The sequence below is a fragment of the Aotus nancymaae genome, unplaced genomic scaffold (assembly GCF_030222135.1).
Source record: "Aotus nancymaae isolate 86718 unplaced genomic scaffold, 86718_ANA_hifiasm-v0.15.2.pri h1tg000036l, whole genome shotgun sequence".
NCBI lineage: Eukaryota > Metazoa > Chordata > Mammalia > Primates > Aotidae > Aotus > Aotus nancymaae.
The window spans coordinates 35,728,758-36,882,190 of record NW_026988450.1 but is presented as its reverse complement, the minus strand read 5'-3'; the positions used below and the strand labels follow the sequence as shown (position 1 = coordinate 36,882,190).

Sequence of the window (1,153,433 nt, the reverse complement as noted above, 5' to 3'; positions counted from 1 at the left end):
ACTGTTTCCTTGCTTTTGCCAGCTTCTAAAGGCCACCTTCATTCTTTGGCTCAGGGCCCCTTCCTCTGTGTTCAAAGCTAGCAGCCTATGTTTCAGCATGAAACATAATGAAAAGTCACCATCCTGGAGAGTATACCCAGAGGAAAAATTAATCCTCCCCTCTCAACTGAGGCTTCTACTACTAGTCCTGACTTGGCTGCTTAGCAGTAGAGTGATATTAGATAAGCTACACAATTCCCTGAACCTCAGTGTTCCTATTTCTAAGATGGACACCACAATCTTTACCTTATGGAGTTTTATGGGCTTTAAGAGAGTTATGCAGGAAGATAAACTGGCACATATTTAATAGTGGTTTATTTAATACGTGAAGTTTTTAAAGTAAAAAAGACAACTGAATCCAAAACCCTTGGTGTCCATTCCTCTCAAGAAACTTCCCAAATTCTGTTTTAAGCAAATACATTTAGGCTGCTCAGCCTGACAACGTGAGCAGCATATGACAACAGAACGGTCATGTGTAAAGAAATAAAGATTTTCTCCCTTAATAAATAACCATAAATTGAGATCCTCCAGGTACTATGGTAGGCACAGTTCTAAAGGTGCGCAATGTTTTGGAGAAGTGAAGTCATTACAACATAACCCATGGAAAGTGCTATGATAGATTTATGAATAAACTGGTAATAGAACCATAGAAAAGACACCTCCTCCGTCTCTACCTTCTTTCTCTCTGTGCAATAAAGTGGTGGAAATGAATTGTGCTTCCACACAAATGATATCAATAGGCAAGTAAATATATATGATAAAGAACTTGCATCCTTTGTTTTTAAGGCCCTGGGCAGATAAGAAGGTGTTGTTTATCAGGCAAGACTAGAGAAACTACAGGTAAAATCTCAGTCCACAACATCAGCACAAAACCCTTCTCATGCAGCCAAATGACAGCTACATCCTGGCTGATGGCCGATGAAAACAGCAGCATTTTATTAAACTAATTACATTGTTTTCTTGCAAAGAATAGTCTGGGTGTTATCTGCTTTTCTTTCTAAATGATAGTCCCTGTTCTTACCAAATTGCTTCATTCAGTAGTTTACTGCATAGTGGAAAGTATAGGGATACTGGTCTCTTGCAGTTAAGCCCTTTGTTCTTAATTTCCTCTGCAACCTCCACCCAGTTCCTTTCCACCATATTCCACCAACCTAAACTGTAAATATCCCATTAGTCTAAACTCTAAGCAGTCTACATGACTCCCAAAATATCAGTAAAGAAAGCAAAAATCAGAGGAAAAAGGAAAGTATAGTGTGTGTGTGTGTTGGACGCTTGCTTTCTTGTTCCAAGTATGAATTCACTATAGAGAGACTGGCCCCTACTCACTTCTATATTCTAAGAATGCAGACTAGAATGCGATTTATAGACTTGTATTACTTTAGTAAAATTCCACTAACATGGAACAACTCAGGTGTTCTCTAGAGTTGTTTATAATAGGATTTTATCTTTATTAGAAAGAAAATAGTGCCAGTTCCAGCTGCTCTTGCTTTGGAGGTTAAACTACAAAAACTCACTTTTCATCTGTAGAATATGTAAAGTTTAGTATGACGGCTGGTCTCATATAGTTAAATGCCATTTCGTGTTATTTAGTTTAAAATTTCTCTCATAAGCCTAGGTCCAGATAAGAAGGGACCCAGGTGCTGAATGGCATATTTTCAGTTCTGATGGAATGGATTTTGTCAACAAAGTTGGAAAGTGAAAGAAGAAATGAAGAACAACTAAGAAAACTTATTTGAATGAAATCTAAAGAATATAGTCTGGTGTTTTCATGAGCTTTGCCAAAAGTATCGATGAAAATAATAAAAATTGATTCTGTCAGCAGAACTATTTTTATGCTATACAAAATAAAACAGCAATGAAAGGAAAATGACAACAAAATGAAAATGCAATATTTGTGCTTTTACCGAGTTTCCTTTGCTATGGCTATCTCTCAAAATGAAAACGAAAAAAACACAGCCTTAGGTGCTGATCAACATTCTTGACTTCTGGCGACATAACCTGAGAGGTTTTGCCTTAGATTCATTGAATCTTAGGTAGCTGTCCATGTAGTTGTCAACATATTTCTTGTGATAAATCATACATCTCATTCTAGGACTCCTCATTTGTGAACTAGACCATTATTTCAATGCTTTATGCAAGCAGAGGTACTAAAGTTGCATATTTAACATCAGGTCGAACCATCTCCCACAAAAGTCATACAGTGATGTGTATTATCATTAAACAAGGGAAATGGTGTGCAGCAAGTGCACTGAGATTACAAAGTGTAGAATTGGGAATTTGTTAGCTCAGCTGGGCAAGGCCATTGGCTATCAAGAAGGCAGGATACAGGCAGGCATCACTCAAAGCCAGGAACACCTTCAGCTGGTTCACAGCCTTATAATATATTTATCAGGCAATACTTTTAAGTTCTAACATTTTCATTATTTTTCCTGGCATGGTTAATTTCAAACCTCATCTATTTTCTTACCACTTCATACGGCATGCTGAAAGTTGCCAAAATCTCTGTCCCTAATATAGACATCCTGGAATAGGAGGTAACTAGACACTGCATCATGTTTGGAAGCTCTCAGCTAACCAAAGAAAGCAGGCTTTCACTATTCCTCTACAGTAGTAATTGCACATTTAGTATAAAGAGTGATATGTACAAAGTGTACATATGTGTGTATATGTGTGTGTGTGAAAAAGGCCATCTCTTTTAGTCTGATACTAGGGCCATCAATACTGAAGTATATTAGATAATGGAAGAAATTATCCAGAAACAATCAAAATCATATCAGCAAATTAAATACTTAGGTAATCAACAAATGATAATTTATGATCATTTTAACTTATGATAATAGCATTTACTGTGTTCAAAGCTCTATAAAAGGCTGTGGAAAACAGCAAAATAACTGAAGTATCTGATTTCAAAGATTTTTTTTTCTTTTGAGACAGAATTTTCCTCTTGTTACCCAGACTGGAGTGCAGTGGCTCAATCTCAGCTCACCGCAGCCTCCACATCCCGGGTTCAAGAGATTCTCCTGGCTCAGCCTCCCAAGTAGCTGGGGTTACAGGCATGCACCATCATGCCTGACTAATTTTGTATTTTTAGTAGAGTTGGAGTTTCTCCATGCTGGTCAGGCTGGTCTCGAACTCCCAACCTCAGGTGGTCTGCCTGCCTTAGCCTCCCATCAGTTGCATTTATTCTTCTTGTTGAATATGTATATTACTTTGAAGATTTTACTACTATAAATATTAACTTCATGGCTACCCTTGCACCTACATTGTAGGCTTCTCTGATTATTTATGTAGGATAAATTTATATGTGCTAAATTTCTGGGAAATGTATACCTAAAATGAAATTTGCTTTCTAGAAAGCTCATTGAACTCATTCTTCTACTAGCCTTGTGAGTGCCAGTGCATGACAATCTTTTAAATGTACATTGTTATTTAGCATATATATATATATATAATTTTATGAATGGAAATATCAATATTTTTATAATTTATAATTGGGAGATTGACCTTTCATTGAAAAACATTTCTAAATCCAGAAACTTCTAGATCCAGATAATAGATGAGACTCTAGCTTGTCTGTTGTCTAGAAAGCAGGTTGGTTACAGAGGCTGTTTTCAAATCCTGATCTGTAGGAAAATTAAAGGTAGAACTCATTTTGGGTTTATTTCTGTCCATTTGTTTACTTACTTATTGCAAAATATTTATTTAGTGCTTACCACGTGACAAGCAGTATTCTAAGCTTTAATGATCAGCATTGGACAATTCACTGCTCTCATACAGCTTTCTTCCTTCAGGGAGAAAAATCAATAATAATTTTTTAAAATAGCAAAAACACCAACAGGTAGATATAGTTTGTCACATGTAATACTGTTATACAAAATTTAAGATCCACCAGCATATAGATTCCATGAGAACAGAGCTTTTGACTATTTTTGTTGACTGCTTTGGATCTAATACATAGAATGATGCCTGAAACATGTTAAGTCTCTAGTGAGTGTTTGGTGAATGACGTAAGAAGTATATAAAAAGCAGGTTAAGGAGATGGAGAATGTTTGCTAGGGGTGGGAGTGTCACTTCCTGTAGGGGTGGTTAGAGAGAGGGTCTGTGCCAACTAACCTAAGTAAGCAGACACCTTGGCCTCTAAGAGAACTGGTAAAGGGTCATGTGGGTGCTGTGGAGCCAATGAGAAAAAGAGGAGTAGAGGCTGCATTGTAGGTGGTTGGGGGAGGGGTGGAAGATGGGACCACGTAAAGTCTCTGGCATTTGGTCTAAAAGGATCTAACTTGTGTATTGAGAGGATCACTCCTAATCTTTCAAATTCTAGAGGCAGAGGACCAACGCAAGGGAATCACTTAAAAAAGACTGTTGCAATAATCCATGCAGAGGTGATGAAGGCTTAGAACAGAGTTTTAGCAGCCAGGTGCGGTGGCTCACGCCTGTAATCCCAGCACTTTGGGAGGCCGAGGCGGGGGGATCACGAGGTCAAGAGATTGAGACCATCCTGGTCAACATGGTGAAACACCGTCTCTACTAAAAATACAAAATTAGCTGGGGATGGTGGTGCGTGCCTGTAATCCCAGCTACTCAGGAGGCTGAGGCAGGAGAATTACCTGAACCCAGGAGGCGGAGGTTGCGGTGAGCCGAGATCGCGCCATTGCACTCCAGCCTGGGTAACAAGAGCGAAACTCCGTCTCAAAAAAAAAAAAAAAAAAAAAAAGAACAGAGTTTTAGCAATGGAGATAGCAAAAAGTGGTCAAATTCTGGATAGTTTAAGGATAGAGCTAACAAAATTTGCTGCTTTGTAGAATCTGGTATAAGAGAGAATGAAGTCAAGTGTGATTTCAAGGATTTTGGCTTAAACGACTAGAAAAATGGAATTGTCTTTCATTGGAAAAAATTATGAAAAGGAAAAAGATAAACAGAGATTTAGAATTTTTTTGAACATGCTTAACTTAGTTTTAATAACTTTGTTAAGAAATAAGTAGTATTTAGTGTTATTGAAAATGTTTTAGACAAGCCACCTGAAGTTCTCCATTTTAAGATAATGGATAATGTTTAAAAAAACAAAATGAATTTATTTCGAATTATTCACTGTCACTCATACCATATATAAAAACCTACTTCACCAAAATTAAGAGTAAGAAGCAGCACTACCTTTAGAGCCCTCAAAGTTAGTATCACAGAAGGGGTAAAGGGACAGTCTTTACCTTGCAATAGAAAATGGAGTGGCTTTGGCAGCTTAAAGACCCTAGGGTTAAAAGTTTGGCAGGTGTCTTAGTCTGTTCAGGCCACTATACAAAAATACCAAAAACCAAATGGCTTATACACAACAGAAATGTACTTTTCACAGTTCTGGAGGCCAAGAAACCTGAAATCAAGGCAGATTCATTGTCTGGTGAGGAGGACCTACTTTTTAGCTTGCAAGTAGTGCCGTCTCACTGTGTCCGCATGTGGTGGAACAAGGGATCTCTCTGGGGGTCTCTCTTATAAGGGCACTAATTGTATTCATAAGGGACACAAATGTTCTGATCACAGCAGCAAGTGTGCCTGCTACACATGTCAATATCTTAAGGATACTCAGTTGTTCACTGTCAGCATCGAACAAGAGGGCTCTTTGTGAGCTCAGGTAAAACAATGTGTTGAGTTATTACTGCTAATCTAACTTTGTTTTTGATCCACAGACTGGTAAGTGCTTGGAGATACCAGTTATACAGTTTTTCAGTGCTGAAATTTATACATGAATAACTTCAATTCTAATTCTAAATTAGTGCAGTCAATAGAAATTGAGCATATGAATAGCTTTAGACTGTGCAATAATTTCACTTTGCATTTCATGGATAAATTTAATCCTTAACACATAATTTATAACTATTATGCAAAATATTCAAAACAACCTTCAATGTTTTCTTGTAATGATGAAGATGTGGGGTTAATTACCCAGGGAGGAGGTCCTATATCTTAACAACCTTAGGCACCTATGTTATGATATTAGGGATCTTTCTCTATGTTTCCTGTACCACCAACAACTCTTTTAAGTAAAAGAGGCAGAATGAAAAGACACGGTGAATGAAGGGTATTGGAAATCACTGTAGGGTAATATTTTGTGGAAACATGGAAGAAAAATGTACTACAGTGTATGTAGCTTCCTCCAATGCTAAGGATGCTGGTTAAACTCAATAAACAAAAGGTATTAATGACAATGTTGGTTACAAACACCCCTGCACCCAGCAACACACACACTTTTCAGGATTTACTTGTAGTAAATTACTAACTGAATCATTGAAGCATTCTCCAAAAAAGCAATAGTAAATTTGATTTTGAGAAAATGTACCCCAAATTAATTCTAAAGCTCACAGAGTCATCCTATTTTGTGACTCACAATAAAGGCTTTTCCCTCTGATTTTTCTCTATTAATTCAGAATCCCTCAGGGACCTAAAGTCAGGAAGCCTTCTGCATGCATCATAAATTTTCTAGTGACATATTTAACCCAACTTCCTCTGCTGGAACCTAGTGCATTAACAAACAACCGTGACTTCCTAAAACACACACCTTTATTGAGTTTCAAAATGACCGTTTTCAGGCCGATTGGAACACAAAACAAAGCTCTCCTTTTACCAAGGGCCCATTGAAGGCCACTTTGATTCTTCCATCAACATTGGGAACTGCCAGAAAAATTTCATTTTTTCCTGTGCCTGTTGGCAGTAGGAGAGAGGTTCTAATGAATCCATTGTCAGCAAACATGACTTTCTTGGATTGCAGAACACGACATGACGAATCCGTTGCACTTTCAGTCTATGGATGTGAATGTGTCAGTGTTCTTCCTCTCCTGAAACTTTGCCAATTAGGAAGCAGATTCTCCTATTCTGTATTTCAAAGCTTTAATCACACACTGACATTAGTGTTACAATTTCAGTAATGGACCCTAAAAAAGCATTACAGTGAAATAGTTCTAATTTCAATTATGAACAACATTGTATAGTAATGAATGCTCAGACAGATGCTTCAGACTCCAACTAAATGCACTGTGTCCTCATTGCTTTGCAATCTTTTGATTCAAGTCAAATGAACACTTCAGTCCTGTTGCTTCACTCCCTCTGAGAAGGTAAACACCGGGTTTTAATGGGCTGTGCTAATAATAACCACTCAAAGCAGTTAAACAAAACTCCAATTCTTTTCAAGACTGGTAATGAAAAAAAAACTTCTAAAAGGAAGGACTGTTAAGTATATGAAATTAATGCTAAACTTAAAAAAAGTTTTAAGAACCTTTAATAAACCTGCTAAAAGATAGGTCAAAAAATTCTAGTGAAATGTGTTTTAATATAAGGAAAAAATATTATAAATATATATAAATTCCAGTGCCAGCCAATATTTGGTGAAAAATGAAATTCTATGTAGACGAGAAAGACTTGCTTTTTATTTCTTCTCATTCTTAGATCCTTATCAATGAATGGTCATAACAAGTTCAGAACATTTCTTTAAAATTCTGTTTTATATAAATGGTTATATATTTTAATCTCACAGAACATAATATAAAAAATACTTTTCCACACCTCTATCTAGTCTCCCATTTCTAAATATAAATCAAAAATAGGTTTGTCAGAAGCAGTTGGCAGCAGAAAGCGGGATGCAGCATGTGGCTAGCTGTGCAGCAATAATTCCTTGCTTTCTGAGAATTCTAAAGGAGAATAATTGAGGCATGAGGCCAGAGTAGAGATTAGGACAATAATTTCAGAGTTAGAGAAAACATTCGATAAATACTCAGTGATTCCTATCCTCTCTGAAATGTTTAATTTGACATGCAAATGAAATATATTCCTGGCCATAAAACATTTAAGCACTCAATAAATGTTTGCTGAATACATTTATGAAGTGAAAATGAAAACTGCAGAATTAATTACTTTATAATTATACAGTCATAAGTCAATGTATGTTTACCAAGTGCTTCTCAGTTTTAGTCTTCATTGTAGAGCAAAAGAAATAGAATTGAATTAGCATTAGCCGTAATGACTCTCAACTGAACAGCACTTTACAACTTTTCCGCATATTATTTCACTGGGAGGTGTTAAATGCCTTGTACACCACCACTCCACAGCCTGCCGAAAGCAGTGCTCTTTCTGTGCATATGCCGAATGTGATGAGTTCACCGTGTAATTTTGCCTCGTCCTCAGTGCCTGCATAATTATCAAGAGGAAGCCCCCTAAAAGAGCAAGTTGAGTGCACCCATTTATGGGATCCTACCAAGTAGTATGATGTGGAGTCTTTATTCATTTACTGTAACAAGATTTTAGGATGTTCTAATTTTCCAACTTTTACCACTTCAAAATTCCTATAGAAAATTCCAAATTACAGCTCTCAGAAACACAAAATAAGTTGAAAAATTCATATCCAAAAAGCTTCTGTCCCCATTTGGTTCAAGAAACTCTAATTCCCTTTGCCTTCAATTTGTCCAATTTATAGGAGTAGGCTAAGCATTTCTTTTTTTTCTAAATATTTAAAGCTATCTCATTTTCTTAAAGAATATGAAATTGCTTTAAATCATTTTTTATGTGCCCTAAGAAATGTGATAAGGTAGAAGAAATCTGAAGCAATATGTTCTCAATGAATAAAATTCATTGCCATTATATAGTGATTGGCATTAAGAAAACATGAAGCAGAAGGGATATACTCTATGTGTAACAATAATAGCAAAACTATGATTAGACTGGATATTGAGAAATATGAGTTCACTATTTCTGAGAATTTGAGTTCAGTATTTCCAGGTACTTTCACATATGTGCTAATTTCATTTTTACAAACAAGCTCTAAAGTTATATACTATAGCATTTGGGAAAATTGCGACTCAAAGAAGAAAAAGGACAGAATAGGGTAGCACATGATAAAACAGCCTTTAGTGTCAAACTAACATGATTTTAGTATTAAAACTTGCCAAGCCTCATTTCCCCTTTTCTACATTGGCGATAATAATAGTACCTACCTCATAAAGTTGTGAGAATTAAGAGTATTTGTATAAGGTGGTTAGCACAGTGCTTGACACATGATAAGTATACAATGAATGTTGTGAATAATTTTAATAATGTATCTGGGGATGCTGGCCAAGAAGTGTCAGAGCGGATTCAATGTTAGTTTTGTCTGAGTCGAAAAATCTGTGCTCCTAGCCATTACAGTCTGTTGCCTTCTACCATCTGTAAGATGAAAGTGTCCAGAATGGATCACATGATCTTATTCTGAAATATTGTGATTCAGAGGTATAAATATGTCTGTTATTTCCTTATATTAATTAATCCATTTAAAGGTGAATTACTCTTATCATAGCATAAAGATCACTATTATAATAAGAAACTCAGTCTTTTAATAATAATAATCATTTCTCACAGAGTTTCCTAATGTTAAAAATTTGCCTTAAAATGAGGAACACATCTGTTTAGCTCAGGGTACTTCATTTATAACAATGTAAGTTTTAAATAGAAAAGAAATTTTAAGTTCTTTGAATTCTATAAACATTAAAATAATGAAACATCATCTCGAATAACTGCACGTAAAGGTCAAAATTTGGTTCCTCCCACAGTGGAGTTATTTTTTTAGAAAAATTATAACTTTGAACCACCAGTCATAAGCAATTAGTAGGTTAACATTTCTTTCTTTTTTTGTGTGAAAGAAATTAGGAGAATTCAACAAAGGAATTTATTTACTTTGAGTTTGAAAGTCATAAAATAATTCAAAAACCTCAGTTAGGCTGGCTCAAGTGAAACTATGCTGATTTTGAGGAATCATTTTGCATCATCTATTTCAAGTGTGCAATTTTATGTGGAGGTACAGAACATCAAAGGGAAGACTATGTAAAGGTTGTGGCTACATGTGGCTAGCGCCCTAAATAGATGCTTCACATAAAGAAGTTGGCTCAGCTCATAGCAGGTTATTTAAGAATAACTAAATTTTACCTCTGGAAAAAGGAGATTGGAAAACATTGTTCATGTTTTGGGAAAAATAAGATTTCTTCTACTTCACTAAGTTCTCATTAGTATATATTCATGACATACTTTACTTTCCTATTAAATACACACGAGATATTCACAGCCGTGGGTAGATCTTCAGAGAGTGCTTAGTAACACACCTATGGACAAATAATTGTTTGTTATGTTCAAATGTGTGATTACATTTACATACATGTATATGTATGTATGTATACATATTTAGAATGTTTCAACATCAAACCTTGATAGACACATATCAATCATTTACTAAAAAAAGAGACCATACTCTAAAGCTAACTGAACATCTATCACATTTGAAAAACCACTGTAAAAGACGCACATGATTACCTTACATAAATTGGTCTTGACAAATAAATGTCTTACAAAATGGCTGTCATTTCATTTGTAGATAACACTCTCAGGAAGTGAGGTCATCTCTTTGTCTGGTCTTCTTTGCAAATTTTTAGGCTTTACATCAGTTGTGCTTTTCCCCAAGAGTTATTGTTTGTTTGTCTTTGTTATCCTTTAGAAAAAGAAGGGAAAGCAAATATTTTCTTTCATGATCGATTTACAGAGATGAGGAAGAATGTCTAAAGCGGCTCTGAGTCTCATTTATAGTCTAATGACTATCTGTGAGGAGAAACCAGTATCGGTGCTGTATCCAAGTAAAACTGAGAAGAAAGTTTTAGTCAAAGAAATAATAAATATAAAGAGTTTGCAAGATATCAAGTTCATCTTTCTTTGTCAAAACAAGACAGAAATTGGCTGGGCATGGCTCATGTTTGTATCCCAGCACTTTGGGAGACCAAGGCAGTGGATCACCTGAGGTCAGAAGTTTGACATCAGCCTGGCCAACAAGGTGAAACCCCTTTCTACTAAAAATACAGAAATTAGCCAGGCAGGGTGGTGCGCACCTCTAATCCCAGCTACTTGGAAGGCTGAGGCAGGAGAATCACCTGAACCCAGGAGGCGAAGGTCACAGTGAGCCCAGATTGCACCATTGCACTCTAGCCTGGGTGACAAGAGCGAAACTCCCTCCTCCTCCCCCTCCAAAACATAAGGCAGAAATCAAAATATTTCCAACTATAATAAATGAAATTCCATTCCTTGCCACCTCCATCTCATGGCCACTCCATATGTCAATTATCCTGGGATAAAAAGAAACCTTTCAACGAGAGCCTGATCCAGTGGGAACATTTCATCTACATCCTAGTCATCAAAGACATAGGGATCACCTGCTCCTCCTCTTGGCCATGCTAAGTAAATGCTCTTCTTGGAAGATCAGATGTTGCATTCTCTATTGGATGTCTGATCATCAGGGAGAAACATATGAATAAAGGTCAATGTGGTCCAGCAGCAGGCACATACTGACCGTCACCCAGAGAAAGATGGCTCTTTCTGGATTGCTAGAGGAAAGAATAGAAAGGAGTTGATTTTGTGCTTCTACCTAATCTGCTATGGCTCCTGACTACACTCTTCCTATTCATAATGTGAGCTAAACAGAACTTCAGGTAGTTCTATACACTGTATTTCTTGCTTTGTTATAAAATCATGTGCTATTGATTATGAATCTATTTTTCTATCTTTTGATCTCTAAAACTGTCATGGCATTAAGATGCATCAATAAATCCCACGTTAAATTCACAAAATATTTTCATAGCACATAAAGTTTTACAATATTAACAATGAAACAATTTAAATATAGGACAAGACCACAATTATAGAATACCTACCCCAAGTAAGGTGTCTGTACACTGGTCTAAAGAGGCATTAGAGGGAACAAGACACTGAGCATTATTATCTGGAAAAACATTGTTATTCTCCCCTAAGTGTCATGTACAATCTCAACTTTCTACAAGGTTTTCTTATATACCTCAGCTGACAGAAAAATAAACACAGGCAACACAATATATATCTTAGCTCTGGCTAACAGAAAAATAAACACAGGGAACACAACATTTAAATTATAAAGACATATTGCTCCTACTATGCATTCATTGTGATCTTAAGCTTACTTGTCTCAAAAACTCGTCCTGCTCACGCTGCTATTTTTGGCTGGGTAATTCATTCCTCTCCCACTCTCTTGTGACTTCTATCCTGGTATGAGCCAGTTAGCATCAACAAAGACTTCATTAGATGGTCTTTGTGTAAAGTCATAATCATAGTCATGGACACATTTTTCCACTTCTGAGAAAAGAATGATACTATACTATGATCCATGAGATTAAACAAGAATATATGTTATTTTTTTTTAAGGAACATGCAAGCTATGAAAGGAAAAAATCCAGATTAATGATTAGTTAATCCAATTAAATTTATCTATATCCACTGGATTTTCTTTTTTCTTTAATTTTTATTTTCCTGAAGGACTACATGATTGTTGATGGACTTTTTTTTTTTTTTTTTTTTTTTTGAGAGGGAGAATCGCTCTGTCACCCAGTCCAGGCTGGAGTGCAATAGCACAATCTCGACTCACTGCAACCTCTGCCTCCTGGGTTCCAGTGATTCTCCCTGCCTCAGCCTCCTGGGTAGCTGGGACTATAGGCACCCGCCAACAAGTCATCTAATTTTGTATTTTTAGTAGAGACACAGTTTCACCACTTTTGCCAGGCTGGTCTTGAACTCCTGACCTAAGGTGATCCACCTGCCTTGGCCTCCCAAAATGCAGAGATTACAGTTGTGAGCCACCACTCCCGGCTGGACTTTCATTATTTTAGTCATACTCTTTTGTCCAATATATTTTTAATTTACAACATACTCCAAATCTCATTAAGAGTGGCCAGCTGGGGAAAGTTTGCTGGCCCAAATAAGGCTTCAAAATATGACCATGATTTTATATGCATTGTGATGAAATGAACTGATACAATCAGTTACAGACAGTAGTAATACCAACTAATTAGGGGATTTTAAATAAGAAATCACAGATTGAAGCTTCTTCACTTGGGTTCTTGAACTGTCTAAATGATGAGAGGTGGTGTGGTAGAGGTATTTGTGGGTCACTATCATCAAACTCTACTTACATGGATTTTTTTATGGAGGTGACTTTTAAGCAGAATCATTGAAGATACAAGCAGTTTTTATAATATAGAAGGATTACTTCTTAAGTAAGCTAAGTTGAATAGATTAAAAAAAAAAAACACAGGAAATTAGAGAAAGGGGCCATCATGAGGCTCCCCAAGGCCTGTGCCTGAACCCTTAGTCAGGCAGTGAAGCTTTGAGCTAAGGCTCAGTGGTCAATTTTAAATAGGCCTTAGAAAGACATGATCTCCCCAGAGAGTTTCTCTCAACTAGGCTCTTTAATTTCAGAACATCTCAGAAAAAGTGAAGATTGAAGACCTCTCTTATCAGATTCAATGGAGAAATTGATATCCTAGAGTTTAAGAAAACCCTAAAAATGATTTCTAGAAGCTATTATAGAGGCTTAAGGCTCTGACTAGGTCCCCAGGACTTACCCTTGTGAATTATGAAAGAATGGGTTTTCTTTAGGTTTCAGAAAACTTGCTGTGAGCTCAGGGATAGTTTTTCAATCCTTGTAGTTACTGAGATGTTTTAGAGGATCAATGATTACCAGACAGATAGTAGAGAAAAGTAAGAGAAAAGGATTTGGTTGCATGGAAGATACAATTCCATGAGCTACAGTGAAGGAATATATATAAATTTGCCACATTTGAATGCAAGAATGAGGGCAAGCTGCAAAATTCTAAGTTTTTAGGTCTAATCCTGATGGAAAAGAAAGCTGAAGAAGAATTTAGGGAAGACTGTGCTTTTAGATTCCCTTGGAAAAATTAACATATTTTTATAATGAACTCAAGTGGACCCTTACTTTTGGGAAATTTTAGTGAATTTCTTAGAATTGTGTGCATCTGATCATAAGCAAAATATTTTAATACTTGATTTTATTTATTTGAAGGAACAAGGGAAAAACCTCTCACTTAAGATAGCTTTTTAAAAAATAGTTTGATTTAGATATTAGATATAAAAGTTTTTGAAATAATAGAGAATTTATTTACTTTAATATGTATGTTTTGTCCTGTGAGTCTGAGAGGAGGATCATGTTGGTAAGTGAGCAAGTGATCTGACTATAGAAATCTCTTGCAATTTTTTTATTAGTATATTTTTCAAGATAGAATATTGTATAAAAGAGATATTGCCTACAATTCTCCTGTGTTTTTAAAAGTATGTAACATATTCAAGACTACATGGAATAAATGCACATTGTAAGAACATGCAAAATGGTACTAAATTTTGCACATGGTATTTGCAATATGGAAGGCTAGATGTCAGTAACTGTTTTTTAAACAATACTTTTTAAATTTTTTGACACTTAAAATGAAAATGTTAAAAGAAAAAACATAGCCACTGTTCTACCATTGTAATATAGTCACTGCTTTTATTGTTTCAGAGTAATTTTTAATTATCTTTCTTATCCAGATACGTATTTTACTTTATTTTATTATTATTAATTATTATTATTATTTTGAGTGGGAGTTTTGCTCTTGTTGCCCAGGCTGGAGTGCAGTGGCATGATCTTGGCTCACTGCAACCTCTGCCTCCTGGGTTCAAGCGATTCTCCTGCTTCAGTCTCCCAAGTAGCTGGGGTTACCGGCACCTGCCAACATGCCCATCTAATTTTTGTATTTTTAGTAGAGACGGGGTTTCACTATGATGGCCAGGCTGATCTCAAACTCCTGGCCTCAGGTGATCTGCCCACCTCAGCCTTCCAAAGTACTGGGATTACAGGTGTGAGCCACTACACCTGGCCCCAGATACATATTTTAAACAGTACCTTATATTTTTAAAGTCTTTACATCTTCAGTAAGTCAGTGGAGATGTACTTGCCTGATCAATTTTTTGTTGCTAAATCATTTATCTCTTTCCTCACCCTTGACATGACAAAAGAAAAAAAGGAGAAGGAGGAGGAAGAGGAAGAGGAGGGGGAGATGGAGGAGGAAGAGGAGAAAAAAACTTACAGTTTATGACTTAAATTTTTTTCTTCTTTTGAATAAGTCTTCCTTTGAATTAATGACTTGGAATTAAGTTACTGGTCAAAAAATTTTAGATTTGTTTGTTTCTTGCCATGTCTGCCCAGGGAGATATTATATACTTAGTGTCCAGTATATTTTGTTCATATACAGGTATTTTGGACTATTTTAGTTCAAAGTATGCCACATGTTTAAATGGAAATATTCACAGCAAGTCTCAGTAGCTGTCATTCTGAACATAAACTGAAAGTAACCTTCATTGATTAAGTTAGTATATTTAGAAGAGTGACTACGTAAGATAAATTAGAGCAATATCTCCCACCCTCCAAACCAGTAACAGAGTCAAGAGTAGGCTTTGGAATTAGACAAACTAGGGTCAAATCCAGATGTGTGCACCTATGTGATTTTCCTCTTCCTCATTAAGAACAAAAGGATAACAGTATGTATGTCCTATGGCTGTGGTTAGAATGCCATGAAATCAGGGCAAAATAATTGAGAGCAGAGCCTGACATGGAGCAGGCGCTTAATAAATGGAAGACCTTTGTGCTCTTCCTAGAGATCATGGAAATTTATTTAGGGTCAACCTTAAATACAGTATGCATTGAATTCTGAGGTTATAAAGTATTTAGTTGCCCTGTATTATATAGATAACAAGCATGTTCAAGAGAATTACGTTTCTCTGATTATCCGGTGGTTTGTTACCAATTCCTGATTTACTTTTGTAGAAGAGATGAGACAATGTGTGCAGTTAAGAACTAATGAGTGCAGGCATGAGTTTAATCATATTGTTTCTTTGTATCTGACACTTACCCATACTTTTGTGCACTGGTGGGTGTCTAAGGCCCTGTAAAACTATGTGCATTTTCTGGACAAATAGATAAAATTGTCTTATTACTCAAATTGAAGAAAAAAGAACTCCAAATATTTGCAGTTTTATGTTTGACAAAAGAAGCCAAAAATGTTTGCCAGTTTGAAGAATGTGCTGTGCTTTGAGTGGAAAGTGCTAATTGGAAAACTGTTAGATTATTTGAATGTGGAAAAACACAGACTGACCCCTCCGAAAGGGCACAGTTTGAAAAGGACTTGCATGATTTGCCTTTGAAGAAAGCACATTTATTTCTCTGGTACCTAGAGTCACGGAAGCAGGCCTAGGAAGAAAGAAAAAACTAGTAATGGAAAAGGATATCAGACATCAAACAAACATACACATTTGTACTAGAGTATAGAGTTTTCCCTGTTCTCAAAATAGCTGAAATAGGATCATTAGGAACTTAATCTCTCCTAGGTAGAACACTGGCATCTCCTCACAAGATCATTTCCTGAAAGTCTGAAGAAAGTTCAAGCTTTACAATGTCATGGGCAGTTGAGGAGACCATTGACTCTTTTCTAGCACAAAAATCATCATTTGAAAATGTTTTAAATTTTTGTTAAATCAAAGATGAGCTCTATGCACATCCCAGTCACAAAGACAACTGTTAAAATTGTCAGAAATTCTAGATGTTTCATGCTGCTCAGCCATTGTACAGCATTTATGCTTGTCTCCTTTTTTACCTTGTTGCCTTCACATTTCTTGCCCTATCATTATGTGTGTTAAAACTTTTTTTAAAGACAGAAAAATCATATAAACTTCACATTTCCTCAAAGATTGGAAAGAGGAAACACTAACCAAATAGCAGTATTTAAATATTAAATTACATCAAGAACCTCCACTATAAAACAACGGTTTTAGCTGCCGAGATCTTTAATTTATGTGAAGGCAAAGAAGACAATTAAGTACCTAGTAACACGTTTTGTTCAGGCAAAGTATCCATGATTTACACACACCTGACTTTTCATCTGGACAACTGAGGGCACCCACAGAGTTTCATGGCTCATCAAGAGAGCAATCAGAAGGATGCAAATAAACCAAAGTTGAAAGAATGGAACTCAGAATTGTATTTTTCTCCATTGCCTACATATTTCTTTAATGTTTTCATAGAATTCACAGGAAGCACCATTCTTACCTGGACAAGGGTTAAGAATGGATGCACTGGAATATGTAGTGACATACTTGAAGACATCTTTTAGCCTCCCATTTTGATGCCCTTCAACTATCAATGTGACAAAAGTAGGAAGTGCGTATCTGAGAAACCCAGAAAAAGAAATAAAACTGTGAAAACAGTTTATACATGAGCTCTCATTGAAACATAACTGTGTTACCATAAAGCCTTTTTGAAAGCTAACAGTGCTTCAGTGAAAGTAATAAAGCATCTAAATACTTAAATTAAATCATAACCCCTATCATGGTGAGAATTCTACTAGACAGGGCTAGTGCGGGATTTCTCCGGCACACCCCACCAAACCCCGCTGTCGGAGGCATTCAAACCTGAGCAACTTCATTTTGAGTGAGAGCTAGGAATAATGAGACTGAGAGTTACCAGGCTGCATTCTCAAAGAGTTAGGTCTTCCTAGCCTCTAGATGTTTATAGTTAAGGGAATGATTAATAATGTTTATCAAACAGACCCAGACTTGGGAGTGTGCAGATATCCCAATATCTGAAGAACAAAGGCACGCCTAATTTTGCTGTAGAGATAATAATATTGATCCTTGCAAAATATAGTAATTAAGAAAATTAATCCTTTATCACAAGCCTGTGTAGCAGAACACATCTCCCCATACATACAAGCATCGTGTGTAGGGTGGATGAGTTCCTCCTCTTACTTTTGGGAACATCCTATTCTGTCAATGGAGTAGCTGTACTTTCATTCACCACTTTATTTTCTTAATAAACTTGCTTTAACTTTGCACAGCAGACTCGCCCTGAATTCTTTCTTGCATGAGATCCAAGAACCCTCTCTTGGTGTCTGGATCGGGATCCCTTTCCTGTAACACTGCCTGTGTCACAGTCTCTGACACCTGTAAGTAACACAGATGTGGGCTGGGCATGGTGACTTATGCCTGTAATCCCAGCACTTTGCCGGGCCGAGGTGGGTGGATCACCTGAGGTCAGGCGTTCGAAACCAACATAGCCAACATGGTGAAACTCCCTCTCTACTAAAAATACAAAGAATTAGCTGGGCATGGTGGTACACCCCTGTAGTTCCAGCTACTCGGGAGGCTGAGGCAGGAGAATCGCTTGAACTTGGGAAGGGGAGGTTGCAGTGAGCCGAGATGGCACTATTGGATTCCAGTATGGGAGACAAGAGCAAAACTCGGTCTCAAAAAAACCAAAATCAAAAACAAACAAACAAACAAAAAAGCAAAGCAAAACAAAACCCAAAGATGTAACAAATTTGTCACAGCCAGAATGTGATCAGGACTTGACTTACCTCTGCAAAACTGCTCAAGCTCAGGGGATTTTCCTTCAGCACTGTTTGTTTTCTAATCTCATCCTTCTTGAAGCCTCAAAGTAAGTTCAACAATCCTGCTCCAATATATTTTTCAGTTCCTTCGTTCCATGTACTGACACATCATCAACTGCCCCTGAGAGTCCACATGACTTCAGAGCATTTAAATGTACTAAAGGACTCTTCTTTCATTTCCAAAATTACCATATTTTTTATGTCATGTTAATGAACTATCCCAAAGCAGCTTTCCAAAGAGGAAAATATGCTTTCAGAGAGTAGTCGATGCACTGAGCAGAATCTATTTAAAATCCACTCACAGAAGACTTTGAAAACATTAATCAGCTACATGATGATCTGGGTTTTTATATTTTAAACTTCAGAGCATCTGGGATGTAGCCACTCTTTAGTCATTTTTCAAAAGGCAGCCTGTTCTAGTGGAAAATGCAAGGGCCAGGGAAGGAAAACGGGTTTTAAGTTGCAGGCTATGCCAATCGATTGGTAATGGCTTTTGAAGTACTGGGTGGAAAAGGATTCTGGGACCATGTGGAAGCTTGGAGCACAAAAGTATTGAAATTGCTTAGCAATGTCTGTCATGTATTCAGGAGAAGGCCATGGCAGTGTGTGTGCCACAGATATGCAGTCTCTTTATGCACAGTGGAGATGGAAAACCCTTCAGATTCTAACCATGGAGCTCTCATTTCAGAGTTTTAGGCCATTCAGTCTCTTTGTCACTAAATAAGGGAAGGATAATACCTGCAGCTCAGTTTTATTATGAAGACTAGAGAACAAGTTTATGTTGAGAACTCCAACTTATTTTTAAGGAAGTGTTCAGCGATTTTTTAACTAATTTTATTTTGAGAAGATCCTTTAAAGTACAACCAAATATAGCCTTTTGTATATCCTTTCTGGTATGGAAAAAAGTTCTTTTTAATAATTAGGAAAGTTCTTTTTAATAACTAGGAACACAGAAAACAAATTAAATTATCATTTTAAAATATTTTAAGCACACAAAACCTGCTTAAAATTGCGCCACTAAACATATATTTCATAATAATGTCCCCATTATTTCAATTAGACCAAGAACTCAATTTATGAAGTGTAAGAAGCTTTTAAGATAACTTGACTAAATTAAATGCATCATTTTTACTACTATTTGTTAATTATATATAATATTCCTAAATATCCTGCTAAACATGTTCATGAAATATTAGAAAATGTAAAATAACACTGAAATGTTTCTGGGATCCAAATTGCTTCACATCCTGATGAGCAATATAATTTAGGATTGTTATATTTTTAAGTAGTATTTTCATTATTATGTATGTACAGGACAAGCAGAATTCAGAATTTAAAATCCAGACTTCCCTTCAGATTTTAAAATTAGTTCTTTAGTTGATATGTCTTCATGAATGACTATTGGCCCTACACTTTTGTTTCTAAATATTTGAACTGCATACTTGAGTTAGGCAAGATGATATCTTTCCTCAGTTTGCCGCCTCTGCATTCTGAGGACATCTTGCTAAATTCTCTCTTAAGTATCTTATAAGATTGATTTGTTTATTCATTGTAGTGACAGCAGCTGGTAGATCCGAAAAGAGAGCGGGGTCATTAACAGTAGCAGAGGAAAGAAAATGACCACATTGCTTTTTCGCTAACAGGCAAATGAGCCTATCAGAGAAAAGACTGTGGTTCCAGAAGTTGGTGTAAGAAACCCAGAGGATATCAACTAGCAATATAATTAGTTATAGGCACTGTCTATGCAAAGCTGGAATGATCAGTGGAAAGTGAAAAATCCTTATCAGTAACTCAGCCAGCTATTTTGTCTACATAATAAGAGGGAGAAAAAGGGGTTGAGAATTTTTTCACACTGCTCAATTGATTCATGTTTGAAACATAATATTTATTATTATTTTGTTCCTTGGGGCAAAGAATTAGAAAACCTCTACAGCAACTTTATAGGGGCAACCACATTGTAAATTCACTCACTGTGTTGTTTGTTGATTGGTTAATTGATTTAACATCAGGCAGGTTAACTTAAACCTCAGGAGAAATATTTTTACAACTAAATGATAAAGACTTTCTTTGAGAGTTCATCAATTTTTAAATCAAGCATTTCTTGTTTCTGCATGGCATAGAATTCCAAATACTGAAGGCAAATTACAAAATGTAAATTGAACTCATAGGTAAAATAGAATTTCTTTTCAATTGAAGGCATAAGTCTGCTTGACATACTATCTCTTTAGTTATCTGCTATCTTCCACATGACTAAGTCACATTTTCTTTATTTCTGCCTTCGCTTAACTGCTTTATTAAGAAGAATACTTTTATGTAGAGCTCCCTAAAATTTTCCACCATAATATCAGCTGGGGAAATCTAGAGACACCAAAAAGCAGCCGCCTAGAAGGCTTGAAAATTTATCATGCTTTTTAATTTTATAAAATGATACAAAGTTTGCATTCTTCTCCATGAAAACTCATATTTATCTAGTAGAAATATTTTTTCAGTGATTTTCTGGGGAGGTTGGGATACACATCCAGAATTTCCTAGCTGGTGGCAGACCAATGTAAATGATGCTCACTCCCTCTAGATGCAGGGTGCTTTGGTTCAAATCTTGCTCCCTTTTGGGCTAGTGTTCCCGGTCAAGTTTCTTAGTTTCTCCTTGCCTTCATTTCATTATCTCAAAAATGGGGGAGATACTTCTCATATATTCAATGTGAGAATTAAAAAGCAAAAATGTAGGTAAACTCCTTAGACAAGTGACTGAGCACATCATAAATACTTGGTAAAATTTAGCTATTATTTTTACTGATTCTTATATGGAAGACATTTAGCTGAATTGCAGAGTTAACTTCATACTGGGTTTAGGATCCTTCTGTGTTTTCTTTTCTGTCTTATAAACTCTAATAAATATTAGCATGTAACCATCTTTCAAAAGTCAACACATTTACCAAATATTCTGTTAAATAGCATGGATAAGATAACTAGAATTCCTCCAAAGAGAGAGTAGAACACAGTCTTTTCTGGTTACTATTGACATTTTAATAATTGTAAAGTCCATACATTTTATATTAGTTCAAATTTTGCTAGTTCAAAATAATTCAGTATAAAGCAATAATAAAATCTTATTTTATGAATCAAATTTTCAAAAAATAACGTGAATGCTTTTTTTTACTTTTTCTTAGAGGAAGTAAGTTTTAAATAATATGAAGTCTTCAAGAATACATACTTTACATAAATATCTTATTGCCCTACTACTTTTTTTGTATTCCTTTTGCCAAGAAGTCAGGTTACTTGTTTTAAATAACACACTGAAAAAATTTCTAGTCTGTAGTTATTCTCTTTTGTTTAAAGAATTTAAAAAATTTTTATTGACTGATGTATGGCATACAGATAAAAAATTAACACACAGATCACAAGGCTATAGCTTGATGCATTTTTACAAATGTAACATGCCTTTTAAAATCAGCACATACACCCAAAATTAGAACATTAACATAACATTAGAAGCCTTCCTTATGCTCCCTGCCAATCACTGCCCACTGCAAGGATAATTTCTACATTAACTTCTAACATCAGTGATTGATTAGCTTTGCTTATTTTTGGACTATATAGAAGAGTTACTCAATATGTATTACTCTGCCTTCAGCTTATATCATGTAGTATTTTACTAGAAATATTTTTCCATAGGAATATGTAGAGGTCTACCCATTGGTATTAAAACTAAGTACAGGCATATCTCATTTTATTGCACTTAATTTACTGTGCTTCACTTTATTGCACTTGGCAAATACTGCATTTTTTTTTTTTTTTACAAATGGAAAGTTTGGGCAACAGTCTTGAGCAAATCTGTTGGCATCATTTTTTCCAACAGTATGTGTTCACTTTTATGTTTCTGTCACATTTTGGTTAATTCTTGCAATATTTCAAGCTTTAGTAATATTATTATATCTATTGTGATTGTTTGTGATCAGTGATCTCTGATTAGACTCAGTGAGGAAGGAAGGCATGTTGAAAGCCAAGAGAGGTCAAAAGTTAGGCTTCCTGTATCAGTTAGCCAAGTTGTGAATACAAAGAAAAAGTTCTTGAAAGAAATTAAAAGTGCTACTACAGTGAACACATGAATGATAAGAATGTGAAATAGCCTTATTGCTGATATGGAGAGAGTTTGAGTGGTCTGGATAGAAGATCAAGCCCACCACAACATTCCCTTAAGTCAAAGCATAGTCCAGAGCGAGGCCTTAATTATCTTCAGTACTATGAAGGCTGCTGAGGAAGCTACAGAAGAAAAGTTGGAAGATAGCAGGGGTTGGTTTACAAGGTTTAAAGAAAGAAGTCAACTCCATGCCATAAAAATACAAGATGATGTAGTAAGTGCTGATGTAGAAGCTATAACAAGTTATCCAGAAAATCCAACAGAGATTATTGATGAAGGTGGCTTCACTAAGCAATAGATTTTCAATGTAGATGAGACAGCCTTCTATTGGTAGAAGATGCTATCTAGGACTTTCATAGCTAGAGAGAAGTCAATGCCTGCTTTTAGAACTTCAAAGTAAAGGTTGGCTTTCTTGTTAGGGGTTAATGCAGCTAGTGACTTTAAGTTGAATCCAATGCTTATAGATTCAAATAGATTGACATATCATTTCAACAGTCCTAGGGCCCTTAAGAATTAAGGTAAATCTACACTGTAAATGGAACAACAAAGTCTGGGTGACAGTACATCTGTTTACAGCATGGTTTACTGAATATTTTAAGCCCACTGTTGAGAACTACTGCTAAAAATAAGAAAAAGATTCCTTTCAAAATATTACTGCTTATTGACAATGTATCTGGCTACTTAAGTGTTCTAATGGAGAGACAGAAAAAGGTTAAAGTTGTTTTCATCTCTTTAGCACAACACCCATTTGCAACCTATGGATCAAGAAGTAATTTTGACTTTTGTCATGTTATTTAAGCAATACATTTTGTAAGGCTATAAACAGCATAGACAGTGATTCCTCTCATGAATCTAAGCAAAGTAAATTAAAAAACTTTTGGAAAAGATTTACCATTCTAGATGACATTAAGAACAGTCATGATTCATGTGAGGAGGTCGCAATATTCATATTAACAGGAATTTGAAGTTTGTTCCAACTGTCATGAATGACTTTGAGGGGTTCAGAACTTCAGTGGACTGCAGATGTGGTAGAAATAGCAAGAAAACTAGAATTAGAAGTGGAGCTTGAAGATGTGACTGAATTGCTGCAATCTCATGATAAAGTCTAAAGAAATGAGAAGTTGCTTCTTATGCATGAGCAACATCCAGTCTATTCCTGGTAAAGATCCTGTTAACATTGTTGAAATGCCAACAAAGCCATTGAAATATTTCATAAACTTAGTTTATAAAGCAGCAGCAGGGTTTGAGAGTATTAGCTCGAATTCAAAAGAAGTTCTACTGTGGGTAATATGTTAGCAAACAGCATTACATGCTACAGAGAAATCTTTCATGAAAAGAATAGCCAATCCACATGACAAACTTCATTGTCATCTTATTTTAAGAAATTGTAACAGCTTCCCCAGCCTTCAGCAACCACCACCCAGATCAGTCAGCAGCCATGGACATCAAGGAAAGACCCTCCACAATTGAAAAGATTAGAATTTTTAGAAGGTTCACATGATTATTTGCATTTTTTTAACATTAAGTATTTTTAATTAAGGTAAATAATTGTTTTTTAGACATAATGCTATTTTATACTTAATAGAGTACAATATAGTGTAAGCATAATTTTTATATGCACTGGGAAACAAACAAACAAAAAAACTTGTGTGACTTGCTTTATTGTGATGTTTGCTTTATTGCAGTAGTCTGGAACCAAAACTGCAGTATCTCCAAGGTATGCCTATGTTACATACTTACCATGTGCTATAGGCTATCTAAATACATTTTATGGATAATATCATTTAAACTTTATATTAATCTGAACAGCAAGTAGTGCTGCAGAATATTCAGGAGACCAGAGAGACCAATGAGTGAAACAGGAGGATTTTATTAAGGTGGCTACTGGCTCAGCGGATTAGCATCCCAAGGCTGAGCAAAGGACAAAGAAAAGGGGGTACTTTTTATACATCCAAGATGAAGTAGCAGCTAACAGGTTTACAGAAGCCAGAACAAGGAACTGTTAATTTGTAATATGTACCTTACATTTGAAAAATAGTTTTTTGAGAAACACATTTTACATTCTTTGAAGTTATCTTGCCCTGTGAACTTGCAGCTGGTCAGCAAGAGAAACAGGATTCTTGAGATGCCTGGGAACTTTGCTAGAATGTGGGGAAAATAGATAAGGTAGGTTTTACAGGGAGTTAGTTAATTTTAAGCTGAGCTGGGGGGTTAGGTTTTATTTGAACACAACACAGTAAACTTTATTTTATTATGAAGCAATTACAGACTACTATTGTTATTATTTAATTGCCCTCTTCAGTAGTACTATTACATGAATTTTATTGTTGTGAACCAGAAGGCTTAGAGTGGTATATAATTTTCCTAGGATGTGTAAATGTAACTGGTGGACTGGGAGTCTAAAGTCAAGTCTTTAACTTCAAAGCCTGAACCCTCAGACGTGGCTATACTTCCCTATATTAGACATACTGAGAGCTCACCAAGACCTGGCTGATCTGTAAGAGATATACCTGACTCTTGGGTGGAGTCAAGTATTATATTAATGAAAAGCATTAATAGTATAACGTGTATTTTATAATTCAGTTAAAAAGCTCCATTTTCTGCAGTTAAATAGACTGTTAATTCCCACATTCTGGATAATTGAATTTTTCAGATATGAAAATCAGAAGTTATGCAAATATGTCAAATATTCAGGAAAACTTGTTCACTGCAGCTCTCTCCTCAGCTTCCCCAATAGTACTATAATTTGTATACCAAACAAGTTTTAGAAAAAGTCAATATATAATAGCAGCTTTCTGTGTGTTTTGAAAACCTAACAAACCTTCAACTTTCATTAAGATAAAGATTAATTAAAAATTTGGTAGTAAGAATTAAAAATATATCAATATTAGAAAGCCATAAAAAAGAGGACCAGTTTCAAAGGATGATTCACATAGCTTAAGCTTCTAACAAACATATATTAAGAAATCTTAAGGCTGGGCACAGTGGATCAGTCCTGTAATCCTAGCACTTTGGGAGGCCAAGGTGGGTGGATCATCTGAGGTCAGGAGTTCTAGACCAGCTTAGCCAACATGGCAAAATTCCATATGTACTAAAAAATAAAAATAAAAATTAGCTAGGTGTGGTGGTGGGCACCTGTAATTCCAGCTACTTGGCAGGCTGAGGCAGGAGAATTGCTTGAACCCAGGAGGCAGAGGTTGTAGTAAACCAAGATCACTCTACTGCACTCCAACCTGGGTGACAGAACAAGACTCCATCTCAAAAAAAAAAGAAAGAAAGAAAGAAAGAAAGAAAGAAAGAAATCTTAAGCAGAACAAAGACTATCATCTGGAACTTCTCTCAATTTTATTTTTCTATTTTCAGAAATTCCATTTCTAAATGTCATGAATCCTCCAAGTAAATAGTAGCTTTTTTTAGCTAAAAGAAACAAAACTAACTCTTATTAAATAAGGCATTCTTAAAATACAAAGGAACTTGTGAAGGAGATGGACACAGTCCCTCCAAATCAAATTCTTCTCTTCTTCCTTAGTAATAGAATTCCAAGGTGAGCATATGACTTCTTAGCAAAAACTACATTTCCCAGGATGCCATGTAGCCAATTCTGTCTTTGTTACTAATTCTCGGCCAGTCATGTCTATGAAAGGAAGATGTTTTAACTATTTCTTAGTTGTGATCATAAAAGGGCACACCTTCTTTTTCTCCTTTCTCTATTCTGGCTCCAGTGGTGAGCCAGCTTATGCTATGTGGATGAGGATAGCCCACTGAGAAAGGTGGGGCAACACTCTGGAAAGACCCTGGGTCTCTAATATTATAAAGTAGCCCTGGGCAGCCTATCTCCTAACTTGTATTAAGAAAGAAATAATAAAATTCTGTCTTATTTGAGTACTTTTATTTTGGATCTTTGTTATGAACAGATGACCTATATCTTAATTACTATAAAATATGGCACCTGAAAATAATGTCTTCACATAACACAGGTTGAAATAGGTAACATTTATTATCTATTATCTAACCTGTCCAGAGGTGGGCAGCAAAAACAGAAATATTTCTGACTGGAAAGCTGGAATGCTCTTGCAAAGTATTTGGCATAATTGTTGCTAGTGATATCTTGGAAATCAGACTGACTATAACTCTAGGAAAAATAGTTGAAAAAACGTCTTGAATGCCATGACACTGGCTTGTAGTGATTTTCTTTAACAAATCCTACAAAGGAAAAATGAACTCAGGCTTTCGCTAACCAGCTTGCAAGCATAAACTCAAATATGCATGGCTAGGACAAGGGCCACTCTCTCTGCCTGCACTCAGTGATCCAAATTGGCTGCATGGCTGGTGCATGGGTGCCCTAAAAGGTAAAATGCTAAAGTTGATTTTGTACTTTAAACTAAACATTTATACGAGGTGGCTCGGAAGCTACCATGAGATAACCTCAAACTATTTCTCAAACACCTCCTGTTAAAGATTTTCAGGCCAGAGAAAGGCAGTTATCTTGAGGACAGAAATCATATTAAGGGAATTGTCCTTCTCATGTAAACCTATATCCGGATTGCTTTAAGACAGCTTCTATTAAGTCAGGAAAGATAAGCAGAGAGACTAGTGAATAAAAAAAGATAAAGTCTTTGGATTACACATATATATATATGAAATCTTCAGTGCTGGCTGCATGCCCATGGAATTTGTTGGAAACAAATATACTAGAAGCCTATTAAGTTTCTAGAGTCCTGTATTGCCAAAGAAACTTCAATCCTGGATACCAAAGGATGAGTGACCTAAGCAATGCCTGCGTCCTCTGAAGTGCAACAGCAGACACATGACTATAAAAGGTGTTTGGCCACCAAGAAGGGCAAACTCTCTCCATTGTTCACTTCAAATGTGGTCATTGAGGAAAATTCACAGGAAGGACCTTCCAGGGGAAAATGCAGGGACCTGTGGACAATGTAGAAGGTATTCCTCCAAGAAAACAAAACCAGGGGGTCCGGAGATGAAACAGATAGAAAATTTACTCAGTTGTTAAGGCAAAAACATATTTGCAATTTCCTGCTAGTAGGAGTTGATCATCATAATGAAAACAGAACTGCTATGTATTTCCCGTTCCTTCCTTCTCTGAATATAATCTTTTAGAAAAATTATCTTGTTCTGACTCTACAGTTGTATACAAGTTATTCCATGTGTGTTTGTGAGGAGGAGGAGATTTGCGTAACTTGTTTTTTGATTTAGAGGTCACCAGACCCCCCAAATGGCTCTCTGGACCTCATGGAGGTGGCTGTATATCACCAAGATCCTATGATTTGAGCTAAATCCAATAATTTAATGGAAATATTGAGTTTTACCTTTTGGACTAAAGATGAGTATGATCTATGTGTACCAAAGTTTGCTCCTTTGATCATAAGTATGTGTACACTTAGCCATATATAGGTGATCAAAGGGGCAGACAGCAGAAAGACTACTAGTCTCTCAATATTCTTACTCTTCCATAATGTCATTTTTATAAAAATCAAACTTCTTTTTCGCTAAAGATTATATTTTGCAGTTTCCGCTACAATTAAGCATGGCTAGTTCACTAAATTTACTGATGGTATGTGAGAAAGTAATTTGTGTTACTTTTAGGTAATAGTCTCAAAAAAAAAAAGGGAGGGTATACTTTCCTTCTCCTGACCCCTCATTCTGCTTCCTGAAATGTGAAGTGGGTGGTGACCCACCTTGGATTACGTAGACAAGGAAACTGCTCTGGGGATACTGAAACTATGAGCTAGAACTGGCCTCAGTTACTGGCTGCCATATAATCTCAGGACCACCATCTTGTCTGTAAGGAAAATAAACTAGTATCTTGTTTAATTCATTTTAATTTGGTGGTGCACCGGAAAATACTGATGTGTTGCAAATGAATTTCTAGGGTGCCAAGATATTGATTTCCTTAGCCTTTGGAGTAGCTGGGTCAAGCCTTAAGCTGCTAGAGCCCCTAGGCTAGTCCCTATCTTCTCAAAGAGTTGCTTCTGCTTTCTCCTTTTGATGTGGGTCACAACATTGGAAAACACTGCCCTAATTTATAGAGTCCTGTTGTTTTAGGCCACAATAGACTGCTGCACTAAAACACTGAGGCTGTGCAATGAGTGGCAAGCAGAATTTGCTTTCGTAGTAATTCGATACGGCCTCTCATCCCTAGGCAGCTTGCAGCTTCAGCCTCCATTCAACTGGTGCCTTCCTCCATTCATTTCGCTTATGAAAAGGATCCAGCAAGAGTGTGCCTAAGTGGAAAACAAGGAGGCACGAGGGATCTACGTGAGTTGGTATCATTTTGTATGATTTATTGCCTGTGTTCTCAGCCTGGCTTTTTAGCCAAAGCAATAGATCTACCAAGGGAAAGTAATCCCAGCAAATTCCAAATTGCCATTTTTGTCTGTCTAAAACATGGGCACTAGCCTTGGTGGTCTGACCTAGCTACCCCTATTATTCTTTAAAGCAATTCTATAGTGGCTTAATCTTAAAGAAACAAGTCCTCAGGGCAAATATATCATGCTATTAACATCATCAAGAATTATAGATATGAAATCTGTTGTAAAAATGTTTAATATAACTTTTTGGACCAAGCACATGAGAAAATTTCTAGTTGCCTTTTGAATTTATACAGGATCAGAGATTTCTGGATCAATCATAAACAAAACTGATTTAATGACTCCTTGCTTGGAACACTGAACTATTCACAGATGTTAAGAAGTATATGAAAAATGGGTTGGCAGACCAGATGATGAGGCCCTAGAGCCTCTACCCATCCAGTCATCCCCTCAGGGGAATGATAACTCAGAGTGTTACTTTCCTGACCACCCCAGACTTACTAAGTCTAAGATGTCCAAATGCATCTATGACTAATGGTTTCTTTTCTGTTTGGAGTTTAACGTGAAACAGTTTGAAGAGAACCACACCTTTCCTCCAGTCCCTTATTAAACATGAGAAAAAAATTAGAGTTCCTTCCAACTGGGTCAAGTGGAAAGCAGAGCAGACAAGTAAGTTATCTTGTAACACATTAATTAATGTTATAGGAGAGGGAGCCAGAATGCTCCTTCTCTAGAGCTGTCCATCTGATGATCCTACCAATACTGTATATACCTTCTCTTCTAAATGAAACCTCGACTGTGGCTTTTGCTGTACAGATTTGGTATAAGAGAAGCCAGACATAGGCTAGCTATGGACCCAGGGTCTATGGCCTGGATTGGAAAGGATAAGATGGGTCAATTAGATCTCCTATCTTAAAAATCTGAGGGAAGAAATAAGAAGCAAATGAATGAATTACTAGCAGGAATTAAATAAAGTCCTCACATAAAGAGAAAGGCCACTTCTTTGCCTAGCAAACTCTTTCTTGCCATGCAAATTTCAGCATAAGCATGAATTTTTCAGGAAGATTTTTCTTCATCATTTAGACTGAATTTAATCTCCTTGCCTGGAGTGTAATGGATTTCTCATTCCACTCATCATAATGACATTTTTAAGATCTGTTTTCTCTTCCACACTGCAAATATGCAAGCCAGAAACTGGGATGGGTGTCATTCATGAATCCTCCTTCTCCCTCACCCTCATGACCATACTATCGGCAAGCCCCATAAATCTTACTTTCAAAATACCCTTCAGATCACAGTACTTTTTTTCCATCTCTATTGCCAGCCTTTACCCAAATTCTCATCTTCTCTCTGCTGGACAAGAAAAGCTTCCAACAACTTAAGTGGTTTCCAATTTCTACTTTTACCTGCTCTCCATCCATTTTCCACAAAGTTAACAGAATGATCTCTATAAAATTTAATTTATCTCAAGCCAATTACTTGCCTAAAACGGTTCAGAGGCTTTCTATTGTGCTTAGAATAAAATCCAAACTCTGATATAGCCTATAAAATATGCAAGATCTCCTGCCCACCCACCCCTGAAACCTCATCTCATGCCCCACCCCCTCACTCACGTTCATTCACTTTCATGGCCTAGTTTTCAGTTCTTCAAATATACTAAGCTCTATTTCACTTTAGGGCCATTCCCAGAGAATTCTCTCACCCAGCCCCACTTTAGTTTGCAAAGACATTTCTTTAAAGACTCCTTCCTTCACTGCCCAGTCTATGTTAGCTTTTCCTGTTACATTCTCTTAGAGGAACTTTCATGTGTTTGCCACATTTTGATAATATGTGTTTCCTTTTATAATGTCCTGTCTCCTCTAGTGAACCATACAGCGTATGTGGGCAGGGATCAGATCTACTTGGTTTAGCACATAGTGTACTTTTGCACATAATAGCTACCCAATAAATATATGGTGGATTAATTCAGATGTACACAAAGAAAATTGTTTTTTTGAATGAGGGCAGATGTATGAAGAGCAGAGATAGATAATGTTCCCAAAAGGGGCGGAGAAAGCAGATGATTCTCCAAGTTGCAATAATTTGCAGAAATTTCAGTTTTGTTCCACTTGTATCCTTTCAGAAGGAAGAAAACAAATACAACAAACAAGCAAACAACCTCTTTGAGTAATGAGACAATACATGCTCCTTGAAATTAAAAAAAAACAACTATCAAGTAAGATACCATTCTGGTGAAGTGAGTGTTATTAACAGTGCTGAAAAGGGAAAGAATGTATATGTTGAAATATAATAGTTTGGCATTCTAAGGGAAAAAGGAACACCACTGTTTTAAATTAGATTTTTTAAGATTGTTTTTATTCATTTGTTAGTAGCTAGCTTATTATCTGCCTCTCCCAGCTGAATGTGATCTTCCTGAAGGCAAGGCCTTTTTCTATGCTATTCATAGCTGTACTTCCAGCACCCTTAAAAAAATAATGTTTTTGAAGAATATATAAAGAAAATGTGGATTTAAAAATTACCATTGCAGAGGATGATGCATATGCAGAGAAATACAAATAACATTTAGGAATTCATCATGTTAAATTAGAAAGTATTTCCTCTTGGCATTAGTTCTTTGCTTCTGGATAAACTTTTCTTACAATGATGTATAGAAATCTGTATAGTAGGTGAAACATGTAGACATCAACCTTGGGGAAGAGAAAGAATTGAACATCTACTATCCTAAATAGCAATTCTGCTGGAGCTATTGCAATGGAAACCTTGTATTTTGGGAAGGATGATGTAATCAAGGCTTTTTACCAAAAAGATTACAGGATTGAGAAGGCAATTTCCTGGAATAGTACAACTTGCATTCATTCCTGTTTTTGACTTATACATGGAAAAGAACATATCAGAAAAGTCTGAGAATATTAGTTATCTAATTCAAATGACCTGAATTTTTGGCTGTCTTAAATCTGCACAGAGAATACCATTTTATCTGTGCAGCCAATTTAAGAAGGCTGCCATATGTTAAATATTTCTGAAATAAATAGTTCTTCAAGGAATGCCTTTATTCACTTGTTCATTCAACACATATCAGTCACCAATATTTGATTGAGAAATTTCACACGAATGACTATCTTTTTATTTTATATATGTTTTTTTGAGATGGAGTTTTTTTGCTCTGTTGCTCAGGTTGGAGTGCAGTGATGCAATCTCGGCTCACTGCAACCTCCACCTCCCAGGTTCAAGCAATTCTTTACCTCAGCCTCTTGAGTAGCTGGAATTATAGGCACATGCCACCACACCTGGCTAAGTTTTTGTATTTTCAGTAGAGACGGGGTTTCGCCATGTTGGCCAGGCTGGTCTGGATCTCCTGACCTCAGGTCATCTGCCCGCCTTGACATCTCAAAGTGCTGGGATTACAGGTGTGATCCACTGCACCTGGACACAAATGACTATCTACTAGTTGAAACAATTATTAACAGGTCCTGTATAGAGGCCCAGTGAATAGACTAGATCTTTAGTTCTCAAGCTTAGCTGCACATTAGATCTCCTGGGAGTAGCTATAAGATTATCTATATCTAGTTCCCACCAAAGGAGGGTCCATTCCAATTAAATGTGACTTTCTGGGAGATGACTGAATAGCTCAGGTTGCTGGATGAATTTCTGTTATTGTTAATGAGGCAGCCCCCCAGTGCCCCCATTTTGTTTTTAAGAGTCAGTCTTGCTCTGTCACACAGCCTGGAACGCAGTGGCGTTGTAATAACCTACCCTGGGCTAGCATAACTGACTCCATTTTAGCTGTAAACTCCAACCTGGCTTCGCCCTCCTTACCACAACCCCTTTGGGTGCATAACTGGGTCGTGCTGCACTTAGAAGCATTGAAGAATACTGTTCTTAACACTTGTAACCATTGTTACCGCATCCTGCTTGGCATACCTCCCCCCTGCTATTGTAAGAAAAAAGTTTCCCTTTTATCATTGTGTAGAAGGAGCCTGATTGCCTCCCTTCTTGGTAATTGTATGGAAACCACCTGTGCCCGCAGCCCCTTCCTCTAACCTGCTTTTCTGCTTCTGTCAACAGTCCGCTTCAGCTGGGTACTCTCCTCCCCTACCTAGATCAAGGTATAAAAGATAATCAGGCCCCTTTCTCGGGGCCAGGGAATTTTGAGCATTAGCCGTCTCGGTCGGCAAATCAATAAAGACTCTTAATGTGGAACTCAGAGCACGGCGTTCCTTCTAACTCGCTCTGGAGGCCCCAGTGAGAAATTCGCCACCAGGTGCAGACCGGGCTCATTCCGGGCTCCCTGCGGGGAGGAGGCGGACCATAGGGGAGGCGCCCCCTGAGACGTTCAAGAGCCCCATAGACCACCCCTTGCTGGAGGAGAGCGGATAGACTTCTGGCACGCTCCACCAAATTATTCTTCAGAGTCCCTGGTCCTGCTCCGCTGAGAAGGTAAGTCAGGCCTCATCTGGTTATTCCTGGAAGTTACAGGGATCATCCAATTACTGGGACGCTGGAATTGACTACGGTGATTCCTGTGACCTTGGGCTCTGGGTGCCCCATAGTCCCTGGTCCTGGTTCTGGTTTTGGACTCTGGAAGAGTCCTGGTTCAGTCTTGGTTCTGGTTTTGGACTCACTCTGGAAGAGTCCTGGTTCTAGTCTCTGGACTCTGGGCGCCTGGGAGTCCCTGGTCCTGGTTCTGGTTTTAGACTCTGGAAGAGTTCTGGTTCTGGTTTTTCTGTCTTTAAATTCTAGGGATCTAGAGTTCCTGGTTCTGTCGACTTTTGGCTGTCAGTTTCTGGACTCCGGGTGTCCGGGGTCCCTGGCCCTGTCCTTCTGCCTGATCTAGAGGGGCTCAGCCCTGACGAGGGCACCCTCCTACCCAGGCTCCATCGCTACTCCAGGACGCTGGAGGACGGAGTCCCTGGTTTCTGTCTAATTTGAAATATTTACACATAAGATAAAAAAATTTTCAGGGTTTAAACGGTTTACAGAGTGCAAAAACACTGTAATAACCTCTGAACAAATGTGTGCATGCATGTGTTAGCACATGGGAACCTTAGAGGCTTGGCGTCTAAGGATCCAGTCTTTTGTTTGTCCTTAAAACTGCCATGATTGTTTATCTATCTCAGTGCCTGATCTACCTCAGTGACTGCTGTCCTGTTTTGTTCCTAATCTCTGGATTTGTATGTCTCGTGTCTGTTGTCCTGTTTGTCTATAGCATTTGAATTTGTATGTCCCGTTGTCCTCATTGCTCGAGACGATTGGGTGAAAACTTTTTCAAGGTCCAAAGTGCAGACTGCCTATCTCAGGAAGTCAAATCCATCATTAGCCGTTTGGGCTGGCCATCTCAGTCCTGTCTTTTCGGAAACTTCTGATCATTGTGTAGAAGGAGCCTGATCGCCCCCCTTCTTGGTAATTGTATGGAAACCACTTGTGCCCGCAGCCCCTTCCTCTAACCTGCTTTTCTGCTTCTGTAAAATTCCACTTCAGCTAGATACTCCCCTCCCCTACCTAAATCAAGATATAAAAGATAATCAGGCCCCTTCCTTGGGGCCTAGAGAATTTTGAGCATTAGCCGTCTCTCGATACCCGGCAAATCAATAAAGGACTCTTAATTTGGAACTCAGAGCATGGCGAGTTCTTTCTAACTCGCGTGGTTACAACAGCGTGATCATGACTCACTGCCACATCTAACTCCTGGGCTTAAGCAATCCTCTTGCCACAGCCTCCTGACTCGCTGGGACCATGGATGCACACCACTGTGCCTGACTCTGGCCCTTCTTTTTTTAAACTCTCATCTGAGCTAAGCTAACATTCACTGAGCCAAAAATTTACCCAACATCACCATCTGCCATTTTCTCCACTTGAGGACATGATCACTAAGAGATTTTGTCTTTCTTACTTCTTTTCAATTAGCTGTATTATCAGCTTTGTGTTTAATTTGTAATACACTTTTTAGTAGAGAATCGATAACAAAGTGTTTGACACATCTCCACGTGCTTCTGTTTCCTGTGATAGTGATAACTTGTAAGCCAATGGTCACCTGAACAGTCAGTATAGGCTATTCCTATAGATAATCATGAATAATTTCTAGTCAAACGCCACAATCACTTGCCTTTCTGATAACATTTCACCTGTGTTTCCACGGGTTAAAATAGTCTAATGAATGTTGTATTCCTTTGATTAAAAGACTACTCTGTCAAATTAAGAATCTAACATTTTATAGAATTATACAGTGACTATTTGGGGCCACGATAAATAGACTTCTGAGGATATTTCTCCCCATATTATTGTTAAATTCCCTCTCAGGTCCATCATGTCAGGATTTATTTATTATATATCTCAAAAGTGATGAAACTTTCAGCAACTGTACGATTTTCAGGTGAAGTGTTGCATGAAGACAGAAAGAGAGACCTTTTTTCCCCTGTGGTGTGAGCAGTGATATTAGAATAGGAAGTGAGTGGAGTGTGTTAGAGAAAAGACAAGACAGGGGCTGCCAGGAAAGCTGTCTCAGATCACAGTATTAATCTTGTTCTAAACGGCATTGAGCATGTGCCAGCATCGCTGGAACAAGCAACTTATATGGAAGCCAAGGAGAGGAAGAGCAGGTGGCCGGCAGAGGAGTCTAGGCGCTCACAAAGCTCCCCTGTTTAGTGCCCACCCTTGAAAAACTGCCTTGCTCCTGGAACTGATGAATGAATCCCAATGTGACTGACACACTGTATCAGAGGCTGTTCCTGAGTCACTATTAACATGCACATGGAACCAGGATATTTAAATCAATTGCTGTAATCTATCCACCTTTATATACCAGCTCAAAATGCCAGTGTAAGTTATCTGTTTTTTTACCAGTTGATTATTTTTGGATTAGATGGTTGAGGGTGCACATTTGGCCAAGCAAATTAATGGGGCGTCAACCATTCACTGGTATAGTTGCTCTTCAGAGACAAAATTATTAAGAAAGCAACTGTTACACTGTAGTCATATTCAATCCTGGCATTTCCCCCTTTTAGTGGAGACTCTTCCCCCAAGATTACTACTTTTATTACATCTATAAACATTTTGTTTTTTGTTTTTTTAATCCAGAGGTAGTTCCTTTTTATATTTTTACAAAGACTAGTAGGAGTTCTTTCCATGAAGCAGAATTCTCTTGAAAGTAGAACTGTATGTCACTGTGATAGTACAGGGCCCAAAGTGAAAGTCAGTCAGACAGTGTCAACCAGATCTTAATAATTAAACAGAATTTTAAATTTTAAACATGACACGGCCTATTAAATCAGTTCCCTTCTTGAAATAGAAACTAATATGTACTCTCCAAAAGTCTTGCTGGGAATCATACATAAACACCTCCATCAGATACAAAGTATCTTCCCCAGTGAGCTATCCAGGAAAAAAATAATGCTAGGAAAACAGTGCTACAAAAGAACATGGTTGATTAGCATGTTTGGTAGCAGTGACCATGAAATAACTCTCTTAAGCAGATAGTACACAGGAAAACAAAAATGTGAAAAAGATGTGCTTTTGATAATTCAAGATATTTAGATAATTAAATAAAAAATTAGAACCCTTTTAAAATAAGGGTGATAAGAAGTGAGTATTTAAGGAACAATTCTTCAGTATTTATTCTTTTCCTTCAAGCTTGGGATACTTCTAAATCTTTTACACCAGAAATGAGTTAAAGATTTGGTTTCACATATTTATGCAACTTTAATGTGGTTAATGCAAATCAATAATGTTGCTATATTAAGATAATTGCATTTTTATCTAGATAGTTTTCTGGGTATGAAAACTGTACGTAATTATGTTATAATTATAATGAAGTGTTTATGGATCTCTGGGTGGAATTTATGTTGCTACAAGGTAACCTTATGATCATTATTTCTATCACATCTATAAACATTTTCTCTATGTTAGCAATGAAAACCTTTTCCTTAAGTAATGAGAAATGGAAAAAACCAGAATACACAATACTCCTTACACAATAAAGTATTTGAGCATCATAAAATGAATACAGAAAAACCTCAAAATATAGACTCCTAATTTATTTAAATAAAGTAAAATCTATTTTGTTTCAGTGGCCAGTAATGAACATTAAAACCAATGAACAAAAATCCTCTGTGACGATTCAAGTGAAGGCAAATCAACAATTAAGGATGCAGAGTTGCAAAGTACATTTGAGACTGCCTTATTAATATTAATCTTAAAATGCATGGAAGTATCAGCACATTGTAAGAAACAGCATATGACATAAGTATTCAAGAAGAAGAAAAAATAATTGGGCTATATTTTTCTGCAAAACATTTTATAAGTATAGATTTTAGTGAAGTGTAGTTTACAGAAATTTTGAATTATTCAGATATTTTAAAATGGATTTTAGAGTAGGCACAGAAATGCAGTTATACAAAAAGTGTGTATATATAAATATGGATTGAATTCAAGATTAATAATACTGAATATTTAATGAATTAGTAATATTGAATAATATTTAATGTTAATATTGAGTGTATTAATACTGCATATGGAATATTAAAATATAATGGATTGAATTCAAGATAAATAATATTGAATGTTTTGAGTATACATATATACTATACATAGGTATGTGAATATATATACAGATAGAGACAGAGTTTGTTTTTGCTTTTGTTTTTCAGAGATTGCCAATACATTTTAATCTCAATCTGGTCTTGTTTGCTTGGAGAGTCATTCATGGTTAGATTCTAGTTCCCTGAATTAGTGGTGGAAGAGAACTGAGTTATTCCAAATTATCAGCAGCATATCTATGCAGGTCCATAGCATCTTCAGTCCTTGCCTCCTCAGAAAAGAGAATTCAACTGAGGGGCATAAAGCAAAAAAAAAAAACAGACCAAGGCAAGCTTCAGAGCAGGAGTGGAAATTTATTTAAAAAGCTTTAAAACAGGCAAAAAAGGAAAATTCACTTGGAACAAACCCAAGTGGGTGCCTGAAGGTCCAAGAGAGAGGAGAAGACGGCCAAACTTTATAGGCTAACCTCTTTCCCATGTTTTCTCCCTTAGGTTGGGCATCCCACACAGGCCGTGCTTTCCTTACCCTTGGGAAGTGAGCGCACACGGTGTGTTTGTGGAGTTATACACATGCCCATCTAAGGCTTTTTTTCCTTTTCCCTGTGGCATGTACCCAAAGATTATCACCATTTTTGCCTCTTAATGTGCTTGCCCAGGAAGTTTTTCCTCACTGGGGTCTGCCTTTAATTAACTCTTTAATGTTAACAGGTGTGGACCATCAGGAAATGGCTTCTCCCTGGCACTGGCTACCAATTTATCACTTTTAGAGAAGAAATGCAATAATTGCTGAACCATCACCTGATCTTCTTGTGGGCTGAGGGGAGAGCCCTCTTCTGCCCCACTCATACCTGTAACACCTGGACTCACTAGATTTCAAATTCTAGCAAGTCACTTAACTCCTATGATCTTGAATTTCTTCATCTGTAAAATAAGTCTCAGCTTATTAGGCTGTTGTGTTGATCCATCGAGCCAATGTTCATGAGTACTCTAGATAGAAAGCAGAAATAAGACACATTTATTTAAGTCCATTTAATATAATTCCATCTAATATATATTGAATCCTGTAAAAAGCTGCAAATCCTATTGTTAGAGATTTACAGTTTTTTTTTTTTTTTTTAAATATTTCTAGCTCTCCCTATGAAGTATGCATGGGATATTTTAAAAAACAGAAACAAAAAGCATTAAGTTCAGTTAGACCCATCTGAAATACCCTAGTCAGAAAGTGGTAGGTTTGAGTAGATCTGACTACAAAGCCTGTGTTGACCCCAACAACACAATGCAATGTCATGTTTATGTAGTATGATTCAAATAAAAGTATCTTTTTCATAGAGACATTCAATTTCAAATAGGCCCATTGGATTCTCTCAATAAGGTACTTGTTTTTAAACACCAAAGGAACCTTGCTGAAGGATAATTTCAGTAGTGGTGGTGTTAGATATTATAATAGTGCTAGCAAAAGCAGTATCATCAGATTACATAGCCTATCTATGGTGCAGAAAAATGGCCTAAAATAAATTAGAATGGAATTGCTTTGGAAAGTTCTTGAGGGGTTGGGTGAAGAGGCAGAAACAATTATTTGAAATGTTGAAAAGGTGAGAAAAAAATTACAATGTAATCATGCTGGAAGATAATGCTCAAATTGACTCTATTAGGATATTCATGGAGTAGCATGAGCAATTTTTACCTCGGGATGTTTATTACGATAAGCCAAGTGGTATATATAGCAAGTGGACATGAGGCTCTCGAGTCAACTGCCTGAGGTTATATTTTCACTTCTGTGGGACTAATTGTGTTACATAGGGCAAATCACTCAACTTCTCTGTTTTTCAGTGTTATTTTCTCATCTGTAAGTTAAAGAAAGTGATATTTATCTACAGTTTTATTGTGATGGTTAAATCACTTTTTAGATGTAAAATGGTTGGAATAATATCTGACACACAGAAACAGTTTCCAGAAAATAGTTAAGCATTCAACCAGTGTTTGCTGCCCTTAGTTTTTATTGAAATTATTTTATTATGAGATTCTTGTGACAGTTACCTTTCTATATTGTTTCTCTTTGTCGTTTCACTCCTAAACCTGCTGCAGCCAGCCTTTTGTTAGCAGCTCTCCAAGCATTCTTAAGTTTACTAATAAACTTCCAATCACAAAATTCAATAAAACCTTTCTGGTCATTTTCTTATTATTTTTTTCTTTTTTTTTGAGACGGAGTTTCTCTCTTGTTACCTAGGCTGGATGCAACCTCCACCTCCTGGGTTCAGGCAATTCTCCTGCCTCAGCCTCCTGAGTAGCTGGGATTACAGGCACGCACCACCATGCCCAGCTAATTTTTTGTATTTTTTAGTAGAGACAGGTTTTCACCATGTTGACCAGGATGGTCTCTATCTCTTGACCTTGTGATCCACCTGCCTCGGCCTCCCAAAGTGCTGGGATTACAGGCGTGAGCCACCGCGCCCGGCCCTTTTTTGACCTCTCAGTGGTATTTGTCATGTTGATTTTGTTTCTTCTGTTTGAAACCTTTTTCCTTGAAGATCTATGAATAGATGTTATGAGTTTTCAGAATGTCATGTAATTGAATGAAACATTGTGTTCATGTCAAGCCCTTGACAATATGTCTGGCACATCTACTATACCTTAGTGTTATAAATGTTGTTGTATTCATTGCTTTGTTATTATTATTATGGCTATCTTTATGTAGAGTTTCCATACTTCTCATTATCTTCTTAAAGGTCATACTGATGTAATAGTAGATATCACATGTGTTCCAGTAGGTACTATAGTGCTTGCCAGAAAGTAGCAGCTCATTATGTACATATTGAATCAAAATAATAATCTACAAAAAATGTACACAGGATATCCCAGCTTTATTTTTAATTGCCAAATTTTGGAAGCAACCAAGGTGTCCTCAAGTAGTGCATAGATAGATAAACCGTAGTGTATGTAGACAATGGAATATTATTCAGCGCTAAAAAGAAATTAGCCATCAGACCATGAAAGATATGGAGGAACATTAAATGCATATTATCAAGTGAAAGAAGCCAATCTGAAAGACTACCTACTCGATGATTCCAATTATATGACAATCTGACAAAGGAGAAACTATGGAGAAAGTAAAAGATCAGTGGTTGGCAAGGTTAGCCAGTTAGCAGGAGGGGAGAAATGAACAGAGAGAACATAGAAGATTTTTAGGGTAGTGAAACTATTCTGTATGATACTATAGGGATTGATATATTATTATGATTATTATGACTTGTCAACACACAAAGAATGTATGCCACCAAGAGTGAATCCTGATATAAACTATGGACTTGGGATGATGATATGTCAATGTAGGTTCCTCAAGTGTAAATAAATGTACCCTCTGGTGCTGGATGTCAGTAGTCGGGGAGGTGAGGTTGTGCATGTGTGAGGGTAGGAATTATAAGGGAACTTTCTGTACTTTGCACTCAATTTTACTATGAATCTAAAACTGCTCTAAAAATCAAAAGTTTATTATATTTAAATAAATAAAGAATCAACCCTTAAGAGGGGAAGCGTTGATCAGTGAAGATGTTTTGGAGTGAGTGACATATGAACCAGGGTTTGAAGCATGAATAAATAATGTCCGAGAGACAGCAGATAAAAATGCATCTCATGTAGCGGGAAACAGCTCATATAAATGTTTGGAGGTCTGTACAAGCATTTTGACTTCAGAAGGGAAATAGCATAGGCAGATTAGTACTGCTAAAATATGCCTAATTTTTAAAAGTCTCTGTAATTTGTACATCTCTAATTTAATCTCCTTAAATCTGCATATTTTGATGATTTTTTTCTTATCATCTGAATATAGTCACCAACTATAACGTAAGGTAAAAATACTTTGACAGACTGACCTACTGACTGATTAACCTAAATGCTTCCGGCCTTGTTTGAGGAAAAGAGTCCTTTGGATGTGTTCATGAAAAAACAAGGATTCTCTTACTCAGACAGCTTCTTTTGTGTATCTGAAGAATACGGTTAAATAGTGTATAATCCGCTGAAAGGGATACTGTAGTTCACTACAATGATATCCTGTGGCCTCAAAAGGAGATTTTGATTCAGTTCCTATAGGACATAAAGTGTTTTCACAGGCTTTACAGGAAAGCACTGTTCGAGTTCCAACACTATTTCTTTCATCCCATAGAGGATAACACTTTTCAGCAAAAGAGTAGTTTACCTATCTTCTCTCACAATGGTTAGAAGCCAGGGCACTGAGAGATAGTATTTTAGATGCCTTGGTTGTAAGTGGAACTAACTGTGAATAAGCTCCTTTCTAGAGTAAGGGTACTGAAGCACAACATAATGAATCATTTTTTCCTACAGATTACTTTCTGGTTATTCAGCTTTGTGAATGCAGCCATTGATGCTATCTTTGAGTTAGAGACACATTTGAAAACATGAAATAGTATGGAAAATTTGTAATCCAGAGTTTGTGTGTGTGGTTGTGTTTTTAATGGTAAAAATCAAACCTTGAATATTCATTCCTGTTTATTCATTGCTTCCTTCTTTCATAAAATGATTATTGAAAGACTCCTATGTGTAAAGAATTAGGGAGGGGAGGTGCCTGAAGACCCCTTATATGGAATCTTCTCTCGAATGCTAATAATTTAGAGGGAGCTTAAGTATTATGACTTTATTGTTGTTTTGTACATATGTGCATGCATAGTTACTGCATATCACATATATTATGTATACATATTGACAACACATTAATTACATATTACGAAGTGCATCAAGTTCATTTTTAAATTGCCAGACATGTCATTTCTTGCACATATAAAGAAAAAATTGTTCAGAGATTGGATGTTTTGGAATGCTCACAATCATTTGGAAACTACTAATAATGTAATTGATTCACTACTTTTTGTCAACAGCTTTATTTTTTGAAAACAAATCACATATACAAATAATTAAGATTTTCCATTTTTCATTGTTCTTTATCTTTCAAATAGTTGTTGAATAAGAGTTGATAGAGTGTCATACAAATGAGAACAGATTTAGGGCCAGGTGCAGTGGCTTACATGTATAATCTGAGCACGTTGGGAGGCAGAGGTAGGCAGATCGCTTGAGCTCATGAGTTCAAGAGCAGCCTGGGCAACATGGTGAGAGCTCATCTCTACAAAAAATTTAAAAATAAGCTGATTGTGGTGGCATAAGCTTGTAGCCCCAGCTACTTGGGAGGCTGAGGAAGGAGGATCACTTGAGCCTGGGAAGTCAAGGCTGCAGTGAACTGTAATCACACCACTGCACGCCAGCCTGGGTGACAGAGCAAGATCCTGTCTCAAAAAACAAACAAAAAATGAAATAAGAGAAAGAAATTAAAAAGAAATAAAAGAACAGATCTGGCTGAAAGTCTAAATGTTAGATGGCAAATTTGTTTATATTCGTTGCTGTATACCTTATTATGCTTTGTGGTCTCCCAGTTTCAGTAAGATTTCTCCAGTTTCAAAAATTCTTCCACATTCTTCTTCATCAAGATTTTCTTTCTTTCTTTTTTTTTCTTTTCTTTTTTTTTTTTTAACTGAGAATGAGTTTTCACTCTTGTTGCCCAGGCTAGAGTGCAATGGTGCAATCTCTGCTCACTGCAACCGCAGCCTCCCAGGTTCCAGTGATTCTCCTGCCTCAGCCTCCCAAGTAGCTGGGATTGCAGGCATGCACCACCATGCCCTGCTAATTTTGTATTTTTTGTAGAGGTGGGGTTTCTCCATGTTGGTCAGGCTGGTCCCAAACTCCTGACCTCAGGTGATCCACCCACCTTGGCCTCCCAAAGTGCTGGGATTACAGGCGTGAGCCACTGCACCCAGCCAATAATTTATTTCTTGTTAGACGGAAAAATAAATAAGAAATAAAGAGTGGTAAAAGGTGAACACTAAAATAGAGAATTTTTTCACTGTGATTATAGCAATCATTTTTTTCTTTATAGCTTCAGAACCCAGATCGAGTGGTTATTTTTGTGAAAACTATGTAATAGTTTACATAAATAATGCATTAGAGATCTTGATGAGGTCTTTTATGTTTTGTTTGTCCTAGACATCTATACTTACATATTACATCTTTTTTTAAAAGAAAAAGTATACTATTTCAGTACTAATAAACTTTTAATCTATTATAAAATAAATCATCTATTATAGAAAATAATTTACTCTTTTTCCTTTCAAGTAATGTCTGGAATAAATTGTAATAATCAGTGAATTGAAGAACATCTAAAAATGGTATCAACTTTGGGTATGCAAACATCATTTAATTTTAAATACTGTAATATTTTACACTGTCCTTCTCATAGAAACTATTAAGTAGCAATTTTCCATCTGCATATGGTGACAGGTCATCCAGATGGTACTGCTGTTTACTCCAAAGCTGTCTTTGAACATCTGTTGCATGGAGCATTAAAATGTTTTTCTTTTGATGAAAAATTGTTTTTCGCCTTTGTCACAGTGTGGAAAATCCCATGAAATTCATACTTAAAAGCCAAAAAGGTACTAGCTTTTTCTGATGAGGGGCAAAGAGAACAAATTGTGAATACAAAAGTAAAGAAAAATGAAATCTAAATTGGCATCTATGAATTTTATACAATTGTGAAAATATGACCCAAGATCAAGTTCATGCCTACTTTTTTAAATGCTGGAATTGAATGCTTTGGTTGTAGTTAGGAATGTGCTGGTAAAATGTCTTGCTGAAAACAAAAGATGAAACATCACCACCACCACAAAAAGAACAAAAAAAAGAAGCTCTGATTTTCCAATTACCTTAGTATATATATTCCCACTGTGGCTGATTTGAAGTCACCAGTGCCTCAGCAGCTTGTCACATAATTCCTCATTGTCAACAATTGGCTTTTGTGAGTCAGTAAAAACAACTTCAGGGCATCATGACTATATTCACAATAGATATGGTACATATCCTTTTCTTATGATTTTTTTCACAATAGATATGATACATAGCCTTTTTTTGTCATGGTTGTTATGAAGTCCAGTTTGTTTTACTATGTAAACACAGATGTCTTGGTTTACTGACATTTTGAGTGTACTTTTTTAATTGCTGGGGAATCTGCTGTATGTAGGCAACACACACATTTGAGCATTGAAATTACCAGTGTTCCTTCTCCCCATAAAGAAGATCTATTTTCTTCTAATACATTTTGTTACTTGTTTTGTTACATGAACATTGGAATGCTTGAAGTGAGGTTGAATCTGAAGAACATTATTTTAAAAATCGGCAAAATAAAGGGAGCAGTTGGTTTACATAATTTGTATTTTAATAGCGTTTTTGAACTATTAGTAAAATGTGATATCATTAGCTGAGCATGGTGGCTCACATTTGTAATCACAGCCTTTAAGAGGCCAAAGCAGGAGAATTGCTTGAAGCCAGGAGTTTGAGAGCAGGCTGGGCAATAAAGTGAGACCCTGTATCTACAAAAAAATTAGCCGTACAGTGGCATGTGCCTGTAGTCTCAGCTACTTGGGAGGCTGCAACAGAAGGATCACTTAATTAAGCCCAGTAGTTCAAAGCTGTAGTGAGCTACGATGGTGCCACTGCACTTCATCCTGGGTGACAGAGCAAGCCTCTGTCTTAAAAACGAGAAAAAAAAGGATGTCATTAAACTTATGATGCATCCATTATAAAGCCAGTAAAACATGTTATTATTCTGCATTTCAAACTAGTAAGATTTAACATTTTTGTCAGTAGCTTTATACATGAGAATTTCCATTGTGTTGACTACCCCTTGTTATTGGTGAATAAAATTACTTTGGTTGCATCCAATTTTGGATTTGGCCTCAGTATTCTGCTATCTGCTTTATGGCCAAAATCTGCTTTTCAGGTGCAATTTCAGTTTTTGGAAAGTCAAAAGTAACCAAATACCAACTTCAATAATATTTTCCTGGTAACCTTGAATTTGTGCATAATGAATATTAATGTGATGACATAGGCTAACAACATATCTAAAAGCACAGTAGCACTGATATTAAGATTACTATGTGTCATATACATTAATTTTAATATCTGAATATTCACATTTAATGATTAATATTCTAAATGTAATGTGGAGTGAAATTTTCTTTTGTGCTTTATATGGTAAAATTTTATCAGTCATATAAAATGTAAATTGTACCTAATATTTCAAGATGGTGAAAAATTCTAACTCTGTGTATAGAAACAGTTGTGAAGAAACTTCAAAATAGTTAAGAAGAAAAATCATTGACAATTAATATAATTATCACATGAGGATTATTAGCTCAATACTTTTATTAAGAACATTTTCAACCAGCACATTTCTAAATATTAAATATTAATTTGAGGTAAAAAATACAGATAAGGTTACAATATAACATTAATATTTATGGGATTGTTTGTATATTTATAACTTACATATCATCTAAATGTTAAGCAATTGCTAGCATTCATGATAAAAATAAAATTTATCACATACTTTAATTTTTAACTATATAATTCCATTTAGGCCATGAGTCTTTCTGGAAGAAAAGTTCTGTTTGACAATTCATCAAGTATTATGAAAATGAATTAAAAGTTACTTAAAAATTACATGAAGAATAAAAACTTCAAAATCATGAGTGACTATACCAATGATAAATCATCTTAAGACAGAATGATGTACATGAGTATAAACAAAATAAAAAGTATTAAAGAAAAAGAATACTCCCTAAAGCATATTTCTTCTTATAATTTTTTAAAAAATAGACTTTAAAGAAAGCTCTAGGAGAGAAATATCTTAGAAATTTAAATTTATGAAGGTTAGAAATTCAAACAAAATTTTGTTGAAATAATTGCTATTGACTACCAACTCTTTTCAGTAGTCAAAAGTGGAGGATTGGCTAGGCACAGTGGCTAAACCCTATAATCCCAGCACTTTGGGAGGCTGAGGTAGGAGGATCATTTGAGCCCAGGAGTTAAGAGACCAGCCTGGGAAAGATGATGAGACCCCGTCTCTACAAAAAATAATAATTTTAAAAAATTAGCTGAAGGTGGTGGTGTGTGCCTGTAGTCCCAGATACTCAGGAGGCTGAGGTTGGAAGATCACTTGAGCTCAGAAGGTTGACAGTGCAGTGAGCCCTGTTCAGGCAATTCCACTCCAGGAAAAAAATAAAAAGTGGGGGATTGTTGAGATTTGTCAAGGTGATTTTGTACATTTATTTCACCAGTGTAGCTCTAAGAAAACTGGTGGATTATATTTGATATCTTGGTTATTTAAAAGATAAAAAAGCATATTATTTTGAAATGAAGTAATTATAACAACATAGATTGAACATTTCAGTGAGAGTCCAATCTCATCCCTGCATTGCAAGGAAGCTTGCTGTCTTTACATGAGAAAACGGGCTGAGAATCAGGATGTACTTGCAATTGTAACAGGAATCTTTAGTGGAGAATATGACTGAAATATATACTTTAAGGTCATTTAAGGGATGAATTTTAAAATCACTGGAAATGGGAATGGATCTTATTTAAAGATGTACTTCATTCTTCAGCCAGCATCTGCTTGTTTGGCATATTTCCTAAAATTTGTAACTTAAATTTTATGGATTTCAACACTTCCCTCAGGAGATCATTTCACGTGCCAGTTCATATATATTTTTTTCTAATATTCAAAACTAAATCCTCTTTTTAAAAACTTTATCCAAGCAATACTAAGTACTATTCAGGATTTAATGAGCCTGGTTTTCTCCCCCGTGGGGTGGAAATGCTCGCCTGAATAAACACTCTGGAGCAGCCAGGATTTATGCAGGGGAGGGAGTAAGGAAAGGAAGAAGCACAGCTTCTTTCTTGTGTTCACACACAGCAGGATTGCACTTGGCCCCAGGAAGTAACTGTGCCTCATCCCTGAAGGGGCAGTGGGAGCTGGAGGAAAGTTAAACAGGAGGGAGAAGGAGCATGCACTATATTCAGCAAATAGAGCGATACTTTGACCAAGCCTTAGGAAACTAGAAAAAAAGATCTGATGAACAAATTCTACATAAATATCATGTTCTAAATCAATAGGAAAGAATGCAATGTCAAAGAAATACGGTGTCAAAAACAACATAATAACTACTCTACATCCAGTTTTACTACTTAGTCCCTAAATAGTGTTGGACAAATTACCTAATTTTCTGATATGTAAAAATTCAAATAACTCTTCTGAAAGGTTGTTTTGAAGGTGAAATAAAGACAGGCTCCCCAATAACTGTTTTCTGCCCTTCAATCTTGCTCTCCACTTATTTTTTTTTAGTAAAGTATAAAAATGAAAAATCAAAACACAGTGTCTACAGCATTTTTCAAATGCTCTTATCTTTCAGCTTATTTATTTCTTTACTGATTCAGTTTAATACTTATGTAATGTACCTGGCCCTAGGGAACAGTTTTTAACACAAAAATAACTTTTAGTCCAGAACACAGACACACAAATAAACACAATTTTAGTAAATGTAGCAAGGTTTACAGTAGAGTATGTAGACTATGGAGTTGGTTCCAAATAAATACAGAGGAGAGCAAAGCTCCCTTTGAGGAAATCAGAATTCCTGTGGTAGATATATATTTTGCTTCACAAAGGCAAGAAGTGTCACACTTTAAATTAAGTTAAATGCTTCTCCAGCCTTCCTCCCTCTGGACTGAAGGAAAACCCTATCTCACTTGTTATTAGGTGGCCAGTTTCTTTCATTAGGATTACAGAAAACTTCAATAGTCTCCTTTGCTACCTGTAAAAGGGTGACAGGTATCATCTATCATTGTCCAAACCTACATAATACTTTATTAGGCAATTTGGTGCTTTGAGGTAAGCCGAAAAAGGGCCCTTTGAAAGATATACACATCCCAGTCCCTGGAACTGTGTCACCTAATGTGACAAAAGGAACTTGTAGATGTGATTAAGTTATGGATTTGTAGATGGGACTTTATCCTATTATCCAGATGGGCTGTCAGTGTAATCACAAGGATATGTATAAGAAAGTGACAAGCAAGTCAAAGAAGAAAGTAGCAGATGCAATGATGGAAGAAAGAACTTGGAGTGACTCCAGGGAGGGGTCATGAGCAAAGAAATGCAGGCAGCCTCCAGAAGCTAGACAAGACAGGGAAACACATTCTCTCCCAGAGACTCCAGAAAGAACTAGTGCAGCAAACCCTTAACTCTAACCTAGTGTAACTGATTTCAGACCTCTGGCAGCCAGAATGATAAGAGAATCAGTTTGTGTTGTTTTAAGCACCAAGATTGTGGTAATTTTTACAGTAGCCATAGAAAATTAATTTTGCCAAGAGCTGGGGCCCTGGCACTCCTAATTACCACTCCTAATTACCTAATTTTCTGAGAAAGGCATGAAGATCTCAGCTACTGGATAATCCATCCACATTTTCCTCCCAGTTTACCTCTCAGGTAAATTTTTCCTCTGTGATTGCCACTAGCCATGGCCAGTCATTTCAGCATAATACTCTGATAGGCATTTAGGAAAAAGGTTCTAAACTGGTGGATTGTGAGCTGAAATTAGCATATAGGTTTGGTTTTGATCAGCATGCATTTGAATTTCTGTTTAAAATTCAGGAGATTTGCCATTAAACACAGATTTTTACCTTCTTTTGAAAAATCTGAAAATGTGGTATGCCCATGTGACCACCATTATTTGGAGTTGTGTTCTTTAATTAGGGTGTATGCTTGCCAGTTGGAAGTTACACTAATACTCCTTCATCCTGGTTATTTGCATGGCTCATGTAGATATCTGAGTTTGTGATCAACACTTAATTCCTTAAAATCCAAGAAAGATAGTATTTTTGGTTAAGTACTGCTTGGGGCCTGGCAACTTAATTCTCCCTGAGGAAAGAAAGCATAAAGAATCTGGAGAGTTTGGAATGGAATGGGAGTAAACACACTATGAAAAAAAATCGACCAAGAAAAATAAATAAATGAATTTCCTAAAAGCTTTGAAGAAGCAGTAGCATTTCACTTGGTCTTGAAAGATTAAAAAATAAGAGTTAGTGACAGGATGGACTATGGCTTCTTCCACCGACTCAAACCCCGAGATTTCGTAGAAATAAGACAGATATTTGGAGCCAAAGAACAGAGAAAAGCCAGTCTGGAGGTCCTGAGAGGAGCAAGATCTATGATCTGGTGGTGGGACAGAAACAACAGCTTAGATGGTGGAGGACTAGTGGTAAAAGGATGAGTTGTGAAATAGGGACAGGGGTAAGAATCTTAGTTGTACTTGTGTTAATTCCTTCTCACACTGCTATAAAGAACTGCCTGGGGCTAGGTGCGGTGGCTCAAGCCTGTAATCCCAGCACTTTGGGAGGCCGAGGCAGGTGGATCACGAGGTCAAGAGATTGAGACCATCCTGGTCAACATGGTGAAACCCTGTCTCTACTAAAAAATACAAAAAATTAGCTGAGCATGGTGGCAAGTGCCTGTAATCCCAGCTACTCAGGAGACTGAGGCAGGAGAATTGCTTGAACCCAGGAGGTGGAGGTTGTGGTGAGCTGAGATTGTACCATTGTACTCCAGCCTGGATAACAAGAGCGAAACTCCGTCTCAAAAAAAAAACTACCTGATATTGTTTGGCTGTGTCCCTACCCAAATCTTATCTTGAATTCCCACGCTTTGTGGGAAGAACCTGGTGGAAGGTAATTGAATCATGGGGACAAGTCTTTCCCATGCGGTTTTCATGATAGTGAATAAGTTTCATGAGATCTGATGGTTTTAGAAAGAGGGGTTCTCCTGAACAAGCTCTCTCTCTGTCTTTGCCTGCTGCCATCCATTTAAGACATGACTTGCTCCTCCTTGACCTCTGCCATGATTGTAAGGTTTCTCCAGCCATGTGGAACTATAAGTCTAATTAAACTTTTCTTTTGTGAATTGCCCAGTCTTGGGTAGGTCTTTATCAGCCACAAGAAAATAAACTAATTCAGTAAGTTGGTACCTGTAGAGTGTGGTGTTGGTTAAAAGATAACAAAAAATATGGATGCGACTTTGGAACTGGGTAACAGGCAGAGGTTGGATCAGTTTGGAGGGCTTAGAAGACAGGAAAATGTGGGAAAATTTGGAACTCCCTAGATACTTGATAAATGACTTTGGCCAAAAGGCTGATAGCAATATAGACAATAAAAGTCCAGGATGAGGTGCTCTCAGATGGAAATGAGGAACTTTTTGGGAACTAGAGCAAAGGTGACTCTTTTTATGTTTTAGCAAAGAGACTGGTGGCATTTTGCCCCTGCCCTAGAGATATGTGGAACTTTGAACTTGAGAGAGATGATTTAGGGTATCTGCCAGAGAAATTTCTAAGCAGCAAAGCATTGAAGATGTGACTTGGGTACTGTTAAAGGCATTCAATTTTGTAAAGGAAACAGAGCATAAAAGTTTAGAAAATTTGCAGCCTGACAATGCGATAGAAAAGAAAATCCCATTTTCTGAGAAGAAATTTAAGCCAGCTGCAGAAATTTGCATAAGTAACGAGGAGCTGAATGTTAATCCCCAAGACAATGGGGAAAATGTCTCCAGGGCATGTCAGAGGTCTGCACAGCAGCCAGGAAGCCTAGGAGGAAAAAGTGGTTTTGTGGGCCAGGCCCAGGGTTCCCATTCTGTGTGCAGCCTAGGAACTTGGTGCCCTGGGTGCCAGATATGTGGCCATGGCTGAAAGGGGGAAATGTACAGCTTGAGCCATGGCTTCAGATAGTGCAACTCCCAAGCCTTGGCAGCTTCTACATAATGTTGAGCCTGTGGGTACACAGAAGTCAAGTATTGTGGTTTGTGAACCTCTGCCTAGATTTCAGTAGATGTATGGAAACGCTGGATACCTAGGCAGAAGTTAGCTGCAGGGGCAGGGCCTTCATGGAGAACCTCTGCTAGTGCAGTGTGGAAGGAAAATAGGGGTCAGAGCCCTCACACAGAGTCCTTACAGGGTAGCCACCTAGTGGCACTGTGAGAAAAGGGCCACTGTCCTCCAGAACCAAGAATGGTAGAGCCAGTGACACCTTGTACCATGTGCCTGGAAAAGCCACAGACATTCAATGCCAGCCCATGAAAGCAGCCAGGAGGGAGGCTGTACCCTGAAAAGCTGCAGGGCTGGAGCTTCCCAAGACCATGGGAACCCACCTTTTGCATCAGCATGACCTGGATGTGAGATCTGGAGTCAAATGAGATCATTTTGGAGCTTTAAGATTTGACTGCCCCACTGGATTGTGGACTTGCATTGTAGCCCCTTCATTTTGGCCAATTTCTCCCATTTGGAATGACTATTTACCCGATGCCTGTACCCTCATTGTATAGGAAGTAACTAACTTGCTTTTGATTTTACAGACTCATAGGTGGAAGGGACTTGCCTTATCTCAAATAAGACTTTGGACTGTAAACTTTTGAGTTAATGCTGAAGTGAATTAAGACTTTAGGGGACTATTGGGAAGGCATAATTGGTTTTGAAATGTGAGGACACGAGATTTAGGAGGGGCCAGGGGCAGAATGATATGGTTTGGCTGTGTCCCCACCCAAATTTCTTCTTGAATTCCCACATATTGTGGGAGAGATCCAAAAATGGTTTTAAAAAGAGGAGTTCTGGCTGGGCACAGTGGCTCATGCCTGTAATCTCAGCACTTTGAGAGGCCGAGGTGGGCAGATCACAAGATCAGGAGTTTAAAACTACCCTGGCCAACATGGTGAAACCCCATTTCTACTAAAAACACAAAAATTAGCTGGGCATGGTGGCAGGTGCCTGTAATCCCAGCTACTTGGGAAGCTGAGTCAGGAGAATCATTTGAACCCAGGAGGTGGAGTTTGTAGTGAACCAAGATTGTACCATTGCACTACAGCCTGGGCAACAGAGCAAGACTCCGTCTCAAAAAAAAAAAAAAAAAAAAAAAAAAAAAAAAAAACTCTCTTTCTCTCTCTTTCTTTCTCTCTTTCTCTCTCTCTCTCCGTATCTCTCTCTCTCTGTGTCTCTCTTGCCTACCGCCATCCATATAAGATGTGACTTGCTCCTCCTTGCCTTTTGCCATAATTGTGAGGCTTCCCTGGACATGTGGAACTGTAAGTCCGATTAAACCTCTTTCTTTCGTAAATTGCCCAGTCTCAGATACATCTTTATTAACAGTGAGAAATGAACTAATACACTGCCTGAGGCTGAGTAATTTATAAAGGAAAGAAATTTAATTGGCTCACAGTTCAGCATGGCTGGGAAAGCCTCAGGATACTTACAATCATGACGGAAGGCAGAGGGGAAACAAGACAACTTCTTCACAAGGTGGCAGGAGGGATAATGAATGCAAAAGGAACTACCAAACACTTAGAAAACCATCAGACATCAGATCTCGTGAGAAGTAACTCACTATCATGAGAACGGCATGGGGGAACCACCCCCATAATCCAATTACCTCTACTTGGTATCTCCTTTGACATGTGGGGATTCTGAAGATTATAATTCAAGATGATATTTGAGTGGGAACACAAAGCCTAACCATGTGCTTTTTAAATTTCTATTGCCTATTGCCTGTCTTAGCAGTAGGAGATGGAATCTGATAAGGGGGATTAAGTTGGGAATTCATTTAGATAGGATTGACTAGAACATATGTGTTTTTGGTTTGTAGCCACTTCTCTGTACACTTAAGTTTTTTCTGGCTGTCTTGATATAAGAATGGCTAAATTAAAAAGCTAAGAATTGTTTCTAGATTATCTGTAATGTGCTGTAGGACACTTCTCATAGCTATAACTTTGCATTATCCCAGCTTTCTGAACTGGTGGGAAGAGCCACAAGGTTCAAGGAGTTGTATAAAAAAGTGTTATTGGTTAATCTTTTATGATACTAACCTGTATGACTACAACACTCTACAAGAATGGATATAGTAAATACCAGAAGAGAGAAATCAACACATATTGTACAATCTATTAAGGAGGATCAGATAACATACCTGCTGGGTAGCTTTACAGCTAGGTCTGGAATGGTTCATACAGTTTCATAATAGTTAAAAATGCATTTACTCTAATGAAGTTAAACTTTAGAACTTCTCACCTGTATGGACCCCTTATAAATACATAATTACTGTTGTACCTAATTTTATATACATTTTCTTAAAAAGGGACTGCTTTAACTGATCCCCCATCAATTCCATGAACTTCAAACTCAAATACCTAAATCTTCCCATGTAAAGGTGGAAGGCCAATCTATAGGAAGGAATGTACAAACACAAAGAGGTGGGAACATTTAGGATCTGTTCAGGAAAATGAATTTAGTTGGGTTTAGCTGGATTGTGGAATATATGAGGATTAGTAGTGGAAGATAAACTTGGGAAGGCAGGTCATTGCCAATCACAGATGACCTTGAATGACATGCTTTGTAATAAAACTTTATTAAACAATTATACACTAAAGCAATGATGCCTGACAGGATGCAGAAGGAAGGAGTAATTAAAATCACGAGGAATGCTTTTCCAAATGACATGTCTCTCGGTCTCAACTGAGATTTATTAATCCTGAATGGTGCTGAAAGCAGCAGGTTGGGTGTGGTGTCTAGAAGTGAGGGTGACTGGAAAAGGGCTTTCAGTTTCTATAATGCCCCAGCCTTGTTCTTCCTTACGCCTCATCCTTACTTTTATGTTCTATAGTTGAATGGTGTCTAAATCTGGTTAATATTCAAAATCTTCAAGTATGTTTTCAAAAATATGAATTTTTTGGTCTCATTACAGCCCTACTAAATTAGAATTGAAATCTCTGAGGGGTAAGATAGAGATACTTACCATCCCTTGGTAATTATCCTTGTCAGCCAAGCTCAGTTTGCATGCAACTGGGAGCCATTGAAGGCTTTTTGAGCAGTGGACTCTCAAAAACATAGCCGTATTTTATAAAAGGTATTCAGAAAATCTTTTTCTAATAATAATCCTGTGAATGGCCAGAAAGCATATATTTTTCTCTCATTTCAAAGTTGGGGAAACTAAGGCTTAGAGGCGCGAGTGATTTGTACACGATCACAAGGCAAGCAACTAGTGTTTGGATTTCTATTTCCTAGTCCAATGAGCTGTCTAATATTTTACAACTATTTTTTGAACTACAAGTTGCAAATTCCTTTATTAACACAGAAATTCAATTGGTAGAGAGAAAAAAAAAACATGAAACCAAATTAACAAATGCTTAGTGACCTAATTGATTATTTCTGTTTGTTTCTACACATACAATTTGGTTAGAAATTGAATTTTTGAAAAATAGTCACTGGAAAACAAACAGAAACTCACGAATTAGCGTTCATATTCACAGAGCTGCAGCTAGTCTATGTAGTAAGTTGGACAAGGGCATCTGTTCATGGGGGAATGGTAGATTGCATGGTTGTGAGCATTTAAGGGGTTGGATTCTATCTCTCCCACTGCCTGGTCAGCCAGATTCCACAATGTGACAACCACAGGCAGCAACCCTGTAGCAAACAAACTGTGTGAGAGTAAAAGCGGGGAAAGAACTGAAAATGGGAAGACTTAAACATGTAGGTGTAGTATTCTCTAAAATCTGAAATAAAATTTAGTCATGTTTTTGTGACTTTTTCCTCACTGTAAATCAGAACTATCTGGGAAACTAGGATAGGGAAATAAAATCCATGTTTGGGCCCTATCCCTGGAATTCAGATTTAAATGGTGTTGGATGGTTCTGCTGGAAGAAGTATATCTTACAAGTTCTCAAGTGATGTTACTATTTGGCCTGGATAGAGAATCACTAATGTAAAGCATAACGATGCCATCCATTGTACTCTTTTGTTAATCAAAACTTAAATTCGGGAAAGAATTCCTCAAACAAGATTCCCTACTAAAGTGTGGTATGGATATGCTCTAAGAAAAGAAATACAAAAGCTGCAATATTTTATCTCAAGTGATAAGAGACAAAATACAAAAAGTAACTATGGATTTACCTTTTGTGGGCCATTCTGGTCATATAAAAAGTTTTGTGAATGATTTAAAACATAAGAAAGCATAATGTGTATGTTTAGGGCTAGAATTTCATCATTTTTATAGATTCTAATTTAATTTGTAGAAATGGAGTTTATGTTTTTGAGAAAAGTTTTCTGGTAAAAAAATATAAACATTTCAAAAAATAGTACGGAAGGAGCACAGAAACGAAATTTGCAACAAACAAAGCTTTGGCATAATAACTACTTTTGAAATGCTTCTATATACGCCCTTTGTACTGTGTCAAAGCTGGTAACTGGAACTGGTAACTGGTAACTGGAACTCCATCAGTAATGACCTAGGCTCAGAAGACACATTCATATTAAACAAAATACCTGTGCACTGGTACCATGGTTCTGTAGACAATGTCTGTGGAGTCATCTGTAAGTCACTTTAGTTAAATAAATATTCAAAAATTTATCAGATAGGATTCTACAAATTGATATGATTTTGAAAAAATCATGTATATTAACTTCAGATCTAAAAAAAGTAGCATTGATTGAGCATCTGTTATATCTCAATAAAGCATGTTTTTAAATCTTTGCAGTAACCTTGTGAAATTGATATTGCTCCACATATTCTACTAATGAAAAGACTAGGCTATCATGGTCCAAAGCCTGTATTTCTAATCACTTCACTAATTTGTTGTTACTGTTTTCATTGTTTTTTGCTTTTACTTTAGGTTCAGAGGGTACATGTGCACGTATGCTACATAGATAAATTGCACGTTGCTGAGGTTTGGTGTGGGGATACTTCTGTCACCCAGGTAGTGAGCATAGTACCAGATAGTTTTTCAGCTCTTGCCTCTTTCCCACCCTCCCCTATCTGGTAGTTCCCAGTACTTACTGTTCTCATCTTTGTGTCTGTGTGTACCCAGTGTTTAGCTCCCACTTACAAGTAGAAACATGAAGTCTCTGGTTTTCAGTTTCTGAGTCAATTTGCTTTGGATAATGGCCTCCAGCTGTATTCATGTTGCTGCAAAGAAGATGATTTTATTCTTTCTTATGCCTGCATAGTATTCCATGGTATACATGTACCACATTGTATTTATGGAATCCACGGTTGATGGGCATCTAGGTTGCTTCCTTGTCTTTCCTATTGTGAATTGTGTTACAATTTTCATTCAAGTGCATGTGTCTTTTGGTAGAATGATTTATTTTCTATTGGGTATATGCCCAGTAATGGGATTCCTGGGTCGAATGACAGTTTTAAGTTCTTTAAGAAATCTCTAAATGGCTTTCCATAGTGGCTGAACTAATTTACATTCCCACCAACAGTGGATAACTGTTCCCTTTTCTCTGCAACCACACCAACATCTGTTATTTTTTGACATTTTAATATTAGCCATTTTGACTGGCAGGAGATAGTATCTCACTGTGGTTTTCATTTGCATTTCTCTAATGATCAGTGATGTTGAGCACTTTTTAGTATCTTTGTTGGCTGCATATGTGTCTTCTTTTAAGTAGTGTCTTTTCATGTCCTTTGTCATTTTGTAATAGAATAATTTGCTTTTTGCTTGTTGAATTAGGTTCCTTATAGGTTCTGGATATTAGACCTTTGTCAATTACAGTTTGTGAATATTTTCTCTTACTCTATAGGTTGCCTGCTTATGCTGTTAATCGTTTCCTTTGCTGTGCAGAAGATCTTTAGTTTAATGAGGTCCCATGTGTCAGTTTTTGTTTTTGTTGCAATTGCTTTTTGGTACTCAGTCATAAATGATTTGTCAAGGCCAGTGTCTGGAATGGTATTTCCTAGATTTTCTTCTAGGATTTTCTTTATAGTTCTCTGTCAAGTTTTATATATGGAGAAGGTGGGGGTCCAGTTTTAATCTTCTGCATATGTGGCAGCTCTGACCCCAGCACCATTTATTGAATAGGGAGTCCTTTCCCCATTGCTTGTTATTGCCAACTTCATTGAAGATCAGATGGTTGTTGGTACGCAGCTTTATTTCTGGGTTCTCTATCCTGTTCCATTGGTCTATGTGTCTGTTTTTGTACCAGTACCATACTGTTTTGTTACTGTAGCCTCACAGTATACTTCGAAGTCAGATATTGTGATGTCTCTGGCTTTGTTCTTTTTTCTCAGGATTGCTTTGCTATTTGGGCTCTTTTTTGGTTCCATATAAATTTTAGGACAGTTTTTTTTTTCCTGCCTTGCTAATTATTTTAAGGCTTGAATAAATCAAGCTAACCTTTTAGAGTGACACAAATTTTTAACTTTTCATATTCCCACAGTTTGGAACTTATAAATGTTTTGCTTATTAATATCCTTATATTAAAATTTTTTTTAACACAGTATGCTTTATGGACACACATGTAAGAATATCTGTGTTATAATATGCTTATTTTCGCAAGGGTTTTACATTGACTGTAAGTTAAATTAAACTTCCTTCATAATAGATTATATTCAGATCAAGCAAATCACTGAAGGCTTTGTTCCACTTCTTTTCGCATATCACAAGTTTCATAAATACCCTGCTAGTTAAGTATTTCTTTTAACACATCTCAGAGGTGTGGAACACTAAGGCCCAACAAAAATTCATAGCCTCATTACCTGATACACAGCATCTAGAAGAGAAGTTATTCCAAATTTAACCTCGGTGTTCTTTTTCATGACAGCAGAGAGGCAGTGGCAGAGAAAGAGGCAAAGCAAACCTGAGAATGAACCAGGAGATGTCTAAAACCCTGAATCAACATGATTCACTTAGTCTATAAAGATTTTCTTGTTAGTTTCCTTCTCTTCACCTCACTACCACCAATCCAGGTCAGGCCTTTTTCATCTCTCATATACTCTCTTATTTCTTCTTTCAAGCTTTCTCTGTGCTATCGATTTATTATTTCAAATTGAAAACACTGTCTGTTAAGCACAGGGTTTAAGAGGGTGATCAACTTACTGGTCAATGCATTCTTGTAGCTAAACCTATATATAATCATATGTAGGAAGCATAATTACATATTGCAAGTCCACCGCTTAAAATCCCTGGATAACCCTGAAACTCTCTTTGAATGAAATGTCCTTATGTGTTCAAGAGTTTTTTACAACTTGATTCTGACCAAGCATTACAATTTAATTTCTGGCCCCATATTTCTCCTGTACTTTTGGGATACTAAAAACTCCTTCTGCTCAAGACGCTAAAGTTTTTTTTCCCCTTTTCTTTTTTTCTTAAGGCTTCTATTCAAAAACACAAACTTTGACGTAATCTACAGTTAAGGGCAGAAAAAATCTGAACAATGGTCAAAGCTCCATATTGGTTGAAAATACATGTTCAGTTAAAACATATATTTACCTACATGAAAAATTGATGTGCATAACAAAAGTAGTATTTTGAAAAAAATTTAGATCTAAGTTTAAAAGTGATCATTTTCTGTTTCTCAGGGTTCACTGAAATTGACTTTGAGCAATCTCCTTTAAAACTTTCCCTCTTGCCACAATAAGGCAGTCATGGCCTTTCAAAACAGCTGTCCTTCCACTGAAGAATAGTGAAACAGGGAGGCAGTTTTTGGCATACTGGTTAAGTACACAGTTAAAGTTAGATTCAAACTATGGTTCTTCTACTTGCTGAAAGATCATGAGGACATTCCTTAAGCCTCTAAGTCTCTACTGTAAAATGGAGATAATAATGGTATCTTCCTGATATTTAGGTTGGTGCAAAAGTCATTGCAGTTTTTGCCATTGAAAGTAATGTCAAAAAACAACTACCTTTGTACCAATCTAAATATTGCTCAAAGAATTAAATGAATAAATGTATACAGGTAATCTTAGGGCATGTCTGAGGCCAGAGTAAAGTGTTAACTCTCATTTTCATTCTCTCTCTCTCTCTCTCTCACACACACACACACACACACACTTGAGAATCACTAGGAGAGAGAATTAGTTCCTCTTTTTTTTTTTTTCTAAGACGGGATCTTGCTCTATTGCCAAGGCTGGAGTGCAGCGGCACAATCTTTGCTCACTGTAACTTCTATCACCCAGGTTCAAGCAATTCTCCTGCCTCAACCTCCATAGTATCTGAGTTTGCAGGCACAGACCACTTTGCCAGTCTAATTTTTTGTATTTTTAGTAGACATGGGGTTTCACCATGTTGGCCAGGCTGGTCTTGAACTCCTGGCCTCAAGTGATCCACCCACCTTGGCCTCTCAAAGTACTGAGATTACAGGCATGAGCCACCAGGCCCGGCCAAACTCTTCCTTTTAGAGCAGATTTCAATTGATCAGATAATTGTACTTAGTGGTCTGAAAAGTTAAGAAGAGGCAAACAAACTTTTTCTATTTGGAGGGGAAGGAGGCACTAAGTTTCTGATCCTTTCTCCTGTGGTGAGCTGCTCCCCTTCTACCCACTACCCACACTCATATCCAGACTTGCAGCTCACAGAAGATTCCGCCTAATTACCCAGGGACGTGTCTTCATTCCTCATTACTGCTGCAACTTGACTTCTGTCAATCCACAATAGGTTCATATGCCTTGGAAAACAGAATGGAATTAATTTATTTATATGATAATTTTGGATTATATTTTTAGCTCTCCTACACTCTTCTTCCGCAAACTTTCTTTATCTAATAAAAGATGATCATACATTTGTTTTGTTGTGTTTTCCTTTTTTGTTGGCATAGTGAGAGCTAGTACACAAATTCAGTAGGAGTTCCTGACAAGTCTGGAAAATGTGATCTCTTAATTAAGGAATGACCACTTACCTAGATTTATGGAGGCTCAGGACATTAATTACAGTTCAACTGTTAAAATGGAAAAATGTATATATTTGACTTTTAAGGAGCAGAGAGTTTAGTAGGCAAAGAGCAAGAAGGAAGGGAGAAGGAAGAAGCTCCCTTGTACAGAGACAGAGGGAGGGAGGCTCCAAAGCTCAGAGAAAGGGAACCCCACCTGCCACAGATACCAGCCAGCTTTATAGAGGCTGGAGGAGGTGGTGTCTGATTTGCATAGGGCTCATGCGATTGGTTTCACTAGGCATGTGTAAAAGCTGGCCCTCCCACCCCAGCCTTTTAATATGCAAATGCAGGGCACCATGATGTTCTACACACATTGGGACATGTTGGAGTGGCCACTGTTGCCGGGAACATGTGGGGAAAAGGCAAGAAAGCCATGGAATCGCCATGTTTAGGTGGACACAATTTCTAAGGGCTTGTATTTGCATATCAAAAGTTGCTGGTCTGGCTCTGTGAGCCGGGGCTTTACAAGAAACTTTTCTGGAGATGCTTTAAAAAATGAAAACTTCCCATGGACCCCTTTTCCTCACTATCTGCGTAAAATAATTTCGTAAAAACTTCTACAACATTCCTGGCTGTGGAGATGCCACACTAACTGCTGTTAGCGGGTTTTAGGTGATGAATTCTTCTGGCTACTTCCTGCTGAAAAGGGGTGTCCAATGGGAAACAGCAGCTAGGCTCCTCCTGGTGTCAATCTAAGAGTCCTTGGAAGAATGGCATGTCCGTGTGTGGTTCAGTTTACAGCATCAGTTGGAGTTTGATTGCTTCTAGGCAAGAAGAAACAATTTGAGTTACAGTATTGTGTATACAGGGTCCAAATATCAATACAAGACATATAAGCAAGAGAGGGCTTAATAAAGGGGTTAACCAATTCTATAAAGAAGACTGGAATTTGTTAAAGAGGGATTGTAGTCACTCAGGCTGAAGCCGGCATTTTCCCTGAGCCTGTTGATAATTTTGATTTGATTTTTAAGTACCTGTAGATTTTCCTTTACTTTACTAGAGGTGTTAATACAAAAGCATGTTTCATTTAAAACTGTGTCACTAAACCCAATAAAAAGTCCTGGCAGATTCAGCGATAGTAAAACTTTCATGCTTCCTTTTTGTTCATAGCTATTATCCTTGCTATAAGAATAATAATTAAGCAAAATATAGCAGCAATGGAAACTCTCCGTTTAATATTTCAGTTAGAAGGTGCCACCGTGTATAACCCTATTGCAAATAATAGAGTGAGCATAGCAATTTCCTAAGTGTGTTGTGGTAGATAATTTCCATCTACAATTTTACTTGTCAAGATACAGAATTCCCCTTTGGGGGTCCTTGGGGAATTCTGGTTTTAAGCTCTGGCTTGTAAATAAATCACATTTCCCTTCTCTAATTGTTCCTTGGTTTTATTTTCCTAAACAAAGAAACCTCCAGGTTATGGGCACCCTACTCACTTTTATTACCTGGGAAAATTTGCAGGAAAATTGCCCAGAACTAGTATATTGATCCAGATTTTTACGTTACCCATCCCTTACTTTTTCTTCAAAGCTACAGGAAATCACTACTTGATTCACAGGAATAAGCAGGGTTAGTCTAAAATGTAGGCAAAAAGCTTGAAAACAGTGAATCAGACTAGGACTTAATGACAAATGTATGATAAGCTTTGGAGCACAATTTTTCTCTCTAGTCCTCATTTTTGGTAAAAACACATTATGAATAAACTGTAGTCTTATAGTTGGCCTGATTATTTGCATAAAGTGCAGCAAGAAGGGTTATTTCTACATCTGCCTTTTGTATTGGCTTTGATGAAACTCTGTTTCACGAGGAATTTCAAATAAGACTATTAAAGCCGAGCCCAGCCATGCCTTTGTATCCTCCAATGTGAGTTGGGTGATTCTCTCCTCTTGAGGTCCCAATATAAACTCAGAGCTCCCAGACAGTTTCCAAATTCTAGAGGAACCAGGCAGAGAAATAAACATGCTCCAAATTTTGTTCATAGGAGTACACCTTACTAAATTACTAAAGTCCATAAATAGTTTAAAATAAGTTTCCATGACTCAGTCTGATGAATGAATTTCCCTTCCCGGCCAACGCACCAAAATGACATGGCTCCAATGAATGCAGGAACACCAGGATTCTTAGTCCTCATGCCAGTTTAGATAAAGATGACATGGACACACCCAGGAAAATATTTTTAAGTCAGAAGGTCTGTGGAATCGATTCAAATAAATTCCCCTTTTAATGGATAAAGTATAAAAAAGAGAAACATTTCATTAAAAAAATGCAAAGCTTATTGCTGGTGTACAAAGGGGCAGAGCAACACATTCTCATTTAGGAGACTTTATTTTGCACACATTGCATTAAACAAGTTTGCCCCATATGACCAGAAAGGTATAAATATAGGAATAAACAGAAGTGTAGCAACCAATGATTGTTAAAATGCCTGATACGTATACAATTATATAAAAATAAACATCACAGTAATCATTATCTCTGACCATAGCTTTTACTCTTTGGTGTCAGCATCTAAAGCAAATGAAAGAGTTCAAATGATTCTTAGGAAGGTGTTCCATTTCTTGGGAAACTTATTTTAAGATATCTGTCTACATGAACAATATTCCATGCCTGTGTTATATTCCAAGCTAAACTGCAAAAGTATTTTTTAAAAATTATAAAAACAAATGCTCCAAGTTTCTTCTATGTTTCCAGCGCAGTTCAGATTCCTATTTGGAGACTGCATTAATTGTGCAGCAAAGCTAAGGGACAGTTAGGTGGAATGTGGAAATGATTTTTCAATGTATTTCCTAAATTAGTTTCTATAGAACAAGTTTGTGAGACTTTATATAGAATTTCAAAGATAGATGTGGTCATCAGTATATTCAAGCAAAAGCAAAATCTGCCAAAAGCATCAATAAGCACAAAAAATAAAAATGAAAAAAGATAAAAAAGAATAATTCTGAAAACATATTTGAACTTTTAAAAAAGCTTCTTAAAGATGACAATTATCTGAAAATTTCTATACCTATACTTTAAAAATCACAAAATATTTTATGTTATTATTATATGATTCTGTTCAGATTTTATAGAGGAATACAAGGTATAAGTTTCCTTTCAAAAAAGACACCCATATGGGTGATATCTAACCTTTAAATATTGCACACTTGAAGATACCTATATGACTGTTGTCCTGCTGTTTGCTTATTTAGATCAAGAACAGCTCCTTAATTTGAATGTGACCCTGTCTGGTGTGTCTGATGAGCTAGAGATTGTGGCGACAATAACTGAGGCGTGGATGGTAACAGCAGATGCACCTCCCCAAATAGTCAGGGCTGAAGGACTCTCGTAAATACCAACAGCGTCCAATACAAAATTGGTTGAGAGACACCTTGCATATCTTGTTTGCAGTGTTTAAAAGGACTTGAGTCCTCAAACACTGGGATATTTTAGGAGAGTTCACTAAGACTTCTTTATACATTGGCAAGATTGGGCTTTTCTGACCAACATTCATAAGACGTGATAGGAAGTCTCTGATGGCAAAGTTTCTAGCATTTAAACAACCCATTTTCTCTGTAGCTATGATGGTTTCAAGGGTGTGTGGTGGCACTCGTACAGGGAAACTCCTTGTGCGAAACAAGAAGCCATTATAACGCTCCTGTTCTGGATGAGCACGGGAACATCATTAGGGCAAGTTTCCATCAGCTGTTTTATTCTCTAAGTTACTGAGTGTGCCCATAAAGGCTAGTCAAGAAAGTACGAAAGAATTAGAAAACTTGACATTTACCTTCAAGGATAAGGGGGAGACAAAGTGTCGTTTACCACACACTTTTGCCTAGACTCAAGTGTCCAGAGCCCTTCTCCCACTCTCCTGAGTCAGACAGTTACTCACGCTGCAATCTTCAAGTCAAATGCCACCTCCCACATGATCACTCCACTATCTCAGGGAGGAATTCAGCCAGAATCTGTGGCTCCTCCTGCTTCCCTTCCATAGTGCGATGTACACTTCTAACTTCATTTTACCTCGTATATCCCCTGACATTTTATGAGCTCCCTGAGGACAGGAAACATATTATGTGGCACTGCTGAATGTTTTAAATGCTGAAAGGGTTGGTGACTGGTGCTAGGGGAAAAATTCTTTCTTAATTTCCAATTTTGCCTCTTGCCTGTCCCACGGAAGAAGAATACAAACAAATAGGAACATAAAAGGAATTTTTATCTCTATTCACTCTACAGATTTCCTAGGGGGAAAATCTCCAAACTCTCTTCCTTTCCAAACTTTCTCACTTTCTCCCAGAATACCTCCTGGACACACATATAAAGTTCTTTCTTGAGGGCATTCAGACATCAGCTTATCTCCTATCTCCAGGCTTTCTTAAATTAGTGAAAATTAGCCTCCATCAAGTATCCTTTAACCTTGACACCACGCCCATACCCAGACTGCAGCTGAGGAAGAAATCACCATCCAAGGCTCGAAGATGTGAAGATGCAAGCCAATTGTAAACATCGATCTGCATTTCCCTACAGCTGCGATCCAGAGCCCATCCCCTTCTCCCGAGGCTCTACTTTATCTTGGCTACTGAAGTCACTGACACTTTCTGTCAGCTCTCAAATCTTCCTAAGTTTTCCTGATGAAGTTCCAATGATGGTGAATATATGGATCTGTGTGAAAATAATATTGTCCGTGCTTTAAAAACTCTTCATAAATATATGTTAATATTGCTGAGTGGTGACTATGTATGTTTTCAAATAATGGTAGCAGAAACACAAACACACACACTCACACATGTTTTGGAGGAGGTTAAGGATACTCTCCAGGGTAAGAAGGCTATATGGGAAACACTGGGAATTGTGATCTTATTCGATGATTGAATGTGGGTGATGAATTCAAGGTTCCTGGGGAAAGTAAGTCTTGAGCACACTTTGAAGACAATTAGAGAAGGGAAATGTGATTTATTTATAAGCCAGAGTGCAACCTATTGATACAGGTATGCTGATATATTAAATGTCTGTGATCTGATATCATATCAGTCCCGTGTGCTTGCTAAAGGCTATGATTGAGATCAACACTTGCACAAACTGCTCATGTTGCTTAGAGAAGCCAGAAGCCCTAAAATCTGAACCCTGATTTTGTCAAATAGAGGAAAGACATCTAGGAGAACTAAGAAGTCCACCCTCCAGAGCTTATCACAAGTTATTTTTCTGCCAAAAACAGTGAGAATATGTGGAGAGCATATTTACCTGCAGATATTCTCAGAGAAAACTGCTGCAGAAGGTTTTTTTTTTTTGAGATGGGATCTTCCTCTGTCACCCAGGCTGGAGTGCAGTGGCATGATCTCAGCTCACTGCAACCTCCAATTCCCGGATTCAGCCTCCTGAGTAGTTGGGATTATAGGCATGAGCCACCATACCTGGCTAATTTTTGTATATATATATTTTTTAAGTAGAGACGGGGTTTTGCCATGTTGGCCAGGATGGTCTCAAACTCCTGACCTCAGATGATCCACCTGCCTTGGTCTCCCTAAGTGCTGGAATTCCAGGCAGGAGCCATCGCACCCAGCCAGAAGGTAAATTTTGATATAGGCCGCTAAATGAGTTTAGCAGGGGCCTCATGAATGCATGATAGGCGGGTGTAATTCCTGTATTTTGCCAGGGAGGATTCAGAAACCATTTCCTCTTGTGACCAAAGGGATTTCTGCCTGTCTTGACTGAGAATTAAAAAGATCTTAAATTGTGCAGGGGCTCTGGTAAGGGCAGAATAGTTTTCCTGTTATTGAACTGTCTTCTGTATTATTAAATTAGCATTGCTTTGGAGTTTAAAAAGCAAAGACCAACTGCCAAATAAAACAAATTATATGTGTTCAGATGTTAATGGCTGACTGGAAAATGTCTTTATCTTTCTCAATGGCTGGTCATTTTTTCTGTAACCATATGGAAATATAAATTCAGCTGGATGGCCCCTTAGGAGTTATGAACTTCAAGTGTAAGAAAAAAAACACACTCTACCTATATAATATACTGTGCTTCACTGACAAAGAAATCTGTTTTGTTTCACAAATGAGAGAACTGGGTGAAAAAAATGCCACAAAAAGTAGAAAGAAAAAGTTTAATATATTCAGATGGTGGTCAGCATTAGATGTAACAGATTTTCTCAGAAATAATGATCGAAATGATTTGTTTTTATTCCCATTAAATGAGACAAGAAATGTTTGAACAGTTGCTAGGAAAATTTCTTTATTAAAGGCACTTTGGAACATTCTGTTAAAACTTAGCTTTAGCCACAGCTTTCTCACACTTTTCCCAGCCAATATCAAAGTCTCCCTCTGTTGCCTTAGTTTAAGACTTTTTTTTTTTAATTTTTTTTGCCGAGACTGGTGAAAAAACTTTCTCGTTGCTTTAACCCACTCTTAAACCAGACCATAATTCACCAATCTTTTGCCTACTTTTTATTTTTGAGTCATATATAGGATCTCACATGATTCAGTCCATGGCAAAATTGCCATTTCAAATCCTTCCACTGTCTGTCTCCGACAGTGCATTTAATCTACATGATTATTTATTCAACATCTAATCATGGGGACCTACTAAGTGTAGCATTCTATTGTAGGCTGTGGAGCGAAACAGACCCAATCTCTGCTCCTGTTGAGCTGATACTCCAGTGTCCATTTTTTTCTCCGAATTTATCCTGCTTTTCTTTGAATGTATGTCTTTTATTATGATACACCCTTTGCCTTTCCACCTTTGCTTGGCTAAGTCCTCATTTGTTAAAGATTCAATTCAAATAATATGTCTTCCAGAAAGTCTTCAATAGTAGCTCTGTATTCTACCAACTTAGCTGAGCTGCCTTTCCTAGAATTCGCTTCCCTGGGTTGGTCCAAGACAGTGTTGAGCACAAGGGAAATTTGTGTGAGATTTGGAAGGCGAAAAGAAGCAGCAGCAGCTCTGGAGGTCAGTGTAGGTACCAGGCACTGTGGCAGCTCCTCCCTACCAATGATTTGCTGGCTCACCTGTTGGTGTGGGTAGCACCTGGGCCTTTAGTTCTATCAGCTTTCACCTACTCTGCTTCTTCATCTGCTCTCAGTCCTATGCCAGATGCATGTGCATCTCTATGGCAAAAGCTATCGACTGCATCTACACATCCCCTGCATCTTTCCAGCTTCTTCACAAGGATTTGAGCTTGTTTTCATAGATTCTATTTTGCCTGGTGGGTTTTAGTTTGTCACTGCTCTGTTCCATCTTATGTCCATCTTTCTTTCCTGAATCTTGGCCTAGCTGATCTTCAGCCTTGTCAGACTCAACACTAAATATGAGACAAAAGTCTTGCAAGGACTTTTCTGCCAGCAAGCTGAATGTTTACGTTTTAATTCTAATACTGGATCTCTCATTTAATGTCACTCACACTGATTTTACTTTTCTCATTGAAACCTCGTTGATGCAGAAATGAGTATCAGAAATGGAATGTCGCTGAAACAAAAGAACTTAATAAACTTAGTGGCAGTAGCTTTCAGAGTAGGCAAATGAGAAGGACCTGAAGGCTACAAAAGAAATAGATAGCAGAAGCCTGACAGGGGGAGCCTGCTGGTGAGGCTTAGAGGCAAGTAGAAAATGTCATTGAAAATTGGAGGAAAGGAGAACTCTGTTGAACAGTAGGGAGAAATTGAGTAAAAGTGTTACCTGCTATGATGTGGAAAATAGAAAATATACCTAAGGAACTAATGGAGGTGATTAAGGAAATTTCCTGGCAGAATATTTATAGTGTCAACTAGCTCCTTTTAGCTGCATATCATCAGTTACAGATAGAGAAAGAAGAGCTAAGGTAAGGAAGAAAATAATTCAGGTTTCAAACAGAAGTTAAGATATATAAGGACCCAAGACTTACTGAATTTGATATTAAAACTGCTTCATATTCTCCCCATCCCATACAATATATCTTCATCTTAAAAAAAAAAAGTCTTTGTGGCAAAGATCAAATCCAGGGTGCAGTCAAGAAAACATGGCCTCTGGGCAGGTCAGAGATGAGGTCAAGGGTGTGACTATAAAACCCTTTGTTAGGACTTTAAAAAAAATTAAGTTGGTGACTTATAGATCCCTTGAGATAGATAAAAGGCAAAAGACTTTCTAAGGGTTTTTTGGATGTGCCTTGCAGATCCTGTCCCTTAAATATTAAGACTTTTAAGAATCTTAAGGGCATTATCTCACAGCAGCCTTCTGGGTATCCAAAGCAGAGAAAGGCTTATGTAAAAATATTTGTAGGTCTGACTTTTGTCTAATGGAATATACTATAACTTCATACATTTTTAAAAATCTGCAAAATTTTAAAAGAATTCTTCTATCTCAGACTGTTATATAGAAACAAAACAAAACAAAAAGACCTTAGGAATCTCAAATGTCTGCCAATAGAAGTTAAACGGAGAGAATTACTTAACTGAGAAACTAAGCAGACTGAGAAAGCTACTCAAACAAGGGCTATGTATATGGAAAAGGAAGAATGACTCAGAATGTACAGTTAGAATACCAGAGGGCAGGGCTTGGTTAGAGCCCTGGAGAACAGCTCCCAGATAGTCTTCTGAGTGCAAGACCAGGAAATAGCAACATGGATTCAGCTGGGTGTCAGAATTCCTATAGACCAGTGACTGCTCTTTCTTTCATCTTTTCCTACTTTCTGCACGGAAGGAGGGCTGGTCTCATGAGTGTGTGAACTGTGCAATTGCTCAGGGGCCCATCCTAAGAAGGGCCATGGGCTTAGCTTAATTCTCTGCTGTCACTGTCTTGAAATTCTTAATAATATTTGAAGAAAGGACCCCGCCTGTTAATTTTGCACTGGGTCCCACAAATGCAGGACTTGCCCACCATTGTTGATTTGATGCATGATTAGTAGGTAACTTGTCTTTTAGTCACTAGTCTTCAGACTTAAAAAAAAAACCTGTGAGTGACTTCCAAAGAGCCTCATTGACACCTATACCTGATGATGAGATCCTGGACCTTGAGCCTGAGCTGAATGCTGTTTTATATGGGATCAAACATTTAGCAGGCCTTAAAGGGGTCAACATATTTTATGTAGTGGAAGAATAGAAGTAATTTGTTGCCAGAGGGCAGACTGTGGCAGCTTTAAAACTTCTTTGACATGTCTATTTAGAGTGTTGATCTGAAAGGAAGAAGCTAAGGCAAAATTAATGTAAGTAAAGAGTTTATTTAGACCAGGCTTGAGGATTGCAAGCTGGAAGCATAGGTTCCAATAGCCTCGAATATAGACCTCAATTAAAAGCAGTTACAAGTGGATTCTTAATGGGAAAGAAGAGGTAGTTCCTGAGATGTTTATCGAGAACTTACATTAAAATAACGTAAGCTACTGATTGACTCTACGGTATTCTTTGTGTCATGAATTCCAAGAACTTGAAGATAGCAGGGAGAGAGTTAGTCAGGAACAAATACTTTTAAATAATTGCTCTCAGGAATCAGAAACAGCATGACTGAAACCCCATTACTCACATTTCTCTTGGCCTGTAAACCTCACATGACTCAGACTCCTCTGAGCTTTTTTTTTTTTTTTTTTTTTTTTGAGACAAAGTTCTACTCTGTCACCCAGGCTGGAGTGCAACGGTATGATCTCAGCTCACCGCAGACTCTACCTCCCGGGTTCAAGTGATTCTCTAGCCTCAACCTCCCCAGTAGCTGGGATTACAGGCGTGCTACCACACCCAGCTAATGTGTTTGTATTTTTAGTAGAAACGGGGTTTCACAATTTTGGCCAGGCTGATTTCAAACTCCTGATCTGAAATTATCCGCCCACCTCAGTGAGCTATTTTTCTTTTCTGAAGAGATGGGATACACATCCTTCCCTGTGAATCCACATGGGCTTGCTAATGGTGGAAGATACCTGAGTTACTGGTGGTGAATCCATATGGATCTGCAGCAACCTCAATTCTTGCCTCCGCAGAAAAAAAAATTTAACTGAAGGGCATAAGGCAGAAGGAAAGACTGAGGCAAGTTTTAGAGCAGGAGTGAAAGTTCATTAAAAAGCTTTAAGCAGGAATGAACAGAAGGAAAGTACACTTGGAAGAGGGCCAAGTGGGCGACTTAAAGTGCATGGTTTGACCTTGACTTAGGGTTTTATATGTTGGCATGCTTCCGGGGTCTTGCATCCCTTCTCCCCTGATTCTTCCCTTGGGGTGGGCTGTTTGCATGTGCAGTGACCTCCTAGTGCTTGGGAGGGCAGCATGGGCAGTGTGTTTATTGGAGTTGTACGCATGCTCACTTGAGGCACTCTTCCATTACCAGCCAAACACTCCTAGAAGGTCATTTACCAGTTAAACTCTGCCATTTGCCTCTTAATGCACGTGCTTGAGCTCACTCACCCAGCTCTTGAAATTTTATCAAGAAGCTACTGATCACCAGTTTCAGGTTTTTTCTATCTATAGAAACCAATGATTGTTTTAGAAAGACAGGTAACAACTGCCTAACCATCACTTGTTGGTCATCTGACATTCTTGGTCAGGCAGAGCCCTCTCCTGCCCTGCTTATGCCTGACTAGCTACCTACTGTGACAGCTTATGATTGCTTCAGTAGTGAGTGGTGGAATGATAGCATGACACCTCACTTTTGAAATGAGGTCGTAAAAAGTCCAAGCAGCTTCTTCTTGGACCTCTTGAGTTGCTCTTTCTTGAGAGGTTCTTTATAGAAACACAGAAAGAATTCTGTGAAAAGTTTAGGCCAAATACAGGTGCTCCAATCAACAGTCACAACTGAGCCCATCCTTCAAGTAATCTCAAGCTAGGTTCTAGATATGCAAGGGAAAAAGCCTCAGGATGATTCTAATTCTCAATCTTTCAAACCTTCCTAGACCATGCAAAAGATACTAATATAAGAGTGGGGCAGAGAAGAGCTGGGAAGGGAAAGGCGTAGTCCCTGGCTAGGGCTCCACCCCCAGGGTCTGTGCCCATGGACCTAGGTGAACACAGGCATTTCTGTATTCATGCCCAAATGTTGCATTTCCCAAGACTACCCTGGCATGCCATGCCCCTATCCTGTGCCTAATAAATCCTGTAAAATCCCTGAGACCCTAAGGGCAGAGACACAAGCAGCTGGATGTGACAGGAACACATTGGTGGCAGAAGACGCAAGTGACTGGACGTCCAGAGGAATGCACTGGTGTAAGAGCATACCAACAGACTCCAGCAGGCCAGTAGGCCATCAACTGGCAGAACAACATGGAGTTTGTCTGGGGCAGCTGGGGGGAGCCCAGCCCTGAGAGGCCTGACTCCAGGGGAAAATCACCTTCCTACTCCATCTCCCTTCTGGCTCCCCCTCATTTGCTGAGAGCTACTTCCACTCAATAAAATCTTGCACTCATTCTCCAAGCCCACGTGTAATCTGATTCTTCGAATACACCAAGGCAAGAAACCCCAGGTTTCTGTCTTTGTGATAAAGCCATCTGTCTTTGTGATAAGGCAGGGGGTCTAATTGAGCAAACACAAGTGGCCTACAAATGGCTAAACTGAAAGAGCACACTGTAAGACACGCCCTCTGGGGCTTCAACTGTAATCATTCACCCCTAGACACTGCTGTGGGGTCAGAGCCCCACAACCTGCCTGTTTGCATGCTCCTGCTAGAGGTTTGAACAGCGGGGCACTGAAGAAGCAAGCCACAGTCCCTGTGAGGAGGATAAGGGACCTTTTCCTGTTTCAATACCATGAAACAAAAATCAAGAAATTCCTACTACGCACTGTCCAAATTCCTGCAAAAGCCATGAGTATAATTCAGTGGTTCTGTGTTTAATGCCACTGAGTTGGTGATCGTTCGTTACACAGCAATAATAGCTGGAATTTCTTTTTTCTTTTTGAGAGAGAGTTTTGCTCTCGTTGCCCAGGTTGGAGTGCAATGGCAACGTCTTGGCTCACCGCAACCTCTGCCTCCTGGGTTCAAGTGAGTCTCCTGCTTCAGCCTCCCGAGTAGCTGGGATTACAGGCATGCGCCACCACGCCCAACTAATTTTGTATTTTTAGTAGAGACAGGGTTTCTCCACGTTGGTCAGGCTGGTCTCGAACTCCTGACCTCAGGTCATCCACCTGCCTCAGCCTCCCAAAGTGCTGGGATTATAGGTGTGAGCTACAGTGCCCGGCCCCACCCTAGAGCCCTGCACATAGGAGTTGCTCAAATACTGTTTGATGAAAAATTCAATATAACTGCAAATAGAGTTCCTCCTTCAACTACCAGCAACTGCACTTTACGCCTCAAAGACTCAGCCCAGGTATAACATTCAACTTCAATTTCTTGCCTTCAATGAACTGAATTTATGTCTCCCCCCACAAATTTATATGCTAAAATTCTAACCCCAAGGTGTTAGGATGAGGAGGGAAAGCCTTTGGGAAGTAATAAGTTCCACCCTGATGAATGAGATGAGTACTCTTTTAAAAAAGGGAGATCCTTCACCCTTTTTCCACGTGAGGTTGAAGTGAGAAGATGGCCATCTATGAGGAAATGGGCTCTCACCAGACACCTAATCTGCCAGCACCTTAATCGTGGACTTCTTAGCCTGAGAACTGTGAGAAATAAATTTCTGATTTTTTGTAAACTACCCAGTTAATTATTATTATTATTATTTTTTGAGACAGTCTCACTCTGTCTCCCAGTCTGGACTGCATGGTGCGATCTCAGGTCACTGCAAACTTCGCTTCCTGGGTTCAAGTGATTCTCATGCTTCAGCCTCCCATGTACCTGGGACCACAGGTGTGAGCCACCACACCTGGCTAATTTTTGTATATTTTTTAGTAGAGAGGGGGTTTTGCCATGATGTCCAGGCTGGTCTTGAGCTCCTGGCATCAAGTGATCTGTCCACCTTGGCTTCCCAAAGTGCTGGGATTATAGGCCTGAGCCACTGCACCTGGCCAGGAATTTTGTTATAGCAACCCAAAATGAATAAGACGTTGCTTCAACAGGAATTCATAGATCTTTGAACCAGACAAGCTAAGTATCTAACTAAATATTGGGCTGACATGATTCTGTTCTGATTACTTCTGCCTTGACAAGACTTATGAATCCACTACGTACTTCCTTGATGTGTGGATTATTTCTCTTAGGACACAGGCTTAGAATTCTAAGTTTATGAGAGATGAGAAACAGGCTAAGCTAATTCTGAAACCCCGTCTTCTGTGTCTACCCGACAGATAAAGCCATGTGTTACCTTACTTTCATTTTTCTATCAGGACCCAACCCCCTCAAAAAAAATTTCTGCCTGCGGAAGAAGATTTTGGGGACGTATAGCTTAGTGGTTAAGGGGATAGGCTTTGGAGTCAGAAAGACTGTAGTCCCAACTTGCTATATCCCCTCTTATAAGCTTTTTGACTTTGAACAAAGTACCTGAAACACTGTGGGCTTCATTTAATCATCTCTTCATAGGTATAGTAATGTATCTAATGCGTAGGATTCTGATGAGAAATGAGCTAATGTACATATAGTATTTAGCATAAAGTAAATGTCTAATTAATACTAGCTATTATCCTCTCCAAACCCATAGTCATTGGCACACCGTCAATCTCTACTATAGCCTCTTTTTGCTGCTCCTTCCCCAAGCCTTAATTCTCTCTTTTATCCCTGTTGTTTATTTTTACTTCTTTTTTTTTTTTAAACAAAATATTGCCTTTTTTCCTTAATCCCTCTTTTGTCATGAAGTTGTTTTCCTTCCTAAAAATTATGTTTCTTTTTGCTGGTAACTACACACCCACTGCTGCCCCTTCCCAGCACTGTGACTTGGATGTATGCTCATCTTTCTCCCACCAAGGCTTTGGAATTCTGTTCTACATCACAGTTTTGATGATGGGGCTGTCACCTGGTGCTCAGCCTCCCTGATTTGGAGTCTTTGAGCTATATGTATTTTATTTATTTATTTATTTTTATTTTATTTATTTTATTTTAAATTAATTAATTAATTAATTTTTTTATTGCATTTTAGGTTTTGGGGTACATGTGAAAAACATGCAAGATTGTTGCATAGGTGCATATATGGCAGTGTGATTTGCTGCCTTCCTCCCCTTCACCTGTATGTGGCATTTCTCCCCATGCTATCTCTCCCCAACTCCCCAGCCCCCGCTGTCCCCCCTACTCCCCCCAAACAGACCCCAGTGTATAGTGCTCCCTCCCTGTGTCCATGTGTTCCCATTGTTCAACACCTGTCTATGAGTGAGAACATGCAATGTTTGATTTTGTGATCTTGTGTCAGTTTGCTGAGAATGATGGTTTCCAGGTTCATCCATGTCCCTACAAAGGACGCGAACTCACCATTTTTGATGGCTGCATAATATTCCATGGTGTATACGTGCCACATTTTTCCTGCCCAGTCTATCATCGATGGGCATTTGGGTTGGTTCCAGGTCTTTGCTATTGTAAACTGTGCTGCAATGAACATTGGTGTGCATGTGTCCTTATAGTAGAACGATTTATAATCCTTTGGATATATACCCAGTAATGGGATTGCTGGATCAAATGGAATTTCTATTTCTAGGTCCTTGAGGAATCGCCATACTGTCTTCCACAATGGTTGAACTAATTTACACTCCCACCAACAGTGTAAAAGTGTTCCTATTTTTCCACATCCTCTCCAGCATCTGTTGTCTCCAGATTTTTTAATGATTGCCGTTCTAACTGGCATGAAATGGTATCTCAATGTAGTTTTGATTTGCATTTCTCTAATAACCAGTGATGATGAGCATTTTTTCATATGCTTGTTGGTCTCATGTATGTCTTCTTTTGTAAAGTATCTGTTCATATCCTTCGCCCATTTTTGAATGGGCTTGTTTGTTTTTTTCCTGTAAATCTGTTTTAGTTCGTTGTAAATTCTGGATATCAGCCCTTTGTCAGATGGGTAGGCTGCAAAAATTTTTTCCCATTCTGTTGGTTGCCAATTCACTCTATTTACAGTTTCTTTCGCCGTGCAGAAGCTGTGGAGTTTGATTAGGTCCCATTTGTCTATTTTGGCCTTTGTTGCCAATGCTTTTGGTGTTTTGGTCATGAAGTCCTTGCCTACGCCTATGTCCTGAATGGTTTTGCCTAGGTTTTCTTCTAGGGTTTTTATGGTGTTAGGTCTTATGTTTAAGTCTTTAATCCATCTGGAGTTAATTTTAGTATAAGGTGTCAGGAAGGGGTACAGTTTCTGCTTTCTGCATATGGCTAGCCAGTTTTCCCAACACCACTTATTAAACAGGGAATCCTTTCCCCATTGCTTGTTTTTATCAGGTTTTTCAAAGATCGGATGGTTGTAGATATGTTGTGTCGCCTCTGACGCCTCTGTTCTGTTCCATTGGTCTATATCTCTGTTTTGGTACCAGTACCATGCTGTTTTGATTACTGTAGCCTTGTAGTATAGTTTGATGTCCGGTAGTGTGATGCCTCCCGCTTTGTTCTTTTTGCTTAGAATTGACTTGGCTATGCGGGCTCTCTTTTGGTTCCATAAGAAGTTTAAGGTGTTTTTTTCCAGTTCTGTGAAGAAGGTCATTGGTAGCTTGATGGGGATAGCATTGAATCTGTAAATTACTTTGGGCAGTATGGCCATTTTCACGATATCGATTCTTCCTAACCATGAACATGGAATGTTTCTCCATCTGTTTGTGTCCTCTCTTATTTCGTTGAGCAGTGGTTTGTAGTTCTCCTTGAAGAGGTCCTTTACATTCCTTGTTAGTTGTATTCCTAGGTATTTTATTCTCTTTGTAGCAATTGTGAATGGCAGTTCGTTCTTGATTTGGCTCTAAGTCTGTTATTGGTGTATAGGAATGCTTGTGATTTTTGCACATTTATTTTGTATCCTGAGACTTTGCTGAAGTTGCTTATCAGTTTCAGGAGATTTTGGGCTGAGATGATGGGGTCTTCTAGATATACAATCATGTCATCTGCAAATAGAGACAATTTGACTTCCTCCTTTCCTAATGGAATACCCTTTACTTCTTTTTCTTGCCTGATTGCTCTGGCTAGAACTTCCAGTACTATATTGAATAGGAGTGGTGAGAGAGGGCATCCTTGTCTAGTGCCAGATTTCAAAGGGAATGCTTCCAGTTTTTGCCCGTTCAGTATGATATTGGCTGTCGGTTTGTCATAAATAGCTTTTATTATTTTGAGATATGTTCCGTCGATACCTAGTTTATTGAGAGTTTTTAGCATAAAGGGCTGTTGAATTTTGTCGAAGGCCTTCTCTGCATCAATTGAGATAATCATGTGGTTTTTGTTTTTGGTTCTGTTTATGTGGTGAATTACATTTATAGACTTGCGTATATTGAACCAGCCTTGCATCCCCGGGATGATTCCTACTTGATCATGGTGGATAAGCTTTTTGATGTGCTATTGTAATCGGCTTGCCAGTATTTTATTGAAGATTTTTGCATCTATGTTCATCATGGATATTGGTCTATAGTTTTCTTGTTGAGTCTCTGCTGGGTTTTGGTATCAGGATGATGTTGGTCTCATAAAATGATTTGGGAAGGATTCCCTCCTTTTGGATTCTTTGGAATAGTTTCAGAAGGAATGGTACCAGTTCCTCTTTGTATGTCTGGTAGAATTCGGCTGTGAACCAATATGGACCTGGGCTTTTTTTGGGTCATAGGCTCTTAATTGCCGCCTCGACCTCAGACCTTGTTATTGGTCTATTCATTCGACTTCTTCTAGGTTTAGGCTTGGGAGGAGGCAACTGTCCAGGAATTTATCCATTTCTTCCAGGTTTTCTAGTTTATGTGCATAGAGTTGTTTGTAATAATCTCTGATGATGGTTTGAATTTCTGTGGAATCTGTAGTGATATCACCTTTATCATTTTTTATTGCATCTATTTGGTTATTCTCTCTTTTCTTGTTTATTAATCTGTCTAGTCGTCTGTCTATTTTGTTGATCTTTTCAAAAAACCAGCTCCTGGATTTATTGATTTTTTGAAGGGTTTTTCGTGTCTCTATCTCCTTCAATTCTGCTTTGATCTTAGTTATTGCTTGTCTTCTGCTAGGTTTTGAGTTTTTTTGATCTTGCTCCTCTAGCTCTTTCAATTTAGATGATAGGGTGTCAATTTTAGATCTCTCTGTTCTTCTCATGTGGGCACTTATTGCTATATATTTTCCTCTAGAGACTGCTTTAAATGTGTCCCAGAGATTCTAGTATGTGGTGTCTTCATTCTCGTTGGTTTCGAAGAACATCTTTATTTCTGCCTTCATTTCAGTGTTTATCCAGTCAACATTCAGAAGAAAGTTGTTCAGTTTCCATGAAGCTGTGCGGTTCTGGGTTGATTTCTGAATTCTGAGTTCTAACTTGATTGCACTGTGGTCTGACAGACTGTTTCTTATGGTTTCCGTTCTTTTGCATTTGCTGAGGAGTGATTTACTTCCAATTATGTGGTCAATTTTAGAGTAGGTGTGATGTGGTGCTGAGAAGAATGTATATTCTGTGGATTTGGGGTGGCGAGTTCTGTAAATGTCTATTAGGTTTGCTTGGTCCAGGTCTGAGTTCAAGTCCTGGATATCCTTGTTAATTTTCTGTCTTGTTGATCTGTCTAATATTGACAATGGTGTGTTGAAGTCTCCCACTATTATTGTGTGGAAGTCTAAGTCTCTTTGTAAGTCATTAAGAACTTGCCTTATGTATCTAGGTGCTCCTGTATTAGGTGCATATATATTTAGGATCGTTAGCTCTTCTTGTTGCATTGATCCTTTTACCATTATGTAATGTCCTTCTTTGTCTCTTTTGATCTTTGTTGCTTTAAAGTCTATTTTATCAGAGATGAGAATTGCAACTCCTGCTTTTTTTTGCTCTCCATTTGCTTGGTAAATCTTCCTCCATCCCTTTATTTTGAGCCTTTGTGTATCCTTGCATGTCAGATGGGTTTCCTGGATATGGCACACTGATGGGTTTTGGCTTTTTATCCAATTTGCCAGTCTGTGTCTTTTGATTGGGGCATTTAGTCCATTTACGTTTAGGGTTAATATTGTTATGTGTGAATTTGATCCTGCCATTTTGATGCTAGCCGGCTGTTTTGCCCATTGGTTGATGCAGATTCTTCATTGTGTTGATGCTCTTTGCCATTTTGTGTGGTTTTGGAGTAGCTGGTACTGGTTGTTCTTTTCTATGTGTAGTGCCTCTTTCAGGAGCTCTTGTAAAGCCGTTCTGGTGGTGATGAAATCTGTGAGTACTTGCTTGTTCACAAAGGATTTTATTTTTCCTTCACTTATGAAGCTTAGTTTGGCTGGATATGAAATTCTGGGTTGAAAGTTGTTTTCTTTAAGGATGTTGAATATTTGCCCCCACTCTCTTCTGGCTTGTAGGGTTTCTGCTGAGAGATCTGCTGTGAGTCTGATGGGCTTCCCTTTACCCAACCTTTCTCTCTGCCTGCCCTTAGTATTTTCTCCTTCATTTCAACCCTGGTGAATCTGACGATTATGTGCCTTGGGGTTGCTCTTCTAGAGGAATATCTTTGTGGTGTTCTCTGTATTTCCTGGACTTGAATATTGGCCTGCCTTGCTAGGTTGGGGAAGTTTTCCTGAATAATATCCTGAAGAGTATTTTCCAGCTTGGATGCATTCTCTTCGTCACATTCAGGTACACCTATCAAACGTAGATTACGTCTTTTCACATAGTCCCATATTTCTTGTTGACTTTGTTCATTCCTTTTTACCCTGTTTTCTCTAATCTTGCCTTCTCGTTTTATTTCATTGAGTTGATCTTCAACCTCTGATATCCTTTCTTCTGCTTGGTCAATTCAGCTGTTGAAACTTGTGCATGCTTCGCGAAGTTCTCGTGTTGTGTTTTTCAGCTCCATCAATTCACTCATATTCCTCTCTACATTGTCCATTCTCGTTAGCATTTCATCAAGTATTTTTTCAAGGTTCTTAGTTTCTTTGCATTGGGTTACAACATGTTCTTTTAGCTCACGGAAGTTTCTTATTATCCACTTTCTGAAGGCTGATTCTGTCATTTCATCACACTTATTCTCCATCCAGTCTTGTTCCCTTGCTGGTGAGGAGTTGTGCTCCCTTGTAGGAGGAGAGGTGTTCTGGTTTTGGGTGTTTTCATCCTTTTTGTGCTGGTTTCTTCCCATGTTTGTGGATTTATCCACCTGTCAACTTTGTAGTTGTTGACTTTCTGATTTTGGTAAGTTTAAGTCTGCAGCAGCAGAACTCATAAACCCCTTTTTTTTTACCCAGGTGTTCTGTCCCAGGGAGTTAGGGCTTTATGAGTTTTTGCTGTGCTGCTGCCATTTTCCCTGCCCACAAGGAGGCAGCCTAGTCACTCTCAGCCTGCAGAGGCTTTGCTGAGCTGCTGTGGGCTCCGCCCAGCTGCTGTGTGAACTTCCCTGCAGTCCTGTTTATATGGGTGTAGTTAGAGCTGCTTCCGCAATGTTGGCCCACCTCTGTAATCATGGACTTTCTCTGTAACGGCGGGTTGCCGCAGCAACAGCAGGCTGCCTCAGTAATGGCAGACGCCCCTCCCCCACAGAGCTGGACCGTCCCGAAACTCTCAACCCAGAGCGTTTCCAAATGCTGTTTTTTTGTTTTTGTTTTTGTTTTTGTTTTGTTTTTGTAGGGGTGGGACCAGCCGGGCCTGATCTCCTGGCTCCCTGCCTCAGAGCCTTTTGTTTTTTTGTTGAACGGTCGTCTCTGTACCAGGTGACCTGGTCGCCTGTTTAATAGGCGCCGGTATCTGTGTGATTTCCCATGCAGAGACCTACTGCGCCGCTGAAACCATGTCTCTGAGATTCGTGGCACTTTTTTTGCCTGGGAATCTCCTGGCCTGGCTCCCTGTTTCAGCTCCCCTTGCTGGCTAAGTGGGACCACAGTCCCATTTACTCTGCACCTGGAGCGGCTGCGCCGGGGCACAGGCAAAACAGCCGCCCCGGCCAAAACAGCCGCGCTGGCGACCATTGGGGCTCCTCCACCTGCGAATCTCCTGATCTATGGGCAATAAAAATCCATCTGGAAATGCGGTGTCCACTCACCCTCTGCACTTTCACTCGGAGCTGCAATCCTGAGCTGGATCTAACTGACCATCTTGGAACTTTCCTGCTATATGTATTTTATCTTATCCCTGACATTCTCCTTTTATATTGCCCATGCCCAACCCTCTGATCCACTGCCTGTCTAATACTGGAGTGTGCCATACATTTTAAATGCCATCTCAACAGTCATATTGAATCTCCTCCATCAGCATTATCCTCCCTGATCTGAATCTAAGTCATCAACCATGCACAGTTGTGTCCTAAGATAATGCAATATATATAATCTCTAAGTAGAGTTTAGTTAGGGCCTTAGATATCTTCTGTCTCAGACCAGGACTGATTTTTAAAAACATAAAGTGGGACCTGTAGAAAAGGAAGAAATTCTCTTAGCTGTGCAATGGAAAGTAAACACAGAGCCTTTGCTAGGCAGCAATGGCCTCAATAAGATTGCAGGAGTGGGAAATGGAGAGGAAGAGAAATATTCAAGAGGCTAAGTACAAAAAGTTGTCACAAAGTCTGAGACAAAAACTATTCTGGTTGTTGCTGAATGATTGGTAGTTCCCCTGTTAGGAAAGGAAATTGAAAAAAAAAGAACTGATTTGATTAATGATTAGTTGAGGGTAGGTAAAATTTGAGGTTATGGAAGACTAACCTGGTAGAATTTTTTAGTAAGAGGTTGAAAATACATGATTAAAACTTATGTGGTGGGCCAGGTGTGGTGGCTTATGCCTGTAATCCCAGCACTTTGGGAGGCCAAGGCAGGTGAATCACCTAAGGTTAGTAGCTCAAGAACAGCCTGGCCAATATAGCAAAACCCCATCCCCACTAAAAATACAAAAATTAGCTGGGAGTGGTGGTAGCACCTGTAATCCCAGCTACTAGGGAAGCTAAGGTAGAGTGAATCCCTGGAACCTGGGAGGTGGAGGTTACAGTGAGCCGATATTGTGCCACTGCACTCCAGTCTGAGGATAGAGCGAGACTCTGTCTCTATGCCCCCACCCTTGGCCCCCAAAAACTCATATGGTGAAATAGGATAGGGCTCAAAGTTTTAAAATTCAACAGTCCATCAGCACAGTAGAAATTTTGTGAATGAATGAGAAAAAGATTTAACATAAGGTAAGCACATGGGTAGGCTATACCACCTGAGAGCAGCATAAGAAGATGAAACAGTGAAGGAAATCTGGAAGGAATCATTAAAGACTGAAGTATAAAAAGGACAGTATATTGATTGGGATGTCTAGGCAGGTGGGTTTCAAGAAGAATGGATGATCAGTAGTAACCAACACAGCAGAAAGGTCAAGGAGGATGGAGCAGAGAAATAATTACTGAATTTTAAACAAAACCTTAGGTGTCAGTCAAAAGAGCAGTTTCAGTATACCTAAATGGATGAAAGCCAGCGTTCATGTGATTAAGAGTGGTGGTGAAAAATTAAACAGTAAAAATTGTATTTCTAGTATCCTGAATCATTAATCTTAATGTACTCCCACAGTCATCAACTCTTGGAGTTGCTGGAGACCTTAAAGATCTCATAGTTCAATATCTCAGTGTAAAATGTCTGGGACATTGGTAATAAAATCTCCACACTTTAACTTCCAGGGACTTTTGGAGAACTCACTTCTCGGGAAATAATTTATTCATTTGTTAAAATGTCTTTCTGACTAAGTTGATGACATATTAATTTGAGTAGATATATAGTTCCCTTGGTGTTGTCTTACTCACATGCGTGCTCTGAGTATCTATATAGTTTGTGGTTCTTTATGTTGAGGCATTGACATTTTAAAAGTTGCATGAAAGAGGCTTTATCAGTGCTATTTTTCAAAATAAATGTTCAAAATATTGTGGTGATAGGCCTTGCAGTCGCTTACATTCCACCTTCATAAAAGTTAGCAGTGGCATTTGCCTACTCTACTAATAGAAAAACAAACAAAATGGATGATGTAAAAGGAGTTGATAAAACATTATAGGCCAACAAATATCACATTTCATTTTCCCATAAATATCCAATTTTAAAGAGTAAGTAAAATTCATATAACCCTTGATCACGTTGCTTTTGAAGTACTTTGTGATTGCATATGTATGTTTTCCCTTGTTTCAGTCATTTGGAAAACATTATAAGGGGTTTAGTTTTATAAATAGCAGAGGTGAATTGAATTCAAAATTTTTATGAGTTAAATTTCAAAGAGAGTTTTGATATGCTGTGTTTATTGTTTATAGTCACATTGCCATCTATCTAGAAAAGCAGCTTTCAAAATAAATGGAATAAAAAGTTGTTTCCATGCTAAAAGACTAACTTTCACACTTTTTAGCAAGATGAGATTTTAGTTGACTTGGGAGAGTACTTGACATTTTCAAATTCACATTCTTTACTTGAATTCACTGGAGAGAGTAGAAATAGCCAAGTCCCTGGTAACGTCCCAGAATTGTTTCAGAGAGGACTTACTGGTAAAAAAAAAAAATGTTGCTATTCTCTTATATATTCTAGGTACATACCATCATGAGAATGGATGCAGAAATAGGTTATCTCTAAACATCTTTCAGCTATGGAAAGCCCTAAGAAAAATATGAGGAAGGTGAAAACTGCTGACTCAGCACTATCAACTTCCCTAAAGGTCCTTCTTGTAATGCCTTCTTCACTCTAACCTTCCAGTTTAATAATACTGTGTTTCCAACCAAAGGGAAAGGTGAATAGGGAGCCTCTTATTTCAGGGAATCATGGACCACTTAGTTTAGAGGGTGTGAAAGGCTTAAAGGGGATATTGAGTATTGCATATGCCTAAAGCATATTGAATGTTCCCTGAAAAGTATCCTGAAATACCAAAGAGGCCATTTTGAGAGGTAGACATAAGTGTAGAAGATGATGGAAGCATTCAACAGATTTTGTTTTATAGATAGAGTTATCATCAATGTCATAATGAATAAAATTGCCAAATTTCTTATATAGTCTAATTGGAAAATAGCACTTCACATATTTTATATGGCTTCTTGACCCATGTGGCATAATGCCAATGTTTCTTTCCAAGTGCAATAGGTCATCTCTTTTATAGCTACACATCTTTTCAAATGCAACCTTCACCCCAATCAATTCTTTTATGGGATTATTGTGTGAGGTTGGAAATAGGGTCTACATAAAGCTATTACTACAAAGAATTAATAGGATATATAACATTCTTTCTATGATACGTGAATCCAGCTCCTAAGAAGGTTCCTAATACACTGAAACCTGTACAGGTAAGAGGACTTATCGTAGGTCAGGATCTTGGCAGCAGCCTGAATGTAGAATTGTTCGGCTGCTATGAACTAAGCTAAAAGTTCACTTTGGCAGTATCAAGCAAGATTATTTTTCCACTTGATGTTTTTTATCACTTGTATTTCTGAATCTGAAATTCTCACCCTTTTACCTCTATGGCAATTTTTGCTGATCTAATTTCATGTTTTCTATTCCCCCGTGATGGCAAGGGCATGGAGGATGATGGCGCTCAACATGTCACACACACAAAAAAAAACTTTGAAATCCAAGCTGTAGAACATGATGAAGGCAACCACTGAGATGTATAACACTGATTAATTTCAAACCTCTTCTCAAGGAATGATCTTGAAAGGCAACACCAACTTTGGGAATTAGTTTTATTTTTATACTCTAGTATTCAGCAGGACGGAAGCATTCCCTTTAATTAAATCATTTCTACATTTCACCATTATGCCTGGGTGTGAAAAAACATCACAAACCACTCTTAGTAGATAATTGTGAAGGTTGGAGAAATATACTCTGGAATCGTCTCATGTTCATTCACAAATAATATCATTTCTTTTTAAAAAATATTCAACTATTCTAAGAAAGAACAAATATCAATATGTGCAGAAATATTTTAGATTGCTTTTGACATGACCAACAAAAACCAGCTCTCTATAAGTTTATTTCTTAAGTATACATTATTGATTTCAAACAGCAAAAAAAAAGTGTTTAGAATTTAAGACAAAACAAATGGTGAAGTAGGAAGATACTGGAATCCTTGTACATTTCTGATGGGAAGGTAGGATTGTTTGGCTGCTGTGAAAAACAGTTTGGCAGTTTCTCAAAAAGTAAAACACAGGATTACCAAATGACCTAGCAGTTCCACAGCTAAGCATATACCCCATAAGAATTGAAAACCACTACTCAAACAAAAGCTTGTACGCAAATCTTCACAACACCACCATTCACAATAGCTAGAAAGCAGATGTCCATTGACAGACGAATGGATCAACAAATTGTGTTATATACATAGAACAAAATATTATTCAGCCATAAAAAGAAACAAAGTACTGACACTTGCTACAACATGGATGAACCTGGAAAACTATATTCCAAATGAAAGAAGACAGATACAAAAGGTCACACATTCTATGATTCTCTTTATATGAAATACCCAGAATAGGTAAATCCATAGAAAAAGAAAGCAGATTGGTGGTTGCCAGGTGCTGGCAGGGAAGAAGAAATTGGGGAGTAACTGCTAAATGGGTATGAGATTTTATTTTGAAGTGATGGAAATATTTTGGGACTACATAGATGAGGTTGTACATCATTGTAAATGTACTAAATATTGCTAAATTCTTCACTTTAAAATGGCTAATATGTGAATTTTACTGCAATAAAAAGCTTGTGTAAGATTTAGGCAATTTTCTCAGCATATTATATTGCATGCAGTTTTATTTATACCTCATAGTGTCAATCAAATTTCTAAGCCAAAAAGGGAAGTGACAATTAGGAGATGAGATTTCTAATTCCTACTTTCGAAATTTCCATCATAGGTGTGTCCTGCTTTAAACCATATTATTTAATTCAAACAAAAGTTGGAAAACAGATTATTGGGGTCTTACCTTCCAACATATTTTTTAAACTTTAAATTGTACTTTCTTCTGAATAATTTGAAATATTGGATTGCTGCATTATTTCAAGTTGGAAGTTATTTTCTAAAATGTGATTTACAGACATTTCTACAGACATTTCAGGAATATATCATTGCCAGAAAAATTTCACAGTGATCTTCCAAAAATTTAATTGCTTCTTTATCATCCAACTAGAGGAGTAGTTTCCCTGACTTGCTTGGCTTCATCAAGCATTGCAAGAAGACACTTGGGCATCATTCACTGGCAATTTGTGGCTAAGTGGAATATTATGACAATAAGCACAACAGAATCCTTATGTGCACCCCATACCTGGTTGCTCTTTTCTTAGCAGAAATTGTCATGAGTAAGCCCCTGCACCAGTGCATGCTGTTATAGCTGGTTCCTACTAAATGCATTAATTTAGGGTTTCTCTTTTGGGATATTTTTTGCTGAAGCTAAAATACTGGTAATGAGGTTTAACTGGAACGAAGGAACACATATAGATTGTTTTTCTCAAGTATCTGTTTGTAACACAAGCAATGATTGAATCCTTTTTGTTACATTTCAACTCTTCCTTTGGTATATATTACGTTTGATAGAATACGAATAGTAGCTATTGATGGCTGCATTGAATGAAATTTAATTGGTCAGAGAAAAAAAATTTCCTTTCACTCATGATTTTAAATTCTGGGCCATAGATAACCTTAATTAAATATTTCAGGATGCCTTAAAAGATTGAAAGAGTGGTTACATATATTTTGTGTTTATGTCATTTTCCTCATCAAAATAAATTCACTTTACACACTAATGAAATAGGGTGTGTGCCTGAGGGCTACTAGAAAAAGCTTTCCAAACTTGCTACTACAGATGGGTACATCATTTGAATTATAAGGCCATGTTTTCTTGACGATAATTATGAATTTACACATTTTCATTCAGAAAATAAATCACTTGATAGATTTTATTTGACAAATATATATATTCAGCAAAAGACTCATTTTTCCATCTACTTCATTTAATTGTTCAATTCCTTAATAAAATACTGTTCAATAGGACAATATGTTAATTCTGAGGTAAAAAATGCACTCACTACAACTTTCAAATAGTAGCAGCAAATTATACATAAATTAAAAGTGCAAAATCTGTTTAACACTTGGATAGCAGATATTGCACTAGAGAACCAATTAACAAAATGGAAATACATTTAACAAGTCCACATTTTTTCTTTTTTTGCATTTGGATGTTTTCTATTTTTCTGTCTCCAGTTCGCATACTCTTTCCCATCCCATCCACTCAGCTATTCGGCTCATTCATGAAGCTTTTAAAATTTCATATTTTTCAGTTCTGAAATTTCCTTTCGGTTCTTTTGTATATCATCTGTTTCTTTGCTGAGACTTCCTATTGCTTTACTTGTTTTAATTAGGTATGTATTTGCTTGTTTAAGAATTTTTAAAAATTATACTTAATTTTATGGGTACATAGTAGGTATATGTATTTATGGCATACATGAGATATTTTGATATGAGCATACAATGCATAATAATCACATGATGGTAAATGGAGTGTCCATCATCTCCAGCATTTATCCTTTATTTGTGTTACAGAAAATCCAATTATACTTTTAGTTATTTTAAAATGTACAGTAAATTATTGTTGATGCAGTCACCCTGTTGTGCTATCAAATATTAGATTTTACTCATTTTATCTAACTATAAGTTTGAACCTATTTAAGCATTTTATGATGCTACTTTGAAATCCTTTTCAAGCCAGGCCTGGTGGCTCACGCCTATAATCCCAGCACTTTGGGAGGCCAAGGCAGGCAGACCAGTTGAGGTCAAGAGTTCAAAACCATCCTGGCTAACATGGCAAAACCCCATTTCTACTAAAAATACCAAAATTAGCCAGGCATAGTGGTGGGTGCCTCTAATCCCAGCTACTTGGAGGCTGAGGCAGGAGAATCGCTTGAACTTGGGAGGTGGAGGTTGCAGTGAGCCGGGATTGCACCACTGCACTCCAGTCTGGGCAACAGAGAGAGACTCCATCTCCAAAAAAATAAAAAACAAAAATAAATAAATAAATAATAAACTCATTTTTAGTAGACTTGTCATCTCTGTGATTTGGATGTTGGTATGTGTTGACTTCCTTTCTTTTCATTCTGTTCGATGTTTTCCTGATTCTTGGTGTGATACGTGTTTTTGAATGAAAACTAGATATTTGGGGTTTTATGTTATGAGACCCTAGATCTTATTTAAACTTCCTCTTTGACTTGCTTCTTCAGACACCCCTCCAGCAGAGGAAGAAAGTCCCTGCTTCCTTTCTGCCAGGTTGGGTAGAAATCCAGGTTCCACACTTGGCATCTATTAAGACCTGACGTAGTGTGCTTCTCATTACTGGTGGGCAGAGAGGGAAGTTTTGGCTCCTCAGTAAGCTTCCACTTATTCCCACTGGCTGGAAAGGGTTTAGTAACTCATTAATGCTTCATTTCCATTCTCACATGGCCCCTTGTGACACCACAGCAACACAGTCATAATCCTAGGTCTCCACTAGGCCTTAGGCCTTATCTGACCCACTTCATCAGGGATTCTAGGGGATCCTCATCAGTGTCTGGTGGGGACAAAAGGCCTTTTTTTCTAAGTGCCCATTCTTGACCACCTCTGTTCAGGTTTTAGACTACCTTGTTATAGCCTTGTAAGGGTGAAAGTCCAGGCTCTCAAATCAGACTTTACTGATGTGGATGTGGGTGAGGTAGTTTTTTTTTTTTTTTTTTTTTGTATGTGTGTGTGTGTGTGTGTGTGGAGTTTGGCTTGAATGGAGCAGTTGTCTTGCAGAGCTGCACCTTTTCTGGCCATTTGGCTAGAGACAGCTGATTTTTGTTGCTATTTTACTGTTTTTGTTTCTGCACATTGATGTTTCCAGGTTACTGGCTTCTTCGGTTCTAAGTCTGAGATACATGAGTCAAAAAGAAAACTCAGGAAACTCCCTACCGTGTTGTTCTTCAGGTCTCAAATTTCCTATCTGGTCCTGCCTTCTTTCTACTGTTCAGCCATCTTTTTATGTTTGTTTTATATATAATTCAAGATTTCTCATTTCATTTAGTGGAAGGAATAGAGAAAGGTACATCTGTTCTATCTTCCTGGAGGTGAAAACCTACAATATTTTTTTTAAAGTATTATGTACAATAAATTGCACATATTTAAAGTATACTGTTTGATAAGTTTGTATTTACATTAGCACTCATTAAATTAGCAAGCCAATCCTGAAATTTACATGGACAGAGAAAGAAATTAAAATAGTTCAAACAATTTTGAAAAATAACAGTTGGTGGACTTCTTGTCTTCACTGAATATAAAGATTTAGTAGTCAAAATTTAGTAGTTGTCAACACTTTGTGCTACTGAAATAAGAATCATCAAGTAGTTTGATGGAAGAGGGGAGAGAATGTAAAAATAGACAGGATTATATAGTCATTCCATTTCATTACAATGATAACACAACAATACAATGGAGAAAGAAAAGCTTTTTCAGTAAATTGTGCTGGACTAACTGATAGCCCTATATAAAACAGTAAACCTCTGCTACCACTTTATGCTAGCCCTAAAACTTAATTCCAGACAGTTCATAGAACTCTATGAATTAATTAAAATCAAGTGAAACTAGAAAAAACTACTTCATGTGAGTATTTATAGAAGGATTTTTCAGTAGTTCAGGTGAAAGGTAATAAGGAATTGAAGAGAGGGAACACATCTGAGCATCTGTAGAGAGTGGGTGGACTGAGAGATTTGCCAGACTGGCTGTGGGAATTAAGGAAGTGAAAGTCATTCCATGTTGCCCACTGGGTAGGGAAGGAATTGTAAATTCCTCTAAAAAGAAAAAGAAAAAGAAAAAAGAAAATTAACACAAACAGAAATAGAGTAATAGAGACCATGTGTCCCCATTTGGGCAGTTTATAAACACCTGAAATGTTCAGAAGCACTGGGACCAATTCTCTTTTTTTTAGTGCTGAAGAAGAATGCACAAATGTTACAATTGGAGCAAGGGCCATGAAGCGTGTGAAGGGTTTGCCTCCATGGAGAGCTGCTTGACTTGTTAATGAATAGCTGAGGGGTTGTGGGATTCTCTTCTTTCGTCAGTGAGATAAGATGTGGATTGAGAATGAGTGATTGCCAACATCTGGCGAATTTTAGTTAAAACGTTTTTCAGTGACCCAAATTTATTGTTGTGTGTCCATTTGGTATGGGTCATCAGGTAGACAAATCAGTGAGGCGACTGAATTAATATAAAGACATTTTCATTGTCTAAGCCACAATCCTTATATTGGGTTGATGTAGTTTTTCAGTCAGACTGCCTCTGCTCAAGTTTTTGAGGTCTGTAATCTATAAAATTTCACATCCATTGTTAAAAGGTGAACCTTACATAGACAGTGTATACATTAGCAATATACAAGTATTTATTAGGGTGTGCAGATTACAGGAAAACATGTTTCTATCACAAACCCTTCTAAATAAAACATCAAAATGAAAATAGAGGATTGGAAATGTTAATTTTACATGATTTGAATTTATATATTCCAAAAGGAAATATGGGTTTATTTTATACAAACATCTAAAACCATTGTCTGAAATAGACATTTGTAATTTTAACAATTAAAGTTTGTTTGCAAATTTATTTCCTCTATAGAAGAGATAACTTTTTTTTTAATGAGTTAAGGCCATTTTCTTTCCCTTTTTTTTTTTTTTTTGTTGTTGTTGTTTTGAGACAGATTTTCGCTCTGTCACCCAGGCTGGGGTGCAATGGCGTGATCTCAGCTCACTGTAACCTCCACCTCCTGGGTTCAACTGATTCTCCTGCCTCAGCCTCCTGAGTAGCTGAGATTACAGATGTGCACCACCATATCCAGCTAATTTTTGTATTTTAGTAGAGATGGGGTTTTGCCATGTTGGCCAGGCTGATCTTGAACTCCTGAACTCATGTGATCTGCCTGCCTTGGTCTCTCAAAGTGCTGGGAGTGCCGCACCTGGCCAAGGTCATTTTACTTTCATTAATTTGGAACTACAGGTTCTTACTAGATATTTTTAAACTCAACTTTATTACTTTTGAATTCTGAAAGCTATATTTTATCTTTAGATTTTTTTAATATTTTTCTCCTTTTGAGTTAATTCCCCTTTTTCATTTGGTATAGTACTTACTAATAGATTGAAAATCCCTGAGATAATTTGTTTTAATAAGTGTAATATCTCAACATGGCATAACACAATGTCTTCTTATAACAAACAAACAAATGATGTTTGAAACCCATATCAAACATTTCTGGTTTCACAATAGTCTTTTTGTGATAACACATTAACAATGTTATTATGTTATTTTAAGCAAATATTCTGCTATCTTATTTCATCAATGTGGAACATAGGAAACAATGTGTGTGAGAAAATAAAGCTCTTTAATAATACATTATTTTATGTGTGACTACTGCTTTCGATTATTTAATGCAATTTTCCTTTGGACAAAATAGAAATTTGCTCATACAAAGCACAAAATGTACTGAAGCCCTTTTGCTCTAATTTCAAGGCATTTCATCCAAGGTTTTTCTTATACTTACACATAAAATCACCTACTGAGTTCTAATAATTCCCTAATAATTTTCCATTTATAAATTCTTATATTTTCAATTTCTGTTAGATATTTTCCTATTTGTAGAGGGTGGGTGGGTTGAGTCCTTAATAAGACTCTCAGTTATCTGGAATTTAACATACCTTATCTAAATTTATTGTTTTCTGTCTCAAGAAGTTATCATATTACAACTTCTCCAATTGCTTGATTTTCAACTATGACGTTAATATCTCAGCTAAAACATAAAAATCATCATGCATCTTTCCTTAAGAAGAAAGGATTTTATATATCTGCATATGGTTTTTCACTTCCTCCTACAATTCTGCTGATATACTCTAAGACCTAATAGTACCAGTAGATTCAGATTCAATTTGATACCCAAATCTCAAATATCAAATCTTCTAAGCTTTATTTTTCATGTATTCTCTATATCCAATCAGTTTCAACATTATGACAGCCAACCCCCTCCAATTTTTCTGTGCATAACACTAATAACTGCCAAATCGCAGATGTATTAAGCACTATGTATTAACCACTTTGCTCAGCACTCAGCATTAACCATCACATTTATTCTCCATACCTGCTTGGATACAGATCTAGTCATTGGGACTGACTGCCAATATCACTTCTGACTATTAACAGCTCTGGCATATAAAACCCTGTACCAACCTTGAAGTAGGTTAGCTTTATTAATCCCATTTTAAGAAGAATCCTGAGATGTAGGGAATTCGAGACTTAATACCATAGAGCTTGTAATCATGGAAGTAAGAACTAAACTCAGGCACGTTCAACTCCAAAGCATCAATAAAATTATTTGTATAAGCACAACTCTATTTTACCCTTTATCATTTTTCTTACCTCTGGTCTATCTTGGATATCCTACACAGAGTAGCCAGACAAATATTCTTTATTTTTAACTCCCTGTCCAAGTATGAAAAGTGATTTCTTATTACTTGTGAGATAATATCCAAATTCCTTCTCTCCATTGTGGGGTTAACTTGAGAAGTTTCCAGTGACAAGAAGAGACAAATAATTATTGTCCTTAAACCCAAAGAAAAGGCATATGGAAAAAGACTTAGATTTAAAAGGCTAAATTTGTACTGGGTATTTGGATTATATTTTTCCTTTTGAAAGTTGAAATTTGAAAAAAAAATACATATATCTGAGTGTGTGTGTGTGTGTGTGTGCATATATTTGTGTGTGTGCTTCTGTGTTTGTAATTATGTTTTAGTTCTCCCAGGCTGCCATAGAGTAGGTGACTTAAACAATAGGAATTTATTTATCACATTTTTGGAGGCTGGGAAGTTCCAGATCAAGGTAGCAGAGGCCTTTCTTCCTGGGTTGCAGATGGTCACCTTCTGACTGTGTCCTCACAGGGTGGGGCAGGAGGTGGTGGGAAGAAGAGGGAGTTCTTGATTCTCTTCCTTTTCTTATAAAGACACTAATCCCATCATAGGGTTCCTACCCTCATGATGTCATCTAAACCTAATTACCTCCCAAAGACCCATCTCCAAATACCGACACATTGGTGGTTAGGGCTTCAACATATGAATTTAGGAAGACACAAACATTCAGTCCATAACACACATACATACATGTACATATCTTAATAGATGTAATGCAAAGACACCAGTGGAGATTCTGGTGTGGCATTTGTAGGTATTGCTTTGATAAGTGGAATGCATAAATTCAAGAACATAAAAAGTATATTACTAGTGAGAAAATAGTTTTATAAAAGGAAACCTTATCAAGCAGGGTTCTCTTGAGAGGCAGAATCAATAGTATAGGTAGATGAGAGGGATTTACTAAGGGAATTAGCTCACATAATTATAAAAGCTGAGAAGTGCAATGATATGCTTTCTGCAAGCTGAAGAACCAGGGAAGACTAGAGCCTGCATGGTTCAGTTCAAGTACGAAGGCCTCAGAACCAGGGAAGCCAATGGTGTACCTCTCAGTCAGAGGTCAAAGGCCTGAGAATCTGGGGTGGGCCCCTGGTTCAAGTCCTAGAGTCCAAAGGCTAAAGAACCTGGAGTTCTTATGTCCAAGGGCAAGAGAAGATGTGTGCCACAGCTCCAGAAGAGAGAGACAGAATTCATCCTTCCTCTTTTTTTTCTATCTGGGCCCTCAGCTGATTGGGTGGTGCCTGACTACATCGGTGAGGATGGATCTTCCTTATTCAGCTCACTGATTAAAATGTCAGTCTCTTCTGGAAACACCCTCACAGACATACTCAGAAATAATACTTTACCAGCAGTCTGGGTATCCCTTAATTCAGTCAAGTTGACACCTAAAATTAACCATCACAGCAACTATCATTTTGAATCTATTCTTTATGGCATGGATTGTTCTAGATGTATGCAAGCATGATAAAATCTCCATTTTTTTATATTGCAAAACAACTAGAGGGCCAGAAATGCAAGTGAGTTGGCCAAAGTTATACGGCTAGAAGACTCAAAGTTGACCAGTGGAACACAACTAACTCTGAAGAGTGTTTTGTACATCTGGGATTCTCTCTCTCTCTCTCTCTCTCTCTCTCTCTCTGTCTTTCCTTTCATTCTTTCGAGATGGAGTCTCTGTCACCCAGGCTGCAGTGCAGTGTCGCGATCTCAGCTCAGGCAACCTCTGCCTCCCAGATTGAAGCAAAACTCCTGCCTCAGCCACCTGAGTAGCTGGGATTACAGGCACATGCCACCACACCTGTCTAATCCTTGTATTTTTTTTTTAGTAGAGACAGGGATTCACCATGTTTTGCAGGCTGGTCTCAAACTCCTGACCTTGTGATCCGTCCACCTCAGCGTCCCAAAATTCAGGGATTACAGGTGTGAGCCACTCCTCCAGGCCACATCTGGGATTTTTTTATTAGTGTCCTGACTCCATATCCTGCATTTATTCTACTACACCACACTGGATGATCACTAGACTGCAGCATGAAGATAATAATATTTAGAGTGGTAGTTTTCTTACTTGGAGACTAGACCAAACTTCAGTTTGATGTCCACTTTGAAAATGAAACTCTAAACCATTAAAAACTGGAGGAGATTTTGACAGCTAGATTTCTATTGGCTAAATCAGATCCAATTTGGTTGGACTTTTGTTTACAGATTATACCAAAGTCGTGCTTGCTAACGAATCAGGAACTCCTTCAATCACCCCAAAAATATAAACAAGGGTGGAAAAAATTTTAAATATGATTTTTAAGGATAATATACATTCAACGTGTCAGGATTTTGACACATTCAGTAACACACAAGGATAATAAAATATACTCTATCACCGTTTTTGAATCAATTTTTTAAATCCTATGTAGATAAATACTTAAAATTCAATTAATTTGAAGAGGATATCTTATGTCTTCTATATACAAATGATGATAAAATAGTGATATTAATAATGATATAATATCTTGCATTATGCAAGCAAGAAAATTCCTAGTGTTCATCATAAATTGTTTGTACATATCATCATCGATAATATTTGGCATGACCTAATCCATTTCAGTGTTTAATTTTTCTTCAAATGTCTGAATTTCTCTGTTCCATTAGCAAGAATATTTTTGGTAGGCAAAGGATTCTTTTACTTCTGAGTGGTGTTTTTGGTTAATATTCCTTAAAGAAATATGACACAGTATCATAAGCCATAGGTTCTCAATCACATAGTCCATCCTCTGTACGTAAGTGCATGTGCATTTTCTGTATATATGAATATGCATGGTTAGATTGTTAATGCTGTAATCAACCATGATCATGTTATGACTGAGTACAATTCAGTCTCATTGAACTGAACTACGTATGTTAGACTATATATGTCTGTCTCCACTTATGCTTTGTTATCTTCTTACTGTCAAATCTGAAAGAGAAGTAATTTATTTCATGCTTACCATATAGACCAATGCAATGACCTTGAAATTCAGATAACAAATGAGTCACTTTCTCTGCTGAGACTTTTTTACTGCTGCCTGTACTCCTCAAGGCATTTCAATACATAGCACTCTGTTTCATTCACATAAAACTTAGACACTGACATTCACTTCTATATCCTCCTGGCTTTTCTGCAGAGTATTTTATCCCTTTAGATGAACATGATAATTTATACTGTTACCCCAAACACTTGAACATTTAAAAACTTAAAATAAGAGACAATTTTTATATAAATTTTAATTGTAGGAAATTTAGGTGCCTCAGCACCTGAAGTTTCAAGTCTTACTACTTTTTGCAGGCTCTGCAGAGTTGAGATCAACCATCATGATTACAAAGAATTTACTTTAGAATAAATATTTAAGTAATAAAAATTATTGACAGGATTTTGATTACGTTAATATCTTAATGATTATACTCTGAGTCTGAAGCAGAGATTTTCCTCAAACTAAGTTTGTGCAGATATTATAACTAGTTGATTGTATATAAAAAACATAAAAATGTAAAATAAGTAACCAAATCAAATAAGATTTTTTGGCAATGCATCAGAAAATAATTGGCTGAATATTTTACACTTAACTGGAAATTTTTGGAGACATGGCCTCAGGCACATATAGAAGGCACAGCTTGCTTTATTTTTGTTTTAACTCATAACTCTGGTCTAAGATTTCCACAGCCTTTGTCTTGAATAGTCATACTGGATCATTTCTCAGAGACACTCGAAACTTTGACTATATCTAAACCACACCATTTAATTTTTTTTTGAGAAAATTCTGACCTTTGTGAGGCATAGTCATAAAGTAGTGTGATATCCCTCATATTACATGTAAATGGATATTGAAGGTAATTCCAAAACACAATGTTCAAAGCATTGTTCCCAGTTTTAATAATGGGAACTTTATTAGAGAAAGCACTCAATATCTAGATATGACCATCTTGAAGGACAATGCTCATATTATTAGAGAAGTTCTGACATCCTGTTATAAATCCAAATAGAACAGTGCAGAATGAATCGGGTCTTTTTAGTTTCCCGATTGGAGTTATAGGAAACTGAAGATAATGTGTTTTCTCCAAATAGTTTTGCTTAGTGTTCTGGGAAACTTGACTGTTAATTCTAACTTGGGAGAGTTGTAAGATAAAGCTTCTGTAAACCAAAGAGACAATGAAATAAGTTGGTTGAAGAGGCTGAGCAAATGATGAGTAGTCTTGATTGTAGTCTTGGGAAAGAGCCAACAGGACCTAATTCCTCAGGTCTGACTATAATTTATGGGAGAAGGTTAAAATATGAGTCCTCAAGTGATCTGTGTGGCTTAGCACAGCTTCTGAGAATAGGAAAGAAGAGACCTGTTGTGAACTTCTGAGAAATAAAAGCAGTGCATGTCGCAATGATCATGGTTAACATGTCAAGTTCATTTCAAATGATGCCCTGTTTGTTTTTCTTTAAATAAAATAAAAAGGAAAAAAAATAGAAAAGAATAGCTGATTTTTTTTAACCTAGTGCTCAGTGTGGAAGTATTATGGATAGGAAAGAAAAGCATCAACAATATCAGTTGGACATTTCCCAGCACTCTTATTAGAATCAGTTCAATCTTTGTATTTGAAAGGAGGGATCCTATACTAAATCAGAGGGTTTGACTATTTTTTCCAATTTTTTTTATTCCAGAACACCCCCTAGTTGGAAAAGCTCAGGAATTTAATCAACTATTGAGGTCTTCTAGTTCTTCCTTCCTTGCTTCTGTTGCCTTTTTGCTGTGTGTTTTGAGTTTACAGAAAAGGTTATGAAATTAAGGGAAAAGTCGTGATTCAAAGGTAGCTGAAAGGCTTTTTTCATGCGATTCATATGAGTTCCATTCTTCCTAGAATTTCCCTTTGTGTACTAATTAGAAAATTTCTTTGTGAATCTGCATGCATATCCCAGTGGACATGAGATGAGAAGAGGCTATTTTAGACACTGGGACTCATCTCTGTAGGAAACAGTCACGTTCACTTTGATGTCTTAGCAAACAGTTATTCTTCAAACCTCATATATTTTCATTTTTTTTTTTTTTTTTAGCAAGTGGTCCAGGTGATACATAAGCTAGAAGTTGAGATTTCTCTTGGAAATGGCACTAAACTTCTTGTCGTGATGGCTGTGATTCCCCTTTCTCCTGGGATTATATAGTTGCAACATAAGGCTACACTGCCTTAGGCCTTCCTGAGTTCCTAGATGAGTGTGACAGAGGAATTGGGCAAGAGATGAAACACTTGGCACACAGCAGATCAAAGGCTGAGGGGCTGTCAGAGGAAGGCACTGGGGGACCACGAGAAGTGGCCAAAGGATAGGTTAAAGAAACCAAATCAAACAGATTACTCAATGCAATTAACGTGAGGTGTGGGATTTGAATCATCTCTTTTACATCATCCATAAAATCTTTTGTGAATTCAAAATTCACAAGCTGCTGAGTAAATCTGACTTCCTGTAGACGACAGTCAAATGGTCCCCATACACATATTAATTGACCCAAACTGAGAAAGATTCAGCCTGCTCAGATAAGGAAACAGCTGACTACCTTAATGCAACAGATTTCTCTCATTCAAATTCTACTGCAAATTCTTGTCCTGTCATGGAAAGTACAGGAAAATTTGAACCTAAACATTAGGGGAGAATCCACAACATTGAGGTTCTATGGAAATGAATTTATCATGCATTACTCTCGTTTTATCATTTTGCCATGACCTTTGTTTGAAATTCAATTTTAAATAAATTGATACTATTGAAAGTATTTGAACTCTAGAAGCTAAACAGGGGTCTGATAACCAAGGACACACTCTTTTACTGTTATTAAATTTAGTTGGACGTTATTGACCTAATCTTTTGAAACTTGTTTTTTGTTGCTAGGGAACTCAGTTGTTTAACAGCCAAGTAACACGTTCACTTCCCTTTTTCTCTCTTCATAGAAAGTGGAAGTAGGGTGGGGCTAAAGATTCCATAGATGGTTATTCATTTAGTTTGAAAGAAAACTAGAAAATGATATCATTATAGATTCACCTTGATAATATAGCACCTCCTTTTGAAGCATAATTAAAATATTTAGAACCCACATGGACATACATGACACCAGTTTTACCTGAAAATTTTGTTCCTTTACCACGTTTTTGTGTTCACTAATTGTCAGAAGTTGAGGAAATGTTTGCAGCAAAAACTGAGTGAAACATAGCCTAAAGTTAAACTGTTAAAGAATGGACCTAAAGTATCCAACAATTATCACCTAACAGGCTTAGTACTGTTAAATTTAACATGGCTAGTTATATGCAACACAGACTTGTAGGACATTATGTGTCAAGTTGAGAAATATATTATATTCCAATTTATAAAAGGATTTACCTCTCCAACAATATATTGAGAAAAGGAAAATAAAGTGCTAAAAGGTCCCAATGGTATCCTAGCAACTTACTTAGGGTCTTGGAAACAAGGACATGTGCATTGAATCAATTCCAGGAATTTGTGGCAGTAGGCTGTGTTACGATGGGGAAATTGCCAGGCCAGGGAAGAAGGTTCATAATTATTATATGCCAGGTGGTAGTCTTCCATTTTGTTTTCCTCAGTGAACATAAGATCACCAGAGTTTTGGTCTGTGCCTTTTCTCCACAAAAAACGTCTGCTTCCACCCAAAATTAATGAATCATTAACAAATTCTATAGTGTATATTCACTACAAAGCCCCAACAGTCACATATTATATTGTTGAAACCTGTCCTAGTCTTTGAACAACAGTTTTACCCACATTTTAAAGCTGAGAAAAACTGATGGCAATGAAGACTAAGCGATTTACCTGAAATGGCCTATCCGGGCACTAGCCCGGACTCAGGTCACTGGTTATGCATCAGAGCAACACAGCTGCCCTGCTGGCCTATTGCTGATAAAAAGAAAAGATAAATATGCTGTATGTAATGTAAATCAGTTTCGTTCACCTCTGGGTTGGCAGGTCAACACAGAGCTCCCCTCAACCAAAATTCTGGGACTATTAATACATGATTCTTCCTCCAGTCTAAAGGATGCATGCACTTTGGTCAAAACAATTTAATGAAGTTCTCAAGGAAAGCTTTTACTGTTGCTACCACGTTTCAGTCTTTATCTCTCTCTCTTTTTCTTTATTCTGAGTGTGTGAGTTTAATTAATATTGCAACCTCTCAACATAGTTTCTCTAGCTCATCTCTGTTTTTCAGGCACTTTGAACCCACCCAAACAGTTACAAAATTTCTGGGTAGAAATAATGTCTCTTGGGCTTTTATGGTTTCAGACTGTAATCTTTGAAAACAACGGTCAGTTGACATGATTTCATATTTGTTTATTTAAATGCACAGACTTTTTCTGTCTTGTAAAATCTGTTCTAGGTCAGCGTGTACTGATAACCTACAAATCAAACCCCAGGATCCTGCATAGGAATAGCTCTCTCTTTACTTGTCTTCCAATTAGAGTTTCTCCACAACATCAGGTTTCTAATGGATTCACCCCAAGTTTTTGGCCAGAGAGATTTAAATTCTTGCCTGACAGACCTCCACTCAGCATCTCTTAAATTAGTAGAAGATGCTCAGTGACAATAACTTATAACCTAAAAATTTAGTTGGGTGCTTTCAAGATTGATTTTGAAAGCACTATATATTTAGGAGAATTTAGCTAAAAGTGTAACTTGCAGTCAATATATTTCAAAGAACTAAATAGCTTTGAAGAATGGTGCTTCTACATGATACAACCAACAAGGAAAGTTACCAGCTCTTTTCCTCATGGTTTATATCTGTCACAAACCGATATAAACTGTTTATAAAAGCAGATATGCAATATATTTTATTTCCCCATATTCCCTTTCCTAGAGTTTGCTCTTTTGAAAAACAGTAAATTGGACATGCAGCATGGATACTTTTCCAGAATGCATCTTTAATGTTTTTCCCCCAACATGAGATTATCAGAAAGAAGAGCAAAAAGCCACAAATTATGCAAACCTTCCCACTGCGATTGAAAAATTTGGCTGCATATAAAAATTGTCACCAGTAATTGCAGAGTTGAAATGAATTGTGGCCTTAAGGCACTTGAACAGAAGGTCTAATGAACCTGTGTCTCACAAAATGGCATAACGTGTGGCCATTAAGTTAAAAACAAAGACTGTACAGCTTGCTACCGTGGAGCCACCAGAATGGTTGGATTATGGTTGGAACGTGACCTTGTAGGTTACATATGTTACCTCATGTCATTACCACATTGAATTTAGAAGGAAAAGCTGTTTATATAGAGAAGCTAAGGTCTGTTGTAGACCTTTGTGTACATACCTAACTGAAGATCACACATGAGTTTTTGCCTTGCTTATTTTAAATTTAAACGATGCTTTTTTTCAGATTATTATCAGACTTTGACTTCAACTTAACACCTTGTTTATCCAACATGTCACTGAGTTGCTGGTGAGATTCTGATACATAAATATTGAAAAATTGCAAACACCAGACATAAACCCACAAAGTAGTTTCATCCCACACCCTGAAGTTCAGGACCTTTAGAGCCATTGAGTCAATGTTTATGTTCATATGAGAAAGTTAGTTTTGGATGTACCAAACCTTGTGGAAATTTCTTCCTTATTTAACAAGATTAAGCACCAAGCAAAATAACATTTACTGACTGAACAGAATCGAAATGTAAAATTCCAGGGAACTTGCCATGTAGGATTTTAGTTTCATTATGCTGGGATCATCATGAGAATGAGCACAATATAGACCTGACTCATAACTCCCTTTGCTGTGTCCTGCTTTTTGGCAAAGTGGCTGCTATGCACATTTCTGTTGATTTTTATCTTTTCTATGCAGAAATAGGTGATAAAGACAAATCCTGAAAAAGTATTGTTTTTGAACTATAGAAGGAAGAGATGTATAAATATGCATGCTATTTTTCATTGGGTAGATGCCAGGTCTCAAAAGGTAATAATCTCAACTGTAAAACCCAAGTTAAAAATAACATGAACACTGAATAGTATTTGAACACCCACATTAAAACTATTGTGGCAGATAGAAATAGCATAGCCTTAAAAAAGGCGTGGGTACAGATATGAAGAAAGGCTAGGTGTGGTTGATTAATGCCATTGACTGAGAAACCAACTTATTTATATTTTCAGTATATTTTTAGGCTTGATTTGGTATGTTGAAAATAATTTTGACAATGTATTATAATATCAGCTATAGTTTCTATATATTCTCAGCAATTGAAACCAACAGAGAAAATAAACAAGAGATTAATGTTCATTATTATAGAATATAAAAGTTAGCAACAATTGCTAAGAACTGAGATCTTAGTGGCTACAGAAACAATTATAATAGCCTCTTGATTATTAGTACTAGAGATCAAGAAGTAATTGATTGAGGGGAGGTTAAGCTGTGGGTGGTGCTGATTGCAGTTTGAGGAAAACTTCTAGCATAACTCACATCTAGGCAAAGAAATATTAAAGTATTGATTAAATATGAATCTCAGCTGGAATAGCTATGCTATGCTTAAATCCATTCAAATCATATCCTTTCAGAGATTTAAATTCAATATTATTTTGAAGTATCAATTTACCAAGGCTTTTTGAAATGATGATTTGTTGTGATTCTGGGTCTTATTTTATTTTATAAATTTATTTTGCTGAAGGAGCTTAAGTAAACTTGCAATATAGATGTTGCCTGGATAAGACTGTCTATACATTAGTAGACTGTAGTCAGGTTTTCATGGAAGCGGGTACATAATGTGTAGGAAGATACCATACGTTTTAAAGAGATAATGTCAGAAAGTGTCCTATGCTTCTTTTTTTAAAAAAGTTCAAGATCGCGCCATTGCACTCCAGCCTGGGTAACGAGTGAAACTCCGTCTCAAAAAAAAAAAAAAAAAAAAGTTCAGATTAGGAGAGGAAAAGCAGAAATATGCAGAATCTGTCAGCCTGGAGAAAACAGGAAAGCAAGAACAAAAATTGAAATGCAACCTTTCTGTAATTTTCACTATCATCATTCTTAGATATATCTGTTTTTCGATGTCCATGTTCCCTTTATATTTTCTTTTCTTTTTTTTTTTTTTTCTTTAGATGGAGAATTGCTCTCACCTAGGCTGGAGTGGAGTGGCACAATCTTAGCTCACTGCAACTTCTGCCTCCCAGGTTCAAGTGATTCACCTGCTTCAGCCTCCCAAGTAGCTGAGACTACAGGCACATGCCCCCACAGCCAGCTATTTTTTGTATTTTTAGCAGAGACAAGGTTTTACCATATTGGTCAGGCTGGTCTCAAACTCCTGACCTCAGGTGATCCACCCACCTCGGCCTTCCAAAGTGCTGGGATTACAGGCGTGACCGACTGCACTTGGCCCATGTTCCTTTAAGCTGGAAATTAACGTATCCTCTTAAGAGTTGAAAGGATCATTTCAGTGAAAGGACTATGAGCCATGATGATATATTTAGTGCTGCAAATCTTCCCAACTGCAGGGAACTCACTGCTGCATCAGGCTTCTAACTCATCACCCAGTTGGTCCCAGTGTACCGTCCCTTTCCAATTCAGCCTCTACATAGGCTGTGCTCTTTCTGAAACATAAACAAGATCATGTTATTTTCATCTTTTCTACTAAAAATAAGTCAGTAAGAACACCCTAAGAAAGTATTGTTTTTGGAGTATGGGAGGAAAAGATGTCTAACATGAATGTTATTTTTTATTGTGTAGACTTGCCAGGTCTAAAAATGTCACAATCACAGACTATAAAAACCCAAGTACAAGAGAAAATGGAATGAACACTGAATAACAGTCTAAGGATCCATATTAAAAATACTGTTGCACTGACTGACACCCTGAAAACTTCTTTGATAGGTCCCTGTTGCCTATAGAAATGTATCAAACTTAGTATGGTGCAAAAAGTTGATGTGAACGTGGTACCTATCAATTTCTGCAGCTTGTTGTTTTTGTCACTCTCCTTGGGATATTCAATATTCCAGCAAGAGATAATTAATTAAGAATCACAATGTAATTTAGGCAGGGTTTGAATCTCTGTGCTTTCGTGACTACACACTTCTGTCTGGAAAACCTACATTTATCTGGTAAACTTGTATTTAGCTTTCAACATCCAGCTCAAATTAGACTATGGTTTATAATGGGCTGGTGACATTTCATTTAACAATTTTTGAGGCAACATGGGGTTGCTAAAGTTTTATTTTGCAAAGTAAAGATATTAACATAAAACATAAAACAAGCCACCCGCTACAACCACATCATTTCATGAACAAGAATATTTAACATCAAAATGGAAAAATGTAAATAATCTCACAAAAAGAATAAATTAGCCTTTTGAAAATATCTCTCTGCTTCTTATTTTTCTCATTTTATTTTGGAGTAGCAAAAATTTCGTCAAACAGCCACTATTCCATAGAGCAGTGTTTTAGAACATTTTCCCTAGCAAAGTCAAATAGGGCCAATTGCTTTCTACTTCAGGCAATTGTTACAGTTATTGTTCTGTACTGTAAGTATTTCTCTGTTTTTGCATGCTGTTTTTCCTTCTAGAAAGTAAATTATTAATGGCATAAACCAAATCTTAATAGTCTTAATATCATCTGCACCTCGTGGAATGCCTAGCATAAAATGTAAATACAATGTTAGTTGAATGAATGGAAGCTTTAATAAATGAAGACAATACATCTCACTGTTGGATAGCTTCAGTTATTAGAAAATTTCTTAGGTTCAACTGAAATTCTTCCTTAGATCTCCCACTCTGCTGCAAAGAACAGTGTTATTCCTACTCCCAAATAGCAAGCCTTCAAATACTTCAAGCTGATCTTCTTCAGGTCATATAACTCCAGTTCCTTAAAATACTTCCAGTAGGAAAATGTTTGGACACTTTGCAATTCTCTGTTTCTTTTTCTTGAATTCAGTCGAGTTTGTTTTTAACCTTCTAAAATTATGACAAGACATCAGAGGCATTGTTTACATAGATTTGGATTTTAAAAGACCTGGGTTCCAGTCCTTGTTTGGTTATTAACAAATTAGGGGACCAATCTGAGATGATTGACTAGAATTTCTGGAGATTTGGTTTCATCATGTGTGAAATTAGGATGATGATGATTGCAAATAATGTATGCAGAATCTCAACAGATGATCTGGAGTAGAGTAAGTGTTCAATTAATTGTAATAACAGTCCTAAAGTGCAATATAATTACACAAAACAAAAGAAATACATGTGTCATTCATGTAACTGTCTAGGGCAGTTACAGATAAATGGGTGGCTTAGCAGGTTAAGCTCCAGTAGCCTTCTGGAGACTCAGATTCTGCTATTACTAACACAGGCTTCTAGGGGGCACCCTGGATGACCTCCTCCTTAGCCAGCAGGAGGACGGAACATAACAGAGGATCATGAAACGGAGGCTTTTATGTGCCAGATCTAGCACATACGCAGTGGCATATGTTACTTTGAATACTATTGTACAAACTAGGACTCATAGGATCATGTAAAAGTTCCAGAGAGATTGATCAATATGGTTAAGACAAGTGAACTAAAAGAAAGGGGAAATGGCATTTGATAAACATACTAAACTATCCAGTTCAGTGCAAGAAAGACTATTAGACTGTTAGATTAAGATAGCTAATGTTATTTTGTGGTCTCATTTAAAACATTAGATCATATTGGATTGTGGCCATGTTCACAGTTTGTGTTGAGAAAGAAAAGAAATTTTTACATGAGAAATATGAGGTCCTTTAAATGATCAGGCCCAGAGAGGCATTTACATGGGAACATCTCACTTCTCCTTGAGTTAACTAATCACCTCCTGAAGCCACTTGCTATGTAGGCTTTAGATAGACTGACATCAAGTAGCCATAAATTGACCTAACAATGCTGCACAGCATAACTCCTACCCTGTTATAGTTCAGTAGTGTACAGCTAATCACTGTTCAATGTTCTTTCTGAAAACCAATGAGAATTCCAACTTAGTTCAGCCTTGTTTCCTTTTGTCTTTAGAAACCTCCTTTAGAAATAAAGGCTGAACTGAACATTCCCCAAGGCAACTTGGAAGTGTTTATCGGGCAGCTAATATTGTCCTCATATTAGCTCAAGAAAACACTTAAAAATTGTATTTTGTACGTCATCTTCTTCCTTTAGGTTGTCCTAAATGTAAATTGCTCTCTACTCTTCCATAAATTTGGAAAATATTTTTTAATCAAAATATATTTTATTTATTCATATCTAAATACAAAATTTACTTTTCTTTGTAAACCTGACAAAGGTTTTCATGTATTTTACTTGTGTTTTAGAACATTGTTTCATGTATTTTACATGAAAACCTTTGTCAGGTTTACATGTATTTTCAAAATTTAATAGAACAAATATGTTTTAGAAAGAAAGATTTGATCTATTAAATTTTGAAAATACATGAAAACATGACAAAGAAAAATAACAGTCACCTGATTCATTATGTAAACCCAAAAGTATGATAGGCAGGTATCAATCAATACAAAGTTTATTTTGCAATGATAAAGATCATAATCCATGACACAGCCTTTGGAGGCCCTGAGAACATGTGCCCTAACTGCTTGATTTTTTGTTTTAGGGAGAAATAAGACATCAATCAATACCTGTGAGGTATACATCGGTTTGGTCCAGAAAGGCAGAGCATTTTGAAGGGGGAGTTGGGAGTGTCCGGGTCTTTGGTGGATTCAAAGATTTTCTGATTGGCCATTGGTCGAAAGAGTCAAGTTATTATCTAAAGACCTGGAATCAATAGAAAGGAGTATCTGGATTAAGATAAGAAGTTAGAGACCACAGTTCATATTATGCAAGTAAAGTCTCATAGGTGGCTGGCCTAGAGGCAATAGGTGACAAATATTTCCTATTCAGACCTTTAAAATGTGCCAGACTCTAAGCTAATCTCTTTAGAATCAGAAAAAGGTCTGGAAAGGGAAGGGGATTCTCTACAGAATGTAAATGTTCTCCACAAGTGACAGCTTTGCAGGGCCATTTCAAAATATGTCAAATAAATATATTTTGGGGTAAAATACTTTGTTTCTTTCAGAGTCTGCTGTCTGTCATGTTATGCTATACTAGAGGCAGTTCAGAATTTGGTATCTTATTGCTATAAAGACTGTTAGTCTTAAGATCTCTGTTTTAATGTTAATGCTGATCAGCTGTGTCTAAACTTCAAAAGAGAGACGTATAATGAGATATGTCTGAACCCTCACTTCCCATCATGGCCTGAACTACTTTTTCAGGTTTCTTTGGAATCCCCTTGGCCAAGAAGGGGGTCTATTCAGTCAGTTGGGGAGCTAGAATTTTATTTTTGGTTTATAATAATTACATGATGATAAATATAATCATTGAAGATATTATGAAGACAAGATTTTGTATATATGATAGCATATATTGGACAAAGTGGCTTCCAGTGTTAACCATAATTGTTATCATTTGACTGGGTGTAGTGTTATGAAATATATATTTTGTCTTCATCCCCATATCCTTGAATTCAACTCCTAACATCCTTGCAATCTCCAAAGTGATGTCTTTTTTGTATGTCAATGATGATGTCTTTTTTGATGTCATGACTGATGGCTGGCAGCTTCATTGTAGCTTCAGGATAGGGACTGGTCATTACAAAGACTAAAGCATGATTAGAGGGTTGGGACTTTCAGTCTCACTTTGGCCCCCAAACTTCGGGGAGGAGAGAGGGGCTGAAGGGTAAGTGGATCACCAATGCCTAATGGTTTAATCAACCGTGTTATGTAATAAAGTCTCTATAAAAACCTGAAAGGACAGAGTTTAGAAAGCTTCTGGACAGCTGAATATGCAGAGGTTCCTAGAGGGGGCATATGTGGGGAAAGCATGGAAGCTCCAGATCCCTTTCCACATGTCTTGCCCTATTCATTGCTTCATCTGTGTCTTTTACAATATTCTTTATAATAAACCGGTAAACATAAGTAAGTGTTTCCTGGGTTCTAAGAGCTGCTGTAGCAAATTATTTGAAACAGAAGAGGCCGTGGAATCCAGATTTACAGCCAGTCAGTCAGAAGCCTAGGTAAAACAACTTAAGGCTTGAAGTTGACATCATATGTGAGGGGTAGTCTTGTGAGACTGAGCCCTCACCCTGTGGGGTCTGATGCTGTCTCTAGTTAAATAGTGTTGGAACTGAATTAGAGGACACCCAGCAGCATCTATGGTAGAATCAATTGCTTGCTTGGTGTATGTGGGAAAATCCCATACACACTTGGTCACAGAAGTCTTTAGTGTTGATTTGATTGTTTATGAAGTGACAGCAGAGGAAAAATAGTTTGTAATTTTTTCTACTCAGAACTGTATAAACATCACAATTATTTTTCTAGGCAAATATACAATTTGCTTTTTTAAAAGCAAAATTGAATCATCATTGTCTTTTGTATTTTGTGTGGTTGGCTTTTAAAACATCATATATTATGAGCTTGTTCTTTTGTAATTATATTCATTTTCTATGCAGCACTACAAATTCCAACAAGCGAATGTTTTTTGTTGTTGTTTTGTTTTGTTTTCGAGACAGTCTCCCTCTGTTGCCCAGGCTGGAGTGCAGTGGCATGATCTCGGCTTACCACAACTTCTGCCTCCTGGGTTCAAGCAATTCTCCTGCCTCATCCTCCCAAGTAGCTGTGACTACAGGTATGCGCCACCATGCCAGGCTAATTTTTGTATTTTTAGTAGAGATGAGGTTTTACTATGTTGGCCAGGCTGGTCTCGAACTCCTGACCTTGTGATCCGCCCACCTTGGTCTTCCAAAGTGCTGGGATTACAGGTGTGAGCCACCGTGCCCAGCCTAGCTAATGTCTTAAGACTACATGCAATTTCATCATCTCATAGTTTCTCTGGATCAATAGCCTGGACTTGAAACTAGGTTCTCTTCTCAGGAACTCAGACTGAAATCAACATATTAGCTGGGCTGTGTTCTCATTGAGAGCTTATTTTCGCCTTCCAAGCTCATTCAGGTTGTTAAACAATTTGATTTCTTTCAGTTATAGGACTGAGGTCTCAATTTTCTTTATTGTTGTTGGCTGGGAGAGTCATTCTCAGCTCCAAAAGGCTGCCCCAATGTCTTCAGCTGTCTCTGATGGCAACTAACTTCTTAAAAGTGAGCATAATAATACTTCTCATGCTTTGAATCACTATTTTTCAGGATCCTTTTCTTTCTAAGGGCTCAATTGATTAGCTTAGGTCTAGCCAGGATAATCTCCATTTTGATTATTTCAAAATCAATTAATTTAAAGCCTTAATTACAAAGGAAAAATATGCAAAGTTTTCCAACCTTGGTCATAAAAAAAAATTTAGTCACGGGGTAATATCCATTGTACCACACAGGTCCAGGCAACATTCAAAGGGAAGAGATTTCACAGGGTGTATCCCTGGGGGAGAGGGTAGGATTCAGAAAACTTGAGAACCATTTGAGAATTCTGCTTACTACAGTCATTAATTTTTGTTGTTGTTCATGCAGTTTACAATAGGTGTTAGTACTGGTGGCCACATATTTGTGATTATCCACCTGTTGAGCACAGATATAATGGTACTTCTCTGCTGCCTTGCAATTAGATGTGGCTCAATGACATTCTTTGGCTAATGGATTGTGGGAGGAAACTATATGTATAACTTCTGGATGGCAATCTTAAGAAGCAACGAGGCATTTAGCAAACTTTTCTTTCTTTCTGGCACAGTAACCAGCAATGACTGAGAAGAGGGCTGCGTTGCTCTTAAATTTCAGTGACTCTGATGCATAGAGCCCTGTTGCCCACTCATGACAGGCATGTGGCATGAGAAAGAAATAACCTTTGTTGCTTGAAATCATTAAGTTTCATGTCTGCTATAACAGGAAAATTTCTCCCTTCAACTAAGACACACTGAACTTTTGTTTTTTTTCCTTTTCAACTAGTGGTAGAATTTTTTATATATTCCTCTTTAATTTCACTGTATTGGTTTTAGTCTAACTTTCCAAGTCATCAAAATAATTTTGAATCCTGATTCTGTCATCATCTTAGCAGTGTCTTTTAGCTTGGGGTCAGTTGAACATTTTGTTAAGTAGACTTAGATGTCTTAATCCAAATAATGCACACAATTATTGATTATGCAATAACTGAGCCCTCTGACATGTCCCTACAGTTCCTCAATATGACAATTAGCCATTTATCACTGTTTTCTGGCATTATTATTGAAACAAAGTCATGTAAAAGGTGTGTCCATTATTTAATTTTTATAACAATAATATGGTTACTGAAATCTAAAATGCCATGATGAAATAAAAGCAAAATTTTATGTCATAAATTTTAAAATTTTTTTCTTGACAGCTTTATTAGGTTATAATTTACATGCTATGAAATTCAACTATTGTAAATCTCCAATTCAATGATGCTCATTTTCCCTTCCTGTTTACTTCTCTAGACTTCTTTCAAATGCTTATATAAGCTTCCAGCATTATCAAAGGCTCTCTGTGTCCTTCTCACTGCCTGTTCCATGGACTTCCTTTACCTTTTTCCAGCAGGTTTTCACATAATGGCTGTTTTCCAAAATTTATGCTTCTCAAGACCTTCTTGAACTTGAGGCTTAGCTAGCCTGTTTATGTGATAATTTCCTTCTGTTCTCCAATATCAACTACCTAGGGTCAATATGGATTTGCTTCTTAAATTCATATTGTATTTTTCCTCCAGCCTCTGAAAATGGTCGATCAAATCAAGGTTGATACAATATTAATGGAATTAGAAAAACACATTTGTTCCCCTCCCTCTCTATACAGGAATTTTACATTTATGGTAATCAGCAATATAAGATTCCACTAAACAAGTGATTATAAACGTAATAACCTTGTTTTCACATACAGATTGCACCATTGTTATGCATAGGGTATCTTATGTTCTAATTTGTCCTAGAAAGTCTTAGTTTACTCCTTTTGTCTCAATATATGAATTGTTCCCTTTCAGTCTGAAATGTGGGTTATTTTAGATGACACATTATATGATCACCATAATTATAGGGCTTATATTTCAAAAATTCCACTAATTCCATTAGAAAGGTGTGTAATGATTAATTTTAAGTCTTTCAACTTGACTGGGATAAGAGTACCAAGATAGCTAGTGAAACTTTATTTCCAGATGTATCTGTAAGGCTGTCACCAGAAGAAATAGCATTTGAATCAGTATGCCAAGTAAAGATTGCTCTTCCCATTGTGGATGGGCATCATGTAATCCACCAAGGGCCCAAATAAACAAAAAGCTACAGAATGGAGAAATCACGATCTTCTCTTTGAGCTAGGACAGCCGCCTTTTCCTGTCCTCAGATATCAGTGTTCTTGGTTCTTGGGCCTTCAAATTTGGAGGGGCACTTACACCATCAGCTGCTCTGGTTCTCAGACCTTGGGACAAATACTGAATTGCACTATTGGCTTTCTTAGGTCTCCAGCTTGTAGATGGCAGATGGTGGAACTTCTCAGTCTCCATAATCCCATGAGCCAATTTATATACTAAATCTCCATACAAATATAATATAATATACAGTATAATAATATCATATACAATAATCTTATTGATTCTATTTCTCTGGAGAACCTTGACTAATAGAAATACCAAAAAATAAAAGACAGCAGAAACTAAAGATCTGAAAAACTCTAACCTGTTCATATTGAAAGAAATGAGAACCTTATTTGGAAGAAGACAGGAAGAGTGTGGCCAAAGACCATCTGATGAAATTAATCAGCCATCTAAGCAGCAGCCATGGCCTACTGAGTGACAAAATAAAAGAATGACCATGATGGCAATTTAGAAATCATCAGGGCTGCCAACCCCATCACAGGCCTAGAGTGCAAGAGCCTGGGAAGCAGAGCAGCTTCAAATGCCAACAAGGGGCTACTGTGCCTGAGAGACCCTAGCATGTCTTGCCTAGCACTGCCTCACATCTCAGGCTATGCTCCCTGAACTGCAGTGTAGCCATGCTCTTTGGTAGCCCCAGTTGCAGTTATGGCAGTCTCCAGCATGGCTCAGGCTGAGGGCACAGATAGCAAATATTGATGGAGTCTGGCTGCATCATGTCAACCAGTGCATGGAGTGCTACAGCCCAGGGCTGTGGCTACCTCCAATCAGATTTCAACGTATGGATCCCTCCAGAGTCTCCATAAGCTATGAGGCAGAGAACAACCATGAAAGTGGAGCCACCCTGGAGATCCCAGACCGGTAGAGCCACTGGCATGCAATTCTAGCCCAGGAGAGCCACAGGCATGCAAATTCAATCATGATACCTGTTGTGTGGGCTGTGCCCAACAAACCTGTATAGACAGGGACGCCTGGAGCCTTGGGGACCCAACTCCTGCATGGCAAAGCTCAGGGGGCAGGACATCTGCCTCAGTGGGTCTAGAAGTTGGGATTCACTCCAGTGGGCCTGGAGGGCCAGACCTCAAGCCAAAGATGATTCTTCATCCTTAAGGTTTAATGTTGTTTGCCCTATTGGGTTTCAGACTTGCTTGGGACCTATCATTCCTTTCTTCTTGACTATTTCTCATTTTTTGAATGGGTGTATCTATTCTATTAGCCTGCTCCACCATGGTCTTTTAAAAATATGTAATAGATATGATTTCACAGGTTCACAGAGCAATTTGCCTCAGAATGACTCCTACCTTGAGTCTTACCCATATCTGATTTAGATTTGAATAGGACTTTGAACTTGACTTTGTGGTAGTGACTTAAGACTTTTGGTGCTGTCGGGATGAAATGAATGTATTTTGCATGTGAGAAGAATATAATTGAGGGAGGTGGTGTGGGGATGGAATGCTAGTGGTCTGAATGTTTCTGTCCCCATGAAAAATTCATAGTTTGAAATCCCAACACCCTAGAGATGGATAGTATTTTCCTCCTGCAGATACCAGGTGACTATAATGTTCATCATAAGTTTTTTGTGTTTGAGTTTTCATACTGAAATAGAAAAAAAATGATGGGACATAAGCTGATAGTCCTTGCCTGTGTTATTTCAGAATCAACATGTTCAAATTTGACCTACTTGAGTAATAGAAAAAGACATTGTTTTTAACATATCAGTAACTGATTTTTTAAAAATGGATTATTCTTGTTGACTGAGAATGGGAAAAAGCCATTGGCAAAATTATGAGGTAGGCATTGTTTGTCCTTGGCATTCTCCACCTGTTTTCAGTCTCCTCCCCAACCACAATCCCTGTTCTGTTTATGAGCTTCTTCCAGTCCCCTAAGCCAATCCCCAGCCTCAGTGCTTTCATTATATAACTTAGTCATTTTCTAGTGAAAGTTTCAATATGCGTTATTGTCCCAATAATCTACCTTTCTTGCCTCATCCCCAGGACTAGTTGACTTTAACATTTATATGTAGGGGGTAAAAATAAATGGATCTCAAGTAAGGAGTGTAAAGCATGGTGGTTACCATGGTCTGGCAAAAGGGTATGGGGGATGAAGGAGGAAGAGAGGTAGGTTAATGGATTCAAAAATGTTAGCTAGAAGGAATAAGTTCTAGTGTTTGATAGCAGAGTAGAGTAACTATAGTCAATGATAATTTATTGTATATTTCACAGTAGCTAGAAGAGAAGATTTGGAACGTTCTCAACACAAGAAATGATACATCTTTGAGGTGATGGGCGGTCCAGTTACCTCGATTTGATCATCATACATTGTATGCATGTATCAAAATACCACTTGTACCCCATAAATATGTACAATTATTATGTATCAATTAAAAAAGACAAGAAAGTTAAATCCAAGAAATAGTGAGAGACTTTTAAGCTTACTGTAAATTTGTCTAGGAGAGACAATTTTCTATATGTGCTACTGAAGCGAGCACAGGAGAGACAATTTTGGCAAAGAAGACTTTATGTTATCACACAAAATATTTATATACATACAGACCATTTATATATATGGTGTGTAATCATGATAAGCAATTACCTACATAATTGCAATAGTGTGTAATAAGAAAAAATTATATATAATCATTTATATTATATACATATTATATATTATAATTTATAATATACAATATAAACATATATAATGTACAATTATATATTATATAAAATAATTGTCTAATGCAACATAAGTAATTATATCACATATAATTGCTTATGATTACATTATATAAAATTATTTATATTATATATAACATATATAATTGCCTATTATGATTACAATACTATGTATAATCTTTTCAACTTAGTATTTAAAGACATCTATAATTGGCTTCACTTTAACCATCCTTCCTTATCTTTTATCACTTTCGAAACTGAAGCTCTTCCTCCAAGAACTTTATGTTTAGCTTATTCTTTCTTATGACTATTATTTCATGAATTTCTTCTGTCTCCAATGACCTTTCTTCTCTATTCCATCTATTTAAATCCTTCTCATCCTTTAATATTCAGATTGAGCTCTATTTTTTTACAACAATCAAGCATTCAATGAACCTCTCACTAGGAGTGAAATACTGATACTGATAGTGAATTATATTAATGGAGCCAAAGGCAACATAAAATAATAAAAATGAAGACTAAAAATGAAATATAGGATTCATTGGTGTGGCTGACAGAATAAAGGCTCTCTGAGAATGTCCACATTGTAATTCTTGGAAGTTGTGAATATGTTAGGTTATATAGCAATGGGAAATTAAGTTGCAGATTGAATTAAAATTGCTGATTAAGGTAGGGAGAATATCTGGGTTTATCTGGTTGGGTTGAGTATAATACAATGTCCCTTAAATGACTGAAGATGTAGGTGGAAGGATCAGAAAGGAAATATATAGGATTGTGAAAAAGACTTCAAAAGCCATCGCTGACTTTGAAGATGGAAGAAAAACATGAGCTAAGGAATATAGGGAGCTTATAGAAGCTGAAAAAGACAATAAAATGGTTTCTGTCCTATAGTCTCCAGAAAGAAACATAGCCATGCCTCCAACTTGATTTTAGATGAGTGACTCATTTCATGCTTCTTATCTACAAATCTCTAAGATAATATATTTGTATTGCTTCAAGCCACTGAATTTGTGGTGATTTGTTACTTCAGGGACAGGAAGCTAATACAAGCATGATGAAACAATCAGGATTCCAATAAGATATTGACAGATCAGTATAAGAGGTTGAAAGTATGCCGTATTACAAAGAGTTGAAAAAACTAAGAACATTTATTTTGAAAAGGGTAAATTGAGTTGAATTTATAATAATTGCAATGATATATTTCACAGATATGAAAAATAATAATTTAGTTGCTTATACTTTTATACTATATGCTAGGCTTTTTTATAAGATCTTACTCCTCATTTAATCTTCAATATAATCATAAGAGCTAGATACTCTTATTATTTTCCATATAAAATAAATAGAAACAAAGAGAAGGTAAATAATTTCTTTCAAAGTCTTATGTCTGCTGAGGAGAGATGATATTTGAACAGATAGTCTGATTCCAAACGTTTACTCTTCCTAGTAAGCTATTCTAAAAAACATCAATTTATTCTATGTGACTTCAAAAGGAAAAACTGGAATCTGAGAGGTAAAAGTTACATTAATTTACACTAGTTCTGATGAGGGAAAAAATTTTAAAGTGCAAAGCTGTCAATAGTTAATTTGGTTGAGATACTAGATTCATTTGGTTGAGCAATAGTAGAGACATGGTTGAACAAAGGCAGATTTTTTTTTTCCTAGAGAAGGAATCAACTATGTTCTGAATGAGGAAAACAGGTGAAAGTAAAGGAGGTAAGCAGTGAAAATGTTCAATTCTCTTGAAGCAGAAAAAAGTAGACAGGAAATGATCTGGGTGATTCCATTTCTGGTGTTGGCTGTGAAACAGCACAGTATGATTGAGAGAACTTGACCACTGCCAGGAAAAAAGAAAGGAAAAAATCTGTCAAGAACTCTTACTAGTATAAACGTATATTTATTATTTATATGTGATAACTCAAGGAATCATTTCATCATATATCTTAAGTTGAAACATGAAAGTTAATAAAGATGCATTTGCATATAGAACAAAAACTTGGTTTACACTAAAACTTCAGCCTGAAAGCAGCTGTAGGTCAAAGAAGCTGATTTTATGTTGAATACTCAATACTGACCTTGTAATTTACAGTGTTTATGCCTGAAAACATAGCTGTAAATAAAGAATAAGGAACAGTCTTTTAAACAACAAAATCAATTAAAATTACTTCTATCCCATAGCATTTATAGGCTACATGAAACACAGGTAAACTTTATTGACACTGCTGATTTACATCTTCCTGTATTTGGAGCCAAATAAATGTCTTTTCCATTTTAGCATCTTCCTTTTATTTTGGCTAGAATGTCCACTAAGGTCCTTTCCTTCCTCTTTATTTGAAAATCCTACATTCGTTAAGTATTAGGCAAGAGTAATTTTTATGTTAATTAAGATACAGTCCAAATATTATATTGACTATGTTTACAAGATTTAATTTTTTGTTCTTATACAAAATAATAAACTTACCCAATGTATATTCACAGTAGATGTCTGAATATTTTGGTTGACAAATTATTTTTACTTATAGAAATATCTATACATCTTAAAGTATTTACAACTAAAACTGAATACCTAGATTCAAAACCTATGGAACAGGGAAGATAGATCTATTTCTTGAAAACAAAGCATTCTTGTGGCAAAATGTGAAACTAATTTTACATGTGGCTTCAAATGATCTGAGATTTCCAACTTATTTTTAAGAACTTGGATTTTTTTAAAAAATCAGTCTTTCAAAAGTCATAAAACAGATTAGCACCACTTCATTTATCACATCCTTGCAGATTATGATACACAGTATGTGTATAAGTAATACAGAAGGTGTACAAGATGTGGGAGATTTGTTCTGTGGAAAGATAAGTAATAAATCAATTTATCTAAAATTTGTTCCAGGGTTTTAAGGTCCTAAAGTTTATTGAATATGGATCTAAGAATTAGCACGGAACCATCTAAGATCTTTACCTATGTGTAAATCAGACTTCCGAAGGGTTATCCTCTCTGTTTCTCTCAGGATTAGTTCAGTGCCTTCAAGGTTAAATGAAAAAGAAAGTCTGCCATGTGTTTTATTTGCCTGGTCTCCTCTATGAAGACGTTGTGAGATGGTCCAGTCTTCACCTTGTCACAGCTCCACAAATTGGTGTCCCTCTTTGCTCTAAACCTTTGCATTTTCTGCTATAATGTACTCAAAATCTTTGGTAAGTGGATGAAGACCTATAAACCCAACATGTAATTATTTCTGAAATGTGAAAGGCACCCAGTAAATGCTGATTGAATGAAGATGAAAACAATGATTTTTATAAGCTAGATTGCAATTTGCTTTTTTTTTTTTTTTTTTTTTTGAGATGGAGTTTCGCTCTTGTTACCCAGGCTAGAGTGCAATGGCGCAATCTCGGCTCACCGCAACCTCCGCCTCCTGGGTTCAGGCAATTCTCCTGTCTCAGCCTCCTAAGTAGCTGGGATTACAGGCACGCGCCACCATGCCCAGCTAATTTTTTGTATTTTTAGTAGAGACAGGGTTTCACCATGTTGACCAGGATGGTCTCGATCTCTTGACCTCGTGATCCACCCACCTCGACCTCCCAAAGTGCTAGGATTACAGGCGTGAGCCACCACGCCCGGCCTGCAGTTTCCTTTTACAGAAATTAAATTATTTGATAAAACAAGAGAACTGGATCATCTTTGTAATATGGATGACCCTAAATGGGACATCCTAAGGGTATTTCCAATGACATTATCTGTTGTATTAGTTAGAGTTCTCCATAGGGACAAAAATTAATATGATATATGTATATATGAAAGGGAGTTTACTAGGGAGAATTGGCTCACGTGATCACATGTTGAAGTCCCACAGTGGACTATCTGCAAGCTGGGGAAGAAAGAAATCAGTAGTGGCTCAGTCTCAGCCTAGAAGCCTCAAAAGCAAGGATACCAACAGTGAAGCCTTCAGTCCATGGCCAAAGGCCCAAGAGCCCCTGGCAAACTACTGGTGTAAGTCCAAGTTTCCAAAGGCTGAAGAACCTAGAGTCTGATGTCCAAGGGCAGGAGGCATGGAAGGAAGCTTCCAGCACTGGAGAAAGATGAAAGCCAGAAGACTCAGCAAGCCAGCTTATCCTATCCTCTTCCATATGCAATGTTCTAGTTGCGCTGGCAGCCAGTTAGATGGTACCCACTCACATAGAACGTGGGTCTTCCTTTCCCAGTCCACTGACTCAAATGTCATCTCCTCTGGCAACATCCTCACAGACACACCCAGAAACAATACTTTTACCAGCTATCTAGGCATCCTTCAATCCAATCAATTTGCCATCTAATATTAACCATCACATCTATCAAGCAATGCTTTTTGGTAGAATTTTTTATTTTAGTTTTATTAATAAATTAATTGTGATTTTCTATCCTGTTTCTATTATTTTTGGTATATAGATACTATTTTTGCTATAATAGTCTCCAAAGATGGCCCCTAACAAGTTTTCTCCTTGCTTTATGCACATATTTCTACATGCATCAAAAGGTGGTGGCATTTATCTTTTCTTACTTCCCCTAAACTTTGAGCGTCTGGAATGGTCTTGTGACTGGTTTTAACCAAAGAAGGTGGCAGAAGTGATGTTCTGAGAGTTCTGAACCAAAGCCTTAAGACAACTAGCAGATTTACCTTCCTGTCCCTTGCACCAAGCCTTGATCTGGAGAGAAGCCCAAGCACATGGAGAGGAATGTGGTAGGTACTGTCTCTGATCAACAGCCCCTGCTGAGCTACCAGCTAAAAGCCAGAGACGACTGCCAGACATTTAAGTGAATCATCTTGACATACCAGCAGAGTTGAGTCCCCACTGACTGCAGCCACAGCTAACATCACATGGTACAGAACTGCCCAGGAGAGTTCAGACCACTTATAATATTATAAGAGATAATAAAACTGTGTTATTTAAAGTTGCTAAATTTGGGAATTGTTTGCTATTTATGAAAAAAGATAATTGAAACAATAGGCCACGATCTTCTAGCACATAAAGACAGTTTAATTTCCTAATAATGTATGACTTACAGCCCTTGAATAGATACCTGAGTTCAAGTGTTGCTCTACAGAAATGATAATATTAATCTCTCTTATTAACATAATATGCAATGGCTGTCTTATCAAAATGGTATGTGAAAGAAAAATTGTTTCCATTCTTGGTGCCAAATGGTCACAGGTTTTGTTTATGTTGTCCTATACTTGCATGCTATACCTTGGCTTGTAGTAGAAACTGCCCTTTGTCCTCCAGTATATATTTGTTCTCCTCTTCTTTCATGGTAATAGAGCCATGATTTTTGGTTGGACATATAGCTGCTCAGGATGGAGACTGAATTTCTTAACCTGTCAAGCTGCTGTAATTTCTGATCAAGGAGATACAAATGGAAATCACTCATGCAAGCTTGTGGAGACTGCTTGCTTCTTCTTTGCTTCCTTTGAATGGAAGATAGACAATATATTTAGAACACATCTTAGACCAGGGAGACAAGATCGTTTAGGTAGAAAGGGGCATGGGCCTTGCACTGTGGTGCACCATGCTCACCTTGGAATGCCTGCTAGGAGTTTCACATGCGAGAGCAAAAGATTTTGTTTATCTAACACTACTATCAGGATTCCCCAATTACTTGTTGGCCAACTTAATCCTCAGTAATACAGCAAGTATACCAGAAGTATACCAGATTCTAGGCTGAAACCTTTGCTAGTAGTCAACATATGTAAATCCACCTTTCAAAGCAAGATTGCTAGGGCACATTTTTTTCCCCTCAATGACAGTTTCCTTTATATGAACTAGAAATAATAATAACCAGCTTCAACTAATTTTCTTAAGATGCCATTATGAAGTATGAAGTAAATATCTGATATTGGCATCAAGGTAAACCAGAATCTTTCATATGAAAATATTTTATTTTAATAGTCTTTTATTTCTAATGATGTGCTCGAATGCTAAGCAGAGAGTATAAAGGAAAAGAATAAACACATTTTGGGAAAGAAGATGTACACTGATGTAAATGACACAAAAATGAAGCTTTCGAGGTTTTATATGCACACATGAATGAAAATATAACATATATACACACATACTGAAAAGATTTTAAAAGAAGAACATAATAAAGCATCACTGGATTGACAATTAATTGTAAAGGCACTTAGTTTAACATTTGGGTGCCTCTGAAGGACATTACTTCCAGGCATTATGGTAACATCTGAATATATAATTAAAGCAGCATGCTGATTGAGCTACTGTCTGATAGTGTCTAACTGTCTAGCAACACATGACTGAGGCACAGGAGAGAATCAGGGTTAGTCTTATTATCTTAATTTAGTGAAAATAATGTTATTATACACTCTGCTCCAAAATAGACACAATATGAAAAAGCAGGTATGCTTTGATATGAATGCTTCAACAGCCAAAGTCATTGCCGCCTCCTCACTCCCCTTACCTACATCTTCATTAGGAAATAATCCCCTTCTCCATTAGGATGGTAAACCTTCCATATGCCATCCAATAACCAATTACCATCATCTGCTGTGAAGCTTAGTGTGAGTGATGAATGATAAATTTTGTTTTCTGGATTGTTAACTTTCCCAATGACAAGATAATATGCACAAAGGAGAAGATAAAGAAAGGTACATTTTAAATTATTTTTCAATATCAAAGGTTTTTCTTTAACCACAATATTCACGTTTGTTTTTTTTTTAATTACCACAATATACCCCTACACACACAAGGGCATATACACACCATATAGTCTCTGGATTCTCTTCCATATAATATTAAGCAATGTTTTCATAAAACAAAGAAGGATGTCCTCATCTGTCACATATTAAATATTTTTCATAAAGCACAAGTATATATAATTTGTGTCACTTTTTGTCTATTTAATGTTATGACAAATGCCAGTTTTATTTATGTTCATGTTAAATTTTTTCTTAATCCTTCAAAAATATCATATTGATTTCCTGTAGAAATGAATTTCAAGGTTCAATTGTATCCAAGTAACTCTTAAAATTTATATTTCTGATTTATTGAGGCAGCTCAGCTATTTCCTAGTTAAGCCATATTTTTGAAGCTAAACTATATCTTGGGAATCTACATAGTATAAAAACACAGATTAGAAATATGTGAAAATGTGCTTGACTATCCGTCTCTTCTTAAAAATGGAAATGATTCACACAAAGCAGCAAACGAGAAATTTATGATTCAGTAGCAGCAACATGCAGACCGTTATAGATTGTTTCTGTCACTAAAGTCTTCTCAGATATGGAATGATGCAGTTTGGGATTCCCCTTTTATAATGTAATTTCCAGGATGTTACTTGCTTCCTAATGCCCAAATAGATATTAACTGATGTCCAAATTCCTTTACAAGTTGGCAAAGTAATGAGACTCTCATCATGTCTCCACTATTCTTTATTCTTTGACAAAATCATAAACGTTATCTCTAAGAAAATTTTGTGTGTGGAAAGGAGTCTATTAAAAGTTTTCTATGCGAGGGCAGAAGTGTCCAAAGGTTTACAACTCCACTGGCATCCTGACTGAAATCTGAACTTGGTTCCATGTTCCTGTCTTGCTTTCATGAGCTCACAGCTTGTTCAATTTCTCTGCTAGTTTACAAAAGAGAGCCTACAAAGTGAGAAATTGTAGATTTAGAACAAAGCAAATGAGGTAATTTTAGTATAGTTAATTGTCTTTGCAGTGGCAGGTTTTTCAGCAATCTCTGTGGTTTCAGTACTGGATCTCTATATAAAAATAATATAAGCAAGACTTGTCATTCACAACAAAAATGGTTCTAATAATTATGTCAGACTCATCGCATAGTACTTGCTGATACCCTATGAGGTAAAGAAGAAAGCTGTGAAGAAAAGATGTCCACTCCCTTGTTTAACAATGACAAAATTGTTGTCTCTTGGGAACATTCATTTCTGGGCTGGAATTTTTCTTTTCTTTTTTTTTGAGATGGAGTTTCAATCTTGTTGCCCAGCCTGGAGTGCAATGGTGAGATCTCGGCTCACTGCAACCTCTGTCTCCTGGGTTTAAGCAATTCTCCTGCCTCAGCCTCCCTCCCAAGCAGCATGAATTACAGGCATGCACCACCACACCAGGCTAATTTTGTATGTTTAATAGAGACAGGGTTTCTCCATGTTGGTCAGGCTGGTCTCGATCTCATGATCTCAGGTGATCTGCCTGCTTTGGCATCCCAAAATGCTCAGATTATCGGGTGAGCCACCGTGCCCAGCTGATGGCTGGAATTTTTCAATAGCACCTCTGTTTGCTGGCAGGTATTGGACTCAACAGTGCCAACTTCTGGAGGATTCATTATTCTCCAGTGCATTACTATTTCTAGAGGCAGGCAAAAATGCCACAAATCTCTTGAGCAAAAACAGTCTTATATATTGTTTTCCATGAGGTTTACAGACCCTGGAGATTTGGATAAATGACGAGATTTTGAAGATTTTTCCTCTAAATTGAGCCCAATTTGAACTCTGAAACTTTAGAAATAAGCATGAAAATAGCGATTATTTTTCTTGTTTTATGTATTTTACCTGCTTTTATGTAATTTAAAAGTATTGCTTATTTTATTCCTTAAGATTTGTTTCTATTCAAATAAGAATAAGATATGAGACCAGCCTAGGCAACATGATGAAATCCTCTCTCTACAAAAATACGAAAGTTACCCAGGTGTGGTGGTGTATGCCTGTAGTCCTAGCTACTCTGGAGGCTGAGAGGTGGGAGGAACACTTGAGCCTGGGAAGTCCGGGTTGCAGAAAGCAAAGATTGCAACACTGCACTTCAGCCTGGATGACAGAGCAACACCTGTCTCAAAAAAAAAGAAAAAAAATGAAAGAAAGAAATGAGGGCCAGGGATGGTGGCTCATGCCAGTAATTGTAGCACCTTGGGAAGCCAAGATGGGCAGATCACTTGAGTACAGGAGTTCAAGACTAGCCTGGGTGATATTGTGAAACTCCATCTCTTAAAAAAAATGCAAAAGCTAGCCAGGCGTGGTAGCATGTACCTGTAGTTCCAGCTACTTGGAAGGCTGAGGTTGGGTGGATTGCTTGAACCTGGGAGGCAGAGGTTGCAGTGAGCAGAGATCATGCCACTGCACTCCAGCCTGGGTGACAGAGCAAGACCCTGTCTCAGAAAAAAGAGAGAGAGAGAGAGAGAAATGAAATGATATTTGGGCAATCACCTGTTTTATTTAATGAACTACATTGATTAAAGTAGGTAACAGGTTAAAAAGTACACTTTTGGATATCAGGTAGAATACAATGACAAAATATGAGTATGTGTATATGAGTTGGTTACAGATGTTCACCTAGGCAGCTAATATGTCTTCTTTTTACATACAGTGGCATTCCAGAAGGGATGGCAAACAGGGCAGAAAGGGAAGGTTTTGACTGTAACAGAGTCCTTAGGCTAGTCCTATTTATAGTAAAGAAACAAAATGTATTTGCTGTCCTGTTGAAAGGGCATTCCTTCTTTGATAATTAGTGTGCATACTTTAAGCGTATTCTTAATTGTGGTTATGTGTTTGCTTTTAACATTTGGATTCACAATGACCATCACCAATTAAGCTACACTGGAAATCTGCAGTGATCAAGTGCATCAAATATACTTTTTCTGTGAAGCTGTGCAGGGGAAAACAGCCCTGTTCTCCCTGAAACTGATAGAACTTTGAAAGGTAATGAGCTATACAAGAAGCAGATAGTGAATACAGGCTTTATTTTGTGAACTTGGACTGGTTTGCTGTTATATTATTTTAAAAATATACTGTTGTAAATTCTACATTGCAAAAGAACAATTGATTTCTGATGAGTAAAAGGAATAAATTCAGACTATTATAGCAAAAACTTAATAAACAATCGCTGATTTGTACACTACTATCCTTCTTTCCTAGAAACACCAAAATCTACTTTCTATTACTTGTATTTTGTCATTTTCCTGCCTCAGTGAACTTTATGTAGATCTTAACTTTGGACTAAAGATTTTGTAGAGAATATATATGTTCTTTTTCTAAAGTTGGAGTCATTTATCTGGACAGATGGTCATGCCAGTTTAACACATTGTGCATAAATGCTATGTAGCATGGCCAGAGTATAGAATGTTCTCTTTTGTGAAATAGTTTTATTTTAAAAAGTTACTATATTACGAAAAAAAACATACTTTGCCCATGTGTGTTACTAATTTTTCAAGAACTATATTGAACATAAAGATCAGTGTGATCATCATTTTTCTTTGATTCAAAGGCTTTCATCATTAGGTATAGCTGAGTTGAAGTTCCACTTAATGTTTTATCTTAGTTGTTTTTTGTACACTTTTGCAAGTAGGAAACAAACTTAATTGAATCTGTGCTTATGCTAGGATCTGACATATGCTAAATCATTTTGACCTTGTCTCTGTCATAAAATTTTTATGATTAATATTTCAGGTTTACAGTTGAGGAAACATACTCAGAGGCATTAGGTAACACGCATAAAGATGGTAAGTGTGAAGGCTGTTGCAGGAATCATACTTCAGGCAGTGCTTCCTCGGTGGTGTTCTGCTCAGAACCTTTTTTTTTTTTTTTGAGTGGAGTCTCTGTCACCCAGGCTTGAGTGCAGTGGCACGATCCACTTCCTAGGTTCAAGAGATTCTCCTGCTTCAGCCTTCTGAGTAGCTGGGATTACAGGCACGTACCACCACATCAGGCTAATTTTTGTATTTTTTAATAGAGACGGAGTTTCACCATGTTGCCCAGGCTTGTTTTGAACTCCTGACCTCAAGTGATCTGCCTGCTTCAGCCTCCCAAAGTTCTGGGATTACGTGTGTAAGCCACCATGACCGGCTTGCTCAGAACCTTGAGGGTATCCCAGTATACATCAAAAACATTGCACACCTCTAGCAGACATCTCCATAAATGAATTTCAATCTACATTTCCTTTACTTTCCATCCACTAAATTTTGTGCTTTAGCTGCGAATTGGATAACTTAGAATTCTTTGGAAATGTCCTGAGCTTTCCATTGTACCTGCTCCATGGTTTTCCCCCTTATGAAATGCTCCTTTTCATCATCTCTGCCAATGAATATCCTAGTAGTCCTTCATAACGTGGATCAACTTCCAGCTTTCCATATGTGTCCCTCAATTCCTTCAGGTGGAATTAATTATCCCCTCTTCTAAGATTGCAAAATTATATTCTTTTACTTCCAAATATCCTCTGTTCTGTTGTGCATTTGTCTATTTCCTTGCTTCTGATTTCCATTGTTGCTTAATTAGTGATAGCCATTATGAACCCCAAAGTAAAAAGAAAACATAAAACCACAATCAAAAATACACTTAAGGTGTGCACATTTTAATTATTAAAGAAGAAATTTCCATTGATAAAGGAATATGCCTTTCAGCAGGACAGCAAATAAATTTTGTTTCTTTAACAGGAGTAGCCTAAGGACTCTGCTAAAATCAAAGCCTTTCCTCCTTTCTGTTCTCCCTGTTTGAACCCCTCCTGAAATGCCCTTGTATGTAAAAAGGAGACATAGCAGCTGCTTAAAGTATATATATATATAAAAATATATATATATACTTTAAAAAAATACACAAAAGATATATTAAATGCCACTATAATGGTGGCATTTTATATATCTTTTGCTTCACCCATAATTATAGATAATTATAACATATACTTTGCTTCCCCCATACTAATATCTTGAATATAGTAGGCATTCAATAAATAGTTTTGAGTTGGCTTTCCAGTTGATAGAATATTTTATAAATTAGCTTTTTGGGTATCCAGAAATGTTGGAAATGACAAAGGACTGGTTCATTTTGGAATACCATGGTGATATACAATGTACACATTTTATTTTAAAGATGTTCCTTCAGTATTCGGCATACAAATAGTTGATAATTTTCTATTATATTGTTATTACAAATTTAATTTTGTTATCAAATTGTGGAAAAGATCTTCAAATTCTATATTGATTATAAATATTAAAAATTGAAAATTGCAATGGAAGAAATTCTAGTTATACCTGATACATCTTTAGCTCTTTACACTGTTCTTGCAAAACAAGATATATTATTTATATTTATCATCCAAGACATGCAGTTGATCATTTTTAATCTAATCTTCAGTGATTTAATCATAGTGACAATTTCTGGTTTAGAAATAATTTTCGTTAGCATTAGTGGATTGATTTAATATTTCAAGGACTTATTAGGACAGATCTAAATGTTAGATCATATTACCTTAAGGATAATCTAGTTAAGGGCTTCTTAGTACTAGGATTATAGATTTAGAGATGCTGATGATCCCTCTCAATTTACATACAAAATGTTTGTATTTGTGTTCCTTCTTCTGCCTGTAGAGCTTTTTGTGTATTCTTCTCATATAGTTCTATAGTCACGTAAGGTGTCAATAACCACTGAAATCATCTCCCTACATTTACAAATGAGTACTAGAGAAATGAAAAGATACTTTTTCATCTCTTCATGTCATTGCCTTACTGAAACCAGAACCCAGCTCTTCTAATCCATACCCAGTGACTTTCATGAACATTATGTTAACTGGTGCCATACTGTGAATTCATAACACATCTATATACTCTTCATCAACCTTAAAGAGGAAACACAGGAGCTGATACGTTTAATGATAACAGTAAAAGTGAAGCTTACTGCTAATTTTGTTTGTCCTTCAATTCCTAGATTAATTCTGGGAATAGAATGTAGCCCTAAACATAGAGTCACAACATGACCTATTCTTAGCATTCTTTATTTCGGTTTATTTCTTTCATCTTAAAAGATTTTTTTGAACAAGTAGAAGCTCTACATTTTGTAAGAAGTCTCTGAAATACTGAGGGAAATGAATATGTTTCAAACACCCTTGATAAAGTAAGCAAGCATCTGAATTATTTTTCTGTTTAGGCAAAAGATAAATCACTATAATTTGACTTTGAAAACATTCACCATTTATTTTATTGACATACTTTCTGACATTGCATTTTTTTAACAATACAACAAACGGAAAAAACCACACGTACAACAAAACCAAAACAAAGAAGCAAGTAAACCAAAAGTGATATGGCAAATATCAACAACTTATTTTCTAAGAAACTTGCTTATTTTTCTGGATAAAAGGAGATGGTGTCAATGATTGACACATAGTAATGTACAAAATGCTCTCTATATTTTATTAATTAAAATACTAATCCAACTGCTACTTCATCCTATCAGTATTACAGTAAACTAGAACTAGCTTTAGATTGGAGATCCAGTTTCTTCTAAAGGCCTATTTATAGTCCCTTTGGTGACTTTGTCTCACACAAATTTATTGGTATAATCATATATTTTAAGAAGCAATACATTTTTAAATCAATGCTTCATATTCAAAAGTGATCTTTTCTGCTTATAGATATCCCCTGTGTTACTGATTCATTGATGAATTTTCATTTGTATCCTTTCCAAAACAGGAATTAAGGTAGCTCAGTGCCTAAGTTGTTTCTCTGCGAAGGGATTATTAGATTTTTTTGTACCTGGCAATAAATTATAAATTTTCTGGCTATAGCCAAGTACCTATCTATGGCCCCAAACATTATATAGTTCCTCTTTACCTCTCTACTTTTATTCTTTTTTTCATTCCTTTCCCCTCTCTCTCTACCTGTGCCAAGATAACTAGATTACTCAAAGGCTGAATTATTTGTTTAGCATAATACACTAGCCTAAATTGTTTTTAGAAGTATATATACATTCCAACAAGTCCATACCTAAGACTTAGATTGTCTCAATTGTGTCTCTAAAAAATCTGAGATTTTATCCTAATTGCAAGCTAACAAGTTAGCCTGCCACAGTTTCGTGGATGTTGACAGAAGATACAAGACTCTTGAAACAGAGACAAAAGGCTTTATTGCTCACAGCAGAGGAGACATCATAAACTTCATGTTCGCATTAGCTCCTTTTGCCACCTATGTTCAGTAGGGACAACGTGAAGGAGGGCCAAGAGGATGCTGTGCATTGCAAGTGGGTTTGTGTTACAGCTGAGGAAACTCCAGGTTAGGAAACCCCCTTCTTTTAAAACAGCTACTAGCCAACTTAGACAACCTTTACCACAAAAGAAAACATATATTTCTTACTCTGGATGGCTGCTAAGTGTTCCCTGTTCCCCAGAAAGAGACTTATCTTTAACTAATTGTTGTTTCCTATACAAGTGTCTTTGAAAAGATAGTCCAGAACAAAAGGATGGCAAGACATGCAGCAATGAGAGGGAACTTTGTAAAACAGTCTCCCATCAAATAGTGGTAAACTTGATCCTTACTTACTGTGGTAAAAAGTGGTCAACTTGATCCTTTATGCTTTTAATGGTAGAGAGTGTATAGATAAAGAGTTACTAACAGTATATGTAGAGGAAATAATTTTTGTCCTCTGCTATATGATTACATGCTATTTTCATCTTAAGCAAAAAACTGATACACAGAAAATAATCTAAACTTGCTATGATAAAATTGACAGTGATGAAAGAGATGAAATAGTAAGGCCCATGGAGGAATAGGAACTCTCAGATACTGCTGGTGTTAGTATAGTTTGGCAGAATTTTTAACAGGTGAATTTGTTTTTATGTATCAAAAGTCTTAAAATGTGTGTGACATATACTCTAGATATTTTCCCGAAGACATCAATACAGATGTAGACAAAGACAGAAATAGTTATTAGCTGTGTGTTTTTTTAAAATAAGGAAATAAAAGATACCTACATCATGAATAAAAAATGATTTAAGAAAATTAATAGTTTACTCATGCAACAGACAACCCTATATAAAATGAAACCCATGTTATGAAAGAATTCTAATACCATTGTAAAATATTCACAGCATTGAGCTGGAGTCTACAAAACAGAGTGTACACCATAAAACAATATTTTTTAAAAAGAAAGTACTTACGTTCATGTGAGTATATAAATATAGAATTACTGAAAATTGTATACTCAAATGTTTATGTTAATGATGAGGTTACCGTGTATCTTTTAATAAATTTTCCTTAAACTTTTCTGCTTTTCTAAGTTTTTAATGTTTTTCTAATAATTTGCATGTGCTACTTTATGATTAGAATATATGTGCTTTTTAACTTTTTTTTTTTTTTTTTTTTTTTTGAGACGGAGTCTCGCTCTTGTTACCCAGGCTGGAGTGCAATGGCGCGATCTCGGCTCACCGCAACCTCCGCCTCCTGGGTTCAGGCAATTCTCCTGCCTCAGCCTCCTGAGTAGCTGGGATTACAGGCACGCGCCACCGTGTCCAGCTAATTTTTTTGTATTAATAGAGACGGGGTTTCACAATGTTGACCAGGATGGTCTCGATCTCTCGACCTCGTGATCCACCCGCCTCGGCCTCCCAAAGTGCTGGGATTACAGGCTTGAGCCACCACGCCCAGCCGCTTTTTAACTTTTAATTCAGACTCTTTGATGTGAAGTAGAACATTATTCTATGACATAAAGTATATAAAACTGCTAATTTATCCTGGAGTTTGAAGTGACGACATATAATATGTACAGAAGAAGTCAGACATTGCCTTTAGTTCCACTGAAATAGCCACCTTTGTCATAAAACTGATGTTAAAAAGTAAGGTAAGAGTAAACATAAAAATGAAAATATATTAAGTATTTCACAAATAATATTTTCTTTATCAGGAACATAATTGATATGCCTCTGATCAAAACTGTTGATTGACATATCAAAATGTCTGGTATTTCAAATACCAATATTAAGAAAAAGCTTAGAAACAATTATATACAGTTTTGATTTTCATATTATTCCAATATGAAATATCCATATTCCAATATGAAAATCAAAACTGTATATAATTATTACTAAATGTTTTTATTGGAAAGTATTTTGTGGAAAGCAATTATAAATGGCTGATTGGAATGTTCTACCTCAGCTCATCATTTAAAATCAAATCACAAAAATTGTAAAATCAGACAGTTTATATTTTAAACTATAAAATATATAAATTTTATGTTAACAGGTTATGTTCATGCTTGTAAAATTAACTAAAAATTGAAATAGTGTTCACCATTTGTAAAATGAGCTACATTAAAATTTCTCATATACCACAAATTTTACATATTAATTTTAAAATATAATTTAAGTAAAAAATTAATTTAAATGCTTTTTTAACCTTAGAGAACACTGTCAAATGCCATACAAAAATGACAAAATTATTTAAATTCCTTATGTGTTCAAAAATTGTATATGACTCAATAGGAAAGACCTTAGCATATATACAAGATTGAAAGAAGGCAAGTATGATTTTTAAGTTTATTTATTTATTTGAGATGGAATCTCACTCTGTCATCCAGGATGGAGCATAGTGGCGTGATCTTGGCTCAATGCAACCTTAGCCTCCCGGCTCAAGTGATTCTCATGCCTCAGCTTCCTGAGTAGCTGAGGGTACAGGTGTGTGTCACCGTGCCTGGCTAATTTTTATATTTTTAGTAGAGAGGGGTTTCTCCATGTTGGACAGGCTGAACTTGAACTCCTGACCTCAAGTGATCCACCTGCCTCAGCTGGGATTACAGATGTGAGCCACCACACCCCAGGCAAGTATGCTTGGATCATAGTAATCGAATATGAATATTTTTAAACAAAATCACATGTTCCAACACAAAAACTTCAACTACTAAATCTCTTTAACTCATAAATTGATTGTTTCATATATAGGCAGGTGTCTTTTATTTGCCCCTCCAGATGTGCAATCCACCTTTTTTTCTTTACTTTCTGCCCTAGAACCTGTTCTCTGTGGACAACATCCCAACTGCACATTCAATGATGTTAGTGATATTGTTAGGCCATGGTGGGAGTATTTACTCCAGGAAAATCCTAACAGGTGACAAATTAGTTTTGTTCCTCTTCCTCCTCTAAGAGCCAGTGACTTAAACATTTACCAGCATGAGACCCTAATTCACACATATAATCAATATCTACTAATTACAGAAATTATCTAATAGTTTACATGGAGAATCACCGTTTTAAATGTGTGTGTGTATGAATGTGTGTAAAATTACAAGGGAATCATAGGAATTGCCTGCTAATGAGAAACTCCATCACCTTCTTATGGGTAGAGGGAAAACAGTTTGGGTGAAGTTTAGGATGAAGTACAATGAAACAGAATTCCCTAACAAATAAAACAACTATTATTTGGCAAAGTATAGTCACCTACATGAACTATAGAGACAACTGAGATACATTAAAGGAAAGGGACTCCCCTTAATTTTTAACACAGAACCTATAATATGGTCTTCATATCAGCTTTATTTCTTCATCAACATTTACTAAATCAAATCTAGTTTTTTTTTTCTCCTCTAGAAACAGCAATATTATAGTATCAACCATTTACAGGACTATGTACAGTTATTAAGCTGTTGGAAAGAACAGGAAAACAAATTTTAATCAGAACTCTTACTGTTAATGCCTATGGGCCAAAACATGTATGCCTACAACAAAAAGGGTAGATGATCCCTTGTTTTACCATAACATCAAAGCATTTAAAATATTAATATTCCTGAACATATAATGTACAGTAATTTCAAGGTCTCTTGAAGTTATAATAATGTGCTTATCAAAGAAAGAAATAACTCCAGTTAAATACTTTCCTCCTGGTAGCAAATGCTGTAGTGAAGATATACCACAAACAGATGGTGCAGAGGATGTGAAATGGCTTGGTGATGAGAGGATAATATCACTAAACCAGAATAAATTTGTGCTTGAGCCTGAGGACGGAACAGCTCAGAGAAATAGATAAGAAGCCAACAGTTTGGAGTTGGGATTACAGAGATAACTGCTTAATATCCAAATTATGTTTCTCAAAGTATCAGAAGAGGTTGAGGATGCAACAGAGTTGTAAAATATATCAAAGAATGGGAATCACATTTTTATTGCAAGAATAATGCAAGGGCAGCTCAAGGAACTTTGTAGAGCCTTGTGAGCTTGCAAAGTTTAAATAAATGCACATCTATGAATTCCACCAAGTACTCCACAGTCTCTGCAAGCCAGGATTGCTTAGCATATGGCATGTGGGCATGCAGACCCTTTTATATGTGTAGATCTATATGCAAAAATGAGGAGGAATGTGGAACTAAAATGTGATAATTGTCCTTTTGTGCTTGTTCTTTTGGGAGTGCCTGTGTGTGTTGAGGAGTGATGTGGGAGAGAACGGAAGTGAGAAGAAGGCAGGAGGTCTGGTTCATCCTACTCATCTATTTGCTGACTCCAATAATGTAGAATGAGCTGTTTTTGTGTATTGGTCTCTCCCTTACTGAAGTATGAGGCTAATGAAAAGCAAATATGGTCAGCTGTGCACACGCTTGTACAACACAACACCAACTGAGTTTTAGATGGGTTAAGTTAGGGAGATGTACATATTTGCATATTTGGCATACAATTGAATTTTCTGAACTAAACATGTACTGAAGGGGGATTTGAAATTTATTTCAGGATAAATCAGCAATTGAAAATAACTTAAAATATGTTTTATTTAAATTATTTTGAATTCAAAGCATTGAGCAATGTCATTTAATTTAAAAACATGAGGCTATTATTGCCTCATTTAGATTATTTATTCACCTATTGACAGCTCTATCTTAAATAATGATGATTTTATTCATCAAAATACCTGATTTTAAAAAAAGCCAACCTCTTGACGGACATCAATCTGTTTCATAACTCTTCAATGGATTTTTGATGATTAAGGATATTGTTAAGTTAGTAATGAAAAAATTAGAGGAAAAAAGTTCAAGAGGCAGAGTCTGAGAAAATGAATCATGAAAACAATGTTTTTTTAAAATCAAGATAATTTAAAAAGCCTAAAGAATGGTAAGCAGTGCCATGCAAAAGTGTTAATTGACTACAGTAAATATTATGTGTAAGGCACAGAACAGTTGATGGTGGGAGTGTCAGGAACATTTTTTAAAATAATATTTTTATTGAAGTACAGCTTACATATAAAAAGTACTTAAATAATAATTATACAGCTTGATGAATTTTTGAAAATTGAAGAAACCTACATAACCAGCACTTGGATCAAGAAATATATTTCTAGACTTCTAAATTTCCATATTATGCACTATTCTGTCACTATATTCACTCTCCGGGTAGCCTGTATTCTGAGTTGTGACAATGTAGGTTACTTTTGCCTGAAATATGTTCTTTTTTAAAAAAATAGTTTTGCCTGAAATATATTCTGTTTTTAAAAAATCTCTCTTCTCATTCCATCTTTCTCTTCCCTGTTGTGCTCTTCATCACAGTAGCATTTATACAACACTTACCACTTGCCAAGAACTATATCTGTATTATTTTACTCCTTAAAACAACTATTTAATGTATATATTATTATTGTTTACCTTTTATAGATTAGAGAAATGAGTTATTAAATTATTTAAATAACATGTTCAGTAGTAAAGTTACTACTGAACAAGTTAAATGGGGAATTTAAACCCAGACTTGTCAGACAACATCATGAAAGCCTTAAGACATTACATTAAAAGATATCCTCCTTGATTTTTATTGATTTCCACATGAGTATTTTTGCTTCTATAAAGCTTTAATTTCCTTGGACAAATATTTCTCAACTAATTTTATAAGGAAGGCAAAAAAGTTAAAATATTGGTTGTCACATCATCTGCCATCAAAAAAAACCATATATATAAATTTCATCACAGAGTGTATATTTGGCGATATAAGGGAAGACATTGTTGAAGTAAGAGCCACATGAGTTTTCTGTTGAGAATCGTTACTGTGATGAGTCATGCTTTTTGCTGGGACTGTATATATGTATACTGAGACAAAAAAAAAAAAAAAAGCTTGAGAACAACTGAACTATCAGAAGAGAATAACACATTACAGCCACAGATATAAGGAGCCAACTCTGCACCTTATGATTAAGGTGACAAGTGAATGCTAAAGAATATCCAACTAAAGACTTCTAAGTTTTGACTGATGGAAAGAGTGACACTTTCCCCCTAGATATCTGGATTTTATCTAAGCCTTGTATTAAATAGGACCTATATAATATGAAATTTAATATTAAAAACATAAATACAAAGACATCAAGAAAAATAGTTTCAAGGGAAAAGGATGTTTTCTAAAAAACAGTATTTATCGACTTTGATTACACAGAAAACAGAAATGAGGCTGAAGGCAAAGCCACTGAGTTAATACTTGAGTAAAAACAAAGTATCTTACATCTTTCCCACATTAAATTATGAAGACTTTTAAAAGTCTGGTGCTTTCTAAGAGATGTCGGAGGAAGCATTACTCTAAAATAAAAACTTCCCAATATTATGAAATCATTATCAATTATAGTAAGATTTTAAAATCTAATTTGACAGGCTTATGTATGGAGTATAAGTTTTCATGTATGTGTGAGTGTGTGCACTGTGATTACTAGGACTTAAAAATACCTACTTTAATTTAGCTTAATAGTTCTATAGTTTTAAAAATACAGCCTTTTCATTTCCCTGTTTCACCAAAGCAAGTATGCTATTTTACAGCATACCTTTAGCAAATAGGATGTAAGATTTATTAAAGAGATTATCTTGGCAAAATCAGAGTTGGGGCATTTCCAAGTTCCCACATGGAATATAATAAATCCCCAAGAGAGGTGACCTTTTCATCTGGAGTAAGCTATTTGGTTAATATGAGAAGTCAGTGGGTGAAGAATTACATCAAAAACACATGAAGATTCATAGGTAACACTCTACTAATCCATTATGAAATGCCAGTGAATTACTTTGTACCTTAGATTCATTATTGTAAAAAAAAGAAAAGGACCTACTTTTATTTGCTTCAAAAAGGGTATGCTTTAGAGCCGAAATTGTAACAGTTCATATAAAAGGATAATAGTTTTTATAAATATGACTATTCATGATATTTGCAATGTGCTGAGACTAGTGCTCAGTACTTTGCATACATTTATGCTAATCTTTTTAGCTAACAATTTAGTGAGATATTATAATCCCAATTTTCAAGATGAGAAAAGCAAGCAAGGCATATAGAAATTTACTTGTGTTATGTCTTACCAATACTAAATGACAGACATAGAATTCAAAAGTGAATCTCTTGATTCAAAATTAAATCTCTTTCTCTGGCTGGGTGCAGTGGCTCGCATCTGCAATCCCAGCATTTTGGGAGGCCGAAGCAGAAAGATCACCTGAAGTCAGGAGTTCAAGACCAGCCTGGCCAACATGGTGAAACCCCATCTCTACTAAAAATACAAAAATTAGCCGGGCATGGTGACAGGTGCCTGTAATCCCAGATACTCCAAAGGCGCCACAGGAGAATCACTTGAACCCAGGAGGCAGAGGTTACAGTGAGCTGAGATACTGCCACTGAACTCCAGCCTGGGCAACAGAGAAATCTCTTTCTTTTATGTCACAGTGATTCATGTTTTTACCAAAAATCAAGAATAGACAATAAGAGCAATTTTAGTATACTCAAGATGAGAAAAAGAATTCTAGATTGAGTAAAATAGTTAAGGATTATTTAGCCAATATACAAAATGTATACATACTGTTGCATATATTTACTGCTACTAAAATATTATCTCAATCTAAACTTTCCATATATTCAACTGTTCATGTTATGTTTTTTGGCAAAATGGAGGCAGTCACTCACACGGACTGAATTTTATACTTGTTTTATGAATTACCTTTCTTCTTTTGGGCTTTAGGTATATGCTATATAAATTTTTATTTATGTGTTTTTATGAACATACTCATTGATATTACTATAACAGAAAATGCTATCCATCTGCTAGAATTATATTAAAAGAAAGTACATTATGTGACAAAGAGAACAATGAAATATAAGTTTGCACTTAAGTTTTATTAGAAAAGGACATTTCTTCAAAGACAGTTCAAACTCTATCTTGGGATAAAGGACATAGCTGAAAGCTAATATATCTATGTTATAATAGGACAGCCCGTTTAAAGCAATTTGATGCTTATTGAGTACATTCAAATGAGTTTTTAAGCTTATGAAGCCTGCCTTGTCTTGCCAAGGATAAATGAATAGCCTGTTACTCAAACAACTGTGTTGTTTCGTATAAGAATTACCACCTATCCTCCTAAATTATTAGCTTATAAAACTGAAGACAGTGTTTTGGCAGAAATTAAGTGAGGTTCCAGGTTTTTTTTCCCCTGCATCCTGACAGATAATACAATTAAAACCACCTTTAATAATCAGAACATCCTATTAAAAAATAAACATGATAGGTAAATAGCTAGATTTTAAAAGATCTATGCATTTCTGGTTTCGGTATTAAGTAGAAAAAATTTATAAAGGTAATCTGATGCTCCTCAGTGATATTTTCAAATATTAATGACTGCTATCCATAATTCTTCAGAAAATAGTCAGTCTCCTCATACCTATAAACATTTTCTATTTGTGCTTTATATCCAGATAAGAAAAATATTCTTCTCTTAATACCCAGATAAGAAAAATATTCTTCTCTTACATGCCGTCTAATTGTTAGCAATCACTGACTTTTTTACTGCCTCCATAGTTTCTCCATTTACAGAATGTCATTTAGTTGGACTCTTACAGCATTTAGCCTTTTCAGATTGACTTCTTTCACTTGGTAATATGGATTTAACTTTTCTCCATGTTTTTTCATGGTTAGATAGCTCATTTATTTTTAGTGCTGAATAATATTCTATTGCCTGGATGTACTATAGTTATTTATCCTTCTATGTACTGAAGGACATCTTGTTTGCTTCTAAGTTTTGGCAATTATGAATAAAGTTGCTGTAAACATCCGTGTGGATGTTTTTGTGTGAACATAAATTTTCAATTCCTTTGGATAAATATGAAGGAGCATGATTGCTGGATCATATGGTGAGAATATGTTTAGTTTTCTAAGAAACTGCCAAACTGTCTTCCAAGGTGGCTGTACTATTTTATATCCATCCTTACCAGCAATGAATGAGTTTATGTTGCTCCATATTATCACCACTTTTTTTTTTGTCCATTCCAAAAGGTATGTGGGTGTGTCTCAGTTTGGTTTTTAAAAATCTCCATTTCTTCTTCAAATATTTCCACACCAAAAATCTGTTTTTTGGAACGACAAAATATATAGTAAATCAAAATCAGAGGTGGCGAGGAATAAAAGACTACACACTGGGTACAGTGTATACTGCTCGGGTGATGGGTGCATTAAAATTCCAGAAGTCACCATTGAAGAACTTATTCATGTAACCAAATACCACCTGGTATTTGGTTTCCCAAAAACCTATTGAAATGAAAAAAAAAATTTAAAAGAAAATATTTGTTTAATGGTTAAAGCTTTTACTTCCACTTCTTGGGAGTCTACAAATCCGAAGAATATATGGTAGTTCTCAGATACTATTAATAAAAATCGTTACCAGTAGAAAAACTCTCCATTTCTTCTTCAAATATTTCAACACCCAAAGTCTATTTTTTAGAATGACACAATATATAGCACATCAAAATCAAGCTGTAAGAAAAACATTATAATTTTTTATCACATATTTAAGTCTAAGATAAGGGCTCTGGTGTCAAGTAGTCTCAAGCTTGTAGAGTACAGTTAACAATTGTCCAGTAAAACAGAAATTTAAAACAGTTGTATCTGTTTCCAGTAAAACAGAAACGAACTGTATGTGGAGCCATACAGTCTAAGTTTGTATACCATATCCACTATGTGTAGTCATGTGATCTTAGATAATCATGGGAGCCCTAAGGGCCCTCAATGGCCAAAGCTAAAACAATATTAGCAAATAAATAAATGAAGTATAAAATAAATACTCAAGAGGCCACACTATATAAATAAATGAATACATTAATAAAGAAACACCTACAAAAATCTCCCTCATAGAACAATTCCTAATAATTGATGTGGATGCTCTGTCCTCAAGAAACTAGAGCATAAATCCTGAAGTGAAAGATATGCAAAGCTACTTCCTTTCAAACGGTACAGTATAAAAACAGAGGGAGAGATGTTTATAGCATACAGTGGAGAAACTCAAGCAACATTACCTCAGTCAGGTGACCATTAACATCAATGATGATAAGTCATGTCCATAGTCTGTACTCTTAATGGGATGGCATTTTCCTCTGTTGTCTTCCTCCAAAAACATAAAGCACCAGTGTTAGCATGGGAAAAACATCAGACAACTCTCTATTGACAGACATTTATAAGATATGTGACCAATACTACTTAAGCTGTCATGTACATGAGAAGCAAAAAAAGTCTAAGAAAAGGTCACAGCCAAGAGAAGCATAAGGAAACATGATTAATATTGTATCATGGATGGGATCCTCAAACCCCAACAGGTCATTGGATAAAAACTAAGAAAATATAAATAAAATATGGACTTTAGTTAATAATTAAGTACCAGTATTGGTTAATTAACATAATGAATTTATCATTCTAATGTAAAATGTTAGTAATATGGAAACTGGGTGCAGAGTATGCAGGAATTCTCTATGCTATCTTTGTAAGTTTTCTGTAAATCTGAGACTGTTCCAGAATTTTTAAAGGTGCTATTTAAAAAATTAAATTGCCTAGACACTCACATTCAAAGGTAAAAATTATTTATTGGATAAAAACTTACCAGCAATATGTTGGTTATATGAACCCATTTGCATAATAGAACAAATTTAAATTGAAAGTAAAAGGTGAGAAAAGATACAGCAAACACTATCAATCAGAAATCTTGGTTGCATGTATAAATATTGGGCAAAGAAGAGTTTAAGGATAAGGATACTTTAATATGAGAACATAGATTTAAAAAAAGTTGAAAAGGAATGTTTCATAATAATAATGGCAATCACTCAACAGGAAGAAAAAACAATTACACATTTGTATGTACCTAATATCAACTGAAAATATATAAAGCAAAAACTCTGACAAATTTAATAGAATAAATATGTAGCTCCTCAAACTTAACTAGATTTTGAAATGTCATTGAGAAACTGATAGAAGAGATAAACAAAATACGTATAACTATAAAAAATTTGAAAAATGTATTAACCAACTATATCTCTCTCCCTCTCTGCTTATATATCTGTCAATATTTATACTTCTACTCATATCTACACCAAGTACCTGAAGACTGCATTCTTTTCAAGCGAACATGGAAATATAAATCAAGCCTTAAGAAATTCCAAAGGTCTTAACTTATACAATGTATGTTCTCTGATCATAGTTGAATTAAGCTAATTATTTACAACAGAAAGGTAACTTGAAAAATTCCAAATATCTGAAAATTAAAGAATACAATACCTGAACAGGAACCTCAAAAAAGAGGATGTCCAAATAACCAATAAGCACATAAAAAAGTGTTAACCCATACTCCTGTGGAAAGTCCACATGAAAACCACATGATCTAACGTACGCCTACCCATATTTCTTTTTTTTTTTTTTTCTGGGAGACAGTCTTGCTCTGTCATCAGGCGCCAGGCTGGAGTGCAGTGGCGCAATCTCGGCTCACAGCAACTTCCGCCTCCCGGGTTCGAGCAATTCTTCTGCCTCAGCCTCCCGAGTACCTGGGACTACAGGCGCACGCCACCACGCCCTGCAATTGTATTTTTAGTAGAGACGGGGTTTCACCATATTGGCCAGGCTGGTCTTAAACTCCTGACCTCGTGATCAGCCCACCTTGTCCTCCTAACGTGCTGGAATTATAGGTGTGAGCTACCACTCCTGGCTCAATTTCACTTCTTAGTAAATAAAAGCAATGTACGCATAAAGCTATTATGACATGTGTAAGAGGAGCCGGAAAGGATTCTTCAAACAGGAATAGAAATGAATACAAGTAGCTGGCAGAGTAGGAGAAAACTTGAGAGAAGAAGCGGAACCCTTGTTTCAGACAGCGTGATTCTTTTTTTTTTTTTTTTTTTTTTCCTGAGACGGAGTCTTGCTCTGTCACCAGGCTGGAGCACAGTGGCGCAGTCTCCACTCACTGTAACCTCTGCCTCTCGGGTTCAAGTGATTCTTCCACCTCAGCCTCCCAAGTAGCTGGGACTACAGGCGCGTGCCACTACGCCCGGCTAATTTTTGTATTTTTAGTAGAGATGGGGTTTCACCATGTTGGCCAGGATGGTCTCGATCTCTTGACCTCATGATTCGCCCGCCTTGGCCTCCCAAAGTGGTGGGAATACAGTTGCATAGCCACCGTGCCCGGCCCAGATCGCGTGATTCTAATGAGAGTTGTGTCAGGGAACCTCAGAGCATTTGTGATTTCGGCAGGGTGACGAGGAATTTCATCCGGGTCGACCTCATATGACGCAGGCGCAGTCATAACGGAAAGTTCTTCCGGGCCAGGTCGTGCCTGGTAAGAAGACGTACTTCCGCTTGCTCCCGGTACGGAACTTCCTTTTAGGAAGGAGATCATCGATCGAAATGGAGAGCAAAAGACCACGACTGCTCCAGGAAGAGGACAAGCAGAAAAGAATAGCCAGAGTGGCACTCAGTGCACCTTCCATGCTACGAAAGAACCAGCTAGGTTTCCTCAGATTCACCAATTATTGCCGTTTAGCTCGTGAGCTGCGTGTGAGCTGCATGCAGGGGAAGAAGGTCCAGATTTATAGCTGTGATCCATCCTCTTTGATAGGCGTCCGATTTAACTCAATACTGGCGAATACCAACACTGACCAGGTCTTCACAGTGAACCAAGTCGAAGCTGGCGGCTTCAGGTATGGCATCATCACCATCGAAGGTCTGAGGACCCCTGAGCTCGACGTATACTCGCACAAAATCCTGTACGTCCCTAACCGGAAGGTGAATTCTTCGTGCTGGGCCTCACTGAATCATTTGGATTCCCACCTTCTGCTGTGCTTCGTGGGATTTGGAGATACTCCGAGCTGTGCCGTGCTGCTCCCAGCGTCGCTGTTCCTAGGTAGCTACCCAGAAAACTGTCAGCCTGGCGTGCTCTGCACTTTCCAGATCCCGGATGCATGGTCCTGTGCCTGGTCCATGAGCGTCCACGCATATCACTGCTTCAGTACAGGTTTGTCTCAGCAGGTCCTGTTGACCAACGTGGCGACTGGACACCAGCAGTCATTTGGGACTAACAGTGATGTCTTGGCCCAGCAGTTTGCAACTATGACTCCTTTGCTGTTCAATGGCTGTCGCTCTGGGGAGCTTTTTGGCATCGATCTGCGTTGTGGAAATCAAGGCAGGGGATGGAAGGCCATTTGCCTGTCCCATGACTCAGCAGTGACCTCTCTGCAGATCCTCCAAGACGGGCATTGCCTGGTGGCGTCAGACATGACTGGAACGATCAAGCTGTGGGACATGAGGGCCACTAAATGTGTAACACAGTATGAAGGTCATGTGAATAAGTCCGCCTACCTGCCCCTGCATGTGAACGAGGAAGAAGGTGTCGTGGCGGCCGTGGGCCAGGACTGCTACACGAGAATCTGGAGCCTCCGTCATGGCCATCTGCTCACAACCATACCCTCCCCATACCCTGCCTCGGAGAACGACATTCCCAGTGTGGCCTTCTCTTCTCGGCTTGGCGGCTTCCGAGGAGCACCAGGGCTGCTCATGGCTGTCCGGGAGGACCTTTATTGTTTCTCCTACAGTTAATTCTTCAGGGTGCAGCCCAGAGAAACGTGGATTGGACTTGAAGAAGTAAAGAGTATGGTATTACCGTTTCTATGAGCGCATTTTAAGAGTTTTTCCATGTTTGTAGATTCCATTCATCTGGCTGCTGGGGGTAAGGTGCTGTTTTATGTGAAGATAGTTTTGTAAAGTTATTTCAGTTAAACTGTGGGCTTAGAGAGTTTGAAAGTCCTTTTCATAAAAGGTTACTACTTCCTTTTTTTTTTTTTTTTTTGAGACGGAGTTTTGCTCTTGTTACCCAGACTGGAGTGCAATGGCGCGATCTCGGCTCACCGCAACCTCCGCCTCCTGGGTTCAGGCAATTCTCCTGCCTCAGCCTCCTGAGTAGCTGGGATTACAGGCACGCACCACCGTGCCCAGCTAATTTTTTTGTATTTTTAGTAGAGACGGGGTTTCACCATGTTGACCAGGATGGTCTCGATCTCTTGATCTCGTGATCCACCCGCCTCGGCCTCCCAAAATGCTGGGATTACAGGCGTGAGCCACCGCGCCGGGCCTACTTCCTTTTCTTACTGAATACCTTAGAATAGTTATCCCCCCCACCCTTTTTTTAAACAAAAAATACTCTAAGGACCGAAGATTGGCAAAAACTAAAATTAAAACTGCTTTTTTTCACCAGAAGCCCTTTAGAGAAGCATGATAATGCACTGATGAAACTATCTGACTAGTCCTATCTGGGTTCTGGAAATATATACATCTGTGCTTGAGAAGTCCAGAGGGAGAAGAGAGGAGGGGGAGGTCATTTCTCTCAGTCTCTACAGAAGTTTTTGAGGCTACATTTTGTAATCATTAAACTTGGCCTTCTCAATCTCAATAGCAGATCTTTGAGATTCTTCTTTTATTATTTTCCATAGGCAATAGAAGGAAAAGTGGATCCTTTTAAATAATAGCAGTTTTAAACTGTCCTTAACGTGCCTTTGTTGAGGCACCTTCCAAAAGCTCCGGTTTCTATAACGATGACTTGAATGTCAGAGTCAAGGGCTCACTGTCAAAGGTAATTGGCCTTGACTTTTTGTAATTTAGGAGCAGCAGTTTGTGAGATGTTTATTCAAAGTGTTAAAGAGCTTGTTTTCTACCAAACAAACTAGAAAAGACAAAAAACAAAAAGAAAACAAAAAACTTGTGTAATATAGTTAGTGCTACTTCTTAGTAGTCAAATCCTGGAAGTGATCTGACTTTGCAAAATGCTAAAATTGATAAATAATTTGTGCTGTAATCATACAATTGGATGAAGCATATTATGAAATAAGGCACAATTGCTATATGAAACAGCGTGGATTAATCTCAACATGTTGATTGTAAATGTAGGTAGAAATGATTACAAAGTGATCCAGTTCTAAAATTCAAAAGCAGTAAAAACTTACCTATGAATACAGGGTAACTCTGTGGAGGGAAGAACAGATATTGTTTGGTTTTTTCTTCTTTTTCTTTTTAGGATATTGTTTGGGAAGTAACATGGGGAAACTTTAAAAATGCTGGTTTTTTTTTCTTGATCCTTGATACATACATATTTTGTATGTCTATACACGTCACACTTCATAGTTTATATAATACCTCAAAAATAAAAATATGAAAGCAGAACACTCTTGTAATTGGTCAAGCAAGGGAATGATGATAGCTTGGACCTGAATATGAGAAGTAAAAATAGTAAGAAAAATAAGAAATAATTTCATTGGAAGATGATTTGAAGGTAGTATTAGTAAGACTTGCTGATGAGAGTAATCTAGAAAGTGAAAGAATAAAGATTGCAGCTTTTTTGTTAACTTTAGGACTGGTGGATGGTGTTGTCATTTACTAAAATGGGGAGGATTTGAAGTGAAAAAGTTTTAGGTGAAGGGAATTATGCCGAGTTTTAGGCAACTATTAAACATCTATTTCTGTAGAGTGGAGGTGATGTCAGGACATAGATGAGGTTAATGTAGTAATTACATATTGATAGAGGAATAGATCAGTAGAGAAGATGCAGAAGAGTGGTTAGGTGCATAGATTTTTGAAATCAGTTAAATTAGTTTTTGATACTCACTTGATGTGTGACAGGACAAATTGTGTAAGCTTTACTTGTTACCATTTCTTCATTGTAAAATGTCTTAGATAATAAAACTAACTCATAAAGTAGATACTGTTTTAAAGGATGTATATATTGTCCCTTTTACATTGTAAGCATTCAGTAAGAACTAGCTGCAGGTGTTATTTTTTAAAAGAAGTCCAAAAGCAGCTATAGGCAGTTGACAAAATGTAATGACTACTAACTGTTTACCCTCACTTGCAAATAAAATAAATGCGAATAAAGCAATGATTATGTATTGTTTTCATTCATTATTCTAGTACAATTTTTGTTTGTTTGTAGCAGCTTTATTTAAAATTGCCAAAAACTAGAAGCAAACCAAGATGTTCCTCAAAAAGCGATGGTTAAACAAACTAGTACACATACTTATATGATGGAATATTACTTAGCACTAAAAATAAATGAGCTATTAAGCCACAAAAGGACATGGGTGAATCATAAATAATTGTTTTGAAGAAGCCAATTTCAAAAGCTTTATTTGTAAAATTCCAACTATATGGAAGTATGGAAAAGACAAAACTATAGAGATGGTTAAAAGTATCAGTGGTTTCCCAGAGTTCAGCAGGAGGGGAAAGAGATCAATAGGTGCACAGTGCAGGGATTTTTTTTTTTCTTTCTTTCTTTTTTATTTTGAGACAGAATCTCCCCTGTCACCCAGGCTGGAATGCAATGGTGTGATCTTGGCTCACTGCACCTTTGCCTCCCAGATTCAAGTGATTCTCCTGCCTCAGCCTACCAAGTAGCTGAGATTACAGGCGTGCGCCACCACGCCCAGTGAATTTTTTATATCTTTACTAGAGACGGGGTTTCACCATGTTGGACAGGCTGGTCTCAAACTACTGACTTTATGATCCACCCGCCTCAGCCTCCCAAAGTGCCACCACGCCTGGCCAGGGATTTTTAGGGTAGTGAAATCATTCTGCATGATACTATAATGATGGATGTATGACATTATGCATTTGTCAAAACTCAGAGCTGTATAACACAAAGAATATACCCTAAGGTAAGTTATAGATTTCAGTTAATTATAATGATCAATATTGGTTCATTAGTTGTAACAAATGTGCTATACTAATGCAAGATGTTAATAATAGGGTAAGTTGTAGAGTAGAGAAGTGGTAAATGCTCAGTTTTTATACTGTTTATACTACTTGTTCAATTTCATGTTAACCTAACACTTCCCTAAAAATCTAATAATTATTATTTTAAAAAATTAGTTATGATCACAGAAACCAGAACAATGTGGAGCAGGTTGTTCTTGGGAAGTATCACTAAGACAACAATGTCCATGAAGAAGACAAAACTTCCCTTCAAGCTGCAAGTAGAATCATGTTCAAGTCCTGTTAGCTAATGCTGTGATGTAAGACTTATAATTAAGGCATTAAGGCCAATTTTTTTTTCTTTTTTTTTTTGGAGATAGTGTCTTGGTCTGTCACTCGGGCTGGTGTGTAGTGGCACAATTTCAGCTTGGCTCACTGTAACCTCTGCCCCCTCAGTTCAAGCGATTCTCCTGCCTCAGCCTCCTGAGTAGCTGGTATTAGAGGTAGGCCATGCCCAGCTAATTTTTAAATTTTTTATTTTTATTAAAGATGGAGTTTCACCATGTTGGCCAGGTTGGTCTCAAACTCCTGACCTCAAGTGATCCACTCACGTAGGCCTCCCAAAATGCTGGGATTACAAGTATAAGCCAGGGGGCTCAGCCATTAAGGTCTATGATTATGCAATGCCTTGACATCTGGTGCAGTCAAGAGGAACTCTGATGCCCTAATGAATATTTTTCTTTCCCACTCTGCTCCCACAGATAAGTTCCTTAGCCTATTAACCCTTTTTATCAAGGAGACTAAGCACAGTGCCTGCTTATTTCTGACAAGCAGGTTTAAGGTCCTGCAGACCTATGGAATTACTAAAACAAGCCAATCCCATTCTCCCAAGGCAAACAAGAGTCACCTTACCATCTTACAACTACAATGCCTATCCCCCTGATTGTTCACTTTGTTCTCAAATGCAAACCTGTGTGACCCTGTGCAATGTGCAGCGTCCTCCTCCCTCAGGCTGTGAGTATATGTGACTAATAAACTGCTATCAATTTCATCTGTCCAGGGGCCACCTATCTCCATAACCCTAGAGTTAGAAATCCTTCCTCACCAATAGGATGACTAAGAAGAAATTAAAATAGATGAGTCTTATCTATCAGTAAAACAAGAAAAAATTAAAACAGATGGGTCTTACCTATCAGTAAAACTTTGGTTCTAGAAACTGGAACCCCTAATGGGCTTAGGCTACTCAAAATTTCTTCCAGGAATTGGAGAGAGGGTACAGAAATCTGCTGATGCATACCATGAACACTTGCCAGCTGATAGAGTTGAAATTGATTTTGTCACAGATAGTAGTGGCTACATAACTCTGGTAAAGTCCTTGGACAGGTGAGGACATGAAACTTAGCTCCAGAAAGTGTTCAGTATATCCAACAGTCATAGGTATCTCCCCAGTGTGCATATGTGTATGAATGGGATTCAGTTATAAAGGCTGCTTGCAGAGCATCTATCTGGTATGTGTCAGGTTTTGTTTCATTCCTTTCATTCCTGAAGTCTTTCTCCAGTGTTAACTTTCTGGTTCCAAATGAAGTTAAGTCTTTGGCTGAAGACTTTCTCCAAATTTATTTTATTTATAATGCCTATCTGGATTGTGAATTTTCTGCTGCTGAATCAAAGCAGACATTTGGTTGAAGCTTTTCCCACATAAGGCTTTTCTCTCTAGTAAACTTTTTGGTGTCAAATGAGGTTGGTCTTTTTACTAAATCATTTCCAATATCTGCTTTACTCATAAGACTTTGCTGCATTCCCTGTTATTGAAAGAGGCTTAGAGATATGATTAGAGAATTCCTCATATCCACTTCATTAATTAAGCTTTTCTTCATTATGGATACTTTGATGTTTAATGAGGCTGGAGATATGAAAAAAAAATTTCCACATTTGCTGTATTCCAAATGCCCTTTCAAATTCTTCAGTGTGAACTCTCTAGTGCTTAGTAGGTGTGGGGTTGTAGATAACTGATTTCTCCTGTTTGATACACTCAAAAGGCCTTTCTTTAATATGAACTGTTTTGTGTTGAGTGGAGTTGAAGCACTGGCTAAGGAAATTCCCATAGTGGTTGTGCATATAAGGTGTTTCTCCAGTGTGAACTCCCGCGTGTATAATCAAGTTGTATTTATGGGTAAGTAATTTTCTGCCTCTGCTGTTTTCATAAGAATTTTATTCAGTATGTATTATCTTGTGCTTAACAAGTATTTATTGTGATTGAGGACTTTCCAATACTCAGGACTTCTGTAGTGCCTTTGTCCAATGTGAATGGCCTCCTCCCACCTGGTGCTCCAGTGGGTCACCCCTTTCACACTGTGAGGGACCTGATGCTTGAGAAGACCTAAGCTGGTCAGAAAATCCTTCTTACCCTTTCTACATATGAAGGGCTTTTATGACAGGTGGACTCTGGAGTTCTTCAAAACTCAGTCCCTGCCCTCTTTTTTTATTGTTCACCATGCAGCTTCTGGTGTTGGTAAAGGTTTGCTCTGAACCAGAAGCCTCTCTCATGTATACAATGTCTTCCAAACTGGACTACATATTGCATTGGAGTGGGCCTTCTGGGTAGACATTCCTGTCTTGGAAGCCTTGACATGTGACACCCCATGTACACAATCACCACATTCAAAAGGTGCTTCCTTAGGCTTTAATCTGCAAACAACCACACCAGTTTCTCTCCAAGCGCTTCTCGCCATGGCGGAAATTCTGTCCACATAATCAGGCACTATATTAGGCTTATAAAGCTTCCATGACAAAATACCACAGACTTGGTGGCTTAAAAAATAGACATTTATTTTTTCACAGTTTTATAGGCTGGAAATCCAAGATTGACTTGTCAGCAAGTTTGGTTTCTTCTGAAACATGTCTCATTGGCTTACAGACAACTCCCTTCTTTCTGTGTGCTCATGTGGCTTTTCTGTGTGTACAATCCTGGTATCTCTTCCCCTTTATATAAGGATACCAGTCCTATTGAATTAGGACCCCACCCTTATGGCCTCATTTAACCTTAATTAACTCTTTAAAGGTTCTGTTTCCAAATACAGTCACATGGGGGTTAGGGCTTCAATATATGAATTTGTTGGGGACACAATTCTGTCCATAATATACACCTAGGACTCTCCTTACCACTGCAGTTGGATAACTTCATGGACCAGGAAGATGCTAATATGCATGGTTCCTAAGTGCTCCTGCATTTATATGAACCTAAGTTACATGAGCCAGAATGATTGCCACCACACTTTTTTTTTAAGGTAGAATTTGGTTGTAAATGGGAAAGGGAAAAAGAGCCCGCATACACAGTTGTGAGGAATGTAAAATTTAGATACTTCTAGAGGTTAACTTTGCAAAATGTAGCAAAATTTTAGAACTTTGCATAATTTTAAAATCAAAGTAATTTCATTTTAGGAATTTGTCCCCTTCCTCTAAATTAATAGACATACAAAGATATTTGTTTATTTTTTACTATTTTCCTATATACAACATGCAATTTGATACACAAACTATATAGAAGAATACATTTTGATAGGAAAATATACATTTTATATATACCATTCTGACATACAATCATTTGAAATTTATCAATATTATATTATAAGAGCTTGAGGGGAAAGAAAGAACTAGTATGTTAAATGTAAGAATTGTAATATGACCTAAGATGTCTTCACATGAAAAGAATGCATTTTAGAGAGGAAAAAGTTACGTATGTATATGTAGTGAAAGAGGGACTTTTATTTAAGCAAGGGAACTTGTAATTTTGGCCATATCAAGTGAAATAGCTATCCTTTGATTTGGAAAATATTATCAAGATAGTTACAAGAAAGTAAAATAACTAGCTACCTAATTTAAGAATGATAATTTTGAATGTAGGTACATTCTACATGTTTGGCTGAAGATACACCCTATTTATATTACATTTTTCATCTAATATAAATTGACATTTTTCATCTAATATAAATTGAAGTAAGATAAAAAACATAATATAAATTGGGTGTATCTTCAACCAAACCTTTTTTATTTATTTATTTTTTTTTGGGAATTAGAGAAAATATTCTCCTAAAGATTTAGACTGTAGAGCTGCTTTTCCCCACATGGTTTTATTTATACAGAACAACATTGATTTCAGAAATTACATCAAAAACTATTGGAATTGCCTTGTCCATACCAAAAAACAAACCAAGAAAAAAACAAAACCCAAAACAATCCCTCTCTAAATGTCTGACCGCATCCTGTGAGGGAGGGAGGGGGCTTTCCCTAGAGGAAATGGCCCTTCCCACTGTCCTTCCTGCTGTGGAGAGAATGGTGATTTCAGAAAAATAAAGAGGAAAAAAAACTTTCCACATTTTGGGGCCAAAAGGTTGAGAGACTCTGTGGTGAAGTATCTGGAGATTTTCCTTAGCTATGTGTGGGAGTAATAACTAGTTCTCTGACACATGGAAATAATCAAGATATTTGCAAGACCTTCAGACTAGGTCAAGGTTTTTTGAGTCCAAAGAGATACCACTGCTATTGCCAGTGAAATACCTTCTCTTCCTGATTTTAAGGTCAATTACTCCTGTGTGACGGAGACTCATTTCTTTACCTGCTGTCAATGGTGTGCTGGTAAATGTTTAACAGCCAACTCTGGGGGTGTGGGTGGGGAGCCCTGATTTGTAGTATTTACAATTTTCATGGTGTAAGTATTCCCACTTCGGACAATTTCAAGCTGTTAATGTGATGCTACATGTTGAGAAGACATGTACATCATTGGCTTTGCAGCCAGTAGTAAACTGTCTCTTGGCATGAGACTCCTGAAGTGACAGAGCAGTGCTACACCTCAACATTGAATGGGAAAATACTGCAGGTGTATTTTCTTTTGAAGAATTATAATAATTAAATCATGATTTCCCACAGAATTAAATTTGCAAGGATAAGAATCACAGATCTCTAAATGAGTCACAGGGAGTGATGGTAAGTTAAGCATCTCCTACTGCTACCCTTTGGTTCCTGAGCCTAGATATTCTAACTATTGGGTAGAATACCATATGATATTTATTGATTTAGGATATATACTGCATTCTGGAAGATGGTTCTCTATTCTTTCAGTGTTATATCTCTAAGCCAATTTTTTAAGCTTCTTATCAAAAGGTCATTCCATTGGTCTATCATGCCATCAGTTTGTTAGAATAAACTACTAACATTAAACATTAAGCTACTAAACATTAGACAGCCTGTAGGCCAAGCTTGTCCAACCTGTGGCCTGTGGGCTGCATGTGACCCAGGATGGCTTTGATTGCAGCCCAATACAAATTTGTAAACTTTTAAAAACATTATGAAATTTTTTTTAGCTCATCATCTATCTTTAGTGTTATGTTATGTGTGACCCAAGACAATTCTTCTTCCAGTGTGGCCCAGGGAAGCCAAAAGATTGGACACCCCTGCTCTAGGGCCTGACCTCCCATTTCTTAAAACACTTACTTTATAAAACTTATAAAAGTATTTCTATCTCTTCCCTTTGAGCTATAAATGTTTCAAAAAAGCCTCTTGCCACTTTACATCCCATAATGTCTTAAGAACTGGGAGCCATCCCTCTGAAATAAAATCATCAAGGAATAGAGTATCCCTATCTCCCAGTCTAGGTGGGAGGGTAAGAGCCTACCTTTAATAAGCACCACTTAGCAAATAGAGGGGCCCTAATCACAGAGAAAAAAACACTTGGAAACTCAGGAATAACTCAATGTTTTTGATGTATTTCAAGATTAACCTCCCCTCTAACATCCTCCCATATTTTTCAATGTACTCACACCAGTGATCAGAAAGCATCACTCACTTAGACTGAGCTCTGTCTTCTCTCCCCAATTGTAAATGCTTTGACAAAAGTTTTCTTGACTGATTAACTTTGTGCAGTGTAATTTTTGCATTGTCAATGGATCACTTTGTTCAAGTTGTCATTTTGTGAAATGTTGTGCAGGTGAATCTGACACTGTAAACTTTTGACTACTAGTGTTAGCTGAGGCCCTAGAGGCAGCAAAGGCAAACTATACACGGGATAGATGTGTTTTTCCAGTCAAGATAGATCCTTGCTCCTTCCACAGTAGAATGAATCCAGTGTAAGTCAACTTGCCACCAACACCAGTCTGGTACTTGCTTCCAAAGTAATGGTTCTGTATTGGTAAATTTTAACTTTTTTTCTCTGTGATTAGCACATTAGATGTTCAGTAGTTGTAGGATCTGGATTGGCCTTATGATTATGACACTATGTTGCTGAGCCCAGGCATCGCCTTCCCTGACATCATAGTTACATGAGCACATGGAGCCAACACCGGAATGGTTCACAGAAAAGACAAGCCATGTTAAGCTACTTAAGTCATTTTGTACACTTTGTTTATTAGTGCTCCTTAATAATGGATGCACTCTGTTGGAAAATAACACATTGATACAAGGATCCTCACACTTTGGTCCCACTGAGATATGTTCACAGATCTCCGTTACACAACCCTAATATCTAACCACCAATGAATCCCTTTGTCACTGTTAATTGAATCCATGCATATTCTTACCTTGGGACACTTCTCTTTCCAACAAAGTATATAACCAAATGTATTACCCAAAACTCTGGCCATTGGATAGACTTCTCCTCACCACCCTCTTTCAGTACCCTCTCTTAAGTGAGTTGACAGGTGTATTAGTCTCTTTTTTCTTTGTTATAAATAAATACCTGAGATGGGTAATTTATAAAGAAAAGAGGTTTAATTGACTCACATTTCTGCAGGCTGTACAGGAAGCATTATGACATCTAGAGAGGCTTCTGGAAGCTTAAAATCATGGTGAAGCGGGTAGCAGCCATGTCACATGGAGAGGTGCTATACACTTTTAAACAACCAGATCTCACAGGATTAACTCCATCTTGTGAGGATGATACTAGGAGGGATGGTGTTTCCCCATGATCCAATCATCTCCCACCAGGCCCCACCACCAACACTGGGGATTACATTTCAATAGGAAACTTGGGAAACTATAGCAACAGGAAACTGTATCAACAGGAAACTGTATCAACAGGAAACTGTAATGTATTTTTGGTTTGGACCCACACATTGAGCCAATCTACCCATAAACCAGACTCTGCCTTTTTTCTCCTCTTTCAGCTAGTTATAAGGATTCCTCATATCTCTCTAAATGTGGGCTGAAGGAGAGACTCTGGTGTAGTGGTGCTAGATAACATGGACATCTGGGCATCCTGCTGTAGGTCTTACTATGTCTTCAGCTTTTCCTGCCTTCTGGTTGCAAGATATAGAAGCCACTTTATATGCTACCAAAGAGGTATTCTGGCTTTTATATGCTACCAAGGGGGTCCTCTGGCTTTTGGGTACTGCCAAAGAGGTCTTTAATTGGTGACTAATTACCCTCAACCTTCATTTGCCAACACAATGTCAATAACTCCCATCAAGAACTATCTTATTTCATATTTCTGTAAGATTTGTTAGAGTTACAGTTCCTCTCTCGTTTCCCAAGCCTGACGTATGCATCAGCCAGCACCTTAACTTCTGCCAGTATCCCATTCTCATTCACCATGGGTGAAAATGTAACAATTTTACACTTATGGCATGTTTGGGGATGTTATTGTTTTTATTTTCTGGGACCACTTCTGGTGTCCACTGTTTTGAGTCATGTGTCTCAGCATGAGACTCAGATAGACTTACATGCAAGATTTTTCTTGGGGAGTGATATTAGTTTCTTAAGGTTGTTATAACAAGTTATTGGCTTAAAGCAACAGCAATTTATTCTGTTACAATTCTGGAGGCTGCACATATGAAATCACATGTCAGCTGGGTCACGCTCCATCTGAAGGCTCTAGAAGATTCTTCCTTGCCTCTTTCAGCTTCTAGTGGTTTCTTGCATTCTTTGGCTTGTGGTATTACCTTCACTTTAACTCACCATTGGGAACAAGATGCCTAGAGTAACTTGGGCACTGCATGTTAATACCTTTTGGCTTACTACAGTTACCAGAAAGGGACTTAGTTGTGACTTACCAGCAGCAAACAACAGGATATACATACACTCATATATATCTATATATGTATATATATACAGATATACATACCTATTACTATACATATATAAATATGTCATATATATCATCTACATTATCTATACATATGTATCATATAAATGATATTTATTCATATGTATTTATTTGTTCATTTGTATATAATAATGTATAATATTTATTCTAAAGAATTGGCTTATGTGATTTTTGGGGCTGGCAAGTCTGAGATCCATAGGATAAAACAGCAAGCTGAAAACTCAGGCGAAAGTTAAACTTGCAGTCTTGAGTTTGAATTTTATAGGTTAGGCCAGCAGGCTGAAAACAGGCAGATTATCTGTTTTATAGTCTTGAGACCAAGTCCCTCCTTCTTTGAAAAAAACGGTTTTTACTATTAAGGTCTTCATCTGATTGGATAAGGCCTATCCATATTATGCAGGTAATCTGCCTTATTAAAGTCTAGTGAAATATAAAATACCTTACAGCAACATCTAAGAAATGTTGGTACCCAAACAACTGGGAACCCATAGACTAGCCAAATTGATATGCGAAATTAACTAATTACAGTATTTATCTCTTGGTGGTAAGAGATAGGATTCTATTTATTTTTTTAAAAAGTTTTCATACTTTAATTTTTTTGTTTTCCAGAGTTTTAAAAATGTGCACACAATAATTTCTAATTTTTAAATGTCAATAAACTTTATATTATTAAAATATGAATGTATGTGCCATAATGTCTTAAAGTAAAAGAAAATAATATTGTAGACATGATTTTCGGTATCTGCAGAAAAACAAGCATACCAAGTATCAACTGATTTTTAAATTGAAGAAGTATTTTCATGTAGACCAGAAACTAGGTTTGTTCCCACGATTTTCAGTAATAAATCAGGTATCATGTGATGTTCTTTGAGTTCCTGCTGGCCTTCTGAAGAATATTTCTCTCTTTTTTAAAATGGGGATAAAACTTGTATTGCCTTCTCTTAATAGAAAGCAGCATAAGTTAGCTAATGATTCCAAGTGGTGCAGGTTATTATTAGACTGTTTCCATAATCTGTTCCATTTTTTGTCCATTGTAAAATGATGTGCTGCTTTTCCCTCAAAAGAGTTGTTAAAAATCAGAAACAGATTAAAGCCTGGGAAGCTCTTATTCCCACCAACTCACTTCCCATCAGTTATATTATGGAGAAAATTAGCCTTTGTCCGTTGTGTACACTGTTTCATGGAAGAACTCTGAAATCTAGTAAGGTCATTATATTGCCATTCTCAGAGTTACAAAAATATGACTTATAATAAGAGGAAACTTTAGGGCTCTCCTCTCAGGGAAGAATGACATTCTTAGGCACTTTATAATGAGGAGCCTCATCACAAGCTTACTGTCATCTTTAAGGCCTATATAAGCGTTTAGTTAGTAGTACTAGCATGTGCTTTTAGCTATTTGACCAACTAATAAATTTTTATGCTGTCCTTCCACACCATTATGTTACCTTCAGGTAGAATCTTCTCTGATTGCTCTTGGAGTACAGTCTTCATGCTTTTGAGAAACTCAGTCCTAACAACTTGATGCTCTTCTTCACATTGACTGGCAAATTCCTCACATGGAACAGCAATCATTCCAAATAAGAATTTTCTGCTAGGAACGGTGGCTCATTCCTGTAATCCCAGCTCTTTGGAAGATCCTGGAGGGCAGATTGATTGAGCCCAGTGTTTCTAGCCTAGCTGGGCAACATCATAAACATTAGCTAGGCATGGTGGTATGCCCCTGTAGTCCCAGCTACTCGGAAGGCTGAGGTGAGAGGATCACCTGAGCCCAGGAGGTGGAGGTTGCAGTGAGCTGAGATGGTGTCACTGCACTCTAGCCTGGGTGACAGAATGAAACTGTGTCTCAAATAATAATAATAAATAAATAAAAAGGAAAAGAAATAATTTTCCATAAGTCCTTTAATCCTTTCATGTTACCTCTTTTTTCTTTTCTCCAGCCTCCTTAGGCAATAGAGTCTCTGGGATAGGTCAAGTTGAAAAGAAAATTGCAAACACTGGCTCTTAATCCTATAATGGAGAGGCTTTCCATTGAAAAAAATAAATGATAGGCTTTCTTTTTTCTTTAAAAAATTTTTAAGACAGAGTCTTGCTCTGTCACCAGGCTGGAGTGCAGTGGCGCAATCTCGGCTCACTGCAACCTCCGCCTCCCTGGTTGGTTCAAGCCATTCTCCTCCTTCAGCCTCCTGAGTAGCTGGGATTACAGGCACCCGCCACCACACCTGACTAATTTTGGTATTTTTAGTGGAAATGGGATTTTGCCATGTTGGCCAGGCTGGTCTTGAACTCCTGACCTCAAGTGATTCATCTGCCTCAGACTCCCAAAGATTCTAGGATTACAGGCATGAGCCACTGTGTCCAGCCAGAAATGAGTAGACTTTCTTGGAAATTCTTTTTAGATAATTTAGCTGAACACAAAAAGTTCTCTTGACATTGCTGATGTTATAGTCACAGTTGCCCTCGTGATTTATATTAAATCTATTTATTCAGATAAAATTTATTTGTTCTGCCTGTCTGTTTTATTTAAAATGTCATTTACACTCACTGCAATCACAGTTTTTGGAAAACTTACTTTTGATGAAAAAGAAAAAGAATTTTTAGGTTGTTTTAGTAATATGCTAATATGTGTTATTTTTTTATTTGTCTGCCCTGGAGTAGACTCGTTCGAAGTATAAACTCTTAGTATACAGAAACCATGATTGTAGGAAATTTCACCCAAGGTCATAGTGGCCCTGCACAATTCTTAGTAATGCAAGAAGACTAAGATGCTAATAATGGACTTAAGTACAAATTAGCTGCAGTGATAGTAAAACCTCCTTAGATAGAAGACTGTTACCATTTGAAGCCAAGATAGTTTTTGTGATACTGCAGGAAGATATAGCAAAATCGACTTGCTGTTATAATTCTCCCTTGCCCTGTCTCTCAACAACTTGTCATGTGCCCTGTTAACTACAGGACCCACATCTTTGCATGCTACTTGGAGTGTGCTTCTGTGGGTCATATATTGCATTTGACACGTTATGTTATAAACATTTTAATACATAAATCCGCAGGCCCTGTGGATTTCACAGGCCTTAGAAATAATTTAAGAAATAGTTTAATCCTTTGGCTCTTAACCATGATATGGCATCCTCATGTGTCATAGACCTTAATAATGCTTGTCACAATAAATTAGTACTTCTGGAACAATTTACTTCCTATGTACTAAATTCAAAGTTAACTTTGAAATGGTGATACTATTACTCATTATGCTGTCTTTGAGTAGAAAAGAAAAATATGCAATGACAGCATTTCAGCAGTTAAAAATCTTGTATAAACTATATTCAAGGAATTATTCTAAGGAAGGACAAATTATTTGTTACATATACCCTGCTGGATACAGTTTGGAAAACTCAGATCTTGTCTGATCTCCTCCCTTATGGGACAATGAAGAGAGGCTTAAAATAGTTTTAAAAAAATCAACAAGTTGCAGCTAAGAAAAATTAGAACCTATGCCTACTGATTCCCCATTACCATCATGAAAGCCTAGACAAATTCTTCTGAAAACAGAAGAATGGAGATAAATATGCAGCATATTTGATGATCCACTTCCTCTGTGAAACTCCTCATATTCTTTTTTTTAAAAAATTTATTTATTTTACTTTAGGTGCATACTAAACTCCTCATATTCTTAAAAAGAAATGATAGAAAAGAATCCTATGTGGAAAGCTGTTTTGAATAGTAACTGTTAGGCCGGACATGGTAGCTCACACCTTAATCCCATCACTTTGGGAGGCAGGCAGATCATTTGAGGTCAGGAGTTTGAGACCAGCCTGACCAACAGAGTGAAATCCCATCTCTACTAAAAATATAAAAAAATTAGCTGGGCATCGTGGTGCATGCCTGTAGTTCCAGCTACTTGGGAGGCTGAGGCAGTAGACTCGCTTGAATCCAGAAGGCAGAGGTTGCAGTGAGCCAAGATGGTGCCACTGCACCCCAGCCTGGGTGACAGAGCAAGACTCTGTCAAAAAAAAAAAAAAAAAAATGCAATTGCTATTGTTATCTATTTGCAATCTTAAATATAGAAAGAACTTGATGTGTAGGAGTTACCCAGAATGTATAATAATATCAGGTATTCACAGGTGACTCCTATTCCTTCTATGGGTTTAAGAAATAAAAACTCTTGTTCCTGAAGTATTACTCAGGGAGCAAAGATTAAAACCTGAGCTTAGACTTTAAGTGTAACTAAATTAGTCTTCTGTGGAAAATTTCATCAAAGGAAATTCTCATTTGCTTTTGTAAGTGTTTCTTTTGATTTTAGATATCACTTATAATTGCTTAATAACATATCAATACTTTAATATTAAGCATTTAGTTAGTTCCATCAAATAACATCTCATTATATTGATTGAAGAACAGCTGCTTTCAGAGGTTTTTGATAGAGGAACTTGATGATTTATTATGTAGGCCATTGTTGAATTATTCTGACTAGAAAAATTCATTGTGTTTATAATGGAGATTATAAACACAATGATTAAGTCAAGATAAATGTTTCAATCCAATTGATGAAGTCTTAAAAGAAATTCAACATGTATCAAAGTTATTTTACGCATTATTAAGGATAACATTTTTTGATGGTGACATTTTCAGTTAATAAAAAAAGGAACATCAAAATATTTTCTTTTTAATTATTTTTAATTTATACGTAATTTAAAATATGTCTTTATTGATTATATACTGTGAACAAGATGCTAAGTGTGGTAGGACATTCAAAACTTATTGGACAAAAAATCCTTATCCCACCCCTAAAAGGGAAATTTAAAACACTGAAATATAAATTGAAAAGTTGATGCTACCATAGTATTTTAAAAAATATATGAAAAGAGAATTGTGATCAGTCCTATTTCCACTGCAATAATGTACCTTAAACAAGAATTCACATCTTCGTAATAAATACCCCAGTTTTGACTTTTCCTCACTGAGATGTTCTGTTAAGGTAGTGTTCTTTCTAATTGTGCTATAAATAAACAACTTTGTATTATCAACATATTTTTTGCTAACATTTTGGAGAGTTAGCGTTCCTCAAAAAATAGTTTTATGAGGATTTTAATAAGGTTAAAATAGTGATAGAAATAAACCAATTAAAGATATTTCAACGCAAAATTTTAAAAAATGTTATATATTTTAAACAGTCAGTGTAATGACACTCCCCACCCCACAAGGGCATCTCTGAGATATCATTAAAAAATATGTGGACAATTTTCTGTTTTAAGTTGAGAATTAAGATTTTGTCTATGCTTTGTAGAGTCCTGTTTGCTAATTATCACATGAACCTATTTTTATGCACACATGATTACTAAGTAACATATCTAGTTTAAAATGCCAGGCAAGGCAAATTTTTGCAGTAGTACAAAGGTCAGCAATGGGATTAACATTTTAGCTTTTATTTTGTCAGTCAAAGCCTGCAAATTCCTGAATCTGTTTAGTAAGTAGAACCTTGCATATGTATCCTGAGAATAAAAATCAATTCCACAAGCCTAGGATATAAACCACGAACTTTGGATGCAAAACACATCAAGTGAAGGCTTCAAAAGGTGTAATTTAAAGAGCATTTTTAGCTTCCTAATTACTTTATTGAACTTTTTACTTCCTTAAGTAAAGATTGTTTCTAGTTACAAATGGCTTTCATTAGGAGATGTGTCCTTTTTACCTCTGTTCTTGGGGAAAACAGGCTATTCTGAGTAGATTGGCAGGAAAGAGAACATGGAAAACTGTTGTATTGGTTAGTGAGTCAAGACCTTGGCTTTATGTATTTGATTTACATTAATACTTCAAAACAGTACAAGAACCTTTAATACTGTGTTTAGGTTATCATTAATTACACAAATTCTTCTTTAGCACAGCTGTTTTTGATAGTTCATAATTACTGCATTCCAGTGTATTTTTCCTTCTGGTTTATTGCTAATTTAAACTTTTCATACATTCTTAATAGAGGAAGAATTCACTTGTTCACATATTCTCAAGGCAACATTTCATACACTACAGAGGAGCAAAAGATTGTTATTAAGAAATACGGTTGTTGATTTGTGTAATACTGAGTCTCTCATTAGATCAGAAAATTTGTCCAAAGTACACTTACTGGAATATGATAGGACCAAGCTGATTTTAAAAGATATTTTGGAATCGTAAGGTACTTGCAAGAGGGGTATGAACAAAATTTAGAAGTTAGGCAGCTTCTTTTGCCTGGACACCAACCGTAATGATCCTTTATCCATTCTTTATTCCTCTTTGCCTTCAATCACATACACTACTGGTGCAAACATACTACAATTACTCAGTGGTCTTCTGTAACTCCCAGAGAGTCTCAAAGCCTTTGAGGAAACTATGTTTTCATGGCAGCAGCTCTTGGTGGATTGTACCCTTCTTCCATCAGCAGGATCACTCTACTTGTAAAAGAAAATGATCTTCCCTGGGTCAAGTTGTTTTCTCCTAACTTCATCAACAAATAATATGCTATTTGAAATATTTATTGTTCTTTCTTAAAATATTCCAGTGATTTCCCTTTTTACTTAAAATTTTAAAAACCCTTCTAGGCCTACTTGAACTGGCTCTTGATCTCCTTTTTAAATTTACTTTGTATTTCTCATGTCCTCATGATTTTATTGAGGTATAATTGACATATAATAAATACACATATTTAAATCTTACAATGTGATAAGTTTTCACATAGACATAACACTGTGAAACTATCATCACTATCAAGATAATACACTTCCACCTCACTCACTAGAGCTTCCTGATTTTCTCCTGTAATTCCTCCCTGCCAACCTTCTTCTTTCCCTTCCCTGGGCAACCATTGATAAATCTTCTGTTACTCTAGTTCAGTCTGTACCTTGTAGAGTTTAATAAAAATTAAATAAAACAGTTTGTACTCTTCTTTTTTTTTTCCTTCTGGAAATCTTGCCTCTGCAGAATCTCTTTATTTTATCTAACTTTCATAGCATAATTATTTTTGAGATCCATCTACGCTAACTGTTTAGTTAATTTGTCATTGTTGAGTAGGAGTCCATTGTATTAATATGCCACAGTTTGGTTATCCATTCACCTGCTGATGATATTTTTTTGTGTTCAGTGTTTGACTATTTCAAATAAAATTTCCATGAATATTTGTGCACAAGTTTTTATGGAGACATCACTTTCTTCTTGGGAGAATACTTAGAAGTAACATAGCAAGATAATCTGGTAGTTGTATGCTTGACATTTTAAGAATCTGCCAAACTGTTTTTGTAGTGGCTATAGCATTTCATATTTCTACCAGTTGGGAAAGAAGCCCTATTTCCTTCATATCCTAACCAACAATTGGTATAATCAGTTTTTTAAAGTTAGGTATGTAATGGTATGTCACTGTAGTTTAAATTTGCTTTACTCTAATCACTAATGATGTGAAGCATCTTTTCATGTGTTTATTTGAAATCTAACATATCCTTTTGTTGAAGTGTCTGTTCAAATTGTTGGACTTATTTTTAGGGTTTTCTGTGTGTTCATTGTTTGTTTTTGAATGTTCTCCATATATTCTGGGTATGAGCTCTTAATTATATCTATGCTTTGCAAATACTTCTTCCCAGTTTGTGGCTAAACTTTTAATTCTCCTACCAGTGTCTTTCAGAAAGCAGATGTTTTTTAACTTTAATGAAGCCCAATTTATTTTCTTTTATGGATTTTGTTTTGTTTAAATTGCTTAATGTCAATCAGCGATTTGTTCATAGCCTATTTGTTTTGTTTGTTTTCTTCTTAAAACATTTTTTAAATGGACACAGACTAATTATACTTATTTATGGGGTACATAGTGATTTTGCAATACAAGTAATGTATAGTGATCAGATCAGGGTTATTAGCATATGCATTATCTCAAATATTTATCATTTCCTTTGTGTTGGGAACATTCAATATCCTCCTTTTAGCTATAAGAAAATACATATTATTGATAACATTTGTTATCCTATAGTATTATAAAACACTGGAATGTATTCCTCCTGCAGTATTTTGTTTCATATATATCATATATTTTTTTAAATTCTTGCTTAACATAAGGTCACAAAGATTTTCTCTTATGCGTTCTTCTGCAGGTTTTTTAGGTTTAGGTTTTATATTTAGGTCTATGATCAAGTTTGACTTTGTGTGCTTGTGCAAGGTATTGATCAAAGTTCACTTTTTGCATAAGAGTATTCCATTATTTCAATATCATTTGTTGAAAAGGCTACCCTTTCTCCATTGATTTGCCTTTTTGCTTTGTCAGGGATCATTTTTCTATATATGTGGGCATAGTCTGGACTCTGTTTAATGTCATTGATCTATTTAACTGTCTCAATGCAAATACCATGCTGTATCAATTGCTATAGTTTGATAGTTTTCAAATTAGGTAGTGTTAGCCTTCAGAATATATTTTTCTTCAAAGTTGTTTTGGCTAGTCTGGGTCCTTTGCACTTCATTATGGATTTTAGAATCAGCTTGTAAACTACTAAAAAAATTGTTGACATTTTTAACAGCATAATTGAGGTATAATTTACATAACACAAAATTCATACATTTTATGTATACAAGTAAATGACTTTTAAATTTATAGAGTTGTGCAACCATTAAATTTCAGTTTTAGAACATGTTATCCCTCTAAAATATTCCTCTTATTTGTTGGCAATTTTCTTTTTCAACCCCAGCCCCAGGCAGTCACTAATAAGTTTTTTTCCTCTAGATTTTCTTATTCTAAACATTTCATATAATTGGAATCATACAATGTGTGGCATTGCACCTAAATTCTTTTACTTAGCATGATGTTTTTGAGGTTTGCTCGTGTTGTAGCATGCATCAGTCTTTCACTTCCTCTTGTTACTGAATAATGTTCCATTCTTTTTTTTTTTTTTTTTTTTGAGACGGAGTTTCGCTCTTATTACCCAGGCTGGAGTGCAATGGCGCGATCTTGGCTCACCGCAACCTCCGCCTCCTGGGTTCAGGCAATTCTCCTGCCTTAGCTTCCTGAGTAGCTGGGATTATAGGCGCGCGCCACCATGCCCAGCTAATTTTTTGTATTTTTAGTAGAGACGGGGTTTCAGCTCGTTGATAATTATTTTGGTTTATTTCCAATTTTTGATATCAATGATTGATGTTGCTATGAACATGTGCAGATAAATCTTTGTGTGGATGTATATTTTCATCTCTCTTAAGTACATTTCTATGAATAGAATTTTTGGGTCATAAGCTAAGTATGTGTTTAACTTTTTTAACAAAATAGACTTTATTTTCTATAGCAGATTTAGGTCCACAGTAAAACTGAGCAGGAAATATAGAACATTCCTGTATACATACCTCCCTATACATATATAACCTCTCCCTCTTCAGAATCTCTCACTGCAGTGGTATATTGGTTACCACCTATGAACCCACATTGACACATCATTGTCACTCAAAACCCATAGTTAACAATAACGTTCACTCTTGGTGTTTTTTATGAATTTAGCAAATGTGTAATGACATATTTCCACTATTATAGTGACATACTGATTAGTTCCACTGCTTTAAAAATCCCATTTTCCACATGTTCATTCCACTTTTCCCCATAACCCATGGCAACAACTGATGTTTTACTCTCTCCATAGTTTTGCCTTTCCCAAATGTCACATATATTATTATGTAGTATATATAGCATTTTCAGATTGGCTTCTTTCACTCAGTAACATATATTTAAAGTTTCTCCATGTATATTCATGGCTTGATAGTTCATTTCATTTTAATGCTAATTTATATTCCATTTTCTAGATGTACCAGAGTTTATCCATTTACCTACAGAAGGACATCTTGTTTGTTTCCAGGTTTTGGCTATTATGAGTATAACTTCTATAAACATCTGTGTGCAGGTTTTTATGTGGACATAAGTTTTCAACTTCTTTGGCTAAATGCCAAAGAGTGTGATTGCTGGATTACATTGTAAGATTATGTTTACTTTAGTAAGAAATTGCCAACCTGTCTTACAAAGTGGTTGTACATTTTGCATTCCCACCAAAAATTAGCAAGAGTTTTTTCTGCTCCACATCCTAGCTAGCATTTGGTGTTATCAGTGTTTTAAATTTTAGCCATTCCAACATGTAAGTGAAGGTATCTCTGTTTTAATTGGCAGTTCCCTAATGACAAATGATGTGAGCATTTTTTCATCTTCTTATGCTATGTAAATATCTTCTTTGATGACGTTCCTGTTGAGGTTTATTTCTTTTCTGTGTATGTTAATAGAATTCTGTGATTTTTCTTTTCTATTTTGTTGATATGATAGATTGTATTGATTTTCGAATGTTGAAAATCAACTTTTTTTTTTATAACTAGGGTAAACCTACTTGGTCATGATGTTTAATTGTTTTTATACATTGTTGAAATGATTTGATAATAATTTATTGGGTATTCTTGCATCTATGTTCATAAAGGATATTGGCCTTTAGTTTTCTTGTGGTTTCTCTGTGTGGTTTTATGTTACGATAATGCTGGTCTCGTAGAATGAATTAGGAAATATCTCCTCTGCATCTGTCTTCTGGAAGAGAGTGCAGAGAATTGGTGTAATTTCTTCCTTAAGGACTTCTTAGAATTTACTGCTGAATTAATCTGAACCTCATGTTTTCTGCCTTGGAAGATTTTTAATTATTGATTCAGTTTCTTTAGTAGACATAGGCCCATTAAAGACATAGGCCCATTCACATGTCTGTTATTGTGTGAATTTTGACAGATGTGTCTTTTAAGGAATTGGTCCATTTTATGTAAGTTATCAAATTTGTGACCATGATTTTGTTTATAATATTTCTTTATTACTTTTTTAATGTCCATGAGATCTGTAGTAATGTCCTCTATTTTTTTTTGTTCTATTAGCAATTTGTGTCTTCTCTATGTTTTTCTTAGTTAGACTGGATAGAGTCTTACTGATTTTATTGATCTTTTCAAAGAACAAGCTTTTGTTTTCTTAATTTTTTTCTATTGAATTCTTATTTTTTATTTCATTGATTTCTGCTTTAATTTTGTTTTATTTCTCTTTTGCTTACTTGGAATAAATTTGCGTTTCTTTTCCTATTTTCCTAAGATGGAATCTTTCTTTTTCTATTTTAGATCTCTTGTCTGTTATTGCATATGTATACAATGCTATAACTTTTCTTCTAAGAACTGCTTTTGCTCTAGCTTACAAATTTTTTAAGTTGTATTTTAATTTCATTTAAAATATTTTTAAATTTCTCTTGAGATTTTTTTTGACCCATGTGTTGAGGTCTTAACCCTTAATATGTTCTAGTATATTATGGAATGTAGAAATTATAAGTGATCAACTTTGATATTAGTTGAGGATATTTCCAAGCAAAGTCTTAAAGGAGTGGTTTAGCTTTTCCTAACTGCTCATAATACAATGCAATAGGAAAGAGATGAATTGAAGAAAGAATTGTTAGACAAAAAAGGAACCAGAACTTGGATATTTTAAAAGGTTGTAGCCTATCTATATTGCAAAAACTGAGAAAGTGTGTTCTTGAGAGAATATTGCATGTGACTGAACAATCATTTGAAAAAGAGGTCATGAGTGTGAACTTTGTATTTAATTATCAGTCTCTGCAGAAGCCAGGAATAGGGATAGGATCATACAAGCAAAAACAATTCTTGTTTGAACTGAAGGAAATGGAGATGGGATGAAATGAAATGGAGCCGTTGACCTTCATGGATTATACAGGACAGGACTATAGAGCTGTTCTTCCATTGACATGTGTTATTCTTCAAGAGAAGAATGACCCCAAAGGTGATTTACATATCACTAGGTCTGCCATGCTAAACATAGGCCTAGGGAAAAAGGCTGTTTTCTCCTCGGTTTTAGAGGGTGCGGCCCTCAGAGGCAGCAATAAGACCTACGCGCTACCTAAAGGGTCAGAGCAGCTCCACAGAGCTCTGGGGGTGATGCTACCACTCCAGCGGGTCTGGAGGGCAGATAATCAGACCAAAAGCATTATTCCAGAGCCTTACAAATCTAAAAGAATTTTCCTATGTTTTGACTTACTTGAGCTTCCATCACCTCTTCCTGTTTCCATTTATCCCTTTTGGAATGGAAATGTCTATTCTATGCTTGTCCAGCATGGTATTTTGGAAGCACATAACTTGTCTGGCTTCACAGGTTCATAGCTGAGGAGGCAATTTTTCCTCAGGATGAATTGTACCTCATGTCTCACTCAACTGGTTTGGAGCTATTTAGATAAGACCTTGGACTTTAGATTTGAGAGTTGACTCTGAAAGGAGTTAAGACTTTTAGGGCTTTTGGGTTGGAATGAATGAATTGTGCATGTGAGAAGAGTATAAATTTTGCAGAGCTATTGGTGGAATGGTATGAATGAAATTGTGTCCCCTAAAATTTATATATGGGAGCCCTAATACCCAATATAATGGAATTTGGAGACAGGGCTTGCATTTGTCAAAGTTCTCCAGAAAAACAGAACCAATAATATACATAGAATAAGAAATTGGCCCATGTGATTATGATAGCTGAGAAGCCCCACAAGCTACTGTCTGCAAGCTGGAGTCCCAGGAGAGCTGATAGTATAGTTCAAGGGCAACTCCATTCCAAGTCTGAAGGTCTGAGATCCAGGAGAGACAATCATGTAAGTTCAGCTTAAGTGCAAGAGAAGACTGATGTTCAGCTTCCAGGAGTCAGGCAGAGAGAACAGATTCCACCTTGTTCAACTTTTTCTTCTTTTCAGGCCCCCAACAGATTGGATGATGCCAACCTACATGAGGGAGAGTATACCCATACTCTCTACCACAACCTGTTTTAATCAGTCTAGCCAATTCAAATGCTAATCTCACATGGAAACACTGTAAGAAACACACTGTAAGAAATAATGTTTAACCAACTACCTGGGCACCACATGGCCAAGACTAGTTGAAACACAAAATTAACCATCTCTGGACCTTTGAGAGATAATTAAGGTTAATTCATGAAGGTGGCACCATTATAATATAATTAGTGCCCTTATAAGAAGATACATAACAGAACTTGCTGTCTCTCCTTCTTCTGACACACATGCATAGAAGAAAGGCCATGTGTGTACACAATGAGATGTCAGCTGTCTATAAGTCAGGAAGCTGGCCCTCATCAAAATTCAACCATACTGACATCCTGATCTCAAACTTCTAGGACTTCAGAACTGTGCAAAAAATAAATTTCTGTTGTCTTAGCTACCAAGTCTATGGCTTTTTGTTTTAGCAGCTCTAGCTAACAAAGACAGCATTTATTTGTTAGGCACTATCTTCCCATACTCAAAGGAAGAAGATATTAAATTCATAGTCCACTACACTGTTCTGTTTCTGTTTGCATTATTTGGGACTCTCTTGGTTTTTACAGACAGAAACTCAACACATGCATAACAACTAATGAAATAAAAGGGCCAACTGGTATATATCACTTGGTAATCTGAGAGGTGGCTGAGTCACAAGGCTGAAAAATATTATTAGAATTCACTGTCTCAGCTCTGTATGACTCTAATGACATACAGTTGCAGACAGGCTTCATCTACAGGGAAGCTAGATGGGTATGGACCAAGTCTGTGTAGCAGATTTCCTGTTGCTACAGCGGCATCATTTCTGTTGGTTCCCATACTCTCTACCACATTATAAGGATGATGTCTGAAAACTACATTTCCTTAGCTTCTTCTCAGCAAATTTTCCTATTAGAGTCCAGTTAGTAGCACATTTTCAGAAAGGTTGGAAAGACTAAGAAAAATAAAAGCTATTATTCTCCAGCTGTGATCAGGTGTGTGAGGAGAGACCGTCTAAGACATGAGTTTTAACTTCCTGGCATTCTGTTAGAATCATCCATATTATTGCTGCCAGGATTTGAAATCACTGGAATGCTTGCTTGTAAATCCTGCACTTCTTATTTTACTAAGACCTAGGAATGACCTCTTTACTTCAGGGTATTCCAAAGGCTGTGTAAAACCTCTAATAACCTGTCCTTGACCCAGTTTTGCTTAAAAAAATGAGGATAGTTACGGTTCTCCTGAAAGGATACTGATGGATACAATATATACAATGCATTCCTTATAGCTGTTCTCAAAGAATTGGTAAAGCACCTTCTTTCAGTGTTCATATGAATTTCGTGAAATAAACATCAATTTTTCATAAATTATTTGCCAATGTCTGAAAAAAAATCACTATGTTTAGGCTCAGCCTTAGGTAGTTCCCCACATTTGCTGTAAATGTGACTCTTTTGACTGTCAGACAACATAGTCACAAATAATGGAAACATGGACATTTCCAAAAGAAAGATAAAGAAGTAATATTAGAGGAACAAGACATACACATAACTTCTTTTTTGGACTAACATGGGAAAAGGAACGTTGCTAAGTATTCTTCTTTTTACTGTGTTATAAAAGGTAGAATACATTGCATTGTTCAATAAAAATACATGCAGCTAATTGGAAGCAGTAATTTCTAAAGTCTGTTAGCATTTATTTTTAACAAAGAGCAATTATATTCAGTTTAATTTACAAAATTATATCTACCCTTTCACTGGGAGATTAATGGAGAGAAATGTCAGATAGAACTAAGTTATATTTCATATCTCTGTTAGGTTTTAAAATTTGTTTTCACCTTCACAGCTAAGTAATAAATAATTTTAATCATTTATATACTTTTATTTGTAGAAATTCTGTACATATCACAAACAAAATTGTTTTATTATTATTTTTATACATTTTGGATTTTTAAAGCTTAATGAATTAAATCACTTAAGACATTGAGAACAGAATAGCGGATGTCCTAAGCTCTTTCTCATATTATAGAGTATTTTAGAAATAAAATTCATTATTAATATTAGCTAAAGCTAAACAGTTGCAATGAATAGACACAAAAATAGATGACATAAACAAGGGAGAAATTTGTTTCATCATCTTGTGTTACTACTAATATTACTGGTACTGTTGCAAAGCAGCTATTGTAAAATAATAGACTTCTCCCTGCAGTCATTCATAGGTCTTCAAATTCCCTAATTTTGTGTCTCCACTATCTCCATCTAAAGATTGGTATTGAAGTTGGTTTAATATCACATGTTGGTTAAATCCCACTGGAAAAAGAAAGGAGATGAGGAATGTGTGAACATATCGGCATTCTTAATGCTTAGGCCAGAAACGGATACACATCATTCTATTGACTATGCCTGAGTTATATGTCTACACCTCACTGCAAGGAATTGTCTACTGTGCCATATGACTAGCTTAAATTCTACTCTGTGGAAGAAGAGGATATTGGAATTTTGTGGAAAGCAGCATCCTCAAAACATATAGTATTATAAACACTTGGAAACCAAAGATAGAACTCAAGCTGCTCTCTACTTCATTTTTTGTCTTAACCTTTGTTTTCTTCCTTCTCCCCTGTATAGGTAATCACTTCAGTGAACTTATTATCATCTTGCATTCTTTACACTTTTGCTGCATATAATTGTATTAATATATGCTATAGAGACAGACTTTCATGTGCATCTTATATATGTTCATCTTATACAAAGTGGCATACTCTCTGTATCCATTTTATAAGTTGCTAATATTCCTCAAAGATAAATTTGTAAGATTATTTATATGATCACATATAGCTCTAGTTCATATATTTTTATTACCCTATATCATGCCATTTTCTCATATATACCAATAATTATTTACCTATTTGAGCATTACTATTATTGTTAGGAATACTTTACTATCATCAGACTTTTTATATCATTGGCCAATCTATGTGTGAGAAATGACATTTCTCTGTGTCTTGTGACTGCATTTCCCAAAATATTAGGAGGCCAAGCATCTTTTCCATAGTAAAGGATATAATGTTTCTTTTCCTATGACACTTTCCCATTTCCATTACCCGTTTTGTTTTTCCATTGTTCATCTTTCTTATTTTTGTCCTTTATGAAAGTTTCTTCTTAAAATATTTTATGGATACTAATCCCATGTTAGTATATTCATGACAGATATCATCTCCCATTATGTAGCTTGTCTCTTCTTTTTATAGATGTCTGTTGCTGTATGGAAAATTTTAATTTGAGTACTGTGTATTTTATCACTCATTCCTATGGAATTGAGTTTTTAAATGTTTTGTTTAAGAAATCTTTTCCAATGCAAAAAAGATAGTTATTTTCTCACGTTTTCTTTTTAAGTTTGTGTAACTACTCTTTTTCATATTTGTCTTTAATAGGTGACTTACTTTTAGTAACTCATGATCTATGATTCCATATTCATGTATTTTCTATTTAGACAATGTTACATCAGCATCACATCAAATATTGATTCACTAAAAACCACCAACCTTTTGAGATGATTAGAATTTCATTAAATTCTAAAATTAATTTGGAAAAATTGACCTCTTTTGTCATTTTATTCTGAATATGGCTTATGTAGACCTTCTTTAGTGTTTTTCAAATAAATTTTATATTTTGATTTAATACCTTAGATACCCTCTTTTTAGAAAACTAAATACTATGTGCTTTTAAATTTTGATGTATTATAGACAGTATATTTTTAATGAATACGTTATAAATATATCTAGGTATTGCTAATACCTAGATACATGTAAGCACAATTATTTGTTAAATATTGGCCTTTCTAAAATATAATAAGATGTTTTAGATTCTGGGGGGTGCAAATACACAATAAAAATAATGTAAGTAGTGTCTCTTTTATCTTTCCATTCATTTTACATTTGTATTTATATTTTTTGCCATACTTATTGAGAGACTTATCTCAAATATATAGACAATTATTATTACTGTTCTCTAAGTTGTAAGTTAGAATGCTTAACACTTTATTATTTGGTTAATTCTTGTCCAAAATAAGCATTTCCCTTCAAATGCTGCTTTTGTTTCATCCCATGAATTTTGCTATGTGGTATTTTAATTATTGTTTATATAAATTTTTTTCTCAAATGTTATTATAAATTCTTTGTCACTTATGCACATATAGGAATGTATTTTTTAAAATTTGAAAGGTGTGTTTTGTTTTAAAAATTTAGTCATGAATTTTGTTTTATTGTATTCATATAAGGTATTTTTGTTATTATGATTACCTTATTACCTTTTTATGTCACTGTTTATTTTTTCTCATTTTAAAGAAATTGATCTTATATTCTTTATGACTTTGTAAGATAATGGAATTTCTGAGAAATGTTTTTCTCATTTTGTGTTTTAGTTTTGTATTATGAGCTTCATTCTACCATGAACTCTAAGATCAAAATCTCATCTGTTACCTAAATCAAATATAAGTGAGACTTGTGGTATGGTTTGTTCTGGGGCAAAATTTCTCTCTACTTTGTGAACCTGTGAAACCTGACAAATTATCTGCTTCCAAAATATGATGGTGGAACAGGTGTAGGACAGACATTCCCATTTGAAATAGCAAGGAATAGAGGAGTTATGAGTCCCAAGCAAGTCTCAAATGTAACAGGGCAAATTCCAGGAGATTTCAAGGTTTGAGAATAATTTGTGACTGATGCTGTATCTTCTGAGTCCACTGGGAGACGGCCCCCACAGTTAGTCCTGGACAGTGAACCTGCCCTCTGGAAGGAGGAGGTAAGCCCAGCCTCTGGGACCAAGGACATGGCAGCCCTGATCCCTGAGTTTGTGCTTTCTGGGCCTATGGTGAAAGCAGTAATCCTCCTGGCACATTCATTCTTTTTCTTGAAGGATAACACTTGTTCAGAGCTAAGTAATTCTGTTGGCCCATTTCCTACTTGTAGAATACCAGATGACACAGAAGTCTGCCCTTCTTTTCCTCCTTATCCTCCTCCTTCCTCTTCCTCTTCCTCCTTTCTTTAAAAAGTTGTTTCCTATTTTTTTAATTGTGGTAAAATATACATAACATAAAATGTATCATCTTAATTATTTTTAAATGTACAGTTCAGTGGTGTGAAGTATCTTCATATTGTACAACCATTGACACCATCCATCTCCATAATGCTTTTGATCTTACAAACTGAAACTCTGTACTTAAGTACTAAGCCTCCAATCCTCCCTCTCTCAACCCCTGACAACCACCATTCTACTGTCTTTATTGTTTTGACCACTCTAGGTATCTCATTTAAAGTAGAATAGTGTAGTATTTGTGTTTTTGTAACAGGCTTATTTCACTTAACATAAGATCCTCAAGATTTATCCATGTTTCAGCATGTGTCAAAATTTCTTTTTTTTTTTAAGGCCAACTAATATTCCATTCTATATATATAACACATTTTGCTTACCCATTCATCTGATGGACACTTCAATTGCTTCCACATTTTAGCGATTGTGAATAATGCTGCTCTGAATAGAGATATACAAATATCTTTTTGAGATCCTGCTGTCAGTTCTCCTGGGTATGTATGCAGAACTGGAATTGCTGGATCAAATGGTAATCCTATGTATATGTTTCCTTTTTATTAATATATAATAACTGTGTATATTTATGGGTGCATGTGATCTTTGATACATGCATATAATATGTAATGACAAAATCAGAGAAACTGGGATATTCATTACCTCAAACATTTATTATTTCTTTCTGTTGGGAATATCTCAAGTATTCATTTTTTGCTATTTTGAAATATATAATACACTATTGATAGCTACATTTATCCTATTGTACTATTAGACACTAGAACATATTCCTTCCATCCTATCATATTTCTGTGCCCATTAACTAACCTCTCCTTATCCCATTTTTCCCCTATTCTCTCTAGCCCAGACAACTGTCTTTCCAGCCTCCATCTCCTTGAGACCAACTTTTTTCAGCTCCCACATCTGTCTTTCTGGGCTTGGCTTATTTTTCTTAACATAAAGTCCCCTGGGCTTATCCATGTTTATTTCTTTCTTTTGCTTAATTGCTGTACCTAAGATTACCAATATTGTGTTGAATAAAGGTGACAAAAGTCAGCATCCTTGTTTTGGTCTATATCTTAGAGGAAAGGTTTTCAATTTTTTTCCCATTCAGTTTGATGTTAGTTGTGGGTTTGTTATATATGTTTTGATGCATATTCCTTCTTTACCTGTTAGTTGAGAATTTTCATTATGAAGAGATGGTGAATTTAACCAGATGCTCTTTTTGCATCTATTGAGATAATCATGTTTTTGTCCTTCATTCTGTTGATGTGATCTGTTATTTTTATTAGTTTATTCATATTGTATCATCCTTGCACCCCTGAAATAAATCCCACTTAATCATGATGCATTATCTTTTTAATATGTTGTTGCATTAGGTTGCTAGTATTTTATTGAGGATTTTTGCATCTATTTTCATCAAGGATTTCAGCCGATGGTTTTCTATTTTTGTTGTATCTTTGCCTGGATTTTGCTGGGCCCATTGGTTTTGCTGGGCCTATGTTGTCTTTCCATTTTATTTGTTTCAAAATTTTTTTCTTAATTTTTCATTTACTCAATGGTCATTCAGAAAAATGTTATTTAATTTTGATGGATTTATACAGTTTCCAAAGTTCCTCTTGTTATTGGCTTCTAGGTATTGTGGTACAGTCTTTATATAATTTTGACATTTTAAAAATAGTTTTTGAGACTTGTTTTATAGTGTCATATATTGTCTATCCTGGAGACTGTCTCATGTGCTGATAAAAAGAATGTGTATGCTGTAGCTGTTGGATGAAATGTTCTCCAAACGTCTGTTAGACACATTTGGTTTGTAGTGTAGTTGAAATCTGATGTTTCTTTGCTTAGATAATCTGTCCAATGCTGCGCATGAGGCATTGAAATCACTAACTATTATTGCATTAGGGTCTATCTTTCTGTTTAGCTCTAATAATATTTGCTCTATATATTTGGGTGCTACAGGGTTGGGTGCATATATATTTACAATTGTTACATCCTCTTACTGAATTGATCATGTTATCATTATATAATGACCTTCTTTGTGTCTTTTTATGTTTTTTGACTTAAAATCTATTTTGTCTGATATAAGTATATCAACTCCTGCACACTTTTGGCTTCCAGTTGTGTGGAATATCTTTTTTGTTCCTTCACTTTCCATCTATGTGTGCCTTCACAGGTGAAATAAATAAGTTTCTTATAGACAGTACACAGTTGGGTCTTACCAAATAGTCTTCTTTTATCTGGTCCTAGCTCAGCTGTTGTAGTTTAAGCAAGTAACATTTCTGCTAATCTGGTTCATTGGATCCATAAGTCAAATGACTAATCTCTTTATCAAATGCTTGTGCAGCTCTCCATAGCATACTTTCTTATTTTTTCCAATATGAATGACCTGAGAATATTCAAAATACTCATATTCTGGTTCCTTTTGCTTAGTAATTCATTATTTAATTTATCTTATTTTTCTGTCATTTTCTTGTTAGTGGCAAGGAACAACCTAGCTCCATCTTCCACTTTGCTTAAAAATCTCAACTAAATATTCTAGTTTGTCACTCCCCACAATCAAAGATGATTCAGCCAAGTTCTCTGTCATTTTATAACAAGTATTTTCCTTTCTCCATTTTCTAATAGGATGTCTCTCATTTTCACTTGATGCCTCATCAAAAGCACCTGTAACTTTCATATTTGTGGCAATATTCTCTTATTGATATATTTGTTCTTTAAAATGATAATAACTGTCTCTAAAGTTTCCTTTTTTTTCCTTCAGCACTCACTAGAATTACATTTAATATCCATATTTTTTGCCAATAGTCTCTTTGAAGCAATATAAGCTTTATCTACCACGTGACTTAAAACTCCTCTAGCCTCTTCCTATTATCTAATTCCACTGCAACATTGTGGAAAAAAACTTACATTTGTAGATATCTTTTTCATAGCACCTCACCTTCAGGTACCAAAATCTGTGTCAGTCTCCTAGCACTGCTGTAGTAAAGTGACACAAACTTGAAAGCAGCTTAAAACAACATAAATTTATTCTCTCACAATTCTGGAAGTTAGAAGTCCTAAATCAAGGTGTTAGCAGGGACATGCTTTTTCTTTAAGGAATCCTTCTTTGCTTCTTCTTAGCTTTCTGTGGTTTTCTGTCGATATTTGGAATTCCTTGGCTTGCAATTGCATGCTTCTGTTCACCCCCTTTGTCATCATGGATTCTACCTGAGTATCTGTGTCTTTGTACGGCCATTTTCTTATCAGAGCACCAAAGGCCAGTAAGCAGAGATGCTTACTGATTATCACCACTAGAAAAGATATTCACCATCCTTAGTTATTAAAAAATGAAAATAAAAACCTCAATAAGATAGCACTACATGTCCAGTATAATAACCATAATAATTAAATAACACAATCATATGTTTTGATGAGAATGCAGCATCCTTATACATTGCTGGTGGGAGTGTAAAATTGTTAGTCACTTTGGCAAACTGTTGTAGTTCCTCAAAATGTTAAACAGAATTACCATATGACCAAGAAATCCCACTCCTAGTTATATAGAGCTAAGAGAGAGGAAAATACATGTTCATACAAAAACTTTGTTCTATTAACTAATAAACAGATAAATAAAATATAGTACATCCATACAAGGGAATATTATTTAGCCATAAAAATGAATGAAATTCTGATACATGCTATAACATGGATGGACTTGGAAAACATCATGCTAAGTGAAAGAAGCCAGTCCTAAAACACTACATGTTTTATAACTTAATTTATACAAATGTTCAGAACAGATAAGCCTTCCTTTAGAGAAAGTAGATAGTGGTTTCCTGGAGTTGACATGTGGGTGGAAATGGGAGATGACTGCCTATCTTTTTAGAGTGATGAAGATATTATAAAAATAGGTTATAGTGATGGTTGGAACATACTCCATAGACATATTTTTAAAAATCACTAAAATATGTACTTTACATGAGTGAATTTTATTAAATATAAATTCCATTACAACAAAGTTGTAAAAAATTGAATGCAAATAAAAAATTCTGTTTTTAAATCTTAAAGATGTTTTTATTTAATTTTCAAAACATATTTTCAAAACATTTAAGAATTATAGGGTAAATATACCACAATTCTTTTCCTTTCATAAAAATGAATTTAAGAAATCATAATAGAACCCCAAACTTAGAAACAAAGAGCTATTCTAGAAAATTAGCTTGAATTTCACCTACATAAAGTTTTAAATGAAAGCTTGCAAACTTGGATTTAGAACTGATTGTCTCCATCACAAATGTCTTCTGATTCTTAATTGACGTGGACAACCTCATTAACTTATATGCCATATTTATATGTCAGAATATGCCCTCTTCCTCTACTTCTTAGAGGGTAAAATTGAAATAAAGGTAATGAAAAGACTCATTGGTAATATAATTAAAGGCAGAGAAGTCTTGATTTCCTTTTCGATAATCTACCCTGAGGGGGTCAAACTGTTTTTTGTTTTTTTTTTCCCTTGACACATAGAGATTTTACCTGACATCTTTACCCTCGTGACCACACAACCCCTTTCCCAAGGTGAAATTTAGCAGCACTCCTTTTTGGTACTTTGGGAAGGTAGTGGTGGAGTGGAGTGAATCATTTAATGGATTAATAGCACCAAAGTGCTTGAGAGTGGACTGTAGAAAAATGCAAGAGGATGTTAAAAGATAAATTTATTCAAAAGTAAATAATATAAATAATAATAAAGGTTATAATCTAATATACATATATAATTAACATATGTCAGAAGTCTTATTTAATTTATTAATGAAAGAACTAGTAAGAAGGTAAAACTGAAGGTAGAATTTAAAGACGACACATATTTAGACAATAAAGAATATTGATATGAATTTACATTCAAATGCAAATCTAGCCTATCTACAGGCACAGGCAATCATCAGTTGCACTCCCTCAAACATTGTTGTTTTGCATTTCTAAAGATGATAATTATTTACATTATAAGTTTTCTGTGACTTGCAGAGTTGAAAATTAGCTCAAAAACAATGACGTTTTGAGATAACCTGAAAGAGTGAGCTATACAGGACTTCCAGTAGTACTTCTCCCCATTTCAAAGAAATTTTTCACAATAACAGACGTCTCTAATTAAGATGCCTTTTGCTTATTATGGAAGTTGAGAATGTTGAAGAAAGTGAGAGAGTTGGGGTATTCAAAACATAAGATCAAGTTCCAGAAAACAAAGAAATTACTTCCAGAAACCTATCTTCCTACATTATATGGGATTGCTTAAATCTAAAGTAAAGGTATATTGAAGATATGCAGAAGGATCTTCTTAAATGACTCTTCATTACAGTTTTTGCTAAAATAAAATGCCTCATTCATTCATTCATTCATTCATTTAGAAATTTCTTTACATGGATGATAAGAGGCCTTATTGCAGGGATTATCCTCAAGCATTACTCCTTACTTGTATCTGGTCTGAATGTAATCAAAAAAATAAAAATTGTATGTGCTGGTTGTATTGGAATCTGTAGAGTCATTTTTCTTAGAATTAGCAGAAGAACACATACCTCTCCACCTAGAGCAACTATAAGTTGCAGTTCGCTGGGGTGAAATAAAGGGAGTTCTTTTGGATTACTCTTTAGTCTGGTATGGATTTTGCTATTGATGTTACACAGAGGTTTAATAATCTCTATGTCACATTTGAAAGGCCTGCTGCAGCACATTCTGAGAACATTTTCACTGCTGGTCAGATTTCAGATTGGCTTCATTCAGCTCACCTGAACACAGGCACAAATTGAATGTCCTATTATTTACTCACACTTAGCTTTAAAACAAACATGCATTGCTTCAGTGTAGGGGGCTCCATAAGGTTGTAGGTTGATGCTTTTTATATTATGGGTCAATCTCATATAATTATTATATAAATATAAATAAAATATTATATTTTTATAATATTTTTCAAATTAAATACTGTCTTTTTTATATAATGTGAGGTCCCACATAATTGTTTTGACAACTCCAGGGAATCCAGAAGAAAGATTTGGTAAGAAGTAAATTTTATAGCCATGTAGGAAGTGAGACTTCATTATTTCTCTTTTCATCTTTAAGCTTGGTTTAGAACTTAATGCTTGGGAACCCCTTAAGAAAGCATGTAGTTAATGATTTTATTCTAAAACTGTTGAATATGTTTCCTTGCCCTTAAATACCTCATTCATTAGTGTCTGAAATGTCCATCATAGTCATTTTTTTTGCATTAGGCAATTCACCAAATTAAAATTTTTATGCCAATAGGAAAATAATTATTTTAGCTATTAACACCTGGGTAAAAATAGCATATCCAATTAGTGAGGTCCTAATAGAATGGCACATGGAGCAGATAGGATTTGAATGAGAGCAAAGAAAGGAAAAAAAGTGAAAGAAAAATCAAGAGGGAAACTACAAAAACTGACAGAATAAAAAATTTTTTTGCAGTAAGAAAAAGAAAAAACTTTTAGTAAGGAAACATCTTAGTCCACTCTGGCTGCTATTACAAATACCACATACTGGGTGGCTTATAAACAACAGAAATGTATTTATCACATTTCTGGAAGCCGGAAAGTCAAAGATCAAGGTGCCAACAGATTTAGTTTCTGGTGAAGGCCCTCTTTTTCATAAATGACACCTTCTCACTAGGTACTCACATGGTGTAAAAGGCATGGCAGCTTTGTCTGAGACCTCTTTTATAGGGCAGTGATCCCATTCATGAGGGCTTTGTGGTAAGACATAACCACCTCCCCAAATGCTGTGCTTCCTAATATCATCATCTCGAGGATTAGGATTTTAACATATGAATTCTAAGGGCACAAACATTCAGACCATAACAGGAGAAATGTCAAAATGGAGAAGGAACAAAACTGCAAAACTTTATATCCTTCCTAATTTTCTTTACTGTTTATTGTATTGGCGTCAATTTCTCTTTTTCTTCTATGCTTTCAAATAATCAAAGCCGCTTTGGAAATATTTCTTTAAACACTACAACTCAGTACATTTTAATCAATGATGAAAATGGTCAGTTTTGAGTCATGTGTTTTAAATAAACACAAGGAAAGTATTTGTATCACTTTTCAATTTATTGCCTCTGAGGTTCAAATTTGTGTTTTAATATATGCTCTGCAATAATTCTCAAAAAATTTTAAGCAGGACATGTTAAGCAGGCAAAGAAGACTTCATTCAAGATTATTGCTATAGGATACAGAAGTTGAACTCTGTAGACACAAAAACTGGGAGAGTTTAAGTGCTGGAATGAGCTAGTGGAAAAGTTCTGGAGGAAAAGTTAGGGGGAAACTTGTCAATATGATTACACCACACATGTATGCTAATTTACACTTATAGCACTTACAGAAGTTAGGATCCTCCCTGCCCATAAGGACTGAGAATTATGGGTGCTGTGCTATTTCTCCTGATGAGTACATATCAAAGGAATGGTGCCCAGGTCCCTGAGAAAGACAGTCCTGTGTTGTGAAACTGGCAAGAGCCCAGAGAATATTTACATCTCAAAGGAGCAGAAAAAGAATTTACAATGGCAAGTTTTCTAAAGGAAATGCTCTAAAAAGAGGACAGTCAGGTGTCTAGAGTCTAGAAGAAATCTATGGAAAGTTTAATCAAACTGAGGGGAATGTTAAGGCCTTCTTGGTCTTAATAGATTGTGTAATTCCTTTATACATTTCTTCTTAAAAGTAAGCAGGATGTTAAGCTTCCTTAGCAAAAGGTGCTGGAGGGACATTGGATGAAAAAAGGCTTTGCCTGTGGTATCTTGATGCAATATGGTTGGTTGGTGGTATGGGTGTGGGGACATCTAGTGGAATTCTGCCTTGGCCACATGCCCAGAATACACATTGACCTTGCAGCCTGATTATCTTAGGGATCTCCCTTTTCAGCCCTCCCCATATGGACATCCTGTGCTGTAGGTTTCCAGCCATGATGGAGCCTCCACTCCTGTTATACAGTGACACTTCAATCACCAGCTGTGACTCATCTATCCTTCCTGCTTCCTGGAGGGTTGCTTGCTTTATGTCCCTTAACCACAGATCAGCTGTAGATTAGTGTATTAGTCTGTTCTCACATTGCTATAAAAAATTACCTGAAACTGGGTAATTTATAAAGAAAAGAGGTTTAATTGATTCACAGTTCTGCAGGCTATACAGGAAACATGGCTAATGAGGCCTCAGGAAACTTACAATTATGGTGGTAGGTGAAGGGGAAGCAGGCACATCTTATGTGGCTGGAGAAGGAGGAAGAGAACAAAAGGGGAGGTGTTACATACTCGTAAACAAGCAAATCTTGTGAGCACTCACTCACTATCATGAGAACAGCAAGGGGGAAGTTCACCCTTACCCCCATGATCCAGTCACCTCCTACCAGACCTCTCCTTCAACACCTGGAATTAAAATTCAACATGAGATTTGGCTGGGGACACAAATCCAAACCGTATCATCTGACAAACTAGTGAACTGCTGCTATCCAATGGGTTCAACCTTATCCTTGAGGTCTGTACCCTAGTCTTAAGGTGGGATCCTCTTTCCATGTTCATCCTTCCTTATGTACTATCTCTCAGCCCTAGGATACCATGCAGAGTTTCATTCTCTCTCCAATTACTCTTTTATCACTTTAGTTATTATTCATATTAACCTTCCCCTATTTAAATCACTGAACAGTTCCAGAGCTGATTGGATCCAGACTGCTATAATATTTTGTTATCATTTTATTTGTCCACTAAAATATAGATTCTCACTGGGAGACTTGGGCATATGCTGAATTCTTTTAAAAGCATCATTGGATACGGTTTAAGAGGGGGAGAGACCCATAGTCTCCGTGGCTTTAAGGTATGATTTGGGAGGATGCTGAAGGATAGATCTCAGTAATCAAGGAAAAAATGGAGAATAATTTTTTTAGTCTAGAAAGTGAGTATCAAACCTGGTTGCATTTTAGATTTACTACGGAGATTTTAAGTATACCACTGCCTGGATCCCACCCCAGACTACATAAATCAAAATGTCTAGGAGTGAGACACAGGCTCAAAATACATTGGTATTTTTCAACGTGCCCCAGGTGATTCTGATGTGCAGCTAGAGTTGAGAACCATTGCTTAAGAGGCTTACTGCCATTTTGGTTTCTTGTGTTTTTCATGCCCTCTTTATCATTGCTTTATTACTCTTGCTTATAAAAGAAGATTATAGAAGAGCATTGAATGGAAAGTAGAGATCAAAAGTGCTCTTCCAGCAATTTCATATACAATTTTTAACTCACTTTCCACATAAAATGACCTTACATTAACAGTGTCACTTAGGAAGAGTAGCACCTGTGAGTTATGACCAAGAAATTAAATTTGCCCAATTCTTTTTGGTGGAAGTCAAAAAGCCCTAGGGCAGGTAGATAGTGCACTCACAAGCATAACAGAAAAATTCACAAGATAAAATGACCTTTCAAGTGGTAGAAAATGTTCTTTTAGAGAAAATTTCTTCAATACTGTTTAGAAGGCTCATTTAGAAAATGCCATCTAACCACTGAGTAAAGGCATGTTCTGAACAAAACGATTTTATATTTAGTTTGAACTTTATACAAGCAATTTGCTGTTCCTTATATAGCATGCAGTGACAAGAAAAGAGAGATTAACACCATTCTTTCTAAGCATTGAAGTAAAAACTGACTAAATATGCCAAATCTAAGTGTCAATTTATTTTTTCGAATAGTGTCATATTTTTTTTATTTCTACTGCAAAGAGATTAAAATGTGTTTTTATAGAAAACCTTAAACATGATGCAGCACAAATGTCAAATAAAGGAACAAATAAAATATATTGTTTTATGTATCCTATATTCTTTCTTGGTTTTCTATAGATTTTCTTAACAAAGTCTTGTAAGTGATATGTGGATTTACTGGGCTTCTGTATATTTGTATTGCTAATCTTAATAAGTAAAGAAGTCAGGTTCTTGACTTCCAGCTAATTCCCTCATCTTGTCTGACAAAATCTTGGTTAAACAAATGGTTTTTCTGTTATGGATCTGAAGGTCAGCAGTATATTCAGTCAGACCAAACTAGGAAATTATTCAAACTGTATGATTGATCGTGGAAGATCTTTTGTCACCTGTACTCTGAACTTAATGCTGATGTCTAAAATCTGCAAAGTTTGGCTGATGAGAAATGAATTGGGATCAAGAGTGGAGGTTATGTTGATATAAATGAAATCTGAACTCGATGAATTCTTCCTGATTAATGACAATTATTTTCCTTTGTGGACTATGAAGTCTATATCTTAAGAAAACTTATTAATAGGATTTGGAAGCCAGTAATGGAGTAATAAAATTAAAGGGAATATTAGAAAATGTAACTTGTGATTGGCTTTACTGATTAAACTGGACTTAGCATACATAATATACAACACACACACACAAACATACTCTGAAATTTGGATTATCTGATGTATATAAATGAGAAAAACTTTAAGGAGCTAAGATAAAACAAATTCTTTAAGAGTATCTATGAAAAATCACAATGGGCATTTTTTGTAAAAAAAATAAATTTGCTCAGTTTTGAAGTATGTAAAAATTGGTTAGTACAATTTTGCTGAAAATTAAATATGAGATCTTGAGATTACATATCAGGAAGCTTTTTTGGCAATATTGCCTATTAGTTTGTTTCCTAGGCTACCATAACAAAGTACCACAAACCGGGGAGCTTAAAACAATAAAAAATTATTTACCCACAATTCCAGAGGTTAGAAATCCAAGATCAAAGTGTTAGCAAATTTGGTTCCTTTTTGGTGCTCTAAGGGAGAATATGTTCCATGCCCTTCTCCAAGCTACTGGTGGTTGCAAGCAATCCTTCATATTCCTTTGCTCATAGTTGTATCACACTCCTATCTCTGCCTCGATCATCATATGGCATTCTTATGTGTCTCTGCGTCCAAATTTCTCTATTCTTTTAAGGATACTGGTCATTAAATTGGGTCCTACCTTAAACTAATATGACTTCTTCTTAACTTGGTTACATTTGTAAAGACCCTATTTCCAAATGCGGTCACAATCACAGGTACCAGCTGTTAGGGCTTGAACGTATCTTTTTGGAGGATTCAATTCAACTGAATACACATAGTATTTCAAGAATGTTTTGAATATTCTTTTGGAGATTTTTGGTTATGCAAAGATCTTAAAGCTTTTTAACTTTTTAAACTCTCAAATTATGATTTTTACTGTGTATTAATTACTCAATGTATATTTTAAGTCCCATAAGACATTCTTATTTGTACAGACGGTATTCATCTAAATTCATTCATTTAACAATCTTTTTCTTTCCTCTTGATTATTTCCTGACTCTTCCATGTATATTTGTATGTGTGTGGATTGGCAGGAATAATGAAGGAGAGCATGTGTGGATGCTTATGGGTAACTTACATGTAATCTTTCTTGTCAAAGAGATAATAAAATGGACCAAGTGCCCTTTTATTATCTCCTCAAAGAACATGGTTCTATGATAAATTCATTGAATGACTTCAAATATTTAGAGGTCCTTTTACCCAAGGCAATGTTTTTCAAGCTTTCCGCTTGCAAAATGTTGCAACTTTAATTTTGCTCTGATGCATAAAATACGTCTTTCATCATTGTTGAAGTGAAATGAAAATTTGGAGATTAAAAAGTCAGATAATCTAATATCTACTGTCTTTATATGTGTATAAAAATAGGCACAGCCTCAATTTTGGGAGTTGATTTATAACCTTGTTGGGAGTCATTTGGTAGTATGTATCTGTAATTCAAGAAACAGAATTTTTATTTTATAATTAATAAATACATGATATATATATATAAACTATTTACTGGAGACTATTTATAATAACAAAAACTGGAAACAATTTAAAGATCTGTAGGGGAACATCTGTGGTCCATGGAAAACCATGTATTTTTGTGTAGCCTCCAACATTATAGTATTCCAGAAGTATTTTCAACTCTGTAAATTGTAGATAATTCATAGTGATGCAAAATAATTATTGTCTATAGATGTGTAAATTTTTACCTCTGGAGGTTCAATTGACTCCCCTCCTATACCATGAAAAAGACTAGTTTTGTTCCTATTTGCACACTTATTTTTATTTATTGGTTTCTAAATCTCTCTCTTTCATTCTCTCTTGGTTTTGATTCTTTTTTGAAGATGTTTGAATACCTCACCAGTTTCTTCCTTCATGGATTAAATAAATTTTATCACAAGTTTATTTTTAAAACTGTTTGAGTCATGATTTTATCTTATTTTGAAAACTATTGCTTAACATGCCTTATAATAAAGGAACAGTTCAAATATCTATACCAGGTAATGCTGCATTCACTCATTAAAATAATCTTGCCAGTGAATTTGATAACGTGGATGTGGCCTTGCACATTACTTAAGAATGTGGTCAGATCACAGTTCCACCACTAAGCAGCAATGAGAACATGTACCTCAATTATCTTTTATAAAATGAGCATAATAATAATATCTACTTGATAATTGCATTGTGCAAGGTATTGTGTAAGACACTTAGAAGAGTGACTGTATACAATATTATTACATTTTATAAAAATAGCATGGACTAATTTTATAACTATTTGATTATCTACTTTTGTATTTTAATCTATCCTGAAAGGAAATATACCAATATTTTATTTTTGAGCATAGAAATACACTAGTCTTTTTATTTTCCTTTTGTTTACTTTAAATTTTTAAAATGTCACTGATTTTGTGAGCCATTTAACAAATATAATAGAGAACAGACAGAAAAATCTCCCTGGGGTGAAAATGTAATGTCTAGATCCATTTTTTTCAAATGCTTTCTTTTGTGTACCAGCTTCACTGTGTGTCCCGGAATTAGTCTGTGTAAGCTTCTCACCAGTCATGCATATGAATGAAAAAAAAGGGAAAATGATAGCAAAGTCACTGCTCTCTTTATGAAAAGCAGAAGAAGCCGGTGCATGGGCAGATGGTGCTTTATCCCTAATTTGCAGGGCATGTATATCTGGCGATTCTGTCCATATTTTAAAACCTGTGTTTGGGATGAGGAAGAGCTGCATGTGACCTGGGTAACAGACTGCTTCCTGTAAGTTGTCAGGAAGCAGCCTGAGACAGGCAGAGATAAACCAAATGGTGCTTTTTCATCTTTAAAAGATAAATCTGCATCAGTAATGGAATATGTGCTCTCCTTCATTATTCCTGTCAAAAATGGGAAGATAAGAGCTCATATTGGAAAATAGGAGTTCAAACTGATAGATGGGCACATACAAGAGTCAGTAACAGTGCTGCTAGCCCCAGGACTAAATAGCACAACCTTCTCAGTCACTAAGGATCCAGACTCAGCTAATGAATTTAGATCTGCTTCCACAAAGTAACTTACTTACCATGATGGTGTTTTCTTAGGTATGGTCAGCAACTACAAAGAGGGATTTTTGGCATGATTGTCCCTAGATGGCTGCTGGTTCTGCCAACCACACTCTCTGGTTACCCACCCATTCCACCCACGTGTTCTCCAAAGAATCTAGAGAAGTGCAGACATATTAACTGGAGGTACATTGCAAAAACTCATTATATAATATGGTCACCTTAGCAAGGGAGACTTAGGCCAGTCAGAAGACAGGGGTCTTTAAGTTATGGGCTAGAAAAGACCAGTTCTGATGAGAATTACACTTACTACAAGGGACAAGGCTTTTCAATTTGAATTGTGGAGGTCAAGAGACGATTTCTGGTTGTTGGCACATTCAACCAAAGAGGGAAACACAATTAAAGCAAAATCTACACCCTGCAGTCAGTCACTAAAATAGAGCTTCCTAGCTTAATATTGTGCCTAGGTTTGTATAATTGTGGAGGAAGAAACAGTTTGGTAAATATTTTGTATACAAGAATCTTTTCTGATCTCTCCACTAGATGTTTGTACCTTATGGGAAAATAATCTAACCTAATCTAATGCCTAGCCTTATAACCTACAGAGTTGAATGTGGTGTACGTAACTGTGAATCTCTCGTTCCTGGGCCACCTTCTCTACACCCAGTGAGTATAAACAGATGTCTTATGTTTTACGTAGATACCCTGTATACTTCTGGAAGTCAGTATTTATTAGGCCAGTTTGGTGATTGGTATAAAATAATTACTTTTTTGGGAGGCCGAGGCGGTGGATCACGAGGTCAAGAGATCGAGACCATCCTGGTCAATATGGTGAAACCCCATCTCTACTAAAAAAATACAAAAAATTAGCTGGGCATGGTGGTGCGTGCCTGTAATCCCAGCTACTCAGGAGGCTGAGGCAGGAGAATTGCCTGAACCCAGCAGGCGGAGGTTGCGGTGAGCCGAGATCGTGCCATTGCACTCCAGCCTGGGCAACAAGAGCGAAACTCCGTCTCAAAAAAAAAAAAAAATTACTTTTGTAGAAAGAATTTATGTTTCCATGGAAAACTACATATAATTCATAATGTACCCTTCTAGATTTGTCAGATTCTGTCTCTGGCCATTGCCTTTGAGGTATTTTTCAAGTTTTAGGTAAATTCTGTCCTGTCTAGTAGTGATTTTAATTGACTTCCTCTCCTCCATGATAAAAATTCTCTTTCACACTTGCAATTTACCTCAACATCCTTTTACTCCATATAAATTTGTGCTATTTGATTTATTCTTTGAAGTGGCTATCATATCTGTCTGTTCCCTTATATGACTTGAGTAAATTCTTTAACAAATATCCATGTTCTTATTTGTGTGCAGGAAATGATTTTAACTTTATTATTATTATTATTCACTGATAAATTGAATACATTTATGGAGTACAATGTGACGTTTGTATAAATGTACACAATGTGGAATGATTACATCAAACTAATTAGCATATCATATTTTGTGGTGAGACATTTGAATTTACTTTCTTAGCTATTTTGAAATATGCAATACATTATTATTAACTATTGTCAACATGCTGTGCAATAGATCTCAAAAACTTAACTTTTATGAAAAATACCTTTCAACGGTTTTAGAGGATTTTCACTGAGTTCACCCATCAGAGTCTGGCAAACTTCACTGAGACAAGTGTACTTCATGGATAGTTCAATTTGCTGGAGGTGAATCCAAAGCAGTTGTTGAACTGGCCAGGCGCAGTGGCTCATGCTTGTAATCCCAGTGCTTTGGGAAACTGAGGCCATATGAATCCTTGAGGACAAGAGTTAGAGACAAGCCTGGGCAACATAGCAAGACCCTGTCTCTACAAAAAAATACATAAATACATCAAAATTAGCTGGGCATCGCAGTGCACATCTGTAGTCCTAGCTACTCAGGAGGTTGAGGCAGGCGGATCACATGAGTCCAGGAGTTTCAGGCTGCAGTGAACTATGATCATGCCACTGTTGAGCCTGGGTGAGAGAGAGAGAGATCTTGTCTACATAAAAAAATTAAAAATAATATGAGCCATGAATATGAAAAGGGAATAATTATTTGATATTAACCATTTAACTTTGTAATTCTGTATTTATTCTTGACCCATGGCTACAACTTGAAAATTGAAGTTATAAATTCAATGTGTCCTTGCCTCTGGCTACGTCTGAAATTCAGAATGGCCTTTATGTCTTATTGTATAAGGTCATAATATTTTCCTAAATCCAATGGTGTTAATAAATTTGATTATAAAACTTCTTAAACAAAAAAGCTCTATTCTGATTGGCTTAAATAAACAATGGGTGCTTTCATAAAAAGGATATTCTTAAATTTCCAGAAAATAAGAAAATTGAACTTATAATATTTCTCATGTGCTATGGTTAAAAAGTACTCTTCACCAGGTGTGGTGGCTCACGCCTGTAATGCCAGTACTTTGGGAGGCCAAGGTGAGTGGATCACAAGGTCAGGAGTTCAAGACCAGCCTGGCCGATGGTAAAACCCCGTCTCTACTAAAAACATATAAATTAGCCAGGCAGGCATGATGGCAGATGCCTGTAATCCCAGCTACTCAGTAGGCTGAGGCAGAGAGTTGCTTGAACCCAGAGGCTGAGGTTGCAGTGAGCTGAGATTGCACCACTGAACTCCAACCTGGGCAACAGAGTGAGACTCTATCTCAAAAAAATTAAATAAATAAATAAATAAAAACAAAGGTATTCTTACTGAAACTAACTTGGAAATGTTTTCAGAATTCAAGTTTACATAATTTAGGTAAATCAGGGCAATGAGACTGGTTTAATAATTTTGTTTTAATAAAGGTAGCTATATCAATCCTGATTTATTAATGTTAAATACAAAGGTAAATCTTAATTCTACTTGAGTATGTTCTTCTTTAGGCTATATAAGCTTACTTATCAAGCAAGCTAACGCTACTTCTGATTCATGTTTAAGGTTGTGAAATACATAAATTTGTGTTTTACTAAATTAATTTGTTCTGACAATGTTATTTCAGCAGTAATTATATTTTGTAAAATGTCAATTTGAAGATAATTTCTAAGACCTTCAGATAGTTTAAAACTTTGGAAAGACACTAAATTAAATTAACTAGTGTTTGTACGTTCATTCATTACACAACTAGATAAAACACTGAAACATTGATTACTAAGCATAATTTTAGTTTTTTTTTGCTTTTTTAGTTTTATATTTATATGCTACAGAGAGACTATATCTTCAGGTCTGTTAATGAACGCGTTCATTTTGCCCTTTTGAGGAGTTTAGTATAAAGAGTGGCTGTGTTCATCAGCTATGCTGGACTGCAAGGATGCAGGTGTATAACACTCATGGAGGTCCATCCCCTAATTTTCTCTGAAATAGAGCTTACTTTGGTTAAAAGACATAATTGATATATTGGAATGAGAATGCCTATAAACAACAGTTTCAGAGAAATGTATCTATGTACATACTTCTATTTTTCAAGGAAAATACTAGTTTTCTCTTAAAGGAGTGGATTTTTGGTCTCTGAATTCCTTTGCACCCTTTAGGCTTATTGAGGATTCCAAAAAGAGTTTGTGGGTGATAATTATTGTTATTTACTGTGTAAAAATTTGAAAGAGAAATTTAAAATACTTACTGATTCATCTGAAGATAGCAGTGATGAATACATTCATGTTAATAACACTCTAGTAATATCATAAAACTAATTCTGACCTTGTGGATTCCCTGAGATTTGTCCTAAACTGTCAGTTTGTTCCAGAATAGGAAACTCTATAATAGAAGACAATATTTGGAAATTAATTTTATTTGTCTACATGTTTAATATCTGAGTTTGAAAAACTGTGAAATGTTTTAAACTCATGGCAAAATGTGCTCGTTTTTCATGGTCTTGCGTTCTTGGCTTACTTTTTGTTGCCATAATACAAATAATTAGTCTTATATTTTCCTGTGTAATATGCCTAGATAATAAAGATATTGTGTCTTACTGGAATAACCTTTGATATTTGTATCAACTTTCTGATGTCCTTGCTAAAGAAAATAAAAGTTTATCACTTAGGTTTTTAACATTCATGTTAACTTCTTATGTTTAATTTTTAAATGTTTTATTTTTACTTTAAAATGAGTGACAGTCTGGGTGTGTTGGTTTATGCCTGTAATCTCAGCACTTTTGGAGGACATAGCAGGAGGATTGCTTGAGCTCAGGAGTTTGAGGCCAGCCTGAGCAATATAGTGAGACCTTGTCTCTACAAAAAATTTTAAAAAATAATTAGCCAGCATTGGTGGAGTGTGCCTGTAGTCTCAGCTACTCAGGAGGCTAAAGGGGGAGGACTGCTTACGTCCATCAGGGGAAGGCCTCAATGAGCTGTGATCATGCCACTGCACTCTGGCCTGAGTGACAGAGTAAGACTGTCTCAAAAAAAGAAAAAAAGAAAAATTAAATGAATGGCAATATTGTTTCTCAGGCACCCTGATCTGATTTTTACTTAAGTATTAAAATCTCTTGACAACTTTTGATTTTTGCTTTTTTCTGAAAGCAAACTCTAAATATAAAATAAAAATTTTTTAGGGTATCTTAAATCTAAAATTATCTTTGAGATTTATGAGAGGGCATCTGGAAGATCAAAGTGTTCTGTTCTTCAAAGGAAAAATGCTTGATGTGATGGATATCCCATTTACCCTGATGTGATTATTAGTTGTTGCATTTTTGGATCAAAATATCTCATGTACCCTACAAACATATGCACTTACTAGTACCCCCAATAAATAAAAATAAAGAATTGAAAAAAGTTCTTTCTGTTCATTTATCTTACAAAAAAAAGAAGTAGAAATTATGAGGCTTATTCGATATGTTACTATTGATGAATTGTGAGAGTTATAAAATGAGAAGAGATACCCAAGTTGACTTAGGTAAATGTTATTAGTATAAGTATTTCAGAAATGGAATGTAATATGGGAAGTTCCTGGAGATTTTTTAGTGTCCTTGCTGTCCAAGGATGTTTCTATTTATCAGTCTGCTTTGCCTGATGTTAGTTGAAAAGGGTGCATTTTAAGTCTTAATTTCAGTTATATTTTAAAATCTTAATGTGGTTGCATCATTAATTCTTTAATTTGGAACTTGTATGTCAGTAGTTTTCAACTGGAAATTCATAATAATTTAATATGGAGTTTGATTAATACCAGGATATTTAAGGACTACTAAAAAATTAATATACTTGCTTTATTCTTAGTATATCTTATATACTTAGTTTATTCATGATATGTCAGGTTTATTTTTTTAAAGTGACTGTAATGTGTTCTATGATATGGCCTTTTTTATATCAAGATTTTTTCTCTATAACTATTATAATCATCTATTTTTCGTAATTGATTATATTGTTTTGCATACCATAGATAATCAAATTTTATTGTCAATTGCATTATTCTTGTTAGAAATTTTTAATAGATCTTTTACTATTGAAAATTATCACTAATAAGTTAACCACAGTCATATTAAGTATTTTGTCCTCTATGGGCAATTTTTTGTTTTTATTTTACTCTGATGCTTTTCTGAAAGCTCTGAAATAAATAATAGGCCGGATACTTTTTCTTCAGCAAAGAACTACTTGAGAGCCCTATGGAAAAGGGCATTTCCAGTTACTTCTGGATATGAGCTTCTGATGACATCACTGAAATAAGCTTTTTAGGCTATAACACTGGAACTGAGTCAGGAATTTCAGAATTTTAGTCATTTTAGAGAAGAGTTTATGAAATTCCTAACAAAAGATACAGTGGAACGAAAATTACCTAGAATTGAATGAACTAATGAATGATGATTAAGTTTTATTTGGACTCCATATTGTTTTAATGTTCTATTTACTGATATATAAGAAAAGCTTCTTTCTATCTTCTTAAGCTATCTATAACTTATAGCAATTTTTAATAGACTCCACTTTTGTAAACTGAAATAAAACATTTGTAAATTATCTTATTCTTTCTACTCGTGCCCTCCAGAATTTGGAAACTCTTATTGAATATTCTTATTTTTGTAGTAATATAGTTATTTGCATGAATCCAACAATAATCTGTTTTTCCTTATACTAAGACATAATTAGAAACTTTGGTTATACAACTAAAGTCTTGCCTGGATTGTCCTATTTGAGAATGATGCTCATTTAATCAGGTATGACCAGATACTTTTAAGGAACAAAGATTGACTTCATGGAAGCAATGTTTTCAAAGCCCTCTTAAGAAAACTGGTATGGCAGGTAGCTTACAGGGTTCCCAGACTCACAAGTGAGCAATGAAGGTCACTTCCTGGCAGGCCCAGGAACTTTAGGATATTTTGGGGACCTCGAGAAGAAAGAAATTCACCCAAATAAATAGGTACTATAGACAAAATCTTGTGGTGCATTATTAGCTTGAGTGCCAAGCCTCAAGGGGCTTTTAAAGATCCAATTTGAGATTCCTTAGAAAAACTTTTAGCAAAGCAAACTTACAAAGGCCCATATAGAAAATTAACACTGTTGCTGCACCTATATAAATAAACAGATCAAAGCTAATTAGAGCAATTTCTATTTTGTGATCAGGGATAATCTTTCTTTGAGATTATTTTTAATCACTGAGGGAATATTGTGGAAAACTTTCAACAGAAAACTATGCATCTTCTACAGCATATCCTTCCAGATTTATCATATTCTAGTCCTGTTGTCTTTGAGCTATTTTGCAACTCTTTTTAAGTTGTAAATGACTGACATGTAAAGTCTCTCCTATAAGTCAATGATTTTAATTAATTTCCTTCCAATGTGGAAATGCAATTTTGTACCCATTTGCAATTCATCTCAATATTCCCTTACTTCATACTAATTTGTGCTGTTTTGACTGTTTCCTTAAACCAGATATATCTGTAATTAAATCCATAATATCTGCTTTTCTCCTTCATATCATATTAGTAAAATAAATTCTTTAACAAGTGTTTGTTTTCATATATATTTTTGAGTCATTATTTTACCATTCTTTCTAAAAATTATATTTAACACTTTTTTCCCAATGATATTGACAATGGGTTGTAAACTATGAGATTTAAATGTTACATTAACCACTATATGGACTATAATATTGTCAACAAAGTAAGGGCATTTTCTTCCCAATAGAGTGTTATGTACTTAAAATAGTTGTAAAATACGTATCTATTAGTGGACTAGAGAAACAAGCAGAATAATGAGTATAGTTTGCCATATTCTAATACAGAAGTAAAAGATAAGGCCATTTTTACCTGTTTACAGCAACGAGCAGATATGCCTTAACTTTATTCTAGGTCAATAAAATTATAAACTAGAGCTTAAAAGTAAACAAAGATGCCTTGGATTGGTCTAGTTTTTATGTGAGTAGTCAGGGAGATCATTGTTTTATAATCCTCCTAAACTTCTGTGTGCAGATTATTTTAGATTATCATTTTCTATTGATATCTTGGCTTGCTTTTCATGCCAAAGGCATATTGATGTGATAAACTAAATAATGCTTCATTTAATCCAGAGTTTCAACCTTATCTAGGATAAAATCATTAAATTTTTATTTCTCTTAAGAATGACCATAGAAACAATTATTTAATTCTTACTCTCTGCCTTCCTTTTAAAAATCACTGTAATTAGAAGACATACAAATTTAGAATCTCACTGACATGACTTATGCCATGGCACTTGAAAGGCCAAGTGGCTAGTTTGAAGGCAAAAGTAATTGTTAAGTTTCAAACAATAATTTTGTTTACATTTTATACTATGATTACATTACTAATGAAGTTATTACCCTTTAATATTTTATAGCTTGATAGGCATAACAGACACATCTTACAGAAGGTCTCCTGATCAAAGTCCACCCAATAGAATGGCTCTTGGTTTTTAAGAACCAAACTTTGTAGAACAAAATATTTTTGGAATTTTCCCTTACATGTTAACATGAGCTTGTTATTTATGAATAGTTTTAGTTGAGGGTTTGGGGTTGACATTTATCATTTCAAATAATGAGATATACACTCCTGCTGTATTTTAGGATATATCTGTAATTAAATCCTGTACTGGGAACTACTATCCAGCAGCCTCTATCAGTTTAGAAATTGACTCCTAGAAATAGTAAGTGGGATTTTCCCATAACTTTTAATTATCATGAGTCAGTAAAACTATTGCATTATATGAATTTAAATAACTGTTTTTTTCAGATATTACCAAAACATTTTAAAATTAGATGAAATATTTTTGATATTGTTGTTGTTGGTCTCTTGAGATTCAAAGATTTATCATGAGTTTTCTAGATGTATTCATTCTATTTTGAATAAAAAATTACATAATTAAGTTATTAGATAAGGCAGAGGTTCCTGAAATTAAACAGTTAATTGAATTTGAGAGGGAAAAAGAATAGCAGAAGCCCCTGACCTGCATTTCAGAATTAGTGACATAGGACCAAAACAAATTCCATGGCAACACTCATTGTGTGTGGTAAATGCAGTACAGATAAAGATAAACCACTGGGAACACATCATAAAATGATGATCACTTAAAATTGAAATAATGAAATAAATCTTTGTTCCCTTTGGCAATAATTTCTACTAATAGCAGTTCACCCATGTGGCAATTTCCTGATTCAACGTCTACCTATAAATAAACCCTGAGACTCTTATGGTAGTAATGACTTTTTTATTCTGTGTTAATTTTTTGAGGCTATTTATTTAAAAAAACTTCTTTGCCATTGCCATCTTTCCTCCTCAACTAATTCCACTGGGACGTCAATATACCTATTTGTTAATTTTTGAGATGGGGTCTCCCTTCCGTGCCCAGGCTACAGTGCAGTGCCATGACCACAGCTCACCACAGCCTCAACCTCCTGGGCTCAAGTGATCCTCCCACCTCAACCTCCAGAGTAACTGGGACCACAGGGTTGGGCCACCATGCTTTACTGGTGTTTTTTGTATTGTTTGTAGAGACAGGGTTTCACCATGTTGCCCTGGCTGGTCTTGAACTCCAGGCTCAAGCAATCCGCTTGCCTTGGCCTCCCAAAGTGCTGGGATTACAGGTATGAGCCACTGTGCCAGCCAATATAAAATTTTGAACAGACAAAATGGAAGGAAGCTACTTTCTAATTAGCTGAACAGGAATCAGAAACACAACTCTATTGTTTAGCAAAATGAACAAGAAATTGGTTTGTATGAATTGAAATATATCTCATTAGAATAGCCAAAAGAAGGTAGCTAAACTCAGAACAGGTAAGATTGTTATTGGAAAGCATGCACTGGCTTTAGCCCTTTAAATAATGTATAATAAACCTAGAGAAGTTTCAGAAGAAAGTAAAGCATCTTACATTTTTGAAAGAAGGATAAGAAACAATGTGAACTAATGACTTTCAGAAGAATGAAGTTTAGGAGTACAGAAAAAACTGAACTTTTCATGTTTTTCTTAAGACAAAATGAGGTTTTTATAGCTATTTTTATAGTTTTGGACAATAAGGATGCATAACAAGAGGAATAAATTTAAAATTAATTTAACTAAAGTTTCCAATAGTGTGCATAGTTAGGCAAGATTCATTCAATTAATAGTTATCTGTATACTATCTTTCACTGGCTGTGTTTCAATCTTGTTTGTTTTAACTCATGCTAAACATTTGTTTCTGAGATTATGGTTATTTCCTTCCTGTAATGCTTTTAAGTCATATGTAAATAACAATGATTGCAAAATTTATTTTCTGTTAGTTTTTTTTAAGTTCTCATCTTAGCTTGTTTTCCCCTACTTTTCATCATCTGGATTTCTATGAAGAATAGATCTTAAAACAAACACATCATTAAACAACTCAATGAAGTGACAAATAAAATCTAAAATATTTAGTGCAGTACTTCAAAAATGCAGCTAAATTATTAGTCAAGATTTCAGGTCAGAATGGCATATTTATTAAACATCTTGTTTAAAGACCAAAATAGCATGCATGTAGGATTCAGTGTTTGATATGTATGAAAATAAATGTCAATGTTAGCAATGATTATGTGGCTGTACTCAGCTGTTTATTGAATTGATCAATTAAGCAGAAGACCACACAACAGCAAAAGTGAGGTAACATTTTTCATTCTCTCTCCTTTGGATATATTGGAAGTTCTAGCAAGATGTTGAAACAGTCATAGCTGCACTATTTTAATGCCATGCCTGTATGTGTGTTTTTTACTTTCTTCTTAAAATAGTTTGGAACGTTTCTCAGCATTATGAAATGTCATCCAACACATCTACAAAGTGTGACAAACATCTGTGATTCCTCGTGTCTCATACATGCTAAGACTATATTTCCTATTTGGAGAAAGTGGTTCTCTGCGAAGCACTGAGATATTATAACATTACTGTTACATTATTTAAAATGGTTCATATCCTGCTTTGTTCATGAGGGAACTGGAAACTTCAGTAATTAGACAAATATACCATGGATATGTTATCCTAGAACTGCGTGTAAATAGCAGCCTGTTAATTTCATAAGGGGCTGAGGGGTATTCAGTTACTGGTTGATCATAAAGACATTAAAGTTATGTGAACTCAGATGCAAATAATAGCCTCCCCATGGCCTCATTTGGTTCTAATGTGGTATAGTGAAACACATTAATCAAATCCATTTAAAACATGTTAACTGAAGTGAAGGGAAAATTAAAAAAAAAAAAAAAAGGAATGTACTTTAAGTGGCCTACTTAACAATCTTACTCTAGTAAAATATATGTTTAGTGTGAAATGACAGTCAATTAGGATAAAAACTACTTCTTGAACTAGATGTGAATGACCCAAGTTATAAAATACCTGAATTCATATCTCCTTTCTGGATTCCCTCCAAAACACTGACAAATAAATGGCTGACCCATCATTTTGAACAGATATGTACATTACTCTTTAATTGACAAAACTGAAATGTAAAACAAATTGAAGACAATACCTAAAAATATGAAATACTGAAAAGCTGAAATATTGGTTATAGGAAGTTTTTTAGTGAGAAATCAATTCACCACTAAAATAATAATAAATCTTTGTATAGACTGCAGAAATTTTCCTTTGAAGCTATTGACTGATATTTAAAACTATGATCTGCATGGCCTCCAGACAAAGAGTATCGAAGAAATCCTTAAATTATATTGACCATGATTGTTCCTTGCTGCCAAACCTGACAGCCATTGATAGCTTCTCTGATTTCAAGGCTGTCAAACTCATTAAACAGCAACATGGCTGAATGCTTTTCCAATGATCATACCACCATCTGTTTAAATTATGACCTATGGTCCTTCCAAAAAATTTAGAACTTGAATATTAAATATGATGAAAGTAGTTTACCTCTGATACACACAGTTTCTTTGTAACCATTTTGAGTTATATGACAGTTTCATAATATTAGCCAAGGAAAATTAATTTAATATTTACAGATGAAAATGTTCAATATATACACTAGTGTTTTAATTATTTTTTATTTTTTGAGACAGAGTCTCGTTCTGTCACCCAGGCTGGAGTGCAATGGTGTGATCACTGCTCACTGCAGCTTCAGCTTGCCAGGCTGAAGCAATCCTCCCACCTGATCCTCCTGAGTAGTTGGGACTATAGGCATGGGACAACATACCTGGCTAATTTAAAAAATTTTTGTAGAGACAGGTTCTTTCCATTTTCCCAAGCTGGTCTTGAACTCCTGTGCTCAAGCGATCTCCTGCCTCAGCCTTCCAAAGTTTAAAATTTTAACCACTAATGTGTATGTGTGTGTGTATATATATATTTATATAATATATATACTATTGTGTGTGTATATATATATACACACATACTTGTTTATGTAATTCTAACATATTTTTCATATATTCCATTAAGTTATTTATTAACTTTTAAAGTAGATTGCTTGCAAAAATCTCCTTAATAACAAAGTTATGCCTAGCTGACTGGAAATTTGGCTACAAAAAGCAAATATCAAGTCTCTAGCGAAGATTATTAGTTTCACTTAAATATCGACTTTTCAAATTTACTACAATATCTAAAATAGCCTTTACAATGGATGCTTAGACTTAAAATAAAAATAACCATATTATATGTGGGAATTTTTACATGATTAAATAGGCAATTATGGCACAAAAATACTTTGATCACTACTGAGCCATTATAACAAATATAAAAGTTGATACTAGAAATTCTGCTATTGCTATAGCTTTATTTCAGGGCTATACAAGTCTTATCAAATAGAGCATTTCTTATGTTTTAAGATATCCATCTTCTGCCACATTTTAACACCTGTGAAATGAGGTTTGATACAGTTAGGCTTTCTGTTCTCACCCAAATCTCATCTTGAATTGTAATCCCCAGGTGTTGAGGGAGAGTCCGCGTGGGAGGTAATTGAATCAAGAGGGCGGCTTCCCCATGCTTTTCTCATAATAGTGAGTGAATTCTCACGAGATCTGATGGTTTTATAAGCATCTGGCATTTTTTCCCAGCTTGCACTTCTCGCTTGCCGTCACGTAAGACGTGCCTGTTTCCCCTTCTGCCGTGATTGTGCATTTTCTGAGGCCTCCTCGGCCATGTGAAATGGTGAGTCAACTACACCTTTTTATAAATTACCCAGGCTTGGGCAGTTTTTTATAGTAGTGTGAAAACAGACTAATACAATGCTACGTCTTCCAATTGACAGAGTATCATTGTTTAATTGGAAATAGGTGTTTTTTTTTTGTTTTTAAGTAGCACTTAAAAAATGTTGAAAATAGTCTGGGTGAGGTGGCTCATGTCTGTAATCCCAGTACTTTGGGAGACCGAGGCGGGCGTATCACCTGAGGTCAGGAGCTCAAGACCAGACTGGCCAAGAAATCCTGTCTCTACTAAAAACACAAAAATTAGCAGGGCTTAGTGGCACACACCTGTAATCCCAGCTAATTGGGAGGCTAAGGCAGGAGAATAGCTTGAACCTGGCAGGCAGGGGTTGCAGTGAGTGGAGATTACACCACTGAACTCCAGCCTGGGTGACAGAGCGAGACTCCATCTCAAAAGAAAAAATAAGGTTGAAAATGATGCTCCCTTATCTATAATTTCACTTTTTCTAGTTTAGTTACTCTTAGTGAACTGATGTCCAAAAAATAAGCAAGTATCATACAATAAGCTATTTAGAGAGAAAGAGACCACATTCATATACCGTTTATTAAAGTGTTTATTATAATTGTTCTTTTTTTTACTGGCAATACTTGCTACTCTCTTACTGTGCCTAATTTTTGTAAATTTAACTTTATCAAAGATATGTCGTTATAAGAAAAATTCTATATAAAAGGTTGTGTATTATCTGTGGATTCAAGTATCCACTGGGGGTCTTGGAATGTATCCTCCTTGGCAAAAGGGGAACTGCTGTATCTTAAATTGGCTGTTCTTACACTCTAAGAAATATAGTTGTGCATTACTAAGGGCAAAGTAAGTTCAGAATATGATGTAAGATATCAAAGAGGGAACTTATAAAATTACCTCTGTGTAGTTTGTTAGTTTGCCTAGAATTGGTGTTCCATATTCAAATACTTCTGAGTCAGGTATGAATAAGCATTGGTTCCTGATTAAAGTAAATATATTTGCATTCTTGATGTTAGATTACCAACCAATAGCTTACAGTTGAAGTTTAAATTTGGGCTATTTTTTTCTCCTTGTGGGTTTTAAAAATATATTTTCAGAAAATAATCATTAGTAAAATGTATTTAGGAACCAGCTTAGGAATGTTAAAGATTTTTAAAAGTTCCAAAATAAAGCTACTCTATTTTAAAATACAGGTAGAACATGAAATGCAAAATAAAGGAGCAATCTTCAGATTATATATACATGCATATACATAAAACATGTATATACATATGTATGTATAAACATAAAATATAAAATTTTCCCTAGATGTTAAGAAAGTAAAAATTGGCTCAAGATAGTTTTGCTGAGATTTGAAACTATAAAATTAGTTTTCTAAGTCTATACCCTGACTTGAGCAAGTTTTTAAAGGCATATCTTTCAGTGAATGAGTGAATAGGTTTCCACATCTTGACAAAGTAAATGTCTATTTCATTTCATTTTTTAAATCGGAAAACAAGCAGGGGATAGAACTTAAAAGACAGGTTTTTGTTTGTTGGAAATCTTTGTGAGATAAGACTGTGTCCTTAATACTAGTGGGTATAAGACAGCCCAGACAACTAAGTGTATGTGTCAGAGGGTTAAGAGGCTAGCAACATTGAGGCATAAAATGGTAAAGAACAGCAAAAATGACATTTAAAATAGAAAAATTACCCCAGTATGGTGCCTTTGATTAACCAAATGAGTGAAATAAGGGAGAGAATAATTATTTCATATTCTGCAATTGAATATTCCATGCTAATCCTATGTAAATTATAAGAAAGCCTTAACTCTCAGGTCCTGTTGAGTTTTTCTTGTTGTTGACATGTATTTGATCTGCAATTAAAATGTTCATGTGTTTGCATGCCCTTCCATCTATATTTTGTTTATATGTGAGGATCCTAGAGAGTAGATACTACATTTACCTAAGTTAATTTTATTTCATTTCATGCTGCACTGCATTGTTATAACATATTGATAATATTAATGGGAATGCTGTAAATTCAGTGAGGAATCCAAAATGAAAGACATAATCAGGTAAAGCATTGTGGTGTCAGTTTTTCCTAATATGTTTATAGTCTTTAATTTTCTCAGGCTATTGTGATAGACAACAGAATATTGTTACAGTGCAATTTTAAATCCCTTTGCAAAGTAATTCTGTCCTGGTTGCTTTTTCTGCCTCTGTTCCACACTCCACTTGCTTTTCCAGTATGTGTGTATTTTTTTTAATAGATGACTTTATTTTTTAGAGCATTTAGGTTCACAGCAAATTTGCATGGAAGGCATAAAGATTTCCCATATATCACCTGCCAACACTCATGTATAGCTTCCCTCATTATCAGCATACTTCACTACGGTGATTTCTTTTCACAATTGAGAAATGTATATTGATACATCATTATTGCCCAGATTCCATAGCTTATGTTAGAGTTCACCTTAGGGTTATACATTCTGTGGGTTTGGACAAATGTTAAATGTCATCCATTCACTGTTATAGTATTATACAGAATAATTTCAATGGCCTTAAATACTCTGTGCTCCTTGTAATTCATGTCAAATTCTGATTTTCTTTTTTTTTTTTACGGTGCTCATAGTTTAACTTTTTCCATACTGTCATAGGGTTTGAATCACAATATATAGCCTTTTCTGATTGGCGTCTTTCACTTAATAACCTGCATTTTAGTTATTCCGTGTTTTTTCATAGCTTGATAGCTTATTTCTTTTTAGCGCAGAGTAAAATTTGTTTGAATGTACCAGAGTTTATTTATCCATTCACCCTCTGAAGGATATCTTGGTTACTTCCAAGATTTGGCAATTATAAATAAAACTGCTATAAAAACTCCTGTACAGACTTTTGTGTAGACATAGTTTTTGACTCCTTTGGGTAAATATTAAGTGCAATTGCTAGATTTTATGGTAAGAGTGTTGAGTTTTGTTAGAAATCACCAGAGTCTTCCAAAGACACTATACCAATCAGCAATGAATGAGATTTGTGATTGCTTTACATCCTCATCAGAATTTGTCACCAAATTTGTTGTTGTTTGAATTTTGGCCATTGTGGTGGGTGTATAGGTTTTTTTTTTTTTTTTAATGTACCTATTTGCTATCTGTATATCTTTGTGTAATATCTTTTAAGATCTTTGGCCAATTTATTTTTATTTCAATAGTTTTTGGGAAACAGATGGTTTTTGGTTACATGAATAAGTTCTTTAGTGGTGGTTTCTGAGATGTTGGTGCACTTGTTACCCCAGCAGTGTACACTTATCCCTCACACACCCCTACTACCCTTTCCCCCAAGTCCTCAAAGTCCATTGTATCATTCTTAGGCCTTTGCATCCTCATAGCTTAGCTCCTACCTTTAAGTGAGAATATATGATATTTGGTTTTCAATTCTTGAGTTACTTCATTTAGAATAATGGTCTCCAACTCCATGAAAGTTGCTGCAAATGCCATTATTTCATTCTGTTTTATAGCTCAGTCGTATTCTGTGGCATATGTATGTCACATTTTCTTTATCTAGTCATTGGTTGATAGGCATTTAGGTTGGTTCCATATTTTTGCAGTTGAGAATTGTGCTGTTATAAACGTGAGTGTGCATGTGTCTTTTTCATATAATGACTTCTTTTCCTTTGTGTAGATATCCAGTATTAGAATTGCTGGATTGAATGGTAGTTCTACTTTTAGTTCTTTAAGTAATCTCCACACTGTTTTCAATAGAGGTTGTATTAGTTTACATTCCTACTAGCAGTATAGATGTGTTCCCTTTTCACCACATACATGCCAACATTTTTTTGTTTGTTTTTAAATTATGGTCATTCTTGCAGGAGTAAGGTGGTATCTCATTGTGGCTTTAAGTTGCATTTCCCTGATAATTAGCGATGTTGAGGGTTTTTTTTTTTTTTTTTCATATGTCTGTTGGCTATTTGTATATCTTCTTTTGAGAATTGTTTATTCATGTCATTTGCTCACTTTTTCATGGGATTCTTTGGTTCTTTCTTGCTGATTTGTTTGAGCTCCTCATAGATTCTGGATATTAGTCCTTTATTGGATGCATAGTTTGTGAATATTTTCTCCTACTCTGTGGGTTGTATGTTTACTCTGCTGGTTATTTCTTTTGCTATGCAGAAGCTTTTTAGTTTAATAGGTCCTATTTATTTATTGTTCTTTTTTTTTGATGCATTTGCTTTTAGGTTCTTGGGTATGAATTTTTTGCCAAGCCAATGTCTAGAAGAGTTTTTCTGATGTTATCTTCAAGATTTTTTATGGTTTCAGGTCTTAGATTTAAGGCTTTGATCCATCTTTAGCTCATGGATGGGTAGAATCAATATTGCAAAAATGACCATACTGCCAAAAGGAATCTACAGATTCAGTGCAATTCCTACCAAAATACCATCAATGTTCTTCACAGACCTAGAAAAAACAATCCTAAAATTTTATGGAACCTAAAAACAGCCCACATAGCCAAAGTAATACTAAACAAAAAAGAACAAATCAGGAGGCATCACATTACTCAGCTTCAAACTATACTTACAAGGCTATCATTGCCAAAACAGCATGGTACTGGTATAAGAATAGACACATAGACCAATGGAACACAATAGAGAACACAAAAATAAAGTCAAATCCTCACAGGCAACTGATCTTCAACAAAGCATATAAAAACAAAGTGGGGAAAGCATACCCTATTTAACAAATGTTGCAGCAATAATTGGCAAGCCACATGTAAAAGAATGAAACTGGATCCTCGTCTCTCACCTCATACAAAAATCAACTCAAAATGGCCCATTTTTAAATCAAGTTGTTTATTTACTATATATATAGTACACATACTGTAGTATGTATATAGCATGTATACTATATATGTACTATATACAACTATATATATAGTTGTTGAGTTTAAACTATAGTAAGTATATATAGTAATAGTTGTAATATAGCAAATATATATATATATAGTTGTTGAGTTTAAACTATATATATAGTTATATAGGCTATATATATATAGACACACATATATAGTATACACACATATATAGTTGTTGAGTTTAAACTATATATATAAATATATATAGTTATATAGGATATATACACACCCACACACACATATGGTAATAGTTTGTTATCAGATGTGTCTTTTGCAAATATTTTCTTCCAGTCTGTGGCTTATCTTCTCAGTCTCTTAACATTATCTTTTGCAGAGCAAAAGTTTTTAATTTTTTTGAAGTCCAGATTACCAATTATATATTTCATGGATGTGTCTTTGATATCTAATGAGTCATTGCGATACCTGAGGTCATGTAGGTTTTCTCATGTTATCTTTTGGGAGATTTTATAGTTTTGTGTTTTTCGTTTAGGTCTATGTTCCACTTTGAGTTAATTCTTGTGAAGGGTGTAAGGTCTGTGTCTAGATTCGATTTTTCTGTTGTAGATGGGTATCAAGTTGTTCCAGTACCATATGTTGAAAAGACCATTTTTGCCCCGTTGTATGGACTTTGTTCCTTTGTCAAAAGATCTTGCCAAAGACTGATCTTGTGAATGATCAGTTGACTATATTTTATGGATCTGTCTGGGCTATTTTGTTCCATTGATATGTTTGTCTGTTCTTTTATCAATACTGCACTGCCTTGATTATTGTAGCTTTATTTGAGTCAGATATTATGATTCTTTTTCCTCTCCATATACACTTTACAATCAGTTTGACAAATTCCACTAAATAACGTGCTTAGATTTTAACTGGAATTGTACCTGTGCTATGACATCAGAATCATATTTACCAGAAACCCATCTACAGATATCTTGAGCTCCTGAATCCATGAACTTTGAGAATGTGGACATTCCTTTCCTTAAATTTCAGAATATTTTATAAAAATAGAATACCTCTTCTACTTGCTGTACGTGAGCACAAAACACCTATTTTATAAATTGAAAATCTTCACATAAATGTAACGAAGTATAACTGTTATCCCCATCATCCTGGATCGTTTCTTCCACAGTGTAATTTGAGCTAATTCTATTACATTCCACCCATTACAGGGCAGTAAGATCATATTCTCAGAGTGCTACTTATACATAGAGAAGCAGCCTAGGATCATCTACTAGTTAGACATGTAATCGTCTGAAATTTAATGTATAAATTGATTACTTATTGCTTATTAGGGCTATCACTATGCCTGGTGATGAAGTTTCTAGATAGATGACAAAAAGATTCCTATAATGCAGCTGAACTATTGTGTCAGTATCTTTGTTGCTAAGTGGAAAAATCTAGGTTTCTAATTTGTGGAAGGGAAAAGAGACCTATCGACTTGTTCTGCAGTGAGTTTTGGACTCTCTGTTTCTTACTTTTCTTTCATGGTAAGAGAGTAAAATCTTTCATGGTAAGAGGGTAAAAAGACTTACGGACTTTCCTTTATGTCCTTGGCTATCACTTTTAATTGCAATCACTTTTTGTTTTAAGGCTTTGTAACTTCACAACCTCTTCATTGTGTTGTTTTCCTGGAAGTAATTCTAGAAACTTTAATCGTAATAAAGGGCAACCATAGGAAAATCATGGAAACTTGCTTATATGATTAAGCTATTCTTTTCTTTTTCCAAATATTTTATTGTGATAAAATATACAGAACACAAAATTTACTATCTTCATTCTTTTATTTTTATTTTTATTTATTTTTTTGAGATGGAGTTTCACTCTTGTTACCCAGGCTGGAGTGCAATGGTGCTATCTCGGCTCACTGCAACCTCCGCCTGCTGGGTTCAGGCAATTCTCCTGCCTCAGCCTCCTGAGTAGCTGGGATTACAGGCACGCACCACCATCCCCAGCTAATTTTGTATTTTTAGTAGAGACGGGGTTTCACCATGTTGACCAGGATGGTCTCGATCTCTTGACCTCGTGATCCACCCACCTCGGCCTCCCAAAGTGCTGGGATTACAGGCCTGAGCCACCGCGCCTGGCCTATCTTCATTATTTTTAAGAATACAGTACTTAAATAGTACTTAAGTAGTATTACATAGTAGAATATACTTAATACTCAGTACTAGTTAGTACTCAGTAGCATTAAGCACATTCATATTGCTATGCAACCAATCACCACTATCCATCTACAGAACTCTTTTTCTCTTGTAAAAGTGGAACACCATACAATAAATCCCCATTCACTTTTGCTTCCACCCTCTGACAACACAACTCTATGCTCTATCTCTATGATTCTGACTACCCCAAGTGCCTCATGTAAGAGGAATCTTACAGTACTTGCCTTTTAGTGATAGGTTTATTTCATTTAGTATAATGTCCTCAAGGTTCCTTCCTTTTTTTTTTTTTTTTTTTTTTTTGAGACAGAGTTTCACTCTTGTTGCCCAGGCTATAGTGCAATGGCACGATCTCTGCTCATTGCAACCTCCAACTCCCATGTTCAAGTGCTTCTCCTGCCTCAGCCTCCTGAATAGCTGGGATTACAGGTGCCCACCACCATGCCTGGCTAATTTTTATATTTTTAGTAGAGACAGAGTTTAACCATATTGGCCAGGCTTGTCACGAGAGTTTGCTTCATTTTTAAAGATATATACTATTCCATTTTATGTATCTATCATATTTTGCTTATTTATCTGTTGATGAACATTTGAATTGCTCTCATCTTTTAGCTATTGTATATAATGCTACTTATGAACATGGGTATACAAATATCTCTTTGAGATCCTTATTTCAATTAACTGGAGTGTATAACCAGAAGTAAAATTGCTGGGTTTTATGGTAATTCTATTTTTAATTTTTTTTTGAAAAGTATTTTCTACAGAAGCTGTTTTTACATTCCCAACACTGGTGTACAAGGGTTCTAATTTCTCCATATCCTCACCAGTATTTGTTACTTTCTGTTTTTTTCTAATTGATTTTTAAAAATTATACTTTAAGTTCTGCGGTACATGTGCAGAACTTGCAGGATTGTTGCATAGGTTCACACATGCCATGGTGGTTTGCTGCCTCCATACCCCCATCTCCTACATCAGGCATTTCTCCCAGTGTTATTCCTCCCCAACCTCCCTACCTCCCACTGTCCCTCCCCTTGCTCCCCAACCCTCAACAGACCCCATTGTGTGATGTTTCCCTTCCTGTGTCCATGTGTTCTCATCGTTCAACACCCACCTATGAGTGAGAACATTTGGTGTTTGGTTTTCTGTTCTTGTGTCAGTTTGCTGAGAATGATGGTTTCCAGATTCATCCATGTCCATACAAAGGACATGAACTCATTCTTTTTTATGGCTGCACAGTATTCCATCATGTATATGTGCCACATTTTTTTTGTCCAGTCTGCCTTGATGGGCATTTGTGTTGATTCCAAGTCTTTGCTATTGTAAACAGTGCCACAATGAACATACATGTGCATGTGTCTTTATAATTTATAATCCTTTGGATATAAACCCAATCATGGGATTGCTAGGTCAAATGGTATTTCTGTTTATAGATCCTTGAGGAATCGCCACACTGTCTTCCAGAATGGTTGAACTAATTTATACTCCCACCAACAGTGCTAAAGTGTTCCTATTTCTCCACATCCTCTCCAGCATCTGTCTCCACATTTTTTAATGATCACCATTCTAACTGGCATGAGATGGTATCTCATTGTGGTTTTGATTTGCATTTCTCTAATGACCAGTGATGATGAGCATTTTTTCATATGTTTGTTGGCCACATAAGTGTCTTCTTTTGAAAAGTGTATGTTCATATCCTTTGCCTACTTTTTGATGGGGTTGTTTGCTTTTTGCTTGCAAATCTGCTTTAGTTCCTTGTAGATTCTGGATATTAGACCTTGGTCAGATGGGCAGTTTGCGAAAATTTTTTCCCATTCTTTTGATTGCCAGTTCACTCTAATGATTGTTTCTTTTGCTGTACAGAAGCTCTGGAGTTTAATTAGATCTTGTTTGTCTATTATGGCTTTTGTTGCCATTGCTTTTAGTGTTTTAGTCATGAAGTCCTTGCCTATGCCTATGTCCTGAATGGTGTTGCCTAGGTTTTCTTCTAGGATTTTTATGGTTGTAGGTCTTATGTTTAAATCTTCAATCTATCTGGAGATAATTTTTGTGTAAGGTATCAGGAAGGGGTACAGTTTCTGCTTTCTGCACATGGCTAGCCAGTTTTCCCAAAACCATTTATTAAACAGGAAATCCTTTCCCCATTGCTTGTTTTTGCCTGGTTTGTCAAAGATCAGATGGTTGTACATGTTTGGTGTTACTTTCAAGACCTCTGTTCTGTTCCATTGGTCTATATTTTTGTTTTGGTACAGTACCATAATGTTTTGATTACTATAGCTTTGTAGTACAGTTTGAAGTCAGGTAGTGTGATGTCTTTAGCTTTGTTCCTTTTGCTTAAGATTGTCCTGACTATGTGGGCTTTTTTTTTTTTTTTTTTTTTGGCTCCACATGAAGTTTAAGGTGTATTTTTCCAGTTCTGTGAAGAAGGTCAATGGTAGCTTTATGGGGATAGTGTTGAATCTATAAATTACTTTGGGCAGTATGGCCATTTTCACAATATTGATTCTTCCTAACCATGAGCATGGAATGTTTTTCCATCTGTTTGTGTCCTCTCTTATTTCCTTGAGCAGTGGTTTGTAGTTCTCCTTGAAGAGGTCCTTCACGTTCTTTGTTAGTTTATTCCTAGGTATTTTATTCTCTTTGTGGCAATTGTGAATGGGAGTTTGCTCATGATTTGGCTCTCTGTTTTTCTGTTATTTGTGTATAAGAATGCTGGTGGGTTTTGCACATTGATTTTGTATCCTGAGACTTTGCTGAAGTTGCTTATCAGTTTCAGGAGATTTTGGGCTGAGATGACGGGGTCTTCTAAATACACAATCATGTCGTCTGCAAATAGAGACAATTTGACTTCCTCTTTTCCTAATTGAATATCCTTTATGTCTTTTTTTTGAGGAATTGTTCTGGCTAGAACTTCCAATACTATGTTGAATAGGAATGGTATGAGAGGGAACCCTTGTCTGTTGCCAGTTTTTAAAGAGAAAGCTTCCAGTTTTTGCCCATTCAATATGATATTGGCTGTGGTATTGTTGTAAATAGCTTTTATTATTTTGAGATACATTCCATTCATACCTAGTTTATTGAGAGTTTTTAGCATAAAGGGCTGTTGACTTTTGTCAGAGACCTTCTCTGCATCTATTGAGATGATCATGTGGTTTTTGTCTTTGGTTCTGTTTATGTGGTGGATTACATTTATAGATTTGCATATGTTGAACCAGCCTTGCATCACTGGGATGAAGTCTACATTCTTCCCAGCACCACTTTTCACTTACTCTAAAATTGACCACATAATTGGAAGTAAATCTCTCCTCAGCAAATGCAAAAGAACAGAATTCATAACAACCAGTCTCTCAGACCACAGTACAATCAAATTAGAACTCAGGATTAAGAAACTCACTCAAAACCACACAACTACATGGAAACTTAACAACCTGCTCCTGAATGATGACTGGATAAACAATGAAATGAAGACAGAAATAAAGATGTTCTTCCAAACCAATTAGAAAAAAGACACAACATACCAGAATCTCTGGGACACATATAAAGCAGTGTCTAGAGGGAAATTTATAGCACTAAATGCCCATATGAGAAGTGAGGAAAGATCTGAAATCGATACCCTATCATCAAAATTGAAACAGCTAGAGGAACAAGATCAAACAAATTCAAAAGCTAGCAGAAGATAAGGAATAATTAAAATTAGAGCAGAACTGAAGGAGACAGAGACACAAATACCCTTCAAAAAAAATCAATAAATCCAGGAGCTGGTTTTTTGAAAAGATCAACAAAATAGACCACTAGCCAGACTAATAAAAAGAAGAGAGAAGAATTGAATAGATGCAATAAAAAATGATAAAGTTCTGTTGACTTTTGTCAAAGACCTTCTCTGCATCTATTGAGATGATCATGTGTTTTTTGTCTTTGGTTCTGTTTATGTGACGGATTACATTTATAGGTTTGCATATGTTGAACCAGCCTTGCATCACCAGGATGAAGCCTACATTCTTACAGCACCACTTTTCACTTACTCTAAAATGCAAACTACCATCAGAGATTACTACAAACAACTCTATGCACATAAACCAGTAAATCTAGAAGAAATGGATAAATTCCTGGACACTTACACACTCCCAAGACTAAACCAGGAAGAAGTTGAATCCCTGAATAGACCAATAACAAGATCTGAAGTTGAGGCAGCAATTAATAGCCTACCAACCAAAAAAAGTCCAGGTCCAGATGGGCTCATAGCCGAATTCTACCAGACGTACAAAGAAGAGCTGGTACCGTTCCTTCTGAAACTATTCCAAACAATACAAAAAGAGGCCGTCCTCTCTAACTCATTTTATGAGACCAATATCATTCTGATACCAGAGACACAACTAAAAAAGAAAACTTTAGGCCAATATCCATGATGAACATGATGTAAATATCTTCAATTAAATACTGGCAAACCAAGTGCAACAGCACATCAAAAAGCTTATCCTTGGGAGGCTGAGGCGGGTGGATCACAAGGTCAAGAAATCGAGACCATCCTGCTCAACATGGTGAAGCCCCGTCTCTACTAAAAATACAAAAAATTAGCTGGGCATGGTGCTGTGTGCCTGTAATCCCAGCTACTCAGGAGGCTGAGGCAGGAGAATTGCCTGAACCCAGCAGGCGGAGGTTGCGGTGAGCCAAGATAGCGCCATTGCACTCCAGCCTGGGTAAGGAGTGAAACTCCATCTAAAAAAAAAAAAAAAAAAAAAAAAGCTTATCCATCAGGATCAAGTAGGCTTTGTTTTCTATTTTTTTTTATAGTAACCATCCTAATACGTGTGAGATGATACCTCTTCATAATTTGATTTTGCATTTTCCTAAAGATTAGTGAAGTTGAGCATCTTTTCATGTGCTTACTGGCCATTTATATATCTTCTTTGGAGAAATGTCTATTTAAATCCTCTGTACATATTTGAAATGAGTTTTCTTTGCTGTTGAGTTTTAAGAGTTCTCTATGTATTCTAGATATTAATCCCTTATCATGTATATTATTTGCAAATATCTTTCTCTAATCTGTGGGTTGCCTTTTACTCTGTTCATGAGTCTTTTGTTGCACATGTTTTAAAAATTTTAAAGTCTGAATTGTCCATTGTTTCCTTTTTTTTTCTTGCCTGTGCCTCTGGTGCCATATTGAAGAAATCCTCTAAGTATAAATGGAAAGGTTTATTTCTGGACTGCCTATTCCATTTCATTGGTCCATATGTCTGTCATTATACCAGTAGCACATTGTTTTGATAACTGTAGCTTTGTAGTAAGTTTTGAAATGAAATAGTGTGAGTCCTCCAACTTTGTTCTTCTTCAGGATTGTTTTGGTTATTTGGGGTCCTTTGAGATTTTATCTAAATTTTAGGATAGGTTTTACATTGGGATTTTGACAAGGATTGCATTGAGTTGTAGATTGCTTTCAGTAGTATTTACAGCTTAACAATATTAAGTCTTCCTGTTCCCAAATGTGGGTGCTTTTCCATTTATTTGCATCTTCTTTAATTTCTTTCATCAATGTTTTACAGTTTTCATTGTATACATTATTCCACTCTTTGGTTAAATTTTATTCCTAAATACAGTCATGTGTTGTTCAATGATGGGGACGTGTTCTGATAAATTCATTATTAGTTGATTTTGTTGTGTGAAGATCAGAGCGTACTCACCAAAACCAAGATGGAATAGCTTACTACATACCTACACTATAGCTTATTGCTCCTAGGCTACAAATCTGTACGGCACATTTTACTGTACTGAATACTAAATGCAATTGTACCACAATGGTAAGTGTTTGTGAATCTAAGCATATGGAAACATAAAAATTAGAATAAAATGTGATATTAAATTCTTACTGGACCGCTATTATGAGGTCTGTCACTGACTAAAACATTATGTGGTGCATAACTGCATTTGTTCTTTGTGATGCTATTATATATTGAATTGTTTTTTTCAGTTTCCTTTTTGGATGGTTCATTGTTAGTGTGTAGAAATGCAATTTATTTTTGTGTGTTTATTTTATATTCTGCTATTGTACTTTGCTTAATTTGTTTATGATAGTAGCCCTCATTTCTCTATGATTTTCTTTTCATAGTTTTAGTTACTTAGAGTCAACTGTAGTTCAAAAATGTTAAATGGAATATTCTAGAAATAAATGCACAAATTTTAAATTGCATGTCTTTCGGAGTAGGCTGATGAAATCTTGTGCCATCCTACTCCATCCTCCATCCTACCTAGGATAAGAATCCTTTTGTCCAGGATATTTACACTGTGTGTGTTATCCACTTATTAGTCACAAGTAGCATCACGGTTATCAGACCAACAGTCACAGTATTGCAGTGTTTGTGTTCCAGTAGTCCTTATTATATTTAATAATGGTTCCTGAGGCAGGTGGATCACTTGAGGCCAGGAGTTTGAGACCAGCATGGTAACTCCTTGGTTTCAGACCAACATACTGAAACACTGACTTTACTAAAAATATAAAAATTAGTGGGGCATGATTGAGGATGCCTGTAGTTCCAGCTACTTGGGAGACTGAGGCAGGAGAATTGCTTGAACCTGAGAGGTGTAGGTTGCAGTTAGCCAAGATTTCATCACTACACTCCAGTCTGGGTGACAGAGCGAGACTCCACCTAAAGAAAAAAAAAGGTCCCTCAGTGAAAGGTAGTGATGTTGGCATATTACTATAATGGTTCTATTTATTATTTCTTATGGCTGGTAGTCTCTTACTGTGCCTAATTTATAAATTAAATTTTATCATAGGTATGTATGTATTGGGAACAATATAGTATAACAATATAGTATATGTAGAATTAGGTACTATCCACCGTTTCAGGCATCCACTGGGGGCACTGGAATGTATCTCTCATAAATAAAGGAGCACGTTACTTCTGTAGTTGTGTGTGTGTGTGTGTGTGTGTGTGTCATCTTTGGGGTTTTCTACATATATCTTTTTATTTTGAAAAGAGATATTTCTATTACATATTTTTCATGACTAATTTCTCTTGCTAGGACTTTCAGTTCTATGTTGAATAGAAGTGGTGAAAGCAGGTACCCTTGCCTTGTTCCTGATCTTGGAAGAAAAGTTTTAAGCGTTTCACTATGGAGTATGGTATTTTTTATACTCCATAGTGTATAAGTGTATTTTATAAGTTTTATGTATATGTCTTTTATTTCTTTCCTGGTTTGTTGAGTGTTTATATTATGTAAAAGTATTGAATTTGTCAAACGCTTTTTCTGCATCAACTAAGATGACTTGTTCGTGTTTTTTCCCTTATATTGATGTGGTATATAACATGGATTAATTTTTGTATTAATCCATGAGCCATCCTTTCATTCCAGGAATAAATATCTTGCTCATGAGATGTATAATCCTTTTATGTGCTCTCAAATGTAGTTTACAAGTATGTTTTTGAAAATTTTTATATCAATGTTCATAAAGGATATCTGTCATTGGTACCAGGGTAATACTGATCTCATAGAATGAGTTAGGGAGTGTTTTTCTCTTTAATATATTTGGAAGTGTTGTAGATGAATTGGTATTAGTTCTTTAAATGTTTCCGAGAATTCATGGGTGAAGAGTCAGGTTTAAGTTTTTTCTTTGTTAGAAGATTTTTGAGATTTTTGAATATGGATTCAATCTCCTTATCAGTTATATTTTCTTCAGATTCTCTATTTCTTCATGATTAAGTATTGATACGTTTTTCTAAGAATTTGTTCATTCATCTAGGTTATTCAATGTGTTGGCATATGATTTGTTCATAGTACTCTCTTAAAATCCTTTTTATTTCTGTAGAATCAGTAGTAATGCCTTCAGTTTTTGATATTAGTAATTTTAGTCTTCTCTCATTTTTCTTAGTCTGCTAAAGGTTTGTCCATTTTATTGATGTTTTCAAAGAACCAATTTTTGTTTTCCTAGATTTTTCTCTGTTACATTTAATTATTTATCTCTGATCTAATCTTTACAGTTTCCTTTCTTTTGCTAGTTTTGGGTTTAGTTTGTTCTTTTTCTAGTTACTTAAGTTAAAAGTTAGGTTATCAACTTGATATTTTTCCTTGTATTTTAATTTAATCATTCATATTTATAAATAATTTCATTAGCACTACTTTTGCTATGTCCCATAATTTTTTTTTTTTTTTTTTTTTTTTTGAGATGGAGTTTCGCTCTTGTTACCCAGTCTGGAGTGCAATGGCGCAATCTTGGCTCACTGCAACCTCTGCCTGCTGGGTTCAGGCAATTCTCCTGCCTCAGCCTCCTGAGTAGCTGGGATTACAGGCACGCGCCACCATGCCCAGCTAATTTTTTGTATTTTTAGTAGAGACGGGGTTTCACCATGTTGAGCAGGATGGTCTCGATCTCTTGACCTCGTGATCCACCTGCCTTGGCCTCCCAAAGTGCTGGGATTACAGGCGTCCATAAGTTTTAATATACTGTGTTTTCATTTGTAGTTTCTCCATTTATCCTAGATTGTTTAATAGTATGTTATTTAATTTTCACAAATTTATAAATTTTTCATTTCTCCTTCTGTTGTTGATTTATAACTTTATGCCATTGTGGTGAAGAAGATATGTTGTATGATACTACTATTTTATTGATTGAGAACTAATTTGTGACCTAACCTATGGTCTATCATGGAAAATCTCCCATATGCACTTCAGAAGATGTGTATTCTGTGGCTGTTGCATAGTGTTCTGTGTATGTCTGTTAGATATGGTTTAATTGTGTTGCTCAAGCCCTCTATATCCTTATTTTCTGTCTAGTTCTACCCATTTCTGACAGTGAAGTATTCATGTCTCTAAATATTATTACAGAACTGTTAACTTTTTGCATCATATATTTTGATGGTCTTATTAAGCATGTAAATATTTATAACATATCTTCTTGCAGTATCGAACCTTTTATTAATATATAATGTCTTTCTGTGTCTCTTGCAAACTTTTATTTAAAGTCTACTTTGTGTGATATCAATATAGCCACCCTTGCACTCTTTTGGTTACTATTTGCAAGAAATGTCCTTTTGTATTTTTTTCACTTTTAACTTATTTGTGTCTTTGGATCGAAGTAAGTGTCTTATAGATAGTATATATTTGGATATTGTTTAAAATATCTTTTTTTCCAATCCCAATTTTTGATGGGAAAGGCCAGTTTAATCTATTAACATTTAAAGTAATTACCAATAAGGAATGAGTTCTATAATTTTTCTATATGTTTTCCACATGCCTAATATCTGCTTCCCCACCTCATTTCCTGCATTACTATCTTCTTTTTTGTTCAGTTGATTTTGATAGTGAAAGGTTTAAATTTCTTTCTCATTTTCTGTTATTTAGCTATTTTCTTTATAGTGTTCTTGGGGATTGCATTTAAAATTCTAAAGTTATAAGTCTAATTTAAATGTAAACCAACTTAACATCAATAACATACATAAACTTCGCTCCATTAACAGCCCCACCCCCACTACTTTCAATTGGTGATGTCACAAAATTATGTCTTTATACATTGTGTGTCTACAAACATAAATTCATGTTAAAAGGATATTGGTCTCATGTTATATACAAAATAAAATGCAGAGTTATAAACCAAAGTAACAATAATACTAGCATTTGGACTAATAATTTTTGAAATATCCTAGTTTGTTAAATCAAAACTGTGTTTTAAGTTTGAAAACAAAAAGTGAGTTACATATCATTTTTACAGTAATTATAGCTATTTTTAATTGCCTACACATTTCCTGAGATCTTTATTTCTTTACATGGCTTAAAGTTACTCTCTAGTGTCATTTTATTTCAACCTGCAGGACTCCTTTTAGCCTTTTGCAGGACAGGTCTAGCGGTAATGAACTTTCTCAGGTTTTGCTTATCTAGGAATGCCTTCATTTCTTTTTATTTTTTTAAAGGGCGGTTTTACCAGATATTGGATTCTTGGTTGAAACTCTTTTTCTTTTGGCATTTTGAATATGTCAGCCCATTGTCTTCTTCCCGGTCTTAGTTAGCTTGGCCTGCCATATCAAAAAAGGCCACAAACTGGATAGCTTAAAAAACAGTCATTTATTTCTCACTAGTCTAACATCAGAGTGTTAGCATAGCTGTGTTCTAGTGATATCCCTCTTTCTTGCCTGAAGATAGTTGCCTTCTTGAGGTATGCTCACATGGCAGAGAGAGATGGTCTCACTTACGTCTCTTCTTGTAAGGGCATTAATCCCATTCATGAGGGTACCACCTTCATGATTTAATTACCTCCCAAAGACCCCACTTCAACATTCCATCACCTTGGGGATTAGGGCTTCAACACATATGTTTTGGAAGGACACAAACATTTTATCTACAGCATGGCTTTCAAAGTTTATAATGAGAAATATGCCAGTAATCTGATTGAGGATAACTTGTATGTGATGATACACTTCTCTTTTGTTGCTTTCAAAATTATTTCTGTCATTCAATAATTTGATTATAATGTATCTCAATGTGGGCCTCTTTGAGGTCATCCTACTTGGGGTTTTTTGAGCTTATTATATATTTATAGTTATGTCTTTCATTGAATTTAGAAAGTTTTTGGTCATTATTTCTTAAAAGAGTCTCTCTATCCCTATTTCTTTCTCTTCTTCTTCTTCTGGCATTCCCTCAATGTATATGTTTGTCTGTTTTATCATGTTCCACAAGTTTCTTAGGCTCTATTTGCTTTTCTTCAATTTCTTTGTGTGTTCCTCAAACTTGTTAATTTCCATTATCCTACACTCAAGTTTGGTGATTCTTTCACTTGCTACTCTAATCTACTTTTGAATTTCTCTAGTGAATTTTTCATGTCAGTTGTACTTTTCAGTTTGGGGATTTCTTTTTGGTTTCTCTTTATGTTTTCTGTCTTACTGATACTCATTTGTTTATATATATTTTTCATTCTCCACATATTCATTAAATTCTTTGAGCATCATTAAGACAGTTAATATAGTTGTTTTAAATCCTTTGTCTAGTAGATCTGCCATTAGGTCTTTTTTTAAGAAAAAATATCTGTTTGTTTTTCTTCCTCTTTGAATGGGTTATATTTTTCTGTATCTTTGTATGCCTTGTGATTTTTGTGTTATTGCAAACTGGAAATTTGCATCTACTAATAGCTAACTCTGGAGATCAAATTCTCTCCCTTTCTCTGGATTTGCTGTTTTGTTTTGACTTGATTATGTAAAAGTTTTTGATTTCTTAGTTGTTGTAAAAATGTGTCTCTGTTGTGAGAATCAGCCTGAGGTATAAAATGGAGACCTCAGGGTTTTTTTGTTTTTTTTTTTTTTTTCCGGAGCCTGAACCTTCCCCAGAGCATGTGAAATGACTCTAGAGTTCCAAAAATGTTACATCAGGCAGATACTGCCAATATAGTTGTTGTACAGGTGAAGAGACAGATTTCTGGTGTTTGCTACTCCACCATCTTCTCAAAATCTTCTTCTCAGTTTTCTTATCTTTTTAACCTAATATTTATTGACAACAGAAGAAGGGAGAGGAGAATACAAAGGAAATTTCTCATGATAGAAGTGGGTTAGTTCTTCTTAAATATGCACGGTTTACCTGGCCATTGTATTCCTTTCTTCTTTTTTTCTTTCCTAACTTCTTCCTTTATACATTTATTCAACACATTTCTACTGGGCACCTATTATGTGAAATATGATAATAATGAGAACTTACAAAGACAAAAGAGCCTTCAAAGTACTTATCAAAGTAGGAGGGGAACTACTGTAGATACACATATGCATAACACTTAACCCAAGTATATATGTATTGCAGTGTTCATATGTTTTAACTATATGTAATATATTTAGCTCACAAGTATTACAAGAGTTGGAAAGAAGTTTTATATGTGTTCAAAGGCAAAATAAATTATTCCCAAATCAGGGCAACATGATTATCTTCATAAAAAACGTAGATTTTAAATATTTGCATTGAGGCTTTTTTTAAGATGGGTTCAAATATTAACAGATTGTAGTAAATATGGAATGCCAAGTCACAAGTCAAAAAGTTCAAGGGTTATTTAAGAAACAGTAAATAATTCAATTTGACCGAATCACAGATTGTTTGAGAAATATTTTATAAATAGATATTCCATTGGTTTGGTTCCATTACTTTCTCTAAGCATATTCTTGAACTTAAATGTCCAGAGACTATATGAAAAGCTACAACACATACCTGATATTCTAGTGAGATATGTCTCTAGCTCTTCCCTTTCTTCCTGGTTCAAAACTCCTCTGAATTCAATTCTTTCTCTTAATTTTGTCAGTATTTGGATTCTTATCATGGGTTTCCCATGTATTATATTTATTCTACTAGGATTTGGCAAAGCAGGTCTGAACTCTACCTTAGGATATATTCAGCTATTCCATGAAATAATGCCACCAGTAAGCTTAATTTTACTCATCAGTAAGCTTTATCACCAAATCTTCCTAGAATTTTGTTGTCCTGTTCTTCAGCCTCCTACCCATTTGAATAAAGAGAAACTCATCAAAATATTTATGTGGGGCTAAATTTGAAGGGCAAATCAAAGAAAACTTTATGGTTTAGATTTTATCCAGCATGACTGGGCAAACTATGTTAACAATGAAAACAAAATGGCACAGCATAGGAGTAAAAGATTTGCAAAGCAATTTTGAAATGAGTTAAGGGCATAATAGATTTGAGAAACAGGTTAAAAATGAGTCACAATAATGCCTTATATTCAGCCAGATTTTAGTAAACAAATGAGTAAATGGTAGGCAATCCCAGGTTAAAACAATTTGTGAGATTTCCATGTTTCAAAATTTATTAAAGAACTAGGAAACATAATGTATTATTGTCTTCAAAAGCATTTTTCATGTCCTCATCTTATGGTTAGTACCTTCCATCTCCTGCCTAGTACCTGTTTATATGAGGCAATAGGGATTTTGTGATGTATTATGGCTATACTTTCCATCGCTCTCTAGTATTATTCACACTGAGAAGGGATATTCTAAATTAAGGTTCTATGAAACAGTTATATTGGCATGAATTAAGTTTGATTTTATATCTCAGAGATATGTTACTTTCAGACTAGACAGGTAGTTTGTGATATGAATGAGCTTGCAAAAAATGATGAATTTAGCATCAACCAGTCTGTCTTATTGATAGTCTCAATTTTATTTGTTTAAGGAAATAGAAGCAAAGTCCTATACTAATTTTTTTTTTTTTTTTTTTTTTTTTTTTTGCTGAATCTAGTAGGGGGAAAAAATCCCTTATTCTTTCCTTCTCTTTTTATTGTGGGATATCTCTTACTATCCTCTAACACTTATAAGAAAAATGGTTATGTATCCTGGTTCACATGCCTATGGATTATATTATAACATAACAATACATGAATATAAAGTTACAAGGGCAGGCACCAAACTGACTACATTTGGTTGCTTCAGTCTGAGATTGGATGTATATTTCCATTTTCTAGATGAAAATAAGTTGATAAAGATTACTTTTGATTATTAAAAATATTCTCCAAAGCATATCAGTAATTTCAAAAATGTTCACTGAGAATTTCATTAAGTTTTTTCAAGATAAATCTTTGTAATATTATACCTTTATCAGCTTTGAATCCTGTTCTGTTGGTTTCCCAGAGCAAATTGCAATTTTTGCATGTATAATGAGATTCATTTTATCCTAGTAATTAATACACCAACTAGCTGGTGAATGTTTCCTAGACTCTAATAGAGAATTGTTTATTTTTAAAATAAGTCATGCAGATGTATCTTGAAAGCCCTAGGGGTGGGAATGAAGTTGAGAATGAAGGTATTCTTGGAGTTATTCTAAACATAAGGGAAGTTACATTAATAATGATAAGAAAAAAGGATCACTTTGCATAACCTCTCCAATTTAAGCAGAAGGCAAAAGAAGTAATTAAATTCTGTTTTCTGTTTCAGTGCTATCCCATAGTTGCCAAAAGGTTTCTCCATCTATAGTAAATTTATTAATGAGCTCATTCTTGGAACATGTCTTTGTCACTAGATCCTTTCTGTTATTTAATGCTGTATGTTATCTTACTTATATTTTTATAATTTTTCTTTTGCATAAAATATTTCCTCTGTGTTTGCTCTTTACTTGGCAAATTTCTATTGTAATGTGATAATTCAACTCCAAGGGTTCCTCCTTTGTTAGGCCCAAACTAACATCTCCAGAAAGAATTGGTGGCAACTTCCTCCAGTTATTGTGATCCTATTTACTGCACTGTACTGTTACCTACAACAAGATAATTGGTCTAATACAGTAGTTATCCTGTTGTATTATAATTTGCCTATTTGCATGTTCTTCTCTACTTCTCTATATCTTTATTAGGTGACACTCATCTGGACTGCAGAATAATTTGTTCATTTCAGTATCAGTGACACATTTCAGTATAGTGCCTGGCAGTTAAAAGTAATTTAGAGATGGCTTAAATTAAATTGATGTATAATCAACTTACCATAGGGGAAATACTATACAGATCTGTTTAGAGGGACAAAATCAAAAAGAAGAGAATAAAAGCTGCTATAAAAATCATTTTTGGCTGGGCATGGTGGCTCATGCCTGTAATCCCAGCATTTTGAGAGGCCGAGGCAGGCAGATCACAAGGTCAGGAGCTCGATACCACCCTGGCTAACATAGTGAAACCCCGCCTCTACTAAAAATACAAAAAATTAGCTGGGTGGTGGCATGCACCTATAATGCCAGATACTCAGGAGACTGAGGCAGGAGAATTGCTTGAACCTGGGAGGTGGAGGTTGCAGTGAGCTAAAATCATGCCACTGCACTCCAGCCTGGGTAACAGAGGGAGACTCCATCTCAAAAAAAAAAAAATGTCATTTTCAAGATTGAAGTTTTATTAATTCTTTAAAAAGTTCAAATTCTTTTTATAAAATAACTATGTTTATATCTTTTTAAAATGGAATACTGCCGAGGAAGAAATATGTGTAAGGGTTTGTGTGTGTTTGTCTGTATTAAGCCACAGTGAGGTTGAGACAGAGGTGGAGGAAAAGAATCTTAAAGATTAGATCTAGGGTTATAAGGACATGAGAGAAAGAGACAATGAGTAGAAGCTGAGGCTGCTTTTTCTAACATTAAAATGGATAACATCTTTTTGTCTACCCCACAATTCCATCCATTCCAAAAATAAATAAATAATTAAAAGTCATTTTTCTAGAGGAAAAACATACCAACCAAAAATAAGTTGCCAGTACTCTTTTGGAGCCATGCTCTTTTACAAAGGTATATTTGCCCTGTGTTTAATATATTTGTCCTTTGAAATAAAAATTATTTAATTTAAATTTTTTAAAACAGGCAAAAGGGTCTGTTTCTCTGTCATTTTTGTGCCTTTCTCATTGGTTATTTCATTCCACCCATTCTCAACCAAAATTTAATATGATGTATGAAAAACATAGATGGTGGCTTTAACTTGCCTCAACTCATACATCACAAGAACTCCAGGTACTTGCATTCTATGAGAAACACATTAAGTCTATAATGTGTTTTGTATAATTCTAAGAGTTTTTTAAAAATTATTTTTAAAGAAATGCTTTTCAAACACATATGAACTTTGATATGGTTTGACTGTGTCCCCACCCAAATCTCATCTTGAATTTTCATGTCTTGTGGGAGTATCCTGGTGGGAGGTAATTGAATCACAGGGCCAGGTCTTTCCTTTGCTGTCTTGTGATACTGAATAAGTCTCAAGAGATCTGATGGTTTTAATAACTGGAGTTTCCCTGCACAAACTCTTTTTGCCTGCTGCCATCCATGTAAGATGTGACTTGCTCTTCCTTGACTTCTGCCATGATTGTGAGGCCTCCCCCATCATGTGGAACTGTCAGTCCATTAAAATTCTTTCTTTTGTAAATTTCCCAGTCTCAGGTATGTCTTTAGCAGCTGCGTGAAAATGGACTAATACAGTAAATCGGTATTAGGAGTGGGATGTTGCTGAAAAGATACCCAAAAATGTGGAAGCAACTTTGGAACTGGGTAATAGGCAGAGGTTGGAACAGTTTGGAGGGCTTAGAAAAAGACAGAAAAATGTGGGAAAATTTGGAACTTCCTAGAGACTTGTTGAATAGCTTTGACAAAAATGCTGATAGTGATATGAACAATAAGGTCCAAGCTGAGGTGGTCTCAGATGGAGATGAAGAACTTGTTGGGAACTGGAGCAAAGCTGTCACTTGTTATGTTTTAGCAAAGAGACTGGTGGCATTTTTCCCCTGGCCTAGAGATTTGTGGAACTTTGAACTTGAGAGAGATGATTTAGGGCATCTGGCAGAAAAAATTTCTAAGCAACAAAACACTCAAGAGGTGACTTGGGTACCATTAAAGGCATTCAGTTTTAAAAGGGAAACAGAGCATAAAAGGTTACAAAATTTGCAGCCTGACGATGTAATAGAAAAGAAAATCCCATTTTCTGAGAATAAATTCAAGCTGGCTGTGGAAATTTGCATAAATAACCAGGAGCTAAATGTTAATCCCAATATAATGAAAAAAATGTCTCCAGGGCATGCCAGAGGTTGTCATGGCAGCCCCTCTTATCATAGGGCTGAGGCCTAGGAGGAAATAATGGTTTTGTTGGCCAGGCTGAGGGTCCCCGTGCTATGAGCAGTCTAAGCACTTGGTGCCTTGCATCCCAGCCACTTCAGCTGTGACTAAAAGGGGCCAAGGTACAGGGGTCTATGGCTTCAAAGGGTATAAGCCCCAAGCCTTGGCAGTGTCTATGTGGTATTGAGCCTGCAGGTGTACAGAAGTCAAGAAATGAGGTTTGGGAATCTCCACATAGATATCAGAGGATGTACGGAAACACCTGGATGTCCAGGCAGAAGTTTGCTTCAGGGGCTTTCCTGGAGAATATCTGCTAGGGCAGTGTGAAAGGGAAATGTGGGTTGGAGCCTCTACACAGATTTCCTTTGGGGGCACTGCCTAGTGGAGCTGTGAGAAGAAGGACACCATCCTTCAGACCCCGGAATGGTAGATCCACTGACAGCTTGCACCATGTACCTAGAAAAGCTGGAGACACTCAACACCAGCTTGTGAAATCTCATGTATTCACATTTCAAATCTAGGAGGGAGGCTGTATCCTCCTGCAAAGTCACAGGGCAGATCTGTCCAAGATCATGGGAACTCACCTCTTGAATCATTGTGACCTGGATGTGACACATGGCATCAAAGGGGATCATTTTGGAGCTTTAAGATTTGACTGCACTGCTGGATTTTGGACTTGCATGAGGCCTGTAGTCCCTTTGTTTTGGCCAATTTCTCCCCTTTGTAATGGTTGTATTTACCCAATGCCTGTACCCCATTGTATCTAGGAAGTAACTAACTTGCTTTTGATTTTACAGGCTCATAGGCTGAAGGGACTTGCCTTGTTTCAGATGAGACTTTGGACTGTGGACTTTTGAGTTAATGCTGTAATGAGTTAAAACTTTGGGAGACTGTTGGGAAGGCATGATTGGCTTTGAAATGTGAGGACATGAGATTTGGAAGGGGTGAGGGGCAGAATTATATGGTTTGGCTATCCCCACCCAAATCTCATCTTGAATTCCCATGTGTTGTGGAAGGAACTTGGTGGGAGGTAATTGAATCATCGGGGCAGGTCTTTCCTGTGCTGTTCTCATGATGGTGAATAAGTCTCATGAGATCTGATGGTTTTAAAATGGGAGTTTCTGTGCACAAGCTCTCTTTTTGCCTGTTGCTATCCATGTATGATGCAGTTTACTCCTCCTTACCTTCCACCATATTGTGAGGCCTCCCCAGTCAGGTGGAATGTAAGTTCATTAAACCTCTTTCTTTTGTAAATTGCCCAGTTTCGGGTATGTCTTTATCAGCAGCATGAAAATGGAGTAATACACACTTATATGACTAAGAGACCAAGATTTAATATTCTGACTTCCAATGTCTCATCTTACTATGTTCATCAAAATTTTGTTCACAACATTTTCTGCTTTAATTGTATATTCAGTTCAATGAAGCATGGTATATAACATGGAAAAGTTTGTCTGATGTAGTTGTAATCTAAACCTCTTTTCTTCCTCTTTTATAACAGTTGAATTAACTACAAAAATGTATTTCTGAAGTTGCAAATCATATTGACTAACCATGTATGATCTTTCATTACACTGCCTATTACCATTTTTCTCTATTTTTAAGTTTAAAATTGACACTCAATCTTGGCAGAGATTTGTTACTTTAGATAATGTTTTAATTGTAATATTAAAGCATATATAGATTAAATGCTATGAATAAACTATTTCTTTGGTCTATGTCTATAATATATATATTTCTGATAGATTTTCTAATTTTTTAATTTTAATTTATACATAATTTTACATATTTAGGGGTACACATGATATTTTATTATAAGCATAGCATATGTAATAATCAAGATAGGGTGTTTGGGGTATTTATCACCTTGCAACTTAAGCATTTATTTCTATCTGTATATAAGCCCTGTCTTCTATCTATTTTGAAATTCACAATATATTATTGTTAACCTAGTTACCCTACTTTGCTATTGATCATTAGAACTTATTCCTTCTATCTAACTGTATATTTGTAACCATTAACTAACCTCTGTTCATTCCCTTCATTCTTATTCCTCCCAGTGTCAGGTATCTATCATTCTACTCTCTACTTCCAGGAAATCAACTTTTTAAGATCACACATAAGTGAGAACATGTAATATGTATATTTTTGTGCTTCTCTTATTTCACTTAACATAATGATCTCCAATTCCATCCATGTTGCTGCATATGATATGACATTATTTTTTATGGCAAAATAGCCTTCCTTTATATATATACCACATTTTCTTTTTCTATTCAATTGTTGTTGGACACTTAGGTTAATTCCATCTATTGGCTATTGGGACTAGCACTGCAGTAAACATGGGGTTCAGTTATTTCTTTGATATACTGATTTCTTTTCCTTTGGATTATTATCCAGTAATTAGATTACTATACTGTATTAGTGTTGTTGTTTTTTTTTTTTTGAAGAATCCTCATACTGTTCTTTTAATAGCTGTACTGATTTACATTTTCACTAACAGTGTATCAAAGTTCATTTTCTCATATCCTCACCAGCATTTGTAACTTTCTTTTTTTTAAACTTTTATTTTAGGTTCAGGGGTACACATACAGGTTTGTTATATAAAGTGCATGTTGTAGAGATTTGGTGCACAGATTATTTTGCTATCCATGTAATAAGCATAGTGCCGATAGGTAGTTTTTCCTAATGGCCATTCTTACTAGGGTAATATGATATCTTATTGTGATTTCAATCTGCATTTCTCTAATTATCAGTTTTGAGCATTTTTTCCTTATACCTGTTGGCCATTTGTATGTCTTCTTTTGAGAAGTATCTATTCATGTTCTTTGCCTAGTTTTTAATGGAATTATTATTATTATTTTACTGTTTAGTTGTTTGAGTTACTTGTGTATTCTGGATATCAGACCCTTGATATCCAGATACCCATTCTCCAGAATAGACAACATTAGGACACAAAACAACCTTGGCATTTAAAAATATTGAAATCTATCAAGTGTCTTCTCAGACCAAAATGGCATCAAACTAGAAAATGATAATAAAAGAAACATGGAAAACTGTACATATAATAGAAATTAAGCAACATGCTCCTGAGTGACCATTGGGTCAAGAAAGAAATGAAGGTGGAATTTTAAAAATTTGGAAAGAAATGAAAATCATAACACAACACAGTAAAACCTATGTGATACAGCAAAATCAGTGCTAAAAGGAAAGTTTATAGCAGTAAACAACTACATCCAAAAAGTAAGAAGATTTCAAATAAACAGTCTAATCATACACCTCAAGAAACTAGAAAAGCAAGAAAAAAAAACAAGCTCAAAATTAGAAGGAAAGAAATAATAAAAATCAGAGCAGAATTAAATGCAAAAGAGACTTTAAAAATACAAAGATTAACGAAATGAAACATTGATTAAAAAAAAAAAAGCAATATACCGCCAGCTAGACTCACCAAGAAGAGAGAAGACCCCAATTAATAAATTTTGAAAAGAAGGAGACATAACACTTATACCACAGAAATACAAAATATCATCAGAGACAATTATGAGCAACTATACACTGACAAACTGGAAAACCTAGAGGAAATAATACATTCCTGGACAAATACAATATACCAAGATTAAATAAGAAATAAACTGAAAACCTGAGCAGACCTATAACAAGTAATACCACTGAATCCATAATAAGCCTCCAAAAAAGCAAAGCTCAGAACCGGATGGCCTCACTGTCAAATTCCACCAAACTTACAGTGTAGAACTAATACCAAATCTTCTAAACTATTCTGAAAAAATTTAAAACAAAGTCTCCCTAACTCATTTTTATCAGACTAGCATTACTGTTATACCATGTACTGATTAGAAAAATGCATATTCTCTACGTGTTAGAGGAAATATTTTCTAATTGTTAGGTTCAAGCCCATGTTTTTTTTGTTAATTTTATGCTTAGTTGATCTATCTAATGCCAAAATTTGGCTCGTTGAACTTCCCAACTTTTTTTATTGGAGTCCATCTCTTCCTTTAGATCTAGTAACATTTGCTTTCTATATGTGGATATTTCATTGTTGGGTGAATATGTTTTTAGAATTATTATATCCTCTTCCTGTACTGCTCTCTTTATCATTATATAATAACTTTCTTTTCTCTTTTTACTATTTCTGACTTAAGTCTGCTTTATCTGTTATAACTATAGCTATTTCTGCTTGCTTTTGTTTTCTCTTTGCATGGAAAATCCTTTTTCATCCCTTGACTTTCAGTTTATATGTCTTTACTGATGAGATTAATTTCTTGTGGGTAGCATATAGTTGTTCATTTTTGTTTAATCCATTCAGCTAGTCCATATATTTTAAGTGGAAAATTTAATCCATTTAAATTTAAGTTTATTATTGATATATGAGAGCTTATTCATGTTATTTTATTAGTTGATTTCTGTTTGTTTTGTATATCCTTTGTTCCTTTCTCTCTTTTTAATTGTAGTTTGGTTGTTCTCTGTGGTGGTAACATTTGAGTTCTTTCATTTCCTCATTTATGTGTTTGTTCTACCAATGAGTATCATACTTCCACGCATTTTCTTAGTACTAGGTTTTGTTTTTCCACTTCCAGGATTAGGACTCTCTTAAGCATTTCTTGTAGGAGCAGTCTAAAGATAATGAATTCCCTCAGGTTTTGCTTGTCTGAGAAAGACTTTATTTCTCATTAATTTATGAAGGATAACTTTGCTGGGTATACTATCCTCGAAGGGCGGGGTTTTTATTGCTGTTGTTGTTTTCCCCCTTTTAGCACTTTGAATATATCTTCCAGTTTCTCCCTGACTAGTAAGGTTTCTGCTGAGAAATCTACTGTTAGTCTGCTGAAGATTCCCTTATATATGTCTAGATGCTTTTCTCTTGCTGTTTTTAGAATTCTTTTTCTTTGACTTTTAACAGCTTGACTAAAATGTCCCTTAAAGAAGACCTTTTGAATTGAATATTTTCAGGGATCTCTGATCTTCCTGTATCCAGATACTGGACTTGTAAAGTTTTTGGCTATTATTTTAAAAATGTTTTCTATCCCTTTGATTTTCACTTTTCCTTCTGGGACATGGAAAATTAAAATGTTTGGTCACTTTATTGTGTCCCGTATGTCTTATAGGCTTTGTTCATTCTTATTTTATTTTTCAAAATTTGTGTTAGACTACATTATGTCAAAAGACCTATTTGCATTTATGAAATTCTTCTGCTTGATTTACTCTATTATTGAATCTCTTGAGTGCATTTCTTATTTCATTCCATAAATTATTGAGTTACAGAATTTCTGTTTGGATCTTTTTCATTATTTCTATCTCTCTGATGAATTTCTCATTCATATCCTGAATTGCTGTTCTGACTTCTTTGTATTGTTTGTGTGCTTTTGCATCCCATTGAGCTTTTTAAAAATCATTGTTTTGAATTCTTTTTCTGAGATTTTATGAAGTTCTATTTCACTGGACTCTTTTGATGGAGAATTATTGTGTTCCTTTGGAAGTGTCACATCTTCTTGTTTTTTCATATCTTGATTGATATCTGCACATGTAGTATAATAGTCACTTCCTTTCTTTTGAATTTGTTTTAATAGGAGAGGACTTTTTCTTGAAGATGTATCTATGGTGTTGGCTGTGTAGGGCACTTCGGATTTGAGTCTGATTATGTACAGTAGTGTAGTCTGTGTACATTTTCTTTGGCTATAAACAGTATCAGTCGTATCTGTGATTTCTTCAAGGGCTTAGGGTGTGTTGGTTAGTGGAGGTTGTGGTGAGATTTTGCTAGTGATGAAGATGCTGGGTGGCCCAGTCCTCAAGTCCCAGTGGTGGTAGTGTAAACTAAGCATGACTGTCCTTAGGCCCCAGAGTGGTGTATACTGGCATCAGTGTTAGCAAGTCCAGGCAGGCCTATTCTTGGGCTTCTAGACTTCCTGCTTAGGTGCCATTAGTGGTAGCAGTAAGTCAGTTAAGTGAGTGTGTTCTTGAGTTCCTGCAGGCAGGTATGGCTTAGGCAGTGGCAATAGCAGTGGCAGGGCAACCTTCTGGCTCCCAAGGTGTATGCACTGGTGTTGTTAGTGGTTGCAGTGGGCTGGTCAGGCCCCTCACCAGGCCAGCAGATGATATGTGCTGCTGAGTGCCAGTTGTAGCGGTAGTGGCAGAGTGGGTGGGCCTGACCTCACTTCCCCAGCAAGAGTTCTTAGGTGCCAATGGTAGTGGATGGGGCTGGGTGACACTCATGTCTCTGATGGCATGCTTGGGCACTGAGAGAGGCAGAGCTGGACTGGGCAGACCCTGTCCTCAGGGTACCTGGTGGTGTGTGCAGTCACTAGCTATGGTAGTAAGGGGCAGGGTGATCCCAGAACCCAGCTGGAATACTTGAGTGGGGACAGCAGCAGCTGCACTGCAGACTTGTCACTGGGGAGAGCAGGGTTACATTTAGTGGCAGCAGCTATAAGTACTTGACTGGAGAGCATGTACTTTAGCCTCAGGTGACAGCTGTTGGCAATGCAGCCTATCCTCAGGGTGCTTATAGCTGTTAAGTGGTTCTGATACTGGGGGCAGCAAGGTCATTGCCAGTGATTTGCACTTTGGTCCTGGTGATGACAGCCATCAATGCTAGTGACTGTGAACTAATAAGTTGCCTGAGCTTTCTTTCTAAAGCAATTCTGTTGTGTAGTCTCCAGGAAGCTCCTTATGTTAATCTCAGAGCCCATGAGGGTTGGCTAGGATTGAAGGAGTCCATTGTGGGATGTGGACTGCTGGGGTTCTCTTACATATTCTTTTTCTGCACTGGGGAACCTCTCTGTGTTCCTAGTGGATCCAGGCCAGCAGGCTGCCTTGCTTTCCCCTCCTTCCTTGCTTTAGGTGTTTCCTGTCACTTTTCTGTTGAATTGCCAATGTTTTCTCTTAGATGATCTTTTCAAAGATCATTTCAAAGATCATTTCCTCGCTATTTTTGTTTGTCTTTGTGGAGGAAGTGAGTACCAGATTCTTCTAGTCAACCATCTTGAAGCCTCTCTAATTTTCTGATTTTAGATTCAGTTGAGGTGTAGTACTTTTAAGTATTGTATTTAGGATGTATTTAAAATTTGCATATTTAATTTTAGAAAATTTATGTAATGCTTTTCTTGTGTTTTAGGACAACATCTAAATAATGTCTAATATTCAGTAGTTAATATCTAATACATACACACTCTTTTTGAGGGCCATGTAACAAAGATTATATACAAAATGAATTATGGAGAATATAATAGTTACATTATAAAGGAATGAAAATGGGGCACGTATTAAATAATATAGCTAAGAAAGTATGGAATAGTTGGTTAGTTACATGGAGGAAATGAAAAGAACAGGAAAAGATGCTGCCAGGAAGTAGAAATTCTGTCAAATATGCTCTCCATTCTATTCTCAAGTCCAACAGAGGGAGTTATTTTCAAGAGGAAATACATTTTGATAAAAATTAATGAAAACCTTAGACATTGATGTACTCATCTCTCAAAAAATGGAATTATCTATATTTTTATTTATCTAATTGTTTTACTTCCCTGATGTGAAACCATATTTAGAAAATATATGTCCCATTGCACTGGTAATCTCTCCAGTGTATTACTATCTCTTAGGCTGATCAGTCCTGGAGTCATGAGCATGTAAATCTTGAACAATCGTTGCTGACAACCTCTTCCTGCAAGTTTGCATAATTTTCAAATGGAAAAAAATTAAACATTCACTTTTTTGAGAATGTTGAAAATATAAACTTCTTTATTAACTAACATGGAAATATATTCATTGTCTAAATGGATCAGAGAAAAAGATGATTTTTAATCATTTTTGTTTGCTTTCAATTCTTTATGTTAAATGACCTGTTGGATACCATTAAATCTTGATCTCTGTGCTAGTTTTTTTTTTTGAAAACTAACATTAGTTACCATTAATTAATTCATTCAACAACTTTGTAAAAAATCACTTGATTTGGACTGATTATACATAGATCAATCATCCATTGTCACAATTTTATTTGAATCTAGACCCCACAAGTTTAGACAAACACCGAAACAAATAATTATGAAATAGAATGAACAGCTCCAGAGAACATAGGCAGAGCATGGAAGGTACTAATTGAGCTCAGGAAGCCGTTACTCCATCTGCTCCTGGATAATTGAAAAGAGCTTCACAGAGGAGTAGAAACTGAAGCTGAGAATGAAATAATACATATTTTTCAGATGTGCTTTTAGTGAGGTGAGCTCCAGTACTTTAGATTTATTTTCATACTAAAGGTGTCATTTTGATTTTCTCTTGTCATTTTACTAGTACAGACAGCACAATTGACTCCCTGAGCAGTGAACTTGAATAAAATCTCTTACAGAAGGTGAAGGAGGAAAGTCTATGGTATGTGCAATGAAGACTTCCGGTTGATCAGACCCTTTTCAGTGTATTAATTACAGTTTCAGGTTTCCCTGTGTTGGAAAACAGATGAATTTTTTCATCTCAATTCTGTTTTAAATATATAATCATGAACAAGTTAGTGATGTTACACTGTTTCTGTCATACGCCTTCTCCTATTTCTATTTGAGATATGTACTAGATAAGTGAGATTTATTGAGCAAGTAGTTCAGGCACTAAGTGTTCAACCAATTATTTGAGCCACCTGCCATTAATTTGATGGACAATATCGGGACATGAGGGTAACAGAGAAAATGTTAGTGTTCTCCTGAAAATATGACAGTGTCACTACCATCTGCAGGAAAAGAGGGAAAAATTCAGCTTATATTTCAGGGAAGAAAAGGTTTCTAATACTAGGCTTCAAAGTTTCACTTTCTTTTGTCAGATCATAGAGAAAATCAGGATCTCCTAGGAAAATTGGAGCTCAGAAATTGAAGGAAAATTGGAGCTCAGAAATTGATCAAAGATCAGATCAGAGATACAGAGAGACAGAATTCTGTCAACCAGAGCCACTTCTTTGTACACTGTAATGGAGAAAACCAAAGCTTACTGTAGGTATAAGTCAATTCTTAAAGACATATCAGCATAAACAAAAATGATAAAGAATCTACAGTTAAGAACATTCCCTTGATTTTCCTAAATTCTTACATTGGAAAGACTCTTATGGTCTGTAACTCTATAATTACTTTTTAAGTATCTTCTGTGCATTTTTCAGTGATTAGTGACACCATAAATGTATTCCTGTTTTTCTTCAAATTTTCACCAAAATATTCAAAATTAGTATTTTATCATAGCATGTACTGAAAAATGTGCACAAATCACAAATGAAGAGTTCAATGAACTTTCACAAAATGAACATACCTTTGTAACTTGCATCTAGGTCAAGAAATAGAACATTAACAGTACCTTGGAAACCTCTCTTACGTGCCTTTCAAATCACTACCCTCTTTCCCAAGGTTAACTGTTATAATGATTCCAACATCATAGATTAGTTTTGCATGTATATTAATGTGATATAAATGAAATCATATGGTGAATATGCTTTTGCATCTCACTTCATTTGCTAAATGCTATGTTTGTGAGATTCATCCATGTTTTGATATGTATAACTTTGCATTGTCTTTTTAGCTTCATTAAATTCCTGAAAATTATGCCTATCCCTTTTAGAACTGACCTGAAGTAAAGAATAGGAACCTCTCTTTCTTCGCATTTTATAATGTCATCAGTTTAAAAATAAAAATAAAAAGAGAGAAGAAAAGTCTTGAGATGTCAGATTGTCTTGAAGATAAAATACTACTACTATTATTAATAATGTGTTGATCCCTGGAGGCGGAGGTTGCAGTGAGCTGAGATTGTGCCACTGCACTCCAGCCTGGCTCCTGGCGACAGAGCAAGACTCTGTCTCAAAAAAAAAAAAAAAAGGGTTCATCAATATTTAAAAAGAATTCTGTTTCCCTGTTTTTCTACTTTGAATACATTAAGCCTTTTTATACATACCAATTTTCTCTGTTTTGTAGGCATTCTTATATGTGAGACAGTCATCACGTAAGCTAATCCTTCATCAATTACTTTATTTTAGCTTTAACTAACAATAGCTGTTATGCTATGAAAGAGTAAAATGTTAGGTAGTTTTAATCTCTGTGACAGTTTTAAGAGTAAGATCTCTAACTTAATCTGGAACAGTTTTGAGTTTAATCTCTGGGACAGGTTTGAGACCCATTATAAACTTGCATTAGTTTTCATGTCCCTAGCGCAGGAAAAGAACCACTCTTACTGCAACTGAGTAAAATGGCAAGCTCTGTACCAAATTGATGAAAAACTTACCACATCCTCAAGAAAGCAATAAAATTTCTCAATGCTAATAATTTAAAGGTCATCAAAGCACTTAAATGCTCAGAAATGTAGTTCTATCTCCAAACCCACTAGAATTTGATGGCCCATATAAATAAAACTAATTGAACAATATTCTTTGTCACCATAGGCTCTATTGGGCCATAGGATAGAAAATGATGGAAATTTGCATGCTTAAAAGAATGTGAGGATACTTCTTAGAAACCAAATCACAAATTTAATAAACAATATTTGGAAATAATATTATTGATGGTATTGGAAGTAGTGTTAGTATTTAAAATAGTAAGTTGCATATAATTTTCATGACGTTATCAAAATATAATTTTTTTGCAAGGCGGAAGTCATAAAACACTAAGAAAAATATGAAAAGCAATTTCATTATAGAAATCGATTGCCCGATTATTAACTACAGAGAATTGTTTTTCTTTTGTGATAATATTAAAAAAGGAAAATCCTAAAGTTACAGTAAACTTAGTAAATACTAAGTAATGGTGTGGAGAAACTAGTGTACATGCGTATTTGTACTGCTTTTCTAGATGCAAATTGTATTGACAGTGTTTCAAATAAGAGATGGAAAGGAAACTTTTTTTCTTTAGGTCACTTACACAGATTTTAAGCATAGTCACATTTTGCAATAGAATCTAATTATTAAAGTCCTTGTCAGTCTTAAATAAATTTTTACAGATTGGAGGCATGAAGCTGGAGTTGTGGAATAGAGTTGTGGTGGGTGAATGTTTACTATGAGAGCATTTTACCGATCCTATAAATATCTCATCAAGAGATGAGATATTGTTAATGCAGTATGATTTCTAAGCATTCTTCCTCAATAAGATAAACTATACAGAAGCTATAAAATAATTATATTAAAAAGGAATTTCTTTTCTGAACTTTAAATATTGAACATAAATCCTCATAAAATTAAGTAGAGATTAGAGAGTGTTTCAATAAGGAATGACAAGCATTATAACTGCCTTTAAACAAATAAAATATAAACACAAGAGGCTATTCAAGAGGAGGCTACTTCAATTCCTGAATCTCTAGCTAATTAAAGAAAGAAAAACCTTACAAACACAAGGTTGAGGTTTGCCTAAGGAGTGATTGATAACTTTCAAAATTCACTAAAGAAGTATTTGTAAAATGAATTTATTTTATTTTATTTATTTATTTATTTTGGAGATGGAGTTTCACTCTTGTTGCCCAGGCTGGAGTGCAATGGCACCATCTCGGCTTGCTGCAATCTCCACCTCCCAGGTTCAAGCAATTCTTTTGCCTCAGCCTTCCAAGTAGCTGGGATTATAGGCATGTGCCACCACGTCCGGCTAATTAGTGTAGTTTTTTAGTAGAGATGGGCTTTCACCATGTTGGCCAGGCTGGTCTCCATCTCCTAATCTCATGATCCGCCCACCTTATCCTCCCAAAGTGCTGGGATTACAGGTGTGAACCACCACGCCCAGCCTCTAGAAGTATTTGTAAAATGAATTTATTAAATGTAGTTAAATCTAAGCTGAATTATATATATATTTACTTGTCTATTTAATTTATTGATATATTCATTTAATTTTCTTTCAAAAAATTGTATACCCACTATGTGCTAGACACTGCTTTCAGTACTGAAGAAGCTCTTGTTCTAGTTTAAAAGCAACTAAAAGAGAGAATAAATGTAAAATGTAATTTTATATAGTTATTATAATATCTATAATCTTAAAAAGCGGGAATGGACAGGATAACATTATGTGTGTATGTGCTTGTTTCAGCCTCAACTCTAGGAGCAGATAGTTGCTGAAACTGAAAAATTACATTTTGGAAATTGTCAGAAAGGCAGAAAGACCAACTGTAGAGGCAATTACTAACAGGTTTGTTAATAATATCTTCAGAAACACTTCACATTTGGTAATGACTATGATGGATTTTTACTGATGGGCTCTTCTCAATGAAATTGGATAGTCAAAATGTATGGATTGGCTAAAATATTTTAGACACACACATACATTGATATATTTTGGATATAGCCTTGTGATATACAAATCCAAGAATCATAGATATATAAGGAATCTTTAAGAAAGATTAAATTACTTACTGACTTTATGGTATCTCTTCTCCATATTACTAGGAATTTTGTAGTACTGAAACTTAGCAGAGGAGAACCTCAAAGTTCCTCTTCATCCCTTGCTATTTCCCTAGTGTTCTCCACTCCCAAAGAATAACGGTGGATTGGTAAGATTTAAAGTCATTATTGCCTACTCTGCTAATGATTGCAGGTTGCTGAGGGAGTTTCAACATTATAAACGGTCCTTATGGGGTTTCTCATTTTTCCTAAGTAAGTTCTGCTGAAGGAGAACTGTCCATTCCTTTCTCTTTGTCTTACTGGCCTTTGACAAGTCGAGGTTAGACAGCCTGATGGAACTCCTCTCTAGGCACTGGAGAAATAGTCGTCCTGTATTTAGTGCTTCCCTTTGCTTTAGTTCTTTCCCCAGGTGGCTGCTCTTCGATGTCCACAGAGATCTAAGACTAGTTTCACATTTAGGATTGGGTGTGAAAACAAAGATAGAGTCATTTGCTCTGTTTTGAGTCTTGCCCTTTCAGGCCTACCTAGAAGGAATACATGGGATTTGGCTTTTTGAAACCAACACCTTTACTAGTTAATAAAGAGTATTTTGCCTTATTACCTGTTAATATATTTTTCTCTGACACTCTGAGAGGGGGAATCACTTGAGCAAGGGATTCAGATGTTTCTGTTTCCTTGGAATAATTTTATCTTAAACAATCATCACCCTTTAATTGTAGTCCCATATGTTCAAGAGTAATTAGACATAAAAAATTATTTCCTTTCTCTACAGAAATGTGTAGTTTAGTTGTGTTATTAAAGAAATAAACAGACTGAGTACAGTAGCTCACACCTGTAATCCCAGTGCTTTGAGAGACCAAGGTAGGAGGAATGATTGAGGCTAGGTATTTGAGACCAGCTTGGGCAACATAGCAAGACCTAGTCTCTACAAAAAATAAGAAAATTAGCCATGTGTGATGGCTTGCTCCTGTGGTCCTAAGCTACTTTGTAGGCTGAGGTGAAACAGTTGCTTGAGCCTGGAGGTCAAGGTTCCAGTGAGCTTATGATCATGCCACTGTACTCCACAAGAGACAGAGTGAGACCCCGTCTTAAAAAAAATAAAATAGAAAAAAAAGGACAGATGTTGAGACACATAAGCAATTGTGAGACAATAAATGTGTGTGTGTGTGTGTGTGTGTGTGTGTGTGTACTAAGTATGGGGTGCATACAGTAGCACTTGCCACATGATAAGCTTTAACAAATATTTCTGTGATAAAAGCATGAATTCATAATCTGTGTGTTATAAGGTATTCTCTTAAAATACCAAAATATAATTAAAAACAAAAATCCCAAAGTGTAAAGGATCAAAAAGATTTGCTGTTACTGTCCCCAGAATCAATGAGCATGAGGAAAATGCAAAAGGAGACAGTGTATTAATTCATCTCCAAACATTTTTTTCTTGTTTTCTAGGTTTTGAGAATCTGTTTTATCAATCTTGTATATGTGTCACTATTTTCTAATCAATTATCTTACCATGCTAGTGAATAGAGCACAATAGAAATCAAAGATTTTATAGTACTTAAATATTTCCCCTACTTGGGTTACCTCTTAATTAAGAACGCATTTGTAATTGCTTGTCTCCAGATTTAGGATTAGTCAAAGAGTGAATGACAAGAAATATTTTCAATAAAGTGTTGTTATCCATAAATAGCTAAATGGCCTTTTGATAACTTTTGTAGTGAGTATACTATTAGATCTTAAATTTGAATAGTAAAACATCAAGGATCTTTTCCTGTAAATTTTTTTTTTAGTGTGCAAGGTTATTTCATTTATTTTTACTTAATTTAATTTTATTCTGAGATGGAGTTTCGCTCTTTTTGCCCAGGCTGGAGTGCAATGGTGCAATCTTGGCTCACTGCAACCTCTGCCTTATGGGTTCAAGCAATTCTCCTGCGTCAGCCTCCCAAGTAGTTGGGATAGCAGGCATGCACCACCACGCCTGGCTAATTTTGTATTTTTAGTGGAGTCAGGATTTCGCCTTTTTGGTCAGGCTGGTCCTGAACTCCTGACCTCAGGTGATCCGTCTGCCTTGGCTTCCCAAAGTGCTGAGATTACAGGCAAGAACTACCTCGCCTGGCCGGTTATGTCACTTATTTGTTGATTTATAACTGAAGTACTCTAATACAATGTTAATTTCAATGCATTAGTTACTTCATGATTTTCTGCTTTGGGAGATGGTTTAAAGATCAACAATTATTAGGTGAGGTATTTTGGCTTGCACTTGTAGTACCAGTTACTTGAGAGGCTGAAGTGGGAGGATTGCTTGAGCCCAGGAGTTTGAATCCAGCTGGGTAACATAGTGAGACCCCCCCATCTCCAAAATATGTTTTAAATAAACCAAACCAGAAATTATTAATGTTTTTTTACTGTGTATATCAGACTATGTAAATTAAAAGGGAAATCTAAATGAATGATCTTAAAATTTATTTTTTAACACAGCCTTGGAGAAAAATTAACAAACATTGAACATTCTCCATATTACAGATAGCCCTGCTATAATCTAGGAATTCAGAAAGAAAAGGACTGTCCTCTGTGCTTCAGGAACATTCACACAAGTAAGTTAAATATTTTTCTAGATTTAAAAATATTATGTTAAAATAAGCTTGAATTATATTTGTTTGGTTTTGTGGGGACCAAAGGCCAAAAGCTTGTTTTGAAACCACACTTAAAAGGGATGAATGATTGTATCAACTTTTAGAAATTCTGTTTGCTATGTTGAAATAAGTTGCACTTTTTTGTCTCAAAAAATTTCTTTGTTTCAAAATCCTCATGTGCTTTTTAAATAAGCCGTTCTTTACTGAAACAAAAAAAAGAATAAAAAAGAAGACTTACATGAAACTATTGTACAGCATTGTGCAAATAGATAACTTATTACAGTGAATTATTTAGATATAGCTCAGGCCATATTATGTGTAATTTGAAACATTAAGTAACTGTAATAGGCATATCTCAAATGTTTATAAGTAAAAATTACTGTATGAGATAATAATGAATAAATTGAAATGTAAGCAAACCATGATCTTTGCCTTGGAAATGTTTTTTCTTGACAATGTCACATACTCAGATTTTAGATTCTAACTCAAATTGCATTTTCATTTCTGGCTAACATCCTCTTACCACCTTGTAGCAATTACAGGGTAGATCGTCCAGAGTAAAAGCAAAAAGCAGAGATGAAGTTAGAGGGCTTCCTGCTACATTTACTTGGGATGAAATTTCATATCAACCCTCAGAGGTAGATGTGAGCACTAACCTCTTCATTTTAGGGACTTTTCCTCAGCTTCTCAGAAACTGAATGTGTTAAGCATATAGCACAACAGGGACAGCTCCATGCTGGCTCACTTGTTCATTCACTAATAAACAGAAACATCATTTTCTTATGTATTGGTCACACTACTTCTAGGAGAATTTATATGATTCTGTGAGCATTGCCTTTATTTGTGGTTTCTAGGGGATCTTGTGAAATTATAATCCCATTGTACTTAATTTCCCTATTGGTGATCTGTATGAAAGTGTGTCCTGTCTTGACCTTGGGAATTTCCCCCTAAGATTTTAAACATACAGACAGACAATGAATTCTGTATTTCAGAGAAGACACAATAAAGTACATTTGTATTCTCCACATTGCAGGATAGTAATCTGGTATATGCTGAGCCAGATTATTTCAAGGCCTATGTTATCAATAAGTGGGCATCTTTATTCTTTCAAGGCCTTGTTTTAAAGAGGTACCTTGACCCTGTTTTGATTTTCAGTATGAAGGATCAATTGAATATTGCCCAAATTAAATGTAAAAAAGAAGAGAAGGGGACAAACATTGTTTGACTATCTGCTACTGTTAGTTCATTAGTTCCATTCTCAAAACAACTTTTTAAAAATTTTGTTTATTATTTTAATGTTTATGAGGTGAGGTCTTGCTATGTTGTTCAAGCTGGTCTTGAACTCCTATAAACAATTTTTTCAAGTATAAACAATTATTGATAAGGAAATTAAAAATTAGGTCATCTATAGGTCGAGCTTATAGCTAACATTGCCTGGAGATAGCATTGAAATCCAGTACTCTATCATTTTATATCTCTTGACCTGAGTTAAGTATTAATTGGAAAATGCATTGGATATGTAGAATATCTCTGTGTTTATTGGAATAATTTTTTCACAGAAAAACAGCTTCTGAGGCTACGTATCAAAGCAGATTTTAAAATGACTTAATTACATTGTCTAGTTGCAATCACAGAGAAGTGGCTGGTGGTGCTTTCTGCCTTTAAGTAATCATGTCTGTTAATATTGCAAAGAGGGTTTGTCTGTTTCTGTAAACTAGGTTTAGGAATAACATCTGATAGATTTTCAAACCAAATCATGTTTTTCACTGGAAAGGTACTACCTTACCTCCTACCAAAGATACTATGCTACTTACCCTTTGCCAGTAGTTAGGATAGTACCTTTTCAATGAACCTATACCACCTGTTATATCCCATACTTCAGAATGTCTGTGTTTGGACATAGAGTCTTTAAAGAGGTAGTTAAGTTAAAATAAGGTCATGGAGGTGAGCCCAAATCCAATATGGCTGGTGTTCCTTATAAGAAGAAAAAATTAGGACAGGGACACGTGCAGAGGGAAGACCATGTAAAGACACAGTAGGAAGGTGGCCATTTGCAAGTCAAGGAGAGAGGCTCCGAAGAAACCTACCCTGCCAATTCCTTGATTTCTGACATCTACCCTCCAGAATTTTAAGACAGTAAATTTCTATTGTGCAAGCCACCTTGTCTGTGGTACTTTGTTATCTTTATTAGGGGAGCCCTACCAAATTAATATATCATTTTATGTGATACTGTAGAAACTGAGGTTTTCTGGCTCACATTTTCAAGTAGTCCTGCTTGGGAATCATTTATAAGATTTAGAAATCATCCATATTAAGATGTGGAAAGAGAAATATAATTAGTCACTCAACACATGAAATTATTATAAGTAGTTGTATTTCTAATGGGGTATTAACTAACCACCCTGAATGTGATATGAATATTTAGAATCTCTCTATCATTAAGTTGCATGGATGATAACCAATCTGTGTATTATGTGTTTTTTATTTATTTATTTATTTTTTTGAGATGGAGTCTTGTTCTGTCACCTGGGCTAAAGTGCACTGGCGTGATCTCGGCTCACTGTAGCCTCTGCCTCCCAAGTTCGAATGATTCTTCTGCCTCACCCTCCTGAGTAGCTGGGATACAGGCATGTACCACCATGCCTGGCTAATTTTTGTATTTTTAATAGAGACGGAGTTTCATCATATTGGCCAGGCTGGTCTCAAACTCCTGAGCTCCTGATCTGCCCGCTTCAGCTTTTCAAAGTGCTGGGATTTTAGGTATGAGCTACAGTGCCCAGCCCTGTGTACTATGTTGTTAATAGTATAAAGTAATAATTGTAAGCCTGACATTATTTGACTATTGTTTGTCAAGTATCTATAAGATTTTATTTGAAGATAGTGAAGAAAATGCTTTCACTTTAAGATACATCACCACCTGGCCAATCAACATGTTTAACATTATTGGACTTATCACTTCTTTGCTACAGACTACTAAAGAGTTTTGTTAATATGCAAATTTTTCATCAAAGTAAAGCAACAAATTAGGTTTGAATTATTCATTAATATTATTATACAAATTAGTTTAGTAGAAGACATAGGGCTAATCACTTAGCCTGTCCTTGAAGCAAGTAGACATATATATATATATTTAATTTTATTTTTATTGATAAGTAATAATTGTATATATTTATGAGGTACAATGTAATACTGTAATACAGTATACATTATGGACTATGTAAATTATGCTAGTTAGTATATTAATCACCTCACATATTTACCATTTATTTGTAGTGAAAACATTTAAAATACACCCTTTTAGCAATTTTGAAATATACAATATATTATAATTAACTATAGTCATTGTGCTGTGCAGTTGATCACCAGCATGCATTCCTGATCTCTAACTGAAACTTTATACCCTCTGATCGGCATTTCCCTTACCCTGCTCACCCTTCACAACCACCATTCTACTCTCTACTTTTATGAGTTCAAATTTTTAGAATCCACATATAAGTGAGATTATGTGATATTTGTGTTTCTCTTTCTGGTTTATTTTACTTACCATAACATCCTCCAGATTCATCCATATTGTCAGAAATTAGAGAATTTTATTCTTTCGAAAGGCTAAGTAGTATTCCATTGTGTATATATAAAACACATTTTTAAAAATTCACTCATCTCTTGGGCACTTAAGTTTGTTCCCAAATCTTGGCTATTGTGAATATGTTATAATAAACATGGGAGTGCAGATATCTCTTCCACATACTGATTTCAAAGAAGATATACAAAAGGCCAACATCTCTTATGGAATTACAAGTTAAAACCACAATGAGATATCACCTCTAAATTATTAGAATGGTTACTATAAAAAAGATGAAAGATCACAACTGTTGGCGAGGGTGTGGAGAAAAGGGAACACTTGCACACTCTTGGTGGGGATGTAAATTAATACAGCCATTATTTAAAAAAGAAAACAGGAAGGAGGTTTCCTAGATAGCTAAAATAGAATGACAGTATCATCCAGCAATTCCACTTCTGAACATGTATATTTTAATAGAGAATAGTTGAAGGCTGAGCCAGGCATAGCATACTGTGGGAGGGTATAGGCAGAAGGAAGAGAAACATTAAAAGAAGAAATAGGTGTGGAAAGGCAGATACAGGCCACAAGCAAAGAAAGTGTATTTGCTTTAAGCTGGAACTGATTCCACATAAAAATATGACAGGAAGTGTGGATAAGTTCACCATTTATAAATGAAAAGTAAACATGGAGAAGTGCTGAATATGGAATAGACATCTCTCATATGGGCACAGAGTGGGCAGTTCATTCACAACACCAAGCCTCATATGATTGGTACCTTAAAGAAGCCATACCATGCTTCATGAATTAAAACAGTTCTAGAAGGAAAAGTAAGGTATGTACATATCCTAATTTGCTCGGGGTGTTCTTTATTTTCTCCCTTTGTGCCCTAGTAAATATAGGTTGACTATGTGACATCAACAGCATTAAATCAATTTAGTCTATAAATACAGCAATTTTCATGTAGTTTAATACTACTAGTATCTCCTTTTGCTCTCGAGTGTCTGAATTTGATAAAGAGTTATATGTATGTATAGTTACCTTAATAAAATAGCTGTGCTATTAGTGTTTTCCCAGGATGTCTGTTAATAATTTTCCTTATTTCTTTTTAATTGGTGACTTTAGTTAGGTATATTTAGAAATGTTTTCCTTGCTGAAACATATACATACAGAGAATTGTACTGAGAGTAGGTAATAAGAATTAGACAAATTATTCCCCCATAAAATATGAGTTTTAAGACCAGTAACAGTAAAATATTTTTAATTGATGCATTTAAAAGATGTGCAGTTTATAAATAATTTTTAATTATTATCTTTCTATAGGGTTAAAATGGAAATATCTTAAATGAAAAGATAAATTTTACTATGTCTATAGGGAAATCAATCATATTTCTTGCATAAAGGAGGCATAAAGATTTCATTCTCCCTCCTACTACATGATAGAGTTGCTTCAAACTAGATTTCAGTAGATATTGGAGCCTCTCCTAGGACCACAACACAGGCAAGAAATAATTAACTGTCAGATGGCTAGCAGCCGAAACCAATTAGGTAGCAATGCAGACATATACTACCTCTCGTAAAGTGAATGGAAAAGTGCCTAATAAAATAAATAAAATAATTTTTACAATCATGATAAATAACTGTTACTGCTTCATGGTGTTTTTTATTTTAGTTATTTACTCTTTATGGATGAAAATAATCAATAATCTAAACCCCAGTGACTGAAATTGAATTACTAAGTCCCAATAAATACTGAATCTGTCTTTTACTTCTAGTATTGTTATTTCTGTCACTATGTGATTATTTTTTACATTTGTTTCTCTTTGTGCTTTATTTATCATCAAATATGTTAACAAAGCCTGGGAACTGCTTTTGAGTTAAAGCTAATGTCAACATTTCTCTGCTTAACTAGTATTATTGGTTTTCCAAGGGCAGTTTTGCCTTACTTTTTCCACTAAGCATTGTACTGCTGAAAGGCAAAGAATAGTGAGAGGATGTATTGCCAATTGTCTACTGCAAGAGAAATTAATATACTTAACAATGTAATAATATAGACCTCTGCAAAGATATTGCTCAATGACAATCCCCTGTTGTGTATGTGTGTGTGGGGCGGGGGGGGGGGGTTGGGTGGGGGGGAGTTTAATTATGTATTTTTGAAGCCCAACCAAGCTTACTTCTTATTAGAGGGTAGGTTGAAAATCCCCTGGGGCTAGCTATTCTATTTAAATTTGAGAGTCACTGGACTAATTAGATTTATTTGGTTTAACTTTGTTTTTTATTGACTTATGAAATTATTCTTTGTTAACATGCCTGTAAATCCTAAATGCAGAAATTAATGCCCTCTTCATTTCTCAGTTACCGAAAGATAATTGATATCATACCTACACACCCACATCTGTCTACCCCCCCAGAACACTGAAAGTTAAATATTAGACCTTGGATTGGACTGTATTCCATATGGTCAGGACTAGACTTTGAGTGACAGGGTTGGGTAATAAAAAGTTATTTGTATTTCCATGGTCAGATGACATTATTTCTTTCTAAAGCAAAGCTGCCATTAGGACCCATCCTTAAGCTATACAGTCACAAGTTCATATAAAGTCCATAGGGAATTTCACAATTATTATTAAGGACAGATTATAACATGAAGAGAAGCAAAACTCATCATGTAATTTTAAAATGTATAACTTAACAGTTTTATATAGGAAAAAAGGCTAAACTACTATAGTATAAGACATTGTTACTATGAAAGAAGGGAAACAAATACAGTTGAAAATGTGGCACAGATTTGAGTGCTCAATCTCTCATTTAGGTTTTCACAATCAATTCTCACACCTTTTAATGTCTTCGCCATCATCAAAATATAGTTTACCCACACTGCACTCAGGTTGCAGTGGGCTCTCAAAGCCCATCTTACATTGCTCCTAATGTCTTTTTTTGGGGTAAAGGGGATCTTTATTAATTGATCCATTCATTTATTATATACTTTTTTGAGTGTCCTGTTTGTTCCGTGTAGGTGCTAAAAGATGTCGAGGAAAAAAAAGACACTGAGATTCCTCCATGCTAAGAGCCCATAGTCTAATAGTGGATGCTGCCATATAACCAAATAATAGGAAACACATGAATTATAGATATATCGGCAGTATAACATGAGGGTACAATTGTTTGGGAGTTAGTGTGTGATGATGAAGGTGACAGACTTGATAGGGAACAAAACCAGATTGAGGTCAAACTTGCTTACCTTCTAGCTTTTGAATTTTGTCTAGCCCTCAGACCTGTTTGATTCTCTATTTCCTACTTGTAAAATTGGTGCCTGTCCTGCGGTATTGTTCTAAGGATTAGAGAAAATACATGCAAAGCACCAAGAATTTAGCAGATTCCTGGTCTGCTGTGTCAGCAAGCAGTTGTGAATTTTTCTTGTATTCATTAGAAATATTTTAAATATTTCTAAGCAGCAGAATGACAGGGTCAGAAGGACACCTTAGAAAGATTAGTCTGGCAACAGTGAACAAGAGAGATGCGAGGGGGAAGAACCTGGAGATCAGAGACAAGTTAAGAGACTATTGAAATAGTTCAGGCATGAAATTAAAAGGACCTGCACATAGAGGATAGAAGGCATCCCAGGAGACTAGATTGAGAAAATGAAAAGGATTCTGCAAGGGAGATGAATGGCATTTCCTTTTTAGAAGAATGGGCACTGGTATCCTTCAGGGAGAGGAGAACTAACATTATCGTACACCCAACAGTTGCTCACTATAAATTAGACATTTTGGACACTTTAAGACACTGAATATTCCAACAATGAGGTATACACTGTTTCCTCATTTTTTAGACAAGAAAGCAATCGAAAGCTTAATTGACTTGCCCAAGGCTGCACAGGTAGAAAGTGCTTGAGTAAGATTTAAACCCTGTCCTTCTGTTGCTAGAATATATGAGCCACCCATTGTTAAATTAACTTGCCTTCAGGAGCAATAGCAACTTCCCAATGCTGGGAAGTGACAGTAATAAAGTCAATAATAGAAATAAAGCAGGGAAAAGGTATTGGGGATGGAAAAGGCAAAAGCTTACATTTCCCTCACCAAACTCACTGTAATACTCACCAGCAGAAAACATACAGCTCAGCTGGTGTCAGGCTCTGTCCCCTGCTTTTTCCCACTGGGCTTCTCACCAGCACCTGGTGCACACACTGGCCTATGTTCTCAGTTCATCGTCACTATTTGAGGAGTATGGTTAAGGGGCATGCATAGTATATTCTACAGAGTTGAAAAATTAATCAACATTCCTTTTGATTTTCATTCATTTCTAAATTCTTAAGATGCTTGTTTATATTGAGGAGTTGGTCTCGTGCACTAGTTAGCCTCAATATCATTGTCTTTTTTTTTTTTTTGCACAATGGAATGCTTTGTGCATATTTGCTTTTTTATTCCATAGATCTTAAATCATATTTGGGTTAAAGTGTGAACACCTCAAAACTTTGACAAACAACTGAATCTAAACGAAAGCTGAAGCAATCCCATTTTTGTCTGTAATACACAGGTCAATCATCCATCATCTGGATTACCTCTTTGAATTACTTGCTAACTCACCCTGCTTTAGGAAAGGTTTAGTGAAAGCAGTTAGAGATGTGAAACGCAGAGCATTTGAGCAAAGTCCATGTTTATAAATAACAAATAGGAGAACTAGTAGACCATAATGAGAAGATAGGAAAGAAAAGGTTACATATTAAATTGAAAAATATTTAACATTTAATGCAGCAACAGTAAAGCCTGCTTCTCCATAGAATATTTGTCATAGACACAACACAGTCTCAATTTTTGCTTGACATTTGTATAATTCTCTCGACTGCTATAAAAAAGTCACCTAAATAGAGAATCTGGATATTTTATCAAGTAATGGAATGAATAGAATAAAGCATTGCCCTCACTTTCACATAATGCTTCACCAGTTGAGTTTCTTAACAAAACTGTGTTTTTTGTTTTGAAGGAGAGCCTAAATTAACAGCTACTACATTAAAAATGGCATTTTGACTGACTGGAGTGATAAGAAGTCATTTGTTTAGTTGTTTGTTATGCTTTTAGGTAGGACCATATCTATACCCTCCTAGATATGTAGAAATGTTTCCTAGATGTATTGACTATAAGGAAGTGCATTTTATAGCCTTTCTATATTAATAGAACTTCTCAAGGGGGCAGTGAGAAGAAATTTTTATAGCCTGTCTAAATCACTGTAACTTGGGTTTACTTCTTTCATGCTCTCCTGGCCATTATTTTGATGTAATAACTTTCACCTACTTAGACAGGTGACCTTTACTGTAATATATTATGAGTTATCTGTTAGTATGGTTAAAAGCTCACAGGCCAGGAAAAATGCCAGTGTGGATAGACTTAAACAATAAGGGAGAAATACATATATTTTGGACTATTGTTAAACTATTTTCTGTTTCTTTCTGCATCTCCTTAAACAATTTCATTTTACAGGTACTATGTCACATTCTTTACAGTGAAGCAATTTTTCTGGTTCTTTGACTTTACAAGGTATGTGAGACAAGCTTATTCTCCCATAGTAGCTCTGGTCCTAGCACAAGGAGAAGTTTGTAAGGGGAGTTTCACCAACAACAGTTATTGTTTATTCCTGAGCCATAGCTGAGTACTTATGTGGGAAACCAGCATTGGCAGGTAAAGGTGAGTAAGAAGACTGATAGGGAGTCAATTTTGCAATGTTCAGAAGCAATTCTCAGGGGCTTTCTTAACAAAATTAGATACATTCTTATAGAGGAGTAAAGCCTGAAGACTGACTGTAAATCTCCAGAAAGAGAAAGCAATACCTGAAAGTTCTCACAGTCCAGATGCAGACCCAAGAATATGACAGATACGTCATAGTAGCCTTATACTGCTGTATAATTTGGAATGCCTTGATGTTTCCACTTTTTCTTTTTGCATTCATATTATATGGCAGTATAGGAGGTTCTTGGTTTTTCAAATTCGTACCCTGAGCTCTGGTCTTGCCTCATACAGTGTACCCTCACCCTTGCTACCTCTCACCCATGCTAGTACATTCATGTAACTACAATGGGAATATTTAAAACAACAAGTGATTAGCAATATAGCTTAACAAATAATGTCAGTTCTCTATAAATCATTCTGTGGTTGAAACACTGGTTTCGAAGACTGTTTTATCAATAGTAAGACATGTTCATTGCATGCATGTTGGTGGTGGGGTGGGGCTAAGAACAAGTGGTTGGAGTTATGCTGTAACTCCTGTTTAACTCCTTAAACATAGTGGATATAAGAAAAATGACTTCCCCAGATGATAATAAAAATTGCCTCAAGGTGGTAGGTTAATTAAAGCCTATTTATTTACTCTCTTCTTTTTTTTCAAATATGCTGTAACATGGTCATGTTGCTTTTATAATTTTATAATGTAAATCATTTTAATAAGAATTACTTCTCAGTCACTTATCCACATGAGGAGAAAACAGAGGAGGAGACAATTGATACTGCCAGAATAAATCAGATTGAAAATGAGCCTCTGAGTGAGTTATTCAAACATGGAAAGAATATGAGGAGAAAAGAGAAACAAGAGGGGAAATGCCAAGACTGGAAGTGCCATTGTCCAGGGTGGAGTCAGCTGTGGTACCGGAGGCCGTGCTGAGTAGTGTCAGGGCTCAGCTGAGCTAGGAGAAAGAGCTGGGTTGCCAGATCTCAGATTAGCTGATTGAAGCTGAAAGGGAAATAAATGGTGAAGTTTTTAATGACTTACTGCCATGGTATAAGCAAGAGTGGATATTGGAGGAAGTCCCGACTCCTCCTGTCCACTCTTCCCCACGGTGCTGCACATGGGCAGGGGCTCCGGTGTTATGGCAGTTGTCTCATTGTTGAAGGAACCCAGGACAAAAGGGCCAGAGGTGTTATGGCCCCACTGGGGAAAAATGTCTTCAAGATTTCTCCTTCCTACCTATCCCATGAGGAGGCCTACACAGAGGTGCCTGAAGATGACCTCTGCCAAGGCCTCTGATAAAAACATCTAGAAATGAAACACACGGGCCAGGAATGCAAATATGCAGAGCAGTATGGGCCAGAAGGGCCTGAGTCCTTGACTGCAATTTTACTTGGGAACTGTGGAGCCCTGGCTGTATACCATATCTAATGTAGGGAGAGTACCTTTTCCCCATGAGGCCTGCCAGGTAAGGATTTTTTAATAATATATGGTTAAGACTGAAAGATAAAACATTTTCCAGGAGTTGAACTTCTTAAGTTGAGCTCAAACCCTGAAGGCTATCTTTGGAATCTGGGGTCTCTGAGATTTTTTAATCAGGGGAGTGATAAATAAAAGTATGTCTTAGATAACTGTTGTGTATTGTGGAGAATAGACAGGAGAGAGTTAAGGGTAGACACAGGAACACTACTTCTGTGTTCAGATTTGGGCATGATGAACTTATTTCCAAAAGCATAAGGTAGTGTGTAAAGAAACTAAGAGAAAATGAATGACTTGATGAGAATTAAAATGTCTCTTTCTTCTGCATCTCACAACTAATTTAAATTTATTTTAAAGTTTTTCTTATAATCACTGATATGCCATTAGTACAGTTAAATCTTTCCAGCTGTCTATAAAATATTTTACTCATTAAGGAAAGTATAGATGAAGTTGAATTTATACTATCTTAATTATGAATCATGTTATTCATTTTTAAAACTAGGTTCCATGGACTAATTTTATAAAAAAAGAAACACATGAAAAATTGCTTAAAGGCTTTCTTGACTAAGTTTGCATTTCTCAAGACATTTCTCAAGAGCAAGCTCAATAATTTGAAAGCCATCTGTTCTATAGACTAAAATAATACAGTCAAAGCAAGGAATTGAGAAAAAAAAAAAACTAGTATTCTAGTATTCTCCCCATAGAGAAGAGAAAAGCGAAAAAGTGGAATTCCACTGGAGATACTGAGAACTCTTACTTATGACAAAGAATCCAATTGGAAAGACATTTACAACACACATGTCTACAATGACAGGCGTTAATCAATATATCATTTCCAGATTGTGTTTAATATAAGAAGTAACTTGCACTCTCTTTGACCTAATATGTTTATTTCACCAATGTCAAGAAGCATTGAGTTTAAAATACACTCTTTAGCAAAAACTTTTATCACGTGAGTCAAATAATTGTGAAAACTATATGTAAAGTTAAAGGGTACCTTTATTTGCAAACTTTACAATTTAATTATTTTCCTATTGTTAATGAGAAATTACTTTTTAGAATAAAATAGGCCTAAAACAATGAAAACCTTTAAGAAAAATAATGATCATATGTTATAAAAGAATGGGTGGCTTTCAAGAATAAAGTCCAAAAGATTGTTAGAGAAACAGAGACTTCTTAGAAGATTCAAACATCTTTCATCACCCTAACTTTGTTTGCACAGTGAGCCATTAATCATTAATTTCTTAGCCATATTGCAGCTAAGAAAGTCCAGTTATTTAAGAGAATGCTTCTCAATTCAGTGAAAGAAGATTGTAAATGCAGCTGTAAGATCAATAACAAAATTCTTCTTGCATCAAAAGGGCTGCACAGACACACTAAATGTTTTGCTCTTTAAATAACAAGTTGCCTAAAATGAGACATTCTCTTTTCACTAAACATCTGTGTGGACACAGAAAATTCATTCATTCATTTAACAAGTTATTTATTCAGTTGCTCTCATGTAGTATTCTAGGCCTCACAAATGTAGCGATGAGCTAGATAAACCTGCTTGGAGCCTGTACTATCATGTAGGGGTAGAGATTAATCACTGATATATAAGTATATAAATATAATAAATTCCAAATTAATAAGTACGAGGAAGACATTAGATAGAGTGGAAGGAAAATAAAATACAATCTCAGGACCCCAAACTCACTATGCAGAAGAGAAAAGTTAGGCTTGGAAACTGAGTCATACAAGAAACTGCCTTTCCTTTTGTTACTAAACAGTCAGCTGCAAGATAGTCTTTCAGGGGGCTTCTCTTACCCTAACAATGAAAACAGTTGATCTTCATGAGTACAAGACAAAAACAAGACTGGAAATTATCTTTCTGCCCACCCTGAGACAAATGCAGATTGAGTAAGAAATGAATGCGTAATTGACTATTTTCCTACTACTCCCTTTCACATGTAACATATGAATTCAGCGATTGCTAATGAAAGCATGACAGGAATGTGATCATTCATAGCACTACCTTCCCTCTTTTTTTTCCCATTCCCCTCCTGCCTGCTTTTTTGTCCCCTTTAAACACTGAAGCCTCAAAATCCTCTTTGGAAAAAGTATGGGACACAGATCCTGTACCTGAACTCAGGTCCAGCTGCTCATCGATTGAAAAGCTGAATACATAAGGGATGAGGTATTGTAGAAGGAAAGGAGCTTTATTCAAATGCCAGCAGTTGAGGAGATGGTCAGTCTCATGCATACAAAAACCATCTCAAATGACTGAGGGGTGTTTAAAAAGGGAAAATGGTTTGGGAAACATGGGAGTGGTGCAGGGTGCAGGTCTGCATGTTTTGTTTTGAGAGCTATCTTGAATTATTGTCCACCTGGAGTGCAGGATGGTGCCATCTTCGTTGTGGCCAAGTAGATTAATGATCTTGAGGTAATCTCCAGGTTGGGGAGAGTTCTGAAGCTTGGTATCCATGGCTGATTTATGTCAAAATTAGCTTCTGAAATTTTAAGCAAGCATATAGTTAGATACAAATGCATGGTATAAGGGAGTGTCTGGTAGGAAAGCAAAGGAAACAGAACATTTCAAAGTATATTTCATGGTTATATTCTAGAACTAGAAAAACTAGGTTAAAATGCATTTTAAAGCTAAAATACTTGGTTACAACTCTACTGTGGCTTGTGTCTCCTTTTCCTGGGTGTATTCCCAACTTTGACAAAAAAATAAAATGGCAAAACAGAAACAAAAATCTCTACATTGATTAAGACCTCTTTCAGTTACTGTTTTTGGTTTACAATAGAAATAGTGTGTTGCTGAACGGAAGGGTGGAAGAGGCTGCTTTGCAGCGGCTGGCCCAGAAAGATTTCTGAGGAAATGACAAATTCTAAAGATATTTTAAAAATTGAAGGGGCACAGGAAATTTCACCACAAAATGTGGCCCCCTAATATAATAAGAACTTTGAATTAAAAACTTGAGAGATCAAATAAACTGGAAGAGACTCTTCATCTGTCTACATAAAGATGGTGTAACCAGGTCATGGGGCCAGACGGGGCTCAGCTCCCTCCCTGATTGGACGTACCCCCAGTTCTTGGGTTCCCTTTTCCCCAAGAATGAGGAAGGGGACTTGGAGGCATGGTGAGCTTACTGTTCAAGTCAATATCAGACCCAAGGAGTTTGGCAGAGAGCAATTTATTAGGCTGAGAAAAAGAGAGAAGTAGAGAGAGTTCCCATGCTGCCATGGGAGGGGAATCTGGAGGGGATATCCATACAGGTAGAGAGGAAGAGACAGCGTCCACGTTGCCATGGGAGGGGATCCTGAGATGGAGTCTACACAGGTAAGGGGCAGTGGGACTTTAATATTGGAGTTATTCCCACCCCATTCATGTTCTTGTCCAATGGGAGGAGTTCTTTTAAACTTCCTCTGGAGTGATTGATCTTCGACTTTGATTTTGGATTGGCTCTCCTTCCGGTCCACAACAGAGCCCCTTCCTCCCAGAGCTTTCGGCAGGCTTTTTAAACAAAGGAGCACACCTGGAATTTTACCTAGCCAGTGTGCAGGAAAGTCAAAGAACTCTAGGTTCCCAGACGGGGAGGTGAATGGAGGCATGGAGCTGGGAAGCTCTTGCCTTTGAAACCATGCCCCTTGTGGACTCAGTTTCCCTTAGTACAGTCCCTCAATAGGACTGACCCACCAAGGAGAATAATTGTCCTTGTTCTCCTCCCTGTTATCTTATTACCCATTACTGGAAAGAAGACCAAGAATGTAAGTGCACCAGAATGGACCTGATATGGTTTGGCTGTGTCCCCACCCAAATCTCATCTTGAATTATAGTTCCCACAATTCCCATATGTCATGGGAGGGACCCAGTGGGAGGTAATTGAATCATGGGGTGGATCTTTCCCATGCTGTTGTGATAGTGAATACGTCTCACAAGATCTGATGGTTTTATAAAGAGGAGTTCCCCTGCACAAGCTCTCTCTTCTCTGCTGCCATGTAAGATGTGATTTGCTCCTCCTGGCCTTCTGCCATGATTGTGAGGCCTCCCCAGCCACATGGAACTGAGTGCATTAAACCTCTTTTTCCTTATAAATCACCCAATCTCCACTATGTCTTTATTAGCAGCATGAAAAACGACTACTACAGGGGCCCTTTGTTTTTCTTTTTTTTTTTTTTATAAAATGTGAAATGTCTCCAAGGATCATTTAAATTCCAAAGAGAACTATTTACAAGTTCATTTGTGGTCCCCAATCCAACCATTCTCCCTAGTAACCATTTATTGCCCCTCAACAGAATTCCTCTTCAGGTCCCATAACCTATTTTGCTGGGTTCCAAGCCCTCAGTCTTTCTGTAAATTCAATATGTATATAAGCTTCTAGACACTATTGGGATATGGAAAAAACCCCATGATTCTCCCTGTGCACACAGTTAAATAAATTTATATGTCTTTTCATATTAATCTGCTTCATTGTGAGCTGATATTTCAGCAAAACTTAAGATGGCCAAGGGCTTTGTCCCCCACAAAATAGACTTCATAATCAAAAGAAAATATTTGTTGAATAGATTTTAGAGGTGAAGAAGAATTAGAGTGACATGTAGGTTTCTGGCTTCAGTAATTGGGTAGAGGGTTGAGTAATATATTGAAAAATTTATGAAGCAAAGTAGATTTAAAAGAAGATATTAAGTTGGGTTGTGGACACAGAATTTGAAAAGTCCTATACTTAACATTTGCAGAGCCTGTGGCAAGAGTATAAATGGAAACTCACATGCCACATTTCTAAATATCTAAAAGTCAAATGTTAAGCTAAAAAAAAAAAAAAAAAAACTTGTTTAAAAAGTCCTATAATGCTATCTTAAAAAACATGTCTTATTCAGAGAAAATTTCTATTTCTTGCTTTTTTAATCTTTTTCCTTTCCTGTGCTATACTTTTGTACTTGTTAGTTACTGGCACAGTGTTGAATGGTACTCACTGAATTATGTAAATGATTGAAAATAAAATATAATTCTCTTCAATGTGTGTGCAACTTGAATGTACCTTTATCAAAAATGTAAATTAACAGGAATGGAAAAATATTAATTTTTAAAGTTAATTCTCTAAAACAGTCAAAATTGTTAAAATTAAAATTATATAAAGCACACTAAATAAACATACAATTTTATAATAAAATTACAAAAATAAAAGTTTTAAGAAATGTATTTAGATATTATTAGACATTTTTATAAAAAGCAAACTTTTGCATTTATATGACACTATATTCATCTAGTTCTCAGTAAAAATTGGTATCCTGTTTCATGCAAATTGTTTTTATCTACATATTGATAATTCCTTAAGTGTTGCAAATACTACACTAATTCCTTAGAACCTTCAGAAAGGTATTTGAAGGTTCTGAGGAATTAGTGTAGTATTCCTCAGAAAAAAGAAAAAAGATACTTGGTAATACAGGGAAATGCTATTCTTTTAGATATTCTGAGATGGGATTTTACGAGATAATTATATCATTTTTTTCTTTCAGCTAACTGCTTTTGCAGCTCATTTTTTTTTTGGCCAAAGCAGTCTCTGTCTCTCACTATAACAGAAGAATATTCCTACACAGTTGCCTTTTGTTTTGAAGATACAGAACAGGATAGGGGGAGATGAAATTACCCTGGAACTTTACAGTGTTAGGAATGCAGATGTTTAACGTTATAGGTTGTGCTATACAGCACTAAGCAGCCAATCTCAAATGACAGAGGCACTATTGCATTTTTCGGTACTGTGTGTGTGTTGGTGCAGGTCGGGGGGAAGGAGAGAGAAGAGGGAGTAGGAGAGATGTGGGATGTTTTAAAGGCTAAGGAAAAAGGGTTTTCTGGTCTGGATATAAATATTGTATTAAGTTTTTAATATCTATAGAATATCTGACTAGAACTTTCTAGAAGGAATTAGCCCTTAGACAGAGCTCTAGATTAAGGACACATACTTAGGAGCCATCAATGTACAGGCAACAACTGAGGATTTATGTAAAAATAAAATCACTGAGAACTTACAGAATAACAATAGAAGGACAGAAGGGTATGAAGAAACATAAGGAAACTCCAAAATTTTAGAGGACCAGAGAATTAAGAACTGACAAAAGAGTAGTGAAAGACTTAATAGAGAGATACCAGCAAAATCTACAGAAAAGTTGATGAGAATGAGAGCTGCAAGAAGAAAACAATTAGAATGCATCTGTTATTTAAATCTTGTATCTATGAGTTTACCTTTGATACTGGGGTACAACATTTTAAATAATTTTAGGCATGGGGAAATCTGTTGTAAGAGTCATGCAGGAAAGAATAAATTATTAATCAAAAAGATTTCTGATGAATGTGTCAGGATGAGTGGAAGAAGATTAAATCCTTATTTTTTCCTTATTTCAATCAAAAAATCTAGTAACATAAAGAAATAATTGGACCTGATGACATAAAGAATATATAACCACATTATAGCAATCTAGTGCATCCTAAGAAGAGAAGAATTTATTCCCATTTTAAGTGAAAACAAGATGATGGTATTAACTTGCAGCCAGTTAGGCAACTCATGCTATCAAAATATTGTTAACTGGAGAATGACAAGGTTTAGACATTTGGAAAGGAGAACTTTAGTTCTCATAAAGGGTTGCAGCCTGCAATGTGGCCATTCAGACCAGAGTGGGAATAGCATAGCCTCTGGCCAGAATATGAAAACAATCACTTTGAGGGAACAGCAAAGGGAACAGAAATTTATGTTGAGTGGGGTGGCCAAATATGCTATTTAATAAGCCACAGGAAGAGTCATGAATATTTATGAAAGGAGAAATCTCACATGCACAGGTGATCTTCATGCTTCTTTGCATGTTGCATGTACATAAAATAGTATCATTAGCATGACCCCAGGGTAGAGTGTTTGGCTCTCTGATGTCAAAAGGTGAAACAGAGGACATGAAAATCCTCACTACATCCTCTAGAGACTGGCCAGAACCGCTCCATGGTAGGTAGTCTCTTATCAGGAAGGAATATGGAATAATTGTTGCTCTGAAACCACAAAAGGAAGAGGCAGTCACAAGGTTGCTTGAAATCAGGGAGTCTTTTGAAAGAACTGGTTTCTGTTCAGCCCTTAGGGAAGAAGGCTTAATGGCTAGTGAGAGAGTATAAGGAGGTGTGTTCAACCTCCCATCCTGTCATGTCCAGCAGCTCAGCTTCCAAGGTTTCTCTGGGGTTCCCTTGGCCAAGAGACTGCTCAGTCAGTTGGGGAGGGGCGGGGCTGAGAATTTTATTTTTATTAATAAAAGCCAAAAGATTACTTTTATCTAAATCACTTAGATTATTACATTCTCCATTACCTATTCTCAATGAAAGTGCCATTACATCTATCGACCTCACATTATCTAAAAAAAGATGGTATAATTACTGTATGACTAAATAAAATAGATTGTTAGTTTCATATATTAAACCACATCATTTTGGGTTCAGATTTGGCTTTAAACTGGTCAGGTATAAAGACACAACTAGCAAAATTAAAGTCTGTTGTATTATTTTGCAGAATTGGTTGGAAGTTACTGTGATAGCAAATATGTTCTTAAGACTCGGATGTTCAAAACTCCAATTCTTTTTAATAGAGCTCATACCAAAATTAATGTTGCAAATGACATTCAAAATTTTATTAATATTAAAATATAAAAATTAATATTCCAAAGATACATAAGTATCTTTTACATATATGCATATTTTATATATATATATATATACACACACACACACACATACAATATTAATGTTAGATTCCTAACCTTAAGTAAATTTAATCAATATCTGGCAAAATTAGACACATTCTTTAATTCTGTTTTTTTTTTTAAATTCTGGAAATAATTGGCTTTGCTATACCTCAATTTTCTACACTCTATGCAAAAAAATTTACAATCATGGATAGAGTGATTTTCAGAACTAAATTTATGATGCATCTTATATAAAATTTTCAGAATCAAAGTTTATTCTTCAAGAATACAGTTTCTAATGTTGGTAAATGTAATAGTCATCATGAGTATGGTTGAATTTTGCCATGCAACATTGGTCACTTGTATAAGCACAAAAATGGAATGACCAGACCCTCAAAATTTCCTATATATACAAAATTGGCTAAAAAAAAAAAATCCACACTCCTTAGGTAGGATATTTTCTCACAAAATGACATTTCCTATTTGTGTTTTAGCTAAAAATAGAGAAAGAATTATCTTAGTAGTTTCATAAAAAGGTTTTTGTTTCTTATACTGTCATAGAAATCAAATGGGAATCAAAAGAAAACAAAATCCATGTTCATATCTTGCTGCATTTGAAATTTCAACATTTATCTTTTATCTGTTGTTTCCACTTTTATTCATCAAACCTGCCTATAACTTCACCATTAAGTTGATTTCTGATAGCAACAAGTGCTGATTGCTCACCTTGTCAACTTCCAGTTTTAATATGTTTAAAATACGTAAGATTCCACTTGAAATATATTAGTCTCTCAATAAATAATAGCTTTGGTTATCAATAGTCCCATCTATTTGTTAAGAATCCCTCTCTCCTTATTCCCTCTCCTCCAGCAACTATTGTTTATGTAAACGTTTACTTATGTATTCAGTGTATGTTAATTTAATGGAACATATGTTTATACAAAAATCGGAGAACATTAACTCATAGGTATAAAAATGATCCCCAAAGGATTGAAAGTACCTTTGCAAGATCAGAATCTTTATGCAGAATTCAGTGATAGAAGTCTCAATCTTTAATCCACATTTGTTTGTTCAGTTAGTCATTCATTCAACAAACAGAAAACCTACATCTTCTATGATATCAAACAGGTATACAATACTCAAGGTGAAATTGTTTGAAGGATGGAGAATACTTGCCGAAAACATCTTTTCTCAAATTCAGATAATGTAAACATACTTGGCTATGGAGGTATCCAAGAATCAGACACAACCTTTATTTTTTTAAATGAAAATACAGGAGTCAAGGTAGAATTTCAGTTTTGTCTATGTCAAAAAAGGAATGTGCTTTTATCAGTGAAATTTTAACATTTTAAAACACTTGATCTCTCCAAATAATTAGACTTGTAATAACAAAGAAATTGTATGCCTCTTTATTGTTAGACAAAACAAAATTACAGAAAGACTGGCTTATTCTAATTTAATTAAATTTTATGTTAATATTGGCCTATATCCTTATTTTTCTAGGACAATCCGTGAGTTTTCCATTTCAACTTATTTAATTTCACCAAGAAGGTAGTGTCACAAGCCCTTCAAATTATTTTGACTGAAATGTATCTTCTTTGACTATATTTTAGATGAAATATTTGTTAGAAAATTGAGAATTTATTTTTTATTTCACATTAATTAAAAGACTGTATAATGGAAATGTAACACTGAATAAAATAAATGGATGTATAAAGAAATTGAACCTATATAAGTTATAGTTATTAAAACATATCATAATTTCAACAAAGATAATGAGAATAGGCCTACAGGTGACAGTTGTTGACAGGTGTCTACAAATTCTGCAAGCCAGAATGTTTGTAATACAATTCCATTATTGGGTATGTACAAAGACAATGAAATCTCTATGTCAAAGAAATATCTTTACTCCCGTGTTCATACATTACATCATGCTATACATGGTAAATATATACAATTTGTATTTGTCAAAATTAATTATTTGTTTTTGTAATAAAGCTTATAGCCAAATTGCATCTGAATTAGCCAGAGGAGAGAAAAGCTAAATGTAAAACACTAAGGGGCATGTAAGTTCACCTCTGTAGATTCATTCTAAACTTCAGAAATTGAAGTTTGGAAGAAATTCTGAAGATCTGAATTGAGAGTGAAGATCAGAATTTGGGAGTAAATTAGTGATAGCTGCATAGTAAATTTAGTAAGCAAACAAAAATAGTTAAACAACTTCAGTAAAAAAATGTAAAACAAATAAAATACAGTCATTTGGTTTGTTTTAAAAACTATAACCAGTTGATACTCGTGTGGATGCTGATAATTGATTCAACAAAACATTGTAACATAGTTATATTGGGAGGATATAAGGAAGGAAGTATGTTTGCCTTTGTTTGGGGTTAGTGATAAAGAATGAGATATCAATAAACAGCAGTCAAAACGAGTCATTTTAAAATGTAAGAGTAGACTTCTAGTAGGAATGTCACTGAGTAAATCAACAACAGTCTCTCTTCCTCCTCCTGGAAGTTATTCAAAACCAAAACCTATCACAACTTCACATTCAGCAAAATGAGGAGACACTATAATCCCCAGGTTTTGTATTAGAGGTAAAGGCTGCCAGCAGAGCTCAAATTAGACAGAAGCTGTGCAGGAGGAAATGGAGCTGAGAAGCCATGGAGAGAAATCACAGCATTGAGAGGGACCAGAAACAGTGCATCCCAGAAGTAGTACTAACGCAAAGAAAGCATGTGGAAAACGAAGGACTCTCTGGGAGGTACAAAATCTGTCTGTACTTTGTTTTCTAACATAAAGATGAAAACTGGGGTGAACTGAGCTGTCACAAGATACTTCTCAGGAAACATGATTTTGAGAGCTTGCGGATGTGAGTGTATAATAAAATCATCCTGTCAAATTATCGTTTGGCAAATGTAAGGAAAAGAAAAAGAAATGAAGAAACAGGAAGAAGCATTTATGAGAACAGATATTGTAGAAACCCCAAGAAGGAATATAGAACAGGGAAATAAGGTACTTGAACAAAATAAAATAGCATATGTAAAGTATTACAATTTTTAATGAAGAAAATAATAGCTAAAAAGAAATTCACCAGATTTATAATCCCCTTTTTTTTTCAGAATGGATTAGTTCTGGTAGAGATAACTCTGTTTTGGATCATCAATTGTTTATGTTACGGCATGAACCAAGTCTCCTCATCTAAACCATAAGGTTTTTGAGGGCACGAATTGTTTTTCATAAATCACCCTAGTGCTCTGAGATAGAATTATGTATGTAAGTATGTATATGTGTGTACATATGTATCTATATATGCATGTGTGTACATATGTATGCATATACACGTGTGTGCATATATATACACACATACGCAGACACACACGTATATATAAATGCATATGTGTCAGGGAAGTCTCATATTAATTTACAAATTGAATTCATAGACCAAAAGATAAATCAGAATTCTGAACTGATACGTTTTTCTTCCCCTTTAAGCAGTTTAAAGATGGTATTCCACTGTTTTCGGCCTCCATAGTTTGTGATACCAAGTTAGTTTGTAATTGTATATTTTTGAGACAGTAAAATAAGCTCCTTGGTTTCGTGTTTCTTCTTTGCCAACATGAAGGCTGGTAAAATAGCATTCTTATCAAAGTGCTAAGGTCTTAATAAATCTAAATTTAAAATGATTCCCAGATTGTGTTTAAGTTTTTAGAAGAATAATGCAAAAAATGTTGGTGTTAACTAGCAAAAGTGACTCTAATTCTTATTCCTTGTACATTTTTCTCAGGCTGCTTTCAATAATTTCTCTTTATCTTGCATTTTAAGCAGTTCGACTATAATGTGCCTGGACATGGGCTTCTTCATCACATCTTTCTAAATTCTGTGAATTTATGTCATTCACCAAATTTGATACATTTTATACATTTCAAAAATATTGTTCTATATTCTCACTCTTTCTGGAAGATCAATTATATATATTTTAGGTATTTTGATAGGCTGATTTTTAAAAATTGTTTGTTCTTCCTGGTTTTCAGATTAGATCATTTATATGGATCTATCTTCATTTTCACTGTCTCTTTCTCTCATCTCCATTCTGCTATTGAGCTTGTCCAGTGAATTTTTTGTCTAAAATGTTATATATGTTAGTTCTAGGATTTTCATTAGGTTTTAAAAATTTCTACCTCTCTGCTCTGGTTTTTATATTTTTATTTATTTTATATATTTGAATATATTTATAATAGCTGCTTCAAATCCTTAGATGCTCACATTTCAATGTCTGGGTTATCATGAGATTGATCCTTATTTTTTGTCTCTTCTCTTGAGAATCAAACATGTATTTTTGGTTCTTCATATATCAGGTAATTTTGTATTATTGCAATGTGGAGATGACTTAGTTTTATTGTTATAAAGAGTGTTGTTGCTGTTATGGCTGCAGTAATTATTGTGTCTTAAGTTATTTGGGCTCAAATGCAAACTTTGTCTATGGCAAATTATGTTTCAGTGCAATCTCTGGTTATTTAATATGTAGTAGGAGAAAGCTTAATGTTAATCATTAACTTATATCAGAAGTTAAAACACTGAAATCAATCCAGGAAAATTAACTTTCTTAAAGAGTTTATTTATAAATGATTAATGTATTTTAGCCACATTTTGATTTTGAAAAAATAAAGACATATATTTGAGAACATATATGCAGGAAAGCTTTTTACTCAAAGACTTGGTTTGAATTACTCTACCACAGAACTTCTTTTGCTGTTCATTGAACAACTTTAGTATCAATGACAAAAATGTTTTTCATGCATTTTCAAAATTCAATTAATGTTGGATGAATATATATATGTTCTCTGAGTTTAACAGATAGTAATCCTTTATCTTCTCTTGTTCTTGAGTCCAGTTGCTAGCAAAATCAACTTAAAAAATTTTAGTAACAGTTTTATGCACAATAATGTAGAAATTCTTTTCACTTGTTGAATCAACTAGTGACATTTAAATGAGCCAAGGCCGATAATTACAACTCTTTGGTTTTAAATATGTGTATAGACAGGGTCTTGCTCTGTCACCTAGGCTAGAGTGCAGTGGTGCAATCACACCTCACGTCAGTCTTGGAGTTCATGGGCTCAATGACCTTCCTGCCTCCACCTCCCAAATAGGTAGAACTGCAAGGTTGAGCCACTGCACTCAGTTTTGTATGAATTATCTTTAGACATAAATTTCTTGGGAAAAGAATTATTGACTGAATTTATAATATGTAAGATTAATCAGGCAGATAACCTGTTGTTTCACTTTTGATTATCTTAAACCTCCCAAAAAGTACATCAGAATACTCAATGTGCCAGACACAATATGGACTCGAAAATATAACCAAAGTAACAAAAGTTTTATTAACTTAAAAATTATATCTGATTCTGAAGGAATGGAATAGTGTTGAAATGAAATTGCCAATACAATTTTTTAAACCAATCATATTTCTACAACTAGACCTAGTATAGTTTTGACAGATGAGACAATTTACTTTAGGTTTTGATTGTGCTTTCATGAACATGAACCATAATTAAGCAGAGTTCAAGTTTTCCTAAACAGTTAACAGCCAGAATGTTCCCTAGAATCATAGAGAAGAGTTAGAAAGCAATTTCAAGATTCTGGCAGAGTAAATGTGATACAAGACTCAGGGAGGCAGCCGTGCAAATTGAAAATGGTTGGCAATAGGTTACTTTTCTGCCTTCAGAGTGCGGATTGTCTGTATCTAGGCAGTCATATATATTTGTGTGTGTGTGTTTGTGTATGTTATATATTTTTATATACATACACATGTGTACATATGCACACATACATAAATGTATAACATATATGTACATATATATACACACACATGCACATACTCTTAACAGTGTTTCCTTTTATAGATTAAAAAATCAAAGATTGTTTTAATTTTAAATTGTTTATGGTTATCTTTTGCCTGTTCACTTTTTCCCCCTACCCTTTGCCTACTGTTTCATTCTTATTTAACATCAGAAGTTATTAATATAGAAAAAATATTTAAAAACATGTTACACAGTCAGAAATCATAGCGCATCAAAAGAAAATAGAGCAATAAAGATTCTAAAAACAAAAGCTAAAAATGAGATAAAACAACTGAGAAGTCTAGTGTTAATTATTTAATATAATTTTATTACCACGAAGAAAAAATAGCAAAAGCCAATATAATTCTTTAAACTGGTAAAATCATAAATTATTAACTTCAAAGAAGAATACTAAAGCTGGTAAAGCAATAAACTCATAACTAGTGAGAGATGTTTATAAACCTACAAGAGCAATATAAAATTCAGAATGAAAGTAAATTTAATTAATGAAACAGTCAAATGGTCTTCAAAACTAAGAATAAGGGAAAAGTGTGTGTGTGTGTGTGTGTGTGTGTGTGTATGTGTGTATGTGTGCATGAGCTAAAACTGCTTCATAATGCGAAGAGTTAATGCTTAGAGTTGAATTTGCAGTTAGTAGGGTCTTCAAGAAGCTGGGCTGGTAAGAAGGCTGAATTTTTCATGAGTGTGTGACAAGAATGCTTCCAATGTTTATAGATGATGCCAAACAAATTATGTCAGCATAAACTGTCAAGTATTTCAATCTCAACCCTAAACAATCAAAGGCAAAAAAGAATAAATTTTAGTAGGTATAAATTATATAAAGCCAAGTCTATTATTTCTCTTTCTGCTAAGTCACTGTAAAAAATGATTAGGATGTCTAAAGCAAAAAAGCCAAAATGTTTATTTAGATTAATAGATAATGATATTTTTCCTTCATGATCTTCAATTCTCTAGGAGGTCATGAATTAACTTCCCTAGTATTTCTCAGTTACTATTACATCTGCAGCATGTAATAGTGTTAAAATCATCTGGGAGTTGTCAGCAGGCCATAGGACAAATACCTAGTAGTCCATTAGTAAGCCCTCTGTTTTGTCCATTGAGACCCTGGGCCCTGCTTATATTATATAGTTTTTCATTGCATAGTATGTTTCTTGTGCATTGGAAACTGCCTACCTCTTAAAATTTCAACTAGTTGACTGACTTGTAACTATTAAGTAAAGTTATTCAAATTATTCTTAGAAACATTCTAAAAATATTTATCTTTTTCTCAAAAGGTGTTAAATCACAGTCCCAAGTTTACAATAATTATGAAATCCTGCTGCTATTGCTGGTTCTTCTGAAATGGATTATGCCTGATATAATCCTTAGACTGTAACTTCCATGAGTAGAAGCAACAAGGCTGCTTGGCTTGCCACTGTATTCTTAGCACTAAGCATAGTTCCTTAGCACGTGGTTCCAAATTTATCTCAGGAACTAATAAATAAGCAATTAGAAAAAAAAAGCCGCATTTAAAAATCTTAACTTATATAGTTAATGGTGATTGCAAGTCAATACATATTTTACATATTTTTACTAGTAATGTTATATATTTAGAAATACAATAGCATTTTCATTTAAAAATACTATGTTTGTATTATTCCTACAAAAACTATTGTACTGAAGATTTATCTCTTAATGCTTTAATCCTTGGGCTATGAGCGCTTGTTCTTTCTAATCCAATTCTCTGCTATTAACAGGTATGCAGGGCAGGGGGACTGATACCAGGATTGGTTTGAACTTCTTTCCTCCCATAATACAGTATGTTGAACATGGGAAGAAGAATTCAGTATTTTTATATTTGGAATTGAAAATAAGTCACAGCCTTTGGGTTGAGTGACCAACCTGGGAAAATAAGGCATGTAGAATATAGAAGAGAGGCTTAATCTGTCAAATAGGAACGTTGGATCCATGATCTAATATGTGGTTATGTGTTTTTGAGCCAGTAGGATAAGCTCTTTAGTTTCATATTTCTTCTTTGCCAACATGAAGTCTGGTAAAATAGCATCCTTGTCAAAGTGCTAAGGTCTTAATAAATGTAAATTACAAATGATTGGCAGATTCTTTTAATGTTTTAATTCTTTTAAAGCTTTAAGAAGAATAAATGCAAGAAATGTTAGTGTTAACAATAGTGACTATAAGGCAAGTCCTTTGCTTGGCCTCACAGGTTCCATACTCAAAATACCCGAGCCTATCAGCTCTGTGGGAAAAATGGAAGGATTTAGAAAACTAGATGCGATAAAAAGAATTGTTAAATGAATTGTTAAACAGATTTTATATATGATTTATAAAAGTCTCTTCTAAATTTCTTGATGTACATCATTAGGTTGTATTTTTCCTTCTCTATCTTTCTCACTTTCTGTGACAATGTTCTGTCAAAACTTTTCAGAAGAACATAATGTGTTCCCTGTCAATTTCATTTTCCTCACGTTTAAATATTTCATAGTGAAAATCCTTCTGTTTTGTCATATCCATGAGACTTAATAAAATAATGTTTACCATGGTATAATGTTAAACCAACCTACTTTTCTTTTTCTTTTCACTTACTAATGCTTTAATCCTTGATAAACATGTGCCAAACACTCGTGTGTCTGCACATTATTTTATAATACTTGGAGATGTTTCTTCCTTTGCTGAGTAAACAAGTCCCTTTAGACTTTTAAAAGGGATTTGGAGGCTCCTCATGATTCCTATCCTTAGGTGGATATTCATTTTGTTTAAGAAACAAACACAGGATAAAATATGTTTATAAATACTTTGAGTTTCAGCAGCTGGCATCAGGGGTTGTGGGATAAAAGTTAGAGTACTTTGGCGTGTTTCATGAAGTTTTTAAGCCTGGGTTCCCTAAATAACAGATTGAAACAATGCTTACTTATTAATACTTTATGGTGGATTATAATTCTGGTAGGTAAGAGAGGTGGGAAAGGAAAAAATGAGAAAAAATAGAACACCAATTTAAGGTTGTATGTTTCCGAACAGGGCATATTCTCACAAAAACACCCAGGTAGTTAATCAGTCACATGATTTAAGTTCAGGCTGAATAAATGAAATCCCTGTTGTCAGAATGGGGACGAATAAGTGAGTAGTTGGTATGTAGATTCCTTCCTGTCTCATTTCTCCCTAGTCAAAATTTTCCGTATAGACTGTTAACTTCCACCACTTCCAGATTCTGTTACTTTGGTTCTTTTAGGAAGTCTCTGGGGATGGTAGAGCTATAATAACTCTTTTGGTTGGACCTGTATACTGGAGCTGAAGTGGTTTTTAATGGAGGTATTGCTGGAGTTTAGTCCATGTCCCTGGGAAAGGCTAAGATAATTCATATTAAAAGATGAGGTGAAATGTATCACAGAACTTAATGTATAATTTTTTAAAAAATGAAGTGAAAGCAGTGGTGGTCAGGGATTATGACTTGACTTTATATCTCTCCTGTTGGATAGATCTGAAGGGGAAGCCAAGATCCAGGGAGCAGGTTGCCCTGACTAGATCTGGTGATCCTTGGAAACTGGATCTGGTACAGTATACACCCTCAACCTTTCAGATGAGCTTTTACCCTCTTACAATAACTGTATCACAAGTGAAAACTGAATGTTCCTTCTCTGAGAAGGGCAATGTAAGTCCCATTCTTCAGAATGGCGGCCATTGAAATGACCTAAAAAAGACTTTAAAGAGGTTAGTTGGCAAATGAACAGAGATTCAGTCCCCACTGCTGCATCTGGTCTTGGAACTTCTTTTTACTCACATTTGTCCTGCATTTCAAGCTGTCTGGTATGATGGCCTGAACCTATATTTAAGTCTTTGGTCCCATAAGTTCCTTGTCCTTGTCAGGTTATAGTTACTTGGGTTATCCAATTACAATTATTACTAGGCATGGAAACAGCAAGTGATGCCAACTGAGCCCTCATTATTCTAGACACACTTCTCCCTGTAGCAGTTCCATGCTGATAAGGTCATTTATTCTAGCCATTCTAGTTATATTGTCTAGTCATTCTACTGTTTTCTTGTGGGTACACTGGAATGTGACTCCAGCATGGCCAGGCGGTAGTCAAGTGTTCAGTTCACTAAAGCTCTTATTGTGTCACCTCAATGATTTTTATCCCATGTATCAGAGTCTGTAATTTAGAAGATTCTAATGTTGAATGGATTGGAAGAATAAATTCTGCAAATGAGTCTCTAAGAGTGATGGTGAGAGGGGCCAATCCTGCTTTTAACCTTGGTGACAGAGTTCTTGTATTTCAACTATTGCAGACACATGACCATATACCGGCCTTTGGTTCACAACAGTGACACATTCTGGCAGGGTGCTCCAGCTCCTCAAAGTTTTGTCCCTGAGTTGACATCTTAGTTGACTCTTCAGTATGCCATCCCACTATTCAATTGGTAGAACAGGCCAGGTGCTTCTGGATTCTAGAACATGGCACTACAAGTGGATTTCATGTTTATGATCCCATTAACACACTCCTTTTTCCACAAAATGGCAAGACGTGTGTGTATGTATGCACATGCATAAAAGAAAAAAGAGAGCTATATTTTGAAAATGCCATTTCTGAATGTAGTCAGAATATGTAGGCAAATTTGAGAAATATTTATGGAGTAAAATAAAGTCACCACCATCTCGGGATGAATCAGAAACAGAGCTGAGAGAGAAGCTAACGTTGGGGAGGACTCAAAGTACTGGTCTTGAGATAGGAGATGGATAGTTGACCTATTCACTGGGATTCAAAAAAAGACTACTCTGGGTGGCAGTACGTGTAAAGTTATCTTTTGTTGCTTCTAGATGTGGATAGGCTGAGTTTGAAATAGAAAAAAAAAAGATGTCAAAGTAGTAATTGTGCATAGGTGTTTGGAGCTCAGAGAAGCATCTGCACTCGAAATGTCAAATTCTGTATCATTTGCATGCAGGTAAGCCTCGGCATGCATAGATGAGCAAAAATGTACATATGAGAAGAAAACCTTTCACTGAAGCCAGTGAAATTGCAACAATTGGTTTCCTCTTAGAAGAATATGAGCCTGTAGAAAACACAGTGGTGGTAAAAATGATCAGAGGCAGGTAGAAAACCAGGTTATAAATGGAAAAAGAATGAAAAGGAAGAAGATATCTCAAGAAGGTAGGACTAGTTATCTATGTTGAATGCTGAGATGTTAAGTAAGATTGAAACCTTTCCATTGGATGGAAAAGAGAAGTCATTAAAAAGTTTAGGAGATTGTTCAGAGTAGAAATCAAATTGTAGTGAGTCAAAGAATGAATGTTCCTGGCACATACTAAGTGTTCAGTACATGATTATTTCCTCTCAGTTTTTTAAAATAAAAGATTACTTGACAATTTTTTGTTGTAAGTATTTTACATTTAAGTCATTTGATTTTAAAATTTAACTCCTGTGGAGTCTAGGATCTCATAATGACAGTGCAGATGATGAGACATTTTTAATGGCAGAAATAGATGTTAAATTTTAAAAATTAATCTGTGATATGATTTCCCATTTAGACATTCTGGGAGAACATTAAACAGAATTTACTAAATATTTAGTAAATACTATTAGCATTACTACTAATATTAATACTAATGTTAGCATTACTACTAATATTAATACTACTAATAGTATTACTACTAATAGTAATACTATTAGTGTTACTAAATGCTAAACATTTACTGTGTTCTAAGCATGGAGACAGAGCCTCTCCAAATTCACCTTTAATAACTCATCAGGAAAGTAGAAATTTAAAATGCTACGCGGTGGCTCACGCCTGTAATCCCAGCACTTTGGGAGGCCGAGGTGGGTGGATCACAAGGTCAAGAGATTGAGACCATCCTGGTCAACATGGTGAAACCCCGTCTCTACTAAAAATACAAAAATTAGCTGGGCATGGTGGCGCGTGCCTGTAGTCCTAGCTACTCAGGAGGCTGAGGCAGGAGAATTGCCTGAACCCAGGAGGCGGAGGTTGCGGTGAGCCGAGATCGCGCCAGTGCACTCCAGCCTGGGTAGCAAGAGCGAAACTCTGTCTCCAAAAAAAAAATAATAATAAATAAAAATAAAAAATATAATGCTAGCCAGTCATTAATATTGACCAGTCATTAATACTGACCAACTGGTCCCTGCTATGGCAGAGTTCGAGTTCAATGGGAAGGGCACATTTTAGGCAAATGATGATGAATAAGCAAATAATTGCAACTATATAAAAGATAAAGTAGGAGCTGTGGGCATGTACCATAGGATCTATCTACTTTTAAGGATCACAGAAATGAGTTACAATAGAAAATCCAAAATACTGTTAGAGAAAAGCAGTGGTAAAATTGCTAACCCAAAGGTCTAAATCTGGCCTGCTGATCTTGTCTGGGTCAGGATATATGGCATTACTTACAAGCTAGGAAGAGTGTGCACAGTTTAATTTTTGAGTTCAGTCTTCCTTTAGGTTAAATCAGAAGGCATTGGGAGCTTTACTTCATAGTTACTTTCACCTTCTGTGGAAAAGTTTTCAGAAGAAGAAAACATATGTAACATTAAACTCTCATGCTTTGTAATTAGAAATCATCATCATATGAAAGAATGTGTCAAGTTTTGATGCTATATCCCCACCTGCAGTGAAAACAATAGCAAACAAAATTTTTTTTAAAAAAAGAAGGTTACCATTTACTCTGTTCTATGTGCCGCATTGCTTACGGATGTGATTATCTTTGGGATATTATTATATTATACTTTGTATTACAAAGGTCATATCATAGTTTACAGCCATACAGATATCTCAAAAAATAAAAGGATCATGTACATTGAATCATTGAACTATTAAATCAAATTATGTTTAGGCTGATTTTATGAATAGATAAATGCTATGATAGTGGAATGGGAAAAACTTAAAAATAGTTTTTAAGGTTCTTAGTCATGAATCGTGACAGTTTTATTTAAAATTGTAAACAGTTATATTTAAAAGTAAGCAAACTGGCAACAGTTGTTTTTGCCGTAGGTACCAATGAGGATAAATAATTTTTTTGTTACTAACATTCAAATAATATTTTGAAACCCTCATTAATCTTTTTCACTCATTAAATTCAATTCTGGAGAATATGTAAAACAATATAACAAAAGCAATTGCTTTACTTTCACATTTTTTGTGAACATGTTTTTGTACCCTCATTAATAAGGTAACAACTTAGCATTTCTTCATGAAGAAGATATGGACAATGAGTAAATATTGGTATTATACATTTCACATTGTATTAGGTAACTTTAATATAATTACTCTCATGGAAGACTGAATTCACTCAGAAAATTCCAGTGCAAATACTTCACAATGTTAACATGAAAAATAAACTTTTTAATTGATACATTATAATATGTATAACATATATTTTAAAGTTTAAAGAAGAAATAGTAGTATTTTATGTTAATTATTTTTATCTAAGAGTCAGTGAATTTTGAGAGTATTTTGTTTCTTGCTTTATGGTCTTAATTTGTTATACTATATTTTAAAAAGTGTTTTTTAAAAGACAAGTCTTCCTGTATGTGAAAAGTAAATCTAGCTATATCAAAGGTATTACTTATGTATCCTGATTTATATCATAGAAGAGTATCACAGTGCCTTGTTAAGTTATACAGAATAAGGCAGTATCACTAGATGTGATGTACGTGGTTAAATATTTTATAGTATCTGATTAACTGTATGTATCAATTCCATCAACAAAATGATTCAATAAAAATTCTAGGCTACTTTGTTTGGTTAATTTCCAGCATTTGCTTATGAAGAGTTTATTACTAAGATTCTGTTTCCAGGTAAAAAATGAATTGGAAAATATTATATAAATATTTTTTATTATTTTGTCTACCTTTCTATTTTTTGAATCATGTACAGTTATGGCACATACTAGGATTTCAATTAATTTTTGTTAAATGGTCAGTGTCCAGATAATTGAAGGAAACGTGTTCCTTTTGTGTTTACTTAAATATTTGCCTAAGAACATATTTTCATGTCATGGGAGGAATGTAATCAAGTAAGAAACAAAACAGTCACTCAAAGTTGAGGCATTTGCAAAGCTGTCCCAGGGAAGGAGCTTACATTAGAAATTATAATAATAATTAAGCTTTTACTACGTGCTACACATTCTTGTAAACACCTGTATATACATGTATGATCTGATTTAATACTTATAATAGCTTTATGAGTTGAGAATTATTCATAATCTCCATTTTGTAAATAAAAAACTAAGGTGGAGTTTCAGTACAGAAATGACAGAATTACTTATGTCATTAACTGTCCTGTAGATAGCAGTGTTAAATTCTGAACAAAATTTAAAAAGAGCTGCTGAAGAGCTCCTAGCTAATTCCTAACTGGCCAAAAACTAGAGGAAGTTTGACTCTTGAAGGGAGGAATTTGAATAAAACTGAATGAGATTCATGTTCATCAAGATTTTGACCTGAGGTCACTCTGCAGTTCATACCATGTCAGGTAGCTGGCACTCAAGTACAGAATTGCATTCTCCTTCCCTTGACATATCAAAGGATGGAGCTCAGGACTGGCAGAGAATAGAAATTGAGGAAATAAATAAATAAAAGGAGCCACAGGAGAAGTATCCTATCATCTGCTTAAACTCCTTCCAAATTCTTGCATAACTTCTGAAGAAACACATGAACGGACTCTAAGGATCCTAGCAAAAAGCAATAGCTTGAAAAACAGAAGAAGAACTAAGGAATATTTTCAGTTTGCTGTTTCCAAGGAGAGACAGTATTTTGAGTTACAAGACCTGCTAAGTCAGAAGGGATTCGTAAATACCTCAAGCTCTACCAAATATTCAAGAAAGCATGAAATGGGCCTGGTGTGGTGGCTCATGCCTGTAATTTCAGCACTTTGGGAGGCTGAGGTGGGAAGATCATCTGAACTCAGGAGTTCAAGACCAGCCTAGGCAATTGGCAAAAACCCTGTCTCTACAAAAAATACAAAAAAGTTAGCCAGACATGATGGCATGCACCTGTTGTCCCAGCTGGTGCTGGGCAGCTGAGGTGGGAGAACTGCTTAAACCCGAGAGGCAGAGGTTGCAGTGAGCTGAAAGTGCACCACTGCACTCCAGCCTGGGTGACAGGAGTGAAACCTTGTCTCAAAAAAAAAAAAAAAAAACAGAAAAAGAAAAAGAAACCATGAAACAAAGCCCTACTCAAGGTACTCATGTAGTAAGTTAACTGTGTGCCAGCAAATAAGTAAACACAGAAACCAGAATTCCTGCTATTTATCATCTGCATGACCAGTTTACAAGCAAAAATTACTAGATATATGCTGGTTTGGTTTCCACTTAGATTATACAAAGCTTTATGAGTTCACTATCATGCCCCAACAGTGAAAAAATCCAGATAATCTACAAAATCATCATTTTTTCAGTCTATTAGAGAGATTAGATCTCACATGAAGTTAATTCCAAAGAGTAAAAACCATGTCTGAGGAGCATCCATAAAAGCAGATAAGAAGAAAAGAAATGATATTTTAATAAATTTTTGCTATGGTTTGAATGTGTCCCCACGAAAGTGTGTGTTGGAAATATAATTCCCAATGCAATAGTGTTGGGACATGGGGCCTAATGAGAGCTGTTTATATCATGAGGGCTCTATCCTCCTGAATGGATTAATGTTGATCATAAAAGAGCTTGAGGTTACAAGTTCAATTTCTTGTTCTCTCTCACCCTTCTTGTCCTTCTGCTATAGATGTCTCAGCAAGAATGCCCTCGTCAGAAAAGGCCCTTTGATCCCAACCTCCACAACTGTAAGTCAAAAAAATTTCTGTTTATTATAAATTACTCAGTCTGGGCTGTTTTGTTATACAGTCCAAAACAGACTAAGACAATTCTTAAAATACGAATTATGGATTAGTGTGACAGTTTAGAGTCCTTGGAAACTGTAGGCACAATGGCTTTCTGCCTCAATGGCCTGCTCACTGGAAAGATTGAAGAAAAGGAGTATGCTAGTGAGAGTACCTTTTGATGTTGTACAGGCATAAAACCTTGCTCACTTGATTTTTTCCTTCATAGAAAGCAAGAATCCCTGGGCAGCTTATGGGGAAAGTTGCTTCTCATTACTTACATAGAGTCCCCTCACCTATACATGCCCTAGAATATGCAGATTAGATCCAGCTTTGCTTACTCAAAGAATGTATGTGAATAAAAGGAGGGTGCAGTCACTCATTCCTGTAATATTAGAACTTTGGGAAGCTGATGCTGACAACATAAAAAGACCCTGCCTCTACTAAAATAAATAAATAAAATAAAAATACAAATTTACTGGGTGTCATGACAAATGCCTGTAGTTTTAGCTAGTCTGGAAGGTGAGGGTGGAGAACTGCTTGAGCCAGGAGTTCCAGACTGTGGTGAGTTCCAGTGGCCACTGAACTCCAGCCTAGGTAACAAAGCAAAACCCTGTTTCTGAAGAAAAAAAAGGAATAAAAAAGGAATAACAGCAACTATCAAAGTAAGCACTAAACTAGTACCTATATCCTGTAACAATTTTGCAATATTTCCTGTTGTAAAGTTTATTTCTTAAAAGCTTTTATTTGGCCGTAGTTCTGCTAAAACATTTTCCTCTTCAATTGTAGCTATAAAAATCTGCAGATGCGACAAATAGGATGATTTTAATTTATAAAATCAAATTTTAATAAGTAATAATTAAATGTCACCCTAATACTTTGTTTTTTGGATGGCTCACATTTTATGTGTCAATGTGTTATACACCTGTCATGAAAAAATGTGATTTATATATGTATGATCATTGCATTCTTATACTCCTATAGAAATATGCTCATTTTTCCTTTTACTTGTTACTGTAATACGAACTTAGACCTTCTTTCAATGCACATACAATATACATTTATTAAATCAATATCTTTGGTGTTTTCTTTTGTAAAGAAAAATCATGTTTTACTAGAGAAGGAAATGTATAATGTATGCCGTGGGTTAGTATCAAACTTAAGTAATTATTGAACCCAGAATAGGAGAATGAAATTTCAGTGGATTGACTTTTTCTAGATTATTAAATTTGCTAATATGCAATTTACACATACTGTCTAGCTTCACCAGTGTTTCAGAGCTTATCATGCTGAATTATACTTACTTAGATGCACTGTAAAAGAGATTATAAGATATATTTTATATTTTGAAAAGACACTCAAAATCTCTCCTTCTCCCTCCACAAAGTATTATTTTGGTAAGTCAGTCACTTAAATTAATACTTTGACCTGTGCATATAAAATATATTATCTTGCAAGGGATAAATGTTGTGCAGTGTAATATACATGAGCATAGTAAGTATGATTCCTCATTTAAATATCAGCAGATAAATTCTCTGACTGTAAAACATCTTATAATTTAGGGATGGTTTAAACATGGATTTTTGATGAGAACAGCCAAAGGCCAATTAGGGATGTTATGATTTATTTGAGTAATATCTGAAAATCTCTTGTTGTCATTAATAATGTGTCCTGCAGGTGTTTTAGAACATGAATATGCTAAAAGGATTTTATAAAATTATTTCTCTTACATCTGCTTCATCAGTAATCTTAGTCATTCTCAATAGAAATTGGCTTTATGAACTTCCTTGGGCAATGGGTTTAATATATTTTTGCCACATATCTAAAGGCATGGTTGATGATAGTCTCAGTGTATTGACTCTGTTCATGCCTGAATGAATATCTAGCATTTATGCCTTTTTGTATATTTAGTATCTGTATGATGAATGTGACATGAAATATGAAAAAAATTAACTTCACTTGAAAACATTGTTTATATACTTTTTAAAAGCATTTAATTTAACAATGTATTGAAAAAGATTGAAAATAATGATAATGGTTATCATTTTCCATAAAATAGGGTAATTATGTTGAAACTTCTTTCAGTTTTTACCAGATTCAATAAGATATTTTGATAAATTACAATAAAACACTGCTCTTTGGGGATTACATAATTTACTGTCTAGTGATACATTTAAAACTCCAGTTGAAATTTTAGTGAGCATTTTGTTTCTGGTAGTATAAGAAGCACAACAGAAAGAAAGTGAAATGATTTAAAAAAATTCAAAAAAATGCAAGAAAGAAGACTCAAGGAATCATAAAAATGTAGGACAAATTGAAAGCACAAACTATGGTGATAAATGTAACTGCAAACATAAGTATTTACTATAGAGATAAATGGACTAAATGAGGACAAATGATGTGTTTAAAAGACTGTCATAGTGTATTAAAGATAATTCTGTCACATGCTTTTTTTATAAGAGAAAACTTACAAACTTAAGAAAAAAGTAAAGGTTGAAAGGAAACAAATGAACACGCATACCCTGTAAATACTAAGCAAAGCAAGCTAAAGGAACTATACTAATCTTAGTTAAGATGGTCTTTAAGGTATAAAATACTACTAACTTGAACAGTCTCTTTATAATGATAAAATATACAGTTCATTAAAATGACATAATAGTTTGAATGCATTTTCTAACATGGCCTCAATGGCCTCAAATGCCCAAAGGGGTACAGGGTGGGAAAGAGAACTACAAGAAACAATATATCAAGAAATAAACATATTGGAAAATTTTGGCACACCTCCCTGATCTTGAATAGCATGATTAATAAATTTATCCTAATGAACACATGTGGAACACATTACCCAAATGCTTCAAAATACATATTTTTTCTAAGCACATATATGGATAAAGTATAATGACCAATTTCATAATATTTTTTTAAATTGATCTTATATTGGTCCATAAATACAAATGCCTACATCTCTGACAATAATATCATTAACCTCTAAAGAAATGATAGAAGAAAACTATTAGAAGTCATAGATTTAGAAATTAAGGGTGGGTGTTGTGGCTCTTGCCTGTAATCCCAGCACTTTGGGAGGCTGAGGCAGGTGGATTACGAGATCAGGAGATCAAGACCATCCTGGCTAACATGGTGAAACCCCATCTCTACTAAAAATACAAAAAAAATTAACCGGGCATGGTGGCAGGCATCTGTAGTCCAGCTACATGGGAGGCTGAGGCAGGAGAATCACTTGGACTTGGGAGGCAGAGGTTTCAGTGAGCCAAGCTTGCACCACTGCACTCCAGCCTGGGTGACAGAGTGAGACTTCATCTCAAACCAAAAAAGAAATTAATGAACACTGAATAAATAAGAAAATGTAACAAAACTTGTGGAACACAGGTAATGTGATTCAGAGACAAATTAATTGTTCAAAATGTATATATTAAGGAAAAAATTTGAATATAAATGAGCTAAACACTTATTTAGCAACAAAAAGAAGAATAATCGTAAAGAAAAATGAGGAAAGAAAATAGTAGAGTTGAAATTAATGAAAGAGAAGACAAGTATCAGGAAAAAAACTCAAGAAATTATAGAATCTACATACTCTATGAAGTAATTGGATGGCATAATGAACTGTTAAAGTTTGAAGATGTATATAAGGTGAACCAATTCTTAAATAACAAATGACTTTATGAAAATTGACACAAAAACAGAACACATAAAGACTATGATTTAAAATCTTCCCATGAAGAAAACTGTAGATTCTGGTGGCTTCATCAGTAAAACATTTCAGATATTTAAGGAAAATTAATGTAGTCTTATACTAAATCTTTCTGAAAGAAGCAAAAGAATCAATATTCTCCACCTTATTATAGGTAGCTGGCATAACTTGATTACCAAACCTGGCAAGAACTGGGAAGCTATAAGGAAATTCTTTCCTGTACATAGATGCAAAAGTTCCAGATAAGAATTTGTATTTCAAGTTCACATCATGTAAAATGGGTAAAGCGTAATGACCAATTTCAGTGTATTCCCAGATTCATTTAAACTATAAAATTCATTAATAAAATGTGGCACAGATTCCATGATTACTCAAGGAATCACAAAAATGTAGGACAAATTGAAGCACAAACTATGGTGATAAATGTAAATGCAAACATAAATATTTACTATAGAGATAAATGGACTAAATGATGTGTTTAAAAGACTGTCATAGTGTATTAAAGATATTTCTGCCACATGCTTTTTATAAGAGAAAACTTTTAACCTTCAGAAAAAAGTAAAGGTAGAAAGGAAACAAATGAGGTGGACAAATTCGTGGATTGGTTCATGATACAAGAGATATTCATGTATCATGAAAAGGATACATTGAACATGTATCAAAATCACCTGGTGAACTTGTTAAAATATGGATTACTTCCCTCCAAGTAATCAGACTTTCTGATTCAGTAAGTCTTGGGTGAAGACCAATAATTTACATTTCTAATAAGTTATCAGATGATGTTGATACTGCTGGTCTTGGGAAGACATCTTGAGAAGTAGAAGTATTTTGTTACATCTTGAGAAGTAGGAAAAGTATTTTATTAGAAAAATCAAAGACAGTAATGTCTAATAGGGGCAGTTAAGATATTTAATAAAAATTCGCTATCCATTTATTATATTAACTATTAAATAAAACACCTTGTTACCCAAAGAAGGATGAAATTATGTTTCCCTGATTTAGGGAATGTAATATATTAATATATCATTATATTTAATAGAGCACCATATTGAAAACACTTATTTGAGGCCAGGTACAAGACAAAAGTGCTTATTTTTACCACTTACATTCATCTGTGCAGTTTATTAAAGGGCCCAGCTAATGAGATGCTACATTTTTTTTAATGGTATAAAAAATAAAAGAAGAAATACTCTACAGATGGTTTGAGTACGTGGGTAGGAAATTTAAAAAAAGTAAATTCTGAAAGTTAACAAGACAGTTAAACAATATTCCCGGCGATCAAATCAATATGCAAAAATCAATTATAGCTCTAAACACTTTGAACAAACAGAAAAGTTCAACAATATAAGATTGGTAACAATCATGTGTTGAATTCAAGCTTCCAGCCCTTTATTGCCTTTCACTGCCCACTGTAAACATCTACTGAGTTATGATTTCAAAGGTAATTTTATTTTTTAATAAACTTTATAGAATTGTTTTAGATTTACAGAAAAATTCAAAGATAGTACAGAGTTCTCATATACTCTACACTTGTTTCCTCATTGTTAACATTTTATATTCATATGGTATATTTGTTACCATTAACAAAAAATGTTTTTTTTATTAAATAAATTCATACTTTATTCACATTTGCCTTGCTTTTAGTTGGCAAACTAAAACCATTTTCTGTTCCAGGACCCCACACACGATAGATACCACATTAAATCAAGTTTTCCTGTCTTCTTAAGCTCATCTTGACTATGACAGTATTTTATACTTTCCTTGTTCTTAATGACCTCAAACATTTTGAAAACTTCTTGTCAGTTATTTTGTAGAATGTCTTTCTATTTGTACTTGGCTGGTGTTTCTTTTATGGCTAGACAGGGATTATGGGGTTGTAGTAGTGTCATTCTTGTCATATCATATCAAGGGTAAATACTATCAAGACTTATCACTCAGCTAAGGTGGTGTTCATCAGGTTTCTCCACTATAAAGTACTTTTTCCTTCCCTTTTATATTATATTCTTTGAAGAAAGTCATTATGTACAGGAGTCATGGCCCACTTCCTTGAGGCTGGAGTATCTGATTTTTCTGCACAGAGGAGTTGTCTATTCTACCCCACGTATTTATTTATCCAGTTATTTATTTGTATCAATATGAACTTAAGAATCTTTTAAATATATATTTTAGACTATAATCCAATGCTACTTTTTCTTTCCCTCAAATAATTGCAGTGTTGGCCAGTGGAAACTTTTCCAGTTGGCTTCTGTGTCCTTTTCATAAGCCCCTTTATCATGCGTGTGTGTTTGTGTGTGTGCATACGTGCAGGTATCTGTGTGATCTAACCACCTCCTTACTTTTAAGAAGTAAGGAAGGGCCAGGCGCGGTGGCTCACGCCTGTAATCCCAGCACTTTGGGAGGCCGAGGCAGGTGGATCACGAGGTCAAGAGATCGAGACCATCCCGGTCAACATGGTGAAACCCCGTCTCTACTAAAAATACAAAAAATTAGCTGGGCACAGTGGCGCGTGCCTGTAATCCCAGCTACTCAGGAGGCTGAGGCAGGAGAATTGCCTGAACCCAGGAGGCGGAGGTTGCGGTGAGTCGAGATCGCGCCATTGCACTCCAGCCTGGGTAACAAGAGCGAAACTCCGTCTCATTAAAAAAAAAAAAAAAAAAAAAGAAGTAAGGAAGATACTCCAGTATCATCTTGTTATAATTTCTGCCATTGCCAGAGAATCAGCCTTTCTCCAAAATCCCTAGTTCTTTTGATTGGAAAATAGTATTAGAAACCAAAATTTGAACTTGAAATGCACTTGTTGCTACTGGGGTGCCCTTTTTTTGTAAGAACTCTCAGCAGAAGGAGCAAGGAAAAACATGTATGTATACTAACACATACGAGTATATATATACATATCAATAAATACTTCTGTTGATAATTTGTACCTATTCATATTTCCAACTCAAATCCATTATCACACAGATAATTTTAGCCTATTCCCTTTGCTTATCTGTAAACTTCCACTCTGGCAGTGAAAAACCTGACTCCCATGCTCTACATTCCACTTAATTATTCTATTTCAGTATAGGTGTATCATTTTTAAATGAATTGTTAATCCACGTGGTAACTGTTTTTAAAGTTGCATGTACGTGACTAAAATGTTAATATCATTTTGGGTTCTGTTATCAATAGGAGAGGAACAAAGAGACACTGGTAGTGTGAATAAATATTTTATGCTGTGGATAGAAAATTGTTTCTTCTTACATAAGAGTTGTTCTTCCTTTGTGTGAGATTCTTTTGCATTTTGTGAGCTATGCAGCTTCAAAGACAGCACGATTTTGGTTTAAGTTAGGTGTAGCTCTAGAAGAAGATAGGATGGAATAAGGGATAGAGAGATACACAGATCATAGCTTCAGATGCGATTACTCTTTCCAGGATTGTCCAAGGTAAAATATCTTTTAGGAAATGGCTTCGATGATATCCAGTGATTCTTGGGGAGAGATAATGAAAATAATTCAAGAAGGGAAAGATTAAGTTGATCATATATATCTTCATTAAAATATTTAACATACTTCAATATAGGCTAGATTTAAAGTACTACGTGACTCCACAGGTTTAATGCATCACAGAATTTATAGAAACCAACTAAGATAATTTTTCACGTTCTAATCTCATTTCTGGCACAATCTCATTTTTATAATGCAACTTGTAAGTCTTGATAGAAACATACAATATGTAGCTGTCAGTTTTATTTTTGGTCAGATTTTCATCTTGTTCTATTTCTCAGTGAAATGTTACCTTCTTTTTTAGTAAGTGGTTTATTTGCCTTACTTCTAAGTGGCCAGAGAGCCCCTAGGATAAATGTTGTAAATTATTGGCCTTCTGTATTAAACATTTCTTTCAGTAAGCATTTATTAAGTATTGTCTGTGCTTCAGGCAATATGGCTGGCCGTTATACTCAGGCAGCTTACAGGTTAGAGGAAAAAATATGTGACTACATTACTGTGATAACATAATAAGGGCTATTATAGAAGTATGGACAACATACTACAAACAGCAAGAGCTCCTAACCCAGAGTGTGTTAGGAAAGTTTCCTGGTTGTTTTAAGATAAGACCTAAAGTTTTCTTTCTTATTTTTATACCTAGGGAGAGACTTTAGTATATAGAGGGTGTGCAATAAATATTTGTTGAATGAACTGATGAATGAAGTAATATATGAACTATCTCTTTTGGTTGGAGTGATCTACAAACTTCAGTCATACAGACCTCTATTCTCTTATTCATTAGTAACTTTATAGAACTTGATCCACTCTATTTCACTCTTATCTTCATCCTTGTTTATTTCAATATCCATCTGAGTGATCCATTTAATACCTTATACCGTCAGTTTCTTGACTTATTACCCATTCACATGCCTGTAACCTAAAAGTTGCTGTTACTTTTGAACATATTCTCAGCATCTCAGTTTCAAATTCTCACTCTCTTATCATCACCATCTATATTTCCAGTTCTTTTCCCCTCTGGCGATGATAAACCCTGTAATCTCCATCCCATTAAATTCCACTGACCATTCCCAAGTTTTCCAGTCTGCCCTTGTGATTTTACTAGGCTTCTTTCTGGGCTTAAATTCCATAGTTCATCATTAAAATTATTCTCACGAATACAACTTTAATATTCTTTTCTTGTTTCTCTCCATTGACTTACCTTAAACGCTACAGCCTTGGTAAAATTATTTTTCCTTTTGACATAGGCCTGTGCAGCCACAGAGGAAAGTGGTTATTTACACAAAAGTAAGCATACTTACTTGTTCCAATGAGGTTCTCAACTTCCTGGTAATTCTGTTACATTTCCTTATTTCATTTATTTTTCTGCTCTCTAAAGTTTTTATTTTGTGTCTTTTCATCTCAAAACTTCAGCTGACACTTCCCTTTCCCTTATCTTAGTAAATGATTTTATCTCATTTCACTGGAAAAATGGAAGAAATGCAGAAATTTTGTCCTATTGTTAAATTCACCCAATTACATGTCTACAATACACACTTCTTTCCCTTCAACTAAAATGAATGAATTATCTGCGCCCTGTTCCTATGATAAACAAATCTTCCGTTTTTATATTGGCTTATTTTCTCTCACCAATGCAGGTGTTTCAGACTATCCTGTGTCATCAGCTCCCCTGCCTACAGAATTATTTCATCATTCCATAGTCTATCTCCCATTTAAAAAGTGGCTCTTCGTTTTTACATCCTTTCCAAATGTAATTGTATATGATAGTATTTGAAAGTTATGTATTCCTGAGGTGAGTTTGATTTTAAAAAAGAAAGCCTTAGTTAAATATTTAGACATGTTGTCTACATTAAAGCTAAGTGTACATAAATTTGCCAGAACTTTTCACTTGTCAACTGGATGTTTATTTTATATTTGATGTCATAAGAAAATACATGGAGTGTGGGTAGATATTTAGGAAGAAAAACTACCAATAGGATTTAAAAACTTCCAATTAGAATTGGATCTAAATTAATTACCTTTTCTTTTTCTTTCTTTTATCACATAAATATCTCTTCTCCACGAAATGAAACTCACAAAACAGGCAGTTGAGTTCCCTACAACTCACTTTGTCCTTTCGAAATGAAAAATAATACTAATCACTTTTCTTTCCTTACAGAACATTCTAAAGAATTGATTATTTTGTTTCTGAACTTTAAGCTGTTGCACTTTATCTGGAAACCCATCAGAAACTTTTTACTGAATTCCCAAGTAGTTAGATAATTGCTATTACTTAATCTTCTGAAACACCCCTAGCTATTTTTCTTTTCATAATAAATAGCCAGCAATTTACCTGAACATAAATCTTTGATTGCAAGTATAGACTTACACTGGACCCAATAATTCACTGCTGAACTTTTGAAAAAGCATATAGGTTTCTGTTTGTGTAGCAAAGCCAATTTATTAGCATATTATATATACTAAAGATTAAAGTACTCATTAATACTGACTAAATGGATTGAATGTGAGTGTGAAAAATGTACAAATAACATGTCATATTCACATTAAAGCAATTCAGGTTATTGAAGGCAGTTTTTAAATCAAGCCATGGGACTTGTATTAAGTCTTTTTTTCTTTTAAAAAAACACAAAACAAGCACATAGAGAAACCTGGCTCAATGACTTTCCATAATCTAGACAACTTTAATGTCTAAGTTCTGCAAAATGTACACAAATGTTAAAATGCAGAATTAAAGCTATAGTAGTTATGATAATTCTGTGCCATAACACAAAACAATATAAAAAAATTTTCTCCCAGAGCTAAATAGTTCAGGAAAGTGTGTCTTTATATGAAACAAGCTGTTACAAAGGCATGATCTTTAATTTAGAATCAGATAGGCTGGAAGTTGGATCTAGGATTCTATTATAGACTACCTGAAGGCAAATCATTCAGTCTCTACTCCTCATCTAAAAGAAAAGAAGGCTGTGTGCGGTGGCTCAAGCCTGTAATCCCAGCACTTTGGGAGGCCAAGTTGAGTGGATCACCTGAGGTCAGGAGTTTGAGACCAGTCTCTCTACTATGGTGAAACCTCGTCTCTACTAAAAGTACAAAAAATTAGCTGGGTGCAGCAGTGGGCGCCTGTAGTCCCAGCTATTAGGGAGGCTGAGGCAGGAGAAACACTTGAACCTGGGAGGCAGAGGTTGCAGTAAGCTAAGATCAGGCCACTGCACTCCAGCCTGGGCAACAGAGTTAGACCCAGTCTCAAAAATAAAAATAAAAAATACAAATAAATAAAAGAAATTAGAGGATAATTATAAAGCATAAATGGACTATTGTAAAAAAAGTGATATAGTCACTTTTCTTTCCTAAGAGATATTTGTTTTTGATATTCTTCAAACCACCACATTTTTCTTCAGATTTATGTAAAATTTACTGTAGAATTAAAAATGCAACATTTTGAACAAACATACTACTTATATTTAGTTCTTACAGTTGCAGATCCAGTTACTCAACATATGATGAATTCCAAATTCATGAATATTGCTCTATCTGTTATATCCAGAAGCTCTATATTCATTTCAGACATATATTAGTTGAGGCTCAGAGATTAATCATCTCCAGCAGTACCCCGAGGTGCACTGATTGAGTTTTCCTTTATTACAAAGATGAGAATGAATAGCTAATTCTTCACATGGTCATGCCTAATGAAAATGTTCCTCAATGTCTGGCACATGTAGCCCCTTGTCAGAGCCATGGGATTGTTGTGATTCATATTAAAAAACAGATTCCTCTGCCCTATTCCAAACCTACTGAAAGAGAATCTCTGGGACCGGTGCAGATAATTTGAATTGATTAAGAAGTTCCCTGGGTTATTTTTCTGTGGACACTAAAATTAGATACCCTTAAGAAAAGTAGAAAACACACCAAGCACAATATAGGTTAATGTAGTCAGTAATGGTAAAAGATAAAGAAGGTTTACTGGAGCCATATTTATGTATATATTGTTGATAAATGCTTTAGGTCAATTGGATCCCAAATTTCAGTCACCATGATGGGAGAGTTTAGTGTCTTTATGGATGCTAGCGATCTAGTATACCAGTCCCATAATTACTTTCCTGCTGTATTTCAAAGTAACTATCATTACATTTTTGGAACCTTCTCTAAACATCATGCCCTGAGTCTTGATATCTCTCAGAACTGAAACACCTGAAACGTTTTAGACTTTAAGACACTAATTCCTCACTATAGCTCCTTGTACCTACCAGTCTTCTTCTCATCTTCAAACCACATCTGGTTCTCAAGCTCATTTACAGCTTAGCCCATTGCTTGTTTTCTTCTACTCCTTAAGCCCTATATGGCTTTACCCCTTTCTCTAGCCATAGAAGCCCACGGTACATGACTTAAATTGTTCTGCTTTTCCACCTCTACAATTCCTTTCTTCCTTTAGATTTTCACCTCATTTGATTAGAACACTCTTCCTAATCCTGGGCAGTCCAAAATGCTATTAATTTCCTTTTAGCATATGTATTATTTTAGGTTGGTACAAAAGTAATTGCTGTTTTTGCCATTACTTTCAATGGGAAAACAGCAGGTACTTTTGCACCAACTCAGTTTATTTTCACACTGCTATACAGAACTTCCCTGAGACTGGGTAATTTACAAAGGAAAGAGGTGAAATGGACTCACAGTTCCACATAGTAGGGGAGGCCTCAAGAAACTTAACAATCATGGCCTAAGGGGAAGCAGGCACCTTCTTCACAAGGTGGCAGGAGAGAGAAGAATGAAGAAGAAACTTTCAGAAACTTATAAAACCATCAGATATGAAAACTCATTCACTATCATGAGAATGAGATGGAGAAAACCACCCCTATAATCCAATCACCTCCCTCCCTCCACATTTGGAAATTACAATACAGATGAGATTTGGGTGGGGACACACAGCCAAACCATATCAACATATTTTTTGAAAAGTTATGTGCCAGACACTATAGTAAGGATTTTTCTAATCTGCAGTATTATTTTATAAAATAGATTTTATTTATATAATTTTACAGAGGAGGAAATTAGGCCTGTAAGAAGTCAAATAATTTGCTTTTTACAACATAGCTGCAAATGAGTCAGAAATCCAAATCCGGGATTATTTCTTTTCAAAACTGCTCCTTCTACTCCATGAAAATGTTACTTTCTAGAACCTCACTGCTCTTGAGTGCTGAAAAAGAAAAAAATTGCATAATTCTATATCGGAACCCTAATTTGTAATTTAGTGGTTGTGTTTTTAAAAACGATCATTTATAAACTTATTGGCATAATTTCTATCAAATTCTCTGCAGCAGGTATGCCATACCTCTGCCTTGTTCATGTTCCTAATTCAATAGATGTTTGTTAATTAATTTATTTAAATGTCTAGAAAACTTTCGATTAAACAAAGCATTCATCTCTGCTACCTCCAGCAGCCTTTCTAAAATTTGGATGAAAGTATAAACATGACATGAAAACCATACAGATAAAAATAACAGAGGAGGTGTCGATGAATGAAATATGACATCAAAAAGTTTAAGGTAGAATGTAGAAGTGAGAGTAGTCATTGACTTAGCAGACTGGCAACAGCTACGTGACAAATTGAAAAAGAAAGAAGGCGAATAAAGAGTAAACACAAAAGCAAGTGTTACAAGCAGATTCACACAGCAGAAACTCAGTATTCAGAAGTAGAATCACAAAGGAGGGATTTGAGTATGGCTGAAATAGGAAGGGTAGATGATAGTCTGTACAAGGAGCAACTGAGGTTGTACACACTGTTCCTCCACATAATTAGGGAACCTTACTCTGGCAGGATGTGGACATTTACATTCTGGAAAGGTAGAATGAGAAGAAGACTGAATCTGTCATCACCAGACTCATGGAATGTCTGACCATAATGAAATCAGAGTAATTCTCTCCATCTCACACAATACCAATGATCCCTTCACCCACTCTGAGCTTTCTCTACCCAGAATGCAGACAATTAGCCCTATCTATGCTGACTGGGGAGTAGGGATAGAGATTGCAGAAACAGCTTTCTGGGAAACTGATGATCTGAAAGACAGCACTTACAGATACTGATATTTGGTAACTCCCAAGAAAAGGGCCAAGCATTTGATCAGGAATCCTGCTAGTAAGGCCCACGGATTTATTATCCATACCTCCACACAACAAGCTTTTAATGTATTTTGCAGTGCTTCTACATTAATATGCAAGAGCATCCATTGATCACCAGGATTTGAGAAAAATCACCAGATAACATGGAAAATATAAATAAATGAAAAAATATCAATATATAGTAAGACAAAAACTTCTTTAGATATATAAAGATAGTAGAAGAAACTTCTCAAAGATTTGAAAATTGATGCTTCTGGGTAGAAAGATTTAGGTTTGGGGAATGGTGTGTCAGGACCCTGCACGGCTGTTTCTTGTTATATAGGACACAGACTAGGATATGCTTTGGTTTTGTGTCCCTGCGTAAATCTTATGTCAAATTGGAGGAGGGCCTGGTGGGAAGTGATTGGATCATAGGGGCAGATTTTCCACTTGCAGTATCGCCCTTCTTGTGACAGTGAGTTCTAATGAGACCTCACCACAGTTGAAATAAAGGAAAAAAATGTTAAGGGCAGTAAGAGAGAAAGTTCGGGTTACCCACAAAGTGAAGCCTATCAGACTAATAGCAGATCTCTCTGAAGAAATCCTACAAGCCCAGAAGACAGTGGACGCCAATATTCAACATCCTTAAGAAAGGAATTTTCAACCCAGAATTTGATATCCAGCCAAACTAAACTTCATAAGTGAAGGAGAAATAAAATTCTTTACAGACAAGCAAACCCTGAGGGATTTTGTCACCATCAGGGCTGCCATACAAGAGCTCCTAAAGGAAGCATTAAATGTAGAAAGGAAAAACTGGTACCAGCCACTGCAAAACATACCAAAATGTAAAGACAGTTGACACTATGAAGAAACTGCATCAATTAATGGGCAAAATAACCAGCTAGCATCATAATGACAGGATCAGATTCACACATAACGATATTAATTTAAATGTAAAGGGGCTAAATGCCCCAATTAAAAGGCTCAGACTGGCAAATTGGATAGAGTTAGGATAAACATCAATGTGCTGTATTCAGGAGACCCATCTCACGTGCAAGACACATAGGCTCAAAATAAAGGGATGGAGGAATATTTATTAAGCAATGGAAAAAAAAAAGCAGGAGTTGTAATCCTAGTCTCTTATAAAATAGACTTTAAACCAACAAAGATAAAAAAAGACAAAGACATTACATAATGGTAAAGGGATCAATACAACAAGAAGAGCTAACTGTCCTATATGTATATGCATCAAATACAGGAGTACCCAGATTCATAAAGCAAGTTCTTAGAGACCTATAAAGAGACTTAGACTCCCACACAATAATAGTGGGAGATCGTAACACCCCACTGTCAATATTAGAGAGATCAATGAGACAGAAAATTAACAAAGGATATTTGGGACTTGAACTCAGCTCTGGACAAAGTGGACCTAATAGACATCTACAGAATTCTCCACCCCAAATCAACATAATATACATTCTTCTCAGCACCACATAGCACTTATTCTAAAATTGACCACATAATTGGAAGTAAAAAGCAAATGCAAAAGAACAGAAGTTGTAACAGTCTCACAGACCACAGTGCAAGCAAATTAAAACTCAGGATTAAGAAACTCACTCAAAGCTGCACAACTACATGGAAACTGAACAGCCTGGTCCTTAATGAGTAGTGAGTAAATAACGAAATCAAGGCAGAAATAAGTAAGTTCTTTGAAACCAATGAGAACAAAGACACAACATACCAGAATCTCTGGGACACAGCTAAAGCAGTGGTTAGAGGGAAATTTATATCACTAAATGCTCACAGGAGAAAGGGGAAAAGATCTAAAATCGATGCTCTAAAATCACAATTAAAGAACTAGAGAGCAAACAAATTCAAAAGCTAGCAGAAGACAAGAAATAACTAAGATCAGAACTGAAGGAGATTGAGACATGAAAAACCCTTAAAAAAATCAATGAATCTAGGAGCTTTTTTTTTTTTGAAAAGATTAACAAAATAGACTGGCCATACTTCCCAAAGTAATTTATAGATTTTAATGCTATGCCCATCAAGCTATGACTGACTTGCTTCACAGATGTGAAAAAAACTACTTTAAATTTCATGTGGAACCAAAAAAGAGCCTGTATTTCCAAGATAATCCTAAGGAAAAAGTTGGAGGTATTATGCTACCTGACTTCAAACTATACTACAAGGCTACAGTAACCAAAACAACATGACACTGGTACCAAAACAGATATATAGACCAGAACAATGGCATCAGAAATAACACCACACATTTTCAATAAGTAATGAGGAAAGGATTATTTAATAAATGGTGTTGGGAATACTGGCTAGCCATATGCAGAAAACTGAAACTGGACCCCTTCCTTGCATCTTATGCAAAAATTAACTCAAGATGGATTAAAGGCTTAAACATAAGACCTAAAACCATAAAATCCCTAGGAAAAAAAAACTTACGTGATACAATTCAGGACACAGATATGGGCAAAGACTTAATGACTGAAACACCAAAAGCAATTGCAACAAAAGCCAAAATTGACAAATGGAATCTGATTAAAGAGCTTTTGCCCAGCAAAAGAAACTGTCAGAGTGAGCAGGCAGCCTACAGAATGGGTGAAAATATTGCACTCTATCCATCTGACAAAGGGCTAATATCCAGAATCTATAAGGAACTTAAACAAATTTATAAGAAAAAAACCCCACCAAAAAGTGGGAGAAGGATATAAACAGACATTTTTCAAAAGAAGACATTTATGTGGCTAAGAAACATGAAAAATTGCTCATTATCACTGGTCATTAGAAAAATGCAAATCAAAACCACAATGAGATACCATTTCATGCCAATTAGAATGGCAATCATGAAAAAGGCAGGAAACAACAGATGCCAATATGTGGAGAAATAAGAACTCTTTTACACTGTTGGTGGAAGTATAAATTAGTTCAACCATTGTGGAAGACAGTGTGGCAATTCCTCAAGAATCTAGAACCAGAAATATTATTTGACCTAGCAATCCCACTACTGGATACATAGCCAAAGGATTACAAATCATTCTACTATAAAGACACATGCACACATATGTTTACTGCAGCACTAGTCACAATAGCAAATACTTGGAACCAATCCAAATGCCCATCTAGAATAGGCTGGATAAAGGAATGTGACACATATCCACCATGGAATACTATGCAGCCATAAAAAAGGATGAGTTCATGTCCTTTGCAGGGATATGGATGAAGCTGGAAACCATCATTTTCAGCAAACTAACAGAATAGAAAACCAAACACCACATATTCTCACTCATAAGTGGGAGTTCAACAGTGAGAATGTGTGGGTACAGAGAGGGGAACATCACACACCGGAGCCTATTGGGGGATCAGGGTCAATGGGAGGGATAGCATTAGGAGAAATACCTAATGTAGATGATGGGTTGATTGGTGCAGCAAACCACCATGGCACATGTATACCCATATAACAAACCTGAACGTTCTGCACATGTATGCTAGAAGTTAAAGTATAATTTAAAAAAATTATGATTTTTAATGTACTTTAATTTTTGTATTCTCCCAATCCCACTATATTTCACTTGGAGAAAGAGATGGCCTATGCTGTGTGGAGCAGAAATGCAAGAACTGCTGAAGAAAGCAAAGAAAGAAGCAAAAGGCTTAAAATAGTGAATGTTATAGGATTTCTATTGTAGACAAGATGAGAAAACCTATCTGACTATGTTTCATGAGACATTGCAGAAGACATTACATTTACCAAAACAATACAATGAAAGGGGTGCTACTTTTTCTGGAATGTTGACCATTGCTGACTGCATGATTTAAGCTCCTGTATTCTCTAGATTCTAGTTGACTTTGGCCAACAACAGGAGATCAGAAGGCAGGGTATTTATCTTCTGCTCCTGAGCACTCCTGCTGGCTTCCTTGTTATGCCATTTCTATATAAACATGGCTACTATTGCTGAGTGTTAAACCTGTCAATTGAAAATGTCAACGGGGTGTCCAATCATCACTTTCCAGGAAGGTACCAAAAAGTTACCTAATGGCAGATTGATGAGAGGCAGAAAATTGTCCTTTTAAGAATAAATGCATATTTCAAAGTAAAGCTTCCTTCTCTGCATACATTGCTTCTACCAGAATGACCATTTATGGGCTTGCCTTATCTATTTTCACTACAGAGGAAATATACTTTATGAGGTTATTTGTTTTCCTCACAAATATGACCCATTTTTGAAACATTATATTTAACCAATATACAGTGTTATTTTTCTAAAGAGCAAAATACGAAGTTCTGAAAATCAAGGGGAGGAGGTGTGAGTGAACCTCCATTATTATATAAAACAACTCATTAGCAGAATTTTTACTTCCCTTCTCTTTGGCCAAAAGCCATATACATTTGGATGCCATGGTGTTGAGGAAAGTACACTTCTTCTAGTGAACAGAATAAGATTTTCATTAAATTAGAAATTGAGCTTGCTTTTGGATTCTTCATACCAAAGAGCTAACAGGAAAATATAAGGAACTATACTAGAAAGTGATGGATCACAACTTGCTTAAAGAAATTGGGTTGCTGTTACTCAATGGGGAACAGATTTTACTGGATTATTTCTTACTACTTCCACTTTCAATAGTAATAGTCAATTGGAATCTGTAGCAATATGATAAAGAATGGATAAGTCTTAGGTGATTCTGTGGGAGTAAAGATTTGATTCAACCATCAGTTTAAACAATGATGAAAAAACACCTAGCTGACATGCTGGAAGAAGATAAGGAAAATATGGAATCTATGGTGGAAAAAAGATACTGTGATGTCAGTTTATCTATCATGATCATCAACAGATGTGGAAACTGTTGCAACTGTGTCTTATGTTATTTAATTGTGTTAAATAGTAGAAATCTACTGGTAATAGCTAACATTACAGTTTCTGTTCCAGACAGGAACATGGCTGAATTGAGATTACACTGCCACGAAAAATTGTCTGATAACACTTCATGTGTTTCCTGAGTTGGGAACAGAAATCACACTGCCACAATACATTATTTGATGGCTCCTTATGTCTTCCATAAGTTAGGAAAGGAGAGTCTATATACATATATGCACAAGTGCATGCACACACACACCAAGTGCTAGATCGAATGTTGAATGACATAAAGAAAGGAGAGTTCCATCTCTCTATTCCCTACCCCCTGCTTCTATCCCTTCATATTTTTCTGCCCTCACTGTGTTCTGAGCCCTTCATAGATTCTTCTCTACAATCTTGCCTCTGATCTTTGGTTTCAGCCAATGGAAAGCACTTAGAAAGACTCCAAGGTAGGAGGAGAGTGAAGGCAATTATTTGTTCCTCCTGCTACCTTTCTGCCTGGCTTTTGAAGGCAATGGCTGAAATTCTTTCTGGTCCGAGAAGTTTCTGTAATACCAATTGTTCTTTAAGACTAAGAGTGGTGGTAATTTCCTTCATTGGCTAGTCCAGTTTTGTTGTTTGGTTCTCTTATTCCTGCTCACTGCTTTTTAAATAAGTTTTTTCATTTTTTTTTTCAAATAGGCCCATTTGAGTATGTCATCTGGCTGATAAAATTATAAAGTAATATCTTGATGCAGCTTAGTATTATTTGTGTATTGCAGTCTTTTTACTGACATTAATATATTCAATGCTATCTCTTTTTTGAATGTTTATTTTAACATAAAATATAAAAGCAAACACATAAATGAAAATGTTATGTATTACTTATTTTAATTGTATTCCTTCAAAGCAATATTTAGATAATTGCTTTTAACCTCCAAAAATATTTCTTTAAAGAATAATTTAAACCATTTACATTTGTTTTCCAACTATTTTCAAAGAAGCCATCTCTTTATGCTTTAGCTTATTTTTGTATTTATCTGTTCTTTTTTTAACAAACTTTCATTGAATGTCTTTTTTAACTTCTTTTCCAAATTATGTTTACTTTAATATCTCTGATGCTTTGAATAAAAAACACAACCTGGTTTAAATAGAAATAATGAATACATTTATTCTTTCAAACACTCTGTATACATTAGTTATTAAAGTTAAAAATTAAACTAAATTGTCCCTCTTGATTTCTATTTGGCAAATTTGAAATTCCCTCTCACTGTTTCTTAGTGTTTTAAAAATAATTTGAGATGTTAACATAGGTTTGCTTTTAACTTTTTAATCATGTAACTTCCCCTTTGAGAATAATTTTAAACATTTATGTATAGTTTTAAATTTCAATATCCAAGAGTGACTTAAATTTAATTCTGCTTTCTACAAGATCTTTTGATTTCCTCTAGGCTTTCTTCTTTTTTTGAGATGGAATTTCACTCTTGTTGCCCAGGCTCGGCTCACCACAACCTCCACCTCCCGGGTTCAAGCTCTTCTCCTGCCTCAGCCTCCCCAGTAGCTGGGATTACAGGTGCACACCACCACACCTGGCTATTTTTATTGTATTTTTAGTAGAGACGGAGTTTCTCCATGTTGGTTAAGCTAGTCTTGAACTCCTGTCTTCAGGTGATCTGTCCGCCTTGGCCTCCCGAAGTGCTGGGATTCCAGGCGTGAGCCACCAAGGCCGATTTCCCCTAGGCTTTCTATGCAATGGCTTCTGTACCTTGATCTTTATATGGGAGCTAAAATTTGTGAGTTTTTTTCCTACATAAATCTATTTTAAGACAAATTATTTACTATAGAAACTGATGCTACATAAGAAATACTAAAACAAAACTAAAAACTTCTGGGCCAAAATTAATTGATGATGATATAATACCTGTCATACAATTAGTTAATCTATGAAGTAACAAAGTTGTATTGGTTAGAAAATAGTTGTCTTGAGCAGGGAATGTGATAGATGTCTTCAGTTATTTAAATAACTGCCGTGTAAAAATGATTTCCACATTATATTGGTGATGTATCAAGTTTCAAATCTATCAAAAACCAACAAATACTATTAAGTAAAACTATGTAGAGCAGCAGTCCCCAAACTTTTGGAGCCAGGGACTGGTTTCATGAAAGACAAATTTTCCATGGCTGAGGGTTGGCAGAGGGTGGTTTCAGGATGATTGAAGTGCGTTACATTTATTGTGCACTTTTTTTCTATTGTTGTTACATTGTAACATATAATAAAATAATTATACAACTCACCATAATGTAGACTCAGTGGGAGCCCTGAGCTTGTTTTCATGCAACTAGATGGTCCCATCTAGGGGTGAGAGAGACAGTGACCCAATCACTGGCATTAGATTCTCATAAGGTATATGCAGCCTAGACCCCTCACATGCACAGTTCATAATAGTGTTCGAGCTCCTATAAGAATCGAATGCTACCACTTATCTGACAGGAGGCAGAACTCAGGTGGTAATGCCAGTAATGGGAAGTGTCTGGAAATACAGATGTAGCTGCACTTGCTCACCACTTACCTTCTGCTCTGTGGCTTGGTTCCAAACAGGCCAAGGACAGTTACTGGTTTGTGGCCTGGAAATTGGGGACCCTCGATGCAGAGGAAGGGTTTTGCTCAACAAAGGAAGAACTTTCTATTACTTCTGATCTAAGATCAAAAAGTGCTCTTGGATTCTCTGAGCCCCTGAGGAGGAAATTGAGCTATGTATTTACAGGAGTGTTATAGACGTAGAACAAACATCGGATGATTATATTACATGCCTTATTCTACATGTTTTAGCTCAGGTAGTTTTGATTGATCAATGATATCATAATTTTGAAGGTAAAATTTAAGTTTAAAGTCTAACAACTGATAGATAGAACTGGAAATTTACATCAAAATGTACACTTTTGGTAATTGCTTATTAGTAACTGTCGATTTATCTTCATAAGAAGTTGAACTTTTATTTTTGTCTCATCATAGGGGCTTTCTTTAGTCATACTGAGGAAAGCATTTATTAGGCAATATGGGATCAGGGAGGGGTGACCTGGTATTTCCACGACCCTTTTCCTTAATTTTGGAATCTCTGTAATGTATTGGAGTGACTATGAGTTTATATCTGCAATTTCACCTTTTGTTCTTAAAAATTCTAGAAGAGCTTAGCTGGTTTATACTGTTCTGATAAGGCAACGATCAATTCTTCCAGTCCATTCGTATTTGCAGTCTTCCTTAGAAGTTGGCTTGCGTAGTTCAGATCATTCAGAGTGAAGCAAATTTTCTCTTGCTGATTACTATTTTTCTCAGTGTATGTTATGCTAAAAGAACCCCCTTCCATAAGGATTCAGAAGAGGGAGGAAAGAAAATGGCTGAGCACATAATATGTCTCCATTTTGTAAACATTGCCTTGTACATAGTAAAAACATCTTATTTTTCAATGTGATTAATTCTAAATTTAGGAATTGTTGTGAAATGAGTCATTAATAATCAAATATAAAATGAAATTTGACCAGCATGGAGACCTGAATATATCCAAACATCTTTTGTAAAACATCTTTCACAATAATTCTTCCTAAAATTCACAGAGAAATAATACAATTAAAAACCAGTTATTCAGTGTACATCTAAAGTTAGCATAATACGATACAATGTTTTCATTGTATTAATATTATGTGTTAATCAAATGCCAATTTCTCCAGATTCAGATGAATCAAATCAGGCCATATCACCCAGAATCAAGCAGTAATGTCTTATGCATGAGAAGATAAGAGCTAGTCTAAGAAGCAATGATTTATCTCCAGTCACTTTGGACCAACATTACAATCTCCTTTGATCTCTATCTGCAGAGGTTTGCAAGAACGTGCACATTGCAAAGTTCCATTGTAGACACAGAATACAATGCTCATGGCAGGATCAGCTAAATTCTCATCTATAAGCTGGCAAAATATGCCTTTAGCTCATTCCTCTTCCTGCTCTGTTTCCCCTTATTAATCACACTCCTTTGTTCCTGGGTGTCCAAATTTTATCTTAAATCACTCTGTGTTATTAACTCCAAAACCTCAACTTCCATTTATATATCACCAACTATTTTAACGTATCTTTAGATTAGATCTTTCTTCTGCTTTTCTCACCTTTGAAACCCATCTAACTTCTTACATGGATGTCCTTAAGAAACCTGGACTTGACATATGGTGTGACAAACTGATTATCCTTCTAACCTGTTCCTTTTTCTGTTTTCTGTTTCCTTATATTGGGGGATATACTTAGCTTTCATGACCTGCTCTGTGACTTTTCTCTCACCTGTTTGTTTCTGCTTCCTTCTTACTCACTGTGCTCCAGTCAAACTGCTCCATTGGGTGTGTCTAGAAAGACAAAACACTTTTCTCCCCTGGCCAAAAGCTCATGCAAGCTATTGTCTTTGGAATGTCTTATTGGTACTTACCCCCAACACATTTAATCATTTGTGATTCAGATGAGGTGTCACACCTTATAAAAAGCTTTCCTCTAGCTTCACACTCTGTGGCTAAGTGCTGTCGTTATCACCCTGTGCTAAACTTTGTCACAACAATTATTACATTACTTTGGGATTTTTGCTTTCTCCATTGACTGTCTCTCCCTGAATTGGAGATTTGATTCTTACCATTGAATCCCTAGCAACTAGCATAGTATCTAGTGTATGACATGTACACAACAACTATTTTATGTGTAAGCAAATCAGTAAAAAAAAATGCAAATATGATCTCAGGAAACCACCTATAAAACTTACAACGTTGAGTAAAATAGAAAGAAAAACTGACTCCAAACTTTGTAACTTTGGGCAAATTATTTAGGAGAAGCCTCAGTGGCCACATGTATGATGGTGGCATTAATGATAATTTTTATAGTAGGGAAATTATTTTAAATTATAGAATACTGGAATACTAAAGCAATAACAAATAATACAGTTGTGCTTAGTATATGAATGACTATATTATTCCACCCAGAACAGTTTGCTTAATATTTTTAATAAATTTTTTAAATGAAACGTTTAAACAAGTAGGAAAAATAGGTAATAAAAATTCTTGTAGCAGTCAGCCTGTTCAAGAAAAATCAATCCAAGACCAATCATTTTTTTTAATTTTTGATTTTTATGGATGCATAATATTTTTACATATTTATGGTATACATGTGATATTTTGATATAAACATATGTGCATGATCAAATCTGTGTACATGGGATATCAATGTGATATTCAATGTTTAAATTTGTTAATTAGTATAGCAAAATGATATTTGATCAGCCCTTCATTTCTTAACTATAATATTTCTGTGAAACTTTCCATTCTTTTGCTCAATAATGCAGTTAAGACAGCAAGGCATAAAAACTGCTTGTCTTTTCCCCTTCATTTACCAGTTTTAAAACCAAATGCTAGTTTATTCGTGTTCATAGTTCCCCTGTCTTAACATCATCTGAATGTAAATTTCGTTTTCTCCATATTCAATCCATCGAGTTTCTACTGTGTCACAACCACCATCTTCAGAAGATCTGCTCATTGTAAAATTAGAAATATATAATTCTGGAAAACTAAGCCCAGAAAGTATCATCCTGGGCATTGTTTGTTATGGTGGGTTTGAAAACTGGAATATTTTCAATATTCTGAAATCATATCTGTTTAATTTTTTAGCCAGTATTTAAGAATAATATAGAGATATTTAGCATGAAAATTTGACTAGCCTAGATTATTTAAAGTTACTGTATAGTCCTAGTTTTAACAAATCTTAGGTTAAATAAGTTAAAAATTCAACCCTACATTTGGATCAAATTATATTTTAACCGTCCTTTCATATAATAATAACATATTTAAAGGCCTGAACATAGGTTTTGTGACTTCATAGATTAGTCATGGGAAGAAGTCTTGCATTTCTGAATTTTAAGCAAGTTGTGGACCCTTAGAGAGGATATATTAGTCTATGTTAAGCAGAAGCTCTCAAGGAATAACCAAGGGTAAATGCTGTGTTGACATTGTGATTGATCCTCCATTTATAAACGTAGGTGGGTGGAAAATGGGAGTGGATGGGTAGTGTTAATTATACAACTAGCTCTAGATGCTTTTGTTCCTGGCACAAGAACAGGATTCTAGCTGGGAGAATGGGGTTTGAAAAGGAGAGAGGAAGCAATAAGCTGGTATAACTCTTAACATGAGTGAAAAGAATAATTTGGGCAATGATTGATAGGGGTGATTTATACATTTCAAACACCACTAAAGAAACTTCCTTATTTACATTTGCAAAGTACTTGAGAATTTCATGCTAACCACTATTACTATGTAGGAAACTAACTTCCCTGTGATGTCCTTATTTTGTTCTTAGCCATAAACAAACAAAAACAAAACTGAAAACAAAGAAATCCTTCAGCTTTGTGGCTGCTATGAAACTATTCTGGAACAACAGTGTGGTCCTTTCCCTTATCTTTCCCATCCTTCTTCTCCTCATCCTGTCCTCCTCCATCATTTCATAGGCAGCATGTGCCTACAATTAAGATAAAGTGAAGAAGCAAAAGGAAAAAATAGAGTTCAAAACATCCCACTGATAGTGAACAATGGCACTCCCAAGATATTATATAGAGCTTTCTTGTTATCTAATGAGACTTAATTTTAGGCCAGTAATAGAGAATAGTACAAATCTGTGACATTTTCACAACACTTTGATTTAAAAATTTGAATATTCTTTAGTCATTTCCTGTTAAATAAGATTGATATGATTTGAGTTCTTCAGACTTTTTTTTTTTCCTAGAGGAAAAGCCCTGATGTGTCATGTATAAGTTAGGTGGTATCTTCTTACAATTAAATTTCTTCCCTCCCTGTTACATGTATATCGCCTGAAAGTCTTGAGCAGATGAGACCTCAAGGAGACCACAGATGCTGCGGCATTAAATCAGGAACCTATCTTGTCATGTGGATAATTGTAGGATTTAATGAGTCTTAAAAAAAATAGATCAAGGAGCTCTTATACCAAAACACCTTACGGCATTTGAGGTCTATTTAATATTTTTATTGCAGGTCACTTGGGTTATTGGGTTAATATTGCTCTTTCAGATTTGTAGAAAATACTGTAAATGATACACAGTACTACGAGTCAATGGTCTCTAATTTTAATCTCACGGTACAGTCTTCTGGGGCACTTAAGTATGCCAATGCCCACTCTAGACCAATTAAGTCTGAATCTCTGAAGGTAAGTCTTGAAAATTGTTACTTAAAATGAATTCCCAGGTGATTCAAATATGTAATTAAAGTTAGAAGGTACTGCCTTAAGGGAAAAAAATACCGGAAATAAGTATAATCCATGAAAGCACAAACCAATGTTCCATAGTTTTAGAAATTTCTGGCTTTTTCTTTAACAGCATTTTTCCCCATTCTATTCTGTTTATAGCCTACTTGTGGATAGTTCTTTATTCCTTTCTGTAGTAAAAAAACGATTGGTTTTTCAATGTCTTTCAGAATTCTGTTTTTAAATAGCTCCAATAACTTAAGTTTTTGAATAATAAAAAATGGCTTATGTTCATTGAAGTGCATCAGTACAAAATTGGAAGTAACATAAACTTCCAGTAATGGTTCGGCTTTTCCTGTTACATAATCACCCTGGTCAATCTAAATTTATGGAACATTTTTATCTAGTAGGTGACAAATGATTGCTTTTTCCGTTTTTGAAAAAGCAATGGATACGAATTGTGCAGCCCTGGGTAGCTTGAAGCTCATTTATATTTTAGAGTTAGTGTATGCCTCAACATACCTGTAGAACTGAATCCCTATGAAATTGAAGCAGTAACTCCTAAAACTTAAAAAGTTCATTTTCCTTTTAAAAACTCACTTGATATACAGAATTACAGAGAGTTTTTCTGAAGGCTTTTTGAGTATTCATTTTCATTTGATAGGAACATCTTAAAAAAAATTAACATTTGTGGGTACACAGTAGGTGATACTTGCATTTTAAAATAGGGTATTAATGCTGTGGAAAATTCCAGTTGTAAAGATATTATGAACCAACAGTTCAACTAATAGTGTTGATTTCTGGATTCCACTGATAGTAATCGATTGACTGATCGCATCAATGATGGCCATATGTTGGTATTATTGGCCAAAATTAAGTTTTAACACAGTTTTTCTCTCTGATATCCCTGGCTGATTTTGGTTTTGGATAATGGCTGCTGCTGGAGGTATTTCTCTTATGTTTTCTATAATCCCTTATTTACCAGAGTTCCAGATTCCTGGTGGGATATAATTATTACAGCTAATAAAGTATCTGTAACACATTTGAGAAGTAGTATTTCATTGCATTCTCCTATCGTTTTTATTTTAAACAAAAGTTAAAATTTCATTGTATATGATCAATGTGATCAGCTTCAGAAATTTATTTTTCCTCAGAAGTATTCAGTTATATGTAGTATTAAGAGTAAAAAACCAATGACAGCCATCTGACAAGGATTTCCTCAACATTTACCCCTTCTGAGTTGACATTTAGATATTGTGACATAGGTCTTTATGGTGCTTTCTTAAACAATCTCAGTAGCAGTTCATTCTGTTAAAGATGTATATAGCATTTACATTTGACGTTGCAAATACATAGGTGGGCCATTAACAATAGCAAATTTTATGGATTCATATGCATCTTTTCAGCATTAAAGTAGTTTGTTTAATGTTACAGTAGAGCAACAGCATCATTACTGTTGTTAGAAATCTTAAAAGTATTTTATTAAAAATTTATTTAAAATATATTAATTATACAACTTTTCTCAAAGTCCTAACTAGTGAAAGTCTGACATGGCTACTGAACTCAGTTCTCGTGACTCAGGTCTCTGTACCCATTTCTTTTGAGTACACTATAGGACTGGTTCTCAGTTCTGGCTATACTTTCAGAACACTGGAACACATTTTAGAAGATATGCATACCTGTGTCACAGGTTCAACCAACTGAAATGGAATCATAGGAGTATAGTTTGGGAATATATATTTTCTTAAAAATTTCTCCACTTGATTCTAATAGACGGTGGTGATTGAGACCTTTGTATTTTTCACTCTTCACACCAGATTGTCTCTTCAATATAAGACCAATGTCTCACCTGAATGGTGTTTCTTATTTTATACATTTGATTCTCTAAACTGGCCTATTTCTAAGTTGACTAATGCCATCAATAAAAATCTTAAATGAAATTGAAGCTTACGTGGTAAGGAAATGGATGATGAAATTTGTTTGCATCCCACAGATGGCCAGCTCAACATCTTTCTTTGTGGAGTCTTCTATTTGGTTTGCTTCAACAGAGTGAAGCATTTTAGCAAATGAATCTCACAGGAAACGGAATGTCTGATTTCAAATTTGTCAATATGCTGCAAAACGTCATTTTAATGTTAGGGTCTATTTTTTTTCCAGGATATAGAATGTGTCAGTTTCTTAGTCATTTGCTTTAAGAGAGCTATTGAAAAGCTTTCTCTTTTTTTCAACAATGTCACTTACCCATTGCCAGAGGATGTTGGAGATGAGTAGAGCTTTCTAATGCAGTACTTTCATTGCTTCAGAATCTATGATTTGATACAACCATCATAAATCACTGAAGCACGTAATTACAGGAATGAATAGAGAAGAAAAGACAGGAGCACAAAGGGAAAACCAACACAACCATTGCATCATGTTGAATCACAGCATCTCAGAATGCATGGAATAAACATTATTCTGTGCAGAAATTGCTCCTCATCTCTATAGTTCCATTAGATTATTTTTCCCAAGCAGGATTAGCTAATTATAACCTCTGAGAATTTAGATACTATAAAAATGACATGTCTGACATATTATTTCTTCATATTTTAAGAAGATCTTAAAACGCTGTCTTAAGAAAAATATTGCATCTGTTTCTTAAGTATGAAAAATTAATATTAGGTATTAGTTTTATAAATGATGACTAATAATATAAATGAATAAGTACTCCATGATTTAAAGCATTTTTAAAAAATGCTTTAAAGTTTATTTTGCTCATTCAAATTCCGTACTAGGATGATCATTTAGCTAGAGATCATTCCAAATATTCAACAAATGATTTCTAGATTCTAAAATTAATGATACTTTCATTTCTGATAAATTTTAAAATAATGTATTGCCTCTAATACCATTAAAACACTAAGTTCAGAGAATATTTATTGAATACATACTAAGTATAAAACATTATGATAATTTCTAGAAGGCACGTGAGAGTACATTTGGAAGCTCCCCGTCTACTGGTGATAATGGACATATACAGAGCAACATGCAATATAATACAAACCGTAGTAAGTACTAGAATAGAGGTTGTCATGAAGTACTATGGAATGTGGATGTCCTTTGAGAACAGTATATTAGGTCCCAATAAGTAAGATACTAACTATTGACAGATTGGGAAATGATCAGTAATTGCGTCAAAAATATTTGCATGTTTATTATTCATTTAACAAACATTTGTGTCAGCGTTGTGTTAGAAATATAAAGATTGTGTTATAGAGATATATAAGTTTCCTATTCTGAAATAGCTTAGAGTTTTCTGTGAGGTGCAGACAGTATGAAGATGTCTATTATGTGATGTGACGTTAATGGCAATCACAGAATTAGACATGAAAGCGGGGGAAAGAACAGTTAATTGTTATAACCATGTGGGACAAAGCACCCTTCTTGGTTCTTGTGTAATTGAACAGCATGTTCAAGTTGTTAAAAAGTATATGCAAACATCTCATAAAAATAAATCATCATGATTCACTTATGTTTGGTGAAAAGGTGTGTTGAAAGAGAGACTACATTTTAATGTGTAAATGTGATCTTATTTCCCAATCTTCACAACCTTGATTCCTTTGTGAATGTTTGCAATCTTTAAATGTTGACTGAACAAAGTATGATTAGGCAAAATAGCAAGGGCTAAGTGATGCCATCTTCTGTTTTATCCTCTGGTTCTTTGAGAGAATAATGTTTTCTCTCTCTCTCACACACACACACACACACACACACACACACACACACCCCAGATAAAAACCTAAGACCTATCAAAGGGTCATGAAAATTTAGGAGTTCTAGAACATTGTCCTGTGTTCTAGACAGGATAAACAAACTCAGAGAGGAAGGAGTGTTACAAGGAAAACAGTAACTTTTTTTTTTCTCTCTCTCTGGTGTTTTCATTTTTCGGGCTCTACCATGTTCCAGCTTATGAACCTCAATCATATAGGCACTTTCAATTTATTTGCAATATATGCTTTAAAACCTTGTATGCTACAAAATCACATACTAAAAATGATTCAACTTAAAGGAAAGAAAGGCTAAGAACAGATAACTCAGAACCTGTGTAGTGTTGTAAACAGAGCCCCAATGAACAATACTAACCCCAATAAAAACACTAGCATGGTTAAGACATTTTTAATTACTTAAAAATAAATAATTGTAACAATAAAGGCAGGACAGTTTCTTGAAAAAAAGTGACAGTAGCTCATTGGAATGAAGGGTAAGGAAGATTTGAAGCTGCTGAGTTACAGAAACAGAAAAAAAAATCTTCCTAATTGGAGAATACCATACAATAAAAATTCACTGGACAGAGCACCTGACTGAATTGAACCAAGAAGACTGGACATCAGCCAGACATGGTGGCTCATGCCTGTAATCCCAGCACTTGGAGGAGGCCGAGGCTGTGGATCACGAGGTTAGGAGTTCAAGACCAGCCTAGCCAATATGGTGAAACCTAATCTCTACTAAAATTACCAAAATTAGCCTGGTGTAGTGGCACATGCCTGTAGTCCCAGCTACTTGGGATGCTGAGGCAGAAGAATCACTGGAACCCGGGAGGTGGAGGTTGCAGTGAGCCAAGATCGGGCCACTGCACTCCAGCCTGGGAGGAGACAGAGTGAGGCTCCATTTCAAAAAAAAAAAAAAGAAGATAGGACGTGACATCTGGGGACATATTATACATTCATGACTTGTTATGTTCAGTTTGATTTGAATACTTTCTGTTCAATTGCTGTTATTTAGTGGGACAAAACCCTATCTGGAAAGATAATATATGTGAACGAATGCAACTTCAGCCTTAATTAAGATTAATTTGATTATTCATCTCAGATTTATCAGGGCATGTTAGTTGATTTGCATATCAAAAACTGTTGTACTGGAAAGTGTACTTTTGCAGTATTTCTCTTGAGTGGACATTTAAGTTACACAGACCCTTTCACTTTGATTTTTACAGGTCTTGATAGATAGATCTTGAATATTTCCTAGCAATCTGATCATGCCCACTTCTTGTTCACTTCCGTTTTGGAGAGATTGACTTTTGTAAGTGAGTGTGATCTGTGTTTCAAACAGATGAACTCTTTAGAAACTGGGTTGTAAGCCTTTTCTTAATGCTGGTAATTCTATTTCACTTAAGTCAAAAAATGACAGATGCTGGTAAGGTTGTAGAGAAGAAGGAACACTTATTCACTGTTGGTGGGAGTGTAAATTAGTTCAGCCATTGTGAAAGACAGTGTGACAATTCCTCAAAGACCTGAAGACGGAGGGAAGGAACCAGGGAAGATAACTAATTGATACTAGGCTTAATAACTGGGTAATGAAATAATCTGTACAACAAACCTCCATGACACAAGTTTGCTTATGTAACAAAACTACACTTGTACTTCTGAGCTTAATAAAATAAAAAATAAAAGAAAGAAAATTAAGGGGAGATTTCTTTCCTCTTCCTCCACATGTAATGAAAACTAGTATTTAACATTTTTCATAGCATAAAACATCAGAGTATTAACAAGCCTACAGAGTCATCAAAATTATGCTTTCTCCCGATTTTAGCTTTCAATTTGCCAGGAAAACTTTCTGATTTTGGAGTCAATATTTGCCATTAAGTAAACACAATATGTTTTGGTTCTGTTATACCCATGGTCCCATGCCTAACTTAGTGTCAGGAACTTTTATAGTCAAAGGGTCAGGAAATTGGGTTATGGAGGAATAATTTTGGAAAATATTAAGGACCATGGCAACTATCAACTAAATGATTGCAAGAGATAAAGAAATGTAGTTTAACTCAATGACCTAGATATTTTTGGACATAATGGAGTGTTTGGGGTTTTTGAAGTACTGAAATATTTTCTTTCATGATCTTCTTCAATTTGCAGATGTTGAGAAGGTATTGTCAGCATTCTGTGCTGCCGTGCTTACAGGTGTTCATAGAAAATCGAGCTGCATCATGATTGTTGAATACACTTAATCGGAGCTTATCTATATTGTCATTGTAAGTCCTTGCAGCTCCACAATGCTTCAGTCCTGGGAATAATTCTGATTATTATTTTTTCTTCTTTGGCCTTGATAACCATAGACAAGTATTGTTTTACTAATCCAAGATACTATAAAAAATTCAGGCTAAGTTGTTTGTACTATTATCTTATTATAATATTAGATTTTACTTTAATATTTTAATTATATCTTTGAAAATATAAAGCAATTTGGATTTACAATAAAAATCTTGATTCCCTTTCACCTTCCACTCTGCTAAAATGATGCTTTGTCAAAGAAGGATCCCATATGGTGCTTAATGATCTCTCCACTTACATAGCTAATGTTTAAAAGCTGTAAACTCTATAGTCAAAAAGCTTAAATCATTTTCATTGTGTTCATAGTTAAGGATTTTATTGCTTTCTTCCATAGCCTGTTCCACACACTAATAGTCTGCCATCTAAGGAAAGATTTTCTTACTTCCCAGGTCTTAGTCTTACCTTAGTCAATAGTAAGATTTTTATATTTCACTATCTAATTTTGTGACATTCATTTTTGTGAATTTTCAAATACTCTCATCATCTACATTTATTTTAAGGCAATAGATATTAAATCTCATCTTTCTGAAATTGTTGCAATCTTATATTAGCTTAGAGGCTCTTTATAAGATTTGATTTTTAAAGAATTAATCATGTAAGATTTAGAGTGCCAAGTATACCCTAAAGTCTTCTCTTTCCATTATGTCTCTTCAGTTATAAAATGTTACAAAATATCACATGAATTAAGACTTAGCCAGGATGTAATGAAGACTATTGTAAAACACCAAGAACATTCACTAAGGGACACCTAAAAATTTTATTCTCCAAAATCTTTTTTGTCAAATGTCTGAATTCATTTGTTTCAGAAGTCTACTATTTGAAAGCTGAAAAGAGTAACACACTTTGTTCTCTTGCCGCAGTAATTTCTCCGTATAGCAGATCATTCTCATCAACGTGAAATTCTGCCTTAACATTGTTCATCTTTAAATTTAAAAACACTAAACCTTCCCTTGACCTTACATTTTATGGCAATCACTGCTCCATTTCTCTGTTCCCCTTCAGAGAAACTCCTTGAAGGAATTGCCTTTACACATTTCTTCACATCTCGTTTTTTCTCGACCTATTTAAATCAGGCTGTCCTTCCCTCCTCTTCCATTGAAAGTTCTCACAGGTGACCAGCATCTTGCCAAAAGGAATTGCCAATCACTTGTCCTCTTCTTATCTGGCCTTTTTATAGTTTTGACAGTTTGACCATCCTTTACTTCCTGAATCTTTCATTTCTAGGCTCACCTGGTCTGCTTTCTACTTTGCTGGTGCTTTCACTGGCTACTTTTCTGTCAGAATTTTAAATTTTGGAATTTTCCAGGGCTTTGTTCTTGGTCCTTTATTTTATGTATTTATGTTGTCTCCTTAGGTGATTCACTGAGTTTTATGACATCAAATAGTATCTATCTTCCAATGTACTTCATATTTGTATCTTATGCTTGAGTATTGCCTTTTTATCTTAACGTCTTTGTTTGGATGTTGAACTGAACCTCAAATATTATATTTCCAAAATGGAACACATAATTTCCAACACCCAAATCTGCTTTCTCCCATGTAACCTCATTTCCGTATTCCAATTCTGTTCCTCAGGAGAAAAAAGATATATATTTAGGAATTAGTCTACCTTCCTGATTCTTCCTTATAACTCATATCCAGTTCATCAGGCAAGCCCTTTTATATTCTGTCACAATATAGAGTTCAAATGTGACCATATATCTTAATACTCGTTGTTATAGTGCAGAGATAAGCGCCATTATCTGTGACACAGGCTATTGCAATAGCCTCCTACTTGGGACCCTGCCTCCATCCTTAATTTCTAAAATCTCTTCTCAATTCAGCAGCCAGAGTTATATTTCTAGAACATAAATCACTCATCTACTTGAAACACCTTGCTAGTATCCTGATATTCTTAGAATAAAATTCAAATATCTTGCCTGAACCTGAAATACTCAAAGTGATATATATTTGTAGAACTCTGAATAGAACAGGCATTCTGTTCCAAGGTGCCTTTTATTCTGTTGTCTTGTTTCTCTGGAGCATCCTTTCTTTCTTCCTGTCCTTAAGCCTGGGATAAGAATACAGAGATATCCGATCATGTGTTCATTTTTGTATAGGTAGTACACTTTTACCTCTCTTGTCTGCTTTGCTTCTTCCACTCCACATACGCACCCCATTCATGAAACCAGGCTGTTATGTTTTCAGTGGTGAACGGAAATAATAGGAGTAAGCAAAAATGAAAGAAACCCCTACCACCACCAGCCTAGAAAATATTCCTCTGAGCAGCACAGGGAGGGGAGATGAAGAAAATAGGTGAGCATATAAGCATGGAGATTCTTGGGACTTAGATGGGAAGGCTTGGATGGCAGTCACTATTTCATTTGGTCATAAATGAAGACTTTGTCCCTGGACTAACTTGAGATTTCATTAGTCCCTACCTTTCTTACTTCATATACACAATGGCTTCTGCAAAGACAAGAGAGCAGGCCCTGAATAACAAGTGGGCTGGTGGTGGTGGTAGAGGAGGATGGTGAAGACCATCTATGGCATTTGCACTTGGTGGGGAGTTAAATAAAACAAACACTGAATCTCCCTTAGGGGATGATATATGCTCACTTCTGTAATACATGGATGCTTGTCCAGAATGCTGTTAACTTGTAAATGTGAGTGCAATCTAGGCACCATTATTTAACATAGTAACCATAGTAACCCCTCCTTACTAGAGTTAGAAATATTTCTTTACAATTTAGTACCATTCAAAAATGCCAATAAATTTCTAGAAAACAAACAAAGGAACAAAATACTGTCAAGCCGATAGAGTTTGAGCCATCTCACATGGTGTGGGTAGGAGAAATACCTGCCAACAGCAGACTGCCTCATACATAATCTATGTAAGTTGGCTGAGGAATTGACCCAAATAGGATTTCTCAAACAAAGAGGAAGGATCATGGAAAGTAAGCTACAATCTAGCCCCAATCTAATCTCCTTTCCATAGATTTAAGTTTTTCCAAAAATGCCCTTATAACTTGACAGAGAACTCCTGGGCTTGGCTTACTTTACATTTTTCATGGAAGGGAAGGGTGACTGTTCAATGTCTTCCAGAGAGAGGCCCTCAGGACTAGGATTTTCTCTTGAAAAAATTCGTTCTGCATCTCTAGGGCATACCCAGAAAGCAAGTATGTATCCTATACTGGAATTAACATTAAGTACTTCCCTGGCATCAGGTAAAAGGCTTTTGAATCACAACTAGGTTATACAGCTAATATGATGCAAATGTCAGACTGAGAAAAGTTGAATGTTGAGAGAAAGTTTGAAATGTCAACTGTTTGAAGTATTTGTAAATTTCAAGGATGCTTGGAAATCTGAGAGAAAGAGGACAAGGTAAGGTACCCAAATGTGCCTGGATCATGTCTTAGCTTAAGCTGCCATTACAAAATGCCACAGATTGGGTGACTTAGACAACCAGAATGCTGACACCCTAATCTCAGTTGAAAATCTGTTCTAAGTCTGGAAACTGTTTAGAGTTCTCTTCTTGGGTTGCAGATGGTCACCTTCCTGCTGTACTCACATGACCTCTTCTTTCTGCAAGCATGCAGAGAGCAAGACAGAGACAGACAGAGGAAGAAGGAGAGAAAGGGAGAGAGAGAGTATTCAGGTATTCTGTTCTTATAACGGTTCTTATTCCATCATGAGTGCCCCATCCTCATGATGTCATCCAGCTCTAATTACCACACCTGGTTCCACCTTTAAATACCATCACCTTGGGGGTTAGGGCTTCAACACATGAATTTTGGAAAGACATAAACATTTATCTATAACAGATGACTAGTTGGATCATGAGAGCAGAAACAGGGAAGGGCAGTAGGGCATAGGTTGATGGAACCAATTCGGGAGGACACACATACTGAGGCACACTTGCTTGGAGAGTTTCAGTGCATCATTTAAGACAGGAGTCCCCAACCCCTGGGCTGTGGACTGGTACTGGTCTTTGGCCTGTTAGGAACTGGGCTGCATAACAAGACATGAGCAGTGGGCGAGAGAACATGACAACCTGAGCTCTGCCTCCTGTCAGTTCAGCTGAGGCACTAGATTCTCACAGGAGCTTGAACCCTATTGTGAACTATGCATGCAAGAGATCTAGGTTGCATGCTCCTTATGAGGATCTAATTAATGCTTAATATTATGAAGTGGAACAGATTCAACCCCAAGCCATCCCCTCACCCCGATCTGTGGAAAAGGTTGGGGACCACTGATTTGAGAGAAGATACACTATGTTCTACAAGGGTCCCAGAGAGCTTTAAGCATATCTCAATGTTGGCCCTTGCTTTAGTATGTGGGAGTTTGTGCATTTGTTACCACTACTATCTATAAATTGCTTTTAGGGAAAGATAATATCTATTTATTTTTTTGCCTCTGCTAAATCCTGTCCCCTGAATATATTAGTCATATATTATTTGAACTAAATTGAATGGGTCGTACATGGTCAGGACTCTACCAAGCTGTACTGAATTACCGTTGGCCCTGTATTTGGGATGGCTTCTTAGTTTTATATTACATTCTGTTTCTCTTTTTACTGCTCTTTATCCTGAGCTATATTTGTAAGATATGGAAAATCTCAAATCAAGAATATAATTTCAAATCCTCAGGTGAATATGATTAGAAACTTTTTGATAGTTCAAGAGGAATATAATATGATAATTATCTTTGTCTATAGCAAAAGAATATGTAAAAAATAGGTTTTTTTGGCAGCATTTGTCACTAAAATTACTATAATTCAGAAGTAATCTTTGATGCACTACATTCTCAGTGAATTAAATTATAATTAGTGGATTTTGACTTGAAATCCTTCAACTTTTTGAAACATGATTCTAAATTATTAATAATTTCATATACTGAATGACAATTTCACACTCAACATTTGCATTATATATTTTTCTATATTAAGAGCATACATATTGACATGTACACACACATACTTGCATTAAACTTATTCATAGAAACATGTCTCTTAAGCTTGTGGCAATGTAGACATGCAAATAAATTTTTAACCTTATTTATCTCAGTTTTTTGGAAGTGTTTTGAGGTTAACAGGGAGTACAAACATTGCTGACACTGGCACTTAGGATGGTATTTTTTTCCTTTTTGCTTTTAAAAAGAAGTTTTTATCTACTGTTTATAAGATACAAAGCCACTCCTGGACCAAGTAGATTGTATTGCATTTAAGCGTGTAATGCCAGCTCCCTCCCTGAGCCATACTCAGAGTCAGGAATTCCTAATGTCCTACCAGCCATGTATTCCCAACTGGGTTCTGAGTATGACACACAAACAACCCTCCAGGCAAACTTCACACTGTTAAAAATGGAGTTTTGGCAGCACGTCTCTGTGAGGACTTCTGCCTGATGAGATAAGCTGAACTGTGTGTGTGCAGTGAAGATATTTTTTGTCTCTTGCATGTCAGACTGAAATTAGAGGGAGGGCTCAACGTAATGCTTCTTGTCTCCTCATTTAGTGTTGCCTTCGGTACTTTAATCCTCTAATTGTGAAAGGCAAAAGCAGTAGTCGGTTTGAAATTCAGTTTATAAATTCAATCATGAAGAAATCATACATTTATTTTACTATATCTAAACTTACATTTGATCATGTGCCCTCAATTCCTGGATGTTGAAAACCCAATCTTACTGACAATGTTGTATCACCTAGGTGGCATCTAAAGTTCTGAATAATCTGATAAATGCACGCATCCTCCCCCCTCTGTCTCAGCTAACTAAAAGTAGTGCTACCATTTGATCCAGCAGTCCTACTACTGGGTATCTACTCATTATACAAAAAAGATACTTTCATATGCATGTTTATAGCAGCACAATTCGCAATTGCAAAAATGTGGAAGCAACTCAAATGCCCATCAATCAATAAGTAAAGAAACTGTGTTATATATGTGTACACATCAATCAATGAATACCTGTCAATCAATGAATGAGTAAAGAAACTGTGATACATATGTGTACACACACACACATACATATATGTACACAAAGGAATATACTGTCATAAAAAGGAATGAATTAATGGCACCCGGATGAGATTGGAGACTACTATTCTAAGTGAAGTAACTCAGGAATGGAAAACCAAACATTCTACGTTCTCACTTGTAAGTGGGAGCTAAGCTATGAGTATGCAAAGACATAAGAATGACACAGTAGACTTCGGGGACTCAGGAAGAAAGGGTGCAAAGGGGGTGAGGTATTAAAGACTACAAGTAGGGTACAGTATATACTGCTTGGGTGATAGGTGCACCAAGATCTCACAAGTCCCCATTAAAGAACTTATGTAAGTTACCAAACATCACCTGTGCCCCAATAACCTATGGAAATTTATAAAAAAAAAAACCCATAAATGAAGAAATCTATTCCAAGGAAAAATAAATAAATAAAGTTCCAAGGAACTTATATAATGCCAAGTCATGGAATGAGGTAATTTATCCTTAAGAGCATAATATACCTTTGTAGATTGAGCCTAGTCTCTGGCTGATTCTCTCTGGTCATGGCTGACTGCATAGGACTTTCAGATCCATGGATTTATTCTCAGTTTCCACTTCATGCCACTTTAGTGTACATAGGCGATATCCCTCTCTTGGTCTACTGCAGCAGTTGTATGAAGGACGCTGGCTGCTAATGCCCAAAACCTCTTGCCTCTTTCATGCTCCTCACGTGTGTCATTCTATTGTTTCTGCAACACAGGACACATGGGGAAGAGGGGCCACATGGGACAGAGGAGGCCCATGGCACAGAGTTGTGTCTGTGTTCTTATCTACGTAGATGTCATAGTGAGGTCATTTCTCCTTTAGATTCTTTATTTCAAGCCCTGAACAGGTAAGGGATGTGTGCACAAGTTTCTCTCACTCTTCCTAAGCTTTTTAGGGTTTTATTTTTTTCTGCTCCTTACCCCTGGGATTTCATTCCTTGAAGAAGACAGAGCACAGGCCTTCTTGACAAAGATCCTTCAGTAGAAAGAAGGAGATTTTCTACTCTTCATCCTCAGTTCTGTCCACTATTTTGAAGTGTAGCTTTTTGAAACTCAACATGACAGTTATTGATTCATTTCTCCTTTGCATTATATGTTACTTGAAACAGTAAGCACTGAATGTCTTCATCATGTTGCAGAAGGTCAAAGGTAATATATGAGAAACTTTAGTTAATACTACAAAATATAATAACATAAAATGAACAAAACAAAGAGAGCACAGGATAAGAAAGCTTAAAGAAAAATAGTTGAATAATCTCACAAAAAGATGTATCAGAATAGCAAAGTAAAATAGAATATTGATATGCTTAATCCAGAATACTCTGTAAATACAGTGAACTGTTTGGGTTTCAGATGACTTCTTAGACAAATAAGCCAGCTTTTAAGGATTGATGACTGGTGGTTTCTTGGATCCCATAGAATTCCCTAGTTAGGACATGTTTATTTTATTAATTTATTAATATATTCCTGGCTTGGTGGAGGTTATTCATAATTATTTTCCATTTTCCTTATCCTTTTGCCTTTAAGTTATTTCCCCCAGAATTATTCAACTATATTAGGTAAAAGTCCTACGCAAGTCTCAGTTGATTTTTTCGAATATATCTGTCGGTAGATACTTGATGAAAGGGAGTCAATATATTTGATGAATGCATACATTTATTGTGTTGAGAACACTTTTCTTCCAATGACATCATTTTCTTCTGAAGTCACTGCTTATCTAAACTTAACCTGAGCCCATCAGAAGGGCTGGATTGAAATGTTAGAGTTGTATGTATGCAGCAACTGCACAGACTGAAAGTCACCTTGAAATGACAACTAATGAAAGAAGTTGCAGTCCTGGTCAGAAATAAAGAAAGATATTTGATCAACGGTTTTATGAAAGTCTGAGATCAAAGCATTTTTTAAAAGGTATAAAAAGGCATTGTAAGGATTTAATTTTTTCATTTCTTTGTTTTTGGAATTATCAATTTTCCACCAAGGCTCTGTGACTAAATTATGTTAATGACGGTTCACTGCTCTTGCTGGGCCCTCTGTGAATACTGACTGCACTAAGGTAGACTTCATTAAAAGTGCTGTCAACCTTTTTTCCCTAATCTTAATAGTAATACAGAGTTCAGGAAGATGCAGTTAAGTGACACTAAGCCATATTCTAGCAGCTTGCAATTTCATTGTCAAAAATTCACCAACATCTCAGTGAAATAATTCTGAAAATAAGGTAACAGCCACCACCTGCAAATCTGGAAACTGTCAATATTAAATTGAAAAAAAAAAAAAGGGGAGAAAATGGTTTTAAACCTTACTACTATCCTTTCTTCTTCTATGATTTCCTCTCTCTGCTTAGTGATTTGGAAAAGAATCTTTAAAAAATAACATATACTAAAAAAAAAGATGTTCCTTACTGAGGAGTCTTTGGTCATTCCCAATAAATTTTGGGGATCCTTCAATTTTATTAAGATTTATTAGAAAAACATGATCAATTATGGCATATTTCAAAAAATTTAAAAGTCAGCTATGGCAACTTTATAGCAGTTATCTTTCTGTTAGGACAGCAAAGTATAAGAAACCACATTGCTCCATTTAATACACAGTAAAGCCATGGTAATTTAGTTACAGTGGTTCCCCTTATCTATAGTTTTGTTTTCCTTGGTTTTAGTTACCTGTGGTACAGTACAATAAGATATTTTGAGAGAGAGAGGGAGGATATGCATATTCATGTAACATTTATTACAACATATTGTTATAATTGTTTTATTTGTTATTGTTAATCTTTTACTGTGCCTTGTTTATCAGTTAAATTTTAACATAGGTATGTACATATAGGAAAGAACAATATATGTAGGATTTAGTATTATCCATGATTTTAAGCGTCCACTTGGGGTCTTGGAACAAATCCACTGTGGATAAGGGAAGATAATCATACATTTTGTACCCTGTTAGAGCTTTGCACAAATTAGACAAAGAATCATATATGTGACTCTATTCTATATGCAATGATTGGACAATTAGCCTTAAAATAATTGCTAGATATGTGCCTTTCTTTTTGTTAAAATGTAATTTAATTTCAATTTTGGGGATACATGTGCAAAATGTATAGGTTTGTTACATTGGTAAACATATGCCATAGTGGTTTGCTACACCTATTAACCCATCACCTAAGTATTAAGCACTGCATGCATTAGCTATTTATCCTGATGCTTTCCCTCCCCATGACCCCCTGACAGGCCCCAGTGTGTGTCCATGTGTTCTCATTGTTCAGCTCCCACTTATAAGTGAGAACATGTGGTGTTTGGTTTTCTGTTCCTGTGTTAGTTCGCTGAGGATAATGGCTTCCACCTCTATTCATGTTCCTGCAAAGGACAAGATAATATGCTTTTCATAGTATTGAGAACGGGCAGAGGTGGAAGGCTCCATTAACTCTTTTATTGCTACTGGATTCCAAGAAATCAACATAAATATGTGACAAAACTACGAATCACATTGGAATTAGTTTTCAATGGTTATATAGAAAATTATTGCAAACAGAGGCTTAAAACAAGGGAGGCCGAGGCGGGTGGATCACGAGGTCAAGAGATCAAGACCATCCTGGTCAACATGGCGAAACCCCGTCTCTACTAAAAATACAAAAAATTAGCTGGGCATGGTGGTACATGCCTGTAATCCCAGCTACTCAGGAGGCTGAGGCAGGAGAATTGCCTGAACCTAGGAGGCGGAGGTTGCAGTGAGCCGAGATCGCGCCATTGCACTCCAGCCTGGGTAACAAGAGCAAAACTCCATCTCAAAAAAAAAAAAAAAAAAAACATTTATTTCATAGGTCAGATGTCTGGGTACAGCTCAATTGTATCCTCTGCTCAGTATCCCACAGGTTACCCTCAAAGTGGAAGCCAGGCTGGGGTTTTCCCCTGGAGACTTAACTAGGGATAGACCTTTTACAAGCTCATTCAGGTGGTTGGCAAAATCCATTTTGTGTGTTTTCTGTGATTGCTATAACAAGTTACCATGAACTGGGTGTCTTAAAACAACAGAAATTTATTTTCTCACAATTCTGGAGGCTAGAGGTCTGAAGCCAAGGTGTCCCCAGGATTGTACTTCCTCTACAGGGTCCGAGGGAGGATCCTTCCTAGCCTCTTCTGGTTTTGGTGGTGGTTAGCCTTCCTTTGCTTCCTCTGCTCATGGTCACATGACTCTAATCTCTGCCATCATTGTCCCATCGATCACAGCCACCTCTGTCTTCTGAGGTATTGGCTTTTTTCTGAATTTCTGCTGGAGGCTGCTCATGTCCTAGAGGCCAGCTACAATTCATTTCTGTATGAACTTCCTCAGTATAAATGCTTACTTCATCAAGCCAGTAAAGAGAATATTTAACATCACCAAAGACCCAATTCCTTTTAAGGCCATTCATCTGATAAGGTCAGACACATTCAGGATTAAGTGAAAGTCAACTGAAGTGGACTAATGATGGAGTATTAACCTGAAAAATTACGTCACCTCTGTCATATTTTATGGGTTAGGTGCAAGTCATCATTTCTATCCATGCTCAAAGGAAGGAGATTACATAAAGCGTGAACGCACAGGGTGGAGAAAATAGTGATGACCCTAGAGTCTGTCTGTCACAGTATTCCCAATAATTCTACATGCTTTTTTACAGTAAAATTTCTTACAAAGAGCGAAAGAACTACACTTTTACTTTTTAAATTTCACTTGCCCATCTTATTCATCTTTACATTTCATAGAATCTCAGCTGAATATTTGAAAGGTGAAATCTACTTCACTAGGCTCATGAAAGACCTAATATAGTTCTACTTCTCCCATAATGTCGAGTTCAGGAATTCATCCCTACATGTTAAAGACTCTTTTAGGAATTTCATCTTACGTTTGAATCGACTCCATGACTGGAAGCTCACTGGTTCATGAGGTGCTCCAACTGGATTAGAGTGGGTCATAAATCCAGTGATTTGCATTCTTACAAGAAGGCCAGGTGGGCCGATCACAGTGGCTCACACTTGTAATCCCAGCACTTTGTGAGGCTGAGGCAGCAGATCATCTAGGTCAGGAGTTCCAGACCAGCCTGGCCAACATGGTGAAACCCCGTTTCTACTAAAAATACAGAAATTAGTGGGGCGTGGTGGTGTGCGCCTATAATCCCAGCTTCTCAAGAGACTGAGGCAGGAGAATCACTTGAACCTTGGAAGGGGAGGTTGCAGTGAGCCAAGATCGTGCCGCTGCACTCCAGGCTGGGCAACAGAGCAAGATTCTGTCTCAAAAAAAAAAAAAAAAAAAAAAAAAAGTAAATAAATAAAGAAGGCCATGTGAAGACACATTGAGAGGAGAATGCCATGTGACATTGAGGCAGAAATCAGAGAGATGCTACTGCAAGCTAATGAATGTCAAAGATTTCTGGCAACTACCACAAACTAGGAAGAGTCAAGAAGGCATTCTTTCCCAGAGCCTTCAGAGGGAGCATGGCCTACTCACAACTCAGTTTTGGACTTCCAACATCCAGAACTGTAAGAGAATATATTTCTGTTGCTTTAAGTCATCCAGCTTGTGATAATTTGTTATGGCAGCCCTAGGTGACTAATATACGAGCATACAAACACCTTCTTTATCATTTACTCTGAAGCGTCACAGTACAAGTTCATTCCCTTTTACTTATGACAGCCTATCCAATACCAATATTAATGTTTTAGTCTGGCCTTCCCAAGCTAAAATAAACAATTCCTTCAAACATTTTTTGATGTAGCACAATTACATCCTGGTTTCTATACCTCAAAGATTTGTAGTTTGTCAACCCCTTATTAAAATATCACATCCAAGGCTGAATATACTACAGATGTGAGACTTCCTAGGCAAAGTAAAATATGCCTGAATTTAATCACTGAACAGGAAAAGTATGTTATTTCTATTTAGCATTATGTGAGGCTTTCAAACAGCATCATCACAGTATTAAAACATGTTAGAATTATAACCTACAAAGATTTCTAAATATTTTTCCTATAAACTTTATCAGTGTCTGACCATATCCAGCATATGCTTGTGCCAGGGATTTATTGGACCAATAAATAGATTAATATATGTTCCTGTGAAATTGATCTCAGTTTGAGGCTATACTTTTAGCTACGGTAATCTTTTCTAATTTGGATTTTGAGTACCAGTCTGTAAGCTCTTTCCTGTAATTTTGTGTTGCTTGAGAATTTGATAAGCCTGCTATCTATATTTTCATTTATGTTGCTGATAGAAATAGCAAACAGGTAGAATAAAGTTCATAAAAACAAAATCAAGGCAGAGTTCATTGGCATATAAATATAGTATTTCCTCTAAGTAAACATCAACATATTATCAATATTATTTAGGAAACTATTTTACCAGAGAGGAATCATAAAATAATGTTAATACCAGTCAATATTTTATCATATAATTCACTGGAAGATCATAAACTGCCTAGTATAGCTTGCGTTCAACAAAACTTTAGCAATGCATATATAATATAAATCTGCCAATAAAATAATAATTTAAAAATAAAATCAAGTTATTTTGTAATGATTAATAAGCGGCAGAATTGTAATGTTTTTAATGTTTACCAAATGTTTACAAACCATCTATTTGATATGATATTACAGATTTTTCTCTCAACAGATTGCTTCCAAATTTGTGATTTCTAAAATGAAACTTTTGTCTCTTCTTCTTCAAAATTTACTGACAAAAGTTTTTATTTATCAGCAATTTTAACTGTGGTACCAATAACTAGTAGATCTATTAAATCTATTCTCACCTGTCTTGGTATTCCAATTTTTCTATGTGTGTTGTTTATTCTAAACTTTTTGGTATAATGACACTCCTTTTGAAGGAAAAACACAACAGACATTGATTAGATTTTACTGACTTGTTAACTTTACTCTGTTTTCCTGGAGCAAGAATCCCATTTCATTCTCGTTTGTTTTTCTTAAAATACAGCAAACAGTAGTCTTCTTTCCATGGCCTCAAAGGATATCCTTAAGGATCACTTTTAACACTGGCTTTCATGGCACTTAGATTCGCAGCATTTATGTGAATAATCTTCCTGTGTGAAGACTTTCTGTTTTCAGGCGGTGTACAGTGGTTCATGCCTGTAATCCCAGCACTTTGGGAGGCCCAAGCGGGAGCATCACTTGAGGTGCTGTTGCACTCTAGTCTGGGCAAGAGAGTGAGACCATGACTCTATAAAAGAAAAAAGAAAGACTTCTGTTTTCAGCAATCTCCTGAGAAATGCAAATTTTATATTTTTTGTAACCTGTGTACCATAAGAAAATTTCCTAAAGTTGTACAGTGTATGTTATTAATGTTTTAAAGATATTAAATTTATTTTTAGGAGAGAATTAAGGCTTCTGCATATAAATACATTTGGGGAATGTCCACTCTAGCTTTTCTCTTGGTGTCTCATTGTATAGTAGCTAACATGTTAAAATTAACGATAACTCCTACAGCAAAGGAACCCCGTTAACTTTGTGTGAGACAGTGTTTCATAAAATTTCTTGGACACAGAATAACTTTTCCTCAGAGTACCTCTTAACATCTGTTCAAATGAATACATCTGAGAAAGCACTGAATTAAATTATTAACACTCAAGACTATGGTATGATCTACTTGATCACATGAGTCAGAATGACGCAGAGATGCTCTGTCTAGATCCACCCTCAAAGGAGAATTTCTGCCCAGCTGTGGGAAATGCAGTCAGCACATTGCTTCCAGCTGACAGGCCAGAGAGCAGCTGTCCCAGAGTTCACAACACTTAGGGGAGCTGTCATGTGGCAACTGAGCAACAGGGGGTATATGGATCTAGTAGTCATTTAGGTCCAATGTAATACAGCTCTGATGAACAGGGTTTGCTTCAGAGTTTCCTGATAGATTGGCCAAGGGTTTTTCCAGCCTTCCTTGCAATTCAACTGCTTTTTCTGCCTAATTCTACTTCCTCCTCCTTCTTTTCTTAAGGGCTAATCCCACATCTTGCACATCAAACTACATCCCAACATGTGTTTCTTCAGAACTGTGATAGATGGAAAGCAGGAATTTAAAAAAATGCATTAAAGCAATTTTGTTTGAGAAAATATATCTTTGTGAGAGGTGGGAGGAGAAGACAAGGTCAGGGCAGAGGCAGTGTTCAAGTAGCACCATGGGGAGGTGCACCCCACGTGGATTTGACACATGGACAGGGAGACCATAACTAGGATTTGTCAAGGCAGAGACAGGAAGGAGAAGGAAAGAAAATAAATGATACCAAGGACAAATATAGTTGACTACATTATTTTGGTTGACCTAATGATAGTCTAAACATGCCATGTTTCTCTGGTCTCAGAGCCAAGGACAAAGCCAGCCTCAATTTTAAACAAGACTATAAATTAGGGTCTGGGCCAGACTGTCAGTCCATTTCATTATCTTGCCTAATTTCAAACCTCTGCTGAAATTGGCGTCATGGCTAGATGCAGGAAGTGGTGATGCTGATTCAGCAGAAATATTTTTGGGCTGAGACTTATCCAGACAAATAAACTAGTCAATGCAAGAGAGCATAAAATAAGCTTAAACCAGTTTTTGGGATACATAAAATTGATTCATTGGGCCACCTAAGCAAGAATGCAACTCCAAAATCTAGCCAAATTGAACAAGTATTCTGTGAAACTATTATCAAAATAAACATACACAAAATTATATCTAAAACAGATATAAAATGCTACTTGGGCTAGTACATGTTGAATTAATCACTTAATTTAGTTCTCAGTATATGATGCCCTTGGTTTTCATCATTGCATCCTATTGGCCAGTAGAATCTCTCCTTGACCCCTTCACAGAAAGCTCGCTCAAGAGGCATATGTTATTTTGAGATGTTTGAGAAGACTATATTTTTAATCAAGCTCTTAGTTTGAGAGGAGGGCATGTTTTATTTCTTTTGGTGTGGATACACAGATACAATGTAATTTCTAAATTCAGAAAATAAATAAATATGATTACTTTAAGAATACTTTTTCTACTTCAAATCTACTTTCTCTGCCATATTCCACTCTCCAAGGATTTCTGTGGATTTTGAATATGAGAAATGATTTATGAAGATTTGTGAAAATGTAAGATATCATAATGCATTATAACTATTTGCTATTGCAGTTGAACTTAGGTTCATCTCAAGGACAGACCTTTTCTTTCTTTTGATAGAGTTTATAAGTATCTATACTGAATGCTTTGATTGTTGTTCTAGGAGATATTTTGAAGCCAGTACCTCCTGGGGAGATGATAAAACCCCAGGAACCTACACGGGCTTCTTAGAGAATTAATTGGAAGAAGAAAAATGTTATTCTATTTACGATGATGGGTGAGGTATTCTGTTAGCATGACATCAGCGTAGAATGAAGAAAAAATTACTATGTTACTACTGTCTTAGAGATTTTCTTCTGGGTGTGTTACATATGTTGATTCAGTACACTTGTCAGCTGTAAACAGTCAAATAGGGGTTAAACTAATTTTTTTAGGTAAGAAATTTAAGTTGCATAATATTCCCAGGACCTCTAACTTGTAGAGATTTAACTTGAACATTAAGTTGTGAAGTCTATGGTCTATTTTACTTCATAAAATGCCTCCCTCAATAATGTGCCTTCCATCAATATTTAGTTTGGGTAGTATTTTACATTTTAGAACCAGTTTTTATATTTACATTCATGTAGACTTATTTTCAGAATAAACAAAGAGAAAAAACATGATAGAATTTTCGAGTTATTGAAATAAGACTATGAAGAAAAGGCATATTTTATATTAGTACTTCCAAAACAGTGTTTTATTATTCGTTGGTAGTCCATGAACAACATATGAGTTTGAACAAGCATACTTAGAAGTTTATTTTTTGATTCACAGAGATTTCACAAATACTTAGGCTTATTTCACTGATAGTTTGGCCAAGTTGAAACTGGAGGATATAAACTGGCTCGGTATACCCTTTCATTCTTAGTGCCAGCTAGGCCGAACCAAAATTGAACGTGGTTGTTCCACACAGTGGGTGGAACTCAACTGTTCTTACAGCTCTGGCCAATGATCTTCTTGAAGAACTTTATTACATTTTTAATGACCTTTGAACTTTTGCCAATGGCCTCACTGTTTGATCTGCCACTTGGAAAATGAAAGACTAGCAGATTAAAGATACTTTTCTTTGGTGTACAAACTGTGGGAACAAATAGTGTTCAAACAATTGGAATCATTCATTTAGATGCCCACAGTAATGGCTCATTCTCTGATGATCCCAACTAAAGCCAAGTTGCTCATTGAGACTGCATCACCAAGATTGCCACCATTGCCACCTGGATTCGTCATCATCTTGCACTTGGCAACACATGCTCCATCAGAGGCTGGGAAGACCTTTTTAATAAAGGACTCAATGTTTTTGAGGTAGAGGAGACCACTGTGTGCCAGACTTTTGTCTCCTGACAGAAGCTAGGCATTTCCTGTCACTGTGAGGGAAGCCACATTGCATGGGTCATAATCTCTGCCTACTCCTGGCGTATTGACCACATGAGATCTTTGACACCCTCTCAGCACTATTGCTGATCCCTTTCCACTGTCAATTTTCAGTTTATAATGTACTGTTCCAGTCATATAAGCCAACTCCTAAACCACATTGTAGCTTTTGAAACTAATCTGTGTCATATTTTGGCTTTCTAAATTGTTTGTATTCTGACAATCGTGTGCTATTTATTGCAAAAGATAACAATAAGTTGATAGTCAAAGTATTTGATTGACCTTTCATGACTCCTACCAGTGGGTAGGAGTGGGCTCCATCTAGTGTTGAAAAGGTTTATCAAAAAACAAAAGAGGATAAAATTTAAATCTATTGTCCTTACCTCTTTCTGGTCCACATACTTTAGTAAGGCACTTTTAATTTTTCATTGAAGACAGATGTCCTCAGAAGTGGGTAAGAGTTTTATAGGCCTATTTAAAATTTTGGAGATTCTAGGTAGCATTTCTGGGGATGATATTTTTTTTGCCCCCAGTGGCAGCTCTAGGCCAGGCTGGTTAGTAGACTGGTTACAGCCAAAACAGACCTAGGGTATTTATAGTAATTCTGGTTCAGCCACCTGGATTCTCTTTTTAACTTACCTGGTTCTAGATCATGATAATTATCAGTTGGTTGAATACAATGCACATCAAGTTTCCAAATAGTGATTTGTGTAGACCAAAGTAGTGGACGTAATGTGTGTCTATAAGTTTTACGTAAACTTTGTCCTTTTTGTACTTGACCCTTCTGAATAAAATTCTGGGTTCAAGTAAGAGAATTTTGAAGATAATGTTAAGTTACAGATTCTGGAATGAGACATAGTTTTTGGGAAGTTGGAGAAAAACATGATGGTACTTGAGGAGGAAAAACTTTAGCCCTCAGAAGTTATGATGATGAGAGGGAGATTAATGATCCTTGTCTCTCAGAAACATCCCTGAAGCTTTCTCATTAAGGAAAACACTCTGATGTGGCTCTCCTAAACCGCTGCATCAAGTGCCATAATTTGGCTGACTGCTCTCATCTTCTGCCAGATAGCTCTGATAGTAATTTGATTATCACTCTCCCTAATTTTACCTAAAGGGCTATCAGAAACTGGAGTATGGCCTCTTCTATCTTCCATGTAATAACAATATCTTCCCCAACCCCATCCCCATAATTGTTGCTTATTCATTCCTTGTGTGAACAGATGCCTCCTGGATGGTGGAATGGACAACAACAACCAAAAAAGTAGACCTGTTCCTCCTAGGAGATGCCATCCAAAATGAGATTTAGTCATAGTTATTTGAACATAAATGGAACTCTCAGATACACCAGCTGACTGGGAGGCCATGATAAAGGTACTGTCGAGCTGAGGTCCCTGTTGGCGTAGGTCATACTTGGTGTTATAATAATTGTAAAAGCACCTTTGTTTCTAAGGACACCATGTGCAGCACTAATCCTGTACTTTTTATACAGAAGTCAGACATTGACTTGCTTTCTTCCCCACATCATGGTGATTTATACCTTAATGAGGTTACAGAAGACTTTTGTGTGCTAAGTAAATATCAGTAGATTATGTAACCTTCAGATGACTACAGAGGTCTCTCCAAAATGAAGCTACACTTGATTACTCACAGGAGCTTTCAGGAGGATAACTAACTTGATATCTATTAGAGAAGCATGCCCATAATGGCAGTCATCCAATTAGAAATGATGGTATAAAATTTGTCTCTGACTTTAGTTGTGGTGATACCACCTTGGCCATAAAAGACATTCAAGTCAGTGTCAACTCACTGTCCTACAATGTTTTATGGATGATAAAATTGCCCTAGGCATTCTTGCATGTAAAGGTCGAGTCAGTATAATTACTGTTACAAACTGCTGCACTTGGATTAATGCCTCAGGAAAAGCGAAAAGGTAAATATAGGAACCTAAGGAGAAAGCAATCTGGCTTCCTAAAATAGGCCCTGATAGCTTATGAAATTTGTTCACCTGGTTGAGTATGGAATGCTAGGGGCATTCTTGATGTCAGTGCTGCAGGTTGGCCTCATCCTGTGGCTTGGAGTCCTGTTGATCATATCTTTAATTAAATGTTATATGAAAAAATTACACAAATTTGATCTTAAACTCTATCAGTCATATTAATCAGAGTGCCCAATGGAGTAGGAAGCTAGGATGGTATATAGAAGATGATGTAAAAATTAGAGGTGGATATTATTGGGAAATGGAGTTCTTACACAAATCTTTCACATTTTTGCTCATGTTGTGAGCAGAGGCACTGACATCTGTTATTCCTATCTTTCTAAGGATGTTTTTGTAGTGAACAGTATTTGAAGGTTAGATAGTGCTCCCCTCTGGAACAAAGGGCTAATTTGCTTACAGCCTTAGAAGGCACAGATAATCTCCTTCTGGAACCAAGAATAACTTCCTTACTGCCTGCTATAAAATGTTAAGATACCCTAAGATGAGGGTTCTTCTTCTTTGACATGTGTCACCTTGCCCTCTCTAGGTGACCATGTAGAAATTGTGGCTTGAGAAACTGGCATGAGAAGATACTGATACTCTTGCTACTTCCATTGCTCCTTGAGCTAACCATTTTTGCCAGTGGCCCAAGAACCTTGTGTCTTTTGTTAGCACCCATGTATCAGAATATATCATATATATCTAGAGAAAGATAATTTATTAAAGGAATTGTCTCATATAATTATGAAGGCTGAGGAGCTCCAAGACAGACCATTTACAAACTGAAGACTCTGGAAGACTGTTGACTGGCTCAGTCCATGTCTAAAAGGCAGAAAGCCAATAGTATAACTCTCAGTTCAGGCTGAAAACCTGAGAACCGAGTTGGGGGTGGGGGGCACTGGTATAAGTCCCAGAACCGCAGGGCTAGAGAAGCTGATGTTCTGATGTCCAAGGGCTGGAAAAAGAGGATGTCTCTGTTCTGGTAGAGAGAACCCTAAAACAAAGAAACAACATTCCACTGAAGAGTGTCATAAAAAGTTGTGGGACACAATGAAGATTAAACAACTAGCCTAGAACCATCTAGGGAATAAGAAGTTCCAATTTGAATTTCTCCAGGAATAATTCCATTAATCATACTAATTGATGGTTATCTTCAGTACAGGGAGAAAAGGGACTGAAAATTAGAAACACCAAAAACTATATTCGACTTGTATATAGTTTTGCTTAAGTTATTATATTACCAAATTTCTGTACTTTTTTTTTTAACCAAAGAAGTTAGATGTAGTCATTTTCAGCAAATTGGCTTGTTATCTTCATAAGAAGCGAATTAATGAGCCCCTCCATTTATTGTCATGCATAAGAATCTTACGATCAGAATGGATACAATCAGATAAGCAAAATGGTATCTCACACTAACTCATTTCTGGCTTCTTAATCAACTCAAATGATTGCTTGATGTCAGCAAACTGAAATATACAAGTTGTGACGAACAATTGAATGCCAGACTGTCACCAATGTTGAGTCTACTGTGCCCAAAGACTGGCTATCTATATCCACTGCCCTTTTTTCCTTGCTTAATGGTGATGATGAGAAACTTGAATTAAGGGATTTATTAATTATGAGATTTATGATTGGCATGCTGCTTTCCTGAAGCAGCATTTTTGTAATATTTTGCTAGTATCACCGAATTAAATATATTACAGGCTTACATTTGTTTTAGGGCCATATGCTTAAATTACATTTGTATTTTTTAGCATATTTCCCTATATCTCTTTAATCATCAACTTGAAGTCACTTTTCACAGTATTTTTTCTCACATAAAAATGCCATGCTTATCTTTCATCTTCCATTTGCATATATAAAAAAATGCCAATGGAGGAAAAAAATGACTTGTAGTATTGTGGAAAGATCACTGGATTAACTGTAAAAACAAAGAGAGAGAGAGAGAGAGAGGAGTTTCTGCCACTTACCAGGTGACCAATTTTAAAATTGTACTTGACCTCTTTGAGGTAATATTAGCCTCTTTTAATTCCCTCACAGGGTTATTGTAGAGATCAAATCATATAACATATGTAAAAGCATTCTCTTTCTAATGTGCTATATAAATGTGTGGGAGTATTATGAAGAATAGAGAATTTCTTTTTGACCTCAGAACTGATTTGGGGGAAATTTTCAAAAAATCCCTTTACCTTCTCTTTACTTGGGAATTCTTCTTTCCTGAATTAGATTTTATAAAGATTATTTTCACCTAATTTTTTGTATATTATCATGTTGGTTTTGACAGTGTTAACCACTAGTCTTTTCCATCAATAAGTGGTTATCAGAATTACTGAAGTGAAAACTAATATTTACCTAATTTCAATTTACAAAATAAAAATGAAAAACATCCAATCTATGCTAATGTTCACAAGTTCAGAATTCTTTTAATATATGAATATTTGCCATCATGTTCAAAGAAGTATTTTAATACATTTGCAACTGAAAGTGGAACAAATTATTCATTGTGATATACAAAATCATTTAAGCTACTATTTTACCAATTTAAAATGAAATACGCGTATAGAATCCCTAGACAAAATTTCTGCTGACTCTAAATGAAGCTTCAGTGAACAAAGCTTTGTGTTTTTGCAAATGTGCAGTATAAATGATTGCAAGTTAAACATATTGATTTAAATTACCTCAATTGGTTTTCTTCAGGCTACTCAGTATTGATCACTTGTTTTCCCTGGATAATCAGAAAACCGATGAGATTGCAATAATTGCATAATCTAAAGAAAATGTCTTTATGGGATAAAATAAATGGAAATCTTCATCTGTAATACTAATCAACCATGACAGTTATAAAGCAATAAATCCAAGGAGAAAATATATTTTAAAACAATAAATTTGTTAAAAAAAATGATGATATCTTGTTATTTTTGGTAACAGAAAAACTTGAAATATTCTTATTTTATAGATAAGATGATTCTGTTTCACCCAGTTCTAATATGATCATTATTATCAACATCGTATCTTAATTAACATCCGTAGTCCACAACAGAAATAGCTGCAAATACCTTGCATTACTGGAAAGTCTATAATAGTCTCAACAATTGCTTTTTTTGTTGTTATTTTATTACAATAACTTTGGAAGATAGATATTATCCTTATTTTATAGAAATAAATCAGGTGACATGACTCATTAAAGGATTCTCAGTTAAGACTTTACATACTTGCAGCCCGGAAGTCAAAGATTCAAATTTAGGTTGGCCTTGCTTCATACTCCATGATTTTTTTAATTATAGCATGCAGCCTCTTGTGCGTAAAGTCATTTTTCTTCCTATCCATTGTCAGATATTTGCTACAAATTAAATTCTCACTATACACTGCATAAATGAAGGCAATCTTAAAAGCATACAATTTATATTCTTAGTTATAATCATAAGCATTAGAATGGAATGGTTTATCTTTGTCATGCTTTGGTTATTGAGAGCATATCTTAGTTATCAAAAAGAAATAGGTAGATATCCAAAGTGGAAAAAATAGAGTATTGTATGGAGTTTCTAGGGTCCTTGTTTTTTCTTTTTCTTATATCTGTTATCTGTTGTGACTACCATTGATCAATGGTTCACTTTCTCTTGATAGAAATGGCGTTACAACTAAATTTATCAATTAATTCATTTATTCATTAGTCACATATAATTCTTGATTTTAGAGAATTAATTAATGAGAATTAACTATGTATAATTATCCCTGTGGGAGAAAATAGACATTAAGTATTTGAGAAAATAGACATAGTGCTTTGAGATCATGTAAGAGCATGTGATGGGGTAATAAGACTATTATATTTTCAAATATACTGATATTTGAAACTGTATTTGAAAATATAACCCTGGGGTTTGAAGTAGATTTAGAAGAAGAAGGTGATCTTTCAAAAGAGTTACTGGTGAGAGAAAAACTTCCCCGGAAGAGGTCACATCATCCACAACGTGCCCGTGGCAGGTAATTACTGATATTCAGTAAGTAAAGGCCTGTGTGATAGACGCCAGAGAGCGCATGAGAGAGTATGGTGTGAGATGTGAAATACACTGGGTTTCACCTAAAACAATGATAAATTATTCTAATAATTTGGAGGTGAGAAGAGTGAAGAGATCAGAAGTTGTTCACATTTGTGTTTCAAAATGATTAATTTGGAAGGTGAAGGGTAGCAGAGGTAGACATTGAGAAATTAGAGATGCTTGTATTGAAGCTGGAACATTTTAGGGAAAAAAGAGTCTGCCTTTCTAATTATATTCTGCTTAGTTAGATATTTCAAAGATGTTTGTAGCCTCAGAGTGTAGACAGAGAGTACAAGTCTGTATTTAATTCATTTAGTTTTACTGAGAAAGTAATTCCCTAGGAATCACAGTTATAGAATACTAGATACATTGATATATTTTGAAGAATTTCTGCAATATTTCGAACTTATCTTAGGTCATGCATTTGATGTGGAAAATATTTCAACCTAATAATTAACAAGCGATCTGGTAAAAGAAGTGGCACTTTAGTAACAGGACTATGGAAAATGTAGGTCATAGTGTTAATGAAAAAAAGAACTCATTAGACATGTGGGACACCGTATTTAGATTTTGAAGAATAGACACTGAAAAGAAGTCTGGTTGGATAAGAAGCTTGACATAAAGTGGGTGGCCTATAAATGAAGAGGACGAGCTTTAGGATGTTCTATCACAAATACACTAAGATATGTGTTCAGTGGTACTATTATTTTCTACATGAATGGTGATAAATAACACATTCATCAGGATTGATTTTTTCATATCCTGTAGACATAGACTCTGGCAACAAAAAAGGTAAAAATCAGCCAATCAGATTGAGTGAAAAATGTAGAAAGCACTGAAGTATACTGCATGAAACGTAGTTTAAGTTAGATTTTAATGACAGTGGAGAGCCAAAGGAATTCCTGGAAGAAAAGATGACTCACCAATACTGTCAGGCATAAAATGAAACTATTTCATTAAAGAATTAAATGAAGAAATCTGTCAAATAATTTTCCCTGGTAAGTGAGAACAATTGGTTTCCATTGATCAGTCAATTAATAGCTTCTAAGAGTTAATTAGGTATAATGAGAAATTGTTTAAAAGTCCATTTAGAGAAATTTATTATTGTATTCATCGTAGTTCTATGTAGTATAAAGTTGATAACGTCTTGATGATAATTTTCACTTTGTTGATTTGTGGGTTAGTTGTATTAGCACTCTAAGCAATAGCATCAATGTGTAAAGAAGAGGCCAGGCATCTTTTCTCAGGATTCTAGAAGTCCAAGTTCATTTATATTTTATCACGTATTCATTTCTGTGGCTTTCACTACTTTGTGTGTGTGTGTGTGTGTGTGTGTGTGTGTGAGAGAGAGAGAGAGAGAGAGAGAGAGAAAAGGTGGATATTTGGAATCAAATAGACCTGGGATCAAATATGTCATTCCGACTATATGATTTGGAGGACTATAAGGTATTTCTATAAACTGTGGTGGTGGGAATCTCATGGACAAAAGTCTTGTGAGAGCAAATGGAATGAGATAGCTAAACAACTGAGAAGTGGCCTTGGAGCACAGAGAACAAGGGAACCATAAATGAGAATTAATGTTGGAGAATGAAGAAAGAGTCAAATTAGGCACAACTGTGTAGCATTTCTGTCAGTCTTAAAATGATGCAGAGGAATGGCAAAATAAGGTTCGTGTTAGCACATATTTATTTCTCAATAAATGTTAGCTAGTATTTTTATCCATTTCCATGTAGCAAAAATTTCTAGAAGACAAGTGTTATGTTTACCAGCACCAGGAAAAGCACATTTTGTAATAAGTAATGGAGTATGACATGGAAAATAATGCATTCATAGTGCAGAACCACTACATCCCCTATGCTGACCAAAGAACCTTCACAGTATGTAATCCAGCATTCCTGGACATTTCCAACGTTCAAAAAATGCTGTTTCAGCAGTAACACTGAGGGTGTCATTAGCAGCTTTGTTCTGTCATGAACCACTTTCCTAAGGCTCTTCTTTGCTTGTACCTTGAGCTTATTTTCTTTCGTGGAAAATAAGAATCTACTCAATTGCTTAATGAGATTCTTATATAAAAAAGGCTTTCAAGGTGACTGATGAATGGCAATGGGAAGGGTAAAAATACAACAGGATTATGTTGTCACATAAATTTAGGGTTAGTATAAATTAGTGAAGTATTTCCTATTCACTAATTCTGAGAAAAGCAGAGTTCTGAGTTCTGAGAAAAGCAGAACTCAGAATTTAAAGGTGCAGTAAATAAAAGTGTATTAGCTTTATGTTTTTGAATACAGAAATGTGGCATGAAAAGTGTTTGAGCCAATATAAAGGTAGACATTACAGAATGTGATAGTATAGGATGATACGACATTTCAGAAAATAAATTCAAAAAATATTAGAACATGCTTGAATTTCTAAGGTGAAATAAGAGAAAAACGTTGGTCAAATGGAAAGAAAACCACTATATTTACATGACTAATTGGAATTTAGAAAAAGTTTAAGTGCATAGTACGTTTTTGTTTTTTATAGTAATGTTTAGAAAAATTAAGAAGGATGTTACAGGTTTTATAAAAAATTGCTACTGGCCAAATGAAATGACTTAAGAAGTTACACAGAAGTTTCTTCTATCAATGATAATTCTTTAATACAATCTGTTCAGTTCCATACATTATAAATAGCCTTTTCACTAAGGTAAATACAAAATGGAAACACAAAACACAAAGGGGAAAGCAAACTGTCTAAACTCCCTGAGTAGAGAATTACCTATGGATAGCAGCCTAGGCCAAAATGTATTCCAAGGACCTGTGTGGTCCTATCAGTTCCTAAGTCTGTGGAGCACCATATTCAGCCCTAAGTGGCTCCCAAATCTCAAGTGAATTATTCCTGCAAACAGCAGCTAAAAATTGTTGTGATCAACTTGTACTTTTGTTCTTGACCTTGGGAATGGGATAAAAATTACCATCATTGGCCACAGGTGAGTTGTTGGCTGTTTAAACTCAGTCATGGATCACACTTCATTGTTCTTGCAGGAAAAGCACTGGAAAACATTTATCATCATTGTCTTTCACCTGCATTATTGCAGTACTCTAAACTTATTTGCCTGTATCCACCCTTGACCTATTTCAATTTATTTTCAATACTAACAGCAAGAAGTCATTACAGTAGGTTCAAGGTCTACACAATTTATTTTTCTCCCATTGCCTCCCTGACTTTACCCATTGTCTCAGGGTCTCCAATCCTTTATTAGTCATGCAAGGTAAAGCCTTCTCTCATTGTTGCACTTATTTTCCTTTCTAGCTGGAATGTTCGTCTCCTAGAGGCATTAAACATGGCTCTGTTTTTCAACTCTCTTATGTCTCTACTCAGATATAATCTTACTGAAGTCTTCTCCCTGGCTACCTTACCTACAAATTGAATCCATCCTTTCCAGTGTATTCTATATCTGACAATCCAGCTTTATTTTTCTTCATTGCATACAGCAAAGGAGAAATTTTACTGTATTTTTACTTACTGAGCTTGTTTGTATTTTTCCCCCATGAGAATATAAGCTACATGAGGGTTGGGTACTTTCCTAGTGTCTAGAAAGTGTTTGGTACATATTAGGCACTGGATTTTTTTTTTCCAAAACTATTTTGCTTGACAATGAAATAGGGAAATTGTCACATACTAGAGATTCCTTTCAACTTCTTTCAGTCAAACATGGGCCTTTTAAATTTATTTCTGTCCAGGACATCTGTATGTCAGAATAACAGAACTGAGTAGGATTCAGATCAGATTCTGCCTTCCCTTGTCCATATCTCAACTCTCTACTTGCTGATTAATAAAACTGAAGCATCAGGGCCTTGGGATTTTATGTTAATCGTGTTTATTTGTTTTAGTCTCCTTGATATTTATAGTACTCTGTTTTGTCGTTTTTTTCTTTTTTTTAACTCTGCTTCCTAGTCCTTTTATTAGGTTACTTTATAGTTTCCTTACTTAATCTTTACAGAAGAGCTTATAGTCTTTTCCTTTGTTAAGTGGCTGAAAGCCTAATTTATATACATATGGTGCCTGAATAGAGGTAACCATTGCTATTAAAGATTAATTCTCTGCTGGGCATGGTGGCTAACCCCTATAATCCCAGCTCTTTGGGAGGCCGAGGCAGGGGGATCAAAAGGTCAGGAGATTGAGACCATCCTGGCTAACACGGTGAAACCCCATCTCTACTAAAAATACAAAAAATTAGCTGGGCATGGTGGCACACACCTGTAGTCCCATCTAATCGGGAGGCCAAGGCAGGAGAATCACTTGAATCCAGTAGGCGGAGGTTGCAGTGACCTGAGCACTCCAGCCTGGCAACAGAGTATGACTCAGTCTCAAAAAAAAAAAAAAAAAAAAAAAATTAAGTCTCTGCAGGAAATTGTTAAAGTAGCTACAAAATGAAGTTTTAATGTTTAAAAAAATAATAGAATCAAAAAATACACACAAGTCTAATTAATTGCATTTTTTTCAAGAACATAATTTATTTCACCTAAGACCAATATAAATATCTTTAGGACCCTGTGTTTATACACACAAATACTTTTGTATTATTTACATAGATAGATATCCATTTTAAAAATTACTATATTCACCAAATCCCTGTGGATCAGTGATGGCTACATTATTTGCTAGTACACATTGATGTGGGTACAAAAATAACTAAAAATGGGTTTATATTCTTATATTAATTTGTCAGAGTTACTGTAACAAAATACCACAAACTGTATGGCTTAAACGACAGAATATATTATCCCACATTCTAGAGGCTAGAAGTTCAAGACCATGGTGTTGGCAGAGTTAGTTCCTTTTGAGGGCTCTGAGAGAAAAGATATTCTAAGCCTCTTGCCTGGTTTCTGGTAGTTTGCTGGCAATCTTTAGTATTCCATGCAGAGGCATCATTCCAATCTCTATCTTCATTTCACATGGCATTCTACTTCTGTGTGTCTAACTCCAAATTATATTGTATCAGGGCCCATCCTAATGACCTCGTTTTAACTTGATTACCCCTTTGCTGAACTTTTCACCAAATAAATTCAAAATCTGAGGTAACAAAAGTTAGGAATTCAATGTACTTTTTTTTTTTTCCAAGGGGAACACAATTTAACCCATAACAATCTTGTAATGGAGTTATGGATGAAATTCTTGGGAATCTTTGCCTAGGGATAATAAGAACTTTCTAGTAGACATGATACTTGGATTGGACTAGAGAGAATAAATGCAAATTGACTGTGCAAAAACAATTGTTCCAGGCGAAAGTATTGATAAATATGATAAGTTCATGGTATGGCTATACTGTTGGGATGTTGATGAAGTAATGGGGTTGAAATTTTTGAGATAACTAGGAAGTAGATTGTGAAGGAACTTGAAAAATCACACTAAAGACTTAGAAATTTATCTTTTGGATAGTAAGACACTTTCAAAGACTTTATTACATTTTTTCTCTTTAAACTACTTACTACTGTGGCTACAGTGTGAATGACGAATAGCAGAACAAGAGCCTGGGGACATGGAGGCTGGCGGAACTCCTGCAGGAACTGCAACTGACACACAATGGAAGTTTTAAGTAAGGCAGTGGAAATGAGGTACAATTCAGAAACGTTCACTGGTAGATCAGATATAACATTCTATCTGATTAATGTGGGATGTAAACACAGAGTTTTATTATGGGTGAATGAAACCTGCAATGAAAGGAGATAACACTTTCTAGGAAACATATTCTCTTTTCCTTTTTCTCGCTGTTACTTTCTTCTCAGTCTTTTTTACTACTTTCTTCTCACCTCTCTTAAGTTTAATATGCACTTGGATCCTTCAGCTTAGTCCTTCTTCCTCTTTTCTTGTCTACCGACACTCACAATCTTGATAACTTCATTTAGTCTTCTGGTTTTAAATAACATTCTTATACTATAACTCCCGTATTCAGATCAGATATGTTTCCTAAACTTTGGACTTGATATTTCAGTACTGAATTTCTCCACTTGGATGTCTATTTTAAACAACATGTCAAAAACTGAGAGAATTCCTGGTTTCTACTTCCAAACCCAAACCTACTATACCCTTATCTTTTTCATTCAGTTTGAAACTCTATCCTTCCAGTCCCTCACACAAAGAACTTCGGAATCAGCTTTGCCTTCTCTATTGCTCTAACATGCAATGTCCAATTCATTAGGAAATTATCAATTCTTAACTTCAAAATACACCCTGAATCTATCAGTGTTCTCTAACATTTTCATTTTTGTTCTAAAAATGCATATTGTAAACCATAGAATGACTGCTAAGATAATTAAAGAAGTATAGTTAATAAACCAATAGTGATGTTAAATGAAGCACTTATAATAAAAAAAATTCAGTTATTCTAAAAGGAGGAAAGAAAAATAGAAAAATTGCAGAAATAATATATGGAAAAACAAATTACAGGTATATTTTAACTAAATCTTGTGAAATGTTTATTAAATATAAGCAGTCTAAAGACACCAATCAGAAGACTAATCTTGGCAGACTACGTATTTAAGAGTGAGATCCAGCTATATGGTGTCACAGGAAACTCACTTATGTTTAAATGTACAGATAGATTCAAAATAAAAGATGAACAAAAAGTGTATCATGCAAACACTAAGAATAATAAAGCTGTAATGACTACATAATATAAGATTAAAAGATATTACCAGGATATATAGGGATACTTTATAGAGCTAGGTTGCATTTATTAAGAAGATATAAATCAGGATGCAACTAACAATAGAGCTTAAAATACATTAAGTGCACAGAACTAATAGGAGAAATTGATCAGTTTACAATTATAATTGGAGATTTAGATACTCACCTCTGTTACTGATAAATAAGTAAGCAGAATATAGGATACCCACTCAACAACAGCAGAATATGTCATTTTTTAAAGTGATCTGGAATTCTGGCCAATGCAAACTGGAATATGCTGTTAATTTAACAGAGTTAAAATCATATAGAGTATGTTGTTTGATCACAACTACAAGTCAATAACAGGATTAACTGAAAAAATTAAAAATATTTGGAAATTAAACAGTACAATTCAAAATAACCTATGGAGAGAAAACAACACAAGCATTATAAATTATTTTGAAACTAGTGAAAAATGAAACAACTGCACATGAAAAATGTGTAGTGTAACTTAAACAGCAGTTAGAAAGAAATTTATAATTTAATGCTTATTTTAAAAATCAGGAAAAGTTGACTGGGCACGATGGCTCACACTTGTAATCCTAGCACTTGGAGAGGCTGATGCTGGTGGGTCATGAGGTCAGGAATTGAAGACCAGCCTGGCCAATATGGTGAAACCCCATCTCTACTAAAAATACAAAAATTAGCCAGGCATGCGTGCCTGTAGTCCCAGCTACTCAGGAGACTGAGGCAGAAGAATCGCTTGAATCCAGGAGGTGGAGGTTGCAGTGGGCCTGGATTGTGCCACTGCACTCTGCTTGAGTGATAGAGTGAGACTCCATCTCAAAAAAATAAAAAAAAAAATCAGGAAAAGTCTTAAGCAAATGACTTCAATTTACACCACAAGAAACTAGTTATGGAGACTAAATTAAGTCCAAAATAAGTAGAGAGAAGGAAATTATAATAACAAAGACAGAAATCAATGCAAGGAAAAACAAATAACTTAAAAAAAAAATCTTCGAAGGCAAAATCTAGTTATTTGAAAATCTTCCAGTCTGACTGATTAAGAAAAGAAGAGAGGAGACAAATGACCCATATCAGGATGAGAGGGAGATGATGCTATAAATTCTATAATGTTAAAGACAATAGGGAATTATATGAATGGCTTTACATCAATAAATCTAATACCAGGATAAAATAGAGTTGTTTTTTTTTTTGAAAGACACAATATACCAAAACTGAATCAAGAAGAAATAAAATTTAAAAAACCTTATATCTGTGTCAAAAATGAAATCTTAATTAAAAGCATATTATGAAAGTAAACTCCAGACCAACTGAAGTCCACTGGTGAATGCGATTAAATGATGAAAAATAATAGCAAAATTAACATAAAATATTTCAAAAAATGGAATAGATTAAAATACCTCCTTACTGATGTTATGAAGCAAGAATAATCTTGATCTTTAAACCAGACAGAAACAGTATAAGAAAACAAAATATCTCATGAAGATAGCTGTAAAAACCATTAAAATAATCATAAATCAAATACAGCAATGTATAAGATATCATGAACACATGTGTTTACTCCCCTGCCCCGCCACTGTCACCTTGGCCCCATGAAATGAAATAATGGATTAACATTTAGGAGTAAATCATTATGCTTTACCATTTAGTCAAAATAAAAGAGAACAAAATCTTATGGTCAACTAAAAAAATGTCAAAAATTCAACACTAATGATAAAATCACACAGCCAAATAGGAATGAAAGGAAAATTACTCTTTTTTTTTTTTTTTTTTTTTTTTTTTTTTTTTTTTTTGAGACGGAGTTTCGCTCGTTACCCATGCTGGAGTGCAATGGCGCGATCTCGGCTCACTGCAACCTCCGCCTCCTGGGTTCAGGCAATTCTCCTGCCTCAGCCTCCTGAGTAGCTGGGATTACAGGCACGCGCCACCATGCCCAGCTAGTTTTTTGTATTAGTAGAGACGGGGTTTCACCATGTTGACCAGGATGGTCTCGATCTCTTGACCTCGTGATCCACCCGCCTCGGCCTCCCAAAGTGCTGGGATTACAGGCTTGAGCCACCGCGCCCGGCCTTTTTTTTTTTTTTAAGTAGAGATAGGGTTTCACTGTGTTAGCCAGGATGGTCACAATCTCCTGACCTCGTGATCTGCCTGCCTCGGCCTACCAAAGTGGCCGTTACTCATTCTTGTAACCGTCATATAAGTAAAGTTTACAGCTTAAGTCATACTTAATGCTAAAATACTGAGATCTTTTCCCGTAAGATTGCAAAAAAGACAAGAACACATACTCTATAAACATTTTTATTATATAGTAGAATCTAGACACTAATATATAACAAGAAAAATAAGTAAAAACATGTGGATTAGAAAGAAAAAATAAAAACACTATTTACAGATAACATGATTGTATACATAAAAAATAAACAAATCTACAAATAGTGCCACTAAATAGGGTAAGGGTGTTACTAAGTTCATTGAATACAAGGACAAAAAAGTTTTCTGGCATTATCAAAACACTGAAACCAAATGAATATTGAAATTAATAAGCCAATAACATTTATGATAACATCCCAAACTCTGAATATTAGAAATAACTTCAACACTGAAATCTACAAAACTTTGCAAAGACCTTAATAAATGAAACTATATATTGTCTTTGATCAGAAAATCTAATATTGTTAAAACATTAATTTTCTCCAAATTGGTTTACAATTTCTATAAAATTAAATTTCAAATGACAGTAGGCTCTTTGGTAAATATTAATAGGCTGATTCTAAAACTTATATGGTAATACAAGGATCTACCACAAGATAAGTAATTTGAAAAATAAACAACCAGGCTGTATAACTTACTTTATTTGATTTCAAGACTTATTACAAAGCTATAGTAATTAAATGTAATATTGTAACAGTAAACATATAAATCGATTGAAAATAACTGATTATACATAAATACATTATATAGGATGAGAACATAATGTCTTTATGTGTAATTCATCTAGGGATCCATATATAAATATAGAAAAGGTCCAAGTATGAAAGTCTGGGACATTCAGACCTTTAGAATTTGGAGCTATGAGAAGGAACCAACAAAAGAGCCTGGGAAAGGGTATCCAAGAAGCAGCCAGTTAAAAAAAAAAAAAAAAAAAAAAAACAAGAGTGACTTCACTCCAAGCATGGTGTAATTTCAAGTTATATCAAGGAAAGGTTAATTTTCAGCTGTGTAAATGCTGGTCAAATTAAAATATCAGTAGACATGACAACTGCTCAATGAATTTGGTTATGTAAATATTGTTGAGGACCTTGATAAAGGCAGTTTTGACAAAATGGTAGATAAAAAAATAAGATAAATTAAGCCCATGAATTAATGAAAAGACTGCAATTGGAGGCCTTACTAATAAATCCACTTCAGAAATATATCTGTGATTGGAAAGGATGATTGGAGGGCAAGTATGTTTCTGCAAAATAAAATCATCAGAAGGCAAAAGGCCCACATTTTAGTTATAATCATCCTTTGGTGATCAGATTACAGTTTTTTGTTTTGTTTGTTTTTTCACTTTTAACTTTTTCTATGAATGGCAAATTATCTTTAATGATTATATATTATTTTAGATTTAGGAAAATAAATTGTTTTAAAAATAAAGAAGAATGCCAACAGTTACTTCTAAGTAATTTAGTAGATTAGTGTTGGCAGAACTTCAAGCTGCAGTTGATAAAAATAGGGATGTGGAAGAGACACGTCTTCTAAGAAGTTTAACAACCATTAGATTAAAATGAACTATTTACTTGAGAATGAGGCAGATTCTTTAAGGGTAAATTTTCTAGACCATCTCAGACTTAAGGGAAACTTGTGAGTACAATGCGAACCACTTATTTTTCTCAACTGTTTGAAACTAGATTGTCAATCTGATGACACATCACCTCCAAATTCCTTAGTAGGTTTTTCCTACAAACAAGAACACTCACTCTCCTTTATAATAACTATTTAAGCATAAAACCACGTAATTAATATTGACACTGATTGCCATTTAACTCTCTAATCTCATGTAAGTTTTACAAAATGTCACAATAACCTTCAAGATAGCAAAAATACTGTTTGAAATCATGCGTTCCTTTTAGTTTTCAGAAATCTTTACTTTCATTCACTCTGAAAGAGTTTCTCAGTCTTTCCTTGATTTTATTATCTTTTCTTTATTAAGGATTATAGTTAAAATATTCTGTAGTGTGTCTCTCAATTTTGTTTTGTCTCGTGTTTTCCCATGGTTAGCGTCAAGTCCTACATCTTGGGTAGAACAGACATGATGCCGTGTTCTCATTCTATTAGGTGGGTACACTTCCAATTTTTCCCGTTATTTATGACGCCCACTTTGATCACTATGTTCATTTGATCACTAGATTTATTCACTAGATAGTTGTTTATGTCTATGATGTGGAGGTATTTTTTCTTTTTATATATAACATTTTTGTAGGAAGATATTTTGAAGCTATGTAAAAACTACATTCATCATTAAACTTGCAATTAATTGTTTTCGATCTATACAAATTCCTTTTGTTGGATGAGTTATAATTTACTACTTCCATTATTTATTTCGATGCCCAGCTTATTCCAGAAATGGAAAGAGAGATCCTCTTTATTCTGGCTCCTGTGCCCTTTGCCATCTCTTCATCATTCTTGATAATGTCTTCACTTAGTGGTGCAAGATAATACAGACTTATTATACTTTCCCTCCTCCTGCCTCATAGTCATGTCTTCAAAGAGTCTCAGTTGCTTTTAATGTAAAATGGTATTTATAAGCTAAAATTTGGTGCCGAGTTATGCTGAATATATGTATGTATGTGTCTGTATATATGATGAAAATTATAAGTTCACTTCACATAGGCATTTCCATTGTCAACTAACTACTACAGTTTAATGGTCCTACTTAGTGTTACTCTTCTCTTGCAGTGAAATAGATTTATGGCTCTTATTATCTTTTATATACTTACTTTTTTAAAAATCAAATACCCATAACATGTTACCAGTTTTCCATTGCTACTGCTACCCTTCTGTCTCTGTGTTAATACTCTCCTCATCACACTTGGGTCCTGACACCCAACTCTGGTTCCCTCTCCAGGAGGATGCTCTCCTTGCCTTATTCAGAGTCTGTCAACTGAACTCACATCAGGAAACCTCAGCGGGGTGGGAGTTTTTTATTTGTAACTGGGACATGTTATGAGATGTTTTCTTGAAATTATTATTCTCTCTCTTGGAGGGAAATACCATTCTGGCATTTTTTTTTTCTGTATCAAGAGGCCTTGATTAGCTGTAATCCTGACCTGTCCCCTCACACTATCCTCTACCAAAAATTCCAGTGATGTTTTTGGGGCTATAAATTAGCATTTGCAGATAAGATCTGTTTCTTCTTTCCTACCTCTTGAGAACTGGCTGCCCAGAGTATGCAGCTCTGGTCTGCTCAGTTTTGTTTTCCACTCTTGTAAGTTTTAAGAAAGTATCTCAACATGGAGAAGCCTAGGTTTTTCCATTGTAAGCTGTACTTTGTTCAATATTCTGACAAATTCTGGAGTTTAGAATTAGAAGATAGATTATAGTAACAGACTTAAACATCAATTGCTAATATAAATATAAGCTTTATTAATACAGGTAATTGTTTCATGTTTGTCTGCCTAACTCTTAATCTATCTTTTTTATTTTAACTTTCTTAGAAGACTTTAATTTTTAGAACAATTTTGGGTTTACAAAAAAATTGAGCAGATAGTAAAGAGAGTTCCCATGTCTCCCTCCCCCCATACACACAGTTTAACCTATTATTGAGATCTTTCATTTTTATGGTATACTTGTTACAATTAATAAACATATACTGAGACATTATTGTTAACTAAAGTCCATCCTTTATTCAGATTATTTTAATTTTTGCCTCATGTCCCCTTTCTGGTCTGAGATTCCATCCAGGACATCACCTTATATTTAGTTATCATGTCTCTTTAGCTACTCTTAACTGTAACAATTTTTCAGACTTTCCTTGTTTTTCATGACCTTGCCAGTTTAGGAGAGTACAGTTTCTCATAGTTTAAAAAGGCATGGACTTGGGGAAGGAAGACTAAAGAAGTAAAGTGCTATTTCACTATATCATATCAAAGTTACATACCATCAACATAATTTATAACCGTTGGTGTTGACCTTGGTAACCTAACTGAAGTTAGGTTTGCCATGTTTCTCAATTGTAAAGTTACTCCCTCTTTGGGGGAAAATTTTAAATGTTAATATTTAATTTTGAACGGAGGATACTTAACGTATTTCTAGGATGACTGACAGGAACAAATGGTGAAGGTGAATAAAGGAGAAGATAATAAGGTTGTAAGTTCAGAGAAAAATGGAAGGGTTTTTTTGGCAATGACACAAGTGGGCAAGATTACTTTGGCTTTGAGATGGAGACTATAGGAAAGATGCCAGGAATTTTGGCCCTCTGGTTGTATTTGAACATGTTTCAAGTATTCATTTTTTAAATGGGATAGTTTATGTTGTTTGTTTAGTTTAGTTTGGTTTGGCTGAGTGAAAGGAAGTGGCTAAGACTAGCCACAAAAAAAAAAAAAAAATAGAAAAGTCAAACAACTAGAAATTTGTGCAGAGACCATCAAGCAACAGTTGAGGGTCTATTTGAAGTTGGGAACTATTGGTTTTTCCAGATTATGTGATTTTAATCAGATAATACAAATAGACCATTGGTTTGAACCATGATTGGGAATTGGAAAGATCAAGTATAGTGGAAGGTTGTGGGGATATGAAGTTCAGTGAAAGTAGAGCTGAACTATTTGAAAAAAAGAAAGGTATTAAAATTATACTTACCTTTGAGCTCAGAATATGAAGGAGGCTACTGGTATGTGAATAATGGTCAGGCCCTTTTTCTGGTTATACACATGTATACTTATGGTTTATGCACTTATCTATATGTATGTTATAATAACAGTTTATATATTCAAAAAGCATTTGCACATAAGGCTGTATTAGCTGGGTACTGTATAAAATGGCAGTTTGAATGCAAGCATTGACCTCCAATTCTACCAGAAGCCCTTATAAAATAATTTTTTACAAAATATATAAAACCATAATGATGAAAATATCTGATAGTAGCAATTTATTTTTGGATGATGAAAAACAGATCAATGATGTAACTCATCAGATTTTAAAAGCTATAAACCAAAAACAGTTGGAGTAAACTGAAAAGCAAGTTGATACCAAAAACCCACCAACCTGGCAGCAGTTGTATTCCTGTGTTCCCTTACATTCTATTCATCTGGATAGGTGGCCTATTTCAACCTCTCCAGGAATGCAGCATGTAGGTAATTCTCAGGATATTGTTGAAGAGAAAATATATGCATTGAAGGATAACAAGTACAATTGAGGCTAGATGTATTATCTCAAAATTAGGGCGATTAAGTGACTGTTTACATACTAAACACTGAAATCTTTATCTTTCTTACTATATCTGGTTCAAAGATTGCTTTCAGCCAAAATTATACCCTGCAGGCAGGAAATAGGGGAAGACGTCCTTGGGATGTCTGACAAGCCCAAATGTAGAATCCATAAACACTAACAATATCAGTTCCAAATTTAAAAAAAAGACTCAACTAGGTTATCCTACTCTAAAGGTGATAGTCAATAAGACCCTCTCACACACAAAGAGCTACTAATAATTTTTTAGCCCCTGATATAATAGGAAGGTGACTATGTACAATATCTAATAAAATACAGAGACAGAAAGCTAAAACAAAAGCAAAAACAAAAATCTTCAAATACTTGGAGTAAATAATATGAAAGGATAATTTAAGAAATTAAAGAATATCCTGAGCAGTAAGGCAGAACTTGTTTTCATATGACAAGAAGGAGGATATTTTAAAATAGATTGTTCTATTTAAAATGAGAATTTATAAAGAATTTAGAAGAGCACTTGGATGTGAAAACCATGCTATTAGACACAAAAATACTAATAGAAGTATTGATGTCAAATTTGAGCAAAATTAAGCAAAAGGATAACAAAAAGGAAAAGAAAAAAATGAACAGATCAGAAAGAATAATATAGCAATATTACAGGGCTAGTCGATGTGGTTCAATAGCAAAATATTAATAGTTTCAAAACAATCAAATGGAGAAAATGGAGTCAAACTCATTAGTGACAAAGTGGTTCAAGAATATTTCCTGGGACCAAACACCCACTGAGTTCTCAACAAAATAGAAAATAGAAGGCCTTCACCAAAACGCATTACCATAATTCTTCTTATTGTTGGAGCAAACAAAATAAAAATTTAAACACGGTTCAGAGAGAAAAGTATCAAGAATGAAAATGGCACTAGAGTTCGTCAACCCAAGTCTGAGAAGTAGATGGTGACAGAGAAATGCTTTTTAGATTCTAAGGGCAGATATTTTCAATCTAGCATTCCATACCCAGGAAAGCTAACATTTAACTGTGAATATACTTCAGAGTTTGTAGACTTGCAAGGTCTAAGACATTTATATCACATGATTCTATTATTTGGAAATGATTGAAACAGGTAACTCCATTAAAATAAATGAGCAATCTAAGAAAGAGATGTAGGATATAGAAAATTGAAAGACCAAGAAGAGAATTGGGAAGGTTAGTCCCAAGATTATGGTGAATGGCAATTAGGGGGTAACACATTCTATGAGAAGTCTGGGATTTAACAAATTAAATTCAGAGCAGGCCAGGAAGTTCTATAGAGACTTCCTGAAGGATGAACCTGATACAATTCCTATTATGTTTGAACATAGCAAGAAGAGACCCACATAGTTGATGAAAATAGAACCAAAGAGATCTACAATTCATGAAAACTGTACCAAAAACTCGACAAAACTAAAGTTTTAATTCATGGGAAAGCAACAATGTTAATATTCATACATTTGTTTCTGGAAGATAGGGGAAATGAAAAGTGAAAGTTACAGGCAGAGGTGTGCATATATCAGTATATAAAACAGATCTAGGTGTTTCTCCTTAATAGAAGAATAGAGTGATAATTCTCTGAGTTTGGTCCACAGACCCCTGGGGAATCCCAAAGGCATTCTTAGGTGGCCTGTGGACTCAAAACTATTTTTAGAATAATGCTCAGTGTTACTTGCCTGTTGCATTGCACAGCAGTGTTAAAACTGCTGATGCATCAACACAAAGAAGGCAGTAGGCTCCAAGATGTCCTTGTCTTTGTATACTTCAAAGATTTTTTTAAGAGTATTACTGAAGAATTTACTTGATGAGGTAAAAATATTAATTTTATTACATTGTAACCATTGGGTAAACATTTTTTAACTATTCTATGTGATGAAATGATAGGTACACATGCAACATTTCCCCAGATACTGATTACAATGGTTGTTTTGAAAAAGTGTACTTATGCAATTGAGTTGTGATCTGAAACTTTTACATGGAATACTGTTTTTATTAAAGACAAAAACTGCTATACAAATATGAGTATTCATATTTGGACATTTGATAGACATTTTCTCAAAAAAAAAAAAAAAACAAAGTGAACCTGTAACTTCAATAGACAATATTTATTGTCAATGATAACAATTTGAATTTTCAAAGATGAGAATTTTTGCAACATTTAATGACTTGACAGCCTCCACATGTGACGACTCTTGTGACGACTCCACGTGTGAAGACTCTTCACGTGTGATCACTAGTGGTATTAACATGAATTTTTGATATTAAAAAAGGGAATGTGTCAAAACTGGATGACCTGCATGATAGCTGATGTTTTCCAAAAGTCCAATGCATGCATGTTATCAACACATCTATACTTGGGTAAAAGATCCTCACGGTGCAAGAGAGACCAGTGAATTTTAATGTAAGAGTTTATTAATACGGTTTCAGATTTTACATTACAGCTAAATATTAAGAAAGTGCTATTATGTAGCATCAAAGAAAAAATCCACAATTGTTTGATAGAATTTCTCTTTCTCAAATATATGCTTTGCGAGGCCAGATTTTCTTCACATACTTCAACCAAAACGATGTTTTGCAATAGACAATAGAGAAGTAGATGTGAGAATCCAGTTATTCTCTATTAAGTAGACATTAAAGATATTTGCAAAAATGTAAAGCAAGCCACTTTTCTTACTAATGATTTTTGTTTCAGAAAATGCGGTTATTTTTCATGGAAAGTTGTTATTTGTATAATTTGCATACATCATTATTACATTAAAATTAAAAACTTGTAAAATTTCTAAGTTTTCATTTGCAATATGGTAAATATATGCATATACATATACTCCTCTATTCCTTGTAACTATTCACCAAGTGAACTCTGCTGTAACTATTCACCAAGTAGTTACAAGCAGAGTTCAGATTCTAGCTGTGCCACTTCCATGAAAACTGAGAAACTTGAGCAAGTTATTTGTCCTCTCTGAGCTCATTTCCCATTTGAAATATAGACTTGATGTTACCTTTCTTGATGGGTTGTTGTTAGGTTTAGAGATAATATCTAATATAAATATGATACATGTAAACATATGACGTAATATACTCAACGCATTGAAGATACTTAATAAACAAGAGCATTTGGTATCTAGAAAAATATCAATAGCTATAACCCATTTAAAGAAAAGTACTTTGGATGTATTTCTTAATTTTTAAGTCCAAAGGGGTCCTGAGATGAAAATGTTTGAGGACAATTGGAATATATGATGCTCAGAATTGAAAAGCCAAAATGTATTAATGTAGCAATATAAGAATGATTCAAGTTATGTTTAGGGAGGATATGCTGAAGAATTATTTGACTCTTAAAAGTATTTATAATTTTAAAATTATCCCACTACATAAAATGTAAATCAAAAAATGTACACTTATGGTAAAGATTTGTGAATATGGCTTGTATAAAATTTGCAGGGAACTCACTTTCTTAATAATAATTAATAAAGGTTATATTATTACTTTGCAGATTTTATATCAGAAGTCTAATAAGACCTAGTGCTTGGCACATTATGGGTCTTGTTGTTTTAAATTGTTTATAATTGTCATGATGACTGAAGAGGAAAATAGGGATTTGAGAAAATAAGATCCAAAATAGGTAGAATGTATAATTATGTGTGTGTTTTCCTGCTGTACTATCCACAACAGTCATTTTCTGTGCTACATGGAATGTTGTAAGTATGTTTCATAGAAAGAACTCATAGGTCCTAAGGTGATCTAAGAGCATAACACCACAAACTACCTAGCCTTACTTAGCCATTTTCTTATTGGTTTGTATAGCTTATCCATGATATTTAATATATTTTTTCAAAAACACTTTGCAGCTAAGATATTTTAAAACTACTCATCTAATCCAGCATCTACTTCTTAAAGACTTGCAATGTCATTATAATAAATATCTAATTGATTAAGAAAAACTGACATCATACCTTCTGAACTGGTAAACTTGTTTTCTCTACTAAATCTTTGTATTTGTTTCTTTTCTAAATTCAAACTACTCCCAAGAAATTCTTATCTTTCAAATATAATGATGCCATTTGTAACTCATTTGATCAAAATATATTCTCAAATTCAAAAGATTGGAATGCACTCATTTGTCCACGTTGTTTGTGAGCTCCAGAAATCTCCATCACAATCACTTGCCTATTCGGAATGAGTTCTGTGATATAGAAAGTGAGAAAACCACAAAGCTATGTGATATCTGGGCTTGGATATATCTTTTCTGTAATCATGGGTTGATGAAATATGGTTCCAGAATAATTACCTGAGCTTTTAATATACACCTTGGATGTAAAAAGCCCATGAAACAGTGCCAACTGTGTAAGTTACCCTTAGAAAAAATTGTTTCTTTCCTGATGTAAACAATGTGTTTTCACTTACCAATCATAGCCCCCCTTTCTCTCTCTGTGTTCAAAACCTATTCAGATTATAGAGTAGTCTGATGGAAATTCAATAGTAAAGTTAAAATGGGCCCGGTGGGTGGCTCACACCTATAATGTCAGCACTTTGGGATGCTAAGGAGGATAGATCCTTTGAGTCCAGGAGTTGGAGACCAGCCTGCACAATGTGGTAAAAGCCTGTCTCTATGAAATATACAAAAATAGGCCGGGTTGCAGTGCCTCACACCTGTAATCCCAGTACTTTGGAAGGCCAAGACAAGAGGATCACTGGAGGTCAGGAGTTTGAGACCAACCTGGCCAATATGGTGAAACCTCATCTCTAGTAAAAATACAAAAATTAGCTAGGTGTGATGGTGTGTGCCTGTAATCTCTACTACTCAGGAGGCTAAGGCAGGAAAATCACTTGAACCTTGGAGTTGGAGGTTGCAGTGAGCTGAGATCGGGCCACTGCACTGCAGTCTAGGTGACGAGCTAGACTCCATCCTCCCTCAAAAAAAAAAAAAAAAAAAGAGAGAGAAATTACACACACACACACACACACACACACACACACACACACACACACACAGTCCAACATGGTGGCGCCCCTGTAGTCCCAGCTACTCAGAAGGCTGAGGTAGAAGAATTGCTTGAGCCTGGAAGGCAGAGGTTGCAGTGAGCTGAGATCTCGTCACTGAACTCCAGCCTGGATGACAGAGTAGAGACCTTGTCTCAAAAAAAAAAAAAAAAAAAGTAAAGTTAAAATGTAGTTCTATGACGAAATACTTATCCTGGAGACTAGGCAATGAGATACATCCATGAAAAGATTGCATGTGCAGGATAGATGCATCCCTAGTCACCTCCAAGAGGAATGACTGTTGCACATTGATTAAGCTTCAAGAGAGGAAACACAGAGAGACAGCTGTTAGGTTGGATTTTTAGAATCAGGCTCTGGACCCTGACCCAGGAATAATTCCACATGGAAACAGCAGTTATGACTGGATTACAGGCAGGCTAAGCCAAAAAGAAAAGCAGAAGAGGCTGAGCTATGTGTACATATTGAAAGAATTGCATTCTTTCAGTTTCTGCAAATACATGTCACTTATTTCCATGAAGTGGAGTGAATGAAGTACAGAGAGAAGGATCCATTTCCTAAATGCTTCTTAAGATGATAGGCTTTTTTTTTTTTTTTTTTTTTTTTTCCGGTACTAGCAAGAGAGTAGAGAAAAGCTTTTTCCCTAAAATAATTGTTTAAGATTCCCAATGGGTGCCCCTACACATAAGCAGATTACATAATTACTTACTTGCTTCAAATATTCTCTTATCCAGGATTTCTAGTTCTAAAATCACAAGACATTTTAAAATAAATAAATAATCTTAGTGCCTATTAAGTGGCAAATACTTTCGATTATGTTGTTTTATCGCTTAATTTTCATAATATTACAGACAAATTCTTCAATTAAGATATTGAGAAAATGGGTAAATTTAAGTAATTAGTAAATCTTGCCCAATAAAAACAAAAGATAAAATTTTAACTCACATCTCTCGTATTCCAGGCCCCCACTTTTATGACACGTGTAAGTTTTACCAAGATTCCTAGAGAATAACTGTGGGGAATGTGGAAGATTATTATTGAATCAATTCACTCTAACATCACTTTTGACTTAATTGTTATATATTCTCATCTGGCAGAAAGAATTGAAGAAGTGTCCATTTTAAAGCACTGAGTCTCTAGACTATGATTAAAGTAAAATAAGAACTCAGAAAGCCAATGAAGGACTTCAGAGACAGTTTGTTAACTTTACCAACTGTCTTAGGGTTGGTCCTTTTCAAAATGTGAAATACATTTTACCTCTAGAATGTCAATGCTGAGTTCCCGTATGCTGGAGACAACAATGATTTGTTAACAGAGAAGAAAGAAAGAGAACTTGTTACTGTGTCTCACATTCATTGCTGCTTGCTGCTGTTGGTTGGCTCAGGGGTATACCAAGGACCAGATTCCAAGTCTGGCTGATGGGATCTTTAACAGCTTTCAAACAACATAACAACAACAAAAACCTTGGCCAGTTCTCTTATTATTCAAACCACGTTATTACTAAAATATAACAAGGGGAGTATCTTACTGAAAAAAAATGGATTGTCTAATTCTGCAAATTGTTACAGACTTTTTGTTCAAAAAATGATATAAACTGCTGTTCCATTACTTTCGTATAAAACCAACAAAAGCCATTGTCTAAAGAGTCTACACATGTGGTATTTATAAGATAAGTTTGGTTTACTTCATATGATTTTATTTTACTTTGGACTTCCTGCAACTCAAATATTCTTCCTTTTCAATTACTGAAGGTAATTTAATAATGCTGTTTTTCATAGACAAAGAACTATTCATTGTTTAACAATCAAAGAATGACTTTGAGAAACTTCAAGGATAAATGAATTCCAATTTTAGCTTTTATAAATTTGTCACATTTTATAATACCAGGCTTTAGCTGATAGAGTAGCCTCTGCCTTTAGTTGCAGAGACTATTAAGGAACCAGCATCATTTTAACAATTAAATATTTCATTCTATTAAAAATCTCCACTGATAAAATATTAAATTAAAAGAAAAAAACTCTGAAGTCCCTTCCTAAATATTCAGGAATATGCCCATGGTTAAAAAAATTAGCTGGAATATCCAGGATGTGAGAACAAGCAGAGATTTACAGAAAGAGTTGCAGTAGTTGTATAATCTGGGAATTACATTATGTAATGCACTATTTCTGGAGAAGAGCTGTAACTTAACTCCACATTAACTATGGAGAAACTTACTTAAACTCTGAGGACTAGAAATGGCAGCAAAAGGAAATATCTGTCCAGACCAGGAAAGCTACATTAACAGATGTGTTATAGAACAAAAATATGTGAGGGTATCTCATGGCAGCATCCAGTTTGATTGTGATGTAGATCAAAGAGATGATTCTCACTCATTAAGTGACAAAAATTGGACATGTATAGGTTGTCATTCTTTCAAGGATGAACAAACTGGAAAAAAATTATTTAGGTGGCAACAATAACAAGAAGTAAATTATTGACTTTAAGATAGGTACAGAATAAATTGTAAGTATGTAAAGGCTTTCTACAAAAACAAAACAATGTTTTAAATACATATGCATGTGTCTTCAGTAAATATTACATAACAAAAACGCTTCTTGAGATACAGAATAAAATTAAAAAGAGTTAACAGAGATAATGAGAGGAAGAGTAACTAAAAGCACAGTAGCAAATTAAAATTGTGCTTTAGAGGTACCCAGAAAGTATATCATTATATCATATACAATTATATTAGTGACATTGAAGAATAGAGACTCTTTTCAAGAGTACAAGAGAAAAAACATAGAGGAGAAAATGACCAGAAAGGAGGTAATGACTGTGGAGAAAGAGAGATGATCCAATTTATAGATTATCAGAATTGAGAAAGAACCAGAACAAAACTGTCAAAGTAATAAACAAACATGTAGCACAAACTGATTAACACCCAAATCTTTACAGCAAAACCATCCACTTTGATGCAAGAACAATTTTTAAAAGCTGCTTACTAAAATATTTGGTTTAAGAGAATAAAAAATTTCTTCAAGAAAATAAACTTGGAAATAAACAATAGTCCTATTACATGTGGGTTGCATTCAATTAAAAGTAACACATTATTTTTAAATGTATGTTACCAGTTGTATAATATGCAGTTTACAAGTTGTTTTCTTCCAGGAATGCAAGGGTGGTTCAACTGGAAGAAAATCGAATAAAGTAAACTAGTATCTCTAAGTCAATGGAAACAAATCTCATGGCAAGAGCACTACTTTGTGAGGCTCTGCTAATTCCAGGGCCACCTGGAGTTTGTAAAGAGCCTGAGAGTCTGCTGGAATCAGACTCAGCCCATCTTGGAGCAGCACTTACTAGCAGGGTTCTTGTTTCCTATATTGTGCCTAACAATGGAGAGAGATATGCACAAAAGGCTGAAGTGTTGTTTGCTCAAAACTGTGCAAGAAGAACGACTTCTGTAGTTTGGGAACAGGTAATTGTCAAAAGAACAGTTGACTGACTTAAGAGAAAAGAATTTTTAACTGTTTTTTCCCTTAACACATAGAACCAAATGTTTTTCACCAATTTGGTTTAAATTTTGTATTTCTAAATAAGGTTGGAGTCAGTAGGGCTTCAAATTTCTTCATGTCTCATCATCAACTTTTCACTGAGCAGTCTCATTGCAATTATCATTCAACACACAGAGGCAGTTTAATTACATTTCCCAGTATAGCTACATTATCATTTCATATAGCTGTCATCTTGATCCTAAAATAACCATAGTCTCTTTCCTGTGAATGTTAACATATAATCAACAATAACTCCCATAAAGTGACCTTTTCTTGACCCGAGCTGAAAAGAAATAGTGGTAGGTAGTTTCATGCTCAAAAAGCCCTTTTGAAAATTTGCAAACTCTTTAGAATAAAAGCTTTTGTTAGTGGCCATTGTCATGAATCACACAGTGTATTGTCCAGAAAATTGGCATAAATTTACTGCAACAGACAAGCAAACTTACATCCACAAGAAGTTATAAAACATAGCCTTGTCCCATTATTTTAACTTAGTACACAGTCTATTTAAGAATTTGAATGATTAGATACCATTAGAAAACCTGAAGATTTATGAATTTGAAAACGAACCCCAGCTGTGCTTCTTGCAGTGATTATTTATCTGAATATCGGCACAAAATTATAACCACATACTGTCTAGTATTTCTTTATGTCACCAGGCAAGTAGTTTATTTTGCATAAATGACACACTAGAATTTGCTTATTATTTTACTTTCATTTTAATAAACATATTTAGAAAGGGAAAATCTACTACAAATGAGCCCTACCAAAGAAAGCTATATTTAATACATCTACCTTCTACGGCATTAAAAAAGCATTTTCTTTCGCATTACTTTTTGATTATACAAGAAAAAAAAAATTTATGATACAGAAATATTTATTTAAGACTTTTAATAATGTAGGAGTGTAATTCCATAAAGATATTGAACATAGAATTATAGAGCATAAAAAGTGACTTTGTTGCCTCCAATATTAAAATAAAAATTTGGGTCAAATAATGTTTTAATGGGCTTTTTTAAAAAAAATTATTTCCATAAGCCTAAAAATCGGAAGGGAATTTCTTGACTCTTCTTCTTTTATTTATTTATTTTTTTCTTTTTCTAAGACAGAGCCTTGCTTTGTCACCCAGGGTGGAGTGCAGTGTTGCAATCTTGGCTCACTGCAACCTTCACCTCCTGGGTTCAAGCCATTCTCCTGCCTCAGCCTCCTGACTAGATGAGACTACAGGTGCATGCCACCATGCCCAGCTAATTTTGTGTATATTTAGTAGAGACAGCTTTCACCGTGTTAGCTAGGATGGACTTGATCTCCTGACCTCCTAATCCGCCCACCTCAGCTTCCCAAAGTGCTGGGATTACAAGGGTAAACCACCGTGCCTGGCTGACTCTTCTTAGTGCTCTTGTTTTCTCAATTTTTTATCCTTTTGTTTTTTCCTTTGCCCTCACATGTAGCCTGTCAAGTTAACCATACATACCAATTAATACTACATTATCATAGTTATCTTCATCAAGAATTCCCTTTTTTCATTTTCTTCTCCTTTATTCCCATGTGATGTCATACTTCCATTGCTCGCTGCCTCGTGGGTACCACTCTATTGTGTTTGCTATGTCTTTAAATTCTCATGTGATTTGGTATAAAACATTGCTTTGTATTACGTGTATATATTTTTTAATTCCATAAATGTTACTGATCTATGTACATATAAATCATTTTTTCTCTTTTTTTACACAATAATGTTTTATAATCAATGTTAATATGTGTGTATATATTATATATACATCTACATATGTATATATAGGCTCTAATTGCTGTGTAATATTCTATAATTTAGTCCACTATATTTTAATTATCTGCTTCACTTAGAGTAGGCATCTTCTACTACAAACAAATGAGAAGCATTATCATACGGAATTTAGTGTGCATATATCCCTAGCAGTGGAATTTCTGAGTCCAAAGTTATATACATAGTTTTACTGAGTTCTGCAAGGGCACTCTTTAGGATGGCAATGACAATTTTAACTCTCAATAGAAGTGTATTTGATCTTTAGTATTTTCAGATTCTCACCAACATTTGGTATTCCTTTTCTATTTTTAGCATTCTTATTTCCAAAATTTACATTGACAAACTTCCTATAGAATTAGAGCATCAAATAGTAATTATTTGGTGATTCTCTGTTTTGAATTATATTGTCCTCTCCTTTGCCCGTTAGTTTTTATTAGTTTTCCCATATTTTTCTTGTTGACTTATAAGAGTTCATTTTTTGTTCTGTTATTTATTTATTTATTTTGGTTTTAGACATGAGGTCATCTTTTTCTAGCCTTTGGTTACAGTGAGTATCCTTTATTGATATGTATAATAGTCAGGATGGAACAGGCTATGCTGCAGTAACAAGTGACCTATATTTTTTGCAATTCCGGTCAGTCTCCAGAACAACCTCTTCAGAATGGGGACTTAAGGATCTAAAAGTTTTCCATCTGTTGACTCTACCCTCTAAATATGGCTTTTACTGTTTTGGAGGAAGAGAAAATAAAGAGCATGGTTTAACCTTACAATCTTACCTAAGTATCTTTGATGAGAAATAACTCATATCATTTTTGCTTGTAGTTCACTGGCTAGAATTACATAGTTTCCCAATCTAGAGAGGTGAAAACATTTTTGATAATTATGTAGGATAGCAATCCTTATTTCTGTCAAAAAAATCGTAAATTTGATATAACTTAATCTACCACATTTTCACCTCATTGGTTTTTGTTTCAGAAATTTTGATGATTTCTCTACCATGAAGGTATTTTCCTGTATTTTCTTTCTTTAAGGCATTCTCTCATATTGTTTTCTGTTACCTTTATAGTTAGATCTGAAATCCACTAGAAGATTCATGTTTGTTAGATTGTAATGTAAGTGTCTTTCTATATTTATTATCCAGATTTTGCAACACTGTTGTACATACAAGCTCTTCTTTCTCCATTGCTTTGTGCTGCCTGCTTTGCCATGTATCAGGTCGTGTAATTTTAAGGTCAATTTTTCTGTATTTTATTAATCCACTTTTAATTTCAGTGTTAATATTCTAATGTCCAAACAGCTTAAATTCTTTGATGTATAAACACTCATTATTTTGTCAATTCATTAAACAAATATTCAGTGAAAATTTGCATATTCCAAGAATTGCATAGGCATAAGGAGTACATAATTGAACCAGGTATGACTCTTCTTAGAAAATTCATAGTTGAATAAAAGGGCAGACATATCAAGAAAATGCAAGTACAAATACATTTTCTAAGAGCACAGATTATTTATGACAATAGCACTGAGCACAGAGTGAGAACTGTATAAAGGAGTGACCAGGAAGAATACATCAGAAGGAAATCATGGCCTTAAATATATATATCAGAAAAAATGGCAGGAAGAAAACTAATAAGCTACAAGTCTGTGTCCAGAAATTTTAAAATAAAAATGAATTAAGTATAACTATAGTAAGTACAAAATGAACATTGCAGAAAACAGAGACATACTAGAAAGAATTTTAAAAAGCAAATGTTTCTATTTTGAAGAGATCTTTAAAGTAGGCAAACCCTTAGTGATCAAGAAAAAAGACAGAAGGCAAAAGTAAACATTAGAAATGAAAAGTACGATTATTTTTATGTATAAATGATGCTGAAATGTTAAAGACAGAATAATGCATTAAAATATTTGGCAATAGATTTTTAAAATTAATAGAACTGTTAAACTCCTATTAAAATGTATTTTTACAAAACAGGTTAAGAAAGAAATTGTTTCAACATTCTGTGACCATGAAAGTAGTTGTGTAGGTAGATAAAAATCTCCCCACAAAGAAAGTGACAGACCCAGTTGGTTTTATAAGTGAGTTCTACTAATGTTTTAAAGGAAAGCTTTTTCCAATCTTCTACAAACACTTTTTCAGAGAGTACAAAAATGGTAGCTGTTCCTGATCTCATCTGTGAGAGTAGTAGAATTCTACCAAAGCTAATACCAAAGTCAATGGAGAAAAGAAAAAAAAGTAAAACTATAATTGTTAAGGTTACAAAAAGAAAGAAAAGACATCATGTCAAACTTCGATATATCTCAGAAGGTTAATATTAGAGAAAAAGTAAGTGTACTACATCACACGAATATATTAAAAGGGAAAAACACCCACGCTTTGTAGATGCAGAATTTTTTTATATAAAATGTAGCAACCATTTATAATACAATTTTTTAGCAAGTTAGAAAAGGAGGGAGATATTCTTATCTTAATAAAGACTACTAAATTCCTGTAGAACATAATTTTTAGTAAACAATTTTATATGTATTCCTTTAATAGGAAATAACACAAAGGTCTCACTATAACCATTTCTGTTGTACATTGAAATGAAACCTCAAGTCACTAGGTAAGACATAATAATAAATAATAAAATTAAAATATTTATTTGTATAGAAGAAAAAAGTAATTATTTATAGATTGTACATAGAAAACGCGAAGAATCTTCTAATTAATAGAATCAATATAAATAGAAATATATAAAAATCAGTCTTACAGCTCTGCGTCAGCTGCATTTACAAAGTGTAATGGGAAATATGTTTTCTGTCACTTAACAATGTGTAGAGTTTAATTTGTTATGAAAACATATCAAATATATGTAGTTGGAAGGCGGTAAGATGACTTTGCAATTATGTGCAGGCTCAAAATTCTCATTATAGGAACATTTAGAAATCAGATTTATTCATACAAAAGGCTATTATGGCTGTGCTGAGGCAGGGAGATTGCTTGAGCCCAGGAGTTGGAGGCTACAGTGAGCTTAACATAGGTGACAGAGAGAGACATTGTTTCTGTTTTTAAAAAAATGTTCTTAAACCTTCAAAATTCTGCTGGAGAATTTTGCTGACAATAAAATGTGAATCAACTCATAGGTCAAAATAAAAATCAATTAAAAAATCGAAGAATCAACAGAATGCCTGTGTTTGCGCAATACTATTTGTATTAGTTTCTAAAGTAAACTAGTTAAGGGTAGGTGAGTGGGGAGAGTGATTTTCTTAATCATCAGAAGCAACGTTCCATTGACAAGAGTCCTTGGGTGGACGGTCATAACCTAGTTGTCATGGCAGTATTGATACTCAGTCAGAGGCCTCTGGCTTTATCAGTGATACCCTCTGCTGCTGTTCTCCATGTGTGATTTCAAACAAAATTGTCTCAGGATAGTACACTTTTGACAACAGATGAAGAAGAGTCAGGAGATGATGAGTTACTCATTTGGGTTGAGAGAGATGAGGAGTCCACATTAAACTGACTCCGTGATTCCTTATCATTTGACCTATTTGTTCTTAATGTTTATTCAACACATACTGCCTTTTAAAAAATACGTGTTCACTGGGATTTTTGGATGTTACTTATTTCCTCACATACACTGTCTTAACGAAGGACTTTTTACTTTAAAGGTATTTGCCCAGGACAAGACCAGAATTTAGGCATATTTACCTGTCAAGTAACATTCTGTCATTACTACAATCTAGTTATTTGATTAAAATTTTCCATTGCAAATTCCTATTTAAAAAATAATGTAACTGATACTGATAGTGGACAGCAATGCAGGGCATATTTAGTATAAGTAGTAAGGAGTATTTGAAGGATGAGAGCTTACTAGAATCCTCTTTATAGCTGGTTATGGAGAGAAGGACCACATGTCCATTAGGCCTGCTCCTAGGTTGAAGAAATGTCTATACCTACATCCATTTTATTCCATCTATTTTTTTAAGGAATTATCTGCAGGAATGGCCATGCCATGGAAGGAAGTTTTCTTTATGAGAAACACTAACTTAAAAGGTGAATGTACTACATTGGCACTAATATTGAACTGGCAACTAGGTCTACAATTTTTTTTTTTTTAATTTTACTTTAAGTTCTGGGATACATGTGGAGATCTTGCAGGATTGTTACATACACATGCCATGGTGGTTTGCTGCCTTCATCCCCCCAAAATCTTCATTAGGTATTTCTCCTAATGTTATCCCTCCCCAATATCTCCACTCCCTGCTATCCCTCCCATAGCCCCCCGACCCCACAGACCCCAGTGTGTGATATTCCCCTCCCTGTGTCCATGCCTTCTCATTATTCAACACTGACTTATGAGTGAGAACATCCAGTGTTTGGTTTTCTGTTCTTGAATCAGTTTGCTGAGAATGATGGTTTCTAGATTCATCCGTGTCCCTGCAAAGGACATGAACTCATCCTTTTTTATGGCTGTGTAGTATTCCATGGTGTATGTGTGCCACATTTTCTTTATTCAGTCTATCATTGAAGGACATTTAAGTTGGTTCCAAGTCTCTGCTATTGTAAACAGTGCTGCCGTGAACAAATGTGTGTGTGTGTCTTTATAACAGAATGATTTATAATCCTTTGGGTATATATCCAGTAATGGGATTGCTGGATCAAATGGTATTTCTATTTATAGATCCTTGAGGAATCGCCACACTGTCTTTCACAGTGGTTGAACAAATTTACACTCCCACCAACAGTGTAAAAGTGTTCCTATTTCTCCACATTCTCTTCAGCATCTTTTGTCTCCAGATTTTTTAATGATCACCATTCTAACTGGCCTAAGATGGTATCTCAATGTGGTTTTGATATGCATTTCTCTAATAACCAGTGATGATGAGCATTTTTTCATATGTTTGTTGGCCGCATAAATGTCTTCTTTTGAAAAGTGTCTGTTCATATCCTTTGCCCACTTTTTGATGGGGTTCTTTGTTTTTTTTCTTGTAAATTTGTTTGAATTCTTTGTAGATTCTGGATATTAGCTCTTTTTCAGATGGGTAACTTGCAAAAATTTTTTCCCATTCTGTTGGTTGCCATTTCACTCTACTGATTGTTTCTTTTGCTGTGCAGAAACACTGAAGTTTAATTAGATCCCATTTGTCTATTTTGGCTTTTGTTGCCATTGCTTTTAGTGTTTTAGTCATGAAGTCCTCGCCTATGCCTATGACCTGAATGGTATTGCCTAGGTTTTCTTCTAGGGTTTTTATGGTGTTAGGTCTTATGTTTAAATCTTTAATCCATCTGGAGATAATTTTTGTATAAGGTGTAAGAAAGGGGTCCAGTTTCAGCTTTCTGCACATGGCTAGCCAGTTTTTTCAGCACCATTTATTAAACAATAAATCCTTTCCACATTGCTTGTTTTTGTCACGTTTGTCAAAGATCAGATGGTTGTAGGTGTGTGGTGTTAGTTCTGAAGGCTCTGTTCTGTTCCATTGATCTATATCACTATTTTGGTACCAGTACCATGCTGTTTTGATTACTGTAGTCTTGTAGTATAGTTTGAAGTCAGGTAGTGTTATGCCTCCAACTTTGTTCTTTTTGCTTAGAATTGTCTTGGCTATGTGGGCTCATTTTTGGTTCCATATGAAGTTTAAGGTTTTTTTTTTTTTTTTTTTTTTTTTTCATTTCTGTGAAGAAGGTCAGTGGGAGCTTGATGGGGATAGTGTTGAATCTATAAATTACTTTGGGCAGTATGACCATTTTCACGATATTGATTCTTCCTAACCATGAGCATGGAATGTTTTTCCATCTGTTTGTGTCCTCTCTAATTTCCTTGAGCAGTGGTTTGTAGTTCTCCTTGAAGAGGTCCTTCACATCCTTTGTTAGTTGTATTCATAGGTATTTTATTCTCTTTGTAGCACTTGTGAATGGGAATTCACTCATGATTTGGTTCTCTGTCTGCTATTGGTGTATAGGAATGCTTATCATTTTTGCACATTGATTTTGTATCCTGAGACCTTGCTGAAGTTGCTTATCAGTTTAAGGAGATTTTGGGCTGGGACAATGGGGTCTTCTAAATATACAATCATGTAGTCTCCATATAGAGACAATTTGACTTCCTCCTTTCCTAACTGAATATCCTCTATTTCTTTTTCTTGTCTGATTGCTCTGGCTAGAAATTCCAATACTATGTTGAATAGGAATGATGAGAGTGGGCACCATTGTCTAGTGCCAGTTTTCAAAGGGATTTCTTCCAGTTTTTGCTCACTCAGTGTGATATTGACTGTGGGTTTGTCATAAATGGCCTTTATTATTTTGATAATACATTCCATTGATACCTAGTTTATCAAGAGTTTTTAGCATAATGGGCTCTTGTATTTTGTCAGAGGCCTTCTCTGAATCTATTGAGATAATCATGTGGTTTTTTTTCCTTTGGTTCTGTTTATATGATGTATTACATTTATAGATTTGCATATGTTGAACCAGCCTTGCATCCCCAGGATGAAGCCCACTTTATCGTGATGGATAAGCTTTTTGATGTGCTGTTGCATTCAGTTTGCCAGAATTTTATTGAAGATTTTTGTATCGATGTTCATCATGGATATTGGCCTAAAATTTTCTTTTTCATTTGTGTCTGTGCCAGGTTTTGGTATCAGGGTGTTGCTGGTCTCATAAAATGAGTTAGGGAGGATTCCCTCTTTTTGTAGTTTCAGAAGGAATGGCACCAGCTCCTCTTTGTACATCTGGTAGAATTCAGCTGTGAACCTGTCTAGACCTGGACGTCTTTTGGTTGGTAGGTTATTCATTGCTGCCTCAACTTCAGACCTTGTTATTGGCCTATTCAGGGATTCAACTTCTTCTTGGTTTAGTTGGGAAGGTGTAAGTGTCCAGGAATTTATCCATTTCTTCTAGATTTACTGGTTTATATGCATAGAGTCATTTGTAGTAATCTCTGATGGCAGTTTGTATTTCTGTGGAATCAGTGGTGATATTCCCTTTATCATTTTTTATTGCATCTATTCGATTCTTTTCTTTTTTATTAGTCTGGCTAGTGGTCTATCTATTTCATTGATCTTTTCAAAAAACCAGGTCCTGGATTTATTGATTTTTTTTTTTAAGGGATTTTTGTTGTCTCTATGTACTTCAGTTCTGCTCTGGTCTTAGTATTTCTTGTCTTCTGCTAGTTTTTGAATTTGTTTGATCTTGCTCCTCTAGCTCTTTTAATTTTGACAATAGGGTGTTAATTTTAGATCTTTCCTTTCTTCTCATGTGGGCATTTAGTGCTATAATTTCCCTCTAGACACTGCTTTAAATGTGTCCCAGAGATTCTGGTACTTTGTATCTTCGTTCTATTGGTTTCGAAGAACATGTTTACTTCTGCCTTCTTTTAGTTATTTATCCAGTCAACATTCAGGAGAAGGTTGTTCAGTTTCCATGTAGTTGTGTGGTTTTTAGTGAGTTTTTTTAATCCTGAGCTCTAACTTGATTGTGCCAGTCTCTGAGAGACTGGTTGTTATGATTTCTGTTCTTTTGCATTTGCTGAGGAGTGATTTACTTCCCATTATGTGATCAATTTTAAAGGAAGTGCACTGTGTTGCTGAGAAGAATGTATACTCTGTGGATTTGGGGTGGAGAGTTCTGTAGATATCCATTAGGTCTGCTTGGTCCAGATCTGAGTTCAAGTCCTGGATATCCTTGCTAATTTTCTGTCTTACTGATCTGTCTAATATTGACAGTGGAGTGTTAAAGTCTCCCCTATTATTGTGTGGGAGTCTAAGTCTTTTTGTAGGTCATTAAGAACTTGCTTTATATATCTGGGTGCTCCTGTATTGAATGTGTATATATTTAGGATCATCTTTGAAGTTGGTGACTTTCTAATGGGGTCTCTGAGTGGAAGTCCTTTCTGTTGATGTTGAAGCTATTTCTTTCTGTTTGTTTGTTTTTCTTCTAACAGTCAGGCCCCTCTGCTGCAGGACTGCTGGAGGTCCACTCCAGACCCTGCTTGCCTGGGAATCATCCACAGAGGCTTCATAGCAGCAAGGATTGCTCCCTGTTTCTTCCTCTGGTAGCTTCGTCCCAGAAGGGTACCCGCCAGATGTCAATCAGAGCTCTCCTTATGAGGTGTCTCTTTGGATATATGGGGGTCAGGGAGCTGCTCAAGGAAGCAGTGTGTCCCTTATCAGAGCTCAAGTGCTGTGCTGGGAGCTCTGTTGCTCCCTCAGAGCTTCTGGGCCAGGACGTTTAAGTCTGCTGCCGAGGAACTCACAACTGCCCCTTTTCCCAGGTACTCTGTCCCAGGAAGGTAGGGCTTTATTTATAAGCCCCTGAAGTGCTGCTGCCTTTTTTCAGAGATGCCCTGCCCAGCAAGGAGGGAGTCTAGTCACAGTCTGCCTGCAGAGGCATTGCTGAGCTGCTGCGGCTCGGTAATGGCGGACACCCTTCCCCCAACCGAGCTCAGCCATCCCGGGTGGAGCTCAAACTGCTGTGCTGGCTGCGAAACTCTTAAGCCAGTGGGTTTCAGTTTGCTGGTCTTTGTTTGGGTGGGACCTGCTGAGCCAGATCACTTGGCTCTCTCCCTTCAAACCCCTTTTCTTCCGGGGAATGAGCAGCTCTGTCTCGCAGGTGTTCCAGGTGCCAGTTAAAATGACCACTCAGATTTGTGTTGGAAACCTGTGGTGCTGGCTGAAACGGCTGCCCAGATTTGTTCTGGAAACCCATGGTACTTGCTGGCCTGGTGGGAATCTCCTGGTCTGTGGCTGTAAAGACCGTGGGAGAAGCGCAGTAGCTGAACCTGAGTGCCGGAGTGGCCAGAAAAGTTCCTAATGGCCTCCGATGGGTAGGAAGGGGGAGTCCTCCAGTCCGTTTCACTTCCCTAGTGAGACAGCACCCTACCCTGCCTCAATTTGCCCTCCTTGGGCTGCACCCACTGTCCAACCAGTCCCATTGAGATGAACCTGGTACCTCAGTTGGAAATATAGAGATCAATTACCTTCCGCATCGCTCTCTCTGGGAGCTGCGTTCCAGAGTTGTTCCTATTTGGCCATGTTGGCGGAAGTTCCTAGGTCTACAATTTTTAAAAAGTAATGTGTTATATGTTTTTTAAATGCAGCCAATGAAACATCTATTTACTGGAAGTTCATATAGATAATACAGGTATGTAAGAATCAACACCCATTATTTATAGAGTGGTCTTGTGGTAGGCAGAATTTTAAAATGATCCCTGTCTTCAGCTGCTATAACAAATGACCATAAACCAAATGGCCAAAACAACAGATTTTTTTTTCTCACAGTTCTGGAGGCTTTTGGGAAGTGTAAAATCAAGTTGCCAGGATGGTCAAGTTCTGGTGAGGGCTGTCTTCCTAGCTTGTAGATTTTTGTCTTCTTGCTATATCCTCTGGCAGTGAAGGGTACAGAGAGAGGAAACTCTTTTTTGTCTCTTTCTATAAATGCACAAATCCCAACTGTAGGGCTCCACTTTCATGACGTAATTACTTCCTAAAGGATCCACCTCTTAATATCATCCCACTGGGGGGTTAGGGTTTCAACTTATGAATTTAGAGGTTACAAACATACACTCCACAATAGTGTCCAAGATCCCCAGCTTCTGGGAATATACACACTTATGTAACCCTGAGGACTGTGAATATAGATTTTACTCCATGATTATTTTATCTTATAAGGCACAGTTGCCTTTTTTTTTTTTTTTGAGACGGAGTTTCGCTTTTGTTACCCAGGCTGGAGTGCAATGGTGCTATCTCGGCTCACCGCAACCTCCGCCTCCTGGGTTCAGGCAATTCTCCTGCCTCAGCCTCCTGAGTAGCTGGAATTACAGGCACGCACCACCATGCCCAGCTAATTTTTTGTATTTTTAGTAGAGACGGTGTTTCACCATGTTGACCAGGATGGTCTCGATCTCTTGACCTCGTGATCCACCTGCCTCGGCCTCCCAAAGTGCTGGGATTACAGGTGTGAGCCACCGTGCCCGGCCCACAGTTGCCTTTAAGCCTTTAAGAAGGAGGATCATCCCAGGTGGACTTGACCTAATCAGATGAGCTACAGAAAAAAAGTGGGCTCTTCCTGAAGTCAGATATCTTCGAATCCTGAGAGGGATTCGATGTGAGAAATACTCTCCATTGCTAGTGTTGAAGATGGAGGAGGCCTTATGGAAAAGACTTAATAGTAGCCACTTGGAGCTGAGATCAGCTCTGACCAACAGTCAGCAAAGAAACATGGACCTTCATTCTACATCTGCAAAGAACATATCTCTGCCAACAATTTGAATGATCTTAGAAGTGAGTTTTCCCCCCAATGTCTCAAGAATGCAATGTCATTTGGTCAATATTCTTATTTCGGCCTGAGAGACACCATGCATGTTACCCAGCTAACATGTGGTACCATGAGGTAGAAAACTTTACTCTGGAAACATTTTATTTACTAATTTCCCCCCCTAAGAACTGCATTTTCTATATTAACCTTTTTAAAAGTCATTTAGGATTTTGCCCAGCTCTTATTCCCCCTGTCTCCCTCATCTCTAGTTTATTTTTTTTAACCTCAATTACTATTTTTGAAGATAGAGTGTATCTTCATCTTGCTATTATCTTATACCTCCCATTATTTTCCTTTTCACCACCATAGGTATTCTTATCATAACTCTTATTCATCCTTTATTTTCAGATATTCTCCATTTCACCCATAGAGTCCAAATCACATTTCCTAGAGATCTGTCATTTTCACACTACAAAAAGTCTTCAATTATCTCTCCTTTTAAAATTTTATATCCTAACAAATTATATATGAACTCTTCAATCTGTTCCTTCCCCTAAAGTCTAGAATCTACCTTTTTATTCCCATTCTCCATGGCCCCCCTTCATGACCCAGATGCATCTTGCAACTTGTGTTCAAACTGAATTCTGTGTCTTATTTTATTTTCTTGGACACACTCACGTTCTTTGTACTTACTTTAGCTTCAGTGCCATTTCTGCCTAGTAAGACCTACGTAGCAAGGTCTTTCTCAAATGCTACGTCCTTCATGTGGCTTTTCTCATTATCTTTCTAACAAACACTGATTGTTCCTTTTTACTCTCTCCCATGTAAAATAATGATAAGTTGATTATTATTTATTAAATAATTGATGATTATTAAAGGCAGTATTCTTAATGTTCATATATAAGTTCTACCTAACCATGTTTACTTGCTGTATCTATCTCTGCATTTTTGCTCATTGGACTCTATCTCATTAACTCTTTATATATGTATGTTTACTACCTGATTATGCATTTTTTGTAATATAAGGAATTTCTATAAGTTCCTGTGCCTAAAATAGTGTTTTATATATCATATATGTCTAATATTGAACTATCAATATAAAAACTTTGCCTTAATATTCTTTGTGTCTAAGTCCATTTGTGTATGTAAAAAGTCTTAATGGTGACTGTGGATAAAATGTTAACCCTTTTTTTTTTTTTGAGACAGAGTCTTGCTCTGTTGCCAGGCACCAGGCTGGAGTGCAGTGGCACGATCTTGACTCAGTGCAGCCTCCACCTCCCATGTTCAAGCAGTTCTCCTGCTTCAGCCTCCTGAGTAGCTGTGACTACAGGTGCGGGCCACCAAGCCCAGCTAGTTTTTGTATTTGTTAGTAGAGACAGGGTTTCACCATGTTGGCCAGGATGATCTCTATCACTTGATCTCGTGATCCGCCCGCCTCGGCCTCCCAAAGTGCTGGGATTACAGGCATGAGCCACCGTGCCCAGCCAAGCCTTTTTTTTAAATTCTTTTTTTTTTTTCCTTTTGAGACAGGATCTTACAGAATGAGACCAGGTTAATGTATCATGAATCACTTAAGTTTTGACCTCTCTGACTTAAGCAATCTTACTGCACCAGCCTCTTGAGTAGCTGGGATTACAGGTACATGCCACCATGTCTGGCTACATTTTTAACTGTTTTTTGTAGAGAGGGGGTCCCCCTATGTTGGGCAGGCTGGTCTCAAACTACTGGGCTCAAGTGATCCCCCTGCCTTAGCCTCCCAAAGTGTTGGGATTACAGGCATGAGCCACTGCAGCTGAATTTATTTAGTCTTTCAATGCCCCAGTTTTCTGAAGGAAATTGTTCTCATAATTTGGTTGGGAAAATAAAATACAGCATTCATAAATTGCCTAGTATATAATACATTTTAATTAAATGTTAGATACCATCAGTATGTTTATTGCTATCATTGCTTCTATTGGTAGATTTTTACCAGAAGCCCTACCTTTAGAATTTGCATCTTCTCTTTTTCATGTGACTAATTAATCATTGGTCTTCTGGTTTTGCTTAAGAGTTAAAATGTTTTAAAAAAACAACTTGATAAATGCTCATATAAATGAAATTTGAGCACTAAGAATTAAGGTAGAAATTCCAAAAGGAATTTCTTCCTTTTTCCTGACAAATGAAACAGCAAAGCAGTAGGTGAAACAAAACCTAACAAATCATGCAGAGTATAGCAAAACGCACCTAACACTTAGTGGCCTTTAAGAAATAGTCACTATAAATTTCCAAATCCTTTTTCTGCTTCCCCAAGGAAAGTTAAGAATGCGTCTTTACCCCATGTAAAAGAGAAGTAAGCACCTATGCAGCTATGATAAACGTAAGGTAAATAAGTGACTGAAAACTCTGGTAGACAAAAATCCCTTCCACTCTGTTTTATATTTAATCCTCATTATACGAAAGAATGAGATGACAGATTATATTTTCCCCACTGGGAGATTTTATTCATAATCTGTTTCTCAAAATTACTATTGTGACATTAATCCTAACCTAACATAAGTATTTTAAAATATGTGAAGCCCCAAATTTAATGCCATAAATACTGGGTTGTAAAAAAGTATATGAGCTTCAAAAACATATTCAAACCAATAGTGACTGAATAATCCTCATTTTATACAACAGTACTTATTGCTTTTTGCCTACTGAACCTATGATTTTTTTTAAGTTTCCTACTGCTAAGTAATATAAATTAGAAACACAGAACAATTTTCCTGGATTAAAGATGAACACGCACATACAAAACAAACATATAATTTAAGACCTGTTTGAAAATATTATGCTTGTCTATTAAAATGCCACTTTTCAGTTTCTGATGACCTTTCAATCTGCCTATAAAGCAATCTTTTAAAAATAGATGTAATATATTTGAGCTAGAAATTTTCCACTGCCATTTTTTCATTTGTAGGAGTATAAGACAATATTTATATTATCATAGGGCTAATGTATTTTTTTTATTTGAGGGAAACCTAGCATTTTTTAAATTAATAACATGACTTGTTTTCTTTTTAAGTTACGAACTAATCCTGTGTGAACTGAAATATATCTGATCTAGTCAATGAAGAGAATACTCAGATAAAGCATAATCCATAATGTGGAAAACCTAGAAAGATTATAAGCCTCAAGAACAAAACAAACAATGGCAGTTTTATTTACTTATTAACTAGTGTGTTACCCCACATCTAAAACAAACAAAAATTTAGCCTGTTTTTTCCTTCCTGATGTCACTGATTTGTCTTAATAAAGACCAATGATTAATTAGTCACATGAAAAAGAGAAGATGCAAATTCTAAAGGTAGGGCTTCTGGTAAAAATCTACCAATAGAAGCAATGATAGCAATAAACATACTGATGGTATCTAACATTTAATTAAAATTTAGGATTCACACTGGGAGTTTTTTCTGTTTTTTTTTTTTAAAGAAGAGAAATAGAGTCATTAGGAAGAATTTGAAATATTGACATGCCTAACAAAGATATCAGTACCTTCTGTTACTAGAGCAGTGAATTTTCTTGCTCATTCCAAGTGAATAAGGCCACTATTATTCTTAATTCTTTTGATGATTCTCTCTAAACTGGGAATTAAAAAAAAAAAGGAACAGGACAGAATGAGGAAGTTTTTTCATGTTATTGCTTGTGCATCAAGTAGTTCAAGCAGACTTTCATCTCCAGGGGTAACTTTCTGGCAGCTTCACAAGAACTAAATGTATTCATGAAAAACAAAAGGTGACCACTAAGGGCAATATACAACTATGTGGTAAAATATGAATATGAGATACTTCCAATATGATATGAACTTTAAAAATGGTTCCAGTCTAGTTCAAAAGACTTTCATAAATTTCACTTAACTCAGTGCAAGTTATTTTTCCAAATGGTTCACACATCTGTAGTTCCCATTTAAAAGTCCTTTTATTCCTTGTTGGATGCATTTTGGTTTTGCTGCCAAGGAAAACAGAAACCCTCTTTCAGCTCTATCCATTTGAAAGAGGAGTGACATCTAATGACCAGTTAAGTTGAGAGTATTTATTCCGTAGGAGTCATAGTTACAGCTCTTCCCTAGAGAAAGCTATATTTGAAAGTGATATTAATTTTTTGTGTACTATAAAGTGAATATTTGAAAAACACATCTTGAAAAATCAGCAGGGACCCTGAATTTCATTTCAGAGTAATATTTGAGCCTTTGGACCAAATATAGCAAGTCTATTTGAATATCCAACAAAATGTGATAATTCTCTCCTCAGTACAACTGCTCTTTTCACCTCTCCTGTGAATAGTGATATAGAGAAGGATTATGAAAGTCAAGACTGAGTTTTCTTCTCGGCATTGCTGGAAATATATTAGTTTTCAGTAGACTGAGAGATGATCTCTAAATGAAACACATTGGCATTTTCAGTGCAGATGAAAAGTCTCCAAATAGAAAAGACTCAGGGATATTTCTTTGAACAATTTCTGTTATTTTTTCTCTTTTAAGTGAAGAGGTTAAAAAGAAATTAGGAAATACAATCAAAATGTGCTATCACTTGTGGAATTTGAGCCATGATTTTCTGCCTTACAAAATGAACCCAAGAGTTTTAGATATTACAAGTTCTTCTGTTTTAGTGTTATCATTTTATCCCATGTATGCAATGCTTGTCATCTATAATTTCACTTCTCCCTACCTCCCTAACTAAGATTTTTGTCTATTTTGTGCTCTGAGTCTAATACTTGCCTTGGTGCCAGCTGAAAGGCACTCAGTGAAAATTTGTTATATAATGTTATTTGTATAGTTAATACAAAGGCAGTATATATACTCTATAGAATATAATTTTGAAAAGAAACACAACACAATGTGGTATAATCTTACAGCAACATACAAATGTTTTAGGGGAACTATTTAATTTCTATTTCCATCACTCTGAAATTTAATTGGTAAAAAATATTATGAAAACTCTATTATTGTATTTCAAAAAATATTGAGGAAAATGTGATACTGTGCAGTTTTTGGTAAGTTAAAATCATCTTGATGATTTTCTGGAATTTTGAGGCAACGAAGATTGGCAGTTAATTCACTTACTTTCATCATGCAGTTGGATGAAATTAGTAACTTCTTTCAATGCAGAAAGTTCTTCACTTTTATTCATTATACGCATGCCAATGTCATCAAGGTATAATTCCTAAGCTGTAAAATTTCAAAGGCTTCCGAAATCGATGAAACGTTGGAAATATTTTCTTGCCAAACAAAATTTTAGCTAGGAGAAAAATCTACTAATTTCTACTCTGTACATAGAGTAGAATTTGAGATGCTTAATACTGCATTTGGTAAAAACATTCATCCTAGCATGCCATAGCGACTCATTAGTTTTTCTATATGCATTTATACAAAGACTTTACTTATTACTGAAAGAGACTTCATGATTATAAGGGCCTTGAATTACCATTTTTACCCCAGATGTACAGTTACAAAAAAGAAAACAGAACTTGATGTCCTCTATTTACTCAGAAATTCACTGATTTCCCTAAGGATAACTCTTTTAAGTATTTTGAGTGAACAATGAAAATCCCCTACATTCCCACAACCATATCTTATTTATTGTGTTTCTATTAAGAAAAAAAAGTAGTAATGGGAAATCATCACTCATGATTTGATTTACTCACCATTTTCAGCTGAAAAAGTGAAGTATAGTGACATAAAAATGTCTATACTCACCATAGAGATAAATGAAATCTGTTATTTCTTTTGTCCATGCTGTAACTTTAAAGAATAAAGATGAGACATAATAGAATTTTCAGGGCTGCAGACAATATCTCTTCATGCAAATGGTGAGAATTATAGTCTGGTTAATTTTTCTGCAAGGAGAACACTGACAAATACCTTAAAGTTCTTTTAAGGGTTATTGGTCAGGAAAATTTAAAATTGTTTTCTTGTTGGCATCAATGATACATAACTTGCCAAAGATAACTGCATTGGCTTGACAGCAAAGGTAATAAATTCTTCTTTCCTCAACACGATCTTGGAATATCCTAATATTCCAAGAATGAAATAGAGAAAGTAAACTATGAAATCCCCAATTTGTTTTGCATTATTACAAACAAAACCAGAATTTAATATTGATTGAAATTAGAGATGATTTGTTGATTGACACATAGAAGATAATTCCTCAAGGTCATTTTCCTATTCATGCCAAATAGTAAATCTTTCAGTTGTAATTGATTTTGAAATATTTCCTTTACTTTTTTATTTGATCAGAAATTTCTTTGCTAGTTTTTGTATTCTGGTCTTCACTATATTATCATACTGTTGAGAAGAAACTGCTGAAAACTCTAAAGTAGACCCACTTTTTCTCTCTTCTTGTCATCTATTAGTACATCAGTTGATATAGTTTGGATTTCTGTTCCCTCCAAATCTCATGTTGAAATGTAATCCCCAATGTTAGAGGTTGCACCAGGAGTGGGAGGTGTTTAGGTCATGGGGGTGGGTTTCTTATGAATAACTTTGTGCTATTCTCCTGATAATGAATGAGTTTTACCTCAGAGTTCACAGGAGATCTGGTTGTTCAAAAGAGTGTGGCACCTCCCCCCAACCCTCACTCCTGCTCTTGCCATGTGATATGCCTGTTCCAGCTTCACTTTCTGCCATGAGTAAAAACTCCCTGAGACCTCACCAGAAGCCAAGCAGATGCTAGTGCCATGCTTCTGTACAGCCTTCAGAACAATAAGCCAATTAAACCTCTTTTCTTTCTAAACTACCCAGCATCAGGTATTCCTTTATAGTGGTACAAAAATGGGTTTATAATCAGCTAGCCTCCTTGGTGACCCTAGGGGAGAGAATCTCTTTCCTAGCAGTTGTAGAAGAAGTGTATGGATTATGTGTATTAAACTAATGTCTGCCCTATATCCAGTTTTTAACCATCTATGTTTCAACAAGAATGGTTAACGTTGATTGGCCAGGCTAGGGTTACATGTGTAACCCTGCAATGCAGGGAGCTCACTTAAAGGAAAATTAAGGTACCAGAGGGTGAAATGGATAGTACGCAGGGTTATAATAGTTTATTTCTATTTCTAACAATCTTTGTATTTATGTACACTCACTATCCATAAAGCCAAAATAACCGCAGAAATACTAGATTTTTTAAATTTCTGAAAAAGAAATCTTTAAGAAGAGTTTTTAGTTGTGAGTTTTTCATGCAAGTATATAGACTAATAAAAGGCCTAAGGCCAGGGATGGTGGCTCTTGCCTGTAATCCAAGCACTTTTGGAGGCTGAGTCAGAAGGATCACTTGAGGCCAGGAGTTCGAGATCAGGCTAGGCAACATAGTGAGACTTTGTCTCTACAAAAATAAATTAAATGTATAAAAACATTATATTTATTTTCTGTAAAATCTGTAGAATATTTGTAGAAATAATATTTAAACATACCAATAATTTAAATATTCTATTTTATTTCAGAAATTCACGGTCTAGATTTAAAGTCTAATAACAATAACTTTATTCTTAAAAAATTATGATTTCCTTATTACTTATGAAATTCCAGGTGAAATGATATATTGAAGTGGCACTGAACACAGAACCAGATGGTGTTTTCATACTGACTTTGTTGCTCACATGTTGAAAATATGTTTTAACACTTGTACGTATGATAGCTTTTATTTCTTTTCAGAATTTTAGAAGCTAATAGTTTGACTAATATCTTGACAACAACAACAAAAAAAAACTTTTATGTAAATACATGTCAGGTGTTGGCAACTTAGCAACTCAATAAGAATGAGTATAAATCTTTACTTCTACCTTTTATAGAAACTATAGAGGATATATACACAATTTGCCTAAACTAAGTTATATAAGTTTTATGTTACTCTCAAAGATAGTTGTTTGTTAGTTCAAGTTTATTGAAAGAGAATTATTTTATATTCTTAATCTACCTCCAAAATAAATCTATTCTGTGCCAATTAGATTATTTGTAGCAGCTTGCTGTTTTAGCATGGTTGACTTGAGGGTTGGCAAATACTGTTGAAATGAGGACATTTTGTTAAAATCCAAATGCCTTTGCTTCTGAGAATAAATCAAGAAAATGTCATTTTTTCCCCCAAAGTGCAACATCCTGGGTGCATTGTTAGAGCAATCAATATCATTTGGCAAAAATCAAGAGCAGTGAAAAACATAAAGCACCCTTGGTTTAGTGAGTCTTTGATTTGGGTTTTCCTTTTTTTTTTTTTTTTTTTTTGTAATTACATATTCTCTGACAGACACCCAGGATCTTTCCCCAGTGCAACCCAAATTTCAGTTGTATTCAAACAATGGAAGCTTTGATGTACTATTTATACTTATTTGATGGGCAAGACATGTAATTAATTACTGTTCTAGTTTCACTGCCTACAATGTTTTTAATATTAAGTTTTTAGTAGTTCATTCTTTTATGAATCTTGATGTGTTGACTGCTGTGCTGGATGTAACCAGAGCAGAAATTTAGTAAAGTTCATTACAGATCGGGACATTTTAAAACCAACTTGCACAGTAAGCTAAAGATGTGTAAGTTCCCTTTGTTTGCAATTTAAGCAACATGCTTTGAAGTGGAATCTTATCAGGGAAAGCTCGTGGGGCCTCCTGAACAGAAGAGATCAATTGTAAACTGGTAGATTATTTAAAGGTCATTTTGTCAGAAGGATTTTTGAACTGGATTCAACACTACATTTCCCGCCTCCCTTCTCTTTTAAGTGATACAGACATTTTCTTATGCTCTTTGGTTTTTTTTTTATTATTATTATTTTCTAGAACTTTTTAATTTAGGTATCTTGAACACTTAATTAAAATTCCAAACTGTTAGCTAATTGAAGAGACTTGCTTTCATAATAAATACAGTACATGGCTGATTTTAAAAAGAAAAACGAAAAAACAAAAACCAAAAAAATCATCATTTCTAAAAAGGGGTTTCTTGCTAGTAAATGATAGTTTAGAAATTGTAGTTTTGAGGTGTGGGTAGTATAATTGCCATTATCTTTAGACCAAACTAAACAAAGACATTTCCTGTAATACCATTGCTCTACAAAAGAACATAAGTTAGATGTGGTAGAAAGAAGATAAAGTGGCATAGGAATTAGGCCCCAGTTAATTTTTTAGAATTGCACAATTATAGGTATTGAGTATATAAAACAATAACTTTGTGTCACAGTCATATGTTTCTGTCATTTTATTGAAGTTAATCATTCAATAAAGCAGTGTATTTATTACATACGTTATCTTGCCATATATATTTTTTAACTTATACCACTACTTTATCCTAACAAAAGAAGAAAATAAAAATAAACTTCCTATTCATGGACATTTGCAATGACACAGATTTGACTAGTATCAAAGGTAAATTAAGTAAAATTAGTTCAATTATTAACTACAACTATTTTCTGTTCTTGAGCTTTTATTATAGTTGATTGAATTCTAGTACTCTTACGACTTTGATTGACATTTCTCTACTGTCATGCTGAATAACTGCCTTAGATATATATATTTAAAATTTTTATCATGTGTTCTTATTTACTAGGTATACACCATTAACCCTGAATGGATACATGTACTTTAACTCACCAAAAGTTTAAATAAAGCATTTAAATGCACTGATATATATTAACCTGTTTATTAACTTTACTTGCAGTTGAAGACTTTCATAATTTCAAAGGAAAGGATAAATAGACTACAAGAGTTTATAAATATTAGAAATACTGGAAGCAATTTTCCAACATTTAAGAAATATAGGAACCTTTTAAACATTTCTAAAATATCATAAAATAAGGGAATATTCCACAATCATATTTATCATAAAAAATTTTCTTTGTACATGAGATACTTTGAAATATTTTGGCAGCTAAATCAGAGTAAAAACATAACTACTCATAATATGATTCTTCTACTATATTATTTGATTCCCAGATGAGTTATTTCCAAAGTAAAATTCCATGATACTATTGTCTCCTGAGATACTGTCCTTTCCCTAATCACCCAGACTCCTGTCTAAACAAAAAATGAGTTCTTCATCGTATTCTTTTAGGAAATAGTGCATGCTCTATCATCCTTCTGGAGGCTTGCAGAGCACCTAAAGGCTATAAAAAGTCTTGCAGTGAAGAAGCATCTTCAATTTTGTATAGCTTAATGTTTCCTAAACTTACTTATTCATAGAAATGAAATTTTAAAAAGGAAACAGATACTTATTAACAGTTCAGGGAACTATTTTTCTCAGAAAAAAAACTTGGAAAATGCCATACAATATCAGTGGAAGTAATGGAGGTTGCCAACTACAAAAGAGAGGAATAGCAAAGGTGGTTTATTGTTGGATTTTCCTTCAAAATTCTCTCCAATTGGCCATGAAAGACAAAGGAGTGATAAAGACATTCTATTGTTATCAGAGAGCTCCGCTCCAGTTAATTGGTTTAAAAATGTTCAGAGTATTTTTTATTACCAATAAAAACTTTAAATGTGGATAAAATGGGGTTAAAAACCTATGATGTGGCTTTTTAAATAACCACATTATTCCATAGCTACAAAGAGGAACTAAAACTCTTCTTTGTATTTCCATTCTCTTCTTCCTGTCTGTGACAGAGCATAAGGGCATACTGCTTTTACTGCTTTGGGATGGAAAATGTTATAGTAAAAGAAACATAAGACTAAAGTCAAATACTACAGCCTATGATTCTTATCATAGCCATAATGAGAAACTCACAAATCAAATCCACAACAATTAAAAATGCTAAATTAATCATTCAATTAGGCAAGTTTTGTAGTAGTGCTCTTATTTTTTATTTGTTTTACTAAATAACATTATTGGGTTTTGTTGTTGTTTTAAGAATGTATGCCCACCCCAGGGATTTACTCCTCACTCCTGCTTTAGGCTGTTTATGCTCACCAGCTCTCATCCCACCAGCCCAGGGGATGTCAATGGAAATACAATATTGTATACTTCCTACTCAGGAGACTGATGATGTGGGCAATTCTTTGTTAGTTGATAAAACCTCCTCTCACCTTACCAAAATTCTGCATATTTTGCTGATAGTCTTTGAAGTTGAAGTATCATGCCACAATTCATTTTTGTGTAGAGTGAAAAGGAAATTCATAAAAGTTAACTCATGCTGTCATTTTTCCTGGAGCCCCACAAATCATTACTGAACCCTAGGCATATACGATCATGTCAACTTTCACTGTGTCATTATTAGCTACTGTAGATGCTATTTATAAGGACTTAGTTCACCTCAATTTATTGACTACTGTATGCCAAAAGAGCCAGTGAAAAGGCTTGGAACTTTTTTTGTTTGTAAGGATGTGCTCTCATCAGTATATAATGGGAGTTTAACTACAGACATGGCTACATCATTGTCAGGGTACCATCCTACAGGAAGGTTTGATGTGGAAGCACTCAATATCAAAACCTGCTTTTGCCAATTTCACTAGTATGTTATGAGCTACACACAAGGTCACTGCTGGTATCATTACTAATAATTGATGTGCAGAACACAGGTGAGGTTAATATTAATTCATTATAACTTTATAAGCAGCATCATTGTACTGATTTTCATGTATCATGAAATAAAATTTTCTCATACAAAAGTATTAGCTTAATGGTATCCACTTCAAACTCACTGAAGAACATATTCAATCATATGATGAACCCATTGTTAGCCTCTCTTAATAATCACTCTTAAAATTTCCTCCAAATAGAAAAAAAGAGAAAATATGCCAAAATATCTACCATTATTATCTCTCTGAGACATGTAATAGATTCCTACAACCTATATATACTGCATTTCTAATTAGAAGACATTAATAAATTTTATTTTTAAAATGTTTTTTATTTTTAAGATAGTTTAGAGATAATTTTTAAATCAATGTTTCTGCTGTTTCTAATCTTGATCTTACTGAATATATGTATGTACATGCCTGTGTATACGTGCGTGTGTGTGTGTGTATGCACATGCATGTATGGAGAGGAATTTGGGGAACAGTTGAAGAATTTAGGAATAAAAGAGAGAACCAAAGAAAATATATATCACCTTAATTACAAATTAAGTTTGCTTCATTTTTGTATTCTAAAATATTTGGGAAACATTTATGGCTTCCTTTCTTTACTCATTTAGTTGTCATCATTCAAGAATATTGAATGTCATCTGTGTGCCTGGGCCTGTTATAGCCACTATAAATACAAAGATTTATATGACAGTTTTTGTAGTGGGGAAAGAAGGCATATAAACAAGCATAATATAATGTGACAAATCCAGTGAGAGAGATATATACAAAGTTGCAGTTATATCAATAATATGTAAGTTTGAAAATTTAGTATACAGGAAATGAGGGAAAACAACACTAATTGTTACACAGTATTTGTAACATAAAACATTTAATATTTAGAAGTGATGTTACATTATTTATCCTTGAGTCCAATCTCAGAAAACTATGCTTTGTGGATGTAACTAAAATACAATTTGGCAAAAAGTTATTTAGCTAAGCTAGTAAATTATTAACTTTCATGTCCTTATAGAGTTATATAAGGCTATCCAATCTTTTGTTTTTCCGTGCTCAAGAAGTATACTTTATAATATTGACTTGGTTTTTAATATAGACATTTATTATGGTAAGTTTGGTTTCTGGACCACAGTAAAGCACATAGTAAGTAAGGCTTTCTGTGAGTTTACTAACTAGAAGAGCACTTGGCAGTCAACTGACTGCCATTGTAAGCCACAGTTTGTTTTCTCTGAGTTTGATTATAGTATAGGATTTCATCAGATATTGCTCAAAAGAGAAGGAATTATTCACCAGCTATCTGGACTAGAGTTAAGAAATCAGTTCTTACTGATTGGACATGTATATCTTTATTACATATATTTTGTATCATCCAGTACAGTGTCTTACACATAGTAGGGACATAATATTTATTAACTAAAGGTTCATTTAAGATTATTATTTGCATGATCTGTTTTATTTTAATCTCTCATTAACACTATCAAAGATGAAAATGTTCATGATTAGTCTTAGTATTGAAACTGGATGATTCCTGATGTATAAGTGACAGGTAAGTTTTCTAACATGAAATATCAAATTTTCATACATGGAACTTGAAGTTAGAGAACACTAATTTAAGTCCTAATTGTTTTTAAGAGTGTGACCATGAATAAGTCATTTTACCTCTCTTAAACTGAGTTTTATCATTTTCAATATTGAATTAGTAATATTTGTTTTACTAAGTTGTAATGAAATTTTTTGAAAGATAACGTATGTGAATGCATATTTTAAATTGCAAAGCACTGTACATTTGTTATGGATAAAAATCATACTATATTATTGTTTGGGATGATAGTCTACTAAGAGCCACATTGTAAATATGGTAATATTATGTAAGTGGTAAGGAAAAGGTGGATGAGGGGAGAAAAAAAGAGAAGATGCCGAAGATAATCTATTTTTAAATTGTACCATGTCTACATTTGACCAAATTCACTCTCAAAAGATTTCTTAAAACTTTCTTCTACCTCTGAGAAATATTCCTTATCTTAATATTAAACAAGGAAATTAGTTATTTAACATTTAAACATGAGTTTGAATTAGTAAGTTACTAAACCCACTTTGAAAATACCACGTTGACTTAGAGTAATGTACTGAATGACTTTAGTAAGCTCAACTTACCCTTTTTTGGTACTGAGTTCATTCATTTAAAAAAAAAAAAAGCATAGGAGAAACAAGCCAATGTGAACACAGTAGCAGAAACAAAAAGCAAAACTACTAAGTAGAGTTATTTAGTTATTTATTGTATAAAATAATCATTTTAAAAATATGCAAAACATAGTTTTAAAATGTGAAGAGAAAACAATATTAGGATGGATACATTTTTAAAAGAAATAAATACAATTTAATGGTATGAAAAATGTAATTGTTGAAACTAAAAATTCAATGCATAAGACATGCATTTTCATTTCCATCTCTATTGAGGCAACCAGAAGTTGATGGAAACACCACAACAAAAGAGATGATGTAATGACCAAAGATTTAAAATAGCTATTAGAAGTATATACAAAACTCTAGAAAACAATTAACAAAATAGTTATTAAAAAGAAAGTTATAAACATAATCTATAGGATTTTTTACTGAGGAAAAATAAAATATCTGAAATGGAAAATTCACTGGAAGTTCCTTCTGTCCCTCATGTGAGTCCGTGCACCCTAGGCAGGGCTTGTGGAGATACTCTGGAGTCCCAGCTCCCCAAGGACAGGACAGGAACTGAGGACCAAATGTTTGAGTTGAGATTGAGGGCATTCAGCCATGATTTGCAGCTGTGCCATCAATGACCAGCTGCTGCCTGCAATCTGTGAGGGCTGCCTCACCTTCCCTGTCACCCAGATGGCAAGGGATGATAGTGAGGCTTCTGCTGAGGTCAGTCGCTGGGTCTAGGAACCAGCTGCTGAACACAAATAGAGACATATATGGGGACATGCAGCTGCAGACTGGCTTCTTCAAGAAGTTGCTGGGCCACCAGCAGGCCCACATGAAACAAAGATCCAGCAGGCTTTATTGGCTGAAAATATAATTGAAGCAACTGCTAAAAATGTGGGTTTTCAGAACCCTTATTAATGACAAAGAGAAAAGACAGAGTTTAAATTCTTCTGCAAGCAATGGGCCTCCTGTTAGATATGCCTAATATAAGATTTTGAAAGATATAACCAACCAATAGCATGTGATGAAAAGTTCTCAAATACATTTTGTGCTAGGCTGGGGTTGTTATGGGGTTACTCATTGAAAAAAAAATATTGTCAAAACCTTAATGAAGAAGCTCAGAATCTTTCAGCTGTGGAAGTTAGAGAGAAAAGTCAGTTCACTTTGCTAAAGCAGCCATTGAGAAGCAGAAATCAACATTCACTGGAGAATAATGGAGGAATGGAATAATTGCTGCTATACGTATGATGGAAAATATGAAGCTGAACATTGATAATTTCTCATCAAATATTATGATGACTTGGCTTATTGATCTTATAAACCTGTATTTTGATTTCCCTCATCAAGGACTCTATTGACTAAAGCAGGATTTGACTATAAAATTGGTCATTCTATATATGTAAATTTATCTCTCTTGAAGCTTTTTTCTGAGTTGATACCTCTTAAAGATGATTTTTCGTCTGTTAGTTTTTTAGTCAGGACCACATAGCCATGGACAATTCCAGCAATCATTCTCCTTCAGCCCAAAGGAGTTAAAAACTTACGTCTACACATACACCTGCACAAAAATGTTTATAGCAGCTTTATTCTTAATTTCCAAAAACTTAGAAGGCACCAAGATGCTCTTTAGTAAGTGAATGAATAAGGAAATTCTGACACACCCAGAGAACTCAAAAAGTTCATGGAAAATACATGTTATGAAAAACTTTGAATGGATTTTAAAATTTTTTTACACCAAAATAAACTTACATTGATTTGTTATAATATGTATGAACAGGATTTAGTTTGAGGCACTAAGAATGATAACACATTAGTTTGAGAAAAGCCCATATAATAGCAACATGAATTCTGCTAAAATTGCAGCAAAAACAAACATCAAGTTTATGGAGAAGCTTGGGTGGAAGAATGATGAATCATTGATGCTTTACAAAAAGTTGAGAAAATGCCCCAAAGAAATCAATCGTTTATGAATGGGTAACTTACTTTACCCATTCATAAGGGGCAATTCGAAGGGACAAGACAATGTTGGGATGGAGCCTGCAGTAGCAGACAATCTATACCAATTTGCAAGGAAAAACATTCATTCTGTTCATGCCGTAATTGATGAAGACCAATGACTAATAGCAGAAACAATAGCCAGCACCATAGATACCTCAATTGGTCCAGCTTACCCAATTGAGACTGAAAAAGTTGAGCAAATTTTCACTTGATAGGTGCCCAAATCATTGTATGCAGTTCAGCTGCAAGCAAGAGCAGAACTTTCAATGGAAATATTAAACCAGTGGGATCAAGAGCCTGAAGAATTTCTTCAAAGAGTTGTAACAGAAGATGAAACATGGCTTGACTTGTGCAATCTTGAAGACAATAGTGTCATCAAAGCAATGGCTACCAAAAGGTGGAAGTGGTCTGGTCAAAGCAAAAGCTCACCAGCAAAGCGCAAAGTTCATGGCAACAGTATTTAGGGATGTTCAAGGTGTTTTGCTTGATGACTTTCTAGGATGCCTAACAGTGGTAACATATTTTTATTATGAGAGTGTTTTGAGAAAGCCAAATCTTTAGCAGGAAAAAAAAAAAAAAACCCTGGAAACGCTTGACCAGAAAGCTCTTCTTCACTACAACCTTCTTGCTCATTCTTCCCATCAAGCACGGACAATTTTACAAAAGTGTCTATGGGAAATCATTAGGCATTTACCTTACAGTCCTGATTTGGCTCCTTCCGGATTCTTTTTGTTTCCTGATCTTAAAAAAAAAATCTTTAATTGGCCCTCATTTTTCTTCATTTAATAATGTAAAAAGGACTGAATTAACTTGGTTACCTGCTAGGACTCTCAGTTCTTTAGGGATGAACTTGATGGAGTTTATGGTGAGAATCAAAGAATACTTTTTTTAAAAAAATTTATAACCTTTGGGAGGCCGAGGCGGGTGGATCACGAGGTCAAGAGATCGAGACCATCCTGGTCAACATGGTGAAACCCCGTCTCTACTAATACAAAAAATTAGCTGGGCACGGTGGTGCTTGCCTGTAATCCCAGCTACTCAGGAGGCTGAGGCAGGAGAATTGCCTGAACCCAGGAGGCGGAGATTGCGGTGAGCCGAGATCGCGCCATTGCGCTCCAGCCTGGGTATCAAGAGCGAAACTCCGTCTCAAAAAAAAAAAAAAAAAAAAAATTTATAACTTAATTTTTCCACAAACTTTTAGAAGTTCCCTCATATAATTCAGTGCTAGAAAGAAATGAGCTATGAAGCTATGAAAAGAGGAGGAAACCAAAATGTATGTTATAAAATGAAAGAAGTCGGTCTGAAAAGGGTATATGATTACAACTATATGACTTTCTGGAAAAGATAAAACCATAGTGATGGTAAAAAGATGGGGTTGCTGGGGATCAGAGGGGAAGGGAGAGATGAATAGCCAAAGCACAGAAGCTTTTTAGAGCAGTAAAAATATTCCATATGATACTTAAATGGTAGATACGTGTTATTGTACATTCGTCCAAGTCCACAAAATACACAACGCCAAGAATGAACCCTAACATAAAATACGAACCTTGCGTGATATTTGTGTGTCAATATAAGTACATCAGTTGTAACAAATGTGCCACACTGGTGGGGAATGTTTATAATGGGTGAGGTATTCATATGTGTGGGCAGAGTATAAATGAGAAATCTGTGTATCTTCTTTCAATTTTGATGTGAACTTAAAACTGCTCTAAAAAGATAGTCTTTAAGAAATAATAGTGACATTATTCAGTGTTTTAAACGGGATGGTTGGCACACAGGTGACAAGTGATTCAGTTTTTTACAAGTTAAATAAATTTTATAAATGTTTAATTTTTATAAAATTAAATATTTTCTAAAATAGAAAAAAGTAAATCATTTAATCTTCCGTATGGCCATCAGGAAACTCTTACACTCACCATCTGAGAGCTATGTCACTTTACTTCCAGCCAGTCTCCCTGAGCATTATATGGCAAGACAAACTCACCAGCATCACTGTAGAACTTAACAAAGTCATTTATCACATTGGAAACAATGCTTACTCCACTACTAGACTGCTTATTTAATGGGTGAGAAAACTGACAGCAGCATGTTACTTAAGGTAGATGCTGTTCATGATCTGAATTTCGATGATTGTAGGCCAGATAGGCAAAGACAGGTCAGAATGGCGCACATTAACTTTATAATATAAAGTCATGTTTTTGTAGTATTTAAAATCAAAACACTAATGCAGCCAGTTATGCAGAAATTTGGTAGGCCTTTTTAATTTCTCTCCTACTAATGGTATTCATTTTCCTACCATAGGACAGTTTTTAGCAGTGTCCAATAGACTTTTATTACCACTTTAACCAAATGAGAATTTTTCCAAGTTCTGTATTGGAAGAGGCTTTCTGGTCATTGACCTTTTCAGTAAGACCCATATATGTGAAATAATTTCCTTTTAATAAATTTCTTTAAAAGGCCCAATAAATAGTTAAATTCAAGATTAATTATTTAAAAATCAACTTTCTCACAAGTGGTGTTGTCTTACTACTGGGAAGTGGAAAAAATCAACTTGCTCTTATAAAACAATCTTCAGGGAAATAGTGAATGTTTTCACACTATTAGTGAAGTATATACATATACTTTCACATTGTAATAAATTAATAATCATTTAAAAATATTTCCCTGATCAACCTTAGTAATAAAGGAAAAAGATGGCAGGGAAATTACACTTGACTTATTTTAAATCAAGAACATTTATTTAGGAATATCAAAAGAGAAAATTCAAAGGACCAAAATGAAGAAATACTTTATTTCAGGAAACATTAAAGGAAGATAAAGTCAGATAGTGTCATTTTCCTCATGATATTAGAAAAATTATAAAATGATATGTCTATGATTTGGGCCATTGAAACTAGTGTTTTATGCATTGCTTATCACTATGAAACTTAGTGTCATTTTGAGAAAAAAGTTTAGAGCTCAAAAGATTGATAACAACTTATTCTATCATAAGTTATATCCAAAATGTGAATATAACATAGTGACTGAGTTTCATGTTTATAACATGAAATCAAAATACAAATGATCTAGGTGACCTAAAAGAGCGAAATAACTATAGAAAATATAAAATAAAGCATATCCACTGTCTGGAATATAATGAAAGCACTGTGGTAATAAAGTAGCATGTAGAAACATAAGTATCTGTTATAATATAAGGATATATATTTTTTTAAATTACAAACATGCTTTATAAAATTATAATTGTAATTAGGTAAAATAAATATGTAAAAACACATTGAGTGGAAGTAAGGCAAAAAATTCTAATGCTTTTTGAGTATGTAATATAACTTTTTCTTTTCTTACAACTTTGACACCATATTACTTTTATACAAATTCCCTAAAAATTATTGAAAATGACTTATAAGTATTTGCCACATAGGATGAATTCTAATAAGATGTGCATTTCTTGTATCAAGTTTAAATAAGAGAAAATATATCTTATAATATTTTCTAATTCTCCGTGTCTCAAGCAATATTCATATGTGATTTCATTTTACTTATTGCCTCATAAAATATAATTAAATATGTTTTCTAAATTTTAGTCTGTGTCAGAAATGAAATTTATTTTTGACACCTACTATGTGAGAGTATTCATCAAATAAAGAGTAGATATAGGCTAATAATGTAGTATGGCCGGAGAAGAAGGAAGGCAACGAGACAGGGTGGAAATGTGATGGTGCTTCCTGAGAGAGTTGTATCAAGTAAGTGAGTGCGCCATTGCATTAATGTAGCAAGTTTACAAGTACATGTCCTTGCCTCTCAAAGGCAGGGATTGAAAACTATTCATCTTTGTAGTCTCACTTTCTAGTGGAGTGGTTCAAAGAGAGTAAATAGTCACAAATTCATGTTGAGCATATGTATATACAATTTGTTGAAAACTAAGTAAGTAATAAGAATGCTCTGTTTTTCATATTTTTTATTTAATGGACTAATAAACTTTCAACAAACATTTCTAGTTGATGCCTGTTGTCCCAGGATGATGATTAACTATTTCTTTTTTCTCTCTCAAAGCTGTCCTCATTGGGTAATATATTATTCATGATTTCAAGCCTAGCCAGTCACAGGAAGTGAGGCACAAAAAGCTTTTCTGATAAACCCTGAGGTTTGCCATAAAGTTTTCTTACCTCAGTGTAAAATCTGAGGATACAATGATGTCATAAAGCAGAGGGATGACATATTATATTCATCTTTAAAAAATTAGTTCTACAGGCAGCACGGAAAATCAATTGCAGTAAGGAGAAAGTCATGGTTGGATGCTCGCTTTTTAAAATTACTGTCTCCAAAAAGTTTTACATGTGTTGAACCCTATTTTTTTGCATATAGCATTGTGATTTTTGGATATTTTTATTAGACAAAAAAATTCTAATTATTTCTCATTTTTGGTTCATCACATATAATTAATTTTGTAGAAGCTAACTGAGGAGAGAAAAAATTAAAAAATTTTCAAGAAAGTCTTAATTCCACTTCTTTTAATACAAATAAATTTTTCAGTGACTATTTTACAATCTGAGGAACTGGCAAAGTCAGATTTTAATTATTTTTATAGAAAAGTTAATTAGTTAAATTCTAAAATTATTTCAAATCATTTTTGTCTAGGACAATAGAGCACTTATTTGCAAATAAGCTACATGCAAATGGACAGTCTACTTCCTGTGAAGTGAAGTCACATTAAATTGTGCAGCCAAAATTATTCCATGTACACATGTAGACAAAAGCCAAATGAGGAAGAAATGCTAGATAATTATAGGTAAGGACTCAATCCTCCAAAACATGTGGAATATTAATTATTCATACTATTTATGTAAGTAAAAAATATATATGGCAGGTCTATGTATATTGCAACCACCATTTTAAATCTCATTGTCAAATATGGCTCTCAAGAAACTAAGCATACAGACTTCCAGTTTGAATCACACAGAAAGAAAATCTGGAACATATGTTTAGAAACTTTAAATAATTCACATACTTCCATAAAACTTTTTAAAGTTTACAGCAATGTAGCCATCTTTGTAATTAGGCATCATGGGAGAAAACGTTTTTCAAATATATCACATTATATTTTTTCCTTTTAATGGAAGGACTAAACAACAGATTATAAAGCCTTATCTTGCCTCTTAGAGCCTAAATGTTGGGGCAGGGTCAGGAGACCCAGGGGGTACCTTCACAAAATGTTTCTATCTCAAGGCTATCATCCTGTACAAAGCAGATAAAAATGGGAATGCTGTGATTTGTTTTTTTCCCCTCAGAAGATTTCAGCATGAAACCAAATGCATGTTTAACTCAGTGAAGAAAGGAAGCCAGCCTAAAGTAGCGTAAAGTACATTAGTACAGAATTTCACTCTGAGGTGTAATTTTAATTTAAGTTTAATGGCCCCACAATGTGTTCTTCTGCCCCTGCTGTGCATAATGGTATTGGAAAAGAACATGTACATTGTACTGTCTGATTTGGAAATTTCTTAGATTAGGAGAATTATGTGGCTGCCTGATCTGCAGCAAAATTAAGTGTGAAACTTAGAGTGTTAGTATTCTTCCTAGATAAGGTGATATATAAGAAGCTAGTATTTATTCTCTCCTTTCCTCTTAACTGTCTGAATATGGATAATTTTTCCTCTCAGGGATTTAATGGATCACAGAAAGACTCTTTTTTTTGTCTTTATAATACAAATAGATAAACAGTTTAAGCAAACAAAATGGAACAAAACAAAAAGCCCCCACAAATTATTTCAAGAGATGTTTCAAAATGTTACTCATTAAAGAAGCATATTTTGAACATAATCTGCATCCAGCTCCATTGTAGCTGCAAAAATCATGTCTAGTCATTGCCCACAAAAAATTTGTTTATGCAAGTTCTCAGTTGGATGACTGGGTAGTCTTATATTTGAAGAGTTCCCATTTCTTTGATTTCTTTGACCAAGACCCTGGTCAACTTTCAACTAAACCTTTGCTACTTTAGTTGCAAATGCAATCTGAGTCTAATTCAAGTCAACCAAAATTTTGTGACTGTACATAGAAATAATTTAGTTTCTCGTTTCTAGGAGGGTAATAAAAAATGTTAGTTTTCTCATCTAATGATTTTGCCACCATGGTCTGTAAGAAGAGGGAAAAGAAAGACAGTGAGTCTCAGAATGAAATCTAGGAGTCACTCCAGAGTTTCTCATATTCTCTGGGCTCATGGAACTTGAGTATGAGACTAGCTTCTAAAAGACAACAGTTTGTGTTTCACAGCACATGTATGTTTATAGCAGGAGTCACAATCTCAGATGCCCATGAAGACCAAGTGAGTAACCTGTAAATGAGTGGAAAGGAGTGGGAAGGGTTGTGGAGCACATGTGATCTGCCTGGAAAGTGGCTGCCACTCCTTGTTTCCATGAGACTGTGGCTTTGATAGGTAGAATAATGGCCCCTAAAGATGATATATCCTAATTCCTACAACCTGTGAATATGTTATATGACATGGCAAAGGTAAATTATAGTAGTAGATGGAAAGAACATTAGCAATCAACTAATTTTAAAATAAGGAGTTTATCCTGTATTATCCAGGTGGGCCCAACATAGATATAAGGGCCCTTAAATGTGGAAAAGGAAGGCAGAAGAGTCAGTGTTGCAGTGATGCAGTGTGAGCGAACCTCCACAGCCCGTGGCCGGCTTTGCAGGTGGAAAGAGCAAGAAATACAAGCAGTCTCTGGAGGCGGGGGTGGGGGGAAAAAACAAAACAAGAAATGGACTTCTTTCCTGGTGCCTACGGAAAGGAATGCAGCCTCCAACACCTTTTGGGTCTCCACTGAGAACCATTCAGACTTCTGACCTGCAGAACTGTAGGATAATATGTTGTATTGTGCTAAGGCACCGAATTTGTCCTAATGTTATGGCAGTAACATAAATTTAATATAGTAGTCATATGCAGCCTGGAGTTGATCTTAACAGATCTTCCAGTTTTTCAAAAGAAGGGTGAGATACAGATTCTCTTATGAAAGTTTGAAGTTTTTAAAACATGAGAGTTAATTCAAATGTTATTAGTTTTTAATCTGTGTAGGGTAAACGACAGAAGCTGTGTGTCGTTAGTTTGTAATTCCTGATGCATATAACTGTATATCTCTTAGTAGTAGTAGTGTGTGTGTGCGTGTGTGTGTGCCCCAAAATCACTAAGCCAAGGGAAGCGTCAAGCTGGGAGCCTGCCTCCCATTTTAATTCCTAAACAAGATAGCTAATAATGTCAGAAAGTTACATACCTCCCTCACAATTTGCCCACAAGGAATTTCCATGTGGGCCTCAACATCTTTACCTTAAAACACTTTTGTTGAATTTCACCCTGGCAATGTAAACTAATAACTTATCTTCACAGGTGTGGGACAGAAAGTCATTCCTCTGTTCACTTGAGACAAATGCATATCTGATTGTTTCCTCTGCTCTATTGTTTATGTAAAAATACAGGTTAACTGAGCCACACTCAATTGTGTATTCAGTGAAAGCTGATCAAGGACTCAAAAAAAATGCAACCTTTTGTCTCCTATCTACCTATGACTTGAAAACCTGCTTCAGGTTGCCCTATCTTACTGTATGGAACCAATGTACATTTTACACATATTGATTGATTTCTCACATCTCCCTAAAATGTATAAAGCAAGTTGTAACCCGACTACCTTGGACACATGTCATCAGGACCTCCTGAGGCATGTCATGAGTCTGTCCTTAACCTTGGCAAAAATATACTTTCTAAATTGGTTGAGACCTGTCTCAGATATGGGGTCACACAAACAATCTTTCATATTGAGAATTTACTACACATCCTGTAAGAACTGTAATTAGGGTACGCATGGTCAATTGATGAAAATGATTAATTTTCAGTTTAATTCTATATACTGTATTATTTAGCAACTACTGTTCATTGACTACCATGTTGGATGCCTAGTATACAAGCTGTAATGATGTATGGAGCAATGAGATTCAGGCAAAGGAGATAGAAAAGTCTATAAAAATTATGATCTTTGAGGTAAAAACCTATGAGAAAAAGTTAGGGCCTCTTGTCCTTTTCAGCACTGATTTAATACATGTGATGACTCGTGTGTCAACTTGGCTGAAACATGGTACCAGATACTGGCTGAAAAATTTTTCAAGATGAAGGTGTTTTTTTTTTAGATGAGATTAACACTTAAATAGGTGGACTTTGACTATGGCAGATTGCCTTCCAGAATGTGGGTGGGCCACACCAAATCAGTCGAAATTCTTAATGGAATAAGGTCTGACTTCCCTTTACACCCAGGCAAGAAAAAACTGCCAGCAGATGGCCTTCAGACTTGAACCACAACTTTGACTCTTCCCCGAGTCTTCAGCCTATTGGCCTATCAGCCTACCCTGCAGATTTTGGACTTTTCAGTCATCATAATCTCATGGGCCAATTTTTTTAAATCTCTTTCTCTTTCTGTTTCTCTTTCTCTTTTTTGTTCTCTTTCTCTCCATATGTGTCTATAAATATAAATCTACACACACACATACACACATGTCCTGTTGGTTTTGTCTCTCTAGGGAACCCCAAGTAGCATTCTGCTAAAACAAAAACAAAACCATTTACTTTAAGTTTGCATAAAAAGTTACTTGTCCATCTGCAAATTTCCCCTGGTTAAATCTTATCAGTGTACTTTTTTATCAAAAGTACCCTTTGGTGCTTTTTGCCCATACTTCCTCATCTGTAAACTTGCACCCTGCCCATCACTGTCTTGCTCATAAAAACAACCATTCAAGGTGAGCCCCCTCCTTCTGTGTAGAAGAAATCTGTGGTCCATCTTCATTTGCTCTCTGCTATTTGTACTCACTACAGCCTTGCTATGAAGCTACTGCTGCTTTTGCTTAAAGTCCTCTCTCATTTGGGAAGTTTCAGTTATAAAACGTACACTTTAAAATTTAGTTTTTCATGCGTATATGAAAATTCTTCTGCTAAAATGTATGGGTCTACTTCGTCCTTTGTGCTGGGAACTGAGTGAGATTTTTTTTTGTCTTCTGGAAATTCAAGCCCTCCATATCTGGGAAATTATTTGGTATGCTTTGTCAACCTAAATAACAGAAAGAGGTTGTCTGAAAGAAAAAGATAATTATTTGGGAATAGAACATTGCAATTGGAATATGTATGCTATAGTCAACTATGTGAGTACTCAGTGAGAGTAAGGAATACAAAATTTTTAAGAAAAAAATGAGGATGATCATGTAATTGTTTTGAAGTAATTATCCTTGGCTATCAAAATCAGTAACAAAGGTGCTTGTTTGTACCCATCCTTTTTGGGAAGGCTTTCCAGTGTTCTAAAGGACTTGGGTGTTGTGACCTAAGCTGTGTCTGCTTTAGGGGAAACCCATGCCCAGTAGCACTGTTTCTTGCAGACTCATAGAGGGACTGCCTTGATGGTCTTGAAGAAATCCTGGAAAAATTATCTGGATTACCAAGCAGAGACTGTTGTTCTCTTTCCTTACTTTCTCCCAAACAAACTCTCTCTCTCTACTCCGAGTCACCTGGAGCTTCACTGGAAGATCCTTTTTTTGGGCGTAGATAGTTGTTAAATTGGTGTCCTTGTCGGGTGGTAATTGGTTGGAGTCTTCTGTTCCACCATCTTGTTCCACGTCTCAGTAATTCAGTTTTCAAGAATCAGTAATAAAGGTGATGGCAGTCTGAGGTTGGACAGGCAGTTGCTGGGTAGATAAATGTCCTTGCAGAAATATATTTGTGTAAGATTGTGATGGGCTTTGTGCAAGGCTGTAGTTTTTGCAGTGCATATCATGATAGTTTTTTGTTACCAGGCATCCAAGCATAAGAACCCTCTCTTCATAGCTTTCCCTGGCTCTATTTGTCAAGGTTTTGTTGTTGTTGTTTTAACACTAGCACCTCCATTTTGATTCTGACAACATTCATAGTTTTCATTGATGATTTCCTTCCTTCCTTGCCTTCAAAAGTTTCTCCTTCAGTCTGTCTTTTATTTTTTTCTATTTTTTCTCTAAATTCCTTCTATTTCTTTCTGTTTCCTTTCTATCTTACTGATAAAGCAGTAACAATATTAATTGTTGATGTTGACCTAAGGCTTACCAAAAACAACTTTTAATAACTTCACATAATTTTATGAGGTAGGAAGTTTTATTGTCTTTATTTTAGAGATGAGAACAACTAGGTGGAAATACGTTAAATAACTTGCCTAAGGTACCCATATAGTAAGTTATAAAGCTGTGATTTCAATCCAAGCAGTCTAGATCTGAAATCTACAGTCTTAACCATTATAATATTGTTTCTCAGATGACAGGTAGTACTTGCTTGTGTACTTATAAAGGTAGAGAACTAAATCCTGTTTGGAAGCTCTGGGTGTGCAGGGTGTGCAATGTGACTTGTCAAGTTGCCCTTCACTGGAAGATCATCTGAGAGGGCCATTTGTTGGAAACCCCAAATACCAATATCTTTCTTTTTAAATTGTACTTTGGGCTCTGGGGTACATGTGCACATCCTGCCTCCTGCAGGATTGTTGCATAGGTAGATACATGCCATGGTGGTTTGCTGTCTCCATCCCCCAACTTCCCAGATGCCTACGTCAGGCATTTCTCCTAGTGTTATCCCTCTCCATCCTCCCCACCCCCTGCTCCCCACTGTCACTTCCCTCCCTTCCCTTCCACCCCTACCTACCCCATTGAGTGTGTTTCCCTTCCCTGTGCCCAAGTGTTCTCATTGTTTATCACTGGCCTATGAGTGAAAACATGCAGTGTTTGGTTTTCTATTCTTGTGTTAGTTTGCTGAGAATGATGGTTTCTAGATTCAACCATGTCTCTACAAAGGACACAAACTCATCGTTTTTTATGGCTGCATAGTATTCTATAGTGTATATGCGCCACATTTTCTTTGTCCAGTCTATCATTGATGGGCATTTGGGTTGGTTTAGGTCTTTGCTATTGTAAACAGCACCACAACAAACATACGTATGCATGTGTCTTCATAATAGAATAATTTATAATCCTTTGGGTATATACCCAGTAATGGGATTGCTGGGTCAAATGGAATTCCTTTTTCTATATCCTTGAGGAATCGCCACACTGTCTTCCATAATGGTTGAACTAATTTACACTCCCACCAGCAGTGTAAAAGTGTTCCTTTTTCTCCACATCCTCTCCAGCATCTGTTGCCTCCAGATTTTTTAATGTTCGCCATTCTAACTGGTGTGAGATGCCAAATACCAATATCTTTAGATCTTTTCCCTTGGGCTACGAAACTCCTTTATCCTGCCTTAACTGTAAGGCTCTAGCTCTCCGTGTTCTGGGAGCTGAGAGGGCAGAGAGCTGGGTGTGGATTTAGCATTGAGCATTCTTTTGACAAAACCAAGAGTCTCTGAAATGGAAGTCAGCAGGCAAAACTTGAAACCTAGGCAATAAGACAAAACTAAGAGATCTTATACCATTTATTTGTTCTCCTCTTACCAAAATTCTGTCTCAAATTATTCCCCACCACCTCCCCAGACCATTGTGTCCTCAGTTCATTTTGATAGGCTTCAGTCTCACAACTCCTTTTTCTCGAAGGTCACTGGGACATCAGTGTTGTCAATGTCAGTGGTCCCTCTCTTCCTCCCAGCTTTCTCTACTCTAAGCCATTTTTGACATGGGGAAGAATTTCTTGTTTTTATAACTTTCTTATTTTCTGTAAAATCATACTTATTTTTTTCTAACTTTACAGCCTATATGTATTAATCATGTTTTCTATTGTCCGTTTTTTTTCTCATACTTTGACATTGTTGACTTTTGCTGATGTGGGAGAGACTGCCCCTACCAGGATTAGCAAATTCTTAGAATCTAAATCCCATAAACCACAACCACCTCCTTTATTGTGTTCCCACAGGGCTCTAAGATTTTAGATTTATATTCCCCTGCCCTTAGGGTCACGTACCAGACAACTAGGGACAACTCTTGTGTTCACAAAAAATTTTCAGACTCTCCAATCTTGGGCCTATTTACCCTGTGTTGCCTATTTCTTCCTGTTAAAACCATACAAAGATGTTTGCCTGTGTTTTCCTCTAGTCCTTTTGTCTTCTGACCAACCCTGGTGTGTGGTCCAGCATGGCAGGTTATGCCTCCTGTTTCTAGGGAATCCGTGAGTACAAAAGCTTCTTCTTCCTGACAGTCATTTTGGTGTCTATGTGCCTTATCTGATGAAAACAAATCCCATGTACATTTCAATCCGCTATGTATTTATGAATTCCTTTTATGGAATTCTTATCATCTGTCCAAGCAACAAATGTTGGCATGATTACAAGATTGCTCCTAAAGTTTTGTCTTTTTTCTTTCAACAGGTGATTTCCATTTATGAATCTCCACTATAAACTTTTCCAAATCTCTACTCTCAATCTTTTCCTACAGCTTCACACCCAACTATTTAATAGGCAACTCAATTTGGAGGTCTAATAGGGATTGGAAATGTAACATGACCAAAATAGGAGTCTTGATTTTTCCCCAAGTGTACTTTTCTTCCAGAGTTTCCTTAATAAATTTTACCCTGATACAGTTCACCAAGGCCTTTGCACTGGATAGTTTTTTCTGCTGAGTGACTGTTCCCTCCCAAACTTCATATGGTCTTTTCCTCTTGGACATGCATACATTCACCTAAAATAAACCCTTCGAACTCTCCCCTGTGACCACTTTTTGCAGTTATGTTTTCCTTATATCGCTTCTTATTATTTTTAAAAATTACTTTAAGTCTTTACTTGATAAGTGTCTATGGAACTCAATATAAACTAAGTTACCTATGTTTTGTGACCTTATTTTAACCTTTGTATCTCCAGTGTACAGAATAGGGATTACCACAGAGTAAGTTCTTAATGAAGTTTGAAGACAATAAATAAACTACAAATACAGGTATCTCATTTCAAATGCCCCTCAATTTCAATAAATTTAAACCTCAAATCTTGTATGCATTGTGGTTTGGTATGGAGGATTTATTGAGACTGAAGCATCCATTTTAATGCTTATGCCTTGCTTAAAATTTTTAATATACTGGCATTTTCTGACATTTGAAAATTCCTTTTCAATTTCTTCAAATTTATTCAATCCTTAAACAGAAAGTCCAATGTATTTGCTTTATGATTCCGCAGTCTCTTTCTTATTCACCGATCCCTATTTCTTTTATATCAGGCTTGGTTTTTGAATAAGACAATTTTAGAGAGGTAACAGATATTTTAGAAAATTATAGTAAGCATTGTTAGATGTTTAAAACACTTTCATTAATGTTGCAAATCCATATATGTGGAAAACAGGACATGAATGCAGAAAGTTTTAAAAATGACTTTTCAATGCATACTCTTTCTAATTGATGTTTTCCTACAGTTTCAGTAGTGAAGCACTGATATTAAGACTTTTATCTTTGAAATATTTTGAAGGTACTTTCTTAAATCATTTTGGCTACAGAATAAAAATTATATAATTATCTAGTATTTGTATTGCAGTAGAATCCATATGTATATAATATTGAATCTAATTAAAATGGAGATATTAATTCGATTGTACAGTGAAGATTCTACTTTATCTTGTGGAACCTCCACACATTTAGACAGCTAAAGGGGAAGAAAAAGCTATTCTGCAATATAGCAAAGTTTTAGGGACAATAAACATTTGTGGAAATTAGATGCTTTATCTAATTTGCATTGCAATTTGAAATCTGACTGCCACCTAGTGGCCATCCTGGCCCCCTGAGGGGCAATGAGGCAGATACTGCCTCCTAACAGGACCCACTCTTCATTTTTATATATACAAGTATGTATGTTTTAAAAAGTAATGTCATCTGTATTCTTGCCCATTGTTTTTTCATCATCTGTAAATTACAAATATAGACATAGAGAACTTGGAATGTAGAAATAGTGCAGTAGAAAATATTTTAATTATAAGATCTTTCTCAGTTTTGCTATTCATCCTAACAATTTTTAATGTTCACTACAATAAATGCAGATTTTTTTGTAGTAAACCTTAAAACTCAACAGGATCTATGTGAAAAAAAAACAACAACACTTTTTTGCAGTATTTCTTAAATGTTGAACCATAACTTTCCATTCTTTCTAAGACTGTCAAGTTCTAAAGGGTTTTTGTTCCAAAAAGAGCAACAGCATGATTATTGGCCTGAAGTATAGCAAGTTTACAAAGAGGGTGAAAAATTAAGGGTTAAGCCTTACATAATGCACACACAATGTGACTGACACTCTTCTAAGCACATCACACATGTTAGTGTAATTAATACACTATGTTGCCTAATAGTGTAAGCGCATTAACATGCCCACTTTAGAGATGGGGAAAGTGAAACCCCAACGAGATTAAATATGTTGCATAAGACATACAGCTGATGTTCATTGCAGAGAGAATCTAAGCAATCTGACGCTAGAACTCAAGCTCTAAATTACCACACTGTTACAACTCTAAATTCTCTTCCTTCCTCTGTCCCTACCTCCGTGCCTCCTTTACTCACTCCATTTATGAGGCCCTAAAAACTAATCTGATGAAGAGGATCTGTGACTTTTTTTTTCCCACTCATTGACAGATCCAGAAATGGACAGAATCTAGCAAACTCAATTTTAGAATTAATTACGGAATGTAGTATCTTTGCTTATGGAGTACTGCATTTTACCAGAAAATTCCTAAGCAAAGATTTAGTTTCTAATATTTTGAATTAACTGAATTTAGGGAAGCTGATTGTGGATATATTTTTGTTAACATAAATATTTTGACTCTGCTCCCCAAATTAAAACAAGCCTATATATGTTTTGCCCTCTATAAATCTATTAGCTATTACATTATTATCTCCCATTCACTGACTCATTTGATAAAAATAGTTTTCTACATCCATCATGTACTAATGTAGACAATGCTTTTGAACACAAACATGAACAAAACTAGACATATGCCATGCTTATATCATTAATGTTATTTTGTGGAACACTGACATTCACCAAATAACCACTCAAAACTGGTAAGATCCTGACATAATAAATATTACAGAATGCAGAAGGACCTCAAACTATGATATATTTTAAGTGGGAGATTTACATTTGTTTGAAAGGTGAGAAAAGTCTTCTCTATAAGTGACCACTGAGCTGACATCCGAGAAGTAGGAGTCAACCATCTCTCTTAGTTCTTATTGCTGTTTGGGTGGTTTTTGCATAAAAACAACTTGATTTGAAGTAGTCACCTCAGTGTCTTGGCTTCTACAAATGTATATTTCTTCAATGTACATGTCTTATTTATAATATCAAAACTACATTAATTATCTGCATTAACTCATCAATGATTTTCCCCTACAAGTGATACACAAATATTCTACTTAGAAAATAATGGCCCTAATGTATTATGGTCCAGTCTACTGGATCTGAAAGCTTGAAATTCCTCCAGAAGACTTTCTTCGAGGAGGATAGATATCAAATCTGAGATCTCAGAACCACTGGTCCTCTGTGACCCTCACAGCCATAAAGATGTGGGATGAAAGAGATGACAATTGTATGAATGTATCTGCCCTTTTATGTTACAGGGTTTGCTGAAGTTGCAGGCATAGCTCCTGAATGAAAATGTCAGATAGGATCATAAAGCAAGCCTCAGGGTTATACCAATTCTCTTGACCTAAGTCTTGTAAACCTGTGGTGTATCACCCACAGTGTACAGAGTATTAAATATTGTAACATCAAGAAACAAGTACATTTTTTATCAGGGACACTCTAGTTTTGTGGCAAAAGCTTTATCCATTATACTATGAATAAGTCTTGTAAAAATTGACTGTATATTTTACTGCGGTCAAGCTGTTACAGTTCAGAGAGTCTATTAGTCTTTTTTTTTTTTTCTTACAGATATGACATTTACTCACAAAACAATTCTCCAAATGCCTTTTGGGTGGCATTTTCAGTTTAAAGCTCTTTAGAAATAAACTTGAAGATATTTTACTATTAATCACTCATCAAGATCTCTCTACACCAAGACCAGTTATTTTCTTATTTATTTTTTCCTTCACTCCTCTCACTCTCCTTCCCCCTCCCTCTCCCCCTCTCCCCCCCTCCCCCTCCCCCTCCCTCCCTCCCTCCCTCCCTCCCTCTCTCTCTCTCTCTCATCAAATGGATGTTCATCCCTAAACATAAAATTTACCCTGGCTACAATTCTTTCATGTCTTTGATTTAATATCAGTGAAATAATTATATTTGATAAACAGATGAAGGTCAAATATGAAGCTAGGTTCAATTTTGGCCAAGAGCTCAGGAGAACTCATCCAAGGAGATCAGACAAATCCTTATTTCTGTTCTAAGGCATCTGAGATGCCCACCCAGTAGTCACAGTAGGAAAATACTCTGTTTTAATAAGTGAAATAAAGTTATCTTCAGTATCATAATTAAATACAAATGTGAAGATATGACCTTAGAGTACGGACAGCAAATCCAAGAATGAAACCCTAAAAACTCATGCCCCTTTCAACCTCAGTCCTCCTCTCCTGACCAACTCTGACTTAATATTATGGCTTAAGCTTTACTCACTCAGAGATACTGTTTCAGCACCTCCACTCGACCCTATTCCTGCCTTCTACGTAAGATGTTCTATCATCTGCTTTCACAGGATTTCTGCTTCTCTTGGGCAGCGTTAATGACACTTTTAATTGGTTACCTGGTGCCTGTATTTCCTACTAGATTGAAAACTCCATTAAGGCCTGGATCTTAGCTGACATGTATTTATGTCAGCTATCCTTAGCACCTAGTACAAAGTGTCCCTTGACATAGTGAGTGGTCAATGGTGTTTTGTTGAGTAGTAAGTGACTTAATAAATGAGTCGACATGGATGCCAGAAAAATTCTTACTTCACTGAGATTTGCTTTCTGTTCTCAGTCGATACTTAAAAAAATGTTTTCCTAATAATTGGTGCTAAATATTGGCATTGGCTTCATTTATGCCTAGGTCTGTCAGTACTTTTTATTTTTGTTCCTTTGGAAATCCATTTTGTATTTGAAAGATAATTTATACAAAATTATACATGGTAGTTGGTAGTATATAGAGTTACCTCTATATTATAAGAAGGATTACTATCTTAAAATAAGGAACTGTTAGAATTTCAGAATTGATCTAGCAAAGGCATTGGGCAACTATGGAGAACTGCCCCAAATTAACCAAACACTTGTCTTTGTGAATAAAGGAACATGGTAATGCCCATTTGTTTACTTATGACTACTATGGTTGCTTTTATACAAATACAGCATTGTTGAATGGTTGCAATGAAGATTAAATGGCCTGCAAAGCCTAAAATATTTACTATCTATTTACAGAAAACAGTTTGCTGACAGCTGATAGAAGTTTAGAGATTGTTTTAGGTAGCCTTCTAATAATCCCTATATTCATATCATTTAAATGGTTTTGCACATGCCTTCAAAAAAGACTGTGTCTGAGTGATGTAAAAAAAATCCTAGCACTTGCTACTCAGCTTTAAAATAGTTAAATAAAGGTGACATCAACAGGGAGGGACAAACTGGGATTTTGCACCTTCTTCCACACAGCTCAGAATTAGTAGGCAGTGCAAATGGTGTAATAAAACTAAATGGGGATGCTGAAAATCAAATTTAAGATTTTCAGGTAGGCTGTAAACAGTTCCATTAAATACCCAAAATGGGCTGTGTTATGTGGAGTGCAATGGAATATGTATTCTCTCAAGTGATTTGCCAAAATTATTTCTTGTCTTCTCTTCACTCAGAATACATAGCCTATAATAAGGAATACCCAAGATAGTATAACTGAGGCATATTATTGAACAAATTTTTATCACTGACAGTAGTGATTGGGAGCCCTTGCCATCCTTACTGAACTTATACCTGCTGAGTAGAATGGAAGAGAAGAGGATAGGAGGGGTCCATTCTTCTTCATTCACATTTCAAAGTTGTTCTAAACTCTTATCAGTTTTCAGGCAGATCAGACTCAAGGTTGTTTGAAAAATAATCTAGTGTCTTTTTTGTCTGAAAATGATGTCTGCTGTTGCTTCAGAGAAACTTATAGCTCCTTCTCATTCTTTCCTGTTTAATAACTCTTTGTTTGCCCCAAGGTTATAAATATATTCTGATCCCATTAATTCAGAAATTTATTATATAAACTTGACCTTTTACATTTGTATCTGAACTAATCTTAGAATTAGTTTTTGAATGTAAAGTGAGGAATGAGTCAAGAGTTACATTTTCTTTAAGCATTTCTCTACGACCTGGTACAATTTATTGAAAAGATCTTACTTTCCTCACTGGCTGTGTTACATTTGTCATAGGCCAAGTGGTAACATGAACTCTAGTATGTTTTAAACTCTCTAGCCCATAGCAGGCAAACTTTCTGAAAGAACAGGTATTAAATATTTCAAGCATTGTGCATCATATGGTCTCTGTCACAGCTACTTAAGTTAGCCATTGTAATGCAAAAGCAATGATAGACAATATGTCAATGAATGGTTATAGTTCCAGTCTAATAAAACGTTATTTACAAAAGCAGAATTCAGCTGACAGGTCATGGTTTGCCAACTATTGCTGTAGTCATCTCCATTGATATATTTGTCTTTCTTTGCATAATATCAACTTGTGTCAGTCAATGGCACTTTAATATAACTCCTGATGTTTAGATGTGCAGTGTTTCCAACGTGATTGTCTTCAAATCATCTTGGCTACTCTCAGAGAATTCACTTTCATATACATTGTAGGATCAACCTATCAAATTGCCCCTATGATTTCCGTTGATCAATAGAAAAATTTGAGGAAAAGTAAAGTTTTTAATACATCATTTCCTATCCATGTTGACAATATAGTTTAAGGTTTTACATTTGTTTATAATGTTTCCAAGATGTTTTGTAATTTTTTTGAACACGTATCTTAAATTTCATGTATCAGGGCATAGTAAAGGTATGTTTTCTGAAATTAGATTTTCTAACTGTCAGTTTATACAAGTAAAATGGATCTTTATATTGACTGAATTCAGAATCTTTGCTATATCACTTATTCATTCCAACAACTTTATTTTTTATTTTTATTCATAAAAATGTGATCTTCAGAGGAAGTAGTGATTTCTGGAGTAGAGATGTTCATGATTGCTCTATCGTCCCCACTTCCTCCCCAGTTTAAGAACATACAGCATCATCTGAGAGCAGCTCAGAAGCATGACAAGCAGGACCCTGTGGTGCTCTATTACTGTTGTTTCTATGCAATGCAAACCGGAATGAAGACTGATAGTCAAACTCCTGAGCTTTGTACATTTTTATCAAAGCTAATGGATCAGTAGAAATGCTTATGAAACAGTTGGGTGATAATGAAGTTATTATGCAAGAAAATAGTTGGTTCTGCCCATTTGGAGAATTATGCTTAGATAATGTTTTTATATTCAGACAGTGAAGATCATGCTGGGTGACTTCACAAGATGATCAAGCCCTTTTTATACTCCATGTTTTTAAATAGATGATCATAATGATGTTTGGATGACTCTGATGAAAATGTGAAACACAGTGTGTAAGATGAAAGGCAAAATATGCTCATATTTGTTTAAAGAACAGGGAGCTGCCTCAACTAATATCTGTTGGAAATGAAGAAGATAACAATATTGCAGAAAATGAAGATGCTGGAGCAACCTATCTGTCCATTGAGCCATGTCAGCCACCATCTTCAACTTATGACCGAGCTACATGCCATAAAGGAGCTATACTAGAATACAGATTCCTCCCAGTGCACACATTCCAGCTAATACATCAGTAGAAGTGCATCCACAATATAGATGTAACAGATCCAGTCTACTCCAAAGACAATTCAGTCATTGAGCCCACATTTTTAGTAGATTCCTAAAGGGATATCCGTCTAATACTAGAGGACTAGTGCCTTGTCATATGAAGGTGTAATTTATTCTGTAAATTAAAACTTCTGGAGTTAGATAATTAAACGTAAAAATAGAGATTTTAATTGTTTCTATTTCCTAACATATGCATTTCAGGTATAAAATTTCCTCCAGACTCTATTTTACCCAAAATCTCACATGTTTCACAGGGCATATTGCAGATAATGAAGTAGCTCAGTTTTTATTGGCTTGAAAATACCTTTATTTAGCTTTTCTTATGACAAGTTTTTTTTTTTCTGGGTTATTTTTCTTTACCTCTTTAGAAATATCATTCCATTTTCTTCTGGTCACAATCATTTTTGTTTAAAAGTCAACGTTCAGTGTTGTTTCTCCTTTGAAGGTAAAATCAACTTAATCCAGTCAGAGATTGAGTTGATTAAAGACTGTACTTCAGTTCTGTTGTTATTTTTTAAGGCTTCTCTGTTTTGTTTGTTCTTACTTATGGAGTGTGGCCCTTTCCTTTCTTATCTTTATTTTCTTTGTTTCTGTCTTTCAATTGTTTATCTTTTAGAAGCTTTATAATGATACTCTTAAGAGTGATTTTAATTTTATTTATCTTTTTACACAGACCATAGAGCTTCTTTTATCTGTTTATGTTTTTGAGTTTGGAAAAGTTGTGGTCTCTGTATTTTCAAATATTGTTTTCATTTTTCTGAATATAAATTACACATATTAGTGTAAAAAAATTATCATGTTTTACTTGGCTCTGATGCACAGTTCTGTGTTTGTGCCCTTTTTACTACCCCTGATTTAGTTTGGAGTTTTCCAACTGCTCTATCTAGTTAGAATGCTGTTAAGCATTATTGATTTCTTAACTTCATTTATGATGTTTCAGTTCTAGTATTCCTATTTAATTATTTTTTGTGGATTATACTTTTCAGGTATAACTTTCTACCTTGTCTTCTATTTTTAAAATGTATGAATCATAGTTTTCACTGTACCTTTATTATTGTAGCCATTAATACCTTGATATCAGATTAGCACACTGTCTAATATCTTAGTATCTGAATAGCCTGTGGATCTACTTTGATTTTATGATTTTATTTTAACAACTTGATTTTCAGCTATTTGGTCTTATCTCTTAGCACAGCTTGTGCGTGTGTTTTAAAAGAAAATTTCAGACATTCTGCATAAAAAGCAATTTAGCCTTTGGTCCCAGTCTTATTTAGAGGAGATGTAGGTTTCTTTGGAAAACAGTTAAATTAATAAAACAAATCACCTTAATTCAGTTGATTAAAGACTGTGCTTCAATTTGGTAGTTGTTTATTTTTTAAGGCTTCTCAATTTTTGTTTATTTTTACTTATAGAGTATGGCCTTTAGAGTACCAATCAATTGAAAGTCTAGGTTTGATTACCAGTGCCTATTTCTCTGAAAGGCAATAAGCTCCAATTTTTGTTTCTTCATCCATTTGGTACCACTGAAGTCCCTGATTTATTTTATAGACTTTTATACATCAATTTCTGCTTAAGTTCTCAGTATCTTGTGCACACTTACGGATCAATAGAATGCCTTAAGGGAACAAAATGCACACAGTATCAGACTTATACTTCTACAGATTACTTTCTTTTGGATCTTAACTTTTAATGTGATGACTGCCTTGGTCACCCTAAACTCCAGTTTTTGCCTACTCAGTCTTATTAGACTGTAGAAAGCACTATGCTGCAGTTTTCTGCTTGGTTGAAAATGCCTGGATGACAAAGTATTGGACAGTTTGGGACTTGCCATGATGTATTTCCCTTCTTCTTGCGGTCTTGGCCACTTAGGTATCATTGTTTCTTTTCACTGCCTTAAAACAGCTTCTTTGTTGTTTGTTGTTGTCGGTTGCGGTGTTGTGAGTGTTGTATGCATGTTTTCTAGATTTCAGTTTTTTTTCTTGGTGGGAATATTGACCTAATATAAGCTAGTCTTTTATAGCTGTACCTATTCAAACAAAATAGATATAAACCTCCAGCCTACCTGTCACAAAATGTATTCCTAATTTTTAGGGCTTATTTTTTCCATAATTTGGGGGGATCTTCTGGTTTATCCAAATTGTCAGTCTTAGATACTTTCATTTCAGATAAAAAAGGAACTCATTCAGGAAGCTGTGAAGATAATTCTTGTTATCATGCTTATGAAATTTTTTTTGAAGTGCTGAGTTCAATACTATATGTTCTTTCCCATATGACCTATCATCAGTAATAAACAAAATATACTTTAGGTTTTATTGGCTAAAATACATCGTGCAGAATTCTATTTCTAATATGCTAGTTAAAAGAACGTAACAAAGTCTAAGAAATAGAATATCAAAAAAATGAAAGAATAAGGATGACATATGTGAGTGTGCATTCATGCTTTACTCAGTACTAACATAGGAGGGATTGGTCAAGGAAGTTTAGAGGACGTAGGAGGATTAGCCCTAAGTCTTCTCTGAAAGTGTTTCTGGAAATAAATTTTTAGTGTGTGCAGGTACAATCTTGTGATAGATCATCCACTTCCGACTGATGTAGTCTATTCCACTTCCCCAAATCTCTAGTTATTAGCAAAATATTGACTTTAAGTTGAACCAAAAATTTCCTCTTTGGTCTGAGAACTGTCCCTTGAGACTACATGGATCAGGTCTAAATGTTCTTTATCTGATATTCTGTAGATATTTTAGGACAGCTATCACATTCCCTATATGTTTATCTCCTCAAGACACAAAGTTCTGGTTTCAGCACTGACACAGTGTCAGACTTTTCATTCTCAGGTTTACTGTCTTCTGGAAATGTTTTAGCTTAAATGTGCCCTTCTTGTTACTGTGTCCAGAATTGTACTTTATATTCAGATATGGAAGGAAGAGCCCAGAGTGCCACACTCTCCACATTTTTTAAGGAATATTCTCTATATGAGGCTATTTATTCAAATTAGGTTGTAATTAGCATTTGACTATTACACTACTATCACATCCTGTGTCTCCTACCAGCTTAAGAAAATTAATAGATGTTTCTATTAAAATACTATGTCCTTATACTGTCTCTTCATATTTTTAAAATCACATTAGTCCTATTGAATGTCACCTTCCAATAATTAGTTTATTATTCCTATCCACTAAGGTATTTTCAGGGTTTCAGTTTCTCATAAACATTTTAAATAGCCAAGAAATCCCATTACCTTTTTTAAATCTCCTAATAAACACATTTTTGTCATTGGTATCATTGCAAGTTGCTATGTGATTAATGCAAAGGACTGAAAAGTGACCTTTGCTTTTGCTCTTCCTGTCCCCTTTTAGAACTCAGTTTTCTGTTGTTATTGGATTTACTTTTATTTTTTTGAGACAGAGTCTCGCTCTGTCACCTAGGCTGGAGTGCAGTGGCACAATCTTGGCTCACTGCAGCCTCTCCTTCCTGGGTTCAAGCGATGATCCTTCCTCAGCCTCCCAAGTAGCTGGGATTACAGCCACATGCCACCACACTGGACTAATTTTGGTATTGTTAGTAGAGATGAGATTTCACCATGCTGGTCAGGCTGGTCTTGAACTCCTGACTTCAGATCATCCACCCACCTCAGCCTCCCAAAGCGCTGGGATTACAGGTGTGAGCCAAAATGCCTGGCCTCAATTTTTTCTTTTTTACAAATTGATAAAAATGACTGGTTGTAATAACTTCATATATACATAGAATAAACTTATTTTAGAAATTTGCACTTGTGTTAAAATGGAAACAAATTCATCTTTTAATAATATACACAGTTCATGTGATTCATTGAATTTATTAGTACTAGTTTTAACATCTCTAACATAAAAATGCTAGTCATTCCATTAGGACATTTATGTGATGATAGAAAAGTAAACTTGTTTTATTTAAATAAATAAATAAATGAGTAATTTATTGTTATTTTTAGTTAATTTATTGTTATTTTTAGTCTCTATTATTCACAGCTAAACCTCACTAGTAGGCAGATATAGGAGTTGGTAGGCAGAATAATGACTTTCCAAAGGTACCCATGCTCTAATCCCCAGAACCTGTAAATTAAGTTATCATACACAGCAAAAGAAAATGAAGATTGCACGTGCAATAAATGTTTCTAATGAGCTAAACTTGAGATAGGCCATTAACACTGAATCACCAGGTGGGTCCAATCTGATCACATAAGTTTAAAAGTAGAAAAGGAGGAAGGCAAAAGAGTAGATCAGAGAGATGTGACATAAGGACTTAGCCAACTGTTGCTGGCTTTGCAGATGAAGAAAAGGCCATGAGCCAAGAAATGAGGGCAGCCTTTAGGAAAATCTCCTCCCTTAGGGTCTCCTGAAAGGAACCCTGCCCTGCCAATAACTTGATCTTAGCTTGGTGAGATCTCTGTTGAACTTCGGACTTCCAATACTGTAAGATAATAAATTTGTGTGTGAGTTGTGGGGGATGGGGAGGTTAAACCAATAAATTTGTGGTACTCTGTAATGCCAAATGGAAAATAAATATATATTCTTAAGCAAAATAGCACAAAACCCAGTATGAGTATGTGATGAGAAATAACTATAAACAGGAACCCCATATATGAAGAAGCCAAGTAGGCAAGCAACATTCTTTGAATATCACCTTTAAAAATGTCAATAAAATGTTAATCATATGTAAGAAAAAATTGGACTTGGCTCTTTCTGATAGTTCTCTAAGCTGTATACTAGAAAATAAGAACAAAAACTTTAATTCTGCTAGCATTTAATATGTATCCTGCACATGGCTTGACTGTCATTAATGCCTGACACATCCAAATAAAATATCAATTATATTACAAAAATCTTCAGTGGGCATGGTAGATCATGCCTGTGATCCCAGCACTTTGGGAGGCTGAGACAGAAGGATCTTTTGAGCCAGGAGTTTGAGACCAGTCTGGGCAACATAGTGAGACCCTGCCTCATAAATTTTTTTTAATATAAAAGTCTTTAAAAATTAATATAAGCCTTACTGAAGGTTTTGTTTTTTAAATTTTTACTCGATTTTTTAAAAATGACGGTGAAGTAGATACCTAACATGATATGCTACTCTTTATATTCCTCCTCCATTTCTTGCTATGCTGTTCAGACCCAGGCTACCAAAGAGTAAATTGATCCTCTTTTTATAATCCCTGAAGATAAATCATGTTGATTTTCCATTTTCACTCCTACTGATTGTATTAGTCTGTTCTCATCCTGCTAATAAAGACATATCCGAGACTGGGTAATATATAAAGTAAAGAGGTTTAATTGACTCACAGTTCAGCATGGCTAGAGATGCCTCAGGAAATGTATAATCGTGGCAGAAGGCAAAGGGGACAAAAGACACCTCTTCATAAAGAGGAAGGTAGGATAAGTGCTGAGCGAAGGGGGAAAAGCCCCTTATAAAACTGTTAGAACTTGTGAGAACTCCCTATAACAAGAATAGCATGAGGGTAACCGCCCCATGATTCAATTTATTCTCACCAGGTCCCCTCCTCATGACACATAAGAATTATGTGAACTACAATTCAAGATGAGATATGGGTGGGGACACAGCCAAACCATATTATTCTGCCCATAACCCCTCCCAAATCTCATGTCCTCTCATTTCAAAACACAGCCATAATACTCCCCCAAAGTCTTAACTCATTCCAGCATTAACCCAAAAATCCAAGTCCAAAGATATATCTGAGACAAGGCAAGTCTCTTCTGCCTATAAGCCTGTAAAATCAAAAGCAAGTTAGTTACTTCCTAGATATAATGGGTGATAGCATAGTCATTAAACTTTAAAGTTCCAGAATGATCTCCTTTGACTCCATGTCTCACATCCAGGTGATGCTGATGCAAGAGGTAGGTTCCTATGGTTTTGGGCAGCTCCACCCTGTACTTTTGCATGGTGCAGACCCCCTCCTACCTTTGTCACAGGCTGGTGTTGAGTGTCTGTGGGTTTTCCAGGTGCATGGTGCAAACTGTTGACAGATCTACCATTCTGAGGTCTGGAGCATAGTGGCCCTCTTCTCATAGCTTTGCTAGGCAGTGCCTCAGCGGGGACCCACTGTGGGGGCTTTTAAACCACATTTCCTGTCTTTATTGCTATAGCAGAGATTCTGCATGAGGGCTCCATCACTGTAGCATATTTCTGCCTGGACATTCAGGCATTTCCATATATTCTCTGAAATCTAGGAAGTTTCCCAAACCTCAATTTTTGACCTCTGTGCAGCCTTGGGCCCAACACCACATGTAAGCTGCCAAGGTTTGGGGCTTGCACCTTCTGAAGCAAGAGGCTGAGCTGTATGTTGGCCTCTTTTAGCCACAGGTGAGATGCAGGGCGCAAGCAGCAAGGCCCTGGGCTTGGCTCACAAAACCATTTTTTCCTCCTAGGTCTCTAGGCCTGTAAGGGGAGGGGCTGCCACTGACATACCCCAGAGACATTTTCCCCATTGTCTTGGTGATTAACATTTGGCTCTTCATTACTTATGCATATTTCTTCAGTGGGCTTGAATTTTTCCCCAGAAAATGGGTTTTTCTTTTCTAATGTGTTATCAGGCTGCATATTTTCCAAACGTTTATGCTCTACTTTCTCTTGAATGCTTTGCCACTTAGAAATTTCTTCTGCCAGATGCCCTGAATTATCTATCTCAAGTTCAAAGTTCCACAGATCTCTAGGGCAGGGCAAAATGCCACCAGTCTCTTTGCTTTAAGCACAAGAAAAGTCACCTTTTCTCCCATTTCCAAAAAGTTCCTCATGTCCATCTGAGAGCACCTCAGCCTGGATTTCATTATCCACATCACTATCAGCATTTTGGTCAAAGCCATTCAACAAGTCTAGGAAGTTCCAAATGTCCCCACATCTTCCTGACTTCCTCTAAGTCCTCCAAACTGTTCCAACCTCTCTGCCTGTTACCCAGTTCTAAAGTTGCTTTCACATTCTTGGGTATCTCATAGCAGCACTTTACTACCAAGTGCCAATTTGCTGTATTATTCTGAATGGATAATTTATAAAGGAAAAAGATTTAATTGACTCACAAGTCGACAGGGCTGGGGAGGCCTCAAGAAACTTACAATCACGGCAGAAGGCAAAGGGGAAGGATAACTGCCCCCATTATTCAATTACCTTCCACTGGGTTCCTCCCACAACATGTGGGGATTATGGGAACCAGAATTCAAGATGAGATGTGGATGGGGACACAGCCAAAGCATATCACTGATTTTTCATTTTCTCTTCTTGCTCGTTGTGTATTTGCCTGAGAATGCGAGAATACCTTAAATGTGAGGCAATAATGACGTAAACCACATCACTTCTTTTTGTAAGGAATTTGCTAGAAAAATGTAATGTTGATGATAGTATGCAAAATTGATACTGTAGTTGTTTAAGAGCAATCAGAAGTGTTTGTGTGCCTCATTCACCACCCAGATGGTCAGATAAGTTCTAATTGCAGAACCTTACTGCTGATGATGGGAGTGAGACAGAACACAGCATGATTCTTAGAATTCAGGTTCAGTATATTGCGTGACTTTAGGAAAAGGCAGCTTTCTATGTGTAAACACAGAAAAGCCATTGATAGGGATACATATAAATTTACTTTCAAGCAAATCCATTTTAATCATTTTTATTGACTAAGATAATATCTAAGTATGAATTTTTAAAAGGACTATTCAATATCTATAACTGAAAGGCCAACTTTAGCCTTTGCTATAGAAAAGTGCCATAAATTCCAATATTACTGCAAATGACTAGTTGGAATTAATTGATACTTTTTTAACATCTCAAGGAATTCTAAGTTTAAAGAGAAATGGGGAAAAATTACACTACCAAGTGCCATCTCTAATTCTATAAATCTCTGAAGCCCATGTTTATTTATCAGAAAGCAGTATCCCATATGGCCAAATAATCATTTGGACTTTCAGTAAGATGAATGTCCTAAATAGCCTTCTGATTTAAGAAAGGCTCTGCTTCACAACATGAGATGAGAGAAAAAGAGACAATGTATGTATCCTTATTTATGAGTTTCTATAAAAATCATTATTCTTACTATCAGCACATAAACATCATGCCTCTGGATTCAGTGTCTTTGCAACCACAAGTCAGATCAATATTTCAGCTTTAAATAAAATGTGAACATTTTTTAAGATGTATTATCGATATGAGAAACCACAAAGTGAACTAGCAGTGAGCTAGCTCACTGTTTTTACCCAGTTATTACAGTAATTATTTAATAACTGCCAAATCAATTAACAGGTGTTACTAATCTGCCTAATACAAAGTTGGCTCTGAGAATATCAGCCCTTTGAAGATTTCTTAAAACATAGCTGCTATATTCTGATCTAGCTAATTTTATATCTAGAAATAAACTGTGTGCCTTTAATATTTGTTCATAATTAAAAAATGGAAAATATGTAAAAGTAGTGGAAGACTTCAAATAATATTTAGTGATGAATTTATAAATCTAATGTGAGTAATGTGAGTTTCAGAATATGATATGAATATTTCCTTTTGTTATTTTAGGGGCCATAATATATTTTATAATAAGACATTTCTAACTTTTCTTTAAAATATCAGCAAATGTCCAGGCATAGACATGCTTTACCAGTATATTCTTATAGGTTGGTCCCAATGCTTAAAAAATAATAATTTCATGGAAAATATATGTAAACTGAGTTCCTAAGTTGTGTCACTGATAAAAAGCTATCAGATTATGTATTTAAAAAGACAACTCTAACATGATAATGTATTGTCAGTCAAGATATAATCCAAAGTTTGGAATATAGTAAAACCTAATAAAGTGTTTTTTTTTTAATTTAGAATGTGAATTAGAGTTATGGCAGAATGTCAAAGTAGAACTCTTCCTGCTGTCTCAGAATTTCAGCTGGAGCCACAGAGATCAAAGAGAGGATGTTAAATACCCACTAATTTGAAAGCGAGTTGCCAGACCAGCTGTGCAGAATATGCTAAGGGGCAACCCCAAAAGACAGATAAGCATTTGACTATGACCTGCCTCAAGCAAATACAGGAGAAAAAAAGAAGAGCAATAAAGGAAAGACCATGAGGATGAGTTTCTGTGAGAAAAGCTGTAGATTTCTCGTTCCTTCTCCATACCTTGAGCCAAGTGGGGATGCTGTAAAAATCCCCTGACAGAGCATGGCTGTGCTTCCTGCCAGGAGGAAGACTAACCTGGAGCAAGTGGGAGGGGAGAGAATTTCAGAGAATTTGAACTCCCCCATATAGTTGGGGGCACAGGGCTTTATGTTGACGTTCACTTATAGAAGTCCAGTGCTAAGAGGCTGGGCTGCTTGTAGTGGGCCTTGTAGCATGAAGAGCCAAGAGGCTTTTGATGGAAGTGAATTCTGTTTCTGTTCATCCCGAACCAAGGGTTCTATTTCCAGAGGTCTTTTGAAACTCTAGAAGCTATCTGGCCTTGGATTGTTTGGAAAATGATTCCACCCCAGAAGGCTTCCTGCTGAGGAAAGATGAATCTGGTTGAAAGAGGCTGGTCTGTACTGTCAGATGCAGAAGGAAAGGCAAAGGATGGAAGGAGCAAAGCTTTTAAGCTGCCAGTGAGACACTGTATCATCACCATAGGCAAGAGTGCTGAGTAAGGTCTGCAGCAACTGGTGCGGTTGGATTTCTGAGTAGCCCACCGTACCTCCAAGGAGCAAAAGAACTGGCCCTGTGGCATCAGCTGCACCATTTCAGATTTTAACATTCCAGTCCAACATTCCATTTGATCCTTTCTTCTCTTTTCCAGCTTCAACCTTGAAGAGCTGGAGACAGCAGAGAGAATGGAAGAGGGGGAGGAACAGGAGATGAGTAAAGTAGATAAATAGGAAAGAAAGAAACCCTACCTCTTTCTCCAGTGCTAATTTCTGAGACTGTGATCAGCCTTTATCTAGTGCTGCAAAAATTGTAGCCTTTAATAGTTAAATATGAAACTATTTATTAGACTTTGAGGTGAAGATAAAAGATATGGGAACCTCATAAGCTTTCATGCAGAGAGAGGGATGAATTGACAACGTGGTTTTAACAGGATAGCAGGGAGGAGGGATGGAAACAACTGCTTTCTATTTGTATTGGCTCCCTCATTAAACTCACTGCATTGCATTCCTCATAATTAGGGATATTTGGAGGGAAAGTAATAACTTCAATTCAATGTTATTTCTTCAAATGTGAATTTGTATTTTAGTTTGGGTTCCTTTAGAAGAGCCTGAGACAAAGACTAAGATGCAATTTATTTTGGATGTGATTCTCAAAACAGCAGCAGAGGGGTGTGGAATGAAGGCAGCTAACAAAGCATTCATTTTCAAGCAAGTTATGTGGTTGGTTACGATAGCTTAACCCCACTGGAAGAACTCTGGATGTCAAAATAGGGTACATGCTTCATAGTTATCCCAATGAACACATAAGGGAACTGTGATGTTCCTAAATCAACTGCTGTTAGTCTTTGTTAGAGATCTATACTTGGAGAGGCATTCATTCTCTGGCACTTCTAGACTGCAATATAGATGGCAAGAAAACACTACCGGCCAAGGGTAGCTCTCAGACAAAATATATGTATGCTGGCAAGAGCTACACTGCAGTAGGGCAAGAAAATGTAAACAGGGAACTGACAAATCAAGTATGTGCCATGGATCATAGGTTAAGATGGGAGAGTGAAACATAGATAGCTCCATCTTTTCTATTGGGAAATTTTAAGGATAGATTTAAGTTATCTCTTGAGAAACTTTATGTGTAATGTGTCTGAAGCAAAGAATATTGAACAAGTCCTGTACATTTCTATCACAGCTATTACATGTAGTTATAAAAAGGAAGCATTTTTATTTGTACTAGAGGTCAGGTTTATTAAGTTTTAAAATTTTGAAATGTTTTAAAGGAAAAAAGCCCATTTTGAATAAGAATAGAATTTTCTCTGATACTTAAAAACCAGGAGGATTTAACTCAGGTCTTTCTAATTGTTGTATATATGATAAAAATGAATTAAGCTAATGTACTATTCAAAGTTTAAGCATTACATAATGCTCACTGACATAGTTTATAAGCAATTATTTATATAACTACTACTTAAGATGATCTATGGAATAATTTTATATTCAAGAAATGAACATATTTAGGAAACATGTTAACATTCAATAATTGTTTATTAATTTCTTTTAGGTGTTCTTATATATTAGACCAAGCCTTACAGCAGGGAACAAGGCAGCAGGCAAGATGCTTGCTCTCTAGTGGAGAAGTTCAATATAAAAAGGAAGAAAATAAATGGCCTAATTTCACACAGTCACATAATAAATATATAATTACAAACTGAAAGTGCTACAAAGGATAAATGGAGTACACTTGGGAAGTTTCATGATGAATTTTAAATTTTATATAACTTCCTCTTTTTTGAATTCTCCCACATACCATGTTAATATGAAAAAATCGACACATACTCTTAAGCTCATGGCTGAAAGTATATTTAAAAAGTCAAATGCATAGAAACAGAGAGTAGAATTTTGGTTACTAGGCACAGGGAGGGGTAGGAAATGGGGAGATAAAGGTCAAAGGGGTACAAACATGAAATTTGTGGACTCTGAGGACTGTAGTTAACAATACTGTTTACTAAAAAATTGCTAAGAGAGTAGATTTTAGAGGCTTTTACCATAAAATAGGTAACTATGATGATAGATGTGTTAATTTGTTTGACTGTAGCAATTATTTCACAATGTATATCAAAATATCATGTTGTATACCCCAAGTATAGATAATGAAATTAAAAACAGCATATGTCAACAGAATTGAGCAGTGTGGAAAATCAGATTACCTTTTAGAAAGAACACTTGCACAGCATTCAGAATGACTAACATAAAAAAAAAAATAACACAAATGCTGGTGAGGATGCAGAGAAACTGATCACTTATGCGTTGCTGGTGGGAATGTGAAATGGTCCAAGCATTTTGGAAAAGTAGTTTACTTGTTTCTTAAAGAGAACTCAACATGTAACTAGTATATGACTCCACAATTATACTCTAGGGCATGTAACCCAGGGAAATAAAAACTTAATGTTCTCACAAATACTTGCATATAAATGTTTGTAGAAGATTTAGTAGATTTATTAGTCATAGTCTAAAACTGTAAACAATTCACATGTTTTTCAGAAAGTGAATGGTTAAACAAATATGGTCCTACCATATTGCGGAATACTACTCAGTAATAAGAAAGAACAAACAATACACCCAGGAATCTCCAGAGAATTATGTTAATTGAAAAAGCCAATCCAAAAAGGTGGCTTATTATATTATTTCATTTATATAAGACTCTTGAAAAGCAAAGTTATAAAATGGAAAATAGATTACTGGTTGTCTGGGGTTAAGGAGAGAGTGGAAGTGAAAGGGAGGTGAGTGTGACTATCAAGGAGCAACATAAGGAAGCCTTGTGACAATGGAAATATTCTGTATCTTGACTGTGTCAATATCAGTATCCCGATTGTGATATTGTACTGTAGTATTGCAAGATGTTATCATTGAGGAAAACTGGGCAAAGGGTACAGGGGGTCACACTGTATTATTTCTTATAAAGGAATGTGAATTTTCAATTATCTCAAAGTAAAAGTTTCAATTAAATAGATAGCATCTTTTAAATGCAACAATAGGAGGTTATTTTGTGTACTGGTGGCAGGCAAAAGTATTTTTTCTTAATATAGTTTATAAAGAAAAAATGGTACATTAAATATCAAAATTAATACCTTCTGTTGACCAACAAATATCCTTAAGAAAATGAAGAAGGAAGGCACAATTTGTAAAAAAAAAAAAAAAAAAAATCGACACAACATATATCAAACAAAACATATATCCACAATATATGTCTATACCTATGCTTCATTTTTATTTTCATAAATAAAAAATAATAAAAGATGAGCAAAATAACTGAACAGAAACTTTATTGAAATTTATGAATGCCCAAAAAAGGACACAAAAGCCTTTATCCTCATTATTTGCCAAATAAATACAAATGGAAATCAAAATCAAATACCACTGAATACTTATTAGAATAGATAAAATCTAAAAACTAAAAACATTGAATGTTGGCCAGCTTATGGAACAACTGGAGTCTCATATGTTGTTGGTGGGAATGTCAAAGCCTACCGCTTGTCAAAATCTTTGAAAGGTCTGAGATCTTACCTTACTTACAAATAGAACATTAGTCTGCCAAGGTTTTGTGGATGCTTGTAGGAAACAGGAGACTCTGAGTCATAGAACAGTAATGTGTTTTTACTCACAGCAATAGCAGCAACTGGAGTGTCAACATTTTCCCACTGCTTCTCAGAAGGTGATGTGAACGGGACTAGATGACATCTGCACAAACAATGGGTTGCATATGGGATAGGAACCCTGAGTTTAGGGAACTTGGCTCTTTCATAAGCTCACTCTTTGCTCTGGAGAAAGACATTATCTCTGTCTTCCAAAGTTGTGCGCTATACAAACATATTGTAAAAATAGCCTGAATCAAAGAGCAGTTAATGCCTCACTCGCTCTATTTGTGCAGAAATGCAAGAGACCCACATATATTTGTCTGTCAACATCAAAACTAGCTTTGGTATATTCATGAAATAGAGAAGTTTTAGCAATAAAAAAGGTAGGACCTACTGATATGAGCAATGACATTAATGAATCTTGACAATATTACTGTTAGCGAATCATGCCGTACATCCAAAAATGTTACATCTGTGATTCAGTTTTTATGATAAGCTAAAACAGGTAATATCTATGCTGGAAAAAAATCAAAACAGTTTTCTCTGGATATGAGTGCAGGAATTTATTGGGAAGGGAAGAGAAAATTTTTGTAGGTGATGTTGATATTCTCTGTCCTCGGAAGGTTTGGCTAAACTCAGAAAATATGTACCTGTGCATTTCAATCTGTTTTGCTTTGCATAAAAATACTATGAACAAATGAAGTATCTATGTAATGACATAAATATTAAGTGTTTATGGGAAACTGTAGTGTTGTTTTCAATTTACTTTGAAGTGCATTTTTAAAATCTGATGGGTAAATGTATAGAAAAATGAATAGTTTGATAGGTATAAGATAAAGTAAGTCAAATAGAATCTAGGTGATGGATATAAGGTATTTATAAAGTTATTTCAATTTTTCTTTTTGTTTTAAATCGTTTTAAATGTTGAAAAAATTATAACACAATAACCAAACAATGAAGCTAGAAGCCTTCATATATATAGATCAGTGAAAGTATACATAGTTATAAAGTAAATCATTTTTAAAAAATTGTTAATTTTTACACCAGTATCAGGGGAGGTGAGTAACCTTATCTCTTTTTCACATCCTCTAACCTCAAAACTGTAATTTTTGGAGAGTTAAGTATCTTCTTTCCAGAGTGACTTAGTTTGCTCATTGTTTTATCGCCATTGATTTGTATTTGATGACAGCTTTGATCCTCAGTGTCTAATACGATTCTCAGTTTATAGTATTTTCTTAGTGCATTTTGTATTTGAAATGGAATTTTAACAGTTATTCACTTTTATTAACTGCTTACATATTTTCTACCTTCCCTTTCTATACACCCTCATAGAGTATGCAGTATATTCTCAACATGGAAGTATTGGTCATTTCAACAAAATGTGCTTAGAAGGGTTACAAAATAACCCTGATAAAATAAACAATCACTTTAGATAAAAGGTGGAGTCATCTTTCTTGATAAGATTATTAACTGTTGTTTTACAAACACTAGGGGGAAGTCAATAAGACATTTATAAATTATGTGAATTGGGTCATTTTTAATTTTGAAATTTTGTGCAGTAGATTAAGTTTTTAAGTAGAATGCTAAACAAAAATAAGCAAAATTGTATTTTTAAATTTAGACATGTATTCATCCAGTGTTTACTGAATACCTCATACTACTCATCTGAGGTAGTTTGTCAATTCTTAACTAACGTCTTATTTCATAATTATCTAATATGTGCTTGTGCTTAAGATTAACATAATATTCAAAATATATTTATTTAAATTTAAAACACAGAACTAAATAGGAATAATGTGAGCCATTTTCCACTTGGACAATTAATGTGCTAAGCTATGAACATTTAGGTCCTTTCTTTGACAATGTGCACTGCTCTTATTTTGTAACTCCTCTAAGCAAAAGGTTCATCTAATTCTGCCAGTTGGCAGTGTCCGACATATTTTCTATGCCCAATAAATCTTAAATTGCAAGTTATTACAATGTTCTCCACAGCATTCTGCCTATAATCTCATGGAATCCATAAGGCATTAACTAGCATTGTTTTCTATAAGAATGAAAATATGATTACATTTTTTGAAACAAAAATTCTACAGAGGATTTACTCATAATGTGAGTTAATTTGTCTTGCTTTATTAAAAGCTGAATGTTATCAGAACCATGGCATGTGTGGGGGCAAAATGCTGCTCACTCCCCAGCATAATTCTCAGCAGGCCCCTCACTATTCAAAAGGCAATCTATGTTCACACATGGTTACTATAATAGAGTCATAATATGAAACCTTTAGTATCTTGATCTCTCTCTTTTTCTTTGTGTCTCTGTGACTGTCTTTGTCTGTCTGTCTGTCTGTCTGTCTGTCTGTCTCTCTCTCTCCAGAAATAGTTATTCTAGTTTGATTGGACACATCATACTCAGACCAACCCCAATAATCTTTAATTACTACTTTGGGCTTCAGAATATCAGTGTAGGGCACTCAAATCCATGAATTTGGAAGATAAAATGAAATTTTTTTTTTTTTTTTTTTTTTTTTTTTGGCCAATCTAAAGTCTTCAGGCCTTTCAGTCTTGCATAAAAATCAGGTCTTCTACCCAGGCAATACCATTCTGGACATAGGAATGGATAAAGATTTCATGACAAGGACAACAAAAGCAATTACAACAAATGCAAAACTTGACAAATGGGATCTAACCAAGTTAAAAAGCTTCTGCACAGTATAGGAAACTATCAACAGAGTGAACAGATAACCTAGAGAATGGGAGACATTTTTTTTTCAAATTATGCATGTGACAAAGGTCTATTATTCAGCATCTATAAATAATTTAAAGAAATTTACAAGAAGAAAGACACCATTAAAAAGTCGGCAAAGGACATGAACAGACACTTGCCTATTATAAAAAGTTAAAAAATGAAAGATACTGGCGAGATTCAGGAAAAAAGGAACACTTATACACTGTTCATGAGAGTGTAAACTAGTTCAGTCATTGTGAAAGACAGTATGGTGATTCCTCAAAGACCTAAAGACAGGAACACCATTTGACCCAGCAATCCCATTACTGGATATATACCCAAAGGAACAGAAATCATTCTATCATAAAGACATAATCTGTACAACAATCCCCCATGACACGCACATGTACCCCTGAAACTAAAACAAAAGTTTAAAAAAAAGAAAAGAGATTTCTTTACCCTTCCTTCCCATGTAATGAAAATTCATATTTTTAACTTTTTTCATCACAAAAAATCAGAGTATTTACAAGCTTACAGAGTCATCAAAATTATGCAAGCTCCTGATAGTAGCTTTCAGTTTCTCAGGAAAACTTCCTGATTTTGGAATCAGTATTTGCCATTAAGTAAATACAATATGTTTTGTTTTTGTTATACCAATTGTCCTGTGCCTAATTCTGTGTCAGGATCTTTTATAATCAAAGGCTCAGGAAATTGGGTTGTGGATGAATAATATTTGACAATATTAAGGACCATGGCAATTATCAACCAAATGATTGCAAGAGATAAAAACATGCAGTTTAACTCAATAACCTGTATATTTTGGGAGATAATGGAGCATCTGGGGTTCTTGAAGTACTATTTTCCTTCATAATTTTCTTCAGTTTGCAAATGTTAAGAAGGTATTGTCAGCATTCTGTGTTGTCATGCTTACAGGTGTTCATAGAAAACCGAGCTCTATCATGATCAAATTGCTGAATACATTTAATCGGAGGGAATCTATATTATCGTTGTAAATCCTTGCAGTTCCACCATGCTTCAGTCCTGTGTAGTACCCCTGAACTTAAAAGTTCAATAATATTTAAAATAAATGATATCTCCTTAGCATTTGTGTTGGTTAAACTAGTTAAACTCCTGCTTGTTAATATCTTACCTTTATTTCCCTTGCAAACTCCTTCTGTGACCCTTAAAAAGAAACTCAAGTGGTTTCATGTTCTCAAGGATCTTGTCATTTTTTAAAATATTGTAATATTTTGTGTTGAAATTTTATTTAGAATAAGAAATACATAAGACATTTAAAAAAATTATGAATTCCTTGGAAAGTTTAAATCTTCACTCAGCATAACTGTATATGAAACCCCTTAAAAAAATTTCCCAGGAGCCCTAGGCTTCTTTAAAAAAACCTAAAAACCGCTCCACATCTCATAATAGAAAGTTCATAGATCAAGAATTAGTGTTGGTGAAGCTATGCAGGGCATAGTTGCTAAAAGTTCACAGGGAATTTCAAGGCAGGATTCATACTCTTTCTCTATTTGTAAGATTTATTCAGTTCACCCATTCATTTACTCATTTGGTAAACATTTATCAAGCTTGCATTACGCTCCATCCTCTGTACTAGCATTTCTGTTTTTATTATGACCAGTGACAACTTAATGTCTTTCTAATGTTAACCAAGAGCAAACTTAAGAACAAACAAAAATTTTCTTATTCTTTACTCACAAAACATGACTTCCAGATTTGTTTGAAAGAATGAAATAATGACATTCATTTGAATTATTGCAGTTGATCCAAAACACTGAGTGTTGGAACATATCTTTCAAATTTCATAAGGTATTAGAAAAATAATATCAATTTCTAAAATTTTTCCAATTGTCTAAATTCTAAACTCAAAACATGTGTCTCATCATAGGATTTCTGACTCATACTATCGTTTATTCTGATTGATCTGAAGATAGATTTTATAAGAGCACCATGAGTCCATTACATATGTGCCCAGGCAGGGGATTTATTTGTGTAAGAAAAACCTTTGTTGATTTGATTTTAGTTAGTTCCACATGTATCAATAAATCCCTAGCACCAGCATGTTATTATTTTTCCTTACTTGTACCTGTAGGACACAATTTCTGGGGCTGCTCTATAAACATAATCTGCTTTTATTTCTATATTTTCTTTTAAAAATTTCTGTCTAGAATATACGATATAGGTGGAGATGTGTCTGAGGTGGAGAGGCAGTGTCCAGGAATGTCTTGAAATTCCTAAACCTCCAATGAAAACATTTTGAAAACCCCTTTCTAAGGATAACATATTGCATTATTTTACCTCCTCCTACTTCACAGAGTAAAAGGATACTTATTTTCCTTGTTCTGGACTCATCTCTTCAAGGCACCAAGACTTTCCCCTTTCTTCTACTTATCTACAGTTGTATGAATAGTTACCTATTTACCAAATCCTTTCATTTAAAAGCTCAAGCTACATGAGTTCTTATCTTTTCATGTTGAATGATGAATATGATTATAAATACTGAGATTTTAGTTTCTCCTCAATAAGAAAGTTTCTTCATTCATCATATTATCCTATTATCATCTGGGCCATTTCTGGTCCATACTTATTTTTTTAAGATTTGTTAAAAGTTCCAGTGTTAACCAGATATAATTTTTCTTTCCTTGCTGAGTGTATAACATTCCTTTGCAAGCACCAATGAAATCTTCAGACATAACCTAGAGGAGCTGAATACCTTGGTCCTAGAGTCTAAAGGATACAAACTGGCATCTTAGCTCCATCCCTGCATATCTGTATAAATTTGGGCAAATAATTTAACTTTTCCAGGTCTCAATTTCCTCTCTTCTTAGCTTGAAGAAGAGATTAAATAAACTCAAGGCAGGATTTAACTGAGACAGACTCAGCTGTAGCTTTGGGAACTTAAGTGTCAGGGTGCTTTACTCAGAAATGCCCAACTCCCAACTCAAGTAATCCTCCCGTCTCAGCTTCCCAAGTAGCTGGGATTACAGGTGTGTGACACCACGCCTGGCGAATTTTTGTATTTTTAGTAGAGACAGGGTGTCACCATGTTGGCCAGGCTGGTCTCGAACTCCTGACCTCAGGTGATCCACCCACCTAGGCCACCCAAAGTGCTGAGATTACAGCTGTGAGCCACTGTGCGTGGCCCAGAGTGGTCATTTTTAAAAAGTCAAAAACCAATAGATATTGGCAGGGATGTGGTAAAAAGGGAATGCTTACACATTGCTGATGGGAATGTAAATTATTACAACCTCTGTGGAAAACAGTGTAGAGATTTCTCAAACTAAAAGTAGATCTACCATTTGGTCCAGCAATCCTACTACTGATATCTACTCAAAGGAAAAAAAATTATCATATCAAAAATACACCTTTTCGCTTATGTTTATTGCAGCACAATTCACAATTGCAAAGATAAGGAATCGTACTAAGTGCTTATTAACTGAGGAGTGGATAAGAAAAATGTGGTATATGTATAACATAAAATACTTCTCAGCCTTAAAAAAGAATATGTTTTTAATATTGCTTCATATAAATATGAAATAATTAGTTTATAAGAAAGAATGAAATAATATATTTTACTCAGCCATAAAAAAGAATGATATATTTTACAACAACTTGGATGAAACTAGAGGCTGTTTTTCTAAGTGGAATCACTCAGGGATGGAAAACTAAACACCACACATTCTCACGTGTAAGTGGGAAGTAAGCTATTGGTGTGTAAAGGCATACAGAGTGGAATAATGGACAATGGAGACTCAGAAGGGGGATGAGAGAGAGAGGAATGAGGAATAAAATATTACCTATTGGGGTACAATTACACTGCTTGTGTGAAAGATAAACTAAAATCCAAGACTTTACTACTACACAATTCATTGATGTAACCAAAACTACTTGCACCCCTAAAGCTTTTGAAATACAAAAAATTTAAAAGTAGTAATAATAATATTGTATATATCCTAGACATTTTTGTTAGTATTAAATTGGATAATACGTGAAAATGCTTAGCTCAGTGCCTTGCACCATATAGCAAATGTTTAATATATGTGTATTTGTGTGTGTGTGTGTGTGTGTGTATACACACACACACAAATATATGTAATAGATAGTGGAAAATTCTAATCTTGCTGTCTACTGCAATGCATAACTCGGTAAAAGAATGTCCCACGTGACACATGTTGTCATAGAAAAATGGTACACATTGATGAAAATTTAGTCGTATGTTCCTGAAGACTTCTAGCATAGTAGTATAAATAACTGTGTAAAATCATGGTTTTAGTTTAAAAATTAAGCAACTCTGATATATTTATATATGTCTGTGAGATCTGTGGCTAGGTGACTGTGTAAATGTATTTCATGCTTTCATCAATGATTTTTTAGTGCTTAGACCCAGCTGCAGGCATAGTGATGAGCATTAGCCCATATCTGCTTAAACTCTAGAATACCTAGAAGTGTTTTTGCTACTATTCATAAAGAAAATGAAGACTGCTTTTAATTAATGTGTTGATAATTATTTTGATGGGGGACTATTTTCAGAGAAAATTTACTTTCATAAGCTGCTGGTATATTCATACAGTGGCACTGGCAAATCTCCCACCCCATCCTTGGCTAAGGATCTATTGTCTGCATTTAAGAATCGAGCATGAGTGAAGATGTTTGCATAGCTGTCTCTGTGTAAGAGGTCACAAGCCAATGTTTAACTTATCGTTAAAAACATTCAATGTCATAGATATAAGGATAGGCCAAAATTATGAAATAAATAATGGGCCATTGGTTCTATGAAAGCCCAATCATAGCATTGGGCTTTGCAAATTCCTTTGATGAAATTTTTATGATTTTTATTTGTGAAAGTGTATGAGTTACATAAGAAATTTTTTACATGTATATAATGTGTAATCAAGTCAGGATATTTAGGGTGTCGATCACTCAAGTATAATACATTTGTTAAAGTGTGGTCATCCCACTCTGCTATCAAACTGCATTTATTTCTTCTATTTTACTGTATGTGTGTACCCTTTAACCCACTTCTGTTCATCATCCCATCTTTCCTCCACTTACTTTTCATAATCTCTGTTATCTATTTTTCCACTCTCTACCACCATGTGTTCAAAGCAAAATAAATGTTTTGAGACATGGGCTTTTGCCCCAGTTTAAGTGCAGTGACATCATGATCATAGCCCACTGCATCCTCAAACACCTGGCCTGAAGCAATCCTCCCACCCCAGCCTCCTGAGTATCTGAACTAAAGGCGTGTACCACTGCACTAGGCTGTTCGATTATTTTAGCTCCTACATATAAATAAGAACATGCAATATTTTTATGATTATTTTAAAAATCAGCATTGATTAAACAAATCGTTCTTTCATCTGTAGGGAGAGATTTTCCCAGAAAACTAAAAACAAATAAATATATAAAAGAAACTTTACTTCAGAATAACCCTTAAGTATGAGACTGCTTTTATTAAAAAGTCATTTCTACTCATAGGCAGTTAAGCCATTTTTCAAAATGTGAAGATAAAAGATAGATGATGGATAGCTCTGTGTGTGTGTGTGTGTGTGTGTGTGTGTGTATCCTTCTGCAAAAATTGTATTCAATTTTCAATCCAGTATTTCATATACATCAAGACAAGAAACACTTTGAATTTAGATGAAAATGAAGCTTTGCAAAAATACAGAAAGGCGTCCAAGAATTGATGTAGAATGTACTAGAATAAATCTCTTTTAGCTATTCAGGAAGCCCCAAGGTAATGGCTTCCTCCTCAACCCTATCTTAATGTCTCAGTTCAACAGCTGTTTAAGCTGAACCATAGGGCCTTATCTCAACTTTCCAGATGGACCCTTTAGGTGCTTCTTTGACCCTATAAAGGGTAATTGCTTAACATCTGATGGGGGTAGCATATGTGGCAATAAGAAGTCTAAAAGAGCAACTTAAGAAGGAATAATAGGATCTGGATTTTAATAATTCATAAGATTACTTAACAGACATGATTTAATTATATCTCTATCAGCTGTCCCTTTCAAATTCCAGCACAGCACAAAAATAAATAGCCTAACACTTCTAACTCCAACACAGTATAGACACATCATTTGTAAACAAATTTCATGCTTTTATTTTATTTAACTAAAAGCATGTGAACTAGAATGGATCCTCATATGTTATAGGATAATGTTAAAATATAAGCTTTTTTGACAGTGGGCTTTTTAATACAAGCAAAATTATTGAATTAGATTTTTTATGGCTATTATATTAGATAAAAAGATCTATAAGCAAAATTATATAATTTACTATGAACTAGATCATTCACAGTAGAACACGGTTGACCGATTTCTACTATGTCCTCAAATAATTTGCATTCTAAATGTACTTACTCTAAACGATCTTCCTCCACTTAGATTGTTGTTCTATAAACACAGGTTATATTGAAGTAGATGTATGATATTTATTTCATTTCCTTTTATCATACGTTGGAGAAAGACTTGAGAATTTGCTGGTGTTGGCACTTTTAATTGTGTGTTGGGATGTTAGGGTTGGGGCTGTGTTTTAATCTCTTCTCTGATTTTAGCACTTAACAAAATACATGAGATATAGTATATAAGCCAAATTGATGTCTTCTATTGGGTAACAAGACTGAAATTCTGGTCCCAACACCAGCTTCGTAATTATCATAGATCATTTCTTATTATGCCAAAACACTTGGTGAAAAAGTGAAATCAATCAGCTAATTGTTTTGTCTACATATCAAATCATTAATACAAATGCTGCTATGTCAGAGCCATCCAAGTAACTGCCTACTTGGCATTACTAAATGCTTTGGGGAAGATTCTAAATTAATTTAGACTTATTTTCTTTCAGGGTTGTATTTATGAAATGGGAGTGAGTTTGAATGTTGGGTTATTTGTAGTCTCACGAAACCATTATGAGTGAAAGTTTGAATATCTTTTATTTTCCTTTTACTTTGTGAGCTCTTCACTGTTTTAATTTGGTTTCATGTTAATGTAAAAAAAGTTTTTTGGTGCATATAGAAGATTGTCTTTTAGGAATGTTTTGCCATTAAGAACAGAAAACCTAATTAAAACTGTCTTGAAAAAATGAGAACATCATCACCATCATTATTTTTGTCACTGAAGATAAAGGCAAGAAGGGAGGCTCTTGTCCTGGTGTTATCTGAAGTTTACTGATCCCATCAAGAACCCCAATTTCTTTCTCTCTGTCTAGGCTTCCATCTTTAGTGTCAAATATCTGTCCTGGATATTTATCCTTCTAAAAGAGTTACAAAATAGCTGCAGTAAGTTTCATTTTTCATGACAGCAATCTCCAAAGGAGAGAGATTTTGACTTCTTTTAGTCTCTTGAAACAAAAAAGAAAGAAAAAGAAAAAAGAAACATGTATTCAAAGACTCCAAGGAGAATTCTCATCTCCTCTTACTGACCACAGTTGGAGTTCATGTTTAACCTTAAACCAGACACAGGTGAGGAAACGAAATTGCCATGAATGGCCTAGATGGGTTAGATCTGTCCTCTGGTTTCGGAATCTGCCAATACTCATAAAACTTGGCCTGCGTGACAAGACGGAGTTGAAATGGGAAATGATTGATAGGCAAATTGTGATGTTGATAAAATAATGTTTCTTAAATTTATTTAAAAAGGTTTTCTAATTCATCTATTTAGATTTATTTTTTTAATTCCTGCATCTACATCCTGCAAGAAATAGGCTTTGAAAAACTTAGTTGTCATTAATAGTAACCTCTATCTGAAAGTTACAGATCCCTATTGCAGTTACAGAGCTTGTGATATTGCAGGCTCTTCAAAATATAGTTAAATGTTAGCATTTGTCTTGATTCACTTTGGCCCAATCTAAATCTTGAAATTCTGTCTCCTCTCAGTTACTTTTATTACTCCTTTTAATGTTACCTAAAACATGAATAGTGGCCTCACCCTATAATCTTATAGAAGATTGATATTATATTAACTGAATAAAAAGTTGTTTCATTATTAAAATTAAATGCAAGGTTGTTTTCTAAAATTTTTATGAAGCAAGTAGAAAGTTACCAATATTAAGAACTTCTCCATTCAAAAAATCTTGATGTCTGATATAATGCAAAATTATTGAATGACCTCAGAAATAATAGATTATGCTTTATGTGATAGCTTACATTTTTCATAATCAGTGTGTTTATGTTTGTAATTTTATTGGATATTTACATATTTCAAATTTATGTTATTGCAATTTATCTACCTTTTATGGTTTCTCACAAAAGCAATAAACGGGTAACAGCCCATCAGAGGACCATACAACTAAAGCAAACATTGTCAGGGCTTTATTGATAGAAATCTGCTCCCTAGAGGAACACTGAAACACAATCAAAACAAAAAACAAAAGGGTTAAATAAAAATATAAAACTATGACTTATAAGGGGTCATTGATAGTAGTAGTAATGCTTTCTTATTTAGTTTATGTTCTGGAATTTTTATCATGGCAAATTGAAGTGTTTATGTAAGGCATTACCCTATCTACTGGGGTAACAATACTTAGAATCCTATTATAGTTATATTGTCTTTCTTGGTATAGTAGTGCAGGAGAAAAAGGACAATTAGTTTCTTATAAATCTCAATAGTGAACAGACATTTTCCAGTCTAGCCAGACCAAAAAGAAAACAGAAGAAGAAAAAAATCCATATTATTCAAAGTAGGACACCATTTGATTTCTATTAAGAAAAAATAAATGAAAACCGTACTGTTGCTAAGGAAGGATTTGTTCATTATTCAGACAACAGGCTTGACTATTTTTTACTAAGTAAAGAGCTAGAGGAAAAAATGATGCCCTACACCTAGTCATGTGAGTTTGTCTCATTAACTACCCTCAGAATTTTGCATGCTTGGCCAATATGAAGAAATATTTCCTGACAGCTTTGATAAATTAGCAGTAGTCCTGCTCCTATAACAAAGTGGTCCTCTGAGAGGTACAGAGGTGATTTGAACACTCACCAGATATCCCATTGCCTCTTTGTGCCATTTATTTGAAGAAAAGAGCATTTTGAATCATATATATTATTAGTATTGCCTGCTGCTATCACTATCACTATTTAGTGTCAATGGAGGGAAGTTGGTGTCAAACCCAGAGGCTGAAATGAAAGTTAATTACATCCCTGCCAAATTGAATCCTCTTGTCTTAAAAGAAAGATATCTTCCTCACCTTTCTTTTTGTTGAAAGGAATATATTTCAAAGACATTTCCTTTCATCATTTGGTACTAATGAGTACTTGAAATGAGATTTTTAAATATAGCAAAAAAAAAAAAAAATCCTACAAATATTTGTATTCTTTTGGATTTCTCACTTCTGCTGACCAGTTCATAGAGATTGAGTCTTGATGTAAGCCTTGTTTTCTCCTTGGGTTTTGGCTTCTTTCTCTTTTTGTTAAAGCTCCTTCAAGGGTAATTTTCTTTGACTACTCTCCTGCCTCATCAGGGTAGATATGAGATACTTGAAAAAGAGAAACTTTGAAAAAAGTGTCAGAGTAGGGACTAAAAATGATTGCAGAAAGTCTTAGAAAAGAAAAAGTAAATGCATTTAAAAATCTGAAGTTCCTTACAACAAATAGACATATTTTTATATACTCATTTTAAAATTTCAAAGCGCAAGACAAAAAGCTTATAAAAGATGACATTCAAAAAAGAATAAAAATATAAAGTGTCTCAAATGCAAAGATCATATTTAAAAACTCCAAATAAGGAAGTAGTTTTTGATGTAGCTGAACTTCAAAATGTTTTTTTAATCAATTATCTAGACACTGAATATAAAAATGTAATTCTAGATTATTCAAATAATTATCTGTACTACAATTTTCTTTGCAGATATGATTACAGATAGAATTTATACATGAATCAAGTGCTATATTTATTTTAGTGAAAGAAAAATAACTTTTCTCATGCCCTAGATAGCCTCACATGCCAAAATAGAACTCAAGAAGTGATCAAAAATGAAGTTAAATAATTACTTGTGGTATGAAAATAGGCATTGTTATGGTGTAATTGGTGGTGGAGGTGGCCCGTCTGGAGCAGCCACTGCAAGAATGCCAGCTGCAGATGGGGAGGCATGGCTGATGCTGTGCCTTTTACAGGGCACATAGGTGCCGGAAGCAGTAAGGAGCCCCACCCCCTACTGAAACGGGGTAGGAGTTACATGCTCCCAAGTGCTGCTGCAGCCTTTCAAGACTTTCTTTTTGGAAAAGTGGAAAAATCTTGCCAAATACATGAGATGTAACATTAAATAAGCAGTACAAAACTTAGGCAAGGAGGCCATCATATTTTAAAAATTTAAGGGAAAATATTAAGGGAAAAATATTAGTGAAAGTTATAGAATATAGTCAGAAACCTTGGAGTCTACCTACACAAAACTTTCCTTGATTTGCTACCAGCTCTGGACCAAGCTTCCCTGCACTCTGGGGGACTTGAGAAACTCTCTCTGACCAGGAAGGCTCAGAATTGCCTGTTCGTGCTCACTGGCCTCTCCGGACTCCCGGCATCTGCTCTGATTTCAGAGCAAAGTTGTAGTCAAGTCCAGGCTCTGTTAAGACCCAGCCAAGTGTGAGCACATTCACATTCGGAGCAGCACTGACACACCACCTCTCTGCTGCCTTGGCTCCCTTAAGATTTTGGGAACTGACAAGCACAGGAGGGAGGCCAAGGTGGGGCTGACGGTGGCTTGGTGTGGGCCTGTAGGCACAGCCTGGGTGCCATGGATGATATGTTGTTGGTGGCAAGAGGTAAACAGGCTCCTAGGCAGAAAGGGGCAGGTTTCTGGTGAAGCCTCACCTTTAAGCCAGGGATAGCCTGAAGCCTAAGGGCTGGGCTGCTAGTTCCAGGTGTGACTTGGTGGGAACTTATGATACTTTTTCTGGGCCTTCCTGTAGCCCTCCCATAAAATCCCTCAACTCAGCCAGACTTGGATAGTCATTGGACTACCAGCTGTGGGAAGGAATAATCTACTTCCAGTCTCCTGGACTTGTCAGGATGACCTGCCTGCAGAAGGAACTACCCACTGCAGATCTCTTTTCTGCTGAGAGAGGGGCACTCATTGGGACCACCTGCCTGCAGAAAGGAGCTACCCACTTTGGATCTCCAGAGAGCTGTACTGTTGCTCAGTGAAGCTCATCTCCATCTTGCTCACCCTCCAGGTGTCTGTATACTTCATTCTTCCTGGACATGAGACTAGAATTTAGGACCTGCTAAATGGTGGGACTGAAAGAGCTGTAACACAAACAGGGCTTAAGATTTAACGGACAACAAAAAAACAAAATAAGCAAAATAAACGTCAGAATGTGTGAGCTATCAGATCACTGGCCTGTAGATATTCAAGTTTCAACTCAGTTTGAATTGTCTCTTTTTGGGGAAATGATGCACATTGTATCATGTTTGGCAAGAATGTTTTATAAATTTTATGGATAGTTTATGGATGAATGTGTGTGGTGGGGATGATGTGCATGAATGTACTGTCTGGGCAGTCAAGCAATGAACTGCATAGATCTCAATTTATTTTTGTTTAACACTGACCTCTTCTTTGGAAATACCACTACTCCTATCAGTAAACTGCAACTCCACTCATATCCACATGGTCCTTGGCCTCTTAGGCCACAGAAGGTTAGTTTTGAAATAGTAGGTTGAACCAAAGTGAATCATTGAGAATACTGTTCAACCCTTAGGTATTAGTTAATTAATCCATTAGCCTACCCTTGTAAAACCTGCCTGAATTTAGGAAATTAAATTAAGGTTTAGTTTTAATGTAGATCATATTTTAGTTTTAACCTGTTTTTATTGTAAAATTTAGTCACTCAAAAATGTTCCTTATTTACCAAAAATATTCATTTGAAGACTTTTTGTCAGAATTTTTTATTTCTTTATAGACACTATGTAGAGAAAACTATGTGGCAAGAATGAATCTTTACTGAATTAACAAAAACCATTAGATTTGAATTACTTTAGACATCAATAAAATTTCTAAGGAAATGTATCTTATGAAATTCACCAAAATGTCAATTGATATGAAAAAGTTAAGGTATAATAAAGTATTTAACAATACTAGTAACACAATTTGTTTCATTGTACTAAGTGTCATAATCTGCAGAGGTAGAAATAGCAGAAAAAAGCATGGTAGAAAGAAAGAAAGGTTTATGATCTGTGTGCAGCAGAATGAATGACAGAAATTGAATTGAAAATAATATTTAGTCTCATTAGCATACTGTGAAAACTTCCCCCAAATTTTTAAAATTGAAATTATCTAAAATATAGTGACTGATGAGATATTTCAGGATGTGTATTTATTACAGGGTCAATTTTAAGCCAGTGTTAGAAGCAAAATAACTCAACTATTTCCACATAAGATGATTTTTTTTTAAATTGTACTTTAGGTTCTGGGGTACATGTGCAGGATTGTTGCATAGGTACATCCATGGCAAGGTGGTTTGCTGCCTCCATCCCCCGGTCACCTATATCTGGCATTTCTCCCCATGTTATCCCTCCCTAATTTCCACACCACCCGCTGTTCCTCCCTTAGCATCCCCACAACTGACCCATGTGTGATGCACCCCTCCCTGTGCTAATGTGTTCTCATTGTTCAACACCCACCTATGAATGAGAGCATGTGGTATTTGGTTTTCTGTTCTTGTGTCAGTTTGCTGAGAATGATGGTTTCCAGATTCATCCATGTCCCTATGAAGGACATGAACTCATTGTTTTTTATGCTGCATAGTATTCCATGGTGTATATGTGCAACATTTTCTTTGTCCAGTCTATCATTGATGGGCATTTGGGTTTGTTCCAGGACTTTGCTATTGTAAACAGTGCCACAGTGAACATATATGTGCATGTGTCTTTATAACAGAACAATTTATAATCCTTTCAGTATATACCCAGTAATAGGATTGCTGAGTCAAATGGAATATCTATTTCTAAATCATGAGGAATCACCACACTGTCTTCCACAATGGTTGAACTAATTTACACTCCCACCAACAATGTAAAAGTGTTCCTTTTTCTCCTCTCCAGCATCTGTTGTCTCCTGTTTTTTTAATAATCACCATTCTAACTAGCATGAGATGATATCTCAATGTGGTTTTGATTTGCATTTCTCTGATGACCAGTGATGGTGAATTTTTTTTTAATATGTTTGTTGGCCTTGTAAATGTCTTCTTTTGAAAAGTATCTGTTCATCTTTCACTCACTTTTGAATGGCTTTGTTTTTTTCTTGTAAATCTGCTTTAGTTCTTTGTAGATTTTGGATATTAGCCCTTTGTCAGATGGGTAGATTGCAAAAAATTTTTTCCCATTCTGTTGGTTGGTTGTTCACTCTAATGATTGTTTATTTTGCTATGCAGAAACTGTTAAGTTTAATTAGATCCCATTTGTCTATTTTGGCTTTTGTTGACATTGCTTTTGGTGTTTTAGTCATGAAGTCCTTGCCTATGCCTGTGTCCTGAATGGTTTTACCTAGATTTTCTTTTAGAATTTTTATAGTGTTATGTCTTATATTTAAATCTTTAATCGATCTGGAGTTAATTTTAGTGTAGGCTGTAAGGAAAGGGTCCAGTTTCAGCTTTCTGCACATGGCTAGCCAGTTTTCCCAACACCATTTCTTAAACAGGGAATCCTGTCCCCATTGCTTTTTTTTGTCAGTTTTGTGGAAGATCAGATGGTTGTAGATGTGTGACGTTTCTTCTGAGGCCTGTGTTCTGTTTCATTGGTGTGTATCTCTGTTTTGGTACCGTTACCGTGCTGTTTTGATTACTGTTGCCTTGTAGTATAGTTTGAAGTCAGGTAGCATGATGCCTCCAGCTTTGTTCTTTTTTCTTAGTATTGCCTTGGCTATGCAGGCTCTCTTTTGTTTCCATATGAAGTTTAAAGTGGTTTTTTTTCCAGTTCTGTGAAGAAGGTCAATGGTAGCTTGATGGGGATAGCATTGAATCTATAAACTACTTTGGGCAGTATGGTCATTTTCACAGTATTTATTCTTCCTAACCATGAGCATGGAATGTTTTTCCATCTATTTGTGTCCTCTCTTATTTAGTTGAGCAGTGGTTTGTAGTTCTCCTCAAAGAGGTCCTTCACATTCTTTGTTAGTTGTATGCCTAGATATTTTATTCTCTTTGTAGCAATTGTGAATGTGCGTTTGCTCATGATTTGGCTCTTTTAAGTCTCTTACTGGTGTATAGGAATGCTTCTGATTTCTGCACATTGATTTTGTAACAGAGACTTGTTGCAGTTGCTTATCAGCTTAAGGAAATTTTGGGCTGAGAAGATGGGGTCTTCTAAATATACAATCATGTCATCTGCAAAAATAGAGACACTTTGACTTCCTCTTTTCCTAATTGAATACGCTTTATTTCTTTTTCTTGCCTGATTGCTCTGGCTAGAACTTCCAATACTATACTGAATAGGAGTGGTGAGAGAGGACATCCTTGTCTAGTGCCAGATTTCAAAGGGAATACTTCCAGTTTTTGCCCATTCATTATGATATTGGCTGTAGGTTTGTTGTAAATAGCTTTTATTATTTTGAGATACTTTCCATCAATACCTAGTTTATTGAGAGTTTTTAGCATAAAGAGGTGTTCAGTTTTGTCCAAGGCTTTCTCTGCATCTATTGAGATGATCATGTGGTTTTTGTCTTTGGTTCTGTTTATGTGATGGATTGTGTTTATAGATTTGCATATATTGAACCAGCCTTGCATCCCTGGGATGAAGCCTACTTGATCATGATGGATAAGCTTTTTGGTGTGCTGTTGCATTCGGTTTGCCAGTATGTTATTGAAGATTTTTGCATATATGTTCATCATGAATATTGACCTGCCTGAAGTTTACTTTTTTAGTTGAGTGTCTGCCAGGTTTTGGTATCAGGATGACGTTGGTTTCATAAAATGAGTTAGGGATGATTCACTCTTTTTGTATTGTTTGGAATAGTTTCAGAAGGAATGATACCAGCTTTTCTTTGGACGTCTGGTAGAATTCAGCTGTGAACCTGTCTGAACATGGACTTTTTTTGGTTGGTAGGCTATTAATTGCTGCCTCTACTTCAAACCTTGTTACTTGTCTATTCCAGGATTCAGCTTCTTCCTGATTTAGTCTTGGGAGGGTGTAAGTGTCCAGGAATTTATCCACTTCTAGATTTACTGGTTTATGTGCATAGAGCTGTTTGTAGTAATCTCTAATAGTAGTTTGTATTTCTGTGGAATCAGTGATGATATCTCCTTTATCATTATTTATTGAGTCTATTCAATTCTTCTCTCTTTTTTTTTATTAGTCTGGCTAGCAGTTTATCTATTTTGTTAATCTTTTCAAAAAAACCAGCTCCTCGATTTACTGATTTTTTTGAAGGACTTTTTGTGTCTATCTCCTTCAGTTCTGCTCTGATCTTAGTTATTTCCTGTCTTCTGCTAGCTTTTGAGTGTTTTTGGTCCTGCTCCTCTAGCTCTTTCAATTTTAACAACAGGGTGTCAATTTTACATCTTTCCTCCCTTCTTATGTGGGTATTTATTGCTATAAATTTCCCTCTAGACACTGCTTCAAATGTGTCCCAAAGATTCTGGTACGTTGTGTCTTTGTTCTCACTGGTTTCGAAGAACATCTTTATTTCTACCTTCATTTCACTGTTTATCCAGTCTGCATTCAGGAGCCAGTTGTTCAGTTTCCATGTAGTTGTGTGGTTTTGAGTTCGTTTCTTAATCTTGAGTTCTAATTTGATTTCAATGTGGCCTGAGAGATTGTTATAATTTCCGTCCTTTTGCATTTTCTGGGAGTGATTTACTTTCAATTATGTGGTCAATTTTAGAGTAGATGTGATGTGGTGCTGAGAAGAATCTATATTCTGTGGATTTGGGTGGAGAGTTTTGTAGATGTCTGTTAGGTCTGCTTGGTTCAGATCTGTGTTCGAGTCCTGGATATCCTTATTGATTTTCTGTATCATTGATCTGTCTAATATTGATTGTGGACTGCTAAAGTCTCCCACTATTATTGTGTGGGATTCTAAGTCTCTTTGTAGGTTGTTAAGAACTTGATTTATTTTTCTAGGTGCTCCTGTATTGGGTGCATACGTATTTAGGATAGTTAGCTCTTCTTGTTGGATTGATCCTTTTACCATGATGTAATGCCCTTCTTTGTCTCTCTTCATCTTTGTTGGTTTGAAGGCTGTTTTATCAGAAATTAGGATTGCAACCCCTGCTTTTTTCTGCTGTCCATTTGCTTGGCAAATCTTCCTCCATCCCTTTATTTTGAGTCTATGTGTGTCTCTGCACATGAGATTGGTCTTCAGAATACAGCATACTGATGGTTCTTGACTTTTTATCCAGTGGTTTGCCAATCTGTGTCTTTTGATTGGGGCATTTAGCTCATTTACATTTAAGGTTAATATTTGTATGTGTGAATTTGATCCTCCCATTTTGATACTGGATGAGTTTTTTTGCCTGTTAGTTGACACGCTTCTTTATTGCGTCATTGGTCTTTACCATTTGGTACGTTTTTGTAGTGGGTGGTACTGGTTATTCCTTTTCATGTTTAATGCTTCCTTTAGAAGCTCTTGTAAGGCAGGTCTGGTGGTGATGAAGTCCCTCAGTAGTTGCTTGTCTGTAATGGATTTTATTTCTCCTTCATTTACGAAACTTAGTTTGGCTGGATATGAGATTCTGGGTTGAAAGTTCTTTTCTTTAAGGATGTTGAAATTAGCCCCCATTCTCTTCTGGCTTGTAGGGTTTTTGCCGAAAGATCCACTGTGAGTCTGATGGGCTTCCCTTTGTGGGTGACCTGATCTTTCTCTCTGGCTGCCCTTAGCATTTGTTCCTTCATTTCATCCCTGGTGAATCTGACAATTATGTGCCTTGGGGTTGCTCTTCTTGAGGAATATCTTTGTGGTGTTCTCTGTATTTCCCATATTTGAATGTTGGCCTGACTTGCTAGGTTGGGGACATTCTCCTGGATGATATCCTGAAGAGTGTTTTCCAGGTTGGATTCATTCTCCCCGTCACATTCAGGTACAGCGATCAAGCATAGATTAGGTCTTTTCACATATTTCTTAGAGACTTTGTTCATTTCTTTTTACTCTTTTTTCTCTGGTCTTTCCTTCTCATTTTATTTCATTAAGTTGATCTTCAATCTCTGATATCCTTTCTGCTGCTTGATCGATTTGGCTATTGAAACTTGTGTATGCTTCGCAAAATTCTTGTGTTGTGTTTTTCAGCTCCATCAATTCATTTATATTCTTCTCTAAGCTGTTTATTCTCATCAGTATTTCGTCTAACCTCTTTTCAAGGTTGTTTTTTCTTTCTTTGCATTGGGTTAAAACATGTTCCTTTAGCTCAGAGAAGTTTATTATTACCCACCTTATGAAGCCTGCTTCTGTCACTTCATCAAACTCATTTTCCATCCTCTTTTGTTCCTTTGCTGGTGAGGAGTTGTGATCTGTTGGAGGAGGAGAAGCATTCTGGTCTTTGACAGTTTCATCCTTTTTGCACTAGTTTCTTCCCATCATCTTCATGGATTTATCTAGCTTTGATCTCAGGGAGCCGCTTGATGATGCAGTCGTCTGTCCCTTGTTTGCCTGCAGAGGCACTGCTGCACTGCCACAGACTCAGTCCAGCTGCTGTATAGGATTCCTGTGTCTTTTGTTTACACAGGGAGATTAGGCCTGCCTCTGTAATGGTGGATGCCCTTCCCCACAGGGAGCTCAATCCTTCTGGGTTGAGCTCGGACTGTTGTGCTGGCTGCGAAATCCTCAAGCAAGAAGGATTCAGCCTGGTGGGCTTTCTGTGTGGAGGGACCCGCCTAGCCTATTGCCCGTCTTCCTGCTTTTAGCACCCTCTCTCTCTAGGGGGCTGGTAGCTTCTTCCTGCAGGCTCTCCCAGCCAGCCAATGCGTCTGCCTTGATCTGTACCGACAATCTGTGGCACCAGCCAGGGCTGCTATTCAACTCTTTCTTTGCAGGTTGCTCCAGTGCTTTTCAGCCTGGAGAAGATCTCCTGGTCTGTGGGATGCAGAGGCTTTGGGAGAAGTGCAGTATCTGGACTGGTGTGCTGGCGTGGGGAAGCCCCTGATATAAAATGATTTAAAAACAAACAAAGTAAATGTACTTTAAAGGTAAAAATTTAGATCCTCATAAACGAGCTACTGAATAATGTATATTAAATTATATTTAGAGTACTAGTATTATCCATTTTTAATATAGAAATGGAAAAAGACTACAGATATGGAAAATAATGATTTTCTTGTTTTGATTTGAATTTGAAATGACTTAAACACCCCAAAACTTGAAAATATATTGAAGAGCTGAAAAAGCTTCATTAAATAAAGAAACTTATGAAAAATTCACTGCAAAAGTGATAGCTTGTATTGACCAATTCAGTTTGACAATGATTCAACTTTTATTAATATATAGAAACAAAACTTTGTTTTTAAAATAAATATACATTTTAAAAATATGGAACTTAAAAAAGTTTTTTCTTTGAACTAAACAGAATGAAAATAATTCTCCATCATCGCTTCACCGTTGTGCATATCTACTTCAGATTTTCTGCCAATGTAAGCGCTAGAGAATTTTGTTAAACTACAATAACATTGGCATTTATAAGCATTACATTATTGTTTATAAATATTAATATGCAAACTAAAATTAAAAACTATTTTAAAGTACAATAATTAGGATATATATTCTAATACAATTAATAATTACAATCAACATGTATTGAGTTTTACCATGTACTACATTTTCCAATGCTTTACACATTTTATCTTAAATAATCTTAAGGTCAAAGCTATAAAGTAAGAATTGTTTTTGTCCCTATGTTAGAAATAAAGAAACAGTTTCCTCGCATGAAGAAATTGTTAACTTAGCAGATGATGAAACGTTATTGCTAAACCAAGCCATCCATTCTATTCAATGAGCTCCAGCATTATAAATGAAATTGTTTGCAGAAGGCAATTATCTTATCTAGGTTTAGGGAAAATTACTTGCTATTTGCAAAAAATACTTTATAAAGATGCTGAACTAGACAATTCATAAAGTCTTTTTCGGTTCCTCTATTCTGTGTTAAATGTCTGGTCCTTCCATTGACTAGCTATTTTAACATTGAAGAGACATCTCCAACTGTTGTTCCTACTGGTGTCTGCTACACTAAATCCCCATCTTTCAATTAACTTTCACCCTGTTTTGTTGCAGGGTGATACAAACAAGATCCACAAAACAATAGCTATAATACAACTCATTTTGGATTATTAAATACAAATTATGGTAAATTAACTGAAATCTTGAATAAACCCCATTCCAAAGAGGGTTTTATAAAAACCGAATTCAGATAAAATTGAATCTGCTTTTTATAAAATTGCAAATTTTTCTTTGGCATATATATATTCAAATGGCATATATATATATATATATATTTTTTTTTTTTTTCAACAATATCTCTTCAAAGAAAGCCCATCTTTCTTTGAAGAGATATTGTTGAATATATATATGCCATGTCATCTTATGTCCACAGTACCATAAGACCCAAAGAAGAGAAAAAAAAATCAGTTTGAAAGAGGACAAAAAGAGATCCAATAAAAGCATCCATATGGAAAATGACTTTTAACCTCTCTCTCTTCCCATGAGTTCTGCACCTTTGTTTGAGCCATGGTCTCATGCCAGTTTCCAGTATTTCATGCCAGTTTCCAATATTTCATCGTGTTCTTAACCCATGTTAGAATTCCTGCTCTTAGAAAGTGGAGAAAGGAATGCATCAGAAAGCAGATAAAAGGTTGAGCTTCTTATTAAATTAGAAAATAGGCCAGCCTGTGCAACATAGTGAGACCCCATCTCTACAGAAATACAAAAATTAGCTGGGTGTAATGGTGCACACCTGTAGTTCCAGATACTCTAGAGGCTGAGGTGAGAGAATTGCTGGCACCCTGGAGGCCAAGGTTACAGTGAGCTCTGATAGTGCCATTGCACTCTAGCCTTGGTGACAGCAAGATCCTGTCTCAAAACCTACATATATACATGTATATTTGTGTGAAATATACATATATTTTCACACAAATTTGTATATATATACACAAATATTACATATATTTGTGTAAAAAAAATCAGTTTGTGTGTATATATATACACAAATATTACATATATTTGTGTAAAAAAAATATTACATATATTTGTGTATATATATCATAAAAACATATATATAAAATCACACAAATATATATATAATTCTACTTTTTTATGTTTGAAATGTTGTTTTAAAAAGCATAAAAATATTCACAGAATAAAAAAGTCACAAGATAAACAGAAATACAAATAATTATATGTTAAAGACAGAGAACTTTCATATAATTCTATTTGCTTTCCAAACTAAAAAAGAAGTTAAACATTAAATCTAATCTTATCGTATGTTAGGAGCAAGAATAATTAGAAACTATAAACTTTACTAAAAAATTGACAACCAACAGAACTCAAGGGCCTAGAATTTTAATGCAGTATTATGATAGTCAAGAAATATTCAGTTACTGCAAAATAACTTCAACTTTAAATTAATACCAATTATTTATCTTTATGACTCTCCTGTTTGTTCTCTCAAGACCTAATTAGAGTAGATTAAAGTAATAGAACGTTCACTAGGAAATATATTAAGAATGTAAGTTGTAAGTCATATTTATTTAAAAATTAGGATCTCAGACCTTGCACTTAAATAAGTCTAAACCTTAATTTATGTTACTCAATTGATAAATCTTAAGTATTAAGGATCCACATTACTAGAGTGTACCACTTATGTTAGCTAAACTATGTAAAACTTTTAAAAAATTATGGTGGTAGAAAATAAGGTCTACAATTGTATGCCTACTGTGGGATGCTGGAAGTTTATTTTCATTGACAGAGAGTTTGATTTTCTTTTATGAATTTCCATGTTAGCTGGCAGCATGGAAGTTGTTAGTAATCCATTCACCATGTGATACAGCTGTTGCTGAATATTCAAGTAGTGTCTTAGGTTATTATTATACTTAGTGAAGGGAAGCCTGGGGAGAGTTCACCACCTTCTTTGGACTATTTCTTGATTTGAAGAGGAAGGGAGGCAAAGGTAGCTGGCAATGGTACAGAAGCCAGAAGCCTTCATCATGGGACCCATTGGATACCTTTTGGCAATTTGAACATTCCTGTCCTGCACCCAAAAAAGGGAGGCTGGTTAGATCACCAGCTGCTCACTGCATGAGCAGTGCCTAAGAACCATTTGGAAAGCTTGTTTAAATTCGAAGTTCCTTATTATATTCTGAATGGGAATTCTAGGGTTGACGCCAGTGCCATTTTTTTTTTTAACAGTAGTCCTGATAATTCTGATATAGAACATTTCTCCAATGTCTGGTCAACGAGTCCAACTCGCATCTTAAATGTCTTTAAATAATAATTATAGTTTTTATTTTAATGGTACATTTATCCTAAATGTCATAACCTGACAGTTTTATTCTATTCCTAGGTTACCTGTGGGCAGATATACTATTCATAAGACCAATGCTAGTATCAAAATAAGTGGTAGAAAAATAACTTAGAAAGTAAAACCTTTTATTGATGATTTGCTTAGAATACAAATTTTTAAAAATCTTAATGATTAATATAGTGCCTGATAGGTCATTCTAGAGCTATTCTGAATGGAGAAATCTGGATTAGTAGTGTACAAATGAGCAAACTAGGGAAGAATGTGCACTATATCTCCAAATTCAAAATAAAATAGGTTTCATTAAGTAAATGATGCTACCCATTCACTAATTTCTATGCTAATATTAAACAAAATAAACATCAATTAGTAGAATCTATTATTATTGATCTTACTTTTAGCCTATTAAAGGTTACTTTTTCTCAGCTGTTTTAATTAGATTTGGTTGCCAAAATCAATTTGCTTATTTCCATATAGTTGCTTTTCTGCCCTCAAGAAATTAAGACAATTGGAGCTACCCACACCCAAACAAAACAAAAAATCAAAAGGTATACTCCTTGTTCTTCATTAATTTCACTTTGGAAAGGAGAATAATGAGCAAAAACGTTATCTCTTACCATGTGTTTTCTCTTTCATCTTCTGATGTGTTTGAAGGCAAGGGAGTTTGATAAATTAAGAATGACTTCTACAAATCATTGAAAAGTGACATGAAGTGTCAAGGTAGGCATGCTCATGAGAGCTATAGAAATCCAGAGAGCTAAAAAAACAAAAATGGACCATATATTAGTAAATATTAGGACTAGAAGAAAGCACAAATAGAAAAATTTAAGGATCTCCTTTCTTTTTTCAAAGAGGGAGACCTCCACTCCCCACACCCTCCAAAAAGTTTGTAATGAACCAATATCACAATTTATGATGTTTTCTGCAGCATCTTTTACTAATGATCTTTCCTCGGCTCTTTTTGAATTCATCAATTCAGTTGAAATAGTCTTTTCTTCATTCATCTCTCACAAATTTTGGGGCAAGAATGACCAAAGGAATATTTCTGCACACAAAGCTTACGGTCAAAATCAAATAGATCCAATGGAAAACTACTCTTTAAATAGTAAATTGCTTCAGTATTTCAATAAGACATCTTTCCATATGGCCTAGTAATTTTTTTAAACATGCCCATTTTGGATTGCATCAGTCCAGAGCATTTTTGGCATATAGACAGGGACAAAGGATGGAAACTCTTATTTTCTGAGATAGATATAAGCAGGAATGAGTTAAGTGCACCTGGAGAAAAAAATGCTCAGTAAATTTTGGAGAGAGAGAGACTGATAGAGAGAGAGAAAGGAGAGAGAAATTGAGTAAGACCTGAGATGGAGATATAGGATAGAATTAATGAATGGGAATAGAAAAATTTAAATATAGCCTGATACTTAAACCCAGAAGTGAAAAATACACATTTGGTAGCATCCAGATTCCCCACCTAGAACCATAAATGTCGACAACACACTAGAGATTAAGAAAGTCCTATAGATATTCAGTCAGCCTTTCTCTCTCCATGTCTGTTATTAGGAATGGGACCTACCACTGTGTTAAGACATCTGGAGTACTCCCAGCATCTGCTTTTGTAGACATTATGGCATTTAACAGCTGTCAAAGGAAAAAGCACATTGCAAACATCCTAGTTGGAAACTTGGAAGTACCCTTGGCCCCTATGGTGAAGGAATTAGAAGCCCATTGTGGGCTGATTGCCATGCAGACCATTCTGTGAGTTTCTAGACCTCTGTAGTGTAACATCTTAAGTCTTTTTGTGAAAAAAAATCTCTTTTCAATGAATGAATGCTTGTAATGGAAAATTTGGGAGTGCTTTTGTCCTGTGGTAATACAGTGGAAACTCATAGTTTACTTTTGTTGATTCCAAGCAGAAGTTGGGGGAGTAGCCATACATTTCTGAACCAGAGTTAATATTTAATATTACTGAAACCTGATTAAAATTTAGATGTGTGGATTATTTTAAACACAAACAAACAAAAGTAGACTTTTCAGGAAAACTGCAAGTTTTGAAGGAGAGCAAGCAAACTAACAAACAAACCTGAAAACTTGGGTATTTCATGATGCATTTGAAAATAAATCTAATTCATTGATTAATACTGAAATGGCTAGAAAAAAATAAATAAGTGATGAAACTGAAGAAATGGGGCTGAGAAATGTAGCATAAGAACCTAGCTTATCATTACATTTCCTTGGTTTGCTATTCTATCCAGGCCGAGGTTGTTTGTGTGGTGTATGATTTCAGACTGTTTGCATTACAATGCACATCTTGATAAATATTAGATGGGTTTTACAGCTTCCCACAGTGCACAGTGATCCCTGGAGTCACACAGCCTCAGTCTCTTTAGGAGTGAGAAGTCTCTTATTGTCACTACATATCACCCAAATTCCCAGTACTAAGTGAAATGGTACAATCTGTTTTTTCCCTCAGGGCTTTATAACACTCTCTGTAAAATGCTGTAAATCTTACTAATTTGCTTTGATTTGGGTAAACGTTATAGATATTCAGACATTGAGCTTTGTAAAATATTTTCTTTGCTCATAAATGTTTCCTGGCTCATAAAAATGGGAGAGTGACTTTAAAAATTGCATATTTTAATGTTTATTAATATATCCTGCAAAAATTTTTCATTTTTCCAGCTTTCTATCTCCTCCTTTACCAAAAACATTAACTAAAAATTACAAACACCACAAATATACTAACTCACAGCATATATTATATGTATATCTTATCCTATACATTTATGCTAATGACAGAAAGAAGCCAGTTGAAGGCTCTTCTATGGTTATATATAACATTTAAAGAAGTTTCATACCTCTCTGAGACATACGAAACCTAAGTGAAGAAATAAAATCTAATAATTTGATGGCTTGGTATATTTAGTGTGTACAACTGAAATAATTTTCTTGTAATTTGAATGGACCTGCAAAACTCTTTGGAAGAAAAAAAAATGAAAGTGGCTCATATCAATGGATTATTGACTTTAATTCAACCTCTTCCTTACACTTGAGTAGGTGATTTCTTAAGAAAAATTAAAAAAACACTGAAAATCATATACCATTTCTAAAACACACAAAAAGTAACTGGACACAAAATATATCCAGTGAGCACATATGAAAATATTTTTTAAAAATGAGAAGTAGAAGTATGTCATTTGAAGCAATGACTTCTTCCATGCATGGATCCTTGCTTAACAATTAGATGTCAAAAAATGCACAATCCTAACCTGAGTATGGTCATGGCAGAATTGTGTTTACCTGCCAGATGTTTCCACATCTGTGGTACATCTGTTTAAACAGAACTATTGGAGGGTCTGCAAAGAATAAGACTGCAGTAAAATGTAAAATGTAAATTCTTTTGTGCGATGTTTGCTCTGTCGTCAAAGGAATTTAATATACCAATTTATTGAAAATCTCTAATTCAGTGTTTCTACAAAGAGGAGTTTGAATATAACAATGCTCTGTCTTTTTAATCAAAATCAGGCAATATATTACAAACTTGATAAAATATTATTTAAATATACATAATACTTAAATATATGCAATATATAATATATATTAATGTGTGTAGGCACAGTCTACTAAACTTCTGAATGTTAATGTTACCCCTGGTTTGTAAGTGACATAAAGCCTTAGGTAATTATATATAATGTAACATCATAGGGTGGGGTGGATGTTATATCAAGGTATGTAGTAATGAAGGTTTACACCAGAAATCTCTATGACTGTCTACTTCTGCAGTACTCCCTGTTTTCTCCTTTGCAAATCATTGCACATCCTCTTTCTAGTTAATTGAAAAAAAGATGCATATAAACAACAATAGTTATTACCAGCTATTAACTAATTTGTTCCACAAAGAACACACTCAATGAACAAACTGCAAACAAATAGTTAATATATATTGAGTATGAATCTGAGTTCTATATATGCAGTCGTCATTCATCCGGGTGCTACTGATCACTTATTAATTGACAGAGTCTGTGTTTAGGCTCTAGAGTCTAGGTGCACAAAACTTAATGAGTTGTGATCCTATTTTAATCTGACTGCTTTTTGAAACATACTCCTCTAAGTTTGTAACACATTCATCTTTAAATCAATTATTATTTTCCTTTCCAAATATTTAATGAAGATCATCATTAAAATTAACATTTTAGCCAATCCTTAGTGAACCCATTGCTTCAGGCTCTGAATCTTTTTTGTATCTTGCCATCACATCTTACTTTCTTTTTACAAAGATAGCTATAAGTTTAATTACTAAAATTAAATTAAACACAACACATTTGAGATATTATCCAAGGTAAATGAACTGAAAACAATATAAGGTTCTTTGTCCTTACTTTAATTCTTTAATATTATACTTATTTAAAAAATATACTGTGTCTGAAAGCATTTCAAATGAGTATACTTTGATCACATTATAATCATATTCTTTTGATGTGCATTAGCATTTGCTTAGCTAAATCACTTGGAATTAATATCTATATGTAGACAATCACAACCAGGCACCCATTTTTTTCTTCTTTTAAGGCAAAAATATTACTTTAGCATTTTCTCAAAGTTATAACTTATACAGTAGCAATTTTGTAAACTTGAGAGTGATTTCTTATAATGACCTAAGGGATTCTTGCTTCTAGACTCATGGCTCTATGCCCAATTTTGAATTACTGTTTTCATAATTGTTCTTGGGAATAACATCTTTTAAAATTCTAATAATAATTGTTACATAGGTGGTTTTAGCCTTTCTCTCTTGTTATTGCTTTAGTTCTTTTGTTTTTGAACAGTTCCAGAAACTCAGTATTTTGGGGATTCTCCTGTTTCTGTAAATTTAATTCTCTATTTATTTTACCCCAACTTATTTACAAACACTATCCATGTGTATTCCTTTAATTCTTCTTTATGCTCAATGTATCTGTTCATTTCAATATGTAATGATATTATTTTCATTCCCCATTAGTTATCTATTTTAACTATTAAATCTTTGACTAAGACCAATAGGGCTAGCTAAAGATACGGAAGCATTAAATAAAGTTTAAAAAGTAAAGGTGACTTTTATTGGCTAGGGTATAGGGCACATGTTGAATGGTTGTGGTAGTTTGTCTCAAGTCCAGAAATTGTATGAGGTTTAACATGAAAAACCTTGAACTCAGTGCATGTAACTTAATAGATTATAGTGAAAATAGAGTCAAGGTTTTTAAAATGGGCAAGTGATACAACTTTTTAGAAAAACATAATTCTGGTAAACATATAATAAATGCTAAATAGAGATCTCTTAGAAATCTCCAAGTGTCTTAAGATGAAAAAGAAGGGGCACTTAGTCTTGGAAAACTACTGATTGTTCATCAGCTGTGTTTTTCTATTTGTAATAATTTGTTTGCCATCTGATTCGGCCTCAGAGAAATTTGATAGAAGTCCTTCAAGACTTCCTTTTTGGAAAAAATGGAAAAATCTTGCCAAATAAATGAGATATAACATTAAATAAATGGTACAAAACAAGGGCAACAAGGCCATCTTATTTTAAATATTTAAAATATGTAAGATAATTAAATATTTTAAAACAGTGAGAAATATATCTACTTTGTGAAGAGTTATAAGCATATCTCAGTTTATTAAGCTTCCCTTGATTGCATATTGTAGGTACTGCATTTTTTTTTTTTTACAAATTGAAGGTTTGTGAGCAACACTGTACCTAGCATCTATCAGTACAATTTTTTCAATAACATGTTCACTTTGTGTCTCTGTGTCAGCATGTTTTAGCAATAAACTACTTTTAATTAAGCCATGTGCACTTTTTAGACATAATGCTATTACACACTTACTAGACTACAGTACAATGTAAAAATAATTTTTATATGCACTGAGTAACCAAAAAAAATGTGTGACTCACTTTATTACAGTAGTTTAGAACCAAACCTACAATATCACTAAAGTATGCTTGTATAGGGTAGGAAAATGACAGTGTGGCAAAATGTGGGTAGACATATCATTAAAGGACAGTATAGTTAGTCTATCATGGGGCTTACAGTCCAGTGAGGAAGAAAAATACTAAAAAAATAAGTAATAATGTTCTCACAGAATATTGCAAAATTATAATTGTAGAAAATGTTATGGTGCCATGAACTATTGTACAAGCTTTACAAGGGCAAATAGCCTATTTTTCTGGTTTTTCATTCCATTCCCACTGCTTAGCTCAGTGCTTGGAGTATTTCTGTGTACTATACTATCTGGCTACAGTATGTTAAGATATCAATGTCTATTAATTTACTTGTATTCAACCATGTTGGGGAGAAAGTAAAAGGACATCAATTTTAAGGCTGAAGTCAAGTCATGTACACATCTGAAAAATACTATCCAAAGGCCTCCATTTCCCTGTCAGTGGGTCACAAATTTTTCTGTTGGTTAATAATGTAGGAAAACTCAATAAGTCATTAATTGTCATTAATTTTAAATGTCATTAGATAAAAGCAAAATATTTTGGAGGTAGGTAAAACTACAGTTTTTAAAACAGGAAGAACTATTTCATGCACAGAGAATACACATGCCTATGACAGCAGCATGAAGAACATTTACATTCAGGATTATGCTCTTTGTGCAAACAAGAAAAATTAAATTGAATGTAATCACAAAAATAGAAAAGCATAAGAAAAATTGTAAATGTAAAAATGGGATGTAACATAAATAAATGGTAGATTGTGTACTGCAGAAAATAATCTTGAATGTATTAGGGAAAAAATGTGATACCTTAGCTGTTGAAAGACAATTTCCCCAGGTGTTTCTGCCCTCCTCTGAGCATCTTTTGAGCTACTCTGAATCAAAAAACTAAGTTTACAAGGATGTTTTAAATAGTGAACAATATGGAAGATAAAGACAGTGTCTCCCTCTGAGGCAGAAGGTAGATTTGTTTGCTGTCCAGAAAAGTAAAGATAATGTCACCCTCTGAGGCAAAGATGGGGCAGGTTTGCAAGAAGCTGTTGAATAGCTTGGTGTTTCTAAGCTTTGGGTGTATCAGCTATGACATAAACCTTCTGAGAGCATACACCTACCTAGGATGTTTCACGTCGTTCCTATGGGATTTTAAGAGCAAGGAGAAAAGAATAAAAACATGGAGCTCATGTTGCCTACCATGTCATAAGTAGCATAATCCTGAGTCTCTGACCCAAGAGTCTTATGTCTTCTTCTAGCTTCCATGAAACTCACCTTAATCTTATTAACTCTTTCAGACATTAACTTTTTAGCTTATGAATGGGGCAAAACCACGGATCTTTCATAGTTCTTAAAGGTAGCTATTTTACTTAAAATATTAATATCAAATAAGAACATTTAGAAACTACGATTAGTCACAATTTCCACAGTGAATACTCAATGGTTGTTTTCAGATTTGCTCACTTGTTACAGAAAAAATAAAAATTATTCTGTCTCCATTCTATACAGCAGATCTGATAGCTTGAAAATCACTTTTCTAAGAAACTACTAAAAATCTGGGATACAATTAAGAATGCAGATACAATTTTTAAATGTTCATGTAAATTTTCTAATAAGTCTCTTGATACCAAAATATTAAAATCAGCCGCAATTAAAATATATTGACCATTATTCCTTATGAATATACATTAAATTAATCTGAATATTAAGATAATGTACCATGCAACAGAAAATTTGACCCAAAATCAACCCAATAAAGATTTGAAAGAAGTAATCTATTAACAAAATGTATAACAGCAGGTCAAATAAGGCAAGCCATATAACAATCATACTGTATGACAAAACCTTTAGAAAAACCTCAGAAAAAATTGGAATGAGAATATAAGTTTACCACAAAAGTGAATGTCTGTTTTAAACAAATAATAGTGAACCTCTATATGTGGGTTTCCTAATAAATGTGGGTTTCCTAATAAGTATTTAAGCAAGATTTATTGGGACAAAGAAGTTCCATATTAAAATATTTTTGAGAAATGTAATTTATATATTCCTTTCTTAGGAAAGTAATATTAAGTGGAATTAAAAACTGCAACCAAAATTATCTTTCAGCACAGTTAAAATGTGTTATCAGTTTAGAATACTGTTATATAACAGAAAGAAAATGGGCCAAATATCTATCTTTCTTTGTCTCCTTATGTTGTCACTCTGTGCCAAATGTAAACATTGATGAGATTTCTATCTGGGTCGTTGTTCATAAATGATAGTTATTTTCTTTTATGTGCTTTTATTTAAACTTTCATATTTGAAAAAAATATATATTACTTGATAAGACAACAGCTTGGGCCTAGGAAGGGACAGATGACTATGGGTGAATACCAAAAAACTGTGCTGATAAAGGCCTTCTCTTTGTGTTCTCTGAGACATATCTGTACTAGGTTAAGGAAATTACAAAATGACTACTTAAATGTTTTTGGATGATGTTGCCTGAAATTAATTTTACTTATCAGATGTGGGCTTTAGTTGCATGAAGTCATACTTTCTGCAGAATCTTAAATACAACAGATTTTTTGGCATTTTGTGAATTTTGTCATAATACACAAAAGGCGGTGAGAGACATTTTAATGAGCTTTTTAAATAAAGTCCAAAAACATGACATCTATTATATGCATAAGTAATTTAAAGAAAACTTTTATAGCTGTGTCACTGGCTTTACTATGTTCTTAATCTGTGACTCAAATTATAACTTGTTTAGTAGTTTGTTAACTTTAAAAATGAAATTCATGGCTTTTAATACTAGCCTTTGGGGACTGTTACGATTTACAGGGATAAATCTGTATAACTCTGAAAGCACATATGGGGTACCATTGTACAATTAAATGACAGTCTTAGGAGAACTATGTCTGTTATATCACTAATCAAGAACTTATTGAAGACTTTGGCAAAAGTACAGTGCTTGTTACTGGGACAGATATTTAAAGTAATGATTAATATTTATTATGTGACAGGCAACTTTTCATTGCTTCATTTACATCAGCTCAATTAGTCTTTGAACTATAAGTTAAATAGTATCCTTATTTTACAAATGAGAAAACAGAGTCTCAGAGAGTAATAGTAGTCACAGTATAGCTAGTGGAAGAGTTGGAATTGAAGGGTTCTAGCTCCATGGTTGTACACTTAGCCATTATGCTATATTGTGTATAAGAATAAGACTTAGGTCCTGCCAACAGGGCTATAGTGCCTTGTATGCCATGCAAGTCAATACTTAAGTTACTGAACGAAAAGTATCATAAAAAAGATAAGTATAAAATACATAAGACAATTTTCTCTGCTGCAAAATCAGTCGTCATCAAATGGCAAGTCTAATTATAGATATCCATTATGAAGCATATACATACATTCATAATTCCTACACGAAGAGTGTTATTCCAATTGTAAAACATTTCATAGATCCTGCCTCAGAATTAAACTGCCCATTAAAAATAATTAATTGGGGGATTTTTATATCTTCTAATTGGAGATGAAATTAGTCAACAATCATGCAAAAAACAGAAGTATGGATGATTCATCTGACTTTTTAAAAGCCTCTAAATGCTAACAAGACTGTTGTAAGAAAATACCAAAACAATCCTGAGGTAGAAATGGGAATTTAAAGATTAAATGAGTTAAAAATCCACTCTTCCCATAACCTATTTGCTAATCTGCAAAACTCAAATTTTTGTTTTTATAACTTCATGAAGAAAGTGGGATTAAGAAATCAAAACCAAATGTCCACAAAAGCTAAGGAGTATAGCAGGAGGTTCTTTCACAAAAGCTGTCTCCAAAATCCTACACCTTGACGGTAAGGATGAATGAGAAATGGACCAGTTCTCACATGGTCTGAAACCCCTAAGTCTTCCATGTTTTAAAGCTGTTCTGGAAGAAGGTAGTACAAATCCTCTCCTGAGAAAGAATTTCATCCCGGGTGTCAAATTAATTTAAAAGCTAATCTTGCATAACAATGTCTGGTGAAGATACTCAGAACAGCAAAGAAACACAGAATAGGTTATAACTAGTAGAAACCAAAGACAGCATAAACAGAGCAGCAAAGGCTTTTTATGAATGGGAATTATCAGCCACAGACTATGATATAATTTCATTTAATATGTTTGAAGAAATAGTGGATACATTCTAAAATATCAACAGGAAACAGGAACTTAAAATGGGGCACAGTAAGCTTTAAAATGAATAAGATGTAACTTTAAAATATAAAAGTTAAATTAATAATGGAATAAGAAAATGAAATAATCCAGGATTTAGAATATGACTAAAAGTAAGCATTTTAGGAAAATAGAATAAAATGATTTAATATATGCTTAATTGATGTTCCAGGTGAATAAAGAGAGTAATGGGGCAGAGGAAATATTTGACAAGATAATGGCTGAGAATTTTCCCAAATTGATAAAAGACACCATTCCATACATTCAAGACCAGATATACAAGAAGAATTCAAAACCAAGCATTTCATCTAAGAACTCCAGAAAGAAAAATGCAAAAAAGAAAACCTCTAAAGTACTCTGAGGAAAAAGATACCTTCCTTTCAAATAAGTGGTAGTAAATGTCGTAGCTGATTTTCTCATGGTAAGGGAGGAGGGAGAAAACTAGAGTTCAATAGTTTAGAGTTTAATATGCTAAAGAGAAAAAAAAGAAAACCCTACCAATCTAGCCTTTATACGCAATAAAATTATCTCTCAAAAGGTGAAGCAAAATAAAAATGTTTTCAGACAAATAATAACATAAATTTTATTACGAGGAGAACCTCATTAAAAGTAATTCTAAGGAATGTCTTTAAAAACAAAGAAAGTGATTCAGAACAGAATGCCTGGGATGCAAGTAGAAATTAATAGGATTAAAAGTGTAAAAGTATGTAGGTACATCTGAAAGAATACTTACCATGTAAAATTAATAATGTGGAGGGAAAATAATAGAATATAGAACAAAAACATTTAAGTTACAATTAGAATGAATGAAGCTAAATTGTCCAACATTTCTTGTTTTAACCAGCAGTATAAAATCATATTTCAATGATATTTATCAATCATCTGTCAATAAAAAGAAAAAGATACATAGCTACCTTAATATTAGAGAAAATAGCTTTATGGCAAACACAGGAATAAATATGGATAACACAAAATAGTAAAAATAAATAAAAATGTGCCCAGTACATTATTTCCTAGAGCAGCCATACTAAAGTATCATAAACAGAATGACTTAAATAAAAAAATGTACTGACTCAACATTGTGGAGGCTCAAAGCCTAAGATCGAGGTGTGGGTAGGATTTGTTTTTTCTGAGGCTGTAGAGAAGAATCTGTTCCATGCCTATTTCTGATAGTTTGCTAGCAATCATCTTTGGTGTTCTTGGCTTATCACCCAAATCTCTGCCTTCAACTTCACATGGCACTCTCACTGCATGTGTATGTGTGTGTGTATATATCTGTGCATGCACATTCCAATGTATGTCTTCAAACTTCTCCTTTTTATAAGAACACCAATCATATTAGATTAGTGTCCCACCCTGTTCCAGTATAACTTCATCTTACCTAATAGCATCTACAATGACCCTATATCCAAATAAGGTCAAATTGATACAGGAGGGGGGCAGGGAAGTGCTGGTTAGAGAAGGGCAGGGTCCCTGGTGAGGGCTCCACCCTCGGGATTCTGCCTATCGACCTAAGTGAGAACAGACACTCCTGTTTTCATGCCCCAATGTTGCCTTCTCCAAGACCACTCTTACCCATCATGCCCTCCATCCTGTGCCAATATAAACCTGACACCTTAACAGCCACAGACACAAGCAACTGAACGTGGAGAAGAGCAGAGGAACAGAGTAGTCGGAAGCAGTAGAGAGTGGTGGGTGGCATGGCAGAGAAGGAGGGAAGAGGCCTCTGAACAACTGAACAGCTGGACTCCAGGATAAGAACACCTTCCCACTCGTCCCTCCTCTCTGGCTCCCCATCCATTTCCTGAGAGAGAGAGTTACCTCCACCACTCAGTAAAACCTTGCACTCATCCTTCCAGCCTGCGTGTGATCTGATTCTTTTGGTATACAGGGCAAGAACTCAGGCCCCCTGCACTTGCAGTAAGGCAGATGGTCTATAGAATTGATTCACACAAGGCAACTGCAGACAGCAAAGCTGAGAGAGCACACTATAACACACGCCCACTTGGCTTCCGGAATCCTAGACACTGTCATGGGACGGAGCCTAAAAGCACTCTCCACAGCCTCTGCACCTGCCTGTCTGAATGTTCCCCTTAGGGGTTGGAGTGGCAGGGCAACAGGGAGACTGAGAAGCAAGCCACACCTCTGTCACACATCCTGTGAGAGGGATAAGGAACTCTCCCATTTCAACATTCTGAGGTACTACAAGTTAGGACTTCAATATATGAAGGAGAGGGGAGCACAATTCAACCCATAACCCCAGAAAATGTAGCAATTTTACATTTAGGTACATCTACAATTCACTGGATGCAGGCAACCCCTAGGGAAGGCATACAAACATAGATCTGGAAGCTCTCTTCACCTGAGGACAATTCCTTTAGAGGTACTCAACTGTGAGCTCTCATGGGAACATATGAGCAGTGCAAAACAAAAGATTTGTAGAAAACTCATATATGTATGGAAATTTAAAAATATACTCCTAATACTTCATGAGTCAAAGAAGAAAACAGAAAATATTTGAATTGATTGGTAATAAAAATATTTCATATCGAGGAGATGCTCCAAGATGGCCGAATAGACACAATTCCGGTGTACAACACCCAGCGAGAGAGACGCAGAAATCCAGAGATCACTCAGCTCCAACCAAGGTACCAGGTGCATTTCAATGGGTCTGGTCTGACAGTGAGCAAAGCCCATGCAGGGCAGACCGAGGCGGGGAGGGGTGCTGCTTCACCCAGAAAGTGCATCTGACCAGCAAGTCGGAGGCTCCCCCTCTGGCACTCTGGTCCAAATACAGCACTTCCCCCAAAGCCTCAGCAATATACAAAACAGGGGATCTTTGCCAGTCAAACGCTGGGAATTATAAAAGTACAGAGTTGAATAATAATCCAGGACGGTGCCCTGGATTGGCACATAGACCTAAACAGACACATAAGCCCAAAAGTCAGCTGGGAGAGCCTGTGGACCAAGCTGTCACCCCCCCCTCCCCCCGCCCAGAGAGAGAGGGAGCTGTAAGCAGGAGCAGCTGGGTGGGCCCCTACCCTATGACCAGAGAGAGAGGAAGCTAAAAGGAGGAGAAGACTGAGTGAAGCTGGGCGGGTCCCTACCCTCCACCATAAACCCCAGAGGGCTGTAGCTCTGAGACTCTAGTGGGTTGTGCAGCCAGTGTCACAGTCTCAGCTGAACCCTGCATGATCCAACCCCTTGGAGGATGGGCACAAACCACCATTAAAGGGGTGGGACTGGGCTACATGTTTTAACAAAAAACACAGGAAGCCTACATAGCAACAGGACTGTGTTCTTGACCACTCAGCAGCACTGCCAGGTCAGTGGAAGAGGTGGACCTAAAACCCCAGTGTAAACAAAAAAGACACAGGAAGCTTCCCTAGTAACCTGAAGGAGTCCCTAGAAACCCAGTAGCAACTCCACAGGCAGACAAGCGACCTCAACAAGCAGCTCCCTCAGACCATAGCCAGGTAAATTCACAAAGATGGAAAAAAAACCAGCACAAAAAAGATGAAACCATCAAAGAAAGACCAGAACACATCTTCTTCAAGGGATCACAACTCCTCAAAAACACGGGATCACAACATGACCGAGAAGGAGTGCAATGAATTGACAGAAACAGGCTTCACAAGGTGAATAACAACAAACTTTTCTGAACTAAAGAAACACATTCTAACTAAATGCAAAGAAACTAAAAACCTTGAAAAAAGGTTAGACAAAATGCTACCTAGAATAACCAGCTTAGAGAAGAACATAAACGACTTGATGGAGTTGAAAAACACAGCACGAGAACTACGTGAAGCAAACACAAATTTTAATAGACACATCGATCAAGTAGAAGAAAGGCTATCAGAGATTGAAGATCAACTCAGTGAAATAAAAAGAGAAGGCAAGACGAGAAAAAAGAGTGAAAAGAAATGAACAAAGCCTCCAAGAAATATGGGATTATGTTAAAAGACCTAATCTACGCTCGATCAGTGTACATGAATATGATGGGGAGAATGAACCTAAGCTGGAAAACACTCTCCAGGATATTATCCAGGAGAACTTCCCAAGCCTAGCAAGGCAGTACAACATTCAAATTCAAGAATTACAGAGAACTCCACAAAGATATTCCTCAAGAAGAGCAACTCCAAGGTAGATAATCGTCAGATTCACCAGGGTTGAAATGAAGGAAAAAATGCTAAGGCTAGCCAGAGAGAAAGGTCAGGCACCCACAGAGGGAAGCTCATCAGACTCACAGCGGATCTCTCAGCAGAAACCCTACAAGCCAGAAGAGTGTGAGGGAAAATATTCAATATCCTTAAAGAAAAGAACTTTCAACCCAGAATCCCATATCCAGCCAAACTAAGCTTTGTAAGTGAAGGAGAAATAAAATCCTGTATGGATAAGCAATTACTGAGAGACTTCATCACCACTAGACATTACCTACAAGAGCACCTGAATGACTAAGCATGGAAAGGAACAAGTACCAGTCACTGCAAAAGCAAACCATTTGGCAAAGACCAAAAATGCAATGAAGAAAATGAGTCAACTAACGGGAAAGAAAACCAGCCAGTAACAAAATGGCAGGCTCAAATTCATACATAACAATATTAACATTGAATGTAAACGGCCTAAACGCCCCAATCAAGACACAGACTGGCAAACTGGATAAAAATCAAGACCCATCAGTGTGCTGTATTTGGGAAATTCATCTCACATACAAAGACGCACATAGGTTCAAAATAAAGGGATGGAAGAAGATTTACCAAGCAAATGGAGAACAAAAAAAAAGCAGGGGTTGCAATCCTACACTCTGATAAAATGGACTTCAAACCAATAAAGATCAAAAAAGAAAAAGAAGGGCACTACATAATGGTAAAAGGATCAATCCAACAAGAAGAGCTAACTATCCTAAATATATATGCGCCTAACACAGGAGCACCCAGATAGATAAAGCAAGTTCTTAATGACTTAAAATGAGATTTAGACTCACACAGTAATAGTGGGAGACTTCAACACTCCACTGTCAATATTAGATCAATGAGACAGAAAATTAACAAGTATATCCAGGACTTGAATGCAGATCAGGACCAAGCAGACCTAATAGACATATACAGAATGCCCCACCCCAAATCCACAGAATATACATTTTTCTCAGCACCACATTGCACTTACTCTAAAATTGACCACATCATTGGAAACAAATCACTCCTCAGCACATGCAAAAGATCGGAAATCATAACAGTCTATCAGACCAGAACTCAGGATTAAGAAACACACTCATGACCACTTGGAAACTGAACAACTTGCTTCTGCATGTCGACTGGATAAACAATGAAATGAAGGCAGAAATAAAGATGTTCTTCGAAACTAATCAGAATGAAGACACAACTTACCAGAATCTCTGGGACACCTTTAAAGCAGTGTCGAGAGGGAAATTTATAGCAATAAATGCCCACATGAGAAACAAGGAATGATCTAAAATTGACACCCTATCATCAAAATTGAAAGAGCTAAAGAAGGAAGATCAAAAAAACTTAAAAGCTAGCAGACGGCAAGAAATAACTAAGATCAGAGTAGAACTGAAGGAGATAGAGACACAAAAAACCCTTCAAAAAATCAATAAATCCAGGAGCTTGCTTTTTGAAAAGATCAACAAAATAGACCACTAGCCAGATTAATAAGAAAAGGGAGAAGAATCAAATAGATGCAATAAAAAAGATAAACAGGATATCACCACTGATCCCACAAAAATACAAACTACCATCAGAGATTAATACAAACAGCTCTATGCACATAAACCAGTAAACCAGGAAGAAATGGATAAATTCCTAGACACTTGTACTCTACCAAGACTAAACAAGGAGGAAGTTGAAACCCTGAATAGACCAATAGCAAGGGCTGAAGTAAAGGCAGCAATCAATAGCCTACCAACCAAAAAAAGTCCAGGTCCAGATGGGTTCACAGCCAAATTCTATCAGACATACAAAGAGGAGCTAGTTCCATTCCTTCTGAAACTGTATCAAACAATACAAAAGGAGGGAATCCTCCCTAACTCATTTTATGAGACCAACATCATCCTGATACCAAAACCAGGCAGAGACTCAACTGAAAGAGAAAACTTCAGGCCAATATCCATGATGAACATCAATGCAAAAATCTTCAATAAAATAACTGGCAAACAGATTGCAATAGCACATTGAAAGGCTTATCCATCACAATCAAGTAGGCTTCATCCCAGGGATGCAAGGCTGGTTCAACATATGCAAATCCATAAATGTAATCCATCACATAAACGGAACCAAAGACAAAAACCACGATTATCTCAATAGATGCAGAGAAGGCCTTCGACAAAATTCAACAGCCCTTTATGCTAAAAACTATCAGTAAACTAGGTATCGACAGAACATATCATAAAATGATAAAAGCTATATATGACAAACCTATGGCCAATATCACACTGAATGGGCAAAGGCTGGAAGCATTCCCTTTGAAATCAGGTACTAGACAAGGATGCTCTCTCTCACTACTCCTATTCAATATAGTTTTGGAAGTTCTAGCCAGAGCAATCAGGCAAGAAAAAGAAAGAAAGGGTATTCAATTAGGAAAGGAGGAAGTCAAACTGTCTCTATTTGCAGATGATATGATTGTGTATCTAGAAGACCCCATCTTCTCAGCCCAAAATCTTCTCAAACTGATACACAACTTCAGCAAAGTCTCAGGATACAAAGTCAATGTGCAGAAATCACAAGCATTCCTATACACCAATAACAGACACACAGAGAGCCAAATCATGAGCGAACTCCCATTCTCAATTGCTACAAAGAGAATAAAATACCTAGGAATACAACTAACGAAGGCTGTAAAGGACATCTTCAAGGAGAACTACAAACCACTATTCAAGGAAATAAGAGAGGACACAAACAGATGGAAAAACATTCCATGTTCATGGTTAGGAAGAATTAATATCGTGAAAATGGCCATACTGCCCAAAGTAATCTATAGAATCAGTGCTATCCCCATCAAGCTACCAATGACCTTCTTCACAGAACTAGAAAAAACCACTTTAAAGTTCATATGGAATCACAAGAGAGCCCACATAGCCAACACAATCCTAAGCAAAAAGAACAAAGCTGGAGGCATCATACTGCCGGACTTCAAAGTATACTACAAGGCTACAGTAATCAAAACGCATGGTACTGGTACCAAAACAGAGACATAGACCAATGGAATAGAACAGAGGCCTCAGAAGAAAGACCACACATCTACAACCATCTGATCTTTGACAAACCCAACAAAAACAAGCAATGGGGAAAGGACTCCATGTTTAATAAATGGTGTTGAGAAAACTGGCTAGCAGTGTGCAGAAAGCAGAAACTGGACCCCTTCCTGACACTTTACACTAAAATTAACTCCTGATGGATTAAAAATTTAAACATAAAACCTAATACCATAAAAACACTACAAGAAAACGTAGGCAAAACCATCTAGGACATAGGCATAGGCAAGGACTTCATGACTAAAACACCAAAAGCAATGGTAATAAAAGCCAAGATAGACAAATGGGATCTAATCAAAATTCAGAGCTTCTGTACAGTGAAAGAAACCATCAGAGCGAATTGGCAACCAACAGAATGGGTAAAAATTTTTGCAATGTACCCGTCCGACAAAGGGCTAATATCCATAATCTACAAAGAACTAAAACAGATATACAAGAAAAAAACAAACAACCCAATTCAAAAGTGGGTGAAGGATATGAACAGAAACTTTTCAAAGGAGACATATATGAGGCCAACAAACATATGAAAAAATGCTGATCATCACTGGTCATCAGAGAAATGCAAATCAAAACCACATTGAGGTACCATCTCATGCCAGTTAGAATGGTGATCATTAAAAAATCTGGAGACAGCAGATGCTGGAGAGGATGTGGAGAAATAGGAACACTCTTACACAGCTGGTGGGAGTATAAATTAGTTTAACCATTGTGGAAGACAGTGTGGCGATTCCTCAAGGATCTAGTAATAGAAATTCCATTTGACCCGGCAATCCTATTACTGGGTATATACGCAAAGAACTATAAATCATTCTACTATAAAGACATGTGCACACATATGTTCACTGCAGCCCTGTGTACAATAGCAAAGACCTGGAACCAACCCAAATGCCCATCAATGATACACTGGACAAAGAAAACATGGTACATATACACCATAATACTACACAGTCATAAAAAACAATGAGTTCATGTCCTTTGTAGGGACTTGGATGAATCTGGAAACCATCATTCTCAGCCAACTGACATAAGAACAGAAAGCCAAACACCACATGTTCTCACTCATAGGTGGGTGTTGAACAATGAGAACACGTGGATTTAGGAGGAGGAGCATCACACACTGGGGGCAGTTGTGGGGATTACAGGAGAGACAGTAGGGGGTGGGAAGGGTGGGGAGGGATAACATGGGGAGAAATGCTAGATATAGTATGCACCTAAAGTAAAATAAATTTTAAAAAAATTACACTTAAAAAAATATTCCATATCAAAACATATGGCATGCCATTAGCAATTCTTTAAGAAAAATGTGTAATTAAATGCATGTAGTGGAAAAGAAGAAAGGCTGAAAATTAAGGAGTTAAACATTCATCTGTATACATTAAAATGACAAAGAAATAGTCCTTTGTGTTTACAAGAGCTCCCTTCCCACTGATTATGAGCTATAACTTCTCTTTTTTAGGGGAGATGCCATTTACATATTTTGTTCTGTAAATAAAATGTATTTAAAAGTTTTCATATGCAGCTAGTCTTCTGACATGTGGTAAGTACTTAGTAACTGCATTTTCGATTCTCTAAGTTGTTACCTTCTTGCACAGGAGCATTTGTTTTTGTGTTCCAAATACATTCTATTCTTCACTTCATATCCTTTATTCTTTTCACATATTCCATATCTCTTCCACTTGGTGATTCTATTTCTTTGAATGATGCAGGTAACTTATTATGATATAACACAGTTTTTATATTACTTAAATGCCAAAAATGCAAAGATATTAGAAATAAATTTTCTATTCACTATTACTGAATATAAAACAATTGTTTGCTTTTGGTCACCTAATTAAGAACAAAACACAAATAAAATTAAGAAAGCATAAGATGCTTTAATAATAAGATATATTTTAGTTTTGATTTATGTAAAAAATAAAAAATAATTTGTAATAAGCAACTTAAGATGTGTCCCCCAATTGAGAACATATTATCTAATAGTAATGGTGCTTTTTCCATATGAAATGGATACAATTAAAAATGTATTACAATTTCAACTCACAGTTTGTCAAAATTATTAAAACAAACATTTTTAATATGTTAGAAATTATCTGTGGGTTTTCAATTTTCAACTGAACCTTAATTCATAAATGTATCTCATACTCCAGATCAAAGGACTTTTTGCTTTTGACACTACAATGACTTCTTAAAAATTTAATGTAAAATTTCGGCTCCATAGAGTATCATATTATGACTCAGGGTTATATTTGTGTTATAGAAATCATCTCTGATTTTTCCACAGGAAGAGAATACAATGCAAGGAATTGGATATTTACAAAATGCATGTAAATCTACCTTATAAAATTCAGGTCTGCCACCAGCTTCAGATTGACTGCAAAAGAATCAGAGATTTGATGCTTTACAGATTTTCCACTGTCTATTGCCTTAGAAAGGCTATTTTTTCAGCCTCCCACAACTCCTATGAATGTATCTCATAGGTGCAACCTAAACTGCATTTGCAACCCTAGTATTACAGACAACCAGATATCAATGATTTCCTCTGTACAGAGGAAGTTATAAGTGCCAACAGAGAATGTCCAGGACACCCTTACCCAAAATTTGAAGTGTTGGAAGATAAAAAGTGGGTGTGAGTCATCAATTCTGAATTAAGATTTGACTTCTTAGAGTGTAACTTTTATAAAATCAAATTTATTGATTAAAATAAAGACCAGCATTGCATAATCGACCTCTTCTTGCCTCTCCTGCTTATATATTCCAGGATGACTATTCAACACATGCATCCACCTTGAAACACATTCAAGTTTTGTTGGAACTAACTCAAAAATTATTCCAAGCCACTTTGTGAGCATCAAATGCAATCAAACTGCTAGTGAAAAAAAATATGCTCCAGGATTATAATGGGAAATACATATGTAGAAAGAAAACCAATTTGTTTTTCTCTGTGACTTTAGTGATTAAAAATAAAGGATGATTTATTCTTTTTTTAAGTACAAGCTGCCTTTAATAACAAGAATTTCTTGTATGTGTCAGCAAGATACGTTAATGGTTATTTCCTTTTATTTCACACTATTTTAAATGATATCATAGTTTTATAATATATGATGTGAAAAAAAATCCATATCTTGATGGCACAAATATAGCATTTGTTGGCTATAGAATTGAACATTTTTTGGCTTTTCCATTATGTTGTATTTTAATATTATTAACTAACTGCATAACTGAAAATTCAGGCAAAGTCACCACACAAGGGGAACTTAGGCTTGATAAATACAACCAGCTGTTTTCAAACCACTAGGTCATTTCTTTTCTTGGCACAGAGCTTTGTCTGGGAATGCAGTGTTTCTGGGAAATCATTTCTATATACATGAACGTATATAACGGAAGTGTTCTTTTCTTTTTAAAAATGTATTACAATTTTACTCACAATTTGACATAGAACAAAGAAAACCTGAACTCTATATTCAAGAGGATTATATGTTAAACAAAATAAAATGCAATAGTAATGTGGGGCCATTAAATTTCTCATGGTTTCCATTATGTTTTCTCATTGTGGTTTTTATTGTGTTCTCCTTGAGTTCACATTATAATTTATGTCCTTTATCTTCTTTTTATAATTAGTCTTAATGATTTCTAATAACTTCTTACATCAAAGTGTTCTCATTCTATCCTTGCCTTTTTTCATAAATAGTGATTCTAGATCAACATCTCACCAGTGTAATTACAATGAATATTTATTCTGGCATTCACCTATAGTTTTAGATCACACAACCCCTCTTGTGCTATGCTACACTCTATTTAATTCTGAGAATGACTAGGGGATTCCCTAATGTCTTCATAAATGCCACTTAAAATGTTCTTACGCCTATGCAGTTATAAAATTCCAGGAACTGTTAAAAGTATTCAGTAAGTGCACATTAATTGAATGAACCTGATATCTAGAGCAGACCATTATGAGTGACTCTTTTGAAGTAACAGTATTAAAGCCATTCCCTATAGCTCAGGTCCATGGCAGCGCCTAAGTAGGTAAAAAAGTTGAAAGAAATTATTAAGAAAAACTTAGTCTTGAAGTCAAGTAGCATCAGTTCTCCAACTTTGTTCCTTCCATTCAATGCTGAGTTTACAAGTCTGGGTCTTTCGCTTCTCCATATATGGACTCAGTTTGTTGATATTTAAAAGTAAATTGCTGGGATTTTGATTAGGATTGCAAGAATCAATGGAAAGAACTAATAACTTGACAACATGGAGCTTTCCTATACATGAACAAGAAAGATCTGTCATTTATTTAGTTTTTACTATGAATATAGTAATCAAGACAGTGTGGTATTAATGATGAAAGAGTAGACAATATATCAATGGAAAAGAAAGGAGAGCAGATAAATGGACCCATGTAAGTAAGTGTAGACAACTGATCTTAAACAAAAGAGCAAAGGAAATACAATTGAGAAAAGATATCCTTTTCAACAAATGCTACTAGAACCTCTGGACTTCACATACAAAAAAAGAAAATGAATGTAGACATTGACCATACACCCTTCACAAAGATTAACACAAAATGAATCACACACCTAGATGTAAAACGCAAAACTGTAAAACTCCTAGAAGATAACATAGGAGAAAATTTAGATAACTTGGGTTTGGTGATGACTTTTTAGATATGACATCAAAATGATGATCCATACAAGAAAGAATTGATAAGCTAGACTTTGTTAAAGTTAAAATGTTCTACTCTATGAAAAACATTGTCAAAATAATAGGAAAATGATCCATACACTAGGACAATATATTTGCAAAAGACATAATCCAAAAAAGGACCTGTACCCAAAGTCTACAAAGAATTCTCAAAGCTCAACAATAATGAGGAAAAAAAAAAAACTGATAAAAAAATGGACTGAAGACCTTAACAGCACTTCAAACACACAGAAGAGATACTGATGACAAATAAACATATAAAAAGATGCTCCACATTATATGTCATTAGGGAAATGCAAAATGTTCTTAGGCCTATGCCTAAGTTATGACCGTGACATACCACTACACATCAAGTCAAATGGCTAAGTTCAGAATACTGACAATACCAAATGATTTCAATAGTTTGGAGCAATGAAGACTCTATTGCTAGTGAGGATTCAAATGGTATAGCCACTTTGGAAAGTCATTTGGTTGATGTTTACAGAAGTAAACACTCTTACCATACAATCCAGCAATTGAGTTCCTAGGTATCTACCCAAAGGAGTTGAAAAGTTATGTCCACAAAAAAGCCTGTACATGGATGTTTATAGCAGTTTTATTCATGATTGACAAAACTTGCAAGAAACCAGGATGTCTTTCAGTAGGTTAACTGATTTAAACAACTGGTATATCCATATAATAGAATATTATCCAGTGCTCAAAAAACAAAAAAGCAGCTATCAAGCCATGTAAATGATATGGAGGAAATTTAAATGCATTTTACTAAGCTAAAGAAGACAATCTGAAAAGACTACATCATACATAATATATCATACTGTATAATTATACATATTATATAATTTTGTTTTTTCTGGAATTTCATATAATTGGAATCATACAGTATGATGTTACTGTTACATAGACCATGCTGTATGATTCCAGTTATATGACATTCTGGAAAAGACAAAACTATAGGGATCAGTGGATGTCAGGGGTTAAGAGAGGGAGTGACTTTTAGTGCAGTGAAATACTCTGTATGATACTACAGTGGTGCATACATGTTATTATACATTATCCAAACCCATTGAATGTACAACACTAAGAGTGAAGTCCAGTATAAACTGTGGACTTTGGATGATAATGACGTGCCAAGGTATGTTCATCAATTGTAAAAATATACCACTCTGGTGGGGAATATTGATAACGGGGGGAGGCTATGCATGTGTAGTTGCAGGGTCATATTGAAAATCTCTGTACCTTCTAATTTTGCTATGAACCTAAAACTCTGTAAAATAATAAAGTCCTTAACATTAAATAAAAACAGATAATGACATCTGGAAAGTTTATTGAATTATAAAAATAACTTGTTTCTATTTTATAATAAGCAGTCTGATATTATGCAGGATACATGGAAATCTTACCTATATTCATAATCTGATGTAATTTCAAAACAAAACCCTCCCATGGTAGAATGTCTTCAAAATTTACTATTGTTGTAAAATTAATTTTGAATGTAGAAAACATCTCTAATGTTTTAATTTGGCAAATTAAAAGTTATAACTATTTTCTCATGCAATGTCTACAACTACCTTTTAGACTGAGTCAGGTACCATATATGCTTTGTTGGTCTCTGCATACTAAGTTCCTAACACATAGTTGCTACTAAATATATATTGAGAGAATAAATAAAGGAAAAAGGTTCATTAGGTAACTAAATGCGTGTTCGGCCTTGAAAGTCTTTCAGCAAGTCTTAAAAGTCTAAAAGCACTGGGAAATTTTTAAACCTTCTGTTACAAAAGCCATGAATCTTTTTTAAACGAAAAATAGGTGTCATAATAACTGAAAGTTATGATTAAATTCATTTGATTCATAGACTGAATTTACATGGTTTGTTCAGATACCATCAAAATGTAATCTAATATCATGTGCTTGAATTTGAAAGGCAATTTTAATAACAAAGAAGGATGGCAAGAAATAAATATATTTATTGAAATAAAGCTTAAATTAGAAATATCTTCCACTCAAAGCCATTTGGTAAGTCTAAATTCACTGATGGTTGGTGTTAATTTTGATACAGTTAAGAGGTGTTATGACATGATTTTGATGTAAACATTCTATGAAGAATTAGACATCTACAGTTTGGGATTTTAAAATTTCACTCCAAGGAGTTTAAAATCATATTAATGAAAATTTTCTTAGCAAAAATATAAGGTAGGTATGCATTTAAAGTGTTATGATTTGCAGTGATAATGAGTGGGAAGACAGAGGTAACACAGAGGTAAGAAGTATTTATTGTAGGAATATGTTTCACATTGCTGTGAAAAATATACAAAAAACTACTATTCCTACTCAAAATATTTAAGCTGAATGAAAGACAATTTCATCAGTAATAAAAGTAAAGCAAAACTCATTTTTAAAGTTACTGCCTTCAAAGTATTTACCAGGATGGATAAATTTACTCAGAGATCAGAGCCAGATCTTGATTTAGGAGCAATGTCAGGATATGTACTGTTTGTCACCTAGTAGCAATACAGTAGGGCTAGTATCAGAAGTCTGTATTGTGTAAGCTTTGGGTAGAAGAATGTTCTTTCAGCTGAATACAAAAAAACAAAACAAAACAAAAAAAAACAATATACTTGAAATCCTGAATTGTACATTGCTGAACTGCTTATTGGAAACTGGCATGAATGATACAACAGTTACCCGATACCTTGTTTTAGGGTTTAGTGTGAGCTGGTCACTGCACATATAGAGATAAAATATTTTTGGTTATAGTCTTTGAAAGGCCATATGCTAGAAGATTTTTAAAAATGATGCAGAAAAAGTGAAAACATGTTGATGGAATATAACAGACATTACCAAGGTACAATGGGCATAAAACAAGAGAAAGTGTTCATTTTCACTTGGTTTAGCCAGAGAGGAATTAAAGAGATAACACTTGAGATAGGTTTTATAGTACCTTACATATCATAAAAATAAAGAAATTGAATTCAAGGTGAACTACAGAGGTTTTTTTTAATATGTATGCATGTAGGTGTAAATGAGCATTAGGTATTCAAAAAACCATATGTTTTTCTTGATTGTAGTCTAAGGTGTATGTAGTTCAGAAAGAGAAGGGGAGTGATGGAAAAGATAAAATTGCCATTACTGTTCTGCAGACCCCATGGGTGATTCCCAGGCAGGCAGGGTCTGGAGTGGACCTCCAACAGTCCTGCAGCAGAGGAGCCTAACAGAAGGAAAACTAAAAAGTAGAAAGAAATAGTTTCAACATTAACAAAAAGGATGTCCACTCAGAGACCCCATCTGAAAGTCACCAACTTCAAAGACCACATGTAGATAAATCCACGAATGTGGGAAGAAACCAGTGCAAAAAGGATGAAAACACCAAAAACCAGAACACCTCTCCTCCTCTAAGGGATCACAACACTTCACTAGCAAGGGAACAAAGCTGGAAGGAGAATGAATCTGATGAACTGACAGAAGCAGGCTTCAGAAGGTGGGTAATAACAAACTTCTCTGAGCTAAAAGAACATATTCTAACCCAATGCAAAGAAACTAAAAACTTTGAAAAAAGCTAGACGAAATGCTAACTAGAATAACCAGCTTAGAGAAGAACATAAACAACTTGATGGAGCTGAAAAACACAGCACAAGAACTTCACGAAGCATACACATGTTTCAATAGGCAAAATGACCTAGCAGAAGAAAGGATATCAGAGATTGAAGATCAACTCAATGAAATAAAATGAGAAGGCAAGATTAGAGAAAAAAGAGTGAAATTAACAAAGCCTCCAAGAGATATGGGATTATGTGAAAAGACCTAATCTATGTTTGATAGGTGTGCCTGAATGTGATGGGGATAATGAATCCAAGCTGGAAAACACTCTTCAGGATATTATCCAAGAGAACTTCCCCAGCCTAGCAAGGCAGGCCAACATTGAAATCCAGGAAATACAGAGAACACTACAAAGATATTCCTCAAGAAGAGCAACCCCAAGGCACATAATCATCAGATTCACCAGGGTTGAAATGAAGGAAAAAATGCTAAGAGCAGCCAGAGAGAAAGGTTGGGTTACTCACAAAGGGAAGCCCATCAGACTCACAGCAGACCTCTCAGCAGAAACCCTACAAGCCAGAAGTGAGTAGGGGCCAATATTCAACATCCTTAAAGAAAAGAACTTTCAACCTAGAATTTCATATCCAGCCAAACTAAGATTCATAAGTGAAGGAAAAATGAAATCCTTTACAGATAAGCAATTGCTGAGAGATTTTATCACCACCAGGCCTGCCTTACAAGATCTTCTGAAAGAGGCACTAAACATAGAAAGGAACAACCAGTACCACCCACTCCAAAAACATATCAAATAGTAAAGACCATTGACACAATGAAGAAACTGCATCAACTAATGAGCAAAACAACCAGCTAGTATCAAAATGGCAGGATCAAATTCACACATAACAATATTAACCTTAAATTTAAATGGGCTAAATTCCCCAATCAAAAGACACAGACTGGCAAATTGGATAAAAAGGCAAGACCCATTGATGTGCTGTATTCACGAAATGTATCTCATGTGCAAGGACACACATCAGCTCAAAATAAAGGGATGGAGGAAGATTTACCAAGCAAATGGAGAGGAAAAAAAAAAAAAAAAAAAAAAAAGCAGGAGTTGCAATCCTAGTCTCTGATAAAATGAACTTTAAACCAACTAAGATCAAAAAAGACAAAGAAGCATATTACATAATGGTAAAATGATCCATGCAACAAGAAGAGCTAACGATACTAAATATATACAAACCCAATACAAGAGCACCCAGATCCACAGGTCCATAAAGCAAGTTGTTAATAACCTAAAAGGAGATGTAGAATCTCACACAATAATAGCGGGGGACTTTAACACTCCACTGTCAATATTAGACATATTAACAACGCAGAAAATTAACAAGGATATCCAGGACTTGAGTTCATACCTGGAACAAGCAGACCTAATAGACATCTACAGAACTCTCCACCCCAAATCCACTGAATATACATTCTTCTCAACACCACATGGCACCTATTCTAAAATTGACCACCTAATTGGAAGTAAATCACTCCCAGCAAATGAAAAAGAATGGAGATCATAATAAACAGTCTCTCAGACCACAGTGCAATCAAATTAGAACTCAGGATTAAGAAATTAACTCAGAACTGCACAACTTCATGGAAACTGAACAACTGGCTCCTCAATGTCAACTGGATAAATAATGAAATGAAGGCAGAAATAAAGATGTTCTTCAAAACCAACAAGAATGAAGACACAATGTACCAGAATCTCTGGAACACATTTAAAGCAATGTCTGGAGGGAAATTTATAGCAATAAATGCCCACATGAGAAGCAAGAGAAGATCTAAAATTGATGCCCTATCATCAAAATGGAAAGAGCTACAGGAGCAATATCAAAAAAAATTCAAAAGCTAGCAGAATACGAGAAATAACTGAGATCAGAGCAGAACTGAAGGAGATAGAGACACAAATAACCCTTCAAAAAATAAATAAATCCAGGAGCTGGTGTTTTTGAAAAGATCACCAAAATAGACCACTATCCAGATTAATCAAAAAGAAAAGACAGAAGAATCAAATAGATGCAATAAAAGAGATAAGGGGGATATCACCCCCAATTCCACAGAAATACAAACTACCATCAGAGATTACTACAAACAACTCTATGCACATCCACCAGTAAATCTGGAAGAAATGGAGAAATTCTAAGACTAAACAAGGAAGATGTTGAAACCCTGAATACACCAATAACAAGGGCTGAAGTTGATGCAGCAATTAATAGCCTACCAACAAAAAAAAAGCCCAGGTTCAGATGAGTTCATAGCCAAATTCTACCAGATGTACAAAGAGGAGCTGGTACCATGCATTCTGAAACTATTCCAAACAATCCAAAAAGAAGGAATCCTTCTCAAATCATTTTATGAGACCAACATCATCCTGATACCAAAACCTGGCAGACACTCAATTAAAAAAGAAAACTTCAAGCCAATAAACATGATGAACATAGATGCAAAAATCTTCAATAAAATACTGGCATACCGAATGCAACAGCACATCAAAAAGCTTATCCATCACGATTAAGTAGGCTTCATCCTGGGGATGCAGGGCTGGTTCAACATACACCAGTCTATAAACGTAATCCACCACATTAACAGAACCAAGACAAAAACCACATGATTATCTCAGTAGATGCAGAGAAGGCCTTCGATAAAATTCAACAGCTAAAATAAAATTCATTCATGCTAAAAACTCTGGATAAACTAGGTATCAATGGAATGTATCTCAAAATAATAAAAGCTATTTATGACAAACCTACAGCCAATACCATGCTGAATAGGCAAAAACTGGAGCATTTCCTTTAAAAACTGGCACTAGAGAAGGGTGCCCTCTAACACCATTCTTATTCAATATAGTAGTGAAAGTTCTAGCCAGAGCAATTAGGAAAGAAAAAGAAATAAGGAGTATTCAATTAGAAAAGGAGGAAGTCAAATTGTCTCTATTTGGAGACAACATGATTGTATATTTAGAAGACCCTATTGTCTCAGCCCAAAATCTCCTTAAACTGATAAGCAACTTCACCAAAGTCTCAGGATACAAAATCAATGTGCAGAAATCACAAGCATTCCTATACAGCAATAATAGACAAACAGAGAGCCAAATCATGAGCGAACTCCCATTCACAATTGCTACAAAGAGAATAAAATACCTAGGAATACAACTAACAAAGGATGTAAAGGACCTCTTCAAGGAGAGCTACAAACCACTGCTCAAGGAAATAAGAGAGGACACAAACAGATGGAAAAACATTCCATGCTCATGGTTAGGAAGAAGCAATATTGTGAAAATGGCCATACTGCACAAAGTAACTTATAGATTCAAATCTATCCCCATCAAGCTACTAATGACCTTCTTCATAGAACTGGAAAAAACCACCTTAAACTTTATATAGAACCAAAAGAGAGGCCACATAGCCAAGACAATCCTAAGCAAAAAGAACAAAACTGGAGGCATCACGCTACCTGACTTCAAACTATTCTACAAGGCTACAGTAATCAAAACAGCATGGTACTGGTACCAAAACAGAGATATAGACCAATGGAATAGAACAGAGGCCTTGGAGGCAATGCCACACATCTACAACCATCTTATCTTTGAAAAACCTGACTAAAAGAAGCAATAGGGATACAATTCCCTGTTTAATAAATGGTGTAGGGAAAACTAGCTAGCCATGTGCAGAAAGTAGAAACTGGACCCCTTCTTGACACCTTACACTAAAATTTACTCCAGATGGATTAAAGATTTAGACATAAGACCTAACACCATAAAAACTCTAGAAGAAAACCTTGATAATACCATTCAGGACATAGGCATAGGCAAGGATTTCATGACTAAAACACCAAAAGCAATGTCAACAAAGCCAAAATAGACAAATGGGATCCAATTAAACTTAAGAGTTTCTGCACAGCAAAAGAAACAATCATTAGAATGAACCAGCAACCAAGAGAATGGGAAGAAATTTTGCAATCTACCCATCTGGCAAAGGGCTAATATCCAGAATCTACGAAGAACTAAAACAGATTTACAAGAAAAAAACAAACTCATTCAAAAATGGGCAAAGTATCTGAAAAGACACTTTTCAAAAGAAGACATATATGAAGCCAACAAACATAGGAAAAAATGCTCATCATCACTGGTCATTAGAGAAATGCAAATCAAAACCACATTGAGATGCTACCTCACGCCAATTTGAATGGCGATCAGTAAAAAAATCTGGAGACAACAGATGCTAGAAAGGATGTGGAGAAATAGGAACACTTTTACACTGTTAGTGGGAGTGTAAATTAGTTCAACTATTGTGAGAGACAGTGTGATTTCTCAAGGATCTAGTGATAAAAATTCCATTTGACCCAGCAATCCCATCTATATACTTAAAGGATTATAAATTGTTCTATTATAAAGACACATGCACATGTATGTTCATTGCGGCACTGTTTATAATAGCAAAGACCTGGAATCAACCTATATGCCCATCAGTGATAGACTGGACAAGGAAAATGTGTCACATTTACACCATGGAATACTATGCAGAAATAAAAAACGATGAGTTCGTATTCTTTGTAGGGACACAGATGAATCTGAAAACCATCATTCTAAGCAAACTCACACAAGAACAGAAAACAAAACGCCACATGTTCTCACTCATAAGCAGATGTTGAACAAAGAGAACACATGTACACAGGAAGGGGAACATCACACACTGGGGTCTATTGGGGGGTGGAGGGCTAGCGGAGGGATAGCCGGGGGTGGGGAGGTTGGGGAGAGATAACATGGGGAGAAATGCCTGACATAGTTGACGGGGGATGGAGGCAGCAAACTACCTTGCCTTGTATGTACCTATGCAATAATCCTGCATGATCTGCACATGTACCCCAGAACCTAAAGTACAATTTAAAAACGCAAAGACCATGTAAACCCATTAAATGAATTTTGACTTTATCTTATGTGGTAAGTAACTGGAAGACTTATTTACATCATAAAATCAGACTTATGTCCACAAAAACAGACAACTAAAAGACCTAAAACAAAACTCAAGGCTGGATTGCAAGAGACAGAAAGTGAAGGTAAGTAACCTTAAGAGCAATTACTAGAGATGCTGGAGAGAAATGAACTAATGCAATAGCAATCGGGATAAAGGAGAAAGAAGAATTCTACAGAAAGTACTGAATCCTACAGAATTCAGAAGCACAAATAGAAGTATTTAAATTTCTAAATTTATAGAACTTCTTAAATGAATTTTCTTTTAAGAAAAGGCTAAAATTCATTGAAAAATATGGAAAATATCAAGTAACAGGCAATATCTAAGTTTTTAATCATACAGTTTTTAACTGATTAGAATGCTTTGGTGAAGTTTAGTTTTGTGAAACAATATTGTTTAATGCTAATATTTTAGACAGTACAACACTGGTGCTGATTCAACACACCTATATTCGGAAAACAAGTTGTATTAGTTCATTCTCACTCTGCTATAAAGGTAATGCTGGAGACTGGGTAATTTATAAACAAAGGAAACTTAATTGACCCACAGTTCCACATGGCTTGGGAGGCCTCAGGAAACTTACTTCTGCCACAAGGCAGAAGTGGGAAGCAGGGATGTCTTACATGGCAGTGTTACAGGTAGTTAGATATGAGCAGGACAGGAGAGAACTCTCTTCACCACTCAGTAGAAATGTGAGGTGATGGTTTGGCAATTATCACATTGCCTCTCTAAAAGTGAAAAATTGGTGCCAGATAAGGTCATTTCCTGATGATGCACACATGTTAACATTAAGGTGTTAATTAAAGGCAGGCCCCAGGGAGAAGCAACTTCCTGTGCATGAACGTTAAGAGACAAAAATGGTGAAGTATGATCTTTCAGGTACACTCCATAAGAAATGAAGAAAGCCTCAGATAGGCATGCATATAACTCCCTAAACATACTGCATGTGCTCAATTCCCAAGGGTAAGGAGGGCACTGGGCATACAGAAAGCACACCCTAAAGGAAGAATTATAGGAAATGAGGCAAGCCTATAAAGTCCCAGGTTTAAGGTTAAAGGCCCTGCTTTTTCTCTCTTTGACCTTCAGGTGCCCAATGGATCTCTTCCAAGCATTTATTCCTTTCTTTCCTGCTCTAAAGCCATTTATATAAATTTCCACTCCTGCTCTGAAATTTGCCCCAGTTTATTTTTCTGTTTTATGCTCCTTGGTCGAATTCATTCTTCTGAGAAGGCAAGAACTAAAGTTGCTACAGACATGTATGAATTTGCCACCTGTAAACTGTGGTAACTTGAATCTTTTCCACCAGTAACAGCAGCAGGCCAGACAGAGCATGTGTGAGAGTACAGTAAAAACTTCCATTTATAAAACCATCAGATTTCCTGAGAATTCATTCACTATCAGAAGAACAGCATGGTGGGACTGTCCTCATAATCCAATCACTACCCTCCCCAGACATGTGGGGATTACAGGTCCCTTTCTTGACATGGGGGATTACAATTTGAGATGAGATGTGGGTGGGGACACAGAGACTAACCATATCGCCCCTGGAACCCCTCCCAAATCTCATGTCCTTTATACAATTTATAACCAATTATGGCTTCCCAACAATCCTTAAAAGGCTTAACTCATTCTGTAATTAAAAGTCCAAATCCTGTAGCCTTGTAGTATAGTTTGAAGTCAGGTAGCATGATGCCTCCAGCTTTGTTCTTTTTGCTTAGGATTGTCTTGGCTATGTGGCCTCTCTTTTGGTTACATATGAAGTTTAAAGTGTTTGTTTTTTTCCAGTCTGTGAAGAAGGCCAATGGTAACTTGATGGGGAAAGCATTGAATCTATAAGTTACTTTGGGCAGTATGGCCATTTTCGCAATATTGCTTCTTCCTAACCATGAGCATGGAATGTTTTTCCATCTGTTTGTGTCCTCTCTTATTTCCTTGAGCAGCGGTTTGTAGTTCTCCTTGAAGAGGTATTTAAAATCATTTGTTAGTTGTATTCCTAGGTATTTTATTGTCTTTGTAGCAATTGTGAATGGCAGTTCGTTCTTAATTTGGCTCTCTTTAAGTCTGTTATTGATGTATAGGAATGCTTGTGATTTCTGCACATTGATTTTGTATCCTGAGACTTTGCTGAAGTTGTTTATCAGCTTAGGGAGATTTTGGGCTGAGATGATGGGGTCTTCTGAGTATACAATTATGTCATCTGCAAATAGAGATAATTTGACTTCCTCTTTTCCTAATTGAATACCTTTTATTTCTTTTTTTGCCTCATTGCTCTGGCTAGAACTTCCACTACTATATTGAATAGGAGTAGTCAGAGAGGGCATCCTTGTCTAGTGTCAGTTTTCAAAGGGAATGCTTCCAGTTTTTGCCTCTTCAGTATGATATTGGCTATTGGTTTGTCATAAATAGCTTTTATTATTTTGAGATACATTCCATCAATACCTACTTTATTAAGGGTTTTTAGGATAAAGGGCTGTTGAATTTTGTAGAAGGCCTTCTCTGCATCTGTTGAGATAATCATGTGTTTTTTTTCTTTGGTTCTGTTTATGTGATAGATTACATTTATAGATTTGCATGTTGAACCAGCTTTGCATTCCTGGGATGAAGTCTACTTGATCATAATGGATAAGCTTTTTGATATGCTGTTGCATTCGGTTTGCCAGTATATTATTCAAGATTTGTGCACTGACGTTCATCATGGATTTTGCTACAGTAATCAAAACAGCATGGTTCTAGTACTGAAACATAGATATAGACCAGTGGAACAGAAGAGAGGCCTCAGAAGCAACCCCACACGTATGCAACCAGCTGATATTTGACAAACCTGACAAAAACTAGCAATGGGGAAAGGATTCCCTGTTTAATAAATGGTGTTGGGAAAACTGGCTAGCCATGTGCAGAAAGCTGAAATTGGACCCCTTCCTTACACTTTACATTAAAATTAACTCCCAATAGATTAAAGATTTAAACATAAGACCTAACACCATAAAAACCCTAGAAGAAAACCTAGGCAATACCATTCAGGACATAGGCATAAGCAAAGACTTTATGACCAAAACACCAAAAGCATTGGCAACAAAAGCCAAAATAGACAAATGAGATCTAATTAAATTTAAGAATTTCTGCACAGCAAAAGAAGCAATCACTAGAGTGAACCAGCAACCAACAGAATGGGAAACAATTTTTGCAAGCTACCTGTCTGACAAAGGGCCACTATCCAGAATCTACAAAGAATTAAAGCAGATTTACAAAAAACAACAACAAACAATCCCATCAAAATGTGAGTGAAAGATATGAACAGACACTTTTCAAAAGAAGATATTTATGAAGTCAATAAACATATGAAATAATGCTCTTCATCACTGGTCATTAGAGAAATGCAAATCAAAACCACATTGAGATACTATCTCAAGCCAGTTAGAATGATGATCATTAAAAAATCTGGAGACAGATGCTGGAGAGGATGTGGAGAAATAGGAACACTTTTACACTGTTGGTGGGAGTGTAAATTAGTTCAACCATTGTGGAAGACAGTGTGGTGATTCCTCAAGGATCTAGAAATAGAAGTTCCATTTGACCCAGCAATCCCATTACTGGGTATATACCCAAAGGATTTTAAATTGTTCCATTATAAAGACACATGCACACATATGTTCATTGCAGCACTGTTTACAGTAGCAAAGACCTGGAACCAACCCAAATGCCCATCAATGATAGACTGGACAAAGAAAATGTGGCACATATACACTATGAAATACCATGCAGCCATAAAAAATGATGAGTCTGTGTCCTTTGTAGGGACATGGACGATCTGGAAACCATCATTCTCAGCAAACTGAACAAGAACAGAAAGCCAAACACTGCAGGTTCTCACTCATAGGTGAGTGTTGAACAATTAGAACACATGGGCACAGGGAGGGGAATATCACACACTGAGGTAGGTTGGGGGCTGGGGGACTAGGTGAGGGACAGCATAGGGCAGGGAGGTTGGGGAAAGATAACACTGGGAGAAATGCCTGATGTAGATGACGGGGGGATGGAGATAGCAAACTACCACGGCATATGTGTACCTATGCAACAATTCTGCAAGATCTGCACATGTATCCCAGAACTTAAAGTATAATAAAACAATGTCCAAGTCCATAGTCTCATCTGAGATAAGTCAAGTTCCTTCTGCTTATGAACCTACAAAACGAAAAGCAAATTACTTACTTCCAAGATAAAATGGGACATAGGCATTGGGTCAGCATTCCCATTTCAAGTGGGAGAAATTGGCCAAAACAAAGTGGCTACAGGCCCTATATAAGTCTGAAATACAACAGGGTAGTCATTAAATCTTAGAGCTCCAAAATGATCTCACATCCAGGGCATGCTGACACAAGGATTGGGCTCCATGGTCTTGGGTAGCTCTTTTGCTGGCTGTCATCAAGTGCCTGTAACTTTTCCAGGTCCATGGTGCAAGCTGTTGGTGGATCTACCATTCTGGGGTCTGGAGGACTGTAAGTTTCTTCTCACAGCTCTACCAGGAAGTGCCCCAGTGGGGACTCTTTGTGGGGTCTCCAACCCCACATTTCCCTTCCACACTATCCTAATATAGATTCTCCATGAGGGCTCTGTCCTTGCAGCAGATTTCTGCGTGGACATCCAGGCATATCCATACATCCTCTGAAATCTAGGCAGAGGTCCCCAAACTTCATTTCTTGACTTCTGTGCACCTGCAGCTCAACACCATGTGGAAGCCACCAAGACTTGGGGCTTCCACCCTCTGAAACAACAGCCCGAGCTGTACCTTGGCCCCTTTTTCTCCAAGGCTGGAGCTGAAGCAGCTGGAACACAGAGCACCAAGTCTCAAGGCTTTACGGAGCAGGCAGGCCCTGGGTCTGGCTCACGAAATCATTTTTCCCTCCTAGGTTTTGGGGCCTATGACGTAAGAGGCTGCCAAGAAGACCTCTGACATGCCCTGGATATATTTTTCCCATTGTCACGGTGACTAACATTTGGCTCCTCATTACTTATGCACATTTTTGCAGCTAGCTTGAATTTCTCCCCAGAAAATTGGTGTTTCTTTTCTATTGCATCATCAGGCTGCAAATTTTCCAAATTTTTATGTTCTGCTTCTTTTTTAAACATGAGTTCCAATTTTGGAACATCTCTCCCAAGTATAAAGTTACACAGATCTCTATGGAAGGGGCAAAATGCTTCTAGTCACTTTGCTAAAGCATAGCAAGCGTCACCTTTGCTCCAGTTCCCAAGAAGTTCCTTACCTCCATCTGAAACCACCTCAGCCTGGACGTCATTGTCCACATCATTATCAGCATTTTGGTCAAAACCATTTAACAAGTCTCTAGGAAGTTCCAAACGTTCCCACACCTTCCTGTTTTCTTCTAAGCCTAACAAACTCTTCCAACTTCTGCTTGTTACCCAGTTTCAAAGTTGCTTCCACATTTTTGGATATCTTTATAGCAGTACCACACTCTCTGCAGTACCAATTTACTGTATTAGTGTGTTCTTACACTGATACAAAGATACTATCATCAACTGGGTAATTTATAAACAAAGGTGTTTTAATTGACTCATAGTTCCACATGGCTGGGAGGCCTTAGCAAACTTATAATCATGATGAAAGAGGAAGCATGCATGTATTACATGGTAGAACAGAGAGTGTGTGTAAGAGAGTGGCAGAAAAACTATAAAGTCATCAGATCTTGTGACTCACTATCATCAGGACAGCATGGGGGAACCACCTCCATAATCCAACCACTTCCCTCCTTTGACACGTGAGGATTACAATTCCAGATGAGATTTGAGTGGAGCGCAGAGCCAAACCATATCGCAAGCCCTCTCTTCCATCAGCTGTTTTATGGCTAGAGCTCAAATTTTCCAAAGCAGAGTTATATTTTCAAGTCAGAATTAAACATTTTTTCTAGAATTACCCTTACTCTGAGTTAAATACAATTTTTATCAAAGTATAACACATATACAGAAAATATAAAATAATAGGTTAAGAACGTTTTTTCAAAATAAAAGTTTTAAAATAAATTTTGACTTACTGAAGTTAAGAAGTCATTTATTTAAAAATGTCTTCCCAATGTACAACATACAACTAGTGGGTGGCTTATTCAGTAAAAGTAAGGAAGAAAACTTCCATTAGATTTATGTGTATTGTAAAGCAAATTTACTGGTAAAATTTCTCAATTTATCCATTTCCTTTTACAGGTACATATTGGCCAGAATGTCTGGCCAAGGCTTAAAAAAGACTATTAAACAAAGTTATGTTATGTCCTATTCATATTTTTGAAAGCTTAGTGACAAACAAGAATAATTGTATACAGGGAGCCCTGATTTATAAAAACAAACATGGAGCTAAAAGTGTCCCTTAAACATCTATGTATTCAGTTACTAAAGTTTGATTGAATGAATAAGAGAAGGCTTTTAAAGCACTGAAAACATAGGAAGACAGTAGATATAAAACTTGTAATATGAGTGGTAAATGAATTACCTACAACTCAAGACAAATTACAATTAATGTGACTAGCAAAGAGAAGCATGTTGCCTATTAACGATAGTTAATTATTTGAAATTAATTTACATGAATAATAAGCAAATTGGCAACTAAATGGGAGAGATGGGTACCATAGTTTTAATTAGACAAATTAAAAATAGCTTGTATTTATATATTTTAGTGCTTTACAAACAAACAGTTCAATGGTTGATTTTGAATCACTTCAGAAGTAAACACTGACCATGATTTTGAAAACTAGTTTTAAGGACTTCAAAAAAAATGGGAAATATAAATTGAGTATTTTAACTGCTTACATGGTGATATCTAACCTTAATTCTTTTATAATTAAAATGAAATTCAATTGGTGTAGAATTAAAATTAAAGTTAGATATCACCATGTAAGTGATTAAAATAGAAAAGAAAATTGCAGGCCAGTTTTCACAAATCCAAATGCAAAATTGAGTGATACACAATAAGGACAACCAATGTGAGTTTAAATCAGGAAGGCAATGTAAAACTGGTTCTAGAATGCTAGAACCATAGAAAGGGAGCTTATAAGCTCAGGCCATCATGTGCCAGTCATATGCTAGGCTCTGTCAGAACCATTAAGTGATGAGGTTGGGCAAGTGCTGCAGCAACGTATTTAAAATTGAATTGGTCCATATATTACTTGACATGAGCAGGGTCATGGCACAAGTAAATTACATGAAGAGGTGGCCTGGATTCTCATGTCATCTACTACTATCGTACCAGCATCTTTCACTCAGCTTATATCTATTGTTGCATAGTAGATTTTTTATGATCGGGCAACAGAAAATACAAATTCAGATGTTGATTCACAAAGGTTCAATCTGGTATACGTGTTCAGGCCAAAAACCAACTGCTGTTCCACTCGAGCTCCACAGGAGGAGATTAAAGGTGGTGGGTAAGGGAAATCTTCTCAATGGGCAGAGCTTCAGAAAGTACCTCTTATCAGTTATTTGCTATGAAAGAGAATTGGTTTGAAATAAGAATATATAATTTCACGAGCAAGGACAAAATGGCTTGACTGGTTGTTCAGTGGCCTTGAAGGAAAAATATTGTGAGAATAGAGTCAAAGACTAGGGTAGGAGTGTCTAGATAGATATATGGGTTTGGTTATGAAGTGTGAGATTACGCCATGGAGAGGCCCTGAACAACTAAGTAGATAGAATAACTTTGCTGGTTGACTTGAGCTAGTTTTAGTGGGGCAAACAGTGGGATTAATAGAGTAGCTAAAGAGGCAAGGATGGAAGTTATTTTTGAGGACATTTTATAAGTTCCTGCTTCCCAAGTCTCCCAAAGCTGAAAGTCGAACTACTAGTAAAAAAATTAATTAAATTAAATTTTAAAAAATCTACGCTGAGTCCCTAATTTGGCCCTATCCCTGTAAGATAGTATTTCATTCATTACACTGGGTCCCTTTCTCCCTGATAGAGGCAGAAATCCATCTTGACTGGAATTACACATTCTTTTTAAATGTTTTTTTTTTTTTTTTGCCTTTTCTGCCTGCAGTATCTCAGCTTGCTTGATCTGCTGACACAGTGTGTCAGCCAATATCAGAAGACATCCAGAGCCTCACTTTATAACAACAGATATGCTACTGTGGACATATGACCAAAAGAACCTCTGGTTTCACTACAACCCTTCAGTTCAGAAACTGCCTGCCTGATAGATAAATGGAACAGCCATTCTCAGCTTGGACTTTATCTTGGAGAGGACAGACTTTATGATGGGAAACCATCCTCTAGGAAGCAATATAAATTCTAAATTGATAGATATTATTTTGTGTGGTGTTCTTGTGAGTGGAATACATAGTGCTAGCAACTAAGGGTTAGAATTGGGAATGGCACCACTTAATGACTCACAGTGACCCAATTGGGGAAGCTGGGCTTCCTTTCCTACATCTTCCTTTCCTGCACCTCAGAGCTGTTTTGGTATATAGAGTTCCTGATTCTCAGAAGCAGAACACTTCCACTAGGGAGCACAGCAAAAATCCTACTAAACTTTAAGCTGTGGCTGCTGCTGTTCACTTCAGTGTCCTTTTGTTAAGAGACAAGCAGGAAGGAAATGGAGTCACCATCTTGATGAGGAAATTAACTATGATTATCAAGTCAATTACACGATTCTGTTACATAGTTTAGGCAGGTAATATATTTGGCTCCCTCTGTCTAATTCTACTTCTTCACTCCTATGGAGTTTAATAGTTAAGTACACTTCCCAGTAAACTTCTTGCATGCAAATATTTATCTAAGTCTATTTTCTGGAAAACCTGTCCTTGGCCAAATAGGATTCAGTGTGTCCATAGAGCATGCCATTATATGTATTGAATAAAAAATAAACATATGAGTAAATTAATTAGCTAACATTAGAATGTACTTAAGTTCTTTACATATTAATTATGTGATCTCATAACAATCCTATAAAGCCAATCATATTGTTTTCTCTATTTTATAATAGAAGAAATGAAAGATAAGAGAAATTAAATAACTTGCTCAATACTGTACATAAGTCACGGAAGACATTTTTCCTCAGTTATGTATTGTTTTCCCACCCATTTTAATGGCTATGAGGGATTTAAAGCCTTTTAAAAATTGTTTGTATTCTCCTTCATAAAATTAAAATGGAGAAAATTAAACAAAATTTAATTAATCCGAGGCCCTCTTTAATGGTTAAAAAAAGTATTACTTCCAAGCTTACTTCTGCTCATTTTCCCTCTTCCTCACTTCGGCTTCCTCATACCACCCTTGCCTCTCCTTTGCACTTTGTCTTTGAAATCATGAGCAATGGCCTTTCCCTTACTTAATATGTAGACCATTCTAATAAGAAAATACTTAGATGCTTCAGAATAAAGATTGCTCTTATGCTATCTATGAAAGGCCTAGAAGCAAACCTAAGATTCAATACTAGCAACCATTTTTTTGTAGTTTCTCTGCTGACTGGATATTCCCAGGACTATGTGCTACAGATTAAGACCAGGCAGCCAATAATATTATGTGATGCATATAATGTAGTCAGGAAGGATGACTTTACTTTCTCTTGTGTATTAGTCAGGATTCTTGAGATAAACAGAACCAACAGGGTGTGTGTGTGTGTCTGCACGTGTGTGTGTCTGCACATGTGTGTGTGTGTAGATTTTTTACAAGGTATTGGCTCAAGCAATTTTATTGATTGAGAAGTCTCACAATTTGCCATCTGCAAGCTAGAGACTTCGGAAAGCCTATGGTATAGTTTGTAGGCCTAAATGCTGGAAAACTGATGGTGTAGATTCCAGTCTGAGACTGAAGGTTTGAGAACCAAGAACATCAAAGGCAGAGGAAGACTGATGTCTTGGGTCAGGCAGTCAGGTAGAGTAACAGCAAATCCTTCCTTCTTCCACCTTTCTGTTCTATTAAGTTCCTCAACGAGTTTGGTTGAGGACCAAATTCCACATTGAGAAGGGTAATCCTCTTTACTCAGTCCTTTAGTTCCAGCATGAATCTCTTTTGGAAATACTGTCAAGAAGACTCACAAATAGTGTTTAAGTAGATAACTGGGTACCCTTTGATCCAGTCAAGTTGACACATAAAATTAACCATCACATCTATTTGTTAGTCATCATAAAAGCATCTGTATGACATGCTCAGATCACCTAGTGCATGAATGGCAGGCCAAATTTTGCTCAAAGTAATGCTGCTGAAATGTAGAATACATAAAAATACTTTCTCAATCAACTATGAAGAGAATTGAAATCGAGTTCTTCAACCAAAAGACACATGATGTCTCATTTTCAACTGATTGACTACAACAGGGACAATGAGACAAATATAGACCATAGTAATTATTCAAAAGTAATAGAAAAATAGATATTCAGAAAAATAGGAATAACTAGAATACTATGATTTTAACTTGTATACTATATATTTGATATAGTGATATTCTATTCTGATCAATCTAATAAGTCTCTTGTTTTTAAAGTTGGCTCTGTGGGATTGTTTCATTTATCTTAAAAAATTGAAAGTAGGAAAAAGAAGGAAATACATCAACCTGAAGAGTTTAAGAACATAAGGGAGAGGCTTAAAAATAGAGCCGTACAAATAACAGAGGGAAAGCCTTTCATCCTCAAACAGTAAATACTTGAGTTGCCATTTGGTGGTTTTCTTTTTCCATTGAGACATAGTATCAATAGAAACTCATATCTTGTTAACCATGCATCATTCATATAAAATTAATATAAATTAATTTTGGTTAATATAAGCACTAATATAAATTAATATTGGTTAATCTATAGTTATTCATGCCTATATTTTATCCTCTTTAATTTATGTTTTTTATATTTAGTTTTGGGTTTTCCCTTCCAAACTTTATTGGCTTCCTTCTCTAATTCTACACATTCAGCCTTGTATCTTTTGCCCTTCTCAAATATATTATTTATTGATAGATATGTTTTTGACATGTTTTACCAGATTATCTATCCTATTATTTATTTTCACAATCCCACTTATCAAAATTTCATTATCAAAATTATGTGACCTGCTCAAGATATTTTTTAATATACTTATGTAAGTCATATTCACTGAATGCTGTATTGTCAATCAATCTTCACAATAATCCTGGCAGTATATATTATGTCAACTGTAGGGTCAAGATTTGTTGTAGCTCTTTTTATCTAATTGATCATGAAATAATTATTTGAATATTAGTTTAATGTTTGTTGCAAGAATATGCATTAAACTAATTTATATTAATCACTGATCACTAAAAACTAGTAGTTGTATATTAGCAAAAACAGTATTACCCTGTGATGTCAATTTTTAGCATAGAGATTTACATAAATGATTTCCTATATCTGTTCCTGAAGAATTAAATGAGATAGCTAGAGAAATGTACAACTCAATACGGCAGTTGATTTCCTAATAAGAATAAAGATTCACATGGAATAAACTTAATATATTGAATATCTATTTCTTTTTCAACAGCTGATTTCCCCAAAAAGGATACAAATGATTTAAGAGCAATAGATCCCTTGCTTATGTAGATCGTGGCATATAAATGACATATATATAGAAGGAAAGAAACAAGCTTTTGAAAAATGTGAGTAGAGAATTTAGCTCCCATGTTCTTTTAGATTTGAAATATATTTTAGAACCAAAACACTTTGTAGTTAATAAATTCCAATGTGAAAATGTATAAGGATGCCTGAAACTAGTAATGCTTTTTTAACCTTTCTATAGCTTTGGGGAAAATTGATTAACAGAATGCATAAAAAATGCAATTTGCATTTTGAAATTTCTAAAAATTGCAAGTTAATCATTTATCACCATAATTCTTTCTCTTATAATAGTCCCAAAGCCTCAAAGTGTCCATTTTGATGAATCAGTTCAGAACTGTAAATAGAATATCTAAAATAATAGATATTTTTCCTGTCTTCTGGGAAATTTCAGTGGTGGTAATAGAATATTTTCTATAACAAAGCCACCTATCAATTTAGTCTTGTGACACTGTATCCCCTTGGTACATCTTTTGCAGTAAGCTTTACAGTATATATTTTCAAAACCAGATTTTTAAAAATTCTACTACATTCATGTTACTCAGTCTTCATTGTGCATCAGTATCACCTAAAGGGCTCTCTAAAATATATATTTCTGAGCCCCACTCCCATTTCACTGATTTAGTAGGTTTGAGGTGCTGCCTCAGAATTTGTATTTTAACAAGTTAGACATTATATTAATGTTTATAGCGCCACACTTTGAAAACCATTGTCTTATAGAAACAGCATTCACACATGAAAAACAAAAATCAAGAATCAGGCTCTGTGTGTGTGTGTGTGTGTGTGTGTGTGTGTGTGTGTGTTAGAACTTCCAACACCTGGATGAGCCAAAGTCTAAATGAAAAAATAATGAAAATCCTTACCACCAATAAGCTTATCTTCACCACATCCTAACATCTGGCTAGCAGAAATACATACCTTTGGTATTTGCTTTCCTTCTAGTCATAAGAATAAATTCAGTGTATAAAAAGACTTTTAAATATCTAGGATCAAATTAAAGCTTTTATCTTTTAGCAGATAAAATATTGTAAAACAAATCATTGATATAATTATTAAGATGACTGTAGGAAATACACATAGTATATAACATCAATTTAAAAAATAGGGATGTGAAAGGGGAGGAGGCACTGAAGTGTTTTGCAGAACAAGTTGTTTTGAAATGAAAGAACTTGGCAAATTATTTAGTGATCCATTTTGTAGGGTAACAAAACCAGTAAATTCCTGGGGAATAAAACTTAGTTTTATGTAGCTCTAGAAATAGTAAATACATTATAGGAAAAAAAAACTATATTTAAATTATACTGTTGGCAAGTATATATAAAATTAGACATCCACTCTCAAATATTTAAAAGCTTGATACAGTTTGAAGTCTCTTGATACAGTCTGAATTATTAGGATTGTTTACAAAAACTGCTCAAATTTCCTCAACCATTTCTTAAAACTTGTATGGTGTATGTGTTCCCAAACGGCTCCATAACTATGTCAATTCTTAGTGGCTTTTTCCTCAAAAAAAGAAAGTTCTTGATGTCATAATTCCAACACATATTCCAATGGATAATAAAGTAAATTAAAGAGCTACACCATGCATGAGAGTACACATATTAGTTGTTTTCTAAAACTAACATATATTTTGTACAAACGCTGTATCTAATTATTTAGGAGACTTTTAGCTCCTTTAAAATTAACGAAAAAGAATTACGTTCAATTGCTAAGGAACCCAACCTGATATTATGCTGAACATGAAAGGCCTAAAGTAGAGAAATTTAAAAGTACATACTGCTTTGTAAAAATTGGGAAGTTAGTAGGCACAACCTTACAGTATATTGCTGGTTGTCGGAAGAATAGAGATGACCTGGATGAGAATGAAAGACAGATGCCAATGGATTGACCAACCAGTCATTGCATCAGACTGATTTTCTATCAGTTTTTCCTACTCTTTTCTATTTTAATTATGGAGAAAGGCCAAGGAATAGGACCTAGGTTGGAGGCTATGTACACACACACACACACACACACACACACACACACACACACACACATTCTCTCTCTCTTTCTTTCTCTCTTTTTCTCCTGGGTCATTCCACGAGTAACAAGCATAAGAAAGTTTGTTTAGCTGTTTCATTTTGTACATTATTATTACAAATAGGAAGCAGAGAAAATAAGCTGGAATTCAGAACTTTTATACAATGCAACATCAAGTTCAGTCTTCAAAAGTCAAAGAAGCCTAAATTCATCTGCAATCAAAGCCCGTGGAGCTGTCAGAGGTTGTTTTAAGGCTGGTTCCCTGAGTAAGAACTCTGGGATCTTGACTTTGAAAAAAAGAGGGCAGTTGTATTGTAACATGGCTCAGTGTATAACAGAGGATAAATCTGAAATATTACATAAGGCTTTTGACCAAGAAAAGCATTTCATTCTGTTGGCTTACATATCTAAGAGAAAGCAGATTTGTTTTGAGAGAGCACTAGAAAGCAAATCCTGGCTGTTTTCAGCATATGTTTTAAGTTTAATAATAATAAAAAAAAGATTGTTCCACATTGTTATTTCTTTGTCTGGTAACTATTACAAACTAGTTTTGTAAGTTTAAAAACCTATAATTTTTCAATAAATTATTTTAGTTTGCTTAAAAATGCCCTTTATTTCTGAAGTTAGGAAGACCAGTGATCAATAGTTTTGGTCAAAATTGAGATCACTTAGGAATGCTTGTGATTTTTGCACATTGATTTTGTATCCTGAGACTTTGCTGAAGTTGCCTATACACCAATAACAGACTTAAAGAGAGCCAAATCAAGAACGAACTGCCATTCACAATTGCTACAAAGAGAATAAAATACCTAGGAATACAACTAACAAGGAACGTAAAGGACCTCTTCAAGGAGAACTACAAATCACTGCTCAACGAAATAAGAGAGGACACAAACAGATGGAGAAACATTCCATGTTCATGGTTAGGAAGAAGTAATATCGTGAAAATGGCCATACTGCCCAAAGTAATTTACAGATTCAACGCTATCCCCATCAAGCTACCAATGACCTTCCTCACAGAACTGGAAAAAACCACCTTAAACTTCATATGGAACCAAAAGAGAGCCCGCATAGCCAAGTCAATTCTAAGCAAAAAGAACAAAGCGGGAGGCATCACACTACCGGACATCAAACTCTACTACAAGGCTACAATAATCAAAACAGCGTGGTACTGGTACCAAAACAGAGATATAGACCAATGGAACAGAACAGAGGCGTCGGAGGCGACACAACATATCTACAACCACCTGATCTTTGACAAACCTGAAAAAAACAATCAATGGGGAAAGGATTCCATGTTCAATAAGTGGTGTTGGGAAAACTGGCTAGCCATATGCAGAAAGCAGAAACTGGACCCCTTCCTGACACCTTACACTAAAATTGACTCCAGATGGATTAAAGACTTAAACATAAGACGTAACACCATAAAAACACTAGAAGGAAACCTAGGCAAAACCATTCAGGACATAGGCGTAGGCAAGGACTTTATGACCAAAACACCAAAAGCATCGGCAACAAAAGCCAAAATAGACAAATGGGACCTAATCAAACTCCACAGCTTTTGCATGGCAAAAGAAACAGTCAATAGAGTGAATCGGCAACCAACAGAATGGGAAAAAATTTTTGCAGCCTACCCGTCTGACAAACGGCTGATATCCAGAATTTACAATGAACTAAAAAAGATTTACAAGAAAAAAACAAACAAGCCCATTCAAAAATGGGCGAAGGATATGAACAGATACTTTACAAAAGAAGACATACATGAGGCCAACAAACATATGAAAAAATGCTCAACATCACTGGTCATCAGAGAAATGCAAATCAAAACTACATTGAGATACCATCTCACGCCAGTTAGAATGGCGATCATTAAAAAATCTGGAGAAAACAGATGCTGGAGAGGATGTGGAGAAATAGGAACACTTTTACACTGTTGGTGGGAGTGTAAATTAGTTCAACCACTGTGGAAAACAGTGTGGCGATTCCTCAAGGACCTAGAAATAGAAATTCCATTTGACCCAGCAATCCCATTACTGGGCATATATCCAAAGGATTATAAATCGTTCTACTATAAGGACACATGCACACGAATGTTCATTGCAGCACAGTTTACAATAGCAAAGACCTGGAACCAGCCCAAATGCCCATCGATGATAGACTGGACAGGAAAAATGTGGCACATATACACCATGGAATATTATGCAGCCATTAAAAAGGAGGAGTTCACATCCTTCGTAGGGACATGGATGAACCTGGAAAACATCATTCTCAGCAAACTGACACAAGAACACAAAATCAACCACCACATGTTCTCACTCATAGGCGGGTGTTGAACAAGGAGAACACATGGACACAGGGAGGGGAGCACTATACACGGGGGTCTGTTGGGGGGGAGGGGGGATAGTGGGGGGTTGGGGAGTTGGGGAGGGATAGCATGGGGAGAAATGCCAGATATAGGTGAAGGGGAGGGAGGCAGCAAATCATACTGCCACGTGTGCACCTGTGCAACAACCTTGCATGTTATTCACATGTACCCCAAAACCTAAAATGCAATAAAAAATAAAATAAATAAAATAAAATAAAAAAATAAAAATAAAAAATTGAGATCACTTGACCAATTTTTCTAACTGAATACTGTTTTAATTAGAAAGAGATAATGAAAGAAGTTAAATAAATATATAAAAGTTCAGTGAATGAATATTTGTAATGAGCTAAACTAGCCAAGGTGTGTTCCAAGATATATCCTTTCTTTTATATTCATTAATAGGGAATTTTTGCAACAGATGGTGTTAACCACAGCTCCATAGAGTCCTCAATTCCTTTCTCTAAGAAATTAAAAACATCTAAAAATGAGGTGTCCTGTGCAATATTTGTTTCCCAAAATTATTTGAGAATAAAATGTATGATTGTGGCTGAGAACATTTAGGAAAAAATGGGTCAATTAAATAAGTGTGATTCCATTATATCATAGGAACCTGAGAAAAGAGATTATATAAATATAATTATATAAAAATAATTGCGTTTAAGTATAATTATATTTGAATTGTAATTTTTATATGTATATAACTATATATTTATATTTATTTATTCAATCTAAACTGTAAGATGAGGGAAAGACAGGAACACAAAGTGAATACTTTTTCCATATGGACTTACATTTTATGAGGGGCTGGTCACATCTCCTTATCCAGGGGACAAAACCTAGTAGACCTGACAGGAGGAAGAAATGTTAAAGAAATTTAGCCTTTGAGGACAGAGCTGTTCTGCTCAGAATGGCAGAAAGGACAGAGAGCATGTTTCTGGGCCATTGAATTTATGAACTTTGGGAGTTTTTCTACCCAAGGATTTACTGCTATGTGAGAAAATGAATATTGTTAGTAGATACTTTAATAGTTGTTTTTTATTTGCAGGTCAAAACATCCTAATAAAATACTTAATTGTATTTGCCTATTCAAATTATTATATTAAAAATCCATAATTTCAAGAGAGAATATTTTTAGTCCAGTGATTTTTAAAAGTCAAAATCAATTTGATTTAAAATTAGTGTTCATCCATGAAAATAAACTTTATGAACTACTAAAATTTTATGGCCTACATATCCTGTATTGAGAAAGTAGATGTGAATTTAGATAGGGTTCTTACTCCAGAGTGATATCAAACCCAGGGTCATTATTTTCTGTAACAGTGAATTTTACCTTGTCCAGTTGTTATTTGCTTAATATTTTTTTTAATTTGTAAAACTATACCATCTGTGGAAAACATTTGATTCAAGTAGAATAAATATAATTTTGGAGTTTATCGATGTTAGAAGGTCCCCAAAGCAGTATTCCAAAATTTTATTCTTTGACCAAAAATGAATTCTTATTATACTTTGATAATCTAATAAATTTAATTGCTTTCATTCAATAAACATGTGTTGATCCCATCACTCTTCTAGTGGTTAGATACAGACATGTAAATAAAATAGAATATATAAATAAAATTTAATCTTTGATTCTTAGGGGTCCTAAGTTCTGAATCTTAAACTTGGATATTCCACTATCTGTTCACTTTCTATTCTTCTTCAAGCTCTTCTGATTTTTCTTATTCTCATTAGATATACTCTTTGACTGCATTGAAATTTCAGTTCTCACTATTCTTCATTTTCTTTCAGCTTATGAGTTCTTTAGTTGGCCATGTTTTATTTTTTATTCTACTTGTAGCTTTTAGGTGAGCTCATAATTTTTTCTTCCTTTCCACATCTTCTTAATTTCTATATAATTGTGCTGAATGTGCTCTATAAATTCTGTAGCCTAAATAATCAAATTTTCTTTTCTCTGCTCCTATCTTGGAAGTGTTACATTTAAGAGAAAACTAACTACTGACTTCTAAATAGAAATAGTGAGTCCTGTCTCTCAAAAAGCCTGCCTTTCTTTTACCGTCTAATACTACTGTCTTCCTTTAACCTAAGAAACATTTTCAAGTTTCTCATAGTCTCAAAGCAAAGCAACAACAACAACAACAAAATAGCCTTGAATAAAAACATTTCCCCAAGAGCTGATGCTAAATCTATGTATTTTCAAAGTCAAGCTTCCCAAAAGCATAATGCAATTTTTTTTTACTTCCTCCAGATGCTTTCACTGAAATCATAGCAATTTATCTTCTTCCTATTACAGGAATTAAATATATATATATATATATATATAAAATATGTATTAATATATATTAGATAATGTATGTATATTATAAATATTAAATATATATTTAATATACATTAATTTATATTTGATATATAAAATACAAATGCTTTGTGTATATATATGTATATACAATATGTAAATTATATGTATATGCTCCTTGCAGATGTTTTTCCTAATGGTGAGAAGCAGAGTATAACTTTGAGCGATGACTGATCTTAATTTGAAAAATACATCATTGAACTTTTTTGTATATATAAAGGTCAAACTCATAATCCTAGTCTGACATGGTGAGGCACCAAATAACCATAATGATAAAGGTGTATTTCTCCTGGGCATGTTACCGTTAAGGTGATAACTGACTCTTAGCTTTATCTGGTATTTGGCAACCTGGTCTCAGGGAAGGGGGAAGGTGAGGGAGATGTTCTGAACCGAGAGGGAGCAGGGCTCAGTATCTTGTCACCACTGAGGACCGAGTTTGATAGATAGCTGGGAACCCTGTTGAACTAGACTTGTCCTATGGATTTTTATAAGAAGTGATGTCTGAGATCTAATTGTCTTGTGTTATAATCTCCTTATCCAACTTCTCGCCAAGCTTCAGTTATCAAGGTGTTAAGGCATAAATTGGGGTATCTAGGAGTGCCTGGCCTCACCCCCATCTGTTCTTTACACAAACATGGAGGCAGCTGTGACATTTCAGGGCAAAGTAGAAATTCTCACAGTAGGATTCTGAGTTTGGATGAAAAATAACTGGAATATTTTAAGTACTTATTAGATACATTTAAAAATATTAAACAAATGAGTTGCAGATTTAGTTATTACTAATGTGAAGATTTGAACAGTTTTGCTTTAGAAAAAGTGCTAAATCAAGAAGGTTGTAAAACTGCTTTTTTAAACTACTTAATTTAAAAAAATTAATCTTAGATATTATCTTAATTTCTTTTTAGCTTTTAATGCTGTTTATTGGTTTCTTAAAACTTTCTCTTTGAATTACACTAGCTAATGTTGAGTTCTGATTACCAGCAAAAGCAAATCCTGACTGAAAAAGAAATTTATTTCTAGAATTTGAACATTTCAAGTGAGAGGCTTAAGATTATAGAAATGATTAAATCAGAATGAGTGGAAAGGAGTGAATACCCTCTATAGTCTTATTCTTGGCCTTTGGATTCAGCAAATCTGGGCTTAACTTTGTTTTAACTGCTAATATAGTTAAATCATCCCAGGTTGCCCAAGAAGCTGTTAGTTTTAGCAATGAAAGTCTCCTGCACTGGGAAACTCCTCAGTCCCACACAAACCAAGATGGTTGGTCACCTAGTCTTGGATAAGCCAAAGTTCCCTTTCTTATAAATTGGCATAGTAATAGTTCCTGTGTCCCGTAGACATAAGAGAAACTAAATTACTTGAAATAATATATATGTATACTTAATATATATGGCTGAGTGCTTTAAATAGATGTACATATGTATAAGAACATATAATTCAGCATAAAGTCTGGGAGTCTAAATGTTAGCTAAGTTATCATTACAACTATCCTTATTTTCATGGGCTGGAAAAATAGTATTTCATGTTGTGCAAGTAAAACAGTTGGTAAATTGGGCATCCTTTGATATCTACCAAACACACTGAGATTGAAGCTTTATGACTAATGGCTACTTTGTATGGCTTTCAATGGAGTTCTGTAAAATAATAATAAATGACATAAGCTAACCCATCTGAGAGAAGACAGAAAAGAGCAGCTCAGTAGGCATACACCTTTGTTGAGAGACCTATCTATGGCTGGGAATTCATGACTGTTGAAGGTCAAAAGAAATAATGTTTGCTGAGTTATGAAAGTAAGTTTGTTGAAGTATACCACATAAGAAAATGCAATGTGGCTGTCTTGAAAAAGTCAGAGGAATTGAGGATGTCTCCTGTTTTTCATATTCCAACTAAGCACCCAGCTTTGCACTCCTTCCCAATTACAATCATGGGCAGACTTCCATGAAAACTCAGTTCTATTTTATATTGAAGTATCCAATTTTCCAATACTGCAATATAAAAGGAAGTACTTTTAGAGTATTAAAGAATAAATAGAACTTCCATCCTTGTCGCTCAATGCCAGAAAAGAAACAGAATCCAAATTTATGTATCAGTGCAGTTTCTGATTTTACTTATTATCCAATAAATAAAATTAATTCAACAACCTAGTAAGCTTTTAATAGAGTTGCATTTCCAGATAATGGTCATGCTTGTTAAAGAAGAATTTGGTATTGTTCAGCTTCTAAGGCATTCTCACCACCCTGTATACCTGCCTTAATTTGGCACCTCAATAGATGATATATAACAAGGAGGCAATGAGATGCTTCACAAGCAGCAGCAACTGGCAATGACCTGAACCCTCTCCACTGCCAAGGAAATAAACAAAGTGATGCCTCAGGATCTTTCATGAGGTGGAGTACAATTTTCACCACAGCTGGGATCATTTTTAAGATTTATCATGTACATATCTGGGTCCTAGTCTATGAAGATTTGAACAACTGGATATCCTTGGATCTCTCTGGAGCATGCCAAATGTCTCAAGCATTGCAGTTTCAGGGTAGCAAGACTTTTTACATGTTGGCTCAGAGTTCCGAAGGTACATGCTGAGAAAGAGAAAGAAAAAGAAAGAGAATAGCACATGAAAGCCTTATGATCACTTATGACCTACCTTCTGTAATAATGGAGTGTCATGTTTGCTGCATTCTATCGGTCAAAGCAGCTGCAAAGGACCACCTATGCTCAAATGGGAACGTAGACTTTACCTTTTGATGGAAGAGTCTCAACTTCATATTATAGAAGGACCATATGGGATGAAAAATATATCGATATGGTCACCTTTGAAAAATACAATCTGCCACAGAAATCTTTCACAGAATGATTTCAATACAAAGAGAAAAAGAGATGAAATAGGAATATGGAGAGCTCTATTGCATTTGTGTTTGGATGCTGGTTGCTCCTGAAACATAGCTGTATCCCTGCCATCTCCCACTGGGTCTTAAACTCGTTTCTCTTCCTTTCTTCCTCATCTTCGTGGAATTACCTTTATCAGGACTCTAGTAGTAGACAACATTAATTGACGTAGCATCCTGATACCGCTCTCAATTTCCAGAAGAGCATTTGTTACTATTCTTCCTATTCCAAATTTGTGGGAGCTGTCATGTTTTCATAGTCCATGTTTTTTTTGGTTGGCCCCAAGTAAATCTGATTTAAATTTGACAGGTTTTTTTTTTTTTTTTTTTTTTTTTTTTTTTTGCCAAATTTTTAACATGAGAACAACAACATAATGAGGAAGTTCTTCTAAGGTAGTCGATTTGAATGGTTGATGAAGAAAAAATTTTCAGAAGAAAATTTTGAAATTAGCTTTGAGTTCATTGTGTTTAGGCATTTGTGTAGTATAGTAACTATGAGGAAATACTTATCAGGGACTTGTTGAAGTCACTTGGGGAGGAGGGGCAAACAACAAGAAAAAATGTAAAACAGAAGTAAGAGTGGTATTTAATTTGTTGGCAGGAGTTAGATTCAGCAATATCACTTTCAGTAACACAGCTTCCTTTAACATTAGTTTTCCAAGTGAAGCTTTCAATTTTTTCAACGTGATGCTCCAATAAATCCATAGATGGGCATCTTAAGAACAGTTATAAGCCAAAGTATATAAAGATAAATAGATAAATAACTTTGTTTTGATAAAAATAACTTTTATTGTAACTTAGGTCTACTTTTCCTGAGAGAGCGTTTCAGCTCGACCTAATGGGTGGCTCATATTTGTTGGACATGATGCTGCTTTTGTTTACTGTTTGGTAACATAGGCTGCATATGCTGTTTCCTATGTAACACATCTTATATATTACATTTATCTACAGCCCTTCATTGGCAGGAACAGGAACTTTTAGAAGCCCCTGACCATGTCACTTAATTCCTGAGAACAATGAGCTCTTGCAACTGTCTGTGAAGAGGGCAAGGAAATAGAAGCTCATGCTTTCACTCTGCAAAGCCAGGAATGTTGAAGGCAAAAAACCACATTAGAGTAAATACAGATATGGAAAAATGGCAAAACATAAAGGAACATATAGCTGAAAAATAGAATACTTAAGAAACTGAACTAGAAGCAGGTATTCAGAGTAGCACTTCTGAAGTTGAGCCTATTTATATGTTGCTTTAAGATGGACAGAGATCTTCTGATCTTTATTTGCTTCTTGTAATCTATTTAAACTTCAAAGAACAACTTTAAGGCCCTCAAATTTTGATTGCCTACTTCAATATGTTGCTGAAAATTGACTATCAATTTACTTCCTTTCTACGTTAAAGATTTGATAATGTACTTCAAAGGATTCCTATGAAGTTATTTCACTCTTTAAAGTTCAAAAGAATACTACTATACTTCATCTGTATAAATATTTCATAATTAGAAAATCCACTTGCCATAAATAGTTAAAAACTAGGCACAAAACTACAGAATAGTTAAAAATTCAAAATAAGCATAAACTAAGCTTTCATTTGTTTCTACAATCATATATTTGAGGAAATAACAGAATTTTACCCATTTCATCTCTAAACTTAGTTTGTTTTCTTTTTTCAATGAATGGACTATATTCTGTCACTTGAGTATGCAAAAATATTCTATTTGTGAAATTTTCAGGAAGAGTAAGATTCTTAAATAAATAAATTTAATTGATATAGGAAAAGTGCCAAGAAATAATGTTATGGGATTAAGAAACAGAGAGAGAACAAGTTTTGAATCATGAGAAATACTGAAAAATAAGAATGTTAAAAGGATGTCAAAAAGGGAGAAGAATTACATAGGCTTTTCAAACTCTGGTGTTTGATGTTATAAAATAGAAATACGAAGGTGAATGAAATGAAAAGAACTCTTCCTGAAAATCTTCATAAATAGAATGTTTCTGTATACTCAAGTGACAAAATAGAGTCCATTCACTGTGATAAGAAAACAAACTAGATTTAGAGATGAAAGAAGTGGGACAAGAATGCAGGAGAGAAGTGTCAGCATTGAATGTAAAATTCTTAAAAAACATGAGTTTAGGTATAATGTGTTGAGTCTTCCAGTATAAAGTTGCATTTTTTTCAAGCAGAAAAAACAAGGAAAATACATTTAAATAATTTTTTGTTAGTTTGTTAATAGTAGCATTTGACATAGGTGAAAGAAAATGCCTCCTTGTCCAACTTATTTTCATATGGCTACCAGAGTAGAGCGTTCACTGTCCTCTTCTCCTCCTACTTCAATGAATCTTTTCCAGTCCACTCTAATGGCTCCTCCTCTGATTTCCTACTTCTATTCAGATTCCCCAGGGCTCCATCCACAGTCCCAGTGTCCTCTCTATCTCCATTCTTCTTAAGTGATCATAACAAGTTCCATGCATTTAATAACCATTTGCAAAATAATGTCCTTTGAGTGTTTCTCTTCAGCTTATATCATTTTCAAACAGTAAAACTGATACATCTTTTTGGATGATTATAGGCATCTTGAATTTAATAAATCCTAATCAGAACTGTTGATTTTCCACCTACATCTCCTTATTCCCTCAGTTTTTCATAGATCAGGAAAGCCCATTCACACTTATTCATGCAAAACCCTAAAAAAATACTTTTACCATAAAAGCAATGAAATCTAAGTTCCAAGGTCTTATGTTTGCAAAATCCCATTCCAATAATAAGGATCTAGTTTTATATTTGTAATGTTGTATTATTTAGCTAAGAGGGACACTGAAACTATTTAATCTTTGAATCTCACCAAATCCTGAGCAACCTTCGCTAGGGAGTCCTTCTTGTCTCCTTTAATTCCCTCAAACTTCACAATTGATCCACCCTGAAATTATATCAGCTCTATCATCAAAATGCATCCTTAATCTAATGAATTCTCACTAGCTCCACACAAAAACCCTAGTTAGGTCACTATCATCTCACCTTGACCATTGAAGTTGTTTCCTTTCTGATTACCTTGCTTTAATTCTTTCTATAGTTTTTCTCCAAAAATATTTAAAAATATAAATTGATTACATGCAATAGTTATGAACAAAATGCTAATATATCAAGTCCAACAATGTACAAAATGAATTATATACCAAGTGGTATTTATTACAAGCATGCAATGATGATCCAGCATTCAAAAATCAATTGATGCACCCATCTCATTAATGGAATAATGAAGAAAAATCATATGATCATATCAATAGATGCAGAAAAGGTGTCTGACAAAACACAGTATCAATTTATGATCAAAATGATCAGGAAACTAAGAAAAGAGAGCAACTTCCTCAACTTGACAAAGAATATATAGGAAAACCCTATAGCTAACATAATAAGGAGAAATTAGAATCTTTTGCACTAAGATTGTGAACAAGAAAAGAGTTGCCCCCCACCACAACTTTTTTCCCCCACATTTTACTAAGCAAGAAAAAAAGCATACTCATTTGGAGGAAGAAAAAAAACTGCCTTTGTTCACAGTGATATGATTGTCTATGAAGAAAATCTGCAAGAATCAACAAGAACATCCTAAAACTAATAAGCTATTATAACAAGGTTGCAGGATACAAGGTTAATAATACACCATCAATTTTGTACATGCCAGCAATGAACATGTAGAATTTGAAATTAAAAACACAATACCATCTATATTAGCATCACCCCCAAAAGAAATTTCTAGGTATAAATCTAACTAACTAACTAACTATATATATATATATATATATATATATATATATATATATATATGGAGAGAGAAAGAGAGAGAGAGAGTGTTATATATAGAGAGAGTTTTATATATATATGTGTGTGTGTGTATATATATATATATATATATATATATATTCTATTTGAGGAAAACTACAAAACTCTGCTGAAAAAATCAAAGTTGAACTAAACAAATGAAGAGATATTCTATGTTCATGGATAGAAAGACACAATGGAGGCCGGGCGTGGTGGCTCAAGCCTGTAATCCCAGCACTTTGGGAGGCCGAGGCGGGTGGATCACGAGGTCGAGAGATCGAGACCATCCTGGTCAACATTGTGAAACCCCATCTCTATTAATACAAAAAAATTAGCTGGGCACGGTGGCGCGTGCCTGTAATCCCAGCTACTCAGGAGGCTGAGGCAGGAGAATTGCCTGAACCCAGGAGGCGGAGGTTGCGGTGAGCCGAGATCGCGCCATTGCACTCCAGCCTGGGTAACAAGAGCGAGACTCCGTCTCAAAAAAAAAAAAAAAAGAAAGACACAATGGTATCAATCTGTTCATTCGTTGCAACTTGAATTATGTATTCAATGCAATCACAATGAACATCCCAGCACATAGTTTTAGAGATATTGACAAACTGATTCTGAAGTTTATATAGAGTTAAAAGGTACAACAGCCAACACAAACTTGAAGAAGACAAAAGTTGGAAGACTGAATCTACTAACTTCAAGACTTACTATAAAGCTATGGTAAGACACTGTGGTACTGGCAAAAGAATAAACAATATGGCTGGGTGTGGTGGTTCACACCTATAATCCCAGCACTTTGGGAGGCCAAGGCAGGTGCTTCACCTAAGGTCAGGAGTTCAAGACCAGCCTGGTCAACATGGCAAAACCCCACCTTTACTGAAAATATAAAAATTAGACTGGCACGGTGGTGCACACCTATAATCCCAGCTACTTGGGAGGCTGAGGCAGGAGAATTGTTTGAACCTGGGAGATGGAGGTTGCAGTGAGATGAGATCATGCTATTGCACTCCAGCCTGGGAAACAAGAGTAAAACTCTGTCTCAAAAAAAAAAAAAAAAAAAAAAATAGCTGATTTATCAATGGGACAGAAAACAAAAAGCCCAGAAATAGACCCACATAAATACAGTCAACTGATCTTTGACAAAAGAGCAAAGAAAATACAATATAGAAAAGGTAATCTTTTCAACAAATTGTGCTAGGACAACTGGACACCCACATACCAAAAAAAAAATGACATATCTTTCAAATTTATTAACAAATATTAATTCAAAATGCACTACAAACAAAAATATAAAATGAAAACTATAATACTCATAGAAGATAACATAGGCGGACATCTAGATGACCTTGAGTTTAGTGACGACTTTCTAATTATAACTTCAAAGGTATGATCCATGAAAGAAATAATAGATTGCACTTCTTTAAAATGAAAATGTTCTGCTCTGTGAAAGACATTGTCAAGAAAATGAAAACATAACAGACTGAAGAAAATATTTTTAAAAGATACATCTGATAAAGGATCAGTATCCAAAATCTACAAATAAGTCTTAAAGCTCAAAGCTCAACAGTAATAAAATAAGTAATCCAATTTTAAAAATGGGCCCTTCACTAATGCCTTGCCATAAAAGATATATAGGTGGAAATGAAGCACATAAAAACATGCTCAACATTATAGTTCATCGGATAAATGCAAATTAAAACAATGCTGAAATATTATAAATCTTAGAATGCCCAAAATTCAGAATACTGACAACACCAAATGCTGGCAAGTATGTGGAGAAATACTCATTTATTGCTGGTAGAAATACAAAACGGTATAATCACTTTGTTCAAGATTGTTTGGCAGTTTCTTATATAACTAAACATTCTTGCCATATGATCCAGTAGTTGTGATTTGGTATTTACCCAAAAGACTTGTAAATGTATATCTATATATAAACTTGCACACAGATATTTATAGCAGCTTTATTTATAATTGCTAAATCTTGGAAGCCATCAAAATGCCCTTCAGAAGGTAAATGGATAAGAAACTGTTATAGTTAAACAATGGAGGCTGGGCACAGTGGCTCACACCCATTATCCCAACATTTTGGGAGGCCAAGGCGGGTGGATCACCTGAGCTCAGGAGTTCAAGACCAGCCTGGACAACATAGTGAAACCCTGTCTCTACTAAAACTACAAAAAATTAGCTGGACATGGTGGCAAGCACCTGTAATTCCAGCTACTCGGGAGGCTGAGGCTGGAGAATCACTTGAACCCAGGAGGCAGTTGCAGTGAGCCGAGACTGTGCCATTGCTCTCCAGCCTGGGCAACAAGAGCAAAACTCTGTCTCAAAAAAAAAAAAAAAAGTTATCAAGCCAGGAAAAGGAATAAAGTAATAAAAGGAACTTAAATGCCTTTTACTAAAAAGGAATAAAGGAAATTTAATGCCTTTTACTAAATGAAAAAAGGCTATATATGATATGATTTTAACTATATGACATTCTGGCAAAGGCAAAGCTATGGAGATAGTAAAAGATCAGTGATTGTCAGGGGTTACGGGAAAATGGAGAGTGAAAAAGCAAATCATAGAAGGTTTTCAGGGTAGTGGAAATAGTCTATATGATGTTATAATGATAGATTCATGCCATTATACATTTGTCCAAACCCATAGAAGGTACAACACCAAAAATAAACCCTAATGTTAAACCATGGACTTTGGGTGAAAATGATTTGTCAGTGTAGTTATTCAATTGTATCAAATGCACCACTCTGATGGAGGATACTGATAAAGTGGGAGGCTATTCATGTGTACAAGGAAGGGATAGATGGGGACATCTCTGCACCTTCCTCTCAATTTTGCTGTGAACCTAAAACTTCTCTCAAAAAGCAAAGTCTTTTAAAAGTAGTAAAAATATTGAGCTTTTAGAAATTATATAAAACAATGTATTAATACCTATAAATACATGCAATATATCATGTTGATGAAAACCTCTTGTTCAAAGCCTTCCGGTGATTTCCTACCATACTAACAGTAAATCCTAAATTCATGTACTCCAAGCCCACAGTCCATCATTTTTACCATCGTCTATATTTCCTTTCAGAGGTGCTATAATATAAATTCCAGAAAGGATATGTGTTTTTTTGGTCTTCTATTTCTACATCCTAGATAACTATCTGGCATCTTGATAGGCAGTAAGCAAATATTTGTTGAATAAAGAATGTTGAAAAAAAGAATCCTGTTTTATAGATGTTCTATTGGAATCTTATTTTGTCAGCATTTCTAGAACTGACTACCTATATCCCAGTTAAACTGATTAAATATTTTCATTAATTATTGTTCTGTACATTATTTTCATTGCTTCTATGCAACTCTTGGACACTGCCCTAATTCATCTAGGCTGCATATAGTTTTTGTATTTATATGTATGGTGCTCTGGATACAAGAATGGAAATGGATCATATAAAAATACTTCTAAAAAAATAGTCATAACTGCTATAGAGAAAAATGAGTGTTCATTTTCAGGTAATAAAGTATATTATAAAATGCTTATGCTATTAATTATGAATACTTTCACGTGTTCTTCATTCAATATTTTTTAAGAAGAAACAAAAAGCAAAAGCTTATATGAAAACAAATAGAATTAACCACTTCTATATTGGGTATCATTGCCTTGTAACAAATTACCCCTCCACAATTAGTGGCTCCAAACAACATATACTGTCTCGAGTCTTCCTAGGGTAAGAAATTGGGAGTGGCTTGGGTGGTTCTAGTTCAGGGTCTCTCATGAGGTTGCTGTTGAGTTGTCTACTAGGGCTGCCACTGTCTCAAGACTCAATGGGGGCCAGGAGGTGCATTTTGCAGATCACTCACTTGGTTGTTGATAGGCTTTTAGTTCCTTGGTGGCTGTAGCCCAAAGGCCCCAGGACTCTCTCCATAGGGCTGTTCATAACATAGTATCTGAACAATCCAAGAGAGAAAGAAAGAAAGAATAAGAGCAGCTGAGCGTGGTGGCTCACACCTTTAATCCCAGCACTTTGGGAGGCCGGGTGGGTGGATCACGAGGTCAAGAGATTGAGACCATCCTGGCCAACATGGTGAAACCCCATCTCCACTAAAAATACAAAAATTAGCTGGGTGTGGTGGTGCATGCCTGTAGTCCCAGCTACTCGGGAGGCTGAGGCAGGAGAATTGCTTGAACCTGGGAGGCGGAGGTTGCAGTGAGCCAAGGTCACACCACTGCACTCCAGCCTGGCACCTGGCAATGGAGCGAGACTCTGTCTCAAAAAAAAAAAAAAGAGCAAAGATTTATCATGGAAAACCTCTTGTATACACTCCTCTAAGGACTGAAGCTCTCAAATGCTAAGATTTTGAAACAAAGGATTATATGTAGGAGAAGACTATATAAGAAGCCCTATTATTATAATCACCATTACCGTGATTACAAACTAAAACTGAATGGTTGAAAAAAATGACAAAATTCTTTCTATTATTATTGAACTTTTGAGAAAGGAAAACATTGATTAAGGCCAGGTCTAAGAAAAAAAATGCCTCCCTGATCTTTGAATAAGGGATCCTAAAATTATAGGTAATATTGTGGAAAGACTAAGTTCAGCAGAAACTGAGAGAGAATATATGAAAGAAAGTGAAATTCAATTAGATTTTCTTAAAAATCACCAGAATCTACAACGTTTGAGCTCAATATTACTGTGTGACATTATTCTATAAGAACTGATTGGTAACATTTTCAATTTTGGTTATTCTATTTTTAAAATTATCTAAAAAGTTAGAGACAGAGATAATTAAGAAATAATTTTTCAAAATGATATCCTATAAAGAAAGATGAAAAGAAAAATACAATGAGTTCCTAAAAAGAAAGATGAAAAGATCCAAAAACGAAAGATGAAAAGAAGAAAGGAAAAAAGAGGAATAATCATTTAATAGAAATGAAAAGCAATCTCACTCATCAGTGAGAGTTGAACAATGAGAACGCATGGACACAGGGAGGGGAACCTCAGACACCGGGACCTGTTGGAGGGTGGGAGTCTAAGGGAGGGATAGGATTAGGAGAAATACCAATGTAGATGACGGGTTGATGGGTGCAGCAAACCACCATGGCACGTGTATACCTATATGACAAACCTGCACGTTCTGCACATATACCCCAGAACTTAAAGTATAATTTAAAAAAAGAAAGAAATGAAGAGCAATTTAGGTTGTACAAAAGTAAAGGGTTTTTCTCCTGATTTTAAGCCAAAAATTATTCAAATGGGGCACTCTTGGTGGGTTCTGGATTTTTTCTGCTTGAAGATATTCATAAAGAGACTAAGAAAATATTTTTACAAAGTATTTCAGATGTTTACCTGCCTAAAGGCAGGCAGCTTGAACAGAAAATTTCTCAAGGCCCTTATACATGTTTTATCTTATAATTCTATAATTTCATGGTAATTCAAACCACTTTTTACTGTCAATATTCTCTATTTATGTTAACAGACATCAACTCCTGTATCTTATTTCATTTATAATACAAGAGCTTGAAAAGCACCTTCAGATAGCAATTTGTACATGATCTGATATATTTTTATGGTTTTGTAAGCATGAAAGATTTAAAAGAACTGTACCAAGGATTGCATTATTTATAAAGGGAAGGTATGAAACAGCATGTCATAAAAGAAATTAAAACAGAAAAGCAGTAGAATGCTAGTAAAAGTCTCCATTTTTACTGTATTTTCAGATCAAACACAAATGTAAACTTGGAGGATGGTGATGAGGGATCATAGGAACTTCCAGCAACCACTAAGAAAATTCCTTTGTTACCATAATGAATAAGATTACATTATATAGCCAAAAACTTTGCTTTATTTTCACATAGGGACATACTGAGGCCTTGGCAAACTAAACATCAATTGGTTGGTTTATTATGGCCTAGCCTTTTCCTTATGCTTCCTGTTAACAGACTGAGAAACAAATATTTGAGAAATAAATTGAGCAGCAAAAAGAACTTTAACATTTACTAAAATACGAACCTATGCGTGTCTCCATTTCCTTATCTGTAGAGTAGGGAATAATAATGAAACTTACTGTATGAGGTTGTTGAGAGAATTAAATGATTTGATCCATTTGAAGGCTCATAAGTGCTTATTTATGTTAATTATTATTATAGCAAAGACTTTCTTAACCAACTACTGTTGTTATAGTCATCAAATTAACCAATGCTCTCCACATCCTATGTAAAACATACTGATTAATACTATGACTAGATTAAACCAATTTAATGAACCAAAGCAAACTAAAGTGTATGTAGATAGAAGGCTCCCATTATACTCATTAGCAAAATCAAGTAGACTTCTTATTCTATTTGATCTTGAAAAAAGCTTGGACGTTGTACACAGTGCTTTTGATTGCAGTTCGTGCCAGACAAAAGACACAGAATGTCAATTCCCCAATCATGGGATTCATCTGATACATTAACATCTGACAAATTAATATGCATTATGTGTTTTAAGATTATAATGTTTAAGATATGTGTATATATGCTTTTCCATAATTTTTTAATTTAACTAACTTTTTGCATTAGCTAACTGATTGTATACTGATGAAGATTATCCAATATGGAGGAAGGCATTAATTACAGAGAAGGCAGAGAATAACCAAGAAAAAAAATATTTGGCTAAGTTAGTGTGATTAGATTGCAGAATAAAAGTGAAAACTTTGTAATGCATATAACACACTCACAAATACATAATTTGAATGCTTAACAAATAAATTAATATGAATAAAGAGAATGTTATTCACTTGGAAATTTTGCTGAATACCTTTGAAATCTTTATAAAACAGAATGATGAGACTAAAATATTGCCACTGTATCAACTGTAGGTTAAACTAGATAATACATTTAGATGATTTAGATGAAAAAAAAATCTTTAAAAATAAAGATGCCTTCTGCTTTTAGATCACATTGAAAATTTCTTTAACTTCCTATTCTACTTGATTTTTTTAGAAAGCTTGGAAGTTGTACACAGTACTTCTGGTTGCAGTTCATGCCAGAAAGAAGACACAGAATGTCAATTTCCCAATCATGGGCCTCATCTGTTACATTAACATCTGACAAATTAATATGCATTATATGTTTTAAGATTATAATGTTTGAGATATATGTACATATAATATTCCATAATTTTTAAATTTAACTTTTTGTATTATCTAACTAATTACTGATTTCAATTCCGTTAGAAGGCTTACAAAGTTTTATTTCTTAAATTGGAGTACGAAGCATATGAATATCCTTTATATCATTATTTTCTCTTGTATTCATATATTTGACTATTTCATAATATACATGCATGAATGGGAGACAGGAATGGAGACAGTGTCAAAGAAGAGGATTTTTTTTTGTTGGGGGGTTTGGAAGCAAAAAGTTTAACAGACAAAAAAGAAGAAAGAGAGAAAAGCCTTCCTCATGCTGAGAAAGTGGGTCACCCAAGAGAGGGTCTCCAAAGAAGAGGTTTCTGTGAAGTTAGCTGAGGGTTCGCAATTGACAAAGAGGGATTTGGAGGTTGTTATGGCTGTAGATCAGAAGACTCAGAGTGCTGAAAGTTTGTATGCTGATGTACATTATCTAGGATGGAAGAAGATATTAATAACAAAAAAGAGAGAGTAAAGAAAAAAAATATTTGGCTAAGTTAGTGTGATTGGGTTGCAGAACAAAAGTGGATTGTGTATATGACTTTCATAGAAGGATACTCTTTGCTTTAACAAGAAATGTAAAAACAAAATTCCCAGAAATCTATCTATCTGCGTCTCTCTCTACACACACACACACACACACACACACACACACACACACACACACACGTACGTTATTTATAAACAACACATTTTTTTGTTTCTATCTCCAGCTCCATCTCTCGTTCTAACTTCTTTGAAAACAATTAAAATCTGCAACTGGAAAAAATTTGAATTCCTATAAGACTCCAAGTAGGTATGGTTTTCATAGTTCTACATTTTGGAGTATCTTTGTCAAGAGTTACATATGAATGAATAATTAGAGGTAGAGATAAGATTTGACACTCATATTATCAGACACTAAGGATATCTGAACTAATCAGACTTTCTCGTAAGTGATTAAATGGTTAATGTGCGTAAAAGCAACTCAGCAGAAACAATAGAATCCTCTTGCTTCCTTTCTACTTATGATTGGCCCAAGCCCTTTCAATTTTTTCTTCTAAATATCTCTAAATCTGCATTTACTTATCTAACTGCACTGGCATTGCTTAGTTCAAGCTCTCAGAATACCTCGCTTGGGAGATTGGTATAGTTTTCTTACTGTGTTCTTGTTTCTAGTGTCTCCACTAGTGTGATTTTCTGAAAACATAAATATGATGGTATCATTTGTCTACATAAAACCATTCTGTGACTCTGTGACATGTAGGCCTCACAGGACAAAACCCAAGCCCCCAATATGGCATATATGGCTAACCATGATAAAGATCTCACCCAGGACAAGCTATATAATTTTCCCAGAGCAATGAAAATTATATATGAAAATGTAGGGGCCATTATTAATAAATTCAGAATCTCAAGGTGGTGACAGAAAAACATTCAACCTAGCATGAGGTTTTCCAAGCACAAAGCCCTGTGTTACTGCACAGGTAGCATAACCATGAAGCTGGTCTTGATCTCACCACTTAACCACATAATCTTAAAACTTCCTGACAAGTAGCCTCTGGTTTAGAAATGGCTAACAATTCTAAATATTTTGAAGTTCTGAGCCAGTTATGAAAACATGTATCACTTTCATACGTGTTTATATTGCTTAGGAAAGTTCTAAGCCTCATAACTTAGTATGATTTTTAGATTAAATTATGTTTGTTTGGGTTACAAATGTTGAAATAATTTGAAACTTATTTTGTTTTTGAAGATATTTGGAATGGTCAAAATGGTGTTATTAAAATGTTCTATTATATAGATAACATGTAGTGTGAAACTCAGTTTGAAACCCACTCTGATTAAATTGAGAGATTAAAAAAAATTCCTGCCTCTAACAAGGGATAATGAACCAAATTAGATATTTATATTTCTATTGATACTTTCATCTCTATCATCTCTGTCATAATTTATGCTTATATTAGAAGTTTTTCAGATATTACATGGATAAACTATTACTGTAAAGCATTATATCAAGTCTAATCAGAATTAATAATTTTGAACTTCAAATGGTTAAACAATGAGAGATATTGTAGGCCCTTTTATAGAAGGATATGTTATAGGAATTGGAAGGACTCATGACATCAAAGAAAATTTATCAAAATGGTGATGATAATGATTGAAGAGTTATAATAGCATTAATTTTAAAATAGATTAATTTAGAATCATAAATAAGTTTGAATTCACGAAACAATACTTTTTTGGGGTGGTATATTAGGTAGAAATTCTCCTTGCTCACATACGGTATGAAGGTCATAGCAAATAAATTGTGCTTTGTGCACAAGTCTAACATAAAAAAAACTTTTGTTTCATAGTTTTGAAAAGCATAGGCAAACTGTTTTTGTTTCAATTTTATACTTCCTCTAATAAGCCAAAGACTGTTATTTTAATATCTCTCGTTAGGATTTACACATCAGAAATCATTTTACTTAAAAATCCTTGGCCCTTTAAAAGTTGTTGTTATGGAAGACTTTAATAAAGGAAACTGAAAAACAAATAGAAGAAAAATTTGGTTGTCTAAAATGTATGTAAAAATTAATTTATAACTAAATTAGCAGGAAGTTGATATGCAGAAAAAAAGGTTAAGGCAATTTGGTAGACTGTTATAGTAATTTCAAATAAAATACTTAAAAAAAATCAATAATCCATGCTGAAATCTCCAGCTTCTTACAAGCTGGTATCTTTAATAATTGACTAGAGTGTCTTTGAGGTTCCTAGGAATGCTGGTCCAGTAATGCTTCCATATTCCAAAGCCTGGAATAATTCCATTACAATACAAGGAGTTTTTCACAGTCTTATCCTACAAAAAAAATTGTTAAAAATAATTAATGCTATCATCCTAAAACTTTAAGGATAGTATTGTTAGCTTGAATTCTATATAAAAAATAGAAAATAAAACAGAAACAAAAATTGGTAGAATTTCTAAGGATAGAATTTTCACCTTTGCAAAATATACAGAAAATATAATTTCTACATAATTTTTATTTAAGAGACTATTTAAGTGTTGATATCTATAAATTCTTTCTGTAGGAGGCTAATTTTTAAGTTTTATCGACAAACATATAGGAAAAATGAATATAATTTTGTATTTATACAGCATGCTTTTTTACGGAAATCTTTAAACTCTACATGTGGTATTTAGTTATCTTCCTGTTATTGATATTAAACAGATAACAATAAATTATTTGCCTTATTTTTATATTTTGCCAAGATCATAAATTCTTACAATTACTGGACTAGCTTGTATAATCAATTAACTGTTTCATGCTTTCTTTTTGGGACCACCATATGAGTACATCTCTATGGTGCCCTTATGTAGAAGAGGCTTAGACTCCTCTATAACATTGATGCCAAGTGTAGCTGTGTAACTTTCTTTGGTCAATGCAGTGAGAGGAGACATGAAGTGTGCCATTTATATGAAGCAGCCATCAAGTCTTTCCTGCACTGTCTGTCTCTTCTCCCCATTCATGTAATACTCTGCACACAAGCATGATGCAGTCACCAGTATTGGACAAGTGAATGAGAAGTGAATCTTTGTTGTTGAAAGTAACTTAGGATTTGGGAATCATTTGTACTATTGCAAAATTCAGCTTAATATGAAGAATTACATTTATATTTTAAAAACATATCGTGTTCTATACTTGATTTTATTCATACTTTACTTATAAAAACAGATAATAAAATAAAAGCCATAGGGAGTAAACTCATTTATAAATAAGCAAAATAAATGAATTTGTATAGATTGCCTACTGTCTCATTTAACCCTCATAACCACCCTGAAACATGAGGAGTGCCTGACTGATTTTTAGATGAGGACACTAAGGCAGTTTTTAATAAAAAATTCTAGCTGACTTTCAGGATGATGTGAATAATTACCTTACAATGTCATGTAAATATATGTATATATAATTAATACATATGTAATATATATCTCATATATATATAATTACATTTTAATTTTTGGAATAGAACTATTTTGCAATGAATGCCCCATCAACAACTATGAAATCAATTATATTCATGTTAATATGAATTTAATTGAGAGATAATACAGTTAAGCTGAAACTACATCAGGCCTCAGATAATGAATATGGTACCTATTAGAGTATAATTTTGTGTTTGTTATTGTTTCTAGTTCAGTAAGCTTACATTGTTGTATACAGTATGTTAATTTACTTATTATACCACATTTCTCCTTTTGAAGGATTCATAAACTATTTTTTTGTACTTATCCTACTATTAGAGTGTTTTTCCATCAGTTGGTCCAAAGGAGAAAGTTACATGTGAAATTTCTTAACTTTTTCCTTATAAAACTTGAGTAATTAAAACAGTACTATTTAAAAACAGAGATAATGACTCTCTGTAGTAAGTAGATACTTAAAATGAAAACAGTGTTAAAGTAGTCTGTTGAGTCATACAGCTCAACAGTGTTCTAAAGCCCAGATCTGAATCTGATTCGTTCTTCTTTTCAAGTTACCATAAAATTAAATGCCCTAAATAGAGCATGAACTTATTTAAGTAAATAGCTCAAAAAACCCACAAAATTTATGATCTGATAATCATCAATGAAAACTAAACAGGAAGTACTGTGCTGACCAAAAAGACAGCAGGATGTCAGATAAATGTATCAATATAGAGACTATAAATCATGGATTCATGATACCAACAGAAGTAACAGGTTTTTGTGGAGAATTAACGTCACAATCATTTATATTTACTTATCTTTTATGTATATTGCTATACTTGCAAAAATGATTGGTGATAATATATAGTAAAAGATACAATAAAAATAAGGAAGACCAGTAAAGCCAGGTAAAAGGACAGAAGAAAAATCACAATAAAATAAGAACTCTAGTTTGATAGAAGTTACTGTACTTTAGCACAAAACATAATTCTGACATCATAGTCAGTTAAATTAAAATGATATTTTGTAAATTTTATGACTCTCATTTCTTAAGAAAATTAATCTATTTATTATAGTTAGACACCATAAATGACAAGGCATAGATAGCATAATAGCAGTGTTTCAGAGAAAGTAAACTCATTCAGGGGTTCCAGAACTTACCCTACTATTGAATATAAAAAAGTAACATTACTTTTATTTTTCTCAATTAAATTTAATCTACTCCAAAAACTCACTCTCTGGACTTACAGGAAACTGAATTTAGTCACTCTTGAATATCACTAATATGCTATTCATAATAGTGTCAACGAGCCGAATGCAATTCAAGCCTTTGGGGAGGAACACCTGGTCTCTCAGCATGGTCAATGAAATGCTCTGCTTTGAGTCCACTCATCTCTTAAGCCTGGGTGGCCATCCCTCATAAGATGCCATTGTTTCTGGTCTATTCTCTCCAGGTGTACAACACAGTAATTTTCTCAGAAGTGTGCTACCTCAGTAGATACTATGAAGGAGCTGGCACAGGGCTTCTTTCTTGTGGAACATATAAGATCTCAATTCCTCTTGAAATTCTGTGAGAAGTTCCTGAGATAACCTTCTTTTCCTTCATCTTCCACCCAACCACATATACACTACATATACACTTCCCTATATCTTCTCCTTATCTGAATTGATTGTAAATATTCTCCCACTAAAGTCCCATTATAAAGACAAGGCTCTTGGGAGTTGGAAAATTGGATGTGGCATTCCGTTTATTCTTTTTAGCCTTACTAATTTGTCAGATACACTTTTTTAAAAAAAGGTTAAGTCTTAAGGATAGTCAGAGTTAAGTTTTATTGGTTTGTTGCTGGTGTTGGAAATATAGCATTTTATTACTAATTCTGTTTACATCAGTAAGTTTTAATTATTGAAGACAGAGAAAATGAAAAAATTAAAAGAAAATTACTCTTCTCCCAAAAATAGGGTATTAGAAAATGGTCTGAAACATATTAACTTGTCTTACACCACCATCTATTCCTTTTCTTTCTCTCAATGTAGTAAACTATACATAACATAAAACTTACCATTTTCATTCTTTTTTAAGTGTGTAGTTCAGTGGCATCAACACAGCTGGGTAACTGTCACCACAATGTCTCCAAACTTACCATAGTTCCAATTTGAAACTCTGTATCTAGTAAATAATAATTCCTCATTCCACTCTCCCCAAAATCACAGGTAACCACCATTTTTCCTCGTGTCTCTGAAAATTTGAGAAAGATTTGACTCTTCCAAGTACTTCATATAAGTGGAATTGTATGTATCTGTCCTTTTTTTTTTTCTGACTTACTTCACTTAGCATAATGTCTTGATGGTTGATCCATGTTAGAGTATGTATCAGAACCTCATTCGCTCTCAATTGTATTCAGTATCTTTCTTTAGCGGGACAGTATGACCGTGTTTGTTTGGCAAGAAAGTTGAGAAAGGAATTGGAATTAATGAGCTTAACGAACAGCAAATTAAAGTATATCTTTTGAGAGAGAGAGGAAAAAAAAAGAAATGGCCTGGGGAGCAGACAGGGAAACTGTAGAAGCTGATTATAGCACTTGTATATTTTTCCATTGTACTGGAAAATTAATTTGAGCACTTTTCAGCACTTCTTCATTTGTGGTTTACATTGGACACAGTGCTTTTTAGATTTATTGCTTGGTTTGAAAATGGGCAAAAACTTTATAACAGCCTCCCTATCTATCCTCTCCTTTCTAAATCTTATGAAAACTGTCAGGTTTTTCTATTAAAAACCTAGTCATGCGAATCCTGTAAAAAGATGTCATTGTTATAAAACAATGCAGTGAGCAGTGAGGACAACAACTGCCAAGTTAAACACAAAGGGCAAAAAATCAGTCCACATGTTCCCACACCCTTAGGCCTTTATTCCAGTGTGAATTGCTTGTGAGTTTCTGATGACAAAACTTGGCCCACCAGGCAATTCATCCTCAAAGGGCTCAGCTCTCTCCAGAAACTGCATTCCTACTTCCCAGATGATTGTGGCTTTTATCAAAAGCAGCAGTTAAAGAACAGGAAAGCTCAGCATCAGAAAAGTAGCCCAGCCCTGAGTAGGAGTTTCACCTTTGGGCCAGTAATGGTAAGGGCTAGAGAGCAAGGCGGTCATTGGCTTTGGGTGCTCAAAAATGGTAAAAGCCAGTTCTTATCAGATGGCAAATGACTTTCTTATTCTGGAAATAAACAGTGTATTTGGAATCTTAGTTTTTGTTTTTTGTCTTTGAAATATATCAGGCAGATGTGTCAATAAATAAATGCATAGTACTCAGGACAAAAGTAAAGCACTCCAAATGTATGCATAATATTGTTATAGCTATAGATATGCCTCTACCTATATGCCCATAATAATATGTATTTTCAGATAGTTATTTGTGAATCCTTCTTATAGCTTTCTTACATATACAGATAAACTTACTTTAAAGCTTATTGGAAACTTAAAGATTACCCAGCAGACTTAGCCTCCTGCTGCAATGACCAGTCCACGCAACCCTAACTCTGGAAAATAGCACTTGCCAACCTTGTGACTTTTATCGGCTACACAGGTATCTCATCCCACCATGAAGATGAGATCAGAAAACCTTTTTCAAACCCACCTACCTCTTCTTTTTTTTTTTTTTTTTGAGACGGAGTTTCGCTCATTAACCAGGCTGGAGTGCAATGGCACGATCTTGCCTGAACCCACCTACCTCTTCTGATACTTAAGAAATGACATTGAGTCTCAGGTACCAAACATTGTTGCCACTGTTTGCTTGGGGTGTACATGTTTACTTCTAAATTATAGGTTGTACTTGTCAAAAGATTTCATTTGTGGCCTGGCTTAGCCTTTGCCATGCTGAATCATACTATATAAAACCATTTGTCCTTTTTTCCTTCATACTTATGTCAGACTTGGTTTTCTAAATTCAAAATATTCAATCAGACAAGCAACAAACCCTAGAGCACTGTCTTCAAGGACAAGGACTTTAAACCTTTTCTTCCACTGGGGCTTACTATCCTGGCTTCTCACCTCAACGTTTGTGGTAATGATGCACTCTCCATTTCATATGAAGAGACTTTCTAGCTGTCACTGATTAAGCTGTTCTTCCTCAGTGCCCTGATTTGTAGACCTGAATTTTTCATCCTCCTACCAGTGATAAATGGAAACTAGCCCTTTGCATGTAATGAATACATTTGGCCTATGTACAATGTAGACAGATGTACTATATCATTAAACACTGTGTTAAATAACTCAAATTACAGTTGAATTGAGAAAATACATCCTTATATTAGTAATCATGGAAGTTGTTTGGGGTTTTACAATAAAGGAAGAATCACAGAACTATATATATTGAAGATAAGACACCACTGTTTATAATGAACAGCATTAACATTCAAGTTTCTTTCCCAAACAGAAAAATAAGGGAATTACAAATGCTTCCTGTAGAATGCAGTTCCTTGAATTATATAATGTTACTACTCTACAAGTTTCACATCATATATTAATATCTAAAAAATATCTAAGCTCTGAAAGAAAAAGCCACACAATATAAACATCCACATTTAAGAGGTGTTGTAGTATAAAACAAGAAGCAATAAAGCTAGAAAAATACTTTGCTCTTAGTAAGCATATCTGAAATTTAGTATAGAATTGAAAGACATTTTAATCTGACAGAAAAGTGGTAAATGTGAAAATTTAAAATTACTTTCTATGGGTAGAGCTTATATGCCCAACTATCCCTATAAATAATTTAGTGGGCCTGATATATATGTCCACCCTCACACATGAAAGAAAAGGAGAAAAAAGGATTGTCAAAGGTATTAAACAAGTGGAATAAAAAAATAAGTTATCTTAAAATAGCCGTGGACTATAGGTTATTCCTAAGATAGTAAAGGAAATTCAGATAATTCAAAGGAAAAAAGGTTAGACGAACTCATTATTCTGCCTCATATTCCTAGTTTGTTTCCTTTACAACACCCTTTAAAGCACATCTCACAATGCTATATATACACTTATCTGAGGATACATAATATTTGTAATTTTTATATTTCCCATTAGACAGACCCTGAAAATCTATAAAAACGGGACTGTTTCATTTTTGTTTACTGCTGATTACTTAGACACAGAGTAGTGCTCAATAAATATCAGTAAATTATATGAAAGTTTTTATTCTTTTTTACATTTCAGGAAATAATGACTCATCTGTTTTTCAATAAATTTTAATGTGTATATTTGGGGTTTAACAACATGATGTTATGAAATACATATAGACAAGAAAATGGTTACTATAGGGAAGCAAATTAAAATATCATCTCACATAGTTACTTTTATTTTTGTGAGAGGAACAGCTAAAGTGTACTTATTTAACAAAAATCTCAAGTGGCTCTCCATTCTACTGTCTATAGTCCTGGTGTTATACATTAGATCTCTAGACTTGTTCATTCTACATATCTGCTACTTTGTGTCGTTGGCCAAATCTGTTACATCCCTAGCTCCAGCCACGTACTCTTCTATTTTCTATGTATTTTGTATTATCCAAGGATTTATTCATTTTCATCATTTACCTCATGGTTTCTGAAGGCCTGCAGATGTATCATTTCTGTTTTTTATACTGTACATTCCCCTATAACCAAGATGTCTTATCTTCAAGGAGCCTAAGTTCCTAATGTTCAGAGGAAGTGACAAACAGAAGGACAAGTTTGACCCTGAGACAAAAAGATGAGAGAAATGAAAAAACAAACAAAAACAAAAAAACAAAGCATCAAGTCTCCATTTAAAAGCTATAGATAAAGCTTAGGGAATTAATGATGAATATTTCTTTTCATAATAGTTTCAATGTGAAACAGCAAATATAAATTTTATGATAAAAAGATCAACCAGTAGTATAATTAGCAAAACAAAATTTTCACTTTAGAGTAATATATTCCATTTCAGTCATGAAGACTAGCCTAAGGCATCAGGTCAATTAATGCAATAACTTGGTACATAGAGACTTAGGCATAACAAGTGAAATTTAATTTAGTGGTCTCATGCTAATCATCGAGGGTCCAGAAGACAGCAACAACGTAATTAAAGAAAAGGAAAATAAAATTTATGAGGTTAACTGAAAGAACTAGTGCAATATAGCGAAGAAAGAGAAGACTAAAAAATGTTTCATTTCGTTTTTTTCTAACACTTGAAAGGATATAGAAGTGGTATGATATTAGAGCCAAAGAACTGGTATGAATGTTAATACAAATGTGCCAATAATTAAAAAAAATATGTTCAGCTAAGGTATTTGGGTATTTTATATTGATTAACTTTTTTTTCCATAATATTATGTGAGTTTTGCTCTGGAGTTATGGACAAGAAATAACTTACCAGAGGCTATAACGTGAGTGGAGAGTGTTTTGTTTTGCTTTCTCTGTGGTTATTTTATTTTTATTTATTTATTTATTTTTACAGAGATGGAGTCTTATTCTGTCACCTATGCTGGAATGCAGTGGCATGATCGTAGCTAACTACAGCCTTTCATTCTGGTCAAGCTATCCTCCTGTCTCAGCCTCCCAAGGAGATAGGACTCTGGTGTGCTCCACCACACCTGGTTCTGTGGGTATTTTTGTGGGGTTGAATTGTGCTTCTGTAGCACAGTTTGGAGATGTGCAATAAATTGTGATCATGCTGTTTCTTCTTGAAAGTAAGTATCAACATTGATTAAAATAAGCCTAATAAACTGCAACAGATACTATGAATCCTTTAGTATGCCCACTAAAAATTAGACTACCGATTTTTCCCACTGGACACTTTTTCCTAAATACATAAAACCATTTAATGCATGAGAAATTCATAGCTAAGTACCAGAGCTGAGTCCCTGATTTGTACTTTTATTTTTGCAACCTACTGAATATTTACATTAAACATTTCTGAATGCAGTTTGTAAGTTAACATGGAGTGATTACTTCAGATATTTTGAAAAGTAATTTCATGCTCATTTTTTCTAGTGGTTTTACATGATTTAGTTTTTTAATGCTAAAATGGATTTCTTCTCTGACTCACAATTCTACTCTGATTCATACTACTTTAATATTTCATTCAAAGATTAGATTAACAAACATACCTAAAAAACTTTTTCTGAATACTAATGAGTAAAATACATAGATGTTACTGTTACCATCCTGTCAATTTTTAGTTCAAACTGTTGAAATGACTCAAATATTTTAAGGTTATGAAACCAAAACCTGATAAAAGCATTAAAATAAGATTATTTTTCAAACTAATTTTTTCCAGTTCTACAGTCAAGTTAATGTTTTGTCATTATTAGGTTTCCCTGTGTGTTCAGGGCTATTTGATTTTCTATGGTCTCTATGAACAAGTACCTTAAAATATATTTTAAAAGATAATGGGGGGCACATATATAAAACATTAGGCAATATTAGTTCAATACATAACCAAGCGCCTTATTGTAAATTATATAGACTATATGAGTTCACTAAGGACTATTAGTGGGAGTGAGGGGCAATCTCCTTTTTATAAAATATGGTAGATGTTGTAGCTTGAAGGAAGACTGGGATTGGTTGAAGGAAGACTGGAATTGGTTAAGAGTAGTCAAGGAAAATACAAATAACAGAGTCAAAATAGAATTTGTGCTGGAAGAGTAAGAAAACTAAACTCAATAGGATGGTCAGAAAGGCAAACCCTTCTGAAGGAAAATTAATCACAAAAAACTGAATGGTTGATTGAAGAGTTCAAACTTGCTCAGAAGAGCAAAAGGGTGGATTAGAGACAAGAATGCAGGGACATCGAGTGGCAAGACTTCTTGGTATACACTGTCTAAATGAAAAAATAAACAAGAAGCATAGGCATCAAATACTGTTCATTAGAAAAGTTAATTTAGGAGAACCAGCAAGAAAATATAGAAAGATTATATGGCAAATCCAGGAAATGTTTTGGTTGTTTTTAGCAATACAGATACTGTTGTTAGCAATACTGATAACATTATTGTTAGCAATAATGATTTTTTTTTTCCAAATTTCTACCTTTTATTTAATCAGCCACAGTAGGTCTAAGTGGTTGCCCCACCTCTCCTAACTCCACCCCTACCCCAAGTGCATAATCTTACAGGAAGCAGTGGTGTGTTGGAGTGGGATTGCAGTATCATTAGGATTGACTCTGTGCATCTTTTGCCAACTGCATGTAAGTGGCTTTAATGGAATTATTTACAACATGAAAATTAGAAAATGCCAGAAATCAAGAATTTTGGGGAAGTAGAGGGAAATAGTTTTTTAAACATTAACACACCAATGTGCACAACTATGTATTTTACCATATTGTTTTCAATTAATTTTTTCTTAGTTAGAATTTCAGTTCTCAGCTTCTTAGTTTTTATAAATCAGAAAAAATGTCTATAGAATATTTATACTGCTTAGGGTTACTAGGCTAGAAAACATCAACATGAAAGCTCATGATCTCTTCTTGTTAGTGCAATGTAATGTCTACCAACTATGAAATCTGATGTTAGTTACTCTCATAAAATTTTGTTCTAAGTGCCTAGTTTTTCCAGTATTCCCTGATGGACACACTAAAGGAAGAAAATAAATCAAGGTTTACTTCCATGATAAATCCATGGTGCTAGAACAGATATCTTCCAAGAAGCAATCATCAAATAGCAGGTAACAAGACATCTTTAAAAAGAATTACTGTTTCAGGTAAATTTACACAGTGGGCAAATCATCCAGATTTTAGGACTTGAGATAAAAGCAACAATCTCCAGACAAATCTCTGCAAATTGCTATTTGTAAATTGTTTTTGTATAACTTTAATAAATATGAGATTCTGATGTATCCAGCTAGAAGCTCCCTGAATCATTTTCTAAACATATGATGACACTGTGACTGACAGCAGGGTATCATTAAAGAAACAACAGCTTGAATAAAGGGAGAAACTTGAGCTCCCAGACTTGCCAGGGAACTTACTTCCATATAGATTCGGGGTGACAGCGACAAAGTTATTGCCAATTTTTTTCTGTACCACTTCAGAAGTAATAGCATCTACAGATGATAGGAATGCCATTCATTCAACACAAAAATTAATTAAATTCTTATTACATGGCAGGCAATGTGCCTGTTACTATCTGTCACCTATTGAAATTACAGTCTATTAGTGATGATGACAATTAGCAGTTACAAATCAGTTCAGGTAAAGGTGTTTTAGACGAGAGAGAGAGAGAGAATGCCCCTTTTAGGAACTGAAAGGAATTCAGTAGGGTAGGAGATATTGTTAGGAGCAAAATTAATTACCTGAGGAGTCCACTGGAGTATATTTGTTTAAAGGAATGCCCTGTTTAAAATCTCTGTCTGCCATTTTAACTTTCTATTGATGGTGTGGTATCTCATAGCATTTTAATCTACTGTGTTAGCCAAACAAATAAAAGAGAAGCTGCTACTTTAAAAGACAATACATTATCTTAGCTCTTTATGTTGTATTCCTTTTGTATTTTCTACTACTTGAGAGACTGTATTTCTCAGCTGCTTCACAATCTCCAAGTTGTTTTTATTTTGTTTCTCAATACATTTAAAGATGTACTTAATGGAGCTCTTTGAAGAGTTTCACCCACAGTCTGTATCTTACAGAAGGTATTGGATACGTGATAGTGAAGACATGAGACATACTGACAATGGTGATGATGATTCTGGCAGTCAAATTTTCAAAGTGCCAAAAATTTGGAATAATCCATAGCGGCATTAAAATCATCACAGTCATTAGTTTTTTTTTTCCTTTGACCTACATATTACAAAATAGTTTATTATTCTCACTTGCCACTGCATTCTATATAGCACCAAAAGAAAGCACTATAAAGTTGTGAAGAGCTCATTATAGTTTGAATTGGGAAAACCTGAGTGAGATTACTGGCAGTTTTATTAACTATTTGTGTTACTCAGACAAGTTCCTTAATTTCTCCAGTCCTTAGTGGACTCTTCCATAAAATAAGAAAAGCAACAATTACAGTTAAAGGTGTTAAATGAGACAACATATATAAACTGCTTAGCATATTGTAGGTACTTAATGCATTTTCTTCCCTCTAAATTTGGAGGAAAAAATATAGACTTATACAAATTTATTTTACATGCTCTTTAGAGATATAAAGGACTAAAGGATATGTTTTCAGTAGAAATATTTTAACATTCCTTCATTATAAAAGTTTCATTTCCATTAATATTTATATTTTCTGAAGTTATCACTAATTTAATATATTCTGTTATAAGGGAAGAATAATTATCCTATTTATTTTGTTGGTATATATTATTATACCTTGAAATCTTTCCATTCTTTCTGTTGTTCCTTTTTCAAAAATTCATTTTTGACATCCTCCTACAAAGGAACACATGATTAGATTGAAAAAATGAGTCCTTTTCCCAGTTATTTAGTATTTTATACCATGGTTTCTATCACTAAATTTATAATCAAAGCAAACCTTGACATGTTTAACTGTGGGCAGCTGGAAAATAAAGCAGAGGCTTTGAATAGGCAAATGGTAAAAAGAAATAGGATAACTTATTTGAACAATCCCAAAATGTAAAGAATAAAGTGAGACTTTCAAAAAAACAGAATGAAAGCATAGTTGTATTGATACTTACACTAACAAATCATCATATAGAAAATATTTAGCTGTGTTTATAAAAAGCAAGAGACACCCATACCCTCCCCACTCCAAATACACAGTCTTCTCAGGCATTATTGCATCTAAATAACACTGTCATTTTATAAAACAGAAACAAGTGAAAAAGAGAGGGGTGAGTTTTTTTAAGTTTTGTTCCCAAGTTTAAAATGAAAGATTTGACCAACATGATCTCTAAACTGCTATGTGACACTAAAATCATTATTTCTTTTGTGTATATCATCCTTTTTGTTTCCCTGTGTTTAGATCCAAATTGCAAACATGAGTGAATATAAGTCTACACATAAATTGAGTAAATGTTTATATAATATGTAAATAAAATTAAAAATCCACAACTTTCTTACCAATAATCTCACACAGAGCTTTAGTTAACAAATGTAAAAGAGCATTTTTACATTTTAGAAGGATGTGATTATGCTTCTACTACATTTTACATATTTTAGAAGGACTTGATTAAATATATGAATATAAAAACAGATTTCTTAAGCAGAAAAAGGAGTGCACTACTTAACATCCCAACTATTCATATAAAAACCTGTAACAGTACGTTATGGCCTATTAATGATTAAAATAATTCAAATGATAGTGAATCTGGTTTCATACACTGTCACATATAATACACATATAAAAGGCATATAATATACAACAGATTATTTCTCTTTTGGAATATGGTCTGTCACTTAACATAGTAAGTTTTCAGCTCAACATGACAATAACTTGTCATAGTTAATTGTAAAAAATCAAATAAACCTATTAATAGAGGGTAAGCAACATGGATTATTCATTTCAAGAAAATATGAACTCAGCACTAAGCATAATTTAAACATTAATTTTACAGACACATAAGTATCTTCCTTTGTTCATAATTTACGTATGATTTTTAGTATTCAAAAAATATCAGTTTACAATGATTTCTGTATAATAAATATTGTATGAAATTACTTCTGTTTTTTTCTTGGAGACTCATCATAGTTGGGCATTTTCTTTTAAAATCATGTCTGTAATAACTCTTAATGTAAAGGAAACTTTAGGATTAATTATAGTGGATACAGCTTTTCTGACACTATTATTCCTCATACAAGGATAATTTGCTGGATAGCTTCACATTGTAGAATAACTAATGCCCCCATCTCTTTTTGGCACTCTGAATTAAACATCTTTCAATGAAAACAAAAAACAGATGTTCAACATTAGCCGATGTCCATGGTGACACACTAAACATATGCAGGGAGTGGAAATCCTAGCTCCACTCACATGTGTGAGAAATGCTGACCAGTGCATGGAGGATTTCCAAGTACCATCACTTGGTTTTGTAAGAGTAGAATTTCATTCATGTATTAGATAATGATATCCTCCAACATTCCAACATCTATACCATGCCAAATCTTTTTTTTTGTTAATAAAGTGTAATGATCTACTAAAATTTTAAACCATAGTTTTCTTATTTTTATGTTATTTCTACATAAAAGAACAAAATAAGCAAATAACTACAATATGCAAAAATAACTTATTTGCACTATTAAAATAAAGTCTTAAATGTATTTATTTTTCTTAATTTCCAAGTGGCTTCCACTATTATTCACTTTGAGCCTACTCAAATGCCATCTTCTCAATGTAGACTTCACTTGTTCAATCCAGACAGAATATCAGAATTGAAATATCTATTTTTCTCCCCACTAGAAGCTTTGTGAAGTCAATGAGTAATCTGATTTACTTATCATTCTATTTCTAGTACCTAGAATAGAGGAGATGGTAGATACTCAAGAAATATTTGTTGATTAATTGAAGGAGGATATAAAGTCATTTATTTCCTCCTCCCTTTCTCTATTTCTTTATTTTGGGGGTTTATGGGAGATCATTCCTCACTAATCAGTGCCACAATACCCTGCATTTCATAGATTAGCAATAAAAATAATTATCTAAATCAAGTGCTACCCAAATTAGCCCTTTATAAATGATTTTTCAGCTAATATTATTTTTAAAGTATAAATTACATACAATAAAATGTATTTTTCATATATTTTCTATTAGATTAGCTTTGACAATTGTATGCACATGTGTTACCATCACCCAAAACAAAATAAAGAACCTCTCTATCTCCATGAAAAGGTAACCTATAACCTTTTTCAGTAAAACTTCCTTTCACAGAGTCAACTACTTTTAGACTTCTATCACCACAGTTTAGTATTGACTATTTTACTAAATGAGATCAGACATATGTCCTTTAGGTGTTTCCAGTTTTGCTCTCTTTGAACAATGTCTGTAAGATTTTTCCATATTGTTACATGTACCAGTTTGTTACTTTTTACAAATGAGTAGTACTCCATTATTCTAATGAACTTCACTTTGTTGATTCATTGTCCTGTTGATGAATACATGCGCTTTTCATTTATTATTAAAACTTAGACTGCTATGAACATTCTTGTAAAAAGTTTTGTGTTTCTTTTTGACTCTTCTGTTAAGTACTTGGGAACGGAGCATAGGGTAGACATAAGGTAGATTTAGGTCTAACTTTAAAGGAAATAAAGATTTATCCAAACTTGTGCAATTTTATACTAACATCAACAATGTATAGTAGTTCCAATTGCTCTTTACCTCACCCTGTCACATGCCAACTTATGACACCAAAGTTATAAAGATAATCGCCTATGTTTAGTACTAGAATCTTTATGGGTCTGCACTTTATGTGTAATGTGTTTGATCTGTCTTGAATTACTATATAATTTATTTTTTCATAAAGTGAAGCTAAGAATTATCATTCATTTTTTCCTATACAAAAATATTTGTGTTTTACTTTTATCATATTTAAATTTCAGCCCTACTGGAAAATATGAAGTAATATCTAACTGTGGTTTTAAATAAAATTTCCCTAATAATTAACATTGTTGAATACTACCTTATGTGTTTACTGGACATTTCTATATCTTCTTCTGCAAAGTGCCAATATTTTGCCCATTTTATTATTGAGTATTTCCCTTACTACTGTTAATAGGTAGTAGTACTTTACACATTCTGCATACACATTCTTATTCGTATTTATGTACTGTGAATATTTTCTCAGTCTAAGGGTTTTCTGTTGATTGTATTAATCATGTCTTCTGATGGGTAGGTATTGATAATATTGATAAAGCCCAGTTTATAATTTTAGAAAATTTTGTATCAGTGACTTTTTGCCCTGCCTAAGACATATTTCCCCACACCAAATTCATAAATACATTCACCTATGTTTTATTCTAGAATCTTTATTGTAAGGTCGGCTGCCTCACTGAAGAGCCAAATGGACACACTTATCTCTCTATGCTGACTCCCCACACACACTCCTATCAGGCCTCTCTGTGCTGGCTCCCCACACCTGCTCCTATCTGGTTTCTCCATGCAGGCTCCACACGCCCACTCCTGCATTCCTCACTCAACCCTTTCAAAATTTAAAAAGCCCGCGGAAGATTTGTCCAATGGCAGTTTAACATTAACTTCCCCAGCCAGTCAGCCTACCAATGAAACTGTCTGCTCTTTGTTTCCCTATCAATCAATCAAATCTCCTTACCAATAAAATTGTCTGCTCTTTGTTTCCCAATGACCAATCAACTACCTCCACTTCTTATAAAACCCCACGCCCTGAGAAGCCCATTGCGACTTCTCTGGCCCCTTCCTAGACCACAGAACCTCGTCCGGGAGCTGAATAAATTGGATTCTCATTTTTTCTCACTGGCCTCAGTTTCCTCATTTTAACTCGGCAATATACCTTACATTTATGTTTCTGGGATTTATGCTTAAATGTTTGACCTGTCTTGAATTTTTCTTTTTTGTATAAAGATAGTTTTAAGTCCATTTATTTCCCATAGAAATATTTTGTTATCAAGATTATACTTTTCTCTTTCAATTGACTGGAGTCTTGTAAAAAGTCTATCAACATCACATGCAAGTCTATTGCTGATCTATATTTGTTTCATTTTTCTATTTGTCTCTGTGTATGTCAATATGAAATTTTGTTGATCATTGCAACTTTATTGTAAGTCTTGAAATAAAGGATGAGTTTTGTTCTTTTAAAATATTTATTTGACTTTTATACATCTGAAGTCTTTTCACTTGAATTTTAGAACAGCTTGATGGTTTCTTCAAAAAGAAACATTGATAGGGATTCATTTGTGTTTATAAATAAACTTGGAAGAATGAAAGAATGACCGTCTTAAAAATATTCAGTCTGTTCTTTGAAACCAATGAGAACAAAGATACCATGTACTAGAATCTCTGGGACATAGCTAAAGAAGTGTTTACAAGGAAATTTATAGCACTAAATGCCCACAAGAGAAAGAGGGAAGATCTAAAATTTACACCTAAACATTACAATTAAAAGAACTAGAGAAGCAAGAGCAAACAAATTCAAAAGCTAGCAGAAGGCAAGAAATAACCACGATCAGAGCAGAACTGAAGGAGCTAGAGACATGAAAAACCCTTCAAAAAATCAATGAACCCAGGAGCTGGTAATCTGAAATGAGTAAAAAAATAGACCGCTAGCCAGACTAATAAAGATGAAAAAAGAGAAGAATCAAATAGACACAATAAAAAATGATAAATGGGATATCACCACTGATCCCACAGAAATACAAACTACCATCAGAGAATATATAGACACCTGTAAGGAAATAAACTAGAAAATCTAGAATAAATGGATAAATTCCTGGACATATACACCCTCCCAAGACTAAACCAGGAAGAAGTCAAATCCCTGAATAGACAAATAACAAATTCTGAAATTGAGGCAGTAATTAATAGCCTACCAACCAAAAAAAGCCCAGGACCAGATGGATTCACAGCCAGATTCTACCAGAGGTACAAAGAGGAGCTGGCACCATTCTTTCTGAAGCTATTCCAAATGATAGAAAAAGACGGACTCCTCCCTAACTCATCTTATGAGGCCAGCATCATCCTAATACCAAAACCTGGCAGAGATACACATACACACACAGGCACAAAGAAAAATTTCAGGCCAATATCCTTAATGAACATTGATGTGAAAATCCTCAATAAAATACTGGCAAACCAAATCCAGCAGTACATCAAAAAGCTTATCCACTACGATGAAGTCGGCTTCATCCTTGGGAAGCAAGGCTGGTTCAACATATGCAAATCAATAAATGTAATCTATCACATAAATAGAACCAATGACAAAACCACATGATTATCTCAATAGATGCAGAGAAGGCCTTTTATAAAATTCAACATCTCTTCATGCTAAAAACTCTTAATAAACTAGGTATTGATGGAACATATCTCAAAATAATAAGAGCTATTTATGACAAACCCACAGCCAGTATCATACTAATGGGCAAAAGCTGGAAGGATTCCCTTTGAAAAATGGCACAAGACAAGGATGTCCTCTCTCACTACACCTATTCAATATAGTATTCGAAGTTCTGACCAGGGCAATCAGGTGAGAGAAAGAAATAAAGGGTATTCAAATAGGAAGAGAGGAAGTCAAATTGTCTCTGTTTGCAGATGACATGATTGTATATTTAGAAAACCCCATTGTCAAAGCCCAAAATCTCTTTAAGCTGATAAGCAACTTCAACAAAATCTCCGGATAGCAAATCAATGAGCAAAAATCACAAGCATTCCTATAAACCAGTAATAGACAGAGAGCCAGATCATGAGTGAACTCCCATTCACAATTGCTACAACAAGAATAAAATACCTAGGAATACAACTTACAAGGACTTCTTCAAGGAGAACTACAAACCACTGCTCAAGGAAATAAGAGAGGACAAAAACAAATGGGAAAACATTCCATGCTCATGGACAGAATCAATATCCTGAAAATGGTCATACTGCTCAAAGTAATTTGTAGATTCAGTGCTATCCCCATCAAGCTACCATTGACTTTCTTCACAGAAATAGAAAAACTACTTTAAGTTTCATATGGAACAAAAAAAGAGCCCACATAGCCAAGGCAATCCTAAGAAAAAGAACAAAGCTGGAAGCATCACGCTACCTGACTTCGAACTATGCTACAAGGCTACAGCATCCAAAACAGCATAGTACTGATACCAAAACAAAGATACAGACCAGCGGAACAGAACAGAGGCCTCGGAAATAATGCCACACATCCACAACCATCTGAACTGTGACGAACCTGACAAAAACAAGCAATGAGGAAAGGATTCCCTGTTTGATAAATGGTATTGGGAAAACTGGCTAGCCATATCCAGAAAACTGAAACTAGACCCCTTTCTTACAAATATATTACTCTGTTATTCTATAGGTTAGAAGTTCAACACAAGTCTCATTGAGCTAACATCAAGGTGTGGGCAAGGCTGCATTTCTTTTCAGAGGCTAGAAGGAAGAATATTTTTCCCTGATTTTTTTCCCATTTTTTTAGGGGCCACTCACATTCATTAGCTGTTGCTCCCTTTATCCATCTTCAAAGCCAGATCTTTATTCCATAGATGCATCTCTTTTGACCACAGCCTGAAAATGTTCTCTACTTTTAGGGATCCATATGGGCCCACCTGGATACCTTCCCATATCAAAGTCCATAACCTTAATCATGTCTGTAAAGTTCCTTTCACCATATTAGATAACAAATTTACAGATTCTAAGGCATAAACATCTTTGGGGATCATTATTCTCCTGATCACATATATCTTTTAGACTTTACTTATTCTATTAGGCTATATTTTTCTATACAATTTTTCAATTTACTTTTTTTAATGGATTATTTGTAAACATGGTTTAAAAACTAAAATTTATTATGATGTAATCAACAAAAATTTCCTCTGTCTTTCAACCCTAAAATGAATTTATAGCCCATATATATATATCTCCAAGTTAACTGCTATTCTTCTCTTGCTGAACTTACAGAATTTCTTTTCAAAATTTCTTTATGCATGCATATACAAATACAAACATACATTATTCTCATCAGTGTCATTCCAGTAACAGTTGCATATTATATGTAGTGTTTTGCTTCTTGACTTTTCACTTAACAATAATATCTAGGTAATCTCTCCATATCAATCCTTGAATGGAGACATCCTAGTTTAATCAGACTTTGTTGATGGACATTTGGTCAGTTAAAATCCTCTACTCATACAAACGATGCTGCATTGAAAAACATGTAACACACACTATTTCATATGTGTTCCAGCATGTGGGTAAATTCCCAAAAATGAAAATTCCAGAATTTGGAAATGTGCAAACAGATATGCTCCTGTTTAATTTTCATAAATATTGCCAAAATGCCTTCCACAGGTTTAAGAACCTGTGTTTTAAAATATCAAATTTATGCATTTTTCTACTGACTCACCCTACAATAGATTAGAAATTTAAGACATTTTACATACTCCCCACTTCTCCTTTGCTACCCACGTCACCATTTGTTCTCATATTATTAACATTAATTCTTCTGTTGGTTAATTTCTTAACTTTATATTGTATATCTACTAAAACTTCTAGGTTTTTTTTTCTTTACAATTATCTCAAATTCATAGAAGAGATGTGCTAACAGAACATTTTTTTCTTGAAACATTTGAGAGTAAGTTTCTCACATGATACCTCATCATTCCCAAATGCTTTAGTATTTCCAACAAATGACATTATCCTACATACACTCAGCACAACTGTCAAAATCACAAAATTGACTGATATCATTTAATCCTTAGATCTCAATGAAATTTTGCCAATTTTCCCAATATATTCATGTATAAGTAAAAGATCTGATTCAGAATTAAGTGCTACATCTTGTTCTCATGTTTCTTTAATTCCTTTAATCTAGAACTGTTCCATACAGTCCTTCCTTGACTTTTATGACTTTGATGTTTTTGAAAATCATAGCACAGTTATTTTGTATAATATTTTTTAATTTAGGATAGGTATTTCCGATCATCAGACTTGGGTTATGCATCTTTGGCAGAACTATAACTGAAGTAATTTGATTCTGAGTTCTCACTGCACAGTATCAAGAGTTTCAGAATTTCTATTTATCCCATTCTTAGTGATGCTAGCTTTGATAAATTGGTAAAGAAGGTTTCTGCCAGGCTTCTCCACTGTAATGCTACTTTCATCTCCTTGAAATGAGTACATAGTTCATTGGGAGTTCCTTTGAAATTATGTAAATATCCCATTCCTCTTCAAATGTTCCATTTAATCATTCATTTATTTATGAGTTTGGAATGATGTGTTTTAATTTTGTCCAAAGAATTATAATCCAAAATTATTATTTATTTTGGTACTCAACTAAAGATGGCTGGAATAAAACCTTCTAGCTGGTTTCTGTGTCTCGTTGATATATTCCCATCATTTGTTGAGTACTTCCTTACTTTTGGAACATGAAAATACTTCATGTTTTATTTTCCCTGCCCTGGAACTTGAATCAGCCATTACTTCAGGAAGCCCCGGTTCTTCACAGTAGAGAACGTTATTCAGAATCCAAGAGGTGGCTTACCAGGTGTGCTCACTGCTCTGGAGGGCCACTGACCCCCAAGCCCTCTCAATGGATAGAAAGAGTACACAGAATGTCCACACATGCCCAGCAATACTGACAATTCCAAAGCAATACTACAGGGTTCATTCTGGCTTTCTTTTTCTTCCTTATATCTTCTGAAAGAAAGCTAATCATGTAAAGAAAAAGCAACTGAGACTTTATAACAGAGCTATTTATGTTTCACATCTTACATTATGACACTTATCTAATAATTCCAACTCCTTTGCTAATACATGCAAACAGTTTAAATGGGATTGACTTAGAGAAAAAAAGTTTGTTCATATTTGTGACGGCTATATATTACTTCGATGACTCACTTATTTTGTTATTTCTTATATTTTGTTTCCAGCAGAGAAAATGTTTTTGTTTTATAAATATAAAATAAGACAAATTTTGATAGATGTAAAGATATATACTAAATCATTAAGAAAGCTTGGAGACAATTAGTTATTTGCCAACTCAATGATAAAGCACATTTTACCCCTCAAAACTTGAAGAAAAGGTCTATTTTCCATCTACTGCAATCTTACACAATTTAGAAGGAATTATGTCATATCTGCTCAACATGACAATCTGTTCTGCTAGAAACTTATTTGAGATAAAACATAATTGTTTTTCATGTTTCTCCACATTTGAAATTAATCATTATATTTAATAGTTATTATAATAAATATAACAAGCATAAATTTAGAAAGTTTTTTAAAAATAGAATTCCTAAATTTCTCTATTTCTCTGCTTCTTGTTTTTAAATTCCTCCTGTGTTCATTTCTCTCTCTCCCTCTTTCACTATTCTCACAATTCCTTTCTCTTCTATTATTTTCTTAATTTATACATCAATAAAATATATAAAGCCTAGCGTCAAATTATTTGCAACAACTATAATGGGAATTCAAATTTAAGAAATAAATCTTTCTTAAAATTTCGTATAATATGGAAATTATTAAGTATTACCTAACTAGTTTTGTACATATTACCCTCTAGTAGAGTGACCAGGCATGATTCCTGTTGCCATCTCTCCAGCCTACAGAGCATGTTGCCTTCTATAACTAATACAATGAGATAAATTTTTGTGATTATTCTTTTACCATCACTTCCTTGTTGTCTATTTCAAGTGTAGTTGAGCCTGAGAAGTTTCTGAGGGTTGATAATCCACTGCCTTCTTGCATCTGTCTGCTACTTTTTTTTTTTTTTTTTTTTTGAGGCGGAGTTTCGCTCTTGATACCCAGGCTGGAGTGCAATGGCGCGATCTCGGCTCACCGCAACCTCCGCCTCCTGGGTTCAGGCAATTCTCCTGCCTCAGCCTCCTGAGTAGCTGGGATTACAGGCACGCGCCACCGTGCCCAGCTAATTTTTTGTATTAGTAGAGACGGGGTTTCACCATGTTGACCAGGATGGTCTCGATCTCTTGACCTCGTGATCCACCCGCCTCGGCCTCCCAAAGTGCTGGGATTACAGGCTTGAGCCACCGCGCCCGGCCCTGTCTGCTACTTTTAATTGTCATTTGATTGGTTCTTGGGTTTTAGTAACTGTACTTAATAATTTAATTAAAGGAATTATTTATTTTTCATTATATGTAAGATACCAAAAAAAGATAAAAAGATGTGCTTTTTTAATCTATGAGAAATTCTCAGGTGAGCGAACAACAAATATCTTGTTTAAAAGCAGATCAATTACACTAAAAGTAGGTATTTCATGTTTTAATGTTAATACTGATGATGTTTTCTCATACAGTTCAATAAAAACTATGTATTATGTAACTCCTGTTAGAAATAATGGGCTAAGATATGTAAAACAAAACAAACTCCAGTAATGTTTATTTTTTGCTAATGTCAGACCACTGTAGATTGGCAGAGATAGTCCTGCTTTGAATAATTATTTAAGGACCCCTGTTTTTAACAGCCATTCATGGATGCAAGCTCTTTTTGTGTAACAGTTTCTTTATTTCAGATGCCTACTCCAGATCCTCTGCTTCCAGGCTTAAACAACGGAAGAAACAGAATGAATGATTATAAGTAAGGAATCTGGAAACTTCAAGGAAATTCAGAAAATGAAATTAGCAGTTTGTCCAGGAGAATGTAAAAGGATTTTGATGAGCAAGTAGCTAGTTTGGGTCACAGTGTTATTTCTAGGTCTTTGTCAACTCCAATAATAGTTTATGATTGATCATATAAAAGAAAAGTAGAGATAAATAAATTTTTGCAAAGTTCATGATAAATAATAGGTTGTTTTTACAAAAGAAAAACATAATTAAAAACATCCATTAAAAAATGGAGAAATTCTAATCAACATTGATATTTTAAAGTAACAACTGTCTTTTTTTGGCAGATGACATATTGTAATAGCTTTCTTCAAATTTTGTTATAGGAAGTTCTTTACATGAGGCATTTTCATACAACATGCTTTTTCTCCAATTCTTACTTAAATAGCCCTTTAAAAATCATCTAATTTTAGTACAGTTATAAATAGCGGACCTAGGAAATAATCTGTAGCTGAAGATATCGATGATTCTACTCTTAGGTAGCAAATGTTAGTTAAATAATTTAATTACTTTCTACTTAAAGTGGTCCAATTATCACCTATGATTTCAATTCTATCACAAAATATTATCTCTGAAAAACATGAGGCAACTGGAGGAAAATAAATAAAATAGTAATTGCATATACACTTTTGAAAATGTATAATATTTGGTTAGTGAAATATGATAATAGAAGGATAGAGTCTGATCATTTAAACATAGTATTCATGTTCCAACAAAGTTGTTGCATTTTCTGACAGTTTAAAAAGTCATAAATAATAATAAAATTGTATTGTACTATTTCTTTGATTTTGTAAAGAATCTCATTTAGAGTATAATTAATGAATAATACAGACCAGCAAAGAGAGACATAGAGACACAAAGAGACAAAGAGAGAAGTCACTTAACAAAATACAGTAGAATCTTTTGTTTAGCAAAAGCAAAACACCAACTAGCCTTTTAAATAATTACTCTAACCCGAAACAGATACATGACTTTTGACCCTGGTATTTATATGGAAGAAAAATTTAGGAAAACAGAATATTTGAAACTAAATCTTAGCTATAACTTAGTCTAGCACTCAGTATTTGAATTCCCTCTATAATAGTCCTAACATATGGCATTCCAGGGACAGCTTGAACACTTACAAACGATAGGGTGTTACTACTTCACAGGTGAGCATGGTCCAGTGCTGGATATATAGGTTCTATAAAATGCTGTCTATATTTACTTGAAATCAAACATCACATGACTTTTAACCATTGGCCCATATTTTGTGGCCTAGGAAAATGAATACATTGATAGCTTCTGCATAAAAGATTTTAAAATACAGATGATGGATATAATGTCATCCATCTTATTTTCTCTATTTTGAGCATATTTCTTTGTTTCAATCAATACTCTAATATTTCCAGTTAAATTATTGGTCCCACCCTCTAAAATTCCTGTGCTATTTCTAACCAGAAAAATACATGTGGAATGAGAAACTATGTACTTGGCATTAATGATATCATGTTAACATGAAATAATGCAGTAAAAAACAACATACCACAATACTGAAACCTGTGAACTTCAGATCTCTCATAGAATTCTGAATAAATATATCTTTTGTTCATATTAATTACATGGATTTATTCTTTTGAAATGATGATGATATTGTTTTCTCATGGAATTTGGTAACCTGAGTTTCTCAGGAATATATACATATATACATATATATGGTATACAGTTATTAGGATGTGGATTCCCAGACATTTTATGTGCAGTAAATTATTTTAAACTTCTTTTTTTTACAGTAAAGATAGTGAAAGTAATAGAAAAAATTCTCTAAGTTATCTGATCCAAGAATTTTGCTTCTCTGGGAACTGTACCTACTTATCATTTGATAATGTGGAAGAAACTTTGGAAAATATTCTTGCAATTTCCAAAAAATAGACTATTTCAAGTATATCATTATGTTTATTTGCAAGAGCTAGTATTATATTAGTATTCAAACTAACATATTCAACCAATATTTTGCTGCTGTGAATAAAAATAAATTGATTTGCTTATTTATATTAGAAACTAAGATGAAAATGGGAAAAGTGAGTACCCCTGAACAACGAAGAAAAGATTAGATGTCAGTATTTGCCATTTAAACACAGAATGATACACCTACTTACTCTTGAAATGCCAAGTGTACCTTTCCACTCAGAACCATATCCAGAGGAAAACTTGCTCAAGTGTATAAGTGTTCCTGCTCAATTAGTCCTTGACATCTATTGTTCATGAACCCCAAGCTGCAGAGTGTACATAATTCTTAGGTGGGGAAATATGCACTGAGATACCTCCAATTTGACATGGCTAGTAGAATCCAAGTTTTGACTACTGGTCCACACTCAAATTTCACTGAGATGGAAGAAAAATGTACTAATATAAAATCAAAAGGAGAGCATGTTGGAAAGGAGAGAAGATCAGTGGATTTTTGTGATTATTCTTTTACCATCACTTCCTTGTTGTCTATTTCAAATGTAGTTGAGCCTGAGAAGATAAAGATAAATAAATTGGAATCTGATAAAGATAATAATTTCATATTGTAATGTTAGATAGGAAAAAAATAGTACTTCTCCTAGAGAAGAAAGATTTGCTTAGAGATCAGCCAGTTAATGAATATATTAGGTGGCATCTGCAATTATTTCTTCATTATCAGAGTGCTGACTTCAGTATGGATCTTCAGAATAAAGTTAAGTCATTCTCCAATTAGAATGATAAATGAGCTTTAATTCAGAATAAGCCCAGAATAGGTTTTGTGTCAAAGACACAGAGTAGCATATGAACTTAAACCACCATGTCACCACTACTCTGCATATATGTCCCCTAGAAACCTCAAGAACCAGGCTCTATGGCAAAGGTAAACTCCGCAACCTCCCCCTGCCACCCACATTTTACACATGGCAGCAGGGCTAAGGCTCCCATAAGCAGGATTGGCATTTCTTGATTTTCTACAAAGTTAACACCTGAGTTCAAAATAAACACTTCAGCTACCAAACTAGTGTCTTATCTACAATTATGGATATAAATTCAGGAACCAAAAAATATCATGAGCATTATAGATATATTTGATATATTAGTCTTAGATATTAAAATCATAACTACATATTCAATGTTATACACTGGATTATTAGTAAAATGTATATTATTGATGATTCACCCTGGTAAACTGTAAGATTGAAGTTTTACCTCAACACATTAAAAAGTACAAAGAAAACAAAATGAAAAAAATGAGAGTAAAGTTAGAAATGTGAAGAGTAAATCAAGGATTTTCAAGATTCATTTCACACGTGCCAAACAGAGATCAAAGAGAGATTAGAGCCGTTAAAGCATGATGGCTAAGTGTTCACATGCCCTGCTACCTTTCTGAATTGATCTCCTACCATTTTCATCTGTGCTTATTCTATGCCAGCCACACTGGCTTATTCTATTCTTTAGACTTGTTTACTAGGTTCTCATGTCACATAAAAGGTGAATCTTTGCATATGGCTGTTCCCTCTTTCTGAAACAGTTTTCCCTAAAATGATTGGCTCATTGACTCAATTCCTTCAGGATTCTGCTCAATATCAGCATATCCATAAGGCCTTCCCCATCTACCTTTTATAAACTAACACCCTCCAGTGCTGTGCACTCCATCCTTGGTCTCTGCTATACTTATCCCCACAATGGTAGATGCATAAAAAATCAAAACCATTTAGTTAAGTTTTTATTGTCATTCTCCTTCACCAGACTGCAGGCATGTCCTCTGTTTTGCTACCTACTATGTTCTCTCTACTGAGAGCATTGACTGGAACACAGTAGGTACTTAATAAATACTTGTTAAATAAATAAATGAATGCTAGGCACCAAAGAAATGTTCTTAACCTTTGAATCTCAGGATGGAATTGTGGAACTATGGATGTGGAACATTTCTTAGTGATCAGAAAAAGAAGCTCACTTTATCATCAAAAAACTCAGAATGCCTGACCAACATGGAGAAACCCTATTTCTACTAAAAATACAAAATAATTAGCCAGGCATGGTGGTGCATGCCTGTAATCCCAGCTACTAGGGAGGCTGAAGCAGGAGAATCACTTGAACCTAGGAGGCGGAGGTTGCAGTAAGCCAAGATTGCACTATTGCACTCCAGCCTGGGCAACAAGAGCAAAACTGTCTCACTTCTCACCATATATAAATTCTTGTACTTTATTTGTCTATTTTCTGTCCTTTCAAAATTGCCTCAACAATAAAGGACAGAAAATAGGCAAATAAAATACAAGAAATAAAATCAGTATGCTTTCAGACCATTTATCTGTAACAATGAGCAATGAAGCATTAATATAATACTGAAGGCTATTTACTCAACTTACCTGGCATTGTAAGTTGAATTATTGAATTCTTTATTCATAATAAATAATTATCAATCATTGGAAATGTGGCTTTGAAACATTCAAATTAAGAAATTATTGATTAAAGAGAGTCAAGATTGAAGAAATTACTAGTACTCTTGTACTAGTAATTTCCAGATGACTAATTTTCCAGATGACTTAAAAAAGAACCATAGGCAAAATCATAGGCAAAACTGTATAATAATGTATTTTATTCAGATAATGTTAATATTTTCAAATTAATTGTGAATGTGGAAAAAGAAACGTGTCTGAATCACTGAACAATGTGCTTATTGTGATTTCTGTACATGGATGTTTCTAGTAGAAATGTTTTACTTTATTTTGTGTTGGAGATGAAAATATTAGGGAGCCAGGAGACCCTTAGGTTTTCATTCAGCTGTGTCTGTATATTTTATCCTTGAAATATGTAAGTCACGATTTTGGAAAAAGTAACTGTATCTCTAGACAAAAGTATTAAAGACAATCTATAAATAAAATTTCTGAATCCCAAATTGGGTCAAAACTCATTTTTTATAATAAAATATTTTCTAAAAGACTCAATTTGTAAACAGCTGTTGAACCATGTTCAGTCAGATATGGTATTTATTTTCTATCTTTACCCAAAATAATAAGTGTATATTATTGTAAGGATTTAAAAAAATATAAAAACATATGAAATAAAAATAAAAATTTCTATCTTCTAACACCTTCCAGTCCCACTTCCCACTTTACAAGGACCAGTTGACAGACATTGACAAGTTCTAGGAACATGCGACTTGAAAGTTTGATAATAAAAATATAGGTTTCTAAAGACATACTGTCAAATAAGTTTCTCATAAGGACACCAAAAAGATTTCATGAGTGGATTATGTGATTTTCTTGTTCAAGACAGGAAACCAAACCAATTCAATACTGATTGTTCTGAGAACATGTATTCTCACATTGTGTATTTTTAATTTTTTTAATGAATAACTAATACATAAATGTATTACTAGAAGATGTGTCCTGGTTTGTACTTTGATAATTCTAAATAAAATCAACTTAGTTTTTATACTAACAGTCTCAAATTTATAGTAATTATCTCTATTTACAAAATATGACAGGTGTACCACATTGACTTTTACACTTACCTCATGCTAACACATTAGTAGAAGCTAGAGATATAAAGAGGAAGATGCTTTTTCTGTACTTAAGCAGCTTATTGTTTTTTAATCTTAAAATATTTTATTGATGCATAATTGCTCATATTTATGGGGTACATGTAGTATTTTAATATATGCATACAATGTGTAATGATCCAATCAGAGCAATTGGGACATCCATCACCTCAAACAGTTATAATTTCTTTGTGATGGAACATTCTAAATCTTCTCTCCTAGCTATTGAAATATACAATAAATTATTCTTAACTATTGTCACCCTACTGGGCTATCAAAGACTAGAACTTATTCCTTCTATCTAACTGTATTTTTATACCCATTAACCAAGCTCTCTTCATTCCCCCTGCACCCTTCCCAGCCTTTGGTAACCACTATTCTACTTTCTACCTCCATGAGCTCAGCTATTTTAGCTCCCACACAAGAATAAAAATATGAAATATTTGTGTTTTTATGCCAGGCTTCTTTCATTTAACCTAATGACCTCCAGTTCCATCTATATAGTTGCAAATGACAAGGTTTCATTAATTTTTGTCTGAATAATATTCTGTTGTATGTTATTCAGACATAAAAAGGAATACAATAAAATTATATGATATATATTTATATGTGTGTGTGTATATATATGTGTGTGTGTGTGTGTGTGTATGTATATATAAACATTTTCTTTATCCATTCATCCACTAATGGACACTTAGTTTGCTTCTATATCGTGCTATTGTAAATATTGCTACAATAAACATGGCAGTGCAAGTCCTCTTTGAAATACTGAATCCCTTTCCTTTGATTATACACCCAGTAATGAGATTGCTGGATCATATAGTGGATCTATTTTTATTTTTATTTTTGGAAAAAGTAGGGCAACCCCTATGGAAAAACACTGTTTCCATAGTGATTGTACTAATTTATATTTCCGTCAACAGTATATTAGGATTCCTCTTTCTCTGCATTATCTCCAACACTACTTGTTATCTTTTGACTTTTTTTTTAAATTAAGAAATGAGGTCTCATGTTAGCCTAGCTGGACTTAAACTCCTGGGCTCACATCATCCTCCTACCTCAGCCTCCCAAGTCCTGGGGCTACAGTTGTGTGCCACTGTGCTCAGTCTTCTTTGGCTTTTTGAAAAAGGATAGCCTACCAAATAGAAGATGATGCCTCATTGTGATTTTGATTTGCATTTCCCCCAGATGGTGAGAAATTTTCATGTACTTGTTAGCCATTCATATGTCTTATTTTGTGAAATATCCATTCAGATTATCTGCCCATTTGTTAATTATTTGGGGATTCTTGGCCACTGAATTGAGTTCCTTATATATTCTAATAATTTATTCCCTGTTCAATAGTTTGCTAATATTTTCTGCCATATTATAGGTTGTCTCTGCATTCTGTTGAGTATTTTCTTTGTTGTCCATAATCTTTTTAGTTTGAAGTAATCCTATTGGTCTATTTTTGCTTTTGTTACCTGTGATTTAGAGGTCTTGCCCAAAAATTCATTGCCCAGACCAATGTCTTGAAACATTTCTCCAAGCAGCTTATATTTTAATAGAAAGAAATGATTACATACAACTGACACAGAAATTTAAATTATATGTCAGGGACTAAAACAGAATATAACAGGTAAGGGAGAGAAGAACCTTCACAGCAAGTGGGTGTCATGGAAGAAAGGGTGATGAGGGCATTGGAAAAGAAAGACTTCAGAGACAAGTTTCACCTAGGCAGAATTTCAAAGATGAACTTCTAGGCTGACGAGAGAATGCAAAATAGGCAAGGCACAGAGGCGTGAAATAAGATGGTGTATTTAGGAAATTTCAAGCAATTTGGCATGAGTAGAGCATTGATATGGTCTGGATCTATGTCTCCAACCAAATCCCATCTTGAATTGTAATCTGAATGGTAATCCCCATGTGTTGGGAGAGGGACCTTGTGGTAGGCAATTGGATCATGGGGGCACTTCCCCCATGCTGCTCTCATGATAGTGAGCAAGTTCTCATGAGCTCTGATAGTTTTATAAAGGGTTCTTCCCCCTTTACTCTGCACTTCTCTCTCCTGCTGCTTCATGAAGAAGAACATATTTGCTTCCCCCTCTTCAATAATTGTAAGTTTCCTGAGGCCTCCCCAGACATGTGGAACTATGAGTCAGTTAAAGCTCTTTCCTTTAAAAATTACCCAGTCTCAAACATTTCTGTATAGCAGTGTGAAAACAGACGAATACAACAATAAAGAAGAATAAATAGTAGGAGAAAATGCTGGAGAAGTTGGCAGGGGCTTTTAGTAACTAAGTCGCTTGGACTTTCAAATAAGCTATGGATATGAATGAATGCGTTTTAGAACTGATAGGCATTTAATAACATGCAATCTATATAAGACTTTCTAAATCATCTACAATCATTTATTGAATATACTCTGTAAGCAATACGAGCTGTTTTAATATATCTCACTATCTGTAACCGAGACCCACAGGTAATAGTTTTTTTATCTATAAAGGAAATCATTAATTTATTCATTTAAAAACATTTACTATGTATTCTATTATGTGTCATATTCAAGAATAACAGAGCTAAACATGTAAAACCATGCTCTCAGAAAGCTTATAGTCTATGACTGTAGAGGAAAATATACAAATTAAAATATCCCAATAAATATTCACATCATATGATATAGAAGCAAATTGAGATGGAGGTCAGTGGTCAGTAACTTCAAGGGTCAGCAAAGTCTCACTAATGCAAGTGACACTGGAGCTTATTCTGACGGATAAGTCTATGTCACAGTTATGAAATGAAAAAAGGATATTCATGGCCAAGGGCAGTGGCTCATACCTGTAATCCCAGCACTGAGAGCCTGAGGTTGGTGGATTGCTTGAGCCCAAGAGTTTAAAACCAACCTGGGCAAGGTGATGAAACCCCGTCTTTATAAAAAATACAAAAAATATTTAGCAGGGCCTGGGGGTATACAACTTTCATCCTAACTACTTGGGAGGCTCAGGTGGAAAATCGTTTGAGCCTGGGAAGTGGAGGCTAGAGTGAGCGGAGATCATGCCACTGCACTCCAACCTGGGTGACAGAGTAAGACTTCGTTTCAAAAATAAATAAATAAATAAAAATAAATTTTAAAAAAAGAAGAAAAATAAAAAAAGATATTGAAGGCAGAGCAAGCAGAATAAGTAAAGACACAGATACACAAGTCAGCACACTGACAACTAAAAGGAATTCAGTGTAGTAGGATAAGTGGGTTTAAAGTGCTCAGTGAAGAGACATAAGGGACAAGGGAAATGGGCAGGAGCTTGTCTGTTTTTATACCATGCTAAGAAATTTAGTTTTGATTTTATAAGCAAAGAACAGTCACTGGAAAAAGGTAAAACATATAAGGTGTCATAATCAGAGGGTTTTTTTTTTAGACAGTTTTCTCTGGAAACAGTACAGAGAATGAATTTGTAGAGGTTAAAACATTGTATCTAAAATCAGATAGACGAGCATGACTTTAGGTGTCATTTCCAACCCTGTGAGCTGTGCAGATTTGGATAAATCCTTGATCTTTCTGAGCCTCAGTTTCATCATCCTCAAAATGGAAATTTTAATTCTGTTTCATAGGAGTGTCATAAAGTTTAAACAAAATAATAGATGTGAATGCTGTAGCAAAATTACCAGCAGTTTTGTGGATGATCAAGAACATTACTCCCACAGGCGAGAAAACAAATTATACATCAGTGCGGCCCAAATTTTACCTCTACTCATTCCATTAAAGTATTACATAACTTTATCCTCAGATAGGTTATGAAATCCACTAAAGAGATGGAATTTTCTTATTTATTTTTAATTCTCTTATTTCTGAGAATTTAAGAAAAGCTTTTCTAAATGTAAGTGTTCTATAAAAGTCTGTTGAAGACTACAGATAAAATCTTAGACACGTAAGTGGTTACTTTTGACATTTTAATCTAACATTTATGAACAAGTAAATTGGTTTTGCTTGATATTCATCTTTTCTAAACTATAACCATTTAAAAATATCCTTTTATTGTATTTTATTAAATTTAGAATAAATCTCATAAGTATCATAATTTATTTTTATAACAAGTTATTTTTGTAATTCAGTAAAGTAGTTTTGCTGTTATAATGAGAATTAAATGAATCCATAAATTCAGATTTGCTTTCTTGTATTTTTAGAATTATAACACTATTATGCATAAAACATCATTTCAGTTCATCCAATAATGTTAAATTTCATTATTTTTCAGCTTGATATACAATGTTATCTATAAATATGTATTATCATACAGGCTTTAGTACATATGTGTCTATCTGGAAATACAAAGCATCATGTTTAATCTTGAGGTGTGGAAAGTAGCCCTTTAGGAACATGCTATATATCTATATCTACATATGTATCTATCTATGTCTATAAGATATAACTAACTCTCATTTACCTAATACTCTATTGCCAAATATACAGCAACTATTTCTCAGATCTCCTTTCCTCCAACTTCAGCAATTTTAGAACTGGATAACCCCATTCTGAGTCTAGACAGGAAAAAAAAAAAAATAGAGGAAAACCTCCAAGCAGGTCATACACATACTCAGGCGAGTTCATTGTAGTTTTTGTGGTTCTGAAATGTTATTCTATTATTATGTATAGCTCTGCTGTTTTTTCTCACAAGCTATGTATTGTCTTTGTTTAAAAGTCATAATTCCAAAGGAAGGGCTAAGGGTCTACTTTATTCTGCTTTCCACAGGGTTGTTGATTGGTTTCTAGCTTGGCCTAAATTATCCTGATTATTTTGTGGTTGGCATTAGTGTGAGTAACAAACATAATATATCAGAATCCTGCATTAAAAAGTAGGAAACTGGATAATATACTTGTACTTTTGGCTGCAAAATATAAGCAGGCTGTCACACTTCATGCAATCTACAACCTTCACATGGCCTCTGTGCACACTGACTAGGCTGCATTGAGATAGTCCAGATGTGACAGATGCATGAATCCCACTGAGCTGATCTTTATTCTGGAGCAAATCCCAGAATATTCTGGCCAGATAAAGGTGAAAGAAAGAGCTTAGAGTTACATCATTTACAACTTTTTATCCGGAAGTAATAAGGAATTGCTTGCTTTGTTTATTTATATTTGATATTTATAAGACAACACCCATTGTGAAATGCCACAGGGCATATGTATTATGAAAAATAAACAAAATGCTAAAAGCCGAAAGTCATTTTTAATTAACATATCAATTGTGAAAAGTTCAACAGAACAGATGTCTCTTGTTTTGTGCCCAGAAGTTCAATGAACTGGAGTTCTGTCAGGTCAAGAGAAAAATAAAATAGTGCAACTGACTAAAGGCCTTGAGATTCTAAACAGAAGGACTCTTGTTGATTTTACCCTCTGTGGCTGTACATAGATATAGATATCTCTCTAAAAATATCAAAGGCTCATGCCATATGGAGGTTTATAGAGTATATTAAAATTCTATTACTGAAGAGTTACATTTATGTTATATCATTTCAATATACAAGTTCTAAAGCCACTGAACTAAGCATACCTGGCATTAAGTTACCAGCATCAAACTCTTCCTATACTCATAATACCAATCTATTTCCATGAGTTATTTGTGTGAAACATGGATTATATAAATTCCTATTTAAAAATCTCAACGGCATCCTAGTGATGATGAGAGGAGATTCTGATGAATAAAAATCAAGCCTCTTGCAAAATGTGAAACCAGATAACTTCCCAGCCTCATGTCTCATATAAATCTATCATATTCTCTCCATTTCAACCTTGTGTTTTTGTTACTAAGTTAATGCTTCAATGTGATGCTCCGAATACAGATTACCATCCCACTTCCTACCATCACCATATAAAAAGTTCTGCTCTTTCTTCTATACTTAGATAACATACTACATTTTTCATGTAGATTCACTCCATATACACTTCTTTATAATTTTTTTTTGCCAGCGAAACTAGTTGTTCCTTCCTCCTAGCCCCATGTTCTGGGTAAGAATTCATTCAAGCCTTATACTTTCATGGCTTAAAGAAATCCAAGGTTGATTCGATTAATGCATATGAAATCTGTAGGTAGCTGGACCAATTCACCAATGTAGTAAGGAAAGTGGGCTCTTGCTGTCTTTTTGGTACAACATCACTTTTTGTGCTACATGGTCACGATATGGTCAGAGCCTGTGTTCTAGCAGAAAGAATGGGAAGAGCCAAAAACCTTTTGCTACTGAGATATTGCCTGCTTCTGTAGATGTCAAGCCCTTTACAGAGAAGACCTTTAAATATTTCATTGGTTGGAACTAGGCCACATGGTCATCACCACCAGTAATAGAATCTGAGAAGATAAATATTTTTAAATTTCAGAATCTGGAGAAAAAAATTGAAAACAAGGGGATGTAAGGAACTTCAAACTATCTCCCAAACTGCCATAAAAGTGACCAATTTTGCTATTGGCTCACAGATGTGTTAGAGTCTGTGTCTAATTTCGAGTCCCTTGAAGAAAAGGACTGTCACTTTAATACTTTTATCCCTGATGTTGAGAACATTTTCAAACTCTGTTTAACAAATTGATAGTGCCAACAAGGAGAAGGTGCCCTTGTTAAAACCCCTGGCTTTGAATGAGACACTAGAGGGCTATACACTAGAAGAGGGCAATCTGAAAATAAACTAGTCTTGATTAAATCAAGGTAATCTTCCCATCACTTTTCTTCCAGCAAAAAAAAAAAATAATAATAAAAATAAATAAATAAAGATTATATTCTCTCTGAAACAAAATAACATCATTCAGAGGCTTTGTAAGTATTTTATATATGAAGTCCAACATGAATCTAAAAGCACCTGTATTAATTTTCTATTACTGCTATAGCAAATGACCACTAACTTATTGGTAAATTATTCTCTTGAAATAAGTTTCATCCGACTGAAATCAAGTTGTCAGCAGTGATGCACTCTCTCCATAGGCTCTAGGAGAGCATCCATGTACTTACCGTTTCCAGATTCCGGAAGTTCTAATATTTCCTTAGTTGGTGTCCCCACATCATATCGCCTTTTCTCCCTCTGATTACATTACCACATCATCATTTTTATTTCCTTTTCTGTCTTCAAATTTCCCTTTATCTCCTTATAAGAATATATTGTACACTTAGGGTCGACTGGATGGTCCAGATATTGGTATTAAAATGAATTTTTAAATAACTATGACATTAATAGGTAAAAATATAAAGAATATGCCAAAAAATGGAATTATACAAATAAATATCAAAGAAATAAATATATAAATTTAAAAGAAAATTAGAAAAAGTAAAGTACAGATTAGTAAACTGGAAGATGTATCAACAGAAAACATCTAAGTTGCTGCAGATAGAAACACTGGGATAAAAAATATAGAAAAGAAGATATACATTATAGAAACATATTAAATAGGCCTAATGTACTTGACGTCAAAGTCCCAGGAATAGGAAAGAAAAATATGAAAGCAGAAGAAGTATTTGAAGAATTATTGATAGAGAATTTCCCAAAACTAACAACAATATTAAGTTATGAGTTCAAAAATCTCTCTGACCTCAATGAAGATCTATCTATAGATAGATACATCTGTGGATAAATAAAAACCAATTATAGATATATATATAGATAGATGGATAGATAGATATACATATAGATCCATCTGGATACATAATAGAATAAAAACCTAAGACAAAAATCTATCAAAATGGAACCAGAAAGAAATATAAAATCTGAATGGAAAAATGATGAGAACCAAGACTAGAGTAATAATAAATCTCCCATCAAAGAACATCCCAGGACTTGATGGTTTTACTGCTGAATTCTACCAAACATTTAAGGAAGAAATAACACCAATTCTATGCAAACTATACCAAAAAATTTAAAAGGAGGAAATTCTTCCTAACTTATACTGCTAGCATAGCATTACACTGATGCCAAAATCAGATAAGGACATTTAAAAACAGAATACTGCTAGCTGAAATCCTTACTGAACATAGAAGCAAAAATCCTCAATAAAATACTAGAAGACTGAATTCAACAACACATTAAAAACATCATTCACCATGATCAAGTGGATTTATCCAGGGATGCAAAGATTACTTAACATATGCAAATTAATAAACAAGCTATGTCTCATCAATAACCATGTGATCATTGTAATAGATGCTGAAAAAAGAATTGAACAAAATTCAACTTTCTGTAATGACAAAAACTCTTAAAAAATTGAGCATAGAAGGAACATACCTCAACACAATAAAGAGAATATGTGACAAACCCACAGCTAATATCACACTGAATGGGGAAAAAAATGAAAGCCTTTCCACTGAGGTCTGGAACAAGATAAAAATATCTACTTTCACTACTTATATTCAACATAGTTCTGGAACCCTAGCCAGAGCAATTAGGCATGAGAGAAAAAAAAACATGGTTTCCAAATTGGAAAGGAAGAAGTCAAATTATTCTTGTTTGCAGGTGACATGATTTTATATTTTGAAAAACCTAGTTTTTCAAAAAACCTAAAACTAATAAATTAAGTAAATTTACAAAATACAAAATAAACATACCAAAATCAGTAGTGTTTATACACACTAACAGCGATCAATCTGAAAAAAAAGTCAAAAAACAATGCCATTTACCACAGCTACAAAAAAAAACCCACCTAGAAATAGATTTAACCAAAGAACTGAAAGATCTCTACACGAAAAACAATAAAACACCGATTAAAGAAATTAAAGAGGACACAAAGTAATGGAAAGATATCCCGTGCTCATGGATTGGGATAATTAGTATTGTCAAAATGTCTATACTACCTAAAGTGAGATTCAATGCAATTCCTATCAAAATACGAATAGCAATCTTCACAAAGATAGAAAAAACAATCCTTAAATCCATATGGAACTACAGATGACCCCAAATAGCTAAAGCAACCTTGAGCAAAAAGAGCAAAGCTAAAGGCATCGTATTACCTGATTTCGAATCATACTACAAAGCTTTTATAATCAAAACAACATAATACTGGCATTAAAAACAGATACATAGATCAATGGAACAGAATAAATAACTTAGAAACAAACCCATGCACTTACAGCCAATTCATTGTTGACAAAGACATCAAGACCATATATTGGGGAAAGGACAGACTCTAATAACGGTGCTGGGAAAACTGAATATCCATATGCAGAAAAATAAAAATAGTGCCCAATATTTCATCATGTATAAAATCAACTCAATATGTATTGAAGACTTAAATGTACAACCTGAAACTATGAAAAGAAAACATTGGGGAAACACTACAGCACACTGACCCAGGCAAAAATTTTTGGGTAAGACTTCAAAAACATAGGCAATAAAAGCAAAACTAGAGAAATTTTACTATATCAAGCTAAAAAGTTTCTGCCTAACAAAGAAAATGATGACTACAGTAAAGAGACAGCTTACAGAATGGGAGAAAATATTTGTAAACCATTCATTCAACAAGGGACTAATATCCAGAATGTATAAGGAACTCAACCCAACAGCTAAATAAATAAATAAATAAATAAATAATCACGTTTTAAAATGGGAAAAGGATCTGAATAAATATTTATCAAGCAAAGACATACAAACAGCCAAGCATATTTAAAAAAAACAATGCTTACCATCACTAATCATCAAGGAAATGCAAATCAAAACAACAATGTGATACCACTTCACATTTGGTAAAATGACCTTTATCAAAAAGTGAAGATAACAAGTGTTGAAGAGGATGGGGAGAGAGGAGAATGCTAGTACACTGCTGGCTGGAATTTAAATTAGTACAGCCACTGTGGAAAATAATGTGGAAGTTCCTAAAAAATATCTAAAATTGTATCTACCATATAATCCAGCAATTCTACTGCTGAGTATATATCTGAAAGAAAAAAAGGCAGTATTTTGAAGAGCTATTTGAACTCCCATGTTTATTGTGGCACTATTGATAATATTCAACATATGGAAACGACTGGTGTCCATCAGCAGATGAATGAAGAAAATGTGATACATCCACCCAATGGAATATTATTCCACCATAAAAAAATTAAATCCTGTCATTTGTAGCAACATGGATGGAAGTGGAGGTACCATTATGTTAAATAAAACAAGACAGAAACAGAAAGACAAATATGGCATGTTTTCCCTCATGTGTGGGAGCTAAAATAGTGGATCTCATGGCAGTAGAGAGTAGAATGGTGATTACCAGAGGCTGGGAAGGGAAGTGGAAAGAAAGGGATAAACAGAAGTTGGTTAAGAGGTATAAAAATACAGATAAATAGAAGGAATGAGTTCCAATATTTGATAGTATAGTAGAGAAACAGTAGTGAATAATAGATTGTGTGTTTCAAAATAACTAGAAGAGAAGAATTGCAATGTTCCCAACACGAAGGAAAGATAAATGTTTAGGGTAATGGATATCCCAAATCACCTGATTTTATCATTACTCAAGGTAAACAGTTATCAAAGTAGCATATGTACTCCCAAAATATGTACAAGTATTATATATCAATAAAAATAAATAAAATACTTAAAACTAAAGAATAACATTACCTTCAAAAAGGAACAATAAGTCTTAACAAGTGATTTCTCCACTACAGCATAGAAGGCACAAAATAATGCAAGTAAATGGACAAATTTCTTGAAAAATACAATTTGCTAGAACCAACGTTAAAAGACATTTTAAAATATAAATAACTTTATATTTATTAAATTTAATCTATGAACCAGGGCCCACTTGGCTCCTCAATTAAATTTTATAAAAATGTAAAAAATAAATAACGCCATTTTAGAATATACGTTTTGTAGAATTGTTTAAAAACTTCTGAAAATATTTTTAAAATCCAGTATAACATTTGTACAAAGTGGACAAATATGTTAAAAGAAAGAGGCCAGGCATACTGGCTGATTCCTGCAATCCCAGCACTTTAGGAAGCCAAGGCAGGAGAATTGCTTGAGTCCAGGAGTTAGAGGCTAGCCTAGGAAATATAGCAAGACCCTCATCTCTACAAAAATAAAATTAGCCAGTCATGGTGGTACGCACTAGCAGTCCTAACCACTCAGGATGCTGAGGCAGAAGAACTGCTTGAGCCCAGAAGTTTGAGGCTATAATGAACTGTAATTATACCATTGTACTTTGGCCTGGGTGACAGTGAGACCCTTTTTCTAAAAATAAAAATGTTTTAAATTTAAAGAAAGAATTACAGAGCCATTACTCTTATTTAGATCCCAAAATTTTAAATAAGGAATTACTATATCCAACTCAGCATTATAACAAAATAATACCAAACTGATTTTATTACATAAGACAGTGTTACTTTAACATGTGAAAAGACATCAGTATCTTATTTTAAAAGAACGAAGACAAATTTTATTATTCTTTCAAGAATAATAAATGCAAAACAGTTTGTATAATTTAACGTTTGTTCAATAAAAGCCCTCAGCAGACCAAAAATTAGAGAATTCTCTTGATCTGACAGGGTACATATATACAAACATGTAGCAAACATGGCCAAATATTGAAACTGTTTTATCATCACTTCTCTCATTCATCACTGGTTTGTTTGGATGGACAAACCAGTGTAATGAGTCAGATAAATACATTTTCAAATATAAGAAATAAAAAGAATGAATAAATGTCATTGTCCACAGAAGGCATCACTGTATTCACCAACACAAATACACAAAAACATGTATACAAACACATACACGTATATACCCATATACATATATTTTATTTTGGATATGTGTAGTTAAATTTATATATTACTGTAAAATTTATTCTTTATTTTATATACTTGTAATATATAGATCTTATTTCAATCCTGTTGAGAATGATGACATTTTTGTTTAAACAGGCAATAGCGTGGTTAGATTTAGTTTGCAAGTTCCAGTGTGCTCTGTGTGGGCTGTGGTTCACTGTCTGTTCAGTTTTCAAAGTCTTTGAAGTGCTCCTTGATGTGTGGCAATCCAGTGGCCAGCAAGCGTGGTGGTCTATCTGCTGGCTGAGTTTCAGTTTTTTGTTTAATGCCTATGAAGAACAGAACAGTGCATGTGTGGCTCTAGTGTGAGTTTAGAAGTTCTTAAATTTATGGGGTCACTTTCATGAGTGCTTTCATTTATCTCTCTGGTATTTTCCAGTTCCCTGTGGTTTTTCTTCCCATGTCTTTGGCCAGAAAGCATGGGCATTAGTTACCTCATTCTGCTTTGTACCTCTGAGGCTGTGCCCACCTACTGGGCCAAGCAACATGAATAACAAAGGAGAAAAATGGTAAGCTCGTGCCAGTTTGGTATAATTTTGAATTCTGATCTTCTTCCCCAATCTATCTGCCATTATTTACTTTTCAAAATGGTCAATAGTTAAAATATGCTTTCTGCTCAGACTCTATAACTGCATTTAGTAAGAGAATCAGTGAAGAGTTCAGGTAGTTATTTCCTAGAACTAGGATTCAGAGCAGTATTCTTAATAACTAAAAACTTAAAAAAACCAAACTGCTTATAAAGGGTGGAATCAATTGTATATATTCATTACCATGAAACAGTAGCATATTTACATCATGGATTATCATTTGTCAATGTAAAAATACCAACAACTACTATACACATCAGTGTTGATTGATAGATGATATAGACATAGCATTAGCAGGGCAAAGCCAGTGACAAAATGATGCACAGTATGTAGTTCCATTTATATAAAGTTCAAGAACAGGTAAAACGAACCTTATCAGAAAATTAGACTAATTGTTACCTTTGGGGAAGATCAATGATTGGGAGTAGAAATGAAGGAGGTCTTTTGAGTGCTAGTAGTGTTCTATATTATGAACTTTGAGATAGTTGAATTACTTTGAAGTTATATGAGTGCTGCCACTTAATACAAATTTATTGCCCATTACACTTAAGAACTGTACAATTTTATTATATGCATATTATAATTTAATGTGAAAGTCTACAAGTATATTTTAAGAATGGAATGCCACCAACAATGGTCATATCACATTGGTATTTTGATCTTTATGTGTACAAACTTCCAGGAATACTGTAATTGCTATTCAATGTGTATTGTTTTTATAAGTTCAAATTTGCAAATTTCTATGTCTACCAGCCCATCTCTCAAACTCTCTTTACTTCCTGTCTTTTCCACTCTCTCCTCTTTCCTCTCTTATATACATATACATAGAGTTCTTATACAATTAAATTCTGAATCACTTTAAAGACAGATCTAAAAATAATAAAATATTTATTATTATGTGAAAGTATGTGGAAGAAAACATAAATAGATGACTTTGGATTTTCAGTAAGCCCTCTAAATATGAAGAACACTAATCTTCTACGATGTGAAAAATATAATCCAATTCTGAAGTAGGAAATTATATTTTTCCTTAGAATTGCAGCCTCTGGTCCTGAGAATAAATACATGGCCATTAGAAAGTCACCACACATGCAGAAGTGATAAGCCCTGAATTAAGTCAGTGTGGCTAACAGCAGAACCTGTCCTATATTAGACTGTCAAATGTGTCTACGGAATAAAAAATAAATAGTTCGCATGGTTACTTGAATTTCCTACTAAACAGAGTTTAGACAATTATGGAGGAAACTTTTGGGTCATTAGCTCTCTGGGGATTGTCAACACAGGTAAGTAGTAGAGCCTTGGTAAACTCCTCTGTCGTTTTGTTCAATACAGATTTTACTGTTTGTACGTGATTTACTTAAGAATACAATAAGAAAAGCCTAACGACATTAATCGTACATCAAATAACAGGCATAAATTCTCCAATTTGTGTTAACTATCTGTAGTTTGTTAATTTCATGAGCAATAATTTATGATATCCTACATACACAAATAAATGACAAAAATGATAGTTTCATTGTAAATTCAAAAGCATGGCTTGTTTTTTTCAAAACTAAAATTCCTAACAAAACAATGGAGAATCACAAATACTCTTTGTTTTTAAATCATTTATTAAAAAATAATTGTTCCAGTAAGTGAAATGTCCTGAAAACCTGTTTTTAAAAGCATAAATTATTGCTACATTCTGGAAATCTGCTTTATATTATTTTCTCTTCTGGAAAACTATAATTAAAAAGTAATTTCTCACAATAATTATACATGAAAAGAATATTAAATCATGAATACTTTTAAAAGGCATTTGTTCAAATTAGAATCAGAGTACTTTTCAAATTGTGACCTAATATGTGTTTTTCACTTCTTAAACTTTATATTCATAATTGATTTGGTAGAAATATAAAATAACATAGTCACACCAAACTTTTGGAAAATTCCTCTGTGTTTCTAGCTTTTATCTGTATTTCTCTTGGAGAAAATTTCAGTTTGCAATTTAAATACCATGTATCATACAGTTTGAACAATCTACTACAATCATAATATTTATGACTAGACAAGTAATAGAACAAATTGACTATATTAAAAAGTTAAGTTTTGGTCTATTGAGTTTAATAGATATCTAAAGACAACAGTCTATTTTATCTACTTAATTGAAATATTTTCTGAATTATATTAATAGTATAATTTCCTCAGTCCATTCTCCTTTACTATATGTTATTAATTTATTAAGTAAATGAACAAATTATTTTTCTAAAATTATCTGGTAATAACCTTGATTATTTTTATAGTTATCATATAAACCATAAATTAAATATACTAGTAATCAAAATAATGTCACAAAATTATGTCATCTTGGTTATACTGATAAAAATTAAAATGATTTAAATTAGATAGTTGGCACTAGGTAATAAATCTGGATTCAGTTTATTGTTTGTATTAAAAGATGTATCTTAAAAAGAGTTTATTATATATATACATATGTGTGTATGTGTGTGTGTGTATATATCAGAGTAATTTTCAAATTGTGACCTAATAGGTGTTTTTCACTTCTTAAACTTTATATTCATAATTGATTTGGTAGAAATATAAAATAACATAGTCACACTAAACTTTTGGAAAATTTCAAAAGTTGTATATGTATACACACACACATACATATGTATATATATAAATTCAAAATAAAATAAATGCTGAATAAAAAAATTGGGACAGAGAGCAAATGAGGATAGGAAAATGAGCTGATGTCAGAAGTGAGATTAGTACACTGAGAACACGACAAGCATTCCTGTACATCTAATGAAGATGGGTCACAAATTTAGGCCAAAGCTTTCTAGTAGGACTGATCTAGAAGGATCAGTGATTCATTTAATGGGTCATAGTATTCTTGAAATAAAAACAAAGTAGTCATTCAGGAGAATACCTATGCCTGGAAATGTAACCAGAAAAACATGTCCCATATGTCTTAATAAAAAGAATACTGGAAATTTAATCTGCACCTATATCCTTATAGCACAGCCAGAAGAGCTATGACAGTTCTGGTAATAACGTCCTCACATTAGGCTGTGCTATCACACAGAACACAATTCAGCAAAAGCCAAAGCAATCTAATATGGATGGACATGGACACAGCTATCAGATAACATGGCTACACCCAGCAATACACTGTGGTCTGCATATTTTCACTTTGTCTTAAAGGCTGTCCTGTCTGCATGCATGTGTGCTCATGTGTTGATACAGACATCTTGATAAAAAGAGATCCAATATCACTTTCAACAAAAATGTAGTCATTTCTTATATTCAGCTTTATTTTTGTATACTTTGCATAATATGTACATTTTTCAATGATTTTTTAAAGGAGAGTTCTAAAAGTTTCAGATCTAAGCAAAAGGCTAAACAGTATGTTTTCAAACATTTTCAATCACTGATTCTTAACTGAGTGAAAATAAATGACAGTTATTTCTGGGTTATCCTTTCTGACTTTTTCTAATATTACTGTTTTATTTTTTCTTATCCAGTACAAAACCAACTGTTTTCAGAGGCTGTGGAACTAAAACAGGATTATCCCCATCTTTTGAAAGGTAAGGGCTATGATAAGAAAAGTGTATAGACTTAAACAGGCAACCTAGATTTGGCTGAGTCTTAAAAATTATTTCGGCTTTTATTTCAGGATCTAACAACAAGAGTTTATTTTTTTTAAGTTTAGAATTGATTCCAGGAAAATGTTCCCAAGTTTGAAAGGAGTTTCAGCATAATCTCTTACGAAACTTTTAAAAATGTGTCTGACATCCATTTGAAATATCCTGGGTTAGAAACTTTAAAGGGTCATGGGGGAACAAATATAACCTCAGAAAGCTCCAGAGGCGAGACTGTCATGTATTCCATGTTGAGACTCATATATTTGTTTTGAATAAGTTGAATAGGAAAAAATATAAGAAAACAAAAGTAATTTCTTTATTTTGAAAGTTCAGTCTGCTCTGTAACTTGTCACCCATCAAGTGCCAAAAAAGAAGCTGGAAAAGATACACATACCACATGCATTGTGGGGTGAAGAAACATTACGCCTACAGGCTTCTTCCGTTTTGCTATCCCATTTTCTTTTCTGTCTTTAAATGTCAACAACTCAAGTAAGTAGGAAATGCCAAGAGCACAGTCTCCAGGCTGCATGTGTTCTCTTAGCTGTGTGTTGCCTTCTTCACTATTGCTGTGCTCCTGATTTGTGTCATGTGAAAATGGGAGAAGCTGGAACAATCATTATAAGGAGACTTTTTCAAAGAGGACTTAATCATTCCATTTTTGTATGCAACACATATGTTTTAATGGAGATTTTCAGAAAATTTTAGCAAGCAACATATTCACTGGCAGATGAACCTCAGGACTAGGGAAGGTCGAAAGAAGAAGAAACTTCTTAATTTTCCATCTGCCTTCCCATTTACACATATCTCTTAAATAACTAGAGTAAAATTTTTGATATTTATCTTTAAAATTAAATCCAATTGTTCTGCACTATTACAAATCTGATTTAGTTCAAGAGTAATCACAGAATGGCTTTTCACCAGCTACAAAGTGTCCCAACTATTTTTTCACACTTTTAAAATGACTGTTCGTCCAATATGTTTCTTTCTATGCCTAGGGTAAAATGTATTATTATTTTGGTAGATTATTATATTAAATTTGACTTACAATGTTTTAAATGCTTTTTTCTTACTCACTCTGCTCCTTTTTCAACTTAGTGAGTCATTCTCAATTCAAAGTCTGGTCTTTAATCTCTCTATATCTAAAACATTTTTTTGCATATTCTGTCAATAATTATTTATATATCTATAATATTTCTATTGCTTTCCCTGAGCCTCTTTATTTACCAACTCATGGACACCAAATACCTTCCTGGAAATAACTCAATTTATTCTACAAAGTATCAGTTGAGAGAAAAAGGTTTTGCTACTTTATGCCTCTGGCAAAATCTTACAATATGTAAGTTTAAAAGACAAGATAGTTCAACTAATTGTTTTACATAAACTTATTCCCATGGTGAAAGACCTGTGGGTGCATAGGAGACTCTATTTCAATGTTTCAGACACTGGTGGGTTGATAGGAGTCTTGGATTATTTTGTGGGAAAAATAATGTCAACAATTTTCTTAAAAATGTACTTTGAATTAGGCATGTCTTTCAGATAGAAATCCCTAATAAAATGGCAGGATCAAAGACAATATTAAAACTAACCTAGAAAACAGGTTTCATTTGATCTTTTTCAGCAAAATATATTCAGAATTTCTGCTTCTGTATAGAGTGATTAGTTTGTGATAGACCATCGCTCCTGTTGAGCACAATTAGATGACCTGAGGTAAAAATTATGTCTTTAACATCTTCAGAGATCTGCTAATTGCATGAAGTCATAAAGATCTGGTAATCAAGAGAAGTTGAACTATCAACGTGGAACTGACTTTTCTGCTTTGGGGTCTGTTGCTGATACTGCCCAAGGAATTTTCCTAGGAAGAGGTACATTGCAAGAGAACAGAGAAACCAGCTGAGCTTTGGGTAGTCTTTTGTGTCTACAATGACGAAATTTGAGACTTTAAGGGGACTCAAACACATGATCAATTGTTCCCTCAAGATGTCTGTGCAGGGCAAGAGGCTCAAAAGCTAAGTCAAAAGCTGTTGGAAAAATGCTGAGATTTCATCAGTCTTCCCTAAAGAAACAAAATTAGAGTTTAGGAACTGTCAGGGGTGAGGCCCAAGTGATATTTTCTAATCCATTAAAAATCCTGAAGAGTAACAGGGATTAAGAAGTAGACTGAGGCTTGCTACACTTGTGACGTGAGCTCAGTTTTCTCTGATTCCTTAAAGTGATCAATCCCCCACTCCAACTGCCTACAAAAGAAGTTAAGAATCCTATCATGAAGCAGTTATTATTTGAATCCGTACAATTTTTGTACATAATATTCAGCATTCAATTGTAAATTACCAAGTATAAGAAAAGCAAGACTATGTGACAGTGAACTAGGAAAAAAAGTACAATTCGATATCTCAATGCACTGAAGATTCAGATATTAAAGTTAGTAGACAAGAAATTTAAAATAACTTTGATTAATATGTTCAATAAATAGTATAAAAGTTGGACTAAAAGGATAAAAAATATAGAATATCACCTGATAACCGGGATCTATATAATTGGAAATAAAGGACTCCATAGATGGATTAACCCCAAATTAAAAACAGCGCCAAATAGAATTAGTATTGCAAGGAAGAGTAATTAAAATATGAGAAGCGAAATAGAGATTAAAAGATTAGGAAATACCCAAAAAGTGTGTCGGAGGAAAGGCACATACATTCTCATGTATGTTTAGATGGAGCCTCAAAGGAAAGAAAAAAGAATGAGGCAGAGAATTATTTGATAAAATTCTGGCTGAAATTTTTCTAAAGCTATGAAAGACAAATTCATACATTCAAAAAAGCCATAAAACTTAAACAGAATAAGTAGAAATAAAACCAAAACCATATGTAAGCACACCAAAGTAAAACCAATGAAGAGCAATGATCAAAATAAAACCTTAAAATTCCAGTAGGTTATTTTTGTGGATATTGACAAGTCAATTTGATTCCAAATTTTAAATGTAAATTTAAAGGAGAGGTAAATTGATAAGATAGCCATGAGAAAGAACAAAGTAGGAAGAGTTTCTCCACAATTACATCAAAATTTATATAAACCCCCCCAAATTAAATAATTGTGGCATCGAGGTGAGGATAGACAAATGCAACTATTTTGTAAAATACAGAATATATTAACTTATATATACATAGTCACCCAACTTATAACAATAGTCACAGTGTAATTTAGTGAGAAGATAATGGTCTTTTTTTTACACATGGTACAGGAAAAACTGAATATTCATATGGAAAATAAAACTGTCCACCTTAAATTCACTCTAATCAATTCCAGATTGATTGCAGATTAATTGTAAAATGTAAATAATGAAGTTTTTAGAAGTAAACACAGGAGTTTTAAATATTATAGGTGAGCAGCAGTGAGGTCCTATTGTGGACGGCTCTCTTTGTGGCACCATACATAAAAATTTGGCTTTATTTAATTATCCAATCATTATTCAGGCAAAACTGAGCTATGACTGAACCTCCACATTTAACAAATTAGTCAAAATAATTCTGTGTCTATTAGTCCGTTTTCATGCTGCTGATAAAGACATACTGAAGACTAGGCAACATACAGAAGAAAGAGATTTTTTAGACTCACAGCTCCATGTGGCTGGAGAGGCCAAGCAATCGTGGCAGAAGATGAACGGCATGTCTCACATGGTGGCAGACAAGAGAAGAGAGCTAGTGCAGGAAAACTCCCTTTTTTAAAACCATCAGATCTTGTGAGACTTATTCACTATCACAAGAACAGCAAGAGACAGACCTGCCCCCATGGTAATTGAATAATTACCTCCCACCAGCTCCCTCCCACAACACGTGAGAACTGAAGGTGAGATTTGGGTGGTGACACAGCCAAACCATATCACCATGTTTGTGGAAAAATGCTGATCAGCATGAAGCAAGTGCATAACATATGCAGGTGGGTGTTTTATAGAGATATATAATCTACTCATTTAATTTTGACCCTGCTGGAAGTAGTTAAAATAATGCTAGCTTGTGCAAAGTACTGAAACAGATGCCCCTGCTGGAAAAAAGCAAAATTCAAATCAGCCTGAGAACTGTCACAAAACAACATAGTGACAAATATGCAATTAAAATTGAACACTTGATCATTAACATATTGACAGAATAAAGTATGTTTCCTTTTATTTTTCCTGTGCTACATGGTTTAACACAGATGTGGCTGGCTTAATACGTGGCATCTGTTCTTGCCTCCACCAAAATTTGAGTTGGCATATTTCTCTACTCAGAATTTAAAAATAAATCTATTTACAACAAAATCATTAATGAGCAATTGAAGACTTCGTAGGAAGACAGAAGGTTTACTGCAAAACTGACACTGGAAACTGCTTAAAAGAATTTAATTAGAAATGTCTGTTTTCTTCTAAATATCTCTAGACACTTCCAACCTAGGATTTTCTCTTCGCTTCATTTTGCTTTTTCCACTGCCTTTCAAATGTCTGCTCTCCTGATATATCACACTCCTCATTATGCCTAGACCCTTGGGAGGCATAATCTAGTTTTCTTAGGAGGGTAGCAGTTCTAGGCAGTTAGTTGATCCTTTTCAGCATTTTCTATTCCCACCAATCCTGGTGAGTAATATCTGTCACTGCTATATTTCCTATAGAAAAACATCTGTTTTTCTCTACTTTCCTCCCCTCCAGGTAAAACAAAAATCTTAAAGGGAAGACTACATCCAAGATTTACCTGTAATACCCAGGGCTCCACTAACTCCTAGCTTAAGCTCCTTTCCCAACTAAGGAATTAAGGAAACTCTTTTCTACATCCTTTTTTTGGAGTATTGTTTCCTAACCCAGTCTGACGGCTCAGCTGTAAACAAAGTATCTTCCCTCAACTTCAAACTTGTCCCTCTCAGTTGACTCAGGCAAAGTTCCACTTGTATCATCAGAGTCAGTAGTTAGAACTGAAATTCAGGGAATAGGCAATTTTTTATTGGTACAAACTAGCAAATGCTCATCTCATAACATCCCTCTTCTATGAGGTCACACATCAACTACCATCATGATTTGTGTCATTTGGTAACCATGGCAAGGAAACACTCCTTGCAGTCTCATCAAGATGATTTAATCCAAAAGACAACTGAAAGCTGCACCCTAATTCACAAATCCCAGATGAGCTCTCAAATTACAACCCTTGATGTTGTATCCTTGGGGGAACTACAGTTCTCACTACACTTTAGTCAAAAAGGAAGACTCAGCATGTGTTCAGATTCAACCATAAGGAAACACTGAAAACATCAGAATGAGTTAGATGGATTTCACTAAGGATTTTCTTAGGAGACAGAGACACTTAGCACCAGAGACATTTAGCACCACACTATAAACGATTTCATCTTTTAAAAACTCCTTTAGGTATTTCTCTTTCTCCCAAATCCTATCTGGGTAAACTGCCAATCCATTTCCTTCTCCCTTTGACTTCTTTAACATCCTCATACCACACATCACAGTCTGCCACCTTTTACAGACTGTGTGAGACACCCACTCCATATACGTGGCCTGTGAGAGTTGAGGACATTTGGGTTTTGCATTCTTTTCATGCAGAGCAATACCATCAGGCCATCTGGGCTTCTCCAGACTCCTACAGAAGCTATTGACTTGAATGCTGTTCATATTCATTATATTATAAACTCGTTCAAAGTTTTAATCACATTTCTTGTGTAAGTTATTAAATATTCTAGCATGAACTAATGCATAGTGGTTCTTTATGCATTCTATGGGCATAATATAAATATGAATTTTATAGAGATTGACATGAGATACATTCATTCAAACCACAAGTAATATTTTATTCATATAAAATGGACATGCTGAAACTAAAAAAATTAAAAAGTGACCCTCAGCCTTTGAAATATCTGTTTAAATGTTTATATTCATCTTATATTTCTCTTTAAAAATGTAAAACTCTTTGAAGTAAGGCTTACTACAAGAATAATTTTGTTGAGACAGACTATGCAAGTTTTGATAGGATGTTATAAATACCTATTTTTACCAGATAGTACCATAGACTAAAATTAAAACATATAAGTAGGTTAATGGATCATTATAAGAACTTTTACATATCTCTTATGTCATTATTTTCTAGAGCAGATAACATTAAAATTATCTTAATAGGAAGGCTACTAGACATTAAAAGACAACAAATGTTTGCATTTAATTACTATGAAGAGTGACATTTGTTATAACTTGAACATTTTACTTACATCTGTCAGATGGCTAAAAGTTGGTTTCGCTGTTTGGAGCATAAGTTGCTTGGTCACTGGGTCTAATTCTAGATGAAAACAAAAGAAAACACTTAGAATATCATCAAAAATAATTTTTATAAATAAAAAGCAGTTGCTAATCCTATTTTTATCAATATTTCAAAATTGTAGACAAAATTAAATTTCCCCTAATAATTGATTCATTAGTACTTCCAAGTTCACATTCACAGACAACCAAACCATCCCAGAAAATTTTAGCATCAATAATTTAGACTAATTTGCACAATGCCCAACTTTGTATTCAGAAATTGGAAACTGTTTAGTACCTAACATGTGGCAGACATTATTGTTTATCTACCTCAAAGCCATTCATTTATCCCCTGGCAGAATCACTTTCCATGACAGAAGCTGAAACACTACGTATTTGTTTTTGGTTGTTGGTTGGCTGTTTTTTTGTTTTTGTTTTTGTGTTTTGATCTCATGCTCCTAATATATAGGCATGTTACCCACACCAAGAGCAGGTAGATAATTTATCATTTAAGTGTGGGCATATTTGAGAATAAAAAGGAAGCATTCATAATTCTGCTTGGACAATACAGTGTATCAGGCTACCCTATCCAAATCAAAAAAAAATTTAAAAAAAAGGATTTAGGAAGAAACATGCTGGGGAGCTTTGGGGAGGGTCTGTGATCCAGGAAATAAAAACAGCTTAGGATGGCCAATTGCCCTTTACGTTTCTGACAAGTTAGTGTTGAATTATAAAGCATGCAGCAGCATCTTGAATGCATAAAAATAAACAAGACCAAGGACTACAGCCAACACACTGAAGAAAGACGAGTGAAAATACGGAAAACACACTGAAGAAAGACGAGTGAAAATACGGAAAGAGCCAAAATCTTTGCTGACATCATTGAATAGTTTGATAGTTTGTTTATTCTTACATGAAATCAAAAATAACCTTATTCTTTACTTCATTTTTTACTTGTGAGGAAAACATTTTAAATTATATATATATATATACACACACACACAAATATTAATATGTAATACAATTTAGGACCATGGTATTTTGTGCACAGTTCATTCAATTATTGGGCAAACTGTTTTGATCACTTTTCTCCCCTGGGCTTATGTAATCTTTATATTACAATTTTTTCTTCAATATTCAAAGCATGGATGAAAGCACTAATACTTTTAAGGTAAAGACGTTAGTTTTAAGCTATGCTACATATCAGTAAACCTATTAACCAATATTATATAGTCTCCTTAATAATCAATATTCTTAAACAGCCATGGTGCAACTTAATATTTTGAAAACTAATACATGCTGCTCTAAATGACAGAATTTTTTTTTTTTTTTTTTTTTGAGATGGAGTTTCGCTCTAATTACCCAGGCTGAAGTGCAACGGCGCGATCTCCGCTCACTACAACCTCCGCCTCCTGGGTTCAGGCAATTCTCCTGCCTCAGCCTCCTGAGTACCTGGGATTACAGGCACGCGCCACCGTGCCCAGCTAATTTTTTGTATTTTTAGTAGAGACGGGGTTTCACCATGTTGACCAGGATGATCTCGATCTGTTGACCTCGTGATCCACCCGCCTCGGCCTCCCAAAGTGCTGGGATTACAGGCGTGAGCCACCGCACCCGGTAATGACAGAATTTTAAAAGCAGTGGAAGAATTCTATAGCCCAAACTCATTTGACTGTAACGAGTAGAACACATTCAAGCCAACTAACATACAAAAGATGTTATGTTCCAGAGGATACACAAGATAATGTAGTAGATAATCAGGGTATGACCTAATGGGAACTGAATCTGGTGCCAGATACATCAGGAACGAAGGGTGCTAGGTCTTTACAGGGAAAACTATGCAGTCTTTGTCATGCTGCTGACTTTGTTTTTCCTTCCATTATCAGCTCAATTCTTCCATAATCTCATCTTGTATAATACCTAGTAAATGTGGGAGCCCCAAAGCCCAAGTTTACATAATTTTATAATTCAAGAAACTAGCAGTTGACTCCATTATTTGACAAAGTTTATATTATTCATTGAGAAAGAATGATTGGTTTATCCACACGTATAAATTGGTTTATATTAGGTTAAAGGTATATCTCTGGTCAAATTAAATCAATTAAGGAACTGTACCTTCTAGGTCTGTCAGAGGGATACATAAATAAAATATTTTGGTACAAGAATTGAGCCAAGGAAACTCAGATTTGATTATTCATACTAAGTGCTAGATGCCACCTCACAGAATTTGCAATTGCATGTTATTTCATGCAGCCTTCACAGAAATTTCTACCAGAAAGGTAGACTTGCCAAAATTTTACAAATGAGAAAATGATGTCTCAGAAAAATTAAGCAATTGACATTGCCAGGATTTTAGCTAAGGTCTGTCTAGCTTGATAAAAAAAGTAGAAATGGATAATTACCTTATTATAAGTTTCTGCTATTATTTTTAAGTCACAAGGCAAAACTCAGAATTGTGCAAAATTTCTCTCAATTTTCTAGTTGTGAAACTAGAGGGACATCATTTTGTCATAATAAATGCATTATTATTCAAGTTTTTATACCAACCTTACATTACCTAGAACATGATGTTGCATTTAGCAAATCAAGCAAACAATTTATAGCAGGGAAAATAATATGTAGCCAAAACAAAATTAGGAATCAGTTCTGCCTAAAGAATTATTATAACATTATATTTAAATAGCAAAAACATAATAGCAGCATGTAAGAGAGTGGTCATTAAGTAGGCAGATTTTATTTGAAATGCAGTTGTCTCTCTCTACCTCAAGTAACTGTAAAAGACAGGAATCCAGAGTGGGAAAATGCCATCTCTGACCTTCAGCAGACTTTGACATGTAATAAAACTTTTCTGTTTTTATTTCTAACATTTCAACAAAGAGGCACACTTTTGTAAAGAGGGTGCAGAAATACCATGTGATTCCATTTCAGTAATTATGATAGCCATAAAAGAATTATTGTTTCCTTTTCTTTGTACCTTCAGAGAGACCTCAGGAGGGACAGCTGAAAAAGTAATGTCAAATTGATCTACAGGATGTAATTTAAAAGGTCCTGCTGTTATCAGGTTTTCCTAAAGAAGAATGCCCTCAAGAGTTGACATATTTTCGTTACAGTATTTACACAAAGCTGCGAAACCTCAATGATAGTGATAGAAATAACACTGTGTCTGGGTTCATCGAGCAAAAACATTTAAAACTAAGGGTCTGAAAAGGGATGATCAAATGATATCTATCATTTATTCTGTAAATGTGGTAAAATATATTCATACTTTGTTATTGTTAAATGAGTCATATTCTGTAATAAATCAAACTTGGTCATGATGTATAGTGCTTTCTATATATTTCTGGATTCAATATACTTACATATTGCTTTGATATATATAATATATATAACATATTTATTAATAAGATTGGCTAGTAATTTCTTATTTTGTAAAGTCCTTGTCAGGTTTCAATTTAAAGTTTATCATGGGCTAATTAAACAATTTTAGGGCCATTTTCTCTCTTGTCCTTTAGAAGGGTTTCTGTAGGATTGGCATCTCTTCCTTAAATGTTTCATAGAATTCACAGGAATTCATACTTTAAACCAAATGGAATTCATACTTTAAACCAAATTATGGGAATATTTTAAATTACACATTCAGTTTATTCAACAGACATAAAATTAATCACACAGTCTATTTCATATTGTGAAGACTTCCTGGGATTACTGTATCAATTTCATTACTCTTTTCAGAGCCATCCTGTGATTTTGCTGATGATCTCCACTGTTGGGCTATAAAACTCATTCTGAATATTTCGTTTGAAATTTTTTGAAATGAGTTTTGTGGCACAGAATCAGTTTCTATAAATATGTAACAACATTTTATCCAAATCTTACACATTCTTATTAAGATATACATACAATAAAATTCACCCCTTTAAACTGTACAATTTAGTGGCTTTCAGTGTATTCAGACAACTGTGGAACCGTATCTAATTCCAGAATACTTTCATACTGAAGACAAATACTGTACCAATTATCATTCACTTTCCATCCCTACTTCTCTTTAGATCTTAGCAAACACTAATTTTTCTATGATTTGCCTATTCTAGACATGTTATATAAATGCAGTTGCACAATATTTAGCTTTTTGTGTGTGACTTTATTTTAAGATTCATCTATATTGTCTGTAGCATAAATCAGTATTTCATTAACTTTTATGAATAAATAATTATATATATACCTATAATATGGACAGTTCATAATTTCTTTATTCATCAGTTGGTGAAGATTTAGGTTGTTTACACTTTGGCACTGTTACGAGAATGCTGCTATAAACATTCATGTAAAAGCTTTTGTGCAGACATATGTTTTCGATTCTTAGTGTATACATAGAAGTGGAATTGCCGGGTCACATAAGAAGTCAATGGTTTGCTTTTTGAAGACTGCCAAAGTATTTTCCAAAACAGCTGCATCATTTTACATTTTCATCAACTATGTACAAGGGTTTCAATTTCTTCACATATTCACAACTTTTATTACTGTCTGTATTTTATATTTTGATATCCTAGTGGATGTAAAATGGTATCACAATGTTATATGATTTGCTTTTCTCCCAATTTGAAGAAATTTGTATTAAAATTGTTTGCCTATTTTTAAATAAGGTATTTTTGTTTTATTGTTGAAGTGTAATAGTTTTGAATATATTCTAGATACTAGATCCTAATCGTATATGTAATTTGTGAATATTTTTTCCTGTTTTATAGGTCATCTTTTAATTTTCTTGATGGAGTCCTTTGAAACATGGAAGTTTTTAATTTGTATAAAGTCCAGTTTATGTAGTCTTTCTTTGGTTGCTTGTGCTTTAAGTATCATATCCTGGAAACCATTGCCTAGTGCAAGGTTATAAATATTTATATCTATGCTTCCTTCTAAGAGTTTTATAGACTTGTTACATTTAGAGATTTGGAGCATTTAATTTATATACATGGTATAAGGTTGGGCTCCAAATTCATTTTTTTGCATGTGAATATTTGTCTCAGGACCATTTGTTGAAATTGTACTGGTATTCTTGTTGAAAATCAATTGATCATAAACGTGTGGGTTTATTTCTGGACTCTCAATTATATTCTATTAGTCCATATGTCTATCCTTATACCATCACCACACAAGTATGACTAATGCAGATGTATATTCTGAAAGTGTGAGTGTTCTTACTTTTATATTATTTTTCAAGATGGTTTTGACTGTTCTGGGTCCTTAATATTTCCATATTGATTTTAAGATCAGTTATCAATTTCTGCAAAAAGAGAGCAGGAATTTTTTTTTCTTTTTTTTGAGACAGAGTCTTGCTTTGTCACCAGGTGCCAGGTGCCAGGCTGGAGTACAGTGGTGCGATCTTGGCTCACTGCAGCCTCCACCTCCCGGGTTCAAGCAATTCTCCTGCCTCAGCCTCCTGAGTAGCTGGGACTACAGACGCGCACCACCACATCCAGCTAATTTTTATATTTTAGTAGAGACGGGGTTTCACCACATTGGCCAGGATGGTCTCAATCTCTTGACCTCGTGATCCACCCGCCTCAGCCTCCCAAAGTGCTAGGATTACAGGCGTGAGCCACCGCGCCCGGCCGAGAGCAGGAATTTTAATATGAATTATGGCAAATCTATAGATCAATTCACACATAATGTCTTTCTATTTATTTAGGCTTTCTCTAAGTTATTTCAATAATATTCTGTAGTTTTCCATACCCAAGTTACACATTTTTTGAAAAATATATTTCTAAGTACATTGTTATTTTTGAGGCTATCATAAATGAATTTTATTAATTTCATTTTAGGCTTTTTAGACCATTCTTTGCTAGTGTATAGAAACATAAGTGATTATTGTATATTTATCATGTATATTGCAATATTGCCAAACTCACTAACTGGCTTTAATGTGTGTGTGTGTGTATGTGTGTGTATGTGTGATTTTTAAATGATTTTCTATATACACAATTATGTCATCAGCAAAGAGAGGTAATGTTACTTCTCTTCCAATCTGGATGCCTTTTCTTTCGTTTACTTGCCGAATTTCCCAGGAGGTGATTTTTATCAGGTTGAGGAAATTCTCTTTTGTTTCTAGTTCTTTCAGTACTTTTTTTCATCAAAGGGATCATGTGGGTGATATGGTTTGGCTGTGTCACCACCCAAATCTCATCATGAAATGTAGCTCCCACAAACCCCACATCATGGGAGGGACCTGGTAGAAGAGGGCTTTTCCTGTGCTGTTCTTGTGATAGTGAATAAGTCTCATGAGATCTGATGGCTTTATAAAGGGCAGTTCCCCTGCACATACTGTCTTGCCTGCAGCTATATAAGATGTGTCTTTGCTCTTCTTTTGCCTTCCACCATGATTATGAAAGCCTCCCCAGCCATGTGGAACTGTGAGTCCATTAAACCTCTTTTTCTTTATGAATTACCCAGTCTTGGGTATTTCCTTATTAGTAGCATGAGAACAGACTAATACAGTGTGTTTTTTTCTTTATCCTATCAGTATAGTGTATTACAATGATTCATATTAAAATGAAATAATACTTGATATTGCATTCATGTATTACACTGAATTTCAGATACAGACTGCATTTCTGTTCATTCTACTTGGACATGGTGTATAATCCTTTTTACATGGTGCAGAATTAAGTTTGCTGAGAATTTTTACATCTGTATTCATAAAAATGTTGACCTGTAGTTTTCTTATCTTCTAACATCTTCATCTGTTTTTTGTAATACTTATAGAATGCATTGGAAAATGTTCCCTTTTTTGGCTAACCTATTAGCTGCCTCAATTTTTATCCACAGCCTTCAGGAGCTATCAGTGTAAACAATTGCTTGCTGTTTTCAACCAACACCCCTGGGGAAGAAGGCTTTGCACTGGGTGGACTGAGTCATGTAACAATGACAACATTTCAAGTTGAGTCTTCCAGAAAATGACCAAACGTGTCAAAGAAGGATGCTTGTCCGAGAGTGAAGCATTAAAGGATCTCCAACCCTGTTCTTGTCTCTCCAGTGACTGTTACACTTCCAGTTTTTTCCATGATTCCATTTTTTCCATGATTGGTTATTTTTCAAGGCTTCCCCAGAGCTGGATAGGGAATGTGGTTATAGGACAAGCTAAAATGCTACATAATCCATTGGTCTCACTGACATTCATCTATTTTTCTTGAATAAATGCTCTCCAGATTGCTGCAAGCCTTGTTTAATTTGCAAATAACTGAAAACAAAATAGAATGTTTGAAAGTTTTTATTTTGTCATTTATTGCTGATGGTAGCTTCCTACTTATTTGTATCTTCTTATTCTGTTATATATTATTGATTAAAATTGTGGATTTTTTGTGTTTTCATCAAATTTTGCTTTATCTGGTTTGAAGATATATTGTTAAAAATATACAAATATGAAATTTTTATATAATTCTGAGAACACTGTTATATTGAGAAAATGTTCCAACGTATTTATAGTAAAGTTTTTCCCCCTTGAAATCTATTTTTGAGTGTGTGTGGATGCAATTTTTTTTGTTACTGTCCATATATTTTTTAAAACTTTTATTTCCAATATTTTTATATTATTTGTTTTTTAAAAGCAGTACGTAGTTGAAATTTGTTTTGATTCATATTTGGTTTCTATTTTTCCATTTTGGGTTATATACACTTTTATTTTCTCCATTTGTCTCATCTTACATCTTTTTATTATTCTGTTTGATAATTTATATATATTTTCACAGCGTTTTAAGCAGGAGGTTTATCTAAATGACATAGTCCTTTAAGAAAGAAAACAATTCTAATTTCTTGAAGTTTGGACAGGAATCTAGAATGTTCATTAATGCTGGCTTGAAAAGAAGTAAATAGAAAGACAAGAAGAAAGCTTAACAAGTGTGTAATTAGATTTCTAGGACAAGTTTCAGCAACAACTAGTCATTCCACATGCCTTGTTCAACACAGAAAAGAGTAAACAATACTGTAGTGTTATGGTGACACTCAAAGGATTGCACAGATGCATACATAGGTTCTGAGAGTGCTCCTTGATAGGGATACTTGAAATTTCACCAGTAGGTAACATTTCAGGAGCTTAAAACAGACCAATGTATGACAATCTTCAGAAATAAGCTATGACCCCAAAAGATTCTGTGATGCAATGGTTCTAAAGTGCTCAGGCCAGCAGCAGCAGTACCTAGGATTCTGTTATAATACAAATCCCTGGAACTCAACCTAGACTTACTGAATTAGACGGTCTAAGTATGGGTACCAGTAATTTATATGCTCTCAGAGTTCCTTTAGTGCTCCTGGAGAAAACAACGACTACAGGGAAAACTAATGCCACAGATTCTAAAGCAGGTGCAGACTGCGGAGAGAGCACCTTTGGGGCTACGCTCAGATCCTTGTGATACAGCAGTGAGTTCCAGCTATTGCTCACATTTCTTGCCATATGCAGAAATGGCACTGAGCAGGTCCCTCATCATTTTGGCTAAGAAACATATCTGCAGCATCCAGTCACCTACTTCTCTGAGGAATTAGGGGAATAATAGTTTCAGGTCTGACCTATAAGTCATTTGAGGAAATCCTGCCTGTGAAGCTCTGTGTTTATCATAAGATGGATTCTCCATTCAAACAACATACCTCAAGCAGCTTGCAAAATAGGATAAAAAATAATGTGTACAAATTATTTTTAAAATTAAATAAGAAAACACATTTTTTACTTTATTTTTCAAGTCACACTAGTAATTTTGAAACAAACTAAAGTTATAAAGAAAAATATGTAACAATGATAACCAGTAATGTTTGATTAACAGTTGTGGTAATAGTACAAAATGATATATTATTATTATATAAGATATATTAGATAAGTTGTAGTATTAGCATATGCCAACCAATCCCTGCTTTCTTAACCTTCCAACCACATACAGCCAGTACCTATTAATTTCCAAGTGTGTACATTGCAGATGCATTAAGCTAGAATAGCAAAAACAAAGCCAAACAAAAAAGAAGAATTCTGACCACTTGGCAAATATAATAATATTTTAAGCATTTATGCCTTCAGTGGACAAGCTGTTTAGGCTCCCTGATTAAAATTCAAGGGTTTTAACTGAATTATAGTATAAAATCCACCAAGGTAAATACCTGAAACAAAATGACACTAGGTATTAAAAATTAAACCATCTTTTAAGTGAATGAAGACTTCTATCATTTTAAAACACAGCTATATAAATTTAAAAGGAGTAACCATGAAAAAAATAGAATTTTGGGATCCCAAAACTCACTAAGCAAAAGGGAAAGTTAAGCTTGGAAACTGAGTCACACAATACTACCTTCCTTTTATTTCCACATAGCTGTAATTTGATAACCCTGTGTCATAGCTTCATCCATAAGCCAGGTTCCCACAAGGACATAAGGCCGCGTATCTCCCCACATGGTCTCTCTCACAATTGTTCACTAGGAACAATTGAGAGCCCCTTGTCAGCCCCTAAAGCTTTTAGAATACATACCTTCCTATGAACTAGCCCTAAACCTGAGTTCTATTTTATCTCACCTGAAGATTTCAATTACTAGCTTATCTTCACAGGTACAGGACAAGGACAGGACCAGAAATCATCCCTTCACCTACACTGAGTCAAATTCATAACTGACTTTTTCTCTATTCTTTCTTTTCCCATTTTTACTTTATCTTATGTAAGAGCCTTACAAGAAAGTAACCATTTGTGTCACTGTCTAAGCCACTTCTTTTGTCTTCTACTTGGTGTTTCCCCTTTAAACACTGAAGTGCCCCAAATCTTTGGAAAAGAACATGTCACAGATACTCCTGTGACTGTTTTTTCCTGGATGAATCCTCAGACTTTAGCTAAATAAACCTTTCTCAATTGAGGCACGTGTCTGAGTCACTTTTTGCTTAACACAAGAAACACAAATGTGCAAAGATAGTTTCTGTAGGCATAGTGAAGTTCCTATTTCTCTTGGTGGTCTTTCTTGGTGACGTTTAGCCTCATGTGCACTCAGGAAATAATTATTTGAACAGGGATCATGTGGGTAAGTGTCTTTCAAAGCATGAACACATAGGCATGTTTTAATAAAATCACTTGTGCATGAAAGGCACATTTCTTTTTATCTGATGTTTAAGAAGCAAATCCTGGCCATATTTAGTAACCAGAAGTGACATACTGACATAGTATTACTTTTCTCTTTTTGTTAATTTTATATTTTGCTTTGAATACAAATGTCATTTCATCTTAGTTTGAATATTTAGAAGGAACACACATACCAAAACACATGATATATCAAGGATTGGATATTAGATGATTATGGAGATTATATACATAAATGAATAGCATTTTTCCAATTTGCCCTAAGCAGACAAAATGAAGGAGAACAGCCTCTCAATTTGACATGAAAAACAACAACAAAAAAACTCAGGTTCCTTAATTTTTTTCTAAACATTTCAGCATTTTAAATCTAGGATACTAAAGTAATTCCTGATTATCAAAAAAAGGGTATTTGTGCCCCCAAAGCACGAATGAATGTTAAGGTAATCCCTAGAAAATTTCACTGAGTTGCAATACTCAACTGTACGTTTATTAACATATTTCCAAGGAACATCTTATTTGGTTGGATATAAATTAACAACTTTTGGCAATAATACAATGTTTGTGAGTAGAATGCATTTTAAATATATGTGTGAATGAAATAAATATATATATAAAAGATACAGCTAGGCTAATCCTGCCTACAAAATGCTTGGGCAAAGCTATAGAAAGGAAAAAAGTGGAATTTTTTAGTGAATCAAAAGTTAAACATAGGGTTGTAAGAAATTCTGTTGTTTCTTCACTCCGTAAATATATTTAGCTTCAACTATATGCTAGAAATGAAGACAAGTAAAACATCGCCTCTGATCTTGGATGGCCATACACTCTATTGTTAGAGACAGGTAAATAAAGAAATAATAAAATGAAATATGAAAAATGCAAGGATACCTGTATTTCTGGAGTTATTGCAGATTTTGTTCCAGATCATCAAGTATATTAAAGTGACTCACACAAATTTTGGTTTCCCAGAATATATAAAAGTTATGTTTAAACAACACTGTAGTGTATAGTCTATTACGTGCAATAGCATTATTTCTAAAAATGTACATACATCAATTCAAAAACACTTTCTTGCAAAAAAAAAAATGCTAACAATCATCTTAGCTTTCAGTGAGTCATAATCTTTTTGTTGATGGAGGGTCTTTCCTTGATGTGAACAGCTGCAGATTGATCAGGGTGGTAGTAGCTAAAAGTTGGGGTGGCTGTAGTAGTTTCTCAAAATAAGACAACAATGAAACAATAAAATTTGCTCATCAATTGACCTTAAGATTCCTCTGTAGCAGCAATGCTGTTTGCTGGCATTTTACCCACAGTACAACTTCTTTCAAAACTGTAGTCAGTCCTCTCTAATCCTGTCATCACTTCATTAACTAAGTTTATGGAATATTCTAAATTTTTTTGTGGTGATTTCAACAAGGTTCACATCATCTTCAGTAGGAGTTGATCCATTTCAAGAAACCACTTTCTTTGCTTATTTATAAGAAGCATCACCTCATGCATTCAAATTTTATTGTGAGATTGTAGCAATTTAGTTACTCCTGTTAATGTTGACATATCGACCTCCTTCCATGAATCACTACATTCTTAATGGCATCCAGAATAGTGAATTATTTACAGAAGGTTTTCATTTGCTTTGCCCAGAACCATCAGAGAAATCACAATCTATGGGAGCTATAGCCTATTGAAAAGTATTTATATAATATGACTTGAAAGTCCATATTACTTTTTGATTCATGGACTGCAGAATAACTGTTGTGGTAGCAGGCATGTACATCTCCATCATACTTCTTAGTTGACTATGTGCCTTGTAAATGAAATGAAACTTTTCTTCTGAGCAGTAGGTCTCTATTCTGGGCTTAAAATATTCAGTAAACCGTGTTGTAAACAGATGTGCTGTCATCCAGGCTTTTATGTTCCATTTATGTAGCATAGGAAGAGTACATTTAACTTAATTCTTTTTTTTTTTTTTTGAGATGAAGTCTTGCTCTGTCACCCAGGCTGGATTGCAGTGGCACAATCTTGGCTTACTGCAACCTCCCTCTCCCAGGTTCAAGCAGTTCTTCTGCCTCAGTCTCCTGAGTAGCTTGGACTACAGTTGTGCACTATCACACCTGGCTAATTTTTTCTATTTTAGTAAAGATGGGGTTTCACTGTGTTGCCCAGGCTGGTCTCAAACTACTGAGCTCTGGTAATCTGCCTGCTTTGGCCTCCCAAAGTGCTAGAATTACAGGCATGAGCCCCTGCACCAGCCGACTTAATTCCTTAGCTTAATGCTTAAGCCCTAGGGTTTTCAGAATGGTAAATGAGGATTGGCTTTAACTTGAAGTCGTCAGCTTCATTAGGCCCTAACAGGAGAATCAGCCTATTATTTCAAGCTTTAAAACCAGTCATTGACTTCTCTTCTCCGGCTATGGAAGTTGAAGATGGCATATTCTTCCAAAATTGGGCTGTTGTGTCTATATTGAAAATCTATTGTTTACTGTAGCCATTTTAATCAAAGATCTTAGCTAGATCTCCCGATAATTTGCTGCAGGTTCTACATCAGAACTTGCCGCTTTACCTTACATTTTTATGTATGGAGATGGCTTATTTCCTTAAACTTCATGAACAAACTTCTGTTAACTTTAAAACTCCTGCAGCATCCTCACCTCTCTCAGCCTTTATAGAATTGAATACTCTTTAAATATTGAATGTTCTTAAAGCTTTCTCTATATTAGCAGTAAGACTGTTGCTTTCTTATTATTTGCATGTTTACTGGAGTAAAACTTTTAATTTCCTTCAAGAACTTTTCCTTTGCATTCAAAACTTGGCGACTATTTAGCTAAAGAGTTCTGGCTTTCAGCCTTTCTCAGCTTTCAACATGCCTTCCTCATTAAGCTTAATCATTTCTACATTTTGATTTAAAGTGAGAGAAGTGCAACCCTTCCTTTCACTTGAACACTTGAGACCACTCTATGGTTGTTAATTGGCCTAATTTGAATATTGTTGGGTCTTAGGGAACAGGGAGGTGTGAGAAGAGGGAGAGAGATGAAGGAATGACACACTGGTGAAGGAGTCAAAACACAAGCATTTACTGATTCGGTTTGCAGTCTTACATGGATGCAGGTCATTGCACCCTGAAACAATTACAGTAGTAACATCAAAGATCGTAATCCCAAATCATGATAAAAGATGTAGTGATAATGAGAAGCTTGAGCTATTGAGAGAATTACTAAAATTTGACACAGAGACACAAAATTAGCCCATACTATTGGAAAAATTGTGCTCATCGACTTCCTTGATGCAGGGCTGTCACCAACCTCTAATTTGTTTTTAAAAATGCAACATCTCTGAAGCATGATATGGTGAAGCACAATAAAATGAGGAATGAGTACAGGTATGCCTGCACTATCATAAATACTGAGAAACAAAAAGAGAAAATCAGCCCAGAGTCCGTGAAAAGAATTCATAAAGACAATTAAATAGAATACCAAGTTTAAGTAGCATGAGTTGGAATTCTATTATTTCACTTGTTTAAAAAATTATGTATTATATATATATATATACACACATATATATGCACACACATATATATTTAAAAATAAAGCAACAAATTAAGAACTAGATAGGTGGGATTAACCAAAAGGTTAGACACAATTAGTGAAATGGAGATAGCACAGGAGAAAATGCTCAGTTTGAAGCATAGGAAGAAAATTGGTTGAAAAATACTGAGAAAACAATGCCAAAACAGGTCTGACAAACATGGAATTATAGTCCCATGAAGAAAGGGGACAATGAAGCAGAAGCAATGTTTGAGGAGGTAATTGCCAAGAATTCAAACAATAGGAAATAATATTAAGGCAGATTATGGAATTAAAGGAGAAAGATAATCAACAAAGAAGAATATTTAGAAGACGATGCAGAAAGTTATCTTGAAAACGATAGAGTACAGATATTTCTAAAAGAACAAAAAAGATGCTATTCATAAAACAAAAAGAATTGTAAGTTGGACTGTATGAAAATTAAGAAGATCTCATCTAACGATAACACTAAGACAATTAAAAAGCCAACCCAAAAGGGAGAGGATATTTGCTAAATCTAACTCATGTATATCAATAATTTAAAATCTACAAATCAATAAAAAATACAAAGCAGTCATTATTCAAATGAGTAAATAAATTAAATAGGCACTTCTTCAAGAGCATATCCATATTACAAATACATGTATTTTAAAATTATTTAGCCTTATTATTCTGAAAGGTAATACAAATTGAAAGTGAGATAGGGTTATCTACTTACATAAATTGCTAAAAGAAAAAAAAAGAATAGTTGACAAGGATTGAAAGCAACAGGAATTTTTAGACAGATGGTTGAAGTGAAAATCCATATAAATCAATTTGAAAAATGTTTCTCAGTATTTACTGAAGCTGAACATATATATTAACTATAATTTAGAAATTTCATTCTGAGATACAGGCCCACTTGAAATATATGCAATAAAAGCATTAACTAGAATGCAGGAATGTTCTTCACAGTACTTTTTCATAACAGACCCAAACTAGAAACAATACCGATACCTATCAACAATAAAATCATATAGCATATGACTAAAAAAGGGTATTTTACAACAATTAAGTACTGACTACTGACATAAGCAACATGGATGAATCTTGCAAACACAAAAGTGAATAAAGGAGGCCATATACTAAATGAAACACTATGTTTCTTATATTAATTTTAAAACAAGTAAAACTTACTCATATTACCAGTGAGAAAGGTGATGAACTTTGAAGATACAGATAAGTGTAGTAATTAAGTACCTGAAAGAGTTCAAGGAAGGGCTTCTAGGGTGTTGTCACTTGTTTTATGATTCATATGGTGATTAAAAAATTGATTCATTTTATAAAAATTCACTTATGATCTGTGTACTTCTGTATGTATGTATGTATGTATGATAGCCTTCAGGTAAAAACAAAGTTTATTATGAGAAAAAAATGTTATTCATTGATTTTATAGTTAAACCTATAAAGGATAACTTCCTCCAGAGTAAATTGCAAAATACTTTGGAATAACAAGATTATCCAAACTCTACTGATACTCATTTTAAAAGTCTGGTTCATACCTTAGTTCTCAATCTGGGGCTGTGGGCTATGGGCAGCCATGGAGATATTATTTAACAGTGCCATGTGAATTAATATGTAAACTAGTATTATCTTTAGTGAAAGAATATATTTAATTAACGCATGTTATTTTTTAATGCATTGAGGATTTACTGTGATTAATGCAAACTTACTTAAAATGTTTGAATTTATAGTAGCTTTTTCTATTAGGTTATTTTGTCAATCAATAGTTACTAATAATATCATATTACAGATGTTTATGGACAATTTCCATGTTTAAAAAGTTTCCCCATACATTAACAAAGATTGGAATCAGTGGCTTAGATGATACATTTGGATATAGATCATTAAATTAATGATCTTTTAAATTCCCTCTTGTTTATATGATTAAGATAGATTTCAAATGATATAAGCAATCAACATAATGTTTTAGGCTGATAAATCTTTAAAAAGTCTCTGCTTCAGTATCCACAGAGAAATATATTAAGACGCAAAAGTGAAGGGATTTCAACTTGTAACTGGATGCTCAATCTCACTGAATAATATTTAGTTATCAGATAACAGATGTTTAGTGTTTAGCAGTGCTAAATTTTTAACTGGTGAAACAGGTATCGATAATTTTAATATTTCTTATATGGCTCACAATAGAATCTGTGATGGTTTCGGAATCTCTAAAATAGTGACCAGGGTGTATGAGCCACAGAATACTAAATATAGGCTTTTCTTGTGCTACTGGCATTGTTAGTCACATTTCATGCCAAAGAAATGCTCATATCCTAGGGAAAGAATTTTCAAGAGTGCATAGTATGAATAATGCCTATGATAGCTCTGATACTTTATTCCTTCCATGTGTTAGTCTTGCAGTATCACCCCTGCAGTCTTTTACTTATGTGAATACTTCAAAAAATCAAATACTAAGAAAAGTGGTAACCCTGTCTTAGGCAATAATAAACAACTCATTAATTATTGCTAAGTATATGCTGCAAACGTGTGATCTTTTAACAAAAATCAAAGGATATGCTTACATTACATAATCTTATAGCAGTGTTTCTCTTAGGAACATTACTAAGGGGCATTATTTTCCTACTTAATCAAATGTTTGTAAATAATACTAATTATAATAATGCCACTATTTGCCAAACACTTTACATGCATCATTTCTAATCTACAAAGTGAAATATTATAGTTTACCATATTATTCATTAAAAAGTACATAGATTATGTACTGATCAAAAAAAAATACATAACTTCTAAGTTCTTGAGATTGGAATTGCACTCAAATCTCTCAGTCCAAATCTTGCATTTATTTTATTATATCTAATCCCTCACCTTTTTGTAACAATGGCTGAGTATGTTAAGTCCTGCAAGTACAACTTTTGACAGAATCATTTATTTTCTTTCCAAATGAATGAAATTGATTTATTTTTTTCCTCAACTCAGTACTGATATGTAAGATAGCAGTTTTATGACTCAAAAAAATCTTTCTTGCTGCTTCCCAGTTATAACTCAATCAGGTTATAATCAAAGATGCCATTTTAAAATGTAGCTGCATCACATTTCAGAAAGTTTTGCAAAAACACTGTTGCCTACAGAAAAATACTAAATAAGAAGCATGACTGACTAGTAATAGAGGATCTAGATAGTAAATGAAATGATAGATATTTACTAATATTCTTACATACCAAAAAGATAACATGAGGATTTCCACTTTCAATCAAATATACAAGTAGCTAAATCCAAATTTAATCACAGATGTTTCTATTTCTGGGTACTACAGATCCATTTTTCCAAACAAGACATAAATTAACAAAAAGAACCACTTCTATATGCAAGAAATTTAGCACTAATTTGACCAGCATGAGTTGTATTAATTAATTTAAAAAATTTGCAGGAAGAAAAATAACTAGTTCCTGCAAATGATTTCAACACCATAATCTTGTTCTGTGAAAACTGGAGGGAAAGTTGGGGGAAAGAAACTCAGTATTAAATTTTGTCAAGAAGAAAAAGGGCAGGATATTGGCTCTTAAGGTATATAACAATTAAAAAATACATATATCAAGCACCAACTGAGAAAATATGGCAATGATGAAAAGTGATCACCAATCACTTTGGGAATTGTTACATTTGTTAGATATCACAAAACTACTAATTCAATATTGTATGATCCATAAACAAGCTGTTCCAACTTTTGATTGAACCCTGCTTTCCTGCCCCTGCTGCTGTGCCCATTGGATCTCTTATACTTGCTGACATAAAAACTTCCATCTGAGTTGCCTCCCTGCTGTCTCCTTCTTCCCTCTTGATCTAATACCCTCCCTGATGCTGGCCTTTTGTCAGATAGTTCTCTGCTGGATTCCTCACCAGGATGCATGCAGCAAAACACTCTCTAATAGGGCCCTCGGTTGATCTGGACATCTGAAGTGTAAACTAAAAGAAACATCTTACCAATAAATCATGGTTATTTACTGTTGAGAGAGCACGATTTTTAAGTAAATCACATCATGGGGAAGAGTGGCTTTCACAGACTGGGTCTGGTACCCTGATCATAAATTTTCCTTATGTACATGCATTCAGGGATCCAAAAGAATTGTTAAAACACAAATTATTTGCATTGAAGCATATAGGAAACAAATTTTGAAATTGTAGTCAAGATGTTTACTGATTTGCTTAGAAAATATCTGATCTCTAAGTCTTGGTAGCAGTAGTAATTGTTGTTGTAAATATAATTATAATAATGGTGATCATTTAAAAAAAAAACAAAAAAACTATGTTCCTTTCATGAGTGCCTACCCAGTGCAAGAATAAGAATTCAGAATATTAAGCCACATTTTATATATGAGAAAATCCAGTGTGAGAGAAGTAAAGCAACATTCAGAAAATCTCAAAGAAAACCTAAATGTACTGGTTTATAAACTGTCTTAATTCTTCTATGATGATAATGAAAAAATAGTTAAGGAATGGAGTAGTGGGTGAAAACTGAAACTAGGGAAATTGAAACCAGGATGACTAAGTAATAAGTGGAGGTAACCCTTCTTTCTATTGATCATATTCCATTTTTGGTCTATCTACAGCAAGTGACATATATTTCAGGACAATGCTCTTGCCATTCCCTGTAACGCCTGATGTGCCCCAAAATAGATGAAACTGCTGATGCAAACAAAATGTACAGCCCAACCTCATGCTCACCAGCAGAAGTGTTTAATAATGGTTCTCAAATTACATTTTTGAAAGCCACATTGACAAAACATCAGCTGCAATGATGTTTTAAAAAATTAAATAAATATACTTTTATTTTTTGTTTTCAATTTTTTAAAAATTTTCTATGTTAGTGCTTCTAATTCCACCATTTTTAAGCACCTTTATGAGGAAACCTGAAAAGTCATTTATTCAGAAACAAATAGATTCAATTTAGCTAGTCGATTTGAATTTCTCCTTAATTGAATTTGATAAAATATATAAATACTTTCCTTGGAGAGACAACACAATTGGATGATATAAACATTACATTACTAAGTAGTCTCGTGTGCTTGTACAGCAATAGCTCCATTATTCAATATTTATTCCCCAAACTACATTGAACTATTGCAATAAGCTTCATTAGATGGCTTTGCTTTTATTCTATTTTCTGCTCTCATTTTCACTTTTTGTTCTACTCCACTTCTATCTGAGTACCAGTCTTTACATGTCACTCCCCTAAAACACTTTAATGGCACTGCATTTCCAACTGGATGATTAGCAGCTCCTTAACATGGCATAAAAAAATCCCCTGAGATTTGGTGCTGGCCAGCTTTTCCAGTTTCATGCATCATAACGCAATGTGTATCAGAGGCTATAAGAGCAAACAATGAATAAAGTTTGGACTCCCACACACTTGATATTTGCTTCTGTGCCTTTGATCATGCTTGGTGCTTATGTCCATTTTAGCCACAGGTAAAAGAAAATCTATCCAAAAATGCCAAGCGCAAATTGTCTAAACCAAATTATTAATATTTATGCCTTAAATAGGAAATTATTTGCTGTTCATTAATCCGGAGGCAGGGTAGTTTCATAGGATGATTGCTCATTACTGCTTTTTTTGTAAGAGTGAAAAAAATGCTTCTTGAAAGGCTCATGCCTTTCTGATATGGTTTGGCTATGTCCCCATCCAAATCTCATCTTGAATTGTAGCTCCCATAATCCCTACATGTTGTGGAAGGGACCCAATGGGAGGTAACGAATCATGGAGGCGGGTTTTTCCCATGCTATTCTTGTGATAGTGAAAACGTCTCATGATATCTTACGGTTTTATAAAGGACAGTTCCCCTGCACATGCTCTCTTGCCTGCCACCATGTAAGATGCGCTTTTGTTCCTCCTTCACCTTCCACCATGATTGTGAGGGCTCCCAAGCCACATGGAACTGTTAAGTCCTTTATACCTCTTTTTCTTTATAAACTGCCAGGTCTTGGGTATTTCTTCATAACAGCATGAAAATGGACTAATACACCTTCTGGAAGTTATTTAATCAGAATTACGTCACATTGCCTTTCTTCAGCCAATTGTTCACAAGGAAGATAGGACCCTTATGGCATTCAGGCCTACCTGTTACTCTGTGTTTAATTATCAAATGATATTGGTGTTCCTTAATATGGAAAAGCATAGATATCAGCAACTCAATATTTATGCATAGCTTTCTTTACTTTAAATTTTTTTTAATCCATTCTTTATGAAAATCATTAACATCATACCAAATAAAACAACTTGAGATTTGCATCTAGCTCAAAGGTTAGGTAGATATTGTTTTGACATTTCTGTTAAGCATGGATGCAGAACCTCATGGGCCAGCAACCTCTGACTGAAATATGCATCATTGGTAAAAAGGTCAACAACAACAAAAAATAACGTTTAAAACAAGTAAGAATGGGAAACGATGGGTAATGTTCATTCGTACAGAACACATATCTTATTGGATCCAAAGGCACAGTGAAGTCTCTCTCAGCACTGAAGCAGGTTCCTTGGTCACCCAATAGAGCAGCCCAACTTCTGGCATCTGTAGTTGACTTTGGTCCATTTTCCTTTGTGGCCCTTGCCTTAGGAATTAAATATCCCAGGTTCTCGTCTGTGAGATTTAGATTTATTTATTCCAACGTGGTTATCTTAAAAACCTCAACAGGCTTCTGATATATTTGCTTTGGGTTTATTTGGTTGGCTCCAAATCACATCTAAAGATTATACTTATATGTAGCTTTGGAGTGTAGTAATTTCTGTTGCCTCACAGCAAGCTTTTGCACACTAATCACTCTCCAGTTCACAAAGTGATGGCTTCAAACTGAGATAAATTAAAACCTAGAATGTGATTCTGTCCTTTAGTGTGAATCCCAGAGACTTCTTCAATGAAAAAAAAAAATCATTTCTCAAAAATTACCTAGGGATGTTTTTAAGAAACAATGTCTATTCCACTATCTGAGAGAAATTAATTAAGTAAGAGCTTCAGGAGCTGGCAACAAAGCATGATTATTCTTTAAAAAGCAATATGCAGCCAATGTTGAAATCACTATGATTAACCAGAGGTACTGCAAGAGGTTTAAGAGTTTAGATTCGTCTTTTACTTACCTCAGAGGAGAAGTAATCTTTTCCTCTGAGAATTCTTCTATCTTTTCACCTTGGAGTTTCTGATCTTAAATTTGGATTCCAGCATATTTTCCGCAATGCAAAAAATCAAATTATCAGTCTTGCAGTCAATCTGGATAGCAATGCCAGGGAGAAAAGGCATCTATTATTAAAACTAAACTGTCCTTTTGTTAGTTCCTTGTGTCCCAAACTTGGGTCTATCATGAAACATTTTATTGATGGCCATTAGAATTAATCAACACACTGCCACATGCTGATATTTTTCTAACAAGTTCCTTAAGACAGTTCTATTTCAAAGGTAGAATGTCATAATTTAACCAAATATTGTTTTTTACTTTGCAGATTTTTACCCAGGAATAGTAGTCTTTCAGGAAATCAATTCTACACATTAGGGTGTATCAAATTCAGCAATCCAGTCCTGGTACCAGATTTTTAAATAATCCTCTCAGTTGTAAATCAGAGAAATTGTTAGTTGGGTGCAAAAGTAATTGCCACTAAAAGTAAATAGCTAAAATGCAATTACCTGTGCACCAACCATAAATCTGGTTAACTTAAGTAGAAAAGGATTTTAATGGATGGGTAATTGGTAGTTCACAAAATCTATGAGAGTCCTGGGGAGTCACTGTCAGACAGGAACAAAAAAGGCAAGGATCAAGAAGGACCTTGCCCCTGGAACAACCTATGGAATGTGATATTGCTGGTGCCATGACCACTGATTATCTGTGAATTAGGCAACATGTATTTGGGGAGCTCCAATTCTTATTTCCATTTCCAGTGGACTTGGTTATGTGCCGCCTCTTAGCATTTTCTGATGTCATTGCTCTTCCTTCTCCTTAGGAAAACAAAATATGTCTGGAAAAGATCTGACGTAAATAATTTCAGTAACAGTTCTGGGTTACTCTAGTTCAGCTGTACCAGTTAAAACATTGGCATACTTTGTCACTAGTTGAGTTAAATAATCACTGTCCAAGAACCATAAGTATCGTACCAGCACCTAAGCTGCTCCAGATCCCATAATGTCCCACTGCTAAATAAGTGATGGGTCACTGGTCTGAGATCTGTTAGGACCCGGTTCTGAAAAGCATTCCTTTCAATGATCAGAGCTTAGGCTTTATCAAGGGTTGAATATTTTGAATCACACTCCTGCTCTCATTTGATTGAACTTTTGGCACTGGGGGCTTTAGATTAGGTTCATAAATTATCCAGAATAACTCAGGATGTAAGTGCTGACTCAGGATTTGAAACCTAGCAGTTTCATTCCAGAGACAAAGCTCTCAAAAACAAAATTGTATCGATTTATTTCAGACAAGTTTATCTCTAATTAAGTAAATTTCCTTCACGATGTTCACAAATGAAGAGGTGGGTGGTGCTAGGGAGAACAGAAAAGGGACTCAGAAAGGATCCTTGTGACCCTAAATTAGTCCTATTGTGCATTTGCACAGTGCCCAGGGCTGACCCTGCCAAGGCTGGGTATCCTCAGGACAAGCACATATTTGGCAGCTGTTTTTAAAATTCTTATTTATTGAGTTCCATGCTTCATATTTAAACATTAAAGAAACAAATCAATAGTAACAAAAATAATCATCAGCTATTGAATCATCTCAGGTTAAACTAGTGGCATGACTGAGATTAAGACATCTAAATAAAACAGAAATACACTGTTCCATTATAATGAAATCAATAAACAAAATAATAGTTTTCTTTTTGAATCTTTAATCTCTAGGAGTTGAGTGGGGTAGGAGGGGATCTCCTTGATTCAAATAAGGAACTAAGCAGTGAAGAATAACAATCTCTCTGACAAGTAGAAAAAGTATCCCACTAAGGGGATAATTTTCTTCACAGGAGAATAGGTGGGTCTGAAAGTTGTTTTAGATTTACTGCCTCTCTTGGTCTGAAAAGAATATTAACAATAGAGTTAATGCCCAATAAGTCACAGGAGAAACTTTAAAAATGGCATTTAGAAGTCTAAAGGCAAAATATGTTTACTGCCTAACGTACTGAGCATGGGAGACATGGTAAATTTAAACTTCTAAGACAGAGGAATTATATCCAACCATATAGGCCTCCCTGAGACTTGGGGTGATGAAAGGTATGCATGGAATATAATAAAAGGAAGATGAATCTGGTTTCTTAAAAGGATGGATTATGTAAAGCAATCAATGGTTTTATGGAAATGTAGGCAACTGAGAGTGAAAATATGCTGAAAAGCATTTGGAAAAATTGAGCAGGATCACCAGAATGTATATTTTATGCAGGTTAAACATATGCCAGTCAAACAGGCAAATACAGAAAATATTTATTGCATTTCTGGTACATATCAACAAACTGGTCCACAAACAGGCTCATATAGAACTACAGAATTTCTATTTTCTCTGGAAGTCCATTCTCTCTGAAAAAGAGGGCCCTCTATTTGGCAACAAATAGGGATAAAATTGGATGGTTCCAGAATTGGAAAAATATCTAATTTTTAAAGTTTACCAAAAATCTATATATGAATGCTTAAATATCTCCAGAAAATAGATGTATAAGAAAATATTTTAAATCATTTAATATAACATGATAATCCTTGCAAAAAGGTAAGTATTTGCCAGTAACACAGGTACAATCCAGGCCATAATATAAAGATGCTGATATATAAAAAATTAGAGAAAATTGATGATGTATTAGTCCATTTTCACACTGCTGATAAAGATATACCCAAGATGGGCAATTTATAAAAGAAAGAGGTTTATTGTACTTATAGTTCATGGCTGGGTAGGCTTCACAACAATGGCAGATGGCAAGGAGGAGCAAGTCATGTCTTACATGGATGGCATCAGGCAAAGAGAGGGCTTGTGCAGAGAAACTCTCATTTTTTGAAGCTATCAGATCTTATGAGACTCATTCACTATCATGAGAACAGCATGGGAAAGACCCATCCCCATGACTCAGTCATCTCCCACTGGGTTCCTCCCACAACACAAAGAAATTATGGGAGCTACAAGATGAGATTTGAGGGGGAACACAGAGCCAAACTACATGAGATGATAATAACTTAATCATCAAAATACGAGGACAGCAAAATTGAAGACATGATCACAATTGCATAATGTGGTTATTCTATGTTGCCATAAAAGGAAGATAATCTACCTGAATTCCAAATACTGTGAATTAAAAATATATATATTCCACTATATTTCTAGCACTCTTCAGGAAAGATATGTCTGTCTCTTGTCATGAACTGTCTGGCATTAGTAGAGGTGAATTTAGTTTTGTGGCAAAACATTTCATCAACATTTCCCAGCAGTTAGGCAAAATGTACTTGAATATCATGTCTTGCACCGATTTCACTCTTACAAAACAAATGACAATTTGGCTTTATCAATATTGCCTTATTAGAGGACTGGCCCAAGGCAATGGATGAAGCACACTAACTAGGAAAGTGGGTATTCTGAACAAGTAATGCAAAGATTTCTAGTCATGGGATGCTGTTCCTTTCTCCTAATTGTATAAATATTATTATCACTTGCCTAATTCCAGTGTAAATAAACTTTGCAGCTCTGAAAGAAATAGTGCATAAAAATAACCCAAAATATATGGAAAATAAAAAAATAAGGCAAAAGTGGCTCTAACAAATACAAAGCTGGTACTGTCGAATGGCAACAGTCAAATAATCAAGAGTCTAGAGATAGACCAAAAATTGTATTTCAAAAACTTGCATCTAAAACCAAAGGTTTTAAAATCCATCACTAAGATGGATTTTAAAATACATAATATTTGGGAAATTCATATACATGATTGTGGAAGGGGGGAGTAATCCATGAGTTAAATGAAAAGAAATTCCAGATGATTTAAAAAACTACTTCATAAAAAAGAGACTGTAACACATTAGAAACAAAACCAAGAAGCCACAAAGAGGAAAGGGGAATTATAGCTCCAAACACTTTAAATGAGGAGGTGTTATTTGAAAATATTATAAAAGAGACAATAGTTGGACTGAGGAAATTATTTCTATATATGTAAAAGGAAAATTTTTAATACTACTGATACAATGAAATTAGTATGAATTGATGAAAAAGGGACAAATAAATGAAAACAGATAAAAGCTATAATAGGTAATAGTAAAAAGAGAAATGAAAACATCAAATAAATATATAAGAGGTATTCAACAGTAATAAATATAAATTAAAATGATATATAAATGCAAATATAAAAGTCAATTCTTCTTATTCCTGGTAAATATCTATGCTGTGGAAGACTTAACAATGGAGTAAGAAACACAGGCTACATAGTATTATAAATAAAACATGTTTAAGGCACCACCAGCAAAAGCAGCTAAGATTCTAAGATTCTAAGTTAGGTATGTACATTGCAGTGAAAAGAGGTAACAGTTGAAGTCAAACAGACATTTGCCAAATGATTTAAGGGAAATTCTACAGTCCTAAATAATGAATGATAAGGAGTTTGGGGAAAAGTTAATTGCTGTAACTGCATAGATTGTTATATGAAATTACAGACAAACACCCATAAAGAACTGAAAAACACTGTTGTATCTCGTAAGTCACAATGATCCTAAGGAAGGGGTGAGACTGAGGCAAACACATTAAAAGGCTATATTCAAAGTTCCTCAAATATTTCCTATTCCATACATATTCATTCATTAGACAGTGGTATCTTTATCTATTGTATTAGTCAATTGTCATGCTGCTTATAAAGACATACCCAAGACTGAGTAATTTATAAAGAAATGAGGTTTAATTGACTCGCAGTTCCACAGGGCTGGGGAAGCCTCAGGAAACTTACAATTACGGCAGAAGGGGAAGCAAACATGTCCTTCTTGACATAATGGCAGCACGAAGAGGTGCCAAGTGAAAGAAGGGAAAAGCCCCTTATAAAACCATTAGATCTCATGAGAACTGAGTCACTATCATGAGAATGTCATGAGGGTAACCACCCCCAAGATTCAATTACCTCTCACCATGTCCCTCCCATGACACGTGGGGATTATGGGAACTGCAATTCAAAATGAGAGTTGGGTGGAGACACAGCCAAACCATATCATGTATTGCATTAACCTCTTTGAACTTCTAAAATGCATGGGAAATACTGTGTTTATTTGCCTATGATACCACCCCTTCTAGTGCTTTTAGAGAGAATGATCATTAGCCTTCATAATATTCTCAGAAGAGTTAACACAACAGTTTAGTACCACTGTTTTAAATATAATATGTTTTATATTTTGTATACTTCTATTATACTCAGAACTACTTTATAAAACCTTTATTATAGCATTTTTACATTACTTGGCACATACTAGAAAATGAATACATGTTTCTTTTCCTTTTTTCTTTTTTTCCTTTTTTTTGAGGTGGAATCTCACTCTTGTTACCCAGGTGAAGTGCAGTGGCGCCATCTTGGCTCACTGCAACCTCCACTTCCTGGATTCAAGTGATTCTCCTGCCTCAGCCTCCTGAGTAGCTGGGGATACAGGCACACACCACCACACCCAGCTAATTTTTGTATTTTTAGTAGAGACAGGGTTTCACCATGTTGGTCAGGCTGGTCTCATACTCCTGACTTCGTGATGCGCCCACCTTGGCCTCCCAAAGGGCTGGGATTACAGGCATGAGCAACCATACCTGGGCAAATACATGTTTCTTAAATGAATAAACACTTCAATATGTTATATTACATATGGCATATTCCTCAAATATTATTGCCTTCTATCTTCTCCAGAACTTGTGTTCTAAAATCCAGAGTAGCAGCAAGAATATTATTTTCACTACTGGCAAAAAATATATACTACACCAATACCACAAGCATACAGGCAACTATGTATCTGCATAACATTTCAGTTCAATTCATCTATGATTACTTGTTTTTGCAATTTTAAAATATATAATGTAAAAGTTGTACTAATGAAAGTAGAGAGTAGAATGATGCTCACCTAAGATTACTTATTAACATGTTAGAAAGACTCTATAGTCGTATTTGCCTAGTTCAAAGCATATATTTAATTTTACATTATTGTATTTTGAATAAAAAAAAAGAAACACTAAACAAAGTGCTTTTGAGTTGCCAATCTATGTTCAGCAGGCAATGTGTGGACACAATGTTAAAACAATATCATTTTACTCTAACTCAATTAAATAATTTGGTGGTTTAGTGACTTTACTTAATGGAAATAATGTCTCACCTTGCTTTGCTTTATTTTGGTAGTAATGAAAATAACAGAGGATTTTCTTTGTCTAGAGTAAAAAACAGTGTAAAATACCCATTTTCTTTTAAAAACCAGCAGAAAAAGAGCCATAAAAAATTCAAAAATTTCTAAAACTTAACCAAACAGATGAGTTTAATTATCTGAAAAAGTGTTTTTGTTAATAAATAGGAATTACCTTTTCTTTTTATGTATGGATAGCTGCCCTCTAACTAGAATAATAAAACATAGGTATTTTACAATCTTAGCTATTTTGAAAACAAAACACACAGCTATGAAGAAGGGTAGATGTTTGTCATCATGGCACTGACTATACAGATTAAAGCAGATAAAAGAACAGGAATAATTGTGCTAATCTTTCTCACCACTTATTATTTCATGTGGGGGCAAGGGTGTGTGTGGTATGCTTGAGGAAGACAGAGAACAAAGGGGTGAATGCAAATGGTAAGTGACAAGATAAAAATAGAAAAGTGTCAGGATAAGATGTTTCCTGTCTGGGATTCAAATTTCTGAATTTAAATTGCAGACAGACCTGAATATAGGTCAAGTTGAACTATCCTGCCTCTTTTTATTCTCCAGTCCCCTCATCTATACATGTATTAAGATAAGAACTGAAGCCAATGACTTGATATTTAGCAGTATTTTGTATTGTTAGGAATCATTTTATTTCATTAAACCAGTCTGTAATGCTTTAAGGCAATTCTGATTTTAGATAGTCCATAGAATAGCGTGCTCATAAAATATTCAATGTGGATGATTGTTATGTACTAGCAACAAATGTCAAAATATACCTTTGATCATGTCCATGAAAATAAACATGTACCTTATAAATTATTGTTACTATTGTTTTATTTTTAAACTAGAAGTTGATTGGACTCTCTTCTCCATTCAGACTCGTCATTTACTCAAGTAAGTGTATTACATATTGTGCTTCTGGGATACTGGTTTTGGGATATTATTATTTATTCACTATTTTCTAAGTAGCCAATTTCCTAAATAGCAATTCAGTCTTTTCACTAATATTTACATTTGTTTTCTTCAATTTTGATTATCTATCTCTCTCCCATCAATGTATCCAAGTCATCTCTGTTTTGAAGCCTAGAAAGAGTCTAATTTCATAAACATTATCTGACTGTCCCTGTCCAGGGTGGTTTTCTCTCCCTCTTCTCAGGCAGACTTCTTAAGATTTTAATCACTCTTCATGACATTTGACTTTCGCTAGTCTATTGCACATCCTATATTTACCCCTTAGTACTTATACATTTCTATCATTTGGTTGTCACTGACTTTTTTTTTTTTTGGAAGCCAGACCTATTATTCTGCCCAAACCACAATTTATTTGTGGAAAGAAACCACAGTTTATCATTTCTTTGCAATTCCCAAAACGTACTCCTGATTACGGAGTAGATGCTATCTAAAAAAAGTGAACTCTTGTTGAATAAAATACAATGACTAATAATGATTTAGTGCTTATGTCTACTTTCAATTCCTGGTCTTTATTTCTCTATTTAAGGAATTAAGATGACTTGGTCACATTTTATGTAATTGATGGCACAGATGTACTGTTTCTGGAGGTTGACTATTACCAAAAGGGCAAGAAGCATTGTCTAGTCACAGTGTGACCGATGCTTGAGTCCTGTCAGAGCAAATTATTTCTATCACTTTCTTCTAAACAGGAGACTGTTGTCTCCCTGCTTATTTGAACATCCACTTGGTAATATTCTAATCTCTGTAGAGCTAGCATGCCTAAAAATAATCTCTTGATTCCAGTCACAAAATTACTCTACTTTCTATTTTTTAGATTCCAGTAAATGACATCCTCGTATTTATAATTCCTCTGTCCTAAGTCTTAGGAGTCATCACACAGCCCTAACATCAAAAGCCTCTAGATAAATCTTCAAAATGTTAAGTAAAATCACTTGAAATTGTCTTTTAATAAAAAATAGTTAAATGTTTTTAAAAATAAATATAACTATTTTAAAAATATTTAAAATAGCCATGTCAAGGTTTACCTTGATGTATCTAGAATCAGACTTCCCATCACCTTCAATATTCCCAAGCTAGTTCCAGGCATCATCATCTCTTAGAAAAAAATATTAACTGCTTTGTTGGGATATAATTTACATACCACACAGTTTACGCATTTGGAAATGCACAATTTATTGTTTTTTATGATATTCACAGTGGTGCAATCATCACCAGAATCTAATTTGGAATGCTTTTGTCACCCCCAAAAGAAGCATACACTTTAGAGGTCACTCTTCATTCCTCTCCACCCTCTTCCTCATGCCTAGCAACCACTAATCTACTTTCTGGTTCTATAAATTTGCCTATTCTCTGCATTTCATATAAATGAAATCATACAATATGTGATCTTTTGTTTCCAGCTTCTTTCACTTAGCATAAGGTTTTCAAGGTTCATCAGGTTATTTCACGTATCAGGACTTCATTCCTTTTTATTGCTGAATATTCTAGAGTATGCATATACCATTTTTATTTATCCTTTTATTTGTTACTGAACTTTTTAGTTGTTTCTGCCTTTTGGCTATTATGAACAGTGCTGTTATAAACTTTAATTTATGTATAAGATTTTGCATGGACATATGTTTTCAGTTCTCTTGGATAAACACCGAGGGGTAGAATTGCTTGGTAATATAGTAAATATATGTTGAACTTGCTGAGAAACTGCCAGGTTGTTTTCCAAAGTGGCTGTACCACTTCACATTTCCACAAACTATGTAGAAAAGCACCAATTTTTTCACATCTTTGATTACACTTGTTATTGTCTATATGTTATATTAGGTATGAAATGTTATCTCATTGCTGTTCTGATTTTCATCTTCCTAATAACCAGTGATAGTGAGTACCTTTTTCTGTGCTTATCGGCCATTCTTCTTTGAAAAAAGGTCTATTCCTGCCCTTCATTAATTTTAAATTACATTATTGTGGCTCTTTTTATATTCTGGGTACAAAGTCCTTGTCATAGAAATGATCTGCAATTTTCTCACATTCTGTGGATTCACGTCACTTTCTTGATAGTGTCATTTGCGGCACAAAAGTTTTTAATTTTTATGAAATCCAATTTATCTATTTTATTTTAATTTTTTTTTTTCATTTTTGGTTTGGCCTTTGTGTCTGAAAAGGGTTTGCTTCATCCATGGCCACAAAGATTTACTCCTAAATTTTCTTCTCAGAGTTGTACAGTTTTAGTTCTTATATTTAAGTCTATGATCTCTATGACCCATTTAGAGTTAATTTTTGTGCAAAGTGTGGATCCAACTTTAGTCTTCCATTATCCCGTTATCCCAGCATCATTTGTTGAAAAGATGATTCTTTCCCCCATTGAATTATCTCAGCAATCTGACAAAAAAAAATCAACTATCCATAAATGTAAGTTTTTGTTTTGGACATTCAATTATATTCCATTGTTACATATGTCTAACTTTTTGCCCATACCATACAGCTTTGTAGTATGTTTTGAAATCAGGAAGTGAAGGTCTGTCAACTTTGTTCTCTTTTGAGATTATTCTGTCAACTCTGAACCTCTTGTGTTTCCATATGAATTTTAGGATTAGCCTGTCGCTTTCTAAAAATAAACAAGCTGGGGTTTTGATAGGGACTTCACTGAATCTGTAGGTCAATTCGGGGAATATACCATCATTATCTTTTGCATGGACTTTTAAATGCCCTCCTAAATGATCTCACTTCAGTCCTTGTCCCCAAAATCTATTTTGCATCTAGAACCCAAGTGATTCTTTGAAAACTTAAGTCAGATCATCTCACTCCTCTGCTTACAAACCTCCAATGCCTTTCTATTTCACTCAGAATTAAATCTAAAGTCCTTACCAAGGTTCTATGGTCCCACATTTACTTCCCCTGCTATCACTCTGATTTCATATCTTACAATGTCCCCTCTCACTCACTCATTTCAACTAACTTATCATCAATCACCCCATGCATGATCCACCTCATATATGTTATACTCTTTCTGTTCACTTTACCTATATTATTCTATCTATAGACCTTTCACTTCCTTGAGGTCTTAGGTATAATGTCATTTTATTAGACCCCTGATCTTATACCTGGAGCCATGCCCATTTGATAGTTCTTAGTAAGAAGGAAAAAAACATACCTTTATCTAATACCTACCATGTGTCTGACACAATGTTAGGTGTGCTAAAAAAGTCTGTTAGTCTTTCACAGATAAAGAACTAAGGCCTTACACAGTTTAATTTTTCTATCATTCCTACATGGAGGAAATACAGAGTCAACATTCAAACTGAGATCTGCTTTGATCCCTTAATTTAAAATATCATCTCTCCATCAACTTTAATTTCTGATCTGCTTTGTTTTTCTTCAGAACACTTATCACTGTCTGACATATAATATCTATCATAAAATATATATATATTTTAAAGTATGATCTCTCAATATAATGTAAGTTTCATAAAAACAATAATTTGGTTATGTTCACTATTTTATTCTCAGTGCTTAGAGCAATGCCTGTCATATATGGAATATTCAATACATGTCTGGAAAGATGCAGCAGGTATTTTAAAAATATCTAATGACTACAGATAAAATAGCCAATTCTAGCAGGAGTCCATTAGATAATGGTGCATGCAAATAATGCATAGTTAAAACTTTTCTTGTCCTTTTATGTTCAATATTTTATATTATTCAATCAGTATGTCCACTATAAAGGACATGTAAAATGATTTTGAAGGCAGACTAACATAACTCATTTTTAATTGAATGAGCCTTTGTAAAATCTTATTTGCAACAAGTCAAAAATACTAATGTCTTATAATCATGACCAGTACTGTCAAGCAATAAAATTTAGATAGCCATTATCTAAAATCAGAGAATCACTGGTATCTTATAAATAGCATTCTAAACTAAAAAGCCAAAAAGAATTTAACTTGTTCACAATTGTATTTTTAACTCTACATGATGTGGAACGTGCTGCTGGACAAGTCATTTACCTTTTCTAACCTTAGGTTGCTTTTCCTTATAAGACAAAGCTAATACAACTTGTTTCCATGTAAAGTTTCTCGTGCATTTAGCAATGTTGAGTAATGTGACATAATTCTAAACACAGGTTAATTTTTTACTTGAGAATTGCTACTCCAATGAAAACAATTCCTGTAGTGCAAAGCTCTCAATTCTAGTAGAAAGAATCACATTAATAGTGGAAGAATGACAAGTAATAGAACCGTAAATGCATGGGCAGCAGTATGTTAAAGTGGGAAGGACTGGAAGGCAGACAGACCTCCATGTGGGGATGACAGAAAAATTAAACAACATAGAGCCTTACTTCTTTATCTCTAAAATAGTAACAAACACTTTTAGAGCACCTAACATTGTGTCAGACACATGGTTGGTATTGAATAAATGTATGGTTTTCCCCCTTACTAAGGACTATCAAATGGGCATGGCACCAGGTATAAGATTATGGGTCTAAAGAAAAGATACACTGGAACTCTATTACACTATGAAGCATGTGTAATAATTTCTGAAATTAGTAGTATTTCCATTTCATTTTTTAAATTAACTGATATTCTTTATAATATAATCACATCAAGGAAATGAAAACTTTAATACAAAATGGAATATTTTTAAAAGATGAAAAAAGCACAAGGTCTTTGAAAGGTCTCAAGTAAGTTTAGAACCAAGACAGGTATTCAATGTATTTTGCCTTTTAAATATTTTTTATAGATTATTTTTTTAATCCCAAAAGGCACATGTGGTCCTCAATCCAAACCCTGAAAAATCGAAAATGACAACCTGATGAGTATGTTTCCACCCTTTTGTGCATGGTCATATAAGCATTTACATATGACTTTTATTTTCTGTTTACATCTACTTTACATGTATACTGAAACACAAAAATACCTTTGTAATAACAGAGATAAATCTAACAATGATAACTACATTTTATTATCCAAACCAAGAAAGACTGCTATTAAAAGTTGTGTTTGGAAGGCAATTTTAAACTGGAACTTCCTTGGGGAAATAAGGATAAGTAGTCACAGTAGACCAAACTCATTGCTGGTAGTTTGATAGTATTCAAGAATGCAATTATTCCGTTACTTAGTCAATACTTTCTTAATTGATGTTCACTGAGGCTTTTTCTAGTTCTAGGGCAATTCAAAAAGCAAACAAACAAGAAGTTATGTAATAAATACTCATTTTTCAATTATTATTTTCCTGCAGAATAGAAACCTGAAATTACATTGCTGAGTTAAGGGGTTTACATTTTAAAAGAAAAAATAATATTGTCATAGCTTATTCTAGGAAGAATGTAACATTTTACACCCCTCTAATGATATTTGAGAGTGATCATTTGTCCACAAGGAAAATCCTGTAATTATATGGATTGATTTGATCCTCTCTTCTAGTCAAATTATGGTTTTTTATAGTAATATTATGTTTCTTGCTGATATTTTAAATTAATTATTTTTTTTCTAAAGTGTTGGTATTCATTGCTTCATATGAATGCAAATAAATCATCTTACCTGTTTTCTATCTAACCAGTTAGCTGTAAGTACATAGGAAATGCCGAAATGCTGAACAGAGCTGTATTAAATTCCATGCACATTTTAGAAAAAGTGACATTTTATCAAATGATAAATTATATTTCTATATTTATTTGTTTTATGTTCTTTAATACAACTTTTACAGTTTTTTTAAATATAGACTCTGACTCTCTGTGGTTGCCATTCTTCTATTTATTTTTTTAAATGTTATATTATAATCCCAGCACTTTGGGAGGCCGAAGCAGGTGGATCACGAGGTCAAGAGATCAAGACCATCCTGATCAACAAGGTGAAACCCCGTCTCTACTAAAAAATACAAAAATTAGCTGGGCATGGTGGCGCACGCCTGTAGTCCCAGCTACTCGGGAGGCTGAGGCAGGAGAATTGCTTGAACCCAGGAGGCGGAGGTTGCGGTGAGCCGAGATTGAGCCATTGCACTCCAGCCTGGGTAACAAGAGTGAAACTCCGTCTCAAAAAAAAAAAAAAAAGTTATATTATCATGGTAAGAACACTTAACATGAGATATACCCTCAACACAAATTTTTAAGTGTACAATACAAGATTGTTGACTATAGGTAGAATGTTGTACAGCAGATTCATAGAACTTATTCATCTTGTATAACTGAAACTTTATGCCCGTGGATTAGGAGGTTCTCATTTCCCATCCCTCAACCCTTCATAACCACCATTCTGCTTTTGAATTCTATAAATTTGACCATTTTAGATACTTTATATTAGTGGTCAGGTTTTGGCATTCTGTAACAGGCTTATTTCATGTAGCATAATGTCCTGAAGGCTCATCTATGCTATTATACATTGCAGAATTTCCTTTTCAAGGCTGAATAGCATTCCATTTTACTCACATATTTTTAATCCATTTATCTGTCAATAGATTTCCCACATATTGGCTATTATGCATAATGCTGCAATGAACATGGTACTGCTAGTATCTCTTTGAGATTCCAAATTAAATTCTTTCAGAAAATACCCAGAAATGGGCTTGCTAGATTATATGGTCTACTTTTAATTGTTTAAGAGACTTTCATATTGTTTTCCATAGTGGCTACACCATTTTGTGCTCCCATCAACTGGGTGCAAAGAATCCAATTTCTCCATATCCTTGTCAAAACTTCTCTTTTGTGTTTTTTAAATATTAGGAATGCTAATAGATATGAGGTAATATTTCCTTGTGGTTTGATTTGCATTTTCCTGATGATTAGTGGCATTGGACATTTCAAAAATACACATACTGGCCATTTGTATGTTTTTTTTTAAAATTATTTATTATACTTTAAGTGCTGGGGTACGTGTGCAGAATGTGCAGGTTTGTTTCATAGGTATACACGTGCCATGGTGGTTTGCTGCATCCATCATCCCGTCATCTACATCAAGTATTTCTCCTAATGCTATCCCTCCCCACTACCCTCACCCCCTGCTATCCCTTCCCTAGCCCCCCACTTCCCCTTTTAAGAGAAATTTATATTTGAGTTTTTATGCTATTTTTAAATTGGGTGATTATTTTTAGCTATTGAATTGTAAGAGTTTCTAATATATTTTGGAGGTTAATCCTTTATCAGATGAAAGGTTTGCAAATATTTTCTCCCATAGGTTGCCTTTGCAGTGGCAATTTGCTCCTTTGCTGTGCAAACATTGTTTAGTTTGATGTAGTCCTCACTGGTCTATTTTTGTTTATGTTGCTTGTGATGTTGGTGTCACATCCATGAAGTCATTGCCAAGATAAATGTGAAAATATTTTTCCCTATGTATTCTTCTAAGAGTTTTACAGTTACAATTCTTACATTTATGTCTTTAATCCATTTTTAGGTGACTGTTAAGTATGGTGCAAGATAAGGGTCCAATTTATTTCTAAATGTGGATATCCAATTTTCCCAAGGCTATTTTTGTAGAGATTAAATTAGTAAAGACATCCCATTTACAACAGCACTAAGAAACAATAAAATACTTAGAATAAAGTTAGCTAAGGAGGTAAAACACTTGTTTACTGAAAACCACAAAAAAAAAGATTAAAGAAATTAAAGAAGATACAAACAAATGAAAAGTCATCTCATGTTCACAGATTGGAAGACAATATTGTTAAAATGTCCCTATTACCCAATTAGATCTATAAATTTAATAAAACTTGTATTAAAATCCTGCTGGTATTTTTTTTTTCAGAAATAGACAAACAAAACTTACATTTGATATGGAACCATAAGGGATTACAAATAGCCAAATCAATCTGGAGAAAGAAGAATGAAGTTGGTGTCATTACAACACCTGCTTTCAAAATACCTTACAAAGCTTTGTAATCAAAGCTGTATGGTATTGCATAAAGACAATCATATACAGTAATAGAACACAATGTAAAAACAGAAATAAGTCCATGTATATATGATCAATTGATATTCAACAAGGGTGCCAAGAATACTCTTATTTTCAACTATTTATTATTTTTCCATTTCTAACTGTATACTATTTAGCTAGAGAAGCTATTAAATTTTGTATTTCTATCTTAACATTTGACATTTTACACTAAAGTATTAGCACAAATTATTAAATTATATTAATATTTTAGCTAGCAATTGTATAAATACTCTTGTTTGTGTATATAATTATAACAAGCACACACAGATATTTGGTTCCTTTTTCAATGTTTCTCCCTACTATTTTATACTGTTGTCTTGCATTATTTAAAACTTCCCAGGTGGTACCAGTGGATGATTTCAGACATTTCTGTCCTAATCTAGATGTTACCACTTAGTAGCTATTTCTAATTGGTTTCTGGTAAATCATTTGGTCACATGTAAGTATTTTTCATGTGTTTTCCTTTTACTCAGAATTTTTCTTAGGATTTGCTATTAAGTTTTAGATAATGTATTTCACCTGTGTTTCTATAACTCCAATTCAACTCCCTTATTTCATTTTTTAGAAAATTATTTCATTCTTCATACATAAAACAATCAGATTCACTCAATGTAACTTTACAAAGAATATAAATGTGCTTTTAAAAAAATTTTGCAGATATTCTGATGGTGAAATGTTTCCTTATTAATTTAATTTACAGTTTTATGATCAGTATATTATTTGCTAATGTTTTTCCTTTTGTTTTTTCATCAAAAATGAATGTAATTCTCTAGTCATCAAGATCTATTCATCATGGATATTTACACATAAATTAAACAAAAAATATCAAAACTTAGCATTGTATATGAGCCCGGATAGTTGGGTTCCAAGATGTGCTCTAATAGTGGTTAAACATTTGTCCTCAAGTAAATTATTTATTTTTTCTAAGGTTCTGATTTTTAATAGATAAAATAAGAAGTTTGAGTAAAAGCATGGGACTCGGACCAAATTGGGTCTGAATTCTGGCTCCAACACTTGCAAATTTCTATGTATTTGTGCAAGTTACTTATGCTTTATAAGCTTTTGTTGCCTTACCTATAAAATGGGTTTAATAAACTTAACAAAGATTTTCTTTAAGATTAAATGAAATAATGCAGAAAACACTTTAATATAGTAAATAATTGCTATCTTAGCTATTAAAATTATTAATGTGAAGATTTCTATGAAAGTAGCCAAATATACAATGACTATATATGTCAAATGTGTGCTAAGTATGTTAATACGTGGTTTCACATCTGTCAGAATATTTTTAGAAGATAATTATTTTTAAGCTTGTTTTTACTGTTAAAAATATTAGCATGTGTCATGGGCTAAATGTTTATGTCCCTCAAAAATTCATAGGTTGAAATCCTAACCTCTAATATGATGGTATTAGGAGGTTTCTTTTGGCAAGTAATTAGGTGCTGAGGGTGGATCCCTCACAAATTAGTAGTCTTGTAAGAGCTTGCTTTCTATTCTCAGCCACTTGAGAATACAAGGAGAAGACAGCTATGTTTGCAAACCAAGAATGTACCCTCACCAGACATCAGATCAGCCAGGGACTTGATCTTTCATTTCTTACCCTCCAAAACTATAAGACAATAAATGTTTCTTGTTTAAGCCACCCAGCCCATGGTAATGCATTAAAGCAGTGTGAACTAGGAACTCACCTATATTTTCCTTACAGTCACAATGTACAGTAAGTGATAGAGCATGCTGCTGAATCTTTGAACTAAAAAGTTCATCTCTGCTCTTATTTGATGCTATAATCCTTAATATCACATAATTTTTATATTTGTCAATCAACATAATTAAATATTAACCTATTAAATTTTTATGGCAGAAAGTACAATTCCTCCTGCAAGAGATCTATTTCTTTTTTATCAACATATTCTGAATGGATCCAAGGCCTGAAAAAAGATGCACATAGGATCTTGAATATATTTTCCAAAGCATTTTAGGAAAGTATTAGGGAAGGAATTCAGTGTTCCTTCAAACTCAAATTTAACTTCTCCTATAAGGTAACTATAAGTAATTTTGTGGAATTTCATTTGTGCAGATATTTTAAAAATAAGAGAAGAAAGTTTGTCTTACCGGATATAATGAATTTCATTCATTTCTTTAAAGATTTGGAATGGTTTCTATACCAATATTCCAATCTAATAACCTTGATTCAGTTCCTAGGCTTTTTTTTTTTTTTTTTTTTTTTTTTTTGAGACAGAGTTTCGCTCTTGTTACCCAGGCTGGAGTGCAATGGCACGATCTCGGCTCACCACAACCTCCGCCTCCTGGGTTCAGGCAATTCTCCTGCCTCAGCCTCCTGAGTAGCTGGGATTACAGGCACGCGCCACCATGCCCAGCTAATTTTTTTGTATTAGTAGAGACGGGGTTTCACCATGTTGACCAGGATGGTCTCGATCTCTTGACCTCGTGATCCACCCGCCTCGGCCTCCCAAAGTGCTGGGATTACAGGCTTGAGCCACCGCGCCTGGCTCCTAGGCTATCTTAAGAAAACAGAATCTGTGTGATACCCAAACTTACTATAAAAACTTACAAAGAATGCTATGCTTTTGGAAAAGATGGCCATTGTAAACTTTCTCAGTAAATTCACCGATAACTTTAGCTACAGATATTTCTAGGCCTTGTCCTATTAACTCTTGGTGGGCATTTATCTAATATGGTTTACGGAGGTTAATTTTAAGTATTGGTTTGTCTAACTTTTTGCTTTCTCTTCCAAATGTGCTGAATTCTACTTAACTCCTCTGTGTTAATCGACACCACATAGCTTACCCTATGACATTTGTTAAGTTCCTGGAAATCTGTAACTAAACTATCAGCTGTTTTTAAAAACAATGTTGTCAGGGGATTATAAAAGTGCATTAATTAAAAAACTAAGAGCTGAATTCATGTTTCTGCCGTCTCTTGTCTATATGTTCTTACAATAATACTATTCAAAAAACATATTTAAACTTAGATGCAATAGTGTATACTTTATGCATATATATTTTCATTTCTAAATGTACTGTGTAATTATTTTTCAATGGAAGATTTCTAACTGTTAAGGACAAAAGAATAATCACTAAAAGCATACTTATTTTATGTTCTAATTCAGAAATTATTACTTTTTTGAGAACTCCTCAGGAAACCTTGCATTTTTGCCAGTTGCATGACTCAGTGTAGCACTTGGTAGTTGCTATAACAAACTAAAATATTGGTTGCTTAATTCAACAAATGTTTGTCACTTACACAAAGTCCAACACAGATGTTTCTAGCTATGTTATTTTTCTGAGCAATTCCATCCAAGAAAAAAATCCCAAGGTCTAGGTTCTCACCATCATGTGATTCAGCTATTTTGAAGTACTTGACTTCCAGACAATAAGTGAAATCATGGAAAATCATATATTTCATGGCCAGGCAATAATAAGTTCCCTCTAATCTACTAAACAGAGCCAGTTATATGGCTCCAACCCTAACTGCAGGAGAGACTGGGAAATTTAACCTGCCTCTGTACTAACGAAGAGAAAAGTGGGGGCTGTTAAGTCTCTAACTAATTTCTTCCACATAAGGCATACAAGTCTAGAAGTCTTTTGAGTATGTAAAGATTGGCAATGAAAATGAAAATCCTCAGTAATATTTGTTATACTAAAGTTGTCCTTATTAAGATATTGGTTTAAGGAACTATATCTTAAATATCGTAAATTTTATCATTTGTGCATAACTCTGTATATTTTATCAAATTTCTTAGGAAACATTTTATTTTATTAAAGCCTTCCTAAAAATTTAGTGAAAATCAAAATTTAGCAATCTGCCAGGATTTGATATCAGAAATACCCAAGAAAAACACTATTGAACAGTAAAAGACAGATGAGGTGCACAGTAAATAGTCACTATGATGATTATATTTCAGTGGTTATGCTACATTATTGGAAGTAGCTGTCATTTACATGTTGATGGAGCAAACTACTGCCTACATTCTGATTTTATTTTTTATGAATTAATTTGTAAGGAATTTTTCAGGGGATTAGTTTTACCAAATAATATAAACAACCAAAAGAGAGAAATGTTTATACTATAAAAGCCTAGTTGGAATTATCAGTAGCTGTAACACTGAATTCATCAGATAGAAACTGTTGTAGTTTCTAACAGTTAAGCAAAGTTTTCCAATACATATATTAAAATTCATTAAGAAATACGATGTGATAACAAGTTTATAAAATGACATTTGTACAGGCAGAGACTTGGGTTCTATCAAAAAATACTGAAGTTTAAGGTTTACACAGAAACTTGGCCTGAAATTGTATATAAATTTATCCTAAAAATACAGGGTTTTGTTTTCATATAACATTTGGTTTTTTTGAACTTAATATCTGACTATTTATTATTTGCTAAACCAGTTAGGCTCTCCAGCATGAATTGGTAATTTCCTATAAGCCAACATTTATTATAATTTTCTTTCATCTACAGTCAATTAGAATTTTAGAGCATACGAAGTATTTTCTAAGTGAAGATATACAACCTATAACTTTACATACCTGTCATCTAAAGTCCTTGCTGAAAAAAAATTACATTTAAGGCATCATAATTACAAGCGTATAAAATCAAACCTGTGAATGTTAAGAATTACAACTGAACTAATCATTGGTAACAAAATGCTGCATGTTTAGGTAAATGAGAAATGTATCAAGGGCTCTCCTTGTGATAATGCCTTAAAAAAAAATTCTGCCTAGCATCACTCCAAATTATGCTACTTGAAGTCAAGATCAACAATACATTTCAGTATTACCTAACTGGTTGGTGGCCTCACCATTAAACTAATACCTCTATAATTCTGGGTCAGTAGAAGTAACACTGGTCATTAATCATCATTTTCAGAAAAGCCTACTCTTCAATAACATTTGCTATTTTTCTTGAGACAAAAATATGAGCCAATAATTAAACCCGCAACTTCCAATTTAAAAATACGTAAACTCTGCCTTTATTTATTACTGGAAGAATTCATCCATCCAAATACTTGATATAGTCATAATTTTTAAAAATTATAATCTAATTACTAAAATAAAAAATATGATATAAATATGTAATTAAAATTAGTTAACGTAACAAATCTAAGACAGGCAGAAAAAGGAAGAAAATAATCACATGAGTTTACCTAGGTAAAGGAAACTACCACAATTATATACAAAGTTGACATTGCTCTTCCTGGAAGCCCACAAAACGTGAAAATATCATGGCTTATACCATTTATAAAAAGGAAGCATAATTTACATACAGAAATAAATTTGTTCTATACATCTACTGAAAATTTGCCATATGTGAGGTGATTGAACGTAATTATTAAAAACTTTGTCACATAAAAGTTTGAGAATTTTAATAATCATTGATAGGTAAGAGTATTAGAAAAAAAAAAAGAATCCACTTATTTGTGGACAAATAAAGTATCAGGTAACAAAAAAACTATTACTATATTGACTTTCAATGTCATCAATGATTATAATGGCATAGATTGTTTTCTACCTATCATAATCTTTTAAGAACTTAGTCTTGGAGATCGTGTTTATGGTGACTCTAAAACAGAAAAATCAACCCAGAGTTTCTGAAGAAGTTTGGAAATCAGTGGATTGTGAACAAATATTATAAAGTATTTATTATTTATCTATTGAGGAACCAGAAATAATCATAGAAAACTAGCATTTGATGGGAAACATCAATGTATACATTTAAGAACCTCAGTGAAAACTACAAGTAGGATAAACTAAAAGATATCTGCAACAGGACACGTCATAAATTGTCAAAAATCAAAAATAAAATCTTGAAAGCAGCACTAGGATAGTAACAAATCATTCACAAATGATGTTCAGTGGTATTAACAGGAACTTTTCATTGGAAACCATAGAGGCCAGAAGGGGGAATAACATGTTCAAAGTGCTGACAGAAAGACTGTCAGCCAAGAATTCTAAATCTAACAAAACTGATCTTCAAACATAAAAGAGAAATTAAGATGTTTCCAGATAAAGACTGAGAGAACTTGTCACTTGCAGAGTTGATCTACAAGAAATAAGATCTTCAGACTGAAAAGGAAGGACAGTGTGTTAATTCAGTTCCACGTGAAAAATAAAGAGCATGAGCAGAGGTAATTATAGAAGTAAGTATAAAACACAGCATAAATATACATTGTTAACTCTTTTCAATCACAAAAAAAGAACATAGGTGACTCAAACAGAATGTGGGGAATGGTAGAATTGACCTAGGAAACCAAATCTTACACTTGAGTTCAGGATTTATTAACTATATCAATGTAATGAATCTTAGTCAAAGAAAAATACTGTTCCTTACTAAATACATGTGAACCTTGAAGGCCATTAATAAATATTATTTAGTCAAAATCTAGCCAAAATTTGTACAATTATGGTTAAAATATATGGAATAAAATAACTACATAAGGATAATGAATTTTAAAAGATGCTATTTAAGGGGATGTTGGATGATAAACAACAAAGGAGAAAAGCATGGAACGATTACTGCCAGGCTTCATGAAGAAAATTTTGAGATTACTACACTATGTATTGATGTCACCACTGATGGAAGATATGCTGAGGTAGGATTTACAACTGACTGAGAGTAAGATGCTGAATGCAGAGATCTCACTATAAATTCTATGTTTTTAGGTTTTGATGGCACTTTGACTACTTTAAAGGTTATGAAGATTTAAAAAATAAGAAATCTAGATTTATTGGAGATGCTAACAGAAAATACAAGAGGATTATCTTAGAAATTTAAGATACTTCATGTTTTATGGAAGAATTGTAGACAAACCTGGTGATCATGATACTGAGACTTTAGAAGCAATTGCAAAAAATGCAGAAGACTTGGCTGGAATATCAGGAGAGAGGATTTGGGTGGAACTGAAAAAATTCTTGTTGGTAACCATGTAAATCATTTGATTCACCTTATCTATGATCTTGATGTAACTCCTTATATAGGTTTACCTGCTAATGCACGTTTAGAAGAATTTGACAAAGTCAGTAAAAATGTTGAAGGTTTTTCACCAAAGCCAATGACACTTTTGGCCTCATAACTCAAAGTACAAGATGATGTCAAAAAATTAGATTTGAGGTTGAAGATTGCAAAAGAAGAGAAAAATCTTGGCTTATTTATAGTTAAAAAATAGGAAATACTTAATTAAAGCACCAGATAGTTCAGAACCATTGAAACCCTATCAAGACTTCATTATAGATTCTAGGGAACCTGATACAACTACTTGTGTATGTGAACTACTGACGTACCAAGGAGAGCACTGTGTGCTAATGGAAATACATCAGTGGTACATTCCTCCATTTCCTATAAGTGGCCATGTCATCAGAAAAGTGCACATTTCTTCAGGAAAAGAAATTGGGACTCTATTACAACGGTTGGGAGAACAGCAGGAAAAATGTGGTTACCAAAAGGAAAAGATGAATTTCTGAGTTACATAAAGAAGATCTAAAACTGAAGGCTAGTAAAAAGCAGAGTACTTTTGGTGAGACTAATTTTCTTCCCTGCCTCTTAATGAAGTTTTAGAAACTATACCAGAATAAAAGCCAGTTTAGAGGACCTCTTTAGAATAACAAGCATCTTATTTTGTGAATTATATTTCAAGAACTAAATTGAGATCCATCTTTCTTGATCTGATTTATATCACTGAGATGTACAGTTCTTTTGGAATAGTTTCAACTGAGAAAAGTATAGTTGGCTATTATCTTAACCTGTTCAGGCTTTTAAAAAAATTTTTGTTTTTGCATAAGCTGGTACTAAGATTCATCTTAAAAAGTGGTAATTGTCTTGAAAAAACAAAGTTTATTAATGTTTGCAATCGAAATAACTTGTACTATGGTTGTCTATGATGTGTCAGTTCCTATCTGAATTCCAAAATAAACTCGTGCTTGAAAAGGAAATAACTGACAAGTTTGCATAAAATATGAATATTAAATGTGTCCTCAGTTTCTGGCATTCATACGTGCAGGATTTGCTCTAGCAAGCTATGCTTTAGTATATAGCTGATATTTTTCTGTCACAATGATTCCTTTATGCATGCAGAGCCTGGGAAAGTCATGGGATTAACTTGAGGGTTACTCTTGACCCTAGTATTTTAATAAAACATTGGTATTGGAAGATAAATGTGTTTATGTGGTATCTGACAATGTGTATCAGGTGCCATATACAGTGGTAATATGCCTATCTTTAAAGTAAAAGTTAATACAGTAAATGTTAACTTATTAATCAAAAAAACTGTTAGTAAACTATAGTCATTATAATATGGATCCTGGAGACAGACCACTGGGGTTTGATTCCCAGTTGTACCTCTTAATAGCTCTGTAATATTAAGCAAGTCATGAGAAGGAAAAGAAGGACGGGAGGGAAGCTGGCCTGGCATGTTCAGTTGGCCACATAATTTTCCTATGGCAGATTTGCACAGAATGCAACCCTCTGATATGTTATCCATGAGCATGATAAAACGAGACAGGCAAGGTCATTTCATAATTTTGCCTAAGCACAGACAAAAGCCAAGGTCAGCTTGCCACCTATAACATACCAAATACTCATCTTTTGGCTAAAATAAGCAGTTGCTACTTCTCTCTCTCTCTCTCTCTCTGTGTGTGTGTGTGTGTGTGTGTGTGTGTGTGTGTGTGTGTGTCTGTCTGTCTGCCTGTCTGTCTGTCTGTCTGTCTGTCTCTGTCTCTCTATCTCTTTCTCTTTTTGAGATAGGTTTTTGTTCTGTTACCCAGGCTGGAGTGAAGTGGCTCAATCATAGCTCACTGCAGCCTTGAACTCCTGGCTCAGGGATCCTCCTGCCTCAGTACCCTAAGTAGCTGGAAATACAGGATTAAAATGCTGGATTTACAGATATGAGCTGCCATACCTGATCTACTTCTTTATTAATTACATATTTATCTTCACTCTAGTCTGCCCTTCCAAAACAAGGTTTATTAAGATATATTGCTTTTTGACAGCATTCAATCTAGAACAATTTCTGCTTTCTTAGACTACCTCCCAAATCTCCCAACTAAAACACAAATTCTGTAACATATTCTTCTAATGTCCTTTTGCTGAAACAATCTATGTTCCCCATAGTGTATATTGTCTCTCATCCCAATGAGTAACAAACCCAATTCAGTCAACCATAGAAGTGTCCCTCATGGCCTTTGGATAGAGAACATTGATATCACTTAACCTTTCTATACGTTAGTCTCCTGATCTACAAAACAGAGATATTAAATGTACATTCCTCATGGGTTGTTGTGAATATTTGATTAGATAAAACATATAAAGTATGTAGAATAATGCTGGGAACACAGTGAATACTCCAAGGTGATTAAGAAGTGGGAGAATCAGCTCAGAACCCAAGGCAGTACATCTCATAACAAGGTACCAATTTTTTAAAATAGATGTGGAGAAGCAGAAATCAAGTCTTTCATGCACACTGAAGGTATAAAAATGTTAAGAATAGAGATTAATAGAAGATTTCGAAGCAGATTTCTCTGAGAGTTCTGTTCTAAGCCTCACCATCACAGCCGCAAAAGGATATAATGAGAACTATCTCTTTATCACCTCAACTGAAAGAGGGGAATCTTCAAAAAGCCCACCTGGAGAGTTTTATATAAGTTTTCAGAAGTTAAAAGCCACAGTAGAGTACACTGTTGTCTGACTAAATCTTAAGACATATAAAGGTAAGAGACAGGCTACTTGACAGCTGATAAACAAGCTACGTAAGTCGCTGCCTAGAAACTGGCCTGCCCTCTAAAAGTCTGTCAGAACAAATAATATAGGAGGGTCTTCCTATGCTGATTCTCCTATGTAGGCCAGATATAAACTCACATGTAAAAGAGAGGATAAATCCCAATGGTATTATATCAGTGAGAGAGGATAAATCCCAATGGTATTATATCAGTGAGAAAGAAGTCTAGGAGTAAATTTCCTCAGCAGAGGAAATTTTAAGTTATCTCTGGATTCCCAGGAGGAAAATGTATTACCTTATTAAGGAATTACAGGCAAAAGGTTCTTCCCCAATATTAAGGGATATCTAAAACTCTGAAGGTGCTCACTAGAAAGGCTTAGCTTGAAACAATTGTCAAACACATAGTGAAAAAACAGTTTATAACAGTAACAGTTAAGAACATTTTCACTTCCTTTCTTATTTGTTTGCCATCCTCTTCTCTCCAGTACCCCATGCTGCCCCATGGCAGAGAGATCAGAAACATAAATAGGAAGTTTAGGGATGGCAGTGGAAAGCAGAGATACCTGTTGTGCTCTCCTTACCCACTGCTGACCTCCAGCAGTACAATTGCAGAGTTCTAAAGTGGCCCCCATGACCTTCAGCCCATGGAGTTACTCCTGTGATTATGTTATATTACAGGGATTTTGCAGATGTAATTAAGGATACTAACCAGTTACCCTTAAATAGGCAGGTTATCTGGGTGGGCCTAGTGCAATCACATGAATTCTTTAAATTCAGTTTCTTCAGCTAGCAGGGAAGAGAAAGTTTCAAAATATGAGAAACAGTAGAGAGAAGAAATTCTTCTTTGCTGAGCTGGAGAGGGCCAGGTGGATGGAGCAGCCTCTGATGGCTGAGAGTGACCCTCAGGTAATAACCAGCAAGAAAACAGCAATCTCAGTTCTGCAGCTGCAAGGAAATGAAATCTACCAATCTGAATAGACTTGGAGGTGAACTCTTCTCCAGAGCCCTAAAATTAGATCACAGCTTGGCCAACACTTTGATTTTAGCCATGTGAAAATCTAAGAATAGAACCCAGTTGAACCAGCCCAGACATCTGACCTACAAAACTGTGAGATGATAAATGAGTATTGTATAAAGTTGCTAAATTTATGGTAATTTGTTATGTAGCCATAGGAGATTAATACACACATTTAGCTGGCCCATCAACCTACATTGAAGTCTGGATACTTGCTTCTTACTAGGCCAGATTTATTATTATCCCAATTGAGAATATTTGGCAACTAAAAATGACTTACAGGGCATTTTATGACTTAAGAGTTATTATAAAATCATTACATTGAGTTTTCAATGAGCAAGAAAAGAACTCCAACTAAAAACATAATAAAAGATATGGGAGACATTATAAAATTCCTTTGTAAAAATTTCCTGTGAATTGTAACTGTTCAGCAAACCAGTTATTTACTGGAAATCTAACAACTGCTTCTGATTATATTTTAATAGAGGCATTCACAAACCCAGATTAATATTAATTTAAAAATTTTTCTATAATAGGAAAACAAAGTTATATTTTATTTTTTTAACCTAAATACATCAAAATTGTGTTAGATTATTGTTACCAATAACAAACAAACCTACTTACAAGTGGACCTTAATGTTAGATGTGGCATGGCAATGTAAACATAGAATTTTATATTGAATCAATCAATATAAAATTCATAAAGGATCATATTTTACAGTGGAACAAGTAGCTTCAAGTATAGAAAATCTGAAAATGAAAGCATGATATTAAACATTTTACTGCAGCTTTTTTATGGGCTAAAATCAACTCTGCCATCTATAAGTTAAACTGGTTTAACTACACATCTGACAATGGTCTAATATCCAGAATTTATAAGTAACTTAAACAAATGTACAAGCAAAAAACAAACACCACCATTAAAAACTGAGCAAAACACATGAACATACACTTTTCAAAAGAAGACATAGACACAGCCAACAAGCATATGAAAAATACTCCACAATATCACTAATAATTAGAGGAAAGAAAATCAAAACCACAATGACATATCATATTACATATCAGAATAGCCATTCTGACTGAACTACTAAAAAGTAAAAAAATAAAAAATAAAAGATGCTGATGAGATCGTGGAGAAATGGGAACACTTATACACTGTTGGTGTAGAAAGCAGTAGAAAGCAGCGTGGCAATTCCTGAAAGACCTAAAACAAGAACTACCAATTGACCAAGCAATCTCACCACTGGGTATATACCCAAAAGAATATAAATAGTTCTATCATAAAGACACATGCACAGCGATGTTTACTGTAGCACTGTTCATAACAGCAAAGACACAGAATCAACCTAAGTGTCCATCGACAATAGAGTAGATGAAGAAAATGTGGTACACATACCCCATGAAATACTATGCAGCCATAAAAAAGAATGAGATCATGCCTTTTGCAGGAACATGGATGGAACTGGAGGCCATTATCCTTACAAACTAATTCAGGAACAGAAAATCAAACACAGTTCTCACTTATAAGTTGAAGCTAAATGATGAGAACACATGGACACATAAATGGGAACAACACACCCTGAGGCCTATCAGAGGTGGGAGGGTGGGAAGAGAGAGGGGATCACGAAAAATAACTAATGGGTACTAGGCTTGACATCCAGGTGACAAAATAATCTGTATAACAAACCCCCAAGTCATGAGTTTACCTATATAACAATCTTGCACATGTACTTCTGAATGCAAAATAAAAGATAAAATATTAAAAAAATAGAACATAAAAAGACAAATCAGATTAAAAAAATAAAAAGTAAAATAGTTTAGTACCTTTGTTAGAGAAAAAATTTATCAAAAAGCCAAACTCGAGCAAAAACTTTCACTTCTTACAAAAGAAACAAAAACTTTACAAAGTTTATGAGTGGTCAAATATATATTGTCAGGCTAAAATATCAAGGTCAACATTATTTTCTGAGTAATGTTATCTTTTCCACACATTCAGGTGTGTGTGTGTATATACATATGTATAATACACACATATAAATATATGTGATATACAATATTTTTGAGATAAACTTAATATCTCCAAGTAAAAATTACTTTTAAATGTCAGCAAGATGTTCAAAATATTTAGCTAGTTTTCTCATTAACAAAACAGTCTAATATGTTTATAAAATACCTACTGGAATAAAACAATATGTTGAGAAACAGCTTAACAGAAATTTGACCCAGCAAATGGTTGTCAAAGATTTGTCTAAAACTTTTTTATTGTCAAAGGTTTATTTTAAAAAAACCCAAAATTTCACTCGATTTGTAACTTGCATTTGCAAAATTTATCATGTGTTAGTAATGAATAAAACAAATTATAAGAGGAAAAGACACTTTTAAGTTTTTTTTTTTTTTTTTTTTTTTTGAGACAGAGTTTCGCTCTTGTTACCCAGGCTGGAGTGCAATGGCGCGATCTCGGCTCACCGCAACCTCCGCCTCCTGGGTTCAGGCAATTCTCCTGCCTCAGCCTCCTGAGTAGCTGGGATTACAGGCACGCGCCACCGTGCCCAGCTAATTTTTTTTTTTGTATTAGTAGAGACGGGGTTTCACAATGTTGACCAGGATGGTCTCGATCTCTCGACCTCGTGATCCACCCGCCTCGGCCTCCCAAAGTGCTGGGATTACAGGCTTGAGCCACCGCGCCCGGCCTACTTTTAAGTATTTTTATCTGACCTAAAAATAAGTGTCCTATCATATTTTTAACTTGGAATTGCATATATTAAATTTTTAAATCACAATGCAAAAACACGAAAGGGGAAAGAGGAGTGTATTCCCTGTGGCAAATATTTCTAGAGCTTAAATCCTTTTGATTTTAGTTTTATTAATTTAACAAGAAGAATCTTGGTTATAAATTGTCTCAGCATTAAGGTAAAATACTAATGTGTCGGGAAGAAGTTTTTGAATATGAACATATTTATTGTCCCAGAAATGCTTAACAAATATATCTATAGTAAAAAATCTGACCTCCTATGTTTTGTATTAGGCATTATGAGAGATAGTCTTTGGGAATTCTTTCTTTTTAAAAACAAGCAGAAACTTTCAGATAGTTTATACCAATAACACCTTGGAATTAAAATTTTCCTTTTGGGTAAGGAAGGTTAAGTACATTAGCTATCCTTATTTTTCAAACACAAATTGTTGAATGAGATATAATTTTAAAAAAGCAGTAATTCATTTTATAGATCAAAAGCAATTCTTTCTCATTACAAAAGTAGTACAATTGTTTTAATGATGGAATGAGAATTTCAGACATTAGTAAAATTAAAATAGTTATGTTGATTTGCAATTATCTTTACCTTAAAACTTGAGTAATAAGCTCTGCATCTGGACAAAAATATACTATATTTATAAAAATAATCAATTACATTACATTCTCAGCAGCATGTGAAAAACAGAGGAAATTTATATTTGCTTCAGCTTAATAATGCTACTCTCATTCTTATTTAGATGTTCAAGGCAATGTCTGAGAAGTATGCATATAGATTAAAAAAAGATATTTCCTAACTTCCAAAAGTTAACCACCTAAATTAACAAATAAATCACTCCTCAAATCCTTTTAAATATTACAAAACTAATTATTGTATACATCTTACTGTATTTTATATATAGATAGTTGCATCTGTAATTCCTCAGTAGAGCATTTAACATTTATGAAGTCTTTAATATTCTCTAGATTCTATTCTACCTATCTCAAGTGTAGGTACAGTAAGCGAATTGCTCTCTTTGGGTATTTACCAAATATTGTTGATTCATTCAAGGGGAACTGGATCTTTACATGATTTATATGATACCAAATAGAGAGTATGACCCAAATTCCTGGAGAAAAATAAGCATTACTTTATTTTTTCAGTAATTTTCTTTATAGTTCTAAAAGAATTACTGTATTTAAAAATTCTTGAAAAATTAGAAAGTGAAGGCAACATAACCAACTTATAATTGAAGATTTTATTGGAACATAATGATTTTATTTATGTTGTTTATTTTTAGTGGACCTTCTCAAATTTAAATGATTATTCCTAACACCTATGTAATATAATAGCTAATAATAACACTTGATAGCAAGAGGACATAGCATGGAGTTTGCTCACGCTGAGTTTTCTAGCACAGCATTTTCATTTGTCTTCAACTTGATATTTTTAAGATAAATTTTACTTTCTCTTGGATCCTGCCCTATGTTATTTCATATAGATTGGATCTATATTTTGAATAATAAAAGAAGTGGATGGAGACAGAATATAGCAGATTTAGTTAATATCATTGTTCATGTGAGAAAATTATTTCAGCAAAATTAACTATTAATTTTTCATTAGAATTATTTAGCACTTTAAAATATCCTCAAATTCTCTTGGAATATAACATGAAATATTAGAATGTAGAAATAAAATACTTTCTGAAATAAACACAACATTTTATTTCCTTGTAAATTGTGAAAAAAACAAGAAAAATCTAGTCCTTAAGCACATTTCCATTTAGAGAATGTTTAATAAGACATACAACATGTCAGCAGCTTTGAAACATCACTTGCAAATGAACAGGCTATGGAATGAATTTAAAATATAAATAGTATATACACAAACATTATGATATCCCATACTATGCCAAGTATTTGAATTGTAGGCTGTCAAATGACAAAGGAGATTGTACTACATGACTGAAAGAAACACTTTTGTATGTGATCATTAATTTTATGTGCTACTTTGACTGGGCTAAGGGATGCCCATATAGCTGGTAAAACATTTCCAGATGTTATCTATGAGGGTTTTATTTTAAAGAGATTAGCATTCGTATCAGTAGATGAAGTAAGAAAAATCCACCAACACCAATGCAGGCAGGTAACATCTAATCTATTGCGGGCCTCAACAGATTAAAAAGGCAGAGGAATTCTATCTCTTCTTGAGCTACAATGGCCATCTTTTCTAGTTCTTAAATACTGGCATTTCTCTTCTCTGGCCTGCAGATTCCAGGACTTAATACAAGTGCCTCCTATCTGCCTTCTTCAGTTTTCAAGCCTTTGGCCTCACACTGGGGATTATACCCTCAGTTCCCCTGGTTCTCAGGCATTCGGACACAACCTGAATTATACCACTGGATTTCCAGATTCTCCAGCTTGCTGACAGCATATCATGGGACTTTGTGGCCTCTACAATCACATTAGCCAATCCCCATAATAAATCCCCTCTTTTATATTTATATATATCCTATTGGTTCTGTTTCTCTGAAGAACTTTGAATAATACAATGTGTGAAATGTTGATTTACATAAAAGAATCCACAGTGTTTTGCCTTGCACCAGTTAACATCATTAATCTAGGAAAAGAAAAGCTTATATTAAGTGAGAATATTATAATTTTAATTGATGGTTAGTAATTATTTTGAAGCAATGATTTCCTTGAGGGGGGTTGTATTTGGATATCACAGAAGCAAATAAAATTAACAAATGTCATTTCAGATTTACAACTTTTAAAAGTAGATATATGAATTTGATTAATTTTTAAATTTTGAGTTAGTGTTATGCAAATATTGGTAACAAATTATATAAGAGACTGTATTGCATTCTATAGAATAAGAGTCAGTTTTGCATTGCTATAAAGAAATCCCCAAGGCTGGGTAATCTATAAAGGAAAGAGATTTATTTGGCTCACAGTTCTGCAAGTTGTACAAGCATGGCACCAGTATCTTCTTGGCTACTGATGAGGCCTCAGAAATCTTTTATTCATGTTGGAAGACAAAGAAGGAGTAGGCATGTCACATGGTGAGAGAGAGGAAGCAAGAGAGAAAAAAGGAGGTGCTAGCCTTCTTTAAACAACCAGCTCTCTTGTGAACTCACAGAGCAAGAACTCACTGATTACCATGAGGATGACGCCAAGCCCTTTATTAGGGATCTTCCCCAATAACCCAAACACCTATCACCAGTCCCCACCTCTAACATTGAGGATCACCCTTCAGCCTGAGATTTGGAGGGAACAAACTTCCAAACTATATCATTCTGTCCCCGGCCTCCGACATCTTATGTCCTTCTCACACTGCAATATATAATCACCCTTTCCCAACAGTCCCCTGGTCTTAACTTATTCTAGCATAAACTCAAAAGTCCAAAGTTCAAAGTTTCATCTAAGACTCGAGACACATTTATTCCACCTATGAGCCTGTAAGATCAAAAACAAGGTATTAATTTCCAAGATACAATGCTAGTGAAGGCATCAGGGAAATATTTCCATTCCAAAAGAGAGAAATAATCCAAAAGATATGGGGGACATTCCCCACGTATGTCTGAAACCCCAAAGAGCAGGTATTACAATTTTAAAGCTCCAAAATCATTTCATTTGACTCTATGTCTGATATTCAGCATATACTGGTGCAAGGGGTGGATTCCCAAGGTCTTGGGAAGCTCCACCCCTGCAGCTTTGCTTGATGCAGTCCATGTGGCTTCTTTCATGGGTTGGTGTTAAATGCCTGTAGCTTTTCCAGGCTCAGGATACAAGCTGCCCATGACTCTACCATTCTCAGGTCTGGAGGGAGGCAGCCCACTTCTTACAGCTCAGTAGACAGTGCCCTGTTGGGGACTTTGTGTGGTGGCTCCAATCCAAATTTCCTTTTGGCACTTCCTTTGTAGAGGCTCTCTTTGGGGCCTCTGCCCCTGCAGGAGCCTTCTCCCTAGGCACCTAGGGTTTCTGATACATCCTCAATCTAGACAGAATCTAGCAAGCTTCCTTCACTCTTGCATTTTGTACACCTGCAGACCCAACTCCATGTGGAAGCCACAAAACTTACAGCTTACATTCTCTGGAGCAGTAGCCCATACTGTATCTGAGGCTCTTTGAGCCCAGGATGGAACTGCTCAGATTCTGAGAGCAGCATTTTGAGGTGGCACAGGGTAGCAGTACCTTGTGCCTGGCCCCCTAAACCATTCTTTCCTTCTAGGTATCTGGGTCTGTGATGGGAGGAACTGTCTTCAAGATTTCTGAAATGCATCTGAGGACTTTCTCCCATTATCTTGAATATTAGCACTTGTCTCCCTTTTAGTCAAGCTAATCTCTCTAGCAAGTTGTTGTTCCACAACTCATTTGAATTCCTCTCCTAAAAATGCATTTTCCTTTTCTGCCATGAGTGGCAGAGAAAATTTGAATTTTTCAAATTTTATGCTCTGCTTCCTTTTCAATTATAAGCACCAAGTTTAAGTCATTTTTTATGCTCATATATGATTGTAGGTTGTTGGAAGCAGCCACACCACTTCTTGAACATTTTGCTGCTTAGAAATTTCTTCTGCCAGATATTCTAGGTCACCACTCTTAAGTTTAACCTTCCACAAATCTTTAGGGCATGGACACAATGCAGCCACGATTTTTGCTAAGGCATAACAAGAATAACCTTTATTCCATTTTCCAGTAGATTACTTGTTTCCGTCTAAAGCCTCATAAGCCTGGCCTTCACTATCCATCTTTCTGTCAGAATTTTGGTCACAATCATTTAGCCCGTCCTAAGAAGTTTCAAACTTTCCCTCATCTGCTGTCTTCTGATACTTTCCAAGTCTTCCAACGTCTGCTTGCTACCCAGTTCCAAAGTTGCTTCCCTTTTTCGTGTATCTTTATGGCAATGCCCCACATCTGTATTAGTCAGTTTTGTGTTGTCATTAATGAATACCTGAGGCTAGGTAATTTATAAAGAAAGCAAGTTTATTTGGCTCACAGTTTTCCAGGGTCAACAAGCATGGCAGCAACATCTGCTTGGCTTCTGGTGAGGAATCAGGAAGCTTTTATTCATGGTGGAAGATGGAAGGAGAGCAGGTATGTCACATGGTGAGAGAAGGAGCGAGAGAGAGATGCCAGGCTCTTTCACGAGCTAAGAGTGAGAATTCACTCATTACCCAACGAGGACACTAGGCCATTCAGAAGGGATCCGTCCCCTTGACCCAAAACCTCCTATTAGGCTCCACCTCCAACATTAAGGATGACATTTCAACATGAGATTTGGAAAGGATAAACATCCAAATCATGTCAGAGACATAAAAAGTAATTGAAATTCAGGATAACAGTATTCAGTCAAATCATACATGGTTTATCACAAAAATCTTTCAATTCAGTTTGTTCAAGCATACCTCTCACCCAAGGTAATTTCTACCAAATGTCTCTTCTTTCATCCTGTATTGACAGTTTTATTGTATATAACTGCAATTTTCTTTAATATCCTACTATGTTACAACTTATTAGCTTCTATTCATTTCTCCTTCATAGTCAATTTCATTTCCTATTTGAGTATTTATAGTATTTGGAGGGTCGAACATAGGTGGCTGCATTATTACTCTGTTATTATTACTAGAGCTCTAAGTTTTTAGACAAAGTTTTAAATACTACCAGCCTTAGATTTTCATATATGCTTGATCTTAATCGAACACTGAGGATATTACATGCTTGACCTGAACCAAAAACATAAAAGCAATAACCTTAGAAATGAAAGCCAGAAGATGTCCCAGAAAAGAAGGGACTGTTGCTATTAATGGTAACCTGGGAATTGGCAGATATTTTAGTAATTTCAAAACAAAGTGTTTTGAAATATTGCTAATATAGTCTAATACCAGCACAATTAATTCAGAACATGATATTATAAAAGGGCTGCGTATAGCTATGTTGTCTTTGTACATAACATACGTACACACACTCATTTGAGTATCCCAATTTGTCTGTGAAATATCTCTGCTCTTTTAAAATTCTTATCCAATGAAATGGTGTAACAGTTAAAGGTATTTATACACTTACCAAATAGGTCCTTATCTTCAATGATTGCCATCTCAACCTCTTTTTCGGTAATTATTGTGCATGTGAAAGGAACTTGAAGAAGGATGCTAATCTCACCAAAGGATTCCTTCTCCTTAAGTTTACCCATATAAACAAGTTCTCTAGCTTTTTTCTGTAAAAAAAAAAAAATACATATATATATAATTGATGTTTAAAGCAATTGCTTTCATGTAATGAATCAGTATTTTTATCAGAAACTCACTCATAAATCATTTTACTATAAAATCTTTAAATTATCAATTTTATTCAAATTAGAGAAAAATTTACTTATATATGTGTTTCAATTATATTAGAGCAATAGAAAATTCATAGACAACTTAGGCATATCTAAGGTAATTGCAAGCATTGTCATTTAGAATCCACAAAGATGTTTGGGAAATAACTAATTCCACTTTCAAAGGATCTAGAATACCATTTTGTGAGCATAGTTTCATGTAGGAAGTTCTGTCAACTACCATTTTTTACCTCTGCCCCAGTCACAAGGTACTCTTGTTGAACCCACCAAGAAGAAAGAAAATAAGCAGAAAAGGCCAGGACCAGAACTGATGGTAGTAAATAAAAGAGGAGGGACTATTCCCTGTGTTTTTCTGTTTAAGTACAAAAGAAACATATGGAAAATGAGTTTGACTATAATTTTGATTCAAATAAGAGACCTTGTGGAGAAGAGTCTACAGGAGTTTCAGTATGAATGATTCTGGAGAAAATGTTGAGACTTCAAATTACCTTTGCTGGGAGATTTGCTAGGAGTTGGTGAGCACTAAGATATATTAAAAGAGAATGTAGCCCTCAGGGTAGGAGAGTGACAAGAACTTGGAAGAGACGAATTACTTTACTAAGTACCCTGGAGTCAAATCCAATGTAACTTGAATATGTGCACCAATATAAATGGCAAAATTTACACTGAATATGACTAGTGCAGCAGAATTCAAGTTAGTTTACATATTTAATTGAATTCCATTGAAGACTGACCAACTAATGATTAGTTCTAATTTTTCTATCCCAATAATTACATATGGTTGCCAATTCTAGAACTTTGTAAAAATGGAATTATATAGAATGTACTTATTTGAGTTTGGCATTTTGGCCCAACATAATGTTTGAGATCCTTAGAACTACCCATAATTATTTTTACTGCTGTGTGGCATTTGATAGTATAAATAGACCATAACATTTCTATCCACTCAACTGTCAGTGGACATTTGGATTACTGCCAGTTTTTAGTTTGTAAGAATTCATATAGTCTTTTGTGTATACATATGTTTTCACTTCTCTGGAGAAAATTTATCTAAAGTGGAATTAGGTCAATTGATTGAGTGCATCTTAGCCAATCTGATATGTTTGTAATAGTATCTGGCTATGGTTTTAATTTGCGTTTCTCTGATGAATAAGAATGTAGAGTATATTTTACTGTATTCATTGGTCATTTGTATATCTTACAAATCAATATATCTTACAACTTATATTCTTATATCTTAAAACTCAACAAAATAAACACAAAAATTTCAAAAAATTGAATAGAAATTTCACAAAGTGATACAAGTAAATGTCCAGTAAGTACATGAGAAGATGTTTAACACTCTTCATTCTCTAGATTAATTGATTACAAAGAACTCATAAGTTGAAAACTTACCACTTTATTTGACTGTAGTTTCACAAATCCTATAATACTTCTGTAAATGTTACAGCATCCAGAGTTAATATAACCCACAAAAGAAATTATATTTCCACTTTCCACTATCACTGAAAAGAAGAGAGAGAGTTCATTTCATACATTCTTGTGGTTAAGAAATTATTTTAGATATTTTAACAATAAAAGATAACGTATTTAATTCAATAACTATTAATGGTAAATTTCTTAATAGATTCCAGTTTATAGACAGTACTTACTTAACACAAGATTTTAAAAAATATGCCCAGTATTTATATCTCTAACATAATACCTGCAACATTGCAAACACTGACAAGAATTTGGCAGTAAAGGCATTGATATGCTGGTAAACTGTGCAGTGGAGGAAGGAAAGAGGAATATGGAAGAAGCCTTGATCTGTAGCATTTGCTGAGTTCCGTGGTTTAAATATTTCCACCATGGCTCATTTCAAGTTTCTGATAGCTTAATAACAAACTTACAATATTGATAAATATTTGAAAATTGGCTTTCCAGAGCCTGTATCTTGTCCAACACTCTACTGATGACAGTAGTAGATAGTAGCTAAAAGCAAGGGCTTTGAGGCCACATTGGCCCAGTTTGAAACTACTCTGTTACTTCCTATGTCACCTTAGATAAATGACACAGCCCCTGTAAGCTTCAAATTTTTCATCTTTAAAATGGAAAAATTAATTAAGAGTCCTTACTTTAAACTTGATATAAAGCACATGGGAATATAAAGTATTTTTTGTGAATATAAAAATTTATTGTGTTATACTATATACCAGGTAACATGCTGGTATATATACTATATACCAGCATGTTACCTGGTATATAGTATAACACAATAAATTATGTTATTACAATAATCAATGTTACTATTATTCTTTTAAACTTGTAAAGTCACCCTAAAGCCAAGATATATTTGAAGGTGAACTCTACTATAGTTTTATAACTATCAATGTATTAAAATAAAAATCATTTGATCTACATAACATTTTAAATTATCAACATGATTTAAATACTTAATTGGCAACATATACATTAAAATTAGTATTTCAAATTATTTTCTACTTTATGAGTTCAAAACATATCAATATTTAATTCTGAAAACTTTAAACACAGCAGTAGCAACCTAAATATAAAGACACATATACAACTTTCTCATAATTTATAAAGTATATAGACTATTAAAAACAAGTTTTTTGAATATTTGAAGGCATTTCCATTTGTTTTCTAGCATAAAAGAGCATACATAAACATGACAAAGATTATTGATATTACCAAAATAATAAAGAAGCTAGAGCATAGCATAGTGCTTTAAAAATTATGGTTAAAATAAGAACACAGTAACTATTGTTAAACATAATTTACCACAAGCAAAAAATAAACATCATCATAGAATGGAAAAAGTAATTCAGGATACTTTGAAGTGGGATTCAATGATTTTTCTGGCATGTTTATGAGGATAGTCTATCTTTTTCTCCCCATGTAACAGTCACTTCAAAGTTTATAGTAAAAAATTAAATGGTTATTTGACGGTCATCAATCATTTATTTTGTTTAAATAAAAATTTATGGTAATTCTTCTGTTGTCTTATGTTTTTTTACAGCAGAAAATGACATTAAAATTGTCTTACGATGTAAATGATAACAAATGTGTAGAATTATGTGAAACATTTCCTCACAGATTTTTCTCTTAAAACTAAAAGAAACTTCTCTATCAAAACATATGATAGTAGAAACTATGTGCCTTCTTTTAACCAATCAGTGAGGATATAAAGAAAGACTTAGAGGCTTCTAACAATTTGTAGAGATAAGGAAATAATGCATTTAAACATGTACTAAAGAAGTATGTTATTTTTAACTGTCAGATCTGTACTACTATAGTTCTTGAAAGTCAAACCCTATGTAGATCACAGAGAAGCATATGTAACACCAAAGAAGAAGGCCACAGGAATTTTTCTTTGTGTTGAAGTGAAGCCAACATTGGAAAAGCCAAACCATTATTGCAAAATCTATGATGCAGTTTCATTCCCTAGAAGGGGAATTGGCTATCTGAATCATTGTCTATGGTCCATGATAATCATAGCAAATGCTTATCTCAATGAAGGCAATACAGCAAAACCCTTCTGACCTAGGCAAAAAGCTGGAATTTAATAACATATAAAAATTGTATCTTCTGGAAGGGCTCAGTGGCTCACACTTGTAATCCAAGCACTTTGAGAGGCTGAGGAGGGCAGATCCCTGAGGTCACGAGTTCGTGACCAACCTGGTCAACATGGCAAAACCCCATCTCTACTAAAAATACAAAAATTAGTTGGACGTGGTGGTGCACATCTGTAATCTCAGCCTCTCAGGAGGCTGAAGCAGAATAGCTTGAATCCAGGATGTGGAGGTTGCAGTGAGTGGAGGTCATGCCACTGCACTCCAGCCTGGGTGACAGAGCAAGACTCCGTGTCAAAAAAAATTTGTATCTTCACACTTAAATAAGAATATTTAAATAGTAATATTACTATTTGGGACTAGAAACAGAATCATGCAGTTACTCCCCACCCTCATTGTTGTTCCTAATTTTACTCATTCAGCCTCTGATCATGTTTTCCATTTCTAAGAACTTAATGCTGTCAAGATAAATGTTGTTTGCATACCCTTTCTTCCTGCATTATGTAGAAAATGACAAATAACGTATGATAATCTGTAGAATTATAACACATTTTTATGTGAAAAGATTTAATCATGAACTATATAGACCAAATTTTACTTATTATTATCTCAAGGTCATATTCATTTATGTTTACAAAATGTAGTTGAATTTGTAGTTAAAAGTAACATTTTAAAGAGCCTTATCAAGACTCAGACTCATAAGACCAGAAAGTATTAATCACTGTGAACAGAACAAACTTGATTTTGCTGTAGGGCAAACGAAAAGAAGAACATCAGTGAGATTCACAGAAATTAAACATCAGGCATTGTTCCTTTTCTTTTGTTGTTTATCATATGCCCAGAAATAGTCCCAAGTCTAATAAAACCATTTTATTCTAATTCTAAAGTCAGCTAGAAGAAGTTATGATAAGAGGAATAATTCCCTTTTGGCAATTAGAATCAGCACTGGGACAGTGAAGGTCTCAGTTTAAATAGAAACTAATGATTAGAGAGATTATTAAAAGGCATCCTCTTATTTTAAGATAAACCTCAGTCTCTTTGCCTAACATAGCAAAACAGGTTTGGAACAGGAATATATCTCAGGATCAACAATGCTGTGGAAACTTTGAGCATGACATGCATTAGCTGAATGGATTCCTCTCCTTGTAAAGATAAACTACTAAAGGAAGAAAAGTATAAAATAATAGTACCAATTAATGTTATCTTTGAACTTTATTTTCCCTTTTGAGAATTTTTTCTGAATATATTCTCCTTCCAAATATATATAGTTTGCTTTAAAAATGTTATGAAAGAACTTGGTTAGAAAAGGCTTTATATTTACTATCTCTGTAATGGTCCATACCAATGCAAATACCCTGTAAACATCAATACTTTACTCAATATTAAACATTACCTCTTTATCATTAAAAATGTATATTTGCAGATAAATATGTATAGCATTTATGGCCCTGTATATCAAATTCTTCAATATAAGTGCATCTGAGAAGAAGCAAGTTTTGATTGATTTCCAATTATACGATGCCTTCTGAATTCTATGGCACATTAAGAGAGATTGTTATCCTAAAGAATGAATACTAAACATAAATTAAATTTTGAATATGCCTCAGAGAATACAATTATGTCACAGAAATTATCAGAATATGGTTACTCACTGCAAAATAGGGAAAATGAAGAAGGCCAATATTTGATGTTGGAGATCTCCTCTTACCATCTATTGCTCCTACATTTACCCCATCCTCCCCTTCCCAGTAGGCAACATAGGACAAAGGCTAGGGCTATGGAGCCATCCATAGATCAAGAAAGAAGAGATTTTCCAGATTTGATGCCCAGCCCAATAACCAAGAAAGTCTTATATTTATCTCATCTTTCTTATCAACTTTAAATCTTTGCTCAAATCTCAAATTCTCAATGAGATCACCATGAATACTGTATACTGTGGTTTAACCTGCTCTTTCTAGCTTTTTCTCCTTCTCTGTCCCTATCTCCAAGGTCTGTGTTGCCATCAAACTATTTTCTAAGTTACTGATTTGTTTATTGCACTTACTGTTCATTATATTTTCTAGCCATTAGGATGCAAGCTTCATCCTAATTTATCTTCATCTTTTGGTTACTCATGTATCTACATATAGCCACTCAACAAATATTTGTTGAATGAATGCATATTCTCAAGAATCTCAATATTAAACAAAGGTTTCCTTGAACATAAAAGAAAGCTTATGGTGGCTTTCTTATGGTGGCTTAGATTTTTCTGAAGCCCTTCCTTAAGTAGCCCTACTAAAAATTCTGGATAAAATATTTAAAACTATATGAAGTGGCAGAACAGCAACAGAATTTCTCAAAAACCATGAATAAAAAGAAAGCGTACAGTTAGATCTGTCTGGGGGTGGGTAAGAAAGCCCTAAAGGCAGTAGCAAAGTATGTGTGAAAGATCAAATGTGGAAATCCTCCTACATAAGCCCCCAAAGAGCGATACTTTCAGTGGGTGAACTGGAAAAAGTTCACCTCAGAGAAAGAGTTCTTGGAGATATTTTCCTCTCTTGGTCCTGGCTCTGAATTAAATGAAAAAAGAAAAAGGTAACAAGTCTCTGAAAATTTCTCACCATAAACTTATAATATTGGGGTCAGAATCCACACCACCTGTGAGGCAATAAAATCCTTTAACTAAACATTTATTTTCAAACCCGAGTGGATTTTAGTGACTCTAAATGCTTGGAATAAAGGAAAACAAATTCTTTCTGAATGAATCAACCTCATCCCAAGCTTCGAAGTTTCTCTCTATATAATAAGATGCCAATTTAGGGAATATAAACTCTCAAAGAAATATATACTGTATTATCAAATGTATTAGTATAACAGCACATAGTCACTAGACTCTTAAAAACATATCTACATACATATATATGCAGACACACTATTATACATATTTCTGAATATATATGTATATTTTCTATGTGTAGCAACTATACACATACATAGATCACAATGATCAAATAACAAATATAAAATAAGACTATATTTATGGAAGAAAAAAAGACTCATAATTGGTCAATTGGATCGTAAAAAGTAACCAACTGGAAATTTTAATCAGTAAAATAAAAGTACTATAAATTGAATTAAATATTAAACAGAAATATCAAACCTGGATTCTCAAATTTTATGAAGATAATTAAGTATAACATGATTTTTTATATTATAATCAGGGCCATGAAACTGTAACACAACCAATACATTCCCATTTCGAAAAACTATGTATTTGAATATTAGTTTATTTTAATCAAAATTTAGAAATTAAACAGTTACCTCTTTATGCAAGGTAGATATAGTCCTTAAATGGTTTTTATTTTCAGTAGTCTACAGATTTAATTACTCTGGGTATAGTCATCAAGATTTTTATTGATACTCTGTTGAAATCATAACTAGTTTTGGTGGAATTTTGTGTTTTTGATATTCCAATTTAATTTTTATTTTCCAGTCTTTTTTATGTTTGCTTTATAAAGGGCTTGCACTTTCAATACTTTTCTTGGTTAGTTAACTTTTGAATCTCTAAAACTCTGACACTATTTTAAATAATACTTCTCATTATTTTGAACAATTAGTTATTATTATATGAATTATGACTTATTGATTGCTTGAAATGAAAACTGAAGGTTTTGAGTAAAAGACTGACATTTGATCCAAAGTCAATTACATTTAAGGTACCACAGTCAAAATAAATGAAGACAAGTGACTCATACATGAGTGGCTTCTGGCTATGCAGGAGGGGTAGAGCAGCAAAAAAGAATTTAAATGGCAGTACCAAATGATGGATTAGATGCTAAGCAAGTAGAAACATTAAAAGGTAAACGTTTCAAGTAACATACGAATTGTAGGCATACCAAATTCCAAAAATATCTCTGGTTCGCTAATATAACCCTTGATTTTTTTCTAGCACTATGTTGAATCTAAATACATATGGAAGATTGTATTTAAATAGATATGTGTGTATACTTCATTTCCATAAGATATTGTGTGTTAGGGAAAGTATGTTCAGCCTGACATTTGGAATCAAAATTCTTTTTTAGCTGAAGTATTTAAATGACTTTGTGTCACAGGGTTTTTTAGAATATCAAAAGAGATAATCTAGCTTAATGTGTAAGGGATGGTGGATTATAACTAATGCAAAATGAATAGAAGGAAAATATTTTCATATTTGTGTCAAAAGGAGAAGTTTCCATATATTCAGTTTTGGTAATGATAGTCATACATTCTAGTTAATCATGGTAACTAGGTAACTATCCAATTAATAATGATACACTCATTAGTTACTTCATCCTAACATTGCCTACTATAGTGATTTCAGCTCAATTATTTAAGCAGCATTGTTTCAGAAATGAATAAGCACTATCAATTGGACCGGTGAAAGGAAGTACATAGATGGTACTATACAATGCATTCACTCGTTTGTACCAAGTATACAATATGATTAATTTTTTTTATTATGTGAAATAATGACTTACTGGCTTAATTTCACAATAATTCAAATAATTTCAGAAATTAGAGATTGATAGACAAAACAGAATCAAAATTTAATAGAGCAGAAACCCACAAGGTGAAATGTAAGGATAGGGAAATATGAATTGTAACTGACAAACTGTTGGAACTTAGTGTGGGCCAGCCTGACACATAAAAACTCCAGGGAGACTCCATCATTATGATGCTCACATTTTTGGGAGCTTTTACATCCTGGAGTTCTACCATGTACTTATAGCAAATATCAGATAGTAATCACTTTGTTCTTACAGTGTGGAGAGGGGAAGAACAATTTGAAATACTTCAAAGCATTTCATTCACCTTAACAAGGACTTCTCTCTGGAGAAATGATTTAATTGAAGTCTAATCTGCTTGATTTGAGGGAAGAAAAATATTTAACTCTAACTGTAGCTTTCTACTTGGAGAAAACAAAATACCAAACTGCAGCCCACTTGAGGCATCTGGTCTCACCTAAAGGAAGAGAAAACTGTGAAGCATATGTGAAGTTCACAGTTCAGAGACATGGGCTCACTAAAACACTGAGGTCTAAGTACAGGATTAAGAGCACTTCCCCTTACACACGTGACCACATTACTAAAGATCTATTTATAGTAGTGTCTTCTATCCAGTATATCATGTCAGGCTATGAAGAAAAATTACAAGACATACTAACATGACTGAAAATGTCTCCAAATGAATGTCAGAGATCAAACCACAGATCCAAGAAGCTCAGAAACAAAAATGAAAACCAACCCACCAAACAACAACAGCAACAACAAAACATATCGAGGCATGTACTTTTCAAACTAGAAAAAAAATTTTTTTTAAAAAAATGAAAGAAGGCAGAGAATAAAAAATACCTTACCTATAGAGGAGAATTACATCTAACTTCTCAGAAATCATGCAAGTAAGCAGAGGTTGAAATAAAGTATTTAATGTGTTGAGAAAAAAAAAAAAAATGAAAACACCAACCTTTGATTCTGTAACCTGAAAAATTATCCTTCAGAAGTGAAGAAGAAACAATTAGTTTCTCAAAAAATGAGGGAACCTGTTTCCAGCAGGCCTGCCTTGCAAGAAATATTAAAAGAAGTGTTTAGAGAAAAGGAAAATGATATAAAACAGAAACTCATATCTACATAATGGAAGGAAGAGCATCAGAGAATAGATATTTATGCTTACGTATAAGTCAAATTAATTATAACAATGATATAAAGGAAGAGACAGAAGAAATAATTTAAGTACACCTGATATGCTAAGTGAGGATACAAAAAATAAAATCATATAAAATAATAAAATTGGAAAAGTCAAAGACAGTGTAGAAGACAAAAATAGAAAAACAAGGGTGACAAATAGAAAACTGATAAATACTGTGGGGGGCCAAGATGGTTGAATAGAAGCTGCAGCCATTAAAGGTTCCCATCAAAAAGATACAAAGCAGCATGCTAATCTTGCAAATCTTGCACTTGGCAACCGAGGTATTCAGGTTCTGTCATTAGAACTGAGTAGGCAGCTGGCATGACAAATGAAGGGAAAGAATGAGCAGTGTGGTGCAGTGGCCCACCTGAGAGCCACAAGGGGCAGGGGAGCCCCCACCCCTAGCCAAGGGAGGCAGTGAGCGAGCCTGCTGCCCATCTGGAAAATTGCGCTTTTCCCACAAAAGTGTGTAACCCACAGATTGAAAAATTGCACTCAAAAGCCCACACCACCAGGGCTTTGGGTCGCAACCATGGAGCCACACAGATTCTCAACAGCCACTCAGCTAGAATCAGCAAAAGCCAGGGGGAGGTAACAGCCATCACGACTGCTGTGGTTACCTGCAGTCTAAGCTGTCTGACCCCACAAAAATACAAACTATCATTAGAGAACGCCATAAACACCTCTGTGCAAATAAACTAGAAAATCTAGAATAAATGGATAAATTCCTAGACACACGCACCCTTTCAAGACTAAACCAGGAGGAAATGAATCCCTGAATAAACTAATAAAAAGTTCTGAAATTGAGGCAGTAATAAATAACCTATCAACCAAAAACACCCTAGGATCAGACGGATTCACAACCAAATTCTACAAGAGGTACAGAGAGGAGCTGGTACCATTCTTTCCGAAATTATTCCAAACAGTTGAAAAGGAGGGACTTCTCTCTAACCATTTTATGAGGCCAGTATCATCCTGATACCAAAATCTGGCAAAGATACATCAAAAAAACAGAACCTCAGGCCAATATCCCTGATGAACATTGATATGAAAATCCTCAGTAAAATGCTGGCAAACCAAATCCAGCAGCACATCAAAACGCTTATCTACTATGATCAAGTTGGCTTCATCCCTGAGATGCAAGGCTGGTTTAACATACACAAATCAATAAACATAATCCATTACATAAACAACCAATGACAAAAAACACATGATTATCTCAATAGGTACAGAAAAGGCCTTTGATAAAACTAGTAAATTTTCATTTTAAAAACTCTCAATAAACTAGGAACTGATGGAACATATCTCAAAATAATAAGAGCTATTTATGACAACTCCACAGCCAATATCATACTGAATGGGCAAAACCTGGAAGTACTCCCTTTGAAAACCAGCACAGGACAAAGATGCCCTCTCTTACCACTCCTATTCAACATAGTATTGGAAGTTCTATCCAGGGCAATCAGGCAGGAGAAATAAATAAGGGTATTTAAATAGGAAGAGAGAAAGTCAAATTGTCTCTGTCTACAGATGATGTAATAGTACATTTGGAAAACACCATTTTCTCATCCCAAAAACAACTCAAGCTGATAATCAACTTCATCAAAGTCTCAGGATACAAAATCAATGTGCAAAATGACAAGCACTCCTATACATCAACAACTGACAAGCAGAAAGTCAAATCAATAATGAACTCCCATTCAAAACTGCTATGAAGATAACAAAATACCTAGAAATACAGCTAAAAAGGAACATGAAGGACATCTTTAAGGAGAACTGCAAACCACTGCTCAAGGAAATAAGAAAGCACACAAAAGAATGGAAAAACATTCCATCCTCATGGATGGGACGAATCAAGATGGTGAAAATGGCCATACTGGCCAAAGTAATTTATATATTCAATATAATTCCCATCAAACTACCATTGACATTTTTTGAGAATTAGAAGAAACTACTTTAAAATTCATATGGAACCAAACAAGGGCCCACATAGCAAAGACAATTCTAAGGAAAAAGAACAAAACTGGAGGCATCACCTGACTTCAAACTATTCTACAAGTCTACAGTAACCAAAACAGCATGGTACTGATGCCAAAACAGACATAAAGACCAAGAAAACAGAATAGAAACCTCAGACATAAGACCATACATCTAAAACCATCTAATTGACAAACCTAACAAAAGCAAAGGAGAAAGTATTCCCTATAATAAACGATGCTAGGAAAACTGGCTAGCCATATGCAGGAAACTGAAACTGGACCCCTTTCTTACACCTTATATAAAAATTAACTTAATATAGATTAAAGACTTAAATGTAAAACTCCAACCCATAAAAACCCTAGAAGAAAATCTAGGCAATACCATTTAGGAAATAGGCATGGGGAAATATTTTATTATGAAATCATGAAAAGCAATTATAACAAAAGCTAAAATTGACAAATGGGATCTAATTAAACTAAAGAACTTCTTTTTTTCTTTTTCTTTTTTTGAGACAGAGTTTCCCTCTGTCCCCTAGGCTGGAATGCAGTGACACAATCTCAGCTCACTGCAACCTCTGCCTCTGAGTTCAACTAATTCTCCTACCTCAGCTTCCTGAGTAACTAGGATTACAGGTGCCTGCCATCATGCTCAGCTAATTTTTGTATTTTTAGTAGAGACAGGGTTTCACCATGTTGGCCAGGTTGATCTAGAACTTCTGACCTCAAGCTATCCACCTGCCTCAGCCTTGCAAAATGCTGGGATTACAGGTATGAGCCACCATGCCCAGACTTAAACTAAAGAGCTTCTTCACAGTAAAAGAAACTATTGTCAGAGTGAACATGCAACCTACAGAACAGGAGAAATTTTTTGCAATCTACCTATTTGCAATCTACCTAATATCCAGAATTTACAAGGAACTTAAACAAATTCACAAGAAAAAAATAACTCTATCAAAAAGTGGGCAAAGCATATGAACAGATACTTATCAAAAGAAAACATTTATGTGGCCAACAAACATGAAAACAAGCTCAACATCACTGATCAGTAGAGAAATGTAAATCAAAACCAGATTGAGATACCATTTCATGCCAGTCAGAATGGCAACTGTTTAAAAAGTCAAGAAACAACAGATGCTGTTGAGGCTGTGGAAAGAGATATGCTTTTACATTGTTGGTGGAAATATAAATTAATTTGACGATTGTGGGAGACAGTGTGGTGATTCCTCAAGAATCTATAACTAGAAATACCATTTGACCCAGCAATCCCATTACTGGGTGTATAACCAGAGGAATATAAATCATTCTATTATAAAGATACATGCACATGTATGTCTATTGCAGCACTATTTGCAATAGCAAACACATGGAACCAACCCAAATGCACATCAAGGATGGACTGGATAAAAAAAAATGTGGTACATATACACCATGGAATACTATGCAGCTATAGAAAGGAATGAGATCATGTCCTTTGCAGGGACTTGGATGAAACTGGAAGCCAGCATCCTCAGCAAGCAAGAATAGACAACCAAACACTGCATGTTCTCACTCATAAGTGTGAGTCTAAAAATGGAGGAGAACAACACACACTTGGGCCTGTTGGTGGGGTGTTAGGGGTGAGAAAACCTCAGGACAAAGAGCTAATCTAGACATCTGTAACTAAGAGATAGCCAGAAAACCTCAAAATATTTTGAGATTTAAACAACACACTTCTAAACAACACATGGGTCAAAGATAAAATCTCAAGAGAAATTTTATATATGTTGAACTAATTTAAAAGGAAAATAATGTAATCATGGATTTTGAGAAGCATCAAAATCCATGATTAGAGGGGAATCACAATAAGAAATCAGAAAAAGAAGAAAAAATTAATCCAAGTACAGAAAAAATAGAACTAGTAAAAAATCAGAGCCCAAATTAATAAAATTCAAACCAGAAAATCAATAAAACCAAAAGCTGCTTTTCAAAAAGATCAACAGAATTGATAAGCCTCTAGTCAGGCTAACTAAAAAAGAGAGAGAGAGAGAGAGAACACAAATACCAGTATGGGAAATAAAATAGGGGACATCACTGTAGATCTTATGAACTTTAAAAAAATAAACAATGGAATACTATGAACAATTATGCCCACAAATTTGACAACCTAGGTTAAGAACTAGATTAAAAACCTAGAATAAAACTCTTAGTAGACCTCTTCAACTTGATAAAGAATATCTACAGAAACCCTACAGTTAAAATAATATTTAATGGTAAGAAACTAGGAGTATTTCTACTAAGATAAAGAACAAGGTAAGGATATCTCCTCACTACTCCTTTTAACATTATACTGGAAGTCCTGGCTAATGCAATAAAACAAGAGAAGAGAAAAATATATACGAGTTTGGAAGGAAGAAATAACATTGTCTTTGCTGATGACATAATAATTCATGTAGAAAATCTGAAAAAATAGACAATAATTTCCTGGAACTAATAAGGGATAATATATAAGGGTTGCAGATACAAGGTTAATATACACAAGTCAATTGCTTTTCTATATACTAGCAACAAACAAAAGGAATTTCAAATTAAAGACATAATATTATTTAATTACAAATTAGCACTCCCAACCAGTGAAATAGTTACAGATCCAACAAAATATACTTCTATATGAATAAAACTATAAAGTTCTAATAAAATATATCAAAGAAGAATTAAATAACTGGAGAGATATTACATTTTATGAATATAAATCTTCAATATTTTAAGATGTTAGACTTTCCCAAAATAATATATAGATGCTATGCAATATCAGTTAAAATTCCCATAAGCTACATTCTAGACATTGACAAACTAATTCAAAACTGTATGTGGAGAGGCAAAAGACCTAGAATAGCCAACATAATATTGAAGAAGAACAAAGTTGGAAGACTGACACAACCAACTTTAAGAGTTATGATAGAGCTGCAGTAATCAAGACAATGTGATATTAACAAAATAATAGACAAATAGATCAATGCAAGCCCAGAAATAAACTCACATAAAAATAGTCAACTGATCTTTGAAAAAGAAATAAAGGCAGTACAGTAAAGTCTTTCCAAAGAACAGTGCTGAACAACTGTATAACCACATGCAAAAGAGCAAATCTAGAAAAAGACCATATACTTTTCACATAAACACTAAATTGATCACAGACATAAATGTAAAAAAATTAAATAAAATAAAACTCTTCAGAGAAAACTATACAACTCCTAGGAAGGAATAACTCCTAGAAGGTAGAAAATCTAGATGGCCTTGGGTTTGGTAATGACTATACAACAACAAAAGCATGATCCATGCAAGACATAATTGGTAAGCTTCTTAATAAATAAAGAGGGAATAAAGGAAATTAAGAAAACCATTCTAATTTACAGTAGAATCAAAAAGAATAAAATATTTAAAAGTCACCATGAAACTGAAAAACTTGCATACTGAAAATTATGAAACATTGTTACAAAAATAAAGAGGGCATAAATAAAAGACATATTTATGAATTAGAAGACGTAGTCTTATTAAAATGTCCATAATACAAAGTGCTCTAAAGATTTGATGCAATTTGTATTTAAAACTCAATGGCATTTTACAGATAGATAAAATACTCCTAAAACTGATATGGAATCACAAAGGACCCCAAGTAGTCAAAACAATATTGATAAAGAAGAACAAAGTTCAAGGCACCATAGTTTCTGATTCAAAACGTATTGCAGAACTATAGTAATCATAGCAGCATGCTACTAGCATAAAGTCCAATTAAACATAATAAAAAGCCCAGAAAGAATTCACACATATGTTGTCAACTGATCTTGACAAGAGTGCCAAAAATAAACAATGAGGGAAAGACTGCCTCTTCAGTATATGGTTTTTGAAAAACTGGATATCAAACAAAGAGAACACATGGACACAGGGAGGGAACATCACACATTAGGGAACATCACACCTGTTGGGGGGGTGGTTGGCAAAGGGAGGGAGAGCATTAGGACAAACACCTAATGCATGCAGGGATTAAAACCTAGATGATGGGTTGATAGGTGCAGCAAACCACCATGGCATATGCATACCTATGTAAGGAATCTGCATGTTCTACATATGTATCCCAGAACTTAATTTTTTTTAAAAAAAGAAAAACTAGATACCAACATGCAAAAAAAATTACACTGACTTTTATCTTACACACTACACAAAATGGATTAAAGATCGTAATGTAAAACTTTTTCTTTTTTGAGATGGAGTCTCACTCTGTCACCAGGCTGGGGTGCAATCTCAGTTCACTGCAACCTCTGCCTCCCAGGTTCAAGTGATTCTCCTGCCTCAGCCTCCCAGTTAGCTAGGATAAAAGGCACACACTACCACGCCCAGCAATTTTTGTATTTTTAGTAGAGACAGGGTTTCACCATGTTGGTCAATATGGTCTCATGACCTTATGATCTCTTGACTATCTGATCTGCCCTCCTCAACTTCCCAAAGTGCTGAGATTACAGGGGTGAGCCACTGCACCCAGCCCCATAATGTAAAACTTTAAACTGCAAAACTCCTAGAAAAAAAAATATAAGAAAAAAGCCTGATTACATTGGTATTCACAATGATTTCTTGGATACGACACCAAAAGCACAGGCAACAGAAAAGCAAAAATAGACAAATGAGATTACATCAAATTAAAAAGTTTTTGTGCAGCAAAGGAAATAATCAACAGAGAAAAAGTCAGCCTATGGAATGAGAGAAAATATTTGTAGACTATATACCTGACAAGGAATTAATATCTAAAATATATAAGGAACATCTATAACTCAACAGAAAAAATCAAATAACCCTTTTAAAAATGGGCAAATGAAGAACATCATTATTTCTGCCTTCATTTCACTGTTTATCCAGTCAACATTCAAGAGCCAGTTGTTCAGTTTCCATGAAGTTGTGCAGTTCTGAGTTAGTTTCTGAATTCAGAGTTCTAATTTCATTGCACTGTGGTCTGAGAGACTGTTATGGTTTCCGTTCTTTTGCATTTGCTGAGGAGTGATTTACTTCCAATTATGTGGTCAGTTTTAGAGTAGGTGTGAGGTGGTGCTGAGAAGAACATATATTCTGTGGATTTGGGGTGGAGAGTTCTGCAAATGTTTATTAGGTTTGCTTGGTCCAGGTCTGAGTTCAAGTCCTGGATATCCTTGTTAATTTTCTGTCTCATTGATCTGTCTAACATTGACAGTGGAGTGTTAAAGTCTCCCACTATTATTGTGTAGGAGTCTAAGTCTCTTTGTAGGTCATTAAGAACTTGCTTTATGTATCTAGGTGCTCCTGTGTTGGGTGCATATATATTTAGGATCCTTAGCTCTTCTTGTTGCATTGATCCTTTTACCATTATGTAGTGCCCTTCTCTGTCTCTTTTGATCTTCGTTGGTTTAAAGTCTATTTTATCAGAGACTAGGATTGCAACACCTGCTTTTTTTTGCTCTCCATTAGCTTGGTAAATCTTCCTCCATCCCGTTATTTCAAGCCTATGTGTACCCTTGCATGTGAGATGGGTTTCCTGAATACAGCACACCAATGGATTTGACTTTTTATCCAATTTGCCAGTCTGTGTCTTTTGATTGGGGCATTTAGCCTATTTACATTTAAGGTTAATATTGGTATGTGTGAATTTGATCCTGTCATTTTGATGCTAGCTGGTTGTTTTGCCCATTAGTTGATGCCATTTCTTCATTGTATCGATGCTGTTTACCATTTGATACGTTTTTGAAGTGGCTGGTACTGGTTGTTCCTTTCTATGTTTAGTGCTTCTTTCAGGAGCTCTTGTAAGGCAGGCCTGGTGGTGATGTAATCTCTGAGCAATTGCTTATTCATAAAGGATTTTATTTCTCCTTCACGTACGAAACTCAGTTTGGCTGGATATGAAATTGTAGGTTGAAAGTTCTTTTCTTTAAGGATGTTGAATATTGGCCCCCACTCTCCTCCGACTTGTAGGGTTTCTCCTGAGAGATCTGCTGTGAATCTGATGGGCTTCCCTTTGTGAGTAACCCAACCTTTCTCTCTGGCTGCCCTTAGCATTTTTTCCTTCATTTCAACCCTGGTGAATCTGATGATTATGTGCCTTGGGGTTGCTCTTCTTGAGGAATATCTTTGTGGTGTTCTCTGTATTTCCTGGACTTGAATATTGGCCTGCCTTGCTAGGTTGGGGAAGTTCTCCTGGATAATATCCTGAAGAGTGTTTTCCAGCTTGGATTCATTCTTTCCATCACATTCAGGCACATCTGTGAAACGCAGATTAGGTCTTTTCACATAGTCCCGTATTTCTTGGAGGCTTTGTTAATTTCCTTTTACTCTTTTTTTCTCTATTTTTGCCTTCTCAGTTTATTTCATTGTGTCGATCTTCAATCTCTGATATCCTTTCTTCTGCTTGGTCGATTTGGCTATTGAAACTTGTGTATGCTTCGTGAAGTTCTCGTGTTGTTTTTCAGCTACATGAATTCATTTATATTCCCCTCTAAGCTGCTTATTCTCATTAGCATTTTGTCAAACCTTTTTCCAAGGTTCTTAGTATCTTTGCATTGGGTTAGAACATGTTCTTTTAGCTCAGAGAAGTTTGTTATTAGCCACCTTCTGAAGCCTGTTTCTGTCAATTCATCAGACTCATTCTCCATCCAGCCTTGTTCTCTTGCTGGTGAGGAGTTGTGATCCCTTGGAGAAGAAGAAGTGTTCTGGTTTTGGGTGTTTTCATCTTTTTGAACTGGTTTCTTCCCATCTTTGTGGATTTATTTACCTGTGGTCTTTGCAGTTGGTGACTTTCAGATGGGGTCTCTGAGTGGACATCCTTTTTGTTGATGATGAAGTTATTTTTTTCTATTTCATAGATTTCTTTCTAACAGTCAGGTCCCTAGTGTCTAGATGAAAACTTATAGCAATAAATGCCCATATGAGAAGCAAGGAAAGATATAAAATTGACACCCTATCATCAAAATTGAAAGAGCTAGAGGAGCAAGATCAAAAAAACTCAAAAGCTAACAGAAGACAAGAAATAACTAAGATCAGAGCAGAACTCAAGGAGATAGAGACACAAAAAACCCTTAAAAAAATCAATAAATCCAGGAGCTGGTTTTTTGAAAAGATCAACAAAATAAACAGACTGCTAGCCAGATTAATAAAAAAGAAAAGAGAAAAGAATCAAATAGATGCAAAAATAATGATAAAGGGGATATCACCTGAGATTCCACAGAAATAAAAACCACCATCAGAGATTACTACAAAGAACTCTATGCACACAAACCAGTAAACCTGGAAGAAATGGATAAATTCCTGGACACTTGCACCCTCCCAAGCCTAAACCAGGAAGAAGTTCAAAACCCTGAATAGACCAATAACAAGGTCTGAAGTCTAGGCAGCAATTAATAGCCTACCAACCAAAAAAAGTCCAGGTTCAGATGGGTTCACAGCCAAATTCTACCAGACATACAAAGAGGAGCTGGTACCACACCTTCTGAAACTATTGTAATCAAACCAAAAAGAGGGAATCCTTCCCAAATCATTTTATGAGACCAACATCATCCTGATACCAAAACCCGGCAGAGACTCAACAAGAAAAGAAAATTTCAGGCCAACATCCATGATGAACGTAGATGCAAAAATCTTCAATAAAATACTGGCAAACCAACTGCAACAGCACATCAAAAAGCTTATCCGTCATGATCAAATAGGATTCATACCAGGGATGCAAGGCTGGTTCAATATACACAAGTCTATAAATGTAATTCACCACAAAAACAGAACCAAAGACAAAAACCACATGATTATCTCAATAGATGCAGAGAAAACCTTCTACAAAATTCAACAGCCTTTTATGCTAAAAACTCTCAATAAACGAGGTATCGACAGAACATATCTCAAAGTAATAAAACCTATTTAGGACAAACCCACAACCAGTATCACACTGAATGGGCAAAAACTGGAAGCATTCCCTTTGAAATCTGGTACTAGACAAGGATGCCCTCTCTGACCACTCCTATTCAATATAGTATTGGAAGTTCTAGCCAGAGCAATCAGGGAAGGAAAAAAAAATAAAAGTATTCAATTAGGAAAGGAGGAAGTCAAATTGTCTTTCTTGGCAGACGATATGATCCTATATTTAGAAGACCCCATCTTCTCAGCCCAAAATCTTCTCAAACTGATATGCAACTTCAGCAAAGTCTCAGGATACAAAATCAATGTGCAAAAATCACAAGCATTCTTATACACCAATAACAGTCTTACAGAGAGCCAAATCAAGAACGAATTGCCATTCACAAATGCTACAAAGAGAATAAAATACCTAGGAATGCAACTAACAAACTATGTAAAGGACCTCTTCAAGGAGAACTACAAACCACTGCTGAACAAAATAAGACAGGACACAAACAGATGGAAAAACATTCCATGCTCATGGTTAGGAAGAATTAATATTGTGAAAATGGCCATACTGCCCAAAGTAATTTACAGATTCAACACTATCCCCATCAAGCTACCTATGACCATCTTCACAGGACTGGAAAAAAAACACCTTAAACTTCATATGGAACCAAAAGAGAGCTCACATAGCCAAGTCAATTCTAAACAAAAAGAACAAAGCTGGAGGCATCACGCTACCTGACTTCAAACTATACTATAAGGCTACAGTAATCAAAACAGCCTGGTACTGGTACAAAAACAGACATAGACCAATGGAACAGAACAGAGGCCTCAGAGGAAACGCCACACATCTACAACCTTCTGATCTTTGACAAACCTGACAAACACAAACAATGGGGAAAGGATTTCCTGTTTAATAAATGGTGTTGGGAAAACTGGCTAGCCATGTGCAGAAAGCTGAAACTGGACCCCTTCCTGACACCTTACACTAAAATTAACATCAGATGGATTAAAGACTTAAACAGAAGACCTAACACCATAAAAACCCTAGAAGAAAACCTAGGCAAAACCATTCAGGACATAGGCATAGGCAAGGACTTTATGACTAAAACACCAAAAGTATTGGCAACAAAAGCCAAAATAGACAAATGGGATTTAATTAAACTCCAGAGCTTCTGCACAGCAAAAGAAGCAATCATTAGAGTGAACTGGCAATCAATAGAATGGGAAAAAATTTTTGCAACCTACCCATCTGACAAAGGTCTAATATTCAGAATCTACAAAGAACTAAAACAGATTTACAAGAAAACAAACAAACAAACCCATTCAAAAGTGGGAGAAGAATATGAACAGACACTTTTCAAAAGAAGACGTATATGAGGACAATAAACACATGAAAATATGCTCATCATCACTGGTCATTAGAGAAATGCAAATCAAAACTACACTGAGATACCATCTCACAACAGATAGAATGATGATTATTAAAAAATCTGGAGACAACAGATGCTGGAGAGGATGTGAGAAATAGGAACACTTTTACACTGTTGGTGGGAGTGTAAATTAGTTCAACCATTGTGGAAGACACTGTGGCAATTCCTCAAGGACCTAGAAATAGAAATTCCATTTGACTCAGCAATCCCATTACTGGGTATATATCCAAAGGAATATAAATAATTCTATTATAAAGACACATGCACACGTATGTTCACTGCAGCATTGTTTACAATAGCAAAGACTTGGAACCAACCCAAATGCCCATTGATGATAGACTGGATGGGGAAAATGTGGCACATATACACCATAGAATACTATGCAACCATAAAAAACAATGAGTTAGTGTCTTTTGTGGGGACATGGATGAACCTGGGAACCATCATTCTCAGCAAACTGACACAAGAACAGAAAATCAAATGTTGAATGTTCTCACTCACAGATGGGTGTTGAACAATGAGAACACATGGACACAGGGAGGGTAGTATCACACACTGAGGTCTGGGAAAGGGGGACTAGGGGAGGGACAGTGATGGGTAGGGACAACCAGGGGAGAAATGCCAGATATAGGTGATGGAGATGGAGGCAGCAAACCACATTGCCATGTTTGTACCTATGCAACTATCCTGCATGTTCTTCATATGTACCCCAGAACTTAAAGTGCAATTATATATATACATACATTTACACACATATATATTATATATATACACATATATATATTATTATATATGTATACACATGTTATATATATATATATGTGTGTGTATATATATATTTACAAACATATATATAATAAAAAAATAAAAATGGGCAAATGATTTGAATAGTTATTTCTCCAAAGACATCCAAATGTAGAACAGGTATAAGAAAAGATGTTCAATATCACTAATTGTTACAGAAACACAAATCAATATCAGAAAGAGATATTGCCTTACAGGTATTGGAATGCCTACAATCAAATAAACAAACAGAAAAAAAAAAAAAAAACCACACAAACCAGAAAACTACAAATTGGTGAGGACAAGGAGAAACTGAAACTCTTGCATATTGTTGGTGATAATGTGAAATGTTGCAGCTATTATGGAAAGTAGTATGAAGATTCTTCAAAAAATTAAAATTAGAACTATCATGGGATTCAGCAATCTTACTTCGGATATTTTTTCAAAAGAACTGAAATCAGGCTCTCAAAAAAAGTATTTCTACTGTTATATTTGTTGCATTATTATTCACAATGGCCAGGTGGTGGAAGTAAGTGTTATTGTCTAAGTGTAAAAAATGGGTAAATAAAATATGGTAATTCATTTATAAATAAGATGGAAATACTCTCATATTCTGCAACATGGATGAAGCTTGAGAACATCACTCTAAGGAAAATAAGTGAGTCAAGGAAGGATGAGTACTGCATGATTTCACTAATATGGGGTTTCTAATGTAGCCATATTGATAGCAGAAAATAGAATGGTGTTTGCCAGGGGCTATGGAGAAGGTGAAATGGGAAGTTGCTGTGAAATGAATGTAAAGTTTCAGTTATGAAAGATGAAAATATTAGAGAGATCTGCTGAGCAACATTGTGATTGCAGTTAATAATACTGTAATGTGCACATAAAATTTGTTAGTATATATCTCATTTTTTATCACAGTAGAAAATAAACACATAGATTTTAAGGTGTAACCTTTGAGTTACTATATTTTTTATGACTTTTCCATCTAAATGTATCCTGAGCGACACACACACACACACACACACACACACACTCTTATGAAAAATAAGTGAAATTATAAGAAATCCTGCTAATCAATGATTGACCTAAGAGAGGTGGCACATAATTTTAACTCTTGGCAACATAATTTGCCTATGTCAGAAATTCCAGAATTAGGATCATGTACAATGTGTTTGTAAATAACTTTGAAGATAGTCTCAGTAATGTTTTCAGTCAAATTTTTATGAGTATTAAAATTATGTTATTTTCTAAGTTTAAAGACATCTTATTACCCTTTCTAACTAAACTGTAGAAAATCATTTAATGTAAAAAAAAAAGTAAATCACTTTATTACATTAAGTGATTAGCATGCACCTTCTATCATGCACAAAACACAATTAGTCATGTCCTTAAAAAAGCCTGAAATATAGTGAACTTAATAAGGCAAATAATAAAAAGTTAAGCTAGTATAACGGACTTAAAAGGTATTCATTTCAATCCAATTTTTTAATTTTTTCTCTTTTGGAGTTAAAAGAACATCTATCACAATGTCATGTAATGCAAAGAGCAGACACTCAATATATTTTTGTTCAGATGGTGTGAAATCTGGACTTGATTTTTTGGAATGCATTATTCTGAGAAGTTTCCAAGCGAGGGGACACACTTTTTTAAAATTCAGACCATTTTAAAATAGCACAATTCTCAAAAAGAGAAGGGAACAGATAAAATTTTGTTAAGAGATCAAGAACTTCAGATAAAATCCAGTACAAGGGTATCAAATAAATTATGTAGGCAGAAACACATTACTTTTATCACTTCTCTAAGCATAAAATGAACATTTGTGAGCTATATAAAAACTCTTCTTTTTGAATGGTTAATTCAAACCCTACTTTCACTGTTAGTTTTTAATCAATCAATATATGTTAAGGAGTAAAGAATTAAATTGAGGTAAAAATATGCTACATTTCTGTAACAATGCATTTACTTACTGAAAGTATATTTCCCCCGTTGCTATACAATTCTAGTAACAGTTTGTATGTTACGACTTTATTTATCAAACCTTTTGCCATGTAGCATTCTAATTTTTTATTATTTTGAGATGAATCAATTCTCAGCCTTTGGCTAAGATCAAGTATATTATTCTGAGATGAATAGTTCAATTTATGTTTTTTACCGATTTTATTATTTTAAAATTTTTTATTAATACAAAATAATTGTGTACATTTATGGGGCACATCGTGTGTTATTATCATACATGCATAAATTGTGCAATGATTAAATCAAGGTGATAGGAAATCTATCACCTTAAACATTTATTATATTTTTTGTGATTGGAACATTTTCTTCTTCTCTTATAGTTAATTTAAAATATACAATAATAAATAAATCTTCTCTTATAGCTAATTTAAAATAAACAATAAATTATAAACTATTATCACCTTACTGTGCTATCAAATGCTGAGATATTCTTTCAATCTAACAATATTTTTAAACAATTAACCAACCTACACTACTCAGCCATTATGGATATTTGACCCCTGCAAAGCTCATGTTGAAATTTGATCTCTAATGTTGAATATGGAGCCTAAAGGAAAGATTTTGGGTCATGAGGACTGATTCTTCATAAATAGATTAACAACATCCCTGGGTGTAAGGCATGAGTTCTCACTCTGCTAGTTTCCACACAATCTGGTTAAAGAGAGCCTGGAACCTCCCTACTCTTTTGCTTTGTCTCTCACCATGTGATCTCTATACATGCTGGTTCCCTTTTGCCTTCAGTCATGAGTGGAAGCAGCCTAAGGTCCCCAGAAGCCAAGTAGATGCCTCCACCATCCTTTTTGTGTAACTTGCAGAACCATGAGCCAAAAAATAAAGCAAAACAAAACAAAACAAAAAAACAACTCTATTTTTTGAAATAAATTACCAAGCTTCAAGTATTTGGTTTTTAGCAACACAAATGAATTAAGATACCAGAAGAAAATAAATCTGTCAATTTTTATAGCAATGTTATCATAGCTTGTATAGAGCTTCATGATCCACCTGAATGTATTCACCTCTGTTCACTATTCGTCCAAAACAAAATATTTGTTACAGTATTTTCCCTACTCTCTTTAAATAATATTTTTATTTTATACCAAATTCTCTTATTTTTTATTTCTTCCTTAATCCTTCAATTAATCTGTCCACTAACACATGCTCTCAGTACTTTAAAAGTATTTTCTAAGTACTTTTACTTGTTTAATTCTCCATGTAGACATTAGAATCAATATAACAACCAAAAAATCCTACTACGATTTTTTAAAGTTTACATTGGGCTAAAGAATTTACTGATAAAAGACATCTTTGCAGTAAAGCATTTTCCTATCCAAGAACAAGTTCTGTCTGAATTGCTGTCTTATTACATCATTTGAGGGTTTTTTTCTGCTTGTTTCATATACTACCTTTATATTTCTTGGTAACTTTTTTCTTGATATTTAGTTTTCAGGGTGCTATCATACATGTAACCTCTTCTTCCTTTAATTAATTAATTAATTTTTTTTGTTCTCAACAGACTAAGATTTATTTAACAGACTAGGATATTTTGGTTGAGATTCTTTTCTTTTCTTTTTTTTTCGGCATTTCTCCCCATGTTATCCCTCCCCACCACCTCCCTTCTTCCTTTAAATTTGACAAAGAGCTATGTGTATATATTCATCTGGCAAGATTTCACCTCAATTTCATCTTTCTTAAAAATTTTCTCATTGACTTTCCATAGATATTCAAACCTGATAATATCATGAGAATAAATAATAATTAGTGCCCCCCTTTAATAATTTCACATGTACTATTTTAGTTAAAAATCTTAACAAGCTCATCACTTTTATAACAATGGTTCTGGTATTTACTAAAAGAATGTAGCTGACTTCTTTTTAGATAATTTTATCATATCATGAAAGTTTTTATCTATTCTTATTTTATTAGAAATGTGTGTCAAAAAATAGATGAAACTGTCTTCAAATCCTTTTTAGCTGCCATAAAGATAAGGATATGATTTTCCTCCCTTGACTTATATTTTAGTGAAATATAGTAATATCTTTAAAAGAATGAAATGTTTTATTGAATTTCTCAAATGAATCAACATTGTTTTGGGTATACTATTCTTTAAAGTACTGCTAGATTATGTTTGCAAATATAATTTTTAAGATTTTTATATTGATAGTCACATTTTAGATAAATAATTTTTATATTACCTTTGTCAGTTTCAGCATCCACATTATACTGAATTAGGAAAAAAAAAGGCAATGGTATCATCTACTTCTTGAAAATGTAATCAAATAAACTAACTTATGCATGCTATTATTACATGTGCTTTGGTACTCGGAAAGGATCTCTCCAATATTCCAGAAGAGGCTTCTATGATCAGTCTTCTAAGATGAACACACAAAGTAAAAACATTTTAGACTAGAAAATGCCAGGTACCAAACGGGGTAAACACAATTTTTTGCCTTTGTCTACTACTATTAAAATTATTTTTGTTGCTAACCTGTTTTCCTTCCTGTCACTATGTGAAAAGAGAAGGTAAAATGTTAAAAATACCAAATTTATTTATCTATTTAATCTTATTTTCCATCTTTCTATTTAAGAACAAGTAATTGTAAAAGGCTGCATGTTACTTTTTTAATCTAGTAAAGGGAACATAAAAACACAGTATAAGGTATCAGATCTTCCTGAGAGGAAGAAAAACATCACTTTCTTCTCAACAATACCCCTTGTTATGCAGGACACTGAATGAGTGGTTGAGACAGTTTTCTAAGTGATATTCTGTGGTTCTATGCATTAAAAACTACTGATACTTCCTTCATTATTGAAGAATTTGTTCAAGTAACATACATTATATTTCTTCTCTTTGGAACTGTCTTAAATATTTGAGCAATGGCATGAATAAATATGAGACCACAGTACTTCTTGAGTATAACTGCTTAAGCAAATAAAATTGTTCTGTGTAAAATACTTGAATAACTGTCATTACATTATTCAGACACATGTCATTTCTTCTTGGATAGTAACTCAAATTGGATTTACATTTTACATTCTATGACAAATATTTTCTCCAAATAAGTCCCTGCAATATTTTCTAAAATAACATTTGTCAAAGAAACACAAATAGATAAATATTAATGTAGTATGTGCAGAAAGCATCAAACCTTTTCAAGTACAGTATCACTTTGTTCTTTCTAAAGTAGAAGTTGAGTATATGGTATTTTAGTAAAAAGCCTTGCCTGTTTTTCTGGGTGAAGAGTGGATTAATGTTAAAATAAACATCAGAAAATGTTACCACCCTCACAATGCAGCTATAATTACATAATAAAATAATTCAAAACAAAGTATGTCATTCGAGAAATTTACGCAGAACAACATATCACTGAATTCTAATTGTATGTGAATGCCTAACTTCGCTGGGTGCAAATACAAATCACATAGCTCTGTCTTCCTAAAAACTGCTGTGAAGTTTGGCAGTCTAAAAAGACCAAAAGAGAAATGCAGGTCTTTGACATGGCTGCCCTCTACTGACCCAGTATTTGTCTTGTTTTTAGAAAAACTTTTATGGAATATTTCTAGCCAAAATTTCTGAGACTTCAAAAATGCTAGATTTGTTTAAAAAAAAAAAAAAAAAACCCAAACACTATTTTCATTAAACCTAAAAAATTAATATATGACATTATGGAAAATAAATTACTCACATGGCTCTTACTTGAACATAGAAGTATCAAAAAGTTAAAATAGGAAATAAGAATGCTCTAGTTAGGAAAGATAGTCTCCAGCAAAGTCTTAGTTTCCTTTCTTTAAAAAAGCAATGTCAAACACCACTATATTTCACAGAATCTACAGATCAACTCATTTTTATCATTAACTCATAGCTTGGGAAGCCTTGAATCAACATGTGTTTGGAATCCAAAATGTATAGAAATGTCACTGACATAAATTCAAGAGTGGCAATATTCAGTGATCAAACTAATCATGTAGCTATTCCCAAGAGAATGCAGAATGTGTGCATATGTAACTCACACACAATAGTTAGAAATAGTTAAAATGAAAGCAACCTTACAAGAGATCATTTTGTTAAAAATAGATTATGTCAAAATATTGAAATGGTAGTTTTATTTTGAGAAGAAGGAAATAGATGCTTTATTGGGAAAATTACAATTTGCACCTATCAGAGGAAAAATGCCTAAATTAGATTTTTTTTTCATAATTTCAAGTCTCATTTTAGAGTCAGGGGTACATGTGCAGGTTTGTTACATGGGTATATCATGTGATGCTGTGGTTTAGGGTACAATTTATTTTATCAGCTAGGTACTGAGCATACTATCCAATAGTTTTTCAACCCTTGTTCCTCTCTCTCCCTCTCCACTCTCGTAGTCTCCAGTATCTATTGCTGGCACCTTTATGTCCATGAGTATCCAATGTTTAGCTTCCACTTATAAGTGAGAATATGCGGTATTTGGTTTTCAGTTCCTGTGTTAATTTGCATAGGGTAATGGCCTCCAGCTGCATTCATATTCCTGCAAAGGACATGATTTTGCTCTTTTTTATAGCTGCATACTATTCCATGGTATATATGTACCACATTTTCTTTATCCAATCCATTGTTGATGTGTAACTATATTGATTTCATGTCTTTGCTACTGCTACTGTGAATACCACTGTAATGAACATACAAGTGCATATGTCTTTTTAGTAGAAAGATTTATTTTATTTTAGATACATACTCAAGAATGGTATTGCTGGGTTTTATAGTAGTTCCATTTTTTCTTTGAAAAATCTGCAAACTGCTTTCCACAGAGGCTGAACTAATTTACATTCCCAACAATGGTAGACAGACATTTCCTTTTCTCTGCACCCTCACCAGCATCTGTTGTTTTTTGACTTTTTAATAGCAGCCATTCTGACTGAGATGGGATGGCATCTCATAGTTGTTTTGATGTGCATTTCTCTGATAATTAGTGATGAGCATTTTTATGTGTTTGTTGGCTTCATTTATGTCTTCTTTAAGAAGAATCTGTTTATGTCTTTTGTCCACTTTTTACTTTTTGCTTGTTAAATTGTTTCTTACAGATTCTAGATAACAGACCTTTGTTGGATGTATTGTTTGTGAATATTTTCTCCTATTCTGTGGGTTATCTGTTTATTCTGTTGATAGTTTCTTTTGTTGTGCAGAAGCCCTTTAATTAGGTCCCACTTGTCAATTTTTGCTTTTGTTTCAATTGCTTTTGAGGACTTAGCCATAAATTGTTTCCCAAGGCCAATGTCCAGAATGCTGTTTCCTAGGTTTTCTCCTAGGATTCTTACAGTTTGAGGTTTTAGACTTAAGTCTTCTCTCCATCTTGAGTTAATTTTTATATGTGGTGAAACTAAGGAGTCCAGTTTTGCTTTGCTTATGGCTAGCCAGCTATCCCAGCACCACTGCTTATTTTTGTTGACTTTGTCAAAATCTGATAGTTGTAGGTGTGTAGCTTATTTTCTGGGTTGTCTATTCTGTTCCATATGTGTTTTTGTACAATTCCATGTTGTTTGGTTACTGTAGTCTTATAGTACAGTTTGAAGTCCGGTAGTGTGATGTCTCTGGCTTTGTTCTTTTTGATTAGGATTCCATTGGCTACTTGGGCCCTTTTTTAGCTCCATATAAATTTGAGAATCACTTATTTCAAATTCTATAAAAAATACCAATTAGTCATTTTCTAGAAATAGTGTTGAAATCTGTAGACTGCTTTGGGCAATATGGCCATTTTAACAATATTGATTCTTCCCATCTATGAGGATGGAGTGTTTTTCCATTTGTATCATCTGTGATTTTCTAAAGCAGTGTTTTGTAGTTTTCCTTATAGAGGTCTTTTTTTTCACCTCCTTGGTTAGATGTCTTCCAAGATATTTATTTTTTTGTGTGGATATTGTAAATGGGATTGCTTTTTTTTTTTTTTTTGAGACAGTCTGTACTCTATCACCCAGGCTGGAATGCAGTGGCATGATCACAGCTCACTCCACCCTTTACCTCTTGGGATCAAGTGATCTTCCCACCTCAGCTTCCTGAGTAGCTGGGACTATAGGCATGTGCCACCACACCAAGCTAACTTTTTAAAACTTTTTTTGTAGAGATGAAATCTCACTATGTTGCCAGGACTGGTCATAAACTCCTGGGCTCAAGTGATCCTCCCACTTTGGCTTCTCGAAATGCTGGAATTACAGGCATGAGCCACCGTATCTGTCCAGGATTGCTTTCTTAATTTGGTTCTCAGTTTGAACATTATTGGCATATAGAAATGATATTGATTTTTGTACAATTATTTTGTATCTTGAAAGTCTACTGAAGTCATTTATCAGGGACCTGTGGCAAAGTTGTTAGGGATTTCTAGGTATAGAATCATTTCATCCATGAAGATAAACAGTTTGACTTCTTTTCTTATTTGGATGTCTTTTATTTCTTGCCTGATTGCCCTGGCTAGGACTTCCAGTATAGCACTTTTAGAAGAAAGAGGGTAGCAAAAGACTGACTTGCTTTTGAAAAATGGAGATCACTTACAGGTATCATTCTATCCAGGAGATGATTGATTACATAGATATAAATACTGATTTATAGGTAGACATATTTATTCATAGGTGTAAGTGATAAAGATATAGATACAGATGTATACAGATATAGATATAGTTATGTAGTTATACAGATATGAGTTTTGTTTATGGAAGTCTACAAAATCTTTTCTTATAACATTCTTGACCAGGAGTCAATTTAGGAATTCCAGAAAATTCACACAGTAAATTATATTTTCTGAAATCATATAAAGGCAGTTATAAATTGAAATACACAAAGCAACAGCACTAGAAACATTATTGCCTCTGAGAAATTTGGAGGAAAATTTATAATTTAAATGCTGACCTGAATAGAAAACAGTTAAAATTTTAGGTACCAAGAAATGCAAGAAATGACAGGTATAATTGGGGATGCAGTGGCATGCAGAAGCAGAGACGATTTGGTAATAAGAAGAAATAGATTATATTATCACAGCTATAATGGTTATTATAAAAAGACAATAATTAACAAATGCTAAGGAGAATATAGAAAAAAAGAAAAGTCTTATACATTGTTGGTAGGAATAGAAATAAAACCATTATAAAAAATTTATTGAGGTCTTTTGAAACTGAAAATAGAACTATCACATGATCCAGCAATCCCAGTACTGAGTCTTTACCCAAAAGAAAGAAAATCATTATATCAAAGGGACACCTACACCCCAGTGCTTAAGGCAGCACTATTCATAATAGCCAAGATATGGAATCAATGTGTCCAACAACAAATGAATGGATAAAGAAAATGTGATATGCATACATAATATGATACTATCGAGTTATAAAAACTAAATGCTGTCATTTGCAGCAACATGGATAAAATTAGGGGTCATTATGTTAACTAAAATAAGCCAAGCACATAAAGACAAATATTGTGTGTTCTCACTCATTTGTGGGCGATAAAAATATGGATGCCATGGAGGAAAAGAATGATCAATATGAGGGGCTAGGAAGGGTCAGGGGAGGGGCTGAAGAGAGATTGGTTAATGGATACAAAATTATAGTTAGATAAAAAGAACAAATTTTAGTGTTCCAAATCACAGTAGGATGACTATAGGTAACAACAATATATTCTATATTTCAAAATAGCTAGAAAAGAATATTTGAAATGTTCCTAACACAGAGAAATATGGATATTTTAAATACACTGATTTGATCATGACACATTGTATGCACATGTCAAAATACCAAATGTACCCCATAAATATGTACTATTATTATATATCAACAACAAAGAAGAAATAGAATCACTCAAAATAGACAAAGCATATCCAAGCTCAAAAGGAGAGAGTGCTATTAACTAATTCTGACAGCTGCAGGAATATTTTGAAGATTATGAAATGTCTGACTCCCAGTTGGATGAAACATGATTTTTTCACAAAATTTGCAAGAGACATAGCCATCCCCTTTGGTAGTCCAGGGTTTCAAGAAGGACTTTACCAATTCCTAGGGGCAGGTCTGTTATCAAGCAATAACTGAACAACAAATTCCATCCCTTGACCCAAGTAAATTGCTAATGTGTGTGCATGTGACCCAACCCCAGCCAGTAATTCATAACAGACTTTTCCTAGAACAATCAAGAAAAGGAACTTTTTCACAGAGCTATAAAGACAATGTAGTACTTTTGCCAGAACATGGGGAAACTTCCTGGGAAGGAAGCTAATGCAAAGTAAAAAGGAACCAAGCACTGGAAAATACAATCCTAGTGAAATTAGTTTAAGTCCTGGATATAAGCATTAGTGAAAGATAAAATGCCTGAACTTCCTAGTTGTATAAATCAATAAATTATTTTATTTATTATTTTTTTCTCTTCCTTTATTGAGTTTAATTGACATCACTTAAAATGGAAAACTTCATATGATAAAACATACTGAAGTTAGTTCAGAAGCCATGAAGCCTTCTTGTAATAAATATCCTTGCTAAGTTTTTTTGTTTGGTTAGTTTTTTTGTTTTTTTTTTTCTTTCTGAGATGGAGTTTTCCTCTTTTGCCTAGGCTGAAATGCAATGGCGCAATCTCAGCTCACTGCGACCTCCGCCTCCCAGGTTGAAGCGATTCTTCTGCCTCAGCCTCCCAACCTCCCAAGTAGCTGGAATTACAGGCATGTGCCCCATGCCTGGCTAATTTTTGTATTTTTACTAGAGACGGGGTTTCACCATGTTGCCCAGGTTGGTCTTGAACTTCTGACATCAGGTGATTCACCCGCATCAGCCTCCTAAAGTGCTGAGATTACAGGCATGAGCCACTGCACCCAGCCCTTGCTAAGTTCTGATCACAAGTTTTCAGCAAAAATTTCCTAACGAGATTCCATTTTACAAATCTGCCAAATTAACTGAGTCTACAAAGCATGTCCCATGTTTATGTCCCATCAAATACCTGCAGCTAGTGTATTGTACTTTAATATCCTCATGTACTTCAATTAATTCCAGGTAAATTGTATTCTTCACAATAAGTATGTTTGTCCCAAATGCTGTTTATAAAATTTTCATTTGCATTATAAGTACACATTTAATCAAATGCTAAACAATTATTTTATGTTCAACAGAGCTCATGTATTTTTGAAATCCAAGACAAATCCATTAGAAAGACCTAAACATTGAGTTGCACAATAATATCTTTTATTTAGATGTAGATAAGAGTCTCAGAGAAATAAAATTTTGTTTTAGTTTTTCCTGTTATTTTATTTACTTTTGAGGTTAGATCATTTATTTATTTATTCCAGATATAGTTATTAAGTACAATTTTTTCCTGTTCCCTGATCTTCTGGGATAAATTGACTTTAATTTTTTTCCATAAATTATTGGGATACAGGTGGTATTTGGTCATATGAGAAAGTTCTTTAGTGGTGATTTGTGAGATTTTGGTGTACCCATCACCCAAGTAGTATACATTGCACCATATTCGTAATCTTCTATCCCTCACTCTTCTCCCACTCTTCCTCTCCAAAGTCCACTCTTATGCCTTTGTGTCCTCATAGCCTAGTTCCCACGTATCAGTGAGAACAGATGATGTTTAGTTTTCCATTCTTGAGTTATTTTACTTAGAATAATAGTATCTTATCCAGGTCACTGCAAATGCTGTTAATTCATTCCCTTTAATGGCTATGTAGCATTTCATTTGTGATGTGACATACATATATATCACAGTTTCTTTATCTACTCAATGATTGATGGGCATTTGGGTTGGTCGCATGATTTTTCAATTGTGAATTGTGCTGCTATAAACATGCATGTGCAAATAGCTTTTTCAAATAATGACTTCTTTTCCTCTGAGTAAATACTTAGTAGTGGTGTTGCTGGATCAAATGGTAGTTCTCCTTTCAGTTCTTCTAATGTCACTGTCTAGATTTTTTTTAGTTTCAGTTCTTAGGTTTAAGTCCTTAATCCATCTTGATTTTTGTATAAGGTGAGATATGAGAATCCAGTTTCATTTTCCTACATGTGGCTAGCCAATTATCCCAACACCATTTGTTGAAAATGGTATCCTTTCCTCACTTCATGTTTTTGTTTGCTTTGTTGAAGATCTGTTGGCTGTAACTATTTGGGTTTATTTCTGGGTTTCTGTTCTGTTTCATTGGTCTATGTGCCTAATTTTATACCAGTATCATGCTGTTTTGGTGACTACGGCCTTATAGTATAGTTTGAAATCAGGTAGTGTGATACCTCAGATTTGTTCTTGTTGCTTAGTCTTGCTTTGGCTATGTGGGCTCTTTTTTGGTTCCATATGAATTTTAGAACTGTTTTTTTCTAATTCTGTAAGGAATGATGGTAGTATTCTGATGGAGAATGCACTGAATTTGTAGATTGTTTTTGACAATATGCTCATTTTCACAATATCGATTCTACCCATGAGCATGGAATTTGTTTCCATTTGTTGACGTCATCTATGACTTCTTTCAGAAGGGTTTTGTAGTTTTCCTTGTAGAGGTCTTTTGACTCCTTGATTCTCCACTTAGTCATTGTTGGTGTATAGAAGAGATACTGATTTGTGTACATTAATCTTGTATCCAGAAATTTTGCTGAATTATTGTATCAGTTCTAGGTGCTTTCTGGAGGAATCCTTAGGGATTCCAAGGTAAACAATCATCTCGTCAGCAAACAGTGGCAGTTTGACTTCCTCTTTGCCAATTTGGATGCCCTTTATTTCTCTCTTGTCCGATTGCTCTGGCTAGGACTTCCAGTACTATGTTGAAGAGGAGTGGTGAGAGTGGGCATCCTTGTCTGGCTTCAGTTCTCAGAAAGAATGTTTTCAACTTTTCCTCATTCAGTATTATGTTGGCTGTGGGTTTGTCATAGATGGCTTTTATTACATTACGGTATGTCCCTTGTATGCCGATTTTGATGAGAGTTTTAATCATAAAGTGATGCTGGATTTTGTTGAATGCTTTTTCTACATCTATTGAAATGATTATGTGATTTTTGTTTTTAATTTTGTTTATGTGGTGTATCACATTCATTGACTTACATATGTTAAACCATCCCTGCATCCCTGGTATGAAACCCACTTGATCATGGTGGACTATCTTTTTGATATGTTGTTGGATTCAGTTAGCAAGTACTTTATTAAGGATTTCAGCATCTATGTTCATCAAGGATATTGGTCTTTTTTTTTTTTTTTGGTTATATTCTTTCCTGGTTTTGGTATTAGGATGATGCTGGCTTCATCCTTCTTTCTCTATCTTGTGGAATAGTTTCAAAAGAATTGGTACCAATTTTTTTGAATATCTGGTAGAATTCTGCTGTGAATCCATCTGGTTCTGGACTTTTTTTGTTGGTAATTTTAAAATTACCATTTCAATCTCGCTGCTTGTTATTGGTCTGTTCAGGGTATCTAAGACTTCCTGATTTAAGCTAGGTGGGTTGTGTTTTTCCTGGAATTTATCCATCTCTTCTAGGTCTTCTAGTTTTTCTATCTTATGTGTATAAAGGTGTTAATAGTAGCCTTGAATGATCTTCTGTATTTCAGTGGTGTCAGTTGTAATATCTCCTGTTTCATTTCTTAGTGTGGTTATTCGGATTTTCTCTCTTCTTTTCTTGGTTAATCATGCCAGTGGTCTATCAATTTTATTTATCTTTTCAAAGAACCAGCTTTTTGTCTCATTTATCTTTTGTGTTGTACAGAACAAATTTTTAGTCTTCACAAAAGATTTTATTTCTTGTCCCTCTTTAAATGAATTGATGCTAAAATTCACAAGTATACAAAAAAATTCAGATCACCAATCAGTGGAACCATACTAAAATAAGAGGCCTTCACTCTCCAAACATGGGAAATAGAATACATATATACACACAAATATACATACATACACACACACAGATACACACACACACACACACACACATACACACATATGCATCAAGCAATCTTCCCACCTTGGCCTCCTGAGTAGCTGGAAGTATGAGCGCTAGCCACTATGCCTGAATCCATAAGTACTTTTAATTAAAATAAAATGCTTAAGCTATATGTGTCATTTTATATGAGTTTCTATTGTCTTCAATTAAGTGACCAACTAGTGTCCCTAACATACCACTATAGCTACAAAATTTTAGCTTCTTAGAAGTTAATGTGTCCAGTTTCTAATTGAACAATGCATAAATTTAGATTTTTTTTTTAGTTTTTCAATATGGATTTAAAACTCAATAATAACAGGTACTTATTCTGATGACTCTATAGAGTTTTGGGGTTTTATATATTGTAAATACTTATTGATTGAGATATAAATCATTGTCATTATAACATGCTGTGTCTGTTTCTAATCTCTGTGGCTACATACATGGACACAAAAGAAATATTTTGTTAAAATAGTTTCCATTCCTGAGAATAACATTAAATCAATTTGCAAATATTTAAAAATACTTCATAATTCATAAAACTATAATATTGATTTTTTGATATATTTATATTTTTTAAACAGCAAGTAATGCTGATTCATGGATAACTGATTTGCATATGTTCTCCACATATTAACATTTGCCTGGTTAAACGAAGTGTCCAACAGGCTAAGAAAACTCTTCATGTTTCCCTTTCACTATATTATATTTTTCATTTTTTCTCCATATTTCCAGGCCATTGGCCCTATTTATAATCCAAGCTCAGGTATATGGTTTCAGAATGTTATATGGGGAAGGAGAAAAAAGCGGGGAGATGGAAGGTCACTGCACATACATAGTTTTGCAGGTTGTTCACTGCACAGGGACACCTGACTGCAGGTGTAGTGTGGCTGAAATCCAGCTCATGATCCTATCACCATGCTATGTTCCCTAGCATAGGATCACATCTGCGACAAGAAAGCAGTACCTTTTTCTAACTTACACCCAGGTGACAAATGAGCTAGAACAATTTTCATAGCTATTACTCCCTCTGTCTCATATTTCGACTGAGTATTCAGCCCTCATTCTGGTCTTCTCCTACAAACAAGGAACCCAATTAACTTATCAAATTAGCAATGCAAACTCCATTTAATTTGTGATTTTCTTGGAAATGCATTTGGATCTAATTCAGGACCGCATGTTCCCAAATACTTATTTCATTTACATGAAGAGTAAGGAAGGTCTACATGAACTAGAGGAGAAGAATGTTGCAAGATACTTTTTAACCATATGTCTATTTCTTTCAGTTTATTATAGAAATAAAAGTTTCTTAAAACACCACTTTGGCATTTCTTTCTGTAAGACAGAATGAAGAAAGATCTACAAACTGCGTTATAATCTGATAAGACCATGGGGACTAGGGAAGCATAGCCGGGAGAAGGGACAGGGGAGAAATGCGGAAGAGGAGAAAGGAACAGTGATCCTGGGACTCACAAAAGGAAATAATTGGAAAAAGTGGAATAGAGAACTGGCTTGAGTTTACAAAGAAATAAATAAATCCTAGATTTTTGTACTGACTGGAGTTGTGACACTCTTATCTCTGCAAATCCATAGGCAGTTGCTTTAGACTTTTCCAAACATTAGAAAACCTCTTGAAGAAATCACGCAATGTAACAGAAGATTTATTTTCACATTTATCAGTTCTGGATTTCAAACATGACATTTACCAAAAGTTTAACCTTGGAAAGGTAAACTTTTGAGATTGAGTTTCTGTATTAATAAAGCAAATATACTTATTTGATAGAGTTTTTTGAGAAGTAAATGAGACAATGTGTGTGAAAGTAACTAGGAAGTAGCTGACACAGAATAGATGTTCAATAAATGTTAATTTTTCTCTTACCCAATATTCTGGACAAAGCAAAGAAATAAAGGCACATTTGGGCTGGGTGCAGTGGCTAATGCCTGTAATCCCAGGATTTTGGGTGGCCGAGGCAAGCAAATCACGAGGTCAGGAGTTCCAGACCAGCCTAGCCAACATGGTGAAACTCTGTCTCTACTAAAAATACAAAAAATTAGCTGGGCGTGGTGACAGGCAGCTGTAATCCTAGCTGGGAGGCTGAAGCAGGAGAATCGCTTAAAGCTGGGCAACAGTGAGAGAAGGAAAGGAAAGGGAAGTGATGGGGGAAGGGGGAAGGGGGAAGGGGAAGGGGAAGGGGAAGGGGAAGGGGAAGGGGAAGGGGAAGGGGAAGGGGAGGTGTGGAATGGAATCAAGGCACATTTGAAGCCAAAGCCAAAGGAATATCCATTTATGTTGTTCAGTGGGTCAGGGTGTAGTGGTCATGTGGTGAGGAGTAGCCCCTCATTTTCAGAAGCAGAGAGGATATATTGAAGTCCTCTGTTGCGCTTAGAGGTAACATGATTTAACAAGGTCTTGTGCATTGTTTTGTGAACCTAAGCAGTTAATACTATTTTCTTGAGGGGAGGGGAATAGTATAGATTTCAAATTTATAACACCATAAATATATACAATTTTTAAACTACAAACATGCATAGTCTATTTGCAACTGGGGTAAAGCTTTTTGGAATATAAAATTACCTTTATGATAAAAAAGTATAACAATGTAGTTACAATAACAATAATAAAAATCAGATTTGCAAAAAATTTGAAAATTACTTTCTCAAATAAATTGTCATAAGACAGCTGTAAATATTGTTCCCTGATATATTCATAATACAGTTTAGCTTGTATACATCTACATTAATAATTCTTTTATTAATATGTTAATGTCTATATTAATAAGGCTCTCATTATTAATATAAATATAGAAATATAGAATATGTAGAGGGAATATATAAGATATAGAATTCTAGATAGAATATAGAGATATAAATATCACTTCATGAGTCCCATTATCCTCCCATAAGATATCTAATCCATAATCCTGCTATCTCAATAGATTTATTAGTACAATATAGTTCATTTTAAAATAAAAATTAAAATATTACAGGTAAATATGTTTTCATTTTCTTGAGATAATCTTCACACACACATACTCACAGACACACACACCAAAGTCTCACAAATGCATCTGTAAATGTGGGATTACAGACAAATTAAGAACATTCAAATATCAGAGTAAAAGAAACAAACCTATATTAACATGGCTCATTCTTTTAGCTCTAGTCAGTTTTTAGAAAGTTATTATTAAAATGATTTATAAGATTTTAAAAAAGAAATCATATACTAATCTTTACTGATAGATTTTAAAAATTCATATCTGTATATCTGTTACACCAATATTTTTGCATGTTTTTCAGTTTTACAGTATCAGAATGAGTATCATATGCTCTAAGCCTGTGTTATCCCATATGGTAGCCACTAGCCACATGTAGCTATTGCACATTTAAAATGTGGCTAGGTCAAATAGAGATATGCTATATATGTAAAATGACACTGGATTTTGAAGACTTAATATGAAAACAAAATATGAAAAAGCTGTAAAGTATCTAATTAGTAATTTTTAATGTTGGTCACATATTGAAATTAGATATGTGTATGAGTTAAACGAAATATATTATTTTTTACTTTTTAAATGTAGCTACTAGAAAATGTAAAATGATATATTTGGCTTGTATTATATTTCTATTAGTACTGACCTAAGGTTTATACTTCCTCAAACCATATATTATTACATTATGATACTTTACAAATAGCCTATTTTATGATTTAAAGTCTTCTATCCCTTTTTATAGACATCAATATGCAATGGAAATGAATTCAGTGATCATTGGTCATGACAGCATCACCAAATTATAAAGACACCGCGTCTAATTACCTTTTCAGCAGTCAATCCTGCTACTTGATGTCATCTTGTTAGACATACTCAGGATGTCACCATTCACAAATAAACCCTTTGGCCTTAATTACTTTCACACACTAATGACCGGGGCCTTAGAATTTGGAAGCAAATAAGAACCTCTTTTCTATTTTTGCTTCTTCCCCCTTTCTCCCTCCTCAATATGCCTGATTACTTCTATTATTTTGGGCTCTGTCTTTGTTCAATTTATCCCTCCAAATGCGAAGAAGCCTTCCATTCCCAAAAGCATGTATTGCCAAAGTCATAAAAACTGTCAATCTTAACATGGCACAGACTTATGCTAATGCACTCCCATTGGTAAAAGAGAGTAATCGTGGATCATAACATCCAATATGAATTGCTTCTTTATTAGAAAGATTATTTTAGGTTTTTAGAAATCAAATTGTATAATTGTATCTATTTATTTATTTCATTATAAACATATATACTTATTATAGAATGTCTAGAATATACAGGAAAGTAGAGGCAATCAATACCATCAAGCGGCAATAATCATTAACAGTTTGGTTATATATAATATTTATAGTGAAATACAAGAGTTTGCATTTTATTTTATTTATTTATTACTTTTTTTATTGTACTTTACGTTCTGGGATACATGTGCAGATCATACAGGATTGTTGCATAGTACATACATGGCAACGTGGTTTGCTGCTTCCATCCCGCTGTCACCTACATCTGGCATTTCTCCCCATGTTAGCCCTCCCCAACCTCCCCACCACCCCGACTGTCCCTTCCTTGCTCCCCCTCAACAGATCCCAGTGTGTGATGCTCCCCTCCCCATGTCCATGTGTTCTCATTGTTCAACACCTGCCTATGAGTGAGAACACTCAGTGTTTGATTTTCTGTTCTTGGGTCAGTTTGCTGAGAATGATGGGTTCCAGATTCATCCATGTCCCTACAAAGGACATGAACTCATCCTTTGATGGCTGTATAGTATTCCATGGGTGTATATGTGCCACGCTTTCCTTGTTCAGTCTATCATTGGTGGGCATTTGGGTTGGTTTCAGGTCTTTGCTATTGTAAACAGTGCCGCAATGAACATATGTATACATGTGTCTTTATAATAGAACAATTTATAATCCTTTGGGTATATACCCAGTAATGGGATTGCTGGGTCAAATGGAATTTCTATTTGTTGATCCTTGAGGAATTGCCACAGTGTCTTCCACAATGGTTGAACTAATTTACACTCCCACTAACAGTGTAAAAGTGTTCCTATTTCTCTACATCATCTCCAGCATCTGTTGTCTCCAGATATTTAATGATCACCATTCTAACTGGCGTGGGATGGTAGTTCGCATTTTAAAACATCCTACTTTGAAAATTTTAGAAGTTACTTTTATTAAAATGAATGGTATTTATAATTTAGCATTTCTAGATTCAAATGTCACATATTTGGTTTGCTAAGAGAAAAAAGGTTCGAATTTATTTTTATATATTTGATTTGCTTCAAATGTAAAGAAAATGAAATTATGCAATTTTATTTTTTAGGTGAAGACAATTGCAACTTTTCTACTAAATGTCGGGCGATACAATACTAAAAGTTAATTACAGTAATATGAAATATAGTTTATGTCATGACAAAATTAAGAGGCAATGGTCATTTGTGAGAAGTAGAAAGAGGTAGAGAAAAGAGCTTTATAAAGAGATGCAGTAGTTGCTTGGGTTACTGATGAAAAGCTCTATTTACTCATGGGGAATTTGAATAGATGAGTGTTCTATTATTAAAAGGTGTTTAATTTTATCTTATCTACTTCCAAGGGATTTGAATTAATTAAATAAATTCTTAATTTATTTTAATTACTATCTAGCAGCTGGATAATTATTTAAATAAGCAGTACTTTTTAAACTTTATATTATTAATATACTGTTCACCTTTATTATATTAATAAAATCAGAAGGCTAAATTCTGAGTAAGAAATTAAACTATATACTTTCTACAAAGTATGTTTGAAGTACTCTATAGATATAAATATCTTTGTCAAATTCAAAACTGATTGTGTAGTGCATTGTTATACTATGACATTATATTTTAATTATATTTCTAGCTATAATACTTCTGAGGTAAATTATTAAAGCTTCTATGGTATATTAATGAAATTATTAAATTTTATAGTCATCATACATTTCTATTACTAATTATTACTCTAGCAAATAGGTATACTATGAAACCATAAGAAAACTGTTATTACAAAAAAGAAGCTTCATGGAAAATAAATGGAAGTTTCTTGAATTGTAAAAAAAAAATTCTAATAGAAAAGTTAATTTTGAAATATTGGATTATACTTAAGTAATCTTCATAAATATTATTTAGAAAATAAACTAATAAAATGCATATATTCCTAATTTGTACCTTTAGATGATAAACATCACCATTAATCCTTTAATAGTAAAATATATACATATTACAGATAAAGCTGAAAAAAGTAATAAATAGGACCTTAAGAAGCCTTGGGAGCATTTGCAGATGGCAATAGGCAAAGTGCTTGAATTTTAATGACAAAAGTAAGAGTGAAGGGAAAAAGAAATGTGATTTTACAAGTTGTGGAATAAGAACAAACACACTATGTAATAACAGGACTGTCAATGAAAACATGAATTAAAAATATCTTTGCATACATGAAATGAATCATTCAGGAAACTATGCTTGGGCTCTGGGTAGGAAAATAAAAGGAACTCTCTTATGAACATTTATAAATAGTGGCCTACACTCACAAAAGACTTTGGACTGGAGACAGTGAGAAATACCAGGAAATGTGCGTTCTAATGCTTCGGGTGGTAGGTGAGAGCACGGGTCCATTTAAACCCATGCTTGAGGATCCCTTCTCAGTGTCTGATGTGTGTTTAAACTGACATCTACAGACATATACATTTGTGCAGCAACAGAGTATTCTGGTAGAGATCTGAAAAAACAGAACATCCCCAACATGTATACACTGTCAGCATTGCAAAGAGAAGTGGAAACGTATTTCAAAAGATCTATTCTATACAATACTCTGGAATAATGAAAACATGTCTCATATTAATTTATTTCCATTATTACTGTCACTGCTATCTCTTATCTCCATTGCCTCTCATCTCTTTGCCTCTGGTACCACCAAAATAGACTCTAAATTGTTCTGGTTTTCTAGTACCTCCCTCTTTTCAACTATAACTCACATTGCTCTGCTACTCCCCTAAAACTTTGACTTTTTCAGGTCTCTTCTGTTATTCAAAAGCTTTAATGATGTCACATTATCTATAAGTTAAAGCCCGAGAATATGAATATGGTATTTAAAATGCCTCGGAGTACAGAAAGTCTGACTGATCTCCCAATGCTCATCAATATGCATCTGATTAAATTGGGCTGTTTGATCAACTGTCCTAAAGCAAAATCTGATGCTATTTCTCCTGCCTAGCATTATCTCTCTTACCTTGGGTCCAACCATATCCAAAAAATCCTCTCTCTCATTCAGTTTCCACTTTATCTGTTGATATTTATTATGTTAGATAATATATATGTCTATGAAATACTGAAAATATTTTTAATATATGATATTTTGATCTATCTCGTTTGTTAAAAATCATACTTTTGTATTTTTCTAATTATTAAATCTTTGAGATCAAAAAGTAAAACTCAAACTGTCCTACATAGTAAGGTGTACAGTGTAGTAACTCAAGCATTTGACTTTAAGTGATTTTAAAATGTATTTCTTTTCATTGCCACAAAAGCAACTAGCATGGTATTCCGAAAATAAATGTTAAATAAAAATATGAAGTGACAAATTTCGTATTTTTATGAAAAAGCTTATTTTTTCAAATAAAAAAATTTGAAAAAAGTAGTTATTCACAAAGGAAATTATTGGTAGAATGAACACCCAGTGCACAGCCCTTTGTTCCTAGGTACAGACAACAGACACTTGCTATCTAATTTAAATAAAAAGTACTTTATGAGAGTGTGTTAGGAAGCTCTAGTAGGGCCATAAAACTAGAATGCAACACTATAGAACAATCAAATAAAGCAGCCGATGGGAATGCCCACTCATAATACAGAGCTCTTCTAAAAGAAACCTCACTCCTGCTTCTGTGTGCCACTCATCACATGTGATATAAGGGGATAAACTTTAGAACCACCATGCTCATCACCATGCCTGAGAGGAAAGTTGCTCCTGACTTCTTCCAAATACTGTAGAGAAATACCTACTGGGCAGAGTGGAGGCCATAATCAAAATTAGAACTTTTACAAAGGATTCTAGAATATGTAGCTTTTAGCTGTTTTTTTTATTGCATTTTAGGTTTGGGGGTACATGTGAAGAACATGCAAGATTGTTACATAGGTACACACATGGCAGTGTGATGTGCTGCCTTCCTCCCCTTCACCTATATCTGGCATTTCTCCCCATGGTATCTCTCCCCAACTCCCCACCCCCCACTGTCCCTCTCCTATTTCCCCGCAACAGACCCCAGTGTGTTTTTAGTTTTCACAGGTTAGTTAGAAGTATTTGGAAGGGGCATTGAACAATATAATCTACAGTATTCATTATTCACCAAAGTTTTTTCTTACAGTTATATTAATAAGAACAATATGTATTATGACAAACTTAATAAGAAGGATGGAGATTATACTTGAATTACATTTATCAGTGATCATTCCACTTCTCATACCCCATTTAATAGAAAGTTTGCTGCTTGATAGTGAGAATAATGACCAAAAAATAAAAATTAGGTGATACGTTCTACAAATCTTTTACTCCTGGTGATTCACTGATGAGAACAGACTTTCTTTAACTATTGTCCTTAATGCCATGCTAATGGTTTCCTTATTTAACCTCACCTTAAATCCAAATTGCCTTTATTATCCCTGGATTGTGTGTTTAAGACCCTATAGCCTTGCAGCATTCTTAATGGTTGATTTAGGGTACTGATGCAATTCTCTAAAATTTCTATTCGAAGACAGCAAAGCAACACTCCTATGTTTTAATTAGGAGATTTATCAATAAATGTATGAAGATATTTTAATATTGAATCAATGATAGCATTTTTCTCAGAGACAATTAATGCTAAGTGTTAACTCAGATGTACTGAGCAGTGAAGAGTTAAATTATTTTCTTTTGGGAGAAAGAAGTCATAACTTTGGTCTAAGGGTAAGCACTGACATCAAAATATTATTCACTCACTCATCAACAATTTTCTCAAGGGGAAATTCTAGATACTCCTTGGATACTAAAAAATAATAATAATAATAAGACAGTCCTATTTCAAAGATATTTGAAGTGTGGTGGAAAAACTGACCCTTATGCTATTAAGTATGACATAGCATAGTGAGTGTTAAGATAGTACAAGGAAAGCCAGGCATGGTGGCATGTGCCTTTAGTCAGCTACTTGAATTGCTGAGTTGGGATGAATCCAGTCTGGGCAATATAATAAAATCTTGACCTCACCCCCGCCAAAAAAAGAGGTGATTAACAAAGAAAAGATAGGACAAGAGTTGGAAAACTTTAGCCCATGGACCAAATCTGACTCAAGGCCCATTTTTTTATAACCCTACAACTAAGGATGATTCTTACATTGTTATAGACATTAAAAAGAAGAAGGGGGTGAATATGTAAGACAGACACTACATGACCTACAAAGCTTAACATATTTAGTATCTGTTCTTTAGCAGAAAAAGTTTGCTGATGCTCAGAGAAACAAAGAGGCATCTCTGCTAGCAAAGAAATAGCAGTAGAATCTAAATTGGCCTAGAAAACATGATCTTAACAATAGTAAATTTACTGAAATTAGAGTTAATTAGCATCTCCAGGAAGAGGGGACACCTGTATAAAAGGTCTCAATAGGGATGGTGACACTAGAAGAACTAATAAAATCCAGGTTGGCAGAAACATGAACAAGAAGGAGAATTATTATTAAAATTAAAACTTTGAGGTATAGGCATGGCCCAGATACAAATTGCCTTTCAAACTATATTAAGGATTTTGCATTTTACCTGAATGACAATAAGAAGACAGAGACTATTTCTAAGTGGGTGAATAACAAGAAAAACTTTAACACTGATTAGCACAGCTAACAATATAGGAGAAAGAGTCAGAAACAGACGATATTACTAAAAATAGGGCTTTAAAGTATGTGACAGAAAATTCTAATATTAGGTAAGATAAAATAAGCAAATAGAAACACTATAGTAAAAATTCTTTAAGCCAGAAGCAAGGAGAAAATATTGAAAGCAGCAAGAGAAAACCTCATCACTTGTAAGTGAATCCCAATAAAATTAACAGGTATCTTCTCATCAGAAATAACAGAAACCAGAAGAACGTGGGATTGCATTTTCAAAATATACAAATTAATCCACTTACGACTCCAGATCCTATACCCTGCAAAGCTGACTTTCAAAAGCAAAGAAGAAATGAAGAAATTCTCAGTAAAAGAAAACCTGGCAGTATTTGTTGCTAGCATATACTCCCTCAAAGAATTACTAAACAAAGTTCTTCAGGCTGCAAACAAGTGTCCCCAGACAGTAATTTGAATCCACATGAAAAATCAAAAAGAACCACTAAAGGTAAATATATAATCATAAAATGTAGGAGAAATGCATATTTCTTATCCATTCTTCTCTTACTCATAAAGAGTGATTGTGTAAAACAATAATGTGTATAATGTTATTGGAACTGTAAAATAGAGAAATATATTTGTCAACAGCACCATAAGAAAGCAGGTGGGAGAAAACTGACACTGAACTAAAGAAAGGATATCAAATGGTAAATCAAACAGGAACAAATAAAAGAACTAGAAATGGTAAATAAGGTGTCTAATAAGGTAAACACTATAAATACCTATTTGATCTATTTTTTCTGTTTTTAAGAGATACAAAGTTATATATATATATAACTTTATATAAATAATGTATTGTTGAATTTGTAACATATATAGATGCAATATGTATAATAATAACATATAAAGGAGGAAATGGAAATAGAGCTATATCAGAGTCATATCTGGAATTAGTAAAAATCTGAAGTGGATTCTGCTAAATTGAAATGTATATGGTAAGCCCTAGAGCAACCATACAAAATAACAAATACGGTGAAAAATTATTAAAAGAATTAATATGCTACATTAGAAAATATTGTCCAAAACAAAAGAGACCATTGAAGGATGAATGAAGGAACAAAAAGGCATCACCATCACAGGCACTTGAATCACTGACACCTCGAGGTATCAAACTGCTTCTGGGATGTTCAAAAGTGTCTCATGGAACTAGGACTTTTGATTCCCTGAAGAGTAAACTGAACTGGAAGAGACTGATATCAAAAAGTTGAAGGGATGTAGAGACTATACCTTTTGTTACTGAAACATTAAATATACTTTTGATTTGAGATAACTAGATATAATTTTGACTACTATTGTTATGATTTTCACATATTTTATCTTTCTGCACTAAATTTATGGCTGTAATTTTTTTTCATTTTTTCAATTATCATGTTTGCTATATCAGATCCTACCTGTAGAAAGACGGGGCATAGTGACATAAGCAAGAAAACAACAAAATATGCATAAGTCAGTGTTTGCCAAGTCAATATACCATTTTTTGTTATATGCATGATGCACATGGGAACAGGTTGATTAGTGACCTAAGCTGGATGTCGCTTTCAAGTTGGCCACATCTTAAAAGAATAACAACTGGGAAAACTTTAGCTGATGTGTTATAAACTGGACAGGCCCAAACTATGAACAACACTGTACTCATTCATTATAAGGTTCCCTTGGCATATGAAGCGAAATTAGGAAGACTTAAGAAGTTAACAAAGCAAACAGAGTCATATACAAGCTTTACTTATTTCATAGATTGCCAAGGATTAATCCTAAACTCTATCAAGGCTTTGAATAATTAACTAAATCCCTCTGAAACTCTATCCACTATACATTCTTAAGATCCAAACACACATAATTATGCTTTTGAAATCATACTACTGCTAATTGTCAACCCAGATAATAAAAGTATAATTTGAGCTACATTCTCTACATTCTCAGATAAATTCAAAATAAATCTTAAGTAAACAGGAAGTATTATAATCCAATTCTTCTATTTGATATATCAAGTTTGTCACTACCATAAAAGAAAATTAGATGAGTTTGACAGGACTTATTCTTCACCTAGGTGTATTTATTTATAAAAACTATAGTTTTTCAGAACTCAAAGGTCTTTGATGATTATCAGATGAAACTGTCATTTTTCTCTAAGGAGAATAAACGTTTTCCAAAACTATGAAAGTACCCCACATTTATATGTTTGGGAATAAATAGGTAAAAAACATTATTATTTTGACTTATTCAATATACTCACAGATTGTCAATGCAATAGATAGTATAACAAACACCACCATTTATTTTTCAGGACATTTACCAAAAAAAAAACTTGAATCAAACATTATTCTAAGAAACAGTATGTTAAGTGTCTCAGTACCTTTTCGGCTCTTTGATGCAAAATTTTAGTATTTTTGATTGACATTTTAGATCGAGATAGATTATCATTAGTAATCAAATATATCAAAACACATAATCATTCTCTCCTTTCCAAATTTCATATTCTTTTGGATCACAGAATTTAAAATATCTTTATGATAGTCTCTTTCCTCCTATTTAATCACCTTGAAAATATTAATATAATGATAGATTGGGAAGGACTGGATATGATGTTTTTATTAAAAGCCTGGAAGTGAGGCAAAGATCAAAATTTGATATTTCTGATATAAAGTGGGAAACCTGTGACAAAGCTCTGGCAAATCCAAAACATCAATATTTAAATTATCTATTTCTATGTAACAAACATGGGGAGTTTAGAAATATTCAATTCCTGGTATTTTACAAGTCAATTTCCTACTGGCCTTTCATTTGTAGTTTTGGTTTAAAAAAATGCCACTTATGGCCAGGCGCAGTGGCTCACACCTGTAATCCCAGCACTTTGGGAGGCTGAGGTGGGCAGATCATGAGATCAAGAGTTCAAGACTAGCCTGATTAACTTGGTGAAACCCCATCTCTACAAAAAATACAAAAATTAGTCATGCATCATGGTGTGTGCCTGTAATCCCAGCTACTCAGGAGGCTGAGGCAGGAGAATCATTTGAACCAGGGAGGCGGAGGTTGCAGTGAACCAAGGTCACACCACTGCACTCCAGCCTGGACAAAAGAATGAGACTCCATCTCAAAAAAAAAAAATTATAACTCATTAGGAAAAAAATATGTCATAAACAAAAACACAGTATTACTAATATTTAATTTTATGAGCAAAAAATAGTTATTTGACTAAACATGGATAAATGCTACATCTCAAAAACATGATAAATAAAATATAAATAAATTCAAGCAGTGGAAGGAAATTTGGAAAAAATATGAGAAAGGTTTCAGAGTCTCACCAAATTTAAGTGGTTTATTAGAGTATCCCTGCTTTTCGAAGCATAAACTTGCCTCTAGTGATATTTACTTTTTTTTCAATAAAAGAACTCCTGGTATACTGAACCTCATTTTCCTGTGTTATAGCCAGCTTTCATAACTACTCTGCCATGTTTTTATTATTAAAATAATTGCTGTCTAGAATATGCCACTCAGATTCATTCATTTTAGAACTCTAATCTCAAACTTAAATTTAAAATGTTCCTCATTATAACTGTGGCTTTGCAGGCTTGGGGTAGAAATATTTCTGGGCTTAGGGTAGAAGTATTTCTTTTAAACACTTCCTCTTCCATTATAATCTAAGTTCTGGCTCCTTCACTGCTTGGCTGTAAGGAAAGAGAGGCGAGGTTGCCATCCTTTCTCTTTTATCTATGGCTGTCTCTCATGAAGCAATTGTATTTCCTTACCAAAAGAGACCTAAAGCTCTGACCCCTCCTACCACAGTACCTCTCGGGTTGGCAACCCTTGTCAAATTGGTTTTCATAGATGGACAAATTGTGCAAAATGACTCAATATCACCTTCACTTTTTGTGTACACATAATCCAGGCAATCTGTGCATCTTGCTATGTTGAATATCAAAAATGTAGATGCTTCACTGCTGCTCTCTCTTATCTAGGCCTCACTCATTTTCTGTAATTATTTTTTTCCACTGCTAATCTGTGTAGCACAAGTAGAGATTAGCAAACTTGCCGCTTGATAGTTATCCACCCAGGAGAAAAGGAAAATCATTTTATCTGGGACACAGGACACTGGACACTGGGACCACTACATCACAAAACAGTTTTCCTTTTCTCCTGTGTGAATGGTTATTCTCGGTAGTATTTCTGCTTTTCAATTTGGCCCTTATAGTGACAAGAGGAGAACAGCTATAAGGAGCAAAGAGAGATGTTAAAGTAAGGTTAGTCCTAAGACCACTCTTCAAGCCAGTACAGTACCATTTTTAATAAAAAGCAGAAAATAATCTAAATATCCAATTCAAATGTTATTATCAATAAATTAGAGAATATTTTTATGAAGAAATACTGTATAAAATATTACAACTATGAAGAATTTCAATTCCAATAATATAACAGTATGCAAACAAAATGATCCAAAATTGCAATAAACTCACCATGACCTGGAGGAAATGTTTTCCATTTAAGGAGTGCAGTTAGCTCAACTATGGATAAAGTAGGCCATTCCTCATAATAAGGACACATATGGATTAATTTCAACTTTTGCATATTTTCAAGTTTTATTTTTTCCTAAAATAGAATGTCATTATCAAATTATTAATAATAGGTAATTTAAAATCAAAGAAATAGCAAATAGATAAATGGTGAGAGAAGTAAAATAAAAGCTGTATAAAGAGTTAGTATAGAAGACATTCTAATTTTATCAGAGCATCACTCTATGACCACAGACATATTCAAATGTTAATCTTCAGATCTACTTACTAAAATTATATTTGCTCACCTTTCATAATATTTTATACTTCTATAAATGTTTTAGTAATTTTTAAAAACCCTATCATAGTTAAGATTAAACTAAAAAGTTGTGTTTGATATTAAGCAACTGGTACTGATATTTGGAAAATAAAAATAAAACATACAGCTTTTTTTTTTTTTTAAAGCCAGCCACTCTGAATATTCAAACAAATGAACACCAGGAATTTGGAATAACACCGATTTCTGAGAAAATTATCTGCACCCCTGGCACTGGGACCACTATATCACAAGAAATCACCACCACTGGAGATGTAAGAAGGTGGATGTCTTCTCAATTCCATGTCACATGAGCACTGAACCACAGTTTATGCTAGCTTTCTGCAGGACCTGCACCTGGCTTAAGCGCATTCAAAAAACAAGAAAAAAAGAAAAAAAAAAAGAAAGAGCAGGATCATGGAAACCTTTCAATCCCATTATTTCTACAAACTTCCCCTGCTATCCAAGGGAGGAGAAATGAGAGTCAAGAAAAAAATTGGATTTAATTAGAAGAGAGAATAAATTATTAAACTTTAATGCATTATCTTAAAGCTGCAGAATTAGGGAATAAGAAGAAGTTATCACTTATTCATGCAGTTCTGAGTTTTATATCTGTTGTAATTATGAAATAACATACCAATCACATTCAAGTATTTTTCCTTCTAAAATAGACTGTAGAGAGCTGCAGTAGTACTATCTGGCCTATTATTCTAGTATTCCTAGCATATGGCATGCTGTGGACAGGCAAAACACGTATTTGTTGAATGAATGAATGAATAAATTAATGAATAAATTAATGAGTTAGAGATTAATAAAAAGCCAAAAGCTATTTAAAAATTACTTAAAATATATCCATAGAGACCGTTGTTTATGCCTCACCTACCAATCACCAGTGCTCTTAAGTGATGCTTGTCAAATAAACCACATTTTTTTTTTCTCTAGGTTAAGTTAAAATTTAAAAATAAAACAGATATGAATATCTTTGTCCAGAGAAGCAAAATGTAGCTTGAGTTTATGCCCAATTTTTGTTAATATTTATAATATTAGATATCATCATACCTCCTTTATCTTTGCATATCCCTTTGCTGAGATTTTAACAATTTCACAATCGTCTTCTGTCACCACCGAGAATGCCTGTGTTTCTGATTCAATCTCAGGTATAACTTCCAGAGTCCCAAAGGTACTCCATTTACTAAGCTGTAAAAATACCAGAAACAATTTAATGTTTATTACCACTCATCAACATAAAAATGCCAGTAAAGGATTGGATTGTAGTTCAAGTTTTAATTCTATGGAAGAGGGGGTTCAAACAGTCTTTGCATAGATGGCTCTGATAGCTCTGCTCAATGTCACTTCCCAAGGCAAGAAAACTGGCCATTCTTTTTCACCAACATGAAGAAAACAACATAAAAAACATTCTGTTTCATCCCGATTTCAAGTGCCTATTACAGTGCTTGTTATATAGTAGCCATTCAATAAATAGTAGTTGAAAGAATGAATAAATATAGTACACTTATGTATATGGTCTTCTGTTTATTATTGCATACTGGTAGTAATCAGTAATAACAAAAATGAATAAAAATGTTAAACAGTATATGAACCATTAATATACATTTATGAATCATTGCTTAATTGAATATATAAATGATAAATATTGAGCATGGAAAAATGTTGCTACTAGAATACATGTAATAAGTTATTAGGTTATAATGTTATATATACCTACATAGAGAACCTGTATTTATATTTACCAGGGAAAAAGTGGAGGGCATGTGAAGGACAAGGATATTTTTTTGAGAGGCTGAAGAGCTTCTTAGACAAAACATCAGGTCAATATGCCTATCTAAGATGATATGGAAAAACTTCCACTTTTCTTCTTAATTTTATTATTATTATAATTTAAGTTCTGGGGTACATGTGCAGAACGTGCAGGTTTGTTACATAGGTATGTATGTGTCATGGAGGTTTGCTGCATCCATCACTCTGTAATCTACATAGACTCTTTTTCTTTTTAACTAAATGCACAACTGAGTTTGAATTTGCAAGTACGAATATGTAGAGGAAATTTAAAATGTCAAAGAGTCACAACTAAAGCCAAAGTGGGCCACAGTCCTATCAAAACAGAGAAAGGTCCTGAAGGGCTGAGTTCTGAGGCTTGTGGTACATGTAGGAACAGGGGATGGGACTCAGAGCCATGCAAGGTGAGAGACTGGAATTGTGCATCTTTGCCTGAAGTCTAGCAACTTGGAGGATTGCCCCAGTTGCGAAGTGGGAACAAGAAAAACTATATCCAGTACTTTATGAAAGTCACATAGAAGCTGACCATCTAGCTGTGAAACTGCACAGAGTTGTCAGAAAATCAAGAACCTAGGTCTGCAACTTGTATGAGTACAGAGCATAAATTTATGCATAGTAGAGGACTCAAAGCTGAAAAATTAAAGTAAAACCTGATATACACAACTGGTAAAACCCCTAGGACCCAGGAAGGAATTTATACAAATTTAATCTTATGTATAAATTTAGAGAGAAAGGAATTCCCACAGAAAGCAATCCTTGCTAATGACAAAATCATAATAAAAACAATTACAAGCCACACAAATGAATAAATCCCTATAAAGGAAAGTCCATGAAGAAGGAGAAAAAAATTGAACAACCTAAAAGAAACTACATACATTTAAAATATTTAGACTATAAAAATCAGAACATGACATGATGGAATCAAAAATAGGTATTTTGGAAAAGAATAACATAAAACTTCTATAAATAACAGTAACACTGATTTGAAGATTAATGATAATTTAGAAAAAAATCATAACATGGATAATATTCAAGAAAATAATTTGGAACAAAATATTGAAGAAATAAAAATAGGAAGGGGGTTGTAATGGTTCTAGGAGATAGATGGAGACCATTTAGCATATATCTAATATAAATTCTAGAAGAAATTGAAAAGAATGGGCAAATAGTGGCTGCAAATTTTCCAGAGATGAGGGAAGAAGTGAGTTGTCCAAACCAAGCAACACACAAAACTAAGAGATAGAATTGCTTTTATTTTACTGCTCAGGATTTGGTATATTCTCCTAATCTTTCTCCTCTCCCAAATCTCCCCTTTATAATCTTATTAGCTATCCATAATTTCAAACAGATACTATATACTTACATTTTATCAATTTATCTATTGTTTTAGGGTGTTAGTTGGACTTGCCTAATAAGCCATAAAAGCAAAAATCCTCCATGACTTTGAATAATATTCTTAAGGATTTCTTTCTCAAGTAATTAAAAATATCATCTGACTCCCTAATATTAATAATTAGGAAAGTATAAAACTTATACCCCTTACATACCCAATTATTTTAGTTGAATTATTTTGAAAATTATTTTTATAATTTTCCATTTTGTTCTGTAAATATGGTCATCTTAAAAGTGAAAAGGAAAAATAACTTTCAACATAGAATTCTTTAATTACTTGAAATAGCAATTTAGAGAGTAAAGAAATAAGATATTAATTTTAGACATTATATGAAACAAATAACTAAAGGATGAATTTCAGCTAGAACAATACTGAATCCAAAATGGATGGCAAATAATAACCTAGAAACATTGGTAAATGTAAATGGCATTATTGATACATAATAATTTTTAAATAGAGAATATGGTGTGCTTTTAAAATAAGATTTAAACTGCTTTTAAATAGTAACTCAGAAGAGAAAAGCAGAAAGTCAGAACTAAAGTATTTGAGGATCTTCATATTTGGGGGCTAGGACAGAAAAATATTGTATCATTTTCTTACTTCAATTACAAATTTAATTTTATACAAGTTAAAAAAAGAAAGTAAGTGCAATGACAAAAAGTAAAGTGATGAACCGAGGGATATTTCCTACAAATATAGCAAATATAAAAAATAATACTTGAAATATCTAACAAACATCTATAATTTAACTTAAAGAAGAGAAAATAACAAATAGTTATTAAAAAATACAAAAAAATATTTTTAGAAGAAAAACTATTTCCAGAAGAGATGAACTAAATGACTCATACACAAAAGAAACCTGCTCAATCTCAGTAGGAGACAGAAAATGGTATTTAATGTCATAACGCCACATGGTTTTTATCCACCAGATTGATAGTATTAAAGTCTTCTAACCTACGGGAATGGGAAGATAACTTTTATTTGTAACTCAGAATACTGTAAAAATCTTTAAATATTAGAAATTATCTGGCAATATCTATTAAAATAAAGCCCCAAAAAAGTATGAAATGTCTTATCCAGAAATATAACTCCTAGAAAACTACCTTATAGTAATAAATAAATACATTTTAAGGAATTCAACCAAGTCTAAGTTTTAATATATTGTTAAAAAATTATCTACATTTATACATCTTAGCCTGGAAGAATTGTGATAAAAAAACAAATAGTGGTAGTATATTAAAATCTGTTTTTTACAAAATGAACAGTTACAAAAGGAGTAATCCATATGTGTATGTGATTGTTTAAAAGCCAGTGTCAATTCAGAGGAAGATGTGCAAGCATATATATAAGACTGTATGTCGTTCATATGTTCAGGGGATAGTGATGGAGCTAAAATGACTGAAGATTTATTAAAATTTCCTCCAATCTCTTTGTATTTGTTTCAATGGCCATAAAAATTATATGTTAAATTGTTAAGTTTTAGACACTTATTAAAGAAATTAAAAATGCAGCTTCAAAACAAAATGCTGAGTTATCTTCCATACATGTGTTGTTTTGATACCTTTAAAAATGTACATAAAACATCTAAATGATACACAGCAGATGACTACAGTTGTTATATCTGAAAACTGAGATAACAATCACGGTCTGGCTGGGCGCTGTGGCTCACACCTGTAATCCCAGCATTTTGGGAGGCCAAGGCAGGCAGATCACGAGGTTAAGAGATCGAGACCCTCTTGGCCAACATGGTGAAACCTTGTTGCTACTAAAACTACAAAAATTAGCTGGGCGTGGTGGTATGTGCTTGTAGTCCCAGCTACTCAGGATGGGGAGGCAGGAGAATCACTTGAACCCACTAGGCGTAGGTTGCAGTGAGCCAAGATCACGCCACTGCACTCCAGGCTGGCGATACAGTGATACTTGATCTCAAATAATAGTAATAGCCTACTTTATATTCTGTATTTTCTGAATGTTTAATAAATATAGCCGTTTATAAATCAGACAACACTATAAAGCTATTTGTAGCTCAATCTCTATTTTTTTTTTGATAATATTAAGACTACATAATCTTATTCTGATGGGGATAGTTGGCAGAATTGCACAGAAGAAATAGTATCTCATACCTGTAAATTTTCATGTAATTTTACTGAAAAATAAATTGATGACTGTATTGAGAAATAATGTATTCTCTTAATTTTTTTAAACTTCTATAATAATACATAACTGAACAATCTCCCTCTAAATAAGAATTGGTAAATCTATAAATCTTCCTTTTCAATAAAGTCATAAGATTGAGGTTTGTTTTAAACTGCATTTTATAAAAATAAACTTTCCTGTAAAACAGGAGTATTTATTAGATATAATTTTTGTTCTCCTTATTTTTTCTATTGCTTTTAGCTTCCATTCATTTACATATTAAATAAGCTTAACATAGTTTTTTCTTTTCTAAGGGGCTGAAGAAGTGGACAAAGAAAACACAAATTTCAGGGACTCATAATCTTGTCAATATATGAACTTCTTCTGGAACTTCTAACATATTATTCTGTAGTTTGTGATTATTTGTACATCTATTTTTCATGAATGAGTTTCTATAGCTTTAATTACATTCTCAAAGTTGTCTAAGTCTCCAATGAAGAAGAATAAGCACTGATCCAGATTGAAAAATATTATTTTTCTCCAAAGATTTAGACTCTAAACGCCTTTATAAAACGTACATTCTCAAAACCAAAGCACAGTAAAAAAGGATAGAAAGATACTGCATTTTACACTATTTCACATACTTAGGGAGAATGTGGGCCATAATAGGACTAAATACTGATATCTGGAAGGTAAAGTAGGAACAAACTGGATGTGAGGACAATCTGATTGGGACATAATGCATTCCATTGGCTGAGGGATGGGTCTATATGCTTAAATAGAAATTTCTTGGATACACTTGTTGCTGAATCAAAAAGGAATATCTTTTCAATTATAGAAAAAAATTATCTTTCAGGATAATATGAATATGTACTTTCTAAGTAAAACCTACAAATCAAATCAGTTTGTAAATGTATCCAATAAATTTCTCTTTAAAAGTTGGCTAATCATGACTTCCAATTATGTCCCCCATACATTTTAGCAAAAAGAATCTAGATATTACAATGGATAAGAGAACTAGAGGAAGAAGTTCTTTTTATTTCTTCTCAAACAGTGTGGTTCACTCAAACCACCTCAGGGAATTTCCACCTTTTGCACCTGTTTACTTATATAGGGTTTATGTAAACAAGAAATAAAATTGAAGCTTCATAGCTTAAAAGTATAAGTACATATACATACATATATAAATATAACATTAGTTTTCAATCCTTGCCTTTCTGAGAAGTGGAAAAGGTAACAGAGCATTTCCTATTTTTGTTTTTTGAGTTGGAGTTTCAGTCTTGTTGCCCAGGCTGGAGTACAGTGGCGCACTGCAACCTCTACCACAATCTCCGCCTCCTGGGTTCAAGTGATTCTCCTGCCTCACCCTCCCAAGTAGCTGGGATTACAGGCATGAACCAACACACCTGGATAATTTTGTATTTTAAGCAGAGATGGTGTTTCTCCATGTTGATCAGGCTGGTCGTGAACTCCTGACCTCAGGTGATCAACCTGCCTTGTCCTCCCAAAGTACTGGGATTACAGGCATAAGCCAACATGCCCAGCCAGCATTTCTGGTATATGTGTAGTTATACTACACAGATATTACACAGATATATGTATATATATTTTATTTAATATACACATGATTTACATAAATATATAAACATTTATATAAATTTATATATTTATATATGTATATCATACTTTATAAAAATATATACTTAACTTCTAAATGTACATTTATATAAATTATATATTTATATAATTTATATGTGTATTTATATTTATATAATACATTATATAATATATACATCATATATTTATATAACATATATTTACATTTATATAAATATATATATTCATATAATTTATATAAATATATATTTATAATATATATTTATAATATATAATTTATATAAATATATATCATATATATTATAAATATATATGTCTATATAATATATAAATATATATATTTACTTATATATAATTTATGTATACATTATATATTTATAGTCATATTTATAAAATATTTATATATAGTTATATATTTATAAACATATAATCTCTATAAAACATTTATATTTACTTATATATTTCAAGATAACTTTTAGTGTACATACGTTCCATACTCATTATGAAATATCTTTATTTTTAATGATGCTCTTGCAATAAAGTCTACTTTGCCTACTATAGTACAGCTACTTTGGCCTTCTTGTGGTTAATCTAATCTGGTTCACTTGTTATTTTACTTTGCGACTTTCTGTATCTTTCCAATAAGGTAGGTATTGCTTTATGCAATACGAAATCTTTGTTTTTTAATGAAAGTATTTAACCTGTTTACATTCTACGCATATTTGCTTTCAAATCTGCCATCTTAATATTTACTATTTTTCTATTAATATTTTTCTCTTAGTATTTTTTCTCTTAATATTTGCTATTTTTCTATTTCTTTGTGTCATTTCCTATTTGTTGCTAAATTCTGAACTAATCAAATATTTTTTTCTATATTTTGTATTCTTTTACTTTATATATTTTATATAATTTTGTTGATTATTACTAATCAATCCTAGTCTTATTAAAGTGTACCCTAAATTACAGTGTCCCCCATTATGCATGGAATATACATTCCAGACCCTTATTGCATTCAGAAATTGCAGATAATACTGAATCCTATATGTGTTTTTCTCCTTTATATACATATTTATGATAAAAGTTTATACATTAGGCACAATAAGAGATTAACAAAAATAACTATTAATAGAAAAATTATAAATTTAGAAATAAATTTAAATGTAACAATGGAAAACGTTTAAATTGTTTATTTCTGGAATTTTCAGGCCAAGGTTGACCTCAGGTTACTGAAACTATGGAAAGTCAAACCACAAATAAGAAGGAAATGCTATATTACCTTTTCCACTTCTCAGAAAGGCAAGGATTGAAAAATTCTTTAAATTCGTTTACACTATTCTCTTGCTGTTTTTGCTACTTCTGATATATTTTATTTCTATATACATGTAGGAACTTCACAAGGAATAATACTAATTTATACAGTCAGATAATATTTAGATTTATCCACCTATTCACCAAGAAGTCTCTTTGTTCTTCAGTTCTTTCTACATTTCTGTACTTTAATTTTGGATAACTTTGTTTCTGCCAAAGTTGTCCCCTTGCCATTCCTTTTAGTGTAACTTGACTTGCAATGAAATCTCTCTTTACTGTTTGTCTGAATACAATGTTATTTTGCCTACATTTAAAAAGATGGTCTTACTGGTTGTAAAAGTCTAGGTTGGAAATTTTTTTTTTCTGAATGCTTTAAAAATATACGTTACTGTTCTCTGGCATTCATTATTTATTAACAGACCATTAAAATTTACCTTGGACTGTAATGTTTCCTTTTTTGTCTACTTTGAATTGAAACTATCTTTGGTTTAAATTAGTTTAATTTTTGTGTGTCTAGTTGTGGTTGTCTAGCTTGTAATTCATACAGCATCTTAAATCTGTTGTTAGATGTCTTTCCACAGTCAGAAAAAAATTTCAATCAGTACTGCCTCAGGCAGGACTAAATATTGTTTCTACCCTACTTCTTAGTTATCCTTTTGTTGGACTTTTAATTGCATATTTGTCAGAATTTTTTGTGTCTCATCTCTAAGTTAAATTTTTTTCTATGTCATTCATCTTTTTTCTTCTTCATATTTACTTGATATTTTCTACTAATCAATTTTCCAGTTCAGTTACTCTCTTCTGCAGTGTCTAATCTACTAATAACTATATTTATTGCATTATTGATTTCATTTTATATTTTTAAGTTATGCAGCTTCCATTTTTTGTTCACAATTCTAGTTTCTTTCATTGTCAGATATGATCTTGAAAGTATTCTTATTGTTATTGTAAACTAATAACTCCAATATCTAAATCACCTATGTTCATTTCTACTGATTTTTTATTGTTAGGTAAAAATGTTTTCTTGTATTTTGACATTCCTGGTAACTTTTTAGTCAATGGTGAAGACTGTGTATGAAAACTGGTAATTATTCTAGATATGTCATCTTTCTCTGAGGTGCTTTCCTTTTCTTACAATTAGTATAGGAGCAGACTAAATTGTCCCAATCAATAATTGAGGTATTTTGAGACTGGTTTTCTGTCTTTATGACAGTGTTTTGGTTATGGGTTTCAACTGGTAAACCGAAATATACTCTTATACTTGACGACCCACGACTCCTAATTTCTGTCAATAAAATACATAAGCTGGTGAAAGTTCTACTTCTTAACTTTGTAGTTACATATTACTCAAATTCTGTAATGGTTCATTTTATGTGTTAATATAACTGGACCATGAGGTGTCCAGATATTTGGTCAAACATTTTTATGGGTGTTGCTCTGGAGATATCCTTGGATGAGTTACGATTTAAATTGGTAAAGATTAGCATTTAGATATGCAGAACTGAGTCTGAGTAAATCAGATTGCCCTCCATAATGTGGATGGGTCTTATCCCAAAGGTTAGAGACCTGTATAGAATAAAAGGCTGAACTTCTCCTGAATAAGACAAATTATTCTCCATGACAGCTTGCAAACAGGGACATTAGCTCTTTTCGGTTCCATAGCAGTTTTCAGCCATCATACTCAAACTTGGACATCATCTCTGCAGATTTTGGACTGGCCATCCTCCATAATTACATGAGCTAATTCCTTATAATAAATCTATACATATACATATATGTATACATTTACATACACATGTGTATATATATAAATGACCCAGCATGATTCAGCACTTTCATAAATGTAAGAAAGAATTATTGAACAGTTAATTCAACCAGATGTATATTTCCAAAAATAAAATAATAATAATATTCAGCTCCCTTTTCTCTGGTTCCCTTTTCTCAGTATCTTGGCCCCTCAAGACCTGACTGGCTGGGTAAACTGAACTCAGATTCATGGTGCTCTGGCATCCTAAGGTTCCTATAAATTCTGATTCACTATTTTGTGCTCATTTGTTCATCCTTATGGTGCTTGTAAGTGTTTGGATGTCTCTAAGGAAAAGCAGCAGAAAATGTCTGGTTCAAAATGATGCATTTCCCTTCTTTCTTGAATCATAGACACTCAAATCTTGGTTACCTTGATTGCTCTCCAAAACCTTCAAACTGTTATTAATTTGGTGTTATTCAGCTTTTATATTTGTTCTCAGCAAGGGAACTGGTCTGATACAAGCTACTTCAACATGGCATAAAGCAGACTAACATTCAGTAGAATGAAGTAACTGAGTTTCTTTAAAATAAGATCTACTTCCATTTCTCCATTTCTGTTGTTTGGACTCTTTTTTTTCTTGCTTGTCCTTATCAGCCCATTATTAAGTGAGTAACAAAATTATTTAGAACAAAGCAATCAGACCATGGCATCCAAGCCTTTCCTCATAAAGGTAGAGATTCTCATAAAGTAAACCAAAAATTTCTGCATACATTATTGCTTGTAATAGGAAAAAATGCCCTAAAAAGCCTGATCTTCATTTTGACATTTTTATCTTAAAAAAAAAAAAAGCAGAAAGAAGGATCAAGATGACAGCATCTCCACAGAAAGAAGGCATTAGTAACATCCAAGTAAAAAGAATTTCTACATATGTAGACACTAATTGTAGGTGATAAGCAAGCCAAATAATATCAACGTATTAGTAACAGAGACTCTCCAATGCCTATACAATTTATACATATTAGATAGTAATGAGAATAATGTATTTACCACTGATTCCTACTTTGTAGGTTATATTTGTCATATGTGCCATTTAAAAATTTTTTCAATTAATTTATTTTGAAAGTATTTTAAAAAGCTGTATATTTGCTACTTTATAAAAAGATAATTCTAAGAGTGTAAGAAAAGGGGTGGATGAGCAAAGAATAACAATATTCATAATAAAGTAACTGGAGAACTTTTAGAAAACAAGTTCCTAGGATAAGTGTCACATTACTCGCAACATAAAGTCTCCTGAACGGCTCAGATTGCATGCTATTATTATATGAGCACCGCTTGACTGATAACCATTAGCTCAATCTCAAGTAGATCTCAAGTACTCCCATTTGCATTGGTTTGTCATTATTTTGAATTTTTTTCAGAGAAACAAAACCTTCAGCATTGACTGGAACAACAGTCTCCCTTTTCTGTTCAGATAGATTTGGGCTTCTTCTTACTTTATCCTAAAGAGACACAACTTTTCTTTTTCCTATGTGCCAGTTAGTCATTAACTGAATTCCAACAGAGTCACCAATCATGATAAAGCACTTTCATGAATTTAAGTAAGAATGATTGAATACTTAGTTCAATAAAATATATATTTTAAAAATTAAAGTAATGAATAATAAAATAATTTGAGCTATAGTTCATAATTTTCTAAACATTGGCTTTCGATTAGTATTGCTGACTAGTTATACATGAGAAAAGTCATTTTCAGTACTACTGTGATTTGAGATTTTAAAATGTTCCTATTATTTTATTTATTATGAACACCATTCAGTCACTAGAAATAAATATTTCAGCATACCATTTGGTAGAACTGTCCCTCCATACCTGGATGTTATATTGTAAAAAATATAACTATAAGCATATTAACAACAGTTTTCAGAAGAGTGAGCACTAAGAACTAAACATATTTCTGTGTTATAATGTGAAATTTGGTGTCAAGTTGTTAGTGTCTAATTTAAATAATCATAAATTTTTTAAAGTTAGCACATAAGGTTTATTAAAAAATTAATGGAGTGTACATTTAAATGCATACTTTATAAGTATTCATACACATGTTCACTAGCTACTGAAGTTTAAAAACCCTTTGGCTTAATGGATTAGCATCATTAATTTGTTATATGGTTTATCCACATATAAATTGACTGCTTTGATATGATCTGAATTTAATATAAAAGATGATACATTTTGGTAGCTTTGTATCATAGACTTTTTTTATAATAATAAACTAGAAACATTGCTCCTGTCTTATTCAAAAGAAAACATTTTCTCCACATAACACTAAATTCAATCGCTCATATTTTCATTTACTCTGAATTTAATATAATGTTATAACAAAGATTCAGTTGAATAAGCTGAGATATAAATTGAAATAACTATGTCAGCCTAACTTCGATGTGAAAATAATTTAAAACTTTTCATTGTGGCATTTATTGATTGATATATATAAGATGTATATATTTTTGAGATACATGTGATGATTTCATACATTTATATAATCAAATCAGAGTAATTGAGATATCCATCACTTTAAACATTTATTTTTTATCTAGGATCATTCTAATTATTCTCTGCTAACTATTTTGAAACGTGCAATCTATTAATCTCAACTATAATCATCCTACTGATCAAACACCAGGTCTTATTTCTTCTAAGTGTGTATTTGTACCCATTAATCAACCTCTCTTCACCACACATCACCCCCACTCTTCTTGGCCTCTGGTAGTCACCAGTCTACATATTATCTTTATGAGATTCACTCTTTTAGCTCTCACATGCGAGTAAGAACACATAATACTTGTCTTTTTTTCTTGGATTACTTTTCCATTTCCAACCACATTGCTGCAGTTCACATGGTTTCTTTTTTTTTATGGCTGATTAACATTCCATCGTGTATATATACCACATTTTCTTTATTCATTCATCCATTGATGAACACTTAGGTTGCTTCTGTATCTTGGCTAGTGTGAATAGTGCTGCAATAAGCATAGGAGTGTAGACAGCTCTTTGATATATTAATTTCTTTTCTTTTATATAAGATAAATACCCAGTAGTAGAATTGCTGGATCATTTATTAGTATTATTTCTAGTCATTTGAGAAACCTCTATACTGTTGTTCATAGTAGCTATACTAATTTACATGTCCATCAGCAGTGTACAAGGGTTCTTTCTCCACATCCTCAACAGCATCCACTATTCTCTAACTTTTTGATAAAAGTCGTTCTAACAACAGGAACCTCATAAATTACACAAATACATGGAAGTAAAACAATATACTCCTGAATGACCGATAAGGTCAATGAATAAATTAAGAAGAAAATTTTAAAACTCCTTGGAACAAATGAAAACGGCAATGCAACTTACTAACATCTGTGGGATACAGAAAAAGCAGTATTAAGAAATAAGTCTGTATAAATAAATACCTGTATCAAAAACTTGAAAAACTCAAATAAAAAACCTAAAGGAACTAGAAAAACAAGAAAGAAAGGAAATAACAAAGATCAGTGTAGAAATAAATAAAATTGAGATATATATATATATATATATATATATATATATATATATGACCAACAAAGTGAAGTGGTTTTTTTAAAAAAGATAAAGTAGACAAACCTCAGCTGGATTAATTTTTAAAAGAGAGAGAAGATCCAAATTAAATAAGAAATGAAAAAGGGGACATAACAACTGAGACCACAGAAATACAAGGAATCATTAGAGAGAATTAAAAACAACTATACAATAAATTCAAAAACCTAGAAAAAAATGGATAAATTCCTGGAAACATATAACCTACCAAGATAGAGCCATGAAGAAATAGAAAACCTCAACAAACCAATAATGAGTAACAAAATCAAAGCCATAATAATAAAAAGTCTTTCATCAAACAAAAGCCCAGGAGGACATTATGGTTTCACTGCTGTATTCTAACAAAAATTTAAGAAACTAATACAAACTGTAATGAAATTCTTCCAAAAAAGAAAAAAAAAAGAAGAAGAGGGAATACATACACACTCATTCTAAGGTCAGCATTACCAGCATAACAAAACAAGCCTAGGACATAGCAAAATAAATAAATAACTGAAAAAAAATAAAGAAACTACAGGTCAATATTCCTGATGAACACTGATGCAAATAGAATGATTTCTATTTATCTTGGTATATACACAGTAATGGGATTGCTGGGTTGAAAGTTAGTTCAGTTTTTAGCTCTTTGAGGAATCACCACATGGCTTTCCACAATGGTTGAACTAATTTACACTCTCAACCAAAAATGTATATGTGTTCCATTTTTCTCACAATCTTGCCAGTATCTGTTATTTTTTGACTTTTTAATAATAGCTATGCTGACTGGTGTGAGATGGGCATCTCGTTGTGGTTTCGATCTGCATTTCTCTAATGATTAATGACGTTGAGCTTTTTTTCATATACTTATTGCCACATATATGTCTTCTTTTGAAAGTGTCTATTTATGTACTTTGTCTACTTTTTAATGGGATTGTTTTTCCTTGTAAACTTGTTTAAATTCCTTATAGATGCTTGTTAAGGGTTTTTAACATGAAGGAATGTTGAATTTTTATACAAAGCCTTCTCTGCATCTATTTAGATGATCATGTGGTTTTTAATTCTATTTATGTGATGGATCACATTTATTGATTTGTGTATGTTGAGCCAGCCTTGTATCCCAGGAATAAAAGCCTAGTTGATTATGGTGAAGTAACTTTTAATGTGCTGCTAGATTCAATTTACGAGTATTTTGTTGAGAATTTTTGTATCCATGTTTATCAGAAATATTGGCCTGAAGTTTTCTTTATTCATTATCGCTCTGCCAGGATTTGGTATCAAAATGATGCTGGCTTCATACAATCAGGAAGTCCCTCCTCTTTGATTTTGTGGAATAATATCACTAGGAATGGTACTAGCTTTGCTTTATATGTCTGGCAGAATTCAACTATGAATCCATCTGGTCCAGGGCTATTCTTGGTTAGTAGGCTTTTTATTACTGATTCAATTTTGGAACTGGTTATTGGTCTGTTCAGGATTTCAGTTTCTTCCAGTTTAGTCTGGGGAATGCAGTTCCATTTACAATAGCCACAAAGAAGTAAAATACATAGAGATGCAGCTACCCAAAAGGGTAAAAGATCTCCACAATGAGAATTACAAAATACTGCTGAAAGAAATCATGGATGACACAAACACATGAAAAAATATTCCACGTTCGTGGATAGGAAGAAAAAATATTGTTAAAATGGCCATACTGCCTAAAGCAACAGAGTCAATGCTATTCCTATGAAACTACCAGTATCATTTTTTTCACAGAATTAAAATTTATATGGAACCAAAAAAGAGCTTGAATCACCAAAAAATTTTTAAGCAAAAATCAAAGCTGGAGGCATCATATTACCCAACTCCAAACTAACTATAAGGCTATAGTAACCCAAACAGCATAGTACTGGTACAAAAGAAGAAACACAGACCAGTGGAACCAGATAAAAAACTCAGAAATAAAGCCATATACCTATAGCCACCATCCTTAACAAAGTTGACAATGACAAACTACAGGAAAAGGACTGCCTATTCAGTAAACGGTTCTGGGATAACCGGCCAGTCATATGAAGAAAATTTAAACTGGACCCATTCCTTTTACCATATACAAAAATTAACTCAAGATGGATTAAAGACTTAAATGTAAAACCTAAAACAATAAAAACCCTAGAGGAAACCCTAGACAGTACCATTCTGGACATCAGCCATGGCAAATAATTTATGACTAAGTCCCCAAAAGCAATTGCAACAAAAACAAAAATTGACAAGTAGGATCTAATTAAACTAAAGAGCTTCTAGACAACAAAATAAACTATCAACAGAGTAAACTGACAACATAATGCAAGAAAATATTCACAAACTATGTATCCGACAAAGATCTAGTATCCAGAACCTATAAGAAACAAATAATTCAACATGCAATAAACAAATAACCCCATTAAAAATGGGCAAAGGACATGAACAGATGCTTCTCAAAAGAAGGCATACATGTGACCAGTAAATATAGTTTAAAATGCTCATTGTCATTACTTATTAGAGAAATGCAAATCAGAACCACAATGAAATACTATCTCACACCAGTCAAAATGGCTATCAAAAAGTCATAAAACAACAGATGTTGATGAGGTTGAAGAGAAAAAGGAACATTTATAAACTGCTGGTGGGAATGTAAATTAGTCAGCCACTGTGGAAAACAGTGTGGAGATTCCTCAAGGAACTTAAAATAGAACCACTATTCAACCCAACAAGACCACTACTTGGTATATACTGAAAGGAAAATATATTATTCTACCAAAAAGACACATGTACTCATATGTTCATCACAGCAGTATTCATAATAGCAAAGAGATGGAATCAACCATCATAGTGGACTGAATAAAGATGACCATCATGGCGGACTGAATAAAGAAAATGTAGTATATAGACACCATGGACTAACTCACAACCATGCAAAAGAACAAAATCATGTCCTTTGCAGCAACATGAATGGAGCTGTAGGCCATTATCCTAAGTAAATTAATGCAAAGACAGAAAAACCAAATACTTTGTGTTCTTACTTATAAGTGGGAGCTAAAGACTAAACACACATGATCCCAAAGATGGGAATGATAGACCCTGGGGACTGTGTGAGTGGGGAGCATAGAAGGAGGGTGTGTGTTGGAAGGCTACCTATTGCGTATTGTGCTCACTACCCGGGTGATGGGACCATTCCTATGCCAAGCCTCAGCGACATGCAATTTACCTATGTGTTAAACCTACATGTGTATTGCCAGATTCTCAAACAAATAAGAAAACAAACAAAACTAAACAAAAATACTAGCAGACTAAATTCAACAATTAATTTTTGTGTATAGTTAAACACTTTGAATTGCATTTTTGCCTTTTCTATATTCACCATTAGAGAGATTAAGTTTAACTATATGTTCTACTTTTATAATCATATATCCATTGAAAAATAATGATAAAGTGAATTACTTTGGGCCCATTATCTGCATAAAGAAACCTAATTTCTCCCATTTAGATAAAGGTAGCAAATGCAACCATATTAATGTTTAATGTAGTCCATTCATTTTCCACTGTTGCATGCTATACTCAAATTATTCATTCTTGTGTTGATGTACATTTATATTTTTATCAATACTTAGCTATAAAGTAATTGTGATAGAATCATAACTGTACATTACCTCATTTCATATACAATGATTTCTCTAAAATATATGAGCATGGATACAATATTTTGTTATAGGACATGAAACCACCATATATAATATCATCATGATTTTGATCATTCTTTCCAGTTGACATCCTACAAGGAACACATAGAAAAGAAGTTCCACTAAACCCTAGGAAGTCTCTCCCCAGCTCTCTCATCTGGGTTTGCTGCTCCAATTTCTTGCTCCCACAATGAACTGTGCTTACCCTAGTCATCTTGGAACTGTACACCCAATGGAACTCTTAAGGTATTAAGAATTAACCAGGAAGGTTTCTCCCCAGAAGAAGATGGCATCCTTGATGTGTGAACAGTTTTTCCCAAGATCATGGATCAAGATTTCTACTATCATGAGACTCTTGTCTTTGAATATTTTTCCGTGTTTATCATATATGAACAATACAAGTAAAAAATGTACACTTACAGAGAATACTTTAATTTGCAAAGGATTTTGCAGCCAGCCTCATACATGAGTAAACTTAAACTTTGATAAATAAAAGATGAAGGCCCAATCTAGGTGAGAAACTTTAATGGTACAAATATTGCCTCATAATCAGTTAAAACTCCTCTTAACCCAATTCAAGGGTTAAAGAGAACATTGCCAGAAGGCCTTCACTCTTCTAAAAGGACATCATTTGTTAGGCCCTTTTCCAATTTTTAGAATAAAAGAGGCAATAATTAGAAATGTATCCTTCACGATAGTCTCTATACCAGATTCTACTGTAAAGGCTATGGTTACACAAGAGATTTTAAATTTGTTTGTGAAAGTTTTGCTAAATAATATAACTGTCTAAACAGAAATGTACCTGTGAAGCTGCTGACACTTGTGGCTTATGGAGAAATACATCAAATGTAGATTATAAAATTTCGGTTGTAGTGGATTAATGAAAAGGCCACTTAGTCAAGCGAGTAGATTCTTCATGTAGCTCATTCTTCAATCTATTTATTTCAGGTGGTTTGGTTTATGGGAGGCCTGGATAAGAGGCATACTCTACATACTTGATATTATCTTCCTAAAAGTCATAATAATAGTCTCCCTGGTGCACTGCATTTTCTCATAGGTTTTAAATGTTTGCATGCAGCCATCTCTAGAAAGTCAAATTATCTCTCTTCAACTGGAATGACAGAAGCTGTAAGAAATGTGCAACCAGGATAACACCGTAACCTATGAATAATACGCTGAGACAAGAAACCCAAAATGATGATAACTGAGAGTGGTGCTTAGTCCTTAAGTTTTGGTAGCACCCTTGACTAAGTGAGAACCTGGCCAAAAGGGGGAATTTCTTTTAAAACAAAATGATGGGAGTCCATTATTTTAGACTGAGCTCATGTACTAGGCCCCAGTAGTCCAAACCAAATTAAAATGGAGTCACTCATGCTAAATGTCCAACTGTGACTTTAAGGAAAAGCTTAGATCCTAGAAAAGACCAGATTTTGTTTTTCTCCTATAAACAGAATGTTTCAACATAAAGAGATACCCTCTACTCATTCCTTGTTCCCTCCTTGCAAAACCCACTGTTCTACTGGTTGCCAGTGGGTTTCAAGACCATGTAAGTGCATTTACAATCCTGATAGTGACATCAATTACTAAAGTTTTGGTCAGGCTCTCAAAATTCAGAAAATGACCAAAAGAGGGGAATTGTTAAAGCAAACTAATCTGGTCTGAGAAAGATTCTGTACTTCTATATTTGGGTCCCTGTGAATGAACTGAAATCTAGCTTAATAGTCAGACAAGATTGAAAACCTAACTTAGGAGTATGGGCCTGTAATGATAATTGAGTCGTGGCCAATCTGAGCAGCCATACTTTAACCACTTATAGACTGTTAAGTGTTCAAACTGTTTAAATAAGGCAAACGCCAACCTGTAACCAATTCAGCTGTTTCTGTACCTCGCTGCGGATTTCTGTACACCATTTCCCATTTTTGGTATATAAGTCTTCTTTTTCTATGTGGCTGTGCTGGAGTCTTCTGCGATTCTGGGGGCTGCCTGATTCCTGAATGGTTCATGGCTCAGTTAAACTCCTTTAAATTTAATTCAGCTGAAGTTTTTCTTTTATCAGAACAAACCATAGTTCTTCAGCTATTGATAAATATACATAGATTTTCTGCCATTGTCAAGTCAGGAAGAAGCATAGGCCTCTGTGATTAACTCCAAACCTGTAGCAGTAACTAATCCATAAAGAACATATCAGTCACCAGTGAATTTTTTTCAGTCACATCTATGCATTTGGTCTTTGTAGAATATCTATACAGAGTATAGACCTATTCATAGCATATCTATACACAGAGAGATACTATGTGTCTAAATGTAGGAAAGCTATACACAGATTTTCACATAGTATATCAATAGATGTCTCAAATAATTGGTAGTTTAATTACAAATGCTTCTAAAATAAGAAGTGGTATGGTCAGAAAGCATTACTACACAGAACTTGGGGACAAATTGAAATGTCAGAGTGCATTCAAATAAAACATTGAGGTTGTTTGTTGCCTGATCAAGTAGGATGAACCAAACAACTCCAAAGAAAAACAATACAATGTGAAAGGCAAGTTGATGGAGGAACCACTAGTAAAAGATTAAGTCACCTTCAAAGCATTTATTACTGTGTATTTTCAGAAGCTGTCAAGATTTCCAGAAGAAAACTTTAAATATTTATGGTGCTAGCAGAGAAAAAAAATTGCTGTATAGAATGAAATTAAAAAAAAAAAATTTTCCCTCCATTTCCTTTTAAAATGGGTAGTTTGCCAAGGTCTGAAGTCGAGGCAGCAATTAAGAGCCTACCACCCAAAAAAAGCCCAGGTCCAGATGGGTTCACAGCCGAATTCTACCAGACATACAAAGAGGAACTGGTACCATTCCTACTGAAACTATTCCAAATAATCCAAAAAGAGGGAATCCTTCCCAAATCATTTTATGAGACCAACATCATCCTAATACCAAAACCCGGCAGAGACAAAATAAGAAAAGAAAACTACAGGCCAATATCCATGATGAACATAGATGCAAAAATCTTCAATAAAATACTGGCAAGCTGATTGCAACAGCACATCAAAAAGCTTATCCACCATGATCAAGTAGGATTCATCCCGGGGATGCAAGGCTGGTTCAATATACGCAAGTCTATAAATGTAATTCACCACATAAACTGAACCAAAGACAAAAACCACATGATTATCTCAATTGATGCAGAGAAGGCCTTCAATAAAATTCAACAGCCCTTTATGCTAAAAACTCTCAATAAACTAGGTATCGACGGAACATACCTCAAAATAATAAAAGCTATTTATGACAAACCGACAGCCAATATCATACTGAATGGGCAAAAACTGGAAGCATTCCCTTTGAAATCGGGCACTAGACAAGAATGCCCTCTCTCACTACTCCTATTCAATATAGTACTGGAAGTTCTAGCCAGAGCAATCAGACAAGATAAAGAAATAAAGGTTATTCAATTAGGAAAGGAGGAAGTCAAATTGTCTCTATTTGCAGACAACATGATTGTATATCTGGAAGACCCTATCATCTCAGCCCAAAATCTCCTGAAACTGATAAGCAACTTCAGCAAAGTCTCAGGATACAAAATCAATGTGCAAAAATCACAAGCATTCCTATACAACAATAACAGACTTAAAGAGAGCCAAATCAAGAACGAACTGCCATTCCCAATTGCTACAAAGAGAATAAAATACCTAGGAATACAACTAACAAAGAACGTAAAGGATCTCTTCAAGGAGAACTACAAACCACTGCTCAATGAAATAAGAGAGGACACAAACAGATGGAGAAACATTCCACGTTCATGGTTAGGAAGAATTAATATCGTGAAAATGGCCATACTGCCCAAAGTAATTTACAGATTCAAGGCTATCCCCATCAAGCTACCAATGACCTTCTTCACAGAACTGGAAAAAAACACCTTAAACTTCATATGGAACCAAAAGAGAGCCCGCATAGCCAAGTCAATTCTAAGCAAAAAGAACAAAGCTGGAGGCATCACACTACTGGACTTCAAAGTATACTACAAGGCTACAGTAATCAAAACAGCATGGTACTGGTACCAAAACAGAGATATAGACCAATGGAACAGAACAGAGGCGTCGGAGGTGACACAACATATCTATAACCACCCGATCTTTGACAAATCTGATAAAAACAAGCAGTGGGGAAAGGATTCCCTGTTCAATAAGTGGTGATGGGAAAACTGGCTAGCCATATGCAGAAAGCAGAAACTCGACCCCTTCCTGACACCTCACACTAAAATTAACTCCAGATGGATTAAAGACTTAAACATAAGACCTAACACCATAAAAAGACTAGAAGGAAACCTAGGCAAACCATTCAGGACATAGGCGTAGGCAAGGACTTTATGACCAAAACACCAAAAGCATTGGCAACAAAAGCCAAAATAGACAAATGGGACCTAATCAAACTCCACAGCTTCTGCACGGCAAAAGAAACAGTCAATAGAGTGAATCGGCAACCAACAGAATGGGAAAAAATTTTTGCAGCCTACCCGTCTGACAATGGGCTGATATCCAGAATTTACGAGCTGAAAAAGATTTACAAGAAAAAAACAAACAAGCCCATTCAAAAATGGGCGAAGGATATGAACAGATACTTTACAAAAGAAGACATATATGAGGTCAACAAGCATATGAAAAAATGCTCATCATCACTGGTCATTAGAGAAATGCAAATCAAAACTACATTGAGATACCGTCTCACGCCAGTTAGAATGGCGATCATTAAAAAATCTGGAGAAAATAGATGCTGGAGAGGATGTGGAGAAATAGGAACACTTTTACACTGTTGGTGGGAGCGTAAATTAGTTCAACCATTGTGGAAAACAGTGTAGCGATTCCTCAAGGATCTAGAAATAGAAATTCCATTTGACCCAGCAATCCCATTACTGGGCATATATCCAAAGGATTATAAATCGTTCTACTATAAGGACACATGCACACGAATGTTCATTGCAGCACAGTTTACAATAGCAAAGACCTGGAACCAACCCAAATGCCCATCGATGATAGACTGGACAGGAAAAATGTGGCACATATACACCATGGAATATTATGCAGCCATTAAAAACGAGGAGTTCGCATCCTTTGTAGGGACATGGATGAACCTGGAAACCATCATTCTCAGCAAACTGACACAAGAACACAAAATCAAACACCACATGCTCTCACTCATAGGCAGGTGTTGAACAAGGAGAACACATGGACACAGGGAAGGGAGTACTATACACGGGGGTCTGTTGGGGGGGAGTTGGGGGGACAGCAGGGGGGTGGGGAGTTGGAGAAGGATAGCATGGGGAGAAATGCCAGATATAGGTGAAGGGGAGGAAGGCAGCAAATCACACTGCCACGTATGCACCTATGCATCAACCTTGCATGTTTTTCACATATACCCCAAAACCTAAAATGCAATAAAAAATAATAAAATAAAATAAAATAAAATAAAATGGGTAGTTTGCAAATATTTTCTCTCATTTGGCGGGTTGTCTCTTCACTTTGTTGATTGTTTCATTTGGTGGGCGGACGCTTTTTAGCTTGATGTGATACCATTTCTCTATTTCTGCTTTGGTTGCCTGTGCTTTTGGGGTATTACTAAAGAAATCTTTACTCAGGCTAATGTTTCAAAGAGTTTCTCTGATGATTTCTTCTAATAGTTTGAAATTTCATATTTAAGCTCAAGGGTCCTGTTTTTATAATAAGCCTTTCCAATCTACTGAAAGATTAAGTTATCTTGCATAATATCAAACTAACTACTGACAATTGTGTTGGAAACATATTCATCTACTTCATCTACTCAATAGCTCTTCACTCCTGTTTTGCTTGCTAATGGAAGCCTGATTTGGTTAGGCATTAGGCTGCAAAGTTCCCATAGATCATGGACCTAGTTCTTGGGACTGAATCTTGATTGATTGTTCCAAACTAATAATGGAGTTACATGTACTTTTGTCAATTTGCGGTTGAAAAGTAGATCTATAATCTAGTCTGGCCAATGGGCGGAAAATGGTAGTCTGTGCCTTCTGTGCATTTTGTGTAAATGTTTTCTTCACAGAGAAAAGGGTACAAACATGATGAAGAAATATCCTCTACCCCAGGGGTCCCTGACTCCCAGGGGCACAGATTTATAATGGCTGGTGGCCTGTTAAGAATCAGACTACACAGCATGAGATAAGCAGTGGGCGAGCATGCAAAGCTTCATCTGTATTTACACCCATTTCCCATCACTTACATTGCCTCCTGAGGTCTGCCTCCTGTCAGATCAGTGGTGTCATTAGATTCTTATAGGAGCATGAACCCTATTGTGAACTGTGCATGGGAAGGATCTAGGTTGTGTGCTCCTTATGAGAATCTAAAGCCTGATGATCTGATGTGGAGCCTGAGGCAGTGATGCTAGTACTGAGGAGCAGCTTCAAATACTGATTAACATTAGCAGAGAGGTTTGACTGCACAGAGACCATAATAAATCAATTGCTTGCAGACTCATATCAAAACCCTATCAGTGAGAGGCAAGTGACAACTGAGCTACATCTGCTGGCAGGCATTACAGTAGTATGTGAGTTACTGTACTTCAATTGTATAGTTGTATCTGGTGGCAGGCAGATACAACTATAAGTCAGAATCTGACACTTATTTTAGTTCACACATGTCCCACTCATTATTTTACTTACCATTTCTGTCCACGCCTCTTTCCTGCACTGTGCACTGTCTCAGTCACAGTTTTGGTAAGCCTACAAGCTAACCCTAGCCAAAATGAGTAAAAACCAAATGTTACTGGAAGACTTCTCTGGAAAGGGGCAAAGACCCAATGAGGAGACAACAGAAGACTCTATGACTGCTAACAAAAAGAAAGTTATATTTAAAGAAAATACCAACAGTCTTCCTAAATTGCAAATTCACTGCAACAAGTGATTCACATTCTCCAATTCTGTTTTATACAATATGTGGCAACAGGTTATCCAATGAAGCCATGAAACCTTGAAAGCTGTTTCTCCACATGGAGATCAAGTGCCCTATATTAAAAGACAAGCCTCTAGTTTTTCAAAAGAAAAAAAAATGTGAACATAAAGGACAGAAGTAATTATTGAAGGCTACCACTTTACCAAATGCATTTGCACTGAAAGCATCATTCTTAACTAAGAATTTCTAACTGCATTGCTAAAGCTAAGAAGTCCTTTATTACTGGTGAAGAATTGATACTAGCTGCTACTAAAAACATCCATTGTGAACTTTTAGGAGAGGCTGCAGTTTAAAAGGTCAAACTGCAATTCATCTAGTTATAATGCTGGCCAAAAAAGGTATGTGTTCCTTTTCTGGCTAGCACTGTAGCTAGATGAATTGATGGAATAGCAGAGGATATTGAGGAACAATTGTTAGAGAGGATTAATGAGTCACCATGGTACAAAACCCAGATTGACAAGTCTATCAATGTTGACAACAAGGCAACAATGATTGTTTTTGTGTGATATATTTTTCAGGAGAATGTACATGAGAATATGATATGTGCATTTTTTTGCCCAACCAGCAACACCACAGCTACAGAACTATTCAAGTCTTAGAATGATTACATACCAGGAAAATTGGTTATTTTGTGTCAGTATTCATGGATGAAGTGGCTGCCATGACTGGAAGCTTTCTGGTTTCACTACTCAAGTCAAAGAGGTCACTTCTGAATGTGAGTCTATGCACCATGTTACCCATAGAGAAATGGTGCTAGCCAAAAAATGTCATTTGAACTTAACAACTGAAAAATATCAGCTGAACTTAACAACATTTTACAGGATGTGATTAAAATTATCAACTGCATTAAGGTAAATACGCTTTGTGCAACTCCATGAGGAGATGGATGCAGAGCAAACACATCTCCTGTTATACACAGAATGAGAGGGCTTTCTAAAGGTTGATCACTGGCTAGAGTTTTGTGTTACGAGAGCCACACCAGAAATTTCTTTTAGAAAAACAGTCACTCTTGGCAGCATATTTCGGTAATGCAGAGTAAGTCACAAAACTTGCTTACTTGTGGGATGTATTCAACCTGTTCAATGACCTCAATCTGTCACTTCAGGGGAGACTGACAACTGTGTTCAAGTCATCAGATAAAATGGTTACATTCAAAGCAAAACTGGAATTATGGGGGCAATGAGTGAACATTGGGATTTCTGACTTGTTTCAAACATTAGCAGAGATTTTGAAAGAGACACAGCCAGGGCCTTCTTACTACTAGCTGATGCATGATCACCTCTCTCAGATTTCAAGAATTTGAACATTACTTCCAAAGCAGAAAAGAGCCCTGAACTGGGAAGGAATGGATCTGCAACTCATTTGTGAATAAGCCAGATGAATGGACTTTGTCTGTGCTAGAAGGGAATCAACTGCTTAAGATCACAAATGATGGTGGCCTTAAAAGTATGCTTGAGACAACTTCAAATCTCCAAGTGTTCTTGATTAAAGTCAAGGTGGAGATTATCCTGAGATTGCCACAAAAGCACTGAAAAGCCTGCTTCCATTTTCAATATGAAGCAGGATTTTCTGTAGTGACAGTAACCAAAATGAGATTATGGAGTAGACTGGACATAAGCAACATACTTTGGGTGTCACTGCTTCCAATCATCCCCAGATAAGACCATCTAGTTCCAGGAAAATAATCTCAGGGCTCCCACTGGTTCTACATTATGATGAGTTGTATAATTATTTCATTATATATTACAATATAATAATTATAGAAATAAAATGTACAATATATGTAGTGCCCTTGAATCATCCCAAAACCATCCCCTACCCCAAGTCTGTAGAAAAATTTTCTTCTACAAAACTGGTACCTGGTCCCAAAAAGGTTGGGGAGCACTGCTCTCCCAATGCTGGGAAGAATGCTAACAAGTAAAGGGCAAATCTGAGGAAGAAATTTAGCATTCTAAAAATGACAGAATGGAAAGATGGAAGAGCCTTTGTGTCTAGGTGACTTTGTTGTGGTTCTAAATTAAATAATCCCTAAAGTCATCTATCTCGAAGACTTTCTATGAGATAAAAATATCCTTATTGTTTAAGTTGTTAGTAGTAATTTAGATGATATAAAACCAAAACTCTCTTAACTGATACAGAGATTAAGACCAGATTCTCTAGCAAAGGTTCATAAAATGGTTTTCAGTCTCAAAAAGAAATAAAATCTACATTTAAAAGTTACAGACAACACTCAAAGCTTATGTTGATGTCAACAATTCTGATAGTTATTAGCATCATCCATTTTGAGTTTTGTAAAACCAAAAGTTTATCATTCTCAGTCTAATTAATGACAGAAAGAGATAATGGAAATTATGACATGGGAAATGAATATAAGCTTTTTCCAGAAGTAACAGAGAAATTACAAAACAGGCTTGCCAGAGTAAAAATTATAGATCAAGCTTACCTCATCTTTTCCTCATTTTGTGTTTGCCAGAAAAATTTAAAATTAGAGGAGTAAAAAATTCCAAGGCAATTACAAAAAACAACAAAATGGAAAACTAAAAACAATAGGCTTAAGGCAATAGTTCTGGAAAATTTTATGAAGATAAAATAGGCACTAAAGTAAAACAAATCAATGGATATGAGATATCAACCCAAGAATCTGCTGAACTTTAAATGAAATTGGCATATAGTAAGTACTCAATTGCTATTAGTTTTCTTATAAATACTACTAATAATTGGAAAGCAAACATTACTAAAGAAAAAACAATTGATATATCTGTACTGATAAAAGAACAATAAAGTGAGAACATCAACAATATATTAAAAATCATATTTGCAACACATGTATATTAAAAAATTATATCACTACTATACTCAGAAGTCTTATGAATTAGTACATAAAAAGAGAAAGAAAACAAGAGTAAAATGAGTACACAATATGAGGCATTTCACAGAAGGCATGCAAACATCCATAAACCAGAAACTATGCTTATTTGCCTGCCTTTATAGTTAATACTTATTTTTAATCTTACATAAAGTTGAAAGTATTTAATCTCTAAATTCAATAGTTAATATAGTGAGATAAAAACACAACTTTGACTATACTTTGATGTCTTCATAAATGTAGTCAAATAAGAACAGTTGCATTTAAAAAATGGAGGGAGATGTAAAGAAATAAAAACTTTAATTTTATTTAAGTGTATGTTTTTGAAATAAAATATCTAATTAATGTTTATATGTGAAGTCCTCTTATTTTATGATGTTGTTAAAAAAGTATTGGTAAACAGACTTAATATGTACCAATAAAAATATCTTATTTTTTTATAATAGAAGAGCTGTAAAAATTTTACACAAAGTATAATTTTTACTTTTTCTCTAATTTATTTTTAAACAGTAGTAAACTTACCATGACCTAATGTTTATTTTTAGTTACACTGCACATTTTAACTCTTGGTGAAAACAAAAGGCAACTATATGTTGTGATGATTAAGAACTATCTTCATACAAATATAAACAAGCTATCTGTATTAAATTTTTAAATGACCAGAGACAATTAGATGTTAAGTTCCAGTTCCATTATTATAGCAAAAATATTTCCTGATTGACATTTTAATTTTGAACATTTGGATATTCTAATATTTACATTTTATTTTAAGAGTCATACATATTTTAAACATCAATTTAGATAAAATAAATGTAATAAAATGAAACTTTGAATCAATATAGAATAAATCCTCTATCATTTGCAATTTAGTTGAATCAAAACTCATTTCACAGTTCATCTTTGACATTTTCAAGGCTCTGTCTAATGAAATTTAACTGGATTTAATTTATTCTTATTGAACACCTTAAAAGCCCCTAGCACACTATACTATCGATTAGAGAAAAATAAGATCCCTGATTTCAAGGAAGTCATCTTAACATTGGGGGTTGGGATATGAGTCAGGGAACATCTAGAAGCAGCAAAGAACCATTTAAATGTTTATGAGTAAGTGGGGAGGGGTAATGAAGAGAAGTGGGTTAAAGGGCGTAAACATACAGTTATTTAGAAGGAATAAATTCAATAACCTCCTTGATAACCAAGGAGGGTGATATTGTTGAACAAAAATGCATCATATTAAGGAGATAGGCACCCTAAATACCCTGACTTGATCACTATGAATCATATATTTATAACACAATTTCACATGGGCCTGTGAAAGGAAAATCTTAGGGCCTTGAAATTACTAAGCTCAAGGAAAAAGTCAAGCTGGGAACTTCTCAGGGCAAACCTGCCTCCCATTCTATTCAGAGTCATCCTTCTTCTCACTGAGATAGATACATATCTGACTGACTCCTTTGGAAAGGCTTATTAAAAATTCAAAAGAATGCAACCATTAGTCTTTTGCCTACCTGTGACCTGGAAGCCCCCTCCCTACTTTAGGTTGTCCCAGCCTTTCTGGTTGGAACCAATGTACTTCTTACATATATTAACTGATGTCTCATGTCTCCCTAAAATGTATAAAACCAAGCTGTGTCATGAACACCTTGGGCAGATGTCATCAGGACCTCCTGAGGCTGTGTTGTAGAGGTTTACTCAGGGTAGTGGGAAGAGTTAGAAGAGAAATTAAAACGATAAAGTTATAGGAAATAATCACAAACCTTTTTGGAAGACTGCGAGGTTTGCATAGCCTCAGTAAAAGGTTTGGTTGAAGGAAGCCTAATCCTCTTCCCTTGAGTTAATAGCAGAAAAGCAAATAACAAGGGAATGTGGGAAAGTTTGTCTAAATAACATGCTTACTCATGGTCCTAAAACTAACCTTTGATCATTGGCAGGTAGGATGGCTCTTTTGGGGGAAGGGCGACCAGGTTAATTACCCTCTAGTGGTGTTGACTGAAATCCTTTGTCATTTAACGTGTGCTGAATAAATGTCAGCAGGGCCAGCTAGTCAGGGCTGCAGTGGCTGCTGCAACTCTTTCTGTCAGCAGCCTGGCCCCCTGGTCTGCTCTTTCACTGAATATTGGTGTCTGAATACATTATTCATCCCTTGTGCAGCTGGGGTCTGTGGCACAAACCCTGGCAGGTGGTGACCCCAATGTGAATGAACACTACAAAGGATCATGACAGGCCCCGAAAATGAAGGTGAAAAGAGACTGAGCAGTCAGTGAGTCATTGGTGCCCGCTTGGGGTTTTCCAGTTTGCAGCGGGGGTGGGGTTGTTCAGGCTAGGGTTTTATCATGAAAGAACAGTTATCAGCACAACAGAAGCAGTCCATAAAAGTATTGAAACAGATGCTTAAAGCCAGCAGAGCCCTGGTTTCACAGGCTCAATTAAGGGACCTATGCAAAGTGTTGTAACCCATAATCCATGGTTCCCAAAAGAAGACATGCTAGACATAGAGCTCTGGGAACAAATAGAGAGAAATCTTAAACAACATCATGCTCAAGGGCAATGGGTCCAGTATCATCTTTAATGCTATAGGCTTTAGTAAGAGCTGCTTTGGTTCCATTATACACAAAAGAGCCTAAAAAGGGGAAGGAGGAATAACCATCACCTACTTTACCACCCCCAAGTCCTTCAGACCTGCTATCACTGGGCCAAAATAACAAAGAGGACATGAGGGTCTTGCCTAAGCCTCCTCCTCCAATAAATAGGAAAAAGACAAGGGATATGGTACAGCTATGGAACCTGGTCTTAATCAAATGGCATTAGAAAAGGGACATTTAGCCTGCCCAGTAATACAAGATCAACAAGGCAATCAGGTGAAGGCTTACAAAAGTTAAGAAAAAAGACATCGGAGACTGAAACTACATGGTCAAGCAGGCGGTGAGCAGAAGAAAACACCTGGTGGCAGAGAAGCTCACAGTGCCCTGGGCTAATAGGAAGCACCTGGTCTGGCAGCAGGTACCCAGTGACAAGAGGAGGGAGTGGCACAAACAAAAAGTGGCACAGATAAAAGTCAGTGCCTAGGTAAGTGCAATGCGGCTGCCAACCCATGACCCATGCTACTGCCCTCTGGCTCTGCAGGCAGCCCATGGTAAAATTTCATGTGTTCCTTGTATACAAATGATGTCCCAAATTATAATTCTCTGCTAAAATTTAAGTAAAATTTAAATTCCAATAAAAGCCACTGTTACTCCTTCCCTACGTCTAATATCACTCTCTTAAAATCCTTAAATCTGAAAATCTTAAATCTTAAAGTCTTTAGGTAGAACAATGACCTCTAAAGGGAGAGAAATTACAAAGAGCCCATGAATTAGTAATGGAAAAAAAAAAGCCAGCCATGTAGAACCATCAAACAGCCCTAGATTCTCCCAGATATTAAACCCCTGTAGCAAAAAGGGAAATCTAGGAAATAGAACAAGCTATCTCTCAGAGGCAGCTAGACTGCATAGATCCAGACTTTTTAATTTGGTTGTTTATTTTTTTCCATCAAACACTCCCCTACAGGGTTAATAGGACAGATGACCTCACAACTGCTCTTTCCAGAATGGGATTTTTGCTCACATACCAGTACTAAAACTCTATCTCCCTATATCCAGTTAATCAGTAATGTCATGTATTTGGGCCACAGACAATGCAATCAGTTTTTAGGTTATGATCCTGATATCATAATTCCTTTAAGTAAAAAGCAATTTGAAGCCATTTTGCCCCTATTGATAGATCTGTAAATAGCACTCTCTGATTACATAGGTCAAATAGAGAATGCTCTTCTGGCTGACAAACTTCTTCAGTTCTTATCTTGTACTTCTGTGATCTTACCTACAAAAATATTTCACTCTCCCATATCTAATGCTTTAACATTGTTTATTGATGGTTTAGGTAAACATGTAAAAGTGGCAGTGTGGTGGAGACCACATAATTTTCTCATTCAATTTGTATTTACTAGCACTCATAGAGCTGAGATTGGGGCCCTGAGACAGGCTTTGGAAACTTTTTTCACTCAGCCCATTAACATTGTTTGTGACTCTACTTACTCTGTTTATTTACTGTAGAACCTTGAAACAGCTCTCATAAGGTCTACTCTCAAGCCCATCCTGTGTGCACTTTTTCTTCGACTTCAACAATTGGTGGATCAATGCAAACATACTATTTTTATTACACATATTTGATCCCACAGCTCACTGCCTAGTCCATTGGCTTACGGCAATGAACAGACTACAAGTTATGAAATCACTGCTTGACGAAGCCACCCAATTGCATCAATTATTCCACCAAAATTGGAAAAACTTATCTAAACAATTTCAACTTACCAAGAGATTAGCTAAACAAATTATCCTGCCTTGCCCAGATTGCCAGCTCACAGGCACGTCCCCTCCTTCAACAGGTGTTAACCCTAGAGGAGTAGAACCTACCCAGTTATCGCAAACAGATGTTACACACTTCCCGGAATTTGGAAAACTAAGATATGTACATGTGTCCATTGATGCCAACACTCATGTAATTAGTACACACGATCTTCCTGGAGAATCCACTTGATATGTTATTAAACATCTTCTTTTAATGTTTGCATTTATGGGGTGGCCCACAAAAATGAAAACTGATAATGGTCCAGCTTATACCAGCTCACAATTTCAACAATTTTGTCATACATGGATATCCAATATTCCACAGGCATCTTAGATACTCCCCCCCAAGGACAGGCCATAGTAGAACATACCCCTCCATCCTTAAATATGTGCTCAAAAAACCAAAAAGGGGGATTAGGAGTAAGAACCCTGCAACACTATTAGCACAAGCCTTATTTACCCTTAATTTTAAAAATTTAGATGACAAATTTCAATCAGATATAGAAAAGCACTTTGCTAAAAACTGTCAAGACACAAAACATGTAGTTTTATGGGAGTAAACAGTAATGTATGGTGTGGTCCAAATGATTTGCTAACATGGGGAAGAGGATATGCTTGTGTTCACACCCCCTTAAGTCCCCTTTGGATTCCAGCACAACTCATCAAAACTTACCAAGGCATGGCTAGGATCCAACCTGGTACCAGAAATGAAGAAACTGACCCTACAGCACCTGGTATTCCCAGGAGGTCTCCAATCCAAGTACTGATCAGGCCAGACCCTGTTTACCTTCTGAGATCAGACAGAGATAGAAAAATTAGAAAGAGAAATAAAGGGAAAGAATGAGTAAGAGAGAAACTAGAAGAGACAGAGATTAGAGAGAGACACAGAAAGTAAGACAAAGGAGAGAGCTAAAGTAGGAAGAAGAAAAAGAAATAAGAAAGTTATAGATATGAGAATGCACCTTTAGTAGAGAAAGTTATTAAAGTCAGAAGGTTACCACATGTCAAAGATCATCTGTGAAAGTTGGGAAAATGTTATAAAAACAAATTTATGTAAGAAATGTTGAATAACTTTTGTTTTGAAACAAATTTTAAAACGTTAACTGTAAAAGAAATTCTGTGTGTAAATATATTGGCTAAAGTTAAAGAAGTACCATCCAGTTTTTCTGTAAACTAAACATTAAAATAAAATATAACAGGTTTTTCTTAAAGCACTAATCTAGCAGCACTAGAATGGAGAGTACATCCTCATTAAAAGATGGAAAGAAGAAAAACTCGACTTAGCCTAAGAAAGACCCTAGGGGACCTGTAGCCCCAGATGATGTGGCTTCCTTGGATAATACAGGCCCTAAACAGGATATTGAAGATGACAACTCAGAAGGCTAAGGGAATCCTACTCCTAACACAAATATCATTCACTCCAGATAATTTGTTTCTTTTTTTATTCTCTCACTCTGCCTGCAACCTGTGCTTGCTACATTCTACTAAGCCCATCTTCTAATCTGACTTTTTTCCATCTGTTACTTAGGCATACACTACCTTCTCAGCCTCTAACAATGCAACTGCTTGGCTAGGAGGAATTAACATACCCCCGGTAGGATCCCTCAGTTACGTCATACAATGAACTAAGGTGCCAAGTAACACTACAAGTCACTTCTTGATTGGAAAATAATGTTGCTAATTAAACTCATGTATGTCTTACGTTATTTGCTAATTCTAGGAAGCAAAGCTGGAATAAGAACAATGATGACCTAGACTGATGGAAATGTTGATGCACACGTCTGCACTCCTCAGTCAATAAAGCTGTATTAAAAAAAAAAAGAAAGAAAGAAAGAAAAAAGAAAAGGGGGAGATGTAGGGGTGAAGTCAAAGTGGTGGGAAGAGTTGTAAGAGAAATTATAAAGTTATAGGAAATAGTCACAAACCTTCTTGGAAAGCCAGAGGGTTAGTATAGCCTCAGTAAAAGGTTTGGCTGAAGGCAGCCTAATCCTCTTTACCTTGAGTAATAGCAGAAAAGCAAATAACAAGAGAATTTGGGAGAGTTTATCTAAATAACTTGTTTACTCATGTCATCCTAAAACTAACCTTTGATCATTTGTGGGCAGGATGGCTCTCTTGGGTGGAGGGCAACCAGGTTAATTACCCTCTAGTGATGTTGACTCAAAGCCTTTGTTATTTAATGTGTGCTGAATAAATGCCAGCAGGGCCTGCTAGCCAGGCCACCACAGCTGCTACAACTCTTTTGGTCAGTCCCCTGGCCCCTGGTCTGCTCTTTCACTGAATGTCAGTGTTTGAGTATGTTACTCATCCATCATCCAGCTGGGGTCTGTGGGATGGACCCTGGCACTGTGTCACAGGTGCATGTATTTAACCATGGCAAAATAAACTTTCTAAATTAACTGAGACCTGTCTCAAATTTTGGGGGTTCATAAACTCCATAAATTTGTACAAATTGCTTTAAATTAAGAAAAAAACATAAACTTTATACTCCAATTACACACAGATAATACTAAATAGCAAATCATATTCTGTAACTTTTTTCAATGCATTCATAAGTTACAAGTTTTGATTCATGGTATTTTTATTTTGATATGTGATATATGGTTTTTGTTTAGTTGAAATAGTTTTGATTTTTTATTGTGACTCCCATTTTGAATAATTTACATATGTTTCTTAAATGGAAAACTTTATTTTTCTTGTTGCCTTTTCATTTTGGTTTTTATGGAGTTGTGTTGCATATTGAAAATCCACTCTGTACAATGGCAACAAAAGACAAAATAGACAAATGGGATCTAATTAAACTAGAGAGCTTCTGCACAGCAAAAGAAGCAATCATCAGAGTGAACAGGCAACCCACAGAAAGGGAGAAAATTTTTGCAATCTATCCATCTGACAAAGGGATAATATAAAGAATCTACAAAGAACTTAAATTTACAAGAAAAAAAATACACAAAAAAGTGGGCAAAGGATATGAACAGACACTTCTCAAAAGAAGACATTTATGCAGCCAACAAACATATCAAAAACAGCTCATCATCACAGTTCATTAGAGAAGTGCAAATCAAAACCACATTGAGATATCATCTCATGCCAGTTAGAATAGTGATCATTATAAAGTCAGGAGACAAGAGATGCTGCAGATGATATGGAGAAACAGGAATGCTTTTACACTGCTGGTGGGAGTGTAAATTACTTCAACCATTATGGAAGACAGTGTGGTGATTCCTCAAAGATCTAGAAATAGGAATACCATTTGACTCAGCAATCCCATTACTGGGTATACAAACAAAGGATTATAAATCCTTCTGCTATAAAGATACGGCACTGTTCACAATAACCAAGACTTGGAACCAACCCAAATGCCCATCAAGGATAGACTGGATAAAGAAAATTTGGCATATATACACCATGGAATACTATGCAGCTATAAAATGGATGAGTTTATGTCCTTTGCAGGAACATGGATGAAGCTGGAAACCATCATTCTCAGCAAACTAACACAAGAACAGAAAAGCAAACACTGAATGTTCTTACTCATAAGTGGGAGTTGAACAATGAGAATGCATGGACACAGGGAGGGGAACGTTACACGCTGGGGCTTGTCAGGGGGTCAGGAACTAGGGGCGGGATATATTAGGAGAAATACCTAATGCAGATCACAGGTTGATGGGTGCAGCATATCACCACGGCACAGGTATACTATATAACAAACCTGCACATTCTGCATATGTACACATTATTAAAGTAAAATTTTAAAAAAGAAAGAAAATACACTCTATAAAACACCATTTTTTAAAATGGCTATGAATAAATAAAGTAAAAGATGGAGGGAACAAAGGTAAGACCATACTGGAATGAACCTGTGAAAAATGTTGAATAATGAAGAGGCAAGTAAAAGAATATGTAGCACTGAGCACAGGGAATGGTATACACGGAAAATCAGGCAGCACCCATTAGCAGAATTAGATATCTTAAATTCCTTGTCCTTATCAAACATGACTTTGCCTTTACTCCTCCAAGATATCCCAATAGTCTGCTTGATGCAGATCTTAAAACTAATTGGAATATGTTCTTGTTTTAAAAAAAATTGGTTCAGCTTTGTCCAGGATCTGATGATGAAATGGGTATTCAACTGCTTTATGAAAAGAGATATTCTTTTAGTTGGATCAACCATTTATCAATGCCTTCTAAATTTTCTGTAGGTATCTGGTAAAACCTCAGAAGTACTGGGAAGTATGCGTAAAATACTCATTATCCTCAGCTTGAATAATACAGGTTGTGCTGATAACATAGGTTAGAAATATTTTGTACTTTAATTTGTTCAAAATAACTTTACTATAAATTAAGGAAATATAAATATTGGCAGCAGATTGATTTCACCACATTTCCTACCTCTACCCTGTCCTTTTTCAGATGTTTTGTTATTGACTGACTAGCTAGTAACTGATACAAGAAAATAAAGACGATTTTTGTGTTGGAATTTATTCCCATTAAGAATTAATATAAATATCAACAATTAAGTTTATGCTATAAGCCAATAAATTATTGTCAATGAAAAAAGTTAAACTCTGAGATATTTGAATAGATTTATTCTGAGACAAACATAAGTGACTGTGGCCCAAGGCAAAGTCTCAAGAGGTCTTAAGAACATGTCCCAGAGGTGGTTGAACTATAGCTTGGTTTTATACATTTTAAGAAGACATAAAACCTCAATCAGTACAAGTAATTTGTGCATTGGTTTTATTTGGAAAGGTGAGACAACTCGAATAGGGGCCTTCTAGGTCATAAGTGGATTCAAAGACATTCTGAGTGGCAGTTGGTTAAAAGAGTTAAGTTACTATCTAAGGACCTAGAATCAATAGAAGAGGGTGTCTGCATTAATATAAAGGGTTGTGGCTACCAAGTTTCTTATGCAGCTGAAGCCTCCAGGTAGCAGGCTTCACACATAATAGATTGTAAATGTTTCTTATCAGACATAAAAAGGTGCCAGATTCTTAGCAAACTTTCTCTTGTATCAGGAAAAAGACCAGGAAAGGAAAGGAGATCTTCTACAGAATGTAGATTTTCCCCCACAAAGGACAGCTTTGCAGGGCCATTTCAAAATATGTCAAAGAAATACATTTTGGGGTTAAATACTTCAATGTCTTTCAGGGCCTGCCATCTGTCATGTTGGTATTTTATGGTTACAAAGAGTGTTTTGTCAGTCTTAAGGTTTCTGTTTTAACATTAATACTGGTCAGTTGTGCCTGAATTCCAAAGGGAGGAGGGTATGTCTAACTCCCCTTGTCATTATGGCCTCAACTAGTTTTTCAGGTTAACTTTGTAATGTCCTTGGTTGAGAGGAGGAGTTCATTCAGTTGGCTGGGGGGGTTAGAATTTTATTTTTGATTTATATTCTCTACATATGCTTATTATCTCTGGTGCCCCAACTTATACAAAGAGAGGTAGAACTGCTGCCTTTTCCCATCTTACCAAGAGAATAAATGGTGTAATTACAGCTTCCAAAATGATCACAAATAAATATCATTTTGTTTTTGTAATGCACTAATATTGGTATCTTATTAAACTATTTTATTACATAGGTACAAACTCAGAATACAATCACTGTGTATTTAATGCCCTTGTACTCTCACTCCTAGACCAAAGTAGTGACCCTATAATTATTTTTCCTGCATTAGTATGAGACACCCTGCTAGACACTTTCATTCTTATCCATTCAAAAATCTTCCATGTACAGACTTTCGTGCTGAATGTTACTGTAAGTATAAGATTCAAACTCCAGGCTGGGTGTGGTGGCTCACATCTGTAATCCCAGCACTTTGGGAGGCTGAGGAGGGTGGATCACAAGGTCAGGAGTTCAAGACCAGCCTGGTCAACATAGTGAAACCCTGTCTCTACCAAAAATACAAAAATTAGCCAGGAATGGTGGCATATGCCTGTAGTCCCAGCTACTTAGGAGGCTGAGGCAGGAGAATCACTTGAACCCGGGAGGTGGAGGTTGTGGTGAGCTGAGATTGCACCACTGTACTCTAGCTTGGGTAACAGAGTGAGACTTTGTCTCAAAAAAAAAAAAAAAAAAAGATTCGAAGTCCATAATTTCAAGTAGTGTCTCAAATAAGTGCAAACTCCTTAAACTGTAAATTCAAGATCCTCTTGAGAAATGAGATCAGGAAGTTGACAGCAAAGATTGAAAGATATCTGCTTCATGACAATTTTCAAAGTCCTGAAGTTTTCTTTCTCCTTCACTCCCACTGACATATAGGCTTAGAGTGAGGACAAAGTAAGTTGGTGGAGTACATTTGAAGCTATCCCTTCCCCATCAATTTGGGGGACCCACAAAAAGTATCCAGCTTAAACTGTATGAAAAGAAAACAACCCTGGAGACCTCCCAGAGAGATGAATTGACCCTAAAAAGAGATTCAAGTTGTCACTGCCTGAAGCCAGGGATCAAGAGTGTGGTATTAAAAAGCCCCCTAGGAGGCAACACCCTCTCCACGAACTGCAAAAGGAGCAACACCTGAGAAAATGAGCCTAGATTTGGACATCTAATCACAGAATGTCCTGTTGTCATTTGCCTTTAATTTCCAATGTTTTTCCTTTCCTGACCATGAAGAGCCAGAAAATGAAGTTAGTAAGTAAGAGTATGCAAAATAAGAGAGGGGAATAGACTAATTTAAACTATTCTTCCCACTGCTGGATTCTATGACACAATAAGGCACAAGCTGAGTATCAAGCGTGAAAGTTTGAAATTTTGATATAAAGACAGCACTGAAATTTGTAAGACCAAAAAGAGTGAGGTTATTCATTAATACCTAGGATCTGATTGAGATGCTAGGATCCAGGTATCATGAAATAATAATACTATATCACTTGTTTGAAAAGTTTGGTGTAAAAAACAGGTAACTATTTTATAATTTTACCCTCACTGGGCCCAGCTTGTTGAATATATTAATATATTTTTATCATTTTTTCCACATAGCTCCAAATGTATTTCAAAGACAACTACTATTAACAAACTAGAATGTTCTTTTAATAATTATTGAGAATCTTCAATAATTTGCTTTTATGATTTTGCCAAATTTAATCATAGCAAAAATATATTTTAGTAAAATGTTTTATTGCAAATAACAATATATACTAAATATAGAAGTATATTAATATGAAATACAGAAGAGCATGTGTGCATGTTTGTGTGTGTGTGTATTTTGTCACAGACCATACTATATCTATGCTGAGATGTCTCTAAGAAATTCGAATTTATTATTATAAAGTTGTAAGACTCATTAGAAAAAATAAAAGATTTCAAAGCTATTAAATGCATTAAGTTGGTTATAAATACATGTGTAATGTTTTATCTCTTTCATAATATAATGAAAAACCTTCCTAACTCTAATGAAAAACTTTCAGCTTTAATGTGTAAATCTATGTTGAGAAAATCAAAAAAACAATTTCACTGTATATTTATACTGTACTCATTTTTTTTCCAGTGTGTAGTAAAGAGTAAGAACAGCAGATGCTTGCAACTTTAACAATTTTTATTTAGAACTATACATTATCTTATGAGAAATAAATTTGATCCTTGGATTAGATCTTTTTCACCTTATGTTTGTTATACTCAAAAGATGCCAATTTGTTTACCAAACTGTTGGAGGGTGAAACTGAGGAGTGAAAATGTTATAGCTTTTTTCTTCTTAGTTGTTTGGTTCTCTGTTACAACACAATAAAAAAGCAAGTAATGGTTAAAAAAAAAGCCAAATAAAAAGAGAACGAAAAATATAGCCCTTGATGTGTGCAAAACTACAAAACTCTCCTAGGCACAAATCTTTGGAAGTAGTAGTATTTTTATTTGAAAAAGGCCTACTAAGTAAATACACAAAAAGGCAAATTTTAAAATAGGAAAAGAGCAGGTTGTTTTATAATACCAGCTTCACTCATAATTCCTACAGGGGACAGGGTTAGCAAGGATAATTTAAATTTTTAGTAATATGAAATAAATTTACGAATAATCATATACTTGTCCTTCTGCAAACTTAGCAAACACCACAGAGTTGCTGCAAGTTAAAACCATCTGCCTTGATTTTTTTATTTTTTCAAAATATTTTATTGAAGTAGAAAAAATACTTGATTTAGAGCTTAACTGCCTGCCAGCCAGCTAGCAATACAAGTCCATCACTAGAGTACTGGTAGTCTCTGACATGCCGTATCAGTACCACTGATAAAATTTTAATGACGTTAAGCAGGCATTAGGTACTAGTAGAAGGGAACGCACTGCAAGGTACAATATCTCAGGTGTTTGAGATGTTGTAGAATGAGTAATTATAAGGACCATGGCATAGGATGATTGCTGCTGGGAGCTCTAAGTGCACTAAAGAAATAAAATAAAAAGATAAGGAAAATTAATCACCCATTTAAGATGAATGATCTAATCCAAGGGTTCTTTGGCAGTATATAAAGAAAATCTCACTTTCAACAGTTAGAGGGCAAAATAATCTGAGAATCTGACTTGGTATATAGACAGGTAGGTAAATAGATAATTGGTAGGTAGGTAGGTAGGTAGGTAGATATACATGCATATAGATAGAAATATAATCATATTTATGTTTCTGGAGCTCTGCTATAGCAGTCTCAAGCTCAGCAAGAATTTTTTGTATTTTTTGCTAAAGCTAGGGCCCTGATGAAGAAAAGTGGAGCTCTAAAATTTGAGATAGGGATATTAAACCCTTGATACATAAAATGTCTTCATGGTCACCTGTTACAGAGAAGAAATAGGCAGAATTCCTAAAATGTAGAGTTTTGGTTCAGGTCTGGTTCCCAGTGCTTCACTGGGTCCATAGATCTACCCCATGGGCAACACCCATGGCCCCTAAAAGCATAATTTAAATGGATACTTGGTAGTTGGTAGAGTTTCCACACTGGCTTCTTGGCGTATGCAATAAGAGCTATCACAGTAAAGATTAAGTGGAAGCCTCTGAAACTGCTCTCTACCCTTTTCCCCACTCTGGCCAAGATAAGAAATTGAAAACAATATCACATCGCAGGTGGAATGCCAGAAATTAGTACTGCTCCTAAAGAACTAAAGCAGAAGGCAGATGTGGTGATTCCCATCATGTCCTCATTTAATATACGAGTTTTAACATTAAAAAAATAAAATGGGTTTTTGGAGCCTGGATTCAACTACTAGAAATTCAACCAAGAAATAGCCCTAATTATAACCATTGTGCTAAAAGTGCTATATTTGCAAGAGCATATTAAAATAGCATTAGGTCCATTATATGTGGTCACTAACATGGCAAATGCATTCTTTTCTATCCCTAACAAGAAGACAATCAGAAACATCATTCACTTATGTGAGATGAATAACATACATTTATAGCCCTGTTCATTTTTATCCTTGTCATTCTTTCTGGGTATGACCCATGCTTATTTCTCTTGAACACGATATTAGTTCTAGATTTTTCTGATTGTACCCCACAATGTTAAATTATTTGGCTTTAATTTGTTATTTGACTCTTTTCTACTCTTGACATCTTGGTCACCCTAAATTGAGAATGACTATTAGCCACAATTCTAGTCAATTCAGACCTCTATCCCACATGGAGTATCCAGAGATTCAGAATCATATGGAACTTTTAATTTTAAGACCAGCAGATAGTCTTAAAATACTGTATAGATGCAAAAGATTTTCCTCAATTAACTAATTTCTGATTATAATGAAATTAACTACTTGACTACCTTAGCATTGCTTTTGAGACAAATATAATAAACACACTTAATTCTTGACTTAATGTAAAGGTCCTCCATAATCAATAAGTCTTCTTCCTGTCTCTCCCTCCTCAAATCACCTATTCCCTCTCCTTTACCTGAAACTACTATTCTCCCTCTTTCAGGGATTCAGCCACATCAACCTTGCCTGTTATCAAATACACCACACAAACCCTGCCAGTGGTCAGGATGCTGCTGAAGTCATCCTTTATCAAAAATATTTAATCAAATTTCAATATTAACAATATCATTTATATTCTAAAGGATATATTATCTTAAATATTTCAGAACTCTGAAGATTGGATTTCAATATCTGGAAGAGATAAAGTTTTACAAAAACATGTTACCTTGTTGCTTGTGAAAATAGCAAATACTCCTCCCTTACCATTGAGTCATATGAAGGTAGGTACATCTCAGCAAGTGTAGACTTTTTGAATTTTTCACCCAAAATAAAGCTGGGGAAACTCTGAGGTATGAACGAGACTTGCGAGTCACTTCCTTCCATCAGATTGTAGTAGACTTTTGTTTGAGATCGAGCTAGGCCTTTCAGTATTACATAAAATCCAGCATTTGCAACCACTGAAAAACATAAAGCCAAAACATATACACTGTATGCTCAGGCTCTTTGATATAGATATGACTAATACACATAGTATACTTATGGTACTTTCAATATATTTCTTTCAGTGTATTCTATGACAATAAATTTAATGTAATAGGGATCTACAAATAGTTTACTCAAATAATAAAGGCATGTTTACACATGTGGAGTATTATTTTCAGTTAGTTATATATAGTAGCCTATCCTCTCATATAACTGATATGTTCTAGGTGAAGAAAACACAATACACTTTGGGAGGCCGAGGCGCGTGGATCACGAGGTCAAGAGATCGAGACCATCCTGGTCAACATGGTGAAACCCCGTCTCTACTAAAAATACAAAAAAATTAGCTGGGCATGGTGGCATGTGCCTGTAATCCCAGCTACTCAGGAGGCTGAGGCAGGAGAATTGCCCGAACCCAGGAGGCAGAGGTTGCGGTGAGCCGAGATCGTGCCATTGCACTCCAGCCTGGATAACAAGAGCGAAACTCCATCTCAAAAAAAAAAAAAAAAGAAAGAAAACACAGTAACATATAATTATTAACAGATGTGAGACATTCTGATAAAAATGGGACCAGAAAAGCTCTTCAATAGTTTTTAATATTTATGACCCCCACATACACAAAATGCCATTTTGCCCATTATATATAAGTAACAATATATATCTACCCTTAATTTGCATTTATCTTTGCTCTGGATACGATGATGATCACCTATAGAACTTAATGATGGAGACAGTTTGGACAGGGTAACTGATTATTACTAGAAAGAAGAGATTTTCCATTATCTGTCTTACTCCACAACATACATCTTTAAAATCTGTCATCCAACTCCAATTCCTAAAGTTAAACTGTGTGCCTGTAGGTCTGACAGACATACTCACTTGTGAATATTTCTAACGCAACTTAATTCCAGTTCTTCTGAAGCCTACCCTTTAAACAATAAGGGAGTAAGAATGAGATGGTGTCTTTCTCCATTTCTTATTTATATTATTTCACAAGATTGAATCAAATTACTCAAGTGCTGTCAGGAGATACATTCTTACACTTTGCTTATAAACTTGCTAGAAATAGAAACTTTACAAATTGCATTTTCAGGGATAATCATTTTTTAAAATGTCCTAAAAGTTGTCAAATGCTTGCCATGTCTGCTTTTTTCTAACCTGATTGCTTGTTAGTGTGATTTCTTAGTCACAATTCATACACAGTGACCATGGGAGAGTGATTTTCACGATTCTTTAAAGCAAAGGTTGTTCTTGCTTGGATGCCTGAGCTTAAAATAGATCTTCTAGGCAACACAATACAAGATATCTCATTTTACTGTGCCTTGCTTTTAAGTGCTTCAAAGGTATAGCACTTTTTACACATCAAAGATTTGTACAACCTTGCATCTAGCAAGTCTATCGGCACCATTTTTTCCAATAACATGCTCACTTTGTGTCTCTGTGTCATATTTTGGTAATTCTCACAATTTTTCAGACTATTTCATTATATCTGTTTGGGTAATCTGCCATCAGTGATCATTGATGTTACCACTGATGTCATTGTTTTGGGGCACCACAAACTATGCACATATAAGACAATGAACTTAATTGGTAAATGTTGTGTGTTTTTGGACTGCCCTATTCAATGGCTGTTTCTCCATCTCTCTTCCTGTTCTCAGGCATTTCTACTCCCTTAAACACAACAATGTTAAAATTAGGCCAAATAGTTCTACAATGGCTTCTAAGTGCTCAAGTGAAAAGAAGAGTCTTGTGTCTCTTACTTAGAATCAAGAGATAGAAATGATTAAATCTAGTGAGGAAGGGATGTTGAAAGATGAGATATGCTGAATACTAGATCTGTTATACCAAATAGTAAGCCAAGTTGTGAATGCAAAGGAATGGTTCTCATAGAAATTCAAAAGTGCTATGCCAGTGAACACCTGAATGATAAGAAAGCAAAACAGACTCATTGGTATATTGAGAAAATTTTAGTGGTCTGAATAGATGAAAGTAGACACAACATTCTCTTAAAACCAAAGCCTAATCCAGAGCAAGGCCCTATTACTGTTCAACTTCATGAAAGCTAAGAGAGGGTGAGGAAGCTCCAGAAGAAAAGCTGGGAGCTAGCAGAGTTTGGTTCATGAGTTTTAAGGACAGAAGCCATCTCTGTAATATAAAAGTGCAAGTTGAAGCAGCAAGTGCTGATGTAGAAGTTGCATCAAGTTATCCAGAAGACTAGCTGAGGTCACTGATAAAGGTGGCTACACTAAACAACAGATCTTAAATGTAGATAAAACGGCCTTCTATTGTAAGAAGATGCCATCTAGTACTTTTATAGCTAAAAGAGAGAAGCCAATTCCTGACTTCAAAGTTTCAAAACACAGGTTGATGATGACATACAACTGGTGATGGTGACATGCAGGTCAGCTGACAATGACATGCAGCTGGTGACATTAAGTTGAAGCCAATCCTCATGTACTATTCCAAAAATTCTAGGACCCTTAAGAATTATGCTAAATGTACTCTGCCTGTGCTCTGTAAATGGAACAACAAAGCTTAGATAACAGCATATCTTTTAATAGCATTCTAAACTGAATATCTGAAGCCCACTGTGGAGACCAACTGCTCAGAGAAAGATTCCTTTCAAAATATTACTGCTCACTGACAATGTACCTGGTCACCCAAGAACTCTGATGGAACTGTATAAGGAGACGAATATTGTTTTCATGCCTGCTAACACAACATTCATTCTGCAACCCATCAATCAAGAGGTTATTTTAACTTTTAAGTTTTATTAATTAAGAAATACATTTCATAAGTCTATAGCTACCATAGACATAATTCTTCTGATGGATCTGGGCAAAATAAACTGAAAACCTTCTGAAAAAGATTCATTATTCTAGATGCCATTAAGAACATTTGTGATTCATGAGAGGAGGTCAAAATATCAACACTAACAGAAGTTTGGAAAAAGTTGATTCCAACCTTCATGGATGACTTTGAGGGGTTCAAGACTTTGGTAGAGAAGGAAACTGCAGATGTGGTGGAAACAGCGAGATAACTTGAATTAAAAGTGGAGCTTACTTACAGATGTGACTGAATTGCTGCAATCTCATAGTAAAACTTAAACATATAAGGAACTCCTTATGGATGAACAAAGAAAGTAGTTTCTTTAGATGAAATCTACTTCTGGTGAGTAGGTGTGAATGTTGAAATTAAAAAAAGATTTAGAATATAACATAAACTTAGTTGATAAAACAGTTGGCAGGGTTTGTGAGAACTGACACAAATTGTGAAATAAGTTTTGTGGGTAAAGGAGAAATCTCCTGTAAAAGAAAAAGCCAATTGATGCAGCAAATGTCATTGTCATCTTAAATTGTCACAGCCAAACTGGGCATAGTGTTGTGTGCCTGAAGTTCCAGCTATTCAGGATGCTAAGGAGGGAGGATTGCTTTAGCCCAGGAGTTCAAGTTTAGCCTCGGCAAAAACAACAAGACTCCATCTCTAAAAAGAGAGAGAGAGAGTGCGAAATTGTTGCAGCCATCCCAATCTTCAGCAGCCTCCAGCCTGAATAGCCAGCAGCCGTTAACATTGAGGCAAGACCCTCCACCAGAAAAAGATGAGGATTCACTGAAGGTTCATATGATCATTCGTGTTTTTTGACAATTAAGTATTTTAAATTAAGATATCTATATTTTTAAACATAATGCAATCATGTGCTTAATAGACTACATGATAATGCAAACATAACTTTTATATACACTAGGAAACCAAAAAATGTGTGTGACTCACGTTACCACAATATTCATTTTGTTGCAGTGCTCTGGAACTAAACCTGAAATATCTCTGAGGAATGCCTGTACCATAAATGGATCAAGTGTTACTCTAGGAGGCAGGAGGAGGACTGAGATTTGGTTCCAGTGTTGCATTCATTGTATAATTATGGGAAAAATCACATACTCCTAGGATCAACATCCAGATAAAAGACTGTCGTGCTATGTTATCTAAATGTATTTTAAATGGTTTTATTTTGCCGATTATTCACTGAAATTTTGTGTTGTTGTAGTTACTATTAAAAAGTTTAAATAAATTCTAAAACTAATATACATAACCAAATTTTGCCAATGCAAAGATTATCTTAAAAGTTTTGGCCAATTTAAATAAGTGACATTTTAAAGATATAGATGAAAAAGAATGTATCTAATAATAATAATTAAATTAGTTAACAATAATGTTTAAAACCTCAACTTATATATTACTTTGGAAAAATTGTTTAATATAAAATGCATAAATATTCAAATACCTCACATGAATCTTTTTTAGTTTCTTCATCATCATTCAGATTAGTTCTTTCATCATCCAACACATTTCTCTAAAATCATTATCTTTACTCCAGTTGGTTTGCAATACAGTATATTTTGCATTTTAATGTAAAGAAGTCTCTGAAATTGTATCAGCAGCTACAAGTACTGTAATCATTTGCACAACATTGACAAGTATTTACATAACTTTTTTTTAGCTAATTTTTTAATTTTGTAAAATGCTGAATTTATTGCTAAAAATGCTTTTACAAAATTAAACTTACTGAAAAGGCACAAGAAAAAATAAGAGTCACCCATACTTAGGCAAATCAAAATTTTTCGGGTAAGTGCATTTATTTGGAAACAAGAGAGGAGACTGTAATAACCAAAAGTTTAAAAACTGAAAAAAACAAATATTGGCATGGATGTGAAACATCTAGAATTCTCACACATTGTTGATGGGAATATAAATTACACAATTACTCTGTAAAAATATCTGGCAGTTTTTTATTAAATGAAACATACATCTAACATATGTCCCAGTAATTCGGCTCTTAGGTATTTGTTCGGCAGGAATGAAAGCAGATGTCTAAAAAAGACTTGTACAAGGATGTTACTAGAAGCTTTATCATAATAGCTGAATGCTATAAAAAGCTCAGGTGTCCATCTGGAAGAAAATGTGTAAACAAGCCCTGGTATGTCCATGCAATGGAATACTACTCAGCCATAAAAAGAAATTAACTATTGATTCATCATACAACATGGATAAATCTCAGAAGTATTATGGTGATTGGAAGAAAGCTTTCACAAAAAGGTATGTGCTGCCTGATTTTATTATAAAGTTTTAAATGATTCATGTGAAGCAAATTCATAGCATGACTTTAAAAAAGAAATGAAACAGAGCCATTGCCCCTATGGGATAGACCAGAAACTGGGAAGAAGTATAGAGAACTTTTGGGGTGATGTTAAACTTCTATATCTTGCTAAAGATTTGGGTTACAGTATTTGTCAAAACTCATCAAAGGATACATTTAAGGTATACATATGCACATCACTGTACATAAATTTGGCCTTAAAAAATAAAGTGCCAGAAACAAATATTGAATACTAGATACACTCTGAAGTGTTTTGGGGTGAAATATTCTGATGCTATGACATATCAATTAAATGAAAGATTATGCAAATAGAGAAAAAATTAGAGAAAAAAATTAATATTCACAAGATGACAGCAAATATTGTTTGACTTTTTATTTGTTTTGAAGATTTTACTATATGCCAGACACTATTCTAAACATAACATAACCCTATGAGTCAGGCACTGTGATTGCTTCAACTTTACAACTGAGGAAACTGAAAGCAGTGAAAAATTAAATATCCTTCCCAAGCTTGGTGAGCCACTAGTGGTAGAACCAGTATTTGAAGACAGACAGTGGCAGTTCCACATGACTATACCAGTCTTTGTAATTCGACATAGCATTCTCTCTCTCTTCCCCTCCCCTCGCTGTCTCATTCTTGGTATGTACTGCTTAGGGATATTGCTTCAATTATGATAAAATAACACTATATATGTTACTTAGCATGTTTCATTATCAGTTAAAAAACACATTACAAAGTAAATATATATTCATTTAAAAATTTAATAATATATATGTGTGCCTATGAATACATGTTTATGACACAAACATTATAATACAAAAACAAGTCTAGAAAGAGATTGGGTAGCATCAGTTAGTTGTTCATAAGAGAATGACTTAATGACTTATGTGGCACCTCCCCCACTCTCTCTTCCTTCAGCTCCCAGCCATATGAAGTGCTGGCTCTCATTTTGCCTTCTGCCATGGTTTTAAGTTTCCTGAGACTTAAAAAATAAATCTTTTAAACAGACTTATAAAAAAAAAGACATTGTTAATTACTGAGGAAAATAATAGTGCTTGATTAGAACTGTAAGTATGTATACCTTTCACTAGATAGTCTCCATAAAATATGGGTTAATGTTTTCAGATCTTAATAACAAGCATTCCCTTTGAAATCTGGCACTAGACAAGGATGCCCTCTCTCACCACTCCTATTCAATATAGTATTGGAATTTCTAGACAGAGCAATCAGGCAAGAAAAAGACATAAAGGGTATTCAATTAGGAAAGGAGGAAGTCAAACTGTCTCTATTTGCAGACAACGTGATTGTGTATTTGGAAGACCCCATGGTCTCAGCCCAGAATCTCCTGAAACTGATAAGCAACTTCAGCAAAGTCTCAGGATACAAAATCAATGTGCAAAAATCACAAGCATTCCTATACACCAATAACAGACTTAAAGAGAGCCAAATCAAGAATGAACTGCCATTCACAATTGCTGCAAAGAGAGTAAAATACCTAGGAATACAACTAACAAGGAACGTAAAGGACTTCTTCAAGGAGAACTACAAACCACCGCTCAATGAAATAAGAGAGGACACAAACAGATGGAGAAAAATTCCATGTTCATGGTTAGGAAGAATCAGTATCGTGAAAATGCCATACTGCCCAAAGTAATTTACAGATTCAATGCTATCCCCATCAAGCTACCGATGACCTTCTTCACAGAACTGGAAAAAAACACCTTAAACTTCATATGGAACCAAAAGAGAGCCTGCATAGCCAAGTCAATTCTAAGCAAAAAGAACAAAGTTGGAGGCATCACACTACTGGACTTCAAAGTATACTACAAGGCTACAGTAATCAAAACAGCATGGTACTGGTACCAAAACAGAGATAGAGACCACTGGAAAAGAACAGAGGCCTTGGAGGCAACACCACACATCTACAACCAACCGATCTTTGACAAACCTGACAAAAACAAGCAATGGGGAAAGGATTCCCTGTTTAATAAATGGTGTTGGGAAAACTGGCTAGCCTTGTGCAGAAAGCAGAAACTGGACCCCTTCCTGACACTTTACACTAAAATTAACTCCAGATGGATTAAAGACTTAAACATAAGACCTAACACCATAAAAACCCTAGGAGAAAATCTAGGCAAAACCATTCAGGACATAGGCATAGGCAAGGACTTCATGACCAAAACACCAAAAGCATTGGCAACAAAAGCCAAAATAGACAAATGGGACCTAATCAAACTCCACAGCTTCTGCATGGCAAAAGAAACAGTCATTAGAGTGAATCAGCAACCAATAGAATGGGAAAAAATTTTTGCAATCTACCCATCTGACAAAGGGCTAATATCCAGAATCTACAAGGAACTAAAACAGATTTACAAGAAAAAAACGAGCTCATTCAAAAGTGGGCAAAGGATATGAACAGACACTTTACAAAAGAAGACATATATGAGGTCAACAAACATATGAAAAAATGCTCATCATCACTGGTCATTAGAGAAATGCAAATCAAAACTACATTGAGATACCATCTCACGCCAGTTAGAACGGCGATCATTAAAAAATCTGGAGACAGATGCTGGAGAGGATGTGGAAAAATAGGAACACTTTTACACTGTTGGTGGGAGTGTAAATTAGTTCAACCATTGTGGAAGACAGTGTGGGGATTCTTCAAGGACCTAGAAATAGAAATTCCATTTGACCCAGCAATCCCATTACTGGGTATATATCCAAATGATTATAAATCGTTCTACTATAAGGACACATGCACATGAATGTCCATTGCAGAACTGTTTACAATAGCAAAGACCTGGAACCAACCCAAATGCCCATCGATGATAGACTGGACAGTGAAAATGTGGCACATATACACCATGGAATACTATGCAGCCATAAAAAATGATGAGTTTGTTGTCCTTTGTAGGGACATGGCTGAACCTGGAAACCATCATTCTCAGCAAACTGACATAAGAACAGAAAATCAAACCCTGCATGTTCTCACTCATAGGTGGGTGTTGAACAATGAGAACACATGGACACAGGGAGGGGAGCATCACACACTGGGGTCTGTAGGGGAGAAATGGGGGGGACAGCAGGGGTGCGGAGTTGGGGAGAAATAGCATGGGGAGAAATGCCAGATATAGGGGATGGGGAGGAAGGCAGCAAATCACACTGTGATGTGTGAACCTATGCAACAATCTTGCATGTTCTTCATATGTACCCCAAAACCTAAAATACAATTAAAAAAAGGAAAAAAAATTATATTAATGAATGAAAGGCCTTTAAAAAGAATTAAAAATACTAGTTAGAGAAAGTTTAATCATTTTGATAGTGACTTTTTCAAAGGTTAAAGGCCAAACACAAAGTTTGATGAAAGCAAACATGTTTGTGAATCTTGCTAAAGATTTCCCACTCTCTGGTACAAAAACCTTCAGCTAATTCAGCCATTCTAGAAGGACTCAAATGTTTCAAAGAACTATAATTGGATGAATAAGGTCATACTGTCAGCGGTGAATCCCTCCTTGCCTTATAAAATCGAGTTTAAGTGTTATCTATCTACCAAGGAAGCCATTTCTGACCTCAACCCTGCCCCCATCCAGCCTAATTAACAGGCCTCCTCTGGGATCTTTCTTCACATAATTTTTGCCAAGGCATTCTTTGTTTTCAGTCTCTGCCAGTAGACTGTAACCTCTTGAGAAAAGAAACTCTGACTGCTCTCTGTAACTTCAGCTCATATCACACAGCCTAGATAATTTTAGGCATTTAGCAAAAACACTCGTTGAATAAATGAAAGCTTAATTAATGATCACCATTGTATTTCTCTCTAAAGAATTTTATAAAATATTTGAAGATCAACTGTTTTTTTCCCTTAAAATTCTGTCTATTGAGGAATAAGATAAAACTCTTTGATGGCCAATTTTCTTCTCAGGCCATTAGATGGAAACCTAAGAAAAATATCAGAAAGTTATATAAATTTTAAGCCAGATAAATTAATTCAGCGAATCTCTTTATAAGGTCTAAATGATTGCAGAGACAAGATAACAAAGAATAAATGGCCTTTTCATAGCTTTTATTATATTAAAGAATCTTTGGAAATGGGTTTATTTCTCATGGGTCCAATTTTTCCTCTTGTAAGGTACTAGGAGTGGTTATTTTAAGACAGAAGTCTAATAACCTTGCTTAGAATAATGCAATAACCTGTAGAAGACAATATGCACAGAGAACTGGATATTTATTTTGAGATTAAAAAGCAAATAATGTAAATATTATTAGAAATCTAACTGGAAGGGATATAAAGAAATGTATTTCATTTTATTTTGAGCACAGCATTTCTATTAAAATAGCCCTCAAGTATTGATGCTTTGTGTTCCTAAATAAAAATAAACACTCTTCTGGTACTGTGGAAATTACAAAGGATATAATTATAAGAGGAATGGCAAGGCAAACATCCCTAAATGAGTACATAAAATGATATGAAGGTCTAAAGAAAAAATAAATTGTGTCTGGTGAGAAAGATGTGGAATGACTTTATGAAAAAGAAGCATTTATGATGGATATTGAAATGTAGAGACAATTGTGATTGACAGATATGGAAGGAAAAACATTTGTATAATAGGAAATCAAATGTACAAAACACAGAAGCAGGTAACATGAAGTACTTGATGGTCTTTAATCAGGCTAGGAAGGTTGATAAGGAATAGTGAATTACCCAGTTTGTCAGAAGCACAGTGTAGGAAAAAGTATTTTAAAGAATTCACTTAAGAGCAGGTTGGGACATACTTAGGAGAGCACTGAAAAGTGGAATTATGTTTTAAATAACCAATTACAGAATGTTCAATTAGAATAAAAGAAATACCAATTTTTAGAATGAAGTATGACTGGTTCAATGGCTGACTAGAAGCATCTCACCCACTTATAAGAATCAAAATAGTATATGAGAAAATCATACCTCAAATACATTATCCAAGAGAGAACACTGGAGTTAAACAGCAAAGTGACAGGAAACCCAAATATAAGGATAGAGAAGAAAAAGAGGCAGCATGCTTGGCCAGGACAGCCAGAGCCAGGAATGACTCCCTAATATAGGGATAGGGTAATTTTCAACATTTAAATTATCAAAGCCTTAAAATTTATAATGCAGCAATAGTGGCATTCTCATGTAACATGAGATGATACATTTCTGATCATTTGTAGGCAAGTATCAAGAGATATTAAAATATTCCCACATTTTGATTACTTTTTTAATTTTAGAAATCTGTCATAAATAAATAATCCAAAATACAAGTAAAAATTAGTGTTAGTATATATTAAGGACCACAGTATTTATGATAGGAAACTATCTACAACCTTTTTAAAAAGATTGATCAATTATATCTGTATGACAAAAATATGCAGTTATTTAAAAGTGATGTTTACAGAAATATTAGCAGTCCAATCATGTGAATGTTGAGCTGAGGTAAGGGCTAAAAACCTATGAATTTGAAAATCAGAAGCATATACATTAAAGTCAAATCACAGCAATAAAGAAAAGCTCTCACTGAAAAAATATTTTAAAAATTGCAGAGTTTGGGGAGGTTCCAGGATAACTCTTATAAAGAACAGAAAGAGTGAAGTTGCAGAGACAAGAATGAATCAACTTGTTCATAAAGGACTTTTGCCAGATTCTGGCCTTCTTCTGTGGCTTCATCTCCCTAAAAGGATATCACTAAATCATCCTGGCATGAGGTGACTGCTCAGGGGACTACTGGTAAGGCAAACTGTGAACATTGCAAACTTTTAAAACTGATGCTCTCAATGAAGCCTATTGCAGAGGGAATAAACACAGAAATCAAAAATTGAGAATTCATCATATTTACAGTATTGTTATTTTAAAAACAGTTAAATATTACTGGAGATTGCATAAAGGAAGAATTTATAATTTTTTAATATATAAGTGATTGTTTTTAACAACCAATTAATTATTAACCCTTTAGAAAATCACTAAAACATTTATTTCAAAAATGTTATTTTGCTTAACTTTAAAAGTTTATTCCCAAAGTTTATAAGAATTTATAATTAAATCTTTTTATTGCCTATTGTTTTTAGTATAATAATATAGATATTTTAGACTTGCAAAATATATGAACTAGTGATATATTAAGATACTAGTCAAAATATTAAAGAAGTATGCCAAAGGTACCCAAAATATAGTTAACTCTTGTTATTTCTGTAAGTGATTGTATAAGCACATGACTCTTTTAACATTGTTTGGTTCAAAACTAATGTAGCTATGCCTGATTCCAAACAGTAAGCGTGAATAATAAATATTCAACAGTTTAGAAACTGTGTTTCTTATTTAGTACAATTACGAATTTTACTTGTTCATGACTTGTCCATCCAACTGTTCAGCTATGCTCCAAGTCCGTATTTAGCATTTTACCACTTGCTGATCATCACTGTGTACTTGGAGTTATTATAGAAGTATTCTGGCTATATATATACACACATATATATGGTCTTTAGGCATCCTATCATAGGATGTATTCATTGATTTGTAGTTAAGTTGATAGTATAAGTTGTCTTGAAGGGTATTTAAACATTTCAAGACCACACTGGTGTCAGTATGACCTTACACATCTCTGTGTAATCACATCCACATTAAAGAACTTATGTGCTGATGAGAATCTGTCTTCATTTATATCCCACATTTTCTTTGAGTTCAGTCACATTAATCCTCACCTTTTATAATACTTATTGTATTTTTCAAGTTATTTTTCCAAGATTTAAAGTACTTACTGAATTTATCTTTTTATAGTTGAAGTAATGAAAATGATTTTTGATTTATATTTAGACATTTAAGTCAGTTGTCAAATGACATATGTATGTCTCAGCCTTGTGTATCAATTTGAAGTCAGATTTTAAAATATATACAGATTGATTTGTTATTTTTTATAATTTCTTCAAATATTTTATATTTACATTAAAAATTTCCAGAGAAGAAGAAGTTTGTTATTATTCATAACAATATACTTTAAAATCAAAGCCTTAGTTTTTCAATAAAGCATTTCATTTATTCATTTAAATTCTACTTGTCATCTAAAAGGAATTATTTTCTCAGAGTACAAAAATATAGACAATATTGTTTAAAAAGTTAATAACTATAATGAACATAAATATTATAGGAAAAACTGATGAAGGCAAGAATAAAATTCAATTACAAAACATATTCTGTGAAAGTCTATATATTTGCAATGAGGTAATACTGGATACAGAGACAATTTTAGCTCTGTTTTCCTTACTTTTAAAATATTTCAGTGTTTTAAAATTTGTATCAAAACATATCTTATATATTTTAAATCAAATAGTTTTTAAAGGTTTTCTAATAGCCAACATGTAAGAGGAAATATGATCAGTTACTGGACTCAGTAAATATAAAAAGTCTCAATAACATTGAATTTTTTCCCGAAATTTTACACTGTAGTATAAACATAACTAAGATTTAATTCACTAATAGAATACCCTTTACCAGATATAATAAGCTATTTCTAAGAATTTAAAAATCACTTTTATATGGGAAGATCAAAAGGATGACACTTTGATATGTGGCTGTAGAACTGAGCATTATAACTGTATGATAATCATTAGTTTATCTAGAAGAATGAATGAGTTACATCTATTTCAGATTATCATCTAGCAATAAATATTTTGTTCCTGAATGAACTTTAGATCAGTACTATATATTAAAGGTTACACTGTTGGAAATTAACTCCAATGTTAGTTAATGCATAGATTCACTTATCAACTATGTTTTGAGTAACTATTATATCTAACCACTGAAGATTAAGCTATGTTTCAGATCAAGAGCCGTGTGTGTGTTAGAGTCAGGCTTGCCAGGAGTGGGGAGGAACAAATAGCTTTGGGATGCTGGAGAAGCCACCAGATGTCTGAAAAAGGTGTTATGGTTCTTACACCCATAGGTATTCAGGTGAAGCAGCTAAGAATTTTTTTTACCTCTAAAAATAAATTGAAGCACCTACAACACCAAAAGGTGTTTTTTCTAACCCCGAGTTATACACCATTAAGCTTTTAAACTTTGCTATGAAAAGCCCTAAAACAAAAATCTCAGAAAGGTCTTTTAAAATTTTTTTAGATACCAGTTATTAAGAAATATAAAGTCCAGGTGGTTTTCCACTTTTTCCTATTTTACAATATATCCCTGTATAACCAGATAAATTAGTTTTTCAAGATTTCCAGTATAAGCCAGTTAATCTTGAGAATAATCTACCTAAACAATAATGTGAGCTTTAGAATTGTTGGTTTCTTCAGTCATTCTTTCTGATAATAAATATCATGAACAGTTGACTATTGCAGTTAAACTTCTCTCTCTGGTGAAAAAGATACTTTAACTTACTTCAGACATTAACATTTAACAGTCCCTGTGGCTATTACTTAATAAAAAACATTTACTTTAAAATATGCCAACAATTTTCATGCAATCTTATTTCTTCCAAGCTTGTTGTCTAGCTTAAATTTTGATTGAAGTACATAATGACTCAAAATATTTTTCTGAAATATTTGCTGTGATTCTAATATTGTCATACATATTTTAATCCTAAATGTATCAGTTTTACTAAATCTCCAATTTCATGAGGATAAAACTATCCCCTTGTGAGTACAGAACTGAGTGATGATTTGATCCATTTTCTTATAAAATACAAGATTTTAGCCAATACATTTTGTTTATTTTACATGTTTTTTCTGACTTTTAGTCTATTTATAATGTGCCATATTGGTCTATTTGTAATGTGCCACATAATCACATTTTTTCAATGCTTTTAAGTTTTAAAATAAACACATATTTATTATTTTCCTCTGCCATTAAAAATTATCTTAACTCTCTTACTGGTGTCACTTTTATACAAAGAGTATATTTTGCAGACATTTAAAAGATTAAAATTTACATTGAACATTAAATCCAGGCCAGTGCTATAAAAAGGACATATGACATCAAGAACCATTCTCCTGATAACAGATAACAGGGAAAGAATTAGCATCACCATGCAAGACTGTCCCCACACTAGAAAAGATCATAAAAGCAATAGCACGGATTTCTATAAGCCAGCATTTGAGCAAAGATATTTTAGATTACCCATCAAAACCTGTATCAATTAATGTCACATATTATTCTCATAAAGGCTCTTTGATGATGCATATTAACAAACATGGTTCCTTGATACTGTAGTTTAATTCTATTCATGGAAAAATGTGATTCATGGAAAAGGGTAAAAGAAAGCTAAAGGTTGGCTTCAGAAGACTCAGACTCAAAAAGCTTGGTTCTGCCCTTTATGGGTGTAGAACTAGTAAGATTTTGAAACTTAGAGTCCTCAAACATAGAAAGGGACAGTGACCTCTGTCCTGCACAGCTGAGAAGATTGTCTATCAAAAGACTAATTGTAGTAAAAGGAATGTACACATCATGAAATATTGTTACCCTAATATAAGAGATTATAGAAAATATGTAAGAAATAAATTTCTTTCTCATATGACAGCATTCCACACAGTGTGTTATGCAAAGGTGCTTTCTGAGGGGAGTGGGAAAACACAGGTAAATCATATTTCTGAAGTTGTTTAGTGTACATGTATGATATATTCAATATATGGTGGCATATTGATGTCTTTGATATGCTAATTTTTAAATCACTTACTTTTTTAAAATCATTTCACAAAGTCTGTCTCAGCTAACCCATTTCTAGTGAATTTTTAAAACATCTTTCATGTTTCTCTTTTCATATTAAACAGATTTATTAAAATAAGTTGACTTCAATGACAGGAGCTGGCATGCATTAGTGGTGTCCATTGGTCTCCAATTGACTTTTAAAAGCAATTTTAAAAATAGCTTACATAAGAGAATACTAGTTAGCTATTAAAGGAACAATTAACAGCTCATGAGGTACATACAATAAAGTACATGATGCAATATATCATGAAAACACTATGCTAAGTGAAAGAAGTCAACACAAAAGGTCACATGTTGTATGACTCCATTTATGCAAAATTTTCAGAATAAATAAAACCATAGAAACAGAAAACAAGCTGCTACCAGGGTCTAGGGGAATGGAGAGTGATTGCTTAATGGGCACATGGTTCCATCTTAGGATCATAGAAATTTGGGGGAACTGGATGCTGTGATGGTTCCAAAACATTTTGAATGTGTTAAATGTCACTGGATCGTACACTTTACAAGAGTAACATTACATAAATTTTACCTTAATTTTTAAAAAGGCTTATTAAGAAATTTAAAAGGCTTATTCAATAAAATTCAACCTTTTAAAACATACAATTTTAATTTTTGGTATATATAAAATATGTTGATTCTTATCACAATCTAATGTTAAAATATTTTTATTCTCAAGAGAAATTCTTATGCATCAGCAATCATGCTCCTTACCAGTGTCCCAAAGTTGGCAACCACTATGTTACTTGATGTCCATATGAATTGGCCTATTTTGGAGATTTCATATAAAACCAATCATAAACATGTGGCCTTTTGTGACTGGCTTCTCTTATTTATCATAATGGTTTCAAGACTAATGCAAGTTGTGGCATGTATCAGTACTTCATCCTTTTATCACCGAAATATTTTCTATTATAATGATATGCACATTTTTTTAAAAAGTTCCTTTACCCATTGATGGAAATTTGGTCTTTTTCCACATTATGGCTACTGTGAATAATACTGCTATAAGCTTATACTGCATAAAAATTTTGCATAAATGTATATTTTTATTTCTTAGGTGTATATTTAGGAGTGGAATTCTGGAGGATATGGTTTGACTGTGTCCTCACCCAAATCTTATCTTGCATTGTTGCTCCCATAATTCCTACATGTTGTGGGAGGGCCCAGTGAGAGATAACTGAATCATGGGGACAGTTTCCCTCATACTGTACTCGTGATAGGGTAAGTCTCACAAGAACTGATTGTTTTAGAAGGGTATTCCCCTTTCACTTGGCTCTCATTCTCTCTTGCCTGCTGCCATGTATGATGTGTCTTGCTTCCCCTTTGCTGTCTGCCATGACTGTGAGGCCTCTCTAGTCACATGAAACTGTAAGTTTATTAAACCTCTTTTATAAATTACCCAGTCTCAGACATATCTTCATTAGTACCATGAGAATAGACTAGTAGAGTAAATTGTTACTGGTAGAGTGGAATGCTGCTATAAAGCTACCCAAAAACGTGGAAGCGACTTTGAAACTGGGTAAGAGGCAGAGGTTGGAACAGTTTGGATGCCTCAGAAAAAGAGAGGAAAATATGGAAAAGTTTGGAACTTCCTAGAGACTAGTTGAATGGCTTTGACCAAAAAGCTGATAGTGATATGGACAATGAAATCCAGGCTAAGGTGGCTTCATATGCAGATAAAGAATTTCTTGGAAACTGGAGAAAAGGTGACTTTTTTTTTTTTTTTTTTTTTGAGACGAAGTTTCGCTCTTGTTACCCAGGCTGGAGTGCAATGGCGCGATCTCGGCTCACTGCAACTTCTACCTCCTGGGTTCAGGCAATTCTCCTACCTCAGCCTCCTGAGTAGCATGGATTACAGGCACGGCCCACCATGCCCAGCTAATTTTTTGTATTTTTAGTAGAGACGGGGTTTCACCATGTTGACCAGGATGATCTCTATCTCTTGACCTCGTGATCCACCTGCCTCGGCCTCCCAAAGTGCTGGGATTACAGGCGTGAGCCACCGTGCCCGGCCGAAAAGGTGACTCTTGCTATGTTTTCGCAAAGAGACTGGCAGCATTTTACCCTTGCCCTTAAGGATTGTGGAACTTTGAACTTGAGGAAGATGATTTAAGGTATCTGGCTGAATAAATTTCTAAGCAGCAAAGCATTCAAGACATGACTTGGGTGCTAAAAGTATTCAATTTTAAAAGGAAAACAGAGAATAACAATTTAGAAAATTTGCAGCCTGATGATGTGATAGAAAAGAACAACTGCAGACACTCAACACTAGCCCATGAATGTAGCTGGGAGGGAGGCTATATCCTTTGAAGCCACAGGGATGGAGCTGCTAAGGACACAGGCACCCACCTCTTATATCAGTGTCCCCTGGATTTGAGACATGGAGTTAAAGAAGGTCATTTTGGAGCTTTAAGATTTGACTGCCTGGCTGCATTTTGGACTTGCATGGGGCCTTTAGCCCCTTAGTTTTGGCCAAATTCTCCCATTTGGAACAGCTTTATTTACCCAATGCCTATACCCTGATTATATCTAGGAAGTGAATAATTTGCTTTTGATTTTACAGGCTCACAGGTGAATGGAACTTGCCTTGTCCCAGATAAGACTTTGGACTGTGGATTTTTGAGTTAATGTTAAAATTAGTTAAGACTTTGGAGGACTGTTGGGAAGACATGATTGGTTTTGAAATGTGAGGACATGAGATTTAGGAGGGGCCAGGAGCCAAATGATATGGTTTGGCTGTGTCCCCACCCAAATCTCATCTCGAATTGTAGTTCTCATAATTCCCATGTGTTGTGGGAGGGACCCAGTGAGAGAGGATAATTGAATCATGGGGCAGTTTCCCCCATAGTGTTCTCAAGGTAATGAATAAGTCTCATGAGATCTGATGGTTTCATAAGGGGTTTCCCATTTCACTTGACTCTCATTCTATCTTGTCTGCCACCATGTAAGACGTGTCTTGTTTCCCTTTCGCCCTCCACCGTAATTGTTAGGCTTCCCCAACCATGTGGAACTGTGACTCTATTAAACTTCTTTCCTTTATAAATTATCCAGTCTCAGGTATATCTGTGTTAGCAGTGTGAGAACAGACTAATACATGGGGCAAATGTAACTTTATGGTTAATATTTGAGGAACTGCCAAACTGTTTTACAAAGTGGCTTCATCTTATAATCCCAAGAGAAATGTATGAGTTCCAACTTCTCTACATCCATATGAACACTTAATATTTTCTTTTATATTTTAACAATTCTAGTGGAGATGGAGCAGTATGCCATTATGGTTTTTATTTGGAATTCCTTAATGACAATGATGTTGGATATTTTTATGTGCTTATTGGCTATTTTTATATCTTCTCTGAAAACATATCTATTCAGCTAATATACTTGTTTGTAAATTCGGTTGTCTTCTTGTTATTGAGGTTTACAAGTTCTTCATATTATGGACAGGAGACCTTTATTAGATATATAATTTGCAAGTACTGTATTCCATTTCAAAAGTTGCATTTTTACTTTATTAATTTTATTATTAGAAACTCAAAATATTTTAGTTTTATAAAGTCCAAATAATTCAATTTTTTTCTTTGTTACTTGTACTGCCAGTGTTATGTGTAAAAATGTATGGCTTAACTTATGAAGATTAATTCTTAAGTTTTCTTCTAGAAGTTTTATAGTTTCATTTATTATCTTTATATCTTTGATTCATGATTTGTTAAATGTTTATGTATGCTGTAAGTTAGGGGTCTACCTTCATTATTTGGTACGTTGATATTTAGTTCTCCAATCATAAGTTGTTGAAAGGAGTTTTCTTTCCACCACTGAATTGGTGGGGACACAAAGCCTTACCCTATCAACGTATCTGTTTTAATGCCATTGCCTTGTGTTCTTGTTATAATCATTTTTCAATATATTTTGAAATCAAAGAGTGTGATGCCTCTAGCTTTATTCTTTTTGCTCAAAAATTGTATTGGCCATTTGGGTTCTTTTGTGGTTCCACATGAATTTAAGAATTTTCTATTTCTGTGAAAAATGTCATGGAATTTTGATAGGGATGCATTGAATCTACAGATTACTTTTAATAGTATGAGCATTTTAACAATATTAATTCTTTCAATTCATAAGCATAGAAAGCACAGCTTTCTATGTATTATTTTTTTTTTCAATTTATTTCATCAATTTTTTTGGTTTACAGTTTACAGGTCTTTCACTTTGGATTTACATCTAAGTAATTTTTTGTTGTTACTGGTAAATGGAATTGTTATTTTCCTTTTTGAAAATTTTATTAGTAGAGAAACACTACTAATTTTTGTAAGTTGATTTTGTATCCTGCCATTTTACTTAATTCATTTATCTTGTCTGCCTTTAGTATTAGGTTAATGCTGGCTTCATAAAATTAGTTTGTGAGTATACACTCCTATTCAAATTTTTGGAAGAGTGTCCGAATAACTGATACTAATTCTTTTTAAAATGTTTGGTAAAATTCAGCAGTAAAGTCTTTCTCTCCTGGATTTCTCTTGGATCTTCTTTTATTCCTCAATCAGTTTAGATAAAGACTAGATTTATACTAAATTTGAACTGAAGATTTTATTTCTAAGAATAAATTATTTGAATTATGATTAATTTATGTCTAGAAAATATCTCCACTACATTTTTCATGAGATTTAGCTACCATATTTTATTTGTTAAATGAAATATAAACCACAACAGAAAATAAAATCTATGCAGGTTAAAGAAATGTTAGAAGTTAGTAATATAAAAATATTTTCAGCATTAAAAGCAAATGTAGAATTTAATGAAAATGAGAAATTATGGAGTTTTGGAGATAAAACCTCACAAAAGTGGGCTACAGAATGAAATAAAATGAAAGAAAAAGAAGAGAAATAGTACTGTAAGACAAAGGTCTACACAAAGAAAACAGTAAAGGTGACAGAAATAAAAAAGAAAAACATGCCAGGCATGGTGGCTCATGCCTATAATTTCAGCACTTTTGGAGGCCAGAGTGAGGGGATCAAGAGGTCAGGAGTTCAAGACCAGCCTGGGCAAGATGGTGAAAACCCGTCTCTACTAAAAATATAAATATTAGCTGGGTGTGGTGGCAGGTGCCTGTAATATCAGCTTCTTGGGAGGCTGAGGCAGGAGAATTGCTTGAACCCGGGGAATGGAGGTTGCAGTGAGCCAAGATTGTGTCACTGCATTCCAGCCTGGAAGACAGAGTGAGACTCCATCTCCAGAAAAAAAAAAAAAAAAGTGAGAGACAGAGAAATATTTTATAAAAATGGTTTTTTCTGTAATCCCAGCACTTTGGGAGACCAAGGCGGGTGGATCACGAGGTCAAGAGATCGAGATCATCCTGGTCAACATGGTGAAACCCCGTCTCTACTAAAAATACAAAAAATTAGCTGGGCACGGTGGTGCGTGCCTGTAATTCCAGCTACTCAGGAGGCTGAGGCAGGAGAATTGCCTGAACCCAGGAGGCGGAGGTTGTGGTGAGCGGAGATCGCGCCATTGCACTCCAGCCTGGGTAACAAGAGCGAAACTCTGTCTCAAAAAATAGAAAAAAAAAAAATGGTTTTCAATATTAACATAAAGCTAGATAATAAAAGTTTGATCTGGGATCTAGTTACAGGTTAGTAACTAATCTGGTAATTCTTTTAATTTTTGTGAATTTTGGGTTATCAATTATAAAAATGTCCCTTGTTCTGGTCATAAAGAAAGTGATCTAATGAAAAACTCTTCCATTTGACTTCGGTAAGCTATATCTCCATATACATATATATATAGAGATGACTATAAGTAAAATATATTACATATAATAATTTTAGTATAAGTACTCATATGTAGTAATAATGTAGTTCAGTAAATAATAATCATATTTTTGTAGCATTTTCACTTAGAGGCACATATGTTTTATTTATTACTTAAAATCATAATATTGTTTTCCTGTTTCTGTTTGATTGTGTATAAAAACTGAATGAACAAGAGGCTGAGTGAATAATGGTAAGTTTAGGAAGCTTTCTTAAATAATGAGGCTGTAAGAACTAGTGGCCAGAAAAGAGACCAGAAGGTGCAAACAGCTGTGTGGAATTGCACCAGAGAAATGGAAGCCCCAGCAGCAGATTGAAAGTCAGCAGCTGGTGATGAGGGGCTACTAGAGGGAATAGTTTAAATAACAGCAGAGGGAGGGAAATGCATACATGAATAAGGAAAAAGAAGAGAGACAGATACCTAGTTAGGCCTTTTTATTAAATTGGATGAACAAAGAAATCTACAAAGGTCAGATATTTAATGAGTTGACTTCTTTGGTAGTGAAACAGATCTGAGCTGTTGGAACTATATGCTTTAAAAACTTAAGGATTTTGACACAGGTAGGTGTGAACACAGGGACTCCTAATTTTTAAGTGTTGAAAGTACACCCTATTGAAATGCCAATTGAAATGCTTTACACTTGTGAAAAACTGAAAATTCATATTTTAATTGTCAATCACCTGAGTTATTAACGTACCATCAGAATTAAATTTTTGTTTCTAATTTTAATTTTAGAAAATGTTTGAAAAAATAAATGTGTAATTACAAATATTAACAAATAAATACACACTTATTGTGGAAAAATAAAACCAACTCAAAGTTAGCCCTTTATAACCCCCCAATTTCACTCCACTCCACTAAGGCAACAATTTTTAAAAATATGTATTTTTGGAGGGTCCTTCCTGATCCACTTGTATAGTTTAAAAAGATATGTGTGTGTATATACACATATGTGTGTGTGCGTGTGTATGTGTGTGTATGTGCGTAAATTTAGACTTTGTCATAAATGTGTTATTAATATAATTAGCAATTGTTCTATTTATTGTCTTTAATGTTTCTATATCAATATATACAAATCTAGCTCATTCTTTTGAAACGCTGTCTAGAATTCCATAGAGTAGACGTATCACAATGTGTGTAGCCAACCTTCTATTCAAAGACATTTAGGTTGTTCCCATATTTTTTTACCATTATAAATACATTTTCAGCGATTTATAAAACAAATTAATTTTTAATTACTATCCTCAATCTAATGGCAAAGTGATGTTGAATGTTTGTCCTTTATTCCCTTTCAAAATTATTTTATCCTCTTTAAAATTCCTTTGATTTATTTTTAATTGTTTGATCGCAGATTAAATGGAACTAATTATGAGAGAAGCGTATTGAGGGAAAACTCTGGAAATATGTAAATTTTTTCAATAGACATATGTTCTTTAAAATTCTAGTTAAGTTTTAAACGTCATGATCTTGATAAACCAGTTTATACTAACAGTGACATAATAAACAGAGAACAAGTTTAGCATTAGGCTGAAGAGCATTTGAAACTCAATTCTAACCAAGAATCCTCTGTGTGATATTTGTGTTGTGCCTCAGGGGTCCTCATCTGTGGAGAATAATAATAGCAATATCTTCCTTTATTTATTTTTTTTTTTTTGAGGAAAAAAAGGGATACACCTGACACAAAGAATGTATTAAATTATATGCCTACCGCTCAAAATTAAAATATAACAAGTCTATTAATATATCCACTAAGTCTTTTGGGAAAGGAGCAAAAACTAAAATTGAGAAATGAAAATCTCTCTAGAGAGGCTTTTTCTCCTATATCTGGATTAGTATCTGATTTAGTCTAATAATCACATTGACCGTCTGTTGTCTTACCTATGAAAATCGACACTATATTGTTACTAAAGGTGTATCTCAGATATTGGTTCCAAAAGTGTGGTCCTTGCACTGATAGCATCACCTGAGGTATTGGAAATGAAATTGAGGCCTCATCCTATACCTACTGAACCAGAAATTCTGATGTTTAAACACAACACTATAGGTCTCAGTGTGATCTCTGGGTAATTCTGATTCGTGCTCCAGGCGGAGAAACACTAGTTATATCTAAAATGTGAGATGTTACTCATTTCACTACTTATAAACTTACAGATGAAATACATCCAAATGGTACATTTTTACTATGTCAACTGAAATTGTCAAATGAAATTATAAGCGTTATAATGATAAAGAACTCGAAACAGTGGCCTGCATTTTATCTCGCCAAATTTATCCCATTAGTCTATTACCTGTGCTGCCTTTCAACCAGGTTTCAGAAAAGACGGTCTTACTGAGTGTTTTCAGTTGCTCATCATTTAGCTGAGAGGTTAAATCTGGAACTGTTTTCAGAAACTTCCATACAGTTTTGTGTTCATATGGTGTCCTGTGAAAGGGCCTCAAAAAAATAAAAAATTGCGAATTCAGAAAACATGGCATAAATGCAAATAAACAAACAAATCCTTAATTTTTAAGTTTCCAAATTTGTATTTTATTTTTAGTTTTTTTTTTTTTTTTTTTTTTTTTTTTAAAGAACTGCAATGCTATTTTATTTTGTTTTACTAATCAGCTTTAGGATTTGTTATCCTTCCAACATTAAGATGGACTTTCACAATACTTCATACTTCAGGAAATTACACAATGCCTTTATCATTTTTTTGTTTTGTTTTGTTTGTTTGTTTGTTGAGGTGGAGTTTTGCTCTGTCACCGGACTGGAGTGCAGTGGCTCCGTCCTCACTGCAACCTCCGCCTCCCAGGTTCAAGCTATTCTCCTGCCTCAGCCTCCCAAGTACCTGGGATTACAGGCACGTGCCACCACACCCAGTTAATTTTTGTATTTTTAGTAGAGATAGGGTTTCACCATATTGGCCAGGATGGTCTCAATCTCTTGACCTCATGATCTGCCCGCCTCGGCCCTCGAAAGTGCTAGGATTACTGGTGTGAGCCACTGCACCCAGTCTATCATTCTTTTTAAATAGAAAACTCAGTACCACAATTGTAAAGTTGCATCTCTTATCAGTAGTTATTATAATAATAAAGACCTCTTTTAGATATTAAAAAGATTAATGTTGTTTCCACTGTTTATTCTTAATCCTTTTAAGTACTATTAAAGTTAGAGCAAATGGAAGTATACTTTAACAAGGGTATAAATCATAAGTGAAAAGATACATATGTAATTTTAAATGAAACATTATTATATAATACATGGTATTTATTTTTAAACATTAAAACTCTTTAATAAATATAACACTAAAATCAGGACATGAAATTCATATCAATCTAATGTCTCAAGGGACTAACCTAGCTGTCATAAATGCCATTTCAAAATACTCAGCAGTTTTCAAACCAATATTTAAATTTTTATGTGAAAAATCAATTTAGCATCATAAAGGGAATTTCCTCTGGAACCCATACGACACATATGGGGTTGCCAGTAATAGTCCCAGTTTAGATATCACATAGTGTTGGCCCATCTGCTATCCAGGTGTATGCATACATGTTTATATCTGTGTTTGTTTACTGAATGATGATATAAATTGTGTTTTTTGTTGTGGGTTGTAGCAAAAAAAAATTTAAAAATATTAGGTTAGTATACAGTCTTGAGAAACAGTTTTGAGAAAACTGGCTCCCTACCTATTGCCATTTACAACTTTGTTCTTCAGATATAACAAATAATTCATATTAGAAATGGCATGATATCATAACCAAAACCTAAAATATGTACCATTGACTTAGCCAAACAGGAGGTGGCAAGGAAATAATATCACCGAATGAAAAGACAGAGGTTTTTGTATGTTTGTTTGTTTTAGTGGTAAAACATTTATTAGTTGCCTGCAATAATTTGTAAGACAGACCAAGTGCCTAAGAAACTTGCTACTTCATAGAAAGCCGCTGGAAAGAGCAAAAAGTTATTGTGTTTTGTTTGCTTAGTGCTGTTTGTTTGTAGAACTATATTATTAACTGATTCAAGTTGATCAGTTTTCAAACATAAATGAAAGGGAATAGAGAGGCTCTAGAAAAGTGGGACATAGTTATAAAAAGGCCAGTACTTCCACATCCCATGTAGCAAGAAAGGACTTGAAAGTCTCAGTTAAATAAAAGCGCTTAACCCTATGGCAAAGGTCTGATGAAGAGTTTGGCCTTCCCATCCAAGCCTACTTTTTTAGAAGGGCTTAAAGTAGCCTCCATTAAGAGAGAGATGAGCACAAGGAATAAGCACAGAAATAAGAAACAACTTAAAAACAATGTCTACAACATAACCTTGGCTTTGGTTGCTGCCTCATAGAAGATACTGAAAACAGATCAAAATTCTGTTATGTTTTTGAAGTATCTGCACCACTGAAGTATCTAATATTGTGCTCTAAAAAGTTTGGCTCATTGAATTTTCGAACCAAAAGAAGTTGTGCCACGCTCCTCACCCTTCAAAGGAAACATGATCTCCAGTGTTCTTACATTTGTCCTCTGGGTCAAAAGAGAAAACCTCCCAGATACTGGAGCCAGGTGTTCTTCCTGCCCCCTACAAAAAAAAAAACAGATCTAAAATCTAATTTTTTTAACTTCTGATACTGTTAGGGTGGAGGTTTTTACAATATTAGCCCAGCGAAACTGCAATATTGCTCTGAATCAATGACTATCATGTGTTTCCATTTCTTCCTTTTTTCTGAATGTGAGTTTTTATCGTAATAGTTTATTCCTGGCTCTACTGTTGTGTATTGGGTAAGAGAATAGCAACAAATAACCATATTTCTGGTTTTTATGTTAGCAGACCAGAAATATACATACTCATTCTTGATGTAGACAAGGGTATGTCCTCCAAAATTCTGGACATTGAAATGCAGTAATGAGTGAAACCTTCTATTTTTTATCTTGGTGAAAGAGTTAATATATGTGTTGAAAATGGATATGCATAGGTGGTTGGTAACTATAAAGAGGAAAACTACAGAAAAGATGCTAGCTGTTCCAAAATGGTTTCCTTCTATCTCACTTATACAGTTAGAATGCATTTCAAAATCATTCTTTTGTTGCCATGTGACTGATTCTAGCCAATGGGAAGTGAACTGACACAGAGATAAAGTGCAGCATATCAAAGGGCCAAATTTTGTAAATATTTCATTTAAATTTGAAAAGAATGTATATGTGCATTTGTTAGGTACAAAAATAATTTGTTTAAGTATGTATATATATAAGCACATATAAAATAAAAATATAATAGGATATATGTACATAATATATTCATAATATAGATATCCATAGATATATGTGTTTGTGCCTATGCATATGTATAAACAAGTGCTAACAAATTTATAACACTATGTGCCTGATATATTTTCTGTAGATGAAATATATTAGTATACTTCCTTTACCAAACATATTCCCATTCAACAAATAGAAACACTCATTCACAGAACTGTTAACTTGCTCAAGATCTCATGTCTAGTCAGTGACAAAACTAAGTGGTAGTGATAAGAACCCAGTCAGTTTGGCCTTAGATTACGTATTTGAGAGTTTCAGCTCAAGGTCAAACATTTTTTGTGATTTTTCAGGTACATCCAAAAGCAATTATAAAGGCTTTAGCTGGAAGGCCTCATGGGGAAAAGCTGCCCTCCCCACACCAGACTGGGTACACAGTCAGTGCACGGCAGTCTCTGAAGGGAGTTGCAGTCAAGAACTGGGGTCCCTGGCCCGCCATGCTCTAATGCTTATCTGCATTCCTAGTCCAGGCCCTCCATTTGGAATTCTCCTTGTTGGAGGATCTTGAAGACACTTTTCTGCATTGGACTCATTTAGTACTCAGGCCTTTTCTACTTCTCACCTTGCTCCAGACCTCACCCCAAACCCCAGGTCTATAAAACTGCAGGAGCCTTTGCTCAGAGCTCCCTCAACAATGAGATAGCCATTATGTTAGTGCTAATCTACCTGGCTTTTAACTGGTGCACATGCTCATGAGAGGTCAGTGCTACCTCCAGTGATAGATTCTTGCTTATTCCTTCACAGTGATTAAAGACTTGACTATTATTGCATCTGGGTTGTTACTTTATCAGCTATTCTGAAACTTGCTGCTCCGAGTTCTCTCTCTCAGCTCTTCTGAGTTCCTGACAATGTTTTTAACTACTATCTACATTAAAATTTATTACTGGTTATTATTTGAATCTTCTGTATGTTTCCTTGCATTCTATGTTTTCTATCTATTGGGTCTATATATTTCTAAGGTATTTGGGTTAATATTACAGTTACGAATTTATTACTTTCTAGAATTCAGTCAGTTGCTGTGTTAACATATTTTAAACTGATATTAGTTGATGAAAATAGTTACTTTTACCAGTACCTAAATTCTGTCTTCATTCCTTCTGAAATTTTTCCTTCAATTTTATCTTGTCAGCTACTAGATTTGCATATTCCAGCTTTTCTTGGTTTATATTTGCCTAAACAAATGTTTTCTGTTATTTCATTTTCAAAATAATGTATATTTTGTATTTTAAATGCTGAACTTCTATCAATGTTGAATGTCTGCTAACAATATTAAGTTTTTTCTCTTTCTTTATTAAAAATACAAAAATTGGCTTGACGTGGTGGCAGGCTCCTGTAAACACAGCTACTCGGGAGGCTGAGGCAGAAGAATTGCTTGAACCTGGAAGGCAGAGGTTGCAGTGAGCCAAGATTGCACCACTGTACTCTAGCTTGGGCAACAGAATGAGAATCCATCTCAAAAAATAAATAATATTTTTTTTTAATTAAGTTTTTCTATCTCTGAATATAAGATATCTTTTCATTTACTTGGACCATCTTCACCTTCAACAATGTTTTATTAGTGTACAAGTCTTGCACTTTGTTTCTTAGATTCATTTCTAAGTATTTCATGTCTTTGAGGATATTCTAAATGGCTTTGTATTCTACATTTCATTTTTGAATTCTTCATTGATGGTGTGTAGATTTCATATTTGTATATTGATCTTGTATCCTGAAACATTGCTGAATGTGTTTATTGTTTAAATTGAATCCACTAAATTCCTTAGGATTTTCTATATGCAAGATCATATCATTTGCAAACAGAGATAGTTTTGGTTTTCTTTTCCGATCTGATTACTTTTACTTCTTTCTCATGAATGACTTTCCTAACTAGAACATTCACTATAATGTTAAATAGAAGTGGCCAGAATAGATATCCTTGTCTTTTCCTGATATTCAAGATAAATCATTCAGTCTTTCTTTAGGTTAGCTGTGAGTTTTCCACTGATGCTGTTTATTAGATTAAGGAAGTTCTCTTCTGTTCTTATTAGGTTGATTACTTTCTTTTGTCATAAATGGGTGTTAGATTTTGTCAACTTTTTCCATGCCATGTTTATAAAGAAAATTATGTGGATTTTGTCTTTTATTCTAATAATATGGTATATTACATTGGTTGATTATTAGATGTTAGATCAACCTTGCATTGCTGCAATAAACTACACTTGGTCCTGATGGAATATTTTTTATATGTTGCTGTATTCAGTTTGCTATTATTTTGTTGAGAATATTTGCATCAATATTCATAAGGGACATTGGTTTCTTGTGATCTCTTTATTTGGTTTTGATAACAGGGTAATGCTAGCTTCGTAAAATGAGTTGGGATATGTTTCTCCCTTTTCTATTTTTTTAAAGATTTTGTGAAGAATTGCTTTTAATTCCTTAAAATTTTGGCAGAAATTACCCGTGAAACCATCTAGGACTGGCATTTGCTTTGTAAGAAGTGTTCTTTAATTAGCAATTTAATCTTTGTTATAGGTTACTTTGGAGTTCATTTTTATTCTTGAGTCAATTTTGAAAAATTGTGTATTTCTAGAAATGTTTCCTTTAACTCTAAGCGACATCATTGTTAGCATACAGTTTGTTACAAGATTCCTGTATAATCTTTTTTATTTTTGCAGGATGAGTAGAGATGTCCTTTCTTTCATTACTCATTTTAGTCATTTAAGTCTACTCTTTGCTTTTTTTCTTAGTCAGCCTAGGTAAATTTTTCTATAGAACTGTTTTTTCTTATTGATTTTTTAGTCTCTATTTCATTTATTTCTTTTAGCACTTCAAATTTGAAAATTCATTCAATTTTTGTGAGCATTCATTTCACAGCATCAGTTGTTTTCTCTTGCTGCTTTCACTATTCTGTGCTGCTTCTAATTTGAACATTGACTGTGATGTTTTAGGTGTGGAGCTTTTTGTGTTTTTACTGCTTGGAGTTCATTCACTTCTTCAGTGAGTAGATTAACATTTTTCCTCAGGTTGGGAGATTTTGAGCCATTCTCTCTTTAAATATTCTCTGCTCTTTTTTCTCTCCTATTTTTCTAGGATTCCCATTATCTTTGTGCTGGTACAATGGATGGTAGCCTACAGGTCTCTGAGGCTATATTCACATTTTGTATTATTTTTCTTTCTGTTCCTCTGACTAGATAACCTTAATAGATGATGTATCTTCCAGCTTTACTGAACCTTCCTTTTGGCAGCTCAAATCTGTTGTTGAACTCCACTAGTAATTTTTTCCTTAAATTTAGTTACCTACTTTTCAATTCCAGTATCTCTGTTGCTTTTTAATTTTGTGATACTTTCTCTCAATCTGTAAGTGTTGAGACATCATTGTCATTGATGTAGTTTGGATGTTTGTCCCTACCCAAATCTCATGTTGAAATGTCATCCCCATGAGGTGTTTGTATCATGGGAGCAGCTTCCATGCTCTCAGTGATGAGTGAGCTCTCTGAGTTCACATGAGATCTAGTCATTTAAGAATGTGTGGCACCTCCCCTCCACACTTTTGCTTGCTCCTGCTTTCACCTGTGACATGCCTATTCCCCTTTCACCTTCCATCATGATTGTAAGCTTCGTGAGGCCTCCCTAGAAGCTGAGCAGATGCCAGCACCAGGCTTCCTGTAAAGCCTGCAGAACTGTGAGCCAATTAAACCCCTTTTCATTATAAATTATCCTGTCTCAGATATTTATTTGTGGAAATGAAAGGATGGCCTAATACAGTCATACTTTCCACTAATTCTGTGAAGTCTATATTCCCTGTACTGTATAGCCACAGAAATATCTACTAATTTGGCTCACTTGTCATCTAATAATTGTTTTAATAATTCTGTAAATGCTTCACATATTTATATAAAAACTTTTGCTGATGGGCTAGATTTATGTTCTCATGTTTTTCTTGAACTCTTTGGACATGGTTTTCTTTATTTATTTGATGCTAATCATAATAGTTGTAAATCTTTGTCTGCTAAATTCAGCATCTGAATGCCCTTAGGATACTGTTTGCTGTTAACTGCACTTTTTTTGTTTCCTGTATATGGGATAGCCTTTGCTATTTATTTGCATGTCTCATCATTTTTGTTGAAAACTAAACATTTTGAATAATATGGGAACTCTGGAAATAAGTTTTTCCCTCCTTCCCAGGGTCAAATAAAACCAATGCTCTCTGAATGGGGCTTTTCCATGGAGCTGGTAGACAAGTCACATTGTAGTATGTTCTAGGAGTGGAGCTTTGTGAGGAGTTTCTCACCAGCTGTCCACTCCGGTGGCTGCAAGCCTGCTGGTTTTCCTAGCTGCTGTGGTTCAAGGCTATCACATAATTGAAAAAAAAAGATTAAAACAACTCAATATAAAAACACTATAAACTCTGCTTTTCTTACCTAGGTTCTGCTATTTTTGTTGAATAAATGCATATTGTTGCAAGCATTTGACTAATTTCCAGAGTTTTGAAAAAATTTACTTTGACAATTTTTTCCAGCATTTCATTGCTTTCATAAAGGAACAGTTTCACAGAGGTTTACATTCCACCAATCTCAAAGTCCTGCACTCAACACTGACTCTTAAATCTCTCTGATCTACAGCAATACCTACAATTTCCTCCCACAGATGAAGGTCAACCTGTATCTCAAGCACCTAATGACAAGGTGTTAGGGAAGTGCACATGACCCCTGGGAGAGGGACAATAAAAATATTTGATAAGCACTACCGACTAATAGAAAAGATTGAAGTCACTCAAAAGTTACAGCTCTTTATCATTTTGATGAATAAATGGGCTTCTAATTTATATATTTTGACTCAAATATAAAATACATTATTTTCTATAACTACTATAATCTTTTTCTGGAGATATCACTCCTGATCAATTTCTATTTTTCACCTTCCTTCTGACTTTCTACATGAATATCCAAGAATGTATTTGGAATATCTGATTTGGGCCATGGAAAAACAGAAGTGGTAGAAATACCTATTGCACCTCCTGTTATGGCCTTTCTTCCTTGTTTGCATTGACCTATTTTGGCACTGGTCTTAAGGGTTGCCCCAGGCTACACTCTGGCAAATGATCAGCAGCATACTCTGCAACTCTGAAATTAAACCTTTTGAGTCTAACACACACCCCTGTGTGTATCATTCTTAGGAGGATAAATAAATGACAACAGATGCTGGAAAGGATGTGGTAAAGTAGGAATGCTTTTACACTGTTTGTGGGAGTGTAAATTACCTCAACCATTATGGAAGACAGTGTGGTGATTCTTCAAGGATGTAGAACTAGAAACATCATTTGACCCAGCAATCCCATTACTGGGTATATACCCAAAGGATTACAAATCATTCTATTATAAAGACACATGCACATGTATGTTTATTGTGGCACTGTTCACAATCGCAAAGACTTGGAAACAGCCCAAATGCCCATCAATGATAGATTGAATAAAGAAAATGTGGCACATATACACCATGGAATACTATGCAGCCATAAAAAAGAATGAGTTCATGTCCTTTGCAGCAGTATGGATGAAGCTGGAAACCATCATTCTCAGCAAACTGACACAAGAACAGAAAACCAAACACCAGGTGTTCTCACTAATAAGTTGGAGCTGAGCAATGAGAACACATGGACACAGTGCGGAACATTACATACTGAACCCTGTCTGGAGGTGTGGGGCTAGGGGAGGGCTAGTATTAAAAGAAATACCTAATGTAGATGATGGCTTGATGGATGCAACAACCCACTATGGCACGTGTATACCTATGTAACAAACTTACACATTCTACACATATACCCTAGAAATTAAAGTATAATAATAAAAAAAGACATTCAGGTATGAAAAGTTGGCTTTCACATCTCTAAATTTGTCCTTCATATCTCTCTTAACCTCTACTCTTTTAAATTGTCAGGAACATCTTTTATATACATTGTACCCATTCCTTTCTTACCAGTGCTTCCTGGCACACTCTTAATATAGAAAACACTTCAGTGAATAAAACTAGATTAACAAAAAGACATACATTGAGAGGTATTTCATAAACTGTAATCCCCAAAGTATGACTAGTAGTAGCTCTTAGTGTTATTAAAATTGTCATCATTATGAATTATCAAACCACATACAATGGTGTATAAAAAATAATATTCTCATTATATTTTCATTAATTCACCTTTATATCTATTTCTAGACCCAATTCCAGAATAGGGCCAAAAGCAAAATTTTAGTGTATTACAGAGATTTCAGGCATTTCAGTGGGAAACAAAGTAATTTCGGGTTGTTGCTTTCTTCTCCTTCCTTTCCCAGTGATCACCTCAAACCTAGGGGCTTATAGTCATACCAAGTAGGGATCTGGCTTCTGATCATTAGTACCCATGTAGGGTGGCATCTGCTGAGCTGTAATTATCATGTATAGCCTTTGGCATCTGTGCTGACATCCACTGAATTGCTCAGTGTTCCCAGTGGTAGGTACCCATGACCTTGGTGTTCTAAAGTTCTTGCAAATCTGTTGACTTTTCACTCTCAGGCAATTCTTCGCACTTCATGCTGATAAGAAGAGAGTTTGACTACTTTGGTGAACATCTGTGAGGCCATGAAAAATTGTTTAGGACTCTCTTAAGGTTTCTATACCCCTAATACTAATTACTCACATTACTCAGATGTGCAAAGGAATGGGAGCTTTTGCATTTTTCTGCAACTTATCTAATCTTCCTAACAATCTCTAATCTACTCAGTTGAAGAGTCACCCAAAACAAAACCAAAAACGCCTTGCACTTGTCTCCTGAAAAATCACATCTTCTGATATAAACAATTTCTGTTCAATTTAAATGTTAAAACTAACACAAAGTTTAGTTCCCCCTCCTAGCTAATTTACATAGCCTTTCGTAGAGGTCTTAGGCTCTTAGTAAAGTTGCTTAGTCTTCCAGAGTTACTCCACCCCAGAATTTTCTACCTGTGAGGGAGTATAAGTGTTCAAGGGGATTGACTGTGTCCTGTGGCAGTGGGCAGAGGAATAACTGGTTTGAACATGCTTAAAATTCTGAAGTAACATAATCAGTTTATATTACAGAATGCATAAAAGAAGCCATTAACTTAGGTAGGATGCCTGCCAAAAACAAAAGTAAATCAGAACACTCAGGTACAAGCAAGGGAAGAAATCAGTGAAGTATGCTATAAGAAGCCATTTTTAGGTTGGGCATGGTGGTCCATGCCTATAATCCAAGCACTTTGAGAGGCCGAGGTGGGCAGATCACTTGAGGTCAGCAGTTTGAGACTAGTGTGACCAACATGGTGAAACCCCATCACTACTAAAAATATACAAATTAACAGGTGTGGTGGCACATGCCTGTAGTCCCAGCTACTGGGAAGGCTAAGGCAGGAGAATCACTTGAACCCTGGAGGCAGAGGTCACAGCGAGCCAAGATTGCACCATTGCACTTTACCCTGGGCAACAGAAAAAGACTCTGTCTCAAAAAAAAAAAAAGAAAGCAATATTTAAACTGAGAATCAAAAAGTCAATTTTTAGTCACACATGTTGGCTCATGCCTGTAATCCCAGCATTTTGGGAGGCCAAGGCGAGTGGATCCCTTGAGGTCAGGAGCTTGAGACCAGTCTGGCCAACATGGTGAAACCCTATCTCTACTAAAAATACAAAATTATCCAGGTGTGGTGACATGTGCCTGTAATCCCAGTTACTCGGGAGGCTGAGGCAATAGAATCATTTGAACCTGGAAGGTGCAGGTTGCAGCAAGCCAAGATTGTGTAACAGAGTGAGACTCTATCTCAGAAAAAAAAAGTCTATTTTCTCAAAGAAATTAAAACACTAATAACTACTAAATGAAGAACAAATCCTGTTGTGAATGCACACACATACATATGCACACACACACACATACACAAAACCTGAATGTGAATAAAATAATTCCAGTCCCTCAGGATAAATTAATAAACTATGGAATAAGGAGAGGAACATACAATTTTCTCCTTTAAAATGGAGTTAAAAATATTCTATGTAGAAAGATATGTATAATAACATTAGTCAAAATACTAAAAATTAAAAATAAGTATTCAGTAATAAAGAAATGGTTAAAGCCTTACATTTTCCAAAGGGAATATTAGTTAGCTTATTGCAGACTCAGGCATACAATGCAGAATTATAGGTAGCAACAGAAATCTACAATATTAGTGACACATTATTAGGTATTTGATTACATAATTAAGAATATATCCAAAATACTTATCCTAAGGGCAAGATTATAAGTGATTCTTAATGATCTATTTTTACAATTGAAAAATGTCATAATTAAAGTATTCACTTCAGACACTCAGTTTTATGTGTCTTAATGATTCAAAACTCACTGCCTTCTTAAACATTGTTCCCCTTAGCTACCTGCTTTTCAATTGTCAATTTATCACACCAGTTATTTCTATTGCTTGGTTTCTTCTTTCAAAACAAGAGAACTGTACACTAGGCCATGGTTCCCCAACCTTTTCAGTACCAGGGATTGGTATCGTGGAGACCATTTTTTGAGATGATTCAAGCACATTACATTTATCATTAGATTCTCATAAGGAGCACGCAAACTAGATCCCTTGTGTGAGCAGTTCACAATAAGGTTCATGTTCCTACGAGAATCTAATGCGCTGATCTGACAGGAGGCAGAGCTCAGCTTCCCTCCCTGGCTGGCACTCACCTCCTGCTGTGTGGCCCTGTTCCTTAGGAGACAATGACCAGTACCAGTCTATGGCCCAGGGGTTAGGGACCCCTGCACTAGGATATACATGAAATAGTAACTATTGCTTATTTTATCCACTAAATTCTCATTCTAAATTACTGGATACAGCTTAGCAAAGTAGCTGTACATTCTCTTTCTTATTTATTTACGCTTACTTTTAAGACATCAAATTTGTTTAATTTGAAGGAATATCTGACTACCTAGGTATTAGAAATTCTGTTAAGACAGTTCTCTGTTCTTTTATCGACAAATATAAAAGAAAAAAGTAAATAAAACAGGAATATTCTAATTGCAAGAAAGACTTCTTTCATTCATGGAGAATTGCCAGAAGGCCTGTGGTCTCTAAAAGTGAAAGGAAATTTCAGAGATGCTGATTATTGTTACTTCTCAATGACCTGTAAGAATCAAAGAAAATATCTCTATGTCCTGTCATAAAACAATCAACTTTTGGTTGGAAGTGAATTTATTTGGGGATAGAACTGATTCATATATTTGAAAAGCTGTCAAATTAAAGAGGGATTAAGATTATTCTGTCTGGCAATTATGAGTAGAAATTGTAAAAAGGTGATTATTTTCTAATTAAAAAGTACAATTAAAAATACTAAATAAATAAAGCAAGTCTTCGGGGAGCTATACATAAAATGCCAGTGTTAGCTCTTTATCCAAGTCCTCCTGCTGTTTGAGTTTACACATTTTTTTCATATTGGTCAAATATAAATAACCAAATATTAACATGAGGCTCAGTCCCATATGCTATGGGAAACCTGATAATCCTTTAATATCCCCGAGAATTTGGGGAAGCTTATGTTTCTCCCAATCATTTCTTATTAATTTTCTATTTTCATTGACTGCTTAATCTCTGATCTAGAAGGCAGAATTTTCTGTGATCAGTTTATTTTGTTTTATTTTAGATAAAAACATATTCTTCCTACATATAAGACTGAAATCAAATAGAGACAAGATTACCACTTCTTTTCCATTTGTAATATTTTCACTAATGTTATTACATGATTCTTGTGATACAAGGATTGGGCAAGAGCAGTTGTATTCAAATACACATATGCATACACACATACAGACACAGAGCACTTTGTTCAAACTAAATCTTAGAGTATATGTGAAGTTAATGAAAGTGGGACTATGCTAGTTAAAAGAATGGACAGGTAGGTCAGATGGCACACTAGACCTCTTCTTCCCTTACACATACCTGAAAGAACAATTAGGAATCCATAGAGCTGACGTGAAATTACAGGGAATCCAAGGTTCCATTCAACATGATACTAATTTTAATTAATTGATTGCTCACGATGTTTCATGTTATTATCATACAGTTATACAGAGCAATAAGGAATTACACTGTCTAATCCAATCTCCTTTTTAAATGAGAAAGTTGAGGTTTAGATATGTTAAGTAACTTGCCCAAGGTCACATGAAAAACAAATTGTGGAGCAAAGATTTTTTATCTCAGGGAGTCTCATTTCAGAGCCTAGAATTCTATCCACTTTAGCCCCTACATTAAATCAAATTTTTATTATAGGGATTTTCACTTATTTTGAGTTATTGGGGCTAATTCAGTTAGGGCACGAGATGTTCCGGGTTTATTGGATCAGACATACAATAAATTAAAAAGAATACAAATTTATAAATTAAAAATTTGGTGCAAATGTGAATATTTAGAAAAAGACAATACAACAAATCACAAAGTTTTAAAAGCTGGATAATTTTAAAACATTATAAAATCTAGAAAAATATTATAATGTTTGGATTAGTTAGTTGTCTATGTCACTCCATTCTACTTATTTTTCTTGCATCGAAAAATATTTTCACCCCTTTGTATGACAACAATTTTTTATCATTTTGATAGAATACACTCTTCTCTCTAGCTTGGTTGATATAATTTTTAAAATTCTTCTCGATAATATAGAAATATTTCTTTTAGCTTCACAACCAATTATTGGTTATATTATATAATTATTTTGGATTTTTGTCAAATTTAGGAAAATCTCTATCTGCATTACTTTCATATATGGGCTAGGAGATTTAGAAAGGTTTTCCACCAATTTTGATTCTCTCTCCACTTTTAAAAGTATATGCCACTTCTGTGCCCACATGATTGTGGTGTCGGGTAGCTATAAGCCCTGTTGCTTCATGTCAAGATGCTGTTGGGTCCACACAATAGGAAGTCAGGGTATTTCCTGATAGCCATTTCTATACTAGCACAGCTAGCAATAACTGCACATACAGCAATGACTAAAAACCAAAAACTATATCCCACTAGACTCAAATGAAATGTATCTCTAACTTAACTTTCCCTAAACTGGATCCTCAAAATACTCAAGCCCACTCTAACACCAGGTGCCATGAAAACTGAGTGTAAGGAAAAAAAAGTGGGCAGGTGCGATGGTTAATATTAGGTGTCAACTTAACTGGATAGAGGGATGCTTAGATGGCTGGTGATGTAGTGTTTCTGGGTGTGTCTGTGAAAGTATTATCAGAGAAGACTGACACATTTGAGTTGGTGGAATGGGAGAGGAAGGAATATGGGTGGGCACCATCCTATCTGCTGCCAGCACAGCTAGAACAAAGCAGGTGGAAGAAGGGGGATAAGTTTGCTTGCTGATTTCTCTAATTCTCTCTGTCTTCATATGTCTGATGCTTCCTTCCCTCTTTTCCTGCCCTTGGACCTCAGATTCCAGGTCTTTGGCCTTTGGACTCTGGGACTTGCACCAGAATCTTCCTGGGGGCTCTGGGGCCTTCTGCTATAGACTGAAGTCTACACTGTCAGCTTTCCTGGTTTTGAGGCTTTCGGACTTGGACTGAGAAACTACTGGCTTTTTCTTTCCCTAGCTTACAGATGGCATATGGTAGGGCTTTGCTGTGTAATCATGAAAGCGAATTCTCTTTAATAAACTCTGTTATATATATAGATATTGATATCTATGTTGATATAGATATCAATATAGATATAGATATCAACACATATATCAATATCTATATCTGTATCTCCTATTGGTTCTGTCCCTCTGGAGAATCCTAATACAGGAGGCAAAGGAAAAACACATGATTACAGTGAAAATATCTTACTTCTATAAATATTGCAGAAACTTATGAGCATGCGAATATATTTCTAGAGCCTCTTCAAAGGCCTTTGAAGTGACCCATGCAAATTAAATGACAAGCCTAAAGTTTAAGCTTCATTATTTTGAGGGTAAATCTACCTCTGAGTTAAGATCAAGTTATTACACAAAAGAAACAATAAGAAAACAGGTCCATAATAAAGCTGGATTAAAAACATACAAGACTTTGAATCTGGAGTGAAAGAGGGTGGTAATAAAAAAAAAAAAACATAGAATAAGGCACACAGAGAACAGTAAAACTATGAGCTTGCATCAGAGGGCATGGAGGAATCACCTCAGATTTACAATCTGGGAAAAAACAATGGTAGAACTGAAAACTTAGGTCATAGGATGGGAATGGAATACCTGGGAGTCCCTACATTTCAACATATATGTCCCTATAAAATGTGTAACTGCACACCTAGCCATGTGATTTCCTCAATGATCCAAAAAACTTGCTGAAATTTGATGGCATATGTTTGGAGGTACATGAATGTATTCAGAAATTGTACAGCTAAAACCCCTGGGCTTCAGCAAGTATATAACATTTGACTAAATGTTCTATGAACCACAGATTAATGGGATAGAAAAATCCAGCTAAAAAGTTCATTTTAATTAAAGGATGCACACATGCCAGACCTTCTTAACAATTTTAGAAGCAGCATTAAAGTTTGGGTGCGGAAGCTCACACCTGTAATCCCAGCACTTTGGGAGGCAGAGGCCAGTGAATTACCTGAGATCAAAAGTTCAAGACCAGTCTGACCAGCATGGTAAAACCTCATCTCTAAAAAAAAATAAATAAAATAGAAGCAGCATTGTGGCTGTTATAAAATTATATAAAACTGTTAAAAATGTGACTTTCTCCTCAAATGTCATTTTTTTCTAAGTATCCCTTTTTCCTGAATGTTTTCAAGCAACCCACTGTAAAATTCTTTCCCTAGAATATCGTGTGTACTTGAAGTATTTCTTGAATCATTAATCATTAATATGCACATCACCTTCTGTCTGACTTTCCATTTGAATTCCCTAATCAGTCAAGGATGAATGAACAGAATAACAATTGATTTTATTTGATCATCCAAATTCATATGACAAATGCTGATCATTATCAGCTTTTCCAGAAATTGGGTTTGGTCATTCATGGAGGGCACACATCAGAGGCACAGCATGCTTTTGGTTCTCTCTACTATTCCTATACACCATTGAAAATTGAAAGATTAATGCCAATGAATTCAATTCTTCTTTTCAGGCTTAAAAAACCTCATAATTAGAAAATAGATCACTAAATTTTTTTACATGCTTCCTTTTCTTGTTTGGGAAGGATGGCTGGGCTTTTTCTTGTACAGAGATAGGAATTAAAGGACATGGTAAAACCACCAGAATACTATAGTAGCTTATTTCCTTTCATTTCACAAGAAGAAAGTTGAAGAAAATAATAAGCGTGTATGGCAACTGCACATTTTTTAAAAGGAGGGATGGGTCATAAAACAAGCTTACTTTATCTACATGTTAGTTCCAATGTCAAACTTGAAGATTATAAAAATCCTCAGGCAAAGTACCTCATGAAAGAGCACTTTCTTAGCATCCATCACAAATTCAGTCCGTAAGATCTGAGTGGCTAACAATAACCACACAAAAAGGGCACAAGTAAATTCCCAAAACACTTCAAAAGTCGCCTGAAATCTCACTTTCTGAACACACTCAGCAGCCATAAACACAATAATCATGGATTACTGAAATACACAGATGCTTTGAACTAATTCGATTGAAGGTTTTCTACATTTTTTGTGCTTAGACATTTGAAGAAGCTGCTTCTACCACACACACAAAAATGATGAGATCGATTTCTCTGTGAAAAAAGAAAGACAAGATCTTGTTGGAAATCTTAATTATTCTTCACATAATCACACTGTTTCTCTTTTTTGTGTGTGCTCAAAAGAATACAGTAACTACATGTCAGGTTCAGAAGTCAAACAATAGCTTCTACCTACATGTTAGATGTTTTTTTAAGTCAATCAAAAAAGACCCTTTACTATCTGTCCATTCCTTCTTTCCTTCATTATTATTATTATTATTAATTTTTGAGACGGAGTCTTGCTTTGTTGCCCAGGCTGGCATGCAGTGGCATGATCTCAGCTCATTGCAACCTCCACCTCACAAGTTCAAGTAATTCTCTTGCCTCAGCCTCCTGAGTATCTGGGATTACAGGCACATGCCACTTTGCCCAGCTAATTTTTGTATTTTTAGTAGAGATGGGTTTTTGCCATGTTGGCGAAGCTGATGATTAACCCTTTCCTCAGAAATCTTTCCAGGGGCTGGTCTCAAACCTCCTGACCTCAGGTGATCTGCCCATCTTGAACTCCTAAAGTGCTGGGATTAAAGGCATGAATCACCACGACCAGCCACCTTCATTTATTTATTCCGCCAATAGTTTTGTGCAATGGTTAATTTTCAGGTAATGATCCAAACACTGACATATAACAAAGATAAAGACAGATTCTGTACTTGCCTCACACAACTTAAAATTCAAAAGGGAAGTCAGACGTTAAACACAACTTACACATGTGAAAGTGATATAAAAGGCAGAGTACTGTGTGTCATGGAAAGTAGTGGAGAGACATAACCTAGTCTAGAGGAGCAGGGACATTCTGAAATGTTTCCCAGAGATCATGATGTATAAATTGACATCTGAAGAATAAATTGGCAGTGGGGAAAGAGAGGATATATCAGTGTTTTGAGAATAAAAAATTGGTTGTACAAAGATCTAGAGTCAAGTATTCAAGAAACACTGGGGAAAGAAAGTTCAGTGAGGTTGGAGCAGAAACAGCAATGAGGAAATTGGGCATAAATTGAAGCTAAAATGATAGGCAGGGCAAAATCCTAGAAAGAATTATAAACCTTGTTAAGAATTTTGACTTTATCATTAGAAAAGGTAAAGTCATCCAAGGACTTTATTAAGAGGAACAACAGGGCAGATTTACATTTTGAAAGTTCAGTCTGGCTACAGAGAGAAGGATGGATTAGGGTATTGTAAAATGAATGTTCTGAGATCAGTTAGAGAGATATTACAATGAATTATATAACTAGCAATTCCAGATCAAGTTATTAAAATTAGTTTGGAATATATTTAGTGAGCTTATGGGTCAAGAAAAAGGGAGTGCAATTCAATGTCAGGCAAGCAATTTGTCCTTCCATAGGAGTAACAATGGTGTCACTGCTATTACCAACAATCATGGCTGCAGGGGCTTTCTTTGTCAAGATTGCTGACTGGTAATGCTAGTTTGAGAATTTTCCACTCCAAAATAATCTGTTATGTTTGGTACCTTGAACTGGTGACTATATTTAGTTACTTTCAAAATGCTAGCCAAAACAGAGAGAAAAATATGAGATATATATTATTCTCTCTTTAGCACATCTTTTCAGATATGTTGTATACTCATGTAAAGTTAGAACCATGGAAATTTACAAATATAAACTTCAATAACTTCACTCTTACTTTTCCATCATTTATGGGAAAATATCTGCATAGCAAAGACAAAAAAATCACATGGATTAGATAGATAGATGGATAGACAGGTGGATAAATACAGGAATATGTACATAATTTAAATATTTATATACCTATGTTTTAATATTTGGTATATAGATAGGTATGCACAGATATATATTGAGATATAGCTATATAAATATTTTAATTGTTCAATATAAAAATGTTGCCTTTCTGGAACTTGATTTAAAAAATGGCAATATAGGGAAAATGCCTTAGATACTGGGTAAAAGAGAAAAAAAAATATGTTGCATAATACTGTCAATTGTGTACTTCAATATTTTCTTGTTGGCAGGAAAACTTTGATACCTGAAGAATTGATTTATTAAATCAATGATAATAATACATTTCTATTGTTTTTTGGGACGCCCAAAAATCTCTAAGCTAAATTTAATGCTAAGACAGATCAGCTAGGTCAGCTAAGGTGGTTAGTATATCTCCCTTCCTCTTCTCCATAACTTTTGCTTGTTTCCATTTTAACAACTTTGCCATATGCATGCATTTGTAGAAGTCACTCAAGCCAATTTTTTAAAAATTACTTACGCTATATATTTCAATAACAAATTTAAAATAGAAATCTTTATTTAAATAAATAAGTTAAAATAAAAATTCAAAAATAAATATAAAATAGGAATTAAATTTATAATAAATTATACGTAGGCACATTGTGGTTCATTCATTAAAATAAGCTATAGAGGACTGCTTATATTTAGTTTCTCCCAGCAGTGTATACAACTGTCTTTATAAACATTTTATCATTTATTTTTGTTGTTTGTTTACTGTTTCTTTTAACTTTGGAGAAGTTCGAAGTAGATATGTAAAAACGATAATAACTAGGAATAGGGCAGAGAATGGAGCTGGAATGATGGCTGTAAATTTAGGAGATGGTCAAGAAATATCGTTGGTGCTTGATTAGATTGGCTAAAGAGAGAAAAAAATCTTTGAAGACTGCCAGTTTACTGTTTTATGAAAAATGCTCAAACCACTAATTATTAGAGAAATACAAATCAAAACCACAATGAGATACCATCTCATACCAGTCAGAATGGCTATTATTTAAAAGCCAAAAAATAACGGATGCTGGCAAGGTTGTGGAGAAAAGGGAATGCTTATACACTGTTGGTGCATAAGCCATTGTATAAAACGGTTTGGGAATATCTCAAAAAACCTAAAACAGAATTATCATTCAACCAGATATTTCTATTATTGGGTATATGCCCAAAGGAATATAAATAATTCTACCATACAGACATGCACACATATGTTTATCACAGTGCAATTTATAGTAGTAAAGACATGCAATCAACCTAAATACCATCAATGGTAGACTGGAAAAAGAAAATATGGTATATATATGCCATGGAATACTATACACCTATAAAAAAGAATAAGATCATGTCCTTTGTAGCAACATGAATACAGATGAAGGACATTATTCTAAGTGAACTAACATAGGATCAGAAAACCAAATACTCTATGTTCTCACTTATAAATGGGAATTAAACACATGGACACAAAGATGGCAAAAATAGACCCTGGCGGATATGAGGAGAAGAGTGAGGGTCAGTAAACTACCTATCAGATACTATGCTCACTACCTGGGTGACAAAATCATGTGCACGACAAACCCTAGTAACACACAATGTACCCATGGAAAAAACCTGCACATGTATCCCCTGAATCTGAAATAAAAGTTGAGAAAAAATAAATACCATGTAAACCAATCTATACACAAATAGGAAAAAATATACCACAAAATGTCTATATTAGAAAGAATAAATTTCTAAGAATCAAAGACCTCAGCTTTCACCTGTAACCCTACATAAAGAAGAAAAATTAAATCTAAAGTAAGCAGAATAAACAGAATGTTAAGTATCAGAGTAGAAATCAAAGAAAAAACTTCAGAAAACAGATTAACATGAAACCATAAGCTGATTTTTTTGTGATAGCCTAACTGACTCCATCTTAGTTGTAAACTCCATTTTTGCCTCTGCCTCCCTGCCATGTCTCCCTTAGGTGCATAACTGGGTCACGCTGATGCTATGTCACACTGATTCTGTCCTTATCCTACCACCGTATAACTGTTGTAAATACATCCTGCTTGGCAAGCACACCTGCCATTGTGAATAACTCTCCTTGGACACCCACTTGGTGACTGTTTGAAAATACCCTGGCCTGCAACCACGTACCTCTAACCTGCTCATTCTGCTTCTGTAAAATTCCACTGCAGCTAGGCTCCCCCTCCCCTACCTAAATCAAGGTATAAAAAGGAATCAAGCCCCTTCCTCAGGACCGAGAAAATTTTGAACGTAAGCTGCCTCTCAGTCGCCGGCAATAAAGGACTCAGAATCAGAACTCCGAGTATGATGCTTTCTCTAACTCACTAGGTTGCAACATTTTGAAGATCAATAATTTTGAAAAACCTGTAGCTACACTGAGAAGAAATACAATAGTGAAAACACAATTACTAACATCAGGAGTGAGAATGGTGACAGCTTTACAGATTATTTGAATATTAAAATATTAACCAGTGAATATAGTGAACAACTTTATGCTAAAAAATTCAATAACTTGGATGAAATAGACAGAATTATTGACAAACTACTGAGTCTCACCTAAGAAGAAAGATAATTTTTTGGGCCATGTATCAAATAAATTAAATTTGAAATTGTGGAGATGCACAAGGAATCTTTGTGAGGGAATGGACCTGTTATTTGTATTTTATATACTATCTCAATTGTAACTATGGTTTCACAGATGTGTAGACATGTCAAATGCATCAAGTTGTACACTGTATATGTGTGCAGTTTATTGTGCATTCATAAATCGAGAAAATATATTTTTAAAAAGGAATACATGGTTTTGATTCAACCTGCAGACATAGATCTGTTAATCACTCTCTCCTCAAAATGACTCTAAAATGATGACAGGAATATAAAAACAATAATGAAACATCAAGGAGATAAGGGAGGACGTTATCAGTTGATGAGTGTGCATCACCTTTCTGGGGGAAGAAAGTGAAGAGAAGAGCATAGACAGATAAAGCAGAGTGGAGAAGTTCAAAGCCCAGAGCAGGATTAGGAGAGGCAGCTGCAGCAGAGGTGGTAGCCCATCTGCTTTGTGGAACCCTAAAGAGCCTCCAAACTTGTTTATAGCAAATAAAATGAATAAAAATAGGAGTGGAGCTGCAAACATTATTGTTATTTGACGTGCACTATTCTGCAAAATTATGTCTTAACTTCCTTCCCCATTCACTAGTACACAAAATATGGACTGCCTGAGAGTCAAACACACACTTGTCACTCCCCCCTCATTCCCATTCCTTCCTTCTTTTTTTTTAGTCCAAGTGGAATAAGGGGTAGGTTTCTTTGCTTACAAAATTCTAAGTTTTAATTGGTACAGGTTGATCTTTACATTAACAAATATGTGACTAAATTATAGGTATTCTTTTAAATTATAAATTCTTTAATATATAGTAAAAATATGTAAATTTCAAGCTCATGCCACCTCTGGAGATACTTTTCGACACATCCAAATATTTATCTTAGTCATTGTACAGGTGAAAGTATTAAATGCCATGATATATTGCTTTATTTAAAGTTAAAACAGCAGTATGCAATTAATAGGTAAGAAAATAATACAAGACAACACACAGTTACATATTAGGCTTACTTTTGTGGAACTATTTTCAGAAATAATATAAAGTCATAATTGAGTTAAAGGCAATAAAAATATACAATATGTATTTTCCAAAATACCGGGAAAATGTTTTTGTGGAATATATTTATTCATGATTTCTGCAAACAGCCAATTCATGTTTAAAATACAATGAATAATTTCAGTTTTTTCCACTCTAACTTTTCTAATATTTGCAAGAAATATAGTAATCATTGTTTGGGTTTTTCTTTCTACATGAATTTCCTGGGCAGTCTCGTGTATTTTTGACATGGAGTCTCACTCTGTCACCCAGGCTGGAGTGCAATGGCATGATCTCAGCTTGTCACGACTTCCACCTCCTGGGTTCAAGTGATTCTCCTGCCTCAGCCTCCTGAGTAGCTGGGATTACAGGCATGCACCACCACACCTGGCTAATTTTGTATTTTTAGTAGAGATGGGGTTTCACTATGTTGGCCAGGCTGGTCTCACACTCCTGACCTCATCGTGATCTGCCCACCTCGGCCTCCCAAAGTGCTGGAATTGTAGGCATGAGCCACCACACCTGGCCTCATGTGTATATTGACTTCTATTTGCAGACAAGTGATTCAGAAATTTAAGTTTTCACTTCATACTTCCTTTTTTGAACTCTTTTATACAGTTTTATGTTAACATGTCTCACTCTTTACACAAAAAATAAGTACTTTATATTAACCACTGATAACCTACAGATCATATCTGGCAAGCTTCCAAATTAGTCCTCCTGGGGGATGTCTTGTGATTCATGGCAACATCCTGTCTCTTAGTAAATAATCTTATCTGAGTTCCTCAAATTTTTGACCTACTGATTAATATATGAAATCCTGACATTAAAAAGGATGCTGATTTGTTTCTGCATCATGAAGTTTTACTAATTGTCTTGTATGTAGACATTTTAGCCTGCATGTTACAATATGTAGTGAGTAATATAGTACCCTCAATGAAAAAGGACCACTCCAATGTAAGGAGTCCTACTACTTCTCATAAACTTTCATAAAACCCATTCAACTTGCAGCCGACTCTGGACCATGCCAAGCTTTGTTGCCATACCTTCCTGGGTCAGTCCTTACATTTGGCTTCCAATAAACCTTTATAAAGTTATTTCTGCTTCAACGGCCTTAATTTCAGTCGACACTCTTTTAGAAGGCATTTAACCATGTTTTCCTTTTATTTATATTGAGTAGAAGATCTACATTTAGGCCTTTCCTTAATAGAGCAATTATTAGCCACTTTAAATAATATCTTCAAAAGAATTATGTCTTTAAAGTCATAATCATATTTAAATGGTACTTATGCTAATATCGAATGTTTAAAAACTGCAGTTTTTAAAGCAAATTCTATACATTAATTTACGAATATCTTATATCTCCAATTAACTCCAAATGTGATAAAAATATTTCTTAAGTTTCCTGCATATTTTTATTCAATTATCCTTTTGAAGTCTTTAAATCCTTCTGTTTTATAAAAACTATTCAGTAATTCAATTACTTTTCTGCAGAAGAAATGTTCAAGATCTTGATTCTAGGTATCTATTGCCATCAAGGTGAATCTTTTCCCTTGGGTTCTGTGAAAGCCCTGTGTATTCTGGACATTATTTTGAAGGTAGCATCAAGGGAATATGACCGCTTTTCATCCTGATATGATTACAAGCCTGGTTCAATCATCACTGTTCACCTGGATTAATGTAGTACTTTCTTAAATATTCCCCCTATTTACACCTTTGCTCAATACTGTACTACCCCAGGCAATGTAAGTCAGGTTTGTTGCTAGATTCCATCACACTCCAAGTAAAAATGGCCAAGGTTTTAGAACGGGCCATACTATCTTTCCAACTTCATCTAAAGCTTTCCCACTTTTCCATTTTCATTCAGCCACCATGTTGGCTTTCTTTCCATCCCTCACATATACCGAGCAAACTCTTATCTTGGGATTTTTGCATTTCCAATTTCCTCTGCTTCAAAAATCCCTTCTCCAGACATCTGCACTGCATGCCTCCTCTCTTCCTTCATGTTTCAGCTCAAATGTCAACTTCTCATTGAGGCTTCAGAGTACTTCTAAATATAACTGAATTATTCACCTCTTCTCTTGTCAAGACTTACACCTCAACTCATTCATAACCCTAATCACATTCCAATACATTATGTATTTTCCTCTTTTTATTGTAAGTTACCTATCACCAGAATTTACACAGAATGAAGATAGTCTGTATTAAGTTCTGTACCATGAAGAGTGTCTGGCATTTAGAATGTGCTCAATAAGTATTTATTGAAGAAATTATTATTTCACATTTTTTCTTAATATAGTTCCACTTGCTAGCAAGTTCCTCCATATTGCTTCATCACAATTTTCCCAAAGCAAGCAAATTTTACTTGAATGTCTGTTCTTACAAAATTACATTACATATCTTCTCTATGTACCTTTCCATAACTACCCACACTCATGCCAGGCAAACCCAAACCTACTATTTTTTAAAATTCTCCTCATAGCTTTCTTCTTCTAATATGTTAGAAAACTATGATTATTTTATAATTCATGAAATTCTTCTACATTACACATTAAATCTTTACTTATATAACTATCAATTAATAAGAATTATGAATTGCATTTATCTCATAAGTACTGGTTAAAATGCAATTAAAAAGTTAGAACTTCTGGGTAAAAATAAAATTTATTTAGAGTGCTTTGTGTTTATCATTAAAATGTATGAAAAAGATAATTTATAAATAGCACTGTGTTAATATCTGTGTCAGTGGTTTTAGGAAAATAAAAGACATTTTTGAGCAGAGGCTGATATGCATATGCTGGATTTGTTCAGTAATGTGTAGAATTTAGAGCTATGCAATTGTGCTAATAAAAAAATCTTCAGTATTAGAATTCCTGAGGAAAAATACTTTCATTACTTAGAGGATGAAATTCTCCATCTTTCAATTTTTTTTTCATATTGGAACAATTATTTTATAAATTGGTTTTCAACATTGTAAGGTTTAAAAAATAAAACTATTGATACAGCAAGAGTCTATTCTTGGGAAGTGGCAAAACTAGCTACACAATTGCAATTTGGATCATAATCATTTCTTCATAAATATTACCTTTTACATTTTTCTTCCACTTTATATCCCTTTAATTTTCTCTATTTGCTCCAAGTGAAAAAAATGAATACATATAACAATAAAAATAATTACTGAATTATTTGAATAGTACTTTAAATTTTTCAGTGCAGGTTATGTTGCCTCATTTAACCTTAACTCTGTAAGTTTATACAGTTGGCATTTTCTTAGTATTTAGTTAAAGAATATGAACCTCAGGTTTCAAGATAGTACTGAGAGTAAGTGTCAGACATGACTTAAACCTGGTTCTAGATATAATTTTCTTCCTAATTCTGTTATTCTTTCTGAGGAAGATTACAAAAGGTAATGTATTTTTAAAGTATTCTATCTAAATGACTATTATTTATAATTATCATGATTTACTTTCATAAAATATGAAGCCTGAAAGAATAAGAACAAAAAGTATCCATTGTATTAAAAATAACTTAAAACTGAAAAGTGTGGAAATATCCCTAGTAATAATTATGAAAAATCCATTTCATTCTGAGTTAACAACTAACATATTCCTTTGAAGACTACATTGAATGCAAATATGATTTATTTAAGGCTATTATTGGGTTTGTTATTTGAATAATTAAATACTAAAGATCATAATACAGATATACAAAGAGGGTATAGCAAGATAGCCCCACCAATCATCCTCCCTTCAGGAGCACCAAACTCAACAACTATCTACACAAAAAAGCACCTTCATGAGAACCAAAAGTCAGGTGAGCACTCTGGTTTTAACTTCATATTGATCATCGAAGCACCAAGAGGGTAGAAAAGACAATCTTGAATTGCCAGTGCCGCCCTTCTCCCATCACCCTCCCTGCCCCAACAGTGGTCACATGGCATGGAGAAATCTCTGCACTTGGAAGAGATACTGTGCAGTGACTGTGAGACTTTGTATTAAACTCAGTGCTACCCTATTACAGGAGAAAACAAAACCAGGCTGAACTTAGCTGGCCAACACCAATGGAGAGAGCATTCAGACCAGCCCTAGCCAGAATCACCCATCCCAGCAGTCGGAACTTGAGTTGCAGCAAGCCTGTCTGCCATGGACTGAAATGCTATGGGGATCTGAATAAACTTAAAGGAAAGGAAACAAGAGTGGCTGGCTTTACCACCTGAGATTGTAGAGACATAAGGCCTTGAGCAAATGTAGGCAGTAGCCAGGGTGTGTTTAGAGGGCCTTGAGTGATACCTAGTTCTGTACTAGCTTCAGGCCTGACACAGTACAATGCAATCCTAGTGTTAGTGGCCACAGGGGTGCTTGTGTCACCATAGTCTTAGCACGAGGCAGCTCAGCACAGAGAGGAAGACTTCACTGATTTGGGAGAAATTAGGGAAGAGAACAAGAGTCTCTGCCTGGGAATCCAGAGAATTCTTCTGAAACTTATCCATGATCACCAAGGCAGTACCTCTATGAGTCTGCAAGAACCACATATTACCAGGCTTCAAATTCCCCCTAATGCAGACATGGCTTGGACTACAACACCCAAGTCCTTTTGAATACCTGAAAAAGCTTCCAAATAAGGACAAGAAAAAAGAAGCCCAGACTTCAAGGACTACAATAAATACATAACTCTTCAATGCCCAGACAACAACAAACATCAACAAGCATCAAGACCATCCAGGATAACATGACTTGATAGAGCTAAAAGAGGCACCAGGGACCAATCTCAGAAATACAGAGCTATGTGACCTTTCAGACAAAGAATTCAAATTAGTTGACTGGAGGAAACTCAAAGAAATTAAAGATAACACAGAAAAGGAATTCAGAAATCTATCAGATAAATTTAAGAAAGAGATTGAAATAATTAAAGAGAATCAAGAAGTAATTTTAGAGTTAAAAATACAAGGGCCATACTGAAGAATGCATCAGAGTCTATTAATAACAGAATTGATCAAGCCAAAGAAATAATTAGTGAGCTTGAACACAGGCTATTTGAAAGTACACAGAGGAGAAAAGAGAAAAAAAAGGATGAAAAAGAATGAAGCATGCCTACAAGAGTTATAAGATAGACTCAGAAGAGCACATCTAAGAGTTATTGGCCCTGAAGAGAAGGTAGAGAAAGAGATAAGAATAGAAAACTTATTAAAAGGGATAATAAAAATTTCCAAAACTAGAGAAAGATATCAATATCCACGTACAAGAAGGTTATAGAACATCAAGCAGATGTTACCCAAAGAAGATTAATTCAAGGCATTTAATAATCAAACTCCCAGAGATAAAGAAAGGATACTAAAAGCAGCAAGAGAATAAAATAGAACAAATAACATATAATGGAGCTCCAATAGGTCTGGCAGCAGACATTTCAGTGGAAACCTTACAGGCATGACATATATAAATAAAGTACTAAAGGAAAAAACTTTTTACCCTAGAATAGTATATTCAGTGAAAATATCCTTCGCACACGACAGAGAAATAAAGACTTTCTCACTCAAACAAAATCTGAGGGATTTTATCAACACCAAATCTATGCTACAAGAAATGCTAAAGGGAGTACTTCAATCAGAAAAAAGAAAAGAATGTGAATGAGCATTAGGAAATGAGCTTAAAGCACAAAATGCATTGGCAATAGTAAGTACACAGAAAAATCGACTATTAGAACCTTGTAATTGTGGTGTGTAAACTCCTCTTAAATAGTAAGACCAAATGATAAACCAATCAGAAATAAATACAACAACTTCTCAAGACATAAACAGTACAATGAAATAAAAATAGAAACAACAAAAAGTTAAAAAGTGAGAGGACAAAGATAACTGTAGCTTATTTTACTTTTATTTTTGCTTCACAGTTAATTTGTATGTTTATGCAAGCAATGGTAAGTTATTATCACTTTACAGTAATGGTTATAAGGTAGCACTCATAATCCTGATGGTAACCTCAAATCAAAAAAATACAACAAATACACAAAAATATTTGGCAAAAAAATTAAATCATATGACCAGAGAAAATCACCTTCTCTAAAAGAGAGAAAAGAAAGAAGGAAGAGAAAGGCACAAAATAACCAGAGAAAAAATAACAAAATGGCAGGAATTAAATCCTTACTTATCAATAATAACATTGAATGTGAATGAACTATATGCTTCAACAAAAATACATAGATGTCTGAATGGATAATAAAAAGAAAAACCCAATCTGTTGCCTACAAGAAACACACATTAATTATAAAGACACACACAAACAGAAAATAAAGGAATGGAAAAAGATATTCCATGCCCATTGAAAGGAAAAAGAACAGGAGTAGTTTTACTTATATCAGACAAAATAAATTTCAAGACAAAAAATACAAGAGATGAAGAAGACTGTTATATAATGATAAGCAGGTTAATTCAGCAAGAATAAATAATAATTATAAATATATATGCACCCAACACTGGAGCACCAAGATATATAAAGCAAATATTATTAGAGCTAAAGAGAAAGAGAGAGAGAGACCTCAAACAACAATACCTGGAGATTTTAACACCCCACTTTCAGCATTGAACAAATCTTCCAGACAGAAAAATCAGCAAAGAAACATCAGACTTAATCTGCACTATAGACCAAATAGACCCAGTGGATATTTACAGAGCATTTCATTCAATGGCTGTAGAATAAACATTCTTTTCCTCGAGACATGGATCATTCTTGACATGTGACCATACGTAGGTCACAAAACCAGTCTTAAAACATTCAGAAAAATTGAAATAATTTTAAGCTTTGATCACAATGAAAGAAAGCTAGACATTAACATGAATTTTGGAAACTATACAAACACATAGAAATTAAACAATATGCTCCTTAATGTCCATTGAGTCAATGAAGCAGTTAAAAAGAAAATTGAAAAATTTCATGAAACAAATGATAATGGAAACACAACATACCAAAACCTTTGGGAAACAGTAAAAGCAGTACCAAGAGGGAAGTGTATAGCTTTAAGTGTCTACATCAATAAAGAAGAAAAACTTCAAATAAGCAACCTAACAATGTATCTTAAAGAACTGGAAAAGAACAAACCAAACCCCAAATTAATAGAAAAAAAGAAATAATAAAAATTGGAGCAGAAATAAATGAAATTGAATCAAGGGAACAACACAAAAGATCAACAAAATAAGGAGTTATTTTTTGAAAAGATAAAATGGACAAACTTTTGTCCACACTAAGCAAAAAAGAGAGAATACCCAAATAAATAAAATCAAAGATGAAAAAGGAAATATTACAACCAATACCACCGAAATTTAAAGCATCAGTAGTGGCTACTATGAGGAACTATATGCTGATATACTGGAAAATCTAGAAGATATGGAAAAATTCTTAGAGACATACAGCCTACCAAGATTGAACCATGAAGAAATTCAAAAGTTGTACAGAACAACATTAAGTAATGAAATCAAAGCCATATTAAAATGTCTCCCAGTAAAGAAAAGCCTCATACCTGATATTGTCACTGCTGAATTCTACTAATACTAAACAATTAAAGAAGCACTAATATCAACCCTACTCAAACTATTCCAAAAATAGAGGAGGATGGAATACTTCTAAACTCATTCTATGAGGCTAGTATCACCCAGATACCAAAACCAGACAAAGACACATCACATATGCAAAATACCCTACAGACCAATATCTCTGATGAATACTGGAGGAAAATCTTCAAGTAAATACTAGCAAACCAAATTCAACAACACCTTAAGAAGATCATTCATCATGATCAAATGGGATTTATCCAGGGATGCAAGGATGCTCAAACATATGCAAATGAATCAATGTGATACCTCATATGAACCAAATGATGGAAAAAAAAATATGATCATTTCAATCAATGCTGAAAAAGCATTCGATAAAATTCAGTATCGCTTCAAGACAGATATTCGAAAAAGACTGAGTATAGAAGGAAACTGGGTATAGAAAGAACATGCCTCAACATAACAAAAAGGAAAAGACAAGGTAACAAAAGTCATGTATGAGAGACCAACAACTAGTATCATACTGAAGGGGAAAAACTGAAAGTATTTCTTCCAAGATTGGGAAAACAACAAGAGTCCGCACTTTCACCACTGTTACTCAACATAGTAGTGGAAGTCATAGAGAGAGCAATCAGATAAGAGAAAGTATATTAAGGGTATTCAAGTAGAAAAGAAAGAAAAATTATCTTGTTTGCAGATGATATAATCTTATATTTGGAATATATATAATATTGTATAAAGACTCGGCCAAATATCTATTGGACTGATAAACAAATTCAGTAAAGTTGCAGGATACAAAATCAACATACACAAATCAGCAGCATTTCTATATGCTAACAGAGAACAATCTGAAAACGAAATCCAGAAAGTAATCATATTTGCAATAACTACAAATAAAGTTAAAATATACCTAGGAATTAACTAAAGAAATGAAAGTTCTCTACAATGAAAACTATAAAACATTAATAAAAGAAATTTAAGAGGACAGGAAAAAATGGAAATACATTCCACGTTGGATTAGAAGAATCAAAATTGTTAAAATGTCCATAAATACACAAAGCAATCTACATCTACAGACTCAATATATTCCCTATCAAAATACCAATTACATTATTCACAGAAATAGGGAAAACAATTCTCAAATTTATATGGAACCACAAAAGACCTACAATAGCCAAAGCTATCCTAAGCAAAAAGAACAAAACTGGAAGAATCACATTACCTGATTTCACATCATACTACAAAGTTATATTAATAAAAATGGCATGATACTGCCATAAAATCAGACACATAGACCAATGTAACAGAGTAGAGAACCCAAAAAATATCCACACATCTATAGTAAACTTATATTCAACAAAGGTATCAAGAACATAGAAGGGAAAGGACGATTTATTCAATAAATGGTGCAAGGAAACTGGATATCCATATGCAGAAGAATGAAACTAGACCCCTAATTCTCACTATATACAAAATCAAAATAGATGGAAGACTTAACTCTAAGACCTCAAACTATGAAAGTACTACAAGAAAACATTGGTGAAAATCTCAAGGATTTGGGTGAGCAAAGATTCCTTGAGTAATACCCCACAAGGACAAGCAACCAAAGTAAAAATGGACAAATGGAATCATATAAAGTTAAAAAGCTTTTGTAGAGCAAAGGAAACAACCAACAAAATGAGGTGTTAACCCAAAGAATGGGAGAAAATATCTGCAAACTACCCATCTGACAGGAGATTAATAACCAGAATATATAAGCTCAAATAACTCTGTAGGAATAAAACCTAATAATCTCATTAAAAATGGGCAAAATATCTGAATAGATATTTCTCAAAAGAAGACATACAAATGGCAAATGTGTATGAAAGGTCCTGAACATCAATTATCATCAGAGAAATGCAAATCAAAACTACAAAGACATATCAACTCACACCAGTTAAAATGGATTTTATCCAAAAGCAATAAGAAATGCAGGTGAGGATGTGGAGAAAAGGGAACCCCAGAGTGCTGCTGATGGGAATGTAAATTAGTACAAGCACTATGGAGAACAGTTTGGAGGTTCCTCAGAAAGCTAAAAAAGGGTGCTACTACACAATCCAGCAATCCCACTTCTGGGTGTATACCCAAAAGAAAGAAAATCAGTGTATTGAAGGGATATCTGCATGCCCATGTTTACTGAAGCACTATTTACAATAGCCAAGATTAGAAAGCAACCTAAGTGTCCATCAACAGTTGAATAAAAAAAAATGTGGCACATATACACAACAGAGTATTATTCATTCATTAAAAAAAGAATGAGATCCTGTCATGTGCAACAACATGGATGGAGCTAGAAGTCATTATGTTAAGTGAAATAAGGCAGGCACAGAATGACAAACTTTGCATGTTATCACTTATTTGTAGGAGCTAAAAATCAAAGCAATTGAACTTATGGAGATAGAGAATAGAATGATGGTTACTAAAGGCTGGGAAGGGTAGTAAAGGTAGTTGGAGGTGGGGAAGTAGGGACAGTTAATAGGTATGAAAGAATAAGTAAGATCTAGTATTAGATAGCACAACAAGGTAATTATAGTCAAAGATAATTTAATGGTACATTTAAAAAAACTAAAAGAGCATAATTGGAGTATAATTGGATTGTTTGTAACACAGAGGATAAACGGATACCTTACTTATCCTGACGTGATTTACCCTGAGGTGCTAGACACCTTATTTACCCTGATGTGATTATCATGCATTGCATGCCTGTGTCCAAATATCTCATTTAACCCACAAATACATAATTTTACTATGTACCCATGAAAAATAAAAATAAAAACTAATTTAAACAGAGATGCAATCATACATTCTGGATGTTTAAATGTATAAATGTATATATTCAACTAGCAGCGCCATGTGGATCTATAGCAGTGCCAGTGTGGAACCATAAGGCAACTTGAAGCAAAAATATAATTGTGTATACATATACAATCATGGACATGCACTGCACAACATTTTGCTTAATGATGGGATACACTTATAGCAGTGGTCCCATGACTTAATAATACCATATTTTACTGTATCTTTCCTATGTTTAAACACATAAATACTTACCATTGTGTTACAATAACCTATAGTAACATACTGCAAAGATTTGTAACCTATGAACAATAGCTATGTTATATAGCCTAGGTGTGTATTAGGCTACATCATCAGGTTTGTGTAAGGTATACCCTATGACATTGGCACAATAATAATGTCAATAAAATGGCACAATAAAAATACACCTAATAATACATTTCTCAGAATTGATTCCTGTTAAGTGACACATGACTATATTTACTTACCAAGTATCCTCCCATAGTTTGATCCAGGTGGAAAATAAAACCTTTTAATAAAAAATTCTATTAAAAATCATGAGTATGTATAAAGCCCTGCATTGTCCATTGGGTTCACATATCATTACCAACTCTTAATAAATCCACCTTGCTAGAACCAGACAACCAGGTGATTCAAAAAGCATGGAATGCTAGAAAATAATACCCACTGAAAAAAAAATGCAGATTCATAAAAATTCTATTTAAAATTTTGATATTGTGTTTATCATAATTTTTGCATTAATTTGTATTTTTAATTGCATTAAAATACCCAAAAATGGTTAAAAATACAAAAGTATAGCTAGACTCTCACGCCTGTAATCCCAGCACCTTGGGAGGCAGAGGTGAGCGGATCACAAGGTCAGGAGATTGAGACCATCCTGGCTAACACAGTGAAAACCCGTCTCTACTAAAATTACAAAAAATTAGCTGGGCATGGTGGCATGCATCTGTAGTACCAGCTACTCAGGAGTCTGAGGCAGGAGAATTGCTTGAACCTGGGAGGCAGAAGTTGCACTAAGCTGAGATGCTACCACGGCACTCCGGCCTTGGTGACAGAGGGAGACTGTCTCAAAAAAAAAAGAAAAAAAAGTTACAGAGGTCTATAACACTAAAGGATGATCATAACAACAATTTATTGTACAATTTCAAATAGCTAAAAAGCAGATTTCGAATGTTTCTGACACAAAGAAATGATGAATGTTTGAGGTGGTTGATATACTAAGTACCCCGATTTGATCATTGCACATTGTATACATGTGTCAATTTATCACACTGTACCCCATTAATATGTACAATTATTATGTGAATTTAAAATAATAATAAAAGCAATAACAATAGCAACAATAATTAAAACAACTACCTTACATATGGTTGTCAGATTCAAAGAGCAAATGGTTGCACAACATTTATAAAATGCTTGGCACATTATAAGTGTTTAATAAATGATTGCCTTTTCAGGAAAAAATGAAATACATTCTATCTGAATTACTGAAATTTTTGACACTTTTGGCCTTAAATCTGTCCTTCACATTAATCCCACACCCACCTTCAGGTACATTTATGATTATCACTGAAAAAAGATTACTGAAAAGCTGTAACCACAGATGAAAAATAATCTACCACAACAATAACAATAAAATGCCATAGCATTTTGTTTGTATGAACATTTCTTTTAAAAGGTAAAAGGTAATGAATCTTAGAGTCACACTTCCTATATCTAGATGGCAACTTGAACACTTATGAATATCAGACTGCCACTGTACAGGCAACAGTAGCATCTAAAGGGACAATAAAAGTAGAAAGAGCCGTTTTCTGAAAAGCTGAAAGTACTCTTGAAAACTGTCATAAGAGAAGGATATCATCTCTCACCACTCCATTTCAACATAGTATTGGAAATATAGCCCATGGCAATCAGGCAAGAGAAAGAAATAAAAAACATCCACATAGAAAAAGAGGAAGTCAAACTATCCCTGTTTGCAGACAACATGATTCTATACCTAGAAAACCCCATAGTCTAGGCCCAAAAGCTCCACCAGCTGTTAAACAACTTCAGCAAACTCGTAGGATACAAAATCAAAGTAAAGAAATCACTAGCATTCCTCTACACCAGCAACACCCAAGCCAAGCACCAAATCAGGAATGTAACGCCATTCATAATTGCCACAAAAAATATAATAGCTAGGAATACAGCTAACCAGGGAGGTGAAAAATATCTACAATGAGAATTAAAAAAAAAAAAAAAACTGCTCCAAGAAATCAGGGATGACACAAACAAATGGAAAAACATTCCATGCTCAGGGATAGGAAGAATCAATATTGTGAAAATGGCCATATTGCCAAAAATAATTTATAGGTTCAATACTATTCCCATTAAGCTGTCATTGACATTCTTCACAAAATTAGGAAAAATCTATTTTAAAATTCATATGAAACCAAAAAAGAGCACAAATAACCAAGACAATTCTAATCAAAAGGAATAAAACCGGAGGCATCACACTACCTGATTTGAAATTATACTGCAGGGCAACAAACCAAAACAGCATGGTACTGGTACAAAAACAGACACATAGACCAATGGAACAGAATAGATATCCCAGAAATAAGGCTGCACTCCTACTACCATCTAATCTTCAACAACGCTGACAAAAAGTAAGCAATGGGGAAAGGACTCCCTATTCAATAAACGGAGCTGGGATAACTAGCTAGCCATATGCAGAAGATTGAAAGTAGACCCTTTCCTTACATCATATACAAAAATCAACTCAAGATGGATTAAAAACTCAAAGATAAATTCCAAGCTATAAAAATCCTGAAAGACTACCTAGGCAATACCATCCTAGACATAGGAATGGGCAAAGGTTTCATGATGAAGATGCCAAAGCAATCAAAACAAAAACAAAAATTGACAAATGGGATACAATTGAATGTAAGAGCTTCTGCACAGGAAAATAAACTATCAACAGAGTAGACAGACAAATACAGAGTGGGAGAAAATATTTGCAAACTATGCATCTGAAAAATATCTAATGTCTAGTATCTATAAGTTCCTTAAACAAATTTACAAGCAAAAAAAAAAAAACCCATTAAAAAATGGACAAAGGACATTAACAGACACTTCTCATAGGAAGACATACATGCACACAGCAAGTATATGAAAAAAAGCTCAATATTACTGGATTATTGGAGAAATGCAAATCAAAACCACAAAGAGATATCATCTCATATCGGTCAGAACGGCTATTATTAAAAAGTCAAAAAATCAGATGCTAGCAAGGTTGCAGAGAAAAGGGAACACTTATACACTGTTGGTGGGAGTATAAATTAGTTCAACCATTGTGGAAGACAGTACTTCTTCAAAGGGCTAAAAGGAGAACTATCATTCAACTCAGCAATCTCATTACTGTGTATATACCCAGAGGGATATAAATCGTTCTACCCTAAAGACACATGTATATGTATGTTCACTGCAGCACTTCTCAGAATAGCAAAGATACGGGATCAACATAAATGCCCATCAATGACAGACTGGATAAAGGAAATGTGGTACATATACACCATGAAATACTATGCAGCCATAAAAAGAACAAGATCATGTCCTTTGTAGGAACATGGATGGAGCTTGAAGCCCAGCTATCATTAGCAAACTAACACAGGAACAGAAAACCACATGCTACATATTCTCACTTATAAGTGGGAGCTAAATGATGAGAGCTCATGAACACAAAGGGAACAACAGACACTGGGGCCTACTTGAGGGTGGAGGCTGGGAGGAGGGAGGGGATCAGGAAAAACTGGGTACTAGTACCTGGGTAGCAAAATAAACTGCACAACAAACACCCATGACACAATAACAAACTTGCACATGTACCCTGAACCTAAAAGTAAAAAAAAAAAAATTGTTTTAAATTTTAAAAAAAGTGAAGAAGTATACAATATGGGTTCCAGTGCATAGAAAGTTAAGAGAGCTCGCAAAGTGTAATAAGCCATTGGCGTTCTAAATTGGAGATGAGAGGAAATTATATCAGATAAGTAGATTCTGTGCTATATTTTTAATATGGTTGTATTTTTGGGGCTATCCATTCCAACCTAACCTCTTTATATAAAATGGACCTCGCTTCTTACATTAATAGCATTCTCTTTTCTCCACTTTGAGGCTTTCCTCTCTTTTAACATTATATTCTTCTTCTGTAGACAAAACTCTTTTTTAAAAAAATTCCAATCTTACAATTTTGTTAGCTCACTGCTTTCAAAGAGTGGTCCCCAAACCAGTGCCGTCAGCCTCACTGGAGACATCTTAGGATGCATACCACAGACCAACTATATCAAATAGTCTAGAATTGGGGCCCATTAATGTGAATGATATAGGAACTGAAAATATCATGGTTGAAGCCACAGAGGATACTGGAGATGTAAAAGAAAAGGTGAAGGTACCTTGGTATATAAAAATTTTAAATTTTCTAGACAAAATATATAATTTACAAAGGCAACATAAGATTGATAGAAATACATGTATAATGACATTTTTAAATATAACTAATATTTCTAATACAGAGTTCTTACAAATTGATAGAAAAGCTATGAATAGATTTTTTTTAATATAAAAGTTAATCATAAATAAGTACAACCAAATGGCAAATAAAAATATGAAAAAATGGGCAATATTACAAGCAATCAGGAAATGCTAATTGAAGTAGAAATAACATTTGACTCCACATTAATAAAAATTTAAAATATTAATTATGGGCATTAATGGGTTACAGGTAAAAGTACTCTGATATATCATTATGGATTTTAGAAACTTTTAATAATACAACATAAGCATCTTTACAATGATGTTTACTGCAGCACAGTTTAGAAAATATTTATGTCAATTGGGAGGTTATTAATGGAAATATTATGGATGCATTACAAACAACTCTAAACTGGTGACCTGAAGGGATTTCTGTGATAGAGTCAGTAATTGAGTAAAACAAGATAAAGTATGTAGAAATTGTCCAAATGTTACAAAATTAACAGTAATAAACCCTTCTGTACATATAGGTATGTGTATATATTGACACAACAATGTGTTGGCCTTTTTGGAAGGTGGTATTTGAGGAGCAAAGTCAGAACAAAAGGTAGAAATAAGCAAAATTTTAAAATGGCCTTTTAAAAGAAATGTTCACGCAAAGAGCGTTTGCTATAACTTCAGTTATAGAAGTATAAATGTGCTTGATTGAATACAAAAATAAAAATTTGAAAGGTTAGGCACAAAAGTATTAATGGTTATAATATCAAAGTTGTGGGATTTAAGGTAAATATTACTTTATCCTGTTATTTCCATGTATTTTTGACTTCCTTTTTACAATAAATATATTATTTCTACAATAAAAAATGTAAAATATTTTATATGGTCACACTGCTTTCTACATTAATTTTGGTTGAGCTTCAACAGTAACTTTGAGAACTTTGTTCAAAATGACAGAATGAACATAGGATAAACTCCCCTTTGTAATAAAAGATATTAAATATATAGTTACATACTATACTGGAAAATGGAACAATTATGAGTTTGTGGTGGGTTGCAGAACTCCTGATACAGGGTGTTCATAGCAGGCTTCTCTCAGAGAAATGCAAGGGTAAATAAAAGTATACAACAGAGGCTGTCATAAAACTGTGTAACAACCCTAGTTAGGAAAGAACTGTACAAACAGAAACAAACGTGCAAATATGAGAAAACCTGAGGAACAAAGAGGACCTGACAAGAAAATGGGATAGCCAGAGATTTGTGAGAAGGGCCAGGCTTGGGAAATAATGAACATTGGAAAAATGAGCTGGGCCAGATCCTTCAGGCCATGTGTAACATTATAAAGGATTTTGGATTCTATTTGAAGAGCAATGCTAAGTCAATGAACAGAATAATGGGGCAACAAATGAAACCAGTTTGTGTTTTGAAAAGAGCATTTCAGTAGCTATGTAAATACTAGGCTGGTGTGCAGAAGTAGTGGAAGATACAAACCTGCCAAGGACGTTACTGGAATATCAAAGTGAGAAACTATGGTGACCTGGAGAGAAGTGACATCAGTAAAAATGGAACCAAGCAGATAAATCCAAGATATGTATTGGAGATGGACCTGAAAAGACTTACTGATACAGTGGCATAAAAGGGTTAGAAAGTATCAAGTATAATGCTCGGCTTTATCACTCACTCACCTGGATAATTCCTAGTCTTATTTATTGAGAGAAAGGGATAGGAAAGAAACTGGTTAAGAGTCATTATGAGTGGGACAGACTGGCAGAGGAAACCAAGAGTTTCATTTCAGATATGGCAGGAGATGCCTTTATAAGGCCTTCAAAATGACAGTTCAACACAAGAATGAATGTAGATCTGACAAGAGAAGGCATAGTTTATTCACTTTTATAATTTCACAATGGCTAGAAACTGTATTTTGTTCCACAAGTTCATATACTTTGACTTTGAAATTTTACTTCTAGAGATATATAATTAGGATATAAAAATGTAGACAAAATTTGCTTATAATAATGCTTTATATATAACAGCAAATAAACAATAGCTCAATGTCCTTAAATAAGAACCAAATGGTAATGTGAAAAAAAGGATTAGAAAGAATTTAGTGACTTATTTGTTGTGAGTGCTAGGGAAAAGAAGGAGCTATAATGAGTCTTAGTACACAGAGTGGCTGATGCGTAAAACACAAGATCCGGCCGGGCGCGGTGGCTCACGCCTGTAATCCCAGAACTTTGGGAGGCCGAGGCGAGTGGATCACAAGGTCAAGAGATCGAGACCATCCTGGTCAACATGGTGAAACCCCGTCTCTACTAAAAATACAAAAAATTAGCTGGACATGGTGGTGCATGCCTGTAATCCCAGCTACTCAGGAGGCTGAGTGAGGCAGGAGAATTGCCTGAACCCAGGAGGCGGAGGTTGCAGTGAGCCGAGATCGCGCCACTGCACTCCAGCCTGGGTAACAAGAGTGAAACTCCGTCTCAAAAAAAAAAAAAAAGCACAAGATCCAACTATATATGCCCACAAGATAATCATTTTAGCTTTTGGACACACAGGCTGAAAGTGAAAGCATAGAAAAAGCTACTCCATGCAAATCTTAACCAAAAGAAAGAATGGAAGGATGTACTTGTATCAGACAAGACAGGTTTTAAGTCAGAAACTGTCACAAGATACAAACAAGGTCATTTTATAATAACAAAAGGGTTGATGCATTCAGAGGACATAATTGTAAATATATATGTACCAAGCATCAGGACACCTAAGTATATAAAGCAAGTATTAACAAATGAAAGAATTAGACAGCAATAAAGTAACAGTAAAGGACTACAATACCCCACTTTCACCATTAGACAGATCTTCCAGACAGAAAATCAATAAAGAAACAGCAGATTTGAATACTGCAGACCAAATAAACTTCACAGACACACACACAGAAATAGCAGTAAAATACACATTTTTCTTAAGTGCATACAGAACATTGTCCAGAATAAATCATATTAGGCCACAAACAATTATGAACAAATTTAAGGAGACTGAAATGAATCAAGTATCTTTTCAGATAATGATAATATGAGACTAAAGATCAAAATAGAAAAAAACGGAAAATTCACAATGTGTGGAAATAAACAGCACACTCCTGATCAACCAATGGGTAAAAGAAAATATCAAAAGAGAAGTAAAAAAAAAAAAAAATCGGCCGGGCGCGGTGGCTCAAGCCTGTAATCCCAGCACTTTGGGAGGCCGAGGTCAAGAGATTGAGACCATCCTGGTCAACATAGTGAAACTCCGTCTCTACTAATACAAAAAATTAGCTGGGCACGGTGGCACGTGCCTGTAATCCCAGCTACTCAGGAGGCTGAGGCAGGAGAATTGCCTGAACCCAGGAGGCGGAGGTTGCGGTGAGCCGAGATCGCGCCATTGCACTCCAGCCTGGGTAACGAGCGAAACTCCGTCTCAAAAAAAAAAAAAAAAAAAATCATGTGACATATGAAAATGGAAATACAAAATATCAAACTTAGAAGATGCAGCAAAGTGTTCTAAGAGAAAAATTCATAGCTATAAATACATACATTAAGAAAAACAAAATATCTCAAATAAATAAACTACCGTCATACCTCAAGGAACCTGGAAAAGAACAAACTAAGACCAAAGTTAGCAGAAGGAAGAAAGTAATAAATATTAGAGCCTATGTAAATGACACAGAGACTAGCAAAACAACAGAATAAAACAATGAAAGAGATTTTTTAACAAAACAAACTTAATAAACCTGTATTTAGACTAAAAAATGATTCAAACAAAATTATAAAATTATAAATTAAAGAGGAGACATTACATCTGATACTACAGAAATACAAATAATTCTAAGAAACTACTCTAAATACACCAATGAATTGTATAAACTACAAGAATGGATACATTTCTACCAAAATAGAACATATCAGAACTGATTCATGCAGAAATAGAAAATCTAAAGAGATCAATCTATGAGTAAAGAAATTAACTCAGTAATTAAACCACCTCCCAGAAAAACAAACAAACAAAACACCTAGGATCAGATGACTTCACTGGTGAATTTCACCAACCATTAAAAAAATAAAAATTAGGGATCCAAGATGGCCAAACAGGAACAGCTCCGGAGTGCAGTTCCCAGCAAGAACAATGCAGAGGGTGAGTGCCCACCACACTTTCAAACAAATTTTCATTGCCCACAGACCAGGAAATTCCCGGGCTGAAAAGCCCCATGAGTTTTCAGCATGGTGGTTTCAGCCAGTGCCAGGCTGGTGCACAGAAACTCACACAAATCTGGGCAGCCATTTCAACTGGCACCTGGAACGCCTGGGAGACAGAGCCACCCATTCAACTGAAAGGGTGGGGGCAGAGACAGGGAGCCAAGTGATCTGGCTCAGCAGGTACCACCCCCACAAAACAAGCAATCTGAAACGCTCTGGATTGAGAGTTTATCAGCAAGCGTAGCTGGACCCAGGATGGTCCAGCTCAGTGCTGGGAAGGGCGACCACCACTACCAAGGCAGTCCACCACTACTGAGGCAGTTCACACAGCTACTGGGCAGAGCCTGTGGCAACTCGGCAACACCTCTGCTGGCAGACTGTGATTAGACTACTCAGTGCAGGGCAGGGCATCTATGATAAAAGGCAGCAGCATGACAGAACTTACAAATAAAGCTGACCTTCCTAGGATGGAGCACCTGGGAAAAGAGGCAGTTATGAGGTTAGCTGCAGCAGACCTAAAGGTACATGCCCAACAACTCTGCATGGAACAATGGAGCACCCAGCACAGCATTTGAGCTCCTATAAGGGACAGACTGTCTCCTCAAGCAGCTCCCTGACCCCAGGATACCCAAAGAGACACTTCATAAAGAAGAGATCAGGCCAACATCTGGAAGGTACCCTTCTGGGATGAAGATAACAGAAGAAGAAGAAACAAGCAGCAACCCTTACTGTTCTGCAGCCCCCACAGGTGATCCCCAGGCAAGCAGGGTCTGGAGTGGACCTCCAGCAGTCCTGCAGCAGAGGGGCCTGACTGTTAGAAGGAAAACTAAGAAACAGAAATAAATAACTTCAACATCAAAAAAAAGGACATCCACTCAGAGACCCCATCTGAAAGTCACCAACTACAAAGACCACAGGTAGATAAGGCCACGAAGATGGGAAGAAACCAGCACAAAAAGGATGAAAACACCAAAAAACAGAATGCCTCTCCTCCTTCAAAGGATCACAACTTCTCACCAGCTAAGGATCAAAGATGAATGGAGAATGAATCTATTGAACTGACAGAAATGGCCTTCAGAAGGTGGGTAATAACAAACTATTCTGAGCTAAAAGAACATGTGCTAACCCAAGGCAAAGAAACTAAGAACCTAGAAGAAAGGTTAGATGAGATGCTAACTAGAAAAAACAGCTTAGAGAAGAATATAAAAGACTTGATGGAGCTGAAAACACAGCACAAGAACTTCACAAAGCATACACAAGTTTCAATAACTGAACTGAACAAGCAGAAGAAAGGAATCAGAGATTGAAGATCAACTCAATGAAAGAAAATGAGAAGGCAAGATTAGAGAAAAAAAGACTGAAAAGAAATGAACAAAGCCTCCAAGAAATATGGGATTATATGAAAAGACCTAATCTATGTTTGACAGGTATACCTGATTGTGACAGAGATAATGAATCCAAGCTGGAAAACACTCTTCAGGATATTATCCAGGAGATCTTCCACAACCTAGCAAGCCAGGCCACCATTCAAGTCCAGGAAATACAGAGAACACCACAAAGATATTCCTCAAGAAGAGCAACCCCAAGGCACATAATTGTCAGATTCACCAGGGTTGAAATTAAGGAGAAAATGCTAAGGACAGCCAGAGAAAATGGACGGGTTACCCACAAAGGGAAGCCCATCAGACTCACAGCGGATCTCTCAGCAGAAACCCTACAAGCCAGAAGAGAGTGGTGGCCAATATTCAACATCCTTAAAGAAAAGAACTTTCAGCCTACAATTTCATATTCAGCCAAACTAAGCTTCATAAGCAAAGGAGAAAGAAAATTCTTTATGGACAAGCAATTGCTGAGAGACATAGAAAGGAACAACCAGTAGTACCACCCACTCCAAAAACATACCAAACGGTAATGACCATCTATACAATGAAGAAACTGTGTCAACTAATGGGCAAAACAACCAGCATCAAAATGGCAGAATCAAATTCACACAGAACAATATTAACCTTAAATGTAAATGGGCTAAATGCCCCAATCAAAAGAGACAGACTGGCAAATTGGATAAAAAGTCAAAACCCATCAGTATGCTGTGTTCAGGAAACCCGTCTCACGTACAAGGACACACATAGGCTCAAAATAAAGGGATGGAGGAAGATTTACCAAGCAAATGAAGAGCAAAAAAAAAAAAAAAAAAAAAAAACGGGAGTTACAATCCTAGTCTCTGATAAAGTAGACTTTAAACCAACAAAGATCAAAAGAGACAAAGAAGGGCATTACATAATGGTAAAAGGATCAATGCATCAAGAAGAGCTAAGGATCTTAAATATATATGCACCCAGTACAGGAGCACCCAGATCCATAAAGCAAGTTCTTAAAGACCTACAAAGAGACTTAGACTCCCACACAATAATAGTGGGAGACTTTTAACACTCCACTGTCAATATTAGACAGATCAATGAGACAGAAAATTAGCAAGGATATCCAGGACTTGAACTCAGATCGGGACCAAGCAGCCCTAACAGACATTTACAGAAATCTCCACACTAAATCCACAGAATACACATTCTTCTCAGGACCGCATTGCACCTACTCTAAAATAGACCACATAATTGGAAGTAAATCAGTCCTCAGCAAATGCAAAGGAATGGAAATCACAACAGTCTCTCAGACCACAGGACAATCAAATTAGAACTCAGAATTAAGAAACTAACTGAGAACTACACAGCTTCATGCAAACTGAACAACTGGCTTCTGAATGTCGACTGGACAAACAATGAAATGAAGGCAGAAATAAAGATGTTCTTTGAAACCAACAAGAACAAAGATACAATGTACTAGAATCTCTGAGACAGATTTAAAGCAGTGTCTAGAGGGAAATTTATAGCAATAAAGGCCCACATGAGAAGTGAGGAAAGATCTAAAATCGACACCCTATCATCAAAATTGTAAAAGCAGAAGAAAAGAAATAACTAAGATCAGAGCAGAACTGAATAAGATAGAGACACAAAAAACTCTTCAAAAAATCAATAAATCCAGGAGCTGGTTTTTTGAAAAGATAACAAAATAGACAGACTGCTAGCCAGATTAAAAAAAAGAAAAAGGAAAAGAATCAAATAGATGCAATAAAAAATGATAAAGGAGATATCACCACAGATTCTACAGAAATGCAAACTACCATCAGAGATTACTACAAACAACTCTATGCACATAAACCAGTAAACCTGGGAGAAATAGATAAATTCCTGGACACTTGCACCCTCCCAAGCCTAAACCAGGAAGAAGTCGAAACCTTGAATACAACAATAACAAAGGCTGAAGTTGAGGCAGCAATTAATAGCCTACCAACAAAAAAAGTCCAGGTCCAGACGGGTTCACAGCCGAATTCTACCAGATGTACAGAGAGAAGCTGGTACCATTCCTTCTGAAACTATTCCAAACAATCCAAAAAGAGGGAATCCTTGCCAAATCATTTTATGAGACCAATATCATCCTGATACCAAAACCTGGCAGAGACTCAACAAAAAAATGAAAAGTTCAGGCCAATATCCATGATGAATATAGATGCAAAAATCTTCAATAAAATACTGGCAAACTGATTACAACAGCATATCAAAAAGCTTATCCATCACGATCAAGTAGGCTTAATTCCAGGGATGCAAGGCTGGTTCAACATACACAAGTCTATAAACATAATCCACCACATAAACAGAACCAAAGACAAAAACCACATGATTATCTCAATAGATGCAGAGAAGGCCTTTGACAAAATTCAACAGTCTTTTATGCTAAAAACCCTCAATAAACTAGGTATCGAGGGAACATATCTCAAAACAATAAAAGCTATTTATGAGAAACCTACAGCCAATATCAAACTGAATGGGCAAAAACTGGAAGCTTTCCCTTTGAAATCTGGCACTAGAAAAGGATGCCTTCTCTCACCACTCCTATTCAATATAGTATTGGAAGTTCTAGCCAGAGCAATTAGGTAAGCAAAAAAAGGGGTATTCAATTAGGAAAACAGGAAGTCAAATTGTCTCTATTTGCAGATGACATGATTGTGTATTTAGAAGACCCTATCATCTCATCCCAAAATCTCCTTAAACTGATAAGCAACTTCAGCAAAGTCTCAGGATACAAAATCAATTTGCAGAAATCACAAGCATTTCTGTATACCAATAACAGACTAACAGAGAGCCAAATCATGAGCACATTCCCATTCACAATTGCTACAAAGAGAATAAAATACCTATGAATACAACAAACAAAGGATGTAAAGGACCTCCTCAAGGAGAACTACAAACCACTGCTCAAGGAAATAAGAGAGGACACACAGATGGAAAAACATTCCATGCTCATGGTTAGGAAGAATCAATATCATGAAAATGGCCATACTGCCCAAAGTAATTAATAGATCGAATACTATCCCCATCAAGCTACCATTGACCTTCTTCACAGAACTGGAAAAAACCACCTTAAATTTCATATGGAACCAAATTAGAGCCCTCATAGCCAAGACAATCCTAAACAAACAAAAAAAAGGCCAGAGACATCGTGCTACCTGACTTCAAACTATACTACAAGGCTACATTAATCAAAACAGCATGGTACTGGTAACAAAACAGAGATACAGACCAATGGAACAGAACAGAGGCCTTGGAGGCAACACAACATATCTACAACCATCCGATCTTTGACAAACCTGACAAAAACAAACAATGGGAAAAGGATTCCCTGTTTAATAAATAATGTTGGGGAAAACTGGCTAGACATGTGCACAAAGCAGAAACTGGACCCCTTCCTGACATCTTACACTAAAATTAACTCCAGATGGATTGAAGACTTAAACATAAAACCTAACACCATAAAAACTCTAGAAGAAAACCTAGGCAAAACCATTCAGGACATAGGCATAGGCAAGGATTTCATGACTAAAACACCAAAAACATTGGCAACAAAAGCCAAAATAGACAAATGGGATCTAATTAAACTCCAGAGCTTCTGTACAGCAAAAGTAACAATCATTAGAGTGAAGTGGCAATCAACAGAATGGGAAAAAAATTTTGCAATCTACCCATCTGACAAAGGGCTAATATCTAGAATCTACAAGGAACTAAAACAGATTTACAAGAAAAAAACAAACAAAACCATCCAAAATGGGCAAAGGATATGAACAGACATTTTTCAAAAGAAGACAGATATGAGGCCAACAAATATATGAAAAAATGCTCATCATCACTGATTATTAGAGAAATGCAAATCAAAACCACATTGAGATACCACCTCACACCAGTTAGAATGGCGATCATTAAAAAATCTGGAGACAACAGATGCTGGAGAGGATGTGAAGAAACAGGAACACTTTTACACTGTTGGTGGGAGTATAAACTAGTTTAATCATTGTGTAAGACAGTGTGGCGATTCCTCAAGGACCTAGAAATAGATATACCATTTGAGCCAGCAATCCCATTACTGGGTACATACCCAAAGGATTATAAATCATTCTATTATAAAGACACACGCACACGTATGTTCATAGTGGCACTGTTTACAATAGCAAAGGCCTGGAACCAACCCAAATGCCTATCAATGATAGACTGGACAAGGAAAATGTGGCACATATACACCATGGAATACTATGCAGCCATAAAAAGTGATGAATTCTTGTCCTTTGTAGGGACATGGATGAATCTGGAAACCATCACTCTCAGCAAACTGACACAAGAACAGAAAATCAAACACCACATGTTCTCACTCATAGATGGGTGATGAACAATGAGAACACATGGACACAGGGAGGGGAGCATCACACACTGGGGTCTGTTGGAGGGGGAAGGGAGGGCCAGCAAGCGGGTGTGGAGGTCGGGGAGGGATAACATGGGGAGAAATGCCAGATGTAGGTGATGGAGGGATGGAGGCAGCAAACCACATTGCTATGTGTGTACCTATGCAACAATCCTACATGATCTGCACATGTACCCCAGAACCTAAAGTACAATAAAAAAAAAAAAAAGAAAAAAAATTTATCCCAATCTTTCTCAACTGCTTTCAGACAACTGAATAATAAAGAACACTTCCAAACTTATTTAAGGAGGCCAGCATTACCCTGATGCTAAAGACAAAAGCTTTACAAGGAAATAAAATTACAGGCCATTAGCACTAATAAACACAGATGCAAAAAAACACAATAAAATATCAGCAAACCATGTTCAATATCATATTAAAAAGATCATAAAACATAATTAAGTGGGATTGATTCCTGAGGTACAAAGGTGATTCAATATATGCAAAATCAATAATGTAATATACCACACTAACAGAATGAAGGATAAAAATTATAGGATCTCAATAGATGCTGAAAAAGCATTTATAATATTAAGCATTCTTTCAAAAAATTCTTAACAAATTAGGTATAGAAGGAAAGTATCTTAATACAATAAAGGCCATATATCACAAGTCCACTGCTAACTTTATGCTCAACAGTAAAATGTGGAAATCTTTTCCTCTAAGATAAAAAACAATACAAGAATGCTCACTTGTCTTCAACATAGTAGTGAAAGTTTTAGCAAGAGTAATTATACAAGAAAAAGAAATTAAAGACATTCAAATAAGAAAGTAAAATTATCTCTTTTTGCAGATGACATACTCTTACATTAAAAAAAAAAAACCCTAAAAACTCCAACAAAGAATGGGTAGAACTAATAAGCAAATTCAGTAAATTTGCGGGAAACAAAATCAATGTGCAAATGTCAGTTGCATTTTCATACACTAATAATAAACTACCTGAAAAAAAGAAATTAAGAAAACAATGTCATTTACAATAGCAACAAAAAATACTTAATATTTTAAATACTTAGGAATAAATTTAACCAATGAGGTAAGAGATTTGTACCCTGAAAACTGTATACATTGAATAAGGAAGTTGAAGAAGACACAAGTAAATGGAAAGATATCTTGTGCTCATGGGTTGAAGAAATTAATATTAAATTTTTTATATGACCTGAAGTTATCTACAGATTCAATGCAATCTCTATCAAAATTCTATTTTTTTTTACAGAAATGGAAAACAATTCTAAAATTCATATGGAAGCAGAAAATACCCTGAATCGGCAAAGGAATCTTGAGCAAGAAAAACAAAGCTGGGGACATCACACTTCCTGATTTCAAATTATGTTACAAATCTTATCTCAGAAATGAGATGTTATTAATACCAAAATACTGCACATTTGTTAGTTCAATCTACTTTTTAATCTTTCTAATCAAGAAAACATCTGTCTTAGTTTATTTGTGCAACTAAACAAAATATTAATACCTAAGACTGGGTAATTTGGTGTGTGGTGAAGGCTGCTCTCTCTGCCCCCAAAATGATGCTTTGAAAGCTGCATCCTTTGAAGGACAGGAATACTGGGCCTCGTGTTGTGCAGAAGGCAGAAAGGAAAAATGAGACAAACTCTCTCTGTCAAGCCTTTTTATAAGGGGACCTAATCCCATTCAGTAAGGGAGGAGTCCTTGTGTTAATTATCTCTGAAAGGTCTCACTTCTCACCACAATCACACTGGCAACACCTGAATTTTGGAGAGGACACTTTCAAACCATAGCACTTCTCTCCCTCTTGCCCTTCTGCCTTCTGTCACATGAAGACAGCATTCCTCTTTTCCAGAGGAAGCAGCATCAAGGCACACCATCTTGGGAAAAGAGAGATCAGGCCCTTACCAGCCAGCACCTTATTCTGCGTTTTCCAGCCTATAGAACTCTGGAAATTTTTTTTTTTTTTTTTTTTTTTTTTTTTTTACAAATTATCCAGTTACAATATATTGTTATAGCAGCACAAATGGATTCAGACAACATCTGTCTATTACTAAATCAAAAATATCTCCATTTTTGTCAATTTATGATCAACAGGGAAAACTGACACAAAATTATCAGCATTATTTTAAAAGAATAAACTTCATGCTAGTTAATATTTCTCCAACTTAAGCAGATACTTAAAGCAGACATTTTTGAATATTTAAAATGATGAGAGCAGCAAGAAAATAAACCTTAGTGATTAAATACAATTTTACCATCACAAATCTTTAATAAATTGAATAACTGAATAAATTGAATAAATTCAATGAATTGAAATACCATTAGCTGCAATTTATAATCATTTATCATTTTCTGTTTCAAAATATTCTGAGCATTAATTATATCTCAGCATTATTGCCCAAATTTAGAAAAGTTCTATGCTCTCTTGATTTAGTTTTTCCTTGATTTTAAATTTCTAATTCAAGCAAAAGGTAAGTAGGCAAAAAATAATAACCTAAGATTGTGTTTTAGAAAGTTCTTGTATGTGTTTGAATACTCCCAGTATCTCTGGACTCCATGATGAGTCCCTGTTCAGAGTAATTCTCCCACACCATCACCTAAGTTTGAAATTGTTTCTTTATCTAATGAAATGATATTATTATAATACTTTTGTCTTTAGTTTTATTCTTGATTTTAAATTTCCAACTCATGCAAACGGAGGAGTAGGCAAAAAATAAGAACATAAGATTGTGTTTTAGACCTTGTTTGTTCCAAAGCTTCGCAATGTTAAATAAACTAGTGAAATGTGTACTCTGTTTTAACAATATGACATATTTTCTTCAGTACTTAGACGTGGATACGTGCTTATGTAAGCTGAGTTACTTTTGCAAGGCATATCTGACAAAATACATTGTCTGAATAGGTTATACTGAGTATTGTAGAAATCAGTTTAAAATCCTCAGGGAATTCTTCAATCTAAAACTCATCAAATTTAATATTTTTAACAATTCAAGATCTCTATCTTTCCTATTTTTAAAACTTTATACTGCTTTTATGTGCACTCAATTGTTGTTTTAATAATTTTGCTGTCCATATTCTCTATTTATTTTATTAAACTGGTCATGCATATAATATTATTAGTCCTTTTTGATATTCTTCAACCTTGTTTGTTATTAAGACATATAGGACAGATTGCAAAGAATCAGTCTTCCTTTAATAAATTTAGTGGCTTCCCTTTCAACTGGTTCATCTGATTGTAAGTTCTTACCAAAACACTAAATGAATGTGATGTGAGTAGTTTCCATATTATATGCATAAAGGATAAACAGTTTTCCTTCATTTCCACTTTTTCTTTTTTGCTTGCAGGCTATAAAATGTATGTGAAGGTAACCTGTCATTCTCCCTTGACTCCAGGACCATATCCCAGGAAACAATGGAGCAACATAATAGAAGCAAATTTAGTCCTTGAATATCCTCATTAAGAATTGGCTCTCTCCAGCCCAAACCTCTTTTCTTTAATCTGTGACACAAGAGAAAAGTAAACTCTAGATGATGATGATGATGATGACAACAATGAAGACAACATTGATGATGTCGCTTCATTTTAAGATCTTTTTGTTTAAGCAGTTAAACCAATTCCTTAACACAAGATGTTTGTGTTATAGAAAATATACCCTATTGTAGCTCCATGATGTGTATACCCACTTCCATCTTTACACTGCCAATCATCAAATAGTGTTCTCCACTATAATACATCCTGGAGTTTGTAACTGACATGGGGCATTGTGTCTGGTTATACTTTCTGCTTTTAAAAAAGATATAAATGAAGTTTCGTTTAGTTCAAGAATCCTCCCCCTACCCCTTATTTGTTCAAGACTCAGTGTCTTTTGATTCTATCATGCAGATAGCATTACAGATTTATATTTTTGACTTTTAAAGGTACTTTCTTAGAGAAAGTCTTCCTCAAAGACTATCTTTAAAACAGAGTATAAAATTATTAATAATTTTTAAAAATCCTATTGTTTTATGTTGTTGACAACATTTTTCTAGAATAATATATTGATAATGCAAGGGCTTAGTCAATGCCGACCTTTATGTCAAATGCTATTCTGAAACAAATGAAGTCATAGAGGATATCTATATACTGGTTTTTCTTTTTCACTACTACTGTTTTAGATGGGGTTGATGGGCTTTGTTTTATGATAAAAATGATATTATAGGCTACAGCCAAAGAAAAATGTATTGTAAAAAGCACACCAAAGCTCTTTGTGCTTTTTCCATTCTTTTATAATCTATACCTGTGACAGACATAATATTTAATATATTTTACAATATATATCAAAAATAGTTTTTTAAAATAAAATTAAAATGCAGAAGAATTTGTTCTTTTAAGTTGCATTTAGAAATAAGTGTTTTTATAATACTATTTCCACAAAAGTAACTCAGACTGGAAAGCACTTCAAAATGATATGATAATCATCTTGCAAATATTTATCAAAAACTTATTGTTTACTTGATTATTTATTCATACAAAATACATCTGTGTGTATGTATCTAGGAATGATATTTTCTGGACTTAAATGTCAGATATGTGGCTTCATCCTAATGGACAGCCACATCACTCTTGTTGCCATTGTTCATATTGGTTAGTGTGCATGGTTGTTTTGAAAAAAGTTATGCATCTGTAAAAATATTAAAAATATATGCACCCCCTTTAAATATAACTGCTATTACATCATTCATTGAAATAAGTACCTAGTGTAGTGATCTGATCAGAAGCAGCTCCCAACAGCCAAGAATAAGTGCACAAGTACTTTTGGAAGTAGAAATGCAAACCCAAGAACTGTCAGGCCTGACAGAGCCAGGATGCTTTCCAGGGATAGACGTCTTGCCTCAGATTGGCTGCAGAGGAGCTACTGAGATAACATCAGAAACTGAGTCCAAAAAAGCAACTTCTGGCCGGGCGCGGTGGCTCACGCCTGTAATCCCAGCACTTTGGGAGGCTGAGGCGGGTGGATCACGAGGTCAAGAGATCGAGACCATCCTGGTCAACATGGTGAAACCCCATCTCTACTAAAAATACAAAAAATTAGCTGGGCATGGTGGTGCGCGCCTGTAATCCCAGCTACTCAGGAGGCTGAGGCAGGAGAATTGCCTAAACCCAGGAGGCGGAGGTTGTGGTGAGCCGAGATCGCACCATTGCACTCCAGCCTGGGTACCAAGAGCGAAACTCTTTCTCAAAAAAAAAAAAAAAAAAAGCAACTTCCACACCAGCAGTCCAACTATAGCAAATGAAATATTGGTCATCTAGCATCACTATCCTAAAAGGCGGAACACAGATTTATCATGCCCCAAAGGTGAAGAAAGACATTCAAGTAGAAGATCCTTCCCCTCCCATCCTCTCCCAATCCGGCCATGAAAAGCCCTCCAAGACAAAGGAGCTATAGCAAGAGCTCTACTCTCCATTGCACCATGTTGTATTTCATTAATTAGAACTTTATTGTTTTAATTCTACTTTCCATAAGAGATGGAAGAATCACTGAATCAGCCCCATTCTTTTTTTATATCTTATGAAAAAGCCTAGAAATTATATGAGGGATTCAGTTTTAGGGCTGAACTAAACCAATGTTTCTCTGCCTCATGTAAATCAAGAAAGGCCACTGGTGTTTATAAGATATAGCCTGAAGGATTATGCACTAGCAAGGATTATGGCAGGTACTAATAGAAACTGATTCTGCCCTGATTTGAAATTCAGTATTAACCTTTTATTATCTAATGCAAATAAGCATCCATCAAAATTCAGCAAGTAAAATGATATATTCAGATTTTACTAAGAAAACTAAATGTTTGGCAGCTCATTAACTACAAAAAAAATTACTTAGATCTTACAAAAAAATGAAATAAATAATGGATTCCATAAGCCTTCCTCAAATTGTGTAAAAACAGATTTATATCTTGATCCTGCCAAATGATAACTGCGAGACCATTAAATCGCTTCGAAAATGAGCTATGTTATTTTCTGCATGATGTAACTTGCATAACAATATAAAATGTTCATTAAAAAATGGTTTTGTTTTAGCTCTTGCTCGCTCTCTTTGTAGTTTATATAAACCCTTGGACTGACAGCATGCTCACATTCTTTATGTAGGACTGAGAACTAATTAGACTAAGCAGTGGACTCATTCTTAAAAGCCCATAAACACAGTACCAGAGCATCCATTACTTTGCTGTAGGACCACAGACACATCTGTCTCTGGATTTAAATCCCCATCTCCCTCAGGCTCAGAGGGGGACCTACTGCATAATGTTGATGAGATCATTAAAATTATGTTGATCTTCACATTTCAAAGCACTAGACAAAGTTTGAATGTAATGAACAGAGTTCAAAAGTAATGAGGAAAGGAAAGTGAACCCTTAATAATGAACACATTTGCTATTTAGCACAAGCTTCCTTGGATAGAAATCAAGTTTTCATTATAGTTTTCTATTATATCTTTGACAGCACAACATACTGATAGTAATTTTTATATAATCAACTCTACCAAAAACATTTATTGAGATTTTACTATGTCTGGCACTGTTCTAAGAGCTTTGTGTATTAACTCACTTAATCTTCTCATGAACTTACACAGTAGATCCTATTATGAATCCCTCTTAGCAAACAAGGAAATGGAGGCACAGAGATGTTACATAACTTAGCAAAAGTTATAGCTGCTAAGTATGGAGTCCAGACTTTATTCCAGGTAGTTGGACTCAAGAGAGCTCAACTCTAAGGCAGGCTCCCTTTATTGAGTATCTTCTGAGGATTAGACACTGTCTTAAGCACTTCGTACACAGTAATTTCTTATATTTTTTATGAAAATATACTAAACATCATTAACCCAACTTTAGAAATAAAAAAAAAATCAGTGGTATAGTAACTTGCCCGTATTCATATGAGCAATAAGCAGTAAATCCAGAATTAGTCTGCCTGACTCCAAAGCTCATGCTACTGACAAGAATATATGGCTCCTTTTTGGTATACTCTAACATTGTAAGATGTATCAGAGAGAGAAATCACAGCTATTTATGCATGCCAAACATTCTTTTCCATTTCAGAAATTAAATAGACTGTTTTGAACAATAAAAGAAAAAATAGGCAAATGTGCTAGGAATGAAAACAGATAAATTATTGAGACTCCAAATTCACAACCAAGTCTTTAGGATTTTGAGACCCCTCTGTCCTGCCTGAGTTTGTTAGGGAAGAGGAGGAGTTCTGGGAAATCTCCAGGCAAAACCCCTGTGAATAGGCACTTCCAAAAGGGGGTGGGGAAGGGCAGAGAAAGGAACATAAATAATGTTTTTTATATCCACCAAGCTTATTCAGCTGCATTCTGCTGAATGTAAAAGAATACCAAATGTGTCTCTATGTATAGTCATTTGTTAACGACTCCAAGTAACATTACAGTCATAATGCAAGATAGTATATATTTCTTAACTTTGACCAAGATGATCAACTTATCCCTATTACTTTTGGCCTATATTCTGCAATTCTACATTAACTCTGCCATTGATGTTAAGATTTCTCTGCCTTGTTTCCCATTGTGTAAGCTCCATATTTACTGTTAAATATCATTTTCTACTATTTTCAGAAGGAACACACAGACACAAAATCCTATAGCATAAATTATTTAGTCAGCCATATCAATAATAAAAAAGCAGATTATAAAAGAAAGTGCATTGTTAATCAACTTTAAATCTAGAAATCAAATGGTATGTAAACAATTGCTGATAAAACTGCAATATTATCTTGGTTTTTGAAGAGGATTGTTTCTTAAAATAACGTTCATCTGCTTGTACATCTGCTTCATTAAAACTCATGCATGCAGAGGCTTGCTCTAAGATTTAGCATCCTAATAACTCCCCCTATGCACAGGGTCATATGCTCATTTAGCTCTGTGCCTTACAAGTTTTGATTGGTGTGAATTTTTTTAATAATCAATCTGACTTTAAGGTAGGTGATTTTCATCAAATTCTAGGGTCATAGACCATGTCTTTTCCCCCAAATGCATATAGAATTTTTCTTTTTTCTATTTACTTTCTGAGGAGAATTTTGACAGGGAACTGAGTTTCTGATGTATAATTGCTATTGTGCACTACACTCCTGAATTTGACCCTCGATAGAATAAACAATAAGAGAATGAGAGCCCTGTGGTTTTCTGTTCTTTATTCCCATAGCAAGCTTAACCCCCAAGTCTGATTAAATTTGTCAAAAAGCATTACATAGCTAAACTCTTTTAATATACATCCCCTGTAAAAATTAAAATAGCAAGCTACAAAGACCACCTGTGTATGTTACTGAATACAGGTGTATTTTGTCAAGTATTTTAAAAATATCATGGGACTCTAGGTGCAGTTGCTCACACCTGTAATTCTATCACTTCAAGAGGCCGAGGTGGATGAATCACTTGAGGTCAGGAGTTGAGACCAGCCTTGCCAACATGGCAAAACCCCATCTCTACTAAAAATATAAAAATTTAGCTGGGTGTGGTGGTACATGCCTCTAATTCCAGCTACTTGAGAGGCTGAGGCATGATAATCATTTGAATACAGGAGGCAGAGGTTACAGTGAATGGAGATTGCACCACTGCACTCCAGCCTGGGTGACAAACTGAAACTCTATCTCAAATATACATATTTGAGATATATGTGTATGTATATATGTATGTATGTATCTCATGGGAAGGTTTATGAACACAATAAATTGATTCCTAGTTGCCAAATCAACGGGATTTTACTTAACTTCTAGGATGTATTTGAAATTGTTGAACAGCTCTTTTATTTTAGCACCATGCTTCATCTTAGCAGTTCTTTTCTCCTCAACCACCTTTTCTTTTCTTATTATTTCTTCCCTCCAACTTCCTCTTAAATGTTAGTTTTTCTAGGATGCCATTCCTAGTCCTTCCATTTTCCCAAGTTTCATTTGTAAAGAGACAGTAGTGTAATGGTGCTCACCTTAAAGAGTTGTCATGAGAATTAAATGAGACCACGTGTGTAAAGTGTTTAATGTAGTGCTGGCACATAGTGGGCATGTATTAAGTATTCAGTGTTGATACTGAGTGGTTCCACACACCCTCCTAAAGAACCTGATTGACATTATGACATCAAGTACCACTAATTAATGAACAGCTGCCATGTCTCTATATCTCTAGGCTATAAATGTCTCTGGAATGCAGACAAATATATACAATGGACACCTAGACATCTCCAGCTGGATTCCTAAGGCATGCCCACTCAGTCTGCTAGATCTAATTTTTCATTTCCACCAAAATAAATGCAACCCAGCTCTATTCAGAAATATGAGAGCTGTCCTAGACTATCTCTCTCAAACATTATACATCTAATCAGTCTCCTAATTCTGTTCATTCAACCTCCAATACGTATTCTATATTCATCCCCTTCTCCAATGAATTACTGCCACTGATATAGTTCAAGATCTGACTAATTCTTGCCTGGATTACTGCTGTCCTTTAGATTGGTTTCTCAGACTCTGTTTATTCCTCCTTCAATATATCTTCTACGCTGCTACCTAAGCTGCCAAATGCAAATCTGGCAATGTCACTCCTCTGTTAAATACTTTAGTGGTTCCCAATTATCTAGAGGATAAAGACAAAATTCCTTAATATCTGGATCTCATGAAGGTTACCACATATCACCTCTTTGCCTATAAAAGATTTTGAAGAGATTGAGAAATAAAATGAATGAGGAATGGATAATTAAGATGTCCCCTTTATTGCCAATGAAGCTATGTTGGAAATATTGTTTATTCTTGCAGTCAAGTACACCTCTTAATATTGAATCCCAAAATAGGAAAATTACCCTCCCAGACCCAGGTGGTACTCAACTACAGTGAGTCTTCCCACCTGGAAAAGGTGCCCCCAGCTAGCAGCACACTCTAAAAGGAGGAATGATAAAGCTATAATACTCTCATTTAACACCTCCTAAATTTACCTCTCCTGTGAGTCACTCCCCACAACCCCATTATTGTGGAGTAAACTGAATGTGTCACATCAATGAGTATCTTTCACCTGGAAGGAAATGGATGTGTTCTGCTCTAATGATCTGCCTTGCAGACCAAGGTCATGATTATCTGACCACCTTCTGTAGCCCCATCCTCTGACACCCTCCATGACCCACTCTGGGTTCTAATGTCAATTTCAAAGTGCATTTAATAGATGTCAATAAGTTTTAAACTAAAAGAAGACAGTGAGGAAATTCTGTGATCTAATTGTTTTGAAAAACACCGTATGAAATAAAGTTAAACAGCTCCTCACTGTGGGTATTTTCAGATCCCTTACTGCAGTAATAGGCATTGTAACTTTCCAAGAAGGGAGTAGAGTGTCTCCAGAGCCTTTTGAAGATTGTTTACTGAGGCACGTTTTTAAAAATGCTACTGTAGTAAAAGCTTTCCCAACGAGTTCTAAACAAATCTTGTTACTCATGCTTCTAAGCCACTGGACATGTTGGTCCCACTGCCTTACATGTCCAAATGTCCTTCCCTCCTCTGCTTCACCAGCTTCCCATCGCCTTTGACTCAATCCAAGAATCACCTCTATTTCTTTCTCAGGCTCTAGACCTTCCTCCTCACTTCCCTTCCTCTGTTTCTTTAGCAGCTTCTGGCTTTTAAAATCATATCACTTTTCTCTCTGTATTACTGTTGTCCTTTTATTTCACTTTCTATTACACCAAATTGGAGATGCTATAGATTAAAAAATCATTCTTTTTTATCTTTGTATCTTAAACAGCTTGAAACGATGTAGGGATTTGATAAATAATCATAGAAAGAAGAATGCACTTGGACTTATTTGGGGGTCAGTTGTAATTTAACAGGTCTTACAAAGCCTGCCACCTGCCTCCCCTCCTGGCTCTCCACTCTGTCTCAGCATTTGCCATATTTTAGCCATCCTGAACTTCCTTCAGTTCCATACTACTTCTTGTCTCTCTGGCCTTCCTATATAACTTTACCTCTTTCTAATGCTCCCTAAACCTTCTGCTTACTTAACCACCTCATTTTTTATGCATTTTTTTCTAGGGTCTCCCAAAGGAAAATGAGATGCTCTTATACAGCTCTTATAGTCTACAAATGCTATCACAATTGATTATTTCATTTTATATCCTAGGTAAATGCAGAAACCACATCTACTCTGCTCACTCATGTATCTCCATTGCATACCACAGCGTCTGACACATTAGAGTTGAGCTGTAAGTAGCCACTGAATGGAAAAACAATTAGTTATGTTTCTTATCCAGGCTTTAAGTATTGGTCTACTTGAAATTTCATGACATTTATTAAATCAGCGTCCCACTACACATTCACTTTTAGGTAATGTGATGGGTGCATATTTTTCTTTTCCATTCCCATTGCTTTGGTCCACGATTTGTTACTCTGCATGCCTTACATGACTTACAAATCAATCTCTACCTCCTTTGTGTCATGCTGCTGTCTTTCTCTACAAATCATAGCTTAAAGGTCCCTCAGGTTAACTAGAGCATAAAAAAGGCAAGCAAACGCTATAGGAGCTTGTTTCTGTTAACAATAAAATAATGGCTCACACGATATCCAGAAAATTAATGTAGAAACAGCAGCCTGATATATTTCTTCAGAGAGCAAAACAATTACAGATATAATATGTAACTTTCTTTCCCAAGAGACTAGTAAAGTGCTTTTTCTCCATCACTTTTCAATATTTTATATTGTGGTGGGTAGCTATAGCTTTTCTATCCAATTAGGAAAGTCATCAACAAGCAGAAAAGTAAATAGTTAACCGTCAATTAAGAGACATATGCAAGTATACAGCCACATACCATTGTTTTTTAAAATTGATCATATGTAGAAGGCTATGGAGCCTCCTTTCTCAACAAATTTGAAGGAAATTACATAATTATTTTCCTTGCACCTAGTGTTAATTTACTGAAAATTGTTTTGACATTATTTAAAAAGAGGAAGATTTTTGGGTTAAAAGCCTTAATGGAGGTGAAACTAATAGGGCACAACTTCTTGAAACTACAGTGGCTCCCCTAAAGCAAAAGTATAATATTTCAATCAACTTTCAGACCATGGTTTTTTAATGATTTTCTTTCATTTAGAAAACTGATGACTTTTTACTATAATTTTCAAAATATATAAAAATCATCTGAAATCCCACTGTAAAAATGTTAAACACATATGAGGATGGAGTTTATCCATAAAAGCATTTGGAATTTGTAGATAATAGAAAGCTCAGTATCAGGGTCTTGACCACTTAGGAATATAAGGTTGTTCTATACCAAGCTTGTCCAGCCTTCAGCCTGTGGGCCACATGCAGCCCAGGATGGCTTTGAATGTGGCCCAGTGCAAATTTGTAAACTTTCTTAAAACATTATGAGATTTTTTTTTTGAGATTTTGGTTTTTTTTAGCTCATTAGCTATCGTTATTGTTAAAGTAGTTTATGTGCGGCCCAAAACAATTCTTCTTCCAATGTGGCACATGGAAGCCAAAAGACTGGACACCTCTGTTACAAAAGTGTGAGTTAAATGAAATACTGGTTATCACTTTTTCCAAAATGTCTTCTTAGCCTTTCTCTTTGGCAAAGCCCTAATATTTCCTTCCTTCTATAACTATACTCTCATCTCCCTCCATCAGTGCAATGGTCAACTCCAGATCCTCCCCAAATTATTCCACCCTGGGTGTAACTTACAGCTTGTTTTTTTAAAATAAATATGATGATGCTAGTCTTCACATTAAACACTTTCAATTTTCTCTTATTATCAAAACTTTAACGTGCACAGTAGGTCTTTTATATTCTAGCGTCAGTTTCTCTAGATTCATTTTTGAAGGTTTAAATAAGATGATAAAAATGAAAGTGCTTAGTATTAAAAATGATTATCACCATAATTATGACGATTAAAGTTAAAATTTTAAAGTATAAAAAATGTTCTAATTATTAAGGTAAAAATATGCCCATTGATGAAAATTTAGAAAACATGAAAAAGTATAGACTAAATAACCTTCCAGTCAAAGTAAACCAATACTAATATGTTATAGCCTTTCAAAATATTTTAATATGCATTTAAATATCCTAAATTAAGTCAGTTAATTTGAAAATTTATGGTAAATAATGAAACTTTATAGTATAGAAATAGATGTCAAAGTGTGTAATATATACCAATTTGGTTATTTCCCCATCTCATATGTGTTGTCTCATACCTGGTAATTACCCAGAGAATGTGCATGGAATAGCCCCAGAGTGGTTACGAGTCCAAATATTGGACTGTAACTATTGTAGGTATGGTATAGTCCCCTTCCTTGCTTTAATTTTTTTTGTAAAACTTAATACCATCTACATACTTCACACTTTTATTACTTATTTTGGTTACTATTTGTTGCTTTTCCACTAGAATGTCAGTTTCATTAGTATGGAGAATTTTGAACATTTTGTTCACAGATGAACATATCCCTAGTGCCTAGAACAGTATCTGGTAGATTGTAGATACTCAGTATTTGTCAAATGAATGAATGAATGAACAAATGAATGAACGAATATGTGTGTGCACCCCATGTAAAATGGGTCAAAGGATGTTCCTGGCAATTCTCAAAAGACAGAAAACTATGACATCTTAATGATGGCATATTGGGGAAAAAATACAGACTTCCGGCTGCCAAGGTGCTTACATTCTTCCTGCTTCTTGCCATTCTGAAGTTTGGTTGGCAACACCTTTTAGCTCTATGAATTACTTTGATAATTAAGCAAGACAGCATTAACCTTAAGGTTACCTCAGCTTAGCCAAACTTTAGATAGGCTTCTTTCTGAAAATATATCCCTGACCTTCTTTTTCCTAAAGCACTTACTTTAGAACACTTGCAACTGTAAATTCTTTCTCTGCTTCTTGAGATGTAATTTTTTCTCCATTCCCTTTTCTATTTTACAACCCAAAAATGTGCTTCTCAAGCACCCAAGAGCTATCTCTTTGAAACATAATCATCAAGAAAGATAGAGCCCATATCTACTAGTCTCTCTTATGGGGTACGGGTCCAACTTCAAAAAGTATCAATTAACAAACAAAAATGGGCTAATCACATTGACAATCTCCCCACAACATTCTCTAGTACTTTTCCATTAGCTCACCCCAGAGCTTAAAAACTCACCTGCCTTTTGTTTCAGAGGAGTTGAGTTAATCTCTCTTACTGTAATAATTTTGACCTCTGTTACAATTGAATAAAACCTTCCTTGCATATTTAATTCTATCCAATGCACTTTTTCTTTGACAAAGTCTTTAAATAAATTGTGGGTTTAAATTAAGCAATTCAGATTTAGTTCTCTTTCTTCAGAGGAAAGGAATAGTAACTCACTCAAAAAGAAACAAAGAACATTACTCAAATATGGTTTAGCTTCACAGGAACTGGTACTGAAACGCTATTTAGGATTCAAGGAACTCTATGGACTTCAGCAGTAGTGGAAAGCCACATAGACCTTCACTCTATTGCATGGTCATTTTTTTTCTTTTGGTAAATAAATGTTTCTCTATTTCTATTGATAAGGGCTTTGTAAATAAAACACCTGCCTTCTTCTTTTCCATTCTACATAGCTATTTTCTACCTGATTATTTTTCCTTATTAATTCTCTCCTGTTTCCTCATGATCTGGGATGACCAATGGCCACTGATTATTATTCTACAAATTTTCTCCATCATTTCACCTTCTATTAACATTACTAACATTAGTAACATTAGTAATTCCTTGAGCCCTATGGGTTTAAGTATCGTCTTTATGCTGGTAAACATAAAACTCCTAACCTTGAATTCCCCTCCCCTACCAGTCCTGTCGTCCTTACCTCTACATTTGGTGAGCCGTGTTGAGCCGTTGTGCTACTTACTCAAGCCACAGCACAAGAGTTTTCCATGGTTCCTCTTTTTCTCTTACTCCTGTCCACATTAGCAAGTCCTATTAAGTATGCGTTCAAATAATGTCCTGAATCTTTTAATTTTTCCATCTTTTTATGACTACCTTAGTCCAAAGCACTATCATCTATCACCTAGCTCACTGTAATAACCTCCTACTGATTTCTCTGCTACTACTCACTCTTTCCCTCAATTATTTTTTCTTAAACAGGGTAGAGCAGCAGAAACCTCATCACTATTTTTTCATACAAGCCATTGGAATACTGCCTCTGATGGTGGTCATTAGATATCTGTTGTATAAAATATGCTTTTCTGCCGTTTTGAATTAATACTTTTTTTTTTTACTTATGTGGCAAATTTTGTTAATTTGATTGCTCATTGATAATGGCTAGTGGTCTTATCCAAGAATTTAAAATATATATTTCTGACCACATTTGTAAATGTCTTATTAAATGTTTGAATTAATGTATACCTTCTTGAAATATTGCTCAGAGTAATTTCTACTAAATTAGTTGAACTTTGAGAGCTTCTAAAACCTGCACATGAATAGTAATTTATTTCTGTCCAGTCCAAAATCAGTTTAATATGACACAATTTAGCCTATTTTTGTAGTACATGGGATGCTTCATAACTTCTACAATAATAAATTTTAATTTTGAGCACCCTCGCCAAAAAACGGAAAATGTCAGCACTGATCTAGTTTTTAGTGAATTCCCCTGCAATGAAGGACTGATTGGGCTGTAGTTTTAAAGCTTTATTAATTCTGAGTTTCTAACTCTTACTTTCTATTTTTTTGTGGAGTATTTCTTACAGGTTCTCATATCTTTATTATAAATTTTCTTTATCCAGAATATCTTTCTGAAAAGATATTCTCCTTACAATTTCTAGGCAATATATCTTTCTTTTTATATGTTAAATTAGGGATTTTTTGAAAGTTTATGTATTGAAGAACATACACTGTCAAATAGGAAATTTTCACATATGTATTCCGATGGCAATGAGTTGAACTTTTGAATAAGTACTGTAGAAAAATATTTTATTAATCTGAATGGTACTTTTACAAATTAAATTCATATAAATGATTCAGATTTTTTACCTTCAACTTTGTCAAGATTTAAAATATTCTCTTTTTCTGTTCTTTAGGTTTCATTTTAGGTAGTCTTTATAAAGACATTTACATTTTTATAAACTTTCTTGCCTTAGAGGTGGTGTGATTTGTCATTAAATTAATTGGAACTACTATATATTGAACTTTATCATAAACATGTATACAAAATTATACTTTTAAATTTGGTCATTTCCCATGACATATCCTATGAAGTAGATTTATTAATATTGTTGTCATTATTTATTTTACAGAACAGAGATTCAAATGGGTTAATGACTTTTCTAAGAAGATAAAACAATGAAGAGGCAGAATTAGATTTGAATTCAGACTGTTCATGACAGAGAAGGAGAATACTAATCTAGAAACAGGCGTAGACTAACATGCTGTGATGTTTAATTTAACTATGGACCACAGAGCTCCTGTGGAGAGTGTTGACAGGCAACCCACCAAGCTTTTGTGAGTCATGTGCTGCCAAAACTCCCCGGCCCTGATGAAGAGGGATTTGGATCTGACTCAAAATAATATGATAGGAGCCTTAGTCACATAGACAATCTTCAGACTTGAGTAATAAAGGATAAAAACAAATAAATTTGAGGCTATATTTTCAGAAGTCTCTGCAAGCTAGGTGATCCCACCCTGAAGTGGACTGTTATGATATTACAGATGCTACTACTCATAGGGAATTTGTTTCCAAAAAAACCAAAAAACACCTTAGGCAATCTCACTACCTTATGAAGCAATTCATTTCACTGCAAAAGGAATAAGGTCCCAGTTCTCTCACCATTTCCACCACAGTCGTGAGAATTCCCATCACAAAGGCGGCAGTCTACAGATTCTCTTACATGCTTTGAATCAAATTGTGAGAGCACAATTTGAAAACTTGGGACAGAAGACTTTGGAGAAATGACTTAGAAATATCCATTTCATTGATGTCCTCAAGGCAGGTAACATAACATATATTATGAAGTTGAAAAAGTGAAGGTATAGACATAAATATGTAACCGGATTACCAGTTCTAATATAGATAATTTGATTAATATTTATAAAATAATCATAACAATCATAACAATTTTATTTGTATGCAAATATATTAGAATTCTAGGATAATGAGCACTAGCAAGACATTTTATCTCACTTGGAAAAAAGAAAAGTCTATAATTACAATTATAAAATGTATATAATTCTAAAATGAACAAAGGACACTGGGCACTATTAAGTTTTAGCAATGTCGAATCTAAACACCATTTATATTGAAAAATAATTAGAAAATATTTGGAGAAAGTACTTCACCTTCCAAAGCAGAAGCAAACAGGGAATGAAAATAAGTGCAAATTTCTAAATTTTTATCCCAAGATATAAAATGCAACCAAATAATTTTCTATAATAATGATAAGATAGCTGAGGTAGCCAAAAGTAGAAAGTAAAATACGATCCTGCAGACTGTTAACTTCTGTTGAACTCACCAGTTAAATATAAATTGGGACTGTTAAATGGGAAAGTCTGGTACACCCATGAACTGAAATGTGGATAAAAGGATCACAAAAGGTTGACAACTCAGAAATCCTCAACCCTTCTCTAAAGTGTTCTTGCTTGTTGCAGATATGTTAATATTTTGGTTTATTATGTTTTAAGTCAAGAAGTATCATAAACGGTCTTACAAATAATAAAAGGATTTTCAAACATTTGAAATCTAATCAACTCCATCTCATATACTATGGTTTTTCATTATTTTCTTTCCTTTTGTATTTAATTAAAAATAATTGTTTTCATACTTATTACTTTATACAAACAGTAATTATTTTATTTACATTATTTTATCTTGATTATTTGCCTATGATTTTTGTTTTGCATCTCAAACCTGGAATCTGGGGTCATTTCTTCCCAAAATATGTATTTTAAAAGTTTATTTGGTTAACGTGTTAACTATTGCATATCTAAAAATATATTTATTTTGCCTTCGTCCATGGAAGATATTTTTGACAGGTGCAAATTCTAAAGTTCACATTAATTTTTCTCAATACTTGAAAGACTATTAATCTATTGTTCTTTCGTTTTCATTTTACTCTTGAGCTATCCACTCCCAATGTATTTGTCATTCTTTTGTAATTGATGTGTATGTATTTTCTCACTGGCTGCTTTTATGGTTTTCATTCTGTCTTTGTTCTTTAGACTCACTAAGAAGCACCTAAATAAGAATTTCTTTTGAACCTGAATAGTTAATGCTATAAATTTATTTTTTGTTACTTCTGGAATATCATCCCCCATTATATTTTTAAATATTGCCATTCTATCATCTTCTTTATTCTGTCCTCTGGAACTCCACCTAGATATGTGTTACTATTCCTTTTAGTATATATATTTCTTTTTTTTTTTTTTTTGAGATGGAGTTTCACTCTTGTTACCCAGGCTGGAGTGCAATGGCACTATCTCGGCTCGCCGCAACCTCTGTCTCCTGGGTTCAGGCAATTCTCCTGCCTCAGCCTCCTGAGTAGCTGGGATTACAGGCATGCGCCACCATGCCCAGCTAATTTTTTTTTTTTTTTTTTTGTATTTTTAGTAGAGACGGGGTTTCACCATGTTGACCAGGATGGTCTCGATCTCTTGACCTCGTGATCTACCCACCTCGGCCTCCCAAAGTGCTGGGATTACAGGCGTGAGCTACCGCGCCCAGCTAGTATATATATATTTCTTAACCACTCTTTTCTATTCTACATCCTTTTATATTTTGTATTACATTTTGGTTAGCTCCTGAAACTCTATCATCCGTTTCCTAACTCTCTACTGAAATTTATCTATCTTTTTCACTTAACTATTGAGTTATTTCTACGATTACATTTTTCTATATCTAAAATTTATAGTTTTTAAATCTACCAAGACATTATTGATCATTTCCTGTAATCATATCAGTTCCATTTTATTTTTACCCCTTTATACGTTTCAGTCAAAGTAATTTATATCTTAAATTTGAATTCCAATGTCTGAAATCACTGGAGGAAATAAATCTATTGTGTTTCCCTATATCTCAACCATGGTTACTCATCCTCTACCATGCTTAGTAATTTTGTTTTCTAATGTAAACTCATTTTAAAATAGAATCTGAAAGACTGGTTTGGAACTAAAAGAAAGATGCTTTCTCTTGAATTTCAATTTGCATTTGCCTTTTCTGGTTTTAGAAGGTTTTATCAACCTGGGAACATTTTTGTCCCTTCAAGGTTCCATGCTTAGTGTAGTAATTTCAAAGTCAGCTTCTCTACATTGATGGATTCCCATGGACTTATCTTTCTATAACACCACTGCAGTATGCACTTTCCTTCAGGAAAAACTGCTTTATTTTATCATTTTATTTTATTTTACGCATCTTGAAGCTTTAACTTACTTTAGGAATTCTTGAAGTGCAATTAACTTTATATTTGTCACAATTTACCCAGGATGCAGTGTTAGTATATCATAAGGACCCTTTAACAGTTATTTTATCAGGAGAATTTATTCTGCAGCACTGCAAAAAGAACTAAAGTTTTATCTTAAAATAATATTTTTTTAAAAAAATTACATATGAAAGATTTTATTCTATATGTAACAAATAAGATAGTGAACTCCCTACAGAGATGATACAGTTCTGGCCATCAGAAAACATTACTATTTCACATACTAAGATCACTCATAGTCCTGATTCATCATAGGTTTGGATATTTAATTGCTTTGTACAATGATTAAAAATCTATTTCTTAAATGCACTCTGATTGCTTGATAATATAAATTTTCTAAGACAAATAAGTATTTTTATTAAAAAGAATCAATAGCTTTGTGAAATTATTGTAATACTTATTTGACAGTTTCAGGATTACTTTACATTCTTCAAGTAATGTTTAAAAACACCACACACGGAAGTAAATTATTTTGATCAGAATGATATAAATGGAAATGTGGGCATATTTAATAACTAACACTAGAGCATATTTGTACATATTGAGTTTGAGGGGACTTGAGTGTGCTAAATGTGTTGATGTAGGTCCCCTTTAGATAAAAAATAAATAGGTTACTATAGATACACTAAAATGTCAGATTTTGGGGACCATTTTCACAATCTTGGCTGTTCCTCTTGGACAATCTACAGGCTTGAAAAGCTCACTACATTCATAATGGTATGATAGGTTAGTTAGCCCAGACTTAGAACCAATGTCGGGTCCACTTTGAAGAATTAAGATTCCAGACATCCTTTGTCGTATTGTAGAGAAAAGAATATGAAGACTTGATGTTAGAAATTAAAGGTTAGCTATACTATAGCTACAATAGCAGGTAGAACATGCTGTAATTCAATTGAGTTGCCTGTTTCTAGTGGAGCAAGGATGCCCCAGGAGCAAAGGCCAAGTAACAGCTATTAACTATTATAAACAAGATACCTGAGTAATTAAAGTAGTTTGACTTGTGAGTGATTAATTAGTTACAGAGCCCCTAATTTAGAATCCGATCCTAAGAATGACAACAGATATTAGGTTTGTTTTGTTCACGACTATATTCAGGATGTCTAGAACTATGCCTGCTACCTAACAGAAACTCAATAAATATTTATTGAATGAATGCATACATGGACACATGAAAACCTCATGAAAACTCCAGATTTGTTAAAAACTGATGGACCAAACAGCCAAGATTGTGAAAACATTCACCAAAATCCTACATTTTAGTGTATCTATAGAAGCCTATTCATTTGTAATCTAAAGTTCTTCAAAATTAATGATTGATTTGAAGCAAAAAGTAAAATATCACAAACTGATTAATTCTGTATAATTATGAATGTGGAAGAGAGACACAATGTACATTTTTGCTTATATAGATAAATATAGCACTATATATGATTTAGTATCAATTTAATGTGATTTTTATGTTTTATTTCTAAACTTTTTCATAAACTTATGAAAAGAGTTAAAGGTATTTACCCTAATTATACTACAGTTTAGTTATATATTGTAATGTTAAAACAAGGCTGTCTTCATGTAATTCTATACCCACCTTAAATCTCGTAGTTAAATATTTCTAAGAAACTGTCTCCAATCCTACCCTTCACAGGTTACCTGTGGAAAAAACTGCAGTTCATTTTATCTGCTTTTACTTGAAGCTTTTGGGAAAATACCATACAATTGTGGCAAAGGACTTCATTACTGATTTTTCCCAAACTCACTTTTCTTCACAGAATTTTCTCATCTCCAAACAGCATTCTTTCTTATTTGCTGTAATCAGTCTTCCAAATTTTGACATCTCTCCCAAACACAACCTTCTTTTCATAATATTCCCTGATAACCTCATTTGTTATCCTTTTTCCCTCTTCTCTACTCTCTCACCAAATAGACTTCAACAATTTCTTGACAAATAAATTAATAAACAGACACATTCAAGTGAAGGACTAGTGGTGTAATAGCACCACTAGTGAATGTTCCTATGCATTTTATGCAATAAATTCTGTTTCAAAGTTAAGGAGTCCTTTTAAAACCTTTGTCAATGGGTTAGACTATCCAATTTTAAGGAAATAATTACAGTATAAATTTAATGTATGCACAGGAATAATATGTAAAACATATGAAAGATTCAATGTAGGCCCTGAGAGCTATAAAATTTTAAAAGAGATTGTTTCCATTCCTTCAGAATATAAAATATAATTGGACAAAAGGTCAGATGAAAACTTTTATGAGTGCTCCTATAGGACCTTTACTAATTGATCCTGTCCATTATCTATGTTATGTCAATAATACATCTGCTGCTCTTCATTGGCCTATTATAAATCTTTTATATTTTCACATTTTAGAGTTATTGTTATTTGAAAACATTATACATAGAGACTGATAAAAAATCAACCACTGAAATAAACTGTACTTATGAGGACTTGGGAAATTTCTAAACCCAGAAAATATTACAAATGGTTGGAAAAAAATCTGTCTTAAATGGAATCAACATTAATTTGACTATAGGTAGGAGAATTGATTGTGTGCTATGATTTGCTGATAATTTAGAATATAGGTCCACACAGTTAATGAACTAACCTTTTATAATGTTCTGTGAACATATATATTGACAGTGTAAGAACATACATGTTAACACAGTCTCTTCCTCTTCATGGAACATAGAAATCAACATCAAATGCAACTCTTATACTTACATTAAGTTAGTTACAACAGCATTGATTTCTACATCATTTATATATCACTGAAAATACTGAATATTACAATCAGTCACAGTAGGATTTTATAATAGGATAATCAATTTTTATGTGGTCATTACATAGGTAAATGAAAATGAGATAACTTATTTACAAACTAAGGACATTTCTACTCAGTAAATTAATTCTACAAAATCCATTAGTAAATACCATGTGTGAACTGTACAACTTTGAGATATTTAAAATAAAAATAATTAACAATGTTGACAGAATATTTTATTAATGTTCAGAAGTAAAGACTTTAGGAAACATGTTCCTTTTATGGTCTTTTTTAAAACTTAATATTTCCTAAAGAAAACAAAAAATTTAGGAGACCTAAAAAAGTAACTTTGTGTTAGTTAATGACAGGAAGACAAGGCACAGGAATGTGTGGCATCCTGCAGAGGAATGTGATAATGACCACCACACATTCTGTCACCAGCTATGTCTACTCTAGGGCTTCCTGCCATTTCATCTTTTGATAAACTTTTTTTCTTATTAACGTTTGCGATTCTACATGCTATGGTATCTTGACAACTGAAATGGCTGAATCTTTGAATTTTTAATACTTCTAACATGAATCTTGATATGTTACTGTAATTTTAAAAATTGAATTTAAAAAATTTATAACAAAACTCCTTTTGCTAGATAAAAATTTAATACCCCATTGTAATCTCTCCTGCCTTCTCATGACTTCAATAAATAACAATATTACAATAAATCAATCTGTTTAATATTAACAGATTACTTAAGCCATCAAGGCTCTTTTACATTTAATATTTTGTAGAATAGTCATCTGCAAGCTCAAGGTTTTATCATTTGCCAGCAATTACTAAGCAAAAATCAACAAGGTTATGTTTGAGAAAGAATGAATTCAGATCGCAATAATAAATGAGAAGTACAAAATCTCTAAAGGGAGATAGGCTCAATCTATATCCTATCTCTGCAATTTATTTTGTACTTCTCTTCATATTATTTGTTATTTCAGTAGGGTGAGCTATATTGTGTAAAGTGTGTGTGTGTGTGTGTGTGTGTGTGTGTGTGTATCAGAGAGAGAGACAGAGAAGAGACAGAAATTTAATATAGGCAATATAGAGAAAGTGTTGAAATAACATGTTGTTGGCAATAAATGGGAAAAGCATGTTTGTCAGCATTAACAGACTATTCTGTATGGAACTATTTGTTCCTCATCTTGAGGTTACTATGAATTTATATTCCTTTTCATTTTAGAGAACTGGATCTTGTTGAAATTAATATAATGAGTAAGATAATGTCACACCAAGAACTCAGAAGTGCAAACATAACTTTTGATCTCTCTGAAAATTATTCTGTAATTCAAGCCCCCATTCCAACTAAAGATAGAGAGCATCAAGTCAATTCTGATCATCATAGTCAGTTGAGGTACAAGTTAAAGCTGCACAGTTCCCTTGATCTTTTCTCAGAGGAAGCTTTGACATTTACTGTCTACAGAGGACAGGCTGAGTCTTCCAACATCAACAACTTGTGGAGGAGGCCTTTGACCCCTACCCTTTGCTTGCATCAACTCTTCCTCCCATTTCTTCTGGTCCTTAGGCTTAGTTGTGGTATCATTTGTAGCTGCATCTTCCATCTACCATGAGACACCTTCAAGCCAAGCCTTATAACTCAGCTGAAAACCTCACCTGCTCTCTGACACTGCTCTAGACTGCAGCAATCTAGGTGGCTGTTCCCAGGTTCTCTATGCCTATGCATGCCAATTAGTCAGTTTATTACTCTGCCATAAAATCTTGCTCACATGGCACAGGGAAACATGAAACGAGGACTGCACTGGCTTCCTGGGTTCTCTTCCTGCCCTCAGATCCCTAAATAAGTCTGAAGATTTGTTTGTGTGGCTAGAACTCAATGCAATAGAAACAGAAACAGATTCCTTCCTGAGACACAATTCTTTCACAACACCTACTCTAGTTAGTTATCCTTTCTTCAATCAGTCCTATGAGAGAGTTTATCATCTATCTTTGTGATGCAATAAGCATAAGAAAACCTATTACTTTTTCTGCTTTACTTTGAATTTCTGCTATCACCTTCCTTTCCCATGTCAGGGCTTTAAAGCCAAGGCTTAGTTTGAAAAGAAAGAACTAAAAAATAAACAATGGAATTGCAGGGATTATTAAAAAAAAAAAAAAAAACAGGATGTACACCTTCACAATATCATCCTTTCACAACAAGAATAAGACTTTGAATGAAAAATTATGTTAAAAGAGGACACTGTGCCGACCCGTAGCTGCTAGATTCTCTCTTCTCGAATCTGTTAATTTAAAAATTGTTATTTAAATGATGCATTCATTGGAAAGCTCAATCTATCTTAGTAAAGCCTCCTAAAATATATCATAGTTAATTTGCCTTATAAGTAAATCACTTATTGAAATTCATTTGTTGATTCATTCACCCAGGCTCTATCTTGAATCGCTTATTGCCCAGGATCAATCAGGGATGATGTAAATCCAAAAGTGAAGCCATATTCCCTGATCTCATGCAATTTATAGTTCAGTGTACAACAGTCCCCAAAACAGATAGTTAGAAACATGTTATGTTCGTGTTTCCTTGGGAACACCAGAGAAGAGCACCTAGCCAAAACCAAGGGGTCAGGGAAGATTTCCTGAAAGACATGGCATCTCGCTAAATGTTAAAGGAGGAGCAGTGGTTAACCCGGAATGGATTAAGGAAATGCTATTTCCACTAACCAGCCAGAGCAGATAAAGACCCCGACATTTGTGCAGTAAGTTTATCTGCACCACAGGGATAGTAAGAAATGATATTTGCAAACAGAGCAGTTACTCACAAATGAATTTCCCTTGTTTCTTCTGGGTTGCTGGTTACGATCTTTGACAGGAATTCAGCAGGAAGAGAGCCAAAGGTCACCAGTGCCCACTGGATGAGGCATTGGGAAGAGGGTTTAGATTACCTCTGGACTGCCACATGCCTGACTTCTCATACGTCAAAGTTCTCAAACTGTACTGCACTCAGTAAATTCCTTCACTATATTCAGTATAATAGTAGAAACTCAGGTTCTAAATGAAAGTTGTTGATTCAAAAATTGAACAAGTAGGAAAAGATTCTCCCTCTGTGTTCTTGGATTGATTAAAGACCAAGAAAACTGGACCTTTTGTGCCTTTCCTCATTCTCTGGGTCAACTAACCTATCTGGTAACTATTGGGAAAAAGAACGGACTTTTTAAGAAATAATCCTAATTAGATATTTTGAGGGTTTTTTTTGTTTTTTGTAATGATGTTCAATTTGAAATATGATGGAGATTATGTTTTGCCTTTTTTTTCCCCAACGGCTTCAAGAACAAAATGAAGAATGAGTTCATTATCATATAATCATAATTATGGCAGAAACTCTGAAAAGTTCTTCATTTCACTACCTTATGGAAGACACACATGTCCAAAGTTTCCTTCTTATTATTTAATAGCTTCTGTCTAGAGCAGAGATCCTTCTACATCCCATCCTTACAACTGTTTTGTATCAAACTTTTCTTATTTATATGCTTTCCCATTCCAATTCACAATAATACTTTAATTTGATATTTCTTCTTAAAAAAGTAAAAATATCAATAATAAAGATGTATGCTTCTTGTTCACATATTCTATTAATGTAATGAACTATAGTTTGCTAAGCCCACAAATTTACAATAAAAAGCTACCTGTATCTTCCACATTAATTGAGATGCTAAAAGTAATTACATATGTAATTCAAATGATCATACCACATTTCATATTAGTGTTTTATCTTTAAAATTAAATTATCATCATTTCTAAAACTATGGAGTCACTGAGATCTAAATTAACTATGAAAATAAGTACTTGCCTAGACAGGCATGAAAAGCAGAGAACCAATAACTCAGTAAGAATCAAGTACTCCCTTATGAATGCTTCCACTGCTTCTTCAGATTTCATGTTTGGGTAACAATTAATACCTTCTGAACTATTTTATCCTCTGCAAGTATAAAAGTTAGATTTTAAGTGAGAGATAAAACCTATATCATCAAGATGCTGAAAGCTAACAGCCTATACTCTATCATAGATTTCTGAACAACTAACTTTATCCATACATACTACTGACTTTGTTAGTTAATTGCTTTGCTATGTGTTCTTTGTCTTAGTCCACTAACATGGAGCCATGGAATGCATTGGTACTAAATAGGAGGTGTAACATTATATAACTTTTAACTGAAAAGTTGGATCAGATCTAAATCATAGTTTTAGGATGCTAATCATTTTTAAATTGCATATATATATATACACACACACACATATTAGATGTCTGATACAGGATGACAAACATTTTTCTCCTTAAATGTATTGCTTTATTAGGGAAAGATGAACATCATCAAAATATACACTAGCAACACATGTTTCACACTTATTTAGTAAATTAACCATGAAATCTGCTAAAGCTAAAGCTGTATCTACCATGAAATTTGCTAAGGCAAGGAAAAGATTATTTTGGGATTTATTTTCAAAGATTTTCACTAGGTAGTCATGTTATAGAACAGCAGTGGTATATATTTGATTTGTCAAATACATTTTCTTTTCCATCTCTTAGTATATTTGATTTTATATATCATATATATTTATCACCATGTTTATCAAATATTCTAATAGACAGTAAAATATTTAATTGTGATTGCCCTATTCAATATATACCTTTTACTGCAACTTACACTGACATGTGGTATATGAGTAGTTTTAATGACCAAAATGATCTAGAAATCAGACTCAGTTTTGTGTTTCTGTTTATAAGTGGAAAACGTACATACTGGAATAAACATCAAAATCAAGTATTTTAATGACCTAATTCCAAGTGTGAATATTAATAAACACTACAATCCTCAAATTTCCTGTTAATAATATCACAGAATATTTTGTTTGTTTTCAAGATTAAAAATGGAATCTAATTTAAAAAGGTGAACTGATTTTTAAAAGACAATTACAAGTCTGAGCAATTAAAGTTTTTTGAAATTCTTTCAGAATTTCCTTTGACTCTTTCCCTTAAGAATACTGTCGAAATGCAGAATTTAACAGTAAAAGTTATATTAAGAAACAAAGCAGCTGAAAGAACATATATTGGTGTACACTATTACTCTTTCGTGTTGCTAATGACATTTTATGAAACTGGAAATTGTATGCCTAAAACATCAATCTATACAGATCTCATCCCCTTTTCAAAGTCACAGCTTCCTGATTTTATTTCTAATTTAATATCCACATTTACTATTGCAGCATTGATGAATAACATTAATCAGTAATCAGTAATTTGACATAGTCAATAATTACCTTCAAATACTTTGCATTTACATTTTAAACAAATTAGTCACACAGTTCACACTAAATGTTACGGTTAGTAGCCCTTTTCCAATATATTTTATGGACACTTTTAAAAGTAAATATACTTTTTTCAATACAAGTTTATATATGTTTCAAATTCAAACACTCTAATGTTTGGTATTCCTAAGCCAATTTTAACACCAACAAATGGAAGCATAAAGCAGAAACTAAAGTGTTTAATTAGACAGCAATTTTGAGATAGAAACTAAACCAAATACTTCTGAGTGCTCTACCATTAGAGCCTCCAGGGAAAATATGAGTCAAAGGTTAAATTACACACAACGAATAGCTTCCCCATTCTCTCAATATCCAAGACCAAACATTTCCTGATTATCAGAATTGAAGTCCTCATGAGTTTTGATTACCTGAATCAACATAATTATATAAAACAAAGAAAAATTTTAAATCCACTCATCTGTGGAATATGTATTTTTTAACTTTAAAAGAGGTTCTATAATAATCAAAGGAAGCCAAATATTTCAGGTTATTAATCAGTACAAGCACCACACCTAGTAGAAAATGAGCATGAACCCACAGAAGTGCCTGAAGGGAAGAGAAAACTTGGGTGAAGGGAACAACCCAGGGAAAGTGGCCCATGCTTTGACTTTTCCATGATTGAAGATAATTACATTTACCTCACGGTAATTTATTGTAGCATCTCAAATTGACTGATACACATAGCTAATGCTAAAATACCAATCAGGGCTTTCAGTTTCTGCCACTGCAGGAAAGACGGACTTTAGAGTTTTAGTCCAGCCTGCTTAAAACAAAAGCTATTATTTTCAAAAGAAAATGACTCTAGAGACTTCACAAGATTGAGGATACAAATCAAAGTTATTAGATATACAAACAACAGAAAAAAATGGCACATACACAAAAGAAAAGACAATGTCCATTGATACTAAGATGTCGAAGATGCTGGAATTAGCAGAAAGGGATTTTAAAATAGCAAGTATGAACACTGTCAAAAATTACTTAAAAACATGTTTATAATTAATGAACAAAAAAGAAATCTCAGCAGAGAAATGGAAAATATAAAAATAAAATAAAAATTATAGAACTAAAAACATAGTATCATTTTTTAAAATATACTTCCATTAGGGATTAGAAGCTAATTAGATTTACAAAGAAAAAAAAAAAAGCCAGTGAATTTGAAGAGAGATCAATTAATACTGTTGAATTTGGAGAAAGCAGAAAAAAGATCCAGAATGGTTTAATAGAACATGAGAGATTTGTAGGACATTATCAAAACCATATCTTTCATGTAATTTGAGTCCCAAAATGAGCGAAGAGAGGAAATGGAACTATGTATATATAAAATATATATAAGAAACAGAATTATATATATATATATATATATATATAAATAAAATACACATAAGATACATAAGAAATAGTGGTAAGAAACTTCCAAACTTTTGCAGAATACATAATTGACAGTTTTAAGAATCTCAGCAAGCCTCAAATAGGGTAAATTTAAAAAAAAATTATGTCCAAGCATATTAGAGGCAAACCAATGAACTTACGAAATGGCATCAAAATCTTAGAAGCAGCACCCCAAGACACAATACCTACATATAAAAACAATGCAAACAAAAAATAGATGCCAGAAGAAACTGTAGCAAATATTTAAAGTGCTACAATGTAAAACTGAGAACTAAAAATTATAAATCCAATGAAAATATCCTACAAGAATGAAGGGAAACACAGTCAGTTTTTAAATAACTAGCACTAAGAATATTCATCCTCAGAAGACTAACACTATAAGAAATGATGAACAAAGTCCTTTTTAATGAAAAGAGGTGATACCAAATGAAATCTCCTGTCTTAGAGAGAAAATCAAGAGCATCAGAAGTTGAGTTGAGGTGGTTAAATACAACTATTTGTTTTCACAATTTGATAACATATCACTATTTTCAACCAAAATTATAAAGTGTGTGTGTGTGTGTGTGTGTGTATTTCAGTGTTTTAAAACAAAAACAGAAACAAACTAAAGCCTATGGATCATAAAGATCTACAAATCAAAGAAACCCTCAAGAGAGATATAAAATGTTTTATACTGAATTATATAGATACAGCTACAGCAATGTTTAAGAAAATATATTTAAATGCTTAATGAGAAAAGTTAAAACATGTAAATCTGACATATACAATTATATCTTATAAAGATGTACTATATAAGACAATGATAGCCAAAGTAGAGTGAGAGAAAATGACCTACATGATTGCAAGATTTTTACATTTCCCGGTGGAGTGGGGAAAGTTAATGTGTGTTTTATGCTTTGGAGCAACCATTTTAAATGTTCCAAAGTAGTATAATTATAATGCAAATAAATTAGAGTAAAAAAAGTTTTTTTTAAAAGAAAGCAATTGAAAAAAAGTCAGAAAACAAATACCAAAAAATAAAAAAATATGAAAAATATCAAACAAGTAGAGAAATGGTAGATAAAAATCCTAGCATATGAATAATTTCACTAAATGCAAATGAATTAAGGATTCCAATTAAGAATGTAGATATTTTTTAATATTTAGAAAAGCAAGACATAACTATTCTGCAAGAGGTACACTTTAAAAATACAGATATATTAAAAAGAAAAGAGTGGACAGATATATATTATGTAAACCAGGTAAGAAGGCTGGAGTTGCTATATTAATATTATACAGGAACTTCAAGACAAAGAAGAACATTTCATAATGATAAAATCACATTTCACAATACATAAAATCATAGATATGCACATATCTAACAGAGCCCCAAAGTATATAAACAAAAAAATGACAAAATTAATAAAAAGAGAGCTAGACAAATTTACAATCCTATTTGGATAGTTTAATTATCCTTTATCAGAATTTTTGTTTTTTTTGAGACAGGGTCTTGCTTTCAGGCCTAGGCTAAAGTGCAGTAGGGTGATCTCAGCTCATTGCAACCTCTGCCTCCAAGGCTCAAGCAATTGTCCCACTTCAGCCTCCCAAGCATCTGGGACCATAGGTGCACACCACCATACCCAGCTATTTTGCTGTTGTTGTTCTATTTTTTTGTAGAGATAGTGTCTCACCATGTTGCCCAAGCTGGTCTTGACCTCCTGGGCTCAATCAATTCACTTGCTTTGACCTCCCAAAGTGCTAGAATTACAGGTGTGAATCACCACACCCAGCCTCTCAGAAATTTTTAATTGACAACCAGAAAAAAAATAAGAAATGAAACAGAAGGGTTTAATAACATTATCCACTGTGACTTGGCTGAAAATTATACAACACTATATTCAAAGCCTTCAGAGTATACATTCTTTTCATGAGCAGATGGAAAATTCAGCAAGATGCACTATATATTGAACTATAAAATATGTCTCAATATATTTTGAAATACTGAAATTGTGCAAAATATGTACTCTAACCATATGGAATTATTTAGAAATCAAGAACAATAATGTAGCTAGAATAAAAGTCAAATATTTAGCAATTTTTAAAAATCACTGACATGGTTTGGCTGTGTCCCCACCAAATCTCATCTTGAATTCTCATGTGTTGTAGGATGGAACTGGTGGGAGGTAATTGAATCATGGGCACAGGTCTTTCCTATGCTGTTCTCATGATAGTGAATAGGTGTCATGAGATCTGATGATTATATAAGGGGGAGCTTCCCTGCCCAAGCTCTCTCTTTGCCTACTGCCATACATGTAAGACATTACTTGCTCCTCCTGGCCTTCCACCATGATTATGAGGCTTCCCCAGTCACGTGAAACTGTAGGTCAATTAAACCTTTCTTTTGTAAATTTCCCAGTCTTGGATATGTATTTACTAGCAACATGAGAAGGAACTAATACAATCACACTTAAACAAAATATCCATGGGTCAAAAAAAGAGAAAGAAATGTTTAAATATTACAAATTTACAATTCAATAATAACATAACCTAAATTATGGACAGAGTTAAAGCAGTGCTTAGAAAGAAATAGGTATCTTTAAATGCTTACATTAAAATAGTAAACTCTAAATTCAATGACCTAAAGCTCCATCTTGAGAAACAAAAAAAGGAGAAAAAATGATCATAGCAAAAATTAATAGAAAATAAATAATATATATAGAAAATTAAGAAAACCAAAAGTTGAGTCTTAGAAATGACCAACAAATTTAATAAACCTCTAAGCAGACTGATCAAGAATAAATGAGACAACTGAATAAAAAAGACAATTTCTAAGTCACAAATTACTAAAACTCAATCCAGAAAAAAATCAATAACCTGCCTAATGATTGATAATAGATAGATAAATAGACAGAAATAGACATAGATAAATGAAATTTAACTTGTAGTTAAAAATCTTCCCACAGAGAACTTTGGCCCAGATGGCTTTCTGGTAAACCCTACTAAACATTTTAGGAAGAAGTATCAATTTTACTAAAATTATTTCAGGAAATTGAAAAGGTGGGAATATTTTCAACATATTCTATGAAACCAGAATTATCCTAATACCATCCACAAAGATATTACCAAAAAAGAAAATTGCCGATTTATATCCTTCTGAACATAGCAAAATTCTTAACACCATATTAGGAAAGTAAATCCAACAATACATAAAAAGACAATATACTGTGAACAAGTGGGGCTTTTCCCCAAGGATGCAAAGTGGTTTAATATTTGAAAAGCAATCAGTGTAATTCACCATATTACAAACTAAAGAACAGAGATTATATGATTATCTTCATAGAAACAGAAAAGGTATTTGTCAAATTCACTATTCATTACTGTTCAAAACTCTCAACAAACTAGCAAAAGAATTCTACCTGAACTTGATAAAGCAGATCTGTGAAAAACCTGTGAAATGGGAGAGTTCCCTGACACCCCTCACAGAAGGTCCAGTGGGGGTGTGGCTTATCTGTTCACCAAGCCCTGCTCAAACCCCTCAAGGGAGGGGGAGCATGCAGATGGGCAGGTGCAGGACCCGGGGTGAGCGCCCCTGGGCTCTGGCCCCACAGCAGCATCCAGAGTTGGGTGTCTGCAACTCCCAAAGCCTAAGTGGGCATATGTTACAGTGCGTTCTTTTAGCCTTACTATCTGGGATGGCTTAAGTGTTACCCTGTTCAGTGCCCTCTTGGTACCCATGTCCTTGTTCGGCTTCCAGGAAGAAACAGGTTGCACATGTGCTTGAAGGATGAATGTAGGTATTTTACTGAATGGTGGAGGTGGCTCTTAGCGGGATGGATGGGAAGCTGGAAATAGGATGAAGTGGGAAGATTATCTTCCCTGGGAGTCTGGCCGTCCAAGTCTAACTCCTCTCTGACCATCCCCAGACAAACTCCTCTCCACGTTTAAACGCTCCTTCTCTTCTCTCAGTTGTGCTGTTTTGCCATTCTTCTGCTCTTCCATTTGTTTCCCCGTGTAGCTGGGGATTTGGGTTTTGTATGGGTACAAGATAGGGGGCTATGCAGGCCAAAAGGCAACTTTGGGTCATGAAAAGATTAATGTCTATTGCCATTTAGAGCTGTGGGATTCCAGCATTAGGAGTGGGGCCTTTACTGGAGAACCATCCTCTTCTACCTAGCACTTCCCTGCCTCCTGTCCATATCACCTACAGCTCAAATACTTAATGATAGAAGATTGTATGCTTTTCCCTTAATACCAGGCAATAGGAAAAAATGTCTGTTATCATCACTCTTATTAAACATTGCAGTAGAGGTTCTAGCTAAGACATAAAGTCAAGAAAAAGTCATATAGAGATGGTAAAAAAGAAATAAAACTGTCTTTACTCACAGAAAACATAATTGTCTATGGAGAAAATCTAATGACACCTACAAAAAAATTCACTGGAGGTCAGGCGCGGTGGCTCAAGCCTGTAATCCCAGCACTTTGGGAGGCCCAGGCGGGTGGATCACGAGGTCAAGAGATCGAGACCATCCTGGTCAACATGGTGAAACCCCATCTCTACTAATACAAAAAATTAGCTGGGCATGGTGGCACGTGCCTGTAATCCCAGCTACTCAGGAGGCTGAGGCAGGAGAATTGCCTGAATCCAGGAGGCGGAGGTTGCGGTGAGCCGAGATTGCACCATTGCACTCCAGCCTGGGTAACGAGCGAAACTCCATCTCAAAATAATAATAATAATAATAATAATCCACTGGAATTAATATGTGATTTTGGTAAGATTGTAGAATTCAAGATTGATACACATAAATCAATTTTATTTCTATACTTTTAACAACAAACATGCAGATACTGAAATTTGTTTCAGTACAATTTTAAGTGGCATAAAATTTATAAAAATCCTTAGGGATAAATCTGACAAAAGATGTACAAGACTTAAACATTAAAAACTAAAAATCATTGCTGAAAGAAATTAGAGAGGACCTAAAATAAATGGAGAGTTATATTGTGTTCATGTGTTGAAAGCCTTCACAGTGTTAATATCTCAATTCTCCCAAAATTGATCTACAAATTTAATGTACCTCCAATCAAAAATACCAGCAAGATTTCTAGCAATTGAAAACCTAATTCTAAAATACATATGGAAATTTGAAGGACCTAGAATATCCCAAACCATTTTGAAAAACAAGAGCAATTTTGGAGGACAAACATTATCTATTTATTATAAAGCTATGGTAAGCAAATCAGTGTAGTCTTGTTGTAAAGACAGGAAAATAGATGAGTTTGCTTCACTATTTGTTTCACTCATCTATTTCCCTGTCTTCAAAACAAGACCCCCAAAATTGACTCAATCATTTATGAACTACTAATTTCCCACAAAGATGCAAAGGCAATTCAGTGGAGGAAGAATAGTTTTTCAACAAATAGTGCTGGAACCATAGCATATCCATATGCAAAATAAAGAACTTCAACCCATAGCTCACACCATATAAAAAATAACTTAAAGTAGATTATAAACCTAACTGGAATGCCTAAAACTATAAAATTTCTAGAATAATACATTGGAGAAATTCCTTGTGTCCTTGAGTTAGGCAAAAACTGCTGTGATAAAATGCAAATATACAATCCATAAAAAACTGGTACACTTCATCAAAATTTAAAACTTTTACTCTTCAAAACTGATTGTATTTAGAAAATGAACACATAAGCCAAACTGGGAGAAAATATTTACCAATTACATGTTAGATAAAGGAGATATATATATAATATATAAAAATTCCTCAGAACTCAGTAATAAAAAAAAAAATTAAAAAACAATGGATATAAAATTTGAACCGACAAGGATTTATACAAGTGAAATGTTCAGATGGGAAATGAATATATTGAAAGATGCTCAACACCAATTATCACTAGGAAAACACAAATTCAAACCACAAAGAGATACTACAAGAATGGCGATGTTTAAAAAGACTAAGGATGTGGAGAAAGCAGAACTTTTATATACTGCCTTCAGGAATGTAAAGTGGTACAATCTCTTTGGAAAGCCCTTTGGCAAATTCTTAAAAAGTTAAACATACACTTGCCATATGAGAAACCGTTCCACTCCTAGGTATTTATTCCAGGGAAATGAAAGCAGATGTCTATAAACAGACTTGTTCATGAATGTTCAGAACACTTTATGTGTAATAGTCAGAAACTATATGCAATTGAAATGCCCACCCACAACATGTTGGCTAGACAAATGGTGGTATATTCATACAACAGAATACCATTAAGAAATAAAAAGGAAGGAACAATTACTACATGCAGCAACACTACAAATCTCATAATAATTTTGCTGAGTAAAATAAATCAAACAAAAAATAATAAAATATTATTTCTTTTATATCAGTTTTAGATAATTCAGAAATTTTTTAAAATGCAAACTGATCTATAGCAACAGAAGTGAGATTAGGCCTTGTCTAGAAAAAGGAGTCATATTGGGACAGTTAGGATTAAGGGATTAAAAAGAGATATGAGGAAATAAGAAAGTGATAGGAATGTTCATTACCTGAATTGTAGTGTTCATTAGTTTACACATCTATCAGTGCTTATTACAATATATTTTAATATGAAGTTTACTGTTTGCTTATTATACCTCAATAAGCTATTTTAAAAAGAAAGAATGAAAGACAACACAAATTTTTTAATAATCTGGAAAGAGACTTCAGTAATTTTAAAAAATAAGAAATTTGTGAAGAATATTTTTGCAGTAAATTTGACTATTCAGATGGAATGGACAAATTAGTGAAAAATGTGGCAATTAAAACTGACACAAAAATATTTTGACTATAAATGGATGGGCATATTTCTGGGTTTTAGGTCCTCTTTTATTGGTGGATATGCCTGGTTTTATGCAGGTACCATGCTATTTTGATTACAAGTTCTTCATATATGGTTTGAAATCAGGTAGTGTGATGCCTCCACTTTATTCTTTTTGCTCAAGATTGTTTTGAGGGTTTGTGGTCTTTTGTGATTTCTATACAAATTTATGATTGATTTTTATATTACTGTGAAAAATGATATTGGAATTTTGATAAAGATTACATCAAATCTACAAATCACTTTGGGTAGTGTAGACATTTTCACAATATTAATTTTTATATTTTATGAACACAGGATATCTTTCAATTTATTTGTGCCTTAACTTTTTCATCAGTGTTTTTGGCGTACAGGACTTTTATCCTCTTTGCAGAATTTAGAACTAAGTATTTAATTTTTGTTGCTATTGTAAATGGAACTGTTTCTTTTCAGATAATTTGTTATTAGTATATACAAACACTATTAATTTTGTATATTAATTTTGTATACTGTAACTTTATGTAATTCAATTTTAATTCTAAGTTTCTTTAGTTGCGTCTTTAGGGTTTTCTATGTATAAGATCATGTCACCAACAAACACAGATAATTTTACTTCTTTCTTCTCTATTAGGATGCTTGTATTTCATATATATATAATTTAACTTTAGGTTCTAGGGTACATGTGAAGAACATGAGAATTGTTGCATAGGTACATACATGGCAATGTGGTTTGCTCCCTCCATCCCCATCACCTATATCTGGCATTTCTCCCCATGTTATCCCTCCCCAATTTCCTACCACCACTGTCCCTCTCCTAACTCCCCCAACAGACCCCAGTGTGTGATGCTCCCCTCCCTGTGTCCATGTGTTCCCATTGTTCAACACCCGCATATAAGTGAGAACATGCAGTGTTTGATTTTCTGTTCTTGTGTCAGTTTGCTGAAAATGATGGTTTCCAGATTCATCCATGTCTATACAAAGGAAATGAACTCATCGTTTTTTTTATGGTTGCACAGTATTCTATGGTGTCTATGTGCCACATTTTCCTTGTCCAGTCTATCATCGATGGGCATTTGGGTTAGTTCTAAGTCTTTGCTATTGTAAACAGTGCCACAATGAACATACATGTTCATGTGTCTTTATAATAGAACGATTTATAATCCTTTGGGTATATACCCAGTAATGGGATTGCTGGGTCAAATGGATTATCTATTTCTAGGTCCTTGAGGAAGCGCCACACTGTCTTCTACAATGGTTGAACTAGTTTACACTCCCACCAACAGTTTAAAAGAGTTCCTATTTCTCCACATCCTCTCCAACATCTGTTGTCTCCAGAGTTTTTAATGATCACCATTCTAACTGGCATGAGATGGTATCTCAATGTGGTTTTGATTTGCATTTCTCTAATGACCAGTAATGATTAGTATATTTTCATATGTTTGTTGGCCTCATATATGTCTTCTTTTGAAAAGTGTCTGTTCATATCCTTTGCCCACTTTTAAATGGGTTTGTTTGTTTTCTTCTTGTAAATCTGTGTTAGTCCTTTGTAGATTCTGGATATTAGCCCTTTGTCAGATGCGTAGATTGCAAAAAATTTTTCCCATTCTGTTGGTTGCCAGTTCACTCTAATGAACTGTGCAGAAGCTCTGGAGTTTAATTAGATCCCATTTGTCTATTTTGGCTTTTGTTGCCAATGCTTTTGGTGTTTTAGTCATGAAGTCCTTGACTATGCCCATGTCCTGAATGGTTTTGCCTAGGTTTTCTTCTAGGGTTTTTATGGTGTTAGGTCTTCTGTTTAAGTTTTTAATCCATCTGGAGTTAATTTTAGTGTAATGTGTCAGGAAGGGGTCCAGTTTCTGCTTTCTGCACATGGCTAGCCAGTTTTCCCAACACCATTTATTAAACAGGGGATCCTTTCCCCATTGCTTGTTTTGGTCAGGTTTGTCAAAGATCAGATGGTTGTAGATGTGTGGCGTTTCCTCCGAGGCCTCTGTTCTGTTCCATTGGTCTATATCTCTATTTTGTTACCAGTACCATGCTGTTTTGATTACTGTAGCTTGTAGTATAGTTTGAAGTCAGGTAGTGTGATGCCTCCAGCTTTGTTTTTTTTTGCTTATAATTGACTTGGCTATGTGGGGTCTCTTTTGGTTCCACATGAAGTTTAAGGTGTTTTTTTTTTCCAGTTCTGTGAAGAGGATCATAGGTAGCTTGATGGGAATAGTGTTGAATCTATAAATTACTTTGGGAAGTATGGCCATTTTCACAATATTAATTCTTCCTAACCATGAGCATGGAATGTTTTTCCATCTGTTTGTGTCCCTTCTTATTTCCTTGAGCAGTGGTTTGTAGTTCTCCTTGAAGAGGTCCTTCACATCCTTTGTTAGTTGTATTCCTAGGTATTTTATTCTGTTTGCAGCAATTGTGAATGGCAGTTCATTCTTGATTTGGCTCTCTGTTTGCCTGTTATTGGTGTATAGCAATGCTTGTGATTTCTGCATATTGATTTTGTATCCTGAGACATTGCCAAAATTGCTTATCAGTTTAAGGAGATTTTGGGCTGAGACCAAGGGGTCTTCTAAATATACAATCATGTCATCTGCAAATAGAGACAATTTGACTTCCTCTTTTCCTAAGTGAATACCCTTTATTTTTCTTGCCTGATTGCTCTGGCTAAAACTTCCAATACTATATTGAACAGGAATGTTGAGAGACGGAATCCTTGTCTAGTGCCAGATTTCAAAGGGAATCCTTCTAGTTTTTGCTCATTCAGTATGATATTGGCTGTGGGTTTGTTGTAAATAGCTTTTATTATTTTCGGATACATTCTGTCGATATCTAGTTTATTGAGAGTTTTTAGCACAAAGAGCTGTTGAATTTTGTTGAAGGCCTTCTCTGCATCTATTGAGATAATCATATGGTTTTTGTCTTTGGTTCTGTTTATGTGGTGTATTACATTTATAGACTTGTGTATGTGGAACCAGTCTTGCATCCCCAGGATGAAGCCTACTTGATCATGATGGATAAGCTTTTTGATGTGCTGCTGCAATTGGTTTCCCAGTATTTTATTGAAGATTTTTGCATCTATGTTCATCATGGATATTGGTCTAAAGTTTTCTTTTCTTGTTGAGTCTCTGCTGGGTTTGGGTATCAGGATGATGTTGGTCTCATAAAATGATTTGGGAAGTATTCCCTCTTTTTGGATTGTTTGGAATAGTTTCAGAAGGAGTGGTACCAGCTCATCTTTGTATGTCTGGTAGAATTCGGCTGTGAACCCATCTGGACCTGGGCTTTTTTGGTTGGTAGGCTATTAACTGCTGACTCAACTTCAGCCCTTGTTACTGGTCTATTCAGGGTTTTGACTTCTTCCTGGTTTATGCTTGGGAGAGTGCAAGTGTCCAAGAATTTATCCATTTCTTCCAGGTTTACTGGTTTAGGTGCATAGAGTTATTTATAGTAATCTCTGATGGTGGTTTGTATTTCTATGGAATCTCAGGTGATAGCCCCTTTATTGTTTTTTATTGCATCTATTTGATTCTTCTTTCTCTCCTTTTTTATTAATCTGGCTAGTTGTCTATTTTGTTGATCTTTTCAAAAAACCAGCTCCTGGACTTACTGATGTTTTAAAGGGTTTTTTGGTGTGTGTCTCTATCTCCTTGAGTTCTGTTCTGATCTTAGTTATTCTTGTCTTCTGCTAGCTTTTGAGTTTTTTTGATCTTGCTCCTCTAGCTCTTTCAATTTTGATGATAGGGTGTTAATTTTAGATCTTTCCTTGCTTCTCATAAGGGCATTTATTGCTATAAATTTTCCTCTAGACACTGCTTTGAATGTGTCCCAGAGAATCTGGTACATTGTGTCCTCGTTCTCGTTGGTTTTGAAGAACATCTTTTTTTCTGCCTTCATTTCATTGTTTATCTAGTCAACATTCTAGAACCACTTGTTCAGTTTCCATGAAGTTGTTCAGTTTTGAGTTAGTTTCTTAATCTTGAGTTCTAATTTGATTGCACTGTGATCTGAGAGACTGTTCATTATGATTTCCATTTTTTTGCATTTGCTAAGGAGTGATTTACTTCCAATTATATGGTCAATTTTACAGTAGATGTGAAGTGGTGCTGAGAAGAATGTATATTCTGTGGAGTTGGGGTGGAGAGTTCTGTAAATGTCTATTAGGTTTGCTTGGTCCAGATCTGAGTTCAAGTCCAGATATCCTTGTTAATTTTCTGTCTCATTGATCTGTCTAATATTGACAGTGGAGTGTTAAAGTCTCCTACTATTACTGTGTGGGAGTCTAAATCTTTTTGTAGGTCATTAAGAACTTGCTTTATGTATCTGCATGTCCAGTATTGGGTGCATATATATTTAGGATCGTTAGCTCTTCTTGATGCATTGATCCTTTTACCATTATGTAATGCCCTTCTTTGTCTCTTCTGATCTTTGTTGGTTTAAAGTCTATTTTATCAGAGACTAGGATTGCAACTCCTGCCTTTTTTTTTTCTTTTGCTCTCCATTAGCTTGGTAAATCTTCCTCCATCCCTTTATTTTGAGCCTATGTATGTCCTTGCACATGAGATGTGTTTCCCGAATACAGCACACTAATGGGTCTTGACTTTTTATCCAATTTGCCATTCTTTGTCTTTTGATTGGGGCATTTAGCCCATTTACATTTAAGGTTAATATTATTATGTGTGAATTTGATCCTGCCATTTTGATGCTAGCTGGATGTTTTGCATGTTGACGCAGTTTCTTCATTGTGTCGATGCTCTTTACCATTTGGTATGTTTCTGGAGTGGCTGGTACTGGTTGTTCCTTGGTTGTTTAAAAGCATGGTGTTTCATTTCCACATATTTGTGTATTTTCCAAGATTTTTATTGTTATTGATTTCTAGTTTCATACCATTGCCACACACAGAGATACCTGATGTAATTTAAATCTTTTTAAATTTGTTAAGATTTGTCTTGTGATCTAACATGTGCCTGGAGAATGTTCTGTGTGCATTTGAGAAGAATGTATATTATGCTCCTGTTGAGTGGAATATTATTTATATGTGTGTTAGGTATATTTGGTCTAAAGTATATTTCAAGTTCATACTGCCCAAAGTAATCTAGAGATTCAACACATTATCTGTCAAAATTTCAATGTCTTTCTTCAGAGAAATGGAGAAAGTTTGTATAAAATCACAAAAGATCCTGAAGTCAAAGCAATCTTGACCCAAAAGAACAAAACTGAAAGCATCACATTACTAGATTTGAAAACAAATTTCAAAGATATAGTAATCTAAACAGCATAACACAAATTCATTATCAATTGAATAGGACAGTGAGCCCAGAAACAAGCCTACACATCTATGGTTGATTTTTTAACAAAGATGCCAAGAATACAAAATGGAAAACAGTGCCTTCAGTATAAGCTCTTGGAAAAGCTGGATATCCACAATGCAAAAGAACAAAACTGGACCTTTATCTCACCCTTTATAAAAAAAATCAACTCAAAATGGATTAATGACTTAAATATAAGTTCTGAAATTGTAAAACTACTAGAAGAAAATAAGGGGAATGCTAAATGACATTTGTCTGGGCAACAATTTTTTTGGATGTGACCCTGAAAACACAGGCAACAAAAGCAGAAATAGGCAAAAGTGATGGCACCAAAGTAAAAAGATTATGCACAGAATAAAAATAATTAAGAGAATGAAGAGAAAACCCACAAAATTAGAGAAAATATTTACAAACCATACACCTGATAAGTTTATGCAAAGTATGTAAGAAACTCAAACAACTCAATACCAATAAACAAACCAATTTTAAAATGGGCAAAGTTCGTGAACAGAAATTTCTCAAAGAAGACATACAAATGTCCACCAGATGCATGAAAAAATGTTCAGTATCACTAGTCATTAGAAAAATGCAAATTAAAAACAATGAGATATTACCTTATACCTTTAGAATGGCTTTTAACAATAAGGTTAAAGATAAAAAAGCTTGGTGAGGATACAGAGAAAAGGGAACTCTTGAACATTGCTGGTGGGAATGTAAATTAGTAGAGATATTATGAAAAATGGTATGGAGGTTCCTCAAAAAACTAAAAATAGAACTATCATATGACCCAGTAATTCCACTTCTGAGTATATAACCAAGGAACCAAACTCAATACATTAAAGAGATACCCGCATTCTCATGTTCATTGCAAAATGATTCACAATAGTCAAGATATGGAAACAACCTAAGTGTTCATCTTCAGATGAAAGGATAAAGTATCTGTCGTATTATGTACGTATACACACACAATAAAATAATATACAACCTTAAAAAGAATGAGGGGCTGCTATTTGTGACAACATGAATTAATATGGAAGACATTATAAATGGAATATGCCAAATACAGAAAGACAAATACCACTTATCTTACTTATATGTGAAATCAAAAAAGTTGAACCCATAGAAGTAGAGAAGAATGGTCGTTACCAGGGGCTGGTTGTGGGTGCATGGAGGGAACAAATGGGGAATTGCTCATCATCAAAATGCACAGAGTTTTAGATAACAAAGGGGTTGTGATATACTGCATGGCAGGTATATTATGATAGTAAATAATAATGTATATTTCAAAATAACTGAGAGTAAATTTCAAGTTTAATTTCCCCATAAAACGTGATAGATTTACAAGATTATCAATATGTAAATGAGCTTGAATTAATTATCCTACAATACATACATGTATCAAAACATCACACTGTAACCTATAAATGTATAAAATTGACTTGTCAATAAAAATAATTTTAATAACAAATATATTTTTCATCCCATACACTCTTAATTCCTAATACAATTTTGTAGTCCAGTTTTATTTTTTCTATTATTTATATAGATGTATACATGTTCCTTAGTATTTAGACAAAATTTATTTCATGATTTGACAGATTTCATGTAAATAACTTATAGTTTGTGCTTTTAATATTTAGGCTTTCAAGTTTGGTCTTTTAACTGTAGAGCCTTTTATAACTAGTTATATTACTACAATATTTGAAAGAAAAAATCTGAAACTATAGGAAACAAAAAATCTTAATAACCCTATATGTATTAACCAAATTTAATTTATTACCAAAACCTCCCCACAATGAAAGTACATGCCCAGATAGTAAAATATTATCAACATTTAAGGAAAACAAGTAACACAAACCTCATACAAGCTCTTTTAGAAAATTAGAGGAAACACTTGCCAACTCATTTATGCACCCAACACAAATCTGATGCTAAAACCTGACAAAATACCTACAAAAAAAAAAATAGAGACTAATATCTCTCATTAACATAGACAGACAGATTCCTAATAAAATAATTATCAAACGTTATTCAACATAAGAAATTACTTTAAACAAATGAAAATGAAAACAGCGTAACAAAACCTGTGCAATACAGCAAAAATAGTGATAAGTGGGAAGTTTATAGCAATAAATAGTTACATCAAAAAAGTAGAAAGATTGGGGCAAACGAACAATCTAACGCTGCTCCACAAGGAATTAGAAAATCAAGAACAAACCAAACCCAAAATTAGCAGAATAGAAATCAGAGCCAAACTGAACAAAATAACTATGAGTCAATACTTAAGAAAATAAAAAGTAATCAGAGACTGTCATGAACAACTACACACTGACAAAGTGGAAAACCCTGAGGAAATGGGTAGATTCCTTGAAACATACAGCCTACCATGATTGAATCAGGAAGTAATAGAAAACCTGAACAGACCAATAACGTGTAGCAAGATTGAATCAGTAACAGTCTCTCAACAAAGAAAAGCCCAGAACCAGATGATATCACAGACAAATTCTACCAAACATACAAAGAACTAATACCAATCCTCCTGAAACTATTATAAAATTATCAAAAAGGAGGTAATTCTTCCTAACTAATTATATGAGGCCAGCATTATCCAGATACCAAATTCAGAAGAGAACATAACAACACAAAACAAAACTTCAGGCCAATATTCCTGATGAACTTAAATGCAAAGATTCTCAACAAAATACCAGCAAACCACTAATAGTATATCAAAAAGATAACACACCATGATCAGGTGGTATTTATACCAGGGATGCAAGGATAGTTCAACATATGCAAATTAATAAATATGATACATCACATCAACAAAATGGACAAAAACCATATGATGATCTCAATAAATGCAGAAAAAGCATTTGATGAAATTTGACATCTCTTCACTATAAAAACTCTGAACAAACTAGACATAGAAGGATAATAAAGGTCATATATAACAAACCTGTATCTAACATCATACTTAATGAAGAAGGGTTGAAATTATTTCCTCTAAGAACTGGAATAAGACAAGAATGTCCACCTTCACCATTCCTATTCAACGTAATACTGGGAGTCCTAGCAAGAGCAATCAGGCAAGAGAAACAAATAAAAGACATCCAATTTGGAGAAGAGGACATAAGACTGTCCCACTTTGCTGATGATATGATCTTATATCTACAAAAATCCAAATACTCCACCAAAAAACTCTTAGATTTGATAAGTGAATTTGCAGTATACAAAATCATATACAAAATGTCAGTACAATTTCTATGCACCAATAATTATCTAGACAAGAAAAATATCAAGAAAGCAATTCCACTTATAATAGCTACCCCCCAAAAAAGTCCTAAGAATGAATTTAACCCAAGGAGTAAAAGATCTCTACAAGAAAAGCTACAGAAAAGTGATGAAAGAAATTGAAGATGACACAAATAAATAGAAAAACATCCCATGCTCATGTATCAGAAAAATTAATATGACCAAATTTCTCAAAGAAATCTACAGATTTGATTCACTCTCTATCAAAATACCAATGTCATTTTTCATATAAAATTAGAAAATAACAATCCTAAAATTCATATGGAATCAAAAACGACCTGCCAAAGCAATCCTGAGCAAAAAGAACAAAGCTGATGGTATCACGTTACCTAACTTCAAAATATATTAAAAGGCTATAGGAACCAAAACAGCATGATATTTGCATAAAAATGGACACAGACCACTAGAACAAAATAGAGAATGCAGAAATAAAGACACATATTTACAGCCAACTGATTTCAACATAGCCAACAAGAACTTACACTGGGGAAAGAACACCCTCTTCAAAAATGCTGCTGGGAAAATTGGATTGCCACATGCAAAAGAATAAAGTTGGACCTCTATCTCTCATCATATGCAAAAATCAACTCAAAATGAATTAAAGACTTAAACATAAGGACTAGAACTATAAAAATAGCAGAAGAAAATATAGGAAAAATTATCCTGGACATTGATCTAAGCAAAGAATTTATGACTAAGACCTTGAAACAAAAGGCAACAAAAGCAGACAAATTGGACTTAAACTAAAACGTTCCGTACAATGAATGAAAAAAAATCAACAGAGTAAAGAGACAACTGTTGAATGGAAGAAAATATTTGCAAACCATTCATCTGACTGGTGACTAATATACAGAATTTACAAGGGAGCTCAGCAATAACAAAACAATCCCATTAAAAAGTAGGCAAAGGGCATGAATAGACATTTCTCAAAGAAGACATACAAATGACCAGTAGATATTTTAAAATGCTCACTAATCATCAGAGAAATGCAAATAAAAACCACAATGAGATATCATCTCACCTCAGACAGATGGCTATTATTAAAAAAACACAAAATAACAAATGTTTGTGAGGATGCAAAGGAAAAGAAACACATTTTTTTGTAGGAATGTAAATTAGTGCAGCCACTACGGAAAACAGCATGTCGATTTCTCAAAATACTAAAAATAGAATTACCATTTGATCCAGCAATCCCACTAACAGGTATCTAACCAGTGAAAAAAAAAATCAGTATATCAAATGAATACCTGCGCTCTCATATTTATGGTAGCACTATTCACAACAGTAAAGATATGAAAGCAACCTAAGTGTTCACTGACATGTGAATGGATAAAGAAAATGTGGTATATGTACATTATGGAATAATATTCAGTGATGTTAAAAAAATGAAACCATATCTTTTGCAGCAACATGGATTGAACTGGAAATAATTATATTAAGTGAAATAAGCCAGGCACAAGAAGACAAATATCACATGCTCTTACTCATACGTGAGTGCTAAAAATTTGAACACATGGCAGAGAATAAAAAATAGATAACAGAGATCAGGAAGGGAATAGGGAAGGATAAAGAAGAGTGAATTGAAGGATACAAACCTGCAGTAAGATACAAGGAATAAAGTCAATGTTTGATATCAAAGTAGTACAATTATACTTTAAAGAAATGGATTATACTCAAGTACAACGGACACCTTAAATACACTGACTTGATCACTATGTATTATATACATGTACATAATTTCTTATGTCTCCCATTAATTTGCAGAAATAATAAATTTTAAAAAGAGAGACCAAGGAAGGATTAAAGGGTTGGACAAAGGCTGAAGTCTGAGCTGATTACAATAGCCAATAATTTAAACAATCATGCCTATGTAATGAAGCTTCCATAAAAACCCAAAAAGACTGCATTCAGGGAGTTTCCTGATAGCTGAATACTTCGAAGTTCCTAGAAGGTGGTGCACCCAGAGAGGGTATGGGAGCTCTGCACTCCTTCCAGATCTCCCCCAAAGTAGTTTTCATCTGGTTATTTGTATACTTTAAAATTTTTTTGTTAACAAGCCAGTTAGTGTAATAAAGATTTTATTCAACTCAAAATATGATTTAAGACAGAAAACAAATAAATTTTGGAAATCTATAAACTCTGGCCCAGAAATCATGTTAAGAAGCTGCTGAAATAAATTAAATTAAATCAGTTTTTCAAGCAGACAGTTTCTAATTTCAGTCGATAATCTCATTTTTGGTATTCATTTTATGTATGCTGAATGGAAATGTACATAAGAATTAATATTGTTATTCTAAGTGTCAGGTTGTTTCAGGGATTTTCATAATAGACACATTAACCCTCACAATTAACCTATGACATTGGTATTGTTGTCACCCGTATTTGCAGAGGATAGAAACCAAGGGACCCATGGTTAAGCAACTTGCCCAAAGGCATAGAGTTTACAAACAAACCGGAATTTAATCTAAGCAGACTATCTTTGAGATTAAGAGAGATTATACATTTATTTTTGCACATTGAAAATTGTATTTTGTAGGTAAAGCATTTATTCTTTCTACATATATTTGCAGTAACTAGCCCTTATCTTCAATGTAAAGAATAAAATATACATTTCTGTGTTTAATGATAGTTGATTTCTTCTTCTTCCCTTCATGTTTTTAATTTTCATTAAGTTACAAAGATACAAAACTCATCTGCTCAGAGCGGTGATATCAGAAGTAAGACTAAAATTGTGTTAAGGTCAACAAATTCTCCTTACACATTTACAAGTATCATCGCTGTGCTGATTATGAAAATGTCTTCCAATAAAGAGATACATACATTCTCCATTATTTTTCAATGAAAAGCAGAAGCAAATTTCAAAATCAGACTAGTTCTATTGATTTGAATAATGGTTTAAACCTCTAACATAATCCATATCAACATCAGTAACCATTATACAGCCATAAAAAGTCATTGGCATTTCTCCATTATTGCTTCTGTGTGGTGTGGGAAATATTTCAACATCAGAAAAGTCTCATAACTCGTAAGCAGCAGAACAAATCACAGACATCAAATCAAGAACATCAAAGCAAGGAGAGTTTTGTTTCTTCCAAAAACTCTCTCTCTCTCTCTCTCTCTACACACACACACACACACACACACACACACCCCAATAAATAGGTGTTTAACTTTTTTAAAAAAGTTTTAATAATTTGTTTTTGCTCTTTAAAATTGCTTCTGACTCCCCATTATCTTAGATTGTTATGATAGAAATTCTATAAATTACCAAAATAATACAGTTTGTGGTCTGTGAGAATTACTTAAACCCCAAGAACTGTATTTTAGCATTTCTCCCATAGTGTAAACTCCATTGCCAGCCATTGGATTCACTTCAACCAAGAAGCATAAAGATTCCTGCTGTCCTGTGTTTCCACACATACATTTAACAGTACTTGGCACACAGGAGGTGCTGAATACATGTTTGTTAAATGAAAATGCATAAAAGATAGAGCTTATGGACAGTTATGTGAGTATAGATGTAAAAGATAAAAATGAAACTGTGTATAAGTCTATACCTGAGGTTTTTGTCTATTTTTCTGAATAAAGTTTCAAAGACATTTTGATGAAAAGAAAGTATGAAGAAAAAAATGTAGGGCCTTCTGCCAAACAGAAGGTCAGGAAATTAATGAAGCATATGTCTGTGCCTTTCCCAGGTGTGTTAAATTATAAAGTGTATATGTGAAGGCAAAAGTAACAGGAGATCTTTCTGAAGTGACAGGAGATGTTTCCAATATTGGGCAGTGGAAGCACTAAGAGGAGAATCTACAATGAATGTTCATTTGATCCAAAATCATGCCAAGGTATCTTTACTCAGCATAAAATACCAAGGTACTTAAACCTTATCTCTATGATCCCATGTCCTGTTCACTCTATTCCACCTACCTACTAGCCTCTTTGCTCTTGCTAGAAACTGACTAAATCTGCTCCTGCCTTTCAACTTCCATATGGATTGTACCTTCTGCCAAGTGGATTAATTTATCATTTATCAGCATAGTTCACTCCTTCAAATTTTCTCAATGTTTTCTCAGTGAAACTCACCCTGACCTTCCTATTTACATATATGAGCCACGCACCTCCACCTACAATATCAGTGGCATTCTCAAATATCCTTGTACTTCTCTATTTTAAAATTATGCTTAACACATTCTAACATATTGTATAAATTTTATATATTTATAGTTTATTATTGCCTTCACCCACAGAACATAAATACTACTAGGGCAGGAAACTTTGTTTTGTTCATTGATAATATATCCTAAGTTCCTACTACAAGGTAGGTCCTCAATAAATATTTTTAAATAAATAGAATGTGGCTGGGTTCGGTGGCTCATGCCTGTAATCCCCACACTTTGGGAAGCTGAGGTGGGCATATCACGAGGTCAGGAGACAGAGATCATCCTGGCCAACATGGTGAAACCCATCTCCACCAAAAATACAAAAGTTAGTTGGGTGTGGCGGTGCACACCTGTAGTCCTAGCTACTTGGGAGGCTGAGACAGAATCGCAGAGCATGACTCTGTCTCAATCAATCAGTTAATAAAATATTATTTATAATTTGACTTAAATACTTCAAATGAATTAAGTAACCCAAATATATTTGCAAAATTTTAGCAAAATATTTGGAGTACCTTTCGTCTCCAATTCACCAGGCTGTATGCTTTAAGCTAACTGTCCAAGTCTACACTAATAGTTGAGTCTGCAATTTGCCATAGTTCCCACTCCTTATCTTGTTTTCTAACTCTGTCAGTTAAACATTAGTCTTTTCTGTACTTTGTGAAGCACATAATGAAAGACCAGCAATAAATAAAAAAAGGAAGCTGATCAGTCATGCTTGTTTATTGGAAATAAGATGTCCCTAGACTGATGCTGTTCTCAGTTTCTCTTGGCTACTCCTTTGCAGTCAATAACTATTAAGTGTTTCTCATCATGTCTAACTATCCTAGGTTTATTATCCACATTTGATATGGTCTCAATTCTTCAACTGGTTCTTATAAATGATATCCAAGTCCATATAAGACGGTTAATTCACCATTTATTCGAAGCTATTTATTTAGTGATTTCTATGAGCCATATACTGTGGTAGGGGATGAAGGCAAAATAGCCAAAGGCAAATTCTCTGCTTTCAAAAGTTCTGGTAAGAAAAACATATAGAGTAAGTAAATAAGAAATACAATAATAGACTATTATAAGTACTGTTTAGAAAATAGGGGCCCAGAAGAAGTATGTGTGTATATTGTTCTGAAAGGGGAGATGTTGAAAGGGTCTTATTTTGAATTGTGTTAATGTAGAACTCTCCTGTTACATGCAGTTGACCTCAGACCTAACCAGCTTAGACATGAAGAAAAGTAAATCTCAAATACAATCTGTTTTCTATTTCAAGCCCTCAGATTAATGTCATTCATTGAAATTGGAAGACTAGGTGGGGAGAAGATGAGGAACACAGATTTGGGTGGCAGAGGATAAAATTGTGCCTATTAATTCTGAGATATGTGAGATATCCAAGTCAACATGACAATAAAAAGCAATTAAATACATAACTCTGCTAACCTAAAAAACGATTATATAAGACATCAGTGCCAGGTGCAGTGGCTTATGCCTGTAATCCCAACACTATGGGAGATTGAGACAGAAGGATCACTTGAGTCCAGGAGTTCAAGAGCAGCCTGGGCAAAATAGCAACACTCCTTCTCTACCAAAAATATTAAAAAAAAAAAAAATTAGTAAGGCGTGGTGGTACATGCCTGTAGCCCAGCTAGTAGAGAGCATAACGTAAGACGATCATTTGAGCCCAGGACGTCAAGGCTATAGTGAGCCATGTTTATGCCCCTGACCTCCAGCCTAGGGCACAAAGCAAGACTCTGTCTCAAAAAAAAAAAAAAAAAAAGACATAGAATAGAATAGAATAGAATAGAATAGAACAGCAAAGGAATATCTACAGATAAACAGAGACGAGAAGAAGACCAGGACAAAATTTGTAGGTTTAATAGAGAAAAAACAAAGTCATCAAAGAGGATGAAATTTTAAAAATGGCCAGTGAGTTAGGAAAATGGCACAGAAGGAAGTGGAGAGAGTGTTCCAAGAGAAGAGATGGTAGATTCAGAGTTTGAGTATCATAGGCAAGGATGATCTAAGGATTGTACTGGCATTGAAGTATTTGTTATAATGAGCTGGATATAAAGGGAAACAATGACATAAGGCCTGATGCATAGTGAAAAAGGGATCAATTAATCAAAAGCAGTGTGAGTATGGAGGCTTGGTAAGAGGCAGCTTCCCAAGGGCTTATGCAGTGCCTTTCACCTTTCAGAGATATGAGAGATGTGAGGTATGACAGATGTGAGAAAAGATAGTACTCAGTAGGTGAAACGTGCTCTTATCATATCGTCTTTATTAGGCCCTAAATTCTAAGTGTCTATGCCATAACCTCTCTAGTGGGAACTTCAACCTTAAGAACTATTTCCCATGTCATAACACTATGTATTTACGCCTTGTCACTGATCACCACTTCATAAACATTTTTCCGCATCTCTATCAGGTATGGACTCCTCGTTGCACTATTCTTTTGGATGAAAAGACTCAGGAAATAATGAGCAATTTGAAAATCTGCCCATTTTCACTTCTATTTATGTAATTGTCAGCAAACATAATGGAAATAATTGCAAAATCATCAATATTAACAAAATATGGTGAATACCCTAATCTACATAGCAAATGGAGACCAAAAATGCACAATTTTTTGAAAAAATTCACATTAGTACTACAAATGGTTTTAAAAACAGAGATACTAATTTTGTTGTGATAAGTACTGCGTGTATCTTGGGTTTTAAATCGTTGCTATTGTCTAAAGTAATTGTTTAAGTGCAAAAAAGTTATTTGCCTGAGATGAATGTAGTTTTGCAAAGCAAATATTTACAGATACAGTTTCTATCTCCATTCGTTGATGGCTTACTATATTAGCTGTTGCATATCATCTCTGGTAAAGCAGATTAAGTTGATTAAATTACAATTAAGGACCAATATTCTCCAAAAGTAATCTTACTTTGCAGCTCAACTTTATAATTGCTTTGTTATGTGGTACCATATTATGCTATGATATTCTATTCAGTTGGTTGTATATTTATTTCATATTTGATAAGAATAAAAGAAATATGCTTACCTAGAAGGCAATCTCCCAAAGGGAAGTGGTTAACAATAGGAACTGTGCCCCTGATGAATGTGAACATGTGAGTTCTTGTGTCAAAGAAACACAAGTAGTAGTTATAAAGGGCATACCAAAGCTCTTGAGTAAGTCAGTGTCATTCACGAAATGCAAACACCCTCAGAATCAAATGAAGAAACCCAAGTACAGCAGGTACAGTAAATAAGAAGCAACAAACAAACGTCAATCTTTGGGGGCTGGGAGCGGTGGCTCATGCCTGTAATCCCAGCACTTTGGGAGGCCAAGGTGGGTGGATCAGCTGAGGTCAGGAGTTCAAGACCAGCCTGGCCAACATGGTAAAACCCTGTCTCTACTAAAAATACAAAAATTAGCCAGGCATGGTGGCACATGCCTGTAAACCCAGCTACCTGGAAAGCTGAGGAAGGAGAATTGCTGGAACCTGAGAGGAAGAGGTTGCAGTGAAACAAGATCGAGGCCACTGCACTCTAGCCTGGGTGACAGTGTGAGACTCCATCTCAAACACAACAACAACAACAACAAAAGTCAATCTTCAGGAGGTGAAAACACATAAAGGACAAGAAAAATAGTCAAGAAGCAATCATTATATACTCTACTGCCTTGTAATTTAATGAATCACTTATGTTCAGCAAATGCTAGGCCAATATGTCTGAACTGTATAGCGATATTTATTTGTGTATGAGCAATTTCTCTTAATGCACATCTATAATTTTATCAATAACCTTTTCAAAAACTACAAGTAGTATGTTGAAAGGAAATTCTAATAGTAGCTCACTTTCTCTGAATATTAATCATATTGATTAATGCATATATATTACCTGTTTATCTTAGTTAAATACTATACTCTTTTATTCTTACATATGAGTTTAATACTGCATTATTCTGACTTACTAATTTATTTTGCAAATGAACTAAGAGGCGTAGTGCCACCATTTCTTTTTGAAGTAAGAGATATCAATTAGCTTTCTGTATTAAATAGAATTAGATAAACATACATATTATTTTCTTGATAAATAGCTAAGTTCTACTTTCTTTGTCAACATAATAACATTAATTTAGCACCTATTATAAAACAAGTACTCTACTGGCGACTTCACAAATTCATCTTCACTTAAACCCTCTCAAGTTTAAGCTGATTTGTTGTTCCTATTTTACAGTAGAGGAAACAGAGTCAGAAAGGTTGATTATCTTGCCCAGATGAATGCAGGTCTACAAAACTACAGTAGCTGAGCTATTAATAGTACTTTATTTTTCAGTATTCTAACATGAGGTGACATGTAGCAGATGCAATAGGTGTCCCCATCTAATCCCCCTTAACATTTGCTTACGCATCCCCTACCTACTGCCTGTGGCTCACATTGGAACTCTTCTCTGACAAATTGCTCTTGACTGGCATTAGCCCCTTGCCCAGGAATGCCTAGATGATCCTGTGTCCACCCTCTGCCTGGGGGCTGCCCTTGACTGATGACTGACTGATGCCCAGACCTTTTGCTTCTGGAGAAGACAATCTGTATGATGCAATTTATACTTTAGAACTCCCTATGGGATCAGGTTGAACTGTACTTCTCTTGAGGCCATATCATTGCCTAGTTCTTTACAGGTTGTTTTCTGAGAACCTTGCCTCACAAAGGAATCCCTTTATCAAACCCCACTGTCAGGAAACCTGACCTAAGACAGCTAATGCCAGGAGTACTTTAGGAAGTAAACTCTGTAAAGATGGGATTCTAAAACTGAATTTCTCACTAGCTGAAGGCAATGAAAACCCCACCACTGGTCATAGGTGTTATCTGGTAGTCCCTGGCATGAATAAGTGGGACAATTGCTGAAATGTTCACCTGTGATAGATGAGACAGGATATAGGTTACAGGTGCACCAGTTTATGTGATATCATTGGTGTTTGAAAGATAAGGGAAAAAATAGTAACTGCAAAATTAGAGTGCAATTGAGTGACTTTTCCTGAGAGCAACTTATGCTTTGGAGAGAGAAGTGACAGGCTCCAATCAAGTATCCAACCATTAGAAGCAAAGTGTGGAAATCAGAGGGCCTGTCTGTCAAGATTTAGAGAAACTCTCATCTACCACACTTGGAGGGCTAATCAAGCTGAAGACCAAGATTAGGACTTAACTGTGAAAGTTACAGAACATTAGAGAAGGCAGGATTCTCAGCCTAGACAATGCATGACAAAATCAAGGCCTAATTAGATAAGGGAATTGGATAGGGGAAAGTTTGGCAAAAATAGGGCACTAGACCATGACTCAAAATTGAATGCCCTGGCAATGATGCTTAGAGGTACATTACAAACAGTGCTCCACAAGAAGCTCAGCAAAGACAATGTTCCACATTAAATATGGGAGAGATTCAAGAGTGAGCAGGCAGATGATGGAAGAATCAAAAGTACAGAGAAGTGGACATGCTAGAGTCAATCTATTATAGGAGACTGAAAGACCCTCCACCTGACTCAGTTCTGCAGGAGAGTCCTGGAGACAATCTGTTTACTAAAGCAATAAGGGAGGTCTTGGTTACGGAGGTACCAACATTTTTTAAAATTCTGTAGTGTAGGTGCTCTGTAGGTAGGAGATAAAGTTGTAGAACTGAGCTCCCTGGTAGTAATGGAGATAATGGCTTCCCTAAATATCAGAGGACATGTGACAGAATTTAATTGTCAGTGGCAAGTAATTACTGTAACAAGTGCAAAACAGAGATATAGACCAATGGAACAGAATAGAGGCCTCAGAGGTAATGTCACACATCTACAACCATCTGATCTTTGACAAGCCTGACAAAAGCAATGGGGAAAGGATTTCCCATTTAATAAATGGTGTTGGGAAAACTGCCTAGCCATATACAGAAAGCTGAAATTAGATCCCTTCTTTACACTTTATACAAAAATTAACTTCAGATAGATTAAAGATTTAAACATAAGACCTAACACCATAAAAACCCTAGAAGAAAACCTAGGCAATACCATTCAGGACATAGGTGTAGGCAAGGACTTCATGATTAAAACACCAAAAGCAATGTCAACAAAAGCCAAAATAGACAAATGGGATCTAACTAAACTTAAGAGCTTCTGCAAAGCAAAAGAAACTATCATTAGAGTGAACCAGCAACCAACAGAATGGGAAAAAATTTTTGCAATCTACCCATCTAACAAAGGGCTAATAACCAGAATCTACAAAGAACTTAAACAAATTCACAAGAAAAAACAAACTACCTCATCAAAAAGTGGGCGAAGGACATGAACAGACACTTTTCCAAAGAATACATTTATGCAGCCAACAAACATATGAAAAAAAGCTCATCATCACTGGTCATTACAGAAATGCAAATCAAAATCGCACTGAGATACCATCTCATGCCAGTTAGAATGGTGATCATTAAAAAATCAGGAGACAAAGCACGTTGCCATGAACGTAGCTATGCAACAATCTTGCATGATCTGCACATGTTCCCCAGAATCTGAAGTACAATTTTCTTTTTCTTTTTTTTTTTTTTTTGAGATGGAGTTTCGCTCTTGTTATCCAGGCTGGAGTGCAATGGCGCAATCTCGGTTCACTGCAACCTCTGCCTCCTGGGTTCAAGTAATTCTCCTGCCTCAGCCTCCCAAGTAGCTGGGACTACAGGCCTGCGCCACCATGCCCAGCTAACTTTTTTGTATTTTTAGTAGAGACAGGGTTTCACCATGTTGACCAGTATGGTCTTGATCTCTTGACCTCGTGATCCACCCGCCTCGGCCTCCCAAAGTGCTGGGATTATAGGTGTGAGCCACCAGGCCCGGCCTTGAAGTACAATTAAAAAAAAAAAAATAGAAGACAACAGATGCTGGAGAAGATGTGGAGAAATAGGAATGCTTTTACACTGTTGGTGGGACTGTAAATTAGTTGAAACATTGTGGAAGACAGTGTGGCAATTTCTCAGGGATTTAGAAATAGAAATACCATTTGACCCAGCCGTTCCATTATTGGGTATATACCCAAAGGATTGTAAAACATTCAATTATAAAGACACATGCACATGTATGTTTGTTATGGCACTGTTTACAATAGCAAACACTTGGAACCAACCCAAATAATCATCAAAGATAGACTGGATACAGAAAATGTGGCACATATACACAATAGAATACTATGTAGCAATAAGAAAGGATGAGTTCATATCATTTGCATGGACATGGATGATTCTGGAAACTATCATTCTCAGGAAACTGACACAAGAACAGAAAACCAAATACTGCATGGTCTCACTGATAAGTGAGTGTTGAACAATGAGACACATGGACATAGGGAGGGGAACATCACACACTGGGGTCTGTTGGGGAAGTAGGGGTATTAGGGAGGCATAGCAGTGGGTGGGGGGATTGGGGAGGGATAACATTAGGAGAAATACCTAATGTAGATGATGGAGGGATAGATGCAGCAAACCACCAAAGCATATGTATACCTATGTAACAAACCTGCACATTCTGCACATGTACCCCAAAACTTAAAGTATAATTATAAAAAAAAAAACCTGAAAAATATTCTTTCACGCCAAAATTAAAAGTGCAAAGTTTTTAATGGTAGTGGGCTGGGGGGGTCGTAACCCACAGGGATTCATAGAAATGGCTCATAGACTATCGTGTTCCTAGAGGAAGGATACAGGAGCACTGAACAAGAGTACTGCTTACTATATAACCCAAAGAGATCACAAATAAATAAACAAAAGGCTGACCAGCTTCCTCAATGGAAAGTCAATCCCTTTCCCAGTTCTCTACCCTGCGCCATTTCTCAGACCAAGGTTGCATCGACTGAGGTCAGATCTGTATGAGGAATAACTCTACAATCCCCTGGTAGGTATATACAGAAATGATCCCCCCAGTTCATCTCCAAAGAAGCTATGTAACAAGGTAAATATACATAGAAAAGGAGAATACATACATATTTTAAGGGTTGTGGATAGGATACAGGATTTGAGCAGATAATGACATTATGAGATCAGATAATAACCAGAATGTGAGCCAAGGTTTTCCATTAGGTTTTTCTCAATCCTAAGGTTTTTAAATTTTCTACTGGGTACGTGAGCCTATTTGGTTGTCATTTCTCCAGTCCCTGAATGCAGAGTTGGGGTGGACATACTTAAAAGCTGTCAGAAGCCTCACATTGATTCTTTGTCCAGTGGTAAAAGGATTACTGTTGCAGGAAAAGCCAAGTGGAAGTGCCTGAAACAGACTATATTAGTAAATCAAAAATGTATAAAATTCTAAGGTTAACTGCAGAAATTAGTTTTAGCCTCTGAGATGCAGAAGTGATAGTCCTCAGTATATCTCAATTTATTTTACCAGTGCGTCACCTATAAAACACAAGTCATAGCAAGTGGAAGTCATCTACAAAAATAAAATATATAAAACACAGGTCATGGCAAGTGAAAGTGGGCCACTGAAAACCCAACCACTTGGTAGTCCTAACGCAGCTGACACACCAGATGTGGTATGTTTACTAGATGGATTCCTATTGCCTGCGGTATGTGACATGAAGCTATTGATCTGAGAAATGCATCCTTTTCCATATCCAGTAGAAAGGGGAATCAAAAACAGTTTACGTTCACATGTGGTGGATAATAAATACATTTGTTGATTTTCCCCAGGGCTTGTTTAACCTTCTATCACAAGATAGCCTAAAAGGACCTGAATACTCCAAAGAACATCAAATAGGTACATTATGTTGATGATATTATGTAAATTATACTTGATGAACAGAAAGTGGCATGTACTCTGGATGCCCTTGGTCAGTCACATGCTCCAGAGGACAGGGGCTATTTGCCATATCCATAAAGTTTTCAGAGGATCACTGGCCTGGGGCTTGCTGAGACAACTCCTCCAATGTAAAGGACAAGCTGTTACATCTGTACCACCCATCACAAAGAAAGCTCAGCATCTTGCAGGCCTCTTCAGATGCTGAAGGCAGCATATATTACTGTTCTGACCCACTCATTAGGTGATACAGAAGGCTACTTTTGGGTGGAGCCCAGAGCAAGGAATGGTATGACAGTAGGCCCAGGCTGCCAGTATGCTTAGGCCACACACCAGCAGAATCAATGTGTTGAGGTCACTCATACATAATTCAGTGTGGGATCTTTGCAAGCCCCAATAGGACACTCACAGGGAGGAACCCTAGCATTATAAAGCAAGTGCATGCCATTTATAGCAGAAATGATACACCTTTTGAAAGCACCATTCCTGCATCATAGCCTCACTCAGGGTGTCCCTGAGGACAATTGTGAGGGATAACCCTCCCAATGGGCTGAGCTTCAGTCCATCAGGTCATTCACTCTGTGTGGAAAGAAAAGTGACCAAAATAAAAATATGCACAGATTCACTGGCAGTGGCAAATGGCTTAGCTGTTTGGTCAGATGCCTGAAAGAAGCAAAACTGGAACATCAGGAACAAGAAGGCCTGGGGAAGAGGCACATTATAAACGAATTGCAGGACAGTGATATTTTTGTTCATTTCCATTGCCAATTATCTTTGAGCCTATCTAGCTCAGGATTCTGTGTAGAAAAAAACCCTAACTTTTAAATTTTCAAAGTAGTTCAGGTGGCTATCAGAGTTCTACATGATGATAGTTACATGAGCTGAATTATGGTAAATATTTTTATGCTATCAGGTATTAATTAAAATATATATTTTTATATCTTAGTCATACTGTGCCAAAACTGCCTCACACAAAAATATTATCCAACTGGTGTATAAACACTGATATCAAAGGTCAAGGAAAGGGACACTCTGAGTGCTAAATTTAAAGACAAAGTAGTCCTATGAATAAGAAGAACTGCCCCCTACCGGCCGGATACACTTAAGGTTTAATCTCAGCCTTTATTTTTTCCCCTCAGTAAGAAATAATAGAAAATTAGAAAATTATTTCCAGGAGGTGAGATGTCATAAAATTCATCTAACCTCTTCAATATTTTCCTATATTCCAAATTTTGCTGCAATTAAATCTAGCTCTGATTATGTATTCGGATAAACTGAATATATTAACTTTCTCAGTCAGTTAAAGACAATAGTATGTAAGCAGAACAAAGTCAAGGGCAAATTAGAACAACATTTTATCAGCTGTATAAATAATTTTGCCAAATGCTGTTTTTGTTACTCACGAAGGACTACATTTTGTTGTAGTAGAAGCCATCAAAGTTGTTTGGCCATAATATAAACCAAGACATTAAAGGAACGGAAACACAAGAACGCTTCGTTACAAACCAAGTTGAGTTATAAAGCATTCTCCTACAAGCAAGAAAGCCATTATTATCATGAATATAGGTTACTTAACTTTACCTGGAATTTAGACCTAAATTCATGATTATAATGGGGTACCAAAATTCCAGATATGTAAAGTAGGATAGGAAAATAAAATTGTATCATTTCCCAAATTAGGACTTCCTTGACATTCACATAATGAAAACCCTTAATCCCTTCCTCCAACACACCTTCCCTCAATTCATAGATTTGGAAAATTTCAAGAGTAAAGTCCCTGAATGTTAATTCTTCAGAGATGTATAATAGAGTCACCTATGAAGCTTTTAAACAGTGTATAAATACCATGTCAAAATCCAGACCCACTAATTCATAATCTCCCACATTGGACCTAGTGACCTGTATATTTTTAAAACCCCATGAATGATTCTGTTATATACCTGTCTGAGAACTACTGACCACTGGAACAAACGTAAAAAGTTGTACATTGGTTGGGCACGGTTGCTCACGCCTGTAATTCCAGCACTTTGGGAGGCTGAGGCAGGCAGATCACCTGAGGTTAGGAGATTGAAACCAGCCTGACCAACATGGTGAAAATCCTGTCTCTAAAAAAAACAAAAAAATTAGCTGGGCGTGGTGGCACATGCCTGTAATCTCAGCTACTCAGGAAGCTGAGGCAGGAGGGTCGCTTGATCCTGGGAGGTGGGGGTTGCAGTGAGCCAAGATCAAGTTACTGCACTCCAGCCTTAGCAACAAGAACAAAGCTCCATTATAAAAAAATAAAATAAAATAAAAGATGTACATCTAGGCGGGGCACAGAGGCTCACGCCTGTTATCCCAGGACTTTGGGAAGCCGAGGCAGGCAGATCACGAGGTTAGGAGCTCGAGAACAGGCTGGCCAACATAATGAAATCCTGTCTCTATCTACTAAAATACAAAAAATTAACCTATAATTCCCAGCTACTCAGGAAGCTGAGGCAGGAGAATCGCTTGAACCCGGGAGGAAGGGGTTGCAGTGAACCGAGATCACGCTACGGCACTCCAGCCCCAGCGACAGAATGAGACTCATCTCAAACAAACAAAAAGTTGCACATCCAAATTTGACTTCAGAGCTCTATTTTTTATAGAATACCAAACATCATAACTAATATCTTGCTTGAAATTGCAGCACTAGCATTTCACTTTAAGAAGATTCAATAGGCTCTAAGAACTAGCTTGAGAACTAGATGAGAAGCCTAATAACCACGTATATAACTTTCATGAAAAAGTAGGAGTGCAATGTCACTCTATCCACAAATAAATTCTTGATATACAGCTGTCAAGAACTATCTATTTTCAAAACTATCATGTCACTAATGGAGAGGTGGATCCCTCTGCCAATTAGGAAACTAATTATTTATGAGTACTACATAATATTATAAAGATTATGATAGAATTTCATTTCTAAATGAAACAAACAAATAGAGGGACAGGTAAGTATACTATTTGAAGAGAAAAAAGATGAGATAGGTACACACACAGCTAAAAATTAATTTATAACAAACATTAAGGGGATTTGAACTGATCAGGCCATATGGGTATCCATCAGGGTATGGGTTGGAATATGCTGTTGCCAGGCAGAATTTTGGGCCTTCCCAGGAGATCAGCTCTAAGTCTAGACTAGTGCCATTGGTAAGATACTTCACTGAGGCTAATGCCACAATATTAATAGACAACTGAAAGAAGTGATCTCAACAAAATAAATTCTTAAGATGCAGTCATTCAATATTTATTGTATATTCACCAGGTACTAAATTAGGTAACAGGGATACAAGGATATACTAGAGCAATGTGATTCTATCTTTCTAAAACTTATATTCTCATAGAAAAAACAAACAAAATAATTTCAAACTAGAGTCATTAGTAGTGTTAACAAACAAAGGATGTTGAAATCAAGAATAATGAGTATGTGAGTTGATAAATGTAGATGAGTAGTTGGAACAGGCTTTCTGAGGATGTCTTATTTAAGATAAGAGCTAAAGAAAGAGCATGGTGAGTAAAGACTTTCGGATGGACAGTGTCCCGAAGCATTCATGTGCTTCCTGTGTTCAAGAAATGAACAAAGGTTAATGTTACTAGAACCTACATAGCAAGTGAAAGGTTGGAAGGAGTCAGGAGAGGTGGCAGCAGAGATATTATGTGCCTTCTTGTGCGCAGGTGTTAAGAGATTTACTCTTTAAGTATAAGCACAATCTAGATTTTGGGAATAAAATCAAAAGTTTAGTTCTGGACATGCTTTTAAGATATCAGTGCAAAGCATATAAAAACAAAAACAGAAGCAACTCAGTTGGAGTAGTGGAGAACATCTATATTAAAAGTATGTGTTTAGGATAAGAGCCAACAATGAAAACCAGCAGAACATCCAGTGAGGTTGTGGAAAACACAGTTAAGTGTGGTTTGAATTCTTATCACAGAAGCTCAAAGAAGGAAGGAAGGAACCAAAAAAGGGCAGAAAAGTACATGGAATCAGAAGCTTAATTAAAATAGTGAAAAGTTTAAGATGGCTCTAGAATATCAGAAAAATTAGTAATTATTATTTGGTTATAAACTAACTGAATTTTCTATAGAAACATCAAATATTAGCTGGGTGCCATGGCTCATGCCCATAATTCCTGCACTTTGGGAGGCTGAGGCAGGTGGATCACTTGAAGCCAGGAGTTCCAGTCCAGCCTGGCCAATTTGGTGAAACCCCGGCTCTACAAAAAATACAAAAATTAGCTAGGCATGGTAGTAGGTGCCTATAACCAGCTATTCCAATGGCTGAGACATGAGAATCGCTTGAACCCAGGAGGCAGAGATTTCAGTAAGACAAGATGACGTCAATGCACTCCAGCCTGGGTGATAGAGTGAGACTCTGTCTCAAAAGAGAGAAAGGAGAGAAAGGGAGAGAGATAAAGGAAGGGAGGGAAGGAGGGAGGGAGGAAGGGAGGGAGGGAGGGGAAGGGAGGGAGAAGAAAGGAAAAAGGAAACATCCAATACTAAAAATAGACACCATTCACAGCTTACTCTGATGTAGATTTTGATAAGGGAACACTGGAGTAAGAACTTTTGTCCCTGTAATTGATTTTGTAGGATGATGAGTTGTCAAGCACCAGCGTTATCAAAAATATGGTTTGCCTGTGGTCCCAATTGGTAGATCAAATTCTCTAACTATGTGGCAAAGTAAATTCCCCAAATGACAAAAATCACAAAATGTGCACTGACAATGACTGCTCAGCTGTGACGATACTGAGACCTCCTCTCAGGGTCAGGAAAAAATGAGAAGCAAACTGGGCCTGAGCATCATTAGAGTTAGAACTGACACCCAAAATAAGTCCAAGAAACTTAATCTATAATGTCCAAGATCCAATCCAAAAAAGGACTTAGCCTAAATATATAATCTATAGAATAAAGGCACAGCAGCCACATTCTTTGTCAGGTGAGAGGCCATGCTTTTTTCGCAGCGAATACTATCTTAGATTGAGAAAACCCATGTAATTCCAGGTGACAGAGGGGCAACCGCCTGCCTTCAAACAGAAGGGTTTATCAAGGGCTGAACAAGCTGTGAAGACCCCGATGAAAAAGTCTGACATCCAGAACATGGAAGAAAGTGCCACAAATCTTGGACAAATATATGGGATAATTTCCTATTTACAGCATTCCTACGCACCCTAAGATCATACCATTATCCCAACTGATTTCCATCTCTTCTATATTTTGTATCCAATAAAGTGAAAGCCTGAGTTTAAGACTCTTTCACTAATTTTAATTTTAAGAGAAGTTTCACATGACTATTTGAAATAGTCATCTATTGTCAAAAATCACATGCGGTTTTAAAAAGAAGTGTATTCATTACTTTCATCATTTTCAAAGAAGATAATGTTATACTAAGCTAACTATATCACAATTTTGATATAGCCAAAACCCTGTGCATTTGCCTTTAAATTAAAAAAACAACCATCTCCTCATTAAAAGTATTTTAAAATGGCCATGTTTTCTGAGGCATTCTGTTGTATAATTAAAACTGTTTAGATCCCTAAAATTAAATAAAACCTACATTCACTACCTTTAACTTAAAAAACTACATAAAATTTCTTAGAGTGAAATAAAAATTATTAAACTATATTTATTGGATGACATTTCTTTCCTTTGAATCACACCTTTAAATTGTTTCATGACATATAATTATAGAATTATTTAGTAAGGCATACATTTCATAATTATTTCTATTTTTGTAAATCAGGCATATATTAGCTCCCTTTGGAGAAAAGTTTTCTCCACTCTATGGTACATAATAGTGCTTATATTTACAACAAGATAAATGAAAAGTCATATAAATATATACAAAGAAAAGACCAGACTGCAACAATAGTTCTTTTTTCTTCAGTTCTTACTATTGACTACATACAAAGGTTTGGAGATGGGCTTGGAACTTTCCACACCAACACTTCTAGACCATCATTTCTTTCCTCTCCTATAAAAGCTTCTTTTCTTTGGAAATAGATACACATCTTTATTCCACCTCATTGGTCTCATCAGCCAACTTATTCTCTCTCCACCTCAACAACTGAATATTTGTCTCTTCCTCTCAGTTTTCTCTCTACACCAACTCCTGCCAGAATCTGGTATTTCTGTTTCCTGGAAGCAAGTAATTCAGTAGATTATCTGTGCGTGTCTTCGACATCCCCATTTCCTGTTTCTTTTACCTCCATTTATTCTCATAGCCATTATTGGAATTTGCCATCATTACAAAGTGCTCCAGTTTTGAAATACTAAATGCAAAGACCCTGCTTCACATACCAACTTCCAAATATTTTGACTCTTTTGTTCAGCAACTGCTGTTAAACTTGCCTTTTAATCTCACTAGGATCTCCACTTCACAACATTTTTATATTCTTATTAGTCTTTTTTATCTTTACCTTTCAACATAGTTTATTACCTCATCCAATTCTTTGCCAAAGTCCATATTCCCACTGTGTCTTTTTCATTTGGTTACATGCTTGGGAAAACATCAATCATGGCTGACCGTGACCACCATGGTCTCTATAATAAACAGGGTCTATAATATATCTCATCAATCTGTCTCATCTTCTAGTACCCATAGCAATTAAACACACATTTAAATCTTCTCATTCCACTTGAGTCTTGTATCACAGCGATTCCCTCTTACTCTCAGCAGATGACCCCATCTCCTTCTTCAAACTCTCTGTGACTTCAGGGTCATCATGCTCTTGTGATGTTCCTTTTACCTTCCGAGTCACTCTGTCTACATTTTTAAAGATCATTGCTGTGGTTTGGCTGTGTCCCCGCCAAAAACTCATTTTGAATTGTAGTTATCATAATCCCCATGTGTCGTGGGTGGGAACCAGTGGGAGGTAACTGAATAATGAGGTGGTTACCTCCATGCTGTTCTCATGATAAGTGAGTGAGTTCTCACAAGATCTGATGGTTTTATAAGGGGCTTTTCCCTCACTTCATTCACACTTCTCCTTGCTGCTGCCATGTGAAGAAGGACATGTTTACTTCCCTTTCTTCCATGGTTATAAGTTTTCTGAGGCCTCTCTAGCCCTGCAGAACTGTGAGTCAAACCTCTTTCCTTTATAAATTACCCAGTCCCAAATATGTCTTTATTAGAAGCATGAGAACAAACTAATACAATCATCTTCCTCTGTTTACTCACTTGTAAAATGGAATAAGCATGTATCTCTCATACCAATTTTGTGAGGATGAAATATATTAAAATGTGAAAAGTACTTATCAACGAGTGTATGGTCCAGAATAATTATTCAATAAATCGAGGACCTTCCATTTTTGTGGACCTTCCATTCCCTCCTCTTTTCCATTCCTTTCCCATCTGATTCACCATATCTTTCTTGGAGATCTCAACAACCACATAGCTGGCAGCAGTTATCATCTGTATCCTGATGTTTGGCAAATGCTACCTTCAGCCCAGATCCCTTGGTGAAACTTTAAATATAATTACCCAATCATTTCCAAGACTAAACACATCATATTTTTTTCAGCTTTTCTCTTTCTTAAGCATTCTGTCTTAGGAAATGTGACCACCTTAAAACTAATTGCCTGAATCAAACTCCTAGGAATTTTCTTCATTCCTCTGAATCCCTCACTCTCAAATTGTCTCTCCTATCATTTAACAAGTCCTGTTGCCTCCACATTCCAAATGTCTTTCAAATGTAAGAGTTGTTTACATATTATTAACTATTTCATGTCATCATCATCTCCTACTTGGTTTATAGCCACTTCCTAATGGGTATGGCTACTGAGCCCACACAATAAATGCTCCAAACTATAATTACAATAGCCTTCTAAAACCACAAATCTGGTTGGATCACTTATCTGGCAAAGACATAAAATGTGAATTCCTACAATTCTCACCATGCTATCTATCTATCTTCCAGCATCTTTATGCATGTAAACTGCCTTTCTTCTCATGTTACTGCAAATAAACTCTCTGCTCCTGTACCCATGCCCACTTAAAGACCTCCAAGTCTCTTCTTTCTTATACCAAGTTTACTCTCACCAATCAATTATGTTCATCAACATAAAAAATTCAATCTGCTGGTCCCACATCATCTTCCAGCTGCATCATAACAGCAAATTGTTCCCTCAAAGTACTGCCTTACATGACTTCTATTATTACCTTGATTTCTTATTTAATTTCATTACAGACAAGGAACATGAATTTTTATTGAGATTTCTCAACATTCTAGCACACATTCTAGCTCTATGAAATTATATAGAAAGAATGTCAATTCTGCAATTGTCATGTTCTATACATGTCAACATGATAAACATGGTAGATAAAACCATTCATATCTTTAATATTATTATTGGCATTTTGTCAAGTTGTTCCATAATTTACTGAGAGATGTGTAAAGTCTTCAATTATGGTTTTGTCTATTTCTCCCTTTTAGTTCTGTCAGTTTTTCTTTATGTATTTTCAAGTTGTGATATTAGGTATATAATTATTAGATATATATATATATATATATATATATAGAGAGAGAGAGAGAGAGAGAGAGAGAGAGAGTTGTATTCTCCTCAGATATTGACCCTTTTATATTTGTGAAATGCCTGTTTTTTCTTTATAATATTTGTTTTTAATTCAAGAATTTACCTTTGGTTCTTTCCCATACTTTGTCAAGTAAGATTTCCCACCTGTTCATTCACTAGGATTATGTACTATTTTTAGTTTTTGAAGATATTAATCATACCAGAATCAGTAATACCTGGCCTTGTAACATCTGGATCATCTTAGAGTTTCTACTGACTGATATTTTTGTTAAGTAACTTTTCCCCAGCTACTTTACACCTAATAAATTTTATTTTATCCTTGAAATTGTTTTAGAAACACTGTAGATACTCTGGATTTAGTAACTTTTATCTGAAAGGTGTTGAGATTTTGCCTAGCAGGCAGTTAGATTCAAACTAAAATCTTTCTCCTGCAGTGGTCAGGAACTGAAGTTGTTTGTTTGTCATTTATTTCTCTTTCTGGATGCTAGTTTTACTAAAACTGGAATCTTCCCTACTTGGGTAGTTCAATGGAAAGACAAGGATTTTGGTAGTTTTTATACAGATTTTGGAGCCTGTTCCCTCTGTAAATTTCCCATTTAAATATTCCAGCCACTCTGCCAGCTCTGAACTTAGTCTTCTGAAAAAAATAAGGCTTTACAATTTGACTTTCCTGCCAGACGTGGTGGCTCACACCTGTAATCCCAGCACTTTGGGAGACCAAGGCAGGTGGATCACTTGAGGTCAAGAATTCAAGTTCAGCCTGGCCAACATGGTAAAACCCCATCTCTACTAAAAACACAAAAATTAGCCAGGCATAGTATAGCAGGCTCCTATAATCCCAGCTACACAGGAAGTTGCGACAGAATTGCTTGAACTTGGGAGGTGGAGGCTGCAGTGATCCAAGATTGTGCCACTGCACTCCAGCCCTGGCAACAGAGTGAGACTCTGTCTCCAAAAACAAACAAAACATTGGCTTTCTGTTATTCCCATTCAGACTGAGAAGTACTGTGAGACAACACAGCTACATACACACACAAGCAAACAAACACATACCTCATCTGAAATAGTTTCATTTTTCAAGGATTAATTGCCCTTTAGTTTTTGTCTGTTTCTGGTCATTATCCAGTTTATTCAAATATTTTCTTTTAAAATATTTAAAATATTTTATCTAGATATTATTCTTGTTACCCACAGATTAGCTAGCATGACAGCAATGCTCTAGAACCAGAAGCTATTTACCTAACTCCACTGAAACCTCTTTTGTTAGCATCACCAATGGCCCCAAATTGTTAAACCCTATGGTTAATTTTCAGTCTTCAAGTTACCCAGACTTTCAGAAGAATCTGACATTCAATCTTCTTAAGATCATACTTGCCTTCCAAGAAAATATCCTCTCCTGGTTTTCTCCTCTATAACTGGACATTTCTTTTTATGCTGTTTTCCTGGCTCTTCCTCTTCCTCCAGACTTCTTAACATTAAGAGTTTGCCACAAATAGGTTTTGCAACTTCTATTCTCCACCCACAAGCATATAGACAGAGAATGATCCTTGGCAATGACATCTAATCTAGTTGCTTTAAAATTTTTCAAATTTATAGCTGCTTTCTCTGAATTCCAAATACTTTACCCAACTGCCTATTCACATTCTCCACTTGAGAGTCTGTTAGACATCTCAAATACGATTATGTCAAAATCTGAACTCTTAATCTTACATCATACAAACATGTTTAAACTGCTTTCTTTCTTATCTTATTGAGAATTTCAAACTTCCCGTTGCTCATAAAAATAAAATTGGGGATGTCTTCCTTGAATGTTCAATTTTGTCACTCATGTTCAACGTGTTAGGAAATAATTAAACGATCTAAGCTAAAAATATATCCCAGGATATGTCCATTACTTGCCTTTTAAGCCAGTCAAATTCATCATAGTCATCATCACTCATCTCAGTATTGGCAATGACCCTCTCATTGATTTTTGACATCTACCATTGCCACCCAACTATTGTTCCTAAATCAATAGCTGAGTAATTCCTTTGAAGTAAAAAACACATAATATCATTTACCTGCCAAAAATTGTTCAGTGGTTTTCCATTTCACTTACAGTAAAAGTACAAGTCTCTACAGTGATCTGAGACGTCTCACATGGCCTGGCCTCTGGTGACATCTCAGGCTCTTTTCCTATCACTCTCCTACCTGCTCACTGTGCTGCAGCCATTTTGGATTATTTTTTTCTAGACTGACAAACCCCTAGCCTTTCTCCATTTTTAAAACAACATTTTCTCCAATAGCATTGATATTTTTTCTTCAAATATAATCACGTTTTTTTTTTATGTTGAGATTGTCTTTTCCCACTAGAATGTAAGCATAAGGGTCATAATTTGGAGTTTTGTTTTGTTATTACTATGTCACTAGAACCAAAAATAGTGTCTAACACATTTGTTGATGAATAGTTGTTGAATTAATAAATGAACAAATCAAACTCTATGTGGCTTCGCTTTGATCTTTGGATACAGTCCAAACTCTTAATGTTTTCTAATTTCTGCATAATCTTGCTTCTGCCTACCTCTAAAGAGTTTCATGTCTTTGGTAATACACTGTCTCTCCCTACATGGCTAATTTATGCTTATGTTTTAAGTCTCAACCCCAGCTAGGATTAATTTCACTTGCTCCCAGGACACCTCATGCTACATATCATAGCGTTTGTCAGTATGTTACATTTATTTGTTTGTTCAACTAAAACTTACAACTGTAAGCCATATCAGAGTGGGACTACTTCTCTATTTTGTTCACTATTTTATTTAAAATATTTGGCACAGTGCCTGGTGCAGTTAGTAGTCAATTAATATTTGTTAAAAATAAAACCTTAAACTTTATCCTAAACTTGTGAGTCAACTCAGATGTACTTGTGCCTGGAGAACCACTATGTGGAATGGCCAATATTTGGCCCCAAGTCTTTCCAGCATCATATGCCTTCCACATAAAATATTCATGAGTTATGTAATTTTGTTTTAGAAATTCTTAAGTAACAATTATATAGCATGTTACACTACTATTTCAATATAAGTTGATCATTCTTGAGAATTTTTGACAAAATGAGCTGTTTTTTCCTATAGCAATATGTAAAGGGAAGCGTAACAATGTTATACTCGTCTTTAGACATACATATTTATGTGCCATCCATCTTCAAACCACTTAAAAAACATTACAAGGATTGTATGTCACAACAGTCAGAATTATGATGACTCCAGTGGACTCTGACAGATCATGAAGTTAATTTACCTGTTAGGGTGTCAAGAGTGCAAATCTCCTTAGTTCCTGATTACTGCAGGAAACTGAAAAAATAGCACCTGGGGCAATAAGGGGGAATGTTTGGGCCAAGACACAATCAAATACCAGTTACTCTAATCAAATTCATGGCAGCAAGAATCACATTAAAAATCTTCCGAGGGAATCAGTATGACAAAATGTTCAACATGAGGTAAACTAATGCAGAACAAAGTCAAAAACACAGTTAAAATGTTACTCTTCCCTACAAGACATATGTCAAAGCAGAAAACTGCTTTCTGCCCCACTGTGAAGGCTATAATTATTTCTAATGGTTTATAAGACAGGGCTTGTGCTTGTCAAGTGAAGAAACATAATTTTTTTTTTGGCACACGTCGAAGGATTTCATATGAAAAGACAACACAGTCTTTGGAGTCAGTCACTCTTGGATATGAATCATGGCTTTAAACACTCTGGAGACATGTGATCTCATATACACTACATAAACCATGAACCTCAGTTTCTTCTTTTGTAAATTGCAGACAATGTTCCACTCCTTAGATTCATTTTTGAAACCAAATGAAAATTCAAAAATTAGTTTTAAACAATATAAACTTTTTTTAAAAAAAAAAGATCAATGTGATATCAAAGCCAAGATTAAAACGTGAAATCAAAGCAGTTTAGATACACAAGGCTCATTGTACAAGGAAATACTTAAAAAAACTAAACATTTTCCTTCACCCTAAAAAGTTGAGTAAAGCTTTTTTTTTTTTTTGAGATGGAATCTCACTCTGTTGCCAGGCTGGAGTGCAGTGACATGATCACGGCTCACTGCAACCTCTGCCTCCCAGGTTCAAGCGATTCTCCTACCTCAGCCTCCCTAGTAGTTGGGACTACAGGTGTGCACCACCATGCCCAGCTAATTTTTGTATTTTTAGTAGAGACGGGGTTTCACCATGTTGGCCAGAATGGTCTCGATCTCTTGACCTCATGATTTGTCCACCTTGGCCTCCCAAAGTGCTGGGATTACAGGCTTGAGCCACCATGCCCGGCCCTGAGTAAAACTTTTAAGTATTTTTTCTAACTAAAAAACAAGCTTTTGAGGTTCAAGTAGTACTCTGGAAATAAAAATGTCAAATGAAGAGACAGCTGTGTAGTTAAGGAAGCTGTGTCTGCTTCCAAGTATATCCTGAGCTTCCTTTTCTTGAATTGATTTCCATTTCATCCAGTGCTTCACTGCTTTCTGGCATTTAAATTTGTCCTCTCTCAAATTTTCTTTTAATCTGCTAATATTTCCACATAGAGCTTTGTAGACTAAAGGTGTGGAGAGGGAAAGGTAAAAAAGAAATAAAAAAATGAGCAGAGTCAGAAGCAGCAAAGCCTCTCATCTCTGCTGTGTGACCTTTTCTCCCACCCTGAATCTTTTTCTGGTTTGTAATCTGGAACTCAACATTTAACTTGTAGAACTAGATGGAACACGCATTTTGCTTTTCTTATCCTCTTCTCAGCTAAAAGGCAGGCAATGTGTGGAAGGAAAGCGGCCTGGTGTGCAATGGCCATTTCGCTGAGTCAGTTTCATATGTAATCATGCTTTCCAGCATGAAAAATTGAAATTATATTAAAAATTCTTTAATTCCTCAATGTGTGTCTAATTATTTATGCTAAAACTCATAAGTTGAAACTTTTAACAACTAATGTGACTGTATTTGGAGTAAGGTGGTAATCAAGGTTAAATGAGGTCATAAGGATATCAAGGGGGAGGGTGGCTAATCTGATAAAATTAGTGTTCTTATAAGAAAAGGCACCAGAGAGCCAGTCTTTTGTCTTTCCACTGTGTGATGACAGAGAGAGAAGGCCAACTGTAAGCCACAAATAGGGCCTTCATCTAATCAACTGGCACACTGAACTTAAACTTCCCAGTCTCCAGAACTGTGAGAAAATAAATTTCTATTGTTTAAGCTGCCGAGTCCATGGTATTTGTTGTGGCAGCCCAAGCTAATACAGCCCCTGAGTTTCATTTCCAAAAAGAGGCCCTGTACATGGAAAGGCCTGACTGCCTCAGAGTGTAAGGGTAATTCCAGGAGCAGAGAATGCCCAATTACCTAACACCTGTTACCTAACATCCTCCGAGGTTACATTCAATTAAGGAAGAAAGCACAGGGCATTTTAAAGACAAGAACAAATACACATACACACACAGACAATCATTCAGATGTTTGATTGTTTGCCATAGGCCTAGTTACTTAGTGACTAAGATGCAACAGGCAATTGCCAACAGGCAGTTAAAGGGGACATAGACACATACTGTAGTAAATATGATGCAAAATCATTAAGAAAAAATAACAGCTATTTATTGATTGTTATGCTAACAGAGAAGAGAGACACTAGTCAGAGTGAAGGAATATTAGAAAAAAGAGAATACTCAAGTAGGAAGCTATCCAAAACAAGCACAGATTGGTCTTCTAATCAATTTAGTATGTTTAATAAAGGCTGTCAAGTGTATTGTCTTAAGAAAGCACTAGGTTTCCAGGAATTCAAATCAAAACTAAACAATGCCTTAGTCCCTAAAAGAGAATTAAAAAGTAAATAATTCTTATTCCTAGTTTCTGGGTTATTTTGCTTTGCATTTTGCACTTTGTAAAAACATAATACGGTAGAAAACATAATTAACCTTGCTTTAATCTGAAGGTTTCACAGTTGAGGCAAAGAGGCCATGCTATTGTGAATGTGATGTTTAGTAAGTTATAGGCATCTCCTCACAATGCATAAATTATTTTTGTGAATTTAAAAGAAACACCACTGGGCAAAGACTATTGATAATTTGACTTCTAAATTCTTGGGTCCCTCAGCCTCTACATATACAAAGTTTACAGGAGCAAGCGTTTAATACTGATAACAATTGAACTAGATCATCCAGCACTCCAGAGGGTAAGATGGGTTTGAAAAGTATAACAAATTAGCATTATCAATATGAAATGAATAAATCTGTCAACATGACAGTATGGCAGTCCTTCTTTTTTGATTTTTTTTGCCCATATACCAACATGAACCTGGATAGAAAAAAAAAGGTATTAAAGAAAAAACATCAAGGAAAGCAAGAGGTAAAACGAAAACAAAAACATGTGCTCTAAAGTCTGAGAAGAGCTTCACATAAGAGCTTATGTCTAATATTTACGCCAAACTTGAGCCCTTCCTACCTGGCATCACCTCCAGTCCTTCTAACTGTACCAGCTGCTATGGGAAAGAGAGAGGAAAAAGCTAAACAGTGATAAAGCGTGAGTTGTGGGGAACCTAACCCTTTAGTCCGTTTGCTTATCTCAATATCCAACACAGTCATTCAGTGAACCTGCCCCATCCACAAACATAGCTTCTCAGCTTGTAATTATGGAGTAAAGAGGGTAGAGAAAATTGTCGTAGATGTCACTCTCAGAAAAGCAGAATGCTATGGAACCAACTGTGCAGGTTAAGTGTGTTCGAAGGTAGATCCAGCCATTACGTTAATAGTTACTGCCTGCCTATTGTGTGCTCTGTTCCTAGAAAGGAACAGAGATTTTAAACAAATGATTAGCAGAGGGTTCTATGGAGGCATCCACTGAGGAACTGACCTAATCCTTGGAATACTAGAGGCTCCACTGATAAAGCCACATTCAGAGACATAGGAAATTAAAGAGGTTTCTTATTATAAGTATAGGAGAAGATCTGGGACTGAGGGAAGAAACCCTGAGAGAGCTCTAGGATATAAGCTATAAAAAGAGAATTATTGGAACTGAATTAGGTGAAAATACAACAGATCCTTTCCATCATGGTAAATTTTATCTGTCAACTTGACTAGGCAATAGTAACCAGTTATTGGGTCAAACAGCAGTCCCGATATTACTGTGAAGGTATTTCTTAGATAGGATAAACTTTTCTATCTGATATTACTGTGAAGGTATTTCTTAGATATGATAAACTTTTCTATCAGTAGACTTTGAGAAAAGTAGATCACCCTCTATAATGTGAGTAGGCCTCATCCAATCAGTTGAAGGCCTCAAGCAAAAAGAAAGATTGAGGTACTCTGGGTAGGAATGAATTCTGCCAGTAAACTGCCTTACAACTCGTTTCAACATTGGCAGCCAGATTTTCCTCTCAACACACAGCTCTCTCACAGTCACAGAGACCACTCCCTAATCACCACACTATGCCATGCCACTTACTCATCTCCTCCTAGCCAGAGATGTTCATTAGCATTTCCATTCTCATCTGCCCATTGCTGCTCAAAGGTAGCCAAAAAATTAGTCCACTAATTCCCCAACAACCACCCAGGTTTCCCACGAATGGAAAGACTCAGGGATCCTTTACCGCATTTCCTGCAAGAATTAGCCATTTTCCTAAATTCTAAACAGCAAATAAGTTGCCAACAGTTCACAAAAAAATAAGCATACATCTATTCTAGAAGTCAGAGGGATAAGAAAAGAGTGTGTTTATGCATACATTAAAAATCCTTAGTCCCTGATACAGACAATCAGGAGGAAAAAGCCAAAGACTTAGTGATGAATTGGAAGGGGCAGATATGAAAGGAGAAGAAATAGTGGCAACACCCAGGTTTCTGGCTTTTGCAACTGTGGGAGGAGCAATTTCAAATTCAAAAGGGTTTTGGAGAGTTCATGAGCTAAGTTTTGGAGATGTTGAATGTGGGAGGCTGTGAGACATCCAATTTCAGAATTGATAGATGGAGCTAGAGCTCAGAAGAGAGGTACCAGCTGTCATTACAAATTTGTGAGGTGATAACATGTGGATTCTCCTCTAACTCATTGGTGGTCTAGCAAAAACTGAAGAGAATTAAAAAAAAAAAAAGGAAAATAATTAGTTCTGAAAAGTACCAATATTTAGCAGTCAAGTACAGGAAGAAGAGCCAGGAAAGAAGATAAAAATGAACAGCAAAATAGATAGGAGAGGGGAAATACACACACACACACACACACACACACACACACACACACACACACTCTGAGCCATTATTACAGAATCCCCTGGGTTCATCAAAGTCCTATTATAAACGGAATCTGCAGTCATCAATTGATTACAGAAATAAATACTAAAACTGAACTAAAGACATGAGACAAGCAAGAACTTCCTTATTACTGGAAATAGATAAAGCCAAGTTGTTCTTCCCAGATAGAAAGCAGACTGGAGTTAGAGGTGCAATCAGTAGATCTAAATTCCTATCCTATTTTTCTTGCTGTGTCTTTGCTCCTGCATATTTAAATTTTCTTTGTTATAGTCTTTTCTTTAGATTAATGTAAAATGAATATAGTCATCCACAATTGTTATATGTAAGAAATAAATTAATATAATGCATAATAACAATATAGTATTTAGAAAAGCACTTTGTGAACTATAAATCCTCTACAAATGTTATCATTTTTGGAGGACTTTTTCTTACACCTAAGTATTCTTATAGACACAATATGTCCTGTATATCTTATACTTGCCGAACATGTGTGTGTGATTTTACATAAAATGCCACCTTTAATGCAAAAAAAAAAAGAATTTTATGTAAAATTGTTCTACCTCCTTTATGCATAATTGTTCTACCTCCTTTATGCATAAAGGATACAGGATCTGGGGTCATAACTATTCTGAGAGTAAACAGTATTTTACTCAAGACCTTATTCTACTGATCATTTACATTTAGTATTTCAAACAATATTTTACTCAAGACCGTATTTCCTGATCATTTACATTTAGTCATCCAGACCCTGAAGAAAATGTAACTCCTTTATTTTTCAACTTGGTTGACATTTAAGATCCATGGAATTCTGAGAAATAGTTTGCTAAGCTATTGAACATGGATTATGGAAAAAGACTCAGGAGTCAAGATAACTTAAAAAGCCCAGTTCCCTAAGATAAAATGAGCATAGGGCTGTTAGATGACAAGGATTCACAAGAAGAGTTTAGCATATATTCTGGAGTTGTTAGAGATAGAAGTAACCAGATAACTGATTCTTACCATACTGAGTATATTCCTCCATACCTTTGCTATATGACACGTGATGACATGTGCAGTTATGTTGTATTGAAAGGGAGATGAAAGTGGTAGAAGGCTTTATAGTATTGTCCTAAGGAAAGAAATTTGTTGGAACCTATGTAAGAATTAGGCCATAAGGTGTATGTCTAAATACAGGACAGGGCATAGTTGACTTAAAGAAAATACATCTACCAAGCCAGATAGATTCCACAAGACTCTATAAGGCTAGATCAACTTTTTTTTTTTTTTTTTGAGATGGATTCTCACTCTATCACCCAGGCTAGAGTGCAGTGGCGCTATCTTGGCTCACTGCAACCTCTACCTCCTGGGTTCAAGCGATTCTCCTGCCACACCTTCCCAAGCAGCCAGTAATACAGGTGCCCACCACTATGCTTGGCTAATTTTTATATTTGTAGTAGAGATAGGACTTCACCAGGTTGGCCAGGCTGGTCTCGAACTCCTGACCTCAGGTGATCCCTCTGCCTCAGCCTCCCAAAGTGCTGGAATTACAGGCATGAGCCATTGCACCTGGCTAGGTTAACTTTTTAAAAGAACCCCAGTACTAGTAAAAGTTGAATGTATCATAAGATATTTAAATAACAAATTAAACTGTGTGATATTATGATGTTTCCATTTAACTGTTTTTTAAAATATGTAACAAACTAAATCTAATTGTTTAAATTACCTGACTTAGAAGAAAATTTCTGAAAATAAAAATTTAAAAAATAATCAAATTCAATCAGTTAATGAATTTATTACACGAATTCATTCACTATAGATTTTATGGACAAATGAAGATAGCTTTTGGGAAAAACCAAGTCTATTAAAATTAATTTTGAAGATCAGAAAATTAAGAACACTGCTGTAGACATTTACATCCACTGCATCCAAATATAAATGCGTTTCATTAAAAATGCATCAGTTGTTAATTCAGTAGGATATTGAAAATGACTATATCCAAATGGATTAATATCTTTCCAATCACTTCCTCATTTTCATAAGATATTAGTGAACACTATTATGTCATCAGTCAATTATTATATACTCTTAGAAGGTTATTTTTCCACATAAAACAGTCATTCAAAATAAGTTAGCATTCTTAAGAGATGCAAAAGAAATAAACTCATTTGAATCTTTACGTGTATTATCCTGCACATTCTCATATCACAGCCCAGAAGGAATGAAAAGTGTTTGACTTACTTACCTTTTGTGAATTACATTTATCCTCCTCACTTATAAACTGAATATTAAACAGCAATTAAGTAAAACAGAAACACTACATTATTTGAAAGGGAGAGCCAGAAGAACCATGTGGTTAAAAATAAAAATGGTCTAAAAGTGTACTCTTTTTATATTTGTATTCGTGGAAATACAATAAAATAGGAGAAATAGAAATATTGTCCAACCTGAATTCCCTATTCTTATATGTAAGCTAAGGCTGTGTATCTGAATGTCTAATCTTTGAGGAACTGATTAGCTGTATTATCAAATATCTACATGTTACTAATGAAAGATATGTTGTATGAACAAGTAATGTTTGAATACTAATAATCTAATAGCATAAAAAGTTGAATAGAAGGAAATAAAAATTAAATTATTTAAGAAAAAAAAAAAAAAAATTCCAAAGCCATTTTCTCACCTTTCAGTTACCCTTCAACTCTTTATAATATAATCTTAACCCTATGGCTGTATAAAATTGAGATAAAATTTCTTTATTTAAAAAAGGTTCTTTCAGTCACTAACTGTATATATTCTTTCAGTCCTCCTCCTTCTAAGCTTCTGTAAAGTATCTGACACCTTTTCTCACATATGTCTCCTAATCTCCAACAAATCCAGACAAACAAATCCAGATTAGTCACTATGTCTTGCCAAGTCAATTTCTATCATGCTAATTATATTCAACTTCTTTTCCATTTTCTAGTGCCATAACTGAATGTATTATCTTTTGCTTGGAATATGTGATAACATCATTAGACTTTTTCTATGCCCTTCTATGCTAGCACACATATTCGAGTTCATCCTATATCTAGTTACAAAATAATATTCTTTATGTATAGATTCTATGACTATGATCTCTCAAGCTCATACTTTTATTTTTTTCAGACTTTTAAAATAACCTTTATTTTAAAAAGTTAATATGTGCATTATAGGAAACTGAAAAACACAAGAAGCAAAGAACAAAGTCATTCACAATCACTAGCAGTTTATAGTTTGACATGTTCTAAGTCCTGCGCATGTGTAGGCACAACATCCAATTTTATGGCACTGAAATCATACAGTACGTATCATGATTTTTCATACATCACAAATATTTACCAATTCAAAATCCCAAAGCTGTATGAGTATTGTGATAACCAAGAATACACTACACCAACTTCTAATAACCACCATTAGCTACAGAATCATCTCTGTAGTCCACTATTCCTAGTCAAAGTACTCTTTTTTAAAATATCTAATTCCATTGATTTCACTTCATAGATCCACCTCTCCACCAAACAATATTTTCTGCCTTTCCCTGAAAGGCTATGATCTTTCTTGCCTTTATATCTTTTGTTTCTCTTTCTTATCAACTAAAAGCCTAGCTCAACTATTTTATTCTTTATCAAGTTTCCCCTAAATCTCCTTAGTCAAAGTCATCTCTTTTCCTTTGCATTCTGAAGTTACTGGGTATTACTCAGACAGCCCATATTACATTTGTCTGTATGTATTTATTTACATGTTTATACCATATTTTTTCTAACAGATTGTCAGTTTTTCAAAGATAGAGATTCTCTTTCAGATGTACTTTTATTCCCCAAAATTCCAAAAGCAATAATAGTGCTCAATTTCTGTTATTATATTACAGTAAGTATTTCTATATATTCTCAAACAGACTGGTTTATCGACTATTCTTTTAAAATACCCTTTTACTTTTATTATAAAGAAAAGCAAGATTAATGAAATCTTTTAGTAATAGAAAACTAGTAAAACCAATGTCAAAATTTAGATGCTTCCTAATAATCTTTATCATAATATAGCCACTATTCCTACTACTAACATATAAAATATTTTTATTGTGATTTTTAAATTGTTCAATTTAACATTTTTAAAAGTTAAATTATTTGGCATGACATTTTAAAAGCAAACACTACTAAAAGAGTAATAACTATGAAAAGTGGTAAACTTATAAATGATTTATGAAAGTCACCCATACTTTTTATATTATCCTGAAAGACAGATATGCCACACAGATAAACCAAAAAAAAAAAAAAAAAAAAAAAAATCCTCTTTTCCTCAATCATGCAGGATATAACTAGGAATACTTAGTTTTGCTATAAAAAGAGCATTTTATTAAGCATTTCTTGCCAAGAGGGGCCTATTGAGTTACAACAACCTATCATTAGTAGTGCATTAACCTCTAACATTATTTAATATTCATAAGTGTGGGTGGGTGGCAGTGTCAAAGGTAAAACATTTGAAAAATGTCTTTGAAACAAAGGGGAAAGAAAATTGTAGCCCTTTAATCATAAGCAGACACACATACAAACCAGGCCTTTGAAAAGGAGGATGGAACTTTTGCCATCAACGTATTACTTCAACAAGGCTATTACATGCTGACAAATGACTTTATGTGCATATAAGGTGATCAGATTTTTTTTTCTCTTTCAAAATAAACATGGGGTAATGGAAAGAGCTGCAGTCTCAAGGCCAAAAATGTGTTCTTGCCTAGGACTCACCACCTGCTTACTGCATAACCTTGTCAAGTCTTTCAGCATCTCTGGTCTCTACTACCTTATCTGTAAAATGAGAAAGGTAAATTCAGTGATCTCTCAGGTAATTCCAAGCTCTGAAATCCTGAGACTCTCAAGAATGTACTTCAATAAAGGAATCTCTGAATTTTTTTCTTACACCAATCTTCAACAAAATGCTTTCTCATATTTTTCTCTGGTTTTTTAAAAGTAAACAGTGATTTTTCTTCATTTCCTCCAAATACTCAATGTGTCTAGTTTGGTGCTTTATACCTATTGGGCCCTAAAAATATACGTAGAATAGATATTGGTGAGTGCCTCATTAACATCTTATTTTTTTGCTTAATATTCCTGATATTCATTTGCAATATGTTTTGTTCTCAGAAAGCTGAATTAACTTCCCCTTCCAAGAAAAAGTCCTTTAATATAAGTCAATCCAAGAAGTACATTGCATCCTCTTGGGGACATGACTGGTTCAGAGGAATATCACTGGAGTCCTGTTAAACATTATAAACCTCTGGTTCAATCTTTGCATAAAATCTTACTGCCTTTAGTTTCTTGTCTTTAAGAGAAAGCACACTCATTTTTCTATTTAAGGGAGTTTAAGTTGGATTTTCTATTACACGCAACTGAAGTTTTCAAATGCAGGCAATAATTAACAAACTTGGATCTAGGTAGATTAAAGGATAGATTAAACTAGATAAAGAATCTACCTAGCCATCCCTTAAGAATCACTCAAAAATTAAATACCTACTATAAGAAATACAGCATTATAACATTTTGTTTTGTTTTATAGATTAAAATCAATTTTATCATTTGTATTTTCAATAAATAATCTCATAATTTAAAGTTTTTTTCATTTTTCACAGAATCACCATTTTGAAAATGAGTAGTGCTTTGGCTTTTAAAAGCAGGTTTTTAATATTCACATTGCTCTAGGGAAAACACCTAAAAATCTTAAGACAGTAATCATTGCTTCAGCTATAGCTTCATACGCTTATCACAGTACAATCTCTTTTCTGAGCTTGTATACTTTTGCTGATAAACTTTCTACTTCTCAAAATCTTATTTGCATTTGGCTTCACAAGTAAAAAGCTGGAAAGAATGCCTCTCCCACTCTCTAATAATCAGAAAAAGCTAATCTTCAAAAGTATAACTCTTCTTGCATAAATCAGAGAACTGGGATTACCCAGCAAAAATCTTGTCTGATATCTAGGAAAAGTCAGGTGTCTCCAAGGAGAGAGGAGCACAAGCTGAGGCAGAGTATGGGAGGAAGAGGCACTGGGTGCTTTATAACCCAGTAAGAAAAATCCAGCTAAAAAGTATTACTGAATTTCTAAAAGGGTGAGAATGTGGGCTACAATGAGATTATAAAACCCTTCAGAGCCTCATATTCAAGATTTCACACTCATTCACAAACTCTTCTCTAGGGATCTCACCAGAACGTTAGGAGAGAGGCCAGTCGCAGAAAAGTTACAAAAGCTCCCTCACTAAAAAACCTGGAAAAGGGAAGGAACAGATACAGAGGGAAAGCATGATCTCTCTGCCCTATTCCTATTATGAAACAAAAGCTTAAGCCACCACAGGTAAAGGCATGTAGGTAGCAACCCATTGCAACTGGGAACTAAGGTAAGGAGACAATCTATCTACCCCTGGCTGGATTAGGGCCAGAATCACTGAGAAAGTACCATCTCTGAAGTCTAAGGACCTGCCTAAGACGGGCTGAGCCAAGGTAGCAAAGAATGACCCTGCACCCACCAACATAAGGCCAGGAAGCAATAGGAAGCAAGTAACAGAAGTCTCCTGATGAGGGAAGTACAAGACCATAGGAAAAGAAAAGAACCTCCCACAGGTACAGACTCACAGGGAAACCCTAAAGCTTAGGTTATAATAGAATATTGAGAAAAACTTGCTACTCATCTGCCACTCTAAGTGTAAGACAACACTAGAGGAATCTGAAAGCAGCTGTGCACTGAAGGTAACCATAAGAATAAAACTAAATAAATCAAACTAGCTCGACCTCTGCCTATATTGGCTCAATCCCTTATATTAAGAGCTGAATAAAGAGAGAAATCAGCCCCACTTCTAGACATAAATATAATTTGCTCTCTTATCTTACACACACCATCAGCTTATCAAGTACAAAACATGAGAAACACAATGAGGAAAAACAACACCCTAGGAGACAAAGCAATCAGAAGAACCTGGCCCACATATGATCCATATGATTAACACGGTGATGAAGGAAATAAAAAAACATGGTAACAGATAAGAATAATGCCTTTGATGGGATCAACGACATGCAGGATCTGTGGATGAATAGCAAACAATCAAATATATATGTAATTGGAATGTCAAAAGGAGAAGAGAAAGAGAATGAGGCAGAAGAAATACCTGAAAAGGTAATGACTGAGAAATCTTCAAAAATAATGAAAGGAATCAAAGTACAAATTAAAAAGGCTTATAAAAAAACACACAACATAAGTATTGTTTAAAAAGATACTTAATACATCATATGCAGACTAAAGAAAATGTTTTAAAAGTGAAAATCTTGAAAGTAGCAGAAAAAATTGGCACATTTTATATAATACAAAAATATTTTATATACAATCTTTTTATCAAAAATGATGCAAATCAGAATACAGTGGGATGACGTATTACAAGTGCAAAAGAAAAATACCTGTTAATCCAGACTTCATTATTGAGAACATCTCTCAAAACAAAGAAGAAACAAAGGTTAAACATAATTTCAGATAAAGGCTGAGAGAATCCATTGTCAGCAGGCCTGTGCTACAAGAAATATTAACTCAATTTTTTCCAGTAGAAGGATTATAATATCAGACAAAAATTGGATCCAAATAAATAAATGAAAAATTCTGGAAATTATAAAGATACAGATTTTAAAACTTTTTAAAAATGTCTTTATAAGATACTACTATTGCTCAGTTAATTTTTGACAAAGATGACAAGAAAAGTTAACAGGGAAAAGAAAATACCTTTCAATAAATATTTTTGGAACTAATGGATATCCATATGGAAACAGTGAACACTGACATTTACTTCACATTGTATCTAAAAATTAACCCAAAATGGATCAGAAATTTAAATTTAAAACTTCAAACTGGAAGAAAAATTGAGAAAATCTTTACATGTATCCTTAGCCAAGTATTTCTTAATTATAATACTAATATCACAAAGTATAACAGAACACCCTGAAAAATTAAACTTTATTACAATAAAAGTATCCTGCTGTTTAAAATATCTTTTTTAAAAATTAAAATGCAAGCCACAGAATTGGAAAAATATTTGCAATACATTTGTTAGACAAAATATCTGCATTCAATAAGAAGTCCTTCTAACTCAAAAAGAAAAGAAACAACCATATAAAAAGTGGGCCAAAATTTTGTACAGATAGACAAAAGATAAATCAATAAACAAAAAAGATAAATGTCAATGTCTATGAAAAAATTCTCCATATCAAGAGTTATCAAGAAACTGCAGATTAAATTTTTAATGTGATGCCACTACATATTTATTAGAATAGCTATATTAAAAAGACTGACAATACTAAGTGTTGGTGAAAGTATGAAGGTAACTGAGACTCTCATATACTGATATAGGAAATGTAAAATGGTACAGCCATGTTAGAAAACAATTTGATTTTTTCTTAAAATATTTCGAAAATTATTTCTTCTATACAATCTAGCTATACTAGTCCTAGGGATCTATGAAAACATTTACATAAATCTTCATAGCATCTTTATTCACAATCCAAAAATTGAAATCAACCCAAATGTACAATGAATGAACAAAATGTGGTTATTACCATAGCAATAAAAAAAAACTATTCATTATTAAAAAGTAACAGATTATTATTTTTTTTTGAAAGAGAAAGAAAGAAAGAAAGAAAATAAAGAAGAGGAGGAAAAAGGAAGAGAAAGAGAAAGAGAGAATGGGAGTATTGCTTTCTTGCCCAGGTTAGAATGCAGTTTAGTAATGGGTATTGAAAACCTCTTTTATACCAATAATTATACTTGATATAAACAGGAAGGAATAAGGGAAGAAAATAACAAATGAGCAGCCAACAAATATTTCATTTAAACCTATGAAATGCTATGCGATTACTGAGAAGTGATTTACTTCCAATTATGTAGTCACTTATGGAATAGGTGTGAGGTGGTAATGTATGTTTTATGTATTTGAAGTGGAGAGTTCTATAAATGTTTATTAAGTTTACTTGTTCCGGGTCTGAGTTCAAGTCCTGGATATCCTTGTTAATTTTCTGTCTCGTTGATCTATAGAATCGTTAGCTCTACTTGTTACATTGATCCTTTTGCCATTATATAATGTCCTTCTTTGCCTCTTTTGCTCTTTGTTGCTTTAAAGTCTACTTTATCAGAGGCGAGAATTACATCTCCTGCTTTTTATTTATTTGTTTATTTTTACTCTCTGATTGGTTGATAAATCTTCCTCCTTCTCTTTGTTTTGAGTCTTTGTGTATCGTTGCATGTGAGATGGGTCTGGATGCAGCATACCAATGGGTTTTGGCTTTTTATCCAATTAGAATATATATAACTTTAATACTGGCATTTGATGCTAGCTGGCTGTTTTGCCCATTAGTTAATGTAAATTTTTCATTGTGTTAATGTTCTTTTCTTTTTGATATATTTTTGGAAAGGCTGATATTGGTTGTTCCTTTATATGTATAGTGCTTCTTTCAGAAGCTCTTGTAAAGCAGGCCTGGTGGTGGTGAACTCTCTAAGTACTTGTTTGTTCACAAAGGATTTAATTTTTCCTTCGATTATAAAGCTTAGTTTGGCTGGATAGGAAATTCTAGGTTGAAAGTTCTTTTCTTTGAGGATGTTAAATATTGGTCCCCACTCTTTTCTGGCTTGTAGGGTTTCTGCTGAGAGATCTGCTGTAAGTCTGATAGGTTTCCCTTTATGGGTAACCTGACCTTTCTCTCTGGCTGCCCTTAGTATTTTCTCCTTCATTTCAACCCTAATAAATCTGGCGATTATGTGCCTTGGGGTTGGTCTTCTTGAAGAATATCTTTGTGGTGTTCTCTGTATTACCTGGAGTTGAATAGTACCCTGCCTTGCCAGGTTGGGAAAGTTTTCCTGAATGATATCCTGAAGAGTATTTTCCAACCTGGATTCATTCTCTTCATCACATTCAGGTACACCTATCAAACGTAAATTAGGTCTTTTCACATAGTCCCATATTTCCTGGAGACTTTGCTCATTCCTTTTCATCCTTTTTTCTCCAATCTTGTCTTCTCATTTCATTTCACTGAGCTGGTTCTCGACTTCTGATATCCTTTCTTCTACTTGATCAATTCGACTGTTCAAACTTGTGCATGCTTCGCAAAGTTCTCGTGTTGTGTTTTTCAGCTCCATCAATTCACTTATATTCCTCTCTAAATTGTCCATTCTCGTTAACATTTCGTCAAACCTTTTTTCAAGGTTCTTAGTTTCTTTGCATTGGGTTAGAACAAGTTCTTTTAATTCACAGAAGTTTCTTATCACCCACGTTTTGAAACCTGCTTCTGTTATTGGAACACACTCGTAATCTATTAAGCCTTGTTCCGTTACTGATGAGGAATTGCAATCCCCTGTAGACGGAGAGGCATTCTGATTGAGTATTCTCTGCCTTTTTACGCTGATTTCTTCCCTTCATTATATATTTATCCGTCTGTTGTCTTTGTAATTACCGACTTTCTAACTAGGTCTCTGAGCAGACGTCCAACTTGTTGATTCCCAGCGCCGAAATCTGAGCAATCCACTGCGCTGGCCAAAACAGCAGTGTTAAGATTGATGGTGCTTTTCTGCCCAGGAATCTCCGGACTCTGCACCAAAAACTGGCACGCTAAGGCACCAGCAAAACCGCCGCGCCGGCCACAAGAGTTGCCCTGGTGACACGTGGGACTCCTCTGCTGGGAATCTCCTGGTCCGTGAGCAACAAACATTCGTCTGAAAGTGTGGCGTCCTCTCGTTCTCTGCGCTTTCACTGGGAACTACGAGCCCAAGCTGCTAGTGATCGGCCATCTTGGATCCAAGTAACAGATTATTACAAAACTTGGATGATCTTAAAATCAAGGTAGAAATACCATTTGGCCCAGCAATCCCATTGACTGGGTATATATCCAAATGAATATAAATCATTCTGTTATAAAGACACATGCCCGTGTATATTCATTGCAGCACTGTTCACAGTAGCAAAGACATTGAATCAACCTAAATACCCATAAATGATAGACTGGATAAAGAAATTGTAGTACATATATACCATGGAATACTATGCAGCCATAAAAAGGAATGAGATCATGTTCTTTGCAGGGACATGCATGGAGTTGGAAGCCATTATCCTCAGCAAACTCACACAGGAACAGGAAACCAAACACTGCATGTTTTCACATATAAGTGGGAACTGAATGATAAGAACACAGGGACACATGGTGGGAAGCAACACACACTGGGGCCTGTCAGAGAGGATGGGTGGGCAGAGGGAGAGCATCAGGAAGAATAATTAATGGATAGTGGGCTTAATAATGAGGTGATGGGATGATCTGTGCAGCAAACCACAATGGCACGTTTACCTATGTAATTACTTAACAAATCTGCACATCCTGCACATGTATCCCTGAACTTAAAATAAAAATTGAAGAAAAAGAACTGAAAGCCAACTTCTACAGAGGCTTCCAGAAAATGGAAAAGGGTGAAACATTTCACAGCTCATTTTATGAGGCCCACATAACTTTAAAAATAAATCTTGACAAAATACTGCAATAATAAAAAAATTAGAGATCAAATACATGTATAGAAATGCATCAAAAAAATCTTAAATAAAAATTTGTCTAATTTAACCTAGCAGTAATCAGAAAGATAATGCATAAGACCAAGTTGGATTTAAAACATGAATCAATAGTACTTTAATCTTCAAAACTCTACCAATGTAATTCACAATTAACAGAATATAGATTAAAAGATTATCTCAATGGATGCAGAAAAATATTTGGTAAAATTCAATAATCTTAACAACAAAGTATCAGAAAATCAGGAATGCAAATGAACATCTTTCTTATAATAAGGGAAATGTATCTAATTGAAAACAAATATTAGCCAGGCACAGCCACTCACACCTGTAATCCTAGCACTTTGGGAGTCCAAAGTGGATAGATTGCTTGAGCCCAAAAGTTAGAGACCAGCCTGGGAAACTGGCAAAATCCTATCTTTACAAAAAAAAAAAAAAAAATTAATTAGCCAGGTGTGGTGGCATGAGCTGATAGTTCCAGCTACTTAGGAGGCTGAGATAAGAGGACCACCTGAGCCTAGGAGGTGGAGGCTGCAGTGAGCAGAAATCACACCATTGCACTCCAGACTGGGTGACAAAGGGAGGTTCTGTCTCAAAGAATAAGAATAAAACAAACATCAAACATAAAGCTCAAAACTTTCCCTCTGATAAGAGACATAATGAAGGATGACAGTTATTACCACTCTTAGTGATGTGGAACTGTAGGTTCGATATAATAAGGCAAGGAAAAAAATTAAAGTTATACGAATAGGAAATAGAAAAAAAAAGTCATTGTTTCCAAATGATATAATTATGTACATAAAAATTCATCAGAAAACAATCAGATTAATAAGTGACTTTATTAACATTGCTGGATACAAGGTCAATATAAAAAGCAATTGTATTTCTATATCTCAAATAAACAATATAATTTTAAAGATATTATGCACCATAGCTTCAAAAATATCTAAGCTGGTAATAAATCTCAAAAACTGAACATAGAGATTCAGTACTTTAAAGCTGCAAGATCTCCCTTGATTGAGTTATAAATTGGGGTGAAATTCCAATAATTTTCAGGAGGATTATAGATTTAAATGTAAAAGCCATGAACTCTAGAAGGTAACACAAAATGTCTTTCTCAACCTAAAGTGCAGAAAGATTTCTTAAGTAAGATTTTAAAATACATAACTAGAAAACAAAATATACTTACATTAGAATACATTAAAATTTAAAACTGCTGCTAATTAACTTATAATAAGAAAAAAAGTAAAGCCACAATGTTGTGTGTACAAAACATATAATCAACTGTGAGTTTATATTTTCAACCACGGGTTTTATTCTTCAAACCAGATATAAAGCCACATACCTGTCACAACTGATCTTCAACAAAGTTGACAAAACATGCACTAGAGAAAGGGCATCCTATTCAATAAATGGTACTGGAAAAATTCCATAGCCATATGCAAAAGAATGAAACTGGTCCCATATATTTCACTACACACAAAAATTAATACAAGATGGATAAAAACTTAAATATAAGACCTGAAACTATTACAATTCTAGAAGAAAATGTAGCAAAAACTCTTCTGTACATTGGCTTAGGCAAGGAATCCATGACTAAGACCTCAAAAGAACATGCACCAAAACTAAAAACTGACAAATGGAACTTTATAATAAAATGTTTCTTCTAGCAAAACAAATAATCAACAAAGTGAACAAATAACCTAGAGAATGGGAGAAAATATTCGCAAACTGTGAATGTGACAAAGGACTAATATCCAGAATCTACAGTGAACTCAAATAATTCAACAACAACAAAAACTCCATACATATACAGTGTCAAAAATGGGCAAAAGAAATGAACATATATTTTTCAAAAGAAGACATACAAATTGCCAACAAGCATGTGAAAAAATGTTCAACATCACTAATCATCAGAGAGATGCAAATCAAAGCCATGATGAGATACCACCTTATATTAGTCAGAATGTCTATTAACTCAAAGGTCAAAACAAGTAGATGATGGCAAGGATGCAAAAAAAAAAAAAAACAGTTATATACTGTAGGTGGATGTGTAAATGGTACAATCCTTATGGAAAACGGAGGTTTTTCAAAAACTAAAAATAGAACTACCATTCAATCCAGCAATCCCACTACTAAATATCAACCCAAAGGAAAAGAAATCATTATATTAAAAATATACCTGAACATAAATGTTTATCACATCACTTTTCACAATGGCAAAGATACGGAATCAACCTAAGCATCCATCAATAGATGAATGTCCAGAATAATGTGGAATATTTATATTATGGAATACTACTCAGCCATAAAAAAGAATGAAATTATGTCTTTTGCAGCAGCATGGATGGGACTGGAGGCCATTCTCTTAAGTGACATAACTCAGAAAGTCAAATACTGCATGTTTTCACTTAGAAGTAGGAACTAAATAATGTGGAGACATGGACATAGAGTGAGATAACAGACATTGGACACTCAGGAAGGAAAGGGATGAGAGATCATAAATTACTTAGTGGGTACAATGAACATTATTTAGGAGATGATTACCCTACAACCCCAGACTTCACCACTACTCAATATAGCCATGTAACAAAACTGTGCTTGTACCTAGCAACATGCATGGAGCTAGAGGCAATGATCCTAAACAAATAAATGCAGGAACGGAAAATCAAATACCACGTTTTATCTTAGGATTGATTGCTAAACACTGACTACACATGGACACGAAGGGAACAACAGACACCAGGGGCCTACTTGAAGGAGACAGTGGAGAAAGAATCAAAAAATCAAAAAACTATCTATTGGGTACTATGCTCATTACCTAGGTTATGAAATAATCTGTACGACAAACCTGTGTGACAGGCAATTTACCCATGTAACAAACCTGCACATGTATACCCTGAAACAAAAATAAAAATTAGAAAAGTAAACTCTAAAATAAAATAAAATCTTATTTGTAAGTTATTAAACCATGAAAAAGAAAGTCTAATTTCCTTAATGGGCAAAATATTTAAACAGAGATTTTACTAAAGATCATATCAAATTCATCAATAAACAAATAAAAAAATTACTCAAACTCATTGGCTGTCAGGGAAATCCACACTTTCCCTGTGAGAAGCACCAGGTAAACACCAGTGAGGTAACTCCACACCCACCCATACTATTGAAACTAGAGACTGACAGGCATCAAGTTTTGCTAAGGATGTTGATACGGTTTGGCTCTGTGTCCCCACCCAAATCTCACGTCAAATTATCATCCCTACATGTCAGGGGAGGGGCCTGTGGTGGGAGGTGATTGAATCACCAGGGTAGACTTCCCCCTAGCTGTTCTCCTAACAGAGTTTTCACAAGATCTGGTTCTTTGAAAGTGGGTAGCACTTTATTCTTCACTATCTCTCTCCTGTCACCATGTCAAGAAGGTGCTTGCTTTCCCTTCGCCCTCCCACCATGATTCTAAGTTTTCTGAGGCCTCCAGCTATGCTTCCTGTATACCCTACAGAACTGTGAGTTAATTAAACTTCTTTTCATTATAAACTATCCATGTTCCAGTAATTCTTTATTGCAATGTGAGAATGGACTAATACAGATGTGTTACACTGGAAACTTACACACTGCTTTTAGGAGTCAAAATAATTACACCAACTTTGAAACTCTGATTGGCAGTATCTGTCAAAGTTAAAATGCCACCTATGCTATATTCTGACAATTTCACTTTTATGCATACACACAAAACAACTACACGTATGAGTACCATAAGAGACATCTCAAGAATCTTACAGCTGCATTATTAATGACAACACTAAAACTGGAAAACAAGTAATATCCATACAAGCACTAATTCTTTTTTTTTTTTTTTTTTTTTTTTTTTTTTTTGAGGCAGAGTTTCGTTGTTGTTACCCAGACTGGAGTGCAATGGTGCGATCTCAGCTCACCGCAACCTCTGCCTCCTGGGTTCAAGCAATTCTCCTGCCTCAGCCTCCCGAGTAGCTGCGATTACAGGCGCGCACCACCATGCCCAGCTAATTTTTTTGTATTTTTAGTAGAGACGGGGTTTCACCATGTTGACCAGGATGGTCTTGATCCCTTGACCTCGTGGTCCACCCGTCTCGGCCTCTCAAAGTGCTGGGATTATAGGCGTGAGCCACCGCGCCCGGCCAGCACTAATTCTTAAAGTAGGCAGAGTAAGGAAAGATAATAGTTATTGCCTAACTCAAGAGTAAAATTTAAAAAAAAAAAAACTTTTTTTCCACAAAGAATGCCACAATAGAATGCCACAAAGTAACAGAAATGAGCGAACATAGGTGAATCTCACAATGGTGAGTGAAAAAAGCCACGTGCAAAAGATTGCACACTATATGATTCTATTCCCATGAAGTTTCAAGATATGCAAAGCTAACCTTGTTAGAAATAAAGAAAGTGGTTGCCTTGAGAGTTGAGTGTGCAATGATTTGAGAGTTCAAGAACAGGCCTTCTGAGATAATTTTCTGTTGTTTGATCTGAAAGGTGATTACCTTGCTGTTTCACTCTTGTGACCACTACATTTATGTTATTTTCCATTTATGTACTTAATTTTTCTAATTAAAAAACATTATTTGGGGAAGTTCCAAAAACAAAACAGAAGTTTGAAACTTGTATTTATACAGTGTTTTATCAACAAACATACAAAAGGGTCTTGTACCAAGAGAGAAAGAAAAAGAGAGAGCAAGATGCTTGATCTCATTTATTTGCAATTAAAGAAATGGAAATTTAAAAATTAAGTATTATCAGAATGAAACAAACCACTAAGACATTTGATAAATTCATGCTTTGAAAGATAGCAAAGATATAGTTTTTCTAACTTACAAAGCTTCATTGAAACAAATCTTTCTAATTTTACTAAAATCCCCACTTGTTCACTTAACTACACTGCACTACCACCACCTTACCTCTATCACCTCCATAGAAATCTGTTACCATGAGTTTTTTAAGGTCTGAATGAGAAAACACAAATGAACAATGTGTATTTTGCCATTCCCAGAAATCAATAGTAAGACTGTCTCGCCTAATTCTCCCTACTTTTAGAATTAGTGTTTGTGTGGGTATGTTTGACTTCTACCAGAAAACTTCTCAGTATCTCACACAAGGTCTGCTAATAAGTGGAGCCCTTTCAAGAGTGTGTTAAGTATTCCCAGAAATGTCTGCATCCCAGCAGTGAGAACAGTTGAGGTTCCATTGCCACATTTAGAGCTATAGTATAAACTAGTGTGTGAAGTAAAACTACCATAAATATTTGAAAGTCTTAGAAAGCAGTGAAAATTTGAGTTTTCATTTTATAGACCTTGAGAAATTTATATACTGAGTAACCATGAAAAAAATGCAAAAATACATAAAATAGATTAAACATTTTCACTAAAACATTTGGACTACTGTATTTTGATTCAAAAACCACAGTAGAAAGGAGTCGCTTGCATTCCATAGAAGCTTCTTTGCCTTTTTTAAAAAAAACATTTTTTAATCATCAGCCTAAATTTCTCTTCCACAGAATTAACTAATCAACAATTGATGAGAATAAATATTAAAATGAGAGGAGTAAACTTTCTTCTATCCTATTTCATATATTTAATATATTATTCTCTAATACCTTAGAATCACAGTAAAAGATAGAGATGTGTTCTTCATTATTAATATGGTGAAAACATGAAGGCTCTGGGTAAATGAGGTCAACACTAAAATACATATTTACTTCTGGTGCCTAGGGGTACGTAGTAGCTACTTCATAAATATTTACTGCTTGAGTTAATAAATGCCAAAAGCAGAGTAATTATCTTTGATTGTATTTCCTTTAATCACCCCTCCCGATCTAATCCAGCTATCACTTCTGCTCCTCATAGCATAAACTAATCCTCCAAAACATACTATAAGCCATATAATTCCATGGCTCAAAAATCTATAATACTGTTCCATAACAATTAGGAAAAAAAAATCCCTTTTTCTCACAATTTCTCTTAAAGCCATACATAGTATTTTTGAGAGAGCAGACAGCTTGTCGTTGTTTAAAGTGTGCCATTCTCAGCATTTAAATATATTTTTGAGAAGTAACAGGCATTTAATAAATATTTGTTGAACAAATATGTGTAGAATCATATCTGCAATTATCAGTGTATTTTATGTTTATTTCCCTTACTTCCACCTTTTCCTTCAACAATTCCAAAGGTGGTTTTTCCTCTTCCCTATTCCACACAAAAATAAGACTCTCAAAACTAATGCTAGTCAAAAGAAAATATTTTAGATATATGCAGGGTAGGATTAGAGTTGTAAAAGGAAGAGAAGCTGACAGAATGACAATTCAGCCAGAAAGGAACAAATGAATGAAGCAGGATCCATGAAGTGACAACAGAAGAAAGATCTTTCCCTCAGGACTAAGTAAGTAAAAGAGATACTGTGCCCAAATGTCCAGAAGTGTGGATACTCACTCATTTATTACCTTTGAGTATCCAGCTATCTGACACTCTCTGAAAAGAGAGTAGAGGATTACTCATTTGTTTAGACACCAGATGAAAGCTTCACTCTTCAACCAAGAAAAAACTGAACAGAACCAAATGGGAATTCTCCTAGGATATGGGTGTCTGTGTACGTATCACACTGTTATGAATGAGTGACTGGATTCATGAACAAAGGAATTTGGAACATGTGAGCACAGTGCACAAACTTAAAAATTAAATTGTAAAAAGGTAAATTTATTATACGCCCATATGAAATTTATCCACAACTAAAATGCTAAATTACAGAAGCACTAAAGATTTACAAGAAAAAGACAAGGTGGAGCAAGAATGGCAACCCCAGCAGATTGCTAACATTTTTATATCCAAGTTTTCACTGTCCACTACACAGCCATGCAGTGCTTAATGATTAAAATAGCTTCTGAGAAATGCCTTGTTAGGCAATTTTGTCATTGTCTGAACATCATAAAGTATCCTTACAAAAACCTAGATGATGTATCCTACTATACACCTAAGCTATATGGTATAGCCTACTGCTCCTGGGCTACAAACCTGTATATCATGTTACTGTACCAAATACTGTAGGCAAATGTAACATAATGGTAAGTATTTTTGTGGCTAAAAACATCTAAACATAAAAAAAATTATAGTATAAATATAGTGTTACATAATCTTATGGGGTAACTGTCATAAAGCAGCCTGTCATTGATCAAAATATGGTTATGTAGCCATGACTATATTTGTCACTGCTTGACACAGGCATTGCCAAAATTTCCAGTCATAATTATTAAAATTACTTTACAAAACAGTAACAACAGCAGAAACAACCAGGGTAACAACAACAAAATGATGAAATAACACAAAGCTATCCAATAATACCAAAAAATGTATAAACAGGTACATTTACAAAGCAGAGATTTGTTTATTCATCTTAAAAATGGCTTAATCTTACCAGCAAATTAGCAGGTGTATTTTATAGAAACAAAGACCTGTCCGTTTTCCTCACCTCAACCATGTCTCTATTAGTTCCTGTGTCACATGCAGCATGCAGTTTTGACAGTTTCTGAACTTGCTCTATTCATTGGCACTGAAGTAGCAAAAGGTGCTTACTATTTTACTTTCTGTACGATAGTGTCTTGGATTAGCTTAAGAACTCTGAGGCTTTGCCTCCCAAGGAGGCAACGTTTGGATCCTTCCAGAGCACTTCCTTCTTGGCTGAGAGAGGCTTTAAGAGGAGAAAGGAATGACGGAGGGCAGGTGACATGGTTGAGAAAGGAAACAGAAAATAACAACTCTATCTGTAGATTCTTCAAGTGCACTTTAATAATGTTCTACCTAAACAGGTTACACCCTGAACAGATTCTGACAAATTATCTCTTTCCTCTGATTTGTTAATTTTATGGATGTACCTATTTATTATATATCTCTTGCTTCTAGAAAATATTTAAAATTAGCTTACCAAAACACAAGCAAGACTTACAAGACAGTCCCAGGCTCAAATCTTGGTCTAAACATATACAAACTGACTTACTTAATCACCTGGAGCCTTAGTGCTGTTTCTTAACATAAAACCCAACTCAAAGATTTGTTGTAAAGATGAAATTTCCTTCCCATACTCCTTAATCTTCTCAAAATGAAAAAAATAGCATTTTTTAACCACTGTTAAAATACGTTACTTAAAATTTTATTAGATCCATTCATTGAAAACACATTTTTAAGTGTCTCCCTGTGTTTAAGTGGTTTGTAAATTAACTAAACACTTTGTCAGAATTTAATGAGTAAGATAACATTCATCTACAAGTGCTTCTGCTGCTGAGTAACCCAATAAGTCATGCTTGCTTTATATTGGAGGTCAAAATCACAGTTGCAATTAAAAAAGCGATTAAATACTGAATCGCTTTTGCCCACACACCTCAGAATGCTTAACGTACTTTCAAAATCTGATTTGCTAGAGCTGTAAAGAAGATTAAGTGTGCCTCTTTTTAGAATATAAGTTATTTGGCTATTATTTTTTAGATAATTATTTTCAAGAAAAACTCAATTGCTAACTACTCGTAGGTCAAACTAGTTTCACCTATTGAAGAGGAAAGTGAAAATCAAAGGATAGTCTTTGGTCTTCTCAGGTGAAAACACTAAGCACATTATGAAACAAAAAAATGCACAGAAATAATACATTAATGGAGATCAATCACACTTAAAAAAGGCAAGTGTTACAACTACAAGATTATAAATTAAGTACTGAGTTAAAGCAGATGGCCATTGTTCAGTCAATTTAATTTGTGAAGACTGAAAAATACAAAGCATGTTCTGAAATCTCTAAAAGAATGTCTCTACTTACATTGGAAAACAGCAAAAAAAAAAAAAAGATTGAAATATTTATGACCAAGATTACTTGCTTTTGCCCTAAAACCTTCCTTATTTGCTTCATTAAAAAGTTTTCAAATATTAAAATGTATATAGAAACACTAGCTCATGAAATTTTCATAAACAACATCTTCAAAAATCAAAGGAAAAAATGTTATACTTGTGTATAATAAATGCTTCCCGATAGCATCAGGAGATTTAAAATTTCAAGAGCAAAGTCAAAAGGCTACCATGAGAATAAGTAATTCTGTGATAATAACTGCACAATTATAAGGGTGGAACTGCATTTTTAAGGCATGAGAAAAATTTGTGTTCTTTATCTTTGCATTCTTTCTCCATCTTTTTTTCAAGCTTATTTGCTGGAACAAATACAGTCAAACTGTCAATATTTAAAGACTTTGTTAATCTATAAGCACCAGATGTAGACATATTTAACATTCTATCTCTAAACAATTGAGCTCAACTCTCAAGGGCATTATCATATGGAAGAGATGATGCTTCTATGCATAGCCCTAAATAATGATGGCAGTACACATGTGCATTGTACCTAAATTTAAAATGCAACCAGTAGAATGACTTTTTTTCTAACATATAAATGAAGTAGTCGTGAAATTTTAGCTGAAGAACATATTTTCAATATTGTCTAATCCAAAGCTTTTCCTTTACAAACAAAACTCTGAAAGGCCAAATGTCTAACTTGAACATATAAAGAAGTAATTATGTTGGTGACTGTAATAATTGATTATAGAAAGTAAAAACAGAATAATTATCTAATAATTTTAACTTATACAAGGATATACATCTATATGACTTTAGTCACAATTTTTGAAATTATTAGTTGTCAAAATATTAAATTATATTCTAACTGAAACAATTTACAGAATTTATAAAATTCTAAATATTTGATTTTCTCAATATATCAGACAAAAACAATGTGCATAACATTTCTCTGGAATTACATAAAGATGCACACTGAATTTGTTTTTTTATAAAGTCTTCCCACACAATCAATATAACTGACTACTCCAGAACTAAAACAAGAGTGTAATTCATTATTTAATTAAGTTTTAGAATATCTAAATCTCCAAAGTGTTCTGGATATTTCTTCATGGAGACAAGACTGATTTAAAAAGGGGTTGGCTATCTTAGCACACTAAAAAGAGTTAATAAGGTGGTAGTACTCACTTATAAAGAGGAGAGGATGTCCTGGTCCGTGGACTTAAGAACTCATGCCTGGAGACTGGGGTAGTATAACTATGTAACGCCTCAATACTTCTTATTCTGATTATATAAACCTTCTGATTCCAGTTCCCTTTTCCAATCATTTTTTGACAGTAATAGAAATCACTAGTTGTCTGATATGAACCTTCCAATGTTCACAATAGCTTAATTTTTAAAATTATACATTAATACACTGGCATTCTGATTTGCACATTACCTTTTATGAATCTAGTATTGTGACTATGTCTGAGAATTTAAACCACTGTCGGCCGGGTGCGGTGGCTCACGCCTGTAATCCCAGCACTTTGGGAGGCCGAGGTGTGTGGATCACGAGGTCAAGAGATCGAGACCATCCTGGTCAACATGGTGAAACCCCGTCTCTACTAAAAATACAAAAAAATTAGCTGGGCATGGTGGCACGTGCCTGTAATCCCAGCTACTCAGGAGGCTGAGGCAGGAGAATTGCCTGAACCCAGGAGGCGGAGGTTGCGGTGAGCCGAGATAGCGCCATTGCACTCCAGCCTGGGTAACAAGAGCGAAACTCTGTCCCCAAAATTGAAACTTAGCAACACCTGAGTAGTGGGAAAGAATCACATGTAGGTTAAGAAGATAGAATTTAGAGCTAGAGTGAACTGAGTTTGACCTCCAACTCCCCTATTTATAGGAGTGTTTCTTTGGGTAAGTCCCAGTTTTCTCCTATGGCTGGTAGAAAATTTGGAGGACAACTTCAAGACTGGGACAAAAGATAAAAATATTTACAAAAAGGCATTAGAGGGCTAGTAATGCCATGAAGAAAAGTAAACCCGATATTCGGAGTTGCCTTTCCCTTAGAAATCTGTCAATTTCTGAAGTTTCTAAATGGAAAACGGAGAACAAAGATAATAATCTATGCCTACCAAGGGTGTGCCTAGTAAATAGTCCCATAAACTGGTTTGGTTCCTCAAAGAACTGGATTCTTATAATAAGGGTGACCTAGAAATAATGCCACAGAGAGACTACATCCAACATTAGATTATATCAATTTCTTAAACTGTGTTAAGAAATTTCAATTGCTGCTGCTATTTGAAGTCCATCAGAAACAATGCAAATCCTCTCTGGAGAAAGATGACATCACTGCCATCAAAATATTTCCAGAATTTTTCAAATACAGTGGCCTGTCACATAAACAATTAGGTCCAAGAGAAGAAAGACATTATAGACAAAACAACAGAAAAACAGACAATAGAAACAAATTCTTAACAATTCTAAATATTAATCAGACATACGCTGTAAAATGAACTATACCTACCACGTTTCAAGGATATAAAAGACAAAATTAGAGCTTCTGCAGAGAACTAGAAAATCAATAAGAAGCATATGGAAGAGATTAAATTACAAAACTGAAAGAACCACCAAATTAAGAACCAAACAGATTGAAGTAACAACAGAATAAACATAGATGGATAATTTCTGAGCCAAAACTTATTTTTAAAAATATAGCCATATTGCAATATGGAAAAACAATTGTTGAAAAATCTAGAGAATAAGAGACACAGGGTGTAAGTTGAGAGGGTCTAACATACATGTAATTTTGTTCTAGAAGAGGAAAAGAGTGAATGGAACAAAACCAAAATTTAAAATAATGCCTGTTTTACTAAAGTGCTGAAAGAAAATAAGTCACAGATTTTAAAAGCCCATGAAATTCAAAACAAGATAAACAATATGAAGCCTACAAGAGGACACAACCTAGAATTCTACAGCCAAAGAAAGTATCCTTTAAAAGCAAAAGTAAAAAATATTTTCAAACAAACAAAAACTAGGGAGGTTTGTTACTAAATATTAACAAACTCAGTACTATTTGAAATACTAAAAAGGTACCCCTTCGGACAAATAAAATCAGAGAGATGAACAAAGGTCAACAAAAAAATGTAATATTTACTTTATAAAACAGTAACATCCTTTAAATCTTAAAATATAAAAAAATTAAAAGTCATAGAAAAGGAATATGTAATTCAAGAAAGAAGACAGTGGACTTAATGTGTTCTAAGGCCCTTTTCTTATTCTGAAAGAAAATAAAAGTATCAATTAGCATTATACTTTGGTAAGTTAAGGACACTTGTGGAGAATTCTAGAGAAACAAAATGATAGTAAAATAATCTATAATTTTTAAACTAAAAATTACATAATCATATAATAAAAATATCCAAAAGATAATAAGATGGAAGAAAATCTAATATACAAAAGAGAAAAAGAAAGCAAGTGAGATAATTTATTTAAATCTGATATGTTAAGAATATTGGCAAGTGTCAGTGGACTAACATCTGTAATCGAGTTTGCTTTTAGGTTGGGGGTAGAACCTCAACTCTATGCTGATTTCCAAGAGTAACATTTTACTGAAGGTAGAATGCTAGGGGGAAAAGGGTGTAAAGATTGGAAAAAAGGAATACAGCTTTCCACATTTCACAGATAATATGATTGTATATAAGAGAAACCTACAAAATGACAGATAAATTTTTGACTTAACAAGTGAGTTTAGCAAAGTGTTAGAAATGAGGTCAGTATACCAAAATCAATTGCATTTCTATAAAGCAGCAATAAATAAATAAAAAATAAAAAAAAATTTTAAAGATACTATTTATATTAGCATCAAAATATAAATCTGCTAGAAATAATTCAAATAAAAGATATATGTGAATCCTTCTTTCAGAAAATTATCAACTGTATTGAGATAAATTTTTTAAGGTTTAAATAAATGGATGAACAAACTTGGATTGGAAGACTTAGTACTGAAAATACGTCAATTTTCCTCAAGTCAATATATAGATGATAGAATCTTGACTAAAATCCCAAATCTTCCCCTCTGAAAATTATCTCATTCTAACCTTTATATAGTGATTCAAGGGTCCAGAACAGCTATGACTCTCAAGAGTCAACGAACAAGGTTTCACAATATTACCAGATATCAGGCCTAATTAAAAAGTTAAGTAATTGAGGTGAAACAGTATCAGCATAAAACTACACAACTAAACGGGGCAGGAAAATAGAGCCCAGAACTAAACACTTGAATATATTGCTGTTTTTTCTAGAGCAAAGTTGATACTTCAGAGCATTGGAAAATTCATGGTCTTTTCAATAAGTGGTGCTGGGACAACTGAATTCCATAGATATCCAATATGGACCATACTGTTCCAACTCTTATAATGCTGATTAAATCCACACTCCTCTTTCTAGGATCACAGTCCCTGTGTTCAACAGGTGTGAATGTGCTTGAAGATAACTATCATGGGATTTATACATGTTCTTTTCCATAGCGAAGTTCCAAAGTTACTTGAACTGTTCATTATATGATATGATTTCTTGAGCACTCGCTGTATGGCTACTTTAATCTGAGTGGGCTACAATAGCTGTCATTGCACAGCCCAGTAGTTGGCCAATTTACCAGTCTCCCATTAAAAATGCACAACCAAAAGTGAATACTTGCTTTGCAGGGTCTCATCTGTACTATAATTCTTGTTTTTCAGTTTTTATACTAATAACACAGCTATATGTTAATTTTCTTGGCAACTACACCTGTAGATGGCTTGTCCTATGATTATATTTAGCTAAAATCCTAACTTTTTAAAGTACATATTACTATTAAGACCTATCTTCTCCATTTTGAGTTGTAGAATTTCAATATGTTTTTAACCTAAGCCCCATGGCTCATGTTAAATCCTATTACATTTAAGCAGAAAATAAAGTATAATGTACAAAGCATTTTAATAGAATACATAGTTTATAGTAAGCAATCAAAATATTAGCTGTTAAAAATGTCCACTTTTTCTTAATAATGTAGGTACCTTCTAGGAAGATGACAAAGCTCACTTACATGCAAGCATACAACAAACGCACATATACACTCAGGCAGTGATGTGTCCTTTTGTTTTTCAAGCCTAAAATGACAATACTGAAGGAAGCTGCCACTGTCAAGAATTATTCATTGAAATTAACTTTACATTGAATAACCAATAAAATATAAACCTACATTGAAACTGAAAGTAACCCTAGTTGTCATTGCAGGCCTCAGTAGTTGGCTAGTATTTTTCAATGAATATTTCACTTGCTGGGAGCTGACTTGCTGACCAGCAACAATCTCTGTTCACTTTTCATTCACTGGTGTCATAGCCTGAATGTCACCAATGAGAGGTCACCAATCAGAGTACTCACCAATGGACAACTATCTGCACTCAGCAATCATTCATAGCTCAGTTGAAAATAGATCCTGAATAACATTGATCACTTCATTTGCTCTGTCAAACTTAGCTGTGCTGACAGGGCATACCACAGGGTAGAATAATTAAGGAGATGCCAGCAGAGAAAGTTATTAGGAGAATCATGTGATCCTCTGTCAGAGCTCATTTTTTAAACTATTAGTATTGCAGAAAAATGTACCTCTACACTTTACATTGAGAACATATTTTCTGACACAATTTTCATTTTCTTTGAACTGTCTTTGATTGGAACATACAAAATAAAGGCAAATTAAGCTATTTAAAATGTCGCCAGCTTACCCTAAGCTCTTAAACAAATCTCAGAATGGGGCAAGCACAACATATTGAAGCATGGTGAACTCAACCAAAATAATTACTTCAAGTTGTGAAAGAAGCTCCCCTAAAACAATTCACACATTCAACATGAATGTCAATAAATACGAAAGCCATTCTGGAAAGTCAGTGGGGACAGAGGATTGAATCTTTATGATTAGAAAAATTCAGAAGAAAAAAATAAAGTAGCTCTTTATGGGGATTGTAGAGCATTGTAAAAATACAACCATTTGCAGTATTATTCTGGAATCTGCTGTCGATATACTTCAGGTCAGCCAAATCCAAATGAATTTTCCACTTGAAATGATTGATTAGCCCTGATTAAGGACACTAATCCTATTTAGTTACTTCTTATCTCACAGAGTCCTGCTTGTCACTTGCAGGACACAAAGTTCAGGCAAGCCAGCACCGATTGGTGAGGGTTGAGCAGAACAATTTTTTCCAGTGGTACAAGAGAAGGGAGGACATTGCTCATTGCAAAAAGCCACAGAAAGTTTGATTGCCAGCTTGAAAATCATGCACTTGGCTTTTTGTAAAGGAATTTTATATTAAAGGAAGAATTTCACTTTCACTACCATTGAAATCTGGGCTGTCATGATGAGCCAAGGGCAAGAGATAGAGAGACTCTAACTTTCTCAGGGTCAGCCCTGAGTTGCCCACTACACTACTCATACTCCTCAGGCTTTGACCAAAGTAAGGAACATCTATTGGTGACCAGCTTCTTTCTCTATAAGTAAAAATGCTGAAATGTAACAATTACTAGTTGCATTTTATCATTTATTAATTATGCTTTGTACCCACAGCTCCCTATATAATATTTTAAACTTTTTCATATTTAATGAAAACAGTCTCTTAATTTAAAATCTGTATTTTAGTTGTAAAATTGTGATGAGCAGTTTTAAAATGTTCATGTAGGCTTTTTGTGATATGTTTTTATCACTCTCAAGCTTAGAATGGACTAAGTCTTGAAAAATGCTTTATCTTTTTTGGGATTTGGTCTTTCTCAATACAATGGGCCTAATCTGCCTGTTATTTATTCCAGCGATGTATCCGTGATTCCCAAATGGAGAAAAGGAGTAAATAGTACACCCAGGCATGAGCAGATACTTAAATGTAATTTGTGATCTTTTGTAATATATTAGGTTCTCACCTATAATAAAATTAAAGATGAAATTATCTCTTCCACTGATCTATCTGTCCATGTAACAATACTTTTATTTTCAGTGAGAGTTGTTGAATATAGGATTTTTTTTTTTTTTTTTTTTTTTTTTGAGACGGAGTTTCGCTCTTGTTACCCAGGCTGGAGTGCAATGGCGCGATCTCGGCTCACAGCAACCTCCACCTGGGTTCAGGCAATTCTCCTGCCTCAGCCTCCCGAGTAGCTGGGATTACAGGCACGCACCACCGTGCCCAGCTAATTTTTTGTATTTTTAGTAGAGACAGGGTTTCACCATGTTGACCAGGATGGTCTCGATCTCTTGACCTCGTGATCCACCCGCCTCGGCCCCTCAAAGTGCTGGGATTACAGGCGTGAGCCACCGCGCCCGGCCTGAATATAGAATTTTAATGTTTCTATAATTTCAGTATTCTTTTTCTATTGCTGCAAAATGAATTGCCATAAACTTAGCAGCTTAAAATAATTTATTTATTATGTCCCAGTTCCTATATGTCAAGAGTCCAGGCATGGCTTAAATGGATCCTCTGCTCCTGGTCTCACAAGGCTAACATCAAGGTGTCAGCTGGGCTACATTCTCACCTGGAGGCTTAACTAGAGAGGACCACACTTCCAGATTCATTCAAGTTGTCAGCAAAATTTGTTTTCTTGCATCTGTATGGCCAGTGAAGGACTGGGCAAATTCCCAGAAACTGTTCTTGGGAGGAGTGATCCCAGAGCAGAAGGTCCAGAAGCTGTGTACCCATAAGGCAGATTTCTAAGGCCTGGGAATTGTTCTGACCTCTTAGCAGCTTTCAGCTTTGTTAGCACAGGCTGCCAAACTAATGCCATAGGAGTATGGACAAGGGCTACCTTTCCGTTAGCCAGTTCCTCACTGGCTCTCAGGTAAAGGCTGTCCTCAGAACCTAGAGGTCACCAACAGTGCACTATCATGTGGCCTGATGTGGTCTGACTGTGCCCTCACCCAAATCTAATTTTGAATTGTAGTTCCCATGACTGCCATGTACCATGGGAGGAAACCGGTGGGAGGTAATTCAATCATGAGAGGTCACCTCCATGCTATTCTTGTGATAGTGAGTGAGTTCTCACAAGATCTGATGGTTTTATAAGGGGCTTCCCCCACCTCCTTCACTCTGCACTTCTTGCTGTCGTCATGTGAAGAAAAATGAGCTTGTTTCTCCTTACCGCATGATTTTAAGTTTCCTGAGGCCCAAGCTCTGCAGAACTGTGAGTCAAGTTGCCCTCTTTCCTTTATAAAATACCCAGCCTCAGGTATTTCTTCATAACAGCATGAGAACAAACTGATACAGTAAATTTGTACCAGAAGTAAGGTGCTGCTATAAGGAGCTTAAAAATGTGGAAGCAACTTTGGAACTAGGTAACAAGGAGAGGCTGAAATAGTTTAGAGGGCTCAGTAGAAAACAGGAAAACGTTGGAATGTTTTGAACTTCCTAGAGACTTGGAAAGCCAGTAAAAAGGAAGATAGGGGAAAGTTTGGAACATCCTAGAGACTTGTTTAATGAATTTGATCAAACTGCTGACAGTCATATGGACAATAAAGTCAAGATTTTGGTGATCTCAAATGGAGATGAGAAACTTGGTGGGAGCTGGAGCAAAGGTGACACTTGCTGTGCTTTAGAAAAGAGACTGGCAGCTTTTTGTCCCTGCCCTAGAGATCTGTGGAACATGGAGCTTGAGAGAGATGATTTGGGCGTCTGGTGGAAGAAATTTCTAAGCAGCAAAGTGTTAAAGAGGTGATAGAGCACAAAAGTATGAAAAATTTGCAGCCTGATGATGCAATAGAAAAGAAAATCCCATTTTCTGGGGAGAAATTCAAGCCTGCTGCAGAAATTTGTGTAAGTAACAAGAAGTCAAATGGTAATCTCCAAAACAATGCAGAAAATGTCTGTGGGGTATATCAGAGACCTTCCCATCACAGAGAAGTCCTTCCCATAATAGACCCAGAGGCCTAGGAGGAAAAAAATGTTTTCATGGGCTGGGTCGAGGGCCCTCCTACTGTGTGCAGCCTTGAGACTGCATATCAGCCACTACAGTCATGGCTAAAAGGGACCAAAGTACAGCTCAGGATATTGCTTCAGAGGATGCAGGCCCCCAGCATTGGAAGAATCCATGTGGTGTTGGTCCTGCAGGTGTGTAGAAGACAAGAATTGAGGTTTGGGAACCTGCACCTAAATTTCAGAGGATATGTGGAAATACCTGGATGTTCAGGAGTGGAGCCCTCATGAAGACCTTCTGCTGGGACAGTGCAGAAGGGAAATGTGAGTCTGGAGTCCCTGCCCAGAGTCCCCACTGGAGCAATGCCTAGTGGAACTGTGAGAAGAGGGCCACTGTCCACCAGACCCCAGAAGGGTAGATCCACTGACAGCTTGCACCGTATGCCTGGAAAAGCTGCAGACACTCAACACAAGCTGTGAAAGCAGCTGAGGCTGAGGGTTGTACCCTGAAAAGCAATAGGGGCCGAGCTGCCCAAGGCTGTGGGAGCCCACCTCTTGCCTCAGTGTGACCTGGCTGTGAGACATGGAGTTAAAGGAGATAATTTTGGAACTTTATCGTTTAATGACTGTCATATTGGATTTTGGACCTACATGGGGCCTCTAGCCTTTCTGTTTTGGTCAATTTCTCCCGTTTGGAATGGATGTATTTACCTAATGCCTATACTCCCATTGTATCTAGGAAGTAACTAACTTACTTTTGATTTTACAGGCTCATAGGCAGAAAGGACTTGCCTTGTCTTAAATGAGACTTTAGACTTGGACTTCTAAGTTAATGCTGGAATTAGTTAAGACTTTGGGGGTACTTTTGGGAAGCCATGATTGTGTGATTTTGTGTGTGTGTGTGTGTGTGTGTGTGTGTGTGTGTTGTTTTTTGAGATGGAATCTTGTACTGCTGCCCAGGCTGGAGTATAGTGGGATGATCTCAGCTCACTGCAACCTCTGCCTCCCAGGTTCAAGTGATTCTCTTGCCTCAGCCTCCCAGGTAGCTGGGATTACAGGCATGCAACACCACATCCAGCTAATATTTGCATTATTAGTAGAGACAGGGTTTCACCATATTGGTCACACTGGACTCAAACTCCTGACCTCAATGATCCACCCTTCCTTAGTCTCTCAAAGTGTTAGAATTACAGGCATAAGCCACCATGCCTATGATTGTGTTTTGAGATCAGATGGCATGATATCTGGGAGGGGCCAGGGGCAGAATGATATGGTTTGGCTGTGTCTCTACTGAAATATCATCTTGAATTCTAGTTCCTATAATCTCCATGTATCATGGGAGAGACCCAGTGGAAGGTAATTAAATCATGGGGTTGATTACCCCCATGCTGGTCTCATGATATTGAAGGAGTTCTTCAATATCTGATGGTTTTATTAATATAAGGAGCCTTTATTAATATATGGGGCCTTTCTCTCCACTCTGCATTTCTTTTCCCTGATGCCACGTGAAGAACATGCTTGTTTCCTTTTCTACCATGATTATAAGTTTTCTGAAGCCTCTCTAGTCCTGTGGAACTGTGAGTCAATTAAACTTCTTTCCTGTAAATTACACAGTGTCAGGTATTTCTTCATAGCAGCATGAGAATGAACTAATACATGGCCCTTTCCATAAGTAGTCACAACATGGCAGGTTGCTACTTCAAGATGGATGGTCTTCCTCTCCAGTCAGCTAAGATTAAGTCTTATAAAGTATAATAATGGAAGTAACAAGGCATCACTTTGCCATATTCTTTTGATTGGAAGCAAGTCACAGGTTCCATACCCACACAAAGAGGAAGTTATAAAAATAAAAAACAAAGGACGGAGATCCTGAGGGCTATCTTAGAATTCCACCTACCAAATATTTGTCTTAAAATGTTTTAATATTTTTACAAACTTATTTTGCTATTTTATAAATTAAGTCTTCTAGTTGTGATATGAGTATGTTTGAATATATGTTTTAATTTAGTTTAAAAAAAGCTGCCTCTAAAATATATAATCTTTCTAATTAGAAGTATTATATATCCAGTCAATATACTCAAATTATCATTTTATTTCTTTAAAATATTATAATTATCTTCACAGAGTTCACATATAATTCTAGTTGAGGGACTTTGTTGGTCAAGAATATTTCTGGATGTTAATGGCTAGTGAAAATAGATTTTTATTTATTAAATTTTGTGATTATGTATTGCTTATATATTAAAATACTGTTGGTTTCTAACCTGTATTTATATTGAACGTATACACCTTTCTGAAATGTTATATTCTAATAGTTTTTTTAGTAAACTAATGAATTTCTGAGATAATATTTTTAATATGAGTGTTAAGGCTATTAACATTAACATTGCTTTTCCTTTAATTTTCTCTGTATTTAACTCTAAGGACTGTAAGTCTGTGAAGTTATGTGTTGCCCCTGTAGAACCAGGGCAGAAGTGCAGAAGGAGCCTGGCAGATAATCCTGCCCTCCTAGCCCAGCAGTGTGCCCTGATATGGGGGCATATGACCATGGAAAGGGGTGCCTTTTGTCCTTCCTGAACTTAGAGGTAGAGGTGCTTTTATATAAACTGCCCAAAGGCTCTGTATAGGCTGACAATGCTTCTGTTACATTTACCTATTCTATGACATATTGGGCAAGCTGGTAGAACTCTCTGTGCCTAGGACTCTTTATCTGTAAAGTGGGGATAATAATAGGACTTACAACATTGAGTGTTAATTTTTGCAAATTAGCAATTCCTGGCTCTTAGTAAGTGCTCAGCAAATATTAGCTATAGTTGTTCTCATTGTCATTATTGTTTTAGTATCCTAAAGTTTTCAGAAGCAAGCAAAAAAGGAAGGAAGGAAAGAAAGAAGGAAGGGAGGGAGGGAGGGAAGGAAGGAGGAAAGCAGAGAGTGAAAGAGAAAGGTGGGATACAAGGAAGGAAGGAGAAAAGGAAGGAAGAAAAGAAAGAAGGAAGGAAGGAAGTGAGGGAGAAGGAAAGAAAAACCAGTTAGGTAGACAACTAAGGCTAATTCTCAGAGAAGCAGCCTGCCTGAAAAATCACAGCAGCATAAGGAAAACTCAAGACTGCAGCTATACAGTTAAGCAGGCCAAGCTGGAAAGATCCAGCATAGAAGCCTTTTGTTCTTTGTGTGATTAGTGGGCTCCCAGGAAAAAGTTTCCTCCCCTTTTCAGACATTAACATAGTGGGCTCCATGGAAGCTTTCACATAGAGGGAAAGGGGATTTACCTAAAACAAACCCACAATTATACAAACAAGAGAAGCTAGGCTTTGTGCTTACCTAGGAATGTCCCAGAGCTGCATAGATAGGGGGAGTTGTACAGACAGCTTTGCAGATAAGATAATTTACTCAAACAGCCAAAGAGATGGGAGGAGTTTCTTATAAAAGCTTCAGCATTCAACTGTAAAGTAGCAACCCGTTCAGGACCCCTCTCTGCTGTGGAGAGCTTTCTGCTTTTGCTTATTAAACTTTTGCTCTAACTTCACCCTGGTGGTGTTCATGTCTACACTACTTGATTTTCTCAGTCATGAGACCATGAGCTTGAAAAACACCCCAGACAACGTGACCAGTGACCATATACTGTTTTATTAGTTGGGGCTTGCCCGGGGTCCATTGAAAGAGTGAATAGGAGCAGTCTTAACTCTTTACTTTTATTTGTGAGGCTTCTCATTAACAGTTTTGTTCTCTCAAGAGTAAACAAAACACTGAGCCATGAGACAGTTAAAAGCCAATAGGGTCGCTTCCAGCCTTACAAGACTCAGGGAACAGACTTGCTTGAGAGGACTTTATCAATCCCCCTCACCATTGGTTGTTGGGAGTATTGGCTCTGTTCCAATTTAGTTCTTTTTCTTGGAGGACCTAGCCATTGCATGGAGCTGGAAAGAGGTCCTGGGGCAACCAAAGGTCTCTGGCCAAGCTACACCTTGGTAGCTGGAGGCCCTTGGACTAACTCCTGTCCCCAACAGCCTGTTGGGTACTGGCACCAGGACTTCTAGACTTTTCTATTGCATTTTCTTCATTTTGTTTTGTGGCTATCAAGTCTCCTATTCCTTCTTTGAATGTGATTTCACAAGTGTTTTTACAACCTGGGTATATAGTCTCATTGGGTAAAGTCAGCTGGTACCTTAATAATCAAGAATGTATTTCAAGGAATTGCTGCCTCTGTGATTTTCTTGAAACAGAGAGATTCCAATACTTGGATCTGAAGACATATTTATCTTGCAATGATAGCATCCAATGGGGTTGGATGGGGGGATATTGATCCATGAGCAACTATCCCCACCTCCATTTAAGCTGTTTCTTTTTCCATGTGAGAAACCAGCACAGACCAGCAGAACTACACAGTCTATGAGATGGACTATTGTTTTCTTTTAGGGAGACATGTTGTGGGAACAGCCCTACAATTCCTATTCTAACCTTTATCTGGAGAGTATTTGGAGTCACAGGTACTACTTGATGTTCCAATCTCTGGCACACCACCTAGTAGGATGGGATTTTTCCCTGGGGGGAATTATTAGTCCTTCATCCAAAATCTATGATTTCCCAACTCTTCTCTCATCTGCACCTTTTTTTTAACACAGATCAGGCTCCATGTCTTATCTGTGAATGTAAAAACTCCATCTTTGACAATTGGAGGAAATTGCCCTCGAAAGACAGATTTTTAGCCTCCATGCTGTCTCCATCAGAAGGAAGACAGCCATGCAATTCCTACGTTCTTTTAAGGCATCCATTCTGCATCCAACTGTAATGAAATCTAAATAAAAGAGAGGCTCTATGTTTGGAAGTCAATTGGACCCATTATCTAGGAATAAATACTTTAGTCTGGGCCAAAATACCTGAATATAGGGCTGGAGCTACAACGCTTCCTCCATTAGAGGGCTTTGCCCAAGTACAACTATTATACAGTTTTTTCCCAGGATCCATCTACCTGGAGGACCTGGGTTCCATACCAGCCACACAAGATTAGGGAGTTAAGGGGGAAGCACCAGCAGAGAGCTATAGATTTGGGCATGTAAGCATGACTATTCATGGTGACTAGCTCCTCCAGATCCATGGGTACAGGTCACACTTGCATTTGTAGGCAGCACCTACAAAGATTTCCAGGACCCCAACAACAAAGGAGAGAAGGGGAAAGGGGAGACACCCCCTCTGTCTTTCTCTCCACCCTGGGTCACTATAAAATAAAGGAAAGAGACCAAGGGATGCCTTCTCTTTTATCTTTCTAGATGGGTAAAAAGCATCCTTAGCCTGTACTTCTCTGAAGTGCAACCTGAGACACTTGAGATTCCTTTGCTCCTCAAACCCTAAAGAAAAAGAGACGCATATTCTTTTGTACAAGAGTGTGGCCTTCTTATCAACTCCAGGGCAGACAGGCCTGGCCTCTTGAGGGAAGTGTTAATTTTAATACTATCCAACAATTAGATCTTTTCTGCAGACAGGATGGCAAATGATCTGAGGTTCCCTATGTACTGGCTTTCTTTGCCCTGTGACAAAACCCAGATTTTTGAAAGCATTGCACAAATGATCCAGCTCTCTTAGCAGTCATATCAGGCAGGCACATAGAGGATGATTCCCCAAAATCAGAGAAACAAATTCCTGGAAAACCATCAAAGAAAACTTCTGAGTACTTCAGTCCCTCTAACCTGCCCCTTATCTTGGGCCCCCTCCAGCCATACCATCAGCTGCTCCAGCTCCACACATTCCAAAGCCTCCAACTCCCCTGACCTTGCTATTATCCCTGCAAAAAATGCCCAATGGATGTAACACCTCTAGGGTTGAAGTTCCCTTTTCACTACTAGACCTTAGGCAAATAAAGGAAGACCTGGGAAGGTTCTCTGATGACCCTGATAGATATATAGAGGCTTTCCAAAATTTAACTCAAATATTTGATCATAAATGGAGAGACATTATGTTCTTCTAACCCAAACCCTGACTGCTGTGGAGAAAGAGGCAACATTACATGTAGCAGAAAAGTTTGGAGATGAACAACATGTCTCCTATAGCCAAAGAAAACCTCCTCATCCAAGAAGGGGAACTAAAAAACTGAGAATAAATTGGAGAGGGGATTAGAGAACAAGAACAGGAACAAGAAACTCCATTTCCAATAGGGAGTAAGGTAGTACCCCTAGAGAATACTAATTGGAATACCAGTGATCCTATAGATAAGTGGAGATGAAAACACTTTCTAATGTGCATACTGGAATGCTTATAAAGGATTAGGGTCAAACCTCTTAATTATGCTAAGCTATCTATGATAGATCCAAAACCAGCTGAAAATTTCTTGGCCTTTATGGAAAGGCTGAGGGAAGCTTTATTGAAACCTCTCTATCTCCTGGTTTAGTCCTGTCAGAGGGAACGAGAACATTGGGCAAAGGAAGAATTAAGCCCATTACCTCCTTTCCCCTTTCCCAAATCCTCAAACAGCTAAGAAGATTTTGGGGTATTACAGGCCTTTGCAGATGGTAGATATCCAAGTCTGGTGAAACAGCTCACCCTTTATATTACCTTATCAAAGACACTCAGGCAGCTAAAACTCACTCTCTAATTTGGGAATCTGAGGCCCCAAAATCCTTTAATCAGCTAAAACAAGCCTTACTTAAAGCACCGGTCCTTAGTCTTCCCATAGGAAAGGCATTCCATCTTTATGTCTCAGATGGAAAGGAATAGCCTTGGGAGTTTTAACTCATCTATACAACAACAGTAATTGCTGGGTTTTCCCTGAACAATTTTTTCAGTTTAATAACAATGAAACTGGGAGGCTTCTTGATGATTCTTAACTCACAGTCCTGGGGTCCCCTTTGATAGCTTTGCCCTTAACTATCAAAGACTTGTTGAGTATAAAGGGAATTTGATATGGGATACGTTTAACTCCACCCAGGAAGACACGCCCCCCAAGAATAAGACTAGTGCTTAGACTAGGTAAAGTTGATAGAATGATAGGAAATGCCTCCCTTTGCTTTGAAAGCAGAAGAAAAGTACTACACCTGGGAAGTCTCAAATATTGCAACATTACATTTACAATCTCTAAAAGTGAGAAGGTCTGGAGGGTAAAAAAAAAAAAAAAGAAACCTAATCCAACATGTGAGATAAAATGTTGAAAAACTTTAAAAACCCATCCATACCTCCTAACTGGAATTCTAAATTTGAGTGGCATCCCCTAGGTAACTCCTCTTACCAGTATTACACCAGAATAACAAATAACACATGGTCCTTCCTAAATCTGCCACCTTAGAGAATCCCAGGCCTGGTATGATATTTGATGCTAGTAATAACTTACACATTTGTGGACAAACAGAAGATGTCTGGACTGAAAGCCCCTGCAGTAAGAACCAACTGAGATACTGGTCAGGAAATACTATGTCAATGATCTTCCAAAACTCCACCTGTCAGAAGGATGCTTCCCACCTAGTGTGTATAGTCCCAAATGGCACCATAAATAACTATACTTTGTATGACTATTTCTATACCAAAGATGCTCCCATTAGTTATAAGGGGAACCTCTTTATGAGGCTAGGCAAAGACTAGCTGCATCTCTCACACATTGCAACCTAAAATCTTCCCTTCAAGGGACAGGGCTTTATTTTCTTTGTGGTTCCTGGTTACACCTAATTCTCCCTAGGCATTGGAGGGTAACATGCACTATAATGGCAATGGTCCTCAACATGCTATTTTTAAACTCTACTAACATGGCAACATAATCTGGTGGAATTCATGATTTGGGCTCATTTCTGGAAAGTGCCCTATCTCAGGTACACCAAACACAGAGGTACATTATTTGCATGCCATTGTATTGAGATCTAACTGAGAGAAAGGACTGGGGAGGACACACATATAAAAATCCTATATTGGAAAAACCAGGAATGCGACATGCTATAGCCAAAGGTCTACTTTGATTTGCCAGTATTTCTCTTCTTGAGAGATCAGTACCTAACTTCTCTATTATGATGCAACAAGGGTGGAAGGCAACAGTAGGAGACAGAGAGGCACAACAACAATCCATAAACTCTCTAGCCCCAGTGGTAATGCAAAATAGGTGAACCCTGGATGTTCTTATGGTCAAAGTATGGGGGCACTTGTGCACTCTTAAATGAAGCGTGTACCTTTTGGATCAACAAAACATCTCTAGCCAAGTGAAATAAAACTCACGGTTGCTTAAAAATAAAATTAGAATCATTGACACATTAAGAGAAAGACCAGGCTTCAGTCCCAGGTGTCTGCAATCCCTTCTTGAAAGATTCCAGTCTTCTTTTGAGACCTGGTTAGCTCCTTTACTGGGATTTTTATTTTTTATTGTATGTCTTATATTTGGACACTATACTCAATCAATACTATAACTTAAATTGTTTCCTCTCACCTAGAGGCTATTAAACTCCAAATAGTGATGCAAATGGAACCCTGAATGGACATGCCATTCTTCCAAGGACCATGGGGGTTCAGTCAGGATGATAGGAGAAATTGTAAAGTTACAGAAAACAGACACAAACCTTCTTGGAAGGCTGGAAGGTTTTGCAAAAGCCTCAGGATAGAGTTATGGCTGAAGGCAGCCTAATCCTCTTTACCTTAAGCTAATAGCAAGGGTAAATAACAAAGGAATGTAAGGGAGGTTATCTAAGTAGCTTGTTCACTCATGTGGCCTTAAGACTAACCTTTGACCACCTGCAGGTACATGATTGCTTTCTACTTGGGGGTTTGGCATCATTAATTACTTTCTAGTGGTGTTTACTCTAAACCTTTGTTATTTAATCTGTACAAAATAAACGCAAACTTGGCTGGCAGATCAGTGCAGCTTCTACAACTCTTTCAGTTAGTGGCCTGGCCTCCTAGTCTGCTCTTTCACTGAATATCAGTGTTTGAGTACATTATTCATCCGTTGTTCAGCAGGAGTCTGCAGGACAGACCCCAGCAGGTGGTGATTTCAATGTGACAAACTCTACAAGGAATCACAACAGAACCCCCATAAACAAAGGTGAAAAGGACTGCGTATTCAGTGAGTCAGTAAGTCATTGGTATCTGCGTGGGATTTCCAAGTTTGGGGGAATTGTTCAGGCTAGGATTTCATCATGGGACAACAGTTATTAGCTCAACAGAAACAGTATATAAAAGTATTGAAAGAGCTGCTTAAAGCCAGCAGAGCCTGTTTCACAGGCTCAATTAAGGGACCTAATGCAAACTGTTGTTGTCTTCCGTAACACATGGTTCCTGGCAGAAGGCACACTAGATGTCAATCTCTGGAAACAAGTGGGAAGAACTCTTAATCAACACATTGTACAAGGGCAACAGGTCCCAATATTATCTCTAATGCTGTGGGCTTTAGTAAGGGTGGCTCTGGACTCAATATACACAGAAGAGCCTAAAAAAGGGAAAGAGGGGGAATCATCACTTACTTTACCATCCCCAAGTCCTTCGTCCTTCAGTCCCCTCTATCACCAGGCCAAAATAACAAAGAGGAAATGGAGGTTTTACCTGAGCCTTCTCCTCCAATAAATTGGAAAAAAGACAAGGGATACACTACAGCTATGTGACCCTCTCTTAAGCATCATTAGAAGGGGAGCTCTTAGCCTGCCCAGCAAAGCAAGATCAACAAGGCAATCAAGTATATAAACCCAATTTTTAAAAGCTTATAAAAAGATAAGAAAAAAGGCATTAGATGTTGAAACCACTTGGCCAAGTGGTCAGTGGACAGAAAAAAAGTCTCAGTGATAGGGCAGTTCATGGTACGCCAGCTGATAGGAACTGCCCAGGCAGGCAGCAGCCACCTGCTGGCAGGAGGAGAGAGTGGTGCAAACAAAAAGCAGTGCAGACAAAAAGCAGTGCCTATGCAAGTGCAACACGGTTACTGCCCTGGGACCCACGCCACTGCCCTCTGGCTCCACAGGTGGCCCACAGCAAAATTTCATGTGCTCCTTGTTTACAAGCAATGTCCCAGATTATATTTCTCTGCTAAGATTTAAGTGAAATTTAAGAATTTGAAAGACCCCTTCCTGATAATGGTTACTGTTATTATTCTTCCTCTACCCTCACGTGGCTCTCTTAAGATCCTATATAAGTAGAACAGTGGCCTCTGAAGAGAGACAAATTACAAAGAGATCATGAATTAGTTGAGGAACAATTAAAAGCTGGACATATCAAACCATCTAATAGTCCTTGGAACTACCCCATTCTTGTCATTTCCAAAAAGTCTGGTAAATAGAGGCTTTTGCATCACTTACATTCTATTAATGCTAATCTACAGCCTATGGGACCTCTTCAGCACAGGCTGTTTTCCCCCACGGTGATTCCTCAAGATTGGCATATAATTGTTATTGGCTTTAAAAAGTACTTTTATACTATTCCACTTGCAGAACAGGACAGAGAAAAATTTGTATTTCCATTACCAGCTATTAATAATGAAAGGACAGCTTGCCAATTTCACTGGGTAGTGATTTCTCAGAGAATTCTGAACAGTCCTACCATGTGTCAGTATCAGGTAGATCAGGCTTTGCTCCCTGGTAGAAAATAATTTTCTAATTCTAAGATTATTCATTTTATGGATGATATATTACTGGCAGCCCCAACAGAGCCTGTACTTTTAAATTTATATACCTCTGTTGTAAAAGATACACAGATAAGAGGTTTGATCACTGCACCTAAAAACAGGTACAGATGTCCTCTCCTTGGAAATATCTTGGGTACATACCAGCTACTCAGTCAGTAAGACCTCAAAAGGTTAAATTAAATACTAGCAACTTACATACCTTAAATAATTATCAAAAATTATTGGAAGATATAAATGGCTCTGCTCCACTTTGGGCCTTCCTACTTACAAGCTGCAAAACCTGTTTTCTATCTTAAAAGGCAGTACAGCCCTAGATTCTCCCAGATTTTTAACCCCTGCAACAAAAAGGGAAATTGTGTAAATAGAACAAGCTATCTCTCAAAGGCAACTAGATCGCTTTGATTCACAGTATTCAATTCAATTGTTTACTTTTTTCACAAAACACTCCCCTAGAGGATTAATGGAACAGATGACCCAAGGGCTGCACTTTCTAAAATTGCTTTCTTGCTCACATGCCAGGACTACAACAGTATCTCCCTATATCCAGTTAATTAGTAAAGTCATGTATTTGGGCTGCAGACAATGCAATCAGTTCCTAGGTTATGACCCTGATGTCATAAGAATTTATTTAAGTAAAAAGCAATTTGAAGCAGTAATGCCCCTCTCTTTAGACCTGCAAATAGCCCTCTCCAATTACACAGGACAAATAGACTATGTCCTTCCTGCTGATAAACTCCTTTATTTCTAATCTCTTACTTCTGTGATCTTAACTACAAAAATAGTTCACTCCCCCATATCTATTGCTTTAACACTGTTTACTGATGGTTTGGGTAAACAAGGAAAAGCTGTGATCTGGTTGAGACAACACAATTCACTCACCAGATCTGGATTTACTAGCACTCAGAGAGCTGAGACTGGGGCCCTGATATTGGCCTTGGAAACTTTTTCCACACAGCCCATTAACATAGTGAGTCTGCTTAATCTGTTTGTTTATTGTGGAACCTTGAAACAGCCCTCATAAAGTTTACTCTTCAGCCCACACTGTGTGCACTTTTTCTTTGACTTCATCAATTGCTAGATCAACACACACCTCCTATTTTTATCACACACATTCCAGCACACAGCTCATTGCCTGGTCTATCAGCTTCTGGCAATGAACAAGCAGCCCATTCAGGTTATGATGTCACTGCTTGATCAAGACACCTAATTGCAACAATTTTTCCACAAAAATAATTTGAGAAACTTACCTAAACAATTTCAACTTACCCAGAGACTAGCTAAATAAATCCTGCAATGCCTAGATTGCCAGCTGACAGGCATGTCCCCTTCTTCCATAGGTGGTAACCCTAGAGGACTAGAACCTAATCAGTTATGGCAAATAGATGTCACACATATCCCTGAATTGGGAAAACTAAGATATGTACTTGTATCCATTGATACCAATTCACATTTAATTAGCACTCATGCTTTTCCTGGAGAGTCCACTCAATATGTTATTAAATATCTTCTCTTAAATTTTGTGTTTATGGGGCAGCCCACAAAAATTAAAACTGACAATGGGCTGGGCACGGTGGCTCACGCCTGTAATCCCAGCACTTTGGGAGGCCAAGGCGGGTGGATCACGAGGTCAACAGATCGAGACCATCCCGGTCAACATGGTGAAACCCCGTCTCTACTAAAAATACAAAAAATTAGCTGGGCATGGTGGCGCGAGCCTGTAATCCCAGCTACTCAGGAGGCTGAGGCAGGAGAATTGCCTGAACCCAGGAGGTGGAGGTTGCTGTGAGCCGAGATCGCGCCATTGCACTCGAGCCTGGGTAACAAGAGCGAAACTCTGTCGTAAAAAAAAAAAAACTGACAATGATCCAGCTTATGCCAGCTCATAATGTCAACAATTTTTTCATACGTGGAACATCCAACATTCCACAGGCATCTCATATAACCCCCAAGGACAGGTGATAGAACATACCTACTCCACCCTTAAAAATATGCTCAAAAAAAAGTGGGGGGGAGTATTGATAAGAACCCTGCAACACTATTGGCAGAAGCCATATTTTTCTTTAATTTTTTAAATTTAGATGACAAATTTCAGTCACCTGTAGAAAAGCACTTTGCCACAACCTCTCAAGACATAAAACATGCAGTTTTATGGAAAGATGTAAACAGTAATGAATGGCATAGTCCAAATGAATTGCCAATGTAGGGAAAAGGATATACTTGTGTTCACACCCCCTCAGGTCCTCTTTAAATTCCAGCATACTGCATCAAACCTTATAACAGCGTGGCTACGACCCAATCTGGCACCAGAAATGAAAAAGCTGACCCTATAGCACCCTATAGTGCTAATTATACTCATGATTGTCTTATGTTATGGTATTCCCAGATGGTCTTCCCATCTAAGTGCTGGCCAGGCCTGACTCTGCTTGACTTCTGAGATCAGATAGAAACAGAAAGATTGGAAAATAGAGGGAAAGAATGAGTAAGAGAGAGACTAGAAGAGACAGAGATCAGAAAGAAACACAAAAAGACAAGGAGAGAGAGAAAGTAGAAAGAAGAGAAAGAAATGTTTAAAAAGTTATAGATGTAAGAACGCACCTTTAGTAAGGAAGGTTATAGAACAATGTCAGAAAGTTAAGGCATGTTGAAGATTGTGAAAATCACGAAAAATTTCTAAAAAGGAATTTATGCAAGAAATCTTGTATAAATTCTGTTTTGAAGGTCTAAGCAAGTTTTAAAATGATAATTGTAAAAAGAATTGTGTGTAAACATATTGGCTAAAGTTAAAGAAGTATCATTCAGTTTTTCTGTTAACTAGACATTAAAATAAATCACAGAAGGTTTTTCTTAAAAGCACTAACCTAATTTTCAACAAAGACTATAAAAGGTCTCTTAGTACAGGCACCACCCCTAGAATTTGCAGTACACCAGCATCAGCCTGGAGACAATGTCCTCATCAAAGAATTGAAAGAAGAAAGAACTTAAGCCAGCCTAAGAAAGAAACTACAAGACCCACAGACCCAGATAATGCAGCTTCCATGGACAAAACAAACCCCAGACATCACCTGGGGAATGCTGAAGAAGACAACACAGGAGGCTGAGTGAATCTTGCTCTGGGCAAGACACCATTCACTCCAGATAATTTGTTCCTTTTTTATCTCACTTTGCCTACTACCTGTATCTGCCACATTCTATTGAGCCCATCTTCTAAATCTGCCTTTCTTCTGCCCTGTTACTTAGACAAATACCCCATTCCCAGCTTCTAACAATGTGACTGCTTAGCTATGAGAAATTAACACACCCCTGTTGGGGTTCCTTGGTAATGGCATACAGTAAACTGAGATGCCAAGTAACACTACAGGTCACTCTTTGACTGGAAAAAAAATATTGCTAATTATACTCATGATTGTCTTATGTTATTTGCTAATTTGAGGATGCTAAGGAGGAATAAAAGCAATGACTGCCTCACCTGACAGACCTGATGCTACACCCTTCAATCAACAGAGCCTGATGCAGAAAAGGGGAAGGTGTGGGGGTTCAGTCAGGATGGTAGGAGAAATTGTAAAGTTATAGAAAATAGACACAAACCTTCTTGGAAGGCTGGAATGTTTTGCAAAAGCCTCAGGATAGAGTTATGGCTAAAGGCAGCTTAATCCTCTTTACCTTAAGCTAATAGCAAGGGTAAATAACAATGGAATGTAAGAGAGTTTATCTAAATAGCTTGTTCACTCATGTGGCCCTAAGACTAACCTTTGATCATCCGTGGTGCATAACTACTTTCTACTCAGGGGGTTGGAATTACTTTCTAGTGGTGTTTACTCTAAACCTTTGTCACTTAATCTGTACTAAATAAGTGCGAGCTTGGCTGGCAGATCGGCACAACTGCTACAACTCTTTCAGTTAGTGGCCTGGCCTCCTAGTCTGCTCTTTGACTGAATATCAGTGTTTGAGTACATTATTCATCTGTTGTGCAGCTAGGTTCCACCCCTCTACTCCTGAAGGGGGTTAATGAGGGAGAAGAAAAGGAAAAGCAGGCAGAGAACTAAGGCTAGTCATTGGAAAAGCAGCCCTGATAAATCACAGCTACAGGCAAAAATACAGCAACCTGAAGAAAACTCAGACTGCAGCTATGCAGATAAGCAGACCAGGTGGGCAAAGTCCACCATAGAAGCCTTTTGTTCTTTTTGTGATTAGTGGGCTCCCAACTAAAATTTTCCTCCCATTTTCAGACATAAATATGGCAGGTTTCATAGTAGCTTGCACAAGAAGGAGAGGGGGACTGATCTAAAACAAATCCACAATTATACAAACAAGAAAAGCTACGCTTTGTGCTTACCTAGAGACATCCGACAGCTATAAAGATGGAGAAGTTGTACAGACAGCTTTTCAGATAAGAAAAGTCACTCAAACAGCTACAGAGATGAAAGGAGTTTCTTATAAAAGCTTTTGTATTCCACTGTAAAACGTCAACTTGTTCAGAACCCCTCTATTGTGAAGAGCTTTCTTCTTTCACTTATTAAACTTTTGCTACTAACCTCACTCTGGCATCCATATCCATTCTCCTTAAAATTCTCAGTCATGAGACCATGAGGGTCAGATAACACACAAGACAACATGACCAGTGACCCTAAACTGTTTCAAAAGGAAGGAAAGGAGGAAGGGAAAAAGGGAGGAAGAAAGGAAGGGAGAGAGGGAGAGAGGGAGGGAGGAAGGGAGAGAGGGAGAGACGGAGGGAGAGAGGGAGGGAGGAAAAAAAACAATTAACTTATCCAAGCATATATCCAGATTTTATGGAGTCTGACACTTATATAACATTATCTCTCTTTAATAAAAATGATAAAAAAAAAAAAAACGCACTTTTGCAAAAAAAAAAAAAAAAAAAATCCACAAAAACATATAATTATGTGAACAGATTGTTAGAGTTCTATCCTGGGCCTTAGAATGGCCTATTCAAGTGAGTGACAGTGAAGCTCAATTTTCATAAGCTTAATATTTTTCTGTAGATAACCAAAATAAAATTCTGAAGAAATATTAAGTCTTGAAAATTAAACTAACGTCCTTTCTAAAACCATCTACCTTGGATTAACATATAAAGGACATAGATAATAGCTCAGATCATAGAGATTATTTCACCATGTGTGCCTCTTTTTACCAAAGACATTAAAGCAACAAATTTTGTGTCCAAGGTAGAAGTAAAATATCACAGAGAGGAAGGGGAAATTTTGAAACCAACTTCTTTCTGACAGTGGAATTGAAACCACCTTCTTTCTGACAGTGGGATGTGGAGAAAATATGCCCAGGGCAGGGATGAAATAGCAAATAAGTGAAATACCAGATTTCTTGCTGTGGCTCCACAAGAGATAAGGAATTTTTAGAAACATCAAAGAGGTAAGAGGGAGCCTGAGAACATTAACTGGGGACTGGCAGAGCATAGGGAATAATGCAGACAATTGGGTTATCTGGGTGATTAAGGAATGATTGGGCAGAGACAGTGATGAGTCTTGACTCTGGACACTGCTGGTTAGCTATAGCTCCTATGTGATGAACATGTAGCAGAGCTATTTCCCACCCTGCTGAGGGAAACAGAGGAGCTGTGAGATCCAGGGACCTGACCTAATATCAGAGCCCAATGGCCACTGAGTAAAAGGAATGAGACTGGCATTTGATATCAGTACTAAAATGTCAAAAATTAGGAACCATTGGTGGAATCTGTATACAGTTTACAGCTCAAATGTGGTGAATCAATAATCCTATATATATAGGAAAACATAAGGAGAAATGAATATAACCCAAATTATTGTGAATAACTATAATTAATCTCTCTCATTATATCAGACTTTATGGATATGTGTATTATACACATGTGGAGTTCTGATGAATAAGCAACTATGAGCAAGGAGCCTCAGGTCAGAGAGAGCCCTGGGTTTGAGAGAACAATGAACAACTGCTCTGAGAGAAGGCTAATTGCAAACAACCTATGGGTCCAATCACCTCAATCCACAGGCATAGCAACCTGTTCCACACCTAGCCCCCTTCAGCATGACCCTATAAAATTTCCCACTGGCCCCTGTCTCTTTGCAGCCTCTTCTCTGCTGTGCTGTCTGTTGCAACATTGCAATATATCTTCATACTTTCTCTAATAAATATCTGCCTTTCTTTACCTAAAGCTGTCTAAGTAAATTCTTTTACTGCCCATAACATCAGCCCCAGCTATTCGCACCCACAATGACACACACAGCACACATATGCATATATATATATAAATAAGTGTATTTATGTGTATTATATCTGTAAATATAGATATAATTTCTAAGATTGGTTAAATTATAAAACTACAATCAGTATATTTATAATCCATTCTACTATATTTTACATTATTGTATTTATGTTTATTGTATATTATTTATAACACATATTAGTGAAAAAATATACCCAATTACATACTTCCACTTTTTGCTCTAAACACAGATGAAAATAACATACTCTGTTGACCATAAAATGTATATAAGCATTATTTCACAGAAAACTCCCCAAAAGGGGTCTTGCTGGCTCCTGATTGTCCAGTCTCTTTATTCTGGTCAATATTTCTTCCCCGTCATTTAACTTTTGTTGAAATCACCAACTACGTCAATTTTCCAAATATAATGATCAATCTTCAAATGGCAATCAATTCACACTCACAGCATCATTGTGTATGGTTTATTACTTAGCCTTGTTCTGCCTTTCTTTACACAGAAAGGCAGACACCACTACAGAATCCCTGCAGGCAGTTCTATTCAGGACCATGGTTTTAAATATTATCCCTGGACTGATGACTCATTTGTATCTTTGCCTGAGGCCCTCACCTGAGCTCCAGATGCTTATATTCCACTGTCAAAGCAACTTCTCCACTGGGATATATTTAATGGACAAATTCAAAGTTAGTATCTAAGACAGATTTATTGATTTATCTGTCAGCCAAAACTTTGCCTTTGGCTAACCCAGTTTTCTCTCAGTAAACAAACGCACCATAGCACAGGCTGAAAAGTTAAGCAATAACTTTAATTCTCTTTCATGTAGGCCCCAAATTCAATTCATTAGCAAATTCTCTCTACCTAACAATCAGATGGTAAACCTGACTCTAGCATAGGTTCAAACTTGATAAAGTCACCTTCGTCATCACTCTCCTAGATTACTGAAATATTCTCCTACCTGTGACCCTGCTTTATTTCTTAAGCATAGTCTCTAGTCTACACAATAGCAAACACAACACTTACCATACTTAAGTCAGAGGATTCCCTCTCCTACTCAATATCCATAGATGGTTTTCAAGTCCAGATTTCTATGGATTTTCAAATAATCTGCCCTCAATCACCTTTTTTCTCTCATCTAAGAACATTTTTGTCTCCTCTCTACTCATTTCACATCAATGTGGTTGCTTTTGCAAATAACCTAATTTCTGCTAGAGACTTTTATGCTGGCCCATTTCCTTAGTTCTGCCTCACAACCCCCTACACCCAAATGCTCACATTGCTCAGGGATATCCATCAGTCATCTTTTCAAATGTCACATTCCTAGACCTTTTCTGAGCACCACAGCTAAACATGTCTTCCCCACCCCTCCTGTCATTCCCTAAGCCTTTATCTTTCTCTATCTGGCATCATAGTTCTTACAGCTTCAAACTATGCTATTTTCTATTTATACCTTTTGTTTGTATCCTCCCTAAAAATATATTAGGCTGGTAAAAAGTAATTGCAATTTCTAATATTACCTTTAAATGGCAAAAACTTCAGTTACTATTGCACCAAATTAATATAATCATTTTTCTATATTTAAGTATTTTTAAAACAAGTTTGCATTGCTTTTGTAATTTGAGGCAAAAAATTATTTTAACTAGAAGGTGTAATGATACATAACATAGAAATTAATAATGGGAAGAATGCTTCCTAACAATATACTTATTTTATTCTATCCTGGTAGAAAATTTAAAAGCTTTATTATTTATTGTAGAAAATAAGCATAAATAACAGTTCCTCTTCAAAGCTTTCTTCTTTGCTTATTAAGAATAAATAATAGTTTCTTCGAAGGTTAACTTACTTTAAAGCTTTTGCTAATAATCTTAAAGTAGCTGTTTGTCCTAATGAATAAATAAGTGTATCCAGTGTTCTTAGTTCATACACTTTAGCCTAGATATTTGCCCTGACATGCTTGGACAAGCCCAGGCAAGTCTTAGATCATAGCTTATTCCCCTTCCTTATTTGGAAATGTTATTACTTCTCTAAGCATTACTCAAGTTACTTCCTCTTTTCCTTTGTTCTCATCTCCCTTTCCCTCTTTAGGAAAGTTTTAAGTTGTTAGCTAAATGATACAGCCTAGACTGTGAGGTCCAGTTCCAGCCAATAGAATCAGGACACAGCAGTAGGGCAGATGCATTAGATATAAATGGCCCTGCCTGCTTTGTTCAGTGTCCTCTGTGGCAAGATAGCTAATGGGAGCACCCTTTCTGCAGAAAGTAAAGTTGTGTTTCTGAGAAAATTAAATTTATATTCAAGTGCTACTTTTGCAGCACTGAAAATTTACATATAACATTATTGAATAATAAATATTAAAAATAAATATTCAACTAATAATCAAGAATAAAACCACAAAATAAACCTAAGAAAATTGCATATTAAGAATTCATTATAATAAAGCAAAAAGTAAATGCATTTGCAAACACATATGAATTCACCATTGCAAAATTACAACTGAAAAAAATTAAAGTGAAAGAAATCTGACCTAACCATCTCCAACTTGCTTTTAACCTCCAAGCTGTCCCTGTTCATTCCTGGGCCTAGCCCAAACCAATTTGGGAAGTAACTTAATTTACAGTTTGAAATAAAGACAGTAACACTTCTGTCTCCAACAAACCCTCTCCTTCCTGGGGACTAGAATGCCTTTGTAGAACTAACTACAAGATTAGAAATTACGGTTTAGGAGTCATGCAGTTGGACAAGATATTGACCTTCCCCAAATTGTCCCTGCAAATAATGTCACTATTTTGGAACCTAAGATCAGTGCTTGAGATATTTTGCAGACCCTGCATTTGATGGATAAACTGTCACCACACTGATCAATAAACTGTCTCATCTGGTCTTGTGGCTCCCAACCCAAGAACTAAATGCAAGAAGACAGCATTGACTCCTATGAAATCATAGGGATTGATCTCCACAGGGAGCCATCTCCAATCCAACCAGTCATCTTCAACCCTATGGAGAATTCATCTCCGTATGGAGTCATCTCCAACCCAGCCAATCAGCACTCCCAATTCACTGGCTCCTACCTACCAAATTATCCTTAAAAATCTCAATCCCCAAATTCTTGAGGAAACTAATTTCAGTAATTATAAAACTCTGGTCTCCAGCACAGCCAGCCCTGCATGAGTAACTCATTCTCTATTGCAATTCCTCTATCTCAATGGATTGGCTCTATGTAGGTAACTGGCAAGGTGAAGAAGGTGAACCTGTTGGTTGGCTACACATACATGTTTCTTAAAAAAGAAACTAGAAGTGAGAAATAAAATCAAAAGCTGTTTCTTAGAAAAGAAAAATAAAATAGATAAACCTCTAGTAAATCCAACCCACCTAAACAAATATGGCAGAATAATACAACATCAGAAACAGTAATGAAAAAAAGGGCTATAATGATAGGTAAGGAAAAGATCAAAACTTTTGAGTACAAGCACGCTGAGTAAGTCTATGATCCACTCAGTAAATTAGGAAGGCAAATACAGGAAGAGGTAGTAAAACTGAATAGAAAAAAAAATACTTCTAAATTCCATAATGTTTTACACCCATAAAAACCATAGATTATTAAAGTTTACATACTTAATGTGTAATCAACTTCCAATTAAACATAGGTTGAAGAAATGTGTTATCTTCATGCCTCCTGAAATATCACTAAAACAAAAGGCAAAGAATTTTAAAAGATACATTAAGCTGAATACATAGAGATAATGGAAGAGACATTAACAGCAGACTCAATACAGTTTTGGAAAATAAAAAGATGATGGATAATAATAACTGAGTGCTTCAGCTTTCTGAGTTCTGCTAAGAGCATACAATGGGAAGGAAGCTTGCAAGAGCAAAAGATTTGCAACTCAAAGGCCCAGGGAAGTTTAAGAATCACAGGCAGCAGTGGGAATCACTAAAGGCAATGATGAAAAGTCAAGTGCCCTTGAAACCACCTTTGCAAAAATTACAACAGGAGAAAATTATCATAGTGAAAGAGATCTGATCTAACCAACCCCCATCTTGCCTTTAACCTCCAAACTCTTAATTATTCTAGGGCTTGAGCCAAGCTAACTTTGGAAGATACTTAGTTTATAATTTAAATAACAATAACCCTTCCTCAAAACTAAACTACCTTTGTAAAGCTAATTAATGGCTGATACATTAGGAGGATGAGGAACCCGGATACAATTACCAGCCACTATTCTGGAGTTCTAGAAGATTTGTAACACCCGTAATTACTTCTGCAGATAACATCACTATTGTAGAACCTAAGATTGGCCTCTTGAGATGTCTTTTGCAGGATTTTGCATGTCTGAGGGATGGGTCCACCCAGACTCACCAGCTATCCTGTCCTCATCAAGAAAAAAAACATTTTTCCACACCACCATCCCTTTGCTCACCAAAGTATCCTTGAAAAACCCTAGCCTGAGTTTTTGGAAAGACTGATTTGCATAATAATTCTGTCTCCCACATGACGTAGCCAGCTTTGTATCAATTAAACTCAGTGACTTGGCTTTGTCTGTGCAGAGCAGGAAGAACCCATCAGGCAGTTACATGCTGGTGAATAAAAAAGATAATGATTATCTTGAGCCTAAAGACATTAGATCTCTAAAAAGTCCCTCTCCAAACCCACATACCAACATGGCTACCTCCTTTTCAATCCTAGATGACACCAAGATGTTTATATTTTGTGAAGGCTCTGGGCAGCAGAAGACAACATGAGGCATGTTACTGAAGACAGAGATTTAAGTGCAAATCAAACTATGAGATCCTCATTCACCTCTCTATTATCAGGCCCAAGGAACACAGGCTATGAGACTTTGACCCATTCTACCAACAGATGGGAGAGTGAAAGTTTATACTAAGCTTTAGAAACTGACATAGACACTGAAATTCCTCAATAAGCAGTAATTTCATCCTATGTGAAGCCTAAAGCACAATTTTGAATGAATATTTTATTGTCTCACTCTTAAATATGAAGACAGCACACAGTTTAGAAAAGTTTCCATTGTGAAAGACAGCAACAAAAACAAAAATATCAAAACAAAGTATTTAAAGAATCAGAAAGGTTACATAAATGGTTAGGATACAAAAGTTTTAATAATCAGTAGCTCCCCAAAATAACAGAATATTAAATTATTAAAATAGTAAAAGAACATAATGAAATACTTTGATTACAAAAAGTTATTGGAACTTAAAATTTTGGTGGCAGAAGTATAAATTCAGTAGAAGAATTGGAAGACAAAGTTGAAAAAATTTTCTTAAAAAGGAAAACCAAAAAAAAAAAAACAAACTGGAAAATATAAGAATAAATCAGATAATCAATTTAGGAGAGCCAATATTTAACTACTATGAATTCCAGAAGAAGAATGCTAATGTTTAATTAATATGAGTTTCTGAAAAATGGAAAGCAAGGTAATTATCATTGAAATAATAAAGTAATATTTTATACACATGGATATGACTTAGACACTGATGAAGCCAATCAAATGGCAGTAAAATGAATGGAAAAAGCTTTTATAGAAGTATATCACTGTGAAGTTTGAGAATTCTAGGAAAAAAAAATCCTAAAAGCTTCTAGAATAAATATAGTCTTTTTTAAAAAATAGGCACTTTTAAAGAATTGTCAATCATAACGGCATCAAACTCCAGAAAAACCTGGAACCTAAAAAATAAACAAAATCCAAGATAAAACTATTTTAAACTCTAGAATTCTATGACCAGCCAAGCTAATAATTAAATGCAAGAGGTAAAATAAAGACATATTTTTATATTCAAGGTCTCAAAAAATTTACAATTCCTAGAAGCTTATAGAGAAATACTGCCCTAAATATTAAGGAAGAAAATTGAAGCTAGAAGAAAATACAGCATTTGCCAAAAAGGTTTGTTTTTACAAGTAAAATTGGAAGGGACTTCACAGGATGAAGGGAAATAAAATCTTAGGATGACAGCTGTTTAACAGGCCTAGAGCACATCTAGTACTGAATAAAGCAAGCGGGCAGAGGCCTCCAGGTGGCTTCCAGGAAAAAAAATATTATCTGATATATTAAACTTTGTTATGAGAGTTTTACTTTTATTTGAACAATTGAAAGACAAATCAACAATAGGTATAAAAACAAGTGAGTAAATGAAAAGTCAAGTATATTATTATCTCCAGGAAAATCAAAACTTGTATGAGAAAGGAAATATGAAACTATACGGAACACCTGTGACCAATCTTTACTCTGTAAAAATAATAGTGAACAATAGAGAGAGATTTAATTTTTAAAAATATGGGAAAGAAACATAAATGGTGAGAAGAAGGAGCAAGACATGAGATTTAATGGATGTAGGAGATCCCAATCCTACATTTTCATAGCACTTTAACAGAAGAAGTCTGGAATTGCAAAATCAAGAAATAAACATGGAAAACCATTCCCTCTTCTCTAATCTCTATCCCCGCTTTCCCACAGCAATAGAGGGCTATGGAGCTGCATGGCTGCATTTCCTTCTCTTGCTCCTAGGTCACATGACTGAGTTCTGGCCAGTAGATAAGTCAGGTGATAGGTTCCCATCATCTTTCTTAAAATGCAGCCAGGGAATTCTTCATCTCATTCTTCTTTCTGCTAGCTGGAATGTAACATCTGGAGCTGAAGCAGCTACTTGGATAAGTAAGCGTCCTTTGTGGGCCCAGACAGCATGATCTGCTCCTCTCAATTTGAGAAAATTTTAAAGGATTTTCCATTTCCAAGTTGAACAAGCCCAACTGTCCAAGAGAGGAAAGCACCCTGTCTGTTTCTGTATGGATACACTTGGAGTGTGCTTGTAATTGTTGTTGTGTATGTCCAGGGAAGTGAATGTCTTTTGTGGGTACCAGACAGTGGGACGGGCTCCTCTCAATTGAGAAATTCCTAAGGAAGTTTTGTTTGCAGTTGATCAAGCCCAACTGATGGAGAGAGGAAGCACACACTGACTGTTTCCGTTTGGACACACTTGAAGCTTGTTTGCTGCTGCAGCAGTTGGATTGTGTTTTGATGACTGTGTGTGTTTGATACAGCCATGGAAATTAGAATTTTGTAAAATGATCTTTGTAACACTATTTGGCCACAACATTCTTTGGAATCTGGAGTTTGCTGTTGAATGAGAAAGTGGGAGGAGTTCTGTGTATTTAGGCTGTTATGCTGCTATACTTAACAGGGTTGGGCCTGGTTAGTAGATTCCGGGTGATGTTCTTCTGCAGTACATTTGGGACCCAGTGCTCTTTGGAGTCTGAGGAAGTTTGGCCTTGAAAAATCAAACTGCCATGGTGATTTTTTTGTTTGTTGGTTTTTTTGAGATGGAGTCTTGCACTGTCGGCCAGTCTGGAGTACAATGGCGTGATATCAGCTCACTGCAACCTCCGCCTCCCAGGTTCACTCAATTCTCCTGCCTCAGCCTCCCAAGTAGCTGGGATTACAAGTACACACCACCACACCTGGCTAATTTTTTGTATTTTTAGTAGAGACAAGGTTTCACTATGTTGTCCAGATTGGTCTCAAACTCCTGACCTCATGATCCACCCGCCTCAGCCTCCCAAAGTGCTGGGATTATAGGCATGAGCCACCACGCCTGACTAGAAACTGTTTTACTCAAAATGTTGGTGCACAGTCTTTATTGCATAACCTATTTGGGCAAGCAAAATGTAGACTCTAAACTGGTGAGTTTGTATTACTATCACAAGGCTAGAGTTCTGAGGCAAAACTATTGGATCTCTGCTTAAGTGTATGTACACATGTCTAGAAGTATTTATGTATGTACATTAATTATATGTTATGTCTATCAAATTGGCTTATAAAAACAAAAAACCACTCATAAATTAAGCCCAAAGTATTTTTCAAGTTCACATGACTTAATGAAATTTTTAACAAACAAGCTGGCTTTAAAAGTATTAATAAAAACAGAAACTTCTTCAGAATTGTCAGCATACATTTTTTGTCTGTTTTATATCTGTCTCTGCTGGATATTTTGAGTGTCAAAGTTTGGCATAGAAACCCACCAGCCAAAATGAAATAATTCTGGTTTGTATGCCTTCTTTGATAATTAAGACTAATTTAATGTTGTTAGCTGATTTTTCTGAGTTATTGGAAAAAATACCTATGTATAATTCAAATTATGAGCTTGAAAAGGTTATTTGTGAAACAAGGTAATAAGAAACCAGTAGGTAGGGGAGAGAGATTTTAAGGAAGTTATGAAAATGAAGATATATTTTTGATAAGGAAGGTTATAAAGTTTTTTATGAGAAAGGATCTTGTTCGGTGAATTTTTATTTTAAAGTAAAATGACTAGTTATTTTTAAAAAGAGAACAGAAAATCATAACATATTCCCATAGGTCCCATATTTTAGTTTGAAATATAAATCAATAATCTGGAGATTAAGAAGAATTTAGAATAGATTTTGCTTACATACTTTTTTAAGAATAGAAATATCACGTTTTTTCCCTCAAATTAAAGTAACTGTTTTAACAAGTAGAGGTTCTTTGTATTCTTAGCAATCAGAAAGAATGGGAAGAAGGTAAGGAGAGAGAGGAGGAGGGAGGAAGGGAGAAAGGAAGAAAACAAGAAGGGAAGGAAGAAATGAGGGGGGAGAAGAGGAGGAGAAAAAGAGGGAGAGAGAAGAAAAGAAAAAAACTCTTCAGTCATAACCATTTTAGCTCTATTGATTATAAGGCAGTCATCAGTATGAAGACAGAATTTGATCCTCCCATTAATACAGTGTTTGTAGATCTCTTCTTTGCACGCTTTTGAAAACACCATTATAAAAATAATGTTTTTGTGACATTTATTTATTCTTATTTAAAAGATAAGCAAAACTGACCTTAAATACAAGATGTTTTGGAAGAAAAAAGTTAACATCCCCTAAACCTATTTTAAACCATAACGTCATTCCTTTTAAAGAACATAGAAAATGTTTCCTGTAGTAGAAAACATATCAGTTATGAGTTCATAGAGTTGAACTATTTCCCTTTCCTCCTTCCTTATCAATTCATCCTCCTTATTTTGCACTTCATTCATCTCACCCAACAATTTGGCCCAATATACACAGAAAGATGTTAACTACTTTGTGTATTTCTTAGTCACTTTCTATGCAATCAGTAAAATTACCATTTTAAAGTTCTTTAATCTTGGATTTCATAAAACTTTATTATAAAACAATTTTTTATAAAATTTTATTATAAAACAGGATTATTCTTATTTGTACAGTCTTAGGTAGTAAGCCACCATTCAAAAACCATGAAAATTGATGCAGAATCAGCAAAGTTACAAAATTATCTCTCGTTATCTAGGAGGAAGTCTTTAAAACAACACAGAAAATAAATGAAGTTGAAAGTATCAAAATGTCTTATCACTATATAAACCAGAAATAATCAATTACTTTTTTTACTCTAAAAAGATATTCCTGGCTGGGCACAGTGGCTCATGTCTATAATCCCAGCTGTTTGGAAGGCCAAGGTGGGTGGATCACTTGAGGTCAGGAGTTTGAGACCAGTCTGGCCGATATGGTGAAACCCAGCCTCTACCAAAAATATACAAAATTAGCCAGGCATGGTGGCACACACCTGTAATCTCAGCTACTCAGGAGGCTGAGGATTGAGAATTGCTTAAATCCGGGACAAAGAGGTTGCAGTGAGCTGAGATCATGCCACTGCACTCCAGACTGGGAGACAGAGCAAGACTCCCTCTCAATAAATAAATAAATAAATGTTCCTGTATTTTGTATACTCTAATAATTTCTGGATGGCTTTTTATGTGAAATGAGTCAGAGCTATTCTAGTCTTTAACACAAAGAAAATGTGTAATTTGAAGCTAAACTGTATTTATAATACTGTTTTAATGAGCAATCAAACTAACTCAAATAACATTTTAAGAAGTCAGAACCAACTTTTAAAATGATAAAGCCAAGGTTTTCTGGCAAGCCAAGACATCCAGCCACAATAACAAAGCAGGTTCACCCATTAAGATAGTGGTTAGGAATTCTAACTCAGTGTGATTAAGCCTGATTGGTATCTAGGAACACGAGGAAGAATTGGTTAAAATGGTAATTTGATACTGGAATTAAAATTTGACATGAGGAAATACATAATGTGATTATACCTTTGGAAAAATAAGCAGTATTAAGGGTCTCTGCAGATAAGGAAATAATGCAAAAAGTCAAAATGTAAAATACTACTTGGATATGATACATTTTTTAGATTTCCAAAAACCTTGCCAAGGTAAATAAAATATAAAGATTTTAAGTTCCCTAATTACACTAGATAATTATTTTACATATTTCAAATTTAAAGGTGTACTTTAATGGAATATTCTGTATATTCTTAACATGTTACTGCATTCCATCTTCTGCATTCACCAAGTCTGCATTAGGAGCCCCTCATCAGCAATGTGTGTGTATTTTTCATCTGTTAACCTTCAGCAAAATGACTCATGCAAAACATATTCAATGAAGTCATGAACACTAATATAAATTCTGTCAAAAAGGAGGAGCATGATATGAGGAAAGACCAGTAACTTTTATTTCAAAGAAACTGAATTCAAGCTACCTCCCTAATTAGGAGTTGAAGGACACTGAGAACAATTAGTCTCATTCCTTTTTATATAATGATGATGATATCCTTAAAATAGTTACAGTAAGGTTTAAATACTATAATATTTGAAAGCACCAGTTTCTTCCTAAACTGCCTCCTTTCTAACTTCCATTCTTTCAAATTTGGAATGCGTATTTTGTGACTTCAAGCAAGCAAGTTCAAGTTGTCTTTAAATTTCAAACTGTCTCAATCTAATAAAACATTAAAATGCTTCCAGCAACCATTATCAATTGATATTTATTGAGAATCAACTTGCAATTATACCCACTTTTTCTAGAGTTTATTTGACAATCTACAGAATCCTAACAAACAAGATGATTTCAGTACCATGGTTTCAGTAATAGTGGTTACAGAAAAGCTAGAGTATATATGTGTACTCAATTTTGTAGATTTAATAAATTTAAGGACAGAGTAAGCAAAATGTAATCAAGGTCATTTGAAGTGTCAAGCACACACCTGAATGTATAAAGCTTCCAGTATTTTCATTTCTTTATGGTAGGCTACCCCATTTTGAAGCAATCTCCTATTTCTCTTTCCACCAACAGAAAAATAAAACCTTCCCATTTCACAGCTGTCCACAGTAAATTGTATTACAAATGACTGCTAAATATCTCATGTTGAGTCCTGACAAGTTAACAACAAAGAGGACCGACCCCACTTGAGAGAGAGCATCTAGATAAGTTAATAACAAAGAAGAAGGGACCCCAGGTGGCGGAGAACAATTATGAGACAGCTAACCACAAAAAATCCAGTGGCACAATATCCTGTTCCCACATACCTCACTGCATCATGTAGTCCAAGTACCATGACCCTATAAAACTTTGCTCCAGCCCCTGCCTCTTTGCAGACATCCCCTTCTCTGCCATGTTGCCTGTTGCTTCCTTGCAATGTACTTTCTCTCTAATAAACTTGTGTTATTTAACTTATTGCTGTTTCAGTAAATTCTTTCACTACCCATGATGCAGGCCTCTATCCATCTCCACCCATGACATTTCACGAGACACATTTTACACTTAATTTGTAAGTTCAAATATGGGTATGCCATTTACATGCACAACTTTCTTGCCTATTTGTTATTGTCATTTCTGATATAAATAATTTTTCATAAAAAATGCTGACTCATCTATTAAAAATGTATATGTGTTTTATCTCTCATATACATCTATATTTGCCTTTGAATAAGCATAAATCTGGTAAATATTATACACCCATATTTACTAATTTGAGTAACATGCATTTATGTGTATTTTCTTTAACATTTTTATTCATATTATTTTTATGTTTAGATTGGAGTTTCTCGACCCTGACATAACTGACATGTTGAGCTGAACAATGCTTTGTTGTAATAGGCTGCCCCATGCACTTTGAAGTACAAAACACCATCTGGCCTCTACCTATAAATGTCAATGGGACCTTCCCCTTTGTGCAAACAAGAAAAGTATTTCCAGCTACTGAAAAATGTGCCCTGGAGACACTTAGTCCATAGCTGAGAACTACTGGTTTAAATCAATGAATCTAAATTTTAACTTTTGATAAGCAAATGTAGCCATTAGAATACTAAAAAACTAAAATGTCTGTAATTCAAATTAGTTCAAATGCACTAAAATATCATAGTGTTGTCAAAAATGCAGTTGCTGGGTTCAAAAATGGCCCTGCAAGGGGCCTTCTTCCATGCCGAGCTTGGTCTCCAGGCTCAGGTTCTTAGCTTCCCTTGCTTGAAGAATCGAGCAGAGAGTCTTAGCCCCATGGTGAGTGTTACGGCTCCAAACAAGAGTTAACGGACCAAGAGAGTGACCAGCAATGCAAGCAAAGTGAAAGTGAAGCTTCCACAGCGTGGAAGGGACCCAAGGGGGTTGTTGTTGCTGGTTAGGGCTGCCTGGGCTTATATCCCCAAGTAATTTCCTCCCTTTCTTGACTGTTGGCCAATGGAAGGAGTATATTTTCAATTCTCCTTCCAAATGGTGGGTTTCTGGATCCTTTTTACCTCATTGGCTTGGTAGCTCAAGACTCTTGAGTTGCCAAGTGTTTGGCCCCTGGTCCTGAGTTGGGAGAAGGCTTGTGACCATGAGTCACCTAATTTCCTCTTTCTGGTAGTTGTTTGTCTCCTAGTTTCTGTTAAACTGGCAAGCAACATCAGGATGTGGTTAAACAGTAATTTACAGTTGCTAGCTGAAACTTTGAACACAGCACCCTGACATGATTGAAGTACCTGTGTGGGCCTCTTCCCATGCTAGGGGTTCCAAGAATTTCCCTATCGACCCAAAAGGTTTTATTCCCTCAATAGGATAATACAATTACTACAAAGGTATTCCTAGACAATAAGAAAATTTATTGAACATTTATACAAGTACTTTAACATTTATACAGGTACAGATTTTGTTTATGTAAAGTTTTTAGGCTGACCAACCACACCATGAACAGCATGGTAACCTCTGTGACCTGCACATACACTCCAGATGAGTTTCTGGAACTAGAAAGTCTGAAGTAACTGGAAAACCACAAAGAGAAGAATGATCAACCCCTGTGACACCTAATTAACTTTAAGACATTCTTCTATTGTTCCTTATTCCCACGTCAACTGATAAGACAACTGGACTTTGTAACCAACCTCGGTCAACCTTGTGACTCTGGACCATACGACCCCTTCCTAGATTGCGAAAACTGCCCTGAACTGTAACTTCTGTAACTTTCCGCAAAAACTGCCCTGAACTGTAACTTCTGCAACTTTCCACTGCCTAACACAAACCTACAATACCAACTCCTATCCCATTGCCCTTCACTGACTCTCTTTTCAGACTCAGCCTTCCTGCACCCAGGTGAATAAACAGCCATGTTGCTCACACAAAGCCTCTTTATGGGGTCTCTTGACAACAAAGCTTCCAGGCCTCTCAAAACTCTCCAAGTCTTGTGCCAATTAGGCCAGCACTCCTTTCCACATTCTTTCCTAATCATCCCCACTTATCCAGTTCCCCTGTTAGGCCAAGGTATCCTAACAAAATTGTCTGCCTCCTTGACTATTCCTTGGCTATAGCCACACCTCATAGCCACCCTCCTCCCCAAACCCATACCTCCCTCAATAGCTCCCCTTATGTCCCCCTACCTTAACCCTAGGGTGTGGGACACCACCTCCCCGTCCATTGCTACAAGTCATTCACCCCCTCATCATCCCCTTAAAACCTAACCACACTTATCCCCCCCAGTGCCAATACCCCATCCCAGCACAAGCCTTAAAAGGCCTAAAGCCTGTTATTACTCACATACTACAACAAGGCCTTTTAGTTCCCACTAACTCTCCTTACAATTCCCCTATCCTACCTGTCCAAAACCAGACAAATCCCATAGACTAGTACAAGACCTCCACCTCATCAATCAGATTGTACTTCCCATCCACCCAGTTGTACCAAACCCATATACCTCCTATCTTCCAGCAGCTATCCTCCAAAACAGCAGAGGTCTTGACTTACTGTCTGCCGAAAAAGGAGGTCTTTGCCTATTCCTAAATGAAGAATGTTGTTTTTATGTAAACCAGTCAGGCTGTATATGATGGATTAAAAGACAAAGCCCAAAAACTCACTAATAAGACAAATGGTTATTCTGGACCTGACTGGACTGGCTGGATACTCTCTAACTGGGTGTCATGGCTTCTTCCAATCCTTAGTCCTCTGAAGCCTATCTTTCTCCTTCTCTTATTTGGACATTATGTTTTCCTATTAATATCTTAATTCCTACAAAGGTGTATACAAGAGATAAGCAATCAGTCAATATGACAAATGTTCCTTATAACAACCCCATAATATCACCCCTTTCCCTGAGATCTCCCAGAAGTCTAAATTCTTTCCCATTTTTAGGTTTCCATGCTGCCTCCAATCCCGCTCAAAGAAGCTCTGTGAAACACTGCCCCATCATCCCTCTGTGCTGGCCTTCCTAATATTCCACTGCCCTCCACTCTTCATTTCTCTTCCCTTTATATTACTAATATAAAAAGACAAGAATGTGAGGTCTTTTAGGCCAACTGACCATGCCATGGATGGCACTGGTAACCTCTGTGACCTGCACGTACACTCCAGGTGAGTTTCTGGAACTAGAAAGTCTGAAGTAACTGGAAAGCCACAAAAAGGAGAACGATCAACCCCTGTGGCACCTAATTGACTTTGAGACATTCTTCTATTGTTCCTTATTCCTACCTCAACTGATAAGGTAACTGGACTTTGTAACCGTCCTTGGTCAACCTTGTGACTCCAGACCCTAAGACCCCCTACCAGCTTGCAAAAACTGCCCTAAACTATAACTTCTGTAACTTTCCACTGCCTAACACAAACCTATAAAACCAACTCCTAACCCACTGCCCTTCACAGACTCTTTTTCTACTCAGCCTGCCTGCACCCAGGTGAATAAACAGCCATGTTGCTCACACAAAGCCTGTTTGGGGGTCGCTTCATTCAGAGCATGTGTTTAACAGTTTTATCTTTTATATTTATTGAACACTTATGCAAGTACTTGGACAAAAAATGTTTAACATTGTTGATGAAAACAGTCAAACTCTAAAATATTTGAAGAATTTACTCTGAGCCAAATATGAGTGACCATGGCCCATGATACAGCCCTCAGGAGGTCCTGAGAACATGTGGCCAATGTTGTTGAGGTACAGCTTGATTTTATGTATTTTAGGAAGGCATGAGACATTAATCAAATACATTTAATAAATATATTGGTTTAGTTTAGAAATGCAGAAAACTCAAAGAGGGGGCTATAGGTAAATTTAAACATTTACTGGTTGACAATTGGTTGAGGTTCTCTGAAGACCTGGGATTGATAGAAAGAAATGTTCAGGTTAAAGATAAAGGATTATGGAGGCCGAGTTTATTGTGCAGATGAAGCTTTTAGATAGCAGACATTACAGAGAGCAGGTTGTAAATTGTTTTTATTGGACTTAAAAGATGTCTGGCTTTTAGTTGATTATCTCCTTGATCTGTGATGGAAGGAAGGAAAACAAAGGGAGAAGGACATTCTCTATAGAATGTGGATTCTTCCTATAAGAGACTTTGCAGGGCAATTTTAAGGTATAGCGAGGAAATATATTTTGGGGTTAAATATTTTTTTCCTTGTCTCATAATGTTATATCAGAGTTAGATTGAAAAGTAAGTCACAATATATAGGGTTAAATAAAACCCATCTGATGAGAATTTACGGTTTGTAGGGCATGACTCCCTAGACCCTTTAAGTAGAAATTGGGGCAAGATAAAAAAAATCAGAGCTTAGTCCTCAGTGCCCCTCTTGGCCAAAAAGCATTCCACAGAATTCAGATGTAGGCCTACAAAACAGCAACAGTTCTCACAACACTAGGAGGCTTATTCCTAGGGTTGTTTGATTTGGTCATTTGGTGAGGTTTATGGAAGTAGAAATGCTTATTCCTAGAGTAGTCTAACTGGCGGTAATAGATTTAAATATTAGCAATTTGGATAACGGGGGAGGACATGGTCTGACTTGAGTAGTAGCCCATTGTTTAAGGGGTGAGATGGAGTCAGGCCTAGGGTTTAGTTTAAAAAAAAAATTTCAAATCAGATCTATTTTTTGAGCTATTATGATTCGAGTCCTTAGTTGTGCCTTTTCTTCTGTTGTATTTGGCATAACATTTACAAGAACAAGTTCAATATTAATATACTAATAAATATGATAAAGATAGTGAAGGTTTGGGCATCCAAGATTACATGTAGAAGTAGAAGGCAGAAAACAACCTAATTATCCAGAAAAAAACCCATATGCATTATTATATTTTTGATTAGACTTACAATGTGTTTCCCTTCTTTATTAAGAGTTATTTAGACCTTGTGATAAATCTTACTTGAGAATTGTAGAACCAACATTAAATTAGAATTTAATAAGTTTAATCTTTTTTCTAGATAATTTATCTTTATAGGTATAGCATCCTGAGGAGGGTATAAATTAAATGCAAGAATTCACTGGTTCTTGGTGTTTAAATTGTTATAGACTTCTTAACAGTAGATAAATCTATTTTTCTTCCCATTTTTGTATTGTACGATATGCTGGTATTTGGGAAAGAAAAGGTTTTGTTACAGGAGAAGTTATATAATTCTACAGTGTTATTTTTTTCTTGGAAGGACTTCCTATTGCTGGGGACCTAAAGAGTTAAAAGACTTATAGACAATTAATTGTTTTAGACCAGATAGAAATCGATGTGGACAGGCATCTGTTACTTTTAAAAATTATTATTTTAAGTAAAAAGGCAGATAGAAAAAAAACAAAAGAAAAAGCTGTAAGATTGACTTATTTTAACTTTTATGTGTTGAGCTCTTGTGAGCTTGGTTTTTGTTACAGACTTATAGCAATTAGTCTGGGGTGGATGTAAAAATGACACATAATAGTTTAGAAGGCAAACAAATTGTTTTACCAGCTATTTAGGCATTTTTGTACCCTTTTTTTTATTTGGATGGTTTGATTTTGTTTTAACCTTATCCCTTAAAACTGGCCCTTAAACAATCTTATGGTGCTCACGTCTTCTGCGATAGTCCCTGGGCCTGGAGGGAGGCAGCTTGTATAGTTTGATCAGCAGAGCATTAGCAGTGAAACAGGTCTGGGCCCAGCGGGATGCCAAATGAGGGAGATTTATGTCTCTGGTCTAGAATACCATAATTTTGGTTTTTTGGGAAGTAAAACAAAAAGAGATAAATAACATTTATAGTTTGACAGTTATAAGAGTAATTTTTTTGTTACAGAAAAAGGAACCTACTTCTTTAGGGCACTAACTAAAAATATTAAGAAAAATTATAATTTGATAATTTTTAGATGATTATTGTAGTCAAGAAATAATTTAATTTGTGCTTAAAACGTGAGGGCTGAAATCTAGTATTAAGTGTTACACTTTGCCTTTGAAAAAATTCTTTCAGCAACCTTTTTTATTAAAGGGAATATTATAGCAAGGCCAATTTGTGTACAAGGTAAGTTTTAGGCTTATTATGTTTGCCTGATTATTTGCATAAAATGCAACAAGAAATTGATTGGCTATGTAGAATTTTTTTAAGTTGGTTTTACTGAAACTTTACCTAAAAATAGGTTATTTTAGTTTCAGCCTTGGTAAAATAACCAGTGTCTTTAATTGTTTTTTTAAAACATTATTATTGAACTTATGCAGACAACTATATTGCCATAAAACTACAATCTGAATTCTGGAGGACTTAGAAAGGTAAATTTGCTAACAAAAACATACTTTACCCAAATAATTTAAAAGAAAAAGATATATTTTAACCTTCTTTAGGTAGAGCAGCAGCTTTTGAAACAAGATGTGTGTTTGCCTTGGAAATGCCATTTACAAACCAAACAGCTTACCAGAGCTATTGGGCACTGGAATTGAGCAGCTCTTTACAAATCAGTACAAGAAAAGAGGTATTTTGCTTATTAGGTAGCAAGATTTTATATAAGCCATTTTTATTTTATTATGGAACTTTTTGGGAAATATTACTTCCATTAATATAGGGATAGCTTTAGTTAATATTCCATAGCAAAGCAGTAAATGTCCCATCAAGTAGAAATTCTCTAGCTCAGTCATTGTTATTAAAAAGGACTTACAGTTTTTGCTATTAATCCTGATAAATGCTCAAGACACACAAAAGGCTATGTATGCAATGGAGAATTTACATGAGGAGATTTGCATGTCTTTGGTTTTATAGTATTAGAAAGGGGAAAACATTCCAAGTTAGATATAGTACCTATTTTTATAAGTCATTTAGGTAAAAGTGGTTTACTTACATAAAGCTTGTTTAAACATCTTACATTTTATAATTCTACTAACCTGTATGTTTTTATGTTCTTATTCTAGGAAGCCTATTTACCCTCAGACCGTTTTATCTTTTCTGCTGAAAAGGGTTTGGGTTCCCAGCAGGGGGTTCCATCTGTAAGACCTATGAGGGATAGCAGATTTGATAAGGCTTCTTAAATGGATCTATGATTCTGTGGGAGGGGCACCCATATAAAAAAGGCCCCTTTAACCCCCACATTGACCAAGACCTGGAATAATAGACATATTAGGTAGGAGAATATCCCAGTTATCATAAAGCCAGTCCAACATGGCTTGCATATGAAACATATTAATTGCTTAATCTGGGGTACTTTACTTGGTATTTTGTAGGGAAAGTTGGGCAGTCCCCTTCTCAGGGCAAACAGACTTTATAATGGCATTATCTGGCCTACTAGGCTGATTGCTTTTTCAGAAATAGCTCCCTGTGCAGCAGTAACTGTTCGGTAATAAGCTGTGGATCCTGTATTAATTCAAACAAGCTCTTAAATTTTGTAGGATTTAAAATTAAGAATTTTGTTTTTAAAGTGGTTATTTTTACAATCCACTATAGTAAAGTTTTTATTTTTTTAAGCTGAATGATACTAATTTACAAAATGGAAAAATTCCTTAACATTACACCCTTTGGTTTTTAAATAGGTACCTGGTTTTTCCCTTTCCCCATACAGACTATTTTCTTGGTAACCATAGGGCTAAGCATTTTGTTGCCCTAGATTTTTTTTTTTCCATTTAGTTTTATCTGTATAATTTCCTTTATTATAAAGCACGTTTTAAATCGTTTCTTAACCAACAGTCTTACATTTTTTGAAAATTGACATCTTTCTGTTTTATAAAATTTTAACAAAAGCTTATTTTAGGCTTTTACTATTTTAACTTTTTAGTAATCCAAATTTCCAGTGAGGGAGAAAATCCTGAGGGTTTAAACATGACGTTAAGAATTTTAAATTACTAGAGAGTTTTAAGATTAAATTTACCAAATTAATTTTTATAAAAGATTACCAAGGTGGTGTAAATTAAAAGGCTAGGATAAGCTAGCTTTTACTAATCTGAGAAGCACTTACTTTTTTTAAAGGTATTTGATTAGAGCTCTTTTATGTAGTTTGGAAGTGAACTACTACTTCCATATGACACATATAAAGATAGAGGTATAACAGGTATGCAGAATAAAAGGCATATTTAAAAGATACTATATTTGCCTGTTTTCAAAAACAGTTTTTTTCCCTTACTTAGACAATTAGTAAAAGTTACAGGACCAACAGAAGGTGAAGGAGAGAGTTGTCATTTAAGGACTTTTTAAAAGAGAAAGAGTGGTACTTTGAAGATATCAATCTGAAGAATGTTTTAAAAAACAGATTATAGAATTTAAAAATTTTAAAACTTTTTGCATTAAAAATAAGTCAATATTTGTAATAAAATCTTGTTTTAACCAATTATGGGTGTGCATTAATGTATATTTTTTCAGTATTAAATGCAATGACAGTTTCTAGAAATATTATGATTTATTTTTAATTACAGTCAACTGAATTATACAACCCCCTTAAAAATTCATTTTACTAACCTTATTATGACTTACATAGACCATTCACAATGATTAGACTTTTCGTTTTACCCTAAATATTTTTCTTTCTTGCACAACCCAGCTATTTTATTTTAGGGCAAAAATTCACCACACAAGATTCTTCATATAAAATTATTTTTCTTTTTATCTTCTTTACCAATTTTTTGAGACGAAGTCTCACTCTCGTTACCCAGGCTGGAGTGTGCAATGGTGTAATCTCAGCTCACTGCAACTTCTGTCTCCTGGGTTCAAGTGATTCTCCTGCCTCTACCTCCCAAGTAGCTGGGATTACAGGTGCCTGCCACCATGCCTAACAAGTTTTGTATTTTTTTTTTTTTTTTTTTTTGTGAGACAGAGTTTCGCTCTTGTTACCCAGGCTGGAGTGCAATGGCGCGATCTCGGCTCACCGCAACCTCCGCCTGCTGGGTTCAGGCAATTATCCTGCCTCAGCCTCCTGAGTAGCTGGGATTACAGGGACGCGCCACCATGCCCAGCTAATTTTTTGTATTTTTTAGTAGAGACGGGGTTTCACCATGTTGACCAGGATGGTCTCGATCTCTTGACCTCGTGATCCACCCGCCTCGGCCTCCCAAAGTGCTGGGATTACAGGCGAGAGCCACCGCGCCCGGCCTAAGTTTTGTATTTTTAGTAGAGAGGGGGTTTTACCATGTTGGCCAGGCTAGTCTCGATCTCTTGACCTCATGATCAGCCCACCTTGGCCTCCCAAAGTGCTGGGATTATAGGCCTAAGCCACCACATCCAGCCCCAAAATATCTTTTTATAACTTTAGCTTTCTTTACATCTCTTATTTCCTGATTTTTTTTTAACCTTGTTTTATACATAACCCTTAAATAAGGTTTGGATTAGACAAAGATAGTTAACCTCTAATAAGAATGTTAAAAATAATATTTTTCTATAATTTTTAAATTAGAAATTACCCAGATACTTAATATCAAATAATAACCTTAGATCCTAAATTATTGAGGGACTGTGTTAGAGGAACTTCTCTGGTTAGCTAGGGGCTTTGTTTCCACTTTTCCCACCTCTGGCCGGCTACTGGCTTTGTTCCCAGTTTTCCCGCCTCTGGCTGGCTAGTGGCTTTGTTACCAGTTTTCCCACCTCTGGCTCTTAGGGGCTTTAAGGGCAGGGATTTTTTCTGCCTCTGGTCCCTGGAAGCAGAGGCTCAGTAACTCAGGGTTTCAAAACTGTAGCCAATCTGGTAAAGGATTCAAAGATCAATTAATCCAGAGAGAGGTTGAAAACATCCTTCTCATTGGACGAGAACAAGAATGGGGAGGGAATAACTCAGGGGTATAATCTCTAGTGCTGGAGCCTGTAGTGGCATCACCTCCATGTTCTTTTCCACAGTGCGGAAATTGTCCTTTTGCTCTGCGTAATAAACTGCACTACCGCACACTCTTTGGGTCCATGAGTCCTGTTTGAGCTGTAACACTCTCTGTGACACAGAGGCCCCTTCCCCACACTTCAGGGTTAGAGAGGCCAAGAACCTAAAATCCAGTCACAGCCATTGCAGTTCCATCTGTTGGAGAGCCAGCTGGGAGGATCGAATTGTAGCGTGGTAACTCTGGACCCCTTTCACTTGCTAATCTTTCCTTTTTCTTCTTCTAAATTTGTTAAGTAGGTAAATTACTGGGCATCTGCCGGCTGGTTAAAAGGGACAAGCGTGGCTGCCAGACTAAAAGACGGGGCTATCAGGCTTTCTGGGAAAGGGCTCTCTAACAAACAACCCCTGCTCTTCAGAACTCGGAGCATTGGTTTGCCTGGAATCAGTTCTCTCTCTCCGCTGTTTCTTTCTCTGGGCTAACCCAAGAGTCAGTTAGGGGTAATGAGCAGTGGTCCTGAACTCCTGGTTCAATCGGTTGAGGTTACAGCCTTGCTCAGACCCCCTAAGAGACAGCTGCCTATGCAAGTGCCACGAGTCTTTCAGACCCTGACCTCTTGGGTCCAGATATCCATGAGGAAAACTTGTTCCAGGCTCTTTCCTCTAAAATATTTCCTATACCTGATGCCATTACCCTTCTTGGTAGAACCCTGGAGCTCTTGGGGTGGCAGTCCAGGGACCCTTGCCCATGGTGCCCTCAAGCCTACACCTATGAGGGCCACCTACAGTTTAAATACACAGGACTGGTTTCCTTTGTCCACTGTGCTAGCTTACGTCCTAACAGAGCCAGGGTCTATCGGTGGGTACTGGAGGCTATAGGATATTTTATTTTCTGTCACCCGCAATTTCCCAATCCAACAGAATGGTGTCAGTATCCTAAAACCTACAATGACTCATGCTTAGGATTGGCCTTCTGTATGGCAGAAATTCTCCATCTAGAGCACCAGTCAGACCTGGTCTTAGACTCAAATAGTTAATTACACAGCAATAGCACATACTCCTATAATGGAAAGTGGGGAGAAAGACTTTGGTCCAGAGGGCATTGTCCCGGCCTTGGCCCTGTGGCCAGCCATTACCTTCTTTATTATGTTCAGAGACCCTTCTCAAGAAATTTATCCTACTGGGGCAGTTTTATGGTCAAGCCTATGTTAATTGGACCCTTGCTAGGGAATATAAATGGTGCCCATCACCCAAGCCTCACTGGCCTAGTTCTTCAAGGGCATGTGGTACACAGCCACTGAACCTGACAGTCCCCATGTCCTTTAATGTGGCCAAGAAGAACATTAGACAGTGAGGACATGGCCATTACGCTGGCAGGTGCGAATAAACCTGGCAAATGGGATAGGCCCATGAGACGATCATGCACCTAGGTTGCAGGAAAAACTATAAAGTGCTGTACGACTAGGGGATGCCCCAGGGCTGGCAGTTGCAAGAGATAACCAGGGATGTGGGCATCCCTGTGTTCAATTTCAGATGGGTGCTACTCTTCCCAAGGCAAAAATCACCCTTAAAGTATATCCTGGATAACTAGGACTAATTTGACCCATAATCTTTGAAGAAGCAGCAGCAGCTTATCTTCTTCTGCAGCATGCCCTGGCCACAACAGTCTCTTCAGAGTGGAAAATCCTGGCCACCTGAGGGAAGTATAAATTGTAACACCCTTCTACGATTAGACCTTTTCTGTAGGAGGGAAGGTAAATGGATTGAAGTCCCCTAGGTGCAAGTTTTCTTTTCTCTACAGGATAATCCTCAGGTATGTAAGGCTTGTAACTTACATCCTACCGGCCACCCCCCAGGAATACCCCCATACCCAGGACTCTGTGGCCCCTTCCTCCACCGATTCTCACAGGTTCTCCTCAGCTCCTATGACCCAAGAGGTATCAGGGAAAGCCGAAATGACCAAGGCACCACAGGCTACTAAGATGCCCCAACTCTGCCCTCTACAGACTGTGGGAGGAGAATTTGGGCCAACCAAAGTACATGTTCCCTTTTCACTTACTGACATAAAGAAAATCAAGGTGGACTTAGGAACATTTTCAGATGACCTGGACAACCACATAGCTGTTCTACAGGGCCTGGGTCAATCCTTAGAACTAGATTGGAAAGATATCATGCTACAGGTTGGTCAGAGCTTAACTAGTAATTAGAGATATGCCACTCTAATCGCAGCTCAAAAGTTTGGGGACACTTGCTACTGTAGTCAAGTGAATGACAAAATGATGCTGGAGGAAAAGGATAGATTCCCTACAGGCCAACAGGCCATCCCTAGGTCAGACCCTCACTGGGATCCTGACTCAGAACATGGGGACTAGAATTGTAAGCACCTACTGGCCAGCATACTTGAGGGATTAAGACAGACCAGAAAGAAGTCCATGAACCATGCAATGTTATCCACCATAACTCAGGGAAAGGACGAAAACCCAACAGACTTCCTTGAGTGGTTATGAGACACCTTAAGAAAATATGCCTCCTTGGCAGAGGTTGCAGTGAGCCGAGATCGTGCCATTGCACTCCAGCCTGGGTAACAAGAGCGAAACTCCGTCTCAAAAAAAAAAAAAAGAAAGAAAATATGCCTCCTTGTCGCCAGACTCCACTGAGGGTCAGCTAACACTAAAAGACAAATTTATTATGCAATCAGCAATGGACATTGGAAGAAAGCTTCAAAAGCTGGCCCTGAGGCCAGAACAAAACCTAGAATCATTACTAAATCTAGCAACCTCAGTGTTTTATAATAGAGACCAGGAGGAACAGGCTGAAAGGGACAGGAAGGACAAGAAAAAGGCCATGGCCCTAGTCATGTCCCTTAGGCAGGCAGACCTAAGAGGCTCAGAAAGGGGAAAGGCTTGGGTTAGCTGCCAGTCTGACACAGCTTGCTACCACTGCAGCCTGCCAGGACACTTTAAGAAAGATTGTCCCGAGAGGAATAGACCACCTCCTCATCCTTGCCCACGGTGTCAAGGGGACCACTGAAAGAAACACTGTCCCGGAGAAGAAGTTTCCTAGGGCCTGAGGTGGCTAACCAGATGACCCAAGAGCAGGAATGAGGGTGTGCAGGGCAAACACCAGCACATGCCATCACCCTCACTGACCCCTGGGTAAAGCTAACCACAGAGGGCCAGGAGTTCCATCTCCTCTTGGACACTGACACAGCCTTCTCAGTTTTGCTCTCCTGTCCTGGATGGCTGTCCTCCAAGTCTGTAACTATCTGAGGAGTCCTAGGACAAGCAGTCTCCAGGTATTTTTCCCAGCCCCTAAGCTGTAACTGGGGAGATGTACTCTTCTTGCATGCATTCCTCATCATGCGCAAAAGTCTCACTCCCTTACTAGGGTGGGACCAGCTAGCTAGAGCACGAACCATTATCTATATGAATGTCAGGGAGCAGATCCCTCTCCGCTGCCCATTATTTGAAGAAGGGATTAATCCCAAAGTTTGGGCAATGGAGGGACAATTTGGACAGGCAAAGAATGCCTGTCCCATTCAAATAAAGCTACAGGATCCCACCTCTTTTCCTTACTAAAGACAGTATCGCTTAAGACCAGAGGCCAAAAAGGGGCTACAGGATATTGTAAAAACTGTGAAAGCTCAGAGTCTAGTAAGATCCTGTAACAGCCCTTGTAATGCTCTAATTTTAGGAGTACAAAAACCTAATGGACAATGGAGGAGGCTTGTGCAAGATCTCAGGCTTATCAGTGAAGCTGTGATCCATTTATACCCAGATGATCCAAACCTATACACCTTTCTCTCTCAAATATCAGGAGAAGCACAATGGTTTACAGTCCTGGACCTTAAGGATGCTTTTTTCTGTGTTCTGTTACATCCTGACTCCCAGCTTCTGTTCACCTTTGAAGACCCTTTAGACCACACTTCTCAGCTCAGCTGCACGGTGTTACCCCAGGCCTTTCAAGATAGCCCTCAACTGTTTGGCCAGGCTTTGGCTCAGGACCTTAGTCATTTTTCACATCCAGGTAGGCTGGTCCTCCAATATGTGGATGACTTACTTTTAACTGCTAACTCTGAAACCCAGTGTCAACAGGCCACCCAGAACCTCCTAAACTTTCTGGCCACCTGTGGATATAAGGTTTCCAAACCAAAACCCAACTTTGTAGGCAACAGATAAAATACCTAGGACTTGTCTTATCCAAAGTCACGTGGACCCTTGATGGAGAACATTTCCAACCCACACTAGACTTCTCCCATCCAAAAATCTTAAAACAGCTGTGGAGGTATTTAGGAATAACCAGTTTCTGCCGACTGAGGATTCCCAGATATGGTGAAATAGCCAAACCCTTATACACGCTAAGGAAGCCCAAGAAGCTAACACCCAACTAATACAATGGGACCCTATGACTGAGGCAGCCTTTCAAACCCTGAAGCAGGCATTACTGCAATCTCCAGCTCCAAGCCTTCCTACAGGAAATGTTATGGGAAAGTCAGGAGTGGCACTTGGGTTTCTCACCCAGACTCAGGGGACCACACCACAACCAGTGGCATACCTAAGTAGGGAAAACAGATGTAGTAGCAAAAGGCTGGCCACACTCCTTGTGGGTAGTAGCCACGGTGGCTATATTGGTCTCAGAAACCGTTAAAATAGTGCAGGGAAAAGATCTAACCATATGGACTTCACGTGATGTAGCAGGAATTCTGGCCTCTAAAGGAGACTTAGGGTTGTCTGACAACCACTTATTCAAATATCAGGCCTTAATGCTCGAAGGGTCTGTACTTCAGTTGCACACACGTATAACCCTCAATCCAGTTACTTTTCTTCCCAAAGAAGGGGCAGATAGAGAACATGACTGTCAGCAGGTCACAGCCCAAAACTATGCAGCCCGAGAAGATCTCTCAAAAACTCCTCTAGCTGATCCTCATCTTAACCTATACACTGACGGAAGTTCATTTATGAAAAATGGAGTTCAGAAGGCAGAATATGCAGTAGTCAGTGATCAAACGGTGTTTGAAAATAATCCACTTCCTCCAGAAACTAGTGACCAATGGCAGAACTAGTAGCCCTCACTTGAGCTCTAAAATTAGGAAAAGGAAATAGAACAAACATATATACAGATTCCAAATATGCTCACCTGGTTGTCCATGCTCATGCTGCCTTGTGGAAGGAAAGAGAGCTTTTAACCTCAGCAGAAACTCCCATTAAATATCATAAAGAAATTTTAGACTTATTACAATCTGTCCAACAACCCAAAGAGGTAGCAGTCTTGCACTGCTGAGGTCACCATAAAGCAGATGAAAAGGAAGCAGAGGGCAATCTCTGAGCTGACGTAGAGGCAAAAAGGGCAGCTAAACAAGATTTTATAGAAGAACCTTTAAAATATGGGAAAACCCTCTCCAGGGGACTAGACCTCAATACTCATCAGAAGAGGTAGAATCAGCAATCTCCCAGGGACATAATTTTCATCTTTCAGGATGGCTAGCTCCTGAGGAAGGAAAAATTACTCCTACCTGCTGCTAGCTGGCAGAAAATACTTAAAACCCTACATCATACATTCCATATGGATACAGAAAATACATATTGAATGGTGAAACTATATTTACAGAAAAAGGTCTCTTCAAGACTGTCCAACAAATACTCAAAGGATGTAAAATATGCCAGAAAAACAATCCTTTGGCACATCGCAAAGTTCCTCCTGGGGAACAGTAACCAGTCATTACCCAGGTAAGTACTGGCAAGTGGACTTTACCCATATGCCTAAGTCTCAGTCCACATTTGTTAGTATGTGTAGATACCTACACAAACTGGGTCAAGGCTTTCCCTTGTAAGACAGAAAAGGCCCAAGAAGTAATAAGAGTCCTGACTAATGAAATAATCCCTAGATTTGGACTCTCTCACTGTCTTCAAAGTAATAATGGTCCCGCCTTCAGAGCTGCAGTAACCCAATGAATTTCCAAAGCCTTAGGAATACAATATCATCTCCACTGTGCTCAGAGACCTCAGTCCTCAGGAAAAGCTGAAAAAAATGAATGAAATTCTTAAGAGACACTTAAAAAAACTGGGACAGGAAACCCTCTTCCCTGTGCTCACTCTGTTACCAATAGCACTCTTAAGGGCTCAAAACTCTCCTCAGAAAATAGGACTCAGTCCCTATGAGATGCTTTATAGATGAACCTTTCTCACCAATGATCTTGTATTAGACAAAGAAACAACAGATCTAATAAAAGATATAACCTCCTTGGCTAAGTATCAAGAGGCACTTAAGACCTTACCTGAAGGACACCCTAGGGAAAAAGGGAAAGTTATTCTGCCCTGGAGACTTAGTATTTGTCAAGTCTTTCCCCTCCAAATCTCCCTCCCTACGTCCTTTTGCAAAGAACCATGTTCAGTCATTTTGTCTACACCAACAGCAGTTAAGGTGGGAATTGATTCATGGATCCATCACACTTGACTGAAACCTTGAATGCGTCCTGAAGAAGATCATAAGCCCTCCTCTCCACAGCCTGAGGTCCCAGGAGGCTGCCCTTCAAGCCATTAGAGGATCTGCGGTTGTTCTTCTGACAAGACCCTCAGGAAAATAGCTCTCATGAGTCTAACATTCTGGCATTGACAGAAATATCACTCTTAACTTCACTATTTGCAACCAGACTCTATGTGGTTGCTCCTAAGGTTGCCCACATCCCATAGACTCTCCATATTCATGGCTTTCTGCCTAATTATACTTCTAGTAGCTCTCCTCCTCTCCCTCTGATATTATCACTCCCTTACTATGACCTCTCTTGTGGTCTTCATTATCCTGTTTGCTGCCTGTCCCCTGCTTTACTCCCATCCCTCTTGCAAATGCATCCAAAGGGGTTACAACTGGAACAATATTAGACAGGCAACAAGTCCACTCTCTGGTTGGTCTTGAGGATTAGGTTGACAGGCCTCCTTTATATCCTATACTTATATGCACAAAAATTGCTATACAACTGCTTCCCCGTGCACATACAACTCATACTCATATATGGACAGGAACAATAACCGGGCCTAACTGTCCAGCTGCTAAGGGAACCACCACCTGCTGGACACATTTTACCCACGTTGGGACTTCAGATGGGGTTAGAGTTCAAGATCAGGCACAGGAACAGCATCTCAAGGAAGTAATCTCTAGCCTAGGCAAACCACAAAGTACCCCCAGTCCCTACAAGGGCCTGGACCTTTCTAAGCTACGTGAGACCCTTCGCACATACTCCCGTGTGCTCAGCTTATTTACCATCACCCTCACAGGAAAGCATGAGGCCTTCTCCGATAACCCAACTGACTGTTGGATGTGCCTTCCACTATGCTTCAAACCATATATCCCAGTTCCAGTTCATACATATGGAATATAACTAACCTACCCTCAAATCATATGGGGCTTTTAGGTCCCTTGGTCACCAATCTACAAATTCCATCTACGCCAAACTTCACTTGTGTGAACTTTACTAACAACTACAATGCTTATCTATGCCTAAACTGTATTACCTTACCCCCGGGCCTCAACTGCCTAGCACTGGGCTTATTCTTTGTGGCTCCTTAGCCTACTACTCTCTAAACAATACCCCAGGGGAAATATGCCTCCTCTCCTTCCTAGCGTTCCCCTATGACCATTTACACTGATTCTCAGTTGCAGAGTCTTCTGTTGCCCAGGTCATGCCATACTTGAACCCCAATTCTTCCATTTATAGTGGGGGCCGGAATAATAGGTGGGCTTAGTACTGGCATTGGAGGAATTACTATTTCTACTCAGTTTTACTATAAGCTATCCCAGGAATTAAATGGAAAATGTTGCTGATTCTCTGGTAACTCTACAAAAGCAGCTTAACTCTATAGCTGCCAGGGTTCTTCAAAATTGAAGGGCACTGGATCTGTTAGTGGCAGAGAGAGGAAAAACTTGTCTTTTAGGAGAAGAATGCTGTTACTTTGTAAACCAATCAGGCATCGTCCTAAACAAAGTTAAAGAACTCAGGAACCGAATAGAAAGCAGGCCTAAGGATCTCCAAGAAGTAGGATCATGGAGCTTGCTTAACTACTGGCTACCCTGGCTCTCCCCTCTTCTAGGCCCCTTAATAATCATCCTATTATTGCTTGCCTTTGGGTCTTTCATCTTTAACTTTGTTGTCAAATTAGTTTCTTCCAGAGTTGAGGCCATGAAGCTACAAATGGTCCTGCAAATGGAACCCCAAATGTCCTTGGCTCATGATTTCTATCATGGACCACTGGATCAACCTGCAGCCCCAGAAGACTCCCCTCTGGAGGAAACCTCAACTGCAGGGCCCCTTCTATATCCCAGTTCAGCAATAAGTAGTTAGGGCAATTGACACCCATGTTCCAACAGCAGTTGGACTTTCCTGCTTAGGGGACTGAGGGAGTGGGTTAGAAGAACTTCCCTGGTCAGCTAGGGACTTTGTTTCCACTTTTCCTGCCTTTGGTAGACCAGGGGCTTTGTTCCCAGTTTTCCTGCCACTGGCTGGCTAGGGGCTTTATTTACAGTTTTCCCATCTCTGGCTCTTAGGGGCTTTGTTTAAGGGCAGGAACTTTTCCCACCTCTGGCCCCTGGAAGCAGAGGCTCAGTAGCTCAGGGTTTGAAGACAGTAGCCAATCTGGTAAAGGATTCGAAGATCAATTAATCTAGAGAGAGGTTGAAAAAAAACCCTCTCATTGCACAAAAACAAGAATGGAAAGGGAATAACTTAGAGGTATAATCTCCAGCCATTGGAGGCTGCAGTGGCACCCCCTCTGGGTCCCCTTCCAAGGCGTTGAAACTGTCCTTTCACTCTGCCTAATAAACTGCACTACCACACACTCTTTGGGTCCATGAGTCCAGTTTGAGCTGTGTCACTCACTGCAACACGAAGACCCCTTCCCCATTCTTCGGCGTTAGAGAGGCCAAGAACCTAAAATGCAGTCGCAGCTAATCTGGTTACATTATGACGTTTGTTTACAGGAATTTATTTCATTACACTTACCCAATTCATCTTGTAGTTTACCTAATTTATAAAAAACTATGATAGCAAATATTTAAGGTATTTTCCTATTAACCATTTTTATAACTGTGAATTTTAGTAATAAATTACTTTAGCAATAAAAGTAAATTACTAATTTTAGTAATAAATTAGTAATAAAACTTATGGTTAGTTTTAAGGGTATTTATACCAATAACTCAGTATTTAGTTGTTTTCATTTAAGCTAACAATATTTTATAAGCATATACAAGCAAAGATCATTCTGTTTTGGGCTGGGCTTTATTATTTATAACCCTTATGGCAAATCTTATAGTATTCTACAGGAATAAACACAAAACTACATGATCAACAGATGCAAACAAACTGCTAACAATTCTAAAGACATTACTGATAGCATGTTACTGATAATTTTAATGCTGGCATATTTTGTAAAGATTTTACTTAAGTCACACGAACTCGAAAAAGCATTTGACTAGTCTTCTGTTTGTTTTTCTTAGTATTTGAGTGCTGTATTTAAGTCAATCCGTTAAAGCTCTTTATATATTTTTCATAGTGAAACTATTGTATACACACACATTAATATATAGATGTATTTAGGCATTTCAATAGAAGTATTTTATAGATTTATAAAAGACTTTTGTTTTTATTTTCTATTTTAGACTGTTACGTTTTTGGTAATATGTTGCATCACCCTAGACAGTAGTTAGCTAAATAGCCCTAAATTTCCATATTAAAAGAAACAAATCAAGTGAAGATTAGATAGCAAAATTTACATTATAAGGTATAGGGAGAAAAAGTTTGGTGTTCTAGAGGGAAACTAAAACATTTAGCTGCTAATTAAACATAACATTCCTTTAAATATACATATGCATATATACATACATACATATACACACACAAAGATCCTATAGCTTTACTTTAGTACTTTGGCCATGAAATATAAATTTGCTGGCTTGCAAAACACACACACACACACACACACACGCACACACACATACACACGCACTGATAGATCCAAACAGCAGTTATTATTTATCTCAGTAGAAAAGTAACAGCAGATTTGGCCAGGTGCAGTGGCTCAAGCCCGTAATCCCAGCACTTTGGGAGGCCGAGGCAGGCAGATCACGTCAGATCACGACTATCCTGGCCAACATGGTGAAACCCCATCTCTACTAAAAATACAAAAAAAATTAGCTGGGTGGGGTGGCACACGCCTGTAGTCCCAGTTATTCAGGAGGCTGAGGCAGGAGAACTGCTTGAACTTGGGAGGCGGAGGTTGCAGTGAGCTGAGATCACGCCACTGCACTCCAGCCTGGTGACAGAGTGAGATTCCGTCAAAAAAAAAAAAAAAAGAAAGAAAGAAAAAGAAAATAAAATAGCAGATTTAAGGCAAGCAGAAAAGAAAACAGAGAAAGAGAATTTAGAAACTCTATAGTTGGCAGGTCGACCCTGGGACTCTTTTTTCTTAAAGTAAAATGTGCATAAAGACCGTATTACTTCAAGCAGAGGTGCCATAAAACCTATGAAGTGCTCGAAGGGGGGTCATTCTCCTTGTTTTCTCCTTATTCTTAGTTAATTCTGAGAGAAAAGCAATTGAGAAGACCCTTTAGAAATGTATCTCCAAATTGCATTCGGATCCTTTAACAACTTCCTGGGAAAAACCAACTTAGAATAAATCAAGGACCATGAACCTAAGGGAGGTCCTGAGCTCAGGGGGACTTACCAGTTACGCTGGAAGAGGAGCTTGGACTCAGTGGGGCTTCAATGGGCCCCTGCTGGTACCTTAGCTCCACTTTCAGGCAACTCCTTTGGGGTCTTGAGTCTTCTATGAGGCCCCACATTAGGCACGAGTCTCTTTTTATATTGTTGACAAAAAGAGTCAAACTCTAAAATATCTGAAGAGATTTACTGAGCCAAATACTAGTGACTATGACCTATGACACAGTTTTCAGGCAGTTCTGAGAACGTGTGTGCCCAAGGTGATGGAAGTACAACTTGGTTTTATGTATTTTAAGAAGGCATGAGACATCCATCAAATACATTTAAGAAATACATTGGTTTGGTTTGGAAAGGTGGGACAACTCAAAGTGCATGAGGATATAGGTAGAACTGAACATTTTCTGGTTGACAATTGGTTGAGGTTGTATGAAAAGCTGGGACTGATAGAAAGGAATGTGCAGGTTAAAAGATAAAGGACTGTGGAGACCAAGTTTTACTGTGCAGAGGAAGCTCCTAGACAGCAGACTTTAGAGAGAGCAGGTTTTAAGTTGTTTTTTATAGGACTTAAAAGGGTGACTGGCTCTAAGTTGATTATCTCCTTGATCTGGGATGGAAGGAAGGAAAACAAATGTGGATTCTTCCCACAAGAGACTTTGAAGGGTAATTTTAATGTATGGCAAGGAAATATATTCTGAGGTTAAATATTTTTTTCCTTGTCTCATACTGTTATGCCAGAGTCAGGTTGAAAAGTCAGCTACAATATATAGAGTTAAATAAAACCCATATGATGAGAATTTATGGTTTGTAGGGCATGACTCCCTAGACCCCTTAGGTAGAAATTTGGGTAAGATAAAAAATCAGATCTTAGTCTTCAATATGCTATATGTATTAGTCACAATGCTGCCCCCACAAAAATCAGCAACTACAAGAACAACCAACACAATTATCAACATTTCTACAACCAATGACCTCTACTATCAAATGGACAAAAATTTCCTACTCATTTATCTGCTCTTAAATAAGACATTTTTCAATGTTCACTTAGTGACTTTCTAGTCCCTTCTAACTTGTAAATTCAAACCACAATGAACTTGCCCTACAACAGAGCTACATGTCCCCTAGAGAACTTCACCTACGTGGTTTTATTTATAGTAGGATTTTCTGTGCTTCATCGAATAATGTACAAATTGTTTTGTATAAATACAAAACAAAGTTCCCAGATGTTCTTTAGCTCTTAAACTCCAATTAATCTGTTTTTCCCCTTCAAACACAAATTATTCCATGTAAAACTATTCTTAGTGTCAATTATCTGAGCTATTCTTCTAATATTTATATCTTTTCCAGAGTTTCAATTAGTCTTCCATAAAAACAATATGAGCCTCATGTTTGTTTTTTAAATTAGTTTACTGAAACAAGCTAGTATCTAATCTTAAAACTCCTAAAACAGAAAATAAGAAAATGTGCCCTTTCTATATAACATTTTTCTTAAATGCTTTTTTTATTCAAATGAGAATAAAATAAAGATTTAACTCATGATGAAGATTTTAATAAGTACTTCTTTTCCTGGTTATGATAAAGTAGCTTGTCTCAGGTAACAGCCCCACACCCATACCTCCAAAGCAAGAAAAAATAAAATCATCCAACTTGTATGATTTTTCAACAAGAACAAATAAACAAAAGACAATATTGTGAATGTATCAAACACAACCAGGATAGAGACAATGGGTCAAAATTCTGCGAAGTGGAAACTAACAGAGGCAACCCCAACAGTCTTTGCCACTTTTCCCTTCAAGGCATTTGATGATTCATAAGCTACATAAGGGCAGATGCCAAAAAGTCAAGCAGAAAATAAACCTAAGAGGATACAATCTAAGCAGAGAATTATTTAGTCTCACAGTGATGTGAGATTAAGTATTGGAATTTAGGGACTACCAAAAAAAAAAAAGAAAGAAAACCCACAAACTCTAATAAACATCCATGTTTTTAAACTGAAAACCCTATAAAACTACACTTTAGGGACAAAATAAACAGAGCAAGCCCCCAGAAAGACTGCATGAGCCATAGATTCTCCAACTATAATTGCAACAAGATGATATGTTTCTATTCTCTCTGCCAGAAAATAATTAAATCCTCTCCAAAGGAAGATACCATCATCCAGAGTCTCTACAACATTCACACTCAATGTGCAGTTTACAAATAAATACCACTAGGAGGACAAAACGAGTGATTAAAGAAAAAAACCCCAACTAGAAACACACCTACAAGGAAATCAAAAATATGTTTTCAGTGTTCAAGAAAACAAGTAAAAACATGGATAACTTCATCACAGAGGGGGAGGTTTTTTGTTTGTTTCTCGTTTTTGAGACAGAGTCTCGCTCTGTTGCCCAGGCTGGAGTGCAGTGGCATGATCACCGCTCACTCCAACCTCTGCCTCCTGGGTTCAAGCAATTCTCCTACCTCAGCCTCCCAAGTAGCTGGGATTACAGGCATGTGCCACCATGCCTGGCTTTTTGTATTTTTAGTAGAGACAGTGTTTCACCATGTTGGCCAGGCTGGTCTCGAATTCCTGACCTTCAGTGATCCACTTGTTTGGAATTATCAAAGTGCTGGGATTACAGACGTGAGCCACAGCACCCAGCCTGGAGTTTATCTTTTTTAAAGAGTAAAATGTAAATTCTAGAAAGAAAGATACAATCACAGAAAAAAAGAACCCAGCAAATGGATTAAACCACAGATTAGATATAAAACAGAACATTAGAGAATTAGAAGATAGATCAATGTCAGACTGAAGTTTCGACAGATGAAAGAATAAGAAAAAAAAAAGTGTCAGGAGCACATGAACCACTGTCTACACATCTAACACATGCATTTAAAGTACCAAGGGAAGTGAGGGGAAAGAGTTAGGAACAATATTTAAGAAGTCTGTGTCTGATTTTCTTCCCCAAAACCAATGCAAGACAACAAGCTGCAACTTCATTGAATTTTATTAACCTGAAGTACCAAAAAACAACACACTTTAGGAAAAACACAATTCCAAAAATTAAATATAAGGAGAAAAACCTAAAAGTAGCCACAGAGATAGGAGAGGATACTCCCTTCAAATAGGCAAATAAAATATTAGGTGACATTTCAAGAAAAGAAGACAAAAGAAGAATGAGGAACAGGAGGAGGAGAAGAAAGAGAAGCAGCAGCAATGGCCACCAGTCAGCAATGGCCACATGTCAGAAGATGGTAGTCTGACATCTTTACTGCACTTAACAAAATTATTGCATCTCAGAATTCTCCAATATCCTCCAGAAATAAAGATAAAATAAAGATGCTTAAAATAAACAAAAGCCAAGAGAACTTGTCACCAGAAGACCTAAGCTATAAAGAAATACAAAAAGTTGTTCTTGCAGAAGAAAACTGACCCCATTAGGCCGTAGAAAACCAGGAGGAAATGAAGAGCACCAGAAAGGGTAAAAGGGTGAATTTACATGAATAGTAACTGTATAAAATAATAGCAATGTTTTGTGAGTGTGAAAATATATGCAGAATTAAATGGCAGTAAAAGGGCAGAAGGCAAAGAGAAATCAATGGCATTAAACTATTTTAAGCTTATTATATAAAAACAGTAATTTTTCATAGACTCTAGCAAATTAAGGAGATACGCAGTAATTTCTGGGGAAATAAAAAAAATATATGTAGCCAGTCAGAAAATGATCAAGAAAGAAAGCAAGAAAATAGCAAGTAAAAAAGAACAATAATGGCTAGTTCAAATAGAAAACCAATAGTTATACGAAAATTGTCAACCCAAATCATAATTACATTAAATAATAAACTAAATAAATGTCACAATGAAAAGACAAAGGTTATCAGAATGAATAAGAAAATGTGAGCACAAAACTCCTTTTTTGTATCCAAGCAAAACTTTTTTAGCCATATGAATAGGATGTTTTGTTTATAAGGAAGACAAATAAAAAATGTTTGGTAAAGCAAAGAAATACAGATTCCTCAAATAAGCTTATGGGAACATTCTGGCACAAAACCATTCTTTCTTAATTGCTCCTATTGGTAATATCAATTTAATTTTGTTTCCTGTGGGTTTTTCATGCATCAAACTAACTCCCTGATGATTTCTGCTTTTCTTCCCAGACTTTTAGCTGTAGCAAACCCTTTCACTCAGCAGGGACTTAGATGCAAGGATACAACTGACTTATCAACACTGAGCATTCAGACATGTATGAAAAATAAACCCCAGCCTATCCAAAAACTAACTTTTACTGAATAAATTCTTCAGAAAGGACTTCTCAAATAAAATAAAAAAAATACAAAAGTTACAGTTAAGAAAAGTAATTACTGTGTAAAACATCTGAGAAAATCAGTACTGTGACATTCACCTCCAGATTTCCATATTTAGTATTTCTAAAATTAAATTAAGCATGTGACAAAGAACCCATAAAACTTAGAGAACACTAAGGAATATGCTTAGAAACTAATGTAAATAGATTCACATAAAGATTACATTAAAAACAACTGGGAGAACCTCAAAGCATGTATAGGACTCAATAGCTACCCATTATATTATCCCTGAATTGGCATTTGAAAAAATAACAAATTAATTATATACATTTCAAACCAGTATTTGGTAAGAGAAATATCTTAATTTCATAGTAATCAGTATAGATAAAATTCCAAAAGCTCAATATAAAATATCAAACGCGAGTGTTTTCAAAATCTGTATGAAAACAACATGAGCATGCAGACAAAAATATTAATTTGTTAGGACTAGTTTTTCTTTTATCCTTCACCTCAAGTATCATTTATAGCTATCCATAAACAAATTATGATTTGGAGTCATTTAATAATCTTCTGACAAATGTCCTATAATAAAAAAATAGTAAATCAATGTGCTCAACATCTAATCTAGACGTTTAAAAACTTAATAAATACATAGTAAATTTAGTAAAAACAAATACTAACATATGACAGATGTCTCAAGAGAAATCTAAACATTCTTTTGTAAATTTTTTAAGGAAAATGTTAAAAAATGTTATCTAAAATACATTTGTTTATAGTAAGCGTTCTAATTCCACCAAAGCACAGTAAGTGACTAAATTTCACCTGCGGAGAGAAAATTAAAATCAAGATGGGAAGCATTTATTCAGGTGATGAAATACCATCAGTAACATAGGAAAGAAACAAAGAAAACTTATCTCAGAGGAAAAAAAAATAGAATTACCATTTCAAAAAGGGCAAAGTTTATACTTCAGCTGCTAAAACATAGCACTGACAGCGCAAAAGAATGTGCCTTGGGTTTGAATTGTCCGAGACAATTTTTGTGATGCCTGCCCAAATGAAACAGATTTATATTTTATCACCACCCTTTTTTTTTTAACTTCAGTTGCATTTTAAAGTATCAAAATTCAACAATTTATGGTTGGAATTTCAAAAGGTTCACTCTTGAGAGTGGTATGAATTATAAAGAGCAGCCTTGCTTAAATAATATGCAAGACAATTCATTATACCGTTCGAATGAAAACTGGTACCGTCTTAGTTTTAAGTTCCTTCTTACGCCTTCATATGGTGTAAGTAGCATATGGTATTTTTCTGCCAGAAACAACTCCTAGATAGCATATAAAATAAGCACTTAGATTTTTGTGTCCTGTGATTTTACATGGTTTTTTTTTTTAAGATAAATACTAATTTGCAAAAATAGAATTGACTAGGATAAAGTAAGGGTAGGAGTAGCAATAACAAGTAATATAAAATGTTTATATTTACACATATGAGAAATTTTATGTTACACTTTTTTTAAAGTTTAAAATTGTGTCTAAAATTGATCCATGCAAATAAAGGAAAAGACAACTTGCATTACTGTGCTTTTCACATAGTAGGTGATCAACAAACTATAACTATGAATAAATCTTACTCCTGCCTGCACCATAAGAAGTGCTTGCTGTCAATTCATCTTACCCCATGAATAAAAGCTTCCTGAGGCCTGCCCAGAAGCCTAGCAGATGCTGGCACTGCTTTCTGTACAGAACTGTGAGCCAATTAAACCTCTTTTGTTTATGAATTATGCAGTCTCAAGTAATTTATAAATTATTGCACTAATAGTTTATTGATCATTTACTAAGTGAGAAGCATGGTAATAGACTTCATATATATAGTATGTCATGTTTAATTCTAAAGTATTTTTTGCTGATTCTTGACCTGTGTGTTACTAGATTAATCCCTTGTTCTTCCCTATGGTTCTCTCTGTCAGGAGACTTCTGGCTAGAATTGGTCTTTCAAAGGCCTTGGGAGGAGACTAGAGTACAAGAGAAAGGAGAATCCAGAGTTTTTCTGCCCACACTTTTCCTCGGGCACCATCTCCTACAGTGGCCAGTCTCCCAGTTGACGTTAGTCCTGTGTGATCCAGCCCACTGTTATCACAGCCAGTAGGTGACCCTAGTTCACAGACTCTGCTGTTTCCTCCTTCTCCCTCTGTCCTTCTTATAATTTCTTGGTTGGCTAAATTTTTGTTTTTTGGCTTCTCATATCCTTTAGTACCTGTGTTCTCAATGGCCTAGGCTAAACTCTCTCTTTAAAAATAAAATAAAATAAAGAGACTTCTCTTTTCTTGATAAAGTGGTTTTTGCTTTTCTGTTTGACTAATAAAGTTTTGTTATCTCCTACTTGACAAAAAGGGACTCCCAAAATTCACAGAATTTAAGTAATATGCCAAGTATAACACACATAGTGATTAAGTGACAGATGACTTTTTTCTAAGACCTACCCAAGTTATAAATTGTTCTTCCATGCCACCCTGCCTCCCTTTTATTATCATCATGATAAAATAACGAGGAATCACATATTCTGATAATCTAGGTATTTTAGAACATTACAAAATCAGGAACTCTGTCCTTTTAATCAATTTATTATCATTCCTTTTTAAAAGCTGTGATACAAAATATTTTAAAATACCAAGAACCATAAAACATGGAAAAATCACAAAATGCTTTTCAGTGTATCCCTTCATATCTACAAAAGATACTATTAATTAATGAGATTTTTAATATAGTTCCTCAGATCTCTGCTGTAAAAAATGTTCCTTTCATTTTTAAGCATTCCAACAGATCTGGTCTTCCAAAATGAAAATCAGAAAGAGAATTGTGCCCTCGGCCAAGTTTCATGGACATGAACTGGTCATCATTGTTTCAAGGGAAAAGGTGTTTGAGTATAATTTCTTTATCATCTTTCCTAAGGAAGAAATTATTAATACTTAAAATAGTCAATAAATAATTTCTTAAACACATAATACATGCCAGAAGCTTTTCTAATCACTTGCAATACAACAGTCAACAAGAAAGACATAGAGACTTGAGCTCACAGAATTTACATTTTAGAAAGAGGAGACAGATAAACAATAAACAGAAATAAATTACTTAAGTATGTTAGTAATAAGTGATATGGAAAAAGAAAAACATGATAAGGGTAAGAGGGATGAAGAAAGCAGAACTGGGTGAACAGGTTGAAAGTTTAAATCAACTGACCAGAATAGGCCTTACTGAAAACATGATGTTTGATTAAAATCTTGAATGAGGACTTAGCATGAGGATACCTGAAAAAAAAGGTTTCAGCATGGGTAAGAATAAGTACAAAGGAGATAGTACATTTGGCATTTTTGAGAAACAGCAAGAAGACCACATGGCTGGAACAGAATGAAGGACTGGGTTATTGCTAGAGTATTAGGTGTGAAGTCATGTGGGAAGGAAAAACATGTACCACATTGTGGGATACTGAAAGGACTCTGACTTTTACTCCCCCAGGCTTTGGAGCACAGGACAGATATAACCTGATTAATAGTTGTAAAAAAACCCACCTGGGCCACTATGCTAAGAATTATGTATAGAGGATAAAGGACAAAAGCCAAGATAAATTAGGAGCTTACAAAAATGAACTATAAGAGAAATGCTGGTGGCCCTGCCCAAAGTTGTGTCTGTGCAGGTAAATAGAAGTGATTGGATGGGATTCTGGACACGTTGTTTTAAGGTCTTCCCAGCTGGGATTCCTGTTAGGTTAGATATAAGGTATGAGAGAAAAGAGTCAAGGACTTAGGGCCTAAACAATTCATATGTAAATTTCTATTAAAGTAAATAAAGTTTCTATAGTAAAGTATAATGGCACATATAAGAGGTCCTATCTCTGACTTCACCCTCCAAGAGTGGTATCAATAAACAAAAAACATAAAAACATCCTCACTCCCAAATACTGAGGTTAACTTAGTTGGTATCTTCTTTTCCCTCTTCTTATAAAGAACATTTTGAAATCGCTACTAAGAACAGAGAAATGAAAGACCAAGCTGACTTCCTAAAGTAGTGAACACTTCACTGATACTTATCAAATTGAAACACACAGGAAAAAATCTGTGACATATCACAATGGGAAATATCCTCCCAACTGAATTGAGATGAACTCCAGTTAAAGACACTAATAAAGAATCACAGAAGGAAAAACAGAACGAAATATTCTAAGAGAAATACTGAGCATTCCTTCAGTTGATTAATTATACGTGATCCTATGCTATAGAAAAAGTGAAAAATGAAAGAGTACATAAATAAATGATTGAATTAATTAAATAACCACATATTAAACTTCAGCTCATTAGAACAGCTAGCCTGAGCCGGGTATGGCAGCTCATGTCTGTAATCCCAGAACTTTGGGAGGCGGAGGTGAGTGGATCACCTGAGCTTGGGAGTTTGAGACCAGCCTGATCAACACGGAGAAACCCCATCTCTACTAAAAACACAGAATTAGCTGAGTGTGGTGGTGCATGCCTGTAATCCCAGCTATGTGGGAGGCTGAGGGAGGAGAATGGCTTGAACCCAAGAGGTGGAGGTTGCGGTGAGCTGAGGTTGCGGTGAGCTGAGATTGCGCCATTGTGCTCCAGCCCGGGCAACAAGAGCAAAAGGCAGCCAAAGAGGGAGGGAAGGAGGGAAAGAGTAGCTGGCCTCAAATACAGTCTGAAAAGACAAAAAAAAACCACACAGGCTCCATTAGGGCACAAATACTACCTTATCTGATATGCACATATATAATCAAGAGGAAAAGAAACACTAAGTTATCTAGAGAGTACAGAGGCACATATCCTCTTCGAAAAAATAAAGCAAAAATAAAACTTAAATAAATATGAATAATTCAACCAGGAAGAAAATATAACACAAAGAACTGGAGAAGAGTCCTACTTATTAACTTACATTATAATACAACTAAGACACTGGATTCCATTTAAAAAAAATGAGAGACACATAGCAGACCTAAGAAAACAAATTAATGACCAAATCAACATCTCTATTTAAATAAAATAAAAGCATTAATAGAACAGACATAGTTAAAAAATGAATAATGACACATGAAAGGCTTGAGAAAAACAAAAAGAATGAGGAAATAAGAACAATAGAAGGCAAGGGCTGTCTGGTATAAAAATCGTTCACAACTAAAGAATTCAATAAATGGAAGAAGAAAACTATTCAAAGATAAAATGTAGAAAAATGTTTCTAAAGTGAAGGATTAATTACGAAGACCGAAAACAAGATTTAAAAAACAGCAGATAACAGGAAAATTTGATTTTAAAATGCTCAATTTTGAGACCTATTCTACCTATAAGGATAAACTTCAAAGATAAGAATTCTTCAAGCATATAGGTAGCAAAAGCAAACTGCCCACAAAGGAGAGAAAAACCAGGGTGACATCAAATCTATAATGTAACAATAAAGGCCAAAAGATGATAGAACAACATTAAAAAGTTCTAAAAGAATGAAAATGAGATTCAATAATTAACTTGTATTTATTTAGCTAAGATGCTATTGAATTATGCCAACAACCAGAATATACTCCCAGACAAAATATCTTACATTTAATGCCTATCATGGGCCAAACCTGTTCTAAGTGCTTTTTTAAGTGTTATCTCCACAACAGTAATATAATGGAGGTTCTGTTATTCATTTAACTTTACATATTAGAAAACTAAGGTATAATGAGACTATATAATTTGCTCTAAGTTTCATTGGGATCTAGGCTACCTGGTTCCAAAGACCATACTTGTATTAGTCTGTTCTCACACTGCTATAAAGTAATACCCAATATTGGGTAATTTATAAAGAAAATAGGTTTAATTGATTAAAAATCCCACATGGCTGGGGAGGCCTCAAGTAACATAATCATGGCAGAAGGGGAAGAGGTATGTCTTGCATGGTGGCAGGCTACAGAGAGTGTGCCTGAGCAGGAAAAATTGCCTTATAAAATCATCAGATCTCATAAGAACTCACTTACTGTCATGAACATCATGGGGAAAAATGCCCCTATGATCCAGTCACCTCCCACCTGGTCCCTCCCTCAACACCTGGGGATTATTCGGATTACAATGCAAGACAAGATTTGGGTGGGACACAGAGTCAAATCAGGCCAATGCTTTGCTACTTTACTCATGGAAAATCAAAACTTAAGAACTTAAAAAAATATCTGATGAATACAGCACCCATGACCTCTTCTCAGGAAACAAACATAAAAAAGAATATTGACAAAATTCAGCCTAAGGCCAGCAAAATCATGATTGCCACATTGCAAAGCAAGGTTGCAGAATATGCAGGTGCAACACACTAAGCAACTGTGCCCCGGGTCCTGCCCCATAAGCTATTGTCTATTTATAATTAATAAAGGAATAACACTGATGCTTTGAAGAGCATCGCTGAAGTATTTTCAGCTTTCTTCCCACTACAGAAAAAGGAAAGAAATATTCAATTTTATCTCAAGCCAAGTGAAAAGGAATTCAGAAGATAAACTTTAGAGTTTTATATGTATCCTCTGAAGTTTGAGGAAATAAGGGATTCAGGTCTGATATGCGCTTAAGCAATCTAAAGGCAAAATGGTGGACTTTCAACCAGGGGAAAGGACAGAAGGAAAGAGACTAAATTGCTTTGGGAAGTAAGCTGCTCTTTGAAATAAAAGACACTTTAAAAAAAAAAAAAAAAAAAAGCAGAGTGGGTATTCTTTCAGAAAAAATCAGCCAGGAGCTAACAGGAATGTCTGGAATGGATGGGCAAGGTAGAAAAATTTGACTGATGTTTAAAAGCAACAACAGCAGCTAGCAGATGCATTGCTCATATTATTGTAACTGTGCATGAAGGTTTCCAATAGGGAAATATCTGAGAAACCTACAGAAGTTCTAGAAGAAAATAAGTAACATAGAAAGTCACCATAACCAGAGACCAAGTTCAGATCACTAGATCCAACCTGCCCAAGGCTGTCTTTTCTCTTAATCTACTCTCCTCCTGGACCCCAAGAGGGGAAGAACCTTAGCTATTGGGTAAGAGAGAAGAGGTAAAAGAGCTAGAAAATCAAAGCAAAAAGAAGCCCTGAATGTCAACCTTCCCTGCCCTTCAGCCACTCTTCTGAAAGTTGAATTTAATTCAAAATGAGGTTCAGAGAGTTGATGATATCAATGGGATGGACATTTAAATATTGATAGCACATAGCTCTTGTGATTAAAATTGACCAAAGTCCACATAGATAGTGGGCATAAAGGTCAAAAGTGGGATGAGGAATTTGTTTTCCATTTTATAATGAATTCATCAAATCATATTCCAATGAAACACAGTTAAGCAGAGGTGGATTGTGGGATGCTTTGAGGGTCCAGCATAAGGCAAGACTCATTTGTAGATATAAATCTGCCTGGCTGTAAAATGTGGATGAAAGGCATAAACTAGATGCAACAGACCCACTGGTTGATCTAGTTGATCTGTTTTAGTGCTGAGCAATTCTAAAAGTGTATATTTCCAAATTATTCAAAGGGTTTAGAGTGCTCTAAATTTAAAAGCAAGCATGTGGTCAGTGATATACCATTGATCCTCATTTTCCGATTCTGTATTCATGAATTCACCTACTTTCTAAAATTTACTTGTAACCCCATAATCAATACACAAGGTGTTTTCACAGTGATTTGTGGATATACGTAGAAGGAAAAAACCTTGAATTGCCCAATGCACAGGACCCCAGTCAAGGCTGAAAAAAGCAATATTGTGCTTTCTTCTTCAGCTCCCATAAACAAAGGTCCTTTACACGTTCTATTTGCTGCCAAGTTTTTTGCATTTTTGTGCTTTTTGCTGGTGATTTCACTGTGTAAAAATGGCCCTAGCATAGTGCTGAAGTGTTCCTGTGCACAGGAAGACTGTGATGTGCACGATGGAGAAACCACACGTTACATAATCTTAATTCAGGCATGAATCATGGTGTTGCCAGATGTGAGTTCAATGTTAAGAAATCAGCAATGTATATCAAATAAAACAGAAACACACACAAAACTAGGTTACATATTGATCAGGTTATGAGAACATTGTGACTATAAGTGTGCAAGGGACCTAACCCTGTATTTTCCTTAGGAGCAATGGTTAGTATCACCAATGACTTTATAGACAAGAATGGTTGCAAATAACAAGAATCAATTGCAACAAACCAGTATTTTATGAAATATCATTGCCTTTGTGCTATAATATGGGTATGTAAGAAAGGAATCTTGAGTACACTGTGGACTCACTCTCAGCCCTTAAGGGATAGAAATGTGTTTAACAAGGAACATTAAACTATATTGTCCCAGTTTACTCTGAGCTGCACATAATAGTAGGAGCTGCTTATAGTGGAGAATTCATACTGTAAGGAGAGCATAACCTTTCTACCAAGAAATATTGGGCCCTACTAAGAGAACAGCCACCACCTAGGTACGAAGGAAATTTGTGACTCAGCAAGTAAAATAAGCGGGAAAATACTGTTAATCCTTCTAGCAGTAACTCCTTAGGAACCTCAAGGCTACTGCAATAAAGGCCATATCAGAAGACATCTGCTGTCTCCTTTGGCTTATACAAGCCACGCCACATCGAGCCTTGGGAAAGGTAATCGAGTCAGTGAATGTCCCCCACTTATACAGGCTCTATTTCATGTCAAGCAGGTAAACAGCCTCAGAGGTGGTATTTCTCTGAACACTATTTCTCAGATAAATGAGGGCCTTTCGGTGACTAATGGCTTAATCCTTTTCAAGGAGAACTAAAAGTATGAAATACCCAACCAAAGGATTATGAATATGACAAATTGATCATGATCTAATTATGTTTCTGAGGCAATGATAGAAGACATCTTCTCCCAGTGTACAGCCTAGAGGACTGAAGAGCAAGATAAAAACAGAGATGATGCTCAAGAGATTCAACTTGTATTTTTGGAAATTTTTTAAGTGTTCTGGAAAGAGTTTCTCTCTCTCTCTCTCTCTCTCTCTCTCACACACACACACACACACACACACACACCCCACCCATACACACACTACCCAGTTTTGCTACCCCAGCAATGGTATATTTCCTTTTATGTCCTTGTGTTTTCTCTATCTGGTATATAATCCCCTTATTTTTTATTTTTTAGTTTTTTTTAATAAAACTCTTCTTACCTTTCAAAACTCTATTTCCAACTCTCTGATTTTTATCCTGAGTCACAATAGAGGCAAGAACTCTTGGTTTATTTTGGCCTGTGGACCAAATCCAGCCAGTGACTGTTTTTGTAACTAGTTTCTGTGAACACAGCCGCTCTCATTTGTTTATTTACTATGGCTGTTTCTGCAGTGTAATGGAGAGTTGAGTAGTTACAACAGATATTTACTATCTTAACATTGAATGCAAATGCATGCCTATCCCTGGTTCACAGTTTCTGCCTCCATTGTAGAATTTCCCATTCTGTTTCATAAATATTTATTCATGTATTCTTATCTCCTCATCCATTAACCCAGAAATTGTGCTTCTGACAATTGCTCACAAATCCCTACTTGAGCTAAATCTTGCCTAGTGCTTCAAACATATTTTGTTCCATCTGCATCCCCACCAAGCTTCATAAGCCTCCTCTCAATTATATGATGCCTCTGAAAGCATTCTCACCTAAAGAACCTCATACAAATTGTTCCTTCATTTTGCTATTAATGAAGAGGGTTCTTTGTCTCCCTTCAGATTTCAGCTTAATTATCACAGCCCCAAAAAGGTCTCTTCCTTGACCCATATGTAGTACACAACCCCTATCCTCCAGTCTTATTATTCTCTGTCAAAGCACATGGTTTATTTTATTTATGGCACTTAACAAAAGCCAGAAAATGCCACCCCCACTGAGAGCGACAAAAATATCAATGAACCCAACCTACTCTGGGCAGATCATCAGACAGAAAACACCGAGAATTGATGGAGAAGCAACAGACACGTTGAGGCTGAAGAGACAGGAAGTTAGGAACCCTGCTGGAATGAAAGGAGTTGGTGAAGAGACAGAGAAACAACCTACCCTTACTGTGGACTGCTGGGATGCTAGCTCAAGGGAACCAATATCCCTCATGGACATTTGAAATAGCAGGGATATCTGCCAAGAGAGTAGACAGAGACAGGGCTTCAGTGTGCATGGAGTCAGGGGTCTTTGTGCCCATAGGCACCCCATCCCCCAGGATTCCACATCTCTCTCCAAGTAGCTCTAGCACCAGCTGACCACCTGGCCAGCCCAGAACATGTAACATAGGAAGTACACAGGTACAGCAGCAGTGATCAGAGCGGGATCCCTCAAGGCCTAGGAACAGACATAGTGATGAGGGCATCTCTCTTCCCCCCTCCCCACCCCCTGTCCCATCACAAAGCATGGCTGTTAATGAAAGGAAATACAAAAGAATCATGTGGCTGAGTAACAGCCTACTTGCTGGTCACTACTCTTCAACAGCATCTACTGGATCACAGCCCAAGCTGCAACACCAAAAATATTCTGCTAATATACACCCCTGTGATACCAAAGCCTAGAATCCAGCCACAAATAAAGATCCTGTACACAACCTTGACCCTCTGAAGGCATCCAGAAGTGAAGCCAATCGACCCTACTCAAATTACACCACAGAAGAACACCAGCCTCCTCATGTGAGAAATAAGCAGCACAAGAACTCAGGCAATTTAAATAGCTACAATGCCCCCTTACCTCCAAATGAGCCCATTATCTCCCCAGAAATTGTTCTTAACCAAACTGAAATGACAAAAATAAAATTCAGAATCAGGAAGAAAAGGAAGCCCATTGAGATTCAAAATAAAGTTGAAACCCAATCCGAGGACTCTAGTAAAATAATTCAAGAGATAAAAGACAATAGACATTTTAAGAAAGAACCAAATTGCTCTTCTGGAACTGAAAAATTCAGTAAAAAATTTCATAATATATTCAAAAGTATTAACAGAAGAATAGACCACACTGAAAAAACATCTGAGAGCTTGAAGATGGGTTCTTCAAATTAGTACACTCAGACAAATATAAGAAAAAGAGAATTTTAAAAAATGAATGAAATCTCCAAGAAATATTGGATTATATAAAAAGACCAAACCTACAACTCATTAGCATTCCTAAGAGAGAAGGACAGAGAGTAAGCAGCTTGGAAAATATATTTCAAGACATGGTTCATGAAAATTTCCACAATCTTACTAAAGAGGTTGATATGCAAATTCAAGAAATACCGAGAACCTCTGGTAGGTATTATATAAGATGACCATCACTAAGGCATATAGTGCCTTTCAGATTCACCAAAGTAAATGTGTAAATAAAAATCTTAAAGACATCTAGAGAGTAGGGTCAAGAAACATACAAAGGGGACTCCCATCAGACTAGCAGCAGACCTTACAAGCCAGAAATTTCGACCCTATTTTCAGCATCCTTAAAGAAAAGACATTTCAACCAGGAATTTCATATCCTGCCAAACCAAGTTTCATAAGTGAAGGAGAGATAATCCTTCTCAGATAAGCAAAGGCTAAGAGAATTCCTAACAACCAGATCAGTCTTATGAAAGGTTCTTAAGGGAATGTTAAACACAGATTCAAAAGAATGACACTTGCAACCACAAAGACACACTTAAGCATGGCCCACAAACACTTTTTAAAAAACTACACAATCAAATTTACAAAAAAAAACAATGAACAACGTGATGATAGGATCAAAATTTCATACCTCAATACTAATTCTGAATGAAAATGGTCTAAATGCCTCATTTAAGATACAGAGTGGCAACCTGGATAAAAAGACAAGACCCAACTATTTGCTATCTTCAAAAGGTCCATCTCATATTTAATGATACCCACAGGCAGAAATAAAAAGTAGCAGGAGTTGCTATTATATCAAACAATTTTAAACCAACAACAAAAAAACAGCATTACATGATCAGAGGTATAATTTTTTTACTAAAAAAAAAACCTAACCATACTAAATGCGTATGTACCCAACACTGGAACACCCAGATTAACAAGTTCTCCATGACCTGTGAAAAGACTTAGACCTACACAATAATAGTGGGAGACTTCAACACTCCATTGACAGTTACACAGAACACTGAGGCAGAAGACTAACAAGAACATCTAGACTTAAAATTTACATTCAATCAATTGGAACAAACAGATTTCTACAGAATAATTCACCCAACAATCACATAATATACATTCTTCTCATCTGCACACAGGACATATTCTAAGATCAACTACATGCTCAGTCATAAAGCAAGTCTCAATAAATTCAAGAAAACTGAAATCAAACTAAACACTCTCTTGGACAACAGTACAATAAAAATAGAATCAATATCAAGATGTCTCAAAACTACCCAAATGCATGGAATTTGAACAATTGCTCCTGAATAACTTTTGGGTGAACAACAAAATTAAGGCAGAAGTCGAAACATTTATTGAAATTAATGAACGTAGTGACACAACTTACCAAATCTTTGGAATGCAGCTCAAGCAGTGATAAGAGAAGTTTACAGAGCTAAACAACTTCATCAAGAGGTTAGAAAGATTTCAAAGTAACCATCTAACTTTATGCATCAAAAGGAACTGGAGGGGGAAAATAGCATACCAATGCCAAAGCTAGCAGAGGAAAATAAATAACCAAAATTGGAATTGAAATAAACAATATTAAGACACAAAAATACACAGAAATATCAATGAAACCAAGGGTGGTTCTTCAACAGAATAAATAAGATTGGCAAAGCACTAACTAGATTACCAAAAGAGAGACAGAAACAGAGAAAGTGTGCATCAAAGAGAGAATATCCAAATATGTACAATCATAAATGACAAAGATAAAAGCCATATATGACAGATATACCGATAATATCATATTGAATCAGGAAAAACTGAAATCCTTTCCTCTAAGATCTGGAATGTGCAAGGATGCCCACTTTTCACCACTGTCATTCAACATAATACTAGGAATCCTAGATAGAGCAATCACAAAGGAGAAAGAAATAAAGGGCATCCAATTTGCAAAGGAAGAAGTCAAATTATTATTGTTTCAGGTCTTTTATCTGGAAAAACCTAAAGACTACCTCCCCTCAAATTAACTGATAAATCAGTAAAGTTGCAGGTGCATAATCAACATACAAAATTTAGTAGCATTTCTCTTTAAAAATAAACAATCTGAAAAAGAAAAAATGTAATTCCATGTACAACAGCCACACATAAAACTAAATACCTAGAAATTAACCAAAGAAGTGAAAGATCTCTAAAATGAAAACTATAAAACATTGTTGAAAGAAATTGAAGAAGACACTAAAATTGGAAAGATATTCCATGTTCATGAATTGAAAGAACCATTATTGTTAAAATGTCATACTACCTAAACCAATCTATAGACTCAATGTGATTTCTATCAAAACACATATTAAATTATTCACAGAAATAGAAGACACAATCAGAAAATTTATATAGAACAACAAAAGACCCAGAAAGTGAAAGATATCTTGAGTGAAAAGAACAAAATTGAAGGAATTACATTACCTGACTTCAAATTATACTATAGAGTTATGGTACTGGCATAAAAGCAGACACATAGACCAATGGAACAGAATAGACAACCCAGAAGCAAATCCACACACCTACATTGAGCTTATTTTTGACAAAGGTGCCCAAAACATACATTGGGGAAAGGACAATCTCTTCAATAAAAGGTACTGGGAAAACTGGATATTCATACACAGAAGAATGAAACTAAACCCCTCTCACTATAAACAAAAGTCAAATCAAAATGAATTCAAGACTTAAATCTAAGAACACAAACCATGGAACTATACAAGAAAGCATTGGGGACACTATCTAAGACACTGGTCTAGGCAAAGATATCTTGAGTAACATCCCACAAAAACAGGCAACCAAAGCAAAAATGGACAAATGAGATCATGTCAAGTTATAAAGCTTCTGCATAGCAGAGGAAACAGTCAGCAAAGTGAAGAGACAACCCACAGAATGGAATAAAATATTTGCAAACTACACATCTGACACAGGATTAATAACCAAAATATATAAAGAAGCTCAAACAACTCTATAGAAAAGAATCTAATAATCTGATTTAAAAGCTGGCAAAAGAGTGGATTAGATATTTATCACAAGAAGACATACAAATGGCAAACAAGTGTATGAAAAGAGGCTTAACATCACTGGTCCTCAAAGAAATGCAAATCAAAACTATAGTGAGGGATCCTGTCACCCCAGTTAAAGTGGCTTTTATCCCAAAGTACAGGCAATAATAAATGCTGGCAAGGATGTGGAGAAAAGTGAACCCTCATACACTGTTGTTGGGAATGTAAATTAGTACAAGCACTAGAAAGAACAGTATAAAAACTAAAACTAAAAACTATCATTCTATTTCTAACAGTCCCACACCAAGTATATACCCAAAAGAAAGGACACCAGCATATCAAAGAGATATCTGCACACCTATGTTTATTTTTATTTATTTTGAGATGCAGTCTTGCTCTCTCTCTCAGGTTGGAGTGCAGTGGCACAATCACGGCTCACTGCAGCCTTGATCTCGGATCACTGCAGCTTTGATCTCCTAGGCTCAAGTGATCCTTCCACCTTAGCTTCCTGAGTAGTCGGTACTACAGGCACATGCCACCAGGCCTAGCTGATTTTTTAATGTTTAGTAGAGTCATGATCTCACCATGTTGCCTGGGTTTGTCTGAAACTACTCAGTTCAAGTCATTCTATTACAAACTACTAAGTTCAAGTCATTCTACCCAACTCAACCTCCCAAACTGTTGAGATTACAGGTATGATCCATCATACCCTGTGACCCCATGTTTATTGCAGCACTATTCACAATAGTCAAGATTTAGCAGCAATCTAATTGTCCAACAACATAAAAATGAATTTTAAAAAATGTGACACATAGACACAATAGAGTACTATTCAGCCATAAAAAAAGAATGAGATCCTGTCATTTGCAACTTGGATGGAACTGGAAGTCATTATATTAAGTGAAATAAGCCAGGCACAGAAAAACAAACTTCACATATTCTCACTTATCTGCGGAAGCTAAAAATTAGGACAATGGTATCCATGGAGTTAGAGAACAGAATGATGAATACCAGAGGCTGGGAAGGGGTAGTCGGGGGAAGTGGGATGGTTAAAGGTTACAAAAACATAGTTACAGAGAATGAATAAGATCTAGTATTTCATAGCACAACAGGGTGGCCACAGACAAGAATAATTTATTATACATTTTAAGATAATTAAAACATTGTAATTGGATTGGATTGTTTGTAATAGAGAAAGAATAAATGCTTGAGGTGATGCATACCCCACATGATGGATATCTCTGATATGATTATTATGCATTGTGTGCCTACATCAAAATATCTAATGTACCCCATAAATATATACACCTATGTATTCACAAGAAAATAATTTTTAAAATAAATGACAAAGTGATATTATAACTGATCCCAAGAAACATAAAACATCCTCAGAGATATTATGACCAACTGAATACACACAAATTAGAAAATCTAGAGGAAACAGGTAAATTCCTGTAAACACACAGCCTCTGGATATTGAATAAGGAAGAAAGTGAAAACCTGAATAGACCAATAGTGAGTTTCAAAATTGAATCAGTAATTAAAAAAAAAAAAAAGAAAAGAAAAACCCTATCAACAAAAAATGCCCTGGACCAGATTGATTCACAGCCAAATTATTCTAGATATACAAAGAAATGGTACCAATCCTCTTGAGACTATTACAAAAAAACAAAGGAAGAGTTGCTTCCTAACTCATTCTTCGAGGCCAGCATCAGCCTGATGCCAAAATCTGGAAGACTGACAACACAAATGGAAACATCAGGTCAATATCCCTGTTGAACACAGACACAAAAATTCTCAACAAAATACTAGCAAATCAAATCCAGCAGTACCTGAGAAAGTTAATACATCATGATCAAGTAAGTAGGCTTTATTCATGGGATACAATGCTGGTTTAACATATACAAATCAATAAACGTGATTCACGACATGAACAGAATTAAAAGCAAAAATTGTTCTCAGTAGACACAGAAAAACATTGGATAAAATCCAATATTCAATTATGATTCAAACCCTCAAAAGATAAAGGAACACACTTCAAAATAATAAGAGCCATCTATGACAAATCCACAGCCAATATCTTACAGAATGGGCAAAAACTGAATTTCTCTTGACAACTGGAACAAGACAAGGAAGCCCACTCTCACCACTCTTATTCAACATAGTACTGGAAGTCCCAGCCAAAGCAAACTGGACAAGAGAAAGAAATAATATGCATCTAAATAGGAAAGGAAGCCAAACTATCTCTCTGCATTGATATTATGATTCTATACCTACAAAATCCTAAAAACTGCCAAAAACACTTCTAGAACTGATAAACAACTTCAGCAGTCTCAGGATACAAAATCAACCTACAAAAATTAGTAGCATTTCTATGTCCAATAAGGTTCAACCTGAGAGCCAAAATAAAAAACAAAATCCCATTTACAGTAACCACAAAGAAAATGAAATACCTAGGAATGCAGCTAACCAAGGATGTAAAAGATCTCTACAAGAAGAACTAAACACTGATAAAAGAAATTAGAGATGACACAAATAAATGAAAAAACATTTTATGTTCATTGATTAGAAGAATCAATGTCATTAAAATGGCCACACTGCCCAAAGTAATTTACAGATTCAACGCTGTTTCTATCAAACTACCTATGTCATTTTTTCATAGAAATAGGAAAAGGCTATTCTAAAATTTATATGGAACCAAAAATGAAGTGGAATAGCCAAAGCAATCCTAAGCAAAAAGAACAAAGCTGGAGGTATCACACCACCCAACTTCAAAATATACTATAAAGCTAAAGTAACCAAAACAGCATGGTACTATACAAAAATAGACACATCAACCACTGGAACAGAATAGAGAACTCATAACCAGCTGCACATATACAACCACATGATATTCAACAGAATGGACAATAACAAGCAATGGGTAAGAACACCCTATGCAACACATGGTGCTGGAATAACTGGCTATCCATAAGCAGAACAAAGTTGGACCCTTACCAATCACCGTATTTAAAAATAAATTCAAGTTGGATTAGAGATTTAAATGTGAATACCTCAAACTATAAAAATCCTGGCAGAAAATTTAGAAAATGCCCTTTTCAATACTAGCTTTGGCAAAGAGTTTTTAAATAAGTCTCCAAGAGCACTTAAGACAAAAACAGAAATTGTCAAGTGGGACCTAATTAAATTAAAGCACATCTGCACTACAAAAGAAACTACTCACAGAGGGAACATAACCTACAGAAAGGGAAAAAAAGTTTGCAAACTATGCATCCAACAAAGGTCTAATATCCAGATCTATAAGGAACTTAATTCAACAAGCAAAAAAATAACCTCATTAGAAAATGGGCAGAGGACATGAACAGACACTTCTCAAGTGAACTGGCAACCAACAGAATGGGAAAAATTTTTTTTCAATCTACCCATCTGACAAAGGGCTAATATCCAGAATCTACAAAGAACTAAAACAGTTTTACAAGAAAAAAACAAACAACCCCATACAAAAGTGGGTAAAGGATATGAACAGACACTTTTCAAAAGAAGACATATATGTGGCCAACAAACATATGAAAAAATGCTCATCATCACTGGTCATTAGAGAAATGCAAATCAAAACCACATTGAGATACCATATCACGCCAGTTTAGAATAGCAATCATTAAAAAATCTGGAGACAACAGATGCTGGAGAGGATGTAGGAAGTAGGAACACTTTTACATGTTGGTGAGAGTGTAAATTAGTTCAACCATTGTGGAAGACAGTGTGGCTATTCCTCAAGGATCTATAAATAGAAATACCATTTGACCCAGCAATCCCATTACTGGGTATATACTCAAAAGATTATAAATTGTTCTATAAACATTGTGGCACTGTTTATAATAGCAAAAATCTAGAACCAACCCTAATGTCCATCAATGATAGACTGGATAAAGAAAACATGGCCTATATACACCATGGAATACTATGCAGCCATAAAAAAGGTTGAGTTCACGTCCTTTGTAGGGACATGGATGAATCTGGAAAACATCACTTTCAGCAAACTGACACAAGAACAGGAAACCAAACACTGCATGTTCCCACTCATAGGTGGGTGTTCAACAATGAAAACACATGGACACAGGGAGGGAAGCATCACACACTGGGGTCTGTTGGGGGTTGGGGGGCTAGGGGAGAGATAGCATGGGTGGGGAGGTTGGGGAGGGACAACATTGGGAGAAATGCTTGATGGTGGTGACAGGGGATGGAGGCAGCAAATCACCATGACATGTGTGTACCTATGCAACAATCCTGCAAGATCTGCACATGTACTACAAAACTGATAGTTAAAAAAAAAGAAATATTTTCTGTATTTATAATATGAAAGTTCATATTTAATATTATTCAATTTGCCTTTTTTTGCTTGCTTAATCTATCAGTATCTAATAAAAAGAATATAATAAAACTGCAAAAAAAAAAAGAAGATATACAAATAGCCAATAAACATGTAAAACTGCTCATCATCATCAATAATCAGAGAAATGCAAATTAAAACCACAATGATGGCTGGGTGTGGTGGATCCTGCCTGTATTTCCAGCACTTTGGGAGGTCAAGGCAGGGAGATCATGAGGTCAGGAGTTTGAGACCAGCCTGGCCAACATGGTGAAACCCCGTCTCTACTTAAAAAAAGGAAAATTAGCTGGACATGGGGGTGTACACCTGTAATGCCAGCTACTAGGGAGGCTGAGGCAGGAGAATTGCTTGAATTCAGGAGGTGGAGGTTGCAGTGAGCCAAAATTGCACCATAGCTCTCCAGCCTGGGAAACAGAGCAAGATTTCATCTCAGAACAAACAAACAAACAAAAACACACACAATGAGATGGTATCTTACATCAGTCATAATGGCTATTATAAAAGTAACAAAATAACAAGTACTGGTGAGGCTGTGGAAAAAGGAGAAGACTTATTCATTGTTGGTAAGAATGCAAATTAGTTCACTCACTGTTAAATGCAGTTTAAGATACCTCAAAGAACTTATAAGAGGGCCACCATTCAATCTAGCAATCCCTTTACTAAATATATACCCAAAAGAAAATAAATTACTCTACCAAAAAGACACATGCACCTATATGTTCATTGTAGTGTTATTCACAGTAGCAAAGACATAGAGTCATCCTAGGTGCGTATCAATGGTGGACTCGATAAAGGAAATGTAGTACACCCACACCATGGAATATTATGCATCCATAAAGGAATAATAAAACAATGTCATTTGCAGCAACATGGATGCAGCTGCAGGCCATAACCCTAAGGGAATTGATGCAAGAAGTGAAAATCAAATACTACATATTCCCACTTATACATGGGAACTACACATTGAGTAAACATAGACATAAAGATGGAAATAATAGACACTCTCAACTAATAGGCAGGAGGAAGGGAAGGGACCACAGTTTGAAAAACTGGCTATTGGGTAATATGCTTACTACTTGGGTGATGGAATCAATAACCCAAACCTCATGTATTAGTCTGCTTTCACACTGCTGACAAAGATAAACCCAAGATTGTGCAGTTTACAAAAGAAAGGTTTAATGGACTTAAAGTTACACATGGCTGGAGAGGCCTCACAATCATGGCAGAAGGTGAAAGGCATGTCTCACATGGTGGCAGACAAGAGAAGAGAGATTGTGCAGGGAAAATCCCCTTTGTAAAACCATGAGATCTTGTGAGACTTATTCACTATCACAAGAACAGCACAGGAAAGACCTGTCACCATGATTCAATTATCTCCCACTGGTTCCCTTCCACAACATGTGGGAATTCCGGATGAGATTTGGATGGCACACAGCCAAGTCATATCATTCCACTTCTGACACCTCCCAAATCTCATGTCCCATCACAGGCCCAGAGGACTAGGAGAAAAAAATGGTTTCATGGGCTAGGCCCAGGGTCCCTCTGCTGTGTTCAGTCTACAGACTTGGTGCCCTGCATCCTAGCCTCTCAAGCCATGACTAAAAGTGGCAAACATAGAGCTCAGGCCTTGGCTTCAGAAAGTACAAGCCCCAAGCTTTGGCAGCTTCCATGTGATGGTGAGCCTGCGAGTGCACAGAAGTCAAGAATTGAGGTTTGGAAACCTCTGCCCAGATTTCAGAGGATGTGTAGAAACACCTGGATGCCCAGATAAAAGTTTGCTACAGGGGTAGGGCTCTTATGGAGAGCCTCTGCCAGGACAGTGAAAGGGAAATATTGGGGTTGGAGCCCCAAAACAGAGTCCCTACTGGGGCACAACTTAGTGGAGCTGTGAGAAGAGGGCCACTATCCTGCAGACTCCAGAATGGTAGATTCATCAACAGCTCACACTGTATGCCTGGAAAAGCCATAGACACTCAATGCCACCTGTGAAAGCAGCCAGGAGGGGGGTTATACTCTGCAAAGCCACAGAGATAAAGCTCCCCAAGGCTGTGGGACCCCACTTCTTGCATCAATGTGATCCAGATATGACACATGGAGTCAAAGGAGATCATTTTAGAGCTTTAGGATTTGACTGCCCCACTGGACTTTGGACTTGCATGAGGCCTGCAGCTTCTTTGTTTTGACCAATTTCTCCCATTTGGAATGGGTATATTTACCCAATGCCCATACCCCCACTGTATCTAGGAACTAACTAACTTGATATTGATTTTACAGACTCATAGGCAGAAGGGACTTTGCTCATCTCAGGTGAGACTCTGGACTGTGAACTTTTGAGTTAATGGTAAAATGAGTTAAGACTTTGGGGGACTGTTTGTTGAGAAGGCATATGACTATTAGCATTTTGGACAAAGCCATTCAACAAGTCTCTAGGAGGTTCCAAACTTTCCCACATTTTTCTATCTTCTTCTGAGCCCTCCAAACTGTTCCAATCTCTGCCTATTACCCAGTTCCAAAGTTGCCTTCAGTATTCTGGGTATCTTTTCAGCAGTGCCCCACTCTAATGGTACCAATTTACTGCATTAGTCCATTTTCATGCTGCTGATAAAGACATACCTGAGACCGGGCAATTTAAAAAAGAAAGAGGTTTAATGGACTTAAAGTTCCACATGGTTTGGGGGGCCTCGCAATCATGGCAGAAGGTGAAATGCACGTCTGACATGACAGCAGATAAGAGAATAGAGCTTATGCATGAAAACTCCCCCTTTTAAAACCATCAGATCTTGTGAGACCTATTCACTATTATGGAAACAGCACAGGAAAGGCCTGACTCCATGATTCAATTACCTCCCAACTGAATCCCTCTCATAATATGGGGGAATTCAAGATAAGATTTGGGTGGGGATACAGCCAAACCATATCATTCAGCATCACACAACATATCCATGTAATAATCTTGAACATGTGCTGCCTGAATCTAAAATAAATGTCAAAATTAAGAAACTCAAACCTTTAAAATTATAAAACACAAAATTAAATAATATCTAAATAAATGGAGAAAGATGATATGCTAATGGTTAGAACATTCAGTTTTGTTAAAATGTCAATTCTCCAAAAATTAATCCCAATTTTATAAAATTCCAATCAAAACCTCAGCAGGCCTGTTGTGTACTAATCATCAAGGTGATTCGAACATTTACATAGACCGAAGGGATTTAGAAAAGGCAAAACAATTTTGAAAAGAAGGTAACATGGGAGAACTCACACTCCCTGACTTTAAGACTTAATAAAAGCTACTGTAATCATGACAAAATGTTACATTGGCATAGAAATCAACGTTTGGATGTACATAACATAAAATTTAGAAATAGACTCATAGTTGTTTTATGAAGTGATTTTTGACAAACTTACATAGATAATTCAATGGGGAAAAATAGACTTTGCAACAAATTGTTCTGCCGATTTGTATGGAAATAAAGGAACCTCAGCATTTACTCACACCATACATGAAAATTAAGTAGCAAATTGAAATGGATCATAGGGTTACATGAAGACTAAAACCATAAAATCTCTAGAATAAAATGTGAGAGAAAATGTTTTACATATTAATATCTTTTGCTCTTTGAGAGACACAAGAAAATGAAAAGACAAGCCACAAACTGATAGAAAATATTTGCAGAAAATACATGACTAATTGCTTGTTTCCAGAGTACATAAAAAAATTCATACAGGTTAATAATAAGACATACAAAAAAGTTTTAATGGGCATAAAAGACATATAAGTAGCAAATAAGCCCATAAAAAATGTTTAAAATCATTAATTGTTAAGGAAATGAAAATTAAATTCATAGTAAAATAACATATCCATCCACAGGAATGGCTAAAATTTAATGAACTGGCAATTTTGTTTTGGTGAGGATATGGAGCAACTGGAATTCTCATACGTTGCCAATAGTAATGAAACTTGGTACACCTCCTTTAGAAAATCATAAATCAGTTTCTTATTGAGTAAAACATAACACAGTATGACCCAGCAATCCCACTTCCGTGTGTTAAACCAGAGTAGAACTGTGAACAGACAACAGATGGTAAAAGAATGTTCATAAAAGCATTATTCACAATAGTCAGGAACTAGAAACAATTCCAATGACCATAACCTGGCTAATGGATGAACAAATTGCAGTATATCCATACTATGGAATGCTACTAAGCAGTAAAAAGGAATGAAATATTGAGACATTCAACAACAGGAGTAAATTTAAATATTATAATTAAAATGAAGTCAAGCATATAAAACTTCACACTATATGATTCTGTTTAAATGAAATTCAAGTGAAGGTCAAACTCTGATGACAAAAAGCAGTGGCTGCCTAGGGCCAAAGTTTCAGCAAGATGCATTGCAAAGGGGTATAAAATTATCTCTTGATTGCGGTGATGATTACATAATTGTATACAGTGCCAAAATCCATCAAACTGGACAATTTAGAGGGGGATTTTACTTTATATAAATTATAGCTCAGTAAAGCTTAGGTTAAAAAACATAATCTGGGTAATAAGAGAATTGCGATGTTACCAAGAGAACATGGTAAACAGGAAACTTAAAACTCTAGAAATCAGAGAGAAGAAAAAACAGGACATTTGGGGAAAACATAGCAAATGAAGGCCATAGAGGACTTCGTAAGAAAAATATAGTGGTGTTACAGGTTCAGTGGTATCTACAACCCATGTAATTAGGAATCTCTGTCATATTCTTTGGACATTCTTGAATGTGTGTGAAAACACAATGCACAAACACATACACACACAGAGAGAATAATGCTAAAGTCTTTCTATAGTCTATATCATATCCAAACTACATTCTCTTCTTTTAAATAGAATGCTAATGTTTCTTAACTTTATGTAAAGCTTCAAAAGCTTGCCCCATTTTCCAACCAAATTGCTATAACCACACCTCTCTTGTACCCATACTCTGAAAGTCTGTCTCCCTGCAGGGGTATGTGGGAGGTTATGGGCATATGTGTATTAAAGTTTTACAGATCACTATTATTTAATAAGCAGTGGTTGAGAGAAGAGTCTTTGCTACCAGAACATCCTAAGTTTGTGTTCCACATCTAAGTCCCAGTAAACACTAGCAAACCCTGGCTTACTCATCTCTTAAAATGGGGAAAATAATAATGTCTACTTAATTACATGATTATGAATATTAAATGCAATAAATGTAAAGCTCAATAAATGTCAGCTTTTATTATTAGTCTACATCCTCAGATTTTTGCAAATCCCTTAATACCACTACAGCAAATAATTTGCCCCATAAAACACAGCAAAGTGTAACCAAAAAAATGTAAGCAATCCCTTTGATGCTTAATGATTCTACAATACATGAGCAAAGTCATTTTCAAAGCTATTAAAATAAATTTTATCTCTAAAATAAATTCTCCATACATTAATTTTAATTTACTGAAGCATGTTAACTGTGCATTTATCTGAGTTGGTGAATTTTGTATGCTTTCTCAAAATATGTTTAAAATCTGAAAATAAAGCCACATTGAACCAGATATTCACTAAGGAAGTAGAGAAATGTGTACAGTGAATATGGCATAAAATGCCACTCACCCTGTGCCCCAGTCATTAGATGCCAGAGAGGGCATAAGTGTGGCTGGATAGTACTCTTGCTCAGAGCTGGTGATTGAAAGCCAGCAGCAAAGCAGTACTTTTCCCAGTCAAAGAAATGAGCACCTTGGAGGTCTGGGAAACACTCACCATATTATCCACTGAAACATCAAAAAGAATTATGGTACATTGTGTGACTTCCCTCATTCTTTAAAGTGATACATTTCCAAATGTTATAAATCCTACAACTTCAAGCATGCATGAAGATGACCAAAAGAAAGCAGTCATAACAGAAAAAGGCAAGTATTTGAGAGCTTTTGATAAATCTTTTAAAACTTAAAAGTAACAAAATCACTTAAATACACAAAAATTGATTAATATGTATTTGTAGAAGCTCAATTACTTAAGTAAAGTAATTCAATCTAAAATAATTTTTCTGTCAAGCACCCTAAATTGTCACATTTTTCAACAACATTGAAAGGATCTACAATGATATCATATTGCTCTTACATCATCATTTCTCCATAAAACAGCATTTAACCTGAGTAACAAATGGCAGGTAGTCAAGCTGATACTTTGAGATCACAGGTAGCCTTTGACACAATGTTTGTAGAAGAACATACCTTATGGGACTTCTTATATGGGGACAAACTACTTCTAAATAAAAATCTGTTTTTTATACTGAAGAGCTAATTTGTCTGTAATATTTATTTATCCAGAAATATTTCTTGGAGAGTAATCATTTGGAGTTACATACTCAGTGCTAAATTTTTTGGAGATAAGAGTCTTACTCTGCCACCCAGACTGAAGTAGATCACAGCTGACTACAGCCTTGGCTTTGCCAAGCTAAGGAGATCCTCCCACCTCAGCCTCTCAATAGCTGGGACTGCTGGTGAGTGTCATCACACTGGGCTAAATTTTCTTTTTTTTCTTTCTTTTTTTTTTTTTTTTTTTGTAGAGATGGGTTTTCTCCATGTTGCCCAGGCTGGTCTCGAATTCTTAAGCTCAAGTGATTTGCCCATTTTGGCCTCCGAAAGTGCTAGGATTATAAGCATGAGCCACCACACCCAGCCCTCAGTGTTATTTATTATAGTCTTTATTCTGACTTTCCTAATTTCAAAAAAGAAAAAATACATTGCCCATAATAAAAGTACACAAGAAGACAAATACTCTTGTTCTTCAGTGACTAGTAAGAAAAATGAAGACTACAAAGGGAAAATACAATCTTTTTTAAAATTTGATCTTGTGAATTAGTAACTCCCTGATTGACTCAAAATGTAAATTTTTTGAAGTCATAATCTTAACACTAATACAAGTGGAAAAACAAGATGAAAAGTTGTATTATATAACTCGTAACTTGGAATGTTCAGCTATATACAGTCAACTTCAAAATATGCCTAGACTGTGGCATGGATTATACTTTTTTCTCAGAAAAAATTATTAATTTCCTAAAATGAGTGTTATAATCAGTTATTAAAATATAAAGCATGTTATTTACAAATATATGGGAAATGTAAAAAAAAATCTTAGGAGTATCAAATCCATATTTTATAAATCAAATTTCACATAAAAGCTGGGGTCAATCTTAACTTTAAAATTTTTTCAAACATACTGTCTCAATTATCTGCTTTATCTTTTTATCTGTGTTTTTAGGGGGTAAGATTAAAGTGTTTCTTATTGTGAATGATATCGTTGTTGTTTTCTCAATGGAAATCTCACCCACATTGACACATAAAAATCAACATAGAAATTGACTTTCTGTAAATGAGATTACTGAAGTAGATTTTTAGTAAAAAGTAGCTTTTTTCCTATAAATTATTTACTCAATTATAAGAAAAAGCACATAAGTGATAAGTATAAATCAAATGTCAAGAAGATAAGGATAAGGATACAGTACATTCCAATCTTTTGAAAGTAGACATTAAAATGTTATTCATAAGCAGTACAGATTACTTTAATATAAAGAGGCCATAGAGAACTATCTCTTATAATGAACTGTTGAGTTGAGTTTACTAATATATTGTTGAGTATTTTTGCATCTATATTCATCAGGGATATTTGTTTATAGCTTTCTTTAATTGTAGTGTTTTTGTCGGGATTTTGTGTCATGATAATACTCAGCTCTTAAAATTGTTCAAAAGTATTTCCTTCTCTTTAGTTTTTGCAAGAGTTTGAAAATGACTGATATTAGTTCTTAAAGTGTTTGGTACAATTCAGCCATGAAGCCATCTAGTCCCTAAGTTTTTCTTTGATAGGAGACTTTTCATTCTCATTTTAATCTACTTACTCATTATTGGTCTGTTCAGTTTTCTGATTTCTTTATGATTCAATTTTTAAAGGTTATATTTTTCGAGAAATTTATCTTACATATTTTGTTGTAGGTTATCCAACTTTTTGTTGTATAATTTTTATAGTAGTCTCATAATTTTTTTACTTCTGTGTTATCAGTTATAATGTCTCCTCTTTGATTCCTGATTTTATTTTAGTCTTCCCTCATTGCTTCTTAGTTAACCTAGCTAAAGGTTTGTTAGTTGCAGAAGAAATAATCAGTCAACTCAAAGATAGGTCACTGGAAATCTTCCAATCTGAGGAGCAAAGAAGAGAGAAAGAATAGAAAGAGGAGCGAAAATCATAAAGAGACTTACAGGACAAGTGGAAGAACATATGCATAATTAGTGTGTCAGAATGAGAAGAAAGATTGGATGACACAAAAATTATATTGAAAGAAATAGTAGCAGAAAATTCCACTAGCCTGGGGAATGAAATAGAAATCCAGATCCAGGAAGCCCAAAGAACCTGTTGGATTTTTAAAGAAATGCTACTCAACACAATTAAGGCCATAGCTAATATTATTCTCAATAATGACAAGTCCACACAGCTAACGTTATTCTCAAAGGCAAAAAATTGAAGACTTTTCCCCTGAAATAAGGAATAAAACAAGGATATCCATTCTCACCACTTCTGTTTAACATAATAATGCAAATTCTAGCCAGAGCAATTTGTCAAGAGAAAGAAATGAAATACATTGAATTGGGAAAGAAAAAAGTAAAACTGCTGCTATTTACTGATGGAGTAATTTTATTGATAATCCAAAGGATTCCAACAAAAAAGTTGTTAAAACTTTTACACAAATTTAGTAAATTAGTAGGTCACAAAACCAACATAAAGCAATTAATATCATTTCTATTTGCTACAACAAACTATTTAAAAAAGAATCAAGAAAGCAATAGCATTTATTAAAGGATCAGAAAATAAAATGAAAGATTTAAAAGTAAACTTAACCAAGGATATGAAAGATCTATGTATTGAAAACTATAGAACACTGGTGAAAGAAAATGGAGAAAACATAAATAAATGGAAAGATCATCTATGTTCATGAATGGGAAGAATTAATATTGTGAAATATTAATTATACTATGCAAAACAATCTATGGATTTAATGCAATCCCTATCAAAATTCCAATGCCATTCTTTACCAAAACAGAAAAATTATTATATTATTTATATGGAATTACAAAATATCTCCAACAGCGAAAGCAATCTTGGAGAAGGGACGATCTCGTTAGTAAATGGTGTTTAGAAAACTGGATATCCACGTGCAGAATAATAAAGTTGAACCCTTATCTTATCCCTTATACAAAAATCAACTCAAAATGGATTAAAGACTTAAACATAAGGACTGAAACTGTAAAACTACAAGGAGAAAATATAGGGGAAAAGCTCCATGATATTGGTTTGGATAGTGATTTCCTTAATGTGACCGAAAAAGCCTAGGTGACTAAAGCAAAAATAGACAAATGAGCTTGCATCAAACTGAAAAGCTTCTGCATAGAAAACAAAGTCAATGGACAACCCACAAACTGAGAGAAAATATTTACAAATCAGAAATCAGATAAGAAGCTAATATTCAAATATATAAGAAACACAAACCACTCAATAAGAAAACAAATAACCCTATTTAAAAAAAACAGACAAAGAACTAGAACAGACATTTTTCAAAAAAAACAATATGCATGGTCAACAGGTATGTAAAAAAATGTTCATCACTAATCATCAGAAAAAAATGCAAATTAAAACCACAATGAAGTATCACCTCACACCTGTTAAAAAGGTTATCAAAAAGAGAAAAGATAGATAAATGTTGGTAAGAATGGAAAAAAAGAGAAATCCTCGTATACTGCTGGTATATGCTCATTTGGAAAATTATATGCTCATTTTGGAAAACAAATGAGGGTTCTCCAAAATACTAAAAATAGACAGCAATCCCACTTTTGAGACTATCTCCAAAGGAATTGAAATCAGCATGCCCATGTTCGATGCAGCATTATTCACAATAGTCAAGATACAGAAACAACTGAAGTGCTCGCTCATCAATGGATAAATGAATTTTTTAAAGTGGTATATACACAAAATGGAATACTATCATGCCTTAAAAAAGAAAATTCTGTCATTGGTAACAACATAGATGAATCTAGAGTGCATTGTGCTAAGTGAAATAAACCAGGCACAAAAAGTTAAATACCCAATGATCTCACTTATTTGTGAAATCTGAAACAGTCAAACATGTAAGTAGACAGTAGAATGATGGTCACTGGAAGCTGAGGTGGGGATGGGGGCAGTGGTAGACAGGAAAAGAAGAGACGTTGATCAAAGGGTACAAAATTTCATCAGACAGGGAAGAGTAAGTTCTGGTGATCTTACAGCATGTTGACTATAGTTAATAACTATGTATTGTACATTTTAAAATTGCTAAAAAGAGTGGTTTTAAATGTGCTCACCACAAAGAAATGATAAGTAATGATAAGTATGTGAGGTGATAGATATATTAATTCACTTAATTCAATCATTCCACCATGTACATATGCTTTAAAACATCACACTGTAAGCATAAAAAATACAACTAATATTTGTCAATCAAAAATAATTTTTAAAATGTACATTAAAAAATCTGCTGCATACATTAACATAATTTTGTTAAACACAGAGAATATTTTCATTTTATCTGTGCTTAAAGGAGTTTTCCCAATAGTTTTTTCCAAAAATATTAGCTCTGCCTTTAATGGATTTTTAGTGTTTGCATTTGTAAATAGGAATAGACTTATTTCAAAGTGGTTTACATAATTTTTTTAAATTCTATATGATATGTAAAAGATATGAACAAAACAATACACATGTAAATTTTAAATAAACTAAAAATAAACTGAATATAAACATTTAATATCCAGTTTAAGAATAGACCATTCCCAAAAAAATTGATTTTCTTATATTTCATCATATGCATTTATATTCTTAAATAATATTATATTTGGTATTACTTATTTTCTAATTAGATACAAATGTAATCACATTGTACATTATTAACTATAATTTGCTTTTCACCTTTAACATTTAACATGTAACATTCTGAGGTTCATCCATGTTGCTATGCATGGATAATTGTCTCAGTCCATTCATCATAATACAGCATTCTGTTGTGTGGATATGCTATAATTTACAACCATTCTATTGTGAACAGCCACTTACTATAAACAATGCTATCGTGACTAATCTTGTGTCTTCTGGTACATATATGCAGAAGTGTTGTATAGCACATATATGCAACTATGTACATAGTTGCTCTGTAGCACTACATACATAGGAGTGAACTATAACTATGTGAATGTTTAACTATATTAGGTAATGTTATTTTTCAAAGTAATTGTATGGGTTTATACTTCAAAATTAGCATGTAAGAATACCCATGGCATCATATCCTTGACAAAAGTTTTTATTTTCCTGCTTTTGAATTCTTTTCAACTTGATGGGCATATAATTGTATTTCATGGTAGTTTTAATTTGCATCTCCTTAACTACTAATGAACTTGAATATTTCTTCATTGTATATTTGTCATTATTATTTCCTCTTCTATAAAATAAAACTAATTATACCTTTGAACATTTATCATTATAGTAACAGGACAAAACATTCCCTTTCCTCTTAGTAACTGTTTTGTTTACATTTTCTACTGTAAAGAAAAATTCTCCTAGAAGATTAAATTTTTATTTGTACAATAGTCAATAAATATTTATTAATGCCTTACTCCGTTCTAGGTGAGCACAGGAGAAAATCAAAATTCCATGGTATTAAGTCACTCTCAGAAATAGGCAGACTACTGCTTTTAAAATAGTACAATAACTAAATTTTCTTCTCCCACCTCCTTTTTCTATTTCAGTGCTACTGGAAAAGGAGTCTATAGCTCTCTTAGACTGCTCAAACTGTTGTTAATCCCTGTCTGGTTTAAATTCTATGGAATTACACCTGGTAGTACAAAAGCAATATATCAACTTGCTACAAAAACATGTCAGAGCATTGAAAATACGTTAAGACCTACTTTCACACTAAACACAACTTCTACATCATGAAGCTCATAACCTTTCTCACAATATTTCAATTCTAACATAAATTGTATAAGCTAACTTCTAATAGTAGCTAGATTCATTTATTATGTAAATATATCTTCAGTATCTACTGTGTCAGAAATTATATATAAGCCATGGTATAAACAATGATGAAAAGACAAGGCCCCATCCTTTACAGATTTCAGTTTAGTAACGAAAGTGCAACTTTTGATCATAAAAATAAAAGAAATTATTTCTGCACTACTATGAGAAAAGTCTATATAAAGTTCCATGTATATAGATGTTTAAAAGATAACTGTAGATTTTTCCCTAGTGTATCAGAAAAGTCTTCATAGAAGAAAATGAAAAATGGATACAGAGACATTCAGAGTAGAAGAAAGAGCATTAGTGTGGGCACATGAAACAGCAGCCCAATCAGAAACCTACAGATGATTTGTCAAGGCTGGTGGTTAGAATACAATTCTAGAGTAGGTAGGAGCCAAATAGTAGGGATCTAGGTTGTTTGGTAATGTTATATATGCTTATATAGATTCACATATATATTGCATCAAACAAGATAATTACACCCTCAGAAGGAACAATTAAGTGAATTTTTAATGAAGAAATTATTTACAAAAGTAAATAGGCAGGGATGAAGAAAGTCAAAAGGGGATGAGAGGACAGCAAGAAGTTGTTTGTAAGCCTGAAGGTACAAGGGAAAAGATAGGTCCTTGATATCCTTAGAGGGCTACAGTTGTAGAAGAGGGACTACTATGGCATTCAGAAATAGGATACAGCCAACCTTGTCTAACTGGCAAGAAAGAAACCAGGGATTAATAACTCAGACCTCACCCTCCTTTTACCCCTTAATATGTTCTAGTGTCTTCCATAGTATTAAATCCAACCAGAAACTAGATGGTCAGAAAGTACAGCTGATGCAGATTATAAAAGTCACTCAGCTGAGGCATAAAGCAGAGTGAAAAATGGTGAAGACATGTGTGTGTGTGTCTCTCTGAATGTGTGTGTGTCTCTCTGAATGTGTGTCTCTGAATATGTACCTTACCTATTATGTGCATAACTATACATTTATGTACTTCATATGCACTGTCTCCTTAAGTTTCATAACCATCCTAAGAACTAGCTAAATGTTGCACCTTTTTAAAAATGAATAAACTTAGGTTAGATAAATTATTCATGATCTTATATAAATAAAGTTGCAAGTTAGATTTTCAACTCAAGACTTTCTGACAAGTATGCTTCTACTCCAACATTTTTATTCCCTTAAACCAAGAGACTACATCTCACATTATGGTAAATCACTAGAAGCATACTATTAAAACAAAAAAATTAAAAAACTGCTCACTATTGTCATAATTATTTAATACTATGTTTTAAAATGTTCTATTTAATGCATTAAAAATGATAAATGAAAATAAAATATATCTATGTGAAAAGACACAAAATGAAAATTATTCCCATATTACTTCAAAATGAATTTTAAAAACTGAAATATATTAGAATTAATATATGTTTATTAAGGCAGTTGGTTACAAATACAGAGAGAGCTAGTTAAATAGCTTTCACATATCTTAACAATGCTTAGTTAGAAAATATAATAAGAAAATAGCTCCAGCCCCTACAGCCATACCACTCTGAATGTGCACGAACTCAGAAAATATAACAAGAAAACAATCCTATTCACAAAATGCTCACAAAAAGATATAAAGACTAGAGAATCACCTCAAAAAAAGTATAGAAACTATATGAAACTGTATTGAGTAAAAGACTAAAATAAGTGCAAAATATACACCATGTTCTTGAGTGAGGAAGTTTCTGTTTTATATATGTAATAAATTTTCAGAATAGTAATAAATTATCTCATCAGTTATCCAAGCATATCAGAAAACTAAAGTTATTTTTAAATCAATATGAAATCAGTATAAGACTAAACAAATTTCAGTGAAACAGAATGATATGATTTGGCTCTGCATCCCCACCCAAATCTTAACTCAAATTGTAATCCCCCATATGTTAAGGTACCTGGTGGGAGGCAATTGAATCATGAGGGCCATTTCCCCATGCTGTTCTTATAATAGTGAGTGAGTTCTCACAAGATCTGATGGTATAAAAGTGTTTGACAGTCCACTTCCCACCCTCTCACCCACAACCACATCACATGTCCCTTGCTTCCCCTTCACCTTCTGCCGTGAGTATAAGTTTCCTGAGGCCTCCCCAGCCATGTGAAACTGAGTCAATTAAACCTATTTTCTTTATAGATTGCCCGGTGTCAGATAGTCCTTTATTGCAATGTGAAAACAAACTAATACACAGAATAAAGTATGTAAGTTTAAGATGTGATAAAATTGCATCACAAATTAATAATTATAATTGAAATGTCCAAGGACATAAAAAATAGCATGAAGATTTTTGGCAAAGAACTATAATCTGTAAAAGAAGAATCCATTTAAAGCCTTGAGAAATGATAAATATACAACTGAAATTAAGAATTCTGTAAACAACAACAGCCAAGACATGGAATCAACCTAGGTGCCCTTCAGTGGTGGACTGGATAAAGAAAAGGTGGTACACGTAAACAATAAAATACCACACAGCCACTAAAAAGAATGAAACCATGTCCTTTGCAGCAACATGGATGTAGCTGGAGGTCATAAATTCTAAGTGAATTAAGGCAGGAACAGAAAATGAAATGTTGTATGTTCTCAAATATAAGTGGAAGCTAAACATTGCATACATAGAAACTTAAAGACGGCAACAATAGACACTGGGGACTACCAGAGGTGGGAGAGAGAGAATAGGGGAAGGGTTGAAAACCTGTTAGGTACTAGCTTAGTAAAACTAGGTGACAAATCATTCATACCTCAAACCTCAGCACGACACAATATACCCATGCAAAAAACCTGCACATGTACCCCTTAATCTAAAATAAAAATTGAAGAACTCTGTGAATGAGATTAACACCCCAGTTAAGTCCCAGCTAAAGGAGAATTGGTGAACAAGAAATTAGAGCTAAAGAAAACACAAACTGAAGCATGATGAGACAAAATCATGATAAGAACAGAAAAAAATACAACACATAGGACGTAAGAAGTGCTAACATATTAATTAGTGGAATTCCAGAAGGAAAGGAGAAAGATAGCTTATTAGAGGGATATTTAGTAAGTAAATGATTTAAGAATTTTCCAAAACAACTAGGTTAAAAAACAGCTAGGTTAAAAAGTCTTATTTTCAATGGAATAACAGTAAGACAAATAACTGACTTTGTAGTTGAAACAAAAGCCATATAGTTGTAAATGAAAATGAATGCCAATCTAGAATTCTTTATTCAGCAAAAACATTCTTCAAGAATGAAAAGGAAGTAAAGGCATTTTTCTGAACAAATAAAATCTGGAAGAATTTGCCATTGGGAGACCACAATAATGAAAATCTTAAAGGGTATATTTCAGGCAGAGAAAAATGAAAAGAGATGCAAATTTTAAAATGGGAGTAAATCTAAATTTAAAAAATCATTGTTTAAAGGACTAGTGATATTGATTGTAGGATTTACACACACACACACACACACACACACACACAAAATCAAAACATAACACTAGTCCTTAGCTGAAGAGGAGAAAAATACAGTGTCAGATGATTGTATTCCACATTGATTTATATTAGACAATAATAACTCAAAAATACATATAATATGTAATATTATAATATTGAGCCTTATACTTTGCGAGACTCCATGTGTATGCACATAATAAATTTGTATGCCTTTTCTACTGGTAATTTATCTACTGTCAGTTTATTTTATAGACTCAAAGTATCCAAACATTTTGAGGTAGAAGGAAAAACTTACCAGTAGTACCAATTAGTTCACTGTTAAATAAAAGTTCCTAAACATTAAAACATGGAACAAAATCACAAAGGAAAACACTGGTGGGTTTGCCAGTGGCAGTGGTTTTCAAAGAAGGTTCTGAAAGTGTTTACAAAGACACTGAAAAAAAAAATGGGGAAATAACAGAATAGAAACGTTTACAGATTCCATCCCTTCAGTCAAAATATCTGTGCTCTTATTTGTTTAACGTATTATTTATCTGTGTAAACGTTTTTAAATGAGCTTTATAATTAGATTTTTAAAAAAACACATTAAGACTCAATAAATTCAGTTAACATAAAGCAAACATAAAATTTAAAAGCAAATTAGAAGATGCAGACAAAAAAAAACATAAATAGATTGTGAACGGAAAATAAATCTTAAGACCCAAACTCACTTAAACCAAAGGGAAAATTCAAGCTGGGAACTGGATCACACAAACCTGTCTCCCATTTGTTTCCTAAATAAGATGGCTACAAAAATAAAAAGCTACATGCTTCCCTCACAATTTTCCCACAAGAAAATTTCTTGTGGGCTCCAAGATCTATTACCCTCAAACAGTTCTGCTGAATTTCACCTTGGCAATGTAAATTGACAGCTTCTCTTCACAGGTGCAGGACCAAAGACAGAACTCAAAGTCATTCTTCCTCTCACCTGAGATAAATGCATATCTGATTGCTTTCTTTGCCCTATTGTCTATGTTGTCTTATTAAAAAAGCAGATTCACTGAGCCACACGAAGTTACGAGTGACTACTTCCTCTACCACTCTCTCATAGAAAAACTTTATATTAAGTGAAAAGCTGATCAAAGACTCAAAAGGATGCAACTATTTTGTCCTTTTATCTACTGAATTTTTAGAAAAATATTTCTCTTCCCCAAATATCTGCCTTTCTCCTTTAAATATTGAAGCCCTCAAAATCATCTTCAGAGAAAACCATAGACCTTCCTCCCTGGCGCATGTCCTTAAATTTGGCAAATAAACCTCCTAAAATGATTGAGACTTGTCTTGGTCATTTTTCTTTGATTTACAAAGTAAAATTCATATTTTGATTGTCTTGTCTCTGAAAGAGAAAATACATTTGTATTCTGTGCTTACTCTTTCTTTAGGTGTTAAAAACTCCAGAGGACCCACTCATGCCTGAGGAAAGCTGGGGGCAATTCACACTTTTCTGAGTTTTACCCTGAGAGGCTTATCAGGTCGTCATGATGAATATAGGAGAAAAATCCTCTCAAGCGTCCAACAGGGGAGCAGGGAAACACAAACAGACAAAAACCACAACAACAAACGCTTTGAGATAAGCCAGGGCAGTACGGTTTTCTTAATAAGGTGTGTCCTCAAAAGAAACTACTTCACAAGCCTAACAGACTAGGGTTTTATCAGAGCCAACCCCTCTAGGATGAAGGCAAACGCTCAACTTCAACCCATTCTAGCCATTCTGTCCCACCTAAAGGGAGGAAAAAACATACTCAGAAGTACCTGTGACATTCACAGTCCAGGCCCACAGGCTCACCAAAGACTGAGACTTGATCACAGGGCTATAAAACACTTTCCTTCTCCCTACACCTTACCACTATTAACAAAAGCCCACACTGCAGTTTCTTTTACCCAGTGTATCAATATCCACCTTTCAACAAAAAGTTACAAAGCTACTAGGAGGGAAAAACAACAACAAAACTGCGGGCTAAAAAAAAAAACTGAACAAACAACAGAATCAGAATCAGATATGACAGGAATGGTGGAAATTTTTTAACTATGGTTAATATGCAAACGGCTTTAATAAAAAGATAACATACAAGAACAGATGGATAATGTAAGAAGAGATAAAAATTCTGAGAAATAAAAAATAAATGTTAGAAATAAATGCTGTAACAGAAATAGAGAATGCTTTTGATAGGCTCATTAGTAGACAGGTAAGAAAAGAATCTCTGAGACAGAGGATATTGAGGCAGAGGCCATCACACTGGCTGCAGCAGGGAGGTGCGGCTGGGGCTGCACACTCCCTGGAGTTGGTGGGAGCCCGGCCCCTTCTGAGTTGGAATGGGAGCTTCCCAGTTGCATCCAAACTACAGCTGCAGACCCAAGCCTCCTGCTCAACAAAGCAGGCAGGAGCCTGGCCCTCCTGGGCAGGGCTACAGCCATCCAAATTGCAGCTGTGTATCTGAGCCTCCCTGTGCTCTTGGGGTAGGGCCAGGAGCAGGCAGTATCTGCCTTCCTGGGTGTAGCTTCAGCAGCCCTCCCAGGTACAGGACCTGGGTGTCTCTGCAGCCTGCACCCTTGGGGGCCCCAGGAAGGACCCCCACACACACCATTCCTGTACGCTCAAGGGTGTCTACTCTGGCTGCCTGGCCTCTCTCTGCTCCTGGCACCTGCTCCAATCTTGGGCCATGAATGCTCCAAACCTGGGTCATGAATGGCAGCAGGAGGCTGATTGATTCCTGGCCTGGCCCCTGGAGGCAGATTGATTGCTGTGTAGAAAGGGGTGGGTTCCCAGTAAGTCCCCACCTTCAGGCCGCTGGGAGCTGCAAAGAGGAACTGCTGGCAGAGAGGAGTCACCCTCTCCAGGGCCACCTCTCTGGTGGGAACTGAAGGCTCCACAGATGACCTACCTACAGAGGAGCTACCCACCGCAGGTCTTCTCTGAGCTGTTGTAACACTCAACAAAGCTCATCTTCGTCTTGTTCACTCTTCACTTGTCTGCATGCCTTATTCTTTCTGCATGCAGGACAAGAACTCGGGCAAAGGCACCCACATCCACAGAGGTTTCAGGCCAGAAAATCAACACCCCAAAGATCCCATAACATTTTGGGGGCTCATCTGGAATCTTCAGGAATGGTGAGTAAAAGTGAATCTGCTTTCTGTCATATTTTTCAGAATCTCTAAACTTCATAATTGTTGAAATGAAGGAAAAACACCAGGCTCTCAGCCAGTTAAGAAACAACAAGTATGGCTGCCAGATTTAAGAAAAGGAGGACAGGCTTGCTTCGGAGAATACCTGTCAATCCCCATCACTCTCTGGTGTTGGGAATGTTGGTTTTGTTCCAACCTAGTTATGCTTCATCGAGGTCTAGCAGTCACATGGGACTGGAAGGAAGTCCTGGAGCAATGGAGGGTATCTGGCTGAGGCTATACCTCCGTGTTATCCAAAGGCCCCTGGGCTAATTCCAGTCCCTGACTGCCCATTAGAGTGTCCTCTCTAGGACCTTAGTCTTTCCTATCATTGTTTCTTTCTTTGATTCATGTGTCATGGTTATTCTTTTACATATAATGTTAAAATGTTAAGATTGTTGCCAACCAGAGATACTGTGTAGAATTAGCATTTGGCTTAGTCATTGAAAATATAAAACATAAGGTTAAAAGTAGCACAAAGAAAAGCATGTCTTGGTGTCTGTATGTAAGTTTGTGGTGAAAATGTTCTTATAATTTACTTGGTTGTCAACTTAGGGCCAAGCACCTTGAGGCACAGAAAAGCAGCACTGCCTCAAGAAGAAAGCTTTTCTGTAAACACAAGGGCAAATAGTCCGAGGTCCCTCACGTGAAGGCCTTCTCTGCCTTGCAGGGTAACCCAGACCTTTGCCAAGATTGCAGGATTGATTAAATCTTCCTAGTGGCCATCTCAGAAGAGGCTGCAAGGGTCAATCCCAGGGAACTGGGGAAGCAAATCCCAGTGCTACCTCCAGCAGGGGAATCAACTCCCTCCACTCCTCCTTATCCAAGTTCTCTTCCAAGCTTGCCTCATCCTAGAAATCATTTTACACAGGTCCCAGTCTCACTCCTGCTCCTACAACAGATGTGTGGTGAATACTGTCCCATCTAGATTTAGGTCCCTCTTTCTCTTCAGGGCTTACGGTAAATTAAAGAGGATCTTGGCAGGTTTTCAGATGGCCCTTACAGGCATATATGGGCCTTCCAGAGCTTAACCTAAGTATTTGAACTCTCTTGGAAGGAAGGATGTCATGTTACTTTTGGATCAAACCCTGACCACTGCTGAAAAACAGGCTACCCTGCAAGCAGCAGAGAATTTTGAGGATGAGCTTTACATCTTATATGGACCAGGGAAGGGGAGGAGCCTTATCTAGTTGGAAGAATAGCAGTACCATTGAAGGACCCTAACTGGGACCCCAGTGATGAAATGGGAGCATGGAAAACGAAGCCCATACAGGTGTGCATATTGGATGGCTTGCAAGGAACTGGGACTTAGCCTCTTGATTGCACTGGGCTATCCATGGTAGACCAGGGATTGGATGAGAGTCCCACTGCTGTCATGGGAAATCGAAGAGGGGACTTGGTAAAACATATCACTCTATCTCCAGATTCAGTAGAGGAACAGCTTGTTCTAGGGGATGAGTTTATTACTCAGGCAGCCCCGGATATAAGGAGGAAGCTGCAGGAACAGGCCATACGACCAGGTAGTACTTTAGAGGACCTCCTGAAATGGCCACCTTGGCCTTCTAAAATAGGGATCAGGAGGCCCAAGAGAGGAAAGGGGACACAAGAAAAAGACAGAGGCTCTAATAGCCAACTTGCAGGCTCACAAACCCTAGAGTCCCCAAGATGCACCTATCGACTACTGCAAATGTGGACCATTGGAGGGCAGACTGTCCCGAGACATGGGTTGCAAGGTCCAGCTTGTCATCTCCCAAATGGTGCAGCAGGACTCACTGGTCCCAGAGTTCCTTTCACTGACTCTGGTGGTTCAACTGCCATTGCCATCCAGGAGCCCGGGTGATTCTGGGGATCAAGGGAAGGAGGATGGACCTCCTTCTGGACTTGAGCTGGCCTTTCAATTCTCCTCTCCAACCTAGGCCCCCCTCCTCTCTTAGCATGACCATGAAGGGCATCTCAGGAAAAGCCCAACCTCTTAATTGTCACCTTCTTAGGCCAGGTTCCCAATTCCTGGGACTCTCTTTCTCTCATCCTTGAGGAGCACCTGGTCCCACAGCTTCACCTGCTTGTGATAGGGTGGCAATGGAGGAGCAGCCCCTGCCAGTTGCTAGCTGCAATTTGGCAAGGACTATCTAGGACTAATTTAATGGATCTACACCCTCCTTTCCCCCCGAGGCACCTTTTTGTCCCAGGCTTCAGTCTGAAGCCCTGGAATGAAACAATAGACGTGAGGCAGATGACAGCGAGAGTTGAAAGGCACAGTGAAGGTGAGCATGACTAATTCCTGCCAATTGGGCCCTCCTGCTTCATGGACAGGAAAGTCATGCTCACACTCAGAGCATGGATAGGGTCTAGGGAACTCAAATGTTACTGACAGAGAGAGGCTTATGCTCTGCTCAGGTGAGTACCTGTCGTCTACGCCTCCCACTTCATGGGTGAAGGTTGCACTTGTACTCATTGTCTGTGCCTACACAGGTCACCAGGACTCAGCAATATAAGGTTGAAAGAAGAAAGAAGGATGCCTTTTCTTCTCTCTGTCATATACCCTGGGTATTTCACTAGGACGAGAGAAGAACAAAGGGAAGCCTTTTACCCCTCTTTCCAGATAGGTAATGAACCAATCATTTTCAGCCTGCACTCCTCAAATGCATCCTAAATCACTGGACCCCTCTGACCCTCAGACTCTGGGGAAAGACAATAGCTTTTTCCCCTTCACAGGACTCCAGGGTCAATAGGACTCCATGGCTCAGGGGCAGGGAACCCAGAAGCCTGACATTCAGGCAAAAGGGTAAAAGTTCTTGCCAGTTGGATTTCTGGCTTCTCTTTCTCTGTGCAAACTGGTAGCAGGAAGGATAAAAATCCCTGTATTCTCTGCCCCTCCATGAATTCATTTGGCTAGTTGGTATGGCTAAAGTCGGGAAACAAAAGATTTAAAAGGACTTTAAACAGGAGCGATATAGTTAAAAGTTAGCTTATTTAAAAGTAGATGTCACTGAATATCTAAGCTATATTTAAAAGACCTTTATGTCTTTTCTCATCATGGATCTTGTTTTCCTGGAAAAAGGTTTTTGATCAGTCAACTGAATTATTCTCCGTTTTTGTCTTACCATTCTTACTGCACACATGAAGGGCCCCAAGATAAGCCCGGATGTCCTGGGACTTCTTGGGAAAATGAAGGAGGCCACACTGACTCATTTTTGAAAAAATCTGTTTTTCTAATGGAGCGCCAGGGATTGGAAGTGGATGTATCCCTCTCAAAATCTGTTCTTGTCCTCCAGCTCTTCCTACTTATTAGGTCCTAGAAACTGCATATTTTCCTGGCCCTGGTTTTTGAAGGGCTCCACCCCAGGGCCAGCAATGCAAATAGGAGATTGGCACATGAACACCCTTACAACTACTGAATCTCCTTCTGTCTGTATAGTTACGCGTGTGTTATGTGTACCATGTTTATATAAAAGAGCTCTGATTGACAAGAGAAATCAGGTGCTTAGATTGACTATTTTGAAAGAAATATAAAGCTGCAATGCCTTTTAGTTCATAGCTATCACTCTAGTGGAACGGGATGAATGAGAAAGCATGGCCTTACAAAGTTCATAGTGGGCCACTGCCTCTGGAGGGAAAACACAAAGCAGCGCTGGTTCCTACCCAAGGTCAGAGACATCTGACACGCTAAGGTTGGATCCCAAAGGGGGACACCCCAGGGGATCCTCTGGGCCTCCACCTCTTCCAACAGGATGCCCTTGGCAGAGGTTCTGAGGTCTAGTGCTAAACCCTCCTTAGAATTTTCTCTCGCAGTTACAATACTGTTTGGCCCCAATATTGTATGGAATCTAGAGTTTACTGTTGAATGGGAAAGTAAGGTTGCATTGCATGTATCCAGGCTTTTGTGCCGCTGTTCTAAGCAGGGGCCTGTTTTCACTTGTGATGCTCTCCTTTGGTGCTGTTTGGCCCCAGTGTTCTTTGGAGTCTGGGGAAATTTGGCCTTTAAAAATCAAACTGCCATGGACTCTGCTGTACCCAAAATTTTGGTTCAAGCCTTCATTGGATTATCTATTGGGGCAATCAAAGTAAATTGGTGAGCTTACATTGCTATCTTTTTGTTAGGGTTTCAAGCTATTGGATCTTCAATTTGTGTATGTATACATGTCTAGATGTGTTTATTTGTATACTTACTGTTATATGTCATGGTTACCAAATTGGCTTATAAGTAAAAGAACACTCATAAATTAAGTAAATTAAGCCTAAGCAATTTTCAGATTCATGAAACTTAAGTATGACTTTGCTAAACAGACTAGCTTTAAAATTATTGGTAAAATAAAAGTAGAAATGTCTTCAAAATGTAGACATGTTCTAAATAATGCAAGCCAGAAACTAGGTTGACTAAAGGCTTTAAGGTCATAAACTGCTTTGGCATTTGAAAATCGTTATAGTTTGATAAGTCCAGGGAACATATGCCACACCCTTAGCTATGCTGGAAATAGTCAGACCTTATCTGCACCTAAGCATGTAACTAAAATAACTGAGCAGGTATTTCACCAAAATTAAAAATTGCTAAGAACTACCATTATAACATGTAGTGGAATCTACTAAAAATAGATTTACATGCAAAGTGTGTAAAGAGGGTAAAATGTGTCTTCAGGGCCGGGTGCGGTGGCTCACACCTGTAATCCCAGCACTTTGGGAGGCCGAGGTGGGTGGATCACGAGGTCAAGAGATCGAGACCATCCTGGTCAACATGGTGAAACCCCGTCTCTACTAAAAATACAAAAAATTAGCTGGGCATGGTGGCGTGTGCCTGTAATCCCAGCTACTCGGGAGGCTGAGGCAGGAGAATTGCCTGAACCCAGGAGGTGGAGGTTGCGGTGAGCCGAGATCGCACCATTGCACTCCAGCCTGGGTAACAAGAGCGAAACTCCACCTCAAAAAAAAAAAAAAAAAAAAAAAAGTGTCTTCAGTAAAAGAATATAAGGAGGCATGGGAATGTAAATTTTAGTCTAGTTCAGAAGATTAAAGGATTGTTTTAAGTTAGATAAGATGAAGCTAATGGCTAAAACAAGTGATGGAAGGTTTATAAAAATTAATCTTATAAAGAGAAACTGTGTGTGTGAACATATTGACTAAAATCATAAGCATATTATTTGGTTTTTCTGTAAATTGAACATGAAAATAAAAACACAAGAAGGTTTTCTTGAGGCACTAATATGCTCTTTAATAAAAAATTTAAAGTGTTATAAGAATCTCAGCTCATGGTCAAATTGATTTGTCTGTAAGGTTTTATTTTTTTAAAAAAAATGTGGTTGACATTAATAGACTAATGGAAGTGTGAAATTTTGCTTTCTCTTGAACAAGATTTTCATGCAATGAAAGATTTGTTTGCTTTGTGAATAAACTACTGACAAGAGAAGGACAAGAGACAGATTGTTTCGAAGACTAGGTCTTCCCTCTTAGTGAATGAAGTTTTTTGCTTTGAGTCATCTTTTAAATGGATGACTTACAGTAACCTGAAATTCTATTAAGTGTTTTGAGGCTTTACAGCTTCAAAATTGTCTTTCCTAACCCCTAGCATTTGGATGCAAAGAACGCCCCTGGAGCATCCAAAGGAGTGGTACACAGGATTATTTGACATGTTTAGTTACGTAGGATTGTTGGAATAAGGTAGTGTTTGATCTTCAGGTTATATGTTAGTGAAAAATATTAATGTGTGTTTCAAAATTGTATGGGATTTCTAGAGTTCTGATGTCTGGACTGCTTTATCAATCATAATTAGGGCTATTGTGTTAGGTTATTGTAAATCATGAGGTGACGAAATTTGTCAATTGTGTTTTTCACTGTGACTACCATAGGACATTTTGGCATTCATCGACAATTGTTGTCTAGACCAAATGATACAACCATTTTGAAAAATAGTTTGGCAGCTACTTAAGAAGTTCAACATATTAAGTTGTTCCTACCATATGAATCAGTTGTTTCTTTTCTAAGTATATACTCAAGAGAAACGAAGACACATGCTCACACTAAGACTTATAAACAAGTGTTTACGGCAGCCCCATTCATAATAGCCCCAAATGTTCATCAACATATACTTAAACTATGGTATATTCATACAGTGGATTGCTATACAGAAAGAAAAAATAAACTATTATCATGCAAAATAACATGGATCAAGCTCCAGATAATTATGCTGAGTAAAAAAAGTTAGACTAAAAAGTAATACTATTCAATTCCATGAATTAATTAATTTAATTCCCCCAAAGATGTAAACTAAATATATTGACAGAAAGCAGATAAGTGGTTGCTTGGAATAGAGAGTGGGCACAAGGACAGACAAGAGGAAAGAATGACAAAAGTTACAAGGAAACCCCTGGGAGCAACGAATATGTTCATTATCTAAATTGTGGTGATGGTTTATATCACAGCTTGATGCATGTGTCAAAAGTTATCAAATTGCACAGTTTATATCACAAATTGGTTTATATCACAGCTTTATATATGTATCAAAAGTTAGCAAATTGCAGTTTAAAATATACATTACATGTAAATTATACTTCAATAAAATGCTTATATTTAATAACATATGCTATATATGATATATATGTACATACACATATTTTCTTTTTCATCTCATGTTTGTTACATTTTGATATGACCAGCAAAAATATATTGGATAAATATATTAGGTAAAATATTTTTTCTGAGAAATTTTATTCTCCATTCCACAAATGGTACTATGTCTACTCTGTAATATAGCTATATAAAATATAGATAGCTCTTTTAATCAGCAGTATGTAATTAAAGCACAGTAGAAAATATGGGCATCAGATAGTTCATACTGTGAACCTGACATATCTGAGACAGGTCTAAGTCAATTTAGAAGGTTTATTTTGCCAAGGCTAAGGATGCACCTGTGACACAACCTCAGGACGTCCTGACATGTATCCAAGGTGATTGGGGAACAGCTTGGTTTTATACGTTATAGAGAGACATAAGACATCAATCAATATGTATAAGATGTACATTAGTTTGGTGCAGTAAAGTAGGACAACTTGAAGTGGGAAAGGGGCTTCCAGATCATAGGTTATATAGAAGACAAACAGTTGTGTTATTGTGAGTTTCTGATTAGCCTTTCCAAAGGAAGCAATCAGATATGCATTTATCTCAGTGAACAAAGGGTTTATCCTTTGTCTGCAAGGAATTTCCTTGCAGATCAATTGTGAGGGAGGTATGCAGCTTTTTAATTATAGTAGCTATCTTTTTCTGGAATAGAATGGGGCAGGTTTGCCCTAAGCAGTTCGTAGGTTGATTTTTCCCCTTGGCTTAGAGATTTTGGAATCCCAAGGTGTATTATTTTTTTTTTCACAACACCAACACGAATACATACTAGTGACTAATAAATGATTAAAGAAAATTTAGTTTAACAAGGAAACAAAGAAAAGCAAATTAAAATAACTGTAAATTAAACACAGTAATATCAATTAATATATTATTTATTTATTTATATTGTTATTTATTTAGTCAGTTTTTGAGACTGAGTCTTACTCTGTCACCCAGGCTGGAGTGGCGTGGCACAATCTCAGCTCATTGCAACCTCTACCTCCCAGGTTCAAGTGATTCTCCTGCCTCAGCCTCCCGAGTAACTGGGATTACAGGTACCTGCCACCATGCCTGGCTAATTTTTGTATTTTTAATAAGATGGGTTTTCACCATGTTGGCCAGGCTGGTCTTGAACTCCTGACTTCAGGTGATCTGCCTGCTTTGGCTTCCCAAAGTGCAAGGATTACAGGCATGAGCTACTGTGCCTGGCCTATCAATTAGTATATTCTTGCCCGAAGTAAATGTAGCTAAAAATATCAGGAATATTTTTATTATCTGTACTTTTACCTGATATTAAATCTATTTTAAGAAAATCCTTCTAAATAACCAGAAATTTAATAATTTTTCCTTTAGCTTAAGAATCAGCTTCTGTTGCTTTCAAATAAGAATCCTAACTGCTGAAAACTTAAAAACAAGAATGTACTGTAAAGTTATTAAATTTGTGATATCAAAAAGCAAATGTAGAAAAGTAATGTTTAATCAGTGATGAAAAAGGATCATTAGTAGCTACTATGATCTTTTGGAAAATCTAGAATAAATGAACACATAAAATACACTGGAAAATCTAGGAGAAATGTCTAGATGCATAAAACTTACCAAGATTGAAACAGGTAGAAACAAAAAAACTGAACAGACCAATAATAAGTAAAAAGATTGAAGTTGTAATAAAAAGTCTCCCAGTAAAGAAAAGCCCAGGACCCAAGGACATCACTGCTGAATTTTATAAAACATTTAAAGAAGCACTAGTACCAAGCCTACTTAAACTATTCTGAAAAACAAAGGACAACGGCATACTTCCAAACTCATTCTCAATGTCAGTATTACCCTGATACCAAAACCAGACAGACACACTGAAAAAAGAAAACTCCAGTTCAACATCTCTGATGAATATTGCTGTAAAAATCCTCACCAAAATACTAGAAAACTAGTATTCAACAAGGGATTAAAAATATAATTTATCATGACCAAGTGAGACTTATCCCAGGGATGCAAGGATAGTTAGGATAGTTCAACATATGCAAATCAATCAAAGTGATACATCATACATCATACCAACAGAATGAAGGGCAAAAACCATATAATTATTTTAATTGATACCTAAAAAGCATTTGATAAAGTACAACATCTCTTCATAATAAAAACCCTCAAAAAACTGGGTATAGAAGGAACATATCTCGACATAATATTAGCTAAATATGACAGACCCACAGCTAGTATCATACTGAATGGGATAAAAACTGAAGCCTTTTCTCTAAGATCTAGAACATGACAAAGATCTCCACTTTCACTGCTGTTACTCAACATAGTACTGGAAGTCCTAGCAAGAGCAATCACACAAGACAAAAAGATAAAGGTCATCAAACTTGCAAAACAAAGAGTCAAATTATTTTTATTTGTAGACAATATAATCTTAAATTTCGAAAAACCTAGACTCCCCCTCAAAATGATTAGAACTGATAAATTCAATAAAGTTGCAAGATACAAAATCAAAACAGAAAAATCAATAATTTGAAAAAGAAATAAAAAAAGTGACAATATTGAACTCACAAATATTAATATTAATTCTAAATTTAATTGGATTAAATGCCCCAATCAAAGACACAGACAGGCAAATTGAATAAAAAGTCAAAACCCATTGGTACGCTGTATCCAGATCTATTTCACAAGCAACGACATACAAAGACTCAAAACAAAGGGATGGAGGAAAATTCACCAATTAAATGGAGAGCAAAAAAAAACCAAAAACAAAAACAAAAAAAAAACAGGAGTTGTAACTTTCATCTCTCATGAAATAGACTTTAATAGTAACAAAGACTAGAAGAAACAAAGAAGGACATTACATAATGGTAAAAGGATCAATGCAACAATAGGAGTTAATGATTATAAATATATATGCACCCAATCCAGGAGCACCCAGATACATAAGACAAGTTCTTAATGACTTATAAAGAGACCTAGACTCCAGCACAATAATAGTGGGAGATTTTGACACCACATTGTTAATATTCGACGGATCAACAACATAGAAAATAGGGACATCTATGATTTAAAACTTAGACCTGGAATAAGTAAACATAGTGAATATTTATAGAATTCTCCACCCCAGGTCCACAGAACATACATTTTTCTTAGTATCATATTACACCTATTTGAAAGTGACTACACAATTGGAAGTAAATCACTCTTCAGCATTTGCATATTATTTCACAGACTTAAATGAAACATTGGTTGGCTGTTTGTTATTTTCTTCCCTTATTCCTTCCCATCTTCGTTGTTAAGCACAATTATCAGCATAAAAGAGGTTTTTAATACCTATTTTTAGATTGCATTCCAGCCCGGGCAATAGAGCAAGAATCCTGTTCTCTCTCCCCCTTTTTCTTTCTCTCATAAAAAAAAAAATAAATGCTCAAAAAACCAGGGGAAACCATGTTTAAGGGGTCAAAGGAGGCCAGGTGAAGTGGCTAACGCCTGTAATCTAAAAAAAAAAAAAAATTATTGGTAAAATAAAAATAGAAATGCCTTCAGAAAAAAAAAAAGAAATCAAAAAAGTAATCCCATTTACAATCACCACGAATAGAATTAAATGGCTAGGAATTAGCTAATATGTGAAATATATCTATAATGAAAACTATGTAACACTGATGAAAGGGTTGAAGAGGGAACCAAAAATGGAAAGATATTCCATGTTCATGTATTGGCAGAATCAATATTGTTAAGATGTCCTTACTACCCAAAGTAATCTTCACATTCAGTGTAATCCCTATCAAAATACCAATGACATTCTTCACAGAAATAGAAAAAATGATCCTAAAATTTACATGGAACCACAAAAGACCCAGCATAGCCAAAGTTATTCTAAGCAAAATGGACAAAACCAGAGGAATCACATTACTTGACTTTAAAGCACACTACAGAGCTATTGTAAACAAAATTGCATGTTACTGGCATAAAAACAGAAACATAGACCAATGGAATAAAGAACCCTGAAATAAATCCATTTATCTACAGTGAACTCATTTTTGACAAAGGCACCAAGAAATACATTAGGGAAAGGACAATCTCTTCAATAAAATGTCCTGGGAAAACTGGATATTCATATGCAGAACAATGACTAGAACCCCATCTCTCCCCATATAAAAAATCAAATCAAAGTGGATTAAAGACTTAAATCTAAGAACACAAACTATGAAACTACTATGAAACTTTGGGAAACTTCTCCAGGACACTGGTTTGAGCAAAAATTTCTTGAGTAATAATCCACAAGCACAGGCAACCAAAGCAAAAATGAACAAATAATATCACATCAAGTTGTAAAGTTTCTGCACAGTAAGGAAAAAAATCAACAAAATGAAGAGACAATCAACAGAACAGGAGAAAATATTTGCAAACTACCCATCTGACATGGGATTAATAACCAGAATAGATAAGAAGCTCAAAAAATTCTATAAGAATTTAATAATCTGATTTAAAAATGAGCAAAATATATGAATAGATGATTCCCAAAAAGACATACGAATGGTAAACAGTCATATGAAAAGATGTTCAACATCATTGATCATCAGAGAAACGCAAATCAAAACTACAATGAGATATCCTCTCACCCTAAATGGCTTATATCAGAAAGACAGGCAATAACAAATGCTGGCGAGGAAGAATAGAAAAGGGAACGCTTGTACTTTGTTGGTGGGAATGTCAATTAGCACAAGAATTGTGAATAACATTATTGAGGCTCCCCAAAAAACTAAAATTAGAGGTATATAATCCAGCAATTCTGCTGCTGTATATATACCCAAAAGAAAGGAAATTAGTATATCAAAGAGATATCTGCACTCCCACATTCACTGTAGCATGCTCACAATAGCCAAGATTTGGAAGCAACCTAAGTGTCCATCAACAGAAGAATGGATAAACAAAATGTGGTACCTATACACAATGGATTACCATTCAGCCATAAGTAATAATGAGATCCTGTCATTTGCAACATGGATGGAACTGAAGGTCATTGTATTAAGTGAAATAAGCCATGCACAGAAAGACAAACATCACATGGTCTCACTTATTTGTGGGATCTAAAAATCAAAACAATTGAACTCATGAAAATAGAGAATAGAAGCATGGTTACCAGAGTCTGGGAAGGGTAGTAGGGTGGTTGGGAGGAGGTAGGGATGGATAAAGGGTACCAAAAAAAATAGAATAAATAAGATCCACTATTTGATAGCACAACAGGATGACTATAGTCAATAATTTAATTGCACATTTTAAAATAACTAAAAGAATATAATTGGAATGTTTGTAACACAAAGGATAAATGCCTGAGGGCACAAACACCCCATTCTCCGTGATGTCATTATTATTCATTGTCTGCCTGTATCAAAACATCTCATGTGCCCCACAAATATATACATCTACTATGTTCCCACAAAAATAAAAGATAAAAAGTGAAAAGTAGTGTTTGGAAATTTTTAGCACGAATATGGTAATTATCAATTTACAAAAAAAATGAAATTGAGCATGAATGCTCCAAGGAAAAAGTTTTGTCCAATGTAGATTTCACATTAGTCTAGTTGACAAATATCTAATGAAGAAGAAAGAACATTTAACTATACAATGATGAACCTTGCTGTACAACCAGTCCAATTTAGTGGCTCATTTGGAAACCAAATTTTAGGTAAGTCATCAAATAGGTAGAGTCACATACACATCTCCTGAGAGCCACAAATGGATACTGCAAATATACTAAGGACCTCTCACCACATTCTAGTCTCTTTAGCCAAACCAAGCCTATTATAACATCACCTTTGAATATTAAACCAACTAAACCACCATTTTCTTAGACTAAATGTTCAGTGGTTAAAAGAGGAGAGACATAAGGAATTATGTTCCAGGTTTTTAAAGACTGCCAAGTTGTTTATTACTTCCCCGCAGATAGACCCAGGATTTGACAGACAACAGTGACCACGCAGACCCATCTGCTATAAACAAGCTTTTCTAGATATGCCAAGATTTTCTAGATATGGTATGACTTGAGCCTGGACTTAATTATCTATGTTTCTCTCAAATTGTTCTTCATACCGTGAGGTAACTCCTCAAGTACAAAAGCGTTCTGCTTATGCATATAAAGCATAATTGCATGTATGTGAAACTAAGTCATTTTGATAAATGTAGGACTAACATTCACAATAACTTTAATAGTCTACAAGAATAAGTAACTGCTTGAGGAAGACAATATTTTTTGGTACAGTCAGACATTAAATCTTTTGATGAAATCATGCATTTTTGTGATAATTCAACAGAAAATTGTTATAAGAAATATTTTTAAAAGACTGTGTTCCACTGTGTTATTAAATCTGTAATATTACACATAATAAAAACTCCCAACAGAATCATAAGATTCTCATGTAACAGTGCATGACAAGTACTTTTTGTTACACTTATAAATCTAATATTAATATAATAAGAAAGAAATTATACTAAATACTTACTAAAACATTTCTATGGAAAAAATAAAATGCAAAACTATGTCACCTAAAACAAGAATCCTTAGCTTCAACAGTCACATCTATGCTGAAATAATACACATATACAGTGAAAAAATAATTTTTATAAGAAATATAATAGATGTTTGCTAATGTCCAAACAACAGAACAAAGGTATTGAGATACACTTGTTTTTAAATACTAGTTAATATATGATCAAAGAGTTTCTTAAACTCCGATATGAAAATTTTCCCAGCAACTTTGTAAACTAATGTATATAACTAATAGCTGTTATTTATTCATAAATTGTAGGAGAAATTTGCATATTCTTTCTTGAAGAAATTAAAAATGAAATACATTATTATTTGAAGACACTAGGAACCCCTTTATAATTCAACTATGGCAAGAACATAGCAAAGTCTTTTGTTAAAAAGCAATCACAATATGTAACATTCTTTGGGAGAGGGGAGATTGACATTCATATTGGGCCTAAAATAGACAAAGTAATATGTTTGGGACTTTACATTATAACTTTGCTTAGGCTTCACAAAAATGATGAATCTATGAGATTAGTAATTGTGCCATTTTGTAGATTGGTGAATTAAGTTTTAGGAGGTAGAAATTTTCCCAAGATCATACAACTAATGATTAGAGGAGTCCAGTTGAGAACACATTTCTTTCTGACTCTACAGGCCAGGCATTTTACAACATGTGCATCCCAAATGTAACTTTGAATCTAGCTGCCATAGACAGAACAAGATTTGGTGTGACATGCTTTTAGAATACCAATCTACTGTCAATGAGTTTTTAATTCCTGTCCTTTGCTAACTCATTTTAACACAAATCATTCTCTTCCTTTATTTCCCATTCTTCTGTCATAAATGATCACCATTTGTGTCAGAAATCTAAATTGCTTTCAGTATTCACACCATTCTTTATTACCTATGTTCTCATTTAACTTAAAATAGAAACTTTCTTTTTTAGATGTGACCCCTCCCCACTCCACTGAAGTGCAGTTTTCCTCCAAAATACTGTATTTTTCACAAATTAATAGCCCCACAAAGTGGCTTTCTTTGATCAGCATGCAGCCCTTAAATATAATTCGAGACTGCAGTTCCTCATCCTATATGCCATTTCATCAGAGGATGACAGAATAAGAACCATATTGCATTTGGATTTTAAACAGCCTGAATCTAAAAGGCAAAAATCCTGATGTTCTTCCAGGGAACAATTCCTCTGAGTCACTCCTGAAAAGTGGCTTTGCATCACTGCTCTACTGAAACATAATGATCTTCAGATGCCTCATTCCCTCAAAGGAAACATCGTTAATTGGAGAAAGTAGAAGAAAAAACATTCAGGCTGAGTTTTCTCAGAGGACTTTAATCTGCATTTCACAGCTCATTTATAAGTTCCTCTCCTCTCCTACACTTTCCATAATTCCCACAAATACACACAAACATCACTTTTTTGCCCCAGAAATTAGTCATTTATAAGGAAACCAATTATTTTTTACCAAAGTATTTTATAATTACATTTTAAAAGCCAGTGTTATAGGCACTGCAATAAAATACCAGCCTGTGAGAGCATCTGATGATTTGCCCAGCATTCTCCATCATGTTAGTGGTAAAACTGAGCAAAGAATCTGATTTGCTTCAAGGACTACATATTCAACCCTGCTCATGTCTTAGAGAGAGAGAGAAAGTCAAATTCTACATGTCAAATCTAAATCCCTAACATAGAATATGGGCCACTGTCATCTCTCATCTAGAACATTTTCATAGCACACTGACAGATCATCCTGAATCTCCTTCTGGCATCCATAGTCACCCATCAACACATGACCCTTTGCCATGTAAATTACAATGTGCCAATCACACCAAGGTGAAAATACCCTTATGGCTCATGAGACCTTAAATGATAATCTGGTCCCTGGCTACCTCTGAAGCTCTGTTTCCACCAGCTCTCCCATTTGGCTCATGCACTTTCACAACAATGACCTTCTTGCCAATTATTTGTGATTTGTTATTCTATTTGCAGACCATGTTGAAGTTCCTGGGCTCTTGTACTTGTGTTTTCTTTCCCTAGAATGCTCTTCTTCAAGATATGTAATTGTCTCTTTCTCTCTCTCTTCTCGCTCTCTAGTTTCATAAAATCTGACTTCTCTGATCATTTCTATCATGCTCTATCCCCTTATTCTGCATTAGCTTTTCTTCCTAACACTTATCACTAACTGACAGAATAGGTATGTGTTTAGTATCTCTGTCTTGTCTTACAATGTAAGCTCCATGAGGGCAAAGATTTTGTGTGTTCCCAGAGTCCCAATACAAGGAATACTGGCAGAAACAGAGGAATCTGAAAGTATATGTTTGATTCATTAATTAATGGATGAAAAATAAAATCAGTCAAAATTATTTAGAAACTAAAATTCTAAGAATGTTTCAGCTCCTAGATTTTAATATTGTTTACTTATTATCATCTCCCCATTCTTCTAAAATACTTTCTCTTGTGAAATGCTGCCCCTTTGCCAATTGCATGTAAACTCAGTAAAACTTCCCGTCAAAGTGTTCTTCTCCCTCAGCATTTACTCAAGGGTGGGTACAAAAATAAATGACAATAATCTGACTCCCTATGGCTGAAATTAAGCTGTGAGCCTAGTAACTCCCAAATGCAAGTAGTTATAGCTGATTGATTCCAGTGTTGTACCTTGAAGAGACTTCAAGTTGCCTTAGAGTTTGTATCATCACCAGCACCTAGTTGTTCTTCTGAGAACTACCTGATATTCTTTCATCAATCCTCCCTTCCATTTTTGTTATGATTGTTATGATTGTCAGGAACAGAACAGAGTCAGTTTCTGTTGCTTATGGTCCAAAAATCCTAACTTATATTACACATAAGTCTATATTCAATCTGATATGCCTTAAAATACAAAATTTAAAAAGGAGGCTCCCAACTCTCTTTTCCTCACTCTGTCTCCTCTCTCCCTCCCACTCTCTGTTCAGCAATCCTCTGGTTGCTCAAATCTCTCCTTTATGGTGTCACCATCCCCATGATTTTAATGCCCCTCCCAGTGATATTAATGTTTAAAGATTGTTTATTATTTTTCCCATCTATCAGTATTTAACTCAGAGCTGCTGACATGAAGTGGAAGTTAAGATGTAATCAACGTGATTAAGCTACACCAAACAAGTTATCAATAACTAATAGTACCTTAGTCTTATCAGACATATTTAAATTTCTTTTAAAAAGTTACTGTGACTCAAAAAATTCTTTTTTAAATTTTAGTCAGGATGACAAAGTGAAAAGTTTTAAAGTATAGAAGATAAAATTTTCAAAATTTCTTTACATAACATCACTTAAGCAGCCCATCAATTCGATCATGGTTGAATTAGTCAGAGATAAACAAAGGGCTACAGACCTGACAACTTATCCATCAATAAATGGATTTTGAGTTACTTTCATGTTGTGTTAATAAAGCATACGACCCATTTCAAACATGATTAACAGAGTCACAAACAGACTGATAATCTTACTGAATGTGACTAAGGGAACACTCAATCCCTCCCCTTTCCTTAAATGTTGGGTGAGGGGCAGAATCTGTGATTTGGGAATACTGCAAAAGCAATGGGATATATAGGCCCTTGATTAGGTTATATCACACTTCATCTAGGCAGAATAAGAGAGAAAGAAACAGAGACTCTCCCTTGCTAGCTTTGAAAATTTAAGCTTTTGAGGCCAGGTGAGGTGGCTCACACCTGTAATCCCAGCACTTTGGAAGACTGAGGAGGGCAGATCACCTGAGGTCAGGAGTTCAAGACCAGCCTGACCAATCTGGAGAAATCCGCCTCTACTAAAAATACAAAATTAGCCAGGTGTGGTGGTGTAAGCCTGTAATTTTAGTGGCTGAGGCAGGAGAACTGCTTGAACCCTGGAGGCAGAGGTTGTGGTGAGCCAAGATCATGCCATTGCACTCCAGCCTGGGCAACAAAAGCAAAACTCCAAAGAAAAGAAAAGAGAAAAGGAAAGGAAAGAGAGAAGGGGAGAGAGAGAGAGAGAAAGAAAGAAAGAGAACCAGCCTGGGCAACAAAAGCAAAACTCCAAAGAAAAGAAAAGAGAAAAGGAAAGGAAAGAGAGAAGGAGAGAGAAAGAGAGAGAGAGAGAAAAGAAAAGAAAATTTAAGCTTTTGTGTTGCAAAAGCCATCATGAAAGTGGGGATGTCAGTCCTACAACCACAAGTAACTGAATCCTGCCAACAACCACTTGAGCTTGGAAGAGGATTCCATGCTCCAGAAATGGTCACAGCCCAGTGGACACTCTGATTAAGATTTGTGAGACACTGAGCAGAGGACCAGCTAAACCTCACCCTGAGAGATAATAAACGTATATTGTTGTAAGCCATTAAGTTTATGTTAATTAATTACAAAACAATAAGAAGCTAATACATTAGTGTCCCAAGGAGAAGATAAAAGTCATGTACAATAGAACAAACATAGACTGTGGATTTAGTGCATACATTGTTCTTTTACCTACCATTAATAGCTTATCATAGCTATCTCAAAGCATTGATGTGAGGATTAAATCAGAAATTTTATATAGAGAGTTTAAGGCTTTGTGTGAGTATTAAACATCTCATAAAAGTGAGTTTCCTTCTCACTTACTCTTCTACTGTAATTTGGTGGCTGTCACAGCCCACCCATTGACAGCAGTGAGTTTTGCCATGTGAAAGTCCTGGCTGCCCAGTTCTGACACAGTAAAAGTGGAGGCATATAGTACTTCAGGATTTTCTCTACTCATCCATTTTCTCACACGAGTGAGGAAGTGAGTTGTGGAAACTGACACTGACTCAACATCTATTGTCCCAGGTATTGGGAAACAGGCCATTAAAGAGCATCCATAGAAGTCTATAAAACACAAAGTAACTTGTCTATTCTTCTCTGTGCTTGGATAGCCTTCTACCATGGCTCCTGCATTTCACATTAGTCCACTGTTAAGAAGGTACTAAGCTTTTACCCATTATTAACCTAGATTTACCTCTAAGTATGTTGACATCACAGCTTGGAAGTCCCTGTTACTGACCTCTTTCATCTCAGATCAGAAACTTTGTTATCTGGAAACTGCTGTCATATTATAGTCAAAAAGACAGGAAATACTATTGTCATTAAAAATCTTATAGCCCAGGACAATCTGAAATCAGTAGAGAAGTGATTCATAGGTTTCTGGGAACTAAACATTTTGAATCTAATGCAATATTAATCAACATTACAGTTTAATGGAATCAAAGTGATTGTAGCATAGTATAGCTTCAATCACTTTCAGTGTTCTAGTGATTTTCTATGAGTTAAAGTATTTTTTAGCAAATTTACTGAGATATTCTAGTTGAATTTTCTATGTTTTCAGCTTACAAGTTCAATTTTACTCTTCTATGACAGGTGGTTAATATTTTCTTCTATAATACCCTTGTACCTCCTTTACTAAAAGGTGACTACTATTTGCTGTTTCCTTTTTGTTATTATAAATTAAGAGTATCAAAAATCTGACCATTCTCAACCTTCCTGGAAGCTCTAATCATATTTCCTCAAAATTGCAATCACTTGTGCCCCTTAATAATGGGGATACATTCTGAGAAATTTGTTATCATGTGATTTTGTCATTCTGTAAACATCATAGAGTATACTTACACAAACCTAGATAGTGTAGTCTACTACATGCCGAGGCCAGCTAGTCCAGACTGTTGCTCCTAGGCTACAAACCTGTACAACATGTTACTGTACTGTACACTGCAGGCAGTTATACCACAATTAAATTTGTGTATCTAAACAAAGAAAATGTTCATTCTTCAGAACATAAATTGTCCAATTTTTAATTACTCATTCTCTGATATTGAATTTTTTTCTAAACAATTCTAGCCTTGACACTTTCGGTTTTGTTCCTGTTATCAATCTCAATTCCATTATCACATATTCTAGTTGAATTTCCTATTTTTTAAGCTTACAAGTTTAATTTTACTCCCATATGACAGGTGGTTAAGATTTCCTTCTATAAATTTTATGGTCCTCATTTAACTTTGATTTTATTCACAAATCCAATACCATCTTTGGTAATCAGCCTCCACTCAGATGCAATCTTCTCCATATCCCTCCTTCTCCAGGCAGTTGTGTCCCTATTAGAGCACAAAGTACTCTAGGAAATTAAAAGGAATGTGTGGCAAGTGGTTTTTTAAGACTCCTGGATGAGGAGAACAAGTTAGATTCTGTGAGGAGTCCTCAGATAACCATAAGCTAAGGAAATCTTAAACATAATTTTGAAATAACAGTAAATAGTACATATTTTGCTTGCAACTTAAACTTAAAATGGGCCACAAGTTTAGCATTATATCCATGATATGCCATGAAGATTAAATTCATGAAGATTGTGTTTATGTAGAAACAGTCTCCGGTATGTCCATCTCTCCTTAATCAACCATGAGTGCTAAACAATAATTAAAGTATACTTATCCACAAACAATATCGTAACTAAATTACACTTATCCACAAACAATAAACTTTAAAAAACAAAGCCATTCAAAAGAATTACTCAACTAAAAGAAGAAATATATTTTAAGTACTTACAATTTCTTTAAGATAGCTAGGAATGCCTCAAAGTCCTCTGTGGATCTTTTTGGTCCATATAAAGTATGGCCACCATGTGCCTTCTGAACATGGACAGCTATATTGTGAGAATCATCAGGTTGTCGGTGCTGACTTTCTTCTTTGCCTTCATTGAGCTCTCTGAACAAGAATATGTAGTGTTTTATGCTGTTGTATATTGCACAAAAGTTATTTACAGAGACTTTTACTTTATTGCCAGGAGTATAAATGCACTGTTCTGAGATAATTTGGCATTTTAATAACATATTATTTTAAAATGCATTAGAATGTTTTCAATCATCATAGTTATACATGTCATCCTGCTAAATGTAGAACTTCGAATATAAGGAATATTTTCAATGTATAGAATTTGATTATATGTATTATAACTATCCTGAGCAATTGAAACATCTTTCATAATATATTAGACTATGCCATTTAGGGAAATATTTCAAGTCAATGGCTAACATCTTTTATACTCATGCACTTGTTTTTCAGTGATTTTTAGCATCAATGATAAAGACATTTTTTTAACTTTTATTTCCCAGTGGTATTTATAAACTTCTTGGAAGACAGCCACCATATCTTATTCTTGTGCTATGCTATATTATACACCTAAGTCCCTAAGAGATGAATAAATGAAATGATCATTTCCCATTCATATTTCTAGCATCAAGGATTCCTACTGAAAGGTCATTGAAAACTTATGGGCAAGAAATCTAGTAAGTGCTATCTATCTTTAAGAAAAAAATAGTAAGGCAGGGTTGCAGAAATGAATCTGGATTACATCTTCATAACAGACCTTTAATTATATAGATAGGAAGATTAAAAATTAAATATAAGATATGTGGAATCATAACAGCAATGGTAAATTATATTAACATATAACTCTTGTTGAGGTCTTAAACGTGCTTACTACTCTGCTAACCATTATGTGAACATCATCTCATTAACACTAACCATGTGATATGGTTTTGCTGTATCCCCACCTGAATCTCATCTTGAATTGTAGCTCCCATAATTCCCATGTGTCATGGGAGGGACCCAGTGAGAGGTAACAGAATCATGGGGGGCAGATCTTTCCCGGGCTGTTCTTGTGACAGTAAGTCTCACAAGATCTGATGGTTTTATAAAGGAGAGTTCCCCTACACAAGCTATTTGCCCGCTCCCATGTAAGACATGACTTCACTCCGAATTTGCTTTCTGACATAATTGTAAGGCCTCCTCAGCCATGTGGAACTGTGAGTCTGTTCAACCTCTTTCCTTTATAAATTACCAAGTCTCAGGTATGTCTTTATTAGCAGTGTGAGAACAGATTAATAGAGTAAATTGATACCAATAAAGTGTGGAAGTGACTTTGGAACTGGGTAAAGGGCAGGGATTGCAACAGTTTGGAAGGCTCTGAAGAAGACAGGAAGATGTGGGAAATTCTGTAACTTCCTAGAGACTTGTCAATTGGCTTTGACCAAAATGCTGACAGTGATATGGGCAAAACAGTCCAGGCTGAGTTGGTCTCAGACGAAGATGAAGAACTTATTGGAAACTTAAATAAAGGTGACTTTTGCTATATTTTAGCAGACCGGCAGCATTTTGCCCCTGCCCTAAAGATCTGTGAAACTTTGAACTTGAGGGAGATGATTCAGAGTATGCAGCAGAAGAAATTTCTAAGCTGCAAAGTGTTCAAATGTGACTTGGGTACTGTTAAATGCATTCATCTTTATGTATTCACAAAGATATGGTTTAGAATTGGAACTTATGTTTAAAAGAGAAGCAGAGCATTAAAAATTCAGAAAATTTGCAGCCTGATAATACACTAGAAAAGAAAAACCTATTTTCTGAGGAAAAATTCAAGCCAGCTGCAGACATTTGTGTAAGTAGCAAGGAGCCAAATGTTAATTGCCAAAACAGTGGGAAAAATGTCTCCAGGCCATGTCAGAGATCTTCATGGCAGCTCCTCCCATCGCAAGCTAGGAGGCCTAGGAGGAAAAAATGGTTTCATGGGTCCAGCACAGAGCCTTGCTGCTTTGTGCAGTCTTGGGACTTGGTGTCCTGTGTCCCAGCCATGGCTAAAAGGGTCCAATATAGATCTCAGGCCATTGCTTCAGAGGGTGCAAGTTTACACATGAAGCTGAGCCTGCAGGTGCACAGAAGTTAAGAACTGGGGTTTGGGAACCTCTGCCTAGATTTCAGAGACTTATTGGCAGAAGGGACTTGCCTTGCCTCAGCTAAGACTTTGGACTGTGGACTTTTGAGTTAATGCTGAAATGATTTAAGACATTGGGGGACTGTTGGGAAGGTTAGGCATGAACCACTTTTAAAAAAGAAAGAAAACCTGATAGGCCAGGCGTGGTGGCTCACACTTATAATCCCAGCACTTTGGGAGGCTGAGGCAGGCAGAACACCTGAGGTTGGGAGTTTGATAACAGCCTGACCAATATGGAGAAACCCCATCTCTACTAAAAATACAAAATTAGCTGGGCATGGTGGTGCATGCCTGTAATCACAGCTACTAGGAAGGCTGAGGCAGGAGAACTGCTTGAACCTGGGAGGCAGAGGTTGCAGTAAGCTGAGATCATGCCATTGCACTTCAGCCTGGGCAACAAGAGTGAAACTCCATCTCAAAAAAAGAAAAAGAAAAGCTAATAATTCATGAGCTAAGGTTTGATCTCAAAAAATGAGAAAAAAAAGAACAAGTAACACCTCAAAATAAGTATAAAGAAATATATAATAAAGGAGAAAAATTGTTATAGTAATAAAACCAAAAATTAATTACTTAGAAATCTAATAAACTTGCAAAAATCATGTCTAATAAACTTGGCAGAAAATTTCTTGAGAACAAAAACAGAAAAGGCAGACATAAATCATGTCAGAAATGGAAAAGGAGACTTTATCACAGATCCTGAGATAGAACAAGATAGAAAGGTTATATTATAAAAACTTCATGCCAATAAATTTGAAAATTTAGATAAAATGAAAAAATATTTATAAAAGTACAAATTACCAAACTGACAAAAGTAGAAATATTAAATTTTAATTGTTAATTAAAAGACTACAACTAAGAACCTTCCTACAAAGAAAACTCCTGGCCAAAATGGTCCTACTTGTGAATTCTAACAAACTCTTAATAAATAAATAAACCCAAATGCTTCCAGAAAATAGAAAAGTCATATGTAGTTTCCAGCAAGTTTTATGAGGCCAGCCCACCCTTGATATCAATAGCAGACAAGGAAATTACAAGAAAGGAAGATTACAAGCTAGTATCACTGAATACAGATGCAAAATTTCTAAACAAAATATTAACACACAAAATCCAGAGATAATTTTACAGATAACAAAGCCCAGCTATTTGAGAGTATATCAGGAATACTATTCTGGGAGTATTCTTTAACCCACTAACAAAATTCAGAAGAAAAAATAATGGTTACGTAAAAAATACCACATATGGTTCAATATCTACTTGTAATACAAAGTATTAGCAAACTAGAAATAGAAATAAAACTTTTTAATATGATAAAATTATTTTCACAAAATACCGCAAATATTATACTAAAGGTGAAATTTTGAAAAGTTTGCCTCTGGAATCAGAAATGTTATGGATATTGCTCTAATTGATTCAACATTCTAGTGAAGGTCCTAAGCATTAAAATTCAAATAACTACAAAATATAAGAATTGGAAAGGACAAATAAAGTTATTTTTTGCAGATGACAAGATCTTATACATGGAATGTCGAAAAGAATCCATAGATATTACAACTGACAATAAAATTGGGAAAAAAGTTCAATATACAAAAATCAGCCATGCTTTTATCTTTATGTTCCTTACATATGAAGGCACGAAAGCACTGATAGAATCAGTTCCATAAATATGTAACTGAAAGCTGTTAAAAATAACATAAAAATTTATATGTGTTGTGAAAAATAATCGTAGTTGCCATGATAATATAAAAATGGGGGACCTACTTTCCTTGCCAGGAAAAGATATTATCTCTCAGGGATAGAAGGTTTTAAGCTGAAACATAAAAAAATGAAAAGGAGTTAGACAAAGAATATTCCAGGGAGAAGATATCAGACATTCTCCTGTAAAATCAACTTCTATAGACACTAAATTTTTGTTCAAAAATGTTTTTATCCTGACAAGTAGCCACTGTATAATATATAAACCCTATTTTATGCGTTTTGGGCATCAACACATCCAATTATTTGTGAATTAATTTTTATTCCAGGTAAATAGAGATACATGAAATTATGTACACAATTGGATTGTTACACTATAGAACTAGTAATTAAAAAGGTAATTTTTTCCTTTCTCTAATGTTGACATTTAAAGGCTTTAGGTATTGGTTATATTAATTATCAAATAAAAAAGAATATTCATAATATATTGAAGGTTAAAGAGTAACAAAAATGAATCCTAATGCACCCACCCAGATTTTTAAAAATAGAACCTTACCAGTTACTGTACAACTATTTCTCTATGGAGACATGTCCCTCATTCCAAGATAAGTAATCACTATCCTGAATTTTGTTTCTAATATTCTCTTGGTTTTCATTATAGATTTGTCAAAGATATATGTATTCATTTAAAAAGATCATTTTCATTTTTTATATTTTAAACTTTATAGAAATGAAGTGACTCTTACGGATTCTGTAACTTGCTTTTCTTATATTCTTCAACATTGGGTATATGAGATTTAATGACCAGTTCATTCGTTTTACTGCTTTATGAGATTTCATTATATGTATGTACCACAAAGGCTTTCGGGGGAGTTTTTGTATTTTGTTTTTTCATTTTTCTAGTCTGTTGGAAATTGGATTTTTGTTAACTTTGGTTTTTTTGTTGTTTTATATACAAACTTGGCTACTATGACCAGTCTTTTATAAGAGTTCTTCAGGACATGCCCAAGAGTAAAATTGTTGTCATAATGTATGTGCATCTTTAATTATATTAATTATGTCAAATTATTTTCTAAAATAGCTGTAGCAATTTACACTTTCAACAGGTGTAATTTCAGTTGCTCTACATGCTCACTACCACCAATGATGTAGTGTTTATTTTTTAATTTACTGCAAAAGATTGATCATCTTTTCATACATTTTTTCACCAATATTGACTATAGAAAATTGCTAATTCCTTACTAACTAAAGAAAAAAGTATTATTTTAAAAGCTTCATAATGCTATTAAGATGTTGTCTCTTTTTTACATGATGAAATTTGATTATGAAAAAGTAAAGATGGATAAAACTGTTTCATCTAAGGATGAATGAAGATACTAGCACCAAACTATGCTAGCACTAACTTGTTCATTACTATGCATTTGCAATTTTTAAAAGCTAGTAAAAATTATTAATTTTATTAAATCTCAATCCTTTGATCCATGGGTCCTTGAGTACAACTCTTTATGCTATTCTGTATGAAAGGGTGAGAAGTATATAAATCATTTTTACAGCATTTTGAAGATAATTTTCTCAAGTAAAAGTACTTCTGTTATTATCTGAGTTGCAAGCTGAACTACCCACTTCTTTTATGCTCCATATTTACCTGAAAGAACAGCTGACAAACTGCATAACTGACTTGAAAGTTGATATGACTTGGATGTTTGGAAAGTATTTTCTCCAAAATAAATGAAATAAAATGAAACTGTCACTTCAAAAAGAGTATAGTCATTTGTTGCCAATGATAAAATTCAAACTTTCAAGTAAAAATTATAATTTTGGAAAAGTTGTATCCACCCTTGCAAGTTTGGACAGCTTTCTGATATTTAAAGTCTTCTATGATGTGATCAGTGATGATATTAACAAATGTGACTTTTAAACGTTGCATAAAGAGAAATGTCACCATTTGAAAGGCCTGGTAAATCAGTAGACCAATGTTTTCCAAATAGCCAGTGTATGATGTTAACAAAATCATATACTGATAAAAAAAAGCCAGTCATAGAGCAAAACATAGTTTTCATAGATAGCAGTTTTTAAATTCACTGTATTCTATACCAAAAAAAAAAAAAAAAAAAAAACATGGTTCAGTAAATTCAGGTGATAAGAATGAACAACAGCACCAAGCAAAATAAAATAAAATAGAACAAAATTTAGCATACATTATGTCATTCAATTCTCCAACATTATTGTAAAGTAAGCATTATTATCATTGCCTTTTAGATAAATAAATTAAAATTCAAAGTTTGAAGTAATTTCCTTAAAGCAACAATTCTGTTTGCAAAGTTGAAATCTAAACTCAGATCTGATTAGTCCAGAGCCATCACAACACATTGTCCTCTATATATTTTTTTTCTTTTTTTTTTTTTTTTTCTGAGAAGGAGTCTCCAGCTATCACCTAGGCCGAAGTGGTGTAGTGGCACAATCTTGGCTCACTGCAACCTCTGCCTCTTGAGTTCAAGCGATTCTCCTGCCTCAGCCCCCCAAGTAGCTGGGATCACAGGTGCCAACCAACAAACCAAGCTAACTGTTTATTTGTATTTTTTTCGGTAGAGTCAGGGTTTTACCATGTTGGCCAGGCTGGTCACGAACTCATGACCTCAAGTGATCCACACACTATGGCCTCCCAAAGTGCGTAATTCTTGTATTATAGCTCTTACAAACTTTTTTCTTTATCTGTTCCTAAAATATTTCTTTACTGCTTTGCCCCTCAGTCCCACCGTCTCTCTCTCTCTCTCTCTCTCTCTCTCTCTCTCTCTCTCTCTCTCTCTCTCTCTCACACACACACACACACACACACACACACTTTTTGGTAAGCCCAAATGTAATATAAATTTTACTAGGTAGTAATTAGAGCCACAGCCACATATACAGACTCTTAAGATGTTTGCTATAAGATTCGTCCATCATTTTTTAAAATAAAAACTGAAGTCAGCCTGACTCATAAAAACACAAATTAAATTCAGTCACACTAAGTACACTAAGTTAACTCCATCTGTTAAGCTTAGCTTAATTATCACTAGCACCAAAGGAGGGAAATCACTTTGGGCAAATTCTCACCTCTAGGATATAAGTTGGCAAATTGCAGGCTTTGTCTTGTACTAACTAAGAGTGCTGACTTTGTCTCACCCATTGCCAAATATATCCAAAGTTAAAATTGAGGATTCCAAAGCAAGTTCCATTATAAACTCTTGACAGTCAATATTGGAATCCTGTCATCTCTTATAAGAAAGAATATTTTAAGGTTAGACAGAGGTAAGCAATATTTCCCTTGTTTCTACTAAATTAATGTCTGTGCCAAACTCAAGGTCTTCTCTTTTCATTTCCAAAAATGCAATAGAAAAATGTGCAGCCAAAAATCAACAGTTGGACTTACATGTATTCTTTAGGCTAAAGTAGCAATACATTTTCCAGAATATATGACAAGCTATACAAACATGCAAGAAAGTCAACTTGTTCAGAGATTATGATACAGATTTATTCCCTAAGTACAACTTCAAATTAAAGAAACAAATTAAAAAGTTGGGATATCTTAAGATAACCTTTAATATATAGCAATATATTAATATGCATTTATAAAATAATCAATATCATGTTCCATCTTCACGCATAGCTGAAATTTCTTCTATTTGTAATTCAAGAAACTTTGTTGAGCTCCTAAGTCAGGCAAAAAAACGTTCATTGTCTTCACTGTCTCAGCTCCCAGGTATGAATCATTTCCATTTTTCTACTTTAACTACTCTACTTTTTCCACCCACAGAACATTGCTGAATTAGTCACACACCTGGTAGATAATCTCCATTATCTAATTTTAACGCATCTTTGATTTTGTTTAGCATTCCTAAATTAGCTTTTTGTGGAGTTTGTACACTCTCATCTCAATGGCTCTCATCTAGCTCCTTTTTCAAACCCATTTCCACGTTCTGTGGACAACCTGCCTCGGCTCAAAAGCTCTCTACCTACAATTATTGCTAATTGAGAAATACTGAGAAAACACCATTCCAGCCAGTCAGCTATACACTAACTCAAGCAGAACTTAAAGAAAATGTGGCCTGTGAATTTTCAGAATTTCTTTTTCCTTTCATTGTCACCTTCTCAAGTAGATTTGAGCAGAAGTACTAAATTTAAGGACATAGGGAGGTACATTTCCTACCACCAATAGTACACAATCTGAAAGACGCCCCAAACTTTCAACTATACCCTTTTGAATGAATTGAATGGAACTTACTTTTTTCAAATCAAAGATGGGCTTTTCTGCCTTCATTGAATATGGTCATGCCAGCTGGGATCCGTTGGTCCCTCTGGGTCTTGATACAATCCCATGGAAATCCATGAAAGTGTAAAGCTTTCCCTAAGATTTCAGCAGTTCCCAGGAGATTCTGTTCTGATGTCATCTCTCCTTCTATGCTTCTTCTTTAAATGTTCTCTTTATTCTGTGGCTTGTTTACCCAGAAACGGACCCAACGTTTTCTAATATTTTCTCAACAAAACCAAACTAAAGCAGCCAGGCAGAACATTTAAAAGTGTAGTAGAATTTTCCGAATACCGAGGACATCCTAAAGAGATGTTGCGTTGAGGCAGGAGAACAGGGTCTGGAGGCAGAGAATCTAAGGCCAATTTGTGCTGACTTCTTAAAAGAGAAAGCACCAAAGGCTGGGGGCAGGGCATCTGAGTCCAATTTGTGCTGACTTCCCAAAGCTGGGTCAAAAGGAAAACACCTGAGTCTGGAGGCAGGGCATCTAAGGTCAATTTGTGCTGACTTCTTAAAAGAGAAAGCACCAAAGGCTGGGGGCAGGGAATCTGAGTCCAATTTGTGCTGACTTCCCAAAGCTGGATCAAAAGGAAAACACCTGGGTCTGGGGCCAGGGACCCTGAGATCAATTAACACCAACTTTCAAAAGCTAAACCAAAAGAGAAAAAAACCCATCTCCCCATGCCCGAGTAGCGAAGGATAAAATGATACTATCCCCACCACCCTCCCCCTTCCACCACGTCTCAGATGGAAAAGGAAGGTGCCCAGGAATGGCTGTGGGCCAAGCAGGGACCATCCCTTCATCTGCATAGGGCTCCACTTGACCTCAGCCTTTTAGCCACAGACCAAGACCTTCATCGAGATAAGGACTTCAAAAGCAGTACTTAAAACTCAAAACTTTGTAACCGGGTCCTTGAGCCCTTGCTGGGGCCCACTCCCACCCTGTGGAGTGCTTTCTTGCTTTATTAAATCCCTGCTTTTGCTGCTTTGTCCTCTGTTTTGTTCCTTTGTTACTTTGTGTGTTTTGTCCTATTCTTTGTTCAAAACGTCAAACACCTGGACAACTCACACTCAAGGTCCTCCTTCAGGTAACAGTATCACATGCGACAACATACTTGAAATCCATTTATAGTTCTTTCTTAAATGTCCTCACCCCCATCCCCAGCATTGTAGTTTCTCCTTATTTAGTGCCTATCTTCCTCCACTCATTTCCTGGCTCCTCTTGCTTCTTTCCGGCCCCCTTTTCCTCTAAATTTCTTCACTCCTTTTTGCTCCATGACTCTAAATTAGAATATCTCTACCAGGCAGAGCAATTCACTCCTTCTCAGCACCTATATCCAGATGCTTCAAACCAAAGCAACCAGGAAGGAAATATAAAACAAAAGGACCTTCCTTTTAGCACAATCTACCATTACTCAGAGGCAGTTATCATCATAAATGGATTTTTTTTAACTCAGACTTGAAATTTCCTTGTAACTTTTTACTTTATTACAAGCAAATCTTACGCATGTAGGCAATTTGAACAAATTGTCATCACTTGGCTACAATAATGCCCCAAGCCATCCAGGCTTTCTTTTTTGTATCACAGTAGAGGGGTTAATTTGGGGTGCAAAGCACAAGACCAAATCATGGCTGAGGCAAATGGCAGATGTCTGTTAATGTAAGCTTTCTTCTTCCTTTCTTCATAAAATTTCCAAAAGATCCAAATATTGTTCCTAAGACCTTGCATGTCCACTTTTCCCTCGCCTTGCCTTTTTTCTCTTGTTTTCTTCTTTCTCTTCCTTTCTTCCTCTTTGTCTCCTCTCCCACCTCAAGCCATCACTCCCATCTTGACACCCATGGGGGAGATCATTTAAAGGCTTTGAAAAAAATTTTTTTGACAAATTTCTGGTGACAACTACCAAACTGGGCAATTAGAGTATCAGCTAAGATGACTTTGACAGCATTTAGATAATCAGCAATTTGAAGAATTATCAGATGTGGTTCTCTTTGCCTCAGATAATCTTTCTCTTCTCTTCTTATCCTTCAACGTAAACATTCCTTCCTCAAGAAAGCTTTCTCTGATCTTCCAGGACACCATCTGCCCTCAATGTAAGCACTCTCAATGCAACCGCCCCTGCCCTGAAGTCTTCCTCTGACACCCCCTACACCGCACTTAACAAGTCTTACTCAAAGCCTGTAAGCAGCACTAAGCTCTGAGCACAGCGGCCCTGTCTGACTTGCACTTAGCACACAGTGTATATTGTTTAACTGAATAAACAAATGACAAGGTATTTGACACAGTTTGGCTGTATCCCCACCCAAATCTCATCTTGAACTGTAGCTCCCTTAATTCCCATGTGTTATAGATCTTGTGGGAGATAACTGAGTCATGCCCAGGGTGGTTTCCCCCATACTATTCATGTGATAGTGAATAAGTCTCACAAGATCTGATGGTTTTATAAAGCACTTCCCCTTTTGCTTTGCTCTCATTCTCTCTTGCCTGCTGCCATGTAAGATGTCCCTTGCTCTTCCGCCGCCATGATTGAGGCCTCCTCAGCCATGTGGAACTGTGAGTCAGTGAAAACTCTTTCCTTTAAAAATTACCTATTCTCAGGTATGCCTTTATTAGCAGCATGAGAACAGACTAATACAGTATTATTGTGAGATTTCTTTTCAGATAGTGTAAGTTTTATTTTCATTTTTAGAATTGATAAAGCAGAAAAACTATAGGGCTGACTTAAAAAACAATAGGAGCATCTCATTCAACAGATCTTGGAATTTCGGAGAAAATATGGGTTTTATAGTCATAACAAGGATAATTTCATTTATTCTAATGTTAAATACATATTTTCAAATAGCCTATGATTCAAACATTTATTATCTATCCTGAGGCCAGATCCAAGCTAGCATGAAGTAAGTACTACTTAGATGTAGCTGTATCATATGGGTAATTTCAGCTATGCTAGGGAAAGAAATTGACTCCGAAAACTCAAAAAGAAATCACAAGTTCAAAATGCAATTTGGCAGACTTTTTTTTAAAGTCTATCAGAATCCATTTGCTCTAGGCTTCCAGTTGCTTCATCTCCAAATATTCATCTTAACTTTTGAACATTTTCTACTTTCACACATTTAGAGAGAATTTGTAATCCATCTAGACTATGCCTACACTATACCAATGATTGTCTTAAAATGTGTTTGGGGGAAAAGTGAGTATTATGAGAAGCCCTTCATCATTTTAACACAGATCAAAGCTACATGTTTACTGCTTTTAGAGCTAGAAGTAAAATTCTCAGCTTTAATTCAAGCAGCAGGGATGTCCTAGCCTTTTTAGAATCTAAAATCCGAACTTATGTATCAATTCTTTGCATAAAACATACTTTGACGGTTTTTGGGTGACTGGCAATTTGGCTGATTCAGCATACAGACTTCTGGGCCCATGAGAAACATTCCCGACAGACTTCCTTAGGCCAGGCTGCCTTTGGTACATTAGAGAGTAACCAGTGGAGTCCTGCGGCTAGTGATGGAGTATACAATATGCACACTGCCAAAATTATTTTGCTCTCCCCTGTTTAAATTATTAAGTTGTGTGTTGCTGGTATAGTGGTAAGCATAGGTGCCCTCCAAATTATTAAGTCGTAAGTTATGTAACACAAACTAAAAGAAAATGGTTTTAGAAAATACTACCATTACCTGGATTAATTATAAGCCTGGAAACTCCTAAACTTAGCAGGCTACCTCTTTTTCTTATCTGATTTAGTACCTAATTAAAATGGATTTTTTTAAGATAATAGATACTGGTTGGACTTCATTAAAAGGTCAAAAATGAAAATATACCAAAATAATTCCAAACGGCCATGCTGTGCACGTTAAGCGCAACATGCCATTGGTTGCTAATTTTGATAAAACAAGTATATTATGACCAAAGATCATACAAAGCTTTGTAGTTTATCTAATTGAAAGAAGCCCTTAGATCAATGAATTAATGCTTGAAAATGTGGGCTAAATTTTCCCAGTAGAAACTTTTCCCAATAGAAAATTTACAGTTTAGTGATTTTTTTTCACATTCTGAAAGCAAAAGAAACACATCAAGTAGTAAGCTTGCTGCACAAATTGTCATCCACGAACCAGCAGCATCAGCATCAACTGGTAGCTTGTTAGAAACACAGAATCTCAGGCCCCATTCAAGACCCTCTGAATTGGAATCTGCATTTTAGTAAACTCTCCAGGAGATCTGTGCACATATTAAAGTTTGAAAAACACTACTCTGAAGCTTATTGAAAGTCACTTTGACAGCAAAGTCAGCTTTCTGTCATTGACTGCCTAGTAGTTCTACCTCTGTAAATAGTTAATAATTACCTTTTAATAATAAATTGCCATTGTTAAATTAAACAAGCAGGAGGCTGGTAGCCTGAGGCTGTGTCAGTACTTTGAGTTTCTAATCAACAAACCACAACTTTGTGTAGTGTGTAAACAAAGAGACACCTAACCCAAGAGTACACATTTTGTAAAAAATAGCTGGATTTTAGCCAATCACAAACAGCTAAGCTTCAGCCAGTCACAGGCAGCCAACTGATTGAATCGTGCCCAAATAAGACAGATGTTTTATCACTCCCTTTGCAAAAAAGGCACACACCTTACTGGTCAATCAGGTAATTTTTAAACTTTGCTCTCGTTTGACCTATAAGAACTCACTGCTCACACAGCTGGTTGGAGCTCTCCAAACCTCTTCTAGTTTTGAGTACTGCCTGATTCATGAATTATTCTTTGCTCACAGGTTTCCTTTCAACACCATAAGGAATGTTTATGCTACTATCATCCACAGTATGTATTTCTAGATCCCAATATGAATGAATCCTATGTGTATTCTTTGTTTACATTGTTTTATCTTCTATAGTTAGGGTTAACTGCTGAGGGACTGAGAAAATTATTTTTTAGTCTTGTTGATATATGACATTTCATTTTTATAGGGGCATAATTAAAGTTCCTTTTGTTTTTTTAAGAAAGGCATGAAATTTTCAGAAACAGAAAGTCAAATACCACATGTTCTTACTTATAAGTGGAAGCTAAATGTGTTCATGTGAACATAAAGAGTGAAATAATAGTCACTGGAGACTCAGAAAGGTGGGGGGAGGAAAAAGAAACTACTTAATGGGTACAATGTACACTATTTGGGTGATGCCTACACAAAACTGCACTTATACTTCCTAAATATTGTTTTTAAAGAAAGCATGTATATTATTTTGTTTTCACACTTCTGATAAAGACATAATCAAGACTGGGTAATTTATAAAGAAAAAGAGATTTAATGGGTTCTACGTAGCTGGGGAGGCTTCACAATCATGACAGAGGCAAAAGGCGTGTCTTAGATGGCAACACATGAGAGAATTAGGGCCAAGTAAAAGGGGAAACTTATAGAACCCTCAGATCTGGTGAGACTTACTCACTACCATGAGAACACTATGGGGGAAACTGCTCCCATGATTCAATAATCTCCCCCCAGGTCTTTCCCATATACATGGGAATTGTGGGAGCTACAATCCAAGATGAGATTTGGGTGGGGACACAGACAAATCATAGCAGCATGCTTATACTTGCCTTTTATAGCAGCATATGTAAATCTGTGTAATATGAACCAATGAGGAAAGAAACATGTTCTAATAACATATTCTTAAGGTTTGCTTACAAAGGTTTTTTTTTTGTCAAACACTTTCATTCACTGAAAGAATTTGTGATGCATCTTTAAGAAAGTATGTTTACTAATAAATTTTTTTTAAAGTCATGATAGAGTCCATGCTAACTATGCTACAACCATCAAGCATCCTGAGAGGTGGGCAATTAGGATTGCATGTTTTAAAGAAACAGGAACCTCTGCAGTCTCATATTTAAAAGGCATTTTACTCTGATTCCCCTTTATGTGGATATGGTTTAAATGAGTATTTTAATAGCTAAATAAATGCTAAGATGTACAAAGGAAATAGTTTATTTTCTATAAAGAATCCAAAACTGATGAGCTCACAGATCCTCTTCCTCCAGTACCATTTTATGGTATCTCAGTCTCATTAATTTGAAAAAGTGTAATTAGAAGATTCTGCTTTGTTTCTGTCAAGTGAAAAAAGGCTCAGTTTTAACAATTTTCTGTCCATTTCTTTTTTTTTCTGGACTTGGTTTGGGTGTGTGTTGGGGGTGGGCTGGATTGCTTACATGATCATAGTTGGAGAGAGGAAGCTATCAGCTGATCATCATCATGTTCCTGTTGCAGAGTAGCTAGCAGATCTGCTCGGAATTGGTATCTACTTAGGAATGACTGGGTTTTTCTGCTTCTGCATCCACTCTTACTATCTTCCCCTCATGTCATCAGATTCCTGACTCAGCAGCTTGGTCTTCCCCTCCCCAGAGTCCTACCACTCATCAGTCCTACTGGCAACTCATTCTACCATTTTCAGTGTTCATGGAAAATTCTGGACCCCCTCCCTGCATGCTAGACGCAGACCAAGTAGATCTAATGGAACTAACTCAAGGTAGACTGCAAGACATCTGTCTCCACCAGTTCTGTACTATTATGCTCTCCTCATGTTGAATGTTCTGTTGAGTCAAATTTAGGTCTTCCTGTATAGCAGTAATTTTCAAGAATCACCTACAAATTATTTATTTATTTTAATTATACTTTAAGTTCTGGGGTGCATGTGCAGATCATGCAGGATAGTTATATAAGTATACACATGCCATCGTGGTTTGCTGCCTCCATCCCCCAGTCATCTACGTTAATTATTTCTCCTAATGTTATTCCTCCCCAATCCCCTGACCCCCTGCTATCCCTCCCCTAGCTCTCCCACCCTCCAACAGGCCCTGATGTATGATGTTCCCCTCCCTGTGTCCATGTGTTCTCATTGTTCAACACCTACTTATGAGTGAGAACATGAGGTGTTTGGTTTTCTGTTCCTGTGTCAGTTTGCTGAAAATAATGGTTTCCAGTTTCATCCATGTCCCTGCAAAGGACATGAAGTCATCCTTTTTTAAGGCTGCATAGGTAGACTGGATAAAGAAAATATGGCAGTTTTTTTTTTTTTTAATTATTAAGGTCCTAGCCTGAAGCCAGGGACTTCAATAGTATCAGTGGACACAGATCTGGCAGTAGTATTTTTCAAAAACTCTTCAGGTGATACTAATGTGTAGCTTGAGTTGATTATCATTGTCCTAGAAGATGCAGCTTCCTCAATAACTATCTAGATATTCTACACCCGATTGTGAGATTCATACCAAGGAAAGGAGTGGGTAAAGATAAGCAATATTTAGCTCATCTCACTTTCTTTATCTCTATAGCTCTCCTCTTTCCCATATGCCTCTGTTATAGTAGGTAGCTGGTAAGGCAAGAGCAGAGAAAGAGACTCTCCCCACTCCAGGAATGTCAGGTGACCAGCAGTTAACTATCTCTCTAAAATAATAATTGGGACTGGGCATGCTGGCTCACACCTGTAATCCCAGCACTTTGGGAGGCCAAGGCAGTTGGATCAGTTGAGGTCAGGAGTTTGAGACCAGCTTGGTTAACATGGGAAAACCCTGTCTTTACTAAAAATACAAAAAAAAAAAAAATAGATTGGCATGGTGGTGCATGCTTGTAGTCCCAGATACTTGAGAGGCTGGGGCATGAGAATCACTAGAACTCAGGTGGTGGAGGGTGAAGTGAGCCAAGATTGTGGGCGTGAAGTGAGCCAAGGTTGAGCTACTGCACTCCAGCCTGGGTGAGAGTGAGACCTTGTCTCAAAAAAAAAAAAAAAAAAAAAAAAAAAAAGAGCTGGGCATGGTGGAGGGCACCTGTAATGCCAACTACTCAGGAGGCTGATGCAGGAGAATCACTTGAACCAGGGAGGCAGAGGTTGCAGTGAGCCAAGGTTGTACCACTGCACTCCAGCTTGGGTGACAGTGAAATTCTATTTCAAGAAAAATAAAAAATAAAATAATGGTCACAGCCAGCACCAAAGAAAAGCAGGCTCCCAAAAGATAGAAAAAAAACAGAAAATGGTAATCAGCAGTTTTCCAATAAGATCCCAGGAACTGGGTGAAGTGGACTTACACATACACATTATGAGGTAAAATGGCAGAGTTTAACAGGTGTATGATCTTCTAGGGACATTCAACTGGTAAGAGAACACCTCAAATGAGCACGCATACAACTCTAGTAAACACACTGTGCATGCTCACCTCCCAAGTGCTAGCAGGCCACTGTGATGCAGACAGCCCACCCCAAAGGAAGAACCACAGGAGAAGGAATGCAAGACCCCAGAAATATGCCAGCGTATAAAACCCCAAGTCAAAGGTCCAACAGTGCACTTGATCTCTCCTGTTGCCCACTTGGCCATCTTTCAAGTGTACTTTGCTTATTTTCATTCCTGCTCTCAAACTTTTTAAATAAACTTTCACTCTTGCTCTAAAACTTGCCTCAATCTCTCCTTCTGCCCAATGCCCCTTAGTCAAATTCTGTCTTCTAAGGAGACAGCATTGAGGTTGCTGCAAAGCCAGACAGATTTGCCATCAGTAACACATCTTCCTTTCTTTTTTTTTTTTTTGAGACAGAGTCTCACTCTGTTGCCAGGTGCCAGGCTGGAGTGCAGTGGCATGATCTCGGCTCACAGCAACCTCTGCCTCCCAGGTTCAAGCAATTCTCCTGCCTCAGCCTCCCAAGCAGCTGGGACTACAGGCGTGTGCCACCACACCCAGCTAATTTCTGTATGCTTTAGTAGAGATGGGGTTTCACCATGTTGGCCAGGATGGTCTCCATCTCTTGACCTCATGATCTGCCTGCCTCAGCCCTGCCTTCTTTAAGTAATATTTTCCCTGCTCTTTTCTCTAAGACCATGATGGCACATGGGATACAGGTGTTGTTAAGGACAAATAGTTTCTTTTCAAAGGGTTTTGGTTTCTGGTTCTTTGTTCTACTCTAAAAAGTACTCATCCATTCATCTATGTGCCCTCTCTATCTCTGCTGTGACCAAACATGCCCGAGCATTTCCCATCACTTTTGTACCCGTTCTTCCCATCAAAAGCCCACCCTTGCCCCCTTGATGATGTCAACAGTAGCCAATCGGAATTAGCCTAGATTATGTGGTCTGACCCCAGCACACAGAGGGAGGACACACAAACAGGGTCTGTGTTAGGGATAAAAACTGCTGCTCTCCTTTGTTATAGGTGCTCTCCCTTGCCTCTGCCTTGCATGAAGGAGACCCCTTTCTATAGAATTACCTTGCTGAGGAAACTTTTGCCTGAGTGTTGGTTCCACTTTGGGACATTGAGCATTTTTATCTCCAACACAGGGAAGGAAATAGTCATAAGGGACAATGTATCAAAAATTAATACAAAAATATCTTTATTACATATATTTATCTCCCTAAAGTATCTGTATCAACTAGAAAATGGTAACTTAGATTAACACTGCTAAAAGGGGAACTGACTATCATCTACCCAAGCATTTTATTTTAGATATAAGGTAACTAACGTCCATATAGATTGACTTCCGCAAAGTCATATAGTTACTAAGTAGCAAAATAGACACTATATGTCAAGACAATGCACATTCACTCTAATGCATTCTTAATTATTAACTGGATTCTGTTCTCATCTGAATTTCCAGAGTTCTTACACATCTTGTTTGGGAAGTTAACTGAAGGAGATTTGATCTGGTCAACCCTCATCTTGCCTTTGGCCTTCAAGCTGCCCTTAATTATTCCTGGACTGGGCCAAGCTAACTTTGGGAGATATTTAGTTTATAGTCTAAATGATAATAGCCCTTCCCCAAAACTCAACTGCCTTTATTAAGCTAATAGTATAGACATGAACAATTGCCAGCCATTATGCTGGAGGTCACAAGATACGCAACTTCTCTAATTATACCTGAAGGTAACATAACTATTGTAGAATCTAAAATTGGCCTCTTTTGAGATGTCTTTTCAGGCTTTTTGCATGTCTAATGACCTATGGCTCTACCAGAACCCAGCAACTGCTCCTGTGGCCCCACCCAGAAGCCACTGCGCACATAAGAGGACCATTTCCCACATCCCTATGATTACACCCGCAATCAATCAGAAGCAAGCACTCACTTCCTAACCACCCATAACCCTTCCCCCAAACTACTGTTGAGAAACACTAGCCCCCAAATTCCCTGAGAAACATGAGTAATAATAAAACTCTGATTCCCTGTTCAGATGGCTCTGCATGAATTAAACTCACTACTACAATTTCCCTGCCTTGATAAATCGGCTCTATCTGGGAAACAGCCAAGAAGAACTCATTGGGTGACTACAATTACAATCTTTCTGTACTAGACATGTGTCATTTTGGGTTAAGAATCATTCTTCTTTACTATTCTTTTTGATACATTTGCTTAAGCATTCAATTCATATTAATTAACTATTCTGCTCTTTTTTCTGAGAGTATGCTTTAGATAAAATAATGTTGATTTTGTGAAGCACATAACTTAAGGAATGTGTAGATTAGGTAGATATCATCCAAGTTTATTTTCACTTTGCTCATTTTAACTCTTTACAAAAAGAAACTTCTTCACTTATTATATACCTGATTTTTAGTTTAATATTTTCCTCAAAATTAACCAACTTTCATTTTGATTAATTAAGTAATCTGAATACAGTCATATGTTGATTGATGATAGGGATACCGTCTGAGAAATGCATCATTTGGAAATTCTGTCATTGTGTAAACATCATAGAGTGTGCTTACACAAATATAAATGGTATAGCCTACTTCACACCTAGGCTAATATGCCTACTTCACACCTAGGCTAATATAATATAGCCTATGGCTTCTAGGCTACAAACCTGTACAGCATGTTACCATACCAAATATTATAGGCAACTGTAATACAATAGTAAGTATTTATGTATCTAACCATATCAAAACACACAAAAAAGGTAGAGTTGAGTTAAAATACAGGATTAAAGATGTAAAATAGTATACCTGTAAAAGGCACTTCCCATGAATGTAGCTTGCAGGACTGGAAGTTGCTCTGGGTGAGTCAGTGAGTGAGTAGGACATTACTGTATGCAAATATAGACTTTATAAACACTGTACACTTAGGCTACACTAGATTTATTTTTAAAATATTTTTCTTTCTTCAATAAATTACCCTTCACTTATTGTAACATTTTGACTTTATAAGATTTTTCATTGTTTTTAACATCTTTACTCTTGCAATGACACTTAGCTTAAAACACACATTGTACAGCTATACAAAAATATGCTCTTTGTATCTATCTTCATCCTATAAGCCTTTTTCTATGCTTTTAATTTTAATTTTTACTTTTACTTTTTAAACTTCTTTTGTTAAAAACACGCAATTACAAACATTAGCCTAGGCCTATACAGGGTCAGGATCATCGATCACACTGTCTTTCGCACCCACATCTTGTCCCCCTGAAGGTCTTCAGGGACAATAATGCACATGGAGCTGTCATCTCCTGTGATAACAATGCCTTCTGGAATCCCTCCTGAAGGGACTGCGTGAGATTGTTTTACGATTAACTTTTTAAATTATAAATAGAAGAAATATACTCTAAAATAACAATAAAAGTTATAGTAAATACATACATCAACAATATAGTCATTTATTATCATTGTCAAGTATTATGTATTATACATAATTGCGTGTGCTATACATTTATATAACTGGCAGCATGATAGGTTTGCTTACATCAACATCATCATAAAAACATAAGTAATATTTTTAAAGTATGATATTACAGACAGCTATGAAGTCCCTGGGTGGCAGGTAATTTTTCAGCCCCATTTTAACCTTATAGGACCACCATGGTATATGTGATCTATTGTTGGCTGAAATGGTATGCAGTGCATGACTGCATATTGGAATAATTCAAGTATCTCATTGGTTTCCCCTTAGCTTCTGCCACATTATTTTTGGTCTACACCTTCTAGAAAAATGTACCACTCATCGGTAAACATTTTGCCTAATATCTACCAATCTAGTACAAATACTACATTGTTAATCTGAATTTTTTAAAAAATGTTGATTTTTTAATGCTGACTAACCTCTTTTGGAACTAAAATGGTCAAAATCCGGTAACATTTTAATAAAAGTCAAATAAAATTATAACAAGTATGCAAACTTCTTTGTAAATACTTCAATTTCCACCCCCATAAAAATGTCACATTTTGGATAATACTGACATTTTAATAATGTTAATTCTTTTAGTCCCAGGGCATAGAATATCTTCTCACTTTTTGTGTCCTCTTTAATTGCTTTCATCAGTGTTAACATTTATAATTTTTTCTGTAGAGATCTTTAACTTCATTGGTTAAATTTTTCCTAGATATTCTATATTTTTTGTGTCTGTTGTAAATGAGATGGCTTTCTTGATTTCTTTTTCAGATTGTTTGCTGTTGGCATATATGAATGCTACTGATTTTTTTTAATGTTGCTCTTGTATCCTGCAATTTTACTCAATTATTTTATCATTTCTAGCAGTTGTTTTTGAAGTCATTAAGGTTTTCTAGATATAAGCTCACATCAATTATGAACAAGAATAATGTGACTTCTTCCTTTGTGACTATTAAAACAATAATCTATTGTATATTCCAAAATAACTAGTATAGAGAATAATTCAAATGTTCCCAGCATAAATGTTTAAGGTAATAAATATTTCAACTACCATGATTTGATTATTATACATTATATAAATTTATCAAAATATTACATGTCCAAAAACATATATATCTACTATGTATCAATAAAAAGTCACATTTGAATAAATATATTTTTAACATAGGTTTCCATAATTATTTGGATACTTATTATTTGTTTCCTCAATTACTAACATTTCCTTAAACTTTTGAGATAGGAACTAAAAAGCAATTATTTAGGCAGACAGTGAGGGTGAAGAAGCCCTCGGCAAGGCTTGCCTTTTAACAAAAGGTAGCCACCAAATAATTTCTTTCCTAACAAAGAGCAGCCTGAAAAATCCAGCTGTGAACACAGATAAGCAAGCTAAAAGCTTGCATGGGTGAATGCCAACAGCTGGGCCAATAGAAAAGCCTACTTGGAAGCCAGGTATGTTGAACTTGGAGGCTCCATCTTCCCTTTTCTTTGTCACTACATGTACAGTAGAAAAGCAAGCAACATGGTGCTGGCCAGGTAGAAAACCCTCCGCATAATAAAAGATTAGGGTGGGGTAGCCAGCTTTTTCAAGAGCTATGCAAACAGCACACCTAATCCTAAGCAGTTCTTTGCACTGTGCAAATGGCATACCTGGTCCCACCAATGTTTTGTGTCCTATGTAAATCAAATACCACCTCCGCAAGTTTATCTGTAAAACCTCCAGCACTTCGCTGTGGACCAGAACACCCACCCGCTTCGGAGCCCTTCTTTCTACAGGAGAAAGCTTTTCCCTTTGTTTTGCCTATTAAACCTCTGCTCTTAACCTCACTCTGGTGTTCCACATCCTAGTTTTCCATGGCCATGGAACAACAAACCTTGGGTATTACCCTAGACAGTGATGCCACCTCATTTCTTTTTCACTCCTGACATAAGCTGACCTAAACACACATTGCTTAAAAATCTATGCCTTTTCTTATTGCTTAAAAAGGGGTAGATATTAAATTTATTTAAGTAAACAATGTAGCAATTTTTTTAAATTACTGTGACTATGTGTATTAATTTATCTTACACCTAGGAGAGCAGTCATTGTTTATAGTGGCTATTTTCTTTGTAGGATGCTCCTCCTCCTCCATTTCTTTTGCTAAAGGTTTTATGCCACTGGGCAGCCAATCTCAATCCATTTTCAGGATTATTGTAGCTGAAAAAAATTCCCTTTTCTCTCCAATATTAGAGATAAATTCAAAGCTCCTGGTAACCATGTTCCCTGCCACACGGAGAAGGGTCACAATCACTAAGAGAGAATTGGGATAATCTACAAATAAGAGCAGGGATGAGAAGTAGAGAGTCTGACAAACACTCCAGATCTTGGATCCCCTCTCTTTAAGGCTTTTCCCCTCCTCTAGTAGGTTAGGTGAATCAATAGGCAATTTTTTTGACGGCTTATGTTCCTCTGAGTCCAATTTCTGTTACAACTGAAGCCTGGACTAATTCATGATCTGATCTAAAAACTAAAAGATAAATTCATGAAGATAAATTGTGCTTAAATAATTATTAGCATGATTACTGCTTAAGGTCTATGCCCCTTGAGATCTGATTCATAAACTCTAGAGGAGCAAGGACCATGTTCATCTTACTCTACACTAGCACAGTGTCTGTATATAATAGACACTTGGTAAATAATTAGTTAATAAAAAAAGTTGAATGTATATACAGAAATGTGTGGTTATACTGTCCAATTTAACACAAAATCAAAAGATTTCTTGATGGCAGAATGTTTCTCTTCTATGTATTTAAATCACAAACATCATAACTTTCTATCTTAAGCCAGGGTTCTCAGATTTTAAAAATATTTCTCATCATAGTACTGAGAATAAAGTTTAGAGAGTATAAATTTGAGTAAATGTTCAAAGGCAAACAGATTGAGCTGTAGTTTACATATTCTGGGTAAAAAGCACTGCAATATTTATTTACGAATTTTTCAAGTGCAGAAAGTTACAATTAAAAATGTAAACTATTTACCAAATTCACTTTCTTAACTGCATTATTCTCAGGATACCATCTAGCTTTACAATACTCCCAACACTATCATTAAAAAGTAAATGAAAATATCAAAAGAGTAAAGTTCTAATTTTTATGAAAAACAAAGTTCTAAAATTAGCATAGAATAGGTTAAAAGCAGAAGGGCTCCCTATTTACATAAAAGCTAGCATTTTGTTTGAATTAGTACATTTATAATTATGTTTGCTAAATATAAGCTATAAGTGTAAATCTGAAATTATGCCTACCTTTCTGTAATGAGTTAAGATGGCTCAAAATGGCAATCACATTTTGTTGTTGTTTAAAAAGAATGACCATTATGTTTATTGAGAACAGCTAAGTCAATTATTATACAGCATCATCCAAAAGAATTCTTATGATGATAATCACAACATTGTTAATTTCATATGGCCTTTGGAATATGGAAATCATTTCATTTCACAGCCCACTTTAAACATGGTACTTTATATAAGGTGAAGTTTGCATCTTTTTGTTGCTGTTATTTAATCTATTTGAAAAAAGTCAATTTCTTGACAGATGGTATAATGTACATAAAACATCATTGCCATCTATAGTGCATGTTAATAATGAAAACTAGTACAATTTAAAACTTTCTTTCAATGCATGACTCTGAGGTAGGGTATGAATATAGTCTGTCCTCCTTTTCTGAGTGAAAACTGAGTGCAGGTAATGTTAATAAACTCCTTTCTTCAAAGTCATGTTGTTGCTGGTGAGTGAAACAAAAACACAAAACCAAGTCTTCTGGCTCAAAACGGCGTGCTCTTTTTAAAACAACACAGTTTCCTCTCTATTTGATTTCCTACATATTTGAATATAGCAAAATGTACCTTCTTATTGATCCATGAATAAAATAAATTTTAAATATTGATCACAGTCTCAAGCAGTACTTCATCTTCTTATCCTATCCTTCAATTTTTACTCAAATAGAATTGTTTCTCAATGTCTCAGCCAAGTCTTCTGCTTATTTTCATTTATTGGCATTGCTCCACATGGACTTAATGTTCTATATAGCATTTCAACTCTCCTTGGACATGACTGTCTTCCTTCAATATTTACCAAATGACCTGGCATCACCAGCTGCCCACAGCCAGGAAGATACCTTACTTGCTGTTGTAGCTATCATGTAATATTTGTGTTAAATTATAGTGTTAAATATAACAATGATAGTAGGTAAATATTATTAATAATTTTAATAGTGTAAATGTTAACAGTGTAGGTATTTAGTGTCTGCTAGCATGCAAGTTTCCTCATCAGTTTTATTCCTTTAAAAGATTCTTGGATTTACCTCAGTTCAGTTTCCATCATCAGGGTATATATAGATATATCACACTGAATGAGGGATCCCATGTATATACTAAGCTTAGAAGAAAATTCACAATTTTCTTAATATATTTTAGGAAATTTTATTTAATTCAGTTTAAGGTATTTTTATTGCTACTTTCAGGTAGAATGATTTTATAGCTGAAAAATTTAAATTAACATTTTGTGTTTAACAGCCACATTACTGTACAAAATACAGGTGAAATATAATTTTACTTTTACTATGAGTCATACATACTGGATTTTATCAAATGCTTTTCATCATCTTCAGATATTATCACAGATTTACCTTGAGTTAGATATTACAAAATTAAAATAATATCTATCTTTTCAAATGTTAAATTTTCATCACATTCATGAGATGCAGCCAACTTAACCATAATGTACAAATCTGATCATGCATTATTGCATTATTTTATTTGCTAATAATTTATTTAGTATGTTTGCCTATATAGTCATAATTAAAATTAATATTCTTATTTGTTATTCTTGTTGAATTTTGATTCAGGCTTATATATGCAAGAAAAATTAACAATCTACCTTCCAATTTCTATGATTTGGAAGAATTAAATTGCACAGAAATTATACTTTCTTGGACATTTGAAAGGAACTGCTAGTGATATAACTTTGGGCTACGAGTTTTGTTGGATTTTTTTTTTTTTTTTTTGCTTCAAGAAAATATCTTTCGAGACCCCCTGAGCAAGATGACCAAATAGAAACAGCTACGGTGTGCAGCTCCTAGCGAGATCAACACAGAAGGTGGGTGACTGCCACATTTTCAACTGAGGTATCTGGTTCATCTCATTGGGACGGGTTGGACAGTGGTTGCAGCCCAAGGAGGGAAAGCCAAAACAGGGTGAGGAGTCACCTCTCCCAGGAAGCGTGAGGGGCCAAGGAACTCCCTCTCCTAGCCAAAGGAAGCCATTAGAGATTATTTACTGCACTCTGTCCCAGAAACTACACTTTTCCCACAGTCTTCACAACCTGCAGACTAGGAGATACCCTCCATTACCTACACAACCACCAGGGTTTCCAGCACAAAAAATGGGCAGCCGTTTGGGCAGAAACTGAGCTAGCCACTTTTTCATACCCCAGTGGTACCTGGAATGCCAATGAGAAAGAACTGTTCACTTTCCTGGAAAGGGGGCTAAAGCCAGGGAGCCAAGTGGTCTGGCTCAGTGAGTCCCACCCCCACGGAGACCAGCAAGCTAAGATCCACTGAATTGAAATTTTCAAAGCCAGTACAACAGTCTGAGCTTGACCTGGGTCGTTCAAGCTCAGTGGGGGAAGGCTCATCGGCCATTGCCGAGGCTTAGTAGGTGGTTTCAACTCTACAGTGTAAGCAAAGCTGCCTGGAATGCTGAACTGGGCAGAGCACAACATAGCTGCAAGGACTGTCTCACTAGATGTCCTCACTGGGCAGAGCATCTCTGAAAAAAAGGCAGAAGCTTGTCAGGGACTTATAAATAAAGACCCCACCTTCCTGGAACAGAACACCTGGGAAAAGGGGTGGTAGTGGGTACAGCTTCAACAGACCTAAACGTCCCTGCCCGGCAGCTCTGAAGAGAGCAGCAGATTTCTCAACACAGCATTCAAACTCTGATAAGGGACAGACTGCCTCCTCAAGTGCCTCCCTGATCTCTGTGTATCCCGACTGGGAGACACCTCCCAGTAGGGGCTGACAGACAGCTCATACAAAAGAGCTCTGGCTGGCATCTGAAAAAAACAACCACATCAAAAACTGGGTGAAGGATGTGAACAAACACTTATCAAAAAAAGACATTCATGAAACCAACAAACATATGAAAAAAAGCTCATCATTACTGGTCATTAGAGAAATGCAAATTAAAACCACACTGAGATACCTTCTCATGCCAGTTAGAATGACGATCATTAAAAAGTCAGGAAACAACAGATGCTGGAGAGGATGTGGAGAAAAAGGAACATTTTTACACTGTTGGTGGAAGTGTAAATTAGTTCAACCATTGTGGAAGACAGTGTGGTGATTCCTCAAGGATCTAGAACTAGAAATATCATTTGACCCAACAATCCCATTACTGGGTATATACCCAGAGAATTATAAATCATTCTATTATACAGACACATGCACACATATGTTTGTTGCAGCACTGTTCACAATAGCAAAGACTTGAAACAAACCCAAATGCGCATCAATGATAGATTGGATAAAGAAAATGTGGCACATATACACCATGGAATACTATGCAGCCACAAAAAAGGATGAGTTCATGTTCTTTGCAGGGACGTGGATGAAGCTGGAAACCATCATTTTTAGCAAACTAACACAAGAACAAAATCCAAACACTACATAGTGGAAGTTGAATAATGAGAACACATAGACACAGAAAGGGAAACTTCACATACCAGGGACTGTTAGGAGATGGGGGGTAGGGGAGGGATAGCATTAGGAGAAATACTTAATGTAGATAACAGGGTGATGGATGCAACCTATCACCATGGCACATGTATACCTATGTAACAAAACTGCATGTTCTGCACATGTACCCCAGAACATAAAGTACAATAAAAAAAATGTAAAAAAATAGAAAAAGAAAATACCTTTTGAAAAGTGCTTTTTACAACTTTCTATATTTATACCATAATTATTTTTATTTTGATCTTTTTTTATTTTACCTACATTGGGGTATAATTGATTGACAAATAGAAATGATACATATTCAAAGTGTACAACTTGATGTTTTGATATATGCATACATTATGAAGTGGTCATCACAATCAAGCTAGTTAACATATCCATTCCTTCACAGTCACCTTTCGTCTGTTTGTCGATGTGTGCATGTGGTACAAATTCAGAATCTATTCTCTTAGCAAATTTCAAGTATAGTACTGGTAACTATAGTACAGCACTGGTAACTATAGACATTATGTTGTACATTAAATCTCTTATGTATTTGATATAACCGAAAGTTGGTAGCCATTGATAGGTATCTTCCTATTTCCCCCACCCACCAACCCCTCATAATGACAATTCTACTCTATATTTCTATGAGTTGACTATCTTTGATTCTAAATATAAGTGAGATCATGCAGTATTTTTCCATGTCTAGGTTATTTCACTTAGCATAATATCCTAGATCATATGGTAATTCTATGTTTAATTTTTTGAGGGACTTCCATACTGTTTTCATAATGGCTTTACTAATATACATTTCTACCAACAGTGTACAAGGTTCAAGTCCCTTTTCTCCATATATGCACCAACACAAATTATCTTTTGTCTTTTTGATAACAGCCATCCTAACAGGTATGCGGTGATAGCTCATTGTGGTTTCAGTTTGCATGTTCCTGATGATTAGTGACATTGAGTACCTTTTCATATGGCTGTTGGCCATTTGTATGTCTTGAGATCTATCTTCTTGAATAAATGTGTAGTACACATTGTTTAGAAAACTGACCAATAATATCTAGATTATCAAAAGTTGCCTCACATTCTATCTCATTTGTATTTTTTTAGTTTTGGCTGTATCATTTGTTGTATTATCTTTTTCATTCCTGACAACATCTTTTTTCCTTTATTATGATTATTATATATAGTATATTTGTTTTCCTAAAAAAAGATTATGAAATGAATCTCTCCTGTGATTTAACTTCATTAATTTCAGCATTTATCAGTATTAATTAATTCCTTCTGTTTATATGCATATTTTATTGTTTTGGCTGATTTCTTGCAGTTAATTTTTTTGTTTTGATGTGAAAAATTACATTAAATTTTTCTATGACTTTTCTCACATCCAACAGGTTTTACTATATACCTTCTCAATTTATTTACAGTTAGACTATAATAATACAATTTTGATTTCCTCTTTAACCTAATAATTATTAAGAGGAATATATTGGAGTTTTTGGTTATTGCTATTGTTTGAATTTCTAAATGATCAGCTTTTTCTAATTCTAATATTAATTTGTTCTATTGCACTATAGTTAGAGAATGTAAACAAATATCTTTTATCACATATACAACTTCAAAGTCACTGAGTTTGAAATCTCAAAGTTATACTTCCACTTTATTAATTTCTTCATTTTTGATTAACTTCACATTGACTGGTGTGTCTTTAAGAAACCTTTAATCAAGGTTTATGTGTTCATTCACAATTTTCCTGTTAACAATACCCTAATTTTCTTCTGAGCTTCCACATCCTCTCCTAATCTTATCCCATGTGTTTCATATACTGTCAATAATATCCCCCATTCGCCGGGCGCGGTGGCTCACGCCTGTAATCCCAGCACTTTGGGAGGCCGAGGTGGGTGGATCACGAGGTCAAGAGATTGAGACCGTCCTGGTCAACAAGGTGAAACCCCATCTCTACTAAAAATACAAAAATTAGCTGGGCATGGTGGCACGCGCCTGTAGTCCCAGCTACTCGAGAGGCTGAGGCAGGAGAAATGCTTGAACCCAGGAGGCAGAGGTTGCAATGAGCTGAGATCGCGCCATTGCACTCCAGCCTGGGTAACGAGAGCAAAACTCCATCTCAAAAAAAAAAAAAAAAAAAAAAAAAACCAATATCCCCCATTCTTCAGGTGGACATGTGATTCAGGATTGGCAAATTCAGCACAGAGACAATCCAGGGATATGATATAATTTGAGATTTCAATGAATCTTCCACTGGGCCTATTTCAGAACACCTCCATTCTCACCTGAACAGTAAAGTAAATGAATGTGGTCTTCCCAGACCTATTACATGATGTGTGAAGATGAAACCAACCCAGCAAAGAGGAGGTGGAAGGAGATACAGAGGACACTGAGTCCCAATATCATCATTTGATGGTGATGTTAGCTCTATGGCCAAACATTTCTAAAATATGATCCTTAAGATCTCCCTTGCTTCTTCAGCTGCTTTTATTGGCTTTTCACACACTTCAACAAATCTGAATTAGTATAGTGTATCTTCTTAGTTCTTGTGTATTTGGCAGCCCAAATTTTTATTTTCACATTTAAACTACAGTTTTGTTATTAAAACACACTTGTGGTCTGTCACTTTTCTTAAAAATATGAAAATGGTATTTCATTACCAAATATGTTAACAGCCATTGGGTGCCTCCCTGTAGTCCTCTCAAAGGTTAATGTCTTAACTAGAGAAGTAGACCACTGCTGGTAGATTAATGAATAAATATGAGGGCAAGATGAACATTTCAGCTATCCATAAAAGCTCTTAGTCCCTTGTTCTATAGACAGAGCTACATTTACAGGTCTCTGTCTAATCAACAAGATTAAAATACATATTGAGTATACTTGGAATCAAAAAGTAAAAAAACATTTTTATTAGGTATTTCTAGAGTGATGTTAATTTGATAAATCACGGCATAAGTATTGTATGATCATTCCAACCAGGCTTACTATCTACGGATGTAGTTTGATCTAGATGATAGATACAGTCTTAGAAAAAGTTATATCTGAATCTCTGTTTTCATATGATTTTATTAATTTAACAGAATTGTTCTTGAAAAGGCAGAGCAACTCCATCTCCCAGAGATTTTTCCCAGTCAACTAATATGATATGTTCTACATAATACTGCCCTGTGGCTATAAATAAAAGAAACGTATGGGATAATGAAATAGATCTATGTCTCTCATGCGGATATCTTCCAACCCCTGGAAACATATTTGTTACAATAATTTTGTTTGAATTTTTACATTTGTATTATTGATATAAATAAATGAAAACATATTTTTGATCAACTCCCTTACACAGTCAGTAAGCAGTTTGCCCACGGGGCAACACACATCTACTATTCACAATTACAGGTCAGTCCCTCTGTTAAATATCAGAAATAAAAATACTGACAAGTAAACACACAAGCAAAATATAGTCTTACAGATATGGTAGTAGAAGTTGTTAGGGAGTATGGCAGTGGGGATGCCAAGGATGTGAATAGATCAACTCTACTTGGGATAGAAGGTTTGCACATCCACTCTAAGATACTTTAAGGAACAACAAAGAAAACAATATCCAAGGAGCAAGAATGCCTTTCTACATATGGTACTGCACTGATGTAAGAACCTTACAGTTCCACTGGGGCCAGGGACAATTTGAGATAGCCATCACAATGTGATCTGGCAATCCATCTTCATCCTTTACTGAAAGGGCAGTTACACCTTCTACAACACATTTAAGTAATCTCATTCTTTGACTTTAAAAATACATAAACACATCTAAATACCAGTTCACCTAGAAGCAGGAGCCCAGTCAAAAAGGCTTCTTAAATGCCTTTCAATTGCTCCATGACATTGTCATTTATACCTTGATACATGACACATCTCCAAATATCCTCCACTCACAAACACTCTAATCATTTCCATTGGGAAGTTTCTCATGAAACTCTGTAGAATATTTTAATCTTTTTCGTAAACACTGCCATTCATTAGTAAAAGGTAACAATTCTTTGACAAAAAGTTTAATATGATCCTCAGCAGGAGACATATTTTTGCTGAACAAAACATGAATTTATCCTTACTAACTAATTTTTGTTTCCTTGGCTGCTCCCTAGTATGGAGGGCTGAAAACTGGTCAACTATTTTTAGTTTTGAACTCCAGATGTGTAAGCACAAGCATACTCATACACGCACATCTACCTTGCTTTCAAAGGAAGATATCATTACCTTTTGTCCTCCTGTTTGAGAAGTTTAGGAAGTCTGGTTTTTTGGTGCAGGAATATTTTAGGATATTGCTTCATAAAGGTATTGTGAGCTGATAAGATATTGCTCATGCTCTGGCTTAAAAAGAGAGAAATTAAGTGATGTAAGATAACAGCTTCCAAGAGAAAGATTTTTAACTCAATATATACATATTCATTCTATACTGACTATTTAGTCTAAGAAGCAACTAACAAAAATATAAAGCATAAATATTTTGTGCTTAAAAAATATCCAAATCTAAGTAAGAAACATTTTAGGAAATATCAAATGTATGACAATGTATGATAATGTCAGTGTCAAAAACTTCATTTTTTAAGTTGAGTCTTTTTAAAACTTATATTTCTAGAATTGATTAAAGTTCTTATATAATGTACTACAGAATTAAAATCCCCCCAAAATGATTTAAAATACTTTACATCTACATTACTAGACAGCATATTTATCTGAATCTTTGTAATCCTGTATTAAAATCTCATGCACTATTTTTTAGGTCTAGAATAAAGATGTGTTACTACAATCAAAGATCAGCATTTTTCCAATTTAGATCACTGAAATATCCTAGGATTCTTTTTCTAAGTAAAAATTTCTGATCCTTTCCTTGATAATCAGAAACTCCAACAGTAGAGCCCAGGGTGGGCTTCTTTTTTAAAAATATATTCCTCAGGATGACTCTTATAGGCAGCCAGGCTTTGATCCATGGCAAATATCAAAAATGTCAATAAGCAAGATCCAGAGAAATACAGCAAATTGTCATTAAATGTTAGGCAATATTATTTGTTTCTTGAAAATCCACCTCATTCAATTTTCAATTGACATCACCATGAAAAGTTGGTCAATGTTTTTCAAAAAATGCAAACTGTTCATCTTGACAGCTTATTTCAATAATTACAAAAAATGATCATACTTCAAATTGAACACTGACAAACATCTTAGCCAATAGTTGCCTCATGGCAATGAACATAAAAATCCTCAAGAAAAGGCTTTTTAACAAAGTCTTTTTCATTTTCATTGTAAATAATAACAACACATTCTAAAATATTTATGATAGCTTTTTCTTCTCTTGGTTACTGTTCCTAAAGCATCATATTGATGCTTTACATAAGACAAATAATATATAATTTTAAAATCTTATTTAATATAACTTAATTGATTCAAACACAATACTATGTGATTTTCTGTATTAGACATTTTTATTCCTCTTCTCACAGTGTATAGATACATTCACCAAGCATTGAATCTTTTTAAACTCTGACTACTGATTTTATTGGAGGCTTTCCAGAAAAAAAAACTTCTGTTTGGAACTCACATTCTACAATCATCTACCGTATACATCTACCTGTTTTTTATTGGATACTTGTTATATTCGAATCATTGTACAAAGATCCTTTACATTATTTTATATTATTGCACATTTATATAAACTGACAATATACTTTATTTGATATACTTTATTTCCCCTTCTGCACAAAAAGAAACTGTAACCTTAATAATTTGCCTAATTCATATAGCTAAGAAGTGGAAGATAAAGGGTACATATGAAAACTAAATTGACTCCAAAACTCATTCTTTTAACCTCTGGGATATTCTGCCCCCAAATTAATAAAACACATTAGTTCTTGCTGTGTGCCAGGCACTCTTCTAGGCAATGTGTATGTACCTTACATAATTATATTAACCAGATATGCCAATACATATTGTTCCTGAAAAGATGCTAAGGTCCAAAGAACTACAAAAGTGTAGACATATGCAGTCTATCCTACAAAACGTGGAATTCTATTCCAATCTGTGATCTGGATAGATCATCTTTGGAGTGGCTAAAAATTTTTTCCAAAATATTAAGACATTTACCCATGTCATTTTTATGTGCATAACCTAGTTAACTGCCTCCTTCACCTAAATCTCAAGAATTTCCAAGATCTGGTGGCTAATGTACATGGATTCAGGGTTTATGGTCTGGGTCTCCAAAAGTAGCATGTCACAGACGAGAAATAAGTGGAAGATTGAACTGGAAGAGTCAAATGCTAGAGCTAGAGATGACATGATTTTCAGATTGAGCCCCTAAATGCCCTGTAATGCAATGATGTATATTCTATGTCTCAAAAATGTAATGTGGAAGCATATTCCTATTTCTGAGTCTCTTGTTGAAACAACAACATATGTCTGTGGGTTCAGTAGAAAGCATTATTGTCTAAAACCATGTGAAATCTGTAAATAAAGGAATCTAAATATGAAATATAGAAGTAGCTGAGGGAAACATAAAATAATTAGCATGCTAGGGACAAAGAAGTGTTTAGAATTATGGTAACGTTGTAGAGTAGATCATGGACCCAAATACCTATCTGATCCTTCAATTCTGTCCCAAAGATGTTTTTCATGATTTACTAGACTATGAGTAAATACCATCCATGGACAAAGAAGTTGCCACTTCATTGAAGCTTACCTGCAATAAACTCATCTACAAGAAAAGAACTCCAACTTCCTCAACCAGATGAAAGAGAAATATATTCAAAATATATAGGTTTACACAGCAGAACTCTAGAGCACTTTCAGGATGCTCTGTATTCAGGGATTACAAAATCAAATGCTTATAGTGTCCAAGCAAGTGTCGTAGGGTGGAAACTGTAGCAAGCTGAAAAGAGCATGTCCACATGGAGGGACCTGCGACTTCGCCTTTAAGACCATTTTTCCAATGTATTAATAGAAGTTCAATGTGTTCAGATCCTGTAGTTTTTCTATAGAAGTCAGAAATCTGTACTCTCATGTAAAAAATTGTCTTATTTTTTAAATGTTAATAACTGCTATGGATTGTATGTTATCCTCCCCTTCCCTCAAATATATATATATTAAAGCTCTAATACCAAATGTGACTATATTTGAAGATAAATGCAGTCTCCCTAACTACAAGCGAGGCTGGAAAATGTAATCTAGCTCTGTGCCCAAAAAGAAGATACAGTTTGGAGGAGTACAGAGAATCCTTTAAGGTAGATATAAAGTCACTAATATACTAATTTAGATTTGTTCTTATTTAGAAATGTGTCTATCATTTTACAGGTAAGGAAATGATGCATATAAAGTTTAAATTACCTGCCTATGCTTATATAAAGTAGAAACATGAGTGCATAAATTCCAGTTGTCTTGCTTTAAGATTAGGAGTCTTCCATTTCTCATCATAGGCACAATCTAGCAGAGAAGGCGGAAGTAACACATCATGCGTCAGGGAATACCACCAAGGGCTTTAAGTGATCACCCTTTCCCTGGTCTAGGCTAGTGTACTCGGTGTTCTCAAGGATGAGTTCTACCCAGTGAAATATAAAAGAGAAGGCAGAAGGGATGCAACTAAAAAGATCCTTCCACAGGAGATTCTCAATGTTCTTTTCCCTTCCAGCTTGATGCAGAGGAACAAGGCAGCCTTGGAAGCCATACAATAAAGACTAGAGAGCAAATGTTTCACAGAGGCCTGAGTTCCTAAACTAAAAGAACAAATTGCCAATGAAAAGCACCTCTTTAGAGCATTATGTGGAAAAGAAATATTGTATAAAGCTACTGAGATTTAGTGTTTGTTTATGGCAGCCAGAAATACCCTAATACAGTATTTCTTCTGCATCTCATTCAGTGTTGCCCACAGATCTGAAAACGTAATCAGCTTTTAATAAAATACTTATTGATTAATTATATTTATGTGTTTGCCCTAAGGCAATTCACATTTTTTAAGTTAATTAAGGCAAGTCATAAAAGTTGAATATATTCAATCCCTTATAGATTGTTTCCTCCTGAATTTGTCTTACAAATATCATAGCATCTACACATGTATTTGATGAAAATTAAAATAAATATAGATGATATCCTGATAAAGGAGGCAGGTACAGTTTGATATGAATCAAGCTTATTCTATATTTCATATATACAATATGCATATTGCATATAAAAATACATATCCATAATAAGTGTCATCTTTTTATTACAATATGAGTTGAAAAATAAACATTCTATAACAATGCCAGTGTAGTCAACATTAGGTCACTACAAGGTGTTACTCTATTCAGTCCCCTCTGTTCTTATTTTTAAAAATTTTGGAAATGTGAGTTTCTAAGCCTTATTCATGGACAAAGCTCATTAGCCAATGACTTTATGTCTTCAAAATTATATTTTTTCAAAGAAGTTCCACATGCTATTATAATTAAACATAAAGATTAATCTCAAACTTTTCATTTTCACAAAGTTCTGAAGGAAAATCTAAAGTTCTGTTTGACAAAGTTAACTGCAAAACTGAATGTAAACCTCTTAGAGAAATATTGATCTGTCATAAAAGTTTACTTCTCCTGAAATAACTGGTTTTCCCTACTTTGAAAATCAGTATCTGATTTGCATATAAAACTGAAGTTGTTCTGTAACCTTATATGAAGTATTTAAACCTTTCATTTCTTTTATCGTTAGAAAATAACTTCCTACACCTTTAGGTTTGTTATAGTAGCTAGAAATAATAAAAGTAGAGCTTCAGGCCCACTATTATCAAATATTAGGCATGTAAAAATGTTAATTGTTAATGTAAATCCAGATACAGAATGTACAGCATTTAGATATTGGACAATTTTTAACATTTTATTAAAATCACAGGGCTAGAAACCTCACTTTTAATGGAAAAAAGGATAAGAATGTGAGTCATCATCAAATCTTCCTGTAATAAATATATATAAATGCAGTGCCTGTCATGTTAAATGCTATTAAGACTAGAAAAATCTAGTTATGAGAAAGATTTATTAAAAAGTACCTAGACACAGACTCAGGAAAAATTTTTATCATTAGAACAGAGCTATTAAAAAAAGAAATATCTGACACTCATATTCCTGTAGTGTAGAACATACCTTATACCTTAAAAGAGCTTACTTTATACCTTAGAACATACTTTATACCTACACATGCCAAAATGCAAAAAAAAATCTTCAAGGTTTTTGCAGCATGGCAGTCTTGATTCTCTAAAGAGCGCTGTTGTTGCACATATCCTGTGTAACAAATTTTTGGTGCATTGTTGGTCTTATGAAAGGTAATCTAGGTCTCCAAGGCCAACCACATTGCAAGAAAAAAGGGGGTAAGCAAGTGGATACTTAAAATGTGAGCAGTGGGCAGAGAGGAGGGGTAGGGTGTGCTACAGGCAGTCACTGACATAAAGGAGCACAGGTGGGAGGAACTGAGCCATGATCCAGGAAAAAAGAGGGGAGCCCAGCCATCTTTGTGGAAATACTCTTGAAGAAGAATGGAGTAGCTTAGCTTGATGGTGCACACTGACTCTAGGAAGAGATAGATATAAATTCTCTCTTGAAGAAGTTTTCATAATTTAGGCCACATGATACTACTGCATGTTAATAAGCAAATCTTTCACAGAAAGATCACCTGGAAAGATAAGCTACCATAAGTGCAAGCCGGCAGAAACAACATCAGATTTACATCCCTAAAGCCTATAAATTATTCTATGTTAGATATAAAATATAAAAGTTATATATAAAATTTTTACGAAGATAAAGGATGGAATCACAATGATGATCAATAACAAGAGACTATCAGGAATAGCCAAACTTGAAGAACTAAGTGGAAATTCTCAAATTGAAAATTACATATATTTTTAGTGTCTTAAATTTTATTTTTACTGTATATATTTAAGTGTACAACATGATGTTATAGAATACATACAGATAAAAAGATTTCTATATGGAAGCAAATTAACATATCCATCATTTCATATAGTTACCCATTTTCTTTTGTTTTTGTAGCAAGAACAGCCAAAACTCTACATTTAGCATGAATCCCAAATACAGTGAAATGTTATTACCTATAATCCTCATATTATATATTAGATCTATTCACTTATTTATCCTACATATATTCTACTTTGTACCCTCTGACCTACATCTCCCCATTTCCTCCCTTCACCCTTTCCCCTAGTAACCAATGTTCCCTATCTCTATATTTGCATTTTTTAAAATGTCACATATAAGTGAGATCATGCAGTATTTTACTTTCTGTGTCTGGCTTATTTAACTTAATGTAAGGGCCTCTAGGTTCATCTATGTTGTGGCAAATGGCAAGATCTCATTCCTCTTTAGGGCTGAATAGTATTCCATTGGGTATATAAACCACATTTTAAAAAAGTTTTTACTTTTATTTCAGGTTCAGGAATACACATGCAGGTTTGTTATACAGGTAAATTGCACTGTCTGTTTATTCTTCTAACAACGTCTTTAGCAGAGCAGAAGATTTAAATTTTAATGAAGTTCAGCTTAATAATTTTATCTTTCCTGAATCAGGCTTTTGGTGTTTTATCTAAGAAGTCATCACCAAACCCAAGGTTACCTAGATTTTTTCCTATGCTATCTTTTATGGTTTCATACTTTTACATTTTACATTTAGCTCTATGATCCATTTTTAGTTAATTTTTTGTGAATAATGTAAGGTCTGTGTCTAGACACACAGATTTTTCTTTGCATATGGATATCCAGTTGTTTCAGTATCATTTATTGAAAAGACCATACTTTCCCCATTGTTGGCTTGCTCCTTTGTTAAAGATCAGTTGACGTATTTGTGTGGGTCTGTTCATTTGCTCTGTATTCTGTTTAATTGATCCATTTGTCTAGTTTGCTAATACCACATTGTCTTGATTACTGTAGCTTTGTCTTGAATTTGAGTATTCATTTCTTTTTAAATAATTTAAAGACTATACATATAAGAGAAAAATCTCTTGTAAAATTAAAAACAATGTAAGTTACTTTGAATTTTATTTTGACCACCATTCTGACCATCACTTAACACTGAACTTTTTCTCTACCCTCAGATAAAACCCATATTAAATCAGTGCATAGTCTCTTGTTTTTTCTGTGTTTTTATATACATTTCAGTGAACCAGTAGATATTTATAGCATTTATGTTTAAGCGTGTGGTCTGTGTATATAAAAGATATATCATATTGTAACATCTACTTGCAACTTACTTTTTTCCCATCCACAACGTGACTTAGAGACCTACCCATATTTGAACAAACAGATATGTCATTCTTTTTAACTTCTTCATACTCTTTCATGGTATTAGTATACCAACCATACTTTATTTAATGATTCCCCTATTGATGAACACTAGAGTTATTTCACTTTTTTCTTTCTCAAAAAAAATGCTGCAGTGAATAACCTTGTAAATGCCTTCTTATTTATGTGTGGGTGCTTCTCTGGGGTAAAATACTAAGACACACTTTTACGGTACTGGGCAGGTAATAGTTAATTATAAACACATAATGCACTCTCTATCCTCCATTCTGGAATGTTGAGTCTGGGAATTAGCAAACTGCACTCCATAAGCTTCCTTGCCAAATGCCTTATCCTATTAGATTTTGCCAATAAGAGACACAGGTGGGAGATTAGAAATCAGAAGAGAAATATATATTTGCTTTCTCTCTCTCCCTCTTGTTTCTGGTAACATTTCTGGAATTGGCTGTGTTCCTCTGCCTTCAGCCATTCTTGGGTAGACCCACTATCTTTAGCCATTCTTGAGTAGACTCAACTATCTGCTTTCTGATCCCTTCTTAGCAGTTCTAGTCTGTCTGGGTGGCTCCTCGTAGACAATCCCAGAACCTCTTTTCACACTCTGTACCATGTCTGCTCTTTCAAGGCCCCCATCTTAGGGTAATTGCCACTTGGTGCAGTTACTTATCTGTGTTAACTCACTCTCCTCTTTTGGATCTTTTAACTCTTTGATAACTAGATTTCTATATTAAACACCCATATGTTTCAAATACTGAGGCATTTTCTGTTTTTTTCATTTCATCATGGCTGATTCAGTGAGTTGCAAGATCAGCTATATAATTTGTAGGGCCCAGTCCAAAGTGAAAATGTGAGCACTATTTCAATACTAAGAATTTCAAGATGATGACAGCAGAGCATTGAGGCCCTCTGAAGAATAAGTCACATGCTCACAAAACTGGTTCTGGTGATTCTCCCTGTAAACCTGTCACTTTGCTAGCAGCATATGAGAGCAGATCTTTTCCCATATTTTCACCAAGACTTGAAGTTATCAAAGTTTTACAGTAGCTCATATTTTATGGATGACATTTCTATCTTGCTTAATTTGTATTTCATGTATTTTTGGACATTTTAATTTTCTTTTTGATGATTTTCTATTCATAGCAATTGCCTGCTTTCTATTGAGTTCTTTGTAGCAATTATTTACATATTTTAAATAACAATTTTCTTTTGTGATTAATGTATGTTGCAGAATTTCTACAACTACTTCTCCCATTCTGTTGGCAAGAACACTCACTGCCTTATAGCCAAATCTGGCTGACAGGAGGCTACAAAGAGTGATCTTGAGTTTTTTTTTTTTTTTTTAATAATTATGATATTTGAACTAATACATGAATTCAGTAAATTTACAGATAAAACATCAATAAAAATAGTCATAGTTTTATACACATATAGCAACAGAAATGAAAAAGGAATCAAGAAAGCAAACCTGTTTATGATAGCATCAAAAACACCCAACTTACTAATAAATTAAACCAAGGAGGTGAAAGATCTGTACATTAAGAATTATAAAACTGATTAAATTTCAGATGACACAAATAAATAGAAAGATATCCATTGCACCAAAGATATCCCTGAATTGAAAAAATTAATACTGTTAGAATGTTTATAATATCCAAAGCAATATACAGATTAAATGCAATCTTTAATGAAGTACTATTGATTCTGTGAAGAATGCCATTGGTACCTCATTACAGATTGGGGGTATCACATGAAACCCCAAACATGTGCAATTATATACTAATTTAAAAATACATAAAAATAATTTTTAAAAAATAATTAAAATTAGAAATAGAATGCCTCCAACATTGTTTTTCTTTCTCAGAATTGTTTTTGCTATTTGGGGTCTTTTATGGTTCCTTATGAATTTCAGAATGGGAGAAGAATAAGATTGCACCTTTACCATACACAGATATAAACACAATAGGAGCCTATACTTGGGAAAAATATTTGTAAACCAAAATATATCTGATAAGCAATTAATATTTAAAATTTATAAAGAACTCATACAACTCAATTAGTAAGAAAACCAATCAACCCAATTAATAAATGGGCAAAAGATGTGAATAAATATTTCTCCAAAAAAGACATAAAAATGACATGGAAATAGTAGAAGCTATTTGTGAAACACACATTTGATAAAGAGCTGGCATCCAAAATCTACAAAGAACTCTTAAAACTCAACAATAAGAAAACAAACAAACAAAAAACAATTTAAAAGCAGACAAAGTCTGAACAGATCCTCATCCAAAAAGGCATACAGATGGAAATTAGCATATGAAAAGATGATAAACATCAATGTCATTAGGGAATTACAAACTAGAGCAACAAGATACCACTACACATTTATGAGAATACCTAATATTCAAAATGCTGATGACACAAATGATGACAAGGCTATGGAGCAAAAGAAACTCATTTTAGGTGGAAATACAAGGTGATACAGCTATGTTGGAACCAGCTTCTAGTTTCTAATAAAGTTAAGCATGGGCTTATCATATGATTCAGCAAACATGCTCCTTGGTATTTTGCCCAAAACCTAGGTTCACACAAAAACCTGTATGTTCATCGCAGCTTTATTTATAATTGCTGAAACTTTAGACGCAACCAAGATGTGCTTCAATAAGTGAATGGATAAAAACACTGTGATATATCCAACAATAAATGTTATTCAGCAATAAAAGGAATTAGCTATCAAGCAAAATACACACCCACCCACCCACCCACCCGCACAGGGTGGGGGTGAGTGGGGAGAGGGGTGGAGAGAGAGAGAAAGAGAGAAAGTTAAATACGTATTGCTTAGCGAAGAAAGCTGCTGTGGTTTAAATGTGCCCCCAAAAATTCATGCTTTGGAAATGTAATCCCCAGTGCAACAGTGATATAAGGTGGGACTTAATAAAGTTGATTGAGTCATGAGGGCATGACGAATAAATTAATGCTATTATCACATTAGCAGGTTAATTATGAGAGTGGTTGATATAAAGCAAGTCTAGTCCTTGTTGTCTTTATCTTTCAAAAACTTGCTTTCACCTTCCACCTTTATACCATAAGATGACACTTGCCAGATGCCAGTATCATGCCCTTTGACATTCCAGTCTCCAGAAGTGTGAGAAATAAATTTATTTTCTTTATAAATAATCCAATCCCTGATATTCTTTTATAGCGACAGGAAACAGACTAAGACAGAAGCCAATATGAAAATAATATATACAGCATTATTCCAATGATGTGACATTCTAAAAAAGTCAAAATTATAGAGACAGAAAAAAATCAGTGGTTGTCAGGGGTTGGGGGTAGGAAGAAGGGAGAGAGAAGAGGTGGAGCAGAAGATTTTCAGAGCAGTAAAATTATTCTGTAATGTTGAACATTACAGAACATTCAACATTCTGTAATTACAGGTAATTACATGTAATGATTGACTCACATTATTACATGTAATGATTGACCCACGTCATTATATACTTGTCAAAAGCCCTACAATGTACAACACAAACAGTAATCCCTAATGTAAATGGGCTTTAGTTAATAGTAGTGTATCAACATTGGCTAAAAATTACAACAAATATACCATGCTTCTGCAAGATACTGATAATATGGGAAACTAGGAAGGAGGATTAAAGGTATATATGGAAACTATACTTTCTACTCAATTTTTTGTAAAGCTAAAATTATTCAAAAATTATTAAAATATATGAATAAAATAGATTTAACTTGTTGTAGTACATAATGTGGAATTAAGATGAGAAGAGATTTAAGAATGTAATTCCACTTGCGTAAGTTTGGTAGTCCTGGATTCAGGTAATAAAAGCTAGAGTGGAATAGTAGATTAAAAAATGAGTGATAAACAGTACAGATAAAATGGAACAGTAAAATTTAATTATAATACATGGAGAAATAAAGAGAAAAGGTAACAAACATGCCTGCAATATTTTTATGTTTTAATTACTGGGTAAATGCAGGCATTCCACAAATATTGTTTGAATGTCTACTATGTATCATGCACTGAAATAAGAAATAAAAATTCTCAAGTACACCAAACCAAAAGGGTTGCTTTTCTTCTAGTTTACGGTGTAACTGTAGTGCTACGGATAGAAAATAGAGAAGGAAAGCAAGTTTTCAGGAAAGAATTAATTTGTTTTTGAAATCAAGATCTAGAGAATCTGAAGGTTAATAAAATCTTAGAGATTATCTATAGCAACTACTCTAATTTGAGAAAGCTTAAGATAATACCATCTAGACCACACTGTTCCTTAAGAGGAATGCAGGATGGGAAAAGGAGGATTACTGACGCTTTGGTTGGGACAATGTGCAGGATTGTACTGCATATTACTAAAGGTTTAAAATCCCTACTTCCTTCTAGTCATGGTAATAATTATAAATGTGTGTACACTTCAAATGTTCCCTGGAGAAGGTACTTCCCCAGGTAGAGAACTCTGCCTAGACAATTGGCTACATGAGTATATGTGTTAGGTAAAGTATTATTAATAGGCCTCCTGTGAATTATAAGCCTCCAACTTGTTAACAACCTACTGAATAAATTTAAGATTTATCTCTGCCCACATTTTCTGCCATCCCAAAAGACAAGGCTGTTCTGGATTGACACTGCCAGTGGTCATCAGAGAAAACTTCAAAATAAAAAATGCCTTCATTCCAGACAAAGCAATATTTACTGGCTCAAAGCTCAGATCATTTATTTTATATGCACAAAAACCATATTTTTAAAGCTCTCCTCCCTCTTCTTTCTCTTCCAAACTTTATATCCATAAAGATGAAACCCCTTTATCTCTTCATTTGTTTATTTTTAAGACTAAAATATATGTCTAATTATGTCTGAAAAGCCAACAGAATTATCAAACATTTTCATTAAGAAAAAGAAAGGTTCTCACCAATATCCTGTGAGTGAAAAAAAAAAAAGAAAAGAAAAAAGGAAGATATTTTTAAATAAAAAACAATAATTAATATACTCTAAAGGCCTTATGGTTTTCCAGGAACCTCCTTAAAATCATTGTAATTGTCTCTATCAGACTCTTGATACTTTTCTAATTAAATGTACTTTAACTTAACCTGAAACAATGAGAATGAAACAATTACTCAATTTTTAATTTTTTCATTAATTACTAAAAATTTTAAAATGCTATTGGAATTTCATATTATAAAAGCATAACATTTCAGATATATTTTGAGCAAAATAGGGAAAATTGGGTAGACTATGACCCAACTGTCAGTTAGCTTTTTTGTTCTAAAGAACAATGATTAACAGTCATATTTAGGTTAAAGAGTTTCCACTAGATGACTGAGTTAACTTCCTGTTCTACTATTCTCTGATTCTATAATATTGTGTCTTCAGAAAATTCTGAATGTTTGACGTTAATTTATAAATGGACTTTGGGCTAACAGCTGTTCATGGGTTATAGTTTTTATAAGTATTCAACCTTTTTTTAAATAATAAAAACTCTCAAAGGAAGCAATGTACCTCAACACAATAAAGGCCATAAATGATAAGCCTACAGCTAACACTATACTCAAAGGTGAAAAGTTGAAAATTTTTTCTCTAAGATCAAGAACAAGTATGCCCACTTTCACTACTTCTTTTCAACATAGTACTAAAAGTACTGTGCCAGAGCAATTAAGCAAAAGAAAGAAAAAAGAAATACAGCCCAATAGGGAAGGAAGGGAAATTGTCTCTATTTGCAAACAATATGGATCTTATATGTATGTAGAAAAGCCTAGAGACTCCACCAAAAGCTATTAGAATAAATAAATTCGGTAAAATTGCAGGATACACAAAATCAACATACAAAAATTAGTCAGGCTTCCATACACAAACCACCTAGAAAAATAATTCTATTTACTCTAGCAACAACAAAATAGACTAAACTACTTAGGTGTGAATTTAATAAAAAGTTTAAAGATCTGTATACTGAAACACTGATTAAAGAAACTGAAAACACAAATAGACATCCATGTTCATTGATTAGAATAATTAATATTGTTAAAACGTCCATACTACCAAAAAGCAATCTACAGGTTTAATGCAAACTGTATCACAATTCCAATGTCACCTTCACAAAAATAGAAAAAAAAATCTAAAATTTGTACAGAACCACTAAAGACTCCAAACATCCAAAAGAGTCTCAAGTAAAAAGAGCGAAGCCAAAGGCATCTCACTCCTTGAATTCAAAATATAAACTTGGTATAATCAAAAGAGTATGGTGCTGGCATGAAAACAGACATATCAACCAAAGGAACAGGATAGAAAACCCAGAAATAAACACACAGTTATAATAAATTGATTTTGACAAAATTGCCAAGAACACACAATGGGAAAAGGATAGTCTCTCTAATGAGTGGTGCTTTAAAAAACTGGATATCCACATGCAAAAGAATGAAATTAGACCCTTACCTCTCACCATATACAAAAATAAACTCAAAGTGGATTAAACACAAAATATCTAAAACTTAAAGATAAAATTACTAGGATAAAATATAGAAGAAAAGCTCCATGACATTGGTCTAAGCAATGATTGCTTGAGTATGACCTGAAAGCAGAGGCAACAAAAGCAAAAATGATCAAATGAGATTATATCAAACTAAAAGTTTCTGCAGAACCAAGGAAACAATGAACAAAGTGAAGAAACAACCTACAGAATGAGAGAAAATATTTGCAAACTCAAGGACCTAGAAATAGAAATTCTATCTGACCCAGCAATCCCATTACTAGGTACATATTCAAAGGATTATAAATCATTCTATTATAAAGACATATGCACACGTATGTTCATTGTAGCACTGTTTACAATAGCAAAAACTTGGAACCAACCCAAATGCCCATCGATGATAGACTGGACAGGGAAAATGTGGCACATATACACCATGGAATACTATGCAGCCATAAAAAATGATGAGTTCGTGTCCTGTGTAGGGACATGGATGAACCTGCAAACCATCATTCTCAGCAAACTGACACAAGAACAGAAAATCAAACACCGCATGTTTTCACTCATAGTCGGGTGTTGAACAGTGAGAACACATGGACACAAGGAGGGGAGAATCACACACTGAGGTCTGTGGGGGTAGACTAGGAGAGGAACAGTGAGGGGTAGGTAGGTAGGGAGGGATAACAGGGGAGAAATGCCAGATATAGGTGATGGGAATGGAGGCAACAAATCACTTTGCCATATATGTACCTATGCAACAATCCTGCATGTTCTTCACATGTACCCCAGAACCTGAAGTGCAATAATATGTGTGTGTGTGTGTGTGTGTGTGTGTGTGTGTGTGTATAAAAAGAAAGAAATATCAAGGGAGAAAAAGGACCTGAATTTTCAAGCTTTTATTAATTTGTTGTAATTCTCTTCTCATTCCAAATAAATATTCATCTTCACATCTAATTTTGTCTTTGTAAGTATATATTGTATTTCTAACAGAATGATTCAAGACCTGTATACACATACCCTAAAACCTGTTCCCCAGTGCCCTGATGTGTACCAGTGCTCCAAAAGAACACATCCAAGAATTTCAGGATTTGCATTTCTAACAGAAGACAAGTAAACATAAGACTTACTAAAGAAGGAGTCAGGCAATACAGCCAGGCTGGACCTGAATTAGATAACTGTCTCACGAGAGAACACTGCCCAAGTAGAATGATTCCATCCAGGAAGAAGGCGGCTGATCACATTTATTTAGAGGGGAAACTTAGACAGAACTAGAACTAGATGATTCAGTCTCTCTTATTATTATCCCCCAGAAGAAAAGAAAAATCTAGAAATATTTTGAAAAAAGAAATGAGTCTGGGCTAGAAAGCAAAAGGAAAATGAAAGAAAAAAGGACATTTAGTTCCAACAGCCTTGACTAGCTTCTCATGCATTAGAAAAGGGACCAACAAGTAAATACATTCAAAGCTTGGATGTTAAAAATTTTTAAAAACACTTAAAATGTTGGATGAGCTTTTCTGAATAACAGCAATAATAAAAATAACTAACACTTCTGGAACCCTTACTACGTGCCAGACATTTTTATCTATATTAGGCTCATTTAATCATCCTGGTAACCCTTTAAAGTAAGTACTATTGTTATCTTCATTTTACAAATGAAAAAAACAAGGCAAAGAGAAATGTAGTAAGCAGTCTAAAGTCAAACCGAGGGTAAGTGGCTGAGGCAGGATTCACACCAGGCAATAGGTCTCTAGAGTGTGTGGATTTCATTCTTTACTCCATGTTGAAAGGCATTGCGAGAAAGAAGGAGGCAGCAATGCATAGGGGAAAACGATCCCCCTTGACCGAAATCCAAGCAATATCAAAGTTGCATGTCATCTTCTCTCTCTCTGAGGAAGAAGAAATTAGAAGATAGACACCAATATAAAAATAATTTGAAATGGATTACAAAGTCGCAAGGATGTGACGAGTTATAAGGATGTGACTTGGAGATGTTTTAAAGTAGAGAGAGAAAACTCTGTAAACCTAAGGTATTTCTCAACAGTCCCATGAAGGATAAGTGAAGGAAGGTAAGAGGATGGATGGACACTGATGGATATAGAAAGAAATAACCAGTTTTATAATTCCAAAAATTCAACCTGGAGAAAGGAGTTGTCAAGGAAATTGATCTTTTACAATTTAATCTTCAAGTAGTATACATCTTAGGAATCCTGAGCTTTTAGCAGTGATATTTCCCAGTTCTCTGGCTCCAGTATATTTCAACGAGGCATTACATAGTCACTGCTCAGGTAGTTATTTCACTCAGTATGTTTGTTTTCAACCACTTAAGGCTTTTTCCCCTTATGACCGCTTTTTAAGTACTAGAAAGGGCCAGCTAGAGATGAGTTATGGTTGTTTCACACTAAATTGTTTCCTTAAGATGTGACATATATATTCTGCCCCTTCAATCTGAAGAAATAACCTCCAGGTTTTCAACTGTTTTTATCTGTGTGATAAATCAGGTACCTATGAGAGTCACCAATGGTTTATTACTGCACTTTATCCCTAAAACAAAAATACTCGTATTCATTTGAATGACAGAAAAAGAAATGCATGAATAGCTTACCTATGTTGTCCTCTAATGTGGCATAATGCTTTCAACTGACCATAATTAATGTGCTTAGACTTTTTCAAGCCTGAAAAAAAAAATCAATTAAAAATATGAGTAATTTTCCTTAATCTTATTAAGCAAGTGTGTAAATAGAGTTCAACTGCAAACATTCATCATAATAAAAGAATTCAGTGACTATGGAAGTGAGGTATTAGCAGTCTTTGTTTGATACACAAGTAGAATTGAATAGGGTAATTAAAATGAGGAAAGAATGTAATGTTTTTTATTGATGTCAAATCTGGTGTGGAATTTTTTTTATTTCCAGTAAATGCTGAAGTTTGTATGTGTCATATAATGTCACTTCTCTTAAAGCAAGCCTTGCAGAATCCCTATCCAATACTGTTAGAAGGTGAACTGGTTCCGGAATGCCAGACATGACAATTCAAGTAAGAGTTTTCTTAATTTGTCTCTCACCTTCACACTTGCCCTTTGATTCAATCCTACCTGTGCCAGACTATTCTATCCTATGCAGGTCCCCATCTTTGGTTCCCCCTCTTTAAGCACCTTCCAGTGTCTATATTCAGTTTCCAATTCTTTCTAAAGGTCAAATGTAAGCAAATCATAAAAGAGTCTTTAAAAGCAGAAAGATAGTAATCATAGCCAAGAAGCAAACTAATTGTCATTCTCCTTCAGTGCCAGAATGAGCTGACATCCTTCAAATTAGATGAAAAGGAAGACAGAGTATTTAGTATTATAGCATCTTTACAATGATGGCACTCACATTACAGGCCTTCAGGTTACAGCAGAAGAATTAGTGCTACTGGAACTGTTGTTAAAAAAAAAAGTAATAATAAATATTCACTTAGGCATATTATATTTTTCTTTAGTGAAAAGTTATTGAGAAAATCAGTGGCTTAATGCTTTTCTCACACTTTAAAAAATGCAGTCACTGACCACATTCTAATTATGAAGAATTAGAATTTGACATCCAAATTTATCTGTTTTAGTTTTCTGAATCATAAAATTTGACTTTGTATAAAAATGTTGTGATCCTTTCAATTAATCATCAATAACAAATTAGCTATTAATCACCAATACAAATACTGTTTTTCTAAATAAGAAAATTGAATAAGGGAAATTTAAGCAGACAACTGATTGTTATCCATATAAATCACACTATTTAATAAACTTGAAAATACTGATTACACAATTTAGGCATTTTCTTACCCACATTACTCAGGTAAGTCTTAAACAAAAAAGTTACCAAATTATATGTTAGCATCATATGGAATAATTTATTTTAAATGAATCAAGCTATCAGCTTAGATATATCTAAACTACTTTTAGGAATACTAATATTTCTGATATATAAAATCTTAATTGTAGATTTTTATATAGATTAGGAAGGAACTTCTATAAAGTATTCATTTAGCCTATTTTTCTAACGGTGTTCAAGAATAGTGTCAGTAATAGCTCTTATGAATTATATGGATAGGAAAGGGAGACAGTACCACAGAGATTTGGAAAAAGGTCAAGGTTTGAGAAATTCTGACCAAAAAATGGAGGCTTTAAAAAAATAAATATTCTTTGTTCTTCATTTAAAGCAAGTTACAGAAAAAAATAAGAATTACGAACAGAGAAAATAAGACTAAGAATTGCTAGCAAAGAATAGAAAAACTAAACGACTACTTTGCTTTTTATCTAACATTAACATTGCCTGAGAAAAGGTACAGCAGTCAAGGCTTCATAGTAGGCTTGGAACAGCCAAGTAAACTCAAAAATAGAATGGGCTGTATAGCACTCACGGCCTAGTAGACGAAAGCTTTAATTCATCAAAACATTTTTTTGCTTATCCTCAGTTCTGAGAGGTATTTGTTGCAAGGCTCTTTCTGTAGAGGGTGTTGAACAACATAATGGATCTTGCCTTTGAAAGCAGTTTCATTAAAAAGAAAAAAAGCTAAAGGTTTCACCACGAAATTGTAACTCTGTAAAGACCAGATGTTGAGCTTTTCTTGTGATCAAATTTAATACAGGGATAAAGTTTAAAGAGGTTCAAAGAGTACAAAGTTTACATTTGCTTTCTGGTCTTGTTTTTCCCTGATGAATTTGCCTTAGCCTGACTTTTGACAGAAGTAAAGAAGACTTAACCTTATGATGGGGTTAAAATCAAGGGTTTAGACTCGAGTATGTTTGAAAGAGGGCTAGAAAAGGGTTAGAAAAGTAATCTTTAACTAGAAGCCCACTGCGCAATAAAAAATATATATATCTTTGTTGATATAAGGCACACTGTATATTCTTGGAATAGAAAAACTAAATTCCAATGTTTAATCTGAATGGTATATTGTAGATCATTTATATGTGTTAATGATGGTTCAGGGTAGGTATATCTTCATATGTGTGCATATGGTAAATTAAGTATGCTTGTGATGGAAGTTATAAATGGTTTTTGTGTTAAGTGTAACTAAACTATTTTTCCCCAACAAGCTTTCCTGTAAGAGGTATATAAATATCCTTTGCAAAAAGCCAAGAGGAAACAATAGAATAAGTGAAGCCTTAGAAATTCTGTAAATACATAGCCACAATTTACTCAGAGACCAGGCGTATCTGAGTGGCTAGAAGGCAAGAAAGAAATGGACAGCATAGCCATAGAAAAAAATATCACAATGATCCTGTGGAAATGTCAGCACAGAGTTAGCTGGAAAACAGGGTAAAATGCCTTAAAGGTGTTAGAGTACATGCTCTAATAATTAATCCAATGATAAATGGAACCTTGCTTAATATGATTTTTAGAGAACAAACGAAGCACAGCAATAGCAACAGAAACATTGGCAACAAACTTTTTGTAGTAAGAATAGCAACCCTCATACAGTAATAAGTAGAAAGTGAATTCTAGCATAGGACTGAAGTGCTGAATAAGAAGCTTGATGAGAGAAAATTTTTTTTAAAAAAAGGATCCTTCAGAGACAATAAGCATGACTAATTCTTCCTATATACTTGGATTAGTGATTTAATTACAGGGAGTGGTATGTTTTAAAGTAAGTCTAAACTCATCTAGTGAGGCCACTAAACATACCTATGTTAATGGTTAGTAGTGTATCTATCCATTTTTCGACCAGTTTTTTGTTTTCTAAAATCTCAAAGTTAATTTTTCTTTAAGTAATATTAGATAAGCATAAGGCACCTGAAAAAGGGTGAATAAATAAACCTTCAGAGGCGAAATAACAAGACCCAATCAAGTTCTTCTATTATTAATAGTGGCACACTGACAGGGACAATTCCTGAGTGGGCCTAGATTGTTCCTGCTCATTGACTGGGTGGGTTAAGATGTTAAAATGGCATATTTTCAAATAACCTATGCACATTTTCTCATATACTTTAAATCTTCTCTAGATTACTTTTAATACCTAATATAAATCCTATTTAAATAGTGTTATACTGTATCGTTTCATATTTTATATTATTTTTATTATAGTATTATTACTTTTTATTTTTTAAAATCTGTTCGATCCAAACTTGGTTGAGTCTGCATGGGAAAACCTAACATACAAGGGAATGACTGTGTATCTCCTCTAATCCCAGTGACAATCAGGATTGCCATCAATCAGAAGTCACCATGTAGGGCCATGTGATATGCACATTGTGAAGCAGTACTATTCACATGCTTGCAACATGTAGATATTTTATTTCAGGTTCTCTTTGAATCTCATCTGTAATACTGCAATAATCTCCTAACTAATGTCCCTGACTTCAGCTTCTTCCCCTTCAACACATCTTCCAGGCTACTTTCACAGTACTTTCTAAAATTCCAGTGTGATTGTAAAACTTTCGTACTTTAAATCCCTTTGTAGGTAATACATGCTTCTTATAATTTTATCTAAATCAACTTCTGTGACCTCGTTGGCCACCACCCTTTAAGTTCCTCCCCGATTCTCTCCATCTTTCGACAACACATATTCTGGGTGCTCCATGAACATATCTTGTCCTTTTGATATTATATTCTCTTTACTTCAATATTCAACTTAAAAAACTCATCATGGACACAGGTAGGGGAGCACTACACACTGGGGTCTGTTGGGGGGAAATAAGGGAGGGACAGTGGGGGGTGGGGAGTTGGGGAGAGATAGCATGGGGAGAAATGCCACATATAGGTGAAGGGGAGGAAGGCAGCAAATCACACTGCCACGTATGCACCCATGCAACAATCTTGCATGTTCTTCACATGTACCCCAAAACCTAAAATGCAATAAATAAAAAAATAAAAAATAAAATAAAATAAAAACTCATCCATACTTTTAGATCCACCTGAGAAGTTAACCAGTGACACTTTTGAAACCTGTCTTCCATAGAAAATAATAAGTGTATTCTCCATTGTGCTCTTATAGCACTACAAAAATAGTTGCACCAAAGCAAACAATATCTTCTTTATGACTTTTTAATTTATATTTCTTCAGATTTATGATGATCCCCCGAGGACAGCGTCCATTTCCTATTTATCTTGAACCAAAACACTAGAACTTATCATAGCAATTGGATTTAAATACTATTGATTAAATTGTAATGTATAAATAATAATAATATGACTAATTTGTCAGATGAGTGTCAGTTATATGAAACGAAAATCAAATCAAGGAAAAAATAACAAAGGCAGATAACTGGAACTAAATATGTTATTAAAGGAATATTTTCAACACTCTAGAAATATCCTGCTTCTTGCAGAAAATCATACTTGAATCATTTTATCTCCCATCTACATGAGATTGAACATCAAGTCAAGGTCATTTTTTTGCCATTAAAAATCTATTCATCATGACAAACAGCCCACTAAATAACATAAAGAGTAAAAAATAAAACAAAAGTTGGGAGAAGGAACCCAATCTTCAGTAACACAGAGGATTAACCATATTCTCTAACTATGAATTCTGAAGAATATCAACCAAATAGTGAGACACCAGTAAACTGTAAAAGAAGTACAAGAGAAAATGCATACTTCTCTTGTTTGAGGAAATAGGAAGAGTTCTCCAGGGGAAGATGATATAGCTCTGAAGGGTGCAGCCATTAAACCTTACTTGAAATGGGAAGATCTTCAAACATGGATGGACTAAGGGGATATCGTTGAACCAACGACATTCATGAAAGGCAAGATTAAACAAGGGTCCCACATAACACTCATTTCTTTTTTCAGAATCAAGTTGTTATGATAATACAGAGGACAATGTTATGTGACAATCAACATAGAAGCAGCTGATCTCAGTCACTGAAAAGAAATAGATTGTGGCCAAATAACTACACAGAACCTGTGGAATATAAATGACGACAGTACGAATTAGGGGCATATTGTTTACAGAAAAGAACAGGAGAGCTGATGAAAAGTCTTCAACATTAACATACAAAAAAATTCAATCTGTCTGCTGAACCAGTGCACTCTCCACCACCATTTATTTTCTAACAAGTAATCTACCTTCAAAAACTAACCACTATTTAATAATCCTGGAACGTAAGCATAATATGCTCTAAGGGAAAAGGTAAAATGATTAACTTATCAAATAAAAATCAAATAGTATGCACCAGAATAATTATTATGCTAGGAAATAAGCGAAAATCTATGCTTCTCCATCACACACATACATATACACACATAGCTTTGGTGAAAGAAAAACAAAATTACAAGGCATTAACTATAAATAAGAAAACAGAAATTATAAGCAGGCAATATTCAGGAAATAAAGATAAAATAAAATTATGACAGAGATAAAATCCATGTTGGAAACTGTAAAAATGATAAAGATTTTTAAAAATAATAGTCATAGACACAAAACTAATACACTCAGATAGGAATAATATAAAGAAGAAAATAATAAATGAAAATAGGGAACAGATACTATATGTAAAAATGATTTCTGAATAAGAAAACAGAAATAAGAGTAGACAAAGAAATGCTCAAAGATATAATGCAAGAATACTTTTCTTATATTAACATTTGAATCTGGAGAATTAAATATAATACCATGACCCAGAAAGGCAAAGAGAAATCATGATACATGATTAACAAAAAGATTAGATGTTCTAGATGTTATCCAATTAGCAATTAATTGTTTCCATATTTCAAAGATAAAGAAATAATTATTTTAGCAGCAAGCCAGAAGAGGAAGCCTCCTACAAGTGAAAAACTTTGGCCACAGACTTCTCTACAGTGGTGTCCTGGCAAAGAGTAAGGCAACCTCAGGGAAGAAAAAAAACATGACGCATGAATTTTATTCCCCAACTAATAAACATGAGACCTCAGACATATTATTTGGGTATCAATTTTAGCCTAGTAAGCACTGGGTGAAGAAATCATATACCCATACAACTAAGACTTGAATAGTATGCAAACTATACTAATAAAGTGTAGGCAAATTTTGTAAACATTAACATAAATTATTAATAGATTATAATAATGAGTAACAAATGTGAAGTTTCAGCAGAAAAGAGAAAATATAATATATATCTGTACATATTCTTTTACAAAGTAGATAACAAAGAAATATTAAAAATAAAGTTTTAATAATATTTAAAGACATAAATATAACTGACCAAAGACTAAAACATATTTCTTGTAATAAAATCAACATGTGAAGAGGGAAATTTTTCTCATTTCATACTAGGTTATGATATGCATTGCCTAAAGTTTTGATTTGATTTAGGCATAGATTGATTTAGGTATAGATTTGATTTAGGTATAGAATCAAACTATTAAACATTTTTGTTCCAAATTGTACAGCATCAAAATTCATAAAGCAAAAATTGCAGGCATAAATGGAGGCAAAATAAACCACACAATAACTTCCCTTTGTCAGCAAAAAAATTCAAATAGAAAATGAATCACTAAGGATATAGGAGATTTTACAAATATTAATCAAGTGGGAAATTTTATTCTTAAATTAAGAGGATATTAAAACTATAAAGTAAAAATAGTGAATCTTTTCATGAACCTATGGAATATAAAGTATTTCTCTGAAGAAAAAAATAGTTGATATTAGAAGGAAAAAAAAAGAATAAAATAAAAAATTAGCATTTAACTCAAGTAGTATGAGAAAATTAAAATACATAAGAAAAATGGAAAGGAGAAACAAAGAAAAGTAATTAATACATTTATGAAACCAAAAAAATATAATAAAGTAAAAATCAAGAGCTGGTTCCTTGGATAGAAAAAAGTAAATCACAGGCATATCTAAACAAAAAGTATGGCATAAGTACTCAATGTAAGAAATAAAATTGGAAACTAACTAACAATATATGTCATTATAAAAGAAATCAGAAAAGTGTTTACACAAAAATGTAAGGTCAAAAAAATTGAAACTAAACAAAAATGATTTTTAAGGAAAATATATATTATTTGTATTTGACAGTAGAAGAAAGAGAAAAGGCTAAGTAAATTAATTGCCTTGAAAAGATGGAGAAAAATCTCAAAGCAGTTTTCCTTCACGAGAAATGTGTGTGCACGCACACACACACATACACACAGTCATCAAACAAGGCATTATCACAATGGATTTCATCAAATCTTCATAGAAGTGACAATACTTATGCTTGATAAATAATTCAGAACATAGGAAAGTTTTCCAATGTATTTGATGAAGCAAGCAAAACAATTAGATGCAAATATGACAAGACATGAAAAAGAAAACCAGGGATTAATCTCGCTTACAAATATAGATGAGTATTTTCAAAATATATATATAAGGATATAGTGCCCAGCAACACTTCAACAGAGTAAAGATCATACAACAAATAAGATTTATCCACGTAATCAAAGAAAAGTCAATTAGAGAATACAGCAATGCAATTTTCCACAATAAGTCAAAATTTTTAAAATTATAATCTCCCTAAATACAGAAAAAGTATTCAATAAACTTCAACATAGTTCTTAGCAACTTACATTGAAAAATGTTTATTTTTTTAAGCTAGTAAGTAGATCAAACCAAAAGACAGAAGCTTGTTGAAACACCAGAAGCAATAGTATTAAATTCAGGGACGAGATAAAGGTACACACTAGTGCTACAAATTTCTGAAAGTACCACAGGACACAATTTAATAAAAGAAATATACAAGATATAAAAATTAGAAAAAGAGATGCAACTCAGTTTTTTCTATTATTACAATTATATAGATAGACCAGAAACCCATTAGAGTACTCGCTGAAGTGGTTGATTCCAGACGTAACTAATTCAACGGCTTGCCCTTTTCCTTGAACAGTGAGTCCTAAAGCCATTGGGACAGCAGCAGATGGTAGACATCTATACCAGGAGTAGGTGGGGTGAAAGCTAAGGTGTCACAGCATCCAAGCCCAGAGTGTGGAGGGCATCCACGTTTTGGGGTGGGCCTGTGCAGAGCCTCAGAAACCAGATAGGTAAGGAGGGCAGTTGTGAGGTATGAGGCAGAGGGCGTGTCCCAGAGCTAAATGTCAGAATGGAGATAGGATGACAGTGAATATGGTAGATTACAAACAAGAAAACTGCTCAAAAAACCAGGACCTAAAGTACAATTTTAAAAAAAATGTTATTTTAAATTTAATAGGAGAAAGCTCTCTCACTTCAGAGATGGGAGCTAGAAATACAGAAAGGGAGAAGATCAGAATGAGCCTGTGGTGCTACATTAGGATTAAAGAAATTAGTGTAAACTCACAGTTTTTAATATATATAAATTGATATATAAACAAATATAAATGTGAATTTTGTATTTCTCAGATCTCTCCACTGAGAGGGCCTGGGAACAATGACATCCTAAGATCAATAAACACTCAGAGCACCCAGATCTTGAGTTCTAAATACAAATTTTCATTAAAATAAACGAGGGCTCTTAGGGAAAATGGCTGATTCCAGGGATCAGACAAAGAAAATATGAAAAAAGCCTGAAAAATATCACTGTGTCAGAAGCAAAGAAATGCTCAAACCAACCTGAAGTGGTTCCCAGTGTCCAAACTAAATGTGATCAAAACATACAATAGTAACTCATTAAAACACTTTTATTAAAATAGAAAAAGTAGAGTTTACATCTTTTTTATTTTTAAACTCAAATAAAAAATGGGTAATGTGTTTATTTAATGTTAATTTAATATTTCATGAGAAATGGAATAGTTACACACCTTAAAATACATCTTCACACAACATGTTAATTTAAAAAGAGTACATTTATAGCTGGGCAGCTCTCCATATATCACCTTAATCATTATTAAAGTGAATATCATCAAGAGTGGGACAAACTGAGCTCATATGACCCCTGATAAGATGGAGTGAGAACATGAAATCACTTCTGTGATATTTCTGACAAAAATGTCTACCTCAAATCTAATCATGAGGAAATATCAAACAAATCAAATTGAAAGATATTCTACAAAATAACTGCTTTGTAGTCTCCCAGTATCAAGGTCATGAAAGTCAAGGAAAACTGAGAAACTATTCTAGACTGAAAGAAATTGAAGAGATAAGACAGCAAAATCCTGAAGATTAAAAGCAATCTCAAGAAAAAAAAACAAACAAAGCTAAAAATATCACACAGATTTCAAAATACAAAGCTATTAAAACACTATGGGCCGGGTGCAGTGGCTCATGCCTTGAGAGGCCAAGGCAGGCGGATCATGAGGTCAGGAGACTGAAGTCATCCTGGCCAACATGGTGAAACCCTGTCTCTACTAAAAATACAAACATTAGCTGGGTGTGGTGGCACGTGCCTGTAATCCCAGCTACTCAGGAGACTGAGGCAGGAGAATCACTTGAACAAGGGAGTTGAAGGTTGCCATGAGCCAAGATCGTGACACTGTACTCCAGCCTGGTGACAGATGTTACAGAGTGAGACTCTGTCTCAAAAAAAAAAAAACAAAAACAAAAAGAAAAACAAAACAAAAAACAGTATGGTACTGGCATAAAACAGAACATTGACCAGAGCAACATGAAATTTTGAATTGAACTGTTTTACTAGAATGGACATTATCAGAACAATCGAACAAATTTGAATGAGGTCGAACTGTACTGTACTGTAATGATACAGTAATTTACCAATATTAATTTTTCTGATCTTGATGGTTGTATTGTAATTATGTAACTATGTTTTTTTTAAACACACACTAAAATATGGAGATGATGGAATGTCAAATTGCTCTAGAAAAATAAGTTCCTTTTTTTTTGAACTTCCAACATCTGGAAGATTTAATATTTCTCACATACTGACTCTTACAGTTAGAAAAATATATCATTTATAATAGAAGATAAAATATCCAGGAATAAATTTTATTTGGTGGCATACAAGAAAACCTACAAAAATTCAAAGTAGGAAGATTTTTTTATGTATTTATTTTTTGGTAGAAAATGTCTCACTATGTTGCCAAGGCCAGTCTCAAACTCTTGGCCTCCAGGGCTCCTCCCATCTTGACTTCCCAAAGTGCAGGGATTACAGGTATGAGCCATTGAGTCTGAGAAATAGGAAGACTGAGTATTGTAAAGATATCAGTTATTGAGTAGGAACACTCAATATTATAAATGTGTCAATTCTCCACAAATCAATCCTTTTTTAAAAAAACAGGGTCTTGTGCTGTTGCCCAGGCTGGATTGCAATAGCATGATCGTAGCTCACTGAAACCTCAAATTCATGGGCTAAAGCGATCCTCCTGCCTCAGCTTTCCCAAAAGCACAGACAACAAAAGTAAATGTAAGATTACATCAAACCACAAAGCTTCTGCACAGAAAAGAAAATAATTCACAGAGTGAAGAGACAACCCACAGAATGGGAGAACATATTTGCAAACTATATGCATGATGAGGGGATAATATCCAAAACATATAGGGAACTCAACTCAATAATAAGAAAGCACATAGTCCAATTTGAAAAATGGGCAAAGGGCCTGAACAGATATTTTTCAACGTAAGACTGATGAATGGCCAACAAAAAAATGTTTAATATCTCTAATCATCAGGGAAATACAAATTAAATCTACAGCGAGATACCACCTCACATCTGTTAACATGGTGATTGTCAAAAAAATGAAAGGTAAGTGTTAGAAAGTGGAGGAAAGGGAACCCTGATATACTGTTGGTGAGAATTTAAATTAATAGTCATTTTGGAAAGCAGTATGAAAGTTCCTCGAAATACTAAAAATAGAACTATCATATGATCCAGGAATCCCACTTCTGGCTCTATAGTGGCTATACAAAAATTATATAAATATGATTATATTCAATGTGTATAATTAATAACTATTATATTAAAATAGTATAAAGTTTATTCATACTGGAAAAGCCAGGAGAACCTTTGTGGAGATTAAAGTAATTTAGGAAAACTCCAAAGAACTGAAACGATAAGAACAAATAGAAGAAGAGCAAAGGGAACTCCAAACACAGGAAACATGAGCTAAGGCATGACAGTATGGTAAAGATTATGATGGTGTAATTACAGGAACATTTTTCCTGTCAGCATGAGAACTCTCCAGCTCTGTTCCTTATAGGGCAGATTAAGGTACAGTTAACAGTATTGCTAGGCAGCATTGCTGATAATAACAATGACCTTAGATTGATGACTTGCATTTGGACCAGAAAGCACTATAGATGATGTACAAATACCTGATGAGCAGTCACTGAAACTACCCTGAGTACTTCGGAATTTTTATAAAAGATGATGGTTTATAAGGGTTTTAAGCCAGGGCAATTCAGTACCTGCCCTATGTGACTCTCACTACCTTGAACCTGAGCTACTATGTGGGTGCATGGGCTGCGCCTAAGCATCCGAGAACTTCTTCCACAGAAGGGGAATCCCTAACAGTGTCGTCGTGGAAGGCTGTAACTTTATTCTACATATGTGTTAAGTGTGGCCATCTGAATGTTTAACTTAATCTTCTAAATCTTCCTATATCTCTAATCAGTTTTGGTAAATAGGCTTAAGGAATAACAAAGTGTTTTAGCTTTAGTGGAGAGTTACACCAATGGAAGTATAGGATCTAGAACACAAGAGACAGATTTTAGCCCAATCATGAAAGATTTAAATGCTGGATAGTGGAAAATAGATTGTAATCTAAGTTTTAAAGGCGAGTAGGACCCTGGCAGCTTTTGAGTGGAGAGTTAAAGTGATCAAAAAAAGTTTAATAATCCTATCAGACAAGCAAATCTAGTTCACGATATATATGCTTGAAGGAAGACCAAAGATCACTTCCGCAAAAGATGCCGGAGGACCAATCTAGTTGGCTGAAGAACTGGCAACCTGGAAGTAAGAACAGGACTAATTTCTGAAACAGGCTGATAGAGCAGTAGCCTGACACTCAGGAGAGACCTAGCCTGACATCTAGTGGAGAGATGTGATTTGCAAGGCCTTGCAATTTACTTCATTTCCTGTTTCCTGCCTCAACTCTTGGGTACCATCAAGCTCACATTTAAGTTCCCATAGCTTAATTTCAAAAGGCCACTCAAATGGATTGACAAAAAGTACATCAAAATAGTTATAACAGTAGTAGGGGAAAAAGACTATTAGCTTTACAATAAAACATACATTTTTTCTCTTTGGGATTAAAAAATGATTCTTATCCTAAAAAACTAAGGTTAAGGAAAAAAAATTTTCAATACTTCTGAATTTTACGATGGCAGTGTCCATAGGGACTATTATTGATTATATAAACATAGAAATGGACAAAAACATTCAGCCTTTTCCCTACCTTTTATTCCTTCTTAGAATTTTCATTCTTAAGTTCTCTCTTTTTTTTTAAACTTGGTTTCTTTACACATTACACAATCCATTTCCCTGTTTTTTTTTTTTTTTTCTTCACTGACAAGCCTTCCCTTTTCTTACCTGCATTCCTAGGATTTGAATGGTTTAAAACTTTTAAATGGTGCAATATTCACTTTTTCAAATATATACCTTTAATCCTTGGCTACTAAAGAACTGAAAAACTCTCCAATTACAGAAAATGCCTTTGAAGTCTTAGGAATGATGACACAGTCTTTTCAGGTTTTCAGTAAATGTAAGCCACAAAATGAAAAAGAGAAAAAAAAACACTTGCTTAAGAGTACTATCTTGTTTCTAAATTTCTTGATGTGTCTCTGGTCTTATCTTGAATGCTTTTTTCCCAACTCATGTTTTGTAACAAATGAAAGGTACCTACAAATGTTTTGTAAACCTAAAACTCTTTTGGTATTGGAAAAGCACAGAAATGATTTTTTTTTCAAGTCAACCAGTAGTCAAAATCTAAAGCATATTTTTAAAGCCATTCTTTCTCAGAAGAATAAGCATAATTTGTGTGAAGAAAATAGAGTAGTAGGAAATTTACCCAAACAAAGGAAGCTAACTGGACCATAAACCAAATGGTGAAGGACAGCTTCTTGCCTTCCATTAAAAATTTTTTTAAATAAGACTTTTTTCCTTCTTTCTTTTTCTTCAGGAAATCAACTTATAATAATGGGTCATGTGCGTACTTAAACCAGATGCTATTTCACTTAGCTGGTAAAACTGTACACTTGGCTAGCTGTAATGTTTTTAACATAATTCTCATCCAGAATAAAAAGTGGCACAACTCTTTTGCTTTTGAGAACATTCATTCCTCCCCTAAGGTTAGCAAATTGAAAAATCCTGAGGTACAAATCAAAGAGACCAGAGAAGAAGACTTGAAAGTTTCAAAGAAAAAAAACAAAAACATAAGTGGTAAACTAGCTCAAGAAGCCTAACTATTTGAAGGGTCTGCGTCTGAATATCAGAGTCAGCAAGATAGCAGTGGAGGACTGTTTCAAGATGTGTGAGATGTTGCCTCCCATACATCAATAGCATCTAAGTAGCCAAAGGGGCAAGAATTCAGGGCAGGAGGTAATGGGCAACCCAAAATGCTGCTGGCTTTGTCGTTGTTGTGAGTAGAGAGAGTTCATTTATACAGATGGCACTATGAGGAGCCTCTGCCACTTAACTGTGCGAACCTTAGTATGAAACCTAAGCCTTATTATCCTTAAGTGTAAACCGGAACACGTATTAATTTTCTATTGCTGCTTTAAAAGATTACCACTCCACTGTCTTAGTGGCTTAAAACAAAAAAATGTATTATCTAACACTTCTGTAAATCAGAACTCTGAAGCTGATTTCACTGAGCTAAAATCACATCACCAGGACTGCATTGCTTCTGGAGGTGCAAGGGAAGGATCTATTTCTTTGCCCTTCCCTGCTTTTGGAGGCTGCCTGAAATCCTTGGCTAGTTTCCCCACTCCATGCTCAAAGCCAGCAATGACCAGTCAAGTCTTACTCACATATCATTCTGACCAACTCTCCTGCCTCCTCTTTTACTTATAAGGGCTCTCACAATTGTGGCAGGCACCCAGACAATCTACAATATTCTCCCATCTCAAGATGAGCTGATCAGCTGCTTTAATTGCATCTGCAATCTTAATTCCCCCTGACATGTAGTATAACCTATTCATAAGTTTTGTGAGTTAAGGCAGGGACATCACTGGGATCGTTATTCTGTCCACCAAAGACATAGTGTTCTTTTAAGAAATAAATAAAATTTCCCAGGCCTGGTGGCTCATGTCTGTAATCCCAGCACTTTGGGAGGCCAAGACAGGCAGATCACCTGAGGTCAGGAGTTCGAGACCAGCCTGACCAACATGGAGAAACCCCATCTCTACTAAACTTACAAAATTAGCTGGGTATGGTGGCACATGCCTGTAATCCCAGCTACTCGGAGGCTGAGGCAGGAGAATCGCTTGAACCTGGGAGTCAGAGGTTGCAGTCAACCGAGATCATGCCATTGCACTCCTGTCTGGGCAACAAGAGCAAAACTCCATCTCAAAAAAAAAAGAAAAGAAATAAATGAAATAACACGCTAAATGTTTACATACTACCTATAGAAAGCACTCAATTAACAATACACACATATAAATACTTACAGAGAAGGTGAATATGAGTCACTAAATCCAACCTAACTCAAAATACAAAGTATCAAGGATGTCTATAATGGCTGGATTTTCCTTTTAGGTATGTAAACATGCATTCCTATTTATGTCTATTGCATTTTAAATTCATTTATATATCCTTTGTAATGCAGGTTCAGTCATTTCATAAGTTGAAAGCATTCACCACACATTGACTTCCATGAGATCATTGTTTCAGCAGTGAGACAATCAGAGTTTGCGAAGGGGAATTGTTGCCTTGCTACACAGTTAGCAAAAAGACAGTTATTAAGGCAAGCAGGGCACGTCCTCAAAGAGAAGTCACAGACATAGAACATCAAGTGGGAACCTCTGAAGAGAACATTGGGAGCTCCACTGCTTTCCATTATGCTCTATTCAGTTCTGAGATCTAAATTGCTGCTGATTTTTCATCTTTTAATCACTTCACAGGAGTTAAGTGTCCTTGGGAGGCACTACAGAGGGTAGCACAAATCTCATCTCATTGATTCTAAATTAATTTGATCTTTTAACTCCCAGCTACTGAGTTTCCTGGGCTTTTTTAAAAAATTATTTTACAGTGATTTCTATTTTCTTTTTCACAAATAAAACCTGAATAGTAGAAGCTGTGTTTTTTCAGCAAAATCACATTTAATTATTATTTCCACTCAAGTAGAAGTAGAAAACTTTGACCAGATGCAAGACTGTTTCATAATGCAAATGTATAAATGGAATTAATTTTGTTTAACATAAGGATTTTGTCTAACGTTGTTAAAGACATCAGTGTACCCCTTCAAGAAGTATCAAATGCCACCTGTGATACCTTTAAACCTGGAAACTATGTGCATTAATTTTTAAAAATGTATTTGGAGAAATTAACTCTCACAGGAAAGGAAAAGGATGCATGGGTTAGCTTCTTCGAATCAATACTATAATCAATACTATAAATCTACCTAATGAATAATAAAATAAGAGTTAATGCTTTATTGAAGTTGAAAAGGGTCCCAAGTATTACCTTTGTTATCCAAATTTTTTTTTTAAATCTTAATACTGGGACTCATACATATTGCTAGTCAGAATTATGGTGATCAAATAATAGACCTACAAATTCAATGGCCATAAGAAGTGTTTACAATCTAAAGAAAGTGTTTTGGGTTTAGATTAATTACATAAAATAAGAAAATACTATCAATTGTATAAACTTTGAAATATCTAGTTCTATACTTAATTCTTAAGATATTTTAAGTAAAAGACTAGAAAACAAAAAAGTGAAATAGGAATAAATTTCACAGTCTGAATAGTAGGAATTATCCTTTTTTCCCTTGTTAAATTGAAATGAGAATTCTCCTAGAGAATGTTAAGTATTAATTATCCCATTAAGTAGTAAGACCAACTCTGGGTGGGGGTAGAAGGTCTGCTGGAAAAAGGAACTTGATAGCTGGTGGAACATGTGACCTCTCTGGGCCTTTATTTCCTTTCATCTTTAGAAATATTTCAATGTATTTGAAGCTCTAAGAGTTCATAAAGATCCTCATTTTACAAAGAAAAAATACTTGAGACTTAAGAGAACTGAAATGACTTCAAGTAGAACAAGCAGGATTTACACATCTATGTTCTTTCCATTCCACAGCACTGTCAGTAAGATTCCCAATGTCCCTATCAACCCTGAAATACACCAATTGCCATATCTGGGGTAAGAACCACTGAAAACAATGGTAGATGTGTGAGATCATGAAAGTGTTCCCCACTCACCTGGTATACTGCGAAGTGGAGGAGGAGGCACATTTTCAATAGTTGTCATATGAGAAAAAATAGCTGCTGGAAGAGGAGACATAGGCATTTTGATGGCTCAAAGGCAGATGACCAGAGGCTGCTTGAGAGGTAAATGATCACTCTTTGCCTGCAGGCTCATAAAGCAGAACCTCAAGGTCCTCTCTGATAGGTTGAATCCTACGGAATCTTCTTGCTCACAGTTCTTATCCATTGTTTGTGCATTTCCAAGAGTGGAATATAGACCAGGAAGGACTATGCTATATTTTAGTCCAGTGGAATTTATGAGGAGGACTTTATGAGCTACAGGGAGTAGCTGGAATGAAGAAGCAAATTATAGTCCACAAGGCAGATGTGGCAGAATCAACAGCACTTATGAGTCTAGGTGAAATGAAAGCATTCACTTTCTTGGTCTTCCATAGTCCAGAGCCATTTTCCTGCCTACCAAATGTTTACACTGGATATCACAGACTCTTTTGGTACCAGCAGTAACAAGGATAGCATATTTATACTGTTCTTCATGGCTATGTATATAGGGTAAACCATCACTTCTAATTATCATACACCAATAAACCCACCCCTGCTTACATTTAACTATATTCTGCTAGATTATGTTACCTTTTTTTTCATTATATTCTACTATTTCACAATAATTAAGGATAGTTACAATGGCTAGGGTTTAGAATCCTACTTAATGTATTTTCTGATGCTGCGTATCATCTTTCAAAGTATCATAAATATTTTAATATTTATTTTTACAAAAACAAAAAAAAGAAAAAAAAATTTTAATATTTATTTTTAAAAATATTTTCCTGGTATCATAACTGTTATAGTGATACAGACAGGAGACAGGGAAACACTGGGTAGAAGAGGGCAGTTCCCTGCTAAAAGTCCCACCCTCAAGCCTGGAGACCTGTGGCCCTAAATAGGGACAGGCATTTCTGTTTTTGCACCCAAAATGTTACCCCATCCTTTACCCATATAAACCCTGAATTGCAGGCTCCAGAAGCAGACAATGAGATGATACAAATAAAAGAATGGCAGAATGATGTTGCAGAGAAAGAGAGAAGAGGAACATCTGAACACTGAGAGAAGTTTGGCCACTAGACGGCTAAACTCCAGGGGAAGATCATTTTCCCACTCCATTCCCCTTCCAGCTCCTCATCCATCCTGCTGAGAGCCACCTCCACCACTCAATAAAACTCTGAGTTCTTCCTTCAAGCTGATGTGTGATCCAATACTTCTTGGACATTAGGCAAGAATTCGGGATACAGAAAGCTGTCGCACTGGCCCTCTACCCTTGCGAAAAAACAGAGTTTCCACTGAGCTTGTTAACATCAAGCCATCCACGGAGGGCAGGGCTAAAAGGATACACTGTAACACAGACCCACTTGGGCTCCTGCACCCATCCACCTGTGTGCTCCCCTCCCCTCAGGGGTTTGAGGAGCAGCAAGGACCAACAGAGCAGGCAAATCATACCCCTGTCACACGTCCTGTGAGGGGAATCAGGAAACTCTCCCATTTCACCAGGTAATATACAAAAGGACTGTGGCTGTCTGACACCTAAGCTGGACTAGTAGAGTGTTAACCAACCATTTCTTGATCAACTTCATCTAGATAACATTAATAACTAGAATAGAAAACATTGTTACAAAAGTAACAAATGCATTTTGCAACAGTTTCTATTAAAATATATCTGCACAATAAATTTACTCCAGTATAACTTTTCAACTGAATATATTTTCCTGTTCCCAGTTTTACAAACTTAAAACTCACCCTAGTCTCAAATTTGTTGAGTCTCATCACTATTCTTCATCTTGTATTCCTTCCACGCTAGCCACCTGCCTAGCTCCCACTCCAGAATGGTTCCTTGACATTCCAACTCTCCCCTTGTTGGTAGTTCCTACTGTCATCCTTCCATGGGCTTTTCTAGATCCATTCTCTTGCCAGTCTCCCATTTAAAGCCTAAAGAACTGAGGACATGAATTTTTCATGAATGTTAAGCAGATGGGGCTATAGAGAATCCTTCTTTTCTCTGACACAGTTCTAATCAAACAAATGTAAGAGGAAGTTTTCTTAACACCCTAAATTTGTGACGATCAATTACCTCTCTGATTCCAAGTTATCAGTTCTTAGTTTTGTTTATTTTCAAGTTATTTTCCTGCTTTTCTGTATTTTCACCTTTCTCTTTTCTGTATTTCATATGTAATAAACCTTACACACTGAAAGCCATATAATATCACAGTTCACATCAACCCAAACCTTGCTTGAAAACAATTTTGAAGAAAAAAAAAAATGAGACATGGCAGTGCAAGTAAACAAGAACATTAAGGAGTAAATAGCAAAATAAATAACTAAAATAGCTTACTTAATTTTATCTAAGCCTCTGTAATATTCGTAATTGTGTATGAGCATCTACTACTATCTGCTGATACATGTCTAGAGAAAGTCCATCACATCACAACTTCAGCTCCGCTAAATGTTTTCTGTTACTCTTTTCAAGGTATTCTGAATCCTTTTGCAATTCATTCAAAGAATAATAACATAATCACACGATTTGTCTTTGAGAGATAGATGTATTACATTGTTTACCAATGCCTGGACAGTACTTACAAGTCTAATTTTTTCTCAACCACTTACTAACAAAATTATATTGGGCATGTCACTTAATCTGCTTTGGCCTCCATATTCTAATCTATGCAGGGGTAATGATAAAGCCTCATATAAATATTATGAGTATTAAATAAAATCATGAAAAAAAGTCCTGGAACAGTACCTAGATATGGTAACTACTCCATTTTTATTAGTAATAATATTACTATTGCTGAAGTAAACTTTGAAAAATTCATATGGATTAAATATTTTAATACTTTAATAAAAGGCAAAAGATATACTGATTCTGAAGAGAAACCAGAGCATAAATACTTTTAATATTTTAAATACCTTTTTAAAAGTACATTTCATATGCGTTCCATTAATTCCTGCTACACAGTTAGCAGTAGTATATTACAGGTTCATTTTTTAAGATGTACCTTAAGTATTCATTCTGTATTGCAAAAACCAATAACCAAATTTGCCATAATTTTCTAGACACTATGAACATATTTAATATGTCAAATATGCCCTATTTTGATTTTGAGTGTTTCATTCTGGTATTACATTTTTAACTATGTATTAGAAAAGATACGTCAAATTAAGATAACTGGCATAATTTTGTTAGAGATCTCAAAAGATTTTACAAAACAACATCGCTATTGATCTGAAGATACACAAGTATAACATACGTTATACCCAAGTCATTTTATTGGATGAATATTACTAGGCATTTTATTGGATGAATGTTAACTAAGCATATTTCCAACGCTTTCATAACCCCTTAGCTATACATGTAATGATTAAATGGCAAAGTCCAGAGAGGCAACAAGCAAAAGTCCAAACAATTATATAGAAAATTGCTCCTGAGCACTGGCAGATAGGCTTTCAGGAGACATACACCAGAAGATATTTTAGAATCTCAAAACTGTGGAAATCTATTAATAGAAAACAACCTCACAATATAATCAATACATACGGAGTCAGGTAAATTTAGGTCATTCTGGGATCTGCAGGCGAAAAAAAATTCACAAAATGGAGGCTTCTAGTTTGCTGAAGTTGTACATACTGTGGTTTTAGTTTGTGAAGTACGGTAGACAAATTGAGATAATTTTTAGAAACAGTATAAAAGACAGGTCAGGCTAGAGAGTAAGAGGAGTAGGAGAAGAGAGTGAGAGAAAAAGTGGCAGTAATCATAGGCAGGCTTTTAGGGGAAGAAATAGAAATTATTTGGAAAGGATTTTCAGCGATTTTTACAATATAAAAAAATCACTCCATTACTCTAAAAATATAAACTTTTTCCAGTAAAAATTACATGTTAGTTAAATTTAAGTTTTGGGGAGAGTACAAGAACATTTTAAGACTGGCTTCAAAAAGTCCTAGCAAAAGTGAGAGGGTCCTAGTCACTTTGAGGTTAATGGAGAAGCTATTCACATAGAGAAGACATTTTGAAAGAGTAATTTCAGAGTATATTCACATCCAAGGAAAATTACATTTTTATATATTCTTGCTTTTTATAAAGCCATAAAATTTTACGTTGAATTAGCTATATAAAATATATTTGATAAAAGCATGAGATATTGTATTAGAAAGTCATTGTATTTTTAAAATGGAATTTAGAGCATGTACAGTACTTAGAGTATGAGGTGGAAGACAGCACAGTACAGGATAGAGCTGATGGCTTTGAAGCTACATACGCTGAGCCAAACCTCTTTGGTGTGATCCATTGGTTAAGTCATTTAATTTAACTAAGCCCTTGCCTTTTTTATTTGTAAAATTATAGGGGTGAGAGTAACTTCATTGGGTTATTGAGAGGACTGTAAATAAGTAAAGTGTATACTTAATTATGATTATTATAAATATTATATTAAACATGCAAAACATTTAATACAGTGCTTGACATACAATATGCATTCCAAAAAGAATTCCAGTTCCTTTCCTTTCTCTCTGCAATTGGCATATCAAGCTAACATACAAGAAAGCAGCCAGTGCAACAAGGACTGCCATACACCAAAATGAAATGAGGACTCACTCGAACACTGAAGTGGCTCAGCATATGATTCAGAAACTAGAAAATAGAACAAAAAAATAATAACTAGGATAGAGAAAATACATTAGCCATTCTTGACTGAAGCTTTCAGCAACAACTGATGTGATGGAATTAATTGAGTATAGCAGACTCCACAGTATTTTACGCATATGTTGTTATCCTATGAAGTATTCAGAAGACACAAGGAGACATGTTATATCAGAAAACTTTACCAAAAAGTACTAACAGGACGCACATTTCCTCAGATGGACTGCTGATAAAAGTTTTTGTTACATTTAAGTTGCTTTTAAATTATTTTTATTATGTTTTGAAGAGGCAATACATTAATATAATACAAATCTGAGTTTTAAAATATTTATACACAGTAAAATCTTTCTATTTTTATCATCCAGCTATATAAATTCATTCCTCGGATATAATCTATGCATGTAGAACCTAAACCTGCATACTTCTCTTTTTACAAATTCCAGACATTGATATATATTGATAGTTAATATATCTTGAACAGTTTTTTCACAGCAGTATATATAGACCTGCCTCATCTTAGTTAAGTGCTACTACACAATACTTATTTGTAATGCTGTATCACGAGGTATCAATCTCATTATAATGGATATTCAAGTTGTTTCCAAATTGTTAATAGTGTGACAGTTAATATTTTATCTGTGTATTTACTTCACTTTGTATATGTATGGATATGTCCATAGGTCATATTACTAGCAGAGAGATTGCTGGGTCAAAGTAACTGTGCATTGCAAATTCTGATTAATCTTACCATATTTCTCTCTATAAGGTGTACCAATTTATCCCAAAGTTAGCTATGTGTGAGAGTGCCTCTTTGTCTACATCTTCAACACTAGAGCAATAGCCACCTTATTAATCTTTGGTATCCAACTTGAGACTTTTTTTTTTCTTGAGACAGGATTCAACTATTGCCCAGGCTGGAGTGCAGGGGCATGATCTGGACTCACTGATGCCTAGACCTCCTGGACTTAAACAATCCTTCTACCTCAGTCTCCCAAGTAGCTGGGACTATAGAAACAGGGTTTTGCCATGTTGGCCAGGCTTGTCTCAAACTAGGCTCAAGTGATCCTCTGGCCTCAGTCTCCCAAAGTGTTGGGATTACAGGCATGATCCACTGCACCCAGCCAAATTGTGACTTTAATTTGTATTTTGTCTTGTTAGGAGTAAGAATGAGCATCTTAAATGTTTAAGAACTATTTCTATTTTGTCTGTTTACTATCATGTGTATCTTTTGCCCCATTTTTTTCTGGAATTGTTAGTTTTTTTCTTACTGTCAGTAAAGAAATAAATCTTTTGTCTGCAGGTTGCTAACAGTTTTTCCAAGTTCTGCATTTGACCTCTGGATTTATGCTTTTTTATTTGTGGTTATTTAAAAAATTATTTTGTAGCTAAATTTATCATTTTTTTTTTCTTTTATACCTTCTGACTTCTTCTATTACAAACTTAGAAAAATCTCCTGTTCTTATTACAAAATTACAGAAATTTTCAATACAAATTCTCCTAGTTTAGTACTTTTGTCTTTATTTTCTGAGACACTGCTTAACAATCCATTTTTGCATTTGCTAATGGCTTATGCAATTTCAAATTTTCAGATATTTTTCACAATAATTTTGAAGATAGCTATTATGATCTTACTTTACAGATGAGGAAAATGAGGCTCTGAAAATTAAAACTATAGAGTTGAAATGCAGTAAAACTAGAATTTTAACCCAAGTTTGTTCTGGTCACACTGATTCCTTGACTTAAAGATGTACAATTATCTTTATTTTTATTTGCACAAATTTAAGGAGTACTAAAGTCATATTGTTACATGGACATTTTGCATAGTGTGAAGTCTGGTCTTTTAGCATATCCATCACCTGAATTATATATATTCCATCACCTGAATTACAAACATTGTACTCATTAAGTAATATCTCATCATCCACTTCCCTCCCACCCTTCCAAGTATCCAGTGTCTATAAGTTTGCACTCTATATCCATGTATACACCTTATTTAGCTCCCATTTATAAGTGAAAATATTCAGTATTTGTCTTTCTGAGTTGTTTCACTGAGATAATGGCCTCATGTTCCACTCATGTTGCTGAAAATGACACTGCATGCCCTGCACTGTAGGATAGAAATTCTCTGAATGAAAATAACATTCAGAAGATGGTTATCTGGTCTTCCCAGTAAGGAATACACGTGGAGGATCCAAGATATATTAAATTCATTTGTCCGCATTTTAAAGACTCCAGGTTAAGCATTTGGGAAATAATTATCTAAAGTATGGAGACATTTATATAGATAAAGGAAGGTGGTGGCCAGTGAGGTGGTACCCACCTGGATCTGATGGAGAGATCATTTAGTTTGTTTCAGAGCTGGAACTCTGGGACAAAATGAAACATAAATTGAAGAAAGAAAGCAGATCCTTCCAGGGGCTGTTAGAATAGTTTAGGGGTGTTCTGATGATGGCCTCAGCTACGGCTAGGTAATAGGAAACATCAAGAGGTAATGGTTGATGAACAGTGGAGAAAGGAGAAGAATGAGTTACAAGATTCCTTGGATGCTGCATTCTCTGTTGGAATAGCTGCAGGTACACTAACCAAAACAGAGACCCTAATGATGATGATGAAAAGAGTTCAGCCAATATTAATTGGGTAGATTTTGCAAGGCACTGATTTAGATACTCCACCCATATTTAGCCCTCATAACCCTATAAGGTAGGTACAATTTATTACTCCTATTTTATAGATAAGAAAATTGAGGTACAATGAGGTAATTAACTTGAAAAGATCATAAAGGTCAGAGAAGGTCTTACTTTTAACCTGTAGCAGATGGACCAAAACAGGATGTGGAAAGGGATTCTTGGGAGTTCATGAAAGTAGATTAAGAAAGGACAGAAATAGGGTATCTGCTTATCTCTTCTTTCTCAAAATAATTAAGCTATGTTTTACCCATGAATCCCAACAATTGTTTTCCCTGCATATATCCTTTAGAAAGTACATTTTGGAATCTCATTTATAAGTAAGAGTGTCATTCTAATATAAAAAGTGCCATGAAGATGAAACCAGATGCAATATGATTTTTAAAAACTGAGGATATTTCCCCCAAAGACCTAATAATACCAAATGCTTTCTTACAGCATACAAATAAACAATCTTTCACAAGTGACTCTTAGTAGTCTATACCAACTGAATCAAAATAATACTTTGGATAAGCCATTTATAGGAGAAATGTATTCAGAAGAAAAGAAAGTATATTAATAGCAGGGGTTGTTTAAAATGTTCAGATGGAAATACATCCCATGCTCATGGTTAGGAAGAATCAGTATCGTGAAAATGATCATACTGCCCTAAATAATTTATAGATTCAATGCTATCCCAATCATGCTACCATTGACTTTCTTCACAGAATTGGAAAAAAACACCTTAAACTTCATATGGAACTAAAAAGGAGCCCACATAGCCAAGACAATTCTAAGCCAAAAAAACAAAACTAGAGGCATCATGCTTCCTGACTTCAAACTATATTAAAAGGCTACAGTAATCAAAACAGCAAGATACTGGTACCAAAACAGAGATTATAGACCAATGGAACAGAACAGAGACCTCAGAAATAATACCACACATCTACAACCATCTGATCTTTGACAAATCTGACAAAAACAAGCAATGGGGAAAGGATTCCCTATTTAATAAATGGTGCTGGGAAAACTGGCTAGCCATATGCAGAAAACTGAAACTAGATCCCTCCGTACACCTTACACAAAAATTAACTCCAGATGAATTAAAGATTTAAACATAAGACCTAACACCATAAAAAAACTTCATGACTAAAACACGAAAAGCAATGGCAACAAAAGCCAAAATAAACAAATGGGATCTAATTAAACTTAAAAGCTTCTGCACAGCAAAAGAAACTATCATTAGATTGAACCAGCATTTAACAGAATGGGAAAAACATTTTTGCAATCTACCCATCTGACAAAGGGCTAATATCTGAAATCTACAAAGAATTTAAACAAATTTACAAGAAAACAACAAACTACCTTATCAAAAAGTGGGTGAAGGATATGAATAGACAATTTCCAAAAGAAGACATTTATGCAGCCAACAAACACATGAAAAAAAGCTCATCATCACTGGTCATTAGAGAAATGCAAATCAAAACCACATTGAGATACCATCTCATGCCAGTTAAAATGGCAATCATTAAAATATCAGGAGACAACAGATGCTGGAGAGGATGTGGAGAAATAGGTTTTACACTGTTGGTAGGAGTATAAAATAGCTCAACCACTGTAGAAGACAGCGTGGCGATTCCTCAAGGATCTAGAAATAGAAATAGCAATTGACCCAGCAATCCCATTATTGGGTATATACCCAAAGGATTATAAAACATTCTATTATAAAGACACATGCACACATATGTTTACTGTGGCACTGTTCACAATAGCAAAGACTTGGAACCAACCCAAATGCCCATCAATGATAGACGGGATGAAGAAAATGTGGCACATACATACCATAGAATACTATGCACCCATAAAAAAGAATGAGTTCATGTCCTTTGCAGGGACATGAATGAATCTGGAAACCATCATTCTCAGCAAACTGACACAAGAACAGAAAACCAAACACTGCATGTTCTCACTCATAAGTGGGAGTTGAACAATGAGAACACACAACACAGGGAGGGGAACATCACACACTGTTAGGGCCTGTTAGGGGGTGGGTGGGGGACTAGAAGAGGGATAGCAGGGAGTGGAGGGATTAGGGAGGGATAGCATTAAGAGAAATACCTAATGTAGATGACGGAGTGATGGAAGCAGCAAACCACTATAGCACGTGTATACCTATGTAACAAACCTGCACATTCTATGCATGTACCCCAGAACTTAAAGTACAATAAAGTTTTTTAAAAATAATATGCTGTGAGAAAGCCAATTTATATCATTTATCTTCAAATATTCCTTCTCACAAGAATGATAACCAAATGATCAGTAGCATCTGTGGACTATAACCTAATTGCCAAGCCAAGTGATTTCCATGCATTATCTTCTAATTTAATCCCCACAAAAGTCTGCAAGACAGAAATTGATAGTCTTCCCATTTTATAAATTTGGAAATAAAGTCTTGGTGAAGTTAAAATAATTTCTCAGATCTTCCAGTTGCACTGAAATGCAGCTTCAGCATTCAAATTTGGGCTGACTCCACAGCCTGTTGGTTCCGCATTAGTTCAAGCAAAGGAAAACGTGTTCAACAATTATTTTCTCAGACCTATTTTAAATGTCACTGTCGCTTGTTAGAAGAAAGCCCTTATTTAAGCAAGGGCATGTTCTTACAAAGAAGTACGTTAGCTGGTTATTTTTGTATGCTGTGAATACTGACTGGCATGCGTTCTTTAGATTCACATCTATTTTCTCTCTCAAAATTTCTGCAGATAAGTTACTTCGAATTCACAGTATTTTTCTCTGCAAGCGGTCAAAAGTTATTTAAACTTAAAACACAATATCTGATTTATACTAGGGAGGATGTCAACCATACCTTTTTGACTTAAAAGGATAAAAATTAATGTCTCTTTCTCTTTCATTTCTCCCTTTCTTGCATTTTCTTTAGTATGACAGACATTCTTGAAGATGCACTTAACTATATTCACAACTGCCTAAAGATGCTTCTTAGAAGTGTCAGATAGGTGTGCATGACACGTAATGTTTTTGTACAATCCTTTCCATTTCTTACACAGCCTCACTTTGTAATTTGTGGGAGCACGTGGCCAGAGAAATCAGATACAGACATGGGAACATTTGGAGAGCCTGGAAATGCCATAAGGCATCTTCTCCTTCTGATGAAACTACCGTGTGCCTTCTGTTTTCCGAATATAATTTTCATCTTCTCCTGTGCAACAAACAGGATTGAACTCACTACTTCATCCAACCAAGCTTCAATTTTCTGAATGTCAAGTAATAAATTAGTATAGGAGTCATGATTAAAGCCCTGATCACAAATCCTTTTTCTGCTTCTTGATTGGTATGCATTTCCTCACTTATTTCATGAGTCAATATAATTTTCCTTTTCACCCAACCACTTGCAGTGCTTCCCAGTTTACACCATAAGTTGCTTTTATGAAGATCCCATTCACAACATCAAATGAGCCATTTGTCATCTTGTTTTTGTTTTTCTAATGTAATCTCATTGTCATTTAGACTTGACATTTCAGAGACTTGAACTTCAATGCACTGTACTATTACTCAAAGTTGCCTGGGGACAAGTGCTGAGCTGTGCTTTTCCCCCATGATTCAAGGAAGAACATTATTCTTCTTTCTTTATTGCTCTAGTCTTCTACTCTACACTTCCACAAATCACTATAATTTGTACCACACAGTACACTATCAGCACAAATCACGATAATTTGTACCGCACAGTACACTATCTGCAGGAGGTGTCCTGTAACAACTTCAGAAATGGCTATTATGTTATAAATCATTGTGCTGTTTTGGCATAAAATGTTAACTTAGGTAAATATACATTGTAGTGCATTTTTTCTCCAGGAAACTATTAGCTACATTTTTATGGTTCAGAAGAGAAGCCTGTTACCAGTTATACCCTTCCAGGTTTTTTGTTGTTGTTGCTGCTGTTGTTTGAAACTATTTTATTACTTGTTAGACACAATGTCTTTGAACAAAAAAAATGCCTGTGTGTTTGTTATGTGTTAGTAAACCATAGGTCACATACAGTGGTAACTAATGACCCTTTAAATATTTTTATCATTTTGTTACATGGTATCTGCAACCAACATAGGACAGATTTATGAGTAATGGCAAATGGCTTAGTTGAAGCAAATCTCTGACTTTAGTAGGTCAAATATGAGAGGAACAGCTACCCAGAGAAATCTGGCTGAAACATAACTTAGAAACATATCAACTCTGATGCTTTCTCTATTTTCTGTGATTTATCAAATTGGCCTTCAAAATTGTGTGCAAGATTCTTAAAAAAAAAAAAATTCTAGCTGTTTTTCAGAGCTTGAACTGCTGCTTTCTCTATCACCCACCTTAGTCAGGGTTTGATCAGAGAAGCAAAACCACTAGGAGATACATGAAATAAGGGATTTGTTATAGAGATTTGAGCTTACACAGTAACACAATACAAATCCATTCCATCATCCCATTGCTGATCTTTTAACTTATCTAATTTCCACTTTTTTTCTAAACAGACTCCCTAAACATATTAAGAGAAACTACCAAATCACCATCCAAGAAACATTCAGGAAAAAAGAACAGTAACACCATTCAAAATAGTATCTGAATACCAACTCCTGTATATTTCTTTTAAATTCTTAGTAAAATAGTCATAAAAATACTTTAAGAGACAAAATGTTTAGTATCAAAAATTAAGAGCAATAGACAACATAATGGCAAAATCTGAGAGAATTCTGTGCAAATTTTAAAGCATGTGGAATAGGACTTATGAGAATCCTGTTGAGTCCTAACTCCTGGTACTTCAGGATATGATCTCCTTGTTTGTAAAGAAAGTATTTACAGATATAGTCAAGTTAAAATGAGGTCTGTAATGTGGTCCCTAATCTAATATGACTGGTATCATTATAAAAAGGGGAAATTTAGACATAGAGACAGTCACAGAGGGAAGATGATGTGAAGACACACAGGGATGGCTAGATGTGGTAGCTCACGCCTGTAATCCCAGCACTTTGGGAGGCCAAGGTAGGAGGATCACCTGAGACCAGGTGTTTGAGATCAGTCTGGGCAATCTAGCAAGACCCCATCTCTATAATTTTTAAAAAATTAGCCAGGCACAGTGACACACACCTTCAGTCCTTAGTTGAGCCCAGGAGTGTGAGGCTACAGTAAGCCAAAATCACACCTCTGCACTCCAGCCTGAATCACAGAGTGAGACCCTGTCTCAAAAAAAAAAAAAAAAAAAAAAAAAAAAAAAAAATTAACCATGTGACTAGAGTGATGTACCTATAAGCCAAGACGCATCAAGGATTGCCAGCAAACACCAGAAGCCAGAAGAAGTAAGAAGAAACTCTCAGAGCCGTCAGAGAAAGCATGGCACTGCTTACACCTTGATTTCGGATTTCTAATCTCCAGAACTATAAAACACCCAGCGTCTGTTGTTTTAAGCCATCTGGTGTTTGGTATTTGGTGATAGCAGCCCTTAAAAACTAATATACTACTTTTGCCTCGTTTCATAGCGTAATTTATAATATGCTTTTAATCCAGCTCTTTTTAATGTATTCTGCACCCTATGCAGGCTAGGTATGCAAATGGTACCAGAGGCCCCTATGAGCACCCATCCCTTTCTTCATCAGTTCTGCTCTCTCTCTCTCTTTTTCTCTCTCTTTTTGCCCCCTACTAGCTTCTCAGTCCAAATTTGGCTCTTTCACAAGTAGCTCATCTCTGGAATCTTACCCCATCCCTGCCCTTGCTCCCCTCTTAAGGACAGGCTACTTTGCACTTGTCCACTGATTCTGTGTACCATAAAGCTGGGACACCAAGTGTTCTTGCTGCCCCTTGCCTCGTCCACACCTAGTTCAGAAAACAGTATCATAAGAAGATAGAAAGACCCCAATAAAACATTTATCTAGATAACTTACATTTTAAAGCACCAAAACATTTTTAAATATTTCACAATTTTAAATGGAAGTTTAAAATATTAGCTAATTAATTAATATTAACTAATTAATAAGTTGAGAGGAGTTGCTGCTGAATAGATGTTTTGACTTGTTGATTCAGGATTATCATCAAGATACTACAGGGCTACAATAGTGCCTCAGCAAGCTATTGAGATATATACATCTGTCAGAACTTATCAAATGGACTCATTCTTTAATTTTAGATAATTCTGACTTTAGTACTTTTAATTTGGTCAGTGATTGTATGGCATCGTAAATGTGGCAACTCTTTCCTTCTCATTTGTTTCTTCTAATCAGCACTGTCCAAATCATCTCACTAGCATTACATTTGTGAGCATTAAGATGCACAGCTACAATCCTCCTTCAAGGGAAGACCTGTTGATCCAGCAACAGGTTTAGTCTAGTGGCAAAAAATGCTGCCTTTCCCAAGGGCACACTGTTCTCCTGGAGCTTATGTTCAGAGACAGACACACACACACACACACACACACACACACACACACACAGAGTACACCCTTACCTCCAGTTTCGTTTTTCATGGTTTCATTTACCCACCAGCAACTGTGGTATGAAAATATTAAATGGAAAATTCCAGAATTCTAAAATAAACAATTTATATATTTTAAATTGCATGTCTTTCTGAATAGAGTGATTAAATCTCACACAATCCCACTCCATTCCATCTGGGACATGAATCATCCCTTTGCCCAACATATCACTGCTATATAAACTCCCCACCCAATGGTCATTTAGTAGCCACCTTGGTTACCAGATAGATAGTTCACAAGAAGAAGGGTAAGTACAACCTAATAAGATACTTTGAGAGAAAGACCACATTCACATAACTTTGCATTATAGTATAACATATAATACTGTTTTATTTAAGTATTACTTATTGTTGTTAATCCTTACTATATCTAGTTTATAAATTAAACTTTATCATAGGTAAGTATGTATAGGATAAAAGTTACCAGTGGTTTGATCCACCAGCGGTCTTGGAATCCATACACAGTAGTCTCCCCCACTCCATGAATGAGAGGGTACTGCTGTAGATGGCTATGTGTATGTATGTATGTATGTATATCATACATAGGTATGTGAGATAAGATATATTATCAATCCAAATGGTGGGTTAGCTGTTTAAGAAAGCCTAAAGTTCCCAAAATCTCACGAGAACCCTTGCTATTATACTTGGTGAAATCTATCTTTTTAAAGATAGTAACTACTATTTTTGTATGTATTTTCATCACAATTTGACTTTTGTGTCAGGTGCTTCTTAGCAAATTGGAATGATGTAATATTCAATTATGCCTTTTTAATGAGTAACTAAGGCTATGATATTTAACTTTAAACTCAAATGTACTTCTTTCTTGAACAATGAAAATGAATTATGTGCTGAAACTTGCTGTCTTCCACTTAGCCATGCTGTGGCTTCACAACGAAATGGAGAGAGACACTTGGCACCTATTACTATTGTCCTATTGCAATGCAGATACATTAACGTACAGCAGTATTTTTCTTAGATTGTTAACTGCTCAAAAGGAAAATGAGAAATCACTTGCTACATTTTTTTTTAAATACAGAGTCTTGCTAGGCTGGAATACAGTGGTGCAATCTCAGCTCACAGCAACCTTTGCCTCCTGAGTTCAAGTGATTCTCATACCTCAGCCTCCTGAGTAGCTGGGACTACAGGGACACACCACCATGCCTGGCTACATTTTGTATTTTTAGAAGAGATAGGGTTTTACCATGTTGCCCAGGCTGGTCTCGCAATTGCCTCAAGAGATCCATCTGCCCCAGCCTCCCAAAGTGCTGTGACTACATGTGTGAGACACCGTGCCTGACCTCACTTGCTTTTAAAAGTTTTATATACAGCTGCATGTAATTAGATCTTAAAGTTTCTTGGGTATGATGATGATGATGATGGCTATAAGTGTTTTGAGAGAGCTACATGGCAAGGAAAAAATAAGTGAGCCTGTATTAGCATCAGTCATTGCTCAGAATGTATTAGTATACGAATCACTTAAAACCTTAAACAGATTCTCAATTTTATACTCACTTACTTCATATTAAATTATACTTATTGAACTGAAATCAAATCTAAGCCATGTTTTAAGCCCCAAATTTAGAATACCACATATATATTTTAAGTTTCAAAAGCAGGTGCTCTGGGGAAAATATCATAAAAATTTTTCAAAGAAAAATGCTAGTTCAATACTGTCTTGACTAAACATTGAAAAAGACTGTCAAGCTGAAGAGCTGACTGATGATGACCCCATTTGAGATGTCTGTTCTTAGCTATATTTTCAAAAGCATCAAAGTCATTCTACAGTCTCTTGGTAAATTGTCAAAACTGTCTGGAATTGCTGTTACGTTCCAGCCACATCTGTCTATTCATGAAAAGTTAAAACAAAAAAAAAAAAACTACCAACAAACTTAGGCCATCAGATTTAAGTTCTTATCAAAAGGAAGCCATTGTATATTTTTTCTTTCCCTAGAGGATTTATGGTTTTAGTGAATTGTCTGAATTACACTCGCCACAATAACAGCAAGTTTCAGAATGGGTTAAAACATCAGAACAAATATCTGAGGCAAATGAGAATCCAACCAATATACAATTTTAGGTTAAAAGAGATTATGTCATGAGACTTCATGGTTTTAGAATTACCACTTATAGACAAACTGATCTAATAGGCATTGCACTACTTTTCAGAACTAGAATATCTTCATAACAAACATGTACCTAAGAAGTACTTAATTTTGGATTGAAACTATATAGGTGGAAAAAATATTAAATATGATAAGTCTTATTTTTCTCAATACAATCCAGGGAATATTACAGCAGGAAAGTTGTTAAAGGAGGAGTAGAAACAGAAGTTCTTTCCATGGGTTGAGGTAGAAAGATATGGAAACTTGCAGGTTGAGCAGGCTACAAGGGAATGGCTATTTAGACAAGAGTTTGCACCACAAGGACTCAAAACATGTCAAATAGATTTATTTATTAGCACAAGGTTCCAACAATGGAACCCAAGACTTCTGAAGAAACTTCTTATAACCAAGTTCACACTGCTCTCTGTATAGTAGTTACATGGCAGTGCAACTGAGGCCAACTCACTCACTGACACACTCACAATCATTTGTATAATGGAATATTGAAAATGTTTGATTTTATGATGCCATCTATGACTACTGTTGAAATAACTGAAAGTATCCAAGAGAATGATAGCTTTAATTAACTATGTGTATCAATAATGCCCATGACTTTAAATATGTGGACCTCTTTCTTCTTTTATGTTTTCAATGTATGATTCTGATCCTGGGAAACAGATCAGCCTTCCTCCAATTCTAAACAATATTCTTCATGTAGGAGTAGAAGGCTGGAATAAATTTAAGGTAAAAATGCTATTATTCAGGGCTGGTCAGGCATGTCTTCAAAGAATTTGATAAAGAATATTTGTTTAAAAATATTTCTTTCCTATACCAATTACTGTATTATTTTCATAGGTGAACATAAACATAGCAAAACACAAATGAGCATCTGAACTTTCAGAATAATTTAATTAAAGATGTAATCACTCTTTTCTGTACATAATCTGACTTTCTGTTAATATTTGTACCTATTTAAATTATAATTTTATGACATAGTAAAGTGAAGAAATAAAATTGTCCTTAAGTATTCAAGGAACTATCACTACCCACATACATTAGTGTGTGTTATGTCCACAGTTACGATTGATCTGATGCTTTGGGTCAAGAATTAAACTGCTGAAATAAGCACCACCAAGGAAAAAGTGATAGCGAATTTGCAATCTACTCGTTATTGTAAAATGGGGAACAAGGTTAGGTCCCTGGGATGACTGGGGTGGGGCATGTGGTGAAACTCAGTTGTGGCATAAATCAGAACAAATGACTTGGTTGTTAATGACAGCCAAAAAATTAGCAGACAAAAGTACACAACTGACATGAGAGAGAATCAAAAGCAGATAAGGTATAGAGAAAGGGCTAGTATTGCAGTTAGGAGAACAAGTTCACTGCTACCCGAAGAGCCAAGTTAGGTACAAAACAAGGCCACAGGAAAATGTAAGATGTTAGCTTGTCTCTAGGAGAATATTTTTTCTGAAATGATGAGAACAGATTATGACTACTATCTTCAGAGGCCTAATTGAACTGATGCTTTTCTGTGGAGGACCCCTATGGGACAAGAGAATCACTTCCAATACCTTACAGGCAATTAGGGCCACATGGTCTTGCCTAAAACTCTTTGACGTCATTTCTTATTTCTTGTTATGTCTTGACTAGGACTCGCTCTTCAGAGAAGTAGGCTCCCCTTTGGCCCAGGGCAAGTCAAAAAATGTCATCCACAAGCCAAAGCCTAGAACTGGGGACCCCAAGAGCCTGCTTGATGCTCTATAGCTCTGTGGCCAAGCTGGTACATAAGGTACAAACAAAGGCCCCTTTTATTTTCCTTCTACTTAAGCAGAAGCAGCCTCTCCTCATAGCCACAACAGCTGAGTCTCACCTGAAGCCAGTGAGTCTCAGACTCATACAATGCCACTGAGTACTACTTCAGTATCACTGCTGGTTATTGAGAGTTTAAGGGCTCTTTAGTCAGCAGCTGTTGGATCCTGCCAGGAGTAGGTCCTTCCCTTTAAGGCAGCACGTTCTCTTCTGGCCCACGGTGTGTCTAGAAATGTCTTCTGGGAGCTAGAGCTTGGGAAGGGGACCTCACAGTTCTGACTGGTGCTGTATCCTACTGTGGCGGAGCCAGTATCCAAGATCAAGACAAAGTCCTCTTAACTTTCCCTCTCCTCTGCTCAAGCGGAAGGAAGGGGTCTCATTTGGAGCCACAGCTGTGCCGCCTGAGGTTGGGAGAGGAGTGATGCAAGCACTCCCTTAGCCAGCCGGCTGGTGTCTCAATAGGTCATGTGATCCCCAGGTCCACAGGCTCTGAGCCCAGTTTGGTACTAGGAAGTTGCAGTTCTTGTGTCCTAGACTACCTTTCAAGTTTATGGCCCCAGAGTATTTTAGCTTGAAGTGGCAAGGCTTGCTGGAACTCAAATTCTGACCACTGGGATGGATGATTCTCCTCCAGGTAGGGCTGTTTTAAATATGCCCTTTGAGGACAAGCACCAACTGAGTTCAGCCCAGTTTCACTTTCTGTTGTGACCAGGCAGCACTGAGTTCAATGTAATGTCTCAAATTGCTGCTCTCTCCTTCTCCAAAACACAGACTCTCTCTCTATGCCACACAACCACTGCCAACGAATGGCAGAGAGATGACATTTGTCATTCAAGACTCTCTTTCCTACCTTTTTCAGTGCCTCTTTAAACACTATGAAGTTAAAACCAGATACTGTGAGAGCTCCCCTGATTTTTGGTTCTTATGATGATAATTTTTTGCGTGTAGATAGTTGTTAAATTTGGTGTTTCTTCATGAGGGATGATCAGTGGAATCTTCCATTTGGCCATCTTGCTCTGCCCCTCCTGCCCATATTCTAATTGGGTTTTTGTTTTCTTACTATTGAAATGTCGGAGCTCCTTATTTTTACTATAAACTCCTTATCAGATGTACGGTTTGGAAATATATTCTCCCACTTCATAGGTTGTCTTTTTGCCCTGTTGATTGTTTCCTATGTTACTCAGAAGCTTTTTAGTTTAATGTAATCCCACTTGTCTATTTTTACTTTTGCTGCCTGTACTTTTGAAGCCATATCCAAAAAATTATTGTTCATATCAATAGGCCTTTATTAAGTAATATAGCAGTACTGTTTTACATGCACAGATGCTCCCTTACTTACAGTTGGGGTTATGTCCAAACAAACCCATGTAAAGTCCAGACATCATAAACTGGGAACCATCTGTATATAATACCTGACAGTTTACAAAGTGCTTCCACCAACATAAACCTACTCTATCATCATAGTCATTCTAAAGTAAATTTAATTTTAATCATTCAACTAGTGCAACTTCTTCTCTAACACAGACCATGACTTCCAAACAACATCGAGTATAATGCAGAGCACAAACAAGAATGGCCTAGCAAAAGGAAGCAGAACGTTAAATGAATATAAGCATTTGCTAAAAGAATCAAAGAGAAAAAGTGTTTTAAAGAGGATCAGAAAAGACATGAATTTCATCTAAGATAAAAATAAGATATGAAGGTATACTATGTGTCACAGACTCGATGTGTCCTACATGAATTTATATGTTGAAGCCCTAACTCCCAGTGTGCCTTTATAAGAAGATGCTAAAGACAGCTCTCTTCCTTGCTCGCTCTTTCTCTCTCTCTCTCTTCTCTCTATATCTCTCTGTCTCTTTCCCCCACTATTTGAGGAAACAAACAGAAGCCAGGAAGAGAGCCCTCTCTGTAAATCAATTCTGTTGGACCTTGATCTGGGACTCCTAGCCTCTTGAACTGTAAAGAAGTAAATTTCTGTTGTTTAACAACTCAGTCCATGGTATTTGGTTATAGCCACTCAAGCAGACTAATACAGCATGTTTTCCAGAAAAATAAGTGAGAGAGAAGAAAACAAGAGACCGTTGTTAACCCAAAGTTCAGAAATTCCATTTGTCAAAAACTCTTCAATTTCCTATTATACGATTGCAACATGACAAAAGTAGAAGAATCGTAAAAATAACTATTTAAAAGAAATGAATTGACAATTTTGACCAGAAATTTAAAAAAATTAAATGTTGGATTTTTCTTTATTTTGCATTCAAAAGGAAGATACTAGCAATTTTAGAACAAACTGAGACAGGTTGTCTAAGTTTCACGAAAAATTGAAAAGTTGTCACAGACAAGTGTTTGAAAAATCTATATTTTAGAGTTTTTTTCTAACTAACGATGTAAGGTGATCAATGAAAATATATTCCATGGCTCCAGAAGAAAAAGAAATGGAAGATATATCTCTATTAGAATATGGCAATCTCTTTCCTATTCCCCAAATACGTGATCAAGTCCAGACTATATCACTCCCTCTAGAAATCTCCTCTGTCTTTGTCATTGACGGGGTTATCAACATCTATTTGAACACAGATCCAGATTCTCTCTGCCCAAGAGTTGGTTCTCTGGGTAACTGAAACTTTAACTGCCTTTCACTAGGGCATGCTCACCAAACACCCACCTTGGGTAAATACTGCACACATGAAGCTGCCCCATGAAGGCTATGAATATGAAAGCTAAGAAATATACCTTTCGATGGTTTGTTCAAAAAAGACCCTACTGTGGCTACTTCTTTCTCACAGTTCTTTTTGTCCTCCTATGTCCCCAATAAGAAACTAATAATTCTCTTTTCCTAGGGTCACTAGTCCTTTTCTATCATTTGAACAGATGGACGGCCTAATACAATAGTGTTAAACTCAACTGAATAAAACTGATGTAATAAAAATCTTCAGTTCTTTCTTGGACAATAAATAAATCACAGGGTGGCCATTCATTGATGTGGTTTTCTCTCCATTAACTCGTGACCCTTGGAGTAAATCATCCCACTTTTTCCTCTTGGCTGGATGTTGGTAGCTCAATAACTATGTTCTACACAGGACCTGCAACACTCTCTAAAGAGTAAGGGTGACAAATGCCATCCCAACAATAACCATAATGCTCAAGTCTGAAAGATTTATTCCAATGTAGCCCATAATTAAGAGGAGAACTGTCCTGTATTACTAGATTATAAATAAAAATAATCTGTGATATTTTCACACATTATCCTTCTCACCACTGTCCTTCTCACCACTGCCTCATCTAATTTCCTCTTTCCCAAGGTGAACAGTTGTACTTAATATAGTTATTGTAATGAAAGCTTTCCATTCTTACTGACAAAAGTCTTACAGTCTCTTCATATAATTTGTATTATATGCAACTTTTAAATAAGGCTGAAGATAATAAGTGATTTTGTCTAGACAAAACTCTTACATCACAGAAGGCAGAAAGGAACAGGGTAAAGAAAATGAGTGTAGACTGTACCTGTTAATAATGAGTAACACTGAGTCCTTATACATGTTTGAACCAGATGAATCAAATAAAGAGAAAGACATTTCCTGGTTGCTCAGTAAATACTGCATTGGATCATTAGAAGCATCATGATGACAGCATAGAAACATCTGTCAACCAATGCTTCCTAGTTCCCTCCCTCTTGCTCTAGAATTACATATACCCGAGGCTGAGTTCAGGGAAATGAACCACACTTCATTTTAATGACTCCTCTTTGACTCAAGTTTGCTGGGGATGGATGTAAAAACCATATAAAATTGATAGTTAGCCTAAAGGATAGAAGTATGGGAAGAAGTGTATCTTCACTGATAAAAACAGAAAAGGAATGCAATGTTTCACATTCAAATTCGGTATTGTTCATAACAGATAATTCCATTTTCAGATTAAGAAAGGTTATGAGTTTTATTTACATTGCAGGGTTTCTTTCCCTTGCAGGTTCTTGTATAACAGCCAAGGGAATTTCTTGACCTAAACTCACAATTTGGTTACTGGATTAATAAAAGGGAGAGTAAGAATCCTTAAAAACCATAGTTAATTTAAAATATCAGTGTAACCTGCACAACTTATTTGTCAATTCTCTTATCCATTTAAAAATTTCTGAGCCAGGTGCAGTGGCTCACATCTATAATCCCAGCACTTTGGGAGGCCGAGGCAGGTGGATTACCTGAGGTCAGGAGTTCAAGACCAGCCTGGCCAACATAGTGAAACCCTGTCTCTACCAAAAATAAAAAATTAGTTGGGTGTGGTAGCAGGTGCCTGTAGTCACCTGCAGGCTGAGGCAGGAGAATCACTTGAACCTGGGAGGTAGAGGTTACAGTGAGCCAAGATTGTGCCACTGCACTTCCAGCCTGGGACACAGAGTGATACTCTGTCTCAAAAAAAAAAAAAATTCTGTATGTCACTAAATTTTGTATTGATGATATACCTATTACATGCAATGACTAATCAACTTTATCGTACCCTTATGACTAATCAACTTTATCCCTCTACCCCTTGTTCCTCTCATTTGTAAAAATTTTCTCTTTCAATAGTGAACTCAAGTATCATTTTCTCTGCTTTGACATATGTAATTTCCTCTTTCTCAGACATGTAAGTTTTCCTCCATTAGGCTCTCATTGCATTGACCAAAACTCAAACACAGAACTTCCTTTATTTTATTCTATGTATTTCTCTCTCTGCAACTAGGCTGATTTCTCCTTAGTGCAGGTACCTTGTAATAATCATTAATTATTTATTTAACCTTGTTTCTACAGGGCAAAGTATAACGCCAGGTACATATTAAGTACTCAATAAATGTCTAATAAATGATTAATCGAATGTTAAGAAGTGGAATAAAATTAATCCTTCAGCTGTTTTGAATTATTTTAATCTATCACATCGATTTTTAGCTGACTGAAGTAAATGGCAAAAAGGAGGTCACTGCAAAAATCCGAAGAAATATTATTCTTCAAAATATCTGAGTAGTAGCTTATTCCTCTGAGATTTTTTCTGTAAGGATTGCTTTAGAGGGAAAGTTGGTATTTGGGAAGGGCTATTGGATAATCAGCATTTTCTTTACATTTCATAGTGATTTATTTATTTATGCATTCTTATTCCTGATTTATGCATCTGAGTCAATGAGTAAAACAATAAATATTCTGTCAGTATGGTTCTTGATCATATGCAACTGAAACAAATTCGAATTTAAAATAAAAGTAACTCATGGGAAGCATATTAGAAAGCTCACAGAATTGCTGGAAGGTCATGCTGAGAAGTGGGCAGGTGTCAAGGAGCTGCAGAGGAACAAGAGGCAGAAACCAAAGGATCAGGCAGAGCATAAAACAGTCTGGTGATTACTTTGTTGCTAACCTGAGCACTCTTCAAACTCCTACATTATTATCAAGATTTGTAGTTTTCTAGGTATTCATTTGACCTGGCTTATGTCATGGGCCCATTAACTGACAGGAGAAGGGGATTCTCAATACTTCAGCTTCCTGGTGTGCAGTCATCACCAGTACTACCTCCCACCAAGATTACTCATGATGAGAGGTAATTTTACAAAACAAAGACAGGGTGTCATTAGAAAGGAAAGCTGATGTTTGCCAGCCAGAAAAATCACAAATATTTCTACAAATATGTATTATATGCAACACCATCTTCAAGACATTGTGTAGGTATCAAAGATGAATGAGATATAAATTCTGTCATTCAGATGAATTAATTGCTTAAGAATCACACTGTATCACTATACCCTAAAAAGGATCAGAAAAATATTAGGTTGAACTGTTTTTCCTACCTAATAAGTACTCATTTTTTACTTATAAAAATGGCAATTTTATGTGATTCAATCTAAAATAGACTAAACAGCTAATAAATCACTAAATTATCATCTTGAGGGCTAATAGGCAGCTTATATTCTGTTTTTATTTTCCCCACCATTCTTCCCAAATTTATAATAGTTATGATAAATTAAGATGAGTGTGCAATGAGTGTCAATACTGGCCTCCATTTACCCAAGCATTCAGCTTTATTTCTGCTACCTAATAAAATTTCAACAGTACCTAGAAGTTAAAAACAAAATAATTGTACAGTGTATTTTATAACTGATATCAATAAAATGAATACATTTTAATGGAGTGAAAATAAACATAGATAATAGAAAGTAGACTATTTGGCTAATTGAAATTATTTCAAGAGAAAAACTTTTTATGACCACTATATAAATGCAATGGCTTCCAAGGCAATTTTCATGGAAAACAATTGTGCTAGATGATCAAGTTAGAGTAATACCCATAAGCAGATTTTTTTTCAGGATAATATAAATAGCAGAATAAATAAGAATCCAAAATAAAAGTACTGAATTGAATCAGGGATCAGCAACCTCCTAAACAATGTGCCAAAATGTCAAGCCCTACTCCTCGGGTCCTTCAGGACCATGGAGAGGGTGGTTACCATGCCAACATTTTGTAACAATGTTTCCATGCCAACTCGATTTGTCTTAATAAAAAGGTGTTGTTTTTTCCAATTCTTTCCTAGAGGTAACTCACTCAAGCAATGAACAGTGGACCTTGTCAAATATGGCGAAGTGGTGTTTGACAGTTATCTCTCCCCGCCCACAACTTGTTGCTGAATCGTGATCAATTTGACTCTAAACAAGATCAACTGATATATTTAATGCTGTAAATATTTTAAATGTGACTCAATGACAGATTCTCTGAGTTAGAGTATTCTTGTGTCTTGAAAGACTTAATGCAACTTTCTCAGATAATTTATTCTCCGAAACTTTTTTAAAAGGATGGGAGAGGACTTCTTTCTGAAAATGCATACATTTACGTATTTGGTTATAAGTGTTTTAAAGTACTGAACTTCTTTTCATTCTTTCAGGGATGAAATCTGGGTCTGTGTCAGGAGTTCTGAGATGGCCCTCAGGCTTGATGATTCACTAGAAAGATCACTAGATTTAGAAAGGATGTTATACTCAGTTATTCTTTATTACAGCAAAAGGATATCAATTGAAATCAACAAAGGAAAAAGGCTTATGAAGCTAACTCTAGGAAAAACAAAACACAAGCTTACAAGTGTCTTCTCTCAGTGAAGTTGACAGATGCATTTAATTCTCCTGGCAGCAATATGTGACAACATATATTTATTGACAAACCAGGGAATCTCACTCAAGCCTTGGTGCACAGGAGTTTTAGAGGGGGTTAGTGACATAGGCACGCAATACTTGCATAACTGACCTCAGCTAGACTCTAGCACCCAACAGATTAAACACAAATGTTCACCATAAATCATATTTTTGCATAAATTATCTGATCAAACTAGTATCTCATGCCCCAAGGCCTCAGGCATACTAAAACACTCATATCTAGCAGGTTATTCCAAGGGCTCTGAAGTCATCTCCTAAGAGCTGACCAAAGGTTCTTCCTAGAGACCAGCCATTCTTGGGAATGTGCAAAATGTGAGCCATCCTGGCCTGCTGAGTTAGCTCTTTCCTGAACAGGGTCTGTGTTTCTTCATAAGAGACTTACCAACTTTCTACAACTAAAACTCATCCTGCATTATCTTATAAAGTATTCACCCACCTAATATATAAATAACTTCTGAAAATCAGCAAGAAAGAGTCAGAAACCTCAATTTTTAAATTGACATGCAGATTTCTAATTGATATATGAAATCTATTTCCTTTTTTAATATGGTATAGTTTTAGCTGGGCACATAGCAAGACAATTAGATCCTACATTTCTTCTCTTGCAGTTAATTGTGACAATGTGACTAAGTTCTTTCCATTCAAATATACAATCATGAACTGCAAAACAACTGGAGCAATAAGGAACCACAAATATGACAGTGATCCCACAAGATTATAATGGGGGTGAAGAATTTTTATTACCTGGTGATGCTGTAGCAATCATAGTATTGTAGTGTAATGAGTTACTCTCATGTTTGTGGTGATGCTTGTGCTTGTGTTAACAAACCTACTGTGCTGCCAGTCATATAAACATATAGCACACCAGGTGCAGTGGCTCATGCCTATAATCCCAGCACTTTGGAAGGCCGAGGCAGACAGATCATGAGGTAAAGAGATCAAGGAATTTGAGATAGGCAAAACATGAGTATATTTATAGGCCAAGTTAAAAAAGAATGATTAAAGATGAAAATTTAAAATGCAACCTTTTAACATAAGGTCCTAAAGGAAAAGCAGGAGAGAATCACAACCTTGATAAGCAGTGAGGAAATGTCTTCTAGCCTAGTCAGATGACTATATAAATATGTTTGTTCTTTTGTTATGGAACTATGTCTGGTTTCTTAGAGTGAACTTCATCTGCTTGCAACATAGAAAAAAAAGGGTCATACCCTGAACCCACCATTATTTTCAAATCATGAATTATTAAAATTGTGAAGTGATTTTAGGAAGGATTGAGGCAGAAATATTGCTACTTCTTGGTGGTTCTATTACGCATTATATAAAAGCAGACCTAAGAGCTAAATTTCCCCCCACGTTGAATGGCTATGCCCTTTGAGTCCAGAGGGAGTTGTGTATTCCCTCCAAGCAATGATTATTTGCTAGCATAACTTGAATGTAGATAACAATTAATAAACTTTATTCTTTTTTAACTGTTATGTACTCACTAAAAACCCTGACCTATTTTCTCACAATGCAAAATCATTCTCACTGATAAACAATAGTACAATAACAGATATGCAGGCATTTATAAGAATTGAAATTAGATTTTTCATTGTAATTCAGAAGCATTTTTCACTTTTAAAACAAATAAAATTTTTTATAGCTGGGGGATTCATTTCGAGAGCACAACTAGTACCACATGAAGACTTGCAACTATGATTCTAAGATAGGTTCAATCTTTTATTTCTCTCAGGTCCAAAAGTGATTTTATAATAGAAAACAATATTTCCCAAAGTGGTTAGCTATAAAAGGTTATTTACTCAAAAGCTATTTTCAAAGGTATTTTTTTTTTCAAAGTCACAAATTGATTATTTTAAGTTCCTTTCCATTTCTTCCTATTGGACATCTATAGTGACATTTGGAAAAACAATGCAATATATTTGTTATTTTGTTCTTTCATCTTGACAGTGTACTCCTCAGAAATAATAAAGAATATACAGAATCAGGTGTTAAGATTTCCACTATGCCTCAAAATTATTTTAAAATTCACTCCGCTAAACAATTTTTTTTCCTTCAAAGTACCCCAGGGTTATAATTCTGAACCAAATTAAGCACATATTATTTGCCAGGCATTGTGTTGCATTAATTAATTATAGCTAGGTGAGGAACTTTCACATGGTTTGGTTTGGTTTGGCAGGGAAGAGCATGGGGAGAGTGAGTTTATCCATTTATTTTTATACTTTGTGAATATTTCTCCCATCTGTCCTCTCCTTTCTAGGCTAAATTTCCATACTACTTCTCCCACAATTCAAATTCATCCTTCATATATCAGTGATATTCCTGGAAGATAAATTTAATCATTTTTTTTTTTATGGTTTAAAACTCAGCAGTGGCTCTTTTTATCATATAGATTAAGCTCCAAGTTCTTGTTTCCCTTTCTAGGTTTATTTTTCACTCTTCTTCTTCCCTTTTTTTTTTTTTTTTTTTTACCTTTTAAAACAAACAGTTCCTTGATTTCACAGTTACCATACACTGAGTGCTCTTCCATCCCTCTGCATATTTTCAGATCCAGCTTCCTCTGCCCAGGACCTTTTTCCTAGCCCTGTCCATATCCCACACAAGCACTGCTTAGTGTCTCCATGTATTCACTAGCTTCACTCATCCTGAGAAGGATCTATTTGCCTTTGAAGACTCATTTCAAGCTTCTATCTCATGAAGATTTTCTTTTCAGGAAATGCCACCTCATCCCCTGCCCCCATTACCTGTATTCTGATACTTACCACTACTTTTTATTTTTGGTCTCATTTTTCTCTAATTAGACCTGCATTATGTTATCGATGGCATTCAATCATACTTACTTGTTTTTATGTCTATTAAGCTATAATCTCTTTGAGAAAAGGAAATGGCCAGAGGAAGCTGAATCTGAAAATGTGTGGAGGCATGGAAGAGCACTAAATGTTATGGGAACTGGAATCTCCAGGAACTGGCTGTTTTAAAAGGTAAAAAGAAAAAAAAAAAAAAACAGAAAAGAATTAGAGAAAGACAAACCTACAAGAAAACCAAGAGTTTTAGAACTTAATCCTAATGATTAAAGGAGCCACTTGTGAGTTTTAACCCACAAAAACATGTGATCAAATTTATGTAGGGTCTGGCATATAATGTGTGTTCAGTAAACATTAAAGGAATGAATGAGTGAATAAATACTCAGTACCAAAGATAGCTTATTTAGAGTAGTCTATTTTTTCCATGGACTAACGTTTTAGCTTTGCAATTGGAAGCAGTTTATTTCTTTTTTTTTCTGTCCTACTTTTTGTGATCTAGAGTAATGATATATTTATTATGTAAAAGGATGCTTTTGAAAGACCAGTGAAGTTCAGTGGTTTGGAGGTAGAGTTCTTCAGTTTTATAAAACTGGATTTAAATCCCAGCAGAACCCTCATGAATGGGATAGCAACATTGTAAAAGAGGTTGAGGGACCACCCTAAGCTCTTTTTGCCCATCTGCAACATGAGGACACAGCATTCAAGGCGCCATTTGGAAGCAGAGATAATAAGCATCTTAGCCCCTTAACAGACAATCAATCTGCCAGCACCTTGATTTTGGACTTCCCAGCATCCAGAACTGTGAGAAATAAATTTAGTGTTTATAAATTACCCAGTTTGTGGAGTTTTGTCATGGCAGAAGGGATGGACTAAGATCATGTGTTTTTAAACTCTTGAATAACATGTTTCCCCATCTCTTTAACAAGGATAATAAGAGCACCATCCTCACAAAGTCACTATGAGGACTGAATGAGTAGACGCACCTAAAGATGGGCCATAGAATCTAGAATGCCAAAAGCACCAGTTCATTTTATCTACAGCTATGTATTGTTACTCTTCTGAGAGCTATGCAGTGGAACACAATTGGAACCATCCAGTTCTACTCTACCCTTCTGAATGATTAATGTATTTTGAGCATGTAGACTCACTCCTCCCTTTTCTCCAACCTTAGTCATTTCAAACAAGTGCTCTCAGTGTCTGGAATACGTTCATCACAGGCTACTGTGTGGGAATACCACCACAATGATTGTGCTATAGACAAAGTTCAAAACCATTTCAGCAATCTTGCTCAAACAGTAGTAATTCTGGACCGTTAATCACCGTTTTGCCTGACATATCTCTCTGGAAGGTAAGTCACAAGGCTAGATGAATACACAGCCCTGCTTGGCTTGTGTGGCATCCACTTCCTACCTTAGACACTCTGACAGCTTTAAAATCTTTAATTATTTTTTAGATACAGAGTCTTGCTTTGTTGCCCAGGCTGGTCCCAATCTCCCGACCTCAAGCAATCCTCCCACTTCAGCCTCCCAAAGGGCTATGTATGATTATAGGCATGAGTCACTTCACCCTGCCAGAATCTTAAGATAATGATTTTATAAGTAGAATGTGATTTTTTATAAGTCACATGTTGTAACTTAACTCTGCTTCCTCTCCCCCTCCCCTTCCTCTACATCCAGCTGTATTCCTCATCATTACAGACCCACGTCTGCATACTTTCCCCATAAAAATAAACATAACTGGAAATTAAGAGGATAAGTGAATTTATTTTGTTTTGTTTCACCTACTTTGAAATACCTCTATGTTAGAGTTGATCATGAAGTTGATTACAATCATTTTCAATCAAAAGATATTCAATTCCAAAATAGCTTTTCATGAAGATTAAGGAAAGCCAAAGGTGATTAGAGTTTCTCATTGCATTAAGAATGTTTCTATTTCCACGTACCTGGATGGGATTCCCTTTAAGAACTGTTCATGTTTGCAGGAAAGTAGTCAAAGTAACAAATGAAAGTAATCAAAGTAATAAATATAAGGTTAAAAACCTCATCTATGCCAACTGAATGTCTGAAGTATGACCTTGTGAGGCTAAAAATTCTCAAAAATAGTTTATGTTCAGTAGTTCTACAAAGCTCTCTACAAATATAGTTTAAAGGTGTTATGTATACTGTCCCTTTTTCATTCAATAATTCAATATACAAGTAGCGCACATTAAGAGATTCATCATTTCTATTTCATTTTATATGTGTAATTTCTCTCTTTATGGTTGATTTCAATTATTTTATGGCAGCAAGTAAATATGCTTTGGTTCAAAGGACCATCAGGAAGTTGCCAAAATTAGATGCTTTTAATATGAACGACTGTGTTTTCTCCTCTTCTCCCTGAATACTAAACTATATAACTTGAAAATTTTGTTACAGGAAATAAAAGAATTATTTCTTTCAACTCCAGTGAATGTGGAGAGCATCACAGGGCTTGCTTCATAATAGATGTTTGCCAATTTTTTTCTTTTCTTTTTTTTTTTTTGAGACGGAGTTTCGCTCTTGTTACCCAGGCTGGAGTGCAATGGCGCAATCTCGGCTCACCGCAACCTCCACCTCCTGGGTTCAGGCAATTCTCCTGCCTCAGCCTCCTGAGTAGCTGGGATTACAGGCACGTGCCACCATGCCCAGCTAATTTTTTGTATTTTTAGTAGAGACGCGGTTTCACCATGTTGACCAGGATGGTCTCGATCTCTTGACTTTGTGATCCACCCGCCTCAGCCTCCCAAAGTGCTGGGATCACAGGCGTAAGCCACCGCGCCCGGCCCTTGTTTCTACTATAAATTAGGTGTTTCAAAGATGTAAGCATAGAAATGAAGTCATTAATGTTCTAGAGAAGAAATGTACGTATATATTTATAATTTTAATAAGAAAAACTTCTAAGACATAACCCATAAATTAAAATATATAAGTTAATCACTTAATAGGAAATTAAAAGCATTTTATGTCAAATAAATACCTTATGCAGATGACAAATGGATGAAAAAGTGTGAAATATACAACAGACCAAAGGTTAATTTTTTTGTTTTGAAAAAGGCTCACGTTATTAAGAAGAAAAGAAAATATGAACAGATAATCACCTCTCCACTGCCCAATAAAAGGAAAATTTTAAAGGCCAATAAACTCAGGGAACAATTCTCAGTCTCACTCAACTATAAAGAAATTTAAATCAAAACAACAGTAAGATACTATTTTCCATCTGCAAAATTGATAAAAATATTAAAGTTGGATGATACCAAACATAGATCAAAGTGGACAAGGCACTTCCATTCACCGTTGATGAAAATGTAAATTAACACAGCCATTGGAAAGGCAATTTGGCAATATCTATCACAAATTTAAAAGCACATATGCTTTGACTCAACAATTACATTTCTAAGAATTTATCCTAAGGTTAATTTTGCAAAAGTCTGTAAAAATATCTGCAAGGATCTTCATTGTGGCACTCTTTCTAGTAGCAAAAAATTACAATGATCTAAATGTTCATCAGTGTGAAAGCAGTTTAAAAAAAAGATAGATTCAGCTGGGCCCAGTGGCTCATGCCTGTAATCCAAGCACTTTGGGTGAACAGGGAGGGCATATCAATTGAGGTCAGAAGTTGGAAACCAGCCTGGCCACCATGGCAAAACTTCATCTCTACCATAAATACAAAAATTCGCCGGGCACAGTGGTAGAAGCCTGTAATCCCAGCTATCCGGGAGGCTGAGGCAGGAGAATTGCTTGAACCCAGTAGGCGGAGGTTGCAGTGAGCCGAGATCACACCATTGCACTCCAGCCTGGGTAGCAAGAGCGAAACTCCGTCTCAAAAAAAAAAAAAAAAAACAGATACATAATGGAATACCCTGAAGCCATTAGAATGAATAAGGTTGATCTAGAGTAAATATGGGAGAAATTTCTAAGATTAAATATTAAGAAGGAAAAAGTAGCATTGTTGCTTTGGGAAGATTTTTATTTTTTATTGTACTTTAGGTTATGAGGTACATGTGCAAATCATGCAGGATTGTTGCATAGGTACATACATGGCAATGTGGTTTGTTGCATAGGTACATACATGGCAATGGAGGTTATAGGTTACAGGTGACCTACAGGTTATAGATCACCCTGTAACCTGTATCTGGCATTTCTCCCCATGTTATTCCTCCCCAACCTCCTCACTTCCCCACTGTCCCTCCCCTGGCACCCCTCAACAGACCCCAGTGTGTGATGTTCCCCTCCCTGTGTCCATGTGTTCTTATTGTTCAACAGCAGCCTGAGTGAGAACATGCGGTGTTTGATTTTCTGTTCTTATGTCAGTTTGCTGGGAATGATGGTTTCCAGATTCATCCATGTCCCTACAAAGGACACAAACATCATTTTTTATGGCTGCATAGTATTCCATGGTATATATGTGCCACATTTTCCTTGTCCAGTCTATCATCAATAGGCACTTGGGTTGGTTCCAGGTCTTTGCTATTGTAAACAGTGTTGCAATGAACGTACGTGTCCATGTGTCCTTATAATAGAAAGATTTATAATCCTTTGGGTATATACCCAGTAATGGGATTGCTGGGTCAAATGGAATTTCTAATTCTAAGTCCTCGAGGAAGTGCCACACTGTCTTCCACAATGGTTGAACTAATTTACACTCCCACCAACAGTGTAAAAGTGTTCCTATTTCTCCACATCCTCTCCAGCATCTGTTATCTCCAGATTTTTTAACGATCGCCAATCTAACTGGCATGAAGTGGTATCTCAATGTGGTTTTGATTTGCATTTCTCTAATGACTAGTGATGATGAGCATTTTTTCATATGTTTGTTGGCCTCATATATGTCTTATTTTGAAGTGTCTGTTCATATCCTTTGTCCATTTTTGGATGGGTTTGTTTCTTGTAAATCTGTTTTAGTTTTTTTTTTGTGTGTGTGTGTTTTCAGACAGAGTTTCGCTCTTGTTACCCAGGCTGGAGTGCAATGGCGCAATCTCGGCTCACCGCAACCTCCGCTTCCTGGGTTCAGGCAATTCTCCTGCCTCAGCCTCCTGAGTAGCTGGGATTACAGGCACGCGCCACCATGCCCAGCTAATTTTTTGTATTTTTAGTAGAGACGGGGTTTCACCATGTTGACCGGGATGGTCTCGATCTCTTGACCTTGTGATCCACCCGCCTCGGCCTCCCAAAGTGCTGGGATTACAGGTGTGAGCCACCACGCCCGGCCCCTGTTTCAGTTTTTTTTAAGAATGACATATGCATGCAATGTTCATTAGTTAATTGTTTCTAGTGGCAGATTTTATTTTCTAAAGTTTTCATACCTTCCATCTTACTTATTCTTTTGACGTGTGACCTTGCCATGTTTCATCAAGAAGTGGAGTCTAATCCGCTGCTCCTTAAATCTGAGCTCCTTAGTGATTTGCTAGTGACCAACAGAAGTCACTGCAATGATGCAATGGAAGTGACTGTGACTTCTGTGACACAGTCAGAAAAATGCATGTAGCTTCTACTTGGTTCCTTGGAACCAACCTTCTCTCCAGTCCAGGTTCCAGAAACATAAGTGAAGAAACCCTGGAAAAATTTCATCCCCCAGCCTTTTAAATATTCCCAGATGACACCACAGACATTAGAAAGAAAAGCTATTCTCAATGTGACTTTTCCAGATTCCTGACACACAGAATCAGTGAGTCTGATTAAGTGGTAGTTGTTTTAAACCACATAACTTTGGGGTGGGTTTGTATGCAGTAACGTAACTAGAACACCTTATCATCTTCCTTATCCTCCTTTCCACCTTCTAAATATCCCCAGTTCATGGGGGGCTCCTGTTCTGGAAAAGCTGACTTGTCCCCCAACTTCATGGGTACAATAGATAATTTAGTATGATCCAGTGATCAATGCCAATCCCCTGGCCACAGAGACTAGTTCATGGAGGGGCAACTGAACTAAAACAGACTCTAACAATCAGGGTGAATATTGCAACTTTTGCTTAGAGTTCTCTGTGAAAGGTGTTTTCTCTGAAGAATTTGGAGCTACTGCAGTTCTTTTTTTTAACCATAAGGGAAACCAAACCCAAAACAGGGCCAACATGTGAAGAAGAAAGTTGAGACCTCCAAAAGCTCAGACCCAGGGCTCTAATTGTAAACCCTTACCTTAAACTTGTCCTTCTTCTACATATTTTAGTTTTATACATTGGTAAACTGTCTTTATTATTTAAGCCAGTTTGAGCTGGGCTTTCTGTCTTTTGCAACCAAAGGTATCCAAAAGCATCCTTAACTTTCTATGCAAAACCTAAGTTTTCTGGGTGGATTCATGTTAGTGGCTACTATAGATAAAAGAACTGAGGAGGTGAGAAACTTATTTTTTATTTTATATCTTTTTGTACTGTTTGAGTTAACTAACAATATGCATTAAATTACTTTTTTTCATACTGATAGGAGTCTTTAGGGTGGTGAAATTGGCCATGTTTGGGTTTTATTCCTGTTTATCTGTATGATACCCAAAAACTCTCCCATGCAATCCTTAAGTCACTCATTCTTAAAAATAAAATGAATTGAGTACTTGCTTTGCAAGTAATTACTTCTTCTAAACCTCACAAAAAGTCCAGTGGTTAATATATGTTATTCCCTGTGTTATAAAATTGGAAAATAAACCTGAGAGCTACTAAAGAATTTGCCAAAAGTCACAAAACTAGTGAGTAGTAGAGCTAGTATTCAAATTGATGTCTGTCTAAACCAAAGTCCATGCTCACAAGGGCACCACTATCAATGATTCGAGTGGTTGTCCAGCTTATATTTGAACGTTCTATCTTAGGATAAGAATAAGTCTGTCAGTGTTTACATTGAACAACAAAATATGAGTTATCTCTGTTAATTCTACCTACTGGAAAAAGTTGGGGTTTTTTTCTACTACACTGAACAATCTAATCCCTCATCCAGGTACTAGTTTTTCAAATATTTGAAGACAGTTATCATGTCCATTCCCATTAACTCTCTCTCCATCCCACCCCATCCATGTTCATATGAAAATACACACACACACCGCTCCCATGAACCATTCTTTTTCTAACACATTTAAATCCTACTCAATAAAGTTTACCAAACGTTTTTTAAGTCATCTTTTTCCCATTTTCACACCATCGTGAGTCTACTATCTTATTCCTTCTTACACTCTTAAAACCAAAGCCCACACAGGGTTAACTAATTTTCTCAAGAACACAAAGCTACAAACTAGTTAAATGCAGGATGTCTGGCTGTTGCTTTCTTGGGAATCAATATTAATATTCCTTATCATACACAGCTCACACATTAATTTATAGTAATATTTGTGTGGATTTCTTCACATTCAAATACTAGATAGGGAGATGATAGGTAGGTAGGTAGACAGATCCCCATTACCATTTAGATAGCCTACAATTGTAATGTTAGCATTAGCAGCTTTGGAGGAGAAATCGACAATGAAGGACTAAACCAAATGTTTCAGACCAAAGACTAAAAATTCAGAATGCTTATGCGAGAAAATAAATAACAATTGAGATATTCTATGTGCTGTGACAAACACTTTAAAGAAACAGTACACCTAAATGAGTCTGTATTTAGTTGTGAGTTGGAAATAATTCTTGGCTAAGTGACATATGCCCAGTTTAGAATTATGCATTACTCTTCCAAGGATAACAAAATAACTACCTTTAGCCACATATTAAACCGGCTATAGAAGAAACGGTAGGCATTTCACAAGAAATCTTTATCATGCCCAACATGAGTTAATTAAAAAAAGGAGGAATTGCAGAGATGCCAATAATGAGGCAGCAGCATAAATGCATCTTCAGTCTCTGGGTCTGCACAGGAAGAGGAATTACACATTAGGAAGAGAATAATTATCACATAACGTCCACCATAGCTTTCATTCACCCCAAATATTATAGAGGATAGAGCCCCAGGGCACTCTTTAACTTGTATTGGTCTGTTCTCACACTGCTACAAAGAAATACCTGAGACACGGTAATTTATAAAATTAGGTTTAAGAGTTTTAATTGACTCACAGTTTCACATGGCTAGGGAGGTCTGAGGAAATGTATAATCACGGCGTGAGGTGAAAGGGTAGCGTCCACCTTCTTCACAAGATGGCAGGAGAGAGAGGAGGAAGGAAGGAGAAAGGGCGTCTTATACACCTTTCAAATCTCGTGAGAACTTACTGTTACGAGAACAGCAAATAGGAAACTGCTCCATAATCCAATCACCTCCCTCCCTCAACAGGTTGGATTATAATTGTTAATGAGATTTGGGTGGGAACACAGCTGAACCATATCAAACCTCCACACCCGCCCCCAACTCCCCGTTTTCCTTCCAACTCACCTGTTTCTCATATATACCCCATAAACCCATATGGACACACATTACATATGGTGCAAAAATTTTGCCCATTTATTTTTGACCATCCATACAATCCCTATATGAAGTCTTCTTTCTATTTAACGATAATAGGGGCTACAATTTGTGTTGTGCTTAATAGATGTGATGGGAGAAGATTAGCCAGTGGAAGCACTAGGCGGTACCACTAAATTGTTTTTTCTTCTTTCTCCAGCCTTTCCTAATTCACTGTCTGTGGGGTGGGGGTCTCACTGCAATCATATTATAATAAACTCAGCCCTTCCTCCTTTAAATTAAGGGATTTAATTGAGGAGTCTGCCTCCCAACTGTCTTCAATCATCCTTACACTGGTCCGTATTTTCTTATAAAGTCCCAAGTTATTTCCCTTCCATATTTTGTTTGATCATATTTTAGGTTCCACTGCTTAGAAAAACAGATTTTTGTTCTATTCCAATCCGTGATGTCCTGTTATATTTTAAAATATGCACTTAAATATAAACTATTTGTAAGTGCACATTTTAAAAATGCACTTAAAAATAGTTTATTAGCATATGCCATAAAAAGTAATGTTCCTACTCTAATTGATACTCCAGGGATTTCTCTCTTTCACTCATTTAAAATATGACTTCTTAAACAGAAATATTCTGTGACTCTAGGCAGAAAAAACATGTTTATTTATCTCCTGAAGATTATCCAGAACATACCTCATTTTCTATCCAAGTCCTTGAAAGACTTGTGAGTTTTGTCATGTTGTTAAGTATTAATTCTTTGTTTCACAAAAACATTTTCCTGTGGTTGGTGATAATTAATAGCTTCCTAACATAAAGTGCAGTAAGTTTTAATGTATTATCCTGGAGCTATGCACAGCTTCATAGAAGCTGAGACCATATGTGAAATTGACGTGGCCACACTAATTTATTTAGTCCTATTCCCACGTCATTGTTTACGTCAAAGTTCATAAATCTTGCTTTATTTTAGAAAAGATAATTCGTATATAAGATTGAACTGATTGAATAAAAATAAGTTTTTATGCAATAAAGAATAAAAGTGCATATAATTTTTTTCATGTTTGCTGCATAAATGTAACAAACCTGTATGTTCTGCACATGTACCCCAGAACTTAAAGTACAATAAAAAAAGGAATAAAAAGAACTTTAATGCTGATAGTTTCACTACAAAGCTTCATTAAATAAATTAGCAATTGAGGGGAAAAAATAGCCATGAGACAGTGATTCATAACAACAGAGTAAGAGAGAAAACAGAAAACAGCACTTTTTTACAAAGGAATAAGCAAAAAAAAAAAAAAAAGCGGGGGGCACAGAAAGGTAAAGGGATAAGCTGAACAACTTTAAAAAGTGCATGTGATTTTTGGATATGCATTTCTAATAAACTACTACAAATGGATTTTTTATTTCAACTTAAATTCCAGAGATCATTATTGTGCACATTAATTTAAAGTCATTGTTAAACAGCAGTTAAAACTACACTATGGAACAGCTATATAGTTTTGAGACCCCTAAACATTGTGTGTACTATATTCTAAAGCCCATCGTTAACTCTAAAGTCCGAAAAACTTCATTTAGCTAAACTGTAGGTGATATGCCCAATCAATAAGAAGTAAACCAAAATCAACTAATATGTATTGAGAATGTATTATAAGAAAGACACTTATATAGCATAACTAATTATGGTCTAAACAGGCAACTAATGCTGGCCAAATAATTTGCTTGCATTAGACTAGATTTTCCAAGGTAAGGCATACATAATCAATGTCAAGAAAGGAAAGTTCTGTGTTTAATTGATGATGTATATACAAAACAAACAGTTTAATGCCATTAAAATGAGGACACAGGATTAAAGAAAAAAATTGTACAGGTGTAAACATATGTGACAATACTAGACAGATGTTTAAATGTTACCGTTTCCTGAAGCAGATGCAATACATCATTCACTGTTCTATTTCAGTAAGCAGGCAACATCCTCATAAAATAAACAGACACATTTGGCAACAAGACATCATTTTTATGAATTAGATTTTTAGAATACGAAACATTTTAAAGGATTTTGCTGCAGTATATCATTGTACCTGGTGTACATTTATAGTGTGTCTTTTTTTTCAAAATTGACTAAATTAAATCAAGTTTCAATGAGATGAAATGAACTGATGAAAAGCTGTTTCTGAATCTTTGAAGTGGTTTGGGTTTTTTTTGATTAAGGCAAATCTGTCTTGTAGCATGTTAATGTAAATTATAGTAGTGAATGTCATATCTCCATCTGCTCCAGCAATCTGTTAAAATATACAATTCTTTTCTAGGGAAGAGTTTATAAGCTTTCAGAATATTGTTAACAGTGCCCCACCCCCCAGTAAACTGTGTCTTGGCAAAACCTATTCTTCACCAATGACCTAAGTCCCTGCCCTGGAAGAATTTGATGTTATCCCCAGAAGCTTATAAATATTTCTTCTCTATTTCTAGAAGGGGTTTAATCGGCTCTTGATAACATCCTCTATCCTGTGTGCATCCAGCCACATCAGTGCAGCAGACACTGCATTTAGAAATCACCATGGGAGCTAGACATTCTTCACAACAGAAAATTCACTTTGGAAAAGAGAAAAAAACAAGTCAATGGGAAAACAAGAGCTTTCAATCACAGTAAGGGCAGACTTACAGCATCTCTAGGGTTTAGTCATCTTGAGGCACCAGCATTGGTTTGAAAGAAAAAAATCCTGTCTGATTTCTACAGAGAAAGCTTATATGAGTTACTTAACATATAAATCCACACTTATTAACAATGTCTACATAAAAGAACAAATGAAGTCACCTTTGTGAAAGCAAGCTATAAAATACTATAGATATTAGTGGGGACAGGGTCTTTCCATGTTGGTTAGGCTGGTCTCAAACTTCTGACCTCAAGTGATCAGCCCATCTCGGCCTCCCAAAGTGCTGGGATTACAGGCATGAGCCACCACGCCTGGCCCAAAAGAATATTTTTTCATAAGAAAAAATGCAATCATTACAGATAAGTCACTGAAAGTCATCATGAGGACATATATATTGTTTTAGATACATTATAAAAGCAAGGCTTTACTCAGAAAACATGATAAATATGCCTGAGCTGTTGAGAACCGGTATGTCAATGAGCATTAAGAGACACTCTTAGAGATTTGCTGTACAACAGAGCATATAAGTGCACATTCAGGGAAAAAGGCTTTCTGGCAAGGCATTATAAATCCTTTTCCTGAAGTTTTCAGAAACAGTATTGCCTTCTGATCTTAAAAAAATAAAAACGAAGAACACCTTTTTCAGTTCTGTGCCCCCAAACCCACCAAACTTATATAAAAAATCTCTACCCATTCGCAAAAGCAAAAGAAACAGATTTGTTGAGCTCAGATAAGGTATTATTTGCTAATTTTTTAGTTATTTTATGTGGCATAATTTTTCTTTCTGGAAAAGGAAAAATTAGGTCAGATCGTTCAAATCCAATATTTAAATTTTTAAAGTATGCATCAGTCTTTGCTTAAGCTTCAATATAAATTTTATTTTGAAAAAGTCACTGATGATAAAGACTTAAAAAAATATAAAAAGAAATAGAAATCTAAATCCCAAGTAAAATAACACAATTTTAATCAACAATGACTGAATTCCAAAGTGAATATGTAATATATATAATATTATATATATCATCTAAATAGTGTTGTTAGCATATAGTTTGTATACTATATACTACTACATTAGTACTATTATATAGCTAATAGTACTATATAAATAGTATTATTATATAAATAACATATAATATTATATATATAAATAACATATAACATATAAGATATATAGTATCTTCTTTTAGGTCCAGAAGTTCATAGAGAAATATTTTATTGAGGTCAGAGAAAGTTTGAAAGTTGTAGCCTGATCACGGAAAGCTTGTCTCTTCGGTTTTTAAGGTGTGATTCTGGGGCCACCACCATTACCAAGGTCAAAACACTAGGTTTGTGTTGTCTGCAGTAACTGATGTTTAGAAGTTGAAGATATGCTCAAGATAGGTAACTCAAACAAAAAATTGTTTGGATCCCATATATACAATCTTATGAAATCAAGATGATTCAAGAAGATCTAAACAGACTGTATTGTTTTAAAAAACAATGTCTGTTTCATTAAAATTATAAAGAAATGACCCAAATTATTCTGGATGGCCATTGGCAACAGTTGTTACTGATATGGATTTTGTATGCAAAACAGTTATAAAGTACTAAGATATTTTTCTATCAAAATTCCCAGTTTCCTTGACAAGCAGAAGCTAATAATGCTAGTGAAAACAATCTAAAAATTATATTCCAGAAATATATATGGTACAATCTTGTGTTGCATGGTCAGAGTATAGACACTAAAAGATAATAGTTTAGATACACAGGTAGGTGATAGACAGACAGATACATAGTTACCCAGAGTAAGATAGCCAGTATATAACACTTAAGAATTTAATTTTTTAAATTCATAAACATATAAAAAATGTGGCGGTATATAATCATTCAGCTTGCTGTAAGATGAAACCTTAATTGCTTTAATCGTTCTTCTGTCTACTGCATTAGAATAATAGAGCATAATTATTTCCCCTCACCTCCTGATAGGGTTGGAGATTTTGCCCTTCTTGATGTCCAGTTTTCCACTAGGGTCTTCATTATCTACTGGGGAAAATAATAAAAGAATAGAAGAATTGAGGTTACAGGAAATGGAAATGGAGGGAGGGAGCAAGTATTGGGATTCACCACAAGAAGCCGTATAAACCACAGAATTCACTCCAGAGACGATCCGTAAAAAGGAAAAGTGCCTACTACTTACTAGGAAAGAGTCTAGATTGTGGGCCAAGAAACAGTCTACCAAGTTCAGTTGCTCAGTTCTTACATGTTGCTGGCTTGGAATTCACTCACTCAAAAAGAGGACTTCACTCTGTCTCCGGGCAGCACCTCAATTACTGGTGGTCCATCAAAGTGGCACTGTATAGGACAAGATTTTGCTTGGTTCTGGTCTAATCATGCCATAAGATCAGCCTCCGCAATGCCCTAAAAAACTGTTAAACCCAAAAGTGCAAGTGTTCTGTAAACCTAGACAAGTCTATGCAGGCATCAGAAGGGGCTCAGCTGCACAAACTTGAGCCCGCTAAGGTGAGATGTGGTTAGTGTTGCTATCTTTACCTATAATTAAATGAAAACGAACTTGAATATTCTTGAAATGTTCTTTGATAAATAAGACGGTAATTCAAGATCTTCCAGTGTTGAAGATTAAGATACTATATCACATAATATCTCTCACTTGAAAGATGAACAAAAACAAAATACACTTAGAATATTAAATTTAAAAAGCTAGTTTATTAAGAATTAGAGAGCCAATCCAGAAAACTGCTATCAAAGTTTGGAGAGCTCTAAAAATGACAGCACTAAAGACAGGCCTGAGAAAATATGGAATCTGAACTGGGCCTTGAAGAAAGACAGTATACGAGAAGGTAGAGAGAAGGAAATGGTTATTACAAGTTAGGAAAGTGGCAAGAATAAGGTTGTCTCATAATGAATCTGTATTGCATATCATGGAAAATACCTCTAGACAAAGGCTTCAGGTTGAAGTCAAGTTGTACATCAAATAACTTCAAATGATTCTTATGAACTAATAATGAATCAATTGATCATCTACTATAGACAGACATTACATGAGTACCCTACATTTTGCCAAGTACCGTGCTCCTCACTCTGCATATAGTTCTGAGCAAAAATAGCCATGTTTCCACCGTGGTAAAATAAGGACAACATACTTTAATCAAAGACAGCCACAGAGTTATACGAGACTGAGAAAAATTAATGAACCGTTATACCACTAGTGAACAGAAATAGAATGGATTAATTCAGGACTGAGTGACCCAAAGCTCATGTTCATTACATAGTAATGTCTTTTGTGTCAGTGGGAAAGTGACTGTACTTAATGTGGCAGAAGAGGAAAAGATTGATTGCAAGGGTTTAAGTAATAGGGACACAAATTTTAGTCCAGTGAATTTCTGTAACAATTACAAATGCCTCAAATTAGACCAGTCTGGCTTGCAGATGGAAATTTAAACAAAGGCTAAAATACCGCCTGCTTGGAGTATTGTAAGGAGAATTATTGTACTGAGTAATTTTAAGGACTTTTATAACTTTAAGAGTCAGTTAATCCATGACTTTTTTGAATAGGTAATGTGATTACTGAACTCAAAATATTAACATTGAGGATACCTGTACAAGGAGTGTGTAATAAAATCATTTCAAAAATAATAAATAATATAACTTCTACTCTAAAATGCCTGGATATTCACCTAATATGATTGTCTTTCTATTAATCATTTTATTTTTAAAGTTTCCTTGTCAATCCTTATTTAAAAATCTTCTTTGATGATATATTCCATTTTGACATTATCAAATCAAAGGTAAATTTAAAACATTTGGCGTTCTTGAGCATCTTTTAAACACTCAAAATATTCTGTAACAAATTGATATTCAACATCATTTCTCAAAACCTTATATTAAAACTTGATTTTAATTACCTCTCAATTATATCTTGCACCACTCCTGTGACTTAGCTATTTTAAAGGAACTAAAGTTGCTAGGAGGAATAATTACGTTTTAAAATGCAATATGACAACTTTAGACTTCACTCTGTAGCAGTTATAAAATAGTTCTCTCAAACAACACACTTTCATATGTGTTTTCCTCTTTTGATTAAGTAATCAAAGTAATCAGTAACCTCTCACAATTGGCTTCAGATTTCCACATGTACCTATGCTTTCTCAAAATGAAAATGAAACACAGGAAACAATAAGGAAGCGTTGACTGTTAGACATAAGCCCCAGGTAGAACTAGACTGAGACTGAAGCACAAAGACCTCTGCATAGATATCGTTATATCAGGAGTTGTGAAGGCCTTTAGTGTTAAAAAGATTAATAAATGTTAACCTTTTAGAATTCGATGAATTTATAATTTAATCACACCCTTTTTAACTGTCTTCGGAAGCTTTCCCAGGGCACAGAGGTTCCTATTAGTATTTATACTCACTATTAATGAAGCAAACACACATAGCAAGAGTGAGATGATGATGATGATGATGATGATGATGACAGCTACATTTGTCAAATATCTATGATGTTCCAGGCACAGCTGTAAACACCCTAAATGTTTTGCCATGAAAAATGATGGTAAAAATAGCAATTACTTTTGCATCAACCTAATAACTGCTTCACAATACAACACTGTGCATACATTGATGGATCAATAAGGGTAGACAAGTAATCATGGCATCAGATTAGCAAAAAGTAAAGCAGGAGCTTTAAATAAGAAAGGTCCATACTTAATGTGGGACTTCTGACTTTAAAACGATGCTGATCCCGTCTCATCTTAGAAATTATTAAAAAACAAAGAGGAAACAAAAGTCTTGAAAGACAACTTTTTCTGTCTGAAAGTAAGAGAAACCTGGGGGCTGCAAAAACGAAGCACACAGAATACTGTGGGAGCGTCTCCAAAATGGCTCGTCATTAAAGAGAGGCTGGAAGCAGAGATGAGTGAGGAATTGCACAGGCAGACTATATTTTCAGGAGACAGTTTGTTGCCAAGAAAGATTGAAAGAAAGAGACTGAATCACGAGTCACCCTAAAGCTGCCAATCTTAGATGACTGGGAAGAAGTCAACCGTAAAACACCTTGCTCACACACATGTGATATTATAGTGAGCTCTTCCAGCCTACAAGATTACCTTGATCTCTCTCACATCCCTGGAAAATACGTAGTCCAAGTAGAACCTATCTCTGTAAACAAAATGAGTAGTCACATGCAAGGACTTTGTACAAGAGCTTTACTAACAAACCAAAAGAAAATTTAAAAACCGAAAGAACACGAAAAATGAGTATGTATCACTATGAATTTCTTAATGTAATGAATAAATAGCTCAAAAAAAAAAAAAAAATTCAGCCAGACGCGGTGGCTCACACCTGTAATCCCAGCACTTTGGAAGGCCGAAGTCTCTACTAAAAATATAAAAATTAGCTGGGCATGGTGGCAGGCGCCTGTAGTCCCAGCTACTCGGGAGGCTGAGGCAGGAGAATCGCTCGAACCCGGAAGGCAGAGGTTGCAGTGAGCTGAGATTGTGCCACTGCACGCCAGCCTAGCCACAGAGACTCCATCTAATAAAAAAAAAAAAAAAAATCAAAACTCAAAACACAGAGAAACTAACTCTGGGGACAAATTGTGAAAACATAGTAAAAGGTAAAATGCAATATGGCAGAACTTAGAAGGAGGAAAAGGCAATTACATCATAGAAATGAAGTCCACGTGGGAAACAGACAAAAGGAGTAAATGCTGCCACGAACACAGTAAAGGACATACATGGAAGACAGGATTAGGAAAAGGAAGTGAAATGAGAAAGTAAGCACAGTTAAGTATTAGTGTGAAAATCACAACGCATGAAAGAGAAATGAGATCCCAATGTATACAAAATTGATACGGAAAAGAAATTTATGTTGAAGAAGAAATCCAACATAACAGCAAAGAAAGCAAATGTGTTTAAGAAAATTATTCAAAAATATGAAAAGTCTTAAATTTGTGAAGTCGCAGAACGCAAGGTATCCCGGTGAAAAAAAATAAAGACAATACATCCAAACACCAAAGCATTTCTTAAGCTAATTAAACTAGTATCAAGATGATCTTCCTATCTTTTGTAGCTGGGGTTAGGGAAAGAGTCATTTAAAACGATAAAACCAGTACTTACACCTGAAGTTTGAAAATAATTAAGAGTACAAATATAAAAACAAAGAAAAGTAATACTATTAATGAAAATCAATGTGGAAAGGAAGCTAAAGTGAAAAAATGTCAAAATGTAATTTTTTATTTTATTATAATCTTATTATTAATAACAGTAAGTAGTCAATAGACACTACTAAGAAATAGCAAATTAATTGCATTATGTAAATGTATGATAGAAATGTAACTATTAAGGGAAAATTGTAATTATAAACAAATTATTACAAATTAATTATAAATTACACAAAATAAGAAAGCAGCAAAGAACAAATTCAAGCCATATTGCAAAAGCTATAGAAATAAAAACAAATATATATATATATTTTTAATATATATTTTATTGTGTTTTAGGTTTTGGGGTACACGTGAAGAGCACACAGGATTGTTGCACAGTTATATACATGGTAATGTGGTTTGCTGCCTTCCTCCCCATCACCTATATCTGGCATTTCTCCCCAACTCCCCACCCCCCGCTGTCCCTCCCCTATTTCCCCCCCAATAGAACCCAGTGTGTGATGCTCCCCTCCCTGTGTCCATGTGTTCTCATTGTTTAACACCCGCCTATGAGTGAGAACATGCGGTGTTTGATTTTCTGTTCTTGTGTCAGTTTGCTGAGAATGATGGTTTCCAGGTTCATCCATGTCCCTGCAAAGGACACAAACTCATCGTTTTTTATGGCTGCATAGTATTCCATGAAATACCAAGGATGGAGATGCTCCAGCTGCTGGTGAAGACACATGAATAGGTCCAACCAACTGTACATTTGGAAAAACAAAACTTTAACAAAAATATATATATATATTTTAAATTACAATAATATGATGAAATATATAGCACCAAATATATCTTTTACATCGGTGACTAAGATAACTTATTAGTTTGGTTCACAAAGATTCCTAAAATGAATCAGAGAGGTAAAAATTAAAAAGATGGACAAATACATACAAGGCAAATGAAAACAAAAAGAAAACACTTATCAAGAATTTGCCTCTCTCATCCTTGATATTTCAAGTGGACAAAAAATAAGTTAAAATATAGGAATCCTAAAAAGCATTGCTAATAATGTAGTATGGAATCACTGTGTGCTCCACCTTTATATCACGGAGAGAGCAATGCCTACCTATTACATATCTACGAAATAGTAATAAAATGTGTTTGTTTATTTATTGGGCAAAAACTCAAATTCTGAAAAGTAGAAATAGTAAAGGCATTATATGCTTTATCACAAAACAATAAAACTAGAAATTAATAACAAAACTAGAAAAGAAAAACATACCACTTAAAAACTGTTGAGTCAAAATGTAAATAAAAAATAAACTGCAAACCCTCTAGAAAATAACAATGAAAATAACTTGCTTTAGGAATTATGTAATAAAGCTAAAGTGGTGCTGAGAGGAAGATTCATAGCCTTAAATATTTCTATCAAAAACTGAATGAAGAAGCCTTCCCATCACCAGACACATAGTAGGCTAGATAATTTTTTTGATGCTATCGTAATACCCTGAAACTAATGCTAATCATTTTTGCACATTATTATATTTGCAACTATCTGTCCTTCCATTGGACTGGAAACGCCTCATTTAGAAAAAGGATTACATCTTAACTGACTCACTATGTCATGTGAAATACTTAATCAATACTTTTGAACAACTATATGAATTAATGGAAACTTTTGGAGAGAACTCATATATTTGGTGACTAGCTTTGTAGTACATCTGCATCCAACTCTAAACGTTTATGCATATATGATTTCTTGTGAAGATTTTTAAACAGTTGTTTTGCCTCTCCTGAATCTCTGGAGAACAAATGACCAAAGCTAATCTTTTGAAGGTACAGCAACAGATCAAAACAAACAAACAAAAAATCACAACTACAATGTGAAAGAAAAGAAAATACACAATTATTCTTAATGTTCTCCATTGGAAAAATAGGGAATTTTACTTTTAAAAATTGGCAATGAGAAATAGCAACTTTCTCCCCCAACTCCAAACTAATCAAAGAGGGTAAAAGAAGAAAATCATAAGGATTTCATATCTTAGATGGGCTATTACTGAAAATGTTCACCTTTACTGTGTAATTCTTTGACTTGACATTTCATAGTATAGTCATGATACTGGTAGAGAAAATTCATAAAATTTGGAACTGCAACCAATGTTCCAACAAAATATATTTGGAAATTATTAAAGATTCATTTTTACATTGTTTAAGAATTTAACATTCATCCCTTATAAATAACCATAGTTATAGATGACCAAAGATATTCTTTTAACCTTGTTAATTTTGTCCCTCAAGAAGGTATTTTTTCTCTCTAGTGAAGAGAACTGAAGAGGAAATCAACACTGGTAACTATGTAATTACTTTCTGTCTATATAGTTTTTCTTGAGAATTTAAAAGAATATAGCATCTCCATATTTTTGTCTTTAGTATCATATTGAACATTTACAACCATACTGAACAATCATCCCATTAATTAATATGTTACTGACAACAACTTTATTCTTTGGCTCGTTGTCTTTGATTATTATCAAGTAAATTTGTTGACTTTGTATTTGAGTTTAGCTTTAATTTTTTTCTAGCAAACCCTCATAAGCAAATTAAAAATAATTAGTTATTAGTCATCTTGCTAGATATGTACACATTTTTATATACAGAAATTAGAATTTATCCTTAAAAATATTAATACATGGGATTCTTCATAGTAGTCTTCCATTGTTTCATATTAAGTTTAGCTGTATTACTTTATTTTTATGTATCATATCAGAATTGACTTCAATTTTTTTGTTTTTTGAATGAAGCTTTAAACTTGAGCACAAACCCACCAAAATTTACAACATTAAAGAAGCCCTATTATTTCTTTTATTAGATAAACGAATGGATTTGGGTTTTTTTTTAATTTTCCTGTTTAATATTTGTCCTCATCTGCTTTCTAAGAATCTACTATGAAAGATTTACTTTCATTTGCATAATGGTCTACAAATGATATAGTTTAGAATTTTCCTTGAGTTAGAATATCAAAGGTGTTGAACCAGTAAAGCCCATGATTTCTTTGCCATCATAATAAAGGTTTTTAAAAGACCTTTTCTTTAATTATATAAGCTTTCTTAAATTGAATTTACTTAATTTTGGTTGCATTAAACCAAGGTTAAAACATTTAGTTTGTATAATTGTCATTATAAAACACATTAGAAAAATGAAAAATCAAAAAGGCCAAAAAGGCCATCTGTGTTCTTAACCTGGTTATGTCCATTTATCGTAAAAAGCCTAGATCTACATCCATCTATTACTCATTGAATAAACATTTTTCTTTAAAATAAATGTTCACTTTATTAATTACTTTCAAATGCTATTAACCTTTTATCTATTTTCCCAGTATCCTTTATTTCCAAATTTTCTATAATGTGTATTATTTTTAATAAAAATGTTCTAAGATAAATAAAATTAAGGTTACATGATCTATTCAATATGAATTATAACATACTACAGATTGTTACATATAACTGAACATCAAATAAAAATAATTTTGGAATTATAATTTTATATGAATTAAATGAAAAATAAGATAATTAGAATAATCTAAAATATTTCAAGTGGTTGCTATGCTCTCCTCAATCTTCTAAAAATGAAAAGTTTCATTTTTAAAGGATGTGATAAAACAATTCTTTTTTAAAGTATCTATAAGGTTAGTTTTCTATATCTTCAAGATATAGACATTGTAAATACAATGAATTTTAGGAAATTCTCATGTCGTTTGGTAACTAGGTTTAAAGTATTTTGAACTGTGAAAACAAACAAACATTTTCAAGTTTAAAAAAGTAATGAAATAGAGGTTTAGAAAATATTTTACACACACAAACTAATTTATGTTCAAACAAACAAAAAAAACCACCTTATAACACAAGCTCTGAAAATCAGACTCGGGATTATTTCCACTTTTTTACTAGGCACACAAGAAGAAAATATTTTTGTCATTTCTTTATGGTTCTGCTTGTATATACATTATGAAAAGTGTAGGAAAAGTAGAACCAAAATTCTTCAGCTGAAGCTATGTTTACACAGACAAAACTGAAGAAGTATGCAAGAGATTTTTTTAAACAATCTAACTAGAGATAAATTTTAACTGAATTATTATAGAAAATCTCTTCAAATTTGTTTCTTTCAGTTGTAGAAATATACTTTGATACCCAAATTGCAATATAATATTACCGTCCAAAAAAAATCTATTAAACATGTAGATAAAAATATATACTTGCATAAATTGTGTATTTAGAGCTAAATAAGGATACTTTCTGACTTTTAATGGATTGTAATATGAAATACATACTACTATATTACTGAAATTTTTAATATATTAAAAATACACATAGCAGATAATGTTCAATTAATACATGGTGAAAAATATCTCATATGTAAATATTCTTCTAATCAGAAAAGGACAACTAAGCAGAAATTTAAGCTTTCAAAAACTGTAATAATCAGAAAGAAACATAAAACACCCTATAATACTATATAAGTAGGGCATTAGTTGAATAAAAAAAGATCAAATAAAATCTTCAAGTGAATGATAAAAATTACTCTGCAAAATTTATATTTTTTTAAAAATGAGTACTTTCAATTTAGACAAATGAAAGCCAAAAGGAATGTAATAGAAATCTATAAAATCATAAATGAGATAGGTAGGGTGACTGTTGACTTTCTTACCAAATTCTAATGTACTCCAACACTGGTGAACTCTCCTCCTCTAAACTCTACCCCAAGACCGAAAGACAAAGCTTTGAGAAAAATAGTTAATCAACTGTCATATTGAAGACTCCATTTCCAACAAAATTTGGTTATGCTATAATTTGATCAACAGGAATTTAGAGGCTAAATCCTTGTGGACTATTAAGGAGAGAAAGAGGTGTTTGGAACCAAATTTTACCTTCCTACCTACTCATTTTGAGAGAGAGAGAAAGAGAGAAAGTCTATGCAACAAATCATCTTTTGTAACAAGCTTCTCTCTCCTTTTAATATCTTTCCCCCTTTTCTAAATCAGTCTTTATCAAAGATGAAACAAAAACAAATCAGCAGTCACTGTATAGCCTTATCCAAGACTAAGTAGGGTTCACATCTTAGAAAATATTGTTTAAAATGAACATTTCTAGCAGAAATATTTCAAGGCTAGGGATCATTTACTTGGCACAGAGAAAGACTTGAAGTTCGGTAATGAAAGATTTTGCAAACCCACATTTACCCATACAAAACATCGAGTGTTAAGGAAATATAATTTCTACATGGCATTATTGCTATATTCTAAGTCTGTATTCTAAAATATCTTTTTTATCTTGGACTAAAAATATTTTATGTAAATCAACCTTCTTTTATAGTGTGCTGAAAGGAAAATCTGATTCTGTTTACATAAATTTTCTTAGTCTGTTCTTCCAAGAAAGTATTCCTACACAGAACATACATTTTCCCTCATCTTGATGTGGATAGACAAGGTATACTTCTTCATTTGTATTTATATTATCATTAGGTTTTTCTAATCAGTGTCTGGCAGCAGGGTATGGGTGAAATGTGTTAAAGATATTTTTGACTTCCATTATTCTCTTAACAAATGGAGTCTTTACTATTTAGAAACCACTTATTAATATGATGTCAGTCATGTGAGTTTATGTATTTCAAAACAAATAGAGACCACCTTAACCTGAAGAGTTATATCCAGATTTTTCCCGCTGTTTTCATAAGTTAATGACCAAAGATTACTACTGTTCTCATTCATGACTCTTCAATCATGGAAAGACTGTAAATCATTGGAAAGATTAACTACTTTTTTTTTTTAAGATGCTGTTTGATACTGAAAATCTCTTGAAAAAGATAGCAATTCACAACTTGTTGTGACTTCTCTGACAATGAACAGACCTAGTATTTTTCCAGTCTAACATCTTTATATTGTTGCTTTAACTATTGATGATTCCACTATTAGAATTGTGCTTTTTGTTTTCAAATAGCCCCATTAAAATTGTGCAAAGAATATGAAATAACACTTCTCAAAAGAAGGCATAAAAGCAGTCAACAAACATGAACAAGTGCTCGACATCATTAATCATCAGATAGATGCAAATCTAAAGCACAGTGATACACCATCTCACGCCAGTTAGAATGACTATTATTAAAAAGTCAAAAATTAACAGATGTTAGCAAGATTATGAATAAAATGGAATACTTATACACTGTTGGTGGGAATAAAAATTAGTTCAGCTCCTGTGAAAAGCAGTTTGTTGGAGAGTTCTCATAGAACTAAAAATAGAATTGCCATTTGACCCAGCAATCCCATTACTGGATATATACCCAAAGGAAAATAAATAAATTGTTCTACAAAAAGACACAGGTACTCCCATGTTTATTGCAGCACTATTCACAATAGCAAAGACATGGAATCAACTTAAGTGTCCATCAACAATGGACTGTACAAAGGAATGTGGTACATATATGCCATGGAATACACAACACAGCCATAAAAATATGATATCATGTCCTTTGCAGCAACATGGATACAGCTGGAGGCCATTATCCTAAGTGAATTAACACAGGAGCAGAAAATTAAATATCAGATATTCTCATTTATAAGTAGGAGTTAAACTTTGGGTACACATGGTCACAAAGATGGGAATAATAAACACTAGGGATTCCAAAAGTGGGGAAGACGAGGCGGGCAAGGATTAAAAAAATACCTATTAGTTACTATGTTCACTACATGGAAAACAGGATCATTAGAAGCCCAAACCTCAGCATCACACAATAAATACACTGATGTCACAAACCTGCACATGTACTCCTTGAATAAAATAATAAAATAAAATAAAATAGAAAATGACCAAACTATACACTTGGAGAAAGTATTCACAAACATACATCTGACCGAGACTTTGTATCCAGCACATATGTAAATCATAGATAAAGAAATTCTGCAACTCAAAAAAAAAAAAGTCTAATAGTGAGTGGCTTTTTTAAATTTAATTAAAATTTAAGACACTTTTTCCTTCCTTTTCCTGTTTTTTTCTCTTCTCTATAGTTCTGTTTCTTTCTTCCCTGTTCTTTACTGATAGCCTTTGCAATGTGACATATTGGTAAGAAGTGATTAATGCAAGTCTGAAAAAGCCACAGACTTCGACTGGCTGCAGGTAAGTTAATCATCATCCTTTTCCTCTCTCTTTCTTTCTTAAATACACACGAATAAACACACAAACATTTTATCAGTTAGGGATCTAATAGAAAACAAGTGGCAGATTCAGAGAGTATAAATAGTCTTCAGAGGGACAAATTACCAGTGCAGAGTATAGGGAACTCAGGGACCAGCAACAGAAGAAAGTCATTAACCACCTAGTCCTCAAGGGGCAAAATGAGAATCTGTGCTATTTGAACTTGGTTTATCTGTTACAGTAGAAATGGGGCTAATGGGAGTAGTGTCCATAAGTAGAAGAAAGTAACCACAGCCAAACAGACCAAAGAAAATGTCTGTAGGAAGAGAGGAGTGGGAGAAAATCAACACTTCAACCTCATTCTTCTCCCACTCTCCCACCTCCTGCCACAGGAGACCATTGGCCTAACCAAATGAAAACTAGAGGAAAAGAAGCTTAGGCATATGGTACTTGGAGCTGAATTCAGGATCCCAGATGGGACAGAGAAGAGTGGAGAATCATCGGGGGAAGGCAGAAGGGCCAAATAGAAAAGTACTATTGCTCCCAAACACACATGTAAACTCATATATACCCCTTTCTGTTCCCATAGTTCTTACATTCAATTCACAGGTTGTCCAAATTGGTGGATTCACTGAAACGATCAGGTACTTCAGAAAGAGAAAGGAAAGAAAGTTCCACTTGAGTTTCAATAGCACGTTCTCATCATTCCATTTCCAGGATCTTTGTTCATAATCCAGAGGTGTGACATACATTCCTTCTTACATGTAGAGATTATCTATCTTGCAAAAAAACCTTTTCTTTGCTTAGCTGTTTTAAAAATATGATTTTATATAAATGGTTTAATATCCCAACATCCAGAAAAATGTCAAAATTTTACCAGTTATTTTTTACATCATTGTTGCTGTGGTAATAACTACAGTTTATTGCATTTTCTCTTTCCCAGGCAACATATTTGTAAATTTGCATGTGTTATCTAACACAGCACTTAAAATAGCTCTATGAGGGAGACAATAGGAATTTTTAGGACATTCAGAGGTTAAGCAATTCTGCCAAGGTTATTGTGTGGTATTGGTGGAGCAGGGGATTTAAGCACTAACCTTTCCTAACCTGAAATCTGTTTCTTGCCATATTGCACTGCCTCTGCTTGAATGTCAAAGTATCCTCTTGGTTTATATTTTGATTTAAGAGACCTAACACCCAAGCAACACTCAAAGCACTTTTAGGGCACAGGCCAATATGACGTACTGTGATTAGTACAATATCAATACATTTTATCTTATCATGCCTACAAACGTAAAATTTTTCCTAGAATAACAATGATAGAAGGATATCATTTTTATATCCCTCCCTATTATAGACAATCGTTTTTATAATGGTAGTCTCACCTTTCTCGGTGACTCTCTTCCTAAATCCATTATGAAACGATATATTCTTTTTTTTTTCTGAGACATAGTCTCACTCTGTGACCCAGACTGGAGTGCGTGGTGCCATCACTGTTCACTGCAGCTTTGACCTTTTAGGCTTAAATGATCCTCCCACTTCAGCCTCCTGAGTAGCTGATACCACTGGCATGTGCCACCACACCTGCACAATTTTTTATGTTTTGTAGAGACAAGCTCTTACTATGCTGTCCAGGCTAGCCTCAAACTCCTGGGCTCAAGCGCTCCTTCTGCCTCAGCCTCCCAAAGTTCTGGGATTATAAACATGAGCCAGCATTCCTGGCCAAAATAATATATTTTCTAGGAAATAAAACATATTTAACTTTTATATGTTGATAATATTGAAATATGTAAATTTCTAAATATTTGCAAAGGAAGGTAATGATTAGTGGGTGGAAAACAGTATTATTTCTACAAAAAATAACTTTTACTTTTCCTCAAGTATCAGCAGTTCGTTATTCCTGTGTAAGTTTTTGAGGTATGGATCATGTTTAGATAATTATCACTGGTATAAGCAAAGAAAGATCATACACCTATAAGCATACTACTCAGTTATTCCAAAGCTCTGACCCCAAAGTCAGTCTCTCCCAAAAGCAAATTGAATAGCTTAAAAAATGATTTGAATTCTTCACACTCTCCTTTCAAAAATAAAATTCTCTCAAGCCAAAATATATCTCTGAGGTAAGTTTTTGTCAGAGTATAGTAATAATGTTTTTTTATTTGAAGAATTTGTTCTATGACCCAAATATCATGTTCACTCTTATATAATATTCTGATAAATAATTCCTCAAACTACTCTACTTGAAAAAAACATAACTATGCCATGTGTATGTCAGTCACATACTGAAATCATCAGATGAATAAATAAGTAACACACATAGAAGAATTTTTTAAAATAAATTAGTAGATAAAAAAATTGGTGAAAGTTAAAAGCTGCAGAAATGTTTATGTATTGGACTGTCTTTAGAAATGACGCCATTGCTCTTCTCTATTTCTAGAAGCTAGAAGCCTGGAAGCAACATTTTTCAAAATTCTTATCATCAGGATTCCAGGTTAGAATGTGCCAGCCAGAGGCACTTGCGTGAAGTTTGAGAGGCAAAGGAGGCAGAAACTGTATTATCGTTTCTCCAGCAGAAGAGACAGCCACATACTCGTGGGCTTCAGCAGAGGGGATATTTTGTGTCGGTCTCTGGGTGGTTTTCTGAGAATCACCTAGCTCAGTTGTGGAGGCAACTAGGAACATAATCAATAGTTTCCATCTCTGGAAACTAGAACACTTTAGAGTAAGTGGTCACATTCTCTTTCATTCCTCTTACCCTGCCAATGGTTTTGAAAGCATCTATTATCTGTATCCTTTTCTGTTTAATATACATTGAGTGGTCCTTTTGTATTCCTGATCAAACTCTGGACAACACATGCTATAATTTTCTGAGATGGCATATGGCTTATTAGCAGATTTTATCAGCTGGAAGGTAAATCAATGAAAATGTGTCCTTTGCTTTATGACTTGGTCAGAGCACAGAATCATACTGAGCTTGTATTAGCAGTGTTATGTCTTCTGCTCACTGCCTCGATTGAAGGAACCACCCCAAAATGCATCGACACTTACTATATTCACGGTGTTCTGCCAAATAAACAGAAAATGGACAAACCCTCATGGCCGTTGCTCTCTAATGCACAAAACCTAGTAGAAGAAGTAAGAGTAATATGCAGGAAAAAATCCTAACTAAAAAAATGACAAAACATCCATGTCACTAAGAGGGTGAGTGGCCATTTCTACTTTGCACCTTTTCATCCCTCTCATCCCATCCCATCTTATTTGCAAATGAACTAAGTGGCAATCTCTAAGACAAATTTATAGTGAGGTGACAGGGTTTTTTTTTTTTTCAAGGGAAAGAGGAATAAGCCAACAGGGTCAGAAAGTAGATTGGGATAAGGGTCATAGGGAAGAATTCTGTGAGCAGAGACACATCTCCTAATCTTGCCTGGGGGAAGTTAGATGTGGGAGTTGAAACTATTATGCCTAAAGTCTAAAAAATACAAAGAGTGCGAAGTTTCAGAAATGACATTAAACTGGGACTCTGGACACCTGGATTTTGACCTTATCTCTGTTAATTATGCCTGATTTTGTGCTTATCACTTCACCACTTCACTTCTCTGAATCTTTGATTCATTATCAGTAAAATGATGGCTTGGATTTGATTATCCCTAGAGTTCACTCCAGCTCTGACACTCAGGCATCAAAACAACAAGCCATCCATGGTGTGTCGGGTAGAAGGAGATCTTTCTGCCCTTCCTTCCAATATTTTCCAGTTAATGCCAGAATTTTCCCAGGCTCCTGGCAGTGTTCAATTCTTCTCTATGTGGAGATTTTTTAAAGCCCAAATAGATATATCAATTTTCAGAATTCATATATTCAATATTTGAAGTGTCATGTGTGATGAAAAGGAATAAGAGAATAAATTATTTCGGTGCATCCAAGGCATATCATCGGGATCCACTCTATTTGACTCAGGTAGAAACTCCCTCACTGCTACTCACTACCTTTTAAATGTACAGAAATCAACAAAGGCATCTGCCATGCTCTCTGGGAGCTCCACTATGGGGACAAGAATTAACTCTATCTTTTACAAGAAATATGAGCACACCCTTATCTTTAAATATACAGCCATCTAAATTTGGAGACTCTTTCTCATGAATATTTAAGTAATCAGCAAATAGTAGTAATCACTCTCATTTTATAATTAAAGTAGATGGATTTTATTTTTAAATTAGGGCAAGTTTTTTTTTTTTTTTTTCATCTCTGTGAGGCAATCACAGCAATTCCTGATGAATGTGTGATTTATCTGGTAAGAAACATCTACCAAAATAAAAAGTCACTCTGCTTTGGAAAAAAAAAATAGTGGTTTAAATCAGGCAAAATTTTTTGACTGGTATAATTAAGATGATGTCTAAATTTTTTAATTTCTATACTTTGGATATATAAACCAAAATGTGTAATATTAGCATACACACCTGCATGAATTCAGTTCAGTATGAGAGAAAAATATCAAATTGCCTTGCATTCATGAAGGAATCCTATTCCTGAATCGAAGTCACCTTTACTTTAACCACATTCCCCACTCACTTCAATGCCCATTCTTGGACATTATCCCTACAAACTAAACATTTAAATGAATAAACATATTTTTCATATACATCCATTCTTATCTGCAATAAGAAGGACAGAAAGATTTACATTAATTTATCTTTACCTTAAAAAGAAGTTGGGCAGATGACTTAGTAATGAATTTGTCTGTACTTGGAATAATCTTGCTAATCTTGCTTGGGGGAAACATAGATGTGGGAATTGAAATTCTTATGCCTAAAGTCTAAAAAAGTCCAAAGAGTGTGAAGTGTCAGAAATGACATTAAACTGGGACTCGAGAAACCTGGATTTTAATCTTATTTCGCCTACTTATATGTGACTTTTTGCTTATCACTTCATCACCTCACCTCTGAGTCTTCAATTTTCAGAATTGATGCCTAACTCTGAAGGCAATGACCTCTGCAGTAAGCTGCACTTTATACCTGGAAGCAGTTGATTGCTAGAAGGACCATGATTCCCTTCTACTCCTTGATTCTATCTCTGTTGACCTGACATCCGGGGGATAGTTCTCCCAGCACAATCTGAGCATAAAGAGTATCTTTAAATATCAAAATTCATTATTTACTATGCTCTTCAACAGTTATCACACCTTGTACCTGTTGAATAACTGACTATTCCACAAGAGGGCGCACTTCTTGAGGATAAAAACCACATCTAATGCATATTCGTCTCTTGGATACTAGTATAGCTCTTTCCACATAGTAGTGTTCCAGAATAAATAACTCTTATTCATCAACACAAAGATTGCCTAAAATTCGGCTCAAAAATAAACCACTCCATCTGCCACTGCTTTTTCTATGCTTCCTTGAATTTTTCAGACAAACCATTTGAAACAAAGCTTGTGTCAAGTCTTCCAGGCACAGATCATAAATTATTTTGTTACCCATTTCCCTATAATTAATTTATTGGACAGCACAGAAGCATGGAATACTTGGAAAGGTAAGGACCATGTGGCTGAAAAGGTATATTGGGGTTAATAAATGTTAAAAACAATAATAAAACCAGATTCCTCCCTCTGCTTTTTTTTTTTTTTTTTTTTGGTTATGCCAAGTAGTTTACATAAAATATGTTATGGAGTTTATTTTATCTTCAATTATTTTACCCATTCTTTCGGGTATCATAAATATATTTTGAATGAGAAGTAAAGTGGCAATCATCAAAAAGTCATGAGTTTCAGAATCCAAAATGTTTCACATCAACCCAGTCTCAGTCACTTACATTCATCCATTAAATATATACTTTCTGACCATCTGCTAGGAGCTTGGCCCTAAAATGGGGCTAACAATGATCATTAGGACATCATCTATGCCAGCAACAAAAAATTAAAAATTAACTTAAAGGACAAAATTCCTGTTCCCAAAGAGTTTGAAATCTAGGGGTGGTAGAAGAGACATGAAAATTTTAAGTGTAATACACAATTGCTATAATAAGGGAAAGTAAAGTAAATTGTGGAAACCCACAGGAATTGAGCTTAAATTTGTGGGTATCCAATGATGCAATGTATGGGGCATGCCTCGTAAACTGAAAGCCCTATACAAAGATGAGTCACTATGATTGTATCCTTAGTTTGCTAGCATAGGACATGGTTGAAAGTAGGGGTGGCCAGAAGAATTGGGAGACAGAGTAGACATCTGTGTTTGAAAAAGAGATTATTTGTATTCAAATTATTCTGAAGAGTATTTGAAAGGCCCAACTACTTCTTTGAGTTGCAAATCTGCCAATGCTTACCTGTCAAGGAAATCTCCCCCAACTTTATTTCACAAGCTAAGAGTACTAAACAAATTTAAATATTAATAACATATTAATTATTTAATAACTGATTTGATTTACCTATTTTAATAACCCCAGTGAAACACTGTAAGGCAATAATTGACACTAATGGTTCCACTCATTTTCTAAAAAACAAAAAATTAAAATCTGATGGGAGAAAAAGTATAAAACACATGTCAAATAAAATAATTTTCCTGAGAAAATGTGTGTGTAGCAATCAGCATTCAGGTCAGGAAAACAGAAGCCAGTGTAGGTAGTTCATGCAGAAATACATTTAATAAAGTGAGTTAGAGGTTTACAAAACCGGTTACAGGGTTGGGTAAGCAAAAGTCAGAAAAAGCCTCCACTGACTTTCTGGAAATTAGGACATGCAGGCTCATAGGCCACCACCACCAGTGAGCTCAGCTGCCTGCAGGCTCGAAGTTCATGATGCACCAGAGGATGCTGGGAAGCTGCTGGCAGCATGTCACATATCCCATCTGCTGAGACCCATGAACCTGCCTGCAGGAGCAGTCATGGGCTTCTGGTGCTCTTCTGCCTTCCAAATCTTGCTCAAGAGCCGCTCCTAGGTGGAATTTAATCCAAAACCCTACTGGCACAGATTCGGGAAAATGTTATTACCAAGAATTCAGGAGAAAACACAAGAGAGGGAAAATGGTGCTGAATTTCCATCAGACCATCTGTCACATATCTTTTTAAAATTCAACATTCTTACTTATTGAGAATAATTTTATGTCATATTTTTAAGGATTTATAAAATTAGCCCTTGCCCGGTTTGCCATCCTGTGCCATCTTACACAGCTTATCTACATGAGTTGCTCCTACTTTTCCCTAATTCTGAACTTATTGGAATAAAAGAATAGTCATTTTAAAAGTACATTTCCAATGAATGTACCCAAATGAAAGCAATATTTAATCTGCTTTAACAACCTGGGCTAGACAAATTCATAAATGCTTAGTAAATTTTCCCTCTTCTATAATTTTACCCAGAAACTCCTAATAAAACTTTCAATAATATTAAAGATTATTGAGGTAAATAAGTTGTTAACCATGTTTACAGCAGTCATCAGATTGTAAAATTTAATAGTATACTGCAGCATATATTCATTTTCAACATCCTATAGTAATCATAAAGAGTAAAATACAATCAGAGAATACACATGCATACATGTTGGCTTCTAGAGCCATATTGTCTGGAATCAGATGCAGCCCTAACTACTAGTTGTGTGAGGTTGTCAAATTACTTGATCTTTCCATGCCTGCTTTTCTCATCTGAAAACATTGAGAGGATAAAATCAGTTACTACGCTTAGAGTTTTTAGAACGGTGCCTGGCTCACAGAAAGCACTTGAATGTTTCCATTGTCATTCTTAGAAACACATTTGCCATATTTTTGCTTTTATTTAACAAATATTTAGTGAGCATCTTCTATATGCCAGACACTGTACTAGGCCATGGTAATTTTAAAACAGTAAGTAAGGCAAAGACTCTGCCTTCATGGCACTTCTGTTCTAGTAGAAAAAATGAAAAACAAATAAAGAATAATACGATACCAAGAGTGATAAGCACTAAGAGGAAAAAAAAAAACAGCGTAAAGGGGTTAAAAAGTGATTTGGCTGTCCTTCAAATGGAATTGTCAAAAAGGCTTTTCAGGGAAGGTGACATTTGACAAGAGATTTAAATGAAGTGAGAAATTAAGCTACGCCAATGCCTAGGAGAAGAATGTCCCAGAGTTCTGAAGAAATAGCAGTGTAAAGTCACTGAAGCAAGAATGTGCTTGATTGCTCAAGGAGCAACATACTGGCCACTATGGATAGAGTAGAGTCAGCTCAAAGGAAGGCATAGCAGATGAGCTGAGAAATCCAGTCTGACATAAGGTCAGAGAAGCATCGGCTGCAAATTTGGGCCCTATATAACTCCTTCACCTCACCCTGGTTCCTACCCTGCATCTAGGGAGGACAGGTCATGTTGAACCTTCTAAACCACTGTAAGACTTGTGAATTATTAGAAGTCCTGAGGGGTTTGAGCAGGGAAGTGATATGAGCTAACTTACATTTCAAAGAATTAATGTGGGCCAGGTACAGTGGTTCACACCCATAATCCTAACACTTTGAAAAGAAAAGGCAGGTGGATCACTTGCATCCACTAATTGGACAGCAGACTGAGCAACATGGTGAAACCCTGTCTCTATAAAAAATACCAAAAATAATCTGGGCATGCTGGTGTAGCACCTGTAGTCCCAGCTATTTGGGAGGCTAAGGTGGGAGGATAACCTAAGCCCAGGAGGTAGAGGCTGCAGTAAACTGATAGCATGCCACTGCATGACAGCTTGGGCAACAGAGCAAGACCCTGTCTCAAAGAAAAAAAAAAACATGGTTAATGAGGTAGGCTGAATATGGCCTCCAAAGAGGTCCACATATTAATCCCTACAACCTGTGAATATGTTATCTTACACAGTATAAAGGAATTAAGGCCACTAATTAGATGACTTTAAAATAGGGAGATTATTCTACATTATCCAGGGGTATCCAGTGTCATTACAGGATCCCTGAAATTGGAAAAAGGAGGCAGAAAAGGAGACTGAAGTAATTTGACATGAGAAGGATTTCACTCACCATTGCTACCCATGAAGATGGAGAAAAGGGGCCAGGACTCAAGGAATGCAGGTGAACTCTAGTAGCTGGAAAATGCAGAGAAATTGAACAGTCTTTTCACCATCTTGGTGAAACCCATCTTAGACTTCTAAAACATCAAACTATAAAACAATAAGTTTGTATTGTCTCAAGCTACTGAGTTTGTGTTGATTTGTTACAGCAGGACTAGAAAATACATACATTTAATTGGCTGCTTTGTAGAGAATAGAAGAAAGTGATAATTCAGGCCAACGTATTGGGAAGAATTGACTCAGGAAAATCAGACAGAAACTATTGTAGTAGTCCACCTAGGTAAGACGTACGGTGGCTTGACCTCTGGTATATTAGTGGAGATGGTGGCAAATGTATGAAACAAATGTTGTACTGTATTAAATGGTAACTTAAAAGAGAGAGAGAGAAAAGTAGAAAGAGAAAACTGTGAGGTCATTGGAAAGTCATTTGTTTGTTTTGCTTCTTTGTTCAAGAGGAAGATATTTGTATGCCAATAAAAATGATCTAATAGAATGGGAAAATTTATATGTTGGAAATATCCAAAGCCCTTATAAGACTTATCATTTACTGCTTGCTCTGGTTCTTGGTTACCCCTCAACTTCCATTGTCTTTTACTTCATTCAAGACACCCTGGTCTCTTCCAGATCTTCAGACATTGCAAGCATACTAATTAACTGCATTCACTATTCCTCATGCATGAAGAAATCCACAGAGTTTCCTCCCTTACTTCACTCAAGCCCCAGTTCAAATGTTACCTTCACATAGGTCTTCAGCCCTTCCCATCTCAGTTAGCAGTCACCTGTTTCCAACCTCATACTCTATTTCCAAGTTCTACTCTTTTTACTCCATAGCAGATACCACTATCTGGTAATATATTTTAAAAAATGGATTGTCTGACTTTCCACCAAACTTCAATCTTAACTCCTTAAATGGTGGCATTGGATCCGTTTAATTTCCTGTGACACTCAGTGTTCATTATCTCCCTAACACTTAGAAAGTACACAATATCCATTGAATGAATTAATTAATGAAAGAAAGAAGAGCTAATTGACTATACTGATGCACAATATGGTAGCTGATCTGGCGAGAATCACTAAGAAATGTTTAATATAATTAAGAGGCATAGTCAACACAATTTGTTGAGGTAGTCAATTTATTTAGTTGATGGAAGATTTAAAAAATTCAGATAAGATATAATCTCAGACTTTCCGGATGAGGTTAGAAAATGTCTCCCTGCAAAACTAAAGTCAATAATGAACTATATACATTGAATGATATTAGAAATATAAAAGTAAAACCCACTCCCCAAGGAGGCATATTTGACTAGGAAACAAATAGCATATTGGAAAGAGCAATATTTGTATTTGGAAGACCTAGATTTAAACTTGAACTCTACCACTTGCTACCTGTGCTCTCTGCTTCTCTTTCTTCTCTCTTTATTTTTCTTTCCTTTCTTCATTTGACTTATATCTATAAAATGCTACTTTGAGCCAAGAATTTGGCTGGTGGTGAAAAGGAAAGTGCATACAGTGGGGACGAGAGGGAACACTAAGCAGAGACTGAAAGAAAATGAGATTTCAGTCTGAGATAGAATAAACCGTGTCATGATGGTGAGAAAGAGCAAAGTCTATGAGAAAATTATAACCAACAAAGCTCTATATCTAGCTGAAATACTAAGATTTCAAGCATAAATATCTAAATCCAAAAGAAGGAGAGTATAAAGAGTTAGACAATGCCAACAGTTAAGATTTTAAAAGATCAAGGGAATTCTACACGGGAAGCAAGTATTGCTTAAGGAAGTATGAGACCTAGGAGTTTGTTGTGTCAAACAAGAAAGTGAGAATCTCAGAAAAGAAAGACAAAGAGAGTCAAATATATCTACTAAGATTTCAGCTGAAAAAAATATAGACAAAGACAAGGTGAGTAACATGGAAGAATAAGAAACCCAAACCCTCATTCCTTCATATAGACACTCAATTAACAACAATAGATGCTCCAAAACAACTCTATGAGAACTGCAGAAACCAGTTAGGACGTCACAGTACTCAGACAAGCCCAAAGCCAAGAATAGCTGCATTAAAATGGATAAGAAGAGTCATTTTATTTCAGCCATGCCAGCCCCTTCCCCAAGCTAGCACAGGGCAATGGGAATAAAATCCCAATTTGAAACTTCTCTTTGAGAGAGAAAGAATTTTGTTTCTTTCTTTAAATTTCAAGGGGGTGCCTGAAGTGCTGGTTTCTGTCTAATCTGACTCAGCAGTTATGAGGAATTGTTATTACTTGGGATGCTTGGGCTGCTGAAAACCATACAGAGCTCAGCAGCTTATGGCAGTACCAGAGAAATTGTAATGCCACAGACAGAAGCTGCAACAGCTCACCAGGATCAGGAATTACCCAGCTAGTAGCTTCTCCCTTGGGAACAAAAGAGAAGAGTAGAACAAGTATTCAATATTCCAGCTTTCTGAAGGGCTGTTCAACCACTGGTTTCTGTCTTGCCTGATTTGGATTACTTACAAAACTGGCATACTTTAGATGCCTAGAACCTCAAAAAACTAAAGAGAGCTCATCAGTTTGTTGCAGTACCACAGAAAGACAACAGAGGAAGCAAGAGACTACAAGCCCCAGGAAAAGAAAAGAGAAAACTTCTCTAATAGGAAAATTACATGTGCAAGTCCAGAAAAGATGCATCTTCATAGAAGCATTGAGAGGCCTCCAAAAGTCTCTAGCCATGCTGAATGGCTAAGATCTTCCCCTGTATAAAGCCAGTTCATGAGGACTAGAAGACACGACTGTTTTTTAAGTGCAAATATTACAATGAAAAAATAACAAGGCACACAAAGAAACAGGAAAACATTGCCCAATCAGAGAAACAAAATAAATATCAAGGAACTAACAGTAGAGAAACAAAGATCTATGAACCACCAAAGAGTTTTAAATAATTGTCTTAAAGATCATTGCACTATAAGAGAATACAGATAAGCAACTAAACAAAAATCATAAAAGCAATACATAAACAAAAAAGATCATGAACAAAGAGATAGAAACTATAAAGAAGAAAAAGAACCAAACAAAAATTCTGGATATGAATAAAACAATAGTTGATTTAAAAAATGTCACTAGAGAAGATCAATAGAAGACTTGATCAAGCAGAAGAAAAATATCAAGAAACCTGAAGACAGTTTATTTTAAATTATCAAGTCAGAGGAACAGGAAAAAGGAAGGAAAAAATGTAAATAAAGCCTGAGAAACTTATGAGACATTCTCAAGCAGACTGATATACACATTATGAGGGAAGGAGAATAAAGAACACAACAGAAAGCATATTTGAAAAAGTAATAGCCAAAAAGTCCCCAAATCTGAAGAAGGAAATGGATATTCAAATTCAGGATGCTAAAAAAATTCCAGCTAAGATGAATGCAAAGAGACCCACATCAGGACACATTACAATAAAAACTGTCAGAAGTCAAAGGAAAAGAATGTTGAGAACAGAAATAATAAAATGCAGTTTATCATGTATAAGAGAATGCCCATAATGTTATCAGATTTCTCAGCAGAAATATTATGTGCCAGAAGGCAGTGAGATTATATACTCAAGTGCTAAAAAAAAAAAGGTGCCAATCAAGAATAGAATGTTTAGCAAAACTGTCCTCCAAAAATGAAAAAGAAATAAAGACATTCCCAAATAAATAAAAGCTGAGGAAGTTCATCACCACTAGACTGGCCTTAAAGGAATTCCTAAAGAGAGGCCTTCAAGTTGAAGTGAAAGTATGCTAGACAGCAACACAAAAGCACTTAAAAATATAATGCACTTTGGCAAAGGTAAACATAAATACAGAAACTTGTAATACTGTAATATAAATGCATAAGTCATTTTTAATTCTAGTATAGAATTTAAAAGGTAAAGCATGAAAACTATTGTAACAACAAAATTTTTAATAGATATGAAATAGTTTAATATGTAATTGTGACATCAATAACATAAAATGGGAAGGGAAGATGTAAAGGAGTAGAGTTTTGTATATGATTGAAATTTAGTTGTTATAAGTTTAAACTATAGTGTTATAACTAAGATTTTTTTTTTTTTTTTGAGATGGAGTCTTGCTCTGTCACCCAGGCTGGAGCGCAGTAGCATAATCTCAGCTCACTGCAACCTCCACCGCCCAGGTTCAAGAGATTATCCTGCCTCAGCCTTCTGAGTAGCTGAGATTGCAGACATGTGCCACCATGTCTGACTAATTTTTGTATTTTTAGTAGAGATGGGGTTTCACCATATTGGCCAGGCTGGTCTCAAACTCCTGACTTCATGATCTGCCTGCCTCAGCCTTCCAAAGTGCTGGGATCACAGGTGTGAGCCACCACACCCAGCCATAACTAAGATTTTTTATATAATCTTCATGTTAACCACAAAAAATCTATACGAGATGTACAAAAGAAAATGAGAGAGCAATCACTGCAAGTTACTACAATCAATAAAACACAAAGAAAAACAATAAGAAAGGAAAAAAGGGGTAAAATAACTACAAGAAATAAATACAACACAAAATGACATTAGTCTTTCCTAAAGTAATTACTTTCAGTGGAAATAGAATAAACTCCAATCAGAACAGAGTGGCTAAATGTATTTAAAACAAACAAACAAGATCCAACTATATGCTGCCTACAAGGCTTACTTCAGATATAAGGACATACATAGGCTGAAAGTAAAAGGATGAAAAAACATATTCCATGCAAATGGTAAACAAAAGAGAGTAAGAATGGCCATATTTATATTAGTCAAAATAGGCTTTCTGTCCAAAACTGTCACAAAAAAGGACATTATATAATACTAAAGAATCAATTCACCAAGAAGTTATAACAGTTATAAATATATATCCATGTAATAGAAGAGTACACAAAGATATAAAGTATCATTAACAGAAGTAAAGGTAGAAATGGGCAATAACACAAAAATAGTAAGAGATTTCAATACCTCATTTTCAACAATGGATAGATCAACCACACAGAAGATCAGTAAGGAAGCATAGGACTTAAACAATATTATACATCAAATGTACCTAAAAAAATAAACAGAACACTCCACCCAATAATAGCAAAATACACATTCTTCTTAAGAACACAGGGAACATTCCTCAGAATAGCTCATGTGTTGGGTCATAAAGCAAGTCTTAACAAATTTTAAAAGTCATACAAAATGTCTTCTCTAACCACGATGGAATAAAATTATAAATCAACAGCAAAAGGAAAACTGGAAAATTCAAAAATATGTGAAAGTCAACACACTTTTAAACAACAAATGAATCAAACAAGAAGTCACCAAAAAAAATTAGAAAATAATTTCAAACAAGTGAAAATGAAAACATAAGATACCATAACTTACAGGATGCAGCAAAAGCAATACAAAAAGACAAGTTTATAGCAGTAGATACTTATATTAAAAAAAAAAAAGATATCAAATAAACAACTTAATTTACACTTCAAGAAACTAGAAAAAAGAAGAACAAACTAAAGTCAAGGTTGAAGGAAGGAAATAGCAATGATCAAAGCAGAAATAAATAAAATAGAACAGAAAAAAGTCAGTGAAACTTGAGTGTTGGTATTTTTAAAAGATCAACAAATTAGCAGACCACCTACTAGGTTAACCAAGAAAAAGAGAGAAAAGATTCAAATAACAAAAATCAGAAATGAAAGAGGAGAGATTAAACTGATGCCACAGCAATAAAAAAGGATTATAAGATACTACTAAAAACAGTTATACACCAGCAAATAGGAAAAGTTAGAAGACATGGATAAATTTTTATAAACAGGAGGCCATGACAGGAAGCCAGGAGTTTGAGAACAGCCTAGATAACATAGCAAGGCTGTGTCTCTACCAAAAAAAAAAAAAAACCAAAAAATTAAATTAGCCAAGCATGGTGTCCCATGCCTAGAATCCTAGCTACTTGGGAAGCTGAAGTGGGTGGATTGCTTGAACCCAGGAGGCTGAGGTTGCAGTGAGCCATGATCATGCCATAGCACTCTAGCCTGTGTGACAACGTGAGACCCTATTTCAAAAAAAAAAAAAAAAATTAAGCAAGAAATTACTTTTGGGTTTATCAATAAAAATCAAAAAAATTTTCATAGAGACAGGGTCTTACTGTGTTGCCTGGGCTCAGGTAATCCTCCTGCCTCAGCCTCACAAAGTGCTGGGATTATAGGCATGAGCCTCTGCACCTAGCCAAACATTTTTTAATTCATTTTTTAAATTTTTATCTCAATAGTTTTTGTGAAACAGCTGGTTTTTGGTTACATGGGTGAGTTCTTTAGTGGTGATTTCTGAGATTCTGATGCACTTGTCACATGATCATTGTACAATATGAAGTCTTTTATCCCTCACTCCCTCCTATCCTTCCCCCTAAGTCCCCAAACTCCTTTATATCACCCTTATGCCTTTGCATCCTCACAGCTCAGCTCCCATTTATAAGTGAGAATATGTGATACATCGTTTTCCATTCCTGAGTTACTTCACTTATAATAATAATCTCCAACTCCATCCAAGTTGCTGCAAATGCCATTATTTTGTTCAATTTATTGCTGAGTAGTATTCCATGATGTGTATATCGCATATTTTCTTTATCTATTCATTGGTTGATGGGCATTTAGGTTGGTTCGATATTTTTGCAGTTGCCAGTTGTGCTGCTATAAATGTGCATGCACATGTACATTTTTCATATAATAAATTATTTTCCTTTGGATAGATATGTAGTCTTTTATCTCTCACCCACTCCCAACCTTCCTCCCAAGTCCCAAGTAGTGACATTGCTAGATCAAATAGTAGTTCTATTTTTAGTTATTTAAGCAACTTCCATACTATTTTCCATAGTGGTTACACTAGTTCACATTCCCATCAGTAAAAGCGTTCCCTTTACACTACATCCACACCAAAAATCTATTGTTTTTTGACCGTTCAATAATGGCCATTCTTTCAGGAATATATATGAAGCACAAATAAATTTCTTGTGTAGACTTCAGTCCAATCCCCAACATACCTTATTAGGTTTATGCAAATATATATATTTTTAAATCTGAAATACTTCTAGTCTAAACCATTTTGGATGAGAGGTACTCAGCCTGTAGCAGATAATCACAATATCCACAAGTGAGAGATACATCTCACTCCTACTAATCCTTATATCTTTTTTTATTTGCTTTACTTGTGGCATTTGCCAAAACAGTCAGTATTGTGTAAAATATTGACACTGACAGTGAAATTCTTGTCTTATTTCTGATCTTGAATAAAATATGCCATTTTAACATTACGTATATTTGTTGTATTAGTCCACTTTCATACTGCTGATAAAGATACACCCAAGACTGGGCAATTTACAAAAGAAAGAGATGTATTGGACTTACAGTTCCACATGACTGGTGAGGCCTCACAATCAAGATGGAAGGCAAGAAGGAGCAATTCACATTTACATGGAGGACAGCAGGCAAAGAGAGAGCTTGTGAAAGGCAACTCCCATTTTTAAAACCATCAGATCTCATCAGGACCATTCACTATCATGAGATCAGCATGGGAGAGACCCACCCCCATAATTCAATCATCTCCCATTGGGTTTCTCACACAACATGTGGGAATTATGGGAGCTACAAGATGAGATTTTGGTGAGGACACAGAGCCAAACCGTATCTTTCCGCCCCTCCCAAATCTCGTATCTTCACATTTCAAAATGAATCATAACTTCCCAAAAGTCACCCGAAGTCTCAACTCATTTCAGCATTGACTCAAAAGTCCACAGTCCAAAGTCTCATCTGAGACAAGGCAAGTCCCTTCCACTTATGAGCCTATAAAATCAAAAGCAAATTAGTTACTTCTTAGATACAATGGGGGTACAGGCATTGGATAAATACAGTCCTTCCAAATGGGGAGAGGTTGGCCAAAACAAAGGGGCTACAGGCCCCATGCAAGTCTGAAATCCAGTGGATCAGTCAAATCTTAAAGCTCCAAATTAATCTCCTCTGACTCCATGTCTCATATCCAGGTCATGCTGATGTAAGAGGTAGGTTCCCATAGTCTTGGGAAGCTCCACCCCTGTGGCTTTGCAGGGTATAGCCCCTCTTCTGGCTACTTTCATGGCTGATGTTTAGTCACCTTTTCCAGGTGCATGGTGCAAGCTGTCAGTGGATCTACCATTCTGGGGTCTGGAGGATGATGGCCCATGGTTCCACTAGGCAGTGCCCCAGTGTGGGGGCTCTGACCCCACATTTCCCTTCTTAACTGTCCTAGCAGAGGTTCTCCATAAGGGCCCTGCCCCTGCAGCAAATTTCTGCCTGAGCATCCAGGCATTTCCATCCATCTGCTGAAATCTAGGCAGAAGTTTTCAAACCTCAATTCTTGACTTCTGTGCACTTGCAGGCTTAATACCACATGGAATGTGCTAAGGCTTGGGACTTGCACCATCTGAAGCCAAGGCCTGAGCTCTACCTTGGCGTCTTTCAGCCATGGATGGAATAACTAGGACTCAGGGCACCAAGTCCCTAGGCTGAACATAGAACAGGGACCATGGGCCCAGTGCACAAAACCATTTTTTCCTCCTAGGCCTCTAGGACTGTGATGGGAGGGGCTACTGCAAAGGTCTCTGACATGCCCTGGAGAGATTTTCCTCATTGTCTTTGTGATTAACATTCAGCTCCTCATTGCTTATGAAAATTTTTGGAGCCATCTTGAATATCTCCTCAAAAAATGAAGGGGGATTGCATTGTCAGAATGCAAATTTTCCAAGCTTTTGTGCTGTTTCCCTTTTGAAACTGAATGCCTTTAATAGCACCCAAGACACCTCCTGAATGCTTTGCTGCTTAGAAACTTCTTCCACCAGATACTCTCAATCATCTCTCTCAAGTTCAAAGTTCCACAAATCTCTAGAGCGGGGCAAAATGCCACCAGCCTCTTTGCTAAAAAATAACAAGATTCCCCTTTGCTTCAGTTCCCAACAAGTTCCTCATCTCCGTCTGACACTACCTCAGCCTGGATTTCATTGTCCATTTCATTATCAGCATTTTGGTCAAAGCCATTCAACAAGTCTCTAGGGAGTTCCAAACTTTTCCTCATTTTCCTGTATTCTTCTGAGACCTCCAAACTATTCCAACGTCTCTGCCTGTTACCCAGTTGCAAGGTCGCTTCCACAGTTTTGGGTATCTTTTCAGCAGTGCCTCACTCTACTGGTATCAATTTACTGTGTTAGTTCATTTTCACGTTGCTGATAAAGACATGCCCAAGACTGGGCAATTTACAAAAGAAAGAGATTTATTAGACTTACAGTTTCGCATGGCTGGGGAGGCCTCATAATCATGGCAGACGGCAAGGGAGAAGCAAATCACATCTTACATGGATGGCAGCAAGCAAAGAGAGAGCTTGTGCAAGGCAATTCACTATCATGAGAACAGCACAGGAAAGATCCACCCCCATAATTCAATCATCTCCCATCAGGTCCCTCCCACAACAAATGAGATTTATGGGAGCTACAAAATGAGATGTGGGTGGAGACACAGAGCAGGTGGAGTTATAAAATGTGTTACATAATGTCTCAAAATGAAGACTTTTAAACTATTTCTCATCTCATAAGGGTATTATAATAAATAGAATTTATTAAATGTGGGTTTTTGTGCAATTGTTATTATGATTTTTTTTACCTTTAGTTAAAAAAAATTTAATTCTTAGGGTATTTTTAATATTGAAACTTTCCAGCATTCCTAGATAAACTATTTCTTCATGATGTATTATTTTTGAAAAACTTTTGAATTCTCTTGATTACTAGTTTCTTAAGGAGTTTCACATTGTGTGTGTAAGTAGACATTTTTTTTTTGTGCTACCTCCATCTAGTTTAAAATCAAGTTTAACCTAATGACATAAAATATGTTGGCAGATTTTGCTAATTTTTCATTTTCTAGATGAATTTTTATGTTTGGAATAACAGCTTCTTCCAACTTTGCTAGAATTTTGGCCCAGGAGTTTCAGAAAGGGAGTCTTTGAATATGATTTCTAATTATTTACACATTTATTAGTTCTATTTAATTTTCTATTTTTTTAATTTTGTGGTCTTTTATGTTTTTTTCAGGTAGGCGTATGTTTCATATTAACATTTAAATTAATTGTAGTATAATTTTCTTAATAGTGTATTATTTATTAATCTCTACTGTCAATAATTTTCCTTTTTTCATTATTTTGCCTATTTGCATATCACTTTTCTTTTTTTTCTTCTATTTTTCAGTCTTGTCAGAGATCTCAATATATCATTAATCATCTCAAGAATATGTCTGGAGTTTAGTTACCTGTCCCTATTATTGTATACTGTATTTCACAGATCTATGCCCTTTATTATTTATTTCTTGCCTGCTTATTTGGATTTGTTCAATGCTCTATTCCTAACTTTGTGAACTGAATGCTTAGCCAGCTTGTTTTTAATCTTTCTCATTTTCTGATAAGATTTTTAAAGCTATAAATCACTACTACCTCCCTTTGTACTACTGTTGTGACTACATCTTATGAGGCAAAAAAAAAAAAAAAAAAGTGGTATAATATATCTTCCTATGGATCTTGCCTCTGGGCAGAGAATATGCCAGTCAGAATCTGAAAATATGCAAGATATCTCCCATACCTTATCATTAAACAATCAAATATTAATGTAAGGTAAAGAGGAGCATGAAGTGAAGAATGAAAAAGTAAGAAATAATTAGGTTCGCACATCCATGTTGGCATGTAAAGAAGAGAGGCACACTAGAAGTAAGATACTGATAAAGTTTGGATATGTGTCTTCACCCAAATCTCATGTCAAATTATAATTCCCATTGTTGGAGGAAGACACTGGTGGGAGGTGATTGAATCAGATTTCCCCCTTGCCGTTCTCATGATGGTGAATTCTCAAGAGATATGGTTGTTTAAAAGTGTGTGGGACTGACCCCCACTTCTCTTCTTCCTGCTCCAGCCAGGCAAGATGTGCCTGCTTCCCCTTTACCTTCTGCCATGATTATAAGTTTCCTGAGGCCTCCCAAGCCATGCTTCCTGTACAACCTGCATAATCGTGAGCCAATTAAACCTCTTTTCTTTATGATTTGCCCAGTCTCGTATTTCTTTATAGCAGTGCAAGAATGGACTAATAGATACTGACTCTGTCTTCAGGATATTAAGATTTTAGTCAATAGGGCCCCCTTCGTCTTTAGAAATAATTCCTCTTATTTGTATATGTTTCATTAGTTTATTTATTTTCTTTTCCTCCCATTCTATGATCACCAAGCATCTTCTGAGTCCCAGTTAAATTCATTGAACCCTTCCTATGTGCCAGGCACTGTGCTAAGCATTGGGAAAATAATAGTGGAAAACATAAGCTGAGTTCTTGATCTCAAAGTGTTAAATCTGTAACATCTCAACTAGAGTGCCAGCTGGCCTTTCCTTAACAACTTATTTGTAAGAAAACATCTGAATTATTAATAATTTTTATGTGCTTGGGAGAAAAAAACTCTCTTTATGTCCTTAAGCCCCATATATTTTAGAGCTACATTCATTTAATGGGATTCTGTCCTTTACAACATGAGTGAATGGCTGGATTTTTAAATGTGGTGGAAAATGCTAATTTTCTGACTTGGGCAATAAACAGATGAAAGTACCAGTCACAAGGATAGAAAATATATAAGGACTTGTGCAGCACAGTTTACAATAGCAAAGACCTGGAACGAACCCAAATGCCCATTGATGATAGACTGGACAAGGAAAATGTGGCACATATACACCATGGAATATTATGCAGCCATCAAAAACGATGAGTTCGAGTCCTTTGTAGGGACATGGATGAACCTGGAAACCATCATTCTCAGCAAACTGACACAAGAACAGAAAATCAAATACCGCATGTTCTCACTCATAGGCGGGTGTTGAACAATTAGAACACATGGACACGGGGAGGGGAGCATCACACACTGGGGTCTGTTGGGGGGAAATAGGGGAGGGACAGTGGGGGGTGGAAAGGTGGGAAGAGATAGTATGGGGAGAAATACCAGATATAGGTGAAGGGTAGGAAGGCAGCAAATCACACTGCCACGTGTGTACCTATGCAACAATTTTGCATGTTCTTCACATGTACCCCAAAACCTAAAATACAATAAAAAAAAGAAAGAAAAGCCATACATTAAAAAAAACTACTACTTAAGTAAAAAGAAAAAAAAAAAGAAAATCTATCTAAATTTGAAACTTAAAAACAATTGTTCTCATAATAAAATTTACTATTAAAAACTAAAAAAAAAAAAGAAAGAAAGAAAGAAAATATATAAGGAATGATTTGGGGAAGGAAAACCCGTTCATGTTTTTACACCTGAGCCTCAGATTTTTTGTGGAATCCAAATGGTGGTGATGTTTAGTTACAGGTCATTGGTTATATAGGTTGAGACCTTAGAAGAGATTTCAGTTTTAGAATAAGATTTGAGAGTCACACTCCAATAGATGTGCTTTAGAGGCATAGGAATAGACGATATTATTCAATGTGTACAGATGAGAAGAGTACAGGGCCAACATTAACTGCCTCCTCTCTAAGCTAATAGTTCTGGTTTTAACCTTTATTTTTCTACAAACCTGATGCATGAGTAGTCAATTTTGCATTTCTTTCCTATGCTTTCTTCCACCTTAGTCTGAACAAAATTTATATATCTAGGCATTACCAATGTTCTTTATCTCCAATTCTATTGACTACACTCTCCAACTTCTTTTTAGTATCCAAACTAAGTATTTTTTCCTCGTTCCCTCAGAGCTACAACTACATGGCTATGGTTTGTTTATTCTTATAGTGAATATTTATTGAGAGCCTCCTACAGGTTGAGCATCCCAATCTAAATGTCTGGAATCTGAAATGCTCTAAAATCTTAAACTTTTTGAATACTGACATGACATTCAAAGAAAATACTCACTGGAGATTTTTGAAGTAGAGATACTCAACTAGTAAATGCAATGCATGTATTCCAAAATCTGAAAAAATCCAAAATCCAAAACACTTCTGGATATGCAAGTAATGAGAGTTGGCAAACTGCAGTTACCTCAAAGAAATGTTTCCTCAAGCAATAAAGAATCTAAAACTTGCTTCTGATATTATGAGAGTGACTCGTGGCAGAGAACATAGCCTGATTGGAGATTTAATTCTACTTTTAGAAGAATGCAACATCAACATCAGGGCATCCTAAGGGAACCTGGTTAGAAGGGAACCTTAAACCTTTCCTGAATGCCTTATTGAGGTCACACACTCTATACTTTGTTTTCTGTGTGAGCCTCTCCTACTGGAAATGCTATTCTGTGTCTGTGTAGGTAAATAAAGGCAGTCATGGTTTGCAAAGCACAAGAATCATTAGTTGCAGAGAAGTAAGATTATAATAAATTCAAAAAATTTGGTTGAAAAATTTTTTTTTGAATTTTAAATAAGGTATACTCAACCTGTATGCTTTGGGGCACACTTTTTTGGGTATTAGGAATACAACAGCAAAGAAAATAAAGTCCTTGCCCTAACAGAGCTTACATTCTTCTAATTGTTTGGTTTGCAACTTCACTTAAATGTAGTTGTAACTACATAAATCTTTTTTCCTAATAATTCCTATTGCCAAACCAATTTTCTCTAATATTCTAAAGTCTGCCTCTTATTTTCCTTGTTTTTAAATATCTGGACTAAAATCAACCAAGAGCAATTAATTCTATATAACAGTTCATACTTTACAAACATATATTAGAAATATTATTGTCTCAGTCAGTTTGGGCTTCTACAACAAAGTACCACAGACTGGGTGGCTTATAAACAGTAGAATGATATTTCTCACAATTCTGGAGGCCTGAAGTCTGAGATCAGGGTGCCAGCATGGCCAAGTTATAGTGAAGGTCCTCTTCTGAGTTGCAGACTGATGACTTTTTGCTATGACCTCACATGTCAGAAAAAGAGTGAGCTACCTCTTTAGTCTCTTTTATTTATTATTATTATTATTATTATTATTATTATTATTATTTGAAACAGAGACTTGCTGTGTCACGCAGGGTGGAATTCAGTGGCGCAATCTCGGCTCACTGCAACCTCCACGTCCCGGGTTCAAGCGATTCTCCTGCCTCAGCTTCCCAAGTAGCTGGGACTATAGGTATTCACCACCATGCCCAGCTAATTTTTTGTGTTTTAGTAGAGACAGGGTTTCACTATATTGGCCAGGATGGTCTCCATTTCCTGCCTCATGATCTGCCCACCTAGGCCTCCCAAAGTGCTGAGATTACAGGTATGAACCACCATGCCCAGCTAGCCTCTACTTATAGGGGCACTAATCCCTTTCATGATATGGCTCCATCCTCATTACCTAGTTATCTCCCAAAGGCCCCACCTGATATACCAATTGGGAACTAGATTCCAACATATAAACTTTAAGACAGGAAAATATTCAGTTTATAACAATTATCATTCCTATTTTAGAAATTGAAAAAATGAGGCTCAGAGAGGTGTAACACACATATTAAGTAGAAGAGCCAAATTAAGATTCATAAGATTTCTGCCTCCAATCTCAGCATTTGTGCCTTTATTCTATGGTAAATAAACTTCCCCAAAAGACATGTGTGCTATCTAAACAGAATGGATTAACTCCACTCTTTGGAAAGTTTCTCATGTGAATATCAGAATCATTTTATACCTTTCCCTCCCTCACACTACATCAAAAAAATCATAAATTTCTTTAAATAGTATACAGCCTCATATTTGTCTCCTTCTGACTCCACTGACATTGACCTAGCTCATTCCCTCATTACCTCCCTCAATGCCACCGATTCATACAAACAAACTCACCTTATCAGCATCATCATTGCTCTCCCTATGGGCAATTTTACAAATTCTGTCGTGACTCCCCTATCTTGCCCTATGTATTCCTCTATTTTTTTTTTGCTCCAGCTGATTTTCTAGTATAACTCATTCATTTAAGAAATACTTGTTGAGCCACTATCATGTGTCAGCCCTATGTCTCAGATGCTAGAACTTGGATTCGACAAGTCACCACTGAAATTTATTGAATGTTTATTTTGGTACAAATTTTATTCCACTAATCTTCCCAAAAAGGCTATGAGTTAGATGGTATCCATTGTATTTTTCTATTCTTTAGGTGAAGAAACAGATTTAAAGAGCTTATGAATTTAAGCCATTGTCAGAACAGAGAAAAGCTAAATTTGAACCTGTTCCGTCTGAATCCAAAATCCTCACACTTAATCCTACTGTATTAGTCAGAGATTTTCAGAGAAATAGAACCAATGGGATATAGGTATATACATAGATATAGACATAGAAGAGATTTATTATGAGGAATTGGTTCATGAAACTATACAGGCTGAGAAGTCCCACAATCTGCTGTCTGCAAACTGGAGGCTTAGAAAAGCCAGTTATGTCGTTCCAGTCCAAACTCAGAGTCCTGAGACCCAAGAGGGCAGATAGTGTCTCTGTCTCAACTTAAAGGCCTTAACTAGTCGTGTTAAGGTCCGAGAACAGGGGAAGATACATGTTCCAGTTCAAGCAGAGAGAGCAAATTTGCTCTTCCTCCCTCTTTTTGATCTATTCAGGCCCTCATTCAATTAAATAATGCCCAACCAAATTGTGAAAGTGTATCTTCTTTACTCAGTCTATCAATTCATACTCACAAACACATCCAGGAATAATGTTTTACCAGTCATCTGCACATCCCTAAATCCAGTCAAATTGACACGTTAAAATTAACCATTACAAGTCCACGCCTGTCAACTTGGCACCCATACACAGCTCCTTTAGCCATACTTAATCTCCAAATGAAGACAGTATCAATCTATCTACCATAATACAAATATCCTGTGTAAAACCAAAAACACACTAATCTCTTCTTCAGAAGAAGAGGTAAAAGCTTTGAGTGATATTACTCTCCTCCTGATAGTCCGTAATTTGACACTATGATGTAAAATAGCAATATTTAAATACTGTTATAAAGTCAACACATCTTACATTACATGATAAGGGGATAAAAGAGAAAAGAATATGAAGATATATGCTTAATCAAGGTATATATATTCAAAAATGAATTCATAACTTAGTAAAGTGGAAATACACATAATGATTACAGTACCCCTTTCCGTAAGTGGTCATAGTTGGTATTTATAACTACTTTGTTCTACTACTCATTCTGATTTCCCTTGACCTTTAGCAAGTACCTCAGATGATTGTGGTTTCTTGCCTGGTGGGTGACCCAAACCTTTATTCCTAAAGGCCATTAACACTCCTGCCTGGATTGGATTGTTGCAATTTTCCTTTAATTACTAAGGTAATACTAAGAGATGCACTAATGGATATCCTGTATTCCAGGCATAGTCTTTCTTACCTCCATTGTGGTGGTCAGAATCTAACACCCCAGCACACATCATAATTCTCTTCCTTGTCTAGAAGAGGCATGAGAAGCCCAAAATGCAGGGTTCCAGTTTGAACTTCCAGTTCAATGGAATTACTATGACTCCTGGGTGAAAGTATTTCTTCTTCTTCTGGAACTGAAATCTCTAGGTAACAGGAGTTCCCTTCACCATTGTCCTTCAGCGCTGTCCCAGAGAAGGGCTGTAGTACTATAGCTGTCCACTTTTTTTATGGTGACTGCATATCGTGCAGAGACTCATCTGTAAACAAGTCATCTCCTCTTCTTTGTCAACTGATTATATGGAACTGCCTGTGAGGCTATAGGGGCATCAAGGAGACAGAAGACAGTGCCACACGTGTGAGGCCATGGGCACTTATCAGACCTCTCCTCCTGATGCTTCTATTCCTATTGAAGTGTTGCTCTTCCTTTAAGACATAGTCTGAATCTTGATTTCTTCAAGAAACTTTAGCTAATTAAAACTAGATTTATCTCATCTCTCCAATATTCCCAGAGTAATTTTGTTGTTGTTGTTGAGGCAGAGTCTCACTCTGTTGCCAGGCTAGAGCACAATGGCACAATCTCAGCTCACTGCAATCTCTGACTCCCTGGTTCAAGCAATTCTCCTGCCTCAGCCTCCTTTCTGAGTAGCTGGGATTACAGGCATGCACCACCATCCCCAGCTAATTTTTGTATTTTTAGTAGAGACGGAGTTTCACTATGTTGCCCAGGATGGTCTCGATCTCCTGACCTCGTGATCCGCCCGCCTCAGCCTCCCGAAGTGCTGGGATTACAGGTATAAGCCACCGCGCCCCGCCCACAGAGTAATTTTTAATAATTTTTCCTCATAATTTTTATTAGTATTTTCTATGTTTACATGAGTATAACCCTAGGGCATAAATTATAAGGCCCTGAAGGAAAGTGACTATGCCTTGTTTATAATTATGTTAGAGCAACAAGTTGAGGAATGTATACGTAAGTTGGGGGAAGAAATAATTGGAAGAAAACAGCTTTCTAAAAGCTGTAGTCTTATATTGTATTAAATAAGACACCTTGCGTGTGTGTGTGTGTGTGTGTGTGTGAAATCATCATGAAGAGCTTTCAAGAAGCATCTATACATCTTTAGGTGAGGAAATACTGTATAGTATATTTAAATCCAATAATTTCAAAATGTGTTATTAAAATAGCAAATGTAGGATATTTATTAAAAGCTGAAATTATTAAGAGAAAAATATTATCGTTCGATAAATATGACAGTTCATTATAACACCAGGAAGAAAAAAGTATTTAGTATCTATCTATGCCATATCATAATTGCTATGGTATGAACTTTTTTGCTATGGTATGAACATTACTGTATGGTATGAACATAACTGTATAGTATGAAATATTTGTTAGCAATCACCTATGATTATATTGTTTCAAGGTTGAACAATTTTCAAAATTTTATCTTCATTCTTTGGGCTTTACATAGTCTTTTTAAGTCTAATAGTCTTTAGAATCACTTAATAGTTCCAGATTTATTTAAAGGCAGGAAAAAACATAGTGAGCATGTGCTTGTCCGAGCACAGATGAGATATTCAAGTCCATGACAAGATTCCTCAGGGTTGTTTTCCTTAAGTCTGTATAAGTGACAAAGACAATTCTGTCCTATTATATTTTAGATTCATATTGTCCCTATTCCTTAACCTGCAAGTTGAGTACAATTTATTTTCTAACATATCTTGCATATATGCAACATATAATTCACACCTGAACCCTATTTTTCTTTGCATTTTCTCATCCCTTTGTGTATGTAAGCACAACCTCATACTCAAAGTTCATGGTGATCAGAACCTCTTTTAGCAAGTGTCCACTTCATGTTACATTGTCTAACATTAAGGAATTTGTTTAATCGAAGATGTTTTTTTTTTTTTTTTTTTTTTTTTTTTTTTTTTTTTTTTGAGACGGAGTTTCGCTCTTGATACCCAGGCTGGAGCGCAATGGCGCGATCTCGGCTCACCGCAATCTCCGCCTCCTGGGTTCAGGCAATTCTCCTGCCTCAGCCTCCTGAGTAGCTGGGATTACAGGCACGCGCCACCGTGCCCAGCTAATTTTTTGTATTAGTAGAGACGGGGTTTCACCATGTTGACCAGGATGGTCTTGATCTCTTGACCTCGTGATCCACCCGCCTCGGCCTCCCAAAGTGCTGGGATTACAGGCTTGAGCCACCGCGCCCGGCTAATCGAAGATGTTAAATCCACACCATGAATACCACCTTGGAAGTAAAGTTATTATATTTAGTGACATGAAACCAGTTTTATGATATGTTCTTACTAAATAAAAAAAGCAATATGGCATGTGCAGTTAATTCCAAATATTATATGTATTTATCAGTAGATTTTATGTTCATATCTACCCATATGAAGAGAGACAGAAGATAAGAAAACTGGTTTTCACAGTGCTTCTCTCTGAAGAGTAGATGTTTGAGTTAGTTATAGTCCTTTCTACTTGCCTGTATTTCTAATACATCTCACATATTTCTGCACTAAACATGCATTTAAATGCACTTTAAATATTTATTCAAAAAGCCATATTGCAAAGGCATCCACTTTATATTTTGTAAACAGCTATCAATTTTTTTACATGTTAATTTGGTCTCAAAGTACAGTGATAAAACAGAAGTACAAGTATATTCTTGGCCTTGTGCCAGTATCTTAGAACAGTCTGGTTTCCTGTAACCTTGTAATTGTACAACAGGAAGAGTTTACAGACATCTTTCAACAGAACCAGGTGAATACAGTAGAAGAAGACACTCATTAAAGTAAGCAAATAATATCAAAATACAGTCCTCATGATAAGTAAATAAGATTTCATTCAAATGAAAGAATAATAATTTGGAAAATAAAGCTGCATAACTTCTAACTAATTTAATAACAATAAATTCACCCTTCTCAAATTTTAAATTTTATATTTAATGACCACTTGATTAAATTGTTTTGTTTTCTTTTGTTTTTAATTTTTAACTATTCTAAGTTTGCCCTCTAAAGTATTTGACATTCAAGTTTCACTTGGAACTAGCTAACATGATTTTATAATAGCAAGCTTTAAATATTCATGGAAAAAGAACAGGAGTCTCCATGTCGATGCAGAATAAAGAAGTATTAGAGGGGTGCAGAAAGCAGGAGGGCTTTAAGGAATAAATCTCTTTGATATTGTGATGGTTGATATTGACTGTCCACTTGATTGGATTGAAGGATGCAAAGTACTGTTCCAGGGTGTGTCTGTGATGGTGTTGCCAAAGGAAATTAACATTTGAGTCAGTGGATTGGGAGAAACAAACCTACTCTCAATCTGCATGGGCACCATCTAATCAGCTGCCAGCACAGCTAGAATATAGCAGGCAGAAGAAGTTGGAAAGAACAGACTTGCTGAATCTTCTGGCCTTTGTCTTTATCCTGTGCTGGATGCTTCCTGCCCTCAACCATCGGACTCCAAGTTCTTCAGATTTTGGACTCTTGGACCTACACAAGTGGTTTGCCAGGGCCTCTCGGGCCTTCAGCCACAGATAGAAGCCTGCACTGTTAGCTTCCCTACTTCTGAGGTTTTGGGACTTGGACTGGCTTCCTTGCTTCTCAGCTTGGCAGATGGCCTATTATGGGACTTCACCTTGTGATGGTGTGAGTCAGTTCTCCTCAATAAACTCCCCTTCATTTATACATCCAGCCTATTAGTCCTGTCCCTCAGAAAGCCCTGACTAATACAGATACCATGGCACATTTTAGCTTTCTAAGAAGTTACAGGTTACTAAAGGTGTATCCAAGTAATTAGTCTCTTATTTTTATTCTCTACTGAAAAAGAAAATAAAACAAAACTTTCTTTTTCTTTTTTTATAAGAGCTCTGAGGCTTATAGGACCTTGTCCACAAAATAGATGTGCCTCCTCCCACCCACTCACAAGTAACCACTTACTCCAAATATAAAAATATCAAGAGACAAATAAAGATCAGACATTTCATTTAGGCAAATTAAATCTAGTAAATAGTATAAGCTGATTCTATTTTTTAATTAAAAAATAAAAATAAATGTCTTCTTTTGAGAAATGCCTGTTCCTATCCTTTGCCTAATTTTTGATGGGGTTTTTTTTTTCTTGTAAATTTGTTGAAGTTTCTTGTAGATTCTGAATATTAGCCCTTATGTGGCCAACAAACATATGAAAAAAAGCTTATCATCACTGGTCATTAGAGGAATGCAAATCAAAACCACATTGAGATGCCATCTCACGCCAGTTAGAATGGCAATCATTAAAAAGTCAGGAAACAACAGATGCTGGAGAGGATGTAGAGAAATAGAAACGCTTTTACACTGTTGGTGGGAGTGTAAATTAGTTCAACCATTGTGGAAGACAGCGTGGCAATTCCTCAAGCATCTAGAACCAGAAATACCATTTGACCCAGCAATCCCATTATTGGATATATACCCAAAGGATTATAAATCATTCTACTATAAAGACACATGCACACATGTATTTATTGTAGTACTATTCACAATAGCAAAGACTTGGAATGAACTGAAATTCTCATCAATGATAAGAGTGGATAAAGAAAATGTGGCACATATACACATGGAATACTATGCAGCCATTAAAAAGGATGAGTTCATGTCCTTTGTAGGGACATGGATGAAACTGGAAACCATCATTCTCAGCAAACTAACACAGGAACAGAAAACCAAACACCACATGTTTTTACTTATAAGTAAGAGTGGAAGTTGAGCAATGAGACACAGGGACAGAGGGAGGGGAACATCACACACTGTGGCCTGTTAGAGGTGAGGACATAGGGGAAAGATATTATTAGGAGAAATATCTAATGTAGATGACTGGTTAATGGGTGCAGCAAACCACCACGGCACATGTATACCTATGTAACAAACATGCACATTCTGCACATGTATCCCAGAAATTAAAGTATAATTTTAAAAATAATAAAAATAAAAAATAAGTAAATCTAGTAAATATTACATGGGTTGCCTTTCAGTGTGCATATTATCCTGAAGATTTTGAAAGACATACTAAAATTAAGAAGAAAGCACTCCTCATCAATACATGAGCTATAAGTCACTCTAGAGTATGTTTGGTAACAAAGACAGAAAAAAATGGCTATACGAAAATCAAATATGGAAGCATTTGAGACCTGAAAGCTTTCATGTGGATAAACTTGGATTGTTCTATGCTCAATATTCCAATTTTTTAATGCTTTGACTACACAACAGCCCCAAACCATTTGAGAATATACCAAGAAAAAATTATGGAGTAAGCAATCCAGCAATCCTGGATTAAACTGAATATATATCCCAATTTTACACCAGCCAAGTTAGTTTAACTAGATTCTTACTCCTGTCCTTACCCCTGAGCCACTCTATGGGACTAGATTCTGACTATGCCTGATTAAATCTGTGCTAAAGCAAATATCCAATTTAAGAAGGCTGCTCATAGAGCCATGTAGATTCTGAAGAAGTGAGATCTACTCTGTCATACAGAGTAGCGAAAGCTGATACTGTTGTGTTGAGGATGAACACTCAAACAAATAAATATTTTTACAAAATGAGATGTCTGACTCTGCATACACAGCCTTAGTCTGTCCTTCTGCAGGATTCTCCCAACTCTGTTCACTGTTTCCATCTCTGCAGCCTGAAAGTTCTCATCCATTAAACATAGGGCTGGAAATATAATCCCAACCCTACTAGCATTTCCCTCCTTTCAGGACAAAAGGAGTGAAGCAAAGAGTAGGAAAGAGCCTAATACTTAACTAAATGTTTGGCATATATTTCATTAATTCTAAAGTATACATATTTGCTCATATTTTAATAGCTTTAAAATTTAGTCATGTAGGCCGGGTGCGGTGGCTCAAGCCTGTAATCCCAGCACTTTGGGAGGCCGAGGCAGGTGGATCACGAGGTAAAGAGATCAAGACCATCCTGGTCAACATAGTGAAACCCTGTCTCTACTAAAAATACAAAATATTAGCTGGGCAGGGTGGCGCGTGCCTGTAATCCCAGCTACTCAGGAGGCTGAGGCAGGAGAATTGTCTGAACCCAGGAGGTGGAGGTTGCGGTGAGCAGAGATCGTGCCATTACACTCCAGCCTGGGTAACAAGAGCGAAACCCTGTCTCAAAAAAAAAAAAAAAAAAAGAAAAAGAAAAAAAAAATGTAGTCATGTCATTTTACAGTCACTATTAACAGGGATCATGACTGTTATTGTTCATATTGTTTATATTGTATCACTTCAATTGAATTATGTGTACTTGTTGGCAAAAGGAATGTAATGATCTTTTACAATGTCTTAAAAACTAGACTGCGATTCATCAAAACCAAATAATTATGTATGCAGAAAGACACAGACATAGAGGGGTGTTGGAAATGATTAAATAGTCATTGTTGGAGAAATAATGACAAATCCAAATGTTCCCACAAAGGAGTAATCAAGAACATTATAGCAATTGATAAAGGAAAAATCCCACAAGTGGATAAAACTATCATGTACAGCAATGCTTCTCTAACTTGAATCACCCTGGGGATCATGCTAAATGTACAGATTCTGATTCAGTAAATTTGAGAAGGAACCAAAGATTCTGCATTTCTAATGAGCTCCCAGTTCATGCCAATGTTGTAAGGTACTGAAGAATTACCTCTCTACACCAAGCAATGCAGCTAAGGATGAGATAAATTCCCATTTTTTTCCAAATAAATGGAAAAATATTTTAAAGCTCTGAGAGTCTGGCATGATCAATTCAGATTTTACACAGGACTACCATTAGTTGGAAACTTCCTGCTGACTGAAGATAAGTGCTCACCACTCAGCTACCTTTGCTTCAATGAAGGAAAAAAAAAAAAAAAACGTGTAGTCAAATAGAAATGGACTGCCATCAAAATTTGTTAAATGGTTATTGGTGATAGAGCATCTTTAAATAAAAACAGCTTCATAAGTGCTTTTAATGGCACTAATAATGACATTGTGTTGAAAACATGGCTGTCAATAACTCTTAAGTTGAGAAATGATTCAGAAGAATAGGATTCTGTATGTAATTACATTTAAGAAATACTTCAATAAATTTACGTTTCTTATTTCCTTTTTAAATATGAAGAGAGTGATATATGATTTTTTAAATCTATGTGTAAGAGAGTCTAAAAGTGATTACCCTATAACTGTAAAATAAAGAGTCCAAGTGCTAAAGCATTGTATCACAACCAGAGGAGGTTTTTTCCTTAGTTCTAAGATACACTTTTTCTCATGAATAACAGCGTCCTAGATTTGATAAAATACAGCAGAATGACAGTCAAACATCTTACCTCCACTCCTACAGGCAACACACACACACACACACAAACACACGTACAGAGCATTCAAATTATACTTTGAAAGTAAATAAAAGTATAGGAAATCAACAGGAAGCAACTTATAATGATTTTCTGTAAAAAATAAAGAAATCATCTACCCTAAAAAAAAATCCTATAAATTGTTGACTGAGGAGTTTGATAATGTTTGGATTATATCCACTGAGATTAAGACACAGCCTCAACAGACAAGGACTATTAGAACATATAATCAAATAAATTGCATTGTTTTCATTGTCTTAAATTGCATTAAGAAAGAATATATTAACAAAAAGGGAATGATCTAGAGGAAAGACAGTAAAGGATCTATTAGAAGAAAGCACCTAGGACAGCCCAGGGAGGAACACGTCCTGACCCCAGAAAAAACAAGTATCCAATCCCTCTTACAAATGCATCCCAAGCTAAGATGGATGTCATCAACATTTAATCATCCAATTCATTCTCCCTGGATTGACTCTATGCTCATGGATCAAACTTCTGATTATAATTTGTCTTTTTAGATAATTTTACTGAGAAGAAAGAGAATTCACATATAACAATACAAACATTCTACTCTCCCTGAAAGTATTTACATATTTAAAATGATGAGTTAATAAAATAGAATGCTGGACATCAGTCTCTTAGGCATTTGGTTTGGTAAGAATGCCCAGAGGATGTCACCTCAGGGCAAGCTTGAAAAATTAATTTCTGGGCCTGCAGAGCTGAGAAACAGATCTAGGAATGTGATGACCTTATCAAATAATAATTCTGACCTTGTCTAAGTCACCAGCTGGCTTCCCAAGTGTGTACCTCCCTAACTGCAACAATTACTACAATTCACATAACAAAAAAAAAATTCAGAAGAGCTACAGACTAGGTTTTATATACCACTTTCCAACTCTTGATTTATTCCTCAGAGGCATATATAGTTTCTTAATTAAAAGATACTTTGTTTTCTTGCATTTCTGGCTTATTAGCCAAAATATTATCAATCCATTGGTACATGATAAATTATTCATAATTCCTATTTGAGTCTTATAGAGGAAAAATGCAGCAAAAAGCTTTACTACACAATCTCATCTAGGCTAAATCAATCAGTATAGGCTTCCCAGGGAGATAGTGAGAACTTATCTAAAAATGAGGTAAATTAGATGGGTAAAATAAAGAAATAAATACAAAAGATAAACATAACAAAACTGGCTTTCAAAGGTGGAAAATAACCATTTAGACAATCTAATATTGTTTCATTTTTTATTTTTTAATATATATACTTAAATTTCTTTTCATTTTCATTTTTTAACTTTTATTCAAGTTCGGGGGTGCAAGTGAAGGTTTGTTATGCAGCTAACTTGTATCATGGGGGTTTCTTGTACAGATTATTTCATCACCCAGGTATTAAGCCTAGTATCCATTAGTTGTTTTTCCTGATCCTCTGCCTCTTCCCACCCTCCACCCTCTGATAGGCGCCAGAGTATGTTGTTTCCTGATATTTTTTATTTCAATAGTTTTTGGGGTACAAGTGATTTTGGTTACATGGATGAATTATACAGTGCTGAATTCTGAGATTTTAGTGCACCCAAGTAGTGTATGTTGTACCCAATATGTAGTTTTTTACCCCTCACCTGTCTCCCACCATCCACACTTCTGAGTCTTCAAAGTTGATTATATCATTCTGTATGCCTCTGTGCACCTGTAGCTTAGCTCCCACTTCTAACTGAGAACACATGGTATTTGACTTTCATTCCTGAGTTACCTCACTTAGAATAATAGCCTCCAGCTCCAACCAATTGCTCCAAAAGACATCGCTTAATTCTTTTTTACAGCTCAGTCATATTCCATGGTGTATATATACCACATTTTCTTTATCCACTCACAGTTGATGGGTACTTAAATAGCTACATATCTTTGCAAATGTAAATTGTGCTAGCAATCTAATATTAGATAAAATGACTTCAAAATAAAACTTTCTTACATGCAAGTTGTGGTAATTTTCTAAAATGAGTGGTTCTCAAACTTTAACATGCATCAGAATCACCTAGAAGGCTTGTTAAAACACAAAGCACTGGGCCCCATCCCAAAGTTTCCAACCTGGCAGGCCTGGGATAGGCCCAGAGAATTTACATTTCTAGCAAGTATCTAGATGCTACTGATGCTGCTAGTTGGAGGTCCATACTTTGATAACAACTATGTAATCACCCAAGAGGTTCTTCCTGCCTCCTTTACCAACAAAATCAGTTAACTGAGACCACGTTATTGTAGTGAAGAAAAGGTTTAATTGACACAAGGCCCAAGGCCAGCCATGCAGGAGATGGAGTTATTACTCAAATTCATCTCCCTGAAGGCTCAGAGGTTATGGTTTTTATGGACAACTTGGTGGGCAGGAGGGTATGGAAAGGATACTGCTGAATGGTTGGGGATGAAATCATAGGAATGTGGAAAATGGTCCTCGTGTGCTTTCACCTCTGGGTAGGGCCAAAGGACCTGTTGAGTCATGAGTCATGAGTCCAGTGGGGTCCGTCTGAAAAACATCTCAAAAGAACACTCTTGAGTTCCACAATGTGATGATTTTTATAGGAGCAATTGAGGAAGTCACAAACATTATGACATCTGGCCACGTGACTCCTGAGCAGAAAGGGATTATGAAAACTATGCTTACATATTAGCAGAATTCATAATCCTAATTTTGTGGTCTTTTATTAGTTTTATAAAGGCATTTTCAGCCCCTGAATAAGGAGGGGAGTCATTTTAGGGAGAGACTATTGTCATCCTTGCTTCAAAGTTGAACTATAAACTAAATTCCTCCCAAAGTTAGCTTGGCCTACATCCAGGAATGACCAAAGGAAGTCAGAAGCAAGATGGAGCCAACTACGTCAGATTTTGCTTACTGTCATAATTTTGAAAAGGTGGTTTCAACTATTCTTATCTTTCAAGGGATATTTAAATTAATGTAAATAGAAAAAGTCTTACAACAGGATTTGTTAATACTAACTGCATATTGGAATCACCTGGAGAACTTTTGAAACTAGATTTTGTGGGATGCACCCCAAACCAATTAAATGACCATTACTGAGGGGTGGTGCCTCTCAGAAAGAAGAAAAGCATTTCTTTCATGCTTTCTTCTTTCTTAATAAAAATTCAGTTCTTTGAGTTTGGGTAAAAGTGATGGACCTACCTCAACACCTGCATGTAAGTCATCATTGAATGGTTCATTGATAAATGACTTTGAGGCTCAAGAGTTCCTCATGTGCACTCATGAATCTCACTTACCATAGCATGGCAGTTAGAAGCTTAGACTCTGGAGCCACACTTCAGTGCCCAACTCAACCTCTCTGTGCCTCAGATATGCCTCATCTGTAAAACAAAATTAATAGCACCTGTCTCATACAATGGGGTGAAACAGCCAGCGGCATCTGGCCAATGCCAAGTAAACACTTGGTATTATTATTATCATCGCAACTGTGGAATACTCAAGAGGCCCCTCTAGTACTAAAGCAGGATCTCAGCCCCTCTTGAAGTGTCTTTCATTGATTTCTGATTGTCCCCAAAGCAGTACATCATAAACAAGACTGTCTGCAGAAGTAATTTGCCCTTCTTCCTTCTTGTAAGTTCCTCCCTGCTCTGACTCTCCCTTGTCCATGTATACTGCCTACAAAAAGTGCTTACAGAAGCCTCATTTCCACCATTACAGTTGATGACAACTACACTGCCCATGCCTCCAATATAAATAGACTCCGGATTCTCAAGAAAGAAAATTCACAAACAGAGTTAGGCACACTGTTCCCTGGGCTTCAGCATAGTTTTTGTGCTAGTGTCAGACAGAGCCTCTTGCACAGAGCAGATTCTGTTTCTCTGGGTCACCCACAGATGATCACCTTCACTCCATAAGGCTAGACCAGGAGGTTCTCCTACATCTTCCCCAATTTTCTTACTTTTTTCTTTTCCTTCTATTATCATGTAGAAGAGTCAGAAGAGCTTTGCCTTAAGCAAAATCTCTTCTCTCCTTATGCATTTAAAAAACAAAACTTTTTATCCATCTTCTTATGCAACTGAACAGAAGCCAAGTTAACAAATACCCTGTGTATGGTTAGGGGAGGAGAAGTTGACGGGCCCTCTACACTAGTAAAAGCTAGCACAAGAGCCTGTAAAAATATTTTCTTTTGTTATCATGTTATCTCATGATCATTACATCATTGCAAAAGTGCCATTAATATTATTTCCATTTTATAGGAGAGAAAAATGAGGGTAAGTCAGCAAACCCTACCAAATCCTGCTGATTAAAGTATTAAAAGTACTTTTGTAGAAGTGTTGAAAAATAACAGACAAACTGTGGGAAATTGCCTGGCCAAAGTTGAATAGAAAATGGGAATTCAGAAAAGTAGACAAGCTCAGAAGATCCTTTTGCCTTGGAGGCATTTATCTAGCCAAGAAAAGTTGCAATTCCATTTGGATGACTTCTCTAGGGAATCAAGGTCAGAACCCAGGGACCACAGGGGATCGTTAGTTAAGCAGGAACCAAAGTAAACTGGGATATAATAAGAATTTGCAGATCCAAGATGGCTGAATAGGAATGGCTCTGGAGTGCAGTTCCCAGCAAGAATGCAGAGGCTGCTGCAGGTGATCCCCAGGCAAGCAGGGTGTGGACTGGACCTCCAGCAGTCCTAAAGCAGAGGAGTCTGACTGTTAGAAGGAAAACTAAAAAGAAACAAATAATTTCATCATCAACAAAAATGAGGTCCACTCAGAGACTCCATCCAAAAGTCACCAACTACAAAGACGACAGGTAAATAAATCCACAAAGATGGGAAGAACCAGTGCAAAAAGAATGAAAACACCCAAAACCAGAACACCTCTCCTCCTCCAAGGGATCAAAACTCCTCACCAGCAAGGGAACAAGGCTGGATGGAGAATGAGTCTGATGAATTGACAGAAACAGCCTTCAGAAAGTGGGTAATAACAAACTTCTCTGAGCTGAAAGAACATGTTCTAACACAACGCAAAGAAACTGAGAACCCTGAGAAAAGATGTGATGAAATGCTAATGAGAATAAACAGCTTAGAAAAGAATATAAATGAATTGATGGAGCTGAAAAACACAACACAAGAAATTTGCAAAGCATACACAAGCTTCAATAGCCGAATCGACCAAGCAGAAGAAAGGATATTAGAGATTGAAATCAACTCAATGAAATAAAACAAGAAAGCAAGATTAGAGAAAAAAGAGTGAAAAGAAATGAACAATGCCTCCAAGAAATAAGAGATTATGTGAAAAGACATAATCTACTTTTGATAGGTGTACCTGAATGTGATGGAGAGAATGAATACAAGCTGGAAAACACTCTTCAGGATATTATCCAGGAGAACTTCCCCAACCTAGCAAAGCGGGTCAATATTCAAGTCCAGGAAATACAGAGAACACCACAAAGATATTCCTCAAGAAGAGCAGCCCCAAGGCACATAATCATCAGATTCACCAGAGTTGAAATGAGGGAAACAATGCTAAGGGCAGCCATAAAGAAAGGTCGGGTTACCCACAAAGGGAAGCCCATCAGATTCACAGTGGATCTCTCAGCAGAAACCCTACAAGCCAGAAGAGAGTGGGGGCCAATATTCAACATCCTTAAAGAAAAGAACTTTCAACCTAGAATTTCATATACAGCCAAACTAAGCTTCATAAGCAAAGGAGAAATAAAATCCTTTATGAACAAGCAATTGCTGAGAGATTTTGTCACCACCAGGCCTGCCCTACAAGAACTCCTGAAAGAAGCACTAAACATAGAAAGGAACAACCAGTACCACCCACTCCAAAAATGTGCCAAATGGTAAAGATAATTGACACAATGAAGAAACTGCATCAACTAATGGGCAAAACAACCAGCTAGCATCAAAATGGCAGGATCAAATTCACATGTAATAATATTAACCCTAAATATAAATTGGCTAAATGCCCCAATCAAAAGACACAGACTGGCAAATTGGATAAAAAGTCAAAACCCATCAGTGTGCTGTATCCAGGAAACCCATCTCACATGCAAGGATACACACAGGCTCAAAATAAAGGGATGGAGGAAGATTTACCAAGCTAATTGAGAGCAAAATAAAGCAGGAGTTGCAATCCTAGTCTCTGATAAAATAGACATTAAACCAACAAAGACCAAAAGAGACAAAGAAGGGCATTACATAATAGTAAAAAGATCAATGCAACAAGAAGAGCTAATGATCCCAAATATATACACACCCAATACAGGAGCACTCAGATACATAAAGCAAGTTCTTAATGACCTACAAAGAGAGGTAGACTACCACACAATAATAGTGGAAGACTTTAACACTCCACTGTCAATATTAAATGGATTTACGAGACAGAAAACTCACAAGGATATGCAGGACTTGAATGCAGATCTGGGCCAAGCAAACCTAATAGACATTTACAGAACTCTCCACCCCAAATCCATAGAATATACATTCTTCTCAGCACCACATCACACCTACTCTAAAATCGACCACATAATTGGAAGTAAATCACTCCTCAGCAAATGCAAAATAACAGAAATCTTAACAAACATTCTCTCAGACCACAGTGCAATCAAATTAGAACTCAGGATTAAGAAAGTAACTCAGAACCACACAACTTCATGGAAAATGAACAACTGGCTCTTGAATGTTGACTGGATAAGCATTGTAATGAAGGCAGAAATACAGATGTTCTTTGAAACCAATGAGAACAAAGACACAACATACCAGAATCTCTGAGACACATTTAAAGCAGTGTCTAGAGGAAAATTTACAGCATTTATTGAGAATGAGAAGCAAGGAAAGATATAAAAATTGACAACCTATCATCAAAATTGAAAGAACTAGAGGAGCAAGATCAAAAAACCTCAAAAGCTAGCAGAAGATAAGAAATAACTAAGATCAGAGCAGAGCTGAAGGAAATAGAGATGCAAAAAAACCTTCAAAAATTAAAAAATCCAAGAAATGGTTTTTTGAAAAGATCAACAAAATAGACAGACCACTAGCCAGATTAATAAAAAAGAAAAGAGAGAAGAATCAAATAGATGCAATAAAAAATGATAAAGGAGATATCACCACCTATTCCACAGAAATACAAATTACCATCAGAGATTACTACAAACAACTCTATGCACATAAACGAGGAAACCTGGAAAAATGGATAAATTCCTGGACACTTTCACCCTCCCAAGCCTAAACCAGAAAGAAGTCAAAACCCTAAATAGACGAATTACAAGGGCTGAAGTTGAGGCAGCAATTAATAGCCTGCCAACCAAAAAAACGCCAGGTCCAGATGGGTTCACAACTGAATTCCACAAGACATACAAAGAGGAGCTAGTCCACTCCTTCTGAAACTATTCCAAACAATCCAAAAAGAGAGAATTCTTCCCAAATCATTTTATGAGACCAACATCATCCTGATACCAAAACCCAGCAGAGACTCAACAAGAAAAGTAAACTTCAGGCCAATATCCATGATGAACACAGATGCAAAAATCTTCAATAAAATACTGGCAAACTGACTGCAACAGCACATCAAAAAGTTTATCCACTATGATCAAGTAGGCTTCATCCCGGGAATACAAGGCTGGTTCAACATATGCAAGTCTATCAATGTAATTCACCACATAAACAGAACCAAAGATAAAAACCACATGATTATCTCAATAGATGCAGAGAAGGCTTTCAACAAAATTCAACAACGTTTTATGCTAAAAACTCTCAATAAACTAGGTATCAAAGGGACGTATTTCAAAATAATAAAAGCTATTTACAACAAATCCACAGCCAATATCATACTGAATGGGCAAAAACTGGAAGCATTCCCTTGAAATCTGGCACTAGACAAGGATGCCCTCTCTCACCACTCCTATTCAATATAGTATTGGAATTTCTAGTCAGAGAAATTAGGCAAGAAAAAGAAATAAAGAGTATTCAATTAGGAAAGGAGGAAGTCAAACTGTCTCTATTTGCAGATGACATGATTCTATATTTAGAAGACCACATCGTCTCAGCCCAAAATCTCCTGAAACTGATAAGCAACTTCAGCAAAGTCTCAGGATACAAAATCAATGTGCAAAAATCACAAGCATTCCTATACACCAATAACAGACTTAAAGAGACCAAATCAAGAACCAACTGCCATTCACAATTGCTACAAAGAGAATAAAATACCTAGGAATACAACTAACAAAGGATGTAAAGGACCTCTTCAAGGAGAATTACAAACCACTGTTCAAGGAAATAAGAGAGGACACAAACAGATGGAGAAACATTTCATGTTCATGGTTAGGAAGAATCAATATTGTGAAAATGGCCATACTGCCCAAAGTAATTTATAGATTCAATGCTATCCCCTTCAAGCTACCAATGACCTTCTTCACAGAATTGGAAAAAAACACTTTAAACTTCATATGGAACCAAAAGAAAGCCCGCATAGGCAAGTTAATTCTAAGCAAAAAGAATAAAGCTGGAGGCATCACACTATCTGACTTCAAACTACACTACAAGGCTAAAGTAATCAAAACAGCATGGCACTGGTACCAAAACAGAGATACAGACCAATGGAACAGAACAGAGGCCTCAGAGGCAAGGCCACACATCTACAATCATCTGATCTTTGACAAACCTGACAAAAACAAGCAATGGGGAAAGGATTCCCTGTTTAATAAATGGTGTTGGGAAAACTGGCTAGCCATGTGCAGAAAGCAGAAACTGGACCCGTTCCAGACACCTTACACTAAAATGAACTCCAGATGGATTGAAGACTTAAACATAAGACATAATGCCATAAAAATCCTAGAAGAAAATCTAGACAAAACCATTCAGGACATAGGCGTAGGCAAGGACTTCATGACCAAAACACCAAAAGCATTGGCAACAAAAGCCAAAATAGACAAATGGGACCTAATCAAACTCCACAGCTTCTGCACAGCAAAAGAAACAATCATTAGAGTGAACCAGTAACCAACAGAATGGGAAAAAATTTTTGCAATCTACCCATCTGACAAAGGGCTAATATCCAGAATCTACAAAGAACTAAAACAGATTTACAAAAAAAAAAAAAAAAAAAAAAAAAAATCAAAAAGTGGGCAAAGAATATGAACAAACACTTTTCAAAAGAAGATACTTATGCAGTCAACAAACACATGAAAAAATGCTCATCATCACTGGTCATTAGAGAAATGCAAATCAAAACCACATTGAGATACCATCTCATGCCAGTTAGAATGACGATCATTAAAAAATCAGGAGACAACATATGCTGGAGAGGATGTGGAGAAATAGGAACACTTTTACACTGTTGGTGGGAGTGTACATTAGTTCAACCATTGTGGAAGACAGTGTGGCGATTCCCCAAGGACCTAGAAATAGAAATTCCATTTGACCCAGCAATCCCATTACTGGGTATATATCCAAAGGATTATAAATCATTCTATTATAAAGACACATGCACACATATGTTCATTGTGGCACTGTTTACAATACCAAAGACCTAGAACCAACCCAAATGCCCATCAATGATAGATTGGACAAGGAAAATGTGGCACATATACACCATGGAATACTATGCAGCCATAAAAAATGATGAGTTCGTGTCCTTTGTAGGGACATGGGTGAACCTGGAAACCATCATTCTCAGCAAACTGACACAAGAACAGAAAATCAAACACCGCATGTTCTCACTCATAGGCGGGTGTTGAACAATGAGAACACATGGACACAGGGAGGGGAACATCACACACTGGGGTGTGTTGGGGAGGACTAGGATAGGGACAGTGGTGAATAGGGAGTTGGGGAGGGATAACATGAAGAGAAATGCCAAATTTAATTGATGGGGATGGAGGCAGCAAACCACATTGCCATATATGTACCTATGCAACAATCCTGCATGTTCTTCACATGGACCCCAGGACCTAAAGTGCAATAAAACATATATATTAAAAAAAAAAAAAAAAGAATTTGCCCTGGGTGTAAGCGTGAACCAGAAGTGAATCTGCTCGTGTTCAGAATTTCAGCTTAGGTTCTAATCACTGAGATATCCAAAGACCCTCAAGCTCTCAACTTAGTTTAAGATGATCCAAAACAGAAGTAATATAAAAACAAATTTCTTCTAAGGGAAAATACCTTTATTCTGTGTCTCAAATTATTCCTTCAAAGTATTGTTCAAATATGATTAACAGCATACAGATAACCAGGAGTAGCACAAAGATAACCAGAAAACTAGATTGCATGAGCAAGATTAGCAGCAAATTTAAGAAACAACATACAACATCAGACTTGCACAGACTTCAGACATGGACTATGTGCAAAAATAATTAACATAGCAGGGCTGACTGCTATGAAGCCATCCCCACAAGACTAAAAGAATTGTATGCCAGGTTCTGGACAGAAATATAGATATGATTAAGCATTACACAGGCTGCACTTTGGCTGACTTCTTTGCTGCTAAAAGTCACTTAACCTAGATTCTGACCAATTGCATCTCCAGTGTGCCTCTAGATAGAATTACTGACATTAGGGTCATAAGACTGTTTAAAAATTGGATTGCATCCCCATTGTTCCTATAGACAGGATCTCTGATATTAGAATCATAAGGCTTTTGTTTAAGGACTGCTTAAGATGTTTTTTAGACCCTGAATTTCAGCATCCAGTTTGAAAACTTACACAGAAGGATAGGATCAGCACAAGAATACAGCTTCTTCATCTTCCTGCCCCATGTCTTCATCCTGCATTCTTTGACCAATCAATGGTTTCTATACTTCCACCTACTCCAAAACCCTTAAAAACTCTTCCTTGGGGAGATGGATTTGCGGTTTCCTCCCATCTCCTCATTTGGTGACCCTATAATTAAACCTGTTTCTCTGCTCCAACCTGGTGTCTCAGCATATTGACTTGCTGTGTGCATGGAGTGATAAACCTATTACAGTTACAGCTGTTTTCTGAAAAGCCTACTTACTAGGCTAGCTCTTGGCTGGTGTCTGAGAACCTGTACTTCAGGAGGGTTTCCACATCACTCATTGGTAAGAGTAGCTCATTGTGCCTAAACTGTTTATGCAAACAGTATGGTTTATGCAGAACTCCTGTCTTCCTTCTGAGAGTCTGTATATGTGCCAGGAAGAGGCTGTCCATATGATCAGCCCCCAGTAAAAACCCTGAGCACTGAGTTTCTAAAGTACTTCCCTTGGTAAAATCAATATTCATATGTGTTGTCACAACTCTTTGCTAGGAGAAATGTGTCCCATGTTTCTGCACTGGGAGAAAACTCTCGGAATCTTGTTCTTGTTTTCCTCCAGACTACTCGTGTACCTTTTTCCCTTTGCTGATTTTGTGGTGTATTCTTTTACTGTAATAAGTCTTAGTCATGAGTATGACTGTAGAATGAATACTGTGACTCCTTCTAGCAAATCACTGAACCTGGAGGTGGTCTCGGGGACACTCCAACACAGACTGTAAAACAACTACATTTATAATTATAACATTTTAAGAACACAAAACTGAAGATATCTCCAGGAGAAAGAGAAATGTAAAAAGTGACCAATGCTATTTGAAAAAAAAGAATAATATTAAATTTTAAAATGTATTTTAAAATTAAAATTTAATAAAATTAACAACCAATATTGCACTTGCTTTAAAAACAGAGAATACACAGCTGAGATGGAATTTATAAACTGAATGATAGACTATTTAATTGATTTGAAAACTATTTTTATCTCAATATCTTTGAAATTGTATAAATTTTATTTTACATCAATGTAATAATAAAACATTTTGCCCTAGTTTATTTCTCTTAAACTCAATGGTGTCTTAGATTTGATGAAGTTCAGTAAGTCAGAAGAAATTATCTATTGAACATGACCAAAACCGCAATTATTTTTGCACCAAACTAAGAATGGAGCACAAAGAGACAAAACAAAATAAAAAATAAAGAAAGTAACCTAACCTAGATTTTTTTTTCACTTAAATTTCCTAGCAACTTTCATTTAAGATTTTTTTTTTTAATGAGAAGAACCAAAAAAGAAATCAGAGCAGAGCAGGAGCAATATTTAGAAAAGATATGGTTGGAAACTTTCCAGAAATTACAAAAAACACCGTATGAGTTATCTATTGTTGCATAATAAAACATAATGACTTAAACAACAAACATTTAGTATTTCATAAACATAAGATCAGGAAGCCAGAGGTGACTTAGCTGGGTGGTTCTAGCTCAGAGCCCATCATGAGGTTTCATGTAAGATAGTGGCTGGGGCTGCAGTCATCTGAAGCATGACTGGGCTGCAGGATCTGCTTCCAAGGTCATTCACATAGCTGGTGACAGCAGGCTTCAATTCATTATCACAGGGCCTCTCAAGGGGGCTGCTCACAATATGGCAGTCAACTTGCTCAGAGAAAATGATCCAAGACAGAGATGGAGTAAGATAAACAGAGGACCCAAGACTGAATCTCAGAAGCGACTCTGCCATATTCTATTGATTGCCCAAACCAACCCTTGCCAATGTCAGAGGGAAGTGCCTAAAGGTGTGAAGACCAAGAGGCAGGAAGGATCACTGGCAACCATCTGGATGCTGTCTGTCACAGACACAAGCTGCGGATTTATGAAGCCCAACAAACCTCAGGATAAGCAAATCTAAGGATATGGGAGACTTGAACAACATGATTAACAAAATCGAACTAATATATAATATAATATAATATATATAATATATAAATAATATATATAAATTTTATATATAAGATCAATTTAATCATGTATATATCATGACTAACATGTATATATCACGTTAGTGATATAGCATATGTTAGTCATGATATATACATGATTATATACACATACATATGCATGCATGTTAGTCATGTTGGTCATAATATATACATGATTATATATACATATACATGTATATATTCTATATACATGCATGCATGTATGTATATGATTTTATATATATACATACATATATTCTATATACATACATGCATGTATATACATGATTATATACATATACATACATATATTCTATATATAGAACATATTCTCTATATATAGTATATATATGTATATAATCATGTATGTATCATGTGTATATACATGCATGTGTGTATATAGAATATTGTATGTATATATAATCATGTATATATCATGTATATATACATGCATGTATGTATATAGAATACTGTATTCTACAAATAAACATCTGGTTGCATAGTACATATGATTCCATTTACATAGTGTTTAAACACAGCAAAATTCTTACTTATGAATGCATGCATGAGAGGTAAAACTACAAAGAAAAGTCAGAAAGGGATTATGATAAAAGCCAAGACAGTGGTCACTCCTGGTAGAATGATGGGGGAGTAGATGGCTATCTGGAAGGGACAAATAAGAGCAAGTTCTTCTGGAGTGCTGTTGACATTTTTTTGTTGATCTTGTTAGTGGTTTCATAGTGTTTATACTTATTTGTCAGATTAAAAATTTGTTTTATGCATATATATATATACACACGTATATATTAGAGTTTGCATTAAAGAAGACGAGGAAAGATTGAGGCTAAGAAAACTTAAGTGACTTACAAAGATCAATGGCATTAACTTATTGAACTAGGAGCATAACCTATGCATTCTAATTCCCAAAATCTGTCCTGTGCTTTTTCCTAAAGTGAAATCATTAAAATCTTCCCCCTAAAATCAAACTTTTTCTAGCAAACCCTGCCAGTTATTTTGCACAAAGAAGCCAAGTGGAAAACATGCTTACCTTCCCCTTGTTTTGCTTGAAGCAATTATTGAAATTCATAGTACAACTAAAGCAATCCACTCTAGGCACCACGTGGCGGACTGTGTGAAGGCAATTACCTAGCCTTTAATACTGGACTGTCATCCCTCTCATGTATTAATGCCAACTTCCTTCTATTTCCTAGGCCTAGCTACACTCACAGAGCCAAAGTACCTAATTAAAACAAGACCAAATATTCTACCGAATTGAAGCACTGATTAAAGTTAGTCTTTTAACTACAAATTAATTCATAACTTAAAGACATACAAACAGTTATAATCTAGCAGCACAAAATCAGACTGAGGGGCAGAAAATTATTAGAGCAGAAGGTGATAAATTTCTATCTTTCTGTAAAGCGTAACACTACAATGAAATGAAGCAGGCTTGTAAATAAAGCTGTTGGTCTAATTATACTGAATAAGTTTTTTCTTCAGTATATATAATATTAAAAATGACTATATATGGAATTCTCTATGAGAACTATTTTATGGTTACATTCAAATCCTGCCTCGCTTCCTTTGTTTTTGTAGATGGTTCTTTCTTTTATTATAACTAGAGTTTTAAATTTTCTTTTATTAGGTAATTTGAATTTTAAAAAATCATTGTAGAAGTATAATTAATTAATAACTAGTAATCTGATGTCGTCTTAAAGTAATCATGCCAAGATGGCAAATCTGGAGACTGAGGCCACACTTCTCTCCTTCCATAGAGAGGACAGATGTCACTGGTCTATCACAGCAACTCATTGCTCTGAGTCAGTTCAAGTTCATGAACTGTTCATTGCTCTGAGCCAGTTCAAGTTCTGAACCTAAGTTCAAGTTCTGGCTCTCTTCCTTTGCTGTGATTTTAGTAAGTTATTCACTCACTCGTAGTCTGTTTCCTCACAGGCAAAATAAAGACAATAATAACTGCCTTTATGGGTTGTTTTGTGAGAATCAGCACTAGCATCTAAAAATTGCCTAGACATTCATCAAATCTTGGCCAATGATAGCTCTTATGTTTCTTTTAATATTGCTGTCATGATTCTTTCCCCTCTTCCTCATATACACATATGAATTGAGAAAATACGTGCCAAACTATTGATGGGGTGAGGATGAAGGTGAAAAGAGAAGAGAACTTGGCGACTTTTCAGTATCTACAATCTATATTCCCATGTTGCTTGAAATTTCTGGCTCTTGGTTTATAACTAAAATTAAATGCAGTATTATTTACTATGTATAAAGAATTTTTCAAATATTGATTCAACCATAATAAAATAAAGCTCCAATTGACTAGGACACAGGTAAGTCTTGTAACATCATTTTATGGTTTTCATGTTACATTTTTCTCTCTCTAGAAATCTGAATTATACACGTTATCTGCTAGGTATTGTTGGCAGTCATTTCTGTCACATAGACTGAGAAGCAAAAGAAAGAAAATTTACCAGATGAGAATTAGACAAGATAGATACCTTTAAGTAACCCAACAGCAAGATAGCACTCTCCCCCTGGGATCCATGAGTCACTCGTACAGCCCTTTAATAAATTCTCATTTTTGCTTAATCTAGTTTGAACTGGGATTATCTTATCTGAAATAAAAAGAACCTCAATTAACATAAGAATGGAAAAAGTTTCTAACATGTTCCAAATAGGTTTATCTCCAGTTTGCAAAAATTTTCTGAAAACTCACTCAATCCAGCCAGTATTCTCTTTTTTTTCTTGGCTTTTTAAGATGAAACTGTTATAAATTCTATAGCACAGCTTGATACTATTACTTAGCTACCTCTTTACAAATTTTCTTGCCTAGAAATTCCTATTAAATAGCGTTTTCATTAAAAAAAAAAAAAAACCTTTAGGAAAGTAAATACATAAAGTAAATCTTTGAATGGAAATTTTTATATAGGTTACCAAAAAAAATTCTATTAAAAGTTTCCCTTCCCTCCAAAAGAGAGAGTGTATCTTTCTAATTTTTGAACCTGAATTGAGCATATGGCTTGCTTTGACAAAATGGAATATTAACAAAAGTACTGTAAAAGACATGAAAAGAACTTGGATATAGAGATTTCTTACTGCACATGATACCCTAAGCCCACCACATGAAAGAACCCAAGTTAGCTGGAGAGCATCAGGCCACATGAAAGAGAATTAGGAAGCCAGGTCAAAAGCCTGACAACTACTAGACCGTGAGTAGTGTCACCTGAAATCGACCAGCTGCCAGTTCCAGCTGACCTGCCTGCTGACCACGAATGCACAAGAGAACCCAGAGATCAGCCAAGCTGGTCCACAGAATTGTTAGATAAATTAAATGATTGTGCTTTTGAGGTACTCAGTGTTAAGGTGATCTTTTAAAATAAAGCAATAAATAATCAACCCAGAGAGTTAAGCTGTTTCCCTTAATTTGACCAAACAGAAAGCAAAGGAAATTTACTATACAAAAAAGCAAATTTTGGAGGATAAACAAAGATTTGTACAAATTCAGCTCAATCTCTTACAATTTATAGTCATCTTTCTCTTGCCTGCAATGCTCCCCTCAATAGCCCCATACAACTAAGTTTCTCTCTACTTCCCTTGACTTCCACCCAAGTTTCTATTCTGCACTCAAGACTTAGCTACTGGAAGCCTTCTGAAAATGCCATACAACAAACAAATAAATAAATTGTTCCATATTTTGTGCTAGTCATGCCCACTACACACATTTCTCCTAAAGTTTTAATGTAATTATGTATCTAAACTTATTCTTTCACTCCCCACCTCCACTGGGATGTGAACTTCTCAAGTCCAGGACTCCATCTGATTAATCCAAACAGAGACTGATGTCTAGCAGTAGAAAGCAATTAAAATAAATACTTTAGTGCTCACAGTACTTTATTGAATTGTAATTAATATGCAATAAAATTCATAAATCTTAAATGCAGACTTCACTGAATTTTGACAAATATAACACATCATTTTATCATCACTCAGATTAAGATATAGAACATTTCCATCACCCCAGAAAGTTCATACCTGCTTCTTTTCGCTCAATGTTCCCCCTATAGTCTCAACTCCACCCTACCACATAAAGGCAACCTGTGTCTCATTTTTATCAGCAAAGATGAGCTTTACTGATTCTTTTACTTCATATAAATGAAATCATTAAGAATGTAGTATTTTGTGTCTGACTTCTTTCTCACAACAAAATGTCTTAAAGATGTATTTCTGTTGTTGCATGTATCAGCTGTCTGTTTCTTTTGATTGTTTCAAGATATTGCTTTGTGTAAATAGACCACAATTTTAACTATTTTCATGATGATGAACATTTGTATTATTTCCATTTTTAAACTAATTATTTAAAAATCTGCTCTGAACATTACTGTACAAGTCTTTATGTGGACCTAAGCGTTCATTTCTCTTGGGTGTGTTTCTAGGAGTAAAATTGCTAAGCAACAGAATAGACATGTGTTTTACTGTATTAGAAACTGCCAGTCTCTGAAAGTGGCTGTAAGATTTATGTTCCCATTTATATAGCAATTCTGGTGGGTATTCAGCGATATCTCCTTGTGGTTTCAATATATGTTTGTAGAATAAGCTTGAGCTCCTCTATAATAAATACTAAGCAAATGCTTGGTGAAAATGATGCTAAAATAATATCCTGACATATCATAACAACAAAGTTTAACAAGAAAACCTTTCTGTTAAACAGTTAGTTATATACATGCCAATGGAGCAGAATACCTATTTTTAGTGTTTCTGCTATAAGGTATTTAATATATGCTAATTTTTCTTTTTAACTTATATTTATATATCATTAAAAGTTCTATTATCAAACGTTTTCAAAGTTGTATCAGTATCACAAACATACCATTTATTAAGTATCAAGTGATTTAATTAAGTATCAAGAGATTTAATTACAGAGTGGGTATACTATAAAGGAGACAAGCCTATCTCCTTTATGCAGAGGAAGAAACTAGAGTTTATGTAAGTTGTGAGGTGCCAAAATTTACACAGTTATTTAACTTAAACTGTCTTTTTAGGAAACATTCTCTAATATCAAGTCCTTCATTTTCCCTGCTAGGTCGTTTCTCCTTCTAGTGACTTATAAAGCTCAATAAAGTTGAAATAGTGTTTCAACTTTAATCCAAACAAAAAGTATAATAAGTATCAAAATGCTAAGAAGAGAAAATGAGCCCATTGTTATAGATGTCCATAATAACATAAACAGGTTTCCTTCTCAGACACTACTTAGAGACCAAGGGATGAACAAGTTGATAGTAATAAACCCTTTAGTTACCAGAATCCTGTAAAATCAGACATAGACATAGCAAAAACTTTGCATTAATTGAATTAAATAATTGGTAATACCCTACAAAAAGTATGAGGTGAAGAAATTAGAAAATGCCTTATAAATTAATTGCAGTAATTGAACTCAGTTATTATAGGACACACAAGAAGAGTCACTAAAAAATTATTATAAAGATTTACTATATAACCATCAAAATTCTCTGCATTTAATCTCCTTATGTAGGTTCAGTCTGCAACCATAAGAAAAGAGTCAATTATTTAAAAATTATACATAATTTCAAATGCAGGCTATTGTTACTGAAGATTTAGATTAAAGTATGCCTTCAGGTTTGAACACATTTGCAAATAGGTATAATTAAGTGACTAATTAGGATGCTTTTAAACTCCTTTTCATTAATTACTTATTTATTTAACAGGACATATTGTTTGCCTACATATTAAAAGGCACTGACTGTAAGGGCTGAAAATGGATGAATGATATTCCCTGCATCTTGATGTTTTTATTGTTCATCAGCATGCCTATACCCTCCACTAAACTGTGAGCTCTTGAAAAACAGGGTGTTTCCATGGAATATTATGCACCTATAAAATAGAATGAATTCGTGTCGTTTGCAGGGACATGGATGACACTGGAAATCATCATCCTCAGCAAACTAACAGAGAAACAGAAAACAAAACACTATATGTTCTCACTCATAAGTGGGAGTTGAACAACGAGAACACATGGACACAGGGAGGGGAACATCACACACCGGGGCCTGTTGGGGGAGGACAGGGGGAAAGGGGAGGGAGAGCATTAGGACAAATACCTAATGCATGAGGGGCTTAAAACCTAGATGAAGGGTTGACAGGTGCAGCAAACCGACCATGGCACGTATATACCTATGTAACAAACCTGCAGGTTCAGCACACGTATCCCAGAATTTAAAGTAAAATAAAAAACAAAGAAAAGTATTACCCAACATAATCAATTTGGAGAAGTAGAGAAAAAGTGAATTTGTAAATTTCTGTATGTAATTCTGATTTCTCCCTGTATTTACATAAAGTCCATGAGAAAAGTTATTATAAATTCCATTATGTTTTAAAAGTTTTTTTTTAAAGAAAAATAGTATGTCTCAATTTTTACATCTCTGATGCTCAATAGATAGGTTCTCAAAAGCAATACAGCTTTGACATTAGAGTTCCAGCTTTGCTGTTTATTCGCTATGTAACTTGGGCAAATTACTTAATTCCTTTAAGTTTTAACTTTTATAACTGAATATTGAGGGTAATAAAATCTGAGAAGGGTATTAAGTGAAATAACGTATGTAATGTATCTGGTCTTCAATATCATTGATCATCACATTTATTGAATCATTTAATACTGAATAAATGAATCCACAAATCGACAAATAAACACAAGTATAATATGTGGCAATATATAATAAGTGTTCTAAGAGTAACAGAAGCAATGTTTGGAAACTTATTGACCTCCAAACTAAACTTTAGGTATTAGACAGCCAGTATGGGACCTACCTGAGATTATTTCAAAAATTTAATTTGCCTTTTTAGAAATATTAATTTGACTGCAATATATAAAATAGATGATATCATCCTATAAAAAGAGAGGCTGGTACTTTTTAAAACTGTCACGAAAGACAGGAAAAGACAGAGGATCCATTCCAGACTGAAAGATATTGAAGAGGCAATATAAAATACGGTCAGTACTCTATATTATTTGAGATACAGTACCTCTAAATCCATGGGCTCTATATCCACAGATTCAATCAATCACAGATCAAAAATATTCTAAAAAATAAAAATAACAATAACAATACAACAATAAAAATAATACATTTTTAAATGAAGTATAACTACATAGCATTTACATTGTATTGGGTATTATAAGTAATCTAAAGATGATTTGAAGTATATGGAAGAATGTGCATAGTTTATATGTAAATAATACAGCATTTTATATTAGGAGCTTGACATTCATGATTTTAGTATCTTCAGGGGTCCTGGAACCAGTTCCCTGTGGATACCAAGGAACAGGACGACTGATCTTATATTGGAAAAGGGAACATTTTTGAGACAGTTGGCAAAATCTAAACAAAATCTGTGGATTACATGTTAGTGTTATATCAATGTTGATTTCCTGATTTGGGGGTTGAATGATGATTATATCACACTGGAATACTTGAGAGTGATGGGACATCATGTTTGCAACCTGCTCTCAGATGGTTCAGGAAAGACTGATGATAATTGGTTTATAAAAAGAGTGAGAGGGAGTGCACCAATGTAGTAAAATGTAAAATGTTATCAAACTAGAAAATCCTGATGAAGCAGATACTGATGTATTTGAGGTGTTCTTGCAACTTTTTAAAAATTTGAAACTACTGCAAAGGACAGGTATACCTCATTTTATTGTGCCTCACAGACATTGTGTATAAATTTAAGATGTATCAAGGAAGTCTATGGACATTGTTTTCCCAACAGCATGTGCTAACTTCATGTCTCTGTGTCACATTTTGATAATTCTCTCAATATTTCAACTTTTATTATTATTATTTTTTTTGGTAATCATAATAAGCGATCTTTGATACAACTATTGTAATTATTTTGGGCTGCCACAAACTCTGCCCATATAGGATGATGAACTTAATTGATAAATATGTGTTCTGACTGCTCCACCAACCTGCCATTTCTCATCTCTCTCCCTTTTCTCGCGCCTCCCTATTCCCTGAGACACAACAATATTGGCGAATGGCCTCTAAGTATTCAAGTGAATGCAAAGTCACATGTCTCTCACTTAAAATCAAAAGGTAGAAATGATTAAACTCTGTAAGGAAGTTGTATCAAAAGCAAAGAAAGGAGGCAAGATAGACCTCTTGCATCAGTTAGTCAAGTTGTGAATACAAAATAAAAATTATGGAAGGAAATTAAAAGTGCCACTCTCATGAACAGACAAATGATAAGAAAGCAAAACAGTCTTCCTGCTGATATGAACAATGTTTTAGTGATCTGAAGAGGTCAAACCAGCCACAGCATTCCCTTAAACTAAATTCTAATATAGATTAAAGCCTAACCCTCCTCAATGCTATGAAGTCTGAGAGAAGTGAGGAAGCTGCAGAAGAAAAGTTGGAAACTAGAAGAGCTTGGTTCATGTGGTTTAAGGAAAAAAGCCATCTCCATACCATAAGACTTCAAGGTGTAGCCACAAGTGCCGACGTAGAAACTTCATCATGTTATCCAGAAGATCTAGCTGAGATCACTGATGAAACTGGCCACACTAAACAACAGATTCTCAGTGGTGACAAAACAGTCTTCTATTGGAAGGAGATGTTATCTAGGACTTTTACAGATAAAGAGGAGAAATCAGTGCCTGGCTCCAAAGTTTCAAAGAACAGGCTGACTCTCTTATTAGAGGCTAATGCAGCTGGTAACTTTATGTTGAGGCCAGTGCTCATTTATTCACTCCAAATATCCTAGGGCCTTTAAGAATTATGTTAGATCTACTCTGCCTGTGATCTACAATGGAAAAACAAAGCCTGGATAACAGCACATCTGTTTACAGCATGGTTTCCTGAATATTTGAAGCCTATGTTGAGACCTACAGATAAGAAAAAAAAAAAACTCTTTCAAAATATTACTTCTCATTGACAGTGCACCTAGTCACTTAAGAGCTCTGATAGAGCTATACAAGAAGATGAATGTTGTCTTTAATGCCTGCTAACACAGCGGCCATTCTGCAGCCCATGCAAAGATGAAGGAGTAATTTCAACATTCAAGTCTTATTTTAAGAAATACATTTATAAGGCTATAGCTGCCATAGATAGTGATTCCTCTGATGGATCTAAGCAAAGTAAATTGGAAATCTTCTGGAAAGAATTCACCATTCTGAATGCCATTAACAGCATGAGAAGTCAAAATATCAGCATAATAGGAATTTGAAAGAAGTTGATCCCAGCCCTCATGGATGACTGAGAAATTCAAGACTCAGTGGAGGGAATAACAGCAGATGGGGTGGAATTAGCAAGAGGACTCGAATTAAGATTTGACTGAATTGTTGCAATGTCATGATAAAATTTGAACAGATAAGGAGTTGCTTCTTATAGATGAGAAAATAATAATAGTAATAATAATAATAATAATGGTTACTTGAGATGGAAACTACTCCTGGTGAAGATGCTTTGGATATTGCTAAAATAACAACAAAGGGTTAAGAATATGATACAAATTTAGTTCATAAAGTAGCAGCAGGGTGTGAAAGGACTGACTTAAATTTTGAAAGAAGTTCTAATATGAAGTAAAATGCTATCAAACAGCATTTCATGCTACAGAAAAATCTTTTGTGGAAGGAAGAGTCAGTTGATGAGAAAAACTCCATTGCTATCTTATTTTAAGAAATTGCTATGGCCCCTAACTTTCAGCAACAGCCGTCCTGGTCAGTCAGCAGCCATCAACATCAAGACTGCTCTCTACCAGCAAGACTCTCTACCAGCAAAAAGATTATGACTTGCAGAAGGCTCAGATGAATGCTACCATTTTTTTTTTATCAACAAAGTATTTTTTCACTAAGATATGTACATCAGTTTTTTGACATAATGCCATTGCACACTTAATAGTTTATAGCATAGTGTAAACATAACTTTGATATGCACTGGGACTAAAAAATTCATGTGACTTACTTTTTTTTGCCATATTTCCTGTATTGTGGTGGTCTAGAACTGAACATGAAGGATCTCTGAGGTACAACTGTAATTTTTTTTTATTTCAAGCAAGTGCATCAGGAGATTCAACCTGAGAGATACTTACACATCAATTTCAGAATTTGTTCTCAGTGAAACCAGTGACTTCCTCAACGTTACCGAAAAATATGGACAACATTGCTCAAACAAGTGCTCTGCTGGATTCCTCATTCCTTCGCAGGGGTGGGCTTCTACCTCTTCCCACACATATGGGTTAGCCATCTGGCTTCCATATGCATTGCTCATGCTTCCCCTGGCCAACCCAGAAGTTGTTACAACAGCACGGCGTTCTCTAGGTGTTTGAATATGATGGCAAAAATGGGCATAAAGAAGAAAGAATAAGGATCTGACATTTTGTAAAGGAAGCATCAAAGAAACAAGTAGCAAATACATATTATGAAAATAAGGGAGAGAATTAAAAGAATGATCATGTCATGAACAAAAAAGAAAGTCAGAAAAAGCTGTAGATGGGTGGTAAGGGAGATAAATTTATTTTTAAATAGGTTGATTGTAAAGTGATTACAAGACATTTTGAATTAAATTTCCAGCAGACTGTAGGAACCATAAGGCTGAAACCCAAGCATGAAATAGATTCCGGTTTCTAAATAACAACTAATAATCACTCTCAAAATTTTCAGATTTCTAAATATTATATCCATCTCTCAAATTTAAGGCAGCAATGAAGTTTTACCACTGGTAAATTTGAAATTTTAAATTGTCAAAAAGGAATAACATCTTTGTGTTGGGTCAAGGATTAACATATATTGGCTTTTATTACTGAGATAACCAACAGCTATTATTCATAAACCAACAACCACTTTCAATAACAGATGGATGTATTTTTTGTTAGAACTAAGAATATTTTGGTATAGTTCAGAAATTTCCACAACATTAGATTCAGATCATTGATAAATTTAGAATATAGAAAAAATACCGTTAAAAGCAGCTTAGTTAGAAAGCTAATTGTACATAGACAATCTTCTTTGCAAATGGCACAATTAATCTCCTTACATAACCGTAGATCATGATGTTCAATTAACTGAAGTGCTTTCAGTTAGTTCTCTAAATGACAAAAAATAAATAAATAAGCAATGATAGTCCGTAATTGGAACCAAGCACTGAAACAGGCTAATCAACTTTGTAAAAAAAAATGTAAAAGAATGAGGAAACTTCATAGTTATCCCATCCATATTCACAGAACAAATTCATCATGACCTGATTACTGTTTATAAAATACTAACATAAGGATTTTTTTTCAAAACATTTATTCTATTAGTCACAGACTAAACCAATATAGTATTCATTAGTCACAGATGCCACTAGTTATTAACAATTTCCTGAAGGCATTTTTACCCTTAATATCTGTTACATTCACTGCTCATGCATTTTAATTATAAGTTAAAAGCAATGCAAATATTATAATCAAAGAAACAGCATTTCTACTTATTGAAATACTATATTTAAAATCCCTTTGGTTTCAGAACTTTTTAAGTTTAATTATCTAGTCATATTACACCTGCAGATGACTGAAAAAAATCTAAATACTCTAAATTTGTCATCACATAAAATCACACTGGCAAATATTTCTAAATAATGCTATACATATTTTATGAGGGAAAACTTTCTCTAAATATCAGTTGCTATAATTCCACTTCAAAAGATTATTAGTCAATGTCATCAACTCAAGAAAAATAAATATTTTCAGAAATATTCTTTGAATATTTATTTTTTGAATGCAAAGTTAATGTTTTGCTAATCCTACACTAATTAAAAGAACATAAAATCAGTGCCATCAGTCTCTTTTGGAACTGATATGGTATACATCTCATATACAATGTAAAGAAAATTGTATATGTTTCATGTTTATTGTTAATATTCAACAGTTTAACAAGTCTTTGTTATGTATCTATTATATTAAGATCATTGTGTTGGCCACATAAACTGCTAACTATTGTAACCATAACTCACTGGATGTTGTTTCTGATGTCTGGACCTTTCTTTCCGCATCTGCCTGGAAAGCCCCTCACCTTTCAAAACCAATCATAAGGATTAGCTCATCCACGGAGCTTTACTCTCCATTTACAGTCCATTCACACAAAGGCAGACTTGGTCACCTGCTCATCTCTGCTTAGGTAGCATGGTTCACACACTGCCATTATGGAAGTTGTCTTAGGATTGTCTATAAACCTTCCGTCTTTCCCTCTCAAAAGGTGAGTGTGTGCAGGCAGGCACCATGTTTTGGTCATCTCTGTAAACCCCACAGCAGCTAGCCGAGCACCTGACACACACTGAAAACCCAAATGTTCACTGCTCAATAAAATTATATGCTTTAATATAGAGCATATTTTAAATTTTAGCACTTCTGAAAACACAATTTGTTTTATTCAATTAATTGGCAAATATTTGTTGAGAATTTAACTTATAGCAGGTAATTTTTATCTGTCATCTTATTCATTGGCTCGTGTAATCTAACTTGTTATTCTAGCTTCTATTTTACAAACGAGTGCCTAAACCTTGTTCGCAGGTAACCTGACATTCCTAGTAATTTTTTTCTCTAAAGTCCTATAATTTTTTTAAAAAAGCTCATAATTTACTTGCCTATTTTCCTGCCTTACTAAGTACATTCAGTGTAGTTAATTTTTCAGGACTTGGTCAGTGTTCAGATTTGTTACCGGTTATTATCTTCTAAAAATACACAGCCCCGAGCCTGAGATGGGCAAAGACTTCTGGGAGTTCCCCTCTTCAATTACTGCTTTAGGTTATCTACTGTAAACCAGCTATTCCCTTTATGCTCAGTGCTTGCTCTTCCCTTATTGAAATAATATTTAGACTACTTGAACTTAATTCAGAAGGATCCCAGAAAATTGCCTAAATGTTTCTTTCTAGTAGCCATAGGGGAAAATATAAACTTAATTGGTTTTATAACCTTAATTTGTTTCCAATAATTTGCCAGAAAAAAACAAATCTTCAACCCATGACCCCTCCCAGAAGCAGCGGAGACTGTGACTTGAGAACTGCTAAAAGAAAGTCTTCCTCCTTCAAAATTACCCCCAGTGGGAATGTCTGAAATTCCATCATTAACGATTCCCTCAAAGAAACATAGCATTTCCCAAACCTAACTTCTATTAAGTGAAAACTTATTACAGATCCTCCAGCATTGATTTGAATAATTCATAAGAATAATACTTAAATATGTTCAAACCTGAAACTAGATATAATCTTCATTTGCTTCTAATTTTATAGGACTATAAAGCTAAAATCTATTTTAAAATTTAATCTAAAACTTAAAAATCAATAAGATTAAAACAATCTCAATATGATGCTAATGCTCTGCTGAAAATAAACTTACCAGTCACAACGAGTATATGGAACTGTTTGCTAATGATGATAATCTTTTTGTTTTAGCATAGCTTTATTACCATCTATTTGTATTTTATGTTATATTCTTATGTGCCATTTGTATACCATCTATGGTATCTAAGATACCATTTGTTGTAAAACATACCATTATTTTATGCATGCTTCTCTTAGCCTATCCCAACCTCAGCCTGCAATGACTACTAATAAAAAACAATGAGGCTTTAACATTTGTGTTCTTCCAGGGAAATTTTTTCCCACTTCTTACATACTGCATCTACCACAGAGAAACTCTTTATTGTTAATCTAGAACCAAGAGATGGTCTATACCATCTTCTTCCTGTTATTTATTCAACAAATATTCATAAAGTACCTAAAATATGCCAGGCACTGAGCTGGGCACAGAACTCTGAAGGTGGCCAAAGTGTAGTCTCTGCCTGCAGAAGCTTATGCTGTAATAGAGAAAACAGACCCAGACACAGCTGTAAAATGAGAACTGATAAAGTAGAGATCTCTATATGGCACAAGATACAGTTGCACAAAAAAGACAGGATTATAGGTATAGCTGTCCATGGTAGAAGAGAGGAAAGGCGGGAGAAAGAAATACCAAGCTTAAGCTCGATAGACAAGGAGTGGAACAGCATTGCAGGCAGGGGAACAGTACACATGAGCAAAGACATGGGCAGAGATAAGAAAAAGGAGAGAAGCTCAAGCTATTTTAAATTATTGATTACAGCAAGAGCTGAAAGAGAGGGAGGGGTTGCATATGAAACCAGAGTTAGGCAAAGGTCAATGATATAAGGCCCAGAATTTCCTGGTAAGGAGTTTAGACATTACGCCACAGAAAAGGAGGAGTGGCTGAGGGGTTTCAGTTAGACACACAGCTATATTGAAGAAAAATTGTTCTTATTCCCATTGGCATACACTACTTCAGCAATATGGCAACTTGGTACAAAAAAAAATTAAATCGTTATTGGTAAAATTCCAGTAAGTCGTTCACCCAGAATAAGCAACTCTCCTTCCCTTGTCTTCTTGCTGATTGGAGAGTTCCTCTACGGAACAACACAAATCACAGAATTTAAAATCAGAAGAAAATAAACATTATTTTTTTCCCAACCTAGTTATTTCCAGGTTAAGGCAAGAGATTTACTTTAGTCCACAGAGCTACTAAAGTGAAAAAGGAATGACCCAAAATTCATGTCCTTCATTCCAGAATTCTTTCTTTCGTTTACCAATCTTTGAGACCTCTGATCAAGACAAAATGAAAGTATTCATTTATAACTTTAATGCCCATGTTAATGCTACTGTGTTGTCAAAAATCAGGTTGTTGGAGGTATTTTAAACCATTTTTAAAGGTGCCTGAATTATTTAAGAATATCTCTATCCCATTTATTCTGACCTGTGATAATCCTAAAGGGTTAAATTTTCAAAACAGACTACCTAGAATCACAGATCTTACCTAGCACCAAAATTTATTAATGATTCATTGGATGCAAGCCACTGTCAGAAATAAACAAACATTCATTTTGGGAAAAACCCCAAATCGTCAGACCCAGCATCCAAAACAGACCATTTTCTCCTGCAGTCGGCACATTTTGGTTTTGCATTTATAAGTAAATTTTGAGCATTGTCTGCAAAATCATTTCTCACAAAAGGAAGGCAGTTTGGTTTGGGGACATCTCATTCCACATTCTCTTACAGAGCTTACATAGCACCCCTGTCTCCATTCTCCAGCCAACCTGCCAAATTCCAGGCTTATTTACAAAAAGCAATCTAGACAGACCAGAAATGTCCTGCTAAAAAAAAAAAAAAAAATTATCAATAGGGACTCCTTGGTATCTTTCCACTGATAAATACTATGAGATTTATAACAAAGTCTGATGAGGTCATTTTTTCCTTTGCAGGTCTCAGGAAGAGAAAAAATTAGTCAAGGCCAGCTCTTAACACCGTCCCTTCTTTTGACTTAGCATCTATGCTTACATCCAAAGTTCAAATGTAATCAATTATAGGATTACAGGATTATCTGAAAAGTTCCTAAAATGACCCTATACATATTTGATAGTCTCTTCAGAATTATTTCTGAAGCAATAATGGAACCAAAACACCCCCTACCATTTGTTAACAAAAATAAATAGCTTTGTGTTTCTAAGCTTTATAAGTCAAATGATGTATTCAATGAAGTTATTTATTAGGTATATTTATTTTTGATAAAATGGTTGAATCTAAAATTAAAACTTCTAATTTATTTTAAAAATCTATAAGGGAACTATGATTTTGGTAATATGAAATCTAAATTAAAATGCTTTTTTCATAAATACATAAAGGTTTTTTTTCTGTATTAACTGTAATAAACATATCTAACATATCTTAAAATACATAACTAGTATCTCAAGGAAATTTCCAGATTGCAAAAATACAGATGGCAAGAAGTATTTGATAAGTTGACTTAGGCTGTCCTGGGTGTGGGTATGTGTCTTGTTGCATAAAGGCTTTGGTTTTAATTTGAAACTGCGGAAGATAAGTGTTCGCATTAAAAACAAAAATAAAAACAAGACACGTTTAAAAAAATGTGCACCTTTGGTACACTACAAATCTCATGCAACAGAATAGAACATCAACAAAGTTTGCCTGGGCTCTGGGTAGAGGGAAAAAAAGGTTATCTTTAACAAATCTTAGTCTTATTCCTGTGCCTCACACAGATTTGGGGTCAAACTTTACACACACATCCAGAGGAAAAGTAGAATAAGCAGATTTGTGTTTGTCTGTTTGTTTGTTTAGCTATGTGGAAATCAACCACCAGAAGAACAGAAAAAGGAGGCTTAAAAATAGGGACCTCACGCTGCAGGACTAGAGAAGGGGACTTTGGGGCAGTGAATGATTTGCTTCATATCCAAAGCCCTCTTGGATGTTTATTTTTTAAATCATTTTCACATATTACTTTGCCTAAAATTAGATAGATAAAGATAGGTAAGTGGGTAATTAGAAGGAAAGAAAATGCATGAACCAATGTGCTATGTGATC

General features: G+C 35.1%; 2 protein-coding genes, 1 long non-coding RNA gene and 1 pseudogene across 6 annotated transcripts; 3 read left to right on the top strand and 1 right to left on the bottom strand.

The window, feature by feature from the left end:
* The first annotated feature begins 138,640 nt into the window (after positions 1 to 138,640).
* On the top strand, positions 138,641 to 139,828 carry DCAF4L2 (DDB1 and CUL4 associated factor 4 like 2). Its single transcript, XM_012465086.2, has one exon. It carries the CDS (start codon positions 138,641 to 138,643, stop codon positions 139,826 to 139,828), a length of 1,188 nt encoding a protein of 395 aa, XP_012320509.2.
* Positions 139,829 to 233,339: 93,511 nt separating this feature from the next.
* On the top strand, positions 233,340 to 551,681 carry LOC135278024 (uncharacterized). Of its 3 annotated transcripts, XR_010345573.1 has the most exons (4): positions 233,340 to 233,387; positions 267,452 to 267,509; positions 538,401 to 538,463; positions 551,602 to 551,681. It is a non-coding gene; the product is annotated as an uncharacterized LOC135278024 (long non-coding RNA). The 3 variants fall into 3 exon arrangements; XR_010345571.1 differs by lacking the exons at positions 538,401 to 538,463; positions 551,602 to 551,681 and adding an exon at positions 502,285 to 504,727; XR_010345572.1 differs by lacking the exons at positions 233,340 to 233,387; positions 538,401 to 538,463; positions 551,602 to 551,681 and adding exons at positions 254,505 to 254,638; positions 502,285 to 504,727.
* CNBD1 (cyclic nucleotide binding domain containing 1) lies at positions 429,519 to 1,039,544 on the bottom strand. 2 transcript variants are annotated; one of them, XM_064384347.1, is made up of 13 exons: positions 1,039,457 to 1,039,544; positions 1,022,835 to 1,022,904; positions 1,006,699 to 1,006,812; positions 975,879 to 976,037; positions 715,344 to 715,489; positions 692,173 to 692,366; positions 651,567 to 651,704; positions 650,156 to 650,288; positions 601,888 to 601,997; positions 600,219 to 600,369; positions 544,755 to 544,822; positions 534,756 to 534,757; positions 525,980 to 526,118 (listed from the first exon to the last, which is right to left on the bottom strand). In XM_064384347.1, exons 1-13 carry the CDS (start codon positions 1,039,542 to 1,039,544, stop codon positions 525,980 to 525,982), a joined length of 1,512 nt encoding a protein of 503 aa, XP_064240417.1. The 2 variants fall into 2 exon arrangements, with proteins under 2 accessions (XP_064240418.1, XP_064240417.1); XM_064384348.1 differs by lacking the exons at positions 525,980 to 526,118; positions 534,756 to 534,757 and adding an exon at positions 429,519 to 429,848.
* Positions 587,176 to 588,177, top strand: LOC105725863 (CCA tRNA nucleotidyltransferase 1, mitochondrial-like; annotated as a pseudogene).
* Positions 1,039,545 to 1,153,433: the final 113,889 nt, after the last annotated feature.

Coding starts and splice junctions, on each gene's coding strand:
- DCAF4L2 (XM_012465086.2), top strand. CDS start 138,641: ATGGAGAGCAAAAGACCACGACTGCTCCAGGAAGAGGACAAGCAGAAA.
- CNBD1 (XM_064384347.1), bottom strand. CDS start 1,039,544: ATGCCTATGTCTCCTCTTCCAGCAGCTATTTTTTCTCATATGACAACT. Junction 692,367..715,343: donor CTGGTTGAAAGGCAGCACAG/GTAATAGACTAA, acceptor TATGTTTTTCAG/TGGTTGCAAATGCTGGATTT. Junction 651,705..692,172: donor TACCTTCATATGACTCAATG/GTAAGGGAGGAG, acceptor GTATTTTTACAG/CTTAGTAAATGGAGTACCTT.